Source organism: Sus scrofa, chromosome 13 (assembly GCF_054392235.1).
Source record: "Sus scrofa isolate SSC_HxYL_T2T_F1_AM1 chromosome 13, Sscrofa_HxYL_maternal_Yorkshire_Landrace_v2.0, whole genome shotgun sequence".
In the NCBI taxonomy this organism is placed as follows: Eukaryota; Metazoa; Chordata; class Mammalia; order Artiodactyla; family Suidae; genus Sus; species Sus scrofa.
This window is the reverse complement of record NC_139395.1, coordinates 111198662-112352094: the sequence shown is the minus strand read 5'-3', so window position 1 is coordinate 112352094 and position 1153433 is coordinate 111198662. Positions and strand designations below refer to the sequence as shown.

At 39.1% G+C, this 1153433-nt stretch overlaps 5 protein-coding genes, 3 long non-coding RNA genes and 1 pseudogene across 51 annotated transcripts; 4 read left to right on the top strand and 5 right to left on the bottom strand.

Annotated features, from left to right (window-relative positions):
* Window positions 1-237930: 237930 nt before the first annotated feature.
* VEPH1 (ventricular zone expressed PH domain containing 1) lies at window positions 237931-602341 on the top strand. Of its 26 annotated transcripts, none has more exons than XM_021069711.2 (15): window positions 238113-238261; window positions 241963-242213; window positions 245283-245578; window positions 284764-284979; window positions 314745-314919; window positions 338038-338204; window positions 346510-346719; window positions 384637-384857; window positions 408268-408477; window positions 409334-409731; window positions 459246-459385; window positions 470511-470645; window positions 502734-502851; window positions 519037-519173; window positions 602069-602341. In XM_021069711.2, exons 3-15 carry the CDS (start codon window positions 245441-245443, stop codon window positions 602339-602341), a joined length of 2538 nt encoding a protein of 845 aa, XP_020925370.1. In that variant the 5' UTR covers window positions 238113-238261; window positions 241963-242213; window positions 245283-245440. The 26 variants fall into 26 exon arrangements, 24 of the variants coding, with proteins under 24 accessions (XP_020925369.1, XP_084843574.1, XP_084843583.1 ...); XM_084987449.1 differs by lacking the exon at window positions 602069-602341 and adding an exon at window positions 524667-526256; XM_021069710.2 differs by lacking the exons at window positions 238113-238261; window positions 241963-242213 and adding an exon at window positions 237931-238067.
* Window positions 280253-281017, top strand: LOC146397555 (THAP domain-containing protein 7 pseudogene; annotated as a pseudogene).
* Window positions 324852-330825, bottom strand: PTX3 (pentraxin 3). The gene is given in 3 exon segments (NM_001244783.1): window positions 324852-326074; window positions 329689-330093; window positions 330566-330825. Coding segments are annotated over 3 exon segments (1149 nt in total). The 5' UTR covers window positions 330696-330825; the 3' UTR covers window positions 324852-325460.
* Window positions 541285-546743, bottom strand: LOC146397554 (uncharacterized). The gene is made up of 2 exons (XR_014822596.1): window positions 542862-546743; window positions 541285-541719 (listed from the first exon to the last, which is right to left on the bottom strand). It is a non-coding gene; the product is annotated as an uncharacterized LOC146397554 (long non-coding RNA).
* Window positions 602265-618455, top strand: CCNL1 (cyclin L1). Of its 6 annotated transcripts, none has more exons than XR_014822592.1 (11): window positions 602265-602648; window positions 602941-603015; window positions 603508-603617; window positions 609273-609393; window positions 610456-610520; window positions 612187-612286; window positions 612411-612515; window positions 612607-612748; window positions 612988-613663; window positions 615993-616984; window positions 617643-618455. XR_014822592.1 is itself a non-coding variant. In XM_005669948.4 (11 exons), the coding sequence occupies exons 1-11, from the start codon at window positions 602346-602348 to the stop codon at window positions 617989-617991; spliced, it is 1581 nt and encodes a 526-aa protein (XP_005670005.1). In that variant the 5' UTR covers window positions 602265-602345; the 3' UTR covers window positions 617992-618455. The 6 variants fall into 6 exon arrangements, 4 of the variants coding, with proteins under 4 accessions (XP_005670005.1, XP_084843607.1, XP_084843605.1 ...); XM_005669948.4 differs by having other exon boundaries at window positions 612988-613099; window positions 616886-616984; XM_084987479.1 differs by lacking the exons at window positions 602265-602648; window positions 602941-603015 and adding an exon at window positions 605392-605464 and having other exon boundaries at window positions 612988-613099; window positions 616886-616984.
* A 345-nt stretch (window positions 618456-618800) lies between these two features.
* On the bottom strand, window positions 618801-644620 carry LOC102162693 (uncharacterized). Of its 3 annotated transcripts, XR_002337736.2 has the most exons (8): window positions 644242-644502; window positions 629906-630026; window positions 626894-627091; window positions 625972-626051; window positions 625374-625540; window positions 623751-623831; window positions 619094-619268; window positions 618801-618949 (listed from the first exon to the last, which is right to left on the bottom strand). It is a non-coding gene; the product is annotated as an uncharacterized LOC102162693 (long non-coding RNA). The 3 variants fall into 3 exon arrangements; XR_014822595.1 differs by lacking the exons at window positions 618801-618949; window positions 644242-644502 and adding an exon at window positions 644539-644620 and having other exon boundaries at window positions 629833-630026; XR_014822594.1 differs by lacking the exon at window positions 618801-618949 and having other exon boundaries at window positions 619168-619268; window positions 629833-630026.
* Window positions 644621-645742: 1122 nt separating this feature from the next.
* Window positions 645743-952803, bottom strand: LEKR1 (leucine, glutamate and lysine rich 1). 12 transcript variants are annotated; one of them, XR_014822590.1, is made up of 28 exons: window positions 952735-952803; window positions 949739-949828; window positions 874363-874482; window positions 835991-836176; window positions 812317-812452; window positions 806035-806116; window positions 785562-785639; window positions 785028-785231; window positions 757801-757894; window positions 743941-744105; window positions 740442-740741; window positions 725132-725422; window positions 724330-724412; window positions 709929-710001; window positions 698133-698404; window positions 688053-688396; window positions 687742-687845; window positions 686460-686988; window positions 685337-685633; window positions 677371-677482; window positions 676901-677036; window positions 674478-674652; window positions 673010-673084; window positions 664860-665036; window positions 659503-659814; window positions 655333-655440; window positions 654452-654569; window positions 645743-647574 (listed from the first exon to the last, which is right to left on the bottom strand). XR_014822590.1 is itself a non-coding variant. In XM_021069707.2 (13 exons), the coding sequence occupies exons 2-13, from the start codon at window positions 949784-949786 to the stop codon at window positions 725009-725011; spliced, it is 2082 nt and encodes a 693-aa protein (XP_020925366.2). In that variant the 5' UTR covers window positions 949787-949828; window positions 952735-952803; the 3' UTR covers window positions 724616-725008. The 12 variants fall into 12 exon arrangements, 9 of the variants coding, with proteins under 9 accessions (XP_020925366.2, XP_084843601.1, XP_084843598.1 ...); XR_014822589.1 differs by lacking the exons at window positions 645743-647574; window positions 654452-654569; window positions 655333-655440; ... (1 more) ...; window positions 698133-698404; window positions 812317-812452 and adding exons at window positions 659843-660135; window positions 723510-723587 and having other exon boundaries at window positions 676838-677036; XR_014822591.1 differs by lacking the exons at window positions 645743-647574; window positions 654452-654569; window positions 655333-655440; ... (12 more) ...; window positions 757801-757894; window positions 812317-812452 and adding exons at window positions 857658-857833; window positions 928340-928554 and having other exon boundaries at window positions 724330-724408.
* A 126329-nt stretch (window positions 952804-1079132) lies between these two features.
* On the bottom strand, window positions 1079133-1107602 carry TIPARP (TCDD inducible poly(ADP-ribose) polymerase). Its single transcript, XM_005669945.4, has 6 exons — window positions 1107375-1107602; window positions 1103516-1104471; window positions 1088911-1089079; window positions 1087488-1087648; window positions 1082108-1082386; window positions 1079133-1081157 (listed from the first exon to the last, which is right to left on the bottom strand). The coding sequence occupies exons 2-6, from the start codon at window positions 1104430-1104432 to the stop codon at window positions 1080710-1080712; spliced, it is 1974 nt and encodes a 657-aa protein (XP_005670002.1). The 5' UTR covers window positions 1104433-1104471; window positions 1107375-1107602; the 3' UTR covers window positions 1079133-1080709.
* Window positions 1107603-1123806: 16204 nt separating this feature from the next.
* On the top strand, window positions 1123807-1132187 carry LOC146397553 (uncharacterized). Its single transcript, XR_014824232.1, has 3 exons — window positions 1123807-1123905; window positions 1124353-1124542; window positions 1129377-1132187. It is a non-coding gene; the product is annotated as an uncharacterized LOC146397553 (long non-coding RNA).
* The last annotated feature ends 21246 nt before the right edge of the window (window positions 1132188-1153433 follow it).

Below are 1153433 nucleotides of genomic sequence, written 5' to 3'. Positions count from 1 at the left end.
CAAATTTACATGTTTGGAACATGTTTAGTAGGCAACCTATTCAGTGTGGCACTTTGTCGATTTCCTTGAGTCAAAGAAAGCCTTAGTAGAGGGAGTTCTTCAGCTGTAAAACTATTTTAATCCCTTTCTGAGTAGTGGCCCAACTGGTTTAATGCTTCAGATATGGTTAAGGTAGAATGGAAACAAGATTCAACCTAATGTATAATAAAGAGCAGTAATTTATGACAACCAGAGTCATCCAGTTGGCTTCTAACTCCTCAAAGCTCTAAGTTAACTTTATTCTCAACAAACCACAGGTCTGGATTCCTCAATGTGTTATTCCCTAAGAGGAATAGGTAGGATATTGGCTTAATTTTTACTGCTAATCAGGACCATATACATTCTAACTAAATTGAGAAAAATTAAGAATAATTTTAGACACTTTGTAGCATTTTTATTGGTTTATCAGTGGCCTTTGATTTATAAACAGGAATCATCAATTAGGCGTGCCATCTAGCCTTTGAAGTTTCTTTAGAGCATTTGTCAACACACCACATCAAAAATCATAATGGGCAAAGTAAATTCTATCTTTAAGTAGCACAAGAAAAGGCTTCTTCTGTTTATAGTCATTTCTAATGGTTTTCTGTGGTTCTAAAATGAATTGGATGCCCACTACCAAATGTAATACATGCTTTACATTCTGCTGATTCCAGACTGTCACTTAGACTTAATATTGCCTTAGGATTCAAGGATGTCTTCACAGGGGAGGTGATACTTGAAGAATGGCTTTGCTAGATAGGTAAGGCATCGGAAAGTACTCTGACAGAAGACAGAGCATATTTATATGCAGGTGAGACAACAGCTAGCATGGAGGTCTGCCAGATTTTGATTTAGGCTTTCCCCCCAAATGATCTCTGCTTGCAATGAATTTCTTTTGGGTAAGTGACATGACATCAGCCTGTGACTGTGCTGAACTCCATTCTAGACTCATCCTTTATCTGACTCTGATGGGGATCCAGAGCCCAGGATGTAAAACTGGAGTGGTAGGAAAGGCCCAGATTACTGAGATTCTTACTTGTTAGGTTAAAGTGTCTTGAATCTATCCATAGGGATGGTGAGCAACTGAATGATTTTTAAGCAGTGCAGTGAGAAGATCAATATCCATTTTAGAAAAATGATCTTGATGGTTTGGTAGAAAATGGATAAGGTGGGGATAATAGGAAGCTGTGTCGATACTCAAAGCTTGTGTCAATTCTCAAGTGAGAATTGAGGAACAAAGGAAATAGCAGAGAAGATGGAAAAGGGAAGAGATTAAAGAGTTTTTAAAAAATTTTATTATATAAAAAAATAAAAGGATATAAAAACAGCAAAAAAAATTTTATTATAGATTTATAAGATTCTATACATTTCTGCTGTACAGCAAAATAACCCAATTATATACATATGTATATACACACACACACATATTCTTTTTTCACATTATCCTCCATCATGTTCCATCATACAGCAAACTGTCATTGCTTATGAGATTTTTTTAATTACTCAAATGAATTTATCACATCTGTAGTTTTAAAATGATCATAGCAATCCAATTTCACAGGATTTCCATCCCATAACCCAAGCACTTCTCCCTACCCCCCAAACTGTCTCCTCCGGAGACCATAAGTTTTTCAATGTCTGTGAGTCAGCATCTGTTCTGCAAAGAAAGTTCCGTCTATCCTTTTTTCAGATTCCACATATCAGTGAAAGCATTTGATGTTGGTGTCTCAATGTCTGACTGACTTCACCTAGCATGATAATTTCTAGGTCCATCCATGCTGCTAAAAATGCCAGTATTTCATTCTTTTTAATGGCTGAGTAATAGTCCATTGTGTTTATGTACAACCTGTTCTTGATCCACTCCTCTGTCAATGGGCATTTAGGTTGTTTCCATGTCTTGGCTATTGTAAATAGTTCTGAAATGAACATCAGAGTATATGTGTTTTTGCAAGTCATGGTTTTCTCTGGATAGATGCCCCGGAGTGAGAATGCTGGATCAAATGGTAGTTCTATTTTGAGTTTTCTGAGGAATCTCCATACTGCTTTCTACAGTGGTTGCACCAATATACAATCCCACCAACAGTGTACTAGGGTTCCTTTTTCTCCACACCCTCTCCAGCACTTATTGCTTGTAGACTTTTGGATGATGGCCATTCTGGCTAGTGTAAGGTGATACCTCATAGTGGTTTTGATTTGCATTTCTCTAATAATGAGTGATATTGAACATCTTTTCATGTGTCTTTTGGCCATCTGTATGTCTTCTTTGGAAAACTGTCTGTTTAGATCTTCTGCCCATTTTAGATGGGGTTGTTTGTTTTTTTGGTATGGAGCTGAAGAAGGTGTTTATAAATTTTGGAGATTAATCCCTTGTCAGTGGATTCACTTGCAAAGATTTTCTCCCATTCTGTGGGGTGTCTTTTCGTTTTGTTTAGGGTTTCCTTTGCTGTGCAGAAACTCTGAAGTTTGAATAGGTCCCATTTGTTTATTTTTGTTTTTACTGTCATTTCTCTAAGAGGTGGATCTGAGAAGATGTTGCTGTCATTTACGTCAGAGAGTGTTTGGCCTATGTTTTCCTCTAAGAGTTTGATAGTGTCTGGTCTTATATCTAGGTCTTTAATCCATTTGGAGTTTATTTTTGTGTGTGGTGTTAGGGAGTGTTCTAATTTCATTCTTTTCCATGTGGTTGTCCAGTTTTCCCAGCACCACTTATTGAACAAGCTGTCCTTTCTCCATTGTATATTCTTGCCTCCTTCGTCATAGATGAGTTGGCTGTAGGTGTGTGGGTTGAATTCTGGGCTTTCTATCCTGTTCCACTGATCTATATTTCTGTCTTTGTGCCAGTACCATGTGGTTTTGATGATTGTTGCTTTGTGGTATAGTCTGAAGTCAGGGAGCCTGATTCCTCCAGCTCCATTTTTCTTTTTCAGGATGTCTTTGGCTATTCTGGGTCTTTTTGCTTCCAAATGAACTTTAAAATATTTTGTTTGAGTTCTGTGAAAAATGTCCTTGGTAATTGATAGCGATTACATTGAATCTGTAGATTGCCTTAGGTAGTATAGTCATTTTGATAATATTAACTCTTCCAATCCATGAGCATGTATGTCTTTCCATCTAGTTGTGCCATCTTTGATTTCTTTCATCAGTGTCTTATAGTTTTCAGAATATAGGTCTTTTGTCTCTTTAGGTAGGTTTACTCCTAGGTATTTTATTCTTTTGGATGTGATGGTAAACGGGATTGCTTCCCTAATTTCCTTTTCTGCTTTTTCATTGTTAGTATATAGAAATGCTGTCGATCTCTGTGTATTGATTTTGTATCCTGTGACTGCCAAATTCATGGATGAGCTCTAACAGTTTTCTGGTAGAGTCTTTAGGATTCTCTAAGTATAGTATCATGTCATCTGCAAATAGTGATAGTTTTACTTCTTCCTTTCCAATTTGGATTCCTTTTAGTTCTTTTTCTTCTCTGATTGCTGTGGCTAGGACTTCCAAAACTATATTGAAGTGTAGTGGCGATAGCGGACATCCTTGTCTTGTTCCTGATTTCAGTGGGAATTCTTTCAGTTTTTCACCATTGAGGATGATGTTCACTGTGGGCTGGTCATATATGGCCTTTATCATGTTGAGGTAGGTTCCCGCTATGACCACTTTCTGAAGGGTTTTTAATCAGAAATGGGTGTTGGATTTTGTCAAAGGATTTTTTCGTGTCTATTGAGAGGATCATATGGTTTTTCTTCTTAGTTTGTTAATACAGTGTGTCACACTGATGGATTTGTGGATATTGAAGCACCCTTGCATCCCTGGGATAAATCCCACTTGACCATTTTGTACAATCCTTTTAATGTATTGTGGGATGTGGTTTGCTAGCATTTTGTTGAGGCTTTTTGCATCAATGTTCGTTAGTGAAATTGACCTGTAGTATTCTTTTTTTTTTTTTTTTTTTTTTGGTGGTATCTTTGTCTGGTTTTGGTATCAGGGTGATGGTGGCCTCGTAGAATGAGTTTGGGAGTATCCCTTACTCTGTAATTTTTGGGAATAGTTTCAGAAGTATAGGTGTTAGCTCTTCTCTAAATGTTTGATAGAATTGTCTTGTGAAGCCATCTGGTCCTGAACTTTTTTTGTTGGAATTTTTTTATTTTTTTTATTTTTTTGTCTTTTGACTTTTTTTTGTTGTTGTTGTTGCTCTTTCTTGGGCCGCTCCCGCAGCATATGGAGGTTCCCAGGCTAGGGGTTGAATCGGAGCTGTAGCCACTGGCCTACACCAGAGCCACAGCAATGCCGGATCCGAGCCGTGTCTGCAACCTACACCACAGCTCACGGCAACGCCGGATCATTAACCCACTGAGCAAGGGCAGGGACCGAACCCGCAACCTCATGGTTCCTAGTCGGATTCGTTAACCACTGCACCACGACAGGAACTCCTGTTGGAATATTTTTAATCACAGTTTCAATTTCAGTTCTTGTGATTGATCCATTCATCTTTTCTATTTCATCTTGGTTTAGTCTTGAAAGATTGTACTTTTCTAAGAATTTGTCCATTTCTTCTAGGTTTTCCATTTTATTGGTGTAGTTGCATATAGTAGTCTCTTATGATCCTTTGTATTTCTGTGATGTCCATTGTCACTTCTTTTTCATTTCTAATTTTATTGATTTGAGTCCTCTCTCTTTTTTGCTTGATAAGTCTGGCTAAGGGTTTATCAATTTTGTTGATCTTTTCAAAGAACAAGCTTTTTGTTTCATTGATCTTTTCTGTGGTTTTCTGCATTTCTATTTCATTGATTTCTGCTCTGATATTTATGATTTCTTTCCTTCTACTAACTTTAGATCTTGTCTGTTCTTCTCTCTCCAGCTGCTTTAGATGTAAGATTAGCTTGTTTATTTGAGCTTTTTCTTATTTCCTGATGTGGGCTTGTATTGCTATAAACTTTCCTCTTAGAACAGCTTTTGCTGCATCCCATAGGTTTTGGAGTGTCGTATCTTTGTTGTCATTTGCTTCTAGGTATTTTTTAATTTCCTCTTTGATTTCTTCAGTGATCCATTGGTTGTTTAGTATCATGTTGTTTAGTCTCCACGTGTTTGTGTTTTTTGCAGATTTTTTCTTGTTGTTCATTTCCAGTCGTGTAGCACTGTGGCTAGGAAAGATGCTTGATATGATTTCAACTTTCTTAAAGGTACCAAGGTTGGATTTGTATCCCAGGATGTGATCAATCTTAGAGAATGTTCCATGTGTACTTGAGAAGAATGTATATTCTGTGGCTTTTGGATGGAATGTCCTATAAATATCTATTAAGTCCATCTGGTTTAATGCATCATTCAGGGCCTGTGTTTCCTGATTAATTTTCTGTCTGGATGGTCTGTCCATTGCTGTAAGTGGCGTGTTAATGTCCCCCACTATTATTGTGTTATGGTCAATTTGTCCTTTTAAGGTAGTTAGCAGTTGCATTATATGTTGTGGCAAACCTATGTTGGCTGTGTAGATATTTAAAATTGATGTATCTTCTTCTTGGATTGATCCTTTGATCATTATGTAATGACCTTCTTTGTCCCTTAAAATATTCTTCATTTTAAAGTCTTTTTTGTCTGATATGAGTATTGCTACTCCAGCTTTCTTTTGATTTTGGTTTGCATGAAATATTTTCTTCCATCCTCCCACATTCAATTTGTATGTGTCTCTAGAAGTGAAGTGGGTCTCTTGAAGACAGCATATATATGGGTCTTGTTTTTGTATCCATTCAGCCTGTCTATGTCTTTTGGTTGGGGTGTGTAGTCCATTAACATTTAAGGTAATTATTGATATGTGTGTTCTTATTGCCATTTTATTAATTGCTTTGGATTTGTTTTTGTTGCTCTTTTTTCTTTCCTTCTTCTCTTGGTCTCTCCTCTTCTGGTTTGATGACTATCTTTAGTGTTGTATTTGAGTTGATTTGTTTGCCTATCAATTGTATATTTTTGGTGCAGTTATTCTGAAGTTTTGATAGAAGAGTCTGTATGTATATGAGATTGTTTTACATTGTTCTTCTCTTAATTGCAAGTTCATCTCCGGTGTCCTGCATTTGTACCCACCTCTTCTCATGATTTCTGATTTTGGTGGTATAATTGTGCATGGATGATTCCGTATCTTTACTGTATATATACCTTTACTGGTGAGCCTTGTCATTTGTGAAATTTTTGTTTCCTGTTGCTGTCTTTTCTTTTCTGCCTAGAGAAGTTCCTTTAGTATTTGTTGTAAGGCTGGTTTAGTGCTGCTGAATTCTCTCAGCTTTTGCTTATCTGCAAAGGTTTTTATTTCTCCTTCAAATATGAATGAGAGCTTTGCTGGGTAAAGTAATCTTGGTTGGAGGATTTTTTCCTTTCATCCCTTCTGGCCTGCAGAGTTTCTGCTGAAAAATCTGCTGATAACCTTATCGGGGATCCCTTGTATATTATTTGTTTCTTTTCCCTAGCTGCTTTCAAGATTTTCTCTTTGTCTTTAATTTTGGTCAGTTTGACTAACATGTGTCTCGGTGTATTCCTCCTTGGGTTTATTTTAGATGGTACTCGTTGTGCTTCCTGGATTTGAGTGAGTAGTTCCTTTCCCATGTTAGGGAAGTTTTCAGCTATTATCTCTTGGAATATTTTTTCGGTCCCCTTCTCTCTCTCTTCTCCTTCTGGCACCCCTATAATATGGACGTTGGTGTGTATCACGTTGTCCCAGAGTTCTCTGAGACTCTCTTCATTTGTTTTCAATCTTTTTTCTCTTTTCTGTTCTGCATCCGTAATTTCCACTAATCTTTCCTCCACCTCACTTATTTGTTCTTCTGCCTCCTGTATTCTGCTGTTAACTGCTTCTAGTGAATTTTTTATTTCAGCTATTGTATTTTGCATTTCTTCTTGTTTAAGTTTTATATCTTGTATCTCTTTGGTCAGTGTTTCCTATAAGTTATCCCATCTTTGCCTCCAGTTTATTTCCAATATCTTGCATCATTTTCAGCATCAACAAGCTAAAGTCTTTTTCCTGGAGGCTGAGTATCTTCTCCTCGCTTAGCTGATTTTCTGGGGTTTTTCCTTTCTCCCTCATCTGAGTTATAGTTCTCTGTCTTTTCATTTTCATAGGTTTTTGGTGTGGTGACCCTTTTATAGATAGTAGAGTTGTAGCCTCTTTTACTTCTGGTGTCTGCCCCCCTGTGCTGAAGTTATATGGGGGCTTGCTGTAGGCTTCCTGATGGGAGGGGCTGATGCCTGCCCACTGGTAGGTGGAGCTGATTCTAATTCCTCTGTTGGGTGGGGCTTAGTCTCTGGATGAGATTAGAGGCAGCTGTGTGCCTGAGCAGTCTTTAGGTAGCCTGTTTACTGAGGGATGGAGCTGTGATCCCATCTGGATTGTTGTTTGCCCTGGGGCTTCTCAGCAGCTGACTGATGGGTGGGGCCAGATTTTTCCCAAAATGGCCACCTCCAGAGACAGGCAGCTGCTGAATATTCCAGTGAGCTTTGCCTTCAATGTTCTTCCCTCACAACAAGCCACATTCGCCCCTGTTTTCCCAGGATGTTCTCCAAGAACTGCAATCAAGTTTGACCCAGATTCCCATTAAGACTTTGCTTTGCCCTGGGACCCAGTGCACGTGAAATTGCGTGTGGGCCTTTTAAGAATGGAGTCTCTGTTTCCATGGAGCTCCTACACACAAGGCCCACTGGCCTTCAATGCCAGATGCTCCAGGGGCTCTTTCTCCCAGTTCCAGAACCCCACACGTGAGAGTTTCATGTGGGGCTCAGAACTCTCACTCCTGTAGGTGAGTCTCTGTGAACCAGTTAGTTTCCAATCTGTGGGGCTTCCCAACTGGGAGATATTGGATTGTTTATATTGTGAAATCACCCCTCGTACCTCTTGATGTGGCCTCCTCTTTGTCTTCTGGAGTAGGGTATCTTTTTTATGGTGTCTGGTCCATTTAGTTGAAGATTGCTCAGGCTTTAGTTGTGAATTTTGTTGTTTTTAGGAGAGAAGTTGCGCTCTAGTCTTTCTATTTCGCCATCTTAATCCCATCTTAATGCTTATGAGATTTTTAAAAGATAGCATTGAGTGATAGTTGTTGATTTAGATGTTAAAACTGAAGAATGGGAGAGAGAGAGGGTAAAGGAACTTGTTGGGTGATGGCACCATACTCCCTGTAACTGAGGACCTAGGAGGATGGTCAGGTTTAAGAGTAGGTAATGAGGTAATAGTGGACTTAAGTCATATACATATTGAGTTGGAGTGTCCTATGAGGAATCCAGGTGTAGCAGCCCAGGAGGCAGCTGAATGTATGAGGAGAGAAGGCTAAAGCTATAGGTCTGAGTTGTAATTGGCACCTATAGGTCATGTGGAATATTAGTTACCCCTTAAATTGTAGTTATTAAGATTAAGTGGCAACATGGGTACTTGAAAATATCAGGATACAAAATTATATCTATTTTGTGATTTCAGCTATGCAAAATTATGTTTTTATTCATTTACAAGAATAAAGTTGAGAAGGGGAAATGGAAAAATTAAACACAGCAGATTTGTTAATATAATGGGGTTTTTTTAGATTTAATTATTCATATCCAGCCTCTTTTCATAAAGAATTTATGATGTCATATAATTTTGTTAATTTTATTTAAAAAATTACTTATAATGATATAATGTTATCTGTATAATACATTGAAATTAATATATCATATGAAAAAAAACTTAGATGTCCATGTAATGACTATTATAATATGACACTATTCTTTTTTGCCTATCTTTAAATAAGTGATATTTCATAATTAACTTCTAGTACTTTCTTCTAAATACTTGTATCATTTTATCAGTTCTCTACATCCTTTTGAAGATCACAGTGAGCCAGGAAATTTCCTGAAAACTCAGAATATGAATAAAGCACAAGTGGAAAAAAAAGTGATGGATGAAATTTGCTTGGGGAGTTCCCTTTGTGGCACAGCAGAACTGAATCCAACTAGGAACCATGAGGTTGTGGGTTTGATCCCTGGCCTCACTCAGTGGGTTAAGGGTCTGGCATTGCTGTGAGCTGTGGTGTAGGTCAGAGATGCGGCTCAGATCTTGTGTTGTTATGGCTGTGGTGTAGGCCAGCAGCTGTAGCTCTGATTTGACCCCTAGCCTAGGAACCTCCATATGCTGTGGGTGCAACCCTAGAAAGCAAAAAAAAAAAAAAAGATAGAAAGAAAAAAGAAATTTTCTTGGAATATAAACCTATTTTTTTGAACAATCTTTATATGCTATATAACTTTACTGATGATATACAAAGAATAAAACATGTCTTCAGAGATGTTAGAGTTCAGTGCAGGAGATGAATAATAAGTCGGTAATTATTCTCCAGCATGATTACTAAGATCATGCATCCTTATCATAACCCTAAGGGAACACATCATAGGGACATTACGGGCTTCCTGGAGGAGATGGTATCTGCAGTGTCTTAAACTACATATAGAAGTTGAGTGAAGCGACAGGGGAGGTACTTTCCAAAAAGGGGAACACAGTGCATGCAAACACTCTGAGTAAGGAAATATGGCAGATTCAGGAAATTTACAGAAGCTTACACTGGCTTTTCAAAGGCCATGTAGAGAGTGAGAGTAAAGCTGAAGGCAGAGCAGGTCCTGAGTGGTCTTTTTTGCTTATGCTCAGGTTTTTTGAACTTGGCTGTGTAAGAAATGTGGAGTCATTGGAAGATTTTTGCAGCGGGAGTAACACAATTAGAAAGATTATTCTGGAGGCAGGGTAGTGCATTGATTGGGATGAGAGGCAGGGAGACCTATAGCTGTTGCAATGATGCAGAAAGAGAAATTAGAGCCTGAATTAGACAATCAAGTGAAGGGAATGAAGATGAGAAATATTAATGCAGAAGGATGAGCAGTACTTGGTGACTTGAGTGTAGAAGGTAAGGGAAATGGAAAGTCAAGGATGACCCTTGGGTTTCTGGCTTGGGAAATGGGGCTTCCTTCTCCCCTGAGACAAGAAAAATATGAGGAGAAGCAGGCATGGATGGGAAGATGATCAATTCGGTTTCAGTACGTTGAGTTGGAGGAGTCCATGGAAGAGCCATGTGATGGAACTGTCTTGTGGATGGTGATATTTACTGGTCAGGAGCCTAGATCAGAGATCTGGGCTAAGATTTCTCTGATGAGGGGGCCAGAATTGGAGCTGGCAGCTGAGGGATGAGTTGGTGCTGTTGTGTGTATAGCACATATAAGATGCAGGTGTAAGATTAGATGTACCAGTGTATGAATTAGGGAATGAAGTTGATGGATTCTTCAGAATCAGAAAGAACCTCAGGGACCACTTGGTCTGTAAAATTACTGATGAGTAGGTAAGGATACTGAAGTTAGAGAAATTAAGATTTACACAGTGATGCAAGTTATATTCAGAAACCTAGACTATATGAATTAATGTCCAGTTCTCTTTCTGCTTGGTATTGCGGCTGGGGGTGGAGGTAGAAGAGAACTCAATGAGGAAAAACATGAAAGAGGAAACTGACTTAGCTAGAGCAAGAAACAGGAGTTTGCCACTAAGTAGTGAGAAATGAGGCCACCACCCCTGACCCTTACCACCCCCCGCCTTTCTAGAAGTCAGTCTTCAAATTTTCATGGATTGGCCACTATATTGGAGCCCAGGTTTTCTTCCCTTTTCCTTAGGTTAGAGGTATTTTGCCTCTATGTGTAAGTTATGAAGGATTGCTTTATTCTGAGAGAAATTTTGTCACCTGTGCACCTCAAAAGCCATGACTTCCATTGCTCTGTGGTCCAGGAAAAACTATGGAGTTTCCAAAAGAAAGATGCAGTGGTATAATAGCTTTCTTATTGCTGCGATGTTTCAAGGCAACCTATCTGTAATGTCATTTCCATGCTTCTAAATTATTTTCATCATAGATGAAATGAAATGAAGCTGTTAATGACAAGCTGGATGGGAAATGCATCTGGCAGCTCTGCAAGGTATGCTTCAGGCTGCCCTCCACATCGTGAGAATGACACCTTGCTTTTATTTTGCCCAGCTCTTCAAAGTGAAATGGTAAATAGCATTAGCAGATCAGGTCAGGAGGACTTAAGTCAGCTTTGTAGTGAAACTTAGTTTTTCTTTGCTGTTGGATGCATTTGTGTGTTAAGTGCCCCCGTCTGTTCAAGTCTCAGATGAGGAATTTTTGGATTTGGATAGGGGTGACTCTCCCAGGTTGGTGGGAACTTTGCAGGGCAGGCTGTGTGTTAAAGAAAATCAGCCATTTCTTAAGGTTGGCCTTGCCGAAGCTTGGGTAAAAGGTTAGGAGGACAGATCTCATTAGGCTGGAAGGTGTTTTATATTATCAAGGCAAGACTTTCTCAAGGCAGTTTGTCCTTTTGCCAGGGGGAAGATGAGTTTTCTAAATGACTTAACTAACTTCTTTTTTGGCATACTTTTGCAATTGGTTCATTTCCAGGTACCAGAAAGAATGTAAATATGGAATGAATCAACTTTTTCCACATTTTTCTCTAGCAGTTCTTTTATGAAGAACAGATTTTCCATAGAGGAAATTAAAAAATACATAAAACTGAGAAACCGTGGTGTTGTTGAGAACGGCCTCATTTTCCATGTCACTTTGTAACTGGCAGTGCACACTGCATTCAAATGGCATTAATATAAAGCACAGAGTTTGTTTCAATTAGCTTCATTTTTCCTCGAGTTGAGGAATTATCATAAATCCCTGAAATAACAGTTGACTCACAGAGATGCTTGTGTCATTGCATTAGGAATTTTTTTAATGACTCTTTTTTTCTAACTACAGCTAGTTATAAAAATGATGAAACTCTGATTTAATGCATTTGATATGGGCCTTTTGCCTAAATTAAGAAGGGGGTGATAAGGGCAGTGGTGAAACTCATTTCCTAAGGACAGACAAATTATTCTTTTGCAATAAATGGGTAGAATAATTTTTTTTCCATTTTAGAGCATTTTCTACAACAAACACAAGAATTTTCATTATCATTTGCTTCATATTTTTTTTGTATGCCATTCTTTTGAATGATTTGAAAATATTATTCTGGTGCATCTGTAAACGTCTGAAAATTTGATATTTGGTGAAAGACAATTGATATGGACAGCCCAAAAAGCCAGAACTTTATGCAAAGCGGTATCTGGATTGCCATCTAAATGAAAACCGCATGTCAAACAGATGCCATAAATATGAATTCAGACAAATGCCCATTGATAGTTTTTCCGTGGTGTATCTTAGATAGTTCCCGAGTTACAGATCTTGTGAAGTGCAGCCTGTTTGGTATGCTGAAAGCAAGTTAAAGTTCCTCTCCTTTCTATTGTGACACTACAAGTCTAACCTTTATTGTCAGGGTCTCAGCTGAATTTTCTAACAGCAGATGAGTGGGAATTCATGGAAATAGCATGTGTTTCACCAGTTTCCTTTATTTCTCCCTCAGGACAAGCAGCTGTCAGGTCACTCCCCCATCGCAGAGCTTGAAGCCATCAAGAGCAGGGATATATTTGCCTTGTTCTGAGGGCAGGCTTTCTGCCGACTCGGGAGATCACATAAATACCTTCAGGCCAGCATATCTGAGTCATCAGTGAGTGACCTCCCTGACAGGCTGAAACCACAAAATGCGACTTATGGAGCCATCGAAGCAGGCTGCCCAGCGCCGGGTTCCGCTGAAGCAATAAACAGGAAAGGATGAATTCATTCACGTTCACACCCCCATTTTTCTCCATGGTAGGAAACTAATTCCAGAGAGCCGTAGTAGCATAAAAATGCAGCCACATAACTTTTATAACCCCATTTCCTCAAGTGCTTTACAATGAAATCCAGAGTCTTTGATTGATCTTGTTCTGTTTCCTAAGTCCTTAATGATTACAGCTTGATGTAGCTTTAGAGAGAAAACTTGACTTTTTAAAATATAAATCTAATGTCTCTTCATTAGCAGACCTCACTTAGGTGAGATCAGGAGGACCAGCTTGCTGTTATCCTACCTTAGGTCTCTGGGTCCAGGGAGGTGAGCTTTCTGGGGTGTACAGGGAGGAAGATACTGATCCTGTTTTCAAGTGTGTCATTCTTGCGTAGAAACTGAGAACTTAATTGCTTTGTGTCACTTAAGAGCATTGGTTCTCTTTTTGTTTCTTCTCAAAAATAATATCTAACATTTATTGCTAGTCATTTACCTACATCATGGCATTTACTTCTTAAAACAACCCTGTGAGATTTATATTAACTAGATTTTAACTATAGTTATAATATTATAATAATGGTGTATTAATATTGTCGGCCTCATAGTGAAACCAAAGCTGATGGAGTAAAGCTGGAAGTCATGGTGATAAGGGATAAATGACTAATTTGAATCCTGGCCATCTGACCATAGAACCTTTATTTTTTCTTTTTTTCTTTTTTTGCTCATTCATTTACTACAGCATGAAAAATATACGAGTCAGCAGAGAGGCATACTAATTTTGCTTTTATACTTACCACAGGATTGTTGAATGCCTATATTCATGAAGTATATTACTTTGAATATTGTCTTCCCCATTTTATAGATGAGAAATACATATGTTAACTTGTTCAAAGAGCACATGGCTAACAGAGTCAGAGCTAAGATTTGAACCCAGGAAACCCTACCTTAGAGTTTGTGCCTCTGGCCATTGTATGTAATACCAGTTCAAGGAGCTTGCACTTCATCCTGAGGTTGGTAAAGTGGTCTGGTAGACAGAATAATGACTACCTAAACATATACATGCCCTAATCCCCAGAACCTGTGCCATGCACAGAGGGGAATTGATTAATGCCTTGGAGGAAATTAAGGTTACTCATCAGCTGACCTATAGATGGGGAGATTATGTTAGATCATCCAAGTGGGCCTAATGTATTCATTAGGGTTCCAAAAAGTGGCAGAGGAAGGCAGCAGAGGATGTCAGAGTGAGGCAGAAGACTCAACCTGCCCTTGCTGAAGATAAAGGAAGGGGCTACAAGCCAAGGATTGCAGATGAATTCCAGAAGGTGAAAAGGCAAGGGAATGGTTTCTTCCTTAGCACCTCCAGAAGGGAATACAAGCTTGCTGACATGTTGATTTTAGCCTAGTGAGACCTGTATCAGACTTAACCTACATAGATTTGTATTGCTTTATGCCATTTAATTTGTGATCATTTGTTAAACCAGCCATGGTATACTCATATAGGTGGCACTGAAGGATCTTCCTCAGAGTTTGGGCACTATCACATTTGCTGTCTGTGTGAGTCCCCTGTGTTGGCCATGTAGAGTCTGGATTATTAAGGGGTGAGGCTGAGGGCAGGTGAATTATGAGGCTTGCAAAGGCAAAGACAACAGAGGATTGAATGCCACCATAGTCAGTAAGTGTAGTTTTGTTTGTTTTTCAAAGCATTTATGAAAAAAATGTTTCAAAGTTGAAGAGGAGCCAGAGCTGAGCACATTTAAAAAATGTACGATAAGGAGTAGATACTTACTGGCGCCAGGTGTCAGAGCAAGTTGGAGAAGGGATGTGTGTCGCTAGTAGGGTGGGAGGGATGTGCTGTTAGGGAGAGTGTCACTGTCTTTCTGATGGTATTTGGGAGCAGAAGGGTGGTTGTGGTGGTGATGGTAGGGATGGTGGTATCTAGGCACAGTCTTCTCCGTTTCTCCATGGAGAAGGAGCAGAGTTTATCAACTGAAAGCCAGTGAGATAAGGCTCAAAACAGTCCCTGTGCAGAATGGAGGGGGTAGCCTGGTGAGGTTAAGACCTTACCCTTATGGCACTGCATTTTACAGTTGTATTATTTATGTCTTCCTCTCACCAAATGCTCAGCAGCCCCAGATCAGTAGGTATATGGAAGAGAGACGGGAAGGAGGGTTTCTACTCCCTTTAATAGTAGAGGGGTAAATTTTATATGCAGAATAAGGAAAGACCTTCTTATTTTGTCTGAGGCTAATTTCATGAATTCCCAAGAAGCTTATCCATCCTTCAGTTCTCTACAAAGGAATTGCTGGAGCTCTGAAGGTAAATGGTTTCTCAGCTCCTTAAGTCCACCTTCCAGGTTCCCACACGGAATCCCTTGGCTTGGCTGGGCATAAGAGAATGGTAATGCTCTGTCAAGATTTGCTTATACATTGAAGTGTGTCTGCATCCTGTCCTCTGGGAGGCCAAGGTGTGAAACCACAGAAGAGGAACAGGAAAGGCATATACTCCCTCTGGGCCTTCAGGTAAAAGTCCCTGGAACCTTCTGGAAACAGAGAGAAGGAATGAGCAGAACTAGTGCCATCTTACTTAAGGCAAAGTAGGGGAAATAAGACATACCATGCAATTCAAAAATTTCCCCGAGGGCTGGTAAACCTCTTTGGGAGGGATAGCCTACAAAGAATGCACAGCTTGCTAGGTTTAGAGTTCTGTTTAATATCAAAGGAAACCTTTCTCATCTTTAAAAAAATTCAAAAAGAAAGTCTGTAATCCCCAGTGCCTCAGATTTATGTTTTCCAAATGTGGACCTCTATTTCTCTATGTGCTCGATATCTTTTTAATGGGCTACAAATATTTGAAATGTGTAAACACCATGGGAGGACGAGTGTTTTAAGTGTATAGGGATGTGGCTGGATTAGGACAACTAGGATGTCATAATGGAAGGGGGAAGCATGAGATGAGATGTCCCAGCAGTCTAAATTGCTGGACTGGAGCACACCCTTAGGGCAGATGAAGTGGGAACATTCTTGCATTTGAACTTTCAAAAATGTCACCTGGACAAAAGCATACAGCACCTTTCTTATTTCTTATTGGAGGCATGCTGTCTTTGGACTTTATCATTTCTCTGGGGGGAAGAGGATGTTGTGTTGCTTTCTCTTCTGTACTGACCTACCTTCCTGGAGGAAGTGGGGTCAAGGGTGTCTTGGAAAAACTTTCCTGGTGATTCCAATATACTCTTCTCTGCATCCACCCCAATCCTTCCCCAATGGGAATTAACAGATTCAAAGCCAAATACTGACATGATCAGAAAAGATTGCTTGTTCTAAATAGAGTGATGTGTTTCCAGGCAAAATAATCTCTGGAGTCTTCTCTGTGTGTTTCCTTTATAGAATCCCTTGACCAGACACTGAAAAACCAGAGATCTTCCATTTCCCCAGGTGCAAAAAGGGAGGAGGATATACTGCAGGATATTTTAGTGGAGATTAAATGAGATATTAATGCAGGCGAATCACTTGCACATGGAGAGCCCTCAATAAACGTCAGTTCCCTTCCTCATCACAGCATCAGTTGATGATGAATTATTTATTTTGTTTCCTAATGCTTATTTATATTTTCATGCATTTAGGTACCTATTAGAGAATTTAGAACTGAATGGAAGCCCATGGGTCTCAGCTGTTTGTGTTATGTTTGCTTGCTCTTGGTTTTTGAGTCTCCCTTGGTAAGTGGCAGAATGGCATAATGGTGAGAACATGGCTGCTGTAATCAGATCGATGAGGTTGGATCCAAGCTTCACCCTTTTTAACTACATCATCCCGGACAAGTCTCTTCAGTTATTTGTGCCTCTATTTCCCTATTACAAAGTATTGAGGGAGGAAGAATAGATATGATAATAATAGTACCTGCTTCATGGGGTTGTTATGAGGATTAAATGAGTTTATATTTATAAAGCATACAAACAAGGACCTGGCATCAAGTTAAGACCTGTAAAAGTGATTATTGTTACTGATTTTTGGTCAATACATATAAGGCATTTATCATAGTGTTCAGTAAATATTAGCTATTGTTTTTATTATTATTTGTCTGTAAAACATGGTCAAAGATTTCTGAACCATGAACCTAAATTCTACCTACTTGAAAATAATTTCAGGTTCAGAATGATTCTTAGTTTGCATCTACAAACTCCAAACTCCCAGTTCATCCCATTCCCTCTCGTTCACCTTTGACAACTACAAGTCTGTCTTTCAAGTCCACGAGTCTGTTTCTTTTCTGTAGATGGGTTCATTTGTGCCGTATATTAGATTCCAAATATAAGTGATATCATATGATATTTTTCTTTCTTTTTCTGACTTACTTCACTTAGTATGAGAGTCTCTAGTTCCATCCATGTTGCTGCAAATGACATTATTTTGTTCTTTTTATGGCTGAGTAGTATTCCATTGTATATATGTACCACATCTTCTTAATCCATTCATCTGTTGTTGGACATTTAGGTTGTTTCTATGTCTAGGCTATTATGAATGATGCTACAATGAACATAGGGGTGCAATGTCTCTTTTTCAATGACTGTTTTGTCTGGATATATGTCCTAGAGTGGGATTTCTGGGTCATAAGGTAGTTCTCTATTTAGTTTTCTGAGGTACCTCCATAGTGTTTTCCATAGTGGTTGTACCAATTTACATTCCCACCAACACTGTAGGAGGGTTCCCTTTTCTCCACACCCTCTCCAGCATTTGTTATTTGTAAACTTACTGATGATGGCCATTCAGATAGGTGTGAAGTAGTCCTTCAATGTAGTTTTTATTTTCATTTCTCTAATAATTAGTGATGTTGAGCATTATTTCATGTGATGACTGGCCATCCATATGTCTTCTTTGAACTTGGAGTGGATAAAAAATGAGATCCTGCTGTGTACCACAGGAAACTATATCTAGTCACTTGTGATAGAATATGATGGAGGATAATGTGAAAAAAAGTTATACATAATATATGTGTATGCATAACTTTGCTGTACAGCAGAAATTGATGGAACATTGTAAATCAACTTTCCCTAAAAAAATCAAGAAAATACAAATATAAAAAAGAATGATTCCTAAGACCAGAATTAGGGATTATTGGAAGTAATTAAGGTGTCAACAAAAGTCAGTCTTTGGGTGGTGGCTCAGCTGGCTTGGACTTTGTCCAAGGCTCCCATTGCAAAGGATTTTCTGTTTCTTATAGACCATATACTATATTTGTACACTGATGAGCAATGGACCCAACTATGCTCACAGAAATAAGTAAAAATAAGCAAATTAGTTGCTAAAAATTTTAATTTGATTTACTTCATATAAAACTGTGGACATTCTGCCTCTTAAACAACTGGAGGATCTACAGCTCGGGGCTTGCTCTCCTACATGGCAATATCTGCTTCAACTGTGTAGAACTGCCCATTTTAGATTGTTAATTCACTTATTATTGTTCCACAGTCCCACCACTCCATGATTTATATACCTGGCCCTTTACACTCATCCATCTTAGGCCTCTGAATTTGTAACCCCTACTGAAATGCTAGAAGAGAAATGTTGCTGAGGTATAGGGCAGGTGGTACATTTCTACCATATTGAAAAGAGATACGTGTTTCCGCCATAATATGGACAGAGATAATGTTCATCCAGTTTTGATTTATAACATGTCCCCTCAGCATACAAATGGGTCACTTCACATAAACTATCTTCCATGTCTCTGCTAAGTGGAGTCAATTCCTACACTTTGAGTGTGCCGTACCGATGTCTGTCAATGACAGTTACTACCAGAAATAGTTCACTGGAGTTGGAAGCCATCGAGAAGTTGTACCAAAGAGAAGTTCCCCAGTGGCCTAGTGGTAAAGGATCTGGTGCTGTCACTGCTGTGGCTCAGGTATGATTCTTGGACTGGAAACTTCCATATACTGTGGCCATTGAGTTTTGGAGTTCCCTTGTGGCACAGCAGGTTAAGGACCTGGCATTGTTACTGCAGTGGCCCAGGTCACTGGATCCCTGGCCTGAGAACTTCCACAAGCTGTGGGTGCAGACAAAAAAGAAGTAGTGCCAAAGAGAGTAGCCTAGATTAGCATGGTATTTCCAGAATCACACAAAATATGTTTGAACACAGATATTTTTGGTAATGATGGCTTAGTAATATAATTCTTCTGGGATAAGAATTTTCTTAAAAACTGGAGGAAAAAAACCAAGCATTTGGAATCCAACTGTAGGGACATCTTTAGAAGTTGGACATCAAGTTCTTGAGTATCAAGTCTCCATTTCTTGAATTAAAAATAGGAAGCCTGAAGAAGTGATGAGCTGATCTTTGGTATATCCAGGAGGATTTTATTTTATTTTATTTTGTTTTATTTTATTTTATTTTTAGTGCCACACCCATGGCATATGGAGGTTCCCAGGCTAGGGGTCCAATTGGAGCTGTAGCTGCCGGCCTACGCCACAGCCACAGCAATACCAGATCCAAGCTGTGTCTGCAATCTACACCACAGCTTATGGTAATGCCAGATCCTTAACCCACTGAGCAAGGCCAGGGATCGAACCTGCAACCTCACAGTTCCTAGTCAGATTTGTTTCCGCTGCACCACAACAGGAAATCCAGGAATATATTTTAAATTGTATGTGTAGGTGTGTTTATTCCCACCAACCCATCACTCTGGTCCTGGGACTTACTTTTGAAATAAGTCATGAAATAAAAGGCTATTTAACGCTCAGATTACAATTGTTCTGAAGGAGATGTCCTATAATCTAGATTAATCAGAGGCACAGAAGATGTGTTTTTCAGAAGTAGGTTGTGTTCAATCAGTGTTGAAATGAAAACATTTCTCCTTTTCTTGATGACATGGGAGAGGATTTGGGAACTCCACGTTTCCTCAAGGCTTTCTGGACCAAGTAGAAGACCATCATTGTCAGAGTGCACAGCTCAGCATTGCATCATGTGCTGCAAATTTCAAGACATGCTTCTTTATCAGCAGAGCTGTATGTTAATGTAGCTGTCACATTAAATATTTGCTGCTGTGACTCAGTTAATGATTGTCATAAAAATGTGGCAGTATCTGGCATTTTAAGTGTTTGTGATGCCTAATGTGCAGCCTGCTTTTGTAAATAGACCACACATTTAGAACTAATTACATGCAAGCTATGATAGCAGGTTTATTTTTTACAACTATCTTAGCTGTGATCAGCACTTGTAATCACAAAGCAAGGAAGAAATAGGCAGTGACAGCAACACCTTCATGCTGAAAGCAAATTCTTGTTCTGAAGTGTTCTGAAGTATTAAGTGTTTTCCAATAGAAAGTGAATACGATTAGTCAGAAGCAGATATAATTATGAAATAGTCAGAAATTATGAATCTGGCTTGTATACTGTGTTTACATCTACACACATTTGTTTTTCTTTAAAGCTTCATCCAGTCCAATAAACAAACAAAAAATGCATCATTTTTGAAGTAGTATTTTTTTGACTTCTTCAGTGGGTCAAGGAAAGGAAAGTTGCTGTCTTTTTGAGTCTCAGTGATGTGTTGCTTTTAGTTTGTGATTTGGGGTTGAAGCAGAGTTACAAGTTGGTTAAAACATAAAAGCGGCTGATAACGTTTGGTTCCTCCTAATTCACGAATGCCTCTTATTCATGTTACCATCTTGAGTGTTTTCCAAACCTATCCTCCATGTCAGAAAAAAAGAAAACAGATTTCTGGAAAATGGTTATGAACGGCCAGGGAGCCTAAATGAGACAGTGGACTCTTTGGGACCTGTGGATGGAGTAAGGGCAAGAGGAAAGCATGAACCTTCCCCAGATGCATGCAAAATTTTACAGGTATTTTTTTTTTCTGGAAAAAGAATACATAACTTTCTTCAGAGCTTGATAAGGAATATTAAGTGTCACAAACTTACAGCTTGTCTAGATCACAGGAAGTAATGAAGAAGTGGTTCTGGAGTAAACACCCGAGTGTCTGCAGTCTCGAGGATGCTGAGACAAAGGGACTTATATGATAGTTGAGCAGGACTCTCTGAGACAATTGCTGCACATTTTTGGAAAGCCCCAGAAAAGCCTGACTGTTGGGGTCCTTCTGAGAGCATTGGTATTGGTTCCATGTCACTTTTCTCAAGCTCAGTGCTTGAATCCCACCAGTTGTGAGGGAGAGGAGGGGTGGAAATGATGGGTACAGCTGTCCAGCGGCAGGAACAGCTCCTACAGCAGCAGCTCCCTACCCTCTTTTTGGTCCTGATTTCAGCCTGGGAGACTAGAGCTCTCCTGACTCTGTGGAAAGTCTCTTTCCAATCCAGTGGAGGCAGTAGATGGGCCACTTCTGCAGCTCAGGCAGATAAAGATTGAGTCCAAGTGTTGGGACTTGGGACTGAGGGAAAAGAGCCTAGTCCAGAAGTCGGGCTGGGGGCTTTGAGACCAAGGAGACCTGAGGAGTCAGCTTGCTTCCTGGCAGACCAAGGACGATGACAGAGGTCAGGTAACCAGCAGAGGATCGAGTGGAAGCTCCCCATCTCTTATGTGTCCTAGAATCCATGTTCTTTTCTTTAAACATTGCCTTTCCTTCCCTTTTCTGCTTTTTGTGGAGACTCCAGAGCTAAATGCAAAAGCTCAATACCTGTGAATTCCCTGCTTTCCCTTTTCTTTTTCCTGACTCTTTCTATGTCCAGATACCTGTTCCCTCTAACTTCCTCTCTTTTCCTCTATTTCCTATTTTTCTCTCTTAAAAATATCTGGAGCTTCTTCTTATCTTTTGGTTCTCTTCTTTTTGCAATTCTTATTTCTGGTTCTCTCTCTCTCTTATTTTTCCCTTTTTTGTCCTCCTCTTTCTTACTCTACTACTTCTTCTTCCTCTTCTTCTCCTTATCCTTCTTTTTTTCCTTTTCTCTTTTTTGTCCTCCTCCCCGCTTCTCCTTCTCTACTTCCCATTATCCCTTACCACTTTCTTTGTCTCTTTTTGTGCTTTTCATTTATAAGAGAGAGCAGGTGAAATAGGTGTCCTTGAGGATCTTTGCTATTATAAAATGACCTGAGAATTTTGAGCACAAAGCATCCTTATTTTATTTAGCATAATATCTAAAGTATCACAGGGATGATGAGACAAGAATGGTTTTCAGTCTCTGGAAGCCCCACCTGGAATAGAACAGACATCCCCCCACACCTTGTGAAACACAGTAGAGTTACCTCCCACCCCAGCTCAGGTCCAGCCAAGCTCTGACTCAAGGTGATTCTGAGTGGCATGTGGCTTCCGTGGAACCATCACTGGGAACCCAAGGGTAGACTTTATTCCTTGGCTGCCTTTGCACATGACAGAGAGTAACATTCTTTTTGAGTCTGAACTCTTCCACTTGCATTTCTACCGAAAGATAAGCTGTATCTTGGAGAGATTTGTGGGGGGGAGTTGTAGCTCTCCAGCTCAGTCTATTCCCTAACTAGATTTTTTAGCTGATCTCAAGCCCATGTCTTCCACCTAACACCTCCTGTCTTCACTCTTGTTCCTCAAAGAGAGTCTCACAATTTCTTTGCATCTTTGCTCTTGGTCTCTCTTGTCTCACTGTATTGAAACCCTTTTCACTCTTCACTGCCACCACCTCCAGGAGGCCTTCTTAAGCCTTAGCTGGGATGACCATTTCCCTCAGGCTCTGTGCTTTCATATATGCTTATCTGTCTTTCTGATACATAGTTATCACTGTCTATCTTGAATTATATCCAGGTAGGTACCTCAGGAGACAGAGAGAAACAAAAAGGCAGAAACTATGTGTTTTTTATCTTCTCTGTGTCTAGGACCATACCTTAGCCTAATGGTCATTGAATTGACTTGAAGAGTGGTCAGTGAGAACATTTATCAGTAATTTTCACCCAATTTTTCATGCCTAATAAAGATGGCCTTTGGTTAAGTTTAATCACATTCATAACAATCATGAGTATATCCATTTTGCATCATGGGTTTCGATCCTCCCATTAAGCCTGTAAGGGGGTGGATTTTCTTCATCTCATAGAGGGGGTTGAAGTCTCATGGAACCAGAACTCTAACCCTGGCCATTGGTCTTCAACGTCCCTGCCCTTTCCACTTTATCCGGAGGCATATTCTGATGGTCTGCACTTCCCTGTGGCCATTGTGCTCTCCATGATTCTCAGCCTTCTCCCAGGAGGATGCCATAGATAGGATGAACACCTTGTTTGGTCCTTTTCTGGGGGAGCTGAACCCAGCAATCCCTTTGTTTGAGGCTCCAGGGAGGGGTGCCTAGTGCTCTCTCTGGCTGAGACAGCGTTAAGACCATTTACTTGGAAAGATCACAGCCCTTGTTTGCATACAGCTCCCACTCTCAGCCTGCTTTGGGGCAGAAGCCTGCTTTGATCTGTGTGCAGGCCTGGGAGGTTATGGCCCTAATTAATTCATGCATAACAATCTGAATTTCCTTTTCATTTGGAGAAGAGCATAATCATTTCAAAACTTTCCTAATACTGAAATTCTTAAGACTCCAATTGAATCTTATTTCCATTAAGTCTGGTCAGGGTAATGTACAAATAGTGCTGAAACAAAAGATAATGAAAAAATGTTTCTTTTAAATTGCTGAAAATGATTTCTGTTAGAAGAGAGGTTCTTGTCATCAGGCGAGATTTTAGAAAAACGAAACTTATAATAAGCAGTGGAGTGTCAACAAACCCTTCATCAGAATCCGGTTTTTGTTACGTGAATGCATCAGCTTACTAATCCACCCCATTCTATGGAAATGTCATATAAATTAAAGGAAAATAAAGAGTGTGAGGGAGGCCATGGATATGAAAGCACTTTGTAAACAGCAACGTGCTTTATAAATGTGACATATTATTATAGCTTGACTTCTGCAGTTCCCTTCCCCATGGTTATAAAGTATTAGAGGTCCCCTGACTCCTGTCAGATGCCTTTTTAATGATCTTTAAGCCTATTCCTAAAGGCAGGACAGTGATACTGGCAGGAAAAGTGGTTAATAATTTGTTTATGGTAAAATGCTATCCTAATTAGTAGATCTCATTAATTTCAATAAGGCATCACTCTAGCTCTTTCTGTCTCTCCCCACAGTCAATCAGCCAGCAAGCCCTGTTGCCTTTGTCAGTGAGATCTATTACTTATCTGCTTTGTCCCCTCTGCCACCACCTGAGTTTGTGACCTCTCAGGCCACACCCAGACAGTAATTCACCCTCCATGGAGCCAGAGGGATCTTTTAGAAACAAGCCATGGTAGGTCCTCTCAAGCTTCAGACCCTGCAGTGGATTCCTTGGCATGGCCTGGAAGACCCTACACGGTACAGTCCTACTTGCTCTCAACTTGTACCATCTCCATCTCCCACACTGGCCTTATTTTTTGATCCTTCAAATAAAATACTTAAAGCTTCTTTCTGTCTCAGGCTTCTTCTCTGCCTACCACCTTGCCTCTCTTACCTTAGTTTCTCTCCGCTCTTTCTGATACTACCTTATTATTTACTTATTATTTATTTATATAGATGTGATTATTTGTTATTCATCTCTTCTTCCTCAAATATATGTTCCATAAGGGCAGAATCTACCTCTTCATTGGTCTCTGCTGTTACTCCAGAGCATGGCACTTCTGGGACTCTCATTTACCTGCTGAGTAAATGGGTAGTAACCAAAGGCAGAAACCATTGCCCTGGGGTGGAGGGTGGGGAAAAGGAATCTTCCAATAAAGTGATTTGATGTATGTGGAAACAACTAGTAAAATCCAACTTAGTGAAGAAAAATAGTCAAAACAACCTTTTTTACCAATCAAAATTACTATTTTTCATCAGTTCCTGGTTAATGCAGTTGTAGAAGTAATTCATTGTTGTTAAAATAACAGCAGGTGCTGTAGGATCCTATGGTTATCTATATCATTTGGTTAAATAAGCCAGAACTGTTTATCCATCTTGGAATCCTGTATTCCCATGCAAATTTTACAAAGGGAACAACTGCAGAATACAGATCACCTACTTTTCCAGAAAATAATTGTTTCTGGGAAAATTCCTAATGCCTAATCTGAAACGTTTGAGATTATAATGTTATTCTTTTCCTGTGTCTTATTCATATGAATCGTATGTATCATTTCATGGTAGAGTGTGTTCATTCACAGATATTTCTGGGAACCTCCTGTGTACCAGGCTCTTACCTTGGCACTGTATGGCCTGGGGCAACTAGACATATGATATCTCTGCTCCGGAAAGGATGGGCTAACAACTTCCCTCTGTAGGAATTTAGGATGAATAACTCTCCCATTCCCTGCCCATGCTGCCACCTCCAAGGAGTTTTAAGGAAGCCAGGAAGAGATGGTAGATTGGCCTGAGAGTTCCAAGAAAAGCTCTGTGTTTTGATAAAGACCCAGGATGAGAGTGTCTAAGAAAAAGAAAGACAGACTTGGTCAAATGTTTTTGAAACAAAATTCATGGTTAGGCCATGACAACTGTCGTGCTCCCGATAAAAGCCTGCCAAGAGGGAGAAAGTTGCGGCACATTCAGTCTTTTCAGACTCTTTGGGCTCCATGTCTAAATCCAGATTTGGGCCTTTTCAATTGTGGTATTGAGTCGCTGCTAAAGGCACGCTTCGTGGAAAGATAAACAAGCTTATATGGTTTGGGATTAGACAGCAAATAACTGGAACTAAATTGTATTTTGTTGAATTTCAAAATGGCTCAGAAACAATTGGACCATATTTTCCTCAAAATTAACATCAGTAAAAAAGATTAAGCAAAATAAAACCCTCCTGGGCCAAAAAAATTTGTAAACTGGGATTTGCTCAAACCAGACTTCTTCTAACTCTTCTATCCATGGTTGACAAAGACAGAAACTTGGGAGTGTTGGAAGGTTTTAAGCCTTTAAGATTATTACAAAATCAAGAGTTCCAAGTTTTATAAATGTTTAAAAAAGCAGCTTTTTTTGGCATTTCTAATTTCTGCAAAGTATTGAAATATACCACCCATATAATAATTATAGGTCATAGAATTTCAGAGCTAGAAGGAACACTGGAGACAATTTAGTCTAGTCTCTGCATTTCTACAGAGGTGAAAACTGAGACTTGGGGTGGTGAAGGGACTTGCTCAAAGTTAAGCATGAGCCTGGGCCAGAGCTGGGACCTGAGTTATTTTAATCTTATGAAAATGCCCAGTGTTGGACATGTCCAGCTTCACTTTCCTATTTATGGAGCTCTGCAAAGTCCCTGGAATTCTGGTATATCAAAAATATGAGGTTTTGTGGAATTCCCATCATGGCACAGTAGAAATGAATCCGACTAGGAACCATGAGGTTGCAGGTTCAACCCCTGGCCTTGCTCAGTGGGTTGAGGATCCAGTGTTGCCGTGAGCTGTGGTGAGGTAACAGATGCGGCTCGGATCCCGAGTTGCTGTGGCTGTGGTGTAGGCCAGCACCTGTAGCTCCGATAAGACGCCTGGCCTGGGAACCTCTATATGCTGCTAGTGCGGCCCTAAAAAGCAAAAAAAAAAAAAAAAAAAAAAAAAAAAAACCAAGGTTTTAATGGTTAGACAGCTAAATCTTGCTCTTTTCCTCTCGGATGTATCTGTTCAGAGGTAATGGTCACTGTTAAAAATGGACTGTAAGGGGAGTTCCCATTGTAGGTCATCGGAAAAACCCTGACTAGTATTTATTTATGAGGATGAGGGTTCAATCCCTGGCCCTCCTCAGTGGGTTGAGGATCCAGTGTTGCCAAAAGCTGTGGTATAGGTCACAGACATGGCTTGGATCTGTCATTGCTATGGCTGTGGTGTAGGCCTGCAGCTGCAGCTCTGATTTGACCCCTAGCCTGAGAACTTCCATATGCCATGGGTGTGGCCCTGAAAAAAGAGGGGGAAAAATGGAGTGTAAGGAAGATTTAGGAAGCTGCAATCAGACAGAATCAGTGTGCGGTGCAAACACATTGTGGCCAGGGACCCATTCTTTCACTCTGATGTTCCTTCTTCCTGACAAAGCCAACTCTATTCATGGTTGAGTTTTGAAGCCCACACTCCCTCCCTTCCATGTTGCCTTGTGGGAGGCAGCCCACAGCTCAAAACAGAGGAGGCCAAATGAGTGAAATACTTCTATAAACTTCTCCTTTTGTGAGAAGGGTGTGTCCTTTCAGGACCTCTTCATTTCTTATTTCATTGCATGCTCCTGACAGCTATGAACTAAGTCACACTAAATCGTAAGAATGGAAATCAGAGGAAGAACGCTTTCCATCAGAGTAGGGCTGCCCCGAGCTCTTTGATGGATGTTAATCATCAGCTTCCTTTGAATGCCCAAGTCATGCCACACAAATAGAAAGAAGGAGACTGTATACCTTTAATACAAACTGACACTTCTTTCTTTTTCATCTTTTTTTAAATATGAGGAGGTGCAGATACAGATTCCTTTGGTCTATGTCCACCCCATCTCCCCAACCCCCTTATAAGGCAATACATTCAGACAAGGAGGAGTGTGGATATAAATGAGAATTTACAAGGTACCAAGTGAGGAGGAATTTTGGCAGAGAAGGATCAGGAAGCGTTGTCTGAGTGCTGACGGTCTGACTTGGCCCTTTGCAAATACTTAGGAGTTATCTAGTTGCAACTAAAATTTTTGTTTTTTCATTCAGTTTTAACTGTTTGAGGTAAATGATCATCATTTCTTCTCCAACCCCTGACACACACACAACTTACAGTATTTCCTGAGGCTGTGAAAGCCTTAGTTTTCACAGGCCAAGAAGTTGAGCTAGTTGTAAGACAGATTTGCAGGGAGTAAGTAGCATTAATAATCAGTAGGCCATATCCACCTCCAGAGTGTTGTAGCTACTTTTGGACCTATGCCTAGGGAAAAATATTATTTAAATTTCCCTTGGAGACACTGTTCAATTATATTTTATTAGCATCCACTTAAATTTGAGTCCATACTCAGGGAAATTAGTCTTGTTCTTAAGTAATACCAATACCTAATGACAATAATAAAACAATACTTTAATATTTATGATGTTTACTGCAAAAAGTACTTACATCTATTGGCTTATAAATTGCCTTTTATGTACAGAATACTTCATTAATCAATTTTTTGATGACAACATGGAGCTCTGCCATTTTCATAATACTCTATACTAATGATGAAAACATTCATATTCTAAAGTATGTACTGAGTACTAATTACTGATAATATCAGTGAGACTGAACTCATTTACCTTAAGTGAAAAATCATAAAAGAAGTTTCTGTTTTTGATGAAGTTTATCTGTCTGACGTTTTCTACTTTGTGCTCAAAAGAGAGAGGGCAAAGCCATTTGGGTGTCTGTGTGTAACTGGATGATACAGATTCCACTTGTGGAACTGGTCAAGATCAGAGAACTTCTTCCTTTCCTGCAGCTTAGAAACCGTGTTGTTAATATAGTTATTCTGTCTGGCATTTAGATGATGAATTTTGCACAGATCCACATCAAGGAGAAAAGAGGCCCTTTCTATGTTAGATTTGCAGAATGACTTCAGATGTTTTGACTGGAGAGCTGCAGAACAGAATGAAAACAGTACAAGTCATGATCTCCTCTGCTGCCTTCCAGAATCCACTAGGCTTTTTTATTGTCAGTTTTCTATTAGAATAGCATGCTGTGGTTCTTACACAGTATGGTTTAGCTTTATTATTCCCTTTAAGAACTTGTTAGTATTTAGCTGACTTATTTTATATTTTGGGAGACCCAGTAATATCTACCAGCATCTTCTATCTACAGTAGAAAGAAAGAGTTGGTGGGGATGAACTTTTTTCAAAAAAAAAAAAAAAGAATGGGAATTTTTTCATATACAAAAATTTCATAGAAATACATGTACATAACCACATGCAAAGAATTTTGAGGGCTTTTTTTTCCCCTTGTAAGCCCATCCTCAACGCTTGTGGAGAACATCAGAATTGTCGTGGGACACTTGTCCTATGAGATCACTGTGGCACTCACACAACGTTTTGATAAGAGATTGCTATACAGCCTCTGAAAACTTGTGAAGTTGAGCTACTGTCAGCTTGCTCCACTGAGCTACTCTGGACAGAGCACCTGCAGGATTCTTGGGAGAAGGCTACAGACTGGGAAAGAGGATGACTTTTGCTTCTCACTGATTTTCCTTATCTCTTCCTATGTGGCAGTCCTGTTCTAGAGGAAGCCGGAGTTGTGTGCCCAAATGCATCCAGGGAGTCACTTACCTCTAATTTTTCCAGAGAGTCTATTCTCTGGAGTTAATTTTAGCTATATCCAGAGATGCACTTGAAAGTCAATATTACCCAGATTTTTTCAGATTACCTGCTTGTATCAGCCAACATCACTGGCTTGGAGAACCACAAAGAGCCCTTCTCCAGATTTTCTACTTTTACTTGAAAGTCAGAGTTTAGTTGTCCAAGTTGTGCAGTGATGGAGCCCTCAGATGTCTTCTCTTCCTCCCCCCATCTCATCCTATCTAAAGGGTGGCAGCACTAAAACATTGGCCATGATGACTCAGGGCATTTCCTTAAAGCCAGCCTTTCTTCCTTGTGCACACTCAGAAAATGGGCAGTACCAACAGTCTGCCTCTTCCCTTATCTCTTGGTCCCTTTTAAAGGAGTTTACCAGAATCACTTGTGTGAGCATTATTGGAGTGTATTCATATGTGGTTGTCCTGTTTAGGCCTCAACCTATGAGTAGAAAGCAGCTCGTCCTCTGAAGGAGGTGATCATCCAGGTTGCAGTCCCAGGGAAGAGGCCTCACCTGAGGTTGGACACAGAGCCATGGCTAACACCTCTCCTGTAGTTTGTTCTCTGGGGTTTCCTCTCAGCTGATGAGATGTTTTGGAATGTGCTCTAGGATGGTGGGTACCAAGATGCCATCCACCACAGGGTGGCAGCTAAGGTGAGATGGGTCCTGAAAACAGGGCAACAGGCCATATTTTACAAGCTAGGTGGATGGTCTGATTTCATGTTTCTGTCTCAACCTCTTTTGTTTAAAACCCCTAGTATTTTCTTAAATATACTGGATAAGTCTCAGCTGGAAAAAGAAGTGGAAAATATGGGCAATACCTGGTCTGAAGTATTAAAAAGGGCAGTGCCTCTTGGATTGAGATTGTGGTGGCAGCAGGAATTAGGGGAAAATACCCAAATGGAAAGCAGGAGAGGGACTGAATCCAAGAGTCAGTGCCGGGGACTCAACACTGCCTCCTGCTGGAAGGAATTCTCTCCTCAGAGCCCACATTGCAACATCTGACCAGTGTTTGCTTAGAAAGGAGTCAGTTTCCTAATAGCTCTTTGGTACTTTGTTTCTAGAATGTTTTGTTGTTCTGGTTCTTGTCTATCTGGCTGTTTTATTTGTTTCAAAGATACAAGGATACCTGGGCAGTGTTGAGCAACAATTGTCTTAACTAACACAGAGACCAGAGACACCTTGTTTGCAGCAAATAGTCTATATTTAATCTCTAGAGAGGTGAACCCTTGGCTTTATATGATCATCATAAGCAAGGAATTTTCTTTTCTTAAAAACAAAACTAAGGAAATATGTGCCCTATTGTTTGGAGGCGAGGCAGTTCATGGTGTCTATCAAATGTCATCCGAAATAATAAAGTTGTAGGTCAAATGAATAGATAACCAAGCTTTTTCTCAGCATCTATAAACATGACGTCACTTACAAGACCACCCCTGCCCAACTCAGCAGTATGTGAAAAGTTACCAACAATAGTTAATGTTTAGGCCTAAGGAAATGATTTGCTAACATGCCTTTATGCCTATGGTTTGAGCTGAATCTACCACTTAAGTTAACCTAAAATAATCCAGCTGCATAGCACTACATGTAAGAAAGCTAAGTGTGGGTGTTGATGAAACCACGACCCAGGATAGGCTTTGTTCTAAGAATCCAGATCATTTATTTTCCTTAACTTCTGAAGTGAATGAATATAGCATGTTCATAACTGGGTTTTTTTGGGTTTTTTTTGGAAAACTTAATTATAATAATGCTTTCTAGTCATAGCACTATGATTCACAGTTTGGGGGCTGAATAGGTCTCAAGTAGTCTTTTTCTTTCTTTCTTTCTTTTTTTTTTTTTTTTTTTAGCTTTTTAGTGCCGCACCCGCAGCATATGGAGGTTCCCAGGCTAGGGGTCCAATTGGAGCTGCAGCCGCCAGCCTATGGCACAGACACAGCAATGCAGGATCCGAGCCACATCTGCAGCCTACCCCACAGCTCACAGCAACTCCAGATCCACTGAGCAAGGCCAGGGGTCCAACCCACAACTTCATGGTTCCTAGTTGGATTCATTTCTGCTGCGCCACGATGGGAACTCCTCAAGTAATCTTAATTGATCAGAAAAAATAAAGAACTCATAGTACTAACACAGGTATTTACATTCATTGGCTTCTTTCTCTTTAATTTTTTTTCTATACTAATTTCCTGTAGCTTCAATGAGACATTATATTTGACATTTGGTAAGACTAGAAACTAAGGTGACAGAACCATTTCTGCCTTGCTCACCATCACAGTCTTGTAGTCCTTACACCTATAGCACAGTGCTTTGCAAGTAGTAAGTCCACAGCAGATATTTTCTGACCAAGTGAGTGCACAAAGCCTCTTAATCTGCCCCCTTTTAAGATATGCCTATAATGGCTCCAGTTCAAATGCCCCTTCTTTGTAGACTGTCCTCCAACTCCTAATATAAAATAACCAAATACTGGTTATTGTCTTTCATAGAAACCAGATATTCCCCCTCCAAAGTACTTCTATATTGATTTGTTTGTAGTTTACTTATATAATGTGTATATCAGCCATTGGACAGAAAGTTCTATAAGGATGAAGCCTAGGTTTGTTTTGTTATGCACTCTAGCACAGAGTGATGCTTAATAAACAGCAGACACCTGGACAGCTAAGTGACTGTTACCTACCCATGTGTGTATCTAGTGACAGTTCCACCTTGGTCCTCTTTTACCCTTGAGCAGTAAAGAACAATTAAGAATACCACAGAGGGAGCTCCTCTTGTGGCTCAGCAGTTAACAAACCAGAATAGTATCCAGGAAGGACGCAGGTTCGATCCCTGGTCTTTCTCAGTGGGTTAAGAATACGGCATTGCTGTGGCTGTGGCTGTAGCCAGCAGCTGCACTCTGATTTGACCCCTAGCTTGAGAACCTTCATATGCTGCAAGTGCTGCCCTAAAAAGACAAAAAAAAAAAAAAAAAAAACCCAACAGAGAATGTATAAGCACCTCTTATCTCAGCAAATGCTTAGAGATAAGAGTAGCCAAAAAGTTTAGATTTCATCATACAGTAAGTATTAATTCCAGAGTTATCAGGTTTGAGAACAGAGAATTTCTATATTTCAGTATATCATAATATGACCTGAGACAGGTCCCAGATGCAATTCTGGCTCTAATAGCAAACTGTGTGATCTTGAGCAAATTATACAACCTTTCTGAATCTCTTTTCCTAATATGTAGATTTGGGGCACAAATTGTACTTATTTCTCATGGTTATTTAGAAGATTAAACTAGGTAATGTATGTAGAGTGTATAGTTGAGTGCCTGGCACAGAATAAGGAATAAGTACTCAATAAAAGTTATTATTAAATTAATAATAGCATTTGAAGTCCATCAGTGGGCTAGCAGTGTCCCAGGACTCAATTAGGTTGTAATTAAATGTATTAAACAATGTCTTATGTTCAACTTCAGTGAAAGGAATTATTGCTTTGCTTTTAATGGCTATAAAATTCTACTTAGCTAAATAATGGAATCAGATGAATTCCCTACAGTCAAATCTGGATTTAGTAAGATCTAGAAGGTTATGGCATAAGGCACACTGTCACTGCAGATTAAAACATCTCTGTATTCCCAGTATTACAGTTATTTAATAGTATGCTAGATGATCTTTTAAAATTTCTTTGATAAGAAGAATATCCAACTACAAAAAGAAGAGTTCAGAATAAATCTATATCCATAGCCTCCCCAAAGTATGATATTAGCAATATCCCATAGTAAAAATAATTATGTAAATATCCTTTTTAAACTTTTGTCAACATTATATTGGAGATGTATTATACTTTTTTCCTTATTGGAAAACAAATATAATATTTGACTACAAATGTTTAAAATTGTTTAATTTTATTAACATGACACAATAATATATATATATATATATGTATATATATAGCAATTTAGATAATTTCCAATGACAGGTAAGGCCTAAATTACAGGAACCAGAAACCTAATTATTTCAAATTGAATAATCTTGTTAACCAGTCACTCATTTCAAGGGAGCAAAGGAAATGGCCTTTTAAAAAAATTTCTTACTTATATTAATAGTATTGTTATAATTCCATTAAGTTATATCAGAGTTCTTCTATATCACAAAGGCTACAAAAGTTGGCCATTTATTTCTTTATCAAATGCAAAAAATACAAGCACTCTGCCTAATCCCTGACTATGTATTTATGTGGGGATCAGTGGAGACTCTTTCACTAAAACAAAAAGCCTGTAATTTTCTCATCACTCAAATTGAACCAAAAGAAAAAAAATACAATTCAGAAAAAATTATCAGATTTCAGAACCCATGGTAGATGTGGGTGGTATATTGTAGAATAGTTTTTCTTCATGTTACTCATGCCTTCAAATATTTGACAGGATAAAGACTTTAGCAAGTCACTAATCTCTTGTTTGTCATCTCTTTCTTATTTAAGGGGTTGGCAGGGAGTGTGTTTAAGGGAAGAGGTTTTTGGGCATTATAATTCTAGCTTACAACTTCTGAGGAATGTTGTAGAAACCACCTCACCATGCTCTTCCCCTCTGTCTCTGGGACATCAAATAAGGATGCTGTCTTCAGGGATGGCAGAAGGTAATGATAATAACAGCTGCCTTTATCATTGCTGTATTTGCTGCCGTCCACATCCTATCTTTTTGAAATGGATTATGAACTTAAGACATGGGCAAGATTGACAGTATAATATTGCATTTTTAGATTAGGGTTCATTCGATCCCTGGCCTCACTCAGTGGGTTAAGGATCTGGTGCTGCCATGAGCTGTGGTGTAGGTCACAGACACAGCTCGGATCCTGCATTGCTGTGGCTGTGGCATAGGCTGGCAGCTACAGCTCCGATTTGACCCCTGGCCTTGGAACTTCCATATACCATGGGTGTGGCCCTAAGAGGCAAAATAATTAAAAAAAAATTATTGTATATTAAGTGCTTTCTGAAACTCTTTAATATTGGGTAGGTTTATGTTTGCACATCACTCTTGCATAATCAGTCTCTCTATTTCTCTCTCACACACACATTTCCCATTTACATACCCATCTAAAAACAAAACAAAAAGGCACCACATAATACTCTTCAGATAATTTTCCAGGTTGCCTTGTTTCATACCAACAAAACTCATGGAAGGTGTTGTTATATTTTGTATCTCTTCTTCCTCATCATTCTTTTCCTACCCAATCTGCTTCATTTTGGCTTTTGTCTTCATCATTCCATTAAATTATCTTTTATCAAAGTCACCAGTAACCTGTACAATATCCTGTACTGAGCAGAGCGATTTGCCAGCTTCCATTCTCACCTTACTCCTTCTTTAGGTAGTAGGTGATCTTGCTGAACAAACTCTTTTTTCTTTAAACACACCCTCATTGAAACACTTTTCTCTGGCCTCTGTGATAGCATTCTTCTGGTGTTCTCTTTTCAGGAAAGGTCCATTTGCATCTGCAGTGTTGGTCACTCATTTTCTATCAGACATATTGGAGGGCCCAGGGCTCTGATCACAGCAATCTCCCTAGCTGCCCTCTCCTAGTTCCATGGCATTAATACCTCCATTCACCAACATACCTCAAATGTGTATCTCCAGTCCAACTCTAGGTTATTTATCTATCTGCCTACTCAATTATCTCTACCTGGATATCTACAAGGTATGAAGAAGAAGGTCACATAAGGACCAATGACATCCCCATCTCTATAGATAAGAGAGAACTTAGTTAAATTCTTTCTCAAAGAGAGTAAAATCAAGTGAGTTCTTGAGGGGCAGCCATTGTACTGTATTCTCATATAGGACAAATATCAGTACGAGGAACACTTTAAATAGTTGTTAATGTATATGTACTTATATTGAAACACCTCTTAGCTACTTGATCACCTCAAATGCCCCTGACACCACTGGAAGTCTTGTCCTAAAATTGACAACCAACTCCAGAACTTAGTCTTCTCCATACTCCCCTCTGTCTTTCCTCCATCTGCCCTTCAAACCTTAGTTGGTAAGTTTCATGAACTTCTCAGACTAAATTTGATGGTTCCACTCTTCAAACTCTGTATGCCTAAAGTAACCATCCATTAAAAGCACTCTTCCAATAATCCCAGCATCAAAACACTCAACACAGTTTTCCTTGTTATTCATGAGACAAAAATAGTGAATATTGATACCATCCTGAAGGACTCCTCTCAATGATCCGTTTTTATATCAGTCAGGGATTTTAAACACATGTGAGAATCCAATGTTAGTCTTATAAAGATCTGATTCTTTATTCCTTTTCTTATATCCAGTAATTGTTCCTGTCATCACAATTATTTTAAAAGCATCTGGGATTTTATGCTTTAAAGGAGCTCACTCTGCCAGATTCAGACAAAGTATTCCAAATGGTATTTATTCACAATTTCCACATTCTCCTTCCCATGCCTCGACCACCCCAAATGAATACTTAGTCTGTAAGTGGTAGGGAGGGTCCTTTCTATCTCTTCTCACCTTGCAGCCTTGTTCCTAGAAGAAACTTCCATTCTTCCTTTCACACATCCATAATTCGCTTTTCTTCAGTGGAACAGAAATGCTTAATCTTACTGGTAAGAGCCTAACATTTCCAATCATCTTGTAGTAGTGGGTGGTGTCACTGTGTCTCTCAGTTGCTACATGTCCTTCTTGCCCTTGGGGGAAGTGACTCTCTTGGTGGCATTTAGGCAAGGACGTGACCATATTTTCCCAGCTTGTTGTCCTCAGTTTCTGAAGAGCTTCAGACTTAGCTATTTCCTATTCAAGGAAGGAGGACAAAAGATGCTTCAAGTTGGCCTCAGGTCTAAGCTGTATTCTTGGATATTAGCTTACCAGGAACCCTGCTTTTAGGGGGGTTATCAGTACTTGGCCAAATTATTAAAGCTGTAATGTGGCAATCAACCATCAGGTATCGAAATTACCAGTTAAGAGCCCCTGGAAGGAAAAGAGGTGAAGGGTCCCAAACCCCTAATATACTAATTGAAGCAATCTACAAACTAAAAGCATTTTAGTTGCGTCAGTTTACTGTTACTGCCACACCAAATTATCACAGATTTACTCATTTGTTTTCTCATGGTCCTGTACATCAGGAATCTGGCACAGCATGGTTCAGCTGATTTTCTTTCTTTTTTCTTTTTTAAAATTTTACTGGAGTATAGATGACTTACAATGTTCTATTAGTTTCAGCTGTGCAGCAAAGAGAATCAGTTATACATATGCACATATCCATTCTTCTTCCAATTATTTTCCCATATAGGCTATTAGAGAACATCGAGTAGATTTCCCCGTGCTCTACCAGCTGATTTTCTCGTCAGGACCTCACAAGGCTGAAGTCAAGGTCGAGTGGTCTTCGTTTATGGAGGCTGTCTGCATGTATCCACTTCTAAGCTCATTCAGGTTGTTGGCAGAATTTTATTCCATAAGGTTGTAGGACTGAGATCTCTGTCCCCTTGTTGGCTCTCACCCAGCAATTCTTCTCTGCTTCTAGAGGCCACTCATATTTCTTGTTTCATAGCCCCCTTCCTCTGTCTTCAAAGCAACAGTCGAAGATAGACTCCTTCTCATACTTTGAATCTCTCTAACCTCTCTTTGGCCTCATATTTTCTATGCTTCAGCTTTTCCTTTTCTTTTAAGGGCATAAATGATTAAATTGGGCCCACCTGGATGATACAGGTTAATCACCCTACTTTGAGATCAGCTGATTAGTTACCTTAATTCCATCAGCAAAATCCTTTCATGGCATGACTTAGATGAGTGTTTGGTTGAATAACCAAGGGATGGAAAGACTGGGGAGACATCCTTACAATTATCTTTGCCACATAATTTGCTCATTTTTTTCAATTGCAACTCAGCACCTCTCACATCCTCAATTCTGCCTAAATTTTTACTTTTGCCCCAAATGTTCAGGCATTAAATTTTGCTCCCTAAGATTCCTCTGTCTAAGGGTCAGCCACTCTCTAGCACTGTGTATCATTGGGCTAGTCCCTAAACCTCTCTGAGCCTCACTTTCCTCATATATAATAGATATTTCCTACTCTGCATTATTATTCCAATCATTAAATGAAAATGTATTGAATAAATTTTAAAAACTGTACAGTGAAATACAAATGTTCGTTGTATTACCTTATGTTTTAAACATTTTTAAAAATAGATGAGAAGTTTTTTAAAAGTGGCAGAAGAAAGCTAAGAACAATGACTAAATGTTAATCTAAGCTGATATATATTTGTTTTAATATAATGGTTTCTTAAGTGTCACTGGAACTGAAGTCAGAAAACATGGGCTAGAGTCCACTCATTGGCTGGGTAACCTTGGTCACATCATTTTCTTTCTTTCTTTCTTTCTTTCTTTCTTTCTTTCTTTCTTTCTTTCTTTCTTTCTTTCTTTCTTTCTTTCTTTCTTTCTTTCTTTCTTTCTTTCTTTCTTTCTTTCTTTCTTTCTTTTCCTTCTTTCTTTTCTTTCTTTCTTTCTTCTTTTTAGGGCCTTCCCCACGGCATATGGAGGTTTCCAGGCCAGGGGTTGAATCAGAGCTGTAGCTGCTGGCCTATGCCACAGCCACAGCAGTGCGGGATCTGAGCCCTGTCTGTGACCTACAGCACAGCTCACAGCAACACCAGATCCTTAACCCACTAAGTGAGGCCAGGGTTTGAACCCGCATCCTCATAGATACTAGTCAGGTTCGTTAACCCCTGAGTCAGGATGGGAACTCCCATTATTTGGTGTCTCTAGGGTTTTTTGTTTGTTTGTTTTGTTTTGTTTTTTAATTCCCTCATCTGTGAAATTAACATGTTTAACAAAAGGACCTCTCATGTCCCATTCAGTCTGAAATTCTATGCTTTTATTTTATGCTCTTTTTTCAAGGTGTACTAAGAATGGTGGTAGTTGTAAGAAGCAGTCTATAGTCAGCTCTTCACAAGATGATTGTAACATGCCTAAGACAAGCTCATAATACTGGGACTAGAAATCTCTTCTAGGATAACCTGAAATATGCCTATAAATCCCAGCAGGCTTTTCAGTCCTTTATCATTATAATCAAGTGTTTCTTTAGCACTCAATTCCAAAATGTTTGGCTAATGCACAGTTTTGGCTTAAAAATTCATATTATTTTATTAACTAGGTGCTATTGTGTTTCATGAAAATTCTAAATCTGTTGCACTAATAAAAAGTTGTTCTTAAATTCTGTTCCTAAAAGAAAAATCAATCAAGAACATAAAATCTAATTCAGTATTTGTGAACTTCTAGATTTCTGCAATTTTTCAAAATTTTTGTATTAATAATTTTAATGGTAAAATTTGCCTTTCTCTTAGAATTCTGTTTTCATTTCAAACAAACCTTAAAGATTAAGCTACATATCTTCAGTTATCATCTCTTGAGTCACTAATATATGCATGCAGTTTGCTAAGTGTTTGTCTATTCTGTGTCTCAGATCTGAAATAAAGATTAATTTTATAAATTTTATTTTTGAACTTTAAAAAGACAATATGTTCCTCAAACTTCTTTTTTGGTGGGTTTTCCAATAATACGACACTTGTTTCCATTATGGCATTGGTGCAGAACTTCAAGAGAATGGGATTCTGAATTTTCAAGTCCTTTTTCAGCTGAGAGGCACTTAGGAGAGCCCTGTTCCCTACCGGGGGCAAGCTAGAGGCAGGGAAATGACAGGGTTGGCCAAGTGTGAGCACAAGTCCCTGTCACATTTGAGTTAGTGCTTCTTAAGAGGAAAAAAAAATGAATGATTTTGACCACACTGCAGTGGCCAACCAGCCCTCACTTAAAGAAAATAATTTTCTTTGCCATGGTAATCTCCCAGGTTGTTGGAGCTGGCTGCGATTGAGGTCTCATAAGATGAATGTGGCATGCTTCGTGTGGAGCTTTAATGAGTTGCATGTGTGTGAGGCTTTCAGCGCCCCCCCCCCACCATGGATCAAGAGCAGTGTTGCAGTGGAAGTGTTAGGTGGGTGGATGCACCCAGCAAAGCAGGAGCGAGGGTGGGCTCACACACTCCACTTGCAGTTTCTTATCCAGAAATTGGCAGTTTTACTGAAAAGTTAGACACAGCAGAAGAGAGAGAGAGAAAAGAAGGTAAGAGGGAAGTGGGGGTATAAAAAAGGAGAAAGAGAAGGGTGCAAAAGTAGCAAGATAGGAGTTCCCTTGTGGCTCAGCAGATTAAGGATCTGCCACTATCATTGCTGTGGTTTGAGTCACTGCTGCAACATGGGTTTTATCCTTGGTCTAGGAACTTCTGCATGCTGTGGTTGTGGCAGAAAAAAAAAAAAAAAAAAAAAAGCTGATCTTGAATTTTTTCTTGGAGTTATAAGAGGGAAAAAAAGGAGAAAAAAGAGAAATATAGGATAGGACACTTGGGGGTCCATTGTTTATTCATTCAACAAATTGAGCATCAGCTTTGTGCTCATATGCTAGTTGTTGAGGATACAACAGTGGACAGACTCTGCCCTTGACGAGCTTATATATAGTCCGCTGGGAAGGCCATTCTCAGAAATGCAGTCAAGTGCTCCTTCTATGCCTAGCTTTGCTCAGAGAGACACTCAGCTGATCAGAAGGATCCTCCAAGTCCTCCCAGAAAGTATTCGTTGAGTAATGGGTGCTCCTCCCCTGAGCATAAGGTACTCCTGATAGGCCCACCTCACTGGGATCTTCAACTTCAGAAGCTGTGGTTTGAGGAAGCACTTTTCAACTATTTGAACTAGCAGACTTGTTTGTGTTGGGGAAAGGACAGTTCTAGGGTGACATATACATTATCCTTAAAAAGAGTGAATAGTTTTGTAGGATAGTCAAAGTATTTAGTCATCTGGTGTAAGGATGGGTGGAAGTGAAGCAGGACAAAATTGCGAAGTAAGCTTTGATGATCAGTTCTTCTGTGGTGCTCTCCAAAGACTACCCTTCAAATATCTCTACCGAGCACTGTAAGGTCCACTGTCCTGGATCAGACATCTTTTCCACAATTCCAGCCTCATTTGTCATGTATCTCAGTTCCAGGTCTTGCTAGCCAATGGGAAACATCAGATACGCTTATTCATCCTGTCACTAGCAGACATCGGGCAAGGGGTAAGTTCTCTACCAGGTGACATTAATCCCTCTGTGAGATAAATGAGATAAATGAGGTAGTAATGTGGAATTTTGGACACTCAGCCAGAACCAGGGAAAGGGCCTAGGCTTTGGGCTGTACTTATTCCTGGCTTATTCTAAAACTGCATAAATCTACAGGGGAAGGTTCGGATGGGTTCGGTGGGAGAAAAGATGGAGGCATCTGGAGGCAGTTCTGGTGAAGCTTCTCATTCTCCACACATGAACAATCACTAAAGTTTTTTGAGTAGAAATCCTAACAGCAAATTCTGACTTGAATTAAAACATGTTTTTCATTCTAAAGCTGGGAACGCACACCTCATCTGTAATCGTTTTTGTCAGATCCCTCCCCTGCATCAAAAAGTGTGGCTTTTTAGACCAATCCCCGGATGAAAAAGGCTTTGCATTTGAGACCCATCCCCCATCCCCTTTCTTTCACTGTTTTGCCTTTAGCCTCCCCAAGAACCATTAAAAGGGGCAAAACATCTGCTGCTCTTGTCACTGGGCTCCCAGTGATGGACTCAAAGGAGGGTGGCTAAAAGAATCCCAAGGTTATTTCTCTAATTATTCTTTGTTTAGGAAATAAAGTTCTGGTTATATATTGGGTTTTTTTTTTTTTTTTGGTCTTTTTTTTTAAATGAGAAAATAGGAAATTGAAATTTGAAATTCTACTTAGCATTTATGTTTGTAAATATATTTATCTACATGTGTATGTTAAATTTAATATATTTAGGGGTTATTTTAACCACCATTTATGGAGTATTTTACCTTTCCTAAGATTCGTCATGCACATGTTCTCCTTTGACACTCATATTAGCTCTATAAGAACAGCTCCATTATTGCCATTTTTTTTCCTTTCAGAAAAAAAGGAAGACAAAGTTCACATATGTGCTCCCTGGATTGTGCCAGTCACTCAAAAAATACTCTATGCATATGTATATTCAAACATGTATTCTTCCATATTACTGTTATAACAGCACTGTAAAGTAGGTATTGTTTGTGTATTTATGTTTTCACAAGTTGGACCCACCCAGCTTTTAAACAGGGAAACCAGGACCCAAGGCCCTACGCTTTGGTTTGTTGGATCTCAAATTCCAGGGCTCTTGCCCCTTCCCCCACCCTCCCCACCAAGGGCCAACATGTTTGTTCTGGCCCTGGTGGCTATTTCCTCTCCAAGCACTACTAACCGCTGTCTGTAGAAACAGCTGGCTTTGTTCCCAGTCGTGGTCATAGAGTGTCTGCTTGGGAGGCATATTCAGCCAGTATGGCAGATTCTCCCACTTAATTAGGAACTGGAAGGATGCTTCCCCGATGCTCCCCTACCACCCCAGCAGGTGATGGGGACATGGAAGGGTGCTGGTGGATGCCTCTCTTACCAAAGGCAGACATTGTCCTGCTTTTATACATATGCAATCATTTATTGCTCACTGCTCCCCCATCACCTCAGTTGTATTTCTCTAAAGTTATTTCACTCTGCCGCCACACCTGGGAACCATAGGCCTAGAAACTTTGAATTTCTGAGTCAACCTTTGTGTCATTCTGCCCCTTCATTTTACTCAGTAACGTAGAGATTTTGTCGCTCTACCACAACATGTACACACATCCCCACCCCCTCCCACTTTTTTTTTTTTTTTTTTTTTTTAAACCTTGAAATGTTGGCTCCAGTCAGGGTAGAAGGCAAGGGATGTAAGGGAGAAAAAAATCAATGCCAGCCTCTGGCTATCATTTAAACAAAACAGAATCAACTTCTGTGGACATCTGCTATTCTCAGGCTAAATTATGGTGTTAAAAGTCTTGAAATTGAAGAAAGTATATTACAAAATCTGTTTTATAAGTGATACTTTTGTGATTCCAATATTTTAAAAATATATTCTATTGCTTATTTCTTCTTCATCCTTTAAAGCTAGGAATAAGCCTAACTAAAAAAAAAACACCTCATATAAACCCCAATCTGTATTAAAATACAGTAGCCCATTTCAAAACCTGTACAAGTAAAGACATTTTTGCAATAATTTGGACCATTCTTCAACAAACTCTTGCAAATATCAATTCTAGTCTTCACTGAACATTTCAACGTGGTGCCCAGAGGGCACTTTCAAACCTGAAAACCATTTGCTATTTGTCAGGAGCAGGAGGGAGGGGATTTAAAGAAAACAGGGTGTCCCCCTTTCAGATGTAGAAATAATAATAAAAAATAATTCTATGGTCCAAAGAGCTGGCTGGGAGACAACATCCAAGAACAGGCAGTGAGGACTAATATGTCATGACAGCTCAGATATAGAAGTTATCTCCCCACTGTGGGGGTGGCCTCATTACCCACCTCTGGTTTAGTTTTGTTGCAGCAGCCATGTGTGATGAGGCCTCCCTTATCTCACAGACACCAAGACCATATTCTCAAATGCTGTGACATGTTCTTTCTGTGTGGTCACTTACAACATGGATTTTACTTCTCAGAGACACATGTGGATCACACACACACGCATGCACACATGCACACAGGCACACACAGCAGCAGCAGCAGCAGAAGAAAGAATGTCCTGTCTTTAAGTGGCGTTCAAAGATGAATGTGGCACTACTGAAAGAGACTTCTTCCAACACTGTAGGCACTGGAATGACTTTCAAGAAAATCAACTTCCCTTTCTCTATGAATAGGATTTTCATACCGATTTAGCTCCTCACACCAAAACATTTTAGAAATGGCAGCAGCATACAGTAAAAACCAGAAAGTGGCACCCCTTGCTTATGAAGGGGAAAGCAAGCTGATTCCTTGTCTAGAGAGTTCCAGTGTATTGGTTCATCTCTGTCCCATGAGCCACTGGTGTCACAAATCTGACAAAATGCACATTCTCAGGTCAGTTCCTTTCCAAAGCAGGGATCCTGGTGGGAGGCCTTAGTGACATGAAGAATGTGTAAGTCTTAGCCCTGCTTAAATCAGCCAGTTGTTCTGTATTGCGCTTTCTCTTTTTGGTTTTAAATTATTTATTAAAAGACACAACGCCTGTTAGGGCAACCCTCATCAGGATGGAGAACATGGATTCAGTGACTTGTGCATAAAATCTGCAACTCTAATGAAAACTGTGGGGAAACTTCAAACAGTGACAGAAGAAAAGAACTCAAAAGTGAGGTGTTCCCCTTTTGGATTTTAGTTCAGAAGAAGAGAAGCCTTGTAAATATTTTGGTTTTATTCTCCAAATGTTATTTTTCCCCCTCTTTTAAAGATAAAAACCCCTTTTAGAAACCCCGACTTGGCTTTTCTCATAAAAACACAGGGAACCCTGCTTAGGGTTAGTTTTGTCCCTCCTTTAGGAGGTGCGTGTGGGTTGGTTGGGAGGTGAAGAAGGGATAGCCGCTCTCTTTTTCTTGGCTTTGATGGATTCCTCCCCTCATAAACCATAGCCCAGCTCATAATTATAATGCAAAACAGCATCCCCACAGCCTGCTTAGCGCATTTCAAATCTGAAGTTCCTTGAAGTTCTAAGGATTTTTAAATATTGATATTCATTAATTGTGTGGCTTTTTGTGACATAAATGCACATTACATACTTTCATGTGCTGAAAACAGCTAAAAATGCCATGTCACAAATGTTTACATGGCTGTTATGGAAAACGGTACCATGCTAATATATGTCTGCTTCTTAAATTCTGTTAGCAGTTGTAAGACAGTCAGATACCACCCGTGGGATCTTGTGCCCTCATGAAACACAATTACAATGAGAATATCTCATTATCTCATTGGCTTTAGCTTACTGCTCTGTTACCATGGTTTCAAATACACAGAGGAGTCTGAAACTAAGAGTGCTGCTAACAAAGAACATATCCTTGTACAATGACATCAGATCATGTTAGACAGAATAGACTTAATTAAATACCCCCTGATGGAGGCCAAAATACAGAAGTTGGGTCTACTTTTTTGAAAGGAAACCAGCCATTTAAAAGCATTCTACTTAATTTACTTGGGAATTTCATATTCCTTTTTGACAGCTATGACGACAATAAAAACAAACCAAACTCAGATCCCATTTAATATTTACTGCCAGTGGTGAGAAGTTAAGGAAATGGGGAAGAAAAAGACAACAATCAGAAGAGAATGATGTCAAAAGTGTTTTTCTTGGCTACTGAGCCAACCAGCCCTCGGACTAAGCAACTGGAACAGTTCTGAGGGCACAGACGACCAGACCTCCTGCTCCTGACATGTCCGTGAAATTCAAAGCATAAGTTCTGTCCTCCCCAAATGAGACCTGGTTCCTCCAGACGCTTATTTCACCCTCTCTTCTGACACGAGTGTCTAATTTTGCGAAACTGGGATTGTGTTATTTTTCATTATGGGAAGCAAGTTGACTTTATTCGGAGAGAAATCACAACTGTGGTCTCTTAGACTTCTGACTGCTGTGTAGCTTGCCATGGTTTGATAGATTTCCAGCCCCTGGCTTACTCTGCACTGAGGAAGGTACCTCATGACTATGGCCAGCATGGCTTTGTTTAAGCAGATCTTTAAAATATATTTCAGTACAAGAAATCATTTAGTCTTCAGAGTTTTTCTAGTGTATAGCTATTTTCTCCCACAGATCTAAAACAGTAGCTTCAGTTTTCAGTTATAAAATTAATTTCCCTGTAATTGAACTCTCCCTTGTTAATGTAAAGCTTATCCCTCTCCCCATGCTTATAACACACACACACACACACACACACACACACACACACACACAGAGGAATCATAGCAGTTAAAAAAAATTTAAATCACTTATAGACCCTAGAGACTATCGGGTGACATAATGTGACAATAATGACATCCCTAGTGGTGTTAATTGATTTTGTCCTGGTAGAGGGTAATTTGACTTCCACAATGACTGGCGGATCATGGACTTACTGATTGGTCTTCCTAGGTAGTATTACCATTAATGAACAGAAAACACACTTTCCTCTTTAAAAGATACTGGTAATTATGGGGAAGAGAAGATGGAAAGCCATAGGTTCTTAATCATTTAAGGAGAGTTAATTCTGAGCTGTTTGCATTAAAAGGGGATATATGGCAAAAGACTATGAATTAGCAATGCAGAGTCTCACTCCATAAAATCCAGCTGCTTCTTGCTACCTTAGGAAGATCTGTGAAAAAGTCAAATGATTTGTAAAGTGAGCTTTAACAGAAAAAAATAGCAATTGGCAGCCGCATGTGCTGTGTGATTAAAAGTGATACATCATCTGTCAAGCTGGCTTACTTTATTGGTCTACATTCCTTTCTTTATGGCTTCTAATTGGTGTGATTTTTAAAATTATTTTTAAAATGAAAAACACATCTCATTCTAAATTGTGTGTGTGGCATAAGATATTCGGGTAATTCTGATTTTTCAGAAGAGCTGGAAAGATTTGAGAGTCATTTGTGCTAAAATCAAATAATTGAGGTTAAGTAAAGAGAAATGATATTACTCATATTAGTTAAAGGCAACCTTATTCTCCATGTCACCAAGCCAAAAACTTTTAAGGCATCTTAATTCATTTCTCACTCATTGAGTTCAACCGGTTATCAAGTCCTATCCCACCCTATAGGACCTGATATTCTGCCTGCAGGCACCAGTTCTGCCAGAGCAGTTGTTTACTGCTGGTATCCATTCTGATAGGTCAACATCCATGCATACAAATAGTTAAATATTTTGTATATTAACCCTGCATCCTATCATTTAAATATCTTTTGAATCTGCCCCTTTATGTCTATTGATGTACTACTGTCTTCAGATTTTCATTTTCTGTAACCTAGACTTTAATGTTTTAGGGTGATTATTAGCTAGTAATTATTATTTTCTCTAATAATAGACCTTCAACTGGACCTTATTTTTGGTCTTTTGTCTTTTTAGGGCTGCACCCCTGACACATGGAGGTTGCCAGGCTAGGGGTCTAGTAGGAGCTGTAGCTGCTGGCCTATACCACAGCCACAGCAATGCGGGATCCAAGCTGCATCTGCGACCTACACCACAGCTCAGGGAAATGCTAAGTCCTTAACCCACTGAGTGAGGCCAGAGATCAAACCCCCGTCCTCATGGATACTAGTCGGGTTTGTTAACCATTGAGCCATGATAGGAACTCCGCAACTGGATGTTTTTATTTCATTCTCTTCCTACTCTAATGCATGCTCTATACTCTTTATTTTATATAAGCTATTTTTATATATTTGTAATTTTATTTTTTTTTCGTTTTAGGTTGGTTTTTATTTTGCATTGGGTCCTTAATCTTTAGTCAAAAGTTCCCCAGCCACAGACTTTCCCAACCAAGAAGTTAAAGACACTTAGACATCTGTAACAGCTAACATTATTGAGAGCTCGCCATGTCTGAGTCATTTTATCTCAGTCACTTAATACCCTGTCTGTTCTCCATAGTGAATACACCAACTTACATCCCTTCCAACAGTGTAGGAGGGTCGCTTTTTCCCCCACACCCTCGCCAGCATTTATTGTTTGTAGACTTTTTGATAATAGCTATTCTGACCAGTGTAAGGTGACACCTCATTTTAATTCTGATTTGCATTCCTCTAATAATTAGTGATGTTCAGCTCATATATTTGTAATTTTAAAATGTTTAAACTTTTTTTTTTTAAAGTGGAGGTATAGAGTACACCTAGAAAAGTGCACAAGTCATAAGACTACAATGGTATTGTTTTAGATTAGATTTCCTAGAAGCAAAACTTGAGATGGGGATTTTTATGTATGTGATTTCCGAGGCAGTATATTCAGATGTAACCTATAAAAGAACAAGTTAAATGGGAGAAGTGCAGAAGAAGTTGTAAAAAGCTTGGAAGGCTCTGAGATTTTACCTTATTTGCAAGCTAACAAATTAGGCTGCCTAAGTTTCATGGATGCCGGCAAACTCTTAAGTTAGAGATAAAGGGCTTTATTGCCAGCAGCAATAGCAGCAGCTAGAGTATCATCATTTGTACTGGTTCCCTGAGCCATAATTCCCATAAGATGATACAAATAGGGCCAGGTAAAGCTGCACAAGTTGTGGGGTGTTACAGGATAGAAACCGAACTTTAGGGAAACTTAATCTTTTGATGGGCAGCAACCTGTCTGAATTTGGCCCTGGACAAAGATACTATCTCTATGATATTGGACAGTGAACAAACCTACCTTTTGTTCCAGGAAAATACTATTTTTTTACCTTTCATGGTGGATCACTATACAGACATCCTTGTAAGAAACATGCAGAACAAAGGGAGTAGTACCTCTGGCTCACAAGATGTGTGGAGATATGAAAGGCCCATGGAGAATTGTCTCCCAACAGAAGGATGTAGGTCCAGCTAAAGTCTAGCCTCACTGTGACCCCAAGCAGCCTGGCCTTTTTTCAGTTTCCTATCAGCAACCTTTGGCTGTGGATCACCCTGATAGGAAGCACAGTCTTAGGACTGTTTCCAAGAAAAGACACTTCATTTGGCCTGGAGTAATTCTCAGACAAGGGTGCAGCTGTGAGATTCTAGTAGCCACCACTTACAGCAGCTAAGGAAAGAATACCTTGAGTAAAGGGGATTATTTGTGGGACACCAATAGTGTTTATTGCATTAATTGTCTCAAAGTGACTATACCCGGGCAACCCACAACCCAGAATAAGGAATGGACCATTATCATATCCCAGATGTTTCATGTTGTGCCTTTTTCAGGTTATAATCCACCCAGGCCTCACTAAATATAACTACTATTTCAACTTTCAGCACCATGGATTGGTGCCCTGTTGTTGAAATTTATGCAGATAAAATCATACAATATGTACTCCTTATGTCTGGAGTTTTTCACTCAGCATTGTTTTTGTGAGATTCATCCATGTTGATGAGTGTAGCCAGAGTCCATTCATTTTCATTGCTGTGTAGTATTCCATTTTGTTGATATACCACAATTTATCCTTTTTTCCATTAATATGCATATGGTTCATTTTGGTTTTTGTCTGTTATGGCTAAAGCCCTGAGTAGTAGAGTAGCTCTTGAACGTGACTTATGTTCATGTTTCATGAATGTGTATTTTAGAGTGGACTTGTTGATTCACAGGCTATGCATATACTTAGCTTCAGTCCCTGCTGCCAACCACTTTTCCTAAATGGTTGTCCTAATTTAATGCTCCAGCCTGCAGTGTAGGAAAGTTTCACTTGCTACATAGCTTTGCCAACCCTTGATCATTGTTAATCTTTTATATTTTAGCCATTTTGGTGGTAAGTATGTAGTTGTTTCTCATTGTGTTTTAAATTCGTATTTGCCTCACAAAGCTGAGCACCTTTTCATTTACCTGTTGGCTATTTGGATAGCTTTTTTTTGAAGTGCTTGTTTCAAATGTTTTGATCATTTTTTAAATCTATCTTAAAGATTTTTCAAGTTCATTTATCTTAAAATTATATGTATCCTCAATGTAAAAATCTTAATACAAATTATATTTTTTACAATTCCTGAAAAAATGAAAGGAGCTTAGAACTCTTTAATTCCATTAGCTCATCCAGTCTTTTGACCTTTTTTGTTTACAAAAAGTATCATAGTCTCTTTTTTGTGTGTGTGAAGAACTCTCCTTTTGTTTAAAGAACTTCTTTTATATATTTCTTTTAATATGGGGCTTGGTAGTGATAAACCTGTTTTTGTCTCATTCTTAATTTTATTTCACCTTATTTTTTCAAAAATATTTATAAGGTATATTTACATATAATAAAATTCCTCAATTTAAGTGTATAATTTAATGAGATTTGACAGATATATGCATTTGTGTAACCACCACCATGATCACAATATAAAAAATTTTCATTTCCCTGTGCCTTTCTGCAGTCAGTCAACTCCCCGCAACCTCACCCCCGGCAACCATTGATCTGCTTTCTGCCCCGTTAAGCTTGCCTTTTCTAGGATTTCATGTTTATAGAACCATATAATATTCAGAAGTATATGCCTTCTTTCACTAATGCTTTTGAGCGCCAGCCATGGTATTGTATGTATCAACTGTACTCTTTTTTATATTGTTACATATCAGTAGTTTTTAAAAAATTGTGATTTGTCTACTGGTTGTTTTTTTATTATTTTATGCACCATAATTTGTTTATCCATTCACCAATTTATGGCCATTTGGATTATTTTGGGGTTTTGGCTATTATGAATAAAATTGCTATGAACATTTTCATACCACTCCCCCCACCATTTTTTTTTAAAGTGGACATATGCTTTTATTCCTCTTGGGTAAGAAAACATAGGAATGTGATTCTAGGGTTCTTTGGTACCTGCTATGTTTAGCTTTCTAAGAAACTGCCAAACTGCTTTCCAAAATGGCTATACAATTTTCCACCCTACTAGCAGTGTATGAGAATTCCAGTTGTGTTTCATAGCCTTGCTAACACTTGGCATTTTCAGTCTTAAATTTTAGCCATTCTAGTGGATATGTAGTGGCACCTCATTGTGATTTTAAATTCAGTTTCTTGATGACCAAAGAAGCTGAGAACATTTTCATGTGTTTATTTGTCATTTATGTATCTTCTTGATTAAAGTATCTGTTCAAGTCATTTGCCCATTTAAAAAATTGTATTGTTTATTGCTATTGCATTGTAAGAGTTTTTTCTTAATGTATTATGAATATAATTATTTATCAGATATGAGTTTTGCAAATATATTCTGCAAATCTGAGCTACCTTTGATCTTTTTAACAATGTTAAGAGCAGAATTTTCAGTTTTTAAGTCTAATTTATCAATTTTTCCTTTATGTTTTTTTTTTCCTTTTTTTTTCTTATTAAGGCTGCACCTATGGCATATGGAAGTTCTCAGGCTAGGGGTCAGATCAGAGCTGCAGCTGCAGGTCTACACCACAGCCACAGACATGCCTAATCCAATCCACATCTATGACCTATTCTTATGGTCCTTAACCCACTGAGTGAGACCAGGATCGAACCCACATCCTCATGGATACTATGTCAGGTTCTTAACCTGCTGATACACAAAGGGGACCCCTCCTTTATGGTTTATGTTTTCAGTTCTTATTTAAGAAATCTCTGGCCTTTGATTTAAGGACATCCTTGAAATAAATGTCATCTTACATTCTACAATGAGTTTTATAGTTTCAGCTCTCATATGTAGGTTTTTATTCATTTCAAACTAACTTTTGTATATGATATTGAGTAATGGTCAAGATTTATATTTTTGCAAATATGTATATATATATAAATGTTCTTATACCATTGATTGTAAAAGCTATCATATCTCCATTGAATTATTCTGGCATTATTCTTGCAAATCAGTTGACCATATATATATATGTATTTGTAGGTCTATTTCTAGACTCTTTATTCTGATCCACATCAATATGTTTATTCTTATGCCAATTCCACAGTGCCTTCTCACTGTAGCATTATAGTAAGTCTTGAAGTCACACATTCTTCAGTCTTTTAAAACAAGTTTGTTTTTGCTGTTCTAGGTCCTTTGCATTTTTATGAATTTTAGAATCTCCTTGACAACTTCTGCACACGCACACACACAAATAAAAAGGACTGCTACTGTTTTGGGGAGGAGGGAGGATTGTGTTGAATTTGTAGATCAATTTTGGAAAAATTGACATCTTAATAATATTGAGTCTTCTAACCTATAAATATGATATAGCTTTCTGTTTAGTTAGGTCTTTTTATTGAAGTATAGATGACATACAATATGATATTATTTTCAGGTGCACTTGATTCAACATTGAACTACATTATGACAATATCACCATGATAAGTCTAGTAACCATCTGTTACCATACTAAATCATTATGGGTCTGACTACATTCCTTATGTTGTATATTACATCCCTCTGACTTATTTATTTTATAACTGAAAGTTTATACCTCTAAATCACCTTCACCTATTTCACCCAACCCACTAATCCCCTCCCCTTTGGCAACCAACAGTTTGTTCTCTATGAGTTTGTTTTTTTGTTGTTTATTTTTTAAAATTCCACATATAAATGAATACAGCATTTGTTTTTCTCTGTCTGAGTTATTTCACTATTTCACTTAGCATACTACCCTCTAGATCCATCCATATTGTTGCAAATGGCAAGATTTCATTCTTTTTTTTTGCCCATCCTGTGGCATATGGAGTTCCTGGGCCAGGGATCAGATCCAAGCTGTAGTTGCGACCTAAGCCACAACTGCTGCAATACCGAATCCTCAACCCACTATGCTGGACTAGGCATTGAACCCACGTCTTAGCTCTCCCAAGACACCTCTTACCCTGTTACACAACAGTAGGAACTCCAAGATTTCATTATTTTTTATGGATGAATAATATTTCATTGTGTGTGTGTGTGTGTGTGTGTGTGTGTGTGTATATATATCCTATCTTTATCCTTCTATTGATGGACAATTAAGTTGCTTCCATATCTTGACTATTGTAAATAATGCTGCAATGAACATAGGAACATATATCTTTTCAAATTAGTGTATTTGTTTTCTTTGGATAAATACCTGAAAGGAATTACTGGATTGTATCGTAGTTGTGTTTTTAATTTTTTGAGAAAACTTCATACTCTTTTCCATAGTGGCTACCCCAATTTACGTTCTTTTCAATAGTGCATGAGGGTTCCTTTTTCTCTAAATCCTTGCCAACCCTTGTTACTTGTTGTCTTTTTGATGATAGCCATTCTGACAGGAGTGAGGTGATATTTCATTATGGTTTTGATTTGAATTTCCCCGATGATTAATGATGTTTTCATGTATCTGTGGACCATTTGTATATCTTTTTTTGGAAAAATGTCTATTCAGGTCATCTGCCCACTTTTAAGTTAGATTGTTGAAGTTTTTTTATGTTGTTATTTTTGTTGTTGGTGGTAGGTTTTTTTATTTTTGTTTTTGTTTTTGCTGTTGAGTTACATGAGTCCTTTATATATTTTAGGTATTAATGCTTTATGAGATATATCATTTGCAAATATCTTTTCTCATTGAATAGGTTTCCTTTTCATTTTGTTGAGTGTTTCCCTTGCTGTGCTGAGTTTTCCTATTTCTTCTAGGAGTTTTATGGTTTGGGGTCTTACATTTAAGTCTTTAATCAATTTTCAGTTTATTTTTGTATGTGGTATAAGAAAGTGCTCAATTTCAATCCTCTACCTGTAGCTATCCACTTTTCTCAACATCATTTGTTTAAGAGGCTGTTTTTCCCCCATTGTATAGTCTTACTACCTTTGTCACTTGCCATAGATTGATTGACCATATATGTGTGGGTTTATTTCTGGGCTCTCTATTTTGTTCCTTTGATCTTTGTGTATGTTTTCTTGTCAGTACCATACTGCTTTGATTAGTATAGCTTTGTAGTATAGTTTTAAATCAGGGAGTGCAATACACCCAGCTTTGTTCTTCTTTCTCAGGATTGCTTTGTCTATTCAGGATCTTTTGTGATTCCATACTAATTTTAGGATTATTTGTTCTAGTTCTATGATAAGTGCCATTGGTATTTTGATAGGGATTTCATGATTCTGTAGATTGCTTTAGGTAGTATGGACATTTTAACAATATTAATTCTTTCAATCCATGACCGTGGTGTGGCTTTCTTTCAGCAATTATCTTTTCAAGCATTGCTTTAAAACAGTCTCTATCATATTCTTCTTGGACTATAGTTTCTTGTGTATTAGATATACTCAGTGAGTCTTATATGACTCCTCCTCTTTTCTATATTTTCTACCCTTCAAACTGCTTTGAGCTACACACTTTTTGCTAATTTATTTTTCAGGTCATGAATTTTTTTCTTCAGCTATGTTTAAAGTTCTGAAATGCCTTTTTGATCCTTTTGAAAGTAGATTTCATATCTGATAAAAATTATCTTGACATCTCTTTTCACAGTTATTTTACATTCTAGATTACCCATGGCTTTGTTTTTATTTTCTATTTTTTCCTTTTGTTTTAATCCTTGCTGTACCTGATCATTTTTGATTGAGTTGCAGATATTACTTATGATAAATTGTAGAGGCTATAGATGAAGTTATCTTCTTCCAGAGAATTTCTTTCACTTCTAGCAGGCATCAGGAGTACATAACTTTAACCCACTGAAAGATCGACCTAAGACTGTGCTTCAGTCTTTAAAAGCCCTGACCTATTTCTGATTCAGACTTATTCTTAGGGCTTAATCAATGTAGGATCCCAACCAAAAGCCTGACTTTTACCAGGCCCTCTCTATTTAGCAGAACTTCACTTCCAATTTTTATATGCCCAGTACCATAAGATAATTAGTAGGAAGCTTCTTAGTTAACATTTTTTTTAGCTTTTTTAAAAAAATCAATAGAATTGAAGTTCCCGTCGTGGCACAGTGGTTAACAAATCTGACTAGGAACCATAAGGTTGCAGGTTTGATCCCTGGCCTTGCTCAGTGGGTTAGGGATCCGGCATTGCCGTGAGCTGTGGTGTAGGTTGCAGACATGGCTTGGATCCTGCGTTGCTGTGGCTCTGGCGTAGGCTGGCGGCTACAGCTCTGATTGGACCCCTAGCCTGGGATCCTCCATATGCCACGGGAGCGGTTCTAGAAAAGGCAAAAAGACAAAAAAAGAAAAATCAATAGATTTATATTTTAGAATAAGTAAATTTACAGAAAAATTGATTGGCAAATACAGAGTGTCTGTATACACCTTCATTCTCTCTTTCTCACACACACACACCTATACAGTGTCCCCTATTATTAACATCTTGCATTTGTATGGCATATCTGCTACAATTGATAAGCTAATATTGACACATTATTAACTAGCATCCATAGTTTACATTAAGGTTCACTCTTTAGGTTGTATATGCTGTGGATTTTGACAAACGTATAAAGCCATATAGCCACCATTATAGTTTCATATGGAACAATTGCACTGCCCTAAAAATCTCCTGTGCTCCATTTATTCATCCCTCTCCCCAAGTTCTTGCCAACCACTGAAATTTTTGTTGCTTTCATAGTTTTGCCTCTTCTAGAATATATTGTTGGAATCACATGGTACATGTGATAGCCTTCAGATAGGCTTCTTCATTTAGCGATATATATTTAAGATTCCTCCATTTCTTTTCATGGCTTGATAGCTCTTTTTAAAATTTTCCTAATAGTAATCCATTCTACAGATATTCCAAAGTTTGTTTATTCATTCGCTGTTGATGAAAACCTTGTGGCTTCCAAGTTTGGGCACTTATTAAAGAGCTGCTATAAGCAATTTGTGTACATTTGTGTGTGTATATGTACATAAGTTTTCAACTCCCTTGGGTAAATACCAGTAAATACTATTGCTGGTTGTATGGTAAGAGTGTGTTCAGTTTTGGGAGTTCCTGCTGTGGTACAAGGGGATCAGCAGCCATTCTGCAATGCTAGGACACTGGTTCTATCCCTGGGCTGGCACAGTGGGTTAAAGGATCCATTCTTGCAGTGGTGCTTGAATCTGATCCTTGACCCAGAAACTCCATATGCTGTGGGGAAAGGAAAATAATAAGAAAAAAAGTGTACATTCACTTTTGCAAGATACTTCCAAATTGCCTTCCAAAATTATTGAATAAATGTGTATTCCCACCAAAAAAAAAAAAAAAGGATTACGTTCAGTTTTGCAAGAAACTGCCCAACTGTCTTCCAAAATTATTGAGCAAGTGTGCATTCCCACTAGCAGTAAACAGTGAGAATTCCTATGATTCTATATCTTGGCCAGCATTTGGTGTTATCAATGTTTCAGATTTTTGCCATTCTAATAGTATTTAGTGGTATTTCATTATTATTTTAATTTGCAATTCCCTACTGACATATGACATTGAGCATCTTTTCATATGCTTATTTGCCATCTATATATTCTCTTTGGTGAAGTGTCTCTTCATATAAATTACCTGCTTTTTAATTGGGTAGTTTGTTTTCTTAGTATAGAGTTTTAAGGGTTGTTTGTACGTTTTGGGTATTAGGCCTTACCAAATGTGTGTTTTGCAAATGTCTTCTCCCAGACTCTACCTGTCTTTTCATTCTCTTAACAGTGTCTTTCACAGACTAAAATTTTTGATTTAATGAAGTCCAACTTATTTTTTTATTTCATAAATCATGCTTTTGGTATTGTATTGAAAAAAAAATCCCTAAACCCAAGATCAGGTAGATTTTCTCCTCCAAAAAGAGTTTTATACTTTTGGGTTTGATATTTAGGTCTATGATTCTGCTTAACTTTAAAAATTTTCTGCCCACATAGCTTACAAATAATCAAATAAACTTAATAAGAAAGGATTGTATTGTTTCTACTTCTCTGCCCTCCCCTTATCTCCAGAATCTTGACCCTTCAAGTCTTGATTGCCTTGGTGTTCCTGAACTCCAATTTTTGTCTTTCCAACCCCATGAGCTTCCTGGATGTTGTGCTTAGTTTCTTTACATTTTAGCCTCTGCTTTTCCCTCTCCACCCAAGATGTTTATAAACTGGAACTACCTGGAAGGAAAAAGAAATGTAGACTATCATGTTCACTTCAGTAGCTTCTCTTCTTTCTGACACCTTGGTTCTTCTCCACCTGCATGATTTGGTAGCTCTCCAATGTGTTCAAAATAAATTTTTTAAAAATTCTAAATCTATCTTTGCTAGTTGTTTTTGACAAAAGGTTGATCAGTTTTGAGTCATTCCTCCCAAATTGGAAAATACAGTTTAAAAACAGTTCATATGGGAGTTCTCTTCATGGCTCATTGGTTAACGAACCCAACTAGTGTCCATGAGAGTGCAGGTTCGATCCCTGGCCTTGCTCAGTGAGTTAAGGATCTGGCGTTGCCCTGAGCTGTGGTGTAGGTCGCAGATGCAACTTGGATCCTGTGTTGTTGTGGCTCTGGCCTATGCCAGTGGCTGTAGCTCCGATTAGACCCCTATCCTGGGAACTTCCATATGCCATGGGTGCAGCCCTAAAAAAAAGCAATAAATATATAAATAAATAATAAAAGTTCATACATATCTTCCTTGCCTAATAACTGTGGAAATCTGCCTACTGCCCATGCATCTGACATATGTGGAGGAGCACAGCTTGTAATGTCCTTTATATCTGGTTCATCCTGTGTTTCTGGGTCCAGTATCCATCTCCTAGATGCCATCTTCAAGCAATCTTATACTTCAGAATGCTTTCTCATGTTTTGGGGGCTTTTCCTGTGTTTTTTTTTTACCCACAACAACATTCTTCTGATGGTCCTCCAGTCATCTAATTGCTCATCTTTCTACTCCAAATCAAATGTCACTTTTTCTGGAAAACATTCCCTGACCTCTCTCCCTAGGCAGAATTCACACTTTTCTCATGCATATTCTCATTGGTTATTTTACAAACCTCAATCACAATACTTTTCACATTGTATTTGATTGCTCGTTTGTGTCTCTATCTCTTACTTTAGACTGTGAGCTTTTCTATCAGCAGTGCACAGTAGGACATGGCATTATACTATAAGCTCAACATATAACTGTTCAATGAATAAGTATATGAACTACTAAATCATTTGGATTATCTCACTATAGTTTCTCTCCAGGTTTTCTTCAACTCTTTCTCAGCACTAATGTTATTACTTCATTCATATAATTTTTTTTTCTTCACTCATTCATCATTTATTGATCACCAACCATGTGTCAGGCATTTTTCCAGGAAACACAGTGGTGAAGAGATAGAATGGGTTATTTTCCTCATGGAGCTTCTAATCTATAGATGTTAAGCATTTACTTTGAAAATATGCTTCTCATGATGTTTGGCAATAAGTAGCTTCAGCCAGAATGCTTCCTTCTTAACCTTCTTTCTCTACTCTTTGTCCTAGATCTGTTAAACTAAATGTCACTATTTGTAGCATTTCACTCATCTATTATTGCACCCTATGTGCTATGGAAAACAAGGGCTCACATGCTGAGACTTCCCATCTCAAAGAACAATTAAAATATTTTAGGTAGATCTGTCAGTCAAGTTACAGAGAGTGTTTCATTAAGCAGTATAATTATTTTATCTTCATTTGAAGTGACAAGATCGTCCAAATCTTTGACATTAATTGATATTGTCAATTGAAAGGTTGATAAAAGTCTTTCATTTGATGCCAAGTAGCTATTTTGATGTTAAGACTTTTTTTTTTTGCTCATTGAATTGACTCATCTTTCATGGTGAAGGCATGTAGGGTGTAGGATATCTGAACTCTGTAGTAATTTCATCATATGTAGCAGCTAAAATAAAATACTGAGCATATTGTTTCAAGTACTTGAAAGTTTTCTATGTGACATTGTAATTTTTTGTTCAGTTTACTATGCGTATCTAGATCTCTGGAAATGACATATTAATAGAAGTAAAGATTATAGGCTCTGAAAGAATTTTTTCTAAAGATAGTTTTCTTCAGAAATTAACATGAAATTTAAAGCTTTTAACATTTAAATTATGATTTTAAAATTTTTATGCTTAATAATTCTTAGAGTATTTTATTTCAATTGACCCATAAACCTAAAAATAATCATTGCTTTTTTCAGATCTGCATTTACCACATTGTAACACATACGGCAAACAAAGCTTGGGAAATTTGTAGTTCTGCTTTATAAAGTATACATTGTCTAAAATAAAGTTCTGATTATTTAATAAAAGGTGTGCTTAAGATTTTAAACACTGCTCAAGAAAATAATTGGGAACTTAAAAATATATTTAGAGTATGTCGGCATACAATTACTAAAAGAATATATGCGTCATCTTTTAACAAGTTGAGGAGAAATTAGTTGGACTCTAGTGTTTGTAATGGATTTATTTACATGAAAACATTAAAATGCTGTCTATGAGAAAAATAGAGAATCAGGTCAAAATAATTTGGACAGGGACAAAATACTTCAGAGGCGCAGTAAATAATGGTGTTGGAGAAAGGAAACAATTCTGGAAGGAGTAAGTAACATGTCTTTAAAATGTATACAAATAACACCTTTCTTCAGAGTTGATACTCATCAGTGTCAAGTTAACATTTGACAGTAAATTTCCCCATGAAGTCACTACAAAGAGGGGCAAGGAATAGGACCCAGTTATTCCACAGTACAGGAGACTGGCCCAGCGTAATCTTGTGTGTGTGTGTGTGTGTGTGTGTGTGTGTGTGTGTGTGTGTGTGTGTGTGTGTGTGTGTGTGGTGTGGTGGGCAGGGCATATAGTTCTGCATACAGACGTGTAAGATAATGAGATGCAAGTTCAAGAAGACTTATAGAACACAGCGCAGTTCACTCCTCAGCTGTAAGACAGCTGCAAAGCCTCATTTGGCCATGGGGATACTCAGTACCAAAGAGCATGTGTAGACCAGGGAAATTAACTAGCATACATTGTTTAGAAGCTGTAGAAAAGATAATAGACTGTGACTTCTGGAATATTTACAGTTCACTTGGGCTTTCCCTAAAGTATAAACTTTCCTCATCTTGAACCTGGTGAAAGATGTGAAGAAAGCACAAAAATCCAATGGGATATTAGTTGAGAAGACTCATTCTCTCTAATTAACAGGGAAAAAGAAAACACAACTAAGGATCAGCTTTATGGGAGGGAATCTATATGTGGGAAAGTTTTCAAGTAAGGACAAGACATATCACTTGGATAAAATTCAGTGCCTTATTAACTTTCCTCCCAATTCAAACTCAAGCTCTGAGCTGGGACATTGGGATCTGTGGCTCATAGTCATATTCATATTTCTCACAGTTCTCCAGTTCTAGGGTTCCAGGCCATCTCCTGGTGGCCTTTCCCCTCCATGCCAAGCACTTCTGTCCCTGCCACAGGGTCTCTCTCAAGACACAAGTCTGGGCATCTCTAGTCATGTTTCTCCTTCTGCCAAAGTGCTTTTCTCCCCATCCTTCTAGAATGATACTCATCCCTAAAGATGGACCTCAATGCCCTGTCTTTCATGACCTTCCCACAACCCCTAGTTTCTCAGTCCTTTGAGCTCCCTTTTGTAGTGATCATATTCAGCCATATTTTATAGTCAGTTGTGTACACCTCTGCTTTTCCTTAGACTTTAGGTTCCTTGAGGGGTCAGACCATGACTTGTACACATTTGTTTCCCTCATGGAACCTATCTAATAACAATAATAACAATAATAATAATCATAGCAATGATAACAACACTTATGTGGCATTCTGTAATACGTAGCACTCACACACCCATTCTTCATTAGTGCCTCACAGCAATCTTGTGAGGGCATTTGAACAGGCAGTAATTTTTTTAACTTGCAGAAACAGAACCCGAGGTTCATAAAGATTAAGCAATTTATCTTTAATTACATGGACAGGAACTGGGGGTTTGTAGACTTGAGTTCAAGTCTTTTAACTCTGGATTCTAATTTTTCCTTGCTTTGTTCTACCTCAATAAAAGACTGTGACAGTGAATTAAAGAAACCATTGGCCTACATCTTAAAAAGAAAATAAACTCTAAATAACTACTTATATTCAGATTTAAGCTGGTGGAAGAGCTCAGGCAGAAAGGCTTTGGTTCATAGTTGGGTTTGCAGCTCTGCTGAGCCTATAACTGAATTTGACTTTGAATCAGTTGAAAGGGGTATTTTCACCTTCATTTTGCTTGGGGTTTGTGTGAGCTCTGATGATATGTGGCCAATCTCTGCTCTTTCCTAGGCATCTTGTCATATAAGAGGCTTTCCTTTCCTCCATGAGAGGAACACTTGAATGTCATCAAAACAAACGGTAGGGGTTTTACTTAATACACATGGCAAACCAAACAGAGGGCGGGAGAACTCCAGGAATGAATCCAGAGACGCTTCTAACAAAGAGGATAGTCAACTTGGATATGTTGAGGAAAAAATCATCAGCAACACTGGCCATGTCAACTGAGAAACCACTTTGAAGGAGATAAGCTTCGGCCTCTTGGTGCCTTGTAGCAGAATGACATGAGCACACAACTCAGAAAGAGACCACAGTGCTCTTCCTGGGTGTGGGTGGGCAGGACCCCCTCCCTCCATGTGCATGGAGTCTGTAAAGCTAGAGGCAACTTTGAGGGCCCTCTTCTTAGGAACATGTTTTAATCCCCTTTTATTGGAAACTGCTCTCAGACCAAAAATGAGAACACATCCTCTTTTGATGTTAAACATCTGAATTCTCCAGGATGTAGGTTCTAAAGTTAGAATGTTATGTCTTTTATTTGCCAGTATGAGTTTCTGTTGGGCCGATACCACATCAGTGACGGCAGAGTCAATGAAAACTTCTCTGCTAACAGTTGGTAACAAGGCAGTTTAGAATATTTCCCTCCCAGCTCCCTGGCCTTGGGCTTAAATCTGGTTTAGATACCGCATAGAAAAATTTTAGAAGTTCCAGACGCGAAGCTCCCAGGAAAGTTTTGCCGTATCCCGATACTATCAATGAATTCTCCCTTTTCTTTTGTGCCTGTCATTTATGCAATTCTGGGTATTATCAGATAAACTTGGGACCCCAGGCCACCCCAGCCTAGGGTTAAAAGAGGGTCACGTGAAGAATGACAACCTTACCTGTCACCTGTTCTTGGAGGACTATCAGATATAACAAAATTCTGTTTGATGATTTCCAGGAAGGCTCAGCTCTGTTCATAAATAAAACCAGGACATCTGATGGGCATTGCTGCCACTTTAGGACCTCATGTCACTCTCTATCAATGTCCCTTATAAGGTATCCTGCTATATCAACTATGCAAATGACCATTTCTTCTGGGCTCTGCCTCCTCTGCCCCCACAAACGCTGGGACCTATGGCCCAAGTTACTGCCAGACATCTCTGTAGTATTCCTGAGGTTCCATAGCCCTCTGCACCGCACTGCATTGCTGGAGCACAAAGTAGACAGGCTCTGTGCCCTCCTGTGTTTCACCTGGCTAGCAGGGCTCCAACGTAATTCTTCTTTGTGCCTGCTGCTTTATGGTGGCTTTATTGAAAATAGTCATTGCAATTATTACTTTGTATCCTCCAAGAGCTCCCTGCCAGGGGACTAGACTGGGTACAAAAGCCAGTGACAGACATCATGTACTCTCTCCCTCCCCTCCCCCTTCCCTCTCCAATCTGAGGTTTTGCCATGAGGCCCATCTTGCCTGTGTCATTCCCTCTAACACAAGTTCCAAACACACTTAAGAATATGTTACAAGTAATTGGGGGGGGGGTGTTAATATATTTGTTTTTATTGCTACTATAACAAATTACTACAAATTTAGTGGCTTAAAAAATGCAAATTTATGACTTATAGTTCCAGAGGTCAAAAGTCTGAAATGGGTCCACTGGGTTAGAATCAATGTGTTGGCAGTGTTGTGTTCTTCTAGAGAATCTAGAGGAGAATCAGTTTTCTTCTCCTCTCCAGCCTTTAGAGGCTGCCGTCATTCTTTGGCCTGAGGACCTCTTCCCATCTTCTAAGCTACCAATGGCTTGTCAAGTCCCTCATGATACTATCTTTCTGGTTCTTTTTTTCCTGCCTCTTTTACACTTGTAAGAACACCTGTGATTACATTGGGTCCACCTGGATAATCCAACAAGATAAAAAAAAAAGAGTGGCCACTGGAGTTAGATTAACCAAAGTGTAGTTGATAATACACCCCAGGGATAAGAGCAGGTCCATGGAGAAACCCTGTCACACTGACCTGTGTGCACTCTTATGGCCCATCCCGCCCACCAATCACACAAGGCCCTCTTGAGTAGCTATCATTGAGCTATGCTTTTAAAAAAGTACTTATGCTGAGTAGAGTAATGCACAATATCCATGTTGTTGTTGTTGTTATCTCGATTGCAAGTTCAGCTGCATCCTTAATTTCATCTGCAACCTCAATTTTTCTTTATCATGTAATGTAACCTATTCACAGGTTCCAGAGATTATGGACATGGATGTTTTGTATTACTCTACTCACCATAAGTACTTTTTTAAAAGCACAGCTCAATGATGGCTACTTGGGAAGGCTGTGCATGACCAGTGGGCAGGATGGGCCGTAAGAGTGCACATAGGTCAGTGTGACAGGGTTTCTCCATGGACCTGCCCTTATCCCTGGGTGTATACCAACCACACTCTGGTTAACCTAACTCCAGTGGCCATTTTTTGTCCTTGCAAAGGCTCTTTACTGCCACACACATGATCTGCTCTTTCTTGAGTTCTTCCCGTCCCTCAAACTCTCCAATCGCCTTATCTGTCAGCTGCTGTAGATGCTGTGCTGATTTTGGCTGACCTTTCACAAGGCCTTCAGACTCATGCTGATACTCCCATCCATATCCCAGGTGCCAATAGGTGAATAAATAGGGGGCTACTTTGTTTATGTCTGAACAGTATCTCCCCTTCTGGTCAGTATGTTTTATTGTGACCTAGAACTATCATATTAGTTATATCAATTGACTCTCACCTTGACAAGGCATAGACCTTTCTCAAAAAGCAGGCATAGCGCAACTGGGACTTCCATACTTTTCTTCCATTGATGTAAAGGCTATGGACTTCCAGGTCACTGACACTGACCTCAGGCTACTCTCACCTCAACACAAGAGATCTTCATGGCATAGGAGAATCAAGATGGTGTTCTTGGAACCATGACAAGTAGATAGGTCAGAGCTACAAGTTACCGGAATTCTTTCCCTCACATTCTCCCCCCATTGGAGATCTGTAGGCAGGTTGTCAGTTTGTCTTAGTCCCAAGGACAACTCTAGAATCAGTGATATTTTATATTGTGCTGACACGTACAGGCTGTCTACCCTTTGCCCTACAGAAATACATTTTCAGTTTTGGTTGATGAGGTGATGCTAACTGGCTTGCCCATGCACCTTTCCTGAGATCTTTCATTTTGTTCATTTTGGTGTGCATACGTGCACACAACACTAATAATACTAGGGCTAGTCCTTGGTAGCATATGTTAAAACAAGCTCCAACCAAATGAAACACCAGCAAGTTTTTCCCAGTTCCAAGATGGGCAGTTCGTTTCCTCTGAAAGCACATCATATTCAGAGTAAGTATCTCTTGAGAATACCAGAAATCTTACAAAAATTCCCATCTTGGCATAATTTTGATCTAATTTGTATAGAAAATGTGAGAACTTTAACTTAATTTAAGATGGAATTGTAACCCATTTACAGTATCTGTACACCCCAGATGAATAATAAGTTGTCATTCTCATGTGGTGCAAATGCATCTCCCAAGTTTGAATTTTGAAGATTTCTCATTTTACACCTCCCTTGAGAAGGAGACTCTCAAGAGGAAAGGAAAGACAGCGAGAGGCAGCAAGTGGTTCATGTGCCCCACAGCTAATTTGAGCATCAGTGAAACCCTAAGCAGCATCCTGCTGCCATCTGTAATGAAGAACATGCTTATTTCTAATTTGTAGCATTTCTCCCCTTCCTGATTATACAAGATGGGTTCATTCATTATTAATCTGGTTTGTCAGACAGCACAGCCCTCCAAGTGTCAGGCTTCCTTGTTTCCAGGCAGTGAGTTTGTGTAGGAGCAATGAAATTTCAGAATGCACAGATCAGCAAGCTCTCAACTGCACCTGATTAAAGTTAGATAGGCCAACTTAACAGCCCTAAAGTAATTCTACATGAAGCAGCAGGAGACCTTTCTATATTTGTCCTTATTATTGGAAAGGAAATGCACTAAAAAATCATTACTTTTCTTTCAAACTGTACCTGATTTGAAAGGGAGTGGGGGAAAGAAAGTGATCTCTCTTTGTCTACACCAAATACCTTAGGAATCAAAAATAGCAAAGGAGGAGTTCCCTTGTGGTGCCATGTTAAGCATCAGGCATTTTTACTACAGGGGCTCCGTATCGCTCCTGTGATGTGGGTTCTGTCCCTGGCCAGGGAACTTCCACATGCCACGGGTGAGGCCAAGAAAAAAAAAAAAAAGCAAAGGAAATGTAACTCCAAGTTTACTGTTAAAAAGTCAGCATTTTAACACATGTATGCCCACATGAACATATGTACACAGTAATCCTTGCTTTGTGGAGTTTATAACAATGTTAATCAGATCATGATATGGTATTGTCTTCATGGTATATGGTATTGTCTTCATGGGCTTGCCAATGAAGATTCAGATTAATACGGTTCTCAGGGAAGGGGCTTGAGCAAGCGATCTGCTCATGGATCTTATGACTGGGCTCCAGGACTCAGCTGGAGAGAAGGAAAATGTAATGCATCATAGGAAACAGACACAGATACTGTGCATTTCAAAATAGTAATTACTGTGTAAAAGACTGAGAAATAGATTCTAGCTGGTTTCCAAGCCATTAGAATGAGTAATGGAATTGGTTTTCATTTGTAACCACCTAGCTTTAGAGGAAATGGGTAAATAAAAGGACTAGAGGATAAAATCTTGAACTAAACACAGTGAACACATTTCCATCTATACCTATTGAGAGTTTTTTTTTTTTTTATAAAAGTATATCTTGTCCTTCTTTTCTTCTTTACACTCATCAGAAATCCAGTACTTTTGTCAACCAAAAAAATCTCTGGGCTGGTTCTTGCCCCTGGGATGGAGATGCCCACGTGCATGGCAGGAAAATCATTCATAATTATGACCTTTGGACTAACAATACCCCTGGAGAGCGTTTTTTGACAAAAGAAACGACCGTGGTGTGAGGTCTATGAGGGATTATTTGTGTGGACTCACCAGCCAGAAAAATTAAGTGGACACTAGGTAGAGCCTGGAGCTGGCATAGGGACAAAGAGGGCAGATTGCAACTATTGGGAATATGCAGGAAGTTTCATTTGCCTGAAGAGTATAAAAATTTCGTCTCCCAAATTTAAAGGAAACAAAGGTAATTTTTACTCTATGGCATTGGTTCCCAGCAAGAGGAAGGGGATCAATTTTGTCTTCCATGGGACATTTTGCAATATCTGAAGACACTTTTTGTTGTCACAACTGGGAGAGAGAGGCTTGCTATGAGCAGAGAAAGAAAGATAAAGGGATTGGGGAAGAGCTAGCCAGTCTTTACCATAACTTCATTTAGCACCAATTTTCTCATCTGTATCATGGACATCATAACAGTTACCTAATTTATTTATTATAAATATTAAATGAGATAATGTATGTAAAGTACTTACCACAGTGTCTGACACTTAGAACAGCTCAACAAATGATTACTATTATTATTAGGATTACTGTGAGATTCTTAAGTGTTTCATTATTAAGCCAAGGGAAAATGAGAATTTGGGGAGGCATTTAAAAATGAATTTCTAGCAAAGGATGCTAGTGAAAAAATAAGTGAGGAGGGTAGTGCAGAACTCAATGTGGCAGCAGTGGACACTCCTGATTGAATTCTATCTGGTAGAATTTTCATAAAACATGAAAGAATATATTTCAAAGGAGAGGTTTTTTTGTTTTGTTTTTTAAGGAATATAAAACTGAGAGGACAAGCTTGGTGACTAGAACCTAGAGTAACACTGTTCAATGGAAATATGTGAATCCTACTTGCAATTTAGAATTTTATACTAACCACATTTTAAAAAGTAAAAAGAAAGAGGATAATTAATAACATTTAACCCAGCATATCAGACATATTATCATTTCAGTGTTTAACTATTATAAAAAATTACAAACCAGAGGTAGTTTGCATTCTTTTCTTCATCAAATCCTCAAAATTGAGTGTGTATTTTAGACTCATAGCATATCTCAGTTTGCACTAGCCATGTTTCAAGTGCTTAGTATTCACACGTAGCTAGTGGTTACCATATTGGACAGCAAATATATGGAAGATTGTGAAAGTGTTAAGGATGATAAAAATAAGTCTTTAAAGCCATGTTCAGACCAGGGAAGGTAAGAAAGAAAACACAAACTTGCTAACATGGGAAGAAAATTTAATGTTAATATTCCTCAACTATTTTTTAACTTCCAACCTCTTCTTATTACCTAGCAGGTATGTTTAGACCTCAGTTTAGTATAATGTATTGGAAGGCAAAATATGTGATAAAATATGAAGCAATCATTTTAAGTGCTAATAATGAACTAAAATATCTGTTTTTGGACTAAATAGATTTTAGGGAAATGAAAAACTCAGTAAAATTATCACTATTTGCAGATGACAAGATACTATATCTAGGAAACCCTGACGCTGCCATCAAAAAACTATTAGGCTTGAGTTCCTGTCATGGTGCAGTGGAGACAAAGCCACCTAGGAACCATGAGGTTGTAGGTTCATCCTTGGCCTCACTCAGTGGGTCAAGGACCTGGTGTTGCCATGAGCTGTGGTGTAGGTCACAGATGGGGCTGGGACCCTGAGTTGCTGTGGCTCTGGTGTAGGCCAGCAGCCATAGCTCTGACTGCACTCCTAGCCTGGGAACCTCCATATGCCATGGGTGCGGTCCTAAAAAAAAAAAAAAAGCAAAATAATAATAATAATAATAATAAAACTATTAGGCTAATAAATTTAGTATTTTTATAGGATATAAAATCAATAAACAAAAATCTCCATTCTCTCCACTAATACTGAACTGTAAGAAAAAAAAAGTATGATACAATCCCTTTTACAATTGCATCAAAAAAATCAAAATAGCTAGGAATAAATGTAACCAAGGAGATGAAAGCCTTGTATACTCAAAACTTTAAGACTTTGTGGAAAGAAATTGAAGAAAACACAAGTAAGCAGAAAAATATTCCAAGCTCATGAAATGAAAGATTAATATTGTTAAAATGACCATACTACCCAAAGCAATCAATAGATTCAATGCCATCCCTATCAAAATTCCAATGACATTTTTCACACAAATAAAACAATCTTAAAATTTGTTTGAAACCATAAGAGACCTCTGGTAACCAAAAAAAATCTGAAGAAAGAATAACAAAACTGGATGCGTCTGCATCCTGATTTCAAACTCCATTACAAAGCTATAATCCTTAAAACAGTATGGAATTGGCATAAAAACAGACACAGAGATTAATGGAACAAAATAGCCCAGAAATAAGTCCACACATATAAGATCAATTTGTTTATAAAATAGGAACCAATAATACAAAATAGGGAAAAAATGGCTTCTTCAGTAAATTGTGCTTGGAAACAACTGGACAACCACATGCAAAAGAATGAAATTGGGGAGTCCTTTGTGGTGCAGCAGGTTAAGGATCCAGCATTGTCACTGTTGTGGCACAGGTTCTATCCCTGGCCCAGGAGCTTCCACATGCCACAGGTATGGCCAAAAAAAAAAAAAAAAAAAAAAAAAAAAAAAGAATGAAATGGACCACTATCTTATCCATACAGAAAAATTAACTAAAAATATATTAAAGACTTGGACATAAGACCAGAAACTATAAAATTCCTGGAAGAAAACATAAGTGGTAAGCTCCTTGAAATAGGTCTTGGTGGTGATTTTTTTTTTAATTTGACACTAAAAATGAAAGCAACAAAAGCAAAAATAAACAAGTGAGACTAAATCAAATTAAAAAGATTCTGTACAGCAAAGGAAATTATCAAAAGCAACAAAAGCAAAAATAAACAAGTGAGACTAAATCAAATTAAAAAGATTCTGTACAGCAAAGGAAATTATCAACAAAATAAAAATGTGATCCATTTCGCCTTTGGGTTGAATGGGAGAAAATATTTGCAAATTATATGTCTAATAAGAGGTTAATATCCAAAATATATAGAGTTAGGGTTAGGTTAGACCTTATGCAACTAAATAGAAAACAAGCAGCAAAACAAACAAAAATATCCAATTAAAAATTAGCAGCATATTTGAATGGACATTTTTTTTCAAGAAGACATTCAAATGGCCCACAGACACATGAAAAAATGCTCAACATTAGTAATCATTAAGAAAATGCAGGAGTTCCCATTGTGGCTCAGTGGCAACAAACCCAACTAGTATCCATGAGGATATGGGTTTTATCCCTGGCCCTGCTTAGTCGGTTAAGGATCTGGCATTACTGTGAGCTGTGGTGTAGGTCACAGACACAGCTGGGATCCTGTGTTGCTGTGGCTGTGGTGTTGGCTGGCAGCTGCAGCTCCAATTCGACCCCTAGCCTGGGAACTTCTATATGCCGTGGGTGTGGCCCTAAAACAAAATGCAAATCAAAACTACAATGAAATATCACCTCATACCTGTCAGAATGGCTATTATAAAAAGGACAACAATTAACAAATGTTGCCAATGACATGGATAAAAGCAAACTTTTGCACTGTTGATGGGGATGTAAATTGGAATAATCACTATGGAAAACAGGATGGAAGTTCCTCAAAATATTAAAAATAGAACTACCACGTTATCCGGCAATTCCATTTCTGGTCATTTATCTGAAGAAAATTAAAACACTAACTTTAAAAGATATATTTACCCTCATGTTCATTGCAGCACTATTGACGATAGTCAAGATATAGAAACAAGTGTCCATCACTGGGTGAGTGGATAAAGAAAACGTGGTTTTTATATGCAATGGAATATAATTCAACCATGAAAAAGAATGAAATCTTGCCATTTGTGACAAGAGGACTTGAGGACATTATGCTAAGTGAAATGAGTCAGAGAAAGACAAATACCATATGATCTCTTGTATGTGGAATCAGAAACAAACACCAAACTCATAGAAACAGAGACAGACTGGTGTTTGCCACAGAGGTGGGGGGTGGGGAGTGGGAGAAATGGGTAAAGAGGAGTCAAGGGGGTAAGAAAAAGACCCCCAATTGATCCTATGTGCAACTGGGATTCTTAAACTGAGTTGCCTCCCTACTCTGAGAGTTTGAAATAACATCTTGTCATCCCCTGGTTCCCAATTTGTCCATTTGTGCAGTCAAAAAGCATCCACCAACATCATGATAAGACATTTCCTATTTTTCCAGCTTCCAGTTTCTGGAGCACAGGTTCCTTTTGCAGATGCCACCTAATGGACAGCCAGCTGTGCATATGAGATGGTGTGGTGGGTCTCACCAGAAGGGCTTGTTAAATGGGAAAGCCATGCAGTTAACAAGCACAAGACTCAGTGGCACAAAGGTCAACCAGCTTTTCCTTAATTGAAGAAAAAGCAAACATGCATGTTCCTTATATAAACACTGACGTTTAACATTTAACTCAGCCCTCATGATTCATTAAGAAAAGGAAATTCAATAAAGTCAGGCAGATGTGACTATAGTAAAACCTACCTCTGATGATCTGGCTGTATTTAGGACATTGAGTAAAAGAGAAGTCAATTTTTTGAAATAAAATGCTAAATATAAATGGTGACCATCATGATAAATTTTTTTGCTTTTAGTCCTAGAGTGACTGTCTTTTACATCTTAAACTACTATGTTTCTTCATTCCTTTGGAATACTTATTAAAGTATCTCATTGTGTAACTTCAAACTCTTGGGTCAGAAAGTAAATCATGGTGGCTAAGGTCTTAGCTATTTCAGATTTCCAAAAACAAAAATTGATTTTTAGGAGACACATTTTCTGGGTCAGAATTAGTGGGAAATGAAGTAGGCACAATGGATTGGCAGCAGAGAGGAGGCAGAAAATAATAGGAAACAGATATAAGAACTGGCTAAGTATAGCCATCTGGGACTATTTAGTTAAGGGGCAGACAGTTCTACACACCTTACCAGTCCCTGGGGCTTCTCTGAGTCAAAGGTCATAATCTATTTTATAAAGCTTTCCATCCAAATAAGTTTTAAAAGATGCCACTAAATGGTGTTTGTGCCTAAAAGGCACTTTTTAGGGGATGAACATTGGATCCTTGAGAGAGAGATGTTTAGGGATTTTAAAACACTGAGGGTTTGAGAGGGAGATGAAAAAAAGAAGTGGTCAAAAATAATATGACCACTAACTTTCTCTAACTTTACATAGAGCTAGGCACATTGTTTTAAAAAATCAAATGTGGGCAAGTTATTTTAAAAATGAAAAGATGTAAAATTACACGCTAAAAAGTGGCGAAGTTGCAGTTTAACTTTCAGCCTGACTTGAGACCTAAGAAATGGGAGAGTGGCAGGCTTCACAGCAGCTTTCAAGGCTTCCCCTTGGAGTTAAGAGCAGCAGCCCCACCACTTCCTCTTCCAGCCTGGTCTTCATCCCCCTGAGCCAAATAAATGCCTCTGAGGTCATTTTCCTTTTCCCTCATCCTAATGCAACTAGGGACAAGAGGGTGTGAGTTTGGAAGATGAAGGCTGACAGCTGAAGTCTGAAGGACTCTGTCAAGACTACAGCAGTGATGCCAGCCTACCAGAGAGCAGGTCAGAGGCTTGATACAGAAATAGAAGCAATCCCTGTACTGATGCTTAATGAAGTGACAGTGAACGGGACCATGCCAATAGTCCCATCTACAACGTGAACTCAAGGACTGTTTAAAATGCTGTTTACTGGTTCCTTCATTATTTAGATGGTCTTGTGCATGGCATGTCATCCTGGCTAACCCTGAAATTTTTTTTTTTTTTTGTCTTTTTGCTATTTCTTTGGGCCGCTACCGCGGCATATGGAGGTTCCCAGGCTAGGGGTTGAATCGGAGCTGTAGCCGCCAGCCTACGCCAGAGCCACAGCAACGCAGGATCCGAGCCGTGTCTGCAACCTACACCACAGCTCACGGCAACGCCGATTCCTTAACCTACTGAGCAAGGGCAGGGACCGAACCTGCAACCTCATGGTTCCTAGTCGGATTCGTTAACCACTGCGCTACGACGGGAACTCCGAACCCTGAAAATATTCTAAAGAATGTGATTAGGGTCATTATAATTCATTGTAGCTATTTATTCATTGCTTACACCAGCAGAAGCGCATCAGGCTTAGTGGGGTCCTTAGTTGCCCTAAATGCCTATGGTATTTTTGGTTTAATTATGGTTCAGAAACTCAAAACCATGGGAATAAAATTGGAAGGAATCATAGGACCATGTGCACAGGATACAGAAAAGGGCAGAGGATATAACACTTATGGTAGAATACTTGAGGTACCATGTACCCAATGTTCCTGTTTTCTTTCTAATTTGCAGGGAAATTCTGTTATAAAGTGAAATGTGTCAGGATACTTTGTGACTCATTAATGATAGAATATTTTAGTGAATTTGAGGAGTCATTGCTAGAGTGAAAAGAGTGAAATCTTCTCTTGCTTTCTCTATCTCCCTTCCTCCCTCCCTTCCTTCCTTCCTCCCTTTTTTCCTTCCCTCCTTTTATACTCCTTTCTCTCCTTCCTCCCCTTGTCCCTTTTTTCTCTCTCAAAAAAAAATTTTTTTTTTGTGCTCTGGTAACCAGTGTGTTCAATCTAAAAGCAAAAATATAGGTCTCTGTTTTTATACCTCGATATGATATGTTCAGACCTGAATTTCATGGGTGGTGTTGGTGTAGAGGATTAAGCTAAAAACTGGGCTAAGATAGTCAGACCTTAATGCAATGGCAAGGAGTGTGGGCTTTCTCATCTAATGCACCATAAGGAATTGTTCAAGATTTTAAATGCAATGCAAGTTATTTTATTAGATTTAGGTTTTATGACTTTTATTCTTGACAGAAACTGTATCTTCTACTGAGTATCATATAATTGATGTTACCTCAATTCATTGGCATTTCCAGCAGACTTGTTATATTTGCTAACAAGGAGAGCTGTGTAGAATATAATAAAGCATTTTTTTTTGCTTCCAGTTTTCCGTGAAGTATTCCCATACCTCACATCCTGAAAGTCCCCATGGAATTGTTAACTATGGTAAAGTTAGAAAAGTCTGCAGTGGTTGAATTTTATTATCAACAATTTACTAAAAAACTATTACATATTTTTTCCAGTGTTGTAAAGTTTTATTTATCAGGGCATCTTTAACTGGTTAGATATAGCACTTTAGTTACATAGAAGCAGCAAAGTTTGGACTCATCTGGGCCAAATTCTCAATTTGTACCCTGGGTGAGTTGCTTCTAGTATCTGAGATTCATTTTTTAAACTATAAAATTGGAACTATGGGGTCATTTTGAAGATTACATAAAATTATGTATATAAAGCACTTAGCCACATGTTTGGCATGTAGCAGTGGTGGTGCTAATGGTGACAGTGGTGATGATGTTTATGAGGAATGTGGGGTACCTTCTGAGAGGTAGGGTGGTATCAGTGGTTAAAAGCATATATTTAGAGCCAGATTTCTTGGGTTCAACTCTTGACTATACCAGGAGTTATGTAGCTATGTAAGTCTTAGGTAAGTGTGTTAGTTATCTTTTGCTTCATAACAAATTACCCTAAAATGAGTGGCTTAAAACAACATATATTATCTGATGATGGTTTTAGTGGATCAGGAATCAAGAAACAACTTAGTTTTCTACTCTGCTTCATAGTCACTCAAAGACTGCAATCAAGGCGTTGGCCCAAGGTCTGGGATCTCATCTGAAGCTCGACTGGGGAAGGAGCTACTTCCTAGCTCACTCATGGCTTTTTTTGTATCTTGAGGACTGATGGATTGAAAGTCTAAATTCCTTGCTGGATGTTGGATGGAAGATGCCCTCAGTTCCTTACCCCATGGGCATTTTCAACAGATTAGCCATCAAAGCCAGAATAAGTGTCTTCTAGTAAGACAAATGTCACAGACTTTGCAACCTACCATGGAAGTGACATCCCATCACTTTTATTTTTTGTTCTATTCAGTTTGTTTGAAGTGAGTCATTAGGTCCAGCCCACAGTCAGAGAAAGGAAATTATACAGAGTATGAATATCAGTAGGGGCCTATCTTAGAGGTCTGCCTCCATAGGAAGTTACTCAAACTCCCTGTACCTCAGTTCTTCCATGTGTTAAATGGAATTAATAATCATAACTACTAAAGAGAGTTGTTGTAAAGACTAAACGAGTTATTATTGTTTCAGAGATTGAAGTACCTGTGGCTGTCACTTAGTAAGTGTTCAATAAATGTTTGTCATTATTTTCAAAAGATAGTAATTTATAGCTTTTACCTATTATCAAAGCAATATGCCTGACAGCTTTTGTCCCTCTGTGTCAAAAGGTGGTTGTTGCATCACCAGCTGATACAGAGAGATGGCAACCAAGTTCAAGGAAAGAGGGTAGTGTGGGGACACCAAAGGAGTACTGTAGAATGAGGCTCAAGTCCAAGTTCTGTTTTTCTCCTAATAAGATGTGTGGTATGGGCAGGTCACTTTATCTTTCTGGGTCAATGTGTCTTTATCTGTGTAATAAGTGCTTTCGACTTTATCAGGAGTGATGTTTGTGATATTTAGCAAGTGCTTGTAGTCAGGCATGGTCACTCAGAACAGGAGATGCCATAAGCTCATGTGAACTGGCAGCAGATAGCCTCAGGAAACTATCTTTACAGTCCCTTCTAGTCCCAGACATGTATGATCCCATGATGCATTTCCAAATCACCTAATGATTTTGTGGTTCACACAGCCCTTTAACTTTGCTCCCTTTACTTTTATAACATTACCAAAGTGGCTTATAAGCCAGCATACTGTAATAATATAAATAAAAGGCCATTTAATATGATATGGTTATTCTGTTCTATGAGTTTAAATGGTATAAGCAAATGTATCTGGAATACAGTCGTAATAGTTGGTTCAGTAGCTACTCCCATTAAGTGTGTTTTAAAAACTCAACAAATATTGTTTCAGAGACTCATTACTAGAATGAAAATTCTCATCTGTGTTTGTTTCTGGCAGACCTTCTGGATCCTCCTCAAGAAGCTCACATATACCTCAACCAAAAATGTCATCCAGCAAGGTAACAATGTCATTGCTCCAGTGGCTGTTGTCCCCTAGACTCCCTGTGTGACCTGCCTCTTCCCTAATGCTTGCTAAGTACTTGATACTTTGCTATGGAGGAAGCTTATATGAACTAATTAACATTTAATGAGAGGAAACCAACTGATTAGAATGCTTTTCGTGGTACTTTAGCTAATAAATGTTGTATATATTTTGACTGCATCTAGTCAGCGTGTGGTCTCCCTCCCTACAGCACCCTCCCCCCTTTTCTTTCCCATGGCTCTGCCCTGCTCTGCTCTAGGGCTTTCTTCAGTAACCTGGCTGAACAGTTTGCCTTAGTTAATTTGAGGAGACTTTTGGACAAAATTATTGAGATAAATATTTTGATTAAAATTTGCTTAGAGCAGTAAGTGCATGAAGCTTCTGAATCTAAATCAAGAGCAAATCATTCCAACCATGCTTGATGGAGAACAGCAAGAGTTTGATGAAAGCAAAATATGCCCAGCAGAGTCCCAGGCAGCTGAAAATGATTTTGCCTGTGTTTACGAAGGCAATTAGGGTTGCTCTATTGCAGCTCTGGAGGCCCAAAGAAAGGGGTGAGGTGTAACTTCAGAGGCCCAAGTGTTCCCCATGGAAAATCTGGATCTAGCCATTCAATATCTATTAGTAGCTCCTGAATTATGTGAAGCGCCCTAGGATGAGCCAGATTGTCCTTCACATCAGTGTCCTCCAAAGTTTTTGGCCAGGCCTTATTATTAGCAAAAGATTATGGAGCAGCCCTCCAATCACTTAATAAACTATCTGCATTCAGTTTAGTAATTAGTTAATATCTCAAAGGACAACATACATTTGGGTGGAGGTGCATCATTGATGACAGTGAATTAGTCTACATTTTGAAGAGTCTTGATGAGGTCTGTCATATTTGAGTAAACCCTCATTTTTCTCATGATGTGGCTGGGATCAAAAGAAAGGTGAAGTGTATCCTGGGTAAGCTATGGGTCAGTTCTGTCGTTTTCTTGTTGTTTACTTGTGCATATCTTATTAGTGCTATCTTCAACATTCAGATACTTTGGCAGGGATATCTTAAGTCCTATGACCGTTTTATTTTTTTGAAGATTGCTTTTGTTAAGGCCAGGTAGCAATTGGTTTTGGTAAAAGCAATGTGATGGTTAATTTTATGTGTCAGTTTTACTAGGCTAAGGGACACCTGGAGCTGGTAAAACATTACTTCTGGGTGTGTCTGGGAGAGTTTTTGGAAAAGATGAATATCTGAGATAGTAGACTGAGTAAAGAGATTCACTCTTACCAATGTGAGCAGGCATCCTATAATCCATTGAGGGCCAGAATAGAACAGAAAGGTAAATGAAAGGCAAATCCCTTCTATCTCTTTTCTTTTGCTGGGATGCTTATTTTCTCTTGTCTTTGGACATTGGTTCCCCTGGTTTTCAGGCCTTTAGGCTCTGGAACTGATACCAGCAGCCCCTTGGTTCTCAAGTCTTTGACCTCAGACTGAGAGATACACCATTGGCTCCCCTGGTTCTCAGACCTTCAGACTTAGACTCAATCACACCACTTGCTTTTCTGGCTCTTCAGCTTGAATACAATAGATTGCGGGACTTTTAAGCTTCTATAATCCATGAGCCAATTCCTATAATAAATCTCCTTATATGTAGCTCTATATATCCAGTTGGTTCTTTTTCTCTGGAGAACTGTAATACAACCAGATAACATAAGATATAAATGCATTTAAATAGGCCATGTGAACCAAACTGGGATATAAAACACAGAAATAAAGTTCTGTGGCATGGAGCACAAAACTCCCACCTTCCCTCAAGACATGTCATGGTGTTGCTTATTGGGTGTTACATGAGGAAGGGATGGGAGCACTGGTACTAGTCTAGTTGCTAGAAACACTTGATTTCTGTCTTGTTTTAAAATAGAATTATTGTGGAGTTCCCATCGTGGCTCAGTGGTTAACGAACCCGACTAGTAACCATGAGGTTGTGGGTTTGATCCCTAGCCTTGCTCAGTGGGTTAAGGATCTAACATTGCCATGGGCTGTGGTGCAGGTCACAGACGCAGCTCGGATCCTGCGTTGCTGTGGCTGTGGCATAGGACGGCAGCTATAGCTCCAATTCGACCCCTAGGCCTGAGAACCTCCATATGCCGTTGATGTGGCCCTAAAAAGACAAAAGGCAAAAAAAAAAGTAGAATTAATATGCCAAGAGAAGTTCTCATATTTTCTTTCTATTCCCCAGTAGATTGTCATAAGAATCCCCCTTAAAAACCGTTTATTTTGATTGTTGTCTGAAGATACAACCTGACCAGTTCTGTTTATACTGGAATAAGCCTTAAATGTTCTCATGTATTCCTGTTAGTTCCCAGCTCCTTGAGCAAACTTCAGAGAGCTGTGCTGGGCTGTATTTAGTTGGTAGTTTAGTATTCCCTTGCCATGTGCCTGGCAAATGTGGCTGCAGCCTCCTTGGAGCTGTTCCATTTGGTTCTGATCACTCCAGTTCCCCACAAACCACTTGTGAACTAAAAGTTCAGCATCGTCCAGTGCACTATGGGACCTCCACGAACAGGTAGCCTCTTATGTAGGGTGATCTGAGAAGCCTCTTCAGTGTATAGAAATCTAAACTTCTCACTATTAGACATTTGTTGTTTTTTGCCATCAGGAAGGAGAAAGAGTATGGGTTTGGTCATCAGACAAATGTGAGTTGAAGTCCACATTCTAGCTGTATGACCTAGGGCAAATCTCAGCCTCTCTAAGCTTTGATCTTCTCTTTTAATGGGTGTAATAATATCTACTCTACTGGATTTTTGTACGATTTAGGAATAATATATGCCTGATGGTAGGCACTCAGGACATGCTAATTATTGTCACTCATTGTTACTGTTGGAATTATTCAAATTCTTTTCTTGGAAAGAGAATGTTCTCACATACAATTTTTATCAGAAATAAATTTTATTTGTTAGATATTACCTATATCTGAAGGCTGAAATAGATTGCAGGTCATGGACAAGGATCTGTAGGAGATTGGTGGGAAAGGACAGGCTGTGGGGTAGTTCCAGGAGTTTAGTGAGACTCTGTTACTGAAAGGCACTGAGCCAAGGGGTCTGAACATAGTGGAGCAGAAAGCCAAAGTCCAGCTGAGAGATTTGGTCATGGTTAAAACACAGAAGGGCAGCTAGGCTGTGAGGAAAGCTAAGCCTTACGCATGCTTGGTGGATGTGGAGTTTATTGTTTCTCAGGTGCCATGTTATAAAGGAGCTGGAATAAAACCAGGGGCAGGAGAGCAGAGCACCTCACCATGGTGTTCACCCTTTTTTTCAGTCATATGTTAGTCAGAATAAGTACAACTAGATGTTATAACAAACTCTCAATCTCAGTGGCTTAACATAAGCAGTTTAATTTTTACCCCCTTTGCAGTTAATTGTGGATTGATGGGCAAACAGCCTTCCACAGGTACCTTCAGGGACCTAGACTCCTTCAGTCTCATGCCCCCTTGCCTTCCTCTGGGTCCTCTCAATTTAGTTATTAGTGGGGAAAAGTAAGGATCATGTTTGGAAAAATTTTATGGGCAATGTTTGGAAAGAATGCATGGTAGTTCTGTTCACATTCCTTTGGCTAAACTCACCTAATTATGAAAGAGGTTTAAATGATCTAGCCATGTTACCGTAAAGGATAAGAAAACATAAATACTGACTAATAGTCATAATTTGCCATAAATGGCTTTCAAACTTTTTGGACTACAACCTAGAGTAAACAGTCACATTTCCTTTCAATACCCGGCACATATACACACAACTTGTAAAATAATATATGTTCTTGTTACATATGATACCCTTTGATATTTTCTGTTCTTTTGTATTTCACTTAAAAACACTGGTTGTCAAGTTCTTGTTGTGGATCAGTGGGTTAAGAACCCAACTAGTATCCATGAGGATATGGGTTCAATCCCTGGCCTTGCTCAGTGGGTTAAAGGATCTGGCATTGCAGTGAGCTGCGGTATAGGTCACAGATGCAGCTCAGATCAAGTGTTGCTGTTGCTGTGGGGTAGACTAGCAGCTGCAGCTCTGATTCAACTCATAGCCCAGGAACTTCCATATGCCGAGGGTGCAGCCCTAAAAAGAAAAAAAGAGAAAAAAAAAAAGGAAAAAAAAAGAAAGAAAAAAAAAAAAGCATAACAACTGTTTGTGCACATCAAATTAACTTCACAGCCTGACAGATTGAAAATGCTATTCTGAATTATAAGCCTGACTATAATATTCCACCAATTATTGCTAGAGATAGAGAATGCATCTCTGTGTACAATGACCGGGATCTGGGTCGCCTGAGAGCACTTTCTTGGGGGTTTTGTGATAAAAAAAATATTCTGATCGATAGGTCCAGAGACAGCAGAACTCTGTGTTACCACCTGTGTAGTATATGGTTCAACCTAGGATGCAACACAGGGTTCAAACACTTCCCTTTCAACACAACCGCTTTGAAATGTAGTTAAAAATAAAGGCCAGACAAAACTAAACATAGAGCCCTGCTGCTGGGTGAAGGTTTCTGCTTATCTCCCCTAACATTTACAACTTGTGAAACAGAGTGCCTTTCTCATTAGCTGTACTTCATACCCCATATCTCCCCACTCCCATCCAAGTGACAAATTAGTATCTCATACTTCAGATACCACTATTTTAAGAAAGTGACCCACAGAGCAGTGAAACTGGAAAATTTCTCCTATAGGAAAAATCATGAATGTACATTATATGTACTTGGATTTTTACATTGCAGTGTAACTATGCATAACCATAGTTCATTGCACAGAATTTGCTTGGTATTACAGACCAAGCAAATTTACATGGTATTCCCATGAATTTCTACATGGGAATTGGGGTGGAGAGCCTTACTGGGAAGGGAAAAAACAAATCAGGCATACTGAAAGACTTTGGTATATGTTTCTTGCTCTATACAGAGAAATTCTGGGTATCAAGTCCCATTCACATCTCCAAATCATATACTGCACGTCAAGTGAGTTGTACAGCATCAAATCTGGGGATACCCTTTCCAAATCCTCCCTGCTTTCCCATGATTAGTCAGCTAGCCCTAGAATAGAATTTATTTTTCATAGTATGTTGAATATTAAAAGTAACCTGCCTTTATATATGAGTTGCTGGTTTTCTAATCTCTAGAAGTCCATTACAAAATGAACTACTAGGTGAGAGGAAACATAAAACAAAACCCAAATTGGCTATAAAAATAGCAGCAGTGTATGTAATGAGCATAAGTTAGCTTTCATTTAACAAAACCTCATTTTCGGGTGTGTGCTTAAGAATAGATGGCTTATATCAATAGAAAGAGTAAGAGGAAAAATTTTGAGTGACCAAGATGATCAAATCCCAAGATCGGATGAGCAGAGAGACCCTGGGAACATTGCATCACATACCACTGTAGGCTCAGATCCCTAAAATATACCACCAGGCAAAATTTAAGTCAAATCACTCGGGTCTCTTTTTAACATTATATTTAGTATCATTGCAAATTAGTACTAAATGTTACTGGCCATGCTGACACCTCTCTCTCTTTAGTCTGACCACCTGGACCAGGTTGACTTACAGTGCCTGGGACTTTGCTTTTACGGTTAACAGCATCATATTCAGGATTAAACTGGCCCAACAAAAACCTTCCCCAGTCCTCTCCCTACTGGAAAGGACAACATTGAACACTGTTGTCTTCATCAATTGTAACATAATTATAGTGAGAATGGTGGAGTCTTCAGTTTAAGCTGAGAACCACACAGACCTACCTTCCTTTGTCTTTCAGAGTCTTCAACAAAAAATAAAATGACATGAAAGTGTAGCAGTTGGTAATTAAAACGTTGAAGCTTTGATGGTGTTTTTTCAAGTGATATAAAGGCATTAACATATGCTTTATCAATGAGCCTTCCAAGTTTCTAATTTAAGAAATGAAAACGGAGTGTATTGTTAAAGTTTAATGTTACAATTTTATTGTGCCCTTGCTCTCAACTATCCATTCATTCATTCACTTATTCAACAAATATTTATGAAGTTTATAACGTGCTAGACTCTGTTCCAGGTGCAAGGGATACAAATCAAACAAAATCCTTGCCCACTAAGACCTCATATTATAGCAGGCAATACGTAAACAAATAGAATGTGAAATACGTTAGTGCTGAAAACTGTGTAGAATAATAAGAGAAGAGGGTGAAGAAGTGAGAGTGTGGAGGTTGGAACTTTAGACAGTATGTCTGGAGAAGGATTCACTGAAAACATGATGCCTTAAGTAGGTGAGAGAGTGACCAAATGATACCCAGGAGAGAGAGAGAGCAAGTGCGAGGGCTGAGGGGGAGTGTGCTTGGTGCATGCGTGTGAGGAACATCCTAGAATGAAGTCAGTGAGAGGATTGCAGACAAGTGCAGTGGTAGAGAGTTGATGGGGGCCAGGTCTCAGGGGGCTCTGTAGAACATGGTAAGTCCCTTGGCTTTTACTCTGTCATGGGGAACCATTGGAGGGTTTTGAGAAGAGGAATAACAGTCATAATTTAGTATTTACAGGATCACTCTGGCTGCTTGCTGAGAATAGACCACTTAGGAGGCCAGTGCAGCAGTCTGGGAGAGATGATGGAGGCTTGGACCTAGGTAGTAGCAGTGTGAATGTGAGGAGTGGTTGGTTTTGGAGAGAGTGTGAAGGTAGAGCTGCCCTGATTTGCTGATGGATCAGCTATGGAATGTGAGAGATTGAGAGGCTTTGAGTATGAAGGAGGTATGTTGGGTGGGGAGGCTCTGGGAGGAGCAGGTCTGGGGGCAGAGAGAAGCTCAGTGTCAGTCCTGTTAAAACTGGGTGGGGATGTTGAGGAGGTGGTTGGCCATATGAGTCTACAGTTCAGGGGGAATTACGGTTTACTTCCAGGCTTTTTCAGTCCACCCATGTACTGGGCAATAGACCTGCTGCTGTAAATTAGGAGTAGGAGAGCTGCTTCCTCAAAGAAAGAGGGTCTAACCTCTGGTTAAAGGTCAGGTTTCCTTTTCATAAAGAATAATTATTATGCACAGTACATTTCTCCTAGGATTCTCATCTTCATAGCATGCCACTGTCACCCAATTGAATAACGATGGAAGTTCTCTTTTTCCTTATTCTCTCTTGATTAGTGAGGTCTGCTTCCCACCACAGCCAAATTAACATCTACTACTTCAGTTATTGGTATAAAGTTCTATGACTTGGGTGTAGCCTTTTTGTCCATGTTGCAGTAATTATGCCTTATTTCTTGTGACTTCTTCTGAGAACCTGTGAAGGGCTGTTCCTTGGGTTTCTGCAGGGTTTTAACCAACTGTTAATTGAAATGTAATTAGCAGCACACAACTTGTCAGGAAAAGTGTTTTGTTCTAAACTGAGCCAGGCAGGGCACCAAAGGTGGGCATCTGAGGTGGCTGAGAATTCACACTCAGAAATATGAGAATCTGGGCTTGGCCCTTTTGATAACACACAGCACCAAGTGACTGCCTCACTATCTTAGAGAGTGGATTTTTTTTTTCTTTCGTATATGATAGGAGGTTGATGGATTGTGTCTGTGGCAGAGACACAAGGAGAAAAGGTGACTCAAATCCCAAAATAGCCCTTTTGAATGCATTAAGAGAAAACATCTCTGACACAGACAGGAAGAAAGGGAAGCGAGGGCAGGAATCAGTGACAAAATGTTCATAGTGCCTTGGTCACCAGCATTGATTCATACAAAGTTATTGTCCTCTGCCAAGAATGACACTGTCCTTTGCTTTTATGTTAAATTATATAAAAAAAACCCTCTGAAACTGTACAGTTACCTGAAGATTAAATTGATTGTCCATTATCTACATTTTAACAATCTGCTTGGTAAGTGTTTCCTATCATTTCTTCATCACTTCACACCCGGTTGGGGTTTGAGTGGGTCATATGCATGACTCTTACTTGATAATGTGGTGGTTACATATCTGAATTCTCCATAAGAGTAAGAACATTAATATTGAAGTGAGACAAGGAAAAAGTCTCATGTAAGTTTGCATTAAGTAGACAAATAATATCTGAAAGAAACTTTAATGGAAGAAATTATCCCATTCAAAAAAGCAGCAAAAACCATTAAACATCTTAAGTTAAACTCAATAAGAAATGTGCAGGAAATATATAAAGAAAATTCTAAAGCCAGTAAAGGACGTGAAGGAGACCTGGGAAATAGGCGGAAGGACTGTATAAGTTTGATATAATCACAATAAAAGTCCTGCTAGAGTTTATTTTATTCTTTTAGAACATTTCTTGCTTATTTTGGAACTTGTCAAGAATAAAGAGAAAAAGTGGTAAAAGACTATCAGTAGAGACCTGCCATACATTAAAATGTATTATAAAACTATAATAATTAAAACCATGCAGTGTCAGCATAGACTAGAAAGTTTAGACCGATGGAACAGATTTGAGAAATAGATCTAACTTTATAAGAAAATTTCACATAAGATAAACTCATGATTTAAAATCAATGGGAAAAATAGATTTTTTAATAAACAGTTTTAGGGACAACTATCCAGACCTCTGGGAAAAGAATAAAACTGAACATACTCAATCTTCCTCCTAACAGAAAGATGAATCAAAGGTTTAAGCATAAAAAATGAAACCATAGGAATTCTAGAAGCAAACATGAGGTTTGTTTATAATTTTTAAATGGTGGAAGCCTTCCTAAGCAAGAAAACAGACCCAGAAGCCATAAAGTTAAAGGTTAATAAATTTCACTACCTAAAAATTAAATTGTCTGCACAGAGAAAATATCATCATAAATACAGTCAAAAGACAAATGATCAACCAGAGAAACATTTAAAACATATATTACTGACAAATGATTAATTTTCTCAATATATAAAGAGTTCTCTCAGTGCTATAAGGAACAGGAACATGAATTCATGCTTTAAAAAAAGAAAAAAAAGATTTACAAATACATGAAAAGGTTACCACCCTCACTATGATAAAAGAAATCCACTTTAACAATTAGATAACATTTTGCAATACGCGCCCGCACACACGCAGACACACACACACACATATGAGACAGGATCTAAGAAAGCTCTTTCATTATAGATGGGAATACAAAATTGGTTTGACCTTGTGATGGTCTGATTGTTTGTGGTCTCCCAAAACTCTTATGTTGAAATCCAAATGCCTAATGTGATGGTATTAGTAGGTGTGGCCTTTGGGAGGTGAGTAGGTTATAAGGGTGGAGCCCTCATGAATGATATTAGTACCCTTATAAAAGAGGCCCTAGAGAGTGCCCTTGTCTCCCTCTGCCATGTGAGGATACAATGAAAATCTGTAACGGGGAAGAGGGCCTCACCTGACCATGGTGGCACCTTGAACTTAGACTACCTAGCCTCCATAAATGTGAGCAATACATTCTGTTGTTTATAAGCCAGCCAGTTGAGATATTATGTCATAGCAACTTGAATGGACTAAGACAGCCCTTCTTAGAGGACAATTTGATAATATCTATCAAATGCAAGCTATACATACCCCCTTGGTCTAGCAGCTGACACTTTGGAGAATTTGTCCCATACCGTATGTGCACGTGTGCAAGAAATATGAGGTGAGATGTTCATTATAACATTGTTGATAATAGAAAAAACTGAAAAAGTTCTCAACAAACAGGCTATTTGTTTAAAGAAATTACAATACCTACATACAATGGAATACTATGTAGTTATAGAATAAGAATGAAGTAGCTCTGTAAATTTTATATAGAGTTCCAACATATATTGTTTAATTAAAAAAAGAAAAAAGTTAAATGCCAGGCAGTAGACGTAGGACACTGTAATTTATATAAATACAAAATGGAATACATATATAAGTATTATAACATCTATATACTATTCATGTGTCACACACATACCTCTTATGCTTGTATATGCCTAGTGCTTCTCGAAAACTGTTCCTTCTAGCAGGGGGAAATGAGGAGTTAGCAGTGGTTGATGGACACTTATTATAGTATACAATTTTTGAAATTTATGTCCTTTTTTGCCAGGTACATGTTATATTTGTAATAAAAGCAAGTTCTGGGAGTTCCCATTGTGGCTCTGTAGAAACGAATCTGACTAACATCCATGAGGACATGGGTTCAATCCCTGGCCTCACTCAGTGGGTTAAGGATCTGGCATTGCCATGAGCTGTGGTGTAGGTCACAGATGTGGCTCGAATCTGGCATGAATGTGGCTGTGACTATGGCCACTGGCTATATATCTGATTCGACCCCTAGTCTGGGAATCTCCATATGCTGTGGGTGCAACCCTAAAAAGACAAAATAAAATTAAAATTAAAAAATAAAATAAAAAAAGTTCTAAAAATGAAGTGATGTTTATAATATAAAAATGTAGCATTTCAAATTAATAGGGAAAAATGAATTATCCAATAAATAATATTGACACAACTGGGTGGCCATTTAGAATGAAGTTGGATATATGAAAATAAATTCTAGATGGATCAAAGTTTTAAAAGTAATAAAAATTAAAACCATTAATGTTCTTAAAGAAGATGGTAATTTTTTTATAATGTTGGGTGAGAAAAGAACTTCTAATCATGTAGTGAAAAGACATGAAAATGGGCAGCTTGACTACAAAAAAAGTAAACTTTGGCTCAGTTAAAAATGTAAACAAAATTGAAAGACTTATGTACACATGTATGTGTAACTTGGTCCCCATGCTGTACAGTGGAAAAAAATAAATATAAATAAATAAATACAGTTAATCTTGCAGAAATTAAAACAAAATTGAAAGACAAGCAAAATGGGAAAATATTTATAAGACAAATGATACATCACAACTAAATATTATTGACTATATATACTTACAAATCAATAAAGAAAAGACCAACAACAAAAAAACCATAGGATGTAAACAGATGATTCATCGAAGTAAAACAATCAACACATGAAAATATTTCAGCCATGCTAATAATCAATAAAATATGAATAAAACAATAAATTTCATTTTTACTCAGAAGATAAACAAAAATAAAATCTTTAATATAGCTCAGTGTTGTTTGGTATCAGTTCTCTCATACTCTATTTGGTGGAGATAAAAATTGGTGCTTTTCCTAATCTCACTTCAGTGGTTAAAATGTACAGTGTGTACTGTTTGTTCCAGCATCCCACATCTAGAATTTACTCTGATGAAATGATTGTTCAAGTTCAAACTGATAAAATCTCAGTGATGTCCATCACAATGTGGAGAATAGCACACATGCACAAAAAGAAAACAACTGAAATGTTCATCAATGAAGTATTCATCAAGTAAATAATGGCACCTAGTATGATGGACTACAATGTAGCCCTTTAAAATAATGATACCCAGCTATATATAGAGACAAGCGAGTTCCTGCTTGATCCATTGTCAAGTGCTTAAAAGCAGTTTGAAAACACCATAGAAAGCACAAAATGTTGTGCAGGAGAGCTCTCAGAAGGTTGATCATACAAACATTTGCAATTTTTTTTTATTGAGTAGGAGGACTTCAGGTAATTTTTATTTTCTCTCATATTTTAAAAATTAAATTAGAATATGTTGTATTTTACCCTCACCCACAGTAAGATAAACACTGTACTGACACTAAAAATAATATAGAAAAAAATTGAATGCCAAGAAAAGATGTTTACAACTTAGTAGAGAAATATCTGTTACAAACTAATATATCCAGCATTATTTCATTTTCAAAATAAAGCACAGAAATATAAATTCACATATATGCACTGTTACTGGAAAGTACTAACTTAAATATGTTAACAGTGATCATCTCTGCGTTGAGGAATTTTGGGTGACTTTTTCTAAGATATTTTCTATGTTTTCTATTCTCTCTTAAGTTACTTCTTAACTCAATATTTATTTATTATTATTATTATTATTATTATTTTTTTGCTTCTTAGGGCCACACCCACAGCATATGGAGGTTCCCAGGCTAGGGGTCCAATCAGAGCTACAGCTGCTGGCCTATGCAACAGCCACAGCAACGCAGGATCTGAGCCACATCTGCAACCTACACCACAGCTCACGGCAACACCAGATCCTTAACCCACTGAGTGAGACTAGAGATTGAGCCTGCAACCTCATGGTTCCTAGTTGGTTTCTGCTGTGCCATGATGGGAACTCCTTAACTCAATGTTTAAAAGCCATTTTACAAAATGGCAAGGAAGAGTTGGATCACAGATGGGGAAAAGTGCATTATTCACAGACCTGCTAGCAGAGGTATAACCATTATGAAATTAAGCCCTTTTCATGGTATTAATTTAAAAAAAAAACAACTACTTTATGTTGGGTGTAGAGACAATTATTACTTAAACTCCCTCACCAATATCAATAACCATATGTGCCAACAAACTTCTACCTAGGATTAGTGAACAATATGAAGTCTCACAGATCTGTAGCCACATGAGCCCTTTTCAACTTCATGAGCCACGAAGGATAAAGGGTTAAACTGGACATCAAAACTGCAAAAAGACCCAGAGTTTGTTTTCACATAAGATCTCAAATCTCACACTCTCATAAACTAGTGTTTGAACTAGTTGAAGCCCTTTTCATGGAGAACCATAGGTTTTCAAGTTCTGATTTTATTTCTGATTTGTTTTTTATTATTTCCTGAAGCTATTGATGTTTCAGAGGCAGTGGAGGAAGTGAGAGAGCCCTGGGAGAGTTTCAGCCTTTGATTTTCGGAACTCAGCCATTCAGAAGTTCATACTGCTGTTCATAAAAACAATGTCGTGGGGTCACTTTGGCCACTAGAGCATCTTGTATGAGGTCTGGAGCTTGGGTCCTGTGTGTGTTTGCTGCAGCAGCCTCTCACCCCTTCCACACTTTTCTTTTTCTCTTTCTTTTTCCTTTTATATCAACATGTCGTAGCCTGTGACACCAGCTAAATTAATCACTCACTGCACTCAGAGAAGTCACCGCAGGATATAAAATAACAAAGACAACAAAATTATTGCCAGGCTGGAGAGAAGGGACTAGCTTGTGAATAGAGTCAGCACACCCTCACCAGCTGTGTCCTCACAGGGTCTGGAGTAGCAGATTAAATTGGGACTGTTTTTTTAATCTATTTACGTGGCTCTGAAAATGGTCACAATACAGTGCCAAGGAGCCCTGATGAAGGGAAATCCCTTCAGAATGCTCAGCCTACTGTCAGAACTGAGGCTTACCCAAGCTTCAGGGTTACCTAAGGGCGTCCTCTTCTGGTTCCTTTGGGCAAGCCCTGCATGGGTGGATCTAGCTGAATAATTATTGAGCCTCCAGGATCTAGAACACATGGGGTCTTTAAGGCAGAGCCCACAGAGAGATCAAATCACTAGCAGCCTGTGAGACACGGCTTGTGTTCTAGTGGGTCAACCATTTGCACAATGGCTCAAGAAAAAGATGGAGAGGATGGAAGTATCTGCTTCTTTGATTCATGGGAAAAGCAGCCCCTTATGATAAATGTGGGCTGGATTCAGGGCAGTATGGCAAGTTCACCAGTGTTCTATTAGACACCTGAATTGGGCAGATGTCAATCTGCAAGGAGCTGTCCAAGTGTGACCCAGACTCTGTTGGATCTTTCCTGTAAAGCATATCTCCCAATAATTTAGAAAAAAAAAACAGAGAAGGCAACCTCATGAATGTAGCAGTGGACATACGGCTGAGAGGACTAGTAAGGATACAGGCCAACAGCATTAAGATTCAAAAGGTACTTTTAAGCCATAAACAAGAAGTCAAAAACAGTAAGAGGAAATATAATGAGGACAATGATAAACATGTATTTATAAACAAAAATATAAATACAAACAACTGTGTTTGGGTTCAGAAAATCAATTGAATGAGGGAGATTTAACTTAACAGCAAAGTCATCCCAAAGAAGTTCTAGGGTCATGAAGAGCCAGCTGAATGACATAGGCATTAAACTCATGCCTATGGAAGAACAGAGTTTGGAGCAAGGGGAGTAAGGGTTATGTGGTCCTCAGCATTGGTCAGACCACCTCAGAAGAAGGTCCCACCTTTGGATGACTGGCATTCAATACATTATGGCGACTAGAGGGAACAGAACTAAGGCCAAGCTTAGAAAATTGAAGAGAGTAAAACTGGGGCACGATGTGGGCTGAATTCTCTTTCTTCAAGTTCATATGTTGAAGCCCTAACACCCAATACATCAAATGTGACTTATTTGGAGACAGGGTGATTAATTTTAAACAAAGCCATTAGAGGGGCCCTAATCAGATCTGACTAGTGTGCTTATAAAAGAGGAAATTTGGACACAGAGAAGGATATCAGGTGTGCATGTTCACAGAAGAAAGGCCATGTGAGGATGCAGTGAGAAATGACCATCTGCAAGCCAAGGAGAGAGACCTCATAAGAAACCAAACTTTCCAGCATTTGATCTTGGACTTCCAACCTCCAGAACTATGAGAAATAACTTTTTGTTTAAGCCAACCAGTCTGTGGTATTTTGTTAAAGCAGTTCTTGCAGACTAACACAGTGTTTGAAAGAAAAGAAATGTTTCCTAACAAAGTGGCTGTGGTGGCAAATGACTCTTTCCTTGACCAAACTTTAGTCATGTTTCTCTTCTCAACTAGACCTTTACCTTGGCCCACTGGGCCAAGTTTTTGCAAAGAATACTACCAAGCCAGTTTATCAAAAATTCTCCTCTCCTTGATATTTAATGAAGTTCCTCTGAAAAATTGTCCATCCACTGACTCTTCACTCTGCCCATTGACTATAAACTTGATGTCTTTGCCGTATTGAGGGTTGAGTTCAGTTCTATATTGAAGTCTCTCTCCCTTATTGCATTAGCTCAGATAAAATCTGTCTTGCCATTTTTAGGAAGTATCCAATACAAAATTTCTCTTTAATGCAAATAACCTCAAAATATCAATGTCTTAACAAGACATGATCAGTGTACTTTCATGCTACTTGTGCTGTGTGGGTCAGCCATGGACTCATTCATCATAGTCACTCAAGGACCCAAGTTAATGTTGTACCATCTTGAGATGTGCTTCCACAGTCCTCATGTCAGAAGGCAGGGCTATGTTCAAACAAGCACTGGCCCTGAAAGTCTTCTGCAAGGGTGTGATCTTTACTTCTGCTCACATTTTATTAGTCAAAGAAAGTCATATGGCCACACTTAACCTCATCAGAGCAGGGAAAGTGAAATTCTACTGTGAGCCTGCAAGGAGGAAATTCAAAATATTTGTTTTTATCCTGGAGTTCCCATCGTGGCGCAGTTGTTAACGAGGAACCATGAGGTTGAGGGTTCGGTCCCTGCCCTTGCTCAGTGGGTTAACGATCCGGCGTTGCCGTGAGCTGTGGTGTAGGTTGCAGACGTGGCTCGGATCCAGCGTTGCTGTGGCTCTGGTGTAGGCTGGTGGCTGCAGCTCCGATTGAACCCCTAGCCTGGGAACCTCCATATGCCGCAGGAGCGGCCCAAGAAATAGCAAAAAAAAAAAAAATTTGTTTTTATCCTAAAGATTATGGGCTTTTTTTTGGGGGGGAAATTAAGTTGGTTAGTGTTTGTACTCTTAACATACTGAGATTCTTCTAGGAAGTGTTATTATTAAGATAAATAAGATGTTGAGATGATGCTCATGATCTAGAGGTGGGAACAGACATGTCTACCACTAATTTTAAGTCAATGTGGCACCTGTGTTTCACTGTCAGTCCCAACATTCTGTGTTACCTGGAGAATCTCCTCTTCCCTTGACCCCCTGAAGAGGTTGCCTTTGGATACCACTGATTGGACCAAGAGTAGGCACCTCATCCAGGGTGACTTGATTGGACTAACCAATTAAATTCTTATTCTTGGAAGTTTGAACTAAAAGCAGAAAGTCTAATGACTTACTGTGGCCTTTTTCCTCCTTCTAGGAAGCTTTTGGGGACCACAATCCCTGGAACTGGCCTCTATGGATTGAGTCCACACATCCTTTCTATGTGTGGCTCCAACATCCTGGGCACCATCAGCAGATCTGATTCTATTCGTGTGGCTTTAGAAAAATGATATGGAATCATATTGGGACAGAGCTATTATTGAGAGGTTTATTTATTTGGGTAGGTGGTTGGAGGAAACAGTCTTAGCATCCCTTTCCAACTCTGATAGTGTGGATACTCTTACTCAAACTCCTTACCAGAGTAGAATGTTTGCTAGGGTGAGATGCCAATGGTGGTAAGATGGGACATTCCTGTAAACAGTATTCACTTCATTTTCTTATATTCCTGTAACCTGGGCCTCTACATCTTGGTGGAGTCACTTCAGTAAAATATAGACATCCTCATGCAGTGGGAACTTGGAGGCACCATGCTTTCATGTATTTTTTGAACTTTCAGGAAGTATCAGGAATATGAATGCTTGATTTCCTGGGATACAAGACATTGATCAGTCTGCACAGTGTGAACTTGTATTTGTGTGTGTGTGTGTGTGTGTGTGTGTGTGTGTTTAGCTCTGTGTTTGGCTCTGTGAATGTTCCTGCCATCAGGGCCACCTTCCTCTCCCCCACACTTGCTGGAGTCCTTTTATGTTAACACCCTCTGTAAGAAGCCTTCAGTTTAGTAGCACTGCTCACTCCAAACAAATGCATCAGAAAACAATGCACACCCATGCCCACTGGTAATCAGAGCAATTACTTAATGAGCACATCTCTATTTCCTCCAGGGTGGACTAATTAAAAGGCTTCCATGCTGTTGTCAGGAATGGACAAAGTATGTTTTGTACTACTTTTTGGATAAGCTGAAAGCTAACACTGGATTCTATGTGGAAACATTTTCAACATTACTCATAAGATTCTTCTCATCTCTGCCCTTATAGAGCAGGCTAAATTGTTGGCCATTGATTGAAAAGGTGGGGCAAATAGTAAGGACATGACTTGTACCTTATTTTGAGCTATAGAGTGGTGTTTCTCCAACTTTAGCACACACACCCCCCCCACGGAGTCCTCTGGAGGGCCTATTAAAACACAACCTGCTAGCCCCACCCCAGAGTTTCTTATTCAGTAGGTCTGGGATGGGGGCCAAGAACTTGCTCGCCTTGTTCTTGGGTGTTGCTGCTGCTGCCAGTCTAGGAACCACACCTTGAGAATGCTGCTGCAGAGAAGCTCTTATCTTCTGTTCCCACCAGTCCTTAAGGCAGCAGGCGCTCCCCTTTTCTAGTGGAGCTCAATGGAGAGAAACAGTCTTAGACACTATTTTGCGAAATGAAATAGATAGATGCTCATGTGCTCGAAGAAATGTAAACTCTGTGTTCAAATCCAAGGTCTGCCACTCAGTTGTTATGTGACCTTGGGCTGATTACTCATTTCTCTGATTCTCAGTGTTCTCATCCATAAAATGGGGCCTTGCGCTTGACAAAACTGCTGTGAGACTGTCTGAGTCCCTTGTAACATACTCTCAGTGCCCTCAGAGAAGGAGAGTGGCTCTGGTTTCTTCCTCTCACCTCTCCATACATTTCCCTGGGTATTTTTGAGTGATTTATTTATTCCTCAAGGTTCACGTAGTGCTAATGGGATAAATGTCAGGCACAGTTTGCTTTATGCTGCAATACAGTCCCTAAAGAGATTTAAGGTGAATCAAGTCTTAAGAGATAAAGAGTAAACTTTACTTTGTCAGGGACTTTGCATGCAGGGAACCTTTTTTTTTTTTTGTCTTTTGTCTTTTTAGGGCCACGCACGTGGCACATGGAGGTTCCCAGGCTAGGGGTTGAATCGGACCTGGAGCCATAGCTGCTGGCCTTCACCACAGCCACAGCAATGCATGATCTGAGCAGCATCTGTGACCTACACTACAGCTCATGGCAATGCTGGATCCTTAACCCACTGAGCAAGACCAGGGATTGAACTCGCAACCTCATGGTTACTAGTCAGATTCATTAACCACTGAGACATGACGGGAACTCCCAGGAGCTTTATTAATAAACAGAAAAAAGAAATAGAAAACTCCAATAATTACTTTCTTCCATAGAAACATGTTAGCACATGGAGGAAAAATTTTGTTGAGATAGTACTACTTTCTAAACTCATTCATTGAAAGCTGAATTTCACATATCCAATTTATACCAAAAGACTACCCTAAAATATTTAAATATGATAGCTCAGAGAAAAAGGAAAGTTCTGGAAAGAAGAGTGTGAAAGGACATGGAGTTGTTCAATCCTCTGCCTTCTCAAATCCGGTCAAGATTATTAATCCTGCTTTTGGTTATAGTCAGTAAAAGAAAATCACCTTAAAGAGAATATCTCCCATACTTATTTCTTATCAAGCTTACTCAGAAACCCAAACAGTTCTAGTTAATTATGACTTCAGAGTCTTCATCAACAGTTCCATTTTACTAAGCCATTATTATGTACCAGACCTGAAGCTATATATTTTATATACATTATTTTAGATAATTCTCACAACAATCTAGAAAAGAGGTGCTAAAATTTCCCCCAGTTTTCAGATGAGGAAACGAGCCTGGAGTAGACCATGCTCTGCCAAGTTTATAAGTACTAGACACACAGAACTTGAACTCACTGGAGTTCCTTGGTGACCTAGAGGTTAAGGATCCAGCGTTGTCACTGCTGTGGCTCAGGTTCAATCACTGGCACAGGAACTTCCATATGCTATGGGTGTGGCCAAAAGAAAAAGAACTTGAACTCAGGCCTGCCCAAAACATTGACAATCTATCTACAAGGCCTTTCTAACATATGCATCTCTTTTCCTCTCTGTCCAAAGGACACTAAATGCTGAAAAGATAATTTTATGAACATTGAAACAAATTAGATTGAATTATCAAGCCTTCTCTTCACAGTTTTTCATGAGTCTGGAGACTGTCTCAGTGAAGTGTGAAGATGCCCAAAGATTAAATCTGTATAAGATCTAAGGCTACTGAAAAGAAACATTAGGCCACAGAGATCTATCTCATTCATGCTTAAATATCTTCAGTCTCTGCCAGGGCAATGCATGGCATTTTCTAAAGAGAATAGTAAACAACTAAAATGCAGAGAATCTTTTCTAGTCTCTAACTTACATTGGGGAAATCTAACCCTTTAAGAGTCAAGGTCTTAAAACTGAAGTGAAAAAAAAAAAAGAGATTGATATTTAGATCTACTTAGTATTCAATGGCATAACTTCCCAAATACACAAACTTAATGCACTTTTGATTGAACCCATAATTACAAAATTTGTTTAAAGCTGTTATATTGTCTTCTTATTTGACACAATATGGCACAATTTTGTTATAGGATTGAAAACCAAATAAGACAACTACAGTTGGTAGCATTTCAAAGAAATATTCCCTTTAAGATGAAATCAATCCTGTTTCAAGTTTATTCCCCTGCTTTATGATTGAGGCTCTAGGGGTGTATTTTGCTGAAAAATGTCTTTTTGATTTTTTAGAAATTCTTTAGATTAATATGCAGCTGTCATTGCAAGGCAAATCTAGATCTGCTTTTATGTTTCCTCTTTCCTCAGGCTGCAACTAGTGTCTACCTCTCCAGGAGAGACAGTCCACTCATTTCTGATTGGGGCTTGATATTCCAGGTCAGACAGCAAAGAATTCATCAACTTATCATCATTTAGATCATGTCACACTTTGTCTATTTATTTTGACTGAATACATTTCTTTGCTTAATATGTCCAATATCTTGGTCTTCACATTTTGTTGCTGCCTAATTTTAATTCCTATTCTCTCTCTCTCTCTCTCACACGCACACACACACTCTGAACCATAAAGTATTATCACAGTTTTCAACTTAGCAAGAAAACAATCCCCTACTTTGATGTGTTTCTGAGTATAGTTTCAGCATTTATTTAATTTTACTCAAGGCTTTCCTTCATGTCTTTCCTTCTGTTTCAATTTAAAGGCAATGGACTTTCCTCTTGTGTTTTAACTACTGGCATGTTTTCAATTCTCTCCCTCTCTAATTCTTCTTTTATAGATGCAGGCTTGTTTAAGCATTTCAGATGTCTCTCTCAAAGAAAGGTTTATACCTTGTCTCCATCATATGAAAACACAAGGTACAATTAAAACAAAAATTTGCTGAAACTGCTTTGTCACATATGTGAGAAACAAAGCAATTTTTAAAACACTTGAACAGTCAAATCTAGCTGTCTGTCAATTCCATAGCACTCAAAGGATACACATTTGTGTTGACTCACTTAAAGTGGGAGTGTTTTCACTGTACTTTTTTAGATTGAACATAAACTCTGACTCTTTGAATTGAACAGGATATGTCAATGACAGAAAGCTTGGGAGCTTTGTTTGTAAGAAATGAGAGCATCTTTCCATGATATTAGTTATAACCTAACTAGAGCCAACTCTCTGTGTTTTGTTCCTTTTAATACTTGAAAAGAAAGCTGGAAAGTATGGATTTCATTTAGTCAGATATCAAGAGAAAATATTAAAACACTAGGGTGGTGGCTGGCACACTATGACCCACAGACCAAATCCTCTCCTCCTATTATTTTGGTAAATATAGTTATGTTGGATCACAGCCATGCCCTTTGGTTTACGTATTGTCTGGATACTTTTGTGCTACAGAAGCAGAGTTGAGTAGTTGAAACAGAGACTCTATGCAAAACTGAAATATTTACTATTTGGTTCTTTACGAAAAGTTTGTCGACCCGCGATATAGATGTTCAGAGGTAGTGATATATATATTTTTTCAGCAAATCCTTTTTTTTTTTTTTTTTTTTTAGTCTTTTCTAGGGCTGCACTCGCAGCATATGGAGGTTCCCAGGCTAGGGGTCTAATTGGAGCTGTAGCCACTGGCCTACATCTCAGCCACAGCAATACCAGATCTGAGCCGTGTCTGTGACCTACACCACAGCTCACGGCAACACCAGATCCTTAACCCACTGAGTGAGGCCAGGGGTCAAACCCACAACCTCATGGTCAGATTCGTTAACCACTGAGCCATGATGGGAACTCCAGAGGTAGTGATATTTTAAAATCTTTCTTTCTGGAGAAGAGAGTCAGTTGTCTTTCTCATGGGTCTCAAGAAAATATGGATTATCAGAGGTGTTGTTTTAAAGACTCACAGACATTGAAAAACTTATGGTCTCCGGAGGAGATAGTTTGGGGGGCAGGGGGATGTGCTTGGGCTGTGGGATGGAAATCCTGTGAAATCAGATTGTTATGATTATTATACAACTACAGATGTGACAAATACATTTGAATAATAAAAAAAGACTGCAACAGGGCAGATTGTTCACAATTTATGAAGATATTCTGTTATTATTCAACCAGGACAATAAAATGTCTCTAAAATAGGATAAGCATATAACTTATTATCCAAACCAGAGTACTTTAGAAACAAAAGGGACACTATTAATAATTATGCTGAGATAGAAGACATAAACTAGAACTGTCCCAGGAAAACCAAGATGTGTGGTCACTCAAAAAAGGTGTATCACTGTATCAGATTCAGTAAAATTATGCAAGATAAATACATATGACATTAGGTTCATTTCTTCCATCGAAGTATATCTTTGTAATTGGAATTTTTACTTAACTGGTAAGAATCAAGAATCAAATGGGTGCTCCCAGTTCATTTGGGGAGTTAACATAAGATCCTTGGACCAGAAAACATTATGCAGCAATCAATACAGCTTTTGAAGAAAAAATTGAGCTTGAATAATTCTTGCTATGATTGCCTACCTGGACAATGAGGAAGTAACAGATATAAGTTGTTTCAATTTTTACTGACACTTTCAGTTGTGTCCCAAATGATTGGCAAGCTATAAAAGAATGACTTTGACCTTTCTGTCATGATCTTCAAGGACAATGTACTCAGATCCCACTGATCCATACCAGTGTGGTATGGGAAGAAAGGAGCCAGAGAGAACCAAAAGTACAAAGATCTTCAAATTCACTGCTTCAAGTTCAAGATGTTAAATATGTATTCCTTCTGCACCTAAACAACACTAAATTTTTTTTAAAAAAATAGCCTCTGACCATTATTCTGATTCATTTACATTTTACAGTGAAGTCTCTAGTTGAAGATTTATTTTACCTCCAAAGAAGAAATTGGAAACTACCATATTTTTGAATCTTTAAAATCATCTCTCTTGATAAGTCCATCCAATATCTATATGGATAAAGAATCTTTCAATGTATCTCTTCTAATAGTATTCATAACAAGCAACATTCATACAGTGCTTTATCTCTTAGAAAGTACTTTCAAATACATTCTTCTTCCTGATTCTCACTAAGTAAATCATTAAGGCAGTATTATTATTATCCCTGTTTGGTGTGAATAAAACAGAGGCTCAGAGAGGTTAAATGACTCGCTCAAGGTCACACAACTAATAATATTTGTACCTGTGTTGGTCTAACCCTTCAAACTATTAAGTCTAGGCCATTCAACTCTACCATATTGTTTTCCAAATTGTCATGAATTAATAATATTATTAAAAACTCTGAAAAACTTAATTCAAATGGAAATGACTTTGACCTGTTGGAGAAGGGGCCAAAACAAGGATAAAACTTAACATGGGCCAGTTATAAATACTAAAGGAAAAATATAAATATTCCAAGTTGCATAAACCATCATTGTAGTTTTACTGTAGTCCAAGTCAACATGATAACAGAGATGAAAGGAAGCATAATATGTAAGCAGTTAAGGAATATACATTAATTATTTATTAGTTAAGATTAAAGTTTAATACATTTTTTTATCCACTTGAGGTTATCTTCTAGGCCTGGCTCCGTGTAATAGAAAGTCCCCTTAATAAGGATTTAAACAAGATTGAAGTTTATTTCTTCAGCAAAAGAAGCCTTGATATAGGCAGGTGAGGCCTTCATAGAATCTCAGAGAGTCACCCAAATCCCTTTCAGCTTTTTATTCTGCCACCCACACTGTGTGACTTATATCCCTGGAGTCGAAGGTGAAAGCAGAGACTCCAGCTATAACATTCATGTTCTAAGGAACAGGAAGAAGGAAGGGAGGGAGATGCTAATTCTACTTTTGATGAGACTTTCAGAAAGAAGACATGACACTTTGGCTTCTATTTATTGGCAGAATTTTTTCATATGCCTATATGAAACTAGCAAATGTGTCTTTAGTAGTTCCAATAAATGACCTTATTATTGGAAGGAGAGGAAGGGAAGGTTATAGATAGGGATAGGCAAATAGCAATCCAGTCCATGCTCTCTCTTAAAAAGAATGGAGTAATTTGGGAGCTTTAGGGAATAGGGAAAGGAATTGTTGTGTGTTTTTTCAGCTTGCACCAGGCTCTTTACATATGTTATACAACAGCCCCGAGGTCAGCTTCTTTAATCCGTATTACAAAGAAAAAATCAAACCTGCAGAGAAGTTAAGCAACTTGTTCCGATTTACATATTTAAGGTAGAGTGGAAGACCATTTTCTTTCTTTTTTTTTTTTAAATTGAAGGATAGTTGATTTTAAATATTTTATTAGTTTCGATGGTACAGCAAAGTGATTCAGCTATGCATGTAAATGTATATATCTATATTCTTTTTAAATTCTTTTTCATTATAGGTTATTACAAGATAGTTAATATAGTTTCTTGCACTATGTAATAAATCCTTAATGTTCATCTATTTTATATATGGTAGTATGTATCTGTAAATCTCAAACTCCTCATTTATCCCTCCCCCTGTTTCCTCTTTGGTAACCATAAATTTGTTTTCTATGTCTGAGTCTATTTCTGTTTTGTAAAAAAGTTCATTTGTACTATTTTTTAGATTCCATCTATAAGTGATTTCATGTAATATTTGTCTTTGTTAGACTTACTTTGCTTAGTCTGATCATCTCTAATCCATCCATGTTGCTGCAAATAGCATTATTTCATTCCTTTTTATAGATGAATAATATTTTGTTATTTATATTCCACGATATATAATATTCCATTATACCACATTTTCTTTATCCATTCATCTGTCGATAGACACTTTGGTTGCTTCTGTGTTTTGGCTATTATAAATGACACTGCAGTGAAGATTGGGATGCATGTCATTTTTAATTAGAGTTTTCATCTTTTCCAGTTATATGTCCAGAAGTGGAATTGTTGGATTATATGGTAGTTCTATTTTTAGTTTTTTGAGGAATCTCAATACTGTTCTCTATAGTGATTGTACCAACTTACATTTCCACCAACAATGTAGGAGGGTTCCCTTTTCTCCATACCATCTCCAGCATTTGTTATTTGTAGACTTATTAATTATGGCCATTCTGACCATTGTGGGGTGGCACGTCATTGTCATTTTTTTTTTTTTTTGTCTTTTTGCTATTTCTTTGGGCCGCTCCCTCGGCATATGGAGGTTCCCAGGCTAGGGGTCTAATCGGAGCTGTAGCTACTGGCCTATGCCAGAGCCACAGCAACGTGGGATCCGAGCCGCGTCTGCAACCTACACCACAGCTCACGGCAACGCCAGATCCTTAACCCACTGAGCAAGGGCAGGGACCGAACCCGCAATCTCATGGTTCCTAGTCGGATTCGTTACCCACTGCGCCACGACGGGAACTCCCCTCATTGTCATTTTTGATTTGCATTTCTCTAATGATTAGTATTTTTTCATGTGCCCATTGGCCATCTTTATGTCTTTAGATCTTCTGCCCATTTTTTTATTGTTTTTTTTTTAATATTTAGCTATATGAGCTCTTTGTATGTTTTGCAAGTTAATTCCTTATTGGTCACATCATTTGCAAATAGTTTCTCCCATTCTGTAGGTTGTCTTTTCATTTTGTTTTGGGTTTCCTTTACTGTGCAAAACCTTTAAGTTTGATTAGGTCCTGTTTGTATTCATTTTCTTTCCACTGTGCATCCTTATCTCCCTAGTTTTTATGAAAAATTAGTCAAGTGAAAAAAATTGAGAGAAATTTAATTACTTGGTCAAGAGAACAGGGCTTAGAAAGGGCATGTATGCCTTTGTTCATTCATTCATTCATTCAGCAAACATTAGTGGTTCCTCCTATATGTGACAGGCTCCTTCTTCCATCTTCAAGTAGAGGGTTGTTTGCTTTTTAAGAGAAGTCAAAATATCAATGCAAGGGAATCCAAATCTTTGAGACAGAGCATTTGTAGGTTATCTCATCAGTCTTTTTTGTTAAGGAGAAGAGGGGAAGATGATGTCTGGTACAGTGAAGTCATTGTCTTCTTTTTCTCAGAGGAAATAGAACCCTTTATAAGTTAGAACAGATGTACTGTATCCCAGGATCATGTGATGCTAGAATACTTCACTGGAGAGATTATGGAAGCTCAAATCCTGGAGGGCTTCAGGAAAAGACTAGAAAAGTTTCTGTTCTAGAAGAGTCCCATTTTCTTGTGCCAAGTGACTGCTTCAGACCACTTACCATCCCATGATGCAGTGAGTGTAGACGTTGTAATGGCAGTAAACTCTATTTGGGTTGAAACTAGGAGTGTAAATGATAACTGTGTATTCAAGCACATGGTTAGGAAGATATTATCAAATAGAAAATAGTAACTACTTCTTTGTCTTGTTTAGAATGCTGATAGTAAGAAAACTACATTAAGTGATTAGAATTTCATTCATTAAGGAGATTTTCTGCCTCTCCCTTTCTTTGCTTGGCTCTGTTTTTAAGCGTTTAATTACAAAGGCTTTATTTTACTATAGTTATCACAGTTGTTCAATTTAGGCAGTTGACGATCCTGTGTGTAATTCCATGGCTCTAGGCATTCTATTACTATAGAAATCATCTCTGGAGTTGGCAATTTACCAAACCAACTTTCCACTAAGAAAGGCAGAGTCAGAGTGGCAGTAGCAAATTGTAACAGTGGTAGGAGAAGCAGCTGCTGCTAAAAGCAGCAGAAGCAGTCTGACAAAAGAGTGGAAATTCAATCTGTGTATTTATACTAAAGGGACATAGGCAGGTCACACCAAACATAGAGTCACCCTTTTCTCAACATTTAAAATAGGGCATAATACTCAAGATGCTATGATTGGTTTCTGATTAATACATTTTTGAGGAGTCCAATTCTATCTGAATATTCCTGTTTATATAACTCTGTTGTTTTTTATTGTTCTGGCATTGGCCACTTTCCTGAATAAAAATGGAGGGAAGGAAAAAGGAAGGGAGGAAAGAAAGGCAAGAAAGAAAGAAGGAAGGAAAGAAAGAGAAGGAAAGGAGAGAAAAAGGAAAGGAACTACCAAAAATATATAACTTTTTAATTTGATGCATTTCCACTGAACTGAATAATTCTTTGTTTCCCTTCCTTAAAGCTTTTGTTAACCCAACCACCTTCCTCCATAGCTAGAGCCACACAGGGAGGCAGAGCAAGTGTGTCTGTAAACAGGATTGTTCCTCTGAATTTTGTTTACCAAAGTCCTCTCAAATTCTTCTCACTTCCCATCTATGTTCCCAGGTTGATTTTCCCGTTTCCCATCTTCCTGCCTTCAGGGCAAGTGCAGAAAGATGGTTGGGGCCATGACAATGCCAAATAGCAAGTCTGAGTTTAACAAGGTTTGAGAATTTGAATTTATGACAGGTGACATCAGCTTATGAAATCGGTATTTGTTATTTTCAAATCATACTCATCGTGAAATATATTGGAGTCAAAAGACATTGAAAACAAAGTATGTTTGACCCATTTTAAATAGGAAAAAATGAAATCCCACACATTTTTGTAAGCACCTTCAAAATCCAGTAAAATGACTTCGAATCCATGTTTTAAGGAATGAAAAACTGGAAACCACTTACGTTTTCATCTCAGATGAGTAATAAAATATGTCAGTTAAGTAAGCTTCTGATATTTATTTTAATTCTGGTCTAATATTGTTGGGGAAGAGGCCAAAATGGTAAAATTGACAAAATGATTACATCTAATCCCCACCCCAGTTATTTCCAAAGTTAAGTTTGATGTTCCCAAAGTTTCTATCACCCTTCCTTCCTAAGAAATGGTGTGATCACTCCCACAGGAAGTCACCATTCTGGATGCTCCACAAAATTTCTCCTTAACATGTTTGTTTTTGTATTTAGAGGGAAAAAAGTACTTACAGAAATGCAATATTGACTCACTCCCAAACTCCTTTAGTTTTCTGTTCTTTTTCTTGGATTTTATCCCTTTGGATTAAAAAGGCAAAAACATTAGGGAGATGGTGTTACCCAACCAAAGGAAAAAAAAAAAAAGCTAATGGTGACTATGATCTCATATTACCAGAGGTTAGCAGAGAGCTACTTTAATATGACAGCTAATATAACTCATTGATGCGATTACTCAAAAAAGAGAATGCCATTGGTGTCTAGTTACATCCCAGTGGTTACAATTAGATAAGCCAGATGGAAGGAGGCCAGTGAGACAAACTGACAAACCTGCAGACAGGTCAGAAGGGATGTGACTGGGACAAGGTGGACTTCATGAATCAGGTAAAAGAAAAGGTGCTCTAATTAATGGTAGGCTTTTTAATCCTGAGGTTCTTAAATAAGACCTGGATAGAAATCACTTTGGGGTCTACTTGCCAACTCCAAGCCAAATATTTTGAATAAGCAGTTTCCTATAATGGATGATGACTACTGACTATTAAAGCCATCTTAGGTTGACTTTTAAAATAATAAAGTTGAAAGTCAAGGCCTCCTTAGAAAAGCAGGTTACTGTTCTTTGAGCAAGTCTGTCATTGCAAAATTACTCTGCTTCAGTCAGCAAATGGTGTGGTCAGGGAACAGAGGGCTTACAAGGACCTTAAGGTTCACTTGTCCCAACCCTTTATTATATGCGTTAGGCAACCCCATCAGACACAGCCCCCACAGGACATAGACAGCTTAATTAAGGGGAGCTTTTTGAAGGGACTATTTTAGAAGTCTGGGCAGAGTTAGGGGTGTTGAAGCACTCTGGGACTAACAACAATGGGGAGCTTTAACCATTCCTTGGCTTAAGGGGCAAAACAAAACAAGGGCTGTTACCAGAACCTAGCAAGAGAAAAGCTGTGGACAGAGGTCACCTCTTGGGAGTGGTGACCAGAGAGGAGCAAAGCCACTGGCAAACCACTGCCCCTGAGGGACGTAGGGGGAGAGAGAAAGGGTGTGTGTGTGTGTAAGATTAATACCCCTATCTCTTTCCTTATACTCTCTGATGTCCTACAGGAGATTCTCTTTAGCCAAACCAAACAAGAAGCCAGAGGGTTGAAAACCACCACAGGAGTCAGCTCCTGGGGACCATGGCAGGGCAGAACAAAGTTAGAGGGAGATCAATAGAGAGTCACCAGCTCAGCAGCCAGAGAGGAGCTATGATGTCCCAGAGGCTGGCTGGTGCAGGGATAAGACTAGAAGCTAGTCTTTGGATTCTCACACACTGAAGTTCTTTGAATGAACCTCCATACTTTCAGCTGTAGCTGACCAGGACCTCTGAGATTAAAATGAGTTGCAAAGAATATCAGAGACTCTCCCTTGGATGCTCTTCCTTAAGAACTAATCTAGGAAGGGTCTGGCTTCTCTCACAACAGAGTTTTGAACTTTAGGCCTGAAAGCTCTGAGGGGTATGTTCTCCTGGGACCCCATAACCTCAGAGGCAGTTATCCCTGCAGAGCCAGGCATGAGGCAACCATCAGCAGCATGGTAGGCTGGGGTGTCAAGGTATGAATAAATGCAACTGCTTTATTTTACAAATCACCTGCAAGGATGAGGTATTCCAAATATGCATTGAACCCTTCTTGGTACAACATTGTTGCACTGAGTCTACCATTTTTTCTGAACCTCTCTTTGGGAATGATCTTTGGAGCCCATCTATATGTCATGTAAGAAACTCAGTGTCTCAAGATGTTAAGCATCAGCTGTATTACTTTTTTACTTCTACTTGTTTTTCTAATTTCAACATTATTTATAAAACTTGACTTGAAAAAATGTGATAGAGTCTGAAAATCAACCGACCCTCAGAATACAAAGCTCTATCACACCTCAAACAGATCAAAAGCACAAGAGCAAGTTCGAAAACTTACCAGATAGAAGCTCAGAAATTGTTGACCAATGACAACCTTGGGAAAATGAAATAACTGCCTCTCAAGTTATTCAGGTTACAATGGGCAAGGTCAATTTGATTATTGACAGCCCAGTGTTATGTATAAAAATATGACACAATGTTATGTAATACATGAATTATCAAGATTTGTCTTAGAGAAGAATTATGCTATGTAAAACATAGCTATATGTGGGCAGAGAGAGAAAAGGAAAAGTGAAAGCATGACTTGGTGGGAAGTGGAATGATGAATGGCTTTCTTTCTCATTTGAAAAAGTCTACTATTGTTAAATATTTCTTGTGCAATACATACAATTATAAAAACAGAAAGCGAAAAGAAACATTGTCTTATAGAGACATTTTATAATGCTGTGAGAGGTGACGAAACACAGAATGAAATGTGACCACACAGACACAGAGCATAGGGCTGAATAATACACAAAATGCTTTTACTTTGCTCAAACACAGCTATATCCTTATTCTCATTGATTTGAGTCAAAGAAACATTGCATATGTTTGCTCTCATTCTTTTTCCCATATAAAACTTCTGAAGCAATGTAAGAAAGGAGATGTTTGAGATCTGAGGGAAGGGTTCTTGTGTACTGCAAACAAATTATTGAAAACATTATTTGGAAGAGGGAATAAATAGAAAAGTTGGAATAATGTTTGACCAATTAAACTTGGTCACAGAACTCATTGTGGAAGCACAGTTCCTGGAAACCCAATAAGTTTGATATTATTTATGGTCTAGTATGTTTTAATTATTACTCCATGTTGACTTTGTCAACATCAGGATTATCAACTTTCTAGAATAATTACTGCCTCCATATGCCTAAAATTTAGAATTTCAGAAAACTGGTGAAGTGGTGTAGGAAACACAGAAAGAAAGAAGGAAACGGATTTAAATGTTATTTAAAAATTGCTCCTTGACTTCTTCAATGTAACCATGTTTGTTTATTAGAGGAAGAAGAGGGTGAAAGAGCCAAGCTCACTTTTATGATATGTCTACAGCAACTTTTGCACTTCATTAAATTGCTTAGGGATGTTCTAACAGGCCCTCCAATACATAACTCTGAGGCATAGATATTGGTTTTATTGTGTTGTCATTTTTAAGCCAAAAAAAAAAAAGAGTTTAGAAGGTTTTATTTGTTTTATTTCTTTCTTTAAGCAGATGTTACTGGTTTTAGAATCTCATTGTTCCTTTTAAAAACATATGTAACCCCAACCTCCTAACCCAGAGATTTGGACTATCTACATAATTGAAACATCCCATATCCCCATATCATCCAGATTCAGGCAAATCAACTCCCTGTTTATAATGTAAATTTACAAATACTAGGTAAAGTCAGTAATTCAATGCCACTCTGTCCAGACATCCTGTGACTTTTGCTCCTTCCATTGTCCTCACTTATATGGAGATACTGGAGTCTGAACACTGGACAGATAAGTGGGGTGAAAAAAGATTTGCTTATAATGAAGTTAAATGTAGCTCTTGCCTGCATGAGGTCAAGGAGGAAGAAATGATGTGTTTAATAATTAATTTTCAGGCGATAAATCCTACACAGGTACTGACATTGACTTTTGAAAGGCAAATGTAAATGTTCTTCTCTTGTTGAGTAGATGAAGTGGACAACGGCAGTGGCAGTAATGAGGGGAAAAGCTTTCTGGTGGCGGGGGTGGTCATATCAGGGTCCAACCCTGACACCACTGCTACTAACTAGGTACACTTGAGCACAAAATCCCTCTAAGCCTGCTCGTCTTCGTTCATAAGTGTGGGAATGATAATGGAATAATGCCTCCCAGGGTTGTTGTGAGGCTCAACTAAGATGGCTTGTGTAAATTGCCTGGTGTATGTAGGTGCAAATAACCCTTTTTAAATACATAATAAACAGTATTTATGTTTGTTCAGATTTAGGATTAATTGGGTTATTCCATACACAGAAAATTATCCCAAATAGTTTTCCTATTGGGTTTCCTAGAGACTACCTGAATAATGATTGTGGTTTTTGTTTTTGTTTTTGTTTTCTTCTGCTATACTTGTTCAGAATATGCTCTGCTGTTTTCTGTACTTTACAGTCAAGCTGGGTATGGGGAATGCAACTGTTTCTCAGAATGATGTTAAGCAAAAAATATCACTAGTTCCCAAAATGATGGGGTGGGGTAGGAGTGGTCCACAGTAGGATCCAGTACTAGGGTGGAACCATCAAATACTTTCTCCCTCAGGAAGTTATGTTCAGGGCACAAGCTGAGAAACTTCAAGTAAATGCAGAAATGGTAGCCAGCGGGTTGGAACAGAAGGCAAAGGGGTAGAAAAGGCATAGAGACAAACATTCAGAAGTCATCCAGATTGGGATAAAGCTGTGAGACAGACACAACCATCTCAGAGGATGAATGTTCTCTGGGAAGAGGGCAGAGGACTGAACCACCCCTGGGACTTTCACACTCAAGTAGTTCCATTCATTCCCATCAATTTTGAATTATCTGGCACATCACAATCATTAAGTTTCCCAGGCATTAAGACCTGCATATTCCTGTACGGAAAAGTATTGCAAATCCATGAGTGAATAAAAGCTGTCATCACTGTTTCACAATAACTCATTTTTGTATTCGAAGAGAAATTTGGTGAGATATTTAACAAAACTGAAGGAATGATTTAACAAGGCCTGGGACCTGTGTCCCATTGCTGTCACCTCCTACCCGTGGGCTTTAGGCAGAGGCTGACATCCCTGAGCCTCAGTTTTCTTATCTGTTAAGTGGGATAAAAAAGAAAACCTACACAATGAGGTTATTAGGATGAAATAAATTAACATATTCTATAGGGCTATGAGCTTCATAGATGTTCGATAACTATAGATTACTGTTGATAACCTGCTTCTCATGCCCTGCTCACTGATGCCAGCTGATAGATGGTGCCGAGGATAGCATTACCTCTGGTACTCTGGTGCTTTGTGTGGGAGAGTAAATCAAACCAAACAAACAAGCTAACTGACCAACCAGCTAACTCCTTGCCTAAAACTTGATTTTTGCTTTTCTTAGGAATAAAAAAGTCTCTATCCTTCCCGTCTTCTCCCAGAGCCCAAATATGTGCCCACACACCCAACACCCTTGCTGGTGTCTTCTCCTTCAGCATAATTCTAGATCCAAATCTCCTTATGTAGCTGGGGTATTTATTTCATTTTGTCTTTCCCACTGAAGTCCAACTCCAGTCTGAATATGTATCCATGAGCTGTTCTGACTTGTCAATCAATAAATGCATATTAAAGGTCAACTTTGCTCTGAATGAAGGCCAAGAGATAGAAGAGATAGGACTACAGTCAGAAAGCCTATGTATGCTGAATAAACAGTTAATTAAATATAAAAAGTGAGTAAGATGCCAAGAAAGCAGTGCAGACGATGCTAGATGAGAGGAAGGGGCTCACTGTTTGGCAATGTGGTTGGAAGGCTTCCACTGGTCAGCCTTATGGAGAGTCTCTCCTCCTAAGTCAGCATATAAGAAAAGCAAAGTCTCAGTGCATGGGATTTGATTAAAAACAAGCTCACCCTGCATCCTGGGTCTCTAGTATTTGGCTGGACCCAAGACTGTAGCTAAGCTTAGAAAATAACCTTACTTGCTCCACAAACTAGAGACAGTAACTTAGCGCCATGTCTTAATAACTTTCATGGAAAAATGCTTGTTCCCTCCCACATGGTGTCCATAGACTAGCAGGATTCATGAACTCTGTTTCCAAATCTTATCCCCACACTGGATTTTACTGCTGTCACTTTGTTATTAAATCACTATGGAGTTTGCTGCTTAGAGCTAAGGAGGAAAAGGATTACAATGTGGAGGACAGCCTTGCAATTTCCAACAGGAGCTGTCTGAATGAACACATTGTTTCCTACTATTTCTCTGGAAAGATCACACATTATAATCACTATTTATAATATACTGTGTAAAATGATCTCAGTTTGTTTTCTACAATGGATACTGTGTCATTTAATTAATTTAGACTAAAGAAAAGCAATCAACATGCAGTAACAACATTCCCTTAGGGGATATAAATGAAAAATTTTCCATACCCTACACAGCAGTTAGAGCAAAGGAAGTGCTGATATTTATTTATGAACATCAGTGCTCATAGTTGCAAGCAACAGAACTCTAGCTGATTTCAGCAGCAAGGTATGTGTCAAAAAGATATGGACTATTTTACCCATCACCATGAGGGCTAGAGAAACACAGTTAAGTAGCCAGAGACAACAGCCACCATCATGCTATAGAGCAGACCTGGTGATAAAAACCATGGTTGTACCTACCAAGCGCAAGAGGATGGAACTTAAGGCATAGCCACTTCATCTTAGAACCTAGTGGCCCTGCAATCACCCACCGCCATTGCCACCAGAGAAGGGATTCATGCAGTGCCCATTTCTGTGCATCTTTGGCTTCTGATTCTGTCTGGTAAGACTGAGTCTGATTCTTGCAGGCTGGTTCATGACCTCATACTCTCTCTGCAAAAGAGGCTAGAAAAACATAGATAGGGAAGTTTCCACTTTTAGACCTGAGGTGGTCTCCTCCTGTTTCTAAAACTCAAAAGTCAGGGAAGGCCCTAAATGCCTAAAGCACTTGCCAGAGAAAATGAAATGCCACCCCTCCCAAATCAGTATAGCCAGGAATAGGACCTCCAAAGCCCTCAATCATGGCTACAGAAATGTGCCAGGCCCTCCCTTTGAGCTGCACAGATAGCCCTGTAGCCTGACCCTCCAAAAAAGGGATAAATCACCATCAGTAAGGGTGGATGCAGGAAGAGGTTCTTTTTCCCCCCAAATACTGTATTGATCAAATTTAGCTGAATGGGACCTGTTGCTCTGGTAGTATAATTCTTCATTTTGAGCTGTTCTTTATTATATATTAAATTGAGTAGAATTTCCTATTGTGCTTTTTTCTTTTTTTACCAAGAATAGCATGTTCTTTTGATGGGCCCAGAACATCGAAGACCTGGATGTGCAGCCATGGTTTGAAACAAAAAACTAAGAAAATATGATTCTTTTTAGAATATTTATTTGACCATTAGAGCCCCAACAACAATTGGTTTGGAACAACAGTAGAAATAAAAAAATAAACATAGGGCAAAGAGATATCTTGGCAGTGGGTAAAAGACCTGATAGTCTACCAGGCATTTATAGAGCTCAAGTCCAAGATTCCAAGATAGGAGATAATTAAATAAACAGCTGCCTCTTCTGTAATTGCATTTTAAAGTAGCATTCTATCCACACTTTTCCCCCTACTGTCTGATGCAAGCTTGGGCTGATAGGATTTTTTTTTATTAAGATTGATTGATTGGCCAAAGTTTTAATTTTAATTCCTGGGTTTACTTAAAAGAAAGCAATTTAGAAATCTGTGTTGTTAGCAATGTTTATGGAAGATGAGGAAAAGAAGCAGAGATAGCCAGGAGAAAAAAAAAAATCTGCAGTTTAGCATTCTTGTCCCTGTAGGATCCTTCCTTATATTATGGAAATTTCTGCAGACCTTAGGCCATGAGTATTGAACAGATCTCACCTTCCACAGCTTCTCATTGACCTGCAGCACAATATAGAGTTTTTTGAACATAAAAGAATCATTGACAACCTCTATATTACTCTAAGAAATTGTTTACCCATGTGATGAAGAAGCCTCTCAAACTTCCTTAATTAAAAGTATGTTGCATCAATGACCCACCTTCCAGATGGAGAAGCTGAAATCCACCAAGCCTATTTCTCCCCTACCAATTAAATCACGTCCTCAATTTGTTTGCATCTTCTATACTGTTAGTTCTGTGATATCACACAGATGCTTTCCCCCTGCATTACATGTCAACTGGCTTTAGGACAGATTGCCCAAGGTCTTGAATATCTCTGGGCGGTTGAAGCTTTTGCCTTTGGAGTTTTTAAGTTGCAATCACATTATTTGAGGAATCTGGTGAGGAAAGGGCTGAAGATATGTCTACCTGTTTGCCTGGCCTTCTCTTTTCAGCCTACTGAGCTTAGTGAAGATGAATTTCAGCAAAAAGGCAGCCTTCAGTACCACCTCCTTTTATGATGCCCTATTGGTATGACAGGCTCACATGATTACAACATTCTTGCATCCAGTAACATAAACATGCTTACTATGGAGAGAAACAAGAAAAGAGGTCAAAGGGACAGGAAAGGGAAAAGAAGAAACCCTGCTGCATTACTTGGGGCAGTAATGATCATTTTACATAGATGTGTGAGTTTCCTGAAAAACTCAGCCAAGCAAAGTTTCAGACTGCTAGGAATCTGCAAGCTTGCTTTAATTTGAAAATAGTTTAGAGAGAGAGAGAGAGAGAGAGTAAGAAGGTAGCCAAGGAATGTAGTAGTTCTGTGGATTAGCATCACTTTACTAGCTACTAGTACATCTGTAATTTGAATGCTTTTTAAAAAGGCATTCAAAATTCAGTAATTGATAATTTTATGTATCACTTCTTTTGAAGGAGAGATTTCTTTAAATAGGGGCAGCATACAAGGAACTCAAAATAATTGGATTGTTGAATAATTTAACTAATATAAAGCTTAGTTAACAAGGGTTTATGTTAATAATATAAATAATGCATCTTTTTCTTGACTTAAAAAGAGTTTTATATCTGAATGGTTCTTTTGTATGAGATCAATTTGGCAAAATGAAAAGCAAATTCTTCAAGTAGGAATCCAATCATCACCAAAAATCTGTTTTCTCTAATCATATAGATCTCACTCATTCATTCAGCATTTAATGAAATAATACCTGTGTTCTAGACACCATGCAGGGTGGGGTTAGGGGTGCAAAATGAAGAAAGTATAATCCCTGAATAGAAGGAGCTCTGTCTAGGGAGAATTTGCATGTGTTTGTTTCCTAGGGATATACCACAAACTGAGTGGCTTGAAACAAGAGATATTTATTCTCTCATATTTCTGGAGGCTAGAAGTCCAAAATCAAGAAGTCAGCAGAGCTGGTTTCTTTTTGGAGACTCAGAGGGAGAATCTGGCCTCTCACTTCAGTTTGTCACCCTCAATCCTTGGCGTTTCTTGGCTTATGGTAGCAAAACTCCAATCTCTGATGTGGTCACATGGTGTTCTCCCTGTATATGTCAGTGTCCAATTTTCGCTTTTCTTGTAAGGATGCTAGACATTGAAATTTAGAGCCCATCCATAACCTTATCTTAGCTTGGTTACATCTGTAAAGACCCTATTTCCAAATAGGGGCACATTCTTAGGTACTAGAGGTTAGGACTTTAGCATATCTTACTTCTGGAGAGGGGAACACATTTCAACCCATAACAAGAAGACCCTGTGCAGAGTTGGGGAGACCTTGGTTGGGCAAGCCTGTACCACCCATGTTCAGGGACTACAGGAGGCTTTATGACTGACCTGTCATAGATAATGCAAAGCAATGAAAGATGGGGGTAAGGGGCCACCCAAAAGGAACAGTTAGATTTAACCATCTATATCCACAGGACAAACCAACACCATAGACAAGCCAGACAAATAATACCTTTCCTGCTCCCTTTCCTATAGTGAGTCAGAAGCTGAAGCCACAGGGCTGGATAGAGTGGGGAAACAGCCTGGGCAGGATAGCCCTCAGGCCTGTCTGCAACCACAGGCTTACACTGGTAGCAAGATCTAGCTACATGAGGAAAGAAGATGTAACCTGAGTAAAGTTCAGAGTTTTGTTTATTAGTTAGACTGAAAAACATTTATTATTGGTCTAAGACTTTTTGAGGACTAAGACGACCAGAGGATTTATTGGCCAAGATTGACCAGAAGGGTCATGGGCCTGCCTGTTTCTTGTTTAAGGAGGTGGCAGGGGAAAAACACCCTATAGAATGGTCAGGAGGGGCAGGCATGAGGAAACCATCTCTTATAGTTGCATCCTGCAGAGTTCAGCTTGTTCCATGCAAGCTTTAACATGGAAATGGATGCCTGGTAGGTTTAGGCAAAGAGAATTTAGTATGGCCTGAAACAGGCACTTATGTGCTCAATCTGCTCCCTGCTCTAGGCTCTATCAATTCCCAGGACCTGGAGAACATCCAAAAAGTTCCCAGGACTACTGGGGACGAACTTGGAAGGCAGTTGAGGTTTAAGAACGACATGCTCAGTCCTGATGGCAGTGAACTCAGGTTAAGGTTTCCTGTGTCTTGGGCTGTATGGTGTACCCCTAGTTGCAGATCTGTGGCTGGACTTGGTTGAACCTTAGAAGACCAACATTTTTAAAGGGCCAAGTCAGAGGTGGTGGGATTCCATGGAGCTGATCTCATTCACTCCCCTCTCTGCCTGTGACAGGGATTAGAAATCTTCCATGTTGACCATTCAGTGACAGCAAGTTGCATCAGCTGGAAACATCAGAACCAGAAGTAAAGACTTGCCTTGGGAGGAAGGTGGAACAGGAGGGGCCATTCAGTCTCAGTGGGAGTGGAGGGGGCTGAGTTGGGCAGAAGGGTAAGATATGCTTCACTCCCAAGTCAGGGCCACAGTCTATAGTCATAAACACTCAATCTCTAAGGAAAGGAGTGAAAATTTTGGGTTGGACCTATTATTGAGCTCCAAGACAATCAGAGGAAACTGAGTTATTTGGTGATTAAGTTTTTGGCTACACACGGCAATGTGCCATCAAGAGCTACATTGAATTAATTCATAGAGAAACAACAAAAAAAAAACTTTCTGTGTAAAAACATCTGTATTATGACTGTATTTCTATATTTTCATCCTGCTACTGAAACAATTATGTTGGTTAAAGAGAGTGGATGGAGCAGAGACCAGCAAGGGGGCTGTAGACACATTCATCTAGGACAGCCCAGTTCAGCATAGAACAGGTTCATTCTATAGGAAAATTCTTTTACTGGCAATCAAAAATTGAGTTCCCATCATGGCGCAGTGGTTAACAAATCTGACTAGGAACCATGAGGTTGCAGGTTCGATCCCTGGCCTTGCTCAGTGGGTTAAGGATCCGGTGTTGCCATGAGCTGTGGTGTAGGTCGCAGATGCGGCTCAGATCCTGCCTTGCATTTCTCTAATAATTAGTGATGTTAAGCATTTTTTCATATGTTTTGTTGGCCATCCATTTGTCTTCTTTGGAGAAATGTCTCTTTGGATCTTCTGCCCATTTTTCAATAAGGTTGTTTGGTTTTATTTGGTTTTTTGTTTGTTTGTTTTTTACTGTTGAATTGTATGAGTTGATTGTATGTCTTGGAGATTAAGCCCTTGTCAGTTTCATTGTTTGGAACTATTTTCTCCCATTCCCTAGGTTGTCTTTTTTATGGTTTCCTTTGCTTTGCAATAGCTTGTAAGTTTGATTAGGTCTCATTGGTTTAATTTTGTTTTTATTTCTATTGCTTTGGGAGATTGACCCAAGAAAACATTTGTATAGTGGAATGCAGAGAATGTTTTGTCTATGTGCTCTTCTAGGAGTTTTAGGGTGTCTTCTATTTAAGTCTTTAAGCCATTTTGAGTTTATTTTTGTGCATGGTGTGAGGGTGTGTTCTAGTTTCATTGATTTACATGCAGCTGTCCCATTTTCTTAGCACTGCTTTCTGAAGAGACTATCTTTTTCCTGTTTTGTATTCCTGCCCCTTTGTCAAAGATTAATTGACCATAGGTGTCTGGGTTTATTTCTGGGTTCTCATTATGTTCCATTGGTCTGTATGTCTGTTTTTGTACCACACTGTCTTGATTACTGTAGCTTTGTAATATTGTCTGAAGTTTAGGAGAATTATGCCTCCTGCTTGGTTTTTGTTCCTCAGGATTGCTTGGCAATTCGGAGTCTTTTATAGTTCCATATAAATTTTTTGATTTTTCTAGTTCTGTGAAAAATGTCATGGATAATTTGATAGGGATCACTTTGAATCTGTAGCTTGCTTTGGGTAGTATGACCATTTTAATGATATTAATTCTTCCAGTCCAGAAGCATGGAATACCTTTCCATTTCTTTAAATCCTCTTTAATTTCCTTGATTAATACCTTATAATTCCCAGCATATAAGTCTTTCACCTCCTTAGTCAGGTTTATTCCTAGGTATTTAATTTTGGGGTGTGAGATTTTAAAAGGTATTGTATTTTTATATTTGGACTTCTGTTGTGGCTCACAGAATGTATCTTTTTGAATGAAAATTTTGTCTGGATATATGTCCAGGAGTGGGGTTGCTAGATTATATGGTAGTTCTATATTTAGTTTACTGAGGAACCTCCATACTGTTCTTCATAGTGGTTGTATCAATTTATATTCCCATCAATAGGACAGGAGGGTTCTTATTTCTTCACACCCTCTCCAACATGTGTTATTTGTAGACTTGATAACGGTGGCCATTCTGACTGGTATGAGGTGGTACTTCAATGTAATTTTGATTTGCATTTCTCTAATAATTAGTTATGAGTATTTTTTAATATGCCTACTGGCCATCCACTTGTCTTCTTAGGAGAAATGTCTGTTTGAGTCTTCTGCCCATTTTTCAGTTGGGTTGTTTTTTTGTTGTTGAGTTGTTCATATATTTTGGAGATTAGGTCCTTGTCAGTTGGATCATTTTCAAAGATTTTATCTCATTATGTGGGTTGTCTTCATTTTTTTAATGGTTTCCTTTGCTGTGCAAAAGCTTTTGAGATTAATTGGGTCCCATTGGTTTATTTTTGTTTTTATTGTCATTATTCTAAGAGGTGGATCAAGCAATATGTTGCTGTGATTTATGTCAAAGAGCACTCTGCCTATGTTTTCCTCTAGTAGTTTTATAGTGTCTGGCCTTATATTTAGGCCTTTAATCCATTTTGAGTTTATTTTTGTGTATGGTGTTAGATAATGTTCTAATTTCATTCTTATTCCTGTAGTTGTCCAGTTTTTCAAGCACCACTTATTGAAGAGACTCTCTATCATTCCTCCACTGTATGTTCTTGCATCCTTTGTTATAGATTAGTTGACCATAAGTGCTTGGGTTTATTTCTGAGCTTTCTATCTTGTTCCACTGATCTATATTTCTGTTTCTGTGCCAGTACCATACTGTTTTGATGACTGTAGCTTTGTTGTATAGCCTGAAGTCAGGGAGCCTGATTTCTCCAGTTCTGTTTTTCTTTTTCAATATTGCTTTGGCTTCAGGGTCTATTGCATTTCCATACAAATTTTAAAATCTTTTGTTGTAGTTCTGTGAAGAATTTCATTGGTAACTTGATAGGGATCACATTGAATCAGTAGATTTCTTTGGGCAGGATAGTCGTCATTTGGACAATATTGATTCTTCTAATATAAGAGCATGGTATGTCTTTCTATCTCTTTGTGTCGTCTTTGATTTCATTCATCAGTGTCATAGTTTTCCAAGTACAGGTGTTTTGTCTCTTTAGGTAGGTTTATTCCTAGGTGCTGTAAAATCTTTTTTGATGTGATTTTTTTTTTTTGTCTTTTTTTTTGCTATTTCTTTGGGCTGCTCCCACAGCATATGGAGGTTCCCAGGCTAGGGGTCGAATTGGAGCTGTAGCCGCCAGCCTACACCAGAGCCACAGCAATGCGGGATCCAAGCCGTGTCTGCAACTTACACCACAGCTCACGGCAACACCGGTTCATTAACCCACTGAGCAAGGGCAGGGACCGAACCTGCAACCTCATGGTTCCTAGTTGGATTCGTTAACCACTGTGCCACGATGGGAACTCCCAGATGTGATCTTTTTGATGCAATAATAAGTGGAATGGTTTCCCTAATTTCTCTTTCTGATCTTACTGTATTAGTATATAGAAATGCAATCAATTTGTGTGTGTTAATATTGTATCCTGCAACTTTACCAAATTGTTTTGGTAAACATTAAACAAACACTAATGGTTTTCTGGTAGTGTCTTTAGGACTTTCTAGGTATAGTATCATGTCATGTGCAAACAGTGATTGTTTTGCTTCTTCTTTTCCAATTTGGATTCCTATTATTTCTTTTTCTTCCCTGATTGCCATGGCTAGGACTTCCAAAACTATGTTGAACAAGAGTGGTGAAAGTGGACATCCTTTTCTTGTTCCTGATCTTAGCAGAAATGCTTTCAGTTTTTCACCGTTGAGAATGATGTTAGCTATGGGTTTGTCATATACTATTCAGAATAGCCAAGACATTGAAACAACCTAAATGTCCATCAACAAATGAATGGATTAAGAGGATGTGGTACATATATACAATGAAATACTACTCAGCCATAAAAAAGAACAAAATAATGCCATTTGCAGCAACAGGGATGCAACTAGAGATTCTCATACTAAATGAAATAAGCCAGAAAGAGAAAGACAAATACCATATAATACCACTTACATGTAGAATCTAAAATATGGCACAAATGAACCTATCTATAAGACAGAAACAGACTCAGACATAGAGAACAGACTTGTGGTTGCCAAGCGGGGGGTGGAGAGGAAGTAGGATGGACTGGGAATTTGGGGTTAGTAGATGCAAACTATTACATTAGAATGGATAAGCAATGAGATCCTACCATACAGCATAGGGGACTACATCCCATCTCTTGGAATAGAACATGACGGAAGATGGTATAAGAAAAAGTGTATATACATATGATGAGTCACAATCCTGTACAGTACAAATACAACACTTTAAATCAACTATACAAAAATAATATATAGGTTGTGAAGGAGTTGTTCATTTTTATTCACTCTTTCCTTTTCAAGAAAACAAACTGCCTCAGAGCCTGCTGGCTGCTTCATCTTACTGCTCCAAGGAGCCCATGGTTCTACTGGGCTTTATATGCTCCCTTTGGGCCCAGAGCTTAGCTAGAGATGGAGCCTGGGGGCAGCCTTCTCATTTTTGATTATATGTGAAGGTTTTGATTTCTCCTTCAAATCTGAATGAGAGGCTTGCTGGATAGAGTAATCTTGGTTGGAGGATTTTTTCCTTTCATCACATTAAGTATATCATGCCACTCCCTTCTGGCCTGCAGAGTTTCTGCTGAAAAATATGCTGATAACCTTATCGGGGTTCCCTTGTATGTTATTTGTTTCTTTTCCCTAGCTGTTTTCAAGATTTTCTCTTTGTCTTTAATTTTGGTCAGTTTGACTAACATGTGTCTCGGTGTATTCCTCCTTGGGTTTATTTTATATCGTATTTGTTCTGCTTCTTAGATTTGAGTGAGTATTCCTTTCCCATGTGAGGGAAGTTTTCGGCTGTTATCTCTTGGAATATTTTTTCGGTCCCCTTCTCTCTCTCTTCTCCTTCTGGCACCCCTATAATATAGATGTTGGTGTGTTTCACGTTGTCCCAGAGTTCTCTGAGACTCTCTTCATTTGTTTTCAATCTTTTTTCTCTTTTTTGTTCTGCATCCGTAATTTCCACTAATCTTTCCTCCACCTCGCTTATTCGTTCTTCTGCCTCCTGTATTCTGCTGTTAGCTGCTTCTAGTGAATTTTTTATTTCAGCTATTGTATTTTGCATCTCTTCTTGTTTAAGTTTTATATCCTGTATCTCTTTGGTCAGTACTTCCTGTAAGTTATCCATCTTTGCCTCCAGTTTATTTCCAATGCCTTGCATCATCTTCAGCTTCAACAATCTAAAGTCTTTTTCCTTGAGGCTGAGTATCTTCTCCTCGCTTAGCTGATTTTCTGGGGATTTTCCTTTCTCCCTCATCTGAGTTATAGTTCTCTGTCTTTTCATTTTCATAGGTTTTTGGTGTGGTGACCTTTTTACTGATAGTAGAGTTGTAGCCTCTCTTACTTTTGGTGTCTGCCCCCCTTGTGGCTGAAGTTGGTATGAGGGGCTTGCTGTAGGCTTCCTGATGGGAGGGGCTGATGCCTGCCCACTGGTAGGTGGAGCTGATTCTAATCCCTCTGGTGGGTGGGGCTTAGTCTCTGGATGGGATTAGAGGCAGCTGTGTGCCTGAGGGGTCTTTAGGTAGCCTGTTTACTGAGGGATGGAGCTGTGATCCCATCTGGATTGTTGTTTGCCCTGGGGCTTCTCAGCAGCTGACTGATGGGTGGGGCCAGATTTTTCCCAAAATGGCCACCTCCAGAGACAGGCAGCTGCTGAATATTCCAGAGAGCTTTGCCTTCAATGTCCTTCCCTGACAACAAGCCACATTCACCCCTGTTTTCCCAGGATGTCTTCCAAGAATTGCAATCAAGTTTGACCCAGATTCCCATGGAGACTTTGCTTTGCCCTGGGGCCCAGTGCACGTGAAAGTCTGTGTGCACCTTTTAAGAATGGGGTCTCCATTTCCCCTAGTCCCGTGGAGCTCCTGTGCACAGCCCCACTGGCTTTCAATGCCAGATGCTCCAGGGGCTCTTTCTCCCATTTCCAGATCCCTGCAAGTGAGAGTTTGATGTGGGGCTCAGAACTCTCACTCCTGTAGGTGAGTCTCTGTGAACCAGTTAGTTTCCAGTCTGTGGAGCTTCCCACCCAGGAGGTATGGGGTTGTTTATATTGCAAAATCATCCCTCCTACCTCTTGATGTGGCCTCCTGTTTTTCTTCTGGAGTAGGGTATCTTTTTTAAGGTTTCTTGTCTAATTGGGTGAAGAGTGCTCAGTCTTCAGTTGTGAATTTTGTTGTTTTTAGGAGAGAAATTGAGCTCCAGTCCTTCTATTCCACCATCTTAATCCCATCTCTCCTCTGGCCTTCTCATTTTTAACATCAAAATAAATGTGCATTAGAGAAAAGAAAAGACTTCTTGTCTGCACTGCTGTGTTCAATATAAGTGGCTTGTCTGACCCACATATTGCAGCACCCTTCATATTGCAGTGATATTATAATAGCTCATGGTATACCTTGAGGTTGAACTTGGTTATTGATCTACTTAAACATAAATACTGCTATTAATTAGAGATGGGCTTAGACTAAAATATCTGACCTTTCTGGGTTCTTGAGAGTTCATCAGGACAACTTCTGATAAGAGGTAAAGAACCTGAGAAGGCGTTTTCTACCCAAAGATATTCTCAACAAATGACTCTGTGGGGCTGAACCAAGGACTTGGCTTCATCAGTTTTCAATGTATTCTATAAGTTTAGCATGAAAAATCCATGCCCTCTCACACAGAGGTGCTCAGGATGCTGTGGGACAGGCTGGTGAAGAAAAGGCTTGTTTCTTGACTTATATATGCTGACGTGCAGAAAGACATACAGGGATATTTTTCACTTGGATTCCATCCTCCTGGAGTGTCTGTCACCTCCCAGTGATGGATGGCTATGCAGAGCAGGAAAATGGAGCCCCATGCCTTCCAGAGAGCTTCATTCCTATGCCATTTATCTTAGCAGGAATCAGTCATAGATGGCAACAGAAGGGGACACCAAAGCTTCTGAGTTGGGGTGTGCCTGGAGCCCCCCGTACAAACTCTCTAAGCACAATGGACCCTATGGGAGTGTTCCCCAATGGCTTCTTGATGGATGGAGGCAGTTCCACTTTTTCACTGCAACAATGATGCCCCATGACCTGGACCTGTTCAACATCTACTACTTCATCTCGCAGCTCCCACCCCTACTCACTTTCCAGGTCTGCTGGCCTGTGTTTATATCTCTTGAATGTGGCCAGGCTTCTCTTTCCTCAGGTTGAGCAGAGGTTGGGCAGGACTGTGGAACACTCTTTGTCAATTTCCCAAGGCTGATTCCTCCTTGTCATCTCCACCCTCAGGCCTCAGTTCTCATATCCTCTTCCTCACTGTCACCCTCTCTGATGTAGCCCTCCAACACTATCTCTCTCATTTTCCAATTGCATTTTCCTCCCAGAACTTTATTACAAAGCTTCTCTTGTTTATTTCTTATTTCTTGTCTCTTTCCCTTTTCTGGATGAAAGCATGATGAAAACAGAACTTGGCGATTCTTTTCATCACTGTATTTGGCCTACAGTAGGTGCTCAATAAATATTTGTTGAATGAAGAATCTTTAAGGGGATGCATGAAGAGTTTTAAGGGGGTGTTGTATGAAGAGTTTTAAGGGGGTGCAGTGATACTAGGATTTCCTTCTCAAGATTTCTTTCTCATTAACTGCTTATCAGGCAGGACTGACTTTTAAGTCTCCCAAGAGTTATTGCACTGGTTGATATGATAAAAGTGCTATTAGGCTGAGATTGGCAACTGGGTTAGAATGGATGGCAGATCTTTCCAGAGTACCAGGAGATTCAGGCCGTTTTGGTGATGTTTTGGAATCTCATCAAGCTCCCTATCCTACTCATCAGATAACCAGGGACCAGAGGTGAGCAGACAGCCAGGCAAGTTTTTCTAAAGCTTGGCCCCAACCCTTACAAAGGTCCACCAAAACCAGGAGATTCTCTCTTTTATGCTTGTACTTGTAGAAGCATGAAAATGTCCAATTAAGTGGCTCTCCCTTAAGGAGCATTGGAATCTAGGTCTTATTTCAGGCTAAGTAGCCATTTAAATGCTGCCTCTGCCTTGTAATCTCACATGATTTACTTAACCTTCCTAGACCCAAATTTTCCCAATTTGTAAAATGGGAATATTATAATAAAGTTGTTGTGAGGCTTAAGTGACAAAAATTATGTAAATATATAATAGAATGACCATTTACTGCATTCATTGCGTCCCTTTGGACTCTCTTGTCATTCAAGAGAGATGTAACCTCTGCCCTGAGGCCTTCCTTGAACTGAAATAAATGTCTGCTCACACCTCTATATCCCAAGGCCTGTTCTGGCTTCTCAGCAGCACTCATGGGACACAAGCCAGTTAGCTCACACATTTGTAGTTTATGCTCTGGCTGCCTCCAGTAGGATGAGAATAGTCCCTCTCTGCCATGTTTGCTGCTATACCCTCAGCATCTACAACAGTTCTTGACCCATAGTGGATGCTCAATTAATGTTTGTGGAATAAATGACTGAATGTTTCAGCTCACTTCTGTAACCATGACCATTCAGCAGAATAATAGTGCCATTATTGTAAGGATAGTGAAACAGAAACTAAAATAACCTAAATAACCTACAAATTGATAATATTTTTTGAGTGTTTACTACAGGTCAGACACTAGGCTAAGGGATTCTCAGTAGTGATCTCTTTAATAAGGAAAAAGGGTGAATGAAGAAGAGATGAACCCAAGAGGTCATTTAGGGCTGACCACTTCCACTATGGGTGAGGCACTGATTTTCAATGAAAATTACTTTTTAGGATGAGGGACAAGGTTTTTTTTATCCCAAATATACTGAAATCTCACACTTGCCCATGTGGCGATTATTTTAACTACGACGCATTTGGAGACCTTAGTTGTGATTGTATCAAGCTCCTGGTAACAGAAACAGGGCTTTAATATACATTGTTTTTTTCAGCTGTTAGGTAGTGTTAGGAATTCTGTGGGTGGCCAGTCCAGGCCTGTTCATCAGCTATATGTTGTCACCAGTGTTTCAGCATCCTTCTAGTTTTCTGCTCTGCCCCCTTTAGTATTGGCTTCTTCATGCTTGCTGCTTCATGGTTGCAAGATGGTTGCTGTATCTCCAGGATTCACATCTACCTTCTGGAAGCCTCAAAAAGAGGCTAGAAAACTGAATCTTTTTGCTGGACAAAAGAAAATAGCTCTTGGGTAAAAAACCCCACAAAAATAATGGCTAGTCCATTGGCTGACAAGATGGCCAGTTGTTCTTTAATAAACATATCAGATAATCAGAGATCAAAATGAGCTGGGGGAATATAATTAGTCCTGGGTGTTTCATATGACCATAGAATCAGCTTGCAGTGAATCCCACAAAGTGTTTAGGGTTCTTTAAATATATTGATTAGTGCCTCTTGAATCAGATGTTATCAGATATTTGGAAGAATAAAAGCAAGTTGCGGAGTTCCCGTCGTGGCACAGTGGTTAACGTATCCGACTAAGAACCATGAGGTTGCGGGTTCGATCCCTGCCCTTGATCAGTGGGTTAAGGATCTGGCGTTGCTGTGAGCTGTGGTGTAGGTTGCAGACGCAGCTCGGATCCCATGTTGCTATGGCTCTGGTGTAGGCCGGCTGCTACAGCTCCAATTCGACCCCTAGCCCGGGAATCTCCATATGCCGTGGAAGCGGCCCTAGAAAAGGCAAAAAGCCAAAAAAAAAAAAAAAAAAAATGCAAGTTGTAAGCCGTTTTCCAAAAATTTGATTGGCCATACCCAGGATTCAGACCCACTTTATGCTGTCCTTCCAGCTGCCATAGTGAAAATTCACATGGAAAGTATACATGGAATGAATTAATTCCTCTCCATTCTGAAGGGATTGGGAACTAATAGCCATTGGGTTGGCAGATGCTATAAACTGCCTCCCCAGTAGCCATCTCCATCCCCTCTTCCCTGCATCATAATCCTGGTTCATTCAGTTACTGAAGAGAGATACCTTAAGCTCACAGAGTATAGTTCTTACCCCAACTCCAAGGAACAAATTATTATTGATCTGAATCAGTCCTGGAAAACTCCTTACCACCGGGCAGTAAATGATTTATGGTGGCAGGAAACAATGCCCAGTTCTTGCCAATGAGAAGTAAGGGAAATTTGCTGGTGGTAGTAGTGGCTGAGGGAAGAGGGTGGGGGGTAGGAGTAGGGGATAGCTCACTTCCCTCAAAGACAAAGACTCTTAAGAAGGAGGTCCCGGAGTTCCCGTCGTGGAGCAGTGGTCAACGAATCCGACTAGGAACCATGAGGTTGCGGGTTCGGTCCCTGCCCTTGCTCAGTGGGTTGATGATCCGGCGTTGCCGTGAGCTGTGGTGTAGGTCGCAGACGCGGCTCGGATCCCGCGTTGCTGTGGCTCTGGCGTAGGCCGGTGGCTACAGCTCCAATTAGACCCCTAGCCTGGGAACCTCCATATGCTGTGGGAGCGGCCCAAAGAAATAGCAAAAAAAAGACAAAAAAAAAAAAAAAAAAGAAGGAGGTCCCTTTCCTTCCTATACTGAAGGTAAATGTGTCACTGGAACTGTGCAGCCATCTTGGAAGACATCAAAATTTGCATTTTTTTTTTTTTTTGTTGCTAAACCAATCAGGGCAATGACTACCTCTGGATTTTTGCAGTATGAGAAAGTGTACCTCTATTTAAAACATTGGAGTTGTTTTTTACTTCCTGATAGTTGCATCCATACACAATTCTAATTCATACATCTACTCTATGTCAGGCACTGAGATTGGTACTTTAGCTATCAGGTTCTACACTTTATGGCTCTGTACTTCAGTTTCCAATTCTATAGAACAAAGCTAGTAAAAGCACTCACCTCATTGACTGTGGGGAAGATGGAACAAGCATTCTGACCAAAGAGCTCATTGCTCATTCTGTCACATTTTAAGCTGTCAGAAAGTGGGAGCTATCATTATTATTCAAAAGCATTTGCTTTGAAATATTTTGAGAACTATATATGACTGGCTAATAGAAAAGGAAAAGGAGCAAGAGGGTTAGCAGTGGAGCTGCTGGTAGCAAGAAGAGAAGGGGCCTAAAAATGTGGACCAGGAAGCTCCACGGGATTGTAACAGCTACAAAGCTGACTGGGAAGACCATGGGAGGAAAAGAAGGGGCAGAATGGCAGAGGGAGAGAGTTGCATAGTATAGTATTGTGGGCATGTCAGACAGAACTACAAAACTGAAGAATAAGAAAAGGAAGGCATCCATGTATGGTGTTGTGTTTGATGGCAATAGGATTCTGAAAAAATGTGGTTTCTGTGATCAGTTAGAACTTGGCGTGGATGGATATTCTTGCTGTACTTTTATTTCAAAGACCTCTGTATATGGATGCTAGAACAAATCAAGCAAACACACACACACACACACACAGAGAGAGAGAGAGAGAGAAAGGAAGCCAAACCAGACAGGAAAGGAATGACGTCATCTAGGTGGTGGTGGTGGGGCCTCCTAGAACCTTTGAATCATTCTTTGTGCTCTGTTCTACCCACTGTTAGGGTTTAGAGCTGCTCATTTAGAAATTCCACTTACCTTCAGGTTCCCACCCAGAAGGCAATGCTACCTCACAAACCAATCTTCCCCAATCTTGTGTGGTTACCTTGAACCACAGAGAAGCAAGTGTGTCCATCTTAAATATGCTATAGCTAAAAGGGCCCAGACAATAATGCTGACCCTTTTACTTTAGGGCTTTCAGAATAAACACCCAGCAGATCTCAGACATGAAGCAATAGTGCTACCAATCCACCAGTTGGAACCCACCCCAATTCTGAACTGTCATGGACACAAAACACGGTGGTATTTCTGCTGGTTGTGCATAGTAACCACACTTTACCTTAGAAATCCTCAGAGGAAGCCAGTCTCTTGAAACCAAGACTCATGTGTTTTCTCACATGCTTAGTGACTGGAAGGATTCCCATAGTGACCAAAATATTCCTTAGACTGTATATTACATATGTTACCCTATATATTATGATCTGATGATGTCAGTCTCTCCTTTTGTCCTGATGACTCTGGAAACAAACACATAACTTTATGGGACTTTCATAGTCCATGAATGTTTAATTTGTCAGACAAGAGCCCATTATAGATATAGATATAGACATAGACATAGACATAGATATACATATAGATATTCTATATGTATGTTTTGTATATAACAAAAACATTTGTGTCTGTAAGTGTGTGCATGCATGGGTGTATGGGTGTATGCCTGTGTCCATCCTTCCATCTTCTCTTACCTGAGTTGTTAGTAGCATCTGTGGTCTCCTTGGTTCTGTTCATCCCCTACTGATCCATCCTCCATGTTATAGTCAAAATGAGCTTCCTGCCTTTTCCTTGCTTAAAACCCTTCAAAGTTTCGTCTGTAGGATAAAGTCTAAGCTATAACACGGCTTATTAGTCAGATGACCCTCTCTCTGGTTTGCCTGAGATAGTCCTGATTCATGCCTGTTGTTCCAGTGTATTTATTAGCAGTGTCTCATTTTACTCTCAAACGTGGTTCCATTGGAAAGATATGGTAGAAAATAAATCCTGTGGGCATCCTACATATAAGGCCTCAGAGCCTGTGACTTTCATTTTTATCCCAACTTCAATTCCATGCTCCAGAAGACAAATATGCCACATTTCTCCCTGCCCAGGACCCCTGTGAACATGGATTTTTTTCCCTTGCCTCAAATATCTCCCCCTCCTTCGACTTTATTTACTTGGCTAATTCCTACTCATTCTGGATAGCCTTCCTAGAACTCCCGAGTCTATCGGAGTTAGATGGCCTTCCTCTGGTTTCTCATGATACCCTAAACTTTCCTGACCTCAGCTTTATATACGATCTTGATACTGCCGTGCTGCCTGGGGGAGTTCTTTACTGCTTCTGCATAAGGATTATACATCCCTGCCTGCTGCTGTGTAACTTGCAGGGGCTTGTGGAGAGTACCTTTGCCTGCCCCACTGATGGCAAGCTTGGCTGTTGACTTGCTGTATAGCCAGTGGAAAGGCATACAATGTACCACCTGTCTGACGGAAGCTTTACAAGCCTTGGAGTGTCTGCAGCAGCTTAACTCCTTTTTAGTGGTCATGGGAACAGCATATCCCATATAAAATCTTTGCTTTCAGCCTGGATCTCAGGATAAAAAGACGTGTGGGCAAAGTCACAACCGACATATAACATAAATGAAAAAAAACCAAAAAAAGCATTTCTGATTTTTTAGCCGCTTGAGATCTGGGGTTGTTGCTACAGGATAACTCAGAGAAGGCTGACTGCTCTATGTAATTGCCTTTATTTTATTTATTTATTTAGTTAGTTAGTTATTTTTAGCACTGCACCTGTGGCATATGAAAGTTCCCAGGCTAGGGGTCAAATTGGAGCTGCAGCTGCCAGCCTAGGCCACAGCCACAGCAACGTGGAATCCAAGCCATGTCTGCAACCTACACCACAACTCTTGGCAACACCAGATCCTTAACCCATGGAGCAAGACCAGGGATTGCACCTGCATCCTCATGGATACTGGCTGGCTTCGTTATTGCTGCACCACAGCAGGAATTCCCTCTTTTACTTCTTAGTACAGTAAACAACTGAGTCAGGGAGCATGCCTCACTAAATCACCCTTGCATCTCCAGTTACTAGAGCAGCACCCAACACCAGTCATTCCTCATTCACTTTTGTTCCGTGAATGGATATGTAACTTTTTTTCTTGAATAGTATTTTTTGAATATCAACTTTTCCAAGGTCCAGACAGGTTACATCTTTAGAAAATATTACACTTCTCACACAACATTCCCATTTTTCTACTTAGTTTTATTATCACACACAACTGGAAAATAAAGAGGTATCACCATTTTGCAAGTGAGAGAACTGATGTCAGAGAGATTTTTACTTCTAAGATCACATAGCTATGTCACAGCAAAGAAAAAATGAAAGTTTTGACTTTCTGGTCCCCAGTTCAGGGTTCTTTCCCAACCTATCTGTGACCTCAATCCCAGAGAAGACAGAAAATGACTGTTCCTCTTCACCCAAATCTTTCTTGGTATCAGCTTTCATCTGCTCGCCATGACCACTCTTACGGGGAGAAACATTGAATCCGTCATCCCTTTCTTTGGGATTAAGGGGGGCAGTTAGCTAAAATGTCTTCTCTGTTTTAAAAAGGGACCATTTGAAGAACAGAAAGGGAGAGAGAATCACCCAAATTTAGTTCCTGTCTGGTCTTTGTAGATTCCAGGAACAAATTCAGAGCTCCCACTGAGTGAGTGAGGTTTTTTGTTCTCCACAAAGGTTGTGTTCAAGAGAACAGGCTCCAGTCTGCCTCACCAATCCAAATTCTCTTAAAATTTCAATAAAGAGTAACTAGTATTTTTGCTGGTTTATTTAAGTCAAAGCTGACGTTTAAGCATCACGTCTTCCTGCAGCAACAAATATTTATTGATTATCTCTATACACAAGGCATCATGATCGTAGGAGCCTAGTTAATTTTAAGTGCTTCCTAATTGCCCTTTGGCTGGCTGAGGTTAAAGTAATTCTTAATCAAAACCTTTGCATCTGTCTTTACTGAGGAAAATGTAAGGGCAGTGCTTCTCTACTGGGCGGCACATTGGAATCTCCTGGGGAGCTTTGAAAACTAGTGGTGCCTGTGTCCCACCTCCCGTGTCCCCATTTAATTGGTTTGGGATGTTACCTGGACATTGGGATTTTTTTAAAAGTTCCCCAGGTGGATGACATATACAGGCAAGGTTAAAAACCACTGTGTTCAGGAGTCTGGTTCCCCAATTTTTCTTGTAGGCTGTGATCAGAATCATTAGTTCAAATAATCTTATGTTCCCAAGATCCTCCTGACCCAGTTCACCAGCTGGATTTGAGACAAGGTGGTGGGGCAGAAAGAGACTTCATAGAGTGTGGCCAAGATATCTGGGTTCCAGATCTGGCTCTGCTGTTCACTGAAAATATGACTTACCTTGACATAAGGGCTCTGGATCTCAACTTTCTGGTTTGAGAATTGAAAGAATTAGACTGGATCAGTGTTTTCTAAACTTTTGTCAACAAAAACCACCCTTTAAGACCCCTCTTCCCAAGTGGATATATTGTTTTTAAAACACTGTCTATCAAACTCCATTTCTTTATAATGATTTTTATTTTTCCCATTACAGCTGGTTTACAGTGTTCTGTCAGTTTTCTACTGTACAGCATTGTGTCCCAGTTACACATACATGTATACATTCCTTTTTCTCACATTATCATGTTCCATCATAAGTGACTAGACACAGTTCTCAGTGCTATACAGCAGGATCTCATTGCTTATCCATTCCAAAGGCAATAGTTTGCTTTTATTAACCCCAAATTCCCAATCCAAACTCCATTTATTAAGTGTTACTTCTCCCTCCCCCAATGATATAAATTGGAGCTATTGGCAGAAGTTGAGGGAGGCTAGTAGTTAAATCCTACTACATGTCACTTTCCTTCTCCACATTTTGGCTGACTTTAGTAAATTTGAAGTACTGAGTTGAGTGAACATTACAGGTGTCCCTTTATTCATCTTGGAAAATGTGACTGGGATGCTCACCCCTATATCTGGGAACTGGGTATGGCTGGGCCATCCTTAGTAACCGCTAGTAACTAGTGACTCTCAGGGAAGCCTAGACAGAAGGACTGCTGGACTGCTCAACTCACCTCGACTAACCCCGCCTAACAGAGAATGTCAGACTCTCACCAACCTCAGCAAGCAGATCTCCCTCCCTCTTTCTGTGGAGAGAAATAAGTAAGAGGATGGAAGGAAGAATGGAAGCTCTCTCCATGGCCTTTTGCAGGAGAGCCACCCTTAGCAGATATTTTCTCTGGGGAATGAAGCAAGAATGTAGGAGGAAAGAAAAATTGGACCTCCGTGGTTTTAAGGACCGATTAGCTCCTCTGATGAATGTAAAACTGTCGGTATTATCATTGAGCAAATAATGTTTAAGGCTAAAGCAAAGAAAACTGACGTGTTAGCCAGATCCTGAGTTTTATTAGGGAAAAATGTTGATTTTTTTGTTTGTCTTTTTAAAACAATGAAAACAGTTTCTAGATCCCCATGACCAGCTTTAAAATTAGGGTTTGGGAACTGATGGTTGGGACTGCTGAATTAGTTCCGATTCTTCTAACATTAAGAAAATAAAAATTCCATCATTTAAAAAAAAATAGACTGTTTTTTTTTTTTAATTCTGTTAGTGGCAAAGAGGGATCAGTATTAAAGAAAAAACAGAATGTGTTTTAACCAACATATATGCTTTAAAAGTGCTCAAAACCAACTATGATTATGGGGGTAATTTTTAGGCTCTAGAACTGTGTGCTGTTTGAGACAGACTACTCAGAGAATGATAGGTTTGGAGGGGAAAGCATTGTTTTAGCTGAAACCCTTTTGTCTACTCATCTTAAGCCACTGGGGTGGATATTGAACAAATCAAATGTATATATTAAACAATATGTTTTGGTACTGAGATTACTTTTGATCATTCAATGGGGAATCATTTCATTTGATGGCTACCAGGGACTCCCCCTTCTCTCAACTTATCTGGCTGTTGTCTTTAAAGTATGACAATGCTTCACTATTTCACTTCTTTCTGAGAAGTGCGGGGTATAAACCTGAAGAGACTAAATGGATCCATGTTGATACTCATGGAGTCTCTATAGCAAGTATGCGTAGACATGTGTGGTGGTGGGGTGGGGTAGACTTCTCAGCTCTCAAGCCATGCATGGTTTCTCTTCACCCAAACTATCCTTCTCACTCATGGAGAGGATCAGCCCTTCATTATGCATGACCTGGCCCAGTTGATTAAACCAAGAGTTGACAGCTGATTAAAGAGGTGTCAAAACATTGATTGGGTTAGACCATATTTTTCTTTATAATTTGAACCAGTCTTTATAATCAAAGAGTGGTGTACTCTAGATATCAAAATATAGTATAGTATAGTATAGAGTCAGAGCCAAAGTGGATCTAGTCTAAATCAAAATGTGAGCCGAAATCATGGGGAAGCAGGAAATAGGAACCCTGCAGAGGAAATTAGCCATCAAAGAATGAAGGAGAAAAACAAGGGAAAAACAATGGTAAGAGATGATATAGCCAAATGATTGTACAAATATTTAACAGTCTATTATGTGGTGAGAATATTAAAATAAATAAGAAAATGCCTCATGCCTGGAGGAGTGTATAGTTTGAGGCAATACACGTATACTATTAGCTATTAGAGTCATCAACTATATTTATCAAACTTTTGTTTAATCTCTTTATGCATCCTCTAAGTGGTCTGTGGTAATTTCCATGGGACCACAGAGGACTTATGGGTCATTCCAGCTTGGGTATTGAGGAAAGCTCCACAGAGATAAGAATAAGCAGTGAAAGTGTGTCTAGTGTACCATGATTTCCAAATTATGCTCTATGGAACCATGAGACGTAATCATTGTTTGTATAGATAGATGAATGGATAGACGGACGGACGGATGGACAGACGGATGGATGGACAAAGAGATATATGAATAGTTAGTTTCAGAAATAACTGGTTTTAACAAAGTCCACAAATTTCATTACTGTAGACCTTCTCAGAGCCTTTAATATTCAAATGTGAATTATGCATCTCCAATAAGAACTTAAATTATATAGTTCTGCTCCCAAATTATTGGTTTACAAAACTCTTTTCCTTTGAGCATTTTATAAGGACCAGTATTTTGCAGATACAGATGGAAAAAGTGATTTTTCCCATCTCTGCTTGGTTATTTCTTACTCCTATTATCCATAATAGAGTATTATTACCATTATGCATGCATGACAACATTTTAATATCAAGACTATAGAGGTAAGGCTTGCTTATAGATTGCTAAAAGGACCAACCAGTAGTTCTTCAAAATAATTTGTTTTATTTTGATAAACCATTGACCAATCTGACTTAAATAAGAAGTGCTTTTTTGAAATTTTTGGATCATCTTTTAGCAAGCTGTTGAAACTTTATCATAGTCACATTTCATGGACAGCAAGTTGGAAGTGAAGTCCTATAATCTTTGGAGGCTTTGGGCCATGTCAGTGTGCAGGAGTATTGCAGATTGGACTGCATAGACCTACTTATGCACCAGTGTGGTAAAGTTGCCACCAGCACACTCTAGGGTTATCCCATGACCATGATCACACAAGTGGCTTCATATCCCTGAATTCTGGGTTATGTTTGTTTAGCTCAAATGAAAGAAAATTGTGGCCTTGCAGCCAATAGAAATCCAAAAGCTTGACTGTCTTGTGTCTCACCACTTTTAATTCCAACTATTTAACCTGAATCTTTAGGTTTTTTTCACTGTGGTGTTTGTTTCCTTTCTCCCTAATTTTGAGTTAGGAAATAACCCCAAAAGCCTTCATTTGAGGGCTCATTAAAATTCTAGGAAATCTTTCATTTTCTTGTTCCTTCCCAGGCATTAATTTTCATGGCCCACCATAATAAGAGGGTCAAGGAGAGCGTGGAACTACTTCACACAACATTTTACTCCCATCCATTGCTGCTAAATGGTCAGTTCAGCTCTGTGGGCCCATGACACCATTGGCCAGACTTATTGTCTCTCTTGCCATATTTCATGTCAGCTATTAAAGAGAACACTATGTGCTTAGAAAAATCAATTGAAATTTTTTTTTTTTTTGCACACTGGATAGAAAGTTAACAAGGCAGCCTATGTAAGAGCCTCATTAGCTATTTGGTTCTGTTTAAAACTTTGTAGTTTTTACTTTATAGTTTTCAGTTTTTCCATCAGGTTGGCTATAGGTGCTAGAAAAAAATATTTTCCCATTGGAAAACTGAAAAACGCTACCCACAGACACCTAAACAATTTTTCTTTCCTATGAATTAGGAGTTACTTCTCTTTCCAAGATTGCTAATTATTCTTGTTCATAACAACCTGTTCTTTTTTTAGAGACTTTTCTTGTTTACAATGCAGTTCCTTCCTTGATCTCATTAGGTTATTAAATCCAATTATTCTAAAATCCTGTTCTAAATGCTTTATTTACTGTTTCCTTACATGTAGGTTCTTTTACTTATTTGTTTTATCTATTCTCTCTTTCAAAACATTGATTTTCCTCAAATGCTGAGGGTTCTTGGTTGTGTGTTCCCCCGCATCACCACAGATTTCTCCATTGGTCACTAGAACAGAAATTTTTTATTGTAGTTACCTAATCTTGACATTATTTCTCCTAGTTTCTGGTCCACTGATAGACTCCCACTGTGTCTGGTGTGTCTGAAGCTATATAGCACAGTGTGTGCTTAGCCAATCACCTTTTCCTAAAACCAAGAGTTACTTTCATACATACTCTTACTTCCCTGGGAAATGTTATATAAAAAACAGATTTTTTTTTTTAACTCAAGGGTTGCCTTGGAGGCTTTCAGACTCTATAGTCACCTTGCAGGCTTGATTTTTGCAGTGACCTTCATCACATTTTCAATGACATCTGTTTATCAAAGGCTTACAATGTGTTTGGGAATCATTCTTGGCTACCAGCCGTATCCTGCATAACTAGGTTGTGTGGCCTGAGCTCATCATGTCTAAGTTTCCTCCGCAGTAAAACCTAGATAGTAATTTCCACCCTAGGGTCAATGTAAGGATATGAGTTATGTATGCAAAACAACTAGCAGAGTCCCTGCCAAACAGTAAATGCTCAACACCCCCCCCCCAAAAAAAAGAAAGAAAAAGAATAAAAATCTTTATCTTTTTTTACCCATACAATTACCAGTTCCAGTGCTCGGTGCTGTTCATTCCTTTTTGTGCACTAGATTACATCTAGCATGATTTTTATTCTGCCTGAAGGACTTCCTTTAACATCTCTTACAAAGCAGACCTGCTTGTAATGAATACATTCAGCTTTTGTATGTTTGAAAAGGATTTTATTTCACCTTCATTTATGAAAGGTATTTCTGAGTATTCTAGGGTTCTAGAATGATCATTCTTTTCTTTTGGTACTAGTAGATGCTGATATACTGTCTCTGACTTGCATTATATCCATTAAGAAGTATGCTGTCATTCTTTATTCCTTTTTAAATTTTATTTATTTATTTATTTATTTATTTATTTATTTATTTATTTACTTTGCTTTTTAGGGCCACACATGTAGCATATGGAGGTTCCCAGGTTAGGGGTCAAATCAGAGCCACAGCTGCCAGCCTACACCACAGCCACAGCAACTCAGGATCTGAGCTGCATCTGACCTACATCACAGCTCATGGCAATGCCAGATCCTTAACCCACTAAGCAAGGCCAGGGATCAAACCTGCAACCTCATGGTTCCTAGTTGAATTTGTTTCTGCTATGCCATGATGGGAACACCTTTTTTAAAAAAAATAATGATTTTTATTTTTTTCCATTATAGCTAGCTTACAGTGTTCTGCCAATTTTCTACTGTACAAGGTAACCCAGTTACACATACATGTATATATTCTTTTTTCTCACATTATCATGCTCCATCATAAATGACTAGATATAGGTCTCAGTGCTACACAGCCGGATCTCATTGCTAATCCATTCCAAACTATTGCATCTATTAACCCCAAATTTCCAGTCCATCCCACTCCCTCCCACCTCCTCTTGACAACCACAAGTATGTTCTCCATGTCCATAATTTTCTTTTCTGTGGAAAGGTTGATTTGTGCCAAAGATTAGATTCCAGATATTAAGTGATATCATATGGTATTTGTCTTTCTCCCTCTGTCTTACTTAGTATGAGTCTCTAGTTCCACCCATGTTTCTGCAAATGGCATTATTTTGTTCTTTTTATGGCTGAGGAGTATTCCATTGTGTATATATACCATATCTTCTTAATACATTCATCTGTAGATGGACTTTTAGGTTGTTTCCATGTCTTGGCTATCATGAATAGTGCTGCAGTGAACATATGGGGTGCATGGTGGGGATATATGCCCAAGAGTGGGATTGCTTGGTCAAATGGTAGTTCTCTATTTAGTTTTATGAGGTACCTCCATACTGTTTTCCATAGTGGTTGTACCAATTTACATTCCCACCAACAGTGTAGGAGAGTTCCCTTTTCTCTATACCCTCTCCAGCATTTGTTGTTTGTGGACTTGTTAATGATGGCCATTCTGACTGGTGTGAAGTGGTACCTCATAGTAGTTTTGATTTTCATTTCTCTAATGATCAGTGATGTTGCACATTTTTTTTCATGTGCTTGTTGGCCATCTGCATATCTTCTTTGGAGAAATGTCTAAATAAAAGGTATCTAAATTGGAAGAGAAGAGGTAAAAATATCACTCTATGAAAGTGACATGATACTATATATAGAAAACCTTAAGGACCCAACCCAAAAACTATTCTAAATTATCAACAAATTTAGCAAAGTAGCAGGATATAAGATTAACATTCAAAAACCAGTCGCATTTCTGTATACTAACTATGAAATATTAGAAAAGGAATACAGAAATACAATTCCTTTTAAAATTGTACCCCAAAAATCAAATACCTGGGAATAAACCTGACTGAGGAGGTGAAAGACTTATATGCTGAGAACTATAAAACATTAATGAAGGAAATTAAAGAGGATTCAAAGAAATGAAAAGATATTCCATGCTCCTGGGTTGGAAAAATTAATACGGTAAAAATGGCCATACTATCCAAAGCAATCTACAGATTAAATGCAATCCCTATCAAATTACCCATGACATTTTCCACAGAACTAGAACAAACAATCCAAAAATTTATATGGAACCAAAAAAGACCCAGAATTGCTAAAGCAATCCTGAGGAACAAAAACTAAGCAGGAGGCATAACTCTCCTGGACTTCAGACAATATTACAAAGCTACAGTAATCAAGACAGTGTGGTACTGATACCAAAACAGACATACAGACTAATGGAACAGAATAGAGAACCCAGAAATAAACCCAGACACCTATGTCAATTAATCTTTAACAAAGGAGGCAAGAACAATGGGAAAAAGACAGTCTTTTCAGCAAGTATTGCTGGGAAACCTGGACAGCTGCATACAAATCAATGAAACTAGAACACACCCTCACACCATGCACAAAAATAAACTCCAAATGGCTGAAAGACTTAAACATAAGACAAGTCACCATCTAACTTTGAGAAGAGAACGTAGGCAAACATTCTCTGATATCAACCTTACAGATATTTTTTCAGGTCAGTCTCCTAAAGCAACAGAAATAAAAGCAAAATTAAACCAATGGGACCTAATCAAACTGACAAGCTTTTGCACAGCAAAGGAAACCGTAAAAAAAAAAAAAAGAAAAGAAAAGAAAAACCCAAAAAGACAACTTACAGAATGGGAGAAAGTAGTTTCAAATGAAGCAATTGACAAGGGCTTAATTTCTACAATATACAAACAACTTAACACAACTCAATAGCAAAAAAGCCAACAACCCAATTGAAAAATGGGCAAAAGACCTGAATAGACATTTTTCTTTGTTCTTTTGTACATAACGTCTGTTTTTCTCTGGCAGTTTTTAAGAATTTTCTCCTTATCACTATTTTAAAACAGTTTGATTATTATGTGCCTTGGGGTAGCACATTTGAAGATCAATTTGAAGATCACTTCAGCTTCTTGAATCTTCTGGTTTGTAAGTTAAAATTTGAAAAATTTTAGCCATTATTTCTTCAAATATTTTTCATCCCTCCTTCAAGGATTTCTATTATATATGATATATATATCAGGTTCCTTGAAGCTGTCCTACTAGTCTGTTCATTTCATTTCAGTTTTTGGCTCTCTATGTTTCATTTTGGATAGTTTCTATTGCTGGTCCTCAGGTTCACTAATCCTCACTTCAGGAATGTTTAGTCTTCTGTTAATTCCATCCAGTAGCTTTGTCTTATCAGACATTGCAGTTTTCATGTCCAAAAGTTCACATTGCATCATTTTTATATCCTTCTACTTATGCTTTTACTTTCCTCTATCTTTTTCAACATATAGACTGAGTTATAATAATTGGTTTTGAAACCCTCTCCACTAATTCTATTATCAGTGTCATTTCTGAATCTCTTCCATTGATTGTTTTTTGACCTTATTATGAATCCTATTTTCTTCTTTGCATGCCTGGTAATTTTAAGTGGGATACCAGACAATGTGAATTTTACCTCGTAGGTTGCTAGATATTTTTATATTCTTCTAAACACCTGAGCCCCCTTTTTTTCAGAGATGCAGTGAAGTTACATGGGGACAGTATGGTCCTTCCATGACTTGCCTTTAAGATTTTTTAAGCAGACCAGAATAGCCTTTAGTCTTGATTTTAGTCTAGTCTATTGAGGCAATACTCTACTAAGTACTGTATCCAGTGTCCCATGTATATTATAATGTCTTTCCACTCTGGCCAATGAGAACATGAAATCAGTCCTGGTCTTCTCCTTTCCAGTATATTTTTCCCTGCCTTGGGTGGGTGGCTTCCTCACTTGCATTCACTGATTAGTACTCAGCTGAAGACTCTAGGGGAAAACATCTCTATAGCTCTCTTTCTGTGCAGCTTTACTCTTAGCAACTCTGCCCTTAAACTTGCACCTTCCTGAATTCCCAACTTTGTCTCCTCAACTCAGAGAGACCTCTAGGTCTGGTTTTGGTTCTCCCTCTCTGCATTGTGGCCTGGAAACTCTCCAGGCAGTAGGCTGGGGCAATTATAGATTTTACCTGGTTTGTTTTTCTTCTCTCAGGGATTGTTGAACTGTGAAGCTTGAAAATTATTGTTTTACATGTTTTGTTTGTTTTGATTGTTATTTAAGGCAATAAGGAAAATCTAGTCTCTGTTACTTAATCTTGGAAATCAGTGTACATGGTCAATAAATCATGGTTATTCATTTTTTGTCTTAAATTTTGGATGTGTGCTTTGCATTTTTTCCCAGCTTTGTTGAAGTATGTTCAACAAATTAAAATTGTTGATATCTAAGGTGTACCATACAACTTTTGATATATGTACACACTGAAATGATTACTACAATCAAGCTAATTAACATACCAATTGCATCACATAGTAAGTGTGTGTGGTGAGAAAAACTGAGATCTACTCTCTTAGCAAACTTCAAATATACAGTATCTTCAAATATATAATTTCTAGAGACATAATTTCAGGTCTCTATAAATTATTCATCTTTTATCTGAAAGTACCTTTTGGCCAACATCTTCCCATTTCTCCTACCCCAGCAGCACCAGCCCCTGGTAACTAACATTCTGCTCTCTGTTTCTATGCATTTGACTTTTTTGATTCCACATATAAGAGCATTCAGTATTTGTCTTTTTGTCTCTGGCTTATTGCACTTGGTAGAATATCCTCCAGATTTGTCAATGTTGTCACAAATGGCAGGATTTCCCTCCTTTTTCAGGCTACATGATATTCCAAATGAAAATCTTACATTTTCTTTATCCATTCATCTGAGAATAAACACTTGTGCTCTTTCTATATCTTGGCTACTGTGAATAATGCTGAAATAAACATGGGAGGGCAGGTATCTCTTCAAGACAGTAATTTATTTCTTTTGGTTGTATACCTAGGAGTGGGATTGCTGGATCATACAGAGTTCTATTTTATATTTTATGGAGGAAATTCCATACTGTTTTCCATAATGGCTGTACCAAACCATAGTTATTCCTTCTTTCTTTCTTGCTTGCTTGCTTGCTTGCTTTTTTGCTTTCTTTTTTTTTTTTTTTTTTTTTTGCTTTTTAGAGCCTCACCCTTAGCATATGTAAGTTCCCAGGCTAGGGGTCGAATCGGAACAGCAGCTGCCAGTCTGCTGGCCTGTGCCACAACCACAGCAATGCCAGAACCGAGCCTCATCTGTGACCTAAACCCTAAACCATAGCTCAGGGCAGTGCCGGATCCTTAACCCACTGAGCGAGGTCAGGGATCAAACCCATTTCCTCATGGATACCATTTGGGTTCATTACTGCTAACCACAACAGGAACTCCCCTTGGTTATTCTTATCTTTAACTTGTACTGTGTACCCAACATTATATTAGGCCCTATGGATTTTTTTTCCCCACTGTACAGCATGGGGATCAAGTTACTCTTACATGTATACATTTTTTTTCCCACCCTTTGTTCTGTTGCAACATGAGTATCTAGACATAGTTCTCAATAGTATACATTGAAACTGGAAACCCTCTTGTTTCTGTTTATATTATTTTGTCTTTATCCATCTGTACATCTCTACATTTTAATATTCTGCTTCCTTTTTAAACCAGTAAGTCTATCCTAGCCAATATATTTTCTTGCACTTTCTCCTAGTCTTTGAAACAATTATTTTTAAAATTTGCATATTCTTCCATTGAGTGAATGTACCTAATTTACTTACTCATGTACTTATTTTTGAGTAATTAGGTCGTTTGCAATTTTCTCTGCTGAGGTAAAACCAAAATGTAATACCATTTGTGTGTGTGTGCGTGTGTGCGTGTGTGCGTGTGTGTGTGTGTGCACGCGCACTTGTGTTGAGAAATCACCAAATTAGGTTCCTTCGGAATTTGTAACAAGGAGGAAAGCCTTAATAATGTTATAAAGTCAGAGCTCCACTTATTTTCTCTATAGTTTTCTTCTTTTATAGTCTCCTACCTCACTCTCTTTCTCTCTGGTTTCCATTCTCCATCTTTCTGTCCCTTCCTCCTCCCCTTCTTTTCTGCTTCCCAGTAAGCATTTACTGAGCACCTTTTATGTTCCAGGCACTGTGTTTTACATCAAGTAAAACTCTAAACAAAAGGCAGGATTCTTGCCACAGTGGAACTTGTGATCAGACAGGGACAGACAGAGAATCCAATAACTAATAAAAATAGATGATAAGTGCCCTGACAGGGGAAGTACATTTGAAGAATTCTGGTAGCATCAGCCCACTCCAGTTTCACACCAGCTTCTTTCACAGGAAAGTAAGAAGAAGGAACAAGCACTCTGGCCAGCCTCCTCTTTGTCCATGATGTGCTGCAGAAACATGCAGGGGAGTTATTATCTCACAGGCCTAGGTTCAAGAGCAGACTCTGCTACCTACTAGCTTGTAGAAGCATGGGCAAGTTACCTAAATTCTCTTAGTTTGACTTTTAACCTCAAAATAAGAGTCATAATACATTGGTAGTATAATGTAAAGATATATTGGTACCATGCAGGACACATAGTAGGTGCTCAGAAAAGTCCCTATTATTATTGGTACTATGGTACTATGAAAATTAAAGATAATGTAAAGATAACCTCAAAATAAGAGTCATAACACATTGGTACTGTAATGTAAAGATACATTGGTACTATGCAGGACACATAGTAGGTGCTCAGAAAAGTCCCTATTATTATTACTAGTGCTTTGGTCTTAGGCAAGACAATCCCTCTGGGCTTGAGTTGATTTATCTATAATATGATTATTTGGAAGATTTCTTTCAAAAGTTCAACAAAGGCAATGAATTTGCACAGCTGCTTAGCTTTGGTCTGTTACATTCTCTGGGACTCTGAGAAAGTAGCTCAGAATTCTTGAGTCCAGGATTTCTCTTCTATTATCCTTGCTTTTGACCTGAGGTGAGGATGTTCTTAATAAAGTGGGGTTCTTCCTTATCTGGAAACCTGGTAATCATCAGGAAACCACTCATTGGTCAGCTTTTCCCCCAACAACTTCCTAGAAAGCCTGGCATAGGCTTGAGAGAGAAGGTCAGGCTCTGATTTAAAGAGAATAAACCAAAGATTTATGACAAGGGGAAAGTTAACACACCAAATAAAAAACAAAAAAACCTCAGAAACCAAATATTTATACAATAGAAGATATAGAGAAGATTTCAGGTGATCTCCAATTAGAAAATAACTGTTTTTTTTTTTTTTTTTTTTTACTGGGTTCTAAAAGTAGCTACTTTTAAAATTTCATAAAATAGGAATTCTCATGTGCTTTTAAGCATAAAGTTTATCTCCTGTGAGATATTCTGGTGACCAAGAAAGCAGAGAGACAGTTAAGAACAATTTCAAATTGTGTCAGGATAACCTATGACTTGAAGCCCTCTGTTTCTGGCTGCTAAACGTTGGGGTAAGTTCTTTCTTATAGGCATATTTTTGTATTTCCTAAGTCCCATGCTGTATGTTTTACAAATTCTAGTTGCTTTGCCCCTATTATTGAGAATATAGACATTGGGAGAACTTAATGAAATCGCCAAGTCCAACTGCTTTATTCTAAAGATGAGGAAGGTGAAGCCCAGATTTAATAACAATAACAACAACAATAATAATACTCAGTGCATGTTGATAGAAAGATGAAAGAGAAAATGAAAGCATGACTATTATTCCCTGCCCAGGCTTTAACCATATTTAGGAACCATTAGTCATACTCAGTGGTCTGATTTGTGAGGTATGCATTTGTGTTGTTTTAGGAGCCAAAGAGATCATTTTTTTGTCATTTTAGGTCCATCTCAATTGTCAGGCCCAAAAGCATATATTTTAACTGCTCTTTAATCCCTGGAGCTGGGACTCAAGTTCCTTAATATTGATCACTAGCTGGCTATAGGAACAATTTTTAAAAAGCTTAGTTCACAAACTCTTTAAAACCTTATCTTAGATAACATTGCAAAAAATGAGACAAACTGACATCACATGTGTCCTGCTAGGATGCCCTAAACTGGAAATAATTCTCCTTGCATAGATTCCTGCCCCAAATGCATAGCCTGAATCTAACCATGAAGAAACATCAGACAAGCCCAAACTGGGGGCTAATATACAAAATGACTGACCTACATAGTCTTCAAAATATACCAATTGTCATAAAAGACAAAATATTAAAAGATTAAGGATATCTTCCAGATTAAAGGAGACTGCAGAGACATAATATCTAAATGTAATGCATGATTCATGATTAGATCTTGGGCTGGAAAAGTACTATAAAGGACATTATTGGGACAATTGATAAAATTTGAATATGGGCTAAGTTTGCATAATAGTATTGTAACAAAGTTAAGTGTCCCAAATTTAATAATCGTACTATGATTATGTAGAAGAATATTCTTCTTAAGTAATACACATTGAAGTCTTTAGGAAGAAGGGAGGCTAGGGTTTACAACTTACTCTCAAATGGTTAAGGAAAGCAATTCTGTGTGTGTTTATGTATATGTGTATGTGGTGTATATTATGGAGGGTGGAAGGGAGGTTGGATTGGGTGGGGAGATGAAAAGGTATACACTACACGTGGGGACTAGTGACTTGTGTATAGATGTATCAGCAATAGTGACTTGTATATAGATGTATCAGCAAGAGCGGGAACTGGGGGCAGGAGACACAAGAGTGAAGTTGTACCTCATGCCTTTGGACAGAGGACTGGGTAGTAGCTGATTTGCAAACAGACTGTCTCTTCTCATTTTATTTCACTAATATTTCAAATTACCTGTTAGAATATCTACAAACCAAAGGACAAAATGGCCTCTTTGTTGAAGTCCCCATTCTTTAAAAGGGTCAGATGTAACTGACACTCTCAGTACTATGTATCCTGTGCCAGGCACACATACCAACTCATAAAAATGTCCTAAGGCATTAATTATCACAGCCAAGGAGAGTTGAGACAGCAACTCCTGCTAATTGTCAAAATCCCCTCTGTGACTACACACTGCCACACACCCAGTTGGTGCTTAAGAAACTTGAATTGGCGATGAAAGTTGCTATTTTTCCTCCTTGCAGGCTATAGCAGTGATTAAGTGGGGGAGGACACCTCAAAAATCCCCCTCTGCCTGCTCAGGCTCAAACAGTCTAGCAGCTCTTGGACCCCAAGCAAGTGGTGGCTGCGCTGCCATAGCGACCAGCAATTCTGTTTGATTTAGGAAGTGCTAATCAATAGCAAGTTCAACTTGGGGAACTGCATGGGCTTAATCATTTTGCATCTGGCACCCAGGACTGACACACCCCAGCTGGAAGAGAGGGAGACAGGCAGGAGGGGAGGGAAGGAGAAATAGGGGGTGGGGAAATGGGAAAAAGTCCATGAAAAACCCAGTAAACCTCTTTCTTCAGTTAAAAATCGTTTCAACTTTCAAAGATGAAATCTCACCCCCAGTGAAAGACATGACTTAAATGCAAAGGCAAGTGAAGATAAACAAAAGGCCCTGTGCAGATCTTCCCGAGGTTATCCGTCATTGTCAAGGCTCTCTTTACACATCATAATGATTCCAAGCACCCTGCCAGGTGGTCTCAGATACTATTTCTGTATCTTACAGGATTTTTTTGTGTGTGTGTCTTTTTCTTTTCTCCCATAAACAGCAGTTTACAACACAAGGTTTGACTGTAATTTTCATCAAACTGCAACTTGTGCAGGTTTGTGAAAGACTCATTATTACTTAAATCTAGCTGTAATGCTCTTTTACCTTCAAGGGCCATTCCTTTGATACATTCTGTCAGCTAAGGGTGGCAGGGTAACAATTAGCTTGCAAGTTTAAATTAGAAATAGAATGCAGGGGGATTGCCTGCATAGTGTATTCTAACTCCCTTCCAGTGGATTCAAGATGTGTTCAGCCTCCTACCACTCAACCCAGGAGTCTGGACGGCAGGGTTTGGAGATGGAGGGAAGAGGCAGGATGCCGACCCAGCCCAGGCACAGCAGTAATGAGCCATCCCATGGAGGAAAGTCTGCAGTTGAAATCTAGGCTGATGTTCCAACCCCTTGTCCATGTGAGGAAGCTAAGCAATGGCTGAGACATGGTACTAGATCAGGTAAGCAGAAGGAATATTGAGAACAGGAGACCGGAGTCAGCAGATTCTGAACAAAAGGCAAGAGGGGGAACCTGATCTGGTTTCCTGAGTCTCTGGGCCTCCCAGGGCCACAGGCTCATATCACAGAGGCCTCTGTATACCACCGAGAGCAGGAGGCAGGAAGGGAGGAAGGGAGAGCTTTTAAGGGCCCCAGGAAGCCAGGATTCTGATGAAGGAAAAAATAACAAACTAAGTTTTCTGGGCTATTTCAGTGTTCATATTTGGAGGCTAGGTCATTGCTTATTGGGAAAATGAAAATGGACCATTTATATAGTGACGACTCTTTAGGCAGTTTCCTTGGGTTTGGGTCAAGATTGGTTGTTATCTGACAAAATTCAATACCCTTTTCTGTTAAAACACTCAAGAAAATAGGAATTAAGCCAGTCTTGAAGCCAGTATTTCATTTGGTAGGGAAACACTAGAGGCATTTACTAAGATCAGGAACAAGGCAATATTGCTTAATATCTCCATCACTACTCAACATGTTACTGGTGACATTAGACAAATAGACAAAGCAATTAGATAGGAGAACTCAACTCAAAAGAATTGAAAAAAAAAAGCAAAACTATCTTATTTGAAGATGCTCTGATAGTATATCTAAAATCCTAGAGAATTAATAACAACACTAGCTCAAATGTTTAAAAAATTAACACACAGAAATCAATAGCCTTAATATACATAAATAATAACTAGAGGATATGAAGTAGAAAAAGCCCCACTTTAGGAATAATTTTAACAAGAAGTAGGCTATGCTCTAAAGTGGAAGCACTTATAAAAGACACAAAAGTAGATTTGGATAATGGAAAGACTTCTCTTGTTCTTGGATAGGGGAGGTCAGCCTCATAAAGATGTCTGTTCTGAAGTTCCCACTGTGGTGCAGTGGGTTAAGGATCTGGCATTGTCTCTGAGGTGGTGCAGATTCATCCCCGGCCTGGTGCAGTGGGTTAAGGAGCCACTGTTGCTGCAGCTACGGCATAGGTTGTAGCTGTGCTTGGATTTGATGCCTACGCAGGAACTTCCTTATGCCTCGGGCACAGCCAAAAAAATTTAAAAAGTTTTCTTGGGTTTATTTTTGTTCAAAATTGATTATTTTTATTAATAGAAAAACATAAACAGGAAGTAACAACACAGATATCATTGCACACCCATCAGATTGGCAAGGAGCTCTCATTCCCTGCTGGTGAAATATAAATGAATTCCCCATTTCTGAGGGAGCACTGACAGTTCCCATGACTGCTAGTGTATTGAGTATCACTAGTTCATCTAACAATCTAGTCTCATTGAGTTGTCAGCATGACAAGATTTTATTGTGTCCAACAAATGTACTATGATAACATGTTGAGTCTCTCCCTGCCAGCTGAGGAACAGGCTCCTTTAATATCCTTTGGCCATCTTCTTCAGCTTTGGGCCAATTTTCCTTCTTAGAACAGTCTCATAGATGTGTTTAAAACTCATTTCTGCTTGTTCTAAAGCTTTGATCTCCTATCTGAGGCAAAGCTCTTTTCCTCCTCTCCCAGCAGAAGCCATCATTATGGAAACGCAGACATCACCTTCCACTTTCTCTTCTTCCTCCTCTTGAGTTGGGTGAGGGAGAGGGAAAGGAAACAGGCAAGGTTCCTTCCTGCACCATTGGATGGGGGGCAGTAGACTTCTCTCTGAGGTTTTTACTGCTTCTCTTGCCCATACCTCCACATGGCAAGATCCACATGCTCTCATGGGGCACTTGAATGGGGCTCTTTGAAAACCTCCATCGGTAGTCACCTGACATGAGATTTAATCTGCCTGAACTTCTTCCACCCTGCCTCAGCATCTCCACTGGACATGACCTTCCCCCAGAGGATGGCACTTCTGTGGGATACCACCAAGATGGCTCAGCACAACCAACCTCTATGGCATCCTCTCAATGCTTGTAGACCAATAGTAGGTATTTTGTCATGACTAATGCTAGGACTGTTGCTACCTCTCTCAGTCCTGTCTTTTTTTTCCTGCCACTTTCTCTACACCTTGGAGCAGTGTGTACTCTGCATGCCCAAGCACTCACCCTCAGTTTCCCTAAGAGAGGACCACCAGGCTCTGACTTAGGTGTGGAAAAGAAGGAAAATGGGTCTGACAGATGCTCAGTAAACCTTTATCATTGTTTTTCTTCCACCCTTGGCTTTCCTGGTGGATATTGTGAAAGTGTAAAGAGAGAGAATCTCCTTTATTAGAGATCTTGATAATCTCCAAAAGACCCTCTCCTCTCTGCCTGTTCTTACCTTAGGTTGACCAGGGTGGGAACAGTTAGAGAAAAAAACCTATTCTCAGCATTGATGCCTCTCAGTGTGCCTTCCTGGGAGGCAGCCTTCACAACTCCTCTGACATCATGGTGGTTATGTGGAATGTGGGGACTTAACATCTTTTGTCCTCAGCTTTAGGTCTTAGCCACAATTCTGATACAACAGGAAAAATAAAATAGAACATGTGCATGGCAGACCACCCATCAATTCTACTCCTAAGTCTGTATCCCAGAGAAGTTCTCACAGATGTGCATGAAGAATATTTCTAGTAGTATTGTTTATAACAGTGAAAAATTGGAAACAATCTAAATTTCACAATGATGGAACAGATAAATAAAATGGGAAAGATGGTTTGGTGTTCAGCCAGGTATGCACAGGTATCTATGGGTGCTATTGTTTATGATGAGCTCCTGTGTGTGTTGGTGCCAGAGCCATGTCAGTTGTTAGATATTTTGAATATCACTTCCTGATCATTTGGTTGAGTACAATTATAGCAATGAAAATTACTGAAATAGGTAAATATAGATTAGCATGGATAGATCTCAAATGTGGGCTCAAAGGAAAAACTACAGAAAGAAAAATGATAAATCATTTACATACAATTTTAAAAACATACAAAAGACTGCTATTGATTGTATATATATTATATGTTATATAACATATATTTAATGTTATAATATAAATTATAATACTTTATATAGTATATACTGTATAAAACAGTATGTGTGTGTGTATATATATATAATAGGTATAAAACATGGATAAGAAATCACCAAATTCATGATAATGGTAGCCTCTAAGGAAAGAGGAGAGCTTGATTGGAGGATAGAAGAGAGGAAGTAGCATCTTTATCAGTTATGATCTATTTCTTATCTTAAAAACAAAAAAAGATCTGGACATCAAAAATAAGAGCAACAAAAGAAAAGTAAAGTGGATTTCTTAAAATAAAAACTTGTGCTTTACAGGACATTTTCAAGAAAGTGAAAAAAAAAACCTTACCTATAGAATGGAAGGAAATATTTAGAAGTCTGATAAGAGTTGAACATACAGAGAATAAAAATAACTCCTACAACTCAACAATGAAAAGACAATCTAATTTTTAAAAGAGCAAAGAAGGGAGTTCCCTGGTGGTCTAATGGTTAGGATTTGGTGCTTTCACTGCTGTGGCCCAGGCTCAGTCCCTGGTCTGGGTACTGAGATCCCCCATCAAGCTGCTGCATGCTACCACCAAAAAAAGGTGGTGGGGAGGTGGCACTGTCACGAAAGGCTGCACTCACTATGGAAAACAGTTCAGCAGTTCCTCAAAAAGCTAAAGAATTACCACCTGGCTGGAGAACTTCCTCATGCCACACGTACAGGAAAAAAAAAAAAAAAAAAGGAGTTCTCATCATGGCTCAGTGGTTAATGAACCTGTCTAGGATCCACGGGGATGCAGGTTTGCTCCCTGGCCTTGCTCAGTGGGTTAGGATCTGGCATTGCTGTGAGCTGTGGTGTAGGTCACAGATGTGGCTCATATCTTCATTGCAGTGGCTGTGGAACAGGCTGGCAACTACAGCTCCAATTTGACCCCTAGCCTGGGACTTCCATATGCTGTGGGTGTGGCCCTAAAAAGATGAAAAAAAAAAAAAAAAAAGAGTTAACCACATGACCCAGCAATTCCATTCCCAGCTGTATACCCAGAGGAACTGAATGAAAGCAGGGACTTGAACTTGTGTATCACAGCATTGCTCACAATAGCGGAAGGCAGAAATAACCCAAATGTCCATCAACAGATGAATGGATAAAAAAATGTAGTATATACCATACAATGGGAATATTATTTGGCCATGAAAAGAAATAAAGTTATGATACCTGCTATAATGTGGATAAACCTTGAAAACATTTTGGTAACTAAAACAAGCCAGACACAAAAATAACAAATTTTTTAATATATTTTATTTGTTTAATTATTTATTTTGAACTGACATTTAGTTGATGCATGTACAATATTATATGTTACAAGTGTTTAATGTAGTGCTTCACAATTTTTAAAGTTTATACTCCATTAGTAATTATAAAGTTTGGCTGGTAGAGGTTCGTGGTGCACACAAGAATGGATGATTTGGGCTTGGAGAATAAAACACTTAAAATTCTTTACTTTCCCGTTGTGGAAGTGAACCTGACTAGTATCCATGAGGATGCAGGTTCAATCCCTGGCCTCACTCAGTGGGTTAAAGGATCCGGCGTTGCTTTGAGCTGTGGTGTAGGTCACAGACTTGGTTCAGATCCCCTGTGGCTGTGACTGTGGTGTAGGCTAGCGGCTACAGCTCTGATTCAACCCCTAGCCTGGGAACCTCCATATGCTTCAGGTGCGGCCCCAAAAAGACCAAAAAAAAAAAAAAATCTGTACTTCCACTGTTCTGGTAGGATCTTCAGGAAAACCCTTTTGTGGAACCTGAGATTCGCCAAGCAGGTGCCATTCTGCTCCAAGGCTCTTTTTTTTTGGTAAATTGCCTGTTTCCTAAAGTGATAGACGCTTATGGACCTGAAACATACAGCTCATTGATAAAACCTATCACATGCCAGTCCAAAGCTAGTTGCCAGTGCTGTGTTGAAAAGATAATTTGTGATTGGTGCTTTCTATAAGCTTTTATAGGATTGGGATTTATTTTGGCTGTAGAATCCTGGTTCCCCCTGAGCCTCATTGAAACTACCAGAGGTCATGTTTTCTTCAGAGGTCATGAAACTACCAGAAGGGCTTCACCCCACTCACCCTCCTATACCACCAGCAGGCATTGTCCCCTGCCCAAGTAGAGAGAATTCACACTCCTGAGAGCCCTTCTGTGCCTTCTCTTCCTTCACTGGCACTGAAGTCGGCTTGTGTTTCACTCATGATCTATGGGCCCAAGTTCCTTGTATGGGTCCATTCATTTAGAGCAAAAGCAAATGCCAGAGCAACACCTCCTAGAACTAGAAAATCAGTCCTTAGTTGTCAAGATCAAATGTTCTGAATGTATTCAAGTTTGGAAAAGTTAATGATAATACCAAAGAGGTCCACATTAAAGGCATTTTTAAATGTAGAGTCACTTCTAAATAAACTAATATCATGCATAGCTTACAGAATCCTTCACTGAATATTTAGTGTTTAAATACGCCTTAGGCAACAAGAATTAAATATGTTGGAAAAGGTAGTATACACCAAAAACAAAGTATCTGGCATCCAAAAGTGAGGATAATTTTTCTCACTTCAGCTGCAGCTCTTATTCAACCCTCTAGTCCAAGAACTTTCATATGCCATAGGTGCACCCCCCCCAAAGGTAGTTTTTCCTGGATCTGCTATTTGTCCTAAGAACTCAATAGATATAGGGATTAATGACAGTAATAAACATCTTTATAGATCTCACTGAAGATGGAAAATTTAATGAGTCTAGCTGGCATGTTTCAAAGATTTAACCAATTCATGCATAACTCCAGATCACTTTGCTGCCATCAGGGACACTATGATATGCTGGGAATCACTGCAATGTTTGTTATTTTAAGTACTGCAAACAGCTCAGTGTATTATACACGGTCTCCCCACCTACAAACACGAGGCTGTAAAGTTTATTCCCACAGAGTTGAGACTAAAGAGAGAAGAAAGCAAGTGTGCAAAGTCATGTGCACAGGGACCAGGCAAGTGTTAAGAAAAGCATGTAGGCCTTGGGGCTTGAATCCAGCACTCATCACTAACTAACTGGATGATCAGGGCAAGTTTCTTGTGTGAAGTAGCAGTATTATCATAGTACACACGTGTATTCACATCCTAGGGCTGGTGCAACAAACTACCACAAACTGGATGACTTGAAATGAGAAATTTATTCTCTCACAGCTCAGAAGCCAAAAGCTGAAAATCAAGATGTTGGCAGGGATGGTTCCTTTCGGAGGCTTTGGGGTAGAACCTGTGCCTCTCTTAGCTGTTGGTGGTTGCTATTGATCACCAGTGTTGTTGCCTTGTAACCAGATCACTCTGATCTCTGCTCTGTCCTCACAGAACCTTTTCCCCCATGTGTATCCTTAGTGTCTGCATCTAGTCTGCTTCTCCTTTTTCTTATAAGGACACTGGTTATCGGATTCAGGGCCCACCCTAATCTAGTGCACCTCATTTTAACTTGGTTATATCTCTAAATGAGGTCATAACCACAGGTGTTAAGGGTTAGGACTTAAACATGTCTTTGGGGGAGATACAATTCAACTCTTCACACTGTGCCATGGACTTGTAATTAGTATTTACTTGACAATTCAGGGAAGCAATTTCAATACCTAGCTCATAGTAGGTATTCAATAAACACTCCTTCTTTTCCCCTGATAATATGACCTTGGTTAAAAAAAAAAATGTTTCTTGTAGTTCCCATTGTGACTCAGCAGTAATGAACCCAACTAGCATCTATGAGGACATGGGTTTGATCCTCAGCCTTCCTCAGTGGGTTAAGGATCTAGCATTGCCATGAACTATTGTATAGGTCAGCAGCTACAGCTCCAGTTCAACCTCTACCTAGCCTGGAAACATCTGTATGGAACAAGTGTGGCCCTAAAAAGCAAAAAAAAAAAAAAATTTCTTTAACTTGTTCTGTAATCAGCATAACCATCATATTGTGTTTCTAAATTACAGATATAAAATTATTAATTGGATAGAACTCTGGATTTCCAAAGATTTTTTAAAATCTATTTAGGGACAATAATGAGAAAGTTGTGCTAAGACTTAAAGAAACATCTGAGATTCAATGGAATTGAAATAGCCTTCAACTTGAAAAAACAAGCTGCTATAAATGTTTGTCACAGCAACCATCTCTGTCATGGGAACAAATGTGGCCTTTCATGTCTCTATACTTATTGGTAAATATTGAATGGCAGTTAGTCAATGAGACCAATAGTGCCTTAATAACAGTCACAAAAACCTACTGAGGAGAAACTATAGAAAGAGAATGTTTTTAAATGTTCATAAAGGGTTAAAAATATAGCAGAAATATAAAAATATAAAAATCACACTTGATATCAGAAAAATATAGGCACCTTTTCTTAAAATTTCAATTGGATTAATTCAAAACCTAACCCAGAATGAGAGCAGAGCCATATACCAGATTCTTTGGTGAAATCCTTCATTGTCAAACTCCTGAATTATTGCAAAGACCTCAAGATTTCAGAATAATGATGATATAAAGCAGTAACTTTCTATCACTGCAGCAAATGTAGAGCTATAAATCTTATTATAACAGAGTTCTAGAAATGCTTAAAGTTCTTTTAAATACCAACTCAGCTAGTTGGTGAAATGTACTGTCCACAATTTACCAGTAGAAAAACTAAGGTGAATGACCTCACTATAGTCATAGCAGAGGGAGGGTGGATTTGCTTAGCTAATTACACTACAAAGACTGATTGGATCTACAACCTCCTCTGCAATATTTATTCTTAATGAAATATACAAAAGTTTGTAAACATCTTGTCGCCCTCATAAGTGTTTCCCCTAGGACTATTTAAAGATCAAAAGAGGAAATTTCAAACATGCAATCTGGTTGGGAAAAAAAGCAAGTAAATAAACAACAAAAAAAAAGAACTATGTATTATAGTAGGAAACCACCAGCTAATACCTTACTCCACACTCTCCAGCTCAACCTTCCTTCATCCGTCCAGTTATTCAAAAACTACCTTGAAATTCTGGGCCTGGGTGAGCCCCCTGCCCCATTTCCTTTTTGATACCTTATTTCCAGACTCATGAGCTTCCTCTGTTTAGCACAACCATTTATAAAGTTTCCAAAGTACCCTGTCCCTTTGCATTCTGATTTTCAGCCCTTTTCCTTAGCTGTCCAGCACCAAGTAGACACACAATCAATACTACTTATCAATGCTGATGATTCCTGGTCTTCTCTGTCCCTTTCTCTTGCTGGGAATACCACTTCAGGATACAGCTCATCCACAGGAAATTTATTCGGCCTATCTCCTTGCCCTGATCTTGACACAGACCAGCTAAAATCCATTTACAGCAGTGGTGAGTTTACCAAGAATTTTAAGACAGCAGTTTCCTGAAAGCTGACCTGCTGAAAATCTTTGTGCATAGGGAAATACTCCCAATGCTGGGAGTTTGACCCATGTCACTCTCTACCCTGATGGTCCCATCCGAATCTTAGAGTTTCAGTCCGATGGCAAAAGGGAGTTCTTTTGCAGAAATAAAGCCCATGTGGGAGTTCCCGTCATGGCTCAGCTGTAACCAACACTGCTAGTACCCATGAGGATGCATGTTTGATCCCTGGCCTTACTCAGTGGGGTAAGGATCCCCTGTTGCTGTGACTGTGACATAGGCTGGCAGCTAAAGCTCTGACTTGACACCTCGTCTGGGAATTTCCATATGCCATGGGTGTGGCCCTAAAAAGATAACAGAAAGGATGGAAGGAAGGAAGGAAGGAAGTCCATGTGGATTTTTCAAAGCACAAGTCTGATGATTCTGCCTGGTTGACACTCATCTGGGATTTCAGTTAATAAGGATAACATCCCCAAACAAAAATAATATGTTAACAACAAAGTGAAAGAAGAAAAGACAAAATCCACCATTGCAAGAAAAAAAAAAAAAGTGTTAAGATGCACAGAGGCATTACCTGACTTTGCACGTGCAGGAAGAGTTTCTTCCACCCAGGAATGGAAATCCCAAACACCAGTGCAGCTTTGTCCAACACCAGATGTTTGGTAACTGGTTAGGAGGAGGCTGCGCTTGATTAGCTTCTCCAGCTCTGGTTGGAAGCTGCTTTTCCTTGAATGAATCCCTAGAATACTTCCAGTGGAAAGTATTTCAGATACTATAACCTCAAAACTGTGCTGGGGAACATAGTGATGCCAGAACTGAACCCGAAGATGTCAGAAATCCAGTGAAGCTTAAGAACACCAGTGAAGCTTAAGAACAGCAGCAGATGATGTAGAAGTCAAACTCCTGGCCAGAGACCTAGAATCTGTGTGAAGGAGTTAGTTTTAGGACCCTGGCTGAGGGTTTGGGGACCCCAGGGATGGAGGGGCATTTCATAGAGGCCTGGGTGGGAGTGTCCTCTTTGGCTGTCCTGCTCCTTCCCAAGCTCCCTTGACTGGTTTAAAAGGGAGTGAGGTAATAGCTGCATATGGAACAGTCATGGGGATGAGAAGGATGCCATGAATGAGAACCGCCTAGGCCTCCATCTCCTTGCCTGTAAAACGAGGAGGATGTGCCCATGTTCCCCAGTGAGAAGGGGGACAGAGAAAGACAAGCATAAAAAATTTCTCTTAGCATATTCCTTTACAAAATCCCTGCCCACCAAGAATCCAGCAGCTCAGTGAGTGAGATTGTGCTCATGCGTATTTCACACCCAAATGCTTGGCATATGTTGAAGATGCTACCCACCCACCATTGACAGACCATGTGTGTTGAGTTTGGGCTTTAGATGTTGCAAGGAACCCTGATCATCCACTTACACTCGCAATCCCAGTTCTTCTTGATTCCACGGCCTTTGTTTTTAAAAACATGTCTGGTTGACATAAATGCTTATGAAATAGATTGAAACAAATTGGTTAAATATTTACATTGAAGCTATTTCTTTGAACTAGTTAACATATTCCAGCTAACTGAATTTACAGACCATGTACATTTATAAATGTTTATGTGTTTATAACATTTTAACACTAAATAGCTAGTATCTGCTTTGAATTAATATAGTATACTAAAGTTGAGCCCTCCTTTACCAAGGAGAATTGTTCATTATTCCAAGGCAATTATTTATGTGCGTGAAAATAGATTTGCTGAGGCTGGGTCCTCAGTAATATGTGTTAAGATCTGAAAAAGGCAAATACACACATGCAAATTAATTATTTAGGGAGGAATGGCTTAGTCCAGGCAGTGGGCCACTTCAGTAATTAGACTTCAGAAAAGAAAGCTAACAGCAGCACAGTCCATGATTCTTTACTGTGCTTTCTCCTTTTCGAATATCAGAATTAGATCTCTAGCCCTGAAAGTATACACAGAAATACATTTATGCCCCACATATTCTTGAGAGGACTGCCCCTTGCCCCTCTGTCCCATCCCTTTCCATTATTCCAGCTGAAAGACTCAGAGAAGCTGATAACTTACAGCATTTTAGAGCAAATAATCCACTTGGTCATTCCTCAAGGCCCCCCAAAATAGACCTTCGAACAATGACAGCTGGAAAATCCTGAGACATCAGACACAGCTAATAGAGGATTCTCCTCCTGTTTTCAAGAGTCTTTGAAAACCAAAAGGCATAGTTTGCAGCACCACATGTGACAAGACATTTATTTTCATCTATTTGTTGTAAGCCGTTGAAAACTAGAAATATCAAATTAGATCAAATGTTTTTAAAATAGGTTAAAATTGATCCTTTCCTTGCATTTTGGGTTCTGCCCAAGCCGTCCTCAGATTGGGGCCACCCCAGCATGAATACATATTTCATCATAAGAGAGAAAGAAAAGCCGCTAATAGTGATAATTGCTGCCACCGAGCTAGAAGGCTAATTGTCAGAGGAGTTCGTTCCTCTTTGCAGTGAAATGCGTTTCACTCTGATGAAGAGCTGGGCAGGAGTGCCCCGCGTCTTCGGGTAGAAATGATTTTTCCTTTCAGTTTTTTCAGGATGTTTAAAATCATTTCATCTATAGATACAGACTAATCAGATAAAAATCCACTGAGAATTTGGTCAGACAAAGGCTTTATTAGGTATTTTTGTTTTGTTTGGTCCCTGCCAACCCTCTTTGAGGAAAGGAACATGTGGAAACCCTCAGGACACAGAGCCGTCATGATGGCCTTGACCTGGATTGCTGGTGCGTATTTATCCTTTTTATTTTTGTGACTCCCATCTGGAGGGTAAGCAGCACCTTTCTTAAAGAAACTCCAGGCCCTTGTCGGCCTTTCTCTCATCATTAATCCTCACAACTTCCCCAAGAAGCAGGGAAGAGACAGCTTTTGGCACCCTCCTTTTATAGCCGAAGAAGCTGAGGTTTGGGAAGGTTAAGTGACTTGCCCAAGGTTATTTAGCAAATTAGGAGAGGCCACCTGGGAACAGAACTCTTGGTTCTTAGGTTCTGGGGCTGCAGCCAGGAAACCTCAGACACAAAGAGGCTCTTTTGTGCTTGATTTTGTTGACATACCTATTTGTGTAGAGACTAAGTCAGTGTTTCAGTTCTTCTACTGTCTTCCCCCCTTTGTGACACACACACCATTAACCATCTGGGGAAAGTATAGCCCTAGATTAGAACTTGCAAACAAGCTCACTGATTTGCTGCAATCTCAATGAATTCCATTGTTTTAGAACTTATTGCTTGGAGGTGTCACTCCTATTTCCTGTCCTCACCCTGAGAACTGGGCACATATACCTCATTATGGCCATATTTAAAGAGTTGGTATAAGAACAACTACTCCATTGATATGGGCTTTCTTTAAAAAACAAAACTTTAAAGGAAATTTATTGCTATCATCACGGGGGTGAATAAAGGTATGGTGCAATTTTGGAGAAGAATGAATGTCCTCCAAATCAAGGTGCTTTTGCGGGCAGCATCGGATTAGCATCTAGGAATAGGACTTAGGGAAGCAGTGCCTTAGTGCTTGGGAGTGAGTAATGTCAAGGTAGGGGGAAGAAAGAAACCACATCTTAAGGAACACATTTTTCTACTCAGTCACAGGGTGAGGAATAGAATAATGGCAAGCTAGACGTTTAAAATGTGAACTCAGACAGAGAAACTGCCCGTGGGGAGAAGTGACCTGTCCTGGGGAAAGAGGGAGAAGCATATCAAAGTCTTGGAGGAAAGGAGAGAATATCATCTTCAGGGCAAGGCTTCTCGCTTGTGTACATGGAAGCTTTATAAGTACAATAGATCCTTTGGTAAAATACTTGTACCTCCAGGGCTGAGATTTTTTTTTTTTTTTTTTTTGAATTGCAATTGCTCCATCTAGTGGTCACTTCCTGAAACAACAAGCTCATGGTGTGACTGATGTATCCTCTGGATGCAAATTACTTCGTTGAAGATTTTTCTTTTTTAATGACTAATATCTGCATCAATCATAGCAAGCTATTGAGAGTTTAACTTCCAGCAGGCACAGTTGGCATTGACTTCCAAAATCCAAAAGTATCTGTCTATTGGCAATTTAAATCAGCATTTTTCCACTGCTCAGGTCAACTTTCCTGATTCATTATTATCTAAAATTTCATTATCTTGACATCATTTTTGGGGTGAATAAAATAGTCATTTAGAATACTTACCAAAATTAATGTTTAAATTCAGCATGTATTCTACTATGAAAGTGAAAGAGAGTTGGGCATTCATTTGGCATCTGGTTACCAACAGAATATGCCTGAAGCTCTTTCAGTGTAATTTCCTTGAAAGGCCTTGCTGTGCAGGAGAGAGGAGAAGTCTACTGACCTCTAGGGAGTCAAGGGACCGGGTGTGGCAGCATTGCGGATGGCAGTGGTCTCAAAGTGTGAGGATATCCTACTGGTTTTATTTTGGAAAAATTATTTTGAGTGATATAAAATACCATTAGATAACATTGGAATCAGGTCCAGAATCCATTTTCATTTAGTTTTACTAGGTCTTGAACATTTCTGAGGCTTGCCAATTGTCCTTTAGAATCAAAGAGAACAGGTTCCAGCTGGTTTTCTTTGCCCAGGCATCAATATCTAGTTAGAATTCCACATAATTGTATTTCACATGGTGTTGAGTGAACTTTTTATCAATGATAAGTGATACTGTTTTTCATTAGGTGATGATATAAAATTTCCCCTTTTAAAATACATTTATTTAAATAAAAATGCTAGCCAATTTGAAGTTTGGGGTAAATAATAATAATAATAATAACAACAACAACAGCAATAACAATACAGGACATCTATGACTGCAGGAGGAATCATGAAAGGACATGGATGCAGGATGATTGGAAGCACAGTGTGAGGACAGACCATGCCCTGGGAACACCTGAACCTGTGTTCTTATCTGGACCAGCCACCTGCCCTCTGTTATTACCTGGGTGTTTTATTTAATCTCTTTGGATTTCCCTTTTTCTTACCTGTAGAGTGAGGGTTTAGTTTTAGAGGAGCTCAAAGACACTTCTAGAACAATTTTTAAGGTGAAATTGTTCTTTGCCAAAATTCAGGAGATGGGAAGGAAGGTAAGAAAGGAAATAGAACATCCTTAAAAAGCCTTCATGAAAGAATGAAGGGGGACACGTGGAAGACCCAAGAGGACAGACTGGTGGTGAATTATGTCTGGCATCTGAGTTGTACTTAACCACAAGCCTCAAATTATAGTCATGCTCTCCAAAATTCTAGATCATGTGTCCTAAGGACCCATCAAATCAAAGAACTATCAAAGTATATAATTTCTTTCTTTCTTTTCTTTTCTTTTCTTTTTTTGCTTTTGCTTTTTAGACCACACCTGCAGCATATGGAAGTTCCCAGGCTAGGGTCGAATTGGAGCTGCAGCTGCCAACCTACGCCACACCCACAGCAACACCAGGTCTGAGCCACATCTGCAACCTACACCACAGCTCAGGGCAATGATGGGTCCTTAACCCACTGAGTGAAGCCAGGGATCGAACCTGCATCCTCATGGATATCAGTCGGGTCTGTAACCCACTGAGCCACAATGGGAACTCCCAAAGTATATAATTTCTTATTATAGGGTATCAAGAAAAGAATGATATACTGCCTGTTAAAACCATGCAAAGAGCTGTGAAGAGAGTGATGGCCTGTGGGACAGAGATCCTGCAAATTGGAGGCAACAGTTTGTTGAATTGATGAGCAATGGAGATCCAGCCCCGAAGCCTTAGGATGGGGTTAGGATAAAATCGGCCCTTGTGTAAAGGACAGAGAGAGAAAAATCAGAAATGTAACTCCAGTCAGGTGGCTGTGATGGCATCCAAATGACAGGTACACAGACTGATCTGGTCTGGACTGAGCAAGGTGACTCAGGGATGTAGGCACCTTTACTCCCTGCTCTTTCTCCTCTGAAGTGTAGCTTCTACTCAAATGGAGCAATGGGAGTCCCCTTCATCAGACTGTGAATTCACATGCTCATTGTCCAATGCTCCACAGGAGAAATTTAGTGAATATCTAAGTTCATTCCCTTTACAATTGTGAATCGTAGTCCTTCCCAGAGGCCAGGTTCAGATGAAGTCTGGTAGAGCATCACCACTGATCTTTCCAAATGCATTGAAGGTGGCAGTATAAAACCAACTCCTGGTCTCAGGATTATACCTCCTCTCTTTTTCCCAGGCTTGGATTGGTGGGTGAAGCCTGAGACATGGCTGATTGGACAAGACCTCATGAGGGATGGAAAGGAGCTTTAGGAGAGGCCAGTCCCAGAGATGTCTCCCTTCCTAGCTTCCCAACCATCCTCTCTTCTCTATTTTTCTCCCCTGGCCCCAGTATGGCTGTGAGATGGGAGATAAGTCTTTGGACAGGATCCCTTACAATGCTTATGATGCTGGGGTAGATGTTCGATGATTGTAATTGGTCTCATGAGTGAGATTGAGGTAGGAAACACCTAAAGGCAAATTGTTCATCTTCATGTTTATGTATTGGCTGATTTTCACCTGGAAAGAGTGTCAGTGCCCCCCATTAGAATGTTGGGATTCTAGGTCCAAAAAATAATGGACAAAACAAAATGACTTTAAAATCAAGTCAGTGATTATCTTAAATCCCTCCTCCTCCTCTTTCTGTCCAATAGAATCAAATGAGAGGACTGCAACACCAGCTGGTATAGCCATGGAGAGGCCACTGGGAGAGAGGCAGAGCTAGGAGTAACGTGCTGGGTCCCAGGGACTCTGCAGACACACAGTGCTCCTGGGTGAGACATTTCACCTCCCTAGTTTTCATTTCCTCTCTGCATGAGGGTGGGATCTGGGAGTCTAAAATTGAGTTCCAGTCTTAGAAAAAGCAAGCCCCAACATAGTCCTATGATCAGTTTTAGTTTTATTCCCAATTCTTTTCATCATGGATAACTTAGGAAGACAGATTCAGGACTGTGGGAAAGAAAAAGAGAGTCAAGAGAAAGGGCTCCCTTGGAGCCAAGAGCTGCCCCCGCCCCAGCCCCTCCGGGGAGCTTCTTGAGGATGGAGTGGGCGAAGCTGACTCCCTGAGGGGTACAGCTATTAGTCAGCTCTCTTTCTCTCTGTTTGATCCCAAACCACAGAAAAAATAAACCTACGCCTCTCTGGAAAATTGTTTTCAAGGACAGTTATCATCATCATCAACATCTTTATCAAATAAAGAAATCTTTTTTTTTTTTCAAATCTGACTCAGACTTATAGGTGGAGGGTGGTGCTAGGAGCTTTTCAGTGGCAGCTGAGAATACAGCTGGCCCTTCTGAAGTTATGGGAACTGGGTCTCAGTCTTAGAATTTTTAGGGAATGTTGCAGCGGACCTCAGCCTGAGGGACACTTTCTGAGAACATAGCATATTCCTGGATATACATTTTACTTATGGCTGCCCTACATCTCTACAGGGAAAACAAGCCATTGACACAGGATGCTGGGTACCCAGATAGGCCCACTTACTAGTGAAAATAATTTATTCCTACCTCAATGAGGGGGATTCAGATCCACTCCTCATCAAAATAGCCACAGTCCTTCCACAGCCCACCCTGTATCCACCAAGGACCTGCTGCATGTCCTTCAGTCCTTCCTGCTGACTTTGCAGCAGCTCTGGGCTTCCTGGTCTAGGCTGCACAGGAAATGTGGTCCATGCTCCTTCAAGTGCATCACTGGTCCTTGCCGCCCCAGAGCAGAAGAAGCATGAGTCCCTGACCTGTAAGAGCCACGTCAGCCTGTCTGTGAGTGGGCAGGGCCTGGACAGAACTCCAGGCTCCTGTGATTTACGCTCCTTCACGGATGCTGATCCCTTTCTGCAATAAGTCTGATTTCTGAGTGTCAGAGCAGAGGCAGTGCCAGGAACATCAGAAGAGTTTGCTCTCATTGTCCTTCCTCCCTCAAGGATGCCTTATGGAACAAGAAGCTGCCACCAGCCTTACCTGGATTACCCTCGAGAAGAAAGACATCTGGTGCTACACTCTCCTGCAGGATAAATATTTTACTTGACTTGTCAAAGTCAAAATCCTTGGCCCCTTAATCCCATGACTTGGAGCTAGTATCTGTCCTTCCTGCAAACCTGGTATTGGATTTAAAAATTCAACAAGACTTCCCATTGCAGTGAGAGAGTGGGAAAGAGAGAGAGGCCCAAGGGCTATGCACTTCAACTCCCCTGGAAGGAAGCTTTATCCCAAGTCTCTAGAGAATGATCAGCTTTGTTTTTACATTTGGGACCTTAATCAGATGCTCAGTATTGCCCATCCCCTTGTCATCCTTCATTGAGGCCGCTGCTGCATTAGATAATTGCATTCTCCCTCTGCAGCTCTCTCTTCACAAACCTTCTTGGAAGGCTGAGCTCATGACTCATCCTTCTCTGATATAAAGTGACTCTCTGAATTCATCAATACCTGACACAGGGCTGCCCCTGTCCCCATTAGGCACCCCATCATTGACTGGACGGTTCATTTCCGAATTTGGTTTAGGGTCCTAGGAATGGTTGCAGAATTTTTTTTTTGACATCAAGCTCCTTGAGCTCATCAGTTTATTCAGGATCCAGGAAGAATCCTTTATATTAAATACAGTCAACCCTGCAAATCCCTAGGTGAATAGCACTCGCCTGGGAAAGAGCCATAAAAAGGGCCTCTTCTGACCAGCATTGCCGCCTCCTCTTCACCGGGTCAGGCGATGGTATGTGCAGGGCCTGCTGCAAGGCTGTGGCCCCCTCTTTCCTTTCTGGAAATGCCTGTCTCTGTACTCTTAGCTGGAACAAACCACTGCTAGAGGGACCCTCATCTGTCTCAGCCCCCTCTCCCTTTCTCTTCCCATGGGAAGCCTCAAAATTCTGAAGATGGCAGGTGAGAACCTTAAGGTCCACAGCAATAGCCTCCTTCTCATTATTGTTAGAGCCTTGACATCAGGTCCATGCTTTCCCAGCCCCTTTCATCCCTCAGGGGCTGTGTGTCTTGGAGTCTCCAACACTCCTGCTATACCTCCTGACCCTTCCCGCACTGCGGCCTCCACCCCACACCCCCAGCCCTCCCTGCAGGAACCTTTTACCAGGTGTAGCCCTCCTTCCTTGGCCTTTTCCTGCAAGAACCCCTGGATGAGTCTGCTTTTGTGGGACGAGAAAGTCTGATTTTTACAGCACCCACGTGAGGAGCGAGTTGGCCCAGTCCTCCCAGTTCAAATTCAGAGGGTATCCCTCATAGGGCAGTGTTTTCAATGGGATATGGGTTGTTAATTAAAAGGAGGAATGCAGTTCATCTACATTATGGTGTTTGTGGAATGGCCTCGATGGCAGTCCCTTAGTGAGCTGAATGCTGTCTGTAATTCAGTTTTGCACAGGAGCCTACATTCCTACTGACTGAGCCAAGCATCCACCTTAGGCTTGAGATAAACAGCTGCCAGCAGAGTAGGATGTGGAGTCAGACACACCCCCATTACCAACAGCGGGGAGACAACAGAGAGGATCCTGGAATTTGGAACCAGAAATTCAGGTTCATCTGCTCATTGGTCCACCTCGGACATTACTGTCCTCACAGAGACTTTGTTTTCCTGAAGTGGACATGGTGCCATGAGCTACAAGAGTTATTCACAGCTTATTTATATACAAAGGTTATTCGAAGAGAGTGTTCTCTGATTACTCTCTTTCTGTTTCCAAAGACCAATATCTTTCCCCCTTCAAAACCTCATTCTCTTATGTTTAGGCATTCCCAGCTCCTCCTCGGGTAACTGAGGAATGTCCATGCTGCCTTGAGTCTTACTGCCTCTGCTTTGTGTCAGAGACACCAGCACTGGAGACCTGAGTGGCCTCTCCCCACACCAAGCCCAACTTGGAGGGGAAATTTAGCAAATACAAATACAATGCATCCAGTTAAATCTGAATTTCAGACCAACAACAAATAATTGCATGGGCTATTCTTATAACCAAAATGACTCATAAATTCAGATTTAACTGGGCACTGTGCACTTCACATCACCCCATGAGGTGACGTCATACTGTAGGTCCATATCTTGGAGGCAATGGGTCAGATGTCCTAAGGACAGTATGATCAGGCTTCTGGATAGTAAAATTCTCTCCCACCCTAAGCAGATTCAGGATTTGTCAACAGATGTTTTGGGGGCCTCACTCTTGTCTCCTCTGTTATTCATTCCCTGACTGGGACACACCAACAGCCATGGGTTTCCTCTCAGCTCAGGCAAGCTCCTCCAGGAATAGCACTCGGCCAGCCATGGATGGGAGCTGGAGGATCAATACCTCAGCTCTCTCCTCCTGGGTGGGGCAGGTGATAAGCCTGAGGTGTGTGTGCTTTCTTGCACTGTGTCCACACTCTGCACTGTCCCCAGCTGAGCTTCAAATACCCACAGCAATAACCACTAACAACACACCTTCTTTGAGTATCTCTCTCTTCCTTTCTGTCTCATCTTCTGACCCTCCTGCCCATGCTTCTGGGGCCACTGCCCAAATGAGCTCCCTGCACTCAGATCCATGATTCCTGGTTGGCTTTTGTGGGGCCCCCACCTAAGACAAAGCTGAATGGCCTTTCTCTACTATAGTCTCTCCAGCCCACAGATCACTGAAGTTTACCTTCAAGAAGATACAGAACCAAGAACCCAAGGATAATGTCAAGAGCCCTAACATCCTGGTTATTGAGATTTGCAAAGACTCCAGCCACAAGAAAGAAGACCTTCAGAACTGGGGAGACATTGCTGGGAGAAGGGCTCAGCATGGCTGTCCCATTACCATTTTACAAACCAGGGGCCTTGCACTGGAGCCAGTGTCTGTGGGCATGAGAGCAGGATGGAGTTCCATTCCCTGCCCTATCTTCCTGAGAGGGCAGCCCCGCAGCCCGTTCACAAGCTCTCACTGCTGATATTTTAGCACTGACCTCCCTGCCTGGCCACCCATCTCTGGGAGCTGACCTCTGAGGAGATGGATCCTAGAGTGTGCGTGTTTCCAACTGACCTAAGATACTGGGAAGGGCAAGAACTTGGAAACCAGAGCAACCTGGGCTTAAATTTTGCTCTGCCTCTGCCACCTGTGTGATCCTGGATAAAGTGATGGTTTCCTCACCTGGAGAATGAGAGTGATGGTGCCTCTAGGGGCTGTTGAGTGAATGACCTGAAATAATATACATTAGGGCCTTTAATTGTGGCCACTATTAAAGGGCTTCACAAATGCTAATTCCCTTTTATGATGTTACTGTGCCAGTAAAACCAAGGACACAGGAGCTGGCAACCCTAATATAATCCTGTCTGTGCACTAGTAGCTTTCACAACCCCCATCTCTCCCTCAGGCTGTAAGTCAGGCAGGGATCTTGTTAATTGATTCAGCAGCCTTGACCTGCTAAGCTCTTCCTCCCACCTTGCCTTTGTCTTGGTTATCAAGAAGGTTCTGCAAAGATTGCCATCAGCAAGGCCATCTAGCCTTGTTCTTGAGCGGATCACACCAGTAATTTGCTGTGATGGATAGTGTGCCTCAAATGGCCTGTGTAATTGTGGTGAGCAGGCGGGGCACTGGAGCCACTGTGTTGAGGAAATTCAGACTTGCAGGGAACACGGCGCTGCCTAAGCCACAGTCATTCCAAAATTAGACCTTTCCTCCACTCCATCATTACAGGGGTAAGCAGTCAGAACACTTCCTGAATACGAACCACATATCAGAAGTGATTTATAGAAGCATCCACATGTGTGGATGGGCGGTGAGGGAGGGAGCCTTGGGGTTGGTCCCAGACCTTACTGCCACTCTGCACATCTCTGCACAGACTGGCCAGGGGCAGCCTCAGCTGCAGCTCCAGCAAAACGACTGGACAGGGAAGGACCAGTGTCTACTGGAAAAAGAAATGTGAGGGTCTTTCCATTCACAGACTTGCCAGGCCATAAGGCTCTCTTGTCATGCATGTTAACAATTCAGACACCCTGAGTTCTGCCCTAAAGGAATTAGTTTAGTGAGTTAAGCTTGGGGCCTGGGTATCTGTGCTGTAAGGGGCTCCCTCAGTCAATGGCTCTCAAACTGCATTGTATGTTAGTCATGGGAAATTTGAAGTATCCCAATGACCAAGGCCCAGCCCAGACCAACAAAATTAGAGTCTCTGGATGTGGTCCCTAGGCATCAGGGCTTTCTTTTTAAAGAGCTTCCAGTATTGGCAATGTGCTATCAAGTTTGAGACCAACACTCAGATAATTTATGAATCAGGTGAATCTAGGAAATATAGTTTCATGGACAAAAGCCCCATTAGGAAAACCAAGTACCTCATTTATTTGTCGTCAGCAAACTGGAATTCAGAGCCCCTGATGGTTTCAGCAGACAAAAGTGTATTCAGAACATTTGTTCTGAAACCTGACTGATCATTAGAATCACCTAGTTGTGTATTTTTCTAACATACATTCTCCGACCTTAACTCAAATTCACTGAACCATTTGTGTGTATGTGTGTGTGTGTGTGTGTGTGTGTGTGTGTGTATTTAAAGGTCCTTGGTGATTAGGATGCTCCTCAGGATCTGAAAACCAGTGACTTCAGAGAATTTATAAAGAGGTGGATCTTTTGATTTATAATTATGTAGGAGGCATGATGGCTTGAGCTCTGCTACAAGGAAATTTAAGGGTAACTCAGCATTTCTAGACATCTTTTTATTTTAAGCTTTTTTTTAAAAGATATTTGGCTAATGAGTGGGCATTATAAAATAAATGTCATACTCTAACTTTCCAATCTGGTGTTCTATTAACTCCTGAGCCCTCAAACAGAAGATGTGGTAAGATAACTCAGCCATTCAGGTTGATTTTTCCCTTCTTGGTGCCACTTATAGCCAAAACAAGGAAGGGTTCAAATTTCCTTTCCCCTCCCCATCACCATAACAGGGGAAAATAAAGTAAAATCACTGAATCAGAAGTTCTATGAAGTTCCAGGAACCATCTCTTGGGTGTGGTCTCAGGCTTGCTGGGGTCCTGCAAGGGCTCCCCCTAGTGACAGTTTGTGAGATAACTGCTGATTAGAAAAAGAGCCTTGGGCCAGGAGGGGCCTCTGTGCAGCTTCCTGCTGTGGTCCTGGTGTGCTAGGCCCGAGTTCATCTCAGTGCGGGCTTCTTTGAGCCATGCATTTCTCAGCGAGTCTCTTAAATTTTATTTTCAATCCTGCCAAGGGCAGATTAAATGGCTACATGAATGGGAAAATGCAGGAGGCTTTGAAACAGATGGTTGGCTGTGCAGCCTCGGTGACTTGCCAGGCGCTGGATTGTGTTGCCATATGAATGAAAATCCCACCGCGGCTGGGTTTTTATTTCTCCAACCTATGGATGACAGCGGCTCCCTGGTTCCCCTGGCAGTGCGGCCTGGAGCAGTTACCTGCTATTATTCACCTCTCATCAGGGCTCAGCTTCTTGCCTCTCTGGATTTTCCTGGTTCCTTTCTCTGAAAGGGAGTATCATTCTAGACTAATTTCCTGATGGTGTAAATGATTTAGCAGGCCTGATGAATATCAATAGAGCTGCAGATGGGTTTAAGGCTCCTAATGAATGTGACAGTCACCAGTGCCAAATATTTTTGCGACTTGCATTTAGGATGAAAACAAGCTTGAATAGTATCCACGAAGGTTACTTCTTTAATTATGCATTATAAATTTTAAAGTCAGTAGTCAGGTGTCAGCAAATTACGGCATGGGTGAGAAGCTGTGTGCATGGCCATGTGCTGAATGCATAGGAGCCAGGGAGCCCTGGGTTCGAATCCCAGCTCTGTCCCTAACAAGCTAGTGGTTTGAACAGGTTATATAATTTCTCAAAGCTTGATTTTAAAAGATAGGTAATCATCCTTGCCCTTGGGCATTTTAAAAATAATGAGCATGGGGAAGTGTCCTGTTACCGGCATCTGTAAGTCCACAAATAATGATTATGTGCCTACTATGTGGAAAGGGCAGTGGTGGATACTGGGGATTCAGAGAATTCTGGAAGCTCACAGGTGAAAGAGACAACTGGATCAATGGTAGGTCAAGCAAGGACCAGAGAGACCCCACTGGGCTCAGATGGTGGTGGGGGGGACGTTGTCTCTAGAGAATTTTTTTTTTTTAAAGGGCCAAACCCACAGCATATGGAGGTTCCCAGGCTAGGGGTCTAATCAGAGCTACAGCTGCCGTTCTATGCCACAGCCACAGCAACACCACATCGGAGCCGCATCTGCTACCTACACCACAGCTCACAACAACGCTGGATCCTTAACCCACTGAGTGAGGCTAGGGATCGAACCTGCAACCTCATAGTTCCCAGTTGGATTCACTTCTGCTGCGCCACAAAGGGAACTGCTGTCTGTAGAGAATTTAAAAACCATAATAAAGCTGACTAAAAGGTGATTTGCTTTTTATCATGAACATGTGCCAACACCTCTAAACAATGTCAGTGTCTTTCCCCCCAAAAAATCTAAGTTCTAGAGAACTACTGTGGTTGCTATTGAGTTTTAATAATATATATGTAAGCTTCATAGTATTTCAGTTTTTAAATTACTTATCTTTTAATTTTATATATTTCATATTCTACATGGAAGTTTATTTGAAGAATTCCCAGTTATACAGTGGGTCTCCCCTCTACCCCCAACCCATGTGGACTCAGTCACAGGAGTTTGTTCTGTGAAATTGCTGGAGCACTTAGATTTGGTGCAGGTTTTGCCTCCACCCCTGGTGGTACCATCTTTTCCTACATTTAAACTATAGGTTCAAAATAAACAACAGTGGCTGAGTGATCATAAAAACAAAAAAACAAAGATCTTAAATTACATCTTGAATTCTGTCATTTCTGTGTAACAGCTTGGAGGTTTTATATTTCAAATTTAAAAATAAGAAAACTGCGATCTGGAGGTGTAATAGTTTTATTGACATGTACACATTTTTGTCAGACATGAACTATTTTACTGAATTTGAATATCTTTAATGTTACAATTCACCCTTATATTTCAAATTGTTCACTATTTGGTTTTAAAAATTTTTTTTAAATTTTTATTGAAGTATAGTTGATTTATAGTGTTGTGTTTGTTTTACATATGTATGTTTTATACATATATTTGTAGGTATGTCTTCTTTTCCATTATGGGTTATTATAACATATTGAATATGGTTCCCTGTACTATACTGTAGGTCCTTGTTATTTATCTACTTTACATATAGTAGTGGTAATCCCAAACTCCTAATTCACCCCTCCCCACCTTCTCCTTTGGTAACCATAAGTTTGTTTTCTATGCCTGTGAGTCTGTTTCTGTTTTTTAAAATAAGTTCATTTTATCATCTTTTTATATTCCACAAATAAGGGATATCATAATGTATTTTTATTTCCCTTTCTGACTTATTTCACTTTGTATGATAATCTCTAGCTCCATCCCTGTTGCTAAAAATGGCATTATTTCATTCCTTTTTATGGCTGAGTAGTATTCCAGAGTGTGTGTGTGTGTGTGTGTGTGTGTGTGTGTGTGTGTGTGTGTGTGTTAACAGACACTTATGTTGCTTCCAAGTCTTGGCTACTGAAATAGTGCTGTTTTGAACATTGGGATGAATGTATCTTTTTGAATTAGAGTTTTTATCTTTTCTGGATACATGCCCAAGAGTGGGATTGCTGGATCATATAGTGACTCTATTGTTAGTTTTTTGAGGAACATCCAGACTGTTCTCCATAGTGGTTGTACCAATTTACATTTCCACCAACAGTGCAGGAGGGTTCCCTTTTCTCCACACCCTCTCCAGCATTTATTTGTAGACTTTTTGATGATGGCCATTCTGACTGGTGTGAGAATTATAAGTTTTGATTATAAGTTTTGATTTTCATTTCTCTAATAATTAGTGATGTTGAGCATCTTTTCATGTCTCTTTGGCCATCCATATGTTCTTTGGATAAATGTCTATTTAGGTATTCTGTGTATTTTGATTGTGTTATTGTTTTATTTTGTTTTATATATGAGCTGTTTATATATTTTGGAAATTAAGCCCTTGTTGGTTGTGTCATTTGCAAAAATCTTCTCCCATTCCATAGGTTTCTGTTAGTTATTTGTTTTTAAACCAAAGAATGAATAGAGCAAATCATTATTACTGATTATTATGTGATAATTGCTACAAATGATTTAATCATAGAGGAAAAATGTTAAAAATACACTTCAAATGTCAAATACTTGGAGTATGTCACTGCAATGGATTAGAATGGATTATATTTTTTTAAAAATTGTGATTGACATAAATGTGGCCCTTCCTCTTTAAACACAGCACTCCGCTAAGATAGATGCTCATATTGAAGAGCCATAGAAGCTTCTAGGCCCAAGATGGAGTTGCTCCTACTGTAACATGGCAGCAAGTCAAAACTTAGATAATATCTTCAGTGTCCCTGTAAATTTTCTGCTTGACCACAAACCCAGTATTTATTTTTTCTTTTTTTTAAGTTGATGATTTTTATTTTCCCCATTATAGTTGATTTACAGTGTTCTGTCAATTTCTACTGTACAGCAAAGTGACCCAGTCATATATATATCCTTTTTCTCACATTATCCTTCATCATGCTCCATCACAAGTGACTGGATATAGTTCCCTGTGCTATACACCAGGATCTCAGTGTTTATCCATTCCAAATGCAATAAATAGTTTGCATCTCTTAACCCCAGACTCCCAGTTATCCCACTGCCTCCCCCTCCACCTTGGAAACCATAAGTCTGTTCTCCAAGTCCATGAGTTTCTTTTCTATGGAAAGGTTCATTTGTGTAATAAACTAGATTCCAAATATAAGTGATATCATATGGTATTTGTCTTTCTCTTGACTTTTTTTTTTTTTTTTGTCTTTTTAGGGCCACATCCACAGCATATGGAGGTTCCCAGGATAGGGGTCTAATTGGAGCTGTTGCCACTGGCCTACACCAGAGCCACAGCAATGCCAGATCTGAGCCATGTCTGCAACCTACACCACAGCTCACAGCAACACCAGATCCTTAACCCACTGAGCAAGGCCAGGGATTGAACCTGCAACCTCATGGTTCCTAGTCTGATTCATGTCCACTGCACTATGACGAGAACTCCCTGTCTTTCTCTTTATAACTTACCTCACTCAGTGTAAGAGCCTCTGAATGCATCAGTGTTACTGCAAATGGCATTATTTTGTTCTTTTTATGGCTGAGTAGTATTCCTTTGTGTATATATACCACATTGCCTTAATCCATTCCTCTGTTGATGGACATTTAGGTTGTTTCCATGTCTTGGCTCTGGTGAATAGTGCTGCAATGAACATACAGGGTGCATGTATCTTTTTCAATGCAAGTTTGGTCGGGATATATGCCCAAGGGTGGGTTTGCTGGGTCATATGGAAGTTCTCTATTTAGTTTTCTGAGGTACCTCCATACGGTTTTCCATAGTGATTGTACCAGTTTACATTCCCACCAACAGTGTAGAAGGGTTCCCTTTTCTCTACACCCTCTCCAGCATTTGTTATTTGTGGACTTGTTAATGATGGCCACTCTGACTGGTGTGAGGTGGTATCTCATGGTAGTTTTGATTTGCATTTCTCTAATGATCAGTGATGTTGAACATTTTTTTCATGTGCTTGTTGGCTATCTGTATATCTTCCTTGGAGAAATGTCTGTTCAGGTCTTCGGCCCATTTTTCAATTGGGTTGTTGTTTTGCTGTTGAGTTGTAGAAGTTGTTTGTATATTTTGGAGATTAAGCCCTTGTCAGTTGCATCATTTGAAACTATTTTCTCCCATTCTATATGTTGTCTTTTGTCTTTTTTTTTTTTATGGTTTCCTTTGCTGTGCAAAAACTTGTCAGTTTGATTAGGTCAGTTTGTTTGGTTTATTTTTGCTTTTATTTCTGTTGCCTTGGGAGACTGACATAATAAAACATTTGTATGGTTGATGTCACAGAATGTTATGCCTATGTTCTCTTCTAGGAGTTTTATGTTGTCTTATGTTTAAGTCTTTAAATAATTTTATTTTTGTGCATGGTGTTAGAGTGTGTTCTAGTTTCATTGATTTACATGTGGCTGTCCAGTTTTCCCAAAACCACTTGCTGAAAAGACTGTCTTTTTTCCATTTTATATTCTTGCCTCTTCTGTCAAAGATTTATTGACTGTAGGTGTCTGGGAAACCAAGTATTTCTAATCAGTCATTCTCCAAACACCAAGCCAGCTCTGGGCTCTTTTTTTTTCTTTCTTTCCTCCTTCACACCCCCAACAAAGATGACTTTGTGACTCTAGCCTATCAGATATTTTCATTTTTCTCTTCCTTATTCTTTTTTATTTTTCTTTCTTTAACTGAAGTATAATTGACCAACAACACTATGTGTGTTCCAGGTACACATTATAGTGATTCACTATTTCTATACATGACAAAATGATCACCACTCTTCTTTGTTTTTTTATTCTTTATCCCATAACACTTCCCTTCTTCTGCCTCATTTTGCAGTTCTTGAAATGGAGCCTATCTACATCACGAAGGGTTAAAGTTTGTTGGTATCACATAAACTGTCTTCTTTAAGTATTTTTAACAGTGTATATCAGGCATGGAGCTGGAATATTACAAATGGTATTTAGTACTCTCAACAGTACAATGAGATGGGTGTTATTATCCTGATTGTTCCAGGTCACACAGCTGGTGAGTGACAGAACGGAGCTGACACTGTGGATTACCTGGTTCCAAAACTTGTTCTCTTAACTACTGTGCCATCAAAAGGGGATGCTGATGTTGACATTTCAATTCCTGACTAGATTACATGAGAGGCTTAAGGCCAGTGAGACTTTGCTTGTCTAAAAGACCATGCAATTAGATAAGACACTGATACTCACAAATCAAATCAGTCTCAGAGCTGAGATGCAGCAGAGGAATCATGGAGAACTTCATTCACAGGGAATGAAGCTCAGGCCCTAAGGGGTTATTTGCACCTACCATCACACATCCTCTACAGGGTTAAGAAACCAGATCCCTATCTCCCTATACCATACTACTGGACCTAAATTATACACAATAAACTGGTTTTCCCTTTCCAGTTCTCCATTCTCTTATTTCCATGACTTTTGGCTTGGGAAGGGGAGATTCTGGTCAGATAAAGCTTTAGCCTGAAGGCTGTAGGCTTAGGGTGTCACTGACAGGAAAAAGAACTGTGGACCAGACTGCAGGTACCCTAGCTGGAATGTTTTTGGAAATCTACTGTCTTCCGTGGGCTACAATACTCAACTTCCTAGACACAGCTTAATATTAACCTTGATAATCTGCTTACACCTGGATAAAGCCTCATCTTTCAGTGTCCCCTGAGAAGAGTTTATATAGAACCATGCTTTCTTCTCCTCTTGAGTTGTTTTGTCCTAAAAGATTTTGTACCTTTTTTACGACTCATTTCATTAGCCTGTCTTTTGAGAATTTGCATTATTTGCCCACAAGTATGTTTTCCCATGTAGAAAATGTGAGCCCCTAGCTTAATCATTCTAAAATTGTAATACAAGTGACTATTGCTAAACGTAGGTTTTTGGGCTTCTCTCAAAATGTTTGGATTCAGTAGGTCTGGATGGGGCCCTTGGATCTGCATTTTGAATGAAGATTTATTGCAGATGTTCTGTAGACCCCACTTTGAGAAGCTCAGAAGCAGTGACATATGTTCTTTAATTCTTCCCAGTCTCATGTGAGTGACAGGACCCTGGTAAATGTCTCCTGAGTGAAAATTAGCACCACTTCTATCCTCCCACTGCAAATGTACATTATTTGGAAAATTTGTGACTACTTCAGACTAAGCTTATTTTAAAGATCACTAATATTGATCCTTAATGCCATCTTTCTCAGACACTGTTCCTGGTTTTGATTATTCGGTTTTTTAAGGATCCAAAAATTGCGTGTTAAAGGAGAAGTTACTTAATCAGCAATCTGTTTTAGAAAAGCATCAGCAACATTTCAGAAACATTGTACATTAACTGTTAGGAAATAGATTGAAAGCTAGACTAGGAAATAATAGTCCATTTGCAGGTGCTTCTGACCTCAAAAAAGATACAGCTTAAAAGAAACATTGGATTTCCCTTTCCTAATAATATAGAGGCCTTTTAATATTTACAATTTCGAAAAAAGAATTGATCAGAGAGATTTATAGAACCCACATTCAAAAGAATCCCAACAGTTATTTTTGCAATAATGAGACCTCCCAAGCATAATATAGATGCATAAATTGGAATCTGATAGAGTCTGGGAAATCTAGGATCGCCTCTTAGATATAAAATAAAATTCTAGGGTTCTTCTGCCAGTTTTTATGGCAGTCATTATTTTTATACCTACACCAGTGTTTTAAAAGACGAAGAAAGCAATAAGAACCATATGTTTCACTAATATCTGTTGACAGTTTGTGAGACCAAAAAATTAACAAAAGACAGTTATTTGGTCTACAAATCATTACAGTGCATCAGATAAGGTATTTACCAGTTGCTATTACATCTCCTGGCATTGGTGAACTGCTCAAGGTTTTTATCCATTATTTTCAAGAAATTCTGCCTAGAAATCCATTTGTCATAATCAAATTATTGTATAGCCCAAACTGAAGTTTGGTGAACAAAAGTAAATTTATTTCCCTGTTTACAAAAATTCCATCTAACAGTCAAGATTAATTATTCTAAACTAACCATCTATGCAGTTCTCATTTCAAAATAAGAATAATTAAAAATTTAAAACACTCAAGGTGTTTTGCCATGATCTTCCAACTATGCCCTGTCTAAAGTTCTCTGAACTTTGTGTCTACTCTTTAGAAGTGCTTCTGTGCCCTGAAATGTTAGGGACAAATTTACTGTTCTCCTGCTATTTCTGTCTCAGTTTACTCTTTTTCCAGGAGTCAAGTTAGGACTTATCATGTATCTTGAAAAGAAAAACCCTAAGTCAAACTCTAAATCCAAGGTAAAAGATCAAACAATGTAATATTTTTATTTCTCTTGACGTTAAACAATATTCTGAGAAGACGCTAGTTTAAAAATAGTCTAGTGAGTACCCAAAACTTAGGTAGAATCACATTTTTCAGAATGAACCACAATGGGAGCAAAAGTGGGAAAAAAAAAAGAAAACAATTTTGGGACGTATTCTCCATGGCCTTCTATTTCTCTAGATCAGATCTACAGAGGGGGGCAAATAGCTTTCTTCATAAGAAGTGCTGGCCAATTTTTCCCAAAAGTAATCCTGAGTGTGAAGATCTCTGTCACCCACATTTTCAAGAAAAAAGAAAATGGAACAGAACAATGTTGTCTTATGTTTACATTACATGATAACTTGTTATTCGATTTACCTAAATGTACAGGCAAAACAGACCTTTGGCAATTCATTCATCTAAATCAGTTAATTATTTCTATCTTACATGATTAAAAATTAGGTAATTCCAAAATTAGTTACTTTTATTCAAGCTTTAAAAATGAGCCCCAGAGTTCCCTCTGTGGCACAATGGGATCTATTGTATCTTGGGAGTGCCGGGACACAGGTTCAATCCCCAACCCAACACAGTGGGTTGAGTCCAGCATTGCTGCTTGGATGGCAACTATAGCTTGGATCTGATCCCTGGCCCAGAAGCTCCATATGCCATGGGGTGGCCGAAAAAGAAAAAAGGGGGAAAAAGTTGAGTCCCAAGCGGATATAGAACTTTCTCTGGGTCTCATGGGTATTTTTCTGGTTTTTTTGGTTTTTGGTTTTTTATTTTTTGTTTTTTTTTGTTTTTTGTTTTTTTGTAAGATTTTTAACCCATCCTCGCTCTTCCCTGGTGTCTGTAGATGGTAGGAGCAGTGCCAGAGGAGGCTTTATTTAGACACACCTGTAGGATCCACCTGTCTGACAAGTTCAGGACCTGGGCTGGTGGAGATCACAATAGGCTTAGGGTCACAGGGTTGATCTCAGGGCTTCCAGTTTATCTGTATAACCTTATCTAAGTCATTTAACTTCCTAAGGCCCCATGTCCTCATCCATAAAGTGGGGGAGATTAACTCATTCCTTTTAGCTCTAGCCTGCTAGACTGGGTGACATATCACTTGCGAAGCACCTTCACTAGTCAAGAGAAGGATACAAACCTCCAAAGAGCAGGAGCCTCTATGGCTTGTAATAGTAGGTAACTTTCACTGAGGACCTACAATGTGCCAAGCAAAATGCTAAGTACTTTACATCCACCACACAGTTGGAAACAGGAAGATTTTTATTTGCTTGCTTGTTTTGTTTTTTATTAAATTCTGAACATTTCAGCATAGAACGCCCCAGAAGCTGTAATTGCTTTTATACATATGCTTGACTCCTTGTGGATGCCCTACAAGAGAAAAGAAAGTGGGTAGGGGTTTTTGCTTCTTTCCTCCAGGCCCACCCTACACATAACCTTGAGTTATTGACCACGACAAAACTACACCAAGTACTCATAGGAAAATAACTCACTTGCAAATACACAAGTATATTCCACCAAAGAGAGGGAGTGGGCCCATCTAATAAAAAATGGGCACAAGGTATTTTCCATAGAGTCCTGATATCACATCAGTAAGTTATGTGGTCTGGGACATTTGAGGAAGGGCTTTTGCTCTAAGGATAGTCATGACCTCTTCAGCACCTCTGTACTGAAACTGGACATTTTTCTAATAGTACTTTTTAAAATACTGGGTGAAAGTCTATCCAGACTGCTGGGAGACTGCATTCATTCATTCATTCATTCATTGTTGTTTTTTTAAATTTCAACAAATATTTGTTGACTGCCTAGTAGGATGTCCTGGAGATACAACAAACAGGCAAAGTCTCTCCCTTGATGAAATATGTATACTAATGGGGAGACAAAGAAAGTAAACGTAGCCAATGCATCCAGGTGAATGAATTGTACAAAGTTAATTTTTTCTATGGTAGTAGCACTTTGGGTACCAAGGACCTGGGAAACTGAATGTATCCTAATTCCTTAGTTTTCTCTGATTTATGTCCCCTTGGATGATAGCACTCTGAAGTTGTATATTTGCCACTAAGACATATTAGAAAGACATTTAAACTTTTATGGCAGAATAATAGTGCCAGTTATTTTTAATTTTCTTTTATTTTGTTAAAGTATAATTGATTTACAATGTTGTACAATTTCTGCTGTACTTCAGAGTGACCCAGTCACACATATCCATATACATACATTCCCTTTCTTATATTATTTTCCATCATGGAAAAGAGACTGGACATAGTTCCTTGTGCTATACAGCAGGACCTCATTGCTTATCCATTCTAAATGTAATAGTTTGTATCTACTAACCCCAAACTCCCACTCCCCTCTCACCACTTGGCAACCACAAATCTGTTCTCCATGTCTCTTTCTGTTCTGTAGATAGGTTCATTTGTGCTATATTTTAGATTCTACACATAAGCGATATCATATGGTATTTGTTTTTCTCTTTCTGACTTACTTCACTTAGTATGAGAATCTCTAGTTTCATCTCTATTGCTGCAAATGGCATTATTACATTCTTTTTATGGCTGAATAATATTCCATTGTGTATATGTACCCCATCTTCTTAATCCATCATCTGTTGATGGACATTTAGGATGTTTCCATGTTTGTGAACAGTGCTGCTATGAACATTCGGATCCTGGGTATGTAGTTTTGTCCAAATACATACCCAGGATGGGAATTGTTGGATCATATGGTAGTCCTATATTCAGTTTTCTGAAGTACCTCAGTTCTCTTCTCCATAGTGGTTGTACTAATTTACATTCCCACCAACAGTGTAGGAGGGCTCTCTTTTCTCCATACCCTCTCCAGCATTTGTTACTTGTAGACTAATTAATGATGACCATTCTGACCAGTGTGAGGTGGTATCTCATTGTAGTTTTGATTTTCGTTTCTCTAGTAATTAGTGATGTTGAGCATCTTTTCATGTTCCTACTGGCTATCTTCTTTGGAGAAATGTCTATTTAGGTCTTTGCCCCTTTTTCGATTGGGTTGCTTTTGTTGTTGTTGAGTTGAATGAGTTGTTTGCCAAGTATTAATCAATGGTTTTTTTTTTCCCTTGGTATTTCCTTTTTTCACTAGTAGAGAAAAATTCATGTTTCTCTTTAAAACTGCTAATGTTAGAGTCTTGGAGCTCTTCAAACATGTTATAGGGAGAAAGCTCAGTGAAGGACTTGATGCTTTCTAACTAAATGAAGTCAAGGCCCTTATATAAGAGTAAAGTAACAGAATGAAGTTAGAGAGGCTGCAGAGCTGATTACATTACAACTTCAGGTGAGTGAACTTGATTTCCAGCAATAAACATTCTATCAAATTAAATTTCCTTTCGCAAACTTAGGGTGAGTAAATGTAATTTCCCATTCCAAGCAACCATGTCTCTGAGATTAAGGATGTATGTAGTCCATTGAATATAACAATAAAGTTTAGAGTCAGTATTTCTCCAAGGAAATTCTTGTAAACTGTTCAGAGAATGATTTAATGATAGTAAGATACAGAATAAATATAAACATGGAGGAAAAAAGACCTTCATCCCAACCTTGCTGTTTATATTCTTAGTGTGTTTAAAGTAAATATCTCACATTTTCCAGCTATTCTATATTAAGATGTTCTGGCTAACTTGGTGTTTTTTATTCACCAAGCCCCGTGCCAACATTCTTCCAAGTTCTTCATTAAACTGATCACTGAAGCTTATGATCCTCAGGCTTTGGTCACGATTTCAGCCAAGGCTGAATCAAATGAATTTCAGAGAAAGTCTAACTGTCTATTTCTATTACTCCTTAGTATCACCCTGATGCTTTCGGCTCGGTGCATATTGCCACAGGGAACAAGGGATGGTGCCTAAAGAGGAAAGCAAGGCATTTCCTCTGATTTGTTCAAAATTCTAACCCTCAAAGGAAAATTGAAAGGATGCCAGTACAGAAACAATACAGCAGATTTGTTGAAATGCTTGACTCTGCACATGCAAGGCTTGCTGCCCCAGGGATTAGAAGAGATTCCCTATAGCAGAGCAGGGGCAGTGAGGAGCAGATGCTGGGGGCCTTGAGGGAGGGGTTCTTGCAACTGAAAACACAATGGACTAGAAGAAACCCTTCTCTCTTTCCTGGGCAGAATATGGGGAGAGGCCAAATCCCAGGGTAGAAATGGCTACTTCTTGCATCAACATAAACTTGCCATAGACAACCACATAGTTTACCTGAGGTGGGTGGAAGCAACAGACTCATCTCCTATGCCTGGGTGATGCAGGGAAACTAGAAGATGCCTAAAGCCCTTGCAGGGAATATGACGGTGACATAGCAAGGACTAGTCAGGAACAAGGACATTTCACTGAGGGCAGCAGGAACATGACTTAGATCAGTTGGTCAGCCTCCTTGCTCATCATCCACCCTTGTGCCATGCTACCATTTAAATCCCCAGTAACTTGAAGAAACCCCTGGAAAACAGATAGAAAATACTCTTTATTGACTAAAACCAAGATTTGCCTCCTATAGAATGGGAGCTTGAGATAGGAACTAAGTTGAATTATAGAAAATTAAAGTTCCATTTCAGTTTATGGATAATATACCTGCTCTGTTTTTATAAAGAGTTTGGTATTTCAGGTTAATTGAGGTTAGTTGGGGGTGGTTCTGGGATAGGGAGTTATTTAGGTAAATGGATTTTCTGTCTTTTGTTCAGGTGGTTTTGTTTTGTTTGTTTGGTTTGAGGGAGTCAAGAGGAAGAGAAGGGGATCTCTTTAAATTAGAGTGGAAAGCAGAGTGGCTGTTTTGAAGTCATTAGTTTGTATCTTGGATCGGCAGACTTTTTCTAGATAAGCTAAGAGAGTTTGATAAAATTAGAAGCATAAGGATTACAATTCTTTGGTATCAAATTTAACTGTACTCTTAAAACTGTTATAAAAGTTTGAAAAGTTGAATGTAATCAGTAATTTTTCAACCCTACCTATATGTCAAAATCATCTGCAGAACTTTTTTATAAATAGGTATAGCCAGGACTTATTCTACCAAATCAGAATCTCTCCTGGTGGGGCCTTGTTCTTAACAGCAATTCCTGGGTAGTCATTTTTCAAAATGTCACAAGCCTCTAGAATAGCTAGTGAGGATGGAGGCCTGAGAAACCTCTTCTAATGTGACAGGGTACAGGCATTATCAAAAACCATGGGCATAGTCATCACTGCATTTATTCAACATTAAGCACCAATGATTTGATTGGCTCTCCAGGAGTTACTATATATGGATAAATAGGCTTTTAAGACTCAAATGCAAGATAAAATGTTGTTTAAACACCTCAGTGTGAGAAGCATCATTTAAACTCAAAGGTGGGAACAAAAGTCTAGTTCCTCCCTCATGAGTTGGGCAGGGACTCTCATCAGAAGCCCAGAGCTAGGCACGCCTCCTGAATCCTGCCCCTCACACTGTCACCTACTTGCTCAAATAAGAAGCAGATAATGTCAAGAGGCCCAACGAGCCCCTTTTTCTCTTGAGTATGTGTGTTGGGGGCCAGGAGGTAGGTGTTAGTAAGGGATGGAAGTCTAGTAAGGTAGTAATTTCTTCTTAAGCTCACCTAGCAATGAATCCAGACTCTCCCACCAATTCTGCTCACCTAGTCCTGAGCAGTATTGTCACCATGCTTGGGAGCCAGTCATACTCAACGGCTGATAGCCATAAGGGACTTCAGCAGGTGCCGAGCAGCCTCCTTGGACAACTCCTTACTAGATAATTTCTCCAAAATATTGCTTAGATCATTCATTTCTTCGGAGTCTTCAGTGCATCCCCACTGCCCACAGGGGGCACTCAAGGCCTTGAGGCTCCAACCCATGTCTTCTAGCCCCGTCTCTGCTACCATAGTAACTCTCCTCTAGCCAGACTTCTTACTAGACCGCAAACACTTACCAACCTCTAAGCCTTGCTCTTCCATCTACCTGCAAGTTCCTTCCTCTTATCTTGATCTACTGTTAGCCTACCCACCCTTTCAAGCTCACATCAAATAATCCCTCCTCCATAAAGCCTTCTGGATTCATCTGTTAGGACTGCAAAATCCATAGGCTGGGTGGCTTAAATCATACATATTTATTTTCTCATGTTTCTGAGAGCCAGGGGACAGCAGTGTTGGTTCCTTCTAAGGGCTGTGAGGGAAGGATCTGTGCCAGGCCTCTCACCTTGGCTTAGAGATGGCCCATTCCTCCCTGTGTCTTCACATTGTCCTCCCTCTCTCCATGTCTGTGTCCACATTTCCTCTTAGTCCTATTGCAGTAGGGCCCACTTATTTTAATTTTATACCTTTACTCATCTATCTCTAATTACAGTTACAGTCTGAGGCACTAGGGGCTAGGACTCCAACATATGAACTTTGGGAGGACATGATTCAGCCCATAACAGCTGCCTTCTGGTTGCTCATTTTGGCCAGAAGTGATCTCTCTTCCTCTGTGTTAACTGTCCCCACTATACAGAACACTTAACATCAACTGGACTCTGTCTTCCTTTCCCAGTGAGCAACAGTCACACTGCATCTACATGGTGAGAATATGTTAGAGTAGGAGCTGCTTACTGACCCCTCATCTACCAACTCTACAGATGAGTGGTCACTCATGCCTTTGGAAGCCTCCTTGCTCCTTGTTGCCAACAATGAGGGCCAAGAGAGAGCAGGCTTCCCCCTACTCTGACTAGTTGAGTTGTAAGTTCACCAAGAATCAATTTTTTTTAATTGCAATAGAGTTGATTTAAAATATTGTGTTAGTTTCATGTGTATAGCACAGTGATCCAGTATTTTTGCATATTATATTCCATTATAGGTTATGATAAGATAATAGATATAATTCCCTGTGCTCTACAGTATGTCCTCCTTGCTTATCTATTTTATATATGGGTATTTGTATCTCTTAATCCCACACCCCAGATTTGTCTCTCCCCCTTCCCTCTCCTACTCAGTAACCGCAAGTTTGTCTTCTATGTCTGTGACTCTGTTTCTGTTTTGCGTATACATTCATTTGTACATTTTTTAGGTTCCACATATGTAATAGAATACAGTATTTGAATTTCTCTATCTGACATTTCACCAGGCATAATATTCTCTAGGTTCATCCATGTTGCTTCAGATGGCAATATTTCATTATTTTTTATGACTGAGTAATACTCCATTACACACACACACACACACACACACACACACACACACACACACACCCTTTCTTAATCCAATCATCTGTTTATGGGCATTTGGGTTGCTTCCATGTCTTGGCTATTGTAAATAGTGTTACTGTGGAGAGAGGATTAAGATGGGAGAATAGAAGGACTGGAGCTCAACTTCTCTCCTAAAAACAACAAAATTCACAACTGAAGACTGAGCACTCTTCACCCAATTGGACTGGAAACCTTAAAAAAGATACCCTACTCCAGAAGAAAAAGAGGAGGCCACATCAAGAGGTAGGAGGGGCGATTTCACAATATAAACAACCCCATACCTCCTGGGTGGGAAGCTCCACAGACTGGAAACTAACTGGTTCACAGAGAGAGACTCACCTGCAGGAGTGAGGGTTCTGAGACATCAAACCCTCACGTGCAGGGATCTGGAAATGGGAGAAAGAGCCCCCGGTGCATCTGGCATTGAAGGCCAGTGGGGCTTGTGCACAGGAGCTCCACGGGACTGGGGGAAATGGAGACCCCATTCTTAACAGGCGCACACAGAATTTCATGTGCACTGGGTCCCAGGGCAGAGCAAGGTCTCCATAGGAATCTGGGTCAAACCTGACTGCAGTTCTTGGAAGACATCCTGGGAAAACAGGGGTGATTGTGGCTTGTTGTCAGGGAAGGACATTGAAGGAAAAGCTCTCTGGAATATTCAGCAGCTTCCTGTCTCTGGAGGTGGCCATTTTGGGAAAATCTGGCCCTACCCATCAGTCAGCACTGAGAAGCCCCAGGGAAACAACAATCCAGGTCCATCCCTCAGTAAACAGGCTACCTAAAGACCCCTCAGGCACACAGCTGCCTCTAATCCCATCCAGAGACTAAGCCCCACCCACCAGAGGGATTAGAATCAGCTCCACTGACCAGTGGGCAGGCATCAGCCCCTCCCATCAGGAAGCCTACAGCAAGCCCCCATACTGACTTCAGCCACAAGGGGGGCAGACACCAGAAGTAAGAGAGGCTACAACCCTATTATCTGTAAAAAGGTCACCACACCAAAAACCTATGAAAATGAAAAGACAGAGAACTATAACTCAGATGAGGGAGAAAGGAAAATCCCCAGAAAATCAGCTAAGCGAGGAGAAGATTCTCAGCCTCAAGGAAAAAGACTTTAGATTGTTGAAGCTGAAGATGATGCAAGGCATTGGAAATAAACTGGAGGCAAAGATGGATAACTTACAGGAAACACTGACCAAAGAGATACAAGATATAAAACTTAAACAAGAGGAGATGCAAAATACAATAACTGAAATAAAAAATTCACTAGAAGCAGCTAACAGCAGAATACAGGAGGCAGAAGAATGAATAAGCGAGGTGGAGGGCAGATTAGTAGAAATTACGGATGCAGAACAGAAAAGAGAAAAAAGATTGAAAACAAATGAAGAGAGTCTCAGAGAACTCTGGGACAACGTGAAACACAGTAACATCCATGTTATAGGGGTGCCAGAAGGAGAAGAGAGAGAGAAGGGGACAGAAAAAATATTCCAAGAGATAATAGCTGAAAACTTCCCTAACATGGGAAAGGAACCACTCACTCAAATCCAGGAAGCACAACGAATACCATATAAAATAAACCCAAGGAGGAATACCCCGAGACACATATTAATCAAACTGACCAAAATTAAAGACAAAGAGAAAATCTTGAAAGCAGCTAGGGAAAAGAAATAAGTAACATACAAGGGAACCCCGATAAGGTTATTGGCAGATTTTTCAGCAGAAACTCTGTAGGCCAGAAGGGAGTGGCATGATATACTTAACATGATGAAAGGAAAAATCCTCCAACCAAGATTACTTTACCCAGCAAGGCTCTCATTCAAATTTGAAGGAGAAATCAAAAATAAAAATCACAGATAAACAAAAGTTGAGAGGATTCAGCAACACTAAACCAGCCTTACAACAAATACTAAAGGAACTTCTCTAGGCAGAAAAGAAAAGACAGCAATAGGAAACAAAAATTCCACAAATGACAAGGCTCACCAGTAAAGGTATATACACAGTAAGGGATACGAAATCATCTATGCACAATTATACCACCAAAATCAGAAATCATGAGAAGAGGTGGGTACAAATGCAGGACACTGGAGATGCACTTGCAATTAAGAGAACAACAACTTAAAACAATCTCATATACATATAGACTCTTATATCAAAACTTCAGAATAACCACAAACCAAAAATCTACAGTTGATACACAAACAAGGAATCTCTGAAGAAGAAATATATCTCATAGTAAATAAATACATAATCCACCATGAAGGGGGTCATTTGACATCATTCTTGGAATGCTGAAGTCTCCTTAGATCTGATTCTGATTTCCTCTCCATCAAAGAATTTATGATAATTACAATTAAATAATGCAACTGTACAATTAAATAAAAAAATAGGGTTACTGTGAACATTGTGGTGCATGGGTCTTTTAAGAATCAGTTTTTATTTGCCACCTGTATATTACCTGTTAGACTTAATATATTTATATATTTATACAATTTAGCTAAATATTATATGATGCCATGAAAGATGATTGCAAAAGGAAGGAACTGTTTCTCTGAAAATGAAGATGGCTATTTTGGATAGCCTTGCCAAGAAAGAACTTCTAAAAATATTGTTGGATTATGTGTGAATGAGACAAGAATTAAGGGGAAAATAACAATTGCAACCCTGAGGCCTCTGCTGTCAGAGCATTCTTTGAATGTCTTCAAGTTCTGGCTCTATTGTAGCTATAACTTTAAAGAAGCCCAAATCTGGCAATTTCATAAATGTGGTGTGTGAAAGACACCTCCAATATCATATCCAGGTTTAAAGAAAAGCTTTTTTCCCTTCTGCATCAAATGATTCCTGAATGAAGGTACAGTTTTATGTTTTAAGTTCAAAGAAAATACTTATGGTAGGTATGTATTACTTTTTAAAATACGACTCTTCATTTTATTTACCATTTCCAATCAGTGATCCAACTCCCCATCTCTCTTACACAACCTAAGTGGGACCCCCACTGTATAAGCCACCATGTCAGTGGAGGATTGTATTGAGGTGTGGTTTTCATAAACAAAGAAGGCACAAGAGCTGCCTGCAGGTCAGCTCTGGGCAGCAGCTGAAAAACCTAAGGCTTGAGGAATAATAAAGTTTCTTTCCAGAAAAAGAGCTCCAGGCAACTGCTACTGGAGCACAGTCCTTAACAGAGACACTCTGCCTGGAGAATGGCTGTCATTCTCCAGAATGCCACTGTCATCACAGACCATCACCTCCATGATCGGGAGGAGATACTCTGCACTGGGGTCCCCCGCCCCAGCCATAGCCACACCCATACCCACAGTCTCCTCCCCAGTGTTTGAGCCAATGTTTATGGAATGGGGGCTCACATCAGCCACTTTCACCTTGAGAACACTTTGTGATCTTGTCCAGAACCAGCCTCCTTTACAGTTGTGCCAATATGTTACCAAGATGCCCCAGGAAATGAAACATTTTACAATTACCCACAATAGAAGGGATGCCTAATACTTATACAGCCCTAAGAGACCAAGGTGCTACACAGAACACATTATTGTTTGTTGTTGTTGTTGTTGTTATTGTTGTTATTCTGTATTAAAAGATAAGAACTACTGCTGACCACCGACTCAAGTTAGAACCAGAGATAGTAATTCCTACTGATTTTCAGATCAACTAGAATGTAGCCAGTTGCAGAAAACCTTGATAGAAAACCCACTCTATTTTGTAAGCAATGGACCTGGTTGGGGCAGAAGTTTCTAGAATGAACATGCTGCAGGGAGGAAGAGGCATGGAAACATTCCAGCACTCAAAGAGCATCAACAAAGGGAAGTTCCTTGCCCCACTGTGGACGAGGCTACAGCTTGCACTTTGGGATTCCTCCTCATTAACCAGTAATGGCCCTGCTCCCAGCACCACCCAACTGGGCTGCTGAGGTCTGTGCCTGCAATGCAGAATGAACTGTGCAGTCACCTGGTATGTTTTTCTTAAGGAAAAAATTAAATGGATTATTAACTCTGACACTGCATACAGAATTACACTGCAAATCATCAGCTATTTCCCCCTCATATTAAATCTGAGATACAGGAAATTAACCTGCCTCCCACAGTTCTCTCACCCCATTACTTATCTATAAGCCTATTTCCTTTCATTCTTTTCCAAATTCTTTCTCACTCTTGTTTCCCTTTCCTGATCTTTGCCTTCCTTGTCTCCTCCCCATCTTTCTTGCTTTCCTTTATGTCCTACACAAAGGAATGAAAACAAACAAATAAAACTCTGGATTGAATATAGAGACTAGCCAAAGAATTTTAAAGCTGGAAAGTTTATTAAAGATGTAATTCAGTTCCTTCCATTATTGACAAGCAAACTGAAGCACTGAGATGTAAGCTTGTAATGGCAGAATTCTACGCCTCCAGGAGTTCCTGTCTGCAGCTCTCTGACTAGCACTAGTATAGGGGCTGACTAAAACAAGGACTATGGTTCTGGATTTGTTGAGGGTCTTTCTTCCAAAGAAGAGCAAGTCTGAGATTTCCTGTGTGAGACGGTGCTGTCACCTGGAAAACATTTTAAAACTACAGTTTGTCATTGGTAGACTGCAATGACATTCATGTATCCTCAAGCCTGAAATTATGTGTAGGCCCAGAGAAGGCTTATGTGAAAACTTCATTTAAAAAGATGTCTGTAGAATATCCCCTCTGGAAGGAGTTAAATAAACACCTCTGTGGGATGCACACTTTTTATATTCTCACATTTTAAAAAGCCTCAGTATTTTCGGAAGAGTGATAATAAAAGACAGAGAGTACCACATGCTAGGACTATGTGTTATTCTTGTCAGCACCCTGAGTCACATATAAATCCATTCTCTCTTTGAGAATGGACATTTTTCTTGGTTTAAACAAGAATAAAGTTCATATTTTGAATATTCTGAAAATTTCCCCTTTATTTGCATTTGCTTTGTATTTGGCCAAATCACTTCCTGCCTTTGTCCTTGAATTTCTCATCTAAGATATAGTCTGCTTTTGGCTTAGGAATTTCTAGAATTAAATCATGTCCACATAAAATTCTATATTATGGTACAAATAATGAAAAATACTACAAGGAACTCCTCAATCTTTTTCATCTGGTAAATGCCCTCAAGGGATACTGTATTCATTGCTTTTATTTCCTTTAAATGAAGGGTAAATTTCACAATTAAGAAATGGAGTGAAATTGTACTAACCTCTCTCACTTAGGGTCAAATAGACAATGGGAAGGTGCTATACCACTGGCGTCCAATAGTAGTTTGGGTAAAGGTGACTCTTCGAGAGGAATTAATGAAGGTTGAGACAATCCCAGTCACTCTTTCAAGCTGGCTGAACTCAACTTCACGCCTCCAGGGCCTGAATTGCCCTACCATTCCTTAGTAGGGCTTCAAAATCCCAGTATGACATGGACATAAAATGGACTACAGAGTTTCCACCCAGCATTGCCTACCAATGGAGGGCAAGAGAAGCACCAAATGCAGAGGTCTGACCTAAAGATGAAGAAGGAATAGAGTGAACACCCTTAATTTCATCCACGGAATCAGAAGCCAAAAGCAGAAAGCCAGGGGTGGGGTAGCGGGGAGGAACCCAAATCTCATTCCCTCTCAATTTAAAAGAATTCTAAAAGAGTTTTCTAAGAGTAGAAACTGCCACCAAGGGTGTAGGAGTCAGGCTAGCTATGGTCTGTGACTGGCCTGACAAAGGCTAACTCTTACCCAGATGTCCAATAAAAACACTTAGCAAGTATCATTTCCATAAGGCTTTGTCTACTCGAAACACAAGCCAATTGTTTGGGTCCAATTTATGAAGCAAGGTCCTTCGAAGGTTATGGGGTGAGGAGGCCTGATGACAACTAAATTGCCTTAAATGGAGCTCAAAATACCACCTTAAACATTCTCCTCTCCCAAGAAATGCTTAATCATAAATCAAGTGACTCAAAACGTATTAAAAATGACAAATAGAGCAAGCACTTACATCTCATTTTTTTCTTTTAATTCACCAATGCATCAAAGATTTCTGAAGGATATTATTCCACATACAAAAAAAAAAAAAAAAAAAAAGATGAAGTGCACCAGGAATGCAAGATTCCAGGGATAAAAGAGGAGATTAAAAATCAAATAGTGGACCAGGCTTCAAGCTGAAAATTATTCTCAAAATAGACATCCTCATTTTAAGACAAGGAGATGAGGACTGTCTGCTCCGAACTTGTAAGGAGTGGTGAATCTAACAATAATTGGACACATGTTTTTCATCTAAGAAGAACTTATGAATCCATTTTAATGCATTAAAGTTCATGGGTACTATTTGTCCACAAGTAAGCTTTCTCCTCCTTTTCCCCACTATGCATACTTTAATGGGGTTTTGATTCAATGGGGAAAAAACCTTCCAAAACTCACTAATGTTTCCTGAATTGCCATTAGGGTAGCTTTAGAAGGAGTTTTAAAGCATGTGCTAAATGAAACTTTCTGTCTAAGAATCTTTAATATTCTAGTACTTTTGAGTAAGAAGTTATTTTTATGTGTCCCTTCTTTTATTGGTAGAAATTCATTCTCAGCAATAAGAAATATGAAGTGCTAACTCAAGATGCAAATTTGTCTTGACCTGGAATAGATTAGAAAGTGGATCAGCAGAAAAACCCAGCCTGGAAAATCATGATACACCTCTTAAAAGATAACTAATTCTCAGCCCTTGCAGGGCTGAGGGTGGAAGAAAGGAAGCAAAAACCCTCTAGAAACTTCTCTTTTTCTGTTGATTACAAAAACCATAGAATAGTCATCTGATTCTAAAGCAATGAACCTGGTTTTTGTGTATGTGTGTTTTTTTCCACAATCTTTTTCAGTCTGCTTGGAAACATCTGTTTTTAATTGCATTTGGATTTGAAAACTAATTTCGGGTGAGATTGGGTTCAGGCTCCAATCAAGTTGGAACTGAGAGATTATTGCTTATCCATGCATCCTGAAACTCAGGGAGGCTTGAGGCCAAGGATACCAGACTTTCTGAATGCATGCGCAAGGCACATGCACTTAGAAATGAAAAAAGGAATGGCCTAATTCTCTCAGGAAAACTTCCTTAAGGCCAGTGATTTTTGGGTTTTAGGTTACAGCTTTTAGACTCAGGATTCGATTTTGGGAAAGGTCACCTGGAGGACAGCACCCTCCCATGCATTCCAATACATGGAGCGGGAGATTAAGCATTCATATGATCAAATCAAAACAGTGTTTTAGGTTGTTCATTGACAAGGTCATAAATCCAGCCTACTCCCCCAATTGGAAAGAAATTGAAAAAAAATGCATTGTCTCCTAACACAATGGCATGGAGTTCTCTGCCCTCCATCTTACAGGAAGGTGAAGAAAGGAGAATGACTCAAGAATTCCCCTTTGTGCAAGTTCTGGGACTCCCTTTCTGCTCCAGGACCTGCTGAGGATAGGGGCTCTGGAGTAGGTCCCAACCTTGTCACTTACTCAGCATATTCCTGGTAACTACTCTCCCTCAAAGTATCCAATTTTAAATGAAGTTTTTTTTCTGCTTCACAAAAAAAAAAAAAAAAAAAAAAAGTTGGGGGAGTGCTCGTTAGTGATCTATGGCAAAGTACTAAGTGTCATAAAGGGCTGCTAAAGTGTAAGGAGCTATTTTGATTTTCTTTAATGGCTGAGTCCAAAAAATAACTGTAAAATTCATGCCAAGAATTCTTAAGTGATTATTTGATACTTTGATAAACCAGAATATGAGCCCTGGGTCTCTTACTTTGCAATTCTGAACAACTAGTGCCATTTTTATCAAGCTGATCAGGAATAAGCACCCCTATGTTTTCTGAAACCCAAACAACAATGAGTAAAAGAACACAAATATAATATTTCAATTTGACTACATGACTGTTATAAATTTTAATAAACTGAGATACTGAAAATGAAGAGTGCCCTCATATTTGTTCCCTACATTCAAAGGATGTAGATTTAAACAGTATTGCTAATTTTCTCTAAATTCATTATCCAATTATTCTAAATGTTTTATTACCATAAACTATTCATTCCTAAGATTCACTTTTATTGACACAGGGCAAACCACTAGTTACCATTTATGAATTCTAAGTGTTCTCTGGAGAGATTTTCAGAGGCTCTTTTTCTTAATACCTGCCGTTATAATCCAACTAGAATTTCATATCTGAAATACATTAATTTCAATGCTTAATCTTGGCTCAGTTTCTTTTTATCAGATGAACCAAAGAAAACCAAGGAAACTGCATTTGAATTTGACCCCTTGCTAAAATGCTAATAACCTAGAAGATGTAGGGGGAAAAAATAGCTTTCTGTGGTTCATCTCAAGTGATTCATAATGAACATCTCAAATATAATAATGAAATGGCTATACTGTTACTATTTATGCTTCTTAGAAGAAGAGGCCATGTAAAGTACTTATTTATCCCCAAATGGCATTCTGATGGCAAAAAATAACCAAAAACTCAGAAAATAAGACTCTGGAACTCCCAAGAAGCCATGGAAGATGATGCACAATGTAAATGCTCCCATGACACTGAGCAACTGATGCCTTTAAACCCATATTGGATGTGCAGTTTTCCACTGCAGCCACACAAACAGCAAAATGGGAGTCTTCTCTGCAGACCTTCTTTGGAACTAGTAGGAATTAGGATGCTATTAATTGTTCCTTTCTTTTCACTCCATGACCCATCACTTCACAAACATTTTAGATTTATTTCTTTAGCACGTATGACATCTTTTTAAATTTTTTTAATTTTTAAAAATTTTATTAAAATGATTTTTATTTTTTCCATTATACTTGATTTACAGTGTTCTGTCAATTTTCTACTATATGGCAAAGTGACCCAGTCACACATACATATATACATTCTTTTTCTCACATTATCCTCCATCATGCTTCATCATAAGTGACTAGATATAGTTCCCAGTGCTACACAGCAGGATCTCATTGCTTATCCATTCCAAAGGCAATAGTTTGCATCTTTTAACCCCAGATTCCCAGTCAATCCCACTCCTTCCTCCTCCCCCTGGGCAACCACAAGTCTGTTCTCCAAGTCTTTTTTTGAAGTTATTTTTATTTATATTGTTGGAGTGTAGTTGATTTACAATATTGTGTTATCTTCTGGTGTTTAGCAAAGTTATTTGATTTGCTGAATATATATTCTTTTTAATATATTTTTCCATTATGGCTTATTACAGGATATTGAATACAATTCCCTGGGCTATCCAGTAGGACCTTGTTGTTTATTTTCTATACGATAGCTTGTATCTGCTAATTTCAAACTTCTCTGTTCCCCTTTGGTAAGCATAAGTTTGTTTTCTACATCAGGGAGTTTGTTTCTATTTTGTAAATAAGTTGTGTCATATTTTAGAATCTATATATATAAGTGATATCATATAGTGTTTGTCTTTTTTTTTCTCACTTCCTTGGTATGAGAATCTCTAGGTCCATCTATGTTGCTGCAAATGGTATTATTTGATTCTTTTTAATGGCTGAGTAGTATTCCATTGTATATGTATATTTCCACATCTTCTTAATTTATCCATTTGTCAATGGACATTTAGGTTGCTTCCATGTCTTGGCTATTGTAAATAGTGCTGCAGTGAACATTGGGGTGCAAGTATCTTTATGAATTAGAGTTTTGTCTGGATATATGCGCAGGAACAGGATTGCTGGACCATATGGTAACTCTATTTTTAGTTTTTTGAGGAACCACCATACTGTTTTCCACAGTGGCTGCACAAATTTACACTTCCACCAATGACATCTTCTGATTATAGAAATATGCTCATCATGGAAGTGTTGTAAGACATAGAAACCATGAAAACTAAAATAATGTCACCCACAATCTCAATACTCAGAGGTAATATTCTTATTTATTCCTTTATGCTTTTTTAATGCAAGGTCTATGACTATATATACAGTATGGATGATGCTTTATCCTGACATCTTTCCCACTATTACATATTATAAGAATTTCTTCATGTCATTAAAAATTCTTTATCAATATATTTTTTTTTTGTCTTTTTGTCTTTTCAGGGCCACATCGGCAGCCTATGGAGGTTCCCAGGCTAGGGGTCGAATCGGAGCTGTAGCTGCCAGCCTACACCATAGCTACAGCAACACACGATCCAAGCCGCATCTACAACCTATTCATCAATATTTTATAACTGCTTTAGAATATTTCATTATATTGGGCATTTGGGTTGTCCCCAATCTTATAAATAACACTGTAACAAATTTCTGACTATATACATCTTTTTTCATTTTTCTGGTAATTCACTAGAATAAATATGTGAATATGGAATTCAAACTACTAAAATGTCTTCCAGAAAAGATGTAGCAATTTATACATCTACTCAGCAGAATATAAGTGTGCCAACAATCCCTGCCCTTATCAGCTTTGATCCCTATGGTTTCTTTATTTGCTAATTTGGTAGATTAAAAGGTCTATTACTTTTGGTCTACTCATTTTGCATGTATTCAACTCCAGAGAGATTAATTTATTTTTCATATATGTTCTAATTCTTTCCATTTCTTCTTTAATTATCTGCTTTTAAGTCCTATGTAAATATTTCTATTTGACTTTTTTTCTCCTCAGTTATGGAAATTCTTACCAACATTCTGTTATTCACCATATGTATTTCCTAATGAATACTTTATCTTTTGATTTTATAATATGTCAAATATTTATAGTCAATTCTATAAATCTTTTCCTTTCTCATCCATTTCCTTCAAGATTAGAAAGTACAAAGTTTTAATAATTAAAGTATCTGCTGTGTGTGATATCAGTGTCAGTGAATGCCCTTCTTTTCAAGTGTCATTTAGTACCTATTGCTTAGCTCCTATATTGGATCGGGAGTTAGTAAATACTTACTTACTGTGGAGCTGCCTCGTGGGCTCATTTTCAAGATAGTTCTGAGGGAGAGACTATAGTAATTGCCCCTGAAGAAAAGGTTGTTTCCACAAAGCTTCTTTATTAAGAGTCTCCAGTGTGCTTCCCTGATGCTAATTACTTGGTTATATATGGATATATCTATGAATATATGTACATAGCCTTTTGTAATACTTCATTTCAAAATATTGACAGATGTGTAAGAATATCTGCACCATGTGGAAATTCTAAAGGCATTACTTAGAAAAAAGTATTATTTTATTCCCATTAAGCATTCAAAATTTAGTTAGAAGTTTCAATTTCTGGGACCTGAGAGAATGAGAGAATATACAACTGGAAATTTAAATAATCCTTGAATGGTTAAAAAACTGCAAAGATAAAATGCACACCTCCAAGTTGAGTCCTTTCTACATTGCCACAATAAAGTATATTAGCTGCAAAATGCAAGGGAATAGTGAGTTATTCACAAATTGAAACAACTACCATATCCATTCCAAATGCTTTGTATAATTTATTGTGGCTTCATTATATTGGTGTTAACATGCAAGCCCAGCAAAACTGATTTAGACTAAAATTCTGGCTGATCTGTATTCTGCTGTCTAAGCCAAAAGGAGTTTAACAAACAAAACAATCTGAGCAAGAATCAATTCAACACTATGACTTCCATGTTGTTGGTCCCAAATGCACTCCTCAGAATTCCAAGTCATCTTCCAAAGGTAAACAGAAAGAGATAAGAAGTACTTTTGATTGATCAGAGCATACAGAGCAAATAATGTACTTACATTTCTATATAGTTGGGGGAATCGAGATCCTAAGCAGAATACAAAAGATATATAGCCACAAATAAAGCCTGCCATTTCAATTATGCCAATAGTATCCTAAAAGCAGTAGCACAGAAAGAATGATAGCATTAAGGGGCTATCAAAACATACATTGAGATCTAAGTATTTTAAAGGAAACTGGAAGTCATTAGAGGAAACTGGTGTGGAAATTTTTTTTCTGTGTCTTTTTTATTTTTTGAAACCAACAAATACTAAGCATCTTTTTCTAGGATGGGTAGTATTCCCTAATCAGGTAGCAAAATCACTTACCTATCCACTCAGATATGCTGAATTGTTTTAAATAATGGCAATTAAAGTTTTTTTTCTTAAATAACTTCAATATAGGTTTCTTTATTTGTTTTCCATGTGGGTTTCTGGGTAAGCCCCATGGAGCCCCTTCTTTGACCAATATAAAACCATCTGCTTCTGCTTGGAAGAGGGACTATGTGGCAGGTTCACCAACAGAATGAGTCTCCTTACTTTGTGTCAGGCCTTCCTGCCCACTACCTTCCATGAAGGTAGGTGATGCCCTCTGGATTTTTACATATCGGGTTTTAGCAAGCACCAATCAATTCTGGTATAGCAAAGTTCATGATTTATTGTTCAAAGGTTTAAATTTTCTTAGACATAATTCAAAAAGTTAATAAAAATTCTTTCATGAGTTTTTTTATTGGGAGAATATGGAAGGAATGGGGATTGCTTCCTAGCACTCTCATTTCTGAAATAAAATGTGTCCTAGACTAACTTTAGCATATCCACATCTTTGCAGTTGTAAGATTAACAACAATGAAAAACTCTGCAAAAATATTTCTAAAGTGACCCAAAAAAACGGATCTAAAAGAAAGGTTATGGCTTTCAATGAAGAGTCCCTTTTTCATTCCTGTTAAAGTCCTATGTCGATTCTTCATCAATAATCCTGGATATTGCCTCTGACAGCACAGTGAACACCAGTACCCTGATCACACATAAATTCTGTGGGCTTCTACACCCCTCCCCAAGGGCTTAAAAACAAACAAATGAGGCAATGGTGAACAAAAGCCACAATCTACTGAGCTGATACCCAGCAGTGTACTGAAAGGAATTGCTGCAGCTAAATAGCACTTATCTGGTATTTAATCTCCAAAATACTTGCATTTCTGGAATGGCTCCACAATAGAAGGTATCCAAGGAGGAAAAATGTATGTCCTTTTCTTAGAACTCAGTATCACCAAGTACACCTGAGAAGAGAGGAGCCTCAGGTAGCGCCTGATGGACTGGCAATTGGCTGGATCAATTAGAGGAAAGTGCTGTTTAATTGCCCAGCTGCACGTTTATAAGCTCAGTGCCTCCATACTAGCTCTGACTGGCCTTGGGAGAGGACAGTGGACATAAAGGAGAATACTGCAGAGATGTAGCGGGAAGACAGTGCAGAATGAAACGGGGAGATGAAAAGTGGTGTAAGCAGCAGCAATAGACAATGGAAGTTAAAGGCAGTATCAGGAAGGGTGATCTAGGTCTTTGAGAGATGGAGAAAGGCAGCCAAAGGATCTGAACTTAACACAGAGAAAAAGTAGCAACCAACCCAGGCACCTGGAAATGCCAAGCAGAGGTCCTCTGATGGGGGGAAGAGGAGTCCTTTAGTGAACATATTCTCAATAAATACCTATGTTTTTAGGCACCAAGAATGCAAAACTGAATACTTCTTGCTGCTGTTCCAAGATTCTATAAACCTAGTCATTACCTCCTAAGGACCACATCTCCTATATCAGCCTCTAGCTTACTCAACATCCAATCAGCAGTGCCAGCCAAGGTATAGTTTGGAAAGCTCCTCAAGGTAAAAACAAAGAGTAGGTGGTCCCTAGCCATTAACCATGCAGAACAAAACAGCTGTTTCTCCGTGGGTACAGACTGCCTCTGTTCTTTCTCCACCAGGTAGTAATGAAAGCATGAGAACTCCCAGGAGTAAGGATCAAATTGAATGGTCTTGTTTTGTGAGTTAGGAATTACTGGGCTGTAGAACTTTAGCAAATATGAAAGGAGAAACCAAAAGTGCTAAAACAAATATATGAAATCCTTCCTATGCTGAAGTAGAAAATTTGGTCCCTTACAAATCAGACTGATGTCCACCATGGGTTGTTAGGGGCAGAGTTAAGTCTGTGCAGTTTTAACTTCTGAATTTGATTTTTAATTTTTTAATTACATTGCATCTGTATTAGAGTTAGTGTCAGGAGACACCAGACACATAGATGTCTGGTTGCAAGAGTCTGGGTAAATCACTTCCACTTTAACATCAAACTGATGCAGCATTTATTTTAAAACTTTTGTGGAGCTATAACTGCAAAGGTAGAATTCACTTTTTTTTTTAACATATTACAACCACATGTTAAGACAATAGACTTCAGTAAAAAAAAAAAAACCTTCAAACACATTTCGTATTTGAGGGATTTGCTTTATCCCTTAACAACTCCAGGTTAGAGGAATAATCGAGCCCATGTTCCTTTGCAAAACTTCATTTTCTTTTGAACCCTGCATTGACCCTAAGTTTAACATCATTCCAAATTCAGTCTATTTTTCTCACACAAGATATTGCAGCCAAGCAAAACTCTGTCCTGGAAACCTCATAAATTGTATGGGCTGCTCAATTTGGGCCTGAGGGAGTAAATTGAAGAGAACTTAGCCTGTCATACTGCTTTAGACTGTTTGCCTCAGAAATTCAGGATTAATTCTAGATTGATTGAACCAGTTATGGTGGTTACTGTGTGTGTGTATGTGTATATGTGTGTACACACATATATATGTCTGTATATACACACCCATGCACCTATATCCCCTTATTTCAGTGACTTTTTTTTAACCAAGTAGTCCCTTTACTTTAGGTCTTGATGCTCTGCTTTATTTAATATAATTAAAGTGGGTTTACTTTGGGGGCAAGGCAGACCAGGGGAGGAAACTGAGTGTGCATGCTCTAAGTACCAGATTTACTGGGAACACACATATTTTATAATTTATTCTATTCCACCACTATTCACTTGAATGCCTGCTGTGTGCTGGGTCCTAGGGACTTGATATTGAACAAACAAAGGCAGACTCCCTTCTTCTGAAGGTATGATTCACGTGGCATCATTTATATTGTGAATCAGTCAGATAAATTCCTGACATCACCTTATGTTGATTTTGAAATCTAATACCTCTACTTAACAGCTGTGTCAACTTGGTCCAATTTATTCATGCCTCAGTTTCCTCATCTGTATAGAAAGGTTGCTGTGAAGAGTGAGAGCAGACAGCATATGTAAAAGGCCTTGCACAGTTTGGTTGACAGCTGGAAGGTGTCCCCTACCTTCCTCACAATAGTAGCCTCCAGGCTTTGGACTTAATTTTGTAGATTTGAGTAATTGCTGTCGCCTGGTAATACTTACAGCCACCAGAGGGCAGTAGGAAACGGGCCCCATCAGTCCTAAGGAGAGCATGTTGCTACTTTCATTGATAAATGGCTAAAAGCAAATAATCATTTTTGGATGGCTCATAAGTGAACAAATGAAGAAATAAACAAACAGTCATTGAAAGAAACAGTGATTAAAGTAAAGGTAAAAATTATGGTATTCAGTTATTTGACAAATACATGCTGAGTGAGGGTCTATTCTGCGCCAGCCTCTGAAGATAAAAATAGTACTTACCCTACCCAGTTATGTGAAGTTTGTATGAGTTGCAATAGTAGTGACATGCAGTAAACTTAGGTATTATTTGCAGTTATGATCTTGTGGAGGATATGTTTTTAGAGTAGCTAAGAGAGAAAAAAAATGGTACTATTTACCACCTACAGAAATCTAAGTATATATGACTTTTCCTGCCAATTTCTCTCTTACCTAGAGAAACCAGTTTCTGATTTACTATTTCTGTTAATTTTTAATCGCACAGACAAAATGAAATAAAAAAATAACATAGCATGGAATCTAAATATGTTACATCCAAAATTCTCAAGAGATTCATTAGGATAATTAAGAGAAATATTATGCTTTATCAAAGTCTGTGTTATTGCATTGAAAATAACTCTAAGATGTTCTATTCATTTTTAAATGAGAACACTGTCAAATACAGGAGTTCCCTGGTGGCCTAGCGGTTAAGGTTCCAGCATTGTCACTGCTGTGGCTCAGGTTCAATCCCTGGCCCAGGAACTTGCACATGCCACAGGAGTTGCCAAGAAAATGTCAAATGTGAATAAAAATGTTAGAATGAACTTTTACTGATCCTACATATTATATTCTGATGCCTCACAATATGCATTTATAAAGTCGTGATGATACCCATGTTCATGTAGCAGAGAGCTGTAAAAAATCTGGAGTTGTCAATAAGGATGGACATCCACTTTATGTCAAATCCAAAGCCACCATTATTCAGTGTCTATAATATGAAAGTGTATGAAGGTGACAAAGTCATTTACATGATTAAATACATTAACAAGGTATTTTGAAAGCTCACAAATCTTCCACTTTATTATTATTTTTTCATTGGAATACTATTTACTATAGCAGAGATGTTTGCCTGTAGCCACAGAGGATTTTAATGATTACTCTCATTGTGTACTATCTGTCAGCATGTGTGGATCATTCTTCAGCTTTGGTATAGAAAAGAATAAGATATCCCCCAATGGCAACATATCATGTTCAGCTACCTTGAGGCAAGAAAATATTAAAACTAGATGAAGAGAAGAAATTAAAACTGGATGTAGATTTTTTTAAAGATATTTGAAAACATAGTGGCCTCCATTCTATTCTAAACATTTAGAAGGCTGTCAGAAAAAAACAGGATTTTCATGTAATATTTAAAGCTTTTTCTTAAAGGAAAAGTCTAATCATTGCTTACCTAAAAGTCACATTTAACTGAATGTTCTGTATTTTTATTTGCCAAATCTGTTAAGCCTATACATAAAGTAAAATATTCCTTGTATTTGTAACACAGAACTTTCACCCTTTGAAGATTAATCCTGGAAAAGGTTTCCTGATTAGGCCCTTGATTAGTCAGGTAGAAGCCTATGAAACTTGTCAGATCCCCACTTATACAGTACAACAGAAGGCTCAGAGAGCGTGCTGGCTGCAAAGTAGCATTTGACAAATAAATACATAGACCATAGAACTTAATGAAGCAACTCAGTACAAACAAAACTGATAAAATATAGCATAAAACATCCCATTCACTCCCAGTCAAGACACCCTTGTCAAAAATCAATTTTCTGTAAATGTATGAGTTTATTTATGGATTCCCAATCCTAGTCCATTAATCTATATGTCTGTCCTTATGCCAGTACCACACTGTTTTGATTCCTGTAGCTTTGTCATAAGTTTTTAAATCAGGAAATGTGAGTCCTCCAACTTTGTCCTTTTTTTTCAATATTGTCTTGGCTATTCAGGGTCCTTTGTAAGTCCATATGAATTTTAGGAACATCTTTTCCATTTTTGAAAAAAAAAAAAGGCTGTTGGAATTTTGATAGGAACTTTGTTAGCTCTGTAGAGCATTTTGAAGTATTGCCATCAAATAATTATGAAAGTTCCTACCTAGGCTAGGGGTCAAATTGGACCGTAGCCACCAGCCCACACCACAGCCACAGCAACATGGGATCCAGGCCATGTCTGCAACCTACACCACAGCTCATGGCTTAACCCACTGAGTAAGGCCAGGGATTGAACTTGCATCCTTATGGATGCTGAGCTACAATGGGAACTCCTGGAATTTTCTGTACAAAGGACCATGTCTATGAATAGAGATAGTTTTACTTCTTCCTTTCCAATTTAGATGTCTTTTATTTCATTTTCTTGCTTAATTGCATTGTCTAAAACCCCTAGTTTAATGTTAAATAGCAGCAGTGAAAGTAGGCACCATTGTATTGTTCCTCATCTTTGGGAGACTGCTTGCTTATTAGTCTTTTACCATTGAGTATAATGTTAGCTGTGCGTTTTTCATGAATGCCCTGTATCATGTTGAGGAAGTTTCCTTCTATTCCTAGTTTTCTGGGTATTTTTACTAGGAAAGGGTATTGGATTTTATTGAACATATTTTCTGTGTTCATTGAGATGATAGTGTGTTTTTTTCACTTCACTTGATTAATATGGTATATTACATCAATTGATTTTCTTTTATTGACCCACTCTTGCAATTTTTGGTTAAACCCATTTGGCTGTGTATAATCCTTTTTAATATGCTGTTGGATTCACTTTGCTAGTTTTGTTGGTAATTTTTGCATCTGTATTCATAAGGGCTATTATCATCTATAGTATTTTTTTCTTGTTAAGCTTTTTCTTTTTCTTGTTATCTGGCCTTGGTTTTGAGGTAATACTGGTCTTAGAATTTAGAATTTAGAAATTTTCTGTCCTCTAATTTTTTTGAAGAGTTTAAATAGGACTGGTATTAATTCTTTTTAAAATATTTGGTAGAATTTACCAGTGAAGCTCTCTGGTCCTAGACTTTTCTTTGTTGGAAGGTTTGATTACTGAGTCCATCTCATGTCATAGATTTGTCCAGATTTTGTTTCTTCTGGGTCAGTTTTGGTTACTTGTGTGTTTCTAGGAATCTTTCCATTTTATTGAGGCTATTTAATCTGTGGCCTACAATTATTCATCATATCTCCTTTAATCCATTTTCTTTTCTAAAAAATTAATAGTTAACAACCTACTTTCATTTTTTTATTTCAGTTGTGTCTTCTCTTTTTTCTTGGTTAGTTTAGCTGAAGGTTTGTCAATTTTATTGATCTTTTTAAGGAATCAACTTTTGGTTTATCAAATTCCTCTATTGTTTTTCTATTCTATAAGAGAGTAGGTTTTTTAAAGTGGTATTAGGGGCATAGAGGACACAGATTATCAATTCTAATTAAGGACTCTTGGAAGGGTTTCTTTGAAGGGTTATAACAGAATTGAGCAATTAAATTCCACAAAGGAAATTTTTATTTCACAACTCTTTTCCCCAATTTTTTTTCCAAAAATTATCTAAATGGAGGAGAGGGAAGGAAGGACAACTTCATACTAGCCCCCTAGGCAACTGCCCCTTCCAACCTCTAAGAGGTCCAAACCCTGAGAAGTCTACTAGCTCCACCCTCTTTTAGAAAAAGCCCTAACATAATTTGACATTTTTTGAAGACCTGGTGGTTTAGAAAAAGTGATACCTTTGGAGAACATTGTGTGTTTATTTGACCTCTTATTTTAGTGGCATTTTGGTAGTGGTTAATTTCTAAAATGCAACACTGAGGGAAAAAGTTATATAAGTTATGCAAGCAGATCAGCTTACCTTTCTGTTTACTGCTTCTAACTTCCTGATCCTTGACAGCATGCCACAGGGTTGTTGGTTTGCAATCTGAAATGATACATGAGACCTATCTTATTTATCAAAGTGCCACAAGCTTTGGTGCTAAAGAATGTGTTTTTAAAATGAGTGTGATCAAAAGAAATAGTACTCAAAAGAGAGCTTACTAATAGAGCCTACCCTCATTTCAGACTCAGAAAGGAGAAACAAGTCATGTATAAGCTTCTTGGAAGCTTGTCTTGGAATTTGGATGTTGAAATACCTTCTTTTCCACCATTCCATAAGTGTCTTTTAACATTTACTAAGGAATAGAGTAGAGCAATGAGGAAAAGCAGGTTTTCTAAAAGTTTTAGATATTTCATCATTGTATTTTTCACCAGATTCGCTCTCCCCCACGTAAAATGCAGCAATAAGTTATTAATCATCTTAAGAGATGCTATTTATTTTACTAGTATAAAAATTCAGATTCTATCTATAAAACTACATAGGATTTTGTTGAAGCTAATAAACAAAAGCTGTATTTTTCTTTTTGAAATCACATTTAGCTTTGAGATATATACACATCCACACATGCTCACACGTCACTCTCTATTTTCAACTTCTCAGTAATCTTTTATTGCAAAACCAAAACTATTCAACAGAGTCTCCAGTTTAATCTTTTGTAAACTCTCCTGATTGTTCTGTAAATGCATAAAAGGAGAAAGTTCACACATCTCACACAACCTGCACATCAATGTCCATCCATCACAGCCTGTGAACGTTAGTCAAATGAGACAGATACTACCCAATATGTCATTAGTAGGCTTTTAGCAATATTTCAAATGTATGGATTTAAAACCATTCTGTTGTACTCAGAAATAAATCCAAGATGTAAATTATGCATCCAAGATTATTCTTGTGTTTAGCGCAGCTCAGCTTTCTGGCTGACCAGCCAAATTAGGCAACTGCCAGGCAGGGTGGCCCAACAGATTTTACTATTGTTGACACTTTATATAATCTTTAAGAAAATGGCTATCAGTTAAAGTATAAACACGTTTCTTTAAAAGTCCCCACAGTACTTTTTTCACAGTGATGTGCAGCTGTGACATTAGGATTTTCCCAGAGATTCTAAGCAAACCCCAGCAGACTGCAATCATTAAACAAATGATCAAAGCTATTCAGATATCAAAAAAGTAAATATTACTCACTGGAAATTCTGCCCTGACCTTCTCACTTGCTTGAAGAACACATGTTCACAACTTCCTCAGACTGTATAAAAAGAGTGAATTAAAGTCCATTGAATACAAGATACCAATGAAGACAAAGTTAGAAATACATATCCAATAAAGAATTTCTGTGGCAAAAATAAAATATTTCATGCCTTGTTCTTCCTCTGAGCTGTGCTGGTCAAATACTTTATCACACACTATGTCCCTTTTTTTTCTCAGAGAGTCTGACATTCATAATAGGGTACACGTTTGAAGCCTGATGTGTCTGATTGCCACATATAAATTGCCAAGCACACAGATCTCAATGCCAGACAATGCAGGACAGGCATGGTAAACACTTCTACATCAGCAGTCAGAGATGCCAGGTCTAGGGCACAATCTAAGATAAGGGGCTGATCCAGACAGACTTCCATTTTTCTTCATATCCGTGCATCCAGAAACCACTACACTTCCATTTTTCTTCACACTCCGTGCATCATTTCCTCATCACCACCACACAAGGATCTGGGCTAGTGATTCTGGTTCTTGAAAGGGATATAAAGATACAACATGTACCTGAAAGGGTTGTCAGCTGGCCTGGTGCTGCAGGGCTTTATCTGAACCCATACAAGTGGGGTGGCTTCCCTGGGACTCACCTTGGGAAGGAGAGGTGCCCAGGCACTAGGATCTGGGCCAAGTGCCCTTGGCAACCCAGAAACAGGCACTGATGGGACCAGGAATTCCAGGCCACATCACCAAGCTAGGGCCCCAGCTCATATCCCCTCCTTCTTGAACTTCTTCTGCTATCAGCTTCAGTATCATATCCTAAGATCTATTTTGAGGGCCCAGTGCCAGAGAGTTGTGGTCAAATGCAGCACAGAGCTGGATAATATTGTGACCTCTAAGTGTAGAAAAAAAAAAAAAAATAGGGAGTTCCCATTGTGGTACAGCGGAAATGAATCCGACTGGTATCCATGAGGATGTGGGTTCAATCCTTGGCCTCGCTTAGTGGGTCGGGAATCTGGCCTTGCTGTGAACTACGGCATAGTTCATTAGCTGCTGCTTCTATTTGACTCCTAGCCTGGGAACTTCCATATGTCATGGGTTCAGCCCTAAAAAGCAATATATATATGTTTGTTGCTAACATTTAAAACCAAAACTTTTTCACATGAAAATAAAGAATTTGGGCTTCTCCTGGAAATGAAAAAAAAAAAAAAAAAAAAAAGCAAATGGAGCAGCTTTTCCCATGACTATGGGTTGGGGCTGAGGAATGGCTTCACCTTCTAAGACAGGATAAGCACCCTATTGGCATTTGAGTTGGTAGTTCTGCTCTGAAATTCCGCATGACTTTTAAAACATAGTCACAGATTCTAGACTGTGAATGAGAGGAATCTGTTAGGAAGGTATCACTTTCTAAATAGGAGGCATGGTTTTGTGGGTGTCTTGGTAGAACTGGTCCATTATAGGTTTCTGGTCTCTTGTTCATCTTTTACTTACTTAAAAAAAAAATCTTTGCTACTTACTCAAGCAGCTTTTCTTTTTTTAACTTTTTGCTCCTCAGTTGATTAAGGTCATTTGTTAAAAGACTGCAGATCCCTTTCCCACATTGCTAATGTCTCTCTTTTCCCTAGAAGCTTTATCGGGCTATCTTTCCTCATTCTGAAAATCTAAATACCGATGACCAGGTTGTCATGAGGACTAAGTCATGCATACATTCACACTTTCATTCCCCATTAATAAGTCACCTCCCACCTTGTGCAGGCACTGTGCCAGGGGCTGGGTTAAATGAGACACCTATATGTAGGTTCAGAGCATAAGAAAAGCTTTTATAAGCATACCCATGTGGCACAGAGATGCTGCAATCATCCTCCTCAGAGTCCAGACACTGAGCCTCACTTCAGTGGGAATTCACACTAGCACTTAACGGAGAAAAATTCTAAAAGGAACAATAATGGAAAGAGCTAAGAGGGGTTTCTTACACTTGGAAAACAATAACCATTCTTTCCACTCTCTTTCAGCCCTGGAAAGTTTCCACATTTCCTTCCAGCAATGCTTCTCATGCTTCCATTCGAGACTGAAGCATCCAGAGAGCACGGTCTGTTATTGACTCCTGTGGCTCTTTCTACTGAATGAGGTCATATTTACCCCTGACCAGAAGCCCAGCCTGTGTCCACACAGAGCTAAATCCCTCCCAGGTGGACTCTCCCTTCTCTATACTCCCTGTTACACTTCAAACAGTCATTCCATTTCTTGCTTGAGCTATTTTCATAATCTCACTTCCCCTAACCTGCCTTATAAATGGTAGGACAGAACTCAGGCAGAAACCTTCCAACCCCAGAATCCATGCTACATCTAAACCACATCTTTGCTCCACACTGACGTGTAAGCCCCCCACAGAAGGGACAGGCTTACTCTACTATCACACAGGGACACTGCTGGCATTTTGAATGGGACTGTTCTTTATAGTGTCAGACTGTCTCAAGTATCATAGAACATCTAGCATCCTTACCTGTGATCAGTTAATTTGAATAGTACTCCAGTGTTTGTGACAGCCAAAATTGACCACACATTTCCAAACAGAGGAAGAAGAGGTGAGGCTAAATGAGTGTGTAATCCTTATTAAGTTGAATTTGGCCTTCACAGTTTCCCCCAGTTAAATTTAATAGTTCCTTATTTAGCAATAGGTATCCATAATTATAAACAAATTAAATATCTGAGAACATGCAGTAATTTTTAACATAGAGAAGTTTTCCAAGGAGGACAATACGCTCCACCACTGTGATCTCAGGCAAATTGCTTAATTTCTTTATGCATCGTTTCTTCAACTGCCAAATGGAGATAAGAGTCTTCAAGCACAGATGTTCTTGTTCCCCTTCCATTGTATAGAACTGTCCTATGAAGTGGCTGTCTGACCAGGAACTGAATTTCCAGGCCGTCATTGTAGCTAGATGAATCTAGGTAGTTAGTTCAATGAAATGTAAACAGAAGTGAGGCATATTGCCTACTGTTAATGAAGTTTGGAAGCAGGCACATCTTCTGCCCCCGTTCTGTCATTTGGCAGCTGGACGTCAGTATCCAGAACATCCTAGGAAACCACACATTGGAAATGATAGAGCAACAGTGTGGAAAGAGATCCTTGGATCTCCATTTGGAGGAAAACTGCCTGCTAATCAGGAATAGCCATACTGGACTTGAATATATAAAGACGCTTCTATTGTGTTTGAGTCACTGTACATTTTAGAGTTTGTTAAAGCCAGTAGCATTGCCTTAACTAGTATAAATATTTACCTCTTGTGATATTTTAACTGATGTAGAACCCAAAGGAAAGCCCCTGGTACATTTTAAATATTAAAATAAATGCTAATGATAGTTATTATAATAATTATTGTCTCTTTATATTACTCAGTGAGGCCAAAGGCACTAAAGTCACCTCAATTGGGATTGGGGGAGAATTAAGTGTGTAGGATGCTTTGAGGTACAACAGAAGACTTAATCAAAAAATGGCTTAAATAGTAATAGCATATAATATCTCACTTTGTAAGTTCAGGGACAGTGTTTTCAGGATTGGCCAGACTGTGTTGTCACAGACCCTAGTTCCGTCCCTCTTTTTGCTGCATTACCTTGGTATCTGGTAACCTCTCTCCTTTGGGTGCAGGATGGCTACCATAGCTCCAGAAGTTACATGCAAACAGGATAATGCCCAATGAAAAAAGAGGCTTTCCCTTCAATTGTTGGAGAAGCTCTATTTCCTAGAAGATCCTAAAACTCCTTCTCCAGGATTGGCTTACATGCTCATGACAAATCTAGTCATTGGCAATGAGAATGAAACCATCGTCATTGGTTACCTTCCCTGAGCGTATGAGAGGGTAAGCAGCCAAGATAAATCAAGGCTCTGTAACAGATACAGTCTGTGTCATTATTTCCCCCAAAGGAATGCTTTATACTTCTAGTGCAAGGCTGTTGTACTAATCTTGCAAGCATCTTTTACTCATGTCTACCTCTATACTTTTGTTTCTGTTAGTCATGTCCCCTGGAATGTGCTGTGTTCTTCTCTTGTAGCCAGTATTCAAGTGGCTCAAATTCCACTTCTTCATTCAAGGGTTCTCTGAGCATGACCTTCCTCTTCGTGAAGCTTCTATAGCTCTTACAGTCAATATCACATTTGGGGAGATATTATAGTATTATAGAATATATATTTTGTTAGTTTATGATATATCATTATAGGCTCATTGTTTAATTGTTTGATGTATACAGATTTAATCACTCAAAATTGTTTTGGAGCACTCACTGTATGCCAGGTATTGAAGAAACAAAGATGAGTGTGGCATAGCTCTTGGCCTCAAGCTTATCATGTAGAAGATTCCACACCTTAGATGCCTCCTGTGTCTTCCATGATGATCAACGCAGAGCCAAACAAGAGGTCAACATTTTAAAATCCAGCTACAGTTAATATACTCAGGAGTATATTTGGAAAACAAAGAGTCACCACCACAGAAACCCAAATTGTAAAGTGTTCATCTGTTATTGTACCTTAATCCTTCCTCTTTTTTTTTTTAAGGGCTACACCTGCAGCATAAGAAGGTTCCCAGGCTAAGGGTTGAATCAGAACTACAGTTGCCGGCCTGAGCCACAGCCACAGCAACGCCAGATCTAAGCTGTGTCTGTGACCTACACCATAGCTCATGGCAACGACAGATCCTTAACCCACTGAGCAGGGCCAGGGATGGAACTTGCATCCTCATGGATACTAGTTGAGTTTGTTTCTGCTGCACCACAATGGGAAGTCCTCAATCCTCACTCTTAATCACTGAAATAACCCCCAGTGGAAACCTTATCACTATACTCACTATGTATTTAAGAGTGGTATTTTCCCAGTAGGTCAAGAGACTCCCAGACATTCTGAATATCAGGTATAATCATGTGTTTCCTTCCCCAGAAGAAATGTGTCCCCATTTGTCTCTTCCCTGCAAAGAGTTCAGGGCATTAAATCATAAAGGAGAGAAAAGACAGGAAGAAGAATGGATTTAGAAAATCACTTAGTAGTTGCCTTAGGACTTGCACATAGAATATACAAGATGAAAGAAAGTAAAGACACAATCACTTTTAATAGTTCCTTGGAAAATCTCCATCTCCAAATGTCCTTCATTCTTGTTGCTATTTGTTGAAGGTTTGCAAAGCTGACTAAGAGTGTTTTATGCTAATTGGCTTTATCTGACATCCCTTTATCATTTGAAATTAATAGACAGCCTCGTAGATACAAGGTTAATGGAATATCTTCTCCTCCTCAGATTTGCAACTTGGCGTTTTCCCCAAAACACCACTTTCATCTTTATATAAGCGATCGTGTCTATAAAGTCTTCTAAAAAAGGCATGCTGTCTAATCCCATCAACCCATTTGTGAAACGTTCCAGAGGGAAATTGTTACACTGTCATTGTAGAAGCTGTTCTGCTCTTGGCACGCTCCTAAATGCCCAACAGATTTGACATCCTCTTAGCCTGGTGGGGAGATAGCAGCCTGATGTGCCAAGCACTAAGCAACAGCTGGTCTCATAGCAAAGCCTCTTCTTCTTCAGCTCTTTGGAATGATGCCATCTGAGAAAAGGAATGCTTCATGTGCAGTGAACCAAACTCCACCACAAGGTGAAGAGATGATAGAGGCCCTTTTGCCTCTCCTCTTGCTTTTCCCTTCTAGGAATACAGGCTGAGGTGGCCCTTGGAGATGCAGTATGAAAATGTCTCAATAATGGAAAGACTTATGGCTGAAAGAAAACTTCTCTGTGTATCTCTGAGGGATGAGAGGAGAAGAGAGGAAGTAGACAGAGTGACTGTTTGAGACTTTAGGGAAAAGGGTCAAAGGAATCAACAGGTTTATTTCTATTTGTCCAACTCAGGTCACAAAAGGGAAAGGAGAAATGAAGGAGGCATTATGGCATGTCATTATAAATGCAAAGTTCATAATGATAACTATATATGCTTTCTGCTCCCAGAGCTCCAAGGGCTCCAAAGTCTTAAATAGTACTACGCCAGCATTTAAGACATGCAAAAAAGGAATGAAGAATAAAACAAAGCGAAATGAAATGAAACTCAATACATGTTGTATATACATGTTTCATCTCCCCATCCATCCCACCCCAAAAGTAATCACTATCCTAAATGTATTGTTTACCACTGCATGCTTTCTAGGCCTTTGCTACATACTAATTGCTTTGCATGTTTTAAAATCTTTACTTCATCTTTATCAGATGTAAATAGAAACAAATAGATGTGACAGAAAAACAAAATGAAACCAGTTTACACAGAATACATGTTTATTCTTCTATCCCATGCAAGAAATCTGGAGGTGGACCAACAGGGCTGATATAGTGGTACCTAGGAATCTGTTTCATTCTAGCTCATGGCTTCCCTTTTCCAGGTCACCTTATAGTCTAAGGTTAAATGTTGGCCTTTCAGCCATTATGGTCACCTTACTGGGTAAAAGAAGGGAAAAAAGCAGAGGATGAAAAAGGGTCATTAACACCTGAGCAGAATTCCTTCAAAAGCTCCTAGAAGTTCTAGTCATCACTCATACTGACAACTCACTGGCCAGAACCAAATCACATGACCACCCCAAGTTGCAAGATCTGCTTTATTCTGAGAAGCAATTTGCCAAGTAATATCAGTGTTCTACTACAGAGGAGGAAGCAAGAGTGGCTTAAGCAGCTGTAGTCACTACAAAGATTCACAGTCTAGGCATATTTGTTTTTGCTTAATTGCATTTGTGAGACTCATACTCCTTGAAATTTATAGCTCTGATTCATTAATTTTCACTGTTCTATATGATTTCATTGGTGAATATTCTCCAACTTATTTACCCAGCCTCCTGTTTGTTTGTTTGTTTGTTTTTTTAATTCTCTTTTAGGGTCGATGAAAGCAAAGGTTTACAAAAATGATGCTCTGAGCATTCTTGTATGTCTCCTGGTTCATAGGAGTGTTTGCTAGGGCTCTTAATGTGAGTGGAATTACAGGGTCATGGGGATGTACTTCTCCAACTTTGCAAGATATTAATGAATTTTTCTTAAAGGTGATAGCACCATTTCCTTGACGTCAGTCAAAGATGTCCTTCAAACTGTTTTTCTCAACAACTCTTGGTATTTTGAGACTCTTTAAGTCTTTGCCTTTGATGAGTGTAAAATAGCTTCCCATTTTGATCCTCTTTTGCATTTTCTTGTATGTTAACATAGATGAGTGTCTTTCCTGTGTTTTTTGACCATCCAGGTTTTGTCTTCTGTGAACTGTCCATCTTTTCTTTTTTTTTTTTTTTTTTTTGTCTTTTTGCCTTTTCTAGGGCCGCTCCCGCAGCATATAGAGGTTCCCAGGCTAGGGGTCGAATTGGAGCTGTAGCCAATGGCCTATACCAGAGCCACAGCAACGTGGAATCCAAGCCGCATCTGCAACCTACACCACAGCTCACGGCAATGCTGGATCCTTAACCCACTGAGCAAGGCCAGGGATCAAACCTGCAACCTCATGGTTCCTAGGCAGATTTGTTAACCACTGAGCCATTATGGGAACTCCCGAACTGTCCTTTTTTTTTTTTTTTTTTTTCCATTTTTCAAGCATCAGGTTGTTCGCCCTTTTCTTTTTGGTTCTTTATGTATCCTGGCTGCCAAGCCTTTTCCAGTTATGTATGTTGAAGAGATTTTTCTCCCAGTTCGGATTTGCCTTTTCACTTACTCTATAGTATCTTTTGATTATCAGAAGTTTTAAATTGTAGTGTAGATGAATTTGTCAAAATGTTTGTAAATTTTGGGGTTTTTTTTGTTTTATATAATGATTTTTATTTTTTTCCATTATAGCTGGTTTACAGTATCCTGTCAATTTTCTACTGTACAGCATAGTGACCCAGTTACACATACATGTATATGTTCTTTTTTTTCACATTATCATGCTCCATCATAAGTGACCAGACATAGTTCCCAGTGCTACACAGCAGGATCTCATTGCTAATCCATTCCGAAGGCAATAGTCTGCATCTATTAACCCCAAGCACCCCATCCATCCCTCTCTCCCCCTCTCCCTTGGCAACCACAAGTATATTCTCCAAGTCCATGATTTACTTTTCTGTGGGAAGGTTCATTTGTGCCGTATATTAGATTCCAGATATAAGTGATATCATATGGTATTTGTATTTCTCTTTCTGACTTACTTCACTCCATATGAGAGTCTCTGCATCCATGCTACTGCAAATGGCATTATTTAATTCTTTTTTATGGATGAGTAATATTCCAAAGTGTATGTATACCACATCTTCCTAATCCAATCATCTGTTGATGGACATTTGGGTTGTTTCCATGTCTTGGCTATTGTGAATAGTGCTGCAATGAATGTGGGTGCATGTGTCTTTTTTAAGGCAAGTTTTGTCTGGATATATGCCCAAGAGTGGGATTGCTGATTCATATGGTAGTTTTATGTATAGTTTTCTGAGGCACCTCCATACTGTTCTCCACAGTGGTTGTACCAGCTTACATTCCCACCAACAGTACAGGAGGGTTCCCTTTTCGCCACACCCCCTCCAGCATTTGTTATTTGTGGACTTATTAATGATGGCCATTCTGACTGGTGTGAGGTGGTATCTCATGGTAGTTTTGATTTGCATTTCTCTAATAATCAGGGATGTTGAGCATTTTTTCATGTGCTCATTGCCCATCTGTATATTTTCCTTGGAGAAATATCTATTCAGGTCTTTTGCCCATTTTTCAATTGGGTTTTTGGCTTTTTTGCTGTGGAGTTGTATAAGTTGTTTGTATATTTTAGAGATTAAGCCCTTGTCCATTGCATCGTTTGAAACTATATTCTCCCATTCTGTAAGTTGCCAAGTCAGTGTGGTACTGGTACCAAAACAGACATACAGACCAGTGGAACAGAATAGAGAACCCAGAAATAAATCCAGACACCTATGGTCAACTCATCTTTGACAAAGGAGGCAAGAAAAATGGGAAAAAGACAGTCTTTTCAGCAAGTATTGCTGGGAAACCTGGACAGCTGCATGCAAATCAATGAAACTAGAACACACCCTCACACCATGCACAAAAATAAACTCAAAATGGATTAAAGACTTGAATATAAAACAGGACACCATCAAACTCCTAGAAGAGAACATAGGCAAAACATTATCTGACTTCAAACTTATAATATTTTAATCTTAAGAAATTTCTATCCCAACTTCAAATGTTTCTCTATTTTCACATTTTAATCTTCAGTTTACTTATACATAAATTTTATTTTGTGAGGTAAAGTTCCAATTTTGACTAATCCAATTGACTGATCAATCATTAGTCCTAACACTACTTATTAAGTATTTCTTATTTTCCTTATTGGTTTGATATAGATTTTTTTTCCAGATATTGATAGAACTTTTTGGGGGCTCTTTCATTTTTTTTTTTACTAGTTCACTTGTTTATCATTCTGTCATTAAGACATCGTATTAATTAGCACAGCTTTAATCACAAAGTCAGTACGAGATTAATAGTGTTACAGACAAGTAAACCAATGAAACAGAATGAAAAAGCCAGTGTTCTCCTGTGTTCTGTGTTCTTTTATGTGATGGTCAGTTAGGTGCAGCCTCAAGGGGAGACACAGGGGAGACTCAGGAAAACAAAGTCTGTTATATTAACAAGTCCTACAAAGTGGGGGTTACTACATCTCTCTCCTCCCTGGTCTTCAAGCTGCATAGATTAGCCACCTTGGTCTCTCTGGGCTAGACCTTAATCTCCTGAATTCAGAGAGTCTGCCTGACTCCCCGTGGGTGTGCATCTCTGAAACTGGTGTGGAAACTCTAAGGCAATAGTTGGGACAAGCATAGGGATCATCCCATTTGTTTCTCACGTTTCAGGAATCACTGTTTGGGGAGGGAAGGCAATCACTGAGGGAAGGCAGTCACCCTCATTGCCTGATGTCCAGTGTTGTAAAAACCAGTTTTTCATATATATTGTCCATTTTTTGGTTTTTCAGGTATAGGATAAATCTGGTCCATGTTTCTCCACCCTGACTGGAAGCAATAATTTGGTCAATTCCATTTTGTCAACACTCATTGAAAACTCTAGCAAAGATTGTAATTGAAATGATTTTGAATTCATGCAAGTGGGAATATTGTGATATTGGATCTTCCTCTTAGTGATATGAAATACATGCAAATAACTTCAAATCAAACATGGTATATCTCTCAACTTTTAAAGATTTATAAACAAAGTTTTATAATTTCATCCATTGAAGTATTGCAAATCTTTGTTACATTTATTCTTTTTTTGTTGTTGTTGTTGTTGTTGTTGTTGTTGTTGTTGTTGCTATTTCTTGGGCCGCTCCCGCGGCATATGGAGGTTCCCAGGCTAGGGGTTGAATCGGAGCTGTAGCCACCGGCCTACGCCAGAGCCACAGCAACGCAGGATCCGAGCTGCGTCTGCAACCTACACCACAGCTCACAGCAACACCGGATCCTTAACCCACTGAGCAAGGGCAGGGACCGAACCTGCAACCTCATGGTTCCTAGTTGGATTCGTTAACCACTGCGCCACGATGGGAACTCCTACATTTATTCTTAATACTTTTCTCTATCCCTACTATTATAAAACCTACATTTACACAATGAAATCTAAAAATGTATATCTATATTTTTGTAGCTAGTGTTTAAGACTAAGTAGTTGACTTACATACGTTGCTCTTAAATCTAGCAACCTTGCTAAATTTCTCAAGAATATCTAGAAATTCTTTTGGATTTTATATGTAGATAATTGTATCATCCGTGTATAATTACACTTTCTTCCTTCTGTCCAGTCTTTATACTTTTCTTTTCTTCCCTTCCCTCTCTTCCTCCCTTTCTTTCTGCTTTCCTTCTTTATTTTTTTGTTCTGTCCTTTCTTTCTGTATCATTGCACCAACCTCCAATTCAGTGAGAGTACTGAAAACAAGTGGTGGAAGCAGTCTTCCTGTCTCATTACTGATTTCCAAGAGAATGCTTATAACATTTCACTAGTCTGAGGTTTACTATAGGTTTTCATAAGGTCCTGTATTGGGCCTCCCCCCCCCCCAGTTTAAATATTTATTGAACATTTGCATAATGAAAGGAACTTGGCTAGGCTCTGCGAAGTAGACAAAGATGTGCAAGACATGAGTCCTACCTTAAGAAACTGACAGGATCGGAGTTCCTGTCGTGGCGCAGTGGTTAATGAATCCAACTAGGAGCCATGAGGTTTCAGGTTCGATTCCCTGGCTTTGCTCAGTGGGTTAAGGATCCGACGTTGCCGTGAGCTGTGCTGTAGGTTGAAACGCGGCTCAGATCTTGCGTTGCTGTGACTCTGGCGTAGGCTGGCGGCTACAGCTTCAATTAGACCCCTAGCCTGGGAACTTCCATATGCCACGGAAGCAGCCCTAGAAAAGGCAAAAAGACAAAAAAAAATAATAATGAAGAAACTGATAGGATCATTAGTGATATGAAATGTGTACAAATGTAACTTTAATACAGAGAAGATTGAAAAGTGGAAAATGAAAGACACCAGTCTAGAGTTTAGATATTACATCATATCCTCATAAGGTTCAACTCAGTGAATAAATTTTGAGTACCCACTCTGTTCAAGGATTAAGGAAGGCTCTATAAAAAGTGTATTTAGGAGTTCCTGTTTAGCTCAGTGGGTTAAGGATCCAGTGTTGTCACTACCGTGGCTCAAGTCACTGCTGTGGTGTGGGTTCCATCCTTGGCCCTGAAACTTCTGCATGCTGTGAACGCCACCAAAAAAAGATTTGCTTTTAGTGCATTTAGGGCTTGGTATTTTTGTAATTTTGTACTTACATTCAATTTAGTAAGCTGCAAGGGCAAAAAAAAAAAAAAACAAAAAACACCTTCTAGGGCTAGAATGTTATTCTCATTGCTTGGAATTAAAGATTAAAAAATGATTATACCCTCTTCTGACTGTTGTTTAAAAAAAGGAATATTCACTTTCCTAAATCACCTGTCCTTGGCAATATTACATATATACAAAAAAAAAAAAAAAGACTCCTTCCAACATTTTCCTGTATAAAAGATGCATCTCTTTTATTATTGTTAATATTTTGTGGCTGAAATCTTTTTCTGGCTTAATTGTGTATGAAAATTCAGAAAAAGCAGAACTTAATTCTCTGGGGTGAAGTGTAATCATGCTAGAGGAAACAATTAAAGAATAATGGAAAAAAAAAAAAAGAATAATGGAATGATTGACAGTTTTCTATGCCAGCAAGAAATGAAGAAAGATGTCTGAGAAGTACTCATTTCGTTGGGTCAGTAGGAAGTGGCTGATGACCTTACTGAGACCATTTTTTGGTGAAGTGATGGGAATGGAAAGCTCTTACTTTGAAAGATGAAGAGAAGATGAGGAAGAGGAGACAGAAGTGTACAACTCTTTCCAGCAGTGAGTCTGTTTCTGCATCTCAAATTTCCTTGGGGAAGATGGAGTCCTGAAATAAATGGCTCCCAAACACCAATTGTTGATTCCATACAGATGCATAATAGAATTTTCACTAGTCCAAATTGAAGTGAGAAAGGTACAGACTATGTAGGAGTTGTTCATAAAACTACTTTTATTCAGTTGAGAGAAATGGCTCTTGCTCTGAGATAATGATCTTTCAAAGTAAACCCCATCTCTTGATGGAAGTAGGGAGAATGTGTGAAAACACTCTTTCCTCTAGGAAATAATGGGGAAAGTATGTAGAAATGTTTTAATTATGACTTTTTTTGCAGTAATGGACTTAGTAGAATTTTTTAAAGTTGGTAGCTATATAATATTTTTCTTTCATTTTGTTGTGGTTTTGGTTTTCTGGCAGGCCTAGGATTCCAAAAGTCTTAGAATCAGATTTCCTTACCTGGAAGAGAAAGTGCCTTGGGTAGAACTTTTGCCACAGCCAACCCGCTTTCCCAGGCTTCCTCTCAAGTGCCTGTCTTCTTTCTTTCCTAATCTGCTTCCAGAGCTGCCCCGCCCTAGGGAATGTGCAGGGTCCCACCTGGAGGAACACTTCCTTTTCTTCTCAGCCCAACTGCAGGAAGTAGTGACATAGAAGAGAGCTTAAAATACCTCTTTAGTTGTAGGATTGCTAACCACCACTCTGGGCTGCTCAGAGCCCTGCACAGTCTTGGGGCATCTGTCTATGCAGCTACACCAGGTGTGGTAGTACTTTTACAATCATGTGTTATGGGCAGTGAACTCCTGTGGAGTTCATGCTATTATCAGTTTGGTAGACCCTACAGTTTGTTATATTCTTTCTCACTTGCTAGATAATGATGATGATGATGATTGGAGTTCCATAGACAGAAAGCCTTTAACCCTATAAATTCATCTATTAAATTACTCCTCATTTACCAAAACACAATTTTGTTCACTAATGACAAGTAGCAAGACTAATGTGCATGAGTCTCAGCATATGTCACTTTGGAGTCTGTGACTGACTGTATTTTCCTCTCCCTTTTTACATGATTTTCTTAGGGTGTGATGTTGACACTTGTCCCATTAAGAGGAGATGTCTATGTTACTAACCCTTGAATCTTGGTGGGCCTGGGACTGTGGCAGAAATGATGCTGTGTGACTTCCAAGGCTAGGTCATAAAAGACATAGCTTCCACTTGCTTCTTTTAAGATGCTCACTCCGAGAATCTAGCTACCACACCATGAGGAAGTGAAGAGGCCATGTGTGGGTGATCCAGCTCACAGCCTCAGCTGAGATCCAAACAGACTATCAACTTTGGCTGCACAGCATTTGGGTGAACAAGCATTCAGATGACTCTAGCCCCTAGCTGTTGAGTCATTCCAAGGCTTCAAATCTTTCCAACCTTCAGATATTTTGGGACAGAAACAAGCTATCCCTACTGTGCCTTTTCTGTCTTCCTGATCCACAGAATCTGTGAACATAAGGTAACTTTTATTGTGTTAAGCCACTAATTTCAGATGATTTCTTATGCAGCAGCAGATAGATGACAAAGATGCTGGTTTCTTTGTAATCAAATAATAATAAAATCTAACATTTATTGGTCTTAGCGGCAGATAAAAAAAATTTACAGTACTTTCTCATTTAATCCTCAAAATGAGCTCTTGAAATAGGTATTACTTAATAATCCCATTTTATAGATGAACACACTGATACCTAAAGGCATGAGTGCAACCTCATGGACACAGATATGTTGTATTTTCATAATTAGTGCCATGTCATTTCTCTTCAAGTATTTTGGCTTTTTTCTATATGCCAGTGATAAGGGATAATTTAATGTGGAATATAAATATATATAATACTATAATAATATATATATTACATATATTATTTATATATATATTAGTTAAAACTACTTCTGGAAAAATCTAAATTCAGAGTAAACTTTAAAGTAAACCTATAATGTTAGAGACATTATAAAAAAAGTTAATGGAAAAATTATGGCAAATACTTTGGTCAAGAAGAAGGTAGTATAATAAACTGATTTCTATAAAGAATATAAATCATCACATTCTATTCTAAATGGAGTATAATTGACCTTCAACACTATATTGGTTCCAGGTGCCCAATATAGTGATTCAATATTTCTATTATAAAATAACCACAATAAGTCTAGTTATCATGTGTCATTATACAAAGTTATTGCAGTATTATTGACTATATTCCCTATGCTGTACATTTCATCCCTGTGACTCATCTATTTTGTGACTAGAAGTTTGTACCTCTTAATCTCCCTCACTTATTCCCTCATCCCTGACTCCTTCCCCTCTGGCAACCATTTGTTTGTTCTCTGTAACTATGAGTCTGTTTTCTGCTTTTTCATGTTTGTTCATTTTTCTATTTTAGATTTCACATATAAGTGAAATCATATGGTATTTGTCTTTCTTGATCTGACTTATTACATTTATCATAATACCCTCTAGGTCTATCCATGTTATCTCAAATGGCAAGATTTCATTATTTTTTATGGCTGAGTAATATTTCAGTGTGTGTGTGTGTGTGTTTGTTACATCTTCTTTATCCATTCATATGTAAGTGGACACTTTGGTTGCTTCAGTATCTTCACTGTTGTAAATAACGCTGCTATGAAGATAGGGGTGCATATATCTTTTCAAATCAGTATTTTTGTATTCTGCAGAAAACACCCAGAAGTGGAATTGCAAGCTCATGTGGTAGTTTTGTTTATAATGTTTTCAGGAACATCCATAGTATTTTCTATAGTGGCTGTACCAATTAATATTCCCACCAAGAGCATATTAGTGTCCCCTTTCCTCTAACATCCTCACCAAAACTTGTTATTTTTTGTCTTTTTGATAATAGCCATTCTGACGAGGAGTGAGGTGATATCCTATTGTAGTTTTTACTTGCATTTCCCTGATGATAAGTTATGCTGGACATCTTTTCATGTGTCTGTTGCCTGTTTTAGTGTCCTTTTTTGGAAGACAGATTTATATACAGATTTCTGTGTATAAATTTTGTATGTTGCAGCTTTACTGAATTCATTTATTAGTTCTAATAGTTTTTTTGGTGGCATCCTTAGGATTTTCTGTATATATAGTATCACGTCATCTGCAGTGACAGGTTACATCTTCCTTTCCAATTTAGACTCCTTTTATTTTTTTTTCTTTTATGAGTGTTGGGGCTAGGACTTCCAATACCATGTTGTATAAAAGTGGTGAGAGTAGGCATCCTTATCTTGTTCCTGATTATAGAGGAAATGCTTTTCATTGTTGAGTATGACGTTAGCCATGGGCTTGTTATGTATGGACTTTGTTATGTGGAGGTATATTCTCTCTATACCCACTATCTAGAGAGGTTTTTTTTTTTATCATACATGGATATTGAATTCCTTTGTTGATCCCTTATAGTGTATTTTTTCTTTAAGTTATTGTATTTTTCAGCCCTGTTTGGTTCTTATTTATATTTTCTAAGTTTTTTTAACTTTCCCATTGCATTCATCCATTCTTCTCCCAGGGTTCATTGGACATCTTTATGATCCTTACCTTGTCTCTCTGTGGGATAGCTTGCTTACCTCCACTTTGTTTAATTCATCTTCTGGGGTTTTATTTTGTTCCTTCTTTTGTAATTTACTCCTTTGTACTTCATTTTTCCTAATTCTCTGTTTTCATTGCTATATATTAGTCACATTTCCTCATCTTGAAGAAGTGGCCTTATGGAGTTCCTGTGTAGCCCAGTAACACTCCCCTCAGGTCCCCAGAGCTATATGCTCTAGGGATACCCCTTATACGGCCATACTGTTGGAGCAGGGCCAGTACTGTGGACATGCTGGCAGTCAGGGCTGGCCCCTAACCAGGCACTGCCTCCTGGGGCACTGCTGGTCCACTGGTGGTCAGGGCTGTATCCCAGAGTAATTGGCTGCAGGACCTCGTATTGCATTCTTATGTTTTGTTATAAGAAGCTCAAGGAACTCTACTAAGTGGTTATCATCATCTGTTAACCATAATTCTGTCTCTGTTTTGAAGGAATGGAGTGGTATAATTAAGTGAGCTGTAGAGGATCAGACATTCAGCAGGAAGGGAAGGAATAGTACTCATACCTCCTACTTTGTGATCTTGCCTCTAATTTACCTAACTGCAGTTTTCTGACAGGATTGAGCATATAGTCAGTCAGTTATTCATCCAGTAATAATTTTAAAGTGTACAAATAACCTATTTATTACCCAGCAATAATGTACCAGGCACAATACTAGTGTGATGAATAAATATTTTTGAACCATTAGTTTATTTTTTTTAGAAATCTGATCACCTGTTTTTTTAGCTCTTTCTCCCAGTTCAGCCAGTTAATTGTTTCTGGGTTTATAGATTCAGAAAGTGACATTATAAACAGAAAGCAGAGGGAAAAAAATTTCCCCTTGTGTTTGAGTTTCAGAAGATTAGACCCTCAGGGGCACATGGGATTCCATATAGGCTAAATATTTATGAGAGTGTCCTCAAAAATAAGAGCAAGGCTCCTATTTATATCCTCTATTGCTCCTTCTAGGAAAAGATTCACTGCACCAAAAGAATAGAAGAGATGGAGGAAGGTAGTAAGTATGCAAACTTTTTGGGTCTTGGAACAGCGGCTCTGTGCTGGGCCCCAGGCAGGAATGACTATAGCAGCACAGACTGCCCATCCTCCAGCATGGTGTAGGAACTGCAACATGGTTTGTTTTGCATCTAATATAAACAAGGTTGGAAACCACTGTACTGAAGGGCCTTTGGATTAGGAAGAGGATGTCTCTCTGGTGGGCTTTTTCAAACCACTGACAGAGGTTCAGAGGGACAACGGGTGTTCTCTCAAGTATTAGTGTGGACAAAAAAGCAAGGAGATCTTGAGGGGGCAAGATCTTATAACCTCCCTACAACTTGGGGACAACCCCAGAGAAGTAGATAGGGGACCGCCTCAATTTGGATTAGATTTCCCTTCCTCAGTAGAGAGTGGGAATTTGTGAACAAAAATGAATTATTTAGGAGTTCCTGTCGTGGCGCAGGGGAAGCAAATCCAACTAGGAACCATGAGGTTGCAGGTTTGATCCCTGGCCTTGCTCAGTGGGTTAAGGATCTGGCGTTGCCGCGAGCTGTCGTGTAGGTCACAGACATGGCTCAGTTCCAGCATTGCTGTGGCTGTGGCTGTGGTATAGGCCGGCAGCTACAGCTCTGATTAGACCCCTAGCCTGGGAACCTCCATATGTTGCGGGTGCGGCCCTAAAAAGACAAAAAGACCAAAAAAAAAAAAAAAAAAGAATTATTTAAATAGTCATATATTTGCACACTGCTGTTGCAGGCAGTGATTTTTCTTGACCAAACTAGGTTTGGAGATTATATCATTGGAGGGAGGGATAATAAATGAGCAAGCAAGTAAATTAATAAAATAGTTACACCCGGGAAAAACATTAGGGAGGAGGTGAATAGGATGCTAGAGAATAACCAAGAGACCTACTTATTCTAAGATAACTAGGAAAAGAACAGTCGGAAAAAACAGCCAGCACAAGATCCTGAGGTGCAAAAGAGCTTGGCTTATTCTGGATTCCACAGAAGTCCAGCTGAGTAGAGTGAGGACAGGGATAAGGTTTGACACAGAGACAGGACCAGAGTTTAGAGGGCCTGTGGGCCATGCTAAGGAGGTGGGATTCTATTCTATGTGCAGTGAGATGCTATTGAAGGGTGCCATTTTCAGCAGGAGAAATCAGAGCCAAATCTATATTTTAAGATGAATCAGGACATTGTATGGGGACTGGATTGTGGAGGAGAGGGACAAGAATGGGAGTGGAGCACCAGTAAGACACTTCAACAATGATCCAGACAGAGACGATGGAATCTTGAACTAAAGTGGAACACGAAATGGAAAGAAAACAGTGGAAAAAAATATAAGGTATATTTTAGATATAGGATGAAGAGATCTGGCTCATGCATTTGGGTTTGGGAAGAGGCAAGAATGGGTATCATGATGGCTCCTAGGTATGTGGCTTTTGTAGGTATTAGGGGCACTTCCTGATATTGGGGAAAGGTGATGCTGGAAGGATGGTGATACCTTTTTTGGACTGTGGTGGAAAATCCATTGTTCCAGTGGACTTGTTCAGTTTGATAGGACAAGGTGTCAGTCATCCACGTGGAACTGTCAGGAAGGTATTTAGGTATACGCAGGGGGCTCAGAGGAGAGGTCTGGGGAGTTGGAAGTTTGAGAGTCATCACTCTATAAATGGCCTTCAAAGAAGAAATGGATATGCATGAAATCTGTTAGGGAAAGAGTATGATGGGGAAGAGAGAAGGGCATAGAATTGAGCTGGATTCCAACATTCAGAGGTCTGGCAGGTAAGGGGGACATGGTAAGTTTTACTTTAAATTAAAATGCGTATTCATATTTCTTCATTCTTTGTGATAGCTCTGCTTGGCGAATAGACCAGTCGACAGGCAACCAACACAAACCAGCCCAGTTCCTCATATAACAGCTCCCTCCTAAGGCTCTGAGTAAGTCTCCTCCACTGTAAGCTTCCTCAGCAACACAAAAAGGCCCCTGTGGTAGCAGCCACTACCTTCCTTACAAGCTTTGGTGAGAAGTGTCAAGATGGAATTAAACTCAGGCACAAAGATTTACATTCAAGTGCCAGCCATTTTCTCAGGCTTTATGAATAGTCCAGACTTTGTATTTTAGGCCTTTAGAAATACTAATAATGCAAACAGAATCAAAATCATCATTCATATTATTAACAAGCATTTGTGAGTAATGTTTTGAGTAAGTGCCTAATAAAGTTTAAGAAATAAAAGTAACTCATGTTTATTAAAGAGGAATTACTAGGTCTCCATTCATAAGCTTCAATATCCTGCTTAATGGATTCCATACAACATAACATAGAAATCCAGTGAATGAATTATGGAGAAACAGTCCACCAAAATTATACGGTTTCCTTTTTTTTTTTTTAACTGTGTTCCCCCTCCCTGAAATAACAATGAGGAGTGTACCTTGAATAAAGCCGTTTCTTATAACAGAATGAAAGCATTAGGGTGACACTGGTTGTATTTTAGCTGCTGGGCAAGAACATCAAAAGCTTTATGGTCAGAATGTGCCCCCTAGTGGAAAATGTGAGTAAGAAAAAGTGGAGAGCAAACAGTTCACTGCTCAAGATCTGGTGAGATTTGAGGGTGGGGAGAGGCCTATGGAGGCAGTGAATAAAATGCTTGTTGACCACAGTTTGTAAAGAGCTGCATAAGGAAGAAGGCACTTCATCAAATAAGGAAATGAATGTAGCCGGGTGGAAAGGAGAGCCTGGGGCAATTAAGCCTGCAGCCTTAGGTTCTAGAAAACTTGAATCATTTATGATGAATTATAAATGAAAAAGCCACTGAATGAGGCCTTGTAAAGTGGTGGATAAGTGTGTTGCCTTGGAGCTCAGCCTGCCTGGGTGCAGATCTTGGCTCTGTGTGTAACTGAGTGACATTAAGGAGTCATTTTTCTCTTCTCCAGGCTTCAGTCAGCCAGTCTGTAAAGCAGAATAATCACACTGCCCTATTAGGTGCTGGTTGTTGTATAGACGGGGTTGTTGTTAGGGACAAATGAAACGTTTAAAGAGTGTTTTTAGTGTAGTGACTGCTGTACTGCAATAGCTGTCCCTGTTACCTGCCAGGGGTGTGTTTAAATCAGGGAAAGACATTTGCATTTCTATTTAAAAAAATGCCTTCCAGATACAGAGGGAAGCTCTGGGGCTCTGTGAGTTGTGAGACCAGAAATTTTTGAACCTCTCTGTAAGATACTCAGATATGGTAAACCAGGTTTGCACTTACCTGCCCTGAGTGTCATAATATATCAGTGTCCAGACACTTTTGGATCTGTATGAGCAATTTCTTTTTACAGTTTTTCAGCAGAGGTGAAGTTGGTCAGGGATGAATTGTTGACTGAGCTGTGCTGGTGGAAGTGGGGGTTGGGGCATGGGTCCGCTTGCTGTGAGTGACAAGTAAAGGCAGATATGGAAAACCAGCGGGGGCTACAGGAAGGACACAGGTTTACGGGAACCCAGAAGTGTCGTACTCCAGGAGAACATATGAGAACATTCTCAGGGCTATAACCATTTCCACTCAAGCACTGACATGGTGCCAGTGGGCAAACAAAAACATTATAGGTTAACTAGAGGAAGTTTTCTGGGTTTTTGGAAACTTGCTTTGAACAAACAAAAAAAGTGTTTGTCTTCTAATTCCGTCAAATGTGCTGCCAAAAATTCAGGTATTTGAAAAGGTTAAGAAGCACTCTTGCAACTAAGAATCTCCAGCTGGAAAGAGAAAGAGGGAAGTTGGGCTGTGGGTGCCTTGGGTCTGGGGGCTGCACAGGAGGCACAAGTTTCTTCCTTAGAAGGAGGCCTCCAGAACCGTGCTAGAGGGTGGTTCTGCCCATCTCTCTCACTCATTGAAGGAGTCCACAAGCTGGATTTTAAATACGAATTTTTGAAATAGTTTTCAGATGGGGAATTCCATTTCAATTAATTAACATTCTAAAGTTATCAGCCATTTTCCTCATTTTAAATCAGCATAAGGGGTAAGTTTCTCTTGTTTCCTCAAACCACAAAATGATAGCTCAATAAGCTTTGGAAATTAATTAATTCCAGTGAATATTATGAAATGAAACAATACCAGCTTAATGATTCTAATCATTGATATTGATCTTCCGAGACTTTCCCTGCATCCATGCCATCCTCTGGCTTCACTTGGCTGGCTCCTCGGCCTGGGTCATTCTTTGACTGTCCCCACAGCCCTCTTTCTAGCCTCTACAGTCCCTGTCCTCATTGGCTTTCTGTCGTTCCCACCTCTGAGTAAGTCATACTTTTTGTCTTGTCTTTTCTTGATCTGGGCTAACAGGTGTTCCTTGGCGGGGGGGGGGGGGGGGGGGGAATCCCCTCAATGGTGCTCTTAGAGTCCGTTTGTATTTATGCTCTCAAAATCTGATCTGAGAGCTCAAGGCTTCTTTCAAATCTTTTATTTATTTCTTATCGTTCCTGGTGTACCCCACAGTGTCTGCATCAGACCTGTTCCTTGGCCCTCAGGTCCCCAGCCCCAGTGCCACCTCTCCTCACTGTCATTAAATCATATTTCATCCTTACTTTAGAAGAAGATCTAGGGTAATTTTTCTTGGTTCTCCTTTTCCTACAACTAATTTTTGTTGTAGTTTTCAATATTTTCTTATGTGTCTCAGTAATGTGTGGCTCATTCTTTTTGCCAAGGCTGACCTTGAACTCTGCTCTGGGTCCTGCCCTTAGAAGCTTCTCCATTGCTCTGCTCCATCAATTGCCTTCTTTCTGTCTTTTTGTCAGTTGCTTCCTTTTGCTTTCTTCTCTTATTGTTTCCAACCGTAATTCCCCACCATTCAATTTCTACTCTCTTCCAAACTTCTTGAAATAGCTCTCAATGCATATTCCCAGTGACCATGGTCCTTGCCATCTAGGCTGGCCCTTGTCACCATTAAAGTGCTCTCGCAAGGGCCTGTTTTCAGATCTTTCCTTTCTTAACTTCTCTGGAAAATTTCAAATGACTGACTGTCCTCTCTCCTCCCCCTGTGCAAATGATTCTGCCTTCTCTGAGTGTTTCCTTTCGTTTTTTCTCAGCGCTAGTTTCACATCTTCAATCCATTCTCCATGTGCTGAGTATTCTATCTAAAGTACAGATCTGATCATGTCATTCCTCTGCTTAAATCATTCAAGTCTCCATTTTTAGGGTCAACCCCAAATCTTTAAGCTGGCTCATGCAGCTCTGTCCACTTCATTAGCTTACCTCTTCACTGTTTCCCATCCACTCCCCAGTCTACTTATCCATGACTCAGGCCGTTTCCTGTGACTAAACACTCTTCCTTTATCTTGATTCTCCCTTGTATCCCTCCTTACCCCCTTTGCTGGTTTTTCATATTTCAGTTTAGCTGTCACTTCCTCATGGAAGCCTTGTCTGATGTTCCATGTCCCAGTTGGCTGTCTTTATTGTGTGCTCCTGAGCTTGCTTTTCTATAAAGTTATTATGATGTATAGTCATCTCTAACCCTCACCATCTGTGAACTCCATATCAAAAAGTTCTGGTTGGTTAGGTCACCCATGAAGTTCCAGACCCAGCACAGGAAATGACAAATAAAAGAGGCTCAAAAAGTATTAGTTGAATGGTCAAGACAATGCATTAAACGAGTTCACAATCCAAATAATAAGACTAGTTAGCAAAAGTAACTAATATTTTCATAGTACTTACTGTGTGTGAGCCATAGTTCCAAGTACTTGAGTACTAAGTACTATTTAACTCACCTAATTGTCCTAACATCCTCATGGTTAGGTACTAACATGTTTTGGGTTTCATTTTACAGAGGTGTAAACTGATGGATGATAGAATATAATCTAGTGGTTAGCAAACTACTGCCCTTGGGCCAAATCCGGCCAGCTGCTTGGTTTTGTAAATAAAGTTGTATGGGTACATAGCCATGCCTATTTGTTTATGCATCTTCTACGGCTGCTTTCCCACTACAATTAAAGAGTTATGTAATTGTGACAGAGACCTAGAGACTATTTGGCTGAAAAGACAAAATTATTCACTATCTGTCCCTTCATGGGTTCATACAGACCATCTATCCATCTGTGCCATTTGAGCAGTGCTGAAAATCATGTTTATTTATACTGTGTTATAATTCTGAGAGTACATCCTCACTATTCTCAAACACCATTTTAATTTTTAATTTTTTATTATTTTATTTTAGAGGTATATTAAAGCAAAATCTATTTGTCTATAATATTAAAAACTTTCCCTTGGTGGATATTTTTTAAAACCTATGGCCTGATTCTTTCTACTTTATCAAATTTAGAAATTGAAAGTGTCCATGGCTTCTCCGACCATTAAAAAAAATGGATTGACAAATGACGTCTGGAGACCCGGAATTATTTCTTAGAAGTCATGTGAGCAGCCAAGTGTAGGATCTGGACAAGAACCCAGGTCCCCCGACATCTGGCAAAGACCCTAGCTGTCCTCCTCTCTGCCTCCCCACAGGCAGGGCTCCCTGAGCACTCATTCTGCCTGAAGGTATCATTTTGGGGTCAGTGACACAGTCAGAAACGGCAAGATTGAACAATTTATTTCTCTAGCGTATAGAGCCAATTCTAAGCCCTCATATCAGCAGGATCCAGAGAGGTTAGCTAAGGATTGCTGTTATCTTTCTGCCTGATCTTGTCTAGAATTACTCCTTGACTTCTTTGTTTATCTCATGTAAGCATGCGTGCATGTGTGCGTGCATGAGTGTGTGTGTGTAGTCCACAGTTTTCATGACTAAACCTTAAGCAAATGAGAAAAGTGCCTTAAGGTCTACCTAGGACAAATGATATCCTAGTAAATATTGGTTTTGATACCATCTGAGCCCTGGGGGCTGGAATATGAAAATTCCAAATGGTTATTATTCAGATCAATCAGTAGGGAGCACATCAACGCCTTGGTGGAGCTGCACAGCTCAATTAGCACACACAGCATCCCGTCTGTGCTTCCCAGATTCAGCCCACATCACCCAGGACCCTGCACAAGCAACATTGTGGTTAAGAATATGTCACAGTGAATCAACAAAATATGCAGTTTGATCAGCACATTCTGAGAGCAGATCATTAAAATATGCAACCAGATCCCCCAAGTGCATGAAAAATTAACTAACAAGTTTTGTATCTTGATCAGTTTAATGAGTGAGAAGTCGCTGAACAAGAGTGTCAAATTGTACAGTCTGGCGAGGGGGCAGTTGACTGTCTGAGAGGAGCTGGGAGGGCCAGAGCTAATGCTGTTGGTTTTCAAAATACCAATCCTTAGCATTCAAAGTCAGAGAGAGCTGATTACTAGTAAGATGTTGTCCAGCCTGTGTCCAGTAGGATGTGATGATAATGTAAATGAAACATTGATCCTCCCTTTCAGGCTTTACTAAGTCTTAATGGACTCAGCCATGTGCCTGGAAGCCTCTGCCCATGGCATCATATACACATGTGTGCAGCTACTTGAAATATCTAAACCACCTGACTCTGAAGAGTGGCTAAATGGAAGAAAAAAAAGCTCTTTAATCAAACTGTATCAGAGAAACCCCATGCCATTGAGAAAGAAGCAAGGCTTAGGAAACCAGGAATGCCCCACCTAGAAAGCTGGTGGAGAATTTGAGTAAATTAACCTGACTGGTTGATGATCACTGGTTGATGGTGGAGGAGACATGCGAATTAGATTGTCACTGAAGACTGTGAGGTCTGCTGTCAGCCTGCTATTGGCAGAATGCTAATGGGGAAGTTGACAGTCCACTTTCAACACAGCCACACATGCCCCCGGTGACTTGGCCTACATATAAACAGGGACTTGGGCACCAGTCTATTAATTCTACTCTGCTACTTTATCTTGGCCAACCGGCTGGCATTGCGGCTGTGGGAGTGTTAGTTTCCCAGGGCATAAATTTACCCCCTTCTATAATGAGCTGGGCAACAGAGAGATGGCAATCCCAAATAAAAGGCAGAAAGAAAATCCAAATGGGAAACAGTCTGCAGTCAAAGGAGGGGATTGGCAGTCTGGCAAATGCTGATGTTGGCGCTGGCTGCCAGTTGCCCTTCTGTTGAGTGTATATTGTTAGGACAAAGGAGATGGGAAAGAGACTCTTTTTTTTTTTCTTTCTTTCTTTTTTCTGGTCTTTCTAAATTTGATTGGATTTTTCCCAAAGTGTAGCACATGGACATACCCAGAATGATTTTTGGTCAAATGCAGTCTATGGACAAGCTTTTAAAAATGGTAATAGTTATGATTCCATTTTCATGAATATTAAATAAAATAAAAATAACACATGAAACTCATGATTTGACTAATATTATTTCTTAGAATGATGTAAAGATACCAAAAGTGAGTCAAATTAAGGCAAGTTTGTAGACATAAAAAACAAGACAATAAGATGTAATAAATGATTATGTCAAAAATCATAAAAGGATTTTCAAGTGGCCGAAGTTCATGAAAATTTGGGCTAGAATATTTTTCTTGAGTAAGGTTTCATGCAAATCAGCCTAAGAAACAGTTCTGGGTATGTGTTGAAAAGATGTATGTTTTTGTTTAAAATGATTTTAAATAGAAAAGGAATAATGGAAGACAGGAATAAACAAACCTTGGAAATTCAAGAAGGATTTCAAAATTTGTCACTTATCTCATTTTCATTTGTCTGAAGGGGTAAGGGAAGTTCTCCAGCCATAAGCCTAGGAAGAAAAAAAATTAAGGGTCAACAGGTATTTTTTTCCACACTGTGTTTCAGTGACACATATTATACACAGCTTGATGCTGCCATGGGGGCCAGACCTGGGTCTGCACAAGGGCCCTGGGAGCCTCTGTGAATATCCTTCTTAGATCAATTAGGAAATGTTACTTTCAAATGATACTCTTTTCTTAAAAAAAAAAAAAAAAAAAAAACTTATCAAATTGTAAATGAAAAAACTAATTTATTGAAAAACTTTCTAGAAGATGTAAATAATTTTGGAATTATAGCATGTTATAGATAGGGAAATTCAATGTTATATAAATATTAACTCTCCTCACATTAACTGTAAATTTCATGATATTCCAATCAAAACTTAGAGTTTTATGGATGTTACCATCTGATTCTGAAGTTTACATGGAAATTCAAAGCGCTGAGAATAGCGAGAATAGTTCTGCAAAAGTAAAAGATGAGGCAACTTGCTCTACCAAATGTGGTCATTAAAACAATGTGCTACTAGTGCAAAGATAGACTATATATTAAAAGAAAACGTAGAACCCAGAAACAGAACATTCGCTAGAAGGAAATGGAGATGGCAGTGCAGATAACTCCTAAATGGTTTATCCTACTCTGACTAACCAATAGTCAGGGTAAATGGTACCCTGACTATTGGTCAGGATAAACTGAAGAAAGGATAAACTTCTAAATAGTTTATCCTACTCTGACTCTTAGTTGACTACATGAGGAAAAATAAAACGGACCCCTACATACCACCACACATAACAATCAACTCCTTGTGGATTAAAAACTTAAATGTCATGTGTAAAGCTTTAAAAACTTTTAGGAGATAGTAAAAGAGAATATATTTATGATCTCAGTGTACAGAAGAATTTCTTTAGCAAAGATGCAAAAAGCACAATGTATAAAGAAAAAGATTTATGATTTTGACTCCATGAAAATCAAAATATCAAAAAGCACTTTAAAATGTCATAAGAGAGGGAAGCTCGGACTACAAACTGAGAGGACACATTTGCACTACATATATCTGGAAAAGAACTCACCAATAATGCATACAAAGAATCCCTATGAATCATTAAGAAAAAGATAACCAAACGGGAAAATAGGCAAAAGGCATGAATAGTATTTCACAGAAGAAAAACATGAGTGGCAATTAAATATTAAGACATACTTAAACTCATTAGTAACCACAGAATCATAGTTTAAAACTTGAGTGAGATATAGTTTCACACTCACCTGACTGGCAACAATTAAAAAGTCAAAAAGTGTTATCTGTTGGTGATGATGTAGAGCTGGAATTCTCACCCAGTGCAGATGAGAATGTAAATCAGGAAAACTGCTTTGGAAAATAAAGAAGCATTTTTTTCAGCACAGTGGGAGGTACGCATAGCTTATGACCTAACAATTCCACTGCTAAGTGTATACCTAAGAGAAATACTTGCACACTTGTACTAGGAAACATGTGTAAGAACATCAGAGCAGACTCTCTGTAACAGCAAAAATGGAACAAGCTAGATGCCCATCAACAAATTAAAAATAAAGTGAGACAAAAAGCAGAGAGTGAAATACTATGCAGCTGTTAAAAGTAAATCAGGCACATCTCCATGGAAGAATCACAAAAAGAGAATGTTGAGTGAAAACATTAGGTCACAGAAGAATATATACTATATTATGTAATTGTTTTTAAAATGTGAAATATTTAGATAAGCACGTAGGTATATAAATATTTTTAAAAAGCAAGAGAATGATGATATACAGTTCAAACTGTGCATTATTTCCGGATGGGAAAAGGGAGGGAAAATTGAGGACAAGTACATATTCTAATTGCAGTTTACTTTTTAAGCTGGTTGGAGAGTACATGAGTGTTCATTTTATTACCATCTCTTAAATTGTATATATAGGGACTTTCTGTTGTGGCTCAGCAGGTTAAGGACCTGATGTTGTTTCTGTGAGGATGTAGGTTTGATCCCTGGCCTCATTCAGTGAGTTAAGGATCCATGTTAACACAAGATCCAATATTGCTGTGGCTGTGGTGTAGGCCAGCAGCTGCAGCTCCAATTCTCCCCCTAGCCCAGGAATTTCCATATGCTGCAAGTGTGGCCTTAAAAAAAGAAAAGAAAAAAATGCGTATAAAAATATACCTCAATTTGTATATATTGCAGAGTTTGCAATTTAAAAAAAGAGAAGCTATATAGCTAACAAACATAACAAAAATTGTGAAGGTATGTATCCCCTGATTGACCAAAGTAAGTGTCATTCTGTGCCCGAGAGAAAAAAGTATGACTGCAGTATATGCCCTGTCAAAAGCCCTGTTAGTTCTTTGGGGACACCAGGGTATACAAGAATATTTGGCACCTGACACATAATACATACTTAACACATTTGGTGAAAAGAAAGAAGAGCAAGAGGAAAAAAAAGTGAAGAAGTGGGTAGGGATGGAAAGAGGTTGGCCATCCTGGGCTTGTGAATAATTGATTCTACATAATAAAGAGATCTCCTGTTGTTTGGAAAGAATTTACTCTTGTCTTGCCTTGCTGAGGGAGAGCTCTATTCTCTTGCAGAATTTAGCCCATTGTGTCTTCATGTTACTAATGTCTACACTGACAGCTATAGTACACCACTGAGACTTGCCTGTCAAACATTAACTGCTATGCTATGTTATTATAGATTTTTTTCTGATAGAGTAATCATTACTACTTATGCACAATGACAGAAGCTGCCTGATAGTTTTTAATCTAATCCGAAAATATAAGAAATAGCCCAGCTATGTACGACTTAGAATGAACCCAAAGGGATTTTTCTTGAAGTCGGGACAGGAAGGGAAGTATTAAGCACATAACTAAACTCTGACAGACTGTACCTTTTGCTTCAGTTTCATGAGAATTGGAGAAGTAGGTAAATAATCCAGTATGTTGATGCATGCTTAAGTCTGCTTTTTTAAAATTAATTTTTTAAGGTTGAATAAATACAAAATGATATTCATAAGGTATTTTAAAGTATCAAAATAACAAAACAAAAACTTGTGTACACACACCACACAGCTTTAAAAAATATGACATTAAAAAAATCTTAGAAACTCTTCCTGTATCTTATCCCTTTGACTTTCCATAACCCCATGGAAAGTAATGACTATTCTGAATTTTATTTACATAACCCCATGATTTTTGTTTATAGTGTTACATATTTATATAAATTCCTAAACACTAAATTCCTTATCTGCACACATATAAACTATATAAATACAATACTGCTACATTTTTTTCCACTATGACTATTTTTTTTTCATTCGGCACTCTGTTTTTGAGATTCATCCATGTTGATAATATACCTGCCTATCATTCATTCATCTCCATTAGTCTTTACAATCCTGTGGTATGAATATCACAAGTCAACATATCGATTTTGTCTTTTGATGGACATTTAAGCTGTTTCTAGTTTTTTGTTATTATGACACTATGATCTTTCTTGTTCATGTCTCCTGGTTCACATGTGCAAGTTTCCCTGGGACTAAAATACCCAGGGGTAGAATTGTTGGGTTATAGGGCACACACATCTGCAACTTTGCTAGATAATAATGGTTTTCTTCAGCAGTTCAGTAATTTGCACACCCACAGGCATTGATTGAAAGTTCCCATTACCTCATATCTTCTCCTATCATTTTTGCCACTCTTATGGGTCAGTATTCATCAAATCTTCTAAGGTGCCCACTTATACTTTTAAGTAACCACAGATGTAATTCAGTCAGTATGCAAACCATACACTTAGATCTACGCCCACAATTTGAAGTTAGAGCCCCATGTTGAATTTGAAGTTAGAGCCGCAGTCTCATTTGGTCATTTATCAAAAAGCAGGGCTTAAAATGGAGAATTACTCTGTTGTTTTCTCAATAAAGTGCTGATTGACAACTATGAGGGAAAAAATCATTATGTTAGTGGTAGAAATGAAATATTGTATTTGGCACTGTTGGGAAATCACCCAAGTTTTGTGGGTTTCTGACTTCATAACTACAAGATATTTGGATCAAAGTATACTTACTTTAGGTGACATATGAATTCATAATCCAAGGAAAAAAGCCTCATAAAAATAACTTAACATTAAATATATCTTGCAAAAGAACCATTTAACTTAGCAAAATATTAATGAAATAAAACACATGGGTTAGATTTCCCTCATAATACACATAGGAATAAAATGTGCTCAACAAAATATGCTTTGGCTTTTTCCAAACTAGAAACATCTGAAAATAACCTAAGAGATTTCCTTAAACCATAGCATGTTTCTGGCTTTGTCCACCACTTAATTAAGTGTTGTTTTAATAATGAAGCACATTAGGGATGGGGGTTATATCCAGCCTACAAACCATTCTTTATGAGGTAGTAAAGATAAAGACAGTGGTACCAACATAAAAAATATTTAATTTCATGGTCTTACCTTCTTAGCATATGTTTCATATCAGCCTTAGTAGTTCTTTTCTGAAATTCCCTTTAGTTAAGAAAGTCAGCCATTGTTTCATCGTTGAAAATTTAGGTAGAAATCTATTATGGAGATAAAGGAGCTAGGTAAGATGTTTCCCTGGCAACTGTAATGCCATTGCTTATAAAGAACTAAGTTATTTATGCTAGTAAAGCATAATTGGAGTTCAGACATTTTTCAAGGCAAGTTGTTGCTTTATTCAGCATCCACAAAATGTGAACTCTTGAACCATTAAAACTAAGATTATAGGAGTTCCCGTCGTGGCGCAGTGGTTAACGAATCTGACTGGGAACCATGAGGTTGCGGGTTCGGTCCCTGCCCTTGCTCAGTGGGTTAACGATCCGGCGTTGCCCTGAGCTGTGGTGTAGGTTGCAGACGCGGCTCGGATCCTGCGTTGCTGTGGCTCTGGCGTAGGCCGGTGGCTACAGCTCCGATTCAACCCCTAGCCTGGGAACCTCCATATGCCGAGGGAGCGGCCCAAGAAATAGCAACAACAACAACAACAAAAAAGACAAAAGACAAAAAAAAAAAAAAAAACTAAGATTATAGGAAATAGTATTAAAGTTATAAGAAATAGTTTTAAAAAATCCATAAATGTAATTTTAGTATAATCTCTGCATGTGTAGTCTCATTTTCTAAACTGTGAAGAAACATTTTTTGGGGGGGCCATGCCTGTAGCATGTGGAAGTTCCTGGGAAAGGGCTCAAACCCATGCCACAGCAGCAACCCAAGATGCTGCAGTGATAATACCAGATCCTTAACCCACTGCACCAAAAGGGAATTCCAAAAACCACATTTTAGAGATAAAAATTTAACTGTTTTAGGAGGCCATCATGGCTCAGCAGTAACAAACCAAACTGGTATCCACGAGGACGTGGGTTTGATACCTGGCCCTGCTCAGTGGGTTAAGGATCTAGTGTTGCTGTGAGCAGCAGTGTAGGTCACAGACGTGGCTTGGATCTGGTGTTGCTCTGGGTGTGACGTAGGCCAGCAGCTGCAGCTCTGATCCCACCCTTTAGCCTGGGAACTTCCACATGCCACAGGTGTGGCCCTAAAAAACAAACAAACAAAACCAAGAAAAAAAACAGCAAAAAAAAAAAAAAACCCAAAATGTAACTGTTTTAGGTCTCCACTTTCAATGTAGTCTAAGTAAGTCTGATCAATTCATCTGATGATAAGAGTAAAATATAGACAAAATAATTTTTTAGGTGTTTGGGAAAAAAAAATATGTTTCAAGGCTTTGAAAAGACAAAAAGATAAGTCTCAGTGAGCCAAGATGTGGAGGAGGATTGAAGACCAAGGAGGTGAATCCAGCTTTGGGTGCCATTTTTACTTGATGGGCTCTGCTGATTCAAAAAAAACCTTGAAAGTCTAAGAGGCAGAGAATAAGAACGTTACTTTTCACAGCTTCACAGAAAAAGGAGAATAAGTATTTAAGAGTCTAGGATCTATCAAGAAGGAAGGGAGACTTGTAGAAACTTCTGTAGAAATTCTGAATGGCTGAACCCTACGGACAAGGTAAAATAGAAATAGAGGAGATGAAGTTTCAACTTTTCTCAATACTTAAAATTGGTGAGAGCAATGCTAATGCATGCTCTTCCTAAAAAGACATCCTTAATTTCAAGTTATTTTTGCAATCAGTTTTTTAAATATGATGTACATTCACACACACACACTCACATAAATAACCAAGCATATAAAAAGACAACAGTATATAAAGAAAAACAAGAATGGAAAAAAAAAAAAAACAGCTAACAAATGGACTCACTGGATTTTCTAGATACTGGATTTATTAGGCACAGACTTTAAGATAATTTTGCTTACTATATTCATAGAGAAAAAAGTAAACAACTAAAAATTTTTCAGGGAATTAAAATCAACATGTAAAAAAAAGCAAATGAAAATCTAGAAACAAAAAAATAATAATTGAAATAAAAATGTAGTGAATGGGACAGTATATTAGACACAGCTGAAGAGAAAATAAACTGAAAGATCAGAAGAAAATATCCAGAATGAAGAACAGAAAGTAAAAGGATGGAAATAATAAGTGAAATTGAGAAACAAAAAAGTACCATAAAGAGTCTATCATACATGTAATTAAAGACCCAGAAGGAAAAGAAGGAGAGGGAATTGGATAGGAGTAACATTTGTACAGACAGGGGCTGAAAAATTCAAAAATAACCTCTAACCACAAATTCAAGAAACCCTATGAATCCTAAGTGCAGGGTAAATTAAAAGAAATCCACACCTAAGCACATCATACTGTCATTGCAGAAATAATAAAGTCTTGCAGAGATATACACACACTCATTATATATATATATACACCTGTACATGTTATATTCTCTAAGGAAGTACTAAAAAACAGTAAAAGAGTATATAGTTTCCAAGCTTATTGAGAAGAAAAAAAGGAATAAAAAATGCCCAATCAGAAGTTCCAGTTGTGGCGCAGTGGAAATGAATCCGACTAGGAACCATGAGGTTGCATGTTCGATCCCTGGCCTCACTCAGCAGGTCAAGGATCCAGCATAGCTGTGGCTGTGGTGTAGGCCGGTGGCTCTGGTGTAGGCCAGCAGCTACAGATAGCTCTGATTAGACCCCTAGCCTGGGAACCTCCATATGCTGTGGGTGCAGCCCTAAAAAAAAAAAGAGTATCTATAGACAACCTTTTAAAACTAATTAAAGGATTCCAACAAGGTTGTTGATACAAAATTAATATACAAATATCTTTAAGGTTTCCTCCCACTAGGAATAATAAAATAGAAAATGTAATTTAAAGAAGAATCACAAAACATACAACCGTAACTAAATGATGAATTACCTAGGAACAAATCCTATAAATATGTGCATGAACTTTATTTAAAAATATGTAACTGTTGGAATTCCTGCTGTGGAGCAGTGAGTCAAGAATCCAACTGCAGCAGCGGAGGAGGTGCAGATTCAATCCTTGGCCTCATGTTGCTGTAGCTGTGGCCCAGATTCAATCCCTGGCTCAGGAACTTCCTCAGTTTGTGGGTGCAGCCATTAAAAAATAAGTAATTGTTTATCGAGTAACAGAAAAGAGAACTTAAGTGGAACCTTGCTCATGAATTAAATAAATTAACATTGAAAGGATATCAATACTTTCCAAATAGTCTAAAAAATTCCTTACAATCCACATAATTTTAATTACAGTTCTAATCAAGATGTCAAATTTATTTCTATGAAAAAATATTAACTGAGTCTAAAATTTAATGTGGTCAAAGAATTGTAAAGGTAAAAGAATTGCAAAGACAATTTCAAAAAGAAGCACAAAGAGGTACTCTTTCCACACAAAGACATATGCAAGATGTATTAAAGACATGCAAGACATACTAAAGACATATGCGAGACATATTAAAAAGTTAAGATCATCGAAACAGTGTAGTATTGGCACAGAGGAAAACAAATAGACCAATAGAACATAATACTACTACTGAAGTAGACCCAAACATCTACGTAAACCTGGATTATAACAGAGCTGGTATCATAAATCAATGAGTAAAGACCAGACTATTTCCCCCCAAAATGTGATGATATACACACATATATACACTAATAAAACCAGATTCCTACCTCATGTTATAAACAAAAAATAAATTCTGCCATAAAACCTAAATATGAAAAATATCTATGTATTTTAGAAAAGAAATATATAAGAATTATATTTCTTTACGAACTCAGAGTAGGGAAGAATTTCTGAAATAAGACATTAAAAATATGAACCATAAAAGGAAAGATGAATTTTTTAAAAAACTCAAAGTTTCTATTTAATCTACTACTCTTTTTTTTTAGAAATGAAGAAAGATTGAAATTATCCAAATGCCTATTATTAATTGTTATGGCATTTCCATACAGTAGAATAATATTCAGCTGTAAAAGGAATCAATTAGCTCTCTGCATGATGATTTGGAAAGAGTACCAAGATGCATTGATAAATGATTGAAGCAATATGCAGAAATGAGTGTATATGGCAAACAATTATGTAAAATTGGGGGAAATATATATTTGTGTTTGAATTAAGAAACTTTCAGACTATATGTTTCTGGTAGCAAAAAGTTGAGAAAGAACTAAGTAAATGGAGAACAAGGGTGTGAAGATATCTTTTCACTATTTACCTTTCAATATATTTAGTTAAAATTTTTTGAACCATGTAAATGTATTACATTTTTGAATTTTAAAATAAAACAAAACTTTTTATAACAGACTCCCCCAACAAAATAAAGGAGAAGCATAAGTCAAATATAATTGCCACAAATATAGCAGATAAAACCTTAGTATTTACAAAATGTTAAAATTTTTTTCCAAATTAGTAAGGAAAAGACACTCCATACATAGCCATGAAAGCAATAGGTATCTGAATAGACATTTAACAGAAGAGGAATTACAAATATATTCAGAATTTATCCATTGATTGATTGGCTTTTTTGCTGTTGGGTTGTATAAGTTGTTTATATATTCTAGAGATTAAGCCCTTGTCGGTTGCATCATTTGACACTATTTTCTCCCATTCTGTAAGTTGTCTTTTTGTTTTCTTTTGGGTTTCCTTTGCTGTGCAAAAGCTTTTCAGTTTGATTAGGTCCCATGGGTTTATTTTTGCTCTAATTTCTATTGCTTTGGGAGACTGACCTGAGAAAATATTCATGATGTTGATGTCAGAGAGTGTTTTGCCTATGTTTTCTTCTAGGAGCCAATCAATCAATGGAAAAATGGGCAAAAGATCTGAATAGACATTTCTCCAAAGAAGATATACAGATGGCCAGCAAACACATGAAAAAATGCTCAACATCGCTGATTATAAGAGAAATGCAAATCAAAACTACCATGAGATACCACCTCACACCAGTCAGAATGGCCATCATTAATAAATCCACAAATAACAAGTGCTGGAGGGGCTGTGGAGAAAAGGGAACTCTCCTGCACTGCTGGTGGGAATGTAAACTGGTACAGCCACTATGGAGAACAGTTTGGAGATACCTTAGAAATCTATACATAGAACTTCCATATGACCCCGCAATCCCACTCTTGGGCATATATCCAGACAAAACTCTACTTAAAAGAGACACATGCACCCGCATGTTCATTGCAGCACTATTCACAATAGCCAGGACATGGAAACAACCTAAATGTCCATCGACAGATGATTGGATTCGGAAGAAGTGGTATATATACACAATGGAATACTACTCAGCCATAAAAAAGGATGACATAATGCCATTTGCAGCAACATGGATGGAGCTAGAGAATCTCATCCTGAGTGAAATGAGCCAGAAAGACAAAGACAAATACCATATGATATCACTTATAACTGGAATCTAATATCCAGCACAAATGAACATCTCCTCAGAAAAGAAAATCATGGACTTGGAGAAGAGACTTGTGGCTGCCTGATGGGAGGGGGAGGGAGTGGGAGGGATTGGGAGCTTGGGCTTATCAGACACAACTTAGAATAGATTTACAAGGAGATCCTGCTGAGTAGCATTGAGAACTTTGTCTAGATACTCATGTTGCAACAGAAGAAAGGGTGGGGAAAAAAATGTAATTGTAATGTATACATGTAAGTATAACTTGATCCCCTTGCTGTACAGTGGGAAAAAAAATAAAATAAAATAAAGAAAAAATAAAATAAAATAAAATAAAATAAACAAATATATTCAGAATTTAAACTGTTTAATGTCACTTATCAAAATAAGGCAAATTAATTTAAAATGATACCATTTCCATCCAACAGATCAAATTGAAGAGTCTTTGTTGAGTATTGTCAGATATGTGACAGTCTCCCTTCTTGTGGAAATATTGGTTGGTACTGCCATTTTGGAGGTATAATTTGCAGAAATTTAGTAAAATTAAAAAATATGCATTCCCTTCAACCTAGAAATTTCACTTCTTGTGTATATCTTAGACAAATTTCTGCACCAGAACACACTTACAAGGATGTCCCTTTTGGGTATATTTAACAAACACTCAGGTAGCACTTATTACATTCCACACATGGTTCTAAAGCACTTTAAAATTATTACCTCAGCTATTCTACATAATAACTGTAGCAGATACATGAATTAATACCCTTGCATTACAGATACAAATAAAGCCTGAAATACACAAAAAAAGTCAAGATTGTTGCCCAAAGTCATGAGGATAGTAAATGGGGACCAAGGCAGCCTGGCCCAACTGTGTTCTTTCCGTCCTACCTCCACATCGTCTCAGTAAAATCTTGCCCACTACTTACAATTTCATCAATAGAGGAATGGGTAAATAGAATGTGGTATATTTGTAGGATGAAATGCTATCAGCCACTAAAGGGTATAGCTATATATTTATACATACAGTTTTTAAATAAATAAATATAGGGCTATTCTGGTTATCTTTTTTTTTTTTTTTCTGGAATGGGCTTTGACCATTTTTGTTCTTCAAGGAATTTGTTCATTTCATCTAAGTTGTTAAATTTATTGACATAAAATTTCCATAATATTCCTTATTCTCCTTTCAATATCTCTATAGAATTTGTAGTGATGTCAACTCTTTTATTCCTGATATTGGTAATTTGTACTTCTCTCTGTTTTTCCATCAGCCTGGTTAGAGTTCTTTGAGTAAAAGGGTATGACTCTTCTTCTTTACCAGTACTAGAAAATTTAAAAAAATTTTTTTACCAACTTAACATGAAAATAATTATATCTCAGCCAAATGGATTTATTTGCTATTAATCTCTTTGTTTCTACATCAGAATTCTTTTCAATTATAGAACTATTATTTTGTTGATGTCTTTATTTTTTTTTCTTTTCTTTTTGCCATTTCTATGGCTACTCCTGTGGCACATGGAGATTCCCAGGCTAGGGATTGAATCGGAGCTGTAGCCGCCGACGGCCTATGCCAGAGCCACAGCAACGCGGGATCCGAGCCGCGTCTGCAACCTACACCACAGCTCATGGCAATGCCGGATCCTTAACCCACTGAGCAAGGGCAGGGATTGAACCCATAGCCCATGGTTCCTAGTCAGATTCGTTAATCACTGAGCCACGATGGGAACTCCTGTGGATGCCTTTATAAAGGAAGCCTTTATTTACAAAAATATTTACTGAATTCCACCTCTGTGCCACATAGTAGGCTAGAGCTAGAGTTCCTCAGATGAATTCAAACCTGGTCCCTGGCCATAAGGGTTTGTCAGCTAGTGGGAAAGAATGAGAACAATATGGTAGCCTTCTGTACAAGTGCCCTGTGGGAAAAAAAGAAGATGAGTTCAGCTCTACTCAGCATGGGTATCTTTATGGCGAGAAAGAGGTAAGAATCTTGGTGAAAGGATGAGCTGGGGCTTTATAAACAAGGTAGAGAGGCTTGTAGGTGCAAGGCACAGGAGCAAAATGGAAAATGATGGGTGGATCAATAGCCCATATTTTTAGTTACAAGCAAAGGGAGCAATTTTTGGTTGATTAAACAGAAATGGATGTTTATTAAAAATCCATACTGGGAGTTCATAGAATGCTGGGAGGATTGGAGGATCAAAACCATACTGGACAGCTCCCCTACTTCTCCAGCACTGGGAGCTTGAGAAACTACCACCATCCTAGCCCCACAGGTGCCAGTGTGGAGCCAGGACTGTGACCTTGCAACGGCTCCTGCCCTTGAAAGATGGATGTTTCTGCTACCAAACGCAATGACAAAGGGGGTTCTACACGGTAATTCTTCATTAGGTTGTTTTATTTCTAAGTTATAGTCTTGCATGAAGAGCCTGATTAAGCTTAAATTGCCTTCGCTTATTTACTCAAAGTTTATTCAACAACCCAGGTCCATACTATGTGCCAGATAACATGTAGGGAATCAATTGAACAAAGTTCTTTCCCTAAAGAAGTTTTAAGTTTCAGAGGGGTGATGAGTGAGAAGTTTAACTTAAAAAAAAGGAAATAAGTAAATATATAGTATGTCAGGTGATAGTGAGTGCTATGGATGAAAGTTTAAAAATAAAACAGGGACTGAGACAGGCAGGGGAGGCAGAGAGTGTCACTGATTTATAGACAGAGATCATGGAAACCATGCTAACATTATGTGTGGACAAACATATAAAAGAAGTGAAGGAGCCAGTCATATGGGCCTCTGGGGCTAGGGTTTCCCAGGTAGAGGAAACAGCAAACACAAATGCCCTCTGGTGGGAATATATCTACTATGTCCAAGGAACAGCAAGGAAACTCTGCATAGCTCCAGGATGACTGGAGCAGACAGAACGAAAAGCAAGAGTAATAGCAGGCGAAGCTGAAGACAAGGAGGAAGAAGGGGAAGCTCTATCATATAGGGCTTTGCTGATCATCAAAAGGATCTTGGCTCTGAGTCAGAGTGAGATTCAGAGCCATTCCAATGCAGAGTATTAAACAGAAGGGAGTCAGTGCTGACTACTTGCATTTTCAGAGGATTATCTGAATGTTCTATTAAATCCAATGCCATTTGTATCGACGTAGATGGACCTAGAGATTATCAGGCTAAGTGAAGGAAGTCAGATAAAGACAAATATTATATATCACTTATATGTGGAATCTTAAAAAATGATGCAAACGAACTTATTTACAGCACAGAAATCAACTCACTGACATAGAAAGTGAATTTATGATTACCAAAAGGGAAAGGGGAGGGAGGATAAATTAGGAGTTTGAGATTAAAATATATACAATGCTATATATAAAATACATAATTAACAGGAACCTACTGTATAGTACAGAGAACTGTAGGTTTGATAAGGCCCAACAGGCAGATAGGGTAGGAGTTGTAATCTTATTTATATGTCATGAGCAGATCCATATTCTCTTCACTTGGGAAAAAGTGGTGGGGCTGGTGGATCTTTACTGGTAACACTTTGTGAGGCCCCACATCTCTCCTTGATATGGTCAGGCTCCCATGAGCTTGGAGCATTTTCGATATCCAGCTTGGGCTTGAAGAACTCTCTGGGCAGGAAAGAGTGATCAAGAGGGTAGTCCTGTGAATGGTTCCATTCAGAAATAGAAGTAATGTCAGTGATTTTAGGTAAGAAAAATTATTTATAGAAAGTGAAATCATCCAGGAACTTTCAGTGTTTATTTGTAGTTTACACATTTAAAGTTGTTTTAGAATTTATATATGTTCTGTACAGGAGGCATCTTAGTTTGATTTTGTGGTTAGAGAGAATATTCTTTATTTCAAGTTGTACAGGAACAGAGAGTGGGGGAAAAGAGCAATAATCTGTGAAACTAATTACCCAAAGGAATTTATGAAAATTATGCATGGATGGATGGATTCTATGACTAGGTTTATTGAGGTCAAACAGTACGTGGCTGGGAACCACCAAACAAGTCAAGGTGGTTAAAGTGGAAATCTTTAGGGGACTGAACATATAATTGGTTTAAAATAATTAATTTGGAATGTCTCAGTTTCAAGTACACTGAATGACCACATTCCTCATCAGCCTTTTCCGTCTCTACCTGTTGTCTGTAGAAGCCTGTGGTTGTCACTGAAGGTGCCCATTTGTCATAGCTGGTTGCTAATGAGACCCCTAGTTCACTTCCTTTGCAACAAGCTTCCCTGTGGGTGGGACCCAGAAGAGCCCACCCACAAACCTGGCTTTAGCTGATTCTGTCTGGTAAAACTTTTTCAATAGCAAATGCCAGAAAACCTAACCTAAAATCACTTAAATGATTAAGGAATTGGCTTATGTTGAGGGGTGGAGCTTGCCAGCCTCAAAGGCAGAGGTTTGAGGGGCTTAAACAAAGTCACTAATATTCTGTTTCTTGGCAGCAAGATGGCAAAGAGCAACCAGACCTTGCCTGTCATCAAGTCCAACAGGCAAGACTCTGTGTCCTCAAAGCTAAACATTCGTCTTTATCTTGACTCTCATTGAGCTGGAAGGGATCACATACCTCCCCAAAACTGATCATTAAAGTTAGTGGAATGCAATTTATCTGATGGGCTAAGATCCAACCTCAATACAAAGGACATCATTTCCAAGGGAAATTTGGGTATAGTTTTTAACAGAAATAGGATAAGTGGATGTTGGGCAGTAAACCCGGGAGAAAGTCCTTTTCACCCTATGAGATACCTTTTCATAGGTATGAAAATTGTGATTTATTTACATGGTAATGTGATTGCCAATGACATGGAAATATTGATATTTCCAGTTGTACACCTCACATTGTATTCTCCCCACCACACTACCCCACCACACTCACATACTTCATTTGACTGAAAGCCCTAGTTAGAAGAGGCTCAGAAACATTCTGTTGCTTGGAATGTAGGCAAAACCTCAGATCAATAAGGGCAGAAAGCCCGTGACATACACATAAGGGGAGAAAAGTACCTCTAGATATAACAGTCCACTGGGTACCACCAATTAATTTATGCATTAGAGGTCTGAAGAGCATTCTTCTTAAAAGAGAGAGGGAGAGATATATAAGGAAATACAAGACTGCTAGTAAGGGATCCCCAGTGTATTAGGCCTGAAAAGAGGAGTTCCATATTTGGATGGTAAGGGAAATTGAATTAGCAATTTGGGTGTGTTCAAGAAGGAACAGTGCTGGCCTGGAAACATCCCTAGTGCTATTGGATGCTTCATTCAGTTGTTCATGGTTTCACTAGCAATACCAATAGCACAGGGACACTCTTTGTTCATTCAGACTAGTTATTTTTCTCCTCTTGTAATATTTTGCTTCTATCACATTTGGCTTAAACAATCTCATTCCACGACATTCCTCCCTCCATCCCTCCCCAAACCTTTTCACTGCTGCCTGACTGATAAAAGCCTCCACATCTGATATTAACTTAAAACTTCCTTGATTCCTTGAAGTGAGTTATTCATTAACAGATCCTAAATTACTGGTTGTTAGGCAGATCTTCTAATTCTTTCAGGCTACGGATCTGCTCAGAGAGCCTTCTGTAAATCTACTGTAGAAATAAGCAAAGCTTTGTGCCAATTGTCAGCACTAAGCAGAAATTTGAGAGAGGGAGGAGAAGTTACTCATTTGCTCGATTCAGCATGGTGAGTCCAGGGGAGGGAATCAAGTGCACCTCGGGCTTGACAAGCAGCGCCGGGAAGCACGGCTACAGGACAGAAGGGGGCCAGGGCGACTGGGCTGCTTCTGAGTATGGTTGTGGGTTCCAGCTGAGTTGCTCTAAAGATCGAGCATTTTGCCATCTATTTCCTATGATGGCCAGAGTTTCCTGTGCTAAAAGGTATGGCTGTCTTCTTTCCTGTCCTTTTGTTCAGCAAAAACAAAAGCTAATTAAAGTAAATGTCTGAAGCTGCAGTGAGGCAAGGAGTGGGCTGCAGGAATGGGGCAGAGAAAACTTCCAGGGACTGGCTGATTACGCAGATAAAATGCATTTGGGAGCTATGTGTCTAGCCATGTGTGCATGCTTTTCAGTTATTATAATTTTAAAAAAACCATCTCTCTGTGGGTTATTAAAATATGTCTCTAGCTCTCAGGAGCAGAAAACTATGCTTCTAGATTCATTTTTGTTTTACTCCGTAATAATCTAGGCTCATTTCTATCTCATACTTTTGTTTACCTCAAGAAACATTTTGCAACTAGCAAAGAAACTGGCCCTGCTTATGATATTCAAAGAAAATTCAGTATCATCATTACAGTTACTGGGTTGGACAGTCACCATTGTTGTTTGTTTGTTGCTGTAATTGTTTTCCTTTGATTTCTGCTATCTTACAAATGATAATTGAATCCAGCCGCTTTTTTTTGTTTTTTCAAATACATATTTAAATTGTTATAGTACCCAAACCCTAAACTCCATAACATTTATATATGTTTTCAATTTAAAGACGGGAAAAAGTACTTAGGGGATTATTTGAATTGGTCCTGTAGTTGTTTAATAAGTGAAATTTAAATAAAGATGCATTTAACATTGACTTTTCCTTGTAATTTGCAAGTTCAGTTATGTTTTCTGGAAAAACAAACACACAAAATTGGAATTTAAAAAATTGTGGTGAGATTTATATCAATCCCAGAGCAAATATGCCTGGCAAGGTCAAAATTTACAAATGAAAATAGATACATTATTAAATCATTGACAGATCACAAATTCTTGGTTTAGAAAGTTTGTTGGACTTGAAGATGTTTCCCTCATTCCTGAGGAAGAGAAGTGTTTCCTGTTTGTGTTCTAGTAAGTTGCAGTATGCGTTCAAAATTAAGTAGTTTTTTTGAGCTCTTAAACAAGTCACCAAAGGTATTTTTTGTATGTACTTGTGATAACAAGCCTGCTACAGACTTAGACCGTATAAGTTCTAGGAGAAACACCAAGGGCTGGGTCCTTTAGCATCATTTGGAATAACCCAGTCTCAGCGGCTTTCAGTAGAAGTGAAGTGTAGCAACATGTCACAGCAGAGGAAGCCTAGAGACGCCCAGAGAACAATAGACATCTTGTGGGAAGGGCTGAAATGTATGCGGCTCATTCCCATGGGAACGCCAGTAGTTCTTTCACACTGTGTGAAAAAGATGCTCCTTGAAAAGAATCTTTAATCCTTTCTTTCAAAGGAAAAATCTGAGAACTTTATTGAAAGTTTCTAGAACCCAAATACGTCTATGTTAGTCAGTGGGCATTTTAAACACAGGTGAATAAAATGAGAATTTTAAGAGGCACGGCAGTGTTGTGCAAAGCATAATGTAAATAAATATTGCTATTCTAGAATTTTCTGGCGTGAAGAAAACAGAGACTATTCTAACCTAGAGTTGGAAGCTAGAAGTTAATTTCTTCAGAATAAATGGGCTTCCTGATTTAATTACGTTTATTGAAATTCCCCCAAAGAGGTTCAGTTTTTTTCCACAGGTGGTATCCCAATGGTTGGGCAGTTAAATCCTCTGGTGTATTTTCATTTAGCAGAATCTACTGAAGCATAATTGAGTAAACCAGTAATGTCTTATTAGCACCCATTCAGTGTAGGTCACCTTGAAAAGCCATAAAGAACTTCCCTCCAGTACCCTGGAGGAAGTATACACCCCTCCTCCCTAATAAACATGGGAGTGAGCACTATGCTTAAGTAGAAAAGTCAAATATTTGGATTACGTGGCCACAAAAAGTCTGAGATACACTGTATTTCAGTTCATTTCTGCTCTGTGAAAAAATTCATATTACTGTTGAGCCATGTTTGGGGTAGCATCACAGGAAAGCTGTCCCTCCAGGGAACAACACATGTCTGCCAAGAAATCAGTAGGGACACAACAAGATAGCATGTAAACTACCCAGATTTAAGGTTGGGAAAGAGTACAACTAGGATATAAACATGACACAAATGGAAAGGACCGAGGCATTTTTAATGCTGTGAACTCAATGTTAGGCAGCAGTACAATCATGTGTTAGCATTTAAAAGGTATGGCAATGAGACATATTAATGGAATGACCTGCAAGAATAATGATAACACTAAGAATATGATTGCTGTCATTCCTTGTGGGGTTGCTATATGCCAGGTCTGTGTTAAATGACTTACATAATCTCCTTAAACCTCCCAACAATCCATATCACCATCCTTAGGGTGAAAATAAGGACCCTGAGGCTCAGGGAATTTTATTAATCTGCCCAGGTTTACATTGCAGGGAACAGCAGAGCTGAGCCCAGATGTGTCCAGGCTCCCCCACTCTTACCACTCTGCTCTTCTTACTGGATTACCAGACTGTGTCCACTTCTGAACCCCAAGCTCCTTTAAAAATGCAAGAAATTAGAGTTCCCTTGTGGCACAGCAGGTTAAGAATCCAGCATTGTCACTGCCATGGCTTGGGGCCACTGCTGTGGTGCAGGCCTCATCCCCGGCCCCGGGAACGTCCACCTGCTTCAGGTGTGGTCAAAAAGAAAGAAAGAAATTGATAAAAACTCATGGTAAGTACCATGAATAATGAACAGAGGCTGGAAGAAGGAAGAACCAAGAAAGGTAGTCTAATCCATTAAAAGGGAATAGAATACAAATACGTCATCAGTATCTATAAGCCTGAAAATAATCAATGAAAGAATACACCTACTCATAGATGACTGGGTTCTATATTTTTATAAAGGAAATGTCAAAGGAACAGTTCTCTGTATGTGGATGGCTGTAAAAATGCGACTAGTCACCAAGTAGTTAGGAAGATGTATGTGATCATTCCCCTGGTGCACAGATCTGGTTCAGTGCCTGGTGTGTGTTCACCCCAAGATGGGGAGACACCCCATTGTGTCCACATCTTGGTGATCATGCAGGTGAATTTATCCGTAGCACAGTTTTTGTGCCCTTTTACAACAGATAGATGACTTGATCGGGTGAGCAGATCTATTCCTATATTGGAATAGACTAGTTAGGGGTAGAAAATAATGCAGTTTAAAATGCTTTTAAACTGCATTATTAACTTTTGAAACAATAAAGAAGTAGTTTTGGTACCATTTGGTAAACATTTTCTCTAAGTATTGCTACAGTGTTTAAAGTTACCAATCTGATGCATCTATCTAAATGGATTTCTGTGTAGAACCCCACAGGAAATGAAGTGGATAAAAAGAGCATATGCATCTTTGTTAAGTTTGTCCCATTTATTAGTAACTTCCTGCATCCTAAAACTTTCAACAAGGTTGATCTAGAGGAGAGCAAGAGGGTAACTTCTTTAGGAGCTGTGACTCTTCTTGGACATATGCTCAGTGTTTCAAGCTCTCTATATGAAGTCTTAAGGAAGAGGGAAGTGTTAATTAAGTTGCGATTCTTCTCTTCCCCCCACCCCCCGTTGAGAAGTGGCTCCCCAAAGCCATTCACCTGCTTGAGTTCCTTTTGAAACCATGTTCTCTGCGTGGCTTTATTTTTTCCTCCATTCTTCTCAGGGAAAGTATTGATTTTCAGGAACACGGGCAGTATTGTTTTCTGTTAAAAACAACTCCACTTTACTGGAGCAGGCTCTCTGTTTCACCCCAGGAAACAGAGCAGAGGTAACTCTCCACTGGGTGAGGCGCAGCCTGTCACCTGACCAGCTCCGGAGCTGCTAGTGGCATCAGGCTGCATTCCTTGAATTCTTCCACCGGCACCTTAATGAACAACTTCAGGTTCACTGAGCTGAGTGGATTCCACTCACTGCGCTTTTGGAGCCCACTGCCCCAAGTCTCCCACCCAGTCTCAAAATAGACCACTGAGTAGCAGCAAGCGCACCTTTGAGGAGAAGCACACAGGTAAAGCACGTTTGTGGGGACAGCTGGGACTCCTTGAATTGTGTGGCACTTGGTGCAGAATCATTTTGCTTTGGGGGGTGTTTGTTTCTCCATACAGAAATCCAACTTATCAACAAACACCTGCTTTTAAAAAAACAGCCCGAATAATAAGAACCTGGGCTTCAGGTTAGAGTCCCTTAGAGATTAGGGAAAGAAATTTGGAGAGCCAATCTTGGGAATAAGAAGGAATTTTATAAGCCAGTTTTTGGAATACAGAAAGTACGAGATTTGGAGGCTGACCTACTTGGATGTGAATCTTGGCTCTGTGTGTAACTTCAGGCACGATATTTAACCTCGCCAGTCCTGTTTCCTGTTCTGTAACAATATCCACCTGCAGGGTTCAATGGGAGAACTAAGAGAAGAAAGTGTCTAGCGAAGAACTTAGTGTAAAGGAAATGTCCGAGTATGTGTGTATGTGTATGTTCGTGTGTGTAATAGGCACATGTGTACCCATACATAGAGGCCACAGAACAATGACTTTCATAAGAGTAGGGAGTTTCTCAGAAGATGAGTGAAAATTTGAACTGGCTCTAAATTTCTGGGTTGTTGCAAAGAGAGCTGCAGGGGAAGCCAGACACCAAAGCAAAACACTGATCAGAGCTGCTAAAAAATAAATAAGTGCCTTGCCTATCCTTATCCAGGGAAGGGCGGACTGGATACGGATACAGGGTGCCCTTTCAATGAGGACTAATAGGAAGGGAGGTAGCTCAATAATTGTCCCACACGGTCATGTATGCCGGTACATACGGCCCTTGGAGGGCTTTGTCCTGGGAAAGAAACTGCTTTCAATCCTGACTCTGCAACTCACTCTCCAGGTTCTCCTGGGTTACTTGTTTTCATCTCTGAACATCAGTTTCTCATCACATGGAATTGTCATGAGAATTCAGTGACTCATTTTTTGGGAAGCTCTCAGAGTAGTGTCTGATACATGGTAAACATGACTAAACATCAGCTGTGGGGTCATTTTTTTATAAAGTGGCCTTTTGTGTGTTATTTGCTTTGATTTTTAGGACAACCTAATGAGATAGACTGGATGTGTATTAGACCCAGTTTGCAGATAAGAAAACTGAGGCTTGGGGAAGGGAAGAGAGTGAACCAGAGGTCTCATAACCACCAAGTGGCCTCGTTGGAACTTGAATCTGGGTCCCCAGACAAGCAGGTGCTTAGTATGTATTCAGTGCACATATGTTGAATGAAACCTACCCTGAAAGTTCTCACTAAACATCATTTTCCTCACAAAGCCATTCCTTATCATCTCTCTTCTCTCTTATACTTCTCCAAACTTCTCTTTGTAGTGTCTAGGAGACTTTTTTCTGGATCATCCTTGTGGAATATTTGGTACAAGTCTCTCTCCCTCCCCTAACCTTAGATGTGTGAAAGTTTTCATATATAGCTGTGTGTTAAAATGTTGCACATGGTGGACATGCAAGAATAACAGCTGAAGTTAGAAACATGAATGTGGGGCTCCACACCAGGTGTCACTGCAAGTGTGAAAAGAAAGGATGGAGCCCAGGAGAAGATTGTGGGTGTTTCTCTCCCCAGCACATGTTTCTGCTCCTTCTCAGGTCTCCAGCTGCTATGACTGGGCAGCTGAATATGCTTCCAAAGGGCTTGATGTTGACCAACATGCTGACTGGCCAAGAGGAAGTCATTTCCATCCAGTGTCTTATTTTCCTGAATATTATTTCAGGAATATTATTTCATCTGTCACTGTAAACATCTAAAGCCGGGGTGGTGAGGGTGGAGAATGTGTTAAGGAGAAAACTCAGGAGAACACTGCCCTTTTTTTTCTTGTAGATATTATAATTCACCCCTCCACATTTGCCAGGGTGCAAAGTACTTTGTAGGAGCCTCGCTCTCCTCTCTCTCCATCCCATGAAACCTTCCCCACCACTCTCCTTCTTTTCTTGTTTTCTAAGCTTCTCTTCCTTGTGACTCTCCTGCTCTCTGGTTGGCCTAAATCTTCAGGGCATAGATGGGCAAAGGTGAAGGGTCAGTGTAGGAGGGAAGGAGAATTCATTTTCTTGCTTTATGATCCTAGTCATGGCTTCATCCTCAGATGTCAATAATGCTGTTAGGGTGTCTACTAGCCTGTGGTTTCCTGAGATCAGAACAGCGCAGTTACTATGGGCCTTGAAGAAGCCTTAAACTTCCCTGGCCATGAAATGATTGCTTCAAGTCTCCACCAGTGCAAATGGTCCATGGTTTTATTTGGCCCAGAAGGGAGCTGATGAGAATTATCTGTTCTTTAATTGTTACCATTGCCTTATTCTGCGGGCTGCTCATTAAGTAAGAACTACAGTGAGACTTTATTATTTCAACTGTGGGAATAGAGGGAGGATTGCTCAATCCCAACGGCCTTCCTCTTTAGCCTTCATTGCAGTGCTTTCACCTTCAAGCTCTGTATTCAAGTTCAAGTTCATGCTCATGTTCTGTAGAGATTTATCTAGTCTCATACTCCTAGGCAGAGTTCTTTATTTCATTGCCACTTGTTTAGAGAGTACATAAGAATAAGGCGAGTATTGACATAGCCTTCTGGAGGCTTCAAGTAGCATCTGTTGTCAAGATGGCAAGAAAAAGTCCAGCCAAGACTTCCTGGATTGGTTTCCACATCCAGGAAACAGGCAGTGGATCTAAAAGGTATTTCCTGTGCTCTCTCCTCCTTTCATTGTCCTTTTCTGTTTGTTTCCATAGGAATCTGGGGGAGTTTTGGCAAGTATGGACATTTTTGTTGCTGGTGCATTTGTTTCCTTGGATCGGGGAGAGAAGGAGGATATAGAAAGGAGAAAAGTGGGAGATTTAAGCTGCTTTTTAGGCTCAAAAAATTCTAGAGAAATCTAATCATTTTTGACATGACTTTTAGAGACAAAAATAAGGAAAGGGGTCTTTTGAAGATCATCAAGCCAGAATCTGTTACTCCATGCACATTTCCATTTTTTTTTCCCTCTCTCTATGCTGGGCATCAAGTTCACATTCTGAGATCACACCATTCTACTAATGGCTATCTTTTGTCATTTGTTTCTCTTGCAGAGAGTGTCAAAGAAGACCTCAAAATCTGGAAAAAAAATGACCTTTCAAGGAATATGAAGTCTATGTCCTGATATGTGTTTTTGTCTCACTAAGCTCTGGTGACTGTGACACATGGCCCTTGGCCTGCTGATAATCCATTGATTATCAGGCTTCTCATCATGCATCAACTGTTCAGACTGGTCTTGGGACAAAAAGATCTTTCACGAGCTGGGGACCTCTTCTCCTTAGATGACTCTGAGATTGAAGACAGCCTGACAGAAGCTTTGGAGCAAATTAAAATAATTAGCTCATCTTCAGTAAGTAAAGTAAACTAATTTTCAGACTAGACCCCTGAAATGACCTATTCTGGAGCTAAATGATCATACATGGCCTGGGGGAAATGGTCTTTGCAGAGGAAAGAGAAAGGACCACTAATATTGGTCTTTCTTAACTTTGCTTGATGGTTTAACTGGTGTTTAAGAAATAACACCGGGGGAGTTCCCATCATGGCACAGTGGTTAATGAACCCAACTAGGAACCAAGAGGTTGCAGGTTTGATCCTTGGCCTTGCTCAGTGGGTTAAGAATCCAGCATCACCATGAGGTGTAGGTCGCAGATGCGGCTCAGATCCAACATTGCTGTGGCTCTGGCGTAGGCCTGCAGCTGCAGCTCTGATTACACCCCTAGCCTGGGAACTCCATGTGCCATGGGTGTGGCCCTAGAAAAGACAAAAAAAAAAAAAAAAAAAAAAAAAAAGAAAGAAAGAACACCAGGGAAGTCATTGGGGGCAGCCAAACCACCTTTTCTCAGTCAGAACCCAGAACTCTGGAAACTGCAGACCAGAGTGGAATTCTCACAAAAGGCCGTCTAAAGGTCGTTTCTACATCTTTGAAATGACATGAAGAAGACAGGGAGCAAATCTGGGGGAAAGCAGACCCACCAAGCTGCACAAGAGCATCAGTAAACAAAGCAGGGTATGTGGTGGGGGCTGAATAATAAAAAAGGCAAGATGACACCAGCTGCCATACAGGTAATACGAGACAAAGACAACCATCGATCTCCTGCCAGAAGTGACTGTTGCCCAGGGCTTAATTACACTGATTCTGTTTGCTTCTATATAGTCTCCCTTTTCAAAAAAAAATGTCTTTGCTTTGCCCCTTTTTCTACACCCCCACCATTTAGTTCAACTCACCCATTATTCACCCCCAGTGTGATCAGACGAATTTAAAATCTCCATCAACCCGCCTATTTCTTTGATTCTCCTCCATGTCGGGATTACATATCCTGAAAGCATTCCCCAAAGAGGGTGAATGTAGAGAATCGGGCATGGTTTGAAGTTGATCTTCCTGGTTGTGCTTGGAGATTGCTCCCATTTTAAAGACCAAGGCTACCAAGCATCCACTCGCATCCTCCCAGCTCACCAATGTTTGCCAGCACTTGGCATAACCACCCACTGGACAGAGGAAGGAAACAGAATGCGAGCCAAAAAATACTGGTACTAGCTAAAATGTACATATTTCAGAGATAACAGCTTACTTCCATGTCATAATGAAGATATATTTAAAAGGCATAATAGCAACCAGTGCAGCTTCCTCCTCAAATCTGTCAGCATGTTCTCTAGTTGACTGCCATTAATGTGCCAAGTCCCCCCAGTGGCCAGTGAAGTCACTGCCCAGAGTCTCTTTTCTCAGGCAATGCCTTTGACAGCAATTACATGTCCAGAACATTAATCAACTTAGTCTGACTCAAAACACAAAATATTTCTGGTATATTTCCACTTTCTGGGTAAGGCCTGTATGCTATTTCCAGCAGCCCCTCCCCTCACACCTCTCTGTAAATAAATTGACTGAATATGATACTGATATCATCTAATCTAACAAAATATCTATCTATGTCAATATCTTTATCTGTTATCTGTGTCTATATTTTCCTGAAGTCTATTTCCACTAGAGGTCACTAGTGTCAGTGATATCTTTTGTTTCCTTCCTCGAATGCTTTGTCTTACAGATGTCAAATTCAGAATTTTAGCACTAGTGAGTTCTGTGTCTGCACTTTTAACCGTGAAATCTGGCATGTCTTTTGTCATCAAGAGCATTGTCCATCCTTAAAGCCCTCCAATCAGCATCCCACCAGACCATCAGGTCTGGAGAGCCAGTAGTTCTCCTGAGATCTTCATCTAACTTCTGTCACATCCTACTTCCTCCATTCTCTCTCCATAACCATCTATAAAGAAGATGGGTGGCAGAATAAAAAGCGTTTTTAGAGTAATCATGCAGATCAATTCAATTTTTAAATGTAGGGATCATGTTGATTAACCAGTTTTTAAATTTGTTAATCAATCCTGGTTGTAAACATGTTCATGTGTGGAATTTCTGTTCTCTCTCCCTTCCTTTAAAAACCAGTTCAACTTAGGTTATTCCTGGATTGAATTCCAGTGGTTCTAGTTCTTAGTGACTGCTTCATTCCCAAAAGACTTAATTTCCATTTTGCACTAAAACCTGTTCTTAGAGGAGGCCACCTATTCATATATCCTCAAGTGTAATCTCTACATGGGAGAATCCTAAATCTACGTTTTCAGACCTCATATCTGTCCCTAACCTTGAAGATCATACTAAGTGATATCCATCACCTCAAACTTACTATATTTAAATTAGAGGTTATCATCTTTCTTCCAGTTATACCATCCATTTCCTAGATCTCTAGCCTTCAAACCTGTAGTCTTTCTTTTTTTAAAACTAAAGGATAGTTGATTTACAATGTTGTGCCAATTTCTGCTGTACAGCAAAGTAACCCAGATATATAAATAAATAGATAAACATATAGATAGACATATCATTTTCTGTTTCTTTGTTACAGGATGGAATCGTAACAGTAGTAACAGCTGCCATTGCTTGAATACCTATTTTATGCTAGTTGTGTGCTGGACCTTTGACATTAATTTTGTCATGTAAACATCAAGTGACCTTCAAAGTAAAATGGATATTATTATGGCCCCCATTTTATAGATGGGGAACCTGGAGGCCAAAGATGTTAGACTGAATCCACTTTGATGATGTTAGACAGTTGTTTTCCCAAACTGGGTTGTCTTTCTTTTCTTTTATTATTTTTTTAAATTAAGGTATAGTTGATTTAAAATGTGCCAATTTCTGCTGTATAGCAAAGTAACCTAGTCATGCATACAAACACATTCCCTTTCTTATATTGTCTTCCATCACTATCTATCCCAAGAGTGTGTATATAGTTCTCTGTACCATACAGTAGGACCTCATTGATTATCCATTATAAATGTAATAGTTTGCATCTACTAATTCCAAACTCCCAGTCCATCCCACTCCCTCCCCTTTCTCCTTAGCAATCACAAGTCTGTTCTTTATGACCATGAATCTGTTTCTGTTTTGTAGATAGGTTCATTTGTGCCATATTTTAGATTCCACATATGAGTGGTGTCTATTTGGTGTTTGTCTAATATTCGTTTTACTTTGAAGGTCACTTGATGTTTACATGACAAAATTAATGTCAAAGGTCCAGCACCCAACTAGCATAAAATAGGTATTCTTCACTTAGCATGAGGATCTCTAGTTGCATCCATGTTGCTGCAGGTGCATTATTTCATTCTTTTTTATGGCTGAGTAGTATTCCATCCATGTGTATATATACCACATCTTCTTAATCCATTCATCTGTCAATGGACATTTAGGTTGTTTCTGTGTCTTGGCTATTATGAATAGTGCTGCAATGAACATAGGGGTACATGTATCTTTTTCAATGAAAATTTTGTCTGGATATATGTCAAGGAGTGAGATTTAGTTTTCTGATGTAGGTCCATACTGTCTTCCATAGTGGTTGTACCAGTTTACACTTCTACCAACAATGAAGGAGGGTACACTTTTCTTCACATCCTCTCTAGCATTTTTTATTTGTTGACTTGTGATGGCCATTCTGACTGGTCTGAGTTGGCATCTCAATGTAGTTTTGATTTGCATTTCTCTAATTATTAGTGATGTTGAGCATTTTTACGTATATATCTGTATGTCTTCTACCCATTTTTCAATTGGGTTGTTGGTTTTTTTTGCTGTTGAGTCATATAAGCTGTTTGTATATTTTAGAGATTAATCCCTTCTAAGTTGCATCGTTTGAAACTATATTCTCCCATTCTGTAGGTTGTATGTGTGTGTGTGTATGTGCGTGCATGTGTGTGTTTATGGTTTCCTTTGCTGTGCAAAAGCTTTTAGGTTTGATTAGGTCACTTTGGTTTATTTATGTTTTTATTTCTATTGCCTTGGGTGACTGACCAAGAAAGCATTTCTATGGTTGATGTCAGAGAATGTTTTGCCTGTGTTCTCTTCTAGGAGTTTTAGGGTGTATTTCCCTATGTTTAAGTCTTTAAGACATTTTGAGTTTATTTTTGTGCATGGTGTGAGGGTGCATTCCAGTTTGATTGATTTACATGAAGCTGTCCAGTTTTCCCAGTATCACTTGCTGAAGAAACTTTTTCCTATTTTGTATTCTTGCCTCCTTTATCAAAGATTAATTGACTGTAGGTGTTGTGGGTTTATTTCTGGTTTCTCTATTCTGTTCCATTGGTCTGTATGTCTATTTTGGTACCAGTACCACACTGTCTTGATTACTGTGGCTTTGTAATATTGTCTGAAGTCTAGGAAAGTTATGCCTCCTGCTTGGTTTTTGTTCCTCAGGGTTGCTTTGGCAATTCTGGGTCTTTTATGGTTCCACATACATGTTTGGATTGTTTGTTCTAGTTCTATGAAAAATGTCATGGGTAATTTGATAGGGATTGCATTGAATCTGTAGATTGCTTTACATAGTATGGCCATTTTTCCAATATTAATTCTTCCAATCCAGGAACATGGAATATCTTTCCATTTCTTTGAATCCTCTTTAATTTCCTTGATTAATGTTTTGTCGTTCTTGGCATATAAGTCTTTCACCTCCTTAGTCAGGTTTATCCCTAGGTATTTAATTTTGGGGGGTGCAATTTTATTTTATTTTATTTATTTTTTGCCTTTTAGGGCTACCCCATGGCATATGGAGGTTCCCAGGCTAGGGGTTGAATCGGAGCTGCAACCACTGGCCTATGCCACAGCCACAGCAACATGGGATCAGAGCCGTGTCTGTGACCTACACCACAGCTCACAGCAACACTGGATCTTTAACCCACTGAGCAAGGCCAGGGATTGAACCTGCGTCCTCAGGGATGCTAGTCAGATTTGTTTCCGCTGAGCCATGATGGGAACTCCAATTTTAAAAGGTATTGTATTTTTATATTCCTTTTCTAATATTTCATTGTTAGTATGCAGAAATGCAACTAATTTCTGAAGGTTAATCTTGTATCCTGCTACTTTGCTGAATTCATTGCTCAGTTCAAGTAGTTTTTGTGTGGAATCCTTAGGTTTATCTATATATAGTATCATGTCATCTGCATACAGTAACAATTTTACCTCTTTTCTTTCAATTTGGATACCTTTTTTTTTTGTTTCTCTGATTGCTGTGTCTAGGACTTCCAATACTATATTGAATAATAGTGGCAAGAGTGGACATCCTTGTCTTGTTCCAGATTTTAGTGGGAAGGTTTTCACAAATTGAATATTATATTGGCTGTGAGTTTGTCATAAATGGCTTTGATTATATTAAGGTATGTTCCCTCTGTACCCACTTTGGTAAGAATTTTTATCATGAATGGATATTGGATTTTGTCAACTGATTTTTCCATATCTATTGAGATAATCATGTGGTTTTTTAAATTTTCTTTTGTTAATGTGGTGTATGACATTGATTGATTTGCACAAGTTGAACCATCCTTGTGAACTTGGGATAAATCCCACTTGATCATGACATATGATCTTTTTTATATGTTGTTGGATTTGTTTGGCTAAAATTTTGTTGAGAATTTTTGCATCTATATTCATCAAAGATATTGGCCTATAATTTTCTTTTTTGGTAGTGTCTTTGCCTGGTTTTGGTATTAGGGTGATGCTGGCTTCATAGAATGTTTTTGGGAGTGTTCCTTCTTCTTCAACCTTTTGGAAAAGATTGAGAAGAATGGGTATAAAATCTTTGTCTGTTTGGTAGAATTTGCCTGAGAAGCCATCTGGTCCTGGATTTTTTTTTGTAGGGAGTGTGTTTATTACAGATTCAATTTCATTTCTACTGATCAGTCTGTTCAATTGATCTATTTCTTTTTTTTTATTACTCAAATGAATTTATCACATCTGTAGTTGTATAATGATCATAACAATCTGATTTCACAGGATTTCCATCCCATAACCCGAGCACATCTCCCCACCCCCCAAACTGTCTCCTCTGGAGACCATAAATTTTTCAATGTCTGTGAGTCAGATTCTGTTCTGCAAAGAAGTTCAGTCTGTCCTTTTTCCAGATTCCACATGTCAGTGAAAGCATTTGATGTTGGTGTCTCATTGTATGGCTGACTTCACTTAGCATGATAATTTTTAGGTTCCTCCATGTTGCTAACAGTGCTGGTATTTCATTCTTTTTAATGGCTGAGTAATAGTCCATTGTGTATATATACCACATCTTCTTGATCCACTCCTCTGTCGATGGACATTTAGGTTTTTTCCATGTCTTGGCTATTGCCAGTAGTGCTGCAATGAACATCGGAGTACATGTGTCTTTGTGAGTTGTGGTTTTCTCTGGATAGATGCCCAGGAATGGGATTGCTGGATCAAATGGTAGTTCTATTTTGAGTTTTCTGAGGAATCTCCATACTGTTTTCCACAGTGGTTGCACCAATATACAATCCCACCAACAGTGTACTAGGGTTCCTTTTTCTCCACACCCTCTCCATCACTTATTGTTTGTAGACTTTTTGATGATGGCTGTTCTGACTGGTGTAAGGTGGTACCTCATAGTGGATTTGATTTGCATTTCTCTGATAATGAGTGATGTTGAACATCTTTTCATGTGTTTCTTGGCCATCTCTATGTCTTCTTTGGATATCCTCTGCCCATTTTTAATGGGGTTGTTTGTTTTTTTGGTATGGAGCTGCAGAAGTTGTTTATAAATTTTGGAGATTAATCCCTTGTCAGTGGATTCACTTGCAAAGATTTTCTCCCATTCTGTGGGGTGTCTTTTTGCTTTGTTTAGGGTTTCCTTTGCTGTGCAGAAACTTTGAAGTTTGATTAGATCCCATTTGTAAATTTTTGTTTTTATTGTCAGTACTCTAAGAAGGGGATCTGAGAAGATGTTGCTGTGTTTATATCAGAGAGTGGCCTATGTTTTTCTCTAAGAGTTTTATAGTGTCTGATCTTATATCTAGGTCTTTAATCCATTTGGAGTTTATTTTTGTGTGTGGTGTTAGGGAGTGTTCTAATTTCATTCTTTTCCATGTGGCTGTCCAGTTTTCCCAGCACCACTTATTGAACAAGCTGTCCTTTCTCCATTGTATATTCTTGCCTACTTTGTCATAGATGAGTTGGCTGTAGGTGTGTGGGTTGAATTCTGGGCTTTCTATCCTGTTCCACTGATCTATATTTCTGTCTTTGTGCCAGTACCATATGGTTTTGATGATTATTGCTTTGTAGTTTAGTCTGAAGTCCAGGAGCCTGATTCCTCCAGCTCCCTTTTTCTTTTTCAGGATGTCTTTGGCTATTCTGGGTCTTTTGTGCTTCCAAACAAACTTTAAAATATTTTGTTCTAGTTCTGTGAAACATGTCCTTGGTAATTTGATAGGGATTGCATTGAATCTGTAGATTGCTTTAGGTAGTATAGTCATTTTGATAATATTAACTCTTCCAATTCATGAGCATGGTATGTCTTTCCATCTATTTGTGCCATCTTTGATTTCTTTCATCAGTGTCTTATAGTTTTCAGAATATAGGTCTTTTGGCTCTTTAGGTAGGTTTACTCCTAGGTATGTTATTCTTTTGGATGCAATGGTAAACGGGATTGCTTCCCTAATTTCCTTTTCTGCTTTTTCATTGTTAGTATATAGAAACGCTGTCTATCTCTGTGTATTGATTTTGTATCCTGCGACTTTGCCAAATTCATTGATAAGCTCTAACTCTTTTCTGGTAGAGTCTTTAGGATTCTCTAGGTATAGTATCATGTCATCTGCAAATAGGGATAGTTTTACTTCTTCCTTTCCATTTTGGATTCCTTTTATTTCTTTTTCTTCTCTGATTTCTGTGGCTAGGACTTCCAAAACTATATTGAAGAGTAGCAGAAATCCTTGTCTTGTTCCTGATCTCAGCAGAATTCTTTTAGCTTTTCACCATTGAGAATGATGTTCGCTGTGGGTTTGTCATATATAGCCATATGTTAAGGTAGGTTCCCACTATGCCCACTTTCTGAAGGGTTTATATCAGAAATGGGTGTTGGATTTTGTCAAAGGCTTTTTTTGCGTTTATTGAGAGGATCATATGGTTTTTATCTTTCAGTTTGTTAATGTGATGTACCACACTGATGGGTTTGCAGATATCGAAGAACTCTTGCATCCCTGGGATAAATCCCACTTGATCATGATGTACAATCCTTTTAGTGTATTGTTGGATGTGGTTTGCTAGTATTTTGTTGAGAATTTTTGCATCGATGTTCATCAGTGAAATTGGCCTGTAGTTTTCCTTTTTGTGTGGTATCTTTGTCTGGTTTTGGTGTCAGGGTGATGGTGGCCTCATAGAATGAGTTTGGGAGTATCCCTTACTCTGTAATTTTTTGAAATGGTTTCAGAAGTATAGGTGTTAGCTCTTCTCTAAATGTTTGATAGAATTGTCTTGTGAAGCCATCTGGTCCTGGACTTTTTTTTGTTGGAAGATTTTTAATCACAGTTTTAATTTCAGTTCTTGTGATGGGTCCATTCATCTTTTCTATTTCATCTTGGTTTAGTCTTGAAAGATTGTACTTTTCTAAGAATTTTTCCATTTCTTCTAGGTTTTCCATTTTATTGGTGTATAGTTGCATATAGTAGTCTCTTATGATCCTTTGTGTTTCTGTGATGTCCGTCATAACTTCTTTTTCATTTCTAATTTTATTGATTTGAGTCCTCTCTCTTTTTTGCTTGATAAGTCTGGCTAAGTAAGGGTTTATCAATTTTGTTGATCTTTTCAAAGAACAAGCTTTTTGTTTCATTGATCTTTTCTATGGTTTTCTGCATTTCTAATTCCTTGATTTCTGCTCTAATCTTTATAATTTCTTTCCTTCTTTCCTTAGGTCTTGTCTGTTCTTCTCTCTTGAGCTGCTTTAGATGTAAAGTTAGCTTGTTTTTTTGAGCTTTTTCTTGTTTCCTGAGGTGGGCTTGTATTGCTATAAACTTTCCTCTGATACAACGGCTTTTGCTGCATCCCATAGGTTTTGGAGTGTCATATCTTCATTGTCATTTGCTTCTAGGTATTTTTTAAATTTCGTCTTTGATTTCTTCAGTGATCCATTGGTTGTTTAGTGTCATGTTGTTTAGTCTCCACGTGTTTGTGTTTTTTGCAGATTTTTTCTTGTTGTTCATTTCCAGTCGTATAGCACTGTGGCTAGAAAAGATGCTTGATATGATTTCAACTTTCTTAAAGGTACCAAGGTTGGATTTGTATCCCAGGATGTGATCAATCTTAGAGAATGTTGCATGTGCACTTGAGAAGAATGTGTATTCCATTGCTTTTGGATGGAATGTCCTATAAATATCTATTAAGTCCATCTGGTTTAATGCATCATTCAGGGCCTGTGTTTCCTTATTGATTTTCTGTCTGGATGATCTGTCCATTGCTTTAAGTGGGGTGTTAATATCCCCCACTATTATTCTGTTATTGTCGATTTGTCCTTTTAAGGTTGTTAGCAGTTGCCTTATATATTGTGGTGAACCTATATTGGCTGTGTAGATTTTTAAAATTGTTATATCTTCTTTTTGGATTGATCCTTTGATCATTATGTAATGACCTTTGTCTCTTAAAAATTCTTCATTTTAAAGTCTTTTTTGTCTGATATGAGTATTGCTACTCCAGCTTTCTTTTGATTTTGGTTTGCAAGAAATGTTTTCTTCTATCCTCTAACTTTCAATTTGTATGTGTCCCTAGAAATGAAGTAGGTCTCTTGAAGACGGCATATATATGGATCACAGCACCACATTCAGCCAGTCAGTGTCTTTTGGTTGGGGTGTGTAGTACATTAACATTTAAGGTAATTATTGATATGTATGTTCTTATTGCCATTTTATTAATTGCTTTGGATTTGTTTTTGTTGCTCTTTTTTCTTTCCTTCTTCTCTTGGTCTCTCCTCTTCTGGTTTGATGACTATCTTTAGTGTTGTATTTGAGTTGATTTCTCTTTGTTTGCCTATCAATTGTAGATTTTTGGTTTGCGGTTATTCTGAATTTTTGATATAAGTGTCTATATGTATATGAGATTGTTTTAAGTTGTTGTTCTCTTAATTGAAAGTTCATCTCCAGTGTCCTGCATTTGTACACACCTCTTCTCATGACTTCTGATTTTGGTGGTATAAATGTGCATGGATGATTTTGTATATATACCTTTACTGGTGAGCCTTGTCATTTGTGAAATTTTTGTTTCCTGTTGCTGTCTTTTCTGCCTAGAGAAGTTCCTTTAGTACTTGTTGTAAGGCTGGTTTAGTGTTGCTGAATTCTCTCAACTTTTGCTTATCTGTGAAGGTTTTGATTTCCCCTTCAAATATGAATGAGAGCCTTGCTGGGTAAAGTAATCTTGGTTGGAGGTTTTTTCCTTTCATCCCTTTTGGCCTGTAGAGTTTCTGCTGAAACATCTGCTGATAACCTTATTGGGGTTCCTTTGTATGTTATTTGTTTCTTTTCCTTAGCTGCTTTCAAGATTTTCTCTTTGTCTTTAATTATGGTCAGTTTGATTAATATGTGTCTCAGTGTATTCCTCCTTGGGTTTATTTTATATGGCACTCATTGTGCTTCCTGGATTTGAGTGAGTAGTTCCTTTCCCATGTGAGGGAAGTTTTCAGCTATTATCTCTTGGAATATTTTTTCGGTCCCCTTCTCTCTCTCTTCTCCTTCTGGCACCCCTATAATATGGACGTTGGTGTGTATCACGTTGTCCCAGAGTTCTCTGAGACTCTCTTCATTTGTTTTCAATCTTCTTTCTCTTTTCTGTTCTGCATCTGTAATTTCCACTAATCTTCCCTCCACCTCACTTATTCATTCTTCTGCCTCCTGTATTCTGCTGTTAGCTGCTTCTAGTGAATTTTTTATTTCAGTTATTTTATTTTGCATCTCCTCTTGTTTAAGTTTTATATCTTGTATCTCTTTGGTCAGTGTTTCCTGTAAGTTATCCATCTTTGCCTCCAGTTTATTTCCAATGCCTTGCATCATCTTCAGCTTCAACAATCTAAAGTCTTTTTCCTTGAGGCTGAGAATCTTCTCCTCGCTTAGCTGATTTTCTGGGGTTTTTCCTTTCTCCCTCATCTGAGTTCTAGTTCTCTGTCTTTTCATTTTCATAGGTTTTTGGTTGGTGACCCTTTTATAGATAGTAGAGTTGTAGCCTCTCTTACTTTTGGTGTCTGCCTCCCTTGTGGCTGAAGTCGGTATGGGGGCTTGCTGTAGGCTTCCTGATGGGAGGGGCTGATGCCTGCCCACTGGTAAGTGGAGCTGATTCTAATCCCTCTGGTGGGTGGGGCTTTGTCTCTGGATGGGATTAGAGGCAGCTGTGTGCCTGAGGGGTCTTTAGGTAGCCTGTTTACTGAGAGGCGGTGCTGTGATCCCACCTGGATTGTTTTTTGCCCTGGGGCTTCTCAGTGCTGACTGATGGGTGGGGCCAGATTTTCCCAAAATGGCCATCTCCAGAGAAAGGCACACTCCTGAATATTCCCGAGAGCCTTGCTTCCAATGTCCTTCCCTGACAACAAGCCACAATCACCCCTGTTTTCCCAGGATGTTCTCCAAGAACTGCAATCAGGTTTGACCCAGATTCCTATGAAGACTTTGCTTTGCCCTGGGACCTAGTGCACATGAAAGTCTGTGTGCGCATGAAAGTCTGTGTGCACCATTTCCCCCAGTCCCATGGAGCTCCTGCACACAAGCCCCACTGGCCTTCAATGCCAGATGCTCCAGGGGCTCTTTCTCCCATTGCCAGATGCCCACATGTGGGAGTTTGATGTGGGGCTCGGAACTTTCACTCCTGTAGGTGAGTGTCTGTGAACCAATTATTTTCCAGTCTGTGGGGCTTCCCACCCACAAGGGATGGGTGTTGTTTATATCGCAATTCACCCCTCCTACCTCTTGATGTGGCCTCCTCTTTTTCTTCTGGTGTAGGATATCTTTTTTAAGGTTTCCAGTCCATTTGGGTGGAGATTGCTCAGTCTTTAGTTGTGAATTTTGTTGTTTTTAGGAGAGAAGTTGAGCTCCAGTCCTATTCTGCCATCTTAATCCCATGTCCAATTGATCTATTTCTTCCTGATTCAGTTTTGGTAGGCTGTAAGTCTCTAGAAAGTTGTCTGTTTCTTCTAGTTTGTCAAATTTGATGACATATAATTGTTCATAGTATTCTCTTATTTTTTTTTTTGTATCATTTGCAGTATCACTGAGTTTTCTCCTTTTTCTTTTCTTATTTTATTTGAGTTCTTTGTCTCCTCTTCTTGGTGACTCTGGCAAAAGGTTTGTCAATTTTGTTTACCTTTTCAATGAACCAGCTCTTGGTTTTGTTGATTTTTTGTATTGTTTTTTGAATCTCTATTTTATTGATTTGCTCTCTGATTTTTATGATTTCCTTCCTTCTGCTAAGTGTGGTTTGTTTGTTCTTCTCTTTCTAATTCTTTTAGGTGGTGGGTTAACTTGTAAATTTGAGATTTTTTTTCTTTCCTGAGGAAGGCCTGTATTGCTATGAACTTCCCTCTAAGCACTGCTTTTGCAGCATCACATAGATTTTGAATGGTTGTGTTTTCATTATCATTTGTCTCTGAGGTATTTTTTAATTTCCCCTTTGATTTCCTCATTGACCCATTGGTTTTTATAGTAGCATGTTGTTTAGTCCCCATGTATTCAGCTTTTTCTCATTTCTTTTCATTTGTGGTTGATTGCTAGCTTCATGCTCTTGTGGTGAGAGAAGATACTTGAAATAACTTCTATACTTTTAAGTTTGTTGAGGTTAGTTTTGTGCCTTGGTATGTGGTCAGTCCTTGAGAACATTCCATGTGCACTTGAGAAGAATGTATATTCTGATTTTTTTTGGATGTAATGTCCTGGAAATGTCAATGAAGTCTAAGTTTTATATTGTGTCATTTAGAATCACTGTTGCCTTATTGATTTTCTGTCTAGAGGATCTGTCCATTGATATGAATGGGGTGTTAAAGTCTACTATTCCCGTCAATTTCCCCTTTTATGTCTATTAGTATTTGTTTTCTGTATTTGGGTGCTCCTATATTAGGGGCATATATACTGACAGTATAATATCCTCTTCTTGAATGGATCCTTTTACATTAAATAGTGTCTTTCTTTGTCTTTCTTTATGACCTTGTTTAAAAGTCCATTTTGTCTGTTTTGAGTGTTGCAAGTACTGCTTTCATGTCTTTTCCATTCATGTGAAATATCTTTTTCCATCCCCTCACTTTCAGTTTGTATGTGTCCTTTGCCTTAAGGTGAGTCTCTTGTAGACAGCATATATTGTAGGCTCTTGTGTTTTTATCCAGTCTGCCACTCTATGTCTTTTTGATTGGAGCATTCAGTCCATTGACATTTAAGGTAATTATTGCTAAATATGTATTTGTTGTCATTTTAAACCTTGTTTTCCAGTTGATTCTGTTTCTCCTTTGTTCTTCTCTTTTTTTGGTTGGATGATTTCCTTTTATTTTTTGCTTTTTAGTTTTTGTGAATGTAATGTTTGGTTTTGATTTGTGGTTGCCCTGGTTTTCAAGTATGTTAACTTGTTCCTATATCTGCTTGCTTTAGCCTAATAGTCATATAGGCTCAGACACATTTTAAAAAAAGATTCTATATTTTCTTACTCTCCTTCCCACATTTTATGATTTTGAAGTCCTTTTTTAACATCTTCATGTTTGTCTATTTGCTGTTCCTTGTGTTTATCATCACTATTACAATAGTTATTTTTCTTTTTAGATATATGTATACTGGATTATTGAAGTGATTGCTTTCCACTTGTGATTTCCTCCATCATATTCTGTTTTACTTCTTTTTTATTTAGAGGAGACCTTTCAGCATTTCATTCAGAATGGGTCTAGATTTGCTATACTCTCTCTCTCTCTCTCACTTTTTTTTTTCTTTTATGGCCACACTTGTGGCATATGGAGGTTCCCAAGTTAGGGGTCGAATTGGAGCTATAGCTGCCAGCCTCCGTCACAGCCACAGCAATGTAGGGTCCAAGCCAAGTCTGGGACCTATACCACAGCTCACGGCAATGCTGGGTCCTTAACCCACTGAGTGAGCCCAGGGATCAAACCCACAATCTCATGGTTCCTAGTCAGATTTGTTTCTGCTATGCCACAACAGGAACCCCATAGATTTCCTCTATGCTTTAGTTTTTGTTTGCTAGAGAAATTCTTTATTTATCCTTCTATTTTAAATTATAATCTTGCTGGGTAGAGTTTTCTAGGCTGCAAATTTTTCCCTTTTAGAAGTTTGACTATCTTGTTCCTCTCTTCTGGCCTGTAGTGTTTCTGTAGAGAAATCAGCTGATAGCCTTATGGGGGTTCCCTTATAATTAATTCTTTGTTTTTCTTTTGCTGCCTTTAGAATCCTCTCCTTATCTTTAACTTTCACCATTTTTATTATAATACATCTTGGTGTGGGCCTATTTGGATTCAACTTATTTGGGGCCTTGTGTGCTTACTGTATCTTGATATCTCTTTCCTTTGGATTTGGAAAGTTTTTAGACATAATTTCTTCAAATACATTTTCAATCCCCTTTTCTTTTTCTTCTCCTTTTGGAATCCCTATTATGTGTAGATTGGCCTGCATTATATTATCCCATAGATCTCTTATATTGCTTTCATGTTTTTTTCATTTGGTTTTCTGTCTGCTGCCCTGATTGAGTGATTTCCATTATTCTATCTTCCAACTCACTAATTCGATCCTCTGCATTATCCATTCTGCCCTTAAGTGACTTTAACTCACTTAAACTCACTTAAAATCCATTCTGCCCTTAAGTGACTTTAACTCACTCGTGTCTCTCCAAATGAATTTTCTAATTTTTCTTGGCTCCTTATATTTTCGAGTTCCTTTCTAAAGTAATCTGCATTACCATTCATATGCACTTTTAATTCCTTCATATTGGCTCTTAATTCCTTCAGTATTTTCACTGTGTCCTTTTTGAACTCAGTGTCTTTTAGAATGCAGAGGTCTCTTTCATTATTTGTTCCTTCGGGTTAATTCTCCTTTTAACTGGGAATGGTTCCTGAACTTCTACATTTTGCTTATATTTTTCTTATTCTGTGAGTTTAGGGAAAACAATTACTATACTCTTGGAGGGCTATTTATATGCATGAGCACCCCTGGGTATTTTGTGAGAGTTTACTTTTTATTTCAAGGGTGCCGTATATGCTTCCAGGGAGAGAGAAGCAATAGGCAGGGCTAGTAGCTAGATCCTGATTGCTGAGCACTAGGCAGTGGCAAGGACCTGTGGGAAGGTGGCACAGGCTGGTCCTAGTTGCAAAACCCATGGGAAATGACAGTGATCAGGTAGGTATAGGTGGTGCCTGGAGCATTTGGCAGTGGCAGCAGCAGAGTGGATGCATTCCCAGGTGAGTGAGAGCAACAATGGGTGGTGCTCAGTTGCAGCGCCCTCTTCTTTACTTACCTCTGAGATGCCTGGGGCTACAGGTGGTGCCTATTTACAGAATGCTAATGGTAGCAGGTTCCACCCCCTCTGTTGTCTGAGATGACTGCTGTGGTTTGTCTCTGGAGCCTGAGTCTCAGCACCCCATCCCTGCCCAAGTGTCTCAGGCCGTGGTGTTCAGGGTTGGTGGTACACATGGTCTGTGTGGCTCTCACTCTTCTTTGCCTTCCTCAGTCCAGCTGCTGTGCTTTTCTCCATGACTTTGAGGTCCCTTCATCTTGGCTGATCTCCCCATCGGTTAGGTGGCTTCCCAGAGAGTGGGTTCCTTCCCTCTTTCATAGCTCCCTCTGAGAGTTCTAGTCCTGTCCTGATTTCTTTACTCTCTCTCTGCCTTTTTTCCCCTCATGTTCTACCCAGTTATGCAGAGGTTTTCTTGTCCTTTTTGAGGTTTAAGGTCTTCTGTGAGCATTCAGTAGATATTCTGTACAAATTGTTCTACATGTAGAGTTTTTTTAATGTGTTCGTGGGAGAAGGTGAATACCATGTATTACTCCTATACCGTCTTGATCCTTCTCTCCTGCGCATTTTCTGATTGGGTTATTTGTTTTTTTGTTTTTGAACTGTAGCAATTATTTGCATATTTTGGAAGTTAAGCCCTTGTAAGTTGCATCATTTGCAACTACTTTCTTCTATTATGAATGTTTTCTTTTTGTTTGTTTTATGGTTTTATTTGCTGTGCAAAAGCTTTTAAGTTTGATTAGGTCCCATTTATTTATTTTTGGTTCTAGGAGACTCACCTAAGACTGATTTATTTATGTCAGAGCATGTTTTGCCTATGCTCTATTCTAGGAGTTATATGGTTTCCTGTCTCATATGTGTGTGCATATTTTTTTAACAGCTGCACCTGCGGCACATGGGAGTTCCTAGGCTAGGAGTGGAATCGGAGCTGCAGCTGCAGGCCTACACCACAGCCGTGACAACCTCCAAGCTACATCTGCAACATAGACCACAGCTTGTGGCAATGCTGATCCTTAACCAACTGAGCAAGGCCAGGGATCAAACCACATCCTCACAGACATTATGTTGGGTTCTTCACCCGCTAAGCCACAATGGGAACTCCTGTTTCATATTTTAGTCTTAAGCCATTTTGAGTTTATTTTTGTGCATGGTATGAGGGTATGTTCCAGTTTCATTGATTTACATGCAGCTGTCCAGTTTTGTCAGTACCACTTGCTAAAGAGACTATATTTTTCCCATTTTATATTCTTGCTTCCTTTGTCAAAGATTAATTAACCATAGGTGCCTGGGTTTATTTATAGGCTGTCTATTCTGTTCTGTTGATCTGTATGTCTGTTTTTGTACAAGTACCTCCTGCCTTGATTACTGCAGCTTTGTAATATTGTCTGAAGTCTTGGAGAGTTATGCCTCTTGCTTTGTTTTTTTTCCCCTTAGAAATGCTTTGGCAATTCTGGGTCTTTTATGGTTTTATATAATTTTTTATATTATTTGCTCTAGCTCTGTGAAAAAAGTCATAGGTAGTTTGATAAAGATTGCATTAAACTTGTAATTGTTTTGGGTAGTATGGCCATTTTAACAATATTAATTCTTCTAGTAAACCTGGAGTCATTCTTGAGCTCTTTCTCTCACTCTCTCCTTCCCCTGTAAGTTTGGTAGACACTGCCTAAGAAATGCATTTTTATCTGCTCCTTCTATTCCATTCCTTCTATTCCATTCCTGCTGCTATCACCTTGGCTTGGGCTGTAAAAGCAATAGATCTCCCTGCCTTTGGCCCTACCTCTCTAGTTCAATCCACCAACAGTTACCAGCTTAAATTTCCTAAGACAGAGTTTACTGCATGTCTTTCCATTGTTCAAAACCTTTCATTGATGCCTTAATGCCCATGACATTCAATGACCAGTGCCAATGATTAGTCCACTGAAACATCATGCCTACTCTATGGCTTACTTCCCTGTTAGCTACATCCCAGCCTTCCCTTATACCAGGACCAGATAAATATTCTCTCTTAGGCCTTTCCTAGTATCTCTGTATTTCAGTAGTCAGCTCCACTTCTCAGTTCCTCTTCAGAAACATGGAACTGGAAGAGACCTTCTAAATTGTCTTTTCCAAGTTCCTTCTAGCACAGAAATCTCTTCTTTAGGATTCTTGACACATAGGTGGCCTCTCCTTCTGAGCTTATAATTATGAGGACATAGTGTATTTCTTATATTTTTTTCTGCTCCTCCATTTTTCTCTGGCAAATCCCCCCTTTCCATTGCATGTAGCATTCCTTGATGAGACTTTCATTTGAGGTTCTCTACCTTGCCCTTGCCAGGTAGCAGGAAGTACAGGAGTGAGACACAAGACCCAAGCGATGCCAATCTGAATTTCTTTCCCAATAATTCTAGAAAAGAAATCAGGAAAGCATGATTCATCATGATGATGGTGTCCCAAAGAGACAGTCCTGGGTTCCTGCCCATCTTTCCCTATAACTTCCTCAGTCTTTGCCTTTCTAAGTCCAGTTACTTCAAATTTTCCTTCAAATCTCTTTGTTTATTTTGCTACAGTTATCCTGACTTTTTCTGTTGCTTATGACCAAAAAGTGCTAACTGACAAAGACATAGTTGTTCCATTCTTGGAACTTCATGTTGTTAATGTGTTCTTCCTTTTGGTCAAATAAAATCTCACTCTTTGTATTTTCTGTCTGTTATTCTTTGTTCTATTCTCTGCTCCCTCTAGCAATCAAGAGAATCTAACCTCTGTTCCTGCAGGAATTTTAAACATGCCGATAGGCATCAGGTCTCACCTCTGGCCTCTCTCTTCCCAGCTGAATATCTTTAGTGTCCTTATGTTTTTCTGAGCCAAAGAAGGTGCCTATAGCAGAGAAAGGTTACATCAGTATCAGGTCTGGAAACTCAGTACATGAGAAATGCTATTTAAATCCTGCTAACAGAAGTGTAAAATAGAATGGTGACTTAATGAAAATTATAATTCATGTCTCTCAGAATTCTTATGTGTTGTGTGATGTTCTCCCTAAGTCTATTTACTCAGTCTTTCTCTAGAAAGGAATATTATTATTATAATATTAGGCTTCTTTCTCCTCTATTATAATCACTTTTTAGCCCTACCTCCCTGAGACTGTATTTAACTCACTGATAAAGTCACCCATGTACAGGTCATATTTGGGGTTAGCCCTGGAGGTGGATAATCCCAGTCATAGAAGTGGGTTTGTTTGTTTGTTTAATTCTCAAAGAGCAATCTTGTTTCTAATTTCTTGGAAGATGCCTCATTGTAATTCCCAAGTACTGCCTATATTCTCAGCATTCTGTTTACCCTTCCCTCGAATCTTTTAACTTTATTATTGTAATTTGTCATTGCTTAGTAGTACTTGAATCTATTGCTTGGAACAATTGCTGATACTAGTCAGATACTCTGTCTCTAAAATTTCTTTTCAATAATAACATTACACAGGTGGCCACACTTATCCTGTCATGTGCCAAGAACCTCAGGTTGAATCAAGACTAATTAGGAGCATTGTCTTGTGGCACAGCGGGTTAAGGTTCTGGCATTGTCATTGCAGCAGCTTGGATCACTGCTGTGATGTGGGTTCTATCCATGGCCTGGGAATTTCTGCATGCCTCAGGTGCAGCCAAAAACAAACACACAAACAAAAAGACTTGTAATTAGATAACTTGAAAAAATTGTAAGTGTATTATGTCACTTTTTTGGGGGGTGTACCCCTCTGCATTTGGGGTTTCTGGGCCAGGAATCAGATCTGAGGTGCAGCCATGTACTAAGCCACAGCTGCAGCAATGCCAGATCCTAAACCCACTGTGTCAGGCTGGGGGTCAAACCCATGTCCCAGTGCTCCTAAGACACTGCTAGTCCTGTTGCACCACAGCATAGCTCCTTATGTCACATTTTAAACCACTTAAATATATTCTTGTCTTAGGGCCTCACTCCAGGACATCTGTACCTTTTTTTAATTACTCAATGAATTTAATTACAACAATCATCACAATCTGTACCTTTTAAAAACCATGGTTCTTGTGGTTTCTGTTGTGGCACTGTGGGTTAAGAATCTAACTGCAGTGGCTTGCATTGTGGTGGAGGCTTGGGTTTGATCGCTGGCCTGGCACAGTGGATTAAAGGATCTGGCATTGCCACAGCTGTGGTGTGTAGGTCACAGCTGTGGTTTGTATTCAATCCCTTGTGCAGGAACTTCCATATACTATGAGTGTGGCCAAAACAAAACATGATTCTGGCTAATATATTAGTTCTCATTCTCAGCTTTGTAGAATCTGAAAATTCAGTAAGCAAGCCTCTAATCCTTCTCCCAAAGTCATTCCAAAACAGTTGAACATGGAGTTCACATTGTGGCTCAGTGGGTTAAGAACCCAACCATTATCCATGAGGATGCAGGTTTGATCCCTGGCCTCACTCAGCGGGTTAAGAATCTGGTGTTGCAGACATAGCTCAGATTTGGCATTACTGTGGCTGTGGTGTAGGCTGGCAGCTGCAGCTCCAATTCAACCCCTAGCCTGGGAACTTTCACATACTACAGGTGCAGCCCTAAAAAGAAAAAATAACAACAACAAAACAGTGGAATATTATTGATACTGCTCTCTAGTTCATGCCCTTTTTCCCAACACTTACTCCAAAACAGAGCTGGAAAATATTTTATCCTTAATCTTGGTTTGAAAAAGTGACTTCTCACTCAAAATTCTCTCCAAGTTCCTAAATGTGCCTTTAAATTTCATCATTTTATTTCAAGTACTTCTGGACTACCCTTACCTAATAATCATTTCTTCTACTGCCTTGGCTCTCCTTCCAGACTGGCTGTCTATCCACTCAGCATCTTCTCACTTTCAACTCTACTTTATATAAATGGTGTCATAAGGCTCAGTATTGTTTTCATGGTTTATCTGTGTTGGTACTTATAGTTCTAATTCATTTGTTTTCAGTGGGATAGAATATTCCATCACATGACTATATCACAATTTAGTTATCCAGTCTTCTTTTGATAGACACTCACTATTTTAACAATACTACGACAGACATTCCTATAATTAACAATTTTGGCAAATGTGCTTAATTTCTAGTGTACACAATTAGGAGTGAAACAAATAGTTTTGGGCTTTTGTTTACTTTCAATTTTCTGGTAAGCCACCATATTGCTCTTCAGTGTGGTTTTATCAATTTACATTCCCACCAGACATGTACAATAGTCCCAGTGGCTTTATTTCCTGATCAATGCTTGCTTTTATCAGATTTTTAAAGTTTTTGTCACTTTAAATGAAGCAGTGTCTGACTGTTATTTAAACATTCACTCCTCTCATTATTAGAGAGGCAATTACTTTTTTCATATGTTTATTTGCTAATTGCTGGTTGGGTTTCCTTTTCAGTAAAGTACCTCTCTATGGTTTGGGTTTTTTTTTTTTTTTCCATTTTTCTATTGTAGGTTTTAAAAATGTTCTTTTTAAGGGAGTTCATTGTATATTCTTCTATGAATCCTTGTGCATGTTGCTTGTCTCTTACTCCAAACATAGCTTGCCTTTTACTATAATATCTGATAGTGCAAGTATCACCAAACTCTTCCTTTTAAATTGCTTTGATTGGTTTTGGTCCTTTAACAGTTTCCTATTAAACTTCTCAAGTTTCATGAATGATTTTCTCAGCATCTTGATTGAAATTTCATTATATCTATAGATTAATTCAAAGAAAATTAACGTCTTTATGGTACTGTCTTCTTTTCTGTAGAAATTCTATACCTGTCCACTTATTTAGATCTTCTTAAATATATTCCAATGAAGTTTTATGATTTTTTTCCTTAAGAATTTTGAGTTTTATACATCTTTTTTAAAATTTATAAATATTTCATATTTTTAGCTGAAATTATAAATGGCACTCCTTTAAAAGTTAAATTTTTCAGCTATTTTTGAGGTGATCATAACATAAAAGACATACATATAGTAATGTTGTATCCAGTAAATTCCCTCAACTCTCTCATTAAGCCTAATAACTTGTCTATAAATTTTTTCCATTATTCAACAAATGTTTATTAAGCACCTACTATGTGCCAGATTCTGCTATGCTGGGGATATAAGAGTAAGACAGAAAAAAATCTCTGCCATCATCCATTCAATTAGGTGAAAGAGAAACTAAATAAGGAAAATATATTATATTTTAGAAGAAGCTAAGTGCTATGTAGAAAAATAAAGCAGAGTATGAGGGCATGGGATAGAAGGTTTGATTTTTTTTTTTTTTTTTAGGACTGCACCCACAGCATATGGAGGTTCCCAGACTTGGGGTCAAATTGGAGCTACAGCCGCAGGTCTATGCCACAGCCACAGCAACGTGGGATCCGAGCTGCATCTGCGCCTACACCACAGTTCATGGCAACGCCAGATACTTAATCCACTGAGCGAGGCTAGGGATTGAACCCACAACCTCATGGTTCCTAGTCGGATTCGTTTCCACTGCGCCACGACAGGAACTAGAGGAGGTTTGAATTTTTAAGTAGGACAGGCAAGGTAGGTCATGCTAAGAAGCTGACATTTAAGCAAAACTTGAAGGAGATGAGGGAACAATGCTGTGAATATCTGCAGGAAATCATTTCAGGTAGAGGAACCATGAAGCACAAAGGCCCTTAAGTTGGGACAGCCTAAATTTTTTGAGGAATGGCAATGAGTCCAGTGTGATTGCAGCAGAGGAAGCAAGGTGGGAAGAAGATCACAGAAGATCAGGTCAGAAGGGAAATGCAGGCTGGATCACACAGGGCCTCAGGCAGCCACTGGAGAGTTCTGATAAGAGAATACCATGATCTGACTTTCCTTTTCCTGATTTGAGAAGCGTCTGCAAAGAAGCAAGAGTTGAATCAGGGAAGACAACTAATATGCTTCTTCAATAATCCAGATATAAGAAACCACAGAGACTCAGAGCAATAGAAGTGATAAGGAGTGTTCAGATTTTGGATATATTTTGAAAATGAAAAAAATATATTTGCTGCTATATGTGTGGCATGTAAAAAGATAGAGAAGACTTGGAGATTTTTGTCCTGAAAAACTAGAAGGATAAAATTGTCAGTTAAGTAAGATAGAGATGACTGGGAGGAACAGATTTGGAGGAGGGGTAGAAAGGAATCAAGATTTCTTCACACATGTAAAGTCTGAGCTGTCAGACACCTGAGTGGATATATTGTGTAGACAGTTGGATGTATGAGTATGGAGTTGAGGAGAGAAGTCTGGGCTGGGCATTATAATTTTGGAACTTATTAGCCTTGAGACTGGATGGGCTCACCACGGGTAAGTATAGATAGAAAATAAGAAAGCCCAGTGCTCAAAGATCAAGAAGATGATGAAGGACCAGTAAAGCAGACTGAGAAAAATCCAGTGAATGAAGAAGAAAGTCAGAAGAGCATGATGTCCTGAGAGCCAAGTGGAGATGCTGTGAAGGACAGAGTGATGTCAAATGCTGCTGATAGGTCAGGTGAGACCAGGACTGAGAATTGATCATTACTCTAGCACCTGAAGGTCACTGTGACTTGAAAAAAGTAGCATCACTAGATAGAAAGGAGTGAAAGCTGGGTTGTAGTTAAAGATAGAATGGGAGGAAAAAATTTGAAGAAAATGGATCATGAAAACTCTGAGAATTTTCCTACCAAGAGTAGCAGGGAAATGGAGTGGTAATTAGAAAAAATTAGGAAGTCCAAGAAAGAATTTTCTTTTAAGGAGAAGCACATATGTTCTCTGGAAAATTTTTATGTAAACAATCATTATCTTAAAATAATGACAGCTTTGTTTCTTCCTTTTGATTTGTATGCCTTGTATTTGCTTTATCTGTCTCATTGGCCTGACTAGTTCTTGAGAATAATGTTTTTTGGTGTTTTTGTTTTGTTTTGTTTTGTTTTTGCTTTTTAAGGCCACACCAGTGGCTTATGGAAGTTCCCAGGCTAGGGGTCGAATTGGAGGTATAGCTGCCGGTCTATACCACAGCCACAGCAATGCGGAATCCAAGCTACATCTGTAGCTACACCACAGCTTATGGCAATGCTGGATCCTTAACCCACTGAGCGAGGCCAGGGATCAAACCTGCATCCTCACGGATCCTAGTCAGATTTGTTACCACTAAGCCACAACAGGAACTCCTAAAGGGAACTTTCTGTCATTTCAATATAAATCTAATATTTGCTCCAGGCTTTTGGTTAATACTTTTTGTCAGATTACAGAGGTTCCCTTTTATTCCTATTTTTCTAAGAATTGTTTAAATTTATCAACTTACTGTTTAAATGTTTGCGCTTTTGAGATAATCCTCTTTCCCCTTTTAATCTGTAAATGTGGTAAAATGTAGTAATAGATTTTTAAAATATAAAACCATTATTGCATTCCTGGGATAAAATAAAATTTTAGGAGTTCTCATTGTGGCTCAGCAGGTTAAGAACCCAACTATTATCCATGAGGATATGGCATTGCTGCAAGCTGCAGTGTAGATCACAGATGCAGCTTGGATGCTGCATTGCTGTGACTGCGGAGTAGGCCAGCAGCAGCAGCTCTGATTCAACCCCTAGCCTGGGAACTTCAGTATGCCACAGGTGTAGTCCTAAAAATAAATAATAAATACATTTAAAAAAAATAAATAAATAAGTTTATTTAACACATATTTCAATACATTTCCTGATTTGGTTAGATAGTTTTAAAGGAGTTTCGGAACTGTGTGATTGGCCTGTAATTATCCTTTCTTCTACTGATTATACCTGGCTTTGGTATCAAGGTATAAATATTAGTCTCATAAAATGACTTGGGAAATGTCTCCACATTTCTACTCTCTACAACAGTTTTATAAAACTGATGATTTATTCCTTGATCTCACAGAAAGCTGTAAAACCCTCTGGGCACCATGTGTTTGTTTGCTGGCAGGTTTTTTGTTTGTTTGTTTGTTTGTTTTTTGTCTTTTCTGTCTTTTTAGGCCTGCACCTGAAGCATATGGAGGTTCCCAGGCTAGGGGTCTAATCAGAGCTGTAGCCGCCAGCCTATGCCACAGCCACAGCCGCAGCAATGTGGGACCTGAGCTGCATCTGCGACCTGCAATGGGCAATGCTGGATCCTTAACCGACTGAACAAGGCTAGGGATCGAACCTGCAACCTCACGGTTCCTAGTCAGATTTCGTTTCTGCCGCACCATGATAGGAAGTCCTGTTGGTGGATTTTTAAGTTATTGATTCAACTTCTTTGAAGAAATTGAAGGATTTTTGCTGCAATCATTTTTGGTAATATATAATTTCTAGGAAATTGTACATTTTATCTGAGTTTTCAGATTTATTGACATAAAATTGTTTGCATTATTCTTATTTTTGTGTTCTGCTGCATCTGAATTCAAATGCTCTTTTTCATAAATATTTTCTTTTATCACTATTTCTAGAGTTTTGTCTTTTTTTAAGGCTTTAGCTTATTAATCATCTATATAGGATCTTTTTTTGTCATTAATTTTTCTTTTAACATTTATGATTTTTCTCTTTGTTCTTTCTCTGGTTGTATTGTGCTGTTTTTCAGATCTCTAGACTTGCAGTCTTTTTATTCCTTAGTAATCCAATATCTACTATTGCTGTTATGAAATCTGCTGTCAGTTTAATTGTCATTCCTTTATGTATAATCTACTTTTTCCTGTTTTAATATTTTCTCTGTCTTTGATGTTATAGATTTTCACTATTATGTGTCTAGATGTGGTTTCATATGTATCTTTCTACTTAATCCTCATTGTGTTTGTGATTTTGAGTTTTATGCCTTTTATCACATTTGGAAAGTTCTTAAATATTATATGAAATATTGCCTTTTGCATCTAATCTCTCATTCTGGAAATCATATTTATTCACATATTTATTCACTCATTCTGGAAATCATATTTATTACACAAATATGTTTTGAGTACTTACTGTCTTCCAGTAATATTTTAGACATTGGTAATATAGTAGTAAACAAAGCAGACAAAAAGCATTGCCCTCATATCCTTCAAATTCTTTTCTATTTCATCCTTCATGTCTCTCTTTTTAATTGAGGTATAATTTATACATAACATTATATTAATTTCAAGCATATAATATATTCAATATTTGTGTATATTGCAAAATGATCCCACAATAGGTCTAGTTAACATCCATCATCACCATACGAAGTTACAATTTTTTCCCTTCTGATGATAGTTAATAATATTATGTTGTATATTTGAAAGTTGCTGAGAATAGATCCTAAAGGTTCTCAACACAAGAAAAATTTTTTGTAATTCCATGTCTCTTGATCTTTTGTATTTTCTGTCTCTATGTGATACATTGTTTGTTCATTTCCTCAGCTCTGTATTCCAATCCATTGAGTCTTTTTGGATTGGAATTTTATTTCCATCCAAATTTCATTTGATTTCCATCCCAAGTTTTAATTGGTTCTTTTCAGTATCTTTTTTGGTCCTTTTTAAGGTAATTTGGTCTTTGTTCATAAAGTGAATTTTACTTTATACATTGAATCCTTTTGAACACATAATTGCATATTTTGAAGTCAATAATTCCATTACCTAAATTTTTTGAATATCTAATCTGCTCTAAATTTTATCTGTTCATGTATTCATATTGGTTTATTTCTTTTTTTTGTATTTTTTTAATATATTTTTTTTTATTTTCCCACTGTACAGCAAGGGGGTCAGGTTATCCTTACATGTATACATTACAATTACATTTTTTCCCCCACACTTTCTTCTGTTGCAACATGAGTATCTAGACATAGTTCTCAATGCTATTCAGCAGGATCTCCTTGTAAATCTATTCTAGGTTGTGTCTGATAAGCCCAAGCTCCCAATCCCTCCCACTCCCTCCCCCTCCCATCAGGCAGCCACAAGTCTCTTCTCATATTGGTTTATTTCTTTAAGCATTTTATAATTTTGGATTCTTTAGTTCCATTTAAATAATGATTTTACTTGTGTGAATACTGAATGGCTTGGAAGTTGAATGTTTCATCCCTCAAAGTAGTTTTATGTTTGCTTCTGTTGGGAATCCCAGTGATGTTATCAACTCTAAGCAATTTTTGTTTTAGTTGTTGTTGTTGTCAGTGTCTTGACTTTGGAGACTCTTGTAATGGTAAACTAAATGAGGTATGAATATATGTGTGGTTTTCATAGTGGAAAGAGTGATACAAATATAGAGGATTCTTAGTATGGATCCCAATGTAGAATGTGACTATAAGAGGGGTGTAACTATGTGGTCTTTTTTGTGCTGTATGTTATTAAGTGGTTGTAGAATAAATGCATGAAGAGTGTAACCACAGAAGGAAATATTTGTAACTCTCTGTAAATTATAAACTGAAGGCCAGCATGTAGAGTTCTAGTATCCTTAAGAGAAATAATAAAAATAGTCATAGCTAACCTTTATCTGCACTTATTACATGCCAGAACAGACACTGTTGCAGATCCTTTCCCTGTATGTTAACTCATTTAATCCTCACAACAGTTGGCACAAAGAGATAAGTGACTGACCAAGATTGCAGAGCTGGTAAGAGCAGAACAGAGCTTTGAGCTCAAGCAGGCTGACCCAAGAGCCCATGCTCTTGATACTATGCTATATGTCTTCAAAGGAAGGGAAAGACAAATGGCATCCTCTGCCATAAGACGTCTCCCTTCTTCTCTCTCAAACTCCTACCTCCATGCCAAACCCACTCTTCCCACCACTAACCACTTTATTTCAGAAGTTCCACATTCTGTTTTGTCAGTGCGCCATTTCCTGAGGACTGCTTACAGCATAGAAAAAGGTGACTGAAGGGTTAGTGGGTGTTGATGTGGAGTGTAGTATATGTGGCTGAGTGGGAGTGATCCATCCTCATGACTAGAATGGAACAGCACAAGGTGTGGCTTTTTCATTATCCTATTCCTCCATTTTGACATGCCCACCACTTTAGGATAGATTACTTTAAAATTGACGATGACCAGGTCACTGTGGGAATGGATCTCTAGACTGAGCTTGATGGGTTTGCTATTAAATAGATATAGGTCCTTGGAAGATATTCATTTGAATATGCATGGGCACTAAACCAATGTTGAGCTCAAATATAAACACATAACCTATGACACATATATTTCATAAGAACAGGGTGTTTCCTAGAATGTGAATTAGGGAAGCCTTAATTCCAAAGCTGATTTCTCACCAGAAAGCTTTAAACTATTCAATTACATCATTAAAAGAAATTTAAAGGTTTTTTTTTTGTCTTTTTTAATATCTGCTGAAGGAAGCAATTAACCACAAATTCAGATTTTCCCCTTTACTGGAGGAAATCTTTTTAGAGAATAAATTTTTCATCATGTCATACATAGAAATTTGAATATAGAAAATTTTTTCCAGTTGAAAAATGTCTTTACTTTTTAGTAAAATGGTGTGAAATAAGAAATTATTAGTTTCAAGAGGTTCACACTAACTCATAACTATTGCGCCTAAACCTGTTACAATATAAGCTCAACTTATGGGTGTGAAGTGATTTATCCTTATGGACAGCTGATTAATTTTGCTAGTCAGAAATCTTCTAATATATGCCTTTAGTTCAACAATCTCACTGACACTATCCTGCACACCCTAGCCTTATTCCAAGGCACCTTTTTCAGAATTCCTTAATAATTCAATATCTCTTAGTGTGGAAATTGTCAAATCTTTGTGTTTATGGACCAAGACAAAAATGCCATGTATTTTCATTGAGTTGCACGTTCAACTTTTACTTGCAACTTTTTTCTTTTGCTTGCAACTTTTTAAAATTTATTGCTAAATGATTATTTAGGCATGGTTTACTATGTTTCTCAATGTCATCTATAATCTCTAAACTAGGTTACAGGGACCCAATTGAAAATGACTGCTCCAAGGAAGAAACAAAATCTTGGGTGAGGCCACTTCCTTTGACCAATGACAGTTTTGCCAGGTGGACTTGGCTATGAACCAGCAGCTGAGAATACGAGTGCCTTTGTTCTAGCAGGGGAATTGGACAGTGTACCATAGTCTCCACTGTAGTCTATTCCTGGAAACATTCAAATCCATTTGCTTTATGTAATAATTTCATCCCACATGGAAGCAGCTTCTTGGAGATGCTAATTGATCTCTACCACTCCAGTTGGTATCAAGGCTGCAACTGGTACTCATTGTCTCTGTGACTGAATAGTAGCTCCCCAAAGATGTCCACATTTTAAAACCCAGAACCTGTGAATTTTACCTTACCTGGGAAAAGGAATTTTTCAGATGTATAATAGTTCAGTATCTTGACATGAGGAGATTGTTCTGTATTATCTGCATGGGCTCAATATAATCTCAAGCATCCTTATAATAAAGGAGGCAAGAAAGCCAGAGGCAAAAGAGGGAGATGGAATGATGGAAGCAGAAGTTGGAATGATGTACTTTGAAGATGGAGGTTAATGGAGGCCATGAGTCAATGAATGCTGATAACCTATAGAAACTAGAAAAGAAAAGGAAATGGATTCTCCCCTCAGAGTCTTCAGAGGAACTATCCCTGCTTTTGCCCAGAGAGACTAAATTTCAACTTTTGACTGCCAGAACAGCAAGAAAATTGATTTGTCAACACAAATTCTTGAGCATATAAGTATATGATAATTCATTAAAGGAACAAGAAGAAAGATAATATAGACTATAGTCTTCCTCCTCTACCCCATTCTAGATTCTCCTTGCCTTCGGCTAGCACCCCTGCTGATTTAAGTTGCTTCTTGGTTAAATGACACAGATGCTTTTTCCTGATGAACCTGAGTCTCCAGTCTCCATGCCTTTCTCAGGTTGTTTCTGCTCCATTGTCCATTTACCATCAAAATTGGGCAGAGGAGTGCCTACAAATATCCCCTTGTTCAAGAACAGTCCTACTTCTTCCTAATGCTGTGGTTAATTACCCTTGCCAGGATGGTAACTCCTTTTGTTTTCTACTGGTCTCTTAACATGGAAGCCTGGATTCCAAAGCTCATGTAGTCTATCCATAGTGAATTCAACACCATGCAATGGTCATTATTTTAGTATGTATATTGCTTATTGGAGGATGGTGGCCCATCCTTATAGGATATAAGGCTGAATTGCCCCTTCAAAAGTCTGTTCCATTAATGTATTAATCCAGCAGTTTCAGGGTGGAGGAGGAGAGGTTGTGCTTTGTTATAGAACCAGTAAATCCCATGATCATGGGCCTGCTATTGGACCTCCTTTGTGGTGGTTCTTTGGTTGGATGCAATGTTTTGTGGGACCCTGTATCAGCATATCACATACTTTGTGACCTCTTAAATAGTGGTTGAGTCTTAAGATCTATGGGAAGGAAAGGCAAACTCAAATCGTGATTACACGTAAATTCTACTGAAATAAATTGATGTATTTTCCAGAGTGGAAAAGATCTACAGTAAATAAATTGCCACCAAATGACTGATTAGTTTCCTTGAGGAATAGTGCCATTTTGGGAGTTCAACAGATTGCCCACTTAGGCAATGACAATAATAACAATGTTAACCTTGGTGAATGAATAGAAGCTTATGCTGTTGGGTGATGCCTAGCCTCTATCCCTCATACCAAGGCTACTTCATTTGGTGTACCCACTGGATCACACTGTAGTGGCTATAATAAAACTGATGAAAACTGTTTAAGCCATTCTATTTTTTTTATTTTAGTGCCTCTTCTATGGTTAATACTCTCATGGGCATTAACATGGGATTAAAAAAGATATCTACACTTTTCCCCCTACCCCATGTGTCTAACCACATGCTTCTCACTCAGAGTTCCTTATCTCTGATATCTCAGTCTTCCTTCTTCCAAGCTATTGGACATTCAGCCAAGCCATCTGCTGCTGCTCATGATTCTTAGCTCTTACCTGCATTCCTGTTTCTATATGAAGTTAATGACCAAGTGCACAGCTTGAAGCTCTGTCCATTGAGAGAATTTTCTCTTACCGTTGTCTTGAGGGCCACCTCTAGTAGGTCAACACTCTAACAGCAGTCAGATTTTGAGTTGCACCACATACTGAGCCAACCCATCAGTAACCCAAGTTCAGATATTTTCCTACTCTGTGGGCAGACCATAAGGGAACCTCCAATATGACCATAGGTGGGTTCTGGGGGTAGGTTTAATTTTTATAATAGTAGGTGACATAGGGGTCTGGGCCACCTCTTCATACAACTTATTTGTGTCCTTTGGCCTTGCTTATGTCTAATTCAAGATGTGCCACTTCCTAGCAAAATAAACTCAAAAAGTTAAGAAAAAGCAGATCATAGTATAAAATAATAATTTGTTAAGACCAAATATATCATATAAATGGTGACACTTGGATGGTATAAGAAAAAGACTGAGAAAATGACTTTTAGATGGAATCATAAGGCAAAATCCAGCAAGTGAGAGACATGTGAAATAAAATGATTTAGAAAATGTAAATAAAAAGATGAAAAAACTAAACAATAATTTACTTGATTACTTAAAATACATGTTAATAATTCAAAATAAGCCCTTTCAATGTTTACAGCAAAATCATACCACATACTCAAACTGAATATGAGGTATTTTTAAATTTTATTTTATTGGAGTATAATTGACTTACAATGTTGCATTAGTTTCAGGTGTACAGCAAAGTGAATCAGTCATATATATAAATATATCCATTCTTTTTTTCCCATATAGGTTATTACAAACTATTGAGTATATTTTCCTGTCCTATAAAGTGGGTCCTTATTAATCATCTATTTTATACAGTAGTGGGTATATGTTGTTCCCACCCTCCCAATTCTTCCCTCCCCACAATGGTTTCACCTTTGATAATAATATATATATAATATTATATATATGATATGGTAATAATATGAGGTTATCATTATTTTTTACACCATGCCAATTACCAAATAAAGCACTTGAAATGATAATTTGAGATAGAAAATCAACACTGAGTCAATAATCTTCTTTGCTGAAAATTCTGAGAAATAGTTTGTCCACATATTTGCTAAAGCAAGCCCTCTGTTCTGTGCACTCTGCATATAGCCCACCGTGGTTTAAACTGCTGTTTATGATAGAATGATTTGGAATCACATGACGATCAAGTACTACCTTCTCACTTTTTTATAACCTATATACAGCTATTAAGAAGCACTGGAGTTCCCATTGTGGCTCAGCGGAAAGGAACCAGGCTAGTATCCATGAGGATGCAGGTTCAATACCTGGCCCTGCCCAGTGGGTTAAGGATCTGGCATTGCCACAAGCTGTGGTGTAGGATGCAGATACAGCTCGGCATTGCTGTGGCTGTGGCTTGCAGCTGTAGCTCAAAATTAACCCCTAGCTTGGGAACTTCCATATGCTGCAGGAACAGCCCTAAAAAGCACACAAAAAAGGCATTGAATAATGACTACTAAACTATTTATATGAAGTTATATAAACAAGCTTAACAGCCATTTGTTTGAAGTAAATCAATGTAAAAGTCTACAAGAAAATTTAAAAATAAGAATATAAGAAGCAAATGATGCTAGGCAAATACACACCAAAAGAAAGAGAAACCGTGATCTTTATATCAGACAAGGAAAATATGTATATGCCAAAAAACATTAAATGAAACAAAGAAAGGCAATTTTTATGACAAAGGATTTGGTTCACAGTTATAAAGCTTAAGAATATCTATGCATCAGTTCCCGCTGTGCTGCAACAGGATCACTGTCATTTCTGGACCACTGAAAAGCAGGACCCTAGCACAGTGGGTTAAGAATCCAGCATAGGTTGTAAACTCGGATCTTATCCCTGGCCCATGCACTCCATATACTGCTGGGCAGCCAAAAATGGGGGGTGGGGGAAGGCATATCAATGCAACAAATTACATTCACAAAACAAAAACTTCAGGATATACCAGGGAAAGAGATGACACATTAGTTGTAGGAAATTTTAATTTGCTTATCTTGGGCCATAATACATTAAAGTCAAAAAAAATAAGTCAGGTTATAAGATCTTCCAAAATCTTTTTATGAAATTGTCATAAAATTGGTATGAATCCTAACAAAAGACCAATCTTTCAAATATTGATGCAAAATACAACATTAATGAGCCCAGCAGCACATTAAAAAATTAATTGCCCAGGATCCAAAGGGATATATTCCAGGAATGCAAAGATAACTGCCATTAGGAATTTTATTTCTATAATTTATCATATTAATAGATCCAAGGGCAAAAATAATGTGATAGGAGTTCCCTTTGTGGCTCAATGGGTTAAGAACCCGACTAGTATCCATGAGGATGTGGGTTCGATCCCTGGCCTTTCTCAGTGGGTTAAGAATCCAGCATTGCAACAAGCTGAGGCACAGGACACAGATTTGGCTCAGATCTGGGGATCTGGCGTTTCTGTGGCTGTGGTGCAGGCCGGCAGCTGCAACGCCAATTCGACCCCTAGACTGAGAACTTTCATATGCTGCAGGTGTGGCCCTAAAAAGAAAAAAAAAAAAAAAAAAGATCTACAAGATACAGTATGAAGTGAAAAAGCAAGATGCAGATGTGTGTGCCCATTGTGCTACCATTTGTGTGAAAAATAAACAGTGGGGGAATATGTATGTGTATCATGTATTTCTACATGTACATATATACATTTGCTTAAATATGTATATAAAATCTTTGGAAGGATATATAAGAAAGTAATAACTTGGTTCTTTGTGGGAGAGTAAAGAGAAGGGAAAACGGAGACTTCTGAATTAAGATTTTTTGAATTAAGATTCATAAATATATTTTTTCAAATACTTAAATTTTGCAAACTAGTGCCAAGAAAAATCTTCTTTCCTATTCACTTAAAACCAATTAGAATGTTACGCTTAGAGAAATAAGTCAGACAGAGAAACAGAAATAGTATATATCACTTATATATGGGATCTTAAAAATAATACAAAAGATTATATATACAAGACAGTAACATTCTCACAGACATAGAAAACAAACTTGTGGTTACCAAAAGGGAGAGGGAAGAGGTTAGGGATAAATAGGGCTATGAGATTAACATATCTAAATTTATACATATATATGTTAGATAAGCAACAAGGATTTAATATATATCATTATACCTATTATAATAACTTACAATGGAATATAGTCTGCAAAAATACTGAACCACTATTGCTGCAACTAACACAATACTGTAAATCAACTATGCTTCAATTTTCTTACAAATAAATTCATACATACATAAATATAACAAATAAATCTTTACTGAGCATCAACTATGTACCAGGTCCATTAAATATTCCAGAAGCAATGTGGTACACCATTTCCTCCTCCTCTTGGAGTCCAGGGAGCTTAGACAAAATGTCATAATCAATCACATTAACCATCTTAACATTTGCAGTTGGAATATAGGCTGCCTTCCCTCTACGGCATTGGTTCTGTTTCATCTTACTTTGTGTACATTCCCTTTATCATTTAAAGTAACCAATATGGTGTTGCTTCATATTTGAAGATGATGCCCTTAAAATAACTGCTTTTAACAAGAACTGTTATGGCTAAAGATAGGTGATTTCAGCCCATGTGTGTGCTCTCTTATTCTGCTCCCCACCCCCACCCCAGGATGGTTTTGGTTTTTCTGTTGCTGCAGAGATTTTTGGAAAACTTAGCATCATTTATTTGCCCTTTAATATTAATTTTTCCCTCTATGACTTGTTTCTATAAGTAACTAATTGTCGAATAGGTTGTAGTACAGTAATAATTCTGCTACATTAAGATAAAGAAGATAGAGAATAGGCTCACCAACAAAGGAGGAAGGTAAAAGAAAATATACCTGTCTACTAAACCAAGTGGTGTTCATTCTAGGAATGTGGTAATGGATTAATATCTGGAAATTTCATACTATATGATACCATAACACTTGACACCCGTAAGCCAGCTAGGAAAAAAATGCTTGGTCACCTCCACAGAAGCTGAGAGGACATTTAAAAAAATTTAAAACAAACATTTAAGCCTTCAAAGTAAAAAGATAATTGTGCATACCGTATGATTTAAAACATTTACATTATTTTCTTGCTTTTGGCTAGAAAACTGTAAATCAAAAATTGGAAACTAAAACCAGAAACTAAACCATCATTCTTGCTTTTATCATTTTCATGCAAAATAGCTTAGGAAATTATAGCTGACCCAATAAGTCATGGAATAGATAAAAGGTACAGATACGATACAGAAATCTTTCTAGAAAACCCAATAGAACGATCAGAAAAAAAAGATAATGAAGAACACTTGAGTTAAAGTGTTTAGCCTCGCGAGAATTGGGCTGTGGCGCAGCAATGGCGAGACGACGGCGCTTCAGTGCTCCGCCCCCGGCTACTTCACGTGGGACCCACGAGACACGCAACCAAGACATTTCCTTGCGCAGGCATCCCAAGAAGGACAACCGGAGGCGAGGTTTGTGGTTGGCCAACTGGCGCAGACTGACCCCAGCGACCAGGGCCTTTTAGGCCCTGCATCCGAGTACATCTATCATGCCCGGAACGCTCTTGAGGAGAACTGCTTTGAACTGGAATCAGTAGGTATCACAGATGGAAGGAGGGAGCAGTTCTCACAATATTTGAGTCTTTCTCCAAGTGGCGCTGAAAGACCAGGACCAAGGGGCACAATCACCCACCTGGCTCTGCTGACGTTAGCCACTCCTGCGATGCAGGATGCGCTTCTCCGAGGGCACAGCTCCATTTTCTCCACCTGCTCAAGTCACTTGCTTTCCTGTGGAAGAGGCCTCGGCACCTGCCGCTTTGCCTGCCTTCCCAACTGCGAGGCTGGAGTGTGGCCTCAGCAGCCACTTCTCAGACCTCCTGGGGACCCTGGCGCCCAGAAGGATGAAGCGGGCTACAGCACTCAGCCCTCACGCAAGCCAGAGCTGTAGGGGTCGCCAGCCCCCGCTGGAGCCGAGATCCCGGATCACCCTCGGCCTACTGCGCCTCTTGCCGCCTGCATTCAGAACACTGCAGCCAGAGCACAGCTACCAGGAGGCCACACTCGACGCTGGAGGCCTGCAAGCGGTGGGAGCAACTGCTGCAGCAGACCGGACGCCCTAGAAGTGGGCACAGGAGAATGCCAGGCAGACTCTGAAGCCTCCAGCCTCTTCCCCCCTCAGAATACCCCTGGAGAGGGACCTGACCTGAGCTGCATCCGCCAAGCCTGCCAGACGATGCCATAATAAAGTGGATTCTAGAAGGGAGCCCTGCTCTTTGGCCAGCTGGGGGATGGGGCCCCTCCCCTGGGTACCAGCATGTTCCCCCAAACTGGCTGTAGCCCCAAAAGGCTCAGGGACCCTGGATTCCAAGCCCTTGGCTGTAGGAAGCAGGAAGCCCATCTCTCCTCGTGCAGCTCTGTGCCCCACATGGTTCTCTTGAAGGACCGCCGGGTGATGTGAGGAGAGGTCAGGGGACACTGCTGGGCACAGTTCCTTGGCACCTGAGACAGCTTTGACTTAGCCAGCTGGCATCTTTGAAAACACTCATAAAACCCAGGGCAGACTCAGTTCCTCTTCAGGGAAACAATAGGCTTCTGTCCCCAGACTCAGTCTGCCCAGTAGTCAAGACCTGGCAAAACGCCTAAGCCCCAGCTGCTGGTCAGCCCCCTACTCACCGCCAGGTTTGTTTCATCTGAAAAAACAGACAAGAATGACAATTACTGACCTCCTAAGACAGCAAAGCTTGGTCAGTAGTGAGGGTTCTGCGAGGACCTTTCTAGTCCCTGAAGGTCTGGGATGAGGCATGTGGAGAGTGGTCATGGCCTCGATCAGTGTCTTCATTTTCCTTCAGTTCCACTGGAATCTGGAAGGCCTCCCTGCACCTGTGATCATCAGGTAAGCGTGTGAGGTGACTTACCCCACACATAAGCTCGCCCTGCTGGGCCTCAGCCACAGTGGCTCCAGGAGTACAGCTGAATTCTTTCTAGTCCTGGAAATGGTCACACAGTGTTGTGAAACTTACTTTTGGGGGCCCTTGGTGTGCAACTTCATTTGTTCACATATGCCTGGGAAAGTTGAATGTCTGTTACAGGAGGCAGATTCAGAGAAGAGATCCCAGGTGTTTCCTGAGCCTGCACGCCAGCTGAGGCACTTTTTGTACTGCCATTTCCTAACTTGCTGGTGGCTACAGGTGAGCTACCCTCACCTAAGGGAGTCCACCTGCATTGGTACCTGGGTGTCCTCAGCAAGGCCCAAGGAGTGGCAAGTGCTTTGTTTACATGGGACACGACCAGAGGCAAGAAAGGAGCTCTAGGGCCTAGAAGAGACACCTTTTTTCCACAGTGGAAGCTGGGGAAGAAGGGTTCTTATTCCCAGAAGGGAGGCAGAATGGTGCCTTCTGCACTGAGGTGGACTCACAGTGCCTTATTTCAGGACAGGGAGGGACTCAGTGGCCTGCCCTTGGCTTCCCAGATCAGCCAGGAGCCTACAATGCAGCCCAGGAGCTAGGCAGCCACAGAGGAACCCAGAGAGCTGGCTCGGGGCCTCCAGGTCTCCCCTGTGATGGGACGGGGAGACAGCTGAGGCAGGCCTGCATTCCTCCCACCAGCCTCCCTGTACATGACTGGGGCACCCAGGTTGGGGGTGGAGAGCTGCTGTCTTGGATGGAGAACCAGGCAAGACTGGCTGATCCTGAGCCATTAGGACACATGACCAGGCCTCAGCTCCAGGAGGACCAAGAGCTGAAGCGCAGTAGTGGCGAGGTTTGTGTGTAGGTAGCACTGCTGTGGCATTAAAGGAGGCAAGCCTGCTACAATAGGGACAAAAAAAAAAAAAAAAAAATGCTGTATATTGGCTTAATTAGCAATAACTCATTAAAGTTCTAATGAGGAAAACACAAAGATTTTGTTTACAGCAACAACAAAGATGTAAAATCCACTAGGAAACACCTTTAAAAATGTGTGGAGTTCATATGTAGAAAATGGCAAAAATTACTATTATAGAATTGAGAAATTGAACAAGCAAACAGAATAGATAGCCCTAAAATAGAACCCGATATACTCAGAAAACAATTACTGGGAAATGACTTATTCAGTAAATAATAGTGGGAAAATTAGATTAGCTAATTCATAGAAAATGTACATCTTTACTTACTTCCACAAATACCATACAGACTCAAGAGCTAAGTTAATGGTTAAATAATTAATTTCTAAAAAAGAAACATTAAATATTTTGTCAAGTTTTTTTAATGTAGAAAAAATACAGGTAAATTTTTATTAAATCTTTGAATAAAGAAAACATGTGAAGTTTAAAAAAAAAACTACTCAGGGAATCACAAAGAACAAAAGAAAGGAATGCATATAGATGGATATTTGTATGAAGTTAGAGTACATTTGTCAAGTATATGAGAAGTTGGTGAGCGTGGTTTCCCCAGGGAAGGGAACTGAGGTGAGAGAGAGATGAACTTTTCACTGTAAATCTTTTCTTTGTATCTTTTGTATTTTTGTACCATATCCATATATTATTTTTTAATTAAATTTAAAAAAGGAAAAACAATAAAGTCCCCAAAGATTGACAGATTTGATTATCTGAACCCTTAGCATATCAATAAATAGCAGCAAAAAATCTAAAGTAATGAAACATGGTGACATATCACAACCGATATGCCAAAAGTTTGCTTAATATCCTTAATAGAAAAAGATACTATTTCACCAAAGAAGGGCCAAAAAATAAAAAGTCGTCTAAGGAAAAACAGACATAAGATACAGTGGGAAATTCCCAAAGGAGGAAATACATATATAACATGTGAAGATATTCAGTCTTACTTCTGATCAAGAAATTCCAAGGAAAACAGCAATGAGATATTATTTTTCAGTGATCGAATTAGCAAAAATTAAGAATACTCTGTTCTTGCAAAGGGTACAATGGGCAGAGCTTGCTTTCATCCAGCCGATAGGCCTATAAATCAGTAAGAATTTTCTGGAAAATAGTTCAGTGGGATGTATCATGAGCCTGAAAATGTTCCTGTCTTTTGTCTCAGAAATTTCTACTTCCAGAGAATCTAAGGTATACATAGCCTGCAGTGTGAAGGGGGCTTCATGCATAAGATGTCTACTGCAAAATTAGTTGTAATAGTAGAAAAAAGATTGAGCTGGAGCTTGAAGTTGTCCAGAAAAGCCTCATCATTTCCTTGGTCTAATGGCACATGATGGTGTAATAATCTAAACACTTCCCTGCTCTTTATGGGTTTAATTTTGTCAGTTTACCAAATTGAAGTTCACTGGCCAGCTTTCCAAATTAAAGTGATGGCCCTGTTTTTCATATTTAGATGTTTTAAAGGGTCATATTATCTCTCAATAAAGATGATTAGGTATTTGAGAAAGAAAATAGAGGAATGGAGGGAAGTTTGGTTGGGGAAAGCTAAAATGGATTTGGTAGTTCCTTGAATTGAAGTGGGAGAGATGAAACATTGGGTTCTGTCGTGTAAGAAAGAGAAAGCTTGTGAGGGAAAGTTGGAGAGTAATTTGAAACATTTCACAAAAGTTGCTCGAATGTTGGAGCACAAAGTAAACCCTGACCACTAATGAACTTAGAAACTGAGATAGCCTGTAATTTGAACCCACTTGCAAGTGAATAATTAAGCTCCTTTGGACTCTTCACTGCTCCCTGTCCATGTTTGCAAATCTGCTTTGTCTACCACATTCTCATCTCCAAGAAAGAAGGTATCCATTCCTACTGGGTTCTTACAACCTAATCCCTTAGCACACAATGTGGCACAACCATTTGCTAAATGAATTAGTTCGTATTTTGTAGGCCCTCGAAGGATAACTTTTAGAGTATTATTTAATATGAAGGTTTTCTTTCAAACAGGATTACCAAACCAATAACAATGACCAGGCAGTGGTTGAAATCTGTATCACTCGAATCACAACAGCCATCAGAGAGACAGAGTCGATTGAAAAGCATGCAAAGGCCCTTGTGGGGCTCTGGGACTCCTGCTTGGAACACCACCTGAGACCCTCTGGGAAAGATGAAGACACTCCCCATGCCAAAATCGCATCTGATATCATGAGTTGCATTTTACAGGTATGTCAGTGTTCAGCATCATGCTATTTGAGAATGTTTGGCAGCTTAGGTGAACACATGGTATCTCTGAATCAAGAGTCAGTATTTCTATAGTGTTCAGATACTGTAAAAAGATACCGCAGACTATCAGTAGCTAAGCTGAGCAGGCTGGTAATTAATAAACTAAGAAGTTTATACCTAGGCCCTACTGTATGCGAGACACAGTGTGGGAATTCAAAGTAACACCACAGCAAGCACTAATTGGAGAGCTAAGACATGTACATATAAAAAGCTAACAATAAAGCACTATGTTTCAAGATCCAAGAATATTGGAAAATTCAGAAAATTAGCATTTTCATCCAAGGAGACCAAAGAGGGGGTAGAGTCTGAACTGAGGGGCAGTGAGCTTGAAATGTGTGGAAAAGTCATTTTTAAATGCATTTCTATATGTAACATGGATTTTCCATGATCATAATTTTTTACTATTCTGATCATGTTTTTTAAGTTCTTTCCCCTGGTGTAAACATGAATTTGGGATTTTGGCTCAGTTATGAAATATATAAAATTGAAATGTTGGGCAAGTCACAAACTTATAAGCCACAGTTTCCTCTATAAAATGCAGATGAAGTGACATTGTCTATGAGAAATTTTACGAACCAGTAATGTTGGTAAGTGTTTCTTTAAGAAGAATTCTCTAGTCAGGTAGGTTGGGAAACCCTGAATTCAGTTTTTCCCTTTTGAGCTATCACAATGTTTCATAGCATTTTAAAGACTCCAAAAAGTCCTGCAATAACGAAAGCTGGCTAACTTTGTTTAGAACAGCATTTTGCAATCTGATTTGACCATGTTACTTCCTTCCCCATCTTACCCCTGGCACAGCATTTATGAATATCCTTCAGAACTAGTGTTCTACTCAGCCCAGGTTGGGAAATTCCAGCTATGTTACAGTGTTAGCGCTGTTTGTGGAAGCTAATATTAGCTTCCTTTCTTTTAATTTTCCTCACAGTTGCCTATGCTTAACTGGAGCATGTTGCATTTTGTCTGCTCAGTCTAGGGACTGGTCAACTGAACAAAAAGACTCTACACACACTATCACACTGTTTTGCCTTTGTCCCCAGGGTTAGGGGTGGGCGGCAGGAAATGGAGATTTCAGCAAAATTAATGAAACAGTGCTGTTGGATATAAAACAAAAACCTAATACAACTGTTCTTCACTGATGATTCTTTTTTATCTTGGGTAGTTATTCATTTTTAAAATGTTATTTATACAGTGTTTTTAAGATTTTTATTTTTTTGATTATGGTTGATATACAATGTTTTGTCAATTTCTGCTGTATAGCAAAGTGACTCAGTCATACATGTATATATATATACAGATTCTTTTTCTCACATTATCCTCCATCATATTCCATCACAAGTGACTAGATATAGTTCCTGTGCTATACTGCAGATCTCATTGCTTATCCACTCCACATGCAATAGTTTGCATTTATTAACCCAAAACTCCAAGTCCATCCCACTCCCTCCCCCTTGGCAACCACAAGTCTGTTCTCCAAGTCCATGAGTTTGTTTCTTTTCTTCAGATAGGTTCATTTGTGCTGCATATTAGATTCCAGATGTAAGTGATATCATTCGGTATTTGTCTTTCTCCATCTGACTTACTTTACTTAGCATGAGAGTCTCTAGTTCCATCCATGTTGCTGCAAATGGCATTATTTTGTTCTTTTCGATGGCTGAGTAGTATTCCATTGTGTATATATACCACGTTTTCTTAATCCATTCATCTGTTGATAGACATTTAGTTTGTTTCCTTGTATTGGCTATTGTAAGTCAGTGCTGCAGTGAACATAGGGGTGCATGTATCTTTTTCAATGAAATTTTTAAAAGGTTATACTCCACCTATAGTTATCACAAAATATTGGCTATATTCCCTGTGTTGTACAATATATCCTTGTGGCCTATTTTACACCCAGTAGTTTGTACTCCCCACTCCCCCAACCCTATATTGCCCCTTCCCACCTCTAGTAACCACTAGTCTATTGATTATTCTTAACTATATTATTGACACACATCAAAAACATAGATTGTTTCACTCCAAAGTGCTGCTCCACAGACATTCAGACAGAAACTCACGAATTGGCTGTATTCCCCAACTCCTCATGGGATTTCAGAACATTGGTCTAGACTCTAGCAGCACTATTCAATAGAAATAAAGTGCATAAGCAATGAGACGCTGTTGTATAGCACTGGGAACTGTATCTAGTCACTTATGATGGAGTATGATGGAGGATAGTGTGAGAAAAAGAATGTTTATATGTATGTATGACTGGGTCGCTTTGCTGTACAATACCAAATTGACAGAACACTGCAAACCAGCCATAAAGAAAAAAATAAAAATCATTAAAAGAATAAATAAAACGCAAGCTGCAAACACAAGACACATGGAATTTAAAATTTTTTAGTAGCCACATCAAAAAGAAGTGAAAAGAGATGAAATTGATTTGACATTGTTTTCTTTAACCTATGTATCCAATATATTATTATTTTATCATGTAATCAATATAAAAATTAATGAGGGTGGGGTTTTTTTGCTGGTTTTTTTTTTGTTTTTTTTGCTTTTCAGCTCCATACCTGGGGTGTATGGAAGTTCCCAGGCTAGGGGTGGAATTGGAGCTGTAGCTGCAGACCTACACCACAGCCATAGCAATGCCAGATCTGAGCCGCTTCTGCTACTTACACCACAGCTCATGGCAATGCCAAATCCTGACCCACTGAGTGAAGCCAGGGATTGAACTCGCATCTAATCCTGTTCAGAGCAGGGCCCTGAGGATTCGTTTCCACTGCACCACAATGGGAACTTCCAATTAATGAGACATTTTACTTGTTTTGTCTGCAATCTCACAAATTCTGTGTGAGTTAGTATATCTTACTTTGCAGTAAAATATCAGGGGCTAAGTGGCTTCCATGGGTAATAGCTCCTGGGTTCTAGAGAGTCAGGAAGGCTTTCTGGATGGAGATCAAATTTGAAAGGTTATGAGCAATTATTGGGAATTTTACCAGGTAGGAAAAGTGGAGTAAGAAAACAATCAAAGCAGATAAAACAGATTGTACAGGGAGTTCACGTTGTAGCACAGCAGAAGTGAATCCGACTAGTATCCATAAGGATGCAGGTTTGATCCCTGGCGTTGATCAGTGGGTTAAGGATCTGACATCCGTGTCTCAGATCCCACGTTGCTGGGCTGTGGTGTAGGCCAGCAGCTGTAGCTCCGATTTGACGCCAAGTCTGGGAACTTCTGTATGCTGTGGGTGTAGCCCTAAAAATATAAAAACAAAAAACTCCCAAACCAAAACAAAACCAGATTGTACAAAAGTTCAAATTTGTGAAATGAGATCAAGGTCAGAGAACTAAGCAAGCTGCCCTTCCAAAAATATACCAAAATCTAACATAAAGGGATGTTTCATTCTGGATAAGGCGTTGTTTCCTACTTTCAAAAGGGGGTGGTATGGGGAGCAAATAGAAACATGAAACTCACTGCTGATCAATGACTCAATGTGAATGAGTTAGTAAGATTATTGAGAGCAGGGCCCTGAGGACAAGCACTTATATTTTCGGAAGGGACAGAGAGTCGGCCTAAGGGTTAGGCTTCTTGGTTGAGAGGGACAAGTGAGTCACAGAAGTGGGCTGTTCCAGTCTGTAGGGTCAGTGTGGGTACAGGGTGTCCATTGTGTGCCCTCTGAGCTGGCAGAAGGTGTTATAATGGAAGGCGGAAAGCCCTAAAGGCAAACTTGCCTTTTTCAGAGCAAAGTGCAGCAGTTTTTCCAGGCTACCCCTGGAGATGTGGTCCCAGAAAGCCACTTTCCATGATCCAGAGGCAAGGCTGTGGTCACAGTTTTGGCATTTAGCTTCATTAAATTTTAAGCAGAACTTTTTGGTCTGCAGTAAATATTGTAAAGATGATTTTGTCCTACTTGTAAAATAGGTTCTTATGGGAAACATAGAAATTCAGATGACTCATATTCTGTTGTTTTTTCGGAAAAATAGAACAATAGATCAACTTTAAAGTCAACCACTTAGCATTTTTAGCTACACACACACACACACACACACACACACACACACACACACACAGATTCCCTCTCCACCCACCCCACCTCCCATGATAAACAATCCCAGCATCACACTATCTAATCAGGCAAGGGCCTACCAGTTCTGCCCACAGCCTTGTCCATTTTCTTCCCCTGGCTGCTTCACTGTCATTTCAAACTAAGTATGTTTACACAAACACACAAGCCTTTTTTTCCCCTAAGTTTCCTTTTTCAACCTACACTCAAACCTACTTCAGGTGACCATTCCTGTTATACTTTTAATTAATAATTATGTTGAATTCTCACTTTTCTTTGTTCCTAAATGTATAAATGTGACGCATTTACCTTAAAATATCTTTTAAAACCCCAGAATTGGAGTTCCCGTCGTGGCGCAGTGGTTAATGAATCCGACTAGGAACCATGAGGTTGCGGGTTCAGTCCCTGCCCTTGCTCAGTGGGTTAACGATCCGGCGTTGCCCTGAGCTGTGGTGTAGGTTGCAGACGCGGCTCGGATCCCGAGTTGCTGTGGCTCTGGTGTAGGCCAGTGGCTACAGCTCCGATTAGACCCCCTAGCCTGGGAACCTCCACATTCTGCGGGAGCGGCCCAAGAAATAGCAAAAAGACAAAAAAAAATAAATAAATAAAATAAAATAAAATCCCAGAATTCACCTTATATGCCTCTTCAATACAAAATCTGTACATGTATGCAACATGCGCTTGCGAATTCTGGTTTCTTTTGCCTTGGTTGATACTCTTCTACCAACTTACCCCCTGTCCTTAGACAAGTCTCTCAGCCTGTCATCTACTTAAAGGATGAACCAGGTTATCTTTCAGATCACCTCCCATTCTGAAATTCTGACTCCTTTAGGAGATGCTGAGAGGTAGAAGAGCAGAAAGCTTTAGAGCTCAAGGGCCTTAAAGTCACATACTCTTGATCTTATATCAGTGAGAGATTGGCAAGTTATTTTATCTAAGTCTCTGTTGTGCCATCTGTAAATGCGCATAACAATACTTGTTGCTTACGAAGAACAAGTTTTATTATAAAATCAATCTCCACGTGTGGTGAACCACCATCTGGAAGTATCCGTTTCAAACCACAGCTTCCTATGACCAGGTTTCTATATGGAGTTGGCCAATGCTTATTTCTTTGCCTCTGGAAAAATCCTGAAAGAGAAGATATCCTACATAAAATACATTGCATTCTAGGATAAATCCAAACCAGAGGAGTGTTGAAGAAAATAAGCATGCACTTCAAGGAGGTTGTACTTATTGACATAGCTAATGCACTAGGATGAAATTCTAGAAAACTGCCAGGCCAATTATGATTTTTTTAAATTTTATTTTTTATTTTATGTAAAGCTGCATGCATTATTTGTATATTTTAGAGATTAATTCCTTGTTGGTCTCTTTGCAAAGATTTTTTTTCCCCATTCCATGTGTTGTCTTTTCATTTTTTATGGTTTCCTTTATTATGCAAAAGCTTTTAACCAGGTCCCATTTGTTTATTTTTGTTTTTATTTTCATTATTTTAGGAGGTGGATCAAAAAAGATATTCTTGCATTTTATGTCAGAGAGTGTTCTGCCTGTGTTTTCCTCTAGTCGTTTTATAGTATCTGGCCTTACATTTAGGTCTCTTAACCCATTTTGAGTTATTTTTGTGTATAGTGTTAGAGAATGTTCTCATTTCATTCTTATTCATATGGCTGTCCAGTTTTCCCAGCATCACCTTTTGAAGAGACTGCCTTTTCTCTATTGCATATTCTTGCCTCCTTTGTCAAAGATTGATTGACCATAGGTGCATAGGTTTATCTCTGGGCTTTCTATCCTGTTCCACTGATCTGTATTTCTATTTTTGTGCCAGTACCATTCTGTTTTGATGACTGTAGCTTCATAGTATAGCCTGAAGTCAATAAGTCTGATTCCTGGAATTCCATTTTTGTTTTTAAGATGGCTTTGGCTATTCAGGGTCTTTGTGTTTCCATAGAGATTTTGAAATATCTTGTTCAGTTCAGTGAAGAATGCCATTGGTAGTTTGATAGGGATTGCATTGACTCTCTAGATTGCCTTGGACAGCATAGTTATTTGGACAGTATTGAGTCTTCCCACCAAAGAGCATTATATCTTTCCATCTGTTTGTGTCATCTTTGATTTCTTCCATCAGCATCTTAAGAGTTTTCAGAGTATAGGTCTTTTTCCTCTTTAGGTAAGTTTATTCCTAGGTATTTTATTATTTTTGATGTGAAGGTAAATGGGATTTTTTCCTTAATTTATCTTTATGGTCTTTTGTTAATGTATAAGAGCGCAGTCAATTTCTTTGTACTAATTTTGTATCCTACAACTTTACCAAATTCATTAATGAGTGCTAATTGTTTTCTAATAGTTTTCTGGTACATTTTTAGGATTTTTTATGTATCATGTCATCTGAAAAGGACAACAATTTCACTTCTTTTCCAATTTAGATTCCTTTTATTTATTTTTCTTCTCTGATTACCATGGCTAAGAATTCCAAAATGGTGTTGCAAAAAATGGCAAGAGCAGACATTCCTGTCTTGTTCCTGATCTTAGCTGGAATTCTTTCAGCTTTTCACCATTGAGAATGATAGTAGCTGTGGGTTTGTCATATGTGGCCTTTATTATGTTGAGGTAGGTTCCATCTGTGCCCACTTTCGGGGCACAGTGTTTTTATCAAAAAATGGGTGTTGAATTTTGTCAAAAGCCTTTTTTGTCTTTTGAGATTATCATATGGTTTTTATTCCTCAGTTTGTTAATGTGGTGTATCACACTGCTTGATATGCAGATATTGAAAAATCCTTGTATCCCTGAGATAAATACCACTTGATCATGGTGTATTATCCTTTTAATATATTGTTGGATTCAGTTTGCAAATATTTTATTAAGGATTTTTGCATCTATATTCATCAGTGATACTGGCCTATAATTTTATTTTCTGTGGATCTTTATCTGGTTTTGGTATCAGGACAATGGTGGCCTCAGAGAATGAATTTGGGAGTGTTCCTTCCTCTGCAATTTTTTGGAAGAGTTTCAGAAGGATAGGTGTTAGCTCTTCTCTAGATGTTTGATAGAATTTACCCGTGAAGCCATCTTCTCCTGGACTTTTGTTTTTTGGAAATATTTAAGTCACAGTTTCAATTTTGGTACTCGTGATTGGTCTATTCATATTTTCTGTTTCTTTCTGATTCAGTCTTAGCAGGTTATACCTTTGTAAGAATCTGTCCATTTATAATAGCTTGTCCATTTTATTGGCATATATTTGCTTGCAGTAGTCTATTATGATCCTTTGTATTTCTGTAGTGTCAGTTGTAATTTCTTTCTCATATAATTTTATTGATTTGAGCTTCTCCATTTTTTTTCTTGATGAATCTGACTAAAGGTTTATCAGGTTTTTATAAAAAAAATTTGGATCTTTTCAAAGAACCAACTTTTTGTCTCATTTATCTTCTCTATTATTTTCTTCATCATCTTTGTTTCTTCTCTCTTCATTTCATTTATTTCTTCTCCAATCTTTATGATTTTTTCCTTCCTCTAACTTGATTTTGCTTGTTCTTCTTTCTCTAGTTACTTTAGGGATAAGTTTAGGGTGTTTATTTGAGATTTTTCTTGTTTCCTGAGGTCAGCTTGTATTGTTATAATTGTCCCTCTTAGAAGTACTTCTGCTGCATCCCATAAGTTTTTGATTGTCATGTTTTCATTGTCATTTGCTTCTAGGTATTTTTTATTTCCTCTTTAATTTATTCAGTTTAATATCATATTGTTTAGCTTCCAGGTGTTTGTGCTTTTTGCTGATTTTTTCCTGTAACTGCTTTCCAGTCTCATGGCATTGTGGTCAGAAAAGATGCTTGATATGATTTCAGTTTTCTTAAATTTACTGAGGCTTTGTTTGTGGCCCAAGAGATTATCTTTCCTGAAGAATTCTCCAGGAGCACTTTAGAGGAATGTATATTCTACTGCTTTCAGATGGAGTAGTCTCGTAAATATCAATGAAGCCTATCTGGTCTGGGTGTCATTTAAGGCCTGTGTTTCCTTATTAATTTTCTGTTTGGATAATCTGTCCATTGATATAAGTGGGATGTTAAAAGTCCCACATGATTATTGTGTTACTTGTTTCTCCTTTTATGGCTGCTAAAAATTGCCTTATATATTGTGGTGCTCCTACGTTGAGTGCATATATATTTGCAAATATTCTGTCTTCTTCTGAGATTGATACCTTGATCATTATGTAATGTCCTTCTTTGACTTTTGTAACTATAACCTTCTATTTTGTCTGATCTGAGTATTGCCACTCCATCTTTCTTTTGGTTTCCATTTGCATGGAATAACTTCTTCCATCCCCTCACTTTCAATCTGTGTGTATCCCTAGATCTGATGTGGGGGTCTGTTGTAGACAGGATATATGTAGGCCTTGTTTCCATAGCCATTCAGTCTATGTCTTTTGGTTGCAGCATTTAATCCATTTACATTCAGTGTAGTTGTTGATATGCATGTGCTTATTTCCATTTTTAAAATTGTTTTGGATTTGTTATTGTTGGACTTTATTCTTCCCTTCCTTTTTTCTTCTCTTGTGATTTAATGACTGCCTTTAGGATTGTATTTAGTTTGGTACTGTGTATGTGTTTGTGTGTGTGTGTGCATGTGTGTTGTAGTTTTTTTTTGGTTTGAGGTTCCCATCTCATTTTGATGTAACAGTCTATATTTGCACAGAATTGTGGTAGGTTGCTGATCTCTTAATTTTCAAATGCATTTTCAATATTCTGCATTTGAACTTTCCTCTTCTCATGATGCTAGTTGTGATATCATATTTGTGTGTGGATGAGTTCCTAATTTTATTTTGTATTTGCTTTTACCAAATGAGCTTTCCATATTTAATTTTCCTTTTTTAAGATTTTTATTATGGTTGATTTACAATGTTCTGTCAATTTCTGCTGTACAGCAAAGTGACCCAGTGATTCATACACACACACACACACACACACACACACACACACACACACACACACACACACATATATATACTTTTTCTCACATTATCCTCCATCATGTTCCATTACAAGTGACTAGATATAGTTCCCTGTGCTATACATCAAGATATCATTGCTTATCCACTCCAAATGCAATAATTTGCATTTACTAATCCCAGACTCCCACCCCCTGCCCCTCCCCCTTGGCAACCACAGGTCTATTCCTCAAGTCCATGAGTTTGTTTCTTTTCTTTAGATAGGTTCATTTATGTTGTATATTAGATTCAAGATATAAGTGATAGCACATGGTATTTGTATTTCTCTTTCTGACTTAATATGAGAGACTGTAGTTCCATCTATGTTGTTGCAAGTGGCATTATTTTGTTTGTTTGTTTGTTTGTTTGTTTTTGGCTGAGTAGCATTCCACTGTGTATATATACCACATCTTCTTAATCCATTCATCTGTCAGTGGACATTTAGGTTATTTCTGTGTCTTGACTATTGTGAATAGTGTTGCAGTGAACATAGTGCATGTATCATTTTCAATGAAAGTTTTGTCTGGACATATAACCAGGAGTAGGATTGCTTGGTCATATGGTACTTCTCTCTGCTCTTCAGAGGGTTTTCCATAGTGGTTTTCCATAGTGGTTGTACCAGTTTACAGTTCCACCAACAATGAAGGGGGGTGCCCTTTCCTCCACACCCTCTCCAGCATTTGATATTTGTTGACTTGTTAATGATGGCCATTCTGACCAGTGTGAGGTGAAATCTCATTACAGTTTTGATTTCATTTCTCTATTAGTGATGTTGAGCATTTTTTCATGAGCCTGTTGGCCATCTCTGTATCTTCTTTGGAAAAACGTCTATTCAGATCTTCTGCCCATTTTTCAATTGGGTTGTTGGTTTTTTTTTTTTTTTTTTTTTTGCTGTTGAGTTGGTTAAGTTGTTTGTATATTTTGGAGATTAAGCCCTTGTCAGTTGCATCATTTTAAACTATTTTCTCCCATTCCATATATTGTCTTTTTATTTTATTTTTTAATGCTTTCCTTTGCTGTGCAAAAGCTTGTCAGTTTGATTTGGCCCCATTGGTTTATTTTTGTTTTTATTTCTATTGCTTTGGGAGATTAACCTAAGAAAACGTTTGTAAAGTTGATATCAAAGAATGTTTTGCCTGTCTTCTAGCAGTTTTAGGGTCTCTTGCCTTAGGTTTAAGTCTTTAAGCCATTTTGAGTTTATTTTTGTGCATGGTGTGTGAGGGTGCATTCTAGTTTCATTGATATACACATAGCTTTCAGTTTTCCCAGCACCACTTGCTGAAAAGACTGTCTTTTTTTCCATTTTATATTCTTGACTCCTTGTTGAAGATTAATCAAGCATAGTTGTCTGGGTTTATTTCTGGATTCTGTTTTGTTCCTTTGGTCTCTATGTCTGTTTTAGTGCCAGTATAACACTGTCTTGGTTATTGTAGCTTTGTAATATTGTCTAAATCTGGGAGAGTTATGCCCCCTGCTTGGTTTTTGTTTGTCAGGATTGCTTTGGCAATTCTGGGTCTTTTCAGGTTCTCAATAAAAATTTGGATTGTATGTTCTAGTTCTGTGAAAAATATCATGGGTAATTTGATAGGGATTTCATTGAATCTGTAGATTGCTTTGGGCAGTATGGCGATTTTAATAATATTATTCTTCCAATCCAGGAGCATGGAATATCTTTCAATTTCCTTAAATCCTCTTTAATTTCCTTGATTAATGTTTTATAGTTCTCAGCATATAAGTTTTTCACCTCCTCAGTCAGGTTTATTCCTAGTTATTTAATTTTTTTAGGTGTAATTTTAAAAGGTATTGAATTTTTATATTCCCTTTCTAATATTTCATTGTTAGTATACAGAAATGCAACCAATTCTGAATGTTAATCTTGTATTCTGCTACTTTGCTGAATTCATTGATCAGTTTGAGTAGTTTGTTTGTGGAGTCCTTAGGGTTTTGTATATATAGTATCATGTCATCTGCATACAATGACTATTTTACCTCTTCTCTTCCAATTTGGATACCTTTTTGTTTGTTTGTTTGTCTCATTGCTGTGGCTAGGACTTCCAGTACCATGTTAAATAAAAGTGGTGAGAGTGGGCATCCTTGTCTTGTTCCAGATTTTAGTAGGAAGAAATCTTCATACAATTAAGCACTATATTGGCTGTGGGTTTGTCATAAAAGGCTTTGATTATATTAGGGTATGTTCCCTTTATACCCATTTTGGTAAGAGTTTTTATCATAAATGGATATTGGATTTTGTCAAATGCTTTTTCCGTATGTGTTGAGATGATCATGTGGTTTTTGACTTTTTAAAAAAAATATGGTGTATGACATTGATTGATTTTCATGTGTTGAACCATTCTTGTGAACTTGGGGTGAATCCTACCTGATTGTGGTGTATGGTCTTTTTTATGTGTTGTTGAATTCTGTTGGCTAAAATTTTGTTGAGAATTTTTGCATCTATATTCATCAAAGATACTGGCCTATAATTTTCTTTTTTGGTAGTATCTTTACCTGGTTTTGGTATTAGGGTGATGCTGACTTCATAGAATATTTTTGGGAGTGTTCCTTCTTCTTCAGCCTTTTGGAAAAGTTTAAGAATGATATGTGTAAGTTCTTTGTATGTTTGGTAGAATTGCCTGTGAAGCCATATGGACCTGGACTTTTCTTAGTAGGGAGTATTTTTATTACAGATTCAATTTCATTTCCAGAAAACAGTCTGTTCAAATGATCTGTTTCTTCTTGATTCAGTTTGGCAGGGTGTATGTCTCTAGAAAGTTGTCCATTTCTTCTAGGTTTTCAAGTTTGGTGGCATATAATTGTTCATAGTATTGTATTATGATTTTTTTGTATTTCTGAAGTATCTGTTGATATTTGTCCTTTTCCATTTCTTATTTTGTCTGAGCTCTTTTTTTCTTCTTGGTGCATCTGGCCAGGGATTTGTCAATTTTGTTTATACTTTCAAATTACCAGCTCTTGGTTTTATTGATTTTTTTCCTATTGTTTTTTGAATCTCTATTTTATTTACTTCCTCTTTGATATTTATGATTTCCTTCTTTCTGCTGATTTTAGATTTTCTTTGTCCTTCTTTTTCTAATTCTTTTAGGTGGTAGCTTAAGTTGTTGATCTGAGATTTTTCTTCTTTTACAAGGAAGGCCTGTTTTTCTATGAATTTCCCTGTAAGAACAGCTTTTACAACATCCCATAGATTTTGTATGGTTGTTTTTTCATTATCATTTGTCTCGAGGTATTTTTTAATTTTCCTTTTGATTTCCTTGTAGACCCTTTGGTTTTTTTTAGTAGCATGTTGTTTGTCTCCATTTAGTCAGTTTTCTCTGATTGTTTTTTTCCTGTGGTTCATTTCTAGTTTCATGCCATTGTGGTCAATCCTTGAGAACTTTCCATGTGCACTTGAAAAGAATTCATATTCTGGGGTTTTTTTTGGATGTAATGTTCTGAAAATGTCAGCTATGTCTGTTATGTTGTATCATTTAGGATCTCTGTTGCCTTACTGATTTTCTGTCTGTAGGTTCTGTCCATTTATGGAAGTGGATGTTAAAGTCTCTTACTGTTACAGAATTCACATCAATTTCTCCTTTTATATCTGTTAGTATTTGTTGTATGTATTTGGGTGCTCCTAGATTAGGGGCATATATATTGACAAGTGTAATACCTGTTTTTGAATCAATCCTTTTATCATTAAATAGTGTCCTTATTTTTCTTTATGGCCTTCATTTTAAAGCCTATTTTGTTTGATATGAGTATTGCAACTCCTGCTTTCCTGTTTTTTTTTTTTTGCATTGGCATGAAATATCTTTTTCCATCCCCTCACTTTCAATTTATATGTATCCTTTGCTCTAAGGTGAGTCTCTTGTATACAACATATTATAGGCTCTTGTGTTTTTATCCAGTCTTCCACTCTGTATCTTTTGATTGGAGCATTCAGTCTATTGACATTTAAGGTAATTGTTGATAAGTATGTATTTATTGTCATTTTAAAGATTGTTTTCCAGTTGATTCTGTGTTTCTCCTTTGTTCAGTTCTTTTTTTTTTTTTTTTTTTGGTTGGATGATTTACTTATATTTTAAGCTTGTGTCCTATTCTTTTTAGTTTTTGTGGATGTAATGTTTGGTTTTGATTTGTGGTTGCCCTGTTTTTCAAGTATGTTAACCCATTCCTATATCTGCTTGCCTTAGCCTGATAGCCATGTAGGCTCAAACACATTCTTAAAAAAAAAAAAAAAGTATAGACTTTCTTACTTTCCTTCCCCACATTGTGTGATTTTGAAATCCTTTTTTAACATCTTCATGTTTGTCCTTTTGCTGTTTCTTGTGTTTAGTGCCCCCCCTTTTTTCCTTTTAGATCTGTATACTGGGTTATTTAAGTGATTGGTTTCTAATTGTAATTTCCTCCATCCTCTATCTTCTTACTTTTTTATTTAGAGGAGCCCTTTCAGCATTTCTTTTAGAATGGGATTAGTACTGCTGTACTCTTTTAGTTTTTGTTTGTTAGATAAATTATTTCTCCTTCTATTTTATTTTATTTTATTTTTGTCTTTTTGCCTTTTCTAGGGTCACTCCCATGGCATATGGAGGTTCCCAGGCTAGCAGTCGAATCGGAGTTGTAGCCAGCAGCCTATGCCAGAGCCACAGCAACGCAGGATCCAAGCTGCGTCTGTGACCTCTACCCACTGAGCAAGGCCAGGATTGAACCCGCAACCTCATGGTTCCTAGTCGGATTCATTAACCACTGCACCATGACGGGAACTCCATCTCCTTCTATTTTAAATGATAATCTTGCTGGGTAGAGTTTTCTAGGCTGCAAATTTTTCCCTTTTAGAACTTTGAATATACCTTGCCACCATCTTCTGGCCTGTAGTGTTTCTGTAGAGAAATCAGCTGATAACTTTATGGGGGTTCCCTTATAATTAACTCTTTGTTTTTCTCTTGCTGCCTTTAGAATCCTCTCCTTATCTTTAACTTTCACCATTTTTATAATAATATGTCTTGGTGTGGGCCTCTTTGGATTCAACTTCTTTACAACCCTCTGTAGTTCTTGTATCTTGATATCTGTTTCGTTTAGATTTGGAAAGTTTTCAGACATAATTTCTTCAAATATATTTTAGTCCCATTTTCTTTTTCTTCTCCTTCTGGAATCCCTATTATGTGTAGATTGGCCTGCTTTATAAGAGATCCCAATCTCTTATATTGCTTTCATGTTTTTTTATTTGGTTTTCTGTCTGCTGTCCTGATTAAGTGATTTCCATTATTCTATCTTCCAAGTCTAATTTGTTCCTCTGCATTATTCATTCTGCTCTTTAGTGCCTTTAACTCAGCTTGCATCTCTGCAAATGAATTTTCTAATTTTTCTTGCCTCCTCGTGTTTTCTATTTCCTTTCCAAAGTAATCTGCATTACTGTTCATATGCACTTTTAATTCCTTCATATTGGCTCTTAATTCCTTCAGTATTTTCACTTGAACTCTGTCTGGTAGATTGCAGAGGTCTGTTTCATAGCTTGTTCCTTCAGGCAAATTCTCCTTTTATCTGGGAATGGTTCCTGAGCTTCTTCATTTTGCTTATATTTTTCTTATTCTGTGAGTTTAGGGAAAACAACTACTGTGGCCTTGGAGGGCTGTTTATATGAGAGAGAGAACCCCTGGGTATTTTGTGTGTGGTTACTATTTATTTTGGGCATGAGGTTGCTTTGGTGTCTCTTTACTCAGTGTGTGCAGGCTGTTATCCCCTTGATAAGGTGCTATGTGTGATTCCAGGGAGATGGAGGCAACGGGCAGGACTAGTAGCCAGGGCCTAGTTCTTGGACGTTTACTGTGGCAAGGACCCACAGGGAGATGGTACAGGTTGCTCCTCTTTGCAGAGCCCTGAGATGTGGCAGTGAGCTTCAAGCAGTGTAGGTGACACCCACAGCATTTGGCAGGGGCAGTAGCAGGGCATATGCCTTCCCAGGGGAGTCAGAACCAAAACAAGTGGTGCTCAGTTGCAGTGCCCTCCTCTGTGCCAACCTCTGAGGTGACTGGGGCCCCAGGTTGTGTCTGTTCACAGACGCCAAATAGTGGTGGGGCATGCTCACCTCTCTTGTCTGAAGATGACTGCTATGGTTTGCCCCTGCAGCCTGTAGACCATGCCCCAGGCACTGCATCGCACTTAGCCTGCCACTGCCCTTAGCTCTCAGAAGAGATACCTGGACTCCTATAGCCTGCACAAGAGGATCCCCATCGCCCATAGCCCATGCAGGTGGCACCCTGCCACCCATAGCCTGCACCAGAGGTACCCTGCCCTCTGAGAGTCTGCACATGCACAGGGAGAGATATTCCTATGGTGGTCCACCCCTCCTCCTCTGACCCTCCCCAACAATGGCCTCTTGCTTCTCCTGCAGGTGCAGATCTCCTCCAGATTCCCTCAACTGTGGCTCTGCATTCCCCAGCCCATGGCACACTGCTCTCTAGCCACTCAGGCTGTCTCTACACAGCTAACCCTAGTTCTATCCCCTGAACTGATCTCTGGAGTCTGAGTTTCTTCACCCCTCCCCCACCTGAGTGTCTCAGGCTGTGATATCTGGGGGTGGTGGTACTGATGGTCTCTGTGACTCTCACTCTGCTTTGTCCTCCTAAGTCCAGCTTCTGGGCTTCTCTGAGACTTTGAGGACCCTCTTTCTTGGCTGATCTCCCCATCAGGATGTGGGTTCCTTTCCTCTTTTACAGCTCCCTCTTAGGAATGCTATTCCCATCCTGATTCCTTTCCTCTATCTCCTTCTCTCTCTCTCTCCTCCTCTCTCTCTCTCCCCCCTCCCTTTTCTTTTTCCTTTTGTTCTACCCAGTTATGTGGAAGGTTTCTTGCCCTTTTTGGAGGTTTAAGGTCTTCTGCCAGGGTTCAGTAGATGTTCTGTGCAAATCATTCTACATGTAGATGGGTTTTTTTGATGTGTTTGTGGGAGAAGGTGAGTGCCACATCTTACTCTTCCACTGTCCTGATCCTTTTCCCCATATTTATTTATTTTTTTTGTTTCTAGTTGTGGTCTTTTCTTTTATGCCTAGAGAAATTCCTTTAGCAGTTGTTGTAAAGTTGGTTTGGTGATACTGAATTCTCTTAGCTTTTACTTGTCTGAAAAGCTTTTGATTTCTCCGTCAAATATGAATAAGAACTTTGTTGGGTAGAATATTCTTGATTTTAGGTTTTTCCTCTAATCACTTTAAATATATCATGCCATTACCTTCTGGCCTGCAGTTTCTGCTGAGAAATCTGATAACATTATAGGGGTTCCCTTGTATGTTAATTATTGCTTTTCCCTTGATGCTTTTACTGTTTTTCTTTGTCTTTAATTTTTGTCAGTTTGGTTAATATGTATCTTGGCATATTATCTTTGTTAATATAAATCTTTGGATTTATCCTGTATTGGACTGTCTGAGTTTCCTGGACTTGAGAGAACATTTCCCTTACCATGTTAGGGAAGTTTTTGGCTATATTCTCTTCAAATATTTTCTCTGACCCTTTATATCTCCTGTCTCCTTTTTGGACCCCTAAAAGTGAATGTTTTCATGTTTAATGTTGTCCTAGAGGTCTCTTAGACTGTCTTCATTTCTTTTCATTCCTTTTTCTTTATTCTTTTCCATGGCAGTGATTTCCACACTCTGATTTCCAGCTCACATATTCGTTCTTCTGCCTCAGTTATTCTACTGTTGATTCCCTTCTAGAGTATTTTTCATTTCAGTTAATTGTATTGTTCATTTTTGTACTTTAAACCTTCTATCTCTTTGTTAAACTTTTTTTTTTAACTTCTCAATCTGTACCTCCATTCCTTTTCTGAGATCATAGATCATCCTTAATATTATCACTCTGAAATCTTTTTCACATAGATTGCCTATCTCCTCTTCAGTTAATTGTTTTTGTGGGTTTTTATCTTGTTCCTTCACCTGAAACATATTTTTCTGCTGTCTCATTCTGTCTGACTTTCTCTGTTTGTGGTCTCCTTTCCTCAGTTAGCAGGATTGCAGTTCCTTTTGCTTTTGGTATCTGCCCCTGTGGATAAGGTTGGTTCAGGGACTTGGGCAGGCTTCCTGGTGGGAGGGACTGGTGCCTTCCCACTGGTGAGTAAAGCTGGTTCTTGTCCCTCTGATGGTCAGAGCCATGTGGCTTGAAATGGTAGGAGACTGAGACACACACACACACATAAACACACACACAGACCCCCACCTGAACTGGTTCCTGAGATCCACTCACTTATTGCCTATGAGATAATAAATACACTGGGAAACCTTAGGTGGATGCCAATTAGATTTTGTCTATAGCCATGCTGCTAAGAACCAAGTATTTTATATGAAACCCCAAATTTGATTATCTGATCCATGATGGAGCATGGAAAAACATAAAATAACCATTTTAATATATGGGGTTTAATATTTCTTGAGATTACTCTTTTATGGCCCTTAGTTGAATTCAAGGCATGAGAGCCAAAGAGCTTTTTGGTTGCTATCACCTCAGATATATATCTCTTTTACTCAGCTTTATTCTTTTCAATTTTAAAACACTGGGAAACCTTCCCAAAGTGCATTTTCCAAAGGAAAATCTCCACCAAGAGCTCAAATTGGTGCTAATCTAGTTAAGAAATATAATTCTTGGCATCTGTAGAACAAAGTCCTCTTGTTTCTCTTCTACTGCTAGATATACCATCCACATGAGAAAGTCTTTATTTCTACCCTGTACTTCACTTATTTGTTCCCTGAGTACTGAGCAGTGACTTGTGTGTAAGGTGATACACATACCATCGTGTTCACATCTGTACAGAGAGGCAAGATCTATCATAAGTTCTGGCATTAACGGCTGCTGTTAAAGTGGTGTATTTGTATGAGCAACCATAGGGAAATCTGCATGTGCGGCATTAGCACTCCTGGGATCCAAAGTATCCTAGAGATAAAATAATTTCAGGGGCCTGAGATCTACCTCATTAGCAAATCCCTTTGCTTCTCCTGAGAGCAAAGGATCCCTTATCCTTTGGAAAGAGGTTGAATGGTACGTGTCAGGTCTCTAGGACCCATGTCCGTCCAGCCTCATTTGGCCTCCCAGCCCCCACTCATATCCTGCTGCTGTCAGCAGTGCCCATGGCCCCTCGAAACACGTGAAAAGTCTAGATGCTGTTTAGAGATTGAGAGCCTTTGATAGCAATTCCTTGGTGTTTATACGTACTATTTGCTCTTTGCTTAATGTTTCACTTTTCTAGTTATTTGAGATATTTCCAGATGACGGATGTGGGAGGAAAACAGAAAAGTTGAGTGTGGTAAACTTCTGGTGTTTTTTAAAAATAGTGACATTATACATTTAAAAAATTTTTAAATTTTTGCTTGGAATCATACTTAAAAGACTTTAATAGCTGCCAGCTATTTTTCTCTAGGACATCTAGAGTTGTTGGAAAAAATATATATGACCAAATTGGTTAAGACAGCCTGTTTTTTCATTGTTGCTGGCAAGTGTTCGCTCATCCCCAAAGTTTAAAAACATTACTTTGAACGTGATTTTCACTGATCTTTACTATGCCTGTCTGTGATCACAATTGGTAGGAAACACTTGGGTTGTACTTCCAATGCCACCACTGTGGTTTCTCAGCAAGTTACAGATTAATGTGCTTGGAGACATATTCCTCTAATGGAAGAGGTATACTTCTCCAGCTGCAAGTTTTTCTTGGCTAAGAGGACTCAGAGACAGTAAAGTAACCCTGAGCATGATATTCTTTGTTGGCTCTGAGAAGAATTGTGATTGTGTTCTACTCCCAAAACTAAGGATCTGAATAGCCATGACGGGGACAAAGATATGTCATGTAAAAGGTAAACTAACGAAAATCTACATGCCATGGAGAGATTGAGGCAACCCAAAAAAATTGATAGGTGAGACAGAGGGGTTTGGGAAATAACTCAATGTTTTAATTGAATGATAACTGGAATGGTAACCTCAAGGGAGCAGGCATAGAATATGATTATAATGGAGAAAATGAACAAATCAGTTGGCCTTCCTAGACACCACATGTCTGAAGAGTATGCCAGCAAAAAGAGAGTGTTCACTGTGGGGTCATTATTTTGGCACATTTACCCAGTACTGTGTAGGAGGTTAGAGACTGACTCCAGTGGACAAGAAAGTTCCAGTCACCAGATAGGAATTTGGTTGTAGGGCAGGATTGTTATTTCAGTTAGATTTCATTATGGCCTAGATGAAACAGCCTCCAGATATTCCTTTGCTCTGATTTGATCTTGTACCCATGAGTGAACATTCTGATTAGTAATCTGGCTCCTGATAGCCTGATAATGTGAAAGGATGACCTGGAAAGACTGTCACTATGGAAGAGTAATTTGGAGTACCTGATCATGCACCAGCCATTTGGAAACCCCTTGCTGTGAGTTAGCCTCAGTGGATCCAAACAGTTCTATATTGCCTGGCCCAGCATGTGCCCAGACTTCTAAAGCTGAAGGGCAGGGAGCAGCCAGCCTCTCAGAGATGCCTCTTAAGGCATCACAACAGTAATGGCCCAGTCTAATTGGGCCCAGTTAAATCACTGGGAAGGGAGACAGTCTAGATAAAGGCAAAGCTTGATGTGAGAGAAGTGTAACTCTAAGTCCTGGTCCTGATAGTTAGATGGTGTTAGGGACTCTTAAGAAGAATAAGACAGACATATACTGAGTGGAACTTCTTTATAAACACATGATTTATCACCAAGGAATAGGGTCAGTGCTTTTATCATAGCTAAGTTCGTAGTAAGACTTCAGCTGAATCTATTTAATACCTATTTTCTCTGCTCACATTGACCCTTGAGTCTGAAAAATTGGTAGAACTACAGGAATGGATTAAGGACTTTTCAGGTCTATTTTTGTTGCTAGGGACTGAAAGAAAGACAGCTTAATAAGCACAAGAGACTTATTTAGCTCACTCAGAAAAATTGAGAGATAGAACTGGCCTCAGGCACAGCCTAATGCTTGGGGCCCAAATGATGTCACCAAGTTTGTCTTAACTTGTCTCTCAGATAGATCCATGTTGCCTTGAATCTCATACAGATTCTATCCTACTGAGGTCACAAAATGGCTGAAGCTACTCTTTTTTTTAATGTATTTTTAAAATTAAAGTATATTTGATTTACAGTGTTGTGGCAATTTTTGCTGTAGAGTAAAGTGACCCAGTCATATGGATATAAATACAATTCTTTCTTTTTTTAATTTCTTTTTTATTACTCAATGAATTTTATTACATTTATAGTTGTACAACGATCATCACAACCAAATTTTATAGCATTTCCATCCAAAACCCCCAGTGCATCCCCCCCCAAAAAAAAACCCATCTCCTTTGGTAACCATAAGTTTTTCAAAGTCTATGAGTCAGTATCTGTTCTGCAAAGAAGTTCATTGTGTCATTTTTTTAGATTCCATATGTAAGTGATAGCATTTGATGTTGATGTCTCAATGTCTGACTGACTTCACTTAGCATGATAATTTCTAGATCCATCCATGTTGCTGCAGATGCCATTATTTCATTTCTTTTAATTGCTGAGTGATATTCCATTGTGTATATGTGCCATATCTTCTTTATACACTCCTCTGTTGATGGACATTTAGGTTGCTTCCATGTCTTGGCTATTGTATAGTGCTGCAATGAACATTGAAGTACATATATCTTTTTGACTCTTGGTTTTCTCTAGATAGATGCCCAGGAGTGGGATTGCTGGATAAAATGGTAATTTTATTTTTAGTTTTCTGAGGAATCTCCATAATGTTTTCCACAGTGGTTGCACCAATTTACATTCCCACCAACAGTGTAGTAGGGTTCCTTTTTCTCCACACCCTCTCTAGCATTTATTGTTTGTAGACTTTTTGATGATGGTGATTCTGGCCAGTGTAAGGTGGTACCTAATAGTGGTTTTGATTTGCACTTCCCTAAAAATGAGTGATGTCAAATATCTTTTCATGTGTTTTTTGGCCATCTGTATGTCTTCTTTGGAGAATTATCTGTTTGGATCTTCTGCCCATTGTTTGATGGGGTTGTTCATTTTTTTGGTATTGAGCTTCAGAAGGTGTTTATAAATTTTGGAGATTACTCCCTTGTCAGTCGCTTCATTTGCACATATTTTCTCACATTCTGTGAGTTGTCTTTTCATTTTGTTTAGGGTTACCTTTCCAGTGCAGAAACTTTTTAGGTTAATTAAGACCCATTTGTTTATTTTGTTCTTGTCATTACTCTAGGAGGTGGATCTGAGAAGATGTTGCTGTGGTTTATGTCAGAGAGTGTTTGGCCTGTGTTTTCCTCTAAGAGTTTTATAGTGTCTGGTCTTCTATCTAGGTCTTTAATCCATCTGAAGTTTATTTTTGTGTATGGTGTTAGGGAGTGTTCTAATTTCATTCTTTTCCATGTGACTCTCCAGTTTTTCCAGCACCATTTATTGAAAGAATAAATGTATATTCTTTTCTCCGTTGTATATTCTTTTTTTTTTTTTTTTTATCTTTTTGCTATTTCTTTGGGCTGCTCCCACGGCATATGGAGGTTCCCAGGCTAGGGGTCTAATAGGAGCTGTAGCCGCTGGCCTACGCCAGAGCCACAGCAACGTGGGATCCGAGCCACATCTGCAACCTACACCACAGCTCACGGCAACGCCAGATCCTTAACCCACTGAGCAAGGGCAGAGACCGAACCCGCAACCTCATGGTTCCTAGTCAGATTCGTTAACCACTGTGCCACAATGGGAACTCCTCTGTTGTATATTCTTGACTCCTTTGTCATAGATTAGTTGACTTTCCTCCATTGTATATTCTTGCCTCCTTTGTCATAGATTAGTTGACCATAGGTGCATGGGGTTTACTTCTGTGCTTTCTATCCCATTCCACTGATCTATATTTCTGTCTTTGTGTCAGTACCATACAGTATTGATGATTGTAGCTTTATAGTATAGTCTGAGGTCAGGGAGCCTGATTCCTCCAGCTCCATTTTTCTTTCTCAATATGTCTTTGGCTATTCTGGGTCTTTTGTGCTTCCAAACAAACCTTAAAATATTTTGTTCAAGTTCTGTGAAAAATGTCCTCAGTAATTTGATAGGGATTGCATTGAATCTGTAGATTACCTTGGATAGTATAGTCATTTTGATAATATTGACCCTTCCAGTCCAAAAGCATGGTATATCTTTCCATCTATTTGTGTCATCTTTGATTTCTTTCATCAGTGTCTTAGAGTTTTCAGAATATAGGTCTTTTGTCTCTTTAGGTAGGTTTCTTCCTAAATATTTTATTCTTTTTGATGTGGTGGTAAATGGGATTGTTTCCCTAATTTCTCTTACTAACCTTTCATGATTAGCATACAGAAATGCAGTTGATTTCTGTGTATTAACTTTGTATCCTGTGACTTTTCCAAAATCATAGATGAGCTCTAACAGTTTTCTGGTAGAGTATTTAGGATTTTTTGGGTATAGTATCATGTCATCTGCAAACACTGATAGTTTTACTTCTTCCTTTCCACTTTGTATTCCTTTTATTTCTTTTACTTCTCTGATTGCCATGCTAGGACTTCCAAAACTGTGTTGAATAGTAGTGATCTGAGAGTGGACATCTGTGTCTTGTTCCTGATCTCAGTGGGAATTCTTTCAGCTTTTCACCATTGAGAATGATGTTAGCATAGGTTTGTTGTATATGGCCTTTATTATGTTGAGGTAGGATCTGTCTATGCTCATTTTCTGAAGGGTTTTTATCAGAAATGGGTGTTGGATTTTGTCAAAGGCTTTTCCTGCGTCTGTTGAGAGAATCATATGGTTTTTCTTCTTCAGTTTGTTAATGTGATGTATCACACTGATGAATTTGCGGATATTGAAGAACCCTTGCATCCCTGGGATAAATCCCACTTGATCATGAGGTACAATCCTTTTAATGTGTTGTTGGATGTGGTTTGCTAGTATTTTGTTGAGGATTTTTGCATTGATGTTCATCAGTGAGATTGGCCTGTAGTTTTCTTTGTTTGTGGTATCTTTGTCTGGTTTTGGTATCAGGGTGATGGTGGCCTCATAGAATGAGTTTTGGAGTGTTCCTTCCTCTGTTATTTTTGGGAATAGGTTCAGAAGTGTAGGTGTTAGCTCTTCTTTAAATGTTTGATAGAATTGTCTTGTGAAGCCATCTGGTCCTGGAATTTTGTTTGTTGGAATTTCTTTTTTTTTTTTTCTTGTCTTTTGTCCTTTTAGGGCCACACCTGCAGCATATGGAGGTTCCCAGGCTAGGGGTCAAATCAGAGCTACAGCTGCTGGCCTACACCATAGCCACAGCAACGCCAGATCTGAGGCACATCTGCGACCTACACCAGAGCTCACGGCAACACTGGATTCTTAACCCACTGAGCAAGGCTAGGGATCAATCCCGCAACCTCATGATTAGTAGTCGGGTCGTTAACCACTGAGCCATGACGGGAACGCCATGTTTTTTGGAAATTTTTTAATCGCAGTTTCAATTTCAGTACTTGTGATGGGTCCACTCATCTTTTCTATTTCATCTTGGTTTAGTCTTGGAAGATTGTACCTTTCTAAGAATTTGTCCACTTCTTCTAGGTTTTGTTATTGGCATATAGTTTCATGTAGCAATCTCTTATGATCCTTTGTGTTTCTGTGATGTCCATCATAACTTCTCCTTTTTCATTTCTAATTTTATTGATTTGAGTCCTCTCTCTTTTTTTCTTGGTAAGTCTGGCGGTTTATCACTTGGTAAGTAAGGGTTTATCACTTTTGCTGATCTTTTCAAGGAACCAGCTTTTCATTTCATTGATCTTTTTCTATGGTTTTCTTCATTTGTATTTCATTGATTTTTGCTCTAATCTTTATGATTTCTTTCCTTCTGCTAACTTTAGGTCTTGTCTGTTCTTCTCTCTCTAGTTGCTTTAGATGTAAAGTTAGGTTATTTATTTGAGCTTTTTCTTGTTTCCTGAGGTAGGCTTTTATTGCTGTAAACTTCCCTCTTAGAACTGCTTTTGCTGCATCCCATAGGTTTTGGAGTGTTGTATCCTTGTTGTCATTTGCTTCTAGATATTTTTTAATTTCCTCTTTGATTTCTTCAGTGATCCATTGGTTATTTAGTAGCATGTTGTTGAGTCTCCACGTGTTTGTGTTTTTTGCAGATTTTTTTCTTGTTGTTCATTTCCAGTCGTATAGCACTGTGGCTAGAAAAGATGCTTGATATGATTTCAACTTTCTTAAAGGTACCAAGGTTGGATTTGTAGCCCAGGATGTGATCAATCTTAGAGAATGTTCCATTTGCACTTGAGAATAATGTGTATTCCGTTGCTTTTGGATGAAATGTCCTCCAAATATCTACTAAGTCCGTCTTGTCTAATGCTTCATTCAGGGCCTGTGTTTCCTTGTTGATTTTCTGTCTGGATGAATCTGTCCATTATTGTAAGTGGGGTGTTAAAGTCCCCCACCATTACTGTGCTGTCATTGATTTCTCCTTTTAAGGTTGTTAGCAGTTGCCTCATATATTGTGGTGATCCTATGTTGGGTGCATATGTATTTACAATTGTTATATCTTCTTTTTGGATTGATCCTTTGATTGTAATGTAATGTCCTTCCTTGTTTCTTAAAATTTTATTCATTTTAAGGTCTATTTTGTCTGATATGACTGTTGCTACTCCAGCTTTTTTTTGATTCCCATTTGCATGGAATATTTTCTTCCATCCTCTCAATTGTATGTGTCCCTAGAAGTGAAGTGGGTCTCTTGAAGACAGCATATATATGGATCTTGTTTTTGTATCCATTCAGCCAGTTTATGTCTTTTGGTTGGAGCATTTAGTCCATTTACATTTAAGGTAATTTTTGATATGTATGTTCTTATTGCCATTTTATTAATTACTTTGGATTTGTTTTTGTTGCTCTTTTTTCTTCCCTTCTTCTCTGTTCTCTCCTCTTGTGGTTTGATGACTATCTTTAGTGTTGTATTTGAGTTTATTTTTCTTATTTGTGTATCAATTGTATATTTTTGGTTTGCAGTTGCCCTGAAATTTTGATATATGTGTCCACATATATACAAGATTAAGTTGTTGGTCTCTTAATATAAGTGTATCTCTAGTGTCCTGCTCCTGCATTTGTACCCTCCGCTTCTCACAATTTCTGATTTTGGTAGCGTAATTGTGCATGGGTGATTTCCTATCTTTGCTGTATATATGCCTTTAGTGATGAGCCTTGTTATTTGTGGTATTTTTGTTCCTAGTTGTGGCATTTTTTTTTTTTTTTTTTTTTTTTTGCCTAGAGATGTGCTTTTAGTATTTAATGTAAAGCTGATTTAGTGTTGCTGGATTCTCTTAGCTTTTGTTTATCTGTAAATCTTTTGATTTCTCCTTCAAATCTGAATGAAAGCCTTGCTAGGTAAAGTAATCTTGGTTGGAGGTTTGTTTCCTTTCATCACGTTAAGTATGCCATTCCCTTCTTGCCTGTAGAGTTTCTGCTGAAAAAATCTGCTGATAACCTTATTGGGGTTCCCTTGTATGTTATTTGTTTCTTTTCCTTAGCTTCTTTCAATATTTTCTCTTTGTCTTTAATTTTGGTCAGTTTGATTAATATGTGTCTCGGGGTATTCCTCCTTGGGCTTATTTTATATGGTATTTGTTGTGTTTCCTGGATTTGAGTGAGTGGCTCCTTTTCCATGTTAGGGAAGTTTTTTATCTATTATCTCTTCGAATATTTTTTCTGTCCCTTTCTCTCTCTCTTCTCCTTCTGGCACCCCTATAATATGGATGTTGGTGCATTTAATGTTGTCCCAGAGTTCTCTAAGACTCTCTTCATTTCTTTTCGATCTTATTTCCTCTTTTCTCTTCTGAGCCAGTGATTTCCACTAATCTGCCCTCCACTAATCTGCCCTTATGTGTTCTTCTGCCTCTTGTGTTCTGCTGTTGGTTGCTTCTAATGAATTTTATATTTTGGTTATTGTATTTTGCATCTCTGCTTGCTTAAGTTTTAAATCTTGTATTTCTTTGCTCAGTGTTTGCTGTAAATTATCAGTCTTTGCCTCCAGTTTATTTCCATTGTCCTGCATCATTTTCAGCATTATCAGTCTAAAGTCTTTTTCCTGGAGGCTGATAGTCTCCAGATCACTTAGCTGTTTTCCTGGGTTTTTTTTCTTGCTCCCTTATCTTAGTTACCATTCTCTGCCTTTTCATTTTTATAGGTTTTTGGTGTCCTTTTTTGCAGACAGTAGATTTGTAGCCTCTCTTAATTCTGATGTCTATGCCCCTTGAGGCTGAAGTTGGTATGAGGGCTTGCTGTAGGTTTCCTGATGGGAGGGACTGCTTGCCCACTGGTAGATGGTGCTGATTTCTATCCCTCGTGTGGGTGGGGCTTTGCCTCTGGGTGAGATTAGAGGTGCTGTATTCCTGGGGTTTCTTTAGGCAGCCGTTTACTGATGCATGGGGCTGCAGTCCCACCTTGATTATTGTTTGGCCTGGAGCTTCTCAGTGCTAATGGATGGGGCCAGATTTTTCTAAAATGGCCACCTCCAGAGAAACACAGGCTGATGAATATTCCCAAGAGCTTTGCCTCCAATGTCCTTCCCCTACAACAAGCCACAGTAACCCTCTATTTTCCCAGGAGATCCTCCAAGAACTGCAGTCAGGTCTGACCCAGATTCCTATGGAGCCTCTGTTTTGCTCTGGGACCCAGTGCACATTAAAGCCTGTGTGTGCCTTTCAAGAATGGGGTCTCTGTTTCCCCCAGTCCCATGGATCTCTTGTGCACAAGCCCCACTGGCCTTCAATGCCAGATGCTCTGGGGGTCTTTCTCCCAATGCTGGATCCCCAGGCATGGGAACTTGACATGGGGCTCAGAACTCTTACTTCTGTAGGTGAGTCTCTATGAACTAGTTACTTTCCAGCCTGTGGGGCTTCCCACATAGCAGGTATAGGGTTGCCTGCCTCTCCTACCTCCTGATTTGGCCTACTTTTTGTCTTCTGGAATAGGATATCTTTTTGAAAGTTTCAAGTCCATTTGGTTGAAAGTTGTGCAGCAGTTGGTTATAATTTTGTTGTTTTTTAAGAGAGAAGTTGAGCTCCAGTCCTTCTATTCAACCATCTTATTCCTGTCTCGTCTACATTTTTTTTCTTATATTATCTTCCATCATGGTCTATCCCAAGAGACTGGATATAGTTTCCCATACTATACAGTAGGACCTCATTGCTTATTCATTCTAAATGTAATAGTTTACATCTACTAACCCCCAAATCCCAGTCCATCCCACTCCCTCTGCACTCCCCTTTGGCAACCATAGGTCTGTTCTCCATGTCTGTGAGTCTCTTTCTGTTTTGTAGATCAGTTCATTTGTGCCATATTTTAGATTCCACATAAGTGATATCATATGGTTATTTGTCTCTCTCTTTCTGACTTCACTTAGTATGATAATCTCTAGGTCAATCTATGTTGCTGAAAATGGCATTATTTCATTATTTTTTATGGCTGAGTGGTATTCCACTCTAAAAATGTACCACATCTTCTTAATCTATTTATCTGTTGATGGACATTTAGGTTGTTTCTTAATCTTCCATTTTCAACACTTTAAATACAGCAGAAGAGAGAGAGAATAGAATCTCTTTCACAGAGCCCCTGGATGATTCTTCCATTATCATTTAGTAACTTGCCCATCCCTAACCTATCATTTGGAAATGTGATTTTCTGGTTGTCCAGTGTCTAAATAATTTGACTGCCCTCGAAGGGAAGGATGCACATGCCTTCATCAAAAATAACTGAGAGGTGGCCATGGAAGTCCTATATGCTAAGGTGTGTGTAACAACTCACTTGCCCAATCAACTAGCACTGAAAATGGATGGCACTGCAGGCCATGCCAGCAGTTGGTGACCCAAGGAAGAGGATGGGGGTGAGCAGGCCCTTTCCACTCCCTTACCCTGCTTCCTCCTTCCCATTACACTATGTTCCCAATTGCAGCTATCACTACAGATTTGCGTTTTCTTTTTCTTTTCTTTTTTTTTTTTTTTTTGCTATTTTTTGGGCCGCTTCCACGGCATATGGCGATTCCCAGGCTAAGGGTCTAATTGGAGCCATAGCCACCAGTCTACGCCAGAGCCACAGCAACGCAAGATCCGAGCCACGTCTGCAACCTACACCACAGCTCACGGCAACGCCAGATCCTTAACCCACTGAGCAAGGGCAGGGACCGAACCCGCAACCTCATGGTTCCTAGTTGGATTCGTTAACCACTGCGCCACGACGGGAACTCCTGCGTTTTCTTCATTAGTTATTCAACTTGACAAATGTTTGTTGATGACCTGCCATAACCTAGAATTGTGAGAGATATTAGAGGAGATACTTTATGGGTGGAAAGATAGAAGCACTTTTCACATGAACAATTAGAGAAAAACAGCTATTTTTTATTTCAAAGATAATGATACAAAGTCATACACATTGTGCACTGTACAACTTTTGCTTTCTAGTTAGCCTAAGGAGTGGGATTGATGGTCAGAATGGTTGATGGTAGGGAAAACATGTAATTCATTTGCAAGAAAACAATTTGGGAGTCCCTGTCATGGTGCAGTGAAAACGAATCCAAATAGGAACCATGAGGTTGCCTGTTAGATCCCTGGACTCGCTCAGTGGATTAAAGGATCCAGCACTGCCGTGAACTGTGGTGTAGGTGGCAGACACTTTGGATCTGATGTTGCTGTGACTGTGGTGTAGGCCCGTAGCTATACCTCCAATTCAACCCCTAGCCTGGGTACCTCCTTATGCCTTTGGCATTGCCCTAAAAAGCAAAAAAAAAAAAAAAAAAAAAAAAAAGAAGAAGAAAGAAAGAAAAGAAAAGAAAACAATTTGTATTTTCCAAATATTACTCCCTAATTAGGTAATTAAATGCAGATAGCACTATTTTATGTGTAATGATATTGATGTTCAGTCACAAAGTAGATCAAAAAGAGAATGATATATGACCCAGAATTCCTTCAGTTTTTAGTCTTATATGTATTCATTTTTTTTTCTTAATCTCATTAGCCACAATTTTAGCTTTTAAGATACTGTCAGAAAGCAATGTATTCAACATTTCTTGGATTGTTTTCTCTAGTATAAATCTGAGTTATTCCTCTCATCGGTTACTCCTGATTACCCTAAAGATCAATTCCAAACTCCTTAGCATGGTGCCAGACCTTCATAATTGTACCCCTGTTTACCTCTTCTGTCCCTTCTCTCACCTTCCACCCCAGTTTTCCCACATGTACCCTATAGTATCCATATAGAACCCTTTACAGTTCCCGAAAGTCAGGTTCTCCCACCTCTGTGCCTTCACACACATATTTTCTTCTGTCCACTCCTTTCCTAGCCATCTCCCAGCCACCTCATCTTCATTCACCAGGTCTCAGCAAAGACATTACCTCCTCTGGGAATTCTTTCTTGAGCCCCCATCAAGACTGCAAAAAGTGCTCCTTTTGTGTTCCTTTGTCCCCCTGCACTTTCCTTATCCTGAAAAGTGCTCCTTTTGTGTTCCTTTTTCCCCATCAGCCTATGCTATTAACTGCTCAAAGTCTCCCTAACAAGGACAGGAGTTCCCAGAGTTCCCAAATACAAGGAAAACAGGGTGGGGCCCGTGTTTTCACAGCTGCACTCTGGGAGCTTAGATCAATAAATATTTCTGGGATGAATGAATAAATGAGTGAAGAATGATCCCCTTATTCTTTGTTGCTTCCTTGTATTTCCTCAGAATTACAACCGGCCCCCTGTGATGGCATTAGCCATCCCCGTTGCAGTGAAATTCCTCCACAGAGGTAACAAGGAATTGTGTAGGAATATGTCCAACTACCTGTCCCTGGCTGCAATTACCAAAGCGGACCTCCTGGTCGATCACACAGAAGTTATAGTAAAGAGCATACTTCAAGGTATGGTGCAAAGGCTGAGCCTGGGGATGTGTTTTAGGAATTGTTTTAAAATGTTTTCATGACGCAGTTATGGTTTATGGAACGTGAGTCATTGAGTAAAGAGAGATACGTTAGTTTCTCTGCTTTGCCACTAGATGGCTGGAGAACACAGGTTAGGTTACTTGAGCTAGCTGAGTCTGTGTCTCTTCACCGGCAGTTAAGTTCTTTGGATGTGTTAGATGAGTTGTAAGCCTCCTTCCTACATGTCTCATTTGGAGAACTGTTTGCTGGGCTCTGGTCATCTTGTCCAGCTACCAACTGTGCCGAACCTGTCTGTACCAAGTGTAACATGTCCCACTGCTGTCAGTGGCAGATGGAAAAGCTCTTCACCATTTGTTTTCCAGAAGCACAAAATGCTAGATAAAATCCACATGTGAAGACTTCTTAAATGTGAACATGATTTAGGACTGACTTATAATTGTGTTAAATACTACCATAAAACGTCATATCAGGACATCTCAAAGTTTTCATATTTTCATGAAAGAGATCAAGTTAGTCTAGTAGAATATTCTTTGTCTTGTGTTTTTTTCCTTGGTTTTAGGTCTGTCAGAAGCTTTTAATTTTTTTGGTTTGGGGTCAAAGAACAAATATATGGTATTATTTGCTATGTACCCAGATGCCGTCAGTCTTAATATATAGATGTGTCTGAGGTCCATGAGTATTTTGGCCCACAGTTTATTGCCACATGCCCCACATGTTCAAGTTGAGCATCAACCCTCTGGAAAGTGCTCCCAAACCAAGTATTTCTTAGAGTCGCCAATATTCTCTTCTTGGAATGGCGTAGTGTGGTAATGTCCATCTCCAGCACTCTGAGCCCAACAAACTCTGTGGCTGCCACCATGGAGGTTCTAGGAATAGATTTGACTCCACACTGCCCTGCCTGGGATGGCAGCCTCTGTCCCTTTGTGCTGCTACCCCTGAAGTTTCAGAAGTATGTGACCTGAGGCTAGATGGAGAACACCTGTCTTTCTCCTCGGTGTTACACTTGGGTAGAGGGCCAGAGTAAGTTTGCTTGGCTCCCAGTATCAAACTATGGTACTGAGTTTGCAGTAAAATATATTGTTCTGTTTTATCTAAACGCCTCTCTCTTTCTTGGGCTTAGCTATCCACTCAAGAGTCAAGCTAGCAACAAATTAGTCCACTAGTTCTCAAAATGCCTATGACCCAACAAGGACCCTAATTTTGTTCGTTGTATCAGACATTCCCAAGAAGAATTTTTAGTACCCACTCCCAACCCTGGACATCTGACCAGCCATCTCCAGTGGTCTGTCAGATGCCATATTTGTCTGAGCTCCAGCCATGAGAGTGGAATTTTATCACTTTGCTTGTGTTACATTCTGAAAACTTGTCATTGGTATTATGTAGTCTATATCATTCATTTCTCATTTTCTTTGGCTATAGAATGGAATTGCTAATTTCTCATTATATATATCCTAAATTTACTAAAAGTCCAGGAAAGCAATTATGCTTTTTCACCACCTTGGGTATATATTTGGTACAGACTTTACAGGAATTACAAATACTTACTCGTGCCACACATTCTAAAACCATGGTAATTAGACTTGCAAGTAAACTGATTTATGGGGGAAAAATTGAGTTGTCTCTTTGCAGCTGCCAAGAGTTTAGCTCATATATTTGGGGGTTTTTTTGTTTGTTTTTTGGGGGTTTTTTTGAAATGCGCTTTCAATGACAAATCTTTTGAAATGCAGAATATGCTTTCTGAATTCACTGCAAGCATTTGAAATAAATAAATAAATGATTTGGTTTATTTGATCTGGCACTATGAAAATTACCGTAAAATAAATGACAGTTTAACCTATAAAAAGTTGGGACTGAATATTTCAGGGTTAAGTTTTTAGACCTGATGTATCTTTAAAACTCACTCATATAAGCCCAGCAAATTACGTGTAGCAAAGCAGAAGGGATCTTGATGTCTCTGGGTAGTAAGATTTCTGCTCTGCAAATCTTTGTTATATATCCCTTGCCAAACAGCCTTTGGAGACGTAATTGGGATTTGTTTTCTTTTTTGTTTCTTTCCTTTAGCTATTCCTCCTTGATTTATGTTATCCTAATCTTTATTCTCCCATTTTTCTACTTCTACAGAAAATGGCAGAGTTTTACAGTTATTTGATTTGATCTTTGTTTTTATAAGATTAGAATTATAAAATTATAGAATATTAGGTTGAGATATTAAATATGATTTAGTCTGGTTACCCAGGTAATGTTTGATTCTCCACCAAATCGTCATCCATTCAGTGATAACAATAATAATTATAACAACAGTAATAACTGCAATGGCTAGAATTTACTTCATTCTTCCTTTATGCCAAATGCTGTACTAAGCATTTTATATCAATTACATCATTTAAAACCCACAAGATTTCCATAACAGAAGTCCTTTTATTATCCTGTTGTACCAATTAGTAGTTTTTTGGGTTTTTTTGGCTGCACCCATAGCATGCAGAAATTCCTGGGCCAGGGATTAAACCTGTGCCACAGCAGTAACAATCCTGAATCCTTAATCACTAGGCAAGCAGGGAACTCCCAATTAATAGCACTTTAAGTAACAGAAACCCAGGTGTAAATAGCTTAATGATGATAATAATGAAGACGATGATGATGATGAGAAGAAGAAGGATTGGAAGTTCTCCTGTGGTGCAGCAGATCAAGGATCTGGTCCAGGTCACAGCTGTGTCACAGGTTTGATCCCAGGCCTGGGAATTTCCACATGCCCTAGGTGCAACCATACAAGAAAAAAAAGAGAATGAAGAGAAGAACAAACTGAACAAGAAGAAGAGGAGGAGGAGGAACTCCTCACTGGAATACATGACTAAAAAGTGCATTAGTATATCTGACTTCCCACATAACTTGATTCAGGACTCAGATGTGGTCCCAAAAATCATTATTCAGTTCCACTTCCTGTGGAGACTGGTTTCGCCTTCATGCTCCATGTAATGGGCCTCTCTGGCCTCCAGCTCACATCATCATGAATACCAGTTAAGAAAAAGAAACTCCTTGTATAGTTTCATTGTTTCTCTTTGACCCAGCATGGGGCACATGCTGATTTCTGAACCAATTCATCCTTATTGCTAGAGGATACAGATATTGCTGGCCAGACATGGGTCATGAGGCACCATCAAAGCAGGATATGGGACTAAGGGAGATGGCAAGTAGATAACCCCCAAATCCAAGACTGTTGCTAACAGTGTTGTAAATTAATACTGGGTACCAAAAAATAGCCTTATGTAAATATTTACTTTTATCTCTTTATACTTTCTTCTTGAGAGATTGAGCTCGGAGTTCCCGTCGTGGCTCAGTGGTTAACGAATCCATCTAGGAACCGTGAGGTTGAGGGTTTGATCCCTGGCCTTGCTCAGTGGGTTAAGGACCCAGCATTGGCCGTGAGCTGTGGTGTAGATCGCAGATGCAGCTCAGATCCCGCTTTGCTATGGCTGTGGTGTAGGCCGGCAGCTACAGCTTTGATTCTACCCCTAGCCTGGGAACCTCCATATGCTGCGAGAGTGGCCCAAGAAATGGCAAAAAGACAAAAAAAAAAAAAAAAAGAGAGAGATTGAGCTCATTGCTTTGGTATGCCAGGATCTTACTGATAATGATCCTTCCATCTCAATATATGTGCAGTTCTTTCAGGGTTCTTGTCATCTGTAAATTTTATGAATAGAACCACTCTAGTCTCATTTCAAAACACTAATGAAAAGGTACACCCAATAAAGCCAGGCAAGCCTTGTGGTGTACTGGTGGTGACTGCCCCTTATACTTGGTTGATGTTATTCCATTGATTGTATTTTTTTCCAATGTATTATACATATCCATAATGCCAAATCCTGTAATTTTGTAATTCCAATATCCATAATACCACACCAAATGCCTCCTTTAAGTTTATGAATCAATCATGAGAAACTTTATCAAATGGGGTTATGTATTTATCCCTGAAGGCTAGTTTAAAGCCATTTTTTTAAACTGTTTCCTATTATTGATTGTATACAAGTAATGATGTTTATCTTTACATTACATGTAAATATAGATTCCTTTACTCAGATTGCTTAGACTCCATTTGTCCATTTTGTGTTCTCCGAATTTTCCCAGTGACAAGGAGATTGTGAAAGTCCTTCCTTTTGGAGTAAGGCTTCAAGGCATGTGTAGAGTGTTGTCTTGATTTGTACTTTAGAGCTTAGGGTATGGAAAACCTGAATGTTGCTGTATCAAGACAATTATATTAGTATTTTTAAATGAATCCACCAAAAAAAGGGCCCTTCCTATTTAGTATTATATGCAAATTAGACGAAATGATTACAATCTTATCTAAACTTTTTCATATAAGAAGGAGTACATTCTCCAACTACTTCTGTGAAGCTAGTATAGCCATGAGGTCAACTCTATAGTGGAGTATAAAAAAAGGAAAATACAGGCACATCTTAATTATGAACACAGATGCACAAATCACAAATATAAATGTTATCAAAATGATTCTAGCAATGTTTAAAATAATAGACATTTGTTGAGTTATTGCTCTGTACCAGATACTAGTCTTTTCACTCATATAATTCTCCTAATGTCATGAGGGAGGAGCTATTGTTATCCTCATCTTATAAAAGTTATACTGACTAAGTTAAGTTATAGTAGGAATGCAAGGATGACAGTATTCAAGAAGTAATCCCTCACAGTAAAAGACTAAAGGGGAAAAAAGTCACTTAATCAGTAAAAGCATCTCATAAAATTCAGTATCCACTCATTAAAAACAAAATTGCAACCTGAGAATTTTGGAGAACTTTCTTAAACTGATCAAGAGAATATGTGTGTGTGTGTGTGTGTGTATACACTCATATATATATTCTCTCCTTTTGTAAAATTAAAAGTCTGTTCAGGATAAAAAAAAAAAATCCCTTTGCAGACTGGCAATATATGGGCACATCCTTAATCTAATAAAGGATATTTACAAAAACCTGCAACTAAAATCATACTTAATGGGGAAATATTGAATGCTTCCCTGTTGAATTAAGACATAAGAGGAATTCTCTTTGTGGCTCACTGGTTAACGAATCCAACTAGGAACCATGAGGTTGCAGGTTCGATCCCTGGCCTTGCTCAGTGGGTTGGGGATCCAGCGTTGCCGTGCGCTGTGGTGTGGGTTGCAGACGAGGCTAGGATCCTGCATTGCTGTTGCTGTGGCGTAGGCCAGCGGCTACAGCTCCAATTAGACCCATGGCCTGGGAACTTCCATTTGCCATGGGAGCAGCCCTAGAAAAGGCAAAAAGAAAAAAAAAAGAGAGACATAGGCAAGGGGATGTCCCTTGGGTAATTAATTTATTTTCTGTTTAAATCATATCAAGATAATTTAATATTTTGTAACATTATTCAGAACCTTTTTAGAGTGACCCTGAATAATTCTCCAAACTTGTTCTTTGCCATGTGAAGATCCTTTGTTAAACCTGCCCAGTATTGGAATATAAAAGCATAACCAATGCTCAGGGCAGCATGAGTTAGCATATATTTCACCCAGGAAGCTCACAGTATTATTGCCAATCTCTGAAATGAGAGTATCTCCAAATGAAGGGGATTATCTGAGCACTTGTAGGGAAACTCTTTCCAGATTTTGATTTTGATTTGGAACTCTGTGATGCAGTGCACACCACTATATCAAAACTAAAAGCAGGGATGTTCCCTCTTCTGCATTTCTGAATCACTGGTCTTAATAAGGAAATATGCCTATCAATATGCGTTTTAAATGGTCCTCTGGCACAAATCATAAGATGACCTCAAATGATTTGAAACTTAAATAGAAAGTTTTTGGAAAGAAATTTAGTCTCATCTCAGCAAGAGTCCAAATTCCTTTCTGACTTCCTGGCAATAGCCTAGAAAAGACTGTCGGGTTAATTATGATAAATTTACCTCATTTCTTTCTCAGTGTGAGACAGAATTCAAGCCTCTGATTGGTGAGCTGTCTCAGAAAAATGGAAATAGAAAATTGACTTCTCATTTATTATGGCAGTAAAAAATATGTACCAAATGAGGTGGAGGCTAGACTTAAATAGATGTAACAACTGTACTTTACCCAATGCCAGGCCTATCAGTGGTTATGATGATTCTTCTTTTTATCACCATCTTCAAAATTATTGTCATCATTGTCATCACGGAGTATCTGATATGTACAGGCCCATATTATAATACTGAAGACAGCATCATATCCATTTGTGGAGTTTTATGATCTTGGAGAGATACTTAGCTATTAAAAATTCATTATAGTTATTCTTCAAGGAAAAGGCTTTAAGTTTACCGTATTATAGGTTGTTGGGAAATAATTTATTAGTCAAATATTTTAGAAAACAGGCTGCTAAAGTAATCTCATTAACAATATTGAGCCTGAATATTAATACATACAGGGAAATATTAAATGTTATAAAAGCCACTACACATAGAGATCAAGAAACTCACATCTTGAACCAGAAAAAAACCTCTTCTGAATTGTTAACCAAGTCTTAGATCTAATATCTGCCAGTTTGCACCTTCCTCACTTTACCAGCAGATGTTGCTGTGAAGTAGAATAAAGCCTGCACAGTTTTGAGTATCCACAGGCCAAACTCTGAGAATAACTTACTAACAGGAAAAGGGAATCTTTGTGTTTGTTTATTTATTGTATGCTTATCTTTTTATTTAATGTACTGGTAACAACTTGGAAAAACATTTTTATGATACTTATTTTAGGGTTTCTAAAGCATGTTTAGATATATTATCCCTTGTTATGTCATTTTCATAATACCCCTTCAGCAAGGTAGGCAAGTCATGTTATCTCCAATTTTTTTTTGGCTAATTTGAGACTCAGACTAGTTGGCAGGCCTAACATCTTGTAGTTAGTGGTAATGGTGCTAGGTTTAAATGCTGTGTTCCTGACCCAAGCCCAGCAGGCTTTCTTCTACACTCCAGATTTATAAAGCCAAATGCAAGGGTCAGCAATCTTGAGTTTTCAATAGTGAATCTGGGAATATATAAGTGAACACATACAACAACTTTGACTAAGATTTTTAACTTTATGAGGGCTATTTCTTAGTGGCTAAAATACAGTTCTGGAAACATTTGGCCTTAACTTCTCAAAGAAGAGCTTTCTAATATAAAATTTAATGAGAGATGAACTAAAAATCAATTGTAATTTCTTCTTTGCAAATCTAATTATTCATTAAAGTGAAGCTAACTGAGTAATTGTAAATACCTAGCTCTAAAATCCTACAATATATACTTAATAGTCAGATGTTCTAAATATATTTTAAAGCAATTAATACTTAATTAAAAGCCAATTTATATTGCAGTAGACAAGGAAAAATTTATCAACTCTATCTTGTTCAGATACTATCTCTGCAAAAAAGTTGCTCTACTGATATACATATGTACTAAAGTAACAAAGTAACAAGCTGTCACAGTTTTCCTGGGACTAAAGGGTTTTCCTAGGACAGGTGACTTTCAGCACTAAAACTGGGATGGTGCTAGGCAAGTCAGGACACTTGGTCACTCTAGCACACACACATAAGATTTTATGTTTTATATACATGATGTATTATATATTAGTTATACACATATTTTTTTCCTCTGACTTGAGTTACACAGTTCTTCTATTGTGCTGCAATATGACATTGCCCTCAGTAATCATTCTGGTGAATAAAACTCTTTACCAGTGTTAAACTAAGCCAGCACACTGATATTTCTTTTTAGATATTTCATCTCAATTTTACACGTTTCTTTTGTTGACACTATGTATTCTAATACTCATTAAATGTTAGTTGAAAAAAAAAAAAAGGAGTTCCCGCCGAGGCGCAGTGGTTAACGAATCTGACTAGGAACCATGAGGTTGCGGGTTCGATCCCTGCCCTTGCTCAGTGGGTTAAGGATCCGGCGTTGCCGTGAGCTGTGGTGTAGGTTGCAGACTCGGCTCAGATCCAGCGTTGCTGTGGCTCTGGTGTAGGCTGGCAGCTACAGCTTTGATTCGACCCCTAGCCTGGGAACCTCCATGTGCCGTGGGAGCGGCCCAGGAAATAGCAGAAAAAAAAAAGACAAAAAAAAAAAAAAGTCAAATAGATTCCTGAGAATTTGTGAAATATATTTTGTACATATAGTCTATGAGTGTTGTGAGGGACTAAAGTGCTTGTTCTTTTTTATTAAAAGAAAAATCACTTTACTGGATCAGGATTAAAGTGGTCAACCAAAAGTGAACTGAAGAAAATAAAAACATATTTTTTTGGTCATGTAAAAGAAGTGCAGGAACAGGCAGCCTAGGGCTGGCAAGACTGGCAAGCTGTCTTGCCAGTCCTGCACTTGCCAGGGCTGGCAAGACAGCTTCATGATATTAAAGATCCAGTTTACTCTGTAATGTTATGCTAAATCTCTTTATCAAGGTTGCTGAAATTCCAGCCATCATTATTGCATTGCAGTCAGAAGGAGGAAGACAGAGAATCACGTACAATATTTCAGCATCAGCCAGAACTTAGTCATATGCCACATCAAGCTTCAGCTGATACTGAAATATGTAGACTTTACTTCAAGTAACCATACATACCATTAAAACTAGAATTCTATTACTTAGGAAAAGATGGAATCTAGATATCAAGATATTAAAAGTCCCTAGAACACCTACCCAGAATTATTGCTATACCAGATGAAATTTCTACTTTTGTAATCCAAGGGTTACTTTCTTCAATTTGTTTCTCTGTCTTCTACCTGTAATTCCTGTTAAAAATTAAGTTTCCTTGTATTTAACTCTGTCAGCACATGAGTTGGCATATATCTTGGCCTGCATCATCTTGAGTCTCTTGAACAGATGTAATTCATGCTGAAATGTGGAAAGTAATTGAAACCATGCCTAACACTCTCTTGAAGTTTGGGTTCATTATTTTCTCTTCTCGCCTGGCATTCGGAGTCGTATAGATAGTGGCTAAATAGGGACTTGCATGTGGCCAGTGTGCCTGCAGCCTTGAATTATGTAATCTCCAAGGGTCTGAGACTGGCGAACAATTTTTTTTGTGACCCTTCAATTTGGTTTTGTGGGTCTCGCCAGTATGGTGAAGCTATACAGATACCACGAGTATCCTCAAAGATTCCTTGATTTATGGAATTTCATTGCTGAAGACACTAAGAGTCCAGACCCATCCTTTGGAGTTAAGTAACTTGTCTAAGGATTCTAGATAGTGAGTTACAAAATGTGGTTCGATAATTACTCCTGGCCCCGTTCTCTAAACCTCATGAATAGGAGTTGACCTGTGGTTGTTGAGGTCCTATCTTTGGATGAACCCATCAGCACTGTGTTTCTACCAATATTTCATACTGGTAATCAGAAGTGACTTTGTGATGTTCTTCTGTCAGCCCTTGTGTAGCCTCTGCAAGAGGAGAACATTAGAGTGGTATAGAGCTACCTCCCCATCTGCAGGATGGATGGACTTGACCTCTCTTTTATGCATAAGAGAATGGGATGTGCATTAAGGGCAGAAGGCATTGTTTCTTTTCCAGATTTTTAGATATACCTAATAAAAGTCCTAAGCCATCTCTTGCAAACATCATGGTATCTGAGGAATTATGATAACTCATATATTTTTCTATGTTAAATAAAGTTGTATATGTTCAAAACATCATCAAATTGGAAAGAATCATTATTTCTCCAATTCCTTGATTTGTTAGTTGAAAAAACTGAAACACAGAAAGATGACTTGATTTACTCAAGATCATAATTCTTATAATTTATAAGAAGCCAAAGCTTAAAACAACTCTGTGGTTTGTTTCTAACAAAATTAATCATTACTATTTACATAATATTAGTATCTGAAAACTAATGGCCCACTTTAAAACGTATGGATTTGCTCCCAAACATTGTAAATTTATAATTAGATGACATGGACTAGTTTTATAAAATATTTTATTTATAGTAGAGCTTTATAAAAATAGTCTTAATAAAATTAATACAAAACCATTTTACAGTATAACTTATATAACTATCCTCTCCAACAAGTGACATTTGATTATAACACATAAACTACATTTGTATTTGTTAAGTCACTTTGTAGCATAAATATGTTTTATCATCATTTTTTTGTAATAAGGTATATACCAATGACAATGAGCAATGAACAACATGTGTTATTTTATTATTCTTTCAATGTAAAATTCATCCCTGGCCAAAACAAAATTAACCAAAGAGAAGTGAAACAATTATCCTTCTGTTCAACCACACAGTCCTTTTTAATTATTTGAGAATTTATCTGACAAAGACACAGCATTAATCTGAAAGCACCATGGCATAAAGTCTAGTAACAGTATACCCCAAAGCCTTCTCCAATGTCTCCCCTTCCACTCTTTGCCCAGTATTTTGCCAAGATAAATAAAGATTGATCTCAACTCTCTCCTTCATTAGTCTCAAGTGTTCTTAATATGCATCAAAGTTTTTAGACCTTCCCAAATGTTTAAAATGTGAGTTTCTTTCTTTGGCTCCGAGTAGAGTTTCACAACACTTAAGAAACGTATTGAGCTCCTCCATGGGGCTGAATCTCTGTGACTCCCCACCCAACCACATTCCCCCGGATGTGACAGGACTCTGCTCCTCCAGTCTTTTTTATCTCTTCGGTGCTGAGAACACGATCCCAGATATTGAAGCCTGTGAGTCTTCCAGAAAAGGCTAATATTTCATCAAAGCCACCACCCACACAGCATCCATTCTTTTCTTGGCCAATCTGCAGGATTCCTCCTTCTGGAACAATGTGACCCGTGGCCATGTCGACCTTGGTGGCTATCAGGTCACCGTTGACCCACAAGGCTACATGCCCTTGTTCAGAATTCCAGGTGCTGCACAGATGGGTCCACGTTCCAGGGGAAATCACAGTATTGGCGACCAGTCTGTTTTCCTCTCCCCCCACCACAAGCACAGTGGACTGATAGCTGAGGTACAGCTGGATCTCATATGGATTCCTCTTTGTGCCATAGGAAAACAGGATGGTTTTGTTCAGTACATCTGTGGCTTTGACCCAAATGCAGGCACTGAAAGCCTCAAGTTTCATTGGTGTTGCCGGGTGCACACTTGCAAAAATCTTCTTGGAACGCATGGGGAATAAAATCGCTGTTTCACAACCTAAGAAGGAATATGAGAGAAAATATAAATTCATTCCAAAATGATTCTGGCAGCTGGATATTTTAACACGGGGCATTTTAATGACTACAACTGAAAGCTATATGCAGCATCATGTTGTAACTTGAGGGTCCCAAGTGTAATCTCTGTTGAGCAAAGAAAACAGGAATAAGGAAAGCCAACTGTCTCATTCAGTGAAGAATCTAAATGGAGAAGGTATGCAGAGAAGCCAAATTGTCCAAACCCACAGAATAATGAAAACTGTGTTTTAATAACTACTTTCATTCCCAATAAGCTTATTTTGTTACACCTTTTTAAAAAAGTGTTGATTCACTGTGAACTTCAAACAAGACACTATAATTTCTAAGAACTTACAGCCAAGCTGAATTTCCTTTCCTTGACCTTATCAAGCACCTAGAACAAACACCTGTGAGATTCAGTGGGCCAGCTCACCCTAGTCAGCCATTAACAATGTATATTTTTCAACAAAACTCTAGGATAGGTTGCTGCTGAGTACGTTTGAATATACCACATATTCTCAAATATTTGTAAACTTTGCGAAGTTTGTAGAAAACCACCTTTGAAAGATAACGATGTATAATGATGATGTCTAATTCTTATCTGATACTTACTATGTGCCAGATACTGCTCTAATCATTTTGTCACTTTAATTCTAAGAGACAGTCTTAATATTCCCATTGTATAAGTAAAGAAACTGAGGCAGGGAGGGCTAAGTAGACTGGCTATGTTGATAGAGCTGGTAAACTGGGGATTGAACTTGGGCATTCTGGCTGCAAAAGTCACACTTTTAACTAGCACCCTGCATTGCCTCTTAATGTTAGAACGGCTGGATTTAGCTAAAATCTGTAATTCAGTTTGTTTTACTGTTAGTAAGCTCACAGGCTCTCCAGGCTTTAGTTATCTGTCAATGTCTCTTCCATTCTCCAAATATTATCCAAGTCTGTAAGCAACAAGTATGTAGCACTTGAGAAGAGCTGTGTAACCAGAGATAGGCTTAAAAATTCTTACTTTGTCCACATGCCTATAAATATTATTTAAGCCATAACAGGAAAACTTTAAGGAAGAGTGAATTCTTCCAAGGGGCCAGATGGGGAACATATTTCTGCTAATGTGCACTTGGAAGGAGATGTTCAAACTTGAGGGTTGGGAGCTCAGTAAATGCCATCTCCAGGTCACATGACTAGTCAGAGAGCTGCAGGTGCTAAAGTGAAGCCCTTCTAAGTGTCTGGAAAATGGTGTGCAAAAACTTTAGCAAGTGAACTCTGCTTTATGATAACCTTATATATGTAAAAGATCAGATAAATAATTTTTAAAAAATCTAAATTAGGGCTAGATATTCACTTATAACTACCTAAAGAAGATTTACCATAAGATGGCTTTAAAAAGCAAACTCCCAGAGCACTAGTGAACAGAACTTGCAGGAACTGAATATTCATGCAAAGTATGGTAAACTAAGTTAACGGCTTGCAAGTGGCAGAGGGCTAGGATCACTCCTGAAAAAATTAAGCAGATGAACCTTATCCTTTAGAAATACTCAAAGAAGATATTGAGGTTCAGAAAATCCTATAAAAGTAACTATTATACTAAAGCACAAAATTGGTCGTACCATACTTTGGTATTAACTTTTTCACTGAATAATTTAGATTTCTAAAGATTTTTTTTTTTAATTTTAATGAGGCCTCCATTCTCTTTTCAAATGAAACTGGTAAGTTCATGCTTTTCTAGCTATGTTATTTAAATCAAACACAGATCATGGAACAAAAGATCACAACATGCCTGGGCATTTGAGATATTCTCTGTAATATTTCAGTAAAGTAGTATTTGAGAGGGCGCCTCCTGCAATCTAATTAACTGATTTCCTGTTTAAATAAGCCCAGGCAGTCAGGATTGCATTCCAAAGCCTTCCTTGATTGCCTCTCAGAGACCCAGCTTCCCCTGTAGGCTGCTCTGGTTATGTGAGTTCATAGAGTAGAACTGCATGTTGGCAGGGGCTTTTTTTTGTGGCTTCTTTTTGGGGCCAGTGATTGAGGCTCTTGATATGTCTTTAAAATGTCAGAAACTCTCTCATGAAATGGCTTTTAACTAATAGATTTTTCTGATTATATTATCAAAGACCAAACAAAATTAAAACCAGGTTCTTAAGAGGCGGACAAAAGAATGATTAAGAATCCCTTAGGGGCCAAGCTGGCAGGAAACCAAAATAGGGGAGATCAAAGCATGTGGGTAAAAGTATTATTGGATCTATTAAGAAATTAACATTTTAGAATTCACAAATGCATCTTCTGCTTTACCCAATAAGCAGAGGTTAAGGTGAAAATTAGCATAATTCTGTTTTTCTAGTATGTGTTACATATAGTGATTTTAAATGATTTGCAAAAAACCAAATTTCATCCATTAAAAGGGCCAAAGAATTTTAGTTTGTCTTCTTGTGGCTTACATTGAGGATCTGTTGTATATTTGATTTTATGATTTTTTTCTCCCTGAAATCCTGCTTTCAATATTTTTTAAAAAATAAGCTTTGTACTGATAAACAGTCCTTAGATATTTAGGAAAGATGACATTCTGGTATGGTTTCTGCAACTTTAAATGAAACATGCTCTCACACATGCTTGATTCTTCCTCCTACCCCATCCAATAGGAGTTGCTTTATTGGACATAAAGGGTGGCACTGTTTGCAGTTGTTTTCTGCTCATGAAAGTTTAAGTTATATCTTCTTACCTAGGGCGCAGATTTTCTAATGTAATCCACAAACGATTGCTACATCACCATTTCTTAAAGATTTTGACTTATAAAGGAGTTTAACTTGGCTCCGTATCTTCTCTTTATTCCTTGAACCGTCTTTAAAATGTATTATTTTGGGCCCACATGTGTGTGTAAATTCACATAATATCACATGGGACTTTGACAGATCTGGTTTGAACTGGCCTCTCTCCTGTTTCATCCTGATCCTCCACATCCCTGGGGGTGGCGCCAGCGTACCAATTGGCTCCTACATCTACATCTCACTGTCCCACTTTGGATCCCTCAGCCCCTGCTTTATTCGAAACCTCACACCCTCGGACCTCGATTCATTTCACAGACCCCAGCGTTGAGAGGACCCCTCAGGAGGTCAGTTTCAGCTTCAAGTTTCTTATTGGGAACTGGCAGGAAGAAAGGGCTAGCCCAGGGATTGGAAAACATCCCTAAAAAGGAGACTGGGCCCTGAAATAGCGAGGAACCAGAGCTCCCCTAAAGAAGGAGGCCGGCTAAAATTAGAAGAAGTGGAAATCCCTAACGGAGGGAAGCTGCACAGCCAGAGAGGTTATGGCTATAACCGGCCAGTAGAGCTCCTGCAACGCCTGGTTGGATCGGGTGTCAGTCCAGAGGCCCTAGACTTATATTTCAAGACTGTAATGGTTACATGCACAGCTATTTTCTCGGTTCCTCGAGACTGGAGAGTACTTATGAAAGCAATTCTCCCGCGTTGTATCGTGTATCTGACCACTGTGACCGTGCTGGAGAGTATGGTGTGTGTTTGTGTTTCTTCCCACCAATACCTCTCCTAGTCTTGGCTTCCCACAACGCGCGCTCTGAGAACAAAGCCACGCAGTCCTTACCTGCTGGCAGCCAGCGCCCCGCGGCCCAGCCCTGCACTGCACGGAGGTCAGCCCGCGTCCGCCTCAGCTCCTCGAGCACCGCGCCCAGGGTCCGCCCCGCCTCCTCCTGCAGCTGCGGAGTCCCAGCTTCCTCTAGGCGCTCCAGCCTGCGGCCAGCGTCGCGGCTCGCCTGCAGCAGCTCGTCCAGCGCCCGGGCCAACTGGACCTCCGCTGGGGCTGTCGGTGCGCAAGGCCTCGCCAGGCTGCCTGCCAGCCGCCCCAGCTCGGCCCTCAGCCTCTGCAGTTCGCCCCGGAGGATGTCATCGGTGGCCTGCAGAAGCATGCTCTCCCGCATCTGGGAGTTCTCTAGCATGATGAAGAGCTTGTCCCACTCAGAGTGCTCTGGACTGCAGTCGCACAGCGTGGCTAGAGCACAGAACACATAAGCGTTACTGCCTGCCCAGGCCTTCCTCGGGTGTGCTTTGTAAAACACCGATTTTCCTCTAAGATCCCAAGTTACAGCCCATCTCCAGCACCCCCCTTCCCTTTAAGAACACTTCCAAAAAAGCAGCATGTAAATATCTCGAGAATGACAGAAACCATGCAAGCATATATTAAGTTGAACTCAATTGAAACTGCTCTTCGTAGGGCTCAAAACAGTCGAATATCAGCGATTTCATAGGGCTCAACCCACTATATCTCTATGACAGAAATAACTTTTTGAAACCTCCCCCTTTCCTAACATGCTTCTCTCTTTTGCAAAAAAAAAAAAAAAAAGAAAGAAAAAAGAAAAAAAAAATTCCTTATTTCATTGACTTCAAAATATATGTATAATGTTTAGACACAGAGAGGTGGATATGTAATTAAGGTTAGCAGAGAAATAGTTAAATGAACTTACGGTCCTCAGTGGGATGGAGTCCATTGTCTATTTCGTTGTCCAAATTCACATACATGAGCTCATAATCATCGGAGTTCTCGGCCAACACTGCAGACCAGAGAGCACAAAACAGAATCGCTGGGAGACGCATTGCTGAAGAGACAAAAGTTCTTCCCACAGCTGGCGGGAGGGTGTGAGGCAAGAGGCTTTCAAATGAACAGAGAAGGAGCCAGAGGAGAGTGAGAGTGAGAGGCAGGAGCTGAGAGCCCTTAATAAATGCTGGGGAGAGTCTGAATGGGGATGAATGAGTAATGCCAGTGGCACTGCGTTAACGGGAGTTCCCCTGATTTTGGGGGGAGGGGGCTGTGTGGGAGGGCGAAGGAGACGTTGCACAATAGTAAACCACAAAGATTTACACTGCCATCAGATTAATTGGAGGAGGGTCAGAGGGGAAAGAAGGGGGAAAACTGGGCTAGGACTATCCCTGTGAGGATTAGCTGTTGTAACTTGAATTGGTAGCACTGCAGGATGAGAGGGAGGGAAGGGGATTAGGGAGAGAAATAATTCAATAGGCAGAGAGGTGTGAAAACAAGAGCATCATTTCAGCATTTTGTGTACGCTCATTATTTCACAACCTTTTGTGTATAGAAAACTTTTGTTTCACATTTTCTTTGTACACATTTAACAGGTCTAAGCTCTGAGAGTTATTTTCTGATTTCAAGATAAACCAACACAGTAAGGATTTGTATGGCTCTAGAAGCCAAGTCCATTCAGAATTACTGTCTTTAAAAACTTCTGGAGTTGCAGCTATACTTTTATAAACATTTTTTTAATGTCTTTTTGGGGCTGCACCTGTGGCATACCGAAGTTCCCAGGCTAGGGGTTGAATCTGAGCTTTAGCTGCCGGCCTACACCAGAGCCACAGCAACACGGGATCTAGCCACATCTGCAACTTATACCACAACCCACTGAAACACCTCGATCCTTAACCCACTGAGTGAGGCCAGTGTTAGAACCTGCGTCCTCATGGATACTAGTTGGATTTGTTACCGCTGAGCCACGAAGGGAACTCCAAAACACCTTTTTTATTTTTTATTTTTTGACAAACCCAGCAAAACTGGTAAACCTAAAATGAGAAGGAGCTAGGGAAAAGGAATAACTGATTTTAGGTATGTTTCTTTTCATAGCCTGGTATTATGTGGAAATTAATATTTCGTGAGGCTTAGAGTCAAAGTAAACTTTAAATTTAGGGATTCCTGCTTCTGCCAATACATAGAAATCAGTATAATCTGAAAACTGTCCTGAACAAACACCTAGAAATGTGTTTACGTTAGGATAATAATAAAAACTTCAAATGTACAAATAAGCTCCCAATAAAGAAAGGGAAATATCCAGAGGCCAAAGAGAGGGAAGCACAAACAGACCAGTAAGCCCAGGAGCTGATGTCAAGCTCCTCCTGGATGGGAGGTGAAGTGGGGGGAAAGGTTATCCATTCTGTAATTACCAAATATTAATGGCCATGGTGGAGCAAGGCTTAGGCCAGGGTGAGGAGTTACATATTGGCTTTCAGTAGCTGTAGCCCCACTCTCTGCCCTAGCCCGAGAAAGTGAGAGGTAAGCCTGTCTCTCTTTGACTGAACTTTACAGGGTCCCTAAGAGTTTGTGACTTTGAGCCTGCCCTCATACATGTTCAAGATTCAGATGTTTACTGTCTGCCACAGTAAAAATATATTCATAATAAAAAATACTTAAACATATGAGAAAGCCATAATAAGAACCAGCAGAAACCAAAAAGGTTTAGATACCAATCCCTCAAGAATTTCATGTAATTAAAATATCAGCTAAAAACTACAAAATAACTGTTTAAAAGGACTTAAGATCTACAAGAAGGAATTGGAAACATGAAAAAAGAAAAAGATACTGTCCAAAAAAAAAAAAAAAAAAGTCTAGGCCTATTTAAAAAAAAAAAAACCAACATAACTTCTAGAATTAAAAACAAAGTTAATTGAAATTTTAAGAAAACTCAAGAAATTGATTAAATGACAAATCAGGCAAAGCTGAAGAGAATGTCTAGAAACTTAGATCTGAGAAAAACATTCTCAAAATCCTTTCATTGTTCAGGTTGGCAAAATAATTTTTCTTTGTTCAAGAATTTTTATCTTTTAGAGGATAGCCATTACAACCAAAAGGAAATAAAATGTCCAAATAGAAGAAATAGAGTGAATTTAAAAAAATTTTTGATCTATTCGATAAGAGGTAATGAAGAAGGGAAGAAAATCATAGATGAAGCAAGATAAACAAAAAGAACAACATAATGTAAAAATAAACACAAAGATGCCAGTAACCACTATAAATATTAATGAAACAAACTTTCCAGTTAAGAGGCAGAGGTTGTCAGGAATATTTTTTAAGTCTAGCTATATGTCACTTATAAGAGTCACACATAAAACAAGAATCTAGAAATCTGGAAAACAAAAAAATTTAAAAGTGGTGAGAGATGTACCAAACAAGGGCTAGTGAAAAAATCTAACGTAGCCATGTTGATACCAGTCAAAAATAGACTTTTAGGCAAGAGAGACTAATTAAATTATGATGAAAGAAACACTTTATATAGGGAGATATCTTAGAACTATCTAGTTATAGTTAAAAAATATATGCCAAAAATTAACAGACTTATAAGGAGAAATTGACAACCCAAAATCATAAAGGGAAATTTTAACATACTTCTCATAGCTGATAAGTCCACTTATGTCATAACTGATCATTTGAATGCCAAAAAAACTGAAAGGATACAGAAATTTAAACTACATAATTTAAATTTTGATGTAATGAAATATATAGAACACTGCCCAGAGGGTTTGATAAGCAAGTTCTACCAAACAAGGAACACATAATCTCCTTTTTATATAAACTACCTCTGAGAATAGAGCATGCAGGAATACACTAAATTCTTTTTATATGTCTGGTTAGATGATAAAAGAGAGACAAGGACAGAACAAGAAAAGAAAACTGCAAGCCAGTCTCATTTAAGAATATAGATGCAAAACTCTAAATAAAATATTAGCCAAATAAATCCAGCAGTATATGCATAAAATACATCATGACCAAGTTGAGTGTATTCTAAGAATGCAAGATTGGTTAAACTTTATAGAGTATTTATTATATTAACGATTTAAAGGAAAAGTCATAATGGTCATGTTGACAGATGCAGGAAAATCATTAAATAAAATTCAACACTCATTCAAGTTCAAACTAGGAAAAAGACAGGAACTTAAACTGACAAAATGTAAATACCAAAAATGTATAGAAACATATGCATACATTATGGTAAATCCTTAGAATATACTCTTTACAAACAAAAATAACAAAAGGACACCAAAGTGTTGGAGGTCCCAGCCGGTAAAGTAGGACAAAAAAAAGAAACCTAAGGAATCAGGATAGAAAGGAATAAAGCTGTCATCAATTATTATAAGTTGATTACCTATACACAGAAAATCTAAGAGACTCTAAGGACAATTTATTAATAGAATTAAACAAGTTTTCCTTGATGAAAGATCAGTGTAAAAAATCAGTTGCTTTGATACAGCAGGTAAATAGAAAATATCTTTTAGATATCAAAATCTTTCATTATAATAAAAACAAGAAGTATGGACTACCTAGCTATCAATTTAATAAAAGATATATAAGGCACAGCTAATATGACAAAACTTCGAAAGACATAAAAATTTACGTGGAAGAATATATAATGTTCTTGAGTGAGAAGTGAGTGTCACAGAGATGTCAATTACCCCAAATTAATCTATGTATTCAATGTGAAAAAAAATCCTATCCTAGCTTTTCAAGGAAGTTGACAAACTAATGATAAAATTTTTATGAAGGAGCCAAGAGTATTTTGAAGTAGATCAAGAAATTTTCCCTGTGAGATATATTCATGTAGTATAAAGTTATTGTAATTAAGAAAATGTATAATGGGTAAAGGTATGATAAATAACCAGAAACAGACCCAGATACATGGGAAACTTTATATATGAAATGGGTATTACAAGTCAGAAGGGGCGTTCCCGCTATGACATGGTAAGTTAAGGATCTGGTGTTGTCTCTGCAGCAGCTTGGTTCACTGCTGAGGCACGTGTTTGATCCCTGGCCCTGTGCAGTGGGTTAAGGATCCAGCATTGCTGTATCTGTGCTGTAGGTTACAATTGCAGCTCAGATTTGATCCCTGGCCCAGGAATTTCAATATGCCATGGGTACAACCCCCCCCAAAAAAAAATCAGGAGGGAAACAATTGGCCACTTGGTAAGTTGATTAAGAATAATTGTTTATATACACACATATATATTTATAATTAGATCCCTTCCTAATATGTACAGAAGTAGAGTCCAGATGGATTAAAGAGAAACATAAAAACAAAACCATAATTCTTTTAGGAGAAAATATAGGAGAATATTTTTTATAAACATGGGGTAGAGAAAGATTTCTCAATAACAAAAAAATTATAAAACCATGAGATAAATTTAAAAATCATCTCCATTGCAGCTTTAAAACTGATAGACCTAGAATTAGTAGCCAGAGTAAATAAGGAATACATCAATAAGAAAACACAAATAATCCCAGCCGAAAACAGGCAAAGGATGTGAGTGGCCAAGTCATGGCAGAGGAATTAACCTGAAAGCATATAAAAAGTGTGCTCAGTCTCACAAGAAATTAAAGAAATGGAAATAAGAACAAAATACGAGGTATCATCTCATACCCTGTCAGAATGGCAAAAGCCAATGTCCATTAAGATCAAATGTTGGCAAAGGTTCAGAACAACAGAAATACCCATGCTCTTGGTAGGTATGTAAATTGTTATAATCATGGTGGTAGGCAGAATGATACCCCCCTCCCAAAGCTGTCCACCCTTTGATGATCCCCATGACCTGTGAACACGTGCTTCATTGCATTGAAGATGAAATTAAGGTTACTATATAAGAAGATAATTCTGGATTATCCATAGGAGTCCCATGGCATCACAAGAGTGCTTAAGTGGAAGAGAAGCAGAAGACATAATCGGAGGAAGGGGTGTGGTGAAAGAAGCAGGGTTGGAGATGCTATGTTCCTGACTTTGAAGATGGAAAAAAGAGACCCCCAAACCAAGGAATGCTGGTGGTCTCTAGAATTTAGAAAAGCCATGAAGCAGATTCCTTTCTACAATCTCTAGGAAGGAACCCATCCCTTCTAATACCTGGATTTTAGCCCAGGGAGATTCATGTCAGACTTGTAGTACAGAAATGTAAGATAATAAATCTGTATTGTTTTGGGCCACAAGTTTTGACAGTTTCTCATGGGAGCTATAGAAAACTGTTACAGCCACGTTGCAAAGAAATTTTGGAACTTCCAGAAGCTCAACTCCTATGGACAAAGCCAGCTGCTTTGCTACTTATTTATGTGGTCCAGGAACCATCAATATCACCTGATAGCCTTTTCAAAATTCAGATTCTTAAGCTCTACCTCCAATCTGTTGAATCAGTATCTGTGTGCTTTAACAAGTTGCCCAGGTGATTTCTAAGCACATTAAGCTAAGAATCAGTACCCAAGGGAATATCTCCTATTTTATACACAAATAAGTAGGTATAAAAACTTCAGTACTGTTGGTGAAAGCAAATGATAATAATAATAACAGTAAAAATATTCAATCGTAGAGTGTAGGAATAAATTGTTGCATATTTATAAAATAGAATGCCATACAGATATGAGAATAAATAAAAAGAGAGCTTCTTGTATATTAAACTTCAACATAATGTCTGATGGGAAAAAATATGTTGCACAGAGATATATACAATATTCTCTTATTGATATAAAACTTTAAAGCATGCAAAACAACAGAGTGAGTGCTTATTGAATGCAATTAAAATATAAAAATATTCATGAAGATGAAAAATACCAACTTCAGGATGGTGGTTGTCTCTGGGTAGAAAAATATTTTTTTTATCTTATATTCTTGCCTGCATTTGTCTAATGGCTTGAAATACTTCATAATTAAAAAAAACATACTGGCTTATGAATGGAATTTATAGGATTTCTATACTGAAGTGTCTACATCAGTTTCTAATTTTTAAAAAGGTCTTATTTATTTTTGTGTTATTTGATTAAAATTCAAGTCAACCAAAAATGATTAATCTGGGTTTTCCTCCTTCAAGTCTTTCAGGGCCTTTAATGAATATTGTTCCCTGGCTTCAGTTCCAATGACTGTCCCACTTATTGTTGATCAGAATGTCCATATAGCTAAATTCTGAGTGAATGTGCTCTGTAGGATAGGGCATTACCTTTACAATTACTAATTCTTTAAGAAAAATTCTTAGTAAAAATAAACGAAAACAAAATAAAATTTTTCACATTTAAAAAAAAAAGAAAACTCTGATCATTTCCAATACCTTGGACTCTCTCAATATATAATTTAAATCTGTTTGAGACTAATTCTATGAGCCATATGTAGAAAAGCAATTCTCATATTTATTGTCAGCCAAAATATTCACTTTGATCTAGAATCACCCTTTCATTGAATTTAGTAATTGATATTCTGAGAATTCGGGCCTTTTTAATCCTCATATCTAAATGTCCCCACTGTTTAATAAGGGTCTATATATGTGTAATCACTGTTTATTTGATTCTTTCTGTATAAGTCTTCTATATCCAGAGCCCACTTTAAAAGTGAACAGAGGCAAGGATATTCTTATTCAAGAAATCCCTAGAAAAAAATTCTGAGACATTTAACTACTTGAGAGGATTTTTTGAAAAAATCCATACCATAAAGCGATAAGCAGATGTTTCCCATATGTTGCTTGCAGATGAATCCTGTAGCTTATGTCAGATTTTTCTTCAGCCTCTGCTATTTCAAACCCAGTTGTCCATACCGGTCTTTGAGGCAGATCATGTGTGACAAACAAGCTGAGTCTAAACTTCCCCTGAAATAGCGCAGAAATTCGGGATTTAAATTTGCATTGCTCCTTTTCTAACCATTCATAAAAATAAGGTATAGTTTCCATATGTCAGTTATCTGAATCATGCCTCCTTATCTCTAAGGAACATGAATATGTTCCTCTGCACTTTAATATTCTGGTTTGGCTTCATTTAGATTCATGCTTGTGGCACTGATTAATTTTCATTTAAATAACATCCAAATGGTCTTTCTTATCACAAATTTTCTATCAGAACTGTTTCCTACTCAAGGGTGTGGTCTGAAATTTTTTCCCCCCCGTGGTGTATTACTCAGGAAAAAATTTCAATAGATAATAATGCTGATCATACAGTAAAATATTCCTTTTTATGGAATCTTTTTAAGTCATGCTTTCATGATTTCTCAGAATAGGGCTTATATTATTTTTAGCAGAGAATTTGGCCATCAGTTTGCGATATTTAATATGTGAAGGAGTGCAACATTTATTGCATTGATAATGTATTTCTGTGCCTCATGGGCTGCTAAAGTCATCATTTTCATTATTGTTCATTCAACAGGTAATGCCACGTTGTTGAGAGTGTTGCCTGCTGTGTATGATAAGCAACCTCAGCCAATTAACAAACACCTGACAGAACTCCTAGCCTTGATGTATCAGCTGGAACAACCAGAACAGTACCATCTTCTACGGCTTTTGCATGTAGCTGCAAAGAGGAAGCAATTGGAGGTAAAAAGTACATTGGACTTACATATGTAATGTCCACACCACCAGTATGCTCTGGGTATGTGGACAGGATGTATGCCTCAGGTTTCCTCCTTCATGTCTCTGCATGCTCATCTTTACATGAAACATTCATTCACTTTTTCTAGAATCATAAAAACAAGGAGGTAGTGGCAGAAGTCGGGTGCTTTCTTGGAGAAACAGAATCAGTAGAATCTGTCTAACTACAGTCTATTTAGATAGATAGATAGATAGATAGATAGATAGATAGATAGATATCATGAGGAATTGGAGTTGGCTTATGCAATTATGAAGTTAAAAAGTCCCATAATCTGCAGTCTGCAAGCCAAGGATCTGGGAGAGTGAGTGGTCTAGTTCCAGTCCAAATCCAAGGGCCTAAGGACCAGAGGGCTAAGGGTGTAAGTCCCAGCCTGAGGCCAGGGGAGGACTGATTCCCCAGCTCAGGCAGTCATATGCAAGCCCTCAGTGGATTGAATGAGGCCCACTCACACTGGGGAGGACAGTCTGCTTTCTCGTCTTACTGATTTAGGTGCCATTGTCAGCTGGAAACACCCTCACAGACATACCCAGAATAATGTTTAACCCAGTAGCTGGGCACCCTCTGACCCAGTGAAGCTGACACATATAATTAACCGTCACAGGTACAGTAATACAAACACAACAAAAGTGCAGATCTGTAGCCATTGCAGGACAGCTTTAATGTCTATGGCTATGGCTTCTCAGGTAGGGCCAAGGGGAAGACCTACACATGCCTTATCTTATGGGGAAATCAGCCTATAGTGAGAGCAGGGCTTATCTTCTAGATAACAAATTAGTGGGTTTTGTTAGATTCATGTAAAAGATGGTAATAATTAGGATACTTGTGACTCTCGGTTACTGAGCAACCAACCTACACTGGTTTAAACAGTGAAGGAATTTATTAGCGTATGTGATGGGGAAAAACTTCAGGTGAGATTTGATCAGGGGCTCAAATATGTGAACAGAACAGCTTTTCTAGTTCCATTTCTCAGATTTTTTTAATAATAATTTTTGTTTTTTCCATTATAGCTGGTTTACAGTGTTCTGACAATTTCTAACTTTACAGCAAGGTGACCCAGTCACACATACATATATACATTCTTTTTTCTCACATTATCATGCTCCATCTTAAGTGACTAGATATAGTTCCCAGTGCTATACAGCAGGATCCCATGGCTTATCCATTCCAAAGGCAATACTGCATCTATTCCCTTGTGGCTCACAGCATAACTACTTGGTGTTTCTCAGATTTTTGATTTCTCAGTGTTGACTTCCATTTTATGCATGCTTTCTCCTTGTAGGCTTAGGGTGGAGGTTGGGGGCCTCTAGTCCATATGCTTCTCCTACTTCCACTACCCTTACAACATCCAAATCAAAGTCCTAATAGTCTCCACTTCAGATACATGTGCTGCCCCTAGAGCTTCTCCTAAACCCCAAGGATACTTAGATAGAAACTAGAGGCTTCCAGGAAGAGGGAAATAGAAATGGATTCTGGAGGGCACTAGCAAATGTGCACAGTAAAGATTAATGGTGAACTAAACACTATCTTAGTTATGGCTGCATCTTTGCTCCATTTCCTGGCGATATCAATATCCACCACTTGTAAAACCTGTCAACACTATAGTGAAGACTGGAACGTTTTCAGAGTTCCCTTTGTGGCTCAGCAGGTTAAGAACTCGACTAGTATCCATGAGGATGTGAGTTCCATCCCTGGCCTCGCTCAGTGGGTTAAGGATCTGGCATTTCTGTGAGCTGTAGTGTAGGTTGCAAATGTGACTCAGATCTGGTGTTGCAGTGGCTATGGCTCTCAATTGACCCCTAGCCTGGGAACTTCCATATGCTGCAGGTTCAGCCCTAAAAAAAAAAAAAAAAAAAAAAAAAAGACTGGAACATTTGCATTCAAAATCAAAATTATTCACAGGAAGGTGGGAAAGAATGGTCATATGCATAATGAACCACAATAGACTATAAACTTCTTGTAATAAGCCATAATTTATTTTTTCCTCTAATCCCATATCTTGGTGCAGTATTTGATAGCACTCAATAAATATTCATAAAACCAAACTGAACTTAACAGGGTAATAAGTGTTCTACAAATGACATAAACAGAGAAAGGGAGAGAGAGGGGCAATGAATGGATCATGGCTAAGGGAAAAATAGGTACTATGCAAGCCATCAAAGTGAGTGGCATCAAGTGGAGTTTTGTGTCAGGTGGAGCAGAGGTACAAAGGACCTTCAGGAAGCAGGAACAGGACTGAGAGATCTGGTCACTGGAGCCCAGGCTTGAGCCCCATACCCAGAGGTTTCAATTTAATAGGTCTAGGATGGGGCCCCCAATTTTGCCTTTTTACAAGTTCCCAGGTGATAGTTCCCCTGCTCCTTTCAAGGATCACACTTTGAGCAGCAAGGCCAGAAGTCATGCAGAGGACTGGGGACCTCTGTTAGCTAATATGCACCTGTGTCTGTGTATTTGTATGATCTCCCTAGCATAGTGCTGGGCACATGTAGGATTTCAGTAAAAAGTTGTTGAATTTAGAAATGAATAAATGAACAAAAGAGACCAAAGAAAGTGAAAGCCATGAAGAACAAGGGAAAAGATGTGTGGAGTTGGTGGCTGAGAAGTCACTAATGACCCACGAGGGGCAGTGTCTCTGAGGGGGGGGGCAGGCATCTGTTATAAACATTGTGTATGGAAGGGAAGGATGAATGAGCATGAGTTTTTAGAGGAATAGGAGGGTTAGAAATAGCCAGTAGGAATAAAGTGGTTGAAGACGTGAGAGAAAATTTTATATGGAACAAGGCACTAGAGGAAGTTCAGGAGTGAGTTCCAGAGAACACATAAAGAAATCAATTTCAGAAAACATTAAGTTCAGAAAGGATGGGCAAAGCTAAAACAGAGTTTGGGCATGGAGTGGAGTTAAGGGATCACTGGATCAGTGATCTACAGAAGGCTCAGAGTGAGAGGAGCACAGATAGGGTGGTGTATTCATTTTTTTTGTGCTGCTGTAACATTACCACAAATGTAGTGATTTAAACAGCATAAATGCATTACCTTACAGTTCTGGAGGTCAGAAATATAAAATGGTCAACGGGCTTGCATTCATTCTGGAGAATCTAGAGAAGAATCTGTTTCCTTGCCCTTTCCAGCTTCGAGAGGCTATCTGTATCCCTTGGCTGATGACCTGTATCACTCTCACCTCCGCTTTTCCATCCTATCTTCTCTGACTCTGATCCTCCTCCCTCCCTCCCTTTTCAAACGCCCTTGTAATTACACTGGGGCCACCCAGATGATCCAGGATTATCTCTCCATCTCAAGACCTTTAACTTAATCAGTCTATAAAGTCTCTTTTGCCATGGAGAGGAACATTTTCACAGGTTCTGGGGATTAGGATGTGGACATTCTTGGGGAGTCATTATTCTGCCTTACCACAGATAGAGTCTGGGGACCAGGTGATGTGGGGAAAGGGGAGGGGTGACTAACAGGCCAAACTTGGTTTCATAAAGGAGGCAGCTGGCATGCCATTTTATCTGCAGCCTGAGAGCAAAAGCAAAACAAATAGTTTTTGGAAAGGCAGGTTCAATAGCAGTTCAAGGGAGATGTGGTGGAATAAGCTAATGCAACTTATTTCCCATGGGGTAAAGGCTGGGCAGAAAGGAAAATGAAACCAGGAGGAGGCTCACTCATGGTAAGGGGGAGAGGAAAGTCATTGGGGTCACCTGACGCAAAAAGGTGGGGTCCAAGAGAGTGAGGGTGACAGTGCATGTGGTATTCGAGGAAGTCCAGACAGACCCCTGGTTACAGGCATTCTGTGGCTTCCCAGACACTAAGCAAAGGCCTGTGAGGCCATTTAAAACTAGGTCCCTAACCATTGCCTGGCTTTCTAGGGTCACTTTAACCCCAACACTTTGAATACTGTATAGTCCCAGGGACCGTAAATGGGTCCTCTCTCTCCAGGCACTGAATTTTTACATATAGGCTATGTTCTCCACCTGGAATGTTCTTCCCTCACTCCTACCACCCCTTCTGGGCCATTTCGATGTCACTTCTTGCCAGGAATCCTCTCTGACTCCTTTCTTTCCCCTAGTCCTGACAGAGCAAATGTCACGCCATCGTGAATTCGTCTCTGCTGGTCTCTCTCCCTCTGTCACACCTTGGCTGTGACACAGATGCTTGAGACACAAGGACCTCTTTGTCCATCACTGTGTCCCCAGTGCCTGGCGTAGTACCTGGAACACCAAAGCCACTTCACAAATATGTCTTAACACAGACATAAATTTACAGAGGATTTTATCATTCACAAACAGCTTTTAACATCTAATATCTTATTTAATCCTATGATATGTTGTTTTTTTCTCCATTTCACACCGGTCAAAATAGGTGCTTTGTTGGAATGTACCTTTTAAAAATTGTTCAAAAAATAATTAAAATTGGGGGCAGGGAATGGATGCTTTGAGAGGTTATCTTGCCCCCATCACACAGGTTGTAAGAGGTAAGTAACAGGTCCAGGACTCTGACTCCCAGCTCCCTACTCTCTCGGCCTGAGGGAGTAACTGAGCAGCCTCCACTTGAGAAGGCCACACGGGGAGTATTCCCAGGTTACAGGAGGCAGGGGAGGGTAGACAAGGGGCACCAGTAGTGGCCAAGCTCATGCCAAGTACCACGCACTGTGTGGATGGATGTTTTACAGGCATTATCTCACTTGCTCCCCACAACAACCTTTTCATTTTTGTAAACAGAGAAGTCAAAGCTTGGAGAGGTTAAGAAATATGCTGGAGTCAAGTATTGACTTGGTGAGGTGGCTTTTCATGAACCCCTCGTCTTTACCAACCCCTCCAATTTTCAGATGTGCAATGTCTATGTCTTCCACAGGCCATTATAGTCACACTGCCTTGCCCCCGAAGACTGCCACTTACAGAAAATCTGGGACTGACACTAGTTAGGAAACTTTCCCAGCGCTACACAGATTAGGCCGAGCTACAGCAACGCAGTCTAACTCCAGCCAATGAGCTCTTTTGATTTCAACAAACTAAAAAAAATGAGAATGTAAAGTTGTGGCTTGTGAAGCAAATGGGAAAGCCAGGGGGCAGCGTAGAGGATGGCAGGCAGAAAGGTTAGCTAGACAGGAGGAAGAGGAGAAGTGAGCAGAACGAAGAGAAGGGGAAAGCAGTTTCCTGTAGGGTTTGTGGCTGTTGAGTGTGGATCCCAGAATGAAGTTAAGAGGTTAGGGACATGAAAGGACCCACCTGGGCCAGGATCCTAACTGGTGGGAGGAAGTAGTGACAAGGGCGCCGCCCAACCCTTTTCTTCCCATCATCACTTCCCTTTGTGTTAAAGCAGCCTCCTCCCCCGACCTGCCTCCTTCAGCTCTTGGTCATCTCGCACTTGATTACTGAAATGTGGAGGCAGGGAGCTAGAGAAATCCGGATTCACTCCTCCTGTCTCTCATGTTCATCAGACAGCAGGCAAGGGGAATAGGAGGGATTCAGAAAGTCTACTGAGAGAGGGAAATGAAATAACAGTTACCAATCAAATCTGCAGACTGAAGCTCTCAGTGCAAGTCTAGTGAATTCAATTTCAGATGAAATAAGAGGTGGGTTTGAAATAATGAGGAGGGTGTTGACCTTGTGAAATTTGAATTGGGGGTTGCTTTTCTTTCTGCATAAAAGCTGTGCCAGTGCTCTGTAACATAAAGGTGAACTGAGTGGGCTCTCCAGTGAAGGCAGGAATGCTTCATGCTTTCTTGACTGCCCTCTTCACTGCCTACCTTCTGTGACCAGTGATACCCTGGCTCTCCAGGGCTGGTGGGTCAACAGTTGGTCCTTGAAAAAAAATCTCTATGTGCAGCTGACTAGCCATGATATTGTGAAGGTGTCATAGACTTTACATCCATCTGTGAGTTTCTGATGCTGCTGCTGGAGCCAGGTGGGGTTCTTTCCTCCATCACTGCCCTCTGAGCATCCCTCTATTACGAAACTATCATTCCTAGGTAGGAAGGCATTCCTGACTAGTGACTCATGGCTGGAGGCTCCAGAGAATTCTCTGAGTCCATTTATAGGAAAAGGCTGGGTGGTCAGTTTTCCAAGTGGCCTTCTGGGGCTAAGTCTGTATTCTTGGCTGCCAGAAACTGTGCTGTAGTTTAGCCAGCAAAAGGAACAGAATTGAGTAACACATATGAGCATATCTGTAATTATCCCCAGGACATGGGCTTCTAGCCCTAACCCATACAGAGAAGAGTGGCAAGAAGTGACAGGTTCAGCCCTCTGTTGACTAATGTCCAGACCCAGAGGAACTACTTTTATGGTCTGGTCCCTAGAAAAGAGTCACTTTCTAGGATTTTCTCTCAGTAGTGTAGAGAATTCCTTCACATACCTAATCCTATACCACCTAACAGCAACCTGGAAAGGCTGACAATACTCCGAGGTTACTTTTGGTGTTTATTTAAAATGAGAAGCCAGTTGCAGAACATTAAGAAAATAAAGTGATAGAATATATAGACTGTTCTAAAACAGTCTTTGGAGCAGAACCATGGTTTTCAGAATATGTATTTTGTTAGTGTGATGGGAATAAGTAGTAAATGAAAAGAATGGCAGTTATTTATAGATTTCTGGAGATTGACAGATTGTTAGTGCCATTCAAATTAATTGAAAGAGAAAATTGAACATGAGGTCTGATTTAAGAGGTAGTGTACACATACATGCATGCACATGCACACTTGTACACATACACAATAGCTCTTTATTGTAACTATGGGTAGGAAGAGATTAGAGGGGCAAGGGAAGGGAGTTGGTGGTTATTTCTCCCTGTGCCTTTTATGGAGGCCAGCCAATCCTCAATTCACATCAAACCTCCCAGATTGTTATAAAGGTGTGTGTGTCAGGTAAGAGGATAGAACATTGTATAAAGCTCCTGAATATTTCGGTGAGTGGTCCAGGGAACTCCCTTTGTGCTCTGGCCCAAGGTTCTGCATCCGTTAGAGCAAGCTGGAGGGAAGATTCCCAGAAGTAGAGCTATTTGAGATCAGCTTTGAAAATAGGAATTTTCTTCATGTTCAAGCCACTGTTGGTGGTCATTGGCACATTGCTGAGTCAGAGGGTTCACAGGTGGAGAGGCAACAGATATATCCATCAGTGAAGCCTGGAATGCCATGGCATTGGGGTTCCAGCCATGGGTGGTGGGAAATCTTTGACATGATCAGATGGGTTTTAGGGCAGTAACTCTGGTGACAGTGAGGAGGCCGAAGAGAAGAAGAAAAGACTTGAGATTAGGAGACCAGTTTGGAAGCTCTTTCACAGTCCACAAAATGGGGCTTATGGCTTGAACAAAAGCCATGTCAGCTTGCTCTCTGCTAGCCATCTATGTTAGCAGCTACTGTGTTGTCAGCAAAAAGAAGACTTTCTCTGGAAAGAGGCACTATGAAGAGATAAACCTAAGGAAATGTCCTGTGCTTGGAAAATAAAATTTCTCCTTATCAAAGAGTAATCTACCTAAAGCCCAAAACACCTCTTCCCTTGCCTGTGTGTGATAAACTTCAAGAAATATCTGCTTCCCTGCCTGTGCTCCGATCATCCTTCCTTCCTTGCTCTTTCTTCCTGTCCTCCTTTCTTTTCCTCTTTGATTTCCTTCCTTCCTTCCTTCCTTCCTTTCTTTCTTTCTTTCTTTCTTTCTTTCTTTCTTTCTTTCTTTCTTTCTTTCTTTCTTTCTTTCTTTCTTTCTTTCTTTCTTTCTCTTTCTTTTCTTTTCTTTTCTTTTCTTTCTTTTCTTTCTTCTTTCTTTCTTTCCTATACCTGTGGCATACAGAAATTCTCAGGCCAAGGATATCATACCCAAGCCAAGCCACAGTAGTGACAATGCCAGATCCTTAACTGCTAGGCCACCAGGGAACTCCTCCTTTTAAATTTTCATTATAGGCTTGGGATGTGGAGTTTAAATAAAATTGTCATGACTAGAAGCATGTGTCACAGAGACTTTGACATTCCAGGATTAGGACATGAAGAGTAAGAAGTAGGGAATGGAATTTTTTAGAAATATGTGCAGGAAATGTGTAAGCAGAGCACAGATTTAAAGAAAAAGCAAAAGAAACCAAAGCCTCTGAAATTTTATTGTAAATTTTAAATCCCAGACTTGGGAGATTTGCTTGAGTTCCAAGAGTGGTAATCTCAGAATGTGCTGAGTTCAGATTGAATACAAAAAAATTTCTTAGATTGAGTCTGATTTGATTAACTTTACTCTTTGTTTCTCTTTCTTCCCTCTTCTTCTCCTTTCTTTTTGTAGGTGGTTCAGAAGTGTATTCCTTTCTTAATCGGGCATTTGAAAAATTCGATGCATAATGATGTCATCCTGAGCATCCTCATAGAGATAGCAGGCTATGAGCCAGTGGCTTTGAACAGTTTTCTTCCAGTGCTGAAAGAGATTGGTGAGAGGTTCCCCTACCTCATTGGACAAATGGCGAGAATCTATGGCACTGTCGGGCGTGTTGATGAAGTAAGTTTGACTTTTTTTTTTTCCCTCCATTACCCTAAATTCCTTTGGCACTTAATCCATTGGAGCTGTATGACCTGCAGATTTGTCCTGAGACTTCTGAGAGTTTCCCTTTTTCTTTCAAACGTTTTGCATGGACAGTGGCCTCTGGATCAAGGACATGTTTTAGCAGGGCTATGTAGAAGGTTCAGGAAGTGAGGATTTCATTGCTGGAGTGTCACCTGAGGAAGGGGAAGGATTACAATGGAGAGGGCACTATGAAAGATATCAAGACCACTTTGCAGTAACAATAACCAGTAAAAGAGTTTCATCTCACTACTGATTGCAGTTCTGCTTAACCTAGGAGACTATCATAAATGCAGAGCTGAGTCTCAAAGATTACCTGTTACTGAGAACCCATAGCTATCCTGTCAGTAAGTGCCTGGATCCAGTATGTTTTGGGCCTTTTTCTGCATGATGTTACTTGGAAGAGTGCATTAAACGTTCATGGATGTTTAAAAGTCCTAGTCTAAATATTTGCATAATAAAATCTTTCAGCAGGGACAACAGGAGATACCATCAGTTCTTGTGAGTATTAGGCAACTAAGAAAGAATTTCCAGAAATTAAAGTTCTGAAGGGTGTGTGCATGTTTGATGATTTTCTGTTGAGATTTAGGATTTTTATCTTTTAAAGCAAGTCCATAATTGATAGAGTAAAGCTTTTACTTTCACCCGCTTACCTATAGTATAGTTTCCTATGAGATAAATATAAAATTGTACAACTTTTTTTCACTTAAATTTAATTTTATATTATATTGGTGTATACTTAGTTTACAATGTGTTAGTTTCAGGTGTACAGCAAAGTGATTCAGTTATACACATATACACATATCCATTCTTTTTCAGATTCTTTTCCCATATAGGTTATTACAGAATATTGAGTAGAGTTCCCTGTGCTATACATTAGGTCCTATATATTTTATATATAGTAGTGTGTTACGTTAATCCCAAACTCCTGATTTGTCCTCCTTTCTGCCTTTCCCCTTTGATAACCATAGGTTTGTTTTCGAAGTCTGTGATTCTGATTCTTCTTTGTAAATAGGTTCATTTGTATCATTTTTTTAGATTCCACATATAAGTGATATCATATGATATTTGTCTTTCTATGTCTGCCTTACTTCACTTAATATGATAATCTCTAGGTCAATCCATGTTGCCACAAATGGCATTGTTTCATTCTTTTGTATGGCTGAGTAATATTCCATTGTATATATGTACCGCATATTCTTTATCCATTCCTCTGTTGATGGGCATTTAGGTTGCTTCCATATCTTGGTTATTGTGAATACTGCTGCAGTGAACATTGGGGTGCATATTTTTGAATTATAGTTTTCTCTGCAGAGATACCCAGGAGTAGGATTGCTGGATCAGATGGTAGTTCTATTTTTAGTCTTTTTAAGGAACTTCCTTACTGTTTTTCATAGTGGTTGTACCAATTTACATTCCCACCAATGCAGGAGGGTTCCCTTTTCTCCACACCTTCTCCCCAGCATTTATTATTTGTAGACTTTTTGATAGTGGCCGTTCTGACCAGTTAAAATTGTACAACTCTTAAAAGAGATTGATTTTTCATCAACTTTAACCCCTTGAGATTACACAGGAGAAAGTTAAAAGCTGGAAAGTTTAAGATTCAGACTGGGTTAATTGGTGACCTAGCTGAAATTAGATTCTGTGGTACCCTTGGCACTCTTTTCAAATTTTGTCCTTCAATTGATCTTTGGTTTTGTTTGATTTCTTCTGAGGGAGAGCCTGGTGGAGGAGACTGGTAAAAGCCAGGCTTCCTCCTAGTGGAGGGCCTTTCTCCTTCAGCTTCCCAGAGGAAGGTGGGAGAGCTGGGCTCCTGAGCAGCCTATACTTGTGAAGGTGACACTGGATCTTGTAAAAGGATTATTCGGTGCTGACCTGCTGCTTAGTATAATCCCTTCTGTTCACTGCTGTTGGGAATGTCTCACGCCTGCCACAATCTGCCTTCTGGTAAGACTTCCCCAGCTCATCAGCTTTGGTGCCAGGAAAACCTGCTGGTGTGCCCAAATGCTTTTAGGCCAACTGCAACCGACAGCCATTGAATCTGACCTTGCAGATTTTTGCATGGACCAAAAAATTCAACCTCCGATATACAAGGCCTTGGAATCTTTAAGTGGTAATCTTTTTGTCACAAATATATTTATGATTGATTAATGTGTAATGCACATTGTAAGTGACTAAACCTCTCACAGAAAATGTAATCTGTAAAAAAAAAATCCAAAACAAAAAAATACCACTAGACATGCAATTATGTTACTGTAAGTTTGTATGAACTAAGGCTAACCTGAGAGAGAATGGACTATTAGGTGACATTTAAATGACTCCAGATGGGTGCAGAGAGGAGAGGGAATCCAAAGAGCCTTATGAATCATTTATTTCAAAACTCAAAATCTCAGAATATTTTTTCTGTGTCTCTCTCTGACTCTGTCTCTATCTATCTATCATCTCTGTCTCTGTCATTCTCGTGCTTACAGAGGCATCTATGTTTGGGAGAGAAAAAAAAAAATGTTTTTCTGATGCTCCTGATTGACCTCCTCAACAGAGAACAATTCTAGACCAAATACTTTCCAAACACATCTGAATATCCAGACTATATTGAGAGCTTTTTAATAATAAAAGTTATTGGGCCCCACAGAGTACCTTCTAAATAAAAATCTGCAGGACAGTAACCCAGGAATCTGGATTTATAGGAACCTCCTCCCATCCTGCTCTGCCAGGGTAATTCTAATGCACCTTTTGTGGATCAGCATTTGAGATCCCTTGACGTAACACATTTTAAAGCATTTTCTCTCTTAGACTAAGAATCAGGCCTTGTCCATCACCCATCCTGCCCTCCTCCATCAAGTCATGCTAATAAGTTAAAACTTTTCCAGACTACTAATATAGTACCTTAGATTAGATGTGGTTGAGAGTAACACAGAAATTCAAAACAACAGTGCCTTAAACAAAGATACCCATCTGTTTCCCTTGCACATAAAGCAGTCTAGAAGGCAGGCAGTCTAGACTCCATGTTTTGGAAACCCAGGTTCATTCTGCTTTGTTGCTCTCCATCCCTGAGCACTCAGAGAGCACAGGGCTTCCATCTCGTGGTCCAAGACAGCTACTCAACATTTTAGCCAGTAGGAAGGGAAAAGGGGAGAAGGACTTCCAGACAGTTAAAAACAATCTACTGTTTATATCCCATTGGCTAAATAAAACAAAGCTGCAAATGACCATACCTAGACGCTAGGGAGGCTGGAACATACAGTCTGAATTTAGGTGGCTACATGTACAGCTGATCAAAAGAGAGGGGCAGAAAGAATGGCAGAGGGCAAAGGATGTCTCCATTGCAATTCATCAAGTCGTTCATTTTTCTAGGTCTATTTTCTCTCCTCAAAAATAATGTCTTTCTACTGGACTACTTCCCTTTTGGCTCTGATATTCTTGGATTCCATTATTCCATTTCATTTAAGATCAGCCTGACAAAATTATCTGTAAATGTTAGTCAGAATTCTTCACTCAGAAATAATGCCCTTGCTTATTTATTTCTAATGCCTAAAATATCACCATTTGAAAGTACTTCTTTTTGTTTTAAAGAATGCCAAAACCCAGATGTCCCAAAAATTAGTAGTCTAAACAACTATTAATTAACTGCTTACTTTGAGTACACCTGTTAAACTTTCTAAAAAATCTTGCTTAGCCATGTTCTTAAAGGCTAAACCCAATAGAAAAGATATATATAAATATAACTATATATGGGATTATTTCTACCCTGCCTCTTTCCAAAAGGAAACAGGAAGTTATTGAAGTACATTGCCAGGTGGGCATGAGTGTGGAAGTCAAATATGGGCTCCTGGCTACCTATGGTGGAGGAAATTGTAATAAAAAGGGAACAGCAGGAACTTTGCCCAGAAGAGGCCCCACTCTTTTCTGTGTGGAAAGCTTGGTCTACATGAGATAAAGGGTCACAGAAATATACAAGACATAAGATGTTTAGGGTGTTAAATGATGAGACAGCCACAGTTTCTTAGTGACCTCAGGCCCCAGGATCCTCTCTGTCATCCTACCCTGGTCTTGTCTAAAAATGGGCCTAATTAAAACTTTTTTTCTCTTTGGCACCAGTGTAAAATTTTCAGATGTATTCAACGATTCCAGGTATCAGATGATTTTTAAAAATTTTTTTATTGTTATTCCCCCAATACAATTTTTTTTCTACTGTACAGCATGGTGACCCAGTCATACATACATGTATACATTCTTTTTTCTCACATTTTCATGCTCCATCATAAGTGACTAGACATAGCTCTTAGTGCTACGCAGCAGGATCTCATTGCTAATCCATTCCAAAAGCAATAGTTTGCATCTATTAACCCCAAGCTCCCAATGCATCCCACTCCCTCCCACTCTCCCGTGGCAACCACAAGTCTATTCTCCAAGTCCATAATTTTTTTTTCTGTGGAAAGGTTCATTTGTTGGCCGTCATTAATAAGTCCACAAATAACAAATGCTGGAGGGGGTGTAGAGAAAGGGGAATCCTCCTGCACTGTTGGTGGGAATGTAAGCTGGTTCAGATGATTTTTTTGTTGCTAGGATTTAAAAGATTTTGGAATGCAGAAAAGCCAGTGCAACTCTTGAGTATCTTGCTCCAGCTTTTGAAATGCATAGTCCGTGACTGCTTGGAGCCTACTGTTTGGTCCCTCCTTTGTTGCTTGCCCTCAGCAAACCACATTATTTGATCTTTAGGAGGAAGAGGAGAGTCGGGGTGTGGGGTGTAGTCCTCAGGTCCAGGATAGCCTCAGGGGTGGAGTCAGCCTGGAATAAATGGCACATGTTATTAACTGACTTCTGTTCCACCTGTGCCTGCATGAAGCCAGGTGTAGGAACTGCAGGGCTGGTAATGGGGAATCAGACAGTGCGGGCCTGTCTTTCAAAGTGGCATGCATCTGGATGGGCACACTGTTTTCAGTAGCTTGATAGCAGTCACAATTTTCCCATCTGCTGGTGTAAATCCAAAAGAGGAAAAATGTATCTATAAAACAAAAAATAAAACCCTACAGATACTTATATTCTTTATCTCCCAGATTACCTCAGGGATCTTTTTTTGCCCAAATTTGAATGAAACCACACTTAATAGTGATAGTGTGCTTGTGTGACTATCAGAAGCTGTCCAGTGACTCACAGGAAATTTTCAGATGTATGTTGGCATCTACAGCACATCTTTTGGATGGAGAATGAAACTGGGAGGAGCACTGGGCAGAGAAATCCATTCACTTCTGGGGCAGCTGATGAGTCCTTACTTTTTTTTTTTTTTAATTTTATTTTTTTTACAGAATAAAATACATACATTTAAACACAATTACATTCACACAGATTATTATATCATGGATCTTAAGAAACAGATTAAGTGACTCCCTCTGGAGAAGTGGAATGGAAAATATGCTGAGACAAATAGGAAATTTATTCTATACTATATCCCATTTTGTATGGCTTTCATCCTTACTATTTAGTATATCTATTACATTTCAATTTTTCTTTAAAAATTAGCATTATATTAAAATTGTTATATTATGCAACTAAAATTTATAAAGAAGAAAGCCTTATATACCATTAAATATTTTATATAGCATAATAAAAAGAATAAAAAGAATAACTTAACTGGTAAGAATAACAAAAATAATATACCCTCTGAAAATAAGTAAAATATAAAATGCATAAATTGGTTAAAAAACAGTGTAACTATGTAAATATGTCCTCACAATTTGTTACATCTTATTGATTCTTTAATGGTGTAGGCATTACACCATTCTAGGTGATATGATAAACAAGACATTCTAGACCTTACATTGTACCATGGAGAGAAATGGTTATTAATCATACAGTTGTAGAACTGTATTATTTAATTGTACAGTTGCATTATTTAATTATAATTATCATAAATTCTTTGATGGAGAGGAAATCAGAATCAGATGTAAGAAGACTTCAGCATTCCAAGAATGATGTCAAATGACCCCCTTCATGGTGGATTATGCACTTATTTACTACGAGATATGTTTCTTCTCCAGAGATTCCTTGTTTGTGTATCAATTGTAGATTTTTGGTTTGAGGTTATTCTGAATTTTTGATATAAGTGTCTATATGTATATGAGATTGTTTTAAGTTGTTGGTCTCTTAATTGCAAGTTCATCTCCAGTGTTCTGCATTTGTACCCACCTCTTCTCATGATTTCTGATTTTGGTGGTATAATTGTGCATGGATGATTTCGTATCTTTACTGTATATATACCTTTACTGGTGAGCCTTGTCATGTGTGGAATTTTTGTTTCCTGTTGCTGTCTTTTCTTTTCTGCCTAGAGAAGTTCCTTTAGTACTTGTTGCAAGGCTGGTATAGTGTTGCTGAATTCTCTCAGCTTTTGCTTATCTGTAAAGGTTTTGATTTTTCCTTCAAATCTAAATGAGAGCCTTGGTGGGTAAAGTAACCTTGGTTGGAGGTTTTTTCCTTTCATCATGTTAAGTATATCATGCCACTCCCTTCTGGCCTGCAGAGTTTCTGCTGAAAAATCTGCTGATAACCTTATTGGGGTTCCCTTGTATGTTACTTGTTTCTTTTCCCTAGCTGTTTTCAAGATTTTCTCTTTGTCTTTAATTTTGGTCAGTTTGATTAATATGTGTCTCGGTGTATTCCTCCTTGGGTTTATTTTATATGGTACTCGTTGTGCTTCCTGGATTTGAGTGAGTAGTTCCTTTCCCATGTGAGGGAAGTTTTCAGCTATTATCTCTTGGAATATTTTTTCTGTCCCCTTCTCTCTCTCTTCTCCTCTGGCACCCCTATAACATGGATGTTAATGTGTTTCACGTTGTCCCAGAGTTCTCTGAGACTCTCTTCATTTGTTTTCAATCTTTTTTCTCTTTTCTGTTCTGCATCCGTAATTTCCACTAATCTTTCCTCCACCTCGCTTATTCGTTCTTCTGCCTCCTGTATTCTGCTGTTAGCTGCTTCTAGTAAGTTTTTTATTTCAGTTATTGTATTTTGCATCTCTTCTTGTTTAAGTTTTATATCTTGTATCTCTTTGGTCAGTGTTTCCTGTAAGTTATCCATCTTTGCCTCCAGTTTATTTCCAATGTCTTGCATCATCTTTATCATTAACAATCTAAAGTCTTTTTCCTTGAGGCTGAGAATCTTCTCCTCACTTAGCTGATTTTCTGGGGTTTTTCCTTTCTCCCTCATCTGAGTTATAGTTCTCTGTCTTTTCATTTTCATAGGTTTTTGGTGTGGTGACCTTTTTACAGATAATAGGGTTGTAGCCTCTCTTACTTCTGGTGTCTGCCTCCCTTGTGGCTGAAGTCAGTATGGGGGCTTGCTGTAGGCTTCCTGATGGGAGGGGCTGATGCCTGCCCACTGGTCAGTGGAGCTGATTCTAATCCCTCTGGTGGGTGGGGCTTAGTCTCTGGATGTGTGCCTGAGGGGTCTTTAGGTAGCCTGTTTACTGAGGGGTGGGACTGTGATCCCACCTGGATTGTTGTTTGCCCTGGGGCTTCTCAGCAGCTGACTGATGGGTGGGGCCAGATTTTCCCAAAATGGCCACCTCCAGAGACAGGCAGCTGCTGGATATTCCAGAGAGCTTTGCCTTCAATGTCCTTCCCTGACAACAAGCCACATTCACCCCTGTTTTCCCAGGATGTCTTCCAAGAACTGCAGTCAGGTTTGACACAGATTCCTATGGAGACCTTGCTCTGCCCTGGGGCCCAGTGCACGTGAAATTCTGTGTGCACCTTTTAAGAATGGGGTCTCCATTTCCCCCAGTCCTGTGGAGCTCCTGTGCACAAGCCCCACTGGCCTTCAATGCCAGATGCTCCGGGGGCTCTTTCTCCCATTGCCAGATCCCCGCAAGTGAGAGTTTGATGTGGGGCTCAGAACTCTCACTTCTGTAGGTGAGTTTCTGTGAACCAGTTAGTTTCCAGTCTGTGGAGCTTCCCACCCAGGAGGTATGGGCTTGTTTATATCGTGAAATCTCCACTCCTTCCTCTTGATGTGGCCTCCTCTTTTTCTTCTGGAGTAGGATATCTTTTTTAAGGTTTCCAGTCCATGTGGGTGGAGATTGCTCAGCCTTTAGTTATGAATTTTTTTTTTTTTTTGTCTTTTTGCTATTTCTTGGGCCACTCCTGTGGCATATGGTGGTTCCCAGGCTAGGGGTTTAATCGGAGCTGTAGGGATCTGAGCCACGTCTGCAACCCACACCACAGCTCACAGAAATGCTGGATCCCCAACCCACCGAGCAAGGGCAGGGACTGAACCCGCAACCTCATGGTTCCTAGTCGGATTCATTAACCACTGCGCCACGACGGGAACTCCTGAATTTTGTTGTTTTTAGGAGAGAAGTTGAGCTCCTTCTATTCTGCCATCTTAATCCTGTCTCTCAGATGAGTCCTTACTTCTAAGGCACACCTTCCTTGGCCTTGTCCAGTAAAGCTGGCTCTTCATCTTGCCAGGATTCACCCCACTTCTGAGATATATTCAGCTGAAGCAGATACATAAATAAGAAATACTGTTTTATTAGATATGTCCTCAGCATGGCAAAAGTACACAGGTCCTTTTGTTTTTCTCAAATGAGAAGACTGCAGTAGAGACATTGCAGACAACTGCAGAAATCCCCTTTTTTGGTGTGTCTTTTTAGGGGCGTGTTCCCAGGCTAGGGGTCGAATTGGAGCTGTAGCCACTGGCCTAGGGCCACAGCCACAACGTGGGATCCAGGCCGTGTCTGCAACCTACACCACAGCTCACAGCAACACCGGATCCCCAACCCACTGAGCAAGGCCAGAGATCGAACCTTCATCCTATGGATGCTTATCAAATTTGTTTCCCCTGAGCCACATAGGAACTCCAGTAATCACTTCTTAGTAGCCCCTGAGGGTCCATCCCCAGACACACATCCAGAGAATTGGTATAATGCCCTTAAGCACCATGCCTGGCCTAAAGTAAGTGCTTGATACATTTCAAGTATGTCCATCTGTGATTCCAAAAGATCCTGGTTCCTGGGTAGGTGACGTCAGGGAAAAATGACCTTGAGTGAATCATGAAAAGAGATTTTCATAGGTGAGACCTCAGCAGGCAGCAAACTGGTTGGAGTGCAGCTCCAAGGAGGAATGTCCCCCAGTGTAGACTGAGAAGTGATCACCAACTAGAATGTATCTGTGTAAGAATCCATCTCATGAATGATCTTGCCTCCCATGGGGACATCCATGCAATATAACATGGTGGCTAAGAGTTTGAATCCTGACTCAGCTGTGTGGCCTTGAGCATATTACATTACCTCTTGACTCAGGTTCCTCATCTGTGAAATAGGAATAGCAATATTATTCATCACATAGTTTTGTGGTGAGGATTTAATGACTTAAACCATGGAGAACAGTATCTGACAAATGGGCAACATTCAATAAATATCAGCAATTTATTACTTCCTCAGTGGTGCCCAAGGCTTTCTCGTTGCATTTATTTGGATACAGACTGAGACTTAAGCCTGACAGACTGAAATTAGGGAAGACAGCAACAGGTAAATGGGGTGCCTCTTCCCTGCTTCCCCATGAAAAGGGACTGAAGGGATGGTAGAGACAAGTCAAAATAAGCACAGAAATAAAAGGAATGAGGTCCTGCATGTACCATTAAATGTATAAAACAGGTCTGGCTATATCTTCGTTGTTTGTTAGGAAATAACTGGTATATATAATTTTTTTTTCCCTCAGAGTGGAACATATATCTGCTTTATATTTTTGTTGCAGATCAGTGTTCCTGAGGGGAACAAGAATAACAAAAACAGTAATAAAGCCACATTTTATAAAAAATTTTTGTCATTTAAAATAGGCTTTGTTTTCTTGGGGCTCTGGAAGTGCATCTCTTTTCATAAAGGGCATGTGGTCCTCAGCTCCTGACCCATAAAAACAGCTCAAATAAGTTTGCAGCAAATTTTTAAAAGCTCTCATTAACTAAACCTGAGGTGGTTTAAATTAAATCCAGGCCAGATTAACTTTTCTTGCCCACGAAGAGGTGAAGTAGAATATTTCAATTCTAAAGGCTTTATTTTTCTCATCATTTTCTTCACTCATTTGACTCTGAGCTGTGCAAGTGGTCTCAACCCCCTTGGTTGGGTGTATTGACCAACCTAATGCGGGTCCATGTGGAAAAGAGACTCCTTTAGGAATGGCTTTGATTTTTTGAGAGGACAAATTGAATTCATGTGTTCTGTCCATCTACTTAAGTCTCAAAAAAACGAACTGGAACAATTATAGTTTAATAGTCCTATCCTTACCAAGACCTCATCTCTTTAGAAGTCACGTACCTATATGGAGCATGCATTTCATAACTGTATTTCCCCATCCCATGCCAGACCTGTAAGGCAGCAACCCATGTGGTGGAAACAGAGATGCTCTAAACTGCTCTCTACACATGATCTCATAGCACATGGAAGGATGTTACAGCCGGCCAGTTGTTTTCCTTAGCCATAGACCAGCAGTCTGCACCTGTGAAGACTCACATGGTGTGCTCTCCGAGGGTGGCCGCTGCCAGGGTGGGTGTGAAATCCTGTGCCCTTTGCCTTGTTTTTCTCACTGGCTGGAATATGCTGGCCAAGTACCAGGGTATATTTATTACATCCTCTCTGGGCTCAGAGTCATGGACACTTTACAAGTAGAAAAGTGACACACATCTTGCCTAGGTTGCGTTTCTGTGACATCCGGCAGGCCTTCCACGAAAACAATTTCAGGAGGAAAAGGAAAGAATGACAAAGGCAACTGAGAACAAGATTGCTGTCCTCATCCTGACTATGTGGAAAAACATCCTGCGAAATAGGAGCTGGAGGGATGCTGTGCACCCTTAACTTGCAAATCAAGGCTCAGGGCTCTGGGAGCCTTTCCACAAGAGGAAGGACCTGTGACTTAACCAGTTTCCCCAAGGATAGGAAATTTAGTAAAACTTTGGTAGGCTCAGTGTTTTGGGGATCTGTTTTCTCAAGCTCTGGTTGATGTCAGCTGGCAGCTACTTAATAGTACAGAACTGTCATCAATTGGGGAAGATTTTTTTTCCAAAAAAGCAAAAAGCTTTATTATTTTTTATATTGTAAAAAGGTTACATGCTAATTGTAGATGATATTAATAATAAATCTCTCATGAAGTGTAAGGAAAACAAAAACTTTAAGTATGCAAAATATGGTTTCACATAACAGAGCTCATTTTCCATACCCTCCCTCCATCCAGGACATAGAGTTGGTTTGCTGATTCTTTGCGGGTGCAAACCCCAGTGTTGGCGGTGATGGGGACACAGATGGGGACACAGACAGGAGAACACAGTCCCTGCCCTAGACAGGCACATAGGGAATGTGGGGCGGGGGTTGGGGTGGAGGGAGATGTACAAACAGATGATTGGAGTCTGATTTGTTGCTTGTCACTACTGATTCTGAACTGGATCAAGAAGGAAACAACTCACCCTGAATGGCAGAGTTTGTTCTACGTGTGCCTTGTTGGATGATAAGATTATGTGGGGGAGGAGGAGGAAGGTTCCATGGGAGGACACAGCAGGTACAATGGCAAGCAGCTGGGGAAAATCCCTGAGCCTTTTGCAAAGTGCAGAGTTTCAAGTGCCTGGAGTATAGAATGGATACCGGAGGGAGGGGAGAGGGATGAGGCTGGCCCATAGACTGTTTCCAGGTGATGGAGACTCCTTATTTATTGATTAGCAGACACTTCCTGTTTTCTGCCTTCTCTCCCCAGATTTATTTATCACTGGTGCCCAGGTCACCTTAGAAAAGTATTTTGTTTCCCTTTATTCTGTAGACAAATAAATGAATACTGTGTACCTCACAGTTCCCAAGAAACTAAAAATTAGCCTGGTAAAAGGACAAACAGTCCCCACAAATAGTTGCAAATGTAGAATAGTGAATAATGGTTACGAAAGTTACATGTTGCAGCAATTTGCAACAAGGTCTTGTAATTATCAACTGTAATTTAGGCCAACTGACCAAATTCACAAAGGGCTCTCAGTGCCTCTGTAACTTGGCAAGGTCTACAGCCAACACAGCAGCAGCGCCTGGAAGGGGGCCTCTGCTGGATCAGTCTCCCCTCAGGATTGAACCCCAAGGATGGTTAGCCTGGTCTCCACAGATCTCACTTCCTCTCTTCAGAGGGGACTTGTAACTTTCTTAACACCAGCATCTGTGAGGAAATAGGCCTGTGGTTGCTCCTGGAAAGGCGGAAAGTTTCCACTTAGTGAGTGCATCTTCTAGGCTTGAATTTAAGATGTACGTGAATCCTGGATTCACAAGAAAGAACAAAATGGGAGTTGGCAGGAGAGTTGAGAGGATGAAGTAGTTCCTAATTCCAGCTCAAGTCCTGCTGCTCTTCTAAGGCTGTAATGTATACTTTTCTCTGTCCATAGCCCTCAGACTTAAATCACTTCAGCATAAGCCAGCTCTTTCCAACTGACAGCGTCTGTGTTTCTGATCTGTGGCCTTACCCAAACTCACCAGCCACTCTGCTAACATGCATGGCAGGATAGACATATGAGGAATTAACAGTCCCTCCCTGCCAGCAGCCTTCAACCAATGATGAGAGTATTTATATCCCAAATCTGCCACTTCTCAAATGAGGTAACCTTTCCCCAGAATCCCCAGGCACCCTTACTAAGCTACTTCCTTATTCGTCTCCATCTCCTGCAATTTCCAATAGATGATTTGCACATAAATCATCTCAGGGTCTGTCTGTTTCTGGGGAGTCCAATGCAAGAAAAAGTCACCTCCATACCCCCCCCCAACATTACAGTATGCACTCCCACCTGAGAGTGCACGTCAGCACCTGACTTTTTTCTAGGTGCATTTGCCTCCATTCATTTAGTGTATGAATCCACACACTCCCAACTGACTGTAAGCACTCTTGAAGAGTGTACCACACCTAACTTCCTTGCACTACCCATACCAGTAATGGGCTTCTAGCAGGTGGGCCATAGATACTTGCTGACCAGCTGTAATGTCGAGACTGGAACTTGACTGGATAGTACCACAGGTCTTGGGCTAATAGATGGCAACTAATGACATGGCAGGTCGTGAGGAAGACCAGGAACACTAAGGGACATTGAGTTCCAGTCATGGATGGTGGCTCCTGGTTTTCAAAACCTGTTGGTTTCCTTTCTGCATGGTGGCCAAAGTGTGGTCCCCAGCATTGCACATCATTGGGAACTTGAATAAGAATCTATAAGGTAACAAAACCCCCAAGTGATATATGTGTATGTGAAAGTGTAAGAGTCACTGGTCTCAAGGATCCAGGCCCCACAGGGTTTATCTGATATGGACCCCCCAACATAAGTATGTGCATGCATGATTCCTATGGGCTTATAGACACACACTACCATACCCCTTCTTTGTAAGACTCATTTGTTTCAATGCAAATAAATGAATAACCTTAAAAAAAATTGGCAACATTAGGGTAAACAGAAACCCAGGGAATATGAAGCTTTATTTATTATATGGTTTCTGAGCATTTCTCAAACACCTGATGTGTGTAAGACTCTGTGGAGAGAGCAAAGTTAAATAAAATTCAGCACTTGTGTTCTTGGAAGGGCTTTGGTTTTTCTTCACTTAGAAATGATCCTTCACGGAGTTCCCGTGGTGGCGCAGTGGTTAACGAATCCGACTAGGAACCATGAGGTTGCGGGTTCGGTCCCTGCGCTTGCTCAGTGGGTTAAGGATCCGGCATTGCCGTGAGCTGTGGTGTAGGTTGCAGACGCGGCTCGGATCCCACGTTGCTGTGGCTCTGGTGTAGGCCAGTGGCTACAGCTCCGATTCGACCCCTAGCCTGGGAACCTCCATATGCCGCGGGAGCGGCCCAAGAAATAACAAAAAGACAAAAAAAAAAAAAAAAAAAGAAATGATCCTTCACTGGGCAAAAATTGTGATATATTGACACTTCCTATATAACATCTCTAGAATTCCTCACCCCATCCCCAGTCCTATGGAAAAGAAGGTGGTGATGGAGTGGGGAGAATGGGGGAGTGTGCTCCTAATTAATGATTTCGTACATAATAACATAGAGGATATATACAAGATTTTCCTATTGCTTAAGTTTGGATATTTTATGTTATTCGATTCATCACATTTCAACCAGGATCTGAAAGCATTCCCAAAACTCCTAGCAGGATTTAACACAGAGATGGTATCATGATGCAGAGTTTTTTTTTTTAATAACGGTACTCTCAAAAAATAAGGAGAGAGCACTGAAAGTAGAGGAATTTTGTGGCATAGTCATACCTGTACTATTTAATATGATATGTACATCTAAGCTCTCATCTTTATCAAAATGTGAATCTGAATTTATTTTGTAGTAAATAGTAGTTGGGAACTTGGTACTGGTTCATAGCCCACAAGAAAAGATGTGTCTGACACCTAGCTCATCAACAATGGACTCTCACCCAGAAATGTTCATGTTATATAGTTTGTTTGTTTGTTTGTTTTTTGTTTTTTTTAGGGCCGCACCTGCAGCATATGGAGGTTCCCAGGCTAGAGGTCTAGTCGGAGCTGTAGCCACCGGCCTACACTACAGCCACAGCAACGCCAGATCCTTGACCTGCTGAGCAAGGCCAGGGATCGAACCCTCAACCTCATGGTTCTTAGTCAGATTCGTTTCCCCTGCAGCACAACGGGAACTCCTGTGTTATTTAGTTCTAATGAGTCTTGTTATCTACATGTAGATAACAAATAAGAAATTACACTGAGAAGGGTATTTTGACATCAGTTTATTACTTGTTAAGTAATAAATAAATCTAAAGAAGATAAAGAAAGAGTTGCTATTTAAGATTAGTAAATTTAAGATGTCTGTAAAATGACAGAATTGTAAATTTCCCAACTTCAGTGCTATTTAGATCCCATAGATTTTCAAATAAGACAAAACATGAGTCCATTCAAGATCCCAATATAACCTTATCTAAAAGTCCTAAAAGGCTGTTTTGGTTTTTCCCCACTGTTTACATAAAGGTGAACTCACAAATGAATGGAAAGCAGTTTGGAAAGTAATTTTTTTCTTTAATTTCTTCTCTTTTGAGTGCACCCTGCTTAGGCATACCCCATCCTACTAGCTCTGCAGTTTGTTTGCATATTTTGATTTACTTATTTATTTATGCACTGCTTACTTCCAGCAAGCAGTTCAGTCAGTTCACCATGAAAACATAGTTGCTATGAGACCAAAAATAATTAACCCAAGGCAAAACCCAGGAACTAAAAAAGGGAGCATTGGAAGTATAGGGGGAAAATACTAGAAAACCTTTAACTGTCTTTGCTAAGAAAATAGCTAATCTCAGGCAAGATTTACACTTTTGCAACCTGCATTTTTCCATTTCATTCTCTCCTATAAGTAATGAAATAATACTTATCCAATTATTTCTAACTTGCGTTTGAGGAGTTATATTTTAGCTACCATGAATGAAACACCCTGGTTATTTCTTTTGAAAAGAAGTAGGTGCAAACAAAGATAGGCATCTTGTATTTAATTGTATAATGAGTACGTTATGTAACGTAATCAGTAAATTATGGAAAGTGCAATTATAGCTGATGTATGGTTCAACTGAGTTAAATCTTACCATATTGTTCCTTTTCTAGTGACTACAAAGCACTTTTTTTTTTCCCCTGGCAAAAGGTTCAAACACAATTTCTCTTTCTTCCTTTCATTTTTCTTTCTTCTTTCTTTCTGGACCTATAATAAACAGCTTTCTTCAAAATGCTTTCCACGATTGGGCCAGAAGACCTGTAGTTACTTTTTTCCATCATTCTGTGATTACACCACATTTGCTAAACAGATATTGTGTAAAGATGGGCTGCTTCTTTGAGTTCTCTAGAAATGTTTCAATGCTAAAATCCCCAATGGTCTTTCAAAAAGTTTGCTTAATTGAAGCAAAAGAAATAGTGGAACCATTGTTGGAGATAATCAATGAGAGGTCATTTACATGAGGGGACCATGGTGTGGTGGGAGAAGAAATTCTGGCTCCGTATAATTCATTCTGAGTTGCTCCCGCTTACACAAAAGATTTACCTTTAAAAGGCTAAGTTCCCAAGCCCCCAGTTTTTAAAGAGTAAATCTGAACTATAGAACCTCTAAATCCTTTACCGACCCACAAAAATAACATTATGTTCCAAGCTCAAATTAGATAGACTTCGACAAGGTTTAAGATCTGTTAAGTATTTTGCGGGGGGGCGGTCAATGTGAGGAAAAGATGCTGGAGAATAAGCTCTCAGCACAAATGAAGAGAGATCTGGGTTGTTTTCAGGATTAAACGTGACCACACTGAATGCTATTTTGGGAAAAATTCTCTTAAATAGGAAACATTTATTTGACAGTGAACCATGTTCAGTTTTCTGCCCTTTAAAAAAATCAGTTATACTAAAAGCAATTTATTTGGTTACATTATTGTCTCAAAATAGCAAGACATAAAAGTAAGCTACCTTTAACATTCTCTGATTTCTACTTTAAATCCTGAGTCAGCTTCATTCAAATATATCTTTGAGGAAGACATAGTTAAGTTCTACGTTTAAGTAAAAGCCATAATTGCTTTGTAAGTATAAAAATTATACCTTGTGGCTCCTTTTTTTCCCCCCCCACAAGGGTGCGGTTTACTTTAGCATCCCATGCCAAATGCACAGAGTTGAACTGAGTCCAGTTGATCCTTAGTTTTTGCCATGTTACAAAATTTGAGGTTCATTCAAAACAAAGGATACATCTGTTTTCATCAGCTCTTTCTTGAATTTATTACTGGCACTTATTTTTAAAAATTGTTTTGCCTCGACAGCATTGTTTTACTAGGCATGATTTATTATTCTATGTGCCCACAGAAACTGGGTGTTCCTGGAACCATGCATACTGAATAAAAAATAATAAGGAAAGGATGGGAACTTACTCCTTTTACACTGGATCAAAAGATCACTTAGAATATGTAAATATGTTTAAATTCTTTTTTTTTTTTTTTTGTCTTTTTTCCATTTCTTGGGCCGCTCCCGTGGCATATGGAGGTTCCCAGGCTAGGGGTCTAATCAGAGCTGTAGCCACCAGCCTATGCCAGAGCCACAGCAACGCGGGATCCGAGCCATGTCTGCAACCTACACCACAGCTCATGGCAACGCCGGATCGTTAACCCACTGAGCAAGGGCAGGGATCGAACCTGCAACCTCATGGTTCTTAGTCGGATTCCTTAACCACTGTGCCACGACGGGAACTCCGATGTTTAAATTCTAATAGAGTTTTTTTCTTATCAATGGGAAGGAAAATATGTTCGGTTCCTCCAAGCTGATATATAGAAATTGAGACATGATCAGAGGATAAAAGAAAGAATTGAAGAATATGACTTTTTGGAATGCCGATTCTTAAAAACAGAATGCTGTTTTAAGGATCAGCTCAAAATTAGAGGATTGTCTGCCTAAGAGAGACATAACAATGTTTTTGTTTATTCTCTACATTGTTTCACAAAACAGGATTTAAGGCAGCTTGCACTCTCAATATACTATTTAAAAATTATTGAATCTTAGCTTTTGAATATGATATATTAACAACATTTTATGTCTGCTTACTGTGCAAGCATCTTGCGTATATTTTTATGCTCATATTTTTAGTCTAGAAGAGCATATCCTTATGTGGGTAACATAATTTTTAAAGAGCAAAATTTATTGGGGTTCCCATTGTGGCACAGTGGGTTAAAAATCCGACTGCAGTAGCTTGGGTCACTGCAGAGGCATGGGTTTGATCCGAGCCTGGAGAAGTGGGTTAAAGGATCTGGCATTGCGACAGCTGTGGCATAGGTTGTAGCTGGGGCTTGGATTCAATCCCTGGCCTGGGAACTTCCATATGCTGTGGGTGTGGCCACTTAAAAGAAAAAAGGAAGAATGAAATATATTAACTATACAATTATCTTGGGATTTATAGATTATTGGATGATTTGACTTTACAGAACCATTGCTGCCTGATTACTTCAGTAATAGCAATGTTTTTGAAAATGTTGTAACAGTAAAAAATATCTGCTTCAGATACAGGAAAAAAACTGAAAATGACTGGGAAATAGTTGCAAAGAGAAAAAGATCTAGCTATCCATGGATCATGAGGGTCAAGTCACTAAGAAAACCTTAAGTTGTGTATATAGTATTTTGACTTAGTCCTGTAACATTTTTTTTTCTTTTCATGGCTGCACCTGTGGCATATGGAAGTTCCTGGGTTACAGGGTCAAATTGGAGCTGCAACCGAGGCCTATGCCATAGACATGGCAACACTAGATCTGAGCTACATCTGCGAACCATGACACAGCTTGCAGTAATGCCAGATCCTCAACCCTCTGAGTAAGGCCAGGGGTGGAACTCATATCCTCGTGGACACTGTGTTTGGTTCTTAGCCCACTGAGCCACAATGGCAACTCCTAAAAATAAAGAAATATGCCCTTCTTGGTAAAATGTTAAGCAAATTTCACTTCAAGATAAAAATTTTTTGCAGGTTACCCAAATAGTGCCCCATATTTGCTTGTACTCAGCTGGTATTGGGGTTTTAGACATTTCTAGAACTTTGAAAACTTTATCAGTTCTCAAAATAAGTTAACTAGGAAAAATGAAAGGGATATGTGGCTTATGAAACAGCTTGTTTTGGTTTGGTGATAATTCAGATATGTCTGTGTTTGCATTTAGGATTTTGATACTCACGCAATAATAGCTAACATTTATTTAGCATTTTCCTGTGCCAGACATTGTTCTGAATGCTAGGTTTTTTAACTCACTGCATCCTTACAACTACTCTTTGAGATGGGCACATCAATCTGTTTTATAAACAGCCATGGACAGTTAAGTAATTTGCCCAAGGTCCCAAGTGGCAGTGCCAGGATTCAAATGCAGGAAGGAGCTTCTGAACTCACCCTGTACCACCACACCACACCACCACCCATACCTGTTCAGCTTTCCCTGGGGCTGCTATTCTGTTCTCTGAGGGTGAAACTTCCTCAGGGAACATTGATCCAAAGAAAGTCTGTCACATTTATGGACAATTTGAACAGCTAGTACTCTTCTTATTTGCCCTGCTAGTGTCTTACTTGCCATCTCTACCTTCCATGAAGTAAAGAATGCCTCTGGAAAGCCAAACACTTAACCACTCCTTTTTTTTTTTTTTTTTTTTTTGAGAGAGAGAGATTTTCAGGTAGTGGGACAATTTAGGTTACTGCTAGAAGACATCTCAGAAAGAACTATAAATCTTTGGAGTGGCCGCTGCTCAGGGGAGGCATGAGTAGTGGCTGGGATGGAAAAACTTCACCCAGTGCTCAAACAGACCAGCTGAATCCAACAGAAAAGCAGTTGGGATAAGGTGTTTAGTAATTAAATCCATTCCTTAAATTTAAAAAAAAAAAAAGGCAGTGCTAGCAGGTCTCTAATGACCTGGCCTCAGTCATTGTTTTGGCATTTCTAAAAGAGTGTGACTATAAATGCATCAATCAAGAGAATCTTTAAAATTCTGTTTTAAAGGTTAATGCCTTAGACTCTGAACAGACAACAGAATACCCTAACCCTAACTCTAACCCTAACCCAAAAATCTTCTAGTACAATAAGACTAGAAGTCATATATCAATAATAAGTAGAACTTTACATGTTCCAAAGTGATTTCCACTGATTAAAAATGACTTTTATTTGTTTCTCTGCAAGGGAGGTATTCAGAAAGAGGAAGGGAAGAGTACAGAGCCAGGCCCTTCAGTGGTATTGCCAGTGTTCTGTTAATTAAATATATTCATATATATTCTTCCATATGTAGCATATATTCCATAACATCAAAAAAAAAACCTGTTAAACATCTACTATGTGCCAAATAGTATGCCTGTCATTGAAAACAATAATATTTGTAATGAAACACATGAGTTCTACTAAATGGTTTATTTTTTCATTCATTGATATATCCAGTATCATCAAATCTTACTAAAAATAATATTTAAAATAACAGTTGGGAGTTTGCATTGTGGCTCAGTGGTAACGAACCTGACTAGTATTCATGAGGGCTTGAGTTCAATTTCTGTACTGTCTCAGTGGGTTGGGGGTCTCACATTGCCATGAGCTGTGGTGTAGGTCCCAGATGTGGCTCATATCTGGCTGTAGCTGTGGCGTAGACTGGCGCTACAGCTCCAATTCGATCCCTAGTCTGAGAACTTCCATAATGCTGCATGTGTGGCCCTAAAAAGATGAAAAAAACAATAAGCAACAAAAAAAAGTTGATTGCTACCATTTTAAAAAATCATTTGCTCTATGCCAGGTCCTTTATAGCTATTATTTCTTTATTCCTTATAACGATGTCATGAAATATTTGTGTCTGCTAAGAGGAGTTTAATAATAGTATATCAATCTAAAGTTGGCTTCAATAATAAGAATATTTATTATCTCACTTAAGAATTCTAGAAGACACAAAGAGTCCAAGGTCCCTTCAAAGGTTCCACAATGTCATCAAGTACCCTTGGTAAAAGGCTCTTCCTCCTTAGTGTATTGACTTGGCCCTGTAAGCATGCCCACTCCTGCTTGCAAGACAGCTGCCATAGGTCCAGGCACCACATGATGTAGATACAACAACAGCTGGTTAAAAAGAAACCATGTGTTCTTCCATGTATCTCTTACTTGGGAGGAAAACCTTTTCCATCAATCTCTCACCTCATAAAATTTCACCTGAGGTCTAAATGCCCAGAATAAAGTCATATACCCACCCCCTAGTTACAAAGGAGTCTGAAGAATTGAATAGCTGTCATTTTTACATTATGATGGGATGGAGATTGTACAAATAAGAAAGAAGGTAATAGGATGAGATATGATTATTGATAGGCAGTCAAGAGTATCTGCCACTGAATTGCTTGTTCCAATTTACAGACAAAGAAACTGAGGCTCAAAGTGCTTGAATAAGATGCTCAAAGTTATACAGGTAAAAAAAAGACCAAGCCCCAAGTACTCTCAAGTTTTTCTTAATATAAGTCCAACCATTCCACCCCCCCCCCAAAAAAAAGCTATCAGTACAGCTGCTCACCAAAGGCATAGGAGATTTAAAAAAAAAAAAAAAAACACACACCTATTTTGCTGAAAGGAATGAGGTTTCCCCACCTCATGGTTTCAGAGCCATGTCAGGAGTGGTGGGGTGTTGGTGATTATTTTCAGTAGTAAACATTACTCTATGCCAGGCAGCACATTAAGCATTAGAGATACAAAGATGAACATGACATGTCCAGCCTTTGAGGGACACACCAAGGAAAGGCAACAACACGGAAATTACAGACAAGGATGTCAGAGCTCTCCTGAAAATATGGCTGTAGGTCTGAGGTACACAGAGACAGGCACAAGCACCTTTGGCTGGAAGGGTCAGGGAGGGCTTCACAGAAGAGGTGACATTTGAATTGGTCTAAAGACATGTGTAGGAGGGTACAAGGAAGAGAAGGGGAGAAAGGGCTTCTGGTAGCCAAAGGTCTGTCATAATGGAAGGCATCTGTTTCTAATGGAAGCTGAGTTGTTAACGGAGGTGGAGGAAGAGAAAAAGATTTTAGGAATGGTCTTTTAAAAATGGTAACTAACACCTAGCCACAAATAGCTCCAAGAAGAAAGCAGATTTTAGCATCTCCAATATGAACCCCACTTCATAAATGTCTTACCAAGCATATCAGGGTGTATTTGAAAAAATATTTATGGATAAGTTTCTGCTTTCGCTTTCCCATAATTGTAATACTCATTCAGGGAGGGCTTCATAACTCAATGTCCCAAACCAAATGGATCCTTTTTTCTTTTTTTTTTTTTTTGAGTTTTCTAGGGCCACTCTCCTGGCATATGGAGGTTCCCAGGCTAGGGGTCTAATCGGAGCTATAGCCACCAGCCTATGCCAGAGCTACAGCAACGCGGGATCCGAGCCGCGTCTGCAACCTACACCACAGCTCACGGCAATGCTGGATCCCCAACCCACTGAGCAACGCTAGGGATCAAACCCGCAACCTCATGGTTCCTAGTCGGATTCGTTAACCACTGTGCCACGACGGGAACTCCCCTAAATGGATCCCTTTAAAAAAAAAAAAAAAGAAGAACAGTATTACTCTAACATCTTCCTCCCCCTCTTTTTTTGGTGGAGAATCTAAATAGGGAAAAAAAGGATTTTTAGAATATGTAATGTTACTGTGTCTTTCATATTCTGCTGTAAACAGTTGAGTTGCTGTTCCAATAATAATCAAAAAGAATGTGCATACAACTTTTTTGAAGTTGATTTACAAGACTGTGTTAGTTTCTGGGTTACAATAATGTGCATACTATTTAGTGCAAGTTTTAAAATATCTCTAATAGCTTGGATTTATTAATTATGTGGTTAGGTCTTTGATATATCTACTTAGGTGTTACTTTATAAGTTTTGAAGAAACTGTATTAAAATCTCCAGCTACAAATACTCATTTATCTATTTTTTCCTGAATTTATACCAGTTGTTAAATAAATTTGAGGTTATTTTGTTAAAAAAAAATTGAGTTGCAAGCAAAAAACAAATGGCTACAAAAACAAAAACAAAAAGCAGACAGCTGTCACCAGCTTTCAGTCTGCACACCCAAGTTAGGTCATAGATGCAAACCTGAATATAATGGGGAGAAGAATTAATATGTGAGTGAAAAACAGTTAGAGCTCACATGGATTTAGATGTACAATAACTTACTACGGAAAGAACATTTGAATTAAAGATAAGGAGAGAACATGCCTGTAGTGGAAAGTAGAGGGAAAAAAAACGGAAGATGAGTTGGAGACTTAAAGCAGACTCCCTCTGACCTGGTTAAACTGAGCTTGCATTCCTCTGAGTGGGATTGTAATGGCTGAATGGACAGTGAGGTCCTGTTTGGAATATCTTTCAACTCTGACCAGAAGATAAAAGCAGGTATTTCCCTTTTATAGGAGATCCACAAAGATCCAAGGTTGATTAATCAATCTACCTTCCTACATGTCTGACTATCTATCTGACCTCACTGATTTTATATGTGCAAAATTTACTTAGTCTCTCAATGTGTTTGTAACACCAAATCAATATTCAAGGTGCTTAGGAGGTCATTCATAGACATGCACAAAACAGCAAAAAATTGAAGTTGCCCACCACACAGGTTCCCAGGTGAGGTTGAACAAGGCAACGCTCTGCCTTCTTGTAAGCTTCCATACTGTAAACAAGTGTTTCTTCTCATGGTCTATTTAGTGCCACGTTTTTCTCATCCTTGTGCTTTTTGTGGTGATTTCATCATTTAAAATGTCTACAAGTGTAGTGCTAAGTCCTGCCTGATGTTCCTAAGTGCAAGAAGGCTGTGATGTGCCTTATGGAGAAAATTTGTATGTTGTGTAAGCTTTGTTCAGACATGCATTATAGTGCTGTTGGCTGTGAGTTCAATTTTAATAATTAATGATCTATATCAATTAAGATGTCTTTAAATAGAAACACACATAAAACAAGGTTATGTATTGATCAGTTGATGAAAATATGTGACCAGAGGCTTTCAGGAATCTACCCTTGTATTTCCCCTAGAAGCAATGCTTCAGCATTCCCTTTTCAGTGTTGGAAGTGACTTCATAGAATACAGCTGCTATGAATAATAATAATTGACTGTGCACATGTGTGCACACACGCACACACAGTGATATATCGTCATATTCACCAGCAGTGTGAGGCTGTTAAGCAAAGTCCTCTGAGCTGAAATAATTTCCCACCTTTTCACACACTCCAGAGTAGGGTGCTCAGTTGTCCTAGTTTGTCCGTGATTGAGGGGTTTCCCAGGACAGGGAATTTCAATGCTAAAACCAGGAAAATCCCAGGACCAGTCAGAGTTGGCTCCCCTATGCTAGAGTTTGTTGAAGTCAAGGAATTGAGGTGGAGGAGGGGCCCATACTAACCCCTAAATTCTTGCTCTGAAGCTAGTAATCTCACTATCATTAGGAGGGAGACTCATGGAATAAAAGCACTCCCAAGCAGTTGAACACTGCCTGCCCCACTCAGGCTTCTGAGGGCTCCTAAGCAAAGGCTGGGGTCTCCCTGGCAAAGCTTCATTGAGAAAGCATTAACAATAAGCTCATTTTATTTTCATTCCTAACTGCCCTTGCAAGTGTCTCTTTGGTGTGTAGGGACATCTAAGAGTTGAATTATGAAGAGATACGATAATATGGACTAGTAAAAAAAGCAAGAATAACAGATGCCCAAGAAATAAAATATTTTCATTCAGTCAGCAAAATATATTCTTTGACTTTTGTAAATTGATAAAGGACAGAGAGAAAAGTGTGGATTTTAGGACCAAATCCCCATTTCCTAAATCAGAAACTTCTCAAATTTTGAGATATTTGAGACTCCATGTAGACTAGTGATTCACAACCCTAGCTCTACATTAGAATTATCTGGGAGAGGACAAGATGGCAGAGGAGTAGGGGGACACGCTCGCCCTCTCCCACAAACACAACAAAAAAAGCACATCTACAGAATAAATGACTCGCACAGAACAGCAACCAATCGCTGGCAGAGGAACCTAAACTCCAATAACAGCAAGAAGTTCGTGACATTACTGGGCAGAACGGGAGAAAAGAGGAGAGTGAGAGAAGGTGAATCTGAGCGGGACGGGCGCTCCCGAAAGGGAACTGCGGAGGAGAAAGGGATCCCGCACCCTGGAAAGTCACCTACCGGGGGAAAGATCAAACAAACCGGAGGAATCTCCAGATGCAGAGAAGAGTGTAGCAGTAAGTTGGAGTACGGAAAAGCTGATCAAGAACCCAATGGACCATCTGAACTATGGGCACAGTCACCAAAAATTGAGACGCCTGGGTGGGGGCTGGGCACCGAATCCTCGGCTCCAGAGGTTAGTCCCCAGGAAAGGGCTGGGGGACGCCTGGGTGGGGGCTGGGCACCGAGATCTCAGCTCCAGAGGTTAGTCCCCGAGAATGGGCTAGGGGGGCGGGGTGGAGTGGAAACTGCTTGGGAGGTCTAGAAACCAGTTGACGGGGCAGAGACTGCCTGGGAGACTAGAAAACAAAGCTGTCGCAGAGGAAGGGAGCAATACTCTAGGGGCGGGGAAGTGGAAAGCTGCATCAGAGGGAACCTGGGAGAAGAGCCTGGTCTGCGCCCGTGCTGGGGAGGGGAGAAAAGAAGGGATGGGTCCCCATAGAATACCCCCCACGCCACAGCAAGCTTACAGGCCCGCTAGCTAGCAGAAAGCTGTGCTTCCCAGTGCATCCCCTCCCCCCACCCCCACCACCCCCTACACTCTCACCGGACCTGGGGCTGCCTGCCATCCAGGAGGGCTGGCCTCAACAATTGCCTGAAGCCTACCACCGCAGGGGCTGTCCCTGCACAGGCCTGCTTGCCCTTTGGAGGGGCTACACTTCCGCAGAGCAGCACCAAACACCACCAGCCCCCGAGAAAAGGCCTGCAGCCCAGAAAAGCTAGAACAAGCCTAGCCAGGCCGTAAATACATCGGCCTAATTCTTGGACAGTTTTTCTGAGTCAGGCTGCCCCGGGGAGGAGCCTCTTGGATCTCCAACGGCCCTGCTACCCGCCCAAGCCCCCAGGGGGTGCCCTAGTGGATCAGCTGCATAGGACTGCCAGCTCCAGGCAGGACCCCCTGTAGCCCAGAAAAGCTGCAACAAGCCTGGCCAAGTCGGGAAAAGATCTCAGACGGTCTTTCTGAGTCGGGCTGCCCTGGGGAGGAGCCTCTTGGGTTTCCAGTGGCCCTGCTACCCGCCCAAGCCCCCAGGGGGTGCCCCACTCCAGCAGAATAGCTGCTCAGCACCAGCAGCCCCCTGGAAGAGCCCCTGCAGCCCAGAAAAGCTGCAACTAGCTCGGCCAGACTGTGAAAAGATCTGCCTACATTCTCAGGCTGTCCTTCTGAGTTGGGCTACCCTAGGGAAGAGCCTCTTAGGTTCTCAGTGACCCAGATAGCTGCTCCAGCCCCCAGGGGGTGATGCACCCCTGAAGAGCAGCTGCCCAACACCGCCAACCCCCTGCAAGAACCCCACAGCCTAAAAACACCAGAGCAAGCTCTGCATGACCAAGTGAAATCTGCTACCATCGTGGTGTGGACCTCCCAGTCCTGTCGGCCCTCAGGAAGTCCTCCTTTGCTTCAAAGAAACACTGTTAGTCCCATCAACACTCCAGAAAAGCCACACTGCCTCAAAAAAGATTGACCAACAACGCCAGCCCTCAGGAAATATTCCACGGCAGTGACAAGGCAAACACTGCCCGATAACGGAGAGTACAACTCCCTCAGGAGAAAGAAAACAACAAGCAAGATGAAGAAGCTGAGAAACCACCCCCAGTCAAACCAACAGGAGAACTCACCTAAAACAGTCACCAATGAAACAGATCTCTGCAGTCAGACAGACCTGGAGTTCAAAAGAGAAATAGTGAAAATACTGAAGGAATTAAGAGAAGATATGAACAGTAATGCAGATACCCTCAGAAAGGAACTAGAAAATATAAGGAGGAGCCAAGAAAAACTAGAACATTCATTTGCAGAGATGCAAACTGAACTAGGGGCAGTAAAAACCAGAATGAATAATGCAGAAGAACGAATCAGTGATATGGAAGATAGAATAATGGAAATCACTCAATCTGGTCAACAGACAGAAAACCGAATCAAAAAACTGGAAAGCAATATAAGAGACCTATGGGATAATATAAAGCGGGCCAATCTACGCATAATAGGAATTCCAGAAGGAGTAGAAAAAGATAAGGGAATGGAAAATATATTTGAAGAAATTATCGCTGGAAACTTCCCAAATCTAAAGGATACTGGGTTCAAGATACAAGAAGCACAGAGGGCCCCAAACAAACTGAACCCAAACAGACCCACACCAAGACACATCATAATAAAAATGGCAAAAGTTAGTGATAAAGAGAGGATCCTAAAGGCAGCAAGAGAAAAGCAGAATGTTACCTACAAGGGAGCCCCCATAAGAATATCAGCTGATTTCTCTACAGAAACACTACAGGCCAGGAGGGAATGGCAAGAGATATTTAAAGTGCTCAAAGGAAAAAATATGCAACCTAGAATACTCTATCCAGCAAGAATATCATTTAAAATAGAAGGGGAAATAAAAATTTTTCCCAACAAACAAAAACTTAAAGAATACAGCAACACAAAACCTAGGTTAAAGGAAATATTGAAAGAGCTTCTCTAAACCAAAAAGAAAGGAAGGAAAGGGAAGAAAAAAGAAAAGAAAAAAAAAAAAAAAAGAAGAGGAGGAAGAACTAGGACTGAGGAAAACGCAATCAGAGAGCCGTCACTCAAATAAGCCAGCATACAGATTTAATCATGAACATGCTTCAAACAAAATAAAATTAAAAAGAAAAAAATAAAAAAGAGTCATCAAAACCATAAAATGTGGGCAAGGGATGTCAGGAGGTAAATAACCCTTTTTGTTTATATGTATGTCTCTCTTCTTAATTTTAATATAGTAATGAAGTGTTTGAACTTACAGGACCATCAGGCTAAAACACACATTTATGGGAAGGGGTTAGCATACTTAAAAAACAGGGCAACCACAAGCCAAAACGAAATATTGCATTTGCAAAAAAAAAAAAAAAAAAGTACACTTAAGCAGGTAATAACAGGAGACCATCCAACCAAAAAAAAAAAAAAAAAAAAAAAAAAAGAAAGGAAGAATGGAGAACCATAGAATCAACTGTAACACGAGGTTCAAATGTCAATAAATAATCATCTATCAATTATCACCTTAAATGTCAATGGACTGAATGCCCCAATCAAAAAGACACAGAGTGGCTGAGTGGATAAAAAGGCAAAAACCTTCAATATGCTGCCTACAAGAAACTCACCTTAGGACAAAGGATACATATAGATTGAAAGTGAAAGGGTGAGGAAAAATATTTCACGCCAATAGACATGACAGAAAAGCAGGAGTCGCAACGCTCATATCAGACAAAATAGACTTTAAAACAAAAGACATAAAGAAAGACAAAGAAGGACACTACTTAATGATTAAGGGATCCATCCAAGGAGAGGATGTTACTATCATCAACATATATGCCCCAAATATAGGAGCACCCAGATACATACAACAAATATTAACAGACATAAAGGGAGAAATTAATCAGAATACAATCATAGTAGGAGACTTTAACACCCCACTCACATCAGTGGACAGATCGTCTAGACAGAAAACCAGTAAAGCAACAGAGATCCTAAAGGAAACAATAGAAAATTTAGACTTAATTGACATCTTCAGGACTCTACATCCAAAAACAAAATCAGAATACACATTCTTCTCAAATGCACATGGAATATTCTCAAGAATCGACCACATATTGGGACACAAAGCTAACCTCAACAAATTTAGAAGCATAGTAATTATTTCACGTATCTTCACTGACCACAATGCCATGAAATTAGAAATCAACCACAGGAAAAGAAATGAGAAAAAAACCTACTACATGGAGACTAAACAACATGCTACCAAAAAACCAATGGGTCAATGAGTAAATCAAGAAGGAAATTAAAAATTGCCTGCAGACAAATGATAATGAAGACACAACCTCTCAAAATCTATGGGACGCTGCAAAAGCAGTGCTCAGAGGGAAATTCATAGCGATACAGGCCTTTCTCAAAAAAGAAGAAAGATCCCAAATTGACAACTTAACCCTCCACCTAAATGAATTAGAAAAAGAAGAACAAAAAAGTCCTAAAGTCAGCAGAAGGAAGGAAATTATAAAGATCAAAGAAGAAATCAATAAAATAGAGATTCAAAAAACAATAGAGATAATTAATAAAACCAAGAGCTGGTTCTTTGAAAAGGTAAACAAAATTGACAAACCCCTGGCCAGACTCACTAAAAAGAGGAGAGAAAGAACACAAATAACCAAAATTATAAATGAAAAAGGAGAAATCACAACGGATACTGCAGAAATACAAAAAACCATAAGAGAATACTATGAACAACTATACGGCAACAAGTTTGACAATCTGGAAGAAATGGCCAATTTTCTAGAATCTTACAGCCTGCCAAAACTGAATCAAGAAGAAACAGACCAACTGAACAGACCGATCACTAGAAATGAAATTGAAGAGGTCATAAAGTCATTCCCTACAAATAAAAGTCCAGGACCAGATGGCTTCACAGGTGAATTCTATCAAACATATAAAGAGGAATTGGTGCCCATCCTCCTTAAACTCTTTCAAAAGGTTGAAGAAGAAGGAATACTCCCAAAGACATTCTATGATGCCACCATCACCCTCATTCCAGAACCAGGCAAAGATACCACCAAAAAAGAAAACTATCGCCCAATATCATTGATGAATATAGATGCAAAAATTCTCAACAAAATCTTAGCCAACCGAATCCAACAACATATCAAAAAAATTATACACCATGACCAGGTTGGGTTCATCCCAGGTTCACAAGGATGGTTCAACATACGCAAAGCAATCAGCATCATACACCACATTAACAAAAGAAAAGTCGAAAACCATATGATCATCTCAATAGATACAGAAAAAGCATTTGACAAAGTCCAACATCCATTCATAATCACGACCCTCGCCAAAGTGGGTATAGAGGGAACATTCCTGAACATAATCAAAGCCATTTATGATAAACCCACAGCAAATATAATCCTCAATGGGGAAAAACTGAAAGCCTTCTCACTCAAATCTGGAACAAGACAGGGATGCCCACTCTCACCACTGCTCTTCAACATCGTTTTGGAAGTCCTAGCCACAGCAATTAGACAAACAAAAGAAATAAAAGGCATCCATATAGGAAGAGAAGAGATCAAACTGTCACTGTATGCAGATGACATGATACTATACATAGAAAACCCTAAGGACTCAACCCCAAAACTCCTTGAACTGATTAATAAATTCAGCAAAATAGCAGGATATAAGATTAACATTCAGAAGTCAGTCGCATTTCTGTATACCAGCAATGAAACATTAGAAAAGGAATACAAAAATATAATACCTTTTAAAATTGCACCCCAAAAAATCAAATATCTCAGAACACACCTGACCAAGGAGGTAAAGGACCTATATGCCGAGAACTATAAACTTTAATCAAATAAATTAAAGAAGATGTAAAGAAATGGAAAGATATTCCATGTTCCTGGATTGGGAAAATCAATATTGTAAAAATGGCCATACTACCCAAAGCAATCTACAGATTCAATGCAATCCCTATCAAATTACCCATGACATTGTTCACAGAACTAGAACAAACAATCCAAACATTTATATGGAACCACAAAAGACCCAGAATTGCCAAAGCAATCCTGAGAAACAAAAACCAAGCAGGAGGCATAACTCTCCCAGACTTCAAGAAATACTACAAAGCCACAGTCATCAAGGCAGTGTGGTACTGGTATCAAAACAGACAGACAGACCAATGGGACAGAATAGAGAACCCAGAAATAAACCCTGACACCTATGGTCAATTAATCTTTGACAAGGGAGGCAAGAACATAAAATGGGAAAAAGAAAGTCTATTCAGCAAGCATTGCTGGGAAACCTGGACAGCTGCATGCAAAGCAATGAAACTAGAACACACCCTCACACCATGCACAAAAATAAACTCCAAATGGCTGAAAGACTTATATACAAGACAGGACACCATCAAACTCCTAGAAGAGAACATAGGCAAAACACTCTCTGACATCAACCTCATGAATATTTTCTCAGGTAAGTCTCCCAAAGCAATAGAAATAAGAGCAAAAATAAACCAATGGGACCTAATCAAACTGAAAAGCTTTTGCACAGAAGAGGAAACCAAAACAACAAAAAGACAACTTATAGAATGGGAGAAAGTAGTTTCAAATGACGCAACGGACAAGGGCTTAATCTCTAGAACATATAACCAACTTATACAAATCAAGAGCGAAAAAGCCAAAAACCCAGTAGAAAAGTGGGCTAAAGACCTGAATAGACTATTATCCAAGGAAGATATACAGATGGCCAACAAGCACATGAAAAAATGCTCAACATCGCTGATTATAAGAGAAATGCAAATCAAAACTACCATGAGATACCACCTCACACCAGTCAGAATGGCCATCATTAATAAATCCACAAATAACAAGTGCTGGAGGGGCTGTGGAGAAAAGGGAACCCTCCTGCACTGTTGGTGGGAATGTAAACTGGTACAGCCACTATGGAGAACAGTTTGGAGATACCTTAGAAATCTATACATAGAACTTCCATATGACCCCGCAATCCCACTCTTGGGCATCTATCCGGACAAAGCTCTACTTAAAAGAGACACATGCACCCGCATGTTCATTGCAGCACTATTCACAATAGCCAGGACATGGAAACAACCTAAATGTCCATCGACAGATGATTGGATTCGGAAGAAGTGGTATATATACACAATGGAATACTACTCAGCCATAAAAAAGGATGACATCATGCCATTTGCAGCAACATGGATGGAAGTAGAGAATCTCATACTGAGTGAAATGAGCCAGAAAGACAAAGACAAATACCATATGATATCACTTATAACTGGAATCTAATATCCAGCACAAATGAACATCCTCTCAGAAAAGAAAATCATGGACTTGGAGAAGAGACTTGTGGTTGCCTGATGGGAGGGGGAGGGAGTGGGAGGGACCGGGAGCTTGGGCTTATCAGATACAACTTAGAATAGATTTACAAGGAGATCCTGCTGAATAGTATTGAGAACTTTGTCTAGATACTCATGTTGCAACAGAAGAAAGGGTGGGGAAAAAAATGTAATTGTAATGTATACATGTAAGGATAACCTGACGCCCTTGATGTACAGTGGGAAAATTAAAAAAATATTAAAAAAAAGAATTATCTGGGAAGTTTAAAAAAATTGTATGCCTAGACTCCACTCATTATAAGGCAGTTAAATAGAAACAGGAGGAAGGGGAGTTATTTGGCATTGAAATTGTTCTAAAAACTTCCAGGTGTTTCTAACGTATAGCCAGGGCTGAGACCCTCTCACAAGGAGGAGAGTGTTGAGAAATGATTTCAGGAAGATTCCACGGAGAAGAATTTTGTTATCAATTGGTGATGATTGCTTCATGTGGAAGGCAGAGGAAGGTACAAGCAGCATTCAGGGCTGCACTAGACCATCTTTTTCAGCTAGTCAGAATGGAAACATTCACATTCTGGAATCAGGTAGATCAGATTCCATCTTGGCTCTGCTGCTACGACTCTATTACCTGTGTAATCTTGGTCAAGAGGTTGCCCCTCTTGTCATCAGTATTTTCATCCTGTTATCCATTTTGCAAGATTTTCGTGAGGATTAAATGAGGAAGTAGATGCCAAGTACCTGGTGCATAATAAATGCTTAAGAAAGGGAAACTATCATCATTATAACCAGGCACCCACATTTTCATTTTTGGACACTGTCAGATCTACATTTTGTTATCCTGACAAAGAAATAGCAGAAGAGCTTTATGAGATAATAATAACAGTATTTTACAAACAAAAATGAATAACACACAAAAAATGAATGGTATGACCAAGGCAGTTTTACAAGCACATGATCTAGTTCAGTTCAGCAAATCACTGCCTATGGGCCAAATCCAGCTACACCTATTCATTTACTTATTGTCTATGCCTCTTTTCCCATAACAGTTACCACATGGCCCATAAAGCCAAAAATATTTACTATCTGGTTCTTTACAGAAAATCTTTGTTGACCCTTGATTCTAATTCATCACTTCTCACTGTGGTCCTGAGAACCCTTTAGGGAATCTGCAAGGTCAAAGCTATTTTCACACTAATACTCACACATCATTGCCCTTTTTCACCATGTTGAAAAGACAAAAACAGTGCCTTAGCACAAATGAAGACAGTGACATCAGAACCTATTCGTTGTGGGAGTTCCTGTTGTGGCACAGTGGAAATGAATCCAACTAGGAACCACGAGGTTGTGAGTTCAGTCCCTGGCCTCACTCAGTGGGTTAAGGATCTGGTGTTGCCATGAGCTGTGGTATAGGTGGCAGATGTGGCTCAGATCCCACATTGCTGTGGCTGTGGTGTAGGCTGGCAGCTATAGCTCCTATTGGACCCCTAGCCTGGGAACCTCCATACGCTGTGTGTGCGACCCTTAAAATCGAAAAAAAAAAAAAAGTACTCATTGTTTTCTTCTTCACCATCACATACTTGTAGGGAAGAAACCAAACAAACAAAAAGCTAGTTTCACTTAATTTAGGTTGGCACTATTACTCTTTTGAGCCTGATAACTTGGTTTCAGAGGGCTTTCCTGTGCACTAGATCCTACCAGCCCCTCCCCCCCCACCCCCAGCTGTGACAATCAAAAACATCTCCAGACCTTTTTTTTTTTAATTTCTCAGTTTTAACTTAACACATGGTAACTGTCAATAGATATAGCTCAGATAAACAAAACCTCTTTGGGGTCTTCTATAATTTTTAAGCAGTAAAAAGGTCCTGAGACCAAAGGGTTTGAGATCTGCTGGCCTATTTTGTGTTTACAGCGTATTGATGTTTATACTACTAAATCAAAAATAATTAAGTGAAAAGGATCACACAACTGAAAATGAACAAGACGCAGGAAAAAGTAGTGGGAAAATATGTGCCTGGGTGGGTTTGGGCTCTTTAGTGGGAGGATAGAGGTATAAACAGCAACGACACAGCTCTAGAGACACAGGGGCCAGTGTGGCTTGGAGCAAATTAGGCTTCTTCTATCTTTGCCTTAATTTCTGTCATGTAAAATGGCTGTGATCACAGTACTTGATAGTATTATTGAGAGGATTACACGAATCAATACATAAAAGCATGAAATAGGTTTGGCATTCCAGATTATATTCTCTGGGTCAGCTCTCATTATTTTAATAATAAATAATCAATTTGTGTCAGAAAGGATGAAGTTGAGGTCAGGCCTGCCATTAAGGCACACAGGTGTACCTGACCCTAACCCCACAGTGGGATGACTGAAAGCAGAAAAATGTAGTCACTAGCACCCCTGGAGACAAAATGTCATGGAGCCAAAAAAAAAAAAAAAAAGAATCTCCTAAACCCCTTCTTACCTCAACATCACACGTTCTAATCCAGAATCACATCTGTTACCCCTGTGAGGTACATGGACATGCTCCAAGGTTTCAAAATAAATGATGTGAGGTTGGCTTGGTTTCAATATGTTAGTTCCAGAGCAGTTGTAACTTTTCGTGTTCCCGTGCTATGATTAATTTTCCCTTCAGCTCAATTTGGCTGCCAGAAGATCATCCAGAATTGTGTTGATTACAGCAGATATGCACACAGCCATACTCACCTTTAGGAAGACATGTGCTTTCAAAAAAGGGCTCTTCATGAAACCATAGGGACACTTCTTACATAAGCAAATGAAATGTTTGTGGACTGACTTTAAAAAATTGCTAAAGAATAATTTGAAGCTAAAGCTGAGACCGTTACTTGGAATTTGAAATTGCATTCTCCATAGTAAAGTGTCACATCTGTGCCTCAGTTCTTATCTCTTCCGACCTCCCTGTGTCAGTCAGGATGTGTTTTAATGTAATTGTCTTCTGTAGTTACTGAGAATATTGGGTTTAGAGTATAAAACCTTGTTGAATTCAAATGTCATATTCTCTGTGCCATCTGGCCAGACTGCACTATTTAACATTAACCTCCCTCCCTTGGTCTCCCCATTCTGCTTCATTTTCCTTTGAGGAGCATTTCTCCATCCTCACACTTTATATTTTACACACGTATTTTGTTTATTATCTTTCTGCCTCATTATCATGGCAGACATTTTTATCCTTTTTCTTCAGTACAGTGTTTCTAGCTTCTTAAATAGTTTCTGGCACAAGATAGGGACCCCCATATCCAGCTTTTGCCTTTAAAGGAAGACGGAAAAACATTCCTGTGATACATCATACCCGGTGAATTCACATACAGAACCCTCACATGAATGAAAACATCTACGTTGAAAGAAATAGTAGACTCAAGAATGCCTAAGTGACCTTCTACAAGCTAGCAATTACATGAACCAAAGTATAAAATGCAGTGTCAGGAACTTGTTCCAATGACCTTTATTTTTCATTTATCTAGTATTGTTATCCTTCAGTGAAAAAATAGCTCTTCAGTTAGCTGTCCAGCTCATAGAAGTGAGGGCCTCAGTCATACATAGACAGTGCACTGTGCACTAGGGGTTCTTAACAAATGGTTATTAAGGGATTGATTGGCAGATGTACCCCCTTCCCCAAGAGATGTGTTCCAGTGCAAATGAATATGGAATCTTTGAAAACCCAGTGAAGTATTAAAGACTAGGGAAGTTCACTATTGAAATCTGTTTTGCAGTAAATTCTTCTCTTAAAACACAGAATCCCTTTGCAACTACATACTTTATTTATAAAATCATATTTTGGTATATAAGGTTTGCTTAAATCAGTGAATGGAGACATACACATTGGATATATATGCTACAGTCTCAGTTCTGTACCAGGCTGATGATTGATGTATGAGAAATAGCCCCTTCAAGAGACTTGAGTGGTACATGCGACCATTAGGGAATTACAAATGTAAAAGGAGAATTGCGGGTTCCTTAAAAGGCAGAGCTCACTTCTTGTTCACATTTGTGATGCCTGGTATTTGGCACAGGCATAGTTTAGGCATGCGATACTGACTTGGTGATTTCATAAAATACACATGAATAAACAAATGATAAAATGCAATAAAGTACTAAAGATTTTTTAAAAGAGCTTATAATGCAGTGAAAATTCAGACAAAAGAGGTCACTGGGGATGGCTTCATGGAGGAGACAGGACAGGAGTTACATCTTGAAAGAAATGAAGGCTCCAAATGCCTTCAAAGGGGAAAAAGAAATTCCTAGCTTGAAGTGTATTTTAGACCTGTACACTTATTACTTAAAAGGATTTTGAGCATCAGCCTGTGATATGTATTTATTTGTAATTATACGTATGTATCTATTACACTACCATTCTACCATTATGAAAGTTTTTCAGTACCTAAAAATAAGATTTTAAAAGAGCAGTAAAAGATGAAATAAGCATATTTTAAATTGTTTTTATTTACTTATTAATGTATGTCATTGTTTATATTGGACAACAGTCTACATTTCAAATAACCCTCTATATAATTTTGAATTTGGGTGCTAACTTCAGGTCATGTTGGGGTTGAATCATGTCACCTCATAATATGGCTGATGAGGAGTTCTGGTAGGTATAGGAGCCATGCCAGCTAAGCCATTTTCTTGTTATTTACTCATATGTATGTTATCCATACTGTCTTTCATCTTCAGTTTCTTTGAAGGAACCTATTTAAGTCAACTATGAGAGTCGACTTAATTAAAGCTAGGTAATAGAATCTACCCATTCAGCCAGGCACATAAAATCTGTAACATGCTGACAAATGCTTAAAGTGAACAAATGAGTAAGATGGGATGTCCTGTGGAGAGAGGGTAAACCAGTGTGATACATGGCATCAGCTGACAGATGGATGGATCGAGGGGGCCACTGACCAAGCCTCCCCTGTGCATGTGGAGTTAGTGAGTCACAGGCATGGAGGCTTGGCCCAAAGAGGAACCAGAGTTGGAAAGGATAGGTATGTGGGGTCAGATTGTTAATGGTGGTTGAGAGATTTGGACCTGGCAAGATAGGCTCATGAGACTCTTTACATATTTTTAAGAAAGGAGTAACAGGAAAAATATTTTATTTTCTTAAAAAATTGTCTTGGAAATCAGGAAAAAAATTAAAATCTCAAAGAAGCCAATTCAGAGGCATTATGAATGAAACATATTGTTTAGCTTCAGCTAGTTCACTAAGTAAACTCCCCATAGAATTGTCATCAGCAAGTCATAGGACTCTGACTTTCTTTTAACTATAGACCTTAGTTCTTTATTGTTCTTTCCCACCCCAACTTTCCTGAGCTATAATTGAAAAAGAAAATTATAGGATATTTAAAGTATACAGGAGTTCACGTCATGGCTCAGTGGTTAACAAATCCAACTAGGAACCATGAGGTTACAGGTTCGACCCCTGGCCTCGCTCAGTGGGTTAAGGATCCAGCATTACCGTGAGCTGTGGTGTAGGTTGCAGACACTGCTCGGATCCCGCGTTGCTGTGGCTCTGGCATAGGCCGGCAGCTACAGCTCTGATTAGACCCCTAGCCTGGGAACCTCCATATGCTGCAGAAGCGGCCCTAGAAATGGCAAAAAGACAAAATAAATAAATAAATAAAATAATAATAATAAAGTATACAATGTGATGATTTGATATACTTCATGTCGTTACAGCATTCCCCCATCAAGTTAATTAACACATCTGTTATCCCGCACATTTTAGCAAATTTCCATTATACAATAGTGTTATCAGCTATGGTTACCATGTTATACGTTATATCCTCAGACCTTAAAGTTTGTACCATTTAACAACTTTTCCTATCTCCCCATCCCTTGGCAACCACTTTTCTAGTTTCTGCTTCTGGTGGGTTGACTTTTTAATTTTATTGTTTTTAGATTCCATATATAACAGATGCCATGAAGTATTTGTCTTTCTCCGTCTGGCTCATTTCACTTAGCGTAATGCCTCCAGATTCATTTATGTTGGCACAAATGTGGGGGTCCTTCTTTTTTGTGGCTGGATAATTTTTCATTCTGTATCTATTTTCTTTATTCATGCATCTGTCAGTGGACACTAAGGTTACTTTCATGTCTTGGCTGTTGGGCATAATGCTGCTATGAATGTAGCAGTGCAGATAGTTCTTTGAGATAATGATTTTGTTTTCTTTGGATAGGTTCCCAGAAGTGCGATTGGTGGCCCATAGGTTAGTTCTATTTTCATAGAACCGCCATACTCTTTTCCATAGCAGCTGCCCCAGTTTCCATCCCCACCAACAGCTGTACCTGTTCTACATTGTTCTTGGCAGGAGAGAGCCAGGAGCTGCCTGCCGTTCCTGGTGAGTCAGCTGGCCAACATGGAACACTCGTTTCACCATATTCTCCTGCTAGAGATTAAAAGCATCACAGATACCTTCTCCTCCATTCTGGGCCCTCAGAGCAGAGATATCTTCCGCATGAGCAACAGCTTCACTGCCATTGCCAAGCTCCTTACCCGACAACTGGAAACCGCCATGGCCAGAAGTGACAGGTGAGCAGGAATTCCTGGGTACCTCGGGGATTTATTGTGAACCCACAGAGGCAAGGCACAGAAGGCTGTGCTTTCTTTTGTAGGCATAAAAGTTCCCAAAGAAAGCCAAACTCACTATCTCAACATTGAGTAACTCTTGAGTACCTATGGCACTTGCCAGAATTTTTTCTAAATCTGTGAAAACCAGAAGGTAACTAAAAGAATTCTTAAAAGTGCAGAAAAATATAGTAAAGGAATAAGAATGTAGTACAAACAATAATGTTTATAGAATTATTTATTTATTCAATAAGTGTTTAACAATTCTCCCTACCAGGAACTCTGCCAAAAGCTAGACATGTAGAGGCATAAAACATGTTCCTTTACCCAAAGAGTTCATTGTCTAGTGAAGAGGTAAATATTAAGTGGGTAATTAGAGAATCGTGGGAAGGTTGTGCTAATTATGATGATTCAAGGAATTTGAGGAACACAGATTGGGGGTACCTACTTCTGTGTGGAATGGAGAGGACTGGAAAGCTGAGATGAGGGAAGGCTTCCCAGAAGAGGTGATATTTTGAACCAAGTCTTGAAAGATGACTAGATTACACTACGCTGGCTTTAGGGTAGCATGTGAAAGAACACAGCTCTTTCTGGAAACAGAAATCATTTTGTCTGGCTAGCATGTGTGTTACAAGGAGAACAATATGAGATAATACCGATGAAATGGTAGGTAGGAACCAGATGTTTAGGACATGATATAGTTAATTAAGGAGTTTTAATTTTGTCCTATAGGCTGTAAGGAGTCAGGGTGAGGTTTTTACATATTAGGATATGATTAGAATCCATGTTTCAAGAAGCTCACTCTGGCCCCAGTGCAGAGAACATCTCAGAGGCAGACTGGAGTCAGGTCAAATGAAAGAACAGAAAAATGTCCACAGATATTGACCCCTAGAAAACTATTGATGATTGTGGTGAGTTGAGCTGCCAGTGGTATGGCTGGTCATGAAACAGGATGCCTGTGATTGAAAGGAGAGAGTGGATACAGTTTAAAAAAAAATCTGGTCCTTTCAAGAAGTTTGTGGAAAAAAATAAAGAAGACTATTCAAGATTGAGGGAGGGATTCTATTTTATTATTATTTTTTATATAATGATTTTTCCCATTATAGCTGATTTACAGTATTCTGTCAATTTCCTACTGTACAGCATAGTGACCCAGTTACACATACATGTATTCGTTCTTTTTTCTCACATTATTATGCTCCATCATAAGTGACCAGACATAGATCCCAGTGCTACACAGCAGGATCTCATTGCTAATCCATTCCAAAGGCAATAGTCTGCATCTATTAACCTCAAGCACCCCATCCATCCCACTCCCTCCCCTTCCCCCTTGGCAACCACAAGTCTATTCTCCAAGTCCAAGATTTTCTTTTCTGTGGAAAGGTTCATTTGTGCCGTATATTAGATTCCAGATATAAGTAATATCATATAGTATTTGCCTTTCTCTTTCTGACTTACTTCACTCAGAATGAGAGTCTCTAGTTGCATCATATGTTACTGAAAATGGCATTATTTAATTCTTTTTTATGGCTGAGTAGTATTCCATTGTGTATATATAACACGTCATCCTATTTTATTTTGCTACATTTATTTTATTCAGGTAGACTTTTAAAGGCACAATTTAAATTACAGCAAGAGTATACATTCATGCAGCTACCAGCACAGTAAAGTCATAGAACATTTACACCATCCCCCAAAGTTTTTTGTGGATGTGAAGGCACATCCCTTCACTGTGAAGGGACTTCCCTTCAGTCACTTCTCCTAAACTCAGGCAAATATCTGCTTTGCTTTTAGTTATCATAAGTTAAATTTGCCTGATTTTTGAGATCATTCTTGTTTCCACTTTTTTCTCCTCTTTATTGCTGAGTGGTATTCTATTGTATGGATATACCATAATTTGTTTACACATTCACCAACTGATGGACATTTGAGCTATGTTAAGTTGAATGGGGTGTTCTTTAAATGTCAGACCAACTTGATTGATGGTGTTCATGTCTTCCACGGCATTTCTGATTTTCTGCTTCTTTCTTTCATCCATTACTGAGAAAGGAGTGTTGAAATATCAAACTGATTGTGTACTTTTTTTGTTCCTATCTCTCAGTTATATCAGTTTGTTTCATGTGTTTTGTGTGCCTGTTTTGGGGTAACCATAGTTAGGATTCTTATGCCCTCTTGGTGAATCAACCCCTTTAACATTATGAACTCTATCTCTGAGGGTAAGTTTTCTTCTCATACTATTGTAACACTTCAGCTTTTTCATGATCAATTTTTTATGGAGTGTTTTTTTTTTTCTATCCCTTTACTTTTAACCTGTATCTTTATATTTAAAATGTATTTCTTTTACATAGCATATCGCTCTTGCTTTTTTTGGCCATACTAGCAATATTTACCTTTTAATTGTAGTGATTGCTATTCGCATTTAATGCAGTTATCAATGTAGTTGGTTAAAAATCTATCTCACAACTTATTTTCTCTTCATATCTTTGTTTCTTTTCTTTTTTGCTTCCATTCTTCTGTAATATCCAAGTACTCTTAAACATTTTTTTCTTGCTTTTTATTAAATTGTTGCTCTAGAGTATGCAGGTACATATTTAATTTATTACAGTTATCTTCAGGTAATATACCACTTCACTTACAACATAAGAACCTCAGAGCAGTATATATCTATTCCTTCCCATTCTTTGTGCCACTTTTGTCATTTATTTTTATTCTATGTATGTATTAAATCCCAGCATATTTTTTATTATTTTTGTTTTAAATAGTTATCTTTTAGCGAAACTAAAAATGATTTATTAAATATCTTTTATGTTTCCCAGCATATTTACCATTCCTGGCACTGCTTATTGCCTTATGCAGATCAGGGTCACCATTTGGTATCATTTTCCTTCCACCTGAAGAACTTCCTGTAACATTTCTTTTAGTGAAAGACTGATGGCAACAGATTTTCTCAGCTTATGTTTGTCCTCAAAGTCTTTATTTTGACATTACTTTTGAAAGATATTTTTGCTGGATATTAACTCTGAATTGACAGAGTTTAAAGAACTTTAATAATGTTATTCCATTGTCTTGGACTACATCATTTCTGTGGAGAAGTCTGTGATTTTTTAAAATTATAATTGATTTACAGTGTTGTGCCAATTCTTCTGTACACAAAGTGGCATATACAACACACACACACACACACACACACACACACACACCTTCCTTTATACATACATATATATATATATATATGGAAAAAGATACACACACTTCCTTTTCTTATGTTAACTTCCATTATGGTCTATCCCAAGAGGTTAGCTATAGTTTCTTGTGCTTTACAGTAGGACCTCATTGCTTATCCATTCTAAATATAATAGTTTGCATCTACTAACCCCTAACTCCCAGTCCATCACACTCCCTTCTCCTCCCCCTTGGCACCATAAGTCTGTTCTATATATCTGTGAGTTTGTTTCTGTTTATAGATAGGTTCATTTGTGCCATATCTTAGATTCTACATATAAGTTATATCATATAGTATTTGTCTTTATGACTTACTTCACTAGTATGATAATTTATGATTTTATCTATGTTGCTGCAGATGACATTATTTTGTTCTTTTTTATGGCTGAGTAGTATTCCATTGTGTATATGTACCACATCTACTTGATTCATTCATCTGTCAATGGGTATTTAGGTTGTTTCCATGTCTCAGCTATTGTGAACAGTGCTGCAGTCAAGACAGGGGTACATGTATCTTTTTGAATGAAAGTTTTGCCTGGATATACGCCCAGGAGTGGGATTGCTAGATCATATGGTAGTTCTATGTTTACTTTTCTGAGGAACCTCCATACTGCTTTCCATAGTGGTTGTATCAATTTACATTCCCATCTACAGTGTAGGAGCATTCCCTTTGCTCAAACTTTCTCCAGCATTTGTTATTTGTAGTCTTACTGATTATGGCCATTCTGACAGGTATGACATGGCACCTCATTGTAGTTTTGATTTGCAATTCTCTAACAATTAGTGATGTTGAGCATTTTTTATGTGCCTACTGCCCATCTGTATGTCTTTTTTTGAGAAATGATTTTGCTACATTTTGAATAGGAAGTCACTTCAAAAGTTTTATGACCTTTAGAAGTTACAGAGTACTTTCAAATTCATCATCTCATTTAACTTTCCTAATTATCCTATGAGATAAGAAGGGCAGTTATCACTATTCCTATTTTACAGAAGAAGAAACAAAGGCTCAGAGACTGGTAAATCTCTTCCCAAGGTTACGCAAAAACTGGATGATTAAAGACGGACTCAAATTCCAGATCCTATGCATTGAAAGGTATTCAGTTCTGGAGAACAGGTAGGGCCCATTTGAGAATAGCATCAGATTTTATGAGTTTTGGACATAGTAATGCATATCATTTGCAGTCTAAATAGGATTCCAAAAACACAAGAAGCCATCTTGGCAAACTAGTGAGCACCTAGTCACAAGGGTCTGCTTTATGTCCAGCATAGCACAGAGTATAGAGGTCCTAAGAGACGAAAAACAAAAATAAGACATGGAACACCATTTGTCAAGGGGTTCAGAGTCATAGCAGGTGAAGGGGGTTTCATTGGAGATGTACAGCCAGGGAACTGAAGAATGTCTTCCAAAGAAGGTGAAATTTAAATTCATTCTATATTCACTGAGTAGCATCCATGTGCCAGGTATCTGTATAGGTACTAGATTAAGTTGCACAGGATGAATGAAAGCTCCCCAGATAGGGATTGAAAAGATACAGCAGATACAAAGGACACTCCTCAGAGTTCCCATTGTGGCTCAGTGATAATGAACCCAACTAGTATCCATGAGGATACAGGTTCAATCCCTGGCCTTGCTTAGTGGATTAAAGATCTGTGTTGCCATGAGCTATGGTATAGGTCACAGACGCAGCTGGGATCTAGTGATGCTGTGGCTGTGGTATATAGGCTGGCAACCCCTAGCCTGGGAACTACCATATGCAGCAGATGCGGCTCTAAAAAGCAGAAAAAGAGAGAGATAGAGAAAGAAAGGATACTCCTCATGTGCAAAGATTAGAGCTTAAGAGTGGGTAACTCAGACTAAAGAGGAGCAATTGGTTCAGCATGGATGGAGAAGGTTCATTAGTGGAGGCTGGGAGAGTAAACTGAAAGGTCAGAGGAAGATTCTCAGAGAAGAGAGGAGTTTTTCCGGTAAACATTGTGAAGGTTTGGAAAGATTTTAATCCAGGCAATGAACACAGCTCCCTACAGAATAATGAACAGATAGCAGGCCCTCAATAAATATTTCTTCATTAAAGGACTAGGTGGATTAGGAACTGTCTGATGTGGTGGAACTCTGACTGGGTTTGGCTGGAGCTGCAGGCTGGCAAGAGAGTGGCCAGTATGCTGATCTTGGAGCCATAACAATAGGCTGCCTCCATGGTGAGGGAGGCCTGGGCTAAGTCAGAGCTGGGGAACCTAAGAAGTCAGGAGAGATCACTATAGTCAGAGAGCTTGGAATTATGAAGAATTGATTAGTGGTGAGAGGTAGGGTGAGTTGAAGGGGAGGAGAGTGAGTAAAAACCCAGAGATATCATGCTTGAGTGACTGCATACATGTGAAAGAAGATACTGATAACCAAGAAAAGACTAGCAGGCGGGGAGCCCATTCAGGAGGGCCTCTTGGCCCACTCCACAGAGAATATTTTCTGGCCAATATGATCATCAAAGTCAGCAATAGCTATTCATCTGAGGAAGACAGATGACAAGTTCCCCTTTCTCTCAACATCATAATTTTGTTGAACATATAACAAATCTGTTGTTGCCTAGTTGGATGTGTAGTATAGATGCCTGTATATGAAGGATTCTAACTTGGTACTATTGACATTTAGGCTAGATGATTCTTGTTTATGGGAAGGTCTCTACATTCTAGAATATTTATCAGCCTCACTGGCCTCTACACACCAGATGTTAGTAGCAACCCTCCCCCTCAGTTGTGACAAGTAAAAATGTCTCCAGACATTGCTAAATGTCCCTTTAGAGTCAAAAATCACCCCCCAGCTGAGAACCATTGCTGTATACATACTCCATTCAAAAACCGCATTTTCACAGACCCATGACCTGCCTAGCAACAGCCTATACATGGCAGCATCCATGAAATCCAGAGCCAGCATCATGACAGGATTTTTCATCTTTGTGCAAGTACAGTGTCACTGCTGGCCAATTTTCATGGTGTGGTTTCAGAAATTTGATTTAGGGTTTCTACAACTGGGTTTCGGGGGAGCCACTTTATATTCTGTGCACAGCCAGCCTGCTCATTTCTTCTCAGAGATGACCAGCGTGTGCATCAGATGTGAAAGCTCAGGCATATATTTGAGCCAGAAATCTGTCTGTTCTCTCTTGCCTCTACACAGGCAAAGTTGAAAGAGGCCAGTTGACTCTCTGTGCGATTATATGTGTGAAAAAAGGTTTACATGAAGGAAAAGCAAGTTATACAAGGGTGTTCCAATAGGCATTCTGATAGGAAAAATTATCCTTAATAAGTATGCCCAATCCATTTAGCAGTAAACAATTTCCACATGAAAAGAAGAATTTAGGAGACACATAGGAGAAAAAAAAAATGAAGTCTCACTGTCAAAATGTTAGACTGCATTAGGAAAATGCATTTCTCCTCCCTTTATTGTTTTTCGGAGGAAAATAATTAAAGAAATAAAAGTCACCTTCACGTACCACCACCACCACCATTGCCATCACCTCAACCTCTTTCAGTGCAAAATACTTCCTTCACACATTTAAACTCTCCCTGTCAGTCTCCTTCTAATCGATTGTAATTATTCTGTGGGAACCTCAAAAGGCTGGTGTGGACAGCCAACCTTTTGTATTAACTGCTCATCCTCTCCGGGATGGTTGCTAAGGCTTCTCTCCCAACATCTTTTCTCTGAATAGCCTTCATTGTAACCATTTAGCTTCAGTAATTTTAATCTGTGCCCCACAAAGCAGAAAGGTCCACACTTTTGTCTAAAGCATCCAGCAAGCCTGATCCTTACAATTGAAAGGGAAATGAATAAGGGAAGAGAGCTTGAAAGCAAGTTAAAGATGATAAAATTCAAAACAGATGTCATCTAATTTACAAATTTGACACATAGCCCAGCAGGCCATATTTTAGACTTCAGGCCAAAATTACAAGACTATGAAAAGAAAAACAATTAGCATCTCAGAGAGAATGAAAAACTGAAGGAGACAGGAACCTCCTTCACACCAAATGAATTAATTGAGTGAGTTTTATTTGATGCACCAGGTAAGCACGCTTGTGCTTTTCTTGTTCCTATGTCTTAGGAAGAATGCTTATATCTAAATAATAAACCAACAGAAGCTAACTAACAGGAACAGCCAAGCAAAACATTTAGATATTGAAATTAATTCTGCAGAAGTAAAAGAAAGATAACAGCAATTGTGGGTTTAAGAAGAGAGGGTGTCAAGATAAGAGAAAAGGTCTATACCTTTCAAAACTGGAAAAGCCCTAAGTAGCCTGCTGGGTAGCCACTAACTATTGAACCATATGCTTGCCAGGACCCAGGGGAAGCTGGTGAAGGAGAGGGTAGCTCCTGACAACGGTGAGCTGACTGAGCAGTCGGTGGTGATTGGACTAGAAGATGCCTTTGTCAAAAGCATGCGGTGCCAGGGAGGCTGCTCTAATCCACTATCAGAACTGGGGACAGTTTGTCACAGGTGGTCTCAGTAGGAGGTTGAGCTCAGGCCCCAATTAGGGATGGAAGCATTGAAGGATGGAAATTGTGGAAAGAAAGCAGGGGTGGTGAGGAAAATAGAAGAAATGAGAAAAAGTAGGGAGAAAGGATAGCTAGGAAGAAGGCACAAGAGGAAAGCAGAGGGAGAGGAGAAGGGACACCTGACAGATCCCTAAGTCCCAGTCCTGGGGGTCACAGTTCACTCAGATCCAGTTTTCAAAGCCATCAAATTCATGAGGGGAGAAGTTACTTCTAAGAGAATTTTAGCACAAAGTGTGTGTTTTAAGTTTTCTTAAAACCTCCCCAGGTGCCTACAATATAATTAAATGGCATTGTCTCTGCAGTGACTCTGGTTCTGACTTTGGTACTTCCACATGTCTCAGGAGTGGCTGATCACTTAAAAAAAAAAAAAAGCAAAGCTTTCCCAAACCTCTGGCTTGGTTAAATGGGTGGTATGTTCTTTTGTTGTTTTGGTGGTGATGGTGGTAGTAATGGTGAGACTGTTTATTCTTCATTTTTAAGAATTAGGAGGTGAGGGGGAGATGATGAAAGGTAAAATATAGTCAAAACCAATTGTGTAGGTATAAATCTGATTTTGGTATACAAGTATCCCCCGCTTTTCGAAAGTTCACTGTAGCTTTTATAAAAGACCTATATTAGTAAGTCCTCTCAATTCCAGGATCCCCATGGATTCCAAAAGCCTTCTCAAGCTCCTCATATAAAATGGTGACTGCAGTTGGCCTCCCTATAGGCTAGTCTACATCCTTGATTTCAACCAGTAGCAGATTGAAATTTGAAATTCACTCTGCAGTTGGTAGACTCTGAGGATATGGAAAGAGGCATATGGAAGGCCGGCTGTATCTGCTTTCAAAAGTAACAGAGAGAAACCCAAAGAGGATTTTATCTTTACAAGAAAGGTAATAGCTTCTTTAACATACCATTTCAGTTTAGGAAAGTTTTCATAAGAATGCTATGAAAGTGAGAGAAACCCATAAATGGAAAGGGATGGCACAGTGGAGGGAAGAAGATAAAACAACAGTATGTGGGGGAGAATGAAGGGGAAATAGAAAAAGGAGATTATGTTCACACGAGAATGACTCTAGAACATCTACCTTCCTTGGAGTCACCCCAGAGTTTTGGTTTATCCTAAATTTCATGCTGCATTGCACATCAAAGGAATGGATAACAGGGGAGAATGGGGCATTTGAGTCAGTGTGTGTCCAGAATATATAGCAAAGCAGTATGGCCACAAAGACCCTTCTCCAACTATGAGACCCTTTGCAACTTGTCATTCCAGAGTTACCATCTTGACATCTGGGAGTCACATCAGAACCCGACCCTGGAGTGATACACAGACCCTGCAGGCATGGCCCAAGAGCTCCAGAATTATGGCTCTTGATGACTTTTTACTGAGTCCACAACCAAAACTGCAGAGAACAGGGAGCCAGATTCTTCTCTCCAACTTCTCAGAGAAGGCTGTGTCTCCAAGTCTGATGAAACTTTTTACCAACTCCTACCACATGCCATGTTCAGTGCTAGGAGCTTTCACTATGTTATATTGTTACATCCTCACAATAATGAAGTCTTTTATTATATATGAAGATTAAAGAGGCTTCATATTAAAGCGTAATGGAGAAAACCTTGTGGATGGGCAAGAGCAAAGTAAAGTTCTCTAATTCCTACTCACCTCTGGGTTTCATGTTAATTCTTAGAGGGGCAATAGTGTAAATGCCCAGAAATCATCAGCTCATAAATTTTTTCATTTCTTCCTTTAGTTTAGTCCAGTGGATCTCAAACTTTAGTGTGGACAAGATTTATACTGTTCACAGTACTTCATTAATAATTCAAAGGAATTTTAAAGGAATATCAAGGGCGATTTGCCTATTCTTCCCCAAAGTTATATCCCACTCATCTTTAATATTTACCTTCTAGAATGCCTTCTTTGTGCCTCTCTTCCACTGCAGGCTGCCCTTCTCCAGAACTCTGGTTTGGTTCCCCTTCCCCAGGAAGTCTTCTCATGCCCACCCAAACCCACGGTGACCTTCTCTTGTTTAACCTACTACAACTCATATTGCCTCTCCACAGCCCCAGTCCTGCCCTGAAGTGCTGGGTATCTTTCTGTGTTCCTCTCAAACTTGAGAGAGCTCATATCCAGAACCTATGCCCCACAGAAGGAAAATAGAGTCTTACAAGTACTCATAAGAACTCCCACATTTTTTAGGCAAGACATGTTTATACAAAGAGAACTTGATTCTTTGAGAACAACTGTTGGCTCAGAAAATGTACATAAGGAAGTTCAGGACCATAATTAAAAGCAGCTGATGTTCTGGTCAGCATTGCCCCCTGCTTAGGAAAAGCTGAATGCACTTTCACCCCACCAAGGTAACCAGAGTTTTCATAAAGAATATGTGTATCTCTTCAACTTCAGGAGATCTATGGTGGTCACTTGTGTAAAAAGAAAATCAGAACAACCATTTGTGGCAGTAACTGTGGTTCTTGTTACTCCTCTAAGTGTAGGGAAGGAAGGGCTTCAGTTTTTTGCCCCTCTTCTTACTGAAGAAGTTAAGTCTCACATGTGGTACCATTTATGCTCCATCTGCTATTCATTTACTCCACCATTTGTCCTTCCTTAGAGCAGCGTTTATAGTGATGTGAAGGTCTGTAAAGTTATTTCAGGAATTCGTTTATCAGCAAGAGAGGTAGGTAGGAGACATCATTATCAGCTTTGGAGCCGATGAAGCAGGCCCAGGGAGTGTGAGGCCCCAGAAGGGCTGGCTCTGGACCAAGGGGATGGAGATGGGGGCCAACTCTGCCAGGAGTGTGAGCAATGCAATTACATTTTCGCCAGGGGGACTAGGCCCCTTTTCTATAACATAGCAGTGTTCAAAACACAAGATACACAAAAAAGAAAATGGCTTTTCATCAAGCTCCTATGGCTTGGCTCCCCCTTTCAAACAAGACAGGGAACAGAAAAAACTGGAGGAAAGGAAAACCTGTGCTGTAGGAGAAGAGGTAAGAAGGACTTGACCTTCGTCAGCCCCTCAAGAGAAGGGCAACAACTGAGTGTAAAGCAGTTTTACTTGACTCTGATGACCTAGCTATTTTGCTATTTTGGTTCCCCCAAAGCTTCCTGTTCCTTTTTGGTATCCATCATAACTGAACTCTGAATTTGCTGTTTACATGCCATTTGAGCACAATTGGTAGAATGGGCAGACTAGATGAGGAGCGTATCAAAAAGGATAACTTAACCATGTCCCTGCTTTTCCAGTGCCGTGGTGATGGTGGGGATGTCTTAACATTTTCCTTCTCCAGGCCCAGTTGTTGCATTTTCATGGTGGATACTCTCCCCTCAGTCCTTATCACTGGCCTCTGCTACCTGCTTATGTTCCCAGACAATGAAGTTAGCCTAGAAAAGGAGTGTGTTGTCTCTACAATTCCCATTCCTGATCCAAAGTGTTCTCATGACATTACTATTTTGCATCTTTACACTCTCTTACAGTTGACAAAGTGCTTTTGTAACTTGTACCACATCCAGATGACAATTTACTAGGATCTGGCAGCCTTCTGCTAAGGCTGCTGCTCACCTGGTCTGCCCATTCTAGCCTTGGGAATCTTGACTAATGATTTGGGGTCATTCTGAACCAGTATCTGTCAGAGGCAAAAGGTGCCTTTACCTAAGATTTGATAAAGACCCCAGAAGGCCTGAGAGGGGGCAACAAAGCTATGGAATGTGAGGAAACTGCATGCACTTTACCATATTCCAACTCTAAATAATACCTGGCTTATTGCTTAAGTCTCACCTCACTACAGAATTAGCATAACACTCAGAAGCCTTGCTTGACCAAGAGAAAGTGTCTCCGCCTGGTGTGCTTTGGATTCTGTTCTTTCAGTGCCTGGGTTCTTGCTTCTCAAATTTGAATGTGAATGTACCACCAGGGCACCTAGGGATTGGGTTAAAGTGCACACTCTGATTTAACGGGTCTAGGGTGGAGGCAGAGATTCTGCATCTCCAAGAACCTCCAAGGTTATACTGATTTTGCTGGGACAGCAGCCTTACTTGGAGCAGCAAGGGCAGAGGCTTTAACGCTTTCTTGCTGATCATTTTCCATGACCCATTCTCTCCCTCTCATATTGGTTGGATGAAAATGAACAAATGATTGAGCATCTGTATTAGAAAGTTTACTTCCTCATATCAGAGCTTTTAAACTTTGGTTCTATTTGTAGAGAATTCTCTCTCCATGTCTGCAGTTGCTCATAATTCATACTCGAAGTACAGAGTTTTTTCGTTTGTTTCTTATAATGCGTTTTTTTTTTCCATTATAGCTGGTTTACAGTGTTCTGTCAATTTTCTACTATACAGCAAGGTGACCCAGTAACACATACATGTATACATTCTTTTTTCTCACATTATCATGCTCCATCACAAGTGACCAGACATAGTTTCCATATACAGATTTTTTTTTTAAATCGACCATTTCCATGTTACAATCCTTATATGAGCACACAGTAGGGAGGTTCACTCTCCTGTAATCCACAGTCTTTAGGATGCTACAGAGGTAGGAGGCATTGTGTGGTCCTTCCTGGCTTAGAACAGGAGACTAAACCTTGTCTTCCAGGTTTGGTATCACCTGTACAAGTTGCCTTCTTTCAGTGTCAGATTTCACACTGGGCAGCAGCCACCTCGGGCTTTACTGTTTGATGTTTTTGTGCCCATTCTGTATGGGCTACACTATCACATCCATTGTCTTCTATAATGCTTTTAGCAATCTGGTGATGCAGTATCATTGATCCCATTCTTAGATGACAGAAACGAGAATTTGCCCATCACTAGTAAACGGGAGATTGGAGTCATTCATGAACCTAGGTTTTTTTCCCTGAAGGCCAAATTCAGTCTATTTCCCTACCATGCTTTCCTTTTTAAGCCCCTAAAAAGACTCTTATTGTGAGTGAAATAAACAAAGGAGTCATTTCATCTCAGCAAAATTCTACATCCTGATGCCCATGTAACTGGGCACCTGCTGGTCTCTGCTGTTGCCCACTGAGGCGGTCAAAGCAGAAGAGAGTACCAAGAATTTGGACTCAGCATTGCCCTTTCCCTGAGTATTTGTGTATAGCTCTTCCAAAGGCGTTACTCATTTCAGTCCCAAACCAGATGACAGCACTGTAGAGTTGGGGATCATCTCTGTCATTCTTATGATGACTGATGACCCAAGAAATTGCTGAAGAGTAGGGAACAGAATCCTAAGAATTTAAGACTCCTATGTGGATTTGAACCATTATGTTCTCCTACTTCTCTAACAAGCTCCACTCTGCAGGAGTACATATCCTGGACATGGATGGTTCCATAAGCCAAGCTCATCAAAAGTTAACAATATTTTTCTTTGATTTGTTTTTTCTGAGCCAGGAAGAGATTTATAGTCTCATTTCCCAGCTTGGTGAGAGCAATGAGCTACCCAAGGACCAGTTTGTTCTTAAGGGGAGTCCCGCTCACACAAGAGCGAGGTAGTTAGGCCTTCCCCTGCCCCTCCCTGGCATCCCTAGAGGTGCTTTTAAAAACTTTACCTTGGCAACAGACACCAGATTCTGTTCAGACTGGAAATCATCATAGCCTCTTGTAATGTGGTGTGTTGAGTTAAAGCCAAGTTAATATTTAGGGGATTATAGAACTCTGACAAAGAATTCTATAAAGTATCTCTGGAGTTAAAAAGTGACAAATGGAAAAGAAATACCACCCCCGCCCCATGTAAGCTAAAGCCCCTGGCCCCCACTTCCAGCCCATCCCCACAAGTAAATGCACATGGGACCAAACAGCTCCACTGGTACTTTTACATTTGTGATGCATTTCTTTGCTTCAAGAAAGAATCCAGAGTTTATCTCTGTAAAAGAACTTTGTTTTTGAACAAATTTTCTCCTATCTATTTATACTAAATTTAAAAATCATGAGGAGAAAAAATAAAGGAGCAGTGAATGTTTATTATAAACTCAAACTTCTTCTACCATTTTCTAACCTTTCAACCTATTGAAACCCAAACTTGTCCTAATTGCCTGCCAGCAAAATTCTGTGACAGGCCCTGGTGGATTGTTGGGCAGTGACAGAAAGTTCTCTCTGATGTGTCTTATGGCTTTGGCTGCCTTAGCAACTCTTCATTACCACTCCTATGCCGTGACTCCTGTGAAACACAAATCTCCAAATCATAAAAATAAGGAAGATTGTTTATAAGAGAAAGTCTTTGTGGTGAGAATCCTGCTCATCAGCAACTCTTATCAACCTCATATCTAGAGATCACTTTTCTGGCCCAGACATTTTATTGTTGCTTCTTGACTCTTATTTGGTCCTTTTACAAATCCCTCTTTTTATTCCTGCTCTTGCTTCTCTTCACATTTGATGTCTACCAAATGACACCCCTGCACCCCCCATGGACCAGGAGAAGTGGCCAGTGCTTGGTGAACGTCTGATAGACCTCTGAAGGGTTTTTTGTTGTTGTTGTGGATGCAGGATGCAGTATGATGTCAGAGATGTAGGTGACCTCAGTTCATTTATTCTGCAAACACATAATGTACCTTGTGAGTGTCAAGCACTGTGCCAGGCAAAGGGGAACAAGAATGAGCATTATAGGTCCATGCCCAAGCAGCATCAGGGATTTACCCAGGAATAGGGTAACAGATCAGACAAATAGAGATACAGGACATTAAGTTAAATTTCAGGTAAAGAACAAATAATTTTTTAGTATAAGGATAATCATTTTCGTATAGTACATTTTTTACTCAGTCCTACTAGAGTCATACCCATACTACAAAAAGCATTTGTTGTTTATCTGAAATTCAAGTTTGGCTGGGTGTCCTGTGTTTTACCTGGTAACCCTGCCCCAGAGGCCCCTGATCTAAATAACCCTCTTGGGTCGGTGAATGTCTAGGAATAACCCATAACTCCTCTCACACCCAGAGTCCCCTAAGAGGGCTTCCATAAGGCAGTCTGAGGGTGAAGGAAGGCATGCTCCCAGGTGCAAGAGCTCTGATTCACTCAAGCCCTGGTGCTTAATAGCCAGCACTTGGTAACTGGAGACAGAGCGGGGGAAGGGAGTTGAGTGACTGTCCTCTCCAGCATTCTCCAGGGGACATTAGTGCCCTCCAGGATATGTCTAGGCCACATCAGTGCCCTCCAAGATATGTCTTGGACAAGATATGTCTAGGCCACATTTCTACATTAACACATCACATATATAGGACAGAGGAATAATAGTAATAACAATTAATAATAATAAGATTTAGCATCTAGTGACTGCCTGTTTTGTGCTAGGAGCAGTGCTTCGTGCCAGTTCTGTCATCTTGGCTTCCCAACAAACCGTGTGAGTTAAGTGGAGTCATTATCTCCATTTTATAAATGGTGAAATTCATTTGAAGTGTTACAAGAAATAAAAGGTCTCCATTAGCAAGAAAAGTTTATTTTAAAAAAAGTCAGAAACTGATCCAATAAAATTATTGAAGGGGATTTATTATAATCATGTCAAATTAGAAGTTTTTTGAAGAAAATTTTATTATTTTAACTGTTGTTATAACCCAGAGCTTTACAGAGAAAGAAAAAACTAGTAAATTCATGAGAAACTATACCTCTGACAACTCATATGTTTTGAAATTTAAAAATTGGTATAATACTCAGAGTTCCTGTCATGGCTCAGTGGTTAGTGAACCCCACTAGCATCCATGAGGACGTGGGTTTGATCCCTGGCCTCGCTCAGTGGGTTAAGGATCCAGTGGTGTATGTCGCAGACATGGCTCGGATCCTGCATTCTTGTGGCTGTGGCATAGGTGGGCAGCTACAGCTCTGATTCGACCCCTAGCCTGAGAACCTCCATATGCAGTGGGTGCGGCCCTAAAAAGACAAAAAAAAAATTGTAGAATACTTAATATCCAGTATATACATATTGGAATGTACTTTGTACTTTACAAATTTTTAAGTTTTAATAATCCCAACTGTGGAAGTTTCTAAAATAAAGTTTATAAATTTCTCATCTTGAGAGGGTTCATCGAGTCTTTTAAAATTAACCTTTTTAATCATGATTTGCAAAATACCATCCAATGATGGTACTGTCTTAGTTTTGTTTATAATAGGAGTAAAAATTCAGCTTTTAGAATCTTCTGGCTAGACAATGTCAAAACATCCATCTGGTTTGTGGGCAGCCAGTATCTTATATGTGTTAGAAAGGGAAACATGTTCAAGATTAGCATTTATTCCCACATACTGGTTCTTTTTTTTCTCAGTGAATTTTATTACATTTATAGTTGTACAGTGATAATCACAACCAGATTTTATAACACTTCCATCCCAAACCCTCAACCTGTCTCATTTGGAAACCATAACTTTTTCAAAGTCTGTGAGTCAGTATCTCTTTTTTTTAGATTCTGCATGTAAGTGATGTTGGTGTCTCATTGTCTGACTGACTTCACTTAGTATGATAATTTCTAGGTCCATCCATGTTGCTGCAAATGCTGTTATTTCTTTCCTTTTAATGGCTGAGTAATATTCTATTGTGTGTGTGTACCACATATTCTTGATCCTCTCCTCTGTTGGTGGACATTTAGGAGCACTGCAATGAACATTGGCGTACATGTGTCTTTTCAATTTGTGGTTTTCTCTGGATAGATGCCCAGGAGTGGGATTGCTGGATCAAATGGTAATTCTATTTTTAGTTTTCTGAGGAATCTCCATACTATTTTCCACAGTGGTTGCACAAATTTACAATCCCACTAACAGTGTAATGGGGTTCCCTTTTCTCCTCATCTTCTCCAGCACTTATTGTTTGTAGATTTCTTGATGACAGCCATTCTGGCCAGTGTAAGGTGGTACCACATAGTGGTTTTGATTTGCATTTCTCTAATAATTAGTAATGTTGAATATCTTTTCATGTGTTTTTTGGCCATCTGTATGTCTTCTTTGGAGAATTGTCTGTTTAGATCTTCTGCCCATTTTTTGGTGGGGTTGTTTCTTTTTTTGGTATGGAGCTACAGAAGGTGTTCATAAATTTTGGAGATTACTCCCTAGTCAGTTGCTTCATTTGCAAACATTTTCTCCCATTCTTTGGGTTATCTTTTCATTTTGTTTAGGATTTCCTTTGCTGTGCATAAACTTTTAAGTTTAATGAAGTCCCATTTGTTTATTTTTGTTTTTATTGTTATTACTCTAGGAGGTGGACCTGAGATGTTGTTGCTGTGGTTTATGTTGGAGAGTGTTTTGTCTGTATTTTCCTATAAGAGTTTTCTAGTATCTAGCCTTATATATATAGGTCTTTAATCCATTTTGAGTTTGTTTTTGTGTATGGTGTTAGGGAGTGTTCTAATTTCATTCTTTTATATGTGGCTGACCTGTTTTCCCAGCACCACCTATTGAACAGTCTGTCTTTTCTCCAGTGTATATTCTTGCCTCCTTTGTCATAGATTAGTTGACTGTAGGTGCATGGGTTTAATTCTGGGCTTTTTTTTAATTTATTTTTTTTCCACTGTACAGCATGGGGACCAAGTTACACTTACATGTATACATTTTTCCCCACCCTTTGTTCTGTTGCAATATAAGTATCTAGACATAGTTCTCAATGCTACTCAGCAGGATCTCCTTGTAAATCCATTCTAAGTTGTATCCGATAACCTCAAGCTCCCCATCCCTCCCACTCCCTCCCTTTCACCCCAGGCAGCCACAAGTCTATTCTCCAAGTCCATGATTTTCTTTTCTGTGGAAATGTTCACTTGTGCTGGATATTAGATTCCAGTTATAAGTGATATCATATGGTATTTGTCTTTGTCTTTCTGGCTCATTTAACTCAGTGTGAGAGTCTCTAGTTCCATCCATGTTGCTGCAAATGGCATTATGTCATTCTTTTTTATGGCTGAGTAGTATTCCGTTGTGTATATATACCACCTCTTCCGAATCCAATCATCTGTCGATGGACATTTGGGTTGTTTCCATGTCTTGGCTATTGTGAATAGTGCTGCAATGAACGTGCAGGTGCATGTTTCTTTTTCAAGGAAACTTTTGTCCGGATAGATGCCCAAGAGTGGGATTGCGGGGTCATATGGAAGTTCTATGTATAGATTTCTAAGGTATCTCCAAACTATTCTCCATAGTGGCTGTACCAGTTGACATTCCCACCAGCAGTGCAGGAGGGTTCCCTTTTCTCCACAGCCCCTCCAGCACTTGTTATTTGTGGATTTATTAATGATGGCCATTCTGACTGGTGTGAGGTGGTATCTCATGGTAGTTTTGATTTGCATTTCTCTTATAATCAGCGATGTTGAGCATTTTTTCATGTGCTTGTTGGCCATCTGTATATCTTCCTTGGAGAATAGTCTATTCAGGTCTTTAGCCCACTTTTCCATTGGGTTTTTGGCTTTTTTGCTCTTGATTTGTATAAGTTGGTTATATATTCTAGAGATTAAGCCCTTGTCCGTTGCGTCATTTGAAACTACTTTCTCCCATTCTATAAGTTGTCTTTTTGTTGTTTTGGTTTCCTCTTCTGTGCAAAAGCTTTTCAGTTTGATTAGGTCCCATTGGTTTATTTTTGCTCTAATTTCTATTGCTTTGGGAGACTGACCTGAGAAAATATTCATGATGTTGATGTCAGAGAGTGTTTTGCCTATGTTCTCTTCTAGGAGTTTGATGGTGTCCTGTCTTGTATATAAGTCTTTCAGCCATTTGGAGTTTATTTTTGTGCATGGTGTGAGGGTGTGTTCTAGTTTCATTGCTTTGCATGCAGCTGTCCAGGTTTCCCAGCAATGCTTGCTGAATAGACTTTCCTTTTCCCATTTGATGTTCTTGCCTCCCTTGTCAAAGATTAATTGACCATAGGTGTCAGGGTTTATTTCCGGATTCTCTATTCTGTTCCATTGGTCTGTCTTTCTGTTTTGATACCAGTACCACACTGTTTTGATGACTGTGGCTTTGTAGTATTTCTTGAAGTCTGGGAGAGTTATGCCTCCTGCTTGGTTTTTGTTTCTCAGGATTGCTTTGGCGATTCTGGGTCTTTTGTGGTTCCATATAAATGTTTGGATTGTTTGTTCTAGTTCTGTGAAAAATGTCATGGGTAATTTGATAGGGATTGCATTGAATCTGTAGATTGCTTTGGGTAGGATGGCCATTTTCACAATATTGATTTTCCCAATCCAGGAACATGGAATATCTTTCCATTTCTTTACATCTTCTTTAATTTCTTTGATTAAAGTTTTATAGTTCTCAGTATAAGTCCTTTACCTCCTTGGTCAGGTGTGTTCTGAGATATTTGATTTTTTGGGGTGCAATTTTAAAAGGTATTATATTTTTGTATGCCTTTTCTAATGTTTCATTGCTGGTATACAGAAATGCAACTGACTTCTGAATGTTAATCTTATATCCTGCTATTTTGCTGAATTTATTAATCAGTTCAAGGAGTTTTGGGGTTGAGTCCTTAGGGTTTTCTATGTATAGTATCATGTCATCTGCATACAGTGACAGTTTGATCTCTTCTCTTCCTATATGGATGCCTTTTATTTCTTTTGTTTGTCTAATTGCTGTGACTAGGACTTCCAAAACGATGTTGAAGAGCAGTGGTGAGAGTGGGCATCCCTGTCTTGTTCCAGATTTGAGTGAGAAGGCTTTCAGTTTTTCCCCATTGAGGATTATATTTGCTGTGGGTTTGTCATAAATGGCTTTGATTATGTTCAGGAATGTTCCCTCTATACCCACTTTGGCAAGGGTCGTGATTATGAATGGATGTTGGACTTTGTCAAATGCTTTTTCTGCGTCTATTGAGATGATCATATGGTTTTCGACTTTTCTTTTGTTAATGTGGTGTCTGACATTGATTGATTTGCGTATGTTGAACCATCCTGTGAACCTGGGATGAACCCTACCTGGTCATGGTGTATGATCTTTTTGATATGTTGTTGGATTCGGTTGGCTAAGATTTTGTTGAGAATTTTTGCGTCTATATTCATCAAAGATATTGGCTGATAGTTTTCTTTTTTGGTGGTATCTTTGTCTGGTTTTGGAATGAGGGTGATGGTGGCATCATAGAATGTCTTTGGGAGTGTTCCTTCTTCTTCAATCTTTTGAAAAATTCTAAGGAGGATGGGCACCATGTCCTCTTTATATGTTTGGTAGAATTCGCCTATGAAGCCATCCTGGACTTTTATTTGTATGGGGTGTTTTTATGACATATTCAACATCATTTCTAGTGATTGGTCTGTTCAGTTGGTCTGTTTCTACTTGATTCAGTTTTGGCAGGCTGTGAGATTCTAGAATATTGTCCATTTCTTCCAGATTGTCAAATTTGTTGGCATATAGTTGTTCATAGTAATTCTGGGCTTTCTGTCCTGTTCCACTGATCTATATTCCTTTGTGCCAGTACCATACAGTTTTGATGACTGTTCCTTTATAGTATAGTCTGAAGTCAGGGAGCCTGATTCCTCCAGCTCCATTTTTCTTTCTCAGGTTGTCTTTGGCTATTCTGGGTCTTTTGTGCTTCAAACAAACTTTAAAATATTTTGTTCAAGTTCTGTGAAAAATGTCCTTGGTAATTTGATAGGGATTGCATTGACTCTTAGACTGCCTTGGATAGTATAGTCATTTTGATAATATGGACTTTTGCAATCCAGGAGCATGGTATGTCTTTCCATCTATTTGTGTCGTCTTTGATTTCTTTCATGAGTGTCTTATAGTTTTCAGAATATAGGTCTTTTGGCTCTTTAGGTAGGTTTCTTCATAAGTATTTTATTCCTTTGGATGTGATCGTAGGTAGGATTGTTTCCCTAATTTCTCTTTCTGATCTTTCATTGTTAGTGTATAGAAATGCCATCGATTTCTGTGTATTGATTTTGTATCCTGCGACTTTGCCAAAATCATGGATGAGCTCTAACAGTTTTCTGGAAGAGTCTTTAGGATTCTCTAGGTATAGTATCATGTCATCTGCAAATAGTGATAGTTTTACTTCTTCCTTTCCAATTTGGATTCCTTTTAGTTCTTTTACTTCTCTGACTGCCGTGCTAGGACCTCCAAAACTATGTTGAAGAGTAGTGGCAAGAGCGGACATCCTTGTCTTGTTCCTGATCTCAGGGAATTCTTTCAGTTTTTCACCATTGAGAATGGTGTTTGCTGTGGGTTTGTCGTATATGGCCTTTACCATGTTGAGGTAGGTTCCCGTTATGCCCACTTTCTGAAGTGTTTTTATCAGAAATGGGTGTTGGATTTTGTCAAAGGCTTTTTTTTTGCGTCTGTTGAGAGGATCATATGGTTTTTCTTCTTCAGTTTGTTAATGTGGTGTATCACACTGATGAATTTGTAGATATTGAAGAACCCTTGCATCCCTGGGATAAATCCCTCTTGATCATGATGTACAATCCTTTTAATGTATTGTTGGATGCGGTTTGCTAGTATTTTGTTGAGGATTTTTGCATCGATGTTCATCAGTGAAATTGGCCTGTAGTTTTCCTTTTTGTGTGGTGTCTTTGTCTGGTTTTGGTGTCAGGGTGATGGTGGCCTCATAGAATGAGTTTTGGAGTGTTCCTTCCTCTGTAATTTTCCCATATGCTTGTTCTTTAAATTTATTCATGTATATTTCAGTTAAGCATGGGATGGAAAAAAAGTTTTTCATTATGTATGCAAAACCATAGGAAGCCTGTAAAATTTATATTAAAATGCATTTATATTCTCTCAGCAATAGCTTACTACATAGTAATCAATTCTCATCAACTTAATGGATGATCTACTTTCCTTCCCAGTTTTTTTACAATCAGCATACCTCCCTGGGCTGGACTAACAGGAGAATTGCAACCACTGAGGACCCAAAACTGAACCCTCCTTCAAGGTCAGGACCCTTCTCTGGGCCAGCCAGAAAAGCTATAGTATTTCCAGCCCTTCAGCAGTGCCCACCACAGACATGGCCACAGAGTGGGTGGGATATAACTGAAAAAGTAAAAAGTGGAGTTCCTGTCATATCTCAGTGGTTAATGAATCTGACTAGGAACCACGAGGTTGTGGGTTTGATCCCTGGCCTTGTTCAGTGGGTTAAGGATCCGTCATTGCCTGAGCTGTGGTGTAGGTCGCAGATGCAGCTCAGATCCCACATTGCTGTGGCTGTGGCATAGCCCGGAAGCTACAGCTCCGATTAGACCTCTAGCCTGGGAACCTCCATATACTATGGGTGCAGCCCTAGAAAAAGACAATCAATCAATCAATCAATCAAATAAAAAATAAAAAGTATCACCAGCTCTTCTTTGTTAGTTTTCCCTAAAAAAGCAGTGCCATTTAAAAAACCAAAAGTGTTTTCTCACCCATACTTAAGAACTTTGCCAGGTTTACCTTGGCCCTTACGGGAAAATAGCCATATATTTGAAAAAGCCAAGATTTTTCTGTAAATTTCAGGCCCCTTTCCTCTACTTCTAGGAAAAGTACTAATGAAAACCAGGTAAATTCACACAGACAAACCAATAGAATTATTAAGCCATCTTGGTCAGTGGATTTCAAGGGATTATTAACCCTTATGTTTCTAAGGAAAGAATGAATACTAACCTCATATGATATGACTGATAGTGATTGTTAGAAATTAAAGTTGCTCCAGTCTGGCTCAATATTAGAAGGCAGGTAAGGGAAGGTAAGCGTGTACTACTTTTCTCTAATCATTCAGCACCTCATTGAGCATCAGTGAGCTGTTTCTGCAGTGTCTGTAGGGTCTGACCCTACCTAAGGCACTGTGTTAACCCTTAAAGAATAACAAAGTTATTCTGCAAATAGCCCCTGCCTTACAAGAGGTAAATTTAATGACCCATAGAGTGTTTTATAAATTCTATAATAGAAGGTATTTGAAACTATTGTCATTCATGGAAAACCTCTTTCCTCCAATGTATTAAAATTCATAAAGATTTTTCTTACTTCATAAAAGGGAAGAGTCCCACTGATTTCCATAAAATTAACAAAACCATGAGTATACATAGTCCATTTGAAATGTTCTTATTCTAATAATTTCAGTACAAACAGATTAGCACATACAAGTTTTCTAGAAAATGTCTGCCACAAATTCCATATGAAAGCCATGCTTTTGGAGAACTAGATAAGAATATGGTGGATATCCCAGACATGGAGAATAGACTTGTGGTTGCCAAGGTGGATGGGGAGGGAATGGGATGGCCTGGGAGTTTAGGGTTAGTAGATGTTAACTAGTACAGTTAGAATGGATAAGCAGTGAAGTCTTGTATAGCACAGGGAATTATATCTCCTGGGATAGACCATGATGGAAAATAATGTTTAAAAAAGGAATATATATATATTTATGACTGAGTCACTTTACAGCAGAAATTGGCACAACAGTGAAAATCAACTGTAATTTTTTTTAAAAAAGATTGTGGATAACCATAATATCTGCGTTTTATCCTCTGAGCCCTTCCAACACTATTTCTAATACAGAGTTGCTATAAACACTGATATTGCTAAACCTCTGACAGAATACACTAATAGGAGCAATTTCAAAGACGTACGTCCATAATAGTTACTAGTGTATATTTGTTAATGACTAATAAATTGAGCAGGTGCAGGGTTTTTTTCAGCTTTGATTAAGAAGCAGTTAAACAGAGAGTAACACTGTTCTAAAGGGTATATGTGATGAACATCTAATGCAATGATTTTCATTCTTTTAGGAGAAAAACCAGTAATGAAATTGAATTTCTTGAGGAACTGGAAGAAACCAAGTTCACTGTTGATGAAAATGAAGACCATGAAAAGCTCCAAGTTAAAATACAGGCTTTTGAGGACAAAATAACTGCGGAGAACAATACCCCTGGCTCTATCAGACGATATAGTTTGGACCAAGTTTCAAAGGAAGGAAGAAAAGATATTAGATTTAATAGGTATAAATTTTGTTTGGCTGGTTTTAAACATTATGTTCTTCATGTTTGCTATTAGTTTTGTTACCACACTTTTATGAAGTGGTTTTTATATTTATTTATTTATTTATTTTATTTTTGTCTTTTTTTTAGGACTGCACCATGGCATATGGAATTTCCCAGGCTAGGGGTCAAATTAGAGCTGTGGCTGCCAGCCGACACCATAGCTAGCCATGGCAACACAGGATCTGAGCTGTATCTGAGACCTACACCACAGCTCACAGCAACGCTGGATCCTTAACCCAGTGAATGAGGCCAGGGATTGAACCCACATCCTCATACATATTAATCAAGTTCGTTACCACTGAGCCACGATGGGAACTCTTGAAGTGATTTTTAAATACTTTTTACTTACGTCTAAATCCATCCATAATGCTTTTGTTATCCAAAGAGGCTAGTTATATCAAAAGGAGAATACAAATAAAACTCAGAAACCTATGGCTTACTTTTTAAAAAGCACTTCTTAAATACAGATTGCTAATGTTGAGAATGACTGTCTGAAGCTTTTCTTGATTTCTGATGAAAAAGCAGAAGCAAAAGTAGAAAAAAAGAATGTAAATATGTAAGTCTACCATTTCCCAGTCACTTACGCCATGAAGTTGATTTTTAAATCTTTGTTTTGGGAAGTGGCCTAGATCTACAATGCTTTGGCTTATTAGATAACTTGTATGTTTTTATTAAATCTGTTAAAGGCACCAGTTTCTAGTTTCATACTCTAGAGGAAATAACTTTTGCCTTCATGTTATTATTATTTTCCTTGTCAGTAAATTGTAGTTCAACTTCTTTATCTGCCTCAGCCTTCCCTTTGCTTATATTGTAGGTCAAAGAGTTTGGCTTTGCACACTGTGCTTACAAGTGCCTTGAGTTCAGAGGATGGGGATGCTGTAGAGAGTGCAGATACGCCAGCCAGCATCTCTCTTTCAGAAATAGACCCACTTGGCCAAGGACGTGACAGGTCACCCTTTAAGGCAGATGCCGATGGATCTCAGCTGGTAAATTCTTCAGTTTCACATCCAAGTATTATGCATATAGAATCTGAGAATTTGCCAGAAATGGTTAAAGAAAACCATCAGGAAGAAACTCCAGAGACAACCACAAGTTCTGTAGAGTACCACGATAAGCTCTACTTGTACTTAAAGGAAAACCTCAGTAAAGTGAAAGCATATGCTTTGGAAATCAGAAAGAAGATTCCAGTCCCTGACCAGTGTACCATTGAAGGTAAGTGACCTGAACTCTCCAAACTTAAGAAATTTCAGACATCACTAGGAAAACAAAAACAAAACAAAACTCAGATAACTTAAATTGTCATACCCCTTCTGAATCTTTTGCAAAATAGATGGTTTGAAAACACCCTCAAATTATTTTAATTGCTTTTTTCCCAAATAAGTTCAATAATCTATTTTATTCCATATGAATCTACCTAAATCCACCAACTCTGATTTTTTTCAAATCTCAAAACATATTTTTTCCGGTTTCTCATCCCTGGTGTTTAAGAATATTATGGAAATGGATCTATGGCCCCCAAAACAGGCTTTGGGGTAGGTGTCCAGCCAGAGGCATTTTCTATCTACAGCATGCAAGGAAGTTTTAGGCACCATTGAGCTTCAAGAGATTTTCCTTCTATTCATTCAGCATGTACTTATGAAGCAGTTGCTGTATCCCAGGCACTGTGTAAAGGTTCAGATTTGTGGGGGATTCAGCTATGAACCAAACAGATGTGATCCCGACCTCTTGAAAATTAGACTATAGAGAGAAAAGATCAAAACTATAGTCAGAAGGTGATGTAGGCTAGGAGCCTGGTGAGAGTGAGAGTTAGTCAGAAAACAAAGGACAGAGTAAGAAAAGTAAGAAAAGAATGTCAGAGCTGGAATTTCCCTGATGTGCATATTTTAAGGAGGTGCCAAAAAAGCTTAATGAAATCAGAGTTAATAATAATGACGTACCATTTGGAGCTAAGGCAAAAGGAGTAAGTAGTAATATTGATCATGTCTTTATTTATAGTTTTGATATTTTGTTTATTGTGCACTTTTTGTATTAATTTTGATTTTTAAAAATATTATTTATCTTAACTACTAAATTTTCTGGTACTCCCTTAAATTGTGTACCTTAGTCCTGGCCCTGGAACAGAGACATAGGTACTAACATGGCGGAGTGTCCAGGGCAAGCTTACCCTTCTGGTAGTGGGTTACACAGGTTTGAATGGGTGAAGGTACTTAGGGGCTAATTAGATCTTTCGTACAATCACTCTTTTTTTTATATATAATGATTTTTATTTTTTCCATTATAGCTGGTTTACATCTTCTGTCAATTTTCTACTCACTCTTAAGCAGGAGCCATTTCTTCCCTTGAGATTTGTATATGAAAGTCCTTGCCCACTCTTAGGACATGACGTCTTTCCTCAGACTACATAGAAAAAACCAGGCAACCCATCTTTCAGAAAGAAACACAACTGAAGGATGGCGAATCCAGTTCATATTTATCCACCCACTGACTATCCTCCCTTCTCACATTGAGGTACTGGGAGTGTTTTTCCATATGCTACTTTCTTTTCCCTTCTCCCATTCCAAATCAGTGGAAAGAGTAGATTATTGTGCTAACTAAGGGAAAGGGGTTTAAGCATTTGGTAGTGGCCAATATTATTATTTAGCATGTCTCTGGAGAATCTGACATTTTCATAGATGTTTACCTTAATTTATTGATTATTCTTCTTAAAAATCTTTTTAAAAATAGGAACAATAAAAGTGATATTGCTCATATTCAACATAATTTTGGATAATTAAATATACCAGGACTTGAGAATTGCTTAAATCAATAAAACTCAACACAGACTCTTTACAATTGCTCCTTTCACTAATAATCCAGGTGTTCAATGCACATGTTGGAGAATCTAACGTAAGAGAGATTAAGGGAATTTCTTAGTTTGACAGAGGATGTCTCTAGCAAATATAAATTTGACACATTTTCATTTACTAGAATAGTATTATTTTTTAAGTTTAGCTTAAAACATTAAAGAGGTGCTATATGGTGAGTTTTAATCTTGTGAATATGTGATATTTAGCAGAGTTACTTCAAGCCTCTAATTGTCTGAAACACAGGATATTTCTTAATGTCTTAAATCATTTTGGGAGCTTGAGAGTTTACCACATGAATTGGGTTTTTCCCTAAAATATTGAATGAGTCCATCAAAAGTTTTTTCTTTTGATGTTCCCTACCAATGACCTAGAACTGAGAATCTATTTTTTTTCTTCTTTTTTTTGGTGGGGGGGGGCGTTGCTGCACCTGTGGCATATGGTAGTTCCCAGGCTAGGGATGGAATTGGAGCTACAGCTGCTGGCCTACACCACAGCCACAGCAATGCAAGATCCGAGCCAAGTCTGCAACCTATACCACAGCTCAAGGCAACACCTGATCCTTAACCTACTGAGCAAGGCCAGGGCTCGAACCTGCAACCTCATGGTTACTAGTTGGATTCATTTCTGCTGAGCCACTACAGAATCTCCCGAGAATGCATTTTTTAAGTTGACATTTTAGACTCATTCATACTTTTGTAATTTCCTGGAAGTTCCTAGGAAATTCCTTCCGCCAAGATATGTGTGAGGGATTGAAGATTTATATGACTCACTATAAATACATCCACCAAGAAAGTCCTGGTGCTGACTTCAGGGGACACATTGTTATTATTTCAGAGATTGTGTAAACCACTCAGCAAAAAGCCAGCAGTCATTTGGCCAACACAGTTTTGTTTATTGTCATGAGATCACTCAGCTCGACAATATCATCTTTCTTTCCTTAAAATTTTATTAAAGAAAGGTTTAGGCTTAAAATTTATGTTATGTTTAATGTGTTGTTAGTATAAAAGAGCCATATTTGGTCTTTCTTGCTAAATTAATGCAAAGTAATCAAGAAACAAAAAGAACCATAAAAACCACTTCCACAGTGTTAAAGTTAAAAAGACAAATAGGCCAGCAGGAAATAAGAACAACAACAAACTATTAAGAATAATTTTAGACTGAAGTTACAAGCCCATTCTAAAAGGACATGGCCAAAAATCCTTTAAAGAAGTTCTTTTGGTGTTAGTTTGACTCATATGAAAAACTGATGTTCAATTTCCTTATTTTGACCTACAAAGACATCAGTTTCATATGCTTCAACCTAATGCTTCAGTAAAAAAATACGTTGAAAGAACAGGAGCCTCACTGGCCACTCTACAGCAGAATTCGGTTATGTGGTGAGTCAGGGTCACAAATCGCATTCTTACCCCCCACTCAGCCATCTTATTACTGCGTGATATTGATCACAGTGGGGAAGGCAGTGGGGTGTAAATAGATCACCACAAATCTATCATCATGTCTGGAAAAATTGTCAAACCCCAGGTCTCATTGAAGCTGGGTCAGTGGTTCATTTTGGGTATGAAAGAGCCTGTTATTGCCAAGTCGGTAATTCTTTCCTGGGCTCCACAGGCCACTGGCTTGGGTGCAGGTTTGCCAGCCACTGAAAGTTACATATTCATGCTTAGAGTAATAGTCTGATATCTGCCTGATTATATTTACATACAGGATGAAAGGAATTTAGTTCATCTGCCAAGGGGTATTTAATAAAATCTGAATTACTGATGTTTATGTGAGCAAAAATAATTTAGAGTTTAAAAAAAAAAGCACATGATATTGAAATAAATCATTGAAAATCTGGCCCATCACTGGAGTTCTGTAAAGGATGATAAAAAGCTTAGAAGAACCCATCAATACTGCTTTGGTTCACTTTGAAGTATTTCTTGATTGGGTGAAAATGTATCCCATCTGTAGAGCATATCAGCAAGGCTGACTTGCAGGAAGCTAATTTTAAAGCTGGTAATGTGGTCCTTTCTCTAATAGACCCTCAAGTTGATTTTTCCTGACTTGAACAAAAATGAGAATGTACAAAAATAAAATAAGTTTCATTGTAAATATCAAGAAGCAAGGGCTGTTTTAATAATTAATTACAAATAAGGCTTCCTTCTTGAAATTTTGCATGTAGTTAAGTCCACCCTCATGCTGGGATGACCAAGAGGACAAAGTCCACACCAGTCCTTTTTCTCCTTAGTTGGTCCAATCTCTGAAGGATAATGATAACATGGATCCACTTAATAATTCTGGAAGAGATTTCTTTCTTTCTTTTTAAAAATAGATGGATTCAATCCTGGGATTAGGGTCATTTATCCATGGGAAGAGTCATAAGATTTACAGGCAGAGAAAAAGCCAGAACCTTTCCCACATAACTTGAAAGGGAAAAATGACCATTAGGAAGATGTTACAAATGTCCTGGAGCCTCACTTCTTTGAAGCAGTTGAACCCTTGTTTGAAGAACACTTGTTAGGGGGAAAAAAATCATAGAGAATTTTTCTTACTGCTTTGAAATTTATCTTGGATTCCCTACTTGCCAGTTCCCATTTCTCCTGAGGGGATGTTAATAGAAGACAGATAAAATGGTGGCTAGATTCTGCCTTCACTTTCTCCTGTCACACATGTCCTGGTTTCTGTCATCTGCATTGCCTAACAGAAACATCCAAATAGGGCTAAAGGAAATCTGCAAGTCCTTTTGAAAAGCTCCCCTCTGATCTCCTCTATCTAATGAACATCAGATCTCTGCCCTTGTTTATCCCTAGTCAAGTGTAGATTTAAGGCCTTCGCTGGTACCATATCACTGGTAAGAATGTTACACATTTAAATCTGCAACTTAACTTGTTCCAGAGTTGCACTTGAGGACATCAGATTACTTTAGTCTCATTAATTACATTTTCAAAAGCTCTTCCTTGTTAAAAAAATGAATTTCTTTGGACATCCAAATAAATGACTAATGAAAGATGCCCAAACTGTGCCCTTGGATAGAGGGGTAGATGTTTAGTTACCTGATATTTATCTATAGATGAGATGTATATTCATCCAAGTAGGAAAAGTGAAATTGGTAAGTTCTTGTACACTTGGGCCATTTTAATGGAAATACAAGAGGGATGTAAATGAAATGAGTCATTTAAACCCTTGAAATGGTCAGTCGCCATAATGTAGTGCCCACTTTAGGTACGTGTCTAACAGATCTAAAGGGACCTTGCTAATAAATAAACAGAAGCAAAAGCAAATACTTGAGTTGAGCAAAAAAAAATGCGTAGGAGTGCATTTCAGTATATCTTACCGTAAAAAGTAGCCGCATAAAAAGGAGAAGGAAGAAGAGGAAGAAAAGGAGGAGATAGCTTAGGAACATAAGTAGTCTACCTTGGCTTATTTCATATTCTTAAATATATGCTTCTAAATGTATTGTTTGTAGGAGTTCCTACAGTGGTTTCGGTTGCTGTGGAGGTGTGGGTTTGATCACCTGCCTGGCACAGTGGGTTAGATCCAGCATTGCTCCAGCTGCAGCATAGGTCACAGTTGTGGCTCAGATTCAGTCCCTAGCCAGGGAACTTCCACATGCCGTGGGTGCATGTGGAAATTTATTAAATAAATAAATAAATGTATTATTTGTAAAATAGGAAGCTATATGGCGTTATACTCATGTCTGTAGGAATATTTTTATCTTTTTTTAGGGGAGCTCATATTCAGAAATTATCAGTCATCTATTATTGTTGTTTGGGGATTGTCTTTACTCCAAAGCATATAGTGCTAGACAGATGGTCCTGAGCCACTTACAGTCCCCAGCAGAAGAATACATTCTGATCCAATTTGCCACAAACCAAATTTTAGGAAAGTAAATGTTACTTTTTTATTTACTTTCATTATGACACTAGCAGTCTATGCCCTGTAGGGAAACAAAATTGTCACTGGATATCATCAAATCTCATTTAAAAACTGAGCAAATCTATATTTCTGAGCTCTCTTGGTGATGAAGAGCTGGTAGGCAGGAAACTGCAAAAGAAATTACATGGCTGGGTAAAGGGTTTTGATTTGACAGGGGAAAGGGAATATGGGGTAAAAAGATAGTTTCCTCTTATTTGCTCCACATTAAACATCAAACTTCAGATAATGGAGGATTTAAAAAATTTTCTCCTGAAACATAGGCAATCACAGAGTTGACAATTGGAAGTTTAGGTATTTGATAATTTGGCAGGCACTTATATGTGTTACGGTACATTTTCATAGAGGTGCGTGTTAACAAAGAGCAGATAAGCATGTCTCAAGCACACAGACCCTCATGTCACATATTGGTAAGCCTACTTGGGGACAGTGAAAAAGACTTAAGGACACCAAGGAGTTCTCTTGTGGCACAGCGGGCCAAGGATCTGGCATTGTCTCAGCAGCTTAGGTTGCTGCTATGGCGTGAGTTTGATTCCTGGTCCAGGAACTTCCACATGCCACGGGTGTGGCCAAAAAAAAAAAGAAGGCACAAAGTCCCTGGGTTTCCTCTGTCAAAAGTTTTGCCCTGTTCACATTAGACACCAGTGAGAAATTATAAAAGTATTTTTTTCTTTTCATAAATAAAAGGTTCAGTGGAATTTTAAAATAAATTATTTTATGAAAAATAATGGTTTTTCAGATGAAATATCCACATCAATTATCTAAGCCGTTAAAATATGCCGTCATTTAAATACGCTGCACATGCAAGCAATATAATACCACTGCAGAAACTCGTGAGTATGTTTCTGCTTCTCACATCAAAACCCCAAATTTCTAAGTAGCGTTCTCGGGCTGGCTTTTTTCATTTAGTAATATGTATGCCTTCCTTCATGTCCTTTTGTGGCTTTATAGTGCATTTCTTTTTAGCACTGAATAATATTCCCTTGTTTGGATGTATCTATCATTGTAGTATCATATATAATAGTTTTACTGTGCTAAAAATCCTCTGTGCTCTGCCTATTAATCCCAACTATTCATTCTTCATTCACCCATTAATTCTACAAATATTTTTGTCCTACCATATGCCACCATTGTCCTAGGAACTAGGAAACATTTGTTGAACAAAACAGGTAAATATCCTTGCCTTCACAGAGATCATTCTAGTGGGGAAAAACATAGGATAAATAACAGAAATGATAAAGTATATAGGATGTTGGAAAGTAGTAAGTGCTGCGATAAAAGTAGAAATAGATCTGGCTAAGAAGAACCAAGGCAAAGGAAAGAATTTACATTATCTGTGCATATATGCATGTACAAAGTGGGATAGTTCTAGAAGGACAAACATCAAACTATCACCATTTTTGTCTGAAGAATCAGATTGAACTTGGGAGTGGAGAAAAAGAGGAGAGGGAAGGAGAAACTTGCACATTTTAAAGCAAACATTTCTGCAAGGTTTGGAATTTTGTAACAACAATCTTATAACTGGCTTCAGTAATAAAGAGAGATTCTGATAACTTGGACTGGGATGATAGCTCCAGACTCTAATCAGAGTCTATAGAATTGAGTTGAGCTCTCAGCTCTGCTGTTGGGCAGCTCCAATTCTTCTTAGAGATTACCTCATCTCCTGTGCCACCAATTCTTCACCTTTATCCCAAGAGTGTATTACAAGCTCATGGGTTTTCAACCTGTGCTCCCTGAAGACCATCAGGGGCCCTTCAGAGGGCCCCAAACACCCCCTCCTCCCTCTCTTCCTGCCCTGCAAACAGGGCAGTGCTGATGTAGCTGGTGTTACATCTTGGTCTTCCTGATAGGTATTTAAACCAAGAATTCCACAGCTTAGAGAAACTTAAAAAGCATTCAGCAGCATTATTTTTAAGATCCTTTATGCTCTAAATTAATTAATTTCAAGTGTCTTATGTGAGAGCTGGCATTTGTCATTTGACAGTTTTTTTTCATTATTGAAATATAGTCGATTTACATTGTTGTGTTAGTTTCAGGTGTACAGCAAAGTGATTCAGTGGTATATTCTTTCTCAGATTCTTTTCCATTATGGGTCATTACAAGATATCGAATATAGTTCCCTGTGTTATACAGTAGGTCTTTCTTATTTATCTATTTCATATATAGTAATGTGTATCTGTTAGTCCCAAACTCCTAATTTATCCCTCCCCTTACCCTTTCTCCTTTGGTAATCAGAAATTTGTTTTCTGTGTCTATGAGTCTATTTATGTTTTGTAAATAAGCTCATTTGCATCATTTTTAGATTCCACATATCAGTGATATATTCATCTTTCAGCCACATTTTTAATCACCCCTAAATTTGTTAATTTTATATTTTTAATGTAAAGTTTAAAAAAGCAATTTTACATTAATTTTCTGTCCTTTGTTCAGATATTGCTGTTTGTCAATTTATAATAGTTTGTTGGGAGAAAACAGGCCATATCTTTCAATACTTTTGAGGCTTGTCTCACTATCTGCCCAGATTTATTAGTATCTGTCAAACAACAAATGACCAATCATCATCAGTAAATTAATGCATTGTGCCTGTCCTAGCTGGTCTGTTTCTATTCAAATTGTTTGGTTTATCTTTTTTTTCCTTTGCTTTTTTTTTAAATTCATGAAAATTTAGGTGAATAAGCATTTAAATTACATTAGAGAAATTTGACATGTTATTTAAAAATCGCTCCTATGCATACACAAAACATCAAGGCTGTAGCTCATTTTTTAGAACAAAAAAAGATCCTCCTTTAAAAGTGAAGAAAAAGGAGTTCCCATTGTGGCGCAGCGGTTAACGAATCCGACTAGGAACCATGAGGTTGCGGGTTCGGTCCCTGCCCTTGCTCAGTGGGTTAACGATCTGGCATTGCCGTGAGCTGTGGTGTAGGTTGCAGACGCGGCTTGGATCCTGCGTTGCTGTGGCTCTGGCGTAGGCCGAGGGCTACAGCTCAGATTAGACCCCTAGCCTGGGAAACTCCATATGCCCTGAGAGCGGCCCAGGGAAATAGCAAAAAGACAAAAAAAAAAAAAAAAAAAAAGTGAAGAAAAAAAGTTTAAAAACTAAAATATGCAGAGAATCACTGATATATAAACTAAACTTTTGTGATTAAATTATACTATAGTCCAAATACAAGTTGAAGGAAGTAGATGAAAAACCTAATGGTTGCTTTGTGTTTTAAGTCATCTTAAAATATTTTTTCTTTTTTATTATTATCAAAGTATAATTGATTTACAGTATTTCATCAAGTTCTGCTGTACAACGAAGTGACCTAATCACACACATTTCCCTGTGCTGTACAGTAGGATCCCATTGGCCATCCATTCCAAATATAAAAGTTTGTATCCAAAAAAACCCCAAAATGCCCATCCATCCTGCTCCCTCCCCTTTCCCCCTTGGGAACCCCAAGTCTGCTCTTCTTGGCCATGATCCATTTTCTCTTTTTTCTTTGTTATTTTAAGGTAGGATCATCTGTTCCATGTTTTAGATTCCACAAGTAACTGATATCATATAATATTTGTCTTTTTCTTTCTGGCTTACTTCACTTCTTATGAGAGTCTCTAAATCCATCCATGTTGCTGCAAATGGCATTAGTTTGTCTTTTTATGGCTGAGTAATATTCCACGTTTATACGTACCTCTCGTTCTTAACCCATTCATCTGTTGATGAACATTCAGGTTGTTTCCACATCTTGGCTATTGTGAATAGAGCTGCTATGAACATAGGGGTGAATGTATCTTTTGCAATGAAAGTTTTGTCCAGATATATGGCCAGCAGTGGTAGCTCTATATTTAGTTTCCTGAGGTACCTCCATACTGTTTTCCATAGTGGTTGTACCAATTTACATTCCCACCAACAGTAGAGGAGGGTACCTTTTTCTCCACACCCTCTCCAGCATTTGTTATTTGTTAACTTGTTAATGATGGCCATTCTGATTGGTGTGAGGTGGTACCTCATTGTAGTTTTGATTTACATTGCCTTTTTTATTTATTTATTTATTTACTTTTTGCTTTTTAGGGCCACACCTGCGGCATATTGAGGTTCCCAGGGTAGGGGTCAAATCAGAGCTATAGCTGCTGGCTTATGCCACAGCCACAGCAATCCAAGATCCAAGCCATGTCTGTGACCTACATCACAGTTATGGCAACCCTGGATCCTTAACTCACTGAACAAGGCCAGGGATTGAACCTGTATCCTTATGGATGCTAGTCAAATTCGTTAACCTCTGAGCCATGACGGGAACTCCTGATTTGCATTTCTCTAATAATTAGTGGTATTGAGCATTTTTTCATATGCCTGTTGGCCATCCATATATCTTCTTTGGAGAAATGTCTATTTAGGTCTTGTGCCAATTATTCAGTTGGGTTGTTTGTTTGTTTTTGTTGAGTTGTATGAGTTATTTGTATATTTTGGAGATTAAGCCCTTGTCTGTTGCATCATTGGCAAAGATTTTCTCCCATTCTGTGGGTTCTCTTTTCATTTTTTTAATGGTTTCTTTTATTGTGCAAAAGCTTTTAAGTCCCATTTGTTTGTGTCTTTATTGCCATTATTCTGGGAGGTGGATCAAACAAGATGTTGCTATGATTTATGTCAAAGAGCGTTCTGCCTATGTTTTCCTCTAGGAGTTTTATAGTGTCTGGCCTTATATTTAGATCTTTATTCCATTTCAAGTTTATTTTTGTATATGGTATTAGATAATGTTCTACTTTCATTCTTTTACATGTAGCTTTCCAGTTTTCCCAGCACTATTTATTGAAAAGGTTATCATTCTTCCACTGTATGTTCTGTCCTCCTTTGTCGTAGATTAGTTGCCCATAGATACTTGGGTTTATCTCTGGGCTTTCTATCCTGTTCCATTGATCTGTATTTCTGTTTTTGTGCCAGCACCATATTGTTTTGATGACTCTAGCTTTGTAGTATTGTCTAAAGTCAGGAAGCTTGATTCCTCCATTTTCATTTTTCTTTTTCAATATTGCTTTGGCTATTTGAGGTCTCTTGTGTTTCCATACAAATTTTAAAACATTTTGTTCTAGTTCTGTGAAGAATGCCATTGGTAATTTGATAGGGATTGCACCAAATCTGTAGATTGCCTTAGGTAGTATGGTCATTTGACAATATTGATTCTTCCAATCAAAGAGCATGGTATATCTCTCTGTCTGTTTGTGTCATCTTTGATTTCATTCATCAGCTTTTTATAGTTTTCAGACTATAGTTCTTTTGTCTCTTTAGGCAGGTTTATTCCTGGTTATTTTATTCTTTTTGATGTGATTGTAAATGGGATGGTTTCTCTAATTTCTCTTTCTGATCTTTCATTATCAGTGTATAGAAATGCAATTGATTTCTGCATATTAATTTTGTAGCCTTCAACTTTGCAAAATTCATTGATGAGTTCTAAGAGTTTCCTGGTGCTGTCTTTAGGGTTTTCTAAGTATAGTATCATATCATTGGCCAAACAGTGATAGTTTTACTTCTTTTCCAATTTGAATTCCTTTTTTTTTTTTCTTCTCTGATTGCTGTGGCTATAACTTGCAAAACTATGTTGAATAACAGTGGTGAAAGTGGACATCCTTGTGTTGTTCCTGTTCTTAGTGGGAATGTTTTTAATTTTTCACCACTGAGAATGATGTTAGCTGTGGGTTTTTCATATATGTTGTTTTATTATGTTGAGGTAGTTTCCCTCTATCCCCACTCTCTGGAGAGTTTTTTTTTTTATCAGAAACAGGTGTTGGATTTTGTCAAAAGCCTTTTCTACCTCTATTGAGATGATCACTTGGTTTTTATTTTTCAGTTTGTTGATAGATTTGTAGATATTGAAGAACACTTGCATCCCTGGGATAAATCCTATTTGATCATGTTGTTTGATCCTTTTAATATATATTTGGATTCAATTTGTTAGTATTTAGGGCCACACCTGTGGCATAAGGAAGTTCCTAGGCTAGGGGTAAAATCGGAGCTGCAGCTGCCGGCCTATGCCACAGCCACAGCAATGTGGGATCCAGGACATGTCTGTGACCTACACCACAGCTCATGGTAATGCCATATCCTTAACCCACTGAGTGAGACCAGGGATCGAACCTGCATCCTTATGGATACTAGTTGGATTCAGTTCTGCTGAGCCACAATGGGAACTCCTGACTTACCTTCCTTAAACAAAACCAATCTTATTTCAAAGAGCCTACAAAAATATGTAATAAAATAAAAAGACAGTATTTGCTCAATGTGAGGGGACAAAACAAACATAGAGAAATAAAATAAATTCCAGTAGTTGAGTTATTTTTCAGAACTGTATCCCTGGTAATTTTCATAGTTGCTAAATGTGGTTTGCATACATTTATTTATGAGTGTTCTAATGATCACAGTAAGGAGAGAAATAAAATTAGTTTAAAAATCTAGAGTGTTCATAAATAGAAGTATGACAGTTTATCAGGGTGCAGGGGAAGAAAGCTCTTTGTTTGATAAGGCTTTGCTCACTGAATTTAGTTCGTCAAAAGAGGTATTTACCAAATACCTCTAAACCTTTAACCACTAAACATAACAATAGAACAGTTGTTCTCAATTGGAGGCAATTTTGTTGCTGGATTGGGGGCTTTTAGTAATGTCTGGAGACATTTTTGTTTGTCACAGCTTGGGGAGGGGAGGCAGGTGCTACTGTCATCTAGCGGGTAGAGGCCAAGGCAGCATCCTTGGCCTCTACCCACTAATGGAGACAATTAATGGAGATCACCCCCCACCTTAACTAAAATAAGGAATTATCCATCTCAAAATATTAGTGGTGGTTTAGAAACTCTGCAACAGAGCCTTGCTTCTCAAAGTGTGGTCTCTGGACCAGCAACATTGAAATCACCTGGGGTCTTGTTAGAAATTTAGATTCTAAGGCCCATCCTAGACCTACTGAATCAGCATCTACAATATAACAAGATCCCTCAGGTGATTCATATGCACATTAAAGTTTGAGAAGCTACAGGAAAGAGAAATTCTGGTGTATCCTAGTAGTACAGAAAAGAATTTTCTTCCTTAAGTGGATTTGTGATTTAATTAATCGACTCTTCATTTAGTGCTTACTGATTGATTAATTGAGGGGATGAATTTTCTTCTCAAACACTCAAGATATGGGGCGCTGTCATTTGGGCTGTTCATGGCACTGAATTTGTGGTTCCAGGTGTTCTTTGATTCTTCTCACAGGATATTAGTTTTTAAAAGGATGTATCATCATCTACCCCCCACTACAGTCCCTAAAAAAAAAAAAAAAAAAAAGGTCGAATAGGCTTGGAAACCAGGAAACTCTACTCCTTGGTATGTTTGAATTTGTACTGTGTGACCTTCTGACTTTTTATGAACATGGCATAAAAACTTCCTCATGGAAGGTAGTTTTAACAACTTCAGAATAACTTAGGTATCAAATATGTCTTCAATGATGCTTAGTTAAGTTGTGTAAGTGAATTAGAAACATATGGATTACATTTCCCTTAAAATATGCATAGAATTAAAATTAAGCAAAAATGTGCCAGAAACTATGTATCCTAAAATCTTGAAAAATGAGTTAGGACAAGCATCTATATGAGAATACACCTGTAATTGATATGTACAAGTTAATCCAGTTGGCCTTCATTCCTTTTAATAGGAACTGATGTAATTGTACTTTGGACCATCTTGTCTCTACTAAATCTACATCATTTTTGTCTAAGTTCTTTTAAAAAGAACCTTGAAAATATTTAAATAAAAGCGGTCTTTTCCAATAAGTGTAGAGAGTAAAGACTACTCCTTTATCCCCTATCTTGTCTTTCTACTGAATTTTTATTTTATAGTCACACCAATTCATAAATGCATTTAAACCCTGGTGTTTTATGTTTGATTGATAATTTTTAACAAAGACTTTGAGCTTTTAAAAATAATGGAATCTATAGTAAAAGAATCAAGACAAGGATAAACATCCTTTATATTCTTACAGCATTGATATTGTGTAATATCTCTATAATTCCAATGTCAAATATATATTGAACATTTAGGATGTTAATGCTTCCATAAATTTTGTCATGATTAACTTTGCATTCCCTAGACTATTGTGGATTTTTAATATATGTGTGCCAGCAAGAACAGTTATTCTGTCTTCTTAAAGTCATTCAGTAAGTATGTAAACTAAAGGGTTTATTTGAGAATTTAAAGCCCTAAAACAGGAAGCAGTTTCCAAAGCAAAGAATAAAATGATAGCATATTGCCATCCTTAGTTTGTTAAAGTGTTACCTATGAATACCTTTAATGTAAATTATAGTGCCCTAATAGGTAAGTTCAAATTATAAATTGATTTTTCAAACTCTTGGGGCTTAACAAAGTCCCAAATGCTTTTAGCCAAGCATTGTTATTGTTAACTTTCAAACTCATGCACATTTTAAGGAAATGTAATCCATGTGTTTCAAATTCATTTTTGCTTTATCTGTCAAGGTATGGTTTGGTAAACTCTTCTGATCCATATGAATTGCTTTACTGATAATAGAAATCTCATCAAGAAATGACTTTTACTGTGTTAAGAAGAGAAATATATCCAGATTACTGAAATGATGACCCTACTGATTTTTGAAGAAAAAAAATATTTTTCTGGTTTTTGTCACACTCCTTTTTGTCTCAGTTATCATTAAACAAATAAACAAAAATACAAATACTATAACTTGACATGGAATCATAGACTCAGCTGGTCGTGGACAAGATTTGCACAGGGAGATAAGAAATGACTTCTGTACTTAAGGCCAGGCTGGGCTTGGAACCATCCTATGATAAAGTAATGATGGGGATTAGGTATGAAAAATCAGTTAGAGAGTTTGAAAAGAATTCCCTTACTTTTTTCTCATTCAAAGCCCATACCACCACCATCACCACCTTCTTGGGGGAACCTCAAATAATTTCTGTTAGCAAAGCATTCATTTGCATTCTTACCGTTTGTCCCTTTCCGCCAAACAGAAGGGGCTACCATTCTCCAGACAGTTGAGGGGCTGATGACACAAGAACTAAAAGGGGAGAGTGGGGGTGAGGGGGAGTATCCCCAGTGAATGGTCCAGTGTCCCAAGAGCAAGTGGAGCCATCAGCTGCCTTTACACCAGCTCACTCAGTGCAGGGCTCAGTGCTTGACAGCACCCCACCCAGCAAAGGTGACATCCTTGGTGGGCAGCTGACCAGGAAAAGAAATCCATTTCAGCAATGAACCAGCTGGAATGAGCCCTTGCAGCCAGCTTAGGCCTTCCCAGGTCACAGGTCACTGCCTTCATCTGATAAATAACCTTCCCTAAATGCTTCCTTGTGCTCTGGAGAAAGGGTTGCTGGAGCCTTTCACTATCCTTGCATGAAGTTCCCAGCTGGCAGGCAGAAGCCCCAGCTACCAGCTATGGTCTTCTCAGCCTGTGGGGGCCTTGACCAGTTCCAGGGTGGGACAGGAGTAGCACTTGGAACCTGAAGAGATGTCCTGTGCCCCTGGAGTAGGACTCAGGGTGCATTTTTTCAGGTTTCCAATAGCTTGGCTTTTAGGATCCTGGCTTCAGTGACCCAGTTACCTAACATCACCCTGCGAGATACGTGCTGAGGGTGTTGAGGTTTGGAGTCCCAAAACACAGCTGGAATGGGACATCCTAATCTTAGCACCTGAGACAAGAAACAGGCAGCACCAGGGGTCTGAGCTGCTGTCGTGTGACATCCCTGCAGGCTCTGAAACTTCTCTATCCCCCCATGCCCAGCACAGTGCTGAACACAAAGCAAGTGCTCAACACACATGGTTGAATGAATGGATGGATAGACAAATGAACCAACAAGTGAAGAGGAAGGAGCAAGCCTGCATAAAACCTGAGCTAGTAGATGTTATATGTACCAGTAATGTGCAACTAAATTTTGATTTTTTTGTTAAGTGGACTTTCACATTGCATGTGACTTCATGCTTATGATTAGGTTGACAGCCTTTATTAGGAAAAGAAAAGTTCATTGTGTGGTTATGCAACATAAAAGGTTGAAAACCTGCAGAGACTGCCACAAGTAAATTAGATCTCAAACTCAGCTCTAAAAAGGAGGCAAAATAGTAAATCATTTGCTGGTAATATGTGCGTGGTATTTTCCAAAACATTTGATAGATTGAAGAAAATGCTGAATTAGTGGAAATTGATCATTGTTAGTTCCATTTAAATAAATGAGCTTCTTATAGTTATTCATGCAATTAGAGGAGAAGGTCAGGAGTGAGGAAGTGGGATGGTGGTGAAAAGCATGGGCTGGGAGTTCCCCTCATGGCTCAGTGGTTAAAGAATCCAACTAAGAATCATGAGGTTGCATGTTCGATCCCTGGCCTCGCTCAGTGAGTTAAGGATCTGACGTTGCCGTGAGCTGTGGTGTAGGTTGCAGACGTGACTCAGATTCTGCATTGCTGTGGCTGTGGCATAGGCCAGCGGCTGTAGCTCCGATTAGACCCCTAGCCTGGGAACCTCCATATGCCTCGGGAGCAGCCCTAGAAAAGGCAAAAAAGACAACAGCAACAACAACAACAACAAAAAAGCATGGGTTAGGGCAGCCAGAGTGAGGGCCAGGAGTCTCTTTTCTACAATAATGGCCAATTCATTGCATATTTGAGAATTAAATGAGATAAGCATCCAAAAATCATTGCTACTAAGAGCTTTTAGTATTTTTTTTTATAATTTTTTTTATTTTCCCACTGTACAGCAAGGGGGTCGCTTTTAGTATTTTTAACTTTGAAATTCAATCAGTATTCCTGTTACAGAAAAAGGAAGGGTCATGAAGGACAGTATAACTGCCCCCCCATACACCTGTATCTAGGAAAGACATGGTCTGAGTAGTGGGTGAGGTGAAGACTTCTCGTCCCCAGAACAGTTCACAGGCTGTGTCACCTGTAGGGAGAAGGATCTTACTCTCCAAACTAAAAATGGGACGTGTGAACTAGAGAAAACTAACTGCCAATCCACTTATACTCAGTGGTTTTCAGCCATGGTTCTTAGGTTCTAAGTATTTGGCACCGCTGAGACTGCAACTGCCTGAAATTATTTCATGTATAAAACAAACTTATCTTTATCCTTCAGAAGGCTAGCCCGCTCAGATAATTTTGTGACAGCTGATAGATTAATTGACTTTATCAACTAATGGCACAACCCAATTCTAATCCATTTCCTGGTAGAAAAACTTCCTAGTGAAATTAATTTTTGTACAGTTATGAAAAAAAAAATAGTGTTTGCTATAAAAATTGGAAAATAGAGAAAGAATTAAAGAAGATCATTGTTTGTGTTTGTTTTGTCTTTTCTAGGGCCGCACTCGAGGCATATGGAGCTTCCCAGGCTAGGGGTCTAATCGGAGCTGTAGCCACTGGCCTACACCAGAGCCACAGCAATGCAGGATCCGAGCCTCGTCTGCAACCTACACCACAGCTCATGGCAACGCCGGATCCTCAACCCACTGAGCAAGGCCAGGGATCGAACCCGCAACCTCATGGTTCCTAGTCGGATTCGTTAACCACTGAGCCACAACAGGAACTCCAGAAAATCATTGTTAATCTTACCATGTTAGCACTGTTAAAAATTTTATGTATTTCCTTCCAGGACTTTTTCCATATTGGAAAATATTTTGACCTTTCAGGGAAGGGCTGTTTTTAAAAAACACTTTGGTTTTTAATCAGAGGGTGGAAATTTGGGTTTGAAAAATGTGGACTAATTTAAAAGTACAATTTAAAAAATATAAGCCAGTAATGTATAGTTATAACTACCTTTTGTTACAAAATTTAAGTAGGATAATCTTCTAAATGGAGTATTTTTTTATTACTCAAATGAATTTATCACATCTTTAGTTGTATAATGATCATAACAATCTGATTTCACAGGATTTCCATCGAAGTGCTGGGAACAACAGACCTGCTAATCAACTAAAATCTCTTTAATTTAGTATTAGAAGAGTTATCAGATTTCCCTCTATGAGTAACATTTATCTCACAGCTATATTGGAAACAAGATATTGAATCTAGATCAGTTTCTTTCTTTCTCCCTTCCTCCCTCTCTCTCTCTCTTTTTTTTTTTTTTGGCCAATGCCTGTGGCATGCAGAAGCTCCCAGACCAGGGATTGAACCTGTGCCACTACAGCAACCAGAGGTACCACAGTAACAATTCTGGATTCCTCAACCTGCTGAGCCACAAGGGAACTCCCTAGATCAGTACCTTTCTTTAAAGGGATATTATTGTGCCATACCTTAGTAAAACACATTTTTTTTCCTGGTGGTGGTGTTCCCTTTGATGTAAGATTGAATTTAATAATTCAAGAAATTTTAACATTCTTCAAACATGTTTGAAATACAAAAAAATATTTACATCAAGTCTTGCAACATTAGTCTTTGTTATCAGCTTGCATTTTAGATGAGACGTTGGCAGGCTGTTTCTGTGAAAAAAACAGGTGGTAACTGTTTTTGGACAGAGTCAGCCCATGAGGTCTCTGTTGTAACTACTCAACTCTGTCATTGTGGTGTAACCCATCTATGGAAAATATATAAATGGTTGGGCATGACTGAGTTCCAATAAAACTTTATTTATACAAACAAACAATGAGTCAGAATTGATTCACAGCTATAGTTTATCAAGCTTTGTTCTAAACAGTCTGTTTTTACTGGCTATCACATTTACCTAGAGTTTTATGTTTGGTAGGGTTTAAGGGTTTTTGACCCTTCTCTCACCCCTTTCATAAGACTTCAGTAAGCATGGTTGGTTGAACACATGTTTATCTCCACTACCACTAAAATGATAATAAAGGAATTAAAAGATATAAACTTAGGAGGATGAAGAAGACAGCAGATAAAGGATGTCAACAAAGTGTTCGGAGCAGTAAAGGAGATGCAAACTTGGCAGTAAACAATGTCTGGGTATTATCATTTGTTGTCCAAGGGAGGTGCCACATGAGAGGAATTTTGTACAGTTCTTCTGAGCTCTAGTGATCTAGTTAGGGTTGGAGGCAGCAGACTGCTTCTCAGGAAAATTGGGCTAACCTGTTGCAGTCTCTGCCAGAGCTGCCACACTTAGCTTATTTATAAAACTCAAAGTAATTGGATGGGGGTGGGTACCAAAGTCTTAACTCCAACATAAATGTTTTGATATTCAAGGGGCTTGTGGAATGAGAGGAGTAGTGCTAACCAGAACTAGCAGTTTAACTGCTAGTGCTTTTAGTGCTGTTAAGCTATTCTGAAACCCTTCCCTCCACCTTTCTTTCTAAGACTCAAAGGAACTATTTGCTCTTGTTTGCAGTGTCATTCCTGGACCCACTGATGAGTTTGCATCATGTGAGGAAGGAAGGGCCAGAAAGTCAGAAGATAAGAAATGGCAGAAAGGAGGCTTCTGGGTGCTGATTTGCATGTCTGGGTCTCTATCCACAGAAGGAAGCCCAGACAGAGGGAGGCTGGTAGCTATGGTGCTGGATGGACTATTTGAGTGTCTCACTCTGAAGCCCTGCGTGAGTCAGGCAGACAAAGGCAGTATGTTAGGAAGCCATGTGCTCTGTTGTGACAGATGCAAATTTCAAGGGTCACTGGGGTCATATATAACAAGCTTCACTAACTCTGAGCCAATAACTCTCATCTCCTTTTCCCAGCAGAGTATTTGGAGAATTGATGAGAAAAAAAAATATATGCAAAGTTGACTTTTTTGAGACAGACCCTTTTTGTGCTGTTTGCTCTTTTGTCCCAAAGCAGACGTTAGTTATATTCAGGTCCCGTTTGCTCTATTCAGAGAGAAAACCACTGAACTTCTTGGGTTATTACTACTACTGTCACATTATTGTGTTTCTCTGATTTGACTTCCTTTCTTCATAATGCATCTTTCTATCTTCTTCCTCTCTTTGATCTTCTCATCTCCCTCCCGTCTGAGTTCATTGTATTTGCATTTCTTTCTCCCCTGAACATTCCTTTTTAGTTTGGTCTGCTTTCTTTGGGAAATGTCAAAGGAAAAAAAAAAAAAAAAAAACAACTCTGAGGCCCCACGCTGACAGACTTTAGACTTTTCCCAGCAGCCTCTCAGAGAGCATTTTTTTGAGCGTAAGACATTGTAATATGGATATGGTGATTAGGGGAGGGGAATGGTCACTATCTCAATTTAAGCAGAAGGTAGAATTAAATCAAATTTAGCAGCCCCTCCTCCCTAATGAGGGTTAGGAAAGGCACCTAATACAAGGAATCATGAACCTTTCTTGGAGGTAGAGCTTTAGCTCTGCTATCACTGCCCACCAGGTGCTGCCTGCTCAGGAGGGTCTCTGGTTTTCCACCTACTGGATTTTACATTAATGTGGATACCTAAGGTACCCACATACTGGGGACAATCTATAAGGGTATGAGCAGACAACCTGCAGCTGTTACCTTTGGATTTAAGTTAGGTGTATTTGGGGAAAAGCTGACTCAGCAAGATCAGAGAGAGGTTAAAGAGTGGGCATTTGCCGTGCTGAATGGGCAAAAGCTTTAGCCATCTCATTCTGAGCCAGGTGCAAGTGGTTCAAGCAGAGAGGAGGACTTATAAACTGAATAAGTAAATGAAACTAACTCCACTATCTTTTGTTATACTCTTTGTTACCATTTTATTCTTGGATCACAGTATACTCACATGGTTTCCTGTCAATTCCCTGAGTCTCATTTGAGGTGCCTTTTGTGAAAATGGTATCTTTAAGCTGCAGAGTCTTTTGTAAGTCATCCCTATATGTATGCTTGGGAATTAGACTACTTCTGCCACCCAAAAAACAGAGTTTTCAGAGTTCTATTCCAAGAGTTGCCAATGGATCTTAGAGGTCATCCAGGCCAAGTTAGCTTTGAAGTCATCTATCTTGATCAAGGTTTATACACATATAAAAAGAAAAAAACTAACCTACCAGGTTCAGCATGGTCTTTGAGGACTGTACACACTAGCTCCATTGCCCAGGGTCCCATGGATGGGACCCAGACCTGAACCACTCTGCCCTCACACTTCACCTCACTCACCCCTACCTGTCCTAGAGGTCTCAACACAAATGTAGCTTCCTCAGAGCTCTCTCTGACCCTTAACCCAATCTAAATTAGCTCTCCCCATATTGTTCTTTGGGTTTTTTTTTTCCTTTTTTTCCCTTCATAGCATTTATTATATTTGTATTTTTGTGCATTATTCTTTATTGTTTCTCTCTTCCACAAGACAAATGTGTTGTACATCTTTTACTTACTACTGCATTTCAATGTCTATACTATAGGAGTTCAGTAAGGGAGTTCCCATCGTGGCGCAGTGGTTAACGAATCCGACTAGGAACCATGAGGTTGCGGGTTCGATCCCTGGACTTGCTCAGTGGGTTAAGGATCCGGCGTTGCCGTGAGCTGTGGTGTAGGTTGCAGATGAGGCTCGGATCCTGCATTGCTGTGGCTCTGGCGTAGGCCTGTGGCTACAGCTCCGATTGAACCCCTACCCTAGGAACCTCCATATGCCATGGGAGCAGCCCAAGAAATGCCAAAAAGACAAAAAAAAAAAAAAAGAGTTCAGTAAGTACATATTGAATGACCTTTTAAAAATTCCTTTGAGTCTATGTCTATACTGTTATGTATTATATATCATATATATATATATACTAAAATCTTTATAAGGAGTTCTATTGGCCCAGTCTAATCTTTGCATGTCTGAATATTTTGGATTTTATTTTTACAGCTGCTTTTGTGACTACCTTCTTCCTGACCAACCCCTACCCTCTTAAAAACAAACAAGAATATAGGGAATTATTATAAATTATTAAACAAAGCAATATACAGATTATAAGTAATAGAAATAGACCATCATTTGATTTCTATAATTGTTTTGTCTTATATCAGTATTTGTACTGAGGGACTATAAATTGATGGTGACTGCTACTTGCATTTGATGTGGCTTATCCCTCTAGATTTAAGCTCCAATACTTTCCCACATGGACTTGCGCTTTCCAAATAAGTTGACTCATTGTAGTAAGAATAGCTAGCTTTACTGAGCATCTTTATGTTTCTTTTTTTTTTTCCATTATAGATGGTTTACAGTGTTCTGTCGATTTTTTACTGTACCACAAAGTGACCCAGTCATTTTTATGTTTCATAATGAGTATTTATTGAATAAATTAATAACTGAATAGATTGTTTTTATTTAATCCTGATGAAACGTCTCCCATCTAGTGATCATTATCTTCATTTCACAGATGAGAAATAGAAAGTCAAATAGCCAAGGTAATATGGCCAATGGGTGGTAGAGTCAGGGCCTGACCCTGTATTCATGACCTTGTTGCTACCTGTCTAATCCTTTTTGGATGTGCCATTTTCATCCCCTCCCCCATGTCTTTGCCTGCGCCATGCTTCTCTAGTTGGCCTCTGCTCCATTTTTCTAGGCCCGCCATTCATCACATCTAGATCAAATCTTACTTCCTCTACCCTTGGTTATGGCAGATACTGCTCATCTTGTACTTTATCTTGGATATATTCCTAATATCTCTTTTTATGGTTGTAAGACTCTCCGTGAGTCTTTTTATAGTTTCAGTACCCAGCCCAATGCCCCATACTTGACAGATCTCAGAAATATTTGTTGATTATAATAATGTTACATGTTTCCTTGTTATAGGATATCAAGTGAAATCAACCTTCTTCAAGCTTACCAGCTATTCGTATTATTACAGCAATTGCATCAGTGGCAAATAATCTATAACATCTTTCAGAATTTATAATCTAAGGGCACAATTCATATGAAAATACCTTCCTTAGAGGCTTTCGGTTATAGTTGTTACACTGTTGAGTTTCCATTAAGTCTAGAATTATGTTCTAAAATTAGCCTTCATATTCATAGTATATCTCAGAACCGGCCATATGAAAGTTGTTGCTTTGTATTCAGTGAAACCTCATTGAGCAGCAGCAAATGAAACAAGATGCTTCCTAGTTTTCCTTTATCAGAAACATGATTATGAAATCAACTTAGGTTGATATCATCAAACCTCTCAGTAAAAATATATCCCTCTCTTAAGAATATTTTGTTGAGGCTGTCAAGTGGCAGCAAGGCCAGAATGCCTTAGTTCAGAACTGCCAACTGGAGAGAGGAATGAGGGTGGATGACTCATATGTAAACAATCTTAGGCTCATCTACCTCTCCTCAGGGGGAAAACATGTAAACAGACCCATTTTAGCGGAGTTTTAATAATAAAATTTCCTAAAATTTCCTGTGCCCTAAATATGGTTGCTTTTACACATCTTGCAGAATTGTAAAGTAATTGGTAGCACATGGAATGGTACCTGCAGGGGATCAGGGCATGCCTGCTTTGTTTGCCTCTGCACAATTTTTGATATATCTCTGCTTGGTTTTTTATTTATAACACATGGAACACATGGGCTTCCACTTAGTCAGTGTGACCACAGAATGAGTCTGTATTATTGCCAGAAATCAACCACATTTGCATCATGCAAATACATACATATACATATACACACCATATATGTGTATATTTCATTTAAAATTCATATAGATTCCAAAATTACTTTCATGTCTGCAAATTGTTCTAGCTCCTATAAGAACATCTCAGATTTGTTTCTGATCATATTGCTGTTGACTACTATATATTCTTAGTGTTTGGATACCTTAATTGTATTTTGTGACTGTCAAGAGTACATGGTAGGAAGAAGTTGCGTTCTCCCCACTGAATATCCCCTGGAGGTTCTGTAATTGGGTAAGTGCTTAGGTTCCTCTCCCTACAGCTGAGTCAGACTTGTCACTGTTGTTGAAGGTTGCACTCTTTCCCATGGTTACCAAAAATTCACTGGAGAAGTAATAAACATGTCAATACAGTCTCTTAAAGATAAGTACAATATTTTAAATTTTTTTATTTTTATTATAGTTGCTATACAATGTTTTGTCATTTTCTGCTCTACAGCAAAGTAACCCCTTTACACATATACGTATACATTATTTTTCTCACATTTTCCTCCATCATGTTCCATCACAAGTGATTGGATATAGTTCCACATGCTATTCTTTAAATTTATTTCATAAACTTGTATTTCATTATTCTTACTTTGGGAGGAGTATTGGCTGGAAATATTAGAAATAAAATTCTTTTAAGATTTTCATTTTTTCCATTATAGTTGATTTACAATGTTCTGTCAATTTCTGCTGTACAGCAAAGTGACCCAGTCATACATATATATATATATATTCTTTTTCTCACATTATCCTCCATCGTGTTCCCTGACAAGTGACTAGATATAGTTCCCTGAGCTATACAGCAGGATCTCATTGCTTATCCAGTCTAAATGCAAGATTTTGCATCTATTAATCACAAACTCCCAGTCCATCTCCCTCCCTCCCCCCATCCTTGGCAACCACAAGTCTGTTCTCCAAGTCCATGATTGTCTTTTCTGTGGAAAGGTTCAATTCTGCCATATATTAGACTCCAAATATAAGTGATATCATACGGTATTTGTCTTTCTCCATCTGACTTCATGTAGTATGAGAGTCTCTAGTTCCATCCATGTTGCTGAAAATGGCCTTATTTTGTTGTTTTATGGTTGCATGATATTCCATTGTGTATATATAGCATGTCTTCTTAATCCATTTTCTTAATCTGATGGACATTTGGGTTGTTGCCAGGTCTTGGCCACTGCGAATAGTGCTGCAATGAGCATAGGGGTGCATGTATCTTTTTCAATCAAAGTTGTGTCTGGATATATGCCCAGGAGTGAGATTGCTAGATCATGTGGTACTTCTATATTTAGTTTTCTAAGTTACCTTCATACTCTTTTCCATAGTGGTTGTACCAATTTACATTCCCACCAACAGCATAAGAGGGTTCCCTTTTGTCCACACCTTCTCCAGCATTTATTATTTGTTGACTTGTTAATGGTGGCCATTCTGACGAGTGTGAGGTGGTACCTCATAGTGGTTTGATTTGCATTTCTCTAATGATTAGTGAAGTTGAGCATTTTTTCATGCTTGTTGGCCATCTGTATGTCTTATTTGGAAATGTCTATTCAGGTCTTTGGCCCATTTTTCAATTGGGTTGTTGGGTTTTTTTGATGCTGAGTTGTATAAGTTATTTGTATAGTTAAGAGATTAAGCCCTTGTCTGTCACATCATTTGAAACTATTTTATCCCTTTCCATAGGTTGTCTTCTTATTTTTTTTAATGTTTTCTTTTGCTGTGCAAAAGCTTGTCAGTTCCATTGAGTCCCATTGGTTTATTTTGCTTTTATTTCTGCTGTCTTGGGAGACTGACCTAAGAAAACATTTTTACAATTGATGTCAGAGAATGTTTTGCCTATGTTCTCTTTCAGGATTTTGATGGTGTCTTGCCTTGCATTAAGGCCTTTAAGCCATTTTGAGTTTATTTTTGCACATGGTATGACGGTGTGTTCTAGTTTCATTGATTTACATGCAACTGTCCAGTTTTCCCAGCACCACTTACTGAAGAGACTGTCTTATTCCCATTTTATATTCTTGCTTCCTTTGTTGAAGATTAATTGACCATAGGTGTCTGGGTTTATTTCTGGGTTCTCTATTCTGTTCCCTTGGTCTGTATGTCTGTTTTGGTACCAGTACCACACTGTCTTGACTACAGTAGCTTTGTAGATATTGTCTGAAGTCTGGGAGGGTTATGCCTCCTGCTTGTTTTTTTTTTCCCCTGAGGATTGCTTTGGCAATTCTGGGTTTTTTATGGTTCCATATAAGTGTTTGGATTGTTTGTCCTAGTTCTGTGAAAAATGTCATGGGTAATTTGGTAGAGATTACATTAACTCTGCAGATTACTTTGGGTAGTATGGCCATTTTAATGATATTCATTCTTCCAATCCGGAAGAATGGGATATCTTTCCATTTCTTTGAATCCTCTTTAACTTCTTTGATTAATGTTTTATAGTTCTCAGCATATAAGTCTTAGTTAGGTTTATTCCTAACTCCATAGTTAGGTTTATTCCTATGTTTTTAATTTTTTTGTGTGTGATATTAAAAGGTATTGTATTTTTTCTATCCCTTTTCTAATATTTCATTGTTAGTATACAGAAATGCAACTAATTTCTGAATGCTAATCTTGTATCCTGCTACTTTGCTGAATTCCTTGATCAGTTAGAACAGTTTTTGTGAGGAGTCCTTAGGGTTTTCTATATATAGTATCATGTCATCTGCTTGCAGTGAGAACTTTACCTCTTCTCTTCCAATTTGGATATCTTTTATTTCTTTTGTTTGTCTGATTGCTGTTGCTAGGACTTCCAATACTATGATGAGTAAAAAGGTGAGCAAGGGCATCCTTGGCTTGTTCCAGATTTTAGTGGAAAGGCTTTCAGCTTTTATCCATTGATTATTATTTTGGCTGTGAGTTTGTCTTAAATGGCTTTGATTATGTTAAGGTATGTTCCCTCTATACCCACTTTGGTAAGAGTTTTTATCATGAATGGATATCGGATTTTGCCAGTTGCTTTTTCTATATCTACTGAGATGATCATGTGGTTTTTGAATTTTCTTTTGTTAATGTGGTGTATGACATCGATTGATTTGTGTATGTTGAACTATCCTTGTGAACTTGGGATGAATCCCACTTGATCATGATGTATGATCTTTTTTATATGTTTTTGGATTTTCTTGGCTAAATTTTGTTGAGAATTTTGGCATCTATATTCATCAAAGATATTCGCCTATAATTTTCTTTTTTGGTAGTATCTTTGCCTGTTTTTGATATTAGGGTGATGCTGGCTTCATAGAATGTCATTGGGTATTTTCCTTCTTCTTCAACCTTTTTGAAAAGTTTAAGAAGGTTGGATTTAAGTTCTTCTTTGTATGTTTAGTAGAATTTGCCTGTGAAGCCATTTGGTCCTGGACTTTTGTTTGTAGAGAGCTTTTTATTATATTCAATTTCATTTCTAGTGATCCATATGTTCACTTAATCCTTGTCTTCTTGATTCAGTTTTGGCAGGCTATAAGTCTCTAGAAAGTTGTCCATTTCTTCTAGGTTGTCAGATTCATTGGCATATAATTGTTCATAGTAGTCTTATTTTTTTTTTTTATTTCTGCGGTATCATTGAGATATCTCCTTTTTCATTTCTTATTTTGAGTTCTTTCTCTCCTCTTCTTGGTGAGTCTGGCTAGGGGTTTGTCAAATTTGTTTACCTTTTCAAAGAACCAGCTTTGGATTTTACTGATTTTTTTCTATTTTTTTAATCTCTACTTTATTGATTTCTTCTCTGATCTTTATGATTCCCTTCCTTCTACTGACTTTGAGCTTTGTTTGTTCTTCTTTTTCTCATTTTTTTAAGGTGGTAGGTTAAGTTGTCAATTTGAGATTTTTCTTCTTTTCTAAGGAAGGTCTGTATCACTGTGAACTTCCCTCTAAGCCCTCCTTTTGTGGCGTCCCATAGATTTCGAATGGTTGTATTTTCATTACAAACTGTCTCGAGGTATTTTTTAATTTCTCTTCTGATTTCTTCAACCAATTGGTTTTTTAGTAGTATGTCGTTTAGTCTTCATGTAGTCAGTTTTTTCTAGTTTCTTTTCCTCTGGTTGATTTCTGGTTTCATGTCGTTATGGTCAGAGAATATGCTTTAAATAATTTATATACTCTTAAATTTGTTGAGGTTAGTTTTGTGCCCCAGTATTTGCTCAGTCCTTGAGAATGTTCCATGTGCACTTGAAAAAAAAAAAGGATATTCTGATTTTTTGGGGATGTAATGTCCTGAAAATGTCAGTTAAGTCTAACTATTCTGTTGTGTCATTTAGGATCTCTGTTGCCTTAATGATTTTCTGTTGAGAGGATCTGTCCATTAATATGAGTGGGATGTTAAAATTGCCTACTGTTATCATATTCCCATCAGTTTCTCCTTTTATGTCTGTTAGTATTTGTTGTATGTATTTGGGTGCTCTTAGATTAGGGGCCTATATATTGACAAGAGTAATACCTGTTCTTGAATTGATCCTTTTATCATTAAATAGTATCCTTCTTTGTCTTTCTTTATGACCTTTGTTTTAAAATCTATTTTGTCTGTTATGAGTATTGCAACTCCTCCTTTCCTGTCTTTTCCATTTGCATGAAATATCTTTTTCCTTCCCCTCACTTTCAGTTTATATGTGTCCTTTGCCTTAAGGTTTCTCTCTTGAAAACAGCATAATGTAGGGTCTTGTTTTTTAATACAGTCTGCCACTCTATGTCTTTTGATTGGAGCATTCAGTCCGTTGACATTTAAGGTAATTATTGATTAATATATATTTGTTGCCATTTTAAACCTTGTTTTCCAGTTGATTCTGTGTTCCTCCCTTTGTTCATTTCTTTTTGTTTTGGTTGGATGATATCCTTTTATTTTATGATTGTGTGCTTTTCTTTTTAGTTTTTGTGAATTACGGTTGGTTTTGATTTGTGGTTGCCCTGTTTTTTGAGCATGTTAACCCTTTCCATATCTGCTTGCTTTAGCCTGTTAGTCATATAGGCTCAAACACATTCTTAAAAAAAAAGTGTTTAGATTTTCTTACTTTCCTTCCCCATAATTTATGATTTTGAAGTCCTTTTTTAACATCTTCATGTTTGTGCTTTTGCTGTTCTTTGTTTTTATCGTCACTTTTACAATAGATTTTTCTTTCCTTTTAAATCTGTATACTGACTTATTTAAGTAGTTGCTTTCCAACTGTGATTTCCTCCATCCTGTTTCTTCTAACTTCTTTTTTATTTAGAAAAGCCCTTTCAGCATTTTATTAGAATGGGTTTAGTATTGATGTACTCTTTTAGTTTTTGTTTGTTGGAGAAATTCTTTATTTCTCCTTCTATTTTAAATGATACTCTTGCTGTGTAGAGTTTTCTAGGCTGCAAATTTTTCCCTTTTAGAACTTACTGAATATATCCTGTCACTTTCTTCTGGCCTGTAGTGTTTCTGTAGAGAAATCAGCTGATAGCCTCATGGGGCTTCCCTTATAATTAATGCTTTGTGTTTCTTTTGCTGCCCTTAGAATCCTCTCTTTAAGTCTTACCGCTTTTATTGTGATATGTCTTGGTGCAGGCCTGTTTAGATTCAACTTCTTTGCGACCCTCTGTGCTTCTTGTATCTTGATATCTGTTTCCTTTAGATTTGGAAAGTTTTCTGACATAATTTCTTCAAACATATTTTCAGTCCTGTTTTCTTTTTCTTTTCCTTCTGTAATCCCTATTATGTGTAGGTTGGCCTGCTTTATATTATCCCATAGATCTCTTATATTACTTTCATGTTTTTTCATTTGATTTTCTGTCTGCTGTCCTGATTAGGTGATTTCCATTATTCTATCTTCCAAGTCACTAATTTGTTCCTCTGCATTATTCATTTGTTCTTTAGTGCCTTTAGCTCAGTTTGCGTCTTTGCAAATGAATTTTCTAATTTTTCTTGGCTCTTCCTTATATTTGCTAGTTCCTTTCTAAAGTAATCTGAATTACTATTTATATCCACTCTTAATTCCTTCATGTTCACCCTTAATTCCTTCAGTATTTTCACTAGCTCCTTTTTGAACTCAGTGTCTATTAGACTTAATAGGTCTTTTTCATGGATTGCTCCTTCAGGTGAATTCCCTTGTTCTTTTAACTAGGAATGGTTCCTGAGCTTTTTCATTTTACTTATATTTTTCTTATTTTGTGATTCTAGTCTTGGCTGGCTCTTTCTATGCAAGAGTGGCCCTTTATATTTTTTAGGGAGTTGCTATTTATTTTTGGCATGGGTTTGAATATTTGTTGTCTTTTTCCTCAGTGTGAGCAAGCTCTTATCCCCTTGATAGGGTGCTGCGTGTGTTTCCTGGTAGAAGGAGGCAATGGGCAAGGCTAGTTGTCAGTGCCTAGTTGCTTTTAACTGTAGCAAGGACCTATTGGAAGGTGGTGCCAGCCACTCTTAGTTGCAGGACCCTGGGAAGTGGTAATGAGCCTCAGGCAGATTTAGGTAGAACACAGAGCATTTGGCAGTGGCAGTGGCATAGTGTGTGACTTCCCAGGGGAGTGAGAGCAATAATGAGTGGTGTTTGGTTGCAGTGCCTTTCTCTGTGGTGCCCTCTGAGGTGATGGGAGTTCCAAGTGGTGCCTATTCTTGGACCCCTGGTGATGGTGGGCCACACCCACCTCTGGAGTCAGAGATAACTGTGACTGTTTGCCCCCACCAACTGTAGACCACGCAAGAAGCACCACACCCCACTTAGCCCACATAGGAGGTACTGCACAGTTTCCTCCTAGTTTCCTAGTTGCAGGGTCCTTGGAAGTAAGGTGATCAGGCATGTGCAGGCAGCACCTGGAGCCTTTGGCAGTGGCATCAGCAGGGCGAGTGTGTTCCCAGGGTACTGAGAGCAACAATGGGTGGTGCTCAGTTGCAGTGCCCTCTTCTTTGCTTACCTCTGAGGTGACTGGGGCCACCCTAGTGGTGGCATGCCATGCCCTGCCCCTCTCTAGTTTCTGAGATGATTGCTGTGGTGTGTCCCCACTGCCTGTAGATAACACATAAAAGGTGCTGTGTTGCGCTTATCCCCCTGCTACCCTTAGCCCACACAAGAAGTGCCTGGCCACCCATACCCCACACAAGAGGCACCTGGTTTCCCTGTAGCCTGAGCATGTGGTGCCTTGCCGCCCATAGCCTGCTCCAGAGGCACCCCACCCTCTGAGAGTCTGAAGGGAAAAAAATTCCTATGACAATCTCCTCCCCTCCTCTCGCCCTCCCCAACAGTCTCACCTTGCTTCTCCAGTGGGCCCAGACTTCCTCCCAGGTTCCCTTGCTTGTGGTATTCCACTCCTCAGCCCATGGCATTAGGCTCCCCAGCCCATGGTACACTGCTCCATAGCCCCTCAGGCTGTCTCCCCACCACCAACCCTAGTCCTCTCAGGAGCCTGAGTCTCAGCACCCCGCCCCTGCCCGAGCATCTCAGGCTGTGGTGTCTGAGGTGGGTGGTACAGATGGTCTGTGTGGCTCTCGCCCTGCTTTGCCTTCCTCAGTCCAGCTACTGTACTTTTCTCGGTGACTTTGAGGTCCCTCTGTCTCGACTGATCTCCCCATTGGTTAGATGGCTTCCCAGGATGTGGGTTACTTTCTTCTTTAACAGCTCCCTCTCAGGAGTGGTAGTCCCATCCTGATTCCTTTTCTTTCTCTCTCTTTTTTCTTTTGTTCTACCAGTTATGTGAAGGGTTTCTTGCCCTTTTTGGAGGTTTAAGGTCTTCTGCCAGCGTTAAGTAGATGTTCTGTACTAGTCATTTTACACGTAGATTTTTTTTTATGTGTTTTTGGGAAAAGGTGAACACCATGTCTTACTCCTCTACCATCTTAATCCCTCTCCAAAATAATATTGAAATCAGTCCACAAATATGAATGATGTTGTCACAATAATCTTTTTTCTATAATTATAAGCAGTCAGTCACCCAATCAGAAATGACACCGATTTGAGTACTGTTTGTAAGGGCATCTGTACAAATATTCATCTGTCTGCACAATCAGGGAGCCAGGAAAGTGACTGGAGATATACATCTCTTTCACAATTATATAGCAGTTTTATTTTTAAGTTTGGACATTATGAGAACAAGGAAATTATTATTTAAAAATATGTAATAATTCTTTAAGAAATTAAACATAGAATTACCTTATGATCCAGCAGTTCCATTTCCAGGTATATGACTGAAAGAATTGAAAACAAGTATTCAAACAAATCCATACACTGCATAAATGCTTGTAGCAACCCTAGTCACTAAAACCAAAAACTGTAAATGACAAAAATGTGCATCAACGATTGACATTAAGTAGATAACAAAATGTAGCATCTCCAACAGTGGAATATTATGAGGTCGTCAGAAGGGATGAATACTGATCCATGCTACCTCATGGATGAAGATTATGCTAAATGAAAGAAGTCAGACACCAAAGACCATATATATATGACTTTATTTATATGAAATATCCAGAATAGGTGAATCCATAGAGACAAAATGAAAGTTTGTGTTTGCCAAGGGCTGAGAGGAAGGGGAATGACTGCTTGATGGGTACAGGGTTTTCTATTCAAAGTAATGAAGAGGTTCTGAAACTAGATAGAGATGATAGTTTCACATCATAAATGTACTTAATGCCACTGAATTATGTTTCAAAATGGTTAAAATGATAAATTTTGTGTTGTGTGTTTTATAGTAAAAAAAATTTAAATATGACTATGCGTTCTGTGACAAATGCAATACTTAATAAGCAGTAGGTAGTCCATCATTATAGCATGGTTCTATAGCATGATTAATCTCCCTGTGATGCTGTGGCAGCAAGCATGATGTGCCAGGCACCATTTTGAATGTTTTACTCTGAGCAAGTATTATTATATCTAAATTACAAATGCAGAAACTGAGATATAGAAGTGAAAACAGAATTTTCCCCAAACTGCATCAGTTGCTGATGGCAGACCTGAGATGTTACTCCAGGTCGTTTTGCAACAGTGTGTACCATTAGCTGCTGTGCTATAAGGTAAGCTAATGTCCTCTGATAATAAAGCTGATACACATGTGACTGCATGCTCTTAGGCTCCCAGAACAACGTTGATAAAGTTTCAGTTCTTAAAGAACCGACTATTTTCAAATCTGCAAAGTATATTAATTTCTATTGCCTTTATTATTTTTTGATTACTAGGTAATCAAATCAATGATTAAGTTACCATTAAACACATGCAAGTCATGAAAGAACTACAAGAAGTATAGTTCCCTTTTAGTTCAAGTTCACTGTGCTGTGCTAGGCTACTCGCTGTGGCCAGAGGTATTCTGTGGCCCTTTGCAGTATATTCTGTTGGAATAAGAATTAAATGCAATTTCTCAAATATATCTTTTCCTCCCCATCTTTCATTCCTGGGGCTAGACTTAATAAGCTAAATGAGGTTTGGCTGAGTCGTAAAGTGGCTACTTGGCCATGAAACATGCAGGGGGTTGAAAGAAGTAAAGAATATCATAAGCACAGAGTGGGGTAGAAAGTGATAGGTGAGAAGAAACTAACTAGAATAAAATACCAGCCTCCTACAGGGATCTCCATACAGTCTTAAATCACACTCAGGCGTGTGGCTCACTTGTGCTGCACTGCCTCTGCATTTCCCAGCTCCAGAAGGGCACCAGTGTGGCTATAAGGGGAGGCCCTACAGATAAGGCCTGAAGTCATATATAAAAGGATGAAGTCTGCAAGGCAACCAGAGCTCTTGGACAGATGTAGTTCTTGGCAGCAAATGAATGCCAAGGGCATATTTCCAGCATAGTCCATCCAAGTAGACGCAGGGAGATTCACGAACAGGGCCAGTGTCCAGATGGGAGGCCCCTGGCAGCAGTTAAGCAGGGTTCAGTCTCAGCTCCCATCCAATGAGGGGATGGTGTGGGTCCCACCAGTGGGAGAAAGTGAGGACCCATGGCTTACCGTTCATCTGTCTCCTCCTCTATTCATACCAACCCAGGCTACATCTACCTGGTAACACTACTGGTAACAGAGCTCTTTATTCACCACCAGATCTGCTTCTTTGTTCTATTAGTGGCTCAGGCAAAGCCTGCCCTGGGAAATTGTTGCTCTTGATAGCTAAGGCAAGGGTGGGTTCTCTGATATTTATACTTGGAGCACATGACCATTTCAGGCTCCTCAAAAGTGCTTATAGAAACTTAGCACTATAGCTGTTTCTTGACTTTTTGCCCTCTGAATCCTAGAAAAGACCCTCATTATTTATCCCTTCTGTTCTTTTCCTGCCACTTCTTTCAATCCAGGAATCCAGCCCACGACTCAGTAATAATCAAGTGTTTCCTTACAGAGTTTTTTTGGTACAGAACATTACCAGATACTACCTGTTTGCTCAGATGATTGAGTATTTATGAATGTGAAAAGTCCTCTCCTGGGGCCACCAGCCCACTGCTTTTCTGCTAAGAGATTCCTTTGAACAAGACACTATCACACAGTGTCAATGGGTTTTAAATACCTCAACCATTTCAAGCTGGCTCTGGGTCATAAATATACTCCCATCTTGACTTTCTGATTCTTACATTCCCCTTCATAAGAGAGGGCTCTCACTGAAGTAGAAAAATAGACAGGCCTTGCCAATGTAGAAACACTTTATTTAATTTCAAAATGAAGCCATTATACTCTAAATACATGCAAGAAAATTGAACTGTATGCTTTACCATGCTTTTAAGTGTTTTGAATTTCAAGATAATTATGGAAAAGAATAACTTCCTGAGCTGGTTCCAGCATAATTCTGTCTTAGAAGAGAGAAACTACCATTCACAGACCCTTCAGCTCTGGGACTTCATGACTTTTTAACTGGCACCTGTCATCAGATTTCTCATATAAGGCACATTTTTGAGATGCCAGAGTTGCGGGGTAGGGAAAGGCAAGAGACCACTCATACTGCTTCTGCTGAATGAATGTTGATTGTCTTCTCTCCCCCAAAGCTCATGCTACCCCATGGACCATTGGGACATGGCCAATTGAGACAGGAATAAGTCAACTATTAACTTTCACTTTAGTTCTTCAATAGAGCTTTCTGTCTTCCTCTGTGGGACAAAATATATAACCAGCTGTTTCAAATTTAAAACTAGGAAGTTGAGTTTTGAGAAGCTGAATGGTGTGGCTACTCTCTTTTATGATATAACTTTTTGTCTGAGCAGCCATAAGAAAATGAAGGTAGAAATAATTAACCAGAAATAGTTTAAAAAAAAAAGTTGACTCTATTTACAGTATTAACTATGATGATTAATGTCATTGTCACTGGATTTTAGGTCTCATAAGAATGAAAGAAATTATACTTTGATACAGCTTGAAAGAAGCAATGGTCAAAGATACATGGACCTCTGTCATGTGCAACACTGATTTATAGAAAATTAATTTTATAACCTTCACTTAGGCTATGTAGACTTTCTAGTTTCCAAAGCTAACTTGTCAGAAGCAGTTTATGTCCTTGATTTATATCCATGATTGCTGTGCTTTCAGTTCAGATGGTTCCCACTGGAGAACAGTAGTACCTTAAGCTGAGATTTCATGGGTCAAGGGAGTGGGCTTCCCTCAAGAGAGGTTTTGGGCATGAGTGGGAATGTGCCACATAATTCATTCAGTTATATTATATAGATCAAAATTGCAATCAAAACCCAAAGTAAACTATCAACAAGTCTCTCAATACTATGTAAATGAAAGTAATGCACAATTTATAATAGTATTTATATAATTTAAAATACCTAGGTTTAAATTCTTTCACTTCAATAAAGATTAATTGCTGTTCAAATCAAACATAGTAAATCACTTACTATCCTTGAGCCTCAGAATCTTTCTCTAAACTGGAAGTATCTACATCACAGGATTGTTATGAGCATGAAGGGGCAATATACACACACAGCTCTTAGAACAGTGCCCAACATATAAAAACAAATTAATTAATGTCAGCTATTTTTTCCTTTTCCTGCTGCAAGGAAAGCCTCCCTCTTATTTAGGATGCTTTGAATACAGCAAAATGTCAAGCTGTTCCTTAGCTCTTCCCAGTGGTGTTCTTGCTACATGTCTGTGCTTCTGAGCCTCAAAATAGTACCAGCATCAAAAGCCTCACCTGCTCACCACTGTAGTGCTAGAACTTTGAAGGGTTTCAGAGAGATCAAGTGGATGGCTTCAAGCACTGATACAGGAACTTCTTTCTTGCTAAATCTTCTTCTGTCATGTCCCCAGAGTTTATTTTAGTTGTATAGAATTTTACTTCATCCTGCATTCAAGTATTAGCTCTGAATTAAGTTTAATTAAGTTCTTTTTAAAATAAGAAATTATGGAGTTCCCGTCATGGCTCAGCAGAAACGAATCTGACTAGTGGAAACAAATAGTGGAAATATTATGGCTCAGCAGAAATGAATCTATGAGGACGAAGGTTCGATCCCTGGCCTTGCTCAGTGGGTTGAGGATCCAGCATTGCCATGAGCTGTGGTGTAGGTCACAGACACTGCTCGGATCCCATGGTTCTATGGCTGTGGCATAGGTCGGCAGCTACAGCTCTGATTCAACCCCTGGCCTGGGAAGCTCCATATGCTGTGGGTGCTGCCCTAAAAAGACAAAAAGACAAAAAATTGAAAAAAATAAAATAAAATAAATTACATGAAAATTTTAGGATAACAATGAGACCTAGAGATTCCAAGAGCCATTAGAATCCCCTTTTCTCTAATCAAAACACATTACATCAGCCCACCTTACTGAGGACTGATTTCTTTCTCCATACACAATAGTCATAGTTGTAATAGCAATCATGATAATGATAAGAAACATCACTAACTACTTGACTGTGCTGAGCACACTTCTATCTGAAAATCTCCTATGAATTAACCCATTTTATGCTTATGTTAAACGGGATGAGCAATTCCTCTTGGTTTGTCTAGATCTTTCCCAGTTTTAGCACCAAGTTTCAAGTCCCAGGAGCCACCTCAATCCCAGACAAACAAGGATGGTTGGTTGATCAAACTAAACAACCCTTAGAAATAGGTGATCTTTTTATTATTCCCAGTTAAGTCACAAAAAAGTTATATAGCTTTCCCAAGGACATGAAGCTGGTAAGAAGGAGAGTCTAGCTCTAGAGTCTGGGCTCTTAACCACCACTGGCGGAGCAGAACTGGACTCTGGATGGGGAGTAGGAGCAATTGGCCCTAGAATGGCTGCTGAGGAGAGGGGCTTTTCAGTCCCTGTCTCAGGGCAGAGACATTGGTTTTGAGAGCATCCAAGAGTCTCCGTCACCTGAGGGTTAGTGGGCAAGTCTCACTTAGTTCTTTAATAGCAAGCTGACACAATTTCTCAACAGTTTTCACATGAGAAACTTGCAAGCTACCACAGTCTCCTGTGCAATTAGATTTCCGCCCTTGAGTGCTTAATGTCCTGATAGCCTTCTTCAGTCAACTCCCCGCCCTCTGCCCTTTGCTTTGTGACACTTAATAAGACTCTGACTTTTTATTAGAACAGGATTCCTTCTTCTACCCAGGTCTTCTTGTTCAGGGTAGTTTTATTCTCTATCCTTATTTTTCATTTATTGTAAGATTACAGAATTTCACATTAAAACTCAGCTTTGCAGAGAAAATGTACCAGCTAACCACTGGTTGGTAAGGAGGAAATTAACTGAGTCATTTAAATTTAATCCCATATGATCATTTGAGTAACACATTTAGGGAACAACCTCTCATTTGGATCAAAACGTTCTTTCTCTTATCCCTCCCATGTTTATCTGAGGTGACATCTAGGAGCACGAGGAAGTGGGTCCCATTTCATTGCAGTGGTGGAGAAACATTGTGCCTGGACAGCAGTGGGGTAGGAGGGAGTATCTTCTTGCCTAAAGGATGATGTCCTTTGCTTGCTGATCACCCTCTCAGGTGAAGTTTAGGGTGATGTTACTTATCTTCCAGGCACTGTGTGCCAGAGCTCTATCTGGCAATCTTATTCCACCTTGGCACCCACTGGTGCTCTGGCCCCCTTGGAGGCCTGGCTGGACATTCCTCTCTACTCTACACTGGGCAAAGCTCCTGCCCACTATGGCTATTTCTCTGAAAAGCTGTCCAGCAAGAACCTCAGCTTCTCCTTCCTCCTGTCTGCTCCATTACCAAGGTTAGGGTGGTCCATGAGGGCTGAACCTTGAACCTCCTGTGCTTGCTTCCAAGCTGTGGTTTTAACTGAATTGGCTGCCCTGTACTGGTGCAGAGAGCCACCTGGGAATGGATCTTCTTCCTAAGGGTCACTGTTGCCCTCCATGTAACTGAACTTAATCTAATCCACCCCTCTCCAAGCTGAAGTCCAAACATAGGGAAGTCAAGGCCTACTTCTGATGGCTTCACACTTACCTCTCTCCTTCTCGCCACAACCTCCTCTGCCATAACTGAAAAATCTTTTACTTCTATGTTACATACTCCCTGACAACTTCAGAACTGATCTAGACGCCATCCCCTCCACACTGCAGGGCCATAATGGAAGTTCACCATGTTCGGAGTGGATAGACTAAAGGGAGATAACGAAATTTAGGAGTTATCCTTGTGGCTCAGTGGGTTGAGAACCCAACATAGCAAGGATGCGGGTTTGATCCTTGGCCTCGCTCGGTGGGTTAAGGATCTGGCATTGCCACATGCTGCTGCTTAGGTTGTAAATGCGGCTCAGTTCCAGTGTTGCAGGTTCTGTGGCTGTAGTGTAGGCCAGCAGCGGCAGCTCCCATTAGACCCCTAGCCTCAGGAACTTCCATAAGCCACAGGTGTGGCCCTGAAAAGAAAAAAGAAATTTAGAAAATCCTTCCTCAAGACAAAAGCTTTGCTTGCAAGGCTATGGTTGTGTTGTATAATCCATTTTTGACAGTTGAAAGATGAACTCCTTTTTACCTTAGTCTTTCTCTTGGTATTCCTATAACGATCTAATGTCTACCCCACTACCACTCCATGTCCACCCTTCCAAGTAGGTGGAGGCCCAAGTGGGATTAGGACAAAATTTGTGAATTCAGGAAGGCAAAAGAGAAAAATATATTTAAAACTAGAAATGTTAGCTTCATTACATGGTAATTTTGTGAGACATTATACTTGCTTTAATATCAACTTTTTCATTTTATATGACTTTCTTTCAAAATTATATAGATAATACATGAATATAAACTCATAAGAATGAAAATAATACAAACGTATTTGGAGTAATAGGTATATGCTGCCCACCCCTAATGCCACTTTTCAACCCAGAAGTAATCACTGTCAATAGTTGATGTATTGTTTTATAGGCCTTTCTCTTGTGCATTTATATAAATATACTTGTTTATATACCAATCCATAATTTTGACTTTTTTTCCCAAAATGGAACTTTGTACACCCGTGGTTTGTATATTTCTATTTGTTTTGTTTAGTCTTTTTGCCTTTTCTAGGGCCGCTTCCATAGCATATGGAGGTTCCCAGGCTAGGGGGCTAATCGGAGCTGTAGCTGCTGGCCTACACCACAGCCACAGCAACACGGGATCCAAGCCGTGTCTTCAACCTACAACACAGCCCACAGCAATGCCAGATCCTTAACACACTGAGCAAGACCAGGGTTCAAACCTGCAACCTCATGGTTCCTAGTCGGATTCATTAACCACTGAGCCACGATGAGAACTCCTGGTTTGTATTATTTCTGAATATTACCGGATTTGCCTTTACTACTCAATTTAATTTGCATTATTAAGGCAATCATTTGCAAAAGAATTTTATTTCATTCTAATGATTTAAAACAAAAGCATCTAGAGTTCTCTTGTGGCTCAGGTCACTGCCGTGGTATGGGTTCAATCCCTGGCCCGGGAACTTCCCAAGGAAGGAAGGAAGGAAAAAAAACAAAAGTATCTGTCATGCTTGTTTGACAACTGGCTGGACTTTTTGCCATGAGCAGGAAAACATGCATAATACTTTTTCTCTCGGTGGGGATGTAATGCCCACGTGCGTGTGATATGGCCAGTGACCAAACAGCTGCTGAGAAGGGACCATGTATTTCTCAGTATTTCTCAACCGATGATGTCATAAACAGAACTTAGTGAAAATGAGACAAAGTCCTCCCTCCCATTATCTCCCTGCCCTAGATTCTTCATCAAATGAGAAATTTGGCAGTCTTTCCTTAGCACCGTTTAGTTCAACAACTCATGTTTCTGAGTACCTACTACAGAACCAAGCCCTGAAAATTCCAAGATTATTAAAGCAATGTCTTTGGACATTGAGAAATCATTCAGTATTATTTCAAACAGTCATTTTAGAAATTCACTTTTACTTTTGAGAATCAAATTTTTTTAACCTTGTAATATCTTTTCTTCTACTTCCCGCATCAAATTATGAAATAATTGTTGTTCTGTTCGGAAGTTGTAAAGTTTAAGTGGGGAATTACAAGGAGTATAGTTTCAGTCTAAGATAAAAATATATTTTGCAAATCATATGGAATTATACTTTGATAAGGAGTCCACACTGGCTTGGGATGACTTCTTTCATTTTTTTTTCATGCAAAAACAAGAGGTTTTGTTTGTTTGTTTGTTTGTTTGTTTGTTGCTTTTTTTATAGGGTCACACCCACAGCATATGGAGGTTCCCAGGCTAGGGGTCAATCTGAACTACAGCTGCCAGCCTACGCCACAGCAACGCCAGATCCAAGACACGTCTGCAACCTATACCACAGCCCATGGCAATGCCCAGATCCTAACCCAATGAGCAAGGCCAAGGATCTAACCCCAGATCTCATGGTTCTTAGTCGGATTCATTTCCACTGCACTACAACGGGAAACCCAAAGCAAGAGTATTTTTAAGCGATGAGTTTGTTTTACATATTTTCCCAAAACTGTCATTTATGTTTGACTTGGAAAACATGATTTTTACAATGCTTTGGAAACATTCTCATCAGATGAATTACCAATTTCATTTCCTCCTACTTTTTGTCTATCCAATTTAGGATATTTATATAGTTAAATGACAGTGTTATTCAGCCCTTCAGGGTCAGGATTTTGAGTTACATGTCTTTGAAATGTATCAAAGGATAATTTAAATGAGAGATGGAATAAATGCCTTGAGCGGTTCCTGTCTGGCTAGTGTCAAGCAGGAGAGAGAAATCTATTCTAACAAACCCCATTGCCATCTGTCCTGTATTGAAGGTAGTTCCTGGCAGCCCTGCTTTGGGCATTCATCACAGACACATTTCTTCATGGGCTTTCTTAGGCCCTCATTGAATCATAGAACATCAGAACTAAAAAGTACATTCTAGGGCTAGTTCCTATGTGGCTCATAGGGTTAGACCTCTGGTGTTGCCACTGCAGTGGCTCAGGTTTGACCCCTGGCCCTGAAACTTCCACATGCCACGATGTGGCCAGGGGAGGAAAAAAAAAAGTACATTCTAGTATGTCAGTTGCTTAAAAATTAAACATAGAATTACCATATGACCTGACAGTCTCACTTCTGGATACATATCCAGAAGAATGGAAATCAGGGTCTAAAAGAGATTATGTACAGCTGAGTTTATAGCAACGTTATTCACAGTAGCCAGAAGGTGGAAACAACCCAAATGTCCATTGACAGGTGAATGATGAATGAATAAACCAAATGTGGTATATGTATATAATGGAAAATTATCCAACCTCAAAGGGGAATGAAATTCTCAACCTATATGGACCTTGAAGACGTTATGCTAAATGAAATAAGCTAGACACAAAAGGATAAATATATGAAGTACTTAGAGTAGTCACATTCATGGGGACAGAAAGCAGAATAGTGGTTCCCAGGTGTTGGAGGGAGAGGGAATTAGAGAGTTATAATTTAATGTTTATGGAGTTTCAGTTGGAGAAGATGAAAATGTTCTGGAGATGGATGACGGTTAGATTCTTAACCCACTGTACCATGGAGGAAACGCTGAAATGTGAAATGTGGAATTTTTAAAAATACATTCTTGATTAGCTATTGGCCTGCCATTATTTTTACATATGACAAGTCAGAGAACAGGAGTTCCTGTTTTGACTCAGCAGTAACAAACCCAACTAGTATCCATGAGGACTCAGATTCTATCCCTGGCCCTGCTCAGTGGGTTAAGGATCCAGTGTTGCCATGAGCTGCAGTGTAGGTCACAGACACATCTCAAATCTGGTGTCACTGTGGCTGTGGTGTACACCAGCAGCTCCAGCTCCAGTTAGACCCCTAGCCCAGGAACTTCCGTATGCCACAGGTGCGGCCCTAAAAAGACAAAAAAAAAAAAAAAAAAAAAAAAAAAGGAAGAAGAAGAAGAAAGAATGAAAGAGAAAAGAAGTCAGAGAACAGAGAGCAAAGATAACAAGAGTCTACTAAGACCCTAAGACCCTGGTTGTCTGACTCCTGGGCCAGTGATTTTTCCATTGAACCATCCTTCCTTTTTAAGGCATTTCTAGTACCCCTGTTTTATCTGAGCCGTTTGATAACATATTGGAAAGAGAACAGGCTTTGGAACTCGGGTTCAAATTCCAGCTTGGTTGCTTCCTAGAAGTTTGATCTTGATATTTCCATCTCCATAAAATGGAAATAACAAGACCTGCCTAATAAGGGTTCATTGTGATCTACTACACTTACACTCACCTAAATACAAAGTAAGCAATCAATAAAAATTAGCTCCCTTCCTACCAAAGTTCTTCATATGCCTGCTCTGAATTTGTTGTTTATTTATGTTATACTCAATGTGCAAATACTTTCAGTATAGCAATTTCTGCAAAGATATTCCTGTGTTTGAGCTTTTATAAATCGTTCGAGAAATACAGTTTGGCTATGGAGAAGAATGATTCAATTGAAAAACCTGGGAAACAAGCCAGATACATTTATTTGACCCTTATTTAGTTGGGAGAGAGCTTTCAAACTATAAGTTTGGTAAAGAATTCAAAACAAGATCTAGCTTATTCCTTTTTCCAAAAAGCAAAGTCAACTTTTTGATATTTCCACTAGCTGTAAAAAAAAAAATCAAACTGAAACTATTTTTATTCTTACAAGGCGCTTATTTCTAAATAAAAAGTATATAATGGCATGGATGGCATGGATTATATATAAGTACCACTTTGGGAGGTGAATTATAAATGGCTCATCTCCCAAGAAGAATGGTATGTTTCTCAGATCCAATATATTTAGAAAGCTAATCATGCTTATCAACTGTCAGCAGAGAGTAACAGGCATTGCAGTTACCACCACAATCTTCCTTCACTTGATTCTATAGCTCTCTCTACTTCTAAGAACTCTAAGCCTAGTTATTTTGATTATTCCCTCTGAGTTTAGAATGTAGTGTTCACTCCTCCTACCACATTTAAGGATGAAAGAGACCAATTGTTTACAGTTTACATAGGCCTGTAAAGAGCTTCTATTTATTGATTTGCCACAGCTCTTTAGGTTTATGAAAAAATTTGTCTTAACCCCAGGTTAGAGAATTATGTTGACTCTACAGTAATTGCATAGAAATTAGTTCCTTGGGTTCTGTTTCTAAGGCTGAACAACTTATGTTGTCTTGTTAAAGATAATGGCAATTTATTTTGGGTTGTCCATCCTATCCCTACAGAAGCTACAGATAGCTCAGCTGAAGAGGTTCAAGACCATTTGACAATATGACTTTCCAGGATGTCATATTGCTTTGTGAACAAAACACAGAGCTTACATTTTAATGAATTTGGATCTCAATCCTGCCTCTGCATCTTAACTTGATTAAGTCATTTAACTCTGACCCTTTAATCTCTTAAGTGAAAAGAGATGCTAATAGATAATTATGAGGATTGAATGATAATTACATAAAATATCTAATGGAGTGCTTGGGACAAAACTAAGAACTTAACCATAGTTATTCCACACATCAGCTTGCTCTAAGATTTTAAGTAGTGCACACACACGCACACAACTGAAATCTGATTTTTATTTTTGACCATTATTTTGTTTGATTTAGAATTCCTCTAGACTTTTCAAAATTATAAACTCCTTTCGTAAATGATATCATTTAAGACTATTTCTAATTTTAAAATGTTTTCCAGAATGCTAATTGATAAACTTTCTATATTTCTAAATTTTTTTACATTAACATTTTACAACTGCAAAACAAATAAAGAAGAATTTCTTTACCAAAATCATAACACGATGACTAGCATCTAGAATACACTTAAAATACAACTGGCTAAACTAAGAAGGAATACTCACATTAAAAAATAGCTGTCTCTCTCATGCCAGATATGAAAATGTAGAATATTTAGTTAACAGTAAGATAAGGTTCAACATGAAAATTAATATGGTACTATTACTGTCATAATTTCTTATTATTTTCATGGGAATATACTGTTGGCTTTATCTCTGTTGCTCCAGAAGGAATCATAGAGTATAACAGTTCCTATTATGGCTCAGTGGTAACAAATCCACTAGTATCCATGAGGATGTGGGTTCGATCCCTGGCCTTGCTCAGTGGGTTAAGGATCCCAAGTTGCTGTGAGCTGTGGTGCAGGTTGTAGACGCAACTCAGACCTGGCGTGGCTGTGGCTGTGGCTGTGGCTGTGGCTTAGGCTGGCAGCTGTAGTTTGGATTTGACCCCTAGCCTGGAAACTTCCATATGCAACAGGTGTGGCAAAAAAGAAAGGCAGGAAGGAAAGAAGGAAGGAAGGGAGAAAGGAAGAAAGAAACTACGATGGGTACTAAATAGACAAAGATTTTTAAGAGAAAGTGGAGGGCACAAGGAAATGAGGGAAAGAATGAGAGGGGAATGGAACAGAAATACTCTGCCTTCTATAGTTGACAGAGATAAAAATACTAGCAGAGTGGAACCCAGGCTCCTCACTGTGGAAGTGGGAGTTGACGGATAAGCAAGGGTTGGAAACTAAAATGCTCTGTGTGATGATAAATTAGAATTGAAACTGTCAGTATGAATTCATGTTTAGCTCAAAATATATATAGTTGGTTTCATATGGAAATACTTGTAAATAGATATGTGTACAGGCATGAGTTAGTATACACAACATAATTTTCCTGCTCTGTCACCTGAGGGGCCAAGGGACAATGATACCTCAGTAGCAACAAGCGTACCTAGTACCTAGATCTTGGTTTTTAACACCATTCTACAATAAAAGGAACCAGAACTCTGGAGAAACAGCTGATTCTAACACAGAGCAGGAGATAAACAAGATGAACCTGGAACATCTTGTATGTAAGATGTAAGTAGGGAAGTGACAAAACAAATAGATAAACAAAAAGCACACACACAATAATGGTGGCACATCAGATGGACACAGGAGCCAACTGATAGAGCCCCCTAAGGACAAAGCTAGAACAATCAGAGCAACAAAGTAAATAAAATAGTATTGAGTTATAAAATAAATATCTATGAGTACAGATTGATAGAATAATTGACTAAATAATCTGAATGTAATACCTAGAGGAGGAAGAGACAAATCTGTGCAGAAGGATTGCACATAATCGATGTACCTATTCTGCCCTCAGGAGGTAAAGCTAGCACCCCACTCCTTAAGTGTGGGCTACACATTGTGACTTACTTTCAAAGAGTGCAGTGTAGAAAGTATTGGGAAGGAACTCTTCAATGGAGAAACCTAGTAAACACTACCTCAACCAAATGTTCAAGGCCAACATCAGTAGTCCTAAGTCATGTTGATCAAATGTTCTCTGGATATGATATGATTCAAATGGCACTTTACTTCTATGGTTTTTTCTCCCCAAATTCAAAATCCCAGTCTACTCATGAGAAAAACAGACAAATCCCAAGTGAGAAACATTCTACAAAATACTTAAGAAAAGTACTCTTCAAAACTGTCAAGGTCATCAAAAAACAAGAAAAGTCTCAGAAATTGTCATAGCCAAGAGGAGCCCAAGGAGGCATAATGAATAAATGTTGTGTAGTATCCTGAATGGGATCCTGGGACAGAAAAAGGACACTAAGTATAAACTAAGGAAATCTGAATAAACTATGGACTTGGGTTTATAATAACCTGTCAATATTGGTTCATTGCTTATTATAAATGTATCATACTAACTTAAAATGTTAATAACAGGGGAGACCAGGTATATAATATAGAGGGAACTCTCTATGCTATATTTGTAATTTTTCTGTAAACCTAAAAGTATTCTAAAATGAGCGTTTGTTTAAAAATACTAACAAAATTTTAATCATTACAGTGTGTGCAATGCAAGAATAGAGATATATGAAAGGTGGGAGAAAAGTGACCAAGGGAGGAAAAAATTCCAAAATGAATCCTAAATACTTTGACTCAAAAAGGATATCAGATGTTATTTATTTTGTATCATGTCTTTAAATTTATCCATGTGTGTAATGTATATATTTTGGATATTTTACCTTACACCACATTATATTATACAATTATCGCTGCTCATGTTAACTTCAATAGTCCCAGTTGTGGCTTAGCAGATTATGAACCCAACTAGTATCCATGAGGACATGGGTTCCATTCCTGGCCTTGCTCAGTGGGTTAAGGATCCAGTGTTGCCGTGAGCTGTGGTTTAGGTCATAGACATGGCTCAGATCCCATGTTGCTGTGCCTATGATGTAAGCCAACAGCTGCAGCTCCAATTGGACTCCTGGCCTGGAAACTTACATATGCTTCAGGTGCAGTCCTAAAAAGCAAAAAGAAAATAAGGATCAAAACAAATCCTCTGATTTTTTTCTTACAAAAATAAGCCTCAATCTACTAAATGCAGAGAAATAACAGTCAGATTGGGTAGAATATGGGAAGAATTCTATATTTATCAAAGCATGACCCCTCTCACTTCAACATTTAATCAAGAAAGATAAACAACAGTTTGGGCATCAACTGTATAAGTGAAAAAATATTTTAATAATCCAGATACACTATCTTGAATTACCTTGAACATTCATGCCTTATGTGATTTTTTTCAGAGTGTTCCCTCTACTTAAGATGCATGTCTCCTCACACTTTATCTAAGTTCAAAATCTTGGTTAGCTTTCAGGGTCACATCAAATATTTCCTCCTCCACGAGACCTCCCCTGGTTCCTCAAGGAGGAGAGCTGCTCATTGCTTTGAGTGGTCAGCACTATGTGTCCCTCCATTATCTTATGGACTTAAAACCATTTTCAGGAGTTCCCGTCGTGGCGCAGTGGTTAACGAATCCGACTAGGAACCATGAGGTTGCGGGTTCGATCCCTGGACTTGCTCAGTGGGTTAAGGATCCGGCGTTGCCGTGAGCTGTGGTGTAGGTTGCAGACGCGGCTCGGATCCCGCGTTGCTGTGGCTCTGGCGTAGGCCAATGGCTACAGCTCCGATTCAACCCCTAGCCTGGGAACCTCCATATGCCGCGGGAGTGGCCCAAAGAAATAGCAAAAAGAAAAAAAAAATCGTTTTCAGCCATTGTTTGTAGGTGTCTCTTCCATTGGGCTGTAAGCTTCTTAAGAACAAGATCAACAGCATGGCTCTTCTTGGTCTCCACACAGTGACTAACACCCATTCGTTTATCCAACACTATTTATTGCATACCCACTATTTGCTACCATGAAATGAACAGGAGGGAGAAAATTACAGAGAAAAATTATCAACTAGATGTTAATGTTGAGAGAACTTTCTAAGCCAGGGAAGCTTAGAGAAAAAAATGAGGAGAAAAATATTGAGACAGATCCAGTTTCCTGAAAGCATTAACAGAAGCCTTGTATCACAGAACTAATGTGTTTTTATAACCGGTATATATGATTCTAGGTAAAAGTCTCTTTCTCTCTTCTACTGCTTTGCTCATTTTCTGTGTTCTGGGACCCCTATGATTTATGTATAGAAAGCCTGTAGGCTCAAGGAGGGTAAAATAAATTGAATCAGTGTTCATTTTCAAAAGAAAACACCAATGAGCCATAATTTAGGGGAAGCAAAAAAGATGAAAATTTTTTTTCTTTTCATGGCAGAGGCCTGAAGTCCACCTAGGACTGTCAGGTTCTTACAAATGAAGTTGTTTCCTTTTGAAACATTCTGTTAAAACAAAACAGGGTGCTATCTCAGTGTACACATTACAACCAGATTAATTTCCAGCAGTACCATTTTTGTATGTGCACACTTAGAGAATACTTGGTTTCTGACTTCTCTAGTTAATTTAAGTTCAGTTTTTCAGAGCATCAGTGCCAAAAAAGTATTTTTCATTGCCATTGTCAAACAGTTTCTGATAGGTAATTTTAAAGGGATGTTGTGCTCTCTTCTGTTCTTTGAGGTCTTTGTCAGTCATAGGCCTCCTGGTCTTTCCCACTGAACTTTGAAGCGCGCTTTATATCTCATGAGCCATTCACCCACAGGATGCAGAAATGATTTCTAATTTTTTTTTGTCTTTTTTGTCCTTTTTAGGGCCGCACCCAAGGCATATGGAAGTTCCCAGGCTAAGGGTCTAATCAGAGCTGTTGCTGCCGGCCTACACCAGAGCCACAGCAACGCAGGATCATTAACCCACTGAGCGAGGCCAGGGATCGAACCAACAACTTCATGGTTCCTAGTCGAATTCGTTTCTGCTGCGCCACAATGGGAACTCCGTGATTTCTAATTTTATACAAGGATTTTGAATACTCAAATTCCCCTGAACTACTAAGTTCACAAAAACTAGTTCTCTTTCATACCAATGTTTCAGAATCACAGAAAACTATTAGTTATTAAGATTTCTATATATATTTCTAAATTGCCCTGTGGCTTTATTTTGTTTCCAGTGTTGTCTTCTCTAATTTATCATTGATCACCCTCCCTAAACTCTGCAAAACTCTTTCCCAAAAGTCTGTTATTCCTTCACACCTGAGTCCTGATGGTGCACGACCCCATTCTCCTGGGAACCCTGAGCACTCTCTTAGGTGGGGACTGACTCTACCACCTTATTAGGGTCCTGTCAACTTTTAAAAAAACTCTAATCCAGTTCTATTTTCAATAGTAGGGCATACTGAACCTATTAATTTTCAAAGTATTTCATTTAAGATATCAGATTAATTCTGAAACAATAAATACCCCATGAGCTATCAATATGACACTACAGATTTAAAAATTCCCAGCATGGTAAAGCCTAAAACATCCAAATGTGGCAGGAGCTTGGCTTAATTCAAATCCTGGCTCTGCCACATATTGGGCAGACTTGAGCAGTTTTTTTTTTTTTCTTGATTCCTTAGTATCATCCATCTGTTCAGACACTCTCTTTAGTATATCTATTTTGTGGAGTTCCCGTCGTAGCGCAGTGGTTAACGAATCCAACTAGGAACCATGAGGTTGCAGGTTCGGTCCCTGCCCTTGCTCAGTGGGTTAATGATCCAGCGTTGCCGTGAGCTGTGGTGTAGGTCACAGACACGGCTCGGATCCTGCATTGCTGTGGCTCTGGTGTAGGCCAGTGGCTACAGCTCTGATTCGACCCCTAGCCTGAGAACCTCCATATGCTGCGGGAGCAGCCCAAAGAAATAGCAAAAAGACAAAAAAAAAAAAAAAAGAAAAAAGAATATCTATTTTGTGCCACACGCTGAGGTCATGGTGGTGAACAAGGCAGTAACAGTGGTTCACTAAAAAGACACTTTAATGGGTTAAATTTCTTCACACTTAAAATAGAAGTAGTAATGCCCATCTTGTAGGGTTGTGAAAACTAAATGACTCTACACGTAGTTCCTCTGCTCTGTGGTGCCACCACCACAATCCCCCGCTTTCTTGTCCCTGAAGGATAATCTCTTGAAGTTTCCCCACTGAGGCTCGTGGGGAATGATGTAATGACCTCTTCCAGCCAGTTCAAGCCAGTTCATAGGAAGCCACACCTCTGGCCAAAGTTATTCTGGAGGTTGTCTCTCTGACCTCTGAACAACCAAGAGAGCAGTGCTCCTGATTCATTGCACACTATCCACTACCCAGAAAATGCCTGGGTTTCCTCCATCCATTCGCTTATTCTTCCCAGGTTATCATTTCAAAGTACCCAGTCAGATGGAAATGACACATATCTCCCTTTTTATTGGCAAGAGGATTTTTCTTCCCATGCAAGTTTCTTAGAGATCTCTCACGCACTGTTTTTTTTTATTTTGTTTTGTTTTTGTTTTTTGGGTTTTTTTTGTTTTTTTGCTTTTTAGGGCCACACTCATGGTATATGAAGGTTCCCAGGCTAGGAGTCTAATTGGAGCTACAGCTGCTGGCCTACACCAGAGCCACAGCAATGCCAGATCCGAGCCATGTCTGCGACCTACACCACAGCTCACAGCAACACCAGATCCTTAACCCACTCAGCGAGTCCAGGGATCGAACCCGCAACCTCATGGTTCTAAGTTGGATTCATTTCCACTGAACCGTGATGGGAACTCCTCTGATGCACTGTTAATCAGAAAAGAAAGAGGAATAAAATACAGCTTGCTTAAAGCATCTTCATTTAAATCTGCATTCCATCAAACAGATCTACTCCCAAACCCACAGTCATTTGAAATTATTTGCTCACAGATTGAAAACTGAAGAATGTATTTCTAAAGGTGTTTGTGTGTTGAAGCAGAAGGTATAACTCTAGGAAGAGTCCCATGTTTAATGCTATTTGTATTTGTTTCTAGATTCTGTTCAAAGTTGTGTAGCAAAGCTGTTCTTCAGCTGCTCCCTGAAGGGTCATTACTGCCTCTACAGTAAATCCAGTTTTATCCTCATCAGCCAAGAACCTCAACCATGGATCCAGATCATGTTTCTATTTCAACAGGTGTGTTTAATTCACATTCATCATGGCTTCTTAATGAGACAGTGGAATATGAGTTTATAATCATTTTTACTGAATTATTCTTTGACAAGAGTTGGTATATAGATAATAGCAATACATGCACATTTCATTAGTAATTTTTCTTTTGTCTTTTTAGGGCCACACCTTGGCATATGGAAGTTCCCAGGCTAGGGGTCGAGCTGCTGCCATGGCTGCCAGCCTACACTATGGCCACAGCAATTCCAGATCCAAGCTGCGTCTGCAACCTATATCACAGCTCATGGCATCGCTGGTTCCTTAACCCACTGAGCAAGGCCAGGGATCAAACCTGAGTCCTTATGGATACTAGTCAGGTTCGTTACTACTGAGCCACAATGGGAACTCCCTCATTAGTAATTTTTAACATGCATTTCCTATATTTTATGGTAGTTTCCTTATAAAAGACCCTGGATTAGTAATCAGAGAAAAAGCTTATTATTATCTTGACTATCCTTAGCTTTAAAAAAGAAGAACAAACAGGAAAATACTTTTTGTTCAACAATAACAACAGAAATCACTTATTTGGGATAATAACTTTCCTTATGTAGAACTAGCCATTATTTCCCCACAGTCTTTGAATCTCCAATTAGTTTAGTGTCAAGATATCCTTTTTAACACTGTTAGGATACTGGAATGCCACTTTTTTCCATAGAATTTATGTATATAAGTAAAATTATATAAAGAAGAACTTTGAACTTAACACTAGCAAATTTGATGCAAAGATTTTAGCATCCAAAGAGATTCTTATATGGAAATACTAATCTTGAATACATAAAACTTTTGTATAGAATTTTAACATAGATTATAAAGTGTTAGTAAGAGAAGGGATCTTAGGTATCATTTTTCCAGATAAGAAAATTGAGGGGGTGAGATCAAGATAGCAGAGGAGTAAGATGTGGGACTCACTTCTCCCACAAACACATTAAAAAAAAAAAAAAGCCCATCTACGTGTAGAACAGTCAGCACAGAATATCTACTGAACACTGGCAGAAGATTTTAAGTCTCCAAAAAAGGGCAAGAAACCATCCACATATCTGGGTAGAACAAAAGGAAAAAGAGAGAGAGAGAGAAAAGGAATCAGGACAGGACCAGCACTCCTGAAAGGGAGTGTTGAAAGAGGAAAGGAACTTCCACCCTGGGAGGCCACCTAACTGGCTGAGAGATCAGCCAGGACAGAAGGGGAACTTCAGTGTATCGGAGAAAAGAGTAGCAGCCAGATTGAGGAGGAAAAAGCAGAAGAGAGCTGCACTGGGCATTGGTACCACTGCCCCCAAACACCACAGCCTGAGACACTTGGGTGGGGTCTGGGCACTGAGACTCAGGCTCCAATGTTAGTTCCAGGAAGAGGACTAGGTTGGCTGTAGTGATTACAGTCTGAGGGGCTAGGGATTGGTGTGCCACAGGCTGTGGAACAGAGTGCCACTGCTGAAGAAATATGGGAAGAATTATGGCCCTGCAGGCACCATTGCTGGGGAGGGCAAGAGGTGGAGAGGTGTTACCACCACAAGGAAATGTTTCTCTGTGCACACACAGGCTCTCAGGAGGCAGGACCCCTCTGGTACGGGCTATGGGGGCAAACTGCTGCAGCCATCACAGACTCTAGAGGCATGAGGGACCAGCCACCACTAGGGGTTCTTAAACAGGCACCACTTGCAGCCCCAGTCACCTCAGGGGTTGCCTCCAAGGAGGGCACTGCAACTGAGAGCCAATCATTGCCCTCACTCCCCTGGGAACACACACATCCTATTGTTACCACTGCCAAAGGCTCTGGGTGCTGCCTATGCCTCCCTGAGGGTTCTCACCACTGTCAAGGGCCCAGCGACGAGGCACTGGCTATAGGCCCTGCCCATTGCTTCCATCTTCATGGAAACAAACACGGGCTGTACATCAGCTCGACTCCTAGCCTGGGAACTTCCATATCCCTATCAAGGGGATAACAACCTACACACACTGAGGAAAGAGACAGCAAGCATCCAAACCAAAAGCAACCCTCATGACAAAAAAAAAAAAAAATATATATATATATAGTAAGCCCTCACAAGCTACCCAGGGGGCACACTCACATATAAATAGCCTTCCAGGGAGTTCCACTTTTGGTTCAGCAGGTTTCAAAATCAGCTAGTATCCATGAGGATGCAGGTTAGATTCTTGGCCTTGCTCAGTGGGTTAAGGATCTGGCATTGCTGTGAGCTGTGGTGTGGGTCACAGACGTGGCTCAGATCCCACATTGCTATGGCTGTAGTATAGGCCAGCAGCTGCAGCTCTGATTCAACCCCTAGCCTGGAAACTTCCATATGCCACAAGTGTGCCTCCCTCTCCCCAAAAAAATATCCCTCCAAGACTATAGGAGTTGTTTTCCCTAAACTCCCAGAATAAGAAAAATATAAACAAAATGAAGAAGCTTAGGAACCGTTCTCAGTTAAAAGAACTGAACAATTCCCCTGAAGGAGCAAACCATGAAACAGATTCTGAAGCCTAACAGACACCAATTTCAAAAAGGAGATAGCAAAAATACTGAAGGAATTAAGAACAGATATGAACAGTAATGCAGATTACTTTAGAAGAGAACTAGAAAATATAAGGAGGGGCCATGAAAAATTAGAAAATTCATTTGCAAACATGCAAGTTGAGTTAATGGCATTGAAGAACAGAATGAGTAATGCAGAGGAGCTAATAAGAGACTTGAAAGATAGAATAATAGAAATCAGCTAATCAGGACAGCAGACAGAAAACCAAATGAAAAAATATGAAGACAGTATAAAAGATCAGTGGGATAATATAAAGTAGGTCTCCAGAAGAAGATGAAAAAGAAAAGAGGATCGAAAATATACTTGAAGAAATTATGGCTGAAAACTTTCAAAATCTAAAGGAAATAGATACCAAGATACAGGAAGCACAAAGGGCCCCCCAAAAAGATGAACCAAAACAGACCCACACCAAGAAATATTATAATAAAGATGGCAAAAGTTAAAGATAAGGAGAGAGTTCTAAAGGCAGCAAGAGAAAAAAGAAGAGTGGAAGAATATATTCAAAGTTCTAAAAGGGAAAAATTTGCAGCCTAGAATACTCTACTCAGCAAGATTATCATTTAAAATAGAAAGAGAAATAAAGGTTTTTCTCCAACAAACAAAAACTAAAAGAATACAATACTAAACCCATTCTAAAAGAAATACTGAAAGCTATCCTCTAAGTAGAAAAGAAGTAAGGAGATATAGGATGGAGGAAATCACAACTGGAAATAATCACTTAATTGTGCCGGTATATGGATCTAAAAGGAGAAAAAAAGAAAACTATTTGTAAAAGCAAGGAACAGCACAAGGATAAACATGAAGATATAAAAAAGGACATCAAAATCATAAAATGTGGGGAAGGAAAGAAAATCTAGATTCTTTTTTCTTTTTATTTATTTCTTTCTTTTTTTTTTAGAATGTGTTTGAGCCTGAAAAGCAAGAAGATATAGGAAGGGGTTAACGTACTTGAAAAACAGGGCAACCACAAAACAAAACCAAACAATACATTCACAAAAACTAAAAAGAAAAGTACAAAAGCATAGAATAAAATGAGATCATCCAACCATAAAAAGAAACAGAATCAACTGGAAAACAAGGTTTAAAATGGCAATAAATACAACTTATCAATAATTACCTTAAATGTCAATAGACTGAATGCCCTAATCAAAAGACTTAGAGTGGCAGACTAGATAAAAACAGACCCTGAAATATGCTGCATACAAGAGACCTTCCTTAGGGCAAAGGACATATATAAATTGAAAATGAGGGGATGGAAAAAGATATTTCATGTAAATAGAAAAGACAGAAAAACAGGAGTTGCAATACTCAATATGAGACAAAATAGACTTTAAAACAGGTCATAAAGAAAGATATGGATACTATTTAATGATAAAAGGATCAATTCAAGAACAGGTATTACACTTGTCAATATATAGGCCCCTAATCTAGGAGCACCCAAATACATACAACAAATACTAACAGACATAAAAGTAGAAACTGATGGGAATACATTAACAGTAGGCAATTTTAACACCACCCTCATATCAACGGAGATCCTCTCAACAGAAAATCATTAAGGCAACAGAGATCCTAAATGACACAACAGAACAGTTAGACTTAACTGACATTTTCAGGACATTGTATCCAAAAAAATCAAAATATACATTCTTTTCAAGTGCGCATAGAATATTCTCAAGGATTGACTACATATTGGAGCACAAAGCTAACCTCAACAAATTTAAGAATATATAAATTATTTCAAGCATCGTCTCTGACCATAATGGCATGAAACTTAGAAACCAGAGGAAAAGAAATGAGAAAAACCTGGCTACATAGTACTAAACAACATGCTACTAAAAAACCAGCTGGTTGAGGAAATCAAAAGGGAAATTAAAAAATACCTTAAGACAAATGATAATGAAAACACAGCCATTCAAAATCTATGGGATGCTGCAAAATCAGCTCTTAGAGGGAAGTTTATAGTGATACAGACCTTCCTCAAAAAGAAAAATCTCAAATCAACAATTGAACCTACCACATAAAAGAATTGGAAAAAGAAGAACAAACAAAACCTAAAGTCATCAGGAGGAAGGAAATCACAAAGATCAGAGATGAAATCAGGAGTTCCCATCGTGCCTCAGTGGTTAACAAACCCAATTAGTATCCATGAAGACTTGGGTTCAATTCCTGGCCATGCTCAGTGGGTTAAGGATCCTGCATTGCCGTGTTGTTGTGTAGGCCAGTGGCTACAGCTCCAATTGGATCCCTAGCCTAGGAACCTCCATGTGCCATGGCTGCAGTACTAACAAGACCAAAAAAAAAAAAAAAAAATCAGAGAGGAAATAAAAATACAGATAAAAAAATAGAAAAAAAAATAAAAACAAGAGCTACTTCTTTGAAAAAAGTAAACAAAATGACAAACCTCTGGCCAGACTTACCAAAAGGAGAGAGTGAACCTACATAAACAAAAAATGAAAAAGGAGAAAGCTCAACAGATAGTACAGAAATATAAAAAACTGTAAGAGAATATTAAGAAAAGTTATATGGCAACAAATTCAACAACCTAGAAGAAATCAACAACTTTCTAGAGACATGCAGCCTGCCAAAACTGAATCAAGAAGAAATAGATCATTTGAACAGACTGATCACTAGAAATGAAATTGTACAGGTAACAAAAATACTCCCTACAAAAAAAGTCCAGGACCAGATGGCTTCAAAGGAAAATCCTACCAACAGTACAATGAAGAACTTATACACTTTTTAAACTTTTCCAAAAGGTCAGAGAAGTAGGAACATACCCAAAGACATTCTCTGAAGCCACTATCACCCTAATACCAAACCAGACAAATATACTACCAAAAAATTAAATTATCAGACAATATCCTTGATGAATATAGATGCAAAAATTCTCAACAAAATTTTAGCCAACGGAATCCAACAACATATTAAAAAAAGTCATACACCATGACCAAGTATGATTGATCCCAAGTTCACAAGGATGGTTCAATATAGGCAAATCTATCAGTGTCATGGACCAAATTAACAAAAGAAAACTCAGAAATTGCATGATCATTTCAATAGATGCAGACAAAGCATTTGACAAAATCTAACATCCATTCATGATTAAAAAAAGCTCTGACCAAAATTGGTATAGAGGGAACATACCTCAACAAAATGAAAGCCATTTATGACAAACCCACAGCCAATATAATACACAATGGAGAAAAGTCGAAAGCCTTCCCTCTAAAATTTGGAACAAGAATGCCCATGCTCACCGTTTTTGTTCAACATAGTATTGGAAGTCCTAGACACAGCAGTCAGATAAAAGAAATAAAAGTATCCAAATTGGAAGAGAAGAGGTAAAATTGTCACTCTATGCAGATAACATGATAATTTACATAGGAAACCCTAAGGACTCCACACAAAAACTGTTCTAACTGATCAAGGAATTCAGCAAAGTAGCAAGATACAAGATTAGCATTCAGAAATTAGTTGCATTTCTGTATACTAACAATGAAATATTAGAATATAGAAAAAATAATACCTTTTAAAAATTGCACCCCCTAAAATTAAGTACCTAGGAATAAACCTGACCAAGGAGGTGAAAGACTATATGCTGAGAACTATAAAACATTAATCACAGAAATTAAAGAGGATTCAAAGAAATGAAAAGATATCCCATGCTTCTGGATTGGAAGAATGAATACCATTAAAATGGCCATACTACCCAAAGTAATCTACAGAGTTAATGCAATCCCTATCAAATTACCCATGACATTTTTCACACAACTAGAACAAACAATCCAAACATTTATATGGAACCATAAAAGACCCAGAATTGCCAAAGCAGTCCTCAGGGGGAAAAAAAAAAGAACAAGCAGGAGGCATAACTCTCCCAGACTTCAGACAATATTACAAAGCTACAGTAATCAAGACAGTATGATACTGGTACCAAAACAGACATACAGACCAATGGGACAGAATTGAGAACCCAGAAATAAACCCAGACACCCATGGTCAATTAATCTTCCACAGAGGAGGCAAGAATATGAAATGGGAACAAGCCAATCTTTTCAGCAGGTGGTGCTGGGAAAAGTAGACAGCCGCATATAAATCAGTGAAACTAGAAAACACCTTCACACCATGCACAAAAATAAACTTGAAATGGCTTAAAAGACTTAAATGTAATACAAGACACCATCAAACTCCTACAAGAGAATATAGGCAAAATATTCTCTGACATCAACCATACAAATGTTTTCTAAGGTCAGTCTCCCAAGCCATAAGAATAAAAGCAAAAATAAATCAATGGGACCTAATCAAATTTACAAGTTTTTGCACAGCAAAGGAAACCATAAAAAAAAAAACAAACACCACAAGCTAGGGAATGGAAAAAAATAGTTGCAAACTGTACAGCTGACAGGGCTTAATCTCCAAAATATACAAACAACTTATACAACTCAACAGCAAAACAACAACCCAATTTAAAAATGGGCAGAAGAGCTGAATAGACATTTCTCCAAAGAAGGCGTATGGATGGCAAACAGGCACATGAGAAACTGCTCACATCACTAATTATTAGAGAAACTCAAATCAAAACTACAATGAGGTACCACCTCACACCAGTCACAATGGCCATCTTTAATAAGACTACAAATAACAAATGCTGGAGAGGGTGTGGAGAAAAGGGAACCCTCCTACACTGTTGATGGGAATGTAAATTGGTACAACCACTATAGAAAACAGTTTGGAGGTACCTCAGAAAACTAAATGTAGAAATACCATATGACCCAACACTCCCACTTCTGGGCATATATCTGGACATAACTTCATTCAAAAAGATACATGTACCCCCTATGTTCATTGCAGCACTAGTCACAATAGCCAAGACATGGAAACAACCTAAATGTTCATCAACAGTTGATTGGATTAAGAAGATGTGGTATATATACACAATGGAATATTACTCAGCCATAGAAAAGAACAAAATAATGCCATTTGCAGCAACATGGATGGAACCAGATATTCTTCTACTAAGTGAAGTCGGAAAGAGAAAGACATACCGTATGATATCATTTATATATGGAATCTAAAATATGGCACAGATGAACCTCTTTACAGAACAGAAAGTCTCACAATCATGACAGGTAGACTTGTTTTTGCCAAGGGGGAGGGAGAAGAAGTGTGATGAACTGGGAGTTTAGGGTTAATAGATGCAAACTATTGTATTTTGAATGGATAAGCAATGAGGTCCTGATGTATAGCACAGGGAACTATATCCAATCACTTATTATAGAACACATTGAAAGATAATGTGAGAAGAAGAGTGTTCATGTATGTATGACTGGGTCACTTTGCTGTACAGCAGAAATGGACACAACATAGTAAGTCAACTATAATAAAAATTAAAAAAAAAAAAGAAAATCGAAGGACAGAGTTAAGACTACCTGACTCCTAACCTAGTGATCTTTTTACTGTTACGTGTGTATTAGAAAACAAAGTAGGGGTTTTGTTAGGAGCAGGGAAGCTGGAGGCGGAGAAAACAGTATGCAAATGTTATAAGATGGTTAAAATTTAGGCCATGTGATAATACAGCTTATTTACTTCTGTTAATAAAATATGTCTATAATGGCCTCTAAAAAAGTCATAAACCAGATAGTTACCTTTCCTTATAAATACAAGGTAGGCTTATAAAGAAAAAAAAGGAGTTCCTGTCATGGCGCAGTGGAAACAAATCCAACTAGGAACCATGAGGTTGAAGGTTCGATCCCTGGCCTCCCTCAGTGGGTTAAAGATCCAGCGTTGCCTTGAGCTGTGGTATAGGATGAAGATGCAGCTCAGATCTGGTGTGGCTGTGGTGCAGGCCGGCGGCTGCAGCTCTGATACAACCCCTATCCTGGGAACCTCTATATGTCACGGGTGCAGCCCTAAAAAGACAAAAAGATTTAAAAAAAAAAGAATTTTAATGCTGAATATGTCACAGTTATAAAGTGGAACTATAATAATTAAAAAAGGAAAGAGACAACATGCACCAAGGATGCCATCTTTTTCTATATTGTCTCAAGAACACTTAATCATAATTCATAGAGAATAACTCACATTTTTATATGAATCAAATTGTAGATGAATATTAAAAAAACAGCATTGATTTTCTTTTCTTGAAAGAATGACCTTATTTTTCTTCTGGTTTACTAATATTTTTCATCAGTGATTTTGTGATTGATTTCATCTCTTGCTTTGTTGTTAATAATTGTCAGTTTTCTGAAAACAAACCAAGAAAAACTTGATTTTGTTTTTGGCCCTTCACTCTGATTTTATTGACTTAGTCTGATTCTTTTTCTTTCTCTTTGAGCAAAATCAAAAAACATCTGTTTATGTACCCTTCTTTTTTGTTCTTTTTACTATAACATTTCCTTTCTTTTTCAACACCTTCGATATTGTGTTATCTGGGTGAAGCCTGACTTTGGGGTAAAAAATAAACCAAATCTTTAACCTGATAGCTACAAATACAGAACTAGCCTTGTATGCTGGGCCAGACTCTTTCCCTTCTCTGTCAATTTACACACTCATGGAGTTCTCAGATTAACAGATTCCAGTCTAAATGGTCCTCTTTGGAATGATGATTAATTTAATCAGGCACTGCCCTTCCATAAGTGAAAAATCATATACTGTATATGTTTCCAATAATAATCAAGAAATTCCCAGATGTGTTCACATTTTGGATTTCGCAATCAATCTATTACTGTCTCGGAGTCTCCTTCATGGCTCAGTGGTTAATAACCCGACTAGGATCCGTCCCTGGCCTTGCTCAGTGAGTTAAGGATCTGGCATTGCCATGAGCTGTGGTGTAGGTAGGAGATGCAGCTCGGATCTTACGTTGCTGTGGCTGTGGTGTAGATCAGCAGCTGTAGCTCTGATTAGACCCCTAGGCTGGGAACTTCCATGTGCCACAGGTGCAGCCCTAAAAAGCAAAAATATGTCATATATATTATGTATCAATTATATATACATATATAATCTGTTAAAATCTGTGGACAATTTAGGGTATTAGATTCCCCCACCTTTCCCCACTCAGTACAAGAAACAGCTCATCTTGAGGTTAACCGTAACATTTTTCTGGAAAAAAAATGTTAATTTTCACTTACTAAATGGAAACTTTGTACACACAGACCACCTAGAGATTCTCATAGATCTGTTTGGACAGTTATTGACATGGAAATTGGACTTTTTTTTTTCTTTTTATGACTACACCTGTGACATATGGAAGTTACCTGGTTAGGGGTAGAATTGGAGCTCCAGGAGCTTTAGCTGAGGGCTGCAGCATAACCACAGCAACACCAGATCTGAGCCGCATCTGTGACCTGCACCACAGCTTATGGAAATCCTGGATCCTGAACACACTGAGTGAGGCCAGGGATCAAACCCACATCCTCACAGAGATTGTGTCAGGTGCTTAACTTGCTGAGCCACCAGGAACTCTGGAAATTGAATTTTATAGGCCAATATCATTATTTTATTATGCCTCACACATAAAGGATAATATATATATTTTATATATAACTAAATATACATATGTAATTTTATGCCCTTTATGTTCTATGTTTTTATAAAATTGTTCCCCTGAATTGAAATATTTCTCACATTCTTAGGTATAACATCACAATATGAAATGACTACAGTTTAAATCTTCCTTTGAAAATTTTATTCTCATTGACTTGAATGAAATATATGTAAACGCCAGTTTGGGTTTTGTTTTTTTTTTTTGGTTTCTCTAGGGCCACACCCATGGCATATGAAGGTTCCCAGGCTAGGGGTCTAATTGGAACTGTAGCCACAGGCCTACACCAGAGCTACAGCAATGCGGAATCCGAGCTGCATCTTCAACCTACATCACAGTTCATGGCAACACCAGATCCTTAACTCACTGAGTGAGGCCAGGGGTGGAACCCGCAACCTCATGGTTCCTAGTCATATTTGTTAACCACTGAGCCACGATTGAAACTCCAATGCCACTTTTTTATATACAGCAATCTTACTGTCCAAAACTCAGAATATCTTAACACTCTAATGATATTCACTCATTTTATACATTTTAGGATTAAAAGTGGTTTTGTTTCCCCAACACCAACTCACACTGTTTATATTCAAGCAGTTGAATACTGGACTTTTGTTTATTTAACATCTATTCTTCATGATTTACTCTGTATAAAAACTTGATATTTGTACTCCTGTTTTAACTGTATACCTTAATTCTCAGATCTTTGAAAAATAAATATGGATATTTAACCATTTTTCAATTAAGCAACATGCTTGAGAAGTGATTAAACATTTATTTATATTTATAGAATTCAGTATCAACCATCTTGAAAATCCTATTTGATAAGTTGAATTTTCTGTTAAAAAATAAAAAGCAGGAAATGTATCATATGTTTGGTCTTCAAGATTGATTTCTCTGTTGCATTAGTTAAATTTAATCCATGTTATGGTTCAAACCAAACCTAATAGTGCTTTGCATCCAGTCAAACAATGTTGTTGGGACAGGAGATAGAATGTTCCATTTCTCATTAATGCCCTTCCAGAGCCTGTTTCCTGAGCCCCTGTCCATACAGAGTCGTTCTGTGCAATTCCTCAGAGCTCTGTGGGAGAAGACCCAGGCCGAAGGTGCTCACAGCTTTGAAACAGCCATGATGGAGTCCACTTTCCCTCAGCAAAAGGTAAATGCTTCTTTCTTTGGACAAGTTATTTTAAATCAAGATTCGAGGTTAGTTTAAAATAGTTTGCCTATTCTTAATAGTTCAACTTTTCCCTTCTTTCTTTTTCTGTCTGTTGTTATTATCTAAAACCACTAAGTAATGATTTTCATATCATGGACTCAGGATCTAGAGATATCAGTAGACAAGGTTGCTGCCCTTTGAGGCCCACAGGTTGACATAATACAGCCCACTCAGATCCACGCAAAAACTACCTACATCGTATGAAACAGAAAGCATTTTACGAAAGAAGACAGACAGCTCTAGGACTGAAAAGGAAAGCGTGTCAAGGAATTAGGCTCTAGCGCCTTTGATGTTTTCCACTTCTTCCCTCCATACCTTCTCTCATTGCTTTGTCCTCTATAGTCACCACAAAGCAAAAAAATGAACATAAGGTGAACAGGAAGAGAGAGAGCATGGTCAGGGTGAGAGAGAGCTCTGTTGAGGCAGGCAAGGATGGTTTGAGACAGAACATCGTAGGAGTGTGAAAACAGTGGCTTCTCTCTCAGGATGCAGTTGACTGAACTCTCCTGAGCAGGCCTTCAAACTGAGAAAGAATCAGAATGTGAAACTACACCCAACCAGTCAATAGGGTGAAACTGGAATAGGACGTCCACTGAGATTGTAAGATCTACATGTGAGAAGAGTCACAGGCGTGGTCATGAAGTGAATGATTAGAGGAAGCCTGGCTGGAAATAGGAAGACTACTAGGGAAGCTATTACTCTAGTCACTTAGGAAAGGAAGGCCTGAACTAAAGTTGGAATTTATATGAAGAGGATGGATTCGAAAATGATGAAAGAAAAAGAATCAACAGGACTTGATACCTGATAAGGAAAATGGAAGAACCAAGGATGATTGCAGGTACATCGCATGGCCAAGTGGATGATAGCACCATCTTGAAAAAGACCATAAATGAAGCTGATGTGGAGGAGGAAGATAAATTTTTCTGGTTTACATGTTTCAAATGTGAGTTGTTTGTATTGATAACTAGGTGGTGATAGTGGTTGAGATGCCAGTGTGGACCTCAGGAAGAAGGCCATGATGAGAGATATGGATTTGGGAGTCAAAGGTAGCACCAGATATCATGACAGGAGATTGGATCACTCAGAGAGAATATGTATAAATGGGAATAGAGAATGGTCTTTGATCTCTCTTTAGATTTTTTCAGCTTCTCTCTAAGCCCTTCACATACTCAAAGATCCTTATTATCCCTACTTTGCCTTCAAGAAAGCCCAGTAATAAGCATTGGATGCTTACTCAGCAAACCAGAAATTCTGAGAATATATGCTTGTGGTATTTGTCCTTGTTTTACTATTGAGAAGGGGGACAAACATACTAATATTAAATAAACTTAAGGTACAAACAACTAGCAAATTAATCAAACATTGTTATATTGTGAAACAAACATAATACCTCAAATGTGCTGAAAGAGCGTAAAAAGATGAAAAATGGGTGTGCTTAATCAGAAGTAGTTATAATGGTCTGTAAGACACTGAAGCAACAGCCAGCTATTGCATCACTATTTCTTGGCTTTGGTTTAAGAATTAGACATGCAGTATTAAAAATAAATTCCATTCTTGCATAAATGCAAAGTAGAATTGAATTCTTTGTATATTTCATTCAAATTTTGAACTGTTGCATCATGTTTAAAGACCGTGCCTCATATTCTTATAAATGTTTCATCGTGAACTATATTTTAACTAGAGAGATCCAGTAAATTAAAACTTGGCAGGCTGCATCAAGCCCTAAGAGACTGAAAAAAACTTGGAAAACCAATTTTGTGCATGCTCCCAAGCATACTTATTCATATTTCTTCTATTTCATACCAGTAAATATTCCTCAAGGGAAAAACTATCTGCAGGCCAAAATGTTTTAGAAATTTTTTAAATTTTATCATTTGGTTTATTCATAAGTAATAGAAAAAACGTTAATGTCTGGAATGTACATTATGTGGCAAAGTTTATCAGCTTGAGTATTTCTCAATAAAATTGATTTTCTACTATCTATTTTATGAAGTGTTTTTCCCATTAAATTCAAAAGAGCTATGAGAACAGTCCAAAGTCTGCTCTGTTTTCATCATATGTGCCAGTAGGTACATACACTAGTGATTCGAAAATAATGGACATGAGATTATCTGTTGCTCTGATAGAATTAACACTGCAGCCAACTGGATCCAGGTATACAAAGAAGGAAGAAATTTCTGAGAAAATGCCTAGGTGTCTAGAATATAATGCTTTCAAGAGTTTATTATGGAGAATTCTTTTTAATAGAATCTTAGAATTTTAGACCTGAAAATCAACAGTAAGATAACTATTAAGGAGTTCTTGTCGTGGCACACCAGAAGCGAATCTGAATAGCAACCTGAACTAAAGTTGGTTGCGAGTTCAACCCCTGGCCTTGCTCAGTGGATTATGGATCCAGCGTTGCCATGACCTGTGGTGTAGGTTGCAGACATGGCTCAGATCTGGGTCGCTGTGGCTGTGGTGTAGGCTGGTGGCTACAGCCCCAATTAGACCCCTAGCCTGGGAACCTCCATATGCCACGGGTGCGGCCCTAAAAGGACAAAAAGACAAAAAAAAAAAAAAAGTTAACTATTAAAAAGAGCTTCCTTGCCTGCACATTTGCATCTCTTACAAGCGTCCTACATTTGCATCTCTTACAAGCATCCTATCCTAATAAATCTGTTTATTGCCTATCAAAATAACTATTAAATTACAAACTGCTTGAGGGCAAGGATTGTGCTATGTTTACCAGGGCCACACAGTGCCTAGCACATGGTAGACTCTCAAGAAATAATGGGTACCAATTGAATAAATCAAAAAAATTCTGTCATTTTCCAAATGTTAAAATTGAACACACAGTGACCTGTTGAAAGTCACATATCTATTCAGTGCCATAGCTAAAGCATGAGCATACACCATGGTAACATCAGGGATGTCACCAATATATCTGGGTCTTCTCTACTCTGGGTTTATATTACAATTCCTTCTCTTTTGAAGTAAGCCTTGGCCACATGACTTGCTTCAGCCAATGATATATGAGAAGAGATATGCATCACTCTAGATGGATGCTTTTAAAAAAGCCAGTGTGTGGTTCTCCATCTTCCTTCTCTTCCCCCACCAGGAGGATTGTAGAAGCAAATGTTGATCTTGAGTTGCCAAAAGGTGGACACAGCCTGGAACGCCAAACGACCACACGGAAGACTGTTGCTCTGGAGAGCCACCCAGACCTACCACACACTTTGCATGAAGAAGAAACAATCCTTTGTTTTGTTTAAGACAAAACTTTTGGTGTTAGTTATGGAAGCATAACCTACCTATCTTGACTACCTACCTTAATTTTAAATAGTGTTAAAGACATTTTTTAAAAACCTGAATTAATGGAAAGATACTCCGTTCTCATAGCTAACATTACACAAATGGAATTTTCTCTCAAATTATGAATACAACTTTATTTCTAGATATAATAGCAGCAGAATGTCTTTATGGAGTTTGAAGAACTGATCCTAAATTTGAGAATAACCAAAATAGTTCTGAAAAAGAACAGAGAGCAGATCATTTTTCTACAAGGAACTGAAAACATATTCTTTTTTTTTTCCTTAAGTTGTATATTTTATTTATTTTTTTATTTTCCCACTGTACAGCAAGGGGATCAAGTTATCCTTACATGTATACATTACAATTACATTTTTCCCCACCCTTTCTTCTGTTGCAACATGAGTATCTAGACAAAGTTCTCAATGCTATTCAGCAGGATCTCCTTGTAAATCTATTCTAAGTTGTGTCTGATAAGCCCAAGCTCCCAGTCCCTCCCACTCCCTCTCCCTCCCATCAGGCAGCTACAAGTCTCTTCTCCAAGTCCATGATTTTCTTTTCTGAGGAGATGTTCATTTGTGCTGGATATTAGATTCCAGTTATAAGTGATATCATATGGTATTTATCTTTCTCTTTCTGGCTCATTTCACTCAGTATGAGATTCTCTACTTCCATCCATGTTGCTGCAAATAGCATTATGTCATTCTTTTTTATGGCTGAGTAGTATTCCATTGTGTATATATACCACTTCTTCCGAATCCAATCATCTGTCAATGGACATTTGGGTTGTTTCCATGTCCTGGCTATTGTGAATAGTGCTGCAATGAACATGCGGGTGCATGTGTCTCTTTTAAGTAGAGTTTTGTCCGGATAGATGCCCAAGAGTGGGATTGCGGGGTCATATGGAAGTTCTATGTATAGATTTCTAAGGTATCTCCAAAGTGTTCTCCATAGTGGATGTACCAGTTTACATTCCCACCAACAGTGCAGGAGGGTTCCCTTTTCTCCACAGCCCCTCCAGCACTTGTAAAAAAAATACCTTGAAGCAAATGATAATGAAGACACAACCTCTCAAAATCTATGGGATGCTGCAAAAGCAGTGCTCAGAGGGAAATTTATAGAAATACAGACCTTTCTCAAAAAAGAAGAAAGATCCCAAATTGACAACTTAACCCTCCACCTAAACGAATTAGAAAAAGAAGAACAAAGAAGTCCTAAAATCAGCAGAAGGAAGGAAATAATAAAGATCAAAGAAAAAATCAATAAAATAGAGACTCAAAAAACAATAGAGATAATTAATAAAACCAAGAGCTGGTTCTTTGAAAAGGTAAACAAAATTGACAAACCCCTGGCCAGACTCACTAGAAAGAGGAGAGAGAGAACCCAAATAAACAAAATTATAAATGAAAAAGGAGAAATCACAATGGATACTGCAGAAATACAAAAAACCATAAGAGAATACTATGAACAACTATATAGCAACAAGTTTGACAATCTGGAAGAAATGGACAATTTTCTAGAATCTTACAGCCTGCCAAAACTGAATCAAGCAGAAACAGACCAACTGAACAGACCGATCACTAGAAATGAAATTGAAAATGTCATAAAAACACTCTCTGTAAATAAAAGTCCAGGACCAGATGGCTTCACAGGTGAATTGTATCAAACATATAAAGAGGAACTGGTGCCCATCCTCCTTAAATTCTTACAAAAGGTTGAAGAAGAAGGAATACTCCCAAAGACATTCTATGAGGCCACCATCACCCTCATTCCAAAACCAGACAGAGATACCACCAAAAAGGAAAACTATCGGCCAATATCATTGATGAATATAGATGCAAAAATTCTCAACAAAATCTTAGCCAACCGAATCCAACAACATATCTGAAAACTTATTCTAAAATCACGATAAAACGAGGAGGTGATTATTGCTGCAGGGATAAATTAATAATAAGAAATAAAGAATCCAGAGATAGTTGCAAGCAGATAGAATGATAGATGATAGAATGGAGGTCACCAACTAGTGAGGAGAAAATGAAATATTTTACAAATAATGTGAGGACATGTGACTTTCCAGATTGAAAAGATAAAATTAGATCCCTCCTAGATACTATAATAAATTAACTCCAGATAGAGGTCTAAATATAATCAGTGAAGATTTACAACAATTATAAGAAAACATCAAAGATTGTCTTTATGACTCAGGATAAGAATTTGAGACATAAATGAACAGAAATCATAAAGGAAATATGAATAGATTTTACCTAGAAAGTTTGAAGTTTCTGTATGACAAAATACAACATAACAAAGTTAAAATGCAAGGACAGTCTTCTTGAAGGTATTTAAAATATGTATAACTGACCCCAAACTCTCCTACACATCAACAAGGAAGCAACAAACAACCCAAGCAAAGACTGGGCAAAGACATGAACAAAAAATTCACTGAACAAACTCAGGTGGCCAAAACACCTATGAAAAGATGTTTAGACTCACTAAAAATCATTTAAATAATTTATTCAAATTTTTTTTTTTTTTTTTTTTTTGTCTTTTGTCTTTGTTGTTGTTGTTGTTATTGTTGCTATTTCTTGGGCCGCTCCCGCGGCATATGGAGGTTCCCAGGCTAGGGGTTGAATCGGAGCTGTAGCCACCGGCCTACGCCAGAGCCACAGCAACGCGGGATCCGAGCCGCGTCTGCAACCTACACCACAGCTCACGGCAACGCCGGATCGTTAACCCACTGAGCAAGGGCAGGGATCGAACCCGCAACCTCATGGTTCCTAGTCGGATTCGTTAACCACTGCGCCACGACGGGAACTCCCTATTCAAATTTTTTAAGTGAAATACCATTTTACAGTGATCAAACTGGCAAGAATAAAAAATTGTGGCAATACAAGTCTTAGCAAAGATGTGAAATAATAAAAATGTTCATACATGACAGATGGGAATAGAACAGGCTTATCTACTTAAGAAAAAAAATATGTAGTCAATAAATAGATGCATAAATGACAACTGGCTGACAGTCAAGGTGAATGTGTAACTTTCCAGAAGTCTTAATTACATTTAGAGCTTATCAGAAAAAACACTTAAGTATCCCCCCAACACATAATAGTTTCCCCTATTTGGTTAATTAACGTATCCATTGCATCACCTGTTTTTCTTTCCTTCTTTTCTTCCTTTCTTTCCTTCTTTCTAGGAGAACATTTAAGTAAGAAATGTCCACTTCTTTCCATAAGAATATTTTATATTGTAACTTATAAAAATGTTGTCATAGACAAGGTTTAAGACAGATTTTCCTTTACAACCTTCTTAAAAGGGCAGTCTGGCAATATCTGGTTGTATTGTGAATTCATGTACCCTATCATTCTACAATTCCAGTTCTAGATAAAACTCTCACATACTTGCAACAGAAGACATGTACAGATATTAACTGAGCATTGTTTGCACCAAAAATTCAGGAGTAATGCAAGTGTTCATCAGTATAAGATCAGAGAAAAATGTTGTGGTATAGTCATTCTCTACAGGCAATGAAAGTGAATTAATTAGACCTATGTAGTAACACGGAATAAGTCTTGAAAACATAATATTGATTATCAATAAACAAGTTTCAAAAGTATGCTATGCATAGTATGATAGCTTGCATACATTTTTAAAACACCCTAAGCAGTATTATGCATTATTTATGGGCACATATGATAAAAATACAACTTATTTAGAAATTCGTAATGGGATTGCCTCCCAAATTCATAATGGGATTACCTTTGGATAAGGAGAAAGGAAGGAGGGAAAATGTAACTTGGAAGGGAATTAAGGAGATCTCAATTTCATCTATAATTTTGCTTTTAAAAAACAGAAGAAAAATATTGGTATTTATTAAAGTTGGCCTGCAAGTTCATAGATATTTGTTACATTATCCTTTGTACATGCTTTTCTTTCCTTTTTTAAAAAAATTAAACTTATAAATAATGTATTGAGTAGAAAATTGATATATTCGATGACATAAAAACGTTAAATTTAAAAAACAAAACCTATACAAAACTCAAAAATATGTGTAACAAGTATGAAAAACAGGTTTAATGTCCTTAAGATACTATGAGGTCATACAAATCAATAAAGTGGGCCAAAGACATGAACAAATAACTCAAAGGAGACTTTGCGTGCAGAAAAAGTATTCAGCCTCATTAGTAATCAAAATTAAAAAAATTGAAATTGAAATAACAATAATCTTTTTAATCCATTTTTTAAAAGACGGTTATCAGTGCTGACTATTGTAAGGGAGTTAGACACTTTCACACATTTCTAGTCAGAGTGTAAATTATTTCAACATTTCTAAAAAGCAATGTAGCAATGCAGGTCAAGAGTCTTAAAAATATTCATATCCTTTAACACAGTGGTTTTATTTCTAAGAATCTTTTCTAAAGAAATAAACCTGAAATGTGTACAAAACTTAATATACACCAAAAAACTATGTGTAGTAATCTGTAAGTAGCCTAAATGTCTAAAGGTAGGAAAATAAAAGTGTTATATATATGCTATATATATTTTCTAATATACAATTTTATAGTATTAATATATAATAAATTATAATCTGTGATATAATAATGTACATAATATATATATATAAAAACAGGAAAGTGAAAGTAATATGTGTAGACATCCATCTAAATGAAAGAATATTGGGAATTCCCATTGTGGCTCAGTGGTAATGAACCTGACTGGTACCCATGAGGTCTCAGGTTCAATCCCTGGCCTCCCTCAGTGGGTTAAGGATTCGGTGTTGCCATGAGTGACAGGTGCAGCTTGGATCCGGTATTACTGTGGCTGTGGTGTAGGCCAGCAGCTACAGCTCTAATTCAACCCCTAGCCTGGGAACTTCCATATGCCATGAGTGCGGCCCTGAAAAGACCAAAAAAAAAAAAAAAAAGAAAAAAAAGGAAGATTAAGAAACCATGAAAAATCATGTTTATGAGAAATGTTTAATGGCATGAAACAGTACTTATGTCAAATACCACATTGTATTTTGTACCACATTGCAGGGTACAAAATTATTTATGTAAAGAAGATTATTTGGAGATTTGCCCATGAAGGCAGCCAAAAGGAAATATATCAAAATTTTAGCAATGGTTATCTCTGGTTGATGGGATTAGCATCTTCTAAATTTTTTGTAAGTCTCTATTTCTTCTATAACCAAGGAAAAAATATTACAGAAGTACCGCTTTTACTTACATCACTTTATGTAAGTAAGTGTAAATGAGCAGTTTACTTAAAGAAATTTCCATTTTCTAGGCAGGAATAAGTGACAGAATCGTATGGGCCATATCAAAGATACTGGCCTCTGACATCTTAAGGAAACAGAAGATGTGTATTTATGTTTTTGGTAAATAATTACAGTACTTACTATTGCTAGGCAGTCTCCTTAATGCTGAAGATAGAGCATTGGATAAAAAAATACATAGTAAAAAAAATTCTATTTTAAGATAACCAATTTTCATTGTAAATTAAGAATTTTTGCAAATGGGCAGAAAATCCATTGATCTCTTTGAGAAATTAAGAGAATGGCCCCTGTGGAGTAATTAGAGATGCTATTAATAATTCCATTCCAGTGCATGTATGCCCAGCCTTTCAGAGAGAGCAGTGTGCTCTGATTATCAGAGGACCAGACAGACAGTTGACAAAGCTGATGAGGAGATTGCTAAAGAACTAGAATGTGAGAGAGAAGTCTCTTTTATTGACACACATGTTCTAGTTCTTAAGCATGGAGAAATCCCATGTGCCAGAGAAATGAGTTCTCAAAACTATGCCCATTATGGAAATAAAACAAAAAAATTAAATTTACTGCTGAAATAAAGTGTGCCCCATGTGGCTAACATTTGGAGATTTGTTTTCAGTCCACATTGCTACAAAGACATTTGACAGTTCCCAGGGTAATTGGTTATAGTGTCAAAGCATAAATAAAACTAAAGCTCTAATTCTGGGTGGAACAAAAAGAGACCTTCTAATGCCCCCTAAGACTTAGATTCAGTGTTTTGAATTACTGTGTTAATACAGAGTTTGAATAAATAAATAAGGCTAGCTGTGACCATGGCCACATTTACACCATGCTCTGTGCATTAGGTTTGTGATGCTAGGAGACATTGGGACAGTATTAGCTTAAGCATGAGATGGATTTTTACTGCAATTTATCTAGTGTCAGTGGACCATAGCCACATAATGGTTCATCTGGGATTAACTTGATGAATGTAAGAGGAGAGGCTTGCAGGTGAACAGACTCCTTGAGAACTGACACGTCCTTGGGAACTTTTACAAGCATGACTTTTATTAATGCCTTAGGACCACTGAGTTTGGAAGTCCAGCCAAATTCTAAACTTTGACTCCCTGAATACTTGTCTCTACCTTCATTTGGATTAACTTTTTTTTTCATAACAGCTACACATTGTAACAATCTACTGAGCCCCTCATTTAAATAGTTCCATGCATACAGCTTAAAACATATATTAAGTGATTGCACATGATTGTGTTAACACGTTAGACCTTTGACAATTCCACTCACTATTTAAAAACTACAAAACTATTACATTTGGCGAATTAATACACACTATTAATATCTCCATAACTACCATACACGTATAGTGTCCTTGTACTTATTTTTTTTAAAAATAATTTTAATTGGCATAAGAAATATTTTCTTGGTTTTGTTTAAATCCTGGCAGATCACATGTATTATGTTTCCTTCATGTTTCACAAGCCAGACTGTCCTATAATGAAGCATGTCAATTTTACTACTGTAGTGAACATTCCTTCACAGTCAGCCAGATGTTCTGCATCAGTCAAGGATATTAAAAAAAACCTCTAGGAAAGTAGTTAACAAAATAACTCTATTCCTAGGGGAACAAAGGTATGCAGTCCCTCTGAAATGTCTGCTCTAATCCAATAGCGGTTTAGGCTCTTTTCTTAAACAATCAGTGCCCAGGTAGTCTTTTTCTTTCTCCCTGATGCTCCCATGGCTGTCATGTGAATGCCTGCAAACACTGGGCACTGAGCTGGTAGAATAAACAGTACCTCTTTTCTTTTCTTTTTTTAAATTATTTTATTTTATTTTATCGCTTTTTAGGGCCACACCCATGGCATATGGAAGTTCCCAGGCTAGGGGTCAAATCGGAGCTGCAGCTGACTGCCTATGCCACAGCCACAGCAACGTGGGATCCGAGCCACCTCTGTGACCTATACCGCAGCTCATGGCAATGCTGGATCCTTAACCCACTGAGCAAGGATAGAACCCGCATCCTCATGGATGCTGGTAGAATTCATTTCCACTGCGCCACAACAGGAACTCCCAAGTAGCATCTCTCTTCAAGCAAAGTGGAAGTGCGGTAGTTTAAACTCAAAACTTGGGTTTGAATCCAGATCTACCACTTATTGTTCTTTTATCTGAGTCCTCTGTGCCTCATCTTCTTTACCTGCAAAGTACAGAAAACTCTAGCACACAGTTTGCTGGAATATTATAAGATTTAGAAGATCTATGACATGTAAAAGCCTTGGAACAGTGACTGGGACATAGTAAAAGCTTAATAAACAGTAACTAATATTATTTTACTGCATTTCTTCTTCAAGACCCTTCACAACAAAATGAATGACAAAGCTTTAATCTTTTCACTTTAATTTTGATCAGTTTTATTAATATGTTCCTGGGGTGTTCCTCCTTGGGTTTATTTTATACGGTACACGTTGTGCTTCCTGGATTTGAGTGAGTAATTCCTTTCCCATGTTATGGAAGTTTTTGGCTATTATCTATTCAAATATTTTTTTTTGGCCCTTTCTCTCTCTCTTCTTCTGGCACCCCTATAATACGGATGTTGTTGCATTTAACGTTGTCCCAGAGTTCTTGTAGACTGTCTTCATTTCTTTTCAGTCTTTTTTCTCTTTTCTCTTATGAGCCAGTGGTTTCCACTAGTCTGTCCTCCACCTCATTTACTCAATCTTCTGCCTCCTGTATACTGCTCTTGGTTGCTTCTAATGAATTTTTTTTTAATTTTTGCTGTTGTATTTTGCATCTCTACTTGCTTAATCCTTAAATCTTATATTTCTTTGCTCAGTGTTTCTTGTAATTTATCAATCTTTGCCTCCAGTTTATTTCCAATGTCTTGAATCATCTTCATTATCATCAGTCTAAAGTCTTTTTCATGGAGGTTGATAATCTCCAGATCACTTAGCTATTTTTCTGGGTATTTTTCTTGCTCCCTTATCTGTGTCATAATTCTCTGCATTTTCATTTTTATAGATTTTTGGTGTGGTCTCCTTTTTGCAGACAATAGAGTTGTAGCCTCTGTTGCTTCTGATGTCTGCCCCACTTGTGGCTGAAGTTGGTATAGGGGCTTGCTGTAGGCTTCCTGATGGGAGCCACTGGTACCTGCTCACTGGTAGGTGAAGCTGATTCTTATCCCTCTGGTGGGTAGTTCTTTGTATCTGGGTGAGATCTGAGGTGGCTTTGTGCCTGGGGGGTCTTTGGGCAGCCTGTTTGCTGATGGGTGGGGCCATATTTTTCCAAAATGGCCACCCGTAGAGGAACACACACTAATGGTTATTCCAGAGACCTTTGCCTCCAATGTCCTTCCCCTACAACAAACCACAGTCACCCCCTGTTTTCCCAGGAGATCCTCCAAGAATTGCAGTCGGGTCTGATCCAGATTCCTATGGAGTCTCTGCTGTGCCCTGGGACCCAGTGCATATGAAAACCTTTTAAGAATAGGGTCTCCATTCCCCCCCACCAGTCCCATGGAGCTCCTGCTCACAAGCCCCACTGGTCTTCAGTGCCAAATACTACAGGGACTCCTTCCAATGCCAGATTCCCCAGGCATGGGGAACTGACTCCCATAGGTGAGCCTCTGTGATACAGTTACTTTACAGAATCACCAGTGGGTATAGAGTTGCTTATATCACGTAATTGCCCCTCCTACCCTCTTGATGTGGCTTCCTCTTTGTCTTCTGGAATAGGATATCTTTTTTGATAGTTTGTAGTCTATTTCATTGAAGGTTGTTCAGCAGTTGGTTGTAATTTTGTTGCTTTTATGAGAGAAGGTGAGCTCCAGTCCTTTTACTCTGCTCGCTTTCATCTTTTGAGAATGAACTTTGTTTTCACAATAGCCTGAAAGGTATCAAGGCTCAGGTCTATTGTAAAAGGAGACTATTCAAACCAAATAATAGTTTCCAAGTTAAAAACTGGCCTTCTCAAAAGCAATGAAACTTTTTCTTGTGTGGGTCATGAATACACTCTAAAAACAATTTCAAAAGAGACTTCTAAAAATATTTTGAGCAGAGTCTTTGTCCCTAAATGTGAGTAATCATCCAAATTTAACACATTTCAAGATATAAATTCTGCATTTTTTAATCTAAAAAAAAAACCATAGCAACTTAGGTAATGACATATCAACAAGGAGACGTATCAATAAGGAGAACAACCGATGGCACTCTTGGCTTTTTTTTTTTTTTTTTTTTCTTAAGGACCCTGAAAGTTACACGTAGAATGGCAAATTTTTGGTTCTAGAAACATATTACTCCCTTCCCCTTAGAGCTAACAGACTGTGGAGTAATCTTCATGGTTATAAATTTAATAAACAAATATTTCCTAAAGTCTAATTATTTTGAATGCATTTTACATTTTTATGCTATTTTCAGTATAATTTGGCATCCCTATTGAAGACCAGTCTGAGGGGAAGGAGCCCTTTTTAAATGTCCTCTGCTAAATAGAGTCCAGAGTGTTCATTGGATGCCACATTCCAGGGTCTGTTAACTCCTTGCATAGTCCCCCTTGTAGCCAATCCCACTGTTCACGCTGCATGTAAGCCCTTTTCTTCATGATCTTTCCCCAAAGCTAATGGGGAAGCATTATAACACCCTCACTCCAGTGTTGGTTTCACTGAGTAAGTCTCAGATCTTAGCACATCAGGAGTTCCTAGAGATCTTACCGAATCCTCAGTTCCAGGGTACTCAGCAGATCTTGCAAGTGTTACTCACTATGTGGACCTGGGACTATGCATCTTGGACATACAATCCAGGAGATTCTGAGGTGGGATGCCCCACAGTCTGCCCTTAACAGAAACACCAAGAGAGGCAAAGGAAACTGAAATCCAGTTGACTTGGCTTGAATGACCGACAACTTGGGAATCTGCTCAAGTTGGTTAACTTCACTGAAACCCACCTGCCTCGTAGGGTTGCTCAAAGGGAAAATGAGGTGATGCATTTAGTTAGTTAAGCACCCAGCAGAGCACTGGCAACAGAGTAAGTGCCCCATAAACACCACCTATAAAACTACTAATTAATTAACTTCCAGGCTGCAGTTAAATCACCTGTTTAGTTTTCTCTTTTAGGATTTGTAACAATTTAGATATATTTACGGCTGTGCTTTGAGTTTTTTTCATTTTCACCTCTTTTGTAAGAACTCAGTGCTGTGGTCTGTGTCTAAGCAGAGCTTTGGTAACCTCACTGTAACCCTGTGTGTGTGTCTAATTATTCCCTAAATGGGCACACCTCACTGAACCCCCGATCTCAGAATCTCATTAGAGTGCTCCATTTGCTACCTTGTTATTTTCCATCTCTTCACCAAGATCCCCTTTTTTTTTTCCTGCTTCCCCTTTCAGGCCTTACATCTTCTTATGCCCATTTCTTTATTTGTAGTAGTAAATCCTTCCTTTCATGCTTGTCATTATTCCCTCCTTTCTGCACATCTCATTACATCCCTCCATCTGTGAACCTCATTATGCCATTCCATTTTTATCTCATTATAGCTTTATCATGTACATATTATTAGCCCTTCCATTCATACATAGCACTGCATTCTTTCTCTCTGCTTATCACAGCCTGCCCTTCCCACCCTCCCCATTTAATGCTTCCATTTATAAATCACATTATATCCCCCCAAATGTCTTATCATTACACTCCGCCATTTATGCATCTCATTACACTGTTGCCCACTGCACATTTCTATGTGCATTTCAATTTGTACATCTTGTTATTGCCCCATCAAACATGTGCATGTCATTACCCCCCTTTCAGATGTCCACATTGAAGTACATCCTATGTTTGCATCTCATTACATCCAATATTCCTGGGTTTGACAACAAACTAACAAAAACAGACAGATAAGTATGTTGCTTGCTTTTAGAAAATGAAATATGTTTCTCAGGCACTAATATTAGTATTTCTTAAACAAGTCATTCATTTCAGAAAGATTTTCATATATTTATCTAGCAAAAAATACTATATTTTATATACACAAAAGGAGCTTCTTATCTTATTTTGTTCATATCATCATTATCACTGCTTTGTCTTATTTCTCTACAGTTTACAAAGAAGTGTGATTATCCATGAACTGATTTGTGGAAACAGTTCTCTGAAGGAGGCAGCTCAGGGATTATAGTCATTGTACAGATTGAGAAGTCCATTGAAAGCACTGAAAAATTAAGACATTTCCTACAAATTGCTAGTGAATGTCAGTGGCAAGGCTCAAACTAATATCTTCTGGCTCCAAAACCTACATTCTTTATACCATCCTACCGTGCAGAGAAGAATCTTACTTTTCAGTATCACTTGTGTCGTTTAACCCATTCTATAATACTTCTCTACATTAGAACTGGGTGTCATCATGCTTTAAGTTTGGTTTGTTTTCTAAAATAAAACAGTTAAACATATTTCAAACACCTTGCGTTTCATGTTTATCTCTTTGTCTCTGAGTTTGAAAAGCTAGATTAAAAGAAGCTTTCATGTGGCACACTCTAACAAGAATAAATGCAAAAACCAGGAGAAATAGATGGTCCTTAAACAACCTTCATCACCAAGGCCAGCCTCACACACAGGCAAAACAAAGAGATTTGTCTGCAAGAAGTTTGAGTGGTATCAGGAAATCCCCTCACATGCAGAGCCTTTCTTTCTCATAGACTCGAACTCTGCCAGTCTATTTGCTTCACTGAACTGTATTCTCTGTCTCACTTGTATATTTTAAATTATGAAACAGCTCACAAGTTCAGGGAAGTGCAGAAAGGTGATATCCATTCCCACTACAAGATAAAAGAGATGTTCTATATTTCCTCCATATTTACTTCAAATATTTCCCTTTATAAAAAGATAGAAACTGTTACACACACCTTCCTGAGGTCGGTGTGCATTATTTCCATAAATGTTCTGTAACATTGTTTTAAAATTTTTCATATGTATTACAGTATTGCACATACCTTTTACAGTTTGCTTTCTGTACTTTGTGATGTTGTATTTTAAAATATCTGTTCATACATGTATTTTATTTTTTTATTTCCCCGATACATTAGATATAGCTCATTCATTTTAGTATCTGTGGAATTTTCCATTGTGTAAATAGACCAGAATTTGCTTTATCCTTTCTCTACTGAAAGGTAGTTCAACTTATCATTTCCGCCTTGATCCCTGCTATTTCACCAGTGCTTTGTGCCATGCTCTATCTGTTGAATGACTAAATGGAGAAATTTGAAATTCCCATTTTCGCAGTGCCTTCTCTTGAAGTCCATGATAGAGTCAGTTTTATCTCCTTTGTAACTGCTCCAAGAGTAAACCTGTCAACAAAATTACCATTCTTGAAATAAACCTAGACCCTGGACAAATGTTTTTTTTTTTTTTGGGGGGGGGGTCATTATAGCTGATTTTATTTATTTATTTTTTTAATTTTCCCACTGTACAGCAAGGGGGTCAGGTTATCCTTAGATGTATACATTGCAGTTACAGTTTTTTCCCCCACCCTTTCTTCTGTTGCGACATGAGTATCTAGACATAGTTCTCAATGCTATTCAGCAGGATCTCCTTGTAAATCTATTCTAGGTTGTGTCTGATAAGCCCAAGCTCCCAATCCCTCCCACTCCCTCCCCCTCCCATCAGGCAACCACAAGTCTCTTCTCCAAGTCCATGATTTTCTTTTCTGAGGAGATGTTCATTTGTGCTGTGTATTAGATTCCAGTTATAAGTGATAGCATATGGTATTTGTCTTTGTCTTTCTGGCTCATTTCACTCAGGATGAGATTCTCTAGTTCCATCCATGTTGCTGCAAATGGCATTATGTCATCCTTTTTTATGGCTGAGTAGTATTCCATTGTGTATATATACCACTTCTTCCGAATCCAATCATCTGTTGATGGACATTTAGGTTGTTTCCACGTCCTGGCTATTGTGAATAGTGCTGCAATGAACATGTGGGTGCATGTGTCTCTTTTAAGTAGAGCTTTGTCCGGATAGATGCCCAAGAGTGGGATTGCGGGGTCATATGGAAGTTCTATGTATAGATTTCTAAGGTGTCTCCAAACTGTTCTCCATAGTGGCTGTACCAGTTTACATTCCCACCAGCAGTGCAGGAGGGTTCCCTTTTCTCCACAGTCCCTCCAGCACTTGTTATTTGTGGATTTATTAATGATGGCCATTCTGACTGGTGTGAGGTGGTATCTCATGGTAGTTTTGATTTGCATTTCTCTTATAATCAGCGATGTTGAGCATTTTTTCATGTGTTTGTTGGCCATCTGTATATCTTCTTTGGAGAAATGTCTATTCAGGTCTTTTGCCCATTTTTCCATTGATTGATTGGCTTTTTTGCTGTTGAGTTGTATAAGTTGTTTATATATTCTAGAGATTAAGCCCTTGTCCGTTGCATCATTTGACACTATTTTCTCCCATTCTGTAAGTTGTCTTTTTGTTTTCTTTTGGGTTTCCTTTGCTGTGCAAAAGCTTTTCAGTTTGATGAGGTCCCATGGGTTTATTTTTGCTCTAATTTCTATTGCTTTGGGAGACTGCCCTGAGAAAATATTCATGATGTTGATGTCAGAGAGTGTTTTGCCTATGTTTTCTTCTAGGAGTTTGATGGTGTCCTGTCGTATATTTAAGTCTTTCAGCCATTTGGAGTTTATTTTTGTGCATGGTGTGAGGGTGTGTTCTAGTTTCATTGCTTTGCATGCAGCTGTCCAGGTTTCCCAGCAATGCTTGCTGAATAGACTTTCCTTTTCCCATTTGATGTTCTTGCCTCCCTTGTCAAAGATTAATTGACCATAGGTGTCAGGGTTTATTTCTGGGTTCTCTATTCTGTTCCATTGGTCTGTCTGTCTGTTTTGATACCAGTACCACACTGTTTTGATGACTGTGGCTTTGTAGTATTTCTTGAAGTCTGGGAGAGTTATGCCTCCTGCTTGGTTTTTGTTTCTCAGGATTGCTTTGGCAATTCTGGGTCTTTTGTGGTTCCATATAAATGTTTGGATTGTTTGTTCTAGTTCTGTGAACAATGTCATGGGTAATTTGATAGGCATTGCATTGAATCTGTAGATTGCTTTGGGTAGTATGGCCATTTTCACAATATTGATTTTCCCAATCCAGGAACATGGAATATCTTTCCATTTCTTTACATCTTCTTTGATTTCTTTGATTAAAGTTTTATAGTTCACGGCATATAGGTCCTTTACCTCTTTGGTCAGGTGTATTCCGAGGTATTTGATTTTGTGAGGTACAATTTTAAAAGGTATCGTATTTTTGTATTCCTTTTCTAATGTTTCATTGCTGGTATACAGAAATGCAACTGACTTCTGAATGTTAATCTTATATCCTGCCACTTTGCTGAATTTATTAATCAGTTCAAGGAGTTTTGGGGTTGAGTCCTTAGGGTTTTCTATGTATAGTATCATGTCATCTGCATACAGTGACAGTTTGATCTCTTCTCTTCCTATATGGATGCCTTTTATTTCTTTTGTTTGTCTAATTGCTGTGGCCAGGACTTCCAAAACGATGTTGAAGAGCAGTGGTGAGAGTGGGCATCCCTGTCTTGTTCCAGATTTGAGTGAGAAGGCTTTCCGTTTTTCCCCATTGAGGATTATATTTGCTGTGGGTTTATCATAAATGGCTTTGATTATATTCAGGAATGTTCCTTCTATACCCACTTTGGCGAGGGTCTTGATCATGAATGGATGTTGAACTTTGTCAAATGCTTTTTCTGCGTCTATTGAGATGATCATATGATTTTTGACCTTTCTTTTGTTAATGTGGTGTATGATGCTGATTGATTTGCGTATGTTGAACCATCCTTGTGAACCTGGGATGAACCCAACCTGGTCATGGTGTATAATTTTTTTGATATGTTGTTGGATTCGGTTGGCTAAGATTTTGTTGAGAATTTTTGCATCTATATTCATCAATGATATTGGGCGATAGTTTTCTTTTTTGGTGGTATCTCTGTCTGGTTTTGGAATGAGGGTGATGGTGGCCTCATAGAATGTCTTTGGGAGTATTCCTTCTTCTTCAACCTTTTGAAAGAGTTTCAGGAGGATGGGCACCAATTCCTCTTTATATGTTTGATAGAATTCACCTGTGAAGCCATCTGGTCCTGGACTTTTATTTGTAGGGAATGACTTTATGACCTCTTCAATTTCATTTCTAGTGATTGGTCTGTTCAGTTGGTCTGTTTCTACTTGATTCAGTTTTGGCAGGCTGTAAGATTCTAGAAAATTGGCCATTTCTTCCAGATTGTCAAACTTGTTGCTATATAGTTGTTCATAGTATTCTCTTATGGTTTTTTGTATTTCTGCAGTATCCGTTGTGATTTCTCCTTTTTCATTTATAATTTTGGTTATTTGGGTTCTCTCTCTCCTCTTTCTAGTGAGTCTGGCCAGGGGTTTGTCAATTTTGTTCACCTTTTCAAAGAACCATCTCTTGGTTTTATTAATTATCTCTATTGTTTTTTGAGTCTCTATTTTATTGATTTTTTCTTTGATCTTTATAATTTTCTTCCTTCTGCTGACTTTAGGACTTCTTTGTTCTTCTTTTTCTAATTCGTTTAGGTGGAGGGTTAAGTTGTCAATTTGGGATCTTTCTTCTTTTTTGAGAAAGGCCTGGATTGCTATAAATTTCCCTCTGAGCACTGCTTTCGCAGCATCCCATAGATTTTGAGAGGTTGTGTCTTCATTATCATTTGTTTCAAGGTAGTTTTTAATTTCCTTCTTGATTTCCTCATTGACCCATTGGTTTTTTAGTAGCACGTTGTTTAGTCTCCATGTAGTAGGTTTTTTCCTCTTTGCTTCTCCCATGGTTGATTTCTAATTTCATGGCATTGTGGTCAGAGAAGATACTTGAGATAATTTCTACGCTCCTAAATTTATTGAGATTTGCTTTGTGTCCCAATATGTGGTCGATTCTTGAGAATGTTCCATGTGCATTTGAGAAGAATGTGTATTCTGCTTTTTTTGGATGTAGTGTCCTGAAGATATCAATTAAGTCTAACTTTTCTATTGTTTCCTTTAGGATCTCTGTTGCTTTATTGGTTTTCTGTCTAGAGGATCTGTCCATTGATGTGAGGGGGGTATTTAGGTCTCCTACTATGATTGTATTCTCATCAATATCTCCCTTTATGTCTGTTAATATTTGTTGTATGTATCTGGGTGCTCCTATATTTGGGACATATATGTTGATGATAGTAACATCCTCTCCTTGGATGCATCCCTTAATCATTAAATAGTGTCCTTCTTTGTCTTTCTTTATGTCTTTTGTTTTAAAGTCTATTTTGTCTGATATGAGCGTTGCGACTCCTGCTTTTCTGTCATGTCTATTGGCGTGAAATATTTTTCCCCACCCTTTCACTTTCAATCTATATGTATCTTTTGTCCTAAGGTGAGTTTCTTGTAGGCAGCATATTGAAGGTTTTCCCTTTTTATCCACTCAGCCACCCTGTGTCTTTTGATTGGGGCATTCAGTCCATTGACATTTAAGGTGATAATTGATGATTATTTATTGCCATTTGAACCTCGTGTTCCAGTTGATTCTATGGTTCTCCATTTTTCCTTTCTTTTTTTTTTTTTTTTTTTTTTTGGTTGGATGGTCTCCTGTTATTATCTGCTTGAGTGTATTTTTTTTTCATTCTTTGCAGATGCAATATTTGGTTTTGGCTTGTGCTTGCCCTGTTTTTTAAGTATGCTAACCCCTTCCCATAATTGTGTGTTTTAGCCTGATGGTCCTGTAAGTTCAAACACTTCATTACTATATTAAAATTAAGAAGAGAGACATACATATAAACAAAAAGGGTTATTTACCTCCTGACATCCCTTGCCCACATTTTATGGTTTTGATGACTCTTTTTTATTTTTTTCTTTTTAATTTTATTTTGTTTGAAGCATGTTCATGATTAAATCTGTATGCTGGCTTATTTGAGTGACTGCTCTCTGATTGCGGTTTCCTCAGTCCTAGTTCTTCCTCTTCTTCTTCTTCTTCTTTTTTTTTTTTCTTTTCTTTTCTTTTTTCTTCCCTGTCCTTCCTTTCTTTTTGGTTTAGAGAAGCCCTTTCAATATTTCCTTTAACCTGGGTTTTGTGTTGCTGTATTCTTTAAGTTTTTGTTTGTTGGAAAAAATTTTTATTTCCCCTTCTATTTTAAATGATATTCTTGCTGGATAGAGTATTCTAGGTTGCATATTTTTTCCTTTGAGCACTTTAAATATCTCTTGCCATTCCCTCCTGGCCTGTAGTGTTTCTGTAGAGAAATCAGCTGATATTCTTATGGGGGCTCCCTTGTAGGTAACATTCTGCTTTTCTCTTGCTGCCTTTAGGATCCTCTCTTTATCACTAACTTTTGCCATTTTTATTATGATGTGTCTTGGTGTGGGTCTGTTTGGGTTCAGTTTGTTTGGGGCCCTCTGTGCTTCTTGTATCTTGAATCCAGTATCCCTTAGATTTGGGAAGTTTCCAGCGATAATTTCTTCAAATATATTTTCCATTCCCTTATCTTTTTCTACTCCTTCTGGAATTCCTATTATGCGTAGATTGGCCTGCTTTATATTATCCCATAGGTCTCTTATATTGCTTTCCAGTTTTTTGATTCGGTTTTCTGTCTGTTGACCAGATTGAGTGATTTCCATTATTCTATCTTCCATATCACTGATTCGTTCTTCTGCATTATTCATTCTGGTTTTTACTGCCCCTAGTTCAGTTTGCATCTCTGCAAATGAATGTTCTAGTTTTTCTTGGCTCCTCCTTATATTTTCTAGTTCCTTTCTGAGGGTATCTGCATTACTGTTCATATCTTCTCTTAATTCCTTCAGTATTTTCAGTATTTCTCTTTTGAACTCCAGGTCTGTCTGACTGCAGAGATCTGTTTCATTGGTGACTGTTTTAGGTGAGTTTTCCTGTTGGTTTGACTGGGGGTGGTTTCTCAGCTTCTTCATCTTGCTTGTTGTTTTCTTTCTCCTGAGGGAGTTGTACTCTCCGTTATCGGGCAGTGTTTGCCTTGTCACTGCCATGGAATTATTTCCTGAGGGCTGGTGTTGTTGGTCAATCTTTTTTGAGGCAGTGTGGCTTTTCTGGAGTGTTGCTGGGGCTAACAGTGTTTCTTTGAAGCAAAGGAGGACTTCCTGAGGGCAGACAGGACTGGGAGGTCCACACCACGATGGTAGCAGATTTCACTTGGTCATGCAGAGCTTGCTCTGGTGTTTTTAGGCTGTGGGGTTCTTGCAGGGGGTTGGCGGTGTTGGGCAGCTGCTCTTCAGGGGTGCATCACCCCCTGGGTGCTGGAGTAGCTATCTGGGTCACTGAGAACCTAAGAGGCTCTTCCCTGGGGCAGCCCAACTCAGAAGGACAGCCTGAGAATGTAGGCGGATCTTTTCACAGTCTGGCCGAGCTAGTTGCAGCTTTTCTGGGCTGCAGGGGCTCTTCCAGGGGGCTGGTGGTGCTGAGCAGTTATTTCACGGGAGTGGGGCACCCCCTGGGGGCTTGGGCGGGTAGCACGGCCGTTGGAAACTGAAGAGGCTCCTCCCCGGGGCAACCCGACTCAGAAAAACCGTCCGAGAATTAGGCCGATCTATTCACAGCCTGGCTAAGCTTGTTCTAGCTTTTCTGGGCTGCAGGACTTTTCTCGGGGGCTGGTGGTGTTTGGTGCTGCTCTGCGGAAGTGTAGCCCCACCAAAGGGCAAGCAGGCCTGTGCAGGGACAGCCCCTGCGGTGGTAGGCTTCAGGCAATTGTTGAGGCCAGCCCTCCTGGATGGCAGGCAGCCCCAGGTCCGTGAGAGTGTAGGGCGTGGCAGGGATCGGGGGAGGGAATGCACTGGGAAGTACAGCTTTCTGCTAGCTAGCGGGCCTGTAAGCTTGCTGTGGCGTGGGGGGTATTCTATGGGGACCCACCCCTTCTTTTCTCCCCTCCCCAGCACGGGCGCAGACCAGGCTCTTCTCCCAGGTTCCCTCTGATGCAGCTTTCCACTTCCCCGCCCCTAGAGTATTGCTCCCTTCCTCCTGCGACAGCTTTGTTTTCTAGTCTCCCAGGCAGTCTCTGCCCCGTCAACTGGTTTCTAGACCTCCCAAGCAGTTTCCACTCCACCCCGCCCCCCTAGCCCGGGGACTAATCTCTGGAGCCGAGGTCTCAGTGCCCAGCCCCCACCCAGGCGTCCCCCAGCCCTTTCCTGGGGACTAACCTCTGGAGCCAAGGATTTGGTGCCCAGCCCCCACCCAGGCGTCCCCCGGCCCTTTCCCAGGGACTAACCTCTGGAGCCGAGGATTCGGTGCCCAGCCCCCACCCAGGCGTCTCAATTTTTGGTGACTGTGCCCATAGTTCAGATGGTCCATTGGGTTCTTGATCAGCTTTTCCGTACTCCAACTTACTGCTACACTCTTCTCTGCATCTGGAGATTCCTCCGGTTTGTTTGATCTTTCTCCCGGTAGGTGACTTTCCAGGGTGCGGGATCCCTTTCTCCTCCGCAGTTCCCTTTCGGGAGCGCCCGTCCCGCTCAGATTCACCTTCTCTCACTCTCCTCTTTTCTCTCGTTCTGCCCAGTAATGTCACGAACTTCTTGCTGTTATTGGAGTTTAGGTTCCTCTGCCAGCGATTGGTTGCTGTTCTGTGCGAGTCATTTATTCTGTAGATGTGCTTTTTTTTGTTGTGTTTGTGGGAGAGGGCGAGCGTGTCCTCCTACTCCTCCGCCATCTTGTCCCACAAATGTTGATATACACTAGTATATTGTAATAATTGTACCTAAAAAGGGTAGCCTGATTCCCAGAACCTGGAAGGTTTCTTATGACAGCAAAAGGCAGTAAAGATGGAGAAAGATACCAAGTTTTTTACAAAAGGGTAGTTGATTTGCCCCCATGGTTTAAGAAGTCACAGGAGACTGTTCCAGCCTCTGATATCATCAAACCACAATGACTCTGACTGCCAAAAGCATAGCCTTTTTCAGGCATGACAAAGGATTATTGGATGGCAATTCCTCGAGAAACTTTAGAGTCATAAAAGACCTTCCATTGTGATGTGAAAAAGAAATTCTCCATGCTGTGCTGGTGGGAATGTAAATTGGACAGCCATTCTGAAAAGCAATTTATCAGAACCTACTGAAGATGAAGATATGTATAACATTAAGTTTTTAATGCCTGATGCAAACAAGGTTTCTGAAGCAGAGTATATTATTATTATTATTTACAGAAAATAATTGGTTCCCCTCTGCCTCGGTTCTTAACCCTTGGGAAACATCATGAGAACCGGATGTCACCCAATACATACCAGGGTCTAAAGAGATCCTGAAATTGTGAATCTGGATGTTTATGTAGGTGAGGGAAAGTGCCCCCTCTCATCTGAAAGAAGGGGAGAAAAATCTTTGCTCCTTGGGAAGCATTCTGGGTTCTTACTCCTACTATTTGGGTTCTAGATTAATCACTCCAGGAGGAGAATAAGACTAGTGTGTCCAGCTCCACAACCCAGGGATGTCTCCAATTCTGGGTCTCAGCCCCACTTTGAAATGCCAACACATGCTTATGGGAAGATAAATCTCTTTAGATGGTCTCTCACTTTCTAATTAGTTATGAATTAACTTTTTTAAATTGTTCTTTTAGCCCAGGTCCCAAGTTTCAGTAAAGTTTGCTTAGAAAGCCCAAACTGTGCAGCAACATAAAAATATTTTCTCTCTATTCTTACACATACCCTATGATGCAACAATTTCACCCCTGAATGATTATGCCAGAAAAATTCTTGCTCATGTCCACAAGGGCATCTGTATGAGAATATTCATTGCTGCATGGTCTGCCTAGGTACAAAAGTAGAGGCACCTTTGGTGTCCATCACTAGGAGAAGGGTTAGATAAAATTTGGTGAGTGGTGGAAATGTCCTATTAAATCACATTGCAGCAGTGGAGGCAACAAATTAAATATGCAGATAACACCATTTTTGAGATCTTAAATGAAACAAGCAAGAAATAGAATGTGGTCTGTAGTATAACATATTTATGAAAGTAACAAATACCCTAAATATTGCTTCATATCTTTCAGGAATACATATCTGTTCAAAGAGTATATCAAACCCAAAAGAGTGAGAACTTATGTAAAGGGGAGATGGGGGGAATGTTCTGGGAATTAGAGTAGAGTCAGGGATAAAGGAGGAGCAATAAGATGAGACAAAGGCCTCACCCCCAACAAAATAACCTACATGGCTGATGAGTATGGTTATCTCACTAACAGATCCCAAAGGAAGAAAAAGCCCTTCCGATGAGCTTTTTCCAATCAGCACCAGATAGAACCATAATAGTACTATACAGAGTAGTATAATACTTAGTAGTACTATATGCCCAATAATATATAGTTGTTAAGTGCAAGTGGCAACCATTGATTACAAAAAAAAAAATCACTGTAGTTCTTTGTTTTCCAATATGAAAAGAGATCCCATGGGAATGTGGGCTTTCATTGCAGTAGTTCTGCTGATTACATTTACTGCAGACACCCTGTAGGAATGTCACAGTTTTCTTGACATTCGAACATTAGTGGTCTTTTGCCCTTGCTTCCTCTCTGATTAAAAAGCATTTTGCTGCCTTTAATGGACTAAAATTTAAAAGAAATTGGTTTCATAAAGAAATTAAGGATTTATCAATCATTTGGGAAGCTTTACCCAACTTGCCACCTTTATTTTCTACTCAGTCCACATGCTTATATTGGCTTTTCCATAAGCGTCTTTATTCTTGTCATGCCAACATTCTGTAATCAATCTCTATTTTTTTCATAATCCTTAGGTGAGTGTGAAAATTTGACTTTTTGAATCAAATCAAATATTCTATCAAATTTGTTGGTTTTTTAATGAAAGAGTTCTTAAGAACACCTCTCTGAAATAAATCAAACATGGGTGCTTTCTTTCAGCCACATGGAGCCAGACCCATAGTCAGAATTGCCACAACTTGCTGGGAAGCAATTCAGGTCTTCCCAACACACTGAGGCTCAAAAGACAGGAAGAAAGTCAAGTCTACTTCATGATCTGTTGTGATAGTTAAGAAAGTTCCTATCGTGGTGCAGCAGAAATGAATCCAGCTAGCATTTCCGTGAGCTGTGGTGTAGGTTGCAGACGCGGCTCGGATCCAGAGTTGCTGTGGCTGTGGTGTAAGCCTGCAGCTGTAACTCTGATTTGACCCCTAGCCTGGGGACCTCCATATGCTGCGGTGCGGCCCTAAAAAGCAAAAAACAAACAAACAAAAAGGTATGGTGATAGTAAGGAGCTTGCCACTTTGACCTCAAATTCTTATGTGTACCTAGAGTTCTTTTCCTAATCTTAGATAGAAAAAGGAGATACAGTGGAACATTGCATGTGTATAGTATCCTTACTGAATATTGAAATATGTATGAGTTCTTCCAGGTCAATAGTCTCACTATCTCTGCCTAGAGTCTGCCTCCCACTTGTTGCTCATGTCCCTCCTCACACATCCTAGCCTCCTGCCAATTTTCAAATCAGTCCCAACAAGTTCTGTATTCACACCTCAACTCTTCTTTCCATATTGCGAAATTTGGAATAAAAACATCTCAGATTTTCAAGAATGGAATTTTTATTCTTGCAACCAGATTTTGTATCTTGTCGCATGAAACCATTGATGAACGACTGAGGAAAAGTATGAACATACGTACATGAGGATTGACAAATTCCTGAAATACCAATTAATAGAGACAGATCAGCTATTACCACATCTGTTCCCAAGGGTGTAGAATTAACTTCCCAGTCAGTGCACATCAGAATAACTTGGGGAGCTTGTTTAGAAATGCATATTCCAGAGTTCTCGTCGTGGCGCAGTGGTTAACGAATCCGACTAGGAACCATGAGGTTGTGGGTTCGGTCCCTGCCCTTGCTCAGTGGGTTGACGGTCCGGCATTGCCGTGAGCTGTGGTGTAGGTTGCAGACGCGGCTCGGATCCCACGTTGCTGTGGCTCTGGGGTAGGCCGGTGGCTACAGCTCCGATTCGATCCCTAGCCTGGGAACCTCCATATGCTGCGGGAGTGGCCCAAAGAAATAGCAAAAAAGACAAAAAAAAAAAAAAAAAGCATATTCCCAGGCCCAAATACAGATTTATTGGGTTAGGCTTCCAGAGGCAGACGCTATCTGATATTTATAACAAGTTTTCCCAGGATTCCTGATGCCAATACCTCCTGAGAATTGGTGACCTGGAAAAGCTACGGGTCTTAAAAACAAGCAATCAACATGCTATATTGATGGATTCAAGCAAACCTTCTTCAATTGCTGCATGTTATTCTAAAACCTTGTTTTATAATATTAAATAAAATAAATTCCTGTAATATGCATAGAGAGACAGCTATTTTTAAATAAACAAGTTCTCAAGGGCTTAATGGTCAGAATTGAATAGACATGAAAATTGAAAACCTAAATACTACTGTTGATGTAATTGTGTCTTAATTGGCAAAAGTTTATCCAAATTCATTGAACAACTCCTATGCGCAGAGTGCTATATTAAGTATTTTCAGAAGCTACAAAATAATATAGAAGTCAGTCTTCTTATTAAGCTTTAATCCAATTGATAGCCAGAAAAGTCATATCCAAAGAAGATTAATAATAATCACAACCAAACACAAATAAAGGTGTGTTCCATTTTTCCCCTGTGAAAAAATACTGTGGACACAATGTATTACCTTCTTATGTCCTTGGAATACAGAGCTGTATCTCCCTCATCTATTTATTCTTGGTTCCTTACACCAGGTATTCTTAATACTAAGTGATGTGAATTGAATTGAACAGCAATATTTTTCAGAAGTTGAAATAAATTAAAAATTAAATTATAGCATAAATATTCTTTAGATTCTCTTTTGCTAGTTTATTCATTTAACATACAGTGTTTCTTATAAGACAGTATGCCTACATAATGTAGGACAACATAAATAACACAAAGATGAACAATAAAATGATGAATCATTCCTTTTCTTCCCTCAATAAGTCTGTCTCACACTCTGCTCTCCATATAGTTAGAATACATGTACTAGAAATAACCATAAAGACATAAAGACTTACTATAATGTGAAAATATCAGGGATTTTTTTTAAAATAGATCTTTTATTATATTTCTTAAAATATACTTGAATTATGTTTCTAGAGTCAGTCATACTAACCAGAGGCACACAGAGGGAATGATGCAATCCTATGTTTTGTATCTGTGCAAAAATAGCATTAGAACAGAATTTAAATGCGCCAGAACCCAAAGTTCTTCCAGATGTATGCTTTCACTGATTTCTGGAAAACTGTTTCCCAATATCTTCTTATAGTGTGGAGACTACGTTATAAGATCTAGAGGCCACTTTGCACTTTTACACAATCCATAGCATTGACTCATGCTGTTATTGTCATCAAAATAATGTTGTAAATAGCCTCTTATCTTTCCAGGCTTCCTGGCATATTTTTCCTCTAGGAGGCTTTGCAAGACTTTTTATATAGTTTCCTAAACTCTTACTCTCATCAATGACCTTTTCTTTCTAAAAGAAATGTTCACTTAATCAGCTGTTTAAGGAGTTCCCATCGTGGTGCAGCGGAAATGAATCTGATTAGGAACCATGAGGTTGTGGGTTCGATCCCTGGCCTCGTTCAGTGGGTTAAGGATCCTGCGTTGCCATAAGCTGTGGTATAGGTCTCAGATGCGGTTCAGATCTGGTGTTGCTGTGCCTGTGGCGTGAGACAGCTACAGCTCTGATTAGACCCCTAGTCTGGGAACCTCTATATACCACGGGTGTGGCCCCCAAAAAGACGAAAGACCAAAAAAAAAAATCAGCTGTTTAAAATCATTTTTTCCTCCAAGGACATTTATCCCTTTTGAATTAGATGGTATTTATCAGGAAAATTCTTCTTAGTACATGCTTACTGTAATCATGTATCATTTTCTTTAGGTCAACAGAAATAATATGTACTTCAATATTCTTTGAGTTTTATTGAAGCTTGATTTGATGTGTACTTCAAAGAATGTGACCCCTCTAAGTAGAACCATTGTTTTCATTGAAAATTGGCTAATAGTTTGTCACCTTCCCTTCTTCTTTATAGGGCAATCTCAAAATTGATACTATTTTATTTTATTTATTTTTTGTCTTTTGTCTTTTTAGGGCCACACCCATGGCATATGGAGGTTCCCAGGCTAGGGGTCGAATTGAAGCTACAGCTGCTGGCCTACACCACAGCCATAGCAACGCAGGATCTGAGCCATGTCCATGACCTACATCACAGCTTACAGCAACACCAGACCCTTAGCCCACTGAGTGAGGCCAGGGATCAAACCTGCAACTTCATGGTTACTAGTCGGGTTCGTTAACCACTGAGCCATGATGTGAACTCCTTGGTATTGATGCTAAATGCTGCATGACAAATCATCACAAACCTAGCAGCTTAAACAACACGTATTTGTTATCTCACAGTTTCCTTGAGTCAGGTCTCAGTGGCATGGCTGGGCCCTCTGCTTGAAGTCTCACAAGGCTACAGTCAAGATATTGGCTGAGCTGGGTTTTCATTTGAAGATTTGAATGGAAAGGGCGTGCTTTCATAGCTCTCAGGTTGTTGGCAGAAATCATTTATTTGGTGTTATAGGACTGAAGGGCTGGATCTCTTACTGGCTGGTGGCTGAAGACTGCCTTTAGGTCCTAGAGGCCACCCACAGTTCCCAGCCATATGGCCCTCTCCATAAGCAGTTCACAGCATGGCAACTTGCTTCTTCAAGGCCAGCAGGAGAGTTTTCCTATGCATCTGCTGGCAAAATGGGGTGTGTGTGTGTGTGTGTACATAATAACATAATCACAAGATTAATATCTCATCACCTTTGTCATATTCTTGGTTAGAAGCAAGTCACAGGTCCCTCCTACACTTAAGAGGAGGGGATTATATAAAGGGATGAACACCAGGAGTTGGGGATTATTAAAGTGTTACCCTAGAGTCTGTCCATTCAACTGAAATACTCAGAGAGTTATTCTGTTTAGATATAGATGATTTTTATTAATCTCCTGGAGTCTTGTTGTCTTAGAGGAAGTTTGCAGTTCTCTAAACAAATCAGTTATATTTCTATGTCTTAAAAAACAAAATAGAAGCCATATAGCAATTCTTAGACAGGGCCTGGGGAAACTGAAGGATCCAGGAATATAAAGAAACACATATAAGAAGTCAAGATTGAAAAAATTTAGGTATCATGAGTTAATGGTTTGTGTTTGCTTGTTTTGTGATTTATTTTGCTTTGATTTTCCACCAATATTTGAGCTACTTGTGTTCCATTTATCTCTCTATTCAGTGTTGACTGTTATTGCCAATTTCAGCAGTTCATGGTTACTGTTTACCCTCCTCACTCAGTTCCCTTTGCACAACACCTAAATCCTCTGAAGAAGTAAGTCTTATTTTGACTTGAGAACTTGAACAGTGGGACATCGCTTGCCATCTGTCTTAAACTTTTAAAGTAGTTTTTTGTCAAGACAAATGTGGATTATAAGCAATGATCTGGAGCATTTCTAGTCTCAGAACAGAAAATATAAAGGAACCCTTAAGTATTATTTTAAGTAGTTTGTTTGCCAGCAGTGTTTGTGGCAAATGGAAAATTGATCCTTAATTGTGTGGGAAATAGAGAAGTGATCTGCATGCCAATGTCCAAATATAGACTTCAGAGACTTAGCTGTTTTGAAACTGATATTTATGAACATCTGCTTTTTCCCCATAAATTTTAATATGGATTTCATGCTTTGAAACCTACAAAACTCCAGGTGCTTCTTCAGTCTTTATCTTGGAAGCATGCTTTTAAAAAAATAAAAAATAAGCCTCCCTTTTTTTCTGTTGAACACATTCAGAAGCACTTCTGCTAAAATAACATTCATTTATAAATAGTGACTATTCAGATGCTTTAAGTATGATATTAAATGTTACCAATGTTTAGTATATTCAGGCTCCAAAATGTCCAATCCAGAACACAAACCATAATAGTCTTAATAAAGGATGCTGTAAAGTATTCATTTCTAGTCCGAGTTTATGCTTTGCATTATTTCACAAATATTTATTTAAAGCTTGCTTATTTTAAGTGCTGAGGTTGTAGCAGCCAATACAAGACAAAATCTCTGCCTTCATTGTGTTTTTGTTGCAGTGAGTCTCAATGTTCTCTAAAAAGAATTCTCTTTAAAATTTCGTAATGCTGTTCATGTTGTTCATTGGAAAACTTTGCACTAGACCTGCAAATGTTCATCCATTCTTAATGTTGGATTAGGTTCTGGGGATACAACTTGTGAACAAAGTAGATATGTTTATGCTCTCAAGGAGCTTAGAGTTTAGCATATTTCTCAGCTCTGTCAAGAAAGGCAGACCTGGAAAATAAAAACTTTGGGGTAGGATCTAGATAGCCATTGATTACTCTCTATTTTAGATTTCACTGTAAGCAGTGCAAACAGTGCCTCCATCCCTTGGATCTTGGGCATATTAAGAGCTGTTACTGTGGTTGGAGGATAAGCATGTGGACCAGAGGAAAGGAAATAAAATCGCAGCTCAATAGAGAACAAGCATAAATCAGCTGGACACGTGCAAAGCTAGCAAAGGACATTAAATCCCTCTTAGGAAAGCAACTTTTTAAGAGTGCAGTTCTGGCCACCCTGTAGCAGAGGCTACAAGTCATTTACATAATAGGAAAGCCTCAGGAGGACAGTAGAGCTATTTAATTTGGTTAGGCTAATAGTTTTCCATCCATTTACAGTCTAATGGACCCTCTCTCCTCTGCCTCTTAAATGGGAACACATTGGCAGGATGCCACAGGGCACATAAAACAGGGCAGTATGTCAATTCCCCTCAACCATTTAGAGGGGAAAAGCTAATTAATTTACTGATAAGTAATTTAAGACATTATTTTCCATTAATACCAGTACAGCCATATTATGGAATAGAATGCAAAATTTGCATCTACTTCTAAGATAAAGCATGAAACTAAAACATTGCTGGAGCCAAGGGCTGTGGGATTAAACCCTCCCACGCATTTTCTATCAGCCCCCTGCAAAGCCAACCTAATAAAATAATTTTTGTACAACTATAAATGTAATAAAATTCATTGTGTAATTAAAATAATAATTTTATATGGATGATTCTCACTTTTATGTAGAGTATAAATAAAAGACAGACTCCCCAGAAACATTCCTTTCAACCACATTGCCACTGGGGTCCCCCAGTCCTTTAAAGATTCTAGAGCTGCCATTAGGTGCAAAAAAATCTGGACCACTTCAGGGACTGACACCTCACTCCCCACCATCTACTGCCCAGCCTGGGGCCCACACTCACTGCCCTCTTCATTTAAGAGAACTCCTTCAGAAGAGTTTGAGCTGTTTGCTCTTTTCCAGGGTGGGCCAAGAGAGGTTTTCTCAAAGTTCCTTACTTGTCCTCAGCACTGAGTTTGAGCCCTGGCCATCCTGCCTCCATGTCCCATTTTCTCTGTCTCCAAATGCTATGCAACATGTTCTTTGTGCTTTGTGTTCCTGAAATAGGATCTGGACCAGGTACAGCTCCATCTGGAAGAAGTGAGGTTCTTCGACGTGTTTGGCTTCAGCGAAGCAGCAGGAGCGTGGCAATGCTTCATGTGTAACAACCCTGAAAGAGCAACGGGTGAGAGCCCCCCTCCCCTGGCTGCTAAGACTCACTTATGCCCCTGGGGTTTATGGGGATACATGAGCCCCACTGTTCATTCTTCTTGCATAAACATCCTAAATTGGACTAATGCACAGAGGTGTGCCTGATTGCCTCTGCTTCATGCTGAGAAAGGTGTCTCAGCAAAGTGGGACTGAGAAAAAGAGAAGGTGTTGAAAGGGAGAGAACATAAACCAGACATGAGCAAGAGAAACAATGCCTTAACATCTACATGGCTATCAAGAAATTGATACTAGCCATTTTGCCTTGAAAACATTCATTTCAACCCAGATGACCCCAAGGCTTAGAGAAAAATAAGCATTCTTTCAAGAGCTCCAAAGAAATGAGACTACATTAAATGAGAGAATGGCTGCACAAACCTTCTCATCTCATAGTCTCTCCTTACATTTTTGCTTGATGATTGAACTGAGTGAAAAGTGGGACATTTAAACAGTAAGGAATTATTTGAGAAATAACTTCATAGGTGGTTATTCACCCCTCTCCTCCCTTACTGCTGCTCAAGGAATTTGGTCTACTGACCTTACCTAAAAACAATTATTGTTAGTGAATATGAGCCAAGCCCTATGCTAAATGTGTCAGATATCTCATTTAATCTTCGCAGTAATCTCCTAAGGCCAATCTTAATATTATCTCCATTCTACTGATGAGGAAACTGAGGCATAGAGCAGTTTGGGAACTGCCTGAGGTCACATAAGTGAAAAAGTGAATGGCACTAGAATTTGAACCCAATCTGATTCCACAGACCAGGCTCTTAACCATTTCTCCATTCTGCCTCTTGGTTGTGCCTGCCCCAATCTGACCAGTGAAAATAGGTTGATAATAAGTCTAATCTTCACAAAGTTATCTCCCCTTGGGAACAGAATCACTAATGTGCCCTCTGAGAAGGCAGAGTTCTTAACACAACTCAGGAACTGCAGTTTAGACCAAGAGAATGGTGTTAAAACACTGCTTAATACAAACCACCATCTTTTAGAAAGCTGTTTATTATACCATCTCTACCCATTCCTTGAATTTGAAGGTTTTGTGCATCTTAAATATCACCCATTTGTGGCAAGTCTGTCCTCTTGCTCAGCCAGGAAGTTGAGGCTGAATAGAGGGGGGAAACAAGTGTGTTTATTTGGCCAGATGGAAATATGAGGGACTCATGGAGAGGCACCAGAGGTGGTATGGATGGAAGAAGCTGGCAGTTAAGGACAGCAGCCTTCACAAGGCACACATTGCTGGCTGATTACAGATCAGAATTGTTCTGATGCCAGAGCGAATGCCCCAATTTTGGGGGAGTGGGGGGGTAAAGGAGAAAAAGATAGCTTTATTGCTTTGCAAGGCAAAGGGGGCCACGTCAGGCCAATGCCTTAAAGACTGTGCCCCCCTTGGAAGGGGTTAGGAGGTGGTTTTACAATTTGTGGGGTAGAATAAGGATCAGGGCTATAGCTGAGGATCAGGGGAGAGGCAAGCTTGCATTGTTTTCAGTGCAAGTGGCCCCAGGACTGGTTCTGGTGGTCTTCCTTCTTCCCAGATGAAGAATGCTTCATCCAGTAGTTCTTCCATTTGCTGAGGGTTTTAGTTCTTTTCCTCTTATTGATACCAGAAAGATGTTACCAGAATCCAGCTTCTTGTTCACTCAGTTGAAGAATAAACTCCATGAGCACACAGGCAGCAGGCAAGCAAAGTCTTTATTAAAGGAAAGCAAATAGCTCCCAGAGCTTCTGGGAGGGGATAGAAGAGCCCCCTGAGAACACCCTGATTTTTAAAAAGCTAATTTGAGCAAAGAAGGAATTGAGGAATTGAATCTCTCCATTATGAAGCTTTCTAATTAGACCTTATTTCACCTGTGGAAAAGAGCATAAAAGAAACCTTATTTGAGATCATGATGAAGTAAAGTCTTATCTGAGATGGCTTGGAGGAGCCCTTAAGAATTTCATTCCAAGTAAGCTGAGTCCTTAGTTCAATAAACATTGAATCATATCTGGCCAAGGGAGGCTCAGTAAAGGGGCTGAACATGAAAACCACAGAGTGTTCCTTTAATACATGTTTTCTCAAATTCACTGCCATGCACTTGAAAGGAACATTTTGCACATTCGCTCGTTCTTATTTGTGTTTCTCACAGTTAAATATAGACTGAGAACATATAGCAATAAAAATTCAAACAAGGCCAAATATTTCACAGCAGAACATATTGAATCAAAATGTTTGGCGCTGAAAACTTCAGTGTGCTTAGATTTCTTTGCCCATTTCCTTTTGCTCCATGAAAGGGGATTTGAGTCTGCAAGAAGTCCTATTTAAAATCATTATTTTCACCAAAAACTCTTGACTGTCTAAAATGTGTATATAGGTTGTTGATCTCATTATCTTATTTTTATATAGCATATAAATTGTGTATTTAAGTGAAAGTTCTAACATAATATTGCTGACACATATTATTCATAAGGATTATATTTGTATTCGTGTTCTGCTTAAATTGTAAGTTTAAAGATGAACAAGACATAGGAATAAATATTTTTATTTGGTTATGCACAGCTAACATAGTACTTATATCCCGTTTTTCATTTATGACATGCATGTTTGTTGTGTTGGTTGAATGTCTTCTACAGGCTGAACCTTGGGATAAAATATGAATAAGGTACAATGTCTCTACTCTGAAAGGATTCATAATCCAGTTAGGGTCAGAAGGCATATGTGGAAAAATCTAGCACTTCCTTGTATGTTTTTATCATGTAATAAATACTTGTTGAGTGAGTCAATGAATGAATAATATTTAGAAATAGAAAAGTCAAATACACCTTGACTATTAAAATGATTCAGGATTTGATTATATGTTTGATTATATGTTAATATAATACATTTTAAATGTAATGGTCTGGTAAATAAAGTTTGGTGCTTCTCTTCTCCTTGAGAAAAATCGCTATATATACATCATAGTCTACCACCTGACATACTGTTCCCAAGTTCTGTTACTGTTCTGGTTTCCTTAGTGACCCTACAGGACCCAGATGTGCTGTCAGCCTCAGGAAGGAGGGGTCTAAAGAGATAGGATTGGAGTATAGAACAAAAGGCTGAAGAAATAGGATTTTTTTTAAGGTGTTGACAAATGATGCAATAATTACTGTCAGGTATTCATTGTTCCAATATATTTTTTTAAATGCCAATATCTCCATAAATGGGAAATAAAACATGAAGTAATTAGAAAATTTCAGGGAGTTCCATTGTGGTTCAGTGGATTATAAACCTTATTAGTATCCATGAGGATACAGTTTCGATCCCTAGCCTTCTTCAGTGGGTTAAGGATCTGGCATTGCCATGAGCTATGGTGTAGGTCATAGATGTGGCTCAGATCTGGCTTTGCTGTGGCTGTGGCATAGGCCAGCAGCTGCAGCTCCAGTTTGACACTAGCCTGATAACTTCCACATGCTGCAGATGTGGCCCTAAAAAGACAAAACAAAAAAAAAATTCAGTTAGGAGTTCCCTAGTAGCCTAGCAGTTAAGGATCCGGCATTGTCACTACTGTGGTACAAGTTCAGTCTCTGGCTGGGGAAATTCTGAATGCCATGGGTGTGGCCCAAAAAATCAATTAGGCATCAGGAAAGACATCCTGAAATATAAATCCTTCTTTATAATGTGTATACTAAAGTATGGGACTTCAGAAATTGATAGCAAGTCACCTGGCTTCCATATTCACTTTAATGACATTCCCTTCTTTGTGTAAAAGTTATGTCATCCACCAACTCCTAATCATCTTTCTACCAACTCTACCATTAATACACAGAAATTCACAGAAGTTTACTATCTGGTATTCAACAAAATATATCTTCTATCCAGTTGAGTGTGAAGTCAGAGGAAACTAAATGCTAGAATAGTGTAAATGCCCTAAAATTATTGTAATTATTTGCATTTTCATGCTATATGCTAAGTTTTACATGTGTTTTTCTCATTTACATGCATTTTTCTCATTTTCCCATTATCGAGTCTATTTTGCAGATCAAGAAACTGAAACACAGAGAAAGGTTAAGTACTTTTTCCAAGGGCACACAACTACTAAGCAGTAGAGCTCAAATTTTAATCCAGGTTAATTCCTGGATCTGAAATTTAAATCTCTAGGACAAATCCAAGTTAAGGACATGGAATATTGAAAATTACAGGAGTTCGTGTCGTGGCTCAGTGATTAATGACTCCAACTAGGAACCATGGGGTTGTGGGTTTGATCCCTGGCCTTGATCCATGAGTTAAGGAGGTTAAGGATCCGGTGTTGCCCCATGAGCTGTGGTGTAGGTCGCAGATGCGTCTTGGATCCCGAGTTGCTGTGGCTGTGGCATAGGCCAGTGGCTACAGCTCCAATTAGACCCCTAGCCTGGGAACCTCCATGTGCTGCAGGTGTGGCCCTAAAAAGACAAAAAGACCAAAAAAAAAGAGAGAAGAAAATTACAAAAACAGATTTTTTCCATAATGTTCTAATATTCTGGAAAGATTGAGGAATGATCTCTCTCTCTCTCTCTGATGGCTTAATCTACTCAAAGATGAGCAGGGTTTTGGTACAGAAATGTATGGGAAATGATTACATGTGGGAAATGGTTAATGGAAGAGTATTTCCAATCCCTCCAATTGCTGATTCAGTTTCTGATAATTATTTTATAAAAGTACAGAGTAGAAGATTAGAAAATAACTGAAATAACTCAGGAATCCTCAGAGACTTGCCTGCTGGTGTTTATTGCCAATACCATTACTCCACATGAGTGAGAAAATAGAGTTTGAGCAAGTAGATCGAACAGAACAGAATCCAGTTCTGGAAAAGCAAAAAAATCCCTTTTATCAGTGGTCCTTGTGTCCTGGAACTGCTAGTGCGTGCTAACAGTAAGAGTTAGTCAGCCAGACCATCCTAGAACACATCTGGTTATCTATTCTGTCACATTTTTTACAGGGACTAGGAGGAACTAAAACATGACTTTCACTCTTTGTTTCTTGAGACACATGGGATGCATTTGTTCTTACATCCTCTAGAAAACAGCTCAGAGACAGCTAGGTTTTGGCACTTGCATCTCCTTCTGTGTGTGATCACTCTCTTAGTCACTAGATATTTAGATATTGAATGTGACTGTCCATAGGAGGTCTCCTTAAGTTATAAAAGAGAATGAAAGGATTTTTTAAAGATAAGCTTCAACCATCTCTCATTATTCCTCTTTAGAGGATTTCAAATATTTGTGCTATAAAAGGATACTATATATTATATCACATGGGATCAGAATGCTGGGTACCATAGAGATGGTTTCAGAATGCTCTCAGGATAAGAAAGGTTTCTGTCAGGAGATTTTCTTCAGACACTGGAAACTAATAACAGCAGTGTGACTTTCCTTTGCTGGACACCTTCAGTGTGGGCTAGATGGCTTTCCACTCCAGACGCCAACATGAAAATGGGCTAAATGACCTCTAAGTACCAAAGTCGTAGGACATAAATAGCCTTGTGAGTCCATTAATATGAAAACTTTCCATTTAATTTTAGTGCCAACCTTCACAGAACTTTAAGAGTGACAAAAGAAAACCCACTTTGGATTTATGCAGTGGCTAGATGTGTCTTATGATGCCTTCCCTCCTACCACAATGTGTGAGAATGTTGTCTTCCATGTTAAATGTGGTCGGAGTGCCCAGAACAGTGCAGAGCTTGGGTGGGATAACTTCACAGCTTCACAGGTATATACTGCTAGTGACTGCTGAATATGGATTGAGTATGAAAACTGATCCCCAGCCACCTGTTCAAAGATACTTTGAATTACTTAATGACAAAACAAATATACACTCATCAACTCCTGAAATCTTTTTCCTTTTCTCCTCTTCCCATCTCTTTGATCTGTGCCTCTCTGTTAAGTCTTCTCACACACTCATTCCCTCTCTGTCTCTCCCTTTTCCTCACACACATACACAAACACACACATGTGCATGCACACTGGCATACACAGACACACCACCACAACAGAGTAAACTCTCTTCTCTGTCCTTCCCATTCTCTGACCATACTTTGGTAGTGTACCCAGCACATTGCCATCCATCTCTCCTACTATACAATAAACAAAAGGAGGAAGATCCCCTGCATTATTCTTCTTTATATGCCCACCCATTCCTGGCACATAGTAGCATTTAACAAGTATTTGGCATATAGATGGATGTTGAGTAATTCATGGATCATGTAAAATGATAAGATGATGATGGAAGAATAGGATTTGCTTTGAAATGCAAGGTTAAAATTTAATTCTTGGAGTTTCCATCATGGCGCAGCAGAAATGAATCCAACTAGGAACCATGAGGTTGCGGGTTCAATCCCTGGCCTCTCTCAGTGGGTCAAGGATCCAGCATTGCTGTGAGCTGTGGTATAGGTCATAGACGCGGCTGGGATCTAGCGTTGCTGTGGCTCTGGTGTAGGCCAGCGGCTACAGCTCTGATTAGACCCCTAGCCTGGGAACCTCCATATGCCGCGGATGTAGCCCGAAAAAAAGACAAAAAGACAAGAAAATGAAAAAATAAAAAATAAAATTTAATTCTTTCTCAAAATTAAAAAAGGAAAACATGCACACTAAACTAAAACCTTGAAATAGCAACTTTTACAAAGTAAACTTTTACAAGAAGAAAATGTTGCCATGTACAAACTTTCAACACCATATGGATGCTCAATTTTAATATTTTACTGATGGAGTTCCCATCGTGGTGCAGCAGAAACGAATCCGACTAGGAACCATGAGGTTGTGGGTTTGATCCCTGGCCTCGCTCAGTGGGTTAAAGATCCGGTGTTGCTGTGAGCTGTGGTGTAGGTCGAAGATGCAGCTTGGATCTGGTATTGCTGTGGCTGTGGCATAGGCCAGCAGCTATAGCTCCAATCAGACCCCTAGCCTGGGAACCTACATATGCTGCGGGTGCGGCCCTAGAAAGACAAAAGACAAAAAATATATATACTTTACTGAAAGTTTTCAATACACATATACCCACAGAAGCTATAGTAAACTGCTAATAACCTGTGTGCCTCTATGAGAAGTAAGCTCAGTGTTTCATTCGTTATGTCACTTGCCTTTTAGCAGCATTCAATTCTGCTGGCCAGTTCCTCCTTCCTCAAACATTTCTCCCCTTAACTTCCTTGTGTCTCCCTCCTGCTCTAGACATTGCTTCTCAGCCTCTTTTCTGGGCCCACCTCCCTCTGTTCAGCTTTTTGTTGTCCAAGCACCTCCCTTCCCCTCTCTGTAATTCTCTTCCCAGTCAGCCTCCACTGGTTCTATGGCTTCAGTAACCACGTCCATGAAACATCCCAAATGTGTATCTGTAGCCCAGGCCCCTCCCCTGAACTCTTAATTGACTTCTTCCATCATCTGCTTGGTGCTCCAAAGGCACCTCAAACTCAGTTCATTTAAATTAAAACTCATAAATGTCCCACCCTTGCTCCTTAAAAAATACTTGAGTTTCTTCCAGCATTCCCCATTTCGGTAAATACAACATCACTCATTATAATGCACCAGCCAGAGATCCTCTGCCCTCTCCCCCACCCCTATCCAGCTGTCACCCAGGATTGTAGTTTTTACCTTCTCAGTTGGTCTCAACTCTGTCCACCTCTCTCCACTGCCCTAGAGCAAGCCACCATCACTTTGTACCTAAAATAATGGCAGTTAGGCTCCTGACTGAGTTACTGAGACCTTCTGATTTTCCTCCCACACATAGCCAGAATGACCTCTTCAAGACACAAATCTGATGGGACCACCCCCTGCCAAAAAAAAAAAAAAAAAAAAAAAAAAAAAAAAAAACAAACCCATACAATGGCTTCCCACACCTCTTAGCTTAAAGACCAAACTCTACATCATGCGCCTGACAGCCTCACACGCAGGGGTCTGTCCCAGCCTCGCTAGCCCCACCTGTTCCCCATGCTGCCAGCTCCTTTCCATTCTAGCCAGAAGGACCTCCTTTCAGTTTTTTGTACTCACCACGATTCTTCCTGCCACCAGTCTTTTGTATCTGCTGTTTCTTTCTCCCCTCATCGCCTAGATAATGTAGATCATAGCCTTCTCATTACAACTCAGATTCACTGCCACAGGGAAGCTTTTTGTAACCTTCTGACTCATAATGCTAAGATCCTCAAAACACTTCAAACTTCTCTTTATAATGCTTGTCACATCTTCTGTCTTGGTTTTTGTTATTGTTTTGTTTGTTTGGCTTTTGCCTGTGATTATTTGATTAATGTCTGTTTCCTCCAGAAAACAAGTTCTATGCAGGGAGCTCCCCTCATCTGTCTGTCTTCAGCCGCTAGTGTACAATATATACTCAGTAGTTATCAAATAAATAAGTGAACAACCAATTTTGTATCTTCTCAGAAAAATTTTAGTAAAAATTTTTGTAGTGACAAAAAAACAACTTAATGAATTCACAGTGATTCATTTAAGAGAAAAAGGGTATTCATATGACAAATTTGCAGTGTACTTTTTATGCCCAAAGTATTCTTTGTATAAATAGTATTTTCTTAAGTAAGTTCTCAAAAGTACCTTGAAAGATCATTTTGTTTGACAGAGAGTGAGGTGTGTGTGTGTGTGTGTGTGTCCACAGCAGCAATATAGACACACTTAGAATGCTCCTAAAAACCAAGAATTTCCATGCAGATGGGACAGTGGCCAATATGTGTTCAACTTGTCCAGCCCAAGCAGTGTTCCTTCTTATCAATCAGACCTGGTACAAGTATTTCAGATCATTTTCGCCCCATGCAAGGAAATCTATGCTATGTTCAGGCTGTGTGGGAAAGCTGTGAACTTTCAAAACTGTCTAAAATCAGATGGTCAGATGTTGCCAGTAATACCTGTCCATGGGATCATATTAATGAGACGACAGTGTGGAACCAACACGGGAAATGTGTGTGGAACCCTTTGTTATTCAAAAGGCAATTCTAAGATCGAGCAATTCTCTATTCACTTCCACCACCCCTGATCTTTTCCTGTTGGCCCCTATCAGTCATTACTGGGCAAAGTCTGGCCCAATCCTCTTTGATAGCTTCCCATAAAGGAACAAAGATGACCATACTTAACTGCTCAGCACTACTGAACAGGTTACCTTCTATGCAAGTGGCCCTAGAATATTTGTTTCACTGATGAAATAATAAATAAGCCAAATCCCACAAACATTGATTCTGAGCATCTTTTTCTGCAACTCTATTAACTTAAACCAAGGACATGCATATGATCTTATACTGCTGTCCTATTCTTTAATTTGATGGAAAGGTCGTAACAATTTTCTTCCCACTGTTGGTTTTGCAATTTTACTATTTGGGGTATTATGTGACTTGGCATTCTTACCTACCCTGAGGCTACTGACATTTCCCAGAAGTCCTTGAGCTACATTAGAATCATCTGGGCTTGTTATAAATGCAGGGTCCCTCACCCTACCCCAACATTATGATTCAGTAGTTTTGGGGTGGTGCCTTGGAGTGTGCATTTTAATAAGCCAGTAGGTAATTCTGATATAGGTGGCCCTCAGAACACAGTTTGGGAAACATTGCTCTACAAGCTTATAAAATAGTGGTTCTGAGGCTTTTTTTAGATCAATATTTCAGCAATTAATTTCAGAAGCCTAGAAGGCAGACTATGTTCTGATGAGTATGGAATTACTGAGAAAGGTAGCCATTTGATCACATGTGAAGGGACCCTCAAAGGGCTGCTGTCAAATTGAGTTTGTCTGTCCTTTTTTGGACCACACACGTTTCATAGAATGTTACAAAATTGATGCTGGATTATGCTTCCTTGTTTATTCACTATTGGTAAGGAAATAGAGCCCTCTAAAATGCTGCCTGAATATTCATATGAAACATATCATTTGTTTCCATTCTTAGTGATTTCAGAAACCACAGACGCTCAGTCTACTAAATGTGGCTCCATGACCTCTTCATTTAATGTTTCTGTCCCTCTTTAAGCATATCCTCTGTAATCAGAGTTGGCTTTATTAGAACTGGCACACACACAAGAAAAATCAGTAAAACCATAGAGGGGAATTTAAGTAAATTTTAAACTTTCCATACATACAAAGAAATTTCCCACAGACTCTACAGGAATTGTAATTCCCAGAGGTAGTCATTTCAAGGGAAATTTTTTAAGGTATACTTTTTGTCAGTTTTTATTTAAAACTAAGTATTTAAGATTTACATTTTTCTTGTTGAATGTGCCTTCTTTTTTTATTTTTTAATTTTATTTATTTATTTATTTGTCTTTTTAGGTCTGCACCCACAACCTGTGGAAGTTAGGCTAGGGGTCGAATAGGAGCTATAACTGCTGGCCTGCACCACAGCCACAGTAACGCAGGATCTGAGCTGTGCCTGCAACCAGATCCTTAACCCAGAGATTGAACCCGCATCCTCATGAATCCTAGTTGGGTTCGTTAACCACTGAGCCATGAAAGGAACTCCCTGCCTTCTTTCTTTAAAGAAGCCATAATCTCTTACTATGTTGATTTATGCTGTACAGAAAAATGATTCAGTTACACATGTATATATATATACATTCTGGGTTTTTTGGGGGTTTTTTTGTTTGTTTGTTTGTTTGTTTTGTCTTTTTAGAGCCACAACCATGGCATATGCAAGTTTCCAGGCAAGGGGTCAAATAGGAGCTGTAGTTGCCAGCCTACACCACAGCCATGGCAACATGGGGTCCAAGCTACATCTGTGACCTACACCACAGCTCACAGAAAAGCTGGATCCTTAACCCACTGATCAAGGCCAGGGATCAAACCCGCATCCTCATGGATACTAGTCAGGTTTGTTACCACTGTGCCACCATGGGAACTCCCTATACATTCTATTTTTTATAATCTTTTCCATTATGGCTTATCACTATACATCAGGACATTGTTGTGATCCATTCCATATATAATAGCATACACCTTCTAATGCCAGACTCCCAGTCCTTCCCTCCCCCACTTCCTCTCCGCCTTGTCAACCACAAGACTGTTTTCTATGTCTCTGAGTCGGTTCTGTTTCATAGATAGGTTCATTTATGTTATATTTTAGATTCTACATATAAGTGATATCATATGATATTTGTCTTTGACTTATTCACTTAGTTTGATAATCTCTAGTTTTAGCCATGTTGCTACAAATGACATTACTTCATTCTTTTATGGCTGAGTAATATTCCATTGCATGTATGTACTGTATTTTCTTTATCCATTTATGTCATTAAACATTTGGGTTGTTTCCCTGTCTCAGCTATTGTGAATAGTGTTTCTATGAACATAGAGGTGCATGTATCTTTTTGAATTATAGTTTTATCTGGATATATGCCTGGGAGTAGGATTGCTGTATTGTATGGCAGCTCTATTTTTGGTTTTTTGAGGAACTTCCATACTATTTTCCATAGTAGCTGCACCAAGGTGTCTCATCAGCACAGTAGGTAGTGCATCAGTCTTGTAGTAGCTGCACCAAATTACATTCCTGTCAACAGTGTAGGTTCCCTATCCTCCACACCCTCTCCAGCATTTGTTGTTTGTATACATATAAAAACATTTTTTAATTATTTTCTTTAAACTATAGTTTATTTACAATGTTGTGTCAATTTCTGCTGTACAGCAAAGTGACCCAGTCACACATATATATACATTCCCTTTCTTATATTATCTTCCATTATGGTCTATCTCAAGAGACTGGATATAGTTCCCTGTGCTATACAGTAGAATCTCACTATGTAGACTTTTTAATGATGGTCATTCTGACCGTCGTAAAGTGGTACCTCATTGTACCACTAATAATTAGCATTTCTCTAATAGTTAGCAATGATGAGCATCTTTTCATGTGCCTGTTGGCCATCTATATGTCTTCTTTAGAGAAATGTATATTTAGTTCTTCTGCCATTTTTTGATTGGATTGTTTGTTTTGTTGTTGCTGTTGAGTTATAAGAGCTGTTTGTATATTTTGGAGATTAAGCTCATTTACAAATATTTTCTTCCAGTCTGTAGGTTGTATTTTCATTTTGATTATGGTTTCCTTTCCTGTGCAAAAGCTTGTAAGTTTGATTTGTTTATTTTTTATTTCTATTGCCTTGAGAGATTGACCTGAGAAAACATTGAGACAATTTATGTTAGAGAATGTCTTGCCTATGTTCTCTTCTAGGAATTTTATGATGTCCTGTCTTATATTTAAGTCTTTAAGCCATTTTGAGTTTATTTTTGTGTATGATATGAGGGTGTGTTCTAACTTCCTTGATTTACGTGAATGCAGCTGTCTAACTTTCCCACCACCACTTGCTGAAGAAACTGTCATTTTCCCATTTGATATTCTTTTGCCTCCTTTGTAAAAGATTAATTAACCATAGGTTTGTGGGTTTATTTCTTGGCTCTCTACTCTGTTTCTTTGATCCATATGTCTGTTTGTGTGCCAATACCATGCCATTTTGATTACTGTGGCTTTGTAGTATTGTCTGAAGTCTGGGAAGGTTATGCCTACTGCTTGTTCTCTTTCCTCAGGATTCAGAATATACCTTCTTTAGAAGGTGTTTGTCTTTAACAATCAGGAAAAAATATCTAAGAATTCAAATACCACAAATTAAATTCATGGAGTTCCTTCTGTGATGAAGCAGATTAAGGATCCAGCATTGTCTCTGGACAGTGCAGGTTCAATCCCTGGCCCAGTGAAGTGGATTAATGATACAGTATAGGTTGCATCTGCAGCTAGAATTTGACCCCTAGCCCCAGAACTCCATATGCCTCAAGTACAGGAAAAAAAAAAATTAGATTCACAATAGTCTTAATCATTTGTGCTCAATGCAACACTTTCAAGACAAAATTTGCATAAGAGAAAAAGCACACAGTATAAGGAACTTCTACATGTGGATAGAAGTCAGTACAATGTGAATAATAGTCAGTAAGGGATGAGGTATCACCATCTACAAGATGATAAATTCAAGCTCCCTCTGAGCTGGACTTTGTAACCTCCTCAGATCCAAACACAGTGCCTTACAGCTTATCTGTGCCCAAAAGTATGTGTGAGATGACTAGATATGGTTGATAGATGAACAGAGTAATATTCGTCATTGCTTTAGGTGTCTGATATTATTTCATTCTTATTCACCAAATTCATGTTGAATATGACTTAACACCTTTAAATTTCATCTTTTATCAGCATAAATATTTTCAACTCTTGGTGCACAAAAGGAATACAATTAGTGTATAAACATTTGTGTTAGCATTCTACAATGTTTTAAATTTGATAAACATGGTGATAATTTAGGTTCCATTTGCACTAGAGAATTCAGTTTAATGGTCCATGGTTTTTTTCAGCAACTGATCATTTTAAAAAGGAACCAGTTCAGGTTGATAGAGAATGTCTTAGTCAAATTGTTGTGCTTTGAATGAAACAATGTGTTAGCTGGCAAGTGAGAAAATATTTAAATGTCCTGTATGCATTACATGTAAACAACATAGTTTTAAGCACATAATCATTCCCGCATAGTCTCATTCCAAGTGTTATTTTTCAAGTGAAATATGATTATCCTTAGAAAGAATTAACTCCCTGTTTTGACCGTGAAGAGACTGCAATACCATATGAGCATTATTGCTTACAAGGATGTGTTAGGGCAATAGACCTATGAAAAGGACACATGGCAGGCACGAGCTAGACAGAATTAAAAGAAAAAAAAAATTAGGACATGAGATAGGCACTGGGGAAAAAATTTTCTTTCTTATTTTGCCTTTTGAAACTATTTTTAAATTAGTCCTACAGCTACAAATAGCCTGGCTTTTATGAATTATCTGAAGCTGACTCTGATGCCTATGTTAGGACCCTAACATACAGCTAGTTTAAAGTGCTGCTAACATTTCCTTCCTAAAAATTCTTCCCATAGACTCTGCCCCTGAGATCCATTTTCACTGGGCTACAATGAAAGATCTTTGGTTAGCAGTATTTCTTCATCATCCTTAATCCTTTCTTCTTGAGTAAGCCTATCATTTTCTCTGGAGTCTCTCACAGTTGCTAAGCACAAGTGGGTCTGTGGCTATGATATCACAGCCACTTTCCTGCCTCAAACAGTTCCTTCAACTGATTTGCCAAGTGTGACTTTTGTCGCATTCACTTCAAGTGAAACATCCGGACCTCCCTTGAGATTTGCATCTACATTAAGGAGAAGTACTTGTAGCTAATCCCCTATGTCAAATCCTCAAGGATACATGTGCTCAAACATTGCTTAAATCAATGGTGATTTCAGATCAGCTTAGATATCATGACTATTTCAACTATTTCTTTAAGTAAACATGGGAGACTAAGACTGGAAAAGTGACTTGCTATTAAATGACATCGTATTATGTTAAATCATCTTACCATTAAAACCATGGTAAGAAAGCAATGTGGTTATAAACAGTGAAGTAAATTCCTTAATAAAAGTAAATGTAGGGGAAATAGTTCTCACTACTTATTTGGTATCCTCACATTAAATTCTTTATTTTAATTCTTAAAAAAAATTATCTCAGGAGTTCCCTTCATGGCTCAGTGGTTTGAATCCGACTAGGAACCATGAGGTTGCGGGTTCGATCCCTGGCCTTGCTCAGTGTGTTAAGGATCCGGCATTGCCGTGAGCTGTGGTGTAGGACGCAGACGCGGCTCGGATCCCGAGTTGCTATGTCTCTGGCATAGGCTGGGTGGCTACAGGTCTGATCGGACCCCTACCCTGGGAACCTCCATATGCCACAGGAGTGGCCCAAGAAATGGCAAAAAAAGACCAAAAAAAAAAATTATCTCAGAAAAGAAAAAAAAAAGTAGGTAGATAGGAGCTATTATTTTTCCCTCTTTGCTGATCAGAAAAATGGTAGTTAAGGAGTTCATGTTTTGGCTCAGGAGGTTAAGGACCTGACATTGTCTCTATGAGGATGCAGGTTTGATCCCTGGCCAGTGGGTTAAGAATCTGGTATTGATGTAAGCTGTGGTGTAAGTTGGAGATGCAGCTTGGATCCAGCATTGCTGTAGCTGTGGCATAGACTGGCAGCTGCAGCTCTGATTCAACCCCTAACACAGGTACTTTCATGTGCTGCTGGTGGACAAATTTCACAGTGATGGAACAAATTTCACTTCTTTCAAGGTGCTTATGAGAACTGAACATAAATGTATATAAGTAACTATTGTCATACTCCCCAGAAGTCAGATGTTTTACAGGTTAATTTGAATAGTGAAAATTATGTAACTTGTAAAAAAAGTGAAATTCTTCAGTTCAACATCTAAACTTCTGACATCATAACAGATCTTCTAAATCTATGGTTATGTGTAATCATAAACACTCTACTTCAATGTAAAATGAATCCATTCATTCAACAAAAATTTATAGGCTCTATCCTGCATTACGTATCTGATGTAACAATAGTAAACGAAGCAAAGACCCTTCCTTCATGGAACTATCTATTGAATGGAAAAGAAAGGCATTAATCAGGTAAATACCAATAGTCATCTGCAAATGATGTGACCCTATAAAAAAGAAACATGCCAAATACTTTGAGTACATATAGCAGACAAAGTCACTCAGTTCTGAGTTTGGGAAAGGTCTCCCAGAGGAAGTAATGTTTGAGTTGACACATGTAATGATTAGTTTTTAACTAGAGGAAGATTTGAATATGAAGAGTGGAGATAGAGTGCGTGTGTTCCAGAGAGAGGAAAAATCATGTGTGTTCCAGAGAGAGGAAAAATCATGTTCAAAGAGTTAGGTAAGTTTGCCTTTGCAGCTGTTAAGGATTCAGGAAAACATATATTTTGGAGCACTACATTAACTTTTGCTGCCAAATAGCTAAATATATTTGGTTTGTGATTACTTATAAAGCTATATTTCTAAGCAGTTCACGTGAACAGAATACCCTGAAACAAAGTAGTTAGGAAGTACAGAAAGCTGAATATCTGGATGGACCTTAAAAAACTGCTAACCAAATGCTCTTTTCGTGAATTATTGTCCTTTTGCAAATCTCTGTGAGGGCTTTCAACACTTTCCCATTATCATATCCAAATCGTGCATTCTTTTTAGGGACAAAGGGATAAAGGTTAACCAAATTCATAATTTATTAGCCCATTTTCCAAATATACTCACTGGGTTCTAGTTCACTGTACAGTTCTGACTTTTGATCACTTGCCAAATAAATAATGGAAAATAAATGGCTTGATTATTCTGTTACCTTCAACAGTTGTAAATCAAGATGGCCAGCCTCTCATTGAAGGAAAACTTAAAGAGAAGCAAGTCAGATGGAAGTTCATCAAAAGATGGAAAACCCGTTATTTTACACTGGCTGGAAATCAACTTCTGTTTCAAAAAGGAAAGTCTGTAAGTCCCTCTGCAATTTTTGCACTTGCATTTTTAAAGTCTTGATCTCTGACAACCAGCTAGGCATTTTTGTCCTGAGTTAAAATGCCAAAAATTTTTTCCTTCTCTGTTTTACAATTATACAGTGTCATTTTATTACATATGCCCCTTTGACTATCTATTCTTTGCATTCCTACATTAGTTGCTTAACTGTCCCTCTTCAGTTTATTATGGGAGGTTTTTATGGTTTACTTAAATTTTAGATGAAGATCTACCCAGGGAGGGATCTCAATTTGAACACTGTGCCTTTTGTTTCCTTATGGGTCACCTACATAAAGGTGTGGTTTATAATATTGATTATGACTTCTTTTATAGCTAATGAATAGAACAGGATTCTGAAAGAATTAATAAACATTTATTTAATATAATTTTCAGGGAGTTCCCATTGTGACTCAGTGGCTTAAGAATCCGACTAGTATCTATGAGGATGCGGGTTCAATCCCTGGCCTTGCTCAGTGGGTTAAGGATCAGCCTTACCATGAGCTGTGGTGTAGGTCGCAGACACAGCTTAGATCTGGCATTGCTGAGGCTGTGGTGTAGTCTGGCAGCTGCAGCTCTGAATGGACCCCTAGCCTTGGAACTTCCATATGCCACAGGTGCAGACCTTTTCAATCTGAAGTAGGACGCTTAGTAAATATCTGTATTCTGAACTTTCAGTGGAAAATTTATGAAATAGTATTCTACTGCAATCAATAATGCAAAGTTATCCCTTTCTTTTCAAATCGGTTATTTATTTATTATTAAACTACTCCTTCAAGATTAGGAAATGTGAAATCTTGGCCTGCTTCTTGGCCATTTTGAGATATAACAATAATAACTTAGCAGTGCTTATCACATGCCACACTAGTTTGCCTCCAGCGGTCTTCTAACAGACCTTTGAGGGAGGTCAGCAATATTGTCATCGCCAGTTTATAGATGGGGAAACTGAGGCCCAAAAAGACTGATTAGCTTGTCTAGGGGCAGAACCAGTAAGGTGAGAAAGGGTAAAACTGGAGTTAGGCTCAGGCGGTGTGACACCAAAGTACATTCTTAAATGGGTACACTGTCCTGCTTCTAATGTACTTAAGATACAGAGTCAGTGGCAAACCAAATTGTATCTGAACTAATGAATGAGAGTGTTAAATTACCTAAAAATTATAGTTTGCTCAGGGCACATGCATTACATCTTAGAGTGCTCATTACAAAATTTGTTTGAACTTATTACTCAACAGGAATCAAGTATGGTATATCTGAATTATGACAAATTGTGATCAATGCTCTCAGTTATTAATAAGACTGCACATTAACTTTTTGAATGAAAAATAACATTTTGGTGACACCTATTTTGAACTCAAGTTACTTTCTTCATCTGTGTGTTTTACAAAATATGCAAATAGACTTTTCTGTGACTGAAGGTGTTTTTTGAACAGGAAGTATAATGGTGTGTTCAATTTAGACAGTCATTGGCGGTTGAAGTGAACTTTTTTTAGCATAGGTTCACAATGAAGTATTTTTAATGTGTTCAAAATGACCATTTGAATTTTCTTGTTTTTATTTAAAAAATCAGAATACAGGTTAAGATGTAGTGATTTTTCAGATCCCTGGAGACAAAATAGAGTTAGCACGTAAGGGTATTTTTCCTGAACTCAAATAATGACCTTTACACTTCTTGATTCAGCACTTTTTTAAAAAAATTTTATTTATTTACTTATTTTATGGCTGCACCCATAGCAAATGTACATTCCCAGGCTAGGGATCGAATCAGAGCTATAGCTGTCTTATAGCTAGATCTGAGCTGCATCTGCGACCTACATCACAGCTCACGGCAATTCTGGATCCTTAACCCACTGAGCAAGGCCAGGGATTGAACCTGCATCCTCATGGATCCTAGTCAGGCTCATTAACCACTGAGCCACCAAGGGACCTCCTCAGCACTTTTAAATGAAGTTTAGAGAATAAGCTTTTTTATAGTTGACTAACTTGTTTGACATCTTTATCGGGAAATAATGATCTGACATTCCAAAAATCTGATAGACATTTGGCTCAGATGTTGGGAAATAATATAATATAGCATGAAGACCACAGCAAAACTCGACTCATCCCCAGGGACACAGTAACCTTGCAGTGGTCAGCAGTCCAGCTGAAGTTTTACCACATCACAAAGGGCCCATCCTGTAAATGAGGAAAATATGCTTTTTAAAATAAAAACTAAAAGACAGTAGTGTTATCTTTCACTTTTGTGTTCTTAAAGTCTTCATCTCCAGCAAACAGCTAAGCAACAGTATCCTTTGGCTTCCTGTCTGTTTCTATCTTTGTTGATTCACTGTGCACAGTTTCTGTACTGTAAACTAATACAAAAATACAATTATATTACTGTCAGATACTTGTTATAAACCAAATTAAGCTATCAAGGCATTATCTAGTACAGATGTCCTCAAATTCTACCCTATAAACTCCCTAAAATAATTTTGAAAAATCTATGTAATACCTTGCAGCATTTTAAGTTGCATAAATACTGTTATTGTAAGTTTAAACAGTTACACAAACTTTACTATCCATTGACTTATAAATATTGTCATTTTAAAATTTAAAAGTCACATTTGGGATTTCCTGTTGTGGCTCAGCAGGTTACGACCCCAACTAGTACCCATGAGAGTGCCAGTTCAATTCCTCGCCTCACTCAGTGTGTTAAGGATCTGGTGTTGCCATGAGCTGTGGTGTAGGTTGCAGACATGGCTCAGATTCCACATTACTATGGCTGTAGCTCTGATTCGACCCCTAACCTAGGAACTTCCATGTGCCATGGGTGAGGCACTAAAAAGAAGAGAGAAAAGAAAGTTTTAAAGTCACATCTCTTCTTTAAATGTAACCAACATAGTAAGACACCATAGCAGTTTGACACCTTACACCATCCATTTTTAAAAAATACATAAATTAGCTCTTCTTTGATAAAAGTGTTTATATTGTTTCTTTTTTCTTTGAAATCACATTTTGTTCTACCATTCCCATAGAATTTTATCCTGATCACCCTATTGTTTTTTACTGAAATAAAACCATGTATATATATTGAAATTTAATTGTTTTACTTTTTGGTGACCATATGTCTTTACTAAGATTTTTTAATTATTAACTTTTTAAAAAATATATCACCTATCTTTATTTTATTGAAGCATAGTCAGTTTACAGTTTGCGTTAATTTCTGCTATACAGCAAAGTGATTCAGTTACATATATATTCTTTTCCATATTTTTTTATTATGGTTTATCACAGGATATTGAATATAGTTCCCTATGCTATACAATAGGAGGACCTTGTTGTTTATCCATCCTATATATTATTATATATAATATAATAATTTTTTTGCATCTGCTAATTCCAAACCCCCAGTGCATCTCTCCTCCACCCCATTATCCTTGGAAACACAGGTCTGTTCTCTATGCCTGAGTCTATTTCTGTTTTGTAGATAATTTCATTTGTGTCATAGTTTAGATTCCACATAGATGTTATGTTGAATTGTATGTTACTTTGTTTAACATGGTAATCTCTGGTTCCAGCTATGTTGCTGCAGATGGCATTATTTCATTCTTTTAATGCTGAGTGGTATTCCATTGTGTGTATATATATTATACCAATATACACAGTTATATATTTATATATATATTGTATATTAATATACACAGTAATTATATATTATTGTGATATATATATATACCACATCTTCTTAATCCGTTCATCTGTCAATAGACATTTAGGTTGTTTCCATGTCTTGGCTATTGTGAATAGTGCTGTTACAAATGTAAGTGTGCATGTATCTTTTTGGATCATAGTTTCATCAGGATATATGCCCAGGACTATAATGGCAACTCTGGTTTTTTGAGGAATCTCCATACTGTTTTTCAAAATGGCTTCACCAAAAACAAATCACTTATGAAAAGTCATAAGTATAATACCAAATGTAATAATTAGTTATTAAACATTTAAAAGTGAAATGCTATTGGAAATGCCTTGGTTGAAGTATGCGTCCATGATATCAGTATTTTGGATTGCTCTTTTTGTTTGATGCTCCTGAGATTTTTCCAGGTTGGAAAAAATCATTACTGTGAGCTTTGGCGTGGGTCACAGACATAGAAAGTTTGGGATGAGTGAAAAGGATACCTTTCCATTGCAGTGTGAGAGAAGGATAATTGTGAAAGGGGAGGTGAGGAGTTCCCATTGTGGTTTAGCAGGTTAAGTATCAGACTAGTATCTGTGAGGATGCAGGTTTGATACCTGGCCTCACTCAGTGGGTTAAAGGATCTGGCATTGCTGCAAGCTGTGGCATAGGTCACAGATGAGGCTTGGATCTGGCATTGCTGTGGCGTAAGCCAGCGGCTACAGCTTCACTTTGACCCCTAGCCTAGGAACCTCATATGCCGCTGGTGTGGCCCTAAAATGCAAAAAAAAAAAAGTGGGGGGAGGTAAGAAAGGAGAGTTGGCAAGAGTACTTGTTGTGTTGTCAACCACAAGTACATTCTCCCTAGACACGTGATTCAGGGATGTTAAAAAGCTGAAATTGGGAGTTCCCATCGTGGTGCAGTGGAAATGAATCCAACCAGGAACCATAAGGGTTCAATGGCCTCATGGGTTCAATCTCTGGCCTTGCTCAGTGGGTTAAGGATCCGGCATTACTGTGAGCTTTGGCCTGGGTCACAGACATGGCTCAGATCTTGCATTACTGTGGCTGTGGCGTAGGCTGGTAGCTATAACTCTTATTGGACCCCTAGCCTGGGAACCTCCATATGCCACTGGTGTGGCCCTAAAAAGCAAAAACAAACAAACAAAAAACCTGAAATTTCTTTAAAGAAGTATTTGATTCCTTAAAAATATTCATATTAGCCTATTTGTGATGACTCTAGTGTTATAGAGATCCTTAAACATCTGCTTTATGCAAAGAGAATGTAACATCATTAAACATTCCTTTCCTTAATATTCGTAGGTAAATCAGGTTCCTATAGCTCCAGAGAGTTTCAGAAACAGTTTGATCTACTTAAACATTAGAACCCTGTTTATTCAATAAATAGTTCTTTCTCAGAGGTAACACAAAGGAAAATTTAATTACAAACCTCTCAAATTATCTCAAATTCTGAGTTAATAGTACCCCAAATTGTACTGCTGCATTTTATTCTATTAATACATTATTAATATTGATAGGAAATGACTAATGTCAAAGAAATATAGATTAAGCATTTTTTCCCAGTCCCACTGAATAATTTTCTATCCATTGGCTATTTTGCTTCAACTTAACAAAAAGCCAGTTGCTCACTCCTTCAGTTGTTCTAATGGCTCTTTGAGGCCTTAACACCCAAAATAACAAAGGTCTTAAGCCACATGAAGTGAAAGGATTCTGATCCTTCTGTAAAATTCTCCAGGAGGTAGATAGAGATCTTTCCATACTCTGGGATCCAGCTCATATTCTTTCCTTCCCATGCATTTCAGAAAGATGATCCTGATGACTCCCCAATAGAACTCAGCAAAGTACAGAGTGTGAAAGTTGTGGCCAAGAAACGCAGGGATCGCTCTCTCCCTCGGGCTTTCGAAATCTTCACAGACAATAAAACCTATGTTTTCAAGGCCAAGGACGAGAAGAACGCAGAAGAGTGGCTCCAGTGCATCAATGTGGCAGTTGCCCAAGCAAAAGAGAGGGAAAGCAGGGAAATAACCACTTATCTCTAGGGATCTGCAAGCCAGCCTCACACCAACTGTATAAAGTGGGCATTGCACTATCATTGCCAAATGTCAAGAAAAAAAATAAATTCCCCCAAGTTATGCTGTTTTTGATTAAATACCAGTGGAACAGTTTTCCCCAAGAAGCAGGACCTAGAAGTGGAAGGATCCTGGGTACATTTCAAATCCATGTGGCATTGGCATTAATTCCAGAACATCTGTGTATTGAATACAGGACAAGGAGCTATGGATGGTATGGAGCCAGAAAAGGGAGAGTAGGGATCTACAAATTTCTTCAGATATGTTGCTATACATTGTAAGAAAACAACTCTCAAAGATACCTTAACTACCTATCCTGAGGAAAGACTTGTCACTTCTGATGAAAAACAGACTGTCAAAATTATTTAAAGTTTAAAAACCTACAAGGAAAAGTCAAATTAACAGACACTGAGGAAAACCATATAACTTACAGACATATAATCACGTTTATCCTCTCCTAATGGACATGAGGTAATATTTGGTAAAATGGTTCTCAAGTTAAGCCAATTATATAATTAAATGTCTGTCCTCCAGAACTCCTTATTTAATTATTCCTTTTAGGTTTATATAATATGATCTAAAGTTTAGATATGTGGATATATCTCCTGCCCAAGGCAGTAAGTGTAAGTTAGGATAAGCACAGAAAACCAGTTTCTCCATCTTCAAAATATATGCCAATTCCATTCAACTTTGAGATTTTATAGTTCTATACTTTACTTGTTTGAATTCAACATTTTAATACCTCCAAATTACAGAAATTTATTGGTTTTGCCATTACCCATAATTTTAAAAAATGAAACTGTGGTAGACAGAATTCTAGAGTGATTCCCAGTGACACATACCCTGGTGTAACCTGCTCCCCCTGAGTGTGGTGGGACCTATAACTTGGCCTCTAACAGAGTGTGGTAAAAGTGATAGGATAGTCTCACCCATAATTATGTTATTGTATATGACAAAAGTGATGAAAAGGTATAATTTCGCAGATATAATTAAGATCCTTCATCACCTGACTTTGAGTTAGAAGATTTTATCCTGGGTGGGCCTGACCTAATCAGATGAGCCCTTTGAAAGAGGGTGAACAAGTCAGATTCTTTTTCCCAGTGGCCTTGAATATACTGTTATGAGTTCTACAGCTTAAAGGAAATTAATTTTATCATAAGTGGTGAGCTTGGAAGAGGATCCTGAGCCTCAGCTAAGAGCCCAGCCCCAGCCAGCACCTTAATCACAATTTTTTGAAACCCTAAGCAGAGAACCTAGCTAAGCAATGTCTGATCTCCTGACCATGGAAACTTTGAGATAATAAATATGTGCTCTTTTAAGCTACTAAGTGTGTGGTAATTTATTATGTAACAATAGATAACTAATAAAAAAAACTAACTTGTAATACACATAAAGGTGAATTTTCCCTTGAAATGTATTAAATTTATTAAGTCTAGTGTAGAAACGTGAAGAATTACTATAAGTAATTAATATCTTGAGTTCTATGCTCACTCTACTGCTAACTCACTATGTTAGGAATATTTTTAAAAAGGCCAAGTTTGAGGAAGGAAACAAGTCAATTTTAAGTTTTAATGTAAAGTTTAAGAGTAATGTGAGTCATAGAAGTTCTTACAAGTTGGAAATAAAGTTCGGGAGGTCACAATTTGGGCTTTTCATATGTAGAGATGGCCACCGAAGATGTGGAATTAGATGGGAGGATGAGACAAAAGAATTAAAAAGGGCTTCCTTGGAACAGCCAGCATTTAAGCAAAGGGATTGGCTGGATTGGCTGATTAGCATTCAGAAATGTTATAAACGAGGGGAAATAATGTCACAAAAGCTAAAGTTTTTAAGGAAAAGAGGGATCAGCCATGTGAAATCCTAAAGAGTAATCATTTAAGATAAAGTATGACTTTTTCAACTAAGAAGCAGTTGGTGTCACTGGCAAGAACAGTTTCACTGAAGTGAAAGTCAAATTTCGGTAGGCTGAAGAATCAATAGGAGGTTAAGAATTTAAAGGAATACTTGGACTATCTTTTCAACAACATGGGGCTCAGATGGATAAAGTATTTTTGTTGTTTGCTTTAAAGATTCATTAGACTTAAGGGAAGACAGTTTAAAATACATAAAGAAAAAGGAAAAATAACTTTGCTTAAATAAAGTTTTCAGAAATGAAGAAAAAGTATTAAAACTCCTTTATTCCACAGCAGTTTATGGAGTAGCTACTGAACAGCAGGTACCTCATTGGTCTGGAGACACAAAAATAAAAGATCCATCTTCTCCCTTCAAGTGTGGTGGAGTGGACAAAACTTGATGTGCTATAAAAATTGAAATGCTCTGTGGCAAGCGCCTTCGTGGAGGTATGCACAGGGTTCTATGGAAACAAAGGAGGAGATACTGCTATAAATGACTTTGAACTAAACTTGGGCTCCTTCATTGTTTCCCAGAGGTGTGAAATAATGAGCTCTCCTTAAAGAACCAGTAGGAATGTCGTGGGCAGACAAGGAGCAAATGGTCAGTAGAGGGAACCACCTTGCAGATAAAGGAGGAAGAGGGAACATGGTCCGTGTACAAAAACAGCAAGCCCACCTGGGATTGAGGCATAAGGGTCCTGTTGGAGAATGGTGCAGAATGATGCTGGAAAGGCCTGCAGCATAAGCATGAAGGGCTCAGCTCCATGCTAAGCATCTTGACTTTCTTCCTTAAGATGGTGAAGCACGATTAAAAGATTTTAAGAAGATTTTCATTTAGAGAAACAATTTCGATCATGGTACACAGAATGGATTGTAACAGGGAGAAGCTTTGGAAGGTTCTTGGAAGGTGGCAATGACCTGAACTGATGTGGTAGCAGAGGGGATAGAGGAAAATGGAAATGCAGGGAAAATACTGAATTAGTAAAATGGCCAGGACACTGGTGGATTGGATGGACCTGGGGTATAGAAATGGAAATGAATCTGGTGATTCCTAGGTGCTTTGGGGAAACTTGATTCATGATGATAGCATTCACTGCAATAGAAAATTCCATAGCCACAATTTGAGAGGTGAGGCAGATGGTAAATTTAATTTTAATATATACATCCAACATCTAGTTAAGTGATTCACCTTAGACTAGAGGGATATATCCTTCTATGAAGTTGGGCAAGAAAAGGGTGAGGATAAGTGTAGTTGAAAGCAGTTTTTAAGTATTATTTTTAAATCTTCCAGCTCATTCTTTTTTTTTTTTTTTTTTTGTCTTTTTAGGGCCACGCCTGCGGCATATGGAGGTTCCCATAGGAGTCTAATCGGAGCTGTAGGTGCCAGCCTACACCACAGCCACAGCAAGGCAGGATCTGAGCCGCACCTGCAACCTATGCTACAGCTCACGGCAACGCAGGATCCTTAACCCGCTGAGCAAGGCAAGGCATGGAACCTGCAACCTCATGGTTCCTAGTCAGATTCATTTCTGCTGCGCAAAAGCAGGAACTCCTCAGCTCATTCTTAAGAGTCAGTGAATATCCCTAGCTGATTTAATCAATTAGGAAAAATTGTAACAGATATACAGAAATAGAGTAGTAAGTGACATCACATTAGTTATTTTTTTTCTGATCTGTCACTTTATTTATTTTTATATATAATGATTTTTTTTCATTATTAGTTATAAATAATTTAAACATCAAGAATGTACTCAGGGAGTTCCCACAGAGGCACAGTGGTAACAAACCTGACTAGTATCCATGAGGATGCAGGTTGGATCCCTGGCCTCGCTCAGTGGGTTAAAGATCTGGAGTTGGTGTGAGCTGTGGTGTAGGTCGCAGATGTGGCTTGGGTACCGTGTGGCTGTGGCTGTGGTGTAGGCCAGCGGCTACAGCTCTGATTCAACCCCTAGCCTGGGAACTTCTACATGCTGCGAGTGCGGCCCTTAAAAAAAAAAAGAAAGAAAAAGAAAGAAAAAGAAAAGAAGGTACTCAAACCTTAGTAGAAGAATTACAGTAAAACACTGGTAATGTCCTGATTCTGTTTTCACTGAATACTTATCCTAAGAAAGAAGAGAAGAGCCCTTACAGCTCAATTTGGAGGAAAAGAATTATTTTTGCTACTTGTTACAAAGTGGTTGTGGCTTAATTAATTAGATCTGTCTAGTTTAGAGAGCTACTCTCAGAACCTTTGAACCAGATCTAAAAAGAAGTAGGTGTAAGAGGTATAAATAATGATCTTTCTGGTTTCATTCCACTATTTGGTAATTCCAAATGCAAGCAAATTTTGCTGGGTTCAGACTCACACTAGGCATTTCAAAATTGTTTTCCCACTGATATTTCTGGCACTTCCACCCCTGTTGCTGGCTGGTTTACCACAGACTGACCTTTCCCAAGAGGGCTGCTGTTTCTGATCTACGGAGAAACCACTTTTCTAAACATGTTTAAACTTTTAAATATGTTGGTATGAATACAATTATAATCATGGACAGAAATTCAAGTGGTTTTCATTTTTATTTCATTTTGACTCTTTTTTCCCTCCTAGATAGCTGTGGAAGCATAAATGTTTATGTGTGAAACCCTCATCTGGCTCTTTCTTGAGAATCTGGAATTCAGTAAAGATAAATGTTCAATATTTTTCTAACACTAGGTTTTCTAAAAAATCTTTGGCTGGTGATGTTGAGGGACATTTACTGGGCCATCTTCAACTTGCCTACTTTCTGTAGGCACTTTGGGGCTTAGTTTTTACGACTTATTCTCAGACATAAATATAGATTACCTGGTTGAAGTGTTTCCCCACTTAAGGAAACAATTGCAGGATAAGGCAAGAGAATATGTGAGCTGAATTCAAAGTGCATCACAGAGAAGTAAATATCACAAATGTCCTAATTAGGATTTCTAGTCCCCAAAAGCTACGTTTTTAGATGAAAAACAAAGGAAAACCAAAGCTGCCATCTTATTCCAAAATAGCACCAGTGCATAGACCTCTTGGAGCTATTCCTCTCCAAAGATGCTCCTGAAGGACAAAGGGTTTAAAAAATCAAGGAGATTTTTCCCCAGATGATGAAGTCTGGAGAAAGTAGTGCAGGATCTGGGCAAGGACACATGGGGATTCAAGTCTTGGTTCTACCCAAACTGAATGACCAAACCTGAGCAAATCACTCATCTCTCATCTCTGGGTTGGGGATAATAATATTTATGGAACAGAATTGTTGTGAGGCTTAAATATCATGTGAAAGCCTCGAATAGAGAATCATTACCTTAACAGGTGCTTGATAATGACACTCCATTTTTTATGTATCACTAAGGAAGTAAGAAATGCTACCAATGAAATTATGATGCAATGCCTTAGTAGTGGTCCAATGAGTAGTGACTTACTTCAAAGTGTCTTTTATCTGTTCTGAGGGATTTAGTAATTTCTTCTGACTTCAGGTACTGTGTGTGGTATGCAGTAGGTAATTCTACAGATTGGTATCTATTTCAGCAGCAAGATGAAACATGGCTTTATTTCCTGTTGATGTCTTCCACTCTTATATAAAACACTTAATGGTTGTCTTGGAAGACCATATAACTATGGTCATTCCTCCAATGATGGCTCTTTGGTTCACTAATGCCACATTTCATCCCAATCCTCTATTTCTATGCTTTTCTGTGTATATGATAACTTTTTTTTTCAACATAAAATTATTCTACAATTTTTAAGACATACTATAAACAGCAGTTAACACATGTAGAGTCAACCACGTACATAATTCAATTGAAGTTACAACACAAAGACCTGGGGCCAAGTTCAAGTGAAACCTGGTCATAGTCATTCCTGGTAGACGATGATTGCAAAACACCACTGGTTATAAGATACATCCCAGGAGTTCCCGTCGTGGCGCAGTGATTAACGAATCCGACTAGGAACCATGAGGTTGCGGGTTCAGTCCCTGCCCTTGCTGCCCTTGCTCAGTGGGTTAACGATCCGGCGTTGCCGTGAGCTGTGGTGTAGGTTGCAGACGCGGCTCGGATCCCGCCTTGCTGTGGCTCTGGCGTAGGCCGGTGGCTACAGCTCCGATTGGACCCCTAGCCTGGGAACCTCCATATGCCGTGGGAGCGGCCCAAGAAATAGCAAAAAGACAAAAAAAAAAAAAAAAAAGATACATCCCAATTTCATAGCTGTTAAATAATAAGAGAAAATGCAAATAAATACCCAAAAGTATATTCATTTAAGGGTACCACAGTATTTAAAACTGTATGTAAAAATTTTGTGAACAGTAAAGTATATGGCAAATGTAAAAAATCGTAAAGTCTTTTAAAATGCTCCCAGTGCATCCATTCTCAAAGGTATGAGATCAACCACTCCTGTGTGTGCTTACCCTCTGTATTAGTCAGGGTTCTCCTTTTATTCCATTAAGGCCCCCAGTGGATTGGAGGAGACCCAACTATATTGACGAGGCTGGATCTCTTTATTCAGTCTGTTGATTCAAAGTGCTAATCTCTTCCAGATACACCTTCACAGATACACCCAGAAATAATGTTTTATCTGGGCATCTTTAGGCCAGTCAAGTTGACATATAAAATTAACCATCACACCCTCTGTTTTGATGGAAATGAAGATGGCTAATATCTACCCACAAGCCATGATTCTGGTGCCTCTAGGTCCCCCTTCCTGTGTTCTCCTTTATCCAAGTCCCCTTGCCTGACAGGGAAGCTGAACAGGGAATGAATGGACCAAGATGGCAGAGGAGAGGGAAGGGGCACCTGGTGTCACAGATTGGGGAGCCAGGGGGTAAAGTGGGGATAGTGTCTGAATAGGAATTCAGACCAAGTAGGAGGAGCATCTCCAGAAGAGCCCTAGAGGTCAACCCTACCAGACATAAGAGTAGGAAAGCAAGGCCTGGAGCCGAGCTAGAAGCTGGGGACCCAGGGAACAGCAAAGGGAGGCATACAGCGGAGTGGGTAGAATGGGTGGTATGCTGTAGGATCTGCAGAGGATCAGGACAGGCCCCAAGGCAGGGCTTTTCCAGGTACTTGCCTTGAAGAGGAGAGTTCTATTCAATGTGCTTTGAAGAGACAGGTTTCTGCTTCTTCATGTCCTCCTTCTATCAGCAAGTTACACAAGGCCCTACAGTCTTATAACTGACAGAACAGACCACCAGCTCCAGCAGAGGCCTGAGCTCCTGGATGTTGCCATGAGAACCTCAGCCTTTCAGAGCAGTTTCCATATTGACATTCTTCTCATTCTACACCCTCGACCCAGCACATATTGAACTTGTCTACTTCAAAGAAAAACTTTCTGGGGATATGGGGAGGGGAACCAGAAATCCTAGAATTTCTTGTGTGTTTTTCTATAAGATAATAATCAGACACATTGTGTTTGCATAGTTCCTTATGCCTTTGTGAACAAGCCTTTTTTAAAGCTTTCATCAAATAGAAATAGGATACATTTCCTTTGTCTTTCAGTCAATAAAATGATTAGAATTCACTTTGGTACTGAGAACCTAGAAGAGTTACAAAATATTCAAATAATGCAAAAATGTAAAATACTCTAACAAATGACAGACTTACTTGTTCAGAGGAATAACTGTGCATCATGAGACTTCATTGGGAACTTGGTGGGATCGGGGGGAGATAATAATAAATTCTAAATTTTCCTTTATGAATTCTTTTAGAACTCTTTTTTGCCTTGTGTAACCACCAGTCCACTTATGTCAGAATAATAAACATTTGTCAGTATAGTACACATTTATATACATATATACATATTATTTTATACAGGAGTTATAACAGCAAAACAGTTTTTACATGTATTTTGTACACATTAATCTTATTATGTCATTGTCTTAAATCTGCCCCCCCACTCCCCTGCCTGTCTTTATCTGTTTACCTAAGCTGGTATTTCATGTAATCAGAAAAACTTTGCATGTTGCACTGTTCTTAATGGAGATTCTCTCCTACACCCCAGATAACCTCTGGGAGTATTCTGTTACTCTTAATTCAGAGCTATTGTAATATGGAGGAAATGGTCTAAACATTTTTGTTGTTGTTTTTTAAAATTTTTATTTTATTTTTAGGTTTTTATTTTTTCTATTATAGTTGATTTACATTGTTCTGTTAATTTCTTCTGTACAGCAAAGTGACCCCGTCATATGTGTGTGTATACACACACACACACACACACACACACACACACATTCTTTTTCTCACATTATCCTCCATCATGTTCCATCACGAGTTACTGGACATAGTTCCCTGTGCAGGATCTCATTTCTTATCCACTCCACATACAATAGTTTGCATCTGTTAACCCCAGACTCCCAGTCCATTTCACTCCCTCCCCCTCTGCCTTGGCAACCACAAGTCTGTTCTCCAAGTTCATGAGTTTCTCTTCTGTGGAAAGGTTCATTTGTGCCATATACTAGATTCCAGATATAAGTGATATGATATAGTAGTTGTCTTTCTCTTTCTGACTTACGTCACTTAGTATGTCTCTAGTTCAATCCATTTTGCTGCAAATGGCATTATTTTGTTCTTTTTATGGCTGAGTAGTATTCCATTGTGTATATATACCACATCTTCTTAATCCATTCATCTATTGATGGACATTTAGGTTGTTTACATGTCTTGGATATTGTGAATAGTGCTGCAATGAGCATAGGGGTGCCTCTATCTTTTTCAGTGAAAGTTTTGTCCAGATATGTGCCCAGGTGTGGGATTGTTGGGTCATATGGTAGTTCTATATTACTTTTCTGACATACCTACATACTGTTTTCCATAGTGGTTGTACCAATTTACATTCCCAATTTACATAAGAGAAAAAAAAATGTTCATGTTTGCCCAAACTCTCTCATAAACACAAAATTCAGAGTAGGGCCTATCTTTTTTATTTCATTTTATTTTTATTAATTTTTATTTTATATTATAGTTGATTTACAATGTTGTATTAATTTCAGGTTTACAGCAAAATGATTCAGTTATACATATACATACATGTATTCTTTTTCCGATTGTTTTTCCATATGGGTTATTACAGAATATTAAGTAGAGTTTTCTGTGCTAGGCAGTAGGTCTTTGTTGATTACCTATTTTATTTACAGTAGTGTGTACATGTTCATCTCAAATCCCTGATTTGTTCCCCCACCACCTTTCCCCTTTGGTAATCATAAGTTTATTTTCTAAGTCTGTGAATCTATTTCCCTTTTGTAAATAGGTTCATTTGTATCATTTTTTTTAAGATTCCACATGTAAGTGATATGTGATATTTATCTAGGCCCATCTTTTTAATTTAACCAAAACCACAGTCTAAAATGTCTGTCTTGAAAGATTAGCCATTTAATAGTGTCATCTCCTGAAATCCTCCTGTTATATCAGCCTCAGGTGAATACAGATCAAATTCCACTGCAGCCAGTACTGTCATTGTGAGATTCCAGTGTAAAGAAGTCACCAATAGAATGTAAGATAGCCAAATAAACTAGACCAAGTTCTTCTAAGAAAGGATCTCCGCATTTATCATTAAGTTAATAGTACCACAGGGTGTTGGAGTTAGAAGAACTTTGGAGCACGTAGGGTCCAACCTCCCCCACCATGGAGAAGTCCCTTCCTTGTCATCATTGGCAGGTGTCATTCTCAGCTACTCAAATACTTCTAGGTATGAATTCGTTGCTTTATCACAGTCCACATGTTTTTTAAACATTTTCTGATTATGAAAATAATATTTATTATAGAAAATTTAGAAAAAAAAAAGACTATTAAGATAAAATATAGGAGTTCCCGTTGTGGTGCAGCCGAAACAAATCCGACCAGGAACCATGAAGTTGCAGGTTTGATCCTTGGCCTTTCTCAGTGGGTTAAGGATCTGGCATTGTCGTGAACTGTGGTGTAGGTTGCGGGCACAACTCAGATCTGGCGTTGCTGTGGCTGTGGTGTAGGCTGGCAGCTACAACTCCAATTGAACCCCTAGCCTGGGAACCTCCATATGCTGCAGGTGCAGCCCTAAAAAGACAAAAGACAAAAGAAAAAAAGTTAAAATATAATAAAAATTACCCATAATTCCCAAACCTAAAAACATCCAATAGAAATGTTTGGATGGGGAGTTCCCACTATGGCTTAGCAGGTTAAGAACTCAGCTAGTATCCATGAATATGCAGGATTGATCCTTGGCCTCGCTCAGTGGCCTAAGGATCCAGAATTGCCGTAGGCTGCAGCATAGGTCACAGATGTGGCTGAGATCTGTCATGGCTGTGGCTGTGGTGTAGGCCTGTTGTAGCTACAGCTCCCATTCGAACCCTAGCCTGGAAACTTCCCTATGGTTCAGATGTGGCCCTGAAAAGAAGAAAAAAAGAGAAAAAAAGAAAGAAATGTTTGGATGTGATCCCTAGTGAATTACTCATCCTTTGTATTGTTTTTTGAAAAATTCTACCTTTCGGTAATTTCTAACCTTTGTTCTTAATTCTTTCTCCTGCAGATACATAAAATGTCTGCTCCCTCTTCCCCAAGACACCCTTTCAAATAGTTAATTTGAGACATCCATCCAGCAGCACATATTGAACATTCAGCACATGCCAGATACTGTGCTAGGGCATGGACTAGGAAATTGTCTCTGCCTTTAAGAAACTCAGTAAATAAGTACATATTTACCCAGTAAGTAAAATAAAATAGCAAGCGTTTTTTCTGTGCAGGTCTTCTGCTGACGTTGGGAATGCTGAGGTCATCAATATATTCCAACTTTTGTGGAGTTAATATTCTAGTAGAAGAGAAAGATATTAAAGTTTTTTCTTAATTAATTATGAAATTGCCATGTGACCAGTACTATGAGGAAGCACGATGGATAGAGATCATGAAGCGAGAGAGCTGACCTAGTCAGGAAGTTGGGCAGAGCTTCTGGAGGACAAGTTATGGGGCCTGAAACCTGAAGGACAAACAAGAATTATTAGTCCTAAGAGAGGTGGAGGAAAAGCAGACCAGAAAGGTCAGAATGAGACAAGAGCCTTGGGAGAAAAATTTCAAAAGCCTATTGGAAGAATCAGTAGAGGCCAATGTGTCCAGAAATGAGCAGGGAGAAAAGAAAAACTGATGAGGCTGGTGAGACAGAGGACACGGGTTCATCCTGCAGGCTCAGTGGGGAGAGCTACTGACCAGCTTAAACAGGGTCATATGATTAGATCAGCAGTTTTTTAAGTCCTCCAGCTGCTGTGTGGAAAACAGGTTGTTGGAGAAGCAAGAATAGAAAGTGGGAGAAAGATAGGAGGCTGTTAAGATAGTATAGGCAAGCGATGTAACAAGAGCCTGTAAGGGAGTGGCACTTGAAATAGAAATGGAGGGCTAGAAAGATATTTTAGAAATAAAAATTGTAGGACTTGTGATGGATAGAAACCTACTTTCAGAATTCTGGCACCAGCGAATTGGTGGTGGCACCATTCTATAAAGAGAACATGCAAAGGAGGTCAGATTTGAGGGCAAGTCTTGTCTGTGGAGAAGGGACTATGAGTTTGTGATGTGGGGGTCGCTTGGCAGAGTGAGAAGGAGGCAGCTGATCCTGCTGGACAGGGTTGCAAATCCTTGAATATTCTGGGCCTCGAAGAAGGAATCCAGTTTTCTTCAGAGTAAACCTGTCCTTTCACAGTCTCATAGTCAAAGAAGAGAGAGGGTATTCTAATCTTAGGAAAGAGCACATGCAAAGATTCAGGACCAAAGTTAAGGTAAGAGACAACATAAGCAGGCAAGGATCAGAACAGGGTCCTTATTTTTAACTACTTATTTTATTTGTGCTCATGTTCTAAAATTTTTATGATTTAAAAAATATGTATCCTAGCTTTTAAAAGCAAGTGTGGTTGACACTAATTGTCTTAATCCATTCAAGCTGCTATAACAAATTACCCTAGACTTGGTGGTGTTATCAATGACAGCCATTTATTTCTCACGGTTCTGGAGGCTAGGAAGACCAGGATCAAGGCACCAGCAGATTCAGTGTCCGGTCAAGTCCTGCTCTCTGGTTCACAGATGGCCATCTTCTTGCTGTGTCCTCCTATGATGGAAGGGTTGAGAGAGCTCTCTGGGATCTCTTTTGTAAAGGCACTGATCCCATTCTTAAGGGTTCTTCCCTTATCACCTAACACCTCTCAAAAGTCCCACCTCCAAAAACCATCACATCAGAGATTAGGTTTCAACACATGAATTCTAGGGGACACAAACATTCAGCCTCTATCACTGATGCATTACCACAGCCCCCCTCCAGTGAAGAGCTTGGTGCCCCAGCTGCTGAGAATGCTCTTGGCAGCACCCTTCAGCTTTCATTCCCTTCAAGGATTGCCTCAGCTACAGAGAGCCACCTGGCCAATGTCACTTTTCTTCCTGGGGCAGCTGACATTGAATAAATGGTTGCTTGGAGGAGTATAAAGACCTGCCACTTAGGTCCAACTTAGAACAACTCCATAGAGCTATTGAGCTCTCCATGGGGTTAGCTGAGACTGTCTTTGGGGCTGCATCAAAACTCAACTTGTCCCCTTCTAATCTTGATTCTTCTCCACTCCCTCCCATGAGTGTTAATTCCAGGGATACTCCTTTTTTAAAAAAATTGAAGTAGAGTTGATTTAGAAAGTTGTGTCGGTTTCTAGTATACAACAAAGTGATTCAGTTATACATACACAGACACACAGAGACACACACACACACATATATATATCCTTTTTCATATTCTTTTCCATAATGATTTATTACAGGAATTTGAATATGGTTTCCTATGCTATACAATAGAACCTTGTTATTTATCCATGCTCTATGTAGTAGTTTGCATCTACTAGTCCCAAACTCCCAGTCCAACCCTCTTCCATCCCCTCCCCCCTTTGGCAACCACAAGTCTGTTCTCTATGTCTGTGAGTCCATGTTTCATAGATAAGTTCATTTGTGTCATATTTTAGATTCCACATATAGGTGATATCATACAGTGTTTGGCTTTCTCTTTTGGACTTATTTTGCTTACTATGATAATCTCTAGGTCCATCCATGTTGCTGCACATGGCATTATTTCATTCTTTTTTATGGCTGAGTAACACCACATGTATATACCATATTTTCTTTATCCATTCATCTATTGATGAACATTTAGGTTGTTTCCATGTCTCAACTATTGTGAATAGTGCTGCCATGAACATAGGGGTGCATGGATCTTTTCAAATTATGGTTTTGTCTGGCTATATGCCCAGAAGTAAGATTGCTAGATCATATGGTAACTCTATTTTTAGTTTTTTGAGGAACCTCCATACTGTCCTCCATAGTGTTTTCACCAATTTACATTCTCACCAACAGTGTCGGAGGGTTCCCTTTTCTCCATACCCTCTCCAGCATTTGTTATTTGTATACTTATTAATGATGACCATTCTAACTGGTATGAGGTGGTACCTCATTGAAGTTTTGATTTTCATTTCTCTAATAATTAGCAATGATGAGGATCTTTTCATGTGCCTATTAGCCATCTGTGTGTCTTCTTTGAGAAAATGTATGTTTAGGTCTTCTGCCCTTTTTTTGATTGGGTTGTTTTGTTGTTATTGCTAAATTGTATGAGCTGTTTGAATATTTTTGGAAATTAAGCCCTTGTGTATAGCATCATTTGCAAATATTTTCTCCCAATCCATAGGTTGTTCGTTTGTTTGTTTGTTTTGCTTATGGTTGGTTTCCTTTCCTGTGCAAAATCTTATAAGTTTGACTAGGTCCCATTTGTTTATTTTTGCTTTTATTCTATTGCCTTGGTAGACTGACCTAAGAAAACATTGTATTGTTTATGTCAGATAATGTTTTGCCTATGTTCTCTTCTAGGATTTTTATTGTGTCCTGTCTTATATTTAAGTAGGTGAGCCATTTTACATTTATCTTTCAGTGTAGTGAGAGGGTGTGTTTTAACTTCATTGATTTTTATGCAGCTGTTCAACTTTCCCAAGGATACTTCTCAATAAACATCCTGCACCTTAAATTCTGTCTCAGGGTCTGCTTTCCAGAAAGTCCAGCCAGACTGAGAGTAAGTAAAGGCATAGGGTAGAAGAAAATCAAAGCAGAAAGAATAGTCACTAGGATATAGCAGATGAAATGCATGTTATGAAGTTCTACCCACTGTAAAGTGCAAATAGGGTTCGGAGCTGACTTTGTGCTTTCATGCAGCCGAAATTAGGAGCAACATTCAATCAAATCCATGAGTCACACTTTCCCAAACTAAAAATAAACCAGTTGCCCAGAGGAAGAAAATACTCCCAGGACTGAGACCCAAGAATTTTTTCCTGTGGGGTCTCACAAAGAAAATTCTAAAAGAGCAAAAACAACCTTCATAGCTCCCCAGGAAAGGCATAGCATGTTTCACAAGGATGTGTAAGCGTACAAACAACCTCATCACTTCAAGAATGTAAATAATGCAGTTTTCCTTATTGCTTTATTGCTTTGTATTTGACTTAATTTATGTCTTGAGCCCTAAATCCCATCTTACCTGGTAGCGAAACAATTGTCAACAGGGGCAATTCAGGGGAAACTTGATCAACTAGGAATATTCTCCATTTATTTAGGTTTTTCCTATTCCCCCTTCTCCACAGTATTCCCAAATATATTATTTATGTAACAAGGTTCATATCCTGGTTCTTCATGGTCCTGAAATTTTTAACCTCAAATCCTGACTTGGGAGACTTAAGACCCTATTTTCTCAAAGTGTTATTTCTTCTGTGAGTTTCAGAAGCTTATTATGAAATTTAAAGGCTGATAATTCACTATTACTTCTCTCGAATGTCTTTGTGTGTGTGTGTGTCTTTTGTCCTTTTAGGGCTGCACACGTGGCACATGGAGGTTCCCAGGCTAGGGGTCTAATTGGAGCTGTTGCTGTGACCTACACCACAGCCACAGCAATGCCAGACCTTTAACTCACTGAGCGAGGCCAGGGATCAGACCCGCAACCTCATGGTTCCTAGTCGAATTCATTTCTGCTGCACCATGATGAGAACTCCTCGAGCTTCTTTTCACATTCCTTTTCTAAGTCAATAGATGCCTCCGAAGTCTGAATGATGTTTCCAATGAAAACCCAACAGAACAGAAGCTCAGAGGGTGAATCTCCAAGATTTTGCCAACATTCCCAGCATGCTCAGCTCCATGGCATTGTATGTGCACTTTTGCATAAGCGCAGGAGCTACCATACAGGCAAACGCTATGCAAAACTGCATGGGCCCATTCTCCATCCAGCACATTGGTGCTGTTTTTAGGGTCGCCATTGAGAAATTATGCAGAGCCCAGCATGAGCTTTATTTCCATCTCTTCCTCCTACCCAGCATCTGAGAATATGTGGCCCTTCTCAGGAATTTCACAGCAAGAGCATAAGAACATGACCACCAAGAGAAGGAGACAAGATGGCAGAGTAGAACTCAAGCTCACCTTCTCTCATGAAAACACCAAAATCACAACTAACCGATGAACAACCATTGACAAAAAAGACTGGAAACTGCCCAAAAAAAAAAAAATTCTATACCCAAACCACAAAGAGATGATAGGAGAGGCACTTTCATGACATAAGTGAATACTATACCTACCAGGTGGGCAAGAGCACAAACTGAAAAATAACTATACCATAGAGGTTCTTCCACAGGAATGAGGGTTCCGAACTCCACATCAGGTTCCCCAGCCTGGGGGTCTGGCATTGAGAGGAGGAACCTACAGAGCATTTGGCCTTGAAGGCCAGGGGACTTGAGTGTAGGAGCTTCATAGGACTGGGAGAGACAGAAACCCCACTCTTAGAGGGCACACATGAGGTTTCACCTGCAGTGGGTCCCAAGGCAAATCATTAACTCCATAGGAATCTGGACCAGACCTACCTGTGGATCTTGGAGGGTGTCCTAGGGAGGCAGGGGTCAGCTGTGGCTCACTGTGGGAGCAGGACACTGGAGGCAGTAGCCCCAGGGAATAATCATTGGCCTGAGCTCCCCTGGAGGTTGCCATTTTGGAAATGGGATCTGGCCCCACCAAACAGTCTGCAGGCTCTAGAGCTGGAATGCCTCAGGCCAAACAACCAACAGGGTGGGAAAAGATGTCCACATCAGCACACAGGCTGCCCAAAATCATCCTGGGCACACGGCCACCTCTAAACACATCCCTTGACATGGCCCTGCCCATCAGAGGGACAAGAACCTGCTCTACCTACCAGTGGGCAGGCACCAGTCTCTTCCACCAGGAAGCCTGCTCAAGCCCCAGGATCATCTTCACCCACCAGAGGACAGACTCCTGAAACAAGAGGAATTAAAATCCTGCAGCCTGCAGAAAGGAAACCAAAAATACAGAAAGCTAGAAAAAATGAGACAGCATAGAAATATGTGCCAGACAAAGGAACAAGACAAAACCTCAGAAGAACAAGTAAGGGAAGTGGAGATAGGCCTCCTACCCAAAAAAGGATTCAGAGTAATGATGATAAAGATGATCCAAGATCTTGGGAGAAAAATGGAGACATAGAACAAGAAATTACAAGAAAGTTTGACAAAGAACTAGAAGATTTAAATAAACAGAGATGAATAATACAATGCTGAAATGAAAAATACTCTTGAAGGAATCAATAGCGAAGCACATGAGACAGAATAACAAATAAGTGAGCTAGAAGACAGATTGGTGGAAATCACTGCCACAGAACTGAATAAAGAAAAAAGAATGAAGGCATTCCCATCATGGCTCAGCAGGTTAAGAACCCAGCATAGTGTCTGTGAGGATGTGAGGTAAATCTCTGGCCTCACTCAGTGGGTTAAGGAATCAGTGTTGCCTCAAGCTGCAGCATAGGTTGCAGATGTGGCTTGGATCCAGTGTTGCCATGGCTGTAGTGTAGGCCTGCAGCTGCAGCTCTGATTAGCTCCCATGCTCAGGAACTTCCATAAAAAGTAAAAAGAAAAGGGAATTAAAAGAAATAAGCACAGTCTAAGAGAACTTTGGAACAAAATTAAATGCCCTAATATTCACATGTAGGGATCCCAGAAGGAGAAGAAAGAGAGAGGGAGGGCTGGAAAAAAATATTTGAAGAGATAATAGCCAAAAGCTTCCCTGATGTGGAAAAGAACCTAGGAGTCACTCAATTCTAGGAAGAACCAAGAATCCTATACAGAATAAATAAACCCAAGGAGGAGCATGCCAAGACACATATTAATCAAATTGACCAAAATTAAAGACAAAGAGAAAATATTGAAAGTAACAAGGGAAAAGCCACAAATAACATACAAAGGACTCTCTATAAGGGTATCTGCTGATTTTTGTCAGTAGAAACTCTAGAGGCCAGAAGGGAGTGGCACAATATATTTAAAGTGATGAAAGAGAGGAGTTCCCTGATGGCTTAGCTGGTTAAGGATACAGTGTTGTCACTGTCGTGGCTCTGGTTACTGCTCTGGCATGGCTCAGTCCAGGAACTTCTGCATACCATGGGCATGGCCAATAAAATAAATAAAGTGACAATAGGGAAAAACTTCTAACCAAGAATACTCTACCTAGCAATTCTCTCATTCAGATTCAACAGAGAAAAGCTTTACAAACAGACAAAAGCTAAGAGAACTCAGCTCCACCAAACCAGCTTTACAACAAATCCTAAAGGAATTTCTCTAAGCAGAAAATAAAAGGCCTAACTAGAAGCAAGAAATGGAAAAACTCACCAGTAAAGGCAAACATATAATATAGGAAATCATCCACACACAAATCAAAACCAGCAATTGTGAGGAGAGTACAAATGCAGGATATTGGAAAGGCATTTGAAGTTAAAAGACCAGCAATTTAATACAATCTTGCATATATATAGGCTGTACATCAAAATCTAATGGGAGCCTGCAGTTCCCATCATGGCTCAGCAGTAATAAACCTGACTAGGATCCACAAGGATTTGATCCCTGGCCTCATTCAGTGGGTTAAGGATCTGGCATTGCTGTGAGCTGTGGTGTAGGTCACAGATGTGGCTCAGATTCCGTGTTGCTGTGGCTGTGGAGTAGGCTGGCAGCTGCAGTTCCAATTTGACCCCTGGCCTGGGAACTTCCATATGCTGTGGATGCAACCCTAAAAAAATTTTTTTTAATAAAAACAAAGAAAAACCTAATGGGAACCATAAACCAAAAATCTACAATAGATATACATACATAAAAGAAAAAGCAATCCAAACCTAAAACAAAAGATAATCATCAAATCACATGAGAAGAGAACAAGAGGAAAGGAAGAAACAGACCTACAAAAATAAATCTAAAGCAGTTAACAAAATGGTAATAAGAACATATCAATGATAACCTTAAATGTAAATGGATTAAATTCTCCAGTCAAAAGACATAGACTGGCCCAATGCATACAAAAACAAGACCTGTATACATGCTGTCTACAAGAGATCTGGTTCAGATCTAGGGACACATACAGACTGAAAGTGAGGGGATTTAAAAAGGTTTTCCACACAAATGGAAATCAAAAGGCAACTGGAGTAGCAATTCTCATATCGGACAAAAGATACTTTAAAATAAAGGTGGTTACAAGAGACAAAGAAAGACCATATGTAAGAATCAAAAGATCAATCCAAGAAGAATGTAGAACAATTATAAATGCATGTACACCTAAATAGGGATATCTCAATTTATCAGGCAAATGCTAAGAGCCATAAAAGGAGAAATTGGCAGTAACACAATAATAGTAAAGGACTTTAATAATATCCCACTTGCATCAGTGGACAGATCATCCAGACAGAAAGTCAGTAAGGAAACACAGGCCTTATATGACACACTAGACTAGATGGACTTAATTGATATTTATAGGCTATTCCATCCCAGAGCAGCAGAATACACATTCTTAGGTGCACATGGAACATTCTCCAGGATAAAGCACATGCTGGGCCACAAATCAACCCTCAATAAATTTTTAAAAATTGAAATCATTTGAAGTCTGATTGAGAAGATAGGAGCAGCAAGGGAGGGCAAAAAAAATGGTCTACAGATCAAATGAATAACAAGAGGTTTCTTTTTTAAATCTATGTTTATGATGTCAAACTCAGGTTCAGCTGCTTGCCACTCAAAAGCCAATAATTTGAGAGGCAGTGTCAGTAGAAAGGAAAATTGCTTTAATCAGGAAAGCCAGCAATCTAGAGAGAAGGTGGGCTCCTGTCAAGAGACTAACTCTGAAGATTCTGCTTAGCCATGACAGCTTTTAAAGGAGAAAAGAGGTGGAGGAATCTCAGAGGATCATTGAGGCAAGAGGTTGGGTTCTGCTTCATTCTCCATTGAGTACAGACCAGGTGACTCAGTTATCTTGCCTGACTGATCTGCCTGCAGGATTTCTAAGGGGGCAGTTAGGGGTAGAGAGCTAATCATTTTTTAACAGCTTAATCCTTCATTCTTGCTTCTTTTTATTTAGGAAATGAAATTTGGACAAAGCATGATGTACACTCAGGGGAGCATAAGTCAGGAATTATGTCAAATTGCCTAGTGATCTCATTCCTGTAACTAGGTTCTTTTAAGGTTAGAAAGGAACAGAAATGAACAAACAGAAAAGGGTCAAAAGAGCTGTTTTCAGTTAATTGATTTTTATCATTTTTTGTTTGTTTTTTAAAAATAGAATGCTGCTGTGAAAACCAATGGCACACACTAGTTTATAGAACAAATAGAAGTAATTAGGGTAGGGGCTCAAACTATGTGGTCCAGACGGACAGCATGTGGTAAGACATAATTAAAGTCAGGGATGCATTTTAGAGCAGAGGAACAGATAGACTGTATAACTTTCAAGTAACCTTTCACAAGGATCTTCCAACTGGAATTAGGATTCTGTGTTATTTATTTATGTAGTATTTACATATTTGAGATATCTGCTTCCAGAAAGCAAAAAGTTGTGAAAGTTTTGTCTTTGTTGTTTGTTTTAAATAAAAGCTCCTGAGAAAAACATGAGGTTGTCCCCCAAAAAATGAAAAAAATTATGGAAATTATGTTTATTTTGGTGTCTGCCTACACTACGTAAGGCCAGGCAGTTTGTTTTACATTTCAAACAACTGGAAAGGATGCAAGGGTGGGAGTGAGGGTGCAAGTTCAAAGGCTGCTGAGGTTACAGTGAGGGTAGAAGGGCAAAGTACCTCCACTTCATCTACAAAGTTCAAGAGGTCAAGGAACCCCCTGAAGTTCTAATTAAAATAGCAGATGCCAGAGAGTTCTGTTTGCTAAGATGCTGAAAACATGAAAAGACTAAATTAATGGTCTGGATCACTGTGGGAGCAGGCAGTTTCGGTTTATATCTGCAACCAAAAGAGATAGAGAGATGCTTTCTGTAAATGAGAATATGCGACTTGAAGGTAACCTATTTAAATAGGGAGTTTGGGTCATCATTATCCCGAAGGAAAACGAGCAGACTCATATAGCTGAATATCTTCTTGGTGTAATTAAGGAGAGATACATCATTACTGTGAAGTTAGTCCCTGATGTTAAAGGCATACCTTGGGGGTGGGGGGCGTTTTGTTTTTTTGTTTGTTTGGGTTTTCTTGATCATGCTCACAGCATGCAGAAGTTCCTGGCCCAGCGTTTGCACCCATACCACAGTGGGAACCTGAGCCACAGCAATGGAAACACTGGATCCTTAACCCATGGAGCCACGAAGGAACTCCAAGGCATACTTGTTTTATTTTACTTTACTGTGTTTCACAATTTTACAAATTAAAAGATTGTGGCAACGCTGCACGGAGCAAGTCATTTTTCCAACAGTACTTGCTCGCTTCCTGACTCTGTATCACATTTTGGTAATTCTTGCAATATTTCAAACTTTTTTCATTATTACTATGTTATGGTGATCTGTGATTGGTGACCTTTAATGTTATTATTTCATTTGTTGGGGTGCCATGAACTATACCCATATATGCCTGCAAGCTTAACTGATAGATGTTGTGTGTGTTCTGATTACTGTACTTACCAGCAGGGTCACCTGTATCTCTCCCTCTCCTAGAGCCTCCCTATTTCCTGAAACACAATAATATTGAAATTAGGCCAATTAATAGCTGTACAATGGCCTCTAAGTGTTCAAGTGGAAGAGTCACATATCTCTTACTTTAAATCAAACACTAAAAATGATTAAGCTTACTGAGGAAGGCATGCCAAAAGCTGAGATAGACCAAAGGCTAGTTCTCTTGCACCAGTTAACCAAATTGTAAATGCAAAGGAAAACTTCCTGAAGGAAATAAAAGTGCTGCTCTAGGAGATCCCTTGTGGTACAGAAGATTAAGGATCTGGCATTGTCATTGCAGCAGCTTGGGTCGCTGTCATTGCATGGGTTCAGTCCCTTGCCTGGGAACTTCCACATGCAACTGGCATGGCCAAAACAAATAAACAAAAAGGTGCTACTCCATTGAACACATGAATGATAAAAAAGCAAGATAGCCTCATTGTTGATGTGGGGAAAGTAGTAGTGGTCTGGATAGAAGATCAAACCAGACATAACATTCCTTAAACCCACACCTAAGTCAGAGCAAGACCCTATCTCTCCTCAGTTCTCTCAAGGCTGAGAGAGGTGAGGAAGATGGAGAAGAAAAGCTCCCAGAGCTTGGTTAATGAGGTTTAGGGAAAGAAGCCCTCTCCACAACATAAAAGTACAAGGTGAAGCAACAAGTGCCGATGCATAAGCTGCAGCAAGTTATCTAGATCTAGCTAAGATAATGAATGGAGATGACTGCACTAAACAACCTATCTTCAGTGCAGACAAAACAGCCTTATATAGGAAAAAGATGCCATCTAGGACTTTCATAGCTTGAGAGAAGTCCATTCTGAAAATCCTGGGACACTGAAGAATTATGCTAAAACCACTCTGCCTCTGCTCTATAAATGAAACAATAAAGCCTGAATGACAGCACATCTGTTAACAAGTGTGCTGTTGAGACTTTATGCTCAGGGAAAAAAAAAAAAAAAAAGAGAGAGAGAGAGAGATCTTTTAAAATACTACTGCTCTCTTGCAATGCACCTTGTCACCCAAAAGCCCTGATGGAGATGTACAATGATATTAATTCATGCCTCCAAATACAAGGTCCATTCTGCATGCCATGAATCAAGGATAATTTCTATTTTCAAGTCTTATTATAAGTTAAGAAATACATTTCATAAGGCTATAGCTGCCGTAGATGCAATTCCTCCAATGGATCTGAGCAAAGCTATTTGAAAACCTTCTGGAAAGGATTCATCATTCTACATATCATTAAGAACATTCGTGATTCATGGGAAGAGGTCAAAATATCAACATTAGTAGGAGTCTGGAAGAAGTTGATTCCAACCCTCATGGATGACCTTGAGGGGGTTAAGACTTCAGGGGAGGAAGTAACTGCAGATGTGATGGAAATAGCAAGAAAACTAAAACTGGAAGTGGTCCCTGAAGATGTGACTGACTTGCTATAATCTCATAATAAAACTTTAATGGATGAGGAGTTACTTTTTATGGATGAGCCAAAAAAAAGTGGTTTTTGAGCTAGAAAATACTCAGTGAAGATGCTGTATGTAGATTGTTGAAATGGCAACAAAGGATTTAGAATATTATATAAATTAGTTGATAAAGCAGCAGCAGAGTTTGGGAGAATTGACTCCAATTTTGAAAGAAGCTCAAACTGTAGATAAAACACTATGCAACAGCATTGCATGCTACAGAGAAATCATTCATGAAAGGAAGAGTCAATTGCTGCAGCAGATAACATCATTTTATTTTAAGAAACTGCCACAGCCACCCCAGCATTAAGCAACTACTACCCTGATCAATCAGCAGCCATCAACATTGAGGCAAGACTCTCCATCAGTTTTAAAAAGATTTTAAATTTGATTCAGGCTTAGATGATAGTTAGCACTTTTTAGCAATAAAGTATCTTTTAATTAAGGTGTGCACATTGTTTTTTAAGATATAATGCTATTGCACATTCAATAGGTTACAGTATAGTGTAGACATAATTTTTTATCAGAAGTTTGGAAACCAAAGAATTCTTGAGACTTCATGGCAGTATTCACTTTGCTGTGGTGGTCTGGAATCAAGCCTGCAGTATCTCTGAGCTATGCCCATATATCTGCATGCTAAAGTTTCAATAGTAATATCTCACCTATATTACTGCATAACTCCACAGCAAATATTTGAAAGAATATGATTGTTATATATTATTAAATTATTCAAAATAGAACTATAAAAAATAATAAAATGAACCTCTTACAACCACCAGTTATCTTTTTTTAAAAAAAAGCATTGCAAATGGTTTTGAAGCTCTCTCTATATCTTCTCACCAAATATAACTCATTCCCTACCTTACACAGGTAACTACTGTCCTGAATTTGATAATTATCCTTTTTTGGGGTGATGATTGTTTCTGATCTTTGAGATGACGAAATATATATATATTGAGTTTTTGTGCACAAAGTCAAGTATTTGTTTGGCTGGTGGTTCTCAAGTGTGGTCCATAGACCCCTGAATGGGCCCAAGACCCTTTCAGGCAATCCATGAGGCCAAACTATTTTCATAATAATACAAAGACATATTTACCTTTTGCATTGTGTTATTTGCACTGCTGGTCTAAAATCAGTGGTAGCCAAAACACAAATCAAGACAGTGGCACCATGCTTAGCAGTCATTGTATTCTTTACCACTGTATGCTGGGCTTTAAAAAAAATCACTTAATATTAATTTATTAAATTTCAGCTCTTACATCCTGATCTATTAAATGTTCTGTATGTCACAACGGGAAGTAGCACAAAGTACTTCTGTTGCATGCCCAAGTACAAGCATGTCTCAAGGAAAAGCGCTTGTGCAATTGTTTGAGTTGCAGTATGAACCATCATTTTTCTTCATGGAATATTTTTTATTTGAAAGAACAATTGGCAGACAAACTGATTATTTCAGTCCTGGGTATTTGACAGACATCTTTCCCCCAAAAAATGATGTGAGCTTTCAAGCAAAAAGTAGAATTTTTGAAAACTTGAATCCCAGAGTATTCTTGACAACTTCTCAGTATTTTGAGATTTCTCTGATGAAATGGGTGGTAATTTTTTAATATTGTATAATGTAATCAAATATACCAACATTTGGAAAATCTATATAACTCTGTAAAGCAGTATTACACTAAATAACCAATACAGGAGTTCCCTTGCGGTGTGGCTGGTTAAGGATCCACCATTGTCACTGCAAAGTCTCCAATCACTGCTGTGGCGTGGGTTTGATCTCTGACCCCCAAACTTCCATGTGCAGCAGGTGCAGTCAAATAAAAAATGAATATAAATAACCAATAAAAAATGTTACAAAATAACTCATGGTTAAAAAATAATCCTTTTAAAGTGCAAGATAGACCATATATTTTAACAGAATATGAAAAGTTCATTGATAAAGTTTCAAATTCCTAATTTCAACTGGCCTTTAAAAAACTACCACTTGTTAAGTTTGGAGTATAGTATCAAAGGACAGCCATAATTATCTGCAAAGTCTGTTAAAATACTCCTCCCTTTCTGATTCCATCTCTAAAATAGATAAGATAAATAAATAGATTCCATCTATGTATGAGTCTATTTTCTTCATATACTTCAACCAAAACAATATATCACTACAGACTGAATACAACTTCAGCTATCTTCTCTTAATCAAGACATAAAGATATTTGCAGAAATGTAAAATAATGCCTCTCTTCTCACTAAAATTTTTGTTTTGGAAAATATTATGTTGCAAAAATGTGTTATTCATGCTAACATGTAATGGGCTTATTATTGCTTTTTAAATGACTTAATAAATATATTATTTAATTTCTCAATTTTATTTTCTAATACAGTAAATACTGATAGACATCACTCATATCAAGAAAAGGTCTTTGGTATCCTCAATGATTTTTAAAGGCTTATATAAAAGGTCTTGAGGCCAGAAATTTTTAAGAACTGCTGCTTTAATATATACCCAAGAGTATAATTTCTGGCTCATATTTTATCTTTGCTAAATATTTCCAAATTATTCTCAAAAATCATTGTATCAATTTAAACTCATCCTTCTCAGCATTTTGGAATTGTTTCAGACTTTTTAAAATTGTATCAAATAGGTACCAAAGTGGTAATTGAGGAAATTACTCATTGTCCATGTGTTTATTGGCTCTGTAGATTTCCCCTTCTTTGAAATTTCTGTTTACATTTTTTTGCACATTCCTCTATTGTCTTTCATATGAAATTTTAGTGGCTCTTTACAGATTCCAGACATGTATCCTAGTTGGTTTCTCTTCTTTTTTTCACTTTTTAATTCTAGTATTGAGGTATAATATATATACAATAAAACATACATGTCATAATGGTTCAATTCATGAGTTTTGACAAATTGTATAAACCCACTTTATCAACACCCAAAACAAGCTATAAAATACTACTATCACCCCAGAAATTTCCTCATGTTCCTCCATAGCAGCAACCCCCATAGATTAGATTAGTCTATTCCATAACATCACATAAATGGGATCATATAGTTTGTATTGCTTTGTGTCTAGCTTCTTTCTCTCACCATATTTTTAAGATTCATCCATGTGAGTATGTGTATCAGTAAATAGTTCGCTCCTTTTTATTACTGAGTACAATTCTTCTCTATAAATAAACAAACATTTGTTTATCCACTCTTCATCAGATGGACATTTGGTTTGTTCCCAGTTTTTAACTATTGCAAGTAAGGCTGCTATGAACATTCTTATCAAATTTTTGTGTGTATGGCATATGTTTTAATACCTTTTGGGTAAAACATTTAAGAATGGAAAGAAACACTTTCTAAATGTCTGTTTGATCTGTACATGTTATCTATGATGCAGTGGGGTTGGCAATGACTTGGGAGTGCTAGGATGTAGGTTCAATCCCCAGCCTGGCACAGTGGGTTAAGGATCTGGCATTGCTGCAGCTTCAGCTTGATTCTCAACAGCAGCTTAGATCTGATCCCTGGCCCAGGATCTGCATGTGCAGAGGGGTGGCCAAAAATGAAAACAAAACAACAAAAAAAAATTCATTTGTATCATTTTTTTAGATACCACATATAAGTTATATCCCATACTTGTCTTTCTCTGTCAGATTTACTTCACTGAGTACAATAATCTCTAGGTCCATCCATGTTGCTCCAAATGGCATTATTTCATTCTTTTTTATGGCTGAGTAATATTCCATCGTATATATGTACTACATCTTCATTATCTATTCCTCTAATGTTGATGGACATTTAGGTTTATTCTATGTCTTAGTTATTGTAAACAGTGCTGCAATGAACATTGGGTCCATGTATCTTTTCGAATTATAGTTTTCTCCAGATAGATGCCCAGAGTGGGATTGCTGGATCATATGCTAGTTTTATTTTTAGGTTTTTAAGGAACCTCCATAGTGTTCTCCATAGCAGTTGTACCAATTTACATTTCCACCAACAGTGTAGGAGGGTTCCCATTTCTCCACACCCTCTCTAGCATTTATTGGTTGTAAACTTTTTGTTTTTATTTTTATTACTCTAGGAGATGGATCCAAAAAGATATTGTTGTGGTTTATGTGAAAGAGTACTCTGCCTGTGTTTCCCCCTAGGAATTTTATAGCATTCAGTCTTACATTTAGGTCTTTAATCCATTTTTAGTTTATTTTTGTGTATGGGGTTAGAGAGTGTTCTAATTTCATTCTTTTACATGTAGTAAAAATTTTTTTTTGCCTTTTTTTTCTTTTTTGTCTTTTTAGGGCCACACCATGGCATATGGAAGTTCCCAGGCTAGGGGTCCAATCAAGTTTCAGCTGCTGGCCTACACCACAGCCACAACACCAACAAATCTTTAACCCACTAAGTGAGGCCAGGGATCAAACCTGCATACTCGCGGATGCTAGTCAGGTTCATTACCACTGAGCCGCAATGGGAACTCTAAGACTTCCAAAATTATGTTGGATAAAAATGGCAAGATTGGACATCCTTGTCTCTTTCCCGATGTTAAAGAAAATGTTTCCAGTTTTTCACTGTTGAGTATGATATTAGTTGTGGGTTTGTCATATAAGGCCTTTATTATGTTGAGGTAGGTTCTCTCTATATCCATTTTCTGAAGAATTTTTACCATATATTGGTATTGAATGACCTTAGTTATTTTAAATAAAATAAATTGCATGCAATATTTTTACCTTTTACCTTTTGGAGGCTTCTAACCACATTGCTTCTTGTTTCAGTTAGCTCTCCCTCTTAGTAACTTATTTCTTTATGTGTTTATAATTTTGGTTTGAATTCATGTTAGTGAAGTTTATCTATGGGATTTGTGCAGTGGGGTTACTTTGGATGGATAGATATATACATGGGTAAGTAGTATGGACAGATCTGAATTCTTTTTTCCTACTCAGAGCTCAGAAGCTGACAGTTTGTCATTTCCCTTTGCCTGGACATCTTTCTTCTGGTGGTTTAGACTTTTGAGTCTTAAGATTTTTGCAGAGCCTCAGTTCTGTGTACCCACCTTGTATGACTCAAGGCCTCACCTCTGTCCCCACATCAGAAACCCAACCCTCTCAATTACCAAGCTCACGAAATGTTCCAAAGGTTGGGCCTGGTATCAATACCACCTCACCACTGTTGGTGTCTGGAAGTTTCTCCTGTTTTCTCAAGATCTCATTATCTGAAAGACTATCTGTTATATTTAATCCTTTTTTCTTTTTTTTTTTTCTTTTTTCTCTTTTTAGGGCCTCACCCACATCACATGGAAGTTTCCAGGCTAGGGGTTGAATCGTAACTACAGCTGCCGGCCTATGCCACAGCCACAGCAACATCAGATCCAAGACACGTCTGCGACCTACACCCACAGCTCACAGCAACGCCAGATCCTTAACCCGCTGAGTGAGTCAGAGATTGAACCCATAACCTCATGTTTCCTAGTTGGATTCATTTCCACTGCACCACAACAGGAACTCCTCAATCCTTCATTTTTAGATGTTTTATACTGAGAGATTTTTCAGGGTATCTAGCCTGTTATGACAACAAAAATGAGTTTACAAGCTCCTTGGTTCCTCCCACCAAAGTTGCCAATGAGTAATAGCCACTATTCTGTTATTTTCCAAGTCAGAAATCAAATGCTTAGTGCTTAGAAAAGGGATATTATCCAATTAACAAACAGAAATACAGAAGCATTTTCCTCCTATCTAAAAAGTTCCTGGACTTCCCGTCATGGCACAGCAGAAGCGAATCTGACTAGGAACTGTGAGGTTGCAGGTTCGATCCCTGGCCTCACTCAGTGGGTTGGGGATCCGGTATTGCCCTGAGTTGTGGTGTAGGTTGCAGATGTGGCTCAGATCTGATGTTTCTATGGCTCTGACGTAGGCTGGCTCTGATGTTGCCATTACAGGTCTAATTAGACCCCTAGCCTGGGAACCTCCATATGGCACAGGTGCAGCCCTAAAAATAAATAAATAAAAAATTAAAAGTTCCCGCCGAAGCCCTTTATCAGGCTCTAAGAGTTCCTGGATTACTCAAAAAGTTGATGAATAGGGAGAGCTTCCTCTGGGATCATTCCAGAAAGTTAATTGGGAACAGGGAGTATGGAGGCATTTGAAATGATCCAGGGATCTCGAGCAGTTTCATGATCTTACGCTGGCTTAAGAACATACTCGCTTAAAGATTCTACTCCATATTTGTTTCTTTTGCTTTGTCTTTCAATCGAAAAAAGCAGCTGAGTCCAAAATAATTAAATATTATACTTTGCAAAAAAAATTTATTTTCTTAGTGAATCTCATGAGTCAGAATTTGGGAAAGAGAATATTATTAGTTTGGAGAAATTGTAACTGAACTTGCTTGTTCAGCAACATTCTCTAGGTCTGAGGAAGAAGACTATGCCATTTCATGGTAATCCCCAGCCCCCACATGAAGTGTTTTCTTTCCTAATTATTATTTCAAAACCTAAACTTCTGTGTTAAAGGCTTTTTACTGAATGGCAACGAGAATAACATAAGCAAATAGTTAGAGAAGAATTTTTTTTTAATTGAGGTATAGTTGTGATTTATAACATTGTATTGGTTTTAGGTGTACAACATAGTGATTCGAACTTTTTATAAATAGGAGTTCTGGTCATGGTGCAGCAGAAACGAATCCGACTAGGAATCATGACGTTGCAGGTTCGATCCCTGGCATCCCTCAGTGGGTTAAAGATCCGGCACTGCCGTGAGCTGTGGTGTAGGTGGCAGATGTGGCTCGGATCTGGTGTGGCTGTGGCTGTGGTGTAGGCCAGCAGCTATAGCTCCAATCAGACCCCTAGCCTGGGAACCTTCATATGCAATGGGTGTGGCCCTAAAAAGACAAAAAAAAATTATAAATATTACTCCATTTAAAGTTATTATAAAAATTGGCTACATTCCATGTGGTGTATAATATATCCTTGTAGCTTACGTATTTTATACATAGTAGTTTTTACCTCTTAATTCCTTGCCCTTATCTTGTCCCTCCCCTATTCCCTCTCCCCACTGGTAACCACTAGTTTTTTCTCTTCATCTGTGAGTCTGCTTCTGTTTTGTTGTGTTTGTTTGTTTGTTTTGTTTTAAAATTTCCACATATGAGTGATGACATACAGTTTTGTTTTTGTCTGACTTATTTCACTAAGCATAGTACCCTCCAGGTCCATCCATGTTGTTGCAAATTTTCATTCTTTTTTATGGCTGAGTAGTATTCTATTGCTACACCATTTTACACTCCCATCAACAGTGTACAAGGGTTGCCTTTTAGAGAATAATGCTTTTTGAAAAACCCAGCCATTTGCATTGTTCCAGAGAACAAGATCAAGCTTCTGATGGCGCACACACACACACACACACACACACGCGCGCGCGCGCAAGACAGTGGCTGCCTCTTATGTGAAGGAAATAGGATCTCTAGGATGACTAAATACTCAGACCTGAAGAATATTCAAGGGTAGGAGATGAAATGGGAGGGAAGAGGGTAATGTCATGAAAAAGAATCACTAGCTATAGAAATGCGCCAAAGCAATAATCCATAGGGACTCACAGACTCACCCTTTTAAGCAACATTATGATGCTTTGTTCTTGGCACTCCACCTTCTGTCCATGCAGCCTTTCTTGCAGTAATTCTCTTCACGCTCTCCTCACACACTGCATCCTGCACCCAGCCCCCAACCCCTGACTTCCACACTAGAATACTCTATAACTCTCCTGTTAAGCAGAGGGGTTGGCTGATGCAGGGAGATGATCTGGGAAGACCCAGCAGCTACAACAGGAGACAGATGGAAATATATATCAGGAGGTTCCCAGAGCAGAGAAGAAGTGAAAGTTTGGGAGGTAGATAGCTCTGTGACTAAAATGATGGCCCAGCCAAAGGGAGTAGATTCTGAGACTCTGGTCTCTGGGAGTGTTGGTGGTAAGGAGCTGGGCAGGACTCCAGTTCAAAAGGCTGTAGGAACTAAGCAAGAGCAGAGGAAATGAACTGGAAGGACCAGAGAGCAGTTCATTGAAATAGATCCCACAATCAATGGAGTGATCACAGAGATGGAGGCAGGGGTCTACCGGCCAGATTAAGGACTTGGTGTGGCAGATAATTTTCTAAGACATTAAAAAAAAATCTCCTCCCATGCAGCCTCCCCTTCTTTGTGCCCATTATTCTTCCTGATTCAGCAAGAACAAAGAATCATATTCTTAGCCACTAGCTCCAAAACAGGCTCTTAAAATTTGCAACAAAAATGAACTTATTAAGAGTCAAAATATTTTGATTTGTATGAATTGTGCTTTTGAGAGACAAAAAGTTGTTTTGGTTCTTTGGAACCAAAGCTTGGCTTTGAATATCAGAATCCAATGGACTGAACAAAAAGTTTATAGTATAGTCAAAGTTTGCACTATAAACAAGAGAGTTGGAAAGTTCAGGGTGATGATTAAGCCATTTTTCCCTTCCCCCACAGCCACTGCCCTCTCCCCAAAATCAGAGGAAAATGTTACAGATGGCAGGAAAGAAGATAATTGGGAAAAGATAGAAGGACAACGAGTAATTGATGTGTTCCTAAGAAAGGGGCCATGCTGCTGGAGTGAGAATCTCTAAGAAATCGTAGCTACATTTTTAGGAGGACCCGAGAGCACAGGAGACTTCTGCCTCTCATCTCAGTGTGCAGCGCAGAGACATTGAAAGCCTGTTAGAGAAGCCCATATCCAACATTAGGCTAGAGCTGAGAAGTGGCAAATACTAAGAGATGTCCACGTGGCTGGGCCTGAGCACAGCTCCATAGACACTCAGCACTTTGAGCTGGTGCAGGAAAAGCAGCCAGGGACTTCCAGGCCTCCTACTGAAAAGGACTCAGGTGAGCTGAGAGAGGTCCAGGGATGGGGAATGAAGGCACAGATGCTGGGACATGAGCGGATACCAGTATACAATCATCTGGAAACTGAGTTACCAGATGCCAGATATAGATGACAGAAAATATAAAGACGGTTATCAGACAAATTCACCCCCTTCACCAAAGCCTGTATGAGAGAGATGCTGTTACCATTCCTAACCCCCAGCGTTTAGATCATCTGTGGGACATGGATATACCTTGAATTGGCTGAATTAAGTGTTCTGCTGCATAATGGACATGGCAATCAAGGGCCAAATTAATTAGTTGTAGAGAAATATAGGTACATCTTTACGGATCTGCATTCACAGTAACACTGATCTCCTACACTACTGGTTTAGGACACAATAAAGTTTCTCTAATTAAATTCTCCAGAGTTCAGATATACACCTAACTATATACCAGGATTTAGTATAAAAGCTACAGTTCAATAAGTGGAATTGGTATAATTAGGAACCACTTGGGGAAAAAAAACTAAGACAGAGCTCCATCATACTTCTTATTCAGAAATAAATTTCTTGTGGGAGTTCCTGTCATGGCACAGTAGAAACGAATCTGACTAGGAACCATGAGGTTGTGGGCCTCGCTCAGTGGGTTAAGGATCAGCATTGCCATGAGCTGTGGTGTAGGTCACAGACACGGCTCAGATCTGGCATTGCTGTGGCTTTGGCGTGGACCAGTGGTTTACAGCTCCGATTCAGCTGCTAGCCTGGGAACTTCCATATGCTGTAAGAGTGGCCCTAAAAAGACAAAATAAATAAATAAATAAATTTCTTATAGATCAAATATTTAAATTCTAAAAAGGAAACTATAATAACACAAATCCATCCCACTCCCTCCCCCTCCCCCTTGTCAACCACAAGTCTATTCTCCAAGTCCATGATTTTCTTTTCTGTGGAAAGAATCATTTGTGCTGTATATTAGATTCCAGATATAAGTGATATCATAGGGTATTTGTCTTTCTCTTTCTGACTTAACTTCACTCGGTATGAGAGTCTCTAGTTGCATCCATGTTGCTGCAAATGGCATTATTTGTTTCTTTGAGGGCTGAGTAGTATTCCATTGTGTATATGTACCATATCTTCCTAATCCAGTCATCTGTCGATAGACATTTGGGTTGTTTCCTTATCTTGGCTATTGTAAATAGTGCTGCAGTGAACATGTGGGTGCACGTGTCTTTTTCAAGGAAAGTTTTGTCTGGATATATGCCCAAGAGTGGGACTGCTGGGTCATATGGTAATTCTATGTATAGTTTTCTAAGGTACCTCCATACTGTTTTCCATACTGGTTGTACCAGTTTACATTCCCACCAAGAGTGCAGACAGGTTTCCTTTTCTCCATACCCCTTCCAGCATTTGTTATTTGTGGACTTATTAATAATGGCCATTCTGACAGGTGTGAGGTGGTATCTCATGGTAGTTTTGATTTGCATTTCTCTAATAATTATAATCTTAAAATGGACAATATATCTCTTTTCTTTTCTTTTTTTTTTTTTTTTTAGCACTGCACCAGTGGCATTTGAAAGTTTCAAAGCTAGGGGTCGAATAGGACTTCAGCTGCTGGACTACACCACAGCACAGCAAGAGCAGATCAAAGCGGTATCTGCAAGCTACACTGCAGCTCATGGCAATGCCAGATCCTTAACCCACTGAGCGAGCCCAGGGATCGAACCCACATCCTCATGGATCCTAGTCTGGTTCCTTAACCACTGAGCCATGAAGGGAACTCCCTGGGTACATTCAGAGATGGTAAAGGCAGAATATGGCTACCTATGAGAAATGAAGGACATGAAGTCATCTGAGATCTCATTAACAAGACCTGTGAGTTGATTGGAGGTGGGAGGCAAAGGAGGCGAAAACATTTCAAGTTTCATAAGCTGTGAAAAGGTGACAGACACTGTTTATCAGCAGGTATCTGGAAAGGAAGGCATTTTAAAGGAGGGTTAGAAGACATGCTAAATTTTGAAGGTTTGGGGTCCTGGGTACCTATGGGGCACATGGGCACAGATATCCAATTGCTCTTTGGAAATATGGTTGGAACCTCCAGAGTGAAAAAAGCTGGAGCAACACATGGGTAATACATGAAAAGAAGAAGGTAGAGGTGGAACTTTGGAGAACCCCTGCGTTCAGGATCAGGGCAAGGAGGGGGAGTCAGCAGAGGGATTTGAGGAGAAACAGTGAGAGAGGGTGAAGGAAAAGTCATGCTCTAGAAGCCACATGTGGAGCCAGCCCTTAACTCAGTACTGCAGGGTAAGCTCTGCAGAGCCCCATGGATTATCCGCAGAGCAAGCTGCCTCCTCACCCCTCTTCAGATTCTCTCTAGCTTCTGTATGAAGGTCAAAATATTGTTCAGCATTCCATATAAAAACTCTCAGACACTTTCTAAAAAGTAAGCGGTATAATCCCCTTTGTCCCAAGACTCATAAACCTAAAAAAGATGCAATTTCCCTATACTACTTGGCAAGTTAAGGGCATGGAGCTCAGGGTTTTTCAGGCCTTAGTCCAAGGACCCAACAGCTGAAACCTTCCAAGCAAATAAATAAACAAAAGCAACGAAATAAACCAGAGCTGGCAAAAAGTCATGCGGATCAAATGACATTTCTTTTCCATTTTTATGAGAAAACTTGCTTCTCACAAAAATATTGAGTTCCTTTTCCTATGTTTTATAGCATGATGTTCCTTTTTTTTTTTTTTAAGTCTTCTAAGAATTTCCCCAAAATCTTCATGTTCCTTAAATCCTGACAAAGCCAAGGACATTTCTCAATGCTGGCTTTAGTTAGAATACTAAAGGGATGATTTCTGGATGTTCTACTTCAGTGACGCTTTTGGAAGCTACTAAATGTTTAAGTGTGTGCTTAATCCTACAGCCCTTCTGTTTATCTGTTTGCTAGGGGAAAAAATTGATATGGATTGCAATGACAGACTCTAAGACATGCCTTGGAATTTTTATAAGAAAACAGTGGGAGTTCCCATCGTGGTTTAGTGGAAACGAATCTGACTAGCACCCAGGAGGATGCAGGTTTGATGTCTGGCCTTGCTCAGTGGGTTAAGATCCAGCGATGCCATGAGCTGTGGTGTAGGTCGAAGACGTGGCTCAGATTCCATGTTGCTATGACTGTGGCATAGGCCGGCAGCTATAGCTCCGATTCGACCCCTAGCCTGGGAAGCTCCATATGCTGTGGTTGCAACCCTAAAAATACGCACACACAAAAAGAAAACAATAATGAATTATTACAAAATTAATTCAGATCTTATATTGTGGCCTAAAGCTGCCAAAATACATAAACTTAAGATGCAGAGATTTTTTAATAAAGAATGTTTAAGAAAACAGCCACCTAAGGTGTATCCAAAAATAAGAGTATTTTATTAAATAGTATTTTTTAGAGTCAGAATACAAACCAGGCACTGGAAATGAGCTCAATGGGTGAAGGAATAATCGTTCCTAAAATAGAGTACTAAGGACTTGGGAGCATAACTAGAAGAGCTGTTTACAGAGGCACGGACAGGTACGCAGGGGAAAAGAGGGACAGTAATACCACCCCAAAGGCTGAAGCAGCAAAGAAAGGAAGGGACAGGGTCACAGGCAAGCCCAGTGCCAATGGGGCCACGGAGGAAGGGCCTCTGGAGTGGGGATACAGCCTCTGCTAGAGATGCCGACCTGAAGCAAAGAGGGGTGGGAAAGAAATACCCTGGCCTTTCTCTGGGTCCATTCTCTGACATTCTGCTGGTGCCACTTGTTGGCCAAACCCAAAAGGAAGCCAGAGGGGATGGGAGGTGGTGAGAAGCAGTCAGATTTCAGAAAAGGCAAAGGTAGAGCCAACTGGTTTTGCTGATTGGATGGGGGAGTGAAGGAAAACAAAGTACCAGGGGTGACACCGAAAACCTAAGTTTTCTGTCTGAGCTACTGATTGAAAAGAGTTACCATTATTGAGATTCAGATGGCTAGGGAAGAAGCATGTTAAGTAAGTTAAGAGTTTGATATATCTGTTTTGAGATGCTTGTTAGACATAAGAGTAGAGATGAGGAGTAGGCAGATAAGTGTATGAGTTTGAAGTTAGAGGAGATTTAAATTTGGGATTAATCCATAAACAGATGTCCATTGGGGCTGGTTAAGATCACTATGAAGGGAGGATAAATAAGCAAAGAAAGTCAAGGGCATTATCCCTAGGGTTGTCCAACATTTAGAGGTCCAGCATGAAGCCAGCAGAGAAGATGAAAAAATGCCCAGCAAAGTAGGAAGAAACTAGGAAAGGATTGTGAACTGGAACCCAAGTGAAGAGAGTCTTTCACAAAAGAAGGAGTAATCAGCAGTATTAAATGCTATTAACTAGGGGATTTGGCAGCACAGAAGACCCTAGTAACACTTATGAAAAGCATGGGTGGGGGAATACAAGCCTGATTGCTGTGAGTTATAGAGAGAATGGGAACTAAGGAAGTAAAGACAGCAAATCCAGGGAACTGTTAGAAAGAATTTTTGCAATGTATAATAGCTATAAAAACGCAGGAGAACTTGGATGAAGAGAAGGCTTTTTAAAATAAGACAGCACACATTTGTACACTGATTGGAATGATCTCTTAATGAGGTGGAAATTGATGATGCAGGAAGGAGAAAGCATGATTGCCGAAGCAAAGTTCTCAAGGAGGAAGGACAGGATGGCTTTCAGTGAGGCAGTGCACAGTGAAGTTGTCCCATCTGGGCAGAGAGACTGTCGGAATGATGTACCAAGAGGGGCGATAGAGGCAGGCAGAACTGGACATAGGAAGATGAGGCAGACCTTTCCTGATTGCTTCTGTTTTCTCAGCAAATTAAGAAGCACAGTCATCAGCTGGGAGTGAAGCTAGGGGAGAAGGAGTGGAGGACTGAGAAGAAACTTTGTGAAATAGTCCCCCTTGGAGAGAAGTTTACCTCAGAAGTGCAGGATGACTCTGACTGTATGACTGCAGTAACAATAAATCTTAAGTGAGACCATCCATCAGTACAGAATTTCTCCACGTCAGCAGGTATGGAGTAGGTAGAGAATTGAGTTGTCCCAGGGTTTGGGTTCCCTTTATACTATATACATGGTAGTTTAATTTCTAGGAATAAAGTGATTTCAAGATTTGAATTTGGGAGTCCAGTTATGGTTTATTTATCCATCACAGTAAGTGAGCTACAATGTTTAAGCAATACTAAGCATAATTTAATCTATGATTCAATTACATCTTTGTATTTGGAGACTTGGAGGCAATTTAAATTAAAAGAATAACATGGCACAGAGGAAACGAATCCAACTAGGAACCGTCAGGTTTCGGGTTTGATCCCTGGCCTCACTCAGTGGGTTAAGGATCCAGCATTGCCTCGAGCTGTGGTGTAGGTCAAAGACATGGCTCAGATCCTGAGTTGCTATGGCTGTGGCTGTGGCATAGGCCAGCAGTTGTAGATCTGATTAGACCCCTCATCTGGGAACTTCCATATGCCTCGGGTGCAGCCCTAAAAAGCAAAAAAAAAAAAAAAAAAAAGAATATTAGAATTGTGTAGGGATGATGAGGCCATTTGTAATGTCATTTGATTTTAGGGTTTATAGTAAAAAGTAAAGTTTGAAAGCCAGCTTATGAAGGAGATAATTAGTTAATGGCTTACCAACACACACATACACATCTATATATATCCTGGCATGGGTTGGCTGGGCGCTGTTGGAGGGGCCAGTTTGAACTTGAGGCTCTCAGTTGGGTTTGGGGCTGCTCCTCAGGCCTTCTTTCTAAGGTCCAGGCTGAAGTGGCTGCATCTACCTGTGGCATATGTTTCTCATGGTGATGATGGAGTACAAGAGGTGGGTGCAGAAACATGCAATCTCTTAAGATCTTGGCTTAGGACTGGTACCCTGTCCCCTCTGCCCACATTCCAGCCAACATCAATAAGATGTGAGCATATAATCCTCCCACTGTGGGAAGTACTTCAAAATTCCACAGCAAAGAAGGTGAATGTGTCATTTTATCACAGGAGAGAATGAAAAACTGGGAACAATAATTATGATTTCTGCTGTTAGGATAAGACTTCTTAACATCATCGAGAACTTCAAAAGCAAATGACTGGGGTTTCATATGTACCAGATTTTAATATTCTACAGGATGCAATCTATTTGAAAGTCCTATAACTCTCTGGACTTCTGGATTCAGAATGATTAGTCAGCGATCTGAACCCCTATCCTTTTCCTGATCTCCTCAACTAGTGTTAAATTTTTATTAAATGGGTCCCAATGATTTTATATTTATGAACTGAACACAAGCTAGCCCTCAGAAAAAAGCCCTTAATCTGGTTTTGTGCTTGGAAAAGTTACCTCTTTAAGAACCTTAGGCTCTATAGATGTAAAAGAACTCAGTTTCCTCAGGCAAGCATTTTTTTTTTTTTCTTTTTAGGGCCACACCCACGGCATATGGAATTTCCCAGGCTAGGGGTTGAATCAGAGCTACAGCTGCCAGCCTACACCACAGCCACAGCAACACAGGATCCAAGCCGCGTCTGTGACCTACACCACAGCTTACTGCAACACCAGATCCTTAACCCACTGAGTAAGGCCAGGGATCAAACCCACAACCTCATGGTTACTAGTCAGATTTGTTTCCACTGTGCCACAATGGGAACTTCCAGGCAAGCATTTTTAATATAGATAACAGTTTTAGAATGGGGTCTGCCTGGAAATGGTGGGGGCAGGGGTATAATAAGGGACATTGCAGATGACTGACTTAAAATCCTGGGCATGAGACAGTGGTTCCCAAAGTCATTAAGCTATTATCAGATAACTGTTGTATCACTGGGTCCTTTAGATTTACACAAAAAGAAATGAAGAAGAAGGTTTTCTTTGAAGTCTCAAAATTGTTTGCTTCTGCAAACAGAAGTGTTGTTCTTGCCTCTTAGCAAAGTCCTTTTCCTATTGATTCAACACTTCATTGCTTTTCTTTCTTCTCAGAACTCCAATGGGGCTCTCATTCAGTGCTCAGGAATCTTTTTTCTTGACTATTTCTAGAGACCTAGTTCCTTTCATCTTTGTTCACAATTTCCTTCAGTTCGTTTCTTTTGATTCTGTTATTTGATGTTTTTCCAGGATTGTTGAATCCTTGAAGCTGTATTCCAACTCTGTTTAATGTTTTTAAACACACAGATACATTCATTTAAAGAAAAGTGAAATGCATTTGGAAGATCATGATGAATCACTGAACATATTGTTGGATATTTTGTTCATCTTTCCTTTTCACTGACAAATTTTAGCTTCCTGGATTCTGTGTATTCTGCAGAGGCACTCAACTTTCTTACAATAATTCCTTCAATCCCCTCAGTGCATTACCAAGTGCAAAACACTTCACTTCTTTTTTGGTCTGCACTTATGAGACAGCAGTTACAGAATCATGGCTTGCATTAAGGCCCTGCATTTCTTCCACATTATTGTTAATACAAATCCTGAGCCACAATCATGGAACAATGTGGGGTTAAGCCAGTCAGGGACAGAAAACCTGTATTTTATACTTTATTATTATTTAAGAAAATTACTTGGCTTCCTAAGTTTTAAAAGAAAAGGAAAGAGGTAGGCTTGTGGCCATGTTTAGATCTTTTACTTTAGATTATTTACCTTAATTTGACCTTGTTACTTCTTTTCACATAAGAAGTATAAAAAACTAAATATATAGGCACATTTTTTTTGTGTGTCTTTTTAGGGCCACACCCATGGCATATGGAAGTTCCCAGGCTAGGGGTCAAATCAGAGCTGTAGCTGCTGGCCTACACCACAGCCACAGCAACACCAGATCCGAGCCAAGTTTTGTGACCTGCACCACAGCTCACGGCAATGCCGGATCCTTAACCCACTGAGAGAGGCCAGGGATTGAACCTGCATCCTCATGGATGCTGGTCAGATTTGTTTCCGCTAGGCCATGACAGGAACTCCGTATAGGCACATTTTTTAATCCAGGTTGCCAATTAGACATTAAAATTCTCAGATAAGCCACTAGATTCTGCAATTCTATTGATTAATTTGAGATGTTTGTCATATTAAGAATTTGCATAAATAAAATTCCTATTTTACTACTCTGAGCCACTCCAACTCCCAAATATTAGGAAAGTATTTCATTTAATGAGCATTTATTGTCTTTTTAGCTAAGTAAAAAGGATTGTTCCTTCTCTGTTATCTCCCTCAAGAAATAATTTATTGAAGATGGATATATTACATTCAACTAATTTCCAGTATAATATCCAAAGACAGTTTTATTAACTCAGTAGTTATTCAATTAATAATAATTAAATGCATTTTTTCATACTCAATCACTGATCACTTGGTAGTAATTACTGCAATAGAAAACCAAAATGGAATCAGAAATAAGTGTTTGACTTCATCCGGATTAAATTAATAGGGTTTACAATGCATCTCAATGGATAAAGACAAGAATAAATGCGTTTGGGGTGAAATTGCATAATGTAATTAAAGGGAGCAATGCTGACACTTATTTTAAACTATAATAGCTTTATATAATAATCTAGTCTCTTCATCAATAATTGTTAATTCCCACTCTTTTCCAATCCTTATGGGTATTAAAAAAGGAAGGATTGTGTATTAAAAGAGACTTCCCTTCTAGCCCCAAATAGGAGTATAAGTAAGGATCTGAGTCTAATTATCCAGCATTACGTTAGTCCCCAGAAGAAAAAAAATGTTTAACCTTTTCGTCTTTTTAGTAGACTTAGATTAAGATTTGCTTTTCATTGGTATGAAACACAAACATGTAGTATACATTGTTTCATTTCTTTTAAATTTTAGAATTTCAAATAGACCTTACTCTTCTTTTCCTTTCCCTGCTTCCACTTTCCCTTCCCCAAAACTTAGTCCCAAAGCCATGAAGTGTGGCAGAGTTAGGCAGGCATCAGCTTTCAAAGGAGAGTGTGACAGTGGCCTAGAGCAGGGTGTCAGAGCTCAAATCCAGCAAGAGTGACCACCCAAGATGGCTGCCCCACGTGGGGGTGGAGCCTGAGTTGGGTACGGAGGGTGTCTGCAAAAGGGCAACCTGGAGTAGGCTGTTAGACAGGGTGAGGAAGGCATCCACGCATGGTGCTGCCCAGCACAGAATGCTGAAGTCCAATCAGGGCTATCAGGTGTCACAAGGTGAGGACAGCCCAGTGCAGGACATCTCAACCCAAATGAGGTGAGTGTCCATGTGGGTAAGAGGGTGGTAGCAGAGATGGGTTACACACTAGGGGACTGAGGGAATAAGGAAATAAGGATATTAGGAGTCAGGTTCCTGGAGTTCCCATTGTGGCTCAGCAGGTTAAGGACCCTATGTAGTCTCCATTAGGATGTGGGTTCAATCCCTCACTCAGTAGGTTAAGGATCTGGCATTGCCACAAGCTGTGGCATAGGTCACAGATGCAGCTCGGATCCGGTATCGCCATAGCTGTGGCATGGGCCTTCAGCTGTAGCCCTGATTCGACCCCTGGCCTGGGAACTTCCATATGCCTCGAGTGCAGCCATAAAAAGAAAAAGGAGGGGAAAAAAAGAGTTTCCTCATGGTTGGAGAAGGAAGGTACAAATGTGGGAAGGAAGAAAACTAGAAAGAACCCCATAGTGTTGAATTAGAATTGGAGACATCGATGTAAGCTAATGATTTTCAATATATATGGGTATAGAGACATAAAAGAGCATATAAATGTGAGTGCATCTTTATACATGCATGTAAATAAAATCATATGTGCATAAAGACACATTTGCTTATACATGCTTATAGATAGAGACATCTAGCTCTGTCCACTGAGAGGGCCTGGGAACAACCAAACTTTAATAGCAGTGAACATACCTAACACCCAGATCTTGGGTTATAAATATGATTTTCCACTAACAGCAACCTAGATTTCTTGGAGAAATGGATGATATTGGAGCTGGGTCAGGGAGAGTATAGATCAGCCTATAACACCTTGTTATACCAGAAAGCAAGAAAGTACTCCAAGAATGATGGGGGTATGTCAAAAGGACAAAGAAGCAGCTCGAAGGGGCTGCCACTGGCCAAATCAGGAATAATTTGAGCATCAAAATAAAAATAATTATAAACTATTGATTATAAAATAGGAAATCATCACTCCAAACAGATGTAAATCATGAAATTATTGAAAATTTGGTGAGGAACAATTTCAAAGTACTAAAAAGGGAGAAAGAGTAACTTTAAATGGAAAAGCAGATGTCAGCTTAACTAGGTGATCAAAGTGAACTTCATTAGCAATGGGACAAATCTAGCTTGTCACTGGATAGATGTAGCAGAGAGAATAGTTGTGATAGTCATACCAAAGATGCATGATCTGAATGTAATCATGAAGAAATGTCAGATGACCCCAAATTAAGGGATATTATGTGAAACAACTAGCATGTGATCCCTAAAAGTGTCAAGGTTGTGAAAGTCAAAGAAAGACTGAGGAGACTAACATGACTGCTAAACACCACATGTGATTCTGAACTGGATCCTTTGCTCTAAAGTACATAGTTAGGATGATTGGAAAAACGTAAACGGGGTTGAAGATTAGAAGTTAGCAATGATTCAGTGTTAATTTCCTGATTTTTGATAGTTATTCTCTGTTTATGTATGAGAATGTTCTAAATTTTTTTTTACCTTATCCATCTTCTAATATACAGGTCCTATAGTTCCCTAAATACAAATTCCACATAACCCACATTTTTTTACTTAAACTAAGGGCCCTAATGTATAATGTGGTTGTTGGCCACATTCTGAGTTTGTTCTTGGCTTCTAGACAATTTGAGCCATGTTGTGGGGAGCTGCCTAAGGCCAGTCAGCCACTTACTTTAGCCAGCACAGCCATCTTTATCAGAGGGTGGTGCTGTAGAAAGAATTCGACTGTTTTATTATATTCTGCCATTACTATTTTATAAAATGTAGTGGCGAATAGGAAAATGGAATAGTTGATACAGTGCAAAATATAGGTTTCATAAAAGCAATACTATTAAAGATAGCAATCAGTGGACATGCCAAAAGTTGTAGATTGCATCCTTATTCAGATGTTCATTGGACCCAACCCAGGTGACAGGGTATTCTGTTATAGGGGAAAAAAAGATCAAAATCACAGCACATGTATGATATGTCAGAAATATATCTTTGAAGATTGTATTTAAGTTGGTATCATCAGACCTACCTTATATGTTTGATATTCAATTTTCATTTATGCTTTCAGAAGGCCTTCACATATGAAAGTAGCTGACTGCCTATAGTGTTCATGAGAGGAAAAGTCCACTCCTCTCCTTAAATTCAGATAGTTTTCCAGGGTTGTAATTTCCAGCAGCCATGACCCTGGATAGGGGGACAGTTGAAAGCAATCATGTAGGTAGCCACAAAGATCACCTCCACCCTCAGCAGTGATGCTGGAATTATAGATCCCCCCACCTAACCATAAATCTCATATATGAGTGTCCAAGAGAAAGGGCCATCTTCTTTCAGCTGTGGCCTTGGTTGAAGCCAAGATTGTCATAGATTTTACAGATGTTTTTCATGGGAGTTCCCGTCGTGGCGCAGTGGTTAACGAATCCGACTGGGAACCACGAGGTTGCGGGTTCGGCCCCTGCCCCTGCTCAGTGGGTTAACGATCCGGTGTTGCCGTGAGCTGTGGTGTAGGTTGCAGACATGGCTTGGATCCCGTGTAGCTGTGGCTCTGGCGTAGGCCAGTGGCTACAGCTCCGATTCGACCCCTAGCCTGGGAACCTCCATATGCCGCGGAGCGGCCCAAAGAAATAGCAAAAAGACAAAAAAAAAAAAAAAAAAAAAAAGAAGTTTTTCATTGGGATTCAAAATTCAAACTCAGTTCTAAGGGCTGTGTTCTTTTCCTATTTTAACATAAAATATCTAGAATGCACATCAGTTAAAGGTAGAAAAGGTAGAGAAGAGGAGTAGAAGGAGAGGAGGAAGAGGTGGAGAAGGAAAAAGGGTAACGAGAAAAGGTAAAGTGGAAAAGGAGCAGAGAAAAGAGGGAAATGCTGATAAGAACAGCAAAGAAAAGAAGACTAGGAGTTCCTGCTGTGGTCAGCGGATTAAGAATCCAACTGCAGAGCTTAGGTCACTGTGGAGGTGCAGGTTCAATCCCCAGCCTGGCACAGTGGGTTAAAGGATCCAATGTTGCCGCAGCTATGGCATAGGTCGCAGCTGTGGCTCAGATTCAGCCGTAGCCTGGAGGAAGACTAGCTAGCACTAAGGGGTTCAGATTCGACTTCATTTGACTCCAAAGTGGAGTCTTCCTTCTAACTTCTCCCCTTTTCCCTCAGGGTCAAGGCCCTGGGCATTGGGTTCTTGTCCAACTTCCAAGTCACCATATTAGTTAGCAAGGACAATAACATTTGCATTTGTACAGTGTATCCCACTTTCTGAAGCAAATATTATCACTTTGGTAACATTTTTGCTTTGTGGAAACTGAGTTGTAAAAGCAATTAATTTTTTTTTTATTTTTTAAGAAAGAAGTAGGTGCTGGTTGTAAATGTCAGACTTATCTCAAGCTTTGGCTTTATACCCAAAGCTCTGTTTTTGTGTTTTTCTTTCCATTCCATGTTATTTATGTGCCCAAAGTAAATAGAAAACCAATAGTTTTACTGAATGGTAAGTAGAGAAAGTATGGTGTTAGCTTCTATGGTTGTGTTTAGGTAACCCTCAAATAATTAGGAAATTAAGTCAATGCATACACCACATACATAAAGACATATACTCTATAACATGTCAAAGTTATTTCTAGATGGCAAAATTTTTAGGCCATTTGTCTTTTTTGTATTCTATAAATCTTCTACAATTAATATTTATCACTTTTATAGAATTTTTTAAGAGTCTAAAGCAAACACAGGATACATGTAAGGGAAAAAATTTACATGTACTAGAGTTATAGGAGGAATATTCAAATAAATAGCATCAAATAACACTAAGCTATGATAATAATAACTACTCAGTGAAATTAAGAAAAATTATATTTACTTCCGGGATTTAAAATATATATGAAATTCTTTTGATTTTACATTGGCTATACATCAGCTGCCAAAGTATTTTTGCCTATTTTAATCTAGGAAAAAAAAAAATAACATTTTGCCATCCTCCTTCCCTCAAAGATTTTTGAAGCATTGTAAACTATAAGCAGCTCTACAAATGAAAAACAATTATTCCTAGAGCAGTATCAGCCAGCCTCAGGGCATTCTGGATCATGAAACAACCAAATAAAGCTCATCTCTGTACTTACTCAGGAGAAATTGCTGAAGACTTTATGATTTTACTATACCCTCATGAGACATTCCTCCTGTTGTTCTTAGTATCGAAAATGGCTTTGCTCCTGCTAAGCCAGTTTTAAGCCTATATCTCCTTTTATATTGGCTACTGAGCAAATATAGCCCAACAAGTAGCAAAGAGACATGTGGCAAAAAGCCCACGTGGCTAAACATGATCAGAGACCCATCCTTATAGCACACACTGCAGGTACTAAGATCACGCCTTAGCTTCATGTGCATCTTTCCTACCCTGGTACCCTCATCCACTTGCTTTCTATTTTATTTCTCTTTATAGCATGTATATTTTGGTAAATTATCTTAAATTCTTTGAAGGATAAGAAAGGATGTAAATAAATGTATGTATATATGTATGTATACATACATGCACATATGCACACATTCTATTGTGAATATGTGAAGCATTGATCTTTGGCTGTGTCAGTTATGTTTTTCACACCCTCTCTGCCTACCACAGGTAATACTCAACAAGTAACATAAAACCCAATACCCTAAATTCCTGTTATTTATAATCTTTGCAGTCCACAGCCCTTAATATGCCATGAGCCATTAGTGGCAAAGCCACTGCCATCCAAAGTAACTCCTTCATGATCTGAATTCAACCATACGATCCCCTTGCCTTGCTGTATTGACATACCCCTCATAGAGTGTTAGTGGAATTTCCTAGATTGCTCTCAGGAAAAATTAGGATTATATCCTCCTCAAAGTACTCTTTATAACAACATCCATGACTTGTTTCTAAAATTAGAGGTGGAAGAAGGCGCACAAGAGTAGGAGGGAAACAGGGAGAGAGAATAATTCTGAAATAACTCTAGCTATCTGATCATAGAAAAACATGTATAACGATTTCCAGTTTTTGTAACAGAAAATCAGATGCAATTTAGGTAATGGTTAAGTTATACAGCATGTTTATCATATTAGTGATCAAGTAAATGTTAACTGACAGCAGGGAGACCGCATTCTCTTAAAATATTCCAAACAGAAACAAATAAAAAGTGTGTGTGTGTGTGTGTGTGTGTGTGTGTGAGAGAGAGAGAGAGAGAGAGAGAGAGAGAGAGAGAGAGAGAGAGAGAAGGTAGCGCCAGCCAAGAGAAACCAGGACCGCAAGAGAGTCAAATGTGCTGCAATGCAAAGCCCTCCTATTGATTATAAACAAAATAAGAAAGATCCCCAGCTTGATACTCATGAAGAAAATATTTTCTAAGAAAAATATAGCTTTGATTTCTTAATCTCTGATTACTCCTCTGTAGAGCCAACACTCAGTGAATTTATTTCTAACCAGTCATCACTTGCAAAAATTATGTTTTCTAAATGCTTCAGTTTACAGGAAATATAAAACTGTGATCCTAAAACACCTTCTTGAGATGTGGCTTAGAAAAGATTTCAGGGGAAACTGTAGTCAGTGTCATTTGCTTCTCCTTCCACAACCTCTAATAAAACTGTCATGTTTTTGTTGTTTTTTGGTGGAGTGCACTTCTGATATCAGGGCTCTAGGGCAGATAATGCAAACTGAAATCTCAGAGTCCCCAAACTTCCACAGATCTTGAAAAGGCACAACTAAATCAGACTTCCCAGAATCATAAACAATGGGGTATTGAGGGAAATTGGAATCCTACAATTCCCAGTCATTCAAAAAAAAATTGTTAAAGTATTCCCCCAAAATGTCAAAAGTTATTTTATACAAAAAATTTCACAACTTGTTCCACTAAGCACGGCATGAAATGAGTCTAAAATTCCTCTAACAATGAGAGGCCACTGGCTACATACATAAAGAAGGTAATGGGGTGATGAAGTTGCTAAAACTTTGCCCAGGCACACAGTCCCAGTGGTCTCTACCCTCTCTCTTAAGAGGGTTATCCAACATTTGCTGCACTGTTATGTGTGCCTGGCCCCATCCTAGGCTAGAGGGACACAGAAATAAATAAAACTCTGTCCTCAAGTCCCTAACAGCCTAAAGAAGAATAGAAGTTAACCAACAATTAATGCAAGAGGCAGGAAACAAGTGACTTAAAGTCAGATGTCTGAGTTCAAATTCTGTCTCTGGCTTATAGCTTATAGTGTTTGTGTGACTTTGAGAAAATTATTTGAATTCTGTGTTTTCATTGCTTCACACACACATGCACATACACACATACGTATATACAGATGACCCTTGAACCACACGATTTGAACTGCACAGGTCCGTTTATATGGGGATTTTTTTCAATAGTAAATACTGCAGTACTACACAATGTGTGGTTGCTGATGAAACCTTGGATACAGAGGAACTGGGCATGTGGATGGCAGGCTGTAAACTGTACATGGATTTTCAGCTACCTAGAGGTCAGTGCCCCTGACCCTGCATTGTTCAAGGGTCAACTATACATTCATTCATACACACACAAACACACATGCACACACACTCACACATACATGCACAAAGCAATACCTTCTCATATGGTGGTTGTGAGAATTAAACTATATTCATCACTTAGAAGAATGCCTTTCCCTTAGTAAGTGCTGTATGTATCTATTAAATAATAATAAAATTATAAACAAGGTCCATAAGAGAGCCATGCACAACTCTGAGAATAAAAAAGAGGCATCTTCTCCAGCCTGAGACAGAAGATACCATGCTGGAATAAGGTCTGTATGAGACTCAGCAGGGACAAGTCCAAGTTAACCAGATGGACAAGTGAGAGAAGAGGGCCTCTCTACCTCTTCCCCCAGAGTATCCACACAGCAAAGGAAACCAAACTAGAAATGGAGCAAAGTTCCACAAAATTTATAGAAGAAAATTGTTTGTAGTTCTAGATTTAAAATTCAAGAGGATATTACATTCTGTTCCCTGACATATTTATGCTTATTTCAAAATAAGAAATAATAGTTTTTATTTTTCATCGGTGATTAAAATTTATGTTGGGGCGGACATGCCATGCGTCTTCTGAGGGTGGATGTGACCTGATCTGGAAGCAAGTGGCAGAAGCATTAGAAGATATAAAGTCATGGAATTATCAGAAATGGTGACATATCAGGGGTCTGTATTACAGTCAAGGAATGATGAAGAAAGGGTCTGGATGGGTCATTAAAATATCAAAATCTTAAAAGCAAGTCAAGGTCTTAGATTTATGAAATCACAAATCCATTTCTAATATATAACATACACAAACATGGACATCTGATACACTTGGAATCCTGCCTTATTTTCATTAGCAGTTTTCTGCATCATACCCATGTGTCATCCAGACTGGTTTACTTTAAATCCTATAGGACATAAGTTTGATATAAAACTTTAATTCAGTATAGCTGCCCTTGTTAACAAGAATAAATCATGTGGAAACTGACAAATCCTTGGAACAAACTTAATGAATTTATATTTTGATTTTGAAATATGTGATCATGAAAACATGAACTCTGCTATTGTCGTCAACCAAGTATTTCCTTTTTTTATTTTACCAAACAGAATATGGATGATGTTTCACAGATATAATAGAATCATTCTTTTCAAACAATGTGCTTAACTAACCCAGATGTTTAGCATATTCTATTTTACAAACTTGCTATTTTGTCTTTAATTAAAATAAAAGTCTCTCAAAGTAAAGTCTTTGCCAATACTCTTGGAGTGAAGGTAGTCAGGGGAACCGTATTGCTAACCGGGTGACCTATGCTGTGGAATATCACCAGAAAACACACCCCTGAAGACTTCTTGGCTTATGGCAGGGAACAGCCAGAAAATTCTATGAATAGCATGACTATCTCAAAGTTAACTGATGAGTTTCCACCTAATCAACTGGGACTCTCTGACTTTTTGTACCTTACCTATATGGAGAAATATTTACAGACAAAAACCATCAGGAGTTCCCATCATGGCTCAGCAGTTATCGAACCCGACTAGTATTCATGAGGATGTGGGTTCCATCCGTGGCCTCACTCAGTGGGTCAAGGATCCCGCATTGCCGTGATCCGTTGTGTAGGTCGAACACACAGCTTGGTTCCCACGTTGCTGTGGCTTTGGCATAGGCCAGCAGCTACAGCTCCAATTGGACCCCTAACCTGGGAACTTCCATATGCTGCAGGTGCAGCCCTAAAAAGAGAAAAAAAGTCAATACTTACAGATGAGGCAAGCAGAACTGTACTTACTAGAAAGGATTCTTTACTTCTAAAAAAGTTCTGTCGCCCTCTGTTGACTTGTAAATTCCTTTTACTGAGGACAGATCTTGTCTCTCATAAAGAAAGACAAGACTTGGATTTCCCATCATGGCGCAGCAGAAACGCATTCGACTAGGAACCATGAGGTTCCGGGTTCGATCCCTGACCTCGATCCATGAGTTAAGGATCCGGCATTGCCGTAAGCTGTGGTGTAGGTCTCAGACGCGGCTCAGATCTGGTGTTGCTATGCCTCTGGTGTAGGCTGGCAGCTACAACTCCCATTAGACCTCTAACCTGGGAGCCTCCATATGCCTCAGGTGCGTCCCTAAAAAGCAAAAAAAAAAAAAAGAAAGTAAGAAAGATAGAAAGAAAAGGCTTAATATATAATGTACCTCTAAAGAAGGTAACATACTGGCTGAAATTCACAAGCTGAATTCTACAACATACTTTTCTTTAAAATTCAATGAATTTTATTATATTTATAGTTGTCAACCATCATCACAAGACAACATTCTTAAGAGCAAATTGAATGAAATATAGGAATTGTGAGCTGTTGGGAAAGAAAGAGGCAAAAAAATGAAAGAAGGTGAAGACTTGTTGGAATTACATTTCCAGATGTATTTAGGCTAATGCTATTATATACATTTCTCCTTGATTGTTTTATGCTTTTTTTTCTTCAGGGCAGCACCCACGATATATGTAAGTTCCCAGGCTAGGTAGGGGTCAAATGGGAGCTACAGCTGCCAGCCTACATCACAGCCTCAGCAATAGCACCGTGGGATCTGAGCTGCCACTTCGACCTACACCATAGTTCAGGGCAACGCTGGTTCCTTAACGCACTGAGCGAGGCCAGGGATCAAGCCCACATCCTCCTGGATACTAGCCAGCTTTGTTACTGCTGAGCCACAATGGGAACTCCCTCCTCAATTTTTTTTAATAGCTCTTATATACTCATGGCCTCATCTAGTGCTGAAAATTGCCTTTATGTTGTTTTAATTCCTGTGATCTATGATTCCTACTTATATAAAAACAGAACTATAATAACAATGCTTTCTCTTGAAAAGATCCCCAAGATAATTTAGACCAAAATTGTTCCAAAAATGTAAAATATTATAGTTGTAGGTGTGCTATGATAGGATTTATTGGAAGGTCGAGATCCCCAAAATACATGCACTGTGTTATAACTCCTTTCTTCTGCATTTGTAAGCTTGTTCTCCCCTGACCTCAGGTCCAACTCTCCAGAATTGTCTGTCCCACCTCAGTGCTAATCATGTCGATTTCACAGTATGATATCACCTCTGGTCTGCCTACAATGATGGAAAACGCACAATCACATGCCAGAAGAAACAGGAAGGCTCAGGGTAGGTGAACTGCACCTGTGTCACACTTTTCAAGATGTAGTTCATCCTTCAAGTGATTTAATGATTTTATGGGGTTGGATGTTGGTAAATGGATGCCATTAGGTGTGTGTGACCTGAGCGCAGACATGCTAATTTTATTTTCTGAGTCTAATATAACCACAGGAAACTGGAAACTGAATCTTCCCCATCCCCCATCTGTGCCCTCACCTTTTTATTTTCTTTCACAGTGCACATCTCTGGTCTTCTCTCACCAAGGATTGCGTTATGATTAATGAGTTAACTGACACTCAGAAAGTAAATAGGCAAACTTGAGAACAAAAGCATATCCCTGACCATTCTCTTTCAATTTTGAATAACAGAGCAATGGAAACAAATAAGGAAAGGGTCAATGATATTGAAATAACCAAAGTGGGTACTTAGAGAAAATATTCCCTTATAGTTGCAGTACTTTCGACTAAGGCTCAGATAATCTACCATTGAAATGATGCAAATAAAAAACAAATGAAAACATTTCTAAGGCTATCAGTTCCTAGTTTTGAGGCTGATTCTCTGGAAACAGAAGGAAGTCAATTCAATAAAAGATTCAATTTAAACTCACTTTTGCCTTTAAATGAATATTTCAGAATTTTGTATTTGAATTAGCTAGTTAATTAGCTCAAACTTTCATTTTACTTTTCACCTATAATACTCTCTTAAGCATGGCCTTATTTTTCTATCCTTTTGGTCAGAAACAAAACAAAGCACTTGATAATTCAAAATACCTTTGACCTCATCCAAAAAATTTCAACATAGCCTCCAGAAAGCCTTTAAAACCGCATCTATTACTTCATGCCTGGTATCATATGTACTGAAGTATTTGATAATATTCTCAAACACCACAGGGCTTATCTCCAGATAGTCTTTGACTATGAAAGATGCCCTCAGTACAACTAATCCAATCAGCTCTTGCAAACACTATTTTCAGACCTTAAAGTGGACCACAAAATTTACCCTGAGACATAAAGGCAATTTTCTGTGACTCTTTCCCCTATTTTCTACAAACACACACACAAATTCTTCTTCAATTTTTTTTCTCAGAAAATTATAAACTTACCATTTCCTTCTTCCAGTCTCCTCTTAATTGTATGGAATTTTCCCATTTCCTTGAGCTGAAATTTAATCCTTCAGAATTCCCAGTTTGTCCCACATAGTTGAATGGAATGTTCAGCATTTTTATATATAATGCCTTGTTAGGCAAGTAATCAACCAAAACAGACATTTATGATAGACTTCAAATTCTCTCTTGTTTTAAGTAAACATGAACTCTGAACGTTTTAATAAATTAGACTACTAAATGTTCACTAAGAATTTTACATTGACAATGGAATATCACACAGTCCATGTTGATCCAAAAGGCAGTGAGATCAAAGTCTGAAGGAGTTAGAATATCTCAGCAGATAGCTGAAATCACTGGGAACATTAGAACTAAAATTTGATCTTTTATTTAACTAAGCAAATGGTAAGAAGAAATAAATGTAAAGTCCTCGAAAGAGATAGAACATGACTCAGGAATACACAAGCCAAGTACTGTTTGTGCTGTTTGCTAATCCTACTCCAGGCTAATTAGCTGAAGATGTCCCCAGCAAAGTCTTCCAAGCAAAACTAAAGATGATTAACTCAGAAGGAAAGCCTCCAGCAACCTAGGAGAAAAGAATAAAGAAATCAAGATTATTCTACCTGGGAAGGAAAAATCGGGAAGCTGATTTCTCAACAGACTTCAGTTTAAAATGGCCATTAAACAGGTCAGGGATGGACTGCTTTCCAACAGGACAAAACAAAACAGGAGAGGATGTCATAAATGTCAATACAAGGAATTGGACACGAGACAGACTTCAGCATAAGGGGGCCTGTTAAACTTTAGCCTGAGTCACCACTTTGTAAAGAGTGTGTGATGCCAAGTCCTCCACGTCCCAACACACCCAAGTATCAAAATGGAAGCAAGAAAGCAACTGGAAAAGAAGGAAGGAAGAAAGTGTTTCTTGACAGAAGATCTTGAGAAGATCAGGAGGGTGTTACACCACACATTATAGAGCAAGACTGCCTGGGAATCCTCTCCAATTCCTTTTTCCCCCCAAATTCCTCCTTCTGGCAAATTCCACTACCACCATCATCCCTGAGCCCCTGCCCCCGCTCAGTCTCTCCTTCCTCCTTCCCACACTCTCTCTCTCCCCCTTCTCCAGGTCACTCCCTCTCTCCCTCTTTGTCCCCCTCTAATTTTCTATTTTCCCTCGCAGCCTCTTTGTGCTTCTCCTTCTCCCCTTTCCTCCACCCCCTCTGTCTCTTTCTCTACCCACACACACACCATTCCCACAGTGGGAAGGTGGGGAACTGAAAGTACTTATGGTAGAACTTGGTTTTTTATGACACACTGTAATTTACACCCACCAAAGGATTGTGGCATCATGCTCTTTCTGCGGATGGTGTATATATATATATATATATATATACTTCATCACAAGCACACTGCTGATGGAAAAAATAAAAATCATTAAAACAAACAAACAAAAACAAGCACACTGCTATAGATTGAATTGCATCCTTCCCCCAGATTCAGATGTTGAAGTCCTAAATCCCAGTGTAATGGTGTTTGGAGACAGAGCCTATTGGGAGATGGTAGGGTTTAGATGAGTTCATGAGAGTGGGGCTCTCGTGATTGGATCAGTGCCCTTGTAAGAAGAAGGAGAGAAGAGACCTCTCTTTCTCTGCCATGTGAGGAGAAGGGGGCCACCCACAAGCCAGGAAGAGGGTTCTCACCAGGAACCAAATCTGCTGGCATGTCAGTCTTGGGCTTCCAGCCTCCAGAACTGGAAGACAATAAATTTGAGCTGTTTGAGCCACCCAGTCTGTGGTATTTTCTTATGGTAGCCCCAGAAGTCTAATACCTCCCCATTCCCACTTTTTGAGGTTGGTAGGATGGAATGGGACAAGGGAAGATACAAACTTACCAGTTAAGAATGATGTGGTTTAAACAGTTCCAGGTAAATATGCAGTCGGTCAAAGTTCAAACTCCCTCTAAGACTTTTCTTTATTCTCTCATTCCCCCCTCCTTCCTCCCAAGGTGGGGAGCTTCCAGTATGGCACAGATGACACATCCCTGGGGGCAGATGAAGGGGGTGGTCGACCTCAGAGATGTCTACTGCACCACCAGGGACATATACCCTGCTGGAGACATTTGTAGTCAGTTCTTTTAGCAAAGCTGGGGTCTCGAGGGTCTTTTCCTCCTTTAACTGGCTCCACCTCAGCCCAGACTGGTCCTGTGTCTCCACCTCATCTTCCAGCTGCACCTGAGAGAGGCCTGCACTGGGGTCCCAGCATCACTCCTACAGCCCTAGCAGGTCTCTGGTTTCAATCCCTTCATCAGGACAAGAACTTCAGGGTCCTTCCACATCACTCAAAAGACAAGGGATTCCTGGGCCTCTATATTTGACCCAGCCTACACTTAAATGCTACCTTCAGCCCTTTCTACTTTGCTGCTTGGGTGGCTCCATATTGCATATTATGGTTCTCTTATATGTCTTGAATTTTTCCTAGTCCATATCTAGGGAAACTAAACACATTGGAATTAGTGATCAGAACTGTACCTGTCTTCGTCCATACCCCACGTTTCCCTTTCCTATCACTCTATGAAACCCTGGACAGATGGCATCACTTACTGTTCACTTTTGGTTATTCAAAAAACATATACAATTTCAAATTTTATGTAAACTCTACCTCCTCCCTATCCCACCCGCTCCAGAGAAGGCCTAAGTTGGACTCTCAGCTGCTCGAAATGAGATGAGGTTGGAGGGAGTCCTGATTGTGAAACAATCTCCCTCTCCCAGGTCCAGCTCCTCTAAAATATTGGAAATAGGAAGAAGGGGAAGGAAAGAGGCAGCTGTAACCCTCTCTCTGTTGGCTGCTTTGCTTCTCCAGTGAGCCATGTGTGCATGCCAGCATCCAAAGCCCACCTCTCAGGGAGCACATGTGAAAATTAGCTAGAAGGACCTTCTCATTGGAAGATTCAGCTCTAGCTGGGCCTCTCCCACCCACTCTCTCAATCATCTCAATAATATACCCCCAATTCATGGTGCATAGTCCTGGAAGGAAAAGCTGGAGTTGTACAGCAAGGTGCCTTCTGTATGTTCCCTTGTTCTAAGAATTTCTCACACTCTGACCATGCCACATAAAGATGGGAAAGATCACTGTTCCACTGTTACCTCTTCCACATGGCCAGCCAGCTCTCCTTGGCTTCAGTGCTCTGATAGGAATGGGTGGCCTGGAAACTCTGCTATCCAAGCAGAGGTCACCAGGAGTAGATTGTAAAAGCCATTGTCTTAGAGCCTGTTTCTTCCTTTGGCAATGGGAGTGAGGAGAAATCCCTGCCCAGCAGGAAGGGGAAGAATCACCCACTCCCCTCCACCCCAGGCATCATTTATAGACCAGGGACTGGGTATTAAAGAGAGCGGGTGTAGGTGGGGACTGATGCCCAGGCTTCAACCTTTAGGAAAACTTTGACGAAAGCAGCAGACCCTAATTATTGTTTTTAGCTCTGGGCCCTTTCTGGCAAACACAGGGCAACAGAAAAAGTCCCCCTTGCCATCCTGTCATTCTTATAATTGAAATTCCTTCTCTTATCATGTTAAAATCCCTTTCTTCCTAGTTCTTTGAAAACATACTAACTTCCTCAGGGTGGATGCAATGAGTTTTGACCAGCAGTCACTGAAATGTGTCATATGAAATTTCAAGGTCCTTTCTAAAGATCCTGTGATTCTATGAAAACAAGGACAGAAAAGGCAAGGTATATTTAAATGAAATTAGATGCTTAAAACTAATACATTATCCTTATTTCTGAATGAAGGGTTTTTTCCTCTAAAGTTGACCTCTTATTGATCAAATACCTGTTTTTCTACAAGTTAGCAATAATTGAAGTATTCATGTTCCCTTCCTTCCACTCCATCTCCTGTTCAACTCAATATTTTGATCAGTATCTTTACTGAAAAAACAGTTCCTAGCAATGGATTTGGCCACCATATAGGCTCTTGGTAATTTTAGATGTATTTAATCTGAGCAGGATTTGGAATATAACTATTCAATATGTAAAGCTCTAGTGACAGGCAAGAATCTTTGCCCTAAAAGTTGTTTGGATGTGGTATGATTAGGTAGTCCACAACTTTAAAGAAAAACTTAGAATCTTTGCAGAAGCATCAATTTAATAGTAAAATGCTGCCTCCTTCTGGATAAATTGTATTAGGCATGATAAGCTTGTAAAACTACTATAGAGGTTTATCATTTTTCGAATATAAAATGTGCTTTAAAGAATCAGAATTCTACTTCTTTAATTAAAAATAAAATTAAAGGACTAAATTAAGACTTGAAAGATTACCTAAATTCTGCCTAATTTAAGAGTATAAAACATCTAAATTATCTAACTCTTAGGGCTGATTTGATTGTCTGACTTTCTTTCAAAGGTCTCAAACAGTAACTGAGAAATTAAGGAGATAAAATTGCAGTTAGCATGGTTTCACTTTTATATCAGGCTACCGTACTTAACATGCAGTTGGTATTGTCATTTATGCATGTACACATATTCATACCATGTGCCTGGAAAAATGTGTATGTGTGCGTGTGCACACATGCACTAATACACACTATGTGTATGTGCAGTGAAATGTCTAGATGTTCTAGTCTTAATTCTATACCAGTTGTCATGTGTATTTTGGAAAGCCACTTAATCCATCTGAGTCCCAGTTTCCTTATCTGTACACTGAGGATAATAAGCCCATTGTGTCATCGACCTCGAAAATACTCTGTGAGGCTCACGGAAATCAACAAAGCACTGTTTGAGGTATTCACTTATTTATTATCTTTAAAGTTTTAACCAGTCACATGCCTGAAGTGAAAGAATAGAACCAGATTTGTGGCCAACAAGAAGAAAAATGCTTTATGATGTCCTATTTACTGCATAACCACAGATAGCTAGTTTGGTTACACTCAAATCAATCAAATCTCTACTATCCGGAGTAAAAAGCTGGGGAGGAGGTTACAAATAACCTCAGATCACAATCATTCAGAAGTCAAATGTGGAGTTCCCATTGTGGCTCAGCAGTAATGAACATGACTAGTATTCATGAGGATGCAGGTTCAATCCCTGGCCTTACTCAGTGGGTTAAGGATCCAGACTTAATGGTGGTATAAGTGGCAGATGCGGCTTGGATCTGGCATTGCTGTGGTTGTGGTGTAGGCCAGCAGCTGCAGCTTCCCTAGCCTGGGAAAAGAGAAAGTAAAAAAAGTCAAATGTACTCTCAATTCTTTAGGGGCAGTTTATCCCCACAGAGCCAAAAGAGCAGGTGGGTCTAACTGAGAGGCTGATCTTGTCAGGACCCAGAGCCAGCCTTGTTTGCTCTGCCTCATCTCTGAGCCAACATTTCCAACCCTACCTGGAGCCCTAGCCCAGGATGATCAAGGCTGACTGTGCCCTGGTTCTACTAAAGGGACTTTTATGATTCTTCAGAAATCCTTCGACCAAAATGGTACTAATCAAAACTCAAACCAGCTAAAATACCAAAGAACATTCCAGCTATTCTGATCCCTACTCAGCCTTTCACTAGTGGGCACTCTGTGCCTCAGTTATGTCTATAGAATGGGTACAACAGCAGTAACTACTCCATTAGGTTGTTGTGTGTCAATACAAGCAGAACTTTCAGACTAGCATCTGACATTTAAGAATTCAATACATGTTAGCTGCTGCTACTACCACCATTGTTTTGTCACACTAATTTGCTTGCCTGTGGCATTCATTTATGCACAAATGGGATGTCTCTTTCATGGCTCTTCAGTTTTCTGAGACTGAAGATTGCTGATGCTTTAAATCCTCTGACCATCAATATTCGTAACTTTGTTCTTATACTAGTTATCCCACATTATAATATAATACTTCTTTTTACTTTTCAATTACAAAGGCATAAATTATAACCACCAGTGCTATTTAATGACACAGTAGCCAAACCAAGCAACAACTCTCTTTGTTTTGCAGCCATATAAGCAGATGTGCCTGGAATTAAAACTAGGACTTAGGCACATCTCAATCTGGTAAACTTTTTTTTATGATCAGGAAATATCCCAATTCTATTTCACCCCAAGAGCAGAAGCAGCTATAATATTCCTAATTCAAAGCTCTGGTAAATCACTCTAAGAAAAATACTGGAAGGCACCAAAACTGTTCTGAATGAGAACTAAAAATTGACACTTGGCCAGTAGATGGCATTTAAATTATGTAGCAGGTTTTGGCTCATACTTGATCTATTTAAAAACTTAATTGGTTTGCACTTGGCGCAAGCACTGGCAATTCATATATTTTGACACTGTGGGAACTCTCAAGATTTGGCTGAATGAGGCTTAGGAATATCTACAGCAGATTCTGCAGCTACAGAGGTAAAAATCATAAAATCCTTTTGTAGTTATGAAAAGAGAGAAGTAATTTTAAATTTCTGTCTGAAATCTTCTTCAGATCAGCTTCTTTTACAGTAAATTATTGAAAATGAGATTGAGAGACTAGATAGTTTATATCTTTTCAGTTCACCGGTATAACATGAAGTCTTAATGGCCACAGAGCAGTGTAATTCACTGGCAGCTTGTCTCAGCTGGCCACAGGTACCTCCAAGCCCTGGCCTTCACTATTTTGCTGGGTCCAGCAGCCTAACTTTATCTGCAATTTCCTTTGCAGTTAATTCCTAGGAAAGGCCAGTGGTGGACTAGTGAAACATCCCAGAGAAGAATGAAATAGAAGCTAATCCTCATTGAATAAAAAGCCTGTTATAAAGAAAGGAGAATAGTCAGTTATTTTTTCATCTCCCACAAGTATATTAGCAGAGAACCATTTTAAATTTCAACAGACTTTAAGATAGCCATATAAATGAAATGAAATCAGTACTAAAATAAAATAAAAAAACTTTTTTTTTTTGTTTTTGTCTTTCCATGGCTGTATCCAGCATATGGAAATTCCCAGGCTAGGGGTCAGATCAGAGCTGCAGCTGCCAGTCTATGCCAAAGCCACAGAAACACAGGATCCAAGCTGCATCTGTGACCTACACTGCAACTTGTAGCGACGCCGGATTCTTAACCTACTGAGTAAGGCCAGGAATCAAACCCACACCCTCATGCATATTAGTTGGCTTCTTAACTTGCTGAGCCACAATGGGAACTCCAAACATTTTTTTAAAAGAAAAAAAGTACTAAAACTAACTACGAAATAAATGTGTGTGTTTGTTCTTTCCATATAGTGGAGGAGAGGGGTTCCTTGGTGGTGCAGCAGGTTAAGGATCCAGCTTTGTCATTGTAGAGCAGAGGCTTGGGTCACTGCTGAAGTGTGGGTTCAGTTCCTGGCCTGGGAACTTCCATATGCTGTGGGCACAGCCAAAAACAAAAAACAAAAAACAAACAGAGAGAGACAGCCATTTTTTTTGGAGGGGGGGGGGTTGCATAGAGACACCAAGGACAGCAAGTGATGCTTTCTAGCTCTCTTTGTAGATTTCACAAGGTGCCCTATTAGATTTAAAGCCTATGGTGCTAAATTCAATTTTTCCACTAGATGGCCCTAATACATATGAGTTCATTTAACCAGTGCAACATTTAATCCCATGATAAAATAATAGTATGGCATATTTAGTTGTATTTATTTTTTAAGAAGTTCTCCTCTAAGGGAAAAACCATGTAGTGATCATCTACAAAGTTGAATAATGAAGTATTAATTACCTAAAATATGGAGAATTGGACATATGCTTTTAATCTCCTCTTTCAACCCCTCCCCAAAAAAGAAAATGAAAGTAAATTTATAAATTCATAGGGAAATAAAGAATAAGAAAGATTAAAAGCAGCAGACCAAATCACATCTTTATGAAGCTGGCAACCCAATGGCTGAGTGTGACTAACCTATGAAAAAGCTGAAACCAAGCACCAGCAGAGGGAGGAGCAGTGATTAGCATGCCTATCCCATCCCTACTTCAACCAAGAGACTACAGTGGATATTGCAGTGAGGCTGGGTCATGAAAGGCAGTACAACAGTGACCTTATGCACTAGAACACTCGAACTTAGTGGCCTGAGCTGCCAGGTAAAAGTCTATCCTGAGAACATTTTTAGCTATAAGGAAGCCAAGCCACAGAAAGATGAGTGTAGTCATTCCTATCAGCAGTCCCAGGCTCTGAGGCAGCCCCAGCCTACATTAGGGTAAAGCAATAATATTCTATTGGAACACCTCCACATCCAAGCTGATAGCTGCCGTGATCCAGAATCCTCTCTGAGGTGAAATCAGAGGAGGTGTTTGGAGAGAGGGAGAGGCTAGATTTGAGAAAGACCCTCAAAGGTGTCTGATTGTTTTTGGCAAGGTGTCTGATTGTTTTTGGCGGGGCAAGGAGGATGATCATGCCAAAAAGGAGAGAGGGAAAGAGGACAAAAAAATTAAAGGTTTCAGTAAGAGACAAGTTAAACTTGAGATGCTTGCAGGGTAATAAGTTGGGATGTCCAGAAGCCATCAGAAGAAGAAATCTAGAACTCAGGAGAGTAGTAAGACTGGAGAGAGAGATTTTGGTGTCATTATACAGATATGCGGAAGCTGAGGCAGGTGAGTGGGTGAAAGTTCCCAGGAAGAACACACAGAGTGGCCTTCTAAGTCTTGGGTCCCAAAGCCGATGTAATAGCAGCTCACCTGGCAATGTCCAGTCTGTGCCACCTACTAAAATGGGGGAAGCCATGCTGAGCCATGTTGGATCCTAAGGCAAAAGGAAAAATTGTAACAATGATCCTGTCTACAGTGTTGAATAGTGTTTCCCAAAAATACATGTCCATCAGAATCTCAGAATGTGACCTGATTTGGAAATAGAGTCTTTGCAGATAAAATTAGGTTAAGATGAGATGAGATCATACTGGATTAGGGTGAGCCCTAAAGCCAATGATGGGTGTCCTTATAAAAAGAGGAAAGACACAGAGACACACAGAAAAGAAGGCTATGTGAAGGAGTTCCCATTGTGGCTCAGCAGTAACGAACCCAATTAGTATCCATGAGGACTTGGGTTCGATTCCTGGCCTCGATCAGTGGGTTAAGGATTTGGCGCTTCCAAGGGCTGTTGGTGTAGGTCACAGCCGTGGCTTGGATCCCACTTTGCTGTGGCTGTGGCTGTGGTGTAGGCTGGCAGCTGCAGCACCCTTTCGACCCCTAGCCTGGGATTTTCCATATGCTGCAAATGTGGCCCTTAAAAAAAAAAAAAAAAAGAATACAATCATTATTTTTGTATTTTAAGGCTACAAAATATAAAATTAACCATCAACAATGCTTCTGCTTTTTTTGTGCATAAAACACAGTGTATAATAAAGATAATAAAATCCTATAAATATATAAAATGTTCATTGGAATAAGAAAATTTTGTGTTTTCACCATCCTGAGATCCAGGTTATCAACTTTGTGGTAAGGTGTAAGATATGCATGTTAAAGAATTACCACCCTGGAATGTAAAATTGTTGAAAAAAAAAAAAAGTAAAACAGTGCTTCTGTGAATTGTAGACTTCAAAATATACATATAGCATTACACGGACATTATGAGAAAAATTTATCATTTTTTCTGTTTTCACTATTCAGCAGCCAGATGTCATTGAAATGAATGTCTTTTTCCTTTTCTCCCAGCTTTATTGAGATATAATTGGCATATAACATTGCACAATATGCTGATTTGATATACATATATATTTCTAAATGTTTACCACAATAATAGTAGTTAACACATAGTTCACCTTATGTAGTTACCATTTTGTTGTTGTTGTTATGTTGAGAACTTTTAAGGTCTACTCTCTTATTGGGAAAACTGGATAACCACATGCTAAAGAATGCAATTTGGCACTTATACCGCTCACAAAAATTAACTCAAAATGGAAAAAAAAAAAAAACTTAAACATAAGACCTGAAACCATAAAACTCTTAGAAGAAAGCATAGCTGAAAACCTCCTTGACTTTAGTCTTGGCAGCAATTTCCTGGATATGACACCAAAAGCCCAAGCAACAAAAGGAAAAATCCAAAAGTGGGACTACATCCAATTTAAAAGGTTTGCTCAGCAAAAGAAGCAACCAACAAAATGAAAAACCAACCTACAGACCTGGAAGAAAATACTTGCAAATCATATCTAATAAGGAGTTCATTTCGAAAATATATGAACTCATACAACTTAGGAAAAAAAAAAAACCTGATTAAAAAGTTGGAAGAGGAACTGAATAGAGTTTTCTGAAGATGACATATAGATGGTCAAAAAGCACATGAAAAAGTGTTCCACACCACTAATTATCAGAGACATGCAAATCAAAGCCGCCAAGTCATCACCTCACTCCCACTACAATGGCTATCCTCAAAAAGACAAGAGATAACAAATTGTCAAGGATGCAAAGAAAAGGAAATCCTTTCTCACTGTTGGTGGGGATACAAATTGGTGCAGCCACTGTGGAAAACAGTATGGGGGTTCCTCAAAAAATTAAAAATAGGACTACCATATGATTCAGCAGTCCCACTTCTGGATATATACTCGAACTGAAATCAGGATCTCATGGAGTTATCTCACACTTCTGTTCATTGTTTCACTATTCACAATAACCAAGATCTGGAAACAATCTAAGCATCCATCAATGGATGAATGGATAAAGAAAACGTGGTATATATGTAATGGAACTCTATTCAGACTTGAGAAAGAAGAAAATTCTGCTGTTTGAGAAAAATTGGATGAAACTTTAGGGCATTATGCTAAGTGAATTAAGTCAGGCAGAGGAAGACAAGTACTGTATGCTCTCACTTATATGTGGAATCTAAAAAAGCCAGTAGAGTCACCAGGGGCCAGAGGGGGGAGGGGGAAGGGGGGCGCAGAATAGGAAAGTACTGGTCAAAAGGTACCAACTTCCAGTTATAAGATTAACAAGTTCTGGGGATGTAATATACAGCATGGTGATTATAACTAATAATACTGCATTGTATATTTGATTGTTGCTCAGAGAGTTCTTTTACTTTTTTTTAGGGCTGCACCTGTGGCATATTCCCAAGCTAAGGGTTGAATCGGAGCTGCAGCTACTGGCCTATACCACAGCCACAGCAACATGGGATACAAGTCGTGTCTGTGACCTATGCCACAGCTCATGGCAATGCCAGATCCTTAACCCACTGATTGAGGTCAGGGATCGAACCCACATCCTCATGGATACCAGTTGGGTTAATAGCCCACTGAGCCACAAGAGGAACTCCCAAGAGAAGAGATCTTAAATGTTCTCGTCACAAAAAAGAAATGGTGGGAGTTCCCATTATGGTTCAGTGGGTTTAGAATCCAGCTAGTATCCATGAGGATGCAGGTTCAATCCCTGGCCTCACTCAGTGTGCTAAGGATCCAGGGTTGCCGCAAGCCGTTGTACAGGTCCCAGACAAGGCTCGGATCCTGTGGTGCTGTGGCTGTGGTGTAGGCCAGCAGCTGCAGCTCCTATTCAACTCCTAGCCTGGAAACTTCTATATGCTGTGGGTGGGCCCTAAAAGGAAAAAAAAAAAAGAAAAGGCAATTATGTAACAGGATGGAGGTGTTAGCTAACTATGGTGGTAACAGTTTCACAATATGCAGATATATCAAATCAGCACATTATACACATTAAACACATACAAGCTTGTCCATTATTTCTCAAAGCTGGGGGGAAATATCTATGCTGTAAATAACTTTGAAGTATACAATGTTGTTAACCGTAGTCACCAGGCTGTGCCTTACATCCCCAGAATGTATACCTCTTATAACTGTAGTTTGTACCCCATGACTAAAATCTCTTCATTTCCTCCACCCTCCAGCCCCTGGTAACCACAATTCTACTGTCTAATTCTGAGTTTGACTTTTTAAGATTTCACATGTAAGCAAGATCATACAGTATTTGTCTTTCTGTGTTTGACTTATTCCACTTGGCATAATGCCCTCAAGGTTCCAATTATTTTTAAATTATGGAATACAAAGCAGTGCATTTTTTTTTCACAAGGGAAACTAAAGCATAAACTAAACTTCAGGAGTATCTTCAAATGTTTTAGCCAAATGCAAAATATGTTTCCAACTAATTTCTGCAAGTTATTGTTAATCATGCAGAGTAAGACAGACACCAAAGAGAGAACTTGGTAATAAGAGAGCATATTTCATTTGGCAATTATATATTTTAGTGAATTCTATTACTCATTTTAAATTAGATACTAGTTCCTTATTACTAGACATGTTCACCCAGAGACTACAGAATTGGAAACACTAGCAAAGGCTCTGCTTCTTATAATATTAGGCAAGGGACTCTCTGCTTTGGCTTCCCCAAGTGTAGAACAAGGATAACAATATCCACTGGCAGAACTGGGCACAGGGGCCACCACATTGAGAAGCTTACAGGGTGGCATGTAGTCTGGAATCACTGGTATATTATTTTATATTCACACAGAGAGAACGCCTGTGATTGTGTCTTCTGGGGCCGCAAAAAAAGCAGGTTTATTCCATAAAAGACACACATCATCTGAGACAATACATCACAGGAGGCATGTGCAGATATTGACTGGAAGTGATGTGTTTTTTGAGTTTTATAGAACTTACAGTTATGATGATATCAAGTTGAGTTTTGTATCATTTAGAGCATCTGTTTATATAGACTGTTTTCCCACCTGTTTCTGATTCTAAAAAGCTCACCACACACTTCTTCCTCTCTCCTGTCTCTCCTGCTCTTTACTTCAGTATTCTCTCCCTCTCTCTCTCTCATGGTCATACACACTCCTACTTTCACTGAACATATATGGAAAGAAGTAGAAGACTTTAGAAGAAGAAATTTTATATCTAACTATACACAAATTTACCTCTCTCCCCCAAAAAAGCCCTTAAAATAAGAGCATAAACTTTATAAAAATTCTTCTACTTCCTTTTATGGTCATTTAAAGGAGAGGCATTTAAAGGAGGAAGGAAAGGCTGGCTTAAGGACCTAAATAACAGAGGAAGTTTAAGAAATAGAGAAAGCAAAGGGGGAATGGGGAGAGACTAAGAGAACTCAGGAAGAAAACCAAAATCATGGAAAGTGGGAAAAGACAAGGGAAGGAGGAAGGCCAGAAAAGAGGCAGTAAGGAGTTCCTGTCATGGCTCAGCAGTGAGAGAACTTGACTAGCATCCATGAGGATGTGGGTTCCATCCCTGGCCTCGCTCAGTGGGTTAAAGATCTGGCATTGCCATGAGCTGTGGTGTAGGTCGAAGATGCAGCTCAGATCCCTAGTTGCTGTGGCTCTGGCGTAGGCCTGCGGCCACAGCTCCAATTCAACCTCTAGCCTGGGAACCTCCATATGCTGTGGGTGCAGCCCTAAAGAAAGACAGAAAAAAAAAAAAGAAAGAAAGAAAGAAAAAAGAAAAAGAAAGGAAGGAAGAAAGAAAAGAGACAATAAAAGCTCAGGTCCAGAAGGTTCTAAAAACAACCTTGGAGTTCCCTGGTGGCTGAGAGGATTAAGGATGCTGCAGTTGTCCCTGCTGTGGCCCTGGTTACTGCTGTGCCACGAGTTAGATCCCTGGCTCAGGAACTTTCACATCCTGCAGATGCAACCAAAAAAGACAGACAACTTTAGTCAATATGGCCAGAGTATTGGCATGAAGAAAGCAGTGGCCTGGATTCCACCCATTTTGGGGGAATCACAGATATCTTTGGGTCTACCTCACAGCCTGGAAAAGGCAGACAAAATCTTTGCCCCTTATGAAATCCTTTTTATTTCGGATACAACTTTTTGTGTTGGCTTTAAGTAGTTTACAAAATGATGAAGCTTAAACAATTTAAGCTCTTCAAGTGCTTTTTCACACCCAGCCTTTCAAGATGGCACCCCTGGATCATTCAAAGGAAAACTAAATTAAAATTACATTAATCTCATCAAATCAGACTAGGTACTGCTTATCCCTGCCTCCAGAAGAAGGTTGTCATTTTATGAATGTCACTATCCCACTTTACACACTAAGGGAACACAACAAAACCTTCAAATAAACCCAAATAGCAACACATTTTTCAGTTCCCTTTTAATATAACTCTCAGCTCTCGGAAGGAGATCAATTAAGGTGAGGGGGTCATTTTCACCCTTATTAGGAAACAGGAACAGTTTGAAGGCTTAGTTTGAAGTCTTAATTTGAAGTTTTAGGAAATTACAAAAGAGCATTCCTTTGTAAAATTGGTTCAAGCCAGGGGAGGAGCAGGAAACCTCCCTTTCCAACCGGGTCCCCACCCAGCATCAGATTAAGATTAATGGAGAATTCTGGTGCTGACGTCACAAGGAGCCGGCGCCACTGGTGGGGGGAGGGGTCAGAAGGCGGAGGGAGGGGAGGCGATGACGCGACTGCGCAGGAGCAGAGGGCCGGCGGACGGAGAAGGCCAAAGAGGTAGATCCGGCAGCTGGCGGAGGGAGCCGCTCGACCGCGGCCAAGAGAGGGCAGTGAGCACTGCGCGTGCGCGGGGGTGTGGCTTTAGGTTTGCAGTCTTTCCGGCTCGAGAGCGTTTCTTCCCGTACGCCCTCGCCGCCTGGCAAACTCAGGCCTTCCTAGAAATGACGAAGTGGTCGCGCTCCTCCTTCTCGACCATTGCGAAATCATTGCGCCCCCGGAGTCTACCGCAGCCCTGCTGGACCTTGCACGTGTTCAGTGGCAGAGCTGAACGCAGTTGTTTCGAGTCCAAGCACGGTCAGGCTTGGCAGGGTCAGTGGGGCCTGAGGTGGAGTCGCGGGTACAGTCAGGGCACTTGACTCACGGGTGTGGACAAATGAATAACGCCGAGTTGAAAGGGGAGAAGAACTTTCAAGCTGACCACCATCTGGGTTCACTTTGTCACGGTAGAGCCCTCCAGGGAACGTGCCTCTAGATCTAATACGGCCCTTTAGCTGGTGTAGCTGCTGGAGTCTTTCGGTAAAAATTGTAAATGCGGTAATAATTACCTGTCTAATTAAATTAACTTCCCCGAGTCAAGCAGAATATGAGGTTCCTTATTGAGAACCGCGAGCAAAGGGCAAGTGATATGTGGCCTTCACGTTTAAAAACGGATCCTGGGAGTTCCCTGGTGGACTGGTTGCTAAGGATCCCACATAGTCACTACTGTGCCGGGATTTAGAAGAAAGCACACAATTCGCCAGAACAGTGCCTAAAACAGCCCACCTCTAGATCCAGCTTTTAAGTTGGCAGCCCTGATAGTCCTGCTGGGACTGAATGAGTAAATATAAACTAGTGATTAAATGTATGTATAAAACTATTTCCTTTATGTTTCTATTCTGAAAATTAGGTATATACTAAACAAAACGACAAAACAGTAACCTAGTGGATATCTCCCACTGATCCATGCTTTCCACTGAATTGCTTTTGAGATTCCAGTGATATGTATGAAAATACATTGTAAAGCAATTGTGTGTCAACTGTAAGTAGTTGCTCTCACGTTGTAGGATTTGGATACCTCTGAATTGTTTCCTGATTTGTGACTAGAAAGATCTGTCCTCTCCTGGTTTCAAGGTGTGGCAGATGAGCAATATCCGGTTCTATAATGTGTGTATGCATGTGTCACTGTCACTATGAGGAAATATTTACCTGAGACAAAACTATACTCCAGCTCCAGTGATTTTAATGTCACAATGTACATAATTTTTTTTTTTTTTTTTTTTTTTTTTTGTCTTTTTGTCGTTGTTGCTATTTCTTGGGCCGCTCCCGCGGCATATGGAGGTTCCCAGGCTAGGGGTCGAATCGGAGCTGTAGCTGCCAGCCTATGCCAGAGCCACAGCAACGCAGGATCCGAGCCGCGTCTGCAACCTACACCACAGCTCACGGCAACGCCGGATCGTTAACCCACTGAGCAAGGGCAGGGACGGAACCCGCAACCTCATGGTTCCTAGTCGGATTTGGTAACCACTGCGCCACGACGGGAACTCCATAATGTACATAATTGAAATCAATCCAAATAGCAGTTCCTCTAAAACCCCTGGTGGTGGGCCCAGAGGAAGATTGTTCTTTCAGTTACATAGTAAGGTGAATTGTTTTTATTGTTACATTTATATGTTACATTGGTCCAGGAAGAAACAGCATTACACAATAGAGCCTTTGGTTGCTGTCATGGAAAGAACACTGGATTGGACATCAGAAAAACTGGGGTTCTAATCCCACCACTGTCTATTGAGCTGTTTTTCTTCTTTGAAACAATGTAAGACCTGTTACTAAGAGTGCTGTTTATTGGAGCTCCCACTGTGGTGCACGGGATCAGCAGCTGGGACATGGGTTGGATCCCCGGCCTGGCATGGTAGGTTAAGGATCCTGTGTTGCCAAAGCTTCGGCTTAGTTTGCAGCTGTGGCTTGGATCTGATTCCTGGCTGAGAGCTCCATATGCCAGGTGGAGCTCTCTTTTGTCTTTTTAGGACCACACCTTCAGCATATGGAGGTTCCCAGGCCAGGGGGTCTAATCGGAGCTGTAGCCACCCGCCTACTCCACAGCCACAGCAATGGCAGATCAGAACCACATCTGTGACCAACACCACAGCTCACAGCAACACTGGATCCTTAACCCCCTGAGCAAGGCCAGGGATTAAACCCTCAACCTCATGGTTCCTAGTCAGATTCATTAACCACTGAGCCACGGCAGGAACTCCAAAAAAGACTGCTATTTATTGCCAAAATTATTCCATAGATTACTTATCACAGAGGTGTCAAAGGTACCTTTACAGTGGATAAATCTGGTGGGTACCCCCTTAACCATATCAAAATTAACCAAAAATTGGACAATAATTGGGGATAATGTGTCCCTTGCTGTGAAGCTTAGAGAATGAGTCAACATTATCAATGAACTATTTCTGGGAAAATATTTAACCTGAATCTAATTATAATCTAATCACTGACAACTGAAATTAAGGTCATTCTACAAAACATGTGACCTGAAATCATGAAAAATATCATAAAAGATGAAAACCCTAGGGAATTGTTCTAAATAAAAAAGACGTGACAACTACATGCAGGGAATTTGATGTGAGGTTCATTTTTATTTTATAATGTTCAAAATAACTAATACGTTCCTTAGATTCCCAGAAGCTTCCTTCTGTTCCCACTGAGAAAACTAAATATGTAGGGAACTTAAGAAAAGCTGATTCTTATTATTCCTAAAAGTTTCTTCAGTGAAAGACTGTTTGTGTTGAATATTTATTGGAAATAGAAAACACTACTAAATGAGGTCAGCTATTTCATTGCTCAAAATAAAATAATAACTCTCAATCCTTAAAAGGAAAATGGAATCATTTTTTTTTAAATGTCATTTTCAGGGACTTGTTGGGTCCTTTCTAATTTTAACTGCTTGGGCCCAGTTACAGGGAAACAAAGAAAAACAAAAATGAAGCTACTAGAAAAGCTTGAAGAAATAAATATTCTTAATATTGGCTATAAATTTCTGATTTATAACTCTTGATTTCTTGAGGTAATCACTGCATTGCACCCTCCAGAGTTCCTGAGAGCCTCCAGAAATGAGGGCCTGTACCTGAGCCCTTCACATTCAAGCCCCTGCAGCCTCACAGTTCCAAGTATATACACACACTATACTCTAGCACACTAGAATATTCTTCCTTCAATTAAGGTAGGCTTAAGATTAAATGAATAAAAAAGGGAATATGCACATAACTGAAAATCCCTGGGGTAGAATACAGGATATGGCTACAAGAAGGTGTGTACGTATGAAGTCTTGGTTTGGGTTTCTATTTCTGGTCTCTGCTCTCTTCTCTGTGGCTCCATTCTCAAGTTGGTTCTGTTTGGTAGCTCTGGGCTCACATCTCTCTCTCAGCAGTCCCAATGAGAACAAACACTTCTCTCCCCTCCCCTGACCAGGGTTACAGCCAAAGTCCTGATCTTGGCTGCTGTCCTGGACCAAGCTCTGGGAGGAAATGATGGGGGAAGGGCGGGGGTGGATGGGAGATGCTGGGGAAGAGGTCAGTTCCACCCAAACCACCTACACAGAGAATGGAGAAGTTGTGGGTCCCCAAGGGAAAACAAAAGAAGGGAAACTGGTTGCTGGGCAGGCTAAAATAACAAATGTCCACTCTATTTCTGAACACACTAAGCAGTCTCATACTGCTCTGTCCTGGCTCCTGTTTTTCTCTACCCAAAATGCTGTTCCTTGGAGTTCCTCTCGTGGCTCAGTGGAAACAAATCTGACCAGTATCCATAAGGATACAGGTTTGATCCCTGGCCTCACTCAGTGGGTTAAAGGATCCAGTGTTGCTGTGAGCTGGACTGGGACAGCGGATCCAGCATTGTAGGTCACACATGAGGGCTCGGATCCCATGTTGCTGTGGCTGTGGTGTAGGCCAGCAGCTATAGCTCTGACTCAACCACAAGCCTGGGAACCTCCATGTGCCGCGGGTGCTGCCCTATAAAGACAATAAATAGAATAAAATGCTCTTCCACACTTATCCTTCTAACATGCCTATGTAGCCTTTAAAACCCAGATGATATATCCTGTCCTTTTTGCCACCTTTGTCCATAAAATTACCCCATCCTCAAAACCATTTCTGTACCTCATACCTATTTCTGTTATTACCAGACTAAATTGAATTTTTTTCAAAACAATTGCAGTTATGCAAGTAATACATATTCACTATTAAAAATATAAAGAGTAATACACTCAAAGAGTGACACATGAACTTGGGCACCGAACTACAAACTGTTTGTTATGGGTCTTCAACAAGTCAGAAATTGAGTGTGAGTATCTAGACATTGCTATGGCAGTTGGGCAGAATAACTTATGTCTGTTGAATCTAATAATAAACAATTCAGGCTTCCTTTTTTTTTTTTTTTTTTATGACTGTACCCAAGTCATATGGAAGTTACCAAGCCAGGGGTTGAATCTGAGCCACAGCTATGGCAATGCCAGATCCCCCAGGCCACTGCACTGGGCAGAACCACACCCATGCCACCTGAATCTCTGTAGTAGGATTCTTAACCCACTGTGCTATAGCAGGAATTCCTAGGCTTGCATTTTAATTTCATCTTACTAGTAATTCATTATATATATATATATATTTATATATACATGTAGTTAACTACATATAAAAGGAATCACATTATACATATTGGGCTGGAACTTCCTTTTGTTCACTTAATACATTTTTTTTTTTTTTTTGGCTTTTTAGGTACACACCAGCAGCATATGGAAGTTCCTAGGGTAGGGATCAATTGGAGCTGCAGCTGCCAGCCTACACCACAACCATAGCAAGGCCAGATCCAAGCTGCGTCTGTGACCTACACCACAGCTCATGGCAATGCCGGATCCTTAATCCATGGAGCGAGGCCAGGGATCGAACCCACAATCCTCATGGATACTAGTTTCATTCTTTAGCACTGAGCCACAATGTGAACTCCTAATAATTTATCTCAGAGATCCAATTTTTTTTTAAAAAGTATTAGTCAAAAGTATCACATTTGGAGTTCCCATCATGGCTCAGCAGTAATGAAACTGACTAGTATCCATGAGGATTCAGGTTCAATCCCTGGCCTCTCTTAGTGGGCTAAGGATCCAGCATTTCTGTGAGCTGTGTTTGGTGTAGGTTGCAGACACATCTGGGATCTGGCAATGCTATGGCTGTGGCATAGGCTGACAGCTGCAGCTCCTATTCAACCCCTAGCCTGGGAACTTTCATATGCTGCAGGTGCGGCCATAAAAAAAAAAAGACAACAACAACAAAAAAAGTATCACATTTGTATGTCTGTGTATCATCTACAAATTCCTTGAAGGCAGAATCTGTCTTATTAATCACCATATCCCCAGTGCCTGGAATAGTGCTGTTATTTAGTTGTTAATAAATAATAAGGATTTAAAAATGAAAGAATGGTTATTCCTGCTATGGCACCGTGGGTTAAGGATCCAGCAGCATTGCTATGCCAAAGCTGTGGTGTAGGTCAAAGCTGGGGACCAGATTTGATCCCTGGCCCAAACTATCTATTCACAGCTGGCAGATGAAAAGTCCCTGAGGCCAGAACAACAGGCCTCAACCATTGGCCAACGTCAGGTAAATAATTTTTTTTTAATATATAATCATTTCACCTGACGACAATGTTCTATGCTAAGTGTTATTTGTATCACTTTGTTGGTGAGAATGCTGAACTTAAATAACTGCCTGAATAATTTATGCAAATTAATTTGCCTAAAGTTGCATGGCTATTGAGTGACAGAATTTTGCCCCCCAGTAAACTCCAGAGCCTTCCAGTACTCTCAATTATTGGGTTCCAGTTCCTCCCTGCAAGATTTTTAAAAGAGATAAAATCATCTAATATGTTTTAAAGCCCTGCCACTCCGTATAGGTCTCAGATCAGCAGTATCAGCATCACTTGGGAGTTTTTGTTTGTTTGTTTGTTTTAAGAAAGGAGGCACTCAGGCTCCACCCAGGTAATCTGTATGTATCTTAAAGCATTTCTTTTTTTTTTTTTTTTTTTTTTTTTTGTCTTTTCTAGGGCCACACCCATGGCATATGGAGGTTCCCAAGCTAGGGGTCCAATCAGAGCTGTAGCTGCTGGCCCACACCACAGCCACGGCAACTCTGGATCCCCAACCCACTGGGCAAGGCCAGGAATCGAACCCACAACCTCATGGTTGTGGATCCGATTAACCACTGAGCTACAACGGGAACTCCTCTATGTCCTAATATTCTTTAAGAAATGCTTTAAGGAGTTCCAATTGTGGCTCAGTGGTTGATGGATCTGACTAGGAACCATGAGATTGTGGGTTCGATCCCTGGCCTTGCTCAGTGGGTTGAGGATCCCGTGTTGCCGTGAGCTGTGGTATAGGTCGCAGACGTGGCTCAGATCCCATGTTGCTGTGGCTCTGGCATAGGCCAGGCAGCTACAGCTCCGATTCGACCCCTAGCCTGGGAACCTCCATATGCCATGGGAGTAGCCCAAGAAATGGCAAAAAAAAAAAAAAAAAAACAACCCCCCAAAAAAATTAGGACACGGAAAATCTCACTGTGTTGGTTTCCTATAACTGCTGTTTAAAATTACAATAAATGTGTTGGCTTAAAGCAATGCAAATTTATATTATTTTACAGTTCTATAACCCAGAAGTCCTAAATCAGTTTCACTGGGCCCAAATCCAGGTGTTTGGCAAGACTATACTCCCTTGATATGGTCTCTGGAGGGCATGACAACAAGTTGTCCTTATTCTTTTTTTTTTTTTTTTTTTTTTTTGTCTCCTTGCCATTTCTTGGGCCGCTTCACATAACTATTCATATAGTTACATGATTATTTTTCATTTAGTCCTGTGGAAGTTATGTGACAATACATTCTGCTCAGATTGCTGTCGTCATTAGAAATAGCCATTCTAGGAGTTCCTGTCATGGCTCAGTGGTCAACTAATCCGACTAGGAGCCATGAGGTTGCAGGTTCAATCCCTGGCCTTGCTCAGTGGGTTAAGGATCCGGCGTTGCCGTGAGCTGTGATGTAGGTCGAGGTAGTGTTGTCATATTTCTGCTCTAAACAGAAACTTTACTAGCAACTTCTTAAGCTTATAAGTTCTCCCTGATGACCATTAACCACAATGACTTATCCCTTCTCTGACTGTTCTTTGCACTTACTGGTCACCTTAACATTTGTCTTTGTGTGAACCCTTTCCTTTTTGCTTTGTTTTTTGTTTTGCTTTTTAGGTAAACATGTGTGGCATATGGAAATTCCCAGACTAAGGGTCAAATAAGAGCTGCAGCTGCCAGCCTATGCCACAGCCACAGCCACATGAGATCTGAGCCAAGTCTTCAAACTACGCTACAGCTTGAGGCCGTGCTGAATCCTTAACCCGCTGAGCAGGGCCAGGGATCGAAACTGTGTCCTCATGGATACTAGTCAGCTTCATTACTGCTAAGCCATGGTGGGAAATCCATCCTTTTTTAAGAGGGTACTTCCTTCTAGGTGGAGACTTAACATTTCATTTGCCCTTAGTCTAAATTAGTGTTGTGCAATGAAACTCAGTCTACTTATGGTTAACTAGTTGCTGAAGAAATCAATGAAATTTTTACCAATTGTAATTTTAGGATTAAAGAACTTGAAAGTTTAAATAATAATGAGAAGTATGCCTCCTTGAGAGTCTGCATAGACTAATGAAATGAAAACTAATTTAAAAATCAGGAATAGTGGCCCCAGGGAGGCCACAGATAATTGCATTTGTCTCTTCAATCATCCATCATCCGAAGTCTGCAGGTCTTAATAAGTAAAAATGCAACTTCAGTTATCATTAATTTCCTTTTAGAAATGAGTGCACTCAGGGTCTACTAGCAGCACTTCTGTTGAAAAAGAATATACAATATGTATTACAGATTTATCATTCCTTTTTTTCTTTGAGTGACAACTCAATCATTTACTTTCCTAATAGAACAGTCTCACTTGCCTAACTCATTGCTACTAAAGCTTTTATACAATTAAAACATATGCTTTACCCTTTCCAATTCTAGGTCCCTTATAACTCAATAGTTGTTAGTCTTTTGACTTTTTTTGTTTGTTTTTCTTTTTATGAACACACCTGTGGCATATGGAAGTTACCAGGCCAGGAATCGAATCAGAGCTGCAGCTGAGGCCTATGCCACAGCAACACCAGATCTGAGCAGCATCTGCAATGTATGCCCCAGCTTGCAGCAAGACCAGATCCTTAACCCACTGAGCCACAATGGGAACTCCATCTTTCCACATTTTAATGTTGATACTTTGGAAGTAGGTACATGGAAAAACAAATTTTTTTTCAATATAACTCAGAAATAACCATGATTTTCTTGGAACTTGACTATTAAAAGAAGAGTAAAAAAAATTTTTTTTACATCCCAGTCCTTTCTATACCACAGCTGTGGCAACACTGGATCCTTTAACCCACTCACTATGCCAGACCAGGGATCAAACCCTCATGCTGGTGCTGCAGAGATGCCATCAATCCCATTGAGCCACAGTGGGAATACCTGTCATGAATTTTTTTTTTAAACAAGTTAAAATTAATTTTTTTTCTCTTTAGGGCCACACCTGTGGCATATGGAAGTTCTGGGGCTAGGGGTTGAATTGGACAGCTGCTGGTCTATACCACAGCCACAGCCACACTGGATCCATGGTCTATACCTACACCACAGCTTGCAGTAGTGCCAGATCCTTAATACACTGAGCAGGGCCAGGGACCAAACCTGCATCCTCTGGATACTATCTTGGGTTCTTAATGAGCCAATGGGAATGCCCAAGAAGTCAAAATTTAAAACACCGTCATAGTTTGATGCGTTAATGCTAAGCGTATAAAATGTTGGCCCATCTCCTCTACCACTTTTGTTGAGGCTGAAAAGAAGAACAGTGAATATAATCATATCTATTGGATATAATCTGGGGTACAGACAGAAAGTTGTAGAATAGTCTCAGTGGTTCTGTGCTTCTGGAAATGATTGCCAAACACAGGAGGTGGGAAACAGTGGTCTATAGGGAAAAGATATCAAGAGTAGAGCAAGTACTCCTCCTTCTCCCAGAACTTCTCACTTCAATTCTTGTTAACTTTCTTCAATTAATCAAGGACCTAGAGATTAAAAAAATATATTATAAAATATATCAAGACATCACCAAGACAGTTTTTTGGTGAGGCATGGTGGGAGACTCTAAATATTAGAAAAATGTTCCATTAAGAAATAGTCTTGGGAGTTCCTGTTGTGGCGCAGCGGAAACAAATCCAACTAGGACCCATGAGATTGCAGGTTCAAACCCTGGCCTTGCTTAGTGGGTTAAGGATCCAGCATTGCTGTCATCTATGGTGTAGGTCACAGACATGGCTCGTATCTGATCTTGCTGTGGCTGTGGCTGTGGCCAGCAGTTGTAGCTCTGATTCAACCCCTAGCCTGGGAACCTCCATATACCACAGGTTCTGCCCTAAAAAAAGAAAAAAGAAAAGAAAAGAAAGAGTCTTGGAGTTGCCTGGTGGCTCAGCGGGTTAAGGATCCAACATTGTCACTGTTGCGGCTCAGGTCACTACTGTGGCCTGGGCTTGATCCCTGGCCCGGGAACTTCTGCATACTGTGGGTGCAGCCAAAAAAAAAGTCTTAAAAATGAATTGTATTGAAGTTCCCACTGTGGCTCAGCAGGTTAAGGATCTGACATTGCAGCTGTGTCATAGGTGGCAGCTGTGGTTCAGATTCAATCCCCAGCCCAGAAACTTCCATATGCCATGGTGCAGCCAAAAATAAATAAGAAGAGCTTTCAAAGTCTGTTACAGCATTTTATTTTATTTTAGTCTTTTTGGGGCCACATATGGAGGTTCCCAGGCTAGGGGTTGAATTGGGAGCTGTAGCCACCAGCCTACACCACAGCCACAGCAACCCCAGATCCAAGCTGCATGTGCGAACTACACCACAGCTCACGACAATGCCAGATCCTTAACCCACTGAGCGAGGGCAGGGATCAAACCTGCAACCTCATGGTTCCTAGTCAGATTTGTTTCCACTATGCCACTATGGGAACTCCTGTTATAATCCCTCCTGAATATTGGAGAGGGAAACTTCCCTGGAAGCAGCTTAGTCAGACAGGTGAAGGTAACGTGCAACGAGGTCAAGTATTTCAGCTAGCACCAGAATTACACTCTCTTGGAGCTCTGTTTCTCAATCCTGGCTGAACATTCCAATAACCACTGGCTGGGTCAACCCCAGATCCATTACATCAACCCCTACAATTCAGGCTCAAGCATAATCAGTATGTTTTAAAAACTTCTCTGGGGGTTCCCATCATGGCTCAAAAGAAGGGAATCCGACTAGTATCCATGAGGATGCGGGTTTGATCCCTGGCTTCAATTAGTGGGTCAGGGATCTGGTGTTGCTGTGAGCTGTGGGATAGGCTGCACATGCGGCTCAGACCTGGCATTGCTGTGGCTATGGTGTAGATCCAATTCCGTCTCTAGCCTGGGAACTTACATATACCTCGGGTGCAGCCCTAAACTCCTCTGAAGATACTTATGTGCAGCTAGGGTTCAGAAATACTGATGTAAATCTTTACAAAGTAAGGTGGATTGAATTCTTTTTTTAAAATGAGTTTTTGAATATGTTTTGCTTTAGAGACATCACTAACAAATATTGCAGTGTACTCAAATTCCTTTTGCTCTATGGATCCAAGTTTTAATTCATTTCTCATAATTAAACCTTAAAATTGAACTATGTGATAGAAAGATGATGGGGCTTCTCATTCCTGGACAATGTCTCCAAGGTCTAGACACAGAAGGAGTAAACAAAGATCTACTCTCTTTTAACTGAATTTACCTTGTGTTAATTTTTTCTGTACAGCAAAATGATTCAGTTTACAGAATCTTTTTTTTTTTTTAAACAAGATCTACTCTTTTTTCCTCCCACTCTAGCCTGTGGTAGTTTGGATCAGTATCATTGTTTTTATTTCAAATTTGAGGAAATTTGGAGAATTGCTAATATCAGAGAGGGAAAAATACATATAAAGAGATTGATTTCTCCCATACTACCTAATTGCAGTAACCTCCATGAATACATAGACTGCCGGGCATAATCAAATTACCTCTGTAAAGTCTCGACCTAAAACTATTTTTGGAAATTAGGGATTTTCCAGATTAGTGAAAGCTGTGGCTTGTCACTAGCTCAGGCCCGAGTTTCGCAAGCGAAGCTGCTAAAGCAGTCTCTCTCCCAGTCAATACGAATCCCTCGCCATACTTAGATACCTCTGGGAACCACATGCTCATCTGACAGCTTTTTTTTTTTTTTTTTTTTTTTTGAACCGATGTAGTTCACAAGCCTGTTTCCCAAAAATACTGTAAAGCAGCCCTTTCCAGATTCCTTGTGGGTCACTTTAAATTACAAGTTCGTCCATACAGGACATCAGAGTAACCATTTCCACCAGCCAATGCCGGCGAAGGTCGTTCGTCCTGATGCTTCCCTTTCTACTCGCTGAACCCGAGTCATCCAAACGCGAAAAGTTAGATGAGGTAGAGACGGGAGCAAAGAGATCCACGTTCTAGACAAATTATCAAATTAGCGCCAGGGTTATTATAGTAGTAAACCTTGAGAACTCTAACTTGGCTATCTCGTAAAGCCCCCTTATTATTCTTGTGGTTAAAATACTACAAACAGGCGGTTTAGACCTGGTTTATCCAAATTGACAGTTCCCTCGACCACTCTGGGGTCTCAGCGGAGAAGTCACCCTAGACTCCCTCCCGGTGGGGGCCACTCTGGGCGGACAGAGGAGCCGCGGGAGGACACCTGGCCTGAAGGGACTAGTTGGCGCGCACTGGATGGGCGTGGTGACGTCAGGGCGGAGGCGCACGCTGCGTGAAGCGTCTCAGAACCCGGCGGTCACGGGAATATCCGTCGCGCCGAGAACGCTGGTTAGTCTCACTCCGGTTCCGGCTGCGTTGGGCGTGCGTGCAGCTCGCTGAGACTATGGCGTCCGGGCCTCACCCGACCGCGACTGCTGCCGCCGCCGCTTCGTCGGCCGTCCCGAGCGCGGGCGGCTCCAGCTCCGGAACGACGACTACGACGACGACCACGACGGGAGGAATCCTGATCGGCGACCGCCTCTATTCGGAAGTTTCGCTCACTATCGACCACTCGCTGATTCCGGAGGAACGGCTCTCTCCCACCCCGTCCATGCAGGACGGGCTCGATCTGCCCAGCGAGACGGACTTACGCATTCTGGGCTGCGAGCTCATCCAGGCCGCCGGCATTCTCCTCCGGCTGCCGCAGGTCAGTGCTGCGGCCCCGGGCCGACCGGGCGCGCCTTTTCTCCGCGGCGTTCCCGCCGCTGAGTTCCGGCACCACCGGGCCCCGGCAGGGTGGGGATGTCCCCTTGGGACGCTCCTGTCCGAGCCCGGGAGTACAGCGGGCGGGAGGGCGTTGGGCGACGGAAGGACCGGGCCCGGAACTGTTCGCGGCAGGGAGGGGGAGGGGGAGCGAGTGGCGGCACAAAATGGCGGCGGCGCCGGCTGGTGCGGGCCCGTCTGACCCCTGCGCTTCCGTTCTCCTTTCTTGTCTGCAGGTGGCGATGGCAACGGGGCAGGTGTTGTTTCATCGTTTTTTCTACTCCAAATCTTTCGTCAAACACAGTTTCGAGGTAAGCGGAGCGGGGGCGGGTGAAAGGGGATTTCTTCATCCGGAAATGGGAAGGAGGGAGGGGGTAGGGTCATCAGCCAGCTTTTCCAGAAAGGGAGTGGTTAGTTTAGGCCTTTGTACCTAGCTTTCCCTCACTGGGAAGTGGGGACTTTTGGAATGTGTTGTAGAAGTAAAAGATGGATCTTGAGCCCTGGTGCCCTACACTATGAAGGATTAGAATTTTCAACCAAATGCAATATTCCTTTGAGATTGACTTTGGTTCTGGATTCAGAATTAAGAGACATTAAGCAGTGAAAAGAAACCATCATATTAACATAGTTGGTAAGCCTACGGCCTAGAAATGTCAGTTGTGGTTTTACTTCATCAAAGGGTGTACCAGTTTTGTCCAGAAGTTTCTTCATCAGAATAAGTTACTTAGATTTTGAGAGTGGCACTTTTTTTCTAACTTTATAGTTCTGTAATCTAACAATTTTTTATTGGGTGATTCTTTCAGATTGTTGCTATGGCTTGTATAAATCTTGCATCAAAAATCGAAGAAGCGCCTAGAAGAATAAGAGATGTGATTAATGTATTTCACCACCTACGCCAGTTAAGAGGAAAAAGGTAAGATTGGCATTATTGAACACAGCATCTCATGATACTACTGTTCCAATCATCAGATCAAAACATTCTTTCTTCTCAAGTTAAAATTGATGCAGAGGAAACCTGACTTTAATTTAGGCGTTAAAATTCATGTAGGAACACCTCGATACTTAAATTTATTTGAAACACCAAAATTAACCAGTTATCTAAAGTTTGTAGAGGCAGTTGCGTTTATGGACAATCCTAACAGTGCTGTGAAGCCAGTCCTGTGGTTTAAGATTAAACAAGAAAGGGAGTACGTTTGGCTCAAGTGTGAGTGTATTCTGTAAGTTATTTTTCCCCTATCCTCTGTGGAAGACTGAAGACTGGGAGTTTGTGAACATGGCAGTTCAGGTTAATGTTGTGGCAAAGGTTTGTGTAGATTGCTTTTTCCACTTGAAGTCCCAGATAATTTTATCAGTTGAGGTTGGCTTTTGTTGCAATACCTCTCAATATTGAACTATGATATATCCTGTAATACCAGATCTGAAAGGACTGCATGATGATAAATACAAAGTTTGGAGTTTGGAATCAGAGATTAAATAGGTATTTTGTTTTGGTCAGATACAGTCTTAGTTGTTTAGAAAAATAACTGGTTGAGTTGCATTTAGATAAAGCCCATTTGTCTAACCTTGTAAGAAATTAGAGACCAAAGTAGTGTTGTCTAGGTTTTGTGGGTATCTGCTAACACTTTATGTGGACTTATGAATTCTTGTGAGGCAGTATGAAAAAGTTGTAGTGTTTTCTGCACTTATAGATGACTTATATAGAACATGTTGTGGAAGGGTATACTTGATTATATAGATTAGTTATTATGCTCACTTCTTAAGGAATTGTGTTACTGGGTAAACTTGTTTTGAGCTTGAAAGGAAGTTAGTTGTAAAAGGATTTTAAGTTGTTTTGGGTTTCGTGTTGGTTAGTACCAAATTAATATCCTGTGTCATTGGTCCTTATTTGCTGAGTGTAGGTTTGCAGCATGGAACTATTCAGAGACAAACAAGTAGTAACCTTAAAATGATTAGCCTATTTAGAGTCTGAAACATTGCTGCCCTAATAATCTTCACAGCATTTTTCGTTTGTCTTACATTCTTTGTTTCACCATCTTTTCTCATTCGTGGTAACCATATCCGGGGTAGACTAGTATTTTATTTCACTTAAAAATACCTTTTAGCTTCTTGGTGAGGAATCAGTCCCTGAAAACTGCAAGGTTTTCAAATTGGTGTCTAGTATGGTCTGAGCTAAGATTTATATTTTGATCTAGCTAATTCTTCAGGGTGTTAAAAACAAAAAGACACTAATAAAAAGGTTCTTTATCTTAGTCAAAGGATTCCGTGTTCATTTACAGGAAATAGTTTTCTGTTAGTGTTCTTTGAACCATTCAGCTAACTAGTATCATTTATGATTATCTACTTTGAAATTTTTCTTTTGAGTATTCATCCTTGAGGTCAGAGTAGGTCTTCTTAACTATAAAATCTTTGGAATTTAAAACATCTCACCTGATTTGACTGTTGTGTGTCTGATGTAACAGTATGGGTTTTTTTTGCTTTTGGGGGGTCAGTAATACAGACAAATTGTTTTTTGTCTCAGTCTTAGCAATCAGGTTATAGCATGACATTTAAAAGGAGTTATTTGCATGGAAGCCTTTTTTAAAGCAGGATGTAAAAGTGTTTCTATGCATATTACAAGTTTACTCAGACAGGTAGCTTGTATATGTTATTAACTTCAACTCTTTTTTCCCTTGCAACCGACTATACAGCGACCAGCTACATTTACCAAAGCCTGGGTGATGTGGAGTGGTACATAGCGATGAAGCTGTCGTCATGGCAACAGTGAGTGAAGTATCGAAAATCCCCAAGGAGAAGCCAGTGCTCTGAGAATAGGTCACTGGAATCGGGGACTAACAGGTTGGCCACTGGTGAACCATTTAGAAAAACTCCTGTTTCTTGTTATAAGCGTTTGTCTTTGCTGTCCAAGTTATCAGAACTATATATAGCTTAGTAATTTTTTGCGTAGATTAATGTCGTTAGAAAGTACTATCAATATCACATTTTAGGTAAAGTTTATCAGTTTATTTTAATGGTGCTATAATTTTAATTTAGTTTATGAACAGCTGTACATTGTAGTGTGACCTTAGTAATAACAGGATCATTTTTGTAGCCTTTAGGTCAGAGTTTTTCGGTCCTGGCTACACATTAGAATCACCAGAGTAGCTTTTGAAATAATGAATGCCCAGGCCCTGTGCTACATTATATGATTTATTTTTCTCTTTCAATTTTTTGTAGTCTGATAATGGTTTTTAAGCTCAGAATAAATGGCTGAGTTTAAAAGAAAGATTGTTTTTTTGTTTCAGTGTTTCCAGCTATAATTTGCTTTTGAGATACAGCATATTCACAGCAAAGAAAGGGTTTTCTGTAGTTTCAAGGTGCTTAACTTCAAACTGCAAGATTTATCTAAAGGAAGACATTCAGAGTGGTGTGACCCACTTATTGGTGAATACGGTGTGTTTTATAACATGCGTGTAGATTATAGATAAGAGTTATAAGTGTTTTAAGTGAATGAATGTTCCTTTCAAGTAGGGATTACAAATTTCTGTATGTTAAAGCAGCAGTCAGCCTTTTTTGTAAATTACTGATCTCCTTTTAGTATAGTTTCTTAAGAAACTTGTTGCAGGTTTTCTCTGTCCCTTGTACCATGTGAGTGAGACAAACTGTGTATGAGTCTTCTCATCCTAAATTTGTGATTGTGGTTGTATTTCAGGTAGATCATGCTAAAGGAAAAATAGCTATGCTGAGAGACCAGATAATAAACTTCAAATAACCAAACCCCAAAATTTTACATTTTATATTAAGACTAAAATTTAGAAAATTATTCTTTTTGTAGAAATTAATCTGAAAAATCTGACAAACTTAAAAGTTAGAGGAGGTAGAGTTTAGGTTTGGGTGTTTTTTATAATGAAATTTTTTTTTTTCTGGACAGATAAAGGTTTCTTTAGAAAAGATTAAAAAGTATCACTTCTTCAAACTTATTAAACACTAGGGAAGTTTACCTAGTGGGAGAAGAAATTCTGGCAAGCCTTAATCTAATGTGATGTACTTGTTGCCAGGAAGATACTAATTGGTGATACTTTGTCAATATAAAGAAGTCACTAGCTTAGGCAGTTTGAACCTTTTCTTACTGCTGTTAATGTGGAGACACATTTTCTATTTCAGATACAAAATAACTTTTGCAAGGTGATGTAAATTATATGTTCACTGAGCCTTTCATTTGTGAGGTAAAACCAGTAATGAACAAAATGAAGGTATCAAATTGTATATCTACAGAGTTACTTTTGAAAACTGCAGGTAATAGAAAGCCTAAACAATAAGTTGAATATGTAGTTGAGTTACAGTAAATAATGGGTTTAGTTTTCTTAATCGATTTTCATGTTGGGATTTTGACACATGGAAATGGTAAAGTAAGATTGCGGCAGAATAGATGGAAAATAATTTTTTGCTTAAGCAGAATTAATGATTAACAGATAATAGACGTAATTCAAACATATTTAGTTGGTTGATTGCTAGAAAATGAATTTTAAGGGAATTTGAAATCAGCTCTTAAAGCAAGTTTAGTTAGCAAGTATAATGAATTTGTTCAATGTGAGTGGGGGAAAATGAGACAAACAAAACTGTATTTATAATTAAGTATTCTAATCCTGCAGTTTACTTTCTGAGGTTGAAGGGGTTTGAGTTTAGGTGGAGTACAGTTAAAACAGAGGCATTCTATCTCCTAGTGAATTCCCAATGAAAGGGCCATCCGATAACTGGTTCATCAGTTAAAAAGAGTTTGAAGTAGGAGTTCTGTTGCAGCATTCCTGGTTGCTGCTGTGGTGTGGGTTTGATCCCTGGTCTGGGAATTTTAACATGCCCTGGGCATAGCTCTCCCAAAAAAGGCTGAAGTAAATTTGACTTCTTTCCAGTTATAATAACTGAAAGATCATAAACCTTAAGATCTCCAGAATATGTTTTAATACATACATTAATAGCTCTCATTTCAGTTTTTTTTAAAGAATAATGAACTTTTAGCCTATTTATCCTGATAAAATATATATTTTTGTGTTAGAAATTAGTTCTCTCCTCAATTAGTGGCCTCATTTTTTTAACACCTTTCATAGCTGTAAGAACTGAGCGAAGGCCATTTTCAGAATTGTTAGTAAGCTATTTCCATCTTGTCAGCTTTGCCAACCTTTGTCTTATATCCAACTTGATAAAAATCATGTGTAGACTAAATAATTTGAGATAGTCTAGCAAGCCTTCTGGTTTTTATAATTTTAAATGGGAGAAAGAAAGGAAAATAAATATGATAGCTGATTTTTACTTTGGTAGCAGATCACCATAGAGTAATGTGGCCTATTTTAGATTCTTTACTAACCGTCAACTGGATATGTAGGTTTTTGGTGAATATTTAAGCTTACATTTTTTCTGGATTTGGTGTGCATGGTAAAGTGAGTTTTAAGTTGGAGCAATATTCAGAATAATGATCTTTTAAAAGTAGATGTTGTAGTCTGCCCAGAGCAAAACTCTTGAATTTTCTGGCTGAAAATGAATTGAGTATGGGGGATATATGTAAGTGTTCTACCCATATGCATACCATACAATCAGCATCCTATTAAAAACTAATTTTTTTTAGATTTAAGACTATCAAACAGAGGATGTTGGGACATTTTGAAGGCTTTTAAAAGGTGAAAATCCGAGTCCTGATGAATTACTCATTGAGAAACCAGTTTTGAATTTTAAGAGTTAGATAGTCTTTTAATTGAAAATGTTATATTCAAAGCATTGAAGCACCAATGTATATAGATAACCTTCTGCATCATAACTTTTGAAGCTGTCAAAATTTAGTCTGGGAAGGAGACATTGAGTGCTCTTCTAGTCCCCTCGTTATGGTTGGGTTTCCCCTCCCTCTGCATTATATGCTAGGAATACTGCCTACTGACTACAACTCTGACAGAGTTTTAGTCTGGTTTTTACTGATCACTTTGAATTTTGAATCTGATTTTTAAAACATTTCTTTGGTAATTGAGCTGAATCTTTAGTTTCCAGATTATTATTTTAACAGAGATAGTGTCTTAGATCAATATGTTTAAACCCATTCAGGGGAATTTGGATGAGCTACCTACCCTTTTTTCCCCGATTTTAATTTTGGCCATAAACCAGCCAAGAGTTGATACTGTATATAAAATGAGTATAATCACTATAATTGTAAGTGTCTTTATAATAAATATTTTCAAGATGTGTTGTCATTGGAGCCTTTGGAGACTGAAGAGGTTTGTGAAAATCAAGCTATTTACCACATATATATATATATATATATGTATACACATATATATTTACCCAAAATATCTAGGTGGTAAATACCAACAAGGATAAATCTTTAAGATCATTAGAGCTGAGTTAGTTTCTATAGGAACTTAGTCCAGAAGGTGTATATTTAATTAGCATAACTTGGACAGCACAAGATTAATGCTTTTAACTTGTTTGCAGGAGTTTAAAAAGCTGGTTTCTGTTGCCAATAGTTGGTTGGAAGGGAAAATGGAGATGCCACAAATAAAATTTTTTGGATGTGCAAAACAGTTTTGATTTTATTTCTTACAAACTGTAGGACTCCAAGCCCCCTGATCCTTGATCAGAACTACATTAACACCAAAAATCAAGTTATCAAAGCAGAGAGGAGAGTGTTAAAGGAGTTGGGATTTTGTGTTCATGTCAAGCATCCCCATAAGGTGAGTTGTAGAATACAGAAATACATTTGTAAGTATTAGGGTATTTCTTAAAATTTTATGTGAATTTATATTTGAGAGTTAATGCATGGTTTTAAAAGCAGCTTTTTGGATATTGAGATTTATCAGTAAAATGGGAGTCAAAAAGACATGTTCAGATTTTTACTGTATTGTGTGGATATAGATTAAATTCTTTTTGTTTCTGAGGTCATGTAGTTTCCTCACCTAGAAGATGGAGATTTTTAAATATTAGGCAGGAAATGAACGATGCCTGTATCTGTGGAAGTACCTGGCAGCATGCTGCCCTGTTGCATAGTGAAATGCTCAGAGTGGTGGCTGCTCACTTGCATTACTGAATGTTCGCAGGTTCTCCAGTGCCTCTTAACTTAATATGCTCAACATAAGGCATAGCACAATGGACAGGTGCTCTGAGGGCAGGACCATCTGCACATAGAAACTAGTTTCTATCATTAGCAGATACATCTGTTCCTCAGATTCCACATCTATGAAGTTGTAAAATGGGAGTAATGATAATACAGGTGCAGAAAGATCTGAACTGAGTGAGATAAACTCATCTATGTGAGCTTTTTTTTCACACCTTAGTGTGGTAAGCTTCACTGTAGAAATTTTAGTATTTGATTACTTAATATCCACTCTGAGTTGTACCTAATAGGTATCTATCATATCCATTGTAGCTTTAAAAACATAATAGTGTCCAGAGCTTTCGTACCTTGGGAAATTAAATGAAATCATCTAACAGTTCCTGTCTGTCACATAGTAACATATTCATGAAGAGTAATACTGTTTTCAATTGATTTGATTAACTTCCATGTTTTCTGCACAATTTTGGAACATAAGTCTCTATGAAATGCTGTAGCATGATAACCTACGTTGATTCTCAGGTACATTTTAGATTTTAGGTTGGTTTGTATTATTTGTGTAGTTTATGGAAGAATTAAAACTTCGACCTAACATTTTCAGTTACTTATGTTCATTGGATTCTATACTCTTAATTAAAAGAAACACCAGTGTGCTAAATTGTGTTTTTTTTCCCTTGTCCTTCAGATCATTGTTATGTATTTACAAGTCTTAGAATGTGAACGTAATCAAACCCTGGTTCAGACTGCCTGGTAAGTTGCTTTTTTACATTTCTTTCCTAGCCAGGAAAACAGAAGCAGAAATAAAGTAAGTTTCATTTTCCCTTTCCAAAATAATGAGATGAGTTTGGTGGTTTTTGTTTTTTTTGTTTTTTATTCAAAAGGTAAAAATGCTTATTTCTGCTTCCTGTTTTCTTGGCTTGACTAATTACTTTTAATGGAGAACTCAATTTAACTTTGTTCTTTTTTCTACTCTTTAATTAAAGGGTAGTCCATGATGGTAAGTCATAGAACTCTGCCCTCTGCACTTCAGCCCATGACCTCAGGATGGCCTGATTGGCTGCCCTGCTCTCCAGCCAATCCAGTGCAAGCTCTCATCCGAGATTCACTGAAGTGGTCCATATCCATCTGGCAGCATCTTCTAGTTCTGTCGGGGTGTCAAAAGGATTTGTATATTTGCTTCTAGAAGTAACTATTCAACATGCCTGTGTATTTAATGTATACCTGTAACTATCAAAATGAATAGTTCATTTTTGATAGATGTGTTATCCAGCCATTATGCATTAAATGATTTTTGTTAGGAATTTGACTAGATTTGTTTTTAGTGTATGTATAGCATGAATTCTACCAAAGGAAACAGCAGCTTAAAATGGGCACCATTCCCATACTTGAATTTATAGCTGCTTGGCTATTGGAGACAATAATAGTAGCATTAAGAAGTACTTCACTTTTAAGAGATGTTAATATTAACACAAGCACTTTAGAACTTAGTCTTTTGAGATACAGATGTGTGATTTGGGAGTTCTGACGTATTTAAAAGTAAAATAAGGAGTTTGTGGTTCAACCGCAACTAGTATCTTAAGACTGTTGATGATGTGCAGTACTTTAAGTGATGTAATGCTTATATTCTGTCATGCTTTTTTTGGGGCTCAATAAATATTAGTAATGTTAGAAAAGTCTCATTACTTTTATAAAATGCATGACTTTTTAATACATGTTTTATAAGACAGATTTTTTAGCAGTTTTCATGGGTAAGGACTTTTAAGAAATAGTCTTTAATTTTAGTTTAACCTTTTAAACAATTTGTAAAATTTATTCAATACTTCAGAAATATTGTGGGGAGGGTTCACTAATATGAAAGTCCAGTAATTTATTAACTGAAATAGTTACTGCTTTTATTTATACTTAGTCACAAAAAGGTATGTAAGCAAGGCTGTTGTATATATCTGTTGCTCTTCATTTCTCAACCTAGGTTTAGTATTCTTAATTTCATGAGTGCCCTTTTTTATCCCTCACAGTATTGAGTTTTTGAAACTTGATTGAAATTGCTTTTCACTGTGGATAAAGGAGAGACGGTCAGTAATTAATGGCTTGAAGTATTGTTGGAGTGGTTTATCATTTCTGAAACGAGTCATTCAGAGCATTGCTTTTTATAGACATGTTTTTAAAGAAACTTTATGTACATTTTATTTGGAATAATGAGTTATTTTAAAGGACTTTGGTTATATGGAAAGGTAAAGGATGGTTCTGCTGTTAAATTCTTACCTCTTACTCATTTTTGAGTTAAGAATTGTTATATGTTAGAATGTGAAGTACTTATGAGAAGAAAAAAGAATAAAGTAGATTGAGTCTCCAATTTTATGTAAGCTTCAGAACTGGTTTGTTTACATACAAAGCTTATGGTTGAAATATTTTTCAGGAATTATATGAATGACAGTCTTCGAACCAATGTATTTGTTCGATTTCAACCAGAGACTATAGCGTGTGCGTGCATCTACCTTGCAGCTAGAGCTCTTCAGGTAGGTATACATACATAGCCTGGTTTATGTATATCCTATAGTCCTTTAGAATAAGTCACAAGAATTTTCAGTTCTAATAAAAACTGAATATTTCATCTAAACTGTTCTATATTTTTATGCTTAGATTCCATTGCCAACTCGTCCCCATTGGTTTCTTCTCTTTGGTACAACAGAAGAGGAGATCCAGGAAATCTGCATAGAAACACTTAGGCTTTACACCAGAAAAAAGGTAATTCTGTTTACTTGTGTTCATGTTTAATATTTTGTCAGTACTAAAAATCTAAACTAAGAGAAGTACTAACTTCACTTTCCTCCAACAGCCAAATTATGAATTGCTGGAGAAAGAAGTAGAGAAAAGAAAAGTAGCCTTACAAGAAGCCAAATTAAAAGCAAAGGGATTGAATCCTGATGGAACTCCAGCCCTTTCAACTCTCGGTGGATTTTCTCCAGCCTCTAAACCATGTAAGATTAATTCAGGATTGAAATGATTTGGGCACTGAAAGTGTGTGGTTATAGAAAGCTTTAATATTTAACAGTTGCAGAGAAACAATATTAAGAAAGTTGTTACTGTTTTCTCTTGAGAGTCAACTAAGGACTGATACTTGAAAGCATGGTACTTAGAGTTACATTTAGAAACAAATTTGTCAGCTCTGTAAAATCCAGTAATTAACATGTCTTACTATGTTTTTTTTTTTGAAAAGCATCACCCAGAGAAGTAAAAACTGAAGAGAAGTCTCCGATCTCCGTTAATGTGAAGACAGTAAAAAAAGAACCTGAGGATAGACAACAGGCTTCCAAAAGCCCTTATAATGGGTAAGTATACTTGAGTTAAAAAACTGGCCTGAGGAATCTTACATGTTTGATAATTTTTCTTTTTGTCTGATTTCTGAGGGTAGGACTTTCAGTGGAGCAAAGTTCTAAGGAATGGGCATCCTTGTCTTCTTCCAGGTATTTTAGCAAGTAGAGCTTTCAGCTTCTCACCATTTCCTGTGGGTTTATCATAAATAGCTTTTATTATGTTGAGATATGTTCCCTTTTTACCCACTGGTAAGAGTTTTTATCATTAACTGATGTCTGATTTTACCAAATGCTTTTTCTGCATCTATTGAGATGATTATGTGGTTTCCATCTTTTTGTTGTTGTTGTTACGGCATATCGCATTGATTTGCCTATGCTGGACCATCATTATGACCCTGGGATGAACAGAGCTTGGTCATGGTATATGATCTTTTTCATCTGTTGCTTAGATCTGGTTTGTTAATATTTTGTTGAAAATTCTTACACCTATATTAATCAAAGATTCTGTCCTACAATTTTTATTAATTTACTTACTTATTGTCTTTTAGGGCTGCATCTGCGGCACATGGAGGTTCCCAGGCTAGGGGTTGAATTGGAGCTGTAGCTGCCAGCCTACGCTACAGCCATAGCAACTTGGGATTTGAAATTTTCTTTTTTGATAATGTCTTTGGTTTTGATATCAGGGTGACAAAGGCGTCTTCGTCAGTCTTTTGGAAGCCTTTGAGAAGTGTTGGTATAAATTCTTCCTTGTTTGTTTGGTAGAATTCACCTATCTGGCCCTGAACTTGTGTGTGTAGGGAGAGGTTTTTTATTTTGTTAGGCTGTTCCTGTGGCTTGCTGAAGTTTCTGGGCCAGGGATCAAATCCATACCACAGCTGTAACCAGAGCCATAGCAGTGACAGTACCAGATCCTTAACCTGCTGAGCCATGAGGGAACACATAAGGAGTTTCTCAGTCATAGATTATATTTCACCTCAAGTGATACATTTATGTGCTTTTTCTTGATTCAGTTTTGGTGGGCTGTATGTTCCTAGAAAGTGGTCCATTTCTTCTAGGTTCTTGAAATTTGTTGCGATGTAATTGTTTATATAATTTGCTTATTTATTTTTTATTTCTGTAGTATCAGTTGTACTTTCTCTTTCATTTTTTATTTGGGTATTTTCTTTTGGTGAGCCTGCAGGAGGCTTGTAAGTTTTGTTTCAAAGGATCAGCTCTTGATTTTGTCGAATTTTTAAATTTTTCTTAGAATCTATTTATGACCTTTGGGGGATGTAGGGGACATGGCCCAGGGCATGTGCAAGTTACTGGGCCAGGGATTGAACCCATGATACACTAGCAACACGGGACCACTGCAATGGCAACAGCAGATATTTAACCTGCTATGCCACCAGGGAATCTTCCTCACTGCTCCTAGTTATCTTCTTCCTTCTCCTGACTCTAGGTGTTGTTTTTTATTCTTTTCCTAATTCTTTTAGGAGGTAGGTTAGGTTGTCTGAGATTTTTGTTTCTGTGCCTATGTTGCTATGAACTGCTTTTGCTGCATCCTGTAGATTTCGTATGGTTGTGCTTTCATTGTCAATTTCCTCAAGATATTTTAAAATTCTGTGATTTCATTGATCTTTTGGATTTAAGTAGCATGTTTTTTCAGTCCCCATGCATTTTTTTTCTCTTTTTTTTTTGGTTGATTTCTGTTTTCATGCTGTTGTGGTCAGAAACGATGCTGGAAGTAATCTCTATACACTTAAATTTGTTCAGGCTTCGTTTGTGCCTTAGTATGTGGTGAATTCTAGAGAATGTTCCGTGTGCACTTGTAAAGACTATGTATTCTTTTTTGGGGGGGGGATGTAATGGCCTGAAAATATCAATTAAATCTGTTTTATTCTATTATATAGGATCTCTTTTGCTTTATTTTCTGTCTCCAAGATCTATCCATTGTTGTGAATGGGATATTAAAGTGTCCTCTTACTGTATTCCCATCAATTTCTCCCTTTATGTCTGTTAGTATTTACTATATATTTGGATGCTCATATATTGGGTGCATATATGTTCCCATCCAGTATTCTCTCCTTGTATATTTGATCCTTTCATCATTATAGTGTCCTTTATAGTTTTTGTTTTAAAGTCTGTTTTGTCTGAGTATTGAAAGCCCCATTTTCTTGCTATTTCCCTTTGTATCAAATACCTTTTTCCATCCCCTCACTTTGTCTGTGTGTCTTTTGCCCTAAAGTGGGTCTCTTGTAGGCAACATATTGTAGACTTTTGGTTTTTTTTAATCCAGTCTGCTAGGGTGTTTCTTTTTGTTTGGAACATTTAGTCCATTGAAATTTAAGGTAATTACTGATAATCTGTTTATTGCCATTTTAAACCTTGTTTTCCCATTGATTTTGATTTTATATTTTTCCCTTTTGTGGTTCAATGATTTTCTTTTATATTACGCTTATGTTCTCTTTTATGTCTTCATTCTTTTTGCTGTTGATGTGGTTATTTTCACAGAAGTTTTTTGATTTTCTTTTTAATCTGTGTACTATTTAAGTGATTTACTTTCCAGCTGTGATTTTTATCTTTGCTATAAATTCTTAAAGGACCTTTTAGTACTTCCTTTAGGATATGTTTAGTGTTGATGTATTCTTTTAGGTTTTCCTTGTCCAAGAAATTCTTTCTCTCTCCTATTCTAAATCATAATCTTGCTAGGTATTGTAGATTGCAGATTTTTCTTTCAGGACTTATATTTTGCCAGTCCCTTCTGACCTGTAATGTTTCTGTAGAGAAATCAGGTGATAGCTTTGTGGCGGCTCCCTTGTAATTGACTTTTTTTTTTTTTTTTTTTTTGTCTTTTGTTGTTGTTGTTATTGTTGTTGTTGTTGTTGCTATTTCTTGGGCCGCTCCCGCGGCATATGGAGGTTCCCAGGCTAGGGGTTGAATCGGAGCTGTAGCCACCGGCCTACGCCAGAGCCACAGCAAGGCGGGATCCGAGCCGCGTCTGCAACCTACACCACAGCTCACGGCAACGCCGGATCGTCGACCCACTGAGCAAGGCCAGGGACCGAACCCGCAACCTCATGGTTCCTAGTCGGATTCGTTAACCACTGCGCCACGACGGGAACTCCTGTAATTGACTTTTTTTTCTTGCTTCCTTTAGAGTCCTCTCTTTACCTTTTACTTTGCCTTTTTTTTTTTTTTTTTGCTTTTTAGAGCTGCACATGTGGCATATGGAAATTCCCAGGCTGGGGTAGAATTAGAGCTGTAGCTACTTGCCTACGCCACAGCAGTGGGATCTGAGCTGCATCTGTGACTTATACTGCAGCTCACAGCAACACCAGATCCTTAACCCACTGAGAGAGGCCAGGGATTGAACCCGTGTCCCCATGGATCCTAGTCAGGTTCATTAACCACTGAGCCACAATGGGAAATCCTGACTTTTGCCATTTTTGTCTTGGTGTTGGTTTATCTTGTTTAGAAGTCTCTGCTTCCTATACCTGGATGTTCTCTGGGCCTCTAAAACTCCTTTTTTGTCCCAATTCATCTCCCCACTGATGAAGGGGCTTCCTGGGATACAGGAACCTGTTCTTTTTTTTACCTCCACAGGAGCACAGGTGCTATCCCGCTTGCTTTTTGTGGAGGTCCTTGAGATCTGTGTTCATAAGGTGTTCTTTGAGAATTGTTCCACTTGTAGATGTGTTTTTGGTGTGTTTGTGGGAGGAGGTGAGTTCCAGGTGCTTCTCCATCTTGATTCCCATCTGTGTTTAATGTCTCACACACTAAGTATGTAACTAAAATACTGTTTGGGTCTTGTCTTTGAAGTGTAAGAAAAGACAGCAAGAGAAGTAGAAATAGCCGAAGTGCAAGTCGATCAAGGTCAAGAACACGATCACGTTCTAGATCACACACTCCAAGAAGACAGTAAGTAAATATTCTCTTGGGGAAAGCAGTCTGATTTGGTTTCTAAAGGTTATGGCTTTAAAAAAAAATGCACATGGGCTGTTTCCAAAATTAGGCTAGATTTAGTCTTTTAATATGAATTATGAGAAATGAGTTTAGAAATAAGTTCCTTATGTGGCTTTTTTGGTTTGTGGTGGTGTATGGCATTCAAATCTGTTTTTAACTAGTGTGTTTTTTGGGGTTTTTGTTTTTGTTTTTTGGGTTTTTTTTTTTTTTTTTTTTTTTTTGGAGACGTGTACTGCCTGACCATCCACTTACTGGTAACCAATACTCAGGTCAACCATAGCCAAAGAACCTTCACCATAGCTTGATAATTAGATTGCTAGCTACTTGTGGTTCTTCAGTGGTTCTTTTGAGTATACGGGAGATAATTCAATAAATAGCTGTCTAAGATCTGGTAAAAATTAGTAACTCCTTTCTGCTTGGAATATAGGCATAGTAAATTTAACGTGTTAATAGGCTGGAGGGGGGTTAGGGGTGGGGAAATTTAATAAAAGTCTTTAGTCTGGCCTGTCTTGATACCAGTCAATAGGTTTGTTTTGAACCTGCTGTGAGCATCACCAAAATAATCTGTTCCCAGTAGAAACTGACTCTAAACCTCAAATTTTTATTATCTAAGTTATAATAATAGGCGGAGTCGATCTGGAACATACAGCTCGAGATCAAGAAGCAGGTCCCGCAGTCACAGTGAAAGCCCAAGAAGACATCATAATCATGGTTCTCCACACCTTAAAGCCAAGCATACCAGAGATGATTTAAAAAGTTCAAATAGACATGGTCACAAAAGGAAAAAATCTCGTTCTCGATCTCAGAGCAAGTCTCGGGATCACTCAGATGCTGCCAAGAAACACAGGCATGAAAGGGGACATCATAGGGACAGGCGTGAAAGATCTCGCTCCTTTGAGAGGTCCCATAAAGGCAAGCACCATGGTAGCAGTCGCTCAGGACATGGCAGACACAGGCGCTGACTTTCTTCCTTTGAGCCTGCATCAACTCCTCATTTTGCCTATCTACAGTGTGATGTATGGACTCATAATTGAAACATTAAAAGCAAATTGATTAGGATTTGATTTCTTAAAACCCTCTTAGGTCTCTAGAAATACTGAGGACATTTTCTTTTGAAAAGAACTGTTTTTTTGTTATTTTTTTTTCTTTTTTTTTGCACATTAAAAATGCCCTAGCAGTATCTAATTGAAAAAACCATGGTCAGGTTCAATTGTAATTATTATAGTTGTGTATTGTTTATTGCTATAAGAACTGGAGTGTGAATTCTGTAAAAATGTATCTTATTTTTATACACATAAAATTGCAGACACTGTTCTATTTAAGTGGTTATTTGTTTAAATGATGGTGAATACTTTCTTAACACTGGTTTGTCTGCATGTGTAAAGATTTTTACAAGGAAATAAAATACAGATCTTGTTTTTCTAAACTGCTTCAAATACTTATTTAAATAAATTATTAAAGAACAGAATTTTAATAGTAAAATGGCTGTATTGATTTTCTGACAAACTTGTTCTTTACTCCATTATATGAAGTTTGAGATTATTACACTATAATTATTACTTGCATTGGGAGCTATTATAGAAGTTGTCTTTTCTGTTTACATGGAAAAAGCAGATGGGAGTGACCCAACAATGTAATGTTAAATATTTTAATATAGCATGATACAAAGTAAAAACCTGATTTGGGTATGAATGATACCATAAGGTTATTTTGAGTCAACTTTAAGTACTGTTCCCTAACTGGAGCAAACCAATTTTTTCAACATGACAGCTGATATTGAACTTTAAAGTTTTTAATTTAAATATTCAATGATGATTTTTTTAACTAGGTTAAGGAGAAATCAGTAACAAGATGAGGCTCCCTGGAACTGGCTGGTTGTTGAAGTAAAATCTGACCACAAAGAAGCAAAAGCCACAAGTCCTAAAAAAGAATATTTTTTGAATTACATTGAGAGTTGTTGCCCCAGTATGTTGGAAGTCAATTTAGAGATTTTAAAAGGCCGTAATAAATATTTCATTGCTAGACAGTTTTCCATTAAAATTTTTACCCATCTTGATTACTTACCTTGTCCACTAGACTTGGCTCCAAATGATTTGTTGCTGTTGCAAAATATCAAATACACTCACAAAGAGATGAAGATTTACTGCCACTAAGGATATTTAGAAAAAATAGTTACATCTTCTGAAGAAAACGCCCAAGAAGATCTCCAAACGTGTTCAGCAATGGCCGGGCAGTGGGGCTGGAATGAGTAGAAATCCTCACAGGGAGTCAAGATTCACTTGGATGTGAAAACATCGGGTATGATACTTAAATCAGTTACATTTCTAACTATAAAAACTAACATGGCCTAGCATGATTGAGCAACTTGCAAAAGGGTAAATATTAGTTAAAGAGTGATCTTTCTACTTGTGCTTTTATGATAAATACTATTGAGCTGTAACATTCCTGAAGAGCTTTAACTGCCTCTAAGTAGTGAAGTTTCTTTCCTTTTCAGCACTGACCAGCATTGAGGAAAGGTAAAGTCAGATGTCAAGGCCCTGTTTAACACAGGTTATACCTGCATGTGAGGTGAGGTTTGTATGTGAGAGGTTGCTCTGCAATGATACCTTTTATTCCTTTCATCCCACCTGTCTGGTGCAATCACCAGAATCAGTTTCGTAGGTTCTTGTCAAGAGCTAGACAACCTCATACTGCTCAACCCATATTTAAAAACTTAATTTTCAGGTTTTTATTACAGGAATGTCAAGTGAGTACAGATCTCCACTCCAAAATCGTGATCAATTCTAGTTCAGCTAACCTTGATAATATCTCTACCAACTGACCATTCCACCACCCATTCTTGGAAAAATATCCCACACAAATGATTTCATCCCTAAGTATTTCAGTCCAAAAGGTAAGGACTTTTAAAACATATCTGCGAAATTCCCATCGTGGCTCAGTGACTAGGAACCATGAGGTTGCAGGTTCGATCCCTGGCCTTGCTCAGTGGGTTAAGGATCTGGCATTGCCTTGAGCTGTGGTGTAGGTTGCGGGCGTGGCTTGGATCCCGAGTTGCTGTGGCTCTCGTAGGCCAGAGGCTACAGCTCTGATGAGACCCCTACCCTGGGAACCTCCATATGCTGCGGGAGTGGCCCCAGAAAAGACAATAAATAAATAAATAAATAAAACATATCTGCAATACTTTTGTTATACTCAAAAGTAATAGTAATGCCTAACTTAGTACTAAGATTTCCCTTACTGTCTACAAGATTTTTATGATTGGCTTGCTTAAACAAGGTCCATATTTGGTTTTTAATGACGCAGACTGTCTTTTTTTTTCCCCCCTTAAAATGTAAAGAAGTTGGGTCATTTGTCTTGGAATTTTTCGTATTCTGGGTTGGCTGATCTAACTGTATGGTATCCCTGAACACATTTTTTCTGCTCCCCATCGAGCTCTAGGCTTGATTAGATTCAGGTTTGATAACTTAAAATTTTTTTTTGCTGATTTGAAGTTCAGAGGTCTTGGGGTCCCAGACTCTTATTCAGAAATGTACTAGACTGATTGCTGCCTTATTCACCAGGTATCTCACCAAGTCCCTGATCCTTAATACATTACTGCCTGTACCTCAACAGCCTTGTCTCTAGGTGCCCCAATTGTGTCTGTGTTTTCTCTCTTTGTTCCCACTACAGCTGTAAATCTGCAGACAAGCTGTTTGGTATTGTCCTATAATGATCTTGATTCTCAATACAAGTCCTTTCATGTTACGGTATCCTAAAGAAAGAGCACCCAGTAAAATTCTTAATCACCTTTCCATTTTAAAACAGTGACCTTAAAAGTAACTTACCTCTTTACTGAAGTTCTTAATTTTGTTTTATAGCTTTAAATGTTGCCACTGATGCCATCAGTTAGTAACCTCATTATTACTGACCACAACTTGCATCAAAAACCTTCTTTAAGAATTTAAAGTTTTTTTCATGAAATTTTCCAAAAACAAGATAATAGTAACAATTATTCATTGTCATAAGAGCCATTTCTTAACTTACCATGGACCATAATAGATAATTATTGAAAATTAAGACTTGATTTTTAAGAAATCATGTTAAAAGAATAGGTACACTAGGAGCTTGGGTTACATGGAGAGACAGAGAATGGGGTTTGATAAGGAAAACTATCACCTCCCCTTCTGGAAAAACTGGAAGGAGAGCAGCTTTCACTATGGGGCCTCGATCCCCTCGTGTTCCCTAGAGTAGGCACTCCTGTAGCTAGAAGTCACAGTTTGACTTTGTAACCCTTTGTTTTGTTTTCTTTTTAGGGACGCTCCCGCGGCATATGGAGGTTCCCAGGCTAGGGGTCCAATCGGAGATGTAGCCGCTGCCCTACGCCACAACCACAGCAATGCGAGATCCAATTCGTGTCTGCGACCTACTCCACAGCTCATGGCAATGCTGGGTCCTTAACCCACTGAGCGAGGCCTGCGATTGAACCTGTGTCCTCATGGATGCTAGTCAGATTCATTAACCACTGAGCCACGATGGGAACTGCGACTTTGTAACCCTTTGACCTGTTCATTTCTGGAATGAAAGAAACATGGGCTACCATGTCAGCTCTGCATTCAAAACATTCCTCTACTAAGGTGAGCTGGCAAGTTACAATCTCTTATCTGCAAAATGGCCCTTACCTCATAGCATTGTGTATATGTGTTAGACATAAGGGGGTTCTGTTTTTACCCCTGCAATCCAAACAATTCATAATAGAAAGCAGCCAACTACTTAAGAAAAGTTTGAATTCTATATTTCCCATGAACATAATTCAAAATGCACGTTTCAGAATGCTACCTGAGATTAGATCTGAATCAGGATCAGTACAGGATTTTCATAATTAAAGCATGAAATCAACATTAGGCTCTTTCTGTCCTGACCCTTCCAGCTTTTGCCACCTCTAGTCAGTAGTTCTAACCCAGTTCTAAGGACAGGAAATTCCTACCCTGCCTGCTTACATGTCATCAAATTCCTTTCCTCTATATCAACTAACATCACAATAGCATGTGTAGTAGCATTTCTATCTGTACATCTTGGCCACAATCCTTCAAACAGTAGCTACCGATCTATTTAAAACACTAATCACATGTTGCTCTAATATATAAAGTTTCAAAAGTTTTCTCATTTCACATAAAACACAAACCTCTAACTACCTGTATATGATCTGATCCTTGCCAGCCTTTTTCATCAACCAACCTCTCTTCCTCAAATGTACACATCTCTTCCTGAGTCTTTTCATTTCCTGTCCTCCTTGCTTGGGAGTGTTTCTCCTTATGTGACAGTCTTCATCACTGAGGTCCCCTCTCTAAATTCACTCCAGAAGGGCCTTCTTCCACACCCTGTCCTATTGACACCCCTGCCCCCATCAGGTACTATTTCTTAGCTAGGACCAACTTACTCATAACGTCTACCACTTGAAATGATCTTGTCATTTGACTCTCTTACTTATTAGAATATAAACTTCAGGAGAGCAGCAGAAATGAGGTTTGTTCATTATTGTATGCTTCTTACCTCATGCTACAACAGTCCCTGGCCTGTATGAGGAGTATGCAATAGAGAGTGAGAAATGAATGAATTTCACATGCACTAATTTGCTGGGTGATACTTTTAGCCCTCATCTTTCAAGTTTGAGCATGTTTGTTTGTTTTTGTTTTCTTGTTTTTTCAGAGCCACACTCGTGGCATATGGAGGTTCCCAGGCTAGGGGTCAAATCTGAGTTGTAGCTGCTGGCCTATACCACAGCTACACCAGATCGTAGCCACATCTGTGACCTATATATCACAGCTCATGGCAACACTGGATCTTTAACTCACTGAGCAAGGCCAGGGATCGAACCTGCATCCTCATGGATACTAGTCAGATTCATTTCCACTGAGCCACGACAGGAACTCCTGAGCATGTGTTCTTTTTCCAACTGCCCTTCTATGAATATGTGTATTCCTTTTATAGGGTTCTAGGGTCCTGGAGCTCACAGACAACAGCAGGCAAATAGACATAGAAACGATAGCCCAGGAGTACCAAACTGGTGGCTCACGGACCAGATCTTAGCTTGCATAGGTATCTAGTTTGTGCAATGTTTAAGATAAATTAGCTGGTAACATTTTAAATTGGAAATATGTTAAAAACTAGCCTTCCAGGGAGTTCCCTGGTGGCCTAGCAGGTTTCTAGCGTTTTCACTGCTGTGGCTCAGTCACTGATATGTCAATCCCTGGCCCAGGAATTTGCATGTGCTGCAGGCATGGCCAAAAAAAAAAAAAAAAAAAAAAAAACCCCAAAAAACCACCATCACCCCCCCACCCCCTTAGACTTCCAGCTTCTTTTTAAAGATCAGAATACACAAGATCTACAGTACTTCAAAGCAACAACTGACTAGTGCCAAGCCATCCTCTGGTTGCGAAGTGTACACCACACTGCATTATAGTTCTGTCGACTCCCTCTTAATCGCAACACTGAAGCAGGTATCAGTTTTAATTTATCACTGTGTTGACAGTGGATCTTCCTTGAAACCTTTTGCCCATCGATGTTATGTTACCTGCTGGCCTTTGCAATAGGCCTTTGACATCAGATAATCGGAGACCTGCACGAATCCCCGCATCTGTGAACATGCTCATCATTTGGATAGGCTCCTGGGGCAGCTGAAAATCAGACTGTTTACTGTGCTCAAATTCTCCCCACTAATAAACCACAGTATAATGTGCTTTACCTTTTCAGACTGGAATTTCTCACTTGAGCAGCTCTCATATCGCCAGAGCACTTGTAGAAACATGCCACTAATGGATATTTCCTGTTAGAACACAGAGCATATGACATATCAGATCTTTATACAGAGCACAAGGCACACCATAGATCTAATCACCATGGGGTTCAATATTCAACCCTAAATCACAAAACTAATTTTCTGCTCAAAATGTACTCTTTTCTTGGGCCTTTTCAAACAAACCAAGTTTTATTCATTTGACAATTACTGTAACCTGGACTACAGTGTTGGTTATCCAGGCTCAAATCCTAATAGACTACTTTTTGAGCTGTGCTTCCAAAATCTTTTTTTTTTTTTTTTTTTGTCTCTTTGCCATTTCTTGGGCCGCTTCCGCGGCATATGGGGTTTCCCAGGCTAGGGGTCTAGTCGGAGTTATAGCTGCCAGCCTACACCACAGCCACAGCAACTCAGGATCCAAGCCACGTCTGCAACCTGCACCACAGCTCACGGCAACGCCAGATCCTTAACCCAGTGAGCAAGGCCAGGGATCGAACCCGCGACCTCATGGTTCCTAGTCGGATTTGTTAACCACTGAGCCACAACAGGAACTCCCAAAATCTTAAAGTGAGTGTGTGTGTGTGTGTGTGTGTGTGTGTGTGTGTAGGAAGGAGGGTAGTGTCGATTTACAATATTGGTTTCAAGTGTACAGCATAGTGAGTGATTACAATTTTTAAAGGTTATGCTCCATTTATAGTTACTATAAAATATTTTGTTAACAATTTTTAGTTTTTTCTATTATAGCTTGTTTACAGTGTACTGGCAATTTCCTACTGTACAGCAAGGTGACCCAGTCACACATACACATTCCTTTTTCTCCCATTATCATGCTCCACCATAAGTGACTAGATATAGTTCCCTATAGTTACTATAAAATATTGACTTTATTCTTTATGTTGAACAATATATCTTTGTAGCATATTTATACTTGTTTGTGCCTCTTTATCCTTTTACTCCTATTTTGCACCCCCCTTTCCTTCCTTCTCCCCACTAGTTTGTTCTTTGTGAGTCTGCTTCTTTTCTATTGAAAATGGTGTTTTTTGTTTTTTGTTTTTTTTTTTGTCTTTTGTCTTTTTAGGGCTGCACTGAGGCATATGGAGGTTCCCCAGGCTAGGAGTCGAATCGGAGCTATAGCTGCTAGCCTACACCACAGCCACAGCAGCAACATGGGATCCAAGCCATGTCTGTGACCTACACCACAGCTCACAGTAACGCCAGATCCTTAATCCACTGAGTGAGGCCAGGGATCAAACCTGCAACCTCATGCTTACTGGTTGGGTTCGTTAGCCACTGAGCCACGATAGGAACTCCGGGGTTTTCTTGATCATGGTGAATTCTGGGAGGAGAAATCACTGCAGGCCTCTCCATTTGGCCAGCTTGGATGACTTGTGACCTTAATCCATGCCTCTTTGGCAGGTGTCACCTACATCTGGCCACACCAGACCCTTATATCATGAAAGTGCTCCCAGCGGGCATCATTGGGGTTCCACCTCTGTTTCTTCGGCAAGTCTAGTACTCACCCAGCCTTCATTGTCCTTTATCTGGCAGGAAGCGGGGGGGGCCTGCACTCACCCATTCAATGAAACCATCCCTGAAGTAGTCAGGAGTCAGGGTGATATTATGTGTCCTCGGTGACAAGGCAGATGGCAGCTTTTTGAACTGCTAAATCAGCTCACAGGATATCCAATGGCACCACAGCCAGTGAAGGCTCCTGCTCCTGCTTGCTCATCATGCACCAACTGCAGCTCAGGGAGAGGGTAAGAACACAGTGAAGTAAATGCCACTCAGCCAAGGGCCTGGGCCTCCACGTTCATAAACGCTTGCGAACATGGGGGCTTCTGCTTGGTTGCTTATTCTTGGCTGTTGTAAACAGTGCTGCTGTGAACACTGGGGCACATATATCTTTCCAAATTAATATTTTTATTTTCTTCAGACATATATTTAGGAGTGGAATGGCTGGATTGTATGGTAGATCCATTTTCAGTTTTTTGAGGAAGCTCTGTAATGTTTTCTATAGCAGCTGACCAATTTACATTCCCACCAATAGTGTAGAAGGATTCCCTTTTTTCCACATCCTTGCTAACTTTTTTTTAATCTGTAGTTTTTCTGATGTAGCAGACATTTCATATACAATTGAAATTCAGAGTCAGTAAATGAACTTTCAACTTACTTGAAAATAGTCAAATTGTAAATGTCAAGTTTCTTCTGTAATTGCATACACCTGATGAAGGCTTGCCTGCTGGGTTTGACCTTGAGAAATAAGGGTAGAGAAAGTTTTGATGTCTAGATATGTGCCAAATACCTACACATAATTAATATCTGCTTGCAGGGTACTTGCTATCCAGGTGGAGAAACAACTTTTTTTAAAAAGCCAAATAATATCCAAAATAATCCTGAGTATATTTTAGGGCCAAGGAATCAGTACACCAAGGGCTGAGTTAAAGAAAGAAGAGGGACCGCTGTGGCCTGTGCTGGAATGATCCAGAAGAACAAGAAGGAAGAGGCAGTGCAAGTTTTGAGGTATAGATTCAGAGCAGCTTGTAGTTTGATTGGCTTATTCACTCTGGCCCATTGGGTTTGTGCAGGGATAATGAACTAATCTTGGGGCAGAAACAGTGAGGCTTATGGAGTCAGATTGTCTGGGGTCAACGCTTACTTAGCCTCCCTACTTATTAGCTATGTAGTTCTGAACACACTGCTTAACCACTCTAAGCTTCCATTTTCCATCCATAGAATTAGTCACTGAACCTGTTTATTCTGGTGTTAGGAGGATTAAAGGAAATAATTCATATAACACACTTAGTATAGCATTAGGCTTGTATTAACTATTACATAAATAATGCTGTTATCATTATTAACCTCATCAGAGGCTTGTGGATGCCAGACTAAGGTGCCCTGTAGACCAGAGAGCCTTTGTTTTAAGCAGGTGGGTATTGTTTCCTAAGGTTGCTCTAACAAATTACAACAAACTTGCTGGCTTAAAACAAATTCATTCCTTCACCATTCTGGAGGCTAGAGATCTGGAATCAAGGTGTTGGCTGGACCATGCTCCCTCTGAAACCTCTGGGGAAGAATCCTTCCTCGATTCTTACAGCTTCTGGTGGCTCCCAGCAATCCTTGGCCTTCCTGGGCTTGTAGTTGCTTCCCTGCATCCTCTTCCTCCATCTTCATGTGGCCTTTTTCTCTCTCTGCGTGTTCTCTTCTCTTCTTCTAAGGACACCGGTCATTGGATTTAGGGCCCACCCTCATCCGGCATGACCTCATCATAACTAGTTACATCTGCAAAGATACTATGTCCAGATAAGGTCACATTCTAAAGTTCTACTTAGGATGAATATTGGGGGGTGGGGGGGACACAACTCACTACAGTGACAGAAGAAAAATAATGTCAGAGGAAATTAAGAACAAAATTTTTCATTTTGAAGTATTTTCAGACATAAAAATGTTGCAAATATACTACAAAGAATTCCTGTACATCCTTCACCAGATTCCCCAAATGTTAACATTTTGCCACACTTGCACTATCACTCTCTCTCCCTCTACCTGTGTGTGGGACAGATTTTCTTTCTTTCTTTCCTTTTTTTTTTTTTTTTTTTTTTTGTCTCTTTAGGGCCACACCTGTGACATATGGAGGTTCCCAGGGTAGGGGTTGAGTTGAAGCTGTAACAGCTGACCACAGCTGCAGCCCCAGCAACTTGGGATCCAAGCTGCATCTGTGACCTATACCACAGCTCACAGCAACTCTGTATCCGTAATGCACTGAGTGAGGCCAGGGATGGAACCTGTGTCCTCATGGATGCTAGTCAGATCTGTTTCTGCTGAGCCACGACGCGGGAACTCCTTGGGACAGATTTTCTGATGTACTGGAGAGAAAGTGGTTGCAGGCATCGTGTTCCTGTATCTAGTTCGGTGCATATGCCCTTAAAAACAAGGACATTTATCTTACCCACAATTATCAAAGTCAGGAAATGAGCATAAATGACCTCAAATTAGAACCTGCTGATCTTTTTCAAATAGTGCCGGTTTTCCTGCTAGTGCCCTTTTCCTGGTCCTGGATCCAATCTAGAATCACAGAATGCCTTGATCTCCCTGCTTCTGTAATAGTTCCTTGGACTGTCTGTCATCACTTTGACATTTTTTTTTTCATTTGTTTGGGGGATATTTTTCCCAAAATTACAGTTTGATAAATTTGAAACCTCTAAGGAGATTTTTTTAAGATTTAAGTTGGGGGCATTGCATTACTTTCTCATACAAGATTATCCAGGCTCACGGATGCTTTCTCTGCATCATCCTGGGAATGAGCTACTTCTCTGAGAAGCATGGGTTCTTTTTAGCCCATACTAAATCAAATTCTGGCTACTGGAGTGTCATTGCTTCTATATCTTTTTGTATGAAATCTCTGATTTAATCCATCACAGCAAGGTTCTTGTCCTCCTTTCCCTCGGTGTCAAGAGTGGTTTTGTAGCATGTCCCCTAATTGGGGTTTGTCCCCCCATTTCCTTGTGGTGAGATTTGGTTGTCCCTCCATTCCTTTGTGGTGAGATTTGGGTTTTGTGTTTGGGCCAGGAATACAACAGAAGTGAGGTTGTGTCCTCGTTGCTTCCTGTCAGGAGGCACATGATGTTGATTTGTCTCATTACTGATTCTATTAACTTTAATCACTGGTTAAGGTGGTGTCTGCCAGTCTTCTCTACTTAAATGTCACTATTTTTACCTTTGTAATTAATAAGATACTTTAAGATTACATATTTTTCACTGTAATTCTACCTACTAATTTTAGCATCCATTGGTGATTTTTGCAAGAAACATTTATTGAAAGTAACTAATTCTACCATTCCTTCTCCATAAATTAGTTGGAATTTCACTGTATATCAGTATGGACTCACTTTGTGGGTTAAAATCCATTACTATCATTTATTTTGTTGCTCAAACTATCCCAAATGTGGGCAGTGGGAGCCCCCTTAAGCTAGCTCATGTGTCTTTTGAGCTGAACATTTTAAGACTTCACACATGTGATTTTCCTAAAGATTCTACCATTTGCACATTCTCTAGAAGTATAAAACAAGAAGCTTTTGGACTTTCTCAACAGTACTGGCTTTAGAGGGGATAAAGTGACCTTTGAAGGTCAAGATAACTATACTGCCAGTTCTTAGTGCTTTCTGGCTGCAATTTCCAGAACAGCTGTCCAGGACAACCTCTCTCCCTCGTGGTTAGTTCCCATCCTCTGACAATCTGTTCTTTCCAGGCAGGAGCCTTTCAGTTTGCAGTACAAGGTAGTAATAAGTACTATCGCCTCTAGAGGTCACTATTTGACTGGACGGGATAGAAGATCTCACTCTCTCACCTGCTGACCTGCAAGCCTTACTCAGAACACAATAAGGACTTTTTCCAAAGGAGCAATAGTATCTTTAGACTCGTCCAGTTTAGCCTCACTTGGGCCCTTAGTAGGGCCTGAACACTTGATAACAATTCTAAGGGTATAGGCCTTTGCTAAGTTCTGCTGGCAGATGAATAAAGACAGCAACCTCAATTTATAGAAGCACTATGTTCCATGTGCCATTCTGTTTAAATAAATTAACTTGCTTCGCATTTTTCAGTAACCCTATGGTGGTGGGGGGAGACACTTCAAACCCAAACAAGTTTGTCCACATAATCAACCTACATGGCTTTGCTAGAGTCCTATTTTAATCAAATCTTTCCCTACCAAGCCTGGAATCACTGGCCTCTTTATAAGGTGCCCAGATAATAAGATTTGAAATCCTTGGATCTTTTGGAGCTTGGCAGTGAATGCTGCTTACCTGCTGTGCCCCTGGGAACTTGTCCAGCAATCATGCTGATGCCCACACCTCAGCCCAGCTGGCCAGTCCTGGGATTGCTCCCAGTAACCCTCTGACTCCACCACCACCACCCTGTTCGTTGTCATGCCCAGAGAACTGGAGGCCCCCAGCTCTATCCCACTTGGCCCTTGCTTCCTAGAAGCAGTAGCAGCTTGCTTTGGAAGCTGCTTCAAGTTAAGCCCAAAGAAAGGTACCTGATAATGTCTGTGATGTTTCCTCCTTGGCTCTGGGTAGCGGAAGAGGCATGGGTTCTTGATTTAGACTGACCTGCATTCGAAGTCTCTTGGTCCTGCTTGGTGCTGTGTGGCCTTGGGTAGAATTGCCTAGCTCTTCTGAGCCTGAGTTTCTTCATCTGTGGGTAGGCACTGATAACATTTCCCTGGCATGACTGTTGTGAGAATTAATGATAAACATAAAGGACATTGGTACAGCGTAGGAGGTATTTGATAGATCTGATTATCATCACTTCCTTAAAGGCACAGCACAATCTCACCAATCAGATAAGCTGACCCTTGTGTCATGGCTCAGAGGATCTCTCCTTTTCCCCCACACACTGGTGCTGCTTACTGCCTATGTTATTCCTTGAGCAATGACAACACTGGCAAGTGTCATCTCTTGTGTCCAGCCTAATTCTTCAACAACTCCAATCAGAGCTGGGACTGTCCTTTATACACACTCTAGATGCCTAGTCTTAACCAGGGACCCAAAACAGTCAGTACTAAGAACTTTTTTTTTTTTTTTTGCTTTTCAGGGCTGCACCCGCGGCATGTGGAGTTTCCCAGGCTAGGGGTTGAATCAGAGCTGTAGCCGCTGGCCTACGCCACAGCAATGCCAGATCCAGATCTGCATCCTATACCACAGCTCACGGCAATGCTGGATCCTTAACCCCTGAGCGAGGCCAGGGATCGAACCCACAACCTCATGGTTCCTAGTTGGATTCCTTTCCACTGTGCCATGATGGAAATGCCTAGAACATAACTGTTGATGACAAACTAACTGAAGTCCATTCCCAAGTATTTATGGAGTATTTACCAAATGTCAGGTGAGGGTCCAGGGCTCTGGGAACAGGGAGGTGATTTAAACCCAGCCCCATACTGAGGGATCTCCTTCAAAGGCCCGGAAGAGTTTGTGCACCTTTCTAAGTTAAGCATCCAATTCCTAGGGAAGGACTTTGAGTCTGGTGCACTGTGTCTCGAATGGGAGGCAAAAGCCAAGTCCACAGCCCAGAGCCTTTCACCCTGGAGAGTACATAGCATGGCCTTGAGTGCCCAGGGACCCTGAGGCCACTCGGACCTCCCAAGCTGTTCCAACCACCAGCACCTGAAGACTGGCCAGCAAGCAGCCCTTGCTCTCATGGGGGTAGGAGACTGTGAGCGCAGAGATGACCATGCTCTGACCACGAGGGGGCAGTGTTGGACCGCGGATGGCAGAGAACTCAGCACGAGATAGATTCCCTGGTGACTCACTCCAGCAATGCGGTATCTGCATGATTTGTTTTTGGGTGGAGTGGAAAAGGAGAGAATGGGTCGGAAAAAATGAAAGCATCCCTTCAATTTGCAAACTGCCACAGTCATGAGTTCAACCAATGTTCAACCGCCTCAAGTATTTTTAGTGCAAAGAAATGAGGTGATGAGAGTTTCAGAAAACAAGCACTGTTGAAAACCCCAAATGATAATTGACGAAACACTATGCATTAGCAAAAGTTTACTCTTTCTCTTGCAAAAACAAACTGACATTCCCCCCACCCAGGAACAGGAAAGCTTTCAGAAGTTAAAAGAAATATACAGTTGACTAAGCACCCCCACACACACCCTGCCCCCAAGAGAATAAAGAACCTCCCCTCTTATCTGGGTTCAGAACTGGACAGCAACCCCAGTGTGGGCACTTCATAAATATTCAATGATGAAGATGTGGAGAGTGCAAAGGAACCATTTTGTCATTTTAAGAACCCTTCTGAAATGCCGGTGATGGAATCAGGATCTGAACTATCCTTTGCAAATCTTGAACATTTCAGAAAAGCCCAATTCAGCTGGTCATGAGGGATGAAACCAAACAGGGACTGGATTAAAGTCTCCAGGAGTTTGGGGTTGTGACTGTCCTTACAAAGAGCAGAGCAAACTGAAGCAGTGGGTGGGATTTTTTTAAACCACCACTCCCCAAACCTCCAAGCCACTGGGATTCAGTGAGTCCCCTTTGTGGAAAAGTTCTGCCTTGCTCCCCTGTACCCTGGCTGCGCAGGCTATGCCTGTGAACACACAGTTAACGTCGGAGCAGGGTGCGGCAGTCCCTGGGCCATCTTCCACCATCCCCAGCCTGCTGTGTCAACTGAGCTGAGGGACATTCGGAGAGAACGTGGTGAAACCAACACATTGGTATGTTGCCCTGTCAAGGTCTGCTTGTTTTGGCCCCGGTACACATGGCCTTGGCCCGTGTCATCTTGATAAACAGAGATGAATGCACCTCAGTAACCATCGCCCAGACTGCTTGGGTCGGTGAGGCTGTATTCTGGTGGAATTGTGCCCGCGGGGCTTGGAGATCTTCCACAGAGAGCTGGCTCTCTCTGCCCCCACAGAGACCCCTTTCTGGTGCTAAGAAACGCTCTCCGTTTGCCAGTGGTTGACTCAAGCCAGAGCAGGGCGGGGGCAGCCACTGCTTGGGTGTGGGCCTGGCTAACTTAGAATACAGAACAGCCCTATTTCCTCTCACCAGGCCCCCCAAGCTCCACCCACCACACACATGGCCACCCCTAGGAGCAACCTCTAATCCTCCAGGCACTAGAGCTGGGGTGGCAGAGGAGGGGGGGGTCGCTCCTCCTCCCTGATGGCTTCCCAGTTGCTTGGGCTCCTGGGAAGCTCTGCGGCCGACACCATGATGTAAAGGACAGTAGGCGTCAAAGCCCCCCCTCACAGTCCCTCACAAACTTGCAGCCAGTGGAGTGGTGGTCAGGCCCCAGGAAAACCATGGCATTTGCCACAGCCTTAGCCTGTGTGTGTGCGTGTGCACACACACTTCTATTTCTAGCGCTCCCCTTTCCTCACTCCTGCCATGCACCTTGGCAAAACCTGTCCTGTCATTCATCTCTCAGAGACCAACCAAGCACCCACATGCGCAAGACAAACCTTTGCAGAGAGAGGCAGACGGTGGCTCCCTCCTCCCAAATCCAAGAGCCCAGGGAAGGAAAATAGTATTAACTGAGTTCGTGTTTCGTGTCAGAAACTTTAGATGTAGGACTTCTCTCAGTCTGGCCTCTCACCTGAGAGTAAGGCCTCGTTATTGCCATAAGAAGCAAGAGCAGGGACGCTGCCACCTGACTGCCTGAGTTCCAAGTCCAGCTTTGCTCCTGTGACCGTGGCTAGGTGACCTCACCCACATGCCTGCTTCATGGGGAAAATGGGACTCAGGCTATTGTGAGCTCGGAATGACAACGTACATAAAAAGTGCCTAGAGCAGCAGTGTCATGTCATCACATTCTATTAGCTTTATACGTTAAAGAAGAGGAGACAGAGGCCACAGATCGGGTGTTAAAGTGTGGTTCCTGGTGGGCTCCATGCTAATGCTCTCCCCAGTGTTCTTTTAAACATTGTGACGTGTCATTCCCCACCCCTCCCTCACCCCCAGGGATGGTTACAGTGGGCCTTGAAAGTGAGTTTTGGACTAGTGTATGGGAGAGAGTTTGGAGGACCAGAGCCATCTGAGTCTTGTTTGGGCCCTGAAATTGTATCCCTTGAGCTGGGTGCTGCCCGCTGTCGGCGGTGGGCTCTTTCCCCACCTGGGGGCAGGAAGGCCTTGCTGTTATGGGGATGGCTGGCGGCTGGCTCCCACCCCTCCTCTACTCAGAGGCTGGCAGAGACTGCAGGATTCTGACTCGAACCTCCTCACCCCCATCCCCATGCTAAAACCTGAGTTTTCCCTGAAAATATGGCAGAAGTTGAAATTTACACCCAAGCCCACCTGGCTCCAAAGCCCATTCACTCCATTCTTATCTTGGTCAGCTGCTAGACATCTGTGGCAGACAGACAGATGAGTCCACAGGGACTGACACAGTCAGGACTTGACCTTCGTGTGCCCGTGGAGGAAGGGAATGGGAGACTGGGACAAAGGCCAGTGCCTGGGCAGGCACCTGTACGCATAACCTCCGATCACTCAACTTAGAAATCCGACTGATGGGGAGATCATCCGCTCTTACCTAGAGTGCTACAAGGGACTCCCCTCAGTCTCAAGGAGAGACGTATCCAGGGTGTCTTGGGTCAGGCAAACTATGGTTTCAAGGGTTTCTGGAGCTTATATCATGCCCTGAGTCAATACTCTCCCAACTAGCTTTGTGATCTTGGCTAAATCTCTCAGCCTCTCTGAACTTCAGTTTACTAATATGTAAAGCTGAGCAACTAAAGCTGGGCAAATAATCCCTACTTAACAAGGGTTTCCAATGGCCAAGGGCTGCACCTCAGAGATGCTTATGGAATGTGAGTTTTCCTAGATTGTAAGAAGGCACATATGATCCCACTTGATTCCACCCCAGAGATGAAAGCTCTGGAAGAAAGTTTTCTGCACACTCACTCGGATGTTTGCACCTCCTGTGGGTAAAGATGCAGTCTTCACGTCACTTCACTGCACTGCGGGTATCAGAAGCCCTTCTCAGCAAACCCAGCACCTGTGACGGGTCATCAACTGCCTTCCTGGGTCTCCTAGGCCTCTGTGACATGGCTGCCCCCCGTCCCACCACCGTCAAACCCTCCATGCTTTTCAGTGTTGTGCACATTGGTTTCCTCAAAGCAAGACAAGACATGGTACCAAACTGACAACATTCTTCTCAATTCTGCCCATCATCTGGGCCCCGCTTAGGGGAAGGGAGAGGGTACGTGGAGCTGGAGGGGGGCCTGGAAGGAAGCCTCCAGAAGCCCAGGGACCTTTCATCCCAGATCCAATGCCAGGAAGCTGAGTCTCAAGGGAAGCTTCTCAGAGGCCTGGGAAGGCCTGAGAGAGGGTGTGAAGAACTATTAGGAATGTGCAAGGCTCTTCAGGAATCTCTGTCACATGAAAAGGAGAAAGGAAAGCAGTTAACCAGGTCAAAGGGCAGGAGTTTTCAGTTGATTATTCATCATGATTAGAGGATGACTGTTGACTAGATTACTAATTTCACAGGTATGGAGGGAAAAGCATTGTGGACTTTTTCTGCAGCATTTTCCTCCCAACCTTGTAGAGGGGTGTGTGTCATTCAACTCCCAGCACTCAAAGCAGTGAGGAGAGTGAGAATCTGAAGCCCCAATCCCTGGGTTCAAGCTAGGGTTTCCCTTTCACAAGCCTGTGACCTCTTAGACTCCAAATTCCTTGTCTGAAAACAGGGCCAGTTGCTCCCTGGGGGATGAGGTATGCAGCCTCTGAGGACACTTCTCATAAAGAGGGAAGCCAGAGGTTATTGGTCACTTGTTATCATTAGTGTGCAGGAGCCCCGGAGTTCCTGCTATGGTGCAATGGGATTGGCAGTGTCTCTGCAGCACTGGGACCCAGGTTCAATCCCTGGCCTGGCGCAGTGGGTTCAATATCCCAGGTAGGTTGCAGCTGTGACTAGGATCTGATCCTGGGCCCAGCACCTCCATATGCCACAGGGAGGCCAAAAAAGAAAAAGAAAAAAAAAAAAAATTTCAGGAGCCATAATGTCTCTCCAGGTCAACTAGTCCTGTCTCAATATTAGCAAAGAGAAAAGGAACTATTTCTCATGGTGTTTTGTACTCTTTGGGGATTTTAAAAGTTTTTTTAAAGGCTGAAGAAAAGCAGCCATATTGCTTTGGTTTCTCCATCTGTTCCTCCATCTTATCTCCATCATCTCGGGGCAAGTACCAGCCTTTTTGGTAAGGCCTTGACAAGAGGCCACCAGCAGGCCCCAGGCAGGCCTCCCCGCAGGCTTGGAGGAGCAGCCAGCAGCCGGCTAGTGGCCTGAGGAAGGGGGAGCTGGGGCATGCCTTCCTCCTTGGGTCCAGGGCTGTGTTGGGCACTTTTGCCTTCATGGGTGACTTCCTCCATTAATAAATATTTTTAAATATATTTTATGAATGCACTGGTATAAAAATAGATAAAATCCAGGCTGGGCTCTCTCTCTCTATATATATATATACATATATGTATATATATATATATTCATACTCATCCTTAGTAATTTTTCTGATATTTTTAAGAGAATTGAAATTTAACTGGAAGTGAATTATGAGGACTCGATTTTGCCACTAGGGGGCAGCACAAGCCCACTAGGTGTTTACTGGAACTAGTGTGGCAGGGTTCAGGGTAAACGGTGGGCAAGGACCAAGCAACGACTCCCACTGCTGACTCACAAAGGCCCTTTGCTTCTCCCAGCGTTTCCTCGGAGAGGGTTGTGTTAGCGGCCTCTCTACCTCAGCCCCAGGAAGTACACAGGCAGGACGGGGGCTCTTGCCCCCTCTTGGGGCACAGAGTCTCCCCTGGGAGGTGTGGGTCATGCGGGGTCACACGGTGGCGGAGTGGGACCAACCAGAATTTCCTGGCTCCTCCTGCAACACTCCTCCTCTGAGCCGGTGCGCTGGATGCTCCGAAGACCTATGACATTGCCAATGTTGGCGGCCCAGCCCCTGCCGTGTCCATGTCCCAACACTCACTGGGGAGCTGTAGGCCCCCGTGGATTGGGCCTGGGCCCTGCCCACGCCGTGCCTTTGTTCCCTCCCTCTGCCGAACCCCCAGAGCCTCGAAGGGGGAGTTGTTCACTCTGCTCCCCCAGAACTGAGCTGGGACATCAAAGGCACGCAAAAGGCATTCGCTGGGCATGGGGTACGTACGGGACGAACAAGGTGCAGCAAGCGGCTGGGGGTCTGGGCCAGGAAGTACCACAAAAAAAGGAAAGACCAGAAACAAAACCAAACAGAAAGCCAGGCAGGAGATGATAAGGTCTCCAGGCAGCGTTTCTACCTCCTGGGAGGGGGGAGGGGGGGACACCCAGCACGTGGCCGGCGGAACAATAGGCCTTTCTGTGCTCTGCAGCTGAGTATACACCCTGGAGGAGGGGAGACCCTCCCCAGGAGGCCCCGTGTGCCCCCAACGCTGTGGGAAGCTAGTTTACAGCACCCAGTTTGTGTGGTTTCCTTCTGAAGAGGTGAGGGTGGTGCTCAAATTCGTGAGATAAATAAGCGCTCTTTGCTGGATGAGTAGAAAAAGATTTTTTTTTTTTTTAAAGGGGACACAAGACACCAGCTGACTCTGAAATGGATGAGGCAGAAGGCAACTCTGTTCTCTTTCAGAGAGCACCTGTATAGTTCAAAGTGTCCAAGAAAGTTCTGGAACTTTGGCAAACTGGCTGGGCTTGAGGCAGGGGTACAAGGCCTTATACCTAGGCCCTGGAGAGGTGGGTGGGGCCCTGGATGTCCCAGAGCTTCCAGGGACAGAGGTGACATCCACCCACTGAGTAGCGCCCGCCCTCAGGGTTACTACACAGCAGAAGTTTCTCCCCTCTCACCCTGGTGCTGGTCTGGTTAGGCAGGCCCAACTAGGAAGGAGGAATGAAAGGCTTGTCACTGGGGTGAAGAGTAAGTCACAGTTCGGTTTCCGACCTCCACAGTGACCCCCAAGGGATTGGCGCACAGAGGCAACCATCTAGTCTAGACTGGGTGGGACAAGCGGGACTGAGAAATCTGCACAGGAAAGGAAAGGGGCCCTGAGCAGAGTGCTGGGCATTCCTGAGGCTGTGGATCAGCACCTTCCTGGCAGGGGGACAGACACTGCCGACGAGAGCCACAGGAAAAGCTAATCCAAGGAAGGCATAGCCATGGTTTTCTTTAAGCTGAGCCAGACCCACCATATTCAGAAATTCTATGAGAGAGGATGACTGACTTCCAGAACCAAAGAGGACTTTCAGGAGGATCGCCTCAGAGCCCTTCGTATTGCCGCTGGAAAGGACTTTGGAGGAAATATTGTTAAACCTCCATGTGGCCCACAGGGATGGTGTGACTGCCAAATGCCCCACAGCAGCTCAGAGGACAGGAACAGCAAGCCCTGGTTTCTCGGTCTATGGCCCAGAGCTCTTGCTGATAGGTGGCACTACCTTGGGAAAGGAAGGAATAGGTGGCCCAGAGCAGTCTTGACAACCTGGGGTGTCTCTCTGAGGCTCATGGGGCTGAGGGTACAAAGTGAACCTAATTTTAAGGGCCAGACCAGAGAGGGAAGGAAGCCACCAAAACAGTGTGATTCATCGGAGTAACTGGAGAGTCTAAACCCAAGACAGCTCCATGTCACGTGACAGGGAAGGATGTCCAGTGTCCTGAGAACTGCGATCCTAAGAGCCTGAGGCTCCAGGGAGGTCGGAAGGGGTCTGTGTGCCCACGTGAGAGGAGCAGGCCCAGCAGGTCCAGGTGCTTCCCTGGACCCCTCGGGTAGCTCTGAGTCAGCAGCCATTTCTGAGATTGGCACCATCACCCAGGGCCTTTAATGGTGACTCAGCAGAGAGGGCTAGAACAATGCATTGTCTTCCCCTGGAGAGGCCTCTCAGCCACAGACACCCACCTGTGCCTCCTGGGTCCCTCTTCTGCCTTTGGGAAAGCAGAGGGCCACCTGCTCCCTCCCTGGCTCCCACCACATGGGCTGGTAGAGCCTCCCCAGGGTGGGGCCATAGGACCCGCCAACGGCACGGGAACAACATCAGTTTGGTTTCTTAAGCAACCAGATTTCTTCAAATGCTTATTTTTCCAAAGAGATGAGGAACATAGGGTTTAGATTTGGAAGACACCTTAGAGAACAGCCAATTCTAAAATTTCACAGATGAAGAAACTGAAGTATGGATGGATTATATGTTTTCCTAAGATTACACAGAGCTTTCTTCCTTGAGGCCACTGTCTTGCTTGGCTAACCAGCAGGCAAAGGTGAAGGGTCCTCTGAGAGACAGACCACAGCTCAGGGACCTGGGTCAGCGCTGTGCCAGGCAGAACACTGCCCCCTGCCCCACCAGATGTCCATCCTCTAATCCTGGAAACTGTGAATACATCACTTTACACAGTAGGGGTTGAATTGGAGCTATAGCCGCCAGCCTATGCCCCAGCCACAACAATGCCAGATCCAAACCATGTCTGCGGCCACAGCTCATGGCAATGTCGGATCCTTAACCCACTGAACCAGGCCAGGGATCGAACCTGCATCCTCATGGATTCTAGTCAGTTCGTTTCTGCTGAGCCGCTATGGGAACTCCTCCAAGATTAAAGATCTTGAGATGAAAGATCATTCTGGATTATCTGGGTGATAATCCTACAGACACAAGGATCCTTAGCAGTGAAAGAGGGAGGCAGGAGAGGCAGAGTCAGAGAGACTGGAAGACGCTCTGCTGCTGGCTTTGAACGTGGGGGAGGGGCTCTGCTCCAAGGGGTGCAGCCTCTAGAAGCTGGTAATGTAAGGAAAGAGATTCCTCCTGGCACCTCCAGAAGGAATCAGCCCTGCCCACAACCTAACTAGCCCAGTGAAACCCATTTCAGATCTCTGACCTGTAGAGCTGTAAAATAATAAATTTGTGTCACTCTAGGCCACTCAGTTTGTGGTAATTTGTTACAATAGCAATAGATCATTAACACATGTTCCTTACGCCCCTGTCCCACTGCTATTAGTGGTTTTAAAGAATGCATTTGAAAACCAATTTACCATCCTTTCATTTCTACTTAATAAGATATAAAAATAAATTGGAAACTTACAATAAAAATATCAAGTCCTTTTCCCTCAATAGTGAGTGTTGTACATATTTGATCAAGTTGGACTCAGTTATAAAAAATAAACAATTTAATTTTTCTCTTATCCTAACCCTTTTAAACCTTCTCTTGAATTATTCTTCACCATTTTAGAGTGACATGCTGGGCGTGTCCTAAAGCTTTTCTGGTCACTTTCAGGTATTAAGAAACATCTCATTTTAGGTCTGGAAAGTCCAGTTCAGTCTCGCATCAGAGCTTTGATCTCTCATCTAATATAAAGCTTTTGCTTTTTGAAGCCTTCAGAAGTGCAGAGGGGACCCTGGGCACAAAGGCAACTGGCCCCCTGCTTGCTTTCCCCTCCAGACAGACATGCAGGCCTGCGAGCATCCGAGCATCACATCAGGGGTCAGAACACTCGAGAGAGTCACTAGAAGGGACAGAGTAGCTCTGCAATATCCAACTAAAGCCTTCTGAAGTGTATTGGTAAAAGACAGATGCACCAATTATGGGAGAGAGAGCAGGATGGTAGGAACAGAGAAAAAGGAGAGGCACCGAGGCAAGGGGTAGCTGTACCCATCCCGCCATGCCCAGGGGAAGGGAGCAGTTTTAGTGCCTGCAGGCCTGTGTTAGAGATCCTGAGTGAGGAGCTTGGGGGAGGGGCTGTAGCCAGTGGACTCTGGGTATTATGGGTTCAGAGGACCTCAGTATTTTTGGTTCATGGTTTCATGATCCCCACCATGAAATGTACAGATTGGGCTATCTTAGCTTGGATGTCCTTCAGCATTTAATAAAGAGATTTCTGGTAGGGGCTTGGCTTTCCTTGGGGCTGGGTGAAGATGGACTGATGGAGTCACAGCACATTAGGGTCTTAGGGAGTCTAGTGTACTAGTGGTTCACTGCTCGGGGTAAATGGATAGGCAGGTCCTCTAGGTCAGCCTCGGTCTCCAGGCATTGTATTGAGGATGAGGTGGTCTCAGCACACTGCCTTAATTTGGAGCAATGGATCTTAGACTTTCTTGGACATCAGCCCACCCAGAGGACTTGCTTTGCTGAGTTCTACTCCCCAAGGATCTGATTCAATAGGTCCAGGGTAGGGTCTAGACATCTGTATTTTTGACAAGGAAGATGCAAGGTTAAACCGAGCTGCAGGCCCAGGGACCACACTTTGAGAACCACTAAAAACTCTCTTCCCTCTGTGCCTGGGCTACTCCCTAGATCAACTGGATCAGAATTTCTAGGGGTGGGAGACACAGGCACCAATATTTTTATTTTTTTTTATTTTTTATTTTTTTTGTCTTTTTGCCATTTCTTGGGCCGCTCTTGCGGCATATGGAGGTTCCCGGGCTAGGGGTCGAATCGGAGCTGTAGCTGCCAGCCTACGCCAGAGCCACAGCAACGCAGGATCCGAGCCGCGTCTGCAACCTACACCACAGCTCACGGCAACGCCGGAACCTTGACCCACTGAGCAAGGGCAGGGATCGCACCTGCAACCTCATGGTTCCTAGTCGGATTCGTTAACCACTGCGCCACGACGGGAACTCCAGGCACCAATATTTTTAAAACTCCCTGGGCAGGTCTAAAGATGACTCCACTATCAGCTCTACCATTCTAAGTGAATGATTTCTTAGTGATAGGAAGACCTATCAAAACACCAATATTTGGACAAGAAAGCAGCAATAAAATCACACTGGGGGTATAACTGGGGGATGAGAGTTAACACCTGCTGAAGGCTGCTATTGTGCCAGGAATAACTAATGTGCTTCTCACAACAGCTCTCCCCATGTTATCGCTGTTTGAACCAGGCACCTGGTGAGGTTAAGTAATCTGTCCAAGGTCATGCACCTGGTGACAGAGCTGGGCTTTGAACTCAGGTACCCTGGTCTCAGAGGCCCTGTCTGAGGCCTGCACTCTGGTGCACTGTGTCCTCAGTCCATGGTTGTGTATGAACAGCCTTGTTCTGCGTGAGCAGAATTTACAGTGAACATGGAATGAGTCCCATCCTCTGTCAAACTGGGTTAGAATCCAGGACTCAGCACTTAATAGTGATGTAACTTGAACACATCAATTAACCTTTCCGAGCCTGTTTTCTCACCTGGAAGATGGGTATGAGTGTGCCTACCTCAGAGACCTGCAGGGAAGGTTAAACAATTTTGCCGAGTACTTGATCTACACAGTCCCTGGCACGCAGCTGAGGTTTAAGAAATATTCACTTGGAGTTCCCGTCATGGCTCAGTGGTTAGCAAACCCGACTAGGAACCATGAGGTTGAGGGTTCGATCCCTGGCCTTACTCACTGGGTTAAGGATCCGGCGTTGCCATGAGTTGTGGTGTAGGCCGGTGGCTACAGCTCCGATTAGACCCCTAGCCTTGGAACCTCCATGTACCATGGGAGTGGCCCAAGAAATGGCAAAAAGACAAAAAAAAAAAAGAAATGTTCACTCTCTTTCCCTTTCTCCATCAGCCTTTCCTCCAAGGGTCCTCAGAACCCCCAAAGAGTCCTTCCCAGTCGCTTCCCGAGTAACTTAGCTAACACACCTTCTCTCACAACTGGTGGATACCTCTGACTGAACAAACACATTCTAGGGAGATGAGAAAGTTGTCCTGCGGTATGGAAGGAAGCACAGATGTTAGGTTTTCTTGAACAATGACTTGAGTGCGCATCACATGTGAATTAAAGAAATCTGTGCTGCCACTTGAGGGAAAATAAGGGATGAGTCATGAGCTGTGGTGTCCTGGCACATCCCAGAGCAGCTGCACTGCACCAAGGGTCCTGGCGCTGGGTGAGGCCCCCACAGCTGCAAGGTGTTCAAGGAATCAGGTGTTACTAATCAAGTCCTGAAGTTTGTGAGTGACTCATGAAACAGTAATACACTGGACTAGCTATGCTGTCTCTAGGGGAAAGACTGGGACAGAGCCAAGCTTGCAGGGATCGTGCACAACTCTGGGCAGCCCTCTGGGAATCTTGAAAGTGAATGTCACCTGAACAGATGACAAAACTAAAAAAGATCACAGATACTGTTTAAGGAAGATGGAAAGAAAAAAACTTTTTTGGGGGGTGGGGGGTGGGCTGTGCCCATGGTGTGTGGAGGTTCCTGGGCCAGGGATGGAGCCTGCACCACAGCAGCAACCTGAGCTGCTGCAGTAACAACACAGGATCCTTAACCCACTGTGCCAAAAGAGAACTCCTGAAACATTCTGAGGTAATCTGGAATAACTAATTTTTATATCTCCTCACTTCTGGGAGGTTTTGAGGGGATCATAAAAGATCCCCTTCAAAACCAAGATGGTGTAAATAAATCAGAGAAAGAACAATCTGGTGGTGGTTGGGAAAAGGGGTCACGGAATGGGAATTAATCCAGGAAACCTAGGTTAGGAGGGATTTTTTAAATTGAGCAGAAGACAAAATTCTGAAATTCCAGACAGTGAAGGCAAAAAGAAACATATAATGCATTCTGTGGCTTTCATTAATTGATAAAAGAAAGCACAGCCAAACTAAAGCAAGGCCAAGCATGGACTAAAGTTGAAGTGGAAATTATTTGCAAGGTTTTTCTTTATAATGAATGTCTATGGCAGTTTTACAGAGAATTTATTTTGTCTTTTTAGGGCTGCACCTGAGGCATATGGAGATTCCCAGGCTAGGGGTTGAATTGGAGCTGGAGCTGCCCTCCAACACCACAGCCACAGCAATGAGAGGTCCAAGCCACATCTGCAACCTACACCACAGTTCACGGCAACGTCAAATCCTTAACCCACTGAGCAAGGCCAGAGGTTGAACCTTCGTCCTCATGGATGCTAGTCAGGTTTGTTAGCCACTGAGCATGATGGGAATGCCCTACAGAGAGTTTAAAGTTGTTGTTTACCTATTTCTTAAAATGACACTGGATAAAAGCTTAAAGGCCTAATGTTAAATGATCTGAGAACACACCTCTATTGAGTACCAGAGTAATGTCATCCAGGAAGAAAAGCTGTGATTCCAGAGAAGGAAAAGTTGAGAGAATTGCAAAGTACCTTACATATTACCAGTGCTGATTGTCTTGGCAACGTCTAATTTCCTTTTTCAATATAAACATCTGAAAGCAGCATTTAAGAGCTCTTTAATAGAGTGTGTTTAACAATGAGCAATTTAATTTGTATGCAAGATATCTGAAATCAAGTGTGTGGAAGGAAAGAGAAGTACAATTTTGGTGGACAAAAGGTGATGCGGTGAAAGGCACTTGTGTAAATTCCCACTCGATTTTCAATTCTAGAAAAGCAAATCCTCAATTGTGGATTAAGTCCTACTTTGAACAAAAGCTGGAATAGCTTGCTTTGGTTTCTGAAGCTGACAACAGCAAAACGGGGATCTGTTCTGAATTTAAAAGCAGCAGGTGAGGCAGAAAAATTTATAAAAAAATGTATTATTGTTGCTATCATTATTAAATGTCTTTGCTTCTTAAGGGTATAAAGAGCTTTCAGATGGTTAAAATATACTAGATGGTCAATGAATTGTGGCCCAGGGCATCTTTCATTATAAAACTTGGCCTAAGGAAGCTTTAGGAGCCTTCTGAATCTAGGGCAAGAACCTGGGATTCAGCCCAAGTCACCAGCATCCCCGGGGGGGATCCCAGGACCTCCTGGCTTCTAGAACCCGCCCCGCTGCCACCTGCAATCTTCCTGCTGCTGGTCGATTGCTGAGCAAACACAGGTCGTTTGCAAAAAGTACAAGGTTCACTTTGTCCGAGAAGGAAAACCAGACACCCAAGCACAGCAAGCAGGGTCCACAACGAGCCTAGGCAAGGTCACAGCCTGCCGGGTTCCTCGGAAGGGAGGCGAGACACGAGGCACATACGCTTGCTCGATCCACCAGGTGACCCTCAGGCCCCAGACCCCAAACACAGGGCCTGCCCAGCGGTTGTGGACTCCCGCCCTCAGGGCCTACCTTGCTTCCAATGGCTGACTGTGTGGACGGTCTGCGGCGGGCAGGGGCCTGCTTGGTAAAAGCCAAGTCTGGGCCTCCACCCCGCTCCCGCGCATCTGAGCCGAGTAGGAGGGAGAGGATGGGCTTTGGGCTTTTGCCGGCTGCCACTGTGATGCCCAGAGAGTCCCTGCATCTTCCTGAGGCTCCTCTTCCTCTTCTGTGAAACGAGTGGAGCTCGAGGCTAACCCTCCCACCTACGTCAGAGGGTTGTGAAAATGCTCTGAAAATGGCGAGTTTGCTTGTCCTAAATTAACTCACCTGCAAAGCTCAGTTCCTTCCTGACAGCCTTCCCACATTAGCCTTGATTTTGGCCATTGGGTTTTCTTAGTTTCTCTTCCCTTAAATTGACTCTAATTTTAAAGGTATGTTTGCCACCCACACCTAAAAGAATTATTTGACCTGTGGTTTCATGTTTCTACTCTTCTGTTTATAAATCCTGTGTCCACACAGGCAGATATAAAATTTCTCCAGATAGGGCCTCCTTCAGAACCACTTTTATATTCTCTTCTCCAAACAATTTAGAATTAGGCTGATGGTGAAAACAATTTCTGGTATTTTAATGTTTGCCTAAGAATATTTTCTTCTTCTATGCAGAAAAAGAACATGTAACCGAGCAGGACCCTCCCCCATCTTTAGCTCCCCTCTGAAGTACCCAAATAATAGTATCTGATGCACATTTCCTGAGTTGTTTCACAAATGCTAAAACCACCACCAAATGGAAGAAATTAACTATTTGATGATTATGAGCAAGTAGCCCCCAGACCTACTAGCTCCTAAGGACTGATAATGTTAATCCCTGTGACTCTGCCCTGTTACCTCACCATTAACCAATCAGTTAATTGTGCTCAAGCAGATCCCATGATCTGGGATGCCTCTCCCTCACCTGGCCTTTAAAAATGCTTTGCTGGAGTTCCCATTGTGGCTCAGTGGTTAACGAATCCGACTAGGAACCATGAGGCTGCAGGTTCGATCCCTGGCCTCGCTCAGTGGGCTAGGGCTAAGGATCCGGCGTTGCCATGAACTGTGGTGTAGGTTGCAGACACGGCTTGGATCCCATGTTGCTGTGGCTCTGGTGTAAGCTGGCAGCTACAGCTCCGATTAGACCCCTAGCCTGGGAACCTCTGTAGGCCGAGGGAGCGGCACTAGAAAAGGCAAAAAGACAAAAATAAATAAAAAGAAAATAAAAATGCCTTGTTGAAACCCATAGAAGCGTTTAGGCTTTTTGAACACTTGATGTCTTAAATGCCTTGGTCGATGGTCTGCAATAAATGCTGTACTTTTCCTTCACCACAACCAGTGTCAGTAGATTGGCTTTACTGTACAGTGTTGAGTCGAGTCTGTTTCAGTAACACATATAGTTGAGATTACAAAACTCCATTCATTTTTTTTTTTTTGGGCTGCCCCCATGGCATATGGATGTTTAAATACCATAATTTTAACCTGCTGAGACACCAGGGAACTCTTGGTACCTTACATTTTTTATTGAGCATCATAAGTGTTAATATTTTTCCACATCACTTAAAAGTCTGAAGGTAAACATCATTAGTGATGGCATTTCATCATTTAGGAGGCTATACTATATTTTACTAACTCATTCCCCTGCTATAAGACATATGAATGGTTTACAATTTTCCACTATAATAAATAATACTGCAATGAACATCTTCACAAAGCTCTTTCTGCTTTGTATTTACTTCCTTAGAATAGATTACCATGGGGGGAATTCTGGGTCAAAGGCTATGAACATTCAAAAGACTTTGATGAAATGCTATACAGGACTAGCATGAAAATAGTTTGGAGCAAGAAGAATTTCAATAAATAACTATGACTGAAACCTGAAAAGAAGGCAGAGAGAAGGAAGGCATGGGGAATCTTTTTAGAGCTTTAGTGTCTTGTTCTGAATAACATAAATAAATTGATAACATTTCAAAAATACATGAAATAATCATAGCTTTACTCATAGACTACACTTAGGTAGGACATAGGGAGACTATCTGGCTGGGTGGGTGGCAACTGCTTACTGCAAGTAAATTGGGGCTTATCAAGGAAAAATGGGCCCTACACAACTGTCACCACAATTCTGGTGACTACAGAAGTGGAAGTGATCTTAGAGCTGTCCATCTAAACTCTTCCTTTTACAGTTGAAGAAACGAATCTCAGCACACTTAGCACAGTGATTTTTAACCCGAGTTCCATATTATAGTGACCTAGTATTTTTTCAAAATCCATCTTCTACCCCTAAATGTTCTGATGTCATTGGTTGTTGGTGGTACCCAGGCATCTGTATTATATAACAGTTCCTTAGATGATACTAATACGACCTCGGATTGAGATGCTATGGTATAGCAGGCAAAGTTTGGGCTTCTCAGCGAGGCACTAACATCTGGGACATATCCCAGATTAGCCATTTATTAGCTGTGTCATTTTGAGTAGATCAGTGACTTTCTCTTCCTTGGAGTCCTCATTTGTAAATCGTAAAACCATCATAAAGATTAAACGAAACAACATATGTAAAGTTTATTTCAAGGTTCCTGGCATTAAAAATATTGGGTCCTTGGGAGTTCCTGTTGTGGCGCAGGGGTAATGAACCCTAGTATCCATGAAGATGTGGGTTCAATCCCAGGCCTCACTTGGTGGGTTAAGGATCCAGCATTGCTGTGAGCTGTGGGGTAGGTAACAGATGAAGCTCGGATCTGGTATTGCTGTGGCTGTGATGTAGACTGGTGGTTGCAGCTCTGATTTGACCCCTAGCCTGGAAACTTCCATATGCCATGGGTGCAGTCCTAAAAAACAGAAAAAATTGGGTCCTTTAATATGTACTTAAGATCTCATAGCTAGTTAATGGCAAAACTTCAAGGTCAGTCAGAACAATGCAGTGTAACCAGTAGGCACCCGATGAATGCTTGTTGCTATTCCTTTGATGGATTAATCTTTGAACATGAATATGCATGTTACTGAGAAGTTCAAAATCCATGTCGAGTTGATATTAGAACAATAAGGGCTTACCTCTTAGAGATTAATCTCACTTGGCATTAATTTGGATCTAGTTTCTTAGATCTTCAGCTAAAAAAGGAAACATTTTGGAGTTCCCGTTGTGGCTCAACAGGTTACCAACCCGACTAGTATCCATGAGGATGCAGTTCAATCCCTGGCCTCACTCAATGGGCTAAGGATCTGACGTTTCTGTGAGCTGTGGTGTAGATTGCAGATGTGTCTCTGATCCCAAGTTGCTCTGGCTGTGGCAGAGGCTGGCAGCTGCAGCTCCAATTTGAACCCTATGCCGCAGCTATGGCCCTAAAAAATAAAAAAGCAAAAAAAAAAAAAAAACAAAATTAAAAAAGGAGACATTTTATTCTGATAAAACAATTATGACTGAACTCCTGCTAGAAAAAAATATACTTTTATAATTACATAAATATGAGAATGTTTGTGTAACTTGTGTAATAAGCCAAGGATGTATCAATTAAAATGTCCTTTAAAAAATTAACATGAAAATTTTAAGTAAGTGCCTTCAAGCAATGAGCCAACCAATACTATTTCGCTTCTCACTGACTTTAGCCTAAAGGTCTTCGGCACAATACTTTGTTTCCATCCTATAATAGATGATTGACAGATAGGGCTGAATCCTAGTTTCAAAAGACCTAGGATTGAGGCCTGTCTCTGCGATTCTCTGTGTGTACACCTTGGATGATCCTTTTTCTTTGCCTTTTGCCTTCTTGTGAGTAAAATGAGGGTCTTCATGGTATGATCTGGCTTTAGCACAAAGTGAGTCTGGAACTGCAGTACCCACCCAGTAGGACATAGTTACTAAATATTTATCATGTACCTGCTGTGTGCCCAGCACTATGGTGGGCGGCTCTAAGGGAATTACAAAGCCCTGGCCCTTATGGAGAGTGACTTGGAATCTAGCTAGAAGAGAAAAATCCGACATAAGAAACAACTAGGGACCAATTTCCACCTAAGAGCCGTGAGAAGTCCAGCCAAGGGACTCATGCAAGAAATAATGGGAAACATTTAGTAAATGACAATCATGGAGAAATGGAAGGGCTGTGAAATTCAGTTTCTGCCTCTTAGCACTTTATTTCTCTTCAGTCTCCGACACAAAGTCCTGGGTGGTAATAACCTGAAGAAAACTGTTTCATGCTAGATGGAGCCACACATTTCCCAACTACAACCTCCAGCCCTTGGTCCATGTTCCATATTCCATTCCTTTGCCCAGTTGCCAGCGAACTTTGCAAGCCCCAGGCTTGGCCCCGCTCCTGTTTAGACCTTGTGTGCCTCGTACAGCTCTCGACAGAGCCCATACTGTGTAGAGGATGCACAAAGGGGAACAGTATGCAAATGGCGAGAAGGGAAGTGTGGCGGCAGGAATGTCTGAGCTGTGCCATCTCGAAGATGGCGCCTGGGAGGGCACATCCCGAGCTGTGAGTCACAACCCTTGGCAGGGAGAGCCACTGATGAGCCCGGTGAGCATTTCTGTCTGACCCCATTCTAATCAACTCCCGGAGGTTTTCAATTACCCATTTGTAACATTCTCTTCCAGCAGCCGGAGGGGAAAAAACAACTGTGGCTGCTCATCTATAGAACCTCAAAAGTAAAGCTGTCTGGATTACGAAGAGGAAGTTTGAGAGACTCACAATGGAAGAGTTTAAACAAGAACTGCCTGTGAGAGAGTTGATTCAGACACTCTTGGGGCATTGGAAATGATTTCCTTAACAACAGAAGAAAGGAAAGTTGACTGGGGGCATGAGTGTTTCATTCATTTTTCGGCTAAAGAAAGAAAAGTGTCTGCTCTAGTTCTGGGTTTTAGCCTTTAGCCCAGCCACGGACTTCCTGTGAGTTCTTGTACAAATCGGTTCATCTCCCTGGGTCTCAGTTTATCCATCTGTAAAATGGCTGGTTGATCCAGGTAAATTGTAAGGTCCTTCCTGACTGGAACGTCCTGATTCTGGGCAAGCCATCTTGAAGTTTTCTAAATTACGCATTGCTTCACCCAGGGAGCTCTAGCTTGTGCAACAGATGAAGAAAGCACACTCGGAGACTTTCTAAGTGGGGCTGGGGCACCTCCACACCACTGTGCTTTGCTGTGCTGTGCCGTGTAGGGATGATGGGTCTCTGCCCCAGCAAAGAGAGAGCTATTTTGAGGCAGGGCTGATTAGATATAAGGTGTCTCCTTTCTCCACAGGGCTCTGGGCCTGACTCACCCAAAGTTCTTGGGTTTAGAGCTTAACCCTTAATGGAAGATGGAAGTTAACCCCTCTGCTTGCTTAGGAAGTTCGCGCCCGGTACCTGGCTTCCAGAGCTCCTGCTTTATCAGTGGCTGTTAAAACATTCTTTGACCTCTCCTTGCTTAGAGCGCTTTGAAGAGCAGCACTTGCTTGTCTCCTTGACATCTCTTGTTTGTTCTTTCCTGTTACTCCCAGAGTCTTCTGGGTTTTATAAAGGAGGACATCTCAGTAATCTTCTTAACAGCAAAGAAATCTGGCCACCCCTGCTACATGGGGGGATGGAAGTGTCACAAGATTCTTAAAAGCAGCACCGGGCAAAGCTGCGAAATAGTTTTGCAAGGAAAAGCCCGGAACATGAATGACACAAAAGACCACTAGAGTTATGCTCCTTTTAGTGCCAAAAAGATAAAACTATAAGGCATGATTTTCCTAATATTTTAACTTAAAACCTTGTTTAAATCAAAGTATGCTTTTAAAAAGATATAATGTTGCAAAATGCTTGAGTTCCCCCCCAATTTATTTCTACTCTTGGTGTGTGATCTTTGATTGATTTGTTTATTTTTTGGCTTTGGAATGTCGAAAGCGCCCTTGTGACACTTGACATGGCAGGACTGTGAGACTGTGGGTTGGGCTGTGCTTGATTTTATTCAGTTGCTTGGTTCCTAACAAGCTGGATGCAGATCAAATTGTTACAAACTGCCTCATATTTTAAAGACACTTGAGAGAGTTCACCTCTTTATAAAAAATGTGTACCAAGTTCTTTCTAATGAGAATAATCACCCCTTCTGTTGGTTTTGAAAATGAAGGTTTTTGAAGTTTAAGTTTTCCTGAAGTAAGAGATAAAACCCAATGTGGAGAACTCTGGAGAGAGCTTTGGAGTGACAATTACCAAGACCATGGGGAATTAGGTTATTCGAAGTTCTCTTTTCCTCACCTGTGAAAATAATTGTGGGTATGTGTCCAATTCACAGCCATGGAAATGGGTGGTAGAACAAAAACAGCCCAGCCTGGGCTCCAGGAGCCTGAATTCCAGTCCAGCCTCTGTCCCTACCAGCTGTGTGACCCTGGAAAGTTCATTTCCTCCTCTGCACCTTGGTTTTCTCATCTATAATATGATCTCTACGTCCCTCTCGACTTTGCTATTTTAGGATTTGAACAATTTATTGTTCAGAAACAGCTAAAAAATAAAAAATAAAAATAAAAAGAGGTTGGAAGCATTGATTTCGATTCAAGTTACAAAGAAGTTTGTGGACCTGTGCCATCTTGGGGCTGTTTCAGGTCTTGTGTAAGATATGAATTCAAGCATCCTTTTGCTCAACAAACACTTATGAGCACCTACAGTATGACAGGCACTATGCTAAAGGTTAGGGATACAGATAGGAATAAAACCCAGCACAGGTAGGGAACTCCCAGTTACACAGAGGACATAGGCACATGAAAACTCATTTAAAAACAATAAATTATTTACATATTTAATCCATTGACTTTCAGATTCTTGATTACCGAGCAATATACCAAAGAGACATTTTTCACCCCCCCCTGCTCAGCTTTTATCTCATGCTTCAGAGTCACTGGGCTGAGACAAATCCCAGGCTTCCTACTGATTGTATTAAACTTTTTATCATGGAAACTGAAAATATGTGTATGTGTGTGTGTGACAGAGAGACAGAGAGAGAACCCTTATATAAACATTACCCAGCTTCAATGATTATCAGCTTTGCTTAATCTGTACCTTCTTCCCCCAACTCCAGATTATTCTGAAGCAGACCAAAGCATCGTGTGTAGATATTTAACAATGTATTACTAGAGTTCTGTTGTGGTTCAGCAGGTTAAGAACCCTACTAGTATCCATGGGGATGCAGGCTTGATCCCTGGCCTCACTCAGTGGGTTAAGGATCCAGCATTGCTATGGCTGTGGTGTAGGCTGGCAGCTGCAGCTCTGATTTGACCCCTAGCCTGGGAACTTCCATTGCCATGGGTGTGGCCCTAAAAAGAAAATGAAAAGCAAAAAAGAAAAGAAGAACATACTACTAAAAAAAAAATCAATGCCTATTTTTAAAAGAAGTATACTATAATGCTTGCAATGGTTCACTTCTTTCTTTCTTTTTTTTTTTCCTGCTTTTTAGGGCCACACCTGCGGCATATGAAAGTTCCCAGGGTAGGGGTCGACTCAGAGCTGTAGCTTCTGGCCTATACCACAGCCACAGCAATCTGGGATCCCAGGCACCATCTACAACCTACACCACAATGCATGGCAACGCTGGATCACCGACCTACTGAGCAAGACCAAGGATCGAACCTGCATCCTCATGGTTACTAGTTGGATTTGTTTCCACTGCATTACAACAGGCACTTCCTGCAATGATCCATTTCTTGATCTGCCAGCTGGCAATATGGTGTCTGCCCTTTAGAAATATTCATCAGCTATGCACATACAATTTGTTTCAGTGTATATATTATACTTCAATAAAAAGAAAAACAAAACATATCCTCAACACCATTACCACACCTCAAGATGTAACAGTAATTCTTTAATGCTAAGTCTCTAACTAGAGAGGAACACATAAAAACAATGTGGCAATTCAGCAGCAAAGTTAGATGTAGGCATGATGACTGGGAGGGTCATCCAGCCTGGCTTAGAGTGGGTTGGAGGACGCAGCTGGATGCCTAGGAAGTGTGTGGTCATCTCCCTCACTTCCCTGTCCTATTGTGGTCACAGGAGGAGCCACAGAAGCACATGCAGGCATTCACAGGCCTGCACACAAAAGTCAGGGAGTGTGACCTCAGAGGGTAAATATCTCTTAGTGGACATCTGGAACAGAGAGAAAGTTCTCAGGGTTAGCGAGGGCCCTCATGTGACTGGTAGAGGTGGTGAAAGATTCCCCTGTCTGCCCACAGAAGGGAAGCCTGGGGCGCTTAGCATTCTCAGAGCTGCTCCAAGCTTGGGCCCCTGGGAGTTGGGCCCAGATCACGTGGGTGGCTCAAGGCTCAACACGGGCACACCACTGACACACACATGTGACCATCCTATTTTTTTCCCTTTGTCCTTTCATCTGGTCATCCTGAGTGATGAAGAAGAGGCAAGCTTTCTCACTGAGCTATTTTCCTTTGGATGTGCCCATAGGCCCTGTAATTTTTGTCTGGGATCCTTTCTTGCTCCCAAACTTCAGAAGCCCTTTGTGTGGTTCTGAAAGAGTTACTCGTGTTGCTCCTTGCCTGCCACCACCATCATCAACACCTGGGATTTTTCAGCCTCTCATCCTGCCCACACTGTGGAGGCAGCTCCCTAAGGCTTCTTTCTTCCCTACCCTCTGACAGCTCCTCATGGCCCAGCACCTCTGCTTGGGGCTGCCCTGGGGCCCGCTCTGCACTAACCTCTGCAGTCAGTATCCTCAAGAAAGCTTCAGTCAAGGCCCAAAGAGCCCCCACCTCCAGGGGTTGGGACCACAAGAGGGGGTGATGCAGCCAACACTCTCACCATGTACAGGAGTCTCAGTACGCTTCAGCTTTTGGTATGGGTCCTTTTTAATTTTTTAAAATTTCTGTTGTAGGACTTTTCTTCTCCCCCCCCCCCCCCCATTTCACCCGCTTGGCAGCACGTGGTATTCCCAGGCCAGGGATTATATCCTAGCCATAGTCTTGACCTAAGCCACAGCTGCGGCAATGATGGATCCTTAACCCACTATGCCTAGCTGGGGATCGAACCTGCATCCCAGTGCTCCCAAGATGCCACCCATCTCATTGTGCCACAGCAGGAACCTCTGCTGCAGGACATTTTTTAAAAATACAAGTAGAAGAGGACTACGAGCCTCATGTGTTCATCTCCAACCTCAGCAGTTGTCAGCTCAAGGCCAATCTTCTTCCACCTACACCTCCACCTCTTCCTTCCCACCCACATTTTTCCTCAACAATGGATTATTTCAAAGCTAATCTCAGGGAATTTATTTCTTTTTGAATAGGGTGTATTGACATGACTCAAATTCAAAAAGTACGAAAGGCTACAAAGAGAAAAGTTGCTCCCTCTCTGCTTGCCTCTGCCTCAGCATGTGGTGGATGAATAGCCACCAGTGTATTTTCTAGCTCCTCCCACTGACACACGGAGGCTATGTCTCTGCCTTGACACTGGGCTTGGTTGTAGGAATGGCTTTGGCCATGGGGACTTTAGCAAACATCATGCAAGTAAGGGCTTGAAAGTGTTTGTGCACTGGATTTGCTGTCTTGCTTCTGGGGACTCTGACCCTGACGTGGGCAGAAGCCCCAGGCAACGGAGCCAATCCACAGGAAAGCGAGCTGAGTGAAATGGTGGTGGTTTTCAGCTCTAAGTCTGGGCTAGTTGAGGTAGAGCACCAGGCAACTGCTACCTTCCCAGCTCCTGCACCCCCTGAGCACACTCCTTCCCAGGGACTACAGTATTACTGGTTCGGGCAGCTTTCCAAGGCAGTCTGTGTACAAACAAGCATATGCATACACAGTCTCCCTTCCCTGCTCCCCTCTGTTTTAAAAACAAATGGTAACACAGTTCCTAACCTAGTTGTATTTGTTGGACATAACATCGTCTTCTGGAGATCATTTCTTACCAGAGCGAGGAGTTTCCTTTACAGTGCACAACTGCATGCACACACAGTAGATGTTTTAATCAGGCCTTTGTTAGCGGCATTTAGATTGTTCACAGTCTTCTATGTACTGCGTCATCTGCACACGTCTGAGTATTTCTGCAGGACGACTTCCTAGCGGTGGCCCCTAGGCTATGAAGCGCAGTGGGGCCACACAGGAAACATAAACTGGAAGGAAGGACAAGCTTTCTGTTCCTCCGGTTCCCCCTTTACTCTGGGCCACAGCCCACAGGGTCCCTACCTGTCTCCTGCCAACAAGGGCACAGCTGCCAGCCAGCATTCCAGTGCTTAGAACACAGGAATGAGGCCTCTTGCATTTGGCCAACTCACCTGGCTTTCTGCCACCCAGGACATCATGGTGAGGGGTGGTCTGACCCCTGCTTCCCTTCCAAGCACTAGAATGTGACAACACGGATGTGAGAAGCTTCTGGGAGGTGCACAGCTGAGACTGTAGGGACAGGTCAAATGAGTTATCATTTACTGACAGACACTAGCAAGGCCAAAAAAGGCAAGGTCCCGGTACAAACAAACAACTGTCTGGAGCAACAGGACAAAGGGGTCTGTGTGGAATGAATTCTAATTAAACACCCACCCCTATCTCCCCCCAGGCCATGAACCCCAAGGAGTGCTCTAGCCACAGACCTAAACCAACCAGAGTAGCCTGGATGTGCTGTGTCTTTGCCATATGGTGGAGGGGTTCACATGGAACTAAGGCACCGGTACCACAGACCAAGGAGCAAAGGCCCACACCTCCTGCCTGATTCCTGGCTGGCCTCTCACTTCCTGTTTCATTCATGACAAGACCCACTTCTCAGAAAACTAGGCTAGAGCCCCCTGCATCCTGGGAGGAAACAGAGGGTTCCTGGAGGAGTCTGAATCTGCGCTGGGACCTGCTGTCCTCTATTTTGCATGTGAGGCCCAGAGCTGGGAGTAGCTGTCTTTCTCTGGCCTCCACCCCTCCACCCCCACCTCCGTACAGCTTGGCGGAGCTCAGCATCTGCTCTGTTCCTTGTCAACACTTACGTAAACCTCTCCCTTCCTCCAGGGGCCTCATGGCTTTGTGTGCAGACCCCTGTGGTTGCTCCTGATTTGGCAGGTGGCCGCCACATTCAGTCTCAGAGGGGGGTGGCCCTCTCCACCCGGGTGTGGGGAGAATCCTGGGCTTGGAGCTCCCTGAGCAGTGGGGAGAAGGGAGACGGTTCTGTCCACACCTGATAAGACTGACGCCGAGGTGAGGTCAGAGTCAGGCGAGGAGCCGGCGGCAGAGAGAGATAACCGGAGGACACTCTGGTCCCCGATGGCCTTCAGGAAGGAAATACCTGCACAAGCGAAAAAGCAAACTCTGGAGAACTGGGGGAAAGGACCAGAGAGTGGAAAAGAAGCCTGTGAGGGGGACCCATGATGCGGCCTTGGGGGCCTCCATCTGCCCATGCTCATGGCCTTTATCTCCAAAGCCGCAGATACTCAGGGGAGAATTTTCTCTCTCACTTCTTGTATCTTGGATGCTTGAGCTGCTGGAGAGATGCATATGCTGTGGGGTTTATTTACTCCCTGCCTGGGTTCCTCACTCCTGGAGATGGTGTGCAAGGTTTCTCTCCACCTTCCTGCCTGAAAAACAGATCTTTAATAAATGCTTGTTAGTTCCTCGCTTTCAAAAACCATGACTCTGCTCCTCGGGGGAGTATAGTTTAGACAACGCTACATGGCTACAACTGCTGGCAGTCACAATGACAGCCTGCTGGCGTCACCCAGTTGAACCTCTCCCCAGGGGAGGTATTGCCTCCATTTAGTGGGGGAGACAATAAAGCCACAGAGAGGCTAAAAGGCTTGCCCAGGCTCCCACAACTTGCAAGAGGTTCGGCTTGGGTTTGAACCCCGGTCTGTAGGGTTTCAGAATGTAGGCTCCTTTTCCTCAGCACTGAAATGCCACTCTTAAATCGAGGGGAAAAACACTCAAGTTGGGAGCAAAACGTCCTCTCCTCTCATGCACTGCTGTTGGTTTTGGGCCCAGGATCAGTGCCTGTACTGGGCCCATGTGGAGGGCAGGCATCAGCCGGCCACCGTGAATAAGCACAGGACAGGGCCCTGTTGACATCTGGTTTTGCACATACCAACGGGTGAGTAAATGAGGAAAACGACCTCTTTCGCACTCCCCTGGCACAAACTGTGGGTTGTTCTGGGCTAGGGAGAACAGCAAATGTTGACCAAGTATTTTGAAGGCTACTTAAATGGCATGAAAATGATAACAAAAATAATCAACTGTCAGATTCTTTCCCTTTATTCTGATCCCAAGGCTTTGACAAACTGTGTGGCTGTGGGCACTGTGGGGAAGCTGTATAACCTCCCCAAAGCTTACTTTTAAAACAGGACCATAAATGTAAAGTGCTAGGAAACCCAATGCCTTGCACAATGTTGAGCACACGGAAGGGCCTCAGGAAATGTTTGATTCTTGCGTGAGTGAGATACAGGGATGCCCTACTTATTTATGTATTTATTTATTTTTGTCTTTTCAGGGCTGCACCCGCAGCATATGAAGATTCCCAGGCTAGGGGTCGAATCGGAGCTATAGCCACCGGCCTACACCACAGCCACAGCAATGCCGGATCTGAGCTGCATCTGCAACCTACACCACAGCTCACGGCAATGCTGGATCCTTAACCCACTGAGTGAGGCCAGGGATCCAACCTGCGTCCTCATGGATACTAGTCAGATTTGTTTCCGCTGAGCCATGACAGGAACTCCGCCCTACTTATTTAGTATCCACTGTAGCACCTAGCATGGTCTGGACTTGTGCATGATTAATGACCATTTGCGATTTTGAGGTTGTCTTTATAGTTATGAATGAGAACAAGCCCCATTAAAAAAAAAATATTAGCTACACTTAAACAAGGGAAAACTCCTGTTTAGACAGAAGATGAGTTGTGGCAGGACTTATGGGGAGGTGTGGTATTGGAATTAATAATAAAGATCTGTTAATTCTCTGCCTTTGCCCCGGCTGCCTTCCAAGATGTAATGTGGAATCCTGCTGTTTCTGCTCCAGATAAATCAATGATAATCTTCAACCCAGTGAGGGGCGAGTCACGGGGATGTCCTCCCATGTCCATGGCGCTGCTGAAATCAGATTTCCTGGAACCCAGTTATGAGTGGCTTTGAATTTGCCAGGTTGCTTGCTGAGCCTAAAATACTGCACACATGTGGCGACCTTGACTCGGTTGTTTCCATGAATCCTCTTTTCCCTTAAGCCATGGCTGACGTTTCCAAGTCACATGGCAGGGATCGGGCTTCATCTTTATCTTTCCACTAATAATTTTGTCTATATATGGCCCGTTCTCTGTGCACACTCACTTCCTGGCATTGATTTTGCTCCATGGGAGCAGAGAGGGCAGGGGAGGTGGCTGCAGGTGCCCTTCAGGGGCTAACGCCCCTACACGGGGGATACTTCTGGCCAGGAGAACTTTTTCTCCCCCCTCTGTCCACTCATCCATTTGCTTGTTCCTTTGTTTATGAACCATTTATTGAAAATGCATGAATTGAGTCTTGGTTGAAGGGAAGCACTGCGGTGGATGAGGGGGTACACTGAAGGGAGGTGAGATTTGGACTTGGCTTTTGAAGAGCTGAATGCAGGCAGAGAAGAAAGACCTGAACCTAAATATCACTAACACCCCCAAATGCCAACAGTGATTATCTCCAGGTGGTAGATTTGAGTTTTTTTTTTTAATTTTCTTCTTTGTGGGTGTCTGTGTTTATAATTTTTCCTTCAATGAACATACATTAGTATTTGCGTAATAAAAATTATTCAAAAGGTGAGGACATAATAAACAGGTGCTAAGTGCACAGAGAGGTATAGATGAAAACACTGGATGAGTAGAGAGGAGAAAAGTGGTATTTCCAGGCCAGGTAGATTTGCAAGGACTTTTAGGGTAGGTCATTGTTTTTTGTTTTTGTTATTGTTTTGATTTTTAGGGCTGCACCCCAGGCATATGGAGGTTCCCAGCCTAGGGGTCTAATCAGAGCTACCAGCCTACACCACAGCCATAGCAACACCAGATCTGAGCCGTGTCTGTGACCTATACCACAGCTCATGGCAATGCTGGATCCTTAATCCACTGAGTGAGGCCTGGGATCGAACCCGCAACCTCATGGTTCCTCGTCGGATTCGTTTCCGCAGAGCCACAACGGGAACTCCCAGGGAAGGTCACTGTTGAGTTGAGCCTTGAAGTTGGAGGGAGACCTTGCAGGGGTCAGTCTTTGGGTTGGTCTGCCCAGCACCTCTCCTCTCTCCTGATTAGCTCCCCTCTCTGTGGCCCACGAGGAGCTGCCTCACTCACAGATGACCTTGCCCTCATCCCCACAGTACTGTGCTGCTCCTTAAGAAAGGCCCCTGTCCGAAAGCTTGGAAGGGCCCATCTTGAGGGCAAGCAGGGAAGCTAGAGGCGCAGATTTCAAGGGGTGAGAGAGGCTGTGCTTCCTTCCCTCAAGTTCTGTAGATTCCCTTAGTAAACCAAGGACAAGCAGGGAGAACCTGGGCCCCAGAGGATTCTAGCCATTCCCATTCTGACAGCTGCATACTGTAGTCATTTCAATCCTTAACCTCTGTCCCCCAATCCAGCTTCAACATCTTTGCCCAGAAACAGTGTTCAGAGACTATCAGCTGCCACCCCAGCTCAGTCATTTCTCCTTGGGGAGTCCCTGACACCCCACCCTCAACACAGGTTCAGCCTGATCGATGGCCTGACGGTGCCTCTCTGGCCAAGTTGGGGGCTGTCTGGCCACGTGGGTGGGAGGCAGCCAGATCACATGGCTTATTTCTGTTTCATGCTCACTTGGATACCTTAGCAACAGGAGATAAGAAGAGGCAAAGCACCACCTACCATGGCTTCAATCATCCATCCCTTGAGAGGCTGGGAGTGTAGGAAGCTCCTGGAAGTTAGGAGGCAGGGGTCCTGCCCAGGCCCTGCTGCCCTGCCTGGCTCCCCACAAGCCACCTCCTCCCTGGGCCTTCTCTGGGCAGAACAGGCTGAGGGCTCTCTGGACAGCTCAAGGATGCCATAGAGGAGCACAGCCCTCTGAGGGAGAAGACTGTACTGTTTCTGCTTTTGGTGGCTTTGGCAACTATTTGTCAGCCAGTCGACTGTTACTTAACTTGTCCCTTACCACCTGTGCTGTAGAAATATTTGCTGACCAAACAGATGAATAAGCTCCAAGGAGGTCAGCACTTGGTGGTACCTGGCCTACCAGGATGGATATTACTTTAGCTGGGGGAGGAGGGAAACCCGACTTTGGTACCAGAGCATAAACATATAAAAGAAAAGAGATTGATCTCAAAAATGACTATGAGCAGCCCAACTCTACAAATAATCTGTAACAATAAAAAATAATACCTTCAGCATATTCTTTGAAATTTTCAGAGAATTTTCATATCCATTGTCACGTCATGTTCTCATAACCATCCAGGGAGGTGGGTAGAGAAGATAACATGACCTCTGTGCTGCAGTGGAGGGTACTGAGGCCCAGGGGGGCTGAGGATCCCAGGGTTTCTTGAATAGCGGCCTGGACCTGGACCTGGACTTCTGCCTCCTGGCTTTAGGACCTCTTCCTTGGACATGACCCATGAGAGTTAGCACGAAGCAGAAGCATTCTCCAACCTTGTCTGTGGTCATGACTCTTGGAGTTAATACGTGTCAGACACATTTCTGAGGAAGAAAGAAAACAAGGATGCTATTCATTCAGCAAACAATTTTATTGAGCATCTATTATGTGCCAAGCCTAGGCTAGGCACCAAGGATTTAAAAATGAACAAGATGTGGTCTCTCCTGCTCCGAGCAGCTCCATCTGTTAGGCACTTGCTCTTTCTTAATTAAATCTCCCATGTTGATACTGGATGGAATCACCAACCATAAGATCCTCAAAGTAAGGCTCCTCACCCCGAACCATTTTTGTATTGCAACAGAATTCCAGCAGGCTGTATCTCTGATAGGAAAAGGCACACTTCTCCTGAAATTCCTGGGAGAGTCCTAGGAACAGGGAGCAGAGATGAAAAGGCTTCAGCATATTTTTAAAGCCAGCCTTGGCTCTGGGATGGGGCCCTGGCCTCGAGGAGGTGAGATGGCAGAGGAAGGGCTTCTAGGAAGCCAGTGGGGGGCAGCCTGCTAAGCCACCAGGGAGTTGGAGAGGCGTCCTTGAAAACTGATGCAAAGGGCTGTGGAAGGAAACCTAACGTTCTTTCTCTGGACACCACAGCTATTAAGGTCCTGTTTCCACAGACGGGGAATTGGGAGCCACCCCTCAACTAGAGCAAATCACTTTCTGACTTGATGTGTAGAATTAAAGACAGAGGCCTCAAGAACCAACCCACTTGACAATGGGGCCTCCTTCCCTGAAGCCTGAGGAAAGCTGTTCAGCATTTTACCTTTTTCCTACACTGGGGCTAACCGTGCCTTCTCCTAGAAACAGAAAGAGTATTTGACAGCCTTTTAGACTCTCTTAAAGCTGCTTTTATCTGCTCAGTGAAATGGCAGTGTGGGGACACATTTCTACCTGAAGAAAGCAAACTTCCCAGGCCTAAATAGGGTTTCACTCTTAGCCCACAGAAAACAACCTCTAGTATTTTTGCTTTCCTCTGCAAAATCTGTAGCCCCACCCAAACAGTGGGTTAACCTCAGCAGACCCGAAGACCCAAGTGAAAGGGATTCAGAAAAACTCACGGCTGAGTTGACCATACAAACAGGAGCATCAGAAGGCAAAATAGGGCCCACATGGTTTCAGTTTTAATGTACAGGGACATAACCCATAACACAGGAAAAGAAGTTCCTTGGTTTGTTTTGTTTCTTTTGCTACATTGGCCCCATGTTAAAACAGCCAAGAAATGCTCGAAGAGCTGGATCACTGGTACAAGTGACGAGTGGAGCTGAATTTTCCTTATGTTATAATCACAGAAAATTACAAATGGAAAGTGGAAGAGGCCTTAGAGATCATCTAACTGGCTAATAGTTTTTCCACGAAGAATCTGAAGCTTCCATCATAAAGATAAACATTTATTGGTCTCCTCTCCAGAACCCAGAACTTGTGTAAAGAGGTTATTCTAGTTGGCTAGGGATTCTGAAACAAGGGATCACAGACTGGGGGCTTGAATAACAGCAGCTTGTCCCACGACTTTGGGGGGGTACGAGTTCGAGATCAAGTGGCTGTCAGGTTAGTAGGGCAGCCCCATCTCCCACCAGTTACGAATGTGGGTACGTTGTTTCACCTCCCTGTGCCTCACTTCATCTGAAGAAGCAGGGAGAATACAGTTCCACAATTTCAAAATCATAAAAGCTCCAAAGGCCAAAAACTATATTTATAACTCTTCTGGCAGAAAACCTTGATCTGAAATAAACTTGTTCGATAGGGAAAGCTGTCTTGAGTTGATGCAAGGCTACTTTATTTATGCAATACACACCTCTCACTACAGAAATATTAGGATGTTTGATGACAGGATGCTGTCACTGATGCTGCAGGACATCATGTAGGCTACAGCACATGCACTGCATTATCTTTCTCAAATCCCCAAATTCTGAAAGGCTAAATACTGATGGCCCCAAATGTTTAGAATTAAGAGATTGTGAACTGCCTATATATAGGCAAAACATTCTCTGACATAAATCGTACCAATGTCTTCTTAGGTCAGTCACCCAAGGCAATAGGAATAAAAGCAAAAAAAAAAAAAAAAAAAAGGGCTTAAATTTATAAGCTTTTACACAGCAAAGGAAACCATAAACAAAATGAAAAGACAGCTTATGGACTAGGATAAAATATTTGCAAATGAAGCATCCAATGAGGGCTTAATTTCAAAAATATACAAACAGCTCAGACAACTCAATAACTAAACAAACAACCCAATTGAAAAATGGGCAAAAGACCTAACTAGACATTTCTCCAAAGAAGACATACAAATGGCTAATGGGCACATGTAAAGATGCTCATCATTGCTAATTATTAGAGAAATGCAAATGCAATGAGGTATCGCCTCACACCAGTCAGAAAGGCCATCATTAAAAAGTCTAAAATAATAAATGCTGGGGAGAGTGTGGAGAAAAGGGAACCTTCTTAAACTGTTGGTGGGAATGTAAATTGGTGCAGCTACTTTGGAAAACAGTATGGAGGTTCCTCAGAAAACTAAAAATAGAATTGCCATATAAACAAAACTATCTACAGAACAGAAACAAACTCATGGACACAGAGAACAGACTTGTGGTTGCCAATGGGGAGGGAGAGGGAGTGGGATGGACTGGGAGTTTGGGGTTAGTAGATGCAAACTACTGCATTTGGAGTGGATAAGCAGTGAGGTTCTGCTGTATAGCACAGGGAACTATATCCAACCATTTGTGATGGAACATGATGGAAGATATTATGAGAAAAAGAATGTCTATATATGTATAACTGGGTCACTTTGCTGTACAGCAGAAACTGACAGAACATTGTAAATCAACTGTAATTTAAAAACAAAATGAAAATTTTTTAAATTAAGTTTTTTTGAAAATGAAAAAATTTAAGAAAAAATAGAGTTGCCATATGATCCAGCAATCTCACTCCTGGGCATATACCCAGACAAAACTATAATTCAAAAAACATATATGCACCCCTATGTTCAAAGCAGCACTATTTACAATAGCCAAGACACAGAAACAAAGTAAATGTCCATCAAGAGACGAATGGATAAAGATGTGGTACATATATACAATGGAATACTACTCAGCCATAAAAAAACAAAATAATGCCGTTTGTGGCAATATGGATGGAAGTAGATATTATCATACTAAAGTGAAGTTAGTCAGAAAGAGAAATATAAATACCACATGATACCACTTATATAAGTAATCTAAAATACGATACAAAGGAACATATCCACAAAATAGAAATAGACTCACAGACATAGAGAACAGACTTGTTGTTGCCAAGGGGTCGGTGAGGGAAGGATTGGAGGTTTGGGATTAGCAGAGGCAAACTAGTATATAAAGAAAGGATAAACAACAAAATCCCACTGTATAGCACAGGGAACTATAATCACTATCTGTGATAAACCATAACGGAAAAGAATATGGAAAAGAATATATATAGGTATATATGAGTCACTTTGTAGTATATAAGAAATTAACACCACATCGTAAATCAACTATACTTCAATAAAATTAAAGAAAAAATAAATGTCTGACACTGGAAACTGAGCCACCTCAGACACACCAGGGCTGGGACTCACGACCTTGGGTCCCTTAAACCAGCCTTGCTTACACTGTACTGAAGCACTCTCTACCTTCTCAGAGGATTATTCAATGAAACCAGGTTCCTATTTATAATAGCTTGGTAGGGTTGTCATAATAAGTACCACGGACTGGGTGGCTTAAACAACAGAGACTTATTTCCCTACAGTTCTGGAGCCTGGAAGTCTGAGGCTAAGGTGTCCGCAGGTCTTTTCTGAGGCCCCTCTCTGCCTTGCAGATGGCTGCCTTCTCCCTGTGTCCTCACGTGGTCTTCCCTCTGTGCGTGCCTATGTCCTAATCTCCTTTTCTTTTAAGGACACCAGACATATTGGATTAGGGCTCATTTAAAGACCTTATTTTCACTCCATTACCACTTTAAAGTCTCTGTCTTCAAATACAGTCACATTCTGAAGTCCTGGGGGTTGTGGCTCCCATATACACATGAGAGGGTCACAGTTCAGCCCCTGCCACTATTTTAAGACATTAGATGAATCACCTCTCACACTAGATGTCTCCCATAGGCTTGCTGGCTCATTTCTGCCTCAGAGTTTTTCAAAGTGTGGTCCAGGATCACCCACTGGTCCAATCACTTGGGCCCTTAATAAAAATAAGGCTGCTCTCAGCCCCTGAGTCAGAATCTGGGGAAGGGGATTGCAAGGTCCAGATATGGAGCTTGCTTGTTTTTTATTTATATAAAGGCTTGGTTTAATTAAAGAGATTCAGGAAAAGCCAGGTTGCAAGGTGACCTTTACTCCATCCCCACCCCCCAGTGAGGTCTCCCCGTTTCAGCCCCCCACTCCCCTGCCCAGGGTGGGTAAAAGAGGAGCCATAGAGAGGAGGGCAGCCTATGGGCTGTGGGGGTGGAGGGCACAATTCATCCTGATGGCTCCTATAGTGTGGCTCACCCTACGGGGAAACTGTAGAGCCTGCTTTCCTGCTCAGAGCCTCCAGGCCCCTTCAGTGCAGAGAGGCAGAGCCCTGCAGTGTGGATGCCAGCAGAGAAGGCTACCCCCCAGGCAGTGCCAGGTGTGGAATGCAACCTGCCAAGGGGCTCCAGCCATTTCTGGTGGGCAGTATGTCTACCCCTCCCCCCAGCTCCTGGAGACCTCGAAGCTCCCTCTTGCCCCTTTGAAGAGCAGAAGACCTAAGCCTTGAGTCACATTTAAGAGAGCGGTAGAGCAATTTCCAGAGCCACATGCTAAAGCAGGGAGCAGAAGGTGAGGTCGTTCCTGCGGTCACTGACTCTGCTCCCAAACTTCTAATGATGTCCTGGGAGGTGGGTACCGGTGGGGTCACGCTGGCTCCCTGCAAGCTGATGTCAGGGATCAGGTTGATCATCCACGTGAGCACAGCCTTTTAACCAGGACCCAACCGACGTGAGCTCTAGAGCAACAACCATCAGAGCAAATGGCAATAGTCCAGCCCTCACCTCCCTTTACTGGTTCTGGCATTAATTCCTCATGTCTTAAAATACTTGCCTGGCTGAAAATGTGGTGACTCACCTGGACTGGGACTGAACAGAACAGACAGGAGGTGCTTCATTCTGAAGAACTGTCAAAAGCCTGTATGGCTTCCGAGGTCTTTCATGTCACACATTGTCTTGTCAAGGCGGAGCTGTATTTCCCACTCTCTCGTCAAAGTTGAAGTTGCCCAAGAAAGTGGTTAGGATGTGTCAAACTCTGCAAACAGGGTTTGCAGAAATCAGGCAGGTTCATCTGAGATCTCCACCACATTCTCCACCCAGTGCAAGACGGGCCCCATGCTGAGAGGGTACTTTCAAAAATGAAAGTTCATAGTCTCTCTGCGCTGCCTTGGGTCCCCTGGTGGCATCTTGGCCAGTATCAAGTTCTAATTGTTTGGATTCCATGAATCCCCAGTACCTCACTGATTTAAGAACTCTCTTGAAGCTGATAATTTTGCAACTGCATGGTTTGTAAACTTGAATTAATAAAAAGCAGAGTCAAGAATTTTACTGTTCATTAAACCGTATTTATGGGTCCTCTCACTCTTTTTTTTTCCAGTTTTAGGGCCACACCTGCAGCATATGGAAGTTCCTGGGCTAGGGGTTGAATTGGAGTTGGAGCTGCCGACCTATACCAAAGCCATGTCCAGATCCTTAGCCTACCAAGCAAGGCCAGGGATTGAACTCACATCCTCGTGGATACTAGTCTGATTTTCAACCCACTGAGCCACAACAGGAACTCCTATGGGTCCTCTCTTAATTCCACCTGCATTCCACAGGCTATACACTGGGGTTTATTGGAAGTCATTCAAATCTTAGGTATGCCACTTATTAGCTGTGTGATTTGTCAAGTTACTTTACCTCTCTGAATGACTGTTTCCTCAACTGCCAAAGTGGAACTGATCTGATCTTCCACGTTACATGGTAGTGAATATTAAAAGAGATCATAAATGGAAAGTTGCCAGCACAGAGTCTGACCCATAGAGGCACATTTCTTTTCATGTCTCTCCCCCCCTTATTTTTATTTTTATTTTTTTGGCTTTTTGCCTTTTCTAGGGCCACTCCCTCAGCATATGGAGGTTCCCAAGCTAGGAGTCTAATCTGAGCTGCATCTGAGACCTACACCACAGCTCACAGGGCAACGCCGGATCCTTAACCCACTGAGTGAGGCCAGGGATCAAACCTGAAACCTCATGGTTCCTAGTTGGATTCATTTCCACTGCACCACAACGGGAACTCCTTTCCCTTTTTTTGCCCCTGCAATTTGAAATGAGCATCATTTCTGGCTCACTAATGTTCTAATGATGGTGCATTTCAGCAGGTGGCTTTGCCTACATTTAGAATGTCATAAATAATCCCCCAAGAAGAATTAGAAATGATCAGGATGCAGAGCCCAAGACCAGCAGTTGCCAGAGTCAGGAGAGATTATTTGGAAGCCCAGACAGAACAATAGGAGCAATGGCCCTGTGGTCACTTTCAGAGACTTGGCAGGAGTGAGTTTCAGCTTCCTCTTGAAAGGCCTCTAAAAATTCTCTGTGAAAGGGGTCAAGCTGGGGCAGCTTCAAGGTCATGAGCAAGTTCCCTGGGTCCTTAGCCTTCCCTACACACAGCCTCCTGTTCTACCCCCCCATCTTTGCCTTCCACCCCTGGTTAGGGCCTGCTCCAGTCCTGGCTGACTCCTCCAACTCTTCTAGTCAGAACCTCAGGTTTTAGTATCTGCTGGGTTTTCCCCTCATTCTTTCATTTCTTTGGTTTCAGCTTCTTACCAAAGAAGGAATGGGTTTGAGTCCCACTGTACCCCTTATTGGTTGGGTTATTATGGATAACTTAAACTTTTTGAAACTGTCTTCCCATCTGTAAATGGGGATCTTATGTTGTTAGGTTGTTATGAAGACTAATATGAATCAAATGCATATCAAGGTATTTCATAAAGTGCTGAGGAAAAAAAGAGAATTCAAATCCTTCTAAGGATGTGTACCTACTGGCACAGAGCAGGTGCTCAAAGATAAACGTTAGGTTACTTTTGATTAAAAATCTTTGCTATGAGAATGCTGTGTAACCGCCAAACCCACCAGGGGATGTCCTCAACGGTCCTCCAAGCCCACGGGTTCCTGGGCAGTTTCTGGGGATAATACATTTGCTGTGCACTTGCCATATCCAGGCTTGTGTGAGGGGATAGCACGTGGCATTGCGGTGGGATAGGTGTTAACCAATATCCTCTCACTTCGTGTGGGGCAAGTGTGGCCACATGAAGACTAATAATCCAAACGTTAGTTTGCAACCACCATTTCACTAGAACTGAATCCCAGCAAAATGTCTTCCCTCCTATATTTTAGGGGAGCCTCTGAGGTGGGATGTCCTATCTGTTTTCATCCACAAATCACTGGCTGGGTACCAGGCCCTGTTCCTTTCCTGCTCTGCGTTTGGCCCTGGCAAGGCTGCTCCTGGAGAAGATTTCTTTCTCCCTGTTAGGCTTGTTTCTGGGGTTCCCATCACAGTGAGTTTGTACCTCAGCCAATAATCTGTTAGCTTTTAGTGACAGCTTTACCCAGGAATCAGTTTTGGATCCAACAGGGGATAAAGCCCAGCATGGATTAGCGGCTGTTAGCACAGTATACTCAAACCTACTCCCCAGACGCTCTGCCCCTGGGCGTGCACACCCTGCTGGGCTCCTGGTAGCTCCTCAGACCCTGGGGTTTCCCCACTATCTGGGTAGACAGGGCTGAATCTCCATATGGGCTCCAGTGTGCTGGCTCCCACTACACTAGTGAAGAAAGGGAGGCCCAGAGGGGGAAGGAATTTGCCCAAGGTCACACAGCTAACAGGAGGCGGAGAGCCAAACCCAGAGCAAAGTCCAAATCCCATGTTCTCCCTGATCCAAATCCCATGATCAAAGTGGCAACGTGACACGTTGTTCTGACCCTGGCGTGCCTACAGCAGGGCACGCTGTGCCGGTCACTGTTTACTGTACGTACTTTTCTCCTCCCCAGAGGCTTCAGTCTCTTTCTGCTTGGTTTCTAATTCGATTTATGGTTTTGACATAAACAATTGGGGATTCCTTGTTATTTTACCTTCCTTCCCATCCCTAGCTCCCTCCCACTAGACTTATAATTTATTTCCATGTTATTTGGCTCATGGTTAAAAGCACCGCTGTGCTTATACAGAGGAGAGAACAAGCAGGTCTTGGCTTCAGCAAAGAGACACCTTAGCCAGGGTTAGGAGATCTGAGAAAAACACAAATCCCTTGGCTTAGTTCCCAAAGCCCCTCCAACTTGGCTACCCTACACCCTCTGCTCCAGCTAAAAGGTCCTCACCCTGAATTCTCCTCATTCTGCCCCAGTGGTAGCCTGGTGCCCCCATGTACTCACCCCAACACAGCTGTCCCTCCCAGCCCATTCCAGCCACCTGATGTCTGCCCCACTTCCTGATCTGCACTCCTGTTTTCAGCAGGGACCCATACCCAGTCCTGGCTTCAGGCCTCTTGTTCCAGGACCTTGACTTTTTTTTTTTTTTTTGTCTTCTTAGGGCCACACTGGAGGCATATGGAGGTTCCCAGGCTAGGGGTCAAACTGGAGCTGTAGCCTCTGGCCTTCATCACAGCCACAGCCACTTCAGATCTGAACCGCATCTGCTCATGGCAATGCTGGATGCTTAACCCAATGAACAAGGCCAGGGATAAAACCTGTGCCCTCATGGATGCTAGTCAGATTTGCTTCTGCTGAGCCACGATGGGAACTCCGAGGAGCTTGACTTTCTATCCTGGCCTAGACAAAGCTCTTCTGGATGCCTTTTCCTCCTAGATGCTACCAGGGGACCTGCCTCCATCCAAACATACCTTCTCCTGACCCCCTGGAAAGATGACCCCATTTCCTCTCCAAACATGAGCTCTTGACTGCCCTAGAGGGCAAACGAGAAAACTTTTGCAAAGGGTGGGGTTTCACACCAGCCTGTCCTCCTGAGCTGGCCATCTCCTGGGGTCAGGAGACCTAGGCACCTGCTCAGGTGGCTCCTAATGTTACAGCAACTACGGTTCTTGGGTGCTCAGGTATCAGGGGAACTGAGACTTCAGCTGGATTTCTTCAACACCCTATTTTATACCACACTCTCTCTACCTCACACTCCCTGCCTCCCATTCTTTCTTTTTCTCCATAGCACATAGGTATCCTATGTGTCCCCCTCCTCTCCTCGAGCAGTGAGCTCTGAGCCCGCTTTGCTTTGGCCCACGGTGGGTGCTCAGTAGCTATGTGCTGAATGGATGAGTGGAATGCCCATAGCCTTGGCAGGCAGTGCCACAGTGCACATACTGAGGTGTCGGGGAGACCGGGAGTTCTCGTTTCTCCGCTGTCACAGAGCCCAGCTGCCTCAGGGCTGCCAAAGAGGATTTCCACACCTCCTCCATCTTAGCCAGGGCAATAAGCTGTCTGCAAGGGCGTCCCAGCACTGCACTAGGCAGTGCAGGAAATGAAAAGCCTTCAGGCAGCTTATTATCCCAGTTAACCTCTGAGCTACCCACCCTGCCGAAAAAGGGACTGTTCCTGCCCACAAGCCCTTCAGCGTGTTATGTGCCCCCACAACGCCCCTGCTGTCTCTCTCCTTCCCAGACAAGAGCCTGTCTTACTCATCTTTGTGTTCCCAGTGCCCAGCACAGTGCAGAGAAGCTAGGCAGGGTGTGATAACTTTTTGATGAATAAATGAATGCCTGGATTCCACATGAGGAAGGTAAGCTCTTCCGAATTAATTGACTTGAATGCCAGGGCATGATGAGGTTACTTCCCCTTATTGTGATTAATGATTTTTTTTCCCTGAAGAGTTTTTCAATTCTGAGATTTAAGTTTTGAATGTCGTAAATTTTAAGATATCCCTTATGGACTAATACTCCTTCCAAAAAAGACACAGCATAAATTTTAGAGTAAAATTGATGATTATGTTTCCTCTCCCTAGACCTTAAATATCTCCTTTTACTTAGTGCTGTTTTTTTCTTTTTTTTGAAATAATGTGGAGTGTTTTACGATACTGAAAATAAAAGTCTGTGAAGAAAAGCTGATACTGCCTTTATTATCTCTCCAGGGATAATTAAACTTTGTATTTATTACTTTTTTTTTTTTTTTTTTTTTTAGTTTTTAGGGCCGCACCTGTGCAATAGGCTGGGGTCAAACAGGAGCTACAGCCGCCAGCCTGCGCCACAGCCACAGCAACACCAGATCCTTAACCCACTAAACGAGGCCAGGGATCGAACCCATATCCTCATGGATACTAGTCAGGTTTGCAACTTCCTGAGCCATAACAGGAAGGCCCAACAAATTTTTTTTTTTTTTAAACAGGCAACAACTAATTACCCAGTTTCTCTTGGATTTAGAAAAAGGTGATCATAGTTCCTGTTGTGGCTCAGTGGTGGTTAACAAACCTGACTTGTATCCATGAGGATGCGGGTTTGATACCTGGCCTCGCTCAGTGGGTTAAAGATCTGGCATTGCAGTGAGCTGTGGTGTGGGTCACAGACATGGTTCGGATCCCACATTGCTGTGGCTGTGGCATAGGCCGGCTGCTACAGCTCCGATTTGGCCCCTAGCCTGGGAACTTCCATATGCTATGGGTGTGGCCCTAAAAAGCAAAAACAAAACAAAAAAAATTAAAAAAGGGGTGATTTACTTTATTTTCAATTGTATTTTTTAAAATTATAGTTGGTTTACAATGTGATTTAATTTAAAAAGAGAAAATAATGCACAGAGAAAAAAGTATGACAGTTGTTGTCAAATCCAAAAGAGGAGAGACCAAATGATTTCTAAATGGAACTATTTACGGACTGCATTAAGCTTTAAGCCCTACTGGACATTTAGTTGGTTATATCCCTCAAATTCAGGGATCAGAAATTAATGTAGTCAGCGTGGTCAAAAAATTTAAGAAGAGAAAAATTCTGCATTGATACATGATTTTCTTTCTTACTTTCTTTCTTTCTTTTTTTTCTTTTGTCTTTTGTCTTTTTAGGGCCCCACCCATGGCATATGGAGGTTCCCAGGCTAGGGGTCTAATCGGAGCTGTTGCTGCCGGCCTATGCCAGAGCCACAGCAATGCCAGATCCGAGCTGTGTCTGTGACCTACACCACAGCTCATGGTAATGCCGGATCCTTAACCCACCGAGTGAGGCCAGAGATCAAACCCACAACCTCATGGTTCTTAGTTGGATTTGTTTCCACTGTGCCACAGTAGGAAGGAACTCCCTGATACGTGATTTTCAACATTGGTAATCTACACTGATCACATAAGTGTTCAGGTGTCAATTCATTTCATGCCATGGAAATGCTCCATCCATCCTTGAGAGTTTCAGAAAGTTAAACCCTAGAAGGCAATGTGGAGTGCCTTCTCTTGTGCCTGCCTGCCCAACAACCAGTATGGCATTTTCTGCTAACAGCATCCAGATTTTTTTTGGAGCGGGGGGAGCAGAAAACCTAATTCTTCCCCACTCTCAGTTTCTGAGTTAGAAAAGTCATGTGACCTGGGCTTGGCCAATCAGGGATGGATTCAGAGCTGAGGACATGAGTAAAGCTGGGCTATTGGGAACCCGATTTGGGACTGCTGTTGGTGCTATTGAGAGAGATGTACTTTGCCTTTTGGGGTTGCTAATGCTTGGAGCTGCTGCCTGAGTGAAACCAATACAAAGGAAAGAAGGATGGTAAATTCAATTCACGCAGCAACTCAAATGCATCAACAGAATGTAAATATCCATAATCAAACTGACCCTTCACTGGTGATTAGGGGTTGGAACTGATTTAAATCTTGGTGCAATACAATAATTTCAATATCCCCTTAGAGAACATGCTCAGTTTCTCAGATGGCCTCCGCTGTCTCCTGTTCCACCAATAAAGATGGTGGCTGGCTGATATTCACCTGTACCCTCCATTATGGCTGACTTCATTGATAAAATACTGAAATATGCTTGGAGAAGTTGATAAATAGGTGCTGCCTTGAGTTCTCTGAGCACTTCCTATTGCTCCCTCCTTGGGACTTTTTTCCTAAGCGCCCCCCCCCCATTTGTCAATGAAAACATTAATCCTGAACACAGTGGGGCACTCCAATCAGATTGGTCAGCACCTAAACCTGTAAGATTTTGCAATGTTTTGCTCATCACCCTTGTAGGGTGCATATGGTGGAGGTACAGCAGGGGTTGTGGTTCTGTGTTCTCATGGTGTTGAGAGAAAGGGAACTCCTGGCCTTGTACCCACCCTTGGGCATAGCTGCTTGGTGTCTGCCCATGTCAGGACAATGTCCACGTTTTGCCTGTACTGGGTGTGCTATCAGCCTTTGATATGAGGTCTATGGATAGAGAGTTTGTAGTTCATCCTCTAGTCTGAGGCAGTGCTACCTGGCTGATGTGGCCCAAACCCTAACCCTAACCCTGACTTCTGGCCATTCCAATTGGTCCTGGTCCCGGGGGTCCACTCTGCAGCCTGAACCACTGAGTCACCCCACCACAGTGATCACCCTGGCAAGCTGACCACAGACTTGCTGCTACGTATGGATAGAAGCTAAGCTACACGGAGACCTAGCATAAGTCCATGAGGGGAGTTCCCCTCGTGACTCAGTGGAAATGAATCTGACCAGCATCCAAGAGGACACAGGTTGGATCCCTGGCCTTGCTCAGTGGGTTAAGGATCTGGCACTACTGTGAGCTGAGGTGTAGGTCGCAGATGTAGCTCACTGTGTTGCTGTGGCTCTGGCTGTGGCTGGCAGCTACAGCTCTGATTCGACCCCTAGCCTGGGATCCTCTATATGCTGCAGGTGCAACCCTAAGAAGACAAAAAAAAAAAAAAAATAAAGTCCATGTGGGCTGCCCTCTGTCTGATCAAAATCAGGCTACCTAGGCTCTCCCTTTCATAATTCTAGAAAGGTGGTAGGGAATAAGGTCTTTCCATGGCTGTGGAGCTAATTATTACTTTTCCAACACAACTGCTCCTCCCAGGCCTCCTGACTTGTCTTCCCACAATCCCCCTTTCTCTCTGCCTAGATCTCTGGTACATAAAACCCAAGGTTTAGTCTACCAAACCCAGGCCTTGATCTTCTAAAGAGGAAGGAATGGAAAATAGAGGTTATTTTCTCAAGGTAAGAGCTTGAATTACATGGCTATTGTCTTGCTACAAACTCTATTTTTGAACACCAGAAGCTGAGTGTTGCCTTTTCTTTCTCTTTGCATACCTTCTGGAAAGAATCTTCATCCTGTCCCCTAATGGCAGATAAATAGCAGCCTTGAGTAGACTAAATTCATATGCTCTGAAAGGCAAAAGAGAAAAGCATACTGGTAACTTCAAAACATAAACCCTATTCCTTCTGATAACATATCTCAAACACCAAAACCTAAACATGCCTAAAGCCAGTATACCCAGTTTAGCAAATCAATGGATTCCATTGAATGTTTAGCTGGTTAGAGCTGGGTTTCAGTCCCTTGTTACCTGGAGTCTTGACTGACATAGGAATAACAACATCTATTTCACAGAATTCTGTGGCATTTGGCATAGCTCCATTTGCAAATGTGGCTGGATAAATGCATTCGATGGTCAGCTTGCTGCCATGGCTAGATTCTGACAAGGACAAAGCTTATTTTGAAGAGCTCTCCAAGTTCAATTTTAGCTCTTCTAAATGCATTGCTTCTTCTCACATGGTATAAGGAAAACAGTGAAGGGAGAGGAATCCTTCCTTTGGGTTATCTGGGGTCAGAATCCTCTCTCCTCCCACTCACCCCTGTGGAGGCTGACTGAGACCCCATCCTATTCTTCCCTGTTAACACTTCCTGCTTCTCCTTACCCTCTAAGCATGTTTCAGTTTCCCATAGTAAAAAGACAATGACAAAAGTAACTCCCACTTCCCTGCCCAACTAACCCTCCCAAGCAGTGGGCTACACCCACCACCCCTGCTACTCTTCTTCCCTGACTGCATTTACGTCTAACCCACTGTGACTTGGTTTCTGTTCTTACAGTCCCACAGAAACTGGAGTCACACAAGTCAGTCATAACTTCCTCATTGTTGAAATCAACATGCACATTCCAGCACTAGTGTGCTGGATATCTCTGTGTCCTTTCCCACTCCCAACCACTTCCTGGACCATCTCTGCATTTGGACTGTTTGATGCCACACTCCTACTTCTGTGTGCCCCCCGCCCCCCGTAATCCCTATTTGATCCTTAGAGGCTGGTATGTATCAGGGTTCAGTTCTCATCCATCCCATGATCTTCCCAGTCTGCCTTCTTTCTCTGGGTCATCCCAGCCTCACTTCAGCTTCAGTGACCACCTCTATGTTGACCATTCCCTAGGGGGCATCTTCAGCCTTCTCTCCCATGTTTGGCGCCCATGTTCCTAACTGCCTCCTGGAAGTTCCAAAGTTACATAAAAAATATATTCAAAACATACCATCTTCCTCAGATCAGTTTCTTCTCCTCCACTTGCTATCACAGTAAATGGTATTGCCATCTGTGAAGCTGTACAAAGAAACTGGGAGTCCTGAATTCCCATTTTCCCCTCCCTTTTCCCTGCTTACTGAGGCAGTCCCTATACCTGGCAGTTAGAATGGATCCCCTGCCCCCAAAGCAGTGTGTATGAATGGGTGAATAAATTATGGGGCACAGAAAACCAGGGATCTAACTTGAATCTAAAAGTTGATGCTGCTTTACCTTTCACAGCTTTTTTTTTTTTTACCCCTTCTTCCTTAACAGGAGGGGCCATCATTGTACCAGATGGTCTTCAATATCTATGATTCCAGACTACTCCAATCTGACACCTTAGGCGTTTAACCATTATTCCTTCTTATCCGCTTAACCCAATTGCTCCTTCTTGGGCTTGTCCCGCCTAGGAAAAGAGGAGAGAGGCCCATGTGATAAAGCAGAACTTCAAACATAAACTGCACCACCTCGCAGAACACATTTTACCCTGATAAGAGGCCCAGACATATCTCTGCAGCCACCATGAGTCACAGTGAGAGTTCTGAGGGGAGGGAGGGGGAAGGACCGGCAGCAGGAGGAAAGATAAACAGAGGCCATTTCCGCCTTTCCCTGTCTTGCCAGGTCATGTAACCCTGTGTGAATGTCCCTGAGCGCGGTAAAGTACCTTCGCTCTAGTGCTGCCCAACATCTGTCTGGAAATGAGTACGTGATTGTCTCGTGAACGCCTGTGCGCCCAGCGCTTTTGACTTCTCAAAGCATTGCATGAATATTTGTTTGAGAGACTTCCAGGTGCGGATTTTGTTTTAAGCAATGTGCACTTTATCTAAGTCCTGGGATCCTAGCAAGTATGTCCTATTTTTTTTTTTTCTTTTTCTTTTTTAAATTACCGCTTTACAGACGAGGAAACTGGGACTTAGAGAGGTTAATTGCTTCACCAGCCAGTAGCGGGTTCCTGCAAATCATCAAATCAAACCCAGGTCTGTGTCACTGTAAGCCCAATTCTGGAGCGGCCACAGTTACAATGCTTCTGATGTATTTGTGGTTATCTCCCATACCATACATATATTTAGTACACAGTGTACATCCAGGCACCTGATAAATGCTCACTGAAAAAGTGCCTAAATCATGCCACTAAGAGCCAGGTTTGGTTCCAGCTGGTAGAGCCCAGAAATGCAGCTTTAGGTGTTTCCCAACACCTCCTGGGAACTCAATGGCCTCATCTGTAAAATGGAGGCATGGAGCAAACGTCCTCTAAGGAACCTTTAGCATTCTTTGGCTCTCTTCCAATGCTGCAGTGTCCTCAACACGCTGCCAGGATCCTGGACGGACAGCGGGGACCAACCGTGCTGGGCTCGTTGCGGGCACCCCCGCCCCTCTGAGGCCGCAGGCGACCAACCGCGTGAGGAGCCTGGAGGAACGCGACGCTTCGCGCATGCGCAAACCCTAGCAGCGGGACCGCAGGCACTCCTTCCGCGCCGGGGTGGGGGGGGGAAATCAGTGCCCCGGGTAGGGATGGGGTGATCCTGTTAGGACTGAGCCGGGGCCCACGGGGGGTGGCGCCTGGCCCTCGTTAGGCAAGGCCAGAGCCTCCTCCAAGGCCCTCGGAAAGCTGTTCCCGTGCGGAAGAGCGTGTTCCGGCCTCCGCGCCCTCACGCTGGACGTGCTGGGCAGCACAGAGAGGCCGTTCTTTCCCAACACAGATGGAAACGCTCTCCTGGCACTGCTGCCTGGAGTGTGGAGGAGGGGAGGCCGCGGTGCGGCCGACTCAACTCAGAAAGCCAGAGGATTTTCCGCTTAAAAACCAAGCTGCTGAGTAAAATAAAAACGTGTAAGGTCACCGGGGACATTCAGCCAACTTGGGGTGGGGAATGGGAGGTGTGAGGCGTCACCTGATAGAATAAGCTACTAAAGGGCAGCAGGCACTGCTGGGAGGCCCGCCCTTTATTACTGTTTAGGGATGAATGACAGAACCTGGACAGCTATTTTTACACTGGATGAAACACTGACTCTGTGTGTGTGTGTGTGTGTGTGTGTGTATTCGGAGAGCTGGGAGTGTCAGGGGACAGGATCTAGGAAGAGAACACATGCACCCTCTTCCTTACTCATCCTGTGATCTTACTCCTCTTGCTGCTGCAGATTTCCTCCCTAAAAGTTAAGAATTACTTATTATTTTGAAATCAGAGAGGGAAAAGGATACTAATCAACAAGTTCCCTAAACGGTGAAAATAAATGAGATCTCAACATTCTGGATTTGCCCCTGTTGGTCCCCTCAGTCTTTTCTCCCCTCGTTTGCCATGATTTGAACATCCAAGTCTAGGGTTATGGACCTGAGTTTTCTTTTTCCTACTCAAGCATCATGGTATGGCCTCCAGGAGGTCTGGGTCAGTGGCTAGAGGAGACAGGGAAAAGAAGAGTCCTTCTACCAGGATGCCATTCATGTTGTCACTGTTTAGTGTACAGCTCCTTCCTGTTAGGACCTAAAAGAAAGACCCCCTTCTTCACATAGGGATAGGGATTTTTTAGGCCATGGTATATGCTGGGAAGGCAGAAAGACATCAGGAAAGGGTGGCTGCTGTGAATATTCAGCTGACCTGAGGCAGCCAGAGCCTATGCCAGAGCTTTACTCTGCAGAACAAATGTGATGCCGAACTGACCAGCCTAGGAGGTGTGATGTGGGAGACAGCTGCCTGCTTCGTGGGGAACCATTGCGTTACCAGGTGACTTCAGACTGCTCGATTTGCCTTGAATCCATTGAACTTCATTTAATTTTCTCTCTGAGACCTAAGAAATCTGGAAAAGGAGATATTGAAAATAATTTTAAAAGTTAAACAAGGCATGAAATAACTTCTATCATTAAAATGAGCTTGTAGAGCTTCACCATTTCAAGGGGATCTTTTATAAGTCTTTTGTCTGAGAAGCATGGAGACAAAAACCTGGAACAAAACAAACCCCTTCACCAAGGAGGAAATGCTACCTGGAGCTCTTGATTTCATTTGTCACTTCTAAGATTCACCAGATCACAATAAGAATATAGGGTAGAAATGTGTGGGGTGGGTGGGTGGGGTTAAACTGTGACTAATTCATCTGTGACTAATGTCTCCAACAATGTGAAAGTCATCTTTACCTTCTGCAAAGGGAAGTTGGAATTCAAAGTTGTAGAGAAGCATCTTTCCTCAGCAGCTACCAAGGGCCTCCTAGATTCCATCACAGCTGGGATCTTAGATGCTCATCCACTTCTTCCAAAGGCAGGTCAGAGAAGATGGTGTTTTATTGAAGAGATAATTCAACCTAGGGGCTCTCTCATAGCAGAATGCCCCCCAAACCTCCCACCCCCCCATTATCTGTAGGCCGGCTCCAACTTAGCCAAGGTTGAGAGGAGAAGCCCAAATTATCATTCTTATTTTTTGTTTGCATATATGTTTGTTTATTCTGTTTTGCTTTTACAAACACAGCAGAACTTCTACATGCAGGTAGATGAAGACCCTAGAGAGCTTTCAGCCACTAAAAAAAGTGGGAGTGGAGCCATCCACATCCACCCCAGAGGATGCTTTTATGCTAGTCCCCTCTCTTCCATCCCTGGCAGGTTTAACAATGGTGCCACATGGTATGTTCAAGTGTGGGCAAGTTGATCCCTCCCTCCAGTCACCTTTACTGAATGTCACTCTATGTCCATAGTAACTAAACCCAGCCTAAAAATGCAGAAAAGCAGGCTCCTGAAAAGATTAGGTCTCACATGAGGTTAGTATCAATAACTTGCCTTTGTGGATATCCCTATCAGCTATCACATTTATTATTAAGAAAAATCTAAACTATCCAAATTCAAAATTCAGTTTCTTTTCCCTCTGATATAGTATGGGAGAAAGGGTTCCAGAAGTGGCAACTTAATTTGTATCTAATTTCAGCAAAATAATTGCAGACTGCTTCCAGCTTGAATGAGCAGTGAGGTATATAGCTCCCAGTAGTTACTTATTTTAGAAGCACTCCCTCAGGATGAATGCTAGCTATTTTCAGTTGCGTGTGGGAAAACCAAGGGCACTGCCAAGCTGTGGCAAGTTGGCATCGAGTGTATGAGCTGTCAACCTCGATACTTAGTTTCACTCAGATTCATTTCTAATTTTCAGTTGGCGTGTGACCTTTCTTTTTATTCAATTTGGGGTCCTGATCACTTCCTTTCTCTGCCTCCCTACCTTCCCACCTATCTCTACCCACACAGGCAGCTTTTGGCTGAATCCATCTAATAATAACAGCGTGAGTGCCAAGTGGGTTGTATAAAATCCTTAGGGGGAGATGTGAAATGAAGCACATTGTTCTTCAGGGTTCCTGGGGACCAGAGTGTACCCATCGACAAAAACAAACTAATACGCAGTGAAATTATATGTCTTTCTCTATAATTTATGCAGAATGAGATAATGCTGGGATCATGCCTGAAATAGCTATGGTATATGTGGTAGGCAGCCCATAATGGCCCGATGATCACCACCTACTAGCATTCACTCTGAGTGAATGTCCTCACATGTGGGCTGGACCTAATGACCCTCTAAACAAACAGAAAATGACAAAAGTGATGGGATATCACTTCTGAGATTAGATTACAAAAGATGTATTTTTGTACATCTCTCTCTCTCTCTCCAACTCTGTCTCTTTGCCAACTGCCATGTCATGAGCCTCCCCGTGGCCAGGAACTGATGTCTCCAGCCAGGAGCCAGTGAGGACCTGAGGTTGGCTAATAGCCACGTGAATGAGGCTGGAGGGTGATCCTCCCCCACTGGAACCTTGAGATGACTGCAGGTCTGGTTGACACCTTGATTGTAGCCTGTGAGACCCTGAGCCAGAGGACCACTAAGCTCTGTCCAGATTCCTGACCCACAGAAACTGTGAGATAATACATATTTGTTGTTTTCAGCACCTAAGTTTTGGAGTAATTTGTTATACAATAGAAACACTAATGTTAACACTAATTTTCCTTAATCAGGTATTTAAGAGCCTCCACTGCTCCCTCCTTCCCACACAGAGATCTGTCTCCAGTCTCATCTGTCACTACAGCCCTCACCATCACCTCTGGGGCCATTTTTTGGCCACCCTTACTCTTAGGTATCTATGCGTCTTTATGTGAACTGTTTCTTCTGCCTGAAACAACCAGTCTCCTCTTCTCTCTATAAATTTCTGCTCACCTTTGACACCTGGCTCAGATGTGCCTTCTATAAAACCTTCCTAACTCTGCTGGTAAGAGAGCCTGTCCCCTACCTTGGGCTTTGCCTGTGCCTGTGCTGTAGTACATCACGCTGTGCTGTGCCATCCTGTGCTGATTGGCAGTCAGGCTAAGCTATAAGTCCTGCAGGGCAGAAAACCTTTATTCATCTTTTGATCCCTGGAACCTAGCACAGCATGGTGATAAGACACCATTCCTGGAATGGATCAATGACTGTTTTGCAGAAACAAGGATCCTACGCAGAAGAGGACATGTGGTGGATGGCTCTACCCCACAGCTGATGCAGGAATCTTACACAGCATCCTCTAAGCCTGTGGTAGAAGAATACTTTGATTAATCGGACAACACATGAATTTCAAGCCCTCAATCAGCAAATACAATGCTGTAGCAACCTGCAGTACCATAAAGCTCTCTTGGTCTGCTATCAATCCCTGGCCCTTCAGTTCATAATTTGTATAATCTGAGTTGTTATCATTTCAACCCATGATCTTTGAGTTGATATGTTCCAGGCATCAGGGACCTTCCTTCTCTTCATTTTTAGAGGGAGCTTAGAAAGAAACCATGAAGGTATCCTTAGGGACAAAGCTGGAAGAGGGGGAAGTTGTATTTGTATCTCAGATGGCAATCTAGCCCATGAAAAGAAAGGCTCATAGCAGGGGAGACTGTTGGAAAATCATACAGATGTGGAATACTTAGCCTCTCTACCCCATCACAACATCCCGACAACTCTGCTTCCTATGGAGAATCTTCTCCCTTATTTTCCTCCGTGGCTCTTCTCCTAGTCTTGAACTCACCTGTAATAATTTCCTAACGGGGCTCATGGCACTCACTTATGACTCTTTCCAAGCTCTTGCACCCAGAGCAATCTTTGTACAATGCACATTTGAACACATCACAGCATCTTCCCTTGTGCAATCCCCAGGAGACCTGCCTATTCTAGAAAAGACAAATTATTCCTTTTTTCGGTCCTGCAAACTGTTGAGAACCGACACAATAATGTGCTGCTGAACTTGTCTTCACTGTAGGGGCCTCTTACGCCTCCTGTACATCCCTATAACCATTCATTTATTCATCAGATACCTACTAGGTACTGCACCCTGTGCCAGGCCCTGGAGACACAGAAGAAACTGGGCCAAGGTTCCTGCATGGAGGAGTGAACAGCACAGAGAAGTGACAGTTCCTCCATCAATTGCCATGTGATGACGTTCACACCACTAAAAAGACAACAGCGCTGTGCTGTGGGAACAAAGGGAGTGGAGGCAGAGGCTTTGGGGTTTGTTGTGGGTTCTTGTCACAGCAAGGTTAGCCCAACAACTGCTTTGTTCTAATGACTCAGAAAAATAAATGAGGCTGGCACAGGCCACCCTGACACCACACACCTCTAGAATACCCTGGCTGCGCTGCATATTTTCATCCCTGGCGAAGTCACAGTGTTCTGACTATCCCAGCCTGTGTGGATGCTGCTAAGAGGAGGCAGACATCACCATGAGCTCCCTTAGATGACGCACTGCTTGATGTTCCCACTGTGGCAGTGGCTCCCTGTACATGACTGTCTCGAGCCCAGTCTTGCCAGGCATCCTGCCCCGCTCACTGAATGTACTCTGGTCACACTCATGTCTTTCACAATCTTGAAGACACAAGTGCCATCTCTCTACAGAGATGCACAGGACCCTCCTGCTCTAGTTAATCCTATTTCTTCAGATTTCATTTGACTCATCAATTCCTTGGAGATTTCCCGGACATCCCATATTAAGTCAAACCCCTTGTTATGTACTCAGGGCATCACACATTGCAATGTCATGTTAATTTGCATGGGTATTTGATCAAGGTCATCTCCTTTTCTATTGTGTAAGTTGCATGAGGGCAGGAGCCATGTCTGTTTTGCTGACATTTTATTCTTGGTTCCTAGTATGACCTGGCAAAGAGTGGGCATTCAATCAATATTTGCTGAGAAAAACGAATGAATTATGGGTGCTATTAAGGGTAAATGGAAGAAAAACAGAAATGCAGGAAGAATAAGGATTGTATGGAACCCAGAGCTAGGACACAGGAAGATAATTTGAATGTACACAATCCTAAAACAGGCTGCAGGAGTTTCTTTAGACTAATTACAAAATGTGCAGAGTGCACAATATTTATAGTTATAATGTAATTTCCCTTCCTCCAGGCCACAACAGCCTTAGGGAAAACCAAGGATTTCAGGTCAATTCCCAAGATTTTTGGCTCTGTCTTCTCACCTCTTCCACCCCATCCAGTACACACGCTCTGCCTCCTCGGGGACTCGCGCCAGCTCTCCTCTGCCAGAGGGTGGGAAGGGCTGTGGTGGGATCAGAGACCTTGAGGGGGGTGCCTCTTAGGGGATCCACAAGTCTGGCCAGCCCAGCGCGGTCCTACAGCCCATATCACAGGCACTCTCTGCTGCTCCACCCTTCTCCGCTGGGGGCGCAATGGCCGCCTCTGTCGCTGTGAGGACCCCGCTAGTGCTACTGCGCCTCCTCCCCCAGCCAAGACCAGGAGGTGATTTGTCCTCCGTCTCACCTCCCCCGCCGCCCCACTCCCCAACTCGTTAGCCTGAAGTGGAGCGACAGTCCATTCGCCTTTCCTCTCTTATAGGTGATTCCCATCCTTCCTTGATTGTCATCGTTCTCAGCAGTTTTGTAGCAGACAAGTCATTTCCTCTTTGTTCATGAATCTTAAATCATGTTCTAGGGGTCTAGGGCCGGCCAGTTAGTTTCATTTCTCAAACTGGGTTTCCTCCACGGGGGGCCTGACGGGACCGGAGGTGGCAGCCATTCATACCATAAACGTTTATTGCATCAGAGAGAGAGGAGAGAGGGAGAGGGGGAAAGGGGGGGCAGAGAGAGAGATGAGCAATGCGGCCCTCAACCCGGGAACTCCTCCTCTTTTGGGACTCTTTACAGGCACCTTCATCCCTCGATGAGATATTCAGCTGTCAGGCCACAGGCTGAGAATTCATCATCTCTACACTAATTTTTGCTAGGAGCCAGGAGTTCAGCATAATGTTGATCTGTTTTTCTTCCAGCTTTTCCTACACAGATGACAATATTATTACCCTCAGCTTTTACAATGCAAGTCTATATACAGATCACAGGGTCCAAGAGGGCTCCTGAGTCATTTGAGATAATTACCCTTTTTTTTCTTTCTAGGTCTCCCATATCTGTGAATCAGCGATGAGGAAAATAGGGCCTCAGCAAAAGTAAGGGAGGCTTGAAGTGAGCAAAGCAGAGCAGAGTGTTGGCAGGAGCCGAGGGCTGCCACAGTGGGAACATCAAGCAGTGCGTCATCTAAGGGAGCTCATGGTGATGTCTGCCTCCTCTTAGCAGCATCCACACAGGCTGGGATAGTCAGAACACTGTGACTTCGCCAGGGATGAAAATATGCAGCGCAGCCAGGGTATTCTAGAGGTGTGTGGTGTCAGGGTGGCCTGTGCCAGCCTCATTTATTTTTCTGAGTCATTAGAACAAAGCAGTTGTTGGGCTAACCTTGCTGTGACAAGAACCCACAACAAACCCCAAAGCCTCTGCCTCCACTCCCTTTGTTCCCACAGCACAGCGCTGTTGTCTTTTTAGTGGTGTGAACGTCATCACATGGCAATTGATGGAGGAACTGTCACTTCTCTGTGCTGTTCACTCCTCCATGCAGGAACCTTGGCCCAGTTTCTTCTGTGTCTCCAGGGCCTGGCACAGGGTGCAGTACCTAGTAGGTATCTGATGAATAAATGAATGGTTATAGGGATGTACAGGAGGCGTAAGAGGCCCCTACAGTGAAGACAAGTTCAGCAGCACATTATTGTGTCGGTTCTCAACAGTTTGCAGGACCGAAAAAAAGGAATAATTTGTCTTTTCTAGAATAGGCAGGTCTCCTGGGGATTGCACAAGGGAAGATGCTGGCCACCTGGGGACAAGGTGGGCAGAGGTAGATGAAAATGGAGGAAGTGACACAGGAAATGATGGTGCTTATCATAAGGAGATTTCAGCGCATACCAGGCAGAGCCCTGGTTCTCCAGAAAACTGACCAAGAGGGCCTGGGAACAGGGCTTGGGGAGGACAGCTCTCAGGGGTGCCGGATCTCAGCCCTTCATAAAGATGCCCAGGGGAACTACGACGCTTTCCCACAGCTGTCCACTAGGGGGCAGGCAGAGGCAGGAGAAAAGAGGAGGTGGTCACCAGCCCCTCCTGAGCTGGGCACATCAGGCCTCAGTGCACCCAGGCTACCATCTGACACACTGGGCTGTTTGTATTACTCAGACGACAAGCCCAGGCCTCTCTTCCTGCCTGTCGGTGGCCTCTGTGATTTTATATGGTGTAGCCTGTGACATGAGATACCATGAGACCATGGTAACCAAGTACACAGCTTGGTGTGAGTGTTAATAAACAGAAAAAAGTAATCCCTGTTTGTCTTATTTTACTCACCATTTGTGGTTTTTCTATCCAGGCCTCACGTATCCTTTATTATCCTAAATAATCAAGATGTACCCGAATTCCATTACTTTTTAAAATGAAAAGGTACATGGGGGAAATATACCCATTTTATCCAGCCTTGAAAATAGCAATTATTTCCTTGTGTGGGAATTACCGTTTCCTCTTGCTATTCTGCCCAACACTCAACACATCATCTCAAGGGAAAATGATTTTCTTGATAATTCCCATATGCCTTAAAAAGTCATTTCCTTCTAAGAAACTCCTGATGATGGGAATTCTTAATTGGTTTAAATTTTTCCTAATCCTAAATGATTGAATATAAGTAGCACAACTGTCCTCCTACACAAATTATTCTTCTATACAACTTATCAGGCCCGTAGACCCAGGAATCAAATGAATGAGACTGAGCATAAAGGAATAAACATTTTACCAGGCGAGACCACAGAAATGTAAGTCCTTGTGTAGAAATGCTTCATACAGAATCAGAGGGTTTGAAAGTTGTTTTCCTGCCTGCTTAGAATGTCCAATTTGAAGCCCATCAATGCTTGATAACATTAATAGAAGACTTTGCTTTAATGAAGTTAAAGACTCTAATGAATTGCATCTTTAATTGGAATGAGAATAAACCAACCATATTATATGAGCCAATGGAAAATTGGTAAAACCACCGTAAAAGAAATGGTTTTTCTAATGGAATCAGATTTTTTCTGCAAACTTTTTCAGGCTATAGACTTTTTTGAATGCTATCCCTGATTTCATTCCAACAGCAATCACAGCTGAGAAGAATCTTATAAAGATAAAGCGTGATGTCAAGCTACTTTAATGGTTTGCAAAAGTCTCAAGAATTTTCTAAAAATATGCATTTCAATGATACCATAGATTAGTTGGTCTAAAATGGTTTGATTTTCAATTAAAAACATAAACAGTCTTGGATATATTTGGACACAGATGTTGCTGGAGGTTCCATATTCCATTATTTAAAGGTGTTTCATAAATACAACAAAAAATGTTGAGAAGACACCCTTCTGATTGGGTATTCAGGTTTACAAAGAAAGTAATTACAGGGCCAGGGCCTGAGAGTCAGCCCTCATTCACAGAAATTCTCTTTCACACATCAACATAGTTTGACCTTGATTTTTTTAGATGCAATTAAAGGACATAGATGTAATTCTAATAAACCAGGCTTTAAAATTCCCTGAGGAGTCTGGAATCAGAAATGACAGACTTGATGGACAGAAGCTTGAAGGAGCAACCAACTCTTAAGTAATAAGAGTGGTTTTAAAACACAACCTTCCCTTCTCATTGAGCTAAGTTTTCATCTTCTTTCTAGGGAACGTTTATTTGCTGGGTTCTTTGGAAAATACTCAAATGCCACTTTCCACCCTACCCTCTCCACCCTCTGGCCTTTGGCTTTTGAGTCTCCCCAGTGACATCCTTACCAGGCTCTTAGTGCCTCTGTGGTGGCCTCTGTGGTCAGCGGCCATCTCTGCTGCTAAATGACCTCCAACCTTCCTCGCCTTTCTCTGAGGGCAGGGGCCTCGCTTCTCTTCCCGACAAAGCACTTTCAGTCAACTCTTGGATTTCTTCACGGTTGATTAAACTGTCTGTGTTTATTCAGGATCCTTCTCCTCTTTCTGTGTCCGGCTGCTGACCTTTCTGTGGGTTCATTGTAGAGGAGAAAGCTCACAGGGCAATCCATCTGACTGCTTGTTTGCAGCTCTGGTAGAGATTTGGTCCTGGAAAAGTTTATGAAATATTAGTACATCTTCAAAGCATATGACCTTTGCCCTGGGTAGTGTTCTGAGTTGTTGTTGCTGAGTGAGGTCAGAGGCATGTGAAAGAGAACAACAAGGGTGCCCTGTGAGTTAGAACCACTAGCATCTCCCTTAAGCCTCACCGATGTTGATCATCTTGACTATGGTTCCTAGTAAGTATGGTCTTAATTGCTTGGAAATGGGAAGGAGAGAGAAACTGAAGCACAGAGAGTTTTGTTGAATGGCCAAAAGAAAAGCCAGAACAAATACCCTAAGTCAGCACCCCCTTTGCAGAAATTCTTGTCAGCACGGTTACTAACCCCCAGCCTGCAACCCTGCTCTGGGGCCCTGAGGCTCAGCACAAAACCCCCCACTCCCACCCCTTGCCGGCTCCACGGCACCCAGGCTCCAGGCCTAGATCAAGTGCAAGTTCTACCACATATGGGCATCACACCCTTCACGGAACACTATAACATCTACTTGCTGCACCTTTCAAAGTGACACTTTTGTATTTTGCTTTTGTATTTTGGTTATGAATCTTACCATTCTGATTTGACTGTGAGTGTTTGGAGCATGGGGCCTGTGCCTCTGTATCTTTGCCTGCCTGGAGGCACACAGTGGACACTTTAGTGAGAGTGTGAATTAATGAAGGCTCCGAAGGACACTCTGCAGGCTTTCTCTTTCATCCCTTCAATGCCACCTTCCTCTATGGTGATAACTCTACCCTCCTTCTGTTTCTTGGGATATACTCAGCTCCCAGCCTGTACAATCGGTGTGGCCTGATTTTCCCTTTATTTGTCCATCTCACCTTTATATAAAGTGCTGCCTAGTCATTACTCTCCATCTCATATCATAAACTCTTAAGAGGACAGAGGTTCCGCTGAATTCCCTTTGCCAATCACTTGATGATGACATAGTGAGAGGCTAGATGCTTAACAGATTTCAGATGATGATGCATATAATCAGAGAAGCGCATCACTAGAGCTGGCCACTGCTCCTCTTCAAATTATTTGATGGTCCAGGACTTGCTATATGTTCTTGGTCACCATCAAGCCCATCAACATTTTGTTTGGTTTAGTGGCAGGTGAGTTAGTGAGAGATCAGGAGTTCATTCTCTGAAGGCGAGGTTTATCAGTAGTGTCTCTTTGACCTTCTGCGATTATTCTCTGTTGTGTGCGTTGTGGGATATTTAACAGCATTCCTCATCTCTACCCCTCTAGACGATGAGAGCATTCCACAGCTGTGGCAGCTAAAACCATCTCCAGGTATAGTCACATGTCCCCTTTCAGGGGAGGGGCAAACAGGCTGGTTGGGAGCCACTGCCTAAGGGATAAAGGCTGGAGGGAAAGAATGATCGTAATCAGCATTTCTTCCTTTCTTTGGGGGTTATTTGGTTTTCTAAAATGTCACCAGCATGGTGTTCTGGCCTAGCCATTTTCGGGGAGAGTCGGCCAAAATGCATTTAAATTACACAGTACTTCACCTCTTTGCCCTTTTTTCCCCCTGAGGGGCCATTATTTCCTCCATTAATACCACTGGGCTGGGCCCTGCTTTCTGTGGTTTGATCCCATCTTGTTTTAGGAATCCCACTGGCTTTTAGCAAACTCTGAGGGGCACATGATGAGTGGCTAGAAGAGGCAGCTGAGGGAGGCTTTGAGCAGGGCTGCCTGCTGTCCTGCCCTGGACTCTGCTGTTATTGTGCTTGGGGATTTGCTCCTTCCCTTTGGGCAAAAACTAGATTTTTATCTTGTCCTTGGGAAATAATAAGCCATTAGGGCAATAATTCCTATAAAACAAACTCACCAGAAACTAGGCTATAAACCTGACCAAATTGTTTTAAAATGCATATCTCACCAAAGCTCTTCTCAGGGTTTGGAAGCAGGGCAGGCAGCATGAATATGGTCCAGAGGGCAGGCAGGGCCCCCAGGCCATGGGCTCCAGGCCCTGGTTGGGTGCCTGGCCCCTTCTGTCTGTCTCAGCTGCCAAGGGATGACCCTTGTGGGCTAGCGGGGAGGGAGGGAGGGAGTCGCCTGGGATCTGAGAGGACAGTGAGAGCCAAAAGATGTGCACAGTCTTTAGACATCACTTACAGTTTCTGCTTCATTTACGTGTCAGGTCCTGAGGCCAAGTGGCAGTTACCCCTCCGGAGCATTCACCTCTCCAGTAGACAGCGTGCCTCCCATTATCAGGATGCCTGGAAAACCACAATAGCTGTAATGGGGAATCAGGATGGAGGGAGATGGGTAATCTCATGAGCTATTCTCTTTGGGAAGATCATCTTCCTAGAGATGGAAATAGTCCCCACTACTCCAGGGGAGTGATCACCCACTAAAGAGGGCTGATCGCCCCCTGCAGTCTCTGGCTCTTTGGATCCCCTCATCCTCCTTCCCTTGAGGATCACCTTCCTCTGTTACGTGCTTTCCTCAAGGGTCTGGCCACTGTGTTTGCTAACACCTTGGCATTCTGTGCACAGCTTCCAGAAAACAGGGCTTAATGGGGGTTTCTCCTGAGTGGAGCTGAAGCCTCCTGGCTGCTCTGAATAATAACCCTGGGTCAGGTGTTATTTTTCTCCAGGCTTGTCACTTGGCCACACATCTTGTGGGATATGTCTTCTCCTTGACTGTAGTCTAGGAGTTCCTTGGTGGCATAGAGGGTTAAGGATCCAGTGTGGTTACAGCAACAGCTCGGGTTCGATCCTTTGTTCCAGAATTTCCACATGCCACAGGCATGGCCAAAACACAGAAACTGAAAGAAAAAAAAAAAAAGAAAAAAGACTAGAGTCTAACTTTGATAGACGTTTCTCCTAAGAGACTGGGAATGTCTTTGTGAGGTTCGTATTTCTCCTAATAGAGGGGCAGAGAAGGAAAAGAACATTGTGGTCCCCATGTTTTAACCAAGGAAAGCAGAAAGCCACCTCTTTTTCCATGACATCAAGATTTCTGGTGCTGTCTTTGGAGCCCTGTCCATTAGAGGGTCTCTCCAGCTTGGATCCTGGTGGGGGTGCAGCTATAGGGGCCTGGCAGTAAGTCCCCAGGATGTGGAAATGCATCAACTCAACCCACTTTTCTGTCACAAACCAAGTAGGGCAATAAGCTAACCCTACTTGAGTCATTCTCACTCCCATTGCTAGGCCTTTGTCAGAGTCCTTTGTCACTTTTGAAAATGTTATTTCTTAGGAAATAAAAGAACAGTATGGCCATGGTTAGTGTTGCTGCTAAGTTCCATTACTGGAGGCACATTTACTATAATAGAAAAATATGAATCTGATCAGTGTGTTACAAAGCCTATTACTACCACAACCATCATCTTTGTCCCCATGGCACCTGCACTTCAAAAGCATGTTCTTGAAAAGCCATTGTGATGGGGAACAGTGCTGTGTGATGCCGATTTCTGTTCAAAAGGAAAGAGAGGAGGGAAAAAAAAGGCCATGTGGTTGCAACAGGGCTCTCTGCAAGTGCTGTTTCCACCCTGGTCTGCTTTGTTGGTCAGAGATCTTTGTCAGGGATGTTCTGTCTTTTCTCTGTGTATCTAGTTCGCATGACTTCTTTTTAAGCCCTGTCTAAGTCAATATTCTTCATGCTCATTTAGCTTAAATGTGCCTTTTCCTCCTTATTGGTGTCTCTGCTTTCAGGGGCTTTCACACTTGGTGTTAGGTATCCTCTACAGATATAAAGAGATGCAGGGTCCCAGTTCCCCAGGATAAACATGGAGCAGCTTTCTGAATTACTAATTTTACTCACAGATTTTTTGAGAAATGTTTTATATGGAATAGTAATGGAACAATGGAATTGTGTTTAATTTGCATAAATTTTAAAGACAAAGCACAATTCTTCAAAAATATGTTGTGCTGTTAGCAGATGCTATAAGCCACCCCTGAGTCTCCTGAAGTGGGTTGAATTGTGTCTCTCCAAAAATGCTGAAGTTCTACTTCCTAGGACCTCAGAATATGAACTTATTTGGAAATAGGGTCATTGTGGATGTAATTGGTTTATTTTTTTCCTTAACTTACCACAGTAGCTTGATTCAGTAGCTTTTTTTTTTTTTTTCTCGCTTTTTAGGGCCAACCCCTCAGCATATGGAGGTTCCCAGGCTAGGGGTCAAATCAGAGCTGCAGCTGCTGGCCTACACCACAATCACAGCAACACCAGATCTGAGTCATGTCTGCGATCCACACCACAGTTCACAGCAATGCCGGATATTTAACTCACTGAGTGAGGCCAGGGATCAAACACCTGTCCTCAAGGATCCTAGTCAAGATTTGTTTCTGCTGGGCCACAATGGAAACTCCTTGATGCAGCTGCTTGATGTGAACCACAGTGCAGTAGCTTGATGTGGAATCTCAGTTCCCAGACCAGGGATTAAACCCGGGCTGAAGCAATGAAAACACCAAGTCCTAATCATGAGACCACCGGGAAACTTGGTAATTAGTTTAGATGAGGCCATAACGTGGGCACCTAATCCAATATGACTGGTGTCCTTACAGAAAGCAGAAATTTAGACCCAGACATGCACACAGGGAGAATGCAATATAAACATTGAAGCAGAGATGGGGATGATGTGTCTACACAAAGATGGCCAGCAAACCCTCAGAAGTTGTACAATATTATATAAGTCAGGTGTATAATATAGTGATTCACATTTTTTTCTTCTTTTTTGGCCGAGAATAGAGTTCCCAGGCCAGGGATCAGATCCAAGCTGCAGCTTCGGCAACACCAGATGGGTCCTTAACCCACTGTTCGGGGGGATCGAACCTGAGTCCCAGGGCTCCCAGGACCCTTTTTTTTTTTTTTTTTTTTTTTTTTTTTGTCTTTTTTGCTATTTCTTTGGGCCGCTCACGCGACATATGGAGGTTCCCAGCCCAGGGGTCAAATCAGAGCTGTACCCGCTGGCCTACGCCAGAGCCACAGCAACCTGGGATCCGAGCCACGTCTGCAACCTACACCACAGCTCACGGCAACGCCGGATCGTTAACCCACTGAGCAAGGGCAGGGACCGAACCGGCAACCTCATGGTTCCTAGTCGGATTCGTTAACCACTGCGCCATGACGGGAACTCCCCAAGACTCTTCTGATCCTGTTGTGCCACAGCAGGACCTCCATGATTCACAGTTTTTAAAGGTTATACTCCATTTATAGTTATTATAAAATATTTGCTATATTCTCCATGTTGTACAATATATCCTTGTAGCTTATTTTATTTTTTAGGATTTTATATTTATTTATTTATTTGTTTATTTATTTATTTATTTATTTATTTATTTATGCTTTTTAGGGCTATACCATGGCATGTGGAAGTTCCCAGGCTAGGGACTGCATCATAGATACAGCTGTCAGCCTATACCACAGTTCACAGCAACGCTGGATCCTCTACCCACTGAGCGAGGCTGGGGATCAAACCCATGTCCTTATGGATACTAGTCAGATTTGTTTCTGCTGTGCCACAGTGGGAACTCCCCTTATTTTATACCTAATACTTTGTACGTCTTAATCTACTACCCCTATATTGCCCCTCCCCCCTTTCCTTTCCCCACTGGTAACCACTAGTTTGTTCTCTGTATCTGTGAGTCTGCTTCTTTTTTGGTATATTCACTAGTTTGTTGTATTTTTCAGAGTCCACATATACGTGATATCATACAGTATTTGTCTAACTTACTTCCCTTAGTAGCATAGGGCCCTCCAAGTCTATTCATGGAACTGCAGATGGCAAAATTTCATTCTTTTTTAATGGCTGAGTAGTATTCCATTGTACATATAAAACACATCTTCTTTATCCATTTATCTGTTGATGGAAATTTAGGTTGCTTCCATATCTTGGTAATTATAAATAATGCTACTATGAACATTGAGGTGCATGTGTTTTTTTGGACATATAATCAGGAGTGGAATTGCTGGGTCATATGGTAGTTCTATTTTTAGTTTTTTGAGACACCTCTATACTGTTTTCCACAGTGGTCGCAACAAATAACATCCTACCAGCTGCTCCTGCTGGAGGCTCAGGTTCACATGGGGACTCACCACCCTGGCGGGAAGAACCTGCAGCTGCTCTTTCAGGAAGCCCAGGTCCACATGAGGACTCACCACCCCTACAGGGAGAACCTGCAGCTGCTCTGCTGGCAGCCCCAGGCACTGATGTGCATTTACCTCCGCTGGAGGGAAACATTATACCAGCTCCTGCAGGAGACCAAGGGCCTTAGGAAAATTCAGCAGCCCTGCAGGGAGAGCCTGCACTGATTGCTCCAGCGCCCCCATACTAGGTCCTGTGCTGGCTCTTGCAAGAACCCTGGGCCAGTTTCCAAAACCATCTTCCCCAAGGTCACCTCCGCCCCTGCAAGTGCCCTACCCATCAGCTCCCCCAAAACCCTATCCACCCGCTCCCCTTCCTAATATTTACTCCTCTTACCCTCTGGTATACTTTACTTTATGTTTTAAGAATAAAATTAGAAAGTTGAAAAAAAATAAAAATAAAAAGACAAAGTAATTATTGATGGGAGGAAAAACAATCCTACCAACAGTGGGAGGGTTCTTAATATGTAATTGTTAGCAAGAAGTAATCATTGCCTCATAAAATGATTATGTTTTGTGAGTTCCTGTTGTGGCTCAGTGGTAACAAATCCAACCAGTATCTATGAAGATGCAGGTTTGAGATCTGGCCTCTCTCAGTGAGTTAAGGATCTGGCATTGCCATGAGCTGCGGTGTAAGTTGCAGATGAGGCTCAGATACGGCATTGCTGTTGTGGTGTAGGCCGGCAGCTGTAGCTCCAACTGGACTCCTAGCCTGGGAACCTCCATATGCTGCAGATGTAACCCTGAAAGGCAGAAAAAAAAAAAAGATTACATTTTGTTCAAAGGTGTTTTGCAATGTTCATGGCAGGACGAAAGGGCTTGGGCCTTTTAAGAAGGAATCGATTATAGAATCTGAGGGCTGACCAAGGTTGTTAACAACTGTGGAGGCCTGTCCTGCTGTAACACAGTCTAGTCCATGGTAATAAGCCACTGATAAGCGAGGGATCAAATTAGTTGGTGGTAACTAATTCCATATGCAAAGTGGCCTGAGTTATATCTTTTTGATAGAAGAGGATACTGGGGAGAAATCAGTCTGCAGATTTAGTAAGGTTGCTGGACTTATGATTCAGTATCAATAAGATGAAGAGTTAGAATCTGTGCAGATCTCATCTCCCCACCTCCACCCCAGGAAAGCCTGACACCCTCTGGAGAAACCTACAGACTTGTTTCCCCAAAGCACACCTGGTGCACCTCTCCTCTCCACTCAGTGTTGCAGACAAGTGCAGGGGCTCAGGTCTCCCCACTCCACTCAGTCTTAGGCTCCCCAACCTCAGGTGAAGAGTCATCACCCTCTCCCTTACTGGATTCTTAAAAAAAAAAAAGTTAAGTGCTAGGTGAAAGGGGGGAGTTTATGACTTCTTCTCTACCTAATGCTAGTGCTGACTTGGGAAAAAAAATATGGCTTGGAGTGAAGAATAGGTATTGGTATTGTAGTCTTGGTGGAAGAAACTAAACTCAAAGTTAACTGAATGAAAATAACAGAGTTGGGAAGATGCGTCTGAGTTTCAGGCTGTCAGTGTGTGGTCTTGGGGCTTCAGGTCAGTGACTTAGCTTCTTTCAGCCTCAGTTTTCCTGTCTGTACCCGTGAAGGTAACAGCATCTACCTCACAGCTGCCTTGTGAGAAATAAATTGGATAATATCCTCCATCTCAGTGCACTGTGTAAATGGTCATATTAATAGGATGTAATATAATATGGAAAATAAACTTAGTGACAAAAATCCTAAGCATATATATTTTTTAGAACTTTGTTCTGAATTTTGCGGATTTTAATACATTCTTAATACATGCATGAAAAAAAAGAATGGGTCCTGTGCTAAACCATGTTTGAATTTTTATATCTCAAGAAAAGCCTAATCTAGAAGTTTCAAACCAGGTCCCAAATGTATTATTCTGCTTGCAGGCTGTTAAACAAGTTTTGTTTGTTTGATTGATTGATTGATTGATTTATTGTCTTTTTGCTATTTCTTGGGCCGCTCCTGCGGCCTATGGAGGTTCCCAGGCTAGGGGTCGAATCGGAGCTGTAGCCACTGGCCTACGCCAGAGCCACAGCAACGCGGGATCCGAGCCGCGTCTGCAACCTACACCACAGCTCACGGCAACGCCGGATCGTTAACCCACTGAGCAAGGGCAGGGACCGAACCGGCAACCTCATGGTTCCTAGTCGGATTCGTTAACCACTGCGCCACGACGGGAACTCCCCCTTTTTTTTTTTTTTTTGATTTATTTTTTAATCAATTGCCAACATTTAAGACTAGAAGATTTCCTACATAAAACAGAACCCAAAACCTAGGTTGCAGCTTCTCTTGGGTAAATAGAAGCTGAGTTACTGGCACAGCTGGCTGGGACTTCCCACGACTGTTCCCCACCCTGGGCTGTTTGCTCTTTCAGACCAGCCACACCCAAGGCTTCCTCATCTACCTAGTATCACTTTCCCAGTAGGAGGCTTAGAGTTTCAAACAGCAACTTCCTTAAGAAATCAAACCCATAGGGAGCCAGCAAGTGCTTCAAGGATGCTCAGACAAGGGTGTCTGGTCTTTTACCCTTAGCTGGGTCTCCGTGGACCAGGTGTGGGTGAATGTGGCTAGCGTGGACAGAGTTTCTTTCTTGTAAAATGAACACGGGATCCTTGTGAGGATTAAATTAGACATACGTAAACACCTTGCAAGAATCTATACTTGGTCAATGGTAGCTCTGAACAGGTCACTCAGGGCATCACAAAGATTCTGATGAAGAGTTTGCAGTTCAAAGTCTGGATGTGACGGCTAGTTAGGCAGCAATCGAGCACCTTAGAGGATCAGGCTGAAGAAGAAGGTGAGACCCCCTGAGACAGTTTTTGAGAACAAGGACACAGTCTTTGGAACTCATACAAGAAGACTTGGGACCCAAGGTGGAAATACCCTTGGTGTAACACAGATGCCACCACGAGTGTTAGAACGCTCAGGAAATCTGAAGTGTCACACACAGCAGATTTGATGTGTATGTGCTTCTGCTCCAAAGAAACATTCACCAGTGAGAGGCCTGTGCATTTGCCCCCAAGCACTCACTTCCAGTGCAAATGCACAACTGACTTCTTGTAGAGAGCCAATTTCCAGGAGCCCAAAAACCTGTGGGGCAGCCTGGGCTTCTTCAGGGTGGGAGGAAAGCGGCCTCTATAACCCTGATGGTGTTATCTTGGAAGGTACCGCCAGTCCCTAGAAGCCATGTCCAGGAATGATCTCACCACCTTCCTCTCCCTGCCATGGATTCCATCCAAGCCTGTATAGGAAGTTGCCTTTCTTCTGAGCAGAAAGGGATCATCCCTGGGTTGAACAAAAGATGAGGAAATGATTAGTGGCTGCCATAAAAGGATCTCGTAAAGCATTTATGTTGTCCCACAGAAAGGATCTTGTTTTTATACATCTGTCTATTTAGTTCACTTGTGGCAGATAGAAGGCAGCCAAAGTCATTTAATGACACCAGGCGTAAGGCTTATTTTAGGAAATGGGGTAGCCAAGGATTTGAGGTTTACTCACAGTTTCTTCCTCCATCTCATGACCTGACAAAAGCAACTCTCACCAAGTGGCCTAGTATTGAGGAAATAGTTCATTTACTGTGATAAATGAGGGCGGTCCCTTAGAAAGAAAACCAGGGCTTTTTTTCTGGTTAGGTCCTACCTTGGAGTGGGGCAAATGATGCGACAATGAGCCCCACATGAGGATATTGAAGTAAAAAGGGTTTCATGTTTGACCGGAAAACATAAGGTCATCTCAGTTCAAGCTATAACCAAGGCAGAGCTTCTGAACCAGGGTGGGAGGGTGCACAGGGAGCCAGATGCAGGAAATTCTGGGCTGGTGCACTTCTTGGTAGGCACAGGCCCTCAGGATGCCTGGGGAGATCCACTGCCCCTACCCAAGCTGTCTGCTCTGCTGAAAGCCTGAATTTCTGAAAATGGCTCCAGGATCCAGGGAATCCCTGGACAGATACTGTCTCCAGATGGACTTTGGCTACTGACTTAACAGTCTCAACAGTTCCCCACAGCTGCTTCCAGGAGATCTCACTGCTCTGCTCCCTCGGTCAGTAGAGATAAGGACACCCCACCCCTATAAACCTTGGATTTGGTAGCTCCTTATTACCCTTTAGGCCTGCAGTCTCACACACACACACACTGACATCCTGCTAAGCATATCCCCTTGATATCTGGACAATCAACTCTGAGCAGAAGCACTTGGATAATCTGAAGCAGTGTACCCCTTGGCCAGGGAATCCCATAAAAAAAATCCTGCCATTTAGTATAGGCTTATTCTCTGTCTGAAATGTGCAGAAATGTAATGGTCTCACATGTGAAATGGTGATGACCAGAGCTTGTCTGCTGGACCAGACAAAACTGAACCTGAGCATTTCTTGAGGTTTCTTCCACTCCTAGCATCTCATGATGCTGAGATCCTTCTAAATACATGCACTCAAAGTGAGTTTTCCTAAAAACAAATTAGGTCTCACACAAAATTACCAATGACTGGACCCAATCTTATTTAGTTCTGGTCCCAGGAGGAACTTGATAATTTACATTTTAGGTGAAAACTCTTTTCCCTATTAAATACTGTGTAAAAATGGCAAGATTCTCGACTAAATATTAATGTTACCATAGCAAACAAAGAGGAAACTATGAAAAGCTGAAAGGGAAATATGTGGCCTGTTATTCCAAAAAAAGGTAAATGCAACAAAAAGAAGAAAGCTGGCCTCATTCTCCCTCCGGAAGCACCACGCAGCCTTGGCCAGCCCCCGGCACAGCCCTCAGGCCCTCCACCCTCTCCCACCAGAAAAGCCCTTCTAGGTTCAGATCTTCCAGAGCCTTCAGTACTTCCCATCCCATTATGCGCACAGAGGTTCCTAGTCCCCAAAGTTGGAATCCTTCTTTCAGAAGACTTTTTGAAGCCTGCCTGTGGCTACCTGTGGCTTATCTTATCTTGTGTAGTTTGTATGTGTGTCTCTCTCCATGGCTGGAATTAAACTTCTGGAAGGCAGAGATGCTGTCCTATCTTATACAAGTACACACATTCAATACATTTTTATGAAGTTATGCGATTGAAGAAGGGTGACAATCCTTCTACTCCAGATATGTGTACATACCACAGACTACTTGGAATGCCACATAAGGGTGGGGTTGACTTACCAGATACTGTCAGGATTTCTCAGCTTCACCCTAGAGATGTTTGGGCTGGATCATTCTTTGTTGTGGGGTCTCTCTGCATTGTGGGATGTTTAGCAGCATCGTGGGCCTATACCTACTAGATGCCAGTAGCACTCCCCCTCCTCCCAAGCTGTGACAACCAAAAATATCTGCATACATTGTCAATGTCCCCCGGGGGCAGAAACGGCCCCAGTTTAGAACTGCTGATGTAGGTGATTCCCAAAGGAGGCTGAGAGGAAGTATCAGACACCTTGCCCAGTGAGGAGCCTACACAGACCTACTCCCCACTCCTGTGATCATCATTGTTTCAATACATCAGCAGAAGGCAGCTCTTTATACCTTCTGGCCAAATATTTTACCCTGACAGACTGTCACAGTGCTAGCCAAACACTGGAATCTTCTTAAATGGGGTGGGGAAAGAGAGAATGGAAAAAGGCCCATCCACTGTGAAATTCAAATATCTTTTTTGAGGAGGTTGTTGTCTTGGAGACAGCACAACAGCTACCAGGAGGTGGCTGGGGTCATGCCAGGAAAACTGAAAAGGTAGAAAATAATGACAAAACCTGAAATGAAAGACATGTTTTTTTCTTAGCAGGTTGTGGGGAACAATCACTGCTTAATAATTAGCACACACAAACTTAAGGAAGGTGCACACCTATTCTGGAGCAAGCAGCAGAGCTGTGGCCATAGATGGTTCGAATATTTTTGGTGTGCAGGGAGGGAAGCCCCATGTGTCATCCCCAGGCCTTGGGCTGGGGCCATCCATCAGCCAGGCAGCACAGGCAGTGGGGGCTGTGATGAAGTGCATTTGCTCAAATATGGCAAACTGTGTTCCAACAAACCACCATCCTTGCTGTTCTCTGAAGCTATGACACTGCCATGTTGGGGAGCTGAGTCCGAGTGATGCCCCAGTGGCCATGATAAACTCATACCTGGGCCCGGGAGAGCTGTGGGATTGTTTCTTCCTTGCTGAGGCAGTCAAGATTGGTTTGTGAGGCAGTGACTGAGGCATTATGCATTAACGGCTGCACAGGGACTTGTATTCCACGTACCTCATGCTGACAGTGGAAACTGGAGATGTTATGTGAGGCACTGGCTCTCTGCCTTTCCACTCACACATCCCTCCTCATCGCATCATTTACTTACTGGGGGCTGAGGCCTGCAGCATTGTGCAGACAGTGGAGGAAAGGCCTGAGGTTTGGGGCAGCATGTCTCAGCCTGCTGTAGTGTTCTCACCTAGCTGCTCTCACCTTTGATTTCTGTGGGCTGCTTTCATATTTGGGAAGCCAGTTGGGGGCCTCTGATGAGAAAATCAAAGATTTGAGGCACCAAACAGGTTGTTGACGCTCCTCTCTCACACCAGGAGAGACACTCTGACTTCTTGGCAAGAGATGCAGCTGGACTTGACAGGCCCCATTGCATCAGGAGCAAATATAGTAACAAGGGCAAGAATGACAGGAACTACGGTTTCTGCACTGACGCACAGGTGCTGATGGAAGATTTTGCACTTCTAAGAACAAATCTGCAAAATAAGTATCAAAGGGGACATGGGACCTGGGTGAGGAGCCACATAGCAGTTTGCCAGTCAGAGCAGCCTGGAGGAGTCTGTCTCCCAACCTGTTTCCCCCCTGACAAGGAGGACATGAGCCCTGTGGCAGCTGCCTTGCAGCAGGGTGGGAAGAACCAATTTAAACAGTGGATCTTTTCTTGGAGTCAATGGCTAGACAGTTTCAGGGGGACGTGGAGCCGTGAAATCAGCCGGAGTATTTTGTATGTTTATGTGTGTCTTTGGGGACAGGGGGTAGAAGGCCATCCCTTTCACTATTATTCTCAAAGAATACACAGTAATTACTCTGAAGAGAGTAAGAACTATTGGCTTAGGTCATGAGTGAAAGTGGTGTATAACCCGTTAGCACCCCTACATTAACCTATCATCAGCAAAGCTTCTTGAGGAGAAAAGGGCCACAGAGAAGCACCTACCATGTGTGCAGAACACACAGCAGTAGGAAGACATGGTGCCTGGCCTCCTGGAGCTAATGACAGATTTTGAACATGAGATGAGCACAGATCAAAAATTAGAAAGAAAAGGTAACTATAGACCACACTGTGCTGAGAGGTCAGAAGAATTTATGGGCCTCTTACATTCAGAAGAGGACAATGGACTTGAAGCGGCAGGGCTGAGGAGGTGGGTGGCCCCAGAGAGTGCCTGAATGAGGATGGGCCCATCTGGATGCAGGGACTCCTGAGGACTGAGGGTTACAGAGGAGGAGGAGGCTGTGGGCATGAGACAGTTCCAGGGTGATGATTCACCCTGAATGGCCTCCAGGCACCTGGCCTGCTCTTAGCCCCTCAGCCTTGCCCTCCAGATGGCGCTGAGGGGCTCCCTGTAGCCCCCTGGGGGAAGGCACAGCCAGCCGGATAGACCTTCTTCTCCTTAGGAGTGCACCTGAGTGACTCACATGTTCCAGGTAGGGAGCACAGCACGTCTAGACTTAGTTCTTGCAGTGATGCATCCAAGCTGCCTCCACACAGTTAGCAAAGTCCCTCCCTTCGGCCTCGTGGGACCACACCCAGCACTTAGTTACCCTCAAGCACACTAAGCAGATGAAGCATCAGATGATGGGAGGGAAAAGTTGGAAATAATTTCATATTTCAGAAAAGTAAGTGTTCTTCATGGGAAAAATCAGAACATTGTTAGTGTCTTTACACATCCTATGGCCTGGTAGTTTCTAATTTCTGCGTGTGCGTGGTGAGGCCACTGTAAGCTGTCCTGCTCCCTCCCTCATGCTCTGACCTTGGCCCCTGATAGACAAGGCTACCCTCCCCAGCTCATCAACGGGCTTGGAACAAATGGCCATCTCCCCACTCCCCTCCAAGGTACTGGAAGGGCTTTCTAGGGAAGTCTTGGCATCTTGCCACAGCCCTGCAGATGTGAAGATCCCCTAGTTTTTTCTAGAATGTGTTCTTGAAGGCAGACATTGACCCTGGTGACCAATGCAGGATCTTTCTACCCATCTTGTGCCCCAAACACCCACTTCCCAATGCAGCAATTAATTAGCTACAGTCCTGATCACCAGGAGTGTTTTAATCAGTTCAATCAGCAGCACCCCAAAATGATTCTCCTAATAAGAGAAAAATTGGGAATATCACACCAGGGCTGCTGCCCTCTTTCCAGAAAGAGCAGAATCTGCTGTTCACTGACCACCCTCCTGTCCCCATGAGCGCCTCCTCCCCTAATGACACTCTCCCATTCCAGGAACACCTCCCTGACCCTGTGACTTCTCATGTCCTCTAAGTACAATAAGCCATTGTCATCTTGCTTCTGTCCTTGAGATTTCCCTGCCTTCCTTTTCATCCTGTCACTGTCTGGCTAAATGATGGGATATCCGAGACAGGAATCTGGTCTCTTCCTCCTGTTCCAAGAACCAGATGCACCTTCAGGGCTGATGACCTTGTTCTTCCTCCAGGATGAAGAGTAACTCCCAGCAGGTGGCAGGGAGACAAGGCTGGGAGACAACGCCCTCAGGAGGAGACCTCTTGGGACAAGCCAGCCTCCTAAGGTTACAGGTCCTGACACGTGTTCAGTATTCCTCCAATAAAGCCAAGCGATGACAACTTTTGGCTCCTCTCTTCTGCATCAGCTCACTAGGAAGAGGAGACTCCAGCTAGGCAGAAGGCAGCACGTGGGCCCTGGCTTTGGCCTCCATTAGTCCACTTGTTCCCTGCTTTCTTTTCATCAGTCAAAAGCCCAGCTTTGCAGATTAGAAAAGAGCGGGTAGGAAGAGGATAAAACTCAGTTCAAGTTAAAGCAGGATTACTAATTCTAATTGGCTGTTCATACAGGCTTCCAGCATGGTGCACCATACATTGTAGCTCATATTTAGAATTGCTCATGAATCTCTCACCACAGCCTGATGGTCTCGGGGTCTCTCTTCATTTCCATAGAATCCTTTTTCTGTGGGGCATGGAAGGACGGAGAAGCAGGGGCTCAGTCTGGTAAATGGCTCTGGGCTCAAAGGTTAATTATGGTTAAGTATTGGTGTACTTCCCCTGCCAGGTAACATGGCATGTAGATAGCTTTCGGTTTGTGCTGGTTGTGCCCTGGTTTTCTTCTAGGAATTACTTCTCCTGTATATAGGAAGCTGCTAGTGGAGGTGCCTGCCTTTCCCTGGCCCAAGGTCAGTCACACAGATTTTTTGAGGCCAGTCAGGTCTGCCTTCCTTGGAATCTGAAATTGGAGCAAAACCATCAAAAGACAGAAATTAAGTGGCGCTCATTCCTTATTCACACCTGTGTACCCATGTGACTTGGGTGGGAGGTCCAGTGTCTTAGCCCCTTGGTTCTATGCTGCTTCCTGCCCATGAAGTTCCTCAGTTCCTGTCCATTTTGTCCCAGCATCTGAGTCTGGTTTCCTAACCATTGAGAAATTAGCTGCTTTATTTTCTTCTCCAGTAAATTCCCTTTTGGTTTTAGCCAGGGTTGGTTTCTGTTGCTTACCACCTGAGGAGTCCTAACTCACATCCACAATGAACCTGGGTTTATGAGTGTCCCTAAAGTCACACTTGGTTTTGGAATGTTGCCCCAAAGAAGCCTATGTAGTCTTTTCATTTACCTGGACTCAGCAGTAATCATCTCCCAGAATCTATCTCTTTAGTTGCTGAGTTCACACTGGTTATTTGTTGACTGTGGCTTATAACCTGCCTTTTGTTTTTTTTCAGTATTCTTTTGTTCAATTCAGAGTGGGCCACATCTCTCCATCCTATACCTGGGGAACAGACTTGCTTCCCACATGTTCTGCTGTTTGATGCTCCTCAAACACATGCTAGGGAAATGTAAACTGGGACAGCATTTTTGCAAACCAAATTGCAAGACCATAATCAAGAGATTTTAAAATGTTCTTTCTTTCTAAACTAGTAATTCAACTAATTGAGAATATTATCCTAAGAAATTTTCAACTAAGCAGAAGGATGAGTAAGAATAATTATTACATTATTATATTGTAGTACCCAAACTCGAAGACAACTTAAAAGTCCAGCAGGGAAATAAATAACGGTCTAGTCATATGATGGTATGTGATACACTCATTCAGAATCACAATTTTGCAGAATATTTAATATTTATGAAGGAAATTTTCACACTATCTCATGTTCCAGGGGTAAACAAACCAGGACACAAAAGTGTACAGGATAATCTCAATTTGTTTTATTCAAATTGAGAAGGATTGGACCAATATATTAGCAGTGATTATCTCTTGATAGGGTGATGATGGATAGTTTACTAGGAAACCTTCTGAGGGTAGGAATCATGTCCTACTTACAGTTATAGCTCTGATTCCTAGCTCAGGTCCAGTTATATATCTTGCCTGGTGAAGTCATGAGGGAATTTCTTTATATTTTTTTTTCATGGTTTTCTTTTAAATAACGAATATAAATTTCATATAAAGTCAGAAAAAATATTTTAGGCAATGATGCTTCAGTACATGAGGCTTATTGAAGTCATATTCATGCTTTGGAGTCCTTGTGGCAGTTTTAAAACTTGGTGACAAATATTTGATTGCTCCTTCTTAAGAGAGGTGGGGTCTCTGTCCCTTCCCTTTAAATGGGACTACTTTGACCAATGAGCACAGTGGAAATGATGCTCTCTGACTTCTGAGGATAGGCCAAATAAAGCAAAGCAGTTTGGGCCACATTCACTAAAAGTACTGAAGTACAGGGTGTGAGCTGACCCCCTAAAGGCTGCCATGTTGGAGAGCCCATCTGGGGGCGCTCTGGTCTGCATTCCAGCTGAGCCTGCCTCCAATGCCTGGCATACAAGTGAAAAGCTACCTTGGAAGTGGGTGCTTCTAACCCCCTGTTGTTTGAGTCACTTCTGGCCAACTGCAATCCAGACACTACGGAGCAGACACAGGTTGTCCACAGTGCGTCTCACTCAGTTCCTGACCCACAGACTCCCTGAGCATGATGAAATGGTGATTGTCTTATACCACTAAGTTTGGAGTGGTTAGACAGCAAGCAGGTACCAAAACAGTTCTGCTAAAATGTATCCCTCTTTGTAAACTTTCCCTGATCCTTCCTGTCCTTCCCATAATTCCAAGTCCTAAATTAAAATTAGTCATTCTTGTCCCCCGAAGCCCTTCTCTATACCTATATCAGAGTACTGACTCATCTTGCCTTTCTCCAGATGATGAGTTCCTTAAGGGAAGCAACTCTGTGAGTCATTTTCTCATACTCAGAGCACAATGTCCAGCACACAGAATCTAAGTGATGGTCCTTTTATTCCTTTTTTTTTTATTAGTATAATGAACAATAGAGATGGGAACTGACAGAGAAGCCAAATTTGGTGTGCACGTCAGGCTTTCGTGGACTTCTGGCTATCTCTGTGCTTCTGGGCTGCAACTCAACATTGCAATGGGATAGCATTATGCCTGTAAACCGTCCCAATGCTCAGTTTGCTCAGGCTACCATAACATCTCGGTGGCTCAAACCACTGAGACTTATTTCCTCATAGTTCTGGAGGTTCAAAATCCAAGATCAAGGTGTTGGCAAGGTTTGGTTTCTCCTGAGGCCTCTCTCCTTGGCTTGCAGATGGAAAGTCTTCTCACTGTGTCTTCACATGGACTTTATTCTGCATGCACATCCCTGGTTTCTTCTCCTTTTCTTATAAGGGTATAGTGCTATCAAATTAGGGTCCCCCTCTTATGACCTCATTTAACTTTACCTCTTTAAAGGCCCTATCTCCAAATCTTTCTGTCATAATAGGTATTGGAGCTTCAACGTATGAATTTAGGGGGTAGGAGTTGAACACAATCCAGTCCATAACCTAGTGGATTCTTAGTTGTTTACGCTCCCTGTAGTTGTGGATGTCAATGAAAAGAGTGAATGAACTCAGTGCTCTATCCACAAATACTATCCTGGCTGTAAGTTCCAGGCTTATGCTCTTCTTGCTCTAACATCTCTTTAAGTGATAGCTTGCTTTGGGGATAGAAGTGTGTGATAACTTGCCTTTCTTTGTAGCCAATGGCAAGATCTGATTTCATGAAGCTTTAGTTTGTTTGCTTGTTTTCTGTTTGGTGCCCAAGGAAACCTCAAACAAATCTTCAGTACCAGCCACAAGAGAGTATTGACTGCAAAGTGATGCACAAGCTGTCGCTGTGGACAAGTGGGCGATCTTCCGTTGCCACCTGTTCAGTTTACAATAGCTGAATAAAGAGCATCCAAAAATGGGGCTTGGAAGGAAGCTGCTATCTGTAATCAGATGATGATTTAAGGACATGCAGGAGCTAGGGTGACTAGCAAGTAGTCTTTAGAATTTTTCTTTGCAAATTAATTCCTGGCAATGCCCCCCCCCCCTTTTGGTTAGTCTCTGTTTTAGCGTTTTAATCATATTCAAAAGATGAGAGAGGAGTTCCCATCGTGGTGCAGTGGTTAATGAATCCGACTAGGAACCATGAGGTTGCAGGTTCAGTCCCTGGCCTTGCTCAGTGGGTTAAGGATCTGGCATTGCTGTGAGCTGTGGTGTAGGTTGCATACGTGGCTTGGATCCCCTGTTGCTGTGGCTCTGGCATAGGTCGGAGTCTACAGCTCTGATTAGACGCCTAGCTTGGGAACCTCCATATGCCAAGGGAGCGGCCCTAGAAAAGGCAAAAAGACAAAAAAAAAAAAAAAAAAAAAAAAAGGTGAGAGAGAGAGAAACACAATCTTCTACTGAATTGAATTGGACTTGGGACTATTTTACACCCGTTATCTGTGAGCTACAGATGGGAAGCGTTGAGCAAATATTCAAGGTTGTGCATTTGCCCTTTGCAATTCAAATTAAAATGCACCTGTCTTGCAATTTTTGCCCCTTGTTTTCAGCTGGTGAAAACAAGCCTCATTGTCAAACCAACCCTCTCCCCACCCCTCCTCTCACCTTGCTTTCACCACTTAAGGAATGAGAAAACGTTTCTTGTTCTGATTCATGCTATCACTAACGCAGGCTCCACAAGAATCAATCAGCTTTCATTTTCACATAATGTAGCATGTTTACACAATTACCAACCACCCTGGCTGCATGGAGTGTTCTAACATTACAAAGTTCTTTATGTGAAAATCAGTTCTGAAATACGTATTTATCTGCCAGTTGAAACTGGCAAGAATTTTATTCCAATCTGTAAGAAGGCTTTATCCCTGCTCAACACTATAAAGCCCTCAAGATTTTATCTTTCTTGAATTATCTTAAGGTAGGAAGAGATTCAATTTGCTAAGAGCCCTTGCTTTTGACACAAAGACAAATATCTGCTCCTGGGCCATACTTCACAAAGCAATGATTCATTTTAAAAACCTCTCAGGATCATGAATTCTCCAGATAGAGAAAATGAACCTAAGTCTTGCTTTCTTCATTAATTTTAGTATGTTTTCTTTATGCTGCTTTACTTCAGAGAAGAGGTATAATTACTATCTTTATGAGTCAGACTCGTAGCCCAGCACCTGTTAGAAAATGAAAAAATATTTTTCCCACATCACTCTACAAAGTGAGGCCATTGTTCTCATACAGTGGCTGGTGTTCACTCATTTGCCAAAATGACTATATTGGAGGCTTTAAAAGCCATAGTGATAATGAAAAACAATGACTAAAGACTTTTCCAAATGCCAATACATAAAGATAGTAACTTGAACTTGATAAACTCTGACTTTCATTCTTTTGAAATTATTCATAGATTAATACAGGGGAGTCTCTTTCTCCTAGGCATGATGGAGTGGCAGATGTAGGCAGTTCAGAGTTGTCTTCTTAAACCAGATCCCAGGTAGTTACTTTGGCTTTAGGCATGGAATTCAGTCAATGCTAATTACAGAAGGAGATTCAATATGTGTGAATATGATATTGACATAAGAAATTAAGCAATAACTGTAAGTAAAACTGATGTCATAACATAAAAACTATCCAGCTCAGAGAGGAGCAAGCTGTGAGTAAAAAAAAACCTTCACGCAGTCCTTTTCTTGCCTACATGCTATATAAAGAGATAAAGATTAAAATACTCTTGTTCTTTGGATAACAAATTGTAGTGTTTGATCCCAATGCCAAACAAAAGACTGCTTAGACCGTCACCTCTCTCAACTCTGCCATGCTTTCTGAGAGACTTCAAAGGGTGTTTCTGTACAAAACTAATGTGAAATTTACTTTGAATGAGAAATACATGCTGCACAGTCACAGATCATTTGGGGGCAAGCAGAGAGATTTGCTAACACTCACAGCCAGCCTAAGGAACAGGTAACACTCCCAGGCCTTGTCAGTGTGTGCCATGGAAAAGCAGACAGAATAGAGACGGTGCATGCCCTTGGCCAATGGTGATAGTGAAAAAGAATTTGGAAATACCTCAAAAGTGAGGGATGTCGATACTAGTTTTTGTCCTTTTAATCTAGGCTTTTTTGATTAGAGGTATTTTTTTAATATGCTTCTTTTCCTGAAGCCATCAATCTATACTGAATGAATTAGTGGTGAACTGATTCAAGATACGATGAACATATGTAACTCATATTCTTCACCTCTTAATTTATTTCATCATTTTCTTTGTGAATAATTATGAGTCCAACAATTTATGACACAGTCACTGGAGCTCCTATGGGTCATTCAAAATGTGCTGGAGAATTGCTTAATAGCCATTTGAAAACAAATGATTTCTAAACAATTTTTTTCTTTTTTTCTTACTGGAACTAGAAACTTGACTTTTATAGACCAAATTTGAGCCATCAAAGATTTCCACTTAATGGAAACCAATGCTTTGTGGTCACTGAGCTGTTATCAGTAGAAAAGCAGGGTTTTCCTCTTCCACTCTAAATTTTTTTTACAGTGTTTAATGCAAGAAATTAATATCTGGTGCAAATGGTTCTTAATTCACCACCTCTGCATAGTGATTGGCACAAAGAACTTAAATGTTTGTTGAAGGAATAAATGAATGAAGAGAAAATAATATACCATTTTACTTAAAAATAAGTATTTCTTCTTTTCCTATATGGATGCCTTTTATTTCTTTTGTTTGTCTAATTGCTGTGGCTAAGACTTCCAAAACGATGTTGAAGAGCAGTGGTGAGAGTGGGCATCCCTGTCTTGTTCCAGATTTGAGTGAGAAGGCTTTCAGTTTTTCCCCATTGAGTATTATATTTGCTGTGGGTTTATCATAAATGGCTTTGATTATATTCAGGAATGTTCCCTCTATACCCACTTTGGCGAGGGTCTTGATCATGAATGGATGTTGAACTTTGTCAAATGCTTTTTCTGTGTCTATTGAGATGATCATATGATTTTTGACTTTTTTTTTGTTAATGTGGTGTATGATGCTGATTGATTTGCGTATGTTGAACCATCCTTGTGAACCTGGGATGAACCCAACCTGGTCATGGTGTATAATTTTTTTGGTATGTTGTTGGATTCGGTTGGCTAAGATTTTGTTGAGAATTTTTGCATCTATATTCATCAATGATATTGGGCGATAGTTTTCCTTTTTGGTGGTATCTCTGTCTGGTTTTGGAATGAGGGTGATGGTGGCCTCATAGAATGTCTTTGGGAGTATTCCTTCTTCTTCAACCTTTTGAAAGAGTTTAAGGAGGATGGGCACCAATTCCTCTTTATATGTTTGATAAAATTCACCTGTGAAGCCATCTGGTCCTGGACTTTTATTTGTAGGGAGTGATTTTATGACCTCTTCAATTTCATTTCTAGTGATCGGTCTGCTCAGTTGGTCTGTTTCTGCTTGATTCAGTTTTGGCAGGCTGTAAGATTCTAGAAAATTTTCCATTTCTTCCAGATTGTCAAACTTGTTGCTATATAGTTGTTCATAGTATTCTCTTATGGTTTTTTGTATTTATGCAGTATCCGTTGTGATTTCTCCTTTTTCATTTATAATTTTGGTTATTTGGGTTCTTTCTCTCCTCTTTTTAGTGAGTCTGGCCAGGGGTTTGTCAATTTTGTTCACCTTTTCAAAGAACCAGCTCTTGGTTTTATTAATTTTCTCTATTGTTTTTTGAGTCTCTATTTTATTGATTTCTTCTTTGATCTTTATAATTTCCTTCCTTCTGCTGACTTTAGGACTTTTTTGTTCTTCTTTTTCTAATTCATTTAGGTGGAGGGTTAAGTTGTCAATTTGGGATCTTTCTTCTTTTTTGAGAAAGGCCTGGATTGCTATAAATTTCCCTCTGAGCACTGCTTTCACAGCATCCCATAGATTTTGAGACGTTGTGTCTGATTATAAGAGAAATGCAAATCAAAACTACCATGAGATACCACCTCACACCAGTCAGAATGGCCATCATTAATAAATCCCCAAATAACAAGTGCTGGAGGGGCTGTGGAGAAAAGGGAACCCTCCTGCACTGCTGGTGGGAATGTCAACTGGTACAGCCACTATGGAGAACAGTTTGGAGATACCTTAGAAATCTATACATAGAACTTCCATATGACCCCACAATCCCACTCTTGGGCATCTATCCGGACAAAACTCTACTTAAAAGAGGCACGTGCACCCGCATGTTCATTGCAGCACTATTCACAATAGCCAGGACATGGAAACAACCTAAATGTCCATCGACAGATGATTGGATTCGGAAGAAGTGGTATATATACACAATGGAATACTACTCAGCCATAAAAAAGAATGACATAATGCCATTTGCAGCAACATGGATGGAACTAGAGAATCTCATCCTGAGTGAAATGAGCCAGAAAGACAAAGACAAATACCATATGATATCACTTATAACTGGAATCTAATATCCAGCACAAATGAACATCTCCTTAGAAAAGAAAATCATGGACTTGGAGAAGAGACTTGTGGCTGCCTGATGGGAGGGGGAGGGAGTGGGAGGGATCAGGAGCTTGGGCTTATCAGACACAACTTAGAATAGATTTACAAGGAGATCCTGCTGAATAGCATTGAGAACTATGTCTAGATACTCATGTTGCAACAGAAGAAAGGGTGGGGGAAAAACTGTAATTTTAATGTATTCATGTAAGGATAACCTGACCCCCTAGCTGTACAGTGGGAAAATAAAAAAATAAAATAAAAAAAAAGAAACACTGAGGAAAAAAATAAAATAAAATAGACTCATTAAAATAAAAAAAAATCAGCATTTCTTTTCGGGATTAACTCTTTTTTTTTTTTTTTTTTTGTCTTTTTGCCTTTTCTAGGGCCGCACCTGTGGCATATGGAGGTTTCCAGGCTAGGGGTCTAATCAGAGCTGTAGTCGCTGGCCTACACCACAGCCACAGCAACAGGGGATCCGAGCCGCGTCTGCAACTTACACCACAGCTCACGGCAATGCCGGATCCTTAACCCACTGAGCAAGGCCAGAGATAGAACCTGAAACCTAGTGGTCCCTAGTTGGATGTTAACCACTGCGCCATGATGGGAACTCCTCAGGATTAACTTTAGATAGCAATGTTTGTTCTAATCTGCCATGGACTAAAAACAACCCAAAAATCAAAATTAATAAAATATATCCTAGAGCTTTTCCAAACAGAAAAATACATTCTACGTTAAGCACTGTATTGATTTGCTTCTCCTAGAAGCAGGTGACTAGAGGAAATTTCTAGCTTCAAATTCTTATATTACAAAAAAAGAGAAAGGTGGTCATTGGAAAAATGGTAAGTGAGGCCACTTCTGTTTCCATCTTTTGGTTCCCAGACCTAGTTCAGTTCATACCCCCACTGTGGAGGATGTCCCCCGCATCTCCACAGAGTATTTATTGCCTTTTGTTTGGCAAACTGATTTGTTAAAAGATTTACCCAATGAAAACAACCAGAATGCTAGACAAAATAACAACAACAACAAATACTTTTAAAAGGCATCAAGATGGCACAGGAGTAAAGAATCTGTAGAGATTAAAAAAACAAGAAAAAATTAACAACTTTGGGATAGGAGAACCAAAGCCGGCTTCATCAGTGTTTCTGCCAAAACCTTAAACCTTGAGCTTTTTGGAAAATGTTTGCTAGTAGAGGACCGGAGATAAAGCTTTAGGCCTACACAAAATTGAAAGTCTTATGAGAGATAAGGCTGGAATCTCAAAGGCCCTTACCTTCAATCCAAAGGGTGAGTACCAAATAACCTGCTGTTCAGGAGACAGCCACACATATGATTCAATCTTCATGCTGGAAAAGGAAGGGAGGAAATCTCACTTGAGAATCTGTACCTGCAGCCTGGCCCTCACATGGCTTTTTGTAGGAATATATTTCACATGTACCTGAAAAACTGAAAGAAGACAATTTTAATGAAAGTGCCCCCAAGAATTTTTGTATAATAAAGTGGGAAGGGCAAAGGCAAATCTTTTATGGAAGAATGCAATCTCACCCTAGGTCTCAAATAATTTCTATAGATAAAGTTCCAAGGAACTTCAGTGCACATAAAAACACATGGGCATGTTCTGCCTCCTCCACACACACAAGAAAATAAAGCACGAGAAGTGAGAACCAGCAGGAACAACAGGCAACAAAATCAGATCTGTAAAGATGATCAGATACAAAATATAAAATAAGCATGTTTGGTATGCTTAAAGAAATGAAGTTTGTGAGCAAGAAATAAAAGATATTTTTAAAAATACAAGTCAATAAGATTAAGGAAAACTGAATAAAAGTTTTAGAAATGGAAAGCTTCTTTATACAGAAGGATTGAGGCTAAATGGAGGAAGGTCTTATATGCAAGAAGAAATGGTGAACAAAGGCATTGACAAATATTGATTACATATAATAATAGTAATGTCTAATTTGTGAAGTTAAACAAGATAGAATTAAAATATAGTCAAAATATAATACAAATGGAATGGGGTGAAAAATTGTGGTTATAATAGTCTAAGTTACTTGTATTGTTTGAGTGAAGCATCCAGAGATTAAGGAAGCATTTTAAAAGGTCTGGGTAACTCCCCAAATAGATGCAGAGATAATACTTCCAAAGAAAACAGAAATAGGGGGTGATGGTGTGAATAAGAAAAAGAAGAAAGGAAAAAAGAAAATCTATTCAGAAGATGGCAAGAAAGGAAAAAAAAGAGAGAGAAATGGAAAGCCCATAATAAGATGGTAGAGACATATCAAACGAAGAAGAGCCTTAAGATCCTTTGCCCCAAAACAAAACAATGAGAGTTCATACACTCTCTAAAATGACAGGTGTTAATTTCATACTCTTAACAATGAAAAAAGAGGATACATGACTTTGAGAATTAAATGCTTTATTTCAAGTTTCTCAAGTACAGCAGTGGTTCAGCATATCAGAGATGGTTCAGTTTATCAGAGACCTGTGTTTCCCATCACAGGACTTTTAAGAGGATATTGGAAGGGGCTGCACCAAGGCCTCCTGTTTTATATTAACCTCAAGTTAAAAGAAACTTTAACTTTTGAAGATCTATGTCTCAAAAATGAACTTTTATTACAATTTTTAGGAGCACTTTTATGATTACTAAATTTAGAACATTTTTATTCTTATAAATTTTGGCCTTTGACTTTATCTGGAGAGTTTTATCTTGTGAACAGCTGTATCATTTGTTATTTCTCTCCTTTCGTACCAGTCTTAATACTCCTTTTCTCCTTTGTATTTAGAAGGAACTGCTTTTTAAAGGCTATAGCTAGGACACCATATTCTACAAATAAATCAGAAAGCCCACGACCTAAAGACTTCATATAGAAAATGATACATTTTAAAAAAGGAACGTGAGGCTTATAATATTGTTTCTACAGGATGCTAAATCACTTCCTAGAAGGGCCTCATGAGATTGTGCAGTAGATCTTTTCTATAGTTCTGTTTTGTTATTTCCTATATACTGCTTTCTTTCCTTTGTTCTACGATTTTTTTTTCTGTAACTTCTAAGTTGTTTCTTTTGTTGTTCCTTTTTTTTTTTTTTTCCTTGATCGCTCATTCTCAAATGAAGCCATATCTTCCTATCAACAACAGGGTACAGGGACATCTCTCAGGTTTACTCTGGGGTGAGGGTCACAACCCTTTTCAGAGACACACGAGGGGGCAAGGCAATGTGCCTGGTTGTCAGTCCAATTCCCAGCTTACAGTGCCTATTTGCAGTCCAGGCTTTGCCACTTTCTGGCTGTGCAACTTTGGATGAGTTGCTTAACCTCTCTACGCCTCAGTTTTCTCATCTATAAGAGGAAACTAATAAATATCTCAACCTCATAGATTCCTAGGAGGATTACGTGAAATATTTTAAAGCTCTTAGTACTGAGCGTTGCCCATTGTAAACAATAAATATCAGCTATTCTCATCTTTTTATTATTGATGCTGCTACCATCACCACCACCACCGCCACTACCACTACTACTACACTGTTGCTGTTAGTACAGCTCTCCTTCTCCTACCAGTATGATCATGTACATTCCTCTGCCCATGCTGCTCTGATATGCTGAGACTGTTGTACTTGAGAGAATTCCACTTCCCAGGGTATAATGTATCACTGCCCATCTCTCCCTCCCCACAGCCATTCACACAAGATTCCTCCTGTCTTTTAGGAGTGGTCATCTCAGAGTATTCCCAGCAAAGTGGCCCGGGTGTCATGAGGGCAGCACCCATGTGGCACAGCAATGGGGGTCAAAGTTCTTACTGTGACTTGGTTGTCTGTGTGCTGTGCACATGTGACCTTTGCTTTCCCATCACAGCACTTTTAATGGGATTTTGGAAGGAGCTACACTAAGGCCTGTTAGATGCCATGCCATTTTACAATGGAAATTTAGTTTCTGCTTTTAAACTGAGAACACAAAGTAAGGGCAGAAGCCTGATACTAGTGAAGACCTCCCCTTTCACCAGGCAAGGAGGACTCCATGCCTTTTTTGTTCATGCCCTTTTGGTAATGATTGAAAACCCCTCAGTTGGACCTGCAGTAAGACCCTGACCCTAACTGAGCTGGCTAAAGGAGTATAATAGCCCCATTTTTTACACACATCTAGATAAGTTAGCAGATCTGAGGTAAATTATCCCCTCAGGAGCAGTAGGACTAAATCCAAAGGCAGTCAAGGAAAAATGCTGAGACAACATTCTTATCATATTTCCAGGAAAGTTCAGAACCTATAAAAGAAGACCCAAGCTGAAACTCATGGTATTACATTTAGACTAAGGTTCGTATTAAACTTTTAATGACTGAGTTTTAATAGTGTATGAATACACAATTTCTTTCTTCCTTCCTCCCTCCCCTCCCCTCCTCTCTCTCTCTCTCTCTCTTTCTTTCTCTCTCTCTTTCTTTCTTTCTCCCTTTCTTTCTTTCTTTCTTTCTTTTCTTTCTTTCTTTCTCTTTCTCTCTCTCTCTCTCTCTCTCTCCCTTTCTTTCTTTCTTTCTTTCTTTCTCCCCCCCCCCCCCCGTCTGTCTGTCTGTCCTTTTAGGGCCGCACCCACGGCATATGGAAGTTCCCAAGCTAGGGGTCAAATTAGAGCTACAGCTGCTAGCCTATACCACAGCCACACCACGGCAACATAGGATCTGAGACGCATCTGTGATCTACACCACAGCTCACAGCAACGCTGGTCACATGCCCTCAGACCCAGCCAGTTGCTCACCCTTTCTGGTATCTTTTCAATAGCTGTCCTGATCCTGGGGGGTGGGGTGGGGTGGGGATGGATGCAGAAACTCTGGGTCTCTGGGGACTACTGATAATTAAAGAGTGTACCAATGAAGTTAGTATTAGCGATATATGGGACATCAGTAACTAAGGTAGGAACAGCAATACGGATTTCACCTCCCCTCCTCACTCCCCCCATATATATATATGTATGACTTAAATGCATCATTACCAACTTAAAACATCAAATTACAGATGGTTTGACAAACATTTTTGAGAGCTGTTAATACATAAACAAAACAAATTCTCATACTGATTGTATGACTATATTTGAGTCATAAATAATAAAATAAAAACACAGAAAAATATTTCTTTTCATCAAATAGGGCCATCTTTTCTTACCAATATACAATGTCCAGGGCACAAATGGTAAAAACAAGTATAATCTCTTTTCCCCAAGTTAATGCAATATGTATATCAAGAATCTGATGACATTAACAATTATTGTCTCGGAGTTCCAACCATGTAGCTACAAAGAATTTAAGCTCTCCTTGACCCCAATCTTGATCTTTGTGGCTCACATTTCTCTTTACTGCTTCTCCTACTGCTGCCAGCTGTATACTGAACTTTCTTCTCGGTGATTGCATCTACCTTACCTTGTATAAAGTGCATGGACTTGGTCAGTTCTGGGGTCCCTCTGGTTAAGAGTATATTAGAGTTCCAAAGGGATACAGTCTTAGAGAATCACAGCGACCCCAATGATGCTGCACTTAGAAATTTCCTCTTCTGTGATCTGGGCTAATGGTCAGAGGATGCAGGAGGTGGCTCTCAGGTCCTCTCCTTGACACTCTGCACTCCAGGGTGGACTCAGGCCTAGGGAAGGGAGCGTAGCCTCTGTCTTGGATCTGAGGTCTGGGAGAACAACCTTCTGACCTGAGGTTCTGACCTCTACTCAATTATGCCCAGACGGTCTAATGCTTCAGTGCCAACAGGATTCTGGTTGGCTTGACTTGCTAAGTTAGAACAGTAGCCTTTAACATGGAGTATGTGCACCAGGATATTCCAAGGGGTTGATCATCTAGGGCTTCCTTTATTTCCCTGACTTATAAATATTCTTGTTGAAGTAAAATGTTATACTGTTCAGGCTGGAATTTTCTGAATTTACATACAAGGTAGATTGCAGGGATGTGAGGGATGTGAGTTAGACAACTTTGGACTAATGGGTCTCTTCTTTTACATTCTAGCTTTGTCAAATAATGCATTTGGGGGACAGTTTCATGAAAGCAAGGCAAAAATAACACTAGTAACAAAGGTTGAAAATGCCTCCTCTTGCAATGCCTTTAAATATAAACAGCTCTTGGTATAAAGAAAAAGGAACCCTCCTACACTGTTTCTGGAAATAAACTGGTACAGCTACTAGAGAGAACAGTATCAAGATTCCTTAAAAACCTAGAAATAGAACTACCACATGATCCAGCAATCCTGGGCATATATCTGGAGAAAATCATAACTTGGAAAGATACATGCACCCCAATGTTCACTGAAGACAATTCACAATAGCCAAGACATGGAAGCAACCTAAATGTCCATCAACAGAGGAATAAATAAAGAAGATGTGGTACATATATACAATGGAATATTACTCAGCCATAAAAAAGAATGAAATAATGCCATTCGCAGCAACATAGATGGGTGTAGGGATTATCAAACTAAGTGAATGTAAGCCAGACAGAGAAAAACAAATATCACATGGACATCACTTATATGTTGAATCTAAGAAAATGAAATGAATGAGCATATATACAAAACAGAAATAGACCCACAGACATAGAAGACAAACTTATGGTTACCAAAGTGGAAGGGGGCGAAGGGATAAATTAGGAGTTCGGGATTAACACATACACATTACTATATGTAAAATAGATAACCAATAAGGACGTACTATATAGCACAGGGAACTATACTCAATATTTTGCAATAATCTATAAGGGAAAAGAATCTAAAAAGATAGATATATATATGTATAACTAAATCACTGTTCAGTACACCTGAAATGAACACAACATTGTAAATCACCTAAACTTCAATTAAAAAAAAGTATAAAAAGTCATTTGCATGAAGAAGAACAAAAAGTATAAGCAGCTTTTTTCAGTTCTTGATATTCATCCCCAGAACACATTCTTAGCTGGAAAGAAACAAAAATTTAAATAGTAAAGCAGTGTGGGTTAGTGTCACTAATTCTTTTATTTTATTTTTTGTCCTTTTAGAGCTGCACCTGTGGCACTTGGACGTTCCCAGGCTGGGGGGTCTAATCAGCTGTAGCTGCCGGCCTACATCATAGCCACTGCAACGTGAGATCCAAGCCACGTCTTCGACTTACACTAAAGCTCACAGCAACGCTGGATCCATAACCCACTGAGCGAAGCCAGGAATCGAACCTACATCCTCGTGGATAGTAGTCAGATTCGTTTCCACTGAGCCACGAAGGGAACTCCTGTCACTAATTTTTTAAAATGGACTTAGAATGTTTTTTAGGCTGTTGAAATTTTTGAGATAGAGATATAAGTTCTAGGAAATCTTTCCACTTAGCACTTATTATTCAATGAAGTAGTTAAAACAATTTGTATCAGATACTATTGAAATGTTTATTATAATACAGTAAAATCCTCATATTTTAGGCCCGCACCTGCAGCATACAGAAATTCCCAGGCTGGGCTGAATTGGAGATGCAGCTGCCAGCCTACACCATAGCCATAGCAACTCCAGATCCCTTAACCCACAGATCAAGGCCAGAGATCAAACCCATATCCTCATGGATACTAGTGGGGTTCATTACCACTGAGCTACAATGGGAATTCCAAATGCTCATCTTATTTCATCTTAAAATATTTAATATTTTATATCTCCTAATAATAGCAGGTATATAAGATCTTATGTACAGACCAATTATTTATTTTTTACTGTATCTACCTTCTTTTTATTAAATGTAAAAGGAAATATTAGATATTAATTCATTTAATCAAGAAATGCAAATGCTTTGTTGGAGTTCCTTTATTGTATAGTGGATTAAGGATCTGGCATTGTCACTGCTGTGGCTCAGGTCGCTGCTGGAGCTCAGGTTTGATCCCTGGACTGGTAACTTCCACATGCTGCACGTGCAGCAAAAACAAACAAACAAAACTGTGTATTGTCAACAAAACTTAATTTTTATACTTAATAATTACTTGTCAAAATTTATATGTATTGTTGTTTTTAATAGTAGTATATGAATAACTGTAGTAACAACTCAACCCAAAAGAATCTTGTAAAGTTATGCACATATTTCCATAGTAATTTAATATGGCAGGGTATCAATTGAAGGTTTGTAGTTATAAAAGTATATTAAAATAACAGTTTTATTTTTAAATGTCCGTATTTAAAATACACTGGTTATCATTACAATGTCCGTTACAACTATCTAAATTCATAAATTTATGATAAAATGTCTTAGATGTCAACCTAAAAAAATAGTCTAAAACATTTTTTTTCAGGGTATGTTGGCAAGAATATTGACTAGCAATACCAGAGGAAACATGAGGATTAAGTCCTTACCTTATCACTGCTATTATATGAAGTAGTAGATTCTTTTCTCCCTAACCTCACCTCTTCTCATTAACCTCAGTTCTATACGGAATACTGCATGCCCCACCGGAAGAATAAAAAGATTCTATTTTTGAGATCCTATGAGATCCCAGCTTAAACCTCAATCATTTAAAAAGTCTAGTAACAGAGAATGGAAACTTGGCTGCCCTGGGTTTTAGGAAATTTTGCTTTAAATACAAGAAGTAGTCACTTGAATCTTGGCAGTAGCCTTTATACTCTAGAAATTTAAGGTCCAGATAGCAAATTACAATGATAGAACTCATTCACTTTAAAAACGCAGAGTGTCTCTTCAGATTAATATGTTAGACTCCTTCAAGCCAACTTGGGAAAATGGTGGATATATCTTTCTGTGGTGCCCAACACAAAGTCAGATGTTCAGATTTTTTTCAGAAAACAAATATATTTCCAGTGTTAAATCACATGAAAGCCTCTACTTAAAATGCTTTAGGAGTTCCCTGGTTAACGAACCTGTAGGATTCTTGAGGATGCGGTTTGATCTCTGGCCTCCCTCAGTAGGTTGAGGATCTGGTATTGTCATTAGATGTGGTTCAGGCTGCAGATGCAGCTCGGATCTGGCGTTGCTGTAGTGGTGGTGTAGGCCAACGGCTGTAGCTCCAATTTGACTGCTAGCCTGAGAACTCCCACATGCCACAGGTGCAGCCCTAAAAAAGCAAAAATAAAATAAAATAAAACAGCTTCAATATTGTAAATTGTCTGTCTAATTCTTGGGTTTGAATTATTAGTATTTATGAAAATTGATAGTAATAATAAATAACCATTAAATATCAGCAGTCACAAATGAAGTCAATCCCTTTCACTATCTTTTGAATTCAAAAAGGTGAAAGAATGTGTTGCCATGTGATATAATGAGATGAGCTGACCCATTGCTCACAGGCAAGTGAATATACTGCCTTATTGTGTTAAATACAGATTTTGACATTGAGAATCTGAATCAAACTTTTTCAGTCGCTGTTAGTTCTACCTTTAAAATAAATTGATCTTGGTGCAATGCTGCAAGTACTGTTTTATATTTAATTGATAATACTTTCAGGATGAATAATGATATTTTAATAATTCCTTTATTATTTTAATAAGTTATCTAAGTATTCTATGTTTCACAAGCCTCAAAAGACAACCAGGGAGTTCTTCTGTGGTGTAGCAGGTTAAGGATCTGGCATTGTCACTGCAGCAGCTTGGATTGTTGCTGTGGTGCAGTTTCGATCCCTGGCCTGGGAACTTCCACATGCCACAAGCATTTCCCCCCGCCCCCACCCGCCAAAAAAGACAAGCAGCATTGCCAAATTTTCTTTTGGAAATCAGATATCTATATATATATCGTAATGAGATTAAAATTTAAGGTTATTCCACAACTTGTCAATCAAAATGAAAGTATTTCTATTGGATTTTTTTTAAAAATAATAAATCTCCAGTTCTTTGTAGGCTCAGAAACTTGAGTGATGATGATATTTATGAATATTGGCTAAATATTGGTTTCCTTTAATTCACTAGTTTTTCTGGAGAGTTACAAAGTCATAATCAATACGCAAAGAAGCAGAATTTGAGTGCACTGGGAGCTGAGGTGGTGAATGGATCAACAGGGTAGGGGTGGCAGAGGTCTCAGATTAGGCAGAATGGAAGTGACTATGGCAAGGCCATTTTTGTCCAAAACTAACACATAGCTCTTAGAGGTGGAATAGGCAGGGGCCTATGGCACCACTGTAAGCAGTTGATTCTCATACTTTATGGTATATACAAACCACCTGAGGCTCTCATTAAAATCAGATTTCATTCAGTGGGTTTGGGTGTGAGGCCTGATATTATGATTTCTAAACGAGCTCCCAGGAGACACTGATTCTGCTGGAGAACTTTGAGCAGCATATGCAAAAGTTATAGGGCAGCAGGTGTTGAGAAGAGAACCAAAGCAAAGTGTTAGTGGAGTTCCCTTGTGGCCCTCCAATTTCTAGCACTGATATGCTTCTTCCAATCTAGAAGTGAGATGTGTGGCAAAGAAATGGAGTTGCAGGCTGTCTCATCAAGGTGGCTGTTAAGTAGCTGTATAAATAGAAAATTATTCAAACTCTAAGGGAATTATCTCCTTCTGTAAAATTACAGGTCTGGACCAGGTGATGTGTCAGGTCCCTTTCAGACCTAAAATTTAAGGATTTTAAGATAATCCTTATTTTTTATTTTGGCTTCTATCCTCTGTATTTCCCCCCATAAATGGTTAGCAAAAATCAGAAAGTTTTATTGCATTGTATCACTCCCAAAGGTCACCACTGAAATGTGCTTTGCATTCTTTGAGCCAAGATGATAGCTACTTTTTAGTGTCAATTTCCACATTCTTCCCTTATAACTTTGAGAACAGTATTCAGATTTGTATTTTGCTTTAAGGAGAATTCTTATGAATACCGAATCTGTGAGTCAGTTATCTGTTCCCCAAATGAAAATGTACTTCCTATTATTTCACAGTTTTCAGAGAAGTTATAATATTACATATTTTAATAAAGGGTGATCCTTTAATTGGAGCCAATCTCATCATACACTGCACCCCTGCTGGGCGGCAATGGCTGGTAATGGTTTCAAAGGGCATTTGACAGGGAACAAATTCTTTCCCTTCTCTGAACATAGTTTGAGTCAGCCTCTTCCTGTTTATTCCCATTATCAACATTTGTACTCAGAACTTCATTAGCTCTAGTCTGGACCACTTTACTAATGTACCAACTTGGTGTTCCACCTTCAACATTTCTGCTCTGTAATTATTCCAATACAGCCCTTCCAGAGCAATGTTCCCAAATTTCAATAAAATACATGCTACTTCTAGTCAAAATCCTGTTATGGGTTTTCATTCAACACCTTCATGTTCTGGGGTCAACCTGTCTTTTTCAGGTCCCCACTGTTTCCCTTCACCAAGTATTTCCTACATATCTATGACTTTGTTTATTCATTTCCTCTACCTGGTATACCTTCGTCTATAAAACCCTAATCCATTCTTCAAGATCAATGGTAACTTCAATTCTTTTTTTTTTTTTTTTTTTTTTTTTTTTTTTTTTTTTTTGGCTGTGCCCAAGGCCTGTGTAAATTTCCAGGCCAGGGATTGAAACCAAGCCACATCAGTGACCTGAACCACCACAGAGACAATGCTAGATCCTTAACCCTCTGAGTCACAAGGGAACTCCAGTTACACTTTGCTTTGGTTCTCATCTCAACACCTGCTGCTCTATAACTTTTGCATATGCTTTCTTGCTGCCCTCTATTACAAAATTCTTGGACATCTATAAATACATCTTAATTATCTTTGTAGTCTATAAGTGCCTTTTAAATTCTCCACATCTGTTGAAGAAGTGAGTGAATATATAATATAGCTTAAGCATTAATCTACAGGTCAAGATGCTCAGACACTGCAGAAATTTAAAATTATTCATTAGTCTTATCTAGTGTTTATTTTGGGAAAATTATTTAGTGGCCTAGTATTCTCTTATCTATATATTTGGTGGGTAAGGGACTTTTAGTACATTTTTTACTCACTTGATGGATATAAAGCACTATACTATATAAACACTAGAAAAGAGAGAAAAACGTTTGACTTTCTGGATCATGGTAAACATTGTCGCAGGATAAGTGTGTTTCAGATTTAACTACTGTATTATGAAAACATTTTATTTGTTAATTCATAACATAAAAAGTTGATATAACTTATATTTCAGATTCTAAAGATGCAACACAATTACATTAGCTTCACAATTACTACAAAGGGTTACTACTTTCAAAAGGAAAAGTAGAATTTCTTCCCAAAGATATCATAGACACCACCTTAGGAATAATCCCATTATTGTCTACCACAGTTTGGGGACCAATAAAGGTGTCCTGTGCAAGGTACAGTGTATATTAATTGTTTTATTAAAACATGAAAATAAAAAATTCTTAATTAGTATAGGATTTGTGAACTTTGGGCACATACCAAATTGATTTCCTATGCTTCATAACATTCAACATGATGGTTAGGAATTTTCAGCTGCAGTGTGTTAATCCTTTTAGGATACTAGGTTGGTCTACTAGGGCAATATTGTAATAACTGTTAAGAACTTTAAAAGATAAAGCTTGAGAAAACTTATTGTATAATCAAAGAGAAATTAACTATAATTTGTATTACAAAAATTTTTAGACTAATAGAACATTAAAAGATCTGTCTTACATAATTTTCAATATTAATGTCTCTTCCAGTCGATTCTATTCCAGAAAATATAACCTTTAAGTAGCTCTGTCTCACTATGTAGTAATTTAATTCAATAAACTCTAAAAAAATTGGTTTAAAAATCTATTAACTATAGAAGAATTCTCCCATCTTTGTCTACCAATCCAAGTTTTTTTTTTATACAACCCAACAGCAAAAAACCCATCAATCAATGGAAAAATGGGCAAAAGACCTGAATAGACATTTCTCCAAAGAAGATATACAGATGGCCAACAAACACATGAAAAAATGCTCAACATCGCTGATTATAAGAGAAATGCATATCAAAACTACCATGAGATATCACCTCACACCAGTCAGAATGGCCATCATTAATAAATCCACAAATAACAAGTGCTGGAGGGGCTGTGGAGAAAAGGGAACCCTCCTGCACTGCTGGTGGGAATGTAAACTGGTACAGCCACTATGGAGAACAGTTTGGAGACACCTTAGAAATCTATACATAGAACTTCCATATGACCCCATAATCCCACTCTTGGGCATCTACCCGGACAAAACTCTACTTAAAAGAGACACGTGCACCCAATCCAAGTTTAAGAAAAAAAATAGGTTTATACTTTTTTAGGGATTATTTCTCCAATATTCTTTTATTTTGACACTTATAAATCCTTCCACTGAGGTCATGGAAAACATATGTCTAAAGAAAAGTTAAAACCATTAGATTTAATATCCATTACATGCCTTTGCAAACCCTATTTTGCCATAATATTCACTACTTTCTTAAAATTCCTGATACTGTTTCATGCCAGGAGTTCGTTTATCAGTGGGAAAACCAAGGAAAGTTTGAATGCATTCTTAACCCTCAGGTTACCTACTTTAATTCTATTCTCTTTTCTTCAAGTGTCTTTCTTCAAAAGATATAAGCACACAGCTTAGACTGCTTCAAGTGCTCTAGGCTGAGCTAAATGTAAATATTGATTCTCTGTTTATCCATGGAAATATCTCTCCGACATACTTGTGGAATACAACACAGTCTCACTGTAGATCATGATTCTATTCTTAGAGTGATAATTTATAGAATTACTCATTTTAAGCAAGGGTTTACCGAGAGACCAGGTTTTGCACTGATGGCTTTCACATCACCTTAGAAAAGGTTATGGGTGACTTTCTTTAAAAATTTAAATATATTAATCATTGAGACAAAAATGTATATCCACAGCTCCTGAAGAGATAGATGAAATTGCAGGATTATGTTAAGGCATGTATAAAATGTTGTAGCATCTGCTGCCCCAACATTCTCTTAGGCTTTTACTAAAGCTTTTGCTATCCATCTTATGTCACGTGCATTTGTCATCTGAACATGCAAACACCGGATCGAAAAACATCGAGGTCTAGTGACGGGGTCTCCAGAGTGTCATGAGTACTGTTGGCATTATACAAGATGATTTTAGGGGCTATACCAACAGTATTTTGTATTTTAATAGATATATGAAAACAGAATATTAAACCCATCACTTTATAACTATACTTCCTTAGGTCAAATCTCCTTTTTATATAAAGTTTAAAAATTGAGCCCATTTTTTAGAGAAAATATTACTGTAGGTGCTTCTGACAAAGTCATGATGGAGGTTTGGGGATCTGGTGAGTGCAAAAGTGAGATGGAAAGAGTAACAGTGGTCAGGTAACAGTGGTTCTGGTCCTAGCTTGGTCACTACTAGGTGTACCACCTTAGCAAAGTCAGACTTCTTTGGTCATCTATTCCTTATTTGTAAAAAGACTGTTGCACTTTCCCTCCAAGGAGGAGGAGGCCGCAGCTTGTACAGCCATGGCTAAGAACGGAGGTGGAGATCTTGGCAGCAAGAAGGACGAGCTGCTGAAACAATGGGAGGACCTGAAGGTGGCGCTGTCTCAGCTGCATGTGCTAAAGTGACAGGCAGGTCAGCTTCCAAACTCTCCAGGGTCAGAGTGGTTAGCAAATCCATCACCCACATTCTCACCGTCATTAACCTGACTCAGAAAGAACCTCAGGACATCCTACAACAGCAAGAAGTACAAGCCCCTGGGGCTGTGGTCCAAGAAAACATAGGCCTTGCACGGACAGTTCAACAAGTAGGAAGGGAACCTGAAAGCCAATCAGCAGTTGTGGAAGGAGTGACTGTACGCTGTGGGAGCGTGTGCTCAGGTCCTGGGCATCCAGGCGTCAATAAGACACAAATAAAATGGCAAAAAAAAAAAAAAAAAAAAAAAGAAAAAAAAAAGAAATAGATTGTTGGGGTACCTCTAAAGTCCATTCTAGCACCACCATTATATGACTTTATGTTCTCTTGTCAAATGCCATTATAAGATCCGCCAATCTCTGTAAAACAAAAGTAAGCATTCTAAGCCTTTCCACAAGATATGCACACTTAAACTGGTTAGGGAAATTAGCTGAATTTTGGGGGGTTAAAACCACCCTGTTGGTAGATTAGATCAGTCCTTTGAAAGATTGGAGATAAACTTGATTTTGTTTAGTAACTTTACTTCTTTTGCACATGGGAGGGATTCCAAGTACCTTTAGATTTTCTCATCAAAATGGCAGCCAAATAGCAGAGAATTTTATGTGCCGTATTTCACATGTGTTAGTATTATTCTAATCTGGAGTAAGAAGCCTGGATGTCCATGATGCAGCCAGTGAAGGATTTGAATAAAGTCAGTCATGGAAGAAAAATAACACTTCTATTAGATGGAGAAAAGGATAGACAATCACTAGCGTAAGGTAAAGAGTGGTGTTTTAAGAAACAGGAAGAGCCCAAAGCTTTAAATAAAGGAGCTGGCCTGGTTTATGGTTTTAATTTTTCACTCTGAAAATAGAAAATATGTTAACCAGATGTGCATTTTCAGAGGTAATAAAATTTGAATACCAAATTAGCACTATGTGCCTCTACTAAACTGTCTGAATTAGTCCTCTACAAAATGGCTCCAGAATACCAGTTCAAACCAAAACCTGACCTGGAGTATCAAAAAGCATTCAAAAAAATCTCTACCAAGTAATATTTTCATGGCTAAGCTCTTTGTTTTCTAAAATAGTCTCTATAGTTTGAGGAATAAATCACCTTTACCTTGAATTGGAGTTGCTGTCCCTTTTTCTAGAGGGTCCCCGGACTGTCTTTCTGAAGGTAACCTATCATTACTTCTGACCTAGCTTAAAAAGAAATTAGATTAACCAATTAGATTGTGAGGTGAAAAGATAAACTTTTGATGATAATGATGAACTCTGTGAATATTTGAACTAATAAGCATTCTGAAAATTACCAAATTAGGGACTAAAATACTTTCGTTTTCTATTTGGAATACTAATTACATCTATTTAACCTATTCAGCTCAACAAACAAATGAACAAACATCAACAAAACCAATATGGTCTATTTTTGGTTGTTGTTGTTGTTATAAATATATGTGCTTGTAATGGTGCAAAAAATAAAAAAAGATGCTATGGGTGAAATTTCTTTCCCTATCATCTCTAAAAGGGCATATTCATAGAGTACACCTAAACACACAATCCATAAATATAGAAATGGGCCCTCTGGAATACCAACAGCTTCATCATGTGTTGCAGTTTCACAGCCCTCTTGGAAAATGTTGCTTCACAATTTTCTAGCTTTTCCAATTGTTTTGTTAAAAATATTTGTAAATATGCATCCTTAATCTGGATAATAATTTGATTTCTGGCATCCTTAGTTACAGTGTGTCTCTGGCACTCTGGGAAAGACAGGCAGCCTGCTCCTCACTTTGGATCTGTCACTGCTGACTCAGTCTCCTCTGCAGGATGGCAGCCAGTCTCTGCCTGGTCTCGCTAACTGAAGATGGTCCACCCCGGGGAGGGTGTGGCTGGGGGAGTGTGGGTAGACCTGAGCTGCTGACCCTGATGGGCTGAGCTGAGGCTGGGGAAGTGGTGGGTTTTGACACTGCGTGCAGGCTGGGGATTTTGATTCCCTTTTCTGAGTTCAGTCTTGCAGGCCTTCTCTCTCCCTGACTGCTGCTGGCCGCAGCAGAGGAGGTTAGGCTGCCCTGGCTGAGGGAGCATGTTGACAGCGGTAAACGTGAGCCCAGCTTCTTGAGCTCCAGGAGCTGTTCTCTGGCTTGACTCAAAGCTTCCGTCAGTTCAAAGCGTTCTTCACACTCTCTACGCACTGTTTCCTGAAGAAAAGTGTTCTGAAATGAGAAAAAGGAAAAAAAAAAAAGTCAGCCCTAACTTTAAACAGTGTACATATGGGTGGTTATTGGCAATATACACTGAGAACTGATTCGGACGTCTGTGTACCTTGACTGTGTTTGTGGACATTCTACCACAGAGACAAACAAGTCAAAAATGCAAATCATTTGTGAATATGGAAAGAACTTTAAGAGAACATTTGGTTCAGCCCTCCTAGTTTGCAGAAGAGGAACCAAAAGCCAGGGTCACTCAGATGGGGCGGGGGGTGCTGGACCCAGAAAGTCTAATGCCTACTTCAGTGGTGTTTCAACTTCTCTATGCTTTGTATCTGAAACAGTCTGTCCTGCACATGTGACATCTAGTTGTTAATAACTGTAATGTCATTAAGTATGTGATTTTATATTGAAGGGAAATTGCAATATATAAAACAGATAAAAATTGCTCAAATTAGAAAATTGAAAGAATAAAATATACCAGCTCTAGCATTTATATAATAAAATCAGTTATTTTATATGATGTTTTCTCAGTAGAACTTAAATATACTGATTACCTGCTCTTCTATAAGATATATGTCAAAATAAAGAACATCTGCTTTGAACTCCATTCAGCAAATCATGTATCAAGTTATTAGAAGCTGTAGTGGATATTGTTTCCACCCTCAAGAAGTTTGCAGCATCGTAAGTTTGAGCAAAGCTGCTTTTTATGTCCCCAACAGAAGTTGGAGCCAAGGGTGGCAGTTGGGGGAATTAAGAATTTTTTAATAGCTCGGGCTGTCCAAGGATACTCTGAAGGGTTGACTCTCACTTGACTGGAAAGTACCGGAGCAAATTTAAGCTTCAAATGTGTGACTGGACTACAGATCATTATGACTCCTTCAACTGATGAGACCCTATATTTCTAGTTGAAGAGTGATAGCCATCTTTCATATATGGAGTTCATCAAAATTACTTCAAGCCCCATGGTAAGAATTAGGTCTTGGATCTCCCTAGTGTCCTGGCATTCATGTTCATGTGATGTCAAAAAAGAGATTGAAAAGTAAACAATTCAAAATGGTACCCAAATAAGTAACCATTAAGTGATTGTGCTACAGGATTCTTCAATTAGAAAACGAACTTTCATTAGGTTAGCCTGTTTATAAAAGAAGCCAAGGCATTCCCAAGTCTGACCCTCAGTGGAAAGTGTCCTCCTAAGGGCTTACTGATTAATCTGATGTCGGTGGAACTAAATAACAAAGCATCAGGGAAAGTAGCATCTTCCTGTATTTGAGTTTTTTGCAATTATAGTCAGACCTCCATTCAATTCCAAATTTGGAAATCAAAATTGAAGAATATGGAGCAATTCCAGAGTAACAGTTGCCCACTAATATTCTATAAAATCACTGGTATGTCTGGGACAAACAAAGCTTCATCAGTTACATATATGATCCATATGTCCACATAGTTTTAAAAAATGATGGGGGTTAATTATGTGCTTCCAGGTGATTTTTTTTTTTTTGGAGCAACAGGAGACTAAGGATGATGTTTGTGGCTTTATCATTTGGTTCTCTTTAATTCTTCCCAAAATACTTGTTGAAAAGGCAGGAGAGGGAGAGCAAGAGAGATTAATAAAGTGCTTCATTAGGTGTCATCTCCTTTCCTGCTCCCAACCACTATATTTGACACAGACAGACACTGAAGATCAGGCTGGTTATCTAACTTGCTAAGAGTAACCCAGCTTTGAGGTGATAGGGCCCCTGCCTCCCCCAGGCTCCAGATGCCTATGCCTAAATTAATGGTCTAATTAATTATAGCAAACATACAGGCACCATTTTGTTCCAGAACATTGAAGCAATAAAAAGCAGTAAGACATCACATCTTGTTTTGCCCAACTTTTTAAAACCTAACCTAAACCTTCCTTTCAAAGGAAAAACCGTCAATGTATTTTGTTCCCTGTCTAGTAGAGTAAGCAGACAAAATATATTGAAGTGATCAGATTTAAGAAGCTTTCAATAAATTAGTATAAAAATTCTCTTGATTAAGAAAGCTGTGGGAAAGTTAATTTTATTTGAATATATAAACTAAAAAAAATTATAGCAGTTAACAATGAGGCCAATAAATGGGTGACATGAATAATAGGTGCACCAATATGGAAGGATAAAGTGATGGGTGATGTGATGACAAGGGCTCTCATTAGAAGAAAAATAAAATTCAATCCATTTACTAAAATTAAATTCAAGTCTCAAAGGAAAGGAGTAGTGCTTATGGAAAACATCCATAAAGCAAGTCACTTAAAAGCTATTTCAGGCAAATGATACTCCACTAAAGGAGGAAATGAAAAAGTGGAGTGAACCCAAAGATGTCCCCATAACAAGTACAGTGGGAGCAAAGAACCCCGCCAACTCCAGACTGAATTTTGGAAGGGCTTCTGACCATCTTGGTCTGGGGCCCACCGCTCTGGAACTCATCCTTCTTCAAGGCCATTAACTTCCAGAACAAAGGACAAATTCTCTTCTGTTATTTCACAAGCCAGGAGAACTTATAAACTAAAAATGGGATCCAAAGATAGGACTTCTATTTTTGTCTGTCATGAACACTATGAAATCTCAGATCAATCCCACGATGTCTGTATATCATTTGCCACCATTACCACCTCCTTTAAAATTTGAATTATAATTCAGTTTTGTACTATATGAAGTTCAGATGTTAAAATTTATTAAATCATAGAGTAAAAAAATGGAACTAGAACATATCTAGTTTAGGGGTTCGCTATTTCAGAGGTGGAGTGTATGTGACAGAGCATGAGAAGAGCACACGTGGATGTGGCCAGAGTTAGACATGTTCGTGGAAAATTCCATCATATGTGAAAAGAATCATTTACTTGGGGTTGGATTGTTTTCGACAATTTAGGCAAAATGCTTGTCTTTGGGGGTTATCTTTTTGGAAAGTTGTGTTGCTACAGAACTTTAATATGTTTTGTTGAACAACGGAAAAATGTGTATGATGGAATATGTTTGGCAAGATTGAAAATCATGGGCAAAAAACAGAATAATCAGTGAAGCCATAGCATTCTCAATGTTTTAAGTAAACATCTCTTTGGCCATATTTTAGCATGGTAAAATAGCGTTATCACTGGATTGCAACCAAACTGTAAGTCAAAATGGAAAGGGAGGCATGAGTCAGGTGAATCAAGGCTATGGGTTTTTCCAGGCAGAGTGGGCAGTGAGTGCAAACGCCTGGCATTGAGAGAGGTAGAGTCACATCTTGGGATGACATGTGGCTTCCTATGACTCAAGGGCAGAGCACAGAATGGGAGGAGTAAGCAGGGTCAGATCAAGGATGACTTAGATAACATGCTACCTTTAGAGTTTTAACTTAATTCTGAGGGCAATATGGAATCACTGAAAGGTTCATTTCACGCAGGAGACTGGCATGGTCATGTCTGCAATAAAGGAAGATCCTTTTACCAGCTCTGTGGAAAGTAGCCCTGAGTGGGGTGAGATGGGAGGCAGGGGAGGATAGGAGGCCAAAGTTTTCATGGGGGAGGGTTCTATCCTGAGTGCCCCTTGGTTAGGGTGGTCTAGGAGAGGCCGAGCTAGCATTACTGGGTTGTCAACCTCTGCTGATTGGTGGAAAGCTTTATCTATAGTTATGTCTACAACATTTTCAGATGAAGGCCACTTTGAATGGACATAAAATATGGCTTAATTGCACTCCCACTGGGCAAGTAAATGTCAAAATGAAAATATAACTTAGCTCACCATCTGTTTGAAATTTCCAATATTAAAAAATGGCCAATTTCCTTCACCCTGCAATGTAAGAGTAGTTTATTTTTATGTTTGTTTTCATTTTTATGCTTAGAGACAACTGGATTGCGTTCAATTCCAAATACAGTGGAAGAAGCAAGAAAATGTTTTGCTCGGTAACTTGATCATTCTGAAGGTGAGAATTCCATTTGTGATGGCAGTCAGATGTATTTGGCATAATTTGGGGGGAACATGCCAGGAAAGCAAATCTTCAGGGAAGAGGCAGCACAGGTGGGTGTCTTTGTTCATGCTTTATACCCAGTGAGGCCGAACCAGTCATGGAATGATCAGATTACAGTTTCCACCAACCCAAACCAGATCTAATCCAGGGTGAGTGGGTGGCTGGGCAAGTGGGTGGGGAGCTGAGGTGAAAAGAAACTTTGTGGAAAAGGTGTGGAAACCAGAAAGATGAGTAGGAGTTAGCAAAGGGCATGCCCAAACTTCCATTTAAGGCTTCTGTTCAACTAATCTGATCAGCCCAAAACACTGCAGGAAAACAGTTGAAATGGCCCTTTGGTGAGGCAGGAAGGAGAATCTGAATAAATTTCCAGGAAAGAAGTAAAATGGGTGTCAGGCACGTTATTCTTAAAACTATATTTCTATGCTTGCACATATAATGGACACTGTGAAATAACTATGCAGACAAATCAAAAGTAGAAATGGAAGGCAATCATCCCTTGGGCTAACAGGCTTCAAGAACAGGTTTTCAGAATGGAGAGGAAGAGCCTATGAAGACAGTGCTCAGGATTTACTTTCTAAGTCAGTAAGCTAACTTTAGCCAAGATTTGGTGTTAATTAAATAAAACAAAACCAATTTCTAATTTTTTTTCCTCATTCTATCAAATTTCTGGTATCCATACTCTTATCAGGGCTGATTCTCCAACATGTGAGTGACAGTCATGCCTGGGTCTCCCTCTCCACCTCTAGAGGCCTACAGAGTGAGCTTCCTCCCCCTGACAACCAACCCCAGGAATAGCTGCTCCTCTCCCTCCACTCCATCCTCCCCTGTTCCCTGTGGAGCTAGAGGTTAGAGAACCTTCATTTAACCCTTTTCTCTTTGGAAGAGACTTGGATGTTCTCTTTTTTAGGCTCAAACTGAGAACTACTCTTTTTCTTGTTTTCGGGCCAAACCCCGGGCATTTGGAAGTTCCCAGGCTAGGAAGTTGAATCTGAGCAGCAGTGCCTACGCCACAGCATCACAAGATTGGAGTCATGTCTGTGACCTACACCACAGCTCAAGGCAACCCTGGATCCTTAACCCACTGAATGAGACCAGGGATTGAACCTTCGTCCTCATGGATACTAGCTGGATTTGTTACTGCTAAGACACAATGAGAACTCCTGAGAACTACTCATTTTTTAATTTATTAACTTTGGTTTCTCATAAATGGAGCTACCAGAGAAATGTGTGCCATTTTCTCCATATTAAATAAACATACAAATACAGTAAATGCATATCCTAAAACTGGGTAATTCTCTCTTGTGGGAAAGCTATTTGTATTTGCAAATGTATGTATTCCTAAAATTTAATCTGAGAGTTTATATAAATCCATAATTGCCAGATTTATTATTAAACTTTCCTAAATAAATAGGTTTTCTTTTTTAAAAAAATAAAATTTACATTTGGAAACTATTAAAAATGCCAAAAAATGTAAAACTCATTCACAATTCCCCAAATTTTAAAAAAGCTATAAGTAGAACCCCTGCCTTTTTCTTCCTATCCCTCAGTGGTAACCACTCTAAATAGTTTGGGAAGAATTCTTCCTTAATTTTTTTTTTGTCTTTTTGCTATTTCTTGGGCCGCTCCTGCGGCATATGGAGGTTCCCAGGCTAGGGGTTGAATCGGAGCTGTAGCCACCGGCCTACGCCAGAGCCACAGCAACGCGGGATCCGAGCCGCGTCTGCAACCTACACCACAGCTCACGGCAACGCCGGATCGTTAACCCACTGGGCAAGGGCAGGGACCGAACCCGCAACCTCATGGTTCCTAGTCGGATTCGTTAACCACTGCGCCACCACAGGAACTCCACAACACCTCCTTTTGGATATCTAACAGAAATATTAATATAACATGTCCCAGATCAAATTCTTGATATCCCTCCCCAATTGTCTTCCTTTCCTAGTGTTTCCCATCTCAGTAAATGTTACTTTCACTCACTCAGTTGTTGAGATCCCAAACTTTGGAGTTTATCCTTGACCCTCTTACTCTTTTACATCATCCAGTCCATCAACAATTTCTGTCACCTCCGCCTTGAAAACATATCCCTAATCTGGCCATTTGTCACCTCCTTTACCATGATGACCATCAGTGCTTTTCTAAACCTTTTCAAGGGCCTTGTAATAGGTCTCTCTGCTTTCATTTTTGCACCCCACCCCCAACTTCAATCTATTTTCCATATAGCAGTCAAGGTTATCCTCTAAAAATAAGTCAGATCATATCACTCCCTTGTTCAAAATTCCCAGGCAGCTTCCCATCACACTTAAACAATCCAAAGTCCTTGCTGTCTACAAAGATTCCACATGAATTGGTCCCTCCAACCTTGCTTCCTACCACTTCCTCCTTGATCCGTAAGCTCCAGCAACTTGTTGACTTTCTTATGGTTTCTCAAAGGTTTTCAGGATGTTCTTTGCAACAGGGCTTTTACACTTCCTGTACTCTCTTTTCTTCCTTTCAGGTCTGTTTGAATATTACCTCCTCCAAGTGTCCTCTGACCACCCCATCTAATATGGCACCTTTCCATCAGAAGGTATCCCTTTACCTGAATTAATATTTCTTCTTAGCATCTATTAAAAACCAACTATTGGAGTTGCCTGATAGCTCAGTGGGCTAAGGATCCTGCATTGTCACTGCTGTGGCTTGGGTTTGATCCCAGGCACAGGAACTTCTGCATGCCATGGGCATGGCCAAACAAACAAACAAACAAACAAAACTATTCACACGTTAAATGCATAAACAACTGCATTAGGCACATAAATGTATACCTGAGCATGTCTCTGGGATTTGGTAGTTTCATGGAGGAGCTTTCCTTTTGTTTAGGCTTGAAAAATAAATTCAAGTTTGTCAGGTACCTGTTACTAAAGTTTAAGCTAGAATTTGCTTTGTCTTAATTTTCTTTTTTTTTTAACAGCCACACTTGTGGCATATGGAAGTTCTCAGGCTAGGAGTTGAATTGGCCTACACCACAGTCACAGCAACACCAGATCTGAGCTGCATCCAGCTCGTGGCAATGCTGGATCCTTAACCCACTGAGCGAGGCCGGGGATTGAACCTGTATCTTCATGGATACTAGTTAGGTTAACCCGCTGAGCCGCAATGGGAATTCCTGTCTTAATTTTTTAATTTATTGTAATCTTAAAAAATATCTCATTAAGGTTCATACTCTGTTGTTTGCTTTATTTATAACTTTTCTTGTTTTTCTTCTACAACCTTGTCCTTTATCCTTTCCTCTACCACCATATCAGTTCCTCTTTATAATTTACTCTTTCCATTATTTGAAATTGTTTTTAAAAGTTAAAGTAATATACTTAGCCATTAAAAAGAATTAAATAATGCCATTTGCATGAATATGATGGTCCTAGAGATTATCATACTAAGCAAAGTAAGTCAGAAAGAGAAAGTCATATGATATCATTTATATGTGGAATCTAAAATATGACACAAATGAATGTATCTGCAAAACAGAGACAGACTCACAGACATAGAGAACAGACTTGTGGTTACCAAAGGGAGAGGGGGATGGGGAAGAAAGGATTGGGAGTTTGGGATTAGCAGAGGCAAACTGTTACATACAGGATGGATAAACAACAAGGTCCTATGGATAGCATAGGGAACTATATTCAATATCTTGTGATAAACCATAATGGAAAAGAATAAGAAAAATGATACATATGTAAAATTAAAGTAATACATTACACATGGCTAAAAATTAAAATACTACTATAAAATTATAATAAAAACAAGCACTCCACACTTTCAAGTTCTGCCTCCTAGGAACAACCATTTTCAGATTTTTTCATGCTTATCTTGTGACATTTATCTCTATATTTCTAAATAATATCATTACACAGCTATGTCATGGTTTCAATTCTGAAATTGTTATCTGCCATTTCACAGAATGAAGGATGAGGATTTAGCTTCCTGTTCCAACTCTTAACAATTGTTTCTCTTCTCATTAGGAGATGTTTCTGCTCCTCTGGAGAAATTTTTATCACAATTTTATTGGAAAATCTTCCCAATTTCTATCACAATTTTTTAGTCAAATCTGTATTCTACTTTATATGATTAGAGTATATAAATATTATGCACATGTTAGCCATGCAGTATACTATGATTACATTTCCTTTCTTGCACAGTTTCCTTCTGGAGTTTATTATTATCCATTATTATTTTTTTAAGTTTTTTTTGCTGCACCCATGGCATGCAGAAGTTCTCAGGCCAGAGATCGAACTTGTGCCATAGCAGCAATCTAAGCCACAGCAGTGGATCCTTCACTACTAGGCCTCCAGGAAACTCCTATTATCCCATTATTTATCTGCTTAGTTTTCTAGATGTTGATAACTAATTTTTTACCAAACCCACTCACAGAAGTGTAAATATCCTCCCAACATGTTCAAGCACTCCATGTAATCTACCTGCTTTTTTTTTTTTTTTCTCAGAGACAAACTTTCAAAAACCATTCTTCTGCTGAACCCAGCCTGGTTCTCTAAATCTGTTGCACTGCTGTAATCCTTAGATTTCTTCCCATTATCCTGGGGATCTCCTCCATCTCTCTCCTGGGTCAGAATCTTTATTTCCTGATTCCTGTCTTTCCTCTCTCAGTTTACCCCCTCATTGTGGTGTCATACATCCTCCAACAGCTTCCTGAGAAAAGCTGCAAGCAAAGCATCATTTTTGAGAATACTAATGTCTGGAAATATCCTTATTTGACACTTGTACTTAATTGCTCATTTGACAGGATATGGAATCCTTGGTTGGAAATAATTTTCCTTTAGAATTTGTAAGCCATTGTCTTCTGGTTTCTATTGCTATTGTAAAGAATTCTGATGTCATTTTGATTTCTTATCCTTTTTAAGTGACCCCCTCTCTCTTTTCTTCCTGGATGCTTTTAAGCACTTCTGTTTATCCTTAAGGTAATGAAATTTCACAATGAAGTGTTTTGGTGTGCTTGGTGCCATCCATCATACTGGATGCAGCCTTTCAATACATAAATGCTCTTCAGTACTTAGAAAACTTCTTGCATTAGTCCCTGGATAGTTTTATCCCTTCCATTTTCTCTGTTCTCTCTTTTAAGAACTCTTACTAGTGAGGTATTGGATATTCTAACTTTATCCTCTAATTTTCTTTTATTCTATCTCTTCACCTTTTCCTTCTGTTTTTTGGGAGATTACTTCATCTTTATCATCTAAGCCAAATATTAAAGTTTTTATTTCAGTTCGTATATTTTAATACTCATTCCTGTTCTTTTTTATAGCTTCCTGTCCATGTTTCATGGATACAATATCTTCTCTTTTCTAAGAATATTAATTATGCTTTTTTTTGAAGCTCATGTTTGTTCCCCCGTTGTTTTGTATATTTCCTGTAAGTTTTTGGTTGCTTATTTGTTTGATCCTGACTTCCGTCTTTCGTATTAGAGGTGTTCTTCAAATGACTGGAGATCCTTGGCTTCTCATGTTAAAAAATGAGTCTCCAAGGGAGTTCCCTTTGTGACTCAGTGGCTCAAGAATCCAACTAGGATCCATGAGGATGCAGTTTTGGTCCCTGGCCCTGTTCAGTGCGTTAAAGATCCGGCATTGCTTCAAACTGTGCCATAGGTTGCAGATTTGGCTTGGATCCAGCATTGCTGTGGCTGTGGCATAGGCTGGCAGCTGCAGCTCCTATTTGACCCCTAGCCTGGGAACTTCCATATGCTGCAGGTACAGCCCTAAAAAGAAAAATAAATGAGTTTCCAAAATGTTACTGGAAGCTCTGTGTGCTTAGATAAGGGCTTATTGACTGGTATGTGACTCAGTGGGTAGATTGGACGATGGACATAAAATTTCATTTGAAGACCCCAACTGTAAGTAGCCGAAGGTCTTTTATTTTGAGCCAGCCCATTTGGCCACAGAGGGCTCTTCCAATTTCCTGGATATTGATATATAAACCCGGTTGTCTGTGTTCTGGGAAGTAAGTGGGTGACTCGGACTGGGAGGTTTCGGCCTGTAATATACAGACTTTCACTCCAGCTTATGCTTCATCCCATACTCTGCTATAGAGTGTCCTCAAGTCCCAAGCCTCTTGCATTTACTTTTTCCAGAGTGTAAACCTTCAGTATCCTGCCAGGATGGTGGGTGGGGACTGCTGGGGGGTTAGAGAGGGCATCTAAGCATCCATTTGCTCCTTTTATAATCATCAAACAGTCCTGTTTTCAGATCTGCTCTTCTTTCCCTCTTTCAGAGGTATTTGGTGTCCTCAGTTCCTGCGCCTTTCCAGTGATAAGTCACAGGATTAGGTTTGCTCCTTTTAGGATTCTGCCCGCTCCCACATTCCCCATAGGCATTAGGTTTCAATATCCTACAGCCTGCTAATTGCCTCTCATCCATACCTTACTTTCCATTTTCCAAAATTTGGTTGATATCTTTTTCATCTAGTGTCACCTCCTTACTTGTTCTTTTCCTCTTATGGACTTATTCACTTTTTATTAATTTGCTGTCAGTTTAATGGTATTTTGGGAGGGAAGCAGAGATAAACACATACACTCAATTCTCTATGTTTAACTGAGAACATTCCATTCCCTTCTATTTTTGAATATCTTGCATCTTCATTAGATAGCTACAAGAACTGGTAGAATTTAAAACTTCTGCTCCTTATATTTTCTTTATCTATAGTTTTAAGACAACAAAAATAGTGACCTCTCTGCACAGGCTTTCCTTTGATTGTTGTACATGAACTGCTTTTTCAAATTTACCTCATTCTTCCTCTGGATCACAACAAGGCCCCTAACAGTGGAGCCACATGGTCTTGATGGGACTCACATGGAACTAGTGGGAAGAAAAACTGGCAGCAAGAACCATGTCATTAATTTTAACCTGATTTTAAATGATAATGTCCTATTCTCTAACATATTGTCTTATTTTTCTGACTTCCTTCTTTTTTTTAATGTTCCATTTTTTTTATGTCTGTGTCTTTTCCCTAAAAAGAATTTCAAGTGCTCCCCTTTCATATTTACATTTCCCATACGGTTTTACTTCCCAGTTTCTCTTTTCTTATTGACCTGCATCTCCTGTTGCCTCACCTTCTTGACCCTTGTTTTGGGGGCAGCTCTCCCCTAAGCCCTGCTCCATGCAGGAATGTCTATTTTGCCCTGGAGAGGCTATGGCTTTCCTCCTATCCTTGAGAACTTTCTTTATGCAATTAAAAACAAAGTTCTACCTATTCTCTGGCCTCTTGAATGAGAGCAGAGCTTTCCTCCCCTTAATGAGCTTCCTTATTAGACCATTAATTTATCTTCTTTCTAATGGGAATTTGTTCCCCACTTAAATCAGGCTTTTTTTTTTTTCCTTTCAAACTTAAGAAATTTCAAGTGTCCAGAATGTACGATCACAAAAAAGTAGTGCTTTTCACTTTACATGCTAACAACCTCTATTCTCTCTGGCTCACAACTCCTATCACTTTTATTACCTCACTTCCTATTTTTATAAGAATATTCTGGACTTTAGCATTCTTAACCAGAGAAGCAGCCTTAATAATTTACTCTTACAGTTAAGTTGTAATTATTTAACTCCTAATGGAAAATCTGCCCTCAGGCATGTCCTTAGATAACTTTACTTTGGGTATGATCCCCAGTAATGATCCATGATCATTTATATACCACTCGGTGTTTTGTAACTTTCAAAAGTCTGCATTTTTTCTTTTTCTAAAAAAAACCAAACAAACTTCATCTCTAAGTAGCTTCCTTTACAACTAACAATCAGCAAGAACTCCAAATGTAGCTCCTTTTGTGTGAAAAAGATATTTGCTCTTCACTTTTAGCCCAGTTTCTCTTGCCAAAATCACCCAGGGGCCCTGAGATTGGCAGCCTCTAAAATGGCCCCTAGTTATCTCTGCCCTCATGCTTTCAAAGCCTCGTGCAATCCCTTTGCACTGAGTCTTGGCTGGACTTGTTGGTTCTTCTGCAATGACTAGAAAGTGGCAAAAGCAATGAGATGCCACTTCTGAGATTAGGTTACAAAAAGACTGTGGCTTCTCTCTTGGGCACCCTCTCTTGCACTCTGTCGTTCTCATGCACTTGCTTCCTTTAAGGGAAACCAACTGCCAGGGTGCAAGCTCTTCTCTGGAGAGGTTTGTGTTGGAAGGAACTGAAGGAGGACACTGACCAACACCCAGCATTGAACTGAGGCTCTCAACTCAATAGCCATTAGGAAATAAATCCTGTTGACAACCACATAAGTGAGTTTGGAAGCCACCCCTTCCCCAGTGGAACCTTTAGATGAGACTGCAGCCCCTGACACCCTAATATCAACCTCATGAGAGGCCTTGAGCCAGAGGCACCTGGCTAAGCCCTACTTCAGATCCCTGACCCTCAGAAACCATGAGATACTAAGTGTGTGTTGTTTGAAGCCACTGAATCTGATGATAATTGGCTATACAACAATAGATAATGAATACAAACCCTTACAGCCAATTTATTAGCTTTTAGTCTATGCTTTTAATAGATAAGTTCCTTTTTGGGGTATTCTTTCCTCTAGATGTCAGTTTAATTGCTCACATTGCTCTTTAAATTCATCTTTGAAAGCAGAGAATGGCAGTTGTCAGCCTCGTTCATAATTACATATTGATTCCTAGCACAGTGCCTGGCACCTGGATAGATTTCTATTATATAGTTACTGGATTTGACCCTTCATTTTTTTCCTACATATCCTAGTTAATAAGTTTGGGGTTTAAGAGGTAGAAAATCTGCTGGTCTAGTTACTTGGACCTTTCTCTTCTTTAACCTCCTGTCCCTCATCTAGAACATCAACACTGCTGTCTCATTTGAAGCATCACCTCTCTCCTTCTCTAGCAAAGCTAAGTCCATATATGCTTGCTCTTCCCACTTCTGGCTGGACTGGTGGATCAGCTTCCTTTTTCTTTTCTTTCTTTCTTTTTTTTTTTTTTTTTTTTTTTTTTGTCTTTTTGCCATTTCTTGGGCCACTCCTGCAGCATATGGAGGTTCTCAGGCTAGGGGCCTAATCGGAGCTGTAGCCACTGGCCTACACCAGAGCCACAGCAACACGGGATCCGAGCCGCATCTGCAACCTACACCACAGCTCACAGCAACGCCAAATCCTTAACCCACTGAGCAAGGGCAAGGACCGAACCCGCAACCTCATGGTTCCTAGTCGGATTCGTTAACCACTGCTCCACGACAGGAATTCCTCAGCTTCCTTTTTCAAGGGAGGCTGTGCTACTGTATTCCAACTGGAGACACTCAATCACCTAACACCCCAACCATGTGGTGGGGTAAGCACTAGTATGTTTAATGTTCTTCTAAAAGAGAGAGAGAGGAAGTGTGTGTCCTAGAGATGTTTGGTAAGTGCCAAGCCTGAGGTCCCTTTGAAATTTAGAAACACAATCACTAGAACTCAGGTACCCTAAAAGAGAAAATATTGAGATTCAAGGAGATGAATATTGGAGATTCAAATCCTGGAGATTCTTTTTTTTTTTTTTTTTTTTAGCTATAAGGGCTGCATTTGCAGCATATGGAAGTTTGCAGGCTAGGGGTTGAATCAGAGCTGCAGCTGGTGGCTCATAGCAATGCTGGATCCTTAACCCACTGAGCGAGGCTAGGGATCAAACCCTCATCCTCAAGGATACTATTTGGGCTCATTGCTGCTGAGCCACAGTGGGAACTTCCCTGGAGATTCAAATTTGAAGCTTGGTTCTATCATGCTGTGTGACCCTAGATATTATTCAAGCATCTTGAGTGATTTCCTCATCTGTAACATGGAAATAATTTCTACTTTATAGGGTTTAGACATTATTCTTGATCCAATATTCTCTTAATTCCACATTTTAACTTATAATTTCTTTGCAATAGGTTCATTTCATAATTCTAATACAGCATAAACTTTTTATTTTGGTTGGTAACTTAAATATAGAAAGAATATGGTATATTTGTTAATAATATTACTATTAGCACTTTCCCTTTATTCTTTCATTAAGATGCCAATAAAACCATCAAAAACCATCACTAACATTTAAAATCTTCCTCTATTTGCTTTTACAGGCTATCCAGTCATAAATAAGTCAAATATTCCCAGGTGACAATATTCTAATTCTTGGCTATTAGAAAACTGCTCCACTGTCAATTAGTTTGGGCTGCCATTAAAAAAAAAAAAAAATACCAGAGGCTGGGTGGTTCAAACAACAAACATTATTTCTCACAGTTTTAGAGGCTGGAAAGCACAAGATCAAGGTGCCAGCAGGTCTGGTGTCTGGTGAGGGCCAGCTTTCTGATTCACAGTTGGCCCTTCTCTATCTATGCCTTCCATGGTGGAAGGGGAGAGGAAGTGCTATCTCATAAAGCACTAATTCCATTCAGGAGAGCTCCTCTCTCATGACATATCACCTCCCAAAGACCCACCTCCGCATATCATCACACTGGCAATTAGGTTTCTTCATATGAATTTGGGGGGACATGCATTCAGTCTATAGCATTCACTGTTTCTAAGCTGCTCAGCAGCTCAGAAATAAGATTGTGTTAGAAAAAAATTTCAAATCAACATAGGTCCACTCCAATTTTAAATAAAAATACACCAAAATAATCATGCAAAAATAGGAACAAAGACCAATACTTGTAAATTACATTATAACTTTAGGGTGATAGAAAAACAAAACCCTAGAGAACAATTATATTTAAAATATATTGTCCAAAATATTAACTTCAGCAGCAAAAAAAGCAAGTAAAACAGAAATATATAAAGATTTCTAATCTTAGATGTTTTAAATGGTCATTTGCAATACAGTAGAACTGCCTGAGGAAAACTTAGAGACTATGTAGTTAAATGTATTATTCATTTCACAGAAAAGGAAACCAGGTCCAGAGAGGTTAAGTGCCTGCCTAGTTAAGGACAGAGCCAGGATATGACCCTAAGTCTCTGACTAATAGCCCAGGACTCTTTGCATGACACCAAGCTGCTTTCCTATTTTTGTTTGTTTGTTTGTTGAAAGAACAGGCACCCTTTCGCTAATTGCAATGGTACCATCATCTGCTTCCTACCTCTTCCTGGGACTGGTTGAATTGCTGTATCAGTTGTGTTTGTGCCAGCATTACTCTTTCCAGTACATCTGACTTCTGTTTCATTTCCTTCCTCAAGTCCTCTGAAACAGAATCATTACTGTCAATTTCCTTCTTCAAGCGTGATTCAAATTCTGCAACCAAATTTTTAAGGTTTTCAATTTCTTTCTCCTTTGACTCAGATTCTTTGCTATACTTAACATGGGATTCATGGAGTTTTTCTTCAAGAGCGGCTACTTTCAGCCTTAACTCTCTAGTAGCGCCTTCGATTAAGTCAGATATCTGTAAGATAAAATCTTGCATTAGTTTGTAGGCAATAGTCTCTATGTAACCATGATTCTTGTTGTTTTAAGAGGCTTATTCTAAATAACCGGTGTTATCTTCTGATCAGATAAAAACAAATCCTATGACATATGTAGAAAATCTAAAAAGATTTTCTTTTTAAGGAGTTCCCATCGTGGCTCAGCAGAAATGAATCAGACTAGCATCCATGAGGATGCAGGTTTGATTCCTAGCTTCCCTCAGTGGGTTAAGGATCTGGTGTTGTCATGAGCTGTGGTGCAGGTTGCAGATGCAGCTTGGATCTGGTGTTGCTGTGGCCATGGCATAGGCCAGTGGCTACAGTCCAATTCGACCCCTGGCCTGGGAACAGGGGTTCCCATATGCCGTGGGTGTGGCCCTAAAATTAAAAAAAAGACAAAAAAAATATTTTTTAAAGTTAAGACTAAAATTTTATTTTTACCACCTAAAATGGAGTTGAGTCAATCACTTGGGCATACTTGGAAATATATGAATCTCTGTAACTCAACTGAGCTACCAAGGACAGCTCAAGTCTTCATCAGGTGCCTGTCTGGACTCACTCTAGGCTGGCTTTGAGACCTAGAAATGCCTGATGTTTGGGTATGTACATAGGCCAGCACTGCAGTTACAATCTACTCGACCCATACCAATAAGTTTTTCTTTGATGTATTTTTTTCTTTCTTGAATGTGATGACTGGAAGTACCCCGGATACTACATCTTCTATAGTAGTACTGCCCAAAAGACCTTTCTGTGATGATGGAAATATCCCGTGCTGTCCTTCATGGTAGCCACTAGCCACATGTGACTATTGATAGTGGTGTGCTGGTAAATGTTTAACAGTGGACTCCAACACACACAAAAGCCAAATGTGTATCTAATTTCCATGGTATAAATAGCCTCACCCTGGCCAATTTCAAGGTGACATCACTGATCACTGAGCTGGGAAGAAATGCACACAATAGGCTCTCACTTGCTGGTACTGGCTATTGAGTCACTGGCAAAGTAACTGAGGAACTGAATTTTAAATTTTATTTAATTAATTGAAACTTAAGTAGACACATGTGGCTACCATATTAGTGCAGTTCTAGAGGATATCAGAATACTTTGAAAATGTACTGCTTCTTGAGGTGGTACCTCTAGACAAAGAGATGAGAGAATAACTTGCAGAAGCTTCTCCTCAAATTCATGAAAGTCTTTAGAAGGGAAAAGACTGCTTGTTTTCTTTCTCCTTAAAAACACTTAACAGAAAGCAGACCAGGAAGAGCAAAGCTGCTTCTGATGAAACATTTCCTTATTATTTATGCTACGGAGATTGTCATATTATAAATATTAGTATAACAAGAAACCAGCCAATGAAGAATCTGGAAAACATTCATAGACCAAGGTTCCAAGGATTTTGTGAACCATTACTTAAGAGTTACGTATTTAATTGTAAATCAATTATACTTCAATAAAATAACTTTTTTAAAAAAGAGTTACTTATCCAAAATTTGTTTCAAATGTTAAATTTACATGAAGAATAACTTCTACAAGAAAACTATTCACCACACTTAGCAATTTTACAAATTAATTTTCCACTTTCTTCAATGAATCCAGGAAGGCAGAGGGTCACTGATAGGTCTGAACAGTAGTTTCATGAAGAGGAAAGATGACACTGAAACAGAGCAGGTTGTCCTTGGAAGAAGAGGCTCACATAGCTACAAACACATTTTGATTTTTTTAAAAGGGAGTCAAGATTTAAAACATCAAGAGAATTCACTCACAAAATCTGGACCTATGACTTCTCTTGAAAAACTATGGCCCTGGCAAATTGGGTCCTGCCTTTCAGCATTCCGCTGCCAATGGTCCTGAGCCACCCAGGACTGTAAGAGCAGAGGGCAGGAGCATGGAGCAAGAAGCCTGTCTGGGACTGAATCTATCCAGAAGAGGTGGGGCCTTGGGTGATCTGAGGCTACAAGCCCCCAGCACATGCTCCATTGTCCCAATAGGACTTCACTTACAAACACAGATGCAAAGATAAAATTATTAATAATCTTAAGACAGCATTTCCAAGCATTAAACCTGAAGTATGAAGCCTTCCTGAGTGTGCAGACCTGTGACGCTGCAGCCATCATACACTGGCATAGCTGGCCCTGCCTACAGTGAGCTAGTGAAAAGGCTCTACCACATCCCCTGTACACCAAAGCAGAGGGCAGTAAGTCTCATTTAATGCTAATTTACATAGACTCTTAAGGAGTTTATTCAAAACATGGCTTCACTACTGGGGTCTTGGTTAACACACACACACTCCAGGTTCAGGTATTTAAAAAAAGGGGAATCTTGACAAAACCTTATATTATGTTAGGACACATTCTTTAAGAAATTATGGATTGCATTTAGAAATATTTCCCTATATCTGGAATCTAATATATGGCACAAATGTATATTAGAACCTTTATGCAGAAAAGAAAACCATGGACATTCAGAACAGACTTGTGGTTGCTGAGGGGGAGGGAGAGGGGGAGGGGGAGGGAGTGGGATGGACTGGGAATTTGGGGTTAATAGACGCAAACTATTGCCTTTGGAATGGATAAGCAATGAGATCCTGCTGTACAGCACTGGGAACTATATCTAGTCACTTATGATGGAGCATGATAATGTGAGAAAAAAAGAATGTATACATGTATGTGTGACTGGTCACCTTGCTTTAGAGTAGAAAATTGACAGAACACTGTAAACCAGCTATAATGGAAAAAATAAAAATCATTATTAAAAAACAAAAGTAAAAAATATTTCCGTTCACCCAAAAATATTTATAATTGAAAATATTTGCAATTAAAGGGGAGAGGCTTTAGTTTTTGGTAAAATTTTAATTGTAAAACCCCTCATTTTCTTTTGTTGGATATTTGAGGCACTGGACTATCTAACCATGCTAATTATTAGTTATATAATTTATGGTGTTTTAAAAATAAGTTTATTTTATTAGGAAAAAATTCCACACATAGTAAATTGTGTGCTTATATAAAATCTCAGTCATTCATTCTGGAGAACAGCAAACCATTCTATCTATCCAAAATTAATGCACAATGACCATGAGAAAAAACTACTGGAGTTACAATTACAGTGGTGTCCTCAGGAGGAAATAACCAAGATCCATAGTTTCAAACTCATTAAATAATGATGAACATAATAATGACAGACCTTCATTTGTAATTCCTCTTGTTCTTTCTTATATTTTTGGATTATTTTTTGGTGTTTTTCCTTTTCAGTATTAAGCTCCAGTTTAGCTTCTTCCTTAAAGAGAAGAGCTTGCTCCTGAAATTCAGCTAAATGTTGGGCTCTTTCCTTGGCAAATTCAGCTTCAATCTAGAAAACAGCATTAACACACATAGAGATCCATTTTACTCTAAGAGAAGTAAATTAAGATTATTTTCAGACTCTCATATTTTTTCTTCCAGTTTTAGTGAGATATAAGTGACATACAGCACTGCATAAGTTTAAAGTATATGGCATAAAGACTTGATTAACATTATGAAGTTATTATAACAATAAGTTTAGTGAACACCCATCATCTCATAGATATCCAAAATTAAATGAATATTTTTTTGTTGTGATGAGAACTCTTAGGATCTAACAATTTTAAAAAATTCTAATATTAATTTTTAAATTTTTTTTTTTCCTTTTTTTCTTTTTAGAGCTGCACTCACAGCATATGGAAGTTCCCAGGCTAGGGACTGAATTGGAGCTGTAGCTGCCTGCCTACACCACAGCCACAGCAACATCAGAGTTGAGCTGTGTCTGTGACCTACACCACAGCTCACAGCAACACTGGATCCTTAACCCACTGAGCAAGGCCAGAAATCGAACCCAAGTCCTCATGGATACTGGTTGGGTTCATTACCACTGAGCCACAATGGGAACTCCTGGGTTAAATATTTCTATATTTTCTATGATCTTCAAGACCTGTAAAATGAGTAGAGAAGTTAGGACAATAAAAGTTTTAGAGATACTAAAAACTTAGTCTTCTGTACATTTATAGTGTAAACTCAATCCTTGCCAGCAGCTCTATAAGAAAAAAAAAAAAAAGAATTTGAACCTCTTTAAATTCCACTGAAAACTCACAGTGGACACAAAGTATAAATGCTGATTTTGAAAAATGGTCCTTTCTTGATATAGACCATTGACAGTTTGGGAGCCATAGATTATCATTTTAACGTTAGTGAGGTCAGAAGGATGACTGAAGGAAAACACAGTCAATGATGCTTGTATCAAGATTTTGACTCAGAATTACAGTGTTGGAAGGGAACTTAGAAATCCCCCAGTTCATTTTCTCAAGCTTCCATCTATTGTGGAAAGAATAAACAAGGGTTTTGGATTTAGAGTTTAAATCCTGGCTCTAAATCCTGGCTCTGCCATTCTAGCTGTGTGATCTTAAATTGTGACTGTAACCTCTCCTGGTGGGGTTATAACTTGTTCCCGTGGGGATCGTTATAGGGATTAAATGAGATGAAACATCTGTGTAAAGCTCTAGCATGAGGAGGAATTCAAGTCAGTAGAGATTACTTCCACACCCCAACTTCAGTCTCTACCATGGAATCTGCACCAAATGATTGTCTGCTCTGTGCCTCAACAGCACCACAACCCATAACTCACTCCTTCCCCAGCAGGCGTTTCCATTTTCAGACAGTGCTAAGCATTAGGAAGTTTTTCCTTTAGTTGAGCCAATATCTCTCTCCCTGTGGTTTTTAACCATTGGTTTTTGGCTCTGCCCACTGGAGCAAGAGAGAGAGCAAATCTATGAGTTCTGTAGTCATTCAGACCTCGGAGTTTATCAAGTGGATTAGAGAAGGGATCCCAGTGACAGGCTGGCTCTAGATTTACATTGTGTTGTGATTATAAATTCTAAGAGGGAGTAAATGCCAGATAACTTGGAAAAACTGTCAAACCTGACTTACTGTGACTAATTCTCAGGCTACTAAGCAGAGAAGGACAGAGGTCAGACTGAATTTCTCAAGAGAACACTGAAACAAGGGTACCAGGGAACAAAGTTTGCAGGAGGCCCCTCAAATTACATAAAATGCAGACAGAAGACAAGCTCCAGTGTGGAGTCCGTGGGGTTTACTGCACTGGGTATAGGCCTGAGCATTTGCCTCAAGGCAAAACAATTTTTTTTTAATACTCAATGCACAGAGTTATTTTGGCTCTCTCAAAATAAATTTCTGGATTTCTTGGGGGAAAGGATACTCATAATCATTTAGGGACATGATAGAATTGTTCAGATGTGTTGCTATCAGACTACAAAAGATGAGGGAAGCCTCAGGGCACTCAAAAAAAAAAAAAAAGCAGACGTTCTGAATTCTAGATACTTCTATTCATCTGCCTCCTGGTAGCCATTTAGACACAACACAGGTGTCTCAGATAAGCTGTCAGAGTCAGAGATCTCGACATGGTCCCCTTCCCACCTGTTCTTTCTGCAGTACTCCCCATCTCAGGACACAGCACCACCACCCACTTAGTTATTCAGGTCGGTAACTGGGGCACTATCTTTCACATGTCTCTCTCCCTCACCCTCCAACCTAATCCAGCACCAAGTCCTGTTCATTTTGCCTCCAAAAGATGTCTTGAATCCATCCATTTCTCTATGCCTCTATTTCCATCACCCTAGTTGTGATCAACACCATCTCCTGACTGGCCTCCTTACTTCTACTTCTGCCTCTTTCCAACCCATGAGACACACAGCAGAGTGTTCTTCACAAAACAGAAATTGAATTCTTTTATCTTCTCTTAGTGGTTTCTCAATGTATTGGTATAAAATCAAAACTCCTATACTGATCTCTTACTGGACTACCAGCAGCCCACATGACACCTTTGTGAGAATCAACAAAGCACATCTTCCTTAGATGAACACAGCTTCAGGCAGAGCACAGGAGTTGGTGAGCAGAAGGAGGCTGGATGCCAGCTCCCTTCTCTCCCTTGGCCTGTGCTATTATTCAAAATACAACCCAAATGCCATATATGCAGCCCTGGACTTCTCCAACGTGACTTTCACCACTTTCCCTCTTTGATCACTGTGTTCCAGCCATGCTGGAATAGATAATTCAAGAATACATGAGAGGAGGAAACCAAATGCAAAACATTTGGAAAAACAGTAAGGTAATAACCTTAAGAGTTAATAGCTCACAAGATACCTTGACATCATTTTAAAAAAACAACTAAATTGGGATGGAATGCTATAAAATTGGGTTGTGATGATCATTGTATAACTATAAATGTAATAAAATTCACTGAGTTAAAAATAAACAAATAAGGGAGTTCCTGTCGTGGCTCAGTGGTTAACGAATCCAACTAGGAACCATGACGTTGCAGGTTCGATTCCTGGCCTTGCTCAGTGGGTTAAGGATTTGGCATTGCCGTGAGCTGTGGTGTAGGTTGCTGATATGGCTTGGATCCCGAGTTGGTGTAGGCTGGCAGCTACAGCTCCGATTTGACCCCTAGCCTGGGAACCTCCGTATGCCAGGGGAGCAGCCCTAGCAAAGGCAAAAAGACAAAAAAACAAAACAAAACACCAAATAGGAATTCCCGGTCCTGACGCAGTGGTTAATGAATCTGACTAGGAATGATGAGGTTGAGTGTTGGATCCCTGGCCTTGCTCAGTGGGTTAAGGATCTGGCATTGCCATGAGCTACAGTGTGGGTCGCAGACATGGCTCAGATCCTGAGTTGCTGTGGCTCTGGTGTAGGTCGGTGGCTACAGCTCAGATTCGACCCCTAGCCTGGGAACCTTCATATGCCATGGGAGCGGCTCAAGAAAAGGCAAAAAGACAAAATAAATAAATAAATAAAAATAAACAAATAAACGACTAAATACATTTGTTGATAAGCTCAAGGAAAATTTATATTGAGGTACTAAAATAGCAAGTGTTCAAAAAAAAAAAAAAAAAAACCCTTGTATGGTTTATTGGGAGAGCCAAATAGTTACTTTAGGATAAAAAGACTTCTTTCAAAATATGGACTGATTGCTCACTTAAGAGAAAAAGAATGTACACAAACTAGATGGGACAGGACAAACTGTAAATTATATTACAGAAGGACTCGAGAAGGATTTTTAAAAAACAGAAGTTCTCTAAATTTATTATGGGGGAGAGGCCATTTAGGAATCAGTGGAGTCTCTTGATGTGGTTTATGAAACAAAGGCAGCATTCAAGGACAGAATGAGGGTGGCTGACTGGTTTAATGAGTAGAATGTTCTGTTTTACCTGAGCCGGGAAGAAAGGAGATCTTCTTGCCCCTGAACTATTCCTTGGAATGAACTAGCATAAGTAAAGGGAGGGGAAAAAGGGAAAGAATAGATGAAAAGTGGGAAAGGAAAAGCACTGTAGATAGAAAGAAGAGTGATTTACTATCACTTATTTGATTTGTAATTTGCACAACCTGAGAAAGAAAAGCAATGTGATGAGCTTCAGGTGGGATTTCCAACTTTGGGAAGTTGCAAAGGGAAGCCAAACCCATTTGATTGTGTTGACTCTGTAGCACAGAGATGATACTATTGGTTCCTTCATGATCTGAAGAGTTTGAACAAAATGATGGGTCCACAAACACAATGATTTGCTTAACTGGCAAACCGTCATTGAGAAGATGAGTTCATGCTAAACTGTGATGTTTATGTTTTTTAACATATTGATAAGAGCTGTTTGTTTAAATTACCTTAGATGGCAGGACTTATGTTTATTCAAAATAAATGAATTAGGGGGCAGTGCATATATAAAATATGACCACTTTACATAATCCCTAATAGTAATTTTATAATCACAAGAAAATTCTAATTTCTAAAAAAAGCATGAATAATACCTGAGGTCAAGAGTTACACAAAGTAAAATCAATTATCTGTGTACACATTCCAGATTTTAATTCATCCATATCTTCTTCTAGCTCAAACTCTTGTCTGCTTCTTGAAGGCTTCCTGATGACTCCAGAGTATTCTGAGTATGTTGCTTTTTAATTCCTTTTGTGTTTGTTGTTGGAATGCATAATTGGTGTTTTATAATATCTGTATCTACTACTGATGTGCAAAATGCTGTCTTTTATTATTTTCCAAGTGAGATATTTGTGGTTGATTTTGATATTTTCTGACTGTTCATGGAGCCAAACACCCCGTTATAACATAATCACTTATTACTCTTGATGATCCCTTTAAAACCAAAGGAGTTTCACATGTCAAAGTAGAAATCAGATCACTTGTTTATATTTGATGTACATATGTTATTTTAAAAAATATATCTCCTAAAATAAATTATTATATTATTTTCTTATAGTTAAAAACAAATACTGGTTGAAAACTAATATTCAGATTATTTCTGAATTAACCACTCAATATGTATATAAAAGTAGATGACTATTCAAATACTACACTTTATAGTAAAAAATAATGCGAAAGAATCAGAGTATACATTGGAGTCCTGCCAGTAACTGAGTTAACTGAGGACAGAAGGAATTTTCATTGGGTATCCAATAAAGGCTAGCTCAGTTCATTTACTCATTCAGTTCTTATAACAACACTGGGAAGAACATACAGTAATTATTATTCCCACTGTCTAGAGTAAGAAATAGGCTCAGAGGAATTAAGGACCTTCACCAAGATCACAGAGTTACTACAGGTGGAGACGGCTGTGCACACGGATGTCTCTGGGGGGCTCCATAGCTCAACATGGTGAGTTTTTCTACACAGTCTATCTCCCCATATGTCTACATTGCATGGTAGGGCAGGGACTTGGTATTTATTTAGTATCAAAATACTTGGGGATTTTTTTCCCAGATAACTTTATGTTAATGAATTCTAATTTCTGGGAGTTCTTCTTATGGCTCAGTGGTTAACAAACCTGACTAGCATCCATGAGGACACAGGTTTGGATCCCTGGCCTCACTCAGTGGGTTAAGGATCTGGTGTTGCCATGAGCTGTGATGTAGGTTGCAGATGTGGCTCAGATACCACATTAGTGTGGCTCTGGCATAGGCTGGCAACTATAGCTTGGATTAGACCCCTAGCCTGGGAACCGCTAAATGCTGTGGGTGTGGTCCTAAAAAAAAAAAAAAAAAAGACTATGAATTCTAATTTCTGTTCTGAAGTTTCCTTGTGGGCACAGTGGGTTAAGGATCCAGCATTGCTACTGCAGTGGCTCGGGTTGCTGCTGTGGCACAGGTTCCATCTCTGCCCTGGGAACTTCTGCATACCATGGGTGTGCCCCCCTCAAAAAAATAATTCTAATTTAATTCCATTGTTGTTAGAGAAAACTTTGTATGACTTGAGTTGAAAAGTCGTGTGACTTGAATCCTTTTAAATTTATTGGGATGCATTTGTCCCCAGTAGAAAAACTACTTTTAATAAATGTCCCATGTACACTTGAGAATAATGTGTATTCTGCTGTTAAATGGAGAGTTCTATACATATAAATTGGTTAATAGTGTTTGTTAATAGTGTTGATAACTACATCTTTTCTTAAAAATAATTATACTATTTTCCATGGTATATATCCTTAATGATTTTCTGGATATTTTTCTATCAATTATTGAGAAAGGGCTATTGACATCTCTGATTATGATAATAGATTTGCCTCTCTCTCCTTGTAGTTCTATTAGTTTTTGCTAAATTTTTGTAACTAGGTTAAAAAAACATTTAGGATTATTATGTCCTCTTGATGAAGTGATCTCTTTATCATTATGAAATGATCTTCTTTATCTTTGGTAATATTCTAAATATTCTGATTTCTTTCTCTGAAATCTACTTTGTTGATAGTAATGTAGCTACTATATCTTCTTTTTATTTGTTCTAGCATATTTTTTCCATCCATTACTTTTAACATATTTGTTAAGATATTTCTTTACATAAAAGCACATTTCTTATAGGCAACATATAGTAGAGTCTTGCACTTTTGTCCCACATAACAATCTCTGTCTTTTAATGGGGATATTTACACCAAGGCTTGGCAAACTATGGTCCACAGACTAAATTCAGCCATGCCAATTTGTTTGCATATTGTCTATGGCTGTGCTTAAGCTACAATGGCAGAGTAGAGTGGTTGCAGCAGAGACTACATGCCCCACAAACCAAAAATACTGACCTGGTCCTTTACAGAAAAAGTTTGCTGACTCCTGGTTAAAACCACTTATATTTCATTTGATTAGTGATATGACTAGCTTTAAATCTATCTTGCTATGTGTTTTCTATTTGGTCCATCTTTTTTTTCCCCCTTTTCCTGTCTTCTTTTGGATTATTTTTTTAATTCAGTATTATCACCTTTGCTGGCTTATTAGAGGAAACTCTTGTTTTTCTATTTTTGTGGTTGGTTTGGAGTTTATAGAATATATTTTTAAGTTAATGTAGTCTATCTTCTAATGATATTTCACTTCATGTATTGTATAAGAATCTAAATGTCCTCACCATCACTACCAAAACAACAAAGGTAATTATGTGACATGAAGGATATGTTAACTAACTTTATTGTGGTGATTTGTTGCATACACACACACACACATACACACATATATACACGCACGCACACACACACACACACACACACACACACATATATATATATGTCAGATCATCATGTTGTACATCCTAAACTTACACAATGTCACATGTCAGTTATGTCTTCATAAAGCTGGAGGAGAAAAGGGGGGTATGATGGTTGGTTGATGGATATAACTAGATTGAAAGGATCCCTTCCACCTTTTCTTAGATCTCCTGCCTTTGTACCAATTTCAACCTAAAGTCAGAGTCCAGGAACTATTACTCTCCTTCATTCAATTAAGGCTTTTGGGATAGAAAACAGTTTTAAGGGTGCAGAGTAGCCCAAGTGGGGCAAATGAAAGGAATCTGGCCCAACTTATGAGGCAGATGAAGAAATTCTCAGAGAAGGGTAATCTGCTGGAAGATGCCCTCAAAAGGGTCCACTCTACTCAGCTCATTGTCAGTCTGTCTGCCCACTGGCCTATCTCTTGGCCCATCTTTTAACTGGAAACCTTAGGGGATACTTGTTATTTTCCCTTCCAGCCTCTATTGTCCTTTTTTTTTTTTTTTAATAGAAATACTTGTCCCCCCACTTTTTTTTTTTTTTTTTTGGTTTTTAGAGTTACACCTGCAGCATATGGAAGTTCCCAGGCTAGGGGCTGAATCAGAGCTACAGCTGCTGGCCTACACCACAGCCCCATCAATGTAGGATCCCAGATGCATCTGCAACCTACACCACAGCTCACGGCAATGCCGGATCCTTACTTAACCGACTGGGCAAGGCTAGGGATTGAACCTGCATCCTCATGGATACTAGTGGATTCATTTCCACTGAGCCATGATGGGAACTCCAATAACTGCTCCTTTTTAGGGATTCATTCTTCCCCACTGTCAGTCTATATGATTGGGGTGGCATTCTGTCTGCAATGGTGAGCATGTGACCAAGGCCCAAGTGAATCAACATGCCCTATCTTGTCAGAAATCGTGGTCTGTCCAAGACTGAGCACACAGTTCCTTTAGAATCTGACAGCCACAAAGAGTCTTTTGCTAAGAATGCAGGAAAGAGACAAGAGGAGCTTCTGTTCCCTTTTTGCCATCAGGAGGGACAACCCTGAGTCTGAATATGAAACCAATCTGGCAGAAAACCAGCCTGAGAGCTCTGAATCCAGCTGTGCCTGAAGTAGCTTACCACTGAACTTTGCAGTTAACGAATTATATTTTCACTTGGAAAAAGAAAAAAAAGAATCTCACAATAGTATAATTCCATTTCCCCCTTCCAAGCTATTGCAATGTTGTTGTCATATACTTTGCTTCTAAATGTTTTCTCATTATTATTTTTGTTTAAACAGTTAATTATAATTTAAAGAAACTAAAATGATAAAAAGTAGCATATTTATCCACATTGTTACCATTTCTGGTATTCTGCATTCCTTTGTACAGATCCATAATTCCATCTGGTAAAATTTTCCTTCGAATAAAGGACTTCTTTTAACATTTCTTATAGTGTGGGTGTGCTGGTGATACATTTTTTTCAGCTTTTTCATTCTGAAAAGATCTTTATTTCACCCTCAGGATTGAAAAATATTTTCACTTTGTATAGAATTCTAAGTTGACAGCTCCCACCACCATCTCCCCTCACCCCTGCCACCTCATCTTCTTTCAATACTTTCAGTCCCACTGTTTCTTGCTTACATTGTTTATACGTAACAATCTACTGTCATCTTTATCTATGTTCTTCTCTATGTCTTTGATTCTCTGATTGATTTTAAGACTTTCTTTTTAATCACTACTTTTGAGCATTTGGATTATAATGTTCCTTGTTGTGCTTGAGGTTTGCTGAGTTTCTTGAATACGAAGACTTATGGTTTTCATTAAACTCTGTTTTTTTCTTCCAATTTTTTTTTCTTTCCTCTCTTTATTGTCCTTTGGGTAGTCCAATTACACATATATTAGGCCACTTGAATTTGCATCACAGCTCACTGATGCTCTTTGTCTATTTGTTCTGAGTCTCTTTTCTATTTCAGTTCATTGCATAGTTTCTTTTGCTCTGTCTTCAAGCTCACTAAACTTTCCTTCTGGAATGTTTAATATGTCATTAATCCCATCCAGTGTCCTCTTCACCCCAGACATTCAGTTTTCATCTCTATAAATTAATTTTGAATCTTTTTTTTATATCTTCTCCATCTCTACTTAACATCTGTGCCTCTCTGAGTCAATTTATATTTGTTGATTTCTCATTATGAGTCTTATTTTCCTGTTTCCATGCATGGTAATTTTTGATTGGATGCCAGACATTGTGAATTTTGTCTTGTTAAATGCTGGATATTTTTGTATTCATGTAAGTATTCTTAAACTCTGTCCTGGGATATAGTTAAGTTTTTTGGAATCAGCTTGATTTTTTTAAGGTTTTCCTTTTAAAATTGATTAGGCAGGACCAGCTCAGCATTTAATTTAGGTCTAATTATTCTCTACTACTGATGCAAGACCCTTCTGGGAACTCTATTCAGTGCCCTGTGAGTTACAGGTTTCCCAGTCTGGCTGGTGAGAATAGGCATTATTATTGGCCTTTTATAAGCATTTGGTCCTCTTCTCTCCAATCCTTTCAGATGGATCTCCCCGGCTCTGGGTAGTTTCCCCATATATATTCATTGATCATACAAATACTTAATGGGGATATTTTGTAAATATCCAGCATTCTTTCTCTATACAGCTCTCTCTTGAGAACACTATTGTGTGAATTTAACCATTTCAATCTCCCTGGCCTCTTAGCAAGTTTTTCTCAACTCAGAGAATCTGACAACCTCCACCAGGACTCCTGCTCCTTATAGGATGGCCTTAAATTTATTTCAAGTTACTAATTTAGGGCAATTGAAGAGTCTGTTACCTTGTTTTTCTCTTATCTCTAAGAATCACTGTCCTTATGTTCAGTGTCTTGAGACCACTGTTTTCTATCTTTTCTGCAGTGTTTTAGTTGTTTTAGGGAGGAAGGTAAATATGGTTTCTGTTAGTTTATCTAAGCCAAATACAGACCTTTTGGATTTTGTATTTAGCTCTCATTTTTTGAAGAGGGTGGGGTTTTGTCAGTTCTCATTTCCTGGCTATATAACCTTAGCAAACTACCTAACTTCTCTGAGCCTTATTTTTTCCATATGTGAATAGGAATAATAATGTTACAATGATTAAAATTACATTGATGAAAAGCATTCAGCACAGGCTTGGCATATAGTAAACATTCTGACAATGGAGACTATTTTATTATCTAGATTAACAGTTTAAATCAGATGACCTTTTGCAGGCTATTTAAGACCTAAAATTTTATATTTTTATTACATCAATTTTGAAAATTACATGGCATAATTTAAAAAAATTAGAGTGTGCCCTCGATATTCATTTTAGACATACATTTATTTTACACAAATAAAAGTTGATATTTTTTAAATGACAACTTTGTCCTTGTCAAATTTTATTTTACAAGTTGTCTTTTTTAATTTAATTAACAGTATACAGAAATACATTAGGAATTATTAGGCCATTTGGCTCTTTCATTTTAAAGAATTGATTATTTCTCGAAGTAAACTTTTTCTCCTTGTATTTTCACTATCAATCCATTTGCTTTGTGAGGAAGTAAGGTTTTGTTTAACTATTGGTTTCCAAAAGCTTTATGTACTGTTTAAAATTAGGTTAATAGTATAATTCTAAAATGTTCCATAATATCTTAATAATAATTTAAGAAAATACTTGATTGAGATCTGTTTATGGCACTACAAAGTGATAGTCAATAAGTGACTTATTTTAAGTAGTCTGGCTACAGGAGATTTTTTAATTACAACATTTTAACTGAAAAGCAACAACACTGCATTTGGAACCAATTTTATATGTTCATCATGCATACTAATTTCCTTTTTTCACATCAAAACAATACTTGAAATAAACAAAAATCCATGACAATTAGTAAATACTCAGTTATTTTAAAATGTGCCATCTTTGTTGCATAGCAACTATTGATTCTATTATGTGCTTTTTACATACTCTAAAATAATTAAGTACAGGCACAAATTACTATCTACTTTTTCAAATGTTAAAAGCATTTAAGTTATGAAGTTTATTCTAATATGCGTATTATATATTTGTAAAGGGAACATTTCATTCCTACGCAAAGACACAGTGACCCAAGAAAAAAATGACAATGTCATGTTAGTGATTCTCCTTTCTCATGAGAGGACTTTCAGGGAATTTTTTATTCATAGTCTCAATAACTAACACAGCTAAGCACAATTATCATTCGTTGGCTTTACTGGTCTGGATCTTGATTTACTCCTAAGCTAAATGATAAGATTTACTAACAAAAAGTCATGTCCTCTCAACAAAATGAAATGTCCATTTATACTACAGAAAACTATCCAGGTCAAAATATATCTATGATATAATTAACTTATTAGAAAGATACCTGCTCTTAATATGAACTTAGAGAATCTTATATAGGTTTACTTTCCTCATCAAATTAACTTAGCATAAAGCAAGAACATAATAGTTTTATATGTCAGATGCTAACACTGACTTGGCCTAGTTGCTGTGTTAGCGCCTCAGGGACAGGGCGCAGTGAGCCACAGTGCTAGTGTGGATCATGAACACAGGCTCCTTCTCCATGGATTATATATGAAGGTCCTTGGTGGGATGTGGCGATGAGGAACTACATAAGCAAAGCAGCAAAGTTCACTCTATCAGTCTAAGAGGAGCTCAGGAGTTTGAGGGAAAGGAAGCACCTGTGAATCTCTATCCACATTAACTCCATCGGTGAAATTTCTGAGTCAAAAGATAGCACACTTACAATATCACTTTATATATTTTGTCAAGCTTCCCTTCAAAAGTTGCTATAATTTCCAGTCCTTTAAAGAATAAGAAATGAAAGACTATCTCACTAGACCTTCACCATAATGCAAATTTGAAGTAGTAAATAAACAAACAAACAAGAAAACAAACCTCTCATTGCTTTAGTTTGAATTTTTTGGATTGCTAGTATGGAGATCATCTTTTCATCTCTTTATTTTTTTTTCATATTTTTAAACAGGACTTGGTAAGGATGAGGAAGTGAATAAGAATAGATTAGTCAACTGAGCACACTGAGGCTAAAAAGAAAAGAAACAATTAAAGAAGTGTGGGCTTTAGAGAAGAAGAGAAAGCCCATGCTACAAATAAAGCAGGATAAGAATGTGACACTTAGAGCAACTTCAGTCCATGTTTTCAAATTTTAATTGTTGCCAATATGGAACTGATGCTATAGTGATCATTTTGGTTATAGCCTGAATATGCTGTCCCCAAAGGAAAAGAGAAAGGGGGCTGATTTATAAAGGGACAGATTGGCTGAGTATGGCCAGTTGTGTAAAGACTAGAAATGAAAGTGACAAATTTAGAATTGATCTGAGCCAGCAGCAATACCTAAAGGATTTCAGTCTATGGATGGCAGAATGAGGGATTCCAGGTGGAGATATTAGTTTGGAGATGTTGCTTGAGGTTACAAGTTATAGGGTCTAGTTACCAAGAAGAATCTGACAATAACCAAATAGGTTTTTAGGACATCAATCTAACGATGCGAATTTCAGCAGCCAGTGCTAGTTCTCTATGCGCATGTAAGACAATCAGAAAACCAAAACAGAAGCCTAGAGCTAGGAGTAGGTACTGGTAGGGGAGAAGAAAAAATTGGGAAGCTTTTGACATAGTATGCATGATAACGCCTAGGGCTTAATCAAAACATATCTGAAACTTATGTCAGGGAGATAATGTCTTTAGTCTCAATGACTAGAGCTGTGCACAGCCTGAGAAGGCAGGGGCTAACAATTTTAAAAGTGTGATTTATAGTCTTTAAAATTATGAAAGCAATACATATTCATTGTTGACACTTTAAAAAATAGAGCAAAGTCCAAAAACAAAAATCAATGCAATTTTTTTCATGTTCTAAGAGCATTTCCTTTGTAAATAGTAAACAAAATACTTATTTTATTTGCCAGAAGTTCATAATTGAATAATTTCAAGTAATCTTTCATACTCTTATATCATCTTCTTCTTTTTGGGGGGCTGGGGGGACCTGCACTTGCAGCATGTGGAAGTTCCCAGGCCAGGGATCAAACCTGTGCCATAGCAGTGAGCTGCAGCAATGAGACAATGCCATGTCCTTAACCTGATGAGCCACCAGGGAACTCCTCTTACATTATCTTTGCAAAAATAGAAAAATTGTAAGATGAATTAATATTCCCCTGCTTTTAAGGATGTGGTCAAATGCAGATTCTATAATTTTATGAGAAAAAGGTAAATATTTAAAAGTAAAAATTATGCTTTTACATGAGAACTAAGAGCTATTTTAATCTTATAAGATTTCAAATTCTGTTTTTACCTTTTAATTTCCTATTTGTCTAATATACATCATAAGCATGGTTAGGAAGTTCCAGAAGCAATTGAAAGTGTACACAGAAGCAAAGAAATCTGAAGTAGTTTGGCAAATGTATAGAATTTTTAAAAAGCAAATAATACATGTGCTGGTGAAAGTCACATTATCATTACCTTCTCCCTCCAGTTATCATAACTCAGCAGCTTCTGTCTCAGGGTTTCCTGCAGCTGCTCGATGCTTTTCTGATGTGAAATCAGCATTGATGCCCTGAAAACCATAAGCATGACAAAAGAGTCAAGACTCACCCCTAACCCTCTTCCTAAGTTGCAGTTCCTGGCTCAGAGAATATTCACAACTCAGTCTGTATATTCTCTTAAGCAATATATATACTGCTACTACATACCATTTTTACTATTGTTAACAGCAATTTACAAACACTGCCAACAAGCTGAGTAGTTTCTCAGGCTCAATTTTTGCTTAATAATTAATACTACTTTTGCATGAAACAGTAACATGCGGAGTCACAAATATAATAAAATACGAGTCACAAATATAATAAAATACTATACACTGTGGTTCCAAAGTTTATGACTAAATCTAACACTAGACATTATTTTGTGTCTTTAAAAAAGGAAAATACGTTGTGATACGCTTCAAAATCAGCACATTTGTGGTTTCTGCTATGATTTATTTTTCTTTTATTTATCACAAGTGCTGAAAGGAACAGAATTAAGTAGAGAGTAATGTCTGAGGTGTGGCATAACACAAAACATACTAGAAAATAGAAACTGCAAAGAACATTTTAATATTTTAATCCATGTAAATGGATCTTGAAGCTTAGTTTGTGTTCCTCTGGGTGGAAGTAAATGTGGGAAATTCATGAGAACATTTCACAGGGGTACTGAAGTTAAGCCTGTAAATATCACTAGAGGTGGCAAGAACATACCTGCTGAGTAAGTCTCCCCCTCTATCCCTGTCTATAATCACCATGACCCTTCTTATTTTCTATATAGATGATTCTTCTCCATTGCTTGTTCCTCTTTTGAATACCTTTATTTTCCATCATTATCCTCTTCCATTTAGTTCTGACTTCTTCTCTCAAACTTCTGACTTTCATTGTAACTGCCTGTTAGACATCTCCACCCTAATGACCCATCAACACTAAAGATTCCACAGTGAAAAAAAAAAATCACCATCATCTCCTGCAGTCTTGCCTTTACTTTTTTTAAAGATATTTTTTCTATTATAGCTGATTTACAGTGTTCTGTCAACTTCTACTGTACAGCAAACTAACCCAGTTATACATATGTATATATACATTCTTTTTCTCACATTATCCTCCATCATGCTCCATCACAAGTTACCAGATATAGTTCCCTGTGCTATACAGCATTGTCTTTCCTTTTGACTTCTGAAACCTTCAGCAGTCAAAATCTTTACGTTTAAATTCCTGAGTCATCTTCTACTCTTCCTTCTTCTTATTCTACCACATCCATTGCATAACAAGTTCTATATATTCTACTCCTTGGTGCACCTCAAAATACTTCCTCCCTTCCTTTCTCACTATCAGCAGTTAGGGTTCTTGACTTTACTTCCTACCTACAGTATTATAATAGACTATCATTCTATCTCTTGATCTCTATTCTAGCCTCACTCTTAGAATATTATCAAACATTTGTTTTTACCCTAATAAAAGCAGTGCCTACATTTCTAGGCTGGAAAAAAAGGGACACAGATATAAGACACATTTGACCAGGATTATGAATATCATTTGAGGAAAAATGATTGAAAAGAACCAAATTTCCCAGACTTTTTTCCCAGAAATGTGTCAGCTTAGTTATCTTGATGGACCCAGTAGTTATGCTGCAAGCCATACAGGAAGTCTGAATGGACTAGTTACCTTGATAACTTTCCTACTGAAAATTTTTTTACTTACCAAAGCAAGTAATTTTTTTTTTTTTTTTGTCTTTTTAGGGCCGCACTTGCAGCATATGGAGGTTCCCAGGCTAGGGGTCTAATCGGAGCTACAGCTGCTGGCCTACTCCAGAGCCGCAACAATGCCACATCCGTGCCATATCTGCAACCTACACCACAGTTCATGGCAATGCTGGATCCTTAACCCACTGAGCGAGGTCAAGTATCAAACCCACAACCTTATGGTTTCTAGTTGGATTTGCTTCCACTGCACCATGATGGGAACTCCTGGTAATTTTTTTTACTTACTAAAGAAATCTTAAAATTCATCAATGATCTGGACAAAAAGTGAAGAAGATGCTGGGAATGAAAATCAAGTGAAGGAACTGAAAAAGGTTATCAGTGGAAAACTACTGAAATCTGAATAAAGTCTGTAGGTTAGTTAATTGTATCATACCAATGTTAATTTCTTAGTTTTTACAGATGTGCCATGGTTATAAAAAAATTGACCAAAGGGAAACATCGACCCTCGGTACTGTCTCTGTAAACTTTTCTGTAAATACAAAATTATTGCAAACTAAAGGTTTAAAAAAAATGAGGTAAAAGAAAGAAACTCAACAAGAAGTAGAGCACTGAAGCCAACTCTCACCTTGAAGGTACTTTCCAAATTTGATAAACTTGAGCTTTAAATATCATAGCCATGAAGGGCACTGGAGTCAGGAGAGAAAGGAAGAGCCCATGAGGAAACACCTGCATAAAACTACATCTCAAAGAGTGACATATTCAGAATGTCATTTTTGTTATACTACATGTCAGCATATGAAATTCACATTCAGTACGTATAAAATGCAAATGAAATTTTCTATCAAGGCACAAAAAGGAAATTACCAGCTTTGAATGTTGGTGCTAGGTGGAAGTGAAAATACAAATCTCCCATAAGAATTTGTAAACACAAGCAATCCCAATGCAGGTTTATATCTTGAATTCATACTACCTGAGTGGTCAAAAAGCTTCACACTGAGAAGATATCTTAAAATGGTACTAAGCTTGCCTCCAGAAGAGTGGAAGGAAAAACATCAATATGTTGGGAAGAAATCTATCTTCAACCTGAGACTCAAACAATTTCTACAGATAAAATTCAAGACTTATGAAATCATAATTTTATTTATTTATTTATTTATTTATCTATTTATCTATGTATTGCTTTTTAGGGCTGCACCCATGGCATATAGAAATTCCCAGGCTAGGGGTCAAATTGGAGCTACAGCTGCCAGCCACAGCCACAGCAGTGCAGGATTCAAGGTGTCTATGACCTACACCACAGCTCATGGAAATGCTGGATCCTTAACCCACTGAGCAAGGCCAGGGACTGAACCTGCATTCTTATGGATACTAGTTGGGCTCCTTACTGCTGAGCCACAAAAGGAACTCTGAAATCATAATGTTAAAAGTCACAAAATTATTTTTTAGAAAGCCAGTAAGAGGAAGAATTAGAAGACACAAATGATAGCATAATCAAACTTACAAATTCTAAAGTACTGAATTTTCAAATATAGACTATAAAATAAGAAAGCTCAATATGTTTTAAGAATTAAAAGATTAATTTAAATGACTAGTAAAACCTGAAAAGAACCAAACTTGTAGAAATGAAATATATAATAACTGAAATCAGTAGATGGTCCTATAGCAGATCACTCACACCTAAAAAAATGAAGTAATAAACTGAAAGGGATATTCAAAGAAATTATACAACAGGTACAGTACATGAAATCAAAAATATGGAAAATATAAAAGAGGTTGATATATGGAGGACAGAGTAAAAAGATCTAACAGCTATCTATTTATCATCAGAAGCAAGGGAGAGAAAGGATATTAGAGACTGATGAAACACCAACCACAAATCTCAGAAGTCCAAAGGATTCCAAATAATTCAAGTAAAAAGAAATCTCATATCTGGTGCCTGGTAGTGAAAATGAAGAATATCAAAGTTAAAGAGATCTTAAAAGAAGCTGGAGAGGAGTTTCTATCGTGGCTCAGTGGTTAGCGAAAACAACTAGTAACCATGAGGTTGCCGGTTTGATCCCTGGCATTGCTCATTGGGTTAAGGATCTAGCATTGCTGTGAGCTGTGGTGTAGGTTGCAGATGTAACTCAGATCCTGCATTGCTGTGGCTGTGGCATAGGCTGGCAGCTGTAGCTCTGATTAGACCCCTAGCCTGGGAACCTCCATGTGCAGCCCTAAAAAGACAAAATGACAAAAAGACAACAAAAAAAAAAAAAAAAAGAAAAGAAAAGAAAAAGAAAAAGAAACTGGAGAGAGAGAGAGAAAACAACCTAAACTCAAGGAACCCAAAGGAACCTAAACATATAGAAAGCTTACTTTCTAGTAGAAACAAAGAAGGCCAAAAGCAGCAAAATAATATATTCAAAGTACTATGAGAAAATAACCATCAACCTGAAGTTTGGTACCCAGCTAAACTATGTTTCAGAATGATGCAGTTTTGAATTATTTTGAGTTCTAAAATAGTGAAGTACAACAATTATTGTTTCACTGTTGCCTTTAACCTTTTATAGAGAAGAATTTATAATTTATTCAAAGTTTTAAAAATGGAAATCAGTATTTAAAACTGTGGACTAATAACAAAATTTTTTTTCATATTTATTTATATATCTTGGTCTTTTTAGGGCTGTATCTATGGCATATGGAAGTTCCCAGGCTAGCGGTTGAATCAGAGCTCAGCTGCCAGCCTATGCCACAGCCACTGCAATGCCAAATCTGATTTTTTGATGGGGTTGTTTGTTTTTTTGGTATGGAGATACAGAATGTGTTTCTAAATTTTGGAGATTAACCCCTTGTCAATTAATTCATTTGCAAAGACTTTCTCCCATTCTGTGGGTTGTCTTTTCGTTTTGTTTAGGGCTTCCTTTGCTGTGCAGAAACATTTAAGTTTAATGAAGTCCCATTTGTTTATTTTTGCTTTTACTGTCATTACTCTAAGAGGTGGATCTGAGAAGATGTTGCTGTTGTTTATGTCAGAGAGTGTTTGGCCTATGTTTTCTTCTATGAGTTTTATAGTATCTGGTCTTATATCTAGATCTTTAATCCATTTTGAGTTTGTTTTTGTGTGTGGTGTTAGGAAGTGTTCTAATTTCATTCTTTTACATGTGGCTGTCCAGTTTTCCCAGCACCACCTATTGGAGGGGCTGTCTTTTCTCCATTGTATATTCTTGCCTCCTTTGTCATAGATTAGTTGGCTGTAGGTGTGTGGGTTTAATTCTGGGCTTTCTATCCTGTTCCACTGATCTATATTCCTGTCTTTGTGCCAGTACCATACGGTTTTGATGATCGTTGCTTTGTAGTATAGTCTGAAGTCTGGGAGCCTGATTCCTCCAGCTCCATTTTTCTTTTTCAGGATGTCTTTGGCTATCCTGGGTCTTTTGTGCTTCCACACAAACTTTAAAATATTTTGTTCAAGTTCTGTGAAAAATGTCCTTGGTAATTTGATAGGTATTGCATTGAATCTGTAGATTGCCTTGGGTACTATAGTCATTTTGATAATATTGATTCTTCCAATTCAAGAGCATGGTATGTCCTTCCATCTATTTGTGTCATCTTTGATTTCTTTCATCAGTGTGTTATGGTTTTCAGAGTACAGGTCTTTTATTCTTTAGGTAGGTTTACTCCTAGGTATTTAATTCTTTTGGGTGTGATGGTAAACAGGATTGCTTCCCTAATTTCTCTTTCTGATCCTTCATTGTTAGTGTATAGGAATGCCATCAATTTCTGTGTATTAATTTTGTATCCTGCAACTTTGCCAAATTCATGGATGACCAGACACTATAAAACTCTTAGAGGAAAACATAGGCCAAACAGTCTCTGACATCAACAACAGCAACATCTTCTCAGATCCACCTCTTAGAGTAATGACAGTAAAAGCAAAAATAAATGGGACTTCATTAAACTTAAAAGTTTCTGCACAGCAAAGGAAATCCTAAACAAAATGAAAAGACAACCCACATCTGCGACCTACACCACAGCTCATGGCAATGCCAGATCCTTAACCCACTGAGCAAGGTCAAGTATCAAACCCACAACCTTATGGTTCTTTGATGGAGAGAAAGTCAGAATCAGATATAAGAAGACTTCAGGATTCCAAGAATGATGTCAAATGACCCCCTTCATGGTGGATTATGCACTTATTTACTATGAGATATATTTCTTCTCCAGAGATTCCTTTTTTGTGTATCAATTATAGATTTTTGGTTTGCAGTTATTCTGAAGTTTTGATATGAGTCTATATGTATATGAGATTGTTTTAAGTTGTTGTTCTCTTAATTGCAAGTGCATCTCCAGTGTCCTGCATTTGTACCCACCTCTTCTCATGAGCTCTGATTTTGGTGGTATAATTGTGTATGGATGATTTCGTATCTTTACTGTATATGTATACCTTTACTGGTGAGCCTTGTCATGTGTGGAATTTTTGTTTCCTGTTGCGGCCTTTTCTTTTCTGCCTAGAGAAGTTCCTTTAGTGTTTGTTGTAAGGCTGGTTTAGTGTTGCTGAATTCTCTCAGGTTTTGCTTATCTGTGAAGGTTTTGATTTCCCCTTCAAATATGAATGAGAGCCTTGCTGGGTAAAGGTAATCTTGGTTGGAGGTTTTTTCCTTTCACCATGTTAAATATATCATGCCACTCCCTTCTGGCCTGCAGAGATTCTGCTGAAAAATATGCCGATAACCTTATCGGGGTTCCCTTGTATGTTACTTGTTTCTTCTCCCTGGCTGCTTTCAAGATTTTCTCTGTCTTTAATTTTGGTTAGTTTGATTAATATGTGTCTCGGTGTATTCCTCCTTAGGTTTATTTTAGATGGTACTCATTGTGCTTCCTGGATTTGAGTGAGTGGTTCCTTTCCCATGTGAGGGAAGTTTTCGGCTATTATCTCTTGGAATATTTTTTCTGTCCCCTTCTCTCTCTCTTCTCCTTCTGACACCCCTATAATATGGATGTTGGTGCGTTTCACGTTGTCCCAGAGTTCTCTGAGACTCTCTTCATTTGTTTTCAATCTTCTTTCTGTTCTGCATCCATAATTTCCACTAATCTGTTCTCCACCTCGCTTATTCGTTCTTCTGCCTCCTGTATTCTGCTGTTAGCTGCTTCTGGTGAATTTTTTATTTCCATTATTGTATTTTGCATCTCTTCTTAAGTTTTATATCTTGTATCTCTTTGGTCAGTGTTTCCTGTAAGTTATCCATCTTTGCCTCCAGTTTATTTCCAATGTCTTGCATCATCTTCAGCATCAACAATCTAAAGTCTTTTTCCTGGAGGCTAAGAATCTCCTCATCGCTTAGGTGATTTTCTGGGGTTTTTCCTTTCTCCCTCATCTGAGTTATAGTTCTTTGTCTTTTCATTTTTATGGTTTTTGGTGTGGTGACCTTTTTACTGATAATAGAGTTGTATCCTCTCTTACTTCTGGCATCTGCCCCCCTTGTGGCTGAAGTCCGTATGGGGGCTTGCTGTAGGCTTCCTGATGGGAGGGGCTGAGGCCTGCGCACTGGTAGGTGGAGCTGATTCTAATCCCTCTGGTGGGTGGGGCTTAGTCTCTGGATGGGATTAGAGGCAGCTGTGTACCTGAGGGGTCTTTAGGTAGCCTGTTTACTGAGGGGTGGGGCTGTGATCCCACCTGGATTGTTGTTTGTCCTGGGGCTTCTCAGTGGTGACTGATTGGTGGGGCCAGATTTCCCCAAAATGGCCACCTCCAGAGAAAGCACACTGCTGAATATTCCTGAGAGATTTGCTTTCAATGTCCGTCCTTCACAACAAGCCACATTCACCCCTGTTTTCCCAGGATGTCCTCCAAGAACTGCAGTCAGGTTTGACCCAGATTCCTATGGAGAACTCGCTCTGCCCTGGGACCCAGTGCTCATGAATGTCCATGTGCGCCTTTTAAGAATGGGGTCTCCATTTCCCCCAGTCCTGTGGAGCTCCTGTGCACAAGCCCCACTGGCCTTCAATTCCAGATGCTCCAGGGGCTCCTGCTCCCAGTGCCTGGTCCCAGCACGTGAGGGTTTGATGTGGGGCTCAGAACTCTCACTTCTGTAGGTGAGTCTCTGTGAACCAGTTAGTTTTCAGTCTGTGGAGCTTCCCACCCTGGAGGTATGTGGTTGTTTATATCACGAAATTGCCCCTCCTACCTCTTGATGTGGCCTCCTCTTTTTCTTCTGGAGTAGGGTATCTTTTTTAAGGTTTCTGGTCCATTTGGGTGGAGACAGCTCAGCTTTTAGTTGTGAATTTTGTTGTTTTTAGGAGAGAAGTTGAGCTCCAGTCCTTCTATTCCACCATCTTAATCCTCTCTCTATGCCTAAATGTCTTTTATTTTGAAGTGAGCTTACTCCAATTATTGAATGTTTAGCATATAATTAGTACCTTCCAGAATTGAAGTTATCCTAAAAAGCCACTAAGAAACTCATCCTTTTATTACTCAACTGCAATAAATAAATATGTATAGTGATCACAACTTAAAATGTACAATTATCTTTCTTCTGTAAATATGTATTATTATGAGAAATAAAGAATGGCAGGATCATTGCTTTCATTTAAAAAAAGGATGAAGCTGAAATAAATCATGCTTAGAAAAATAAAATCTAAGTGTTTACTGCCAGCCTGAGGACTTCTAAAAATATGCTTTGCAGGAACAGATATGATCTCAGAAGGAAGGTCAGGCAATCAGGAAAGAAAGTGGGGAGCAAAGAAACTGGCAAACACACAGGCAGGGCAAACTTCTTGTGTGCAATCAGGATAGTTGTGCAGGGCGCATGTTTTGAAGGGAGCCCTGCACTTCAGGTTTAATGCTCTGTGGTCATCCCTGTGCTGAGTCTGGGGCAGGGCCCTGGGTGCCTGTGACAGCCTGCATCTTTGATATGATATCTCTGTGCCCAAGGGAACAAAAGATTCAACAGCAAACAAACAAACAAATCATGACAAGAGGGATGGGAAGGAAAGGAAAAAAATCTTCTTTCTGTTTTTTTGAACAAGGGGCCCTACACTTTCATTTTGCACTGGACCTTAAAAATTATGTAGCCAGCCCTGCATAGAGGTACTTGTAAATAAATACCATCTGTATAAAATATTAATTTTGACTGTGTGTAATTAGTAGGGCTAACAAAAAGATAGAACTAGAACACTAGACAAAAAAAGGAGAACATATGCCAGGATGGCAACTATCAGAGCTCAAGTGCTCTTTGGTCCTTGCATTACTGAAGATAAGTTTGAGATATTAATTTTAGACTTAATTAAGCCTGTATTGTAAAATTTCAAAAGTAACCACTTAAAGAATAGAAATAGTATATGCCAACTGAGGAAAATGCACTAAGAAAATAAAAGAAACTCCAAAAATACTGCCCCTGCTCAAGGCCCATAAGGAGAAAAGACTGCAGAAAAAGAAGGAGAAATAGAAAGCTTAAAGTAACAACCATAATAATGGTAAATAAACTAAACTCATGAGTTAAAAGAGAGAAGCAGGCATAATAAAAGAAAAACCCTAGTTATATGCTCTTTATAAAAGACATTCTTAAAACATAAAGACAAAAGTTTTCCTGTTTTTGGATAAGATATAACAGGGAAATATTAAGAAAAGGAAATATGCAACCATGTTAATTATCAGACAAGTGGACTTTAAGACAAAATTTATTACTCTAGGCTGATAATGCTAATAGGTTAATTTACCCTGAATATTATAAACTTCTAAGCACCTATTAGAATAGCCTCAAAATATATAAAGCAAAACTTTAAGGAGAAATTGTCAAATCTGCACCATAGTGATAGAATTAAACATAGCTACCTTCGTTATAGAAAGTCAATCTGGGATCACCGTATGAGGCATGGGAGGTGTACACTGCACAGCTCCAGGATGTTATGCGAATATCCCTCCTATTATGTATAATGTAGCAACCCAGAGTCAAGCAGACTAATAATTCAGTAAAAATATAGAGGACATAAACAGTGCAAATAAGATTGATTTAAGATACATTGTTTTCAGGTAGCCAATTAGAAAAATACATAATATGTTCCAGCTTACATGGAACTGACCACATACTACACCAGAAAGTAAATTTCAACAAATTTTAAATAACTGTTATACTATAAACCTGTATAGTTCAATATGGTAGCCACTAGTCACATGTAGCTACTTAGACTTTAAAGTGTAACCAGTCCTGGAGTTCCCTTGTGGCTCAGGAGATTAAGGATTCAGAATTGTCACTGCTGTAGCTCAGGTTCAATCCCTGCCCCGGGAACTTCTGCATGCTTCTGCATACACCCCAGACTTGGAAATAGTATCAAAAAAATCTAAAATATCTTATAATTTAAAAAGGTAATTACATATTTAAATAATTTGGACATATTGTGTTAAGTAAAATATATTAAGATAACTTTTACCTGTTTATTTTGACTCATTTAATGTGGCAATTAAATTTTTGAAAATTACATATGTGGCTCACATTATACTTCTACTGAACAGCACTATAATCTATATTCTCTGAAAACAAAGATATGTCAGTACCAAAATATAAATATCTTCATGTGTTTGGAAATTTAAAAAAATGTTTTTAAATAGTTCATGGATCAAATTAAAAATCATATATGATACTTTAAAATACTTTGAATCAAAAATAATGAAATTATTAGAGATTTTGCCCTGTTGACGGACAGCTTTCTCAACTTCCTATCCATAGAAGATTTGGAGGAGAAATGGTTTCAAGAAAATTAAAAAAAAAAAAAAAAAAACCTCCTGATTTATTGAGATATAATTGACAAACAACAAACTACATGTTTATACACTTGGATGACTGTTGACATATGTATAAACCTATGTATGCGAAACCATCACTGCAATCAAAATAATAAATATATCTATCATCCTCCAAAGTTTCCCCATGCCCTTTTTTAATCCCTCACTCCTGCCTTCTCTACCCCAGCAATCACGAGTTTGCTTTCTATGACTATATTAGTCTGCACTTTCAGAATTCTATAAAAATTCTCTATATATCACACAGTATATTCTTTTTTGTGTGTCTGGTATCTTTCACTTAGCATAATTCCTTTTATTTTAGTTAATTAAAATTTTTTTGGGGGGCCATATCCATGAGACACAGAAGTTCCTGGGTCAGAGATTAAACCTGTGCCATAGCAGTGACAACACCAGTCCTTGGCCCCCTGAGCCACCAGGGAATTCCAAGTCTTCTATAGACTTATTAATTTTTCTGTTTACTTGTTTTATGTATTGTTAAAACAGAGTTATTGAAACAGTAATTATAAATTTGTCTATTTTTCCTGTAGTTCTATCAGTTTTTGTTTCATGTATTTTTAAGCTCTGTTATTAGATGTGCAAGCATTTAGAATTCTTATGTCCTCCTGATGATTTGGTCCATTTATTATTAAATGAAATGAATTTACTTATTCCTGGTTATAGTTTTTGTTCTAAAATATACCTTGCTTGATATTAATAAACACATTCTAGCTTCTTTTGATTACTGTCAGCATGTGTTTTTCCATTCCTTTACTTTTAGCCTTCTGTGTCTTTACCTTTAAAATACATTTCCTGGGAGTTCCCGTCATGGCTCAGTGGAAACCAATCTGACTAGGATCCATAAGGACACAGGTTCAACCCCTGGCCTTGCTCAGTGGGTTAAGGATCCAGCATTCCTGTGAGTTACGGTGTAGGTCACAGACATGGCTTGGATCTGGTGTTGCTGTGGTTGTGGTGAAGGCCAGTGGCTACAGTTCCGATTCGACCCCTAGCCTGGGAACCTCCATATGCCTCAGATGTGGCCCTAAAAAGACCAGAAAAAAAAAAAAAGCTGGAAGAAGCAAAGAATGAGTTCTCCCCTGGAGCCTCCAGAAAGAACCAGCCCTACTGACATCTTGACTTTAGCCTCTTAACACTCATTTGGACTTCTAAGCCCCAAAGCTGTAAAAATTTGTGTTATTTTAAGTTGCTAAGCTTGTGGTAATTGTTACAGCAGCTAGTCTACCTTCAGGTATAAGATTAGAATCTTATAATAGTAACCTTGATAAAATAAGGAGCAGCAGTCACTGGAAATAAAGTAACACTTCAACTGGTTTTCAAAATACCAGTACCATAAAATGGATGTGACTGGTTATATGCTTGCTGGAGGTGGCTAAACAGCAGAGTCCTGGCAATTTAATACACTTTATTTCTTAAGCCAGATTTCGTATTTGAAAAGAGGTCTTACTCACTAGAAAATTACAATGAGCATTTCCAAATGGGAGCCCATGAGTATATTACAAGTTACCTTTACTACAAAGTGGGTGGTCCCGAATATTTGAGATGCTTGAATTTCAGTCTCCCTGGAGATAGTTATAATTTTGATACCAACAAAAGTAGAATCTATTCCATATATATCCCTCTGACGGACCCAGTAGGAAACATTGCTGACATATGTAACTTTTTAGAACAAAAACTGTGAATGTCTAGTAGATTATAGAAGGTAAAATATAGTAAGCTAAGGTCCAAGCTAATGTTAATGTTAAGTGATAATCATTCACTGAATTGACAAAGAGTCCTGAAGTTCCTCATGACATTTCCACAAAGCATAAGGTGTTTTGAGCAAACTGTTATAAAATTTATCAACTTGTGTGTAATGATAATGTTGCTTAATATTATAGCTACAGAAATGAGGACCTTCATACCTCTTTGATTCCTGCTGAGCCTCTGTTCCTGACATTTCAGTGTGATTCTTAAATGAGACAAGGCAGAAAGAATGATTATACATGATGTTACAAACACACTGTCCTTGATTAGCATGGGGTGGGCACTGAGTAGTGTATACAGAGATGATTATATGTGTGAAGATAATCTTTATTCCAAAAATAAAAATCACACTTATATAGTATGCTCAAGAAAGAGCTTGCCCATTATTCAGGATATAAAACCATCTTAAGACACTGATAAAGTAAAAGCTGTCTTGTTTTGAAAGAAATTATAAAGGATCAACTTTGACTTTCATGAGACTTTCTGATAGAAATATAGAGGAATTATAAGATATAAAATATTGCTAGAGGCCCAGTCCATATTTTCCCAGGTCATAAAAAGCTAAAAATATGCAGCTCTTTTTGAATATCATACAGATATCCAATTTCTCCTTCAGAACCTGTTCTAGAGATATTGATGCTTTAGAATTGCAGGAAACAAAAGAGATTCACATCCTCTATTTGGATTTAACTAAGAATCCAATAAAGAAGATCATTACTAGAAACCAGGAGTTTGAATTGATTTTTGGAAAGACAGAAGCTGACTTGCTATCAGACAATGGGAGCTTCTGAGTTTTATATCCTGTGATCAGTGGTTTGGCTGGGATTAAATTCATTCCCATTCATTCATCCAGCAAATATTTATTGTACCCACTATGTGTCAGGCACTGTATTAGTCTCTGGGGATATAGTGGTTCTTTCTTGCCACTCATTAGAAATATATTAATGCAATTCCCTAATTTTTAGAAGAAGCAAAGATACTGAGTAATAAATGACTCTCTAAAGTGACATGACTCATAAGAGGCAAAGTTGGTTCAAGTTTATAGAAGCCTAGGGCTCCCTACCCTGAAATTTCATCACATATTTAAAAATAATAACATTTTTGGAGTTGGCACAATATGCAAATTAGTATCTACTCACAATTAAGAGTATTTATCTTAAAAACTTTAACTTCTAAATTCTTAAGACCACAAAGAAAATGAGAATCTAATTTCTTACATACATGAAAAAAATGTAGATTCCCTTAATTGTAGTTAAAAACATAACTGCAAACAAATGTCAAACCATAATGCCAAATGACAGCTTTAAATTCTATTTCCCAAGTTGTTCTTTTAGAGATGTATTCACATTGTCAATCAGAGAGATAATTTTGATTTTGCCACAACTCCTGCCTCTGTTAAAAGCAGTGTCTGTGATATCACAAGAAGTTTCAAGTCTCTTACTCTGAGAGCTGTTGATAGACAGGAAATCAGAGAAAGAGGTAAATCTGGGGAAAATATCTGATAAGGCTTATTATTTTAGAATGGTATTATTTAGAACACTTCATTTCATAACTCTTTAACAGGATTGTATTGAAAATAAATCACCTCATGGACTAATCTTTACAACTCTAAGAGTAAAGCAGATTATATTGAATTCATCAGACATTTACTGAATATCTACATCACCAGCACAGGGTATAAAGATTAATAAGATAGGATGCTTTAAAAGGTTAGCAACCTAAAGAAAGATGAAAGAGAGGGAACTAATACTTTCTGGGTACCTACAACCTCCTAGGAATGATACTAGATGCTTTAACCTTCACAAAAAGATAGATAATATTAATATCCCCATTTTACAGATAAGGAGCCTTAAAGGAGATAAATGAGCCTTCTAAGTGGTTAAGCCAGTTGTCCAAACTTGACACTGCTCAAAATGGGATTTAAATCTGTTTGCCTAAATTTAAATTTCATTCTTTTTATGAAATTAGTAGTAGTAGCCATACTACTGTGAGGTAACAGAACCCTTGAAACCTTGCTTCCACATACCTTTTTATATTCTACACTTCTTTTTTTTTTTTATTATTATTTTCCCACTGTACAGCAAGGGGGTCAGGTTATCCTTAGATGTATACATTGCAGTTACAGTTTTTTCCCCCACCCTTTCTTCTGTTGCGACATGAGTATCTAGACATAGTTCTCAATGCTATTCAGCAGGATCTCCTTATAAATCTATTTTAGGTTGTGTCTACACTTCTTATTGTTTCTAGCCTTCATGAAAGTATGACAAGCCTCATCAGAGTAACTAAACACTATGTTCCTCTTCTTCCAGGATGCGCTGTGAAATTTTTTTTTCCCCCACTTCTGTTTTGAAGATATAGTTCCACTTCTGATTTTGCCAAGGCACTAGAAAATGGAAGACAAATGTCTCCATCTTATATTTATTAAGGGAATGGAAGAATCCTGAAAGAGTGGAAAGGTGGGATAAGAGCGAGAGGAGGGGAGGGGAGGAGGGGGCATTCTGGGTTTTCCTTGTTTATGCAGGGGTGGGAGTCCCCTGAAAACTCAGTATTCTGTCATGACTGAGAAAGAGAAGCTAATAAAACTGAGCCCTTCAAGATAAACACTGAGGCAACTGTGCAAACTGCAGTGGAGGGAACAGGGTTATAAAGCTAGACACCAAGGAGCTTGATTTCTGTCTTTGCAAATTATGTGGCCCTGAGCAAGACATTTAGCCTTGCTTAACCTCAGTTTCCTCAAGTGTAAAATGTGTAAAATGATACTTGCTTCACGAGGGAGGGCCACAGTTCTGCTAGCCAGGGCCTTTGTGCAAATTGAATATGCCTTTCCCTCTAGGGTGGTGAATCAGAAGTGCTCCCTCTGGGTGCATGCAGACCGGAGGACACAGGGTGTGGTAAGGAGGGAATGGCATATGTATGCAAAACAAAACAAAACAAAACAAAAGCCCCTTCCTCTGTGGCAAGTGGCAAGGAGAGTAGGGTCAAGGCTGGTGTCCTGACCACTTCTGATGAGCGTGACGCAATGATGCAGCTCACTCGGAGCAGTGTGAAGACAAGATCATGTCCACAGAAGCACTCGCAGGGATCCTCACAACTGTGACATCTGTGCATGGTGAGTGAGAAAGCCTGAGAGGGAGAAGGGGGAGGAGAGAACAAAGGAAGGAAGGAGGAGGGGAGAGAGCCTGAAGAAGCACTAGTTCATGTTATATACAGCCGAACAGGAAACTCCATGAGCCTCCCGAAATAATTTGCCAGATTTTATGCATGTTTCTCTGAGGTAAGGGTTTATACCTGTCAGTTAAAAAAGAAAAGACATAGGATGAGGAAATTTTAAAAGTTAATGTTGTTGGTGGGGGGGAATAAAATCCTTCCCCATAGCCTCAAAGATATGCTTCAGGGGAGGAGGGAGAAATTAATAAATCTCACCTAAGATAGACGAAGAGCTAGATAGCAGTACAGACATATAGCATTAATTTCGCAGAATAATTTCCATGTAAGCAACTTCCCCTAACTTTGGTCACAACTAAGATTTTTCTCCAACACTCTTTACTAATCCTGCCATGTTATTGTCAAGTAGATCACAATAAATATTTTTCTCTATTTTTTTCTTGGAATTTACCAAGATATGTCTAACACAGCTCTTGGGGACATGTTGGGCATGGATGGTTACAAAGGGCTGCATGTCCCGACAGTAAGATGGTAGCCACGCATTACTGCATAAATGAATTTCTCTAAGTGTTACATGAGGGCAGTCTCCGAGCTTAAACAGATGTGTCCTTCTGAAAGACATTTGTAAGTTGGATATAGGAAACTCCCAACACATTTTACCATAGCAATAATTTTTCATAAAAGGGAATTTAGCCTGCAGGCCAGCGCACAGAACCTTCTTTAATCCACAACACTTCTGAAGTGGCATTGCAAATTCGCAGTTCTGAGCAGAGTTCTGGCCCCAGCCAAAGAGACCCTACAGCCCAGAAGCAGGAGAGCTGAGGGTTCTCTTTACACAGAGTTTAAGAAACAGCCACACTTTCCTCCTGGCACTGTCCCTGGGACTTGGTGTATTGCTCCCCATCCACCAACGAGACCCTTTCTCTAGGCCCAGTGTGCCTGTGACTAAGCTGAATAGACCTCCTCTACACCAAGATCTGGGACATCAAAGGACCTACTTCTCTTCCTTCCAGGGGAGACTCTTCCTAACAGAGGTTTTTCAGTTGAGTGTGGAGGAGAAAGCAATACATAATTAATTGGATTTGTACTAATGTATGAACTATTTCTTAGTCACTGACTCCTTTCCTGGTCCAAATTCAGAAGTTCTGCCAGTTTTTTTCCCCCCCTAGGGCCAGTTCTTGCTTTTCACATTTTCTTTTTCTCCTCTTCTGAAACTACATAGCTTCTAAGACTCACTTTTTCCATCATGGTCCCAACGGAACCATGGACAATGGGTCTGCTGTTGGAAGGGGTGGGGAAGAGGCAGCGTGTTGAGGTGACTGCTTATGTTTGCAAAGCCCACGCTAGCACTGTGGGAGCTTTTGGAGAGCACATCTGCAGCCTGGTTGGTTTCTGCTAGGTCCCAAACCATGGCAGTGGTTTGGGATCTAGCTGTGTAGCAGATTCCCAGGCACTGCCTGGTCCTAATGAATCAGAATATCTGCGGGTGTTGTCAAGCAGCTCTATTTTAAGTTTTCCCTGATCTGAGGTTCCTTATTTGGAAGGACTTTCACATCTCCAACTGCTTAAGGACATCTCTATTTAGAGATCCCACTGGTGCTTCAAATCAAAGCTTCAAGAGCAATTTAATCAGCTAAGAGTTTACTGAAAGAAAGAAAGTGGAGAGAGGAAAAGTAAGTTCATGCATGAGCCTTAAGGAATGTCTACTGTCAAATGATCACAGGAGAGAAGGGCAAAGAACCAAAACAGAGACTGGAAATGGGCGAGATAACAGGTTGCCCCTGATGTCAAAGGCAGACAAAGTTTTAAGGCAGGTTTAAACAGTACTGTCCAAGCCTCCAAAAGACCACTTGTTCCTCAATATGTCTTTTTTTCCCCATTCTTTCTAATTTATTTATTTGGATTTGCCAAATGTTTCACTGATGTTTTTGTATCACTCAATAAATTTATTACATTTATAGTTGTATAATGGTCATCACAACCCAATTTTATAGCATTTCTATCCCAAACCCCAAGCATATCCTGTCACCCCCAAACCTGTCTTCTTTGGAAACCATAAGTTTTTCAAAGTCTGTGAGTCAGTATCTGTTCTGCAAAAAAGTTCAGTCTGTCCTTTTCAGATTCCACATGTTAAGTGATAGCATTTGATGTTGGTGTTTCATTGTCTGACTGACTTCACGTAGCATGGTAATTTCCAGGTCCGTCCATGTTGCTAAAAATGCCTTATTTCTTTCCTTTTAACGGCTGAGTAATATTCCATTGTGTATGTGTACCACATCTTCTTGATCTACTCTTCTCTCGATGGACATTTAGGGTGTTTCCATGTCTTGACTATTGCAAATAGTGCTGCAATGAACATGGGAGTACATGTGTCTTTGCGAGTCATGGTTTTCTCTGGATAGATGCCCAGGAGTGGGACTGCTGGATCAAATGGTAGTTCTATGTTTAGTTTTCTGAGTAATCTCCGTACTGTTTTCCACAGTGGTTGCACCAGTTTACAATCCCACCAATGGTTTAATAGGGTTCCTTTTCTCCACACCCTCTCCAGCACTTATTGTTTGTAGACTTTTTGATGATGGCCATTCTGGCTGGTGTAAGGAGGTACCTCATAGTGGTTTTGATTTGCATTTCTCTAATAATCAGTGATGTTGAATATCTTTTCATGTGTTTTTTAGGAGAATTGATTGTTTAGATCTTCTGCCCATCTTTTGATGGGGTTGTGGTTTTTTTTGGTATTGAGTGGTAGGAGGTATTTATACATTTTGGAAATTAATCCCTTGTGAGTCGATTCATTTGCAAAGATTTTCTCCCATTCTGTGGGTTGTCTTTTCGTTTTGTTTAGGGCTTCCTTTGCTGTGAAGAAACTTTTAAGTTTAATGAAGTCCCATTTGTTTATTTTTGCTTTTACTGTCATTACTCTAAGAGGTGGATCTGAGAAGATGTTGCTGTCATTTATGTCAGAGAGTGTTTGGCCTATGTTTTCTTCTATGAGTTTTATAGTATCTGGTCTTATATCTAGATCTTTAATCCATTTTGAGTTTGTTTTTGTGTGTGGTGTTAGGAAGTGTTCTAATTTCATTCTTTTACATGTGGCTGTCCAGTTTTCCCAGCACCACCTATTGGAGGGGCTGTCTTTTCTCCATTGTATATTCTTGCCTCCTTTGTCATAGATTAGTTGGCTGTAGGTGTGTGGGTTTAATTCTGGGCTTTCTATCCTGTTCCACTGATCTATATTCCTGTCTTTGTGCCAGTACCATGCGGTTTTGATGACTGTTGCTTTGTGGTATAGTCTGAAGTCTGGGAGCCTGATTCCTCCAGCTCCATTTTTCTTTTTCAGGATGTCTTTGGCTATCCTGGGTCTTTTGTGCTTCCACACAAACTTTAAAATATTTTGTTCAAGTTCTGTGAAAAATGTCCTTGGTAATTTGATAGGTATTGCATTGAATCTGTAGATTGCCTTGGGTACTATAGTCATTTTGATAATATTGATTCTTCCAATTCAAGAGCATGGTATGTCCTTCCATCTATTTGTGTCATCTTTGATTTTTTTCATCAGTGTCTTATAGTTTTCAGAGTACAAGTATTTTTTTTCTCTTTAGGTAGGTTTACTCCTAGGTATTTAATTCTTTTGGGTGTGATGGTAAACGGGATTGCTTCCCTAATTTCTCTTTCTGATCTTTCATTGTCAGTATATAAAAATGCAGTTGATTTCTGTGTATTAATTTTGTATCCTGTGACTTTGCCAAATTCATTGATGAGCTCTAACAGTTTCCTGGTAGCATCTTTACAATTCTCTAGGTATAGTATCATGTCATGTGCAAATAGTGATTGTTTTACTTCTTCCTTTCCAATTTGGATTACTTTTAATTCTTTTTCTTCTCTGATTGCAGTGGCTAGGACTTCCAAAACTATGTAGTGACAAGGGTGGACATCCTTTTATTGTTCCTGATCTCTGTGGGAATTCTTTCAGGCTTTCATTGTTGAAAATGATGTTAGCTCTGGGGTTGTCATATATGGCCTTTATTATGTTGAGGTAGGTTCCCTCCAGGCCCACTTTGTGCAGCGTTTTTAGCAGAAATGGGTGTTGGATTTTGTCAAAGGCTTTTTCTGCATCTATTGAGAGGATCATATGGTTTTTCTTCTTCAGTTTGTTAATGTGGTGAATCACACTGGTTGATTTGTGGATACTGAAGAATGCTTGCATCCCTGGGATAAATCTCACTTGATATGATGTGTAATCCTTTTAATGTATTGTTGGATGTGGTTTGCTAGTATTTTCTTGAGGATTTTTGCATCTGTGTTCATCAGTGAAATTGGCCTGTAGCTTTCTTTTTTGTGGTATCTTTGTCTGGTTTTGGTATCAGGATAATGGCCTCATAGAATGAGTTTGGGAGTGTCCCTTCCTCTGTGATTTTTTGGAATACTTTCAGAAGGATAGGTGTTAGCTCTTCTCTAAATGTTTGATAGAATTCGCCTGTGAAGCCATCTGGTTCTGGACTTTGTTGGAAGTTTTTTAATCACAGTTTCAATTTCAGTACTTGTGATTGGTCCATTCATCTTTTCTATTTTATCTTGGATTAGTCTGGGAAGATTGTACTTATCTAAGAATTTGTCCATTTCTTCTAGGTTTTCCATTTTATTGGTGTATAGTTGCATGTATCAGTCTCTTATGATCCTTAGTATTTCTGTGATTTCCGTTGTTACTTCTCCTTTTTCATTTCTAATTTTATTGATTTGAGTTCTCTCTCTTTTTTTCTGGATAAGTCTGGCTAAGGGTTTATCAGTTTTGTTGATCTTTTCAAAGAACCACCTTTTCGTTTCATTGATCTTTTCTATGGTTTTTTTCATTTCTATTTTGTTGATTCCTGCTCTGATCTTTATGATTTCTTTCTTTCTACTAACTTCAGGTCTTGTCTGTTCTTCTCTCTCTAGCTGCTTTAGATGTAATGTTAGGTTGTTTATTTGAGCTTTTTCCTGTTTCCTGAGGTAGGCTTGTATTGCTATAAACTTTCTTCTTGGAACTGCTTTTGCTGCATCCCATAGGTTTTGGATTGTCGGATCTTTGTTGTCATTTGCCTCTAGGTATTTTTAAATTTCGCCTTTGATTTCTTCAGTGATCCACTGGTTGTTTAGTAGCATGTTGTTTAGTCTCTAAGTGTTTGTATTTTTTGCAGTTTTTTTCTTTTTGTTGATTTCCAGTCATATAGCATTGTGGTTGGAAAAGATGCTTGATATGATTTCAATTTTCTTAAAGGTAATGAAGCTTGACTTGCAGCCCAAGATGTGATCAATCTTAGAGAATGTTCCAGGTGCACTTGAGAAGAATGTGTATTCTGTTGCTTTTGGATGGAATGTCCTATAAATATCTATTAAGTTCATCTGGTCTAATGCTTCATTCAGGGATTGTGTTTCCTTATTGATTTTCTGTCTGGATGATCTGTCCATTGCTGTAAATTGAGTGTTAAAGTCCCCCACTATTATTGTGTTATTGGCGATTTGTCCTTTTAAGGTAGTTAGCAGTTGCCTTATATATTATGGTGAACCTATGTTGGGTGTGTAGATATTTACAATTGCTATGTCTTCATCTTGGATTGATCCTTTGATAATTATGTAGTGACCTTCCTTGTCTATTAAAATATTCTTCATTTTCAAGTCTATTTTGTCTGATATGAGTATTGCTACTCCAGCTTTCTTTTGATTCCCATTTGCATGGAACATTTTCTTCCATCCTCTAACTTTCAATTTGTATGTGTCCCTAGAAGTGAAGTGGGTCTCTTGAAGACAACAAAAATATGGGTCTTTTGTATCCATTCAGCCAGTCTATGTCTTTTGGTTGGGGCATTTAGTCCATTAACATTTAAGATAATTATTGATATGTATGTTCTTATTGCCATTTTATTAATCCTTTGGATTTGTTTTCGTTGCTCTTTTTTCTTCCCTTCTTTTGTTCTCTCCTCTTGTGGTCTGATGACTATCTTTAGTGTTGTATTTGAGTTGATTTTTCTTATTTGTTTGTGTATTTATTGTAGATTTTTGGTTTGCATTTACTCTGAGGTTTTGATATAAGAGTCTCTCTATATATGAGATTGTTTTAATTGTTGGTCTCTTAATTGCAAGTGCATCTCCAGTGTCCTGCATTTGTGTGCTCCTCTTCTCACAGTTTCTGATTTTGGTGGCATAATTGTGTGTGGATGACTTCATATCTTAACTGTATATATACCTTTACTGGTGAGCCTTGTCATTTGTGGTATTTTTGTTTCTGGTTGTGGCCTTTTCTTTTCTGCCTAGAGAAGTTCCTTTAGTATTTGTTGTAAGGCTGGTTTAGTGTTGCTGAATTCTCTCAACTTTTGCTTATCTGTGAGGGTTTTGATTTCTTTTTTAAATCTGAATGAGAGCCTTGCTGGGTAAAGTAATCTTGGTTGGAGCTTTTCTCCTTTCATCACCTTAAGTATATCATGCCACTCCCTTCTGGCCTGCAGAGTTTCTGCTGAAAAATCTGTCAATAACCTTATCAAGGCTCCCTTCTATGTTATTTATTTCTTTTCCCTGGCTGCTTTCCTCGTTGTCTTTGATTTTGGTCAGTTTGATTAATATGTGTCTTGGGGTGTTCCTTCTTGGGTTTATTTTACATGGTACTTGTTGCACTTTCTGGATTTGAGTGAGTGGTTCCCTTTCCATGTTAGGGAAGTTTTTGGCTATTATCTCTTGGAATATTTTTTCTGTCCCCTTCTCTCTCTCTTCTCCTTCTGGCACCCCTATAACATGGATGTTGATGCATTTCACGTTGTCCCAGACTTCTCTGAGACTCTCTTCATTTTTTTTTCAATCTTTTTTCTCTTTTCTGTTCCGCATCCATAAGTTCCACTAATCTGTCCTCCACCTCGCTTATTCATTCTTCTGTCTCCTGTACTTTGCTTTTGGCTGCTTCTAGTGAATTTTTTATTTCAGTTATTGTATTTTGCATCTCTTCTTGCTTGTTTTAAATCTTGTATTTCTTTGCTTGATATTTCCTATAAATTATCCATCTTTGCCTGCAGTTTATTTCTAATGTCTTGTATCATCTTCAGCATCAACAGTCTAAAGTCTTTTTCCTGGAGTCTGAGAATCTTCTCATCACTTAACTGTTTTTCTGTGGTTTCTTCTTTCTCCCTTATCTCCCTCTTCTTTCTCCCTTTTCATTTTTATAGGTTTTTGGTGTGGTGACCTTTTTACAGATAATAGAGTTGTAGCCTCTCTTACTTCTGGTGTCTGCCCCCCTTGTGGCTGAAGTTGGTACATGGGCTTGTTGTAGGCTTCCTGATGGGAGGGACTGATGCCTGCCCACTGTTAGGTGGAGCTGATTCTTATCCCTCTGGTGAGTGAGGCTTTATCTATGGGTGAGATTAGAGGCAGCTGTGTACCTGAGGGGTCTTTAGGTAGCCTGTTTACTGATGGGTGGGGCTGTGATCCCACCTGGATTGTTGTTTGTCCTGGGGCTTCTCAGTGCTGATGAGTGGGCCAGATTTCCCCAAAATGGCCACCTCCAGAGAAATGTACACTGATGAATATTCCCAAGAGCTTTGCTTCCAATGCCCTTCTCCCACAACAAACCACATTCAGCTCCTCTTTTCCCAGGAGCTTCTCCAAGAACTGCAGTCAGGTTTGACCCAGATTCCTGTAGAGACTTTGCTTTACCCTGGGACCCTGTGCTCGTGAAAGTCCATGTGTGCCTTTTAAGAATGGGGTCTCCATTTCCCCCAGTCCCATGGAGCTCCTGTGCACAAGTCCCACTGGCCTTCAATGCCAGGTGCTCCCAGGGCTCTTTCTCCCAACGCCAGATCCCCAGGCATTGGGACTTGATATGGGGCTCAGAGCTCACCCCTGTAGGTGAGTCTCTGTGATAGTTACTTTCCAGTCTGCAGGGCTTCCCACCTGGCAAGTATAGGGTTGCCTATATCATGCAATTGCCCCTCCTACCTCTTGATGTGGCCTACTCTTTGTCTTCTGGATTAGGATATCTTTTTGAAAGTTTCTGGTCCATTTGGATGAAGATTGCTCAGCATTTGGTTGTAATTTTGTTGTTTTTAGGAGAGAAGTTGAGCTCCAGTCCTATTCTACCATCTTAATCCCGTCTACCTCCTCAGTATGTCTTTCTATCCTGGCTTTTATATCTCCTTCTGGCTCAACAGGGAGTAAGCCCTGGCTAGTTACTCCCACCCACTGGGTACAGATATTCAAATAACACAGTTGGAACTGGCAGAGTTTGAGAGTTGAATATTTTCATTCTTTTCATGTCTTTTAGGCTTAACTATGCACAGAAGCTTTTGATTAATATCAAAACAGTAAATGACCTGACTTGCCCCCACTGCCCATTGCCAATCCCGTCTCTACCTAGCAGCCAGAATGGTCTTTCTACAATGTCACTCCTCTGCTTAAATCCCTTCAATATATTCTTTTCATGGCACTGAAATGAAGACCCAGGCTCCTGCAGGCCTGTGAGGCCCTGTGTGACTTGGCCCTCATCCACCTCCTTCACACTTGCTAGGCCTCCAGCCATAATGCCACTTCTGAGAACTTACCAAGCTCATTCTTTGCTTGTAAAGCTATTCCTTGGCCCTTGACATGGGGACCTGTACTTGTCTTCCTTTATGTATCATTTTGGAAGTTACTTTTACAACCACCCTTTCCAAATCAGGTACCCCTGTTATCAATTTCTACTACAGCCCCCTTTAGTTAACTTTATATCTGTTATCATAATCTCTATTCTGGTTAGTTCTCTACTTTTTTTAAAACTGTTTGTCTTTCCTGTTAGAATGTAAGCTTTGTGAGGACAGGGATGTTTCAGGTTCACTACTGTATCCCCAGGATAGATAGTGCCTGGCATATGGTAAATGTTCAACAAGTAATTGTTAAATGACGGAATTACCCAAAGCAAATCATTCATTCCCTCAACAAATATATACTGAGTGGATACATGTGCCAGATTCTGAGGACATATCAGAAGACATGGCAGACAAATCTGAAAGTGGCCTTACACAAAGAAAAAAGGTAATGCTTATGTCTAGGAGTAATCCTATGATAATACGATAAACTTATTGGTCTGCAAGCACATTTTAATTTCTATTATGTAACAGACATCATGCTGATAAACTTGATGCCCCCAAATGACTAAGAAGTATCATGCCTGCTTTTGGATAGACTAAAGTATAGAGAGGAAAGAAAGAAACGGGGCAAGGATATGAGAGAAAAAAAGCAGAGGGCAGAGAGGAGAAGAAGAGGGGGAAGTAGTCCAGTGATGTCACTGTTCTCTGAAAACTTAAAGAAATTATCTTTAACACTTAGAAGGTAATATTAGAGTCAAACTATTGCCTTTGGAATGGATTAGCAATGAGATCCTGGTGTGTAGCACTGGGAACTATGTCTAGACACTTATGATGGAGCATGATAATGTGGGAAAAAAATGTATACATGTATGTGTAATTGGGTCACCATGCTGTACAGTAGAAAAAAAATTGTATTGGGGAAATAACAATTAAAAAAAAGAATCATACTGAATTTTAAAAAAAACATGGCAAAATATAGCGTGCTATTCCAAATCAAGCAATCCCCTAAGAAAGCTCTATATTTATCCTAATGTTATTAATTCTCATAACATTCATGGAACTGCTGTCTTTAAACTGCTGCCAGAGGAGTTCTCTTGTGGTACAGCAGATTAAAGATCCAGTGTTGTCACTGCAGCTGCCTGGGTCACTGCTGTGGAAACAGTTTGATGCCTGGCCTGTGTACCTCCACATACCACAGGCACAGCCAAAAAAAAAAAATTGCTGCCAGAGGTAATTTATTAAGCACAGAAAAAAGGAAAATGTTTTACTTTATTTTGAATCCCCAGTGATATTTACCAGATTGATTTCCCATCATTTCCCTTGAACTTGCTTTCACTGTAACTACTGACATTATTTTAAAAATCAAATTCATTCTCAAAGGGCAAAGATTCATCATACTGAGAATATTCTAAAACATGCACAGTTAATCCAATCCTCAGAAAAGAACCCTAGAAATTCTTGAACAAAGATAGGATCTTCTTAATGACTGCTATGGAAGAGATAGAATTCATCTGGATAAACAGCTAAATCTAATTAATCTGACATCATTGTAAATGGTATGTTTTGTACCTTTTATGTATTTAGAGTATATAGCTGATTTTAATCTTTCTGAGTCAGGGTCATCATTATGGCCATCAATTTTTAACTCACATATAAATATAGGGGCACTGAAAGTTATTGATGTATGTGGGGCTATTTGTTTCTATTGTATATTGGGCCAAACTGTAATGCTTTTAAAGTTTTTTGTTTGTGCTTATAGTTTTTCTTTCTTCTTATGCATGGTCAATCTTTCAGCTGCCACTCCTTCTTGTTATTAGTGAGCCTGGTTCTTGAAAATTTCCTGTTTATAAAATTGTTGCTTCTAATATGCTTTAGGTTTAGAAATCACACAATTGTGAAATGGCAGAGGTGGGGTGGAAATGAAGAGTCATAGAACCACAAGGCACATTTTTGCAAAAAGGTTATTGGTATGTCAAGGTGAGGAGGAAATGATGGCAATTAGCTCTAAAATTGTTCATCTTATTCAATTAAAGAGAAGTATATGTAAATCACCCAGGAGGGACCAGAGACAAACCTTGTTTCTCTGAGAACTAGACAGATCTCTTACCAGCCTGGAGTAGAGACAGTTACAACCCAGGACATAGTGTTGTTGAGAAAGCTCTGAGACAATGAACCTAATTCTAAGTTGCCTGCTATCTACTTCCATGGCCCCACTCCCAGACTCCTCCTCTGAAGCAAATAGCTGCCCTTAAAAAGAATGAAAACAAGATTATAAATCTTCTAAATAAGAAAGCAGCCAAATACTCAGAAAATAAAAGGAGTAAAATAAAAAGTAAACTAAAAATATGATAGAAAGAATAAAAAACAAATAGCTATCTGTACGTAGAGAATAACACAAGACAAAAATTCTTGCCCATATGAAACTTGTGTTTTTATGGAATATAGTAGTTATATCAATAAATGTAAATGGCATAATATCTCCTATTAAAAACTCTTAGATTTAATAAAAATCCCTAACTCCCTTGAAATTTGTGCTATAGATCAGTATGAATTCAGAACAAAAGGACTCAGAAAGAATAAAGGACATATCAGGCAAATGAAAACAAAAAGAAAGAAAACAGGATTGAGATATTAAATACAGATAAGGAAGACAAATTAACTGGGCAAAAATATCTAGGGTAGATGAAGGAATATGCTTCTTGATACTTGATATTAACTCAATACTAAAGGTAACTTTGCTTTTGGAGAGCCCTCAGTAGGAGGTGTTGACAAATAATAAAGAGAAAAGAAAAAGCTAATAAAAGGAAAAAGTGATTTAAATAGATGTTTATCTGTGGGAAAATGATAGAATCCAACCAATTTTTGGCCAAGGTGAAATTCAGTAGTATATGAATGATCTTTTTGATCATTTGATTCTTTTAAATAAAAACCTAACACTAAAAGCAATGTGGGTTCCACCTCTACTTCCCCTAACTAACAATGTGATGTCAAGCAAGTCATTTAACCAATTTGGGCTTCAGTTTAATCCCCTGTAAAATGAGGTGGTAGGATTTGGTGATCTTTCAGGTGAAATACATCTTTAATGCTGTGATTTCACTGGTAACAAAATATATAGGACCTTTACCTTTCAAATATATGTAGAACACTGACTTAAACATAAATTATATTTGGAAGAAATTATTATTGACTTCACCTTTCATTTTTCAGTGTTGCAACCTCTTCCCTTGTCTGATTCAGAAGAGTTTTGGTTATCCCTAGTTCATTATCTGCAAGATTAATTCTTCTTTTAAAGTCTTCTTCTTGTCTTTCTTTTGCAGTCAGTTCTTCCTGTAAAGTTTTATATATTTGTTGACAAGTCATTAAAGATTCTTCTTTTTCTTTAAGCAATCTGGTGTGCCTACAATGGAATAAGAAAAAAACCCATCAATATGCATTAAATACTATGTTTATGTTTATCGAAGATGTATAAACATCTCATTTAAAACTAAATGACTAATTTTAAAAATAAGAAAGCTAAGTAAATGGATAGTTCTGTGATTTAAAAATTTTGCCATCTGGGCAGAGGCAAAATCATTGAACAGCCTCAATATACTATAAACTTGAATTAGGTATTGTATATGTAAATAAAACAATAAAAAAGCAAAGTACATTTTAAATAAAATGTTATTTAAAATATGGTTTCAAATTCAATTGGTACAGATATTAAATAAAAAATTACAATGTATACCGTGAATCAGAAATAATGGATTCAAACTTCAGTTTTTTAAGTTCTCTTTGACACTCATCGGCTTCAAGAGATTTACTCCTAAAACAACACAAAAGAGTTTCAAACATTTTATTTCAAAATAATTAAAGCATAAATGTTTTCTTTTTTTTCCCTTTTTGTTCTTTCCTAAGGGCCGCACCCATGGCATATGGAAGTTCCCAGGCTAGGAGTTGAATCAGAGCTGCAGCTGTCAGCCTACACTACAGACACAGCCACATCAGATCTAGACAATATCTGTGACCTATGTTGCAGCTTGTGGCAACTGCAGATCTATATCCCACTGAGCAAGGTCAGGGATCAAACCCACATCCTCATAGACATTATGTCTGGTTCTTAACCTGCTGAACCACAATGGGAACTCTTGTTTTCCTTTTTAAAAACATGTTTTTCCTTTACTACTTTTCTATCTTTATATATATATATTTTGTCATTATTATTATTTTTTGCTTTTTATGGCCACATCTTCAGCATATGGAAGTTCCCAGGCTAGGCACTGAATCAGAGCTTCAGCTGCTGGCTTATCCACAGCCACAGCAATGCAGGACCCTTAACCCACTGAGCGAGGCTGGGGATCAAGCCCGCATCCTCATGTATACTAGTTGGGTTTGTAACCTGCTATGTCACTACAGGAAATCCCTCTTATCTATGGCTACATATGCAGATTTCCTTGACATTAGAAATATATAGTTAAAGGGTTTTTGTTTGTCAAAAAATAACCTAATCTACAAGTCCAACTATGTATTTTCTATATCATTATTGTATTCATCCATAAAATATCTTAGCATCTCATTATTTCTTTAATTAATTATTCAGTAAATCTATCAGATTGATTTGCATATAAATAAAATATCTAGAGTTCCCATTGTGGCTCAGCGGGTTAAGGACTGATCTTGTCTCTGTGAGAATGCAGGTTTGATCTCTGGCCTCACTCAGTGGGTTACAGCTGCAGCACAGGTCATAAATGTGGCTTATATCTGGTCTTACCATGGCTGTGGCATAGGCCACAGCTGCAGCTCCAATTCAACCCCTGGCCTGGGAATTTCTGTATGCCATAAGTGAGACCATAAAAATATACATATATATGATATATAAATATATATTACAGGTGAGACCATAAAAAGAATGTATATCTCTATCTCTATATATACAATGTTTAAGCTTTAGACAACACTTAAAAAGGAAAGAAAAGAAAAACCCTAAAAAAAAAAAAACAAACCCTAATGTGAAAGTAACCAAAAGCAGGAGAGAAGTTTACACTTAGAATGAAGTGACAGCTATGGGGTCTGGTTTTTGCTTTGTTTTGTTTTTAATAATTTTAAACCTGAGGAGAGGCCCCAATCTGCACCATGCATGAGAACCAAAATTCTGATAGAATGCTGCTGGAAAACTCACATTTTGATTTGAAGAATTATAGGACAGATTATTTGGGGGTAATCACATCTGCTGGAAAGTGAAGGGTGAATCCTTAATAAAAGCCAGCCAGAGAGAGGGAGTCCCAAATACTGCATCTAAACTCTGCCCATATGTCTATCTGAGCCCTGAACTACATGTGCCCTGCTAAACTCCAAACAGCCCAGCTAAAGATAAAAAGAACTGAGGTTTGAACTATTACCCTAGAGACAGAACTTCTAAGTTTGAGGCCAACCAAATTATTGCTTGCTTAAATGAATACCACCCTGCCCCCACCACCAACAACAGTATTTGGAGAAATATAATAGAATCAAGAATTTCCATAATATAACATTTACAATGTCCAGAATATAATAAAAATTGCTCAACATAGGGACTGACTCTGAGATGATCCAGATATTGAAATTAGCAGACAAGGATTTTTCTTTTCATTTTTGGTTGCCCCATGGCATATGGAGCTCCTAGGCAAGAGATCAGATCTGAGCCACAGCACAACCTAATCCACAGCTGTGGCAACGCTGGATCCTTAACCAACTGTTCTGGACCAGGGATCAAACCCTTAACCCAATGTGCTGGGCTGGGGATCAAACACATGTCCCAGAGCTCCAAGACATTGTTGATCCTACTGTGCCACAGTGGGAGCTCCAACAGACAAGGATTTTTCAAGACACAATTATAACTCTGTTCAAAGATGTAAAAGAAAATCTGCTCTAATTAGTGAAAAGATAGTAAATCTCAGCAGCGAAATAGAAATCATTTAAAAGAATAGAATGGAAATTCTAAAGCTGAAATAAACATTTCCCTTAATCTATATGATTGGGTTTCATAATAATATTCAAAAAAATAAGATTTATTTTTAATTTTTTTAACAAAGTATAGTTTATTTACAATGTAGTGCCAATTTCCTCTGTATAGTAAAGTGACCCAGTCACACATATATATACATACTTTTTCTCTTATTTATCTTCCATCATGTTCTATCCCAAAAGATTGAATATTAAGAAAAATTAATATTCCAGTTTAAGTTTGTGTAGACTGCTCCTTAATAATTCCTTATATGAATATACCTAAAAATAGCTATATAGCTATTTTAATAAGTTTATAAATGTACAAAGGAATATGTTAGATCATTAATGGGTTTTTCCTCTTGCATAATAACTTTCATTTTTAATAAATAATAATTTATATCATGAATACACACAGCATTCATTTATTTTTAAACTTTTTTGTTATAAAATATAAAATTATAAAACAATGAAAATTATATAAAACAATTATATAATTAATTATTACATAAGTTATAATAAAAGAGGAAATTCTTGCAACTATCATCCAGGTAAAAAAATGAAATCTAACCAGCTAGCCTAAAAACTTCATATTCCTGGTCTCAATCATAGCCAACCCCCTCTTCCCTAAAATGATCATTCTCATGAACTATATGATTATAGTTTGATTTTCTTTGGAGTTTTATTGCCTAAGTTTTAACCCTGAACACCGTATTTTAGTTTTACTTTTTCTCCTGTAAAAAATGTTTCTTAAAAAATATTTCCTTTGGGAGTTCCCATTGTGGTGCAGCAGAAACGAATCTGACCAGTATCCATGAGGATGTGGTTCCATCCCTGGCCTCACCCAGTGGGTTAAGGATACGGCATTGCTGCGAGCTGTAGTGTAGGTCACAGATGTGGCTTGGATCCCGAGTTGCTGTGGCTGTGGTGAAGGCTGGCAGCTGCAGCTCTGATTTTACTCCTAGCCTGGGAACTTCCATATGCCACAGGTGTGGCCCGAAAAAGCAAAAAAAAAAAAAAAAAAAAAAAAAAAGCTTTCTTTTATTATCCACTTTTTGTAAAATAGCTTTATTTAGGTATTGTTCTGACATACAATAGAGCAAATACAATTTGACAGATTAGACATTATGTATAAACCCATGAAACCATCACTAGAATCAAGCAGTGCATGAGCATACTTAGAGCCTAGATATTGGTCTCTACCATTCCCATTCAAAGGAACCAGGACTAGTCAGAGACATGGCTGATTCCAAAGTTGGAACAGAATAGGTATTATGTGAAACAGCTCATAAACCAAAAAGTAAGGAAGTGTTTATAAAAGATGACGATATCATGTTCCAACGTCACAAGAGCAAACTTGAAGAGGCCCCCACTGGCTAAGCTTATGACAATCCGTGTGCCAAAATAATTAAGTACAGTAATAAATTATAAGCCATTGAAAATATGGGAGTTCACAAATACATACCAATAATAAATAAACAAATAATGGGAAGAAGGGAGACTCTTTTTTAAAATAGAATGCTAGGGTTTGCTTATAAATGGGAGGGAGATGTGGAATTGGAAAAATCATCATCTAGCAATGACTGTGATAAAGACTGGATAAGGCAAAAATCATTAGATATATAGGATAAATGTTGATGAAAAGCAGACCATATGCGTATATTTAAAATGTCTCTTATAGAGAGCTTACTAGTTGAAAGGGAACAAAAACCCTCAGTAACTCAGTGGAGAAACTGACTGATACCTTGACTAGGTGATCAAAATTAATATTACCAATAAGTGCCAGATGGCCAGGTGCCTTCAGATGTGATGCTCTGATAAGTGCTCATTTCACTTATGCGGCTTTCTGGCTAAGATTACACATCCTTAATCCAACTGAGAAGAAACATCAGAAAGACACCAAATGAAACAATTTTTATTTAAAAAAGTATGAGGGGTTCCACATTCTTCAAAAATGTTCATGTCATAAAAAGATAAAGACAGACTGGAAATATTCCAAATTTAAAGAGGTGAAAGAGACATAAAAGTTGGCTAACCCTACATGGGTTTTGTGCTAGGGGAGAAAAGGCTATAAAGGCCCATTAACATTGGAATATGGATGGTAGAGTAAAGTATTGAATGTAAATTTATGACACTAATTATTTATTATGTAAAGTATCACTGTCTTGAGGAAAGACAGGCTGAGGTATTTGGAAGTAAAGGGTCATTGTTACAAGTAAATGACCCTCAAATGTGAGAAAATTTGTGTGTGGATTTGAAGGGGAGAGAGAGAGAGAAAGGGGCCAGGGGCCAAGGGTAGGGGCAAAGGAGAAAACAAATGGATTAAAATGCTAATAATTCATGAATCTGGGGAAGACTATTTGGGTGCTCTCTGTATTATTACTATGTTTACAACTTTTTGTAAGTTTGAAATTATTTCCAAATAAAACATCAGAAAAGAATAAGGAAAAGAGTAACATGCCATTAGAAAAGTGGGCAGCTGAGTCACAAAGGAAAGAATACAAAGAACCAAATATGCAGGGGTACAATTTTTCATCAGTTAAACTAGGCATTTTTTTTTTTTAGCTATAATACCCAGTATTAGCTAGGAAGTGGAGAAATAGGTATTTGTGAACACTCCTGAGATTATAAATCAATACAATCTTACTGGAGGGTAATGAGTCATATATAAAAGCTTTCAAAATATTCAAGTTTGATTCTAGCATAAATTGTCCTAAGGAAAAAACTGCACATGAATATAAAGATTTATCTATACAAATTTTCAAAGTACTCTACTTATAAAAGAGAAAATTTTGGGAGTTCCCGTCATGGCTCAGTGGTTAACGAATCCAACTAGGAACCATGAGGTTACAGATTTGGTCCCTGGCTTCCCTCAGTGGGTTAAGGATTTGGCGTTGCCGTGAGCTGTGGTGTAGGTTGCAGATGTGACTCGATCTGGCATTGCTGTGGCTCTAGTATAGGCTGGGAACCTGCATATGCTGCAGGTGCGGCCCTAGAAAAGACAATTAGATAAATAAATAAATAAATAAAAGTGAAAACTTTGGAAATTCTAAAACACGAGTTAGTAAATAAATTATGCTTCATCATAGATTAGAATACAACATAGCTATTTAGTAACTATAAATATATCATGTAATGACATGGGAAAATATCCAGGATATATAATTAAGTGAAAATACATTTAAAATATGCATTATGTAGAAAAAATAGTCTATTAAGGATATATATCAAAATATAAAGATTATGTTCTTTTGTGTATATCTGTATTTCCCAAGTTTTATACATTTATTTTGAAATCAAACAAAAACGTTACTTTTAGAAATGCTTTGAGATTCAACAGCCCTAACTACAACTTTCACTGTATGTTCAAACTCTTATATACAGTTTTCCAAATGTAGAGGCAGGGACAGTAGAACTCCTTTAAGTAGTTATTCTACTATGTGGACAATTAATTTTGGGTACAATTAAAAAATAAAAAAGCTTGCTCCCCAGGGAGCCCACCATCCCAAGAACTCCCCTCACTATGGTCAGTTCCCACCCATGTCAGTGAAGCCACCCTTTCTATGGTCTGCCCTTCACTCCCCAATTGTTAACTTCACCTTCATTAAGATGGAAGGAATTGGAAGGAAAAGAAAGAATGCCTACATTGCTTTAAACACTACATTCTTTTTTTTTTTTTTTACTCTCAGCAAATAATGTTAATCCTTTCTCTTCAACTGCTTTGAATAAGCCTTCAGAAAGGCCCCTGCTGCTCCTGCCAATCAAAGTATAAGAAATAAGATGGAGTAATTGGATATTTTCTTCTAGTTTGAAAGGCAAGGGCTGTTCCATTCCTTATGTGAAATAGCCATTTTCAAACTGCCTCCTGGATATTTTCACCTTGCTATCCAAAAGGCATCTCATATCTAACAGATCAAAAGCATTGTTTTTATTTCTCTCATCCCCAAATCTATTTATTTTACCTATTTTCCCACTTTGATAAATGGCACCCACACATAATGATACCACTAGGTAACACCTTATATGTCTCACACTAACTTCAAACCAGCCCTTATTCCACCCTTGTTCCAGTGAGGAAACTGAAAACAGAGATAAGTACCACCTAAGGTGGCATAGCTGCTAGGTCTTAACTGCTAGCCTTTGAGCCCCAGCAATATGGATCTGATTCTAGGTTGTTAGTCACTATACTGCCTCTCAACTGCCTACCCTGATGCCAAAAAAACTCCAAACCCCATCTTTTATTTTTCCCTTTTCTTTTTAAGGCCACACCTGCGGTGTATGGAATTTCCCTGGCTAGGGGTTGTCAAATCAGAGCTGCAGCTGCTGGTTTATGCCACAGGTGCAGCAACCTGAGATCCGAGCTGCATCTGCACCTTTTGCCACAGCTTGCAGCAATGCCAGATCCTTAGCCTAATGAGCGAGGCCATGGATTGTACCCTCATCCTCACGAACACTATGTTAGGTTCTTAATCTGCTGAGCCACAACAGGAACTCCTATCCTTTCTTTTCCAGTCCTCTTCCTTCCCAGCCACATCCACTCCATCAGTAAATCCTGCCAGATTAACCCCTGGCATATATTTCTCTCCATTGTTACACTATAGCCTTACACTAAACCAGCCACTTCTCACTTGCATGAATGCACAGCCTCCCACCTGGTTTCCATGCTTGCTCTTGTACTCCCACTTCATTCTATTCTCCATGTAGCAGCCATGCAGACCTTTTAAAACAAATCAGATCAGTTCACTCTCTTACCCCACACCCTCTAATAGTTTCCTATTGCCCTCTGCACGAATTCAAAATTCTCACTAGGCTTTGGACACACTGGTGTATTGAATGAGTAAACAAAGGAAATCTAGCCTTTTAAGTCTAGGATCATATAAACAGTGGATCTATACTCTGACACTGGATTGCCATGAGGCAGCCTGCTTGCTAGGCAAAAAATTCTCATGAATGACCAGAGAGGGAAGAGGAAAATAGGAGAATTATATCTCAGAAGGCAATAATGTTCCAAGAACATCTCAAGTGTGTGAAATGTTGCTGAAAGGTCAAGAAAGAGCGCTATAAATTAGAAATTTATGCTGGTCAGAGCTGATTATTGCTTACAATCATTAGTTAAATAAGGAGGAGCTGGCTGCTAATTAAATTAAAGTGTAAGTGGGTTACAAAGGTGCCCAAATTAGAAAGTATATTTTATATAACCACTTTGGACATATTCACTAGTAATTGATAAATTATGTATCACTTTAAGTGAATTTTGTTCTTTTCATTACATATGTGAAAATGAATATATTCACAGTGTAAGATACTTAAACAAGTATATAGAGTAAAATAAGAGTTTCTATACATCCCTAACTCTCACTTCTAGAGGGAACTGTTACAATTCTATCAATCATTTATTTAATGAATGTAAATCCATATATACTTTTGTGTACATTCATATACATTTTTAACATGAACGGAATGATTTTTCTAATCGTATTTTTAATCTCTAAAATTCCTAATACCTTCTTTTTCATAAAAGCCTGTTCCTTCATCAATGGCTACAATCCTGGACATACTTTGAAGGATATCTTAACATTTAAAATTTATCTCAATGTCTTCTATTTGCTATTTAACAATTTTTGGGGGTGTTAAAAGTTTTACTTTGAGTTAAAAGTTTTACCAGAGCCTTTTGGAACAAGGTTGAAGAAGGTTTTTCTCACATATCTGGTAATCTTTGTTTGGCTATTCATCTTTGGCTTAAGATTCTCTGTTGACTTGTCTGCTTTGCTGTTTATTGCAGCCCTAGATTGTTTTTGAAGGCTGTGGTGAAGGGGAAGGGTATGGTGGAGGCACTGGAGCTTCATCTTAGGATGTGGGGACCCTGGCCTCTCCTGGGGTTCAGTAGCTACCAGCATCCTCAGCTTTAGCCCTCACATTCATTGCTTTATTCTGGGTGCAGATGCCTTGCAAATGCTGCTTCACACAGGACCTGGTGTTGGGGGCGGTGGGGGTTGGTGAAGGGCCAGTGGCTTTAATGTTCCAAATATTATTCTTCAGAGTGAGTTTCATCGGATCGCTTGCATCAGAATCATGTGCAGAGTACCATTAAAACTGCAGATTGCTCAAAGCCAGCCCAAACCCACTAAAATCAGAATACCTGTGGGAATGGAGCCCAGAAGCTGATTCTGGATTGGGTCTGTAGGGGAGAGGTCATACTGTAATTCACAGTTTCAGTAAACTCCCCAGTATTCTTCTGCAGATTGTCTTTCTCCTTCTGGCTTATTTCACTTAGTCTGAGAGTCTCTGGCTACATCAATGTTGCTGAAAATGGCATTATTTTGTTCTTTTTATGGCTGAGTAGTATTCCATTGTGTATATGTACCCTATCTTCTCAATCCTTTCATCTGTCAATGGACATTTAGGTTGTTTCCATGTCTTGGCTACTGCAAATAGTTCTGCAATAGGGGTGCATGTATCTTTTTCAATGAAAGTTTTGTTTGGATATATGACCAGGAGTGGGATTGCCAGGTCATATGGTGGTTCTAAGTTTTCTGAGGTACCTCCATACTGTTTTCCATAGTGGTTGTACCAATTTACATTTACACCAACAGTGGAAGAGGAAACCATTTTGTCCACACCCTCTCCAGAATTTTTTATTTCTTGATTTGTTAATGATGGCCATTCTGACTAGTGTGAGGTGGTAGGTACCTCATTGTAGTTTTGATTTGCATTTCTCTAATAATTTGTGATATTGAGTATTTTTTCATATGTCTGTTGGCCATCCATATATCTTCTTTGGAGAAATGTCTGTTTAGGTCCTCTGCCCATTTTTCAATTGGGTTGTTTTTTGTCGTTGAGTTGCATGAGTTGTTTGTATATTTTGGAGCTTAGGCCCTTGTCTGTTGCATTGTTGGAAAAGATTTTCTCCCATTCTGTGGGCTGTTTTTTAATAGATTCCTTTGCTGTGCAAAGCTTTTGAGTTTGATTAGGTCCTATTGGTTTATTTGCATCTTTATTGTCATTATTCTAGGAGGTGGATCAAACAAGATGTTGCTGTGATTTATGTCAAAGAGCCTTCTGTCTATGTTTTCCTCTAGGAGGTTTATAGTGCCTGGTGTTATATTTAGGTCTTTAATCCATTTTGAGTTTATTTTTGTATGTGGTGTTAGATAGTGTTCTACTTTCATTCTTTTACATGTAGCTTTCCAGTTTGCCCAGCACCATTTATTGAAGAGGCTATGTTTCTTCCACTGTATGTTCTGTCCTCCTTTGTCATAGATTAGTTGACCATAGATACTTGGATTTATCTCTGGGCTTTCTATCCTGTTCCATTGGTCTATATTTCTGTTTTTGTGACAGTACCATGTTGTTTTGATTACTGTAGCTTTGTAGTATTTATTGTCTAAAGTTAGGAAGCTTGATTCCTGCATTTTCATGTTTCTTTTTTCAATATTGCTTTGGCTATTTGGGGTCTCTTGTGTTTCCATACAAGTTTTAAAACTTTTTGTTCTAGTTCTGTGAAGAATGTCTTTAGTAATTTGATAGGGATTGCATTTAATCTGTAGATTTCCTTGGGTAGTATAGTCATCTTGACAATATTGATTCTTCCAATCCAAGAGCATGGCATATCTTTTTCATCTGTTTGTGTCATCTTTGATTTCTTTCATTAACATTTTATAGTTTTCAGAATATAGGTCTTTTGTTGCTTTAGGTAACTTTCTTCCTAGGTATTTATTCTTTTTGATGTTATTGTAAATGGGATGTTTCTCTGATTTCTCTTTCTGATCTTTCATTGTTAGTATATAGAAATGCAATTGCTTCTGTGTATTAATTTTGTAGCCTTCAAATTTGCCAAATTCATTGATAAGTTCTAACAGTTTTCTCATGCTGTCTTTAGGGTTTTCTTAGTATCATATCATCTGTACACAGTGATAGTTTTACTTCTTTTCCAATTTGGATTCCTTTTATTTCTTTTTCTTCTCTGATTGCTGTGGCTAGGACTTCCAAAACTATGTTGAATAATAGTGGTGAAAGTGGACATCCTTGTATTTTTTTTTTTTGTCTTTTGTTGTTGTTGTTGTTGCTATTTCTTGGGCCACACCTGCAGCATATGGAGGTTCCCAGGCTAGGGGTCTAATCAGAGCTGTAGCCACCGGCCTACGCCAGAGCCACAGCAACGTGGGATCCGAGCCGCGTCTGCAACCTACACCACAGCTCACGGCAACGCCGGATCATTAACCCACTGAGCAAGGGCAGGGACCGAGCCCGCAACCTCATGGTTCCTAGTCGGATTCGTTAACCACTGCACCACGACGGGAACTCCACATCCTTGTATTGTTCCTGATCTTACTGGGAATGTTTTCAATTTTTCACCATTGAGAATGATGTTAGCTAGCTAACATGTTTTTTATTATGTTGAGGTAGCTTCCCTCTATCCCCACTCTCTGGAGAAGTTTTTTTTTTTTTTATCAGAAGAAGGTGTTAAATTTTGTCAAAAGCCTTTTCTTCATTTATTGAGATGTTTTTATTCTTCAGTTTGTTGATGTGGTGTATCACACTAATAGACGTGCAGATACTGAAGAATCCTTGCATCCCTGGGATAAATCCTACTCGATTGTGGTTTATGATTCTTTTAATATATATTTGGATTTGGTTTGCTAGTATTTTGTTGAGGATTTTTGCATCTATGTTCATCAGTGATATTGACCTATGATTTTCTTTTTTTGTGGTATCTTTTGTTTTGGTATCAAGGTGATGGTGGCCTCACAGATTCAGCTTGGGAGTGTTCCTTCCTCCACTATTTTTTGAAAAAGAGTTTCATAAGAATAGGTGTTAACTCTTCTGTGAATGTTTGATAAAATTTGCCTGTGAAGCCATCTGGTCCTGGACTTTTGTTTTTTTGGAAGATTTTTAAACACATTTTCAATTTCAGTACTTGTGATTGGTCTGTTCATATTTTCACATTCTTCCTGCTTCAGTCTTGGTAGGTGGTACCTTTATAAGAATCTGTCCATTTCTTACAGGTTGTCCATTTTATTGGCATATAGTTGCTTATAGTCATCTATTATGATCCTTTGTATTTCTGGAGACAGTTGTAATTTCTCCCTTTTCATTTCTAATTTCATTGATTTGAGTTCTAATTTCTCCCTTTATTTCTTGATGACTCTAGCTAAAGGTTTATCAATTTTTTGGATCTTTACAAAGAATGAACTTGTGGTTTCATTGATCCTCCCTATTGTTTTCTTTGACTCTATTTCATTTATTTATGCTCTGATCTTTATGATTTCTTTCCTTCTGCTAATTTTGGGCTTTGACTGTTCTTCCTTTTCTAATTTTTTTAGGTATAAGGTTAGGTTGATCATTTGAGCTTTTTCTTCTTTCCTGTGATAAGTTTGCATTGCTATAAACTTTCCTCTCAGAACTGCTTTTGCTGTGTCCCATAGGTTTTGGGTTATATCTTCATTGTCATTTGCTTCTAAGTATCTTTTGATGTCCTCTTTGATTTCTTTTTATTTTTTTTGTCTTTTGTCTTTTTAGGGCTGCACCCATGGCATATGGAGGTTCCCAAGCTAGGGGTCCAATCAGAGCTGTAGCTGCTGGCCTCACCACAGCCACAGCAATGCCATATCCAAACTGCATCTACAAACTACACCACAGATCATAGCAATGCCAGATCCTTAACCCACTGAGCGAGGCCAGGGATCAAACCTGCAACCTCGTGGTTCCTAGTTGGATTAATTTCTGCTGTGCCATGAGAGGAATTCCATGATTTCCTCTTTGATTTCTTCAATGATCCACTGGTTTTCCAGTAATATAGTGTTTATCTTCCACAAGTTTGTGTTTTTTGCTATTCTTTTCCCTTACAGTTGATTTCTAGTCTTATTGCATTGTGGTCAGAGAAAATGCATGGGATAATTTCAACTTTTTAAGATTTACCAAGGCTTGATCTGTGGCCCAAAATGTGATCTATCCTAGAGAATGTTCCATGTGCACTTGAGAAGAATGTATATTCTGTTGCTTTGGGATAGAATGTTCTATAAATATCAGTTAAATCTATCTGGTCTAGAGTATCATTTAAGGTGTTTACTTGTTGATTCTCTTTGTGAATGATCTGTCTCTTGATGTAAGTGCGGTGTTAAATCCCCTGCTATTATTGTGTTGCTGTCGATTTCTCCTTTTATGGCTGTCAGAAGTTGCCTTATATATTGAGGTGCTCCTATGTTAGGTGCATATGTATTTACAATTTTTATTCCTTCTTGGCTTGATCCTTTAATTATTAGGTACTGTCCTTCTTTGTCCCTTGTGATTTTCTTTATCTTAAAGTCTATTTTGTCTGATATGAGTATTGCTTCTCCTGCTTTCTCTCGATTTCCATTTGCATGTAATATCTTCTTCCATCCTCTCACTTTTAGTCTGTATGTGTCCTTGGGTCTGAAGTGGGTCTCTTATAAACAGCATATATATGGGTCTTGTTTTTATATCCATTCAGTCAGTTTGTGTACAGCAGTCTTTCTTTTTAGTCTTATTAACCTGTTATTTCTCTCTTTCTACATATATATACACAATAAAAGTTTATATCCCCTCTCTCTCTCATACACATGTATATTTAAAAATGTATTTCCTTTTACAGTTTTAAATAACATAAAATATAAATGTATAAAGTAAAAATGTATTTTCTAGATTGCTATCTCTATTTTAAATACGTATATATTTAAAAGCAATAAAGTTGCATTCCACACCACCCATGCATCCATGTTTTTCATTACTTCAGGGATGTTTTCCCTAAATTAATCTAGATATGACACAAATAAAATTTGCAGAAACTGTCATCCTTTTTCAGAGCATCACTAACACTCTTCCTCTTTAGCAAACATTACTGGTGACTTTTTGGACATGCACTATAGCTTTCTTCCTGGGCATCAGAGCCACACTGTCATCTGTTCTCAGGGTAAATCATGCATGACCTGAGCTAACTGTGGCCATTCTGTTCTGTTTGCCAGTGACTCATTTGGGAGAGGGTATGTAAAGAGTTCTAGCCAAAGAGATGTAAGGAGAGGGCTATTTGGTGTCTTTTAGGAAATTTATATCTTCTAAGGGGATACCAGAAAAACAGGCCCTTCCTGTTTGAGGTGGTTACACTTGGATGTGGTACCTGGAACTGCAGCCAACCATGAGCACAGGTGGCTTAGCCTTGGGGTGAATCCAGTGCTGGGGACAGCAGAATGGAGACTGAAAAAAGTAAAGATTATTGGTAATATTGTTGATCCACTGGATTGACTACACCCAAAATAACTACACCTCTGTTACTTATAGCTCAAAACATCCTCTATTTTCAAATACATAACAAGTTCTTACATACCTTGGAAAATATGTTCTTATAAATCTTAGGAAAAAATAACCTCAAGGTAATCTGTTTAAAAACTGCCTCTTTCCCCTAATTAAAATACCACAAAATATATATCCCAATATTTAAAAATCTTTAAACAAAAAAGTATCTAGAGTTGGATAGATGAAACTCATTCCTACCCCTAGCCCCCCAAAAAAGTGAGGATTAAAAATTTTAAAAAATCTGATTTCATGGCCCCTTCCAATTTCTTGCAGGCTTGGGCATGTATTGTGACTATCCAATTTATTATGAAATTACATGTCAAAAATTTTAAGTGAATTATTTTGACTTCAAAATGAATTTATCATAAAGCAGTGGCCATGTTACAAAATTGGTTTTAACCTATAAATAATATAGTACTTATATAATACAGAGGAGTTCCTGAGCACTGAGTCCTCTGAGCAGTCCCCAGGCTTGGGTCCTAGCCATCCACCCTATTCAACTTTATTATAGAACTGAAGGAGGATGGACAGAACAGAGATGGAAGAGCTAGGTACAGGCAGCACAGAGAAAGGTCCTCAGGATTTGGGACCATTTAAGTGGCACTCTCTTTCATAACTTAAATTTCTAAAAATGGATACAATGCCCATTTTCTAATTTTAAGATCTCATAGAGGTAGGAAGCACCAGTTTTATAAACTGAAACAATAGCATCAGCATTTCTACAATTGTACAGTGATTTCTTCCAGGTAATTCATTTGATGTACTTTAGTGAGGTGGTATATGTCTTTCTCCAATGCTAATCTACTCTGACTCTTATCATTTCTCAGCACTCAATGGTAAATTATATTAAAAATATAATTAACATCACAACAATTACTAAAGTAGCTTCTGTAGGTGGAAAAGGTCACAACTAGAAACAAGAAAAGTACAAATGGGAAAGCTCACTGGTAAAGGCAAACATAAAATAAAAGTAAGAAATCACCCATTTACAAATATGATGTCAAAACTAGCAAGCATGACAAGAGGAGAGTACAAATGCAGAACATTGAAAATGCATTTGAAATTAAAAGAGCGGCAATCCAAAACAATTCTGTACATATATAGACTGCTATATCAAAATCTAATGAGAGCTGCAAACCAAAATCTAAAATAGACAAACATATTAAAAAAGAAAAAGCAAACCAAATACAACACCAAATATAGTCAGCAAATCACAAAGAAGAAAACAAAAGAGGAAGGGAAGAAAAAAATATCTAAAATAATAAAGCCAAAGCAATTAAGAAAATGGTATAAGTACACACATATCCATAATCACACTGAATATAAATGGATTAAATATTCCAACCAAAAGACATGAACTGGCTGAATGCACACCAAAATAGGACCCCCATATATATATGCTGTTTACAAGAAGACACATTTCAGACTAAAGGACACATACAGACTGAAAGTAAGGGATGGAAGAAGGTATTCCACGCAAAGGAAAGCTGGAATAGCAATGCCCATATCAGACAAAATAGACTTTAAACAAAGAAAGTCACAAGAGACAAAGAAGGACACTACATAATGATCAAAGGGTCATTATAACAATTGTAAATATATATGCACCCAACATAGAAGCACCTCAATAAGAAAGGCAAATTCTAAAGGCATAAAAGGAGAAATCATCACCAATACAATAGTGGTTGACTTTAACACCCAATTTACATTAAAGGGCAGATCATCCAGACAAAAAATCAACAAGAAAACACAGGCATTAAATGACACCCTAGACCAGATAAGACTTAACTGATATTTATAGACCATTCCATCCCAAAGCAGCAGAATACACATTCTTCTCAAGTGCACATGGAAGAGTGACCAGGACATATTACATCTTGAGCCACAGATCTAGCCTTGGTAAATTTAAAAAACTGAAATTGTCTCAAGCATCTTTTCTGACCACAACACTATGAGGCTAGAAATCAACTACAAGAAAAAAGAAAAAAAAAAAAAAAAAAACAGCAAAAAACACAAACTCCTGGAAACTAAACAATATAATGTGGCACTAGAAAAACCAATGGATCACTGAATAAATCAAAGAGGAAATAAAAAAAATACTTAGAGAAAAATTACAATGAAGATATGACAATCCAAAACCTATGAGACACAGCAAAAGCAGTTCTAATAGAGAAGTTTATAGCAATACATTATTATCGCAGGAAATAAGAAAATCTCAAATAAAAAACCTAAACTTACAACTAAGGCAACTACAGAAGGAAGAACAAAGCCCAAAGTTAGCAGAAGGAAAGAATCCATAAAGATTAGAGTAAAAATAAATGAAATAGAAATGAAGAAAACCATAGAAAAGATCAATGAAACCAAAATCTGGTTCTTCAAAAAGCTCAACAAAATTGATAAACCTTTAGCCAGATTCATCAAGAAAAACAGGGAGAGGGCTCAAATCAATAAAATTAGAAATGAAAAGGGAGAAATTACAACTGACTCCACAGAAATACAAAGGATCATAAGAGACTACCATAAGGGACTATATGCCAAAAAAATGGATAACCTAGGAGAAACGGACAGATTCTTACAAAGGTACAAACTTCTAAGACTGAACCAGGAAGAATTTGAAAATATGAACAGACCAATCACAAGTACTAAGATTGAAAGTGTGATTTAAAAATTTCAACAAACTAAAGTCCAGGACCAGATGGCTTCACAGGCAAATTTTATCAAACATTTACAGAAGAGTTAACACCTATTCTTCTGAAACTCTTCCAAAAAATTTCAGAGGAAGGAACACTCCTAAGCTGATTCTATGAGGCCACTGTCACCTTGATACCAAAATCAGACATGGGAGTTCCCGTCGTGGCACAGTGGTTAACGAATCCAACTAGGAACCATGAGGTTGCGGTTCGATCCCTGGCCTTGCTCAGTGGGTTAAGGATCTGGTGTTGCCGTGAGCTGTGGTATGGGTAACAGACGTGGCTCGGATCCTGCACTGCTGTGGCTGTGGCATAGGCTGGCATCTACAGCTCTGATTTGACCCCTAGCCTGGGAACCTCCATATGCTGTGGGAGCAGCCCAAGAAATGGCAGAAAGACAAAAAACAAAACAAAACAAAACAAACATACAAAGATACCCTAAAAAAGAAAATCACAGGTGAATATCACTGACCAACATAGATACAAAAATCCTCCATAAAATACTAGCAAAACAAATCCTCCATATAGTAAAAGGATCATACACCATGATCAAGTGGGATTTATCCCAGGTATGGAAAGATTCACATATCCACAAATCAATCACTGTGATACACTGCATTAACAAACTGAAAAAGAAAAACCATAAAATCATCTCAATAGATTCAGAAAAATATTTTGACAAAATTCAATACCCATTCCTGATAAAAACTCTCCAGCAATTGGGCATAGAGGGAACATACCTCAACCTTAAAAAGGCATATATGACAAGCCACAGCTAACATCATTCTCAATGGTAAAAAGCTGAAAGCATTTCTGCTGAGATCAGGAACAAGTCAAGGATATCCACTCTCACCACTCAACATAGTCCTACCCATGGCCATCGGAGAAAAAGAAAAAGAATCTCAATTGGAAAAAAAGAAGTAAAACTATCACTGTTTGCAGATAGCATGATACTATACCTAGAAAATCCTATAGACATTACCAGAAAACTGTTAGAGCTCATCAATGAATTTGGTAAAACTGTAGGACACAAAATTAATACTGAGAAATCTATTGCATATCTGTATACTAATAATAAAAGATCAGAATGACAAGTTAGGGAAACAATCACATTTACCATTATATCAAAAAGAATAAAATACCTAGGAGTAAACCTATCTAAAGAGAAAAAGACCTGTACTCTGAAAACTACGAGGCTGATGAAGGAAATAAATAAATAAATAAATAAAATTCAAAATGGATTAAGGACCTAAATGTAAGGCCAGATACCATAAAAATCCTAGAGGTAAACACAGGCAGAATGCTCTTTGACATAAATTATAGAAATATCTTGTTTGATCCACCTGCTACAGTAGTAATAATAAAAAAAAACAACCAAATGAGACCTAATTAAACTTCAAAACTTTTGCACAGCAAAGGAAACCATAAAAAAAAAACTGAAAGACAACTCACAGAATGGGAGAAAATCTTTGCAAACAAAGCAACCAACCAGGGATTAATCTCCAAAATACACAAACATCTCATACAGCTTTATATTAAAAATAACAGACAACCCAATCAAAAAATGGGCAGAAGATTTAAACAGACATTTCTTCAAAAAATACAGATGGCAAAAAAGCAGGTGAAAATATGCTCAATATCACTAATTATTAAAGAAAGGCAAGTCAAAGCTACAATGAGGCATCACCCCACACCAGTCAGAATGGCCACCATCAAAAAAGTCTACAAACAATAAGTGCTGGAGAAGGTGTGGAGAAAAAGGAACCCTAGTACACTGTTGGTGGGACTGTAAATTGGTGCAACCACTGTGGAAAGCAGTATGGAGATTCCTCAGAAAACTAAAAATAGAACTACCATTTGATCCAGCAATCCCACTCCTGGGCATCTATCCAGAGAAAACCATGACTCGCAAAGACACATGTACTCCCATGTTCATTGCAGCACTATTTGCAATAGCCAAGACATGGAAACACCCTAAATGTCCATCGACAGAGGCATGGATCAAGAAGAGGTGGTACATATACACAATGGAATATTACTCAGCCATTAAAAGAAAGAAATAATGGCATTTTTAGCAACATGGATGTTCCTAGAAATTATCATGCTAAGTTAAGTCAGCCATACAATGAATGAGACACCCACATCAAATGCTTTCACTGACATGTGGAATCTGAAAAAAGGACAGACCGAACTTCTTTGCAGAACAGATACTGTCTCACAGATATTGAAAAACTTATGGTCTCCGGAGGAGACAGTTTGGGGGGTGGGGGAATGTGCTTGGGCTGTGGGATGGAAATCCTGTGGAATTGGATTGTTATGATCATTATACAACTACAGATGTGATAAATTCATTTGAGTAATAAAAAAATTAAAAGACAAAAAAAAAGTCTACAAACAATAAATGCTAGAGAAGGTATGGAGAAAAGGGAACCCTCCTACATTGTTGGTGGAAATATAAATTGGTGCAACCACTGTGGAGAACAGTACGGAGGTTCCTTAAAAAATTAAATATAGAACTACCATATCATGTAGCAATCCCACTCCTGGGCATTCATCCAGAGAAAACTATAATTTGAAAAGATACGTGGACCCTATTGTTCAGAGCAGCACTATTTACAATAGCCAAGGCATGAAAGCAACCTGAATTTCCATCAATGGAGGAATGCAATATTACTCAGACATAAAAAAGAATGCAATAATTCCCTTTGCAGCAACATGGACAGACCTAGAGATTATCATACTGAGTGAAGTAAGAAAGGCAAAGAAAGACAAATATCATAGGATATCACTTATATATGGAATCTAATAAAAATGATAGAAAAAACTTTATTTATAAAACAGAAACAAAGTCACAAATTTCAGAACCAATCTATGGTCACCATAGGTGAAACCACTGGGGATGGGGGAAAGAATTGGGAATGTGGGAATAACATATACACCCTACTGTATAAAATGGATAATTAAGGAGAACCTACTGTATAGAACAGGAAAATCTACTCAAAAGTTTGTAATAATCTACATGGGAAAAAAGAATAAATATATTTATATGTACGATTCGCTTTGCTGTACACTTGAAACTAATATTGTAAGTCAACTATACTCCAATAAATTATATTAAAAATATATAATTAACAAAAAATACCACAAAACAGGTATTAATATTAAATGGGCTGTGGATGCACTAGGCAGCCTTACACATGAGGCATTCATATGGCCAAAGCCCTTCCAGCTGTTACTAGAGGGTGAGGACGCATGATGTTTTTCTGGCAATTCCCATCTTGCTTCTCTTTCATGTTTCTTCTCACCAAGAATATTCCTTGCTGGCCCAGTGAGTCATCCTAGAACCCCTTGTCCACTCATTCCTTCAACCCCAGCCATCACATACACAGATAGTTGAATTATTATTTACTAATGACCACAGTGTTCTACTAAAGCATGAATATTTGGTTTTTTCTTGGCTTTTGAAAATAAATTATTTTGCTACAAATAATTAAAGTATACATTCATTTGATAGAGTATTTGGGGAATTTATTCTTCCTTGTGCTGTCAAGAACTTTTTTGAACATATTGTTCTTAGGAGCAGTCCATAGTCAACACAATATTTGGTTGCTAAGCATTCTAAATATTTATATTTCTTATGAGGTTCACCATTCTAAAATACAGGAACTGAAAACCAAAGCTACCAGGTTATATACCACAAAGTAAAAGAATTTACTTACTTTTCAAAGATTACCTAAATTCTATTTTAGCATTTTAGATGTACTACATTTATATTATAATTTTTGAAATTTCTGAAATAAAATCATTTTTAAAAGAAATAGTGTCCGGGATATTTTACAAGGGCATTTTCTTATCATTTGTTTTCCAATATTTTCTTTCTCACTTATATAAAGTATAAGTACTCCAGTATTTCAAAGATACTCAACAGTCTTTTTCAACCTAAAACTTCAATGTTGTTTCTTCTAAAGTGATCATAAAAGTTCAGAGAACTTTAAGTTACTACATTTGAACACCCAGGGAAAATTTTAATACATGGAAAGGTAAGTTTCTTACTGAGATGAAGAAACATTTCATGTATTTAAAAATATTTACAGGTCCTTCAATATAGGCCAGAAAAGTAGCTGAGAAAAAAAATCAGCAGACTATACCCACACAACCAAATTACTGCCAAAAGAGTCACAGAGAACACATGGGGGTCTTTCTAAACTCTTACAAATTGTTTAATGTTCACCATCTTACGTGAACTTTTCTTTATAGCTGTCCATCTCAGTCACTGCCTTCTGAAGTTTTAGTCCAAGTGCTTCTACTTGACACTGTAAATCTGGAATGACAATGAATTCGTCTGATTAGTACATTTTAAGTGTCCAGATATTTTCAAAGAGTAAACCACATTCTTAGAGTTTCCACGCAGCTCCTGAAGAATAAAACAGCTGTTATTCTATGTTGCTTGGATGATCATATGCTGCTCCTCCTTGCTCTGAAACCCCACAAAATTAATGGGTTTTGACATACTCAATTTATCGGCTTCATTCTGTCCCCAGTATCATGCTAATTTCCAAACAGCTAATAGACTAAAGTTTACTAAATTAGACTAAATTTTTCCTTTTCAAAGGAAATGTATGTCTCTGGCACTCATACGAATTCTTGATCATGTGACTCACTTCCAAAACTCTCGACTGCCTGAGCTAGCTGGAACTAAGAAGTATTGCAGAGGCCTCCCAGTAGAACTGAAATAGATAAACCATGTGCAAGGTGTTCAGTAAAGAATCTGTTAACTCTAGGTAGCATCTAATAAACATTTTAATGACTTTCAAAGCCAAGAAAATACAAGTATGAAACTGGCTTCCATAGAGCCTTGTAGTGGGAAATTCAAGTAGGGTTTGAGGAAGATTATTCAAGCAACCATGTTTAACACCCACGGATGCACAACTAAAATTAGGATAGAAAAAACAAATGGCTTGAATGATCTGAGTCCTGCCATTAGCTTGTGTGTGTTGACTAAGATCTGAATGCCAGCCCCTTATAGCCCTTGTTGTTATTCTTTGGGAAGAAGGTGTAAAACAAACTTACACAAGTGGACTGTCGATTTCTAAGAAGAAAATAATTTAAAACACTGGAATTTATCAAATTTCCGTGTTACATCTGTTCAGGTGTTTTAATAACATTTTTAAGAGTAAACTTTAAAATCTTTATGCATCCATATAAATATAGAAAATTTCTGTATGTATCTTCAATCTGCCTTTTTAACTTTGTTTTATGAAGATGAGTCAATTCCTTAAATCAGAAAATAAATTTACTCTAAACAACCTTTTTTTTTTTTGCTTTTTATTCCCATACTTGTGGCATATAGAAGTTCCCAGGCTAGAGGCTGAATCAGAGCTGCAGCTGCTGGCCTATGCTACAGGCATAGTAATGCCAGATCCAAACCACATCTGCAGCCTACCTACACCACAGCTTGCAGCAATGCTGGAACCTTAGTCCAGAGTGAGGCAAGGGATTGAACCCGCATCTTAATGGATAGTATTCGAGTTCTTAACCCACCAAGCCACAACAGGAACTCCCAAACAACTGTTTTAATTATAATTCCCTAGATATTGGTATAAATCTTTATGTTTATCTAGCATGTTCATACATTAATGTTGTCCCTCAAACTGCCACATAGAATGAACAGCCCCATTTTTCATCTGAGGAAAAATGAGATATTCTCTGATTCTCTTGTCTAGAATCTTACAGTGAGTAAATGCAAGAGCCAGCAGTCAAACTGACAAGATTTTAAACTCAGGTAAGGGGATCAATTTGTGAGAATGGCTCCTTGAATAAATAAATAATTCAATATGGACTTACTTGATAGATAATATTTGTGCAGTATATATTTTCCACTTATTATATGAGAAAGGATAAAATAAGATATATATATAGAATTTAGTTTTAAGTGTAACCTTTTGAAACAAGGCAATCTCTAATGAATGGTGCATAAAATGTATGTTATTAAGTACATGCGGGTTTGCAGGGTTTCCTATCCACACAGGCACAGATAAAACATTTCCACACATCCTCAGAAAATAAGGAAGAAAGTTGATGTTTGTTGATAGTGTACTATTCCAGGTACTATGCAGGGTGCTTTCTCCTATATCATTTGATTCATAGTCAAATTATCATGAAGAACAGATATACATTTTATTTTTACCTGAAGGCTCTAAGGATCAGAGTAATTAACTAACTTACCAAAGGTCAAAGAGCTAGTTAGAAGTGATTCAGCATTTCAAACTCAGATTGGCTTTATTTTCCTCTCTTAGACTATCAAAAATAAAAGCTACAAAGGGATATGATATTTGTCCATGAAAATGTGGTTAGTGTGATTTTAATCTGTTTAGCATATCCTATAATCTTGAGAAGTATACTTCACACAAATAAAAAGCATTATTTATTACTGCATAAAATATTTAGTAAATTAGTGGACTGTCTAACTCCAAGAGGTGGTTTAGATTTTAATTTTTTTTTTTTGGCTGCACCTGCAGCATATGAAAGTTCCCAGGTTGAACCCCACACCATAGCTGTGACCCAAGTCACTGCAGTGACAATGCTGGATCTTTAACCCACTGTACCACAGAGAACTCCTAGATTTTAATTTTTGAAAGTTTTAAAATTTATATATTATAATAATTAAAGATATTAAGAAAAATGATATAATTGTGACTGACTTTACAGCACTGACATCAGAGAGAAAAAATATGCCTTCCTATTAAATGTCTCTCGGTGCTTTGGTCAGGATATAATCTTAAACTAGAGGAAGAATGGATCTGAGCCCATATGATAAATTCTATGTTATTACTTCTAAATGCAGCTATTGTTAAGAGGAAGAATTGATTACTTTAAAGATAAGCTCCAAAGAATTGGTACTTGATAGATGAATTTTTTGCAGTTAATTCTCAGTTACCTGATAATTGGTGGAATAGCAGCTAATTCAAAACCCATTTTTATAGCATTATGAGGTATTCTTAGGATCACATTTGAATATATTTGTGCATCACAATTCCAAAATCTACTAGATTTAAAGGAAAATAAACCACATACTGTGACCCAACTCAAGAAAGGGAAAGCTATTATAATTTGCAGTATTATTTTCCCTCTGTATGCACCTCAGTCTCCCTTTCTCCATATTTCAAGATAAACACAGATAGCTTAGTCTTTAAATCACAGTGCCAACCAATGAGTAGGGAAGCCATTTCCTTCAGATTATTCACTATGTATTTACAGCATCTCTGAGTGAAAATAGGAGAAGCAAATAAATGTTTTGCTTTAAAACACAGAAACCTCTGAAGGCTGTCATGAGAAGTAAATAGGAACAGTAAATATAAGTAATGTCAACAAATAAATCATTTTACTTAAGGAGAGAAGATATCACATTGAATTGAGAAAAATTATTTATGATTAATCCATAATGTAAACAGTCCACCATGTATAATTAGGAGTTAGTTAATATATTCTCATAGCTTTTTTTTTTTTTTTAAAAAAAAACCTTTGGTCACATTTTCTCTTATAAAGAAGTGTTAAGAATTGTTTTCAAAATACATAGAACATACTTTACTGTTCTGAATGAGGCATAAGTATCTTAACTGGTTTATTATTGGTTCTGATAGACCAGTATGGTCCTTTGTTTCTGGAAGCAGAGTGCCCAGTTCCTGTCCTTAATAAATAAAGGCACATAGTTAGGTCAAGCGGCAGAGAGATTAAGCCACCTGCACAAGACAGCTCCTTAGGTTCCTGAGGCAAGGAGTTCTTAAATAAGTGTATTGTTCTGTGCAGTCCTTCTCTATAGTTAAATAAATTCAACTTCAATTTTCTTCCATTCAGCATGACATTGGATTATGAGGCAAAAGGCCCTGGATGCCTACAAAAAGAAAGGAAGCATTGGCTTTAAACGCCATGCAGATGTAAGGCGGAACCCATGGAAACAATCCAAAATTTACAACAGCAAATTCTACTAGAATGTGACTGTGTTCTTTGCAGATATTAAATAAGAAGCAAATGATTTTAAATGAATAAGACAAAAAGGAGCTCTTAGCCTCTCTTCATATGAAGCCAGCTGCTTGCTGGATAATATTACACAGGCATCAGATTTGGGGTAATTAGTCATTTAAGAGAATCCTGTTATTCCAAAAGGTTCCTAGAAACTACAAATATAAAAGGTATTCAGAGTTAGCTATTTTACAGCAGGGTATAAAACTTTACAGTCACTTGGAGGGTATATTAAGTTAGTATAATGTTTGAGAAAACAATAAACAAAACCTTTATAGTGGAAAGATATTTCAAGCTTTAAGCTTTCTGGATAAAGAAGACACCCCCCCAAAAAAAATCTGATTCAAAGGGCAATATGATAGAAAATTACTCCAGGTTCAGGCAGCAGAAGAGAGGAAAAAGTAGGCAGAAGAGTTGGCACCCAGAGATCCAGATCCAAGAGAATATATTTTAATTTAAAAAGTGAGGGCTATGTATTTTTTTAATGGTAGAAACACTTGAAGAAAAGGAAAAACAAAAGCTCACCACTCTTTTAATACACTCCTAAAACAGAATAACAGAGGTGGAGTGCATAAACTCTAAAGCCAGATTGCCTAATTTCAAATCCTAGCTCAGCTTCCTATTAACTAAGTGACTCAGGGTACTTTAGTTTCCTATCTATAAAATGGTTATTATAGCATAGGATTGTTCTGGTAATTAAGTGACTTAATATATGTAAAGAGGGGAACTACTGGCTGTCATCACTGAGGGTGGTAATAAGGCCATTCCCCTTGTCCAACTTCTGGTCTGAATCTTCTCACTTTTCACTTGAGGACCTTGTTCTTGCAGTTGGACCTGGTGTCATCAGTGGTTATCTTTGTATGAGGAAGAGTAAAAATGATGGTTTTAACTGTATTTTTTTAAGAAATAATCTACAGAGTAACTATGGCAAAAATATTAAAATTTGTAAAGTACAGGTGATGGATTCGCACAAGTTTATTCTACTATTTTCTGCATTTTTTGGTGTTTGACATATTTTTTTCTTCAGATGCACCCATGGTATATGGAAATTGCTGGGCTAGGGTGAACTCATGCCAGAGTTGTGAGCTACACCATAGCTATGGCAACTCGGGATCCTTAACCCGCTGCACCACTCGGGAACTTCCTTGACATAATTTATAGAAATATTGTTTAGGGAGGGGTCTTGTTTGCTCAGGTCAAGGATAGCATGTTCTATACTAAAGGAGGCTAATCAACTGGGTTCTATGAGTCCAAGGAACAGAAAAACACAAGGGGAATAGAATTTGGAGGGAGAGGGGGATGAAATTGAAACTATAAATATAAGCTTTTTTTTCCTTTTGTCTTTTTAGGGTCGCACCCATGGCATATGGAGGTTCCCAGGCTAGGGGGTCTAATCAGAGCTGTAGCCACGGGCCTACGCCAGAGCCACAGCAACGCCAGGTCTGAATCATGTCTGTGACCTACCACCACAACTCATGGCAATGCTGGATCCTTAACCCACTGAGCGAAGCCAGGGATCGAACCCGCAACGTCATGGTTCCTAGTCAGATTCGTTTCTGCTGCACCAAGACAGGAACTCCATAAACAAGCTATTTAATTCTGTGAATAGGGAGCAGGGAAATTCAACTGCAGTTGAAGGAGAATACAGTAACAAGGAAGATTGTTGATTTTGTTTTTGTTTTTCCTTAAAGATATTGAGTCATATTTATTTGCATTTAATTAGATAGCATCAACACTTGTGAATTTCACATATACCTTCTAACCTGCACTTATGTGTGAAAAAACAGTACTTTTTTCAGGTGTTTTAGAAAAACTATTCAAATGGTGTGAAGCTATAAATCTCATTTTAATTCTCCCTTTTTTTTTTGCTATGTTGTTCTTGATACCTATACATGTAGCTATATCTAGATATGATTCACTCCTTTTTGACTGATATATAATGCTCACTATGTGCAAATACCATGTTTTACTGATCTAGTCCAATAGTGATGAAACCTAGGTTGCTTGCATTTTAGTGTCACCACAAATAATTCTGCAATAAAAGCTTTTTACTAGAGGTGGGATAAAGATGGCAGAGTAGAAGAACCCTGAGTATGTGGGCAGGAGGAGAACAAGTTCCACAGTGGAGACAACCATTGCCAGCATGCCCATGAAAGTGCATACTTCTAAAGGAGTGGAACCAGCTCAGTAGTGTGACTCCAACCCCTCCAGCCTGGACCCAGCCTCTAACCAAGGTATGTACACAAGGGAAAAAGTGGAACCAACTCAGAAGTGCAGCCTGAATCCCTTGGGCCATAGCAATGCTCCCAACCAAGTCAGAGACGGCCAAAACATGAGGGAGAATGCCCTCAGGGCTCATGCTCCAGCCTATTGGGCCCTGGCCTTGCCTCTGATAGGGTGCTGATTGCCATGGAGCCTAGAAGGAGCTCTGGTTCACACCTGTTCTGGTTCTATCCCCTCCAAATCTAGCCCTGTTCACCAAGGTAACAGCTGCCAGTTTACCTTCAGGGAAGATCTGGCCTGTGCTCACTTCAGATCCAGCTCTTCTAGCAAAGCCACTGAGCACATGCATACTGCATGGGGACAATCCCGCAGAAGAACATGCCTTCAAGACCAGGAGAGTTAAGCAGTTTACCTACTTTCATAAAGGAAAAACAGAAAAGGTTTAAAAAGAATGAAAAGACAGAGGAATATGTTTCAAATGAAAGAACAAGACAAAACCCCTGAAAAAAACCCTAATGAAATGTAGATAAATAATTACCTGATAAAAAAGTTCAAAGCAATAGTAATAAGACTGATAACTGAACCTGGGGAAAAAATTGATGAACACAGCAAGAAATTCAACAAAGAACTAGAAATATAAAAAAGAACCAGTCAGTCCTGAATACAATAACTGAAATTAAAACACATGTTAGAAGGGATTAATAGCAAGATTATGTGATATAGAATGTATAATCAGTTTGAAAGATAGAACAGTGGAAATCACCCAAGGAGGACAGCAGAAAGAAAAACAAATTTTAAAAAACGAGAATAGTTTGAGGGACCTCTAGGACAATGTCAGGTATATCAACATTTGTATTATAGGGATCATAGAAGAAGACAAGGGGTAGAAAATGTTTTTGATGACACTGTGGTTGGAAACTTCCTGAACCTGAAAAAAGAAACAGATAACAAAATACAAAATGCACAAAGAATTCCAAACAAGAACCCAAAGAGACTCACACTAAGACATTTTAATCATAATTAAAATGGCTAAAGTTAAAGAGAGAATTTTAAAGACAGTAAGAAAAAAAGTTACATACAAAGGAACACCAGCTGATAAGGTTACCAGCTGATTTTTCAGCAGAAACTTTGCAGGCCAGGAAGGAGTGGCATGAATATATTTAAAGTACTGGGAAGAAAAAAGCCTAAAACCTAGGATACACTACTAGAAAGTTTATCATTTGGAACTAGAGAGAGAAAGAGCTTTCCAGACAAGCAAAAACTAAGAGAGGTCATCAATACTAAATAGATCATATAAGAAATGTTAAAGTGTTTTCTTTAGATGAGAAAGAAAAGGCTCCAACCAGAAATAAGAAAACCTAGGAAGGGGAAAATCCAACTTGTAAAGGCAAATATTTAGTAAAGGCAGCAGACCAACCACTTAAATAAGCTAGTATGAATGTTAAAAGATCAAAAATTATAAAATCAACTATACTTGCAATGAATAGCTAGGGTATAGGCATGAAAATGTAAAATATGCCATCAAAAACAAGCTGGGGAGGGGGAGCAAATAAAAAAAATGAAGATATTTTAGAATGTGTTTGAACTTACATGACTATCGTCTTAAAACAAGTAGATATAGGTCAATATATATAAATTCTATGGTAACCACAAATGAAAACCACAATAGATACACAAAAATTAGAAAGGAACGCAACTATAACCCTAAAGAAAATCACCACACCACAAAGGGAAGAGTCTCAAGGAAGAAGAACACAAAAGAACCACAAAAACATCTGGAAAACAAGTAATGGAATAGTGATAAGTACATTCCTACCAATAATCATTTTAAACGTCAATGGACTAAATGCCTCAATCAAAACATATAGGGTGCCTGATTAAATAAAACACAAGACCCACATATGCTGCCTACAAGAGACTCACTTCAGCAATAAAGATACACAACACTTCAAGGGATGGTAGGTGTATGTCGCAGATGCAGCTCAGCTCTGGCATTGCTGTGGCTATGGCTGCGGCATAGGCTGGCAGCTGTAGCTCAAATTTGACCCCTAGCCTGGCAACTTCTATATGCTGCAGGTGAGGCAGTAAAAAGAAAAAAGAAAAAAAAAAGAAAAAATGCTCAACATTACTAATTATTAGGGAAACAAATAAAAACAAATGAGATATCACCTTACACCTGTCAGTATGGCTATCTTCAAAATGACAACAAATGTTAAGTGTTCATAAAGATGTAGAAAAAAGAGAACTCTTGTGCACTCTTGGTGGGAATATAACTGGTGCAGCCACTATGGTAAATAGTATGGAGGTTCCTTAAAATAAAAAATAGAACTTCCACATGATCCAGTAATTCCACTCCTGGGTATATATCCAAAGAAAACAAGACACTAATTTGAAAAATATATGCATCACAATGTTCACAGCAGCATTGTTTACAATATCCAAGATATGGAAGCAATCTCAGTGCCTACCAATCGAAGAATATATAAAGAATATTACTCAGCCATAGAAAAGAATGAAATTTTGCCATTTGCAACAGCATAGGTAGACCTGGAGGGTATTAAACTTAGTGAAATAAGTCAGACAGAGAAAGATAAATACTGTATGTTATCACTTACATGTGGAATCTAAAAAATAAAACAAATTAACAATTGACAAAACAGCAGCAGACTCAGGGATATAGAGAACAAACTAGTGGTTACCAGCTGGGAGAGGTGTGAGGGGAGGGGCAAGTTGGAAGAAAGGGATCACAAGGTTCAAACTACTAGGTATGAAATAAATAAGATGTAAGGATGGGAATAAGAGATAGGGAATACAGTCAATATTTTAGAATAATTTAAAATGAAGTATGGTCTATAAAAGTATTGAATTGTTATGTTGTACACCTGAAATTAATAAAATGTTGTTGTCAACTATACTTCAATTAAAAATAAATAAGTATATACATAAACAAACAAATGGTTTTTAAAATGCTTTTTACACATCTTCTTGTGTACTTATAAGGGAGGTTTTTTCTGCAGTATATCCCTGGAACAAACTCATGAGGTCACAGGCATAACACATGCTTATATAATGCCAAATGATTCCCAGAATGGAGGTAGCAGCTTACACTGTCAGCTCACTGAATGGAGGGTCTCGCTTTGCTAATACTTACTAGAAGTGGCTACTTATTACAACAATTATTATTTTTTTGCCAATCCATAGGGTGCAAAGGCAGTGTCTCATTGCTGATTTAGTTTTGCTGTTCTCTGCTTACTACTAAAGCTGACCGTCTCATTTTATACTTCTTAGTCATATATATATCCCTTTTTATGACTCACGTGTTCCCCAGTCTCTTTTCTGTCCACTCAATGGAGCTTTCTTCATCCTCTGCAGAAACAGTACTTTTCAAGTTTATGAATGACTCTATATTGTCAATTCCAAAAGTTCTCTGTTCTTATCTAATTCAAACTTTCAGCAGCATTTGACACAAATGTTTACTTTTTCTTTGAAATGTTCCTCTTGTTTCCGTTATACTTTCTTATTTTCTTATCCCTCATTTGCTATTGCAATGGCTATTGCTTTTCAGTCTCTATTGAGCATTCTCATTCTTAGGTACACTCTAAATATTAGGAAGTACAAGAGCTTCAGTCGATAGCCCTTTTATCTACCTGCATTTCCTCCCTGGTTGACCTCATCTAGTCTCAGTGCTTTGAATAGCACTTACATACATACCTTCCATCATAATCACAGATAATGAGTGTTGAGTATTTACTATGTGCCAGGTACGATGTTCTAAGTGCATTACACTCACTTAACCTTCATAATGTAAACTAACTATAATGTAAGTTCTATGAGAGCCTGAACCTTATCTATTATACTCAGTGTCTGAGACAATTACTTGGAAAATAGTTGAAAGAATGAATAAAATTTTGTAGATACTAGAAATAAGTATTCTAACAAATCTTTAAGATTATGCATGTAAGATTAAAGTGGGTGGAATGGAAAGTGTTGTACAGTTTTCATTGGTTATATCTAATATGTATCTTGGCATTAGAATGCAACTTTCTTTTAAATATGTTCTTTTACTTCAATAAAAAGACTCTTATTGAGCGCCTACTATGTTACAGGTAGGATCCATGTTAGCTAGATTCAGTGTACAAATATCAGTAAGATATATTCCCTTGTCCTTAGAGAAATTATAATCAAGTGTCTCATTTTTCTTTATGAATGATAAATTATGTTTTAAATAACAAATCAATAACACCTTTAAACTTAAACCTGTTTATTTTTATACCTTTCAAAATGATTTTGTTTAGTTAGATTGTTAATTATGAGGCTAAAATTGTGAGATTTCTGATCAGATATAACTGATGTGAATGAAGACAACTAGTATGCTGCATTTAGATGTCATTTATACATATATATTATTGGACCACAGTTTGATAAGCAAATACCCTTCACAAAAGAAGTACTTCACTTAATTTTTTAAACGAACATTAACAGAGAAAACCTTTAAAGATGTAAGAATATATATATGAATAATAGAAGAAAGTTCTTTAGTGAGTATTCAACTACATCAATACAAATTACCATATTTTAACTTAAGCAAACATTTTATAAAGCTTAGATGGTGAATATAGCCACTTGGAAAGTTCATTTTGTTTTAGGATTTTATATTTCAGAAGTTTGATTCACATCTATTTTGAAGTAAGTATTCTTGAAGCACATTAACATTTTCTGTATAATGTCAGAAGAGACCGAAATAACATTTGGAGATTTTTATAAATCAGATGCTAGAACAGGTGTGGATATACAGCTAAAAAGTTGCAGTTTGGTCCAGATGTAGCTATATTCAATGAGAAAATTATTTATCTGGATGTATGTAGGGAGGGTAGAGTTGAAAGATAATCAGATATTTAAAATTTGGAAATAAATTTTATCCTAATACTAAGGATCAAGAATTTACTTCAGAATGCAAAAAAAAAAAAAAAAAAAAAAAGCTTCTAACCCTCCCCTCCCCTGTATTTTTTTGTTCTGAAGATTAAACCAGCCAAATACAACACAAAATAACTGTCACTGATAGGAGCTTATAAAATATTACAAATCATGGATGGATAAGATAGGAGTATTAAATTCTATTTTTTTTTTGCCCTGGTTAAACCATTCAACTACCATTTCTCAAATGGCAATCCTCATGACTTATAAACTTCTGAATACATTAGAACACTACTTAGTTTTCTGACAAACCTGTATAAATAAGTATTCACACAATTATATATATCTCATTATTTTATATGTACAATTTTTACATATGAATTTATATATCATTTTATATTTAATGAAAATTTTCAAGAAAATGAAAAATATTAGTGACAAATATGGACAGCCTAAAGTAAAGTAAATAGGAAGGGGCAGGGACCTATACTGAACAGAATATTAGCTGAAAACACTTATGGGATAAAAAAGACATGAGGTTAATAATAAAGTAAATGAGTAAATGGAATATAGGGAAGTTTAGATCTAAAAATATTCAGGAAATTTTCAAGTAGATTCACATAACCATTTGAACATCAACTTTCTTTAACCAATAGGTGTGTTTTATAATCAGAAGCTTACTGTGTGCAGGACTAATTCTATACACACTGCAAAGAAGTTGGAGCCCAACTTTGGCTATGCAGAGTATTGATTCTTTTTACTTCCCCCTTTCTCCTTATTGTGCTTGGATGACAGTAAAATAGGCAAAGGGCAAGAATTTCTTCCAAAGAGTGCTTTCATGCTACAAAACTACTTTGTGAAAGTTGCACTTAAAAATTCTACCACGCAATTACTAAATTTAAAAGCAGCTAGCATAAAACCAAAAACATTTTATAATTTTAAGAATAAAAAAAATCTGAAGGCAACACTATTACATATGTGAAAAGATATGTATCACATGTACATATATACATATGTTATCTATGGGGATGTTTATCACAATATCATTTTAACAGGAAAAAAGGTGAAAACAATTATTCAAAAATAGGATTGATTAAAAACTGATTCATCCAAAATCAGAATATTATGAATAATTTTTGCATGGAAAGATTTTTCATAATAGAAGAAATGGAGGGAGTGGAGATTGTAAAACTCTATACTCCACTCATAAAAATTATATATATCCAAAACAGAAAGTCTAGGAGGTTATACATCAAATGTTTATAACACTGCATATGTTGGAATTTCCTAGTCAATAGTGAACATGGCTTATTTTGGTAATAGGGAACAAAAGAATCATATTAAAGTAGCCTAACATTGAACCACATAGAATACCTATACTCATAACCCACTTCATAACCTATCAATTGTTTGTATAACCCATCAGCAAATGTCTACTCTCCTCTGGACTTATTCTGCCTTCCCCTTATGGAAACTTGTTTTTACTACCAGTACCAGAAGTGGCCTGATATAGTACCTTTCTCTAAAGTATAAATGAATGATAACAATGTGCATGCTTTTATGTTCACAAGCAGTGGAGTTCAAGGGTTAAGAGCCCAAGTTTTGGCAGCACAGTTCTGGATTCAGGTTCCAATTCTGCCAATTAGTGGCTGTGCTGCCTTGGGCAAAGGACTTAATTCCTCTATGCCCCAGTAATGTCATTTGTAAACTAGGGAAAATAAAAGTTCTTAACCTAGAAGGATGACAATAAGGGGCACTCTGTGGCTTCAGAGCCACATGTGTCAGACATGTGATTAGTGCTTTGTGAATGTTAGCTTTTATTTGGATGATAGAAAGAAATCTACTTAAATTTGTAGAAATGACTTTTTAAAAAATGATGTAAGGATAGTATTAGTGACTAGCTACTGGGATAGAGATTCTGGTAAAAGGTGAGATATTGGACATAGAGTGGGGAAAGGAGATGGGTCATTTATTTACCATTCATATAGTGTCACTATTACTCATACTTCTGGCCCATAAATGAAGACAATCTGTATATGAGTAGCAGATCTGCTGTGTACTTGGGTGAGACCATGTGTGAAAGAGTGACTGGCTTTGACTACTGCCAGGAGTGTGTCCATATGGATGTTAAGGACAGGGCAGAGGAAAGCTCCCTCCTCTCACTGTTCAGCTGGAACTTCCCTGAGAACACAGCATGCTTAGTGTAGAATCCATGTATAACATAGAAGATCTGCTCCTAATCAAGCCTAGGCTTTATCATATAGATGCCTAATTAAATGCTGAATGACCAAATTAATTGATGATTAGTGACTAAATGGGCAGAAGATGACTTAGGTTAAGAGGAGGGGAAAGAGGATTGTATTACCTTAGGGCACAAGTACAGAATGGAAGAAAGAATAAATGGGGAAAGGATTGGCCAAGATAGTAGAGTAGGAAGACTCTGAGCTTATCTTCCAATGAACACACCAAGATTACAACTACTTACAGAGAAACTATCTATAAGAATGACCTGAAGACTAACAAAAAAGATTATCCACAACTAAAGATATAAAGAAAGAACCATAATGAGACAAGTAGGAGGGACAGAGACACAAAATAGTCAAGACCCATTATTCCCCCAAAAAAGGGACTATTAGCAATTGCAGAGTTTCTCCCCAAGGAACAAGGGGTCCAAGACCCAAATCAGCTCCCCAACCTGGGAGCACTATACCAGGAAGATGAGTCCCCCAAACATCTAGCTTTGCAGGCCAGCAGGGCTTGCATATGGGAGAGCTGGATGGCTGTTGGAAACAGAGACTTTACTCTTAATGGATGCATGCCAAATCACACATGCTGAGTTCCAGCATAGAGCCAGTACTTTGTTTTTGATTTTTTAGCTGTGCCCATTACATGTGGATATACCCAGGGCAGGGACTGAAACCATGCCACAGCAGTTAGTGGAGCTGCTGAAGTGACAATGTCAGGTCCTTAACCCACTGTGCCACAAGGTTACTCCTAGAGCCAGTGGTTTGGAAGGGGGCTGGATCCGACCTACTTGCTTACCTTGGAGAGCCTCCTGGAGACACAGGAGGCAACTGGGGTTTCCCCTTGGGATGGAGACACTGGAAGCTGGCATTTTTGGGAGCTTGTTCAACCATGAAGACAGTGACAAACACCATATGGAGTCCTCCCTCTAGCATATTAGTGCTGGGGACTTACATGCCCACTAGCAAACTAACAATAGCCCTGGGTTCCTCATGCCTTGCAGCCAGCTTCCCTGAGACCCAGCACTGTCCACCACCTTGCTGGTGGCCAGCCCCACCTACCAGTGCACCCACAGTAGTTGGCCCTGCCACAACAGAAGGCACACACAATCCATATGAGAGCATCCATAGAGAATATAGCTCTCTCAACCAGAGGAGAATGTGCCTGCTGGGCCCCATAGGAAATCTCCAACATAAGGCCAACTTCTTTAAGATCAGAAGACATAAACAACCTACCTAATACATAGAAATAAACACAGGTAATTAGGCAAAATGAGGAGACAGAAGAGTATGTTCCATACAGAGGAACAAGAAAAAAACTCAGAAAAAGAATAAATGAAGTGGAGATAAGCAATCTCTCTAATATGGAGTTCAAGATAATGATTATAAAGATGCTTAAGGAACTCAGAAGAATGGATGAACATGTGACAAGTTTAACAATTATTTAAAAAATATAAAGAAGAACCAAACAGAGCTGAGAATAATATAATTTAAATAAAAAATATACTGGAATGAATCAACAATAGATTAGATAATGTAGAGGAACAGATCAGTGATCTGGAAGTCAGAGAAGTGGAAGTCACCAAAGTAAACAAAGAAGAAAAATTTTTTTAAATGAGGATGGTTTGAGAGACTCTTGGGACAACAGCAAGTGTACTAACATTTGCATTATAAGGGTTCCATAAAGAGAGGAGAGAGAGAAAGGAGCAGAAAACTTATTTGAAGAAATAATAGCTAAAAATTTCCCTAAAAGTTTCCTAGAAAAGGAAAAAGACACCTAGGTCCAGGAAGTACAGAGAAGGCTACATAAAATCATTCTAAAGAAGTCCAATATAGCAAAAATTAAAGAATCTTAAAAGCAGCAAGAGAAAACAACCAGTTACACACAAGGGAACTCCCATAAGACCACCAGCTGATTTTTTCATCAGAAACTTTGTGGGCCAGAAGGGAATGCCACAATATATTCAAAATGGTAAAAGGGATTTATAATCAAGAATATAATACTCTTCTCAGCAAGGTTATCACTCAGATTTAAAGGAGAGATAATGAGTTTTACAAATGAGAAAAATAAAAAAGAATTCAGCATCACTAAACTAGTTTTACAGTAAATGGTAAAGGGACTTCTCTAAATGGAAAAGAAAAGACCACAACTAGAAATACTAAATAATAAAAGAAAAAACAACTTAGAGTTCTTGCTTTGGTTCAGTGGGTTACAAACCCAACTAGTCATGAGGATGTGGGTTTGATCCCTGGCCTCACTTAGTGGGTTAAGGATTTGTCATTGCCATGAGCTACAGTATAGGTTGCAGACGCAGCTCAGATCCCACATCACTTTGGCTGTGGCGTAGGCTGGCAGCTGCAGCTCCAATTCCACCCCTAGCCTGGAAACTTCCATATGCCACAGGTACAGCCTTAAAAAGCAAAAAAAAAAAAAAAAAAAAAAAAAAAAAAAAGGAAGAAAGAAAAAATATCTGTTGCTAAAGGCAAGCATACCATTATCGTAGTAGATCCACCTCTTAGAATGTTAGTAGGAAGATTAAAAGAAAAAGAGTAGTAAAATTATCTATATTCACAAAAAGTAGCTAAGGGATATACAAAACAAAAAGATACAAAATATGATGTCAAGGAGTTCCTGTCATGGCTCAGCAGTAATGAACCTGGCTAGTATACATGAGGACACGGGTTCAATCCCTGGCCTCACTCAGTGGGTTAAAGATCCAGTGTTGCCTTGAGCTGTGGTGTAGGTCGCAGATGTGGCTCAGATCCCTTGCTGCTGTGGTGTGGCTGGCAGCTGTAGCTCTAATTTGACCCCTAGCCTGGGAACTTCCATATGCAGTGGATGTGGCCCTAAAGAATAAAAAACAAAACAAAACAAAATGTCAACAAATTAAACTGAGAGTTCTCTGGTGGCCTAGCAGTTAAGGATTCAGCATTGTCACTGCTGTGGCTCAGATTAGTTCCCTGGCCTAGGAACATCTGCATGCTGCAAGTGTGGCCAAAAAAAAAAAAAAAAAGCATCTGAACTTTAGAGATCATCAACTTAATCATTTTTATTATAATTTTTACCTCTGCTTTTAAGTATAGGAGCAGCCCACAGTGTCCCAATATCAAGTTAACCTCTTTTAAGGGCTGGTGAATTTAGTAAAACTAAGGATCACTGCAAACCTCCTTGGTTTTCTGTTTGTACAAACATTTCTCCTCTTTTTTTGGAAGCCAAGGTTACATTATTTCCTCTGGAGTTAAGGCTTCAAAAGGAATAATAATGGTTGGTCAATTCATCACAGTGAACTCCCTTTGAAGGTCATGCCTTGCAGATAAGGTCACAGTGGAATCTGTTCAGAGACCCTCCCATCTGCCATGCAATAGATGACTCCTAAATTAACCATAGCCATTCCCCTCTTCAACAACCTGTTCTAAGAGCAGGAAAACTGCTGTTAACAACTAACCAATGCTGGTGGGAAAATAAATTAGCGGAGGCAAATGGACCTCTAGACATTAAAATTTGTAGTTTTCCTTGATTATTAAAGGCATATTTAAGGAAATCCTAACCCTTTTATTATCCTAAATATAATCATTTGGTTTGCTTTCATATCATGTAAATCACTTTAAAATGCACTTTAATATTCTTTATTTGTGTAGTTCTTTTGTGCTCCTACATTTTATCTTATTAATTCCCCTAACACTGCAAGGTGGCTAAGGAAGGCTATCATATTCTTATTTTATAAATGAAGTAATTAAGTCAAAGTAGTTACTAACCTATCAGAAAAGTCCTGCAAAAGGCATAAATTTGCCAGAAAGTGGAAGTGTTTGACTTCTGGATCACTATTTTTTTTCAGCTGAACTGTATCACTCATTTTGATTTTTCTCAGTTTAGCAGAGGAGCTACTAATTATGGACTATAGTACTTGTACATGCCACGATATGGATGAAACTCAAAAACATTATGCAAGTCAAAGAAGCAGATAAGAAAGATCACATTTTATGATTCTGTTTATAGGAAATGTCTGTTCTACAGGCAAATTTTAGAGAAATAAACTAAACTGATGAGTGGTGGGGGAGGTACAGTAGTGAGGGAAATGACTATTAATGGCCTGGAGGTTTCTTTTTGGGTGATAGAAATACTCTTAAAATTAGATCATGGTGATGGTCATAAAATTCTGTAAATATCCTAAAAACCATTGAATTACATACTTAAAAATGTGTGAATTTTATTATACTCAAAATATTTCTTTTTGGTCTTTTTGCCTTTTCTAGGGCATTTGGAGGTTCTCAGGCTAGGGGTCCGTCAGACCTGTAGCCACCAGCCTACACCAGAGCCACAGCCATGTGGGATCCGAGCCGTGTCTGTGGCCTACACCACAGCTCATGGCAATGCCGGATCCTTAACCCACTGAGCAAGGCCAGGGATCAAACCCACAACTTCATGGTTGCTAGTTGGATTTGTTAACCACTGTGCCACAATGGAAACTCCTCAAAATATTTCTTAATAAGGCCATTCTTTAAAAATTCAACTAGAGTGTCAAAATATTATGTGCAAAATAATTTCATTAAAATATTTATCCATTTATTGTATTAAAGAACTTCCTGAAACAAAAAAAACCCAAAAGCGTTTTCACTAGGAATAAACTTGAAAGTTGGTCAAATAAATTTCAGGAAGAACATTAATGCTAAAGTGATTTATCTGAACTCTGTCTTCCAATATTTGTGACTGCTTACAAAAAGTAAAGGACACTCTATTCTACCAGGTGGAAGGAAAACCATTTAAGTGGATGGGTTTGCAGGTCACAATGACCTCTGAGAGGAGTATTATCAATTGAGATAAATTATTCATTTTTGGAAGTTATATTAGTATGATCTAAACATAAAATTACAAAACATATGTAAATAAATCTTTAAAAGGGAAGCAAGAATTTAGTCTCAAATTTCATTTTGTATATTTATTTTCCTATGAAAAAGATGAAAGTTTGACATTAAGACTTAGGCTGCTAATTAGAGCCTATGATTTACTCTTAAACCACTATTAAATATATGGACTAGAATTATCATATTCATTTAAATTCTCAAGCATCTATGTTTCAAAAGACAAATATGGGGAAAATGTAGGTAAAACAAAGTTAACAGTTTTTATGTAGAAAAGTAACAATCATAAAGACTATCTATCTACTTGAATCAAAGTTGAAATTGTTCAATGGTGACTTAAAAGAAAACAGTATCAATGTAAAGATACAAATATTTATGTAATTTTGGAAACAAGCACAAGGCATCACAGTTAGGATCTGAATTACAGCCTTTTGGAGCCCGAAGGGGCCTCTGAGGCCTTAGTCAACCCATCAGTTACCTAGGTGTGGACACACACTCATGAAGGCTAAATGACATGTCACTGTCACCTGGCTAATATATGGAGGGTCGTCATATGATTCTTGGCCTAGCATGCTTTCAATTAAAACCACATTTATGGGGAATGTGGGTTGGGGGTAGAGGCTGAAAGACACAAAGGAAGAGATGGTTATACAGTTTAAAATGGAGAAAGATATGTTTATTCTAGAAGTAAGAGAGGTGGGAATACAAAATATTTGAACAACTTTACATTTTATTTATTTATTTATCATTTTATTTTATTTTTGGTCTTTTTGTCTTTTAGGGCCACACCCATGGCATATGGAGGTTCCAAGGCTAGGGGTCCAATTGGAGGTGCAGCTGCCAGTCTACACCACAAAGCAACACAGAATCTGAGCTGCATCTGTGTGACCTACACCACAGCTCATGGCAATGCCGGATTCTTAACCCACTGGGCGAGGCCAGGGATCCAACCCACATCCTCATGGATGATAGTCGGGTTCACTAACTGCTGAGCCATGATGGGAACTCCTAATTCCATGAGCCATGGAAACATAATATTGATACAGTATTCAGTACAGCTTAAAAATTCAGAATGTTGGAGTTCCCGTTGTGCCTCAGCAGTAACGAACCCAGTTAGTATCCATGAGGATGTGGGTTTGATCCCTGGTCTTGCTCAGTGGGTTAAGGATCCATCATTGCCATGATCTGTGGTATAGGTTGCAGATGTGGCTCGGATCCCACATTGCTGTGCCTATGGCATAGGTTGGCAGCTGCAGCTCCAATTTGACCCCTAGCCTGGGAACTTCAATATGTTGCAGGTGGAGCCCTAAAAAGAAAAAAAAAAAATTTAGAATGCAAAAAAAGTTTCATGTTAGTCAAAAAAGTATGTAATGTTAATGCATTTATTAAAAGAGAGAACCTGAAAGAGAATAAGGAACAATTATGTATAAATAATAACAAGCCACAGTACAGAAATTCAAGTGAGATGAATTAAGAGACTGTGAAATTCAGGGGAGGTAGTAAAGTGCTTGAATGAGTGGTGGGGGAGGTGCAGTAGTGAGGGAAAGGAAAAAACGAGGGACAGAAGGTGAGGCAGGGAATTAGGCTAAGAAAACAGAAGGGAAGATGTTCAACTAGTCCTAGAAAGGAAGCCTTTTTGTGATGCTTTTCACTTACAGCTGGTTCTGAAATGTGTAGAAGCCAGTAAAATGACTTGTAAGGAGTATCAACAATGCAAATGCCTAGAATTGGATTTAAGATCATTAACTATAAAAAGTCATTTACGGGGAATACCTGTCATGGCTCAGCAGTTAACAAACCCAACTAGCATCCATGAGGACGCAGGTTTGATCCCTGGCCTCACTCAGTGGGTTAAGGATCTGGTGTTGCCGTGAGCTATGGTGTAAGTCTCAGACACAGCTGGGATCCCACATGGCTGTGGCCCTGGAGTAGGCTGGCAGCTACAGCTCTGATTGGACCCCTAGCCTTGGAACCTCCATATGCCTGCCACTGGTGTGGCTCTAAAAAGACAAAAAGACAAAAAAAAAAAAAAAAAGCCATTTACAAAGCACATATATAGAAGTGAATTTAAATATTTCTATTGAATTCTTTGAACAAATAAATATTTCTTAAAAACAAGACCCATGGAGAGTCATGAGACAAACAGTACATCAGTCTACCCTAATTTTAATTTGCCCAAAGAAAATCTAAAATGTTATGCCCATTGTGTTAATCCAGTGATTTATCTGGGGAGAAGATATTCACTGTGAAATATTTTTCCCCTTCTCAAATAAAAAAAAATCTGAAATGATACTAACAAACTAGAAAAACTAGAGATGATGATTATCAAGATAACAGAAAATCTTAAGCACATTAATTAGTTAGCAGTAGAAAAATCAGGTATTCATTTAATGAAAGCAGACTTAGAAGTAATATTGTTGAAATTCATGAAAATTATGAAAATAAATGTCACAAGATGGTAGAGAAAGTAAAAGTAAACAAAGTAATATGAATGGCAACAGAATTGGAGCTAGAGAAATTTTTTAGCACATTCTTAATATAAAGTAACAAAAAAAAAGCTGCCAAGAATGGCTATAATTAAGAGTGTTGGCACATATAATCAGTGTGTAGTTAGGAAGTCAGACACCTAGTGAAGACACATGAAGAGTTGGAGAGCACCTACACACAGAAGTCAAAGTGAAGATTAGGCCAGTTGACTGGCATGTGGTAACTGCCAAATAAATATTTTCTGAAAAAATGAAGTTATTCTCAGTATATGGTCAGCCCAGTGCCAACAGATGGGAACAGATAAATTGCAGTAAGAGGCTACTGAATAGATCAATGGATAGTGGGCAGAGACAGAAGCAGATTGTAACAAATAGAAATAGATAGTGAGAGGAGGAGAGCAGAGGGGCTAGCTTGGACCACTGGAGTTGGGAGACCTGTGAAAGCCATCCCCCGTAACCCCCAGACCTTAGAGGGGAGAAGAAAGTGTATCAAGTATGGGAAAACAATAGTGCAGAAGACCTGGGATGAAAACTTTGCTGTCTTTCCTGCACTTATAGCTTTATTGCTTTCCTAAACCACAGTAACCACCTTTGCAAAAAAAAATTGGAAAGAAACAATACATTGATGAAATCAGTTCGCCAGAAGGATAAAGCAAGAGGTACATTAATAAATATTTTTCTAAATAGTCTGACAATTTCTACTGAAAATTTGACATGCAAATAAGATTTATGTGGGGTAAAAACAAAAGCAAAAGCAAAACTTGGTGCCCTTCATGGACAGGTTTATAGGAAGTGATACGTATCATCTTGAGTGAAGAGAAGTTTTAATGATCCTGTCCAAGAATCATCATCAAGAGAGAGGTAACATAACATTTTAAGATGGTTTCTTTCTCTGTTAACACAGTTTGGGTGTTACCCATAGAGTGAATCTACTCAACACTAGCAGCAGAAATGAAACCCTAATTTCATCTTGGAATTATGTGCGATTTTGCTCTGCAATTACACTATCCTTTAGATGAATCTGTATTACATTTATAACTACACATCACCACATGAAGAACTGAATAGATCAGCTGCACTTCTGATTGGAATGTAGATGGCACTAAATGAAGGTAAGGACTTTAATGAGTATAAAAACTGTGGCTAACCAGTATTATATTGTTTTGGTGAAGTCTTTTAATTGTAGGAGGTAGAATGTAAGCTAAGTCATGAAATATCTGTAGAGTTTTCTTCTTTTTTGGATAAAGTTTATTGTTAAAAATCAGAAAAAAATTAAATAAGAAAATTGCTCATTTTTATTACACTAAAATTTATTTTGATATATTCATTTTCCTTTTTGGTTTCTATTCACAAATATACCTATTTTTACATGACTATAATTATAATTTTACACACAATTCTATGGATTTTTTTTACTATGTAATATTAAATTATAGCATTTCCCATATTGATACCTAGAGTTAATACTGTCATTTTAAAAGTCTAAATAATGTTCCAAATGAAGGTATATGATAATTTATTACCCATTTCATTAGAGTTGGGGATCAACTACTTCTTATCACTCACCATTAAAACTATGGTCTGTGTATATAAATAATTTTCTTCTGCCGTTTTCTAAACATAAATTCAAAAGAAGGAAATTATTTGATCACAAACATTTTTATGGGCTAGGAAAATACAATAATTTTTCATCACCAAAGGAAGGGAACTTTATCATTAAAGACTTGTACCAATTTAAAAGGAGGTAAATATTTTATTTTTGTTTAGTTATTAGTAATTAAAGGTTTGTATTTTCTGTGTTAATTTTCTCTTTCTATTTTTCAACCCTTTGCCTACATGTGGTCTTAGAGTTTTCTTACACAGTTGAACAAATTTTTTAAATGGTAACCCTTTGCATGCCATGGTATGATGTAAATATTTTTTGTCCATCTTCTATTTTTAGATTGTTCAAAAACCATCAGTTTTTGAAGTCAGAAATTCTACATTCTTATTGTCAAAAGCTGTCAATATTAATCTCTGTAATTTCTAAAACACTGTTTTATCTCACTATAATAAGGGTAAATTCTATATATTTATTGGTGCTAGTTTTTCCTGTTACTTTTTCCTACTTAATTTAAGGTTTATTTTGGTGTATTTGGATTTTTCTGTTTTAGTTATCCCTATACCACTTATTACATAATTTTTCTTTTTTCCATTTGTTAATGATACTTATATTAAAACAAATTTTACTTCTGGATTTGCTCTTCTGTTCTAAAAATATGCATTTCCATTTTTAGATCTGCTACACACTCCTATAATAACACATTCTAAATATGGTAGATCTAGGCAGCCAAGTAGTTTGCTTCTTACTTTCCAAACTACTTAAAAAGTAAAGGAAAATAATTCATATTAAAAAAGATGGGGTTCTCAGCCTCCAGGAAAAAGACTTTAGATTGTTGATGCTGAAGATGATGCAAGACATTGGAAATAAACTGGAGGCAAAGATGGATAACTTACAGGAAACACTGACCAAAGAGATACAAGATATAAAACTTAAACAAGAAGAGATGCAAAATACAATAACGGAAATAAAAAATTCACCAGAAGCAGCTAACAGCAGAATACAGGAGGCAGAAGAACGAATAAGCGAGGTGGAGGACAGATTAGTGGAAATTATGGATACAGAACAGAAAAGAGAAAAAAGATTGAAAAGAAATTAAGAGAGTCTCAGAGAACTCTGGGACAATGTGAAATGCACCAACATCCGTATTATAGGGGTGCCAGAAGGAGAAGAGAGAGAGAAGGGGACAGAAAAAATATTCCAAGAGATAATAGCCGAAAACTTCCCTCACATGGGAAAGGAACCACTCACTCAAATCCAGGAAGCACAATGAGTACCATCTAAAATAAACCCAAGGAGGAATACACCGAGACACATATTAATCAAACTAACCAAAATTAAAGACAAAGAGAAAATCTTGAAAGCAGCTAGGGAAAAGAAACAAGTAACATACAAGGGAACCCCAATAAGGTTATCAGCAGATTTTTCAGCAGAAACTCTGCAGGCCAGAAGGAAGTGGCATGATATACTTAACGTGGTGAAAGGAAAAAACCTCCAACCAAGATTACTTTGCCCAGCAAGGCTCTCATTCAGATTTGAAGGAGAAATCAAAACCTTCACAGATAAGCAAAACCTGAGAGAATTCAGCAACACTAAACCAGCCTTACAACAAACACTAAAGGAACTTCTCTAGGCAGAAAAGAAAAGGCCGCAACAGGAAACAAAAATTCCACACATGACAAGGCTCACCAGTAAAGGTATACATATACAGTAAAGATACGAAATCATCCATGCACAATTATACCACCAAAATCAGAGCTCATGAGAAGAGGTGGGTACAAATGCAGGACACTGGAGATGCACTTGCAATTAAGAGAACAACAACTTAAAACAATCTCATATACATATAGACTCTTATATCAAAACTTCAGAATAACTGCAAACCAAAAATCTATAATTGATACACAAACAAGGAATCTCTGGAGAAGAAATATATCTCATAGTAAATAAGTGCATAATCCACCATGAAGGGGGTCATTTGACATCATTCTTGGAATCCTGAAGTCTTCTTTTATCTGATTCTGACTTCCTCTCTATCAAAGAATTTATGATAATTATAATTAAAGAATGCAACTGTACAATGAAATAATACAGTTCTACAATTGTATGATTAATAACCATTTCTCTCCATGGTACAATGTAAGGTCTAGAATGTCTTGTTTATCACATCATCTAGGATGGTGTAATGCCTATATTGAAGAATCAATAAGATGTAACAACTTGTGAGGACATATTTATATAGTTACACTGTTTTTTAACCAATTTATGCATTTTATATTTTACTTATTTTCAGAGGGTATATTATTTTTGTTATTCTTACCAGTTAAGTTATTCCTTTTATTATGCTATATAAAATATTTAATGGTATATAGGGCTTTCTTTATAAATTTTAGTTGTATAATATACAAAATTTTAATATAATACTAATTTTTAAAGAAAAATTGAAATGTAATAGATAACACTAAGTAGTAAAGGTGAAAGACATACAAAATGGGATAAAGTATAGAATAAATTTCCTCTTTGTCTCAGCATATTTTCCATTCCACTTCTCCAGAGGAAGTCACTTAATCCGTTTCTTAAGATCCATGGTATAGTAATCTGTGTAATATAATTGTGTTTAAATATATGTATTTTATTCTATAAAAAAATAAAAATAAAATTTCAAAAAAACATAAACACAAGCAAAAACAAAACAAAAACAAAAAACAAAAAGACAAAAAAAGATGGGACACATAGTTTATTCAAACAAAAATTTATACCCTGAGATGCCTTTATTATTAAACAAAAAGGATAAGAAATTAAAAAACCTCAGTAGTCCCCTCAGAAGTCTAAAAAATAAAAACAAAAAACCAAAAGAAACCAGAAAGAAAAAATTAATGAACATAGAAGTGATAAGCAATGTCAGAGAATGAAAAGTAGAAGAAAGCATTGAAAAAAAAATCCCCAAATCTAGGTCTTTGAAAGCTCAATAAACAATGAGATAAATAAAAATAAACAGCATTAAAAATCAGAAACTAGGTATAACCATAGATAGATGAGGCATTTTAAAAATAAGAGGATTACATGCCATATTATGGATATGAATCTGAAACCTTAAAAAAAATGAACAATTTCCTGTCAAAATATAAATAATTAAAGCTCAACTGAGAATTGGAGATTTAAACAGTCAAATTATTATAGAAAACTCTGAAAATATTACATAACTACCATTGAAAGAGGCAACAGAATCAAATGAGCTCATAATTGAATTTTTTCTAATGATACTGGGTTCATAATGAGATTTTATCTAAATTTTAAAAAACAGATAATCAAGTGTTATTAAACCTATTTATTTTTTAACTTAATTTAATTTTAACAAGAACTCTGATGTTAGCGCTCCAAAATAAAGAAAAATTATAGACCAATCTCATTTATAAATAGTGTACTAAACTCATAAATAAAATATAAGGGTATAGAAAATGATATATAAAAAACTAAATGATGTCAGGTTTATTTCACAAAAGCAAAGGTGCTGCAATATTAGGAAATTTAGAAATACTAATCCATCTTACCAGTTGGTTAAAGAAGAAAAAACACGCATCCCAGCAATAAATGGGACAAGCCATTTAACAAAATCCAAAAGACTTTCTAATAAAACATCTAAGTAAAGTTGGTATAGGAGTTCCCATTGTGGCACAGTGGAAACGAATCTGACTAGTATCCATGAGGACGCAGATCTGATCTCTGGCTTCATTCGTTAGGTTAAGGATCTGGTATTGCTGTAAGCTGTGATGTAGGTTGCAGATATGGGTTGAATCCCATGTTGCTATGGTTGTGGTGTAGGCTGGCTGTTACAGCTCCAATTAGACCCCCAGCCTGGAAGCTTCCATATGCTGTGGATGAAGCCCTAAAATAAATAAATAAATAAATACATAATTAAATAAAAATAATATTTACCAAGAATGAAATATCAAATATAATTTCAAGTGGTAAAACACAGTTATTTCAATTAAAATCAGGAAGTAGACATAAATGATCACTGTCACTATTATTACTTAACACAGTCTCAGAGGTTCAAATGAACTTAATAAGATATGAACAAGACAGGAAAATAAGATTAAAGATATAAACATTGGAAAAGAATAAATGAACTCTTTTGGGGGGCTGTTGGGGCTAGTCATATAATTGTATAACTAGAATATCCAAGAGACACTAATAAAAAACTACTAGAATCAATATGAGGACTTTGTAAAGTTAATGGATATAGACAAATATACAAAAATTAATAGCCTTTCTTTCTTCTATCAATACCAAGACATTGAGATAGAGCAAACAGTCATCTCATATCATATAAAAAATAAATTTCATATGTATTAATGACTTCAATGAAAGATAATGCAAGAGACCACATGTATAATCAGGAATGGGATAGATTATCTCAACCAGGACTAACCAGAAACAATGAAGACAGTAATGTTATCATACCAAAATGAAAAACTTTGACATGGTGCAATTTACTGTAAAAAAATCAATAGACAAATTATATATTAGAAAAAAATTGAATACAGAAGATAATTATTTTACTACACAAATTGCTCTTAAAAATTAAGAAAAATTCTAATAATATAAAATTGGAAAAATCTATGAATAGGTAATTCACAGAATAATTAAAACATCTGATTTTAAAATTTGTATCTAATTTCATATCGCTTACAAATTCATGTGATAACTTCTTATCTTCTCTTCCAAAACCAGTTTCTCTCCAGATTACTCTTCTCTGTGGTATGCTCCCATCATTAGAGACTCCCAAGCAAAGAGGCTTAGAGCTCTCTGTGACTTCCTTCTCCCTTGTCTACTCAGCCTGGTGTTCAACTCCCTAGTCCTGGGGAGTCTTCTCAATCCCAATTCTATTTGAGCCTTCCCAGTGTGACCATGGAGAGAGCCAAGGAGTCACAGTAGGGCAGGTGTGAGCCTTGGAGTCCAATTAGGTTTGCTCTCATTCCCTGCCGTTTACCAGCTATGTGGGAACAGGTGTCCTACCTTTCTGGGCCTTCATTCTCTCCTCTGTAAGATGGGTAATTATATCTGCTATTTTTGGTCACTGTGAAAACTGATAGAAGTAATTTATATGCAGTGCTAACACGGTGTCTGATATACATCAGGACATAAAAAAAGTTACTTCCCTCCCCTAATTTGGTTTCTTATGGTTAGTCTAGGAACTAAGTTACTAGCTAAGATATTTTCTAAATGGCTACCTGGCTCTAATTCCTTGACATTTGGAACTGCTCCATTCATTGCTAATAGCTTAATTTTGCTTAAACAATGCTTTTATTATTTTCTCCTAACTACTAATTTTCGATAATTCCTGATTGCCTCCAGGAAAAAGCTAAGTGTTACTGCTAAGATACTGCTTTAAGGTAAAAATTTAAAAACCCTGCCCAAGGTTCTCAAAACATAATTTTTTAATCTTTCCATTTGGGGAGCTCCTGTCATGGAGCTATATCCATGAGGATGCATGTTCAATGCCTGGCCTCACTCAGTGGGCTAAGGATCTGGCATTGCTGTGAGCTGTGGTGTAGGTCACAGATGCGACTCAGATCTGGAGTTGCTGTGGCTGTGGTGTAGGCCTGCAGCTGCAGGTCTCATTTAACCCATAGCCTGGAAACTTCCATATGCTGCAGGAGTGACCCTTAAAATTTAAAAAAAAATTTAAAAAAAGGAAATCTTTTCATTTGGGAAAGATGAATAAATGCCTAAAATGCCTAAAAAGGTGGATTAAACTTACATAACACCACATGCTGTGTTTTCCTTCAATATTTTAAACCACCGCCCACTGTGGATAATGATATTCAAAATATATTGCTAAGAATTAATATCATTAAAATGGCCATACTAGCCAAATCAATCTACAGATTCAATGTGATCCCTATCAAATTACCCATGACATTTCTCACAGAACTAGAATAAACAAACCAAAAATTTATATGGAACCATAAAGTACCCAGAATTGTCAAAGCAATCCTGAGAGGGAAAAAAAAAAAAAAAGCAGGAGGCATAATTCTCCCAGACTTCAGACAATATTAAAAAGCTACAGCAATTAAGACAGTGTGGTACTGGTACCAAAACAGACATACAGACAAATGGAACAGAATAGATAATCCAGAAATAAACCCAGACACCTATGGTCATTAATCTTTGACAAAGTAGGCAAGAATATAAAATGGGAAAAAGCCAGTCTTTTCAGCAAGTGGTGCTGGGAAAACTGGACAGCTGCATATAAATCACTGAAACTAGAACACACCCTCACACCGTGAACAAAAATAAATTCAAAATGGCTTAAAGACTTAAACATAATTCCAGACACCATAAAACTAGAAGAGAACATAGTCAAAACATTCTCTGACATCAACTGTGCAAATGTTTTCTTAAGTCAGTCTCCCAAGGCAATAGAAAGAAAAACAAAAATAAACCAATGGGACCTAATCAAACTTATAAGCTTTTGCATAGCAAAGGAAACAAACAAACAAACAAACAAACAAAAAAGACAAACTATGGAATGGAAGAAAATACTTGCAAATGATGCACTGACAAAGGCTTAATCTCCAAAATATACAAACAACTCATACAACTCAATAACAAAAACAACAAACAACCTAATTGAAAAATTGGCAGAAAAATCTAAATAGACATTTCTCCAAAGAAGACATATGTATGGCCAATAGGCACGTGAAAAAATGCTCAGCATCACTACATATTAGAGAAATGCAAATCAAAACTACAATGAGGTATCACATCACACTGGTCAGAATGGCTGTAAGTCTACAGATAACAAAAGCTGGAAAGGGTGTGGAAAAAAGAGAAACCTCCTGCACAGTTGGTAGGAATGTAAACTGGTACAACCAACATGGAAAATAGTATAGAGGTATCTCAGAAAACTAAATACAGAACTACCATGTGATCTAGCAATCCCACTCCTGGGACTGTATCTGGACAAAATTTTCATTCAAAAAGACACATGCATGCATGTATTCACTGCAGCACTATTCACAATAGCCAAGACACAGAAACTATGTAAATGTCCATTGATAGATGAATGGATTAAGAAGATGTGGTACATACATACAATGGAATACTACTCAACCATTAAAAAAAAACAAAATAATGCCATTTGCAGCAACATGGATGGAACCAGAGATTCTCATATTAAGTGAAGTAAGCTAGAAAAAGAAAGACAAATACCATATGCTATCACTTACATGTGGAATCTAAAATATGGTGCAAATGAACCTATCTACAGAATAGAAACAAACTCATGGACATATAGATCAGACTTGTGATTGCCAAAGGGGAGGGGGAGGGAGTGGGACAGACTGCGAGTTTAGGGTTGGCAGACACAAACTATTGCATCTGGAGTGGATAAGCAATGCAGTCCTGCTTTATAGCATAGGGAATTATATCCACTTGTGATGGAACATGATAGAAGATAATATGAGAAAAATAATCTAAATATATGTATAATTGGGTCACTTTTTCATACAGCAGAAATTGACAGAAGATTGTAAATAAACTATAATAAAAATTTTTAAATAAAAAACAAGTGTATTCTACTTTGTTTTCCTGAAATCTCACTTTGTACTTGAAATATCTTTAATATATTCACTTAAGACCTAACCACTTTAAATGGCAGAATAGGAATGGATAGCAAACATTTAAAACAGAAACAGTTACTGGCATAGTTACTAATAATTAGGCATATTTACAATACAAACTAATTAAAACAAGATTTTATTGTGATTATAAGAGAAATAAAAATTAAAACATTTCTTTATTATGGCTAGTTGCTAACAACAGGAAAAATTGTTCTCTTTTACCTAGTACTTCTTCTTGCAAGTCATGGCATCTGGTTTGCAAGTTTACTTCCTGCTGTTTGGATATCTGAATTTGCTGAGACCTCAGTATGGCTGCATCTGACAACAATTTCAGATTTTTCATTTCCTCTTCAAGGCATACATTATTTCTCTGGGATACTGTCAAACTTTTATTTAGTATCTTTATTTCTGAAAAGAAAATACAAATTTTACAAATAGACAACATTGAATAATAAAACTTTTCTTTTAGAAGATTAATCTTTGAAAGCCAGTATGACTTCTCGGAGAGTATAGTGACACCTAACCAAAAAGTTGTTTTAATTTAGCAGTTATTCTAAATAGAAATGAGAAAAAGGATTGTATTGCTAAATGATGCATGAAACCCTTTTAGTAGCTTTTTTAAAGCCTTTATATTATATTAAATGGCAATCCTATCTACCTTTTAAATACAGGAATGAATAACATAATATCTGTGTAATGCTCTGGGTTTTATTGAAATTAAATTGTTTTCTTGGCAACATGTTTCAGAAAAGTAAATTTAAATGTGCTAGCATGAGCTGGTTGGGAGACATTCCTAGGAGATAACAAGCATATATTCCATACAAATTATGAAGAAAGGTGGTAGGGCTGGAGAGAAATAAAAGGACACAGTGTCTAAAATTAATAAATTTATGGGTGGAAAGTATTAGTTAACATATCTTAATGAGTCTAATAACACTCTGTCCCCTCTGAATGAGACCAGAATTTTATCACAGCAATCACTTCTCATTATTCTATCTACTTAGAATAAGTTTAATAAAAATATGCCTTCATAGCATTATGTAGATTTAAATGTGCTAATTTTATACAATTTTGTGAGAAATGCATGGAACATATTATCCTTCAGAATGATAATTATCAAGCTCTCCCTTCATCAATCTTTCTGCACTGCTGCCTTAAACCACCATTAAAATATACAAACACACATGCAATAATAATAAAAATACTATAAAACTTGTACAACCTCAATTAACTGAATTGATGAAGATGTGATTTACATGAAAATTTGGATAGCCTGCTTTTCCAGAGAATTCAATTGGCATTGCCTTCCTTGCTTAGCTCATCCTCGACTATGTGATGGGTTTAGAGTGTGACAGGGTGTCAAAAGAGGTTGGCTTGGTTTACTGGTCTCAGAGCCACCAGAGCAAGTAGCATCCGCATGGGCCAGTGAAGACCTAAAGTAGATATCCATGGGACAGACATGGCTGCTGAGGCAGTATGGCCAGTAAATGGTTACAGGAGAAGTAAAGCAGTATGCTGAAATGAGCACAGAGAAGAGAGCATAATGTAAGGGATGGTGATGAGTTGAATGAGGAACATTCAGGTCAAAGGAGAGAAGAGCAAAATGACTTTCTGTGGGAAGAAAGTATGTTTGGATGAAAAAGTAATATTTAAGGGAGACGCAGGGCATGAACACAAGGGTCTGGCACCTTCTTCACCTTTAATTCCTACTCAAAACAGAAAACCTAGAGAAAGAAAGGAGCAGGGACTAAATGAGTGGGGGTCTACTATATTCCAATGGTTCCTTTATAAGGGAATTTTTCTCCCAAGAGTAGCTATATGACTAAAAATTTATGAATATGTCCTCATTTGGGTGAGGAAAACTACTAACACAGTAGTACATAGAATTTTTTTAAAAGAATGTAGTTAAATAAAGTAAGGAGGTTGCAATTTTTCTTCAGGCTTAAAAAGTCTTCTTGGGTATTTTTGTAGCCATAAAGGCAGATTCTTATGGCTGAATAAACTGTACTGTACCCTAACCGTATCTGTCTATGATTAAGTCAGAATGACACTGCAGAAGAGCATGCACATGCTGTGACCTATTTATCATTTGCCAGAATGATACTGCTTAGGTTCACAGGCTGACTCTGTTAGTGTATACTACTAGCTGTCTCTAAAATAACTACTCGTGTCAATGTGACTTTCTATCTGATATTAAAAGAATAAGAATCTGCAACACAAATTCATTTATGAAATATATTCTAACACATGGAAAAGTACGGCAAGATTTCAAAACTAACAGGAGGTACATGGAATTAGAAGAGTAAACTCAACAGGGGTCAATTAACTCACTCCTTGGCAAACTATACATTCCCTGTACCTATGGCAATCCTGCTGTCAAATATTCAATCCTACCTTCGTCATTACTACAACTGCAAAATTGTCAGTCATGTGTACCAATTTGGGGTTCTGAAATTATGATCAAACTATTCCAGTCATTGTACCCACCTTATGCTTTCTCTGTCTTTGCTCTACCCCATGAAGAAGGTCCTCCTAGCCTCATACATAAGACCTACCACAGCTCTTATGCTATGCCTGCCTGGAAATCGTTTCTGAACAGATCAAAAACTTACATCAATTACACCATTTCTGTGTTCATCTCACCTCACCTTTCACTTCAGAGGCAAGCAATTTGAGCCCCAAATTATTTAACGTCAGACTCAGTAAAGCAATAAACACATACCTTTAAAAAGAAACATTTTTAATAGAGTAAGAAAATAGGCCTATTCTATTCTATCTCCAATGTTATCAATTTTATGAAAATTTGGTTGGACTATATTTCTTAGCCTAATTCGGAACTTGAATTTTAAAAGTTCAAGAGCTATCTGGTTAACAGTTATTTTGAGAGTGGAAGAAAACTGATTCTTCACTTGCTAAAATATTCTGCTTTGGTAAAAATATTTTTTCTGAAATTTATTCTACTAAAAAAGGTACGCTCTGGCTTGAGAAAGCCTAATAATCTATGAATAACTAAACTTAAAAACATTGACTACATAAAGTGACAACCTCTCATTAGAAGGGTAGGAAATACTTCATTTGTATTTCTATTTAATATTCAGCATACTTTTGTCAACAAGATAATATTAAACAATGTCCTTTCCTAGAACCCTTGTTCCTGCTTTAGACTTTGATTATAAATGGAAATTAATTTTAATTTGTAAATATCTGAATAATATGTGCAGTGTACAAGGAGTTTATTATATTTATTAGTTTGCTGAGTGGCTTAGTCAGTAGAAATTCATTTTCTCAGTTCTGTAGGCTAGAAGTCTGAGATCAAGATGTCAGCTGGGTTTGTTTCTCATGAGGGTCAAGAAGGACAGATTTGTTCCAGGCCTCTCTCCTTGGCTATGGATGGTGGTCTTCTCCCTATGTCTTCATGTGGTCTTCCCTCTGTGTGTGTCTGTTTCCAAATCTCCTCTTCTTATAAGGATAACAGTCATGTTTGATTAAAGCCCACCCCTTTAAATTTAATTATTTTTTAAGAATCCTAACTCCAAATAAAGTTATATTCTGAGATACCAGGGAGTTAGCACTTCAACATGTGCATTTGAGAGAGACATATTTCAGCTGATAATATTATTTTGGAATAATTGTTGGCACTTATATTGTGATTATAAATATGCAAAAACAGATGAGCATATAGAGGTATAAAAGATAAAATGGAAACATGAAACCTACTGAGTTAGTATAGAGTTAAAATAGAATTTATTTTACTTATAAAAATGTTTCAAGTTTTGCTTTATGTCAGCTTTTCGAATGAAGAACTATGCCAAGCAAATATGGGATTAAGATGGTGGAATAGAAGGACTGGAGCTCACCTTCTCTCATAAAGACAACAAAATTAAAACCTAATGCTGAGCAACCTTCAACCAAATGCACTGAAAAGTTTCAAAAGATATCCTATTCCAGAAGACAAAGAGGAGGACACATGAAGATGGTAGGAGGAGTGATTATACATTATGAGCAGCCCCATATCTGCCAGGTGGGCAGCCCACAGACTGGAAAGTAAATGTATCACATAGAATCACCTACAGGAGTGAGAGTTCTGAACCCCACCTCAGGTACCCATGCTTGGAGATCTGGCATTGGGAGAAAGAGCCCCCAGAGCATCTGGCAATAAAGCCTTGTGCTTCCTGGACCTGTGTGCAGGTGCTCCATGGGACTGGAGGAAATGGAGACCACACTCTTGAAAGGTGAACACAGGAATTTCATGTGCACTGGGTCCCAGGGTAAAGCAGAGGTTCCATAGGAATCTGAGCCCAGACCTGACTGCAGTTCTTGGAGGATCTCCTGGGAAAGCAGGGGGTGACTGCAGCTCATTTTGGGGGAAGGACATTGGAGGCAAAGGTCTCAGGAATATTCACTGCTTGTGTTCCTCTAGAGGTGGCCATTTTGGGAAAATCTGGCCCCACCCATCAGCTCTGGAAAGCACCAGGCCACACAATAATCTAGGTGTGACCACAGCCCTGCCCATCAGTAAACAGGCTGCCTAAAGACACCCCAGGTACACATCCATTTTTAATCTCACCCAGAGACAAAACCCCACACACCAGAGGGATAGGAATCAGCCCCACCTACCAGTGGGCAGGCACCAGTCCCTCCTATCAGGAAGCCTACAGCAAGCCCGTGTACCAACTTCTGCCACAAGGGGGGCAGACATCAGAAGTAAGAGAGGCTACAAATCGATTGTCTGCAAAAAAGGACACCACACCAAAAACCTATAAAAATGAAAAGGCAGAGAATGGTAACTCAGATAAGGAAACAAGAAAAAGCCCCAGAAAAACAGCTAAGAGATCTGGAGATTATCAGCCTTCAGTAAAAAGACTTTAGATTGTTGATGCTGAAGATGATGCAAGACATTGGAAATAAACTGGAGGCAGAGATTGATAATTTACAGGAAACATAGAGCAAAGAAATACAAGATTTAAAACTTAAGCAAGCAGAAATGCAAAAATCCAATACCCAAAATAAAAAATTCATTAGAAACAAGCAACAGCAGAATACAAGAGGCAGAAGAACGAATAAGCTAAGTAGAGGACAGACGAGTGGAAATCACTGATGTAGAACAGAAAAAAGATTGAAAAGAAATGAAGACAGTTAAAGAAACACTGCGACAACATTAAATGCATCAATATCCGTATTATAGGGGTGCCAGAAGGAGAAGAGAGAGAGAAAAGGACAGAAAAAATATTCAAAGAGATAATAGCTGAAAACTTCCCTAACATGTGAAAGGAACCACTCACTCAAATCCAGGAAGCACAACGAGTACCATATAAAATAAACCCAAGGAGGAACACCCTGAGACACGTATTAATCAAACTGACCAAAATTAAAGACAAAGAGAAAATCTTGAAAGCAGCTAGGGAAAAGAAACAAATAACATACAAGAGAAGCATGAAAAGGTTATCAGATTTTTCAGCATAAACTCTGCAGGTCAGAAGGGAGTGGCACAATATAATTAATGTAATGAAAGAAGAAAACCTCCAACCAAGATTACTTTCCCCAGCAAGACTCTCATTCAGATTCAAATGAGAAATCAAAATCTTTAAAGATAAGCAAGAGCTAAGAGAATTCAGCAACACTAAACCAGCTTTACAGCAAATACTAAAGGAAATTCTCTAGGTAGGAAAGAAAAGGCCACAACTAGAAACAAAAACAGCACAAATGACAAAGCTCATCTGTAAAGGCATATAAACCGTAAAGGTAAGAATTCATCCACGCACAAATATGGTACCAAAACTAGAAATTGTGAGAAGAGGTGGGTACAAATGCAGAACAATGGAGATGTACTTGAAAATAAAAGACCAACAATTAAAACAATCTCATATAGATATAGACTCCTATATCAAAACTTCAGGGTAACTGCAAACCAAAAATATGCAATTGATACACACAAACAAATAAAAAAAATCAACTCAAATACAACACTAAAGATAGTCATCAGACCACAAGAGGAGAGAACAAGAGAAGAAGGGAAGAAAAAAGAGTAACAAAAACAAATCCAAAACAGTTAATGAAATGGCAGTTAATACATATCAATAATTACCTTAAATGTAAAGGGACTAAATGACTCTATTGAAAGACATAGACTGGCTGAATGGATACAAAACCAACACCCATATATGTGCTGTCATTAAGAGACCCACTTCACTTCTAGGGACACATACAAATTGAAAGTGAGAGGATGGAAGAAAATATTCCATGCACATGATAATCAAAAGAAGGCAGGAGTGGCAATACTTATATCAGACAAAATAGCCCATAAAACAAAGAATATTATAAGAGACAATGAAGGACATTACATAATTATCAAAGGATCAATCTAAGAAGAAGATACAACAATTGTAAATATACATGCACCCATGCACCCAACATAGGATCACCTCAATATTAGGAAACTGCTAAAAATAATAGATATTTATAGGCCATTCCATCCAAAAGCAACAGAATACACATTCTTCTCAAGTGCACAGGGAATATGCTCTAGTATTTATCACATTCTGGGTGACAAATCAAGTCTTGGTAACTTTAAGAAAATTGAAATCATATCAAGCAGCTTTTCTGACCACAACGGAAAATCAACAACAAGAAAAAAACAGGAAATCAACAACAAGAAAAAAACTGCAAAAAACACAAACATGTGGATACTAAACAACATGCTACTAAACAACCAATGGATCACTGAAGAAATAAAAGAGGAAATTAAAAAATACCTAGAAGCAAATGACAAGGGTACAACACTCCAAAACCTATGGGATGCAGCTAAAGCAATTCTAGGAGGGAATTTTATAGCAATACAAGCCTACCTCAAGAAACAAGAAAAAGCTCAAATAAACAACCTAACTTTACATCTAAAGTAGTTAGAGAGAGAAAAATAGACAAGACCTAAAGTCAGCAGAAGGAAGGAAATCATAAAGATCAGAGTGGAAATCAATGAAAGAGAAACAAAGAAAACCATAGAAAAGATCATTGAATATAAAAGCTGGTACTTTGAAAAGATCAACAAAATTGATAAACCCTTAGCCAGACTTATCCAGAAAAAAAGAGAGAGGACTCAAATCAACAAAATTAGAAATGAAAAAGGAGAAGTTACAACAGACATCACAGAAGTACAAAGGCTCATAAGAGACTGATACATGCAACTATATGCCAATAAAATGGAAAACACAGAAGAAATGGACAAATTCTTAGAAAAGTACAATTTTCAAAACTAAACCAAGATGAAATAGAAAAAAATGAATGGACCAATCACAAGTACTGAAATTGAAACTGTGATTAAAAAACTTCCAATAAACAAAAGTCCAGGACCAGATGGCTTCACAGGCAAATTCTACCAAACATTTAGAGAAGAGCTAACACCTATCCTTCTGAAAGTATTCCAAAAAATCACAGAGGAAGGGACACTCCCAAACTCATTCAATGAGACCACCATCATCCTGATACCAAAACCAGACAAAGATACCACACAAAAAGGAAAACTACAGGCCAATTTCACTGATGAACATCGATGCAAAAATCCTCAACAAAATACTAGCAAACCGCATCCAACAATACATTAATAAATTAATACTTTGCACATCAAGGTCAAGTGGGATTTATCCCAGGGATGCAAGCATTCTTCAATATCCACAAATCAATCAGTGTGATACACCACATTAACAAACTGAAGAAGAAAAACCATATGATCCTCTCAATAGATGCAGAAAAAGCCTTTGACAAAATCCAACACCCATTTCTGCTAAAAATGCTGCACAAAGTGGGCCTGGAGGGAACCTACCTCAACATAATAAAGGCCATATATGACAAACCCAGAGCTAACATCATTTTCAACAGTGAAAGCCTGAAAGAATTCCAACTGAGATCAGGAACAAGACAAGGATGGCTGCTCTTGTCACTATATAGTTTTGGAAGTCCTAGAGAAGAAAAAGAATTAAAAGGAATCCAAATTGGAAAGGAAGTAAAACTACTGCTATTTTCAGATGACATGACACTAAAATTAGAAAACCCTAAAGATGCTACCAGAAAACTGTTAGAGTTCATCAATGAATTTAGCAAAGTCACAGGACACAAAATTAATACACAGAAATTGACTGCATTTCTATACACTAACAATGAAAGATCAGAAAGAGAAATTAGGGAAACAATCCCTTTTACTATCACATCAAAAAGAATAAAATACTTAGGAATAAACCACCTAAAGAGACAAAAGACCTGTACTCTGCAAAGTATAAGATGCTGATGACATGAGTTTCTAGAGGAAAAAAAAAAAAAGATGCTGATGAAAGAAATCAAAGATGACACAAACAGATGGAGACATACCATGCTCTTGGATTGGAAGAATAAATATTATCAAAATGACCATACCACCCAAGGCAATCTACAGATTCAATGCAATACCTATCAAATTACCAAGAACATTTTTCACAGAAGTAGAACAAAATATTGTAAAGTTTGTTTGGAAGCGTGAAAGACCCACAATAGCCAAAGCTATCCTGAGACAGAAAAATGGAATTCAACTCCTGAGCACCAATCCAGAGAAAACCATGACACAAAAAGACACATGTATGCCAATGTTCACTGCAACACTATTTTCAATAGCCAAGACATGGAAACAACCTAAATGTCCATTGACAGAGGAGTGGATCAAGAAGAGGTGGTACATACACACAATGGAATATTACTCAGCCATTAAAAGGAAAGAAATAACAGCATTTCTAGCAACATGGATGGACCTAGAAATTATCATGCTAAGTTAAGTCAGTCATACAATGAGACACCAACATCAAATGCTATCACTTACGTGTGGAATCTGAAAAAAATGACACAATGAACTCTGTAGAACAGAAACAGACTCACAGACTTTGAAAAACTTATGGTTTCCAAAGTAGAGAGTTTGGGACTTGGGGGAATGCTGGGTATTTGGGATAGAATATAAAAAAATAGGTTTTGATGATCATTGTACAACTATAATTATGATAAATTAATTGAATAATATGAAAAAAAAAGAAAAATGGAGCTGGAGGAATCAGGCTCCCTGACTTAAACTATACTACAAAGCTACAGTCATTAAAACTGTATGGTACTGGCACAAAGACAGAAATATAGATCAGTAAAAAAGGATAGAAAACCTAGAATTAAACCCACACACCTACAGCCAACTAATCTTTGATAAAGGAGGCAAGAATATACAATGGAGAAAAGACAGCCTGTTCAATAAGTGGTGCTGGGAAAACTGGACAGCCACATGTAAAAGAATGAAAAAAGAACACTTCCTAACACCATACTCAAAAATAAACTCAAAATGGATTAAAAACCTAAATATAAGACCAGATACTATAAAACTCTTAGAGGAAAACATAGGCCAAGCACTCTCCAACCTAAATCACAGCAATATCTTCTCATATATACCCCCTAGATTAATAACAACAAAAGCAAAAATAAACAAATGGGACTTAAAAGTCTCTGCACAGTGAAGGAAACCCTAAAGAAAATGAAATGAGAACCCACAGAATGAGAAAAAATATTTACAAATGAAGTCACTGACAACGGATTAATTTCAAAAATTTATAAACACCTCCTGCAGGTCAATACCAAAAAACAAACAACCTCATCAAAAAATGGGCTGAAGGAGTTCCTGTAATGGCTCAGTGGTTAATGAACCTGACTAGCATCCATGAGGATGCAGATTTGATCCTTGGCCTTGCTGAATGGGTTAAATATCTGGCATTGCTGTGAGCTGTGATATAGGTCACAGACACAGCTGGGATCCCACATTGCTGTCGCTGTGGTGTATGCTGGTGGCTACAGTTCTGATTGGACCCCTAACCTGGAACATCCACATGACATGGGTGTGACCCTAAAAAGACAAAAAAAAAAAAAAAAAAAAGGGCAGAAGATCTAAACAGACAATTCTCCAAAGAAGACATATGGATGGCCAAAAAACACATGAAAAGATGTTCAACATCACTCATTATTCGAGAAGTGCAAATCAAAACCACTCTGAGGTACCACCTTACACCAGCCAGAATGGCCATCATCAAAAAGTCTACAAACAATAAGTGCTGGAGAGGGTATGGAGAAAAGGGAACCCTATTACATTGTTGGCAGGAATGTAAACTGGTGCAACCACTGTGGAAAACAGTATGGAGATTCCTCAGAAAACTCAAAATAGAACTACCATTTGATCCAGCAATCCCACTCCTGGGCATCTATCCAGAGAAAACCATGACTCAAGACACATGTACTCTAGTGTTCACTGCAGCACTATATACAATAGCCAAGACGTGGAAACAACCTAAATGCCCAATGACAGAGGAGTGGATCGAGAAGATGTGGCACACATACACAATGGAATATTACTCAGCCATTAAAAGGAAAGAAATAACAGTATTTCTAGCAACATGGATGGACCTAGAAATTATCATGCTAAGTTAAGTCAGTCAGAGAGTAAGACATCAACATAACATGCTATCATTTACATATGGAGCCTAAAAAAAGGACACAATGAACTTCCTTGCAGAACAGATACTGACTCATAGACTTTGAAAAACTTACAGTTTCCAAATGAGACAGGTTGGGGGGTGAAGGGATATGCTGAGGGTTTGGGATGGAAATGCTATAAAATTTGGATGTGATGATCATTGTACAACTATAAATGTAATAAAATTCATTGAGTAATAAAATAAATAAAAATGCAAAATAAAATTAAAGCCATTGATCCATCTTGAACTTTGGAAAAAAAAAAAAAAACCATGCCAGGCAGAACAACTAACACCACCAGGATATATCCATGTAGATCACAAATAAAAGCTGTTATTGAAAAAAAGTATTTGGTTTTTTTAAATGTTTATAGTATTATTAACATTTATAGCCAAGAGGCATTTTTAGCTTTTATATAACTGTTAGATAATTTGCTAGTAATATAAGCATAATTATTAATCTCATAAATCAATTGATTTGCCTTAAGATTTTTCTATTGTTGGTCCTGTTACCTTAGCTATGAACTTAAAATTATATTAGGTCATTAAGTTTTTAGGAAGCCTCTAAAACCTTATTACAAAGGCAAAATGATATGAAACAATATTTAAAAACCTTCAGACACTAGATTTACTATTTAACGAAGGGATTATATAATAATATATAGATTTAGAAAATTTTTTTATTTTGAAATACTTAGAGATTTATAGGAAGTTGTAAAGAAATGTATGGTGAGGTGCTGTGTCGCTTTTACTCCTCCTCTCCCCATGTTGACATTTTGTGTAACTATAGTATACTATCAAAACTAAGAAATTGAGGAGTTCCCGTCGTGGCTCAGTGGTTAACGAATCCGACTAGGAGCCATGAGGTTGTGGGTTCGATCCCTCGCCTTGCTCAGGGGGTTAATGATCCGGCGTTGCCGTGAGCTGTGGTGTTATGTTGCAGATGCTGCTCGGATCCCACATTGCTGTGGCTGTGGTGTAGGCCAGCATCTACAGCTCTGATTTGACCCCTAGCCTGGGAATCTCCATATCCATGGGAGAGGCTCAAGAAATGGCAAAAAGAGAGAAAAAAAAAAAAACCAACCTAAGAAATTGATCTTGTTATAATCGACAGAATTAATTAATATTTTACTAGTTATTACAATTGTGTGTGTGTGAGTGTGTGTGCACGCGCAGAGCTCTATGCGATTTTATCACATATGTTGCTTTGTATAAATACCAACACAATCAAAATACAGGATTGTTCTGGCACCGCAAAGCTGCTCCTGCTACCTCTTTAGAGTCCCACTTACTCCTACCTCCACTGAGAGTCCCTAATCCCTGGCAATGACTAATCTGTTCTTCCTTCCCTATAATTTTGTTACTTCAAGAGTGCTAAATAAATAAACTCATATAATATGCAACCTTTTTGAGGCTGTATTTTTCACTTTATATAGTTTCTTGAGCATGTGTTAATAATTTGTACCGTTTTTATTGCTAATTAGTATTTCACGGTATGGATATAGCATAGTTTGTTCCTCATTCACTGAAGGACTTTTGGGTTGTTTCCAGTTTTGGGTATTATGAATAAAGCTACTATGAACAAGTTAACATTTTACCTTGTTAAGAGGAGTCTAATCGGTTCTGTATAAAAAAAAGTCCAGTTAGAAACCAGGCAAAAAATACGAGCAGAAATTTCATCAAAGAGGATTTACAGATGGTGAGTAAACACAAGGAAAAAAACGCTCAATATTATTAGCCATTAGAGGAATGCAAACTCAGACTACAATGAGATACTACTATATAGCTATTACAGTAATGTCTAAAAATTTAATTGAGCTTACCAAGTGTTGGCAAGAACCAGAGAAACCAGATCACTCAACATTGTTTGTGGAAATGTAACAAGGTGCTCTTTTTTTTTTTATACTCCATATATGAGATCATAGAACATTTGTCTTTCTCTGACTTAATTCACTTTAGTATAATGTCTTCAAGGTTAATTCATATTGTCCCAAATGAGAGGATTTCAGTTTTATGGTTGAATAATATTCCATTTTATATATAGGCCATAATTTTTTTTATCCATTCATCCATCATTGGACACTTAGGTTGTTTCCATGTCCTGGCTATTGTAAATAATGCTGCTATGAACATGTGGGGGTACAAAATATATTTTTGAGTTAGTGTTTTCACTTCCTTTGGAGATTTTATATATATACACATTTAAATTATAGGTGAAGAGCATTAATTTTTTCCTTATTTAGGAGAAAAGCTATAAGCCCACCAAATGAACACTTATTCAGGATAAAAGAAAATTTAACACAACAGAAGGAAGGTGGACTTTAGAAAAAAAAATAAAATAAGAGCAACTAACATATCTTGATGTCTTACTGTGACAGGCATATTGTGGTATGTGTTGTGCATGTGTGTGTGTGCGCGTGTGTGTGCTTGCACACACACATACATATGGAAAAGGACACGGAGGTCCAGAGATTTTCATAAATGGTAGAGTTAGTATGCGAACTTCAGCTCTCTGGCTTAAGAGCCCTGCTATTAGGATTCCTGTGTACCATTAAATATTTAAGAACTGAAGTCCACAACACAAAAAAGGCCAGCATTGCCTGGTACAGATATGCTAGTTGTGAGGTCCTTGTCTAAGCATGATGGTTAGGCCTATAAAAGGGCAAAGACATCAAGGATCCCTCACTTTTTCCTGAATAGTCCTGATTTACTCCTCAAGTTCTAATTACTAAATTTGAATTGACTTGGTTTGATAAACTTAAGTAAAAGCTTAATTAAATTGTCAAGATAAATAAACTAGAAATAAGAAACTGTAACAAAATTAAAAGGGTGATTGTTGACAGTATTTCTCAGGTGTAAATGACATTAAGCCCTTACAATTTTTGTAAGTAGGAAATAAATCAAAATAAAATTACAACATTTTAAAAGTTTTTAAAGTATAAAGTGTTTATTTCACTATTTATACCAGCATTGTCCAATAGAAATATCATGCAAGCCACACACACATTAAAAATGTCTAGTAGCCATGTTAAAAATGTAAAAAGAAACACATAAAATTAATTTTAATAATTATTTTATTTTATTCTACATATACAAAACACCACCATCTCGACAAAGGCTAGAGCCAAATTCAAAGTGTTCAATAGCTATGTGTGGCTGGCATTGTAGGTCTATATAGTTCCTAGACTCTTGATCATCTTTTCATGTAGGTGTGTCACTCAAGCTTGATAAGAATATAATCTTCAAAAGCACTACAAACTATTTTTTTAATCTAAATTTAAGATAAAGATTATTTACTTAAAATTCTATATTGGGCATGTTTATATATTACTAGAACTGTTGCTAAATTTAAAGTGTGTTCAAATTGATCAAAGAGACTATAAAAAGGCAAGCATCAACATATTTGTAGTTTTGCACATACTTGTACATGTTTGTATATCTATGCCCTGAAGTTTGATTGAACTGATAATATCGAGTAAGGGAAAAATTTTTTAAAGGAGGGGAAAAAACCCTTATAATAATATAGCTCCATTTTCACACAACCCATCTGTTTATGTTATGTACACTAAGCTCTTTCTCAGAAATTGACTATACTACCCTTAATCTCTGAGCTTCTGCAAGCATCACTGTATAACTTCCAAACTAAGCCCTCCCACTTCTAATGTAAAAGTGGTATGATTTGCTATAATGGTAAGTGTTAAAATTAAGGAAATTAAGGGTTGAAAACCAACTCCCATCTTCTCATGTTAGGTAAAATGTAACATTACTTGTCAAATAAAAAGCAAAATGGACATACATCTTGATTCTCCAATTCTGCTTTTAGGAATAAACTATGTTAAACTATGTTAAAGAAAAAAGATGTTCACTGAAGCCTTTTTTATAAAAGTAAAAAACTATGATCAACCTAAATATCTATGAATAGAAAACCAGTTCAATAAAGTTCAGATACATTTCTATAATGAGATACTACGTCAACACAGTTTATATACTTGGTATATCTGTATATTTCCATGACGTATTATTAAGTGTCTATACCTATGCACAGAAAGTAAAGCTTAGAAAGTTCTATATCAAAATTTTAAAAGCAGATATGTCTGTGTAATGAGACTGCAGATGATTTTCACTTCCTTCCTTACCATTTTTCTGTACTTTCTATGTTTTAATAATGTGGTTGTTTTGTTTATGGTCAGAAAAATCCTTAAAGGCTTTTGAGGAAAATCCTTAAAGGAATTTGAGGAAAAACAAAGAATTATCAAGTTTTATGTTTGCCTCCTTAAAGTTTAAGAGACAAGTTTCAAACTGGCTTTAAAAACCAGGTTGAGAATTTTACTACTGATAGAATCCCACAGCTTCAGGTGGATATAAGTCATAAACAAAGCCTCTTCTCCCTCCTTACTCCCTCTTCTCATAGAAGTAATACGTGAGAATTACCAAAACTATTTAGAAAGTAATCAGAGGTTTTCAAAGGAACATAAACATTACCATTAGTCTGGAGTTCCCACTGTGGCACAGTGAGTAATGATCTGGCTTGTCTCTGTGGAGGTGTTGGTTCCATCCCTGGCCTGGCACAGTGGGTTAAGGATCTACCATCGCTGCAGCTGTGGGGTAGGCCATGGCTCTGGCTCAGATTTGATCCCTGGCCCGGGAACTTCCATATGCTGCAAGTGAGGCTAAAAAAGAAGAAAAAAATATTATCAGTAATCTGGGTTAAAAATTGGATGTACTTTTATTTCCATTTAAACGTCATAATGTTCACTGAGCACCTGCTAGTGACAGGCACAATTCTCTTAAAACACTAGGCAAGTAGGGTTCTGCAAAGCCATCAAAATTCCTGTCCTCCTGGTGATTATTGCCTAGTAAGGGGAGTCTTACATAAACCAGCAAATGTATAAGAATATTTCTGATAGTGACAAATGTTATTAAAAATGAAATGGAAAAAAAAGGATAGAGAAGTATAAAGGAAAACTACTTTAAGTAGGGTGGTCAACAAAGATCTCTCTGAGGAGGTGACATGTGAACCAAGACTTAAGTCATAAAAAAGGGCAGCTACTTGTTCTGGGAGGCCCTTAGCTAATCTCTCCATCATGAACCTGAAGTGGTTCCCTCTGTCTTTATATCATACAGTTATGGCTCCAGGCCAAATTCAGCGAGAATAAAGTAAGTGAGATTTTCTGAAAGAGGCTGTCAATGTCTCCTTGCTTTTCTTTTTCTCTGATTATGACATACTGCAATGTTCCTAAGGGTTTTCCCTAAACTAACAGTCCTAAAGCATACAATTAGCTTAAAAAATTCCCCCAAAGAAATCATGGATTTGAGAAAATAGTAAGTATACAAGACAAATGAAAACAAAAACTGGTAGAGCTGATGCTCCTCCTATTCTGGCATGACTGAGTTCGTCATTACTGACATTATGAGGTAAATATTCTATAATAAGATGTGACAAGACATCACATGAAAAAATGTGAAAAATGATAAAATTATTGAGGAGATGACTTGAAATGTTGATTAATCTCCTCTATACATGTCCCATTAAATGGGATAAAATTTAAAACATTTGACAATACTAAGTGTTGACAAGGAACAATTAGAAACCTCATAAATTGCTGGTAGGAATTTAAAAGGATCCACCACTTTGGAAAACTATTGAGTAGTTTCTTGAAAAGTCAAACATACCCTACTATATGACCCAGCCATTCTACCCCTAGGTATTTATCAGGAAGAGACAAAAACATATATTCATAAAAAGATATATGTGAATGTTCAAATAATGGGAATAATGCATAAAATACAGTAAATTTATATAATGAAATACAATTCCATAAAGTATATATATAACATAATTGGTGGTGGACACTGTCAGTGTCCTGCCCACATCACTTGAACCTTTCAGTGTTCTTCTACTGACTTTCAACTCCCACTATTTGCATCTCTGTGTGGAGTCTTTTCCCTGGAACTAAAGAAAGCAGTACTCCTCACCACAAGGCAGGCTAGGAGTGCCAAGGAATTCATACTGTCTGGGAACAGTCCTTACCCATGACTCTTGGGACTTGATGTCCAACCCCCTTCCTCTTTGAGTGAGGAATTCTGAGGCATGTGTTTTAAACCATTTCTCAGAGTTTCCTCATGAAGCTCCAGTTGCCCACGGCAATAGTGTGACCTTTACTGGCTGACTTTCTTTCCCTGCATCTGGGTTACTTTCACTTCCCAAACAATCTACCTGCACTCATATCTTTAATTCAATGTCTGCTTCTGTGGGAACTAAGACACTAAATACGTGTGATATTTATGTTAATACGAATCTCAAAAATGTCACTGAATGAAAAAATTAAGCTCAAAGTATAAGTAAAATACCATTTATGTAATATTTTAAATCTAATGTAAAATTAATATATATAATTACATATGAATACATATTAAAGTTTAAACAATTATATTTGAAATATATTTCTTTTTGAAAAAGTTTATTAAACATTGTCAATTTTGCAGTTGAAAACATGGTTGTTATAATATTCATCTATATTTGTCAATCTATTTCTTAAAATTATTTAAAAATTTAAGAAGGACATTATCATAGACAAACTCATTTCAGAAGGCACATATACATAACAAAATTAGGAAACAAGTTATATAGTTAGAATTATTTACTCCTTCTAATATCTAACCATAAAATTTTTTAAATATACAGAAAAGTTGGAGGAATTGTACTATGAACTCAAATATACATACTACCTAGATTTTTCCATTAATATTTTACTATATTTGCTCTATCACATAGCTACTCCTCTATCCATCTTGCATGTCAAGATAAATCAATACACTTGACTCCCTAAACACTTAGCATGCACACTGCTAATAAATGTTCAAAACAGATTTCTAATTTTTGAGTAAAATTTACCTACAAAGAAATCCACAAATCTCAAATGTACCATGAGATGAATTTTGAAAAATGCAAAATGCACCTAGCATGTAATCCAAACCCCACCAAAATAGAGAACATTACCATCACCACAAAAAGTGCCCCTCCCCTCTGAGGTAACGACTGTTCTAATTTTTTTTCCACTACATATTAGTTTTGCCTATTCTAGGACATCCTATAAATGAAATCTTATCAATGTGCATTATTTGTATATGGTTACTTTCAGGTAGCATAATATTTTTGATGTTTATCAAAGTTATTGCATTACTGTGGTCCATTCTACATTCCACCGTTTATTCAGGTTTTTAAAAATAATCATAGTGATGTACTTCTGGGCTTTTACCAATTTAAGGCTATTTTGAATTAAGCTTGAATAAAGTTGTTGAGTTTGTGGACATATATTTTCATTTGGGGGAATGATAAATTCCAAATAAAAGAATTTCAGTCATTAGATAGATGTTTCTTTAGTTTTATTTAAAAAAAAAAACCTGTCAGATCCTCTTTATGTCTGTCTGTCTGTCTTTTTAGGGCCGCATCTGTGGCACACAGAAGTTCCCAGGCTAGGGGGTCAAATCCAGGCTATAGTCGCTTGCCTACACCACAGCCACAGCAACAGGATCCAAGCCGTGGTTGTGACCTACACCACAGCTCATGGCAATACTGGATTCTTAACACACTGAGTGAGGCCAGGGATCAAACCCAGGACCTCGTGGATACTAGTTGTGTCCATTACCACTGAGCCACAACAGAATTCCCAGATCCTTTTTTCAAAGTGGCTGTAGCATTTTATACTCTCACCAATCTGTGTGAAGCTGCCTTCCTTCCTCACCAAAATTTGCTGCTGTCACATCTTTTTCATTTTAACCACCTAGTGGGTATGTACTGGTATCTCACTGTGGTTTCAGTTTGCATTTCCCTTATGACTCATATGTTGAGTGCTCTTTCATGTTCTTATTGGCCATTTGCATATTTTTCCTTGTTAAGGTGTCCATTCAAATCTTTGGCCATTTTTGATTGAATTATTTGTCCTTTTACCATTGACATGTAGGTGTTCTTTTTGTAATCTGGACAGCAGTGCTTTATCACAGATTTTTTTTGAATATATTCTGTGTGGCTTACCTATTCATTTGCATAATGGCATCTTTTTATTTTCCATTTTTTTAAGTTTTATAGAAGTATAGTTGATTTACAGTGTTGTGATAATTTCTTCTGTACAACAAAGTGATTCAGTTATATATGTACACACATCCATTCTCTCTCAGATTCTTTTCCTACGTAGATTATCACAGAATATTGGATAGAGTTCTTTGTGTTGTACAGCAGGTCCCCATCCGTCAGCCATTCTGTATACCACAGTGTGTATATGCCAATCCCAACCTTTAGTCCATCCCTCTCCCTACCCATGCCACCTGTCCCCTTTGGTAACCATAAGTTTGTTTTCAAAGTCCACGAGTGTGTTTCTACTCTGCAAGTAAGTTCACCTGTATTCTTTTTTTAAGATTCCACATATAAGTAAGTGATATCATATGATTCTTTCACTAACTTCACTTAGTATAATCTCTAGGTCCATCCATATTGCTGCAAATGACATTATTTCATTCTTTTTATGGCTGAGTAATATTCCAGTGTATATATGTAACACATTTTTGTCCATCATAATGGTATATTTTAATGGGCAGGAGTTTTTAATTTTGATGAAGTCTAATTCATTCAACTTTTATTCTTTTGTAGTTCTTACTTGTGTGCCCTATCCACGAAACTTTCATTTACGTTCAATTCATGAAGATATTTTCCTGTTTCTTCTTTTATTGTTTTAGCTTTTATATTTAGCTCTGATTTATGCTGAATAAATTTTTATGTACAATGTGATGTAGAAGTTGACTATGTTTTCCTGTATGGATATTCAGTTGTTCCAGCACAATTTGTTGAAAACTTTCTTTTTCCCCTTAATTGTTCTGATGCCTTCTCAAAAGTGAAATGATCATATCAATGGGCAGTATTTACAAGGTTATTTTGTTCCATTGATCTATTGTTGATCCATATGCCAGTATTATACTGACTTGATTACTATGATGTTACAGTAAGTCTTAGAATCAAGTGATATTAATTCTCCGTTATTATTAGCTTTTATATGCCTTTTTGTATTTATTTTTCAGTGGTCGTTCTAGAAACTATATATCCTTAACTCCTTAGTCTACATAGAATGAATGTTGCACCACATCACCTAAAACACAAAAAGCATATAATCATATGGACCTACTATCCAAGCACTCTATCCTTTATGCTCTAGTTATCATGCATTAAATCAATGTATGCTATAATCCCCACAATATAATAATTCTTACTTTAAATGACATAGAAATTTTTTTTATTCAAAGGGAAAAAGTCTTTCATATTTACTGATATTTATGATTTATGGATACATTCTTTCCTTCCCTGAGACTCTCTTCATTTTTTTTAATGTTTATCTCTCGTCTTCAAATTGAACAATTTCTATTCAATTTCTACCTTAAAGTTCACTGATTTTTTTTTTTCCTTTGGTAATCACAATGTGCTATAAAAGTCTATCCAGTAATTTTTTTCTTTTTCCAACCGCACCTGTGGCATATGGCAGTTCCAAGGCTAGGAGTTGAACAGAGCTGCAGATGAGGCCTATGCCACAGCCATGGCAACACTGGAACCGAGCTACATTTGCAATCTACACCACAGCTCACACAATGCTGGATCCTTAACCTGCTCAGCAAAGCCAGGGATTGAAGCTCACAGAGATGATGTCAGGTCCTTAACCTGCAGAGCCACAATGGGAACTCTTATCCAGAAAATTATTTCAGATATTGTATTTTTAAATTCTTGAGTTTCCAATTTTAATAGTTCTTTGCTGAGATCTTCTATCTTTTTATTCATTATTAGCTTATTTTCCTCTGTCACTGAACATAGTTAACAGCTGATTTGAAATCCTAGTCAGTCAATTATATCATCCAGCCCAGCTCAGAGCTGGTTTCTATTGACTTTCTACTCTTGAGTATGAGCCACTTTCCTGTTTCTTCCCAGATCAAGTAGTTCTGGATTGTATCCTAAACACTGTGGATGTTATATTATGAAGATGCTGGATTCTATTATGTTCTTCTAGAGTATTGATATTTTTTTGTATTGTTTTGTTTTAACAAGTAGTTAACTTGGCTGAACTCAAATACTAAAATCTGTCTCCCCTACGGTAGGTGGCAGGTAATATCAATTGCTTTAGCCTCAAATGAGCTATGTAGAGTCTTCTCTATGCACATGTATTTTGGGGGTAAGTCAAAGGTTTGGGAAGAGTCTATATGCAGAATTTGAACTCTCCCTTTCCATCTTTTTTTCTAGGATATCTTCTCACTTTTGTAAAGCTGAGGCTACCTTGATCTCTGTTCTCCAGTCTTCAAGCCAAAAAGATGTCTAACAAGTTTTAGCTTCCTTGCAAGTAATAGGCCTCAATCTAATACCCTTTTTAAAAAAACCCAAACCAAAACAAACAACAACAAAACCCCTAGGAAATTCACCCTGTGCTATTCTGTTCTTTCAATTGAAAAAAAAAATTAATAGTTTTTTTTTTAGATCATGTTTACGTTCATGGTAAAATTAAGCAGAAAGTAGAGAGAATTCCTATATACTCACTGCCCCTCACAATACACAGCTTGCCCCATCATCAACATCCTGCACCTGAGTGGTACATTTGTTACAACTAATGAATCCACACTGACATATCATTATTACCTGAAATCCCTAATTTACATAAGGGTTTGCTCTTGGTGTTGCATATTCTATCAATTTTGACAAATGCATAAAGATACAGAGCCACTATTACAGCATCATACAAAATAGTTTCACTGCCACAAAATCCCCCATGCTCTACCTATTCACCTATTTTTCTTATCCTAGCAACCACTGATCTCTTTACTATTTCCATAGCTGCATTTTTTCCAAAATGTCATACAGCTGGAATTGTCCAGTACACGGCCTTTCCAGATTGGCTTTTTTCAATTAGTAATATGCCTTCTTTCCATTTTTGATATTTCCTCCATTATGTGCCAGGTTGTAGTCACTCTCCAGTGTTTTTAGGTAGTAATTTTGTTTAGAATATACAGTTGCTATCTGTGGGGAATCTGATCTAATTAGACCTTCTCAGCTATTAACAGAAGAAAAAGTTTTAAAATACAAATTTGTACATTTAACAGGAATGACCAGACTTCTGGCCACAGCTCAAGATAGATGCATCAGAGCATATCTTATATTAGGCCCATAAATATTGAATTTTGGGGCTGGAACATCTCTTAATGGTCATCTACTCTACCAATCAATAAGACATTTAAAAATGAATCATAATTCCCATCACATAAAATGAAATATCTTTATTTTATTACTTATGATGTACCATTTACCCCAAAATAGGATGATTATAGTCTAAAAATATGTAACAAACCTGTCAAGGCTGTTTCAGTTATGGATTTAATTTGTAGAAAAACTTCTCCTTTCAGTGAAGTCCAGTTTTGAAAATTATCATACACTTCATTTTTAATTCTGTTTAGCTCCCTTTTAGTAAAAGTAAGTAATGAAAGAGTCTTATTCCAGAAATATTTGTACTCTGTCAGTCTCTGACTGTAAAGTAATAAAGAAAAAACAGGATTTTAAAAAAGAGCAAGCATAATAACAAATGTTTATTTGAAAAAAAAAGTTTTCTTGAAAAATTTTCTTTGAGTAATTATAAAATATACTGTTTAAACGGAGACAATTTTGAGAGTGAAAGGAGGTGCTATCTGTAATATGCAGAGATGACATATAAACAGGGAAATCCCAGGAAGACCGAGGTATAAAGTCACCCCAATTCATTTCCACTGTGTTATTATCTTAACTATAAAGACAACTATTTTCACACATTTTTTAAATTAATCTTTAAAATTAATTTAAAAGCAAATGTTTAGCAAAGAAAATTCAATCAAAAGTGACTTTGTCATTGAGCCTAAAAGAGAATCTCAGAGGCTTGGATCGCATCTTCCTGTGCCAGGGCTCTATAGGTAGTGTAAAACCTGGGGTATGAGTAAATAAAAACTTTCAAGGTGACTGATCCAGTGATTTTCCTTCATCAAATGGCACAGCTCAAAGCAACCACATGTTTTTTTGCCATCTCAATGATTTTTTATTACTTCAGATGTCTTAGTTATAATTTACCTAATAAGCAAGATGCAGGCTTAGATCTGGGTGTTATCAGCAAGAAGATGATGACTAAAGCCAGGGAAGTTAATTATTTGATTAATTTTTATCTCCCTGAGTATATTAAGATCTATGATGCAGAGACTGTATCTGTCTTGTTCATCATGGTCCCCCTAGCACCGAGCACAGTATGTACTCAACAAATATTGACAAATGAATGAATGAATGAAAAAACAGATCACTCAGTTGGAAGAATAAAGAATAAAACACTGAACAACATTAATATTTATGAAACTGAAACAGAAAAAACTCTCTCAAGTGACAACAGGGAGGAGCAAACAGTGATTTAAAAGAAAAGTCAAAAGGATAACATCTGTAAAGCAAGAGGATAAGAGAATTTGAGAATTTAAAGATGAAAGTAGTGGTCAGTGTTTAAAGCCTCTGATAAAGGATGAACAGAGTCCACTGTATCTGGTATTAAGGAGGTGTTTAGTGATCTCAGAGAAAGGCATTAGGAAAGAACTGAGCAGTAAAGCAGAAGTGAGAAAATAGTTGTGTGGTAGCAGCAACCAAGAACCCTGACTGAGGAAGCAAGGAGAGAGAAAGGAAGATGTACAGCAGAAGAGTGTGTGAGGGTGGGAGACACCTGAGTGTGTACATAGCTGAGTAGAAATCTGAGTGCAGTCACAGAGACTAAAAACACAGAGAACACGTGATCATTTCTTGTGCAAAAACTTTGAAAGGACAGATGTAAAGCAAAGGCTGAAAGATCAGCTTTTTCCAAGAACATGAGAGGTGGTGTCAGTCTATGTGGTCATTAATAAGGTCCACCTGAGTGACCAGAAACTACAGGGTATCGTCAGTCCTCAGCATGCAGACCTGGGAGCTAAGAGAGAAGGTGATTTCAAAAAAAAAAAAAATCAAAGAAAGAGTCAAGGAGAAGGATAAAGATGGCAGAGGAGTAAAATGTGGTGCTCCCCTTCTCCCACAAACACATAAAAAATCTACATGTAGGATGATTCACATGGAACATCTACTGAATGCTGGCAGAAGACCTTAAACCTCCCCAAAGGGCGAGAAACCCTCTACACAACTGGGTAGAACAAAAGGAAAAACAAAGAGAGAGAAAGAAAAGGAGAGAAAAGGAATGAGGATGGGACTAGCACTCCTGAGAGGGAGCCATTAAAGAGGAAAGGAACCCACACCCTGGGAAGCCATCTAACCAATGGGGAGATGAACCAAGACAGAGGGATCTCAGAGTCATGAAGAAAAGTACAGCAGCTGGACTGAGGAGGGCAAAGCAGAGTGAGAGCCCCACAGACCAACTGTACCACTGCCCCTAGACAACAAAGTCTGAGATGCTCAGCCAGGGGCTGAGCATGGAGTCTCAGGCTGCAGAGGTCAGTTCCATGGAGAGGACTAGGGTTGGCTGTGTGGAGACAGCCTGAGGGGTTAGAGAGCAGTATACCACAGGCTGTAAAGCTGAATGCCACTAGCTTGGGAGTGGAAGCTACAGGAACCCAGTAGGAGGTCTGGGCCTATTGGAGAAGCCTGGCAGCATTGTTGGGGAGGGAAAGAGGAAGAGGGGCAGATCACCATAGGAATATCTTTCCCTACACACACAAGGACTCTCAGAAGGCAGGGTGCCTCTGGCAAAGGCTATAGGTGGCCAGGCGCAACTTGCTCAGGCTACAGGTAGCCAGGCATGTTTTATATGGGCTAAGGGCAGCAGTGGCTGAGAGCAACGTGGGACCACTTGCATGATCTACAGGTGGTGGGGACAAACCATAGCAATCATCTCAGACACAAGAGGGGGGCATGGCCCACCACCACTAGGGGTCCATGAACAGGCATGACCTGTGGCCCCAGTCATCTCAGAGGTCAACAAAGAAGAGGGCACTACAACCAAGCACTACCCATTGTTGCTCTCACTCCTCCAGGAACAAACCTGTCCTGCTGCTGCTGCTTCCAAAAGTTCTGGGGGGCACCTACACATTCTGATCACTGTCACTTCCCAGGGCCCTGAAACTAGGAGCAGCCTGCACCACCTTCCTGCAGGTCCTTGCCACTGCAAAGGGCTCAGAAACCAGGCACTGGCTACTAGCCACGTCCCTTGCCTCCATCTCCCTAGAAGATGTGCAGTACCCTAAAAATAAAAAGTAAGAAAATACCCAGAGGCACCTGCAGATATAAATAGCCCTCCAAGACTATAGTAGTTGTTTTCCCTAAACTCACAGAAAAAGAAAAATATAAGCAAAGTGAAGAAGCTCAGGAACCATTCCCAGTTCAAAGAACAGGAGAATTCCACTGAAGGAACAAATAATGAAATAGACCTCTGCAGTCTAAAAGACATCAAGTTCAAAGAGACAGTGAAACTACTGAAGGAATAAAGAGTGAATATGAAGGAATTAAGAGCAGATATGAACAGTTAGGCAGATTACTTTAGAAAGGAACTAGAAAATGTAAGGAGGAACCAAGAAAAATTAGAAAATTCATTTGTAGAGATGCCAGCTGAGTTAAAGGCACTGAAGAGCAGAATGAATAATGCAGTGACTTAGAAGATAGAATACTGGAAATCACCCAATCAGGACAGCAGACAGAAAATCAAATAAAAAAAAATGAAAGCAATATAAGAGATCTATGGGATAGTATAAAGTGGGCCAATCTATGCATACTAGGGATTCCAGAAGTGAAAGAAAAAGAAAAGGGGATTGAAAATATATTTGAAGAAATTATGTCTGAAAACTTTCCAAATCCAAAGAAAACAGATATCAAGATACAGGAAGCACAGAGGGCCCCAAACAAGTTGAGCCCACACAGGCCAACACCAAGACATATCATAATAAAAATGGCAAAAGGTAAAGAGAGGATTCTACAGGCAGCAAGAGAAAAACAAAGAGTTATTTATAAGGGAACTCCTTTAAGCCTATCAGCTTATTTCTCTACAGAAACACTACAGGCCAGAAGAGAGGGGCAAGATATACTCAAAGCTCTAAAAGGGAAAAATTTGAAGCCTAGAAAACTCTACACAGCAAGATTATCATTTAAAATAGAAGGAGAAATAAATAATTTCTCCAACAAATAAAAATTAAAAGAGTACACCAATACTAAACCCATTCTAAAAAAAAAATTGATGAAAGGCACCTCTAAATAAAAAAGAAGAAGAAATAGGATGGAGGAAATCACAATTGGAAAGCAATCACTTAAATAAGCCAGTATACAGATCTAAAAGGAAAAAAAAAAAAACTACTGTAAAAGTGACAATAAACACAAGGAAGAGCAAAAGGACAAACATGAAGGTGTAAAAAAGAACTACAAAATCATAAAACACGGGGAAAAAAGTAAGTAAATCTAGATTCATTTTTGTTTGTTTTTAGAATGTGTTTGAGTCTATATGATTATCAGGCTAAAGCAAATAGATTATGGGAAGGGGTTAACCTACTTGAAAAACAGGGCAACCATAAATCAAAACCAAACACTACATTCAGAAACACTAAAAAGAAAAGGACACAAGCATAAAATCATCCAACCAAAAGAAGAAAGGAGCAAAGGAGAAACATAGAATCAACTGGAAAACAAGGTTAAAATGGCAAAAAATACTAGGAACCATGAGGTTGCGGGTTCAATCCCTGCCCTTGCTCAGTGGGTTAATGATCTGGCGATGCCATGAGCTGTGGTGTAGGTCGCAGATGCGGCTTGGATCCTGTGCTGCTGTGGCTCTGGCGTAGGCCGGTGGCTACAGCTCCGATTAGACCCTTAACCTGGGAACTTCATATACTGCTGAAGCGGCCCTGGAAAAGGTAAAAAAGACAAAAAAAAAATTGGCAACAAATACATATTTATCAATAATTACCTTAAATGTCAATGGACTGAATGCTCCAATCAAAAGACACAGAGTGGCAGATTGGATATAAAAGCAAGAGCCTACAATATGCTGTCCATAAGAGACTCACTTTAGGGCAAAGGACACATATAAATACAAAGTGAGGGGATGGAAAAATATATTTCATGTGAATGGAAAAAAAAGGAATGCAGGAGCTGCAATACTCATATAATATGCCCCTAATATAGGAACATCCAGATACATACAACAAATACTAATAAACATAAAAGGAGAAATTGATGGGAATTCAAAAACAGTAGGAGACTTTAACACCCCACTCACATAAATGGACAGATCCTTTAGACAGAAAATCAATAAGGCAACAGAAATCCTAAATTACACAATAGAAAACTTAGACTTCATTGGCATACTCAGGACATTATATCAAAAGATATCAGAATATACATTCTTTTCAAGTGCACACGAAATATTCTCAAGGACTGACCACATACTGGGGCACAAAACTAACCTCAAAAAATTTAAGAGAATATAAATTATTTCAAGTATCTTCTCTGACCACAATGGCATTAAACTAGAAATTAACCACAGGAAAAGAAATGAGAAAAACACTGACCACATGGAGACTAAACAACATGCTACTAAAAAACCAATTGGTCAATGAGGAAATCAAGAAGGAAATTAAAAAATATCTGGAAATGATAATGAAGACACAATCATTCAAAATCTATGGGATGCTGCAAAAGCAGTGCTTAGAAGGAAATTCATAGTGATATAGGCCTTCCTCAAAAAAGAAGAAAAATCTCAAATTGACAACTTCACCACCACCTAAAAGAATTACAAAAAGAAGAACAAACAAAACCTAAAGTCAGCAGAAGGAAGGAAATCATAAAGATTGGAAAGAAAATCAATAAAATAGAGATTCAAAAAAATTAAAAAATCAATAAAACCAAGAGCTAGTTGTTTGAAAGGGTAAACAAAATTGACAAACCTCTGGCCAGACTCACCAAGAAGAGGAGAGAAAGAATTCAAATAAACAAAATAAGAACTGAAGAAAGAGAAATCTCAACAGTAATACAAAAAACTATACAGGAACATTATGAAGAATTATATGCCAACAAATTTGACAACCTAGAATAAATGGACAACTTTCTAGAGATATACAGCATGCCAAAAATGAATCAAAAAGAAATAGATCAACTGAACAGATTAATCACCAGAAATGAAATTGAATATGTAATAAAAACACTCCTTACAAACAAAAGTCCAGGACCAGATGGCTTCACAGGTGAATTCTATAAAACATACAAAGAACTTATACCCATCCTTCTCAAACTTTTCCAAAAGGATGAAGAAGAAGGAACACTCCCCAAGACATTCTACAAAGCTACTATCACCCTACTACCAAAAACAGACAAAAATACCACCAAAAAAGAATATTATAGGCCAATATTTTTGATGAATATAGATGCAAAAATTCTCAACAAAATTTTAGCCAACCCAATCCAACAATATATAAAGAGGATCATATACCATGACCAAGTGGGATTTATCCCAGGTTCACAAGGATAGTAAAACATATGCAAATCAATAAATGTCATACACCACATTAACAAAAGAAAAGTCAAAAGCCACATGATCATTTCAATAGATGGAGAAAAAGCATTTGATGAAGTCCAACATTCATTCATGATAAAAACTCTTACCAAAGTGGGTAGAGAGGGAACATACCTTAACATAATAAAAGCCATTTATGACAAACCCACAACCAATATAATACACAATGGAGAAAAGCTGAAAGCCTTCCCACTACAGTCTGGAATAAGACAAGGATGCCCACTCTCACCACTGTTATTCAACATAGTATTGGCACTCCTAGCCATAGCAATTCAACAAACAAAAGAAATAAAGGCATCCAAACTGGAAAAGAAGAGGTAAAATTGTCACTCTATGCAGATGACATGATACTGTATACAGGAAACCCTAAGGACGCTACACAAAAACTACTCAAACTGATTAACAAATTCAGCAAAGTAGCAGGATACAAGATTAACATTTGGAAATTGGTTGCATTTTTGTATACTAACAATGAAATATTAGAAAAGGAATATAAAAATACAGTATCTTTTAAAATCACATCCCCCAAAATTAAATACCTAGGAATAAACCTGACTAAGGAGGTTAAAGACTTATATGCCAATAACTATAAAATATTAATTAAGAAATAAAAGAGGATTCAAAGAAATGGAAAGATATTCCATGCTCCTGGACTGGAAGAATTAATAGTGTTAAAATAGCCATACTACCCAAAGCAATCTACTGATTCAATGCTCTCACTATCAAATTACCCATGACATTTTCACAAAACTAGAACAAACAATCCAAAATTAAAAAACAAATTATATGGAACCATAAAAAATCCAGAATTGCCAAAGCAATCCTGAGGAACAGAAACTGACTTCAGACAATATTACAAAGCCATGTAATCAAGACAGTGTGGTACTGGTACCAAAACAGACATACAGACCAATGGAACAAAACAGAAAACCCGAAAATAAAACCAGAAACCTAGAGTCAATTAATCTTTGAAAAAGGAGGCAAGAATATAAAATGGGGAAAAGACAGTCTTTTCAGCAAGTGGTGCTGGGAAAACTGGACAGCTGTATTAAATCAATGAAATTAGAACACACCCTCACACCATGAATAAAAATAAATTCAAAATGGCTTAAAGACTTAAATGTAAGACAAGACACCATCAAACTCCTAGAAGAGAACGTAGGCAAAACATTCTCTGACATTGACCTTACAAATATTTTCTTAGGTCAGTCTCCCAAGGCAACAGAAATAAAAATAAACCAATGGGACCTAATCAATCTTAAAAGCTTTTGCACAGCAAAGGAAACCATAGAAAAAAGGCAACCTACGGAATGGGAGAAAATAGTTTCAAACAATGCAACTGACAAGGGCTTACTCTCTAAAATATACAAACAATTTATACAACTCAACAACAACAACAAAAACTCCAACAACCCAATTGAAAAATGGGCAGAAGACTGGAATAGACATTTTGCCAACGAAGATATACAGATGGACAATAGGCACAAGAAAAAATGATCAACATCACTAGTTATTAGAGAAATGCAAATCAAAACTACTATGAGGTAACACCTCACACCAGTCAGAATGGCCATCATTAACAAGTCAACAAATAACAAATGCTGGAGAGGATGTGGAGAAAAGGGAACTCTCCTACACTGTTGGTGGGAATGTAAATTGGTACAACCACTATGGAAACCAGTATGAAGTTACCTCAGAAAACTACATGTACAACTACCATATGATCCAGCAATCCCTCTCCTGGGCATATACTCAGACAAAACTTTTATTGAAAAAGATACATGCACCCCTATGTTCACTGCAGCACTATTTACAATAGCTAAGACATGAGATAACCTAAATGTCCATCGACAAATGAATGGATTAAAAAGATGTGGTATAGGAGTTCCCGTCGTGGCACAGTGGTTAACGAATCCGACTAGGAACCATGAGGTTGCGGGTTCGGTCCCTGCCCTTGCTCAGTGGGTTAAGGATCCGGCGTTGCCGTGAGCTGTGGTGTAGCTTGCAGACACGGCTAGGATCCTGCGTTGCTGTGGCTCTGGCATAGGCTGGCAGCTACAGCTCCGATTCGACCCCTAGCCTGGGAACCTCCATATGCCACGGCAGCTGTCCAAGAAATAGCAAAAAAGACACACACAGAAAAAAAGATGTGGTATATATACACAATGGAATACTATTCTACCATAAGAAGAACAAAATAATGCCGTTTGCAGCAACATGGATGGAACTAGAGACTCTCATACTAAGTGAAGTAAATCCCATATGATATCACATATCTGAACTCTAATATATGGCAAAAATGATCCTTTCTACAGAAAAGAAACAAATTCATGCACTTGGAGAACAGACATGTGGTTGCCAAGGGGTAGAGAGAGTGAGTGGGATGGACTGGGAGTCTGGGGTTAGCAGATGCAAACTTTTGCTTTTGGAGTGGATAAGCAATGAGAACCTGCTGTATAGGTGAGGGAACTATGTCTAGTCACTTGTGATGGAACATGGTAGAGGAAATGTAAGAAAAATACTATGTGTAAGTGTATATTATATATATATGTATGTATGACTGGGTCACCGATATACAGCAAAAATTTGACAGAACAAGGTAAATCAACTATAATTGAAAAAAAGAAAAATCTAAAAAAAAAAAAAAGAATGAAAATGAATTTCCAGAAAAAAGAAAGAAAGAGTCCAAATATATCACTAAAGCAATGGGGCCAATAGTGAGGATTGGAAGTCTGAATGTGAAGCCAGAAAGTGGTAAGACAGACAAGAACTATGAACTAAGTCAAGGTTAAGAGGCTAATGGGCTCAATGTAAGGCAGCTGCTGAGAGCAAGCCATGTACATGAGGGTCAAGACCTAGAGGGATTTTTAATAGAAGAACGACTGGATGTATGTGCATCTGTAGGGAAAAAGCCAGGAAACAGAAAATTGAAGCTTGTTAACTAAGAGCAAATATACCACATTTTGTGGGGCCTAGGTCTTATATGATTGGTGCAGATAGAGGGGGCAGTTTTCTTATAAAAGAGAATACAGAAATAATTTCAAAATTAAGCTTAAAGTGCGCAATTATTTACAGAATGAGAAAAATTATAACAAAATTATAAAATTTAATAAATCCCATCAATATCACAAAATACAATAAAACAATATAACTTTTTAATAAGTAACACGTCTACAATACTTTTTTCATCTACAATTTTTGTCTGTGTCCTCAACAAGCATATTTTCATGTTAGCCACTTCATAATAATACTTTATATGGAGAGAATATTAAAATTGTAGAGTTTTTTGATGAATAAAATTCATTGAGAAAAAAAGAAAAAAATTACAGAGCTTTTCATCTATCATGACCTTTGGTTTTATTATCAGTGATAGTTGGGAGTTCCCATCGTGGCGCAGTGGTTAACGAATCCGACTAGGAACCATGAGGTTGCGGGTTCGGTCCCTGCCCTTGCTCAGTGGGTTAACGATCCGGCGTTGCCGTGAGCTGTGGTGTAGGTTGCAGACGCGGCTCGGATCCCGCGTTGCTGTGGCTCTGGCGTAGGCTGGCAGCTACAGCTCCGATTCGACCCCTAGCCTGGGAACCCCCATATGCCGCGGAAGCGGCCCAAGAAATAGCAACAACAACAACAACAACAAAAAAGACAAAAAGACAAAAAAAAAAAAAAAAAAAAAAAAAATCAGTGATAGTTGAGAAAGATTCTTTCAGCTTAACAGCCTATTCATTATTGGTAATACCATGTAAATATTAAGCATTGCCAAATATGGAAGAATCTTTATGAATAATTTTCATATATGAATTTAAGGTTATTGGCATTTCAAGTTTTCTTCAAAAATGACATCCTAAATTGTCTTTGAAATGATGAAACTCACAAACCCGTTTATCTCAGATGTCCTGGAAGTAGTATGCTATGATTTTTATGTTATATTTTGTCAAATCACAAGAAACTTAACTCTTTCTCCAATGTATTCAAATAATTAAGTATTTTTCACTGAATGGATTACAAAACAATTCAAGAGATTTTATTAAAAATGTGTCTCTTACAGTGTAATCTGAAAAAAGTTACCATTAGTTTCTTTATGCGAGAATAATTTCCATTGTTTAAACTGTTCATCTCTACTGCTTTTATTCCATTAATTTAAAAAAATTCATACACATCCAAATTTTCAGTCTGTAGTGTCTTGTTTGTATAATTGAAACATTCTAAAATGTCTTTCCATAAAAGAAAAGGAAAGAAGGGGAAAAAAAAAGGAAAAATAAAATAAAATGTCTTTCCAAATGGCAGTCATAATGTATACTCCAAACAACTTTCCCTTGCTGATATCATAAGTATGGGAAGACAAATCAGAGTGCCAAGAGATAGAACTTTTACAATTACAATTAAACCATCTTACTTTTGCTGGGGTGTGGGGGGCATCCCAAAAGCCTAGAAGAGGGTCCTGAGTGAGGAGTTCTGAAACGTAGGCATTATTTCATTCTCAGGAAATATGCCTGTATTGACAATTTTAACTCTGTGAAATATAAGGCAGGACACACAGCTATTGAGAGATGAGTAGAACAGAGAATTCTGAGCAGAATAATGAGAATTTAGAAGAGCATTGGAGGAATTCAAAGCCTTGTGTCTAATAACCTGTAAATAGCTATAAAGACTGAGGATTCTAAGAGTAAATACAATTAAACGAGCAGATATAAAAGTAGCTGGAATATTTGTAAAGTCCTCTATGTAATAAATACCCTCTATATAGAAACATCCTCTATGTAGAAAACGCTAAAGGAGTTCCCACTGTGGCTCAGTGGAAACGAATCTGACTAGCATCCATGAGGATGAAGGGTTAATCCCTGGCCTCACTCAGTGGGTTAAGGATCCGGTGTTGCCAAGAGCTGTGGTATAGGTCACAGACATAGCTCAGCTCTGGCGTGGCTGTGGGGTAGGCCAGTGGCTACAGCTCCAATTCAACCCCTAGCCTGGGAACCTCCATATGCCACTAGCGTGGCCCTAAAAAGACCAAAAATAAATAAATAAATAAATAAATAAAAATTGTAAAATACACACACACAAATACTAGAACTAATAAGTGGGTTCATCAACTATAGGCAAAAATGAATATTATGTCTATATACTAGCAATGACTAATGCCAAAAATAAAGTGAAGAAAAAAATCCCATTCATAATAACTGAAAGAATAAAATATTTAGAAATAAACTTAATAAAAAGAGGTTAAGATTTGTTTACTAAAAATAAAACATTTCTGAGAGAACTAAAGATCTCAATGTAAAGATATACCATATCCATGTATTGAAAATTTCAATAGTTTTAAGATGCTAATTTTACCCGAATTGATCTACAAATTCAATGTTATACCTATCAGTAGGTTCTTTTTCAGAAATAGACAAGCTGATCCTAAAATTCATACGAAAATTCAAAGGACCCAATAGCCAAAAAATTCTTAAAAATAAAGAAATTTGGAGGGCTTACTTTTCTTGATTTCAAATTTTCTAAAAATTATAATATTCAAAAGTGTGGTAGTGACATCTAGAATAGATATGTAGATGAATAAAACAGAATTGAGAGTCCAGAAATAATTCCTTACATTCATGGTGAATTGATTTTAGGTAAAGGGACTGAGATAATTCAATAGGGAAAGGATGCAGTGCTAGAATAACTGAATATTCACATGAAAAAAAGATGAATATAGATCCTTACCTTACGTCATTCACAAAAGTTAACTTAAGATGAATCATAGACCAAAATGTAAGAGCTAAAACAATAAAATCCTTAAAAGAAACTACTGGAAAAAAATCTTTGCGACTTTTGGTTAGGCAGAATTCTTAGGTACGTATCAAAAGCACAATCCATAAAAGAAAACATTGAACAAATTGTATTTCACTAAAAATAATAACTTTTGCTCTTCAAAAGATACCATTAAGAAAATGAAAAGACATGCCACAGACTGGGAGAAAATATTTGAAAATCATATTTCAAATAAAGGACTTGTACCCATACAAAAAACTCTTATAATATGATAACAAGAAAACAAAACAATGAAAAATAGGTAAAATATTTTAACAAGCACATGAAAAGATGCTCAACATCATTAGTCATCTGGGAAAAATAAATCAAAGCACAAGGTACAATTTCCCAACCTCTAGGATGGCTACAATAGAAAAGATAGTAAGAAATGTTGGCAAGAACATGGTAAAAAACTAGAAGCCTCATTCTTGGTAAGAATGTAAAATGGTATAGCCACTTTGGAAAATAGTTTGATAGTTTCTTAAAAGCTAAATATCAATTTACCATATAACTCAGTAATTCTACAGTTAGGTATAAACCAAAAGAAATAAAACATACATCTACACAAAGACTTGTATGTGAATGATTACATCAGCATTATTCACAAGTGCCAATAAGTGGAAGCAATCCAAATGTCCATTAATTGGCAAATGCATAAATAAAATGTAGTATAGTCATACAACGGAATACAATTTGGCAATAAAAAGGAACAAAGTACTGATGCATGATAACAGCATGGACGAAACTCAAAAATATCAGTTTAAGAAGCCAGATATAAAAGACCACATATTGTATGATTCCATATATCTGAATTGTCAGAAAAATACAAATCTATAGAAACATAAAGAAGATTAGTGGTTGCCTAGGATTGGTGGAGAAGATAGAGATTTTATTGCAAATGGCATAAGGATCTTCTGAGGATGACCCAAATGTTCTAAAACTGGATGCGGTAAAGGTTGCATAACTCAGTAGGTTTACTGAAAATCATTATATTGCCCAATAATCTGAAATAGAATGTACATATATATACCAAAAAATACCAAAAAAAAATACCAAAATATATATACACACATACATGTATGGCTGATTCACTTTGTGAACACCTTAAGTCACCTATATGCCAATAAAATTTATTTTAAAAAATTAATGGAATTTGTAGTATGTAACTTATATGTCAATAAAACTGTTTTTAAAAGATATGAGGTTATTGGGAGTTACCACTGTGGCTCAGCAGGAACGAACCCGAATAGTATCCATGAGGATATGGGTTCAATCCCTGACCCTGCTCAGTGGGTTAAGGATCCAGCATTGCCAAGAGCTGTGGTGTAGCTCACAGACGTGACTTGGATCCCGAGCTGCTGTGGCTGTGGTGTAGGCTGGCAGCTGCTACAGCTCTAATTTGACCCCAGCCCAGGAACTTCCATATGCTGCAGGTGCGGCCCTAAAAAGAAAAGAGAGAGAGAGAGAGATGAAGTTATTAACTATGGGATCGAGGCTAGAAAACAAAGTAAAACCAGGAAATGGTTGGGAAAATCAGAAAACGCACTAGAAGCCTTAATGTGGCTGTAGAGTTGATGTGAAACTGAGAGGTTTGGGGAGTTGGCATTGAAAATTTCAGAGATTACAGAGTCTGGATTTAAAAACAAGAAAAATTAGAAGATAAGTATACTTCAAACAATTTATGAAAGATTCAAAATAGGAATCCTGTAAAAGTAAGCATGACCCAAATATTTCAAATATGCATTGATTTGGAATATTGGATTTACATACAACTTTACCTAAAGTGAAGTATACCTATATTCCATACTGCTTTTTGGTATCTGTTTTACAGGTTTTCAAAAGTTAATTTCCATTCTCAAAAGACACTTTATTCTGCGCAGCAGATGTGCTGAGCCAACTGAGACATACACAGTTACTCCTCATCCTTCCCTTACAAAAGACAGGTTGAAAATAATGTCAGGAAAAACACAAAGCTCGTAGAACACTTTGCTGGAGGCTAGGTGATTAAGCCCAATTGCAATTAAACAAATGAGAGATAAGTTAAAAAGAGCAGTGTGATTCAAAGACATAGTTCATTGATCTCTTTTGGGCTTGATAAATAAAGATGATTACATCTGAGTAGCTAAAGCTCAAGCTTCTTTACCACTTTAAGAGAGAAGATTACAAGCGCCTTTTCTTTATCCACAGAATACTAAAGTTTTGTTCTAGTGGATATTTTTAATAAGTAAACTAATTTAAAATCAGCTTTCAGTAATGCAACAAAATCACTAAACCCTACAACTTTGGGGTTGATTTTATTTTCACTAGACTGCTTTCTCCTATGCAATGTACCTACTAGTGAAAGCATGAATAAAACTAGCAATTATTTTTATTCATCTACCACAAACTTTTATTTATACTAAGTATCTAGTTAAATTCTTCCACAATTTTTAAAGTGCTACTTTTTTATACAAATCATATCCCAAATTCCCAATTTGTGATCTTTTAGCTAAAAATAAACAAAAATCACAGATCTACTGAAAACATTTGGAAAAAAAAAAACAGTAAAAGTAAAATGATAATAAAATTAGAACTTTGAGTAAAATAACATTTAAACATGTTTATCTAAGTTTCTTCAAGAATTTAAAATACTACATGTAAAATGTGAATAATGGGAGTTCCCATCGTGGTGCAGCGGAAACGAAACCGACTAGGAACCATGAGGTTGCAGGTTTGATCCCTGGCCTCGCTTGGTGGGTTAAGGATCTGGCATTGCTGTGAGCTGTGGTGTAGATTGCAGACACGGCTCAGATCCCATGTTGCTGTGGCTCTGGCTTAGGCTGGTGGCTCCAATCTGACCCATAGCCTAGCAACCTCCATATGCCATGGGAGCGACCCTAAAAAGACAAAAGACAAAAAAGTAAAATAAAATACTACATGTAAAATGTGAATAATAAAGACTGACTGTATCAGTCCATAAGATCTTGAAGGCAGCCTTAATTATCTAAATTAGTCGTAGCATAACCTTTAAAATTTCGCCAATCCTGCCATCCATAATGGCATCTGTGGATAAAACAAATCGGACTTCTTTAACAGACCCAGGCCAAAGCCACTGTTAGAGCTAAGATTGAATACTAATGGTCCTGATTAAAATGGAGAGTTGGGGTCAACTGGGTAGTATTCTGCTGGCTCAAAACTAGATTTCTAGGAAAAGGCAGAGAAGATTTCTGATGACAAAAACTGTCATCTGTTTTGTGAGTAGACTCATTCATTCATTCAAAGATTATTTACTAAGCATCAGTTATATGCAAGGTAATAATGAAAGGTAGATGGCCAACAGGTCATCACTAATATTGTATAAAAATTACTAGCTCAGATAATTTTTTAACAACAATATTCCTAATCATAACTATGAGATTGGAAAAAAATTAGAACCTAACATTCAAAATATTATCCTGGCATATTTTTTTTTTAGTCACCATGGACCTGACTATTTGTAGTGTTTATTTAATTTAAATTCCCTTTTTTTCTTTTTCCTTTTTAGGGCCGCACCCACAGCACATGGAAGTTCCTAGGCTAGGGACTGAATTGGAGCTGCAAGATGCCAGTCTACACCACAGCCACAGCAACACCAGATCCAAGTCACGTCTGTGACCTACACCACAGCTCATGACAATGCCAGATTCTTAACCCACTCAGGGAGACTAGGTATCCAACCTACATCCTCATGGGTACTAGTCAGGTTTGTTACTCCTGGGAGACAATGGGAATTCCTTAATTCTCTTCTCTAAGAGTTACTTAATTTGAAATTTAATCATTAATATTCTCAATATATTCCATTTTTAAAAAATATCTCCTAGGAGCTCCTGCTGTGGTGCAACATGATTGGCAGTATCTCGGGAGCTCTGGGGCATAAGTTTGATCCCTGGCCCAGCTGCAGCTTAGTTCATGGCTGTGGCTCAGATCTAATCCCTGGCCTGGGAGCTCCATATGCCACAAGGTAGCCCAAAAAATAAAAAAAAAATTTTAAATATCTTTTATTTTCATTAGAAGATTTTTACCTTTAGGTATTACAAACCCTCCAAAGATAAATAAAAGCATAATTAAACCATTTATGTTGGAAATTTCTAAAGTTAGGAGGTCTATTATTATCCAGTTAGAATGTTTGTTTCTCCATTCTATTCTTTTCATGTCACTGGACTATAAGTGAGGAGATCGAATACACCAAGAAATACTGATTAAGAGGGAAATGACTTCATTACTAAGCTTTCATTCTAAATATCACTGCAAAATAAGAACAAAGTGTTTGACTGATTTAAATTTTACTTACAAAACTATTCAGTTGAGATAATAGTTTTTAAAAAAATTTTTTTCAACACTATAATATTAAATTATATAAACCATATTACCAAAATGTGTTTGAATGTTCACAAAGTTAATATATGAGTGTATCATTTCGATACTATAATTTTAAATTCTTTAAAGATAATGTTGGAGTTCCCTCATGGCTCAGTGGTTAATGAATCCGACTAGTATCCATGAGGATACGTTGGATTCCTGGCCTTGCTCAGTGGGCTGAGGATCCAGTGTTGCTGTGAGCTGTGATGTATGTCACAGACATGGCTGTAACTGTGGCATAGGCCGTTGGCTGTAGCTCCAATTCGACCTCTAGCCTGGGAATCTCCATATGCTGCTGGTTTGGCCCTAAAAAGACAAAAAAAAAAAAAAAAAAAAAAAAAAAAAATCTTACCTGAAGATTTGTGATTGTCTCTGTTTAATTTTTAACTCCTGTTGCAAATGACTTAATTCTTTCTGCACTCTCTGAAATTCATTTTGTTGACTTTTTAACTGCATGCTTGCATCTCGAATTCTAAAAATATAAACAAATAACAGTCATTACAAGCCTAAATATCCCCTCACAAGTACTTTAAAATTTAAATACACTTTTAATAAAAGTAAATAAAAGAAAACTATACCTTTATTTTATGTGCTAAATAAACACACAGAAAAAGTATAGAGAGACACATACCAAAGAGTCATTATCCATGGGGAGGAGGGTGGAACTGATAGGCAGGGAAAAGGCAGCAAATATTGAAGGGAAGCATAACTTACTCTGTATCTTCTGTATTGCTTGAATTTTTGCAATGAACATGTATTTTTACTTGAAATATTAATTAAAATGTAATTAAACAAATATCAATTTAACTTTTATCAAAGTAATACATGTTTTTAACTTAAAATGTCAAATATTACTAAAAGAGTTATAAGAAAAAATAGTAATCATTTGCCTTTATTCTAATTTTCAATTCCAAAAACAGCTACTTTCAACTTTTTTCCTTCTAGTATGTACCTCTTTATTATTAAACATGCTTATACTGTTATTTCTCAAATTTCACTTTAGATATTATGTAGTGAATTACAAATCAGGTAAGATCTTTCTGCTGCACATAACTGAGACCTGATTACGATGGATTAAATATGCAAAAGTAGATTATTTCACATAAAACAAACACAGTGGTAGCCAGGCCAATGCTGATATGATAGTTTACATTGTCACTGGGGTCCCAGGATCCTTCCAACTTCCTGGTCTACCATCTTTGTTTTTTGTTTTTTGTGGTTTTTTGTTTGTTTGTTTGTTTTGTCTTTTTGCCTTTTCTAGGGCTGTTCCCATGGCATATGGAGGTTCCCAGGCTAGGGGTCGAATTGGAGCTGTAGCTGTTGGCCTACGCGAGAGCCACAGCAACAGGGGATCCGAGCCCAGTCTGTGATCTACACCACAGCTCAGGGCAACGCCAGATCCCTAACCCACTGAGCAAGGTCAAGGATCTAACCAGCAACTTCATGGTTCCTAGTCAGATTCGTTAATAACTGAGCCACGATGGGAACTCCAACTGGTCTACCATCTTTAATGTGTGTCCATTATTCTCATGGTCCACGATAATGGCATAAACTCTGACCACTATGTTCTCATTCCAGACCAGCAGCAGCAAAAGGGTCCTCTGTCCCTTTCAAGGAGATTTTCTGGAAGTACCATACTTCTGAACTTCTAGAGATGGCTGTACCTTGCTACAAGTGAATCTGAGAAAAGCAGTCTTTTAACTAGAAAGATCAGCCCCCAGATATACCTCAGGTTCTATTACTAAGGAGGAAGGAAGAATAAATGTTGGGATAGGCAGCCTGCAGTCTCTCACACAATCCTAGTAAGAATTAACCCTCGCTATATGCACCTACACAACTATACATCTATACACACAGTCTTTCTCCCCTCATCCTCCTAAATTAATCTTTTTATCCAGTTTTATTATTCTTCATCAATGGGCTACATGTTATACCATGATCACATTTCTTTTCTTTCTTTCTTTCTTTCTTTTTTTTTTTTGTCTTTTTAGGGCTGCACTTACTGCATATGGAAGTTCCCAGGCTAGGGGTCAAATCAGAGCTACAGCTGCTGGCCTACACCACAGCCATAGCAATGCCAGATCCCTGACACACTGAGTGAGGCCAGAGATGGAACCCACATCCACATGGATATTAGTCGGATTCATTTCCATTGAACCACAATGGGAACTCCCCACATATTTTTTCTTGTACAACTTTTGTTATCTCTGGATGAAAAAACATATCCTTTTCTTCTTTCTTAGTTTTCTGTGCACCTATCCAAATCTGACAGAGGGTTAATCCTCATCTTTCAGTATCTTCAGACACAGGAGATAATTCTTTTATATCAGTTCTTTTCCAGGAAGCAGTCTTCAAAGAGTTCTGTACTCTACTGCTCCAGTACTGATATGTTCTGGTTTCACTACACAACTGTCATCCTGGGACTTCCCTTTCTTACATTCCAGCTTCTTTTCATGTCGGATATCCTGTATCCTTGTCCTAAAGTCTTCCTCCTTCTTCGTTTATTCCTTTTAGTGGAGTGAATTCTCCAGGACCTTTTTGTGCATGAGAGGTAAATCTGAGAATCTGACTATATAAAAGTTTCTTTATCTCGGACTGAACAGTTTGGCTGGATATAGAGTCACAGAAGAGGAAAGAAATATTCATCAAAAAATACAGGGCTCTTTTCTCCTATTTCCTAACTTTCAGTGCTGCTTCTGAGAAGACCAATGACATTCTAATTCCTACTCCTCTGTATGATAAATAGAACCCAGCCTTGCCCCCATCCCAGTTCAGAAGCTTTAAAATCTTCTCTTTTTACTTTATATTCTTGAATTTAATCACAATATATCAGCATGTTAGTTTTTAGTCATTCTCTATGCTGGGGACCTGGTGAGTACTTCCTTCGGAAATGGATGTTTTTTAGTTCCAGGAATTTTCCCTGGGGAGAAAGGTTCCTTTCCCTCCATTTTCTCCATTTTCTTTCTGGAACATCTTTCTATTATTTTGAATGTGAGACCTCCCAGAGAGATCTTCTAATTTCCTTACCCTTTCTTTACCATCCTTCTACTTTTGACATTTTGTTCCACTTTGATTATCTTCCATCCTGCCCATGAAATTTTAAATTTCTGCTATCATATTTTAATTACCAAGAATTATTTCTTACTCTCCAAAGGTCCTGCTGTTACTGTTCTTTGTTCTTGTTTCATCAATACATTTTCTTCTGTTATTTTTTGAGGATATCAATTGCAATGTATTTTTAAAGTTTTCTTCAACTCACTGTATCACTTCTGTTTCCTTTGGGTTCATTTTTTTCTTTGTTTACTTTTTGTCTCTCACATTTGAGGCATCTTTCAAAAGTCTGGAGATCCTTTATTGTCTATCCATATTTAAGAACAAGGCACTTAGAGGATATTTGTTCCAGCTGCTACACATTAATGATGACAAAGGGAGGAAAGTGGGGGAGAGGCTTTTTGAGATAAAAGAGAAGCAAGAAAAGTGACAAAGAAAAGGAAACCTCCTTTACTATTGGTGGGAACGTAAACTGGTACAACCACTAAGGAAAACAGTATAGATGTTCCTCAGAAAACTAATATAGGAATGCCATATGATTCAGCAGTCCCACTCCTGGGCATATATCTAGACAAAACTTTCATTGAAAAAGATACATGCACCCCTATGTTCACTGTAGTACTATTTACAATAAGTAAGACATGGAAACAACCTAAATGTCCATCGACAGATGAATGGATTAAGATGTGGTACATATATATAATGAAATACTACTCAGCCATAAAAAAGAACAAAATAATGCCATTTGCAGAAACATGGATGCAGCAAAGTTAGAGACTGTCATAATAACTAAGTCAGAAAGAAAAAGACAAATACCATATGATATCATTTGTATGTGGAAAATATGGCATAAATGAACCTATCTACAAAACAGAAATAGGGAATTCTCATCGTGGTACAATGGAAACAAATCCTACAAGGAACCATGAGGTTGCGGGTTTTATCCCTGGCCTTGCTCAATGGGTTAAGAATCCAGCACTGCCATGAGCTGTGGTGTAGCTCGCAGATGTGGCTCAGATCTGGCATTGCTGTGGCTGTGGTGTAGGCCGGCAGCAACAGCTCCAATTCAACCCCTAGCCTGGGGACCTCCATATGCTATGAGTGTGGCCCCCAAAAGCCAAAAAGCTACAAAGCCAAAAAAAAAAAAAAAAACAAACCAAAAAACAGAAATGGAATCACAGACATAGAAAACAGACTTGTGGGGTTGTCAAGGGGGAGTGGGAAGGAAGTGGGAATGGACTGTGAGTTTGGGGTTGTAGATACAAACTATTACATTCATGATAGATAAGCAAGAGGTCCTATTGTATAGCACAATGACCTATATCCAATCTCTTGGGATAGAACATGATGGAAGACATTATGAGAAAAAGAATGTATGACTGGGTCATTATGCTGTATGGTAGAAATTGACACAACACTGTAATTAAACTATAATAAAAATAAAATCACTTGACCTCATTAAAAAATAATTATATTTGTTAAAGTTCAAAAATAGGCAAAATTAATCTATGGTGTTATAAGTCAAGATAGTAGTTTCCTATGGGTGGAAACTAAGAGAAGTACAAGGGAGCTTCTGGGAATATAAATGTTTAGTCTCATGATCCAGGTGCTAACTGCATGGGAAATTTACTTTGTGAAATTTAATTTAATTATACATGTATTATGTGCATATTTTTCTCATATGTATTATAATTCAATAAAAATATAAATAAAAAATAGAATAAAATTAGAATTAAAAAAACACCTAGACTGTCTCATCACATGTGTTTAAGTATCTTTAAGGATGAAAGAGAAAAAAAATCCAGAAATATAAGAAGGAAATTTAAGCTTACATAGAACATTATTAGATTAAATGAAATTTATATTAAAATTCCTCAACAAAACACAAGAATACAACCAATATTTTGTAATAACTATAAATGGAGTGTAACCTTTAAACATTGTATAAAAAACAAAAATATTTAAAAAGGCCACTCTAACTATTAATATTTACCCATAAAAGAATTCTAAGCCTATTTTTACAAAACATTTTCCTTTTCATAATTTAAAAAACACATTAAAACATTTTCCAAGGTCACTTAATTTGATACATTCCCAAAATGAAAGTTATACATAAATAGCATCTCAAGCCCTCTGACAACACTCCCCAAGAAGTCAGGTCACATTAGTTCACACTGTTCTGGCTTTGCTAACTCTACTTCACTTCTTTCAAATCAAACTGATATGGTTAAAAATGATATGCCTGAAAGGCACTAATGTTCACTTTAACAGTATATATTATATCAACTTTATGAAATAATTCATGAAATAGCGCAATGTACTATGTACTGTGTAAGCACACAGTTTTCTCAAAAAGTTGTAAGTCTGCACAGGATTTGGACACTATTTTGATTGATATGAGGACATGCTGTTGTCTAGTCAGAGGGTGTTCCTGAAAATAGTGGGACTAACAGCATGTTCTAGTGGACAGAGTCTTGTACTGGGAGGTAGTTGACTTGTATCACAACCCTCTTGCCAATGCGACCATGAGAACAACACATTTATTTGCCTTACCTATTTTCCAGTTTTTCTCTTAGCCAATTTTATTTAAATAGATTGTAGTAAGAATCACCGAGTTGTAAAACAAATTTGGAAAAGGTATTACTGTTTCTTTTTAATTATTTTCATTTGTATCATCTATTAATATTATTCCTAATAAAATATTCTAAAGAAAAATACTTTAAAATATCCTTAACTTCCTTTCACTCTGTAGTCAAACACTTTAGAAAACACAAGAAAAAAGCTGAGCATATTGTTGGTTATTTTACTACCTGTAAACTAAACTCATTTTTGTCAAGCTCCTGGTTCTAAGGATTCATTTTAGTCTTTCTTCAAACTGATCTGCAGAAATCTGAAATGACAGGTCTAAAAAAATATAAAGTAGGGGATTTTCAGGATTGTATCCTACCAAGATCTGTCAGGCAAAGGCATCTAACTGTCAAGAAGAAAATTAGGATTGCAACAAAGAAATCAATCAAACAAGATGGTACTTCAAGAGTTCTTTGGAAATGGAGTTCACATTGTGGCTCAGTGGAAACATATCTGACCAGCATTCAAGAGGTCGCAGGTTCGATTTCTGGCTTTGCTCAGTGGGTTAAGGATCTGTCATTGCCGTGAACTGTGGTGTAGTTCGCAGATGTGGCTCAGATTTGGCATTGCTGTGGCTGTGGTGTAGGCCGGCAGCAACAGCTCCAATTCAACCCCTAGCCTGGGAACCTCCATATGCCACGGGTGTGGCCCTAAAAATAGAGTTCTTGGGAAATGGATTTTAAACACTGACATATGACTGCCAACTGTAAGAAGTGGCTTCTGTAACCACTCTTTTGGAACTAACCAGTACCTAAACACATCTAGAAAATTAAATTACCTTTCTAGAAAATAGAGGATGGGGTGGGAATCCCATGTGTATAGGTAGATAAATCACTTAGGATTCAATAAAACTAGAAAGAATTCTTACTTTGCAGAGAAAAATCATAAGCACTTTGTGAAACCCTAGAGGCAGAAATCAAACTCCTTTACCTATTATCAAGACCTATGGCAACTTCAAAAATGTCAACAGGAGAATGCATAGGACTAGAAATGTCACTAACATACAACAGAATAGTAGCAAAATTTAAGACAAAATTACTTGTGAATACAATTTCCTCTTGAGTGGGATTCTATTTTATTTAAAAAATTATTATGACATTTATATCTTCCTACAAAGGTTTTGACTTAGTTACAAAAATATATCCTTTGGCTAAGGTAGTTTTAATTTTATATTTCAATACTGTCTTAGTTGCTATAAGACAGTACTTCAGGATATCCTCAGTGATATTTAAGTATATGTTTATCCCTTAGTTAAACTACAGTTATTTATTATTTTTACCTTGTAGTAGTAAAATATCTATAAAAGATTATTAAAAAGTTTTATTAAAATTCTTATAGAATAATATTTTGATTGGGAAATTCTCAGCTTCTAAATCTCCTTTTCTCATTGAAATAGACTTCTTTTTTCCCTTTTTCGGCTGCCCCACAGCATATGGAGTTCCTGGGTCAGGGATCAGACCCGAGCCACAGATGTGACTTACGCCACAGCTGTGGGCAACGCCAGATCCTTTAACACACTGTGCCGGGGCAGGAATCAAGCCCAAATTCTGGCATCACAGAGATGCCACTGATACTGTTGTATCACAGAGTGAACTCCTGAAATATACTTTTTAAAGTGATTTTTAAACTTTTTAAGGTTGCTGAATCACAAAAAAAGCCCCCCAAAATGGCATTTTTACTTTTTAGAATAAGACTAAAATTAATAATAAAGTTTTGGGGGAATAATATAATGAACACATTTTAAAAGAAGAAACTGACTCCAAAAATTAATATTAGGGAATTCCTGTTGTGGCTCAGTGGAACCGAATCTAACAAGTATCCATGAGGATGCGGGTTTGATCCCTAGCCTTGCTCGTGGATCAAGGATCCCACGTTGCCATCGAGCTGTGGTGTAGGCCGGCAGCTGTAGCTCCAATTCGACCCCAAGCCTGGGAACTTCCAAATGCCATGAGTGTGGCCCTAAAAAGCAAACAAACAAACAAAACAAAAAACCAAAAACAAAGTTAATATCAGTTATCGTAAGAAGTTATATTAAGGACAATCTCTTTCAACTTCCAAATATTCCATAATGTGTATAGCAAAAATAACAGAGTTAATTTTTGTTAAAGACTAGATAAGAGATCAGCAAATAATTTATAAATTAACATTTGAAACAATGAAAAAATAAGTATATCAGAAACACAATATAACCCATGTATTAATGTGCCCCCAAATGTCATTAGATTAGTTGTTTTAAACAGTAGTCTATATATCTATTTTTCTTTGAGGAAGTTCAAGAGAGCCATATGTGAGTTTCTAGATAACACATACAACTATAAGATGCTCAAAGAATCATTAAAATTTAAAGTTTCCTTTTCTTCCTATTTTTAGATTTGAAACAATAGTAACTTTGGTTCAAAAAAAAAAAAAAGGAAAAGAGAATATGTGACAGTTTCAGGTCACTATTTTTATCTTCTGATAAAACTGAAATTACTCTACAGAGAAAAAAGAAAGATGAAAGTCATTCACTTCAAAATATGCATTACATGCCCACTCTATGCATGATACCACCCCAGATACCATGTATTTATTGGAAATAAAGGAACAGTCCCTGCCCTTGAGTAACTCATTGTTAGATGTGGAAAAGCATAAAAAAGGAGACAGTCACATTCCAGTGAGATAAAAACGGTAAAGGAGGAAGGCAGATGAGAGGAGGCAGAGAGAGGCAAGTAACCACCCACTCTGTGTGTGTTCTGGAAAGAATGAACTTTCTGATTAGAGAAGTCTCTCTGACTGCATCATAAATGCTGTAGTAAACTGGAAAGGAGGAAGGGGAGAGGAAAAGACGGAGGAGTTTGGCCAAGCGTAATGGAGGAAAGAAAAGAAAATTTGTTAGAAAAACTTCTATTTCCTTCTTAAAATATTTAATAGTCAAGGGAAAAAAGTGAGTTATTGTGGTTACTTCCAAATCAAAGGTCATTCAAAGAATTTCATTGATACTGCAGCAACATTTTAAATGACTCTCAAATTTTTTCAGCAAGCTATTATATGCTCTTTATTTCACCACTCAAAGAGAATGAGAAAAATAAGGAAAAAATTTTAAGTAATATTTACTCAAAATTTAATTTATTGCCTGCCATATTCTGAGGAAATAAAGTTGTAAAATACTCTCCAACTAAAAATTATTGAATCACATAAAAATATAATAGTCAAAATATTCTTGCAGTTAGGAAATCTACTTTGCTTTTGGCCAATTTTTCTGCCATCAGTATTTTACTAAATATTTTCCAACTCAAGTCCTACCTTAAACTGAAAGTTTTTTAATGGCATTGCTAGTAGGAAATGTAACTTTTTTAGATCATCAAATAGTGGTACTATGACCTCAAATTAATTTTAAGCAGATACTTATGAGGTTCACACAAGACATCTCAGTTATGGAGTTGGCTAGGAACATCATTACACTTGTTTCACTGTAAAGAGTTCATCGGTGACAGAATCTAGAACTGAGCTGGTAGGAAGAATGGCCTGGGTTCTGGGCACACTCTTGCATTTGCCTAATTTAGAAGCCACAAACTAGTTCCTGAAAATGTTTTATTTGACTTGCAGAGTGAGTTGGGCTTTTTGTTTTGTTTTGTTTTGTTTTGTTTTAATGAGGACCAATTTAAAATTTGAGAGATTTGGAGTTCTTTAGTGGCTCAGTGGACTAAGGATCCAGCATTGTCAGTGCTGTGGCTCAGGTTGATGCTATAGCATAGGTTCAATTCCTGACCTGGTAGTTTCCACATGCCATGGGCATGAGAAGAAAAAAAAAATTTGAGAGATTTTTACATAAAGATCTAGATTCTCTGATTTTCTTTTTCTTTTCTTTTTTTTTCTTGCCTTTTAGGGCTACCCCTAAAGCACGTGGAAGTTTCCAGGCTAGGGGTTGAATCCGACCTGGAGCTGCCAGCCTATGCCACAGCCACGCCATATCTGAGCCTTGTCTGAGAACTATGCCACAGCTCACATCAATGCCAGATCATTAACCCACTGAGCAAGGCCAGGGATCAGAACACTGTAAATCAGCTATAATGGAAAAAAATAAAAATCATTAAAAAAAACACACATCCTCAAGGATGCTAGATGGATTCTTAACCTGCTGAGCCATAATGGGAACTCTGGATTCTCTGATTTTTTCTCTAAAAATCAAATAATTCAGAAATAATGGGACCAATTTCCACCAAAAAAAAAAAAAAAAATTCCCCTGGAGCAGCTGCCTCATTTAATGACTGTACACTTTACCAATCACCATAGTTTAGCCTGTTTCACTCATATAGTCTGGTTACCTGCCTTGCTTCATAGGCATTTGATTTGCCATTCTGCCTAGTTCTAAAATTTGCTAGTAGTTCCCATCGTGGTTCAGCAGTTAACGAACCTGACTAGAATCCATGAGGATGTGGGTTTGATCCCTGGCCTTACTCAGTCGGTTAAGGATCCAGTGTTGCCATGAGCTGTGGTGTAGGTCACAGACTTAGCTCAGAGCCCATGTTGCTGTGGTTGTGGTGTAGGCCAGCAGCTATAGGTCTAATTCGACCCTTAGCCTGGGAATCTCCATTTGCTGTGGGCGCGGCCCTAAAAAGACAAAAAAAAAAAAATAAATAAATAAATAAAATTTGCTAGCTGGATTTTAGATGTTTTCAGAAGTCATCTAAAGCCCAACTGAATGAGACTCTGGTTACCTCAAATATTTTTTCTGTGTAAATTATGGAAGGTTGTTGCCATTCACTTGAAGAATTCTATAGAATAAATGAATTCTATTTTTATTTTGAAAAATAATAAAACCTCTATATCTACCTATCTATCTAATCTATCGAGAGAATGGTAAAACCATAGTGAAAAATCTAAATTTATACTGACAGTTAACCAAGATTAAAACTTGAAGGCAAGAAGAAGCCATGACTGCTCCAAAAATTGCAGTGGTTCCTTAGTTGAAAGATTAGCTGATATCTAGCCTAATGACAGCAATTTGGTTCTCACACAGCTGGCAAGAATAGGCCTTTTTCATCGCCTTTCCCATTAAACAACAACAAAATAACAGCACCCAACAACTGAATCAGCACTAACTATGCAAAAGGCCCAACACAACATGCTTTATAGATAGATGTTCTATTTAAAGCTTTTGGGGAATCTCAGCTCCAGGTTCTCCATTTTCTTTTAGCTCCAATCAAGGAATTTTTTGCCTGATATTTAGCAGTTCCTTTGCCATATCAAATGTTTCATTAACCCTTATTTTAGCATTGTCACAGTATGTTATATAGCAAGCCCCCACCACATCCCAAAAATAGTTTAATAATAAACTAAGATTGGAAATAATAGGGTTATTTATGGTAAGAGTTGTCAGAGCTTTTACTGTGCTAATGTGTAAAGCAAAACACCAATAGAAGATTGAGGTAGAGTATGTTCCAAACTTAAAATTTGACCATGGAATACTTTTTCAATAACATTTCTCAGGAATCTCTTGGAACACACTTTGAGGAAAAATGCTCTATTTTCAGTATTAATAATCACTCAATGTGATTACCTTTATTCAAAGTGGCATTCATTTCAATAGGGTATCAGACTATCAGCAAAAGGCAGAAAGTCAAGCAGATAGCAGGTACTCCCAACAAGAGCAGAGAGTTCTCTTTTCCTAGAGAGTCCTGAAGAGGATTTCTATCTGGCCACATCAGCTGTGCCCTTCTGAGGGACTTCTGCCCAGGATGGAGTCTGCTCCATTAAAGACTTTCTTCTCCTACATACCATTTCAGGGGTTGCCTCAGGCTCTTCCCTACAAACTTTCTTGATAATCAAAATAGCTTCCAGCTCCAGATCCTTTACTTTGCCTCCTAAGTTCACCCTTGGCCCACTGCTTTCAACTTTGAATACTCCATGGGCAGGCTGAGGTGCCCCATTCTGTCCCCAACCTGGAGGGGACAATAGGGGCATGCTAACGATTCCCAAACCTATTTTCTACCCCAGACCTAAACAGTTTCTTTGATTATGAGAGAAGAGTGATAGAACGGCACCTAAAGATGCTGCTCATGCAATCCTGGTGAAGGTGAATGGTAATATTTTTCTTGTTGAAGATCAGTAAGGCCAAACTAAAAGATAAGTGAAGGGAGCTAAGGACCAGTATATCCTCATACCCACAACTTGTCACATTATCAATCCACAAAGTCTGATCTACCTTATCTTCAGATATTTCCCAGGTAGCCCACACCATGGACTTCAAGATCCATGGATAAAAATTACAGCCAGGGAAGATCTTTCCACTGTCATTCCTCTGCCAGGGTCTTGAAGACAGAAACTACATTATTTCTTTTAGATTCTAAGCTCTCCAAAATACAGAACCTGAAACCTCCCCTGACACTAAAGGCATAGTTAGAATTCCAGAGCCCCTCAATAACAGATATTTTCCTATATATCCTGACCTTACAAGCCTTCAGTATTCCACAAAGGGCTCCATTGAGAAACAGAAGTCAGCTTAGGAAGACCTCTTGAAAGTTTTTGGATAGCTCCTTCACTGAAAACAGGAAGCTATCATTAGTAAGCCTGAGGCATTTTAAGTAAGCTGACCATCAAACTAGGCTAAATCTTAGCAATAATTCTCTCCACTCAGAGTTTCATCTATTCATTTATTCATGCATCAAAGAACTTCATATAATTCAGGAGACTGGTTGGTTAATCAACTGGCACTAAAGGTAAGTACTATAATAGCAGGCATGCATAAAATTTCATGTGAGCACAAAGGAGGATTCAGTCAATGTTATTAGAATGGTAAAGGAAGAGTTAGGGTGAGCATAGAGCAGAAGAGGGCATAAAAAGCAAGGAATTTCAGAAGGGCATTAGTCAAAGCTGAGAAACCTGAGAGATGGCATACTCTGGTTAATTCTTAGTGGCTCCCATGGAGTGACAAAGGCAAACTGGAGATCATTTGAGCCATGTTATGGAATGAGCACTTTTCCCTCAGTGCCATGGGGCTCCTGGAGGGTGGAGGCAGGAAGAAGGCAGATTTGCATTTTAGAAAGACTACTCTACCAGAAGTCATCTATGAAACTGCCATAGAGACTTAGGCCCAGGAATATTCAAAGGGGAGACCATCCCCATCAGTCCATCCTTTCATTGAGTCCTCTCCTTTATTTATTTATTTATTTATTTATTTAATGATTTTTATTTTTTTCCATTATACTTGAATTACAGTGTTCTGTCAATTTCTACTGTACAGCAATGTAACCCAGTCATACACACACACACACACACACACATTCTTTTTCTCACATTATCCTCCATCATAGGTGACTGGATATAGTTCCCTGTGCTATACAGCAGGATCTCATTGCTTACCCACTCCAAATGCAATAGTTTCCATATATTAACTGCAGACTCCCAGTCCATCTCAATGCCTCCCCCTCCCCCTTGGCAACCACAAGTCTGTTCTCCAAGTCCCTGAGTTTCTTTTCTGTGGAAAATTTCATTTGTGCCATATATTAGATTCCAAATATAAGTGATATGGTATTTGGCTTTCTATTTCTGACTTACTTCACTTAGTATGAGAATCTCTAGTTCCATCCATGTTGCTATAAATGGCATTATCATGTTCTTTTTTATGGCTGAGTTCAATTCCATTGTGTATATATTCCACATCTTAGTCCATTCATCTGTCAATGGACATTTAGGTTGTTTCCATGTCTTGGCTATTGTGAATAGTGCTGCAGTGAACATAAGGGTGCAAGTATCTTTTTCAAGGAAAGTTTTGTCTGGATAGATGCCCAGGAGTGGGATTGCTGGGTCATATGATAGTTCTATATTTAGTTTTCTGAGGTACCTCCATACTGTTTTTCATAGTGGTTATACTGAGTCCTCTCCTTTAGAATCTTGTTTCTCCTATAAAACTCAACTTACAGATTTTTCTCATTGATTGACAGCATCAATCAGTGCTTATTCTACCTCACAACTAATGTCACCTGATTTCCCCACTTAGCAACGCAAACTCCTGCCCTTAGGCCTGTCTCCTTTCTCCTCCTCTCTCTTGCCTCTTAGGACAATTCTGACTCCAGGCCCGAGTTCAACAGCCCTATCCAGCTCTCTGTGCAGTCCTCAGCTCTGTCCAACTAATTCATTCTTGTTGCTGAATTTTTCATGTCCATTAATAAATAGGTTTCTATTTTGGTTTCTTGTAATCTTGTCTTCTATTGGCAACTTTATCCAAGACTAGACCTTTAATATTCTCTTTCTAGGCCAGGATCAGTCTTAGAATTCAGCTTTTCTAACTGTCACTGATTGAGTGATTAAGTCAACTTTTGTTTTTCCCAACATAGCCCTGTTATCTGTTGCCGCAACTTATTAGTTATTAGTACTTTGCTTTGAACTATTCTTGTTAAGTTCTTTTCCAATACCTCAACCTTCTTGGAAATCCAAGGAGTGTGTGTGGAAGGAGAGAAGGTAACAAAAGACATCTATACAACACATTAGGCTGAGGTTGTTTTCCTTAGCACCAGTTCTAGCCTGTGGATGGGTGTAATTCTAGGCCCCAGCCCCTTCTGGGAAGCTATCTAAGTACTTGTCATAAGAAACCAAACCAAGCTCAGTTGAGTTCAAGAAGGCGATAAGTGTAATTTATTCTACCTGTTCTCCCAGATGATAATCTGGTTCCTCAGACTGATCCTCACTGACACCTAATCTTATGTTGCATGCCACAAAACAATCACATTATGCTTCTTTTTTGCTAGCCGTTTAAATCTTTCCTTCCCTTATCCAAATAAAAAATATTAATAAATATTTCAATTGTTCCACTCTTAGAAAGGAAATAGTATGGAGCCTGTTCTATAGTATTTATAATTTATTGAATATGGAATCATGCAAATCTAAAGGAAAAAATATGTACTTTTTTCTTATTCATTAGTAGTCTTGGATTTATTTTATTTTATTTTTGCCTTTTTTTTTTTTTTTTTCCATTTCTTGGGCCTGCTTCCACGGCATATGGAGGTTCCCAGGCTAGGGGTCTAATCAGAGCTGTAGCCACCGGCCTACGCCAGGGCCACAGCAATGTGGGATCCAAGCCGCGTCTGCAACCTACACCACAGCTCATGGCAACACCAGATCCTTAACCCACTGAGCAAGGCCAGGGATTGAACCTGCAACCTCGTGGTTCTTAGTTGGATTCATTAACCACTGAGCCATGAAGGGAACTCCTTGGATTTATTTTTTAAAAATAAATTCTCCTGAACAAAGCTGGAGGAATCAGAATACTGTATGACATAAATCACAGCAATATCTTTTTTGATCAACCTCCTAGAGTAATGAAAATAAAACAAAATAAACAAATGGTTTAAAGGAAACCATAAAAAAAAAAAACTAAAAAGACTTCCCACAGGGTGGGAGAAAATCTTTGCAAATAAAGTGACTGACAAGGTATTAACCCCTAAAATATACAAACATCGCATGCAGACTTACATCAAAAAAACAAACAACCCAATCAAAAAACGGGCAAAAGATCTATAGACATTTCTCCAGGGAATATATACAGATGGCCAAAAAGGGCATGAAAAGATGCTCAACATCACTAATTATTAGATAAATGCAAATCAAAACCACAATGATGTATCACCTCACACCAGTCAGAATAGCCATCATCAAAAAGTCTACAAACAATAAATGCTGGAGATGGTGTGGAGAAAAAGGAACTCTCCTACACTGTTGGTGGGAATTTAAATTAGTACAACCACTATGGAAAACAGTAGGGAGTTTTCTTAAAAAACTAAATATAGAACTATCGTATGATTTAGCACTCCAACTCTGGGGCATCTATCCAGAGAAAAAAACCATAATTCGAAAAGATACTTACACCCCAAGTAAGTTCATTGCAGCACTATTTACAATAGCCAAGACATGGAAGCAACCTAAAATGTCCACTGACAGAGGAATGGATAAAGAAGATTAAGTACATAAATATGATGGAATATTACTGAGACACAAAAAAGAATGAAATAATGCCCTTTGCAGCAAGATGGACCAGCCTAGAGATTATCATACTAAGTGAAGTAAGTCAGAGGAAGACAAATATCATAAATATCATTTACATGTGGAATCTAATAAAAAAATCATACAAAAGAACTTATTTACCAAACAAAAACAGACTCACAGATTTCAAAATCAAACTTATGATTATCAAAGGGGAAATGTGGAAGGAATGATAAATTAGGTTGGGATTAACATATACACACTACTGTATATAAAATAGATAAGGACCTATTGTATAGAACAGGGGACTGTATCCAATACTCTGCAACAACCTATATGGGTAAAGAATCTGGGAGTTCCCTTCATTGTTCAGTGGAAATGAATCCAACTATCCATGGAGACATGGGTTAGATCCCTGGCCTTGTTCAGTGGGTTAAGGATCTGGCCTTGCCATGAGCTGTGGTATAGTTTGCAGATGCAGCTTAGATCCACTGTTGCTGTGGCTGTGATGCAGGCGGGCAGCTGCAGCTCTGATTCGACCACTACCCTGGGAACTTCCATATGACATGGGTGTAGCCCTAAAAAAGACACACAAAAAAAAAGAATCTGAAAAGGAATGGATATATGTATTATGTAAAATTGATTCACTTTGTTGTACACTTGAAACGTAATATTGTAAGTCAACTATACTCTAATAAAATTAAAAAATAAATAAATGGTGTTGAGGAAATTGGGCAGAAACATGCAAAATAATGAAACTAGACCTATTATACTACACCATACACAAAAATTAACTCAAAGTGGATTAAAGACTGGAATGTAAAACCTGAAACCATAAAACTCCTAGAAGAAAACATAGGTGGTAACTTCATTGCATTGTTCTTAGCTATGGTTTTTTTTGGATATGTCTCCAAAGGGAAGGGAAACAAAAGCAAAAATAAATGGGACTATAATAAACTAAAAAGCTTCTGCACAGTTAAATAAACCATTATTAAAATGAAAAATAATCTATGGACTGAGAAAATATTTGCAAAGCATATATACAATAAGGGGTTAATATCCAAACTATATAGGACATTTGATATAAAAAATGATTTATAAATGGACAAAGGACTTGAATAGACACTCTTCCAAAGAAAAAATACAAATAGCCAATAGGTATATGAAAAGGTGCTCAATATCACTAATAATCAGGGAAATGCAAATCAAAAACACAATGAGATATATCACCTCATACCTGTTAGAATGGCTATTATCAAAAAGACAAGGAATAATAAGTGTTGGAGCGGATGTAGAGAAAAGAGAAACTTTGTATTCTTTTAGCGGGACTGTAAATTGGTGCAGCCACTATGGAAAACATATGAAGATTCCTCAAAAAATTAAGAATACAACTACCATATAACTCAGCTATTCCACTTCTGGGTATTTATTTGAGGGACACAAAAACACTAATTTGAAGAGATACGTACCCCTACATTTACTGCAGCATTATTTACAATATGTGAATTTACAATATGTGAAAACAACCTAATTGTCCATTGATGGATGAATGGATAAAGAAGCTATAGTAGGTAGACACAATGGAATACTACTAAGCCATTAAAAAGAATGAAATCTTGCCATTTGTGAGAACATGGATGGACCTTGAGGGCATTATGCTAGGTGAAATACATCGAAGACAAATATTTATGATTTTACTCATATGTGGAATATATAGCAAAAGAAACAAAATAAAAAAAAATCATGGATACAGAGAATAGATTAGTGGTTACCAAAGGGGAAAGAGGTTTGGGGTGGGCAAAATGAGTGAGTTGACTGCATGCTGATGGATGGTAACTAGATTTGTGGTGATCACTTTGTAGCATATAAGGGGTAAAATCATAATGCTGTATGCTGAAACTTATAAAATAAAAAAATTCTGCGGGAGTGTGATAATGTAAACATATATAAAGATGCTATCTAGCTTTCGATAAATACTGCAGTCCTCTTTGTTAAAAAAGCATGACTTTCAGAAAACAACTGCCCATATCCAAGATTGCTGTCACTTTTTTTTATCTACCCTCTATCAAAGTAATACTCTATCAAAGGTAGGCTGATAATGCTAATCTCAAGTAACTGCATAGAGACACCTTAGAGTTGCCTGGTAAACATAATGCAATATTATAATTTAATAGATTCCAAATATACTAACAGGGAATTTCTGATTGTTGGAACAAAAAGCTGGGCTGAAGTTTATCCGCATTATTCATGATGGAAATGTTAATAACCACTTACAAACTTCAAAAAAATACTTAGTATGAACTATTTACATTTAGAAATAATTAAAAAGTATAACATTAGGTTTAAGGGTTATTAAATCAAACTGGTAAAGAATCACACAATGCTTTGTTGTCCTGGTTTGTTCTTATATACCTCAATGAATCAAAACTGAGTCTTTATTAAAAATTCTCATTTAGATATTTAGTAAGTTAGATTTCTCTTGGTAAACAATACTCAATTTTGAGGTCATACAGTAAATGCTGGGTCAATCACAACTTCCCAGATTTAATTTCTCTTCATTTTGGCATTTAAATAAGTTAGTTCAGCATGCTCCTTTACATGTTGCCATTTTATTGATATTAAAATGTTTATTTTTCAATATATTTTCCTACAGGTCAGAACCTTTTATAACGATGACAATAATAACAACAGAAATGATAATGAACTCTGCTGAGCATTCACCAAGTTCCAGACACTGCTTCATAATTTACATGAAACATCACAATAGTCCTGTGGGGCTGATCCATTCTCAGCACCATTTGACAGATAAGGGAATGAAGAGGCAGAGAGGTAAGCAAGCTGAACAAGGCTACACAACCAGAAAGGATCTAGTAGAGATCTGAACACAGGCCGCCTGACTCTCATCCTGCTACTAATAAGGAGTTGACCATACTTTGCTCTGATTTTGTACTTTTGATTATTTATTTGTATATCACTTTAAAGATGGATTTTTATTTGCATATTGCATTTTGACTTCTGCCTTGATTAAATTTATACTTAATGGGAATTGACAGGAATTGAGGAGTGGAAAATGGCCTTACCAGGAAAGGGAAGTGAGTAGCAGCTAAAACCCATACATTCCAAGCACATGAAGGAAAGTTAAGCAAAAATTAATGTTATACATATTCCCAAATACATGGGTTTTTTGTTTGTTTGTTTTGTTTTTTTAATCCCCTTGCAAAACCCAGGAGTTCACAAAGGGAAAGAGTTCAGTGGTAATTCTCACAAACCTTTGTTTTCATGGGCATAAAATGTTTTCAGAATCAATCCTAGTTAGTCTCTGTCTTTCAGCATGGTAAGAATTTGGCATGCTGCTCCTTTCCTCCTGAGAGAAAAATCCAAATGCTTGCCAAAGCACTTAATATTCTAGCTTCCACAGCAAATTTCTTTCATCTCCTTCTAACTCCCTCCAAATTGGCTTCAGAATTGGGAAAAAAAAAAAAGAAAAGAAAATGCAATGAAGGAAAGAGGCACAAGCGTGGTTGTTGGTGTCGCTTTTTTTTTCCTATTGCGACAAACAAAACATGCTTATAACTATGCAAAACATAATTCTTTAAGTGTAATTCTTGCTATTAACCCTAGAGCGTTCTCTAGTTGTAGCTTCCCTCTCACAACAGCATGAAACTCCAGGCCAATATTAATGTAAATCAGGTACTGAATGACAAACTTCTAACTCATTGACAATTTTGAGTTTTACTTCAAGAGCCAATTTTTTTTGTTTCTTCAAAAATGATAGGAAATGGAGAAAATTATAACCTATTCTGCTGTATATAAAGATATGACTGAATAAAATATCTAGCAAAAGAAAACAAGATTAATAAAGACGTCTAGGATTTAACTTTTATAAGAAAATAAGTTTTCCATTTCAGAAAATAAGAGCTATAAATCAGGTTAAACTAACATTTATTTTTTCAGAGGCATAAATATAACATGTTTTTCAGCTCATATTCTAATTAGTTTTTCATTAAGTTAAAAAAAAAAAAAATCATGTGTTCAGAATGTAATGCCAGTGAGAAAGACCTAAAAACACTGGATGAAGTCTAACGAAAAAGGATAATGGTGACAAATATTCCAAGAAAATGTGGCTTTTAACAGACACAACTTAAAAAAATAAAGACAGGCTAAAAACAAAGGATTAGAGAAAGAGAAAACAAATAAATCTAAGCAAAAGAAGAGGAGCAATAGAATACAGCACATTTAATTAGCTACCTCTTTCTTCAGATTAGCAGCACCCAATCTGCTGAACATTCTAACTAGGCAATGTCAATCCTTTTATTTTTGTTTCTCTTTCTGTGCCTCTCCATAATCTTCTGGCTTTATATATAAAGCCATTAACCTCATTTCACAAAATTATTTATTTTACAAAACCAAAGTCATTAACAAAAGGATGAGGAAAACTCAAATCACAGACCCATGTATGCCATAGTGAGTGATGTGGATTTGGCATTAACACTTTTACTTGGCAAGGTTGTACTTCCAGTCAAGCAAGAGTTTGAGACATAATCTGATGTTAAGATTGGCCATAAATACTACCACACCCCCCAACTGTACAGTTGCTTTTTAATATGTTAACCAACTGCTTTGTTTTACTCTTTTGTCCCTTCTCTATCTCAATACCCTACTCACTGCTAATTCTCCTACCTTCTTTGACCATCTCTAATGCGACTGCATTCAGTAGAATAGTTGCATTAGACACAATGAAAAGCTACATAAACTTAGACCACATATTAGAAGAGGAACATATTGGAAACGAAGACATTCTTTCTGTTCCCTGATTGTATCATTATAGCCACTGTTATCACAATTCTAATTGCATATTAATAATAGAGTAAGGACTATACAACGCTCTTGAGTTTGTCAAGATAATAAAAGAATGATGCAAAATATATGCAACTGAATATTCAAATGTCCTTCTCAAGATATACCACCTGGAAAAAATTAGAAAATGATGAGGCGTTCATGAATAAATGAAGGGATGTGTTAACCTAAATCTCTTTTTTTTTTTGCTTTTATGGGCCACACCCATGGCATATGTAAATTCCCAGACTAGGGGTCAAATCAGAGCTGTAGCTGCTGGCCTATGCCACAGCCATAGCAATGCCACAGCCAAGCTGAGCCTGCATCCTACACCACAGCTCACAGCAACACTGGATCCTTAATCCACTGAGCAAGATCAGGGACGGTAGCCATGTCCTCCTGGATACTAGCTGGGTTTGTAACTGCTGAGCCACAAAGGGAACTCCGAGTTTTTTCAAATGGCAGGGAAAAGGCAGGGCAAAGGCAGAAGGAATACCTTGACCCCAGCACCTTACCACAATAATTATGTTCCACTAAATTAAAAAAGATTTCTAATAGATAAAAGTGATTCTAAATTAGATCAACATTAGGATTAAAATTCATATAATGATATGCATTGCTGTTTGAGAGTTCTTCCTTGAGCAATAACCAGGGGACTTTCATTAACATGCCAATAAGTCAGAATGTATAAAGTAATCATTCAAATATTTTTCAATAGGGAATTAGGAATTCAAAGCTACCATTCTAATGGCCACTAAAACATCTAAAAGTAATCCATAACATTTATGAATACATGTTTTGAAACATGAATTCTTATTCCCTGAAAAAAATCAATTCCTTTACTAACATAAAATTTGGAAAAGAATGTTCTCCATGAAAATAAATGTAATTTTCTCTTATCTTTATCTCATGTATAGTATGAGTCTTCGAACACAAAGGGTCCTGAATTTAAAAAAAAAACTTTAAAAAATGTTAAGCATGTCTACATAATATTGACACAAAAAATGTATAATTACTACAAAGTGAAATTCCTTTTCTCCTTCTCCGAGTCTTGATTAAAAGCTAATACCACATATAAACATGCATTTTTTTTTCTTCTCCCCAGCCTCCTTGCCACATCCCATGCCCAACTTGGGCAAGGAACATGTTATAAATCATTTTCCATTTTTCCTCTCTCTCTGCTTCTCTGTTCCCCTTTCTGAGTTCAGGAACAGGTATTCTATAAGGTGCCTGCTGGTTGGCAGCAGGTGAAATACATCTCTCCTCTTCTGAGAGCAGATGATGACAAAACTCAGGAGTAATCATATACAGGTGACAAAGCTCAATATAAAAACTCAGGTCAATTAACATAAAAATGGAATATAAATTCTAGGAAATTGTTATGATTCAATAATTTAAATTATATTTGAATAATGCACTTTCCAATGTGTCATTGACATTCATCTGAAACCACGTAGAAGCAAGAATATCTTTTACAGCAATCTAAGCATTTATTTGGGTACAAATATCAGAGGATTCAGCCTGAGAGGCTGCCTGCTGAGAAGAGAAACTGAAATGCCAAGAGGCATATTAAAAACCAGTGTAAATGATGCAATTCATGGCAGACAGTCATCTAGAGGCCCATATGCATTTACTGTTAATTGAAAATAGAGGTGTCAGCAAGAGATATATTGTTCCATTTCTCCAATCTTGACATGAATATCATTTGTAATACAGAAAAACACATAAGCTTGAGTACCTTTCAGGAGGTGTGTAAACATTTCTATGTTATGTATAGTGGTAAAATCAAAATGAAATGTAATATAAAAACTTTGGCTTCATGATTAATATCATACATTTCAATCACTCAGCAACTTAGCAAACATCTCCCATGTACCCACCATTAGGTGCTAGGTCCTATGGGTAAAATAGGGGAAGATAAAGACAGTCACTGCCCTCAGGGATTTTGACATATTAAAAAGGCTTAACAAACACCAACAAAAATACAAAATAAGACCTACTTACCCGCTAAATGGTTTTCTTAAAAATAAGTGCTATATGATATCAAAAAGATTATTATGGGCTGGAGTAAATGGAGGTAACATCGTAAGAAAGAATCTTAAAGCATCAAAATAATCAAACTGAAAAGAAAGAATTGAAATGGGTAGTTTATCTTGGGTAGGGAAAAAACATGGGCAAATGTTATCAGAGTAGATCCAAAAAACAAACAGGAAATGAATCAACTATGTGATGTCTATGAGAAACCTACTACAAAGACACATACAGATTAAAGGGTTAGAAATAAATGATACAACATAAAACTAAAAAGGTTTTACACAGTGAAAGAAACTATCAACAAAACAAAAAGTTCACCTATTGAAATGGGAGAAGATATTTGCAAATAATATATCTGATAAAGGGTTAATATCCAAAATATACAAAGAAAAACCAACCCAGTTAAAAAATGGTCGGAGTACCCAAAAAGATATTTTTCTAAAGAAGATATACAGATGACCAACAGACACAATAAAAAGTGCTCAGCCTCACTAATCATCATTAAAATGCAAATCAAAACCACAGTGAGATATCACCTCACACCTGTCAGAATGACTATCATCAAAAAGACAGCAAATAGCAAATACTGGCAAGGTTGTAGAGAAAAGGGTACCCTTGCACACTTTTGGTACAAGGAATGTAAACTGATGCAGCTACCATGGAAAACAGTATGGAGGTTCCTCAAAAAATTAAAAATAGAACTATCATATGATCTAGCAGATCCACTCCTGAGCACCTATCTGCAGAAAACAAAAACTTTAATTCAAAAATATACATGTACACCAATGTTCATAGCAGCATTATTTATAAAAGTCAAGATATGGAAGCAACATAAGTGCCCATCAATAGACAAATACATAAAGATGTGAGATATACACACATGCACAATTAACTGTTTCTTAATTTTCTGAAAGTTTAAGTGTATAGAAATGCAACAAATTTCTGCATGTTAATTTTGTATCCTGCAAATTTTATGAATTCATTTATTAGTTTTAACAGTTTTTTGATGGCTTCTTTAGGATTTTCTATATATAGTATCATGTCATGTGTAAACAGTGACAGTTTTATTTCTTCCTTTCTAATTAGGATTCTTTTTTATTTCTTTTTCTTGTCTTCTGACTGCTTTGGCTAGGATCTCCAATACTATGTTGAATAAAAGTGGTGAGAATGGGGATCTTTGTTTCATTCCTGATCTTAGAGGAAATGCTTTCAACTTTTCACCATTGTGTATGATGTGGACTATGAGTCTGTCATATACATCCTTTACTATGTCGAAGTATGTTCCTTCTATATCATAAATGGATGTTTAGTTCTGTTTGGATAGTTATCGTGAATGGATGTTAATTTTTGTAAAAGCTTTTCCTCTGTCTATTGAGATGATTTTTATTCTTCAATTTGTTAATATAGAATGGTATATGATCTTTTTAACATATTGTTGAATTTGGTTTGCTCATATTTTGCTGAGAATTTTTGAATCTATATTCATCAATTTGGCTTGCAATTTTCTTTTTGTGTGGTGTTTTTGTCTGTTTTTGATATCAGCGTGATGATGCTACCTCACAGGGTAAGTTCAGAGCTTTCCTTTCTCTTCAGTTTTTTGAAATATTTTGAGACAGATAAATCCTAATTTTTTGTTAAATGTTTATTATAATTTACCTGTAAAGATATGTGGTTTTGGACTTTTGTTTGTTGGGAGTGTTTTTGTTTTGTTTTGTGCTTTTTTTTGGGGGGGGGGGAAGCACCTGCAGCAGATCGACGTTCCCATGCTAGAGGCTGAATTGGAGCTATAACTGCCAGTCTATGCCACAGCCACAGCAATGTGGGATCTGAGCCACATCTGTGACCTACACCACAGCTCATGGCAACATCGGATCCTTAACCCACTGAGTGAGGCCAAGAATCAAACCTGTATCCTCATGGATACCAGTCAGGCTTGTTACCACTGAGCCACAACAGGAATTTCCTTTTTTTAATTATTATTACTGATTCAATTTCATTGCCAGAAATTGGTATGTTCTTGTTATCTACTTCTTCCTGATTTAGTCTTGGGACATTGTACATTTGTAGAAATTTATCAATTTCTTCTAGATTATCCAATTTATTGGAGTATAATTGTTCATAGTGATCTTTTACAATCCTTTATTGCATTTTTGCCTTTACCAATGAGATTTTTCCTTTTACAATTTTACTTCTAGATGTACCCTTTTCTTTGCCACTTAAAGAAGTCCCCTTAACATTTCCTATAAGGCCAGATTATTGGTGCTGAACTCTTACCTTTTGCTTGTCTATAAAACTCTTTCTTTCAATTGTTAACAATAAACTTGCTGGGCAGAGTATTCTTGGTTGTAGGTTTTTTTCTGTTTGGAACTTTGAATGTATCATGCCATTCCCTTCTGGTCTTCAGAGTTTCTGCTGAGGAGTCAGCTGATGGTCTTGGGGAATTCTCTTGTAGGTAACTAGCTTTTATCTGGTTGCTTTTAAGATCTTCTTTTTTTAATCTCTAATTTTTACTATTTTAATTATGATGTATCTTGGTGTAGACCTCTTAGGTTCATCTTCTTTGGGACTCACTTTGCTTCCTGGAACTGGATGTTTCCTTCCCTGGGTAAGGAAAGCTTTCAGCTCTTATTTCTTCAAATAAGTTCTCTGCCAATTTCTTTCTCTTCTGAGACTCCTATAATATGTATGTTATTAATATTGATGTTGTCTCTGACATTTTCTAAACTATCCTTATTTTTTTAAATTATTTTCTCTTTTTCCCATTTAGCTTGAGTGATTTCCACTTTTCTGTCTTCCAGATCACTAGCCAGTTCCTATGAATCATCTAACCTCCTGTTGATTCCTTCTAGTGTATTTTTATTTGTTACTATATTCTTCAGTTCTGTTTGTTTCTTTTTAATAATTTCTAAATCTTTGCTGAAATTCTCACTGTGTTTGTCCACTCTTCTGAGTTCAATAAGCATCTCTATGATGATTACTTTGATCTCTTTACTGGGTAGTTCATTTATATCCAATTCATTAGTGCTTTTTATGAGGTTTTTTCCTTGTTCCTTCATTTGGAACATAATCCTCTGTCTCTTCATTTTGCCAAATTCTCTGTTTATTTCCATGTATTAAGTAGGTGGAATGCATCTTCCAATCTTGAAGACGTAGCTTTATGTAGGAGAACGCCTATAGGCCCCAGAAGCACATGCCCTCTAATCATCAGAGGTATGTGTTATAGAGAAATGTTCCCTATGTGGACTACATGCACCCTTCTGTTGTGGTGAGGCCAAATATTGTGGGTATACTGATAGATGAGGCTTGACCCCAGCCCAGCAAGCTACAAAGCCTTGACTTGTGTGGTGGCTGTGGTCCACTGGTGGGTGGGGCAGGCTCCCCACACAGCTTTGTGCCCCAAGAGTGCCTGGCTGGTGCGGGTCCACTAGTTCATGAAGCCAGATCCTTGCATGGTTATTTGTGTGGCTTGGTGGCACAGGGCAGCTGACAACCCACTGATAGGTGGGACTAGATCCCATGCATCAGAGGTATGCAGCTGCTACAGGTCTTCTAGTTGGCAGGGCTACCCCCCCACCCCAGTGCCAATATGCTACAGAGAGAATTCTAAAATGGTGCTTCCCAGCACCAGTGTCATCACAGTAGATTGAGCTCCACAAAATGGCTGCTGCCAGAGTCTCCATTACCAGGGTGAGTCCCACTTGCCTCCTGACTCTCCAGGAGGGTTTCAAAGATCATCAAGTGGATCTGGCCCAGGCTCCTTTCAAGCTATTGTATCTGCACTGGGACTTGGAGCTTGTGAGATTTTGTACATGCACTTTAAGAGTGAAGTCTCAATTCTGTATAGACCTCTGGCTCTCTCATATATAAGCCCCACTTGTTTTCAAAGTCTGAAATTTTAGGGGCTTATCTTCCCAGTGCAGGAACCTCCATGTTGGAAAGTTCTTCCCAGTTCAGGAACCACCCTTTGGTCCTCAGGTAGGACCTCTGCAGTTTTGATATCTTTCATTTTGGGGTTACTGACCCAGTGGTATGGTTCCTGACTAAAAATACATCTCTGCCCCTGCTACTCATCCTGGTGTAGTTCCTTCTTTACATCTTTAGTTGTGGATATCTTTGCCATTACACTTTAGGTAATTCTTATAAATAGTTGCTCTACAAAGAGTTGTAATTTTGGTGTGTCAGTGAGAGCAGATGAGCTAAGGGTCTTCCTAGTCCACCGTCTTGGGGAAGCTCCCAAGACATAATAATTCTTATCATGTAGGTATAACAACAGAGCGCCCAGATATCTGAGACAAAAACTTATAGAAATACAATGATAAATAGCCATATTTACTATTAGAGTTGCAGATTTCAACACCCCTCCAACAGAAATGAAAAGATCGAATCAAAAGAGAAAATCAGTAAAAACAGTTGAACTCAACAACATCACAACTATATAATTAGTAACTGTATACTACTTCATCCAACAGGAGCAGAATATGCATTCTTCTCAAGATCAATGGAACATTCACCAAGACAGACTACAAATTCTGGGCCACAAAACATATCTTAACAAATTTAAAAGAATATAAATCATATGCGAGAATAGAGTCTGCTCTTAGGCCACAATGAAATTAAACTAGAAATAACAGCAAAATATCCTGAAAATCTCCAAAATGTGGAGATTAAATAATATGCTTCTAAAGTCCGAAAAGAAATCTCAAAAGAAATATAAGAATATTTTGAACTAAATAAAATGAAAACATAACCTTATTAAAATTTGTTAGCAGCATTAGAGGTAAATTTAGAGTATTGTATGGATATATTAGAAAAAAAGAAATATCTAAAAATCAATAATCTTCCAACTTAGACAACTAGAAAAAGAAGAGAAAATTAAAACCAAAATAAGCAGAAAAAAAAAAGAAATGATAATTAGAGCAGAAATCAATGTAGTTGAAAGCATAAAATTTGAGTTCCCTGTGGCTCAGTGGGTTACAGATTTGATATTTTCACTGCTGTGACTCTGGTTACAACTATGCCATGGATTTGATCCCAGGGAACCTCCGTGTGCCACGGGTGCCCACCCACACACACACACAAATGAGAAAATCAATTGAGAAAAGTCAATGAAACCAAAATGTGTATCTTTGGGAAAAAAAATCAATAAAATCAATAGGTATCTACCCAACCTAAGAAAAAAAGAAAGAGAAGTGACATAAATTACTAATAGCAGAAGTGAAAGAGACATCACTACAAATAACCAGAAAAATAAAAGGATAATAAAGGAATACTATAAATAACTCTACGCCCACAAATTTGATAACCTAGATGAAATGGACCACTTCCTTGAAATAACTGTCAAAACTTACACAAGAATAAATAGACCATCTGGATAAAACTATATTAAAATTGTATCAATAATTAATAACTTTTCAACACAAGAAGAAAAAGGCTCAAATGGGCTCCTTGGTGAATTCTAAAAAAAAAAAAAAAATTTAAGGAACAAGTTATACCAATTCCTTATGATCTATTTCAGAAGGTAGAAACAGATAGAATACTTCCTAATTCATTTGGCAAGGTCAGCATTGCCCTAATACCAAAACCAAACAAAGATATTAAAAGAAAACGATAGATCAACATTTCTCATGACCAAAGATGCAAAAATCTTGAACAAATTATTAGTATATTTAATCCAAAAAAAGTGTTTAAAATTCTACAGATCACAGCCAAGGAGGATTTATCCCAAGTTTCCAAGGCTTGTTCAACATTCAGAAATTACTTAATGTAATCTGTCACATCCACAGACTCAAAGAGAAAAAAACACATGATCATATCAATACCTGCAGAAAAAACATTTCATAAAATCCAACATCCGCTCATGGTAAAAATTCACAGTAAGCTAGGAATAGAGGTGAACTTTCTCAACTTGATAAAGACTATCAACAAAAAACAAATTATAACTAACATACTTAATGGTGAGAAAACAAAGTTTTCCTTCTAATACCAAGTACAAGGCAAGGATATCACCTCTCATCACTCCTTTTCAACATCATATTGAAGTTCTTCTAATGCAATAAGGCAGGAAAAGGAAATAAAATTTTCCAGATTGGAAAGGAAGATATGAAACTGTTTTTGTTCCTATATGACATGATCACTTCTGTAGAAAATCTGAAAGATTTGACTAAAAAAAACCTTCTGGAACTAATAAGTGATTATAATAAGGTTGCAGGATGCAAGGTTAATATACAAAAGTACATCACTTTCCTACACACACAGAATTTGAACTAAAAAACACAGTACTATTTACCTTAGCACCCCCTCAAAATGAAATACTTAGGTTTATTAATAAATCTAATAAAATATGCACAAGGTCCATATGAATAAAACTACAAAACTCTGATGAAAGGAACCAAAGAATGAAGAATATTGAGAGATATTCCATGTTTATCAACAGGAAGATTCAATACCACCAAGATTTCAGTTTTTCCCAACTTGATGTATAGATTCAATTCAATGCTAATGAAAAAATACCCCACAAATTATTTTATAGATATCAATGAACTGATTCTGACCTTTATATGGAAAAACAAAGGACCTAAAAATAGCCAACACCATACTAAAGGAAGAGAAAAGTTGGAGGACTTATACTACCAGACTTCAGAACTTACTACATAAAACTACAGTAATTAAGACAGTGTGGTGTTTGTGAACAAACATATAGATTAATGGAGCAGAATAAATAGTCCAGAAATAGAAACACATAAATATAGTCAACTGATGTTTGATAGAGTTGCAAAGATAATACAATGGAGCAAAGGTAGTCTCTTCAACACATGGTGCTGGAACAAGATGTTCACTTGTGAAGTAAACAGCAACAACAAAAAAGATCCTAGATACATACTTTATACCCTTTACAAAAATCAACAAGATGGATCACAGACCTAATGCAAAATACAAAACTATAAAACTTCTAGAAGATAATGTAGGAGAAAAAGCTAGATGACTTTGGGTATAATAGTGACTTTTTAGATATCACATCAAAGGGAAGATTCATGAAAGAAACTATTGATAAATTTGACTTAATTAAATTTAAAAACTTCTCTCCTGTGAAAGTTAATATCGAGAAAAGTAGAAAAAAAACATAGAATGAGAGAAAATATTTGCAAAAGATACATCCAATAAAGGACTGTTATCAAAAATTATAGGAGAGGACTGGAGGAGCAGACAGAAAATGAGGCTCACCTACTCCCACAAATACACTGAAAATACATTTACATGTGGAGCTATTTACACAGAAATTTTGCTAAAAACTTGATGAAAGACCTCAAGATTATGATAGAGCAAGAAAAACTTCATGAAACCAGACAGGACAAAAGAAAGAAGAAAGAAAAAGAACCAAAAGGAAGTGAGATGAACTTTCCCCAGGAGGGAGCTGGTAAGAGGAAAAGCCCCTGCACCCTTGGAAGTTCCCCCACCAGTGACCAGATCAGCCAAAATGGAGGAGGGACTTTAGAAAAATGGTATGAAGCAGTTAAAGTGGAATCAATCCTCCATAAAAGTCAGTGGTACAGGCAACCGTATGTGGCTGCCAGCAGGGGTTGAAAACTAAAATTCTGGCCTTATGGATCAGCGAGGGAGCTGGGGCTGGCTACATGGGAGGAAAACAGGGTTGGCCACTCAGAAACACCTAGAGGGACTACACTATAGTGCAACCACAACTGATAGCATCTAAAAGGAGGCAACCCAGTCAGGCTTAGAAGCTACACACCAGTTTTTTGGGGGGGTGATAGAAGGAGGGAGAAGGATCCACCAATACAGTCTTATTCCCTTCGCACCTCAGCTGGGGAACCACTTGGCAGCAGCATCTGCCTCGAAATATCTGGGAGGTAGCCCTGCCTTTAGGGCTCCAGACTTCTTGGAGGAGGAAGAGTAACTACCTAGGGAAATAAGTTGAGATTCTGGTTCCTGCCAGAGGTCCTCATGCTAGTGGTGCCTGACCCGCACCATAAGAGCCATCGGTGATGGTGCCCATTCCCTGTGAGAGCAGTAATCTGCTCAACCAGGGAAAACACAGGCACTGAAGCTCCACCCAGAGGCTCTGCAGGGGCATACACTAGCTGGCACCAGTTCCAAAAGAGCCAAGAAAAGGTCACCAGTGCCCATTCCCCACAGGTTCTATAAACTGCCTGACTGGGAACAGTACAAGCCTCATGGCTCTGCCCAGTAGCCCTGCAGGGGCTTGCACTAGCAGCACCCAATCTGCACCAAAAAGAGTCAAGAGAGAGCCACCAGTGCCCAATCCCTGACAGGGCTGTGGGCTGCCTGACTGGAGAAAAGCACAAGTTATAGGGCCCCTGCCAGTGGCCCTGCGAAGGCCCATGTCACTGGTACTCGTTCCACAATAAGGGAGCTGTGGGAGGCCTATTAACCCATATTCTAATCTGCAGTGGCTACAGACAGCACTCCTACCACCAGCCAGTGGGGAGAGGGGCTAGCAGAAACATCCTGCAGCTATAGAGAGAGACTTAAGCAACAGTTAGGGAGAAGCCCTCTCCCCATAGGGCTTTAGAGAAATCCCTAGAATGGTCAAGCAAGGGGAGTGACAGCAGAACAGCAGCACCTGCCCCTACAGCCACAGAGGGCAGTCCCTAGAGCCTTCCTGGAAAAGAACATTGCAAGCTGCAGGAAAAAGCTGAAAGCTACCTGGTAGCAGGCGGGGTTGCAGGAGACACTTCTAACACCAAGTGCTACAAAAGCAATCTTGTGAACTGTGAGTCACTGCCACCTGCCTCACAGACCCCATCCCTAGCAGCTACCCAGCTCCAGGAGAAGTGTGATACTGCTGCTCCCAACACATGCTCTGGGTATGAGTGAACTGCTACTACCTCTGAAAACTCCAGGACTGGGCACCTGCTTTGGCATCTACATACCAACTGTCAAGGGGACAATAATCAAAAAAGTAGACACTATGAGACAACAAAGAAGCAGCTTTCAGACAAAGGAAAAAGACAAAAACACACAAAAACCACTGAAAGATGAGGAGACAGGTAATCTACCTGAAAAAGAATTCAGAGTGATGATAGTAAAAACAATCCAAGATCTTGGAAAAAGAATGGTTACACAGATAGAGAACTTAAAAGAAATGTTTAACAAAGAACTAGAGGGTTTAAAGAGCAAGATGAACAGCACAATATCTGAAATGAAAAATGCTCTACAGCAAACCCATAACAGCTTAATGGAGGCAGAAGAAAGAATAAGTGAGGTCAAAGACAGAGTGGTGGAAATCACTGTCACAGAAAAGAGAAAAAAAAGAATGAAGAGAACTGAGGAGAGTCTAAAAGGCCTCAGGGACAACATTAAATACACCAACATTCATTTCATAGGGTTTCAAGAAGAGAGAAAGAAAGTGCCAGGGAAAATATCTGAAGATATTATAGTCGAAAACTTCCCTAATATGGGAAAGGAAATACTCACTCAAGTAGATAAAGCACAGAGACTTCCATACAAAATAAACCCAGGAAGAAACTCAGTAAGGCACATACAAATCAAACTGACAAAAACTAAATACAAAGAAAAAATATTAAAAGCCACAAGGGAAAAGCAACAAATCACATATCCCAAAAGGATAATGGCGGATTTTTCAGCAGAAATCCTGTAAGCCAGAAAAGAGTGGCAAGATATATTTGAGATGATGAAAAGGAGGAACCTAGAGCCAAGAATACTCTACCCAGCAAAGCTTTCATTCAGATTCAAGAGAATTCTAAGAGAATTCAGCACCTCAAAACCAGTTCTACATCAACTACTAAAGGAATTCTCTAAGCAGAAAAGGAAAAGCCACCATTAGAAATAAGAATATTACAGTCCCTGGTTCAGCCCCAGGTTTCGGCACCAAGAAAAAAAAAAAAAAAAGAAAAAGAAATAATAATATTACAAAAGAAAAAGCTCACTGGTAAAGGCAAAGATAATATAAATATAGGAAATCACCCATAGACAAATATGATATCAAAACTAGCAAGCATAAGAAGAGGAGAGGACAAATGCAGAACAGTGAAAAAGCATTTGAAATTAAGAGACCAGCAACCAGGAACAATTCTGCACACATATAGATGGTTATATCAAAATACAATGGAAACCACAAATCAAATAACTATAATGGTCACACACATTTAAAAAAAAAAAAAAAGCAAGCCAAACACAACATTAAGATGGCCAGCAAATCACAAGAGAAGACAACAAAAAGAGCAAGGGAAGAAATAAGACCCAAAATAGCAATTCAAAAATTAAGAAAATGACAATAAGTATATATTCATCCATAACTACATTTAATATAAATGTGTTAAACACTCCAACTAAAATATAGAGTATGGCTAAATGGATACAAAAACAAGACCCATATATATGCTATTTCTAAGAGACTCACTTCAGATCTAAAGACACATACATACTTAAAGTGAGGGGACTGAAGAAAATATTACATGCAAATGGAAATTATAGAAAAACAGGAGTAGCAATACTTTTATCAGACAAAGCAGAAATTAAAAAAAAAGGTCACAAGAGACAAATAAGGACATTACATAATGATTCAAGGATCAATCCAAGAAGAAATAACAATTATAAATATATATGCACCCAACATAGGAGCACCAGAATACATAAGGCAACTAACAGCCATAAAAGGAGAAATTAACAGTAACACAATCATAGTGGGGCACTTTAATACCCCACTAACATCAATGGACAGATCATCCAGACAGAAAATCAATAAGGAAACACAGGCCTTAAATTATGCACTAGACCAAATAGACTTAACTGAAATCTATAGAACTTTTCACCCCAAAGGAGCAGAATATACTTTCTTCTCAACTGCACATGGAACTTTCTCCAGTATAGATCACATCCTGGGCCACAGATCAAGCCTGGTAAATTATAAAAAACTGAAATTCTTTAAAGCATTTTCTCTGACCACAATGCTATGAGACTAGAAATAAACTACAAGAAAAAAAATGGCAACCCCCCCAGCCACAAACTCCTGGAAGCTAAACAATAGGCTACCAATGAATCATTGAAGAAATCAAAAAGGAAATTAAAAGATACTTAGAGACAAATGACAATGAAGATACAACAATCCAAAACATATGGCACATAGCAAAAGCAGTTCTGAGAGGGAAATTTAGAGAAATACAATCTTATTTCAGGAAAGAAGAAAAAACTCAAATAAACAACCTAACCTTACAACTTAAAACATCTAGAGAAGAAAGAATAAAGCCTAAAATTATAGAAGGAAATAAATCATAGAGATTAGAGCAGAAACTAATAAAACAGAGACAAAGAAAAAATAGAGAAAATCAATGAAACCAAAAGATGGTTCTTTGAAAGGATGAATAAAATTGATAAAGCTGGAGTTCCCATCGTGGCTCAGCAGAAATGAATCTGACTAATATCCATGAGGTTGAAGGTTTGATCCCTGGCCTTGCTGAATAGGTTAAGGGTCTGGCGTTGCCATGAGCTGTGGTGTGGTTCACAGACACAGCTTGGTTCCGACGTTGCTATGGCTGTGGCATATGCCAGCGGCTATAGCTCTGATTCGATCCCTGGTCTGGGAACCTCCATATGCTGCAGGTGCAGCCCTATAAAGATTTTGAAAAAATTGATAAACCTTTATCCAGACTTATCAAGGAAAAAAGGGAGAGAGTCAAATCAATAAAGTTAGAAATGAAAAAGCAGAATTTACAACTGACACCACAGAAATACAAAAGATTATGAGAGACTACAATAAGCAACTGTATGCCAATAAAATGGACAACTTAGAAGAAATGGACAGATTCTTAGAAAGGTAAAACCTACCAAGACTGAACCAGGAAAAAATAGAAAATATGAATATACCAATGACAAGTGCTAAAATTGAAAATGTGATTAAAAACTTCCAAAAAGCAAAAGTCTAAGACCTGATGGCTTCTCAGCTGAATTCCATCAAACATTCAAAGCAAAGTTAACACCTAGTTGTCTGAAACATTTATAAAAAATTGCAGAGGGGAGTTCCCATCATGGCGCAGTGGTTAACGAATCCGACTAGGAACCATGAGGTTGTGGGTTCAATCCCTGCCCTTGCTCAGTGGGTTAATGATCTGGCGTTGCCGTGAGCTGTGGTGTAGGTCATAGACACGGCTCAGATCCCTTGTTGCTGTGGCTCTGGTGTAAGCTGGCAGCTACAGCTCTGATTAGACCCCTAGCCTGGGAACCTCCATATGCCGTGGGAGAGGCCCAAGAAATGGCAAAAAAAAAAAAAAAAGACAAAAAAAAAAATTGCAGAGGAAGTAACATGCCCAAACTCATTCTATGAAGCCACCATCACCCTGATACCAAAACCAGACAAATACACCACAAAAAAAGAAAATTACAGGTCAATATCACTGATGAACATAGAAGAAAAATCCTTAGCAAAATATTAGCAAATCACATACAAACATACATAAAAAGATTATACACCATGATCAAGTAGGATTTATCCCAGGGATGCAAGGATTATTCAATATACACAAATCTATCAATGTGATACACCACATGAATAAACTGAAGAATAAAAACCACATGACCATTTCAATAGATACAGAAAAATCTTTTGACAAAATTCAATACCCATTCCTGATAAAAACTTTCCAGAGAGTGGACATAGAGGTGAACTACCTCAATATAATAAAAGCCATTTACAACAAACATATAGCTAATATCATTCTCAACGGTGAAAAACGGAAAGCATTTCTACTAAGACCAGGAATAAGACAAGGATTTCCACTCTTCCCACTACTATTCAACATAGTTTTGTAAATCCTGGCCATGGCAATCAGAGAAGATAAAGAAACAAAAGAAACTCAAATTGGAAAAGAAAACTATCATTGTTTGCAGATGACATGATACTACACCTAGAAAATCCTAAAGACACTAACAGAAAATTGTTAGAGTTCATCAATAAATTTGGTAAAGTTGCAGGATACAAAGGCAATACACAGAAAGATGAGAAGGAGAAATTAGGGAAACCATACCATTTACCATCACATCAAAAACAATAAAACACCTAGGAATAAACCTACCTAAAGAGACAAAGACTTGTATTCTGAAAACTATAAGACACTGATGAAAGAAATCAAATTTGACACAAATAGATGAAAGGATATGCCATGCTCTTGGTTTGGAAGAATCAGTATAGTAAAAATAACAATACTACCTAAGGCAATTAACAGACTCAATGCAATCCCTATCAAATTACAAATGACATTCTTTACAGAATTAGAAAAAAATATTTTAAAATTTATATGGAAACACAAAAGACTCCAAATAGACAAAGTAATACTGAAAAGAAAAAACAGAACTGGAATAATCAGGCTCCCTGACTTCAGACTCTAGTACAAAGCTGCAATCATCAAAATAGTATGGTACTGACACAAAAACAGAAATATAGATTAATGGGACAGGATAGAAAGCCAGAAATAAACCCAAACACGTATGGCCATCTATGACAAAGGAGGCAAGAACATACAGTGGAGAAAAGATAGTCTCTTCAATAAATGGTGCTGGGAAAACTAGACAACCACATGTAAGAGAATGAAATTTAAACATTTTCTAACACCATGCACAAAAATAAACTCCAAATGGATTAAAGACCTAAATGTAAGGCCAGACATTAAAAAACTCCTAGAGGAAAACATAAGCAGAATGCTCTCTGATATAAATCACAGCAACATCTTGTTTGAGCCACCTCCAAGAATAATGACAATAAAGACACAAATAAACCAGTGGGACCTAGTTAAATTCAAAAGCTTCTGTACAACAAAGGAAACCATTTAAAAAATGAAAAGACAACCCACAGGATGGGAGAAAATCTTTGCAAATGATTCAACCGACAATAATCTCCAAAATATGCAAATAACACACACAACTCAACAACAACAAAAAATAAACAACCCAATTGAAAAATGGGCAGAAGACCTAAATAGATGTTTCTCCAAAGAAGATATACAGATGGCCAGCAGCTACATGAAAAAATGCTCAACATCACTAATTATTAGCGAATGCAAATCAAAACGACAATGAGGTACCACCTCACACCAGTCAGAATGATCATCATTAACAAGTCAACAGACAACAAATGCTGGAGAGGATGTGGAGGAAAGAGAACCCTCCTTCACTGTTGGTGGGAATGTAAATTAGTACAACCACTATGGAAACAGTATGGAGGTACCTCAGAAAACTAAATATAGAAATACCATATGATCAAGCAATCTGACTCCCAGGCATATATCTAGACAAAACTTTCACTGAAAAAGATAACATGCACCCCTATGTTCATCGCAGTGCTATTCACAATAGCCAAGATGTGGAAACAACCCAAATGTCCAACAACGGATGAATGGATTAAGAAGATGTGTACATATATACAATGGAATATTATTTAGCCATAAAAAGAACAAAATAATGTAATTTGCAGCAACATGGATGGAACTAGAGACTCTCATACTACATAAAGTAAGTCAGAGAGAGAAAGACCAACACCATGTGCCATCACTTATGTGTGGAGCCAAAAACATGGCACAATCTATCTACAAAACAGAAACAGATGATGGACATGGAGGGCAGAAGGGAAGGGGAGACAGGGATACTTACAGAGAGTTTAGCATTGATAGATGCAGACTGTTACATTTAAAACAGCCATGCAGAGTTCCCATCATAGCTCAGCAGAAACAAATCTGACTAGCATTGATGAGGATGAAGGTTTGATCCCTGGCCTTGCCCAGTGGGTTAAGGATCTGGCATTGCCATGAGCTGTGATGTAGGCCACAGATGTGGCTTGGATCCCTTGTTGCTGCGGCTGTGGCGTAGGCTGGCACTACCGCTCCGATTTGACCCCTAGCCTGGGAACCTCCATATGCTGTGGGTGTGGCCCTAAAAAGACAAATAAATAAATAAATAAATAAAATGGATGGGTAATGTGGTACTGCTATACTGCATAGGAAACTGTATCCAGTCTCTTGGGTAAAAACCTGATGGAGGAATCTCCTGTTGTGGCTCAGCAGTAACGAACCCGACTAGTATCCATGAGGATGCTGGTTTGATCCCTGACCTCACTCAGTGGGTTAAATGATCTAGTGTTGCCATGAGCTGTGGTCTAGGTCGCAGATGTGGCTCAGATTTGGTGCTGCTGTGGCTGTGGTGTAGGCTGGCAGCTGTAGCTCCAATTTGACCCCTAACCAGGGAACTTCTATATGCCACAGCTGTGGCCCTAAAAAGCAAAAACTTGATGGAAAATGAAATTTAAAAAAGGTGTGTATGGGTAGCTGGGTTGCTTTGCTGTTCAACAGAAATTGAAGGAACACTGTAAATCAACTAAATGGTAATAAAATTTTTTCAAAAGAGCAGGAAAAATAAGAATAAAGAATATATATGTGTATATATACATGATATATAATTCTTTAAACTCAACAATAAGAAAACAAACAACTCAATTAAAAAATGGACCAAAGACCTTATAGACATTCCACCAAAGAAGTTATGGCAAATGATCATAAGAAAGGATGCTCCACCTACTATGTCATTAGGGGGGTTCATATTAAACAGAAATGAGATGGCCTATTAGAATGGCCAAAATACAGAATACTGATGATGTCAAAAGGTTGAGAGGATGTAGAACAACATGAACTACCATACATTGCTGATGGGAATGCAAAAAGTACAGTCACTTTGTAAGTCAGTTCAGCAATTTATTACAAAACTCATATGATCCAGCAATCATGCTCCTTGATACCTGCATTTGAATATTTATAGAAGCTTTATTCATAATTGCCAAAACTTGGAAATAATCACTATTTCCATCAGTTGGTAAATAGAAAAATAAACTGTTATTCCAGACAATTCAGCACTAAAAGAAATGAGCTATCAAGACATCAAGAGACATGGAGGAATCTTAAATGTATATTAAGTAAAAGCCATTCTAGTTAGATATGTATATTGATGCAATCATCTTGGTACAGACTAAAGAACAGATTAGAAATGGGCAGCAGGGAGTTCACATCATGGCTCAGCAGTAACAAACCCAACTAGTATCCATGAGGATGCGGGTTCAATCCTTGGCCTCATTCAGTGGGTTAAGGATCTGGCATTGCCATGAGCTGTGGTGTAGGTCACAGATGCAGCTCAGACCCTGTGTTGCTTTGGCTGTGGTGTAGGCTGGCAGCTAGAGCTCTGATTCAACCCCTAGCCTGGGAACTTCCATATCCATATGGGTGTGGCCCTAATAGACCAAAAAAAAAAAAAAAAAAAAAAAAGAGGAGACTATTGTAGATGTCCAAAGAAATAATGGTGGCTGTATGGACTGAGAAACAAACAGACACATTTAAGTGATATTCAAGAAGGTGATAAACTATGATGGATGATATCAAGGATATATAATAATGATAATTAAAATGTGTTATATAAGTAACTCATGTATTTTATGCTAAAGGGGGTATGGAGAAAAGGGAACTCTCTTACACTGGTGATAGGAATGTACATTGGTGCATCCACTATGGAAAATAGTATGGAAGGTCCTTAAAAAACTAAAAATAGAACTACCATATGACCCAGGAATTCCACTCCTGGGCATCTATCCAAAGAAAACCATAATTCTAGAAGAGACATGAACCCCAATGTTCACTGTAGCACTATTTACAATACCCAAGACAAGGAAGCAACCTAAATGACCATCAACAGAGGATTGGATAAATAAGATGTAGTACACATATATGATGGAATATTACTCAGCCTTAAAAAATAATGAAATAATATAATTTGCCCCAACATGGATGGACCTAGAAACTATCATACTAAGTGAAGTTAGTCAGATGATGAAAGACAAACATCATATGATATCACCTGTATGTGGAATCAAAAAAAAAAAAAAAGATACAACCATACCTTTTTGCAGAACAGAAACAGACTCACAGATATTGAAAAACTTATGGTTAGCAAAGGTGACAGTTGCAGTTGGGTGGGAGGGGTGGACTTGGGGTTTGGATTGACACATGCACACTGAGGCATATGGAATGACTGGCCAATGTGGACCTGCTGTATAGCACAAAAACTACTCAGTATTCTGTGATAATCTATGTGGGAAAATAATCTGAGAGAGAATGGATATGTGTGTATGTGTGACTAGGTCACTTGGTTGTACAGAAGAAATTATCACAACCTCATAAATGAACTATACATTAATAAAACTTTTTTAAAAGACCATAAAAAAGTAATTCATGTTTTTTATTAAATGTGCATATATATATAAACACCTCAAAACAACCCTATTTAATATTCATAATAACCCTGCAACATAGTATTATTACCCCCATTTTACAAACTAGGAAATTGAGGCAAGACCATACCAAAAATAACTTGTAGAGCCATGATTGAAATCCAGTCAGTCTGATTACAGAACCCAGACTCTCAACACTACCTTACTATGTTGCATAATAATGATCAGAGTTACCATTTCCCGGCATTAAGAACACAAAAATAGCAGATGTGGATGAAAAATGACCAGTTCACCTTGGGGCATTATTCACGCCTGTGATGCAGCCAGTTGCAGATGTTCATGAGAGAGCTGAATAGATTAGTCTGGAACTCAGAGGATAAGTTAGAAATGAAAGCAGAGATTCACAAGCCCACAACACGAAGAGGTTAACTAAAGCCTTGGGGTTGGATAAGAGCAACTGTAAACTGAAGAAAGAATGTACGATGGAAATAGAAAAGAGCTGTGGAGAGGGCCCTGAAAGGCTCCAGTATTTACAGAGCAGAAAGAAGTAGAAACGTCTCATAGTATTGGAGTCAGAAAAGATGCTTGATACAATTTCAATTTTCTTAAATTTACTGAGGCTTTATTTGTGGCCCAGAATATGATCTATCCTAGAGAAGGTTCCATGTGCACTTACTGCTTTGAAATGGAATGTTCTATAAATATCAATTAAATTCTTCTGGTTTAATGTATCATTTAAGACCTATTACCATAATGATTTTCTGTCTGGATGATCTATTCATTGATGTAAGCGGAGTATTAAACTACCCCGTAATTACTGTGTTACTGTCAATTTCTCCTTTTAAGACTCTTAGTGGAGTTTCCGTTGTGGTGCAGTGGAAAGGAATCCAACTAGTATCCATGAAGATATGGGTTCAGTCCCTGGCCTTGCTCAGTGGGTGAGGGATCCAGCATTGCTGTGAGCTGTGGTGTATGTTGCAGCTGTAGCTCAGATCCTGTGTTGCTGTGGCTGTGGTGTAGGCTGGCAGCTGTAGCTCCCATTCAGCCCCTAGCCTGGGAACTTCCATATGCCACAGGTGTGGGCCTAAAAAGCAAAAAAAAAAAAAAAAGATTCTTATCTCAATAAAATTTTAGCCAACCGAATCCAACAATAGATCAAAAAGATCATATACCACGACCAAGTGGGATTCATCCCAGGTTCACAAGGATGGTTCAATGTATGCAAATCAATCAATGTCATACATTACACTAACAAAAGAAAAGTCAAAAGTCACATGATCATCTCAATAGATGCAGAAAAAGCATTTGACAAAATCCAACATCCATTCATGATCAAAACTCTTACCAAAGTGGATATAGAGGGAATGTACCTTAACAAAATAAAAGCCATTTATGACAAACCCACAGCAAATATAGTACTCAATGGAGAAAAGCTGAAAGCCTTCCCACTAAAATATGGAACAGGACAAGGATGTCCACTCTCACCATTTTTATTCAACATAGTATTGGAAGTCCCAGCCATAGCAATCAGACAAACAAAAGAAATAGAAAGTATCCAGGAAGTTCCCGTCATGGCACAGTGGTTAATGAATCTGACTAGGAACCATGAGGTTGCAGGTTCGATCCCTGGCCTTGCTCAGTGGGTTAAGGATCCGGTGTTGCCGTGAGCTATGGTGTAGGTTGCAGACACAGCTTGGATCCTGCATTGCTGTGGCTCTGGCATATGCTGGCGACCACAGCTCCAATTGGACCCCCAGCCTGTGAAACTCCATATGCCACGGGAGTGGCCCTAGAAAAGGCAAATTGACAAAAAAAAAAAAAAAAAGTTTCCAAATTGGAAAAGAAGAGGTAAAATTGCCACTCTTTGCAGATGACATGATATTATATATAGAAAACCCTAAGACTCAACCCAAAAACTATTAAACTGATCAACAAATTCAGCAAAGTAGCAGGATATAAGATTAACATTCAGAAATCAGTTGCATTTCTGTATACTAACAATGAAATATTAGAAAAGGAATACAAAAATACAATACCTTTTAAAATTGCACCCCAAAAAATGAAATACCTGGGAATGAACCTGATCAAGGAAGTAAAAGACTTATATGCTGAGAACTATAAAACATTAATCAAGGAAATTAAAGAGGATTCAAAGAAATGGAAAGATATTCCATGCTCCTGGGTTGGAAGAAATTAATATTGTAAAAATGGCCATACCAGCCAAGGCAATCTACAGATTCAATGCAATCCCTATCAAATTACCCAGGACATTTTTCACAGAACTGAAATTTATATGGAACAATCCAAAAATTTATATGGAACCACAGAATACCCAGAATTGCCAAAGCAATCCCAAGGAACAAAACCAAGCAGGAGGCATAACTCTCCCAGACTTCAGGAAATATTACAGAGCCACAGTCATCAAGACAGTGTGGTATTGGTACCAAAACAGACATACAGACAAATGGAACAGAATAGAGAACCCAGAAATAAACCCAGACACCTAAGGTCAATTAATCTTTGACAAAGGAGGCAAGAATATAAAATGAGGAAGACTGTCTTCTCAGAAAGTGGTGCTGGGAAAACTGAACAGCCATATGTAAATCAATGAAACTGGAACACACCCTCACACCATGCACAAAAAATAAATTCAAAATGGCTTAAAGACTTAAATGTAAGACAAGACACCATCAAACTCCTAGAAGAGAACATAAGCAAAACATTCTCTGATATCAACCTTACACATTTTTTCTCAGGTCAGTCTCCCAAAGCAACAGAAATAAAAGCAAAAATAAACTAATGGGACCTAATCAAACTGACAAGCTTTTGCACAGCAAAGAAAACCATAAAAAAACCTAAAAAGACAACTTACAGAGTGGGAGAAAATAGTTTCAAATGATGCAACTTACAAGGGCTTCATCTCTAGAATATGCAAACAACTTATACAACTCAACAGAAAAAAAGCCAACAACCCAATTGAAAAATGGGCAAAAGGCCTGAATAGACATTTCTCCAAGGAAGATGTGCAGATGGCCAACAAGCACATGAAAAAATGCTCGACATCAATGATTACCAGAAAAATGCAAATCAAAACTACTATGAGGTACCACTTCACAACAGTCAGAATGGTCATCATTAATAAGTCCACAAATAACAAATGCTGGAGGGGGTATGGAGAAAAGGCAACTCTCCTACACTGTTGGTGGGAATGTAAATTGGTACAACCACTAAGGAAAACAGTATGGAGATACCTTAGAAAACTATACAAAGAACCACCATATGATCCAGCAATCCCACTCTTGGGCATATACCCAGACAAAACTTTCCTTGAAAAAGACACATGAACCCACATGTTCACTGCAACACTGTTCACAATAGCCAAGACATGGAAACAACCTAAATGTCCAAAGACAGATGATTGGTTTAGGAAGATGTGGTATATATACACAATGGAATACTACTCAGCCATAAAAAAGAACAAAATAATGCCATCTGCAGCAACATGATGGAACTAGAGACTCTCATACTAAGTGAAATAAGTCAGAAAGAGAAAGACAAATACCATATTATTTCACTTATATCTGGACTCTAATATAGGGCACAAAGGAACCTTTCCATAGAAAAGAAAATCATGGACATGGAGAACAGACTTGTGGTTGCCAAAAGGGAGGGGAAAGGAGTAGGAGGGACTGGGAATTTAGGGTTAATGGATGCAAACTATAGTCTTTGGAATGGATAAACAATGGGATTCGCTGTATAGCACTGGAAACTATGTCTGGTCACTTGTGATGGAGCATGATAATGTGAAAAAAAAGAATGTATACATGTATGTGTGACTGGGTCACTGGTACTGTGCAGCAGAAAATTGACAGAACACTGTAAATCAGCTATAATAAAAAAATCTTTTATTAAAAAAAGACTATTAGCATTTGCCTTACATATTGAGGTGCTCCTATGTGGATGCATACATATTTACAATTATTATATCTTCTTTGTGGATTCATCCTTTGATCATTTTCTATTCTTCTTTGTCTCTTGTAACCATCTTTATTTTAAAGTCTATTTTGTCTGATATGAGTACTGTTACTCTAGCTTTCTTTTGATCCATTTGCATGTACTACCTTTTTCTATTCTCTCATTTTCAGTCTGTATGTGCCCTTATATCTGAAGTGGGTCTCTTGTACACAGCAAGTCTTATTTTTGTGTCCATTCATTTAGCCCGTCTATGTCTTTTGGTTGGAGCATTTAGTCCACTTACATTTAAAGAAATTATTGATATATATGTTCTTACTGCCATTTTATTAATTGTTTGGATTTGTTTTTGTAAGTCTTTTTTCTTCTCTTCCTCTTTTGTTCTCTTCTCTTATAATTTGAAAACTATCTTTAGTGTTGCATTTGGATTGCTTCTGTGTGTGTGTGTGTGTGTGTGTGTGTGTGTGTTGTAGATTTTTGGTTCTTAGATTGCAAGAATCAATACTGTCAAAATGATTATACTACACAAGGCAATCCACAGATACAATGCAATCCCTATCAAATTACCAATGGCATTTTTCAAAGAACTAGAACAAAAAGTTTTAAAATTTGTACCGAATTGCTCTTAAAATTTGTGGCACAATGGAGACAAATCCAAAAAGTACATGAAAAGATGCTCAATATCACTAATTATCAGGGAAATGCAAATCAAAACTACAATGAGGTATCACCTCACACTGGCCAGAATGGCCATCATCAAAATGTCTGCAAGCAATAAATGCTGGAGAGAATGTGGAGAAAAGGGAACCCCCCCCACATTGTTTATGGTAATGTAAATTGGTACAACCACTATGGAAAACAGTCTAGAGGTTCCTTAAAAATTCAACTGCCATATGATCCAGCAATCTCATTCCTGAGTATATTCTGGTTAAAACCATAGTTTGAAAAGATATACGTACCCAAAATGTTCACTGCAGTCCTATGTTCAATAGTCAAGACATGGAAGCAACCTAAACGTCCATCAACAGAGGAATGAATAAAGAAGATGCGGTACATATTTACAATAGAATATTACTCAGACATAAAAAAGAATGCAATGATTCCTTTTGCAGCAACATGGATGGACCTAGAGATTATCATACTAAGTATGCCAGATATAGAAAGACAACTATCATCTAAAACCACTTATGTGGAACCTAAAAAATGATACAAATGAACCTCTTTATAAATAGAAATAAACTCACAGACTTAGAAAACAAACTTATGGTTACCAAAGTGGAAAGGTGGGGGGAAGAATAAGTTGGGAGTTTGGGATTAATACATATAAAATAGATAATCAACAAGGACCTAATGTATAGCACAGGCAACTCTATTCAATATTCTATGATAACCTATATGGGAAAATAATCTAAAAAAGAATGGATATATGTATATGGATAACTGACTCACTCTGCTGTACAGCTGAAACCAACAAAACATTGTAAATCAAGTATACTCCAATATAAAATAAAAATCTAATTAAATTAAGAAAAAAAAAGAATTCAAGTACCAAAATCCCTGAAGCTCAGGTAAAACAATTCACAGGAAAGCTATACTTAACTGTGGATCCTCAGGGTTGTCATATTTGGTTTCTTGGTTTTTGTCTAACAGCTCTCTCCATTTCTTCCCCTATGCTATTAATTTTATTATGTCTTTTAAAAATACCTCATATCCTTTTTGTAAAGAAGGAGGTATAATAAATAAATAAAAGTAACAATTAAATTCTACAGTTATGCTTTCTACATCATCTCTACTTCCCTCAGCAGAAAACGCAGGGTGTGAACCTACTAATCAAAGTTGGGCTAGCCTTTTTAAAATCCCCAATTAAACTGAAATTAATTGTCATGATAGGGCTAAGATCAGGATGTTTCCTAAATTCAAGGATCTCTCTTGTGATATTGGGCAGTGTTTATATATCTAAGATAAGTGAGATTGTGATGATATCTACTGGGTTGGGAGGAAGGGGCAGGGAGGAACAGACTGTATGCTATTATCCTTAGTTAACAAACTCAGAAAGAGACAGAAAAGTGAGGGAAGTGAACAAGAAATTAATTTCTGTCAGGCACAGAGTAATGTGTATATATCATCCTTGTGGTTAAGTAGCTGTTTCTTTGACTCCTTTATAGATGAAGAATCAAAAGTACAAAAAGATCATAAGTCAAGGTCACAGGGCTAAGTATCAGCAGAGCCTCTATTGTTTCTATCAGATCATACACTGCTTCACTTCATTTATTGTCATAATTCCCACCAGGATTTAGTCCAATAAAAACTGTACTTTTATCTTATAATGATAACTAATATTAAGTAAGGTAAATTCAAAGGGAAAAGATAAATATAAGAAATATGACTGTCTGAGATGGATATTCTAGAATGCTGATTAAAACGCTTGGGGAAAAAAGGCCTTTGAAAAACACAAAGCAGAAAAAAAAGTACCTTATTTTGGTAACCATGTTGCTATGGCAACAAGATAATGATACACAGAAGAGCTTCCCAAGTTACACTGGTAATAAAAGATATACAAGAATACATAGGTCTATCAATGTTGTTGAATAAATATCAATCTCCATAACCTTACCAGATCTAATGGAGGAAACCCATGTAAATATTATTTATACCAATAATAAAAACACCTGTCAACTTCTTGTATTTACTATTTCTAAGTGTCCACAGAGAAAAGAAATAGTGGAAAATAGTATACTCAATACATAAGAACTTTAGTCTAGAACACAATTTAGTGCTGGTTTAGGAAAAAAATGAAAAGAAAAGGATTAGCTGGTCTTAGAACCACACAATATGAATAAAACTTGTTTAGGTTTCTCATAGTTTAAGTAATGTGTAGCACAAATATCAATATAATAAATTCATATCTATACATCTAGACTAAGAAAAACAGGATGTAAACACCTAGGTTTAAGTTATTTACTAACAACCCTATGTCTGTTGGAGCCATTTTTCAGTTGCCTGAAAAAAAAAGAAGTATTTTTCCAAATGGTACTCAGCCTTTTTTTTCCTGCCATCCCCAAGTTCATATGCCCAATCACACTCCCATCAGTAACAGCTTTCATTCCACTGCAGAGACTCCCACTCAGTCCCAAAAGGCAAATCAGAATCATGGGAGAGAGGCTTTGAAAAGGGCTCTAGATATCTGAAATGATTACCTAGGAAATATGCCCAAACTATTAGAGCTATAGTTCTACATCAGTTCTTTGTTCTAAAAAATCTTGATGATTCACAATTCTGTTGCCCATTTTTAACATGCATGCCTCTTACACTACGTCCACAAACAACAGAGAGTACTACACAAGTAGAAAAAGCTGAGCCTAAGTAAGACATGCTCAAAAGATAAGACTTTTTAAAAATTAAGTCCTTGATGTATTTCTTTTCTTGAGATACTGCTTTTTTTTCTCATAAAGAACTTAAAAAAGTATGCATGTGTTATTTTCTGGAAGGAAATGTAATATCCAGAGAGGCGGGCCCTGTTGGTGTCTTCTTCCTTACAATAGAACCTATTCTTTTAGGAAGCAATGAACCAACTCCCTAAAGTCAGTTCCCCAGTCTCTCCTGTAGTTGTGGGAAAGTGTTTGATCTCCTAATACAGGCATTTCCCCTGACTGCTTTACTGTTCATATTTCTGCCTAGAAATGTACTTTTGGCAGTGCAGAAGCCATATTGAGATCATGAAGAGACTTGTATGAGGCTGAAGACCTAATCATGGAGAAAGACAGGAGGAGAGATGGAAAGGGGCCGGGTCCCTTGTGACATTGTTAGCTGCCTAGACATCTTCTTCTTGATTGAAGAAACAAACCCTTGTCCTTTAAGCCACTTGCTCCAGAATGCATTCCTAACTGGCATAACTGCCTAAGTGGGAGGTAGTTTTGGCAAGTGAAGACAATGACTAACAAAACCTGCCTTGTTTGCCGCATTATCCTCTACTCTGGCCAGGTACATCTATTTCCTCCAATTATCTTCATTTATAAACTCAGAGACACTCTGTTAATTTGATCCTAAACTGCAGACTCAATCTGGCTCTCTGAACCTTTGGTATGTACCTATGCCCTTTTGTTGGGCTGACTGGTCTAGACTTGACTTCTACAGCTCACCTGATTTCTGAGAATGACCAACTCCGATCAACAGAACTCTTAAGTCTGATTCCTCATAGACAGGCTTATCCTACCACTGCTTAAATTTCCATGCACCATCTCAATTTGACATAAGCAAAAGAGAAATTAAAAAGGAATAATTTAGCAGGCATGCAGAGACGGATGTGTGTGTGTATACACTGACTTTTGTAAGCTAGACATTTGTAAGAATTTAAGCCATTAAATGAGAGAAAAATATTGTTTGTTACTCAAAGCAATATTTAATTTGACTGAAAAATCAATCCAATGTCACAAACAAGATGAAGTAGCCCTGCAACTCCCTGGTCCTACCTCTTACAACTAAACAACATTGATCATAACACAACACAAGCATAGGAAGACTCTGAAAGGTGGAAAGAAGAAGGCAAATTGCCTACTGACTTCAAGACCAGAGAAACACCAAGGGAGGGCAATCACTGAGTTTCCTTATTATCTCCTATATATCCAGACAAGGTGCTTTTTACAGAACTCCCCAACCTAGAACCATCAACAGCCACCAAAAACAAAGAAACAAAAAAAACTCCAAGAAAAGTCTGATCTACTTAGCTGATCAGGGCAAGCATGACTAAACAATAGAAAACAATCTTGGTAATATCCACCCTCTCTAGCTAAACAGCAACTGTAAAACAGTACCTCCCAACTCACAGTTTCAGGGAGCACATAACTAAGTAGAGTATTTATCTTTCATACACCACAGCCCTGCCCCATAGATGCAGGTGGTGTACTCCAATGCACCTGGCTGGTATAGTATCTGAGTAGCTAGCTGCAAGCTGATCTTCCATCACCTTCTGTAGAAACAAGATATGCTCCAACTCTCCCACCAGGGCAGCCAGCAAAGTCAATGGGGAGCTAAGCCTCCACTCCCACCCTGCACCAATGAATCTGAACAAAGTGGTACAAGTTATCATAGTAAGCATGCCACTTTCCTTACAGCTTGGTGTTGGTGAGGCCCAGTAAGGAACTAAACCTCCAAACCCAATTGGCAGCAAAAAGACCAAAGTGAAAAACAAAACTAGAGGCACTCCAATTCTGGCTCCCCACCCATATCCTGTGTTGTAGGGTCTCAATCAGAAGGCTCCAGCTCCACCCAGCATTAGTGAGGTAGAAAAAGGTTGTGTGAGACAGAACAGTCAACACTCTGCTTCTCTACCTCTGGTGCCAGTGGGACAAGCAGGGGGCTGAGCGTCTACTTCTAGCTGATATGAGCAAGGCAGAATCAAGTGATAGGAGGCAGGGCTGATTGGCACCAACTTCTCCCATTCTTTGGTGTCAGTGGGGCACAGAAAGAAGTCGAGCTTCTGGCTCCACCATGCTGCAAAAAATAAGAATGAGTGAGCTCTTTGGGTACCCTGTCCCTGGTGATAGTGAGTTCAGTGGTGAACTGATATTATATCCCCATGCAGAGACATAAGGACATGAAAGTTGGTGACCTACTTTTGCTAGAGAGGTGTGAATGGGGCCAATGGAGATATGCTAACTTCAGTTTCACCAATCTGATATGAGGCAGTGAGAGTCAAAACCCGACTTTTGCTAAAGAAGTGTCAGTGGACCCAGCAGGAAGCCGAACAAATATACCCACTTAGTTTTCATGCTTTACATCAGCAAAAGGAGTGCCTGCTAAAAACAAGATAAAATAGGATCTAGTCTCATAGTATAACCTCCAAAATAATCAGAGTTCTATGGAAAATCACTCATCATGCCAGAACTGGGAAAATCATAACATTAATGAGAAAAGATGATCAACAGACCCAACACTGAGATGAATCAGATGTTGGAATTATCTGACAAGGATTATAAAGGAGCGACCTTTAAAATTCTTATAAAGGTGGTAACAAATTCCCTTGGAACAAAAGAAAAATATAGAAAATCTCAATAAAGAAATAGAAAACTAAAAAACCAAAGAGAAATGATAGAACTGAAAAATACAGTAAGAAAAGAGAAAAAGAAAAAGAAAGAAAAATGTCACTTAATGGGATCAATAGCAGAGTATAATGACAGGATAGAATCAGTGAATTTTAGGATAAATCAAGAGAATTCATCCAATCCAAATAAAAAAGAAAACAGAAAGAAAAAATAATTAACAGAGTCTCAGTGACCTGTGTGACAATAACAAAAAAGCTAATATTCATATGATCAGAGTCTGAAAGGAAAGGAGAGGGAGGAAGTAGGATTAAATAATATTTGAAGAAATTATGGCTGAAAACTTATAACTATGGCAAGAGATATAAACATACAAAATCAACGAGCTGTAGGAAAGATCCTATTCTATCCAAACACAAAAAACTCAAATAAATCCATGTTAACACACATCATAATTAAATCATATACTATGATAATTACATATGTATATTGCAATAACTAGAGCAACCACTAAGAAACACATACAAAGCAATATACTTAAAGCACTAAAAATAAATCAAGATATAATCGTAAAAATGTTCAAGAAAACAATCTGAAGGTAAGAAAGAGAAACAGAAGAGAACCAGGGGAAACAAACTGAACAAAAATAAAATGACATGCATAAACACTAACATATTGACAATTACCTAAATGTAAATGTAACCTAAAAATATCAAGTGAAAATTATAAGACACTGATGAAAGAAATCACTTGGCACTTATTATTCAAAAATAAGTAGTTAAAACAATTTTTATAAGATACTATTTGATAGTACAGTAAAATCTTCACCTTTTAAAATCTTCATACCTGTGGCACATGGAAATCCCCAGGCTGGGGTTGCATCAGAGCTACAGTTGCTGGCCTACACCATAGCCACAACAATGCCATATTCTTAACCCACTGAGCGAGGCCAGGGATTGAACCTATGTCCTCAAGGATAACAGTGGGGTTCATTACCAGTGAGCTACAAAGGGAACTCCAAATGCTCAGCTTATTTCATCTTAAAGTGTTTAATATTTTTATCTCCTAATAATAAGAAGTATATAAGAGCTTATGTAAAGACCAATTATTTTTTACTGTATCTACCTTCTTTTTCATTAAATGTAAAAGGAAACATTAGATATTGATTCATTTAATCAAGAAATGCATTGTTGGAGTTTCTTTATCGTATAGTGGGGGTTAATCAGAAAAGAAGAAGAAATAAAAGGAATCCAAATTGGAAAGGAAGAAGTAAAACTATCACTGTTTGCAGACGACATGATACTATACCCAGAAAATCCTAAAGACGCTACCAAGAAAACTGTTAGAGCTCATCAATGAATTTGGCAAAGTTGCAGGATACAAAATTAATGCACAGAAATCAACGGCACTTCTATACACTAACAATGAAAGATCAGAAAGAGAAATTAGGGAAGAAATCCCATTTACCATCACATCCAAAAGAATAAAATACTTAGGAATAAACCTACCTAAAGAGACAAAAGACCTGTACTCTGAAAACCATAACACACTGATGAAAGAAATCAAAGATGACACACATAGGTGGAAAGACATACCATGCTCTTGGACTGGAAGAGTCAATATTATCAAAATGACTATACTACCCAAGGCAATCTACAGATTCAATGCAATACCTATCACATTACCAAGGACATTTTTCACAGAACTCAAACACAATATATTAAAGTTTGTTTGAAAGCACAAAAGACCCAGAATAGCCAAAGTCATCTTGAGAAAGAAAAATGGAGCTGGAGGAATCAGGCTCCCAGATTTCAGACTATACTACAAAGCAACAGTCATCAAAACCATAAGGTGCTGGCACAAAGACAGGAATATAGATCAGTGGAACAGGATAGAAAGCCCAGAATTAAACCCACACACCTACAGCCAACTAATCTATGACAAAGGAGGCAAGAATATACAGTGGAGAAAAGGCAGCCCCTTCAATAGGTGGTGCTGGGAAAACTAGACAGCCACATGTAAAAGAATGAAATTAGAACACTTCCTAACACCATACACAAAAATAAACTCAAAATGGATTAAAGACCTAGATATAAGACTAGACACTATAAAACTCTTAGAGGAAAACACAGGCCAAACACTCTCTGACATAAACAACAGCAACATCTTCTCAGATCCACCTCTTAGAGTACTGACAGTAAAAATAAAAATAAACAAATGGGACTTCATTAAACTTAAAAGTTTCTGCACAGCAAAGGAAACCCTAAACAAAACGAAAAGACAACCCACAGAATGGGAGAAAATCTTTGAAAGTGAATCCACTGAAAAGGGATTAATCTCCAAAATATATAAACACCTCATACAGCCCAATACAAAACAAACAAACAAACAAACAAACAAAAAAAACATCAAAAAATGGGCAGATCTAAACAGAGAGTTACCCAAAGAAGACATATGGATGGCCAAAAAACACATGAAAAGATGTTCAACGTCACTCATTATTAGAGAAATGCAAATCAAAACCACTATGAGGTACCACCTTACACCAGCCAGAATGACCATCATCAAAAAGTCTACCAACAATAAGTGCTGGAGAGGGTGTGGAGAAAAGGGAATCCTATTACACCATTGGTGGGATTGTAAATTGGTGCAACCACTGTGGAAAGCAGGACGGAGATTCCTCAGAAAACTAAACATAGAACTACCATTTGATCCAGCAATCCCACTCCTGGGCATCTATCCAGAGAAAACCATGACTTGAAAAGACACATGTACTCCAATGTTCATTGCAGCACTATTTGCATTAGCCAAGACATGGAAACAACCTAAATGTCCATCGACAGAGGAGTGGATCAAGACGAGGGGGTACACATACACAATGGAATATTACTCAGGCATTAAAAGGAAAGAAATAATGGCATTTTTGGCAACATGGATGGACCTAGAAATTATCATGCTAAGTGAAGTCAGTCAGACAATGAGACACCAACATCAAATGCTATCACTTACATGTGGAATCTTAAAAAAGGACACAATGAACTTCCTTGCAGAACAGATACTGACTCACAGACTTTGAAAAATTTACAGTTTCTAAATGACGCAGGTTGGGGGGTGAAGGGATGTGCTGTGGGTTTTAGGATGGAAATGATATAAAATTGGGTTGTGATTATGATTGTACAGCTATAAGTGTAATAAAATTCATTTTTTAAAAAAAAGGCACAATGAAGGATCTAGAAAGATATATACTAAACCATTAAAATCAGTTTTATCTCCACTAAGAAGAAAGCAACCAAAAGGATAAAAAAAGGACTTTCCTGCCTTTTCTTTCAATACTTCTTTTATTTCCTATGTTTATGTATTATTTATTTAGTACATTATTCAAAGAAAGTAAAGAGTGAATAAAATCAAACAAAAGAATCTCACAGATAAAACCCTTCATATGTAAAATTTTAAATTAAATATTTTAAATTTTTTTACTTTTCCACTCAAATATTTTAAAATACTGTTCAGATTTGAAATTCAAGAAAATAAAACAAAATTTTCTTAGTAAAGGACTAAGAAATATCAGGCTCAGTTGATATGTAATGTAATTACTAAAATGTGTAATAAAATTTAACAGAAGTACTTAATTCTAAGAGATTAAAATGTTTATTTATTTATTATTTTTTTGTTTTTATGGCATATAGAAGCTCCCTGGCTAGGGGTCAAATCAGAGTTGTAGCTTCAGCCTAAGCCACAGCTTGTGGCAATAGTGGGTCCTTAACCTACTGAACCTAGCCAGTGATCAAACCTCATATCTTCATAGAGACAATGCAGGGTCCTTAACCCACTAAGCCACAACAGGAATTTAGCAATTCTAAGAGATTTGAGAAAGTTTCTACTTTACAAGGACGCAATGTTCATTATATTCATTAGTTCATGATTTACTAACATCAACTGTCAATATTTTAAATGGAGAAATATTCATTCAAAGGAAAAAGGAAAAGTCATGAAAAAACAAAAAACCTGTAGAAGTGTTTGTATAAACCCAGTGAGGTGTCTTTAGACAGACTAAATTGCTGATTAGACTCAATAGCATTAGGAACCCAATCTTTAATTTTATTCCAGTTTCAGTGATTTAACATCATGTGCCAATTGTAATGTTTTTGTATCCTTTCAAAACACAAATACCCTCTTCTATAAATCTAAATATTCAAGGCCATCTAAAAACAAATGTTAGATATCAAAAACTACCCAAATTCACCCGATTTTTGATAGGCAAATCTTCTTAATGATAAAATTAAGATAATCAACTGGGCAAAAGCAAAACCAACCCATCTCAACTTAGTTACTGAATTAATAGGTGTTTAACTTTTCAGATAGAAATACATGCCTCAAAGGAATGCTCAAACTATATTTAAGAATTATATTTTGTAATCAGTAATAATTAATGAACAAATTCAAATTATTAAGGGGTTAATTATACTTGATATAGAGAAATTCTAGAAAAAGTCAAAGTCTACTTTATGTATTTGTCTTCCACACTAAATAAATGACAAAAAAGAATAACACATTCTAACCTTTCTGTTTGGGATTCATTGTCAGTTTTGTACTGTTCGAAATCTTGGCTAAGAGACTGTAGCTTTTCTTCAAGTCTCTTTTCACGTTCTACACTTCCTTGATAAAATTTCATCTCTTTTTCCATCACTTTCACTTTTTCTTCCATAGCCTTAAACTCATGAAGAATTAGATAGCTGACTCCACAGTACTTACAAACCTTTTCTTCAGGGGACATCTAGAAAATAGAACATACATTTACTGAATTATATTTAATTAAAAAAAATAAAGTTCAACTGAGGATGTTATTACAAACATCTTAGTCAAATTAAGTAAATGTATACTGTGCTATATGGAGCAATAATTGTAACATTGCATACATTTGGGTAAAATTTTAAAAACTGGCGTGATATTGACTCTAACACAAAACCCTACAATTAAAAAGGGTCTCTTGGAATAATTATTTCTCCATGGTATCTCTATGAAAGATTTACTCTTCAAATATTTTCCATAAAATAAAACTAAAAATCTTTAAAATTCCTAATTTAAGATTAATTTTCCATGTAGTGAGAAGAAACCACTGGCCTTTCAGTACCAACAGCACTGTGATCCTAGAGACGCTTCTTAGCTTATTCAGATCTAATTTTCCTCATTTATGAAATTATGGCATTGAACCAAATGATCTCTAAGTTTCTGGTCTATTTTAACATTTTATGATTTTTACAGGATTTAATGTTCTGTCATAAAACCACAAATAGGAAAAACACTTTGAACCTAATTTCTCCTCCCTAAATCAGATAGTTCTTTTCCTCTCAAGGAGGTATAGTTTTACATATTTTACAGATAAGGAAATGGGACTATTGAAGTTAAATAACCAGCTGATAGGTGGAGAAGGTGGCATTAAACCTAAGTCTATTTAAAACCAGCAAGTATGCCTGTAACCATTTGTATCACATTTATCTACCATGTATATGTCAGCATTCTCTTACTTTTTTCAGATAAAATGCTCATATATCTTTGGCTAGATAGGAGGTGGAAAAAAAAATTGAATTTTAGCAAAATCAAGAGAAAGGTGATTTTTTTTTCTGTCTAAAGTATATAAATATTCCTCAAGTAGCCTCTACTAGTCTTTCTGTTCACAAAGATAAGAGACAGTTTCATTAAATACTTGCTTCAGGGCACTAAAATGAAAGTAACACTAGGATTATGTGAGGAATGCTTACCCTCAATACAGCCTCCCTTACCACTAGAAGGCAGTCCTGATGCCACCATATCTGCCTATCAATGCCATCCACCATATGTGCTTATCCATGCCATACTCGAATGAGTTGAAAAAAACTAATAATTTTCATACAGTAAAAATTTTCTCATTTAAACTTCAATAATAAAAATTTCAAATTAAAAACCATGATAGAATACTGTGGGATGCAGATTAATGACTATATCAACTAACTGCCACTGATATCAAATGTATAGATTTATAAAACAACAGGTTTGAAAGAAATCAGAAATACAACCTCTGGTTCAATCTCTAGATGGGTTCATTGAGACTATTCCAACCTAGATAAGTTGTTATCCAGACTCTATTTCAACATCCAGAATGCTAGGAAATTACTTTGTAAAATAACCAGTTCTATCTTCTGAGGACTTTGTCTATCAGGAAATTCTTTTTCAGCTGACCGCAAATCTGCCTTCCTGGCGCACCCATAGGTCCTAGACCACCTAGTAACCACGGAACAACCCAGATGTTTTTCTAATATTTAAAGACAGCTATTAGGAACACTCTCTATCTTCTAATTCTCCAGGTCAATACGTGCAATTCCTTCAGTTGTTTCCCATATGACATGGTTTTGAATTTTTTAGTCATTCTAGATAATTTTCCTTGAATATGTTCCAGGTTCTATATATGTTTCAAGGTATAGTGACCAGAACTGAATACTTTAGTTGCTCTCACTAAAGCAGAATAAGAGAGGACTCAAATTTCTCCCATTCTAATATCTCATTAATAATATTATCTAATGCAACCGTAGACCACAATAGTCTTTTGCATTTTTAATAATTACATGTTGCTATTATATAACTGGCTTTTATGTTACATAAAACCTCTATTTAAAAACACACTTCAGGAATTCCTGTTGTGGCAGACCGGAAACAAATCCAACTAGGAACCATGACATTGCAGGTTCGATCCCTGGCCTCGCTTGCAGGTTAAGGATCCAGCGTTGCCATAAGCTGTGGTATGGGTTGCAGACTTGGCTCATATCTGGCATTGCTGTGGCTGTGGCATGGGCTAGCAGCTGTAGCTCCAATTCGACCCCTCACTTGGGAATCTCTATATGCTGTGGGTGCAGCCCTAAAAAGCAAAAAATAAATAAACCATGCCCCATTACACTGAATATATCAATCTATTCCTTATGACCTGTCTCCACTTTCTAATACTGGCTGCTCTGTTTGGTATATTACTAAAACCCCCTCCACTCTAGCAAGGCTAATTGGTGAATGGGGGTTGGACATCTGACCCAGAAGAACCAAGCCTTAAGCTGGGATGAGCCAGCTAGGCCTGTAAGTGCTAAAGATCAGGCATTTAGGACACCTTTAAGACAGCCATAATAAAGAAGACTCACATGCAAGGTACAGAGTAAAGCACATTATTGGGATGAGAGAGAGAATGAACAGATAGAAACACAGAGAGAAGATGAGAAAAAGACATTGTGGATCCAGAGTAAGACAGAAAAAAATGGAATCAGTCACTGTCTTAAACCCAATGACCTTCCAATCCCTCACTTCAATCCCTGTTAAGACCTAGTCTCCCCTCTTGCCCTTTGGGATCCACTCCCAATCTTCCTCCACTATTCTCCTTTCCTCCAAAAGTTCCTATTCCATGAAACCAATAACCCTCATTCTATTATGTGAGCATTTGGCTTTTAATATGCAAGGGCTGAACAAGAAATAAAATTGTAAATGTAAATAAAAATATATATATGTATATTTTTTAGACTCAAACTTTTGTTAGTGGCTTTGTGTTCTTCTGTAAAATTCTGAGCTTTGTGTCTTCTGTAAAATTGAACCTTGAAAGTTGTTTCATCCATCTAATTTATTGATAAAAAATGTTGACTATGACAAAAGTCAAGGGTAGACCTCTACAACATCATATCTCCTTAGTAAATACTAATTCATTACTCAGCACATATCAAATACAACTTTTCAAGTGGTTATTAAACTACTCAAATTATTTGCAATACCAGCTTATATTATTCATATTGTCTTCAGGAATATTATGACAAACTTTGTCAAATGCCTTTCTAAAGTCTATATATTCTATATCAACTACAGTCCTGGACCTAGTGACTTCATACAAAATGGCATGGCAAGGCCTATGTGCCAGTCCTCTTAAAGAACATTAAAGTGGCTCAAGGGTTATTGTTTTTTCTAATATACCCTCACAAATAACCTTTTTTTTCTTTTTTTGGCCTTGCCCATAGCATGCAGAAGTTCCCGGGCAAGGGATAAAACCTGAGTCACAGCAGTGACAAAGAGCCACAGCAGTGACAATGCTGAATACTTAATGGCTAGGACCCAAAGAACTCCAAAAATCATCTTTTAATAGTACATTCTAGAATCTCGTCTGAGATTGAAATAGAGTTCACTGGTAATTCATGGTCATTTTATGCATGGAATTGATAGGGATGGAGTAGGGACAGGTAGTTGTATAAGTCCCAATAAGGGACCATAGTTAGAGGGAAACTTAGGGGACTTTGGGAGATCACTTTAAGTTAGCTGCTCAAGAGGACCATCAGAACAAGGTAGGCTTGCTTGACTACAGGAAACACTAGATATGCCTCAGGTCATTGGGTGGGGGATGGGGTAGAGGCCTGCATTCAGATTCAGACCAAGGGCAGGAGTTTGAGGATTGCCCTTCTGCTGATTTGAACTCACTGTACGGGATACTAAGGATGAGCTATTGCTCTCAACAAAAGAGTCTGAAGGGGTGGTCTTTTCTGACCCCCATTCCCCTTGGATGATAAAACTGTGGCTCACAGGATCCCAGGGGACAGAGCCTCCTTGCCTGCCCACTTGCATCTCTCGCAAGCATCCTATCTTAATCTATTTCTTGCCTATCACTTTGTCTCTCACTGAGTTCCTTTTGTGCAGAGGCATAAAGGACCTGAACCTCCGTGAGTCCAGATACCAGGTGAGTAATTCTAATTTAAAACTGTGAGTTCTGGGAGTTCTCATTGTGGCACAATGGAAATGAATCCAACTAGGAACTATGAGGTTGCGGGTTTGATCCCTGGCCTCACGCAGTGGGTTAAGATTCTGCAGGCGTTGCCGTGAGCTGTGGTGTAGGTCTCAAATTCAGCTCGGATCTGGCACTACTATGGCTATGGCGTAGGAGGGCAGCTGTAGCTCCCATTTGACCTCTAGCCTGGGAACCCCCATATGCTGCGGTGCAGCCCTAAAAAAACAAAAGACAAAAAAATTAAAATAAGAAAACTGTGAGTTCAAGTCCCAAACTGGGTTTAGATTGGGTTTGAGTCCCAGCATATGGGTTCAAGTCCCAATCTGGATTCTGGCTAGGTTCAGGCCATTAGTGCTATCAGTTTCAGAATGGCATTTGTATGTTTTCCTCTTACTCTGTACATGTTCTCAAAGATCACCAAGAGTGGCTCTGTAATCCCACTGAAGGGAACTATCAGTCCTCAGGAATATAATTCATCTAGATCAAGAGACCTGAACTAATTAAGAGCATATGGGTATTCTTTTACAATCCCTTTCACCATCATGAGTTTTGGTTCCCTCTCATCAATTTGAAAATTATATTCTTATTCCAAGGAACTTTCATCCTTAGCCTGTTAATCACAGTTCTCTCCCAGCTCCTGGGAAAGTGCTGTATCCTTATTCTAAAAAAAAAAAAAAAAAAAAAAAAAAAAAAGATTGTGGCCTGAGGCACAAAACACAAAACTGTATAAATTTCACAGTTGTGAAAGCTATTAGAACGTTATTCCAACATAGAAATGATGGGAAAAGCTGAAATAAGTGAAATATACATTTTACAAAACAGGCCTTCTAGAAGTTCAGCAAAGAAAGCCAAAACATGATATTCATTATGATCTAGGAATTATCTAGAATGATCTATGTCTAGATCATATTCATTATGATCTAAGACATATCATAAAATAATAGGTCCATAAGGGTAGTCTCTAGACTTCACTTAGAATTACCTGGGGAGTTCCTGCTATGGCTCAGTAGTAACAAATCCAACCAGTATCCATGAATATGCAGGTTCGATCCCTGGCCTCGTTCAGTGTGTTAAAGATCTGGTGTAGACAAGAGCTGAGGTATAGACTGCAGACTCACTCAGATCTGGCATTGCTGTGGCTGTGGCACTGGCAGGCAGCTGCAGTTCTGATTTGATCCCTAGCCCGGGAACTTCCATATGCTGCCAGTGCAGTGTCCCCACCCCCCACCAAAAAAAGGAAAACCTGAATTAGTGAGTGATCTGTGTTAAACAATTACATTGAACAAAAGTTTTCAATGTTATTAAATAAAAGTAGTTCTCTGTAAGTAAAACTGCAAAAGAAAAAATGTAATAATGCTTTCAAAATCTTTCTTTCTGTATGGGCTAATTATTTAAGACATTTTTGTGAAACTTAAGAAGATATGAAATACTATAATTATGTTCCCAAATGAAGTAAGTAAAACTTATCTTTTTTGGTGAAATATAATTTGTGCTTCATTCTTATAACTTGGTGTTATATCATCTTGTTTTGTAAGTAAAATAATGACATGCTGTCATTCTTGAGAAAAGGGCTATCATTAGCGGATGCTTTTGCTTTTTACAAGATGCACTTTGGAGGAGGCATCAAAAAATGCAGTATATTAAACAAATGCAGAGACATTTAAAAATAAATTATAAAATAAACTTCTAAAATGCAGTGTTGGTACTTTTAAAATTATAGTTATTTAATATAAAATGATGCAAAATTTTTAAAAGGTTAAATTAAGCTTCAGATTTTATTCAAATCTCTTGTCTGTGCTTTAAGAGGGAAACGCACTCAGTAACTTCCTGCTGCCCAAGTGAGGCATTCTCTGGTCCAAAAATTGTTCTTCTTTCCTTTTCCCAGCCATCCCATGCATTTTGTGCTTACATAAGAAAGAAATAGAGAAGTTATTCCACTGTGGTAAAAGTGACAACAGTATAAAATGTTAACCTTTCTAAGAAGAGTATACATTAAAAAAGATGCCTTTGGAGTTCCCATTGTGGCTCAGCGGTAATGAACCTGACTAGTATCCCTGAGGATGCAGGTTCAATCCCCGGTTTCACTCAGTGGGTTGAGGAGCCAGTGTTTCTGTGAGCTGTGGTGTAGGCTGCAGATGTGCTTGGATCCCATAGTGCTGTGGCTGTGGTGTGGGCCAGCAGCTGCTCCCTGGCCTGGGTACTTCCTTGTGTCATGTCTGTAGCCCTAAAAAGACCAAAAAAAAAAAAATGCCTTTACTCAAAACAATCAAATGTCTAGTTAGTAAATTTCATTCAGATTCCAAGAGGCCTTTTGAGGCATATAGCACAATGAAACTTTTGAGTCATTAGTCACACAGACAACCTGACTGTTTCATAAGGCCATCACAACCCTTCCTTATCAATGTCACCTGGCTGCACCACCAAATCATAAAGTAATTTGGGGAGTTCCCATTGTGACACAGTGAGTTTAAGAATACAACTTAAGTGGCTTGGGGTGCTGCAGAAGTGTGGGTTTGATCCTCGGCCTAGCTCAGAGAGTTAAATGATCTGGCATTGTAGCAGCTGCAGTATGGATCACAGCTGTGACTTGGATTCAGTCCCTGGCCCAGGAACTTCTACATGCCATGGATGTGACCATTAAAAAATTAAGTAAATAAATAAACAAAAAGCAATTGGTAAAGACTACCTACCCTAAACCCCTATAGGTACATTTCCAACAAGATGTTTTTCAAGTTTATGGACAGGATTTTTCTCAAATTTATATGAAAAGGCAAAGAAACTAGAAGGACCAAAATAGGGTTAAAAAAATAAAGAGAAGCATTTTACTTGATTTTTCAAGACATATGTATTGCTATGTCTAGCAACCAACACCATGAGGCATCAGCTGAAAGAAAGACGCATAGATCAATAGAACAAAATAAAGAACCTAAAAATAGATCTACATAAATATTCCAAACTAATTTTGGTCAAGGTGTAAAAGCAATTTAGTGAAGGGAAAATTGCCTTTTCAAAAAACAGTCCTATAAGAATAACTGGATATCCACAGGTTACAAAACAAACAAACAAACAACATCAACCCAAATCTCACATCCTATACAAAATTAACTACAATGTAAAACATAAAAATATAGTCTTAAAAGAAAAATCCTTAGAGTAAATCTTCAAGATCTAAATTAAGCAAAGAGTTATTAAACTTGATGCCAAAAACATGATCTATAAAAAGAAAAATTGATGGCCTGGATTTCATCAAAATTTAAAACGTTTGCTCTATAAAAGACTCTGCAAAGAGGATGAAATGAGAAGCTACAAAGACTAGTATCTAGATTATATAAAGAACACTCAAAACTCAACAGTTAAAAAAATCCAATTAGAAAATGGTCAAAAGAGGAGTTCCCGTCATGGGAGTGGTTAACAAATCTGAGTAGCATCAATGAGCACAGGTTCAATCCCTGGCCTTTCTCAGTGGGTTAAGAATCTGGTGTTGTCAGGAGCCGGACAACACCAGATGTCATGTAGGTCACAGACATGGCTCGGATCCTGCTTGCTGTGACTGTGGTGTAGGCTAGCAGCTACAGCTCTAATTCAACCCCTAACTTGGGAACCTCCATATGCCATGGGTGCAGCTCTAAAAATAAAAAAAAAAATGGTCAAAAGACATGAAGAGACATTTCACCTAAGAGGACATATAGATACCAAATAAGCACATGAAGGATAAGCCATTAGGAAAATGACAATTAAAACCACAATGAAATATCACTGAACACTTATCAGAAAGGCTAAAATGACAGTGGCACAATATATTAAAATGAAAAAGGCAAAAACCTACAGCCAAGAATACTCTACCCAGCAAGACTCTCATTCAGATTTGATACACAGATCAAAAGTTTTAGATGTGTAAGAGCTAAGAGTTCAGCACCACCAAACCAGGTTTATAAGAAATGTTACAAGAACTTCTCTAAGTGAAAAAGGCCCACAACTGGAAACATGAAAATTACAAAATGAAAAAATTCATTGGTAAAGGCAAACATATAGTAAACATAAGATATAATCCAGGCACAAAAATACTAAGAATGTTAAAAGATGAAAGTAGTAAAATGATCTATATCCACAATATGCAGTTAAGGGATACACAAAATAATTAGTTGTAAAATACAATGTCAAAAACAGTAATCTTGAGGGGAGTTCATGTTGAGGCTCAGTGGTTAATGAATCCGACTAGGAACCATAAGGTTGCAGGTTCAAACCCTGGCCTCACTCAGTGGGATAAGGATCCGGCATTGCTGTTAGCTGTGGTGTGGGTCACAGATGTGGCTAAGTTCCCATGAGGCTGTGGCTGTGGCATAGGCCGGTGGCTACAGCTCCAATTAGACCCCTAGCCTGGGACCTCCATATGCCGTGGGTGCGGCCCTAGAATAGACAAAACAAAACAGTAATCGTGAGGTGAAGAGAGCACAAATGCAAGGTTGTTAAAATGCATCTGAAATTAAGAGAGCAACAACTGAAACAAGCACATATATATTGCTACATATAAATCTCATGGTAACCACAAACCAAAAAATCTATAATAGATACACACACAAACACAAAAAAGGAATCCAAACACAGCACTAAAAGAGTCACCAAATCACAAAAGAAAAAAAAAAAAACAAGAGAAGAAAGGAACAATTGGGTTTTGATGATGGTTGTACAACCACAAACATAATAAAATTCATTGAATTTTTTTTTAAAAAAAGAAGAAAAAAGAAGGAACAAATAAGCCCTAAAAAAAGAACCCCCCAAAAAAACAACGAAATGATATTATGAACATTCATATCAATAATTACTTTATATGCAAATGAATTAAATGCTCCAATCCAAAGACAACGAGTGGCTGAACAGAAACAAAAATAAGATCTACATTTATGCTGCCTATAAGAAACTCATTTTAGATCTAAAGACACACACAGACTAGGAGTTCCTGTTGTGGCTCAGTGGGTAAAGAACCTGACTAGCATGCAGAAGGACATGGCTTCAATCCCTGGCCTCAATCAGTGGGTTAAAGGATCCAGCATTGCCACAAGCTGCAGCATAGTCATAGATGCAGTTGGGATCTGGTGTTGCTGTGCCTGTGGCATAGGTCAGTGGCTATGATTCTGATTTGACCCTAGCCTGGGAACCTCCATATGCCAAGGGTGTGGCCCTAAAAAGACAAAAAATAAAAATAAAGACACACACCAACACACACCAAAAAGTGGCAGGGGTGGGTAGAAAAAAGTATTCTATGCAAACAGAAATCAAAAGAAAGCCAGCATAGCAATATTTATATCAGACAAAATATACTTTAAAATAAAGACCATAAAGAGACATAGAAAGATTACATAATGATCAAGGGTTCAATCCAGGAAGATATAAAAATAGTAAATAAATAAGCACCTGACATAGACACATATAAATACATAAAGCAAATACCAACAGACATAAAGGAAGAAACTGATAGTAATACAATAATAATAGGGGACTTTAACACCCCAGTAACATCAATGGACAGATCATCCAGATGGAAAATTAATAAGGAAACACTGACCATACGAACTTAATAGACATATACCTATATCTATATCTATACATTCCATCCAAAAGCAGCAGAATATATATTCTTTTCAAGTGCACATGGAACATTCTCCAGGATAGTTCACATGCTAAGCCACAAAACAAGCCTTTGTAAATTTAACAAAATTCAAATAATATAAAGCATCTTTTCTGACCATAATGCTATGAGACTGAAAATCAACTATAAGAAAAAAGCTGTAAAGAACACAGACAGGTGGAGGCTAAACAATATGCTACTAAACAGCCAATGGATCACTGAAGAAATCAAAGAGGAAATCAGCAAATACCTGAGGAAAAATGAAAATGAAAACAGAACAATCCAAAATCCTACAGGTGGAGCAAAAGTAGTATTAAAAGGGAAGTTTACAGCAATATAAATTTACCTCAGGAAACAAGAAAAATTTCAAATAAGCAACCTAAGCTTACACCTAAAGGAACTAGAAAAAGAAGAACAAACAAAACTTAAAAGTTAGTGAAAGGAAAGAAATCATAAAGATATGAGCAGAAATAAATGGAATAGAGACTTAAAAATAAAAAAGATCAATAAAACTAGGAGCTGGTTCTTTGAAAAGATCAACAAAATTGATAAGCTTTTAGCCAGACTCACCAAGAAAAAAAGAGAGATGAATCAAATCAATAAAATAAGAAATGAAAAAGAAGTTACAACTAACACCACAGAAATACAAAGGATCATAAGAAGAACTATAGGCCAATAAAAGTGGAAAACATAGAAAAAATGGACAAATTCCTGGAAATGTACAATATCCTAGGACCAAACCAGGATGAAATAGAAAATATGAACAGACTACCAGTAATGAAATTGAATCAAAATTCCCAATAAACAAAAGTCCTTGACCAGATAGCATCACAGATAAATTTTACCAAACATTTAGAAAAGAGTTAACACTTAACCTTCTCAAACTATTTAAAAAAATTGCAAAGGAAGGAATGCTTCCAAATTTACTCTGAGGCCAGTATCACCCTGACACCAAAACCAAACAAAGATCTCATACACAAAAAGAAATTACAGACCAATATCCCTAGTGAATATAGACGCAAAAATCCCCAACAAAATACTAGCAAACTGAGTCCAAAAATACATTACAAGTATCATACACCATGATTAAGTGGGATTTATCCCACGGTTGCAAGGATTTTTCAATATATGCAAATCAATCAATATAATACACCACATTTACAAATTGAAGAATAAGAACCACATAGTCATCTCAGCAGATGCAGAAAAAGCTTTTGACAAAATTCAACATCCATGTATGATCAAAAAAAAAAACAAAAAACCTCTCACCAAAGTGGGTATAAAGGGAACATGCCTCTACATAAGAAAGGCCATATATGATAAGCCCACAGCTAACATTACACTCAACAATGAAAAGCTTGAAATCACTTCCTTTAAGATCAGGAACAAGACAAAGATGCACATTCTCTCCACTTTTTTTCAATATAGTATTCAAAGTCCTAACCACAGCAATCAGATAAGAAAAAAAAAAAAAAAGGAATCCAAATTAGAAAGGAAATAAAACTGTCATGGTTTGCAAACGATACGATATTCTACAAATAAATCCTACCAGATGCTACCAGAAAACTACTAGAGCTCAACACTGGATTTGATAAAGTTGCAGGATACAGTATTATATCAAAAACAGGATACAAAATTAATATATAGTAATCTCTTGCATTTCTATACTATAGCAATAAGCTATCAGAAAGAGAAATTAAGGGAAAAACTCTGTTTATAATTACATCAAAAAGGCTAAAATACCTGGAAATAAACAGGAACCATGAGGTTGAGGTTCGATCCATGGACTTGCTCAGTGGGTTAAGGATCTGGCATTGCCATGAACTGTGGTACAGGTCGCAGATGTGGCTCTGGCTATGGCTCTGGCGTAGGCTGGTGGCTACAGCTCTGATTCGACCCCTAGCCTGGGAACTGCCATATGTCACGGGAGCAGCCCAAGAAAATGGCAAAAAGACAAAAGAAAAAAAAAAAAAGGCTAAAATACCAGGAAATAAACATACCTAAGGAGATAAGAGATCTATACTCAGAAAACAATTATAAAACTATTATAAAGCTATATATAAAACACCACTGAAAGAAAATGAAGATAACACAAACAGATGTAAAGATATACTGTGTTTATAGACTGGAAGAATCAATATTGTCCAAATGACTATATTACCCAAGAAAATCTATGGAATCAATGCAATCCCTATCAAAATACCACTGGCATTTTTCACAGAACTAGAACAAATAATTTTAATACTTTTATGGAAATAAAAAAGACCCCCCCAATAGCCAGAACAATGTTGAGAAAGAAGAACAGAGCTGGAGGTATCACATTTGCTGACTTCAGACTATAATACAAAGATACAGTAATCAAAACAGTATGGTGCTGGCACCAAAACAGATACGTAAATCAATGAAGCATAATAGAGAGCCCTTAAACTCATGCACCTGTGGTCAATCAACCTATAACAAAGGAGACAAGAATATAAAATGGAGAAAAGACAGTCATTTCAATAAGGGATGCTGAGAAAAGTGGACAGCTACATGTAAAAGAATGAAATCAGAACATTTTTTAACATCACATACAAAAATAAATTCAAAGTGGATCAAAGACCTAAATGTAAGACTGGAAACCACAAAAATTCTAAAAGAAAACATAGATGGAACGCTGACATAAATCATAGCAATACTTTTTTTGGATCTTTCTCCCAAAGAAGAAGAAAAAAAGCAAAAGTAAACAGATGGAACCTAATAAAACTTACTTTGCATAGCAAAGGAAACCTTTGACAAAACTAAAAGGCAACCTATGAAGTGAGAGAAAATATTTTCAAAATGATACGATTGATAAGGGGTTAATAACCAAAATATAAATAGATCATACAACTCAACATCAAAAAGACAAACAACTGAATTTAAAAATGGACAGAAGACCTGAATAAACCTTTCTCCAAAGAATATGCAGAGATGGCCAATGGACACATGAAAAGATGTTCAACACTGTTAATCCTCAAAGAAATACAAATTAAAACCACAAAGAGATAATCATCTCACATCTGTCAGAATAGCTGTCATCAAAAAGAACATAAACAACAAATGTGGGCAAGGATGCAGAAAAGAAAGAACCCTCATAACTGCTGGTGGGAATGTAAATTTGTGCAGCTACCATGGAAGACATCATGGAGGTTTCTCAAAAAAAGCTAAAAATAAAACTACCATAGGACCCAGCAATTCCACTACAGTGTATATAAATGAAAAAAATGAAAACACTAATTCAAAAAGATACATGCATGCCAATGTTCACAGAAGCATTATTTACAACCGCAAAAATTTGGAAGCAACCTAAGTGTTCATCAACAGATGAAAAGATAAAGATGTGGTATATAATGGAATACTACTCAGCCATTAAAAAGAATGAAATTTTGGAGTTCCCATTGTGGCACAGTGGTTAACGAATTCGACTAGGAACCGTGACGTTGCGGGTTCGATCCCTGGCCTCTCTCAGTGGGTTAAGGATCCAGCATTGCCGTGAGCTATGGTGTAGGTCACAGACGCAGCTTGGATCCCATGTTGCTGTGGCTCTGGCATAGGCCGGCGGCTACAGCTCCGATTCAACCCCTAGCCTGGGAACCTCCATATGCTGTGGGAGTGTGGCAAGAAAAGGCAAAAAGACAAAAAAAAAAAGAATGAAATTTTGCCATTTTCAACAACACAGATGTACTTAGAGGGTATTATACTAAGTGAAATAAGTCAAAGACAAATACTGTATGATATCACTTATATGTGGAATCTAAGAAACAAAATCAACTAGTGAATATACTAAAAAGAAAACAGACTCACAGATAAAGAGAACAAGCTAGTAGTTACCAGTGGAGAAGACAGGGATAGGAGATTAAGAGGTACAAACTACTGTGTATAAAGTAAATAAGCTACGAGACTATATCTTACAGCACAAGGAATTTAGCCAATATTGTTTAATAATTATAAATGAAGTATAACCTTTAAAAATTGTAAAACACTATGCTGTACACCTGAAACATAATTTTGTACATCAGTTGCTATATGTCAATAAAAAAAGGTTTTAAAATCTAATGGCACAGCCACATGGAAAAGAATGAAATTAGAACACTCCCTAACACCATACACAAAAATAAACTCAAAATGGATTAAAGACCTAGATATACGACTAGACACTATAAAACTCTTAGAGGAAAACACAGGCCAAACACTCTCTGACATAAACAACAGCAACATCTTCTCAGATCCACCTCTTAGAGTACTGACAGTAAAAATAAAAATAAACAAATGGGACTTCATTAAACTTAAAAGTTTCTGCACAGCAAAGGAAACCCTAAACAACACGAAAAGACAACCCACAGAATAGGAGAAAATCTTTGCAAGTGATTCAACTGACAAGGGATTAATCTCCAAAATTTATAAACAACTTCTGCAGCTCCATACCAAAAAAACAAACCCCATCAAAAAATGGGCAGAAGATCTAAACAGAGAGTTACCCAAAGAAGACATATGGATGGCCAAAAAACACATGAAAAGATGTTCAACATCACTCATTATTAGAGAAATGCAAATCAAAACCACTATGAGGTACCACCTTACACCAGCCAGAATGGTCAGCATCAAAAAGTCTACCAACAATAAGTGCTGGGGAGGATGTAGAGAAAAAGGAACCCTAGTACACTGTTGGTGGGATTGTAAATTGGTGCAACCACTGTGGAAAGCAGGACGGAGATTCCCTAGAATAGAACTACCATTTGATCCAGCAATCCCACTCCTGGGCATCTATCCAGAGAAAACCATGACTTGAAAAGACACATGTACTCCAATGTTCATTGCAGCACTATTTGCATTAGCCAAGACATGGAAACAACCTAAATGTCCATCGACAGAGGAGTGGATCAAGACGAGGGGGTACACATACACAATGGAATATTACTCAGGCATTAAAAGGAAAGAAATAATGGCATTTTTAGCAACATGGATGTTCCTAGAAATTATCATGCTAAGTTAAGTCAGTCAGACATTGAGACACCAACATCAAATGCTTTCACTGACATGTGGAATCTGAAAAAAGGACAGACTGAACTTCTTTTCAGAACAGACGCTGACTCACAGGCATTGAAAAACTTATGGTCTCTGGAGGAGACAGTTTGGGGGGTGGGGGGATGTGCTTGGGTTGTGGGATGGAAATCCTGTGAAATTGGATTGTTATGATCATTATACAACTACAGATGTGATAAATTCATTTGAGTAATAAAAAAAACAGAAATAAATAAAATCTAATGACAAGATCAAATGCTGAAAATACAGAGAAACTGGATCACTCGTACACTGCTGGTGAGGATGTAAAATGCTATAGCCCTCTGGAAAGGTTTGTCAGTGTTTTAGAAAACTAAACATGCATCTACCAAACAACCTAGCAATTGTACTCAGGCATTTATTCCAGGAAAATAAAAACATGTTGACATAAAAACCTATACACTAATATTTGTAGGAGCTTTATACATAATACCCCCAAACTAGAAAAAATTCAGATGTTCTTCAACAGGTAAAGCAAACTGTAGCACATTCATACCACAGAATGATACTCAGCAATAAAAAAGGGGAAAAAAAGTGCAGATACATGACACAACCTGAACAAAGCTACAGAGAATTACACTGAATGGAAAAAAAAATACCAAACACTGTATATCGCATGATTCCATTTTTATAACATTCTTGAAATGACAAAATTATTGGAGACCAGATTAATGGTTGCCAGGGACATGAATTGGGGGGCAGAGTGGAGTGGAGGTGTGTGAAAGGAGGAGTTAAGGTGAATGTAGCTATTTATATAAGGGCAACAGGAGGAGTCTTTGTTGTGACAGAACCATTTTAACTGTATCAGTGTTCATATGCTGGTTGTGATATTGCAGTATAGTTTCACCAGATGTTACCACTGGGGAAAGCAGGGGAAAGGGTACATGAGATTTCTTGGTATCACTTCTCACAAACTGCATATGAATAAAATAAAAAGTTTGATTTAAAAATAATAAAATATAAAAATAAATAAACCTGGGGCTAAAATACCAGAGAAATCCATAAAGAAATTTTATTGAGCAATTTTTGAAAATGTTGGCTTCATACCTAAACTATACATGACACACCTAGGTTTATCTAAGTATGCTTCCAAAGTATATTTCCCCCAACACCTATTTTTCCAGAAAACCTCACCTTAGTAAACTCTATGATCCGCCTGCAAAAGTATTCTGGACTACAAAACAACAAATGCATATTTTTTAATATTCATAATAACTGAAAAAAAAAAACCTGTTTTCCCTAGTGAAGTACTATCGTGGATCACAATATTAAGTGATGAGTCCCCCCAAAAATTTTAGTTTCCCATCTCTTTTGTTATTACTTTAAAAATTACAATTACTTAAAAACACAACACACATACCCATACACACATACATATACCACTTCTTTCCCAGGATACTAGCGCTAACGTTTCTATGACGATTTTTCTTTTTCTTTTTTCTCTACTTTAACACAAAATTTGACCCTAGCCACACTGGCCCAAAATGACCTGGAAAATTAAGTTTATTTTTTCTGGCACTGACAATTTGTGCTTGGAAATATAAAACTGTTATTCTGAATAAATTTCAAAGTTCCAAAGTACTAAAATTACTTTACTGAAACAGGACAAAATGAGCTGTTACTGGTAGGGAAAGGGATTGTTATCCCAGAAAGAACAGTGTGCTCTCCAGCCCTTGCACTGCCACTTCTGTTTTGTAAAATAAACAACTCTGGTCTCTTTATTTTACTTTGTGTCCTGTGGTAATAAATATCTCCTGAAGCTAAAACCCTATTACAAGTGCTCATTTTGTCACCATTTAAAAAAACAAGAGATCAGTTTTACTTTTGCAAAATAACAGACTTTTCCACTGATTTGTTGAGGTTATTCTGACTTCTGTGTATGTTCTCTAGCAAAAAACAGCAAAAAAGAAAATTAATCATTGCTTTTTTACTAAAAGGAGGAGTCCACATGTCCATAAAATTGGTGGGCATTTAGGAGGGAAAGAGATATAGAACTATTACTTTACTGATCTGTAAGTGTTGTTTTAGTTTTAAGTTGTGGCAATCAAATCCTAAACACAGAACTGTACTATCATTACAAGTGCATTCTGCTTTCAGAATGCTGGATGAAAATTTAAACAAACAAAGCTGCTGCTTATCGGAGGTCAGAGAGATAGGTTGGTAGGAGACAGCTCAGTCTAGAGAGCAGATTTAGAGATACGACCTAAGAACATAACGTAAGTAAACTGTAGAGTCTAGCAGCAGAGGGGAAGATGCAGTCTTGCCATCTAGCCCACGGGCCTGTTTTACATTTTCTGCCACTTGAGGAGATGGAAGTCTGAAACATGTTTTATGCTCAGTCAGAAATTGCAAGAAAAAGCAAAAAGATCTGGGAGCGGTAGTCAAAAGATTATCTTATTCTTTCTTTCCTAAGATTCCCTAAGAAGATGAGACCAGAGGGAGATGATTTAACAATCTTTTGCTTTCTAATCAGGCAATGGGTGATTGCCTGATTAGATAACTAGGGCTTATTGTCATCAGCATGCTTCTCCACATTTTCCCTTCAGTGGCCATCTCCCCACATTTATTTTTTTCTTGTAACTCTTTCTACTGCTACCTATTTTGCCATTAATAGTACAGCCATTTTCATTTCCTTTATCACTTACCTTTTATGCAATTCATCAACCATCCCCCTTCTATATCATACAGAAAATTACAGAAAGAAATGAATAGGAAAGGCTCCCCTCACCTTCTCTTCCCTGATTTCTACTCAAACCTTTCTTGACTATACACGGAAAAAAAGGAAATGCAGCAGGGGATTCCTAGAAAAAGAGCCAGCATAAAAACTAACACAAAAAGTAAACAGAAGAATAAGGAAAAAAAAAAAAAAAGCCTTTTAAAGACTCTCTGCTCTGTCATTATATACCAATCCACCCTCCTATGTCCATTTTTATCCAATAAAATGTAACAGGAGCTCCTCCTGTGGCGCAATGGGATCAGCAGTGGCTTGGGAGTGTTGGGACATGGGTTTGATCCCCTGGCTCAGCACAGTGGGTTAAGGATCCAGTGTTGCCACAGCTGTGGCTCAGTTCACGGCTGTGGCTCAGATCTGATCCACGGCCGCAGGGTGGCCAAAATAAAAAAGAAATGTAGTATAATTCCCAAGCCATTATGAAAAATAAGTAATGAAATAATGGTTCTAATGTGAAGTACTCCTATTATTATTATAAGCTATATAATTTATTTAACATAATTATGTATAGAATGATTATGCAAGCTGACTAAATAGATATTCTGCCCGATCACTAAACAATCCAACAAGTTACATTATGTACCATCTAGAGGAATCAAATACAGGTAAGAAGGTATAGAAAACAAGTAACTGACATCTTTAGACCAAGATGCATGTGTACATTTTTGGTTGTCTTAAAATCAAATACACAAAACAGTGTCTGGCACATTATAGGCACTTGATAACTACTTGTTGTATAAATGCACCTAACTTAGGTCTGAAAAAGTGTAAAGATGCACTTTGTGCTCTAAACATTCTGCAGGCCAAAGGCTACAATCCTCTTACTTGTCCAGGGCCTTAGACAGCTGAGCTGCTCCTGGCCTCTCCACCTCTCTGTACTTCATGGATAGCTGCCTGCCATTCAAGCTTTGAGAAGAAAACTGTATTTATTTAATTATTTATTTATTTATTTTGTCTTTTTTGCCATTTCTTGGGCCGCTCCTGCTTTGAGAAGAAAACTGTATTTATTTATTTATTTATTTATTTTGTCTTTTTTGCCATTTCTTGGGCCGCTCCCACGGCATATGGAGGTTCCCAGGCTAGGGGTCGAATCAGAGCTGTAGCCTCCGGCCTATGCCAGAGCCACATCAACTCGGGATCCGAGCCGTGTCTGCGACCTGCACCACAGCTTAAGGCAATGCCAAATCCTTAACCCACTGAGCAAGGCCAGGGATCGAACCCGCAACCCCATGGTTCCTAGTTGGATTCCTTAACCACAACGGGAACTCCGAAAACTGTATTTATAAGATGTTTGGTTTTGGCATTTTTAAACAATTTACTCCTAAAGTACCTTAAACATGAACAAAAACCCACATTCAACTCATAAAATCTCCACTAAAATAAATACATACTCTTTCTTGCATTTGAAACATTGACATTGTTAAACATTCTCTAACTTGGCCAGTTTTTTCTCCCAGTTAGATCTGGTTCCCTTGGCTCAGAGTATCCTATTCCCTGTCTGTTTCTAGAAATGCCTGCCTTCAAGGGCCAATTCCAGTTTTACCTCCAGCATAAAGACCCTCCCTTGACCAACCTAATACTCAGGGATTTCTCTCCCCACCTGCTCCACTCTCAGAGAACATACTATCTTATATATATCTAATGGTGTCTTTTAGAGGGTTTTTTTTTTATGTCATTATATATCTGCTTATTGACAGGGGATTGGTATCTGAGTAGGGAAATTGCATCTTGCAGATTGTTTTGTTTCCTTTAATCTCTAGCATAGTTTATGGAAGGAACACAGTTGAGGAAGGAGGAGGACATTCCATGTCTTCAAACATATGTAGATACCTCTTCTCAGGTAAGCACAGCATAACTGAGCTCTCTCTGAGGGAGAGAGCTTACTCTCCCTTACACCTAACTTAAAAGGTGAAATGAACTAAATGCAATGGTTTAAAGGGTCTTTTCTGGTAACTGGCCTTCCCTTCCAGTTCCAGATAGATTGCAGTTTATGTTAAGTCTAAAGGAAATGGCATGGCAGTAAGCATCAAGTTAAATCAATGGCATGATTAATGCTAACAGGCAGCCCCAAACAACATGCACAAAGGATAAAAGCATATCTGAGAGCTGAATGCAATTTTTAATTAAAATCTAATGGACCGGTGGTTAAGTAGGAGTTGACTGTAGATTTACTTTAAAAACTGAATGATTAATGATAGTTAAGTTTTGAGGTTTTAAATCATAATTTGTTGATCAGTTTCAAAGAGATAGTTTTAAAGTTATGCTGCTAACAATGTACGTGTTGCCAAACTAAATATGAGAGAAATGCTTTTCCCTGAGGACAGAAATGAACTAACAGGGAGAAGAGTAGTAGCAGCTATGAAAAAGAATTGATTGTTAACCAGATTAAATAAGTTGATGCATACTAAAGGGCTTTAAAAGAGTGAGTGCCTGGTGCATGGTGAGTAATAAGAATTAAGGTGAAAATGAAATAGACCCTTACAGAGACACACTGAAAATTCTGCATCATAAAATGTTACAAAATAATTATAATTTATATAGTGATTTACTACCGATTGTTTGTTTGCAATTATGGAATAAGGATCACTTAAAATTTTAAACAGAGTGCCCCTTAGCACAAGGGGATCAGCATCATTTCTTCAAGCACCAGGACTGGGGTTCCATTCCCCAGCCCAGCACAGTGGGTTAAAGGATGGTGTTGCCCAGCTGTGGCTGAAACTATGGCTCAGATCTGATCCCTGGCTGGGGAACTCCATATGGCTCAGAGTGGGAAAAGAAAAAAAAAAAAAAAATTTAAATAGATCCAGATGTTTTTTTTTTTTTTTTTTCTGAAAAGCTGCTAGAAAAATATCTAAAAATAGTATGCGACCATTGCTGAAGCCCTCTTCTCACAAGGGCTCCACAAACACCTGGTCAAACACTGTGCTAGAACTGAAACCAAGCAGGGCCCTGTGGGGCTCCTGGGCACAAAAGCCTTTCTGTATCCCTTATTCCTAGTCTTTAGGAAATAGACCTCATTCAGCCTCCATGACCTTCCCTCAGTTCCAAAGGGCAGGTTCAAACAGTTGCTAATCAGGGAAAGGAGTGGAGACAGAGACAAAGAGGACCAGTCAAGTAATAATATTGCAGCCTTGAGGCAGGGTCCTGGTTTCTCCTCCAGGAATATATATAACAATATCTTTGAGTTCTTCTGCAGGACTAAACCCCCAACAAATGAAAGTTGTTATGAAACATTCTTCATTCCAGAAAGGAGGACCACCAGAACCAGTCCCAGGGCCACTAAACACTAACTTGGAAGAAGAATGAAAGCTTGCACCTACCCTGATCCTTATCTGTGACCTTATTTTCTTCTCCCAAAACTATAGGACCACCTCCTAAATCTCTCCCAAAGAAGGGCACAGTCTTTAGGACATTAGCCTGCTGTGGCTTCCTTTGCCTGGCAAAGCAATAAACCTATTTCTTTCTCCTGCACCCAAAACTGTCTCCATGCCTCTATTTAGCAGCCATGGACAGAGGTCGAGTTTGAGCAACAGAATTATATATGTCTTTTTTCACAGGTCAAACACTTTTTGTACTGAGTCAAATTCTATAATTTTGACTGTTAGGATTGCTATCTTCCCCACTCCACCAATTCACTGCAGATCCCCTAAAAAAAAATAAAACCTCTGAATTCATTCTCCCAGGTTTTGGAATTATCTTTTAAAATCTCTGAATGTTGTGCTATAATAACATAATATTCATACCTTTTGTATTTCTTCAGGTAATGCATGCATGGGCACGTGACGATCCATAATTTCCCAAAATACACTGAGGGAGTGCTGAAGTAAAATAATCTAAAAACATTGATGGCAATAGTCAGAATTAAAACAATGTGAAGAAAATTCAAAGAGATAAATTCCTGGGAGTGTTTGGGGATCAATGGTGATAACTGTTTCAACAGATGTTTGTTTCATCAACTCAATGTTAAAAGGTACAATGGGGGTTTTCTCAGTTAGTTATTAGGCCAGTAGGATAGGAGAGACCTATAGAGAGAGACTACTGAATTAGAAATCTTTCTTTCTGTGGAACTTTACAGTCTAATTGTAATTTCTGTGGTGGTTTACTACTAGTTATTTGTTTTGCAAATACAGAATTAGGATCACAAAATTTTAAACAGACTCATTTATTCCATTTTTAAAAAAACCTTTCTTCCTGAAAAGCTGCTAGAAAAAATATCTAAAAGCAACTGTGACATGAATGCCCGCTTAAATGATGATGTACAGGAGAAAAATATTTAGTTATCAGATTCAATATGATATGCAGGCACTGAACAGAAGAGCTGTCACAGCATGAGAAGCCAAGTGCCAATTAAGATGGACATTATATCATTTTTATGCAGATGTTTTCCTTTTAATCAATTTCACTTTCTAATAAAACAATTCAATATAAAACTACCACTACTTTCATAAAACCACACAAGATGAATGAATGAGCGCTTTGAGTTACTTTTTTTAATCTTTCCCAAATATGGAGAAAGACTAGACAGTCCAGTTTCATGAATGAGAGATATTTATATATCTAAGGAGCGAAGGGTAAAGGGTGACAGCAGAATAAGATGAGACAGTGCACAATTCCATAGCAGGAAATGACAGCCAAGGGCCAGGAGTTGTAGACAAGAGACTATTTGGAAGTTCAGGAAAGAAAAAATGTCTTTCTGATGCAAGTGGGGAATTGGTGAAGGCTTCCTCAGGTGGTTTGCTTTTGATCAGGAAAGGATTTTAACAAAGAGAGACTGGAGAGGGATAGTAACCCCAGACACAAAGCAAGGTACCAGAGAAATTGTAGTTAACAAAAATTGCTGTAGATGTAGGTTTGTTTTTTTTTTTTTAATTGTACAAGTATTGGTGGAAGAGAGGATTCCTCATCCCGTGTTAGTCCAAAGCTCCATGTTTTAATGAGCTGTTTAAAACAACTAATGGGCTGTTTTCCCATGTAAATGTAATACATCGTGTGCGTGTTTGGGGTGGGGGAAGGAGGTTAACTGGAGTTAACCACTGGCAGGGCAGGTGGGGGAGGGCGGGGGTGGTGGTGTAAAGTCAACTGACATAGTTAACAGAGGCCCACAAGGCCAAGTACATAATAATCTGATGTTTGGCAGACTCTTACAGTGATGTGGCAAGAGCTCATTATTCACAGAAAGCTCATTATTCTCAATTCTGCCATTCTACAACGGGCTCACCATCAGTAAAATAATATGGCATCATCCTAATTAAACTCTATTGGGAGCAGAATTTTTCCTAAAATTACCAACTAAATCTCCTTTTAAAATTCCATGCATAAATTTATTTGAGAGCACAGATCTAGTGACAGTATAAACAAGGAACAGTGAACAGTTTTTATTTAGTACCATCATTTTAAGTCTGTCCCAATTTTGCAGGCTTAGTATACCAAGGGAGAAGAATTGGTAGGTCTGATTATTGAGAAAAAATTAAAATATTCTGCCAATCCAGAGAATCTTCCCATGATGCAGAAAGAAAACAATTTTATTACTGAAAAAACCTTTAACTAGACTGTGATGCACATCACAGTTAATCTGCTAATGAGATTACAAAGACAGAAGGCAATCTCATTCTTTTTATACAGCCAAGCAGATACAACCCATTGCATACATGTTCTCAAGATAAGTGATAACTTGTCCTCAACACAGCTGCTACACTCTCTTTCATAGTTTTCAATTCACCTGGTAATCGAAATAGCCACCAGCTAATTGCTCTAAGGAAAACATATCTCTATGAAAAAGCAGGTAACTATTAGAAGCACTAAACTCTCAAGGTGATATGAAACTAGGTGCCCTATCTTCCTTAATGTTTACATTTTAAAGAAATGGCTCCTGGGTCCTACAGAGAAAAAAAAGGGGGGGGGGTCTTTAAAAGACTGGCATACATAGTAAAGAAATAGAGAAAGCATTCACAAATAAGAGGTTTCCTAAGGAAGGGAGGGGAGAGGTCTCTTACCCTTCTGGCAAAAGGGGAATTTAAAATATTTTAATCTACTCTAACATTATTCTTGCAGTTTTTATCAAATGAGACCCTTTTATTCTTTCATATTACACACTTTGTAAGCGGCCCTTAGACAAGAGGTGCGGTGATAACTGGCAGCAGCCACTAGATATTTGCGAACCTGGTCTCTTAAAAGGATCACGAGGAAGATGTCAAAAATACAGCCACGTCCTCGACGGTTCACTTCCATTACCTTCCTGACACCATTGTCACGTTGGGCCATTAACTCACATTCAGCTTTCGGGCCCTTCCCTAAAATATTCCCTTGGTGGGAATCACCTACAGATGAGCACAATCAGGGTCAGGTGAAGCGGGAGTTCACTTCCTAAGACTTTTCTGAAGGGGAGGGATTTTCCAAATAGAAACCAACTGTAAGTCCAGCCAAAATGTCCGCAAGGGTTTTGAAATCTGTCCCTTTCTAACCCCGCTCCCTCGGGACCTGTGATGATAGGAACAGAAGGAGGAGGAGGGTCAAGGGTGAGGCGGAGCGGCGCAGTCCAGCGGAGAAGAGGGCGGGGCTCCTGGAGACAGACAGGGCCGTGGCGGGGGTCAGAGCGAGGCACGGAGCCCATCCTCTGCGCACGTCGCCACAGCTCGGTTTTCCGGCCCTCTCTCCGCGAGCCAGCACGCCTCCGCTCCGGAACTGCGCCCGGGGGACCGGGTCATCCCGGGGCTCAAGGAAGCCATTCACTGTTTCTCACCTAGACTTCGATTCCGCGGGGTACGAAACAGCTTTCCCGGTCTCCCTGGAGACGGCTGTGCATCAGCCTGACGTCAGGGCGCGATGACGTCACAGCCTACGTCCCTCGCCAACGCGGAAGCCCGGTTCCCCAGCGCCAGCGCGGGACCGAAGCCCCTGGCGGAAGCGGGAATTCTTCTGGCGGGGGTCTGAGGAAGGGCTGGTATTACGCTGGCTGTTGTAAGAGAGAGGCAAGGCGTGCGAAAGGCTAAGCGGGGGAGGGTGTGCTGGAGTCGTAGATGTAAAGAGATGTCCCCAGCCCTGCGGCGGGTCGGAGAAACGCTGGCTACGGTGAAGGCCGAAATAGGTCTCACCCCTGGCTCTAGGGCCCTTTTGGTGGACACAGCAGGGAGCAATTGTTCCTGAGCTGAGGGGGTGGAGATGCCTGTATAAGTCACAGGTGTAAAGGGAAGCTCTGGTCTTAGTCGTTACAGGAAGGGCTAGTTGATTGGGAAAGTATAAGTAAAATTGTCTTCCTTGTTCAAGAGTAGTCAAGATGAAAAGCTTAGTTCAAAAGATATCTTGAGACCCCTAGTCCACAATTCGTTTACTTATAAAAGGCTGCCCATCCTTAAACGTGACTTACTCTCCTTCCTTCATTCAAAAGAAAGTGTTTATTGATGGCTTACTAGGCAACAAGCACTGCCTACCAGGCTGTGGTGATGCTCAGTGACTAACTCAGGCAGGGGTAGCCACTGGTATGATTTGCAGGCAATTCATTAATGGCCAGGATCTCTCCTTTTTGAGGATTTCACTAAGTCTAACTCAAGAAATAAAACATTTACAGTTCGCTAGCAGGGAAAGAAACTCACTACTATTGAATGAAGTAAGGCTGAATAAATACAAAGAAAGTTAAACCTGTGATGTAGAAAAGTGATCAAATGATGCAGAGCAGTGCTGGAACAGTAGTCAAACTGCTCATTGATAGCTATTAATGAAAATGACAGCACGGAGTACTGAACACTTCTAAAAGCCTTCTTCCAGAGTTCCCGTTGTGGCTCAGGAGGTTGAGAACCCGATATACTGTCCGTGAGGATGTGGTTTGATCCCTGGCCTTGATCAGTAGGTTAAGGATCCGGCATTGCCATAAGTGGTGGTGTAAATGGCAGACAGTTCCACCATAGGACAGATGCAGCTCAGATCCTGCATTGCTATGGCTGTGCTGTAGGCTGGCAGCTACAGCTCCGATTCAACCCCTAACTTCCATATGCTACAGGTGTGGCTGTAAAAAGAAAAAATAATAAAATTAAAGTAAAATAAAATAATAAAGCTTGTTCATCCAAGTACTAAAAGTCTTGGAGAGAGACAGCCAATGAAGTGGTGAAGAACAGCAAGTTTATGAGAAAGGCAAAGAACTTTCGGAGCTGTTCATCCTTAGTATGTTTCTTTGAGGGACAATAAAGGTAGGATTGTTCTCATTTTGTAACAATGGGGGTTTAGATATAGAGCACACACATACAAAAAACAGTTCATCCAGATCCATTGTGTGCTTTATCTGGACTAGGAATTACACACCTAAAGTACCATCACTCTTCTGAAGCTAGTCTGGCTATAGTATGTTTATTAGTATTAATAATGTTTATTGAGTTCTTTGTGTATATAAGAAAACATTTTAAGGATGAGAGAAGATCCAGCTGCAAGGCTGTAATTCATTATTGTATGATCTCATTTCACCTGTGTTTATTCATCTCCATATTGGTCTTGAGACCAGTTTTCCTTCTATTGTAAATGTCCCTTAGACCTTTACACTAATAAGATAGCCACATGTGACTATTTAATTTGGCTAAAATTAATTAAAATTTCAAATTCCATTCCTTTATTGTACTAGCCACATTTCAAGTGCTCAGTAGTCATATGTTGGTGCCACGTAACACAGTACATACATAGAACGTTCTCAGCATCAAAGAACGTTCTATTGAGCAGTGGTGAGCCTAGTAAGAATTTGAAGGATAAAGAGAATTGATAAATTGTGAATAATATCCCTTGTTAAAGACTAGCAGTGAGAAGTTCCCTTAAGGTGCAGTAGGTTAAGAATGTGGCATTGTTACTGCTGTGGCTCAGTGGCACAGGTTCAATCCCTAGCCTGGGAACTTCCACAGGCATGGCAAAATATTAAAAAAAAAAAAAAGAAAGAAAGAAAAAAAAGGATTAGCAGTGAAAGTTTTATTCCTGAAGACCACAGCACAGATGAATAGTTGTGAATAGGGCATTATAACACAGGTCTTTTTTAAGAGTTAAATCTAATATATTTCATCCCATTGTCGATGTGTGTTTTTTTTTTCTTGGCTCTCAGTTGGTCTGTTTCCCTCACTCTCTGTCCAGATTTCTTTTCTAATACTTTTTTTTTCTAGTCCTTTTTCCCTATCCCATTATTACCCATACAGGAACTGAAGTAGAATTTAAAACGTTCCCATTATTGGACATACTGAATAAAGCTTTGCCTTTATTCTCTTAAATTTTAAATTAGCCACGTTTCACTTTAATGTGACTTTTTAAAATAATCAATGGTAACCAAATTAAGTTCATTTTAACCTCTCCTTCTGGCCCTTTATTATTCTTTTTCTCCTTTGAGTCAGGGACCCCTGAAAGAAAAAATATATATATATTCCTTAGTTTGGGGAGCAGAGTCTTTGTAAAGTGACTAAATTCAGGCTTTCCAGATCTTTGTGTTGTACTGTTGACATTTATGAGAGCACGATGTCTGTGCTTCTATTTCTGTTATGGATTTGAATTTACCTAACGTATTTATCCAGCAAGGCATTGTCATTCATCTTCTTCATTCTGGTAAGTAGCAGTATGCCAGCCCCTCTCCTTTCCCGGTCCCCACATGAAATGTTGGAGAATAGGTACTTTGCAAGTCTGATATAACTATCAGAAAGGCTACCCAAGATTGCTCAAAGTGAGGTCAAAAACTGTACAAAGGGAGCATGGCAACATTATAGTTAGCCCAACTTTATTTTTATCTTGTGAATCAGAACACAGTACAACACTATCTCCTTAAAAGTTTGAATAAAATGGTGGCAGCCGGGCCTCCCAGATTGGAAGCAACAAAATGGTTTTCACTGCTATTTCTGGGTACCATCCAATGCAAATGCAGAATTTTTAAAAACTAACATTTATTGGGCTCTTTCTCTTTGCCAGGCATTTCACACACGTCTCATGTATTGAAAACCCTTCCAAACATAACTCAATCAGATCCTGGTTATTGTTTACTCTCACCCAAATAATGGAAGTGGCCGAGGGCATGAACCTTGTTGGGACACATGAGCACTGAGGCATCTTTGGACTGAATGTGAGTGGAGGCAGAAGCACTTGGGCCTCTTGGATTGTGTTATTTGAATCTGCCAGACAGAACCTATGGGGCATCTGCCTGCTATGGATTAGTAACATGTGAAGACCCAAAATTCTGGAAATGAAACTTTGTCTTACACTTACTTTTTTCATAGCTTTCCCACATAGCTTTGTTTAAAACAAAACAAAAAAAGCTCAGCTACAAATGACCAATTTCTTTTTTTCTTCCTTTCTTTTTTCTTTCTTAGAACTGCACCCATGGCTTATGGAAGTTCCCAGGCTAGGGGTTGAACTACAGCTCCAGCCACAGCCACAACAATGCCAAATCCAAGCAACATTTGAACCTATGCTGCAGCTTGCAGCAACCCCAGATCCTTGACCCACTGATCCAAGGCTAGGGATCGAACCTGCATCCTCATGGATTCTAGTCAGGTTCTTAACCTGCTGAGCCACAATGGGAACTCACCCACTTGCTTTTTGTACTTACCACAATACCTGTTATTCCCACCAAGATGTGGGTAGGATTTTCTTTCTGAATACTGTTTTGTTTGTTTTTTACAGCTAATCAATTGTTAGACTTCTTTGTAAAGCTACTTTGTCTATTTTGAACCCCAGATAACTCTGGGCTAGAGGTGACTTGAGCACAAAATATTACTTGTAGACTTATACTCTGTATATTTTTGAATCCATCACATGTGCAGTGTAAACCTGATTACCTAATAAAATGAAGGTTACAATAAATAGCATTTCTCTTTAGGAATTCAAATGTTCTGAAATGTGTGCAAGAACATATTGTGTACTGAACTCTTTTTTTTTTTTTCTTGGCTGCACCCCATGGCATGCAGAAGTTCCTGGGCCAAGGATGGAACCCACGTCACAGCAGTGACCTGATCTACAGCAGTGATAATGCCAGATCCTTAACCCACTGAGCCACCAGGGAACTCTGTGTACTGAACTCTTTTTAGCCCTAAGAATATGATTATTGAACAAAATTTCCAATAAGACAAGTTAGGTCTTAAAGCAATAAATACCTACTCTTAAATACTAAAAGTCAAGCACTATAATGAAACCTTTGATGATTGTAAATGCATTCTCTTGTGGCCTGTTCACTACTCATAAGAGCTTTACCCAAAAATGTACTATGTGCCAAATATTTGTCGTATGAATCTGTTTATTTTTAATTGAGATATAACTGACATAAAACATTAGTTCCAGGTATCAGAATGATTCAGTATTTTTTTATATTGTAAAATAATAACCACAAGTCTAATTGACATCCATCATCACATGTAAATACCAAATTTTTTTCTTGTGATGAGAGCTTTTAAGATCTATTCTCTTGGCATCTTTCAAACATGCAGTATACTATTATTACTATAGTCACCATGCTGTACATTACATCCCTGAACTTATTTATTCTCATAAATATATTTAAAAACACAAGAAGAATAAAGCTCTCGTGGCACTGACTTAAAACTCGTAATGAATTTGATACCCAAAAATATGGCACTGATTGATCTTTAAAACTTAGCATCAAGGAGTTCACTTGTGGTGCAGCAGGTTAAGGATCTGGCGTTGTCACTGCTATGACATGAGTTTGATCCCTGATCCAGGAATCTCCACATGCCAAGGGTGCTGCCAGAAAAACAAACAAAAACAACAACAAAAAAAACCCTCTTAACATCCAATATCTATCCTATAACAATTATTAATGAATTCAAAGACTGAAAATTGGTAACTGCCTTATGTATTTAAAAAAACAACTTTTTAAAGAACTTGTTTAATGAAATTACTGCTTATTTCTGAGATTTCCATGATTCTAATGAAGCATCTAAGAGTCTAACATTTGTCTTGATAAGTGATTGGCAGGAGTGATTTTGTTCTGCATTTATAGAGATGAACCTATAATTTTAGGTGGCTATGGAATTTATAAGAATCAAATTAGAGCAATTTTCCTGTCATTTTGTTATATCTCTATTAATAGAATATTTTAGTGTTATTAAAGAGTTGTGAATCATCCTAAAGATAGTTTCTTATGAACTACTGATAAAAAAAAATCAAACATTATTATCAGATCTATCAAACAGATGAAAAAAAAATTATAGTAGCCCTGCTTCACAACTAGCACTCTTAAACACTGCTTTTAGGGTGAAAAAATTAATACATTCATCATGTTTTAAATACCTTGAAAGGTTCAAAACTACTAGTGGTGGACACCTGATCCCCCTTTTTCCTTTTTTTTCAGGAATCCAGACCTTACCACCCTTCTCTCCCCTCCTTCCACCCCTAAGCACACGTGAATCATTCCAACTCCAGGGATGAGCTCAGATTAGGTCAATTCTCTTGACCACTTTCCCTTTCCAGTGATTTAAATCAGGAATGAGCCTATGACCCAATTTTGACCAAACATACTCCAAGAGAAGGCTGCCAGAAGCTTCTGGGAAAGTTCTTTCTTATTAGCACATATACTTAGTGTTCATCACAGTCTTGTTTATAATGTTTAAAAATTGGAAATACCAAAATGAAATAAATTGACTTATCAAACAAGAGGACTGTGCAGCTGTTAAAAATGATGATGTAGTTCTTCAGTGATGAATGTCCCAATGAACTGTTCTGTGAAAAAAGCAAGTTGCAAATAGTATTATAATCTTTTAAAAATGTATTCCAAATAGCATTCTAAATGCACATTTTGTTAATTATTAATAACAATGTGTATTTTATTAGGACTCAGGGTACCTCACAGAATCAATAGAGGAGCTAAATAACCAAGCTTTCAAGAATGCAGGAAACAGGACTGCTTTGAGAACTCTGGAACTTTGAAAAGCCATGGAAAGTCTCAGTCCTTTGAATCTACCACTTACTGAAAGTTGGTTCTATTCTCTTTTACAGTCCCTGCACATGGCAGGGCAGTGGTGGCTGACAGTCCAAATTTGACACTGAGAAGAGCAGGGGCTTCTGTTCCCAACCTCCAGTTAGAAAAATGCCAAGAGGAGTTCCCATTGTGGCTCAGGGGAGACGAACCTGAGTAGTATCATGAGGACGTGGGTTCGATCCCTGGTCCTGCTCAGTGGGTTAAGGATCTGGCATTGCCATGGTGCAGGTCAAAGACTCAGCTCAGATCTGGGGATGCTGTGGCTGTGGCGTAGCTGTCAGCTCCAGCTCCGATTTGACTCTAGTCTGGGAGCTTACATTTGCAGTGGGTTCAGCCCCAAACAAAAGATTTAGGTTAACTCATTCATTCAACTCAGATCTGGCCTTGCTAGGCTGGCAGCTGCAGCTCCCTTAGCTCAGGAATGTCCATGTGTTCCAGGTGAAAAAGAAAGAGAGGGAGAGAGAGGGAAGGAGAGAGAGAGAAAGAAAGAACGAAAGAAAGAAAGGAAGGAAAAGATGGATGCCAGGAAATGACTGTTTAGCACACCCTGAGTTATGTACCAATCCCTTGACCAAATCACTGAAGTCAGGAGTCGTCAGGTACGTGCCTCAAGACCAATTGTGGCTACTAGGGAGGCAAAGACACACATGATGACACCTCCCTTTCTAATTACATGTCTAGAAGAGGAGAGGCAGAAGCAGAATCAAGAAGGGGCAGTTCAGTCCCAGAAGAAAAGAGTGCTAGGCAGACCAATAAACATTCCTACATGCACAAGTGTGAATCTGAATTAGCTGGGAGAACATTTTAAACTTGCACAGTCAATTTTGCTCTCTTTGCACATGTGGTAAATGGAGAGATAAACAGGTATATTTTGAAAGCTTTCTGGGAGTTTATGGTAGGTATCCTAACCTAGGAGAATCCCTCTTCTGTTTTATTTGTATTACAAATGTGTGTGTATGATACTAGGCACCACAGGTCCAAGGGTAATAATAGGAAAATAGATAAGGGCATAGATCCATCAACTCAAACTTTAAAAAGAGCTAACGTAGAATTTTCAGAATTTTTCAATCGACTGGAGTGGTTCGGTGTGTTAAACTGTCTTGCTATTAATATTTTTGTCTTGCCCTCTAAATTTAATCTACATCTCAATTATATAAAGAGATATCTTAAAAACAAAACAAAAAACACTTTCCCCAAAATGTTCTTGAGAAGGAACTTGGGTTATGGCGTCCTATAAAGTCACTTTTTCTTTTAAAAAAAAATGTCCTTGGGATTCTTGAATTGCCATATAAGAGAGGTCTCTCCAGTTAGCATGCCAGGGAAACCAGGCACTTATTTTAAAATAAAATACTGGAAAGAACGCTTCTAGGAGGAATGACAGTTTGCACAGCATCAGGACTCTGCACATTAATCTTTGTGCAGAATGCACAAAACTTTCGTCCCAAAACCTCCGTGCTTGCTCTGGTTCCTTCCTGTGTAAGCCTGGCGCATGAACCGCACCTGTGTGCTGTGACTCTTAATGCAAAGCTTTCCTTGGAAAGTTTCTCCGGAACGACAGTTTATTGATGGAGCAGCTCTGGTTCCCGGTTCGTTTAATACATCCTGTCTTGAACGGGTTTTATTACTGAATGTTACCCATGTCCCGATAACAAGAAGACGCCCTGTCCTCCACGGTGAACTCACTCCCTGTCCTAGAAATATAGCGTGACTGCCCTCCCCGCAGCGGTTATAAAAGTGGAAACCGGGCGCCGCCCTCCAGCACCTGCACTCCGGCCCCGCGGCAGCGGCGGCGGGCCAGGCTGGGAGGGCTGCCCCAGGCCACGAAGTGCGTGCGGCCGCCGAGCGGCGGGTCACGCAACCCCCGGGCCCGCCCCTGCCGCCTCTGAGCTCACCCGGGCTTCCGCCTCGCGTGCCGACCCGGCTGCTTAATCCCGAGAGGAATCCTTGATTCCGCCCAGCCCCAGCCGCCGAGTTGAGCCTCAAAGGCTGACGCCCTCATTTTAACGCCGAAAAGTGCCCAGCTCCCCTGCTGTAACAGCAAAGAGCTCGGGCGGCGGGGCAAAGAATCGGTCTCGCCTCGCGGACCATTCTCGGCTTCTCGCGCGGTCCCGGCGCTTGACCGCAGCCTGCTCTGCTCGGGCGTTCGGTCGGAAGCCACTGCGGTGTTACGCGGAGGGAGGCGCGGGGAAGGGGCGCGCGCAGGGGGGGATGTCCCGCCTGCCGGGAATCCGGCGCGCGCGGGCGCAAGGAGGCGAGCGGCGTTGCTGGGCGACTGACCCCAGCGACCCTGCGTCCTCCCGACTCTGGAGGAGGGCTGGGGGTGGTGGCAGCTGTGCGTCAGGGGGCGATGAGGGGCAGAGCATGCCGAGGCCGGAAGGGACGAAGGCCACCGCTTGGGAGGTCAGGTTATTAGCTGACGTCCGGAGGCCGGTTTCTCGCAGCCTGAAGACGGCGGGGTGGTGACAAGCAGCTGAGCTTTCTGCACCGCTGGCCTCAGAGGGGCGGCCGCGCGCGTCCGCACGAAGGCTTCGGGGTGGGCGCGCCGGCTGCCCCGGCGCCTCTCACGCTACGCCGCGTGCAGCCGAGGCAGCGCGTGTCGTGACGAGCGGCGATGAGATCAGTCAGTTACCACAGAGGCGGGGCTGGGAAGTGTAGCCTGTCACGCAGCCGGCTTGGTCGCGCCAGCTCCAGCAGAGGGGGCTGGGGGTGAATCAGCCCCTTTCAAGGGGGCGGGGAGCCAAAGGAGAAAATCATAGAAAGTGCAGCTTGCACAGTTAGGGGGCTGGATTCGATGAGCAGACCGGTTTGCAAGGCGCGCACTGAAAATGACCTCTGTGGATCAGTGTCTAATTCTGTGCCCAGTAGGAAACTGTCTAAAAACCACTGTTACATGGAACTCAAAGATCGTTAAAATGTGCCCTTAATTTGTTTATATTACTTCGTTTAACAGGCAGTGCACAGGGCTTGCATATGCGTGCATGAAATTTAATTTATACAGTCAAGTCTGGAGGCATGGTTTGGCAAGAACAATCACTGTGAATACAGATGAGAGCCGGTACAAAGAGTATGATTACTTAAAAGGACAAATGAACTGAGGGAAAAAAAATTCAGACCATGACACAAGGAAGCTATTACATTCATCTTTTCATGGTCTTGAACATCTTGTACCAACTCAGCTGTAATACACAGCGGAAACTTCTAATTAGACACAGAAAACACAGCTATTTAGCCGCACCAGGCAAATATTAAAAAAAAAAAAAAAAGGCCTTAGAGACATGTGATTAACATCCATAACTTAAGAATGAGAAGTATATCTTTAAATTTTTTTGTATTTCAGTCATTTCCTTAGTATGCATGTGACACACTAGTAGGTATGCCACTATGAAACAGGATTAATTACCATGTGCAGGAAAATCTCTGCTCTAAATTTTAAATATTATGAGAATTTTTTAACAGATTGTAATATTCATATGATGCAGTAAGGAAATAGGGACTTGAGCCTAAGTGGCTAGCAAACTGCATCAAATGAATTTTTGAATGAAGGAAGGAATGAGTGAGTGAATGAATGAATGTGTAGGCAATACTCTAATGGTTAGAGCTGGGAAGGAAATTTTCATGAGTAAATAATGCAGCCCTGCCACTGACTCACATGTGATCCAGCTATAATGGAAATATGTTACAGCATACCTACTTCACCAGAGGTGTGGAGGACTATTCCTTACTCACCAAAGGTGTTCTGAGATCTTTGGAGGAAGATGATACATTCAAATATTATAAATAATACACTGTTATGACAACCCATGTATAAAATTAAAAAAGCATAAAATAATGTTTAAATACAACTATGCCACAATTTTTTTTTGTTTGTCTATCAAGTACTGTATCAAGTACAGTTTGGAAAGCTGCATCCTTACATAAAAACATTTGGCTTAGAGGCGTTTTATTGCCAGTTGACAAATAGCTCATGATGTGCAATGGAAGTTTTAAATAATTGGTATTTGAGTAGTATTTATAGTGATGGTATTTTGTAAGAAAGCTGAGACCTATTGCCTATGAAGTGCTTAAAAGAAAAGTAGTTTTTGATGACTAATTTGATCTATGGAATCTTGAAAGCAAGAGAACATCTTGGTGTATTTCCAGATGCTCAATGACTGACAGTCTAGGATTAGAGTTTCATTTAATGTATGTCAGGCATTGTTCTAGGTGTTGGGGATAGAGTAGTGATCAGACAAAACTGATTACTTAATGTTTAATTTTCTTGCCTCTATTTAAGTGCAGACCACCTCAGGAATAGTGATATAGTACATACATCTCCGTGTAAATGTAAAAACTGCTCCTTGTCTCAGCTTTTAGAAGTGATCCCCTGAGAGGGAAAAGAAGTCACCACAGAGTGGTAAGTGATTTTGACTTGATTCAGAAGGCTTCTTTTATTTAGAAAGTCATAAGACAAAACTACCCATTACTCCCTGTTTCCCATTATTCTCCTTATTAAAGTTGCCCTCATGTTTCTTAATGTCTTCTGCCATCATTGGAAGGCTCTCATACCCTTTCTGCCCAGACGCTGTACACTTGTGCAGTTTGTTGGCCACATAATAGTGCCTGGCAGAGGAGGTGGGTAAGCATTGAACTCTTGGACTCCAGCCCCAGTTTCACATGCTAAGATATATGCCATCCATCCACCTGAGGAAGAGGTGTTTTTTTGTTTGTTTGTTTCCTTTTTACAGCTGCACCTGCAGCATATGGAAGTTCCTGGGCTAGGGGTCGAATCCTATACCACTGCCATGGCAACACTGGATCCAAGTCACATCTGCAATCTACGCCACAGCTTTCGGTAACACCAGATTCTTAACCCACTGAGTGAGGCCAGGGTTCAAATCCACATCCTCACGGACACTGTGTCAGGTTCTTAACCCACTGGGCCACAATGACAACTCCAAGGTGTCTTTTTTTAATAATTTGAACAAAGCACTATTCAGGGTAGGGGCTCACTGTTCTTCAGAGTTGTCAGGCACCTAGGTCCTATCTGCCCCTTGATGTGTGTTTTCATGTTGAATTTAATAGCACTGCTCTGTTATGAGTTGCAAGACAGGGAGCGTTGGGGGATGGGGAGAAGCCAAGGCTGAAGGAGAAATGAACCAACCTCTGTCTGCTTCCAAGATGTCCAATTACTATCTAGATCAACGAAGACTAGCTGGGGCATGAGGCCATATGAAATATTCTGCAGCAAAACAGAAGCAATGCTGGAGCAGCAACCTGCCTTTTCCATTTTAGCGAACTGGAAGAACTGTCAGCTCACAACAGGTTGACTCACTATTGCATTGTGACTGGAGAACATGATACCATCAGACAAAATGGTTGAACCTTTTGGCTGAGCTCATTTGTAGGAGTTGATATCAGATGGTTTGATACACAATATATGACCCGCTGAACACGCTGAACAGGCGATATCCTTGGTATTAAAGCAGTTTTCCTTTACCCTGTTGCTAACTTCTCTGTGGCCTATTGATGTTATGTCATGTTGCAAACAATCAGTGATAGAGACTGCAGTCTAGATGTAGTGACCTGATTAGTCCAAACTCCTGCAGGAAGACGTGCAAATAGATAAGCCTCAACAGGACCTGAAGAACCATGTGGTTTTGAAATCCTGGGTGGATGGGCCCCACCCTGTATACACCTTAAATCTGCTGGTGCTTTGAAGGTATAATTATTGCTCAACAACTCCTGGGACGAGTTAATTAGATCTTTGTATGATTTGATTATAATTAACTTACTAAAATGTGCACATGTGTGCATAATATAGATGTATTTTTAAGATGTGGAATTAATATCACATAAGGGCAAAAAAATAACCCAGCAGCATTAATATCTTTTAAAATATAGTCTCTTCCTTATAACTGTTAAGCAAATATTTTGTAGTTTAACATATAAGCCTAAAGCAAATGCAGCATATGAAGGAATGATTACTCAGTTTATCATTTCACTCATCAGATAAAGATTCCTGTGGTATTTCTTAAATTAATTAGTGATTATTATTTACAAAGTCCTTTAGAGAGTATTGCCTTCAATTTTATGTAGTTTCAAAGTGGGGGAACAAAGAGATTAAGGAAAATATTCCATAAATCTTAAACCTACCAAAGAACTAAAGCAATTATAGAACTTTACAGACAGAAGACACCTGGCAAATATAATTATTATAAACTAGTTAATATAATTCCTGATCTGAGATAATAAGTATAGCATGCAGGATTATTTCCTGTTTGAGGACAGAAACTGCTTCTGGTTGATATTTGCTTTGCTAGTACCACCCAATAAATGGTGATGATTGAATGAATCAGTTAATGAATAAGTATAAGAGACAAGCCAAAGAACTAACCTCCAAGCACTTCCCTCTAATCCTGGGGCCCTCCCAGTTTCTCTCTTGCTGAGTGCCTTCCCAGATTATTGATGCCTTACATGAGCAATCAGGAAAAAGGAAGCAATCCAGATGGGAGGCTAGCTGTGGTCAGATGCCTCTGAAATGAACAAAGTATTTGCAGATGTTTCAACAAGTGGAGGGGTTGGGCTGAGTCTAGGCCACAGGAAACAACTTCCACACCTTGGGGCTACTACAATAAAGGTATCATCACTCACTAGCAACAGGATTCTGTTGGAAACTTGAAAAGTTGAAACTCAGGGTTGGAATGCTACATGAATCCAGACTTGCTTTAGGAATGCCAATGATCAGAATTAAGTATAGAAATTAATGTGATTTGTAAAAATAGCAGCGAGGATCATGGTTATCTGGGAATCAAATCCTTTAATCATTTTAGACAAAACTAATGAAACTAGAAGAAACCATCATTGATTTTGAGAGTCTCCTCCTAAATTAGTTGGCCTTTGGCTTTTGGAGAGCAAAGTTCAAATTCCAGTTCCTGTCTGACAGGAAAATAAGTCAGACACAAAGTAGATAGATAGTCTTTTAGACTCCAAACTGAAACAGCAGGACATAAAGGAGATCTGAGTCTCGAAGAACCTTTGTTTTTGGAGTCGCTGAATTCTTTCACCTACTGTGGTATTTTTCACTGTGCCTTTTGAGGCTGTTCACTGTAGATTTATGATATTTGCCTTTATTGGTAAATCTCTTAAAATAGAAATAAGAAATTTTATATTTTCTAATGGAGAAGTTCTACATGTTCTATGCATGCTCTCTTCCAGAGTATATTAACTTTCTAGCATGTAATGGATGGGATGGGGCACATTATTATAAGTACCAATTGCTTGATAAGATATTCCTAAAATACAAAGGCACTTTAAATAGCTCAGAACTGAGAGTTCCCTTCCTGGCTCAGCAGTTAAGGAACTCAACCAGGATCCATGAGGATGCGGGTTTGACCCCTGGCCTCGCTCAGAGGGTCAAGTATCCCAAGTTGCCACAGACGCAGCAATGTAGTGCGTTGCTGTGTTACAGGCCGGCAGCTGCAGCTCCAATTCAACCCCCTAGCCTGGGAACTTCCATATGCCTCAGGTCTAGCCCTAAAAAAATTTAAAAAATAAATAAATAATTAATTAATAAAATAAAAAGATCAGAACTAGGTTTAGCTGTTTATTGGCTTTGTGCACTGATCATCTTACTACCTGAGCCCTTTTTTTCATCTTTAATATGGTAACAATTGTGCAATGGTTTTGTTTTTGGCTCAGTGGGCAAGGAAGAGATTACCTGAATGCTTGGCAACATTGGACTTGTTCCATAAAAATCCTAAAATTTTAAAGTGAGAAGAACTCATAGTAGCCGTGAACACTTGACTAATAGAGTTAAGCTTTTTATTACCCTCAAATGAAAGTTTTTTGAAAAATTATAAGGAATAGAAGAAAATGCTGGCACTATTGCTAAAACTGACCAGAATACTTGAGGGGTAGAGCAAAAGTAATTAACCCTAACATTATTGGAGAATTATACATATGTTGCTATTCTAAGTGAATTGCCCTTTCAGAATATTGGAATTCAGTATACAAAGACTAGATGTCCATGCTGGCAGCAAATCCTTTTTTTTTTTTTTTTAAATTAAAAAGACGACTATTAGATTTGCTGCATCTCAGCAATTATAGAATTAGATCAATAGGGAAAAGAAGAAATTTCAGTGCTATCAAGATCAAATTCCTTATTTTATGGATGAAGAAGCAAATTCAGAGAGGATAATTTAGTTTTCTAAATAATAATATTAAATTATTATTTAATAATAATAATAATTATTATTATTATTGTTAATATTATAATGGTACAAGGGACCAGTCCTTGTTCTGGGCATTCAGCAGTGAACCAGACAGATGTGGTTTCTTGCCCTGAATCACAGTTAATGGAACAGCTCAAACCAGAAACTTGAGTCTGTTGATTTCTAGTTAAAAGGGCTTGCGTTAATCAAGTACTGCCTCTAGACCAGGTCCTAAGTGTTTTGCCTACAGGAAGTCATGAAATCTTCACTAATTTACACTGGACCAAACATGTCTTCCTGCTCCTGACATCTCCTGTATGGAGGGAGCTCCACTGATGTAATAATCCTGGTTCCTGTTGGAACATCTGAGTTTGGGAAGAGTTATAGCTCATGAGTAGCCCAGCACCTCCCCTTCTTTAGGACAGAGATGCCTGAAGGGAACATATGTTTTTTGCTCTTCTAGGCCCAAACATGAACAGGGTAGAAGGCTTTTTCAGGTCTTGTGAGTTGGGAGAGAAGTATATTGGAATTTCAAATGACGAAGCTCACTGCCAGTCAGCTTTCTCATCAATAAAATCTCTGTGTGTGTGCAAGAAAGAAGAATTTCATAAAGAGTAAGTAAGCAATGTTTGCTATCATATTTGAATGATCCCAAAACAGCCAAGTTCTCTCCAGCATGCATGTCTGTGCCTCAGATTCTGACCCCACTTGCCACAAGATGTAGGAAATTGTGTCTTAAAATAATATCGATACAACCTTCTGGGATCATATGCCCAAGAGGCAGAGCAGCTTGCACAGCAGCCTGGACCTGTTGCAGATGATATAAAATTAACCATTATGCCATCTCAACAGATTTGGTCCCATTTCCTCTATTACTAAAACTGAGGGTTTGCAGTTGTACTGTTTGGGAGACAAAGATATAAGATGAAAAGAGCATGGGATTTATAGAATTAGAAGACCTAGATTTGAGTGTGTCCAGGGTAAGTCTTTCTAATCTTGAACTTCTGTTTTTCCTCCAGATAATAACACACATTGCCTTACTGAGCTCACATGGTTGGTTGAGGCCCAACAAGGAAAATGAATATATAAGTGCTTTGTAAACAGTAAAGAACTATAAAAATGTGAGTTGTTTTACAGGTGTAAAAGGCAGTAATAGTTCTCATTTTTACTATGGAGTTAAGCTTAAATTTATACAAAGGTGGTTGTTTGGTTAGGTGGTTCATAGTGGACAAGGTGGTTTTTATTTAAAGGCTGAAAACAGGAGTTCCCATCATGGTGCAGAGGAAACGAATCTGACTAGGAACCATGAGGTTGTGGGTTTGACCCCTGGCCTTGCTCAGTGGGTTAAGGATCTGGCATTGCTGTGGCTGTGGTGTAGGCCAGCAGCTATAGCTCCAATTTGACCCCTAGCCTGGGAACCTCCATATGTTGTGGGTGCAGCCCTAAAAAGAAAAAAGAAAAAGAAAGAAAAAAAAGAAAGAATGAAAGAAGAAAAAGAAAGAGAAAAAAAAAAGACAAAGGCTGAAAACCCCTTTACCAACTGAGCTCTCCCTTTTTCCAACCAACGTTATGTACTCAATTAATGTAATTAAAAAATAAAAACCTCTCTTCCTTTATATCTGCATTTTTACCACTAGTCTTTTGCATTAGATAATGCCTTTCTCAATGACTCCTTTTGAATTTTGAGCAGGTTTGTAAAATACTTGTCCACTAGGAAGAGGCAGCAGTACACATAAGAATTGGAGTAGAGTTGGGGAAGGATGAAAGGAAGGCTGAAGGCAGGTGAAAGGCACAGAAGAGTCTGAGCTATAAATTTCAACCAAAAGTACTGATAAGGAAACAGAAGGGAGCAGAAGGTCACTAAGAGCAAAGGAACGTGGTTTCAAAGTTGGCACCTTTAACACAAATTGTTTAAGGCTTGCTCCCTCTGATCAATCTTCCATATCTCAACCTGAAGGTCAGAAAAAATGGATTCCATTCCTGCCTCTGTGACCGTCTAGCTGTGTGATATTGGGTTGGTAACTTTCCTTCCTGGGGTCTCATTTTCTTTATCTGTAAAATGAATGTTTTAGACAGATACTCTATTCTCTAAATATAAATATTCTCTAAAGCCATTTCCATAACAAATATTCTATAATTCTAGCAAAGAACCCATGACTTTCCTCCTCATTCAACATTATCTTAGAAATGTGATAAGAAGTAAAGGTATAGGTACATTTGTGTAGACAGCAATGGTGAAGTTACATCAGAACATCATAGGCCAGAGAGAAGCATTTCATAAAAAAAAAAAAATGAAGAGTAATAAAGCAATTATACACTATCATTTGAGCCAAGGAACTTCCCAAGAAGTTGTTCCAATTACAGTTGTATTCAGATATATTTACAGTTCAGTCAAAAAACTATTGAGCCTTACAAACCATATTTGAAATATTAAAGAATACACACTGGCATTTAAAGCAGCCACCAGCCTAAAAGCATACAGTCTTCTTGACCATTGCTTTAAGTCACAAATTAATAAAATATGTATGATAGTTGTTAAGTCCTCAAAACAATACATTTTTCACCTGAGCATGAGGATAGATTCTCCATGTTTTTCTGCATGATGATAATTCTGTTCACTGTACAAGCAGGTTTAAGCATAAGGAATAACAGAAAGAGGCCAGCTATATGACCTCAGGCATTAAAAAAAAAATAGTTTGGGGAGGGGGATTCACTCATTATTAATCATTATGAAAATCTGGTGGAATCAAAGGCATTCCTGTGTCTCTCATGTACTTTAATAAACTATTAATAATTCTGGCAGCTATTAAATAAAATTCCACTCTCAGAACCAGCAAAGAGACAGCAATATTATTGTCATTTTTCTAGTTTATATAGATGACTTATCTCAATCACTCTTTTCTATTAAATCTGACTACCTCTTCCAGAACTAAAGAAGCAGGCATTACTAGAATGCTAGAGACAAGAGATCAGAGAAAATTAAGGAATTTGGGGAGGAAAGATATCATACAAGAAAGACCATGATCTGAGTTCTCTTGGGTTAAAGATTCATTGCTGTCACTGTGGTGGTGCAGGTTGGATTCCTGGCCTGGAATTTCTGAATGCTACAGGGTGAGGCAAAAAATAAAGAAAGAAAGAGAGGCAGGGAGAGAGGCAGGGAGAGAGGGAGGAAAGGGGGAGGGGGAAGAAAGAGAGAGAGAGGGAGGGAGGAAGAAAGGAAGGAAGGAAGGAAGATCTTTGAATCGAGACTTGGGCTCATATTCTTGTTCCATTAGGTCCAAGCAGTTAACCTCTCCAGGATTGACTTTTCTCATCTGTAAAATGGGGCTAATATCTACCTTGCAGTTGTGAGAAATTGAGATACTACATGTGAAACACCCAATGGGTACTCAGTATACAGGAGATGTTATCATTATTCCTTTGTTTTTTTGGCTGAGCCTGTGGCATGTGGAAGTTTCTGGGCCAGGGATGGAACCAGGGCAGTGACAACACTAGATCCTTAACTATCTGTGCCACAGGGGAATTCCTGTTATTCCTTTGTTAAAGATGTCTCAGTAGAGCAACTAACTCTGTCCTCTTTGTTTTGAATTTGAAAGCATGCTCCTCCCAGGTCTTAATGCCTGTGAAACTATTCTGTTCCAGAAAAGTTTTGTAATATTCTTAAAACTACCTGGAAAAATAATGATAGTCTTCAGAACAGAACTTATCTTCAGACATTAAAAAAGTGTGGGGGGGGGGGAGGAAGGAAAGGAGAAGGATTAAAGAAAAACTTAAGAAGTCAAAAGAAAATTAGCAGAAACAAAAAGGAAAAGGAAAGAGGGGACCCACATCTTTGCACTAGCATTTAGCCACATTCAAGTGTTACTTAATTCTTCTGAATGGTTTTCATGAAAATCCCAAGGTTTCTTTTGTTTGACTCACCCAATTGTAATTGTCCTTTGAGTTGAAATACCTTTTTCCTAGATTTTTATCCAGACGGTCAATTTCTACTCATCCTTCAAGACTCTTACTGAATCTCACTAGGGATCCAACATATGTAGAGTATACTAGGTGGTTTATTTGAGTTCCCTGCAATGGACAGTGGGCTTGAAAGGTGGATAGTATCACTACTTTATGCAAGAAGGCAATGAGAAATTAGGTCATCTAGCCAAAAAAAGAGTCAAGCCAGGAATGGATCCCAAGGCTGTAAGATCCAGAAATATTCATTTTGTTCCTCTCCATCTCAATGTACAAACGCTGGAACGTCTCCATCAGAATTAATGGACCCATCCTCCACTCCTTCAGCACTTGGCTTATCATTTCATCTGAGCATTTAACTCCATTTTGTATTTTAATTTATTCATTCTTTCTTCTGCCAGTTCTGTTTCATTTATGAAACATTTGTTGAGCACCATCCATGGGTAAAATCATGGATTATATCCAGGCCCTAAGACTACATTTTTGTTTTGTTTTATTATTACCTTGTTTTAAAAATTGTGGTTAAAAAATGCATAAAATTTATCATCTTAACCATTTTAAAATGTACAGCTCAGTAGTGTTAACTATATTTACATTGCTGTGCAACTGTAAATTAACTCATTAATGTCTGTAATCACAATAGAGCCCAGCATGTTTGTTAAGTGGTCAGGACTTTATCACCCAATCCCCAAACTGCCAGTCCCCAAATCCCAATGTTTCTGAGTGTGCCCATAGTGATCCTGGTGGCCCTGTTGGCAAGGATAGAGTTAATATTTCTAAGACAGATTCCTTTAAATACTTCCTGAGAGCTGTGATACACCCCAGATCTTTAATTTTATTTACTCATGTTTCCAAATTCAACAAGTATAAAAGAGTGTACAGAAAGAAATCTCCAATTCATTCCCCAGCCATCCTGTTTTCCCTCCCTGGTGGCAGACTTTATTTATCCTTATTATTTTATGCATATACAAAGAAAAACACACTCACACAGACATTTCCTCTGCCCTACCTTTTATACAAATTGTGGCCTACCATTCACACTTGCTTTTTTCACTTAATATATTATCTAGAAGGTCATTACATTTAGTAATGAATAGTCTCCTTACATCATTTTGCAAATGTGCAAGGATATCTATCAGATGAATTTCTAGACTTGGAAGTACTTGGTCATGGTGTGCACACTTGTGGCTTTAGCAGACGTTGCTGGAGATTTTTATATTGCTACCTCCCCTCTCCACTCCCTAGCAGTTAAGCATTGTTGCCGTGGAATGATGGATGCTACTTACTGATAATGGCAGTGCTTGTTCCACATGTTAACAGTGTGGAGGCAGAAAAAATAGAATCATTACCCCTCCCCCAGTTTCTTTTGGTCAGTATTTCCAATTTATGAAAGAGAGAATCCACTTGACCAGGCTCGTTGTGTCTAGCCAAGCCTCATCGAGGTCTCCCAGGGTCACTAGCCCAGGGTTATTTACCAGCCTTGGGTCACATGCTCAACTAGAATTCAGTCTTGTGGCTCAGAGTCAGACTGATGGGCCTGGGGCTGCCTCTCCAGCAGGGGTTGTGGACAGAATAGGATGCCTTCAGAAGGAGCTTCAGCAGGCAAATATTGGAATTAGGACATCTATAAAATAACTATAATCCCAAGTTTTCCCAGGATAGTCCCAAGTTATGTCTGTTGTCCAGCATCGTTACTAATGGTGCTCCCTTTCATGCTCAAAAATGTCCGAGTTTGGACTATAACTTACTTATATTGTATGAAGCAGAGCAATGCTGTTCATACTGTGTTGTAGGAGCCCTGGGGTTTGTAAAAGTGCCTGGGGAGAGACTTTCAAAGGAAAAGAGAGTGGCCATCCAGGTGTGATTTGAACCCCATTGCCACTGTCTAATGTGGCTAAGAACAGTTTATGCTTATAGTAAATAGGCACGTTTCTACCTAATAGGAGTTAGATGCTTCTCAAAAACCTTTAGGTCTAATGCACTTGTCCCCTCTTTGCTGACACGTGTGTACTACTGGTGTTTTCTCCATCAGAATAGATCATTGAGAATCTCTTGAGGCAGTAATACCTTGACCTCTGCATACATAATATCTGCGCTTACCACTCATTTGACAGTGCAGTTGGGACCCGGCCTTGAACTAATGGACACTTGTGTCTTTTAACAGGAGCTTCCTCAGCAGTACTTTCACCCCATATGGAGTCAGGACAAGGAGTCTGGTCTAGGTGAGAGGATGGGCAAGAAGGACATTTTGAGTTCAGCTCAAAGATGATACATTTTGATTTATTTCCAAAGCAGAATCTAAGCAGTGCAAAGTATAAATAAGAGATAAGACAGATGCAGCTATCCATTGCCTCTTTTGATTTTTCACAAAGACATTATAAATTTGGTGGTCTTGGAAGCCTGAAGAGAGTGAGATTTCGGGGGCATCAAGGGAACCCAGAAGTGTGGTCTCACTCTTTCACACCTCCAGACACAGTAGCAATGAGAAACAATTTATGCTACCATATAAGGCAAAAATGTACTCACTCAGTAAGCTGCTTCATTCAGGCTATTGTCCAGATTCCAGACCTTGAAATGCTTGCTGTGCCCAGCCTGGGGCAGTCCTCCTTTATCTATACCTGGGTAGCAGGGTTGTAGGAGTTTTCTACTTACTTTGCAAGGGCAGACCTGGCCTTGGTCTACCACAAACATATTTAGCTTTGAAGTTCTCAAACTCTTGGCCTTCCCCTGAATTAACACTGGCTAAAGGACATCTGTGTTGATTCTGATCATCTATCTCTGTGGGCAAGGCTTTCCATTTTGTTAATCACTTTGCCTCATCTCTCGCTGATTACTCTTGATTGCAAAGCCCAGCTCTTCAATTGCTGCCTGATTCTCTTTGTCCTTCAGAACTATTCCTTCTGGGAAACAACTCATCTCTTACACACATGCAACTCTCATCATTTTCTCCTCATTTAAAATGTTTATTCTCTCCACTTTGGTTTCCATCACAGCCATATGTGTCTTCTTAACCAGACCTTCTAACAGTCTCATGGCCTTTGTACTTGCTGGACAAAACGGAGTCAAGAGGGTTCATAAAGTATCCACACATCTATGCATGATTGCAGCAAACATGACAGTGACTAAAAATGGCCCCTGACAACTGGTAATGTCATTAGTCTGTGCCAAGCAAGACAGATGAAATTTTCCTGTGGTGCATAGTTTTGTTCAAGTCTACGGAAGTACATTGGTTTGAGATTCTTAAATAAAGTAGTTTATTTTCCTCTTTCTCCCTGTTTTACTTCTTTCTTCCCTTTCTCAATCTCTCAACCAAAGACTGTTTAAGATCATTTATAGAGTCTAAAGAGGCTGATTATGGCTTGAATGACAGAAGAAAATTGGTAGAATGGCCAGTGAAAACAGGGAGCTGCAAAAGTAAAAGGTTAGGAAAGGTGGAACAGATCACTACTAACCTGGATCTCCTAGATGCCCATAAAATTAGAATTTAATCTGTATCAGTTTGCAGAAGAGAACACAAGTCCAGCTCCACCCTGCCAGCCCCTCCCAACAGGGGAGGATTATATTAAAGGAGGGATTATACTAAAAGATTATACTTTCCACACACCAATATTAAATTTGGCTTTCTGACTTGCTTTGACTAATGGAATGTGAGTAGAAGGGACACATGACACTTCTAGCAGAGATTTAAAAGCCATTACATAGTTCTGCCATTGCTGTTCTCTCTGCTGTAAAATGACCATCATGTCAATGATGGGTAGAGATTATTCCTTCAGTCCAAGTCCCAAAATAAAGACAGCATGGAACAGAACACGAATGAGAAAGTGAAACCTAAAACAATCTTTGTTTTAAACCACTAAGTATCAAGATTGTGTGTTATTGCAGCATAACTTAACTTGACCTGGCCAATAAAGCCATTCATTCCAAAAGGCAGAGAGAGCAGTAGTAGCAGTGTTTGGGAGGGGAATTACAAGTCAAGGAGATTGTGGCACAATGAGTAAAGAGATTAGGTCAGATATCCAGAAAACCTCCAAGGAGAGCAATACAGGCTCTGACAGGGAGATCCAGGATCGGAGGAACCAATGAAGCTAACCTGCACAATGATTTGCCTTCAGGAGATGGGAGGGGAAAGAATGGACACAATTCAGAACACACTAAAGGGCAAAAGTACCTTATGCCTAGATGTCTGTAGAGTAGAAATGAAATAGTCTTTGGGGGATAGAACTAAGAGAAACTCCAAGCCTTTTCATTCTCTGGGCCGAGTTTGACTACCTGTGGTGTGACTGAAAGCCCCAGATGGAATTCTTAATGTATCCCACAGAAATCTTCGTGTGGACTGTGACCATTTTTAGAGAAAGCATTGGAGTGGTAGTAGTTCAGGTCCAGCCTGCTGTCTGGGCTCAGTTCCCGCAGTTAGATGCAAACTATGGAGGCTGCAGGGGTCCTAGGCCGCTGATTGGTATACAGCTCAGCTCAGCGGGGAGGTGCTTTTTAGGGCAGTTTCTACTTTTCTAGAATCTTCATTTCATATGTGTGAATTGATCCAATTGATCTTGAAAGCCAGGATTCCAATTTTCTTTCTGGAACCAAGAGAAGTTGTATTTAGAGATGGATTTTCCCCATAGTTTGGAGATTGTTGTATGCAAGTTTCATTGCTGAATGCATTGTTAATGTAGTTGCTGATATGGATAACTCCTACCTGTATCAGGCACAGAATACAGCCTTGGTCTCTGGGAGGCAGGAGGGCAGTGGTTCCCTCGAAGTGCAGTTCTCAAAGCTTCAGCATCACCTGGAAACTTACAAAAATGCAAATTCTTGGGCTTCATCCGATACCTACTGAGTTTAAGATTCTGGGAGTGGGGCCCAGCAAGCCATGCTTTAACAGGCTCTCCAGTAGTTTCTGATGCACACCTAAATTTGATAACCACTCCATTAGAGGCATCATTCTGAATAACAAACATGTGTTTCTCTCAAGGCAAATCTTAATAGCCCTGGGCTAAGACTAGGATCAACTCCACACCCTCCTCTGAATTTATTAAATGATGCTCCACTGCAGGTTGCCACCAGGCCTCACTGTCTTCATAGTGCATCTCAAAGTGGAAGAGGCAACATAAAGAGTTCAAGCCCACTTGTTGTACTGCCTTGAACACCTTAGCCGGAACCTCTTGGGCTGATCCACCTTGGATCTAGGTCCACCTTGGGATTCATAGACAAATATAACTTTCACTGATCTTATATTTCCCGTTACATAATGTCCACATAACACTAGAGAGGCTGCTGATGAAATCTATACTGTGAGATCAGTATTATATCCATTTACATACAGTGAAATTATTCTGTGGAAACTTAAATAACTTGCCACAATCAAAAGGTTAGTAAGTGATGGAGTTGGGATTTAAATCCAGTCAAACTTCAATTCACTGGGAAATTGTCTGAAACATTCCCAGATACCTACTTTAAGAATCCTGTTCTGAAAAATTAATTTGACAGCAAATGTCAAAAGTGTCCTCCTCTTGTATCAGCCTGTAGTCACCTGTCATTTGCTTTCAAAAATGAGGCAATTAACCAAAATATTAATAAATAAGGAAATAATTCTAACAGACTTCTTTCTTGGAAACAACTGGCCAAGATATCAGCTTTCAGTTCTCAGAGCATATGTCATTTCCTAAGAAGAGCCTTCCCTGGTCACCTTATTTAAATGAGTGCATCTCTACCCTCGTCATAGTGCCCATTTATTGTCTTCATATTGAGAGAACCTAAACATGCACCACCAAACACACTGATTTGGCATATTTATTACTTTGAGGTGAAGGCAACTGAAAAATAGCAGATGCAGGAAGAGCTCTCTGCTTGTCCCCTTTTCTGCCTAAAAGCAGGGCATAAGTTTCCTGTGAAAACATATGCCCTCCTAGTACCTGGAAGAATAGAACATTCTTATTTCTGGAGACAGGGAGTTGATACCAAGATGAATCTGCACAAACAAATCTTACTAAAATAACCTTTATCTTCCATTAGGTACCCTCATATATTTCCCAGTCACTTTGCCATAATTTTTCACCCCCAGAAGCCCAAACCCCTTTCCTTTGTCTAGTTACTTCTCCACAGTTTATCACCCTTTGTTAAAATGGTATATAAGCTCCCAAGTCCAGCTTCTTAATGGTTTTTACCTCTTTCCTGTGAAGCCCCTCCTGCCATGTAGAAGTATTAACATCAGATAAAATGTGTATGCTTTTCTCCTGTTTAATCTGTTATTTGTCAGCTTAATTTGCAGATCCTAGTTACAGATCATAGAGAGCAGAGGAAAAGTTTTTCCTTCCTTACAATAGCACTTAACCTTCAAAATTTATATTGCTTATCCTTTTATTTATTGCTTTTTAAATTAAAGCCCTCCCCACTAAAAGGGGGAGATAAGAAATTACTTATTCTGTTCACCACCATAGCTATAGGCCTGGCACAGAGTTAGTGCTCAATAAAAACTTTTTTGAACAACTGAATGCAGATAAGAGGGGGAGATATAGTTTAAAATAACAGAGGAGATATAGTTTAAGCCCCGAGGAGAAGGAGATATTTGAGAGAGAAATTTTTTTTTTTTTTTTTTTTTTTTGTCTTTTTGCTATTTCTTGGGCTGCTCCTGCGGCATATGGAGGTTCCCAGGCTGGGGGTCGAATCAGAGCTGTGGCCACCAGCCTACGCCAGAGCCACAGCTACGCGGGATCCGAGCCGTGTCTGCAACCTACACCACAGCTCACGGCAATGCCAGATCCTTAACCCACTGAGCAAGGGCAGGGATCGAACCCGCAACCTCATGGTTCCTAGTCGGATTCATTAACCACTGCGCCATGACGGGAACTCTGAGAGAGAATATTGATAGAAGAACCCCATTAATTGACCACCATTGATAGAACTATTTGGTCCTGAACATAGTCCAAGGTACCATCTTAAGAGAACATTTACTACATGCTCAGGCACAGATCTTCTAGTTTAAAGAAAAAGGAAGACAACTGTGAAGATTTGAAGGAAGGCAAAGCGAATGACCAGGAAAAGGCATCCTGAGGCACACAGTAAGGCATCTAAAAGTAGAACAAATACTGAAGAACAAAAGCCTGATTTTACTTTTTTTTTTTGCTTTTTAGGGCCACACCTGTGGCATATGGAGGTTCCCAGGCTAGGGGTCTAATAGGAGCTACAGCTGCCAGCCTATACCACAGCCACAGCAATGCAAGATCCAAGCTGTGTATGCAGCCTACACCACAGCTCATGGCAATGCCAGATCCTTAACTCACTGAGCAAGGCCAGGGATCGAACCCACAACCTCGTGGTTCCTAGTCGGATTCATTTCCACTGCACCACGACAGGAACTCCTCCAAGTGATTTTTAAAACATGATATGTTTTAAATGTCAAAGATGTTACATACACTCACATTCTTTTATATACTGAGAGAGCTTCATAAGGTGACATAAATATAGAGACAATTCTAAATAATTATTTCTTAAGCTCCCACTATAGGAAATACATTTTTTTATTCTTTTTAAAAATGAAACATCACAAGGGGAATTATAAATGGAAAATTATGCAAAAATAAATTTAATGAGAAGTTCTCCCCTTTATCAAAGTAGGCCTGCGATACAAGGAAATTAATTTGAAGATATTTTTAATTGCATCATCTCTTTCTCTTTAATCCATTTGCACATTATTTAATGTCACTAATGCCAGTTTATTATCAGTGTATGAATTAGAATCAAATAGCCCTATATTCAAATTCTAGCTCTAGCAGACCCTTGCTAAGTGAGTCAAATAATCTCTTTGAGCCGAGCTTTTCTCATCTATAAAATGGGGACCATAGGATTGTGGTAAGGATAAAATGAAACAATACATATAAACTATCTGGCACAAAGTAATGTGTAGTACATAGTCCTAGTAATTATTACTAATTAAATTCATTGATAAATATTAATCATATGTCTATGGCATGGTGGGCATTGTTCTAAGTGCTAGAGGTGGGCATCAGGGCTGCCTGTACGATTATACAGATTGTGTACAAGGCAAATCCACAGGCCATCATTTGCATTGTCCAAAGGAACAGTGTACCTAGGCGCTAGGACCATACAACCTGGGAGCCATACTTTGTTGCCCTAACAGTCAAAAATAAAACAGGTAAATCCTATACTCTCATGAAAGGAATAATATTTATTATTATTCCCTCACACTTTATAAAATCCGTATCATTCAACATAAAAATAACTAGTTAGTAAACCAAGTGCTATTTAAGCAGTTACCAAATAGTCAGTGTTATGCTACATAGAGTGGTAGGCAATGTTGAAGAAGGATTTGCCTTATCTATGCAGTTAAGCAGTTTCAGATCCAGTTGAGTAGTTGAGATACACAAAATGGGGACAAAATATATTTAAGTGCTAATTTGCATGGCATAATTAAGTATAAGCAGATCTCACTTTGCACAGAAGTATGGGACAGTAAAAATGACTATGCAAGCTGAAGCCATGCTAGGTGATCTTCATAAGCAATAGGAAATACTGATTATTCCAAGAACTTTAAAATTTTTCATGTAAATGTTAAAAACCATCTTAGGGCCAGTTGTAAATGTATAAGGAAAAGAAAAAGAAAGTAAACACTAACATTTAGAAAACTATAATTTAAAGCATTAGAAACATTGAAGATTAAGATATTTTACTTCCTTGTAAAAAAACATATCAAGAATAGTTTCAACAGTTCTTGCAACCTTAACATATAACTTGCTATGCATCTTTGCTTTGGCAAAATTATCATATTTCTTTCTAAGTTTGGACCAGTTTCCAACATTTTATCCTTTGCATGTTCAATGTCATGAAATATCTCCAGGAGTTTCTTTAATGAGGGGTGTTTTCCTGGATTCAGTTTCTCTGGGACCTCATCATCCTTTTCATTACAGGCACTTTCTTCTTTAATATCATTAGTGTGCCTTCACTAAGTACCTCTGGCTGCACATCTAGAGAGGATCACACTGCAGCAGTGTCAACATTGCCATCATCAGCTCTTTCTTCTAAAACTCCATTCACTTTGGATTTGGATTTCACATCCAGCATTATTTTCTTTTGTACTTTGCTGCACTTTCATCTTTGTTGGTCAATTCTCTCTTTTGATTAACTGTTTCTGTAAAATGTCACAGAGGTTTATCACTGGGAGACAAGGAGCCAATGCAACTGCACACTTTGCTGTCTGTGTGACTGCAAACAGATCTGGGTGAACTGAGTAACAGATGTGAGGTGACCATACTGACTTTGGAGGAAGTGACGTGATTAGTCATGGATCATGATGCACATCTGTTATTTACATAGTGATTTGTTCACTGAAGTGCTAGGAGCAAAGTTTGTACTTTATGCAATTACTCACAGTTAATATACCATATAGCATGCTAACTAAAATGTGAACTCTGTTATTGGGGGCCTGGTGGTATTTAATTAAAATGTGGTAACTGAAATTCATGCCTATCAGAACCATATAGAGGACTGCCTATTCTACATTATCTTCATTAGTTTTTAGCATTTATCGATGGAAAATATGTTCTGTTCTCATGATAAGAAGCTATCTCATATGTTATAAGTGAATTGGATTAAACATGGAAGATTTAAAGCTAACAAATATATACCAGTATAGAGTAGTATGGCACTAGAAGCAAAAGTCCAGTGGCTTCTGGTGCTTTCTCATACTTTATTCCACATTTTTTCCCTTTTATTTTGCCTTTTCTTTTTCCTTTTCTTCCATGGAAATTGAAACAATTAAATATATTTTATTAAAAATAGCAACATAGAACCTAACTTGTATAAAAGTATTTCTCTTTCTCTCTATTCCTTTTTAACCCTTCTAATCCATCCTTCCATTTGTGTATAAGCATCCAGATAATATTTTTCTACTCATATTATTGATGATATAATTATGAAGCAGTGGGAAATGAGATTTTTTTTCATGTTTAACTGTTTATGTCTCATGATCCCCAAAGAGTTAGTATCTTTTTTAAAAAAATAAATTTTATTGAAGTATAGTTGACTTACTTACTGGGGTATAGTTGTGTTAGTTTCAAGTGTATGATAAGGTAAATCAGTTATATATATACATATATCCATTTCTTTTCAGATTCTTTTCTCATATGGGTTATTACGAAGTATTGAGTGGATTATCCTGTGCTGTACAGTAGAGAATTAGTATCTTTTTTTTTTTTTCCATCTTTTTGTCTTTTAGGGCCACGCCAGTGGCATATGGAGGTTCTCACGCTAGGAGTTGAATTGGAGCTGTAGCTGCCAGCCTACGCCAGAGCCACAGCAACGTGGGATCTGAGCCCCATCTGAGACCTACACCACAGCTCGATGCAATGCCGGATCCCCAACCCACTGAGCAAGGCCAGGGATCGAACCCACCTTCTCATGGATGCCAGTCGGCTTCGTTAACCACTGAGCCACAATGGGAACTCTGAGAGTTAGTATCTTGATAGAATTCTTTCCCAGCTTGGTCACCAAGACCACTTCATAAATGGCCTCCACCTCCAAACTTGAGAGTTCCTCACAACAGTCTTTCTCATCTGGTTGTTCTAATTTGCATCCATCCATTCTGTTAGTGTTCATGATACTTCCTTCCTCCTCTTCATTTCCACCACTCCTGACTGAATCCTAACCCTGGACTTGTCCAGTAGCCTTCACCCAGAGCTCCTGACCCCAACCCATTCGGCACTCAGCAGGCAGGCAGAATAGACCCTCCCTCTGTATTTTCATCCTCTTTCTGCCCATTGGAATCTACAGCATTTCTCGAAAATTAACTATTTTACCACCTCCCATTTAAGAAAGAACTTCCCCTACCTACCTCCTTTTCTTTTTTTGGTTTTTAGGGCTGCACTCACAGCATATGAAAGTTCCCAGGCTAGGGGTCAAATCAGAGCTACAGCTGCCAGCCACAGCCACAGCCACAGCCATAGCAACACAGGATCCAAACCTCATCTGCACCTTACTCCACAGCTCAAGGCAAGGCCAGATCCTTAACCCACTGATGGAGGCCAGGGATCGAACCTGACTCCTCATGGATACTAATCAGATTTGTTTCCGCTATGCTGCAACAGGAACTCCCCTACCTCCTTTTCTTATTAAATTATGCTACTTTCTTGTTGGAAACTGTCCATTTCTAATCAAATATGCTGCTTCCCTGTGGGAAACCTCATTTCACTCCAGACTCCTTGCCACGGCCTAATAGGTGTCTGCCTGTCTTTCTGACCTTGTTTCCTACTGCCCTTGCCACAGTTCACTGTGATTTCACTCACTTGTTTCTTTCTGTTCCTACCTGCCCAAAGCCCTTTGCACAAGCTTTTCCCTCTGCCTTGAAAACTCTTTGTTCAACTTACCACATGACTGGCTCTTCTCATCATTTGGGTCTCAGTACAACTGCTATCTCCTCTGAGAAGCCTTCCATGACCATCCTGTCTAATGTGCATTCACAATTACTACTGTCATATCTCTTAGTTTTATTTTATTCACAGTACTTTATATTATTTTTCATTTCTTTTTAACCTGTCTGTACCACTTGGAAAACAGTCTCCAAGAAACCAAAACTTTGACTATCTTGTTCTCTACAGAGCCTAGAACATTCAAGGGCATAGAGAGCTCAACATTTGTTGAATGAATGATAGGGACTTGATTTTTACTTCCTGATTAAGCCAAGCCATTCTCTGTGCTGTCTTGCACATCCATTTACAAATTCTTAATCATGCATTTTCTTTATTATGTTTCCCTCTACTAAGTTCCCATCATGGTTCCTTTTCATCTATTGATATTTATCACTTCCTTCAAGTTCTAACACAAATGCAACTTGTACAGTCCTTGTCAAATTCTTCCTGCCATGAGCATTCTAGTCCTTCTCCCCTACAGGGTTTACCCCATTGTTTTCATGATATTATCATGTGCTTTTAAAAAAAATTCAATGTGTTTCTTTATAACTACAACTATTTTTTTCTTTTTGAAGAATGTTTCTAATTGTTTCTTATTGAGAGAAGGTGTAGTTAAGTGATGGAAGCTGTGGACTAGGAGTCCTGGAGAACGGTTCCAGACTTTGAACAGGCTCTTTCTTATATTTGTAAAATGGAAGAATTAGTCTAGACCAGAGGTTGTAAGATGATGGCCCACAGGTTGAATAGGGCCCACAGATATGTTTTATTTGGCCTTTGGAAAATTCAAGTTAGTTGGTAGTTTTTAAAAATTGGGAAATTTTTGGAAAGCTTGGAATTCGACCCTCTCTGAAAAAAACCAAAAACCAAAACAAAATAAAACAAAACAGCTTATCAGGCAACAAGAGGCATTTCTAAATGGAAGCAAATCCACTGAGAAGGAAAGCAAAGGTCGCTTAACAGGGGCCAGGGACTCTCTGACGTGACATGGTGCCAAAGTGGCCTGGGCACTTCACTTCTTGTGCTGACTCTCTGTTGGAATTTAAATATATAACCCCAAGAGTGTATCACTTCTTAGGTCCCTTCTAACTCGCTATCCTATGATTTTGGATGAATATATCTTATCTCTCTACCCAGACTTACAGTTCTTGAAGGATAATACCCAGTTCTTTCCCTTTGCTTATGCAGTTATAGTGCTGAGTGTAAACCAGATGCTTAAAAGTTGTTTGTTGAACATTAAATTTAGTTATATACACAAATATGCAGTAAAAACCAGACACGACCTAATAAAAATTTTATTACAAAGGTTTGTTTGGATTTTATAAAGAAAGACATCCTATCAAATGCAGTTAAGATCCTGATACAGAGTATGTGTGGTATGGAAGATTTAACTCTGGGCAGATATCAACCAGATGAAATTTCATTTAGGCAGGAGAAAAGAAATCTTGTCCCTCAGTGTCCTTTCTCTGTATGTAATTCCCACTAATGGTTCATTGTAGTTATGCAGGCCTACCAAGAGCAGAATGTACTCTAGAGATGGAAAAATATTGCTATTTGCCCTCTCAAGAAACAATCATGTGTTCAACAGCTGGGACTTGCCGAGACCCTCATTCGTTACAATACCAGTTGTTATCTCTGCTATATTCCCACAGATCCACAAAATATTCGACATGGTTCAAGACCACCATATTTTTAAAAATCCCTTTATGCTTTTTGCAACAATTCATTGGCTTTTAAGGGGAACACATCACACATTTTCCATGGATTAACAGCAGTAGCTAAAGAATTCCACGCTCAAGTTGTGGCATACGTGGTACACTAAAGTGAATGGAAGTCTCAGGTCTATAACTGAGGGCAGATTTAGCACCAGGCTTTTCAAAGACTCTAGTCTGAACATGTCTTCATTTTTCCATTTCCTACTCTAAAGAGTGCTCATAAATGACATAAGTATTTCATTTAAGAAAAGACTACATTCCTCAAAAACTGTGCATCAACAAAGAACATAGTTAATACCATGCCATTCATATTAATACCAGAATAAATCTTTTATAAAGTTTGAGTAACTGTAATATTTGAAAAAAATTTTAGAAATTTATAATTTTTCTGAACATCATAGTCTAAAGAATTCCAAAACAGTAGTTCCCGTCATGGCTCAGCAGAAACAAATCTGACTAGGAACCATGAGGTTGCAGGTTTGATCCCTGGCCTCGCTCAGTGGGTTGAGGATCTGGCATTGCCATGAGCTGTGGTGTAGGTCACGCAGGCGCGGCTCAGATCCCATGTTGCTGTGGCTCTGGTGTAGGCCGGCAGCAACAACTCCGAATGGACCCCTAGCCTGGGAACCTCCATATGCCTCAGGTGTGGCTCTAAAAAGACAAAAATAGAAACAAAAAAAACCCCAACCAACCAAACAAAAAAAACAAATAAGCTAACTAAAAATGTTAACACTTAATTTAGTAACTTTTTTATCATGTGTGCATGGTGTATACTTTTGTACTATGAAACATGGCTTAGTAAGTAAATGAATAGTGTAAATAATATCGGAAAGGAAGCATTTATTTACCAAAGAAAATAATTTGTCTTCCAACACTTGAGACTTATTTATAAAACATTCTATTCAAAGTGTAGGCAAGACCAGAGCTTCTTGGATATGCTAACCATTTTTATCTATTTTCAATCTGGGTCTGAACTGCCAGCACTTGTTAGTCCTTTTTCTGGTTACTACATGTACTTGAAAGTAATAAACCTGCATTTCCTTCTAAATGGCCCAGTTGATGCTGATTAGTGAGTTTCTCTGTATGTTAAACACATACAACATATAAATATGTTTGTATTTTGGGTTTGTATAATTTTCATCTTCCATTGATGCCTAAACCATTGTATAATACAAAGTTTACATATTAAAGAAATCTGGTTGCACCCAACAGTGAAAAGTAGAGTAGAATAAATCTTTTTGCAAACTGTGTGATTTAACCCTGCTGAGCCTTAGTTTGCTCATTTATAAAATGGAGTGATAATAGTATCTATTTCCTAGGGACATATGTAGGGAGGTTAATAGAAGTAAGACAAGCATTCTCTTAATAAATGAAGTCCACATTATCATGATTATTCCTAATATGTGTCGAAGGTCCCATGTAATAAATTATGCATTTTCTAATTTATACTGCATTACTCTCATTTTGCAGATGAAGCCACTGAGGCTCAGAGAATTAAGAAACAAATCACACATGTTGAAGAACATCCTCCTAATGTCTTCTGCTTGTAAACTAGCTGTGAATAGGGCAATATTTTGCTAAGCAATCTTAGAAATTAACTGTCAGAGAGTCCTTGGTCACCAGTGCGTAGTGACTGCAATGCTGAGACTGGTTTTCATATACACTTTGTAGGAGCAGCCTCAGTATTTTGAGGTTGTACCCTGTGTGGGGGATATGAGTCACCTAGCCATCCACTCCCCCACACTCTGATGCTCTCCATTATGATTTTGAGTCCCAAGTTCTTAGGTCATTACTCCCCAAGCCTTTTCAGCCAGAGGCATCTCTGATTGTATTTTCACCCTCCTAATTAATTGCTTTCTTAGGCTTTTCTATTATGCTGGTCCTTGTCTACCTCAGCAAATAACTTGGCATCATTATAGAGGAGCAAGATAGTGTTTGGATTATGGATTCGTTTACAAATGCTGCACTTTCCACTTCATTCCGCTCCATGACCCAGTAACCTGTGGGAGGACATGGCCCTGAGTGCAGAGGCAATTCCCTATGAAACACTGTTTCCCTGGGTTCTTTTCCCTAACTACCTGAAGCAGGTTAGTGGAAGGAGAAGCATGGTGGTGGTGGGGGGAGGCAACAGTAGTGGTAGTGATGGTGTTGGTGACAAGTGATGATAATAGTGATGGTGGAAAGAGTTTGTTCAATTGTGTCAGCACCTCAACCAGAAAATATTTGTATGGGAGTTCCTGTTGTGGCTCAGCTGTAAAGAACCCTAGTGGTATCCATGAATACTCGGGTTCCATCCCTTGCTCAGTGGGTCAAAGGATCCGACATTGCTGTGAGTTGTGGTGTAGGCTGCAGATACAGCTCGGATCTGGCATTGCTGTGGCTGTGGCATAGGCTGGCAGATACAGCTCTGATAGGACCCCTAGCCTGGGAACCTCCATATGCCCCAGGTTCAGCCCTACAAAGCCAAAAAAAAAAAAAAAAAAAAAAAAAAGAAAGAAGGAAAATATTTGATGGATATAGGATTTCATTCTGCTTTGGCAATTTGAACCTATCTTATCAATGTTTCATAGTTTACCCAGAGCTTGTGACATAAAAATTGAGGATTCACAAATAAACAGTAAGCCTGTTTTCCTTAAATGGCATAGAGCTTCATATATTTGGTTGTATTTTTTTTTCCTTTAAAATTTAAAATGTCTTCTACCACTTGCCCAAAACAGATGTTTCTAACATAAGTCTAGGGGTAAAATGAAACCATGTCATGTGGATTCAGGTAACTTCTCAAGTCTTGGGAATTCTAGATGTGGTACACGCACCAACCAAACTGTAAGCTCCCAAATGGATTATAAGTATTTTATAGAGAAAGACAATATTAAGTTTGCCATCTTGAGTAACTGAAAAATTTAGAATAGAATTCCAAATGGTACTTTTTATATTAACAAAGTATTTGCAGGTGTGCTTCTAGATCACAAGCTGCCTGTATAAAAGCAGAAGTTTTAATGAGCTCAGTCTAAGCCTTAGGAGAGGCAGGAGGAAGAGTAGATCAGGACCATACCGTGTGGAAAAGCCTTAGGACAGCCTCAAAAAGTACATGATAGAACTGTGAGTAAAGCTTGGGCAGGGTACAGAACAAAATTTCCTGGGCTCTTTTATGGTTGTGTCTCTTCTTGCAGTCTGTGACCTCAGGGCTCTATAGTCTCCTTCCTGGATCTGTCAAATGGAGGAATGCAACTCCAGGATGTGGAGACCGCCTAAGCATTGCTCTGAAAAACTCATAGATCCTTTGCCATAGGTGTGGTTAAAAGAACAAAATTATTATAATTACTAGGCGTAACTTTAGTCACTCTGCTTCACATCTTCCCCTAAATGTGCACCCTGGATCTGTCTATTACCAAGAAAACTATGTCTATTACCAAGGTGACTATGGAAATAGGAAAAGACTTCTGTTGAAATGCTGAATTTTATACTGTTTTCTAGAACCTGTCTTAATAATCACCTGCAAAGCTACAATTTCCACCAAAATGAGCTGGCAGCTTAACCTAACGTCACTGTATCTTGGATTATCAGAGTGTCTCCCCACATGCCTAAACCTGCCACATTCTCTTCCTATTTTCCCCCATGCTTCATCAACACTGCCCATTTCTTTCAGCCAGCTGGGTCTCCATGGGCACCACCCAATACAGCAACTGGGAGCCAGGGTGACCACTGAGCATGAGAAATGAAGCCAGTCTGCAGTTGAAAATACACAATGGATTCTAAATATTTAAAATGAAAAAAAAAAAGTAAAACACTTCATAATCATTTTTTCAATTGCTTTCAGATTGAAATGAAAATAATTTGGACATATTGACTTAATAAAACATGATTAAATTTAACTTTACCTGTTTCTTTTTGCTATTTTTGACTGTGGCTACTAGAAAGTTAAAAATTACTAATGTGGCTTGCCTTTGTGGCTCACATAATATTTCTATTCTATAGTGGCCTAAACAGTTTCCAGTCTTTTGCATTAGCAAGCTGTATTTAAGAAAAAAACATATTTTTAGAGAAAAATCTCTCAAGATGTTTAAGCTTTTTATATAAATATAATATAGTTTCAAATGGATTATCAACTAAATTCTGCATTTTAAACTTTTTAAAAGAATGAATTTATGTGTCCAAAACAAAGCCAGTTGTACTGGAAATTCAAATCCATTAAGCTGTAGGTCAGATAATGGAACAAGCTATAGCAATACAAAGGCATGTAGTAAAAGCAGTGGTACTAATCCTTTTTTGTGTCATAGACCCATTTTGTTCATAGAACAAGTATTTTTCATATATTCAAGACTCTGCCAGGCTCTAGAAATACAGCTGATAAATCTGAGGAGGGTTTTAGACCCTCTCCCCAGAAAAAGAGCATATATACATTACATAGTTGTAAATTTTCATTTAATTTTAGGTTCTTGGGAATCTTCTGAAGCCCCCCCCCCCACCCCATGAACCCTAAATTAATAATTTCTGAATTTGAAAACAGAGCATGGGCTTCAGGGCCAGACAGATCTGGCCCTGCTGACTCCACTAGTTACTAGGGTGACCTTGGGCTGTAATTTATCTTATGTAACTCCTAGTTTCCAGTGTATAAGATGAGATTTGGAACAAATAGTGGTGTATGAGAAGGATTAGCATTGAGATATATAAAAGCTTTCCTCTCCTAGTCCTTCCTAAGCACCTAAGTAGATGCTTAACTGTTATTTCTCACATTGCCTTATATGAGGAAAGTGGCTCAAAAGGGTAAGTTTGAGGATGGATTCTTTATGTCTGAGTCTTCCTATGTAATATTCCTAAATTATATAGTAGCTCTAGAGGTTAGTTGCTCAAGCAAAAATAAGGGTTTTGTTCTCCAGTCAAGCCATGACCTTTCAAACAAATTGTTCAGAGATGGTGTGTGAGTGGTCTCAGGTAATATGACTCTACAGAACTGGTAACACATCTGCCCACACCTTGAGAGATGCTATGTGATATATGCATACATTTTTCTGTAGTTTGAAAATAAATTTGTATCCGCAAATCTTACAGGTGGGTTTCCATTTGGGGCAGTTTATTTCATTTGTTTTCTTTTTTAGAAAACTGACATGGTATATATATATTTCTTACAAGCAATCCAAAGGCACCCTCCAGCAGGCACACGCAAACTCTAGGATGTAAGTAGCTCTAGACGAATAGGAACTTGGGCTATGCCATGCTGTTCCTATACCACTGTCCTTCCAGTGCCACACTCTGGAATTATTAAATGAAAGGTAAAGTGACTCACCAACTACCAGGCGGTGAGAGTAAACCAGCCTTGTCATAATTTTACAGACTCCTCTTTCCACTCACGAAAACAAGTTATGTATGGTATTTACGTACATCTGTGTTGCTGGGCATTTTCCAAATGCCTCTTGGAGAACATTAAACAGGAAATTGATGCCACAGGGCAAATATTCATTCTTCCCATCCTCTCTCACAAAAACAAGTACAGATTTGCTGTGGCTAGACTGACTTCCTGCAGTGTGCTGTTGCTTATTCAATTTTACACTAGAAGGGAAAAAAAAAGCACATTCTCTGTTTCAATTTCAAGCATGTTGAAAATGACTAAAATGCATAAACAAAAAAGCTTCCCTCATGAGAGCAATGAAGTATAGAATTCAGTGCTTTATAAAATCACAAAATTCAAAGGTTAATGATTGTTCTTCATGCCTACTGATGGAAGTCAATTTGTATGTATCACATTAGACACATCAAATTTGGTTTAAACAGCATGTGCTCTGATTTTCAAATGGAAAAACTTTAAGCATTTGGTTTGGCCACTGCAGCTTTTCATGTAGGAATAGTGTCTCTTTCTAACCTGTTACAGTGATCTTCGTTTAGTGGCCACCTCAGCATTCATGTCTCCCCATTCATTTCCTTATCGGCCCAGAAACTGGGAATTCATAAGGCTCTGGAAATTTTAATTTTCTTCCAGCCCCAGGAATAGAGGTGTAACTTGGGTTAAACTATTCAATGCATTATCTCCCCCAGTCACAGACTGCTCATCCAATCAAAGTGACTCGAGGCATTTTCTGGGAAAAAGCCATTCTCTTTCTCCTAATGGACAAGAACACTGAAGCAATTAGCAGTCATCTTAGGATCATAAGGGGGACTAGCCTTGAAAGAGAGGAAATACTATGGAGGGCAGAAAAGAGAAACTGAAATAAATTAGGTCCCAAATATCATCATTTTACTGCTAGATCAAGCTTGGCCTGAAGATCTCTCTCTAGATCATTTATCAGTATATACCATTAAGCCCCCATGTTGTTTAAACTAGCTTGATTCAAGTTTTCTGTAATTTGCAACCAAAGCTTCACAAGTGCCATACCTATCTGTTAGAGAACATTTATAAAAGAAAGGGGGGAAGAGAATAAAGCGAAGATCTGATGGGCTGCCTTTTTTTTTTTTTTTTTTTTTTTGGTCCTTTTAGGGCCCAGGCATATGGAGGTTCCCAGGCTAGGGGGTCTAATTGGAGCTATATCTGCCAGCCTACGCCACAGCCACAGCAACACCAGATCCGAGCCTCGTCTGTGACCCACACCACAGCTCATGGCAACGCCGCCAGCCAGATCCTTAACCCCCGAGTGAGGCCAGGGATCAAACCCACAACCTCATGGTTCTTAGATTCGTTTCCGCTGCACCACGAAGGGAACTCCAAGATGGGCTGCTTTTAATGTTAATTTTATAACAAAATATAAAAAGCAAGACCATTAAGGAAATGAAGAGTAATTGCTACTGAGAACAAGATGAGGGAAAAATGAGTGATGAGTAACCGCCATAGTAATGTAGGGTGGGAGATATGTCAGTCCATACACTGCTCCCTGGGCCCAGGCAGGGTTTACGGAAGTTTAGCAGCAGGAAGAGTCTACCCTAAGGTAAAGTCCTCTCCATCAGCTCCCAGACTGAACTACTTAACAATGTATGCATTCAGTATATATACACATATACTTTTTCAAAAGAATATACATATTCTTTTCCTTTATGGTTTATCACAGGATATTAAATATAGTTTCCTGTGCTATATAGTAGAATGGTGTTCTTTATTTGCTTTATATATAATAGTTTGCATCTTCTCACAGGGAATTTATCCAATCACTTGAGATGGAACATGATGGAAGATAATATGAAAAAAAATATGTATATGTATATAAAACTGGGTCACTTTGCTGTACAACAGAAATTGATAGAACACTGTAAATCAACTATAATTAAATTTTTTTAAAAAGAAAAAAAAAAAAAAACAATGTATGCAGATTGCAATTATCAAAGTTGTTTGACCTCTGTCTTCTTAGTTGGTCCTTACCACCTTCCTCTGAAGAAATTATATATTATTATTATGTCCCATTTTATAGGTGGAGAAACTGAGGTCCAAAGACTCCAAGTTATATGTATAATAAACAAGCAGTAGAAAATTGATGTAGAGCTCAGATCCTCTTAAACATACATCATCCTGAGAGCTGTCCTTTTTGTACTATATTTAGTAATTCGGTCATGTAGAATGAGGCCTGAAGGTATTTGACATCTGCGTTATCCCTACTGTTTCCTTTGCTCTTCCCTTCACCAAGATTAGCCAGAGTTTCCACTTGGTCACCATAATTCGCTTCAGTAGTGCTTCAGACTCTGAAAGCTCTCTCTACCTCCTGTGATCTTACACCATCAAAACTCTTATTTCCTCAGTCCCCAAAGAGAACAAACTGCAAGGAATGGGCTTGCTGAGACACTGACACTTAGGTGTGAAATACGGATAATAACTTTAAATGTTAATTCTATATCTGAATGTAAGTACTTCATAAACGGGCATTTGGAGAGATTTTTGACTTCCATTGAAGAAATTAGTTTCTAAGTATGAATTTCAGGCAGTATGCCAAATTGGAGGCAAAATATTTGGGGTAGGGGCCCTTCCTGGTAATCTTGCTACATAAATCACTCTTCCTTCACCTACTCACAAGATTTCACTCTGCTCCAGCCTACAACTTACCAGATAACTTTGTTTTCTGTAGTGATTTAATTTTTTTTTAATTTTATTGTGGTACGATCTACTCTCTTAACAGGTTGTCGTATAACTTTGGATACACCTTGATTCTTGTAATGAACTACTCTTTCACCAGCCTTTCACTTGGACTCCATCACTCCCAAAATAGTTTTGTACATCTCACAGCTTCATTCAGCGAACACTACTGAGCTCTTACTGTATGACAGCATGATGCAGCATGCAGGCACTCCAAGAGCCTGGTGTATGGATTCAACAAAGACATCATGTTATTTAGGCTCTTTCTGGTGGCAAGGTGCCTATTTGGGATACTCCAGGAGATGAAAATTATTAGAAAGATAGATAGGGAATTATGGGGCTATAGAAAGCAGCTTGAGCCAGCCAGGTCTCACAGAAGACTAGAACATATTAGAGCATGCAGCAAGAGCTTCTGACACCCTCATGATACAAGAGCCCTGGTCATCTGGTCATTGTCTCAGACTTGTTTATCTATCCTTGCTCTGGTCAGTCCGCTATTATTGTGACTCAGATACTACCTATATTCATTTATTTTCCTTTCTTTCTGGAGTTCCCATCATGGCTCAGCAGAAACAGTCCCTACTAGAATCCATGAGGATGCAGGTTTGATCCCTGGCCTTGCTCAGTGGATTAAAGATCTGATTGGTGTTGCTGTGTGTTGGGGTGTAGGTCGCAGACACAACTAGGATCCTGAGTTGCTATGGCTGTGGTGTAGGCCTACAGCTGCAGCTCTGATTCCACCCCCCAGCTGGGAACTTCCATATGCTGTGGGGTGACTAACTTTTCCATACTTCATGGCTTCTCTCACCTCAGTGCTTCTGTTCTGAGACTCTGAATAGCGTTGCTCTTGGTCTCTGCTTCTCTCTCCCACCCGTAGCCCACTTTATGTCTCCATTCAAGGGCTCCAAGAGAGGATCTTTTTGAGTCCATTGGTTACTGTCCAGTCCTGAGCATCTGTTTTGGGCTAAGTTCTCAAACAAGACCCCCATGAGTTCCCTGAGGACTAGGCAACAACCCCTGGTTTAACCAGTCCTTGTGCTCCTAAGCAGGGCACTCTTGGCAGGTGTCCAGGACTCTCAAGAGTCTATCTGGAAGATTTCCTTCTCTGCTCAATTTAGCAACAATCCTTTCCCAATGAAAACAAAAACAAAAAGTCAGATTAGACTAGCCAGAGCAGAATGACAGGTCATCATAGTGGCAATTTTGATGAAAAGAACAGAACATTAGAGGGTTAGGGTACTAAGTACCAAAAACAGCATGTGAAAAATAAGGTAGCAAAATTAACTAAAAATATGATCTCATTTAATTAAGATGTAAAAGGGGTGTTATATGCTTCAAATGCACCTTAAGGACAAGATCATAGAGAATCACAGTGGTAACTCAAAGAAAGATGGAATGCAAGAGCTGGGGGACAGTCCATAGAAGTTAATTGACCAGTTAATTAATTCACACAATTAGTGGTGGAGCCCTGACTCCTGAGTGATGACCAGTAAACCACCAGTGTATATTTCTGAGCTAGAAATGGATTTTCCTTCTTTAAAAAATGGGGTAGATCACATTTAATGCTCAAAGGACTGTTCTGATTGTCCCAGTGAATGTGGACAAAGGAAAATAAAAAAGTTGGGACATAGTGGTTTGAGGTATTTACACAAGATAAGGTGTATATTTTCTCCAGGGGTACAGAATATAGCAAGGTATAACAGAAAAAGGCCGAAAAGTAAGATTTTAGAATCTCAGGTTCAAGTCTCATTCCTGTTATCAGCCAGCTGTGTGAGCTTGGACCACTGTCAACTTTCCAGGCCTCAGGTTCTTCATCTGTCTAAAGAAAAATTAGGCCAGGCCACCACTCAGGACCCACTCCTCTCCCTCTGCCCATTCTTACAATGACACACCCACTTTTTGGAGTTAAGTTCAGTGGGTCAGGAATACCAAACCAGCTGATTGCCAGTCAACTAAATCGAGAATTTAATAAGATGTTCTCAGAACTATCTAAAGGCAAGTGGACTCTGAAATGGATTTAGCCTTTCATGAAATCTTGGCTTAGATTTTTTGCCATCTCCAAAAGTACCAGGAAAGGCATTTAACATCATAACATTTCACAGAGGGCAAAAAAAGAGAGAAGGATTTCTATAGTATACTATATATGGAGACATTTAAACATTTAAGTATTTTTTTTCTTTCTAGTAAGCTGAAAATGAAAGAGACATGACAATTACCCATACACAGAGTGACATTTTAATATACTCTCTTAGTAATAAAATTCGATGGGTATAAGACTAAAAATGGGTTATGTAGAGAGAAAGGTTTCCTGCTTGGAAGTCATACTCTGAGACAGAAGATAAATCTTAGGCTGCAGGCAGGGCCACTACAGAGGGCTACACTCTAAACAACTCTAAGGGGTGGCATTCACATGGAACCTATGTGGGTGGTGCCCTCTTGAGTTGCACACTCCACAAGCCACAAAATAGTCCACGGTGACCCTGGCTATAAAAATATTAATGATATCTTTCAGAATACCATGTGTGACAAATGATACTTTACCAGTCTGCCTGTCTTACTAGCTCTTCTTGCATTTCAGAGCAAGCATCTATTCAAAATAACAAGCAGGAGTTCCCGTCATGGCGCAGTGGTTAACGAATCCAACTGGGAACCATGAGGTTGCGGGTTCGGTCCCTGCGCTTGCTCAGTGGGTTAACGATCCGGCGTTGCCGTGAGCTGTGGTGTAGGTTGCAGACGCGGCTCGGATCCCGCGTTGCTGTGGCTCTGGGTAGGCCAGTGGCTACAGCTCCGATTCAACCCCTAGCCTGGGAACCTCCATATGCCACAGGAGCGGCCCAAAGAAATAGCAAAAAGACCAAAACAAAACAAAACAAAACAAAACAAACAAAAAAAAATAACAAGCACATCACATGATTATTTCATTGAACAAAAAGAATATATTTTCAACATTCCTGTTGTGGCGCAGCGGATTAAGGATCTGGCATTGCTATAGCTATGGCATAGGCTGCAGCTGTGACTCAGATTCGATTCCTGACCCAATAACTTCCATATGCTGTGGTTGTAGCCAAAAAACCCCGAACAACAACCATATTTCCATATACTTAAACAACTTTTAATCATTATCACATCCAGTTATAGTGAATATCTAGGACCAAGAACTGCCTGGATTTTAATCTCAGCTTTGGCATCTCCTATTAGTTATGTGAGCTTTAGGAATGCCTAATTTTTTCTCTCATATAAAATAGGGATGATAATAGTATCTATACCATGGGGTTTTTATAAGAATTGAATTAAATGTTCATATTTTAAAGTACTTGGAATCGTGCCTGGCACATACTAAGCTTTATGTATGGATTTATTAAATAAGTACAAAATCACAAGTACCTATTTATTATCATTTACTGACTATTCCAGCATATTCTATTAAGCAGAATATTGTGTTAGCCATAGTACACTTTCAGTTATACATCCAACTAAAATTTTACGAAGATAATAATTAAAGCTGAGAGAAAAATAATATATGGAGTTGTTTAAATCTCTCCTTCTCCAGAATAGATTAGACACAAAAATATGAGTTAAAGAATTACATTCCTGCTAATAAAGTATTATTTAAGACTTTAAAACAAATGTGTAAATTTAGAATTTTGGACATAAATTAGATCATCAGATGAGGTAAAGGGAACACCTAGATGAACACTTTCTTATAGGTCTCATTTCTTCTCCTTAAATCACAAATATAAGTTGTTTTTATAAGCTGGCTATGGCCCATTTCATTTTGAGAATATATTAATTCGAAGAAGTTAATTTGCTCTACTAATTTGAATTTAGTACTCAAAGAGCGTAACAACAATAATTGAAGGAAGGAAATACCATTAATATCCTCATATCCACACTCATATCCTAACACATCAGTTGTTTTTATTTTTCTTTGTTCCTTTCTGCATCAAGTCCATTTGCATAGTGGTTGAAAAAAAGAGTAAGATGCTTAATAAGCCTCAGTCATCTGTCCTCTTTCCTTTCCTGTCCCTCTGGGAGAAGTTTTTATCCATTCAGTAAATACTTCCTATGTGCCAAGCACTGTTCCAGGTGCTGAGATATAATGATAAACAAGAAAGCCGAAGACTCCAGTCCTCAAATGACTTAATTCTATTTGAAATTAATATGTAAACCAATAAATAAACAGAATAATTCCAGACCTTTCGGGGTCATGGAAGCCCCTCTGAGGATATTTGAATTGATGAAGAATGGTAAGGAGATATGAACCATCCAGTGGTTGACAGCACCAAGAGCAGCATATGCAAAAGCCCTGACATGGGAAACAGCTTAGCATATTTGAGGAAGCAAAAGGAGGCCAATGGGAATGGAATTAGTGAGTGGAGACCTAAGAAGTAGGCGGGGAGTTCCCATCCTGGCTCAGCAGTAATGAATCTGATTAGTATCCATGCGGATATGGGTTCGATCTCTGGTCAACTTGCTCAGTGGGTTAAGGATCCGGCATTGCTGTGAGCTGTAGTGTAGGTGGTAGATGCAGCTCAGATCCTGGGTTACTGTGGCTATGGCATAGACTGGCAGCTGTAGCTCTGATTTTACCCCTAGCCTGGGAACTTCCATATGCCTCAGGTATGGCCCTAAAAAGCCAAAAAAAAGAAGTAGGCAGAATTCAGCTTGGTAGGGTCTGTAGGCCATAGTGAGGAGTTTAAGATTTTATTCTAAGTGCACCAAGAAGCCTTTGGGAGATTTTAACCAGAGGCAGCATGTGTTTTGTCCTAACTCTTAGGTTACTGTGTTGCTTAGTGGAGAGTGACTTACGATGAGTCAAGGACGGAAGACAGACTCATTAGTAGATTATTGCCCTAGTCAAAGTAAGAGAGGATGGTGGCTTAGACACAGATGACAGCCTTGGAGAAGGAGTAAAGTAGATGGATTCAAGATACATTTTAGAAACAGCATCTGTAAACTTGCCAATGGATTAGATGCAGAGGTTGAGGGAAAAGGAAGAATTTAAATTGACTGAGATCCTAGTATTTTTGGTTAAGCAACTGCATATATGATGGAGGTATTTACTTAGACTGAGAGAGAAACCTATTTTGGACAGAATTCAAGAGTTCTTTTATGTGAACGTTCAGTTTGCAGTGCCTATTTGGGATTCAACTGGAAATGTCAATTTGCAACCAGACACATGAGTCTGAAGTTTAGGTCAGTTATGTATCTGGGAGACATCAGCACATAGTAACATTTAAGCTTTAGGACCAGAAGAAAATTAAGGAGAGGGAATTGAAAACTAGGCCCTGTAATAGTCCAACTTTCAGATTTCAGGGAGAGGAGAAAGAGCCAGCTGTAAAACCTGAGACTCGTTCAGTGGTTTATGAAGAAAATCAAGACAGTATAATGTTTCCGAAGACAAGAGCATAAATTGAGTCAAAAAAGAGAGAGTTCTTATGAATGTTGTTAACAGGTCAAGCAAAGTGAGAATGAAGAAAAACTCACTTGATTTGGCAACATGGAGATTTTTGGTGATTTTTGACAAGATCAATTTTAGTGGCGTCCTAGGGATTGAAGCCTGAAATGAAATAGGTTGAGATAGAATGGATTCAATGTAATTTCAGTAAGAATCCAAAGAGAATATTTCTTTAAAATTGACAAATTAGAGTTCCTGTTGTGGCGTAGTGGGTTAAGGACCTACTGCAGTAACATGGTCCCTGCAGAGGCATGGGTTTGATCCCCGGCCCTGCGAAGTGCATTAAGGATCCAGTATTGCTACAAGCTGGGGCATAGGTTGCAGCTGGGGCATAGGTTGCAGCTCTGGATTGGATTTGATCCCTGGGCCAGGAACTTCCATATGATGTGAGAGTGGCCAAAAAAAAAAAAAAAAAAATTGACAAACTGATTCTAAAATGCATATAGAAAAGCAAAAGGCCAAGAATAGCCAAATTACTCTTAAAGAACAGTGGAGGATTTTTTCACATCAGACATCAAGTCTTCTTAAAAATCTAAAATAGTTATGTAACATTGATATATGGACATCCATGGCAGTGCATGGCAGATTTTTCAGTAAATGGAATGACTGTTTATCTACATAGAAAGAGTAAAATTGAGTTCCCACCTCACATCATTCTGAAATATCAATTAATTACAGGTGGATTGGGAATGTAAATTTTTTTAACTTATAGGAAATTTTTTTGAAATTTTGTAACCTCAGGGCAGAAAAATTTCTTAAATTAAGATATATAAAGTTCTAGCCATTAAAGAAAAAGACTGATGAATTTGACTACCTTAGGAGTTCCTGTTGTGGATCAGCAGGTTGTCAACTGGACTAGTATCCTTGAGGATGCAGGTTTGATCCCTGGCCTCTGTTAGTGGGTTAAGGATCCAGCATTGCCATGAGCTGTGGTGTAGGTGGTAGGCACTGCTAGGATCCCGCATTGCTGTGGCTGTGGAGTTGGCTGGCAGCTGCATCTCCAATTCAACCCCTAGCCCAAGAACTTCCACATGCCACAGGTATAGGTCTAAAAAGAAAAAAAAAAATTGACTTCCTTAAAATTAAGAACTCGTTTCTCAAAAGACATCTTTTAGAAAGTGAAAACTCAAATTACAAACTAGAAGAGGAGATGTTTGCAACAACTACAACCAACAAAGAATTCAAATTCAGGATAGCTCAAGATCTCCTACCATTAATTTCAAAAGACAAGGGACTTGACAGAAGAAGCAAAGAATATACAAAGAAATTTCACGGTAGAGAAATCCTTAATGGCAAATAGACATATGGAAAGATATACAGCCTTTTTAATATTAAAAAAAATTAAAATTAAGATGATAATGGAAACATTTTATATATGCTAGATGACAAAACTAAGAAATCAAGCTATACCAGGTATTGGAAAGGATACAGTCAACAGAAGCTCTTTAAAATACTGTTGAGAATTCAAATTGGTATAACCATCTTGAAAAGCTGTTATCTTTATTTTATAAAATTGAATAATTATATAGCCCCAAAATTCCACCCTTGATATAGACCTGAATGAAATGGATGCCTTGTTCATTGCCTCACTGTCCATAACAGTAAAAATGAGAAATAACACAAATATCCATTGACCAGAAAATGGATTAATAAATTACAGAATATTCTCAAAATGTGTTACATTTAAGCATAAATACATTACATTTAAGAATGAACTGCAGGAGTTCCCGTCGTGGCGCAGTGGATAATGAATCCGACTAGGAACCATGAGGTTGCGGGTTCGATCCCTGCCTTTGCTCAGTGGGTTAACGATCCGGCCGGCGTTGCCGTGAGCTGTGGTGTAGGTTGCAGACGCGGCTCGGATCCCGCGTTGCTGTGGCTCTGGCATAGGCTGGCGGCTACAGCTACGATTAGACCCCTAGCCTGGGAAAACTCCATACGCCGCGGGAGCGGCCCAAGAAATAGCAAAAAGACAAAAAAAAAAAAAAAAGAATGAACTGCAGCTACATGAAACAATATGGAAAAATCAAGTTCCATACATAGAGTATGACACCATTTTTATAAAGCTCTAAAACAAGAAAACCACACATCATATTGTTTGGTGATACACTATCCAAGACCCATCCTGAGGTATCATTGTGGCCCCATGTCAACAGAGGGCTTCTCTGAGGAGCAAGCAGTTGGAACAGGCTGCAGCTGGGAATTGAGAAATAAACTGTTCTGCAACTTCTCACTGAATGTCTCCAGGAAGTTCACAGGTGCGCGCACACGCACATGCACACGCACACTGCCCTGCCCAGGTCTGACTCAGAGGTGGGGGTTAGGGATGAATACAGAACACTGGAATCTGAATCTGACTTTGTGGTGGGTTCCTTCTCTCAGCTGCCGAAGGTTTTTTCCATCCTGTGGAACAGAAACTTCCCTTTAGTCCTGTCCTGTGTATTCCTACGCTTTGGCTCCTTAGAATAAACTACAGTTTATTGGCTCTTCATAAGACTTTTGTAGTTTTGAGTCAATCTTTTTCTATTTCAAAAGGCCAAAATTTTGCAAATCAAAGGGCTTACCCTCAGGCTATTTTGTTTCCCAAGGGACTTCAAAAACTATTTTGAAATTCAAAAATCTAGGCAATGACCTCTTTGTTCTATGCTGTATCAAATACTCCCCCTTTCCTAGGACAACAAGCCTCAGATTCAAGGTCTACTCTTAATGTCAATGAGGGTGAAAAAAAAAAAAAAAAAAACAAAAAACCTGAACTACTGAAAAATAACAGTGAGAGATATTCAAAAATAATATTTTGCTCCACTCCTTAGCATGGGATTCCCTGCCCTTCAGGCTGTAGTCTCTTTCTGTATTTTGATTGCTTTGCCCAATACTTTCCCCAATGCATTTTGCATTCCAGCTACAACTGATTTCATATTTTTAATTCCCGAGAGCACAGAGCATTTTGATGGTATCATGCCTTTGTACATGGGGTTCTCTTTAGCCTGAAATACCCTCCCTTTAAGCCTGCCTCCTCAATTTATAAGATAAATTCTTAAACTGAAGATTAAGCTATTTTCTGTCAGTGCTAAACCCACCTTTCTCTATCCTCTTTTGTGATGCTAGGGTTTGGGCTGTGTCAACCAGCTCTCCTTTTAGCCAGCAGAATTCTTTTTGGTTTCCATCAATAGGGGGCACTAAAGGGAGACCGGGAGATAGGAAGACGTGAGGAAGTTAAAGGGACTTGTTTCTTCCTATTTGCTTGCTGTTCCTGCAAAGTCACCCAGCAGAGACCTTCATCCTGACAACAGCAGTCTCCATCCCTAGTTTCATTTGGCACCCTCCAGAAGAACCAGCTTCGTCCTACCTTTCTCAGAAACACCAGTACCAACCAGCCATATCCCCTCTTCCAAGACCTGGGTCTCATCTCTGCATGGTACCTCACCCAGCTTCTAAATTCTGATAACCCTAGTCTCTTCCCTTTGTTTGCCCAGATCTGGAAGGTGGTAGTTGCTTCTTGAAGTTGCTGTCACTGTAAAACCTGTCTTCCCATTTTGTGTTTACAGTTCTCTAAGACCTGATTAACTAATTTCTTAGGTTAAATTTTCTCTGTCAAAATTCTTTTTCTTTTTTTTTTTTCTTTTTTCTTTTCCTTTTTTTTTTTTTTTTTTTTTTTTTTTTAGGGCTGTAACTGCAGCATATAGAAGTTCCTGGGCTACAGGTCAAATCAGAGCTGCAGCTGCCAGCCTACACCACAACCACAGCAACTCCGGATCCCAGATGCTTCTGTGACCTACACCGTAGCCTGCAGCAATGCCGGATCCTTAACCCACTGAGCAAGGCCAGGGATCAAACCTAAATCCTCACAGAGGCAATGTCCACTCCTTAACCCACTGAGCCACCATGGGAACTCCTCTGTTGAAATTCTTAATGTGCTTTTGTTTTCCTGACTGACATTTGTCCTCTGTTAAGTGAAAAGTAGCAGTATATATCACCCCAAAATATGCTATTTTGACATAAGGATTATTTTGAGCTGCAGGCAATTGAGAAGAAACAGATATAAGAAAAGCTCTCTGCCCTCCTCCATCTGCCTTAAAAGCAAGATATAAATTTGTGAAGGTGTTCACCTCTCCTCTATCTAAAAGGACAGAAGTTAACCACCCCAGAGGTAGCTACATAACAGATTTTACTAACTAGTCCTTATCTTCCATTAATTCCCCCATATGTTTACCTTCCCACAATTTGCTGCCCTAGAAGCTCAGTCTTCTTCCTTTGTCATGTCGCTTCTCTAAAAAATCTATTATTTTTTTACGATGCCATGAAGCCCAAGTTCTAACCACCCCTTTGAGTTATTCATCACTGATTGCTCCCATGTATGTGTGCAATACATGCCGTAATAGATTTTTGTTTGTTTTTTTCTTATTAATCTGTCTCTTGTCAATCTAACTTGCTGAGTCCTAGCCAATAAACCTAACATGGGTAGAAGGAAAAGATTTTCCTGCCAAAGGACCACCTGGCCCATTCATCCACTCCCTCCCCATCAAAGCATTTGCTTTCGTGCACCTTGTAGATTAGATGGCTTCTTTGAAGTGCTAATCAGAGTGTGTTATAATGACTTTCTTATACAAGTGTCCCACCACTGGGTTGTTAGCCTCTCAGAGGCAGAGATTATGTTCTATTCACCTTTATGGTACCTGTGCCTGTCACAGTGAATACACACTCAATAAGTGATCTTTGAATTAACAAATGAACAATCAAGTGATTGCGTGACTACTATAGTAATTGTGTATTTTATCCTGCTAAAACTATAATGGTATCTCTTTATCCACAGACTAAATCCCAAGGCCTCCCTCAATCTGTCCCCTTCCTCTCTGGCTTTATCTCCTTTCCACCCTTGTCTTTTCAGCCTTACTGAATGGCTCTCAGCTCCCAGAACATACCTTTAGGCCTCTGTTCTCACTGTCCTTTCTTCCTAAAATGCTTTGTTCATGTCTGACTCCCTTACTACCCTGCAATCTCTTTGTGGTACACCTTTATTTCCACTGCCTAGGAGAGTTTTGGAATACAGTAGATATTCAACGTATAAGTATTAAATAAACATTCCCACATTGCTGCAGTTTCCGTTATAATTGTTGATCCTTGCATAACACTTTATGCAGGTTGTGTGCCATGATTTACTTAATCACTACTTTATTATTGGATATTAAGATAGTTTGTTTTCTCATAGGAAAGTTATTTTTTTTTTTATTTTTCTCAGAAGAAGGGTAGAGGACAGTTAGTTAAAAAAAAGTTTCATTTTTCTCAGTTGGTGTCCATGATGGTGGAGGGTATTTTGGGGTCATCATGTCTTTAGAAAGCCAATGAAATAATTTGATTCACAGGTTCAGATATTTTGCTAATAACTTGCAAATCAAGATGCAAATATATAAGTATTCTAGACCAAATATAACTACATGCCTGAATCCTGATTGTGTCCAGCTTCTCTTTGAGAACACAGAGGCAGACAGAAAATAGATGGCATTTGACCTTGGGGATGGAGTGGTTGGAGTTTGAGAAACAGCATGATGTATAATTAGCTAGTCAATAGAAATTAAAATCAACTGAAACTATTATCTTTGAATCAGACCAAAGACCATTTTCACTCTTTATTTGGAAACCTTCAAAAAAAAAAAAAAAAGAACCTCTTAATACATAAAACGGAAATACTCATGCAAATTTGTCTAAATAGAAGCCCCCACATTGAACTTTGTCTTCCTAATGTTTTCATTTTGCAATTGGAGGTGTATTTCCAACATGACATGAAGTTCAGCTGGTATCCTTTCCTAAGCTGTTTTCTGACCACCATAATTTCAAACAGGTTTAGAATTTCCAAGTTAAAGAAGAGAGAGGTAGACAGAGAAGAGATTAAGAGGAAAGTGGTAGAAGCCTAAAATGGAACTGACTTCTGGCTTTGGGATAGAAACCTTCCTGGACCTGTGGCCTCATCCATAAATTGAGCACAAGATCCCCAAAGCCCTTTGTAACTCTGAATTTCCATGAAACTTGGATGTTTTAGTCCTGACATGTGCAAAGACCTCAGTGAAGCTCAGATTAGTGTTCGGCTTCCCTGAGTTTCAAGAACAAATAGCATAGCCTAATTCCCTTGCAGGTGGAAGTCATCTTGCATCCCACGTTCCAGAGTTTAAAAAAAAAAAAAAAAAAAAAAAAAAAGCCCAAAAAATTAACTGCTGTGACTCCTCAGGAAATCTTTGTCTACTTCATTCACTATGATTTGTATGTTCTCCTTCCTCCAAATCTATGTGGAATCTGAGTTGAACTCATCTTGCATTCTTTGTTGACAGAGAATCCTGAAATAAATCTCTTACAATCTGCAAAAAAGACATTGTTGCCCAATTTAGCTATCCACAGAACTTCATCAGAAGAAATCTAATGGAAATGAATGGTTCTTTCTTGCAATTTATCAAAACTGTTTTTAATTGTTGTTGTTGTTGTTTTTAGCCCAGAGTTAAAGTATATCCACTTCAGTTTGGAGAAGTCACTCTGGGCCATACCACATGCCCTGGGCTTAATTTGCAGATAACAAAATGCCTGCTGTCTTTTCTGCTCCTTCAGGTTTACCCATAATTTACCAGAAGAAAAGGCATTCATACAGCTCCATGTTTCGTTTTTTACAGCCAGCCAGTTCCTCCAATTTCCTCTCCAAAAGAACATGCAGCTGTTTATAAAATGCCTCTATTTAGAAGTCCTCCTTAGGAGGCAAGAGGAAATCTTAGGCTTCTTTCAGATAACGTTTTGCAAATGATGCTGAGAATAAATAATATATTACTGTTTGTAAGGAGAAAAATAAAGGCTGCCACCCTTACCAAGAAGGATCAGTGTCCTCACCGTGGACCTCTGCTTAGGAAAGGGGGCATTCAAAGGCAAGCTGCCCCCTTTACTGCCTGCTCGTGGGCTGGAAGCCAGGTCTGCCACGGTCTAGTTTAACTAACTGGGAGGGACTGTTTTCAAGGGGAGATGGCGGTCATTAATCAGAGCAGCCCGTATTTGGCTATCTCAGCATTCTGATGTGATGCTAGACGTGGAAAGTGATGAAAATCAAACAGGAATGTTCAGTGAGGGCAGCTGGTCACTATTAGGAAAGCAGATTTCCCTTGTGTTCTTCTTTGCTTGAATTCAAGTGGTGAGCATTTTGCAATGTCCAACTGATGTGATAAATGATCCAGTAAGTCATGACACAATGCACTGTATATTTTAAATACAAGCCAGAATTTGTCATTTAATTAGAATGCTGCTTAAATACAGTGTTCTTTTATCATAATTATAGCCTCAGGTTAGTAAAGGGCAGCAGCATTTCACTCCCTTGTCATCATAATGAAGCAATTGTGCATTCAATAGTCAACAGACTGTTATTGGACACCTACTAAGTGCTACTCTGATTCTGATTTAGAAGCTTAACTCTGGTCCCATTCACCACAGTATTTTTAATGCAACAATTAAAACTAAAATGTTATACTTTGAGGTCTTTTCCTACAAGAAGTAGTCTGGCAGAGAGAAAATTGCCCAGGCAATTTCTCCTGTTTCAGTGAAAGATGAATCTTAGAGCTGGAGATACAGCCCTTAACAAGAAAGAAAAGTTCCCTGCCCACGTGAAGGTATCTTTCTCTAGGGATAAGCAGACAATAAATAGATAAGTAAATGATTGAAAAATAATTATAGATGATTTTACAATAAAAATACTAAAACAAGGGGTTTCCTGCTGTGGCTTAGCAAATTAAGGACCTGACATTGTCTGTGTGAGGATGTGGGTTCTATCCCTGGCCCTGCTCAGTGGGTTAAGGATCCGGCGTTGTTGCAAGCTTTAACAGTTGCAGATGCGACTCGGATCTGGAGTGGCTGTGGTGGGCAGCTGCAGCTCTGATTCAACCCCTACTCTGGGAATTTCCATATGCTGTTCTGTAAAAAGAAAAAATAAGTAATACAGATTATCTTAATAGAGGCTGACTGGCAAAGTAAGGCATACCCACTCTAATGTGGTCATGGAAGAATCTTTTAGGATATAACATATGCTCTCAGTTCTGAATAATGAGGAAGACCCCAGCCATGGAAAATCTGGAGGAAGAACCTGGGGAGCTTCCAGGAAAAGCTCAAGGAAGCTAATTTTGTGTGGTCAAGGAATAGGTAGAGGACAATGTGCCTGCAGGGCTGTGAGTTTTGAAAAAGATCTAGGAGATGAGGTTGTAGAGGTAGGCAGGGGCTGGATGATGCAAGTCCTGTGGACCATGGTATAGTACAACTGGAAAATGTTGAAAGACTGCAGGATATCAATGTTATTTATGTTTTACACTTATCATTCTGGCTCCTTTATGGGAGACAGATGGAAACAAGAAAACCAGTTAAGAATAGTTGAGATAAGTGATTAGTAGCTTAACATTGGCAGAAAGGAAGTAAAGTGGATGGTTTTGAGACATTTTAGAAGCAGAACCTCCAAACTTGCTGAAGAATTAGATGTGGAGGTGAGGGGAAAAGTAGGAAACCAGGAAATAGGTTATGGTTTGAACAACAGAATGGTTGACAGTATCATGGGATAGAGAACTGAATTTAGAGGGAAGGGGAGGAATAAGTTTGAGGTGAAGGTAGGAACTGAGAATTCTTTGCAGCTGCGTTACACGGGAAGTTGCCATTGGACATCTGACTGGAGATGTGAAGACTGGGGAGATAAAGGTAGGTGCAGTTGCTTTGTAAAAGATAATGTAGAGCTTTGGAAGGAGAGAAAAGTAGGAAGTGAAGGACCTGGCTGTGAAGCACCCTAACATTAGAGGTTCAGGACAGTGTGTCAAGGAAATAGGTGTAGTGCTTAACATAGTGTCAATGGAGGCTAAACACTGGGCCTGAAATGCATTAGAGAAGGAATCAGAGGTGATATAAACATGCTGAAAGCTGCAGCATTGTGGTATTTTAACTTTTTATGCTGTGGTGAAAATGAAGATGAAAATCATTTCATCTGAGTTAGCAAATATCATGGAAAAGTAAATGTAGATTTTTATTCCATGCGGGTATTTATAACACGTGACTGTCTCCGCATCACTGCCACCCTCGTAAGCAGTTCTTCAGGAGCTGTGATTTGTTTCAGCATGGGGGTGCTCTATGTCCTGGGATGAGTTTGGGGGAATATACAGCATGCTTGTGTTTATTCAGGATTTGGAGAATCCTGTTTGGTAATACCAAGTCATTTCCCCAAAACTTCTAGAAGTTAAAGATGGGGTAGGCATCTCACATATAAGTGTAAAAATTTCTGGATTAGTTCTGCAGAGGTGATGGTCCAGTCTAGTCAGTTCTTAGGAACCAAGTCCTTGGAAGTCTTCCACAGGGACTGCTCTCATGTGACATAGGTGAGTCACTCCAACACCAACCAAGACAGAGTCCTGTGGCCCAGGAAGTGACCATGGGCCCTGGAGCCAGGCCCATCTGAATTCAAATCCCAGCTCTGCCACTTTCTGGCTTTGTGTTCTGAGACAAGTTACCCAAGTTCTCCAAGTCTCTTTTTCCTCTTCTGTAAATGATGACAGTGCCTCACAAGCTTGTTATGAACTTTAATGAGATACCATGTGCTGAGTGACTAACCCTGTGCCCCGATGAGTCATTATGAGATGCTCAATAAATCTTGCTCTGTTTTCTCACTTTGCCCAGTAACACTCTAACCCACTAAAGCCCCAGGTAATTCTGATTCTGGCCCCATTCACCACATGACTTTTTGAATGTAAAAATTAAAACTAAAATGTTATACTTAGAGGTCATTTCCTGAATCAGTGATCCTTTTTGTGAGCTGGCAGAGAAAAAATTGCTTAGGCAACTTCTGCTATTTCATTATGAGAAAGATTCTCAGCCAGTGAGCAGCACTCTTTCTCAGTCTGGTTAATTTCCTCAACATGGTTATGGTGCTTGTAACTTCCTATTTAAATTCTAGAATTTGACTCTAGTATCTAAACTCAGTAAGAAACTTCCCATCAGCTGCCTGCCAGATTTCCCTACTGTACACCGTTCAGTAAATTTGTCACAGAACCATTGCCATTTTTCCCCCATTTAATTTTTTAATTCAACCAGTTTGTATGGAGGCCCTGCTAGATGCCCAACCCAGAGTAGACACCGGAGTGATCATGAGCAAGATGGACACAGTCCCTGCACACACTCTTGCACAGACCAGAGCTAGCCAACCCCTTCCACTGGTAGAGAAGTGGCTTTCCTTCCCTTCTCCATTCCAAGAGGTCTTTTATGTAGATGAAAATGCATCTTATTTAAAATTCCTGGAATTGTTTGGAAATATGAACTGAAGTTTATTGCCGTCTTTTCTCTGCTTTCCCTTTAATTGAGGAGTAGGCTATTTCCTTTGTGTGTGTGTGTCAATAAATCTGACAACTTAAAAGAAATGAACAAATTCCTTAAAGGACACAATCAGCATTGTTCAAGAAGAAGTAGAAAACCTGCTTAGCCTCATATCTTTCAAAGAAAATGAATTCCTAATGCCCATTTAAAATACTGAAGTTAGGCCCTGATTTGGGCCTAACCCTAGACCTGAATAGCTTTATGGGTAAATTTTTTTTTTTTTTTTCTGGTCTTTTTAGGGCCACACCCACGACATATGGAGATTCCCAGACTAAGTGTCAGATTGGAACTGTAGCTGCTGGCCTACACCACAGCCACAGCGATGCCAGATCCGAAGTGAGTCTGTGATCTACACCACAGCTCACAGCAACACTGGCTCCTTAACCCACTGAGCGAGGCCAGGGATGGAACCTGCGTCCTCATTGATGCTAGTCAGATTCGTTTCTGCTGAGCCACAATGGGAACTCCATGTGTGTATTTTTAATTATAAAAGTAACACATGCTTGCTTTAAAACGTGTTAATCTTCTCTAAAATGGGATACTTCTCACTATCAGAAGAGAAGCTATTAACTGCTAGAATTTAGTGTCCACACTTCCCAGACATTTTTTTTCTAAGCAGATACAAATGCACATCTGTGCATACCCACCCCCATGTCCCATACGCACACAATGCTTTGCTTGTTTTGTTTGTGCAAAGACAGTATCATACCATTCTGTAATTTGATTTTTTTTCCACTTAGCAATATGTCATGGTCATTAGCATTTCAGCACATAAATCTGCATACATTTTTGGTGTAGTCATAGAATCAGTCAGTCATACATAGTTGGTTTTTTTTTTAACCATTCTATGGATAGAACTTTAAGTTGTTTCCAGTTTACTGCTATTAGAGACAATTATTTAGCAAATGTTCTTGTGTATTTTCACATTTGTGTGTGCCTCTCTGTAGACTAGAATCCTCTAGGTGGAATTGCTAGGTCAAAGGGGTTGTGCATTGGAGTTCCTGCTGTGGTGCATCAGGTTAAGGATTTGGCATTGTCTCTGTAGTAGCTCGAGTCACTGCTGAGGTGCAGGTTTGATCCCTGGCCTTGGAACTTTCATATATTGCAGGTGCAGCCAAAAAAGGGGGGGGGGGGATTGTGCATTTTAAACCTTGATAATGTGAAATTGCCTTCAAGAAAGATGACACCCATAGTAGTTTCCTGTCAACACCATATGAGAATACTCACTTCCTCTCTCTCTGCTACTTGAGTACTATCAGTCTTAAGTCTGCCAGTCTAATAGGAAAAAATGGAATTCATTTTAGTTTGCAGACTTCTGGTTTCCACTCTGATGTGTAAAAATCTTGGAAAACACCATTCCCATCCTTACAACAAGAAAAAGCTGGACAAACTGAAAATCAGTGACCTTTCTCAGGTCCATCACAGAAGTGCAGGTTCAAGGTAAACCACACCCTGAAATCTGGAGAGACAGGTGCATCCAAAGAGAGGCAACAGAAGTCACTGGAGCGATAAGGGTGGGACTGCTTAACTAGTAATTGTGACAAATTGCTGGAGACTGAGTGTAGACTCGTGTGAGTGAGAAACACCTGGGGCCCCAATCATAGGAAGGCCCCACAGTTTTGAACTCTTTTCCCCCCAGGAGCCCCACTAAGTGCTCATGGTGAGGATCTGAGAAAAATCCCCCCTTCACCCTGGTGGAATGGGAAGAATAGCAATGGTATAACCTTCCTGGATCCTTCGCCATAACAAAGGTCCACTCCCCAGGAATAATACTGAAACCTTGTCCCACTCAGAGGTGGGGATTTCTGTCCTACTCCAGCCCCTAGCCTTCCTGTCTCAACTAAAACAAACCCCCAAAATACAGTTAACAGGACATTGGGAATGGAGTGTGGAGGAGGGCCCTCTACTCAGGGAGGAGGACAGAAACATTTTCAATATATAGGCCCACTGAAGACTGGTTTAATCAGAAGATTATAGAACACTTCCCTCCCTGATACCTTACCACTATTCCAGTAAGCCTGTCATGGATTACAGCTGAAAGATCTACAAAGCCCAAGACTGTCTGAGTGGGAGTTCAAAGGGAAGCCCCAAAGCCAAGAGAGGGTACAAAAATAAGGACACCAGAGAACTTTGAAGCCTGTGGAATTTAGAACTACAACAAACAATAAACATAGCCCAATCCCTAGCCCTATTAACATAAATCCTTACACTAAAGGTCTATTTACCTTACCACCTATTATTAATACAGCATGTCTGGCTTTCAACAACAACAAAAAATGCAAGGCACATTGAACGACAAGAAAAAACAGAGTCTGAAGACAGAAAGCAAGCAATCAGAGCTGATTTAGATATGATACAGATGTTGGAATTATCAGACAAGGAATTTATTTATTTAGCAAGCAAGCAAATTCTTTTTTTTTTTTTCTTTTGTCCTTTTTAGGGTCGCACCCATGGCATGTGGAGGTTCCCAGGCTAGGGGGTTGAGTAGGAGCTGTAGCAGCCAACATATGCCAGAGCCACAGCAATGTCAGATCCAAGTCACGTCTGCCACCTACACCACAGCTCTCGGCAACGCCGGATCCTTAACCCACTAAGCGAGGCCAGGGATCGAACCCACAACCTCATGGTTCCTAGTTGGATCATTTCCACTGCATCAAGACAGGAACTCCAAGCAAAATCTTTATTACAGGAAAGCAAACAGCTCCCAGGACAGTTGTGAGGGGGAAGAAGAGTCCCCTCCTCTGTTGTCCTATAGAGGTTTTTATCCCTTAAAGATGGGTTTACCAATGTGGGGTCCAGAAAGATGTGATTTTCTCGCACTGGCCTTGCCCAGTTACCTATATCAGTCCTTGTCCAGTAGGGGTCTTAGGGGTGGAAATGTCCTGTCAATCTCATGGTTTCTTTGCCTTTCTCTTCCTGTAGACTGAGTCACAGGGGGTTAGAGATTAATGTCCATCTGGGCGTACAGACAAGGAATTTAAAATAACTATGATTTGTTAAAAGCACTAATACAAAGATAAACATCATGTGAAACCAATTCAATAATGTCAAAGGAAAGATGAAAACTATGAGAATCAGAAGGAAATACTAGAAATAGAAAACTAATGGAAATGAAGAATGTCTTCAGTGGGCTCATCTACTGGACACAGTGAGGGAGGAAGCAATGAGTTTGAAGTAGAACAATAGAAACTTCCCAAATTGAAACTCAAAAGGAAAAAATAATTTAAAAACAGAACATTCAGAAACTGTGGGACAATTTCATGAGGGTTAACGTGTGTGTGACTGGAATAATGGAAGGAGAAGAGAACAGGGCATAAGAAAGATTTGAAATAATAATGTCTGAGAATTTTCCCAAATTAGTTACAAAGAGCAACCTCTAACAGATCCAGGGAGCTCAGAGAAAAATAAAAAAAGAAAAAATCAGGAGTTCCCATTGTGGCTCAGCAGTAAGGAACCCGATTAGTATCCATGAGGTTGCAGATTCAATCCCTAGCCTCACTCAGTAGCTTAAGGACCTAGCATTGCTGTGAGCTGTGGTGTAGGTCTCAGATGCAGCTCAGATACCTTGTTGCTGTGGCTGTGATGTAGGCCAGCAGCTGTAGCTCCAATTCGACCTCTAGCCTGGGAACCTCCATATGCCACCGGTACAGCCCTAAAAAAAAAAAAAAATCAAATCAAAACCTAGACATTTTACTTTGCAATTTTTTTTATTACAAGTGAAGCTTGGAATCTTGGCAATTTGTATTTTTTCTCTAAATTATTCATTTTTTAAACTTTTTCTTATAGATTTATAGGAATATTTTATACATTGTAATCCTTTGTTACGTACATGGCAGGTATTTTCTGCTGTAGCCTTGTCTATAGAGTCTTTAACAATTCAGAAATATTAAAAATGTTTGTGATCATTTTTGTCAATCTTTTTCTTTCTTGATTTCTAGTTTTTATGTGTTGGTTAGAGATTCCCTTTAACTTTCCCAAAACATTATAAAAACGTTACTTTTTTTCTCTGAATATATTTTATATTCAATGTTTAGATGTTTAACGTATATGGAATTATTATGTATGCTATGAGGTAAAGATATACTTTACTATTTTCTAATTGAATAGCAATTTTTTATACCAATTTGCAAATAGTCTGCATTTTCCTCCGTTAAAATGCCTTTTATTATTAAAAGATATATTGAAAATTCTATCCTTCATCTACCTATTTATGACAAACTATTTTTGCACCTTTTATTCCATTTTAGTGAACTACTGATTTATTTCTATGCTAAAAATAACTTTTTATAATTACTATAGCTTTATATTATGTCTAAATGCTCTATTTGATAAGGTAGGTCATCTATTCTGCATTTTCAACTCTATCTTTGCTGTTCTTACCCATTTGCCCTTGTAGGTTTTATCTAGAATAAGCATGTCAAGTTTTATTTTTAAAAAATGCTAAGGGGGGGGTTAATTGTAGTTTATTAAATGTAGATATTAATTTAGGAAAAAATAAAGAGCTTTAAAATCTTGAATCTCTCCATCCAATAACATGGATATTTCTGCCTTTATTTAGCTCTTCCTTTATGCCTTCTTAGGTAAAGTTTTACACTTCACATGGGTCTTGCATACTTCTTGTTAGGTTTGTTCTTTTCTATAGCAGATAATCTGTACTGTTTTGTTGCTGCTGTAGTTGCAGTTCTTCCAATTTTAGTACAGCTTTTTGTTTTTTGTATATTGATGTAATATCTGGTCACACTAGTAAATTTTAATTGGATTTACTAGGTAGATTTTTATGTTATTTCAACTGCTGTTTTTTTCTACCATTTCCATCTAATATCTTTTTCTTGCCTTGTTATATTTATCCAACACATCGTTAAATAGTAACGGTGATTATTCACATCCTTTAAAAAAATTAAAAGGGTTGCTTCTAATATTTCACTATTATGGATGACATTTATTGTGGTTTCTGATATCAAATAAGAAAGTTTTCCTTCTAGTCTTGGCTTGCTAATAATTTTCAAAAGATAAGGCATTCATTTTTAATATGCTTTGAAGCATCTATTAAGATGATCATGTGGATTTTCTCTTTTAATCTATACATGTAATGGATTACTTTAGTAGATTTCCTAACATTTATTAAACCACATTCTTAGGTAAACATTAGTTGATTACAGTGTTTGGTTCTTCTAATGCATTTTGATTTGCTATTATTTTATTTAAGATTTTTTAAATATCTGATTCATGAATTGTATTGATGTAGTCCTTTCTTTTCTTTCTTTAAAAAATCTTTTTTTACTTGTCTGTATTTTGTGCTAAACTTACCTATCAAGATTATGTTGGCCTTATTCAATAGATGGGAAGTTTTCTTTCTCTGCCTTTGCTGTATAACAGTTTAAATGACTAAGGAACTATCTGCTCCTTGAGGAAGTAGCCTCTGGGGGACTGGTATACTTTTGAGGGGTAATTCTTTAATTATCTTTTCAATTCCTTCTTTGATGTTTGTCTATTTAGATTTTCTACCTCTTTCTTCATCAAGATTATAAAATCATTAATTGTCAGAAATTATATGGCATTTTCTCAGTCTCTTCTGTATAATTAAATCCCCTTTTCTCATTTTTAATATTACTAATTGTGGTTTCTATTTTTTATTCAAATTACCCAAATGTTTACTTGCATTTTGCTTACCAAAGAACCAGCTTTGTATTCTATTGAATTTTCATATTAGCTTAGTTTTTGCTTATTTTTCTTCTAATTAATTTCTGCTTTTATTTTGTATAATCTCTCATTTTCTTTTACTTTTTCAAAATGTTTACTACATTCTTTTTCTTGCTCTTAGATTCCTTTTTATTTATTTATTTGCCATTTCCTCACCCAGGACCCCTCTCCTTAGATTCTTGAAATGAATACTTATTTATTTTCAATTTTCTTTTAAAATGTCTGAATCTATACCCAAACTTTTTTAATTTTAGAGAACTAATTCTTTCTCATAATTCTTTTTTGTTTAATAAATGTAATATTTTTAAAATATCTCTGAGAATCTTAAACTTATCTTAAAATTCTGATCTATTTCTAAAAAAATTCTTTTTCTTTAGTGGTTAGTTTTTCAACTGATGGTAGAATTCTTGTTCCTCTAACAGTTTGAAGGCAAATTCTAATTACAAGGATAATGCCTGGGAAAGTGGTAGGTGTGTGACCAGGTGAATTTTTATTTAATGTCTACAAATGAATTATCATCTGAATGTGGGATCTCATTTCACTGACATTTGCTCTAGGTTATCTAGAGCCCTCATCTACTTCTGTGGTTCCAGGCCCTATACTGAGAATTTTCTACATGAGAGCTCCCGCTTTCATCTAGAAAGTTATGTACATGGCTTGATCCTGGTGACAAACATCAGGCAACTCCACTGATACTGAGATTCAGATGCAGCTATTCTGTAATATTTAAATAGTTACCTGTCCCTGCTCATGGCCCATTCTTTTTCTGAGCATCTGCTTCTTTTGATCTTTGGCTTTTATTGAAGTTCTGGAAAAAAAAAAACAAGCAAACGAACAAAAAAAAAAGCTTTAAAAAATATATTCTTTTCATCTCTCTGGGCTCTCAGTTTCCTCTCTTTGGGGGGATTATTTGCCAATTTTATCTTGTGTAATTTCCAAGAATTTTTCACTGTTCTGAGCCTACTAATGGTACTCCTTCTGGTTCCTCAGCTCTGTTGTTGCTTATTCTGACATTTTATATTTCTTGTATCATTTCAGTGAGATTTTGGGTAGGACATATTTGTCAATCATCTTGAAAGTCTTTCCATTCTTTTCGATACTCTCAAATAGATCAAATGTGTAGAAATTATCTGTATCTTGAAGGCTTGTAGAACTTGCCAGTGAACCACTTGAACCTGGGCCACCTCTTCATCTATGATTTATTCAGTTTACTGCTTCCTGAATTCATAAAAGTCAGTCTCTCTCCTGGACTTGGGAGTCACCTTTAGATGTTGCCCCTCAAGAGGCCCGATTTGTTTCATGCATTTTATCCTTGAGGAAGAGTTTTGTTTTGGTCACCATTTTAGCAAACCCAGCCACAGTTTCTTATGTGTTTAGAATGGCAAAATCAGTCAACTCTCTTTCTATCTTATGCGTCTTAGTTCCACAGTGCATTTTTAACTGATAGAAACAAAATATGGAGTGTGATTTTAAAGAAAAATATATCAAATATTTGAAATAAACAGCAAAAAAGAAAGAAAGAAATGAGTATTGTCCCGATGTTAGATTACCAGACATGAAAGCTTCACATTTAGTCAATGGTAGCTTTCTAAAGGAAGCTGGTTATTATACCTTTAAGTTACATGTGTTTTCATCTCATGTGTCTGAGTATATCATCTTTAAGTCTCTCACTCCCTTGGAAGGAACAGCCTGGAGGATTTTTCAGCAGTGAAAGAATTAATGGGTTAATTCAACTCAAAGATGAGTAATCTCTTAATCACATGAGGGGTTGATAGTAAAAGATACAAAAAAACAGCAATAGTATAAGAATAAAATCACCTCCAGAAATCAAGTTTACAGTATAAAACTCTTTTACTATGAGTTATTTTCTGCTGCAAATTCCTTCATGTCCTCATTAAATGGATGTATATTTGTCACAGGGAAAACAATATGACTGCTAAGACAATGATGAAAGCTTAGTCCTAAGTAGGATGAGTCATGAAAAAATGACTAAAAAAACACCCAGAAGGGTCTCATTCACCGAGAACTGAATCTTTCAGAAGGTTTAACTTTCACACTCCAGCAATTTGTATAATTGCTACAATTGCCACCAGGCCTTCATGCAAATCTTCTGATTTTCCTAAATGAGAATTGCTAGCAGTTGCTTGTCAGTCACATGCTGCTACATGACTTACCTAGTCTGAATTATATCCAACATCTAGCCAGCACTGTACTCAGAAAGGACTGTAAGCCTGTTAGCATCTATCCCCAGGTCCAGAGAGTTTCAGGAATGTTTGAAGCTGATGGTGCAACAGAACAAAGCTTTCTGTTCAAAGGGCAGCATCTTCCAAAGCAAGCTGATTAAGCCTCACTCCAAGCACACCCTTTCCTTGTTGCTAAATTGAGCTCCATTCCTTCTCCCCACCATGTTTGGGAAGATGCCATTCAGTGGGATCTTCCCAAATAATACCCAATGGAGTTACATCTTCTATAGCAATTTTAATGACTGAGCATTAAGAGCCAGAGTCTTAACTGCACCCAGGAGCTCATGAAATCTGCCCTCTGTGCCTGCTTAGGGAACACAGCAGGGGATTTTCTGTCTTAAGTAGCAAGGCATGCCATGCATCTGGAATGAAAAGCAGGCCCTGAAATGTTCACAGCATGTTACAGCTGGATGTTTTCTCTCTTCTTCAGAAGATAAACTCTTCTTTAGAAATTTTGATTTGTTTCTCTGAATTTCAAAAATCCATACAGGGAGGGGAGACAAGTCAAGCAACCAATTCCATGTTTCTTATGCAGGAGCCACTTTCCAACAAACAGGCCTTTGTGTTTGCAAAGCTTTATTCTGCTGCATCACAAGGCATGGAGATGAGCCTGAGAAAATCTATGAAGTGAAGTGATGGGGATGGGGCAAAGGGGAAATAACCTCATATCAAGTCTTAACTTAGGCCCAGAAACTATGCCTGCACCTGTCCAGAAAAGCAGAGAATGCCCTTTTTTTTTTAATCTCTAAATTTCTGGGGTTGTCAACCAAACCATGAAGAACCACAACCTTTCCCAAATGAATCACAGAAAATCCACCGTTCTCAGCAGTTATTTTTAAATAACACATGCAGTCATATTATGGAGAGTCATAAATAGCATATATAAATCTAAAAATCAGGCATATGTAGCCATCTATCCCTAATTCCAAGGAACTGCTAAGAGCTATTTATTTTTGAAGATCAGCATTATTTTGGTAGCAAACTTTGAAGGTTTTCCTTTACTGGTGAAAGGCAGTGATTCATCGCACCCTGACTAAGGCAAACCCAAGACAGGCTTGTTGTTTCTTTAAGAGGTAGAGTCAGGGACATTTGTTAGCAAACACTTTTTCTTGTCAGAAGCTAATTATTTTTGATGTGCTTTTTTTTAAAAAAAAAAATCAAATACTTTCTAAAGAAACTGCAATGTCTTTCCTGAATTTTTTCTTAGTGAGAGTCTATTTTAAGAGCACATCCAATCCTAGGTAATAGTTTCTCATTTGTGTTAGAGTTGCCGTCTTTTTGTATTTGCTTTTCTACTGACTTCTATAGAAATCAGGCTTGCCCTTCTGTGAGGGGCAGAGCAGCCAAGGCTCTGCTGTGACCTCTGGTAGCAAGAGCAGGTCTGCACAGATGTGGTGCAGGGTTTCCCAGCTCTGAATCTCGTGTAAGCACACAGAGCTCTCTTTACTTCTCAGTCTCAGAATCGGTGGATTTATTGGGATGGTGCTGACATAAAAAATGAAATGAAACATCTGAGTCTAGCAGCTGCACAAAATTTGGACTCATGTAAACTGGTCTGACATCACACGTTCTGCATGTGAGTTCCATGAGTATTCTCCATATGGTGCTAATACAATAACATGCCTACAAGGTCCCTGTGGTTTATGGCATGATGAGCTCCAGAGCTGAGGAAGTATGCCATTTGCTGAATGGAGCTGGCTTTGGGTAATGTCTTATTCTCACTGAGCTACTTGTTCACTAGAAGCCATGCTGGGCGTAGTACCAGCAGTAAGCTTTCTGTTGGGGATTTCGATCCCTTCTCCTCTGAGGAGTGGGAGAGTTCTCATGAGATTTGTTTTTGTTTTTGTTTTTGTTTTTTGACTTACTTCATAGAAAAATAGATGTGGGAGTGTAAAGGGGTTGCTGAAGCCAACTTACTCCTTCCTGGCAGTCAGGAAAAGGCAGGTAGAAAGAGAGAAAGAGAACATAATGGCTTAACACAAATTCCTGGCAAGATACAGCAATCCTTTGCTGTGAGGCTGGAGTCCTGCCCAGGACACACGGTGGCATTGATCAGATCAGTGACACCCCACACTGACCCACAGCTATAAACAAAAGCTGCACGTGTTCTCTTTCTTCTGCTAAAGGCAGGCGGGTTTGGGAGAGGGGACTGCTACAGGCATTTGGCAAGTAGTTTGTGTTGCTCTAACAGGCTATACATGTGGCCTAGAGAAAATTCTCTTATTCATTTTCTTTAAAAGGCTCGAAGTCGCTTGTTTATCTGTTGGCTGATTAACCTCATAGAGGAAGACTTTTGGAAAATATTTAGCAGCAACTTGGCTTTCCCTGTTTGCTCTGCATAATGCTGGACTGTTTCCCTCACCATCAGTTTCTAGGGTCAGAGAATACACACTGCAAAAGTAGCATTATAAACAGACCCATCTGATAGACTTTCGAGGTCAATGAACTTACTGAATGCAGCACCTATTTGTATGAGAGATTTTGTAAGAGGGTGTATCAGGTTGGGGCCCCTCATATTTTAGAGCAGCACCTATTGGCTATATGGGATAGTACATTCTAGCCTTGTTGGCCACTGCAAATACACAGAGACAGAAAGAGATCTTCCAGAGCTGAATTCCAAGAGTGACAAATGTGGAGAGAGAGGATCTTTTAGCCCAACTGAGGATTTTCCTGGTATGAGAAAAGGAAGAGAGAAAAAAGAAGGTAGGAGTAGGAGAAATACCAGATCAGGGGAGTAATGAACATTCTTAGAGTACTGTTAAGCATTTCAAAATTAAAAAAAAATCAATACTACCTAGCTAATTTTTTCTCCAATATCTTTAATTTTCTTAAATCATTAACAATATAGTTATGTTCATAGAAAATCACTTCATAAAAAAATTTACTAAAATTTACTCCCTCTTTAAAATTGTAAGCACCTGTGATTTTATTTTTATTTTATTTTATTTTATTTTATTTTATTTTGTCTTTTTGCTATTTCTTGGGCCGCTCCCGCGGCATATGGAGGTTCCCAGGCTAGGGGGTCTAATCGGAGCTGTAGCTACTGGCCTACGCCAGAGCCACAGCAACGTGGGATCCGAGCCGCGTCTGCAACCTACACCACAGCTCACGGCAACACCGGATCATTAACCCACTGAGCAAGGGCAGGGACCGAACCCGCAACCTCGTGGTTCCTAGTCGGATTCGTTAACCACTGCGCCACGATGGGAACTCCAGCACCTGTGATTTTAATTGACACAGGCAAACTATAAGTAAAAAGGTAATCTTAACACTGGAATCATTGTGTAGCGCATTGTAGGGCTGGTTTAAATTTCTCCTTTACTTTGACCATCTATGCCATTCTCTCCTCCATCATAATAGGCAGTGTAGGGATGATTGTCCAAGAAAAGCAAATAGGTTTATGAGGGATTCTAATCTAATCTCCTGGGGCCCAAGGTGGTGGCTTAGAACCACCCCATTGCAGCTGAGATCAGAGTCTATCTTGGAGTTCTATCCAGGTTCTAGAGCCTTCTGTAATTACCCCAGCTGGAATTAAACAAACCATACAGCTAATGAATGTGTGGCCACATCTGCCTCTGCCAGGCATCCTATGGCCCTGATGCATGCTGTTGGATACACATTAATTATCTTTCAGGTTTTCTGCACATTCTTTTCCAAATAAGGCAGCCTGGCCAACTTGTCAACAGGGCGTTATTCTTTAAAAACGAAGTTACTTTCTTTTTGCCTGAGAATGCCCACAATGACTTTCTCAGAGACCTGGGAACAGAAGCAAGATTGTACCTTTCACTGCCTCTTTAATCTAAAGGAGGAAAAAAAAGTCTCTGTAAGCTAATACGTAGCTTCACTGGTGATTATGGTATTGCAAGCCTCTGTGATTTAAACCCAAGAACAAGAAATGTCACCCTTTTCAGCTGGTAGGGAAGAAAAAAACATGCAGGTGGATGGTGTGAAATTTAAGCAGACTTGGGAAAGAACTAATCCATGTTTGGAATTCTCCACTGGAGATGCGTTTTGACAGTTCTCTGGTAATTTCCTGTTTTTGTTCACCCACTTCATGTTAATGCATGAGGCAGCATGATCTAGCTGAAAAAGCATGGGTTTTGAGGTCGAGTGTCCCAGTCCTGTCATTTTCAGCTAGGCTAGTCCTCCAAGCTTCGGGTTCTACATCTGATAATTGAGGGTAATGACATCTAACTCAATGAGTTACTGTGAGAGGTAAAATGATAATTAATATAGAAAGGCTTTATATTGCGGCCTGCTATTTGCTAGCTATGTGACTTTATACAAATTATTTCATCTGTAAAATAGGGATAATAGTATCCCACCTCTTCGCCCCCAGGTGGTGGTGAGGATCACATACGTTAATACATACAAAGTGCTTAGGATAGTACCTAGCACACAGTATGCTGCTACACACTTAGCTCTAAATATTTTCTGTTATTTCTGTTTATCAGATGGTGTGTGTGGATTTTTTTTCAGGTGTATTCCAATAGTGAGAAATCAGACTCTGATTATCTACAATATATTTAGTTATTTGTTTAATCCAAATATACAAAATTAGTAGTGTCAGAATCCCTAGCCCATCCCCCTGTGAGAAACAACTGCAGAGCAGTGTTTGTGTTCAGTGCTTTAGCCTTATATCAAATTAAAACACTGTTTTTCTAAAGTTACTTAGATCAGCTCCTTTTTTCCTCATCTCTTTCAATGTGCTTATGTGTTCATTTATAATAAGTTAAATGCATTTGTCACAATCTACACTTCATCTTTTTTCCCACACCCTAGTAGATATTTTTTACATGTAGTAATATTCACTTTCTGTGGTGTACAATTTTATCAGTTTTGGAAAAACCAAATATATTGTAGATAATCAGCCACTCTTCACACAATTTCATCATCCCTAAATTTCTCCTGCTACTCTTGGATAGACAACCCACCCACAATCCCTGATCCGTCAACACTCATTTGTTTTCCTCGCTGTGGCTTTGCCCTTTCCAGGGTGTCATCTGAATAGAATCAACCAATTCTTGTCTGGCTTCTTTCATTTTGTAAAATGCCGGTAGGATTCCTGCATGTTGTTTTGTGAATCGGTAGTTCTATTTTATTGCTGGGAGCATTCTATCATATGGATGTACTACAGTTTGTGGAATGTCTAGGTTGTTTCCAGTTTTAAAGCAGCTATGAATATTTACTTACCGGTTTTTGTACAAACATGTTTTCTTTTCTTTGGATACCTATCTGGGAGTGGGACTGGTAGGTCACGTGGTAGGTGTATGTTTATCTTGCTAAGACACAGCTGAACAGTTTCCCAAAGTAGCTGTACCACTTTGCGTTTTCACCATTTTGCATCCTCACCAGCACTTAGTGTGGCCAAGTTTTTACATTTATAATACTCAAATAGGCACATTGCAGTATCTCATTGTGGTTTTTATTTATATTTCCCTAATAATTAATGATGTTGAGTATTTTTTCTTATGCTTATTTTTCATCTGAATATCTTCTTTGGTAAAGTATGTATCCAGATCTTTTGCCTGTTTTTAAAAATTGGGTTGTTTTCTGATTGTTGAGCTTTATGAGTTCTTTATATATTCTGGATATAAATCCTTTGTCTTTGTCAGATGTGATTTTAAAATATTTTCTCCCAGTTCATTCTCTTAATCAAAATACAGACGTTTTTACAAAGCAAAAATTTTTATTTTAATACAGTCCAATTTATCAGCGTTTTCTTTCATGGATCGTGATTTTGTTTTCATATCTAAAAACTCTTTACCTACCTCAGAGTTCCTCAATGGTGACTCTGTTGACTTAGCTTTTAAAATACAAATTAAATTTCTTTAATAGATATAGAATTGTCAGTTTATCAATTTTCTCCTTGAGCGAGCTTTAGTAATTTGTGTCTTTAATGAAGTCCATTGCATGTAAGTTGTCAAACTTCTGGGCTTAGGCTTAGTCATACCCTTATAGTCTTGTTAATATTTGTAGGGTCTGTAATGAAATCCCCTCCTTTGTTCCTGACATTGGTAATTTACATCTTTTCTCTTTTTTTCATAGTAAGTCTCACCAGAGGTTTATTTATTTTACAACTCCTCTCAAAGAATCATCTTTTGGTTTCAATAATATTTCTTTAATATTTTCTGTTTTAAATTTCATTGATTTCTATTTTAATTTTTATTTTTTTCCTTAGCTTATGTGTAACTTAAGGGTAGTTGGTCTTCTTCTTTTTTTTTTTTTCCCTAGTTTCTAAAGGTGGAAGTATAGTTTTTTTTTTTTTTTTTTTTTTCTTCTTAGGGCTGTACCCACAGCATATGAGAGTTTCCAAGCTAGGGGTCAAATCAGAGCTGCAGTTGCTGGCCTACAAAACAACTCACAGCAGTGCTGGATCTTTAACCCACTGAGTGAGGCCAGGGATTGAACCTGCATCCTCATGGGTACTAGTAGGGTTCATTACCTCTGAGCTACAGTGGGAACGCTGGAAGTCTAGATTATTGATTTGAGACCCTTCTTTCCTTCTAAGTATTTACTGTCTAAGTTTCTCTCTAAGCACTATTTTAGCTGCATTGAACATATTTTGAAATGTATTTTTATTCTCTTTCAATCAAAAATCTTTTTTAACTTCTCTTGAGTCTTTCTTTTCGGTCCATGGATCATTTGAAGAGGGTTGTTTAATGTCCAATAATTGGGGATTTTCCAGATACCTTTATATTATTGATTTCTAGTTTAATTCCTTTAAGTTCTGAGACCATACTTTAGAGATTTCTATATTTTAAAGTTTGTTTTATTTTACAGAATATGGTACATATTGATGAATGTTCCATGTGTAGTTGAAAAGAAGGTGTATTCTGCTGTTGTTGGGTGGAGTGTTCTATATACATCAGTTTAGTCTGCTTATTAATGCCAAATCCTTTAATCCACTGCACCAGGCTGGGGATTCAACCAGCACCTTCTCAGCCATCAGAGACACTGCAGTTGGATTCTTAACCCACTGTGCCATGGCCGGAACTCCTCTGTCTGTTATTTCTATTAATTACTGAAAGATAATTTTATATTTCTCCTTTCAGGTCCACTTCTTTTGCCCCATGTCTATTGAAGCTGTGCTGTTAGGTATATTCAGAAGTTAATTGGTTATATTTTCTTGGAAAACTAAACCTTTTATTATTATGTCATATACCTCTTTATCCCTGATAATATCTCTTATTCTGAAATTTACTTTGATAACATAGCTACTCTAGCCTTTTTTCAAATTAATGTGTGCATGACATATTTTTCTTCATCCTTTTACTTTTAACCAATCTGTCTTATAATTAAGGTGAGTTCACTTGTTCCATCTATCTTTTAATTTTCCTGCCTTTTCTTTTCAGTTGAGAATTTTTTATTATGCCATTTCACCTTCCCTGTTGACTTATTACTCATTCCACTTTTTAAAATATTTTAGTGATCTGTATAGGGTTTGAAATATACCTTTTTAATTAATCAGAGTCTACCTTCAAATATTATACTTTTTTTTTTTTTTTTTTTTTTTGCTTTTTAGGGCCACACCTTCAGCATATGGAAGTTCCCAGGCTAGAGGCCAAATCACAGCTACAGCTGCCAACCTACACCACAGCCACAGCAACTCGGGATCCTTAAACCACTAAGGTCAGGGATCAAACCCTCATCCTCATGGATACTAGTCGGGTTCGTTAACCACTGTGTCACCAAGGGTACTCCAGATATTATACTTTTTTATATGTTGTGTAAGGACCTATCAACAGTATATTCTCAATTTCTCCCTTCCATCCTTTGTGCTATTATTTTCATACCTTTCACTTTTACATGTGCTATGAACATGGAATACATTGCCACTATCATTGTTTCCAACAGTGAAAAGTTATCTTTTAGAGCAGTAAAAATAAGAAAAATAAATTTTATTTTGTCTTCATTTATTTATTCCATTTCCAAGGTCTTCATTTTTCTGAGTGGATCTAAGCTTTAGTCTAATATCATATTCTTTTTGCATGAAGAGCTTCCTTTAACATTTCTTATAGAATAGGTTTTCTAGTATAAATTTCTTTAGCTTTTGTAAGTCTAAAAAAGGTATTTTTCTTTTTTGAAAGACATTTTTGCTGGGTATAGGATTCTGGGTTGAAAGTTTTTTCTTTCTTTTTTTTTTTTTTTTTCTTTTAGTACTTTAAAGACATCTTCTCACTGTCTTCTGGTTTGCATTGTTTCTGAGAATAATTCTGTTGCAGCCATTCTCTTTGTTCTTCTGCATGTAATGTTTCTTTTTCTGTGGCTACCTTTAATGTTTTTCCTTTATCATTGGGTTTTCAACAGTTCATATATTATGATTTGCCTAGGTATGTGTGTTTTGTATCATCCTACTTTGTGCCCTCTGAACTTCGTGAATCTGTGGTTTAACGTCAAGTTTATATAACCCTTGGGCATTATTTCTTCAAAATATATCTTGTGTCCCCTTCTCTGTCTTCTACTTTTAGGATTCCAATTATGCATAGTTAGAATGTTTAATAATGTCCTATACTGCTTGGGTTTTATGATCTCCTTTCCTCTCATTCTTTTTTTCTTTTTGTTTTTCATCTTTTGGTAGTTTATACTGACCTATCTTCAAGTTCACTGATTTATTTACTGAGTCTATTGATGAAACTCAGGTATTCTTTATCTCTATTATTTTTTTTTTCATTTCCAGCATTTTGATTTGATTCTTTTTCATAGTTTATATTGCTCTGCTTAAATTAACCATCTGATGTGGTGTGTTGTCCACCTTTTTCATTAAGGCTATTAATACATATTAATTACAGTTTTTTAAATTTCCCTGGGAGATAGTTCTAACATCTGTATCATAACTGTATCTGGTTCCACTGTTTGCTTCATTTCTTTGGAGTCTATTTTCCCTTGCCTTTCCATATGCTTTGTAATTTTCTGTTGAAAGCTGATCATCTTGTAGGATAATAGAGACTGGAGTAAGTAGTTTTTAAGCTTTAATGTGAAAAAAACCTTTCCTTCTGTTGGGGCTTTAATGTAGTGGCTTGAAGCATTCTAGATTTGGGTTGCTGTGCTTATCCTCAATGCATCACAGGCTTCATATCCTTAAAGAGATAACTTGTGTTTAGGTTGGAAGTGAATTTACCAGAAAAATGTCTGTTTGATTCTGAGTTTTAGGTCTTCTCTTTGCATTGTACCTCAGCAAGAGTCTCTTTGCTTGCTCTCATTTCACATCTCTCTCTCAGTGGTATTCTATTGTTACTTGTTATTTAAGCAACTTGTTACTGCTGGCTTGCATTGGGAAAGGTGTGGTGTGGGAATCTATTCTCTGTGCTATGAATAAGCCTCAGTCTTAGACATGCACCATATGGGATATGGCCTTTCAGTACTCCTACTCTACCCCTGCTGTGTTTGTGGGCCTAGTGTGTAATTCTTTCCACTACCACCCCACCCTGATATTTTCCTTTGACTCCTTTCATGCATTTGCAGTGAGTTTTCTCCAGTGCCTTAAGAGCAGCTTGGTGTGCTTGCCCTCTTCAGAGTATTGGAGGTAGGAGAGATGGACCCAGCCAGTGCTTCTTGCCCCTGGCACAAAATTGCCCTAGCACTCTCCTAGGACTACAACATGATAGACCCAGCTTAGGGCTCTTTCCAGTATTTTCTGTGAGCATCTTTTGGGGTTGTGGAGAGAAAGCCTCATGTGTATAATCTCCCAGATTCTGTAGCCCTCAGGGGTTTCACTTGCCCATCAGCCTGTATTCCATCTTCACCAGTTTATCAGCTATTTTATTTGAACCCTGTTGCTGGTGTCTGATGGCATCTACCCCAAGGGAGTACTTTGCATTCCCTTTCTCTCTGCAGGCATTTTCTCTTAGGTTTTTGGTCTGTTATTTGCTTTGTAACTTCGGCTCTTTAGTAGTGAACATAGAAAGGTTGTGATTTTGAAGCTAATCTAGTTACTCATTGTAAGGGTAGAAGTGATGCTCCTTTGAGCTCTTTACATCTTTCCCTTTCATTTTAATGGCAAAACTGTATTCTATTAAATGAATATGTAATCGACATTTAAAATCAATCCCAGTCCCTTATTATTGTACTTTTAGGCAATTTTCTGTTATTTGCTGTTATAAACAAGGTTGAGTTGTCATAGGTAAATCTATCTTTGATTATTTACTTTCTAGTCATTTACAACATAATTAGAGAGAAGAGGCAGGCATATAAAGAACAATTAAGTGATGAGGTAATGTCAGATACAATGAATGCCCAAAAGAGCATTCTAGGATGCTGTAACAGGGAGTCTAACGGAATTATAATGGTGCCTCACATCTGTATAGGACTTAGCAATATTCTTCACACTTATCAAATCTTTTGATCTGACAATAACGCCCCATTTTCCTTATTAGGAAAATAGGAACTAGAGGACTTCTGGGGTTAACTTGGGGCCACACAACTATAAAGTGACAGAGTTAGGACTTGACTCAGTTTCTTAGGGAGAGTTTTCATAAAAGAGGAAATGGGCCCAAGCTGAACCTTGAAGGATGGGTAACTTAACAATAGACAAAGGTAGGAGAGGCAGTCCTGATGAGAAAGCAGTGTAAGTGGAGACATACCCATAGAGAATGTATATACATCTGTGCAGTCTATAGAAGCACATGTTGAGATTGAAAAATGTTTGGATTATTGAATTCTGTCACCAATGTGTTTCTTGTTTGCATTTTAGAATAAATGATACCCATATCAGATTTTCTAGGTGATTAGCATAGTAGGTTTGACCTGAAAGCAGGAAGCCTATAGCTCAGCTGTTCCCTGAAGTCAACTGATTTAGTCCATGTGCTCCCAGGAAGGGAGCCAGCTTCTTCACCCAACCAAGCAGTGTTCAGTGTTTGGGTGGAAAGGAAGATGGATTCCAGCTGTCCCAAGAAAGAAAAGCAGAAGATGTTTTTTCTCCCTTCTTTGGTGAAATAAACCTGAACTTCTGGTAGGAGAGTCTGTCTTGAATCAGAGATGGTTTAACCGAATCACAACAGGAAACAGCTCTGGTTACAGCCCAGCTTGCTCTAGGTCTGATGGGTGAACAGAGCATCCTGGCCCTGCTTCCTGCAGCTCTGGGTTTAGCAGGTAGTTGCCCTAAGGGGGCTTGGCAAAAGGTGCTAGACTTTGCCTTTGGGATTTCTTGCTGTCAGAACTGCCTAAAGAAGAATGAATATTTGCCAAAGGAAGAAGCAATAATCCAATAAATGGGAATCCTGTCTCTAAATGTAGTTAATTTCTATTTAATTAGCCAGTAACTACATTTAAAATAAACAACAGTTGGTAATCAAAAACAGGAGGATAAAGGATGAGCAACTGTGTAACAGGATAGAATTACTAGGCCAAAACAAAGTTAGGGGAAAGTGAGACATGTTGCTTCAGAGAAAATATGGTTGGGAGAGGAGGGACTGTCGACAAGCCTTTTTGGGCCTCTCGGAGCTCATAAAGATTTATATCAGCATTTACTTGTGTTTGTTAGCCATCAATAAAACTGATTTTATCATGAAGTGGTCTTTAATTATACGGCATTTGTTCCCTTATTAAACAAAAATTAAAAGCACATGTAAAGGGCAATTTTAAAACTGTCAAAAGGAACAAGAATTTGGCATATCCCAGTACATCCTTGGTGACAGAGGTACAACTTAGGCTGGTTTCCAGAAAACCCTGCAGCTCTCAGGGCACTTGCTGTTCCCCCTGGCTGCTTGGGGTGTAGAGCAGCAGGCAACGAGGGCTGCTCCCCTCTGAGGTGAATATGGAATCCACAGAGCTGGGGCCAGGTGCCACCCTCTGCCAATCCATCCCCTACATTTGTTTTTTTGGAGGTTTTTTATTTTTTGGTTTTTTTTTTAAAATGTCTTTTTGCCTTTTCTAGGGCCGCTCCCGTGGCATATGGAGGTTCCCAGGCTAGGGGTCGAATCGGAGCTATGGCCACCAGCCTTTTCCAGAGCCACAGCAACTCAGGATCTGAGCCACGTCTGTGCCCTACACCACAGCTCAAGGCAATGCCAGATCCTTAACCCACTGAGCGAGGCCAGGGATCGAACTTGCAACCTCATGGTTCCTAGTTGGATTCGTTTCCGCTGTGCCACGATGGGAATCCCATACCCTCCATTTGTAATCCCTGCCTTTCTGCACAACCCAAGATGTACTGATGAGTGCCGATAAAGACTCATTCCTTCACCTGTGCTATTATTCTTCCTTGAGTGAGAGAGGGGCAGAGGAGGAAGGAGAGAGAGACTTAGGAAGGAAAGGGGGAGAAGAGATGAGAATAGCTTGAATCTGGGGCTTTTCAAATTGAGTTTTTCTTTTAGGCGACATTTTCTAATTAAACTTTAAACCCAAACCCTTGTCCTTCCTCTCTCCAAAATGCAGAAAGTGTCTCCCTCCTATTTGGCATGAAATGATTTTTTTTCCCTTCGTTAGAAACTGGAATTCATCTTCTTTAAAGATAAAAATTACATTCCTGCTTAATTTCTATTTGATTCATTTGGAACCAGTGCATTTTCATCAGAGCAACAAAAAAGCCCTGTGAAAACCAGTTCGGAAGAAGGAACTTGCATGAGGGTCATGATAAGCAGCACTTCTCATCAGACTGCTGCCTGGGGATGTTAAAGTGCTTTTTAAAATGGGGACTAATAAGGCCACTCTGCTTTTACTCTTTTCTAAGAGCCTCAACTAAATTAATCATGGTACAAAATAACCCTTACTGTTAAGGTAAAATAATGATTCCTGGTATTTTGAAAGCAATCACTGATCCACAAAGAGGGAGGTAACGTCTCCCAGAACCAAGATTAAAACTCCACTCCCTTCCTGTCATCAAAGGCCAGCTTGTTTGTATCCAGGCGAGAGGGGCCTTGGGAGAGCCAGTCCCTTGGTCAGAGAGGCTATAGCCACAGGAATAGGAGGCCATGCAGGACTGAGGCTGTGGGAATTCGGGCTTGTGGTGGGGGCTGTTGAGGTTTTGTTTACTAATTATATATGCTCCCTGTAAGTGGTTAGGCATCAGCCTGGCTTCCTGCTCAGGGATTCAGCCCAGCCCAGGCCTACCCAAGAGAGGTGGCCAGGCCACCCACACAGTGGCACGACTGTGCACATGGAAGCCAGCTCCCCTTCTGCATTAGCTACGGCCTGGATTCCTGGTCACATCTGCACAGCCAGAGTGAAAGCCTGTAATTTCCACAGAATCCAGTTCTTTGAGTCAGAACTGCAGATAAGTGTTTGTTTTATTTTTCTTTTCAAGGTGATTACACATCATTTGGTTGTGGGGAAGACTGGGCTATCACGGAGGGAAGAGGCTGGGTGAATTATTTTAAAAGTATGCAGTGAAGGCTGTGGAGGAGGGATGGCAGCATCTTCATTGGGGGGTGGGTTGCTTTCCAAGGAAAAGCAGGGGGGACCCCAGAAGGCTTGTTGGAAGACAGTTTAATTCTGAAAATAAAGCAGCACTTTGCCTCTGTGTGCTGGGTGGGGAATTGTAAAACAGGACACAGTCAAAATAGTTATTAAGGCCAAACTGAAGTCAGCTCAAAGCCAGGCCTGTGTTCCCAGGAACCTGCTGGGCTGTGGTATTTGCATACATCAGTTTCCAGCCTCCATTGTCTCCCAGAGGAAGAACTTGTCCTATTCCATTAAAGACACCAGAATATTTTATTGGCTAAAAACTAGGGGACTGAGCCCATTGGTAAGCAAGTTTGGAGTGGTGTTTTTGAGTTTTATTTATGTTCTATATGTGGAACAGTTTGTTTGTTTTTGTTTTAATGACCATACCTGGGGCTTTTGGAAGTTCCCAGACTAGGGGTCAAATCAGAGCTGTAGCTGCCATTCACAGCCACAGACACAGCAATGCTAGATCTGAGCTGTGTCTGCAACCTACACCACAGTTTGCGGCAATGCTGGATCCTTAACTCACAGAGTGAGGCCAGGGATCAAACCTGCATCCTCATGGATACTAGTCAGGCTTGTAACCTGCTGAGCCACAATGGGAACTCCATGAAACAGTTGTAAACTTTTTTTTTTCTATTCAACACACTCCAGAAATTCTGCAACTTGAGGGGACAATGATTACAAAAGTTTACAAGCAACATGTGGACACTTTCAAGATTATTTCAGGGGCTTTAATGGTGAGAAATTTGAAGGGACAACTTTTATTAACAAAAATATTTTAGCAGCCAAATACAGAGATCAAAACCAAGGGCAGGCATTCCAAATTCATAGAGAAGTGCCTACAAAAAGATTCTTCTGTTGGCTTTCACCATGTGGAGAGTTGATCTTTTCATCTCATCAAGTAAAAATATGCCCCAATTCCTGAGTAGGTATTTAGTTAGTACAAGGGAGTTGGGGGAGGTATTCTCATTCGGCAAACACTGTGCAGACTCATCTGGTTAAAGATCCCTGTGGTCTAGCCTGGTGAGAGAAAGGGGTGCCCTCCGCCTGGCTGCGGCTTCGCAGGGATCAGCTTTCACAGATGCAGGCAGGAGAACAAAGGGCAGGCTTCATCTGCCCGAGCCCCACAGGCCCCTGTGCAGGGGGAGTGCCATTCCAATGCCCATCACATGGCCTGTGTGGCATAAAAGCCTTTTAATAATTCTCATTTTGAATATCAAATTGAAATGAAAAGTGCATTTATGAAGGATGGGCTCTATTCACATGGAAGAGTGTGATCTATGCAAACAGGTTGCACAAGCACCGGCTGTTATAGAGTTGTGGTTCTCAAGTTGGCTGCATCACCTGCTCTAAAGTGTGCTGATGCCTGCCACTCTCCCCTCAACCAAGAGTGTGATTTAACTGCCTTGGTTGTAGCCTGGGCATCAGGATTTTTTAAAGATCTCCAGGTGATTCTAATGAGCAAACATGAGAACAGCTCTAGAGTGATTTAAGGCAGCATTTAAGGCATTCCTGCTTTGGCACGGTGGGTTAAGAATCCAACTGTAGTGGCTCAGGTCACTGCAGAGGTGCGGTTCAGTTACCTGGCACGGTAGGTTAAAGGATCCGGCTTTGCTGCCCCTGTGGCTCAGAATCAATCCCTGGCCTGGGAAATTCCATATGCCATGGATATGGCCATTAAAAAAAAAAAAAAAAAAAAGGTACTATTTAAGGCCTCTCCATAGTCTAGCTCCAGCCAAATTTTTTTACCTTTTCTTTCTTCCCCCACTCCATCTTGGCCTACATATGGAGCACAGAGACCTTCTCACTGTGCCTAAGTGTACTTTGTTTATTCTTATTTCCATACTTTCACACACCCACATTGTCTCACTCTGGGCACCCAGGAGAGCCCAGCTAAAAGTCCTCGGTGCGACCTTCCCTACCTGTCATCTCACCTTCACCAGTGAGTCACTCCTTGCCCCTCTATCACAGTACCTAGCTTTATTAGAGCATTTTTCACATCACATTAATGACATCTGCCCATAGGGCTGCCTGCTCAGCCGCCCCAGTGATATGTAGACTGCAGTTTTGGCAATAAGCACTGGGCTTGGCAGTTTGTCGAATGAATGAGTGAATGAATGAATGAATGCCAGTCTCCATATTGTTGATGTTCTACCACATGGAATCCAATTCTCTGACCAGGGTCACCTAGACAACTGAGTCAGTCGTTTGGTGGTGGGCAACCTATATCTTTGCTAACCAAAGTGGGATTCATAGACCAGTGGTTGGCTACATTGTCTGAGTGCTTGTTACACATGTAGAATTTGCATTTTAATAAGATCCCAGGACAATTCATATGCACAACACAGTCTGAGCTATATTTTTTAACAAGCTCCCAGGTGATTTCTATGTAGCCAGTCTTCCAACCAGCATTGGGACCCACTGTTCTAGACTTCCATTTACTCAATATAGTGTACCCTGTGTGATTGCCTACTGTTTCCTTCTATTCTTCCGTTCCCCTTCCTAATAAAACCCTGATTTTGTTCAGTTATTATCCCTTCACTTGTCAAACCTGTGCCTCAGGGAAACTTGACCCCACTGCTAGCCTGAGAAGTGGGCCTGATAGGTCAAAGGCACAGCCTCATCCTTCTGGCCAGGGATTGATTCAGGAATGGACATGGGACCAAATTCAGGTCAATGAAATATGAGGGTGCTGCAGGCAATCAAAAAGAAAAAAGAAAAGAAAAAAAGAAAAGAAAGAAAGAGAAAACCTAAGTGGGGGAAAAAAAAATATCTTTTTAGGACATTAATCTGCTCAGATATGATGCCTTGGAACTACTGCTACCACCTTGCCACCTACCTAAAGAGGAACACCAATGCTGAGGGATTGGAGCAGAGAGATGGGAAGGACCTAGGTCTGTGACATGGTTGTGCCCTTCTGTCTCTGGACTTTTATGAAAGGTAAGTTTCTTTGTTTTGGTTTGGTTTTTATGTTTGATTTTTCAGCATTTAAGCCATTTCTGATCCTTGCTACCCAAAGCACTCACTGATATATTGAATATCTTACTATATTAATTCAATCAATAAATATTGAATACCTACTGAGAGGTGCAATGCTGAGTACATTATACTCATTATACCCAACCTGCCATCAGTCTGTAAGTTGGGTATCATTATTCTCATATTATAGATGAGGCAACTAAAACCTGGAGGAATTAAGTGATTCATTAGATCAAAAATTAGTAAGTGGTTAAGCCAGAATTTGAACCCCAGTCTAACTCCAGAGCACATGTTCTTTCCATTCTACATGGCTTCCTACTTTGAATAACTTTATTACATGTGGTTTCAGGAGATCAACAGTTCTCAACTTTTTAGACTTAGGACCCTTTTACATTCTTAAAAATGACTGAGAATCGTAAAAGTTATTTAAGCTTTATCTATTGGTATTTATCACATTAAAAATTAAAACTGAGAAATTTGAGATGTTTAATTCATTCAAGAGGAATTGATTTATTCTTGATTGATTACCTCATCTAATACTAATACAAGTAATACATTTTTATGGAAAATAACTATTTTCCAGAACAAAATGGAGTAGTGAGAGGAATGACATTGTTTTACGTTTTTGCAACTCTCTTTAACACCTGATTTAATAGAAGACAGCTGGATGTCATCTGCTTCTGCATTCAGTCTATCCTGATGTATAGTTTGGGTTGAAGTATACAAAGAAAATCTAACTTCATACAGATATGTCATTGGAAAAAAGAAGTGTATTTTATGAGCCTTTTCAGATAATTATGTATAATCTTTGATACTATACTAAAACTGCACAAGTAGCAGTTTCTTAAGAGTTATTTGCAATGTGGAACTTGAGGCCAAATGAATGAATTTTTCATCTCTGTTGCATTAAAATTCATGGGTCTTGGGAAGTAATCTCTTATCCATGCTTAATTTTGTAACATCAGGCATTGGTCATTTGGAAAATGCTGACTCACTGAGTTATGCAGATCTCCCAAATACTGACACATCATATTATATAGCGTCAAAAATTCTGTTTGTCAACATTATCACGGATATCATCAGTAAAGTCTTTAAATATTAGTAAGCTGTGAAGATTATGGTGTCTGACCTGTTATCCAAAATTCTAATTTTTGTTTCAAGGCTCAATATTTACCATTGGCAACAAATAACGTCACTTGCTTTCTTGGAAATGATGGGCTTATTTGTTTGTTTGTTTTGCTTTTTAGGGCTTCATCTGCAGCATGGAATTTCCTAGGCTAGGGGTTGAATCAGAGCTGCAGATGCTGTCCTATGCCACAGCCACAGCAACACAGAATCTGAGCCACATATGTGACCTACACCACAGTTCATCACAATGCCAGAACTTAACCCATTGAACAAGACCAGGGATCAAACCTGCTTCCTCATGGATATTATTCAGGTTCATAACCCACTGAGCCACAATCAGAACTCTTCTTACTTGTTTATTTTTGAAAAAAAAAATATATGCTAAACACCCAAGTCTGAATAACTGTAATTTGTCATCAGTTGTTCTTTCAAGTAGAAGTAGTATTTCTTGACAAAGGCAGCTAGTTTAGCTTGTAACTCAAACAATCACACAGTATTTTTCCTTGATACATACATGGTATTTTGGTTTGTAGCAGATATTCTTTATGCTTATTTCCCATTTCTTCAAATAGAATATTAAAAAGGTACATACCTAAGGGTCAAGATTTAATACAGTGGATAATGTTAATGTCTTTGTCAAGGACATTCTTAAATGAAGCAAGTAGGGTTTTTTGGTACTTCAAGTGTAGACTGTGAAGCAGTGTATTGTACTAGCATTGTACTAGCAGTGAAGAATGCAATAACTGCTGATACAGTTTGGTGCTTCTGCCTGGACCTACGGTACCAGTGGTTTTTTCCACCATGGCTTGTACATCATCAATGCAAATGTCAACACAATGAAAAAGGTAAATGGCATCTTAATATTATCCTAAAAATAGTTTCGAGCTCACAGGCCACCTGAAATGATTTTGGACTCCCCAGTGTCCACAGGCCACACTTGGAGAACTGTATAGTAGTGATAATTTGGCAAATGAAACCTCTTAGAAGTTCTGCATACAAAGTGATTATTGCAAGGGCCTGGAAGAGACTGAGTTCTGTGTCACCTCATGGTCTGACCCCTGCATTTGGGTCAACTTCACTGTTGACCCAGTGGCTGCCATTACATTGGGCCATGAACAGAGGAGTCTTAGGAGTGTCCAGGTGCTGAGGTGTTTGTGAGTCCTTGACTGGAGGGCACAGGAAATTGGCTTACCCAGTCCATGTGCTGCCAGTTACAGACACACTCACAACACTGCAAATTTACAACTAACTTCTTTGTTTCCCTATTCAGCCCGTGAGGCAATTTAACTTGTACTCTGCTTAGAAATGTACTATTTAACGTGATCTGACTTCTGTTTATTATTCTTAAAATACTCCTATTAGTGAAGTTGCCTAAACCTTTCTCTTGGGATGAAATTTCTCTTGTGCTGAGTACTATTAAATAATGGAGGTTTTGTATCACTTTGAGGTACATCAAGACCCTCTCTCTCAAGCAGCCTTTTCCCCCCATAGCTTGCCAGAAGCAAGCATCTTGGCAACACAAAGCGCCAACTCTGAGGGCATCTCACTGAGCCAGTCCCTGTTTCCAGGAAAGAAAACCCATGTTCTTGAGCCAGAACTAATGCTCTAAGGGCTAGGATTTTCTTTTCTCTTGTTAGAAAAGGAAGAATGACAATGGTTCGCTTGAATCCCTACGGTGGGAAAAGCCACCCAGAAATTCCATCCTGCCAGACATCTTGAGGCCAGAGATACTATCCCTTGACTCCTGAATACACTGAGGAATTTGCCCCAGCACCATTTGAAGGGTTAAGAAAGAATCCTGTTCCTTATTAGTGACGAGCTTGGGGCTGACTTCAAACTGGGGAAGAGGCCACTCATGCTATATTTACCGAACATATTTCTTATAGTGCAGAAACAAGAAAAACAACCCGAAAGATTGACCTGAATTTAATCTGCAGAACGGTAGTTTCTGCCTTGCTGCTGCACTGTTGTGAGAAAAAAAAAAAAAAAAAAAATCATGATCTGAATATGACAGAGAAGGAAGCTCTCAGATCATCAGAGAAATGGCTGAATTTTAGCAAGTTTTTCCTAATATTTGACCTAAAATATTCTTTCCTTCAGGGCCTCCCAGACCTTTTTTTTTTTTTTTTTTTTTTTTTTTTTTTTTTTTTTTTTTGCCTTAAACACAAAAGACAACTGTATCATATTTCCTACCCTCACTGCTGTACAAAGAACACAAGAGCTATAGTGATCTCCTGGGGCTCTGGGGCTCTAAATCTTCCCAGAAAATCCGCCTGACCTCCATGCAGTAGGACCAGCCCACACCTTTGGAAGGGAGGGAAGAGGAAGCAGGGGCTATAAACATACTTGGGACAATAACTTTCCAGATCTTGATCAAGTTAGTTTTATCTGTGTGACATGCTTGGCCTCGGGATGCTTTTGAGTTTGAGAACAAAGAATGTTCCCGGGGATATACCTTCCTCCTCCCCATCACCCACTGCTCCTTTTACACTGAGCTTTTGCTTGCTTGCTACTTTAGCTGTTATTATTATGTTGGCAGAATGCTTGCCTTCTCCCCACCTCCCAATTCCTAATGAAAACACGTTCTGGCACATTATTTGTATGTTGTACTAGAAGGAGAAATGGACCAATATGTTGGCAGAATTTTTGTTTGATTTCTGCCACTAGATGATCACAGATATTGAAAAATTCATATCCCTGTCCTGGGGGTCACCTATAAACTGAAGATTGGGAATAGGCTAAATGTCCAGTGGTTCACAAACCTAAAGACCAAAAAGACATTATTTTGCAAAGCCTCCTTTTCCAGCACCTCCTTCTATAGTCACTTTAAGATAGAATAGCCTTCCCTGTGCTAAGACAAGCTTTTGGGACTGCCAGACTTGATGAATTCTAGATTCTTTTCAATGAGTGTTGACATGCGTTTCTGTGTGTGTGTGTGTGTGTGTGTGTGTGTGTGTGTGTGTGTGTACAAGTGCCAAGTATTTCTCCTCACTCCCCACTAGTTTGCACTTAATTTGCCAAAGTGTCTGTGCCTTCCACGTGGCCCACATGGCTTCAGACTACTCCCTATTTCTCCAGACTGTAGTTTGGACCTTCCATAGCCTAAATTAATAGATGAGCAATTTTGTGATTTTTAAAGTATCTTTTTTCTTTAAAAGAGTGAAATGCAGTCTCATAGAAGTCAAGTGATAGCAAGCATTCCCAGCAAGCATTGGGTCAAAGGACAGCATAATTAGGCAAATAAGTGAGGAGAAGCTCCACATTCCTCAGGTGCCACGACCTGGTAGCCACACAAAAAGTTTCTGGAAAGAAAAGATTCCTACCAGTTTCCAGGGGAGCAGACAGCCTAGGAGAGCTGCCTGGAGCTGCCCACCCAAACCTCTCCCCTCCCCACTCCCCACTCCTGCTCTCCAGCCAAAGCACCAAGGACTTAGCTTCCTATTATTGTGACCAAGAATGACCAGCTCAGACCTACACTGCTGGCCTGAATATATGAGAACTTGGAGTAGTCAGGGTGCACAGGCATTTACTCTCTGGAGGTGTTGTATTGGTGCCAGCGTGGTGATCAAGGCCCAAAATGAAGTTTCCTAAATCCCCTGATCCTGTTATAGGGCACACAACTACAGATTTAAAAGAAAAGAAGTAAAAAACAAAAACAAACAGAGAGAGGCAGAAAGAGAGAAAGCCAGTGGGATGTGCATCTTTCGAAGAAGAAAGGTCTGGGTGCCTTTAGGAGAAACAAAGACAACTAAATAGGAAAATAATTCAAGAACACACAGACAAGGCTTTAATAATTAATACACACTGAAAAAAATCAACATAAAAGAAGATCTATTCATATAGAAGTTAAGCATTGAGAAGGGAGTAACTTGAAATGTTTATCTCTGTTAATGTTTATTCCATGAGGTTAATAAGGCCTCTCATCTAAAAAAGAAACATTGTAAATATGATTTGCCAAAAAGATCAATGCTGAAAAAATATACTAAAAATTGAGATGAGGAGTTACCTTGTGGTGCAGTGGGTTAAGAATTCAGTGCTGTTTCTGCAGCAGCTTGGGTCACTGCTGTGGTATGGTTCAATCCCAGGTTCAACTTCCACTTGCTGCAGATGTGGCCAAAAATAATATTGAGACAAAATTCTGACCACATTTACTTATATATTTCCTCAAGCCACTGTAAAACCAATCAAGACACTTTCAGTTATTATATTTATCAATCCAAACCTACTATAAGAAAACTTAAAATAACATTGGTCAAAGAGTTGGCCTCAAGAACTAAAGGAAAATATCTCATCCAGTCAGAAAGTTAATAGTGGCATAAGTGCTTAAATTTTTGGAAGAGTGTGATCACTTAAAATCTTAGGTCAATCAGTCATTATATAACCTTGGAGAAATTTTCCTAAATTTCCAATGCCTCAGTGTTCTCATAAGTAAAATAGGACCATATTGTTTTGTGTCTCTGTGGTGAGAAAATGAACAATGTTAAAACACCACTATAATTCTAATGAAAATGTAACCTTGAGTGCAGTGAGTGAAACCTTCTCATCTTTAAGAACCAATAGAGTATTTTTTTTTAGAAAAAAAGAAAGTCTTCCAAAAATTATCCAAACCATGAGGAAAGAAACAGTCGAAAGAGAAAGAAAAAGGCTGACACAGCTTTCTATATTCTCTTTTTAATAAAGAGACAAAGCAATCATGCTTTATATAATTTACTAAGAATTCATTTGGGATGATTTCTCTATGTATTAGAACCCAGTGAATTTAAAGAAACATTTCCTTTACAGGGTATGATACTTATAGGAATTGTTCCTATTACCTGTCACAGGAATGTTTGGCCTATTTAAATGCTGCAGGTGTGTGAGAACAGATGGTATTGAGAACAGGGACATATTTAGGCCAAGCAAAGACTGCCAAAAGCCGGCTTGAGATGAATGCTTTAAGAGTGATGGTATTTTTCCCTTTCTCTTACTCAAGTGTGCATAGGGAGCAGGTGCTCTGTGGGAGCCAAGTCCTGGAGACTTAATTTGATTTTTTGTTTTGTTTTGTCGTTTTTTTCCCCCCTCTTCTGTTCTTTATTGAGAGAAGTGCCAGATACTTCAAAATACAGGCTAGGTCACAAAACCACCTTAGAATCCATGCAGGGAGCTTCCCCAAGAATGGTGGGTATGCAGTGAGTTGTCTCTTTATGCTGGGCTTCAAAAAGGAAGGAGGGGAGAAAAGAGGGAGAGAGAAATGGCAAAAAAAAAAAAAAAAGGCAGAGGAGTGTTTCTCCTGAGTAGGGTGGGGCAGGGTTCACATGTCTGAGACACATGGTGGTTCAGGCTGAGGGGAGGCGGGTTGATACTGGTGCTGGTCCTGAGCTATCACTCCCAGCCTCCTGGCCTCTGCAGGTGTCTGTGTATACTAACCGAATGTGCAGGTCCCTAAGAATGGCGAGAGCTGGGCATTCTGCCTGAGAATAAATGCAGGCCACCTGAGTGATGCTGGAGTGACATCCACTCCCATGAAGCAGTGTGAACCACCCAGCCTCCAGCTCTGCCTCAGACCTGCCCTTCAGGGTTTGCTGAACTAGTCCCTGAGCCACCTGTGCACTGCAAATGGCATATTGATCCCAAAGTTTTCTACCACTTAGTCTGGAAATCCCCCCATCTCTGTCATCCCACCTCCCCGCCCCCGTACATGTGTGAATCAGCACAGACTAGCAAACAGCTTAACCCTCTGGCCTGGGCTAGTATACCGGGAGCCTTTCTACCTGGCCTTGCAGGGGGGTTGGCCAGCCCCTACCCATCATGAAAACACCAGGATAGCTGCTGCCTCGTGCTGAAATCTTTGTCTAGCTTCTGAGCAACCAGGCCAGCCTCTGTGTATAGCCCTTCTGCTAGCAGCTCGCCTGAGACCCCCAGGCAGCTCAGCAAAACCCATGCAGGTCTACCACACTCCTTGCTCAAGGTGACCTAAACTAAACCAGATCAGGAAAGGGGAGGGCCAGGAGAGGGTGTTTCTGTTGCTCTGGAACTGGCATTTAGAGCCCCAACTGAAAAAAGAAGTGCTAAATATCCCACATTCAAAAGGGAATTAGTAGAAATTAGACACCACACTGCCCCCAGCCCCCAATACACTTCCCTGGGCTTTCTAAAGGGCGACAGATTGGGCCTCCACTGTCAACACTGCCACCACTTCACTGTTCCTTATACAGGGGAAAGAGCCGAAGGCATCTAGGTCAACAAGGGTGGGCAGCATTCACAGTAAGAAGCAATTTCCTCCCTGTGCCCCACTGTTCATTGCTGCTGCCACAGTAAAAGAAATGAGGGGGTGCTTAACAGTGGGAGAGTAGCATCTCACACCCCAGGTGGACATTGGCTTGGGCTGTGAACATTGCCTGCCTGAGCAGGTGATGGTGGTAGGGAGTCTATGCCCAGAGAATTTGCTGGTCTTGAGCTCTCTCACCAGGATCTATTCCAGAAGGCTGCCCTCTGGTAAAGGAACCCAGCAGCAAGAGGTTGTGTGGTCAGTCACCAGGGTCGAGCTGAGAGGCAGCAGAAAGTCCTCACCCGGCTGCATCTCCCGAGTCAGGGAATGGTGTGATCCCTTCTTCCCTACTCCTTCCCACCCCAACAGGCTGGAGGCTCTTAAAGCTAAGAGAGAGAAGTAGGCCAGCGTCAGATTCTGAATTGGACTATGAAAGGAGGTTTTTAAATGGAATGAAAGTGACAAGCGAGAAATGGAATCTGCCCAAGATGTGCTAATGCAAAAGCTTTTTGTTTTCCATTTGTAAGTTTGTTTTTGTTTGGATAAGAGCAAATCAAATTTGAAGGTAGTGGTTGGAAAAATTAAAACCATTTCGTGTTTAGACCCTTCTGAGTTGAGACTGCTCAGCGAACGGTTGTGCAATCATAAGCAGTGAGGGGCCCATGGAAGTGTGGATCAGGGAGCTTCCAGATACTTTCCCTCCCTGAGATACCAAATTTGATTGTAGCAGGGTACCCACTTGAAAGCAGGCCACACCCATTGCCAGGATTCAGTTGTGTGTGGGCATGTCTGGAGGATGGGGGAATTAGTCAGTCCTGGGCTCCTGTCTGAGTCCTGAGGGGAAGGTAGAAAGAGGTTCTGAAAGTAAAACCTGAAGGAACCACTTCCATTAAAGTTGGTTAAGACAGTGGAGTTAAAACTTTTCCCTAAAATCACCTCGATCTTAGTGCAAACTCTGCTCAAGATGAGAAGTTTTTTGCTTGACAACCCCTGCCTCTAAAGCTGTACTGTCCAATACAGAAGCCACCAGGCCAATGTGACTATTTAAGTATAATTAAAAATTCAACTCAGAAGTTCACATTGTGGCTCAGTGGTTAACGAATCTAACTAGGAACCATGAGGTTGTGGGTTTGATCCCTGGCCTTGCTCAGTGGGTTAAGGATCCAGAGTTGCTGTGAGCTGCGGTATAGGTCGCAGATACGGCTCGGATCCCATGTTGCTGTGGCTCTGGCATAGGCCGGCGGCTATAGCTCCAATTAGACCCGTAGCCTGGGAACCTCCATATGCCACAGGTGCGGCCCTAGAAAAGACAAAAAAAAAAAAAAAATTCAACTCATATCACAATAGCCACATTTCAATTGATCAGTGATTACATGTGGCTAGTAGCTGCTGTATTGAATGGGGAAGATATAAAATATTTCCATTCGTCACAAAAAAATTCTACTAGGCTGTTCTGCTTCAAAGAAAAAGTTATTTGTTCCAATGATATAAGAGAAAATGGCCAAGCTGACCTCTGAGATGTCATAGGGTATGTACAAATTGCACATTCCAAACTCTATGGGCAAGTCAAAGGTTAAAGTGACATAGAGGGAAGGCAAAAAGCAGCCCCATTGCTACAGAGGGTACAGTGAGCCCTGAGCTCACAAAAGTCTTGGAGGCTTGAGTTCTTCTATGGGAACTTGAAGGCTACTGTGGGGGAGGCCTTAGGGGACAGCCCAGTCACTTGGCAGAGGCATTGACCCCCGGGGAAGCAATATTGGTACCTAGCAGAGGTGACAGTGGCACTTGAGGAAGGTGAGGGCATATGGTGGGAGGGACTCCATGATGATAATCACTTCTCTTCTGGGATCTCTCAGAAATGGAATGAGACTTTGAGGGACAAGAGCCTGGGATGTGTGTTAGAGTATCCTGCTTTTTTCACCAGGGGCAGGATGTGAGACGTAGAAGAGGTCTGGTTGTTACCTAATGCTGTGTTACTCCAAATTACACCAAAACCAGTGTCTCAACACAACAATAATTAGTTATTATCTTTCAGAGTTTCCCACAGTGCGTCAGGAATTTGGGATCAAGGTGGTAGGGTAGTTCCAGCTCAGGATCTCTTATGAGGTTTCACTCAAGATGTCAGTTGGGCTGTAATCATCTGAAGGCTTAAGTGGGGCTGGATGATCCACTTCTAAGGTGGCTCATGTGTATGCTTGACTAATTTGTATTGGCTATTGGTAGGAGGCCTGAGTCTTCTCAGTGTGGACTCCGCATGGGCTTCCTGAATATTCTCCTGGTGCTGTGGCTGGCTTCCCCAAGAATGAGAGGCTCTAGTATCTAAGACAAAAGCTGCAATGCATTTCTTGACCTAGCCTTGGAAGTCACACACCATTCCTTCTGCTATGTTCTATAGTCACACAGACCAGCCCTAATTCAGTGTAGGAGAGGACTCCTCAAATATGTGATTACTAGGAGGTAAAGTTCACTGGGGGCCATCTTGGAAGCTGGCTACCATAAGGTCACACAGTGCCAAGAACTGCACATTATCAGGATGTATGCTCAGAAATCCCTCTGTTGGAAATGACCAAAATCCAACTCAAATTGTTCCAAGGCAGGGAAGAAAAAAGGATAAAAGAGAAGGTCTACTAGCATATAGACCTGAAAAGTCTCGCTATGGCTGGATAAATGTGCTTAAATTATGTCCACAAGTTCTGTCATCTTCTCAGATCAGCCTTCCTCTTGTGGTGAGATGATGACCATCCATTGCTCCAGGTTTGCCTCCCCAGTTTAAAAGAAAGAAACTTCCTCTCTCCTATCAGCACCAAGAAAAATCCCCACAGGGCTTCCATTGGCTAAAATATTTATCTCTGAACCAATCACTGGATCCCTTTCATATATGATGCTCTGATTGGCCAGACCCAAGTCTCATACCCATCCGTAGACTGGAACGCTCTTACCAAAAGAGGGATGAATGGTGCTGAGCTGGCAGAATCACCAACAGTTCACTACAAAAGTATATCCTTATCTGTTGGGTTTCATAACAGATGATCTCATCATGTTACACTCACCCCCTTATGGTGAAGACTGGCAATGCCAAACTGCCAGCCCAGAAGTACATCGTTTTCTATTATCCCTTCTTACAGAGCCAGTGGTAGACATTCCTCTGTGAGATTTGTTTTGCACAGTCAAGACTAGTGAATCCTCCTGGGTTGACAAGCATCTGATATCTCTAAATCAGTCTGGTCCTCAGAGTAACTGTGGCTTTGGTTTCTATTGATCACGGTATATCGCTTTTTCTGCTCTGGTGTGTCTCTTTGCCAGGAGGTGGAAGTAACTTTCCAGCAAGACCTTAAGGTTGTGTGATTAAAACTACTTTATTAAAAAGAAATATGAGCTTGTATATGTAGGGAATAATAAATACAGTAACAGCTTACTCATCTAGCCCCTGGAGAGCTGATTTATGATATATTCAACCCTTTGAAACACAGACCATATTCCTGGGTGGGGGAAAACTTCTGCAAATCAGATAGAGCACTCACATAGCTATACATTTAAACACTCATTTTGAGATTTAGTGATTCAAATTGAACATGTAAACGTAGAACTCTGGACATGTTTGATTTTTCTAGTTTCCCAGTCCATGGTAGATAAGAAACAATAGATTTAATAGGGGGGTGGCAGGGAGCTGTTAGACTTGCCAGCAAAGAAGATATCTAATGGTTGGAGTATCCTGATTCTTTCTGCTCCTTATTTAACACTAATAATGGGTTGGGTGCTACACTAGGCACTTTACATGTTTTGTCCCATTCAATTAAGACAATGTTCCTATTAGGTTTGGGCTATTTTTTTCTCCATTTTATAGATGGAAAAACTAAAGTTTAAGAGTGACATCAGGAGTTTCCAGCAGTAACTAACCTGGCTAGTATCCATGAGGATTCAAATTCCATCCCTGGCCTTGCTCAGTGGGTTAAGTATCTGGTATTTTCTTGAGCTGTGGTGTAGGTCACAGACATGGCTCAGATCCCGCATTGCTGTGGCTGTGGCCAGCAGCTACAGCTCCAATTCAACCCCTAGCCTAGGCATTTCCATATGCCACATGTGTGGCCCTAAAAAGAAAAAAAAAAAAAAAAGGAATGACATCAGTATTATGAAAATCGTATATTTGTTAACACCTATTTAATGAAACAGCTTAGTAGATAACATCATTTAGAAATTCTTCCATCAAAATTGGCTTACTGGAGACTGAGGATAAGAACTAAAAGCTAGAGTATTCTTGTTAAAAAATAAAATAAAATCCCCCCCCCCAAAAAAGTGGCTTACTGGTGTTCACGTTATGGCTCAGCAGGTTAAGAACCTGACATTGTCTTTGTGAGGACACGGGTTTGACCCCTGGCCTCACTCAGTGGGTTAAGGATCTGGTGTTACCACAAGCTGCAATGTAGATCACAGATGTGGCTTGGCTCTAGTGTTGCTGTGGCTGTGGCTGTGGTGTAGGCCTCAGCTGTAACTCTGATTCAACCCCGTAGTCCAGGAACTTCCATATGCTTCAGGTGCAGCTATAAAAAAACAGAAGGCTTACCAGAGACTTCTTAGGGCTTAAAATAATAAGTGGAAAACTCACTTATAAGCTCTGTCTTATCCCCTGACCAGGCATGATAAGATGGCCCTTGGATGCCTCCTGGATTTGAGATTATGTGTTCTTGGAGGTATGGACCTCCACAGTCATAGAATTTTATAAGTTATTCTGAGGACTTGTCTATCGGAACTGCCAGTGTCCCTGTTGGATGTCTTCAGAGGCCCCTGTCAGGGCTCTAGAGGTGAAGTCTGGGCCAGTGGCTGACCACACATTCTCTCCTCAGAGCAGTTGCTACTAATGGACCCCTTGTCTCTGTGGTATGTCTGGTTCCCACAACTGCACTTTTCCCACCAACCTTGTATCCTGGCTGGAAGGAAACAAGGTCCACTGCTACTTGGGGTGCCTGTAGGCCTCAGCCACCTTCATCCTCAGTCTCAAGGTTACATGAACACATCCAAAGAATTCTTTCTTTGAAGAATATCATTGTCTTTGAATTTGAGGTCAGATGCAGGAATTATTGAGGCTTTGCTCTCATTTCTTCCCTTGCCCTTGGTTCAACTGCTTGAGAAGAAGAAGTCATTGGCTTGACTATTTTCTTCACCTTGACAAGAAAGTAAATGGGGAAAATCCAGTGTTAGTTTTCTTCTCTCGCAGTGGCATATAATGAGGCCCTTCTGGATCCTTCACAGCAGGGGTGAATATGGTATTGGGAAGGATAAACGTTTGTCAGGACTGTAAGGAGTCACTGAAATGATGTGGTTTTAATCAGTTGTGTGTGTGTGTGTGTGTGTGTGTGTGTGTGTGTGTGTGTGTGTTCTTGCAGATCTCATAACCCGGTGCAGTCCAAGGCCTGAAATGAAGCTGAAGTCATCTATGCCTCTGAATGCCAGGATCTCCAAAGAGCTCAGGAATTCCATGGTTTCCTGGAACTCAGACCTATGATGTAAAATGCTTCAGTTTCTGACCCTTAGCAATCCTAATGCGCCCATTGTTCTTTCTGGCCTGGAATTGACCTTTGTATCCATTCAGCAGACACTGCACCAAACAAGGAAAAGGCATCAAGAAAGAAAATCCAAATATCAAAATTGGCCTTAGGAAAATATAATTAATTACTGGATTCAAATCTCCACACAAGAAGAGGGCACAGTGTTTCCTTTCAAAGACTGTTCTTTTATCTTTAGACTTTACAGTATATAAAGATCAATATACACCCATAAGGGTGTGGTATTGGCTGCTGCTTAGGTGAAATGGCAAAGGGCTGGATTTCCCCACTTTCCTTTTTTGCAACTTTTTATTACCTCTTAGTTACTCTCCTACCCGAGATGTCCCTGCTCTTAGGTCAGTCTCTCCCAACAGGGAAAAAATGAAGCTGCATAATAAATTAGCTTAAAGGGAATGAATTAGGAATATGTTGTAATGGTTTATGCCACCCAGAAGCAATACATTTTTTAAGACAACCTCTAAAGAGGAGACACCTTGGAGGAACAAGTTTCCTTCTCCCCCGCCCCCCTCCCCTTTGTCAGAGGGGATCCAAGAATCTCAAATCAAGAATTGAAGAATTCCTAAATTCTCTTCCAAAGAGAATTGTCTGGAGCTAAACGTGGCTTTCCCCTGCCTCACTTCTGACCTTGGTAATCAATGGGCTAGGGAATTGAACACTCTGCACCCACACAAAACTGAAGATTGCATGGAGTTGTGGAAAATTCTCCTTATTAAGCAAAGATAAATCTGCATTCCTGTTATAACTCTTGTTACTTGACAAGTGGTTTGAGCTAATCATTTGGTCTCTTTGAGTCTCACTTATACATTGGACTAATTGTCCTCTGTTTGCAGGGTGGTATGAGGCTTGGAAATCACGAATGAAAAGGCTTGGCGCAAAGAAGATCCTCAGAGCCAAGGCTAAGTGTTCCATTAACGACAGTTCTAAGTAGTACCTGAGTAAGAATTCACATATATGGATTGTCTCTGTGTCATTTCAAGTGGGTGTCAGAATCTCTTTTTAAAATTTATTTAAATGCTCTCAAACACATAAAAATATAGAAAATAGTAAAATAACTTTCCTGTACTTATTATGTGGTTTCTACAAGGATCAACAGATTGCCTTGCCTTTTTGTAATTCTGTTCAATTTTTTAAATGATACAAAAAAATGTAACAATCCCTTTGGTAACCTATGTGTGGTACTTTTTAAACACACCGACAGCTGGTGCTACCTTTGGGGAGAAGGCGAAAAAGGAACACTAGAAAAATGCAGTGTTAAGTCAGCACCCTAATGACAGATAAACATAGTGACTCTCTTGACCTACAAAACTCATCTCAACTCAGCCCGAGTCCACGAGTTATGTCGACAAACAAGCCAGCTGCCTGGCTAGGGTTCCCACTGTTGGTGGCTTTCTATTATTATCTCCAACTGAGACAGACATATTTCCAAAAAGCACAGAGGGACTTGCTGGTCTGAGCACAGGAAGAGTGTGATCACTGGAAAAACCATAAAGTGGGATCACGTCCACCCATCCCTCCCCTGGGCTGCATGTTTTGTGCAGAAAACCATGTCAGAGCAACTCCTTCTCAGGGTGAAGAAAGAAACACTGATGAGGCTGGAACCCCAGATCTGGTGTGCTGGGAGGAAAGTCTGCTATTCCAGAGCGTGAGGGTGTTCATGACAGACCCAGGGATGTGAGCACTTTTACAAGGTGACATGTGGCACTTGTCATTAGTTCCTAAGGCTCAGAGTTTTTGAATCATGAGTCTGATGTGCTAAGACCCCCAGTGAGAATGTTTATTTATTATGTTTATTCATAAGTTAACCATTGAAAACAGACCAGCCTATAAAGAATGATCCTACCCCAAACAAACAAAATACAAACAGGAAGAAAAACAAACAGAATAGTTCAGAACTTAGCTCTGCTGACTGTTCAGAGTATAAATCTGAATTCAGCATCTTCTAGTTCTTTTTCAATGATCCAGGGCTGAAGACAGCTCCTGGGGGGTCAGGAAGGCTGTGCTGCAACGGCTCTGAAGTCGTGGAAATCTGGGACCCTTAAGAGAGTGTGCAGGGACTCGAGGGACCAGCAGCTGTGACTTTAGTTGGGTTGTTTTGGTCCTACCCTGCTCGCCTCAGGAATCTGCTGGGAAACTTCCCAGGAAATTTCACACATGTGGTTGGACACCTGGTCCCAAGAAGACTGCAAGGCACCTGATCACACTGCGAGCCTGCCTGTCCTTCTAGAAGGGAGGGCTTTCCCACAGTAGAAGCTAGCTTACTGGGAAACTCCCCCTGAGCTTGACGTGTCACCCACTTGCATTCCTGTGGGTCACTTACCTGCCTGCCTGACTCCCAACCTGGAAGTTGATAATCCCCTGAAACAACTCGCTCTGACTACAAAGTGATGAGGCTTATCTCCTGGAGGCAGACCTGGAACTGTCATGTTACCATTCAGTCACACTGGGCAGGGGACGCACTTAGATCACGTTAGAGGACAGAGAGGGCAAAAAGGTGTCACTTTTTACTTAAAGCACTAAAACCTGTTAATCACCATAAAGGAGGGAGGAGGGAGGACAAAAAGGAGAGGAGAAGGGAAGGAAGGAAGTGTGGGCTGCCGGCCACTAGTCACAAATTAGTGAGAAGTCTAGCTCCCAATTTATATTTGTTTTATTTTTTTTTTAATTCTCAATTTTTTTGGGTCTTTTTGGGGCTGCACCTGTGGCATATAGAAGTTCCCAGGCTAGGGGTCAAATTGGGGCTGCAGCTGCTGGCCTATACCACAGCCACAGCAACACCAGATACAAGCCGTGTCTGTGACCTACACCACAGCTCATGGCAAGGCTGGATCTTTAACCCATTGAGTAAGGCAAGGGAGCGAACCCACATACTACTCATGGATACTAGTCGAAGTCGTTACTGCTTCACCACCATGGGAACTCTCCAATTTATATTAATTTTAAACTAAAACCATTTACTCCTTTGCTAGAATGGTTTACTATGCTTCGGGTAAAATTTTTGTTCAATCTGATATCAAGAGGGGCGACAAGTTGGCAAAAAAGTGACAATCTTGGGGAGACAATCCCTTAGTGATGCCACACCTTGCCCTGACTGTCTTACAGCTCTTTGTCTTTTTTTAAAAATTGAGGTATAGTTGATGTATAATATTGGGTAGGGTATAGGTATACAATATAATGATTCATAATTTTTTAAGGTTATACTCCATTTATAATTGTAATTAAATATTGGCTATATTCCCTGTGTTGTGCAATATATCCTTGTCATTTATTTTATACTTAATAGTTTGTACCTCTTATTCCCCCACCCCTTTCTCACCCCTCCTCCTTACCCCTCCCCACTGGTAACCACTAGTTTGTTCTCTATATCTGTGAGTCTGTTTCTTTTTTTCTTACATTCACTAATTTGTTTTATTTTTTAAATTATCACATATAAGTGATATCACACAGTATTTGTCTTTCTCTAACTCATTTCACCTAGCATAATGCCCTCCAAGTCCATCCATGTGGTTGTAAATGACAAAATTTCTTTCTTTCTTTCTTTCTTTGGCTGCACCCAAGGCATGAAGAATTTTCCAGGCCAGGGATTAAACCCATACCACAGCAGTGACAATGATGAATCCTCAACTGCTAGGCAACCAGCGAACTCCTTTTTTCCTTTCTTTTTCTTTTTTTCTTTTCTTTTTTTTTTTTTAACATTGAAAATACTTTACTTTGGAGTTTTCTTTTGGCACAGCAGGTTAAGGATCCTGCATTGTCACTGCAGTGGCTCAGGTCACTGCTGTGCTGCAGGTTCAGTCCCTGGCCAGGGAATTTCAACATGCTGTTGGTGCACCCAAATAGAGAAAGAAAAAAAAACTTTATTTTGAAGTTTTACATCAATTTCACATTAAATACCTCGCTCTAATACTTTGTAATTGATTTTTTCATTTTTCCAAGACTCTTTAATGTTTAGATAGATTCTCACATCAATTTCTGCATTCAATCTGTTTCTATGCATATTTTTTAAACTTTTTCTTTCTTTCTTTTTGGCCATGCCCTCAGCATGCAGAAGTTCCCAGGCCAGGGATAAAACCCAGACCACAGCACTTACAACCTCTGATCCTTAACCCACTGACCCCAGGGAACTGCTTAAATTTTAAATAGATCTACAAGAAGTAGCAAAGAAATGTACACCTTCACCCCAGTCTCCTTGGATGTTGTATTGCATAATTGTAGCATGATATCAAAACCAGGAAATTAACATTGGTCCAAACCATTGAGCTTATTCAGATTTCGTCAGTTATACATGCTCTTATTTGTGTGTGTGTGTGTGTGTGTGTGTGTGGTGCTGTGCAGTTTTATCACCAGCGTAGATTTGTGTAGCCATTTTATCATTGAGTGACATGACTTTACCATCACAAGTCTCCTTTATCTGCCTTTTATTGCCACACCCACTCCTTCTTCCCCATACTCCTAAATATTGGCAGCTACAAATGGCAAAAATTCATTTTTTAATGTTTTAAATTTGCTTTATTCATTATAAACCATCACAAAATTTCCACAAGTGAAGAAAAGCATTGGACACAATGGGAGAGAGAAATTTAACCATTAACTACCCCTCCCCCATCTCTGTCAGCCGTCACAGGACCAAACACAGAGTGTCTTCCACGCCCTGCTTAGCACAGCAGACATCACCGAATCACAGAATATGTTGGGGGTAATTCAGGTAATGGCAGCTTCCACCTGAAGTATCTGGACAGGTGCCCACAGCTGCTGGCTGCCTGTGGCTTCTTGGAAAATAAATACCTGCCAAGAGTAACTTTTTTTCTTCTGTGTGAATGAAACTCACCGGTTCTGGGAACTGTTTGCCCACATTTGGTAGGTCATTTCTCCCTTGAAGGGATTTGATAAGGAGCCAGAGGAAAGGCTCCTCTCCTGAAGCCTGCCCGCATGTCTCTCTCCTGGGCCACCTGGCCCTCCTCAGCCCCCAAGCCTTTGTTCAGCTGGTACTGACAACAGGCTAATCACATGGCCCTGTATTTACCTGCAGATCTCCTGAAAGGCAGGCAGCAATGTAGCTACATGAAGGCAAGTTGTAAAACTCATTTACTTGTCCTTCTATCTGAGTGGGCTTTCCTGTCTCTGACTGGTGGCTGATTCGCAGAGATGCCCAGGACACAGGCAAATAGTATCATCCCCACTTTGTCTGTGAAGAGGTGAGTACTTGGTGGTCCTTCTGGTCCAGGCTCCTGTGTGGTCAGACTATTCGAGATGACTGTTTTCTGCCTCTCTGCACATTCTCTGCTTGGCCAGGTCCTGCATGTCTCACATGACTATCCATTCCTCTTAATTCTAAGGCTTAATTAGCCCTTGGTAACTGAGCCCACCTGATGTCAGTTCCCTCTGTAAATGGTAGCCTCCTCCCCCCTTCAGTAGTGAAGATTGCCGCATCCTTCTCACCGTCTGCTGCACATAGTGGGGTGTTGCTCCAGGACCCTCTACGTAAGAGCCCTTGCCTGATAAACCATTTATGTCTCTGTTGCTAACTCTAGGCTCTTTCTTTGGTCTCAAGGCTGAGCAACTATGAGGCTTGTAGGCTTGTGGGGTGTAGCCCAACAGCCATGCAGCAAACATGTCAGCCACGGGCCCGAACAGTACTTGTGGGTTGAGGCTCCCGGGCCTCTGCTCCCACCTGGGCAGCTCCACCTCTGAACAGCATGTATTCCTGGGGTGTCTCAAAACTTGACAAAGGAAAGAAACATTAAACAATGTACATTTTAAAAACACAGCAGTGATTGAGTGCTCACACCTTAGCTTTTCAAAGCCTCTAGCTCTGTATCTGAATTATTGAGGGCCAGACTTTGGGTTTAATATATAAATTGGAAGCCTCATGAAGGCTGAGAGTGCTGATGTTTTCTTGGCCACCATATCCCCACTGCCTAGACCTGGGCCTGGTTCATGGTAGGGGCTTGGTAAATATCAGAAGGCCAGGGAAAGAATCTGGACTGTGTTCTTATTAGCCTTGTGCGGACAGCTGGGCCTTGTCTGGCTGATGTCTTTTGTGAGCCCTGCACCCCCAGTGTGATGTTCACTTTCTTTCTCTCTCTCTGACGCAGTAAGAAGATGGCTATCCATAAACCAGGAAGAGGGTCCTCACTGGAATCTGACCAAGCTGAAAACATGATCTTGGACTTCCAGCCTCTAAAACAGTGAGAAAACGAGTTTCTGTTGTTTGAGCTACCAAGCTATCATATTTTGTGTCAACCCCAGCTGACTAAGACAATACCCCACAGTGGTTTTTGTGATACAGCTTTGACCATGGTCATAGCCATATTGGTCACCTGTCCATGAGTTCTTTGACAGAACAGTTCTGTAGAGGATTTAGAAACTAAAGAGAAAGCCATGTCCTCACTATTTGTGCCCTCAGCTCTGAAAAACTGGGTGGAAACACAGGTTCTTATTAGGTATTCATACAAAGGACAGATGTTGTTAAGACCGTATGCTAGGCTTCATTAAGGATCTGGTGTTGTCACTTCATGGTCACTGAATAGAATGGCTTGGATCCCTGGCCCAGAAACTTCTACATGCTGTTGGTGCAGCTAAAAAAATGACTGTAAGTGGGGCGTGGCAAGACAAGCCTTTCTAAGGGGCAATAGTCCTTTCTTTTTTTTCTTTCTTTTTTTTTTTTTTTTTTTTTGTAGTAGTAGTAGGGTTTTTTTTTTCTTTTTTTTTTTAGAGTATAGCTGATTTATACCATTGTGTCAATTTCTGGTGTACATCAAAGTAACCCAGTCATATATATATATATTCCTTTTCTTTTATTCCATCATAGTCTATCCCAAGAGATGGGATATGGTTCCCTGTGCTATACAGTAGGACCTCATTGCTTATTGATTGTAAATGTAATAGTTGGCATCTACTAACCCCAAACTCCCAGTCTATCCCAGTCTCTCCCCCTTCCCCCTTGGCAACCACAGCCTGTTCTCTATGTCTGTGTGTATGTGTCTGTTCCTTAGAGAGGTTCATTTGTGCCATATTTTAGATTCCACATAAAAGTGGTATCATATGCTATTTGTCTTTCTATTTCTGACTTAGTTCACTTAGTATAAGAATGTCTAGTTGCATCCATGTTGCTGCAAATGGCATTATTTCACTTTTATGGCTGAGTAGTATTCCATTGTGTATATGTACCACTTCTTAATCTGTTTATCTGTCTATAGACATTTAGGTTGTCTCCATGTTTTTGCTATTGTGAATAGAGCTTCTATGAACATAGGGGTGAATGTATCTTTTTGAATTACAGTTTGGTTCGGATATATGATTGCTGGGTCATATGGTAGCTCTATATTTAGTTTTCTGAGGAACATCCTTACTATTTTCCATAGTGGTTGTACCAATTTACATTTCCACCAATAGTGCAAGAGGGCACCCTTTTCTCTACACCCTTTCTAGCATTTGTTTTGTAGACTTGTTAATGATGGTCATTCTGCCCCCGGGGAGTGGCACCTCACTGTAGTTCTGATTTGTGTTTCTCTAATCATTAGTGATGTTGAGCATCTTTTCATGTGCCTACTGTACATCTGTATGTATTCTTTGGAGAAATCTATTTAGGTCTTCAGGGGAAGCTGTCTTAATTAGAGGGCATTTTGTTTCAGAAACATTCTCAGTGGATCATATGAGTGGGAATCATAACCTCACTCCTCATTCCACATGCTGGGAAGTATGTGCGTCTCTCCACATTTTCCCCCCAGGCAACTTAAGTTCTTGTGGGCAAACTCTTATATCTTGGACAGAAAATCTAAGTCAGGCAGACGGATGTTTGATAACCTGTAAGGACATACATTGGAGAATCCTAAATAGGACAGGATTTTAGCATTACATTTTTTCAAAATCTTGTATATTTCTTAAATACAAACATCTGTCATTTTTCTTTTGAAGAGTATTTTACAAAAGGTCTGGGAAATACATGCTACTGTGAAAAGGAGTATGCTGAGTCCTTCAGATCAACTTTGGTCCTTACATCTTACAAATCATGCCACTCAAAAGTTGAATGCCTCTAGCTGCCCCCAACTCCACTTTGTACTTTCTTCCCAGCTTTGGAGAGGTACTTGCTCAAATGTCTCGGTCTAGAGGGGCCAGGGATTTGTACAGCTCTCAGAGGGAGGGTCCTGTGTGGCTATCAGGCCCTTTGGCTAAGTGTTAATATTTGTAGAGCCTGGACCTGAGAAGAAACCACTTGGTAGACCCAGCAAAGTTCTCCTGAGCCTGGTGCTGCTGGTGTCATCCCACACAGGACAACCCCGTCCCACCACATTCTTCTGGAGAGTCAGAAGTTTCACTTAGAGCCCTAGGTTTGCTAAGATCAGAGCAGGGAACTCTATGAAAAGCTACAAGAATGAATTGCCTAGAGGTGGTTTGTCTGGCAGGGAAGAAGTAGAGAGCTAACAGATGAGGTGTCTCTTGGACAGATAGCCCTGCGATGGCTGCCTTCTCCAGCATCTTCAGATCTGGAGCCCAGGCCCAGGGGTAACTTGAGGATGGCCCTATTGGTGAGCTCAGGGACAGCCATGCAGCTGGAGGTGGGGGCCAGCCAGAAGACTTGTCTTGGAAGCTGCACTTTTATAGTACTTTAAACTCAAGAAAACAATCCATTTAAAGAATTGGTGAAGGTGGAGTTCCTGCCATGGCTTAGTGGAAACGAATCTGACTAGCATCCATGAGGATGCAGGTTCGATTCCTGGCCTTGCTCAGTTGGTAAGGATCTGGCATTGCCCTGAGCTGTGGTGTAGGTCACAGACGAGGCTCAGATCCCCCATTGCTGTGGCTGTATTGTAGGCCAGCAGTTGTAGCTGCAATTCAACCCCTAGCCTGGGAAACTCCATATGCCATGGGTTCAGCCCTAAAAAGAAAAGACCAAAGAAGAAGGAATTGGGATAGCCAACAAGCACATGAAAAAATGGTCAACATCCCTGATTATTAGAGAAATGCAAATCAAAGCTACTATGAGGTACACCTCATACCAGTCAGAATGGCCATCATTAATAAGTCCACAAATAACAAATGCTGGAGGGGGTATGCAGAAAAGGGATTACTCCTGCACTGTTGATGGGAATGTAAGCTGGTACAACCACTATGGAGATCAATATGGAGATACCTTAGAAATCTATGCATAGAACTACCATATGATGCAGCAGTCCCACTCTTGGGAATATATCCAGACAAAACTTTCCTTAAGAAAGACATATGCACATGCATGTTCATTGCAGCTCTATTCACAATAGCCAAGACATGGAAACAACCCAAATGTCCATCAACAGAGGAGTGGATTAGGAAGATGTGGTATATATACACAATGGAATACTACTCAGCCATAAAAAAGAATGAAATAATGCCATTTTCAGCAGCTTCAGCCATAAAAAAGAATGAAATAATGCCATTTTCAGCAGTTTGGATGGAACTAGAGACTCTCATACTGAATAAAGTAAGTCAGAAAGAGAAAGACCAATACCATATGATATCACTTATATCTAGAATATAATATAAGGCACAAATGAACCTTTCCACAGAAAAGAAAATCATCGACTTGGAGAATAGACTTGTGATTGCTGAGGGGGAGGGAATGGGATGGTTGGGGAGCTTGGGGTTAATAGATACAAACTATTGCCTTTGGAATGGATTAGCAATGAGATCCTGCCATGTAGTACTGGGAACTATGTCTAGTCACTTAAGATGGAGCATGATAATGTGCTAAAATAGAATGTGTACATGTATGTATAACTGGGTCACCATTCTGTAGAGTAGAAAAAAATGTATTGGGGAAATAACTATTAAAAAATAAATAGAAGGAATTGGCAAAGGTGACCCTAAGGAGGATTAAAGGGGTCCTAACCCTCAATGCCTCCCCATTGGCATGGCACTGGCTCATAAAAGCCTTGATGCCATTTCTATATTGGTAACTGAATAGCAGGCTTCTCTAAGAATTCTGAGAAATTCACTTTCTTTGGCAATGCAGATAAATCTACTTCCTGTATTTAATTAATCAACACTGAGAAAGCTTTTCCAATAGGAAGATTTGCATGGTATTGCCTGTATCACCCGGAATATATAACATCCAGAAAGCTCAAGTGACAGTTTCATGTCTTCCTGGTGCCAAGCCAGTTAATGGGCGGCAAGAAATGTTTATACCAATAGTCATTACTAAAGTTTCCCACACGGCTGAATCTAATTAATTAGGCCTAGCCAAGCCTGCCAGCCACACCCGGCCGAATAACCCTTAGAGGATTTAAAAACACCCCTTCGACAAACACTCATTTGTAACCACTTGTATTCAATGAATCACCTCTATGGTAGATACCACCTGACAGAACTTCCTCAAAACAGGGCGCCTTATGAACTGAAACTCAGAAACCGCTGCTTTACTTTTCATTAAGAATCTCTCTCTCTGTCCTTTTTTTTTTTTTTTTTTTGTCTTTTTAGGGCTGCACCTGCAGCATATGGAGGTCCCCAGGCTAGGGGTTGAATCCACACTATGGCTGCCGGCCTATGCCACAGCAACACCAGATCTGAGCTGCATCTGTGGCCTATACCACACCTCACAACAATGAAGGATCTTTAACCTACTGAGCAAGGCCGGGGATCGAACCTGGGTTTTCATTGATGCTAGTTAGATTCATTTCCGCTGAGCCATGATGGGAACTCCAAATCACTCTCTCTCCTCTTAATAGTTATGGCAATAGTGCTTGACACTCTTCAAACCACTTTACAGATACTTCTACTCCACACTGACCCATGGTTTGCTCGGAATTAAGGATAACTATTTATTTTTCTTTCAGCCCAAATCACAGGCCTGGATAGATTCTACCAGCCCCATTTGTTTTCCTCAAAATGGCAGGAGTCTTGTTTGCTTTCTAGGGTCTGTAAAATATTCCCAGAATGGATTTGAAACACCTGAGCCTTCCCCTCTTTTTTCTTGGAGGGCTCAGGAAAGTTATTCCAGAGCAAACCTACATCCATGGGCACCAAACGTACTTTGAAGCCAGAGTTTGATTCAACACACACATGTCGAGTGCCAATTCCATGCCAGCTTCTGTTCAAAGTACTGGGTCGTCATGCTTCCTGCTCTTGCAAGGCTTACCCTCTAGTAGGGGGCAGAAGCACAGAGGGAGATAATAAACAAAGAAGCAAAGTAATTTCTGACAAGTGATGGTGAGACATGAAGGATAATGGGCTAGAGAGTATGTGGGGGCGTGTGTGCTGGGTGGTCAGGGAAGCTTTGTGGAGAGAATGACACTTTTGAGTTGAGACCTGAATAATATTATGCTAATTGTGTGATGTTCTGATTGTCTCTGTCTTTTTTTTTTTTTTTTTTTGTCTTTTTGCCATTTCTTGGACCGCTCCTGCGGCATATGGAGGTTCCCAGGCTAGGGGTCGAATCAGAGCTGTAGCTACCAGCCTACACCACAGCCACAGCAACGCGGGATCCGAGCCACATCTGCGACCTACCCCACAGCTCATGACAACACCGGATCCTTAACCCACTGAGCAAGGGCAGGGATCGAACCCGCAACCTCATGGTTCCTAGTCGGATTTGTTAACCACTGCACCACGATGGTAACTCCTGATCATCTCTGTCTTTAAAGTCATTCCGCAAACACAAACTCAAGTAGAGCGAAGAGACTGCTTAAGAGCGTTGTCCTTTCGTACTTTTTTTGGGGGGGAGGTATGCAAGGAATGCAGGTAAATTGGTTCAGTCTTTGAGGAGGTCAAAATTGCAATATCTACCAAAATTAAAGATATGTTATCCTTGGGAGTTCCTGCTGTGGTGTAGTGGGTTCAAGGATCCAGCGTTGCTGCAGCTTCAGTGTAGACCACAACTGTGTCTCAGATGTGATCCCTAACCTGGGAACTTCCACATGCTGTGGGTGCAGCCAGAATAACAAATTATCCTTTGCTCCAACAATCCCATGTGTAGGAATTTAATCTGTAGAAACAATGGCATATATGCAGGAAGATATGTGTATGTGTATATATATGTAAGGATATTTACCACAGCATTGTTTATCATAGCAAAAGACCAAGAACAGCACAAAAGCTCATCACTAGGGGGTTGGCTAAGTAAATTATGGAACATTCACATGAGAGAGCACCTTGCAGTCATTAAAAAGAATGAGGTTGTGGAGTTCCCGTTGTGGTGCAGCGGAAACAAATCCGACTAGTATCCATGAGGATATGGGTTCAATCCCTGGCCTTGCTCAGTGGGTCAGGGATTCAGCATTGCTGTGAGCTGTAGTGTAGGTCGCAGACACAGCTCGGATCTGACGTGGCTGTGGGCTGTGGCATAGGCGGGCAGGTGTAGCTCCAATTCGACCCCTAGCCTGGGAACCTCCACATGCCGAGGGTGCGGCCCTAAAAAGCAAAAAAAAAAAAAAAAAAGAATGAGGTTGAGGGTTGAGCTCAGAGATAAATTTAAGTGAGTGGGAAAAAGCATGCAAGAACTCTGTGTTCAATATGCTGTCATTTTTGAAGACAAAAAATATGTATACACACACGTAAGTATTATCTTTGGAAGAATATACAAGAAACTGAACAGTTTTTGCTTCTACAGGGGTTAGGGGAGAATTAGGGAAACTCTTTATGTTCTTTTGCAACTTTTGTATTTTTCACCTCGTGCATGTCTTAGCTATCTGATAAATAGGTTGAAAAGTAGAGCATTGAAATATAAATAATTATATGTAATTTTTATACAAAGTTCTCATATGTACTTACACATCACAGTTCTGGCTGGAATGAATTTTAAATGTTGAAAGTGGAAAAGCGCCTAAAGTCAGTGTGTAATCGTCTTCTTGGCTGGCTCAATGTGCGGGCATTTCTCAGCCAGGGTTTGGATGTGGTTTCTCTAAGAGTAAATTTAGGAAATGTTTCAGGAAAGGCCTTTTTTCTTAGGATGGATATCCCTTTTTTGGAAGACAGTTCAGCCATTTCTAATGCATTCAAAGATCTGAACAACCTACCTGACCAATATTCAGATAAAGAATTGGGGAAAAAAACCCTTTTCTTGAAAAATGCTCTCTAATGCATATATGATACTATAATTTTCCTCTATGTTAAAACAAGCCTTGGTTTCTAAGAACAAGTTTGTTCCAGCAGGGATGTTTTTCTTAGCCCTCACAGCTATTTCTTGTTCTGGTCCATTTATAATTATGGACTGATAAGAGTCTTCAGCTACCAGTAAAACTTAAGAAATACAATGGAAATCAAATGTTTTTCAGATGCCTGTATTCAGGGCACAGTCTCCATGGTTTCCTACAGTGCTATGCCAGGAAAGGACAGCAAATAATACTTATAACCTCTATTCCTCATGGTAATAAAATCTTCCCTGTGTTAAATAAATCATTTATGCATATAAAAGTTTTATTGAAAAGAAAATGTGCCATCGATAATCTGTAATAGCCATGGAGATGACATTCCATATCTATTTTAAAAATGCATTAAATATGTATCTAGTAGAAGGATGAGGAATTAACTTGCTCATAGGCACAATTTCCATCAGCTGCAAGGTGAATGTGAGAATCCAGGCTGGGGCAGAGCCTGGGGAATTGGCAGAGTGGCCTGAGGTTTGAGTCCCAGTGGGGCTGCAGGAAGGAGAGATGGCTCATTGGAAAAAACTGTGGTAACACCCGGGAGAACAGCTGCGTGTGAAGCTGAGTCAGGGCACAGCCCGAATAAGGAGGGGCACATGGGGTAGAAACTGTTCACCTTCAGCACGTGGCAGCAGCTTTGAATGCTCCATTGAAGAGAATACCATCCATTCTTGACAGAGTTTTCTCCCTCTGGGAAGCTGGTAGGGATGAAAGGCCTTTCCAAACTGGGCTCACAGGCCTTGGGGCTTGCACTGCAGCTTGAGTCCCTGGGGAGAAGGCCAGAGTCAATATCCAGGACGGCTTTTCCAGTGGCAACCCTGTTATCTGTGCTGAGGAAACTGATCGCAGGGGAGGAAGTTATTAAAAAGTGGGTCACTGGAGAGGACTGGGCTAACCCCAGATCAGGGTCTCCTGTGCTCCTGATCAGGTTTCAGGGCAGGCTTTGGTGACCCTTGAAGACACACCACTTCTGGAGGGAGGGAAGGGGTTGTGGGGTGCGGGCACTGGCTGGTGAAGAGAGAATAATTCAGTCAGAGCTCTAGAAATCAAGGCTGAGATGGGTTCTGTCCCAAAGAGGGGCTGCTCTCGAACAGTCAGTAAATATGTCTGAGTCCTGTGGAGATCAGAGTGATGAGTGTAAATAATTAGGTTTCGACTTGCATTTTCCGCCTTCTGTTTTTGAGATCCCTCTTGGGAGTCACTCAGATGACTTTCATTTTGAAGCATATTATGTCACTAAGGTCAAGGTCTTCAGTTCTAATGACAGGCTTGTTATTTCATGGGTCTTAAAGTCCTAGAGTTGGGAGGCTTAGTAGAGATCTGACCCCCTCATTTTACAGATGAGGAAACTGAGGTCTAGAAGGGTTAGGGACCTTGGATAAAGCTGTCAGAAAAGCCAGGACTAGAGTTGGCTTTTCTTTCTCCAAGCAGCACCCTTTGCTACTTGAAAAGGAACATTTAATTTCCTACTTTCACATTCTACTCACACCTCTGTTCACCCTGTGTGGTCCATTTCCCTGTCCTAACCAGAAGGGAATATGTTGATTCAGCAGGAATTTTCAGAGTTGAGCTGAGAGAGAGAGAGAGCGCAAACTTAAATAAAAGGCCCACAAAGATTAATGAGACCGAAAGAAACGTAACTGACAAATAATGTCCAATTTTAACAACACTTGAGACATATAAAATGACTCCAGCTCAAACATGTGAAATAGGACAGGATTGCCTTTGTTTTCAGGGGAGGCCACGCCTGCCTAAGGACAACATGTCCTCAGCTGGCTGATAACTTGACATGCTCTGGGATTCTGCCCTGAATCATTGCAGGTGATATTCATGTGGTGCCAAGTGAAAAGGGATTTGGCATTTTCCAGCTCAGTAAGTCTAAACAAACCAAATAATTTGGCATATAATAGATTATGGTTTACCAGAATTTTCCATTTCTACAGTCTGTGTTGATCAAATCAACTAAATCTCTGCCACTCTGGCTATCAGTGAAAGAAACAACAACCCCCCCATCAAAACCGCACAATTAAAAAATCTGGTGCCTTACTTTATATCTCATGTAGCACATGTCCTGGTAATGGTGAAAATCACATTCCGTTCAGTCGTCATAGTTTCTTCCCTCGATTGGGGGTGGGTGTGAGATGCACTGGGACACTTTGGAGACATGCACTGCTTTATATGTTTGTGTCTCTTATTTTAGCTAATCTTAAATTAACCTTATTCCTTAAGAATGGGTCTCTTGGAGTTCACGTTGTGGCTTGACAGGTTAAGAATTCGACATAGTCTCTGTGAGAATATGGGTTTGATCCCTGGCCTCGATCAGTGTGTTAAGGATCCAAGCTTGGTGGAGCTCATGGATGCGGCTCAGATCCCATGTTGCTGTGGCTGTGGCATAGGCCAGTAGCTGCAGCTCCAATTTGACCCCTAACCTGGGAACTTCTATATGCTGTGGGTACAGCCATAAAAAGAAAAAAATAAAATAAAAAAGGATGGGTCCCAAACCTTGTGGCTCCCAAATCTTGTGGCTCTTCTGCCTTCACTCACTGAACAAACACTACTGAGTTTTCATGACACCTGGTTTCTTTAAAAAAAAAAAAAAAGGTACTAAGGATACAAAGATACCCTCAAGGCACTTCCAGTCTAGTGGTAGAGATATACCTGTAACTAAATCATGAATATGGGGTGTGATGACTTTGGATGGTGACTAGAAAGTCTGTCCAAAGCCCAAGCTCTGTTCTGTTTCTTCTTCCATTAGCTCATCTCTGAGGTCCCTGACCTACAGCCTTGAAGGCAGCCATCACAATGCCCTAACCATCTGAAAATTGGCTAGGGAGTTCCCATTGTGGCTCAGGGGAAACAAATCTGACTAGGATCCATGAGGATGTGGGTTCGATCCCTGGCCTCGATCAGTGAGTTAAGGATCTGGTGTTGCCGTGAGCTGTGGTGTAGACTGCAGATGTGGCATGGATGTGGTGTTGCCATGGCTGTGTTGTAGGCCAGCAGCTGAAGCTCTGATTCGACCCCTAGCCTGGGACCTTCCATATGCCATGGGTGTGGCCCTAAAATACAAACAAACAAAAAGGCTAGTACTAGAGACAGTAAAGCTCCCACACACCCTCTCCTCTGTTTTATCTCCAGAACCTCCCATTTGTATACCAAGGACCTGCTTTCATAGGTAGATGTGCAGTAGCTTTGAGTGAGTATCTCAAAAGTAGGGGGTAATTGATCTCTTGAGATAAAGACAAAAATACTGGAACATTAGTTACTTTCATTCTTATCTAAAAATATTTAAGAAGACTCTTGCTTCACCAGCATTGAACTTGGATGCCAGAACCCTCAGTGGGCCTGTCTGTTGATGGGCACAGATGTGTACAGTAGGCAGAAGGAGAAGGAGAGGTTCCCAAAGCAGGCCAGGTGCCAGCATGCTTTTCCTTTGGGGGTCACATCTGGCAGGTCATCTGTGCTTGGTTAAGTGGATTTAAGGGTTATATCAACCTAAATTGTGTGTAGGCAAACTATGGCCACAGCCAACTCCCACCTGATAACCTGTTTTTGTAAATAGTTGTATTTACACAGCCATGATCCTTGGTTTAGTACCACCTATGGCTGCTTTCAGACAACCACGGCTGAGTTGAGTAGTTGACTCAACTACTCAGCAGAGACTGTATAGCCTGAAAAACTTATTTACTATCAAGGCCTTTACAGAAAGCATTTGCCAAACCCTATCTAAATAGTTCTATTTTTAAGGTTTTATAAGATAGGTGTGGGAGGATTGTGGCCATGAAAATCTTTGTCTCACTTCTAGGTTCACTGGTTATCTCATGACAAAAAGCTTGAAAGAAAAGTAGCATTAAAGATGAGTTATACATTTTTATTTTATGAAAACACTAATTTTCAAAGTGACTGACTTTTTTTCTAATGACGAGTAGCTGGTTCTCGTGACCTAAAAGATATTTTGAAAAAAAAACCACAAAACATTTAAATTGTCTTTTCAAGTGAAACTGTCTTTTTGCTTTTAAACAATTTCATAAGAAATGCTTATCTATTTCACAAGACACCTGCTTTAGAGAGAACATTTTGAAAAAGAATATTTTGATGTGTTTCCATTTTGTGTGATTTTTTTTTCTAAAAAAATGCAAGTATATCACATAAAGATGTTTTCGTGTGCATTCTTAGAAACATTTGGAAGTGAAATTTTCTGTTTAAAAGCCATCTAAATGAAGAGTTTCAGAGTTCCCGTCATGGCACGGCTGAAATGAATCTGACTAGGAACTTTGAGGTTGCGGTTTTGATCCCTGGCCTCAATCAGTGGGTTAAAGATCTGGCGTTGCCGTGAGTTGTGGTGTAGGTCACAGACGTGGCTCAGATCTGATGTGGCTGTGGCTGTGGTGAAGGCCAGCAGCTGCATCTCCAATTGGACCCCTAGCCTGGGAACCTCATATGCCGTGAGTTTGGGCCTAAAAAGCTAAATAAATAAATAAATAAATAAGGAGCTTCAATGGAATTTTATGTTATAAATATAAAAATACAACACTTTTCTATTAGTTTGCAAGAGTGACTGACATCTGGAAATAAGAATGTTTACTAGCTGAATTTGAGCAGAAATCTTTGTTTAAGGAGGTTAAGAATAAAAAAATGAGTATCATGATTTTGTAAGCTAGTCAGTAATAGACATCTTCCATTTGGATATTTGTGATGTACTTTTACCAGCTACTATTATATTTTTTAGTGAGAACAAAAATATTCGTGTACATTTATTAATTTAAAAACCTACATTTCTTGTTTTTAAAGCATCTTAAAAATTATTTAATTTTTTCCATGTCTGTTTTATAATGCATATAATTACTGGAGAAGATCTATACATATATACAATTTATAAGTAAATAAATATACATAGATTGGGGTGCACACCCCAAAAGTTTTTAATGATAGGAATGTATCATCACAATGTTTGGAGACCAGTGATTTTTTGAGTGTGAGTTTGGAATTTAGCAGACAGGCTTAAATAGGGCTCTGCCACTTGCTGGCTACATTCTCTTGATCTAAATAATTTATTATAGGTCTTATTTCTCAACTGTAAATTTAGATAAGGCCCACAAGGCACCTCATACAGAGCCTAGCACATAGTAAATGTTCAATAAACATCAGTAAATATTATTATTGTACTAAATACCTCCAACCGCTCCAGCCTTCCAGGGTCACTGTTTTTTTTAATACTCCAATAAAATAACTCGATTCCTGCCATCTCTCTCATTTATGAGAAGGCCAGCACATACCCCTACATTTCTGCAGAGAGTACTTAAATTCTTTTGGTGGTTACATTTTCCTGGTGGTTGCCTGATATCTCTGTCCTGACTCAGTTGTCCATCAGCTGGGGTCTTCTGTCCTCTTCTTTCCTACCTGACAGTCACAGTGGACATCATCTTCTTTCCAACATTCTTTGAGACTCAAGGCTATTATAAGTCTTAAGATTTGTGGATAACATAGAGTAAAATGTTTCAGTATCACACAATGCCCTTCCTAAATTCATGCACAGCTGTCTACTCCCAGGAATATCTTACCGGTTCTGTAGAGATTTGAGCCTGGCCCGTCTCCCTTTTGTTGGTACTATTCTTTCCCTTCAGGGAACTTTCTGCCTTCTTAACTCTTCCTTGAATTCAGGGTCCTGCCCCAATTTCTCAGAGACCACTGCAGGCTACTCTGTTATGCCAAAGCCTTAAGCATAGCTGTAGTCTGAGCATGAAACTCCTTCAGGCGTGCTATTCACGTAGAAGAGTGACTAATGCTCTCTAGAGTTCTACAATAAGGCGGCCCTGACCCTTTCCATCAAGAATGGAGGTGGGGAAAAAAAAGCCTCACTTTCAAAATCAAGAATCCATTAACATAACTTCCTAAATTTAAAACAAACAAAAAACCATTCACTATAGGTCTCTATGTCTCCCTATACATTCAATAGAAGCTTTTGACTCTACTGTTTTTTTCCTTCCCTGACTCCAAACTTATCAGATTGAATTCTGAGGCAGGGCTCAAGGTCAAAATTTTTGTACTTTCCTTTCCTTGTGAGTCTTTATAGTAGAGCTGGGCACTGTATAGTTTATTACCACTACTTTTTTTCAGATCAAGTCCTAGGGGTCTTTCTTTCTGTTTCAACCACCCACCACTACAGATAGCAACATTATCATCCTCACCATTGCCACTGTCATGACTGACATGATCACTTTGACCATGAACATCACTCTCCACTATCTCCATCAATACTCACCACTGCTATCATCACCAACATCACAGCAACATCAGCATGAAGGACCACCATCACTAACACCAGAGCCATTACAACCTCCTAGTTGGCTTGTTGGCTTTTCTGAGGCCCTGTGGTAATTCTACGAAAATCTACCAAAGCTCTCTAGATGTCTTCATTTGGAGATGTCCTTAGGCGTATCTGTTAGCTGTCAGCTTCTGACATTTTTTTGCTTATCAGACAGACTCTTCTCCCATTTCTGGAAAGACTAGATTAAAACCCATTTCTTAGTCCTGATATCCAGGAGATCTGACAGTGGCCTCTTCAGACTTGGGGCTAATCCTGAGCCTTGTCAAACATATGGTCATGGTATTGTAATACTGTTTCTACCCTTTGCATCCTATTGTCTCCCTCTGTCTCCAGAGCAATGCCCTACTCTATTTCCTGGCTCTGGGGAACCCTATCACCATCCAGACAACTCTAACTCTTGAAAAGAGGGGGTGGAAATTATTATAAATGACCCCTTGCCTTTAGGGACTTTTTAGGCCCTTGGCCAACTATGACAGATAATCCCAAAGTCAGGTTTTCCATCCACTTGGTACCCAAGTAAGAGACTCTGCTACTATTGGCTTATCATCTATTCTGCCCTCTGATGGGAGGTTTCTGTGGACTCAGAACAGCAAGGACAGGATTGCCTTGCAACTAGTAGGTCTATCAGCGCAATGACGGAAACCTCCTCATTGTGGCCTCATGACCCACCATTGCCCCCAAAGTGGAAAACATGCCTTGCTGCAAGTAATGTTTGCCACAAAGGCATAGCCTTCCTGAAGCTTTTCAATTTTCTTTTCGAATTATATATGATCTAATATAGGATGGGAGAGAAAGAAAATAAGATATTAATAAGTAATAATAATGCTTTCCTTGTAATCAGGAGCACAGCAACAGTAGGACCTAGAAGCAAAAATTTACAGTACCTGGACATCTCAAGTAACAAATAAACTAACTTTGTTTCAGTTATTTAGATTGAATGAAAAGCCGTGTATAGCACAGTCGGCGGCAGGCTAGCAGCGAGGTTTAATTGGCACACAGCCATTCTTATTCACTTACACATTGTTGGTGGCTGTTTTTGTGCTACAATGGCAGGGTTCAGTGGCCGTGAGGTTCTGTGTGACTCACCAAATCTAAAATATTAATTGTTAGGCTCTTCACAGAAAGTTTGCCAACCCTTGTTCTAAATAATGAATACTTTTCTTAGAGCTGGCAGGAAGGTGAGTTAACCTGGTCTTTCTTTGTATCTTAGAAATTGAGGCATTTGAAGTAGGGAGCAGGTGTTCCTGTTGTGACTCAGTGGTAACAAAACCAGCTAGTATCCATGAGGACACGGTTTGATCCCTGGCCTTCCTCAGTGAGTTAAGGATCTGGCATTGCCATGAGCTGTAGTGTAGGTCACAGATACTGCACGAATCCTGAGTTGCTGTGGCTGTGGCATAGGCTGGCAGCAACAGCTCCAATTCAACCTCTAGCCTGGGAACTTCCACATGCCACAGGTGCAGCCCTAAAAAGACGAAAAGAAAAAAAAAAAAAGAGTGATGGGGTAGATACAGTTAACTTTTTGTTTTCATTATAGTCTACTCAACTGTATTTGTTTTTAAATGTTTGTAGTTTATATTTTTAAAAATTGTGGCTAGAAAGTAGGAGATTTTGGAGTTCCTGTCGGGGCTCAGTGGTTAACAAATCTGACTATGAACTATGAGGTTGCAGGTTTGATCCGTGGCCTTGCTCAGTGGGTTGAGGGTCTAGTGTTGCCATGAGCTGTGGTGTAGGTCACAGACACAGCTCCAATCCGGCGTTGCTGTGGCTGTGATGTAGGCTGGCAGCTGTAGCTCTGATTAGACCCCTAGCCTGGGAACCTCCACATGCCATATGCTGCGGGCTCGGCCATAGGAAAGACAAAAGACAAAAGCCAAAAAAAAAAAAAGAAAGAAAGAAAGAAAGAAAGTAGGAGATTTTGAGTCTAAAATCAGAGAAACTGGATGCTTTAATTTTGCAGGGATTTGTCCCTCTCCCCAAGTATAAATCTTCAGTTTTGCCTCTTTTGAGTCCTTGGACACAAGTAATAAGAAATTGGCATTATTATTGGGCTAAATGTTCTGCCTTAATTCTCCTTTAATCCTTATACAGCCCATGAGGTTATTTATTATAGGGAAACTGAGTCTTGCAGATGCTAACCTGCTCAAATTACCCCACGTGTAGATAGTGAGGCTAGTATTTGTTCTTTCCCCCCATGCTGCACAGGCCTTCTCTCTCTCTCTTTTTTTTTTTTTTTTTTTTTTGCTTTTTGCACTGTACCTGCAGCATATGGAGGTTCCCAGGCTAGGGGTCAAAATCAGAGCTGTAGCTGCTGGCCTACACCACAGCCACAGCAACGTCAGATCCAAACCGCATCTGCAACCTGCCCCATAGGGCTCATGGCAACACAGGATCCTTAACCACTGAGCGAGGACAGAGATTGAATCTGTGTCCTCATGGATGTTAGATTCATTTCCGCTGAACCACAATGGGAACTCCTGCACAGGCCTTCTTAATGTCAGTCCATTAGGAAGGCCAAAGTTTCACATTGAAAATAGCTCCACTTAGAATCTGAAGGTTTCGCAGACTAGACAGTAGTAAAACCAGCTTTAGGTCAGTTTATAGGGTTTCTGAAGCAGTGTTTTTGCTTCCATACCATTTGGTCTTTAAGTAAATGGATACCTAGGGTATTTGTGAAATAGATTGGAAAACTTCCCCAAGGAGTGCTCTTTAATACAATTCCTTTTCTTCCTAATGGTTGTTTTCCTTTTTCTTAACAAAACTCCCAATCTTGTTCAGGTGTGGGTGATCACTTGCTTAATGGATCACTCCCCTGCCCTAGGTAGTGAATGCTGGTTAGTCCAAGTCTTTCACAGTGATTCTGTCCTCCTTGCTTCTTAGGGATTGGTTTAGGCACTGTCCCAGGATGCAACCCAGGATAAAAGATAAAAATGGCAGCCCACTAGGATGCTTTTGTAAGATTTACTAACTCTTGAAAGAAAAAATAAAAGTTGCTAGATGAGGATCATCCTTTCCTGCTTTTGAGTGTTGCAGATGAGATATAGTATTAGGAGCCAAAGCAGTCATTTTGTAATCATGGGGTAATAACCAAGAGAATCACACAGAAGAATTGGAACTGTGTACCTTTGAATTAATCAGCATTGGAATAACCTGTTCTGGATTTCTGTTATGAGAGATAAATCATAATGAATGTAATGAATTCATTAAAACACTTTTGTGTATTTTTACCAAAACAAACTGATTACCTTGACCCTCCCCACAAGACTCTTGGGAGGAAGGTCCAACAGAGAAAAGCAAAGCTAAGTGGATGCCCCTTCCTTCAAAACAAAGCTCCAAATGAGGTCCTCTGTTAAGAAGTTACTGATTATGGAAAAATCAGAAGCTGGTTAGGAGTTGAGTGATTCTTAAGGTTTGAGACTTCAACAAGATCTCTACAAAAGACAAGGGTTCCTGATATTCCTTAACAAGGGGAAGAGAAATCTGTACCTTACTGAGTTAAAGGAAACTACTTTGTACCCTAGAGCAGTGCTCTTTGAAGGAGAAATTCTTTGAGATCTAAGATCTCATCAACAAGTCTTTCCTAGAAGTTCCCTTGTGATGCAGTGGGTTAAGGATCTGGTATTGTCACTGCAGTGGCTTGAGTTTAATCCCTAGCCTGAGAACTTCCACATGCGGGTGGAGGGGTAGTGGGGGGAACAGGGGAGTACAGCCAAAAAAAAAAAAAGTGTTTTCTAAATAGCCGTATACTCTTTCCATTGTAAGAACAAAAGATCACTCAAAAGAGGCTTAAACCTTCAAAACAGACCCACTTTTAGACAGTCTCAATGCTAAAATTTTTCATCCCTATATCTTTTTTTTAAACTCAGTGAATTTTTTTTCTTTCTTTTTTTTTTTTTTTTTTTTTTTTTGTCTTTTTGCCATTTATTGGGCCACTCCCTCGGCATATGGAGGTTCCCAGGCTAGGGGTCAAATCGGAGCTGTAGCCGCTGGCCTATGCCAGATCCTCAACAACGCAGGATCTGAGCCGCATCTGTGACCTACACCACAGCTCATGGCAATGCCGGATCCTTAACCTACTGAGCGAGGCCAGGGATCGAACCCGCAACCTCATGGTTCCTAATAAGATTTGTTAACCACTGAGCCACGACAGGAACTCCTAAACTCAGTGAATTTTATTATATTTATGGTTGTACAACCATCATCACAACCCAGTTTTACAACATTTCCATCCCAAACCCCAGCCCATCCCTTCCTCCAAAACTGTCTCCTTTGGTAACCATAGGTTTTTCAAAGTCTGTGAATGAGTTTCTGTTCAGTGAATAAGTTCATAGTATTTTTTTTAGATTCAACATGTACGAAATAGCATGTGACATTTGTGTCTCACTTACTAACATCACTTAGCATGATCATTTCTAGGCCCATCCATGTTGCTGCAAATGGCATTATGTCATTCTTTTTTATGGCTGAGTAGTATTCCATTGTATATATTACCATATCTTAATTATCCTCTCTTCTGTTGATGGACATTTAGGTAACTTCCATGTCTTGACAATTGCATATAGCACTGCAATGAGCATTGGAGTACATGTATCTTTTTGGGTCATGGTTTTCTCTGAATAGATGCCCAGGAGTGGGATTGCTGGATCAAATGGTAGTTCTATTTTGAGTTTTCTGAGGAATCTCCATACTGTTTTCCACAGTGGTTGCACCAGTTTACAATCCCACCAACAGTGTAATAGGGTTCCTTTTTCTCTACACCCTCTCTAGCACTTATTGTTTGTAGACTTTTGGATGATGGCCATTCTGGCTGGTGTAAGGTGATACCTCAAAGTGGTTTTGATTTGCATTTCTCTAATAATGAATGATATTGAACATCTTTTCATGTGTTTTTGGCCATCTGTATGTCTTCTTTGGAGAATTGTCTGTTTAGATTTTCTGCCCCATTTTTTGATGGAGTTGCTTGTTTGTTTGGTACTGAGCTGCAGGAGGTGTTTATATATTTTGGAGATTAACCCCTTGTCAGTCATTTCATCTGCAAATATTTTCTCCCATTTTGTGGGTTGTCTTTTCATTTTGTTTAGGGTTTCGTTTGCTGTGCAAAAACTTTTTTAAGTTTCATTAGTTCCAATTTATTTATTTTTATTTTTATTTTCATTAACCTAGGAGGTGGATCTGAGGAGAAATTGCTGTGGTTTATGTCATAGTGTATGTTTATGTCAGTGTATGTTTTCCTCTAAGAGTTTTTTAGTATCTGGTCTTCTATCTAGGTCTTTAATCCATTTGGAGTTTATTTTTGTGTATGGTATTAGGGAGTGTTCTAATTTCATTCTTTTACATGTAGCTGTTCAGTGTTTGCAGCAGCACTTATTTGAAGGGACTATCTTTTCTCTCTTGTATGTTCTTGCCTTCTTTGTCATAGATTAATTGATCATAGGTGTGTGAGTTTAATTCTGGGCTTCCTATCCTGTTCCACTGATCTATATTTCTGTTTTGTGCTATATTGTTTTGATTACTGTAGCTTTGTAGTGTAGTCTGAGTGAAGTGAGGGAGCTTGATTCCTCCAGCTCCATTTTTCTTTCTCAGAATGGCTTTGGCTATTCTGGGTATTTTGTGCTTCCAAACAAACTTTAAAATATTTTGTTCTAGTTCTGTGAAAAATGCCTTTGGTAAGTTAATAGGGATTGCATTGAATCTGTAGATTGCCTTGGTAGTCTAGTCATTTTGACAATGTTGATTCTTCCAGTGCAAGAGCATGGTATATCTTTCCATCTGTTTGTGTCATCTTTTATTTCTTTCATCAGCATCTATGGTTTTCAGAGTATAGGCCTTTTGACTCTTTAGGTAGGTTTATTCCTAGGTATTTTATTATTTTCAATGCAATGGTAAATGGTATGGCTTCCCTAACTTCCCTTTCTGATCTTTCATTGTTAGTATATAGAAATGCAGTCGAGGAGCTCCCATCGTGGCTCAGTGGTTAACGAATCCGACTAGGAGCCATGAGATTGTGGGTTCGATCCCTGGCCTCGCTCAGTGGGTTAAGGATCCAGCATTGCCATGAGCTGAGGTGTAGGTCACAGACATGGCTCAGATATGGTGTTTCTGTGGCTGTGGTATAGGCTGGCAGCTACAGCTCTAATTAGACCCCTAGCCTGGGAACCTCCATATGCTTAGGGTGCAGCCCTAGAAAAGACAAAAAAAGAAAAAAAGAAATTCAGTTGATTTCTGTGCATTAATTTTGTATCCTGTGACTGCCAAATTCATTGATGAACTCTTAACAGTTTTCTGGTAGTGTCTTTAGTATTTCCTAGGTATAGTATCATGTCATCCACAAACAGTAATAGTTTTACTTCTTCCCTTCCAATGTGGATTCCCTCTATTTCTTTTTCTTCTCTAATTGGGGTGGCTAGGACTTCTAAAACTATGTTGAATAGTAGTGGTGGGAACAGACATTCTTGTCTGCTCCTGATCTTAACAGGAATTCTTTTAGCTTTTCATCATTGAGAATGATGTTAGCCATGGGTTGGTCATAGACGGCCTTTATTATGTTGAGGTAGGTTTCCTCTGTGCCCACTTTCTGGAGGGTTTTTATCAGAAATGGGTGTTGCATTTTGTCAAAAGCTTCCTCTGGATCTATTGAGAGGATCACATGATTTTGATTCTTCTGTTTGTTAATGTGGTGTATCACACTGATCAATTTGCAGATACCAAAGAATCCTTGCATCCCTGGGATAAATCCCACTTGATCATGGTGTACAATCCTTTTAATGTATTGATGGATTTGGTTTGCTAGTATTTTGCTGAGGATTTTTGCATCTATGTTTGTCAATGATATTGGCCTATAATTTTCTTTCTTTCTTTTTTTTTTGTGGTATCTTTATCTGGTCTTTTGGTATCAGGGTGATGGTGGCCTCATAGATGAGTTTGGGAGTGTTCCTTCCTCTGCAATTTTTTGGAACAGTTTTAGAATAGATATTTACTCTTATCTAAATTTTTAATAGAATTTGCCTATGAAGCCATCTAGTCCTGGACTTTTGTTTGTTGGACCTTTTTTAATCGCTGTTTCAATTTCAGTACTTGTGATTGGTCCATTCATCTTTTCTATTTCATCTCAGTTTAGTCTTGGAAGTTTATACTTTTCTAAGAATTTGTCCATTTCTTCTAGGTTGTCCATTTTATTGGCATATAGTTGCTTATAGTAGTCTCTGATAGCCCTTTTGTATTTCTGTGATGTCTGTTGTAACTTCTCCGTTTTCATTTCTATTTGTATTCATTTGAGTCCTCTCTTTTTCTTGATAAGTCTGCTAAGGACTTATCAATTTTGTTGATCTTTTTAAAGAACCAGCTTTTTTAGTTTCATTGATCTTTTCTACAGTTTTCTTTGTTTCTATTGCATTTATTTCTGCTCTGATCTTTATGATTTCTTTCCTTCTGCTCACTTTGGGTTTTGACTGATCTTTTTCTCTAGTTGCTTTAGGTGTAAAGTTAGGTTGTTTATTTTAGCTTTTTCGTGTTTCCCAAGGTAGACTTGTATTACTATAAACTTCCCTCTTAGAACTGCTTCTGCTGCATCCCATATGTTTTGTATAGTTGTGTTTTATTATCTAGGTATTTGCTTCCAGGTATTTTTAAAATTCCTCTTTGATTTCTTCAGTGATCCATTAGCTGTTGAGTAGCCTGTTGTTTAGTCTACACTTGTTTCTGGTTTTTTTTGCACTTGTTTTCTTGTCGATTTCCAGTTGTATAGCATCATGGTTGAAAAAGATGCTTGATACAATTTCAGTTTTCTTAAATTTACCAAGGCCTGATTTGTGGCCCACAATGTGATCTTTCCTAGAGAATGTTCTGTGAGAAGAATGTGTAATCTGCTGCTTTTGGTTGGAAAGTTCTATAAATATCTATTAAGTCCATCTGGTCTAATGCATCATTTAAGGCCTGTGTTTCCTTGTGATTTTATGTCTGGATGATCTGTCCATTGCTGTAAGTGGGGTGTTAAAGTCCCCTGCTATTATTGCATTGTTGTCAGTTTCTCCTTTTAAGGTTGTTAGCAGTTGCTTTATAGATTGAGTAGTCCTATGTTGGGTACATAGATATTTACAATTGTTATATATTCTTCTGGGATTGATATTTCAATCATTATGTAATGTCCTTCTTTATCTCGTAATATTCTTTTTTTTTTTTTTTGTATTTTCTAGAGCCACACCCATGGCACATGGAGGTTCCCAGGCTACGGGTCTAATCGGAGCTGTTGCCACCAGCCTACACCACAACCACAGCAACGTGGGATCTGAGCTGCATCTGTGACCTACATCATAGCTCACAGCAATGCCGGATCCTTAACCCACTGAGCAATGCCAGGGATTGAACCCGCAAACTCATGGTGCCTAGTTTGCTTTGTTAACCACTGAGCCATGACTGGAACTCCTGTAATATTCTTTATTTTAGGGTCTATTTTGTCTGATATAAGTATTGATGTTCCAAATTTCTTTTGATTTCCATTTTCATGGAAGATTTTCTTCCATCTTCTCACTTTTAATTTGTATGTGTCCCTATAATTGAAGTGGGTCTCTTGAAGACAGCATATATATGGGTATTGTTTTTGTATCCATTCAGCCAGTCTGTGTCTTTGGGTTGGGGCATTTAGTCCACTTACATTTGAGGTAATTATTAATGTGTATGTTCTTATTGCCATTTTATTGTTTTGGATTTGTTTTTCTTGGTCTTTTTTCTTCCCTTCTTATTTTCTTCTTTTGTGCTTTGATGACTATCTTTAGTGTTGTGTTTGGATTGCTTTTATTTGTGTATCTATGGTAGATTTTTGGTTTGCAAGTTACCATGAAGTTTTGATATAGGAATATACACACACACACACACACACACACACACACACACACACACACGATTGTTTTAAGTTGTTGGTCTCTTAATGGCATCTCCAGTGTCCTGCATTTGTACCCTCTTCTCATGATTTCTGGTTTTGGTAGCATATTTGTGTGTGGATGTTTTCCTACCTTTACTATATGTATACCTTTACTGGTGAGCCTTGTTGTTTGTAATATTTTTGTTTCTAGTTTTGGCCTTTGATTTTCCACCTAAAGAAGTTCCTTTAATGTTAGCTGTTTTTCTGGGGTTTTCTTTTTCCTTTATCTGAGTCATGATTGTCTGCCTTTTACTTTGGTATAGATTTTTGGTGTGGTCTCCTTTTGGCAGAGAATAGGGTTGTAGCCTCTCTTGCTTCTAATGTCTGCCCTCCTTGTGGCTGAAGTTGGTATGGGGGCTTGCTGCAGGCTTCCTAATGGGAGGGACAGGTGTCTGCCCACTGGTGGGTGGAGCTTACTCTTATTCCTTTGGTGGGTGGGGCTTTGTCTCTGATTGTGATTAAATGTGGCTGTGTGCCTGGGGGACTTTAGGGAGCCTGTTTGGTGATGGGTGTGGATGTGCTCCCAATTGGTTTCTTGTTTGGCCTGGGGCTTCTCAGCCCTGATGAGTGGGGCCAAATTTTCTGAAATGGCTACCTCTAGACAAGTTCACACTGCTGATCATTCCTGAGACCTTTCCCTCCAGTGTCCTTCTCCACAACGAGATACAGTCACCCCCTGCTTTCCCAGATCCTCCAAGAACTGCAGGCAGGTCTGATCCAGTTTCCTATGGAGTCTCTCTGCTTTGCCCTGGGACCCAGTGCACATGAAAGCCTGTGTGAGCCTTTCAGGAGTAGAGCTCCTGCGCAAGTCCTACTGGCCCTCAATGCCAAATTCTCTGGCAGCTCCTCCTCACAATGCCAGATACCCAGGCATGGGAACCTGATGTGAGGCTCAGAACTCTCACTCCCATGGGTGGGCCTCTGCAATATAGTTACTTTCCAGTTTGTGGGCCACCCACCCAGCAGGTATGGGGTTGCTTATATCACATAATCGCCCTTTCTACCATCTTGATGTGGCCTCCTCTTTGTTTTCTGGAGTAGTATATCTTTGTTGATAGTTTCCAGTCTGTCTTGTTGAAAATTGTTCAGCAGTTGGTTGTAATTTTGTTGCTTTTTTGAAAGAAGGTGAGCTCTAGTCCTTCTACTCCATGATCTTAATCCTGTCTCCATCCCTACATCTTTTATACCATTTCTTTTGCTTTCTCTCCCTGTCTTTCATGAAGACTGGGCTATCTGACCAACTATAATGCTCATTTTTATTGTATTTAAATATTCCTTAGAAGTACTTCAAGAACATACTTCCTGAAGTGAGGCTTGTCTTTGGGATGCATGTATACCATTTTTGGGAAGCCGCAACTAGTCTCTGTTGGAATTTCACTTAGCCTTTAAAAATTTGCAACAAGCATGGGAATTTTTTATATTTATAGTGCTCTTTTTAAATGATTGATTTAGATGAGCTTCCTGATGATCTTCAGTATAACATCTATTGTATTTACTACTTGTATTAGCTTCCTATGGCTGCTGTTAAAAATTACCACAGACTCAGCAGCTTAAAACACCACCAATTTATTATTTTACGCTTCTGGTAGTCAGAAGTCCTAAAATCAAGGTGTCAGCAGGGCTGTGTTCCTTCTGGAAGCTCCAGAGTTCCTTACTTTTCTAGCTCCTAGAGGTCACCTGCCTTTCTCGGCTCATTAATTTCATCCCCCATCTTCAACGTCAACAGCATAGCACCTTCCAATCTCTTTCTGACCCCCCACCTCACTCTTCTAAGAACATTTATGATTTTATTGGGTCTCCTAGAATAATCCAGAATCATCCCATCTCAAAACCCTTAATCTAATCACACCTCAAGCCTTGTTTGCCATATAAGGTAACACATTCACAGGTTCCTGGGAGTAGGACTTGGATAATTTGGGGTCTGTTATTCAGCCTACCATACTACTACTCCCATTCTTACTACCCCTGGCTAAAATGTGATTTTCTGCCATGAGCCGGGCACTGCACTGCTTTACATTCTTTATCTCAAATAGTCCACAAGCCACATACTAAGATTGTGTATCTTTCTCAGACAGGCTTGTGACTAAGCCACTGCTCTCTGATGAGAGCAATTCATTGCAAAATTGAGTAACAATGATTCACAAAATCTGCATTCCCACTATCTAACACTGACTTATATATGACTACAGGTTAACTATAAGACTACAAACTTGCATTTTTAGAAAGTGTAGTCATGGGGTAGACATTTACATTTAGAAGAAATTCAGCTATGTGTATGAGTGGTTGGAACTAAAACTTGCAGTTACTGGGTTCAGTTGGCTTAGATCATTGAGAGTAATGCTAATTACATTTATGGTTACTACTCCTAAGTGAACAGTTCATTGCACTCAGCTTAGAAATTCTGATTTAAACCCTTGACCAAGATATTATGAAATACAAACTTTCAAGTAGGATCTTTGTTAGGAATGTGTGGGTTGATGCCCCAAATCCATCACAACTGCTCAAAAAATTTATAAACTGATGGTTGCACAAGAACTTCATATTCACAGAGATTTCACTGTGGCACAGTGGGTTATGAATCTGACTGCAGCAGCTTAGGTTGCTGTGGAGGTGTGGATTTGATCCCTGGACCAGTGCAGTAGGTTAAGGATCCAATGTTGCTGCAGCTCAGATTCAATCCCTGGCCCAGGAACTTCCATATGCCATGCCACAGATGTGGCTAAAACAAAACAACCAAAAAACCAAGAACTTTGTATCTGAATTGGATATGAAGAAATTCATATGTGAATTATCATGTAGTTGAATAGCATGTTAAGTGCACTCTTGTCACTCAGATCTGTCAGATACAGTCCTTAATGTGCACTTTGAAGTGCAGGTGATACACATAAACAGGAGGCCCGACAAATGACAATCTGATACCCAAACCTTGCTATTTTAGAAAGGTTAGAGGCTCAGTGGGTTGGGCCTCTTAACTGATTTGATTAAGACTATTTTAGGATTCGATATAATTAAGTAGATATACCAAGTTATAAAATTTGAATATAGAAAGTCTAGCCCAGTGGCTTCCAGCATACAGGCTGTAAACTTCAGCAGCATATAGGGTTATTGGAAGGAGCCCATTAGTTCATCTAAGCACTAAATGCTGTTGTAGACTATATCCTACATATCAAATACAGTTATCAAATAGATATGGTTGTGATGTTAACACAAATTTACTTTAAAAGATCATTGAATTCATAGAAGCTGCTGGCCATTTTTATTTTAATTTTTTTTTTTTTTTTCTTTTTAGGGCCATACCTGCAGCACATGGCAGTTCCCAGGCTAGGGGTTGAACTGGAGCTGTAGCTGCCAGCCTACACCACAGCTGCAGCAATGCCTGATCCTTAACCCACTGAGCAAGGCCAGGGGTAAAACCTGCATCCTCATGGATACTAGTCAGATTCATTTCCACTGAGCCATGATGGGAACTCCCATTTTTCATTTTTAATCATTAGGTACTTGAGAACAATTAAGTCCATGAAATTCTGACATCATCAAAGAGGGTACCTGCTCTGATCTGGAGAATTTAGCAATGCTCATGAAATATTTCTAACACAGAAACCTTCCATTCACATAAGGTTAAAGGCTTAAAAGAGCTGCCATCTGAGAGTTCTATTCAGGAATTACTCATCCCCCAAAATATGCTGAGGCGAATAAAGCAATAAAATAAGACCAACTAATAATGTTGCTGAAACTTGATAGCATCTTTTTGTTGATAGAATCTTTTTCTTTTTGTGTTCCTATAAATTAGGTTAGTGAGCTAAGGAAAACTACTGTTTCATTTCTTTAACTTGACTACAATAAGAGTACCTAAATTGATGAACTAGATGGGTCTGTTTTAAAACCCAATGCTATCATTTCTAAGGGAAATAGTCTTGGCTTTTAATTTGTAAATAAAATATTGCTTTGCATAACTCTTGCTCCCCAAAAAAATCTGCACTGTAGAGTCTCAAAGTTGGCACATTCTTATCATTTGTAGTCTCTCAAAAAGAAGTATTTCAAAGATGAGAAAACCACACAAAACCACCTTGCCTTCCCTTAAAGGAAAAACCCTCTAATTTAAACTGACCATATGGGACTGTTTGAGTATTGAATATATTCTTTTTTTAAAGTCATTTTCAGATCTAGTATAATAAAAATTCCTCTTTAAAGAACAGTTTATTTCAGACCCAAATGATTCTTTTTTTTTTTTTTTTTTTTTCCTTTTTAGGCCTGCACCTGTGCCACATGGAGATTACCAGGCTAGGAGTCAAATCAGAGCTGCACCCACTGGCCTACACCACAGCAACAGCCACGTCTGTGACCTAAGCCACAGCTCATGACAACACCAGATCCTTCACCCACTGAATGAGGCTAGGGCTTGAATCTGCATTTTCATGGATCCTAGTCAGGATCCTTAACTGCTGAGCCACGACAGGGACTCCCAGGCCCAAAGGCATTTTATTTTGGCTGCCCTGCGGCATATGTGGTTTCCAGGCCACGTAGCAGTGCTACAGGTATGGCAACTCGGCATTCTTAACCCACTGTGCCGGGCCCAGGATCAAACTTGCATCCCAGCACTCCAGAAACACCACAGGTCCCATTATCCCACAGTGGGAACTCTCCTAATGATTATTTTTATGTTAAATAATCACTTGCTAAAAGAGGTTTATAGCAAAAGGTGGAGTTGGGCTTTAGAATTTATAACTACAAAGGGTCCAATATTTATAAACTTTGCACACATAAACCTTCCTGTCTATAGAATTTTATGACACTGGAACATCTTGGGGCGTTTGCAGACTCCCTCTGGAAATCTTAACCATAGTTTAAGAGTAAGTTCCAGCTTTCTGAAACTGTAAATTACAGCTGTGCCGATAGGGAGATAGACTTTATTGAATGCCTTTCAGTACGTTTTATGAAACCACCACAAAATTTAGTCTGACTCCATAGTTCTTGCTTAGAACATCATACTACACATGAATTTAAAAATCATTACACTGGGGAGAAAGTAACTGTCAGAGAAGCTCATGTTTACCAGTCAGGTCACTCTAGGTTAACTGAAAGCCACAATGCTTGAGAGTGGACCTGATTTCTACAATTCCTTTTTATATTTCCTTTGGCACTTTTAAAGGGGACAATCTGGTCATATATTTTATTTTTTTACTATAGTTTGCTGATATAAAGCTTGTCCTTTTCCCTCAAACACATACCTGCACAATAAAATATTCACCATTCTCTTGTGACTTAGTTGACTTCTAGATAATGTATTTTCTGCTAATTCTCAGAGCCAAGAGTTTTAGGCAGCACTTTCTGGTTAGGTCTGTTCACTCAGTCATTCAGTCATACATTTAGTCAACCAACCAACCAGCATTTATGGATTGTCCACTATGCATTGAATTCAGTTGTCTTAAATGGAACCAAAACAACAAAAAGTTTTAAAGAATTACCAGAACTTTTATTTTTGCTTAGTTTTATTAAAAAAATAAATATGTCATAAAGCTTTTTTTTTCCTTTAGGGAGAAAAAAAGAAAAAAATCAAATAAGCAATGGTAAGGTGTCTTAACTTGAAAAAGATTGGGTATCACTGGTTTACAAGTTATAATTGAACAAAAGAACAACCGGACCAGCCACAGTTGGCTGTTTTATGCCAATGGCAGCAAACAACAAGATCAACTAGGGCAAAATAAATAATTGTGTGGAAGCCCTGGTAAGTGCTTTAACAGGCCGAGTCACTGAGACAGCAGGCTAGAGATATCTTGCTTTAAACAGCAGAGAGGTTCCTGAAGAGTTGTGTGTAAATGAAACAACTGCAGACCTACTGGGAGAGCTGTTTTTGTAAACGACCACTTCCACTTTCATAAATCCAGGTGTGTTTGCTTTTGCTCCAGGTGAAGCACACCTAGCTGCTCTCTGAGCTGCTGCCTCAGCACCTTCACCTAACACTGCTCTAACTGGGCCAGTGGCACCATGTCCAAGTTTGTGTTTCTCTGAAGTAGTGTAAGATACAGGGTTGGCCAGGGAACCCAGCTGCATCTGACAAAGCAGGCGGTGGGGATGGGGTCGCCAGCTTTCACAATATTCCCATGCAACAAATACCTTTTGGGGGGTTTACCAATTCAGTTACAGATGCACTTCTTTTCTCTAAAACCTTCAGTCAGAGCCTAGGTCTGGAACCCTAAATTATAGTAATACTTCTAATTCTCAAGACTGTCCTGAACTAAATGAGGTGCCCAAAGTCCTTCCAACTGGGATAGATGATAATGAGAGACCTAGTTTTCCAAGGCTGAAGTTTAACAGCATGAGAGTCACATTTCATATAACTTGTTAATGAAAACTTTTGCTGGTGACAAAAAGTTTTCAAATGGTTCCTTTTTTCTCAATACTTCTAAATAGAACTCTGAGTTCTTAGGCAAACTCTGCAGAACAGTTAAAGTCACTGATGCTCTCTGGTTGGGTGATACAGCTCAGTCCTACTGACAGAAACAGAAATTTCTCTCCACCCACCAGAATTTCAGAAACTTTTATACCACAGCAGTGATGCTTCGGATGGGGAGTAAGTATGGTAGTACTAGTTCCAGGCAGGTTTATCTTTGTAAATAGAATCCTCACTTTGCTCACAGCCTGCATTTTATTTGGCCAAACTTCTACCAGGCTTAAGTCACATTTCATGAGTTAGATTGTTCAGTTTCTCTTCTAAAAAATGCTTCTAATAACATTGCTGCCTATATGTACAAGTGTGAATGAAAAGAGTATGCAATCTGTAGTCTTTTCCACACTGAGTACACTAACAACAATTAGTAAATAATTAAAGAATAATAATAAGTGGTCATTTTAAAACCTGTGTTTTTTCTTTAAAAAAATTTTTTTCACTTTCTAGCACTTAAAAAAAATGGGTCTTAAAAGTGCCCTAATAATGTCCAATGCTGTCCCCCACGCTGTCCCACCCATCCAAAACCTGCTACAAATGCTGGATTGAGTTCATACAAATAATTTAGCAGTACCAAGGTTTTTCAAATGGAAACAGTGTTACTGACTTCTTCATATTGGATAACAAAATAAGGGTAACTCTGGTCATCATTAAAAATGACAAAAATCTGAGGCTCAAAGAAATTATCCACACAAGAGTCATACAGGTCACTGGTGACACTGCCGGGATTGACGGGAGGGGGCCTTCTCATGCCATGACTGCCCATCGTGTATCTGCCAGTTAGCACTTTAGCCAGAAACATGAAATGGACTCCTTTGGAGGACTTCTTAGAAAAGTTATGAGAGTAGCTTGCCTTCTTTGCAAAATAACTGCCTTGTCCAAACATTGTAGCATGCTTTCCACAGACTCGAGGGTCAAAGTTGTGCTTGCAGATGCCATCTACCACATCCTGGGATGTTCCATGAAATAAATGTCTCTCATTTATTATTCTGTCACGGCCAAACATTTTTCTGTTCATATATTCCTTTTTCCTAATGCAAAGAGTGGACAGGGAATTCAGAAAAAGGAAGGCATAAATCAGTTTAGCAGGCATGATATGGTCATAAACTTCTCTTGAGGGTTTCAATGGGGAGGAAATGTTAAACTACTGATCAAGGGCAAAATGCCATCAAAGATCACACTGAAAGTTTATCTTTTCCACCACAGACAAGAAAATCCTTTCCTCCTTTTTTTTTCTCCACTAACTGTTCCTTCACTTGCGTCCTCTTCCATTTCAAATCTAGTTCTCACATTTACCTCCTTAGGATGCCTGCCTTGTCTAATTCCACCAACCCAAGGGCCTCTTAATTCTGTGTTTCCTCAAACCTCCATGGATCCCTTTTGAACTACATTAATTTGTTGCTGACCTGAGAGGTGACACAGTAAATGGATTAAAAAGAACAAGGCCTCTGATGCAAGACTGCCTGGGTTCAAATTCCAGCATCACAGGAGCAGTATGACCTGTGGCAAGTTACCAAACTTTTCTGTGACTCAGTTCCCTCTCTGTAAGATGCAGACTGTAATAAACCCTTTTTTGGTTTTTTTTTTTCACATACGCACTCGTGGCATATGAAGGTTCCCAGGCTAGGGGTTGAATAGGAGCTGAGGCTGCTGGCCTACGCCAAAGTCACAGCCATACAGGATCCAAACTGTGTCTGCAACCTACACCACAGCTCATGGCAATGCTGGATCCTTAACCCACTGAGTGAGGCCAGGTATCAAACCCACATCCTCATGGATACTAAGTCAGGTCCATTACCACTGAGCCATAACAGGAACTCCCAGACTGTAATTCCTACTTATAAATCTGTTATGAGAATATGAGCTAATATATTTTAAAAATCACGTTAGGTTCTATGCAAGTTTTTACACTATTATGTTCTGCATTTGTTATTCACTACATCAAAAAAAAGCTCTCCGACTTTTCAGACTGCTGACTCACCTTTTGTATTTCTCCCAAAGAAACTGATTTTGGACTCTCAATATCTGTAAAATTCTATATTTAAACTCAGGCACAGTCTTATGAAAAAGATTATAAATGATTCGATAACTTTTGTCCTCTGCAGAGACAGGCACTTGGATGAAGTCCTGAGATGGATGCATATAAACCCAAGTTTCTGGGTAAAAGTTTGCTGAGGTGACCCCATCTGGGCAGATGATTTGTGATGATGATGTTGCTTCAAGTGGTGGAGGAGCCTGTGTGGGAACACCACCAAGTGTCCTAGAAGGGAGAAAAAGGAACATCCATGTTAAACACTTGGCAGTAAGTACATGTCACATTGTGCTCTTTAGCAGTATCTAATATAATCTGCGTAGCTCAAATGCTTATTTAAAAAAAATTTAGGAGGAGTTCCCATGGTGGCTCAGCCAGTTAAGAACCCAACTAGTCTAGTATCTATAAGGAAATGGGTTTGACCCCTGGACTCGCTCAGTGAGTTAAGGACATGGCATTGCCATGAGCTGTGGTGTAGATCACAGATGTGGCTTGGATTCCCGCACTGCTGTGACTGTGGCAAAGGCTGGCAGCTACAGCTCCAATTCAACCCCTAGCATGGGAGCTTCCAAGCATTGGTGTGGCCCTTAAAAAAAAAATAATAATAATAATAAATAATATATAATAATAAAAAATAAACAATACAGGAAATGCTATCTATTAAAAAATCTTAATAGGTGATCTCTGGACAAGCAGTGTTTATTAACTTCCCCCCTGGCCTTCTCCTTGTGGAGGAAATTCTGAAATGCCCTATTGCAAGGCAAGGAAGTGCCAATTTATAAATATCTTTACTTTTTGAAGACTGGACTCCTCTTTTGCCTACATAGTTAAGCTCTGTTTCAAGGGAGCAATGATAATTTATATGCATTCAGCAAACTGCTGTACTAAGTAAAGACACAATTACTAAAGGCTATGCAGAAGGGGGAGCACAGTGGGCAAGAGGGCACTTACAGGAAGATGACAGAAAATAGGAAAAATAAATACCTTCTGCTCTAGTTTTGTATAAAACCACACAAATCATGGATCAGGCATTAAAAGCTGACATTTGGCATTTCCTTCATTTTAAAATATCACAGATAACGAAGCCCAGATAACAAAACCATCGATACAATTAAAAGTGTACAGCTTTAGATGTGCTTAAGATGGAGCTAATGACTTTAAGCTCAAGGTACCAGAATATCCTTGAACCTTAAAAATTCAGATCTGTTACAAGGATGAGTTTAGACAAGGAGCAGCTTTGATAGTTCTTACTCTTGCCTGATTTAATGATTTAAATCATACTTCTTGGCTATTTGCAAAACAGAGCAAAAGGGAAGAAGCAAAGAGAAAGGAAATCCTGACCCTGAGACCCAGATTCAGGCCCAGGGCACTACAACACCCATCAGCATACAGTGGTCACAAGGAAGCTGTACATCTGCCAAATGGATTAGGAAACCGAAATTTTCAAAAGAGCTTTGTGACACAGAGGTTACAACTGTGGTTGAACATGCATCTAATCTCCAAGAGGATATCTTTACCCTCAGCTCTCTCATTATAGTCACATTATTATACTAAGCACATACTACAGACCAGGCATTTCACACACAGTATCACTTCTTGTTCCAACTACCCTGCAAGATGGTGTGGTTATTCCCACTTTTCCACTGAAAAAAAAAACTGCCAGCATAGCTAGCAAAGAACAGAGACAGGATCTGAACCCAGGTGTATCTAGTTTGTGAGCACATACTCTGCATTTCCATATACTTCACAGTTCATATGTACATATATTTTCTTTTTCTAACAAAGTGATGGATGGATACCAGGATTGCAACTCAGGTCTGCCTGACTCTCCCTACCACTGCCTCACTGTCTTCTGACTTTTCAGAGATGGCTTTATAAGAAGCAAAAGCTCTAGAGACAGAGGTACCTTCTCTGCCTCCCACCACCTTCAAGCAGCTGTGGATCTGATTTATTGTGCCTCAAAGCCCATTTGTGAGACATTTCTGGGTGGATCCAGGGCTTGCAGAATCCCCAGATGCTTTTAAGTTCAGGAGCAGATCTAAAGGGGTACTGGCACAACAGTTCTTATCTTCCAGAGCATTCGCACAAAGGCCTGACAGACTCCTCCAGAACCCTCTTTCCTTCACCAGTACTTTTTTTTTTTTTTTTCTTTTTCCTGAAGCAAGGCTCTACTGTTTTAATCAGATTCTGAAAGGTTTCTAACACCTTAAAAAGCCATCACTGTTTGGAAGAATGGCAGGAAACAGACTACGGAAAGCTCCTTATTTTTAGTTATTCCCTCTATCCCTACTCTGCAAAGACAGTAGTAAGTCCTAGCCCACTAGGTTTTCCTGTGTTATTAGGTATTGAAGGAAGAAGATAAAATTCTCCCAACCACCTTGTCCAAAATAGGTTTTAGGCTGTCACAGCCGTACTGAAAATCTGGCACTGACAATAGAAGAAACGCTGCTCCTTTTCTTTCTGCTACCATTCCTACCCATCGATGTTTACTTTTAATATGCCAAACATCCTAATTGGGCTAAAACATAAAAATGCATGTAGACATCTGTCTGATAAACCTCTACACTCTGGTTGTCTGGGGTTAAAAATACATATTCTAAGCATGGTTACAAATGTGGCTTCATTTTCCGAGAATGCTGAGTCTGTCTTCAGCTCATGGGTATTCCAATGACATACTGCAAGCTTCACGTGCTGTCCCAGCCTTCTTTAGAGAGGCAAAGTCAAAGGCTGTGGAGCTTGTACTCAAGTATCGCTGAAGAATGAATCTGCAAAATCCAAGGTCACTGTGTATCATTCTCCTTCCCGCTCCTGGCCATTCTGAAAGTCGTTTCCTAACCTAACTTCAATGAAGTAAAATTCATTTTATCCTTTTTAGGGAGGAGTTAAAGAAATCCTCCCAGGCTTTCTCATGACCATGCGGTGATTGCACAGGACAGATGTCCTCTTCCAAACCTCTAAACCTGACAAGCGTTGGCTTATGCAGCCTCAGCTAAAGCAGCCTAATACTGAAGAATAAGATCCTTTTTATCACCCCTATTAAAAATCAGCAAGAGCATGGGAAAAAAATTTTTTTTTCACTATGAAGAATGTTAGCTAAACTTTGGTTCTGGTAATCGTTTTACAATATATACATGTTAAGTCATTATGCTGTTCATCTTAAACTTACACTGTGTTTTATGTCAATTATATCTCCATAAAACTGGAGAGGAAAAATTGCAGTGGGGAAACCCTCATTTAAAAAGAGTTTGCAGGCAATTCATGACTTAGGCCAGAATCCCCTGCCCCCCCCCCCAACCCCAACCTCTAGCATTCCTAATTCTTAGGCAAATCTGATTCCCTGATAAGTGTGGCCTTTTTAACACCTATGTTTCTGTCGACCCTTTGCATTTACTAACACTTGAAAACAAAACTTTCTTCCTGGCTAAGGTCATGGTCGCTTTAGAAATCTACCTCTGAAATCTGCTTTTTGGAACTAGTGCTCCTCCTCCTTCTCCCCTCTAGGGCACCCTAAGCCCCAGATTCTAGGGCAGACAGGAACTGAAGAGCTGCTTTTATCCATTCCACCCTGGTGACCTGGCTGCTGCTCTGCTCTTTTCCCACTGAAATGTCTACATAATATCTCCAATTTGCTAAGCTCTTACTTTATACTTGATTATCGCTGTTCCAGACAAGAAGACTAAAATAGGATTTTTTTTTTTTTTTAAAGGATAGAGTGACTTTCTTTGCTTGTAAGCTTATATAAATAGTCAGGATCTATTTGTGACATTAATTCTACTACAGCTTACATTATTTTTATAGTTCATGCTTGTACAAAACAAGAGCCTAAATTTTTTAAAAAGGTGGGGGAAGAGTGTTTTCCAAAGTTACTTGTCTTAGGATGGAAACAAATCAATTTTTCACCATTGTGTAAAACTCCCCCAATAACATAGCACCCAGATGCACATTCTTCCCTCGCACAGAAGCTGCATCTCGCCTGGCTGGCTCAGCGTGCACTCGGCTGCTGCTCTCACTAATGCATTCTACTGTCTCACTAGGAGGACAGTATGTTCCTGACTACTGGACACCAACACTATCTCCAGCTGTGCTAGTGAAATCACAGAACAACATTTTTATTAGTTTCTAATTAAAAAAAAAAACTATAAAAAAACCCCTAAAATTTTTCACACTTTAGGAAGAAAGCATGCATTTAATCAAACCAATACGTATTGTTATAATTTGCCTTATTAACACATTATTTTTGGATACAGAGCATTTCTGGGATTTTTGTTCATATTTTGTTAAGGTTTGCATCTCAGAATTAGAATTATTAACATTCCATCATAAAGATCTGGGTAAAACACAGTTTGGACTGGAAATTAAAAAACTACTACTAAGAATATTTAAAAAAGCATTTTCACCTCAAAGATCAGCAGAAGAGACCAGGCAATATTACCCTAGACCTCCCTAGTACTGAAAACCAAGTAAACCTAGTAGCATTTTATGAATCAAGCTCTAAATATGGTCTATCTGACTAGACTACATAGTGATTTTCCTAGAGATACTAACTTTCAAAGATGGCCATGCTAATGGAAATGTCCCACTTTCTGGCATCTATGAGGTGAACCAGTGGGCTCTCTAGAGAGGGAAAAAGAAAATGGCACTTGGGAAAATGGAAGGAGAGCTCACCTATAATTCAAAAGGATAAGTTCCGTCTCAATCTAAAGTATGACAGGTGATTTTAGTGAGTATTATAGGAAGATGGGCCTTACTGAGCAAATGAGAATGCAAATTATTTGAGAAGGTGAACTCTTCTCATGCAAATTCACTCAGGGAAGAAGAATGGAGAACACCACTTTGAACAACTGTCTCCATTTGCGAAGGCAGTTTACCTGGGCTGGGAAATAGTCCCATAATGTGGAAGGGTTATCTCATTTTTCCATGAAAGAGGTAAATGCAAACTCTGCCTTATGGGAAAATGTTAACTCTGTTTTTCAGTTCAAAACATCCAAGAGGGAGTTCCCTGGTAATTCAGTGGGTTAAGGATCTGCCAGTTCTAACTGCCATGGCGCAGGTTGATATCTGACCCAGGAACTTCCACATGCCATGGGCACAGCCAAAAAAAAAAAAAAAAAGCCAAACCCAAAAGGCTACTCACTCTTTTAGTGCTGTAGCTTAATTATAGCTTATATGAACTCTATTTTTTGAAGAATTAAATCTAAAGAAAAAAATCAGAATTTCACATTTTAGAAGTATTATTATGTTAGTCTTTTAAAGCCTTTTTCTCTTTGGCATTTAGTTGTTCGTTTACATAAAATGGATATAAAGACGAGACTTTCTGCTGGACACTTACTGTAAATATGGAAGCAGTATAAAACAGGAGCGGAAGAGGGGTCTCCTTTTTATTTCTCTCCTAAAGAATGAGTTGTGAAGAATATAGTGGTTGTTCCACATCATGAATCGGACCTCTTTTAGACCCCGAGAGTTGGCTTCTTCAATCAATCGAATAACAGACTGAAGTAGAAAATAGAAGGTAGAGGGGGAAAAATCCAGTTAAAAAAGCAATAAACAGTAAACAGTCACTATAAAATATGAAAAATATTAATAGTAAAAACAGTTCACCTTGCTGATAACATCAGAAGAGTTTCAATAAAGTACAGTGAGTCCAAATTATCTCCTGCTATATGTAGGAATTTTATTTATTTTTTTAAAGACGTAGAATAGAAAGATGCTTCCTATTCAAAAGAACATGGATTTCCACATTATGAAACATGTGAGGGACTAGTCTATCCTGTTTTGAGGCCTTAACAATGTCCTGGGGATTTTTTTGTTTATATTTCCTAAGGGAGTTTCAGAAGAGGATTAAAGTTGGTAGTGTATACAGTTCAAATAAACCAATTAAATGCCAAATACAAGAAACCTCTCAGAGGAAAAACACAGGGACAGTCCAACTATTCTGAGAATACATTTTAAAGAGCCTCTTATTGGAAGTGATTACTTACAAGTCAGAAATTTTAATTCAATATTGTGTTTTATACTAATAAACCTTGGGTTTTCTTTTGCTATTGCCTTAAAAGAAAACCTAAGGTAGGTAAATCAGTTCTCCCTTTCTGTAATGCTGGAGATGAATTTAATCAAATTGAAGAAGTCAGATCTTTGGAACGTGAAATTAAGTTTTAAAGTCCATTTCAGGGCATTAAAATGTGACTCAGAATTCTTATACTTAGAGGCAAAGTAAACTACCATCATTTAAAATCCTTGCTTTGTGATTGATGAACTGTTCTTACCATTTCAGAGTAAGGATGCATGTGCATATATGATAGAATTTTAAATGACTGATTTGTCTGACCACAGTTCAATAAACATTTTCAAGTACTTCTTCCAGGAGCTTAAGAGTGATTCCTACTAGCCTTCTGAAATACTAAGTGTTAACCTATGATTCAATCACCAAGAGGCAGATATAGCCAAAAATTACACCAGTGCTCATTAAAATTACTCCAAAGGTGGCACGGGGTCTGAGTATTTAGTTGCTATAGTATAAGATACTGGAAAAAGCATTTTCTGATAATAGTGGTATTTTATTTGTGGATTCCAGGGGGTTACGGGAAAAATACATTTTTAGAAAAATCTATAGATAAAAGTGTTAATAATATCAACAAAACTCAATTTTACATCCATAAGCTCTTTGATTTGTGGTTCTATCTACTTAGTCATCATTGGAAAGGAACAATGAAAGACAAAAAAATTTAAATGTACTTTTTGGAAAAAGAACCTACCTCAGGATACTCTCTCCATCCAAAGTGGTCCCTACAGAAGAATTTCCAGACTGTGTGGTAAATAGAGTTGATATTGCTAGAGGGTGGTGTGGACAGCCTTCGTAGTTGGTCAAATTCAGTTGTTTCATACACATTCATGGCATTCAAATCTGCCCAAAACTCTTGTCCTCTAAAAAGACCCAAGAAAAAAAATGAACTGTTAGTATCAGCACATTTGCAAAACAGAAATATCTAAACATCTCATGTGACATTAAAAATATCTAGCATAGAATACTGTAGAATTTTCAATGCTTGTCTTATTTGGAATAAAAGGACATCACCACTGGTTGTTTCCACATTTCCTACATGTCTTTTCTTAACAGGACCAAAATTTCCAGGCCAGAGAGTAGAGACTGATTCCATCCCATAGCATCACTGGCCTAAACCAATCAACATAGTCCTGCCCTCCCCACAATGGGATGAGCCAAACCTGGTTTCAGCCAATCACAGAGTCAGTTTTGGGGTGAAGCTGACAGAGAAAACAGAGCAACAAAAGAAACTTCTCTTGAAGCCTGCCTTTTTTTCAGAAGCATCAGTTTACCTAAGCCAACACAGGAATACACAATACTGCGTGATGAAAGACAGGAAAAATTTTTGTGTATATTTCAAAATTTTCCTAAGAAAAAATAAAAATCTAACACCATAGACATAAGCAGAGGGACTAAGTTTCAAAATACATTCTTTCGTACTTGCCACCACAGATTTCTAAATGAGTATCTGTAACACACATCCAGATCCAGGGGCACTCAGAACTGGCTCGTGTGAAATCCAGGTGTTTGGACAGATATTCCCCGTAATTAACATACTTCCTTGCTGTAAATAAGGATTTTAAAAAGGGTATGAATCCTGACCTATGGGTTTTGCTGGTCAGTGTGACACTCCAGACTCTGCTCTTGGAATACTTGCTTCAAGGACTGTTACTAGGTATTCTGTGCAAAAAGTATTCTGTGGTCAAAAGTTTGAAAAACTTGGTTACACAAAGTTAAACAATTTATTTCAGCCACTCCTCAGTCCCTCTAATATGCTAAGGTAGATACCAAAGTACCTATCATGATGAGGGCTACAACACATTCTTCTAAACCTAGGACAATGCTCTCCCTTTTACCCAAGAATACCTATTAACATCTGTCACTAAACAACCCTGGCAAATAGGAAGGAAAGAAAATATTTCCCACCCTCCTCCCCAGTGTTCATAGTTTGTGAATCAGGTTCTCAAGTCATATGCCAACCGATGGTGCTATGGAGCACATAACCCGTAAAAAGTAATATGTGCCTTTAAAAGCTTAAAGAACTTCCCCAAACCCTAATTCCTTGCTTAATTTCAAGTCAGGATTAGGATGCCTAATTTCACTCTAACTAGTAGGATGTCATCTTAAAAGAAACATTTAATTAAGTGTGAAATGGGAATAAGACAATAAAACATTTAAATCACATCTGAACACTACTTTAAAATTATTTATGATAAATAGGAATATTTAATCCAAAATTTTAAAAAAAATATTTCTGGGAAATCCTTCAAAAAAGAAAAACAATGAGGAGTTCCCCCTGTGGCGTAAGTGGCACAGTAGAATTAGTGGCTTCTTGGGAGTGCTGAGTGGCAGGTTCCATCCCCAGCCCAGCACAATGGGCTAAGGATCCAGCACTGCCATAGCTATGACTTAGGTCATGACTTCGGCTTGATCTGATCCCTGGCCCGGGAACTCCATATGCTTCGGGACAGCCAAAAATGAAAAAACAAAAAACACTGAAAAATGGAACCCCTATACCTAAATTAAACTTCACATCAAGTTTCTTTTCTGAGGACTCTGATGTTATCACTGAGTGAAGCGATATTAACCTCTTTCTCCCCCTTACCATCATTTCCAGTTTCTAAACAGATTTTCCCACTTGAAGTTTATTTCCCAGTAACTCCCAATTACAAGTTAACAAATCCTCAACAACTCCTCTTTATGGAGTCCTTAGAAGAGCAATATGTTACCATACATTATAATATAAATAGCCAATGCTTTTTGCTGTTAAAGTATCAACTTTATTCTGGACACTGCTCTAGCAATTTCTGTTTATGCCTGTATTATTAAGACTTCATAGATAATGATTTGCATGAGAAAGACATCTAAGACTGCAGCTTTTGCTACAATCTTTGAGCATTTCAGTCCTTTGGGCATTATGAGATTTCTACGACAAATCCTAATTTACTACAATCAACTGTTCTGTGGATTGATGTATCAAAGTACTGTTTTAGCTCTATTTGATTTTCAATATGCTTTTCTAGACTTGACAGAGACAAAACAACAAATTTGAAAAACATTAAATTATCTTTTTATAAGATTAATTTTACCACCTGCTCTCCCTTAAACAGGGACTGCTTAAAAAAATCCAAAGCCAAGAGTTTTTATTCTCCTCAATCTGCATCAGTATAAAATTCATGCAACGTGAATGCCAAATGTTCAACATCCACCACTCTTATCAAACCATTGTTCTGTATTATCAAAGCAGTTGTGAGTCATGTGTGTGAGGAAATGGTCATGGTGGACTGTATTAGGCAATATACAAAGAATTAAACAGATGTAGGCCCCGACTTCCAGGGGCTTCAAGAGAGAAATAACTAACAAAATGTAAAATCAAAGAAGCAGTACATCTGCCTAGCTCAACTCATCCTCGGCAAGGACATTCTGGGAATGAGAGGACAAAGACTGGGGCGTGCCGCATTATAGGAGAGAGGGTGGTTACTCCTCCAAGAATGGATAAAGGTCAGGAAAAGTAAGAGGCTTTACAGTGTCAATCCAAGTTAGCTTTCTGTAAGAGAAAGAATTTTAGAATAGTTAATATAATTACCAGTAAGTAAATAAAGGTTTGTGGAAGAGCAAGAAAGAAAAAAAAAGAAAAAAAAAAAAAAAGAGTTCTTCAAGCACTTTACTTGAAGGGTGGAGACAGGGAAGGATGGAGCACAGCAGATAGCCAAAAAAGGACACCTTCTAAACAAGGGCACTTAAAAGATGAGAAGATGTGGACCAGGGTATAACAGGCACTGTGAGAGATGTCAGACCATGAGCCAAGGAAGTAGTCCAGGGTCTCAGAATCTTAAATAAGGTTGGAGTTTAGAGTATTGAGCAGATGGTGAGAAAGGGTCAAAGTAGTAAATGTAGGAAATACAGAAACTGAGCAACAGAGAGTGCTAGGGATGGGGATCAGTGCTTTGTAAAAGCAGGGTGCAAAAATCCTGGCAGATGAGAACCCTATCTCTGACTTAGGGTAGCCCTGCAGAGGGATGGCCAAAAAAGAATGAGTATGGGAGACAGCCACTGTACAAAAGGATTTAGATTTGGTTAAATATATGTGGATAAAACAATCAATCTAAACTTACCCAAAATATAATTCTATCACAGTGAATTAGATTAAAAACATTGTGGACAGATTGCTGATTTTCACTTTAATGGGAAAATTGAACATGAACTGCTGAAATATTAACAATTCTAGGTCCCCATGCTTTACCAACAAATACACCACCACACATACCAAAATAAGAATCCAGATACAAAACTAATTTAAAATTCTAAAAAGGACACCCATTCTCATAATTTAGATGCTTTCTAACAATGGTTCTCTTCCTACTCAACAAATATCTTGACATACCAACATCTCCAACACATATTATCAACGCATAGAGTACCAACACCCACACCAAGTCAGAAAGTATGTCCCACACACCATTTCTTCTATGTATATTTCAGATACTAAAAAAGTAAAAAGCCCTGTAACATAAATGATAGAGCTGTAATGAAAACCAAAACTATTAAAGAAATAGTTGCTGAATGAAACAAATTAGTAAAGACATGATCTCTCTGTTAAATAAATAGTTCTTGGGATTATGCATTTGGGAGCTCCCAGTAAAGTGTAACCAATTTAGGCAATTTCTCTATAAACTGTTTGAAAACAAGAAAGAAATGTGACAATTGACAACAAACAAAAGTAATCTTTAATAAACACCCTGATTAGGTACTGGGCTATGGGTTGGGAATAAGACGAAAAAGGCAAAATGCCAGGATCAGTGGGGAAAGAGAGACAAGCAAACCCTGTGGCAGGTGTGAAATGTGGCACAAAGGTGGTCTGGGAACAATCCAGAAGCAAAGGGCCTAACTGCTGGGAAGGGGGTCATGAAAGGTGGTCAAAGGAGGTGTCCCAGAGTGCATGAAATGATAGCCAAGTCTGGCCAGCCACCAGGCAGTAAACAAGAGGAAGTACACCACATGCAGAGTGACTGACACATGTAGAAGCAAATCAAGAGAGAGACACAAGAGACCCAAGAGCACTGAGCAACACACGCAGTTTGTGTAGGAATGTGTGTGTGTGTGTGTGTGAGAGAGAGAGAGAGAGAGAGAGACAGAGACAGAGAGAGACAGAGAGAGAAAGAGAGAGCAAGTGAGCTAGATGATAGGAGAAAAGACCCAACTGGATAGGTTGGCTGGGGCAGACAATGAGGAGCTTTGTATGCTTGTATGCTGGGTTAAGAGGTTAGGACTTGATTCTGTGGGCAGCAGGAATCACTGGTGGATTTTCAACAAGGGTCACACTTGCCTTTTACAAAGGTCGCTCCAACAGCAGTGATATGGAGGACTGATTTATTTTTGGTAGAAGAGGTGGGGAAAGATGGGGGAGGGTGGAAGCAGGCACTTACTTGCTAAATATTTATTAGCATCACTATTAATATTTATTATTGTATGCTTAGTCATCTATAGCTACTAGAACTGCACAGGAGACAAATAATGGTGAAGAACTAAGGGGGCAGCAGTGGGGATGCTGTGAGAATGTTTAACTTAGACCAACTGCATGGAGGAAGATTACATGTGAAGGGGATGGAAAGAGTCCAGGATGCATGCATGCCATGTTTCTGATCTGGGAGACTGGATAATGGTGTCATTAAATGGGACAGGAACTACAAGAGATGGAACATATTTTAAGTGGGATTTTGATGCAAATAAAATAAAAAACTCAGACTTTAGAAAAGGTCAATTAAGTATAAAGTTTTCTGGACCCTACTCTGTACAGTTTTAACCAAATGGGTTAGACTTCGGAACCTTGGCTTCCTGCCTATAAGAGAGAACTGGTTTCTACAAGGATAAGCCTGTGACCTCAAACTAATCAACACCCACCCTAATCAGCTGGATTAACCAGATAACAATTATTTATTACTATGATGTGAAGTGAAGCTGTTTCCCAAAACTGAGGGTTATAATGATAGAAGGATAAAGATCAAATGCAGTACAGAGAGTCTTTAGGCTCTTCTGCTACAGACTTGAGACAGGCATGACAGATGGGGTATGTTCACTGCTGCTAAAGAAATTTCACAGGCGCACAAAATATAGCTGGCTTTTGATACCTGGCTTTGATGTTTCCAGGAACTCATTTAGCAATGCTGGAATATCTGACAGCTTATATATCCCTTCAAATATGTTACAAGGTGATGAGAATCAAAGCCATGGCATATATAATACCAACATACTTTGTGAAAGCAGTGTAGTTATTAAACTTCAGAGGACTATGTACTCCTAACGTTTTGCTTTAGAAGTATAGTAACTGACATTTATTCTGTTACCAATTAAGATTTTTTGCCAACACTAACTCAAATGAATAGCACAAAGCTATTGGAGGAGGCAATAAAAATTATCCATAAAATTATCTATCTTTGTATGTTGCTTATATACAAAGAAACATCTTTAAATATTTAATCAGAGGTTAAAATTCTCTACTTAATTTCTACACTATGACATTGGGTCCTGGTAATAAAACTGGGTTTTCCCCTTTTCATCCAGAAGTAGTACAAGACATAGACATATCTACAAATCAAAATTGGGAGGTTTTTTTTTAACATTATTATGCATATGGCCCTCAGTAGTTATTAGCAGGCTAAGAATCAAATGTTGACTTTCAATTAAATCTGCCCACCTCTACAGAGACCCTAACCTAATCTAAGCAGTACTGCTGAGGCTCAGATCACTCTGTAAAACAATTAACATTAAGCCTGGATCATGGATTTACCTCAAAAGGTTTTTAGGTAGGTAAAAATATTCCCTACTTTAAGATTCATTGAGTTTCTGGGGATCAGCTTTCTTAGGGCAAACTTGTGTCTGTGTGTGCTGCTTACCTGTTCCTCCTAGGACATCTTGGAATGGGGTGAGTGAGAAGACACTAAGTTAGTGAATGGACACTGTATGGAATCACACTTATCTGTATGCTAAACCTCATGTTTGATTTACAAATTGCTGGACACCTAATCTGTAGTGTTAAAGTGATCCTAGAACTGAACACAGTGAAATAAAAATGAGTGGATAAGAAATAGGAGAAAAAAGGCAGGAAGGTAGGCTTTCTAAATGAAAGGATCCCTTGTTTTAAGCTTTTGTAATTCAGTATTCTCCAAAAGCATGTGGGGGAACTAAACAAACACATAACAGTTTATCTCAAAAAATTTTGTACTAGGACATGACCATCTATCTGAGTACACTTAGTCTCCTAAATCCCTAAGAAATCGTATGCCATACAACCACTTAGAGCAAATTACAATAGCCATTGAGGAAGAGAACCTCCTAAAATACTGTTACACTGGGCTTTTTTGTTTTGTTTTGTTTTTATTATGAAACTATCAGATCAAAGCAAAGAATGCAAAAGAACTTTTTAATAAGATGTGGATAAGCCTAAAATCTTTCATAAATAAAAATTATACTTATGAAATCAGAAGACCTCACTGCTATTTATGGAGGCATGAGATTAAATTTTGCACATTGAAGACATCAGAAATGTCATACAGCCTTAACTTTTATCCCAGTTCAGTCACATGTCCTGAGGCTCCTAGAAGGTAACTTAAGTGAGACATACTTCTCACCCAGGGCCTGAAGAGGAAGCGAAACTTAATTTCTACAGAACAGCTGGGACAGAAAGCACACAATAGATTTTTTTTAAAATGTATCATGTATTATACTACCTTAATTTATAGTTGTTGCTTTCTATAAGGATGAGTAAATATCCCCTTTGTTACATGAAATATTTTTAAAACTGAGAGACTTCTTACATCAAAGTAGACAATTTAAAATTGCCTGCCAAATACTCAACTGATTAATTAAATTTTGTGAATATGAAATTTGACAGCATTTAAAATGGGCTGAAATTATTTACTTATAAAACTTTTCTACATAATTATAAAATCAGTTGTATGTAAATGCTAAAATTGCTGAAAATAGTTTTCAAATAATCTCAAATTCAGAATGCATTTACACATAAATGAGATACTAATTATAAAATTATCATAAAATATGTCCTCCAATAACCCCTAGTAATATACCTATATTAGCTTAATTTATTTTTGAATTAACTTTTAAAATTATAAACACCTTTAAAAAACGTTTTTATTTAGAATTTTCTCAATTTTGCCTTTTTCCCCAATTAGTACAAACTAATTGATAAATATCAAATTAAAAATACACTCATTGATGGTTTATTATGAGAACAGATATAAGAGGCTCTTAACATGAGAGATTTAAATGTATACAAACTATATAAAGAATCTATCACTCCCTGTGAGATTTTTTTTTCCCTGAGATAATTAAATTTTAAAAAATTTTTATTATAGTTGATTTATGATGTTCTGTCAATTTCTGCTGTATAGCAAAGTGACCTCCCTGGGAGTTTTAAAAGTACATTTCTGAAAGGAAAAAAAAAAATTTCTACAGAAAGCATATTAAGAGAATTTTTTTATCGTCTAGGTTTTGTAAACTATGACCACAAAACCTCTCAATAGGGCCTTAGGTCAGTTACTTTTCCTAGGAGAGAGGGATTTTACAAAGCCAGGTTTCTTTCAATCTTATCAATTAGTTAAGACAGGTCTAAATTAATTTTTAGTGACTAATTGTAGAACACTTTACACAGTACTTCTGACACGTGGCAGCATTTGGACAATCAGAAAGCAAGCAAGCAAAGTTCCTTCTGTTTCACATTCTCTACCCCCCCATTCAAGGATGTCTTTCTGTTATTACCTTGGAAGGCAAGCCTAGTATTTCTCCTGTGCTTATTTTTATTCTCACCATGCCTGGAAATGAAAAGGCAAAGCCAGGTGACAGTCAGAAACCAAAGACCAACCGCAGCAGGAAATTATTTAGAGTGTTTTGTGCCATTTGCCCTCCCCAAGCCCTGATCAGCTGCAAGAGCTGTGAAGATCACAGGGTGCAGGCAAGACTGAAAGCACATGCACTAAAATGCAAGCAAAGTTCACCCTTGGGCCCCTATTCCTATGATTCTTCACTGACTATTCAGTGCTGGTAAAAACTTAGAGCAAAGAAAATCACACAAACTCTATAGGTACATGTCAAATGAGAAGGGACATGGTTTAAGAATCACTTAATCCTAAAATGAAAAAAAAAATTAATGTAATAAAGAGAAATTCCTATAAATGTGGCATTTCCAATTATTGTGAGAAGTGCTAAGTTTCAACATAAGACTGTTCACAAATCATTCCTTATGCTTAGAAGCAACAGCACCAAAACAAAGGATATACATTTGCATAAAGAATACAAATTTCCCAAACTCTTTCTCAAACAACTTAGCCATGAGGGATTTAAATACATTCCTTACACAACATTCTGTGGCACACATACTTGCAAAATCACTGATTTCTGTAGAATGTGAAAAGGAACAGTTGCTCTAGTATTCTCAGTCTCATACACGTTTATCCTTTCATTGTGATGACCATGCAAAGGTTCTTTACTGGTCAAGTGGGTGTTACCAGTAAGTAAACAGCACATAGCAGAGAAAGATCGAGGAGACAGACATATTTTGTTGTGTGGTCACGGCAAATAGGAATGCTTACTTAACTCCCTTCTATGCTTGTCTTAGCAACAGCAACTGGCTAGGTCAGCAAGGAAAACTGGAAGTTTCATAATCATAAATTAATTAATATAATCAACTTCTAAAATTTGAGTTCCTGATCATAGAACTGGTCATGTTTAGCACAAGACTGCATTACTATCTTTTGTACAAATCAAATATAAATCAAACTACCAAGTTGAATAAAAGGAATCTATTTTTATATAAAATCCTTTCATTTCAAAATGTATTTCAGAACCTACCCCTTGTAATTTCAAATCCCCCCATTAACAAGGAATTCATCTACATTAGAAATTCGAGGCTTTCAGTTAATGTGTTAGGGATTGGGCTGGATTAGGTTTAACACTTACAGGGATTTTAAAAAGAGGTGAGTCTGTGCATTATGATCCCTGGTCCCTAGAAAGCACTACCATAAATAATCTATAATTATAAAAAGAATATTTGGTTTTGTTAGAGGAGCTCCTTCATATCTAAAAACATGACTTGTTTGTTTCTAGAAATGGTGGACTCTAATTAGAAGTATTTTATTCTTTTATATAGTTTCTGTTCAAGGTGTTTCAAAGTATAGTTTACCCTAAGATCTTAAGCTATAACCTTCAAGCCCAAAATGAAACACAAAATGACTCAACCCAAAGCACTCTTCCAAAGATACAAAAAATCACTCATATTCACTTCATTTTAGCTTAAGACTTTCAGATTTATTTTAAAAGAGAAACTCTACTGCCTTTATTATAAAGGGAGTTTCTTGTAAAACTTACCAGTATCCAATTTGAACCAGCCTTAATAATCAAGAATCATCTTGCAACTCAAAAGCGTTAAGCTTTCCTTCCACAAAAAGACAAGTGCAACTCAAAAACAGGATACTGGTAATGATCAAAGGTTGCTGACCTAGCTTAAGAGGACTTCAGGTCCTAATTTAAAAGTGATCAAAATTATTACCATCAGACCAAGTTTGCAGAATCTAGTGGTCTCAAATAAGGAGATAAGACACAAAAGAGGCCATAGGAAAACAGTCACAATCTCAAATGGCTGCATTTTAGTATTCCCTGAAGTAGTCAAAGTTTATAAGGGCTACATACTGCTTCACACCCTTTAGAAAAAGTCCCCAAACCTAATATGAAACTAAGGGTCATTAAGATCAAAGATGAACAGAAGGAATTTAAGAATTTACCTTTCCTTTATGGTAGAATGCAAATTAAGATATTCTAGTGAAACAATAGGAAATAGTTTTACAGAAACACAGTAATCAATCAAAAGTTGCATTTTTTGCATGTTCACATGTGCAGAATGAAGTTTTCAGTGTTGTATTACTTTTTTCTGTTTATTTACAATAAATAAAAAGTAAAAGCTTTAGAGTCAACTCAATGAGAAAATGTATAATGTGGCGTACACTTACTTTTAGGAACTGCCAGATAACCTTGTAAGTTATTTCTTCCAACTGTCTGATTTAAAACTTATACATCCTTGCTTTTTGCAAGGTTCATTTTCATTACTATGAATACATCAGGAACCGACTGACCCCAACCTGAAGCCAGGTGACAGCTGCTTCAAAAAGTCTAATCTGCTTACTGACAAAACCAAAAAAGGAATAAATGAATGATTGCTATTGATTCCCATGACAGCTCTACACAGACCCACTGACTTCCCTGGATTAGTATAGACAGAAGCCAATTAGTTTTATTTCATATGTAAATAGCATCATAAAGAGGTACAAAAAATAATTCATTGGATTGCTTCATTCTAAAGCACAAGACACACATTTTGAAAGTCACTTCAAACAGTTCTCTGCTTATGGAGCTCTCTCTTTCTCTTAGGCAGGAATTTTTAAAATAAATTCAAACTCATCCAGCTGTGTATATTCAAGAAATACCAAAAAGTCACAAGGCATAGTAAGTTTCAGCTGTTCTCCTCTCTCCAGTGTTATCAATAACACATAATGAGTTAGTTCATACATCATCACAGCTGTGCAGGCCAGAGCTAACTTGGCTAATTTAACTATTCCAGTAGAGTTCAGTCAGGAGCTTGCTCTAAGACAATCCACTCTGCAAGTCATATAGAGAAGAATAGTACATGCTCTTTATTATCACTAATATGGAATTCTACTTGTCTTCTTTCAGAGCAGCTGTGAAGTCTTCTAATGGTATTGTCCCTTGGACAGTTTTTTAAAAAACAAAAACAAATTTCTAAGAGGAATTACCAATCAAAATCACTCAAAACTAATGAACTAAGACTATAACAACACTCTAGGCTTAAGCCATGGCAAGTAAAAATCTTTTCATCAATAACTTTTAATTCTAAAGAGGGCAATACAGTCTTCTGAGAAAAAAAACCATCGAGTCAAATTTTGCAACTTTCTTCTTCACTGCCCCCCTTTTCAAGAAATTCAGAATTAGAAAATAAAACCGGTCATATTTTCACCTTTAGATTACCTCCAGAATAAGGTCAACACAGTGACTCTTCCTTATGGATGGATAAAAACTAGAAGACTGTTCTGGCACACTTTCAAATTAATGTAATGTGAAAACCAATGGTGATCTCAGTTGCTAAAGGGAAATATGCACATTGTCCACAATTTGAATTATCCACAATAGTATCCCGCAGGTTAGTGAGACTCTTTTAAAACTGCTTAGTCCTGCCATTTAGTATCATTTTCCACTAAGGATGAGTGCCGAAACTATTAAGAGACTATGTTTTCTCAATCGAAAACACAACATTGGATGTTGTTTTCTTAACTGCATATTTGTAATTTGGAAATTCTCCAAAGCCCATCCTGTGTGCAAAAGAAGCCTCAACATCTAAATATGGGGAGTTCTTACATACAACTTGTTTCCATTTGATGTTGGCAATTAACATTTGAAGACATACAAAAGCAGTAATCGAGCAAGATGGGATAATATCAAAATTTGAGGTGAAGGCACAATTGGAAAATAATTAAAATAATTTCATTATAATGAGCCAAATGAGCATTTTTATTTTTGTCTTTTTAGAGCCGAACCTGCAGCATATGGAAATTCCCAGGACAGGGGTCAAATTGGAGCTGTAGCTGCCAGCCTACATCACAACCACAACAATACCAGATCTGCAATCTACACCCTAGCTCACAGCAACACCAACTGAGTGAGGCCAGGGATCTAACCCTCATCCTCATGGATACTAGTCGGGTTCGTTACCGCTGGGCCACAACGGGAACTCCAATGAGCATTTTTATTATTGAAATCCTCTTTTACATGTGTTTTTAGTATCTAAGCATCTTGACTAAAGAGTTGGAAGGGACCTGTGAACTTATCTGGCACAACTTTCTCTTCACTCATTCTTTGAGAATAAAATGAACATTGCACACCTAACCTGGATTAATTTAAATGTTAAATCCATTTTCAAAACAAAGAATTTTATCTATACAGTTTGAAACTATGAACTTCTATGCTAGAAACTCAGAACTATGAACTCTCCCCAAGTTCCACACAATGAACTATTATGGGTATAGCATATAATAATGATTCACCAAGTCATATACACTGCTGAAAACAAGTGGGATAAACAACTGCCATTCATTATTCCTGAATCCAAAGACTGCTGGATTTGACTTGGGCATATACACAGCTGAACACACACTTCCTGGTTATGTGCAATCTGCACAGATAGACCAGCTTTACAGGCCTGACCACAGAGATTAATAGCTTTAGCCAAATAATGTGGTAACCATGTGAACCTGGGCTGCTCCAGCTTGTTTGTGAATCTCTCAGCAAGGCTCAACATGCCGTTATCTGCATCTTGTTGCCAGGAAACACAACATCGCTTTGGAATACAAGGAAAACCAGGTTGTACTGACCACAGGTCAACTTTCCAAAAGCCTGATTTTTGACACTTAGGTATCTACAATCTTTTAACATTTCTTACTGTACTCCATGGAGAACTTCACTTTACTAGTAATTAACTGTTAATAGTTTTTGCTATTTTTATAGGGACAGGACCACTTACTACCATTAACAATGTAGCAGCAGCAATAATAATTATAATTCACTCATACTTTTCCTCTCAAGTGTCAAATAAACATTACTTCACCTCATTAAAGCTCATTTGGAAATCAAGCACTCACTGCAACTACTTTATAACTGATCCAACAATGCATATGTCTGTTCTTCAGCAAAGAAATTTTACCAATGGATAACATACTCAATATGCTGCTGTCTTAAAGAGTTCCTGCATTTTCCAGAATCAAAATACCTGTATTGCCTTGCTCGTGGTAACAGAACATAATGTGTTGGACAATAATCCTGCTAGTTTCTTCCTGACCAATTCAAACAGATAGAAACTTAATGTACCAAGATGCTGAAGTACTCAGCAGATTGGAAATTTGTTTCCTAGGAGTGAAGTGGGAGGTCACTGTTCTGAACAGTTTTGCAGTCTGGAGATGGAAGGATTACAGTGGCTTTGAGAGTATATAAAATTAATTACCCCTGACAAACCAATTAGAGTTGCTAGTTCAAGAGCAACAGAGATTTTGGACAATACCTTATTAAAAAGATTTTTTTAAGATAAAATGGAAAACATTTTTCTCTTCCAATGCTTGCTTTTAAAAAAAAGTCAAAAGTACTGAGCTTTATCTAAGAATTTTGCTACCCAAACAAGATAATGTCTTGAACGCATTATATTATCAAGTGAATACGTTTATGACCAGGAAAACTACATTCTGGATATACACCTTACTTCTATCTCAAGAGGTCTTCTGTACAATGACGACTTTGAACTTGGGCTTTACATTATTTCTCACCTTATTCCATACATTGCTTTTGAAATAGAAGATGCAAAGTTCTAATCTCATGATTTAAGTTGCTAAAAAGATATTTTCTCCATTTTCAAGTTCATTAAAGAACTCAGATGTGGAAATTTCAATTCCCTATTAATGCATAAAGCTTAGACATCCATACTAAAAGAACCAAATTATTTATATACGTCTTGCCTACAAAAACATGAAGGTAACTGTTTTTTTAATGTAAATTACAAACAAAAATGTCCATTAACATAAATCTTCCCTTCATTCATTATTAAAAGACTCAAGTTTAAAAAATACCCTGAGTTGTGGAACAATTTATTTTATCTGTAAGATAAACAGAATAATAAAATCTATGGTAAAAAGCTTTAAGATAACTTAAAGCAAGGTATAACATGTTTGGGTATGATTCAGAAGTTCAGGAGGAATTCCGGAATCATTCACAGAAAAATTGCTCGGATCATTCAAAATGAAAGCAGGGCCACAAGAATGTCCAAATAATACTATTTTCCTTTAAAAAAATAGCAGCTACTCAATTAGCAAAACTTTAAAATTAGATAAATTAGGCATTTGTAATTTATAAGATCTTCCATGGATTTTCTTTCAAGAGCAGGCTCTCCTATATGATTAAAATAATGTTTGATTCACAACACTCAATGTACATGCAACTTTTCAGTCACACACATATTGCACAGAGTGATACATGAATTGTTCAAATAATAAAACCTTCACTGTCTGGTTAGATAAATAGCCTGCATTCAACTACCATGCAAAATCAGGATAGCATGCAGCCTAAAGAATAACAGTAGAAAAAAAGAATAAAATCTGTTAGATGACTACTGAAGAAGCCACCCTACAAAGCTTTTAGCCTCTTTATCTCCTCTATAGGACTTAACAGTTAGTAAAGTAGTTATAAATACATACCCATACTTCATTCTCATTCTATCATTCTCTGGGTTACAGTAAAATCTTTCCAAGTGCTCCTGAGAATCATTGGATACACTCTGCCATTTTTGAGTAGTTGTCCTCTTGATCTGCCAATGATATGGCAAGACCGTGTGGTGCTTCAAACAATCCCTGCCATAAATACAAGTGCCTTGCAAAAAGTCCATGCAAATTTCAATTCCATTCTCTTGGTGAGTGTGGTACTGTAGCTGGTTCACCAGCTCAAACACAAGGTCAAGGGAGGCCTCTTCACTTTTGTCCTGAAAGAGCTCGGTACTCAACTTATCACTGGTGTCCAAAATGTACTGGATTGTAAAACTGTTATCTTGGAAAACCCCTGGAACGTAATCCATGACTTTGTCTATGCAGTCAGGACTAGTAGGAACATCACTTGAAACTGGGTGCAAAAGGTCAGTCTGGAAGTGCCCTGCTGTAGAATCTGCCACTGTCCCACTGATGGCTTCTGGTGGAAAGCTATGATCCTGGATTGGAACCACTTGTTCTGGAGCATCAGTGGGAGGATGGGCTTCTGTTATTTGGCCCCCAACATTTGTCCCATCAGGAATCAGGACAGACATATTGTTTTCTGCTGGTGGACACGATGGATTGATTTCCAAGGGTTTTTTCACCATAGGTTCATGTAAGCCGCTCTCATCTGTACTCTGGTTTCTAGATCTAAAAACCCCATCAAGCGAGCCAGATTCTAGCAGGGTGTTTAATATTGGCCTCAAAGACCTCAAGGTTCCAGTTCCTAATCTCTTCTGATCCTTCTTCTTAAAACAAGTCTTCAATGGAGTGATCTTCTCAGAAAGTCTCATTTGGCATGAAAAGTCATCAGGAGGAGAGGGAGGCTGCACCACACAGTCTGGCTCAGGTTCGGTGGTTTCCATTTCCATGATGTGGATTAGCTCCAACTGCTCTTCAGTCTAAAAATCCTACCGGGAAAGGAAAGAAGATGATCATTTACAAGCTGACAATACCCGAATCCTCTTCATTCATCAACATGTTTTGTTTTAGTCTCCAAGTCCCTGAAATCATTCCTCTTATACTATATTTCATCTTTACAGGTCAGTTTTAAATTTTATTGAGAAGTCAAGGTTCCAAAGCAGCCAAGGTTATTCAAAAGCCCACACAGGTAAAGGCAAAAGCAAGAGCCTCTTCCAGTAGGCTCTTGACTTTTACTTGTGGACTTAATATCAATGATGTGTGATTCTACTGGGATATGAATTTTTACAGTAAGTCTAGGGCAGGGTGGGAAATGAGGGATAGAAATAAGCATATCTGATGATAGCAGGGAAACCACATCTCCACTGCTGTGTGGTTCTCTTCGTAGTTGTTTGTGTCGCCTAACTCCTGAAGAAACAAAAAGTATTCCTTTTTTTTTTTTTTTTAAAGTTCTTCAAATGCAGGAAAAACTTCAAAGTTATTTATGAGTGAATTTGAGGTGTGAGGATATATACTTAGGAAACAGGGGCTCTCAATTGAAATGTTACATGGGAGAAAGCCAGGAGCCTGGTGAAGCATTTCTAGATTCAGAAAGTTCCAATACATTCCGCAACAATGATAAGGTTCTACTTTTGCAATACCCAAAACATCACTGCTACTGGAGGAAGAATACCAAGGCTTGTTTAGCAACAGAAGCTATATCAGCAACAACCACCACACAGTGTTTTAGAAACCAAATACAACTTCCTAATACAGAAAGGGGCCTCCTGGTCTTCAGAAGTTACATATATGCATTTTTTTAAAAGAAAAGACAAAGGCATATTATAGAAAAATAACACAAGAAAACAAAACACACCAAATTTCAGATTCCTAATGAACTACTCAGACTAAAAAAAATGCTTTCTTCAATAATCAGATTCCTGGGGCTGGGGGAAAACAACACTAGAATTTAAAGTAAAAAGTAAAGAAAACTTTGTAAAATGACAAACGGTGTCTCTTCTACAATCTAGCTTTCATTAACTGATTCTGAAAATATTTACTTAGCATTGTGCCAGGTGGAAAATGGGTAGGGAAAAGCAATTAATCCTCTTCTCTCTTGTCCAATAGACTGAAAGAAATCTTTGATGCAAGGGCTCATGACTTCATCAAGAATGCATCGCAGGTACCCAGTACTGTGCCTGGCACAATGCACACAGTAGATGCTCCATTTCTGGGGGGGGGGGGGGGGGGGCTGAATTATTGAAGAAAAAGCACCTATTAATTGTTTAGTTCTGTGAGCCTTTATGGGTCAACAATGGCAACAAAACGAGAAAACCGAGTCCCCAGAAAAATTAATATGAAAGACCTAACTGGAGAAATTCATAAATCTACATGTGTAATAACTGCATAATGCTCAAACTGAGAAAAACTGAAAACAGTATATGACGAGGTTTCAGTGTACATGCTAAGTACAAAAGAAAAGGTAGAAAAGGAGAGTTTAGTGTGAGCTGGCATTGTTAGGGAAAGCTTCAGGAAGGAGGGACTTGACATAAGACATAAAATCAACTGGAAAGCAGCCAAGCCAGGCGGTATTATTCATCATTTGGTGCTCTTGCCTCAAGGCACAATTGGCACAGATTGTGGTATTCCCTCTCCACCACACCAAACCGGCCTGTGCCTTCCCCCACGCACGCACGCACGCACACACACACACACACACACAATAACCACTCCTATCACACCCAATCAAGGCAAAACAGAGACCCAGTTCATTTGTACGGGTGCAAACACACACGCTACAACTTTCCTATCTTTGCCCTCTGTCAAACTCGGAAATAAAACCACGGAAGGGGCAGAGAAGTGGAGGAGTGGCTGGAGTGGGGAAGTCACTAGAACCTAGTTCCTCAATTAGTTTGCATAACAGAAAAATAAAGATTGGAAGGACACTTCCTCCAGTTCCTGCCGTAGGCGCCCCACTGCTCCACCCTTCACCTCGTGATGCCCTCAGTTCTTGGGCACTCCCGGCCCCTCGCACGGTCCTGGGAAACCGCCTGCACCAAACTCAAGACTCCGCCGGGCGTAGAGCAAAGCCCGGATCCGAGCCTGGGTCCGAGCGACGCCTCCTGCTGGCTGCGACCGTTTGCGCAGCTCCGCGCCCCGGATCGCAGCAACTCCCCGCACCGCGGCCAATTCCGGGTGTTCCAAGCATCCAGCTCCCACCTGTCCCTCGGCGCCCCGCAAACCCTCGGGCTAGCTTCCTCCCACCCAACGAGCGACCCCTGCCCCTGCTGCCCTCCCTTCTAGAAGCCACTTGCGCCGCCTTCCACAGTGAATCTCTTTCCCTCCCGGAACAACCTTCCTGAAAAGATCGTCCTGTGGGCTCTGAGGACCGACCCGAGAAGAGCCGGGGAAACGCAGCAGCAGCAGGCACTTCTCGGGCTGGCGGGGAGGAAGGAGACGACTTCAAAGTTAATCTGAAAACAGCCTGCAAACTTCTGGGCTGTAGCCGGAACGCAGGTCCGCCGGAAGGCTCCCCTCAGCGGCCGTGCCCTCCCCTGCGATCTGCGCCTCAGAGAGCCGGGTCTGCCCCATGGGGGCGACCCACACAGACGCGCCCCCGAGCCGCCACAATTCAGTGGGAATGATGAGCCGCCAGCGCCCCCGACTAAACCTTTCGGTGTCTTACTTCGATTTATACACCTGCCAGAGGCCCGAAGTGACTAAGAAGTGTAGACCAATGCCATCCCGATATTGACGGGATCCGACTGAATTCGGTACAAAAAGGCACGGTTTAAACATCAATCACCCCCGGTCGGTGAAAGCCGGCAGCGAGGCCGGCGTCCCTTTCCGCACCCACCAACCCAGCTAGAGTCCCTCATCATCGGCCCCTCAAAGCCCACCCGGAGCCCTTTACCTGAACCGGCAGCCTGAGAGAACCGACCACAGGAGCCGAGTCAGCGCCTCAGGCTCGCGGGCAGTGTCAGCGCCAGGGGGTGGGTGCGGAGAACCGGCTCAGGCGTCTAGGGGTCGCAGGCCGGAGACACGGTGTGTGGCGCACGGGCCATTCCGCGGCCGGGAGCGCAAAAAGCCGCGACTGCACTCCCGATCCAGCTCGTTCGCCTGTCACCTCGAGCTCTGCTTTAAAGTGGCTTCCGGTCGCCTCCTCTCAGCAGCCCCGTCGCGGGGGCGGAGCCTGAGCAGCAGGGGGGTGGGGTGGAGTGAGAGGACGGGGAGCTCAGTGGGTGCCGGGAAGGAGGCCCGCCCCTCGTGCGCGTGCGCGCTCACTCTCGGGAGGCGCGCCGAGATGTATGTGCGTGCGGCGGCGCGTGCTCCCTGGAGGGGGCGTGTCCTTTGGCCGCTGGAGGGGTCGGAAGGGTCTGCGCCTACAAGCCTGTAGAATTGCTCAGTTGTGAGGAGGGGAGGTGTGCCCTGTGTGGGGCGGGCTCCACCTGCCTGCGGACAGATGGAGGGTCACTTTGTTTGGAAGAAACCCAGGCGACCGAAGGAGGATGTGAAACGGAACAACCCGTTTCTGTGAGGCTGGCTTTGTTTATTTGCCTCCGCAGCAGTGGCCTCCTGCCCCGGTTGCCCCAGACCCGGAGAGGAAGCAATCGGCTGTTACCACCGCTGTGGCCAGACGGGGTCGCCCGCCCTATTCCGGATGGGCAGGCTTCGCTGCACACCCGGACTGGCGTTTGCCAGACCAGGTTGCAGGCATTCCAGTTTCACAGGAAATATTCGCTAGTATTGCAAACCCCTAGCTTTGGGGTTTTGACAATAAAAGAGGTTATGTGTGTGTTTTAAAGCCCGCAAACACCTTAGTGACTTGTTTCTTCATTCAGCAAATATTTCTCAAGTGCCTATTGCATGCCTGGGCTGTTCTGGTGGCTTACCTACACTTAGAGAGCCTTGATCAGCCCAGATACTATGTCTTCATGGAGCTTACAGAGCACCATGTACTCACCTCTAAAATATACACCGCATGTGATTTTGCCATGTTTTCTGAATTTTAAAATGCCCTGGATGATGAGTCCACCTATTGATTAGTTTTTTAGAGGTGGAGGAAGAAGTACCACGTTAAATTCATTTAATTACTGTACGTGGGCGCGCGGGGCGGGGGGGGGGGGGGGGAGAAAGAAAGCCCTTGTCAAAATCAAAGAAAATTAATCACGGCTGTATCCCCAACAGCTGTCTGAGAAGGGAACATCTCCCAAAGAGATACTCCCTTCCTGTGGCCTGAAATCTAAAGTGACTTAATTCCATAACTTGGGAGCCATTCTGGGTTGAAAAAGCCAGTTCTTATCCTACAAACATGGAAGCCTGTAAAAAATAAAAAGTGATGGTAATAAATATTATTGTTCCAAGCCTTTCTTAAACTGTTCTAAACCAAACTGGGTGATGCACTAGCAAACAATATATTAGGGGAAGTATCCTCCCAGCAGGCTTATTTTAAGTGGCATCAATGCAGGGTCTAGACACTAAAGTGAGAATGAAATGGACAGTATTCAGGGACCACTAATTAAAAGGCAAGAATTTCCAGGCTTTAAAAATTGTATTGAGGCAAAATCTTGGACTGTGCCTACTCATAGATGGAATTTCCTAGAAGCAAGTATCTGAGTTTCAAATCTATCATTTTACTGTTTACTTTCTATTTGTGTCATTTGTTCTTTCATACCTTCTTTTGGAGTATTTTAAATTCTATTCTCTCTCAATAATTAGTTATTTGTTGTACATTCTTTATTCTTTTCGTAGTGTTTTAGTTAGTTATTGCTGTTCACAAATGACTCCAAAACTTATGACTTAAAACAGCAACTCTTATGTGCTTATGATTCTGGATTGTCTGGCTCAGGAATTAGGGCATAGTTCAGGGAGTTTACCTCTGCTCCATGATGTCTATAGTCTCAATTGGGGTGGCTCACTTGGTGGAGCCTGGTTCAAGCGGGGCCATATATCTTGGTTCTCTCTTCTGGCTCTTGGCTGAGTTCCCTGGTTTTTCTCTACATGACTTCTTCATGTGGCTAATTTGGGCTTCCTCACAGCATGGAATCCTCTCAAGGATTCCAAGAGGGAGCATCTCAAAAGGATAAGTCTCAATGTGCATCATTTGCTTTTAATAATGTGTTATTGTGACTTGTTAAAGCAAGTCACAGGACCAGGCTCAGAGTCTATGTGGGAGGGGGCTGCTTAAGGCCAGGAATATTTGGAGATGCTTAGATTAAGAGCAGATCATCTTAGTCCAACCAATGATTAATAATTGAAAGTTATGCCCAGGGTGTAGCCCTTTGGAATTCCAACTTTTTTGTTCTCCACTCCCTAATTACTCCCTTTTGAGGCAATTGAGAACTCTAGCAAGTTCTCAACCTCTCTAATACTGGACTGTCAGATGGCACTAAGATTCCAGACTCACCACTCTTGGATCTAGGCTCTTCTGACTGCCTAAATTTTATTTTATTTTGTTTTATTTATTTATTTATTTATTTTGTCTTTTTTTTTTTTTTTTTTTTTTGCCATTTCTTGGGCCGCTCCTACGGCATATGGAGGTCCCCAGGCTAGGGGTCCAATCGGAACCAGCCTATGCCAGAGCCACGGCAATGCAGGATCTGAGCCGTGTCTGCAACCTACACCACAGCTCATGGCAACGCCAGATCCTTAACCCACTGAGCAAGGCCAGGGATCGAACATGCAACCTCATGGATCTTAGTCGGATTCGTTAACCACTGAGCCACGATGGGAACTCCTGACTGCCTAAATTTTACTGGCCCAGGCAATGAGTCCTTCACAATGTCTGCCTGCATGTGACCCCTGGAATATAATGGAGTAGTAGGATCTTCCTACATAATAGAATCAGGAACTGACAGATTAATACATTTCCCTAGATACTGTGCACTTATGGGTGACCATAGGACATATAGCTCTAGATGTACAGGGAAGATTTATAAAAAAGAATTATTTTCTTAATATAGAGATATCCCAATTCATGTCTTCCTTTTTTCCCTTTCCTTGTAGAATATTAACATGAAGATGAGCCACATGATAAAAATGAAAGTGAACATGATGTGGAAAACATGAAGATGGAATCCATAAGCTAAGGATCCTGGAACAGAAAGATAGGAGAAGTCTAAGTCATTTGTGATATCTTAAGGCTGCTGCAGTAGTCCTAGAGTGGCTAACCCTGGACTTAGTGTTAAGTCTGAAAAATAAATCCCAATTTGGTTAAACTGTTTTCTGTTATGTGCAGCTAAACATGTTCTTGGCTAATACATAAACTACCATAAGTTATCATCTAACCATCTTACCATATGCGAGCTCTACCAATTAGACAGCAGCAGCATGACTTAGTATGTCAGAAATATAAGAGCTGTCACAAAGCATTTTATCAAGCCCTATAGTATTTCCTGCCAATTCTAGATATGCCAAACTATATGATTAAGAAATACATATTTCTTAAAAAATAGAAAGTAAAGAGAATAAGATTACTTATAGTTGAAACTTCTCAAATGCCATTTTACCATTTTGCTATAGTTATGCTTTCATGTTTTATTCAAAGGTTTTTCTCTATCATTATAACATTAGTGTGTATTCACATTTTACCTAACATTGTATTATAAGCAGCTTTCCATGTTAACACAGTCTGTTAAATAGCTGTTCAGTATTCTAAATATCTCTAAAAAGTTTTGAAACAGGAGGAAAGGGGGCAAGTCACAACCCGTGAAGGGTGATTTAGCCCTTGAGAATACAACAAAAATTGATTAGATCCAACTAGGCCCAAGATGGTGGAATATTCAACTTTCAGTAGACCTTGAGTCTCATTATGTACTCATTGTAATATATTAACATACTAAGGTGCCATGACAGTTCCGAGGCTAACCATAAAAGGATACAAGTGGGCAGTGGCCCAATTCCTGCCCCTTTTCCAAAATAGTTTGAATAATCCTCTCACGCATTAGCCTATGAAATTACCCAAACCATAAAATCACCACCACATATTTCAGGGCCTCTTCCCTTCTGAGATGGCCCACATGCTGTCTCTTGTTCTCAATAAATCTACTTCTTACCTATCACTTTGCCTCTTGCTGAATTCCTTCGTTGCTGAGACATAAAGAACCTAAATTTCAGTAAGTCCTGAGACCAAGTGTGTGATTTTTATTAAAAAACAGTGGGTTCATAAATACAGAACAAACAAAAAAAACAAAACAATGGGTTCATTCCCAGTCTGGGTTTTGGCCAGTTTCATTCCCAGTCTGGGTTTTGGCCGGTGGGTTCAAGTCCCAATCTGAGGTGTATGGTTTCAGTTTTACTTAACTGGTTCCTTGTCACTGAACTTCATTCACCTCAAAAAAAAAAAAAAAAAAAAAGCACTTATCTACTACATTTAAGTCACTGGATTAAATATTATAAGCACATGTACATGAATAAGTGGATCCTCTTCAAACACTCTTCTAAACTACGAAAGAAGCATACATACAACATATATGGCATATGCACACTTTCTATATAAGGCCCTAAGCCATTTAATTTTTTTTAAATATGCTTATAGGATTGACATATCCTAATTTACTTTTCATGTATCCCTTTTATTGCTAACTTCTGTTATCCTTGACTACTGCGTTAGCTTTAGCTTGACTGATCTGTTTAGTATGTAGTACTTCCAATGAACAACTCTTTCATGTAAAGCTGACTTAGAATTGCAAGTGACTCAAGATCTCCTGTTTGCATTTGTATTAACAAAATGCATGCTACAAAGTATTAATATCTCTTTCTTGCTTTCTGTTTGCACAATTATTAGTAACAGTTAATTCCCCAACATCCTTCTTGTGGAAAGATAATAATTTCTGATTACCACACCAAGAAGGAAACGGTGACTAGCCTGACTCTGAGAGCACAATGAAAGACCTGAGATTTGAAAAGAGAGGCCTTGGCTCTCAGCAATGTGTTCTGAAATTATGGTGAACACAGCTAATTTGCATAAATGGCAGGTTGACAATTTCTTATCTGCAAGTGCTAAGTCCAAGCTATAATTTTTTCTGTGTATAAGGACGACTTACTCTCTAACTCAAAGTGCATGTGTGTAATACATTCAAAGTGAAAGACAAGCCAAACTTACTATGCAACTGAATTACTAATGTTTTTAAACATATAAAATCTATTATTATAAATTTTCCTGATGTTGTTACTAATAGGCCAAATCCAGGAATTTATCTAAAGAGAGATTTCCTATTTTCCTGAGAGGCAGTCATGCTTTCTTGGATTCTAGAGTAAAAAAGATTTTAGCTAAAATTTATTCACCTCAAGTGGGTCTTAAACATGGTATGGGTGGGAGAAGATTGGAAAAATGCTTCTAGAGAATATGTCACAGCAACTGAAAGTACAGAATTTCTTTCTTTCCTTCCTTTTTCTTTTCTTTCTTCCTTCCTTTCTTTTCTTTCCTCCCTTCCTTCTTTCTTTCCTTTTTCTCTCTTTTCTTTCTTCCTTTCTTTTCTCTTTCTTTATTTCTTTTCTCTTTCTTCCTTTCTTTTTTTCTCATTCTTCATTTTTGGCTGCCCCATGGCATATGGAACTCCCAGGTCAGGGATCAGATATGAGCCACAGTCTCAACCTAAGTTGCAACTGCATCAATATCGGATCCTTAACCCACTGTGCTAGGCCAGGGATTGAACCTGTGTCCCAGAGCTTCCAAGATGCCGCCGATCCCATTATACCACAGTGGGAGCTCCAAAAGTAGAGAATTTCATCAGCATGAATGAAGGGTGAATTGATTCAAAGCTCAGAGGTAGGTTGGTTTCAAGCTGGATATGAACATACTTTGATAAATGTAAACTTAAGATTCATATTTTCATAAAGTGATAGAATATTCACTTTGCAGACACTTTCCAAGTTTTAAAAGTATTTCTCATTTATAATCTCCTTTTTCTTGAAATTTCTTTTCTCCACCTCTGATTGAGGCAACAATGTACCTCTGTCTGGGGAAGGTGAGGGTACTAGGCTTTGTGGAAAATGATACAGATAAAATATGAATAGGATGTATTCTAAAATGCTTCTGGCAGATCACAAACTATTCTGTTTATCCAAGATTTGCATTTGTAAACTCCCTAATCATCGGGGCTGATGATCAAACCCTGGCTACAGCAATGACAATGCTGAGTCCTTAACCAAGAGGCCACCAGGGAACTCCCTGGACTGTTACCTTCACAGGATCCATGACAGCCAAGTATGCTCTTTAATCCCTTTCATTACTGCATAATTCACACAGCACATAATCAAAGTGCTGTCTTATCTAACTGATTTTGGTCTATATGAAATGTTTCCTTCAGAGAAGTCCCCCATTTTTTCCAGGCCATTCATTCAGTTTATTCAATTTACATTCATTGGGTGTGTATGTGCCAAGCACTACTCATGCAATGATGATTAATCCCTACTCTCTGTCAGCTGTTTCTGAACTGACCATCCAGATCACCTGGGAAAGTTTGCTGTAGATTCCCCAGCCCTACCCTGGACCTCTGAATCAAAATCTCAGAAGGCAGATGATTCTGTAATTTGAAAATGTTCTAGGTACTGCCGCTTTATCAGTTCATTGTCTTTTTAAACACTCTGGGTGGGTAGGTGGGGGTGCTGTGAGGGAAAGGAGACCTGGAGGGTCAAAGAAGAGAACAAAAACTATACTATAGTGTGGTGAATGCTGTAATAGAGTTTTACCCGTAAAGTGCTAAGACTATATAGTGATGGAGAATTAAGCCTAACTATATAGTCAGAGGAGAGTTACCAGATTTCTTGAAGTATTTAGAATTATTATTCTTTAGAATGGTAAGCAACTCAGTTGTTTCTACTTGGAATAGATCCAAATTTAACACAGGAAAAAAAAGTTTACTTTTTTAAAAAGTGAATTCCCAAGTAATTAAAGATGATCTTGAAAATTGTATGCAGAGACAGTCTGAGTTAACAGCATTTTTACTGTGTGAATTTATCCTAAGGCTATAATTAGGGTATATGCACAGTTTTGGTTACAAAGCTATTCCCTGCAGCAAATAAATTATGTCCAAGTACTCATTTTCATCAAGTCCCAGAATCAGTTCTCCATGGATAGTTTCGCTGTCCCCACTTTTTATAGTGTCATAAGACATTTTGGGACCATAAATAGTTTCCACTTTTGCTATTCAGGCTCTTCAAAGTCAATACTCCATCTCTATTGTAAAGACTTTTTCCTGTGACAAAACCAGAATTTAGGAATTTAATTCATCAGTATCCCTGGTCAGCAACATTGGGCGGGATCAACTACAGAGCATAAATTTTAATGCTGATGTCCAAACTCAGTATGGTGATTTTGGCAGATTGGACATCCTAGCCAGTCACTGAGGAGAAATGATTCTGAAGCCTACCTGCCTTTCACCTCTGACTCCTCTAGGCATATAGTTCCTAGACCATAGGTTTTCAACCTGGCCTGTCCATGAGAATCACTTGAGTCACTTACTTTTTATGTATGTATACAGACACACTGTGTGTCTCTACACAAGACCAATCAAATCTGAATCTCTCGGGTGGGTCTTGTGCATTGAGTATAGATTGTGTCTTGAACAACTGCAGTGAAAACGCCAGATCCCTAACCCACTGTGCCACAAGAGAACTCTGAGCATTTCAAGTAGATGGAAAATCATCTGAGGTAGAGGCAAGCTTGGCAGGTTAGGAAAAAAAAAATCACAGAGGCCGATTTGATTGGAGAGGAATAAAGAAAAGGAAGTTCTGCTGAAGAGGTGGCCAGAGGCCAGATCTCATACTTTTCAGGCCCATGGTAAGGACTTCGGATTCCACCTTGAGACAGAAATTTATATAATTTACATTTTGAAAGGATAATTCTGGCTGCTGGGTATAGGAGAGCCCTCTAGGGTGGGAAGAGTGAAAGCACGAAGATCACTTATTAGTGTGTAGGCGAGAGATTATGGTGACTTGGAGCACTGTGGTAACTGTGGCAGTGGTGAGATGTGGTTAGATTCTGGATGCATGATGAGGGTAGAGCTGAGAGTTGGGTGTAGGATGTGAGAGAAAATGAAGAGCAGGCTGATCCCTGAGCAATTAGGAGAATGGAATTGTCATTTATTGAGATGGTGAAGACTGTGGGACACAGGCTTTTGGAGGCATAGGGAAACAAGAGTGTAGTTTTGGACATGTTAAGATTGAGATATATTAGCTATCCAAGAGGAGATGGTTAATAAGCAGTCAAATAATGAACACTAGACTTTAGGGGGAGAGTTGGGACTGCTTGCTGTTGTGTTTAGGAACATCGCCATTTCTAAACCTCCATGGTGAACACATGGATACCTCCATTTGACACAAAGGTTAATTAGGAGGGCCTAAATGTGTGTCTTTTAAGAAGAGTACTAGGCTGCATTCTGCCTTTGCAGAGGAGGGAGCTTAATTTCACAAAGCCTGAAAGTGAGGTGTTGTCCAGTGGTATCTACTCATTTCATATTTCTGAAGCTGAGGCAAACTGTGTCCCTATAAACCTAAGCTAACCCACAGTTCTAAAGACCTAACTGTCAATGAAGAACCTCATTTGGAGACACTGACTGAATAAGAAATTAATGAGTCTAAAGAACAGTTCACATTTGTATGTTCTATGGGTTTAGAGAAAGAAAAACAGCAAGTCCAATTCAAGCCTATTGCAGTGTGAAAATAAACAACTGAGATGCAAACTATTGTATTTGAAGTGGATAAGCAATGAGACCCTGCTGTACAGAACAAGGAACTACATCTAGTCACTTATGATGGAACATGATGGAGAGTAATGTGAGAAAAAGAGTGTGTATATATATGTGTGACTGAGTCACTTTGTTGTACAGTAGAAATTGACAGAACACAGTAAACCAACTGTAATAGAAAAAATAAAAATTATTTAAAAATAAAATAGTGCAAGAATTGTTATTTTTTAAATATTTATGGATTTTGGAAGTATAAAATTTTATGTTTGGTCAGATTTTTTTTTTTTATTTATCTAGGTGAAGTTATTTTCTTTATAAAGGACTGTAATATCCTGATTTGTATTATTATCAGATATATTCTTAGTTGCTATCGTGAATGAATTTTTGCTTTACATTTTGTTTTGTCATAGCTTTGGTTTAGTTGTTACTATGCAATTAAACTATGACTATTTGGACATCAATAAATAAATAAACAAACAATTGGTATTGTCAAATACAAGTTTCTGGTAATGTAAGCCTAAGTCTGGTTTTAAAACAAAAACCTATAGTATCAATTAAAGTTCCGATTATTTATTGACTTTTTGCCTACAAACTTAAAAAAAAAAGCAGCTTTTATTTTCAAATGCAAAACAGATGGAAATTTATGGGGAAATCTATATTAAACAAAAGAAAAATTTGCAATATTATTTGCTGTATTATTTTGACTTCATCACCTGCCTGAGACTCTGACTTTTATTTTTCACTTTCTGAAGAATTAATTGAATTGGAAATCAATTTTGGGTCTGAACTGGCTTTTTCTCAATGGTCAGTGTGTTTACACTGAAACCAAGGAAACCTTTGGTTTTAAAGTTTTGTAAAGTCACCAAAAGAAATGTTTCTTTGGTTAAAAATAATGTTCTATGGACATGAAATCATTGTGACCATAAGAGAAATGGAAACCGAAACTGTTTTTTTGAATCAGACTTCAAAGCCAGGAAATTTTAACTGCATCAACAAAACCCTACTTTTGAACCTGCTGGGAAAAATAAGTGGGCTAATTGTATAAATAAGTGACCCGGAAAAGGACTTGTTGATTGACAACTATTTTTATTCATTCTTCTATTTTATTGAATGTCTACCACAAGTAGTTACTGAGCATGCAATGGTGAACAAAACAGACATGATCCCTGCAGTCATACAGGATATGCAAGGTGATAGATATTACTTGAATAACCACTCAAATCAACATAAGATTACAAACTTTGACTACATGCTTTGAAGAACTGCAGAGTGTCAAGACTGAGATCTCTGGTGAGCCAGGGAAGTGCCCCTTGATGAAGAAACATTTGACTGATCTCTGATGATTAACTAGCTCAGAAAGAGAGTGGTCAGGAGATGGGAACTGCAAGTGCAAAGATGGAGTTGTGAAAGTGTGGCATGCAGAAAAGAGCAAGTGGGTCAAGCGAGTTTAAAAAAAAAAAAAAGCAAGAGTTCCCATCCTGGAGCAGTGGTTAATGAATCCGACTAGGAACCAAGAGGTTGCAGTTTCATTCCCTGCCCTTGCTCTGTGGGTTAATGATCCAGCGTTGCTGTGAGCTGTGGTGTAGGTTGCAGACGCCACTCCGATCCCGCGTTGCTGTGGCTCTGGCATAAGCTGGCAGCTACAGCTCCAATTAGACCCCTAGCCTGGGAACCTCCATATGCCACGGGAGCGGCCCAAGAAATGGCAAAAAGACAAAAAAAAAAAAAAAGCAGGTGAGAGGGAGAGTAGCTGGAGAGGATTTAAGGATATAGACCTTCAGGCCTAATTAAGAATTGTGAAGAAGAATAGGCAGTCACTGAAGTGTTGTAATTAGAAAAATGATGTGACCATACTTTATTTTCAAAAGTCAACTCTGGGGTCAGGAGAACTTCCACTTCCAGTAATGGATTAGGTAATTCAAGCTAACATTCTTACCCAGAAAAAACACAGAAGTTGGGAAAAAATTTTTAAAATAACTCACTCCAAGAACATGAAGAATCAAGGTAATAAGATCTAAGAGAATAAAACTCAGAGGTGAACAGAACATTTCAAGTCACTTCTAAAGAGGTGACTGAAAAGCTGAATAGAATTTTTGACAGACTAGCAGCCATAGGGGTATAAAAATTGAAGTTTGGGGAAGGTCAAGGGGAGTGACACCAGACTTTGGGTTGGAACCCAAAGGACTACATTGGGAGTAAGAATAAACCAGAAATAGACAAGCCCTCTCAGCTTCAAATCCTCTCAGGTTCTCCAATTGGATTAAAATGATCTAGGGTTGCTAGTGCCCTTAACTTCTTGCCAGAAGCAAATGTAAATCCTCCTTGGAGAAAGAAACTATTTTTACAATTTTCCAAATGCAATATCTGGCACTCAATTAAAAGCAACCAGATAAGCATTCCAAACTAATGGGATAAATCAAGGGACACAGAAGCCAGATTAAAGGTCTTTGACTGCCCAAAACAGTACAATTTAAATGATGGCAATTCATTATAATATATTGAATAAAAAAGAATCCATGAGTCAATTAAGAAACTCAAAAAAAAAAAAAGTAAGGGGGAATGGTGCAAGAGAGGAGGGAGAGCTCCTCTTTATAGAAGAATGTAAGGTAATAAATGCAGATGGACTGATAGGATTAGAAAATCATCAGTGGATGTTAACACCAGTGACTGAAAAGTTGGGGAAAAAAATTCACAGAGTCTCCAAAATATCTCCTTGTACATTATTCATTAATAACAAAAGAAATAATTTTTTTTTTTTTTTGCCTTTTTCTAGGGCCACACCTGCGGCATATGGAGGTTCCCAGGCTAGGGGTCTAATCAGAGCTGTAGCCGCCGGCCTATGCCAGAGCCATAGCAATGCGGGATCTGAGCCGTGTCTGCAACCTACACCACAGCTCACAGCAATGCTGGATCCTTAACCCACTGAGCAAAGCCAGGGAATGAACCCGCAACCTCATGGTTCCTAGTCAGATTCGTTAACTACTGAGCCACAACGGGAACTCCAAAAGAAATAATTTGACATTCAGAATCTCACACACCACCTTAACCCAATGATCAAACTGAAATGACTACTAACAGACATTATATACCTTCTGATATGATGAACAAAAGAGGACAAACCATCATCTATGCAGTATTCTTACCAAATGTGTGTGTGTGTGTATATATATATACATATATATATGTGTGTATATATATATATATTGAATTCGGCAATCATTCATTAAAGTTTGATTACAGGTAAGGTGTGTTAGCAGTTGCGGAAGAATTAGACTTTGTCTAATTTGTCTTCCTTGAATTCAAGTTTATAAACTAGTTTGAGAGATAAGCTGAGATAGGAAGGAAGGGGGCAGGACACACTATTCAAAGAATGACTTAACCATTAAGAACAGGATGCCATGAAAATCGGTTAGAACCTACCAGGCCCAAGATGGTGGAAAAGGCAACTTCCAATAGACCTTGAGCCTTATTATGTGCTTGTTGTAATATATCAGCATGCTAAGCAACATGTCCATAGGCACCGCGACAGTTCCAAGGCCAACCATGAGAGGACAAAAAGTGGATGGTGCCCCAACTCCTGGAAATCCTGCCCCTTCTCCAAGATAGTTAGAATATCCTTCCCACTCATTAGCCTATGAAATTACCCAGTCCATAAAAATTAACCACTCTCATACCTAGAACTGCTCTGGCTTTTGGTATAGCCCCCCTTCTGCCTATGAATGTGTACCTTCCAAGGCCACTCTCACTTTCCAAGATGACCCCATTGATCATTCCAAGATGATCCCATGCCCTGAGGCTCTTGCTTTCTGAGATGGCCCACACACTGTCTATGGAGTGTGTATCTCTCTCAGTAAATCTGCTTTCACTGTACTATGGCTCATTCTTGAATTCTTTCCTGTAGGAAGCCAAGGTCCCTCACTTGACGGCCTGTCCCAGGGACTCAGGTGGGCCTCATCTCATCATCCTGTGCCCCATTTTTCCCTATAACAAAGCCATCCATGAAAATTATTATTATAAGAATTATTTTGTTTGCCAAAACTAAAATGATAACACAAAGATTTTTTTTTTTTTTCAAATGCCCACTGGATCATCCAAGACTCTAGCATTCTCCTATAGGAACTCATCAATAAAAAGAGTTATCAGTCTGAAAGCAGTGTTTCAATGAAGACAGAGTTTGATGTGGAAATCTATAATTTTGCCCATTAAGCTATATAGCAATTTAATTTAACAAAAAAAGATTTTATTATGCCCTGGGAAGTGATTGGGCACTGAGCGTACATCTGCACAGAGTTTGCTAAAAGATAGTCCTTTCTTGGGAGATGTGTCTTTTTAAATTGATGTAGTCATTTAAATTTGAGTATAAGAGTTTTCAATATTTTGAGGGTAGATTTTGATTGGGATAGAGAATGTGCAGGCCTTTGAGCACACAAGGGGTAAAAAGATGGACTCCTCTAGAAACAATAGAATAAAGGAAATGGGTAACAGCCTTTTAGTCATTCTTAAGAATGTGTGGGAGGGCTGAGGAAGTTAGTTGTAGAGTAGTTTGGTTTTGTTTTTTGGAGAGAAGAGAATTGGTTGGTTACTTGTACGTTAGTTGGTTAAAGAGAGAGAAAGGAATAAAAAGGAGATAAGGACATTATGGAAATTTCACCATAGCTACTTGGGCCCTGGTTGGGAAGAGGGAGTAGACCAGGTGGAGGAAACTAGTTCTAGAACATAAAAGTCTAAATCTAAGCATGAGAGAACAATCAAACTAAATAGTGGGACATTCTACAGAACCCATTAAAGAATGCAAATATCATGAGAGGAAAAAAATAAATAAAAGTAGTAGAACTATTCCAGGTTAAAGGAAACTAAAAGCTATGTCTGATCTTTATATCAATATTGGATATTAAAAATGCTATGAAAGACATTACTTACACAGTTGGAGAAATTTGAATACATATTTAAAATTAGATGTGATATCAATGCTAAATTTCTTGAGTGATGAGAGGTATTGTGATTACATAAAAGAATGTTCCTGTTATTTCATTATTATTATTATTATTATTATTATTATTATTATTATTACTATTGTTTTGGCAGCGCCCATGGCATGAGGAAGTTCCCAGGACTGGGATAGAATCCACATCACAGTTGTGACAAGGCTGAACCAGGGAACTCCAGAATGTCCTTATTCTTTTTTTCCCTCTCCTTTTTAGGGCAACACCTGTGGCATATGGAAGCTCCCAGCTGTTGTCAAATCAGAGCTGCAGCTGCCACCCTATGCCACAGCCACAGAAACATCAGATCTGAGCTGCATCTGTAACCTAAGCCACAGCTTGTGGCAATGCCAGGGATTGAATCCACATCCTCACAGAGACAACTGTTGGGTCCTTAATCAAATGAGCCACAACAGAAACTCCCAGAATGTTCCTATTCTTAAGAAATAGAGAGACAGGTTGAAATACTTAAGGGGTAAAGCATTATGATATCTATACAGTACTTTCAAATGGCTCAGGTCAAAAAAAAAAAAAATGTATGCACATATGCAGTCCTCACTTTTCAAGGTGGTGCAGGGACTCAAAAATGACCACATAAAGTGAAACTGTGCAAAATTATTTTAAATAATCATTGGGGAAAATTACCACTGTTCCATGACCTTTAAACAGTTTTGTGAAAATGCTATAAATTCTTATGGTCAGCTATAAATGTAGGAAAATGAAAAACTAGTAAAACTAATTTTTATTTAGTACACTGTAATTTAAAACATTAGAAACATTGAGGATGAAAATATTTTATTTATTTGTAAAAAACTTAAAATAATTTGGACAGTTTATCTGATCATATAACTATATTCTCTCTATGCCTTTACAAATTGTCATACTCCTTTGTAAGTTTGAATCAGCTTACATTCTTTTATCACTTACAGTTACAATGTTGTAAAATATCTCCAAAAGTTCCTTTAATGTGAAATTTTTGCCAATATCACTCCCACTGGGACATTGTCAACCTTTTCATCACAACTACTTTCCTATTGCAACCATTAATCTTGACAGGTTTGCCTTCATTCAGTTCCTCTGAATGCATATCTAGGGTGTTTCTAATAGTGACAATGTCAATGTTCCCAGTGGTGTCTTCTATAACTGCATTTGATTTAAATTTCACTTTTGGCATTATCACTTTTACTTTCTTTTTGGCACTTTCATTTTACGGGTCAATATTCATTTTTATAAAATATCATGTAAGCTTTTCACTGAGAGACAAGGAGGCAACCCAACTGCATGCTTTGCTGTCTGTGAATGAACTGAATAACAGGAGTGCAGTGACCAATCTGACAGATTCTGAAAGAAGTGTCATGATTGACCACTGTCACAGATCATTATGGACATCTGTTAATTAGTAGCTATTTGAAGACTGAAACTCTGGCAGTGAAGTTTGTACTTTACGCAGTTATAGTTAGTGTGCCACGGTAACTGAAATTTGAATTATGTCATGTGTAACTGCTGTGTGTGTGTATGTGTACATGCCTAGCTATGTATGCAAGTCTCAATAAAGGGTATATAGGTGCCCACTGCACTATTCTTAAGCTTTTATGTACATTTTGAATTTATTATAACATAAGCTGGAGCAGAATGGGGGAGGAACCTGGTCATGAGGAGACAAGACAACAAAATAGAAAACCTATAGAGAAACAACAGACCACAAAAGCAGAGAATAGAAAAGGTTGTGGAACGAGACTGCCTGGGTTTGAATCTTACTTTACCTATCAGCTGCACGATCTTGGGCAAGTTATACAACCTCTCTGAAGCTATTTCCTGCTTAAAAAAAAGAGGGAGAGACAGAGATAAAAGTACAATCTACAGGGAATTCTCACGTGATGCAGTGGGTTAAGAATCCAAATACAACTACAGCAGCTTGGGTTGAGGCCAAGGCAGAGTTCAATCCCTGGCCTAGCACAGTGGGTTAAAGTATCCAGCATTGCTGCAGCTGCGCTATATGTCACAGTTGCGGCTTGGATTCAAACCCTGGCTGGGGAACCTACTTATTCAGTGAATGTAGCCATTTAAAAAAAAAAAAAGAAGTACAGCCCACTTCATAGAGTAATATGATGATTAAACAAGTTGAATATATCAAGATTTAGGACAATAGAGGTACACAGTAACTACTTTATAAGTGTAAGATATTACAGGTTTGTTAAGCTAGGGGATCCTTTAATATGTTTAGATACTGACAGGAATCCAGATTGGAGAAGGGATAATTAATGGTGTTTGGTTCCTAAGAAGGTGGAAGAGGAGGAGATGCAAAGAAAAAAACTGAGGCATTGGTCTTGGACCAAAGGAAGAACATCTCTAATAGGAAAAGAGAATAGGATGGTGCAGATGTCGGCTGGGTGGTAAATCTGCTAGGGAGAAGGTGTTACAATATAATGACTTCTATATTCTCCAAGAAATAAAAGATGAGGTTTTTTCTGAGAGTGAGCAGCAAGGTAGGGGATTAGAGGTTGAGTAGAGTGGAGAAGACTTGAAATGGCCCTTGAAGAGAGCAAGAGAGCCAGCTGGCCAAAGAACTGTAACAGAATTGTTGGCAGTGTTGAGGGCTCAGAGCTAATGACCTTAAAAGCATAATCATATCAACTTGCCCTTTTGCATTTCTAAATTGTGGTACACAACTGCCTGGGTGCAGGTATGGAAGATGTGAGCTGTTGAGTTCATCCAGGACTGAGGCTTTCCCAGGTTAATGTGAGGAAAATATAAGGAGACAAAGGGATTTATGGTATGATTAAGGCAAGAGTATTACCAAAAGTAGGGACCATGAAATCTAAGCTGGGCTGGAGGGAGGGGGGATAAGGCTAGTGGTGAAAGTAAACAGGGAAAATGGTCCCTTAAGATCAAGGAATGGTCCTTGTGAGAATTTTTTAACAAACAAACTAGCTATTTCCTAAATTAGAGAGCAGCATTCTGTGTAAACAGGATGTTCTGTTGGGGCTCTTTCTGTTTTAGTTTTGGCTGAAGCCATAAAGACTGAGAAGAAAACAATAGGTGCTATAATGATGGGCTATGACACCTATGCAGGACTGGTAAAGAGGGATCAGACTAGTTCTCTGACCTTTAATCCACCCAGCTGAAGTGTGTTTAATCATTAGAATTGAAAAACTGAGGGACAAGTTTTCTCTGGAGAATTGTTGGTGATACCTTGACTTTTTCTTCCTCTCTCTCCAAGGTAAAGGGAATTGTTCTATTCTCTTTTTAAACCAAGTGAGATACTTTAAGGAAACAACTTGAAGAGCTTCAAATGTGCCTCCTGAGGTTTGAAAAGTCTAAGTGAAGCTCTGACCAAATGGGACGGTGCGGGTGGAGGAAGTCTGCATTAGAAGCAAGCTGCACATCTCCCAGCAGTGGGGCAGGAGTGGGTGAGTATTTCTACTGGGCCACATGTGGGCCTGTGAGAAGATCCAGTCTGGAGCTATCTCATATTTCAAGACTGCCTGAAGGGAGTGGCCACCAGATGGCCAGGGGCTGAAGAAGGAATTGTAGGAAGCCAGTAGGAGGCAAGGGACATTGCTTTCCCACATTAGTGAAATAATGCTGACAAGGTCCAGAGTGTTGGCTGTGGGAGGGGCTGACTCTGACGGAGTGGGGTGGAAGGTCACTGAGGGTGAAGAGGTCAAGATATGAAGGATCTGGTGTTGTCTGAGTCATCTTTGAGGATGACGGCATATCTACCACGTTGGCAAAGGTTGGGGTAGAGAGACTGCAAGCCACATGCCAGTGGTTCTGAAACTCTAGGAGCCATTGAAGATACAAAGACAGTCTTGTTGAAGTAGGACAGGGCTTGGACTTCTGTTTATTTTTACCAAGTTCCCAGGTGATCAGGAATATACAACAGGGTTTGAGAACCACTGCCCAATATTTAGTGGAAAGAATAGAAGACTGTTTGGTATATACAAATATATACCAGAAGAAAGGAAGAGAGGGTAGTTTAACCAATTAACAGGGGCCCCTGGAAGCAATTTTTTGTTATAAGAGGGTAGGGAAGGATTAGTCTGGAAACAATAATGGGGACAACTAGCCTTCTAACCCATTATCCCCGATTATCGCTTTTTTCCCTCCTTCCCTCCCCCTTCCTTTCTATGAAAATTCCTATGAAAATGAGTGTAATGGGCTGAATTATGTCTCCTCAAAAAAAGATAAGTCGAAGTCCATATCCTTAGTCCTTTAGGCTGTAAACTTAATTGGAAATAGAGTCACGAAAATTTAGAAATAGATGTAATTAGTTAGGATGAAATCACACTGGAGTAGGGAGGGTCCTAATCCAATACAATTGGTGTCCTTAAAAGATGGCAGCCACAGGCACACACAGAATGCCACACAATGATGAAGGCAGAGACTAGAGTTCACAGCTGTAAACCAACAAACACCAAAGGTTGCTGGGCAACACCAGAAGCTAGAAAGAAGCAAAGGCGACTTTTCCTGCAGGCTTCATAAGAAGGCATGACCCGGCTGACACCTTGATTTTGGGCTCCTAGTCTTCAAAACTGCGAGACAATAATACATTTTTGCTGTTTTAAGCCACGCATTTGTGGTACTTAGTTATGGCAGTCCTAGGAAACTAACACAATAACTAATCAATGAGATAATTCTTTCTTGAGATATTATAAATCATCTCTATTATATTCTGCCCATACTGTGTCTCTGTGTCTCTGTTCCCTTTGCACTGATCTTATAGTTTCTCTCAGGACACTGAGAAACCATGGGTAAAGCAATTGATGTCCTAAGAACAAGGAAAAGTTCACTGCTTGACATGCTTGGCTGAAATACAATACACTTTGTGTTCCTGATGGAATAGTCAGCCCCCACACTGGCTTCTGCATTTATTATTGACAAATGAGTCAGCTCATATAAGACAAGTAGCTCATTTAAGTAGGTGTATGTTAAAGTTATTTTGAAAAAAAGGAAAAGCAGCCTGTAAAATATACCTATACGCTACTCTCACAAGAAAGCATTCCCATGAGGAATCTTAAAACAGTCCTCATCAACATGCTGAGAAAACTTCTCAGCAGGCACACAAAATGGGTTCCACTTCCAAAAAGTCCTCCCACCTCCTCTAATTTTCATAGCCAGTCTCTTCTTTTCAATACTGAAAGAAATTCCTGGGCCACAGAATGGCTCAAGAGACCACACTAACTGACCCCAGGAAAGATTAAGGTCCTGATTTACCTAGCAAAGGCTACAGAAACCAAGCAGAAGTAAGGTACCACTTAGAGCAGGAACAGTGAGCCAGCATGCCTCATTCAGCTTCCTCCAACCTTCCACAGTCGCTATGAAGGTGTACCACTGCCTCTGACATGTTGGATTAAGATGTATCTTGTGGCCCAGAAACGCTACTTCTAGAAATTTAGCTTACAGGAAAGAAACCAAAGGGCCATAGAAAGGATTAAGGTGGTTTGTAGATTCCAGAGAGAGGATGGAGTCAGTGGTTGCTAGCTGAGGTGAGTAGTTCAAGTATTATGTCCAGAAGAGAGGTTAGATGCCAAGTTTCCTCTTTTACATCAGGACCTTGAATGAGGAGCTGGGCTGTGTTAAAAGCACTTGGGCCGGAGATCCCTGTCCCAGCTCTGGCATCACACACATGTTTCCAAAGTGCTCTCTGAGGTCCTACTCCGACCTTCTGTAAGATGTCTATACCCGGATACTCTGCAGCTACCTGAAGCTCAGCATGCCTAAAACTTGGTTCATCTCAGGCCCATCTCCCTTCCTTGAATCTGCCTCCTCCTCTGTAATTTCCTTTTTAACATACTCTCTTAATCTCCCAAAGGGTTGTCTGCTTGTACTGTCTCTGTCATGCTGTCCAAACTAGCTGGTTAAGGCCTCCCATGACCTTGGTGTTGTTCAATCATTCTCTCACACTCACTCCTGAGCAGCTTCAAGCTGCACACTTCTCAGCTGACCTTGTTCCTCTCTTGACCTCAGGTATGGTACACATCCTCATTTCCTTTCTACTTCCTCTCCCTATTCCTTCTCTATCTTCTTCCACCCTCCTCTTCCATCTCTAAAATGTGGGGTTTTGCTAACAAATCTTTAAATACCCTAATATATGGTGATCAACCATAAAGCCAGTAAACTCCAGACTTGTAAACATAATTACTAACTTGCCATCTCTCTCGCTCGATATGTCTCGGGCATCTCAAATATAACACAGCCCCAAACTTGATTCTCTTTAAAAATCTCCCAGCTCAACTTGTTCTCCCCCAGTCTTACCAACTCAGTAAATGCATTCAACTTCATGCAGTTGTGCAAGCCAGAAACCTCTCCTTTCCCCTCATCTCCTACATCTAAGCCATCTGTAACCCCCATGTATCTCAAACATACTTTTCTTTATTCCTCTTCTACCACTCTGGTCTAAGCCAATACCTGGCTTCTATGCTGATATCTATGATAATCTTCTCACCACCCTCAGCCCAAACACAATTTCTTCACCCAAATAATCAGAAAGTCACATTTTAAGAGCTTCTTACTATGACTTGCAAGGTCATGCATGATTTGGCTTTTGCTAGCCTCTCCAAACTCATCTTGTTCTATCCTCTCCTTTGCCCACAGAGCTCAAATCTCTTGTCCCTTCAGTTCCTGGGACCAGCCCAGTTCTTTCCCTCTTTAGAGCTTTTGCATAAACTGTTCCCTTTTCCTTGAACACTCTCTTCCTACTCCTTTTATGTGTATTCCCTCTGCCGAATTACACTTGACATTAGGTACAGTCATTGACACATGGTATGCTTTCAGTAAGTATTTGCTGAATGAGGGCAACCAGTGAATCTGACTAGATAATTCTACCAACAATCTATTGGTCAATGAGTAGGACAAGGGGAAACTACTTACTCTGTGCCTGTTAGAAAAACAGAATGATACCTAAGACTGGTGCTTCTTTTCCTTAAGGAGCCTAAAATCTCATTGGACAGGTGAGGAAGTAACTAAAATATTGAAAGAACAGTTGTTAGCTAGCATGAAACACTTTATTATTTTTTTTCTTTTTGGGGGGCTCCGAGGCATGCAGAGTTCTGGGGCCAGGGATCAGATCCTAGCCACGGCTGTGGCCTAAGCTGCAGCTGCAGCAACACTGAATCCCTAACCCACTGTGCCAGGCCAGGAGATCAAACCTGAGTCCCAGTGCTCCCAAGACGCCACCAATCCCATTGTGCCACAACAGGAACTCCAATTTAGCATGAGACGCTTTAAATTCTTTCCAAAAAAGATAGGGTATAAATCATAAATAAATAATAAATACTCACTAAAGCAGCAGCAGTATAGAAAGATGACTAATCGCCAAATGATTAGCATGGACTTGTGGTTCCCAACATTTTCATCACCAAGTATTTGTTTTACTATGCTTTGCCCACAGGGCCTCATATTAAAAAAAAAAAAAAAAAAAAAGATTGAAGTAAACAAACATTTATCAATGTGTAATAATTTGCTTTTCCATTTTAATAATATGTAATCCCTTAATTGGATATATATAACCCCTAATAGGAGCACTTAATCAGCATGCTATAAAAATGCAAAGCAAAAGTAGAGCAGAATAGCTTTTATTATTGACTGAATTTTCACTGGCCTTTTTGAAATATTTGAAATATCTTGCAAACTTCCTTCAGGTATTTCATTCAATGCTTTAGCCTATGTATTTTGTAAAGAAAATAACATGTGTTATATCTTTTTTTTTCTTCATAAAAGTTTCCCTATGCTCTATGAGGATTAGTTACTAACTGTAAAGTGAATCAGATACTTTCATGGAGAGAAACTCATCATTGTGGCATTTTGATAAGAAGGTAATCAAGATTTAGATAGTCTACTAAACTGAAAATATGTAGCAGATGGCAGAGCATTGCTCTAGGTCATGGCAGTCTCATCACAGAATCTAACACACCTCTTCTTTTTTTTCAGCAGTTGCCGTGAAGTGATAGAGAGAGAAATGGAGAAGTTAATAAAACTTTCCTTTTTAATGGAACTATTGGGTATCTTTTAATTCTGTCTTTATGATAGAAAGTAACACTACTTACTAGTCAAAACTAATTTGACCACTAAAACTATTTTTCTTCTGTACTTGTTATGTAATTTTAATCATTTTAGACACCAGGAGTTCTTAAGTAATTCCCACGAAAGGGAGGAAGAGCATGTAAGTATTTCATATTCGTAAAATGAACACTTATTCATGTGCTTTAAAGGTGTCTAAAATAAGCTAATCGTATTTTTCAGGCTGTCATTTGGAGACCGTTTCCTAAAAACTGACCACATCAACCAAATCAATGTGACCATAAAGGTGCTCAAAATAATGGAGCAAATCATGTTATGAAAGTTCTAAAGAAGAGGAACATTAATCATAAAATTATTGAGCAACTTAACACTGGAACTCAAGATATTTCAATTCATAATTTTGCTAACAGGTGCTGATTCTTGCATATTTTTATAGCTTTTGTGTGGGAAGCAAGCTGTAGTTTAGTTGGTGGAAGTTATCTTACTAGACAAGTGCTTGATAGATCAACCTTTTTGTTCTTTATGTACCCTATGGTGGATCCAAATTTGTCAAGATTTTCACAAACATCCCCCTAAGACCTTAAAGGACTCTATAAATGAACATTTTCCTCCACATTTTAGCCACAGACAAAACAACTATAGTGACTCTCCTGTATGTAGCCTCTGCCCAGCTTGAATCCAATGTTATAGGTTCTTTTTTATTAGATACTTAGAAGCTTTTTCTTTTATTGTGGTAATATACATAACATAAAATATGCCATTTTAACCAAGTAATTCAGTGGCTTTACCTATACTCACAATGCTGTACAACCATTACCACTATCTATTTCCAAAAAATTTTCACTATTCTAAAAAGAAATTCTCATCAGTAGGTATATTTTATTCAACATGTTGAGTAATTGCTTATTTATTAAATTAATAAGTCATCCACTAAAAAATATTTACCAAGTACCCAGCATGTTTATCATCCCATGCTTGATACTGGACATGAACAACAGATGAAGAACAAAAGTGAACAATGGAGGGAGTGACTCATTTTTGAATATTTATGCCTTTCTGTGGATGCTCACGTGACCAAGGAAAATATCAGTGGTAACATTAATACTTGCTATCTGATCTAAGAGCTTTATGTACATTAATTCACAATAATTCTACAAGGTAGGTACTGTTATTATCATCCTGATGCTACAGAAGATGAAATCGAGGCAAAGGGAAATTAAATAACTTGACCAAAGTTACATCGCGGCTAAGAGTTGGAACTTAGTTTCCAACCCACGCTGATAGGTTCAATGTGTGTGCCCATAAAGTACTGCCTGTAACTTTTCTAAAAAATAATTTTTATTAAGGTATAACTTCCGTAAATAAAATGTACCCAATTTAAGTTACTGCTTAATGAGTTTAAGCAAGTTAACATGACCATGCTACAACCACAATCAAGAAATAACACATTTTCATCACCCTAAAATGTTTCCTTCTGCTGTCCATCCTTTCTAGACCAACAACCCCTAGTCTTAGGCAACCACTAGTGTGTTTTCTGTGACTAGATTTTTTCTTTCTAGAATTTCTTATGAATAGAATCATATGGTATGTACTCCTTTATGTCTAGTTTCTTTTGCTCAGCATACTCTGAGATCATTGACACTGCATGCGTTAGTAGTTTCTTTTAATAGTAACTAGTCCACTGTATAGATAGTCCATAATTTATCATTTCATCAGTCCATCAACAGATATTTGCAGCTTTGACTACTAGGAGTAAATCTGCTGCAAACATTCTTGTATAGATAGATACCCATGCATATTTTCATTTGTCTTGGATAATAGCTTATGAATGGCATTGGTGGATTATATGGTAAGTGTATGTTTAACTTTTTAAGAAATTTCCCAATTATTTTTCAAAGCAGTTGTAGCATTTTCTGCTTCCACCAGCAATGTTTGACAGCTCTGGTTGCTCAACATCCTTGCCAAGAGTTGGTATTTTTGGTCTTTTTAATTTTAGCTTTTCTAATGGATGTGTTGTAGTGACTCATTGTGGTTTTACTTTGCACTTCGCTGAAAGCTAATGATATGAAGCATCTTTTCATGTGTTTACTGGCCATTCATATATCTGCCTTTGTGAAGTTCAAATCATTTGCTCCATGTTTTATTGGATTGTTTTATCTCCATAGTACTGAGATATATGAGGACTTTATATATTCTGGATACTAGTCTTTTGTCTAATGTATATTTTGCAGATATTTTTCATGCTTGTGGGATGTCTGTGTGATTTTTATCTAAGAGTAGAGGTTTTTCATTTTGATAAAGTTCAACTTGTTAAAAAAATCATTTGCCCTTATCTTTAAGAAATCTTCGCATATCCTAACTTCAGAAAGATTTTTTTCCATGTTTCTTCATTCAGTTTTACAATTATGTATGATGTTAGTTGCAGACTTTTACAGATGTCTTAGCTCAGGTTTATGAAGTTTTTTTCTACTCCTGATTTGCTGAGAGATTTTGTCATAAATGAAACACTTATCAAATGCTTTTTCTGTATCTCTTAAGATGATCATATTGTATTTTCCTTTATTTTGTTAATATGGGAAATTATATTAATTTTTGTATTTGAAATCAATCTTATTTTCCTGAGCTAAGACTCATTAGATTATAATAGTCTCATTTTAATACTGCTGGATTCAATTTACTAATGTTTTGCTAAGGATCTTAATATACACATTCATGAAAGATATTGGTAGTGGCCTTTTTTTCTAATGTTTTAACAAGTTTTGATATCAGTAATGCTGGCCTCATAAAATGAATTGGGAAATAGGCCCCCTTCCACTATTTTGTGAGGGAGTTTATGAAGAATCGATATTATTTTTCTTTAAATGTTTGATGAAATTTACCCATAAAGCTATTCAGGTCTACAGTTAGGCCCAGATTAGGGCCTAACTTCAGTATTTTAAATGGGTATTAGGAATTCATTTTCTTTAAAAGATATGAGGCTAAGCAGGTTTTCTACTTCTTCTCAAATAAATGATGATCTTGTCCTTTAAAAAATTTGTTCATTTAAGTTGTCAGATTTATTGACAAATGTGTTCATATTACTTTATTACACTTTTGATATTTACAGAATCTGTGGTCACCTCCCCTCTTTGGTTTCTAATCTTTGGTGTCTTCTTTCCTCTTTTCTACTGATTTTATTAATCTTATCCCAAAACCAGCTTTGGGTTTAATTGATTCCATTAATTTCTTCTCTTATTCTTATTATGAGTGTCTTTCTGCTTACTTTGTTTTAAATCCTTTTCTTTTTGTAGCTTCTTAAGATGAAAGTTTTGTTGGTTTCTTTTTTTTAATATTTTTAATTTTTTGTTAAAGTATAATTGACTTACAATGTTGTGCCAATTTCTACTGTACAAAAGAAATTTCTGCTGCAAAGTGACTCAGTCATATATACATGTACATTCTTTTCAAACAGTATTTTCCATCATGGTCTATCCCAGGAAATTGGATATAGTTCTCTGTGCTGTAGAGTAGGATCTTATTGTCTATCCATTCTAAATGTAACAGTTTGCATCTATTAACCCCAACTCCCAGTCCATGCCACTCCCTCCTGTTTCTTCTCCTCTAATATAAGCCTTTAAATGTATAATCTCCATCTAGGAGTTCCCGTAGTGGAGCAGTGGAAACAAACCTGATGAGGAACCATGGGGTTGCGGGTTCGATCCCTGGCTCTGCTCAGTGGGTTAAGGATCTGGAGTTGCTGTGAGCTGTGGTGTAGGTCACAGACATGGTTCGGATCTGGCATTGCTGTGGCTGTGGTGTAGGCTGGAGGCTGCAGCTCTGATTAGACCCCTAGCCTGGGAACCTCCATAAACCTCCATATGCCACAGGTGCGGCCCTAAAAAGACAAAACAAAAAACAAAAAACAAAAAAAACCCTCCATCTAAGCACTGCTTTTGCTTGATCACACAAATTTTGATATTTGTGGTGCTTTCATTTTCATTCTGTTCAAGTTTTCTAAGTTCATTGTGCTGCTTCTTCATTGCATAAGTTTAGACATGTATAGTGAAATTTACACATATTTAGAGGCTTTACGGATGTTACTGATTTCTGATCAATCTACCTAGTAGTCAGAGAATATCCTCTGAATGATTTCAGTCGAGACTTAACGGCCTAGTATGTGGTCTATCTTGATGATTGTTCTGTGTGCACTTGGAAAGAACGTCCTGCCACTCGGGTAGAATAGTCTATAAATGTCAATTAGGTCAAGTTGGTTGTTGTTCAAGTATTCTATGTCCTCAATTTTCTGTCTTTGTTCAATTGATTGTTGAGAATGGTAGTATTGAAATCACCATAACTATTGATTTATCTCTTTTTCCTTGTAGTTCCATTAGTTTTCACTTCATGCGTTTTGAAACTCTGTTGCTATGTGTCATCAAGGACACTCTGCTCTGGCTGGTCAGAACTCAAATGTCTTCCAGGCCTATGTGAGCACTGGAAATTGGCTTGCAGCTCCCTAGTCATTATATGAGGTCTTACAATAAGCCAGATATTGTGTTCATCGATGAGTATGGGCTAGGTTATTTTCTGATAATAGGCAATCCCCAAAGCTCAGTGGCTTATAACTTACAACAGTTTTCTTTCTTGCTCATGCTACATGTTCACTGCATGTTGGCTGTGACATAGGTCTTCTTTACTTTGAGACCCAGAGTGATGGAGCAATTGCTGTTAGAACACTGTTGGTTGTTATGGCAGAGGGAAAGGAGAACATGGCAAACAGTGTACTGGCTCTTAAATCTTCTGCTTCATAGTTTTATAAGTCACATCCACTTAAATTTTATTGGCTAAATCAACACTTATGGCCAAGGCTGACATCACTAGGACTGGGATGACATCACTAACCCTCCCCCAGGAAGAAGCACCAAATATTTGTAAGCAATAAAATAGCCTACCATATTGTGCTATGCATTCAAATACAGCTCCTTTAATTTTTATAACGGCTTTCTAGAAATAGATTCTACAATTATCTCCATTTTACAGATGAGGAAACTGAGCCTCAGGGAGTAACCTGGCAAAAGTCAAACAATAATCAAGTGGCAGGGCCTCGATCCAGCCTGTCTGACCCCAGTGTAATCATGCTATCCTGCCATAAAGGAAAAGGAGGGGAAGGAGTAGGTGATTCTGGAAAGGAACATAGCAGAGAGGCAGTGAAGGGAGGTGCTAAAAATAATTGCGAACAACTTCCCGTGGAACTCCAATTCAGGGTTCAGAAAGCTGTAAGGGGAAGAAAATGAGGAAGGTCAGAGACAGAAGGAGAAAACTCCTCTTTCCTCAGCTCTTCACAGTCCGCCCCTCATCCTACATGCACCCAGTTCCACAAGCCCTTATCTCATACCATCCCCTGAAAGCCCAGCTCCTTCCCCTCCACATTCCAAAAGCCCTAACCCTATTACCTACTCTGAGATTCCCCTAAATCCCAGACTATTTTAATTGATTATTCTGTTTATGCTATACCCCCTTGAAAATGAGTTTCTACATAAATTCAATATTGAAAGATATTACCATTATTTATGCCTGACATATTGTAAAAATCCCATCATCTGACAATTTTGTATTGTTTCCTTTGGAAGTATGTATGTTAGTGATGTGTGCCTGCCCTTTGAACCAAAATCCAATATCCAAAGCTTTCTGCAACATTTCTATGAGAAGTGGAGGTAGACACAGCTAATTAGCACAACTTTAGAATTACATTAAAAAGAAAAAAATAAACTGAAAAATATTATTAGCATATATTAAAAAAGCTTAAAGTCTATATTCTATAAAATGCTCATACGAAGATATTAGATCCTTATTAGAGTTAACGAGCTGGGGAAAGAAATAGAGGCTATATTCAAAAGGAAATAACTACTGGAGTTCCTATTGTGGTGCAGTGGGTTAAGAATCCTATTGCATCTGCTCAGGTTGCTGTGGAAGAGCAGGTTCAATCCCCTGCCCCTGCACTGGGTAAAGGATCTGGCATAGGTCACAGCTGTGGCTCAGATTCAATCCCTGAACCAGGAACTTCCCTATGCCCCAGGTATGGCCATAAAAAGAATTCTTTTTAAAAAGGAAATAACTAGTAAATACATGGAAATGAATCCAATCTCACTAAGGTAAAATAAATGCAAATTGAAACAACAATGAGGGCCATTTTACACTTTTTAAAGGGGTATATAACACTTTAAATGTTACCGCTTGTTCATGAGGGTTTTTCCCCTTTGGTGAGATTGTTATAAAGTGCTGGTGATACTCCTTGTTGAGAAGCATGTAATAACAACATATAACAAGCTCATATAACTTAAAGGTCATCACATTTAAGCCTATATTTTCCTGAAATGGACCCTGACCTTGTCTCTACATCCTAGTATGGTGACTGTAGCCATCTGATTGACCCTCTGATGGAAAAGGTGGGAGGCCATGGGCAGGGCTCTCAGAGCCCCTTGGTCACGGGGTGAAATAAAAATCTCCTCACATCCAGTCTTCTGACCTCTTACCCTATCTCTTTAAATATACTCTAAAGAAATAAACCACGAGGGAAAAAAGTGAAATAAACAAAGATTAGCTGCTACATTAATTATTATAGAAAAATTGCTAAAATAGATGCCTGATAGCAGGGGAATAATTTAAAACATGGTATAATAATTAAAACTTAAATTAGAAGGACAACACAGCAACATGGAACATGCTTATGAGATGGTGTTAATTGAAAATGGGAGAAGGAACTCATTGCAGTTTTTGACAAAGGCTGGAAGGGAGCAGGGTCAAATGAAAAGTTAGCTCTGCTGGGGTAACAAGATTCTGAGCAAAAGTACTCTCACACTTATTTAGATTTATTGTATAATACAAAAAGAATTTTATGTAATAAGAAATATATTTTTAGAGAAGAGGAAAAATAGGACACTATGACCCTTTTCTACTCTGCTTCTCATTGGAGGTTTCAGGATTTCATTAAAATGCAAAATTCAAAATCATCCTCATTTCTAGCCTGTTCTGATAAATGTAAGCTTACTCTGAACCTGAATGGGTCATCCTCATGGGAGGGCTTATATGTCGAGTCGATAAATAGCTCTTATATTAATCCAGTTGGATTGGAAGACTAAGGAAATATACACCCATTATATTGCCCATTTGTTAAGGTTTTTAAATTACAGGGCATGACACAGGATGTTTGTAAAGTCAGAAAGTATAGAAGAACCTTACCTTTTAAAACATTGTATTTACATTTTCAAAAATGCTCAATTTTTTTGTTTGTTTGTTTTCAACTAAATTTCCAGAGAGGAATCTCTCCCTTTAAAATAGTGGGTTTAGAAGTTCCCTTTGTGGCTCAGCAGTTAACGAACCTGACTAGGGTCCATGAGGATTTGGGTTCGATCCCTGGCCTCGATCAGTGGGTTAATGATCCTGCGTTGCCAAGAGCTGTGGTGTAGGTCAAAGACATGTTCACATTCCGCATTGCTGTGGCTGTGGTGTAGGCTGGCAGCCACAGCTCCGACTGGACCTCTAGCCTGGTAACCTCTATATGCCGAGGGGGTGACCCTAAAAAGCAAAACAAACAAACAAAAAACAGTCAGATTAACTGTTAATCTGCAAAAAGTACAATAAATAGAGTTTTATCTGTTTCCAGACTTTTGGATATGTCTATAGTGTTTTTCTTGCACTTTTCAGACTAACAGTTGGGCCTATTGTATTACAGATGCTTCACCTGAGAAGAGGTCTGGCAGTTGAAGAAAAACGTTCAGCATAGTACTTGGAAATCTAACTAAAACACTGTTTACAAACATTTTGAGCACCCTGTGGTGTCTCTCTTTTCTTTTTTTTTTTTTTTTTATGGCTGCACTCATGGCATATGGAAATTCCTGGGCCAGGGACTGAATCCAAGCCATAGCTGTGATCTATGCCACAGCTGCAGCAATGCTAGATTCTTAACTACTGCACCTGGCTGTGCATTGAACCCTTACCTCCACAGAGACCCAAGCCGCTGCAATCAGATTCTTAACCAATTGTGTCACAGGGGGACCTTCCCACCCTGCGGTGTCTTACCCTTAGAACTGTAACTCATCAATGGCAGAAGTAGAAAAGCCAGACACACACAGGCTTCCAAACTGGAGGGATGGGATGGGAGAGGAGAGGGAGAAGGGAGGGGGTGGGGTTTGAGGTGTGGGTAGAGAGCGCAAGAGGAAGAGATGTAGGTTTTTGTGGCTCTTTTGACTGAGGAAAGTTAAGTCTGAACAGAAGCCCTGAAATGAGTTATGGGCTCACTGATCAATGGGAATGAGATTGAGGACAGTGAACAGGGGAGGGGAAAAGAGCAGTGTGCCCTCCATATTTCTGGGAACAGCTTTCTTAGTAACCCACAGTGAGGCTGAGATCAGGTTGCTAGGCAGTTGAAGCTCAAGATACCTCCCTCTCCTCAGTAGCTCTTCTAGCCCTCCGAGAGGACAGTGGGGAAACTGTGTGCGTTGGGGGAGCGGGGGCCGAGGTTGGAAGCAGAGGCAGTGGTATGAGGAAGGAGGAAAAAAAAAATCTCTTGAGAGGATAATGAGGCTGTTGAGTGTGGGAACCCAGAGCAGAAACTATTCCGGTGCTTGAGAGAATAGGTAGGTAAGTGTATAAATGTGTGTGTGAGTGTGTGTGTGTGTCTTTTTAGATCCTTTCATTCAGGATCCATCTCCCTGGAGACTTGAGGAGATGGTAGGAGTCCTCTGAGGTGGTGTCAGCTTCATTTGCTGAACTTGTGTGGAGGAGGAGGGAAATCTGAGGTAAAGGAAATGCCTCTAGCCACCCCCCAGGGAGAGGTGGGGCTGGAGTAGAGAGGTGTGAGGGACCTCTGACCTAGGTAAGTTGGAGGAGCTGTTTCCAGACGTGCTTTTCTCATTCTCTCAGTTTCACTGCCTGAGCACCCTGGACAGGAAGGAAAACTGCCTTGTTCCGTGGCACCCTCCGGCTCCAAGCTAGAGGGAAGCTCCCAAACTCGTGCTGCCCACTTCCTTACTTCTGGCCAAACCCTGAGGGCCCCAGTCTCACGGGAGGGCAGTTCCTGGGACAGTGCTAATGACAAGTCCAGGAAGTGTGGCTGGAGGGCTAATACCTTCCCTCTGGGGACTTCAGAAACTCTACATCCTGTCAGGCTCTCTCCTCCACCACCCTTCTGTCTGTCCTCATTCCTCTCAAAGGCCCAGAGGCTTATTTCTGAGCAGGAGCCACCAGGGCAGAGGAATTCTGTGGGATTGATACGTCACACCATACATTTGCAACAGCCTTCTCGGCTACTCTTTTTCATTGCAAATGTAAAGTAATCCATCTGCGGTGTTGCTTCTGTGGTCCTATTTATATCCCCGTTTCTGGGGAAAGTGTGTTCCACGTTGGGGAAAAAAAAAAAAACAAAAACAAAAAACCCTGATAAATAAACATTTGGAACACAAAGAATGTTGTCTCAGAGCCTCTGGAAATGCCACTTATTTACTACAACAAGCATTTCTTGTTTACCTCACGCCTGGTTGGAACATGCTGTGTCTGTGCTTTTATAAACTAGGCTGCTGCTACCTGGGCTATAGGAGAGTTTGAGGTTTTGCATGGACAGGGCAGCAAATGCCATTGACTCACATGGTGAGAAAGTTATTACTGCTCTAATATCTTTCTTTCTGACTACACCAAGGAGGAGGTCTCAGTCGGGAGCTAATAGATCTTTAACACCATTCTAACACTTGCTTATTGCTATTATTACTATTTTCACAGGTGCAGGCTCAGAGATTTTGGTTGGTTTTAGTTGGTACAGAGAGCAGAATTCCAGACTGGTATCTTGGTAGCTGGATCCAGCCCGCAGATATGGTTTGTACTGTAACAAAAAATTTTTTTTCAGCCCCTATTGGAAAACTCAGGAAGTTTTATCTAAAAATCCAGATTTCTAGCTTCTGTTGAATAATCAAACACCTGGTACCACTAGGCTCGATTTCTTCGTGGCAACAGCTGGCTCTCCCCTTTAAATAGCACATGTGCTCTCCAGTTTACCAGTCTCCACCACTCCCTACTGTAGTACACAGGACCCATATTACTCACTTCCATTACCTTCCCAGCCCCTTTAAGCATTTGAGTCTTAGGAATTTTTATGTCTAAAAAGGTAGATCACAGTTAAACTTGAATTCCAAGATGAAGTATTTGGTCTTCATTACACAGGAAATAGAAAGCTATTAATTTTTAGCAGGGTATCCAAGGCTCAAAACAACCCTTTCAAAAATGCTTCTGAGTTTTATTTGAGTCTAGGAATGAGGGGAGGAGACTGGAGGCAGGGGTGGGGGGAGCTGATGAAGAGGCAACTTCAAACCTCATTGCCTGGGGGAGATGCAAGGTGGGGCCTCTGACTGAACTGAGGTGCTAGGAGCTGGGCCTAGGCAATAAAATGAGTGGGCCTGGACTTCGTGGCTTCTAGACCTCTTAGAACAGGGTTGAGAGCCTTGGGCAATGCAGGGACAAGCAGGGAGTCAAACCTGGACTGGAAATAAACGGTCACCCAGTGAGGGCCGGCTGGCTGGCTCAGAGCCTGGAGGGACTCCTTGAAGTGGAGATACAAGGAGATGGGGGCCTTCATGGGGGCATACAAGCAGGAAGGGAACCACCAAAGAGGTCGAGCTGGTTCCAGCCAGGCAGGCAAAGGCATACCAGGGTGGTGGCTGTTGGAATGGAAGTAGTTGAAGAGAAGTAAGAATCTGTCAGAGGGAAGATTCAGTAGGACTGGTGACTAATAGGGAAGAGTGTCTAAAGAAGGAATGAAAAAAGTAACTAAGCCTTCCAACTTGGGGGGCCAAGGAAGTAATAGTGCTAGTAACACACATCACATGGAACAGGGAGGGGAAAGAAGAATATTTTAAGGAAAAATCAGATGTCATTGTGTTTAGTAGGCACAGGAAGGACTGGCATTTATAGAGATCTAACTGAAAGTAAACAGTAAGTAAGGGGTCATCTGCACAGAGATATAGGACATGGAGAAAAGGCAGAGGGAGAGAGAAGGGAGTGTAAGGAGCGACTCTTCAGTGTATTTCTATTTAGGAAATCCATGAAAGTATCAGGAGTGGTCTGAGGTAGAGGAGGAGAAACATTTAGCTCCATGCTGGTCAAGGGGCAAGGCCATGGTGTTAAGTCAAACCCAAGAGAATGAGGACCAAGAAACAGAAGCAGAGCCAAAGAAAAGAAGAGCTCCATGTTCATTCATCCAACAAGGATTTTAGAACCTGGCCTTTATCCAGGCCCTGAACAAACTGAGGTGGGAAAAATAGAGACCCCGTCCTCCTAGAGCTCAGGTTCTGCGGGTGTAGACTGACAGCATGCCACAGGGACTGACACCATCACTGCTACCAAGAACAATGAAGCGGGGACAGTGGATAGAGAGTGACAGGGTGGCCTTCAAACAAAACCCTGAGGCCAGGCACTGGGGCATACCAGTATCTGCAGGAGGACATCCCACGCAGCAGAGAAAGCAAGGGGATGTGAAAATGGCAAGGATGCCAGAGTGATCTCCTTGAAGGGTTGAAACTAGACAATGATACAGTGTTATTTCACTCTTAAAAGGACCACCCTGCATGTCTGTCTGTGGCTTGAAGGGCAGGGCCAGGGAGAGGGAAAGAGCGCCAGGAAGCAGCGGTTGAAGTGAGAGACGGTGTTGAGGGCAGGAGGAGCATGGGGTGGATGCTGAGGGATGGGGCCTTGGGAGAGGACAGCCTTGCTGACCTGTGAGGGGGAAACGATGGAAAACACATGGAGAGGAGGAAGACTATGGCGTGAAAGAGTAAAACCATCTACATTTGGGGACTGTTTAGAAATTCTGAGGCACAAAGACAGCAGGGTACCATGGACTTCATTTCAACCTTGGTTTTTTTCTCACAGATCCCTGTGTACTGGCTGTGGCTATTAAATAAAGTGAATTTGTAGATGTTGAAAGCCCACTTACTTGGAGAGGAAACTTGCTTTTGAGGGTTTTGTTTTGTTTTGTTTTGTGTAAGACAGAAGAACATTGGCCTCTCCACACCTCAAGCATAGGTCTAGAATGGAGTGGCTTACCTCTGACTAACTATAGTTTTAAGAATAACACCTCATGACATGGCTTCCTCAGCCTGACTCTAGGGTTTTCTGGACCCTAAGTGCCAAGAAGTGGTGGCCCCGTGTGGCCCATTCTGAGGGCCACCACTCTTTTGTCCTTTCCACACTGGGCAGCTTGGTCTGTCTGGCTCTCTGGTCTGCACACTGGCCTCTCACTCAGTGTTCTCACAATACTCCTTGCTCAAAACCTTCTTACTTAGCAAGTTGAAGGAAGTGCCTCTTCTGAATTGCCCCAGCCTATACCTGTGTCCTACTGTCTCCTACTCATACCAGAATCCAGCCAAAATGTCATCGCCTGCTTTTCTCCATGTTCCTGTACACACCACACACACACACACCTTTTCCTACCTCCATGCTTTTGCTCCTGCTCTTCCCCAGATTCTTACTCCATCATTTTCTGCCTCTAGAAGACCTACTTATCATTCAAGACCCATCTCTAATACCACTTTTTCCATCAAGTCCTTTGCATGTGACCACTCTCCTTAAAATCCTTTTACAACTCACACAATTCTTGCAGCGCTCCCAGATCCTTTGTGTTGGGGCTACTGTGTGCTGGTCTCAGGCTCTTCTCCATCTCCATATTAGCCCGGTGCTTTAAAGGCAAAACCTCCCTTTGCCTCTCGTTTGTCTCATCTGAGGTCTGTAGCACAAGACCTTGAACACATCAGACAGTCAACAAATACTGAATTGGCTTGCTTTTCAGAGGAGACAAACAAGAATCCTGAGAGAACTCAGAGTGTAGGGAAAGAGGCTTAGGAACGAACGTGCTCAGTGTTGATCCCAAGGGAGGGGGTGGATGTTTCAAGGTCACCCTCCCACAGGTGGCCCTGCTGTCTGGACCAGCCACCCCAGGGGTCCTCTAGACAGCAGAAACCATGGGTGCTCTCACAGGTGACTGCTTACTATCCCACTATCCCACTATGGGCTCTTGTAGGTGGCTTGGTGAGGCCCTCTCACTGGGCCTTTTTGTATGACAGCTGTATGAGCAGAACAGCTGTTGATGCCAATCTTCACTCTCTCTCTCTTTTTTTTCTTAACATTGTTTTTCTCACCACTCTTCAGTCTTAATCTGTGTGTTTACCTCTGACGTTAAAGGCCTCAGATCACCGGACCAGTTCAGACTCCCTTTTCCTCGTTTATTCTGGTTCCCCAACTGGTTTTTTGCCACGAAATTTACCACAATGATCTGCACCTAACCATCAAGATAGCTTGGCACAAAAGACCCCCAGCCCCCTAAACAGCCATTTCTGCATCAGAGCAGAAAGACCCTCTACTGTTAAGTAGTTCAGTCCCCCAGCCCCACCCCATCCAGGGTGCAATGCAGAATCACCTGCATTGTTGCATTACTTTCCTAGGCCCCATCTCTGAAAATCCCAATTCAGTAGACTGGGAGTTGGGGGGGGGTGCAGCTGGAATATTAACACACCTATAGGGTGGTTATCACACAGCCATAGGAATGCTGATATAACTTCTCCCGGCCAGAGTGCTTGGCCACCAGGCTCAAGGTCATGCTGCTACTGTTTATAACACTTTCTTAAGCTTCCCAGTTACCTTATTTCATATGCTCTTCCAATAACCTGCGAGGTGTTATTACTGGATCCTCCCCAGTTCACAGAGGAAGGAAGGCAACTCAGGGACAGGCAAGTGACTTGTCCAAGGTCTCACTGTTAATGAACAGACCAAACTTGCACCCAAATTTCTTGAGCCTCAGTCCTGCCATCTTTTCACAAAAATAAGGGTCCTGAGTCCAAGCAGGAGATGGATGAAACTGGGTAGGAAGACCATTCCAGATCAAATTCCACACAGTTCCAGCCCCTTATTGCTTGCTGTCACCAAAAGAAATGAGCACTATGCAAAGACTATATCGAATTTCTGTGAGGTTTATAATCTTTTTAATAATTGATTTAATCTTTGAAACAGATTTTTAGTTATGAAACTGCTCAAATATACAAAATCAGAAAGAAGAGAATCATAAATCCCTATTTATGCCAAATCCAGATGCAACAATGATCAGGATTTTGCCACATTTGCTCTGTCAAGGCCTTTTTATTATTTTTCTTCTTTATTCTTTGCTGAAGTTCTTAAATTTAAATATTTTAAAAACAAATCCCAGACACCATGTCATTTCTTCCTTGCATACTTCTGGACTCATCTCATCAAAACACCCAAGCTTTGCGTTAGAAGGAGTGTGACTTTGCAGAGCCAGCTGGACCCTCCCTGTAGCAGGAACACAGACGCCGGCAGGCGGGGGCCGCAGACCTGCCCATGTGCGCTGGCAGGGCTGTGCTGCACTCTGGCACCAGGTGCAGGTTCTCAATCATCCTGGCTAGCAAACGCCTTCTGGGCTCCCTCCAAATCCTCTGACACATTTGGGTGTTGATTTAATCTAGGCTGGGTTCACCAGTGGCTGCTGAGTGCTACTTTTCGAGACTGTCAGAAAAGGAAAGGGGGAAGTCGCCTCAAGACAACAGTTACTCAATTCCTGGTTCACAAGAGCTGAAACATCCCCTCCTGCAGTAAGATAGAGGACCTCCAATTCTGCCTCTGTAAATCTGAGACCAACACCCAGAGCGAAGTCAAAGTGTCTTGCCTACATAAGCAGGAAAGACAGGATATTATTTTTAGCAGCTACCGGTTAAATATTTGCCTGATCAGTCCTGGGGTGCTCACAAGCCACACCAAGATGACAGGTAATCTAAGGCCACCTCTGTAGCAGGAGGGTGGGTGTGGCCAGAGGACCCTTTTATAGTTCACTTGGTTGAGGCTGCCTTCCTGCTACAAGCCATCAGCTGTTGCCATCAGTACTACACCTATGAAATCAAAAGCCAGAGCCAGGAAATATAGAGTGAAACACATCCATCTAAGATTTAGTCAGGGCCTCGGGGCTCTGTTCAACCAAAGCTATGTGCGACTTCCCTTAGTCGGCCTGGCCAGCACCCCTACCTCCCTGCCCACCCTAACGAAGGCACTCTTAGAAGCTGCTGAACGAATGTCAGGCCACTCAGGCGCTCCACCATTCATTCTGCTGACGCACCATCCCACACGGGCTGCACACAGGAACCACAACTTTGGGTTAAGTTACCCACACTTCTATTTCTGGGAGACCGCAGCGTATATGTGTCCTAAAATGCTTTGGGAAAACAGGAATAGCCAAGCTCGACACATATTTTTACAAACACCTACTAGTTTCCACTTTTAATTCGAGTAACCGATACTTGACTACTTTTGTAGCTACAGGAGGACCTCAGTCCTGGATTCTGCCGCCACCACGCTATCTGACACCCATTGACTCACCTAATTAAATTCTTCTCTCACCAGATCACATTTCTGTTTTCATGTGGGTGCACAGGGCTGAGACAATCAGTGCTATAGTTATTTTTCAACTCAGAAGGGAACTGATGTCACCAGACTCCAAGATACATACCCCAAATTGAAATTAAACTTTATGTGGCATTATTTATAAATAAATGTGTCTATCTTTATGATGCTGAACCACCACTGAAAAATTAGGTAATTCAGTTGATTTAGCTGATTGTTTTTTATAAAGGATTATTTGGGGTTTCCTCATAAAAATAGGCATTGCCTGTTAAAGACATCCAATCTTGGTGGAGACTAGGGTGAGGCCAAATGAGGTGCCTAAGGTACAAAATTTAAGGAGGCACTCAGTCTCAGGGGCATGCAAGTGTAGGATCCATAGGTGTATGACGCTAACAGTGAATGCCTCCTTAAAATTCACCCTTGGGCGCTTTACTTGCCTCACCCTAATCTTAGCCATCCCTGGACTGAGGCCAGCAAAGAGCATAATAGTTACCTCAAGTTACAGAGATTCCCAGTCCAAATCTGGGCAAGTTCCAATTCAGAACATCTGGGGTAAAGTGCAGAACTCTCTTAAAGTAAGCTCCCCCAGGTAATAAAGATACGTAGCCAGGTTTGGGGTCCACTGATATAATATTTAGAATGCCAGAATTAGGAGACACTCCCTTACATTTAGCATAATTAGCGCCAAGTATAGATATTGGATCCAACTCTGAGTTTTCTTCCTGTAAAAAAATACTTGGAGATCAGATTTTCTGTCAGTTAGGATTGTGTTCTGCCACAACAAAGATAAAATCGTACTCATAGTGGCTTAAATAAGTAGGGGTTTATTTTTCCCTTAACTAGAAGTATGGAGGTGGGTTACTGCTCCTATTGGCCAACAGTGTGCTAGAATCAGGGTCAAGATCTCTGCGATCTCTTGGGCTTTCCTTGTGTTTGTTCACCTTCATGGCCCCCAAACGGCAGTTCCAGGGTCACTTACCTTCACGATGGTGAAGGAGAAAGAAGCAAAAGTGCACTGCCAGTTTTGTCTGTGCCCTCATACTAGGAGAGTAAGTGCCTTCCCAGAAACCACCTCTTCCTAGCCCTCTACAAAATTTCATTGTCCAGAACTGGGTCACATGAGCATTTGTCGGTGAAAGGGAGGCTGGGACCAGGCTCATTGTAAGGGGCTTAGACTAGCGCTTCTCAAACTTTAGCAGTCACTGGAATCACCTGGAGGGCTTGTTAAAACACCCCCAGAGATTCTGATTCAGTAGGCCTGGGAAGGACCTGAGGATTTGTATTATTTTAACTTGCTAGTTGGTGCTATATTGCTGGTCTTAGGCAATACTTTGAGAATCCCGACTTTCTCCAGTGGGTCCCAGCCCTGATGGTGCATTAAAAACACCTGGAGAGCATTTTTCAAAGGATACACTCCCTGGTCCCACACCTAGATGTTCTGATTTAATTTGTTGGTGGGGTCCAGGCATTCCTAATGTCAAAGCTCTACAGATGATTCTGATGGAGCTGGGGAATGGGAGCCACTGTTTTAGGTCAATCATGATCCCTTACCTGGGGCTGTATTGGGGTTCTATTAGCAAGGAGGAAGCAGGGATAATAGGCCTGTAGTAGCTTCAGACAGTGGTTCCCAAACTTGTCCACAATTTTGAATCACTTGGGAATATTTTAAAAGTTTCAAAGCTCAGGACATACCCCAGAAAATTAAATCACAATCTCTGGGGGTGGGACACAGGCATTAGTAGTTTTTGAAGCACGCAAGGTAATTGCAACGTGCAAATAAGTTTGAGAACCCCACGTTTAAGAGCAGATTCCCATGAAGATGATTGCATTTGAAAACAGTATACTAAAGTAGGTGGGAAAGGAACTTATTTGGATTGGAAAAGAGAAACCTGAAGATTTATTTAATTATAGTTTACAAGTGTGTGAGAAAATTTCACAAAGGATGCTGTTGTCCATCTGAACTAAAGACCAGCAAGGAGGAAATAGGATTCACCTGGTCAGAGGCCTTGGGTTCGACACAAAGAAAAATTCCCTAGCTGCAAATTATTACAATGAAATGTGGTGCAGTGAGAATGGGGTTGTGCAATCCTGTCATCTAAGAGCTATAAAAGTAATATAGATTCTCATCTGCTTGGAATGTTTTAGTGTCATTCTTTCTGAAGGTGAAGAGGTGGTTGAAAGGACCTGTCTAGATTTCTTCTTTGAAAATTTTCCATTTTACTCCTCTTCTTCTCATTCCCATCTCAACTTATAAGACAGGCCTCCACATTAACAATTCAAAGAAACATAACCTTTGCCCACCTCTCTGCTTCAATGGATAAAATATCTGACAGCTTGTAATAGTTTGCGATGTCACTAGCTCAAACTGTTTGGATCTCTAAAATGCTATTTTGAGTTTCTAGATGACAAGTGTACTGCCAAATAGAGAGGGCCATCCGAATTGGATTTGAATGAGTTCTTGTGTTTGAAATGTAAATGCTTAAGGATGATACACCATCATGTTTGAGCCCTGCTACATGTACACATGCAGGCAGGCACACACATACACACAACCAGAATAGCTTTTCAACCACCCAGAAATAATGCATGTGTTTAAATATAGCTGCAATTAAACTGTGTTTTCCTCTGTATATTAAAATGTCACTGGCTATTGTCAGGAGGACATGCCCCCTGAATGGTCCTTTGCAGGGCTGGTGATGGATTTAGCCTGATCATACCTAACCTTATCCCCAGTAATATGCCTCAGTCCAACTGTTGTAGTTTCAATTCAGAGGGGAAAATAGGAGGCCATTGATGGAGCAAATCCACATGCAATGGATCTTCAGTTGAAGATCAGAGATATAGGAGTCCTGTTCCCAAATTTGCTGTACATTAGAATCACCCTGGGAAGCAATGGCTGTGGAAGCCAGGCATCCGTAGTTTTTAAGATCCCTAGGTGATCCCAATGTGCAGCAAAATTTGAGAATCGCAACTTTAGCCACCTTCATTATGGGAACTAAAATTTCTTATAGAAAGAATTTCTCTTAGGTCTCATGTCAAAAGTAGAAGTAGGAATTAGGTGAATTTTCCTCCTTGCTGTGTGTGACAGATATTAATTTTTTCAAATATTAACTTCTCCTATTTCCTCCATCGTAGTAGAACCTCTAATAGTTCTCTGACTACAGGGCCACTCAAAATAAAGGCTGCTCTTCTCAGCCTACCTTGCAGCAGAGTGTGACCTTATGTCTCAATTCTGGCCAACAGTATTAAGTGGAAGTGGCACGTGCCTATTCCTTGACAATCTTTAGGGGCATGTATGTATCCCTCTCCCCTTCTACTTTCCTACCAGCTGGAATGCAAACATAACAGATGAAGCTCCAACAGCCAGTAGGACAATGAGATGACTTTGGGAAAATGGAAGCCACACCAAGCAAAGAAACAAAGTCAGCAGAGCCTGGTTCCCAATCCCATAGAGCTTGATAGGTGCCCTAGACTGACTGACTCTCTCTGGGCTTCTTAACGGATAAGAAAAATAAACTCCTATCTTGTTTATGGCGCTGTTTCTGTTCATTGCAACTGGACTTAATTTTAACAGACTCAGTGGTTCTCAAATTTTGGCTCACATGAGAAATCCCAATAAGGCTAATGAAGCGTATTGAAGTTGGTGATCCTGATACCCAAGTTTGAGAACAACTCTTCAGATACCCCCTGGGGGCTAGAGAGGAGGTATGGAGAGGGCACAGCTTTGAAAAGTAATGATGGCTTAGATTCATTTTGGATAAGCAAATCTACTGAATAAAATAGGGTCATGATGAAAGACCTCATTTCAGGGGATAAATAGACACTGACTTAAATCCTGGACTTGCCACTTAGCGGCCACAGAGTTAAGCCAACTTAATTTTTCTAAGCCAGTTTCTTCATTTATAAAATGGGCCAGAAACAGTACCTATTGCTGGTGATATTACAAGAATTGAATACAACAATCTAAGACAATGGCAGTTATTACAGTAACTGCAACATAGTAAAGGCTCATTAAGTCTTGTCTGGAGAAAAAAATGAGGGTAGAATTTATGATCTGCCTTTTTTGTTTATTTTTGGTTCTACTCTGTCCAATGTGGTAGCCACAAACCACGAATGTCACCACTTCACACTTACTAGGATGGCTACAATTAAAAAAAAAAAAAAAGACAATAACAGGTGTTGGCTTGAAGGCAGAGAAACTGGAACCTGCATACATTGCTGGCCTGAATATCAAATGATGTAACCACTTTGGAAAATAGTTTGACAGTTTCTTAAAATGTTAAACATAGTGTTGTCACCTGACCCAGAAAGTCTCCAAGGTATAAACCCAGAGAAATAAAAACATACGTCCACACAAAACTTGTGTACAAGTGTTCATAGTGCCGTTATTTGCAACATTCAAAAAGTGGAAAAAACCCAAATGTCCATCCACTGATGAACAGAACATTCCATACAATGGAATATTATCTGGCAGTAAAAAGGAAGGAAGTATCGATATGTGCTACAGTATGGATGGACCTTGAAAATATTTTAAGTGAAAGAAGCCAGTCACAAAAACCTACATACTATATAATTCCACTTACACAAAATGCCCAGAATAGGCAAATCCATAGAAATAGAAAGTAGGGCAGTGGCTTCCTAGGCTTGGGGGTGGTGGGGGGGTGAGAATGACTGTTAATAGGTATGGGGTTTCCTTTCGGGGTGAGAAAATGTTCTAAAATTAGGTGGTGGTGATGGTTGCACAACTCTGTGAATTTACCAAAGTCCATTGAATTGTACACTTTAAATATTGAATATTATGGTATGTGAAGTATATCTCAAGAATGCTGTTAAGAACAAAACATGGCACACCCTCCAAAAAAACCATTTTTTAAAACTAGCTTTTTGTAGGAAAATAGGGTAAATATAAAATTTGCAAGGGTGGAGTTCCCACCATGGTTCAGTGAGTTAAGATTCCCACTGCAGGAGTTCCCATTGTGGAGCAGCGGAAACGAATCTAACTAGGAACCAGGAGGTTGCAGGTTCGATCCCTGGCCTCGCTCAGCAGGTTGAAGATCCGGCGTTGCAGTGAGCTGTGCTGCAGGTCGAAGACGTGGCTCAGATCTGGTATTGCTGTGGCTGTAGCATAGGCCAGTGGCTACAGCTCCGATTGAACTCTAGCCTGGGAACCTCCATATGTTGCAAGTGTGGCCCTAAAAAGATAAAAAAAAAAAAAAAAAAAGAAGAAGAAGAAGAAGAAGAAGAATCCCTTGCAGAGGCTCAGGTTGCTTTGGAGGTACGGATTTGATTCCTAGCAGGGCACAGTGGATTAAAGGTTTGAATCTGTGGCTTGTATTCAATCCCTGGGCAGGGAACTTCCATATGCCACATAAAATTTAAGAAAAAATTGCCAGGACATTATCTTATACTGGAAAGAACATTGGCTAAGAGTCAAGACCTAGATTCTAGGCCTGTAGTCACTACTGACCAACAGCAAGGTCTAGGGCAAGGCTCTTAACTTCCATCTTCAGCCTCTTCATTTATTAAAGGATGAGGGTTCCATCTGCAATATTTGGTGGCAATGCTCTCTTTCCTGTTGACCTGATAGGGCAGCTGTTGCATCAGATTCTCAAGGGCTTCATGATCCAACACATGTAAGAGCTGCTGCCTCTGGCTTCAGCCCTGTACTCTCCCTACTGGCGAAAATCTGCTGAAATACCTGTAGGAGAGGCCCAGGATGCCAGGCCAATGAAACATCCCTTCTGCAGCAGAAACTGCAGAGTATACTCCTAGAGGAATCCTGCAAAGAGAGAGGATCACATTCTAACTCAGTTGATTTTTTTTTTTTTTTTTTTTATTCTTTAGCCACACCCGAAGCATACGGAGGTTCCCAGGCTAGGGGTCCAAAAGACGCTACAGCTGTCGGCCTACACCACAACCAGTGCAACGCGGGATCCGAGCTGCATCTGCATCTGCGACGTACCCCACCGTTCACGGCAACGACAGATCCTTAACCCGCTGAGTGAAGTCAGGGATTGAACCCGAAACCTCATGGTTCCTAGTCAGATTCGTTTCCACGACACCACAATGGGAACTCCACGTTCTAACTCAGTTTTGATGGAAGCATTTGGTTCAGGCTATGTCCTCCCCTTATAGACCAAGATGGGTGTGAGGAAGAGAAATAAAGCACAGTTCTGCTCAAAATTATCCTCCTTATACTACATCAAGAACAAAACAAAACAAGAAATCTTACCAATTCCAGACTCATCCCCAAAATAATAATATAAATATGCAAGGGTAAAGGACATTTATCCAATCCCCTCAGCCCATGGATGAAGAGATCAGTGACTGGGAAGTTTAAGTAGTTTATTCATGGTCCCATTATCCATAGAACTGGGACCAGAAACCTTAACTATAAACTCCAATTCTGACGCATTTTTCTTTGATCTTCTCAGTTGAATTTCACAGAGTGGGAGAGAGAAGATTACGCCTCACACACCTTAGTTTTATTTAATTAACAATCAGGACAGTTAAATTACAAGGGCATGTTGAAGCAATTAAATCTCAGCCTTCATCTGAAAGAATTACTTCAACTAAATATAAGGCTAGTGTTTCCAAACTCTCTTGTTGAAAAGTTGGTACACCTCCCGCCTCAAAACTTAGTTCTCTTCCTTTCTCTAGGCTCACTTTGTTGGTGATCTCATGCTGGCTCACTACTTTAAATACTCCTCCCTCTTCATAGCCCACCAAAACTCCATCAGGAAATCCTGCTGATTTGACCTTCAAAATATATTCGAATCCAGCCCATCCTCCACTATCACTGCTGCTGTGTTGGTCCAAGGTATCATCATTTTTCTCCCCTAGATTACTGCATGGACTCCTAACCATTCCCTGTTTCTGCTCAATATAATAGGCAAAACAGCGCATTGAAATGTAAAGCAGATAATGTCACAACTCTGTTCACAACTCCCAGTGGCTTCCCAGAGAAGCCAAAGTCCTTAGAGTGGCCTCCAAGGCCCTACTTTATCTATCCCCCTCCTCCCACCTCCTCTGCTGGGTCTGCTCCTTACCACAGGGGTCTCCTTACTATGCCTTGAGCCGGGCAGGTGCACTCACCTCACAGCTTTTGCTCTAACTGGTTCTCCTGCTGGAAACACTTCCACAGGGGTAAATACTGAAATCTATGCCAATCTGTTGACCTTTATTAAGAAATCACAAATACAAAATTAGATGCAAGTTCTTGAAGGGGCCCCTACAAGTTAGGGACCTTGAAATTTCAGCTAAACTATAATAAATCTACTTTTTTTTCCTCAGATGGCTGCTTGGCCGACTCCCTCACCTCCTTCAAAGTTTGTTCTAATCATACCTTCTCACTGAGGCCTGCCGGGACCTCCCCGTGTAGTACGGCAACTTGCTCCTCTACTCCTCTGCTTTTTTTTTTTTCTCCCATAGTACTTATCATCTTTTGACATACTATGTAATTAATTAATTTATTATATTTACTGCTCCTCTACCCCCAGCTTTATAGAAAGTAAGCTCCAGGATCCCCAGTCCCTAGAACAGAGTAGGTACTAATAAACATTTGTGAAAGGAATGAATTTCTCTTCTTTAATGCCGTTTTAAAAGAAATAGAAACTCCTAGGCCTGGCATATGCTAGGTGCTCTGTTAGCCATCATCTTGAAGAATAAATTAATTTTTAAAAATCCTTCACTGCTACTAGTCAACCAATATCTATCCTGTCCCAAGCTCTTTTTTACATTTTCTTGATAGTCCTACTAGGTAGGTACTATTATTATTCTGCTTTACAGATGAGAGAACCAAGTTTAAATACATGGTCACATATCCCAGAAATAATTAACTGGAATTAAATCCAAGTATGTATTATTCCAAAGCCTATGATCTCTCCATTTTGCTGGTAACAAGTGACATTAATAATTCAGTTCTGGAGTTCCAACTGTGGCTCAGCAGGGTAGGGACCAGATGTTGTCTCTGTGAGGATTCAGGTTCGATCCCTGAGCTCACTTAGTGGGTTAAGGATCTGGCATTGCTGCAAGCTGTGTCACAGGTCACAGATGAAGCTTGGATCTGGTGCTGCCATACCTGTGGTGTAGGCCTGTAGCTACAGCTCCAATTCACCACCTAGCCTGGAAACTTCCATACGCCACAGGCTCGGCCCTAAAAACAGGGAAAAAAAAGTCAGAAATAGGCACCATATTGTAAATCAACTATATATTAATTTAAAAAATGTTCCCATTGTGGCTTAGTGGGTTAAGAATCTGACTAGTATCCATGAGGATGGGGGTTCAATCCCTGGACTTGTTCAGTGGGTTAAAGGATCTGGTGTTGCCATGAGCTGTGGTGCAGATCATAGACATGCCTAAGATCTGTTGTTGCTGTGGCTGTGGTGTCGACCAGATGCTGCAGCTCTGATTCAACCCCTAGCCTGGAACTTCCATATATGCCTTGGGTAAAACCCTAAAAAGACAAAAAAAAAAGAGAGAGAGAGGTAATAAATAAATCAATAAATCAGTTCCTTTTTGGTCTGGTTGAAAGACACAGTAGAAAAATACTGCCCAAATTCAAGATTAATGTACAGCTGTAGGAAGTATTTGCTTTGAGATCCCAGGCAGGTTTCTTAGCCTGAGTTTCAGTTTTCTCATCCATCAAATGGGTCTTATAAAGCCTATTTTGAAGGACAGATAAGAGAAGTAAAGGAGACAGTGTTTGCATCCTTTAATAAGGCTTTAATAAGCATTTGGTAAATATTCCCCTCAAAGGATTTGAAAGAATTTATAATTTAAACACGTATTCATAAATAGCATTTGGGGGCACATGCCAGCCAGTTGCTCTGGGGAAGTCAGTGTCAGGGCTTTTCT

Coding starts and splice junctions, on each gene's coding strand:
- VEPH1 (XM_021069710.2), top strand. CDS start 245,441: ATGCATCAACTGTTCAGACTGGTCTTGGGACAAAAAGATCTTTCACGA. Junction 346,720..384,636: donor CTGTCGGGCGTGTTGATGAA/GTAAGTTTGACT, acceptor TGTTCTTGGCAG/GAGAGAGCCAGGAGCTGCCT. Junction 384,858..408,267: donor GCCATGGCCAGAAGTGACAG/GTGAGCAGGAAT, acceptor TCATTCTTTTAG/GAGAAAAACCAGTAATGAAA.
- CCNL1 (XM_005669948.4), top strand. CDS start 602,346: ATGGCGTCCGGGCCTCACCCGACCGCGACTGCTGCCGCCGCCGCTTCG. Junction 612,287..612,410: donor TTGCAGCTAGAGCTCTTCAG/GTAGGTATACAT, acceptor TTTTATGCTTAG/ATTCCATTGCCAACTCGTCC. Junction 612,749..612,987: donor TTCTCCAGCCTCTAAACCAT/GTAAGATTAATT, acceptor TTTTTTGAAAAG/CATCACCCAGAGAAGTAAAA.
- LEKR1 (XM_021069707.2), bottom strand. CDS start 949,786: ATGGATCGTCACGTGCCCATGCATGCATTACCTGAAGAAATACAAAAG. Junction 806,117..835,990: donor CTTGCAAGAAGAAGTACTAG/GTAAAAGAGAAC, acceptor TTGTCATTCCAG/ATTTACAGTGTCAAGTAGAA. Junction 757,895..785,027: donor GCAACACTGAAAAATGAAAG/GTGAAGTCAATA, acceptor TATGGTTTTCAG/GGCATCAATGCTGATTTCAC.
- TIPARP (XM_005669945.4), bottom strand. CDS start 1,104,432: ATGGAAATGGAAACCACCGAACCTGAGCCAGACTGTGTGGTGCAGCCT. Junction 1,089,080..1,103,515: donor AGAATGAGAATGAAGTATGG/GTATGTATTTAT, acceptor GGGTCTTTTTAG/AGGACAAGAGTTTTGGGCAG. Junction 1,087,649..1,088,910: donor GATGGAGAGAGTATCCTGAG/GTAGGTTCTTTT, acceptor TTTCTACTTCAG/TCTGTTATTCGATTGATTGA.